This window comes from Triturus cristatus, chromosome 4_2 (assembly GCF_964204655.1).
Source record: "Triturus cristatus chromosome 4_2, aTriCri1.1, whole genome shotgun sequence".
Classification (NCBI taxonomy): Eukaryota; Metazoa; Chordata; class Amphibia; order Caudata; family Salamandridae; genus Triturus; species Triturus cristatus.
This window is the reverse complement of record NC_140586.1, coordinates 192,928,675-194,082,107: the sequence shown is the minus strand read 5'-3', so window position 1 is coordinate 194,082,107 and position 1,153,433 is coordinate 192,928,675. Positions and strand designations below refer to the sequence as shown.

The 1,153,433-nt window shown below is 46.0% G+C and overlaps 2 protein-coding genes, 3 non-coding genes and 1 pseudogene across 29 annotated transcripts; 2 read left to right on the top strand and 4 right to left on the bottom strand.

Moving 5' to 3' along the window:
- The first annotated feature begins 253,897 nt into the window (after positions 1 to 253,897).
- RBFOX2 (RNA binding fox-1 homolog 2) lies at positions 253,898 to 781,625 on the top strand. Of its 25 annotated transcripts, XR_014960569.1 has the most exons (15): positions 253,899 to 254,054; positions 297,648 to 297,698; positions 567,108 to 567,290; positions 592,982 to 593,128; positions 605,794 to 605,847; positions 643,379 to 643,471; positions 657,487 to 657,547; positions 709,877 to 709,939; positions 710,147 to 710,239; positions 712,691 to 712,835; positions 715,807 to 715,846; positions 716,512 to 716,554; positions 738,209 to 738,300; positions 745,956 to 746,037; positions 776,121 to 776,418. XR_014960569.1 is itself a non-coding variant. In XM_085601117.1 (14 exons), the coding sequence occupies exons 1-14, from the start codon at positions 253,929 to 253,931 to the stop codon at positions 776,163 to 776,165; spliced, it is 1,278 nt and encodes a 425-aa protein (XP_085457243.1). In that variant the 5' UTR covers positions 253,899 to 253,928; the 3' UTR covers positions 776,166 to 776,418. The 25 variants fall into 25 exon arrangements, 23 of the variants coding, with proteins under 23 accessions (XP_085457259.1, XP_085457243.1, XP_085457247.1 ...); XR_014960570.1 differs by lacking the exon at positions 710,147 to 710,239; XM_085601117.1 differs by lacking the exon at positions 715,807 to 715,846.
- A 29,790-nt stretch (positions 781,626 to 811,415) lies between these two features.
- On the top strand, positions 811,416 to 813,227 carry LOC146833363 (general transcription factor II-I repeat domain-containing protein 2 pseudogene; annotated as a pseudogene).
- A 263,413-nt stretch (positions 813,228 to 1,076,640) lies between these two features.
- On the bottom strand, positions 1,076,641 to 1,096,288 carry RPSA (ribosomal protein SA). The gene is made up of 8 exons (XM_085601116.1): positions 1,096,172 to 1,096,288; positions 1,093,562 to 1,093,728; positions 1,093,005 to 1,093,123; positions 1,092,237 to 1,092,482; positions 1,091,803 to 1,091,931; positions 1,091,561 to 1,091,720; positions 1,091,206 to 1,091,244; positions 1,076,641 to 1,076,793 (listed from the first exon to the last, which is right to left on the bottom strand). Exons 2-8 carry the CDS (start codon positions 1,093,692 to 1,093,694, stop codon positions 1,076,696 to 1,076,698), a joined length of 924 nt encoding a protein of 307 aa, XP_085457242.1. The 5' UTR covers positions 1,093,695 to 1,093,728; positions 1,096,172 to 1,096,288; the 3' UTR covers positions 1,076,641 to 1,076,695.
- On the bottom strand, positions 1,092,023 to 1,092,174 carry LOC146833362 (small nucleolar RNA SNORA62/SNORA6 family). Its single transcript, XR_014960954.1, has one exon. It is a non-coding gene; the product is annotated as a small nucleolar RNA SNORA62/SNORA6 family (small nucleolar RNA).
- LOC146833361 (small nucleolar RNA SNORA62/SNORA6 family) lies at positions 1,092,641 to 1,092,794 on the bottom strand. Its single transcript, XR_014960957.1, has one exon. It is a non-coding gene; the product is annotated as a small nucleolar RNA SNORA62/SNORA6 family (small nucleolar RNA).
- Positions 1,093,219 to 1,093,372, bottom strand: LOC146833360 (small nucleolar RNA SNORA62/SNORA6 family). The gene has a single exon (XR_014960955.1). It is a non-coding gene; the product is annotated as a small nucleolar RNA SNORA62/SNORA6 family (small nucleolar RNA).
- Positions 1,096,289 to 1,153,433: the final 57,145 nt, after the last annotated feature.

The window sequence follows — 1,153,433 nt, the reverse complement described above, 5'->3', positions numbered from 1 at the left end:
CGGACGAACCATTTCTCCTAGGCATAGGGTGGAGAGGGGTACGAGACAGGGGTGCCCCCTCTCCCCGCTCCTGTTTGGACTGACTATGGCCGTTGGCGTGCAGGGCGAGAAGCGGACAGGATTATAATGGTTTAAGAGTAGGGGAGGTGCAGCATTTTATTGCATTATGCGTGGATGACCTCCTACTGCTCCTCGGTGACAGGGAGGACGAGTTGAGAAGGGCGCAGAGAATGCTAACCCAGTTCGGTGCCATGTCTGGCCTCAAGGTTAATTTGAGAAAGTCTAGCCTGTACCACATGATATCTAATGCACTCCCGCTGCCTGATCTTGGCCACCTGAAATGGGAGCCCAACTGCCTGCAAAAAGGGGGTCTAGCAGTCCCAGATTTGGATGGGTATTATATTGCTGCCCAGTTGTACTGAATGATTCAATGGTTGGCGGCGAGTCCTGACCCAGAACGGGAACAATACCGTGCCGCGCCGGACACGGCAACCCTAGCAGAGATCTTCCTAAGGGCCCGACGGAATGCGTCTGACGATACCATTTAAACCAGAGTGGTGGTACGATGCTGGGCTAGATACCTGAGATGGGTGGGAGTCAGGATTCCCTACTCTCCAGACATACCGATCACAATGTTGCGATGGTTGCCGGAGGGGGATCATTGTGCGGGGTTGGAGGACTGGGAAGCGACAGGGCTGACAAAGATGGGGGATCTATACCAGGATTCAGCGTTAATCCTGTTTGAAGAGCTCCAGGCTACATATGATTTGCCAGGGGGCCACTTCCTTAGGCATGAGGACCTCACCAGAAGGATTAGACAACACTGGGGTGTAGGTATGTAGAACTCACAGCAGGAAGAATCAAGACAGTTTCTTGCCTTTACAAGGCAATGAGGCAAGATATGCAGAAGCCACTAGAGCGCTTAGGATTACAATGGGAGGAGGAGTTGGGAAAACAGATCCCTGAGGTAGAATTGGACAAGATTTTAGTGCGGACCCTGAAAGTGTCCAGGAACGCGCGATTCAAACTGATTCATTTCTACATATTGCTCAGGGTGTATCTAACCCCGTTCCCATTAGGTGATACTTTGGCATAGACGCTGCAGCATGTCCGAGGTGCGGCAAGAGAGAGGCACATATCATCAACATGTTTTGGAGCTGCCCCACGTTACAAACCTTCTGGGAGGAGATCAGACTAGTGGTAGCGGACCTCATAGACAAGGAACTACCGCACTCCCCAGAATATTTCCTCCTAGGGTGGTTCCCACACATGGCAAAAAACAGAACGACTGGGAGGTTTCAGGATCTAGCCTATGTTTTGGCCAAAAGAGAGAGAGACAGAAACTGGAAGACACCGGGAGGGCCTAGAATTGTTTCTTGGAAAAGGGAGCTAGAGAAGTGGGTGGGGGCAGAAGGTAGACTCTGCTTAGGGAGGCCAACCAAGGGATAGTTAAGATAGATAGGGCAAGAGTCTGGGAAAATCTTGTAAGCAAATAGGCAGCGGATGGACAAGTTAATAGCAGGGGGCTCCCCACCACCGGGAAACTCAGAAGAGGAGCAGGGTAGACAGGAGCATCAAGAATAAAGTTGAGAGATGCAGTAGTGTGCTAGGAAGGACACTCGACAACTAGGAACCCGTGAATACTCAGGGATCAGACTGTATATGCATAGGTGCAACTCAAGGGGGGAGGGGGGATAGTTTTGTTGGGATTAAGTGTTAAATAAATGCACCAAGACGGCCAATAGCATGTACTATATACTAGAATGAATGTGCGTAAGATTCATGATTGTAGCTGATGCTTTTGAAAACCAATAAAATCTGGTTGGAAAACAAATAAAATAATGCAACTGTTCCCTGCTTCCAGTGTGCCACAGGCAGCAAACCTCTGCTAGCACAGCCTGTAGTCAGACCATGCGCCCATTCCCGCACAGGATGGGCACTCGGCCTACACTCATGTTGGACATGCCACAGGGTTGCGGACCGAGTGCCAGGTCTATGACTCCCAGCGGTGAATTGTAATGGTTTTGCATGTTGTGCTAGACCATAACTCAGTTTTTAACTGTGTTCTTTTAGTGATTTCTCGAGAGGTTTTTTTTTTTATAATTCACTTCTTTCCAGCCCAACTGCCATGATCTTTGGCTGTGCATGGCATGGGTAGGGAACAGGGCCATGCCCTGGAACCAACCCGGCACATGTTGCCAACTCCTACTGACAAGGCTAAAAGGCCCAGCGCATAACCCACCCTGAGTAGGCAACTCTAGCTGTGCATGAGTGAAGGCATCATGGCCTAGCTAATGCGGGCTGTTAATAGCCTACAGCATCCATGGCTTGGCATAGGTTCTGGCCTTCAGGCAGGTCCAGCACCCAACCCACTATGAGTGCCCAAGCCCCTCTGTGCATGACCTTCGGCTGCATGCAGCAGAGCTTGGCAGAAGGGCCTGCATAAGACTTGGGCCTGCACTTAATCTGCTGAGAGGTTCCACCCACTGGTGTTTGCCAAAACGCAGCAGAAGCCTCTGCTACACACGTCCTTTTATTGAGTGCAGCTGGGAGTTTTTATGGGAAACTTTTGTTGTCATATTTTTGCATATTTGTATTTTTAGTGAAAACGGAAAAGCACAATTTTCATCTCAAAATGCCAGACAAAAGATCCATTATCTTTAAAATCATAATCTTATTGTAGCAAGCCCTTTCTTGGGGGGCCTTTTTCCCATGACTCTAGGTGCCCCCCAGCTCTCCAACTGGGTTGAGCATCCCTCGTGGTGCGGCCCCCCAACATGCATGTGGAATTGTTTCTCCGACGGGAGAAAATCACGATTTTCAAGATGGGGAAAAGATCAATCCTCTCCATCTGCCAGATAAAACAAACTTCAATTTGATCGACAGAAATTACTATTTTTAGACTCTTGATTTAAAATGGTGAGATATGCAAAAGTGATAACCCTTCCATGCCCACCCGACAATTTAATTAAACACTTATATTGCAAAAACTACTGAACAGGTTTACACCAAACCAGGGTAAAGTTCTACATTCCTGCCAAGTTTGGTGTACATTCTTTTAGTGGTTTTTGCTGTAGGTTTGACCAACATTTCCTATGGGAGTTAAAATAGAAAAACAGCTTTTTTTTCCCCTGTACTGATCTTCACTAAAATTTGCATGCCGGACCTTGACTTTCTACGCTAAGTGCTTGACAATTTTTGTGCAGATCCGTCCACTGGATCAAAAGTGATAGGCAAATAGATAAACGCCTTTTCAATGGGAATTGCAGCTCAATCAGAACTACACAGTGGTAACTGTGACCCTCTTCTCTCCCTCTTACTCTTCCTCCTCCTCTTCCACCTCTTCTTCTTCTTCCTCTTCCTCTTCCTCTCCTCTCCTCTCCTCTCCCTTTCCTTTCCCTTCCACATGGAAGTGGCCACGCCGCTTTAATCCGTGGCCCATTGTCTGCCACCCCCTAAATATTACAGTGTATCTTGGCCAATCCTACTGACCCTTAACATTGCAGCAATATCACCTGCTACACTTTTATTCGCATTTTGATGTTGATGGCCTCACGGTGCCCCACCACATAGTACCTTTATACAGCCTTAACTTCAACTAGGGATGTGCTGTCTTCAAGGAAGAGGTGTTAGTTGATGCCATCTGCCAGACTTAGCAACTGAGGGCGTTTGGCTCGCTTGCAGTATTGTATTGTACTTTAGCATGTATGCATGCAGCTTCATATACCCCCTTTATACAGTGTAATTACAACAGACAGAGAAATGCAGCGGCATGAATTAAAATACAACCCACAAAGGGGACAGGTATTTTTAATAATTGATAAAAGGAGGGAAAACCTGCTCAATAGTAAACAGTGGTAACAGCTATTTTCTCTTCTTGTCTGTTCAGAGGTGGTGTGCCGTTTGACACTAGTTTGTCAACCGGTTTAATGGAATAAGCATTCCAATTGGTGTGCAAGTTTAGATGACTGTTGCATGAGTTAAGAATGTGCTTCAAATGTGCTAGCAAAGAGAAACCTGATTGATGGCGGGCGAGTCTTAGAGGATAGTGCTGGAAGGTGGGCAATTACGGAATGTAATATAGGAACTTTTAAATGTACTATTTGTTCCATCTATGGATCTAATTTTGATGAGGCAGCAGTCTTGGAATATCTGAATGTTGAATTGGCAACTTGGGCCGCTCCTGTAATTCTCTGTGGTGATTTGAACATCAATCTCCACTCTGGAACATTAGGCAGTGATCAATATAGGTATGTAGGCAGGAAACCAAAGGTATACAAGGCGCTAAGTTCCTTGGTGAAAGCACATGGGCTAACTGATGCTTGGGCCTATCTCAGGAAGACAGATCCCGGATATACTTTTTTTCTCGGTTCCTCACCAAAAATTATTTCGCCTAGATTACTTCTTAGTTACACATAAACTGCTTCATGACGCACAAATACAGGTTTTTCCCCGAGTGACGTCAGATCACGGGCCAGTAGTGTTGTCCATTCGGGTTTTATCCCCACCATGCAAACCCCGTGAATTTTCTTTTGATCGCAAGTTATTGTTGGATGTTAAATTTAAAGAACATATGAGTAAGTGGATTCGTGAGTTTTTTAATTCAAATAGGGGAAGCGCAGGAGTTGGGACAGTCTGGGATACGTTCAAAGCAGCTTTTAGGGGTGAGGTGTTCAGCTATGGATTGTACGCTCAAAAGCAGCTGCGAAATAAGTTACAGGAGCTTTACCAGGATCTAGGCAAGGTCGAGGAGATGTTGACTCAAGACATTGCTCATAATAGGGATACCTATAGTACATCAGCCGAGGTGACGTGATCTAAGGCCAAGGTTAATAACTATTGGAGTAAGGAAGCTGCAAAGACTTTTGAGACTAAGAGACAGGTCGTGTACGAATATGGGGAGGCAAGTGGGAGGTGTCTAGCCCAGAGAATGAGGAACAGGGAAACTGCTCAACGAATCAAAAGTATGAAAAATGTGGCTGGGCAATATGAAGAAACCGAGAGTGGAATGCTAGAAGTCTTCAGAAGCTTTTATGCCTGTCTACATGCAGCAGAAGAATATGATAGTAATAGAGCTTTGTCCGTTCTCGGGCAAAATGTTGGGCCAAAATTAGATCAAGGACTGGCAGATATATTGGAGGCCCCTATAGAGATGTTTGAATTGGAAGCGGCTCTTAAAGCATTGCCAGCAGGAAAGGCTTCGGGTCCTGATAAGCTCCCGCTTGAAATATATAAAAAAAAAATTCAAGCTCTAAAACAGGATATGCTAGCTACATTCCGAAAGGCTCAGCAACGGGAGTATCCTATAACATGGGGTGAAGCGAGTATAGTAGTGTTTAGAAAAAAGGAAAAAACGGCGGATTTACCAGGCTCATATCGGCCTATCTCATTATTAAACACAGACGGGAAAGTATATTCTAAGATCTTAGCTACCAGATTATCAGAAGTGATAACCCCTCTGGTTTCTATCTATCAGCACGGGTTTATCCCAAAGCGCGGCACAACCGATCATGTTAACCGGGTGATTACTTTAATTGATCACGCAAATGTGTTGGGGAACCCACTGAGCCTCATATTACTGGATGCAGAGAAGGCCTTCGATCAAGTATCGTGGGCCTTCTTATGGGATTTGTTGAAACTACAGGGATTTGGGCCAAATTTTATCAAATCAATACAGGTGCTCTATCAACAACCTAGTGCACAGATTAAGGTAATGGGTCTTCAATCCGCAGTGGTACCAATACAGCGAGGGACTAGGCAGGGATGTCCATGCTCGCCACTGCTGTTCGCTTTGTATATAGATCCCTTTTTAAAAATGATTGAGCGGAGCAGTAGGGTACCTTCAGTCAGGATACAATCACAGCAGTACCGTGTATTGGCGTACGCCGATGATGTCACTGTGCTCTCATCAAGACCGTCTATAACTATGCCCGAAATCGAAAATCTTGCAAGGATATATGGATCGGTATCGGGATACAAATTAAATACCGCTAAGACACAAATACTCTGTATGAATATTAAGTCTTATGTTGATCCACGAGTCTTAGACGAGGTTACTTATTTGGGAGTTCAGATACGTGCTGGAGCTTCGATTACGGTAGAGGTTAATTGGCAGAAGCTGATACATGGGGTCCGTAAACAGCTGGATCAGCTAGAATGTTTACACATGACACTGGTTGGCAGATGCAACATCTTGAAAATGATGGTCTTACCTAAGGTGTTGTATCTTTATCGCTGTATACCATTAGAGATTACTTGTACGCGTATCTCACAATTGCAAGCAATATGTATGAGGTTCATGTGGTCCCAGGGGAAAGAGCGACGGGCTAAGAAGTATATGATGTTGCCTAGGGCAGTGGGTGGTTGGGCAGTCCCTGATTTTCTTTTGTACTACTATGTATGTATGTTGCAGCGAATTAATGTTTTATTAACGGGTCAGGGACCAGTGGAGCCAGCACTACAACCTTCTATATATTCTCAGCTTTTAGGGACCGAAGCTAGGAACCGTCTTTTTATTGATATAGATTGGAACTACTACAAGCACACTAGGTTCAAGGTGATAGCTGCTGCGTATAAGGTTTGGAAGGTAATAAGGAAGCAATATAATATCCGAAATGCGTCTATCTATACCCCTTTAATTGCACCAGTATTGCATCCCAATATATGCTGGGATCACATAGTAGTTAACTGGCGTTTAAGAGGTTTAATAACAGTGGGAGATGTATATACACCAGGCGGGTTAAAATCTTTCTCTCAACTGAAGAAACAATATCAGCTACCCACTTCGCATTTTTTTAAGTATTTGCAGATGCGTGAGTATTTTGCTAAATTGAATATTGTGAATGTGTCTAATCCTCTTATTGAGGCAAATATAAAGTGCTCTCGTATAGGAGTATTATATAATATAATCATCGAGACAATGTCCAACGACCTGGAAACCCATCGTACGAGATGGGAAGAAAGACTGGGGTGCCCTGAAATACCGTTGGAGCTCTCGATTGAATTGGCTTGCCGTTTATTTATGTCTGCCAATCTTAAGGCACAAAATTACAAGACTCTGTTTTATCTTTATCGCACGCCTGATAAAAATGCAAAGTGGGGAGGAGATCCAGATGGAAAGTGTTTCAGATGTAATACTTTACATGCTGATGTAGCACATATTTTTGCCACTTGTGTTAAATTATCAGAATTGCTCAGACATATAAATAGGTTCTTATCTGAGATTCTCGGTGCCTCTATACAATTGTCAATTAGTGAGATTCTACTGGGTATAGATGTAGGTGGAGTGCGCACAGACCCTAGTAATGAAGTGAGGTATTTGATATTCATGGCAGCAGCAGTGCTTAGGATGTGCATTGCCTCAATGTGGTTACAAACTGATGCCCCCCCAATTGATATGTGGAGAACTCGTTTTTTGTTCACGTACAATATGGAATATAATCTGTATACTGTTAAGGGGAGGCGAAAAAAGGCATTGGGGCAGCTAATATGGGGTGCTGTCAGTGCATATATGGACATGTAAGATGGTCTTAAGCTATCTAGTGTACCTATTATTTATCTGTTTTTCTCTTTTTCGTAATGAACGATATATTGGAATTATTTTATGTATTAGTTGTATAAACTGTCTCACAGGTTGAATTCTACCGAATACTATTGTAATTCAAACTCTGCGAATCGATCCTGCATTGTATAATTAAGTGAATGTTGGGTCATATTTCTTTTTGTTTGTACCCGTGGTCCCCATTCAATAAAGAAATGTAAAAAAAAAAAAGAACGTGCTTCTAATCATAGCCTGTGATTTTCAGTGTTTCTTTTTGCGTTTTCTTTGTAACTATAACTGCATTTTAGCTGTGTTTTCAGGTGAATTTCTCTTTTTTTTTTTTAAACATACACTGAGGTGTTATAACCAGCAGTAACCATAACTCACTTTAACCATTGGTTTTTTTTTCCAGTGAATTTTTGGTACTTTTCATCATATACAACATCCAGCTGCGGCCCGTACAGGTAAGGGCGGTGGGGTGGGATTTCGACAGACGACGAGGAGGAAAAATTAATTATTTATTAGAAATTTCTTGAGACAAACCTGTCATGGGCAGCCAACACCCACAGCACACACCTTTTGGCTGTGCATAGTGGAGGTTGGCCAGAGGGCCAAGCATCCGGTTAGACGCTACACTCAACACTTCATGTATAGCCAACCACAGTACGCATGGCCTTCAGCCCTGCACAGCAGGAGGTTGGCCGCAAGGCCTGGCCTTTAGCAGGCCCTGCAACCAACCATCCAATGGCACCGAACACGACAGAACACGGACATTGGCCTTGCGGCTCTAGCCAGGATTCGCAACTAGCTGCTCACAACCTTCGAACATGTGCATTGGGGTTTGCTGCAGAGCCTTGCATCTGGCAGCCACTCTGCTTAAATCTCTCTCAGTGGCCTCTGCTGGTGGCCAACCCATGCTGCACACATCCTTTGACTGTCTGGAGTGGGGTTTACCACAGGCCCTAACCTCTGGCCAGCCCCTGCACCGAACCCTCCATAGCAGTCAGCCCCTGCAAAGAAAGCCTTCAACCCTGTGCTGAAGAAGTTGGCTGCAGGTCGTGGACCGCGGCCAGGCCCTGTTACCACCGTGCTGCATGCAGCTAACCCCTTTATATGGCCATTGGCTCTAAATACTTCTTTCTTTTTTATTTCGCAGGATTATTTAGTCCCATTCTGAATTGTGACTTCTCAGACCCAGGAGGGTTGGCTGGAACCAAGAATGGTCAAGGATCCATGATTCAAGCATAGGATTTGTGAGTCTAGAGATAAAAATATTTTTTTGATTTTAATGCCGGGAGGCATCCTTTTGAGCAACTCCACCTACATCAGCTTGAAGGTCAGCATAAGTTCACCCTGTCCCCTTATGCCTTTTTTTTTTTTTAACTAAACATGATGCTTGGTGCCCTGTGTTGTGTAATTGCCGCTGCAACAGAAATGCTTCTGTAATGGCTAGCCAATCAGACACCGTGAATTCGTGAATCTGTGGCTGTATTCGCAAATCCGCCATGCACAAGTGAGGAAAAGCTCCCTAGTCCAAGGGGATGACTTTGTTTTTTTACAGAGTCATGAATCTGTTGTAGATTTGCAAATACATGTAGGAAACATTTAGGATCCGAACTTATTGGTCCAGTTATCTCTAAAATGTAGCCTCTTCCTGTCTATTCCGAGCACCTTTATAAAAGCGAATTTCTTGTGATAGCAACTCTGTAGTTATAATTCACTTTCCATGCAAAATTAATTTTTGTCCATTGATAATAACGTTGGTGCAGACTGATGAATCTGCACAATATCTTGCACACCCAAGTTCAGTATGCCACATTTCATGCATATCTGTGCAGCAGAAAAAAGTCAAAGGGCAGATAAAAAATTGCAATTCCCATAAGAAGTTTTCCTATCCTCCACAGCAAAACCTTAGCTTGAAAGTAGATCTTCACTCTGAAAAAGGGCTAGTTTGACGTGGTGTAAATCCATCAGAAGTTTTTTTTTTTTTTTTTAAGTATTAGCATTTGAAAAATGTACTGAGTGGGCATCGAAATCTTAAATTTTAGAGATATCTCAGCCATTTACAATTGTGGGCAGGAAACTCCGGATTTCTGTGAAATACATTTGATATCTTCAAGAAAGTGATTGCCGATGAATGCAACATTTATTTGGGCAATCTTGCAATATGTAAATTCAGCAAAATTAATATATTTGGCACAGTGAAAGAAAAAAATGGCAGAGAGAAGTGGAGGCCTGATAGGTTTTAGACACTGGAGTGAGGTAAATATTATCACAGAAGCACAGAAAAATGATAAGAAAAAACGTTTTTAAAAAACTGTACAGTGAAATTGCTAGTTATGTGACGTTCCTAAGCACGCAGATGCTTTTTCATATTGGAAACAGCTACTATTTTTATTTGAGAATATTAACAAATTTGCAAGTTCACAGAAAACCATGGTTTGTAAAAACAAAAAAGATTTAAGTAGTTGTCCAACTCCCTCTGCAAAAATTCTAAGGTGGCACACTTTGTGCAGCACAGAATGTGTACATAGCAGGTGAACACAGTGCCTCATGAAAATAGAAATTCACAAAAAAAAAAAAAGTAATCTGAAGATTAGGTATGGTTCAGCCAACACAACCCTGAAAAATTATTTTTTAATTCACCAGTTATGGTATGGAACCCACATCTTCGACCATAACCCTACCCCAACATGTTTTGTTGTTAGTAGATTGTATTTTTCACGTCTTTGGCAAAGGGGTGTACTGAGCATGGAGGAAAGTGTGAGTTATGGTATGCATTGCATACCATAACTGGTAAATGTCGAGAGATTTTTCAGGTCTGTATTCGCTGACCCATAACACAACAGATGTATAGGAAAACCTTAACTCCGCCCCAAATGGACTGCTCATAACATCACACATAATGTGATAAAAATGCCAGTACAAATGACATCAGTAGCTTCACTTCTGACATTAGATACCAAATTTCACTTTGCTAATAGCATTATTGATGACATCACTGAGGATAGAGCATCATTTCTTTTTTTGTGTATGTGTTATTATGTAATAATTATGTAGTGTTAAGTTCAATTGTTCATTAATATAAATATTGTGAGTTTAAGAACAACCCATTTAGATGCAAGTTATGATTTTCATAGAGAGAGTGCGAGTTACCGTTTGGGTAGCATCCATAAATGGTGACTTTCTAGGCCTTTTCAACTTTGGATTTAGAACCATGACGTCATTTTAGCTGGTTTATTTAAATAATTTATTAGGTTATTCCAATGTGAATGCTAAAATGTTTGCACTAATTGAATCACAACTTTACTTCAACCTTTTCTTTTTATGTATATTTTTTTTATTGATAATCAAGCAATCTAGGATGTATTTCACACCAGGCAAGATGGCAACCGCTAGCCCAGCGGTGTGAGCTGCTCACCGTCTCACTGCCAGAATCTCTGACCCGAGGAGAGCCCACGTCTGATGGGAGACTGACTGACTACCAGATTCCGTTTCTACGCTGATTTCTGCAGCAGCAGCCCTGACTCACCGGCGCGAAGTATCACCGGAGCGATTCCGTTGTTCCTACCTGGACTCTGGTGCTGCCCGCTGCTACCGGCTTTGTTATTGCGTTCCTCGGTCCCGCCGTTGCTGTTGATCTGGGCTTCATCCTGGTTTGTCTGACCGGACTCTTCCTAACTTTGTTGGTGCCGGGGCTGTTCGCATACATCTCCGCTGCTGTCTATGTGGCCCCTCATTATTCGGCTTCCTCGACCACGCAATTTCACCAGGATTTTCTTGTTCTGCTGGGCGAGACAGACGGCGCTTCACTTTGTATACACTATGCCGCCGAAAAATCCCAATCAGCAATCGAAGCCGCTCAACACGCGTAGTGGCAAGAACAAAAATGTTGGCGTGGAGGTGCTGGAAACTGCTAACTCAACCCGAGGGTTAGTTAAACCCGGTGAGCCCACATTCATATCTACCTCTTAATCAGCTAACAAAGGCGGTGAGGTCTCGAGTAAGGCTTTTAACCAAACAGTTCCTGCATTGTTTAATAGGCAAGCTGCTAAAAACGCTGCTGGCCCGAGTGTATTGGTATCGACTCTCTCCCCGCCTGCAGATGCCTCCTCAAACTCCGTTTCTCATTCTGTGCCCGAGGCGCCGTGCTCTTTCAATTCTGTGTCTGCGCCTGGATCACCATCGCACAGCATTCTGGGAGCTGTAGTTCCAAATATCTCTACTAAAGCTGCTGTGGATGGGGACGGGGACGGGGTGGCTCCGAACACTAACGCTATTATAAATGCTCAGATTATTTCTTTGTCTTCATCCGCCCCGCCCCTATCAGTACCTGTTGAAACTTTGTGTCAGGAATCTGTTCTGGAGTCCAACGAGAACTTTTTTTCCATGTCTGATCTCACATCTGATGAAAGTATGGATAGGGACTGGGCTGACTATCCAAAAGACAGCAGCCCACGGGAAGAGACGGAGGCCAGCGAGTCGTCACCTGTCTCCAGTGCGACAGTAAAGAAGCACAAGGGCAGGGCTAAGAGAATACCTCCTATCCGGAACAAGTCTAATGATGCAGCAGATTCTTTATCTGTTCAAACTAATCCTTCAAGTGACCCAGATATTCGTGAAGCACCGGATTCCGATCTCTCTCCGGAAGTCACTCTCTCTATGATTTATCAAACTATGTTGGCCCACCGATCAGATACTAAAGTTGAGATCGCTCGTACACAAGGTACTTGTCAAAAAGTAAAAAATGCTGTCCGTCGTATCACAAAAATCTGTACTGACATGACGACTAGAGTTCTGGAAGCCGAAACTAGGATATCTTCTCTCGAAGATCAAGTTGCCACTCAAAAAAAAGAACTTGCTAGTGTCAAAGCACAACGGGATGATGTTAGCTTCAAGCTCGCTGAGATCGAAAATCAATCACGGAGAAATTATTTGCGTGTGCTTGGAATTCCTGAAAATTTAGGGGGGTCAGATATTCGGAAATTCATTTGCGATCTTTTTTCGGAAGCATTTCCCAAACTTACATCCTGGAACTGGCCTCTGATCATTGAACGTGCTCATCGCTTTCCTTTTCAAACCAAATCTAGACCAAAAGAGGGAGAGTATCCGAGAGCAATTCTGGTCAGATTTAATAACTTTCTAGCGAGAGAAGCTATTTTTGATCTGGCCAGACCAGATAAAAGGCGTTCTGCTAAGGGCTGCTGTTTTTTTGTTAGACCGGATTTTTGTCAGTCCACTATTACTAAGCGTTGGCTGTTAAGACAACTAATGGTTGGTTTTCAAGGAAAAGGGGCTACGGTTTTTCTACAAAATCCAGCCAAACTTAAAGTTATTTTCAAAAATCTAACGAGATTTTTTGTTTCCGAAATTGCTGCAAAAGAATATCTTGACTCTCTATGATTCAATGCCTAATGTTCAACGTTTATATTCAAAAGAATGATATTTAAATGTGATAGCCATGATATAGATATGCTAGGTTGATATTATTGGTTGGTCTTAGCTGATCTCGAAATTGTTTTTTTTTTCTCTTCTCGGGTCATCTGGGAGCGGGGCGGGGGGGGGCACTCGGTGACCCCAGGGATTGGCTATCCCTGTGCCTCATAAGGTGGGTTGGGGTGGGGGGGTGGAGTTGGGGTGGGGGGAAGGTTTCAGCGGTGGGTGCGGGGGGTGGTGGTGGTGGTGGGGGTGTAACTCAACATCAGTCCAATGTGAGCAAGATATAGTGAAAATGAAAATGTTTTGTTATTTGCAAGCTACTGAGTTCAGGTTGGTTTATTAATGCCTCAATACTAGGTAAAACAATGATTTTGTTTAATTTGGCTTGTCTTCAATTATATTTCGAGCTTTGTCTGATAAGTTCTAGTCTCCTAATCTTCCCCTTTGTTCTGTACTTCAATGGACAAGATAATTAAAATTTGTACTCTTAATGTTAATGGTCTTAATGATTCGAAGAAGCGAGGTATTTTGTCAAAAATGATCCATTTACTGCAAATAGATATACTCTGCCTCCAAGAGACGCATTTATCATGGGAGAAAAGGGGTCTGTTAAAAAGCCTGGGGTTGGAAGTGTTGGTGGCTTCTAAGCAGACCGGTATTAAACGTGGTGTAGCCATACTAATGCGTCGGAACTTGGGCACTCTAATTAAGAGTGCTGGTGACAAATGGGGCCGCTGGGTCATGGTAGAACTCTTAATTCATCAGAACAGGTTTTTGATTTACTCAGTGTACGGTCCCAACCTCGACGATTCAGAGCTATTTAATTATCTTAATCTGGAACTTGCTCTTTGCAGTATTCCCATTATTCTTTGTGGGGATTTTAATATTCATATCGACGCTACCTTTAACATCAGACAAAATTCTAGGTACAAAGGACTGAAGCCGCGGTCTTTTAAGGCTCTTCGATCTCTGGTACTGGATAATGCTCCATCCGATGCTTGGCATACTGTTCACCCTGATGAGTATGGCTTTACCTTCTTTTCTGCTCCGCATAAGAAACATGTTCGGATCGATTATTTTTTTATCTCAGTTTTTTCTGGGTAAAATTATGGTTGAAATTCTGCCTAGGCTGCTGTCGGATCATAATCCCCTCTGTTTAAAGCTCAGTATCTCATCTGCCGAACAAGGGCACAAATCTATGTGGACGTTTCAACGGAATCTACTTCTACAATCAGACTACATTCAATTTATGACTAGAGTTATCCAGGATTTTTTTGAGTTAAATAATCAGTCAGCCTCAATCCCAGTAGTCTGGGACACATTTAAGTCCGTGGTACGGGGAGAGACATTAAAATATTCCAATTTTCAATTAAAGGATAAGCGGAATAAATTTAAAAGGGACTGTGATTTAGTCTTATATGCAGAGACCCGGCTGGCTGAAAGTATTAAACTGAATCGTGATATAGAGGAATCTCAATTGGATCTATCGATCAAACGCAGCCTTGTTTATGCTCATTTAGCTGATCAAGTAGTCTTACATCACAATCAGCATCGGACTGAAAGCTATGAACTAAGTGAACAAACCGGGAAAATCCTAGCACATAGACTTCGTCAAAAAGCCACTCTTAACGAGATCCTCAAAATTCAAGATCTTCATGGGGGCATTAAAACCTCTAAAGAAGGCGTGGTGTGCGATTTGATTCACCAGGATCAGTCCGGCTTCATCCCCCATCGCAACACTGCGCTTAACCTGCGGCGCTTGCATGGGGTGCTCGCGCGTGTCCCGTTTATACGGGAACCGGCCATTTTGGCATCCCTGGACGCCACTATGGCGTTTGACACACTTGAGTGGCCATATATTTGGGCGACACTGGCGAAGTTTGGGTTTGGCCCGGGATTCATCGGTTGGGTGAAATTGTTGTACTCGGGACCGCTGGCGCAGGTGGTTGTGAACGGTAGAGTGTCGGCTCCGTTTGAGCTGGGCAGGGGCACGCGGCAGGGCTGCCCATTATCACCGCTCCTCTTCGCGCTTGCCCTGGAGCCCCTGGCGGAGTGGCTGCGGTGGGAACCTTCTATTTGTGGTCTCCGATGGACCCCCGAGTAAGAGGACCGCGTATCTCTTTACGCTGATGATATTCTTCTGTACCTGGCTTCCCCACGTAAATCACTGATAGTACTGGTTGATGTATTGCACTCATTTGGCCTCAACTCCGGCCTGGTCATCAACTGGGCTAAATCGTGTGTGTATGTCCTCTCTGGGGAGGATCCTATCCTTCCGCGGGGTTGTCCTATTCAGATCGCCCCGCGGGGATTTAGGTACCTGGGTGTCTTCATTACCCTGGATGCGGAGGCCCGATATAGCCAGAACTTGCTTCCCCCCCTCCAGCGCCTGAAGGAGGACGTCGCGCGTTGGAAGCGCTTGCCGCTCTCGCCGCTCGGCCGGGCGGCATTGTTTAAGATAATGTCGCTGCCACGTTTCCTGTATGCTTTGCAGAATACAATGGACGCTGTCCCGGCACGCTACTTTCGCGAGGTGGAGAGTTTGCAGCGCCGACTGTTCTGGGAGGGCCGGCCGCGTATCGCCCTGGCGAAGCTGACGCTCCCGTGGTACGACGGGGGGGTTGCCCTCCCAGATATCAAGCGATATTACTGGGCCTCCCAGCTGGCTGCGATCAATCACGGCCTTTATGGGCCCGCCCTAAACCCGGCCTTTGAGATGGATAAAATGTTACTGCCGGGCGGTGACTATAATCGGGCGCTTTATTCTAGCTCGCATGATGCGCGGCTGACGGGCCCCACGGGGGTCATGGTACGGGTGTGGCACATGGCTAACGTGGCGATGGGGTGGAAGGATCGCTTGACCCGGGCGACGCCACTATACGCATCTGAGCGGCTGGGCTCCCTGTGGACCTCGAAGGGCTTTGAGAAGTGGGACATGATAGGCATCAGCAGGGTGGGCGATCTCTGGACGAGGGGGGGATTCAAAACGTTCGATGTGCTGCAGAAAGAATTCTAGCTGCAGGACAGGGAGTATTTTCGCTATATGCAGATCCGTCATGCGTTGTGCTCCGTATTTCCGGACGTTGCCTCCATCCCGGAGTACTCCCCTCTGGAGGATAGAGTGCTAGATGGGCATGTCCCGGGCGGCACGATTTCATTAATTTACAAAAAGCTCATCAATGACCGTTCGGGACTGCTGACCGGCCTTCGTGAGGCGTGGGGGGCTGATGGATTGGAGCTGAATGACGAGGACTGGGTGTCTGCGGTGGCCTCCCCGAAAGAGGTGGCCATACCGGCTCGCCTTCGCTTCGTCCAGCTCAAGATACTCCATAGGGTCTATGTTACGGGGCCGAGTCTGATGCGTATGGGCTATGCTGTGGACGGGTTGTGTAAGCGTGGGTGTGGTTCTTTGGGGACCTTTCTCCATATTCTGTGGGAATGCCCGGAGGTAGTGCGATTCTGGCGTGGTGTGCATGAGGTTTTGCAGGTAGTTACGCATGTGCCGCTGTTGCCTGAGGCGAGGAGATGTCTTTTGAATGTATGGGAGCCAACCGACTACTCAGTGCCGCAGACGTGGTGGGCGACTCTGGGATATATGGTGGCCAAACGTGACATTGCGCAACTGTGGGGTTCCCAGAGGTCGCCGACTGTCTCGGCGTGGAAAGACGACATGGATTGGTGTATGTTTCGGGAAAAGGTGGTATATGTTGCGAGAGGTAAGCCTGGGACGTGGGTGAAAGTATGGGGCCCCTGGAACGCTTACCGTGGGGGAATCTGTACCCCGCCGCTACTGCCTGATCCGTCACCGGCCCCGTCTCCTTAGCCTGTTTGTCTTCCCGGTTCTGGGCAATGAGTTTACTTAGTCCCCGTCCTGACCTATTCCCCCCCTCGATATTCCTATGAATCAGTGGGGTCCCCCCCCTAGGGGAGCACATGCTGTTGTTTCCGACTGTGGGTCGCCTTGTGGACTTGCTTTTTTTGTTGTTATTTATATAAAAATGAAACCGTCATGTGGGGTCCGGAAGGTGTGGCTGCCAACGCCTCTTTCAACTCCTGTGAATTCCCTTTTGCCGCAGCGTGCGTTCTATTGTCTGTATTACATGCTCCTTCTGTTTGCTAGCGGCCGGCCGGAAGGTTGTAGGCCCATCTTTGTATATTTTTTGGATTCTGTAATAAATGGTTTCAAAAAAAAAAAAAAAAAAAACCTCTAAAGAAGATATACTTAACGCCTTTAACGAATTTTATCAACTGCTTTACCATCAATCGGATAGTGTTCCGGGCTCCGTTATTAAACAATATCTTGATCAGATTCATACTATAGAAATGCCAGTAGAATATGCGGAGTGTCTTAGTACCCCAGTTACTTGGGATGAGATTGAACTCGCCATTACTGGTCTCGCGGCTGGAAAAGCCATGGGTCCCGATTCTATCCCGCTGGAATTTTATCGAGTATTCAGACGAATTTTAAAGCCAGAATTAATTAAGATCTTTTCCTCGGCTTTGTGTGTCATGGTCTCTTGCAACGATAGTAATTTTTTTTAAAAGGGGTAAAAATAGCGAAGAACTAGGTTCATATCGTCCTATTTCTCTGATTCCCACCGATAGTAAGATCTACTAAAAAATTCTCGCTAACAGACTGAATCCATTGATGCCGACTCTTGTTTCCATTAGACAACATGGTTTTATATTGAAAAGAGACACTACTGACCATGTTAAAAAAATAATAGCTTTATTAGATTGGGCTCAGACTTCTGAATCTCCGGTTGCGGTGGCCCTGTTGGACGCAGAAAAAGCGTTCGACAGGGTCTCTTGGGAGTTTCTCTGGTCCACTATGCTCTGGATGGGTTTTCCTATTTCCTATATTAATGCTGTGAAAGCCCTCTATATCCATCCTAAAGCTGCCATTAGAATAACCAACTCTATTTCAAAGGGCTTTCCGATCACAAGAGGGACCAGACAAGGTTGTCCTTGTTCTCCTCTATTGTTCGCTCTATATCTAGAACCATATCTACGTAATTTATCCCTTGCGGCAGACATCATACCCGTTAAAATCAACACCAATCTCTTCAAAATATTTGCCTATGCAGACGATGTTGCTGTAACTACCGTAGACATTGGCCGTGCATTACCAAAAATCATATCTTTGGCGGAAGAATTCGGCTTTTTATCTGGCTATAAATTAAACGTGGCCAAAACCCAATTGATTCACTCTGATTTCGGTCGACCTAAAGAAATGGTTTTTGATCTTAATGCCCAATATCTGGGGATAACGATATCATCCAAGGTGGAGGATATTGATCGTTTAAATATCGACCCTGTTTTGAACGTCTCTAATAAAACTTTGGAGAGACTCAATAACTTGCACTTTTCTCTTTTTGGTCGTGTCAATATCATCAAAATGCTAATTTTACCAAAATTCTTATATTTATTTCGCACTATACCGCTTTTGTTTCCGTCTTACTATTTTACAAAAATCGATAGAATGATCTCCAGATTCCTGTGGGGTTATCTCCGCTCTCGTCGTGCGTTAAAATGGTGTTTTTTTCCTAGGCTAAAAGGGGGGTGGGGCGTACCTAATTTTCGGCTGTATTATTGGCTTATTTCCCTAAGATCTATGGGGATATTACTTTTTTCGGACACCGTTACTCAAGAATCTGTCTACCCTTCAGTCTATGAACTATTGCTAGGTAAGGCAGCACCCCAATGTTTAGTTAAAATTATCGAACCCAGCTACTATAAAAAAAACTAAATTCAAGACTATCCTAGCTTGTTTTACAATATGGCGACAATTCAGGAACAAAATTCTGTGTCTGGGGGAAATCACTTACTATTCCCCAATTTTTAATAACTCTGCCTTGCCCTCGGTATTTCACGAACCAATCATTAGAGTCTGGTATCTTTCCGGAATGCAGATCTTAGGCGATCTATATGAAGAGGCTCAATTTTTTTCATTTTCGGCTCTCCAAACCAAATATGGCTTATCACATCATCATTTTTTTAAGTATCTTCAGATTCTGAGTTTTTTAGAATCAAAAGGACTTCTAACCAATCCTTGTATGAACCCTCACAAGATCCTAGAAACTATCAAGAAAATAAATAAAATAGGCCCAACTTATCAAATGATTATTAATCACCTTGAAGATGATTTATCCTCCGTAGAGAGCAAATGGCAAAGAAAGCTGGATATAGTAGAGATCGATATAAGTAGATCTCTTGAAATCTCTATGAAGGTACTTTTTAATGGGTCCCTTCAAAGCCAGCATTACATGTCTGTTTTCGATCTCTACTATTCCCCTGCCAAGCTAGCTAAGTGGAAGGCAAGCGGCGAATCAAGATGTAATCGTTGTAATGAGGTGGACGCGGGCTCTATTCATATGTTTTTTAAATGCGAAAAACTATCCCGGTTTATCACTGATACTGAATCTTTTATTAATAACAACTTACGGATAGCTGTTAAACTTTCTCCTGATTTGGTTATTTTCGGTGTTCAAGCAGATCAATCAGGGAAAAGACTTATTGCTGAAGAAGCATTTTTGTTTATTTGTATGTCCGTGTTCCGTCTCTGTATTACTTCTCAATGGATTGATAAGGAACCTTCCATCAATGGCAATGCAAGTTGCTCTCTATCTATCATTTAGAAATGGCTATGTATAAGCATAAGGGGATAAAGAAAAAAAGACAGGGGCTAAAAATGTGGGACCCAGTAACTAATTGGATTTAAGTGATGTACCCTGTCCCTTCTCTCTTATTGCTGTCTATAAATTATTTGTACTATGCTTGCTTTCTGTTATATTGCTCACTGTCTGACTGATTGTTGTAAATAAAACTTTAAATAAATTAAAAAAAAAAAGATAATCAAGCAATTTATTTCAATACATTTCAATTGACAATAGTTCATATCAGTCACAGTGCAACAGTACAAAAAAGGGAAATGCAAAGCTATGGTAATTCACCTTAGTCTACACTTAAAAGGGGGAGAGGGAAAAAGACATTTAGGGAAAATCAACTTCAGCGCTTGCATTGTCCCAAATTCCCTTGAATGTTTTTAATGCACCCATACTTTGCGCATGAAGCTCCTGTCCTTGTTATACCTGGCCCATGCTTCAAAAGTAGGAGGGGCCGGAGACTTCCATCTTTGAAGAATTCATGATTTAGCAACTAAGGACCCACTAAAGAGATACTGTTGCTGTCATATTGTTAAGTGACAGTTGGAACCCAAAATCACAAAGAACGCCCACTGTAAGTCTGGCTCTCTTTGGATTTGTAGTTTTTTCACTGATTGCGGTTAAAGTCTTAGCCCAAAAGATGAATGGTACGGGGCAGAAAATGCAACATGAGGCCAATCGCCTCATGTATATCCGCATCAAAAGCATATCGCCGATGTGGCCGCCAACATTTGCTGCAAGCGATGCGGGGTATAGTAAAGAGCCCATTTGGAATGGAAGGCCATTCTTTTGAAGTTCGCTCCTCGGACAGCCTAATGAGCCGTAAGATTATAGCGGCCCAAGGAGGCGATACCAATTTTTCCCTCCATAAACTGTGGTATCGAGGCCAATGCTACGGGAGCGACCTACTCTTGTAGGTAAAGATAAAGTACCTGGTACTAGTTCCCCAATCCTGTGAGCTTGCTTACGAAATGGGCTTTGCTAAAAATTCTCTTTAACTATACTAGATATCCTGGTATAAGGACAAAAATAATTACTAATTTGGATATAGGAGAGTGCCAGGCCAGACAATATGTTGGCATTGCCTGCAGTCACCTGGTCCCAAGATTTTATGTGTCCAGTCAGTAGGACATTACTGACTCCAAAGCACCCAGCCCTCTCCCACTTTTCGATAGTACTCCATTTCAGGGGTAAGTCTAAAAGTCCGCACTCTCTCAATGGCATCAAAGGACGCAACAAAGGGAACTGATACTCTTCCTGGAGTCGCACAATCTTGCTGACCAATAAATGTGGAAGCTTATATCAGGAGCATTTAGGCATTTTCAGGATCTTTAAAAACAGAGGAAGCCAAACATCGACTTCATTAAGCATTCCTTGAAGGTAGAAACAATTCGACAGACGATTCTCAGTCGTGGCACGATTTAACCAGTCCAGAAAGATGGCTTGACAGTAATTCCTCATATGTGGATGTTCCAGGCTTCCGTCTTCTATGTTAAGCTGGATTGTGGTAAATTTGGTGTGGGCCTTTCTCTCTTGCAGTGTAAAATGTCAAGCAATTTGGTGAATCTCTGTAAAAAACAATTGCTGGACTTTGACCAAAAGTTTTGAAAAAAACATAAATAAATAAGGGAAGAATCGATACCTCAATGAGCGCTATGCGCCATATAATGGTAACAATAGATCATGCCAGTTGGTTAGTAATAAGCATATCTTATTGAGCATAGGGGTATAGTTTATCCTATACAAATCTGAAAAATTATGGGAGACAAAAATGCCCAAATACCTTATAGGCCGAGTAGCTGAAAAATGCTGTTGCATTTCGCTCATCCGAAACTAGTGAAATTCAGGAGTTATAGTTACCTGAGCTAACTATAACTTACGCCCCCGCAATTTACTGCTTATAATATCTCATATTGCATCACTCTTGACATGGGCAGTGACATCACTGATGACATTGCTAATGACATTACTGATGACATCATCCACATAACCACTCACACCGCCATACAAACTATAATGTCCCTGTAACCTTTGTTTTTTTCAGTGAATATATATATATATATATATGCATAAAAGGGAGAGTATGTGCTTGACTCAGTGACTGTATAGGTGAGTGAGTACATGTGTTAGGTACTGTATGGGTGAGTGAGGGGCTGTGTGGGTGTTTGTATGGATGTGTGAGTCGGTGTGTAAGTAGGTGTATGTGTGATTGATTCAGTGTAAGAATGGCTGTATGTATATATGCATGGGTGTGTAAGTGTTTGTATGTCTGTATGAGTGGAGATGTGAGTGGCTGTATTGGTCAATGAGTAGGTGCATGAGTAGCTATATATGAGAGTTAGTGGTTGTGTTAGTGGCTGTATGGGTGAGTTGATGTTAGTGGCTCTATGGATCAGTGAGTATGTGAGTCACTGTTTGTATGGGTCTGCGAATGGAAATGTCAGCGCTTGTGTGGGAGTGGGTTAATGAGATATATGGGGGTGTAACTGGGTGTGTGACTGGTTCTGTGGATGATGTCATCAAAGATGTCATCAGTGATATCATTTCAGATGTCATCAGTGATGTAATCATAAATGTCAAAGACCATGTCATGAGTGATGTAAGATGTGAGGAAATAAGCAGTGCATTGTAGGGGTGTAATATATAATTAGCTCAGGTAACTATAACTGCTGAATTGCTATGGTTTTGTGCGAGTGAAATCTTAGACTAATTATAACGTCTCTGTAACATTTGTTTTTTTCAGTGAATTTCTACGTTTTTTGAAGTTCTATTTCCTAACTACAATGCCCCTGTAACCTTTGTTTTTAAGTGAATTTCTTAGGTTCTAAGGTTTGGTGTCAAACTCTGCAAAAGTTATTGCCAAATGAAAAAACACTCTTCCCATGGAAACCACATCCTAACTATATCTACCGAATATCAACTGCCAGTAGGTTTTATATAGATAGATGGATGGATGGATGGATAGATAGATAGATAGATAGAAATTCATTATAGATAGGTGAATATGAATATTTCAGTGACAATGTAACATCTTGAACTCGAAAACCATTGAAATTCACAAGCTATAGTTATCTCTAGTAACTATAACTCATGCCCTAAGGTAACTATAACTTGCAGCCTCACCATGCACAGTCTTGTCATCAATGATGTTATTTCAAATGTTTCAGTGATGTTATCAATAATGTTATGGTTGTGTGACTGATTCTGTGGATGATGTCATCAAAGATGTCATGAGTGATGTAATTTGAGATATCATCAGTGACGTCATTTCAGATGTCATCAGTGATGTTTTCATTAATGTCAAAGACCATGTCATGAGCAATGTTCCCCCTAATTTATTTTCTCTCTGTGCGGCAATGTAGGGTCTCTGTGCACTGCACCAAGGCTACAGTGCACAAAAGGTATGTGGCAATTCAATATGGAAAATTATGTGAGATATTAGTTGCTACAAATAGTGCTTCTGATTTGATTCTCATTGCCGTATCAGACTTTCATCTATCCAGTATGTGTTGCTAAAATTGGTTCAAATGCTAAAGTTTTTATCATTCCTTCCCAGGTGATGCCAGAGCTTTTCACCCTTCCTTTCTTGATCCCTTGGAATAAAAAAGTGTCTTGTTCCAGGGACACCAATGGAACACAACTGTATCCACCACCGATACTGCCCCATTGCCATGTGCGGCCCCAGAGCCCAAAGAAAAACACCCAGTTGTGTCTTTTTTTCTGCAAACTTTAAGAGTGCTTCGAAACAGGGTCTGATTTATGTAGTGAATGCTATAACAAATAACAATGACAGGGCCCCCTCTCAGCAAGGTAGGCAATTCACTGGCTTCTTTTCTTTTCTTTCACCTTGTCAATATTTTGACAACTGTGAACCTCCTTTAGAAAAACATTCACACAGAATCACAATTGTGACTAGAATACATGGGTATTACTCTGTGCACTCTGCGAAGAGGCCAAGGACTGGATGACCATGTATTTTGAACACTTTTATGTCCCACTGACAGGCCCTGTGAGAAACTTGCACTGTCTTCAGCTTCCGCCCTGGAGTGCTCAATCGTGGCCCGTTTAAAACATATAGAAGCAACTTAGTTCAAAATACGCACAATGCAAGGGTAATATGCTACATAAAAAATACGGAAACACAACATCCTGAAAGGGTTAATTCTCCTAGGGAATGTGCACTTAAGTCAAACGTGTGAAAAATAAACAAGAATGCACTGCATATCTAGTGCAATTAATATGTCAGCACGAGTCAAATTTTGATTAGGGAGGGGATGGGGCAGCAATCATTTTGTAGGGTACTCTACTGAGCATAAAGTATGGGCAGTTTCGAGGCTTACTGCGAAAGACTTACTAAAACTAAATTTAGATTACACCCAAGCACAGTCTGCTCGACCAAGTACTCAGATATGCGCTTGATTTAACTGAGTTTCAAAGGCAAGCTAATTAGTATGCATTACTTTTAAGCGATGCCTTGTGGGAGACTAAGTTTGTAGTTAAAACAGCCATTCTTTGTCCCAGTCCAGTGAAATACCTCCTAAAGTGTAAAATCCAGTCACGGTGTGGCTGCATGGGAAGGGAATGTGTCCAGTTTCAAAAGTGCTTCACAGTAGGAGACTGAATGCCTTTGGCGTCCCTGGCAGGCAGTTTGTTTCAGCTCTATCTTTCTTCACACCTCGTAAATAGCTCTTCTCCCATTACTGAATGCCCTTTGCAATACGCGCTTCGAATCAGCCTCTGCGCAGGGAGAAATCACAGTATGCGCGGGCGCACAAGCGCGCAGCTTAGGGGGAACATAGGTCATGAGTGATGGAACATGTAGGATGTAACATGTAGGATAATTAGCTATGCACGGCAAGGGACCAAGTTATAGTTACCTCAGGCCACATGCTGGTCTGGGGGAATATGGTCCTCTGGCGCATTGGTGGCTTGGGGCGGGTGCAACCCCCTCCCCATGTAAGTATTTTGGTCCAAGGGATGGGGTCCTCTAGGCCTATACAAGTTTGAAGAGGGGGGAACCCCTCTTCTTTTTTTCCCCCGCAAAGGAGTGACACTGGGGGATGAGGATCCAGGGCTTAATCAGCCCAGGGAGGCTGGCCACATGCCTTCCTCCCTTATGTTTCAACTGTGGCCTTAGGGAATGGGGTCCCCGGGGCATCAATGAGGCTCAGGAAGGGGGGCTGTGCACCTCCTTCTCCTTTTTTCATGGTGGCCCCTGCCTGACATTTCATTAAAAAAAAAATCTGTGATCCCGCAGGACTCCCATGGGATTGTTGTTTTTTTTAGGGCACAAATTATAGTTAACCTTAGGGCACAAATGATAGTTTCTTGCAATAAGTATAAATACTGAATTTCGATGGTTTTGGTTGTGTGTAAAATCTGAACATACTATAACGTCCCTGTAACCTTTGTTTTTTTCAGTGAATTTCTAGGTTTAAAAAAAATTCTATTTCCAAACTATAGCCTCCATGTAACCTTTGGTTTTTGCAGTGAATTTCTATATATTTTTTTTAATGTGGCAGGGTTTGGCCATAGAGCCTGGCCTGTGACTAGGCTCTAGGGCATGCAGCCAACCCCACGTAAATGGGGAGGGGGGCATGCACCCCCCTCCCCGGTCTGATTTCTGGCCCTGGGACCTCTTACCAGCGCTCATCCATATTAAGAAGGAGAGGGGGGCATGCAGCCCCCCTCCTAAGGCCAATATTGACCCTGAGGACCCCAACGGCTGGGACCCGCCCAGTAAATGGTGGGTGCCCTGGAGCCCAATCAGGGCACCCACTGCATATTAAAAAGATGGAGGGGCATGCAGCCCCCCTCCCCAGGCCAATATTGGCCCCAGGAACCCCATCCCTTGGGGCCCAGCCAGTAAATAGTGGGTGCCTTGGAGCCCACCCAGGGTGGCCACTGCATGTTTGTTGGGAGCCACAGGGGGAGCCCCAATGCCCCAGCAGCCATTGTTCCCACCCACAGGGAGAAGCTAAGAATGATGCTCCTTGCATACCATAGCAATTATTTCATCTATTTCCCTGTCCGTGCAAACAGATAAAAAGTCAGTTCCCAGCAGGCGGGAGCATTTTACTCTCGCTTGCCGGAACTTTGAAATTTCTCTAAGTAAGTGAGAGAAAAGATATGGGCAGGAAACCCCGGGGTGGGCCCCCAAGGATATGCCCAGGAGCGGGCCCTGGGGGATGGGGTCCCCAGGGGCGTTAATGCCTCTGGGAGGAGGGCTGTGCAGTCCCTCACCCTTTTGTGTACTTTCAAACGAGGATTTATCCACATCATTATGTTTCTTTTCAGAGTACTCTATGTTGAATGAAGTTTTTTTCAATGTATATATATATGTGTATATGTATATATACATATATATATATATATATATCTACTTAGTAAATCGCTGCAGCCCAAGCCTACTTTGTAACGGGGAGCCCGCTGCAGAGAAGTGATCCTCTATATCTCCAACGTTTGCGGACATCTCACGATTTGGTCCCCAAACCAAATCTCAAGCAAAATACATAAATGCTGCCCAATGCGTTTCGCAGCTCGAGGCTCCGAGATCATGAGGCCTCGAGCTCCGAAACGCGTTGGACAGCGTTGTTGCACAAATAATAAACATGCTTCATAAAGATTGGAGCCGCTGTGTGTTTTTCTTGAAATTTGTCTTAGGGACCAAATGGGAAGATTTCCGCAAAAGTTATATATATATATAGTTTTTTTTTAAAAATAATTATTATTCTATTAAAACGTTACTGCAAAGCCTGCGTTTTATCAAGCAGCTGGACTGGGAGGAAAGTAACGTCTATGGAAGAACCTGTTTTGGTCACTGGGCATGAGACCTGGGATGCACTCAAATCCCACTATATACTCCCAAAGCCCATGCGCTGGGGTTTAGGTCTATATCGAACCCTGTTCCAAGGACTGGAAAAAAGTCGAGCCTTGTGCGCGTTCCTCACTGTGCATGGCCAAGGCTTTGCAAAGTGGGTTATGTTTGCCAGGGTGGTGGCCCAATGCTTTGCCAGAGTTTAGGCGATATTGCATAACAATAAATAGTAGTGCACAATACCACAATATTAATAAATAACAAAACATAGGCAAAGAGAAAATTATTGCATATACACAGTGACATCATCAGTGATTTCAATTTGATGTGATATGTGATGGTGATGTCATCAGATTATCATTAATTTCTCTAGAAACATTAAATGGATTTGCACCAAACCACAAAATACTCGGGGTAGATTTACAAACATTTTGCGCTGGGTTAGTGTCACAAAAGTGACGCTAACCAGCACAAAATGTTTTTTTTCTCAGTGCAAAACAAGTACCCCAAAGTAACACAAAGCAACGTAAAGGTCTTTTACATGGGTTGAATGCCCATACAACCACCCATGCCTTTTGACGCAAAACCCCTATATACAAAAGCCTGGGGAATTGCCCGTGCGAATGAGGAGCAGGCATGGGTAGAATCACACGAGGCCCTAAAAATAAAAGGCAGCAAAATGTTGGAACCTTGCAAAGAAAAATCAAATCAAAATATCCGAAAAGAGTCTACGGCAGTCACAGCTCCCAAATTGAAGGAATATTACCTTAATTTGTACAACCCGGGAAAACTAGAAGGTGATCAGGAGGCTCCTCCTAATGAATTAGAAGATTGTGCCAGTTCAATCCAAAGTCTTTCATCTTGGGCGGTAGCTATATTCTCCAGGGATTCAATTAAGCATATTTTGGCATCTTTTAGAGCTGCGGGAGCTCCTGGCCCGAATCGCCTCCCTACAAGGATATTTTAAAATGTTGCAGAAGAATGGGCTTCCCTTCTTAATCCCCTTTTTTAAATTTTGTAAAGGAAAACTCAGTGCCTGACAGTTGGCGAGGTGCTATATTCACCCAAATACACAAAAGGGAGCATGTGATAACCCTGCCAACGTCCGGCATATTGCCCTATTGGACGTGGAAGACAAATGTTTCGCTAACATTTTAAACCAGGAGCTAGAAGAGTGGTCCAGCACTAAGGCCCTTATTGCCATCACCCAATCAGGCTTTAGGCATGCGCATGGAACCGAAGACAACCTGATGATACTTTCCTTGCTATTTAAAACAGTGATTAGCTAAAAGTACCCACCGTTATATGTTGCCTCAAAAGACTTCAAAACCACATTTGATAGAGTGCATAGAGGGAGATTGTGGCAAAAGTGCCATCAAAAGCCTACACAGGGATACATGGATAAAAGGGAAAGTTACATCCAACAGAGTCCCTACCCACAGAATTAAGACCGCCACTAGAGTAAAACAAGGTTGCATTCTTGCTCCTATGTTGTTTAATCTTTATTTGGCCGAATTCAATAAAGTATAGGGAGTCGCATGTGCAGAACCTCCGCAGTTTGCAGGCCTTCACATACAATGCCTCGAGTATGAATATAGCACATTACAACGCTATGTATTACATCGCGTGCTTTTACAACGCGGTCGTTGTGTTGTTAGTACGTGATGCATTTACATTGCAAGTCATTACAACGACTTGCAGTAGGGGGCGTGCTGTACTTAGGAATAGTATTATTTACTATTCCTACTCCAGTTTGTGCAACAGTAGGGAAGGTGTTTGAATTCATTTCCAATACCTCCGCGCCCCCTACAGCAAGTCTTGTCGTTGTAACGACCGCATTGTAATAGCACTGCGATGTAATAACAGCGTTGTAAACGCTGTTTCCCGTCCAGTATGCGGACCATACCATAATATTTGATCATACTGCAGTGGGGCTGCAGCGATCATTGGTGGCCTTAGCTTGTTACTGTGCAGAAAACAAACTTGAAATTAATTGAAGCGAAACGAAAATCATGGACTGCGGACTCAGAAACGAACGTCCGGCCAAATTAAATTTTTCCATGTTCAATGTGGTCTTGGAACAAGTTACTAGTTTGAAATATCTGGGCATTTATTTTAATAACTGTGGTTCTCATGTCACACATTTAGAGCACCTTAAAGTCTCAGCAACAAGTTTGAAAAATCTGGCCTCTAAGATGAGCGGGCCTGACCTTACGGGCATATGCAAAGTAATTAATGCTAAACGTATGCCTACACTTACGTATGGCACATTGATTTTTAAAAACCATATCTCGGGCTGGCTGGATAAAGCGCAATTAAGGGGTTGTAGACAGCTTTTTAATCTCCCTGATGCCTCTCCATCCTCATAGCTTTGGCTGGAATTTTCTTTTTTTAAAAGGCTTGATTTTTGGGATATATGGGAAGCTTAGCTTGGCGGCTCCAGGGTCACTGAAGGAAATGATATGCCAAGGTATCTATGACAAAACACTAGCATGGGAACTTTACTTGAGGGATGCAATGGAAGCCCTGGGAGAGAAAAGGGAAAAAATCCTTTGGGCAAAGCTGTATTACCTGAGCGTACTTCAATTTCTACACTTCAATCCGGCTTACACCATTACCATTCTATCTCACTCATTCATACTAGAGAAGATTGAACCATATATAATCAACAAATGAACAAAGTAAAATAAAACTCTCTATATAAAAAATATATGTAATTTATTGACAAAATCACAAGTAAAATAGGAAAATAAATTCATGGACAATATACCTTGCAGTAATCATAAAAAAAGTTCATTTATACAATCCCATTGCAAAAGACAAAAACAGTGCTAAGTAAAAAGAGAGAATGTAAAACAGACAAACGAAATATGCCTTTAAGGTTTACATATCCGTGATGTAACAGTGCATAGGGCGTGGAACTTGGTATTTTATGATTTCTACTTGTTCACCACCGCCCGTGTTCACAAATTATGTAGTGTAGCCCTGGGAGAGCCCAACATTGCCCTCCTTAAGTTAACACCGAAGCTGTCTGCAAAATTGCTGTTAAAAATGGCGAGGATACAATCGAGGGTCATAGTCATTGAAGAACTGTTCCGGAAAACCCACACCAGTTTATGCGACTCACTATATCAAGAGCCGGGGAGAGCGGTGTACTCAGCTTCCCACGTGAAATTGTCAGTCAAGAAAGAGATGCTGAGGCTGAGATGTAGCTTAATTTCTCTGAAAGCTTACAAGTTTGGAAGATTAAAAGCAGAGCCGTCTATATAACTTTAAGAAGGAAACTCTCGCCCACATAATATGTGTCTGCCCAATTTTGAAAAATCTAAGATGCTTCTGCCTGAAACCTCTGTTTCGTACACTTGGCATAAGACAATGAAACACAGCTGTCTTCGCATGTCTGAGTGGTGTGAGCCCGCAGTTATTGGTCAGTTGTGTGAAATTCCTAAAAGAAGTTAAAAAATCACTGACTTTTGTGCCAGAAAACTCTTAATCATTAGTGTTATTAAGATTTTTATTTGCTTGATATTTTATATGGAGTGATGTGAATTTTTATTACGCCTCTTATACCCATTTATTTATGTATTTATCCAGGGTTTGAATACCGGTTCCATTCTGTGATCAAGACTGACCCTTACAGGCAGTATTTTTGTACATCAGGTGTTACGAACTGTGATAATGAATGTGGTATTATCACTGAGATCCCATAAGTGGGGCTTTTAACATGGTTTAAAGGGCCGGGGAGTATGTGCTGTTGCATGTGCTGAATTTGTTCAATGGACTTTAGTCAAAATGTAATATTTTAGCAGGGCGTTGGCTTTTCTGTTTTAAAAATTTCGTAGGAGATAAGCCGTTGTGATCAGATATAATCGCATAGAGGTTGCTCGCGGGGCTGGTTTGTCGTACCTAGTAACAGTGACTGCCTCAGTAGAATTATAGCGATTCTTGGGATTTCACATTTTTTATTATCTTAGAGTTGTTTTTTATTCTGGATAAAAAAAATTATATGTGATTACTATTGCTCTTTGGGGAAACTGGTCCCTAACAGAGTAGCATGCTGTTTTATTTATTGAAAGATCATGCTATGTATTTTATTTTTACTGTGTTTTTTATATTGTTATGGTTTTTAATTACTTGAAACAATAAAAGTTCTATCTATCCTATCTACAAACAATAGCAGACAGGATTTAGCGCCAAAAGTTAGCGCCATTTCAAAGGAGGCATTAAAAAGGAGAAATGCTTTCAGTTCTCATTTTTCCCAACTTTGCATGCGTGCTGCACTATGCCGCACACATGCAAAGCTGGAATAGTTTTAAAATAAGTCTAAGCATACTATTTTGTACTGGAATGATGCCCTTGCAGTACAAAACCTATGCTAGACTCACACACGCACCACTGCACTACAGGGCAAAGGTGTGTGTGGCGCGAGACAGCTGAAATCAGCGCCGGCGCTAGGGAGAGGGGAGGCGAGAGCCCTATCTCTGTGGATATAGGGCTTTCCTGCAACCTCCCTATCACGCAACACAGCATTTTTGGCTGCTGCGCTGCTTTCCATGAGTCTATTTTTAAACCTGGCCCTTGGGTTGTGGGTAAAGTTCTATTTTTGTGCTGGGTGTTGTGTAATTCCATGTGGAGGGAGGGGTTAGTAATAGCTGGCAGATTGTTCAACACACAAACTGGCATGCCGAAATGTATCTGGATGAACCAAGCCTGTGCCAAATTTCAGGCAGATTCATTAAATGGCGTCAAAGTTATTAGCAAATTAAAAAATGCCTTTTCAATGGAAAGTGCATCTCGCCCATAATTATACACATATTTCTAATGAATGCGTAGAATTTTGTAGTAACCTGTCGGGCTATTTGCACTCTGAATAAAATATTTTTTGGACTTTTCTTATAACATTTTCTCCGTTTGACGAGTTTGCAGACAGTTCGCTTTTTTCAACTCTTCACACTTTTGCGTTGGTTGGTCAAGAGGATCAACTATTCTATCGTGTGTGCGGCTGGGGGGGAAGGGGGAAGGTGCTTTTGTTAAGGAGGGTGCACAAAATCCACTTCTTCATATTTAGGAAAGTCTAGCACAAAGGCTCCCAAACCGAATGCCACCAAAATTCACATGGACACAGAGGCCACTTTCGTCTGTGTGTTTTGTAAAATTGGCGCAGTTCTGCTAAATCGTTTTATTGCATTCGTAACTATAAAATATATGCTGAGGACTAACATAATCTGAAATTGACCAGTTAGGGCCACCACCGAAACCATCGCGCCTCCACGGCCAAACTCGGCCCAAACGGAGGCTGGCTTGAGGGCTGTTGGGGGGAAGCGACCTCCCCCATAAGATCCCTCAAATCCCTCTTTATTCTTTCTGCCAAGGCAGGAGTTGTCTAGGGCTGACTTTTCCTCTCTCTCCCTCTCCCACTGCCGGGGCTGAGCTTCTTTCTCTTTGTCCTCCCACACACTGCGAAGAGGAGCGTTTATGCGCATTAACTTTTCCTTTCTGCGCGGTGTGATTGGCAGTGATTGTTCCAGAATTCACATCAAAAGGAGCACTTACATGCACGCAATAGACATCACCAGGGAAACGACCGGAGGTGTAGCTGTCACTCAACTCAGTCGACGCACCCCAATACTGATCTGTTGCACCCACCGATTCCAGTCAGTGTCATTTTAAGGATGTGGGGGGCCCTGGCAAGAAATATTTGGGGGGCGCAACTTTGACATCTATTGGCCGCTTTCTGCTAATTGAAGCCCTATGTTGCCAAACTATATTGAATTATACCTTGAAGGTAGGGATACAGAAATATACAGAAGTGAGCTAGAGCGCAAGTTCACTTTCCCAGGGGCTCCTCGGAAGGTGGGGGCCCTGGGCAATTGCCCACTTGGCCCATGTCTTAAACGTCTCTGATTCCAGTCCTGGGACCCTCACACAGATTTTGCAACGTGCCCCAGTCCTATGTGCAGCAACCACTGATATTCCAGCGGCGGGGTCCCGACAAAACTCTACCAAAGCACCTCAGTCTTGTTGTGCAGCAATCTGTGTTATTTTAATTCTGGAACCCCACACAGCTTTGCAAATGCACCAAATCCTGCAAATCCAAACACTTTGCCAGCAAAGAGAGCCACACCCAGCTCTACCAGAGCACCACTATCCACCTGCTATTCCAGAGATGGGACCCATGTACATCAATACTGGACTGCCGCACCTTCTGGATATTCCTATATTGAGACTCACATGCCACTCTGCCAATGCTCCTTAGTCCTGAACTGCAGTACCCCAGTATTCCAGTATTGGACTCTTGCACAGCTTTGCTAAATCACCTCAGTCCTGACCAGCAGTACCCCCGCTACCCCTGCATTGAGACCTCTACATATGCACCTCAATCTTTCCCTGTATCGCTGGCGGCCATTCCACTACTGGGATTCACACACAACTTTATCAATGTATGTCAGTCCCAACCCACTGTACCCTCTGGTACTTCAGAAATTGACCCACATACAGTTCAGCCTGGACACCCACTGTAATCAATATAAACATTGCATTTGAGCACTTTTTCCGAACTCTCAGGTGCAAGTTAAGGAAGGGCTGATGTGCCTTGCGAAACCTAAGGCCTTCAGATCCAGAAAATTCAGGAATGTGTCTGGGGTGGCCCTACACTTAGTCAATCTTAAGTCCCTTATGCAAGAGTAATTAAATGTTGGTGAGAAGTTCAGCACTCTCTCCAAGACATAGTGATTTCTATGTGGTGTTAAATTCTAGTTTTACAGTGTGCCATGTACGCCTACAGTGTGTGTAGGTGCTAGATGGAGGAACTCAAAACAACTCAGAATAATATGCTTTGGACTATCAGGTCCTTTCAAATTCAAAATGAGTTACATTTTGTTATCTTATGTTAATTTGAACAGTGCACCACTCACCCATGAGGGTATTCTGTAATGATAGCAGGAGCAGCGTGGGCCATGCATGGGCAGAGGCTAGTCGAAGAGAGATATGTCTTCAGTTTTTCTGGAAATCAGGAACTGAGGAGGCATCCCCGATGTGCAAAGACAAGTCGTTGTTGGCATCGGAAGCTTAGTAGGAGAAGGCACAGCTGCCATATCTGGTTCTGCGTATGCAGAGGATATGTGCAAAAAAGGGGTCCAGCTGGGCGGAGGTGTTTAGTAGGTTTGCAGAAGTTAAAGTTGCTGGGGTATGCGGGGGTTGATGTTGTTCATGCTTTATATGTGTGCGTGAGGAGTTTGAATGGTGGCAATTTGTGGATGGTGAGCCAGTGGAGGTCTTTTGGGGGAGCGGAATGATGTGGATGCAGGGTTAGTGTGAGTGTGAGTTTGGCAGCAGAGTTCTGTATGGTCTGAAATCCTCTGGTAAGATGTGTGTTGAGTTCTGTGTAGAGCATGTTGGTGTAGTCTGGCTTGCTTGTGACAAGGGTCTGGGTGACGGTTCTGCGACTGTTGAGAGGAAGCCACTTGAAAATCTTCTTGAGCATCTTGAGTGTGTCGAAGCAGGATGCAGAGACTGCATTCACTTGATTGGTCTTAGCACGCTGATTTTGACTACGATTCCAAGGTTCTTCGCATAGTCGATTGTGTTGTGCATGGGTCTGAGTTCATCTGGCCAACAGGTGGACTCAGATCCACACCGAGCTGTCTTTGCTGAGTAGAACTATTTCCATCTTATCTGTGTTGAGTTTGAGGCACTTGGTTTTCACCCATTTGGTGACTGCGGACATGCAGGCGGTGAAGTTGGTTCAGGTGTTCAGTGTTTTGTTGGAGAAGGAGAGGATCAACTGGGTGTCATCTGCGTAAAATTTAACGTTGATGCTGGCGGCTTCATCCAGATAGACGTTGAGCAGTGTGAGGCCTTAGAGAGGATCCTTGTGGTACTCCGCAGATGAGGTTAGTACTGGCTGGGGTGTACGGAAGGAGCAGATACAGCTGAGAGCTGGTCCATGAATGATGTCTTTGAGTAGGCGTTGAATGAGGATGGGGTGGCAAATGGAGTGAAAGAAAGTGGTAAAATCCAGAAGGGTGAGGCCAGGGGTGCCTCCTCTTTCCATGATCAGTCTGATGTCAGTGACAGCGATGAGAGCGGTCTCAGTTCTGAGGTTGGTGCTGAATCCAGATTGAGTGGTATTGAGGAGGTGGTTGTTGTTCATGTGGGTGGCTAGAGGTTTGTTCAGGATCTTCTTCATGACTTTCACCCACAAGAGTACCAGGGAGCTGGTTCAGTAGTTAGCTAGCATCTTTGGGTGTATTGAATGTTTCTTGAGGTGGGGGAGGGCTGTGGCTTGTTTCCAGGTATCCAGGAAAATGGTTGTGTCGGTTGAACCCTTCAGTATCAGCGTGAGGGTAGTGCTGATGGGGTCCAGTTCTTTAGTGAAGATGTTTTAAGACAGGGGTCAGAGGGCGCTCCAGAGTGTATGGGTGGCATGGTCTCTGTGGTTTCTTGAATGGTGATGATGGGCTAAGGGGTCAGGGTGGTCATATCGGTGTTGGAGGTGATGGGTAGACTAGCTGCGAGGGTGGAGCGCTCTGGTTGGGGCTCGAAGTTGTAATAGATGCTGGTGATCTTGCTGCTGAAGAATAGGAACAGTGGGTGCAGAGGTCCTGTGCGGGAGTGATGTTGGTAGAGCTTGCTGCCATCCCAGTGCAATTGCAGGGATGCCGGAAGTGCCCCGTACATCAGGAATTCTCCACCATGAAGGCCATAGAGCTCATGGAGGTCCTGGAGGGACATCAGTGTCACTTCAGCAAACAAGTCACCAAGTTTGGTAATACCTGTCTCTTCCCACATCTTCATCTGCCAGCCAGTCATTCCGCCCTCCCCCAGGGGGAGACACCTAAGCGGGATCAATGGAATGTAGGGTCAGATAGTGCTATCTCCTGGGAAGTCCCTCCACAACCACCCATGGGGTGTGTGAAGGAGGAGTGGGTGGGGGCTTCTTCCCTGGCAACCCTGGAGAAGCAGTGGCAATAGAATGCTCTCGTGGACACAGGACTGTGAGGCTCCCGTCTGGTCCGTGTGATACCCTACCAGCCAGAGGGCCACCCACTGAAGTTGGTCGGTCAGGAAATAGTATGCAAAGTTTGGGTATCCCATGCTCCCGCAGAAAGAGGCAGTTGTAAAGTAGCACCACTCTCTTCCATCTGGGGCCCCATATTAGGTCCAGAGGCATTGAGTCTAGGAGTCGGAGGGTGAGCTTCGGTATTGCCACTTGCAGGTTGGCAAAGTAGTAAAGTAGGTGAGGTAGTATCACCATCTTGGAGAGAGCCACTTGGTCAGCCACCAAAAGGGGAAGGGATGTCCAGAAGGAGATCAGGGAGCACAAGGAGCCCGGTGTCCTGTCAAGGTTTCCCACACTGCCTTGACTGTACTCGAGGGGCTTGCTCCATCTGGCATAGAGGCAGAAATTATTCAACGATGTGTTGCAGTGGGGAATAAAAGTGTTCTGTTCTGCATGGACCATGTAAGGAAGGAGAGGGAGACATTGTATTCCGCCAAGAGCAGGTAAATGGACTTGTATGAGGATGGAACCAAGGGTTTTTGTTGTTTTGGGATTGGCACTACCAGTGGCTCCTACATAGATGGCGGAAGAGAGCCCGCCTCCATTGACGGCATTGAAACAGCTTGAGGAGACAGGTAGTCTGGGAGGGCTCGTATGTTGCCAATAATTCGAGGGCAGTGTCAGGGCCTGATGAACGGCCTCCAGGAAGGGCTCTAATCGCCTCTCTAATTTCTTGCTCTGTAATGGGGCCCTCAAGTGCTGCATGGAGGTCCCTCGGTATCTGGGGCAGTTGGAGATCTGCAAAAGGACTATAGAATATCTCTGGTGCCGAAGTGGTATCTGAACAGTAAAGCTTGGAATAATACTCGTGGAAGATCATGTTGATACCGCCCTGAGTGGTGTGGAATGTTCCTGCCTGGTTGCAACCCCTGTGGATGGGGATTCCCATGAGTTGGGGCCGAATCCGTCTAGCCAGTAGTCTGCCAAGGCGGTCCGCGTGAGAGCGTGTGATGTGGACCATCCAGTCTAAACAACGGAGCCGCTCTAGTAGAGTGCCATGTCTCCCCCCTTCTCTCATTCAGGTGATCCCTGCCTGCCTGCCGCTCTAGGGGGCCTGTCGACATTTGATTGTTGATCATGATCCCTAGGTTCCTGGCTTGGTTCAATGTTAGGTGTTGGTCCTAGTTCAGGGGGCCCCCAGTCTGATGACCAGAGAGAGGTGTCTTTTTTGAAGAGTACCACCTCAATCTTGTCAGAATTGAGTTATTTTTCATCTAGTTTGTGACTTTGGATATGGAATTGATGAACTTCGTCTGAGTGTGGTAGTGCCTTTGGAGAGGGAGAGGATGAGCTGGGTGCTATCTACGTACAAGATGATGCTGAGCCAATGAGCTCGGGGAATGTTGATGAGTGGGGCCATGTAGATTTTAAAGCATGTGGGGCTGGACTGAAGAGCCCTGGCAGATGCCACAGATCAAGTTGGAGGCAGAGGAGGAGCATGTGGCCAGACTGACTGACTAGGTGATTCTTGTGGGAAAAGATCGCACCCACTGGAGTACAGGTCCACGTATTCGAGTCTTGTGGAGGCGCTGGATAAGAATGGGGCAGAATACAGTGTCCAATACGGCAGAAAGATCAAGAGGATGAGTGCTGCTGTGTCTCCTTTGTCCATGATTAGATGGATGTTGTTGGTGTTGGCGATAAGGGCTATTTCTGTGCTGTGACTAAGCCTCAAACCAGATTAAGAAGGGTCCAGGAGCTGGTTGGCATTGAGGTAGTCAGCCAGTCATTTGTTGATTTGTTTTTCCAGACATTTTGCTGGGTAGGGGAGGAGGGAGATTAGTCTGTAGTTTGCCTGTATCTTCAGGACTGCCGCAGGTTTTTTTTTTTTAAAGAAAAGGTAAGATGGGGGTTTGTTTTCAGGCATCCGTGAAGATGGCAGTGGTGATAGAGTTGTTGACTATAGGAGTGAGGGTTGTGCATGTGGGGTCAAGTCCTTTGGTGAAGTTGAAATGGGGATAGGTGTCCAACAAGGCTCCTGAGTGGAAGGAGTGTATGGTGGTGGCGGTTTCCTGGTTTGTTCTTATCATCTGATTGGAGGATAGTGAGGGAGGAGAAGTCTGGCTGGGGTGCGACGTTGTATGTGGTGCTCATTTTGTTGCTGAATTACAGAGAGAGCTGGGTGCAGAGTTCCTGAGAGTGGGGTGATTGTCAAGGAAATGGTGATGGGGGAAGTAAATTATTTCACTACGGTGAAGATTCTATTATAGTTTCTAAAGCTGTTCTGAATTTGTTCAGTGAGATCTGGTGGATATGAGCCGCTGATGGTAGATCTGGAGGGCTGATATTTAGATGTTTGTCATTATAGTGAGTGTATCACCACTGGCGTTCTACTGTTTTGAGAGTCATAGGTCATTTGTGTTCCAGCTTGCCTGAGGCTAGGTCCATGATGTAGCTATGATTTTGGCCAGGGTGTTTGCGCTGGAGGTGATCCATGTGTTGCAACTGGTGATGTAGCTGGGGCATGGCTGAACCGCCGAACATGGCACGCCGTCATCCGCTTGAATCCTAGTGGGGTGGAGGTCCCGCAGCATTCATCCTCCTTTCCTGTAGCGGCTAGTGGCCCCCCGGGGGGGGGGGCAGTTTCCTTCCCGAAGGGCACTTACCAAGACTCTGCTCGCTATGGGGTTGTGTCTCCGCCTCTGACTAGTCCTGCTGCAAATTTAGACACGGTGTACCGCTTGGGCCCGGCGTGGGCTTTGTGAGGGTGCGAGCACTGGCAGGGCTCTGAGACGGCAGTCCAGTTCACTGTTGTGGAACCTGGCTCCGGTAGGGAGCCAGACACAGGGGGACATGACTGGCTGCAGGAGCGGCACTTCTCTAGGCGGTGAGACCTGGGGCCTTCGGAGGCGTGACCCAAAGGGAGACTCATTAGGTGCTGGAGACTCACCCACCCTGGAGGGCCCGGACTGGACATAAGGGCTTGAACATGCACTGTGCAGGGGACCCTTTACTGAAAGGCACCGGAGGAGGTAATGTGGACCCTCAACTGTTGCTGCGGATGGGACTGCTCATGCCCCCACGGCTCTCTGCTTCTCCTTTGCATGGATGAGGCGGGTCCCAGGATAATTACATGTGTTTTTTATCCCTTCTTGGACCTTTTGACTCATCTGACATATTCCTTGGTGCCCAGCGTTTTGGTCTCCCATGGGGTAGACGTGGTAGGGGGTGAAAACAACAGGGGACGTTGCCACCTGCGCACCAATCACAAGCACCGCGCTCCCTACTGCCACCTAACTCAAGACAGAAGGCAGCCATTGCGACCACTGCAAACTCTCTTGGGAGGTTGGCTCCCTGCTCTGCTGAGGCTTTCCCCTCTGATAAACTGTACAAGATATTGGGGGGCATTGTGGAAACCAGGGTGGCTTTATAGGCCAAATTTGACTCATTTACTTACGATGTGGGGATCCTTAGGGAGAATCAACAGAAACTCTCTCAAAGGATACACACTGTCTACCCAACACACTGCAGAGCAAATGCAATCGATTCTGGAATGGCTATGTATTGCAGAAATTAAGCTAGATGATGCGGAACGCACTCTCATCGCCATAATGTGCAGATTGTAGGCCTAACACATGGGACAGAGAGGAGCGACCTGGTCACATTCTTGGAGTACTGGATTAATTGTGATATTGTGCCTGATGTGCGCTCACCGCATTTTGTGCTTTAACATGCATTCTAGGTCCTGGCTCGGTGCCCTACCCTGGCCCATGGCTGCTAGAATATTGCATTATTGCGACAGCGATCCTGTCAGCAGCCCCTGAAAAAGGCAGAATCCATCTTGATAAGGTAAAGGTGTTGTTTTTCCCTGATTACTCATTTTTGGTCCAGAAGTTAAGGGCATAATTTACACAGGTGAAGAAGAAACTGCGTGATCTGGGATTTAGGTATGACTTAATATTTCATGCAAGTTACCCATTCTGGATGGCTAGCACACCCAAGTTACCCATTTTGGATGGCCAGCATACCCAAGTTACCCATTTTGGATGGCCAGCATACCCATTTCTTCACACAGCCAGAGGTGGCATGGAACTGAGTAGAGGATTTTGACAAACAAGCACCTGGTCGTGCCCAGTCTCCGTCTACTCCCAGGCTGGATTGCATAATGACCTCGATCCGGAAGCTGAGCAGCCGGAGGGCACGATGTGGCACTCCATCACCCACAGAGGGTTGGAAGGAGCAGCAGAACGTGGTTGCGGCAGTTGCCTCCTTACAGGGACGTTCGGCTTCGCCGCAGTGGCTTTCATCAGTGTCCACCATCTCGGCAGAGGATCCCCCATTGGAGAAACTTGGTTCCAACACTTCTTCCTTGCCACAGTTTACCACACAGTCTATTGCCGATATGGGATGATCCCCACTACCTATGAGTAACTTCTGAGTCTGCCTCCACACTACTCCTTTTGAACTGGGTGTTGTTGGCCTGAGGTTCTCTATGACTCCTATTATGTTCTATGTAGCTGGATCCTCCAGCTTTCCTCCGTCATTCAACACCCTTAACGGGGTTGGACATCCCGTTCTGCGCGGGCCACCATACTCTCTTTGTTTCCTGGGCGCTTATGTCTCGGTTACGGTCATGGTCTTGTCTTGTTTTCCTCTCCCCCTCCCTTTGTTCAGTTGCTGTGTCTTTGTTGTGTTCTGTGTTATGTTTGGACAGCGGGATTTGTTCAGTTCTGGAGGTGCTTTTTGTATTCCATTAGGTTGTGGGTAGGCTTTTTGTGAACAATTATAATGCTGGGTACCTCCCTAGACACCCATTGCTCTATATAATACATGTGTCCCCTCCCAAATTCACTACTCCAGTCCCATCTCTTACTGCAGTCCCTCTACTATTCTCAGTCACCGACTCGTGTAATCTGATTACATGTAATGTCAGAGGAATGAACTCCATAACAAAACATTATAGGGTGCATGCAGTGCTGCTCCAATTACATACACACAATGCTCTGTTACAGGAAACCCACCTGACAATGGCAGACGTAGCCAGGCTACAAACTAAGTGGAGACATCCGGTAACAGGCACAGAGGGGTCACCATATGGATCCTCGCGGGGCTATCATTCAGGCTAGAGAAAGTCCTTGTTGACCTGACTGCCTTTTGTGCTCCTTAACGGCTCCCTTAACAGCCATCCATGGTACATTGGTAATGCATACGTTCCCCACTCTGATCAATTGGACTTCTGGGCTCTATTGACGAACATACTTGTAGACTGGCTCACTGGTCCATGGGAAATAGGAGTGGATTTTAATTCAATTCTTGATGTTCACCTTTACCGCTCGATGCCCCTTTTACCGCAATCCCCTGTTCATCTTAACGCTGAAATGATATGACAATGGTTAGTTCATTGGGCTGTAAAAGATGCAGTAGATAACCTGCACTCAAAGAATTTTTCCTTTACTCCCTGGTCCACAAGTTGCATTCCAGATTGAACCATTTTGTTTGTGCCACATCCCTTCATAACACTGTGACCTCCATACGCTATTAACCCCGGGGATTATCGAATCATAACCCTCTTGTTATGACGGTGGCCTGGGACATTCCTTCCTCTCCAATCCCCACCTGGAGGCCCCCAGTTCAATGCTGGAGGACCCTGTTTTTGGTCAGACAATATCCAAACACATTGACACCTATTTTTGAGACAAAGCTGGGACTTCCCCCTCCTCTTTGGTGGAGTGGGAGGCTTTTAAGGTTGTCATTAGTGGACTATGCACATTAAAACTACTGTGATGGTTTCTGGGGTGCTTACGCAGGCTTTTGAAAAAGCTGAAATGACCCTACTCGAGCTGGAGCGAACAATGGAGCTCTCGCTGGACGGAGTAGATGAGATGCATGAGGCGTGAACTAAATCCTTTGACACTGTCGAACTGCTATGTGGCCATGACTGGGCCGCCTACCTAGCTAGGATCCACAATAATTAGGACAAATCTAGTCACCTACTGGCATGCCCACCCTGTCTACTTGATTCTACCACTCTGACTATCACGCTCCCTGCCGGGGGCATGGCTCATACTGAGACGTCTATTAATACTGACTTCTAGGGTACTATAAAGCCTTAAATGCTGCCCCATCATTACCTATTGATGCCCGGTTTGACCATTTTGTTGCCTAACTTCCACTTTCTCGCCAAACGCCAGAATCTTGGCAGTCACTTGACTTACCCATTACATCCTCAAAGATCCTTTTGATCCTAAAGGCCTTGCCTTGTGGTACACTCCCAAGTACGGATGCCTACTGGCTGAATTCTATTCACAGTTTGCTCCACAATTGGCATCCCAATTATTGATTTTATATGAAACTGTTTTTTCCTTGGGCTCTCTTTCTCCAACTCGTAATACCGCACTTATCTCTACATTACTGAAGCCCCATAAAGATCCTATAGATTTAGCATCCTATCGCATAATCTCTATTTTGAGTACAGGCTACAAAATCTTAACCAAACTACTCTCCTGTTGCTTATTACTGGAACTTCCTGGTTTAATTCACGAAGGTCAGGCGGGATTTATTTTGGTCGAAACACCTCTCTGAATCTCCACAGGCTCTGGCATATTAAGAACGAGTCAGCAACTTCCTTTCCCAATGCTGTCTCCATTTTGTTGGATTTGGAGAAAGCCTTTTATTCCCTGCATTGGGACTATATGCATAAAGTGTTGAGGTTATTTGGGATAGGACTGTTCCGGTGGAAATTGATACAAATGCTACACTCTTCCCCTTTGGCTCGGGTAAAAAGTGGAGTGGGGCTGTTTCAGCACCATGATCCATAAGTAGAGTCACTTGGCAGGGTTGTCCTCTATTACTGTTACAATTTGCCATGATTATGCAGCCTTTGACGCCCAGCTTTGCCTGGGAGCGACCTGGGGAATATCTGTACATGGCACCACTCACATTGTATCCCTGTATGCTGACGAGCTTCTCTTGTATGTCCATGACAACAATGTTGACATATCCGACACTGCGCAGGTCTTCTCTGAGTTTGCTTCTGTATGGGGTCTCAGGTTCAATTTGGCCAAATCCTGTACATTTCCTTTAGACCACATGTGGCGATAACTATGCCCCTCCCCCAGTTAGATCCTAGGCTACAATTGGCACCCACTACATTTCGATACCTGTGTTTCAGCATTTATCATACACCTGAAGATCTATGTGATGGAAACTTGGGCAGCGCAATGCGAACACTCCGCTCACAAATAACTTTCTGGTCATCCCTGCCCCTATCAGTGATTGGCCGTGTTGCCCTGGTGAAAATGGTCGTGTTGCCCCGCTTTCTTTATTATTTTTCTAATATTCCCCTCCTCCTTCCACGTTCTTTCTTTAAGCAACGCTCCTCCTCTTTAGTTATGTTAATTTGGGATTCTGGGCGATTTAGGGTGTCACTTTTTACACTGAAACTCTGGTATATGCGTGAGGGCTGGTTCTCCCAGATTCTGAATGTTGCTACTTAGCTGCACAGTTGCAGTAGAAAACCCCCTGGCTCTCTGGCCATTCCCTTTACAAAACAGGGCTTTCACTGACTGACTGTAGGGACGGTCTTTTGAATTATCTCCTGTTCCCCTCTATGAATCTGCCCACCCAGGCCACTGGACTTTCGGGCAGGCAAGAGCATGTCTGGCCAGAACCAATAAATTAACAGGTATGTCAAAACCTTTTGATCGTGATATTTCCCTTTTGGGACCTACCTTCCCCATAGGGTATTTGCGTATAGGACATTTACAACCCTGGCATGGAGCTGGTATCTCTGTCACTGGTGATCTCTTCTATAACGATGAGATAATAGATTTCCATGTCCTATTTATGGAATATGATCTTCTGTCCAGACAATTCCTTACTTATGAGCATATGCTCCACTCCTTTCACACATTATTCAACACCCAACTCCTCAGACCCATGAGGTGTACCAGATGGTTTACACAACAGGAACGTGGGAAAAACAGATTTGATGGCTTTATAGAACCTTTCATTATCAGTATGCTAGGTCTCGCCTATCACTTCGAACCGCCTGGGAGACAGACCTTGCCAGACCCTTACACAAAACTGTGTGGACCAGGGTACTCATAGAGTATCCATAGGGGCTCTATTCAAATACATCCAATTCAATGTTTTGAAAAAGGCGTACCTCACCCCGTCCATCTTAAATAAGATCTTACCTCGATCCAATGCATACTGTCCCCGGTGCTCCCACAGAGATGAGGACCTTCTCCTGCTCTGGTCCTGTCCCCTGGTGCACACCTTCTGGTCTCTATTATTGCAAACTATTGGTCCTATAACTGCCCTCCCCATGCCTGATTGGCCTGACGGGGTTCTCTTTGGACTGTTTCCTCGACCTAAGCTGGAAAGGCCAGTTCTTAAATTCCTAAACCTAGCCCTGATATGGCTAAACGTACCATTACTACACATTGGAAGCAAACCACGGTGCCCCTCCCTGCAGGTATGGGCTGGGATGGTTGCCTCGTGGGGTAGGGCAGAAAGTACACTGTTTCACAGGGAGGAGAGGGCTGGCTTACAAAGGTACTTTATTGATCAGGCCTGGGATATGCTCCTAGAATAATTCAAAGACATCACCAAGGATGACACTCTCCCACTCTGACCCACCCCGACATACACAAATATACACTGCTGTAGGAAACTGGCTCTGTATATACTATACCAAAGGGAGGTTTAGTGTGTACAGAGTCCAGTGGATCTCTAAAGGTAGGCAGAGGTAAAGTTAGATAGCACCTCACGCTCTATTAGTGGTAGTGTGGTCGAGCAGTAAGGCAGTATCAGAGGACGTTCTACACACTCAGTCAGCAAATGAATTCACAAACTCAAAGACTGAACTTCAGACCAATTGTTATGTATCAAAAATATTCTTTTATGTATTTTATTTCCTATGTATGTATGTATGTATGTATGTATAACACATTTATAGAGCGCCTGGTTACACCACAACGGTGTGTCCCCGCGCTATGACACAGGAGAAAGAAAATAGCAGTGAGGAGATGCTAATCAGAACTCTAATAGTTCTTTTTTCCATAGAGCCATGTTTTGAGTTGTTTGCGGAAACGTATTTCAGACGTCTCTGTTCTTAAGGTTATTGGAAGGGTGTTCCAGGTCTTTGCTGCTAGATACCTGAAGGACCTTGCTCCCTGCCTGGCTCTGTGTATCCTGGGTATTTTAGCCAATGCCTTGTCCGATGATCGTAAAGTTCTGTCAGGTTTGTATTCCTCAAGGAGTGAGTGCAGATATTTAGGGCCGGATTTCATGAGGATGCGGTGCCCATAGCATAACGCCTTGAATATGACCCTCATTCCTACTGGCAACCAGTGGAGTTTCTTCAGTGCATTCTCTGCGTTAGCTCTTCTGGGTAAGCCAAGTACCAATCGAGCAGCAGCGTTCTGTGCCCTCTGTAGTTTGGCAAGTCCTCCCTTGGTAGTTCCAAGATATAGAACATTGCCATAGTCCAACTGTGAAGTTATTGTTGCATGGACAATGGTTTTCCTAGCATTGGAGGGCATAAGGTTCAGAATTTTCCTCAGAACCTTGATCGATCCATAACATTTACCCACAACCCTATGTATTTGGTTGATGAAATTCAACTCTGCGTCAAAAAAGATACCTAGATTCCTAGAACCAAGCAAGCCTGGCACAGTTAAGTGATAAGTACTTTGCAGTAAATATACAGATTGTAATACAGTTTGGATTGCAATTGTTAATATACTTTGATTTGATTACAGTAGTGTTACTGATAATGCAATTCTTTTCAGAATACAGTACATATACTCTGAATGGGATTCTCAGTAAGATTATAGGTAAGTTACTTTTGGATTACTTTTCTTACTCAGAGTAGTATACCTGGTTACTAATCTAGTACATTTCCTGTAATCAGGTAAGTCAAATCATTTTTGTTAAACAGTACAATTTTAAAGAATTTCTTTAGATTTTCAAACTCCACACTTAGATACTGTTTACAGAAAAAAAGTCAATGTTATCCTATGGAGGAAAATAGTGTTATCGGTTTTGAGGTAAGTATTTGGTAGTGGGAGTTGAGGTTCTGGGGGTAGACTCAGGGGTTCCCCAGAGTCAAGGATGCACTCTAGTTACACCCTCAGCGGCACTAGGTCGGCCGGGTGCAGGGTGCTGAGGCTAATCCTGGGCCTAGTTTGCGTAGTAGCGCTACGCGTAGCTACGCGAAATGCACTTCGCACTATGCAAGGTACGCGAGCTGCGTAGTGCGGTAGGGAAAATGCTGTTCGCACTGATTGCACCGTGCCGGTTGTTTGTCCGCACTGTGCAATCATTGCAAACGGCATCTTGCACAGTGCAAGCGGTCGTTTTTCTGCCGCTGGATTAGATTTGAACTCGAGCTGCAGTTTTCTCAACGCGGACTGGTAGTTTCTCATCGCGAGTGGTCACGAGCATACGCGACCACTCGCAATGAGAAACCTGACCTCCCCGCGTTGAGAATCTCGCCGTGAGGTTTATTTTCCACACTCGCGATCGGCAACTTGATGTGGCTGATCGCGAAGGAGGAAAAAGTCTCGTCGGGATGTCATTTTGCTCACTCGTGGTCGCCAACTTGACGTTGAGGACCGCGAGCAAGCAAAAAATGCCCGCTACGCATTTTTGCACTGTGCTACGTGCAATTCGCGTAGCGTGTAGTTGCGCAAACTACGTAAGCGTAGCGTAGTCCTACGCCCAGGGTTAGCTGAGGCCCAATATTATCCAATGGGGGATAGGGGGCCTCCAGTTGGTGGCTGCTGGTAAGCAGGCCACTTAGTTGTGGGAGCAAAGCTCCTGAACCTTAGCTCAGGGCAAATAGGGAACCAAAGTAGCACCAAAGGTGCACCCTCAGCAGCCCTAGTGCGGCCTGGTGCAGGGTGCTGTTTCAACGTCGGGCGCTCTGTTGTTTTCAATGAGGAACCTCCAGTTTGCAAAGTCACTGCAGGCTTGGGTACGAAGGTCTCCTGGATGCGGCCACTACTTCGAGAGGTAAGTTGAGAAGTTAGGGATTGGTTAGGCACCGTCGGTTTGGGCACCAAAGGCTGTGTAGCGTCAGGTGCAGGGGTGCCTCTTGGGGTCGGATCTTCTTACCAGCTCCTGGTCACGGTTGGGGGGACCTTCCGGATTTAGGCTGCAGGCGTCGGCTGGAGGCTTGAGGCAGGTCAGGAGTCGCCAGGTCTCGGGTCAGGATTTCCGGGGTGACCTCCTCGTGGTGTTTGCCACTCGAGCTCGGGCCATGGATGGCGGGTGCAGAGTGGGGCGGATTCGCAGTGACTGGCCGGAGCCAGAGGTTGCAGATAAACAAATCCGGTGTTCACAGGAGACAAAGTCTTTGTGCTTGAAGGCAGGCAGGTCCTCTGGGGTTTTCGAGGTCGCTGGCTGCAGGACACACTGGGATTTTGCAGGAGCATGTTCAAGGGGGAGATAGGCCGGTAGGGCTGGGGCCAAGTCAGTGGGCATTTTCCTCTTGTTAGCTGCTGCACGGCTGTTCGGTCCTTCTCCTTCTTCTTCTTCTTGTAGTTTCTTCTTGTCTGCAGAAGCAAGGTTCAGTGGTGCCCCTAAATACTAGATTTAGGGGTGTTACAGGTAGGTAAAAGGTAGGGACCAATGGGTCCCTTCCCTGGGGTCGGTACACCCCCTATTATGCCACCTTCCAGTGGGAGGGGGCATGAGCCTGTCCCCCCATCTGCAAGATGGCGGGGACTGAGAGTTGTGCTTCACCTCGCCTCCCCCACCTGAGGGGTGGAGTTGGCAGAGGTGGGCACAACTCTCTTCCTCACTTGTTTTTCCCGCCGGTTTTCCCTCCCATAGTGGGGGTCAGAACCAGTAGGGACCAGTTGCTGAACGCAGCAAGTGGCCTGGGGAATCTCACAAAGTCAGTAGGCCTTTAAAGCTTCCCCTTTGTGAACCCTGCCCATCCTCAGGGAGTAGGCTTGGCACCTTGTCCCAAGATGTGCATTGTTTCAGGCCCCAGAGACCAGCAGGCACTCGACCCAGGGGTCGAGCAACATGTCTGGTGATGGCAGCTGAAAGCAGCCACTCAGCCTGGACACTAGTGGTAGGTTTGTTTTCAGGGGGCATCTCTAAGATGCTCTCTGTTTGCATTTTTCATTAAATCCCAAACTGGCATCAGTGTGGGTTTAATGTGCTGAGAAGTTTGATACCAAACTTCTCAGTTTTCAGTGTAGCCATTATGGTGCTGTTGAGTTCGTAATGACAACTCCCAGCACCATATACTCTTAATGGCTGCTCTGCACTTATAATGTCTAAGAATGGACTTAGACACTGTAGGGGTACAGGGCTCATGCACCTGTGTCCTCATTACTGGTATAGTGCACCCAGCTAGAGGGGTGACTGATCTGTGCCAGGGCAGTGGGTTATAGGCATGGCACACAGAGATGTGTGCCATGTCAAATCTTCACGTTGTTCTGCACCAAAACACGTAGCCTGCAAAGGCAGTGTGTGAGTGTAAATGTACAGGACCTCTAAGGGTGGTACAATAAGTGCTGCAGCCCTTAGAGGCCTTCTCTGGTCACAGTGCCCTGGGTACCTGTGGTACCATTTACCAGGGGCTGACCTGTGGCCAGAGATGCCAATTGGGTTTAGGCTTCAATGCAGTTTTAGGGAAAGAACATAGGCCCTGAGTACCTAATTAGCAGGAGCCCAGGACACACTCAGCCAAAGTACATCAGCAATTTAGCAAAAAGTGGGGGCAACCATGCAGAAAGAGGGCACTTTCTCACAACTGCATACTATCATCTTGATTATGAAATGCAATGGGAAGATTGCAACACTCTATGAGGGCGGTCCGGTACTGCTATGGTTGGTATGTAGGGATGGGACACAGAAACTTAGTGGTATGGCACTCAAGGGATGAAGGTGCCTCTCAGTTTAAGACTATAACTCAGACAGCCGCTGGGGAGGGGATGTTGAGTTTATTACATTTTTTGTTTCTCAGAACTATGTCATATGTGATGGTACAACCCTCCGAAAAAGTCAATTTACACTGTAACTTTGAAATCCCACGAATCCTATGATGGTCAGGAACTGTGACCAATGAGACATGTTGATATTACTCTGATGTGTGTAGATCCCTATATTATTAATATTGCCTTGTACCTCAATAAAAAAAGAAATTGGCGATGGAGTGAGTTAGGTTGTCTAAGTGCGAAGAGTTTGGAGTTCTGTGGTCCATATTTCCTCAGGTAGCTTGTTCCAGTTGTATTGGGTAGTTTTGGTGGGTGTAGTTCCATTTTGGTAGGATATGTGCAGGCTGAATAGGCTGAAGGATTGGTCAGTCCTGGTGAGGCTTATCCATCATGATGTCAGCAAAGTTCCTGAAGACCGTGGTGAGGAGGTGTCCTGCAAAATGGATTGGGTCATTCACCCATTGGTAAGCTCGGATCTTCCAGGAGGTGGATGATGTTTAGGATGGTGAGGTCCTTCAGGTCAAAGTTGAGGTCGCCAAGGAGGATGAAGGAGCTTGAGGAGAGAAAAGGTGTAACGATGGAGTCCGTAATGGTGTATCTGGATCATCCGGGTCTGGATCAGCCGGGTCTGGTGGCTCAGTGGACTAAAGCAGCCACTGCAGGGGCCTATGTTCGACCACATGGTCACAGGTTCACATCCCAGCAGGTCCACTCAACCTTTCATCCATCTGAGGTCGATAAAATGAGTACCATTGCATTGGGTAACAATAAACATCTGTTATTCAGCGCCAGGACACCTACGGGTAATCGTGCGCTTTACAAATACACCTGTTATGTTATGTTATCTTTAGCGTAGAGACCCTCCCAAGGTGTTGTTGCTTGAGATGTCGAGCTTGAAAGCCAGGTGTTCGAGGTGGTCGCTGGAGTTTGTGGATGTGATGAAGCAGTTGATATTTTCTTTGTAGATGATGGCTAGCTCGCCTCTGGATGTGCAGGCTCTGCCTTGTCTTACGATCTTGTAGCCGGGGGAGATGGCCACTGCAATGTCGGGGGCCATATTGGACTAAGCCAGGTCTCGATGAGAAAGAGAAGGTCCGGGTAGAGTTTGTGCAGGTGTTTCCAGACTTTGATGGCGTGCTTGCTGAGTAAGTGGCTCCTGAGGTGAAGGCCTGTCGGGTTAGGGTGTGTGCTGTGTGAGGAGGTGTTATGCCGCGTTTGATTGTGTGACTGGGGTGAGCGGAAGGGCCGTGGGATGGGAGGCACCCAGGAGAAGCTGTAGGTGGGGCAGGGGAACTCAGCTCCGGTGCTGGTGTGGGAGGCCCGGGGGCAGAGACTTGATGTGCGCCCAGTAATCAGGGTGTGAAGGTCTTTGGCCAAGTAACATCTTGGGATGCAGTGGGAGGGTAGATGTACTCAGGGGCACAGATGGGTGGTGACTTGTTTGCCTCTGGTATGCCAATGGTGAACTCTCTATATATGCTTGTGACGTGACCGTACTGCAACACCATTAAGTAGGTCCGGGATAGGGGAGAAGATCTAAGGGTGGTGGATGGGGCTGGGTGAGGCAGGAGCAAGCGGCAGGAAATGCATGAGCAGCAGGAAGGTGCACTGTGCGAGAAAAGACGGGAAAGGCAGTAGTAGTGCAAAAAGGGTGTCAAAGGAGGCAAAAAGAGACACAAGAAGGATACAGAGAAGAGTGTAAAGTAGTAGAAATGGGAAAAGAGCAAGAAAGTCAAAACAGGGTGAAGTGTCTCGTGAGTAACAGAACCTTTTTGCCTCCTAGTGAACTCTGCAGAGCTATGACCTAATGAATAGAGTGTATTTCATTGAAGACTGCTTTAGAATGTTGAGTTTGCAGTTAACGCGGATGAATAAAGGCGTGTATTGCCAAGTTTGTGGCATAGTCACTGGCGGGTACCCCGGCAGGGAAGACGCTACAAATGGCGACGAGGATCGGATAAGTAACCCATAGATTGGCAGTGCCCTCTCTCGTGTGCCACATGTGCTGTCATCAAAGTACCAAATCAAGCCTGAATGCATTTGGAGTCAAAGCTCAGTTCCAGCCAGTGTGAACCCTCCCTACTTGAAGAGATGAGCCACCAAAGCCGCTGAGTGGGACTCAAAACAACTCCACAGTTACTGAAGAGTGAAAGTCAGTGAGGGATTTGGAATGGTGGCAGGTTGTTGTTCCAGTGGAGACCAAAAATAATATTACAATGCCAGTAATCATCAAGAATGATCCAGAGGCCAGTACCTCACAGGGTCTCAGAAAGAATGAGCTGGGAGCAGTGACCGAAAGACCACCACGTCCAGCCTCAGTAAGTTTCACACTGGTCTACAACGATTCCAATTTCTTGAAACTACCATCATCATTCGATACTGCTGTAATGCAAGGTTTCAGATCTCCCCTGGACCAAGGTATGTACCGTCACTTTCCCAGGGAGAGAATATCAGTTCCAAACTTATAGAATATAACATATACACAGCACTTCCTAAGGTGGGCAAACTTTCAACACTCCCCCAAAGGCAAGGCAAGAAAACAATATATACACAGCAGTTCTCTAGAGCGAAATATACTTTGCACATCACTTGCCAGGAAAAGAACAACTTCCTATAACACAATTACCTGCTAGAAGGGAATTCACCCATCCTTCTACAACAGAATACTTGGCCAAGAAGAGTCCACACCTCCTGCTACAAGGAAAAGACGAATTGGTATATCTGGGATGTATTTATTAGTAAATAGCACCACACAGTAAGCCAAATGCACCTATCATAGCAGACTCTAACATATCAATAGTATGATTGAAACACAATCAAGGCAAACATATATGTAGAAATATATATGTATGTATATAAGAATCAGAAAATAAGAAGGAAAGGAAAGAATCAGTAAAGAATCAAGAGACAGTTAGTAGCAGAGACACCTCACTTACTGCTTCATCATTTCACCCCACTTTGCTCAAGGGGAGTCCATTGCTTGAACCGGGTGAAAGCTCAGAGGTGACACCAGCTCCACTCTTCCGTGACAACACGTCTGCTCCACAGCGTGAACTTTCACCAGGCCAGTGTAGGCTCCCCTTTTTAATACAAATTCAAACACAACGAAGCTTCTAGCAAGCCTCGCCCCCTAGTTCTCATGAGAGTCCGTACCAGCCCGCTCGAAGGCCACTGCATCGGTTGATCAGGCCTTTGCTATGGCTCTGAGACAGAACATGTACATTCCTCTGATAACAACCAGTTCTCTCTAGTCAGAAAAGTGTGAAAAACAGGAGAAGAGCAAAACATGCCCTCCCCACCTCTGTAGCTTCGTGCAGGCACAGAAAATACCTTCAGTCATGAAAATGGAGTTAGTTAAGCCATGCACACAAAGGCCCAAAGCAAGATGGAATCAGAAAAACAAGGATGACATGTCAAAGGAAATAGTCAGCACTGCCATAAAGCAAGGTATAGTCAGAAATCAGAATGACATTAGACCACGTCAAAGCCAATAGGTCAAAGTCATAATTCACCTAACCCAAATAACATTATACCCTTAATCCCTCAGTATCCAACATTGAGCACATGTGTGTACCATCACACACAACACTGCACCTCAACATCCCATACCTTCTATTCTTGGCAAGACTATTCTACTAAAAGACAGCAAGATTTCAGGACAGAAGAGAAGCAGGCATATGCAAACCCATCCTACATTAAGGCTAGGGTAACAGAACACACTTAAGTCAGTACAAAATGGTGGTGGTTGAGGGTCATCATAGGGTGTCAGACCACAAAAGTGGCTCATTCACTACAACTGCCAAAAAGCAAAATATTGGTTACTGATGGTCTACGTGGATAGCGACATGAAGATTTAATTGATGCACTTGAAGAGACTGATAATAGAAAGATGATCAAATACCTCAAAAGTGTTGCTGGGGATGGCGTCAAGTAAGTCATAAAAAAAATGCCATAAAATGATTAAGAAATCACATACTGTCAGATTAAAGAAACCTTGAGTCTCAAATTCAATCCAATGCCAAATATTGACTATGATAGATTTATTTTCAGTCAAGAGCAACAGAACGTTGGTGATACCATCAATAAATTTGTAGAAAAACTTGACACACTCATTAACACTGTAAGTTCAGTTAATTTAATTAGGAAGAGATACTGGACATGGCCCTTTCTGCAAGGTTAGCTCCAAACTTTTTGTCTTCCTCCGCCTGTTTTTCTGACCTTTTATTTGTTGGCTTTATGCCTCTGGGCACTTTACCACTGCTTAAGTGTATGTGCTATCTCCTCTAAACAAGGTATGATTGGTTTACACCTGTTTGGCATATTTGATTTACATGTAAGTCCCTTGTAAAGTGGTATCCCATATACCCAGGGCCTGTAAATTAAATGCTACTAGTGAGCCTGCAGCACTGCTTGTGCCACCCACAGAAGTAGCCTTTCAAACCTGTCTCAGGCCTGCCACTGCATGGCCTGTGTGCTCAGTTTACTGCCACTTTGACTTGGCATTTAAAACTACTTGCTAAGTCTTAACTTCCCTTTTATTACACATAGGTCACCTTTAAGGTAGGCCCTAGGTAGCCCAATGGGCAGGATGCTATGTAAGTGAAAGGTAGGACATGTACCTTTATGTGTGGCATGTCCTGGTAGTGACAAACAACTGATTTTGTTTTTCACTGCTGTGAGGTGACTCCTCTATAGGCTGACATTGGGAATTCCCTTACATAATTTTATGTGGTAATTCCTGATCAGAAAGATGTGGCGTTGCCATGTTTGGTGTTTTTAGAGTAGTGGTGAAAAATCCTGCTTACTTGTGCAGTTGGATTTTACCTTACTATTTTAGAAATGCAACTTCTGTGCATTTCTCTGTGCTTAAGACTCTTTGTGCCTTGCAGCCTGATTCCAATACACATCTTGGCTGGGTATCAGCTACACTTGGTGCATACTTTCCAGACCTCCATGACACAGGAATGGTTGGGTGTGACAGGGGATACATCTGCATTCATCTGCGTGATAGTCTTCCTAGGCTGGGAGAGAGAGAAGTGGTCCACACTTTACGTTTGTATAGGTTGTGTCCTGCCCTCAGACAGAGGGCCGATTTACCCCCTACTGATCATCTAGAGTCAGGGCTGGGTTGAAAGGATTGTTGCACACTTCTAATGGTACCTTTGAAGTCACCCCTTCATCAAAGGCATTTTTGAGTATAGGTACTGGGGCTCTGACTCAATGTTTTTAAACATTGCGTGAGACTTGTAACCAGACGCTTCTGGCTCTTCATCTACACATTGCCAGTAGGACTACTGTGCTGCAAGGAGAAACAGAAATTTTGCTGACTGTTTTGCTTTGTTGGCCTTCTGCCTACTGACTGCTGGGCAGCAGGAGGGACTGGCACTTTGCAACTTGCCTTATGGGGTGGCCTGCTGCCTGCCTGCCTGCCTACCGGCTTTTGTTTCTACTAGTGCGCTCCAAGAGCTTGTTAGCTTGCCCCCTGTTCTCTCGAGGTCTCAGGGAAACCAAAGACCTTGTTGCCTGATTCTTACAACATTTATGCAGAGGCCCGTTCTGAAGAACCAGCGCTGTGCTCTGCGGGGGCTGATAATGTCAGGACAGTGCTGTTTGCCTTACAAGTTCAAGAGGATCGGCTCCTTACTCACGGTGTGCCAGCAGCATCCCCGCAGCCTGTGCAGACCTAAAAATCACTGCTAGGCATATACTGTGGCAGGGACCTCCCGTGTGGTCTTCCACAAACGCATTGCCCTGGTAACAAGGGGCGGGTCAGCCCTCAGAGGCTCATTCGAGCCATCTCCGCCCCCTGGATTACCATGTACACCTAAGCAACAGTGCAGGCTCTGCTTCCGCAGCCCACCGACCTTTCCAGCTGCGGCAGATCCCCAAGTTTGGCCAGTCAGCCCGAAGGTACTGTGAAGCATTCTGGGGGGGGGGGGGGAGACCGGGAGGGGGTTGTGTGAGAAAGCCATCCTGCGCTCCTCTGCAAGCAGTCCAGGCTAGATCAAATAGGGCTGTGAGTCCAAACAACCATGACGGATCGAGGTGTGACTGCCTCTAGAAACCAAACCGCCCGGAACTTTGTGAACCTTGATAACATGAGATAATAGTATTCCAATGTAAAGTGGTGTGGGCTTCTGGATCTGAAGTGAATGGACCTCATAGGGCTTAGCGTCAAACCACCCCCCCTCACAATGTTCTCATAGATGCTGGATTCTTTATCCAGTTTTCAGTGGTCTTGAGTGCAGATGAGAATTGACTGTACTGGATTGAACGACTATCAGTAAGTTCATTGCAGAGTGTCATGTTGTATGCATAAATGTTGACAATGACTCCAAAGTCTCTTAGAAACTGTCCCAATGGGAGCAAGCAATGCAGCTGAGCACAAGAGGGAGATGAAGCCATTGGGTACTCTATTGCAGATCAAGGCAATCAGCGAATGACATCGATTTCTGATATACCTCTTGAGAAGGAACACATTGCCTGAGAGTTGGGAGTGAGAGGAGATTGTACCACTGACTATAAATGATGGAGTAGCTTGTGATCAACAGTGTCAAACACTGCAGACAGATCTAATGTTGATCACCAAGGTGCACCCATTTTGGTCATTTGGGGAGGAGGAGATTATCTACGACTGCTCTAACGAAGCGAAGGTTTAAGCTAACTAAAAATATCCAGAGTTCTGAGGTTACTAATAAGTTGTGTCCAATGTAGTGATAATCACTGCAGTTCAGGCACTACTCGCAAATGAAAAAAGCAACTTGTGACCCTTCCTTAGGCAGGTCGCTCTCCACACCGCACAGCACCACCTGCGCCTCATCCCTGGTGGCCAGTGGTAGGCCATAGGTTTGTCTTATTTTGTTAACTGTTCGTTTCTCCTGCCCCCGTCTTTCCCGCCGCTGCGTCCCCTGCGGCCCCGCCCTCCCGCATCCCCATTCGCCCACTCCCTCCTCCCAGCTGCTCCTCCCTACCACCTCCCATTCTTATGCCCGCCGCTGTGCGGCCTCGCCGCTGGCACGCCGAAGGCGTACCTAAGGCAAGCCCGTCTGCGCCTGGACTGCGCCCAGCGCCAGAACCCTTATGGCGGCCGCTGCGCCGTAGGGAGAGCGACCCTTGACCCTTCCTTAGGCAGCTCACTCTCCACGCCGCACAGCACCACCTGTGCAACTGTGCCCTGAGCCCAGCCGTCTCTGCGGTGCCGAGTTTGAGGCCCGCCTCCACCCGCAGCTACCACCTGCGCCTCATCCCTGGTGGCCAGTGGTAGGCCGTAGGTTTGTCTTATTTTGTTAACTGTTCCTTTCTGGTAATTGTATTGCTTCTGCTTTTTTAGGTTGTTTTTGTAACTGTATTGCCCATTTGTTTATCTGCCCGTTTTCTTTCTTCCTTCCCCTTTGCATTCTGTACCCTTTGTTTTTGTACCTGTATTGCCCATTCGTTTAACTGCTCATTTTCTTTCCTCCTTCCCCTTTGCATTCTGTGCCCTTTGTTTTGTACCTGTATTGCCCATTTGTTTAACTGCTCATTTTCTTCCTCATTCCCCCTGTACTCTGTGCCCTTTTTGCCTGCTGGTCCTTCGCTGCTCCTGCCCCCGTCTTTCCCGCCGCTGCGTCCCCTGCGGCCCCGCCCTCCCGCATGCCCATTCGCCCACTCCCTCCTCCCAGCTGCTCCTCCCTACCACCGTCCATTCTTATGTGCCTAAGGCAAGCCCGTCTGCGCCTGGACTGCGCCCAGCGCCAGAGCCCTTGGCCCCCACAAACGCCACGACGCCCATCTCCGCTACGACGCCAGCGCCCTCCACTCACTCAACGCCGGATGATCACGCACCTGCTGCCTGGCCGCCCCGAAGCGCACACAAGGACCCTTCTCCTGCCGGAGCTGCAGCTTCACCAGCATCCGACCCGCCAACCCACCGACCAGGAAAGAACCCAACTACCTCAGCTGTATCCTTCTCAACACCCGCTCCGCCCGCAAACACGCCGTTGAACTCTGGGACCTACTCGACTCAATCTCCCCAGACGTCGCCTTCCTGACGGAGACTTGGCTGAACCCCTCCTCGGCACCCGACATCACCATAGCCATCCTGGAAGACTACAAGGTCACCCGCAGGGACCGCACTAACGGAGTAGGAGGAGGAATCGCCATTGTCCACAGGAACACCCTAAGAGTCTCGACCAGCAACGATGACACCCTCAGCACCGCCGAACACCAGCACTTCCCCAGATCCACACCGACCCCAACACCACCCTCAGAGGAACCCTCGCCTACAGACCCCCCGGACTCCAACAACAGTTCAGCGACTCCATCGCCGACTTCGTCAGCACACACGCCATCGCCTCCACAGACTACATCCTCCTCGGGGACCTGAACTTCCACCTCGAGAACAACAACAATGCCAACTCCGCAACCCTGATCGACAACCTAGCCAACCTCGGACTCAGACAACTCGTCACGACACCCACCCACTCCGCCGGCCAAACGCTCGACCTCATCTTCTCCGCAAGCCCCCACGTCTCCTTCAGCCACACCTCCGAACTCCACTGGACCGACCATCGCTGCATCCACTTCACCTTCCGGAAACCCACCATGCACCACCGCTCCCAACAGATGCCTCGCCGATGCTGGAGCAAAGTCACCAAAGACCAGCTAACCACCACCCTCGCCCAGAGCCCACCCCCCGAGCTCACTGACACCGCCGCCCGCAACCTCAGACAGTGGATCGACGACTGCGCCAACACCTTGCCCCACCCAAGAAACCCTCCAACAGTCACACCAGCAGGAAAGCCAGCTGGTTCACCGAAGACCTCCAGGCCTCCAAGCAAACCTGCAGAAAGCTGGAGAAGAACTGGCTCCGTGAACGAACTCCGGACAGATACGCAGCCCACAAGAACGCCACCCGCAGACACCATCACCTCATCAGATCAGCCAAAAGGGCCTCCTTCAAAGACCGCCTAGACAACAACGCACACATCAGCAAAGAGCTCTTCAACATCGTGAAGGAACTCTCCAACCCCAGCTCCAATACTAACGATATCCCACCTTCGCAAGACCTGTGCGACTCGCTGGCCACCTTCTTCCATCGCAAGATCGCAGACATCCATGACAGCTTCAACAACACGACCGCCCCTACAACCACTGAGACCCCCGCCCCCACGATCACCATCCGCACCAACCGCCTGCTCTCTTGGACCAACATCAATGACGACGACACCATCAAGATCATGAACACCATCCATTCCGGATCTCCGTCAGACCCTTACCCACACCACATCTACAACAAAGCCAGCACCGCCATCGCACCCCATCTCCAGAAAGCCATCAATATCTCCTTTGAGACTGCAACCTTCCCGGAGAGCTTGAAGCACACCGAGATCAACGCCCTACTCAAGAAACCCAAGGCGGACCCCAAGGACCTCAAGAACTTCCGGCCCATCTCCCTGCTCCCGTTCCTGGCGAAGGTCATCGAGAAGACCGTCAACAAACAACTGACCCGCTACCTCGAGGAGAACAGCATCCTGGACCCGTCCCAGTCCGGGTTCCGCAGCAACCACAGCACCAAAACCACCCTCATCGCCGCCACCGATTACATCAGGACCCTGCTAGACAACGGAGAAACCGCGACCCTCATTATCCTGGACCTGTCAGCTGCCTTCGACACGGTCTGCCACCACACACTACGAACACGCCTCCAAGAGAAGGCCCTGGACTGGACCACCTCCTTCCTCTCCTGCAGAACACAGAGAGTCCGCCTCCCCCCCTTCCGCTCCGAAGCCACCGAGATCATCTGCGGCGTACCCCAGGGCTCATCCCTCAGCCCAACGCTGTTTAACATCTCCATGGCACCGCTCGCCCACGTCGCCCGACTGCACGACCTCAACATCATCTCCTACGCCGATGACACCCAGCTGAACCTCTCCCTCACCAGGGACCCCCACACCGCCAAAACCAACCTCCATGAAGGAATGAAGGCCGTCGCCGAATGGATGAGGAACAGCCGACTGAACCTGAACTCGGACAAGACGGAGGTCCTCATCCTCGATCCACCCCTTCGGCCTGGAACGACTCCTGGTGGCCGACCGCACTGGGAACAGCTCCAACACCCACGGACCACGCACGCAACCTAGGGGTCATCCTCGACTCCACCCTCTCCATGGTCAGCAGCAGGTTGGACTACGGAAACGCCCTCTATGCAGAAGCCTCAGCCAAACTCCTGAAACGGCTTCAACGCATCAAGAACACCTCTGCACGCCTAATCCTCAACATCCCTCGCCGCAGCCACATCACACCTCACCTGAGAGACCTGCACTTGCTCCCCGTCAACAAGAGGATAGCCTTCAAGCTCCTCACCCACGCACACAAGGCACTCCACAACACCGGACCAGCGTACCTCAACAGCCGTCTCAGCTTCTACACCCCCACCCGCCAGCTCCACTCCACCAACCTCGCCCTCGCCACATTCCCCAGCATCAGAAGAGCGACCTACGGCGGCAGATATTTCTCCCACCTCGCCGCCAAGACCTGGAACACCCTTCCCATCCACCTACAGCAGTCCCAAGACCTGCTATCCTTCAGAAGACTCCTCAAGACCTGGCTTTTCGAGCAGTAGTGGCATTTCCCACCCCAGCGCCTTGAGACCCTCACTGGTAAGTAGTGCGCTTTACAAATGCTATGATTGATTGATTGTATCCAGGGGGTTGATGATCATGGAAATTAAAGAAAGACTACCTAGACGAACCATGAGAAAATATTTATTTAGTTGGATGGCGTGCCATGCCTCCACCAATATTGCCTTCTCTCTACAATGCCTACATTCTGTTGGGCCTTCAGTTATGATCTTGGGGTTAGGGTGTCCACTTTTCTGATAAGTCTGTGAAAGAGAGGGGCCTGATGAATGGAAGCATTTCTCCAACTGCTCTGCCTACTTTCCAAAACCCTTCTGAGTTTGAAATCCTCAGATCTCTCTCAAATGTTATGCTATATTAAGTATACTACAAGTATGCCAGTATAACCACCGGTACCTCTCAGCGCTTGATACGCAAGGCGCCTTAACCCAAGAGTGCACAGCGGTTCCATTGACAATATGTGGTAGTCATGTAGTCCAGACTTAAGCAGCATTAATGCCCATAATCCTTTCCCTTGTGAAGAGTAGTGCCACAACTGCACGGTCCAAGGAAAGACTGAGGGCCTACTTAGTTGAAAACTGGTGGATTAGAGCAAGGGTCGTTGTCATGCAATCTGCACATGGCTTTGTAAGTGACTTGATGTGGTTCGATGAGCAATAGGCAACAAGTGTATATTGGCAGCAGCAACCTGCACGAGCTTAGGCTGAGTATACGTATGCCGGTAGCCCCATACAGAGGCTGATGGTACAGTCTAGCTGGTGGGGGCCCCTGAAACCCTCCTTGACATGCCCTAAGGCAGCAGAAACATAGGGTGAAGACAGTGGTAACCACTGCAGCCATAAGAGTATGGTGCTGTGGGGAATCCTAGTGCCTCCCTCAATAACCCAACTAATCTTCTAGGGGAGCCATGTCTTCCCGTGAACTTAGTAAGGAACCCGGGTGTTATTTTTCACTGCGCCCTCTATTTTTGCCCACAACACAAAATTGGCGCCAGGGGGCTGGCCAAAACTGGAGCTGTTTACAAAAAATACAACTACCAGGTCCATCTTTTCATCAGATGATTCCCATCGTATTGCGCATTTCTCTTAACGAGATGAAATGCTACATCAATCTCCTTGCCAGTGTAGTTTGGAATCTTTAGACAAACTCTAGTTTGCATGATAGCTAGCGTATCGAGGAAACTGGAGGCAAGGGGGTTTGTGAAGCCAGGGTTCAATGTTATGCACCAGCCTGTGGCGAAAGAGAGGGTTGATTCGAAAAGTCAGGTTCATTTGTTGGAGCTGACAAACTTCTCTGGAAGTTGGGAGGGGGGGGGGGTTCATTGGACCCATACATTGTGATATAAAATCCTGGGCTCTGGTCGGACAATTGCCAGAATGATTTGCCATCTCGTTCAAGATCTGCTTAGCTACAAAGGCTTTCTTGGTGGCCCACCCAGATAGACATTTGTTTGGGCTCCACTTTCTTTTTGAGGTTCAAGTTGTCTCGTAGGTTCTTCCAACAGCACTTGCCACCAAGAAACACCAAACACCCAAAAGAACACGTTAGACAGAAGGCCTCTCCTTCATCCAAAGCAGCAAGGATATGCCATATAGTAATTTATCTGTGCACTCACATAGCACTTACTACCAAAATACAGAACACACTAACACAGCTCAAACATGTCACATTGCCTGCAACACCATAAACCACCTCCACCTACCAGGCAGCAGGAGGTTGGCAACCTGACATCTGCATGTGCAAATGATCAATACTTTTGGGTGCCGTAAGGCCTTTCCCATGGTGTGAGTAGTGGTTACTGAGCAGTATGTTGTGTGCATTCTCTGGTTTACTTCTGCTGTCCCAGGGCCTCCAATCCAGCAAGCAAGTTACTCCTTTTGGACTCTGACTCTCCATGGGTGAGCAGTCTAGACTTACTTCCGGAAGGTTGTAGATGGTTTGGAACTCATACTGCATGACACGCTGGGTGCAGGATCATGTGACCACTGCCTGTTCTCTTTCTCCGGGTGATGAAGCTACCCTGAAGAAGCCTACGAAAGAGGATGAAACCCCCATTTCCAGAATCAGACTGGAAAACCGTCCCCTTGACTTTGATAAGAACTAAGAATTAAGAACTACATTAAATTTAAAGGAATATGGCGTTTATGAACAACACCTCCGCATCAGGAAGGAAGACATAAGCAACTCTTTACTGTTCCTCCGTCAACTTATACTTGCGGTTTTTGTATTATCAGTTGTCAAAACACTGCACTCACTACCATTGTCTACTCATTTATCGATCGGCATACTTATTTTCTAAGTGCTTAAAATGATAAATATTTGCTAGAGCGGCCACTGTTCTAAGGAGCTGTGCGCACCTGCATCAAGTCAGGGCTAGATGTTTGAAAAACAATAATCTGTCTTTATAGCTGGTAAAGTTGGGCAGTCACAATCTGACATTGCACAAAAAACTGAAAATCCTTTTACATTCTGGGGATGAGATATGACCCCAAACGCACTTAGCGCTGTTAGGCGGAAAGGCGCTGCACTAAAAGAACAAGGGGCCTCCTTGTGTCTGTTAGTCTGTGGTGAAATGTTTGGATGTCCTTGGCAACCCTGGTAACGTCTCGGGCTTCTGAGGGCTTGTTTACAAACTCCCAGTCAATGGGGCAAGGAGTGCTACAGATTGTAATTGTGTATCAAGTTGGCTGTCGCTGCCGCGCGTCTCAGCTGCCCCTGGCGCAAGGCAGGAAAATCCCAAGAATCTATTTATAGTCATAACAGTCCCTCAACGTCAGTCATCGAAAACCCCGCCTCTTAGAGGGTGGGGGTTGACTCATAAAAAATGTAGCGGGGGAGCTTGGTAAAAAAAAGTCTGAAGACCTGTGTGTCAGTGGCTGATTAAAAACACTAGATATATCCTCAGGTCTTGAGTTAAGCAGAGCCTGAGATCACTGGGCCACCTGGCCGGGCCAAGATCAAGAGAGAGGAGGGAGCGCCTGATGGTCGTTAAGTTTACACGCTATCAGAGCACTCCATATCACTGCAAAATTGGGTGCAGCGTGCGTAAAGCGCTTCAACGCTGCGTCAGGGCTAGTAAGCGCTATATAACTAACTACAATTTTTATTTTACAATTATTTTTTTCTAGGTGCGCTTACTTTGTTTGTAGCGGCGTTCCGGCCAGCACCTGCACTTAATTTTTAACACCAGCTCTTATTTATGACAGTCTACCACAGGGTGGCGCTGTTGGTCTATTCTTGAGCGGTGCACCTCAGTTTAATAATTAAATTTTCTTTTTAAAATATAACACTCCAGGCTATTTTTACAGCGTTGGGCAGTGGCGGCTGGTAATTTTACGGAAGTGGGGCCACACAAAGGCTCGCTCACACTCATGCATTTACACACGCACACACCCATCACAACACATAATAACAAATACACATACATTTATACATATACGCACGCACACACCAAACATTAAAAAAAACATAAAACTTCCCTTCACTGTAGAGAGGGAAGCCTCGAAGGACCCAAGAGGGTTGGGACTGCTGCCTTCCCTTATTGGCTAACACTGAGTCCAATGAGGGAAGACAGCAGTGACTCACTCCTCAGAGAGTGGGATGGGGCACTGAGACTGCTGACCCCACTCCACTCTGTGATGAGATGTCGCTGATTGACACTCGGCCCTGGGCACTTCGTGACTTAAAACTGAAGCGCTACAGTCCGAGGTACTCAGTGATGCACCCCCTTGTCACAAGGGGGAGGGCCGTGAGGCGCCTTTGCCAGGCTGAGGAAGTCACGCCCACAGGGCAGTGGAATCCTCAGTCTGGCAAAGTTCAGCTCAGGCAGCCAGGAGCCTGTGCATTTAGCATGTCTAGCTCCTAGCTGCCTGACCTGAACAAAATGAGTGACTGTCAGGCTAACCTTTGCTCAGCCTGACAAAATGTTTCCTCCTGAGGAAAAAGGTGAGGGTGGGGGCTCAGTCCATATGGATGGGCTGCTGCTGATTTTGGGTGGTCTGGAATTGTTCAAATTGTCAAACTTGCAGGAGTGTTATGGTTAGTATTTTAGTATTCAGTTCTTAATTTAAGCTAGTGGTTTCCGTTGCTCAACACCGGCATTTTTTAACTGGTACTTGAGCACCAGTTAAGGACACGTTCAACTTTGGTGGGCACAGGGAGATTGTGATTCACCCAGAATCACAGGCTGTTAAGCCGACGCCAAGACTCGAGCCCGAATACCCAGCTCGGTAGTTCTGGCCATTGCGCCACATTCCCTCCCCACTTGTAGGGTTTGTTGGTTCTGTGTTAGGCAGCGCTAACAGGAGACAGGAGGCTGGTCGAAGCTGCCACCTGACAACAGCCCCGGCACTTCTTTTTTATTTTATTTATTTTATTTTATTTTACAAATTAACCACTGTATAGCACTGGTAGAGGCATTTGACAGCGCTGGCAGGGGCAGGGAGTGATGCAAGCTGGAGTGGCATTGTGAGCAATACCTGGAGCCTCAGCACTTATTATCTTACAAATTAAGCACTAGGTGCGCTTTCCCAATTGGTCCAGTTCAACTGAACCAAAGTTACGACTCCCAGATTGCAGTGATTTGTTAAGTAAACAGCTAGGACTGACGAGAAAGTATCCCAGTGAAATGGACTGAACTGCTGCTCTCGGGGTGGCCAAGACTGATTTGCAAAGAATGGGTCCCTTTTTGTAATGGCACTGAACAAACAAGCATTTGCAAAGCCATTAAATAGGTCTTGTTTGCGAGAGCTATTGGTTTTGTAAATATTTTTTAACCATAATGTACAGCAGTGCGAAAGTGGGGGAAAAAAGCACTCTGACACAGCAGCGTTCTGCGTTGTCGCTTTTTAAAAAAAACTTTAATTCATGTTGTACAGCAGCAGCAGTGTCGGCTCCTCCGCTATGGCGGAGGGGCGTCGCCCACTGCTTTTAAGCAGTGTGAGGAAGAAGAAACATAAAATGATAATAACTTATAGTTATCATTTTATACTTTGTGCTGCTTTGCGGGCAGGCGGCGGGCTGCTCTGCTCTTGTAGCAGAGCAGGGGAGGAGTGGTTTGCCCACTCCTAATGCGCAATGACTGTTTGGTCGGCCCTTTCGGGCCGCTCAACCCAGTCATACGCACTTTCCCTGTTCTCCATGCAAGCTAAATTACAGCCTGCATGGAGAATAAGCCCAGGCCCCCATTCCTTGGTTGAGCGTCCAACCAGGACGCTCAAGACCAATCACAACGCTGTAGTGCAGCGTTGTGATTGGTCATGGGAACCTGGGTGCTTACCAATGTAATTGGTCAGTGGAGCCTGCTTCCTGATCCTCGAGTTCCAAGAGGAGAGCAGGGACAGGGTAAGTTTATTTTACTTTTTAACTTTTTTTAATTGCGCGATCCCAATCCTCAGTTGGCATACAGGGCCTTTAAAGATTCTTTTAATTAGTCTTTTTGGCATACGGTGCCCTCCATTGGACACAACATTCTTATACTTTCCACTTACATACATATAGACATTATTCTTCCAGTTATTATCTTTACATTGTATTTGCAGAGCGAAAAGAGTCATTTTTTAAGGTGCAAGGAATTTAAGCGATTTGGCCAAGATCACAGGATGTTGAGTCGACCCATGACTCAAACCTGGTTGCCCAGCTCCAAAGTCAGCAGCTCTGGTCTCGTGAGAGGAAAGAACTGCGTGTGTATCACCCAGAGCGGATAGATCAGTCTGTGTCATGTGTTACACCTTCAGTCAGTGCTAGCTTTTATCCAGCAGCACTTTTGCATTGTGGCACTGCTAGTGCTGCTGTTTTAATGTTGCCGTTGTGAGCAGGAGCCCAGAGGTCCTCAAATCTAATGTGTGGTTGGCTAAAAAATCAGGACTTGCTAGCTGAATGTGTGCATGAGATTTGGGTATATATATGGCTGTCATGTAGAACAGATGTTTATTTTTGGGGCACAGTGCGAGTAACTAATCCAGACATGGTTTTCATCCTTGCATTCTGTTACTCGTCGTTTTGCTTTTTTCATTGTACATGGAGGAGTACAAGCTCCAAAAGGCAAAAAAATGAGACTTAGCGAGCACCTCAAGCATGACAATTGACAACTGAAGATATCCGAATAGAACGGAAATGCATCATTTTTACATACACTGCGCCCCTGGAATAAAGATCTAACAACAAATCTAAAAAGTAGACGTTGAATAGAAATAGAAACTTATTCCAGACACAATTATCTGAGAAATTCTCCAACCTTATTACCCAGAAAGGTAGCTCAGTGGGTTAGAGCATCTGCTGAAGTGATCCTTATGCAACCTGCGTGTTGTTGTTGGTTTTGAAACTTGTAGGGTTGATGTAATCTTTTGCACGCTAATGACAGGGTTGTGACACTCAAAGGCTTTGACTTCAAGCACTACACAAATTCAGGTTATTAGGAACAATTATTTTTTTGGATGTGTCACAGCTACACATTATAAAGTCTGTCCCTGAGCGCTTAAGTTCCTCAGGTCCAACGGGAAAGTAATTCATCCAGTACAGGTTTCAGCTTTGCGTTCTGGGAATTGCAATCATGTTTATCCAGTTAGAAAAAAAGGACTTCAAGTTCCAGAATGCAAAGCAAAAACCTGGACTGGCTGAACTACTCGCATATGAACCTGGGGATCTTAAGAGCTCTGCTATCACTTTATTACATTCCACTCCTTGGGCAAACTAGCACCATGATCATGAGGAGTGCAGTCCGCTGCTCATCACACATAACTACAAAACACTTCCCACTTCGACCACTCTCACACTCCACACCCTTTCAACCAGACCAGTGCTTAATTTGAGCCGGTGGTTTCCAGTGCTCAGCACCAGCACTTCATTGTTAACACTGGCACTTATGACAGCTGCCACATGGTGGCGCTCTTTGTATAAGTTAGAGGTGAGCAGAACATTTGTTTATTAATTCAAAATACATTAAAAACAACTAATACCTGTCGCACAAGCCATTCTTATAGCTTGGGGGACTGGAATAGTCTGAATTGTCACACTTGCAACAGTGCAATGGTTCGTGGTTCGTGGTTGTCATTGGTAGCACTGTAGTGGCAACTGGTGGTGCAAGCTGCAGTGAACTCCTGGCGAGGGCCCTGGCACTTCTGTTTTTTTTTTTTTTTAAACAAGCTAAGCACTGAACCAGACGCAATAAAATAGCATAAAGCATGTGTGTGTTATTCCTCGCCTCTCTTCCCTTTGCCATGCTGCAACTCCACACTCTCCTAGCCAATCACCTATTTATTTATTTGTGGCTTTTTGTGGAGTGCTACAAACCACAAGCAGTCTTTTCAGAGCGCAGTGGTAGAGGCGGAAAGAAAGAGTCATAAAAAGCCCACGACTGAGCAGCAATCAACACTGCCCAAAGTAGAATCCAACAGAAAGATGCCTGCAAAGCCTTGAGGTAAAAGTCTATAATGTCAATCAGTCATAAGTGTCTGACTGGTGAGTGGGGTGAAGAGCAATAAATGAAATCAAACAGGAGGTAGGCTGAAGTCTGCACAATCCAAGCTTAACATAGGTTTGGGAAAGGCACATGTTTAGTGCTCATCTGAACTTTAACCTCAGGCATCTAGGTGGATTTTAGGGCTGAGAGTTTTGTTGGATAAACTGGCTAAAGACAATTAATAGACCTGTGCACAGTAAACAGGGTGTTTGACACCTGAAGGGAAGTCCATGGAGTGATCTGGGTGCTGGGGTGATGTAATCTTTGCCACCTTGGTATTCCCAAAAGGACCGGTGTTGCATGCTACCTGTCTGCTAATGTGCTTCGATGCCTGGTCAGAGGTTGTGCAACATTATACAAATGCAAGTACAACAACAAATGCAACAACAACAAATGCAACTACAACAACAAGTGCAACTACAACAACAATGTATGTGAATGGGGTCTCTTTGTATGTGAATGGGGTGGTAACCTTCCTGCGGGAAACTCCAGCTGATGCCCCGACCCTATCGGGTGATAAAGTTCCTGCATTACTTTTTGCCGACGACACTCTGTTAATTTCTAAAACACCGGCAGGGTTGCAAAAACTTTTGGATAGGTTTAAGTTGTTCTGTAGTTTGAGAGGCTTGACCATTAATACTTCGAAAACCAAACTTCTCTCGTTAAACCCCCGTAGATCCCTTAAAATAACTTCTACGCTGGATGGTGTTCCGCTAGAGCTTGTCAATACTTTTGATTATCTAGGAATTAGAATTTCAGATAGACTAAGTCGGAGACCCCACATTGACAAAATGCTTCTTAATCATAAGCGGTCACAGGAGCAATTGGGAAGGAACATCGCTCTCCGCAGAGCAGGCCCATTGCTCCTGCCCTTGTGATTTATGCTGCCAAAGCTGTTAGTTCGGCACTTTATGGTGCCGAACTTTGGGGCTTCGACAATGTCGACGAAATTTCTAGATCTGAAAATAAATTCCTCAGGGACTTGGTCTCGCTCCCAAGGTGTACTCCCCTTAAGCCCCTGATGAGCGTTATGGGCAGGCGCTCATTTAGGGATCTTGCTAGACTACGTCCCTTGCTCTTTTGGGCCCGTCTATGCCGTACCCCTGAGCTATCTAAATATGTTGATGGCCTAAAAGAAGTAATAAGCTTGACGGGCTCTTATAGGATTGGGTGGTTGTCCAATATTAAAAAAGCTTTCTGCTCAATGGGTCTAAGAGAAGTTTGGGAGTTTGAAAAACATTTGAGCAAGGTCGATCTTAAGAAGGCCTATTGGACTTGGATTGACAACCTGAAGTATAGTACTCCCAATTTAGGTAGCTTGACTGGAGACGTCTATTTACATAAACAGGTGGTTAGGCTGGAGCACTATTTTGAGTTCATCCAGAAACCTAGAGATAGGACACTCTATACCCAGTTTAGGTTTGGCACACTCCCTACTCGCGAGTTTTCCAGCAAATGGAAACCCCCCCAACAAACTATTGCAAACTGCCCATGTTGCAATAGGGAGGTTTAAACTATAGCGCACCTTTTGTTCGAGTGCCCTGCCTACAAAAACCCTCGTGCAAGATGGCTGAGTCCCGTCTGTAGGCAGCTAGGCACTGCGAACTATCGGGTTGCACTTCGAATTTTACAGTCAGATACCAGTCCACTGCTGGCATGTGGCGTAGCCAAATTTCTTGGCTGGTCATGGATTATTAGATTTAGGTCTCTACGCTTGCTGATATGATATTTCTTCTTTTTAAAATTTATTTATTCATGACTGTTTTTTAGACTGTCGTTTGTCTTTTTGGGGGGTAGTAATGTTTGGTGTAGCAATGTATCCCTCATTTTATGATTGCTCCCTTTGTAATTATATTCCTTTTATCTTCTTTCCTTTTTAATTCCAGTTACTTTATTTTTTATAACAAATTTGTATGCTTTTATGATATGTTTTTATCGAAATAAAGCGTTGATGTTGATGTTGAAATCAAACAGGAGGTAGGCTGAAGTCTGCACAATCCAAGCTTAACATAGGTTTGGGAAAGGCACATGTTTAGTGCTCATCTGAACTTTAACCTCAGGCATATGGGTGGATTTTAGGGCTGAGAGTTTTGTTGGATAAACTGGCTAAAGACAATTAATAGACCTGTGCACAGTAAACAGGGTGTTTGACACCTGAAGGGAAGTCCATGGAGTGATCTGGGTGCTGGGGTGATGTAATCTTTGCCACCTTGGTATTCCCAAAAGGACCGGTGTTGCATGCTACCTGTCTGCTAATGTGCTTCGATGCCTGGTCAGAGGTTGTGCAACATTATACAAATGCAAGTACAACAACAAATGCAACAACAACAAATGCAACTACAACAACAAGTGCAACTACAACAACAATGTATGTGAATGGGGTCTCTTTGTATGTGAATGGGGTGGTAACCTTCCTGCGGGAAACTCCAGCTGATGCCCCGACCCTATCGGGTGATAAAGTTCCTGCATTACTTTTTGCCGACGACACTCTGTTAATTTCTAAAACACCGGCAGGGTTGCAAAAACTTTTGGATAGGTTTAAGTTGTTCTGTAGTTTGAGAGGCTTGACCATTAATACTTCGAAAACCAAACTTCTCTCGTTAAACCCCCGTAGATCCCTTAAAATAACTTCTACGCTGGATGGTGTTCTGCTAGAGCTTGTCAATACTTTTGATTATCTAGGAATTAGAATTTCAGATAGACTAAGTCGGAGACCCCACATTGACAAAATGCTTCTTAATCATAAGCGGTCACAGGAGCAATTGGGAAGGAACATCGCTCTCCGCAGAGCAGGCCCATTGCTCCTGCCCTTGTGATTTATGCTGCCAAAGCTGTTAGTTCGGCACTTTATGGTGCCGAACTTTGGGGCTTCGACAATGTCGACGAAATTTCTAGATCTGAAAATAAATTCCTCAGGGACTTGGTCTCGCTCCCAAGGGGTACTCCCCTTAAGCCCCTGATGAGCGATATGGGCAGGCGCTCATTTAGGGATCTTGCTAGACTACGTCCCTTGCTCTTTTGGGCCCGTCTATGCCGTACCCCTGAGCTATCTAAATATGTTGATGGCCTAAAAGAAGTGATAAGCTTGACGGGCTCTTATAGGATTGGGTGGTTGTCCAATATTAAAAAAGCTTTCTGCTCAATGGGTCTAAGAGAAGTTTGGGAGTTTGAAAAACATTTGAGCAAGGTCGATCTTAAGAAGGCCTATTGGACTTGGATTGACAACCTGAAGTATAGTACTCCCAATTTAGGTAGCTTGACTGGAGACGTCTATTTACATAAACAGGTGGTTAGGCTGGAGCACTATTTTGAGTTCATCCAGAAACCTAGAGATAGGACACTCTATACCCAGTTTAGGTTTGGCACACTCCCTACTCGCGAGTTTTCCAGCAAATGGAAACCCCCCCAACAAACTATTGCAAACTGCCCATGTTGCAATAGGGAGGTTTAAACTATAGCGCACCTTTTGTTCGAGTGCCCTTCCTACAAAAACCCTCGTGCAAGATGGCTGAGTCCCGTCTGTAGGCAGCTAGGCACTGCGAACTATCGGGTTGCACTTCGAATTTTACAGTCAGATACCAGTCCACTGCTGGCATGTGGCGTAGCCAAATTTCTTGGCTGGTCATGGATTATTAGATTTAGGTCTCTACGCTTGCTGATATGATATTTCTTCTTTTTAAAATTTATTTATTCATGACTGTTTTTTAGACTGTCGTTTGTCTTTTTGGGGGGTAGTAATGTTTGGTGTAGCAATGTATCCCTCATTTTATGATTGCTCCCTTTGTAATTATATTCCTTTTATCTTCTTTCCTTTTTAATTCCAGTTACTTTATTTTTTATAACAAATTTGTATGCTTTTATGATATGTTTTTATCGAAATAAAGCGTTGATGTTGATGTTGAAATCAAACAGGAGGTAGGCTGAAGTCTGCACAATCCAAGCTTAACATAGGTTTGGGAAAGGCACATGTTTAGTGCTCATCTGAACTTTAACCTCAGGCATATGGGTGGATTTTAGGGCTGAGAGTTTTGTTGGATAAACTGGCTAAAGACAATTAATAGACCTGTGCACAGTAAACAGGGTGTTTGACATCTGAAGGGAAGTCCATGGAGTGATCTGGGTGCTGGGGTGATGTAATCTTTGCCACCTTGGTATTCCCAAAAGGACCGGTGTTGCATGCTACCTGTCTGCTAATGTGCTTCGATGCCTGGTCAGAGGTTGTGCAACATTATACAAATGCAAGTACAACAACAAATGCAACAACAACAAATGCAACTGCAACAACAAGTGCAACTACAACAACAATTAAAGATGCCTGTGTTCTATAGAGCAGAAAGCTCAGTTTATGCTGTTCCATGCAAGATTAGCTCATCTAGACCAAGGTTTTTTTGTTACCCGGTTGGATTTTTACTCATGTTTACCAATATAAATCTAGGACTACTAGTCCCAAATACTTCAATGGGTCAACTACTCACACATTAACCTGGGAAACATCAGAGCACTTCTATCAGGAAAGTCAAATCTACAAGTCTTAGAATGCAATTTAAAAATACCATGCACCCATGACCTGCTGTTGCTACATTATTATCACCCTGGTTCATGGTTGTCACTAAATGAGTTTTTATAAATATTCGTTGTATTCGTTCAAAATGGCCAAAATACCTGTTATAAAAAATACAAAAAAATACAAAAATAAGATTTTTTTCACAGAACATACATCGTGATGTGCATAGGACTGTACATGGCTCAGGGAGGGGTCTCAAGTTTCCTAGGTCCACGTGTGAGTAGTCCATCCACTCCATGATTACTCTTTTTTAAGCACATTTTATTGGTTTTAGTGGTTTGACAGGAGAGAGACATGATGCACCTAGTAATGCATTGTCAATACAAATAGGTAGAAAAACAATACAGCACACCGTTATATAACACCTGCAGTACATGGGCACATCAGCAGTCCGATTGTATTGTGATAGCCCATGGAGTTCACACCACCTACCTCATATCTTAGCTAATTTCTGGTCTTATAAATCTCCCTCTCTGCTGGTATACACCAGTTCATATTCAAAGAGCAGTCCACTGTGTCACTCTAGACAAAGGCCTGCCTTATGCATATCAGTTCTGAACCTGCTCCTCATGGGAACAGTCCATCCTGAACTGCCACGTGAAGTCGGGTAGCCAGGAAAGGCCACCTCCAGATGGTGTATGATTGATGTTACATATTAAGTTATACCCAGACGAGGTCCCTTGCTCACTTTGTCTTAACAGCCAAGCTAAACATCCCTGACGAGGCCGAAACCAGTTTGGGGTTGCTTGTGTTCCTTTCAGGAGGGGGCCTCGTCTGTCAGTTCAGGATGGACTGTTCCCATGAAGAGCAGGATCAGTACTGATTTGCAGAGGGTGGTCCTTTGTCTAGAGTGGTACAGTGGGTGAAAAATGATGGGTTGGAATGCTACCCTGAGTGATTGCAATTCGGTTAGACTATTTGAAAGCATTCCTCTCATCAACTTTGGTGTATTTGAAATTAAATATTTGCCTATGATCACACACTAGAATGCAGAAGATATTGATGTGGTGGTTGTTTATTTAATGGATTAACCTATCTACAGAATGTTCTAAGCCGCAGGCAAGAATTGGTTGTGATTCAGTATGATTCTGAGAGTGCCAAAGTATTGGAGTTCATATCGAAGGGTTGGCCGAAGGAGAAACGTGTAGAGAGTCATCTACAACCTCACTGGAAGGTTAAAGATGCACTCTTTATAAACATTTATTTTGTCGTCAGGCATTATGTTTTGGTGGTGCCAGTAGATCTTGCCTTATTGCCCTTGCACATAAAGGGCATCCGAGAATGTCGAGTAAAACAAAAAGAGGTTTATGATTGATTATTGGTGGCCAGCAATGGATCGAGAATTGAACATGTATTTGTGGGAGTGCCAAGCAGATTGTGAATGTAACAAAATACCCCAAACCAGTGCTAACCCACTGACGCCCATAAAATTACCTGAACTAACCTGGCAGAGGGTAGGTGTGGATTTAATTACACCTCTGAACAAGTTGCCTGCTTCCATGTCCTATGCTGTAGTCATGTTAGACTACTATAGCAAATGAACTGAGCTGGGATTCCTGAAACACCCCACTTCTGAGATGGTCTTGGTTTTTGGGGAAATACATGTTCTCCAGAGAAGGCTTACCCAAGCAAATTATTAGTGGCAATGGCACCCAATTCATTTCTGTAGACGTTGCCACATTCCTATCCACTAATGGGCTCTCATGGCAAGGCATCCCTGTACTACCAACAAAGAAATAGGCTAGCTGAGCGGGGCAACTGTTTGGTCAAAGAGACCATACAATTAGCACTCAAGGGGGCTTGTTAGTTACAAGTGGATTGAGAACTTGCCTTCATGAAATTAATGTTCTGCCAACTCACACTCGGCTTGTGTACAGGCTTTTAAAGACAAGACAAGCTCTTGGCTCACCTCCCTCTTTTAATGTGTGGCTTTCCCATCTGTATTTCTGAGTCATCCCAAAAGCCCACCACCTTGGAGATGCCTATCATATCCCACTGTCGAAACCCCAGTAGCTACTAAACCTCCCTCAGGGTGTAGTTGTCCTGCATGGGGGCCTCATCCTGATAATATTATGCCATCCTATTGCTGCCTTCCATGCCATCCATTCATAGGTTTTGGCTCTGGCCAGCTGGCTGGGGGTTATTTCCTAGCATAAACCATTGCCACGTATAGCCCTACTTCCCGGATTGCATTATTGAGGAATATCCATATAAATGTATTTTTGCATGGGTATAAAAACATTGCACATTTTCTCTACAAAGAATATAAAACACTGTGGCATGAGGACATTAATTACTCAAGATAAAATCTGGTGTGAAATATATAAAAACTATCTGTTCTACACATGCCTTCAAAGCTGTATCATACAAGAAAAACATTATATATATATCCTGAATACACGGGGTCCCACTCGGGAATGATATCGGCACTCCACTGAATTACACAAATTATGTTTATTTCGAAAATGAAGTAATCAATGCGTTCCGACTGCCAGGCGCAGCCTTGTTCACTCCCCCTCTCTCTCTCTATATATATATGCGATAAATGCGACTACGAGCAAGGGCGGGTGTTTACATTTTCAAAAAAATTCGATCATGTAAAAGCCACTAACATCACGGCGCCAGTAAGAAATCTACAACCCAGCACGAGTGGCAATCCGGATATGCAATCTTCGACATCGGAACTGAGCTCCGCCATTGATAGCGAGTCTGACAATGATCAGACAAGGGCTTCAAGGTCAATGGGGTTTCCAAAACCATCCCTGGCGCAAGAGGTCGATTACCTACGCCAGGACAGACGACAAACCCTCAGATCAAATGTGCAACATGCAAACGCACCACGAACAGGAATCAAAAGCGGAGAGCAAGACGACGATGCCACATCAAGCGCCAAATCCAGCAACAGAAAGAAAAAAACTACCAGAAATTGGCAACGACGATAGAGGCAAACGATGTCAATGCAAGTACTGTAATTAATCTGACAAGCACCGAATTGAAGAGAGATGAAATAAAAACACTGTCACTAGGCTTATCCTATAGCCCGCAGACAAATTTTGATTATGCTACCACAAGAATTGATGTGTACAAGTTTATACGTAAACTTAAGTTGCGAAAATACCATGCAATGCGAGGAAGGAATACAGATACTCAAACCACAGTGCTGATACCAACTATAGACAATCCGATTGAATTATCAACACAAGAGAGCCTATTACTTAGGAATTTAGAGGATTTACATGCGGAAAGCAAAGTTTGAACGCAAGCCCCTCAGTTGAATGATTCGACTATAAGTATAAATGAACACACTCCATTTAAGCCCAAATCAACATTTTGCCCCATTATGTTGAGAGACAATTTGGACCTGTTCAATGAAAAGGTAACAATGGAACTTAAGTCTCTCTATTACAAAATCACGCATTCAGTGAACAAATATAACAAGCAAAACAGTGATTATTACAGACTGATCAAAAAACTTCAAGAGCAAAAAAAGATCATTATCCGACAGTCTGACAAAGGGGGCAGTATTGTATTGTGGCCACATGAAATGTATATGGAAGAAGCATATAACCAACTCAACAACGTGGACTGCTACAAACGAAGCAATTTACAAACGGTAACTACAGCACGTAACGAATTTTACAGCAAACTGGTGGCATGGAAATCTGCTGGTTTACTCTCTAATGATGAATTAAATTTTTTTTTAAATGACCACCCAAAACTGCCAACTATTTACTTTATCCCTAAAGTTCACAAGTGCATTACCAAACCTCCGGGCAGACCTATTATATCGGCCTGTGGCGGCCTATTGGAAAATACCTCACGCTATGTGGATTTCTTTCTGCAAAACCACGTAAAGAGTCTCCCATCGTACATACAAGACACTGGAGACTTTTTGAGAAAACTGAGTGGTACTGTATGGAAAGATGACTATTTACTAATAACTTTGGATGTTACAACGTTATATACTAGCATCAACCATCGTGATGGTATTAGGGTAGTCCAATACTATTTGAACACAAGATCTGAGGTTAGGCACTTGCACAACAAAATGTTATCTACCATGATTTTAACCTGTCTTGAAAACAATTTCTTTTTATTCAACAATCAGATTTTTAATCAAATCAGAGGCGTTGCAATGGGGGCCTGTTTTTCTCCCAGTTATGCGTGCCTCCATATGGGATACTGGGAGGAACAGGTCCTGAGAACTGAATATTTGGAGATTGTAACAGACCAGGTTTTATGTTGGAATAGATTCATTGATGACATTTTTTTAATATGTAAGGGAACAGAAGTTAATGCCCAGAAGTTTGTGGAAAACATCAACTATAATAATTTTAATCTTGGTTTTACAGCACAAATAAGTAAGAACACAATTTGTTTTCTTGATGTAGAAATATACATTGTAGAAAATAAGGTGGAAACAAGATTACATAGAAAAGCAACCGTGGGAAACACAATTTTACATGCCACCAGTCACCACCCTGTGCATCTGATCAATAGCATCCCCTATGGGGAGATGCTTCGCATTCGCAGGGTATGTAGCAATGATAATGAGTGCAAGATAGCCCAATTGCAGAGTAAAAATAGGTTCCTGGACAGGGGCTACTCAGAAAAAATACTCGATACTGCAATAAATAAAACTGCTACTTTAGACCAATCTACTGCACTCTTAGTACACAACAAACCCCTGACTGCGCCTGACGAAACTGCCACTAGATTGATTTTGACATATAGCCTACAACATAAAGCTATTCGCAAAATTATTAATAAGAACTGGCCATTAGTAAAAAGTGACTCTACTTTGAACAACCAGATTACCCGGTCACCGTGTATAACATTCAGGAAAGCCCAGTCAATGAGCAATTCCTTGGTAAAAAGTAGTCCGGAAGTTCTGGCCTCTAAAACTTGGTTAAGTCCAAAAGAAGGCTTTACACGCTGTAATACATGCAAAGCGTGCAGATATGGGGTTAATAAAATAAATTACACTACACCCTTTAAACCCAATCCAGTACCGATTACTAAAAGTCTCAACTGCAGAACAGAATATGCAGTTTATGTGCTGGAGTGCTCATGCAACTTGCAATATGTAGGGAGTACGAAATTGCAAGTGCATAAACGAGTACTCCAGCACTTAAGAGCAATCACAAACGTTGATGTCACCTACCCGGTTGCCAGACATTTTAAAGAATATCATGACAGCAAATTGGATAATTTGAAATATTTTGTCATAGATACTATTCCCCCACAAAAACGAGGAGGCAACCGGGAGGCTATGCTCCGCAAATTAGAGACACGGTATATCTTAGAACTGGATAGTAAGATACCCCAAGGCTTGAATTCGAGTGAGGATTTTTATACATGCTTATAAGTGAATTATATTTAGATTGTTTTTAGATGAGATTTTAATAAGATCTTTTATCCATCTAGCTGCTGCCTCACCAAAGAGAAACATTTTATATACATATTTTTTATTTTTCCCTTATTTTCATACACATTGCACTTTAGTATGTCATGGCGGTGACTGCTAATAAGGGTTTATTAACACCTTTTTTTTGGCATAAAGCACTTTCGGCAAAATTGAATACTGAATTCATTAGCAAATATGACCACTTGGTCTATACTATTAGGAATGAACATATTGTTTACATTACCAATTTGCTATTTTTTGCACATATTTATGAACCAGACCCAAATACCATGTGGTTGGCATTATAAGTTGGTGGTTTTAATGTTTGAAACATAATATATTTGTTTTAAATATTTATTACCGTAGATACTGCTTTTATTACTATAATATGGTTAATGACATTTATTTTATTACCGTCTAGTTGTATTTAGCATTGTTTACTCAAATTGTAAATATGTTCGCCTATTATGAATGAATTTGCGAATGTTTTCTATATCTATGCCTCGTGATAAGAAAAAAAACTTGCACTGTCACTTTAAATTTTGGTAAGCACTCCACCAGCGCGTCATGTGATCAAGGGCACCGTGTTGCCCGAAACGCGTCATGGCGGTGGTGCAGGGCTTCTAAACACAATAAATTAAGAAATTGCACCAAATCTGGGTCTGCGATCGTCATTTTGATGTCAAAGCGATACATTGGACGAAGAATATATATATTCACTGAAAAAAACATAAGTTTCACACATGTTATAGTTAGCGGAAATTTTAATCATAAAAAACCATTGAAATTCCCCCGTTATAGTTAGTGCAGGCAACTATAACTCACGCGACCGCAATCCTCTGCTGATGACATATGTGTCTTTATGAAAAAAAAATATTTGTAATATATGTATAGCTAAAATTTAATGGAAGAAGACATGGGCAAATAAGTGTCTAAATACAATATTAGCATCAGCAGAGGATTGCGGTCGCGTGAGTTATAGTTGCCTGCACTAACTATAACGGGGGAATTTCAATGGTTTTTTATGATTAAAATTTCCGCTAACTATAACATGTGTGAAACCTATGGTTTTTTCAGTGAATTTGCAAGGTTTTTTAAATGCTAATTCCTAACTATAACGTGTGTGAAACCTATGGTTTTTTCAGTGAATTTGTACGTTTTTTTAAATGCTAAGTTACTTTACGCCATTCGTGGCGTGCGCGCCCAGTTAACGCAGTTCGTTCCGTGCGCGCACAGTGACCACGCGGTGCGCTTTGCGCACCGCGCGCCCACTTTACGCAGTTAGTGCCGTGCACGCACGGTGGTCAGGCGGTGCGCTGCGAGCACCGCGTGCCCACGTTACGCGGGATGGGCCATGTACGCACGATGCGCTTCGCGCAACGTGCGCACATGGAGGACATATTATGCGCTTCGTTGTGAAAGGTAATCATTTATATTTTCATTTGGTTAATATAAGCCATGCCCAAAAGGTGGCCTTCAGGCACCTTTTGCACACGGGGTGGGGATAGTGTGGATTGTTTTTTTTTTTAAATTAATTTTTACCGTACGCGTACGGTAAGCGTAATCGGCGACTTTTTCGGAAAAAAAATTAAATTGAATTTTTGACCTTGGGGGTTCTTTGTGGACACCATCATCAATGCTAGGTGGTTCGGAACTGAATACATTGCCCCTTTAGATGTTTTTTGCCTTTGTTTTTGCTGCCTCACTCAGAGTGCGAAAGAGAAAATGGCGGCCGCCGCTTCCTGGTTTCGACCGATTCGAATGTTTACTTAGATCTAACAGCTAATCAGAATCGCGCTCGCGCACGGCACCGTACGCGTACGGTAAGCTTACCGTAAGCGCACGGTAAGCGCACCGTAAGCTGCCACAGATATATATATTGATTTAAATGCTATTTTCTCAGGATCTACTGAACAGATTTACACCAAACCTACAAAAGGCACTTCCTTGACCTGAGGACTACCTCTCTGCCAAATTTCAAGTAACTCTGTTCAGCCGTTCGGGCTTTAGCTGTGTCTAAAGGTCCTATGGAAAAATGCATGGGAAAAAACGCGTTTTGGGACCCCCCTTTTTTCTCAGCCCCCGCTTGACGAATCCCCCCGAGACTTTCAGGGTAGGAGCGGAGCGTAGCGCCCCACCTATTTTGAAAATTTCGCGAGGATTCGTCGACCGGCGCCAAAGTTATTTCAAATAGAATGTTGCGGATTTCCTATGGAAACAGGGTCCTAACTATAACTATCTACTGGCGACCGCCAGTAGATAATATATATATATATATATATATATATATATATATATATATATATATATATATATATATATATATATTGAGACAACATTTCAGGACAACTGGGTGATATATGAACACAGGAATGAAAAAAATAAAAAAGTCATCACTGACAAAAAAAAAATGATATTAAATTTGAAGAAACCCTACCTATTCTATATATTGCTTCACAGCTGTGCCATACAGGAGAACATAATCCATATATTTGACAAAATTGTATGACATTTGTGGATACCGGTCTCTTAAACACTGAATCGAGGCCTGCCTGCAAGTTATTATTTACAAGATATTAAAATGATTGCGCAAAAAATTAACTTTGGGCAAATACAAAGGACATGTATTATAGTTTATTGTTTGTACCAAAGAAGACACATTTCAGATGTTAGTCAAAAGTTATGTTTATTTACACCATAGTCTATTGAAACCACCATAAATACGTCCAATCAGTGATACATATGATAAATAGACTAAAAATACATCTAGAAGGTAAGCCATACAATAAATAAAACATCTTTAAAAAAAAGAGACGAGACAAGAGTTGGGGAACCCCATAAATACAACACCAATTCCTTAAATGTTAACTACTAAATCTTTTAAAAACCACTTCTTCGCAGTTAAAAATCTCCCAATTGCACACATAACATCCACAAATCTCATATTCACCAATAAAATGAATGCTTAATGACAATTTACAATTCCATACTTAATAAAAATAGTTTTAAAAATTACTTTCTTTGTTTAAGAACCAAAAACAATCTAAAAAGATAAGTGCCCCATTACAATTTGTCTTCATCCAGCCAGTGCACATACCCTACTCATCTATCATTGCTGATTTTGTCCTCCTAGCTACTTAGCAGGTATTTATCCCAACCCTAAGTTTTAATACTGCATCCCTGAGCTTATGGTTAGGTAAAGCCTCAATGTATGAAAAACAGTCATCATCAACCCAACTTTTTAATGAAAACTGCGTGGTTAATTTGCCCCTCAAAAACTGCAGGTCTTCCTCTCTAGGACAGTTATAAGCAAGTCAGTGCTGGACTGGGAACCAAAGCCGCCCCATGGCAAAACTCTCATTCGGCCCGAGGTGGGGAGAGGGGGCTATGCTACAAAACCAGCCCCCCAGGGGTCTAAAATCGACCCCACCCTGGCGGTCCACCGGGGAAATGCCCAGTGCCCGCTACTGCCAGTCCGGCCCTGATGCATGTGCTTGGAACTCTAATTTGGTGATCTTCAGCCCGTTTCCACTGAGCCTGCTTTGTCAGCCTATTACAAGCTTTATTCAATGCCTGTCTTGCTTGGTTTGCCCATTTCAACTCACTTTTTTCAACCTCTTTTTTACAGAGGAGTGATATTTTAAGAGTTACTTCTCTTGCTAATCTCAGCCAAAACTTCAGTGCGGCTACACGCCTTTAATAACTCCAAGCAATAAACTTGCTCTCCACCCTTATGGCTTGAGTCGTGGCTGAAGGTGGCAATGCGAGGAGTCTTTTTGCACATTTGCCCTCTTCATAATTCCAGTCCAGTCCAGTCCAGTTTACTACCTAAGGTTAAAACTCCCACGCCATTCTGGAATTGGAGGCGGAACATTGCATTATAGACTGACAATCTGGGGTGTAGGGAGGGACCACCATACTTCTTTTTTTTTGTCCTCATATTACCAAAGAAGAAGCTCTTGATGGGATTCCTCAGATCTATCCATGCCAACTGTTACTGACTCTTGGGTGAGGCATATGGAGAGAAAAGAGATCTTTCCCTCCAAGATGTTACCATTACCTATTACCACTCCTGTTCGTATTTCGTGGAGCGCCCAATGTTACTTAGGAGGACAGGACCAACGGTACCTTGGCTTAATCATAGGACCAAATTTTACTTTTCCCTCCAGTCCACCAGAGCAGCCCAAATCTTACTTTCACTTTTTTGGTCACAAGCCACATCTAATTTGCTGGTATAGATGATATTCTTTAAGCAATCAGCAAAATTCGGGGGGGTTTCAGATTTTCATGCTCTGCAAATTTCCCTCCTCGCAAGGATTACCACATAGAACACAAACTTGGAAGCAGATGTATTCATAGAGTAACCATTTGGTAAACCAAAAAAATCATGTTAAGACTTACTTCCATCTGTTGATGCAATACATCTTCCAAAAAAGCGCATACCTCAGTCCAGTACTGCTTGATTCTTGGACATTCCATAAACATGTGAATATCATCAGCGGCAGGGCATTTACACCAAGAGCAGATATATTCCTTCCCCGTGACTTTAGATAATTTTTTTGGAGACCAATAAACTCTGTAGGCCGTATAGAGATGATTCCTCCTAAGTGCTGCTGGTTTAACTATTGCCTGCCACATAGAAAAAGAGTCAGACAATATTTTATAAACTTCCTTTTCTCTACCTCTAAATTCTTTGCCCCACAGTCTTGTAGTTTCAGGGTTCCACATCCTTGCCAGGTTCCCAGAGGGCCCAGTACCAAAAGGAAACTTCCCTTTTCCATATGCTTGCTCTGGAAACTAGATCAAACGTCCAGTTCATTTCATCTTTGCCCCAAGTCTGTGTTGCCCACCAGGAGGATAACTGATAAAACTTGAACCTAGTCAGCGTCCCTCGAGTTAGGCTACTTAACGCCTCCCAGCTTATTAATTTCGAATCCTCTTGCAGGTCTCCCCAAAATCTTATATCTGCCCTTTTTAGTGGTTGACAAAGTTGATCTTGTAAGCATTCCGGTGTACCCGGAGAGTCCCAGATTGGAGCCTGTGCTGCGAAATACGGAATTCTCATTCTTCTCCTGATTTGCATCCAAGTCTTTAGTGCCGCCCCCAAAATCTTTAGTCTGACTTTTTTATAGAACTTTGGATCTCCATACTTTTAAAGAAAAAACTCTCTACATCCTTTAACATTGCCTCAAACAATAAACCTAATGATGAGGAATCAGTTTTGTTGGCCAAAATTCTGAAATTTTTTAAATGAAAAGCGTAATAGTAAGTAAGTAAGTCGGGTAGCGCTAATCCACCAACAGTGAGGCCTCTCCTTAACTTCTTCCACGCTATCCTGGGGCTTTTTGTGGCCCAGATGAAGGAGCCTATTTTCCCCTGTAATTTAGCGATATCCTCCACCTTAAATAATAATGGAACAGAGTTAAATAAGAAGGTGATCTTCGGCAGAATTATCATTTTTACAAGGTTAACCCTCCCATAGATGTTTAAGGGGAGGTTAGCCCATCGTGTTAGTAAACTTACCACCTCTTTAGAAGCCCTCTTCCAGTTGATTTTGGGGATATCTTCTAGATTCTGAGCTAAATTAATGCCAAGATACCTCATTTGGCTCTTAACCCCCTGGCTACCATTAGCTTGATTCCATTCCATTATTTCGGTCTTTTCTTTATTAATTTTATATCCTGAAACTCCTCCAAACAATTCTGCCTTCTCAAACAACCTGGGTATAGCTTCTGCAGGGTTTGGTGTAAACAAAAGCAGGTCATCTGCATAAAGGGCAAATTTTAACTCTAGCTCTGCGATTTTAAAAGGATGAATAATTGGGCCCTGATCTAAGCCAACACACAAACGGCTCAATATATAGGTTGAACAGGAGCAGTGACAAGGGGCACCCCTGCCTAGTGCCTCTTGTGATATTAAACCAATCTGTCAATGCACCGTTCACCAAAGATTTTGCTTTCGGGTTGAAATAAAGAGACTTCACAGCCTGAACAAAATTGTTAGGAAAACCAAAACTTTGTAGTGTCTCCCAAAGGTATGCCCAATTCACCTGGTCAAAAGAATTTGCGGCATCTATTGCCACAATTGTGAGGGGGAGCTTCTTTACTTCAGCTATATCTATTGCACCCATTACCTGGAAGGTAAGCTCATTTAACTGTCTCCCAGGTATGAACCCTCTCTGATCTGGATGGACTATAGTCTTGATAGGTTTAGCTACCCTTGCTGCTAGTATACCTGGAAAAACCTTATGGTCTGAATTTAACAGGGATATTGGCCTGTAAGACTCAATCTTCTGAGGATCTTTATTTGGTTTTAAGATCAGGGTCACTGTCGCTTCTGCCCATGAACTTGGGGTGCCTTCCCCCTCCATGTATATTTTATTAAACAGATTTTTTAAGACCGGCACTACCTTATCCAACATCCCCAGGTATACCTCGATAGGAAGCCCGTCTGGGCCAGCTGCTTTGCCCCTGGCCATTTTTTTACATTGTACCCTAACCTCTTCCTCTGTTATACTTGCTTGCAGAAGTGATCTATGATCTTCAGTCAACTCAGGGAGAGTTATTTGCTTTAACCATACCTTGGGTCCCTCGAGACCTGATTCAATATCTTCCTCATATAAATCATTCATAAAAGATCTTGCCTCCTCCCGAATTTCATCATCCTCATATAGCAATACTCCTGTCCTTCTATGGGTTAAGTTCTTTATCAAACTCCTTGCCCTGTCTGTCCTTGCCTTCCATGCTAAAAGAGAACTACATTTCTCGCCATATGAGAAATGTTGGAGCTTGCTGACTTTCCACCTATTGATAAGTTTCTTATCCAAATTAGCCTGATATTCTGCCTGTAAACCTTCCAGCTCTTTTTCCAAACGTAACACCAAATCCTGGGACGCCAAGGACGCCTTCTGTAAGTTCAACTCTTTTTCCTTTATCTATCCCATCATCTCCTCTTCTCCCTTTTCATAAGTTTCCTCTTACTAATCATAATGGAGGAAAATAACCCTCTTAAATAGGCTTTAAAAGCCTCCCAGACTATCTGGTCTTTTGCTGTGCCAATATTAAACTTAAAATATTCATCTGTTTTTTCTCCCAGTTCCAACATCACTACTTCATCCAATAGTATGGTCCTATCAAGAGTCCACCTTCTTTAGAGCTCTTTTTGCTTAAACCCCACAAACATCTCTACAGCTGAATGATCTGATAGGATTACATGGATATGTATTATTGACTCCACTTCAGACAACATTCCCTGATCCACAAGAAAATAATCTATTCTTGAATGATGTTTATATCTCTTACTATAAAAGGTAAAATCCCTAGCTTTCCCCTTCTTGCATCTCCAAATATCAAGCAAGTTGAAATCTTTAATCATATTTTTTTAACGCCACAGACATTCTTAATGGGGTATTATATTTCGCTTTAGAGGTACGATCAAGCTCCTTATTCAATATTAAATTAAAATCTCCCCCTATTATAATCGGCGCAGTGGTGTTCAGCAAACTGGCCTCTAGTTTCAAGAGTGCTCCTGGGTTGTCATCATTTGGCCCATAATATGCTACGCAGACTAGTGGCATACCCTTTACTGTCAAGGTAGCCGCCAACCATCTCCCTGACTGATCTGTATCACATTTTACGACTTTTATGCCTGCATTACCTCTGATAACTAAGGCGACTCCCCTAGTACTTCCCTTTTGCTCTGAGCAAAGCACCTCTTGAATCCATCTGACCTTACTAAAACCCAGTTTACACTCATGGGCCTCTAAATGAGTTTTTTCTAAAAAACAAATATGAGCCTCACTGTTATTAAGAAATTCAATGACCCGGGACATCTTCATCATACCCCTCACGCCGTTAACGTTCCAGGTTATTAACTTAACTTTATTTAATCTAACCGTTTTCGCAATTCCCTGAGCTCTTCCTTCGCAGCTCTAGTACTTTAAAACTCATATGAGGACTATATTTTTTATTTTCCCCTCTTGCTCCCTACACCCTGTGCTCCCTCCCCATCTCCCACCCATAAGGAACCCTCCTATCATTCCCTTGGCGATAAAAAAACGCCTCTTCGGGAACCCTCCCTTAGCAGCTAAGGCAAAAAAAAAGAAAACTCACCCTCCATATTTCATTAGTAGGGTATATCAAAAAACAAAACAAAAAAACAAACTTTAACTAAGATTTTTCCCCTTCTTCCTTTCTTTTCTTTTTCTTTTCTCTTTCCTTCCCCTCTTTCTTTACCCCACTTCCTTCCTTTCTTCCTAACTCCTAAATTATATTATCCCTCTTTTTCTTTTTTTTTTTCCTTTCCCTTCTCCTATCCTCTTTTTTTTCATTTTCTTTTCCATTCTTTCCCTCCTTACCCCCTAACTACTCCACTGCAGCATATCCATATTATAGCCCCCTCATAATTTGTGTATCAATGTAAATACCAATATAATACCTATCTTAAGCTGAATTACTTCTTCATTTGAGCCAAGAAAGTATCTACTTCCTCCGGGGAGCTAAAATTATGTATCTTATTTCTCCACATGACCTTCAGTAAGGCCGGAAATTTCATTTGGACCTGGGCGCCCTGACTTCTCAGCTCGGGCATCCTAGATCCAAGATCCCATTGCCTTTGTGCTGTTCTCTTACCAGGGTGAGATCTAATTTGATAGTTCACTAATTCAAATTGAATTGCCTGTTCTATTAAAGCTCTCCCCAGGACCAATTCCTTAACAGCATAAGTATGAAAATTGATTAAAATCCTTCAAGGGGGTGGTGCGGTGGGCCCCTGCTGGGGCGGATAGCTTGCCATTCCTGTTTTTTTTCTGTGATCACTGGGTGTTGGTTGGTCTGTGGTTTGTAGGGAGTCGAGCGCAACTCGTGGGGGGGTGGGTGGGGGGTGGGGGATCAGAGTTCACACTTTAGATATATACTTTCTTTTGTTTGGGAGTTACGTTCTTTTGCTCTGAAAAATGTCCTTTGCGATGTGTTACTGTGTATTTCTATGCGGCAGTAGTCTCTGGGTTACAGAGCCCTGCTTCCAATGTGCAAATGACAAATAATATCTGTTGTTAAAAAAAAGAAATCCTTCTAGGGGCATTCCTGTCAGGGTGTAACTTGAAAGGATCTCTGTGGACTCTCTGAATTTCTTTATCCAGGTCTATGTCTATTCTATCTTTCAAAATTCCTTCTCTTAAGAGTTTACATATAAATGGCTTAATATCTCCTCCCTCCGCACCTTCCGGTATTTTAAGAACTCTTAAGTTGTTTCTTCTTGCCTGCATTTCCGACCTTTCCAAGTTCTCTCGTAAAGATTTATTTTGGGCTTTTAAATTCACTAAGTCTTTAGTGTTCTCTTGAACAGCTTCCGAGAGGGTCTTGACTTCACATTCAAGAATTCCTGTTCGTAGAACAATATCATCCATTTTCCCTTCTAATAACTCACATTTCTCGTGTATCCCTTTCTGATTGGCCTCAGAGATCTCAAATTTTGTGAGTAAATCGCCCCTTAAACTTAAGAGCATTGACTCTAGTTGTGACCCGCCTACTGCACCCCCATTAGGAGTGTCAAAATTTGGGCTGACCGGGGCTATATTGCCGTCAGATATATGCACCATTGGCATTGATTGCGTATTAAAGGGCAGATCCGACATGTTAGAGGACTGAACTGTTGTAGAGGTACTGAGCTGTTGTAGACAGGGTATTTCCAGCCCTAGGTATTTCTGTAATATTGTCTTGACAGGCCTCTTTCTCCACTCCAATATCTGTCATTAATAAAGCATACCGATTTTCCAATAAGAGGGGGAAGAGCTCTGCTGGAGACCTGACAACTGCCCCTTAGAAATAACCGCCTGTTCCATTATTTTAAAATAAGATTTCAATGAAGGGGTTTACTTAACCGGTGGACGTGATGACTTAACGTCCCATCTCTTTTTTGTATCGGCAGATTTAGTCGTTTTTTCCCTTGGGTGTAATTGGAAGCACCCCCCGGAAAATGTTGTCCCCCACAACTAGTTTTTCCTTATTTTTTAACTCGAGGTGCGAGCGCAGCTGATATCTATTTTTTGGGGGGGGGGGCTGCCTTCCTTTAACGTGCTGGGTATTCAAGGAATCACTAAACCCAGCCTGGGCCCCTTGCACAGGTCGCTCTAAAATAGGTGCTGATAAGTGTGAGAAGTTGGCCTGGCATATGCTGTCCACTAGTTATAGGGGACACCTTGCACCAGTCCAATTCGACTCTTATGGTGATAGGTTAAAAGACAACCTTTAAAGAAAGCTATCCTAGTGGTAGCTGTGGAGAGCAGCCTTCAGGCTAAGTCTTGAAGGAGAGTTAAGCTTATTGTTTTACCATAGATAACCTCTTGAATAACCAAAGGAAAGAGTAATCCAAACAGGTATATTCTGGAGGGCGACTGTCCCACAAAGGATGAGGGTCGCTGCGGTGTTAGTGTCCGGATTGGATCCACTAAGCCTTGGCAACCGCAACCCACGCAAGAATCACAAAACAGCTACTGGTGCAGACCCACAAGGTCTTAGCAAGATCTCCAGCAAGGAGACTAAAGAGCAGGCCTGGAGCAACCAGGGGAACTCTTGGAAGTGAAGATTGACCTCCGCCAGGGCCCACCAGTCGAGAGACAAGGGACCGCAGGAGGCAGCAATTTGGCGTGCGTAAAGATGCGCCCACTGGTCGCCGGAGCTGGCTAGGGCGTCAATCTTTGGCACAGATGATGCTGAGAGGTTGGCTTAATAATGGGCCAAAGCACAACTTCCCCACTCGTTGGGGTCGTGTGCTGTGCAAGAGGTGGCCGGTGTTCTGGGGTATTGGGGATCTCGGCACCCACGGGGTCCACAGTGCTGAGCTTTGCTGTGCACACTCACTGGCCTCTGGGATGCTTGGAAACCCACCTCAAGGTAGGTAGGAGTCGTCGATGTCCGTAGGAGCAGCAAAGTTCCAACCAGGTCACTTGCAGTGTTTCAAGTGCCTGCCAAGCAGGGGGGTAACTCCTTTACCCCAAGGGAGATTTCTTCATTCAGCTGTGCGGTAGCAAGTCGAAGTTCAAGTCTGTAAAGTCCAAGAATAATCTGAGGCTCCGGGGACCCTGTATTCACCTTTATTCAAGGATTAGGGGAGTGTCCAGATCAGAGCCCACCAATGAGAGTTCAGGCGGGAAAGGGTGGCTACACCCTCTCCCCTTTGTGTGTTTTCCCGCCTGGGCAGGGGACAGGATGCCCCTGAACCGGTTTGAGGCGGTGTATGCAGAAGTAGGCACTGGAGAAGCCTACGTGCAAGTCTGAAAGACATCCTATGGTGCACCCACCCAGTTCCAATCTACATAGTCTGTCTGGGGAGGTGGGAGCACCTCCCTGCAACAGGATCCCTATTGTCCAGCTGCCGTGGCTGGAGTTCTGCCCAGCAACAGGCAGCCAGAGTCGTGTGGGTGGCGGGTAGCATCCATTTTGTACTACGTGTGCACTTTTAAATTGGTGTCTAAAATCTGCCGCTTTTACCATATCGCCCCTCTAGCATGGGGGAATCATGCCCTCACTCCCATGGTTGGATTGGGGGTATGATTCCTACATGTTTGACACCAAACACGACATGGTTCTGTGCAGCCACTATCAAGTTATCACGCTATCGCGATTACTTATAATGCGCTTAAGAGTATATGGTATGGCTGCACTACAAACAACCCAGCAATAGTTTTACGAAGGTTGCAGAGGGGCCCTACTCAGGTAGGGGTTCCCCCTCACACATATCTCAGCACCCTGCCTTGTAGGATTAGCAAGGCCTGCCTTAGGGGTGACCTATGAGGATATATGTGTTGTATTATGTGCGATACAGGATACCTATATCCCTGTAAGGGGTGCAAGCACCACCTTACCCAGACTACAGTAGTGGTCTGGTGGTGTCAGTTTGTATGGCTGTCCCAGGGGTGGCACAATAAGTGCTGCAGCCCCTGGTAGGCCTCTGAGGGACCCATGCCTTAGGTACCTAGGGTACCATCTACAAGGGGCTGATAGGGTGTCCTCAGTATCCAATTGGTATGTATCTAGGGTACTCACATCAGTTTAAGGAGGAAGCAGATAGGCTGGGGTCCTGGATAGTAGGATCCCAGCCAGACTAGTCAAAAACCTATTCAAATACCAGGCAAAAAGTTGGGGGCAACCATATAGTCAGATTCCACCTTCCTACCTTAAGATATTCACCCCTTGACTTACTTATTTCCAAAACCTGACACAAGGGGATCATAAGAAGGGTCCGGGCGTGAAAAACAAAGCTTCTTTTTTCCATGGACTAAGCCTTCCCCCGCCAAGCACCCATCTTACCGCATCTATCGCTGAATTAGATGGGACCCACGTAGCAGAGTCTTCCTCCTGTGAGTACTGCCGGAATACTGTGCTGGCTCTGCCTTCCTCCACTCTGTATCCAATCCTGACGACCACCGCCTGAACCCTTCACCAAAGCTTTGTTCGGCGTCCTCCGAACCCGTTGTATACTGCTACCTCGCCCTGCCCCATACAGCGTCAGCGCGACGTCGAGATGCCGAGAAAAAAGATTCCGGCAACTCAGATCGTAATGTAGAGGTATGGAGGGAAACGGGTGGGAAAGTAGAAAAAAGGGAATAATCAGGACCAAAGAGATTTATCTTCAAAGTAAACGCATTATCTTATTTACCCTGAGAAGACTATTCATGTGCAGTTACGGGTGGTTCCATTACCGTACGCTTTTCAGCATTCTGACAGTGTTTTTGCCTCACTGCGCCGGGAGCTCCCACGACCGGCGTCAGCCTGTCGCCATGTTCCTCCCCGGGAGGGACCACCATACTTCTGGCGGAATTGATTTAAGCCCCATACTGAAGTCAATGCTGTAGTTTTTAGTGCTTCTATGTGATCTCTCCAATTTTGCTTTACATCAAACCACATGCCCATATATTTGCACTTTTCAATCACATCCACCTTATTCCTATTCAGGAACCAATTAAACCCTCCCTTTCCTTTCCTTTCCCCAGCACCTATATCTTTGTACTGTCAAGGTTAACAGTGTGCTTCTTCCTTATACAATAATCATGAAAAACATTCAGTTTATTTTGTAAACCTACTTCTGTCATATCCATTATCACCAAATCTTCTGCATATAATAGACACGAAACATGCATGCTGTTCATCTTGGTGCATACACCTCTTGGGATTTGCAGCATTTACGCCCGGTCAGGCTCTGGGGAAGCAAATGGAGCCGGACGTGAACAGGTAGCGGCCGACTCAAACAAGCCGTACAACGTAGGCAACGTCGATCCCCGACTCCCCCGTTGCAGTCGGAGACGATTCCTCCCTGGGGTAAAACCCGACAGGAGGTGAAGACTAAGAGGCTTATTTACAAGCCACTTGCGTCGCCGGTGCGTCACTTTTAATATGGGAAAAAGTGACGTAACCGCGGCGCAAAGGGCTTGTAAATCTGCCCCTAAGTGCGGTGCATGAGGCCCGGGACGGGAAGGCAACGCCGGGACCTCGCGTGGCGGTGGCCCCTCCCACAGGACTAGGGGAGAGTAACGTGAATACAGAGGCTGACGCGCGGCCTACACCACCGGCGGGCATGGCTGGGAGGCGTGAGGTCGGCGGGTCTAACCAGATCACACAAGCCCATAAGGTGAAAGCCGGCACGCATATGATGGGCCTCGTCAAGAGCCATGTCCAGATTCCTGCTGGCCTGTGGGAGACTCATCAAGACGGAGGCCCGTGAAAGAGGAGGGTAAGCAGAGTCACCCTGCTGGGGGAAGGACCCTGTTGAGTGCCCCAGCACATGGAACATTTGCTTGCTATAAAGAGAAATTAACCCTCCCTCTCCAACAAGCGACACAATTACATGACATTGGCAGTGGAGGGAGATAGGAAGGCACCAAACCAGAGGCATTTTGGCCTGCTCACACAACACCTAAATGACTGCCTACTGCTAGAAGGGAGAAGCTTTGTGTATGGTAAAGCGGACATTCACAACGCTATCCCCCTAAACAATTCTGCTTGTAAGTAGTATTTGCGACTCTTGGGCTTCCTCAGCGGGCATCATTATAGGAGAGAAGACACAACCCACCAGAGAATCCAACACTCGGGCCAGTGGAACTAATGGGCGATGATGGTAATGAAATGGCCCATGTAACCACTGTTGGCACATTGCAGTAGGGCCACACATAGGCTTCGGGTGCATTGCCATACACCCTCGACATATGAGTATCCAGCTGGACTATGAGCCCGGGTAAAAAAGCTACAACTGTGGCAGAGTCGCATGCAAAACTGCAGATGTACTGAGGCAAATAATAATGTCTGAACAATACATGGTAGACAGTTGCCGCAGTGTGTTACTTCAAAACGTACAGCTTGCGGTTTGGAACGCTGCCTGGGGTGTGGGGCCCAGCCCCTAGACTAAGTAAACCATGCAGACTGCAGTGACATTCAGGAGCACGTGATAATTGGGCGTACTCGCCCAGCTGTGCGAAAGCACAGACATGGGAAAAGATAGACCACAGAGAGGGGCGCAACAAATGAAAATAGACCACTATACGGTGCAGGGAGGTGCCTCTAAACCAGATGCTTCACGCAAAACACCCCTGGAGTGTGAAAATACACAGAAAGATCCGACTGGAGCCCAAATCCTTGTGCCGTAGAGGCTGCTAGCGTGGCTGTATAGGCCAAGATCGATGCAATGTCCCTAGATGTCAGACAGTTACGAGTCGACCTCCGCACTGCTGAGTGAGGTCCCCACACTGAAGGCAGCCCTAACTGATCTATCCGTCGAGTTGGCAGTATTGGAATGCCAGGCCGAGGACGCAGAGGGATGCTCCAAAAGATGCAATCTTCGATTTGTCAGATTCCCGGAATGAGTGGAAGAGAAGGGTCCGGAACACTTCCCCGAAAAATGGATCAAAGAAACTGTTGAAAAGATAATGAAGCAATCCATTGAAATTCATAAGTAGATTTAATGTGAGCAGCACAGCAACCAAGGCGAACTGATCAGCAGTCTGAGGACAGTGCAACTGACCAGAGAGCCTCACAGTGTGCCCAAGATTCCATATGGAATAAGAATGTTATTCATATGATGCCACAGTGTAGGGACATTACAATAGTAAATTAAACAATCATAGAAAATGTAAATGTAACATATCTCCCTTTTTTTTTTAACATAGAAGAAAATATATAAATGCATACCTACAAGAAAAGAAACATGACGAGTATACATCATCAAACGAGATGAGTCCAAGAATTATTCAGCATCAAATCTTTTTGGAGCCAGTCTGACGCAATCAGAAACTTTGACTCTGGACGCTACAGTACCATTACAATACACTGGTGGAGAGTTAATTGTTTGACTGGGTATATTGTAGCATTTTGCAACACGTTTGACATTCCATAACTTTCCATCCTGTGTTATTACACTGTTATCAAAAACTCTTACAATCTTCATGGGTTTACCAAAACTATCTGAACACTTCATGGTTAAACCAGGCTTTTTAACCCTGACCCAATCACCCCTGTTGAAATTGTGAGATTTGGTTTTCCACTTGCTGTCATACCAAATCTTCGTCTTCACTTGTTTGGAGCAAACTCTTTCTTTAACCCCATTAACCATGGAGTCAGAAAAAGACTTGTGCTTGCATTTTTCTTTAAACCACCACGGACATATCTTGGAAGCAGGATCCCTCCCCTTTAAAAGGCGGAAAGGGCTGACTTCGGTAGTGGAGTGGGGTGTAATGCGGTACAACCATAATTTTTCTCTCACAAAATGTTTACAATTAATTTTAACACCATCTGAAACATACCCCTTTAAGACCCTATTAAAACGTTCCACGTGACCATTCTCGTGTGGTTCATAAACTGAAACTGTATGGTGTTTGATGTTATGACATTTTAAAAAACTCTCCATTTCATTAGACGTGAGTTGTACTCCGTTATCAGTAACCAGTTCAGTAGGACACCCTTCCCTAGAAAAAACCTCTTTGAAAAATTCTATGACTAAGTTGGTCGAAGCACCTGATGAAAAATTTACTTCTGGCCATTTGGAGTGGTAGTCCACCAACACAAATGCATACCGAGAATCACATGGTAAGCACATGAAAGGACTGGAGATGTCAAACGCTACTTTCTTCCATGGCTCAGGAGGAGTGTTCAGCTTTAACATTTTCTCACTCCCCATGCACACTTCGCACTCGCTAACCATGCGATCCACCATGCGATCTAAGCCAGGCCACCAAAAATAATTTCTGACTAGACGTTTCATCGCTGATATTCCAGGATGTGACTAGAATAATTTTTTGAATACCAAAAGGAGGCACACATTTCCCATTTTTAAACATCAAATCACCTTCTAGTACTAGAACATCCGCAACTCTATACATTGGCATAAACTCTTCTGGTAACGCCTTTTTGTCTGGCCAGCCCTTCAAAATATATTCTTTAACAGTTTGCCATATGAGATCCTCCTTCTCACAACACTTCCAGCTATTTTCAGAAATGTCCTCAAACGTTCCAGTCACAACATCCTGAATAGTGGTAATGACTTCAGAATCTTCACACTTATTATCAGAAACTTAACAGGGAAGTCTGGACATAAAATCTGCCATGACATTTTTCTTTCCAGGGACAAACACTGGTTTCAAACAATACTCTTGTAACCTTGAAGTAAGTCTTGCTATGCGGGCGGTAGAGTTCCAGCCACCACCCAGAGAAAGTATGTTAACTAGCGGTTTGTGATCAGTCCTTAAGACAAACTTGCTCCCCCAAATGTAGTTCCTATAAAGTTCAATGTCCCAAACGCATGCTAAGAGTTCTTTTTCTATCACTGCATATTTACGTTCAGTGTCATTTAAGGTGCGGGATGCAAAACAGACATTCCATTCATCCTTCCCACACCTTTGGGATAAACACCTCCAATCCCATACAAACTTGCATCCACTGTGATGATGCATTCTTTGGTCATGCAATAAGGTTCAAGTGTGGGAGCCCTAAGGATTTCAGCTTTAATCAGTTCAAAAGTTTGTTGTTGTTCCAAACCCCATTCAAACACCGCATTCATTCTTAATAATTTCCTCAAGGGTTCCATTTTGGTAGCAACATTTTCAACAAACTTACTATAGTACTCGCACATTCCTGTGAAAGATAACAACTGTTCTTTGTTCGATGGGGAAGGAGCCTTTACAATCCCTTCTACATTAGACATCTTGGGTATTACTCCATCACTAGATAGAGTATGGCCTAAATATTCTACAGAATCTTTAAACATTTTGCATTTATTAGCTTTAAGTGTTCATCCACTACATCTTAACCTTTCACACACTTCGGTTAAATGTTTGAAGTGTTCTTCCTCATCTTTTGAAAAAATTAGAATGTCGTCCTGGAAGCATTTTACAAATCTATCAACATCCCTAAAAATGTTGAACATGACTTTTTGAAATACAGATGCCGCTGAGGCTAAACCAAACGGCATTCTAGTGAACTGATATAAGCCTTGGGGAGTGATGAATGCTGTAAGTGGTGTGGAATCTTCTGTGAGACAGATTTGATGGTAGGCAGACCTGAGGTCCAAGGTAGAAAAAACGTGGGCACCCTCCAACATTGAGACAACCTCATTTATGTTAGGGAGGGGATGGCAATCAATTACAATGCCAGCATTAAGTGCCCTTAAGTCAACACATACCCTCAATTTTTTGTCTGGTGTTCTCCTTCTTCATAACTCGTCACCATTGTTGAAAAGATAACGAAGCAATCCAATGAAATTCATAAGTAGATTTAATGTGAGCAGCACAGCAACCAAGTTGAACTGATCAGCAGTCTGAGGACAGTGCAACTGACCAGAGAGCCTCACAGTGTGCCCAAGATTCCATATGGAATAAGAATGTTATTCATATGATGCCACAGTGTAGGGACATTACAATAGTAAATTAAACAATCATAGAAAATGTAAATGTAACAGAAACATTCCCCAAAATTGAACTCTTTGTGTTATTTGTAATTGAGAGCACACTCCTGGCTCTGGTGCCGCCCCCCTCCCCTGGGTGCCCATCCCCAAACCCTCATTGCAAAGGTCCTAAACTAAATAGACCGTAATTGCACCCTAAAAGCGGCACGCCGAGAAGAGGATCCTGCCTTTGGAAATCACGTAATCCATATTTTCGCAGACTACAGACTCCTGGTGCAGCAGCAGAGAGCATCCCCTTTGGAAGGGTGAAACAGAAACTTAGGGCGATGAGCCTCCAGTATGTGCTCCTTTACCCGGCCAAGTTGAAGGTTATCCATGAAGATCGTGCTCATTTTGTTACATCACCAGAGGCTGCGTGGGACTGGTTGGAGGTGCGTGGAGAAGGGAGGACCCTGTACCAGGGAGGCACAACACGGAGCAATCCTGGCATGACAAGGAAGAACAGTGGCAGGGGAAGAAGATCCAGATGAGCCTCGCTCTCCACCCAATGAGTGGTAGTACATCAAGATGGATCATTAGATCTGAATGGCCAGACTCTCGCAACAAGGACAGAAGGCCCCTTAGAATTGATCCTATGGTACAACAGGCCAAGCGAGAGGCTGCAAAGGCCCTAGTGGAGAAAGTAACTGCCTCAAGCTCTGATGCCAGCACGGAAGACATAGTTGAAGACACTCCCAAACAGGAGGACCCCTGAATCATCTATAGACTGAGCCAATATGCATGAGAGGGCCAACTGTTGAAGGAATGTGAAGAACGCAAGATAGTGGAGGAGGGAGGATGAGCTATGAGTAGAAGAGAATTTGGAGAGATCCTTGTAGACCCAGCCTGAGACACGGAGTGACTGTAATGGTCACTGCCATAAGATGGGCAGACAACCCATCTCCTTTCTTTCTTTCTCTTTTTCATTATCATCTCGCTTCACTCAACCCTTATTTTCCCCCTTTTACTTCTTTCTTCCCCCGATTTATTGATCTGTATTTTATCTTCTTTCACTGATACTTCTACATTATTAAAGGTACGACAGATGAGTTAGAGGATATATGCCTGGGTGTGAGTGGAGACCAGCGCTAGGAGAGTGCAGCTGGCGGACTAGTATTGTGTCCGCGACGCACACCACCCTGACCTGGCCCTAGATACAATTTTGATGTTTGCAAGTAAGTTGTATGCAAATATGGTAATGAGCACAGGTGGTTGTTCATTGTATGATTGGATGATAATTGGTATGATTGTGTTTTTGTGTATGATCCTGACATATTGTTCATTCCCCATCAAAGTTAGTTGCATAAAGATGGTTTTGCTATTTTTTGTGGATTGTGGGCTTGGGAGGGCACAGGAGTTGGGAAATACATGGGAATGCACATATTATTATTTTATGCAGTGTTTACCCGGGGGTGGGATGTTTTGTAGTTAGTTTATTATTGGCAGCGACAGTGGTGGAGCGATAGGCAAATGCTATGTGGACGGCTGTAAACTATGAGAAATGGGACAGTTTAAATTTATAACGTGGAATGTGAGAGGGCTTAATTCATTTGTGAATCGTTACAGAGTTCAAACGTACCTACGGAGGAAGGGTGTCCATATGGCGATGCTACAGGAGACTCACCTGTTAAGAAACTACAAAGGAAATTGAGAGGACAATTATTTTCTTCTACCTACTCCATATATACAAGGGGGGTGGCGATCTGGGTGACCCCACAGGTCCCATTCCAGGTACATGGCTAAACAGCAGATATAGAAGGGAAATATGTAGTGGTGCATGGTGTGCTAGATGACATGGAGGTATGCCTAATGAATGTCTATGCCCCAAATGTATATGACTGTGAGTTCTATTTAGATCTGGAAAAACTACTCCTCCCATGTATAGGGATTCCGTTAATATGGGCAGGAGATTTTAACTGCATATTAGATGGCAATCTAGATCAACACCCCCGAAACTGCATACCAAACCCAATATGTCGACGGCTCTATGAGGGGTGATGAGCCCGCAAACACTGCATTGACATCTGGCATGAGACACACCCTGGCATACAAGCGTACACCTCTTGTACATAATCACGTGATGTCTCTAGCAGGCTTGACTGTTTCTTGCTCTCAGAAGAAGCTTCTGAGGCCATGACACAGACCTGCTTACTGGGCCCCTTTCTGTCAGACCATGCCCCGGTATTTCTGGAGTGGGGGCCTGAGTGCAGTAGGCAAAAGGTTCCACTGTGGAGTCTACGTCCGCACCCCTCCGGGACATGGTGTTCAGATAAGAGCTTCGGTAAGCCATTGTAGTGTTCTTTGACATTAATTGGTCAACCACAAACAGTAGGGGGTGGAGTGGGATACACTCAGGCTAGAATGGGAATTGATCGAAGCAGAAGATGGGCTGACTACATTGCAACATGGGGGAAAGGCACCAGAGTCATACTGTGACTCCATACTGCGAGCACAGCACCGAGTCAGTGAGATTTGGGACAGACTGCACTGTTTCACCAGATGTGAATATCGCCAGTTACTCCATAGGGGAGGCAATACATCTGGGAGGCTATTAGCGTGGCAACTATAACGGGAACGTCCCACCCCACTTATATTGTCGCTTAATCGCCAAGATGGAACCACTGCTAATACGCAGGGTGAAGTTAACTCTGTGTTGTTTGACCACCTTGCCGAGATATATCGGGAGATCCCAGAGACCACCTGTCTGATGACAGTGAGTTCCTAGCTGATGTGCCCCTCCCTCGTCTCACTGAGGAACAAGTGACAGACCTAGATGTGGAGATCCAACTAAAAGAACGATGGGAGCAGCACAAAGTATGGCTCAATGTAAATCCCTGGGCCCAGATGGCATTCCTATGGAATTCTACCAGACATATGCCAATCTATCACTTCCCCAATTACTGCAAACTATGCAGGAGGCCAAACGAGTGGTGGAAGCTCTGCCACAATCCATGAGAAAGGCACAGATTGTCATGCTCCCTAAGCCGGCAAATACATATGTGATCTGTGCTCATATAGACTTTTTTCAATGTTGGGTGTTAACGCAAAACTACTTGCCAAGGTTCTGGCAACACGCCTAAGTAAAGTTGTGACCTATCTGGTTCATGAAGATCAGTGTGGGTTTATGCCAGGAAGAGGAACGCATATGAACATACATCGCCTCTCCCATGGATTGCATTCAGTAGCTGATAGCGAGATCCGGGTGGCAGTAGTTGCCTTGGATATTGAGAAAGCGTTTGACACTCTACGATAGGAATACTTGTGGGAAGTCCTTAGAAGAATTGGATTGAGTAATGAATACATGACCTGGTTTTGACTCCTTTATTATCAACCAAGAGCTCAAGTACGAAGTGGTGGTCTGGTATCAGAGGCATTAACCATCAAGAGAGGTATACGACAGGGGTGCCCATTGTCCCAGGTTCTTTTAGCCCTGGTGTTGGAGCCACTGGCGATTTGGTTGCAACGAGACATGCACCAGTGGGGTATTGCCATCGATGGTCGTACCCATGTAATGTCATTATATGTGGAAGATGCACTCCTATATATCTGCCAGCTAAAAGAGGCAATCCAATACTCCTGGATATATTAATTAGCCTCCTTTGGATCGATGTCGGGCTTTCGTGTTAACTGTCAGAAGTCAGTTATATTCCCATTGGCAGCTCTTGTGCAAGGAAACGCTTTGGACCTCTCCAAGGTTGGGTTCAGCTGGGAGAGCGACCATTTTCGCTATCTGGGTATACAGGTGGCTCACCAGCCGGAAGCTCAATATGCATTGAATGTGGGAACGGTCGTTAAAGGCCCTTAGAGAGTGGATCCGATTCCCCTCTTGATTATTGGAAGGGTGGCTATGGCGGGAATGGTAATGCTCCCCCCGTTGCCTCTATGCACTCCAAAACTCTTTCTGATCAGAGTCCCAAAATCTACATTTTACAACCTGAACAGTCTCAGAATCTCATTGGTATGGGCTGTTGGACGCAGCTGGGTAAAATCTGAAATACCTAAGTTAGACACAGATTTCGGGGGACTGGGACTCCCAGATTTTAGTCTTCATTATCTTGCGGGATTGCTGCAATATGTGGCACAGTGGTGTGCAGAGTGAGCGCAATGCAGAAAAAGAATTACTGGCGAAACCATGACATCTTATAATGGGTTCCCGAACCCCTAGGGACTGCCCACACATAGTCCGACAGATAGCACAGGCTTGCGAACAAGCAGTTACCCTGGTTATCCGCAGAGCTCCATACGTTAACGCACTCCCACTTCAGTGGCTGCAGGGTTTTCACCAAAACCAGTCAGTTATGGATATTACAAAGTAGTACGAGGGGGGACGCACAACAGCCGGGAACATTTACATAAACTGGACCTCCTTAACCTTCGATGAGGCAAGAGAGTGGTTCAAAGTGCCAGTCGGTTATTTCCTACAATATGCAAAAATAACATGCACGATTTGGGAAATGTAGTCCACGTTTCCGGACGAACTGAAAGAGTCCCACACATTAGCATTGTTGCTTGACCGGGATCCACTAAAGGACTAATTTCACGTATATACAGAGCGCTAAAGGCAGATCGCACAGTTGAGACATCCATAGTAAAAGAAAGACGGTTAGTGGACTTACCATCCCTGCTCACTGACGGCGAATGGACGAAGGCGATTGCACAGGTCTCCGAAGTAGCCAGCAATGCCAGGTTCAAACATACTCAGTTCTACTATCTACACTGCACATACCTGACACCTCAGGGATTGGCACGGTTTACTCCTGGGCAATCCGTGACATGCCCCAGATGTGGTACGGACCCCGCCACAATTATTCATATGACTTGGGACTGTGTCCGCCTACAATCATATTGGCAACAAGCGATCTAGGTACTCCGTACAACTATGGCAGTGCGTGTGGAGGTATCCCTAAAACAGTGTTTACTAGGAGTACTTCTGACACAAAAAAAGGGGGCTTGCATGCGACACAAATTTGCACTTCTAGGTCTAGTTCTGGCTAAGCGTCCTATTGCAATACATTGGACCCACACTACACCCCCCAGCATAGACAAATTGAGAGCAGATATGCGAGAGTGGGGTGTGGCTGAGGAGTGCCACCTGAGAGCGGTGCTTAGGGATGACAATGCAGAGCGAGACCTGGAAGAATGGGGACACATGTTGGAGGAATTGCACTCAACAGCAGACCAGAACGGAGGGGAGGAAGGCTCAACATAGGTGTCAAAACTAAATCCCCCCCCGCTCCAAATTCAGAGAGTGGTGAAACCCCCCCCCATTCACACATGTAAATAAGAGCATTTATCAGAGGGCAGATATAGGTATTCCCTCGACCCTTTGGTAGCACAATTCTGGAGTCCCGAGGGATAGACAATCACACCTTTTTCTCGTTTTAGTGTTGTTTCATTATTTAAGAGAAGGTGTTCACAATTGTTACTAGGAAGGACATTTATGTGCAAACAGTTGCAACTTCTAGTTACATTGTGTCTTATAATGATTTTGTATCCTTTATAAAAATTGTCTCTCAAATGATATAAAACTCTTTTGAATGTATACACCCGTGTCCTCAGTATATCCAATATTCATGCAAGATTTATACATGTGTAAATAATTGCGAATATGTTTTTTGATGCATAACGTTTATTGACAAGCAAATAGAGATAGCTTGTTACTATTGAATGTTTGAATTGTTTTAAGTGTTTCACTGAGTAAATCCCTTGCTGGCCAATTTACCTGCTAATACTATCTGCCCAAACCATCAAGGGTTGATTGGGTTCCCCATTGTTGTTAATTTCTGAATTATTTACAGGCATTTCCAAATAGAAGAAATTGACCCCTTACAAGATATTTTTCAAGAGGGCAACTGTATGGTCCGTTTGGATCTAAAAGACGCATACTTGAAAGTCCCTATTTTCCTTCCACACAGAAGGTTCCTGCAATTAGTTTGGCAAGGTCGCTGTTTAAAATTCAAAGTCCTGCCCTTCAGTCTCTTGCCAGCCCCCCTCATGTTTCACCAAACTGATGAGACCAGTGGTGGAAACCCTAAAGGCAAGGGAAGTATGTCTGATAGTTTACTTAGATGATTTCATTGTAATGGCATAGGAGCGTCATACAGTGTTAGTTCACCTGTCATGGACCATACGGATCTTGCAAGACCTGGGTTTCATCATAAATGATCAGAAATCAGTCCTGATACCCTCTCAAAGTCTGAAGTGTTTAGGCTTCCATATAGATTCGATCCTGACACATTTTATACTCTCCCTCACAGAAGATTCTGGCAATCAAGAAAGACTTGAGGTGTGCTATGTGCAGCCAGACAGTGTCCTTGAGATCTAAAGCCAGGATTGTGGGTCTTCTGGCTTCCTCGATTCAGGCTATCTTTACCAGGCCTCTCCATTAGAGGGTCCTGCAGAGACTAAAGACTCAACACCTGAGGAAGGGTCTGACATACTTAGAACAAATCGACCTGTCGCATGAAGTCGAGATGGAGATGACACGTAGTTAGAGCACATGGGGTCCTGAAATAGCAAGGAGATATTCGATGACACCCCAGAGATCATTATAGAGTTGGATGCCAGCAGATGGGGCTGGGGAGCGAGATGCAGTCCAGTATCCACAGGTGGTCATTAGTCGAAATCAGGATTAGGTCTCCACATCACTTGTCTGGAGCTTTTGGCAGGTTCCTTTGCCATCAGGAGCATATCCCTCTCGAAGACAGACTGTTATGTCCTGCTGAGGATTGACAACATCTCAGCAGTGTGATATGTCAACAAGCTGGGCGGGACAAAATCCAGTTTGTTGGCGGAGTTTGAAAAGGATTTCTGGCACTTCTACCTACAACATCAGATTTCAGTCACAGCTGAATATCTTCTATGTCAGAAGAATGCAGTAGCTGATTGACATTCACACTATCTCAGGGACAGCAGCAGCTGGAGGCAGAGTTATATCAAGTTGTGTGTGGTTCATTGCTTGAAATAATACGAGGCTTGTACCATTAAATTTATCCAAGATCCGAGAGGACAATTGCTTATTGCTTTACAAAAAACGCATAAAACTTTATGTTAAACTTGACCTCTTTTGGCGTGATTTCCCGTCTTTTTGCTTCTGGCCTCCTGTTTTTGAATCTGTGCTGCATTTCGCTTTTGCTTGTTTTAGGACTCTGGGCACTTTACTAGTGTTGACCAGTGCGAAAGTGCAAGTGCTTCTTATGTAAATTGTATTGCTGATTGGGTTATCCATGATTGTCATATTTGATTTACTACTAAATCCCTAGTAAAGTGCACCAGGTCTGCCCAGGGCCTATAAATCAAATTCTACTAGCGGGGCTGCAGCACTGATTGTGCCATCCACATGAATAGCCTTGCAAGCGTGTCTCAGTCCTGCCACTGCAATGTCTGCGTGTGCAGTTTTAAATTGCTATTTCGACCTGCCAATGTGCCCCCCTGACTGGCCCAAACCTTGCCTTTTACTACATGTAAGCTACCCCTAAGGTAGTCCCAAGGCAGCCCCATGGGCAGGGTGCTGTGTATTTAAAAGGTAGGGCATTGGCTGTTGTGTTGTACATGTCCTAATAGTGAAATACTGCTAATTTAATTTTTCACTATTGCAAGGTCTATCTCTTCCATAGAGTAACATGGGGATTGCCTTTTAAATATCTTTTAAGTGCAATTTCCTTTTGGGAGCTGATAGAGATTTGGAGTTTAGGGTCTCTGAACTCACAATTTGAAAATACATCTTTTGGTGAAGTTGGTTTTTAAATTGCGTATTTGAAAATGTCACGGTAGAAAGTGGGCATTTTCTTGCTCAACCATTCTGTGCATCTGCCTGTCTGTGGAATCCACAACCGGGTTAGGATGACAGTTGGGGTCTTGTGCATACACTCTAGACAGTCACACAAAATAAGTTGAGGTGTGCCTTGCATATCACGATGAGCCATTACTGGGCTGATGAGACTTCCTGAGCTAGAGTGGTGGGTGGAGTTGTCACGGATGGGAAACTACCATTACAAGGCAGGCATTACAACATAATGCCATTACAATGACTCCATTACAACGCAGGTATCATTGCAACGTATGCCTTTACAACGCATTTATGGTTAGGGTAAGTGTTCAGGTGAGTTTAAATGTATTTATTTGTTTTTTGTTTTTCTAATAATTGTAATATTTAAAAATGAGTAAATAATTAGTGATTTTTAAAAATTTAGGTTTGGGGTGCGAAGGATTTAGGAGTATTGAGTGGGGAATAGTATCAATATTTAGATATTATTTTTAAAATTAAAATAAATAAGATGTAATTAATTTTTAATAATTTAAAAATTCTTTAAATAAAATATGAAACACAACTTTTAAGCCACGGGATGTGAGGAATTTAGGGGTACGTTTTGGGAATTGTATTAATGCTCAGATATTAATTGTAATACCGGACTATTAATTTTTTTTTAAAAGAAATAATTTATATTAAGAAAGGGTTTGTATCCCCAACTCTATAAGCACGGGATGTGAGGGATTTAAGGGTTATGGGTGGGGACGTTTTTTAATACTCAGGTATTAATTGTAATTGCACATGCAGCGTGTGCAGTGTGGGAATACAACAGCGTGCTCCGTAACATTCAATGGGTAAGTTGTGGTCGGATTTTTAAAGATTAAGGACCCTTCCCAGTCGACCCTGAAGAAACCCAGTGGAAGACAGAAGGTTGGAGAGCTACCCCATCCGTGGATACCCTAGTACCAACCTTACTTACACCAGGGAAGCTGGGTGCATACGTGTGAAGTGGTGTTTGAAACCGCTGTCGAACCCAATGGAGGACCTAAGGAAAATGCTGCTGCTGGGAGAGGCGAAAGTGTCTAGTGGAATCCGAGGGTGGATTCAAGATGAGAGGGAACAAAGTCTAAGTCACTCAGGAGTGACTTGGAAGACGAATCCCCTCCGATGTCAGGTGATGCAGGGTGGATGACGATGAACTTGACTCTGCAGCTGTGAGGACCAGGCAATGCTGAAGAGGATCAGGAGCCGTGCACGAGCTGTCCCACGAAAGGATGTCGAGTGCTGAGGGGTCGGTGTCCGGCGGGAGCACCAACAAGCCTTGGCAAGTGCAAATAACGCAGGAATTGTAGAAGGAGCAACGTCGGAACCAGCAAGGTCCAGTGGACTCACCAAAAGCAGGGGAGTCAGGGCAGGCCCTGAGCAATCAGCGGAGCTCAAAAGAAACAAGTGTGACCCTCAAGTGAACCCACAGGCCGGAGGCACTGGAGTCGTGAGAGGACCTCAAGCAGCTCACCAAACCATGCAGGCCATGATGCACACGATGCAGTGTGGCTGAAGACTCTGGTCACTGGAGGTGCTCGAGGATGGGGCTACTCGGAGCCCAAAGATCTTCTTGGAAGGAAACCAACAAGCCTTTACAACTACAAGTTGACGCGGTGCACAGAGGTTCGGTTATTGCAACCCCCACAAGGAATACTGGCCTCAAACTTGGTGAGAGGGCAGGGCAGGGCAGGCCTCAGGAGCTATGAAAAACCACCACTTGTGTTGCAGAACCTTACGGAGTCCGGAGGAGCTCAGGATCAGCAGACCGGTTGACTTAGTTGCAGTGCCGGTTGACTTAGTTGCAGTGCCTGCGAATGCAAGGGAGTGACTCCTTCACTCCAAGGGAGATTCCTTAAAGTGTCTTTGATGCTTCACAGGCCTTGGAGAGTTCCTGTATGATGCACAGGCACAGATGATGCAGAAGACTGAATGGGAGACGAAGTTAGGCCCAAATGCAGTCCAGCCAAGTCCAGAGTGCCCAGATGGTAGAAGTGGTGTCTGATCTGAATCTTATCTCACGACAAATCTAGGGACCGACACCCAGGTAAGCCCTTAAGTACCCTAGGGAAAGGTTTGGGAAGATTCAGGGGACACTCCCAGGGGAGTGTTAGATGCAATCAACGAGCGGCACGCACATGTTAGAACTCTGCCATCGGGAGTGTTCGAACTACACTTCCCATGAACCAATGTGGTTGGAGAGGCGTATGCGTCATCACATGGACCGCAATACTTCTGTAATTATACTTCTAGGGCAATGCAGCGTTGCTGATTATTCTGTTTGTCTTTCGGCATATCCTGGTGAGCTGGTCCAGTAAGGGTGTCTGTGACACCATATTTCCTTTGTTTCATTACCGGGGGGGTCGAGAGTGAATTCTGCAGGCCGCGAGGTCGTCACTCTGACCTTGTGTTGGGCTGAGGAAGTGCTCTCCCTTCTCTTTTGTTGGTGGCTCATTTGTGAGGCCCTTGCAGAGGGGGAGATACATCTTCTTACTCCCTTTGGGGATTGAGGCATCCAGTGCTCTCCTCTGTTGGCTGGTCTCAGATGAGGCTTTTCAGAGGAGGGGAGGAATTGTTTTTGTGTGGTTTCTCTCCAGTGACGAGTCGGATTTCTAGACTTATGCGGAGGGGAGCATACAGGGGCCAATCCTAACCATTATTTGTGGAGGCTTTCTTAAAGACTTTGTTACTAGTCTCATTTGGAGTGAAGATAACTTCTTTGATACTTAAAGTCTGACAGTGTGGATTAGGGGGGCATATTGCTTCTCTCGGTTTCCTGATAAGTATCAGTTTGTGTTATTTGACTGTGCACTTATTTTCATTTGAACTGTATTTCAGTTTTTCTGTGGAACTATATATATTATTCAGAAGCTATTGGAATAATAGCTTGGTTATTCCTCGAACTCATTTTTATTTGCTATTTGTTATGCCTACCAACAGGGGAAAAGTGTGGGAATGCTAGAGGACTCGCTAACACCAACCCTGTGATTCCTGGCATGACAAAGAAAGGGCTATGTGGTCACATCCTAAGAGCTATTCAAAAGCCTAGTAATATAGTAGGATATTTATGATCTTTCTCTCTTCTCTCTAGTTCTACCTATCACCACATTACTAGTACAACTGTGAAGAACCAACCTAACTATCCTTACAGTTATTTTTATTTACAGGTAGGGTTCTCGTACTCTAGAGTAGAGGGTAAGAATTACTGTGAGCATAGAAAGTATCTCTGACGTTTGCATCTCAGTAATTGTGTGTTGTAAATTGCAGATCTCCCTCTCTGCTGATCCCTACCTGACCTTCCCCACTTAATCACTTCAATAGTCTGTGATATTACATCTGTCAGACTTGAATCTATTGAGAGGTGGACCCCTTCGAGCATCAAACCAACCCAGAGGACTTGTTAGGATTACAGAATAATCAGCCCAAGAATATTGTCCTCCTGGTTGGGTTGAGCAGGATGGCCACCTTAGAAGATGTCATAGCAGCTCTCGCTGCCGGACAAATAGAGGTTACTGCATCACGAAATGAGACCACAGCTCTTCAGGCAAGAGTAGAAAGGATGTAGCAGAATCCATTTGAAGTAGTGGGTGGATCCCAATCTCACACTAATCCCCTGGTAGTGGAGGTACCCACTCCTATACCTTTGGCCCGACCCGAAAGGTTTTATGGGGATCCTAGCACGGTTCAAGTGTTCATTACGCAGGTGAAGTTACATTTTACCTGTAAACCTAAAGCTTTTGTATCAAATCAGGCCAGTGTGGCATTCTTGATTTCATATCTAGCAGGAGAAGCAGCTCAGTTGGCGGTCCCTTTGGTACGGTGAGATGATCCCCTCTTATACGATTGGGAGGTTTTTAAAGCAGATTTTGAGAAAGTATACGATAGGAGATCAGCTCCTCTTTCGGCGGACAAAGAATTGCTTGAACTCTGACAAGGCAATAAAGATCTAGTGGTTTATTTAAATGCCTTTTGGAGATTGGTGGCTGAAACCAACTGGCCACCCTCAAAACAAGCAGCGGTATACTATCAAGGGTTGAAAGATGAATTAAAGGATGTTTTATGGATTACAATGAGGCCAAAAAACTAGGGATTAGTCTTCTGGAGAAGAAAATACCAGAACAGGTTTTTGCGGTGGATGGCAAGTTGTTAGATTTTGGACCGATCTGTCATGGTACCGAAGGGCTGTCTATTGTCTATGAACCCATACATAAGGAGACTATGTCATTTAGTATAATTCAAGTCCCACAATATGGGATTATTTTTGGATTACCCTGGCTTCGTAAACATAACCCAGAGATTAATTGGGTAGAAAACAGTGTGAAATTCACCCCCAGCTTCTGTCAAACTCATTGCATACTACCATAAGAACCACCTGCCAGAGCTTTGGCAAACATCTACCATGTAGCTACGGCGGCTGAGAAAAAGATTATCCTGCCTTCTCAATACCAAGGATATGCAGACGTTTTCAGCGACAAGATGTTGAAATCCTACCCCCACATGGGCAATATGATTGTCAAACTGATCTCATACCTGGATCTATGCGCTGACAGAACCGGAAAACTATTATTTACGCAGTTATCTAGACAAATAGCTAACAACTGAGAGAGAGAGGGACCCCCTAACCAAAGGGGAGGGGCACCAAAAACGACCTTAGTCACAAAAGAAACCCCCTTTGATAGCTCCACACTTAACCAACCAATGATACACACAACCTCACAGTAGTAGGGTGTGAATGGACACTAAGGATGTAATAAAAAAACAGTATATAAGAAAAGATTATTTAACACATTTATTCACAGATCTCAAATAATCACATATATCTCAAAGCATAAAAGAATTTGTTTTGATAAAAATCTGACAATCTCAGGAACTTGTGCAAAAAGAGTTTAAAAAACATTAAAAAACATATAAAAAGTAAAAAGACATAAATCCACCCTACAATTCAGAATATTTGCAAATTGGGACCAAAGAAAGGAAAAATAAATCCTATTACAAAAGAGGAAACCACCAAATCAAAAATTCATCAATTGTGACCACAGTGAATATTAATCCAAATGCATATATCACAGACAATTGTCATCACAGATTTTATGCAGTTTCCTTTTCTCAAAGCATCGACGCGTTTCAGTGGGCACTAATACACAGCCATCACCTTCTTCAGGAATTTTGCATAAGGTCCCAATTAAAATATAACAATATTAAACTTATAATACTACACACTATACCGACTGCCAGATGGTTGTCCGTTTATTCAAGTGCGGTCCTCACAGATTTTCGACTCATACAAATCTGTGCCTTAAACAAGTATTAAATGCAGATTCCAGCCGTATATTTAGGCCATCACTGCGCTTAAATGCAGATCTCCAGGGATGATCAAAGTATAGGTATCTTAAGTATTGTATTTTCATCCATAGAGCGATTGTATGCCAATAAGGTAAAAATAGGATAGTCCCAAAACTAGGATCTATGCAGTCACTGTATTCAGCTTGATATGGCCCGCGGGGTGACTTCCTCCGATCGATGTAAAATGTGTGATTAAGGTTATCTAGACAAATACTTAGACCTTGGATTCATACGGCACTCAAAGTCTCCAGCAGTTTCTCCGTTGTTCTTTATGCCCAAAGCTAATGGGAGTTAAGAACCTGTATTGACTTTTGTGCATTGAATGCCATCACTGTGAGGAACGAGTATCCCCTACCGCTAAACCCGTTCTTATGGAACAGGTGAAAAAAGCAGTGGTATACACCAAATTGGATTTAAAAGGGGCTTACCATTTGGTGCGCATGAGAGAGCGAGATGAATGGAAGACTGCATTCAAAACCAGATCCGGATTGTTCGAGTACATGGTAATGCCATTCGGATTGTGCAATGCTCCCGCAGCGTTCTAGTTGTGTTACGGGAGTACCTGGACCGATATGTGGAGGTATATATTGATGACATTCTCATCTTTTCCAACAGTGAGGAAAGCCATGTACAACATGTGAGTGCAGTCCTACATACTCTGCGTAAGCATCTTCTCTTTTGTAAGCTAAAGAAGTGTGAATTCCATGTATCATCAGTGGAGTTTTTCAGAGTTATGCTTTCGCCGCGTGACCAGGAGATGGCAAAAAGGAAAGTGTTGGCAATGAAAGAGTGGCCGTGTCCTCAAACTGTTTGAGACGTCCAGTGTTTTTTGGGGTTCGAGAATTTTTACAGGTGGTTCAATAACCAGTTCTCTCATTTGGTAGCCCCTCTTACTAAACTATTACGGAAGAACATAACATTCCAGTGGACGGAAGAGGCACAAAAGGCATTTGATGTGATGAAACAAGCGTTTGTTACTGCCCCTATGTTGACACACACCGATCCAGAAAGACCTTTCATTGTGGGATGTGAGGAAGCGCCCCAGATCCCGTTCTTAGGACCCAACTTACCCCCTATCCCAGCATCACAATCCCTTTTCTTTCCGTGTCCAAACAGCCGTGCCAGGGAGGAAGAAACACTGAGAACGGACTGTGCTTCATCTCAGCAGGACCGAAACTCTGCCTCACACTGGTCAGACCAATCCACGAGCACGACTGTGCGACCAGAAGACCAATCAGCGGGCATAAAAGAGAAAAGGATCCCAACCAGGAAGTCGACGAGAGCAAGGAACGAAGAAGACGCGAGGAGAGCGAGCACCGAGAGAGAAGCGAAGAAAGGCAGCACCACCGGAGAAGACTTGACAAGGACAGCCGCCGACCTAGAGTAAACTAAAGCGGAAGAAGCCCCAGACGTGTGGAGCAAGGAGTGGTGGTCACCGGAGGACGTCCAAAGAGCCGCCGCAACTGAGGAGAGTTGCGGCTAAATGCAGTACATGAACGTTCGAGGGGACGGAGGTTGGGGAAGCGAAAGAGGAAGCCCTTTGCTACGTGGCTGCATATCTTTTTCTTCTACCCCTTTTTCTCTTTGTTATTCCTGGGCACGACAATTACAATACCTCGCACTCCGGGCAAGATATAAAAAACCAAAAACCCCTATCACGTCCTTATTCCTCCTCCGGTGTGTAAAACGGCACTTATAATTTTTTCTTTTCCCTCTTCCTATTTTCTTCTATGTCCCTACCTTGCTTTGCATGGACACTCTTCCCACCCGGGTGTTGTAAAGGGTAGAGCAGGACACCCCCTTATTTTGTACTTACCGCATCCTTGTCCTCAATTGTTTACTTCCTCTGCAAGCCTCCGTGGACCCCTCCAGCATAACAAGGCACCTAAAGGAAACGAAAGAGAGAACAGTGAAGATACCAGGAAGAAAGGACTGGATACAGAAAACCTATTTCAGTTGGAATCCTATTGAAACAGAACTGACATTTAACTTTCGTCCTCTATGTAGATATACGTTTTGGGGGGGGGGGGGGGGGTTCTTCTCCTTCCCTTCTTATCATTTTCTTTAAAAAATTCAACCATTTGAACAATAAAACACCTCACTTTTACCCACATCTGGCCTCCTTGCTCTGTTTCCACCCATCCCTCCCACAAGTGATGTCAGAAGTGGGATCAGGGGAAATTGAGGCCGTGGTAACCAAAATGGTAGAAGGTCAGGAACGGTTGGAAAGAATAATGGAGAAATTATTGGAAGTAGCTGAGACTGATAGGGGAAATCTACATAGCACATTAACAGAACAAAGCCAGAAGCAAGAAACAGTAATAGGGAAATTGGCCGAAACAATGGGACAACCACGAGGCCATACCAGTCTACCCTCTGTTGTAATGCAAAAGTATGTTCCCAGGGAGGACCCTGATTTTTTTCCCGCTAATTTCAAGAGGATGGCTAGAGCGGCTATGTGGCTCTAGGACAAATGGGGGCAGTATCTGGGCCCTCTATTAGCCGGAGACCTCCTCTCAGCATACCAGGCGGCAAATTCCCTCGGAATAACCCCCTATGACGATATAAAAAAATGCAACCTGGAACGTATGGAGATTGATGAGGAAACCTACAGGATTAGGCTAAGACAGATAAAAGAAGGTCCACAGGAAACTCCCAGAGCCCTCTATTACAGGATAAGGGATATGGCCGAGAGATGGCTCAAACCATTGTTGCGTCTAAAGAAGAAATACTAGAGAAAATATATTTAGAACAATTTCTCACTTCCTTACATGCTCCCATACAACGATGGGTCCATCAACACGCTCACCTCACTTTAGAAAAGGCCATAGAAATAGCCACAGCCTTTAATAGAGCCCAGGAACTGCAGAAAGGAAAAGAAGAAGGTTCCTGTAAACACCCCAGAGGGACATCTGTCAGATTTACCAAACAGTTCCAGACTAGGCAGAAACCAGAAGCAGTAACCCTGACCCCGGGATCCTTACCTGCACCCCCTCGACCAGCACCTATGCCGAGACCACAGTGCGTCCATTGTGGTACCTTTGGCCATATTGCCCGCGTATGTCCACAGAGATACAAACCTATGGAGGTAGGATATATCCGATCTCTCTATTGCACTGGAAATAAGGAAACCCTTCCCTATCATCGAAGAGTCATGGGGAACGGAGAGCCAAGGGAGGCCCTAATCGACACCGAGTGTCTACAAAGTGCCATGAGACCCCAGGCCATCCCCGGAGGGACTCCTGCTCTGACAGGAATGTTTAAAATACTGTGCGTCCATGGGGATAACAACACCTACCCCATGGCAGACATTACAGTTCAACATCAACCCTCTGCCCCCCACATACCTTTACGGGTAGGTTTAATCCCAAAGCTACATGAATCACTAGTCCTGGTCAATGATTACCCTCACATAGGAGGATTGTTAAGTGAGAGATGGAAGGAAGGAGCCGAAGAGAAACAGCCCCTTTTTCCCATGTCTCGGATTCCGAGTGGATTGCAGGAAAAGTCAGAAAAGGCAAATCACAGAGAGAAGAGAAAAAGGATTGGGTCCAGCAAGTCCTAACTAGCAAAGGAAGTAATCCGTGGAGTCATGATAGGAACTTCCATGCAGCTCAGAGAGAAGACCCTACTCTTCAGGAAGCCTGGGACCAGGCCACAGAGCAAGAAGACCCACAACAAGTAGGTCCCCAATTTTTTATACAACAGGGATTATTATATCGAAAAGGGGGATAAGGCGCTCCTTCCCAGTTGTTAATACCCCTCCCGTTCAGGGATAAAGTATTGTTCTTAGCTCATAGCCACCTTCTAGGAGGACATTTTGGGGCTGAGAAAACTGAAAAAGACATCCTAGACCGGTTCTATTGGCCAGGGATATACCAGCAAGTCAGGAAATATTGTAAGGAATGTCCAGTGTGTCAGAAGAACAGCTGATACATAGCCCCACGAGTACCTTTGAGACCCCTTCCAATTATTGATGAACCTTTCACTAGGGTGGGAATGGATATACTCAGGCCTCTTGTTCCCTCCCGTAGCAGGTGTCATTATGTATTAGAAACAAACGCAATGGACCGCACTCCGCTAGCTCCTCCTCCGGGTCGCCCCAAGGGAAGCTGGTACATGAAGTTCTTGAGTGGTTCACCCCAGTGGGTGCAAGTAAGTACTTGTTGAACTGATGCTCTCTGATGGAGTTCTTGAGTGGTTCACCCCAGTGGGTGCAAGTAAGTACTTGTTGAACTGATGATCTCTAGACCCGATACATGTCCCGGGTTTTAAAATATCGCCCGAGACATGGCTCGGGTTTCGGGATAACTTCCCTCCTCAGTAGAGAAAATAGTCAGGGGTAGAAGAGAGAGCCGCCAAGCAACCGCCAAGGGCCTCAGTGCCCGCACAGGCACGCAGGTGCGTCGCCCAGGAGCTCGTCAGCTCAAAGCTCGAAGGAGCCATTTTATAAACAAACGCAATGGACCGCACTCCGCTAGCTCCTCCTCCGGGTCGCCCCAAGGGAAGCTGGTACATGAAGTTCTTGAGTGGTTCACCCCAGTGGGTGCACGTAAGTACTTGTTGAACTGATGCTCTCTGATGGAGTTCTTGAGTGGTTCACCCCAGTGGGTGCAAGTAAGTACTTGTTGAACTGATGATCTCTAGACCCGATACATGTCCCGGGTTTTAAAATATCGCCCCAGACATGGCTCGGGTTTCGGGATAACTTCCCTCCTCAGTAGAGAAAATAGTCAGGGGTAGAAGAGAGAGCCGCCAAGCAACCGTCAAGGGCCTCAGTGCCCGCACAGGCACGCAGGTGCGTCGTCCAGGAGCTCGTCAGCTCAAAGCTCGAAGGAGCCATTTTATAAACAAACGCAATGGACCGCACTCCGCTAGCTCCTCCTCCGGGTCGCCCCAAGGGAAGATGGTACATGAAGTTCTTGAGTGGTTCACCCCAGTGGGTGCAAGTAAGTACTTGTTGAACTGATGCTCTCTGATGGAGTTCTTGAGTGGTTCACCCCAGTGGGTGCAAGTAAGTACTTGTTGAACTGATGATCTCTAGACACGATACATGTCCCGGGTTTTAAAATATCGCCCGAGACATGGCTCGGGTTTCGGGATAACTTCCCTCCTCAGTAGAGAAAATAGTCAGGGGTAGAAGAGAGAGCCGCCAAGCAACCGTCAAGGGCCTCAGTGCCCGCACAGGCACGCAGGTGCGTCGTCCAGGAGCTCGTCAGCTCAAAGCTCGAAGGAGCCATTTTATAAACAAACGCAATGGACCGCACTCCGCTAGCTCCTCCTCCGGGTCGCCCCAAGGGAAGCTGGTACATGAAGTTCTTGAGTGGTTCACCCCAGTGGGTGCAAGTAAGTACTTGTTGAACTGATGCTCTCTGATGGAGTTCTTGAGTGGTTCACCCCAGTGGGTGCAAGTAAGTACTTGTTGAACTGATGATCTCTGATGGAGTTCTTGAGTGGTTCACCCCAGTGGGTGCAAGTAAGTACTTGTTGAACTGATGATCTCTAGACACGATACATGTCCCGGGTTTTAAAATATCGCCCGAGACATGGCTCGGGTTTCGGGATAACTTCCCTCCTCAGTAGAGAAAATAGTCAGGGGTAGAAGAGAGAGCCGCCAAGCACCCGTCAAGGGCCTCAGCTAGCGGAGTGCGGTCCATTGCGATTGTTTCTAAAAATGGCTCCCTCGAGCTTTGAGCTGACGAGCTCCTGGACGACGCACCTGCGTGCCTGTGCGGGCACTGAGGCCTTTGACGGTTGCTTGGCGGCCCTCTCTTCCACCCCTAACTATTTTCTCTACTGATGAGGGAAGTTATCCCGAAACCCGAGCCATGTCTCGGGCGATATTTTAAAACCCGGGACATGTATCGGGTCTAGAGATCATCAGTTCAACAAGTACTTACTTGCACCCACTGGGGTGAACCACTCAAGAACTCCATCAGAGATCATCAGTTCAACAAGTACTTATTTGCACCCACTGGGGTGAACCACCCAAGAACTTCATGTACCAGCTTCCCTTGGGGCGACCCGGAGGAGGGGCTAGCGGAGTGCAGTCCATTGCGATTGTTTCTAAAAATGGCTCCCTCGAGCTTTGAGCTGACGAGCTCCTGGACGACGCACCTGCGTACCTGTGCGGGCACTGAGGCCTTTGACGGTTGCTTGGCGGCCCTCTCTTCCACCCCTAACTATTTTCTCTACTGATGAGGGAAGTTATCCCGAAACCCGAGCCATGTCTCGGGCGATACTTTAAAACCCGGGACATGTATCGGGTCTAGAGATCATCAGTTCAACAAGTACTTACTTGCACCCACTGGGGTGAACCACTCAAGAACTCCATCAGAGATCATCAGTTCAACAAGTACTTACTTGCACCCACTGGGGTGAACCACCCAAGAACTTCATGTACCAGCTTCCCTTGGGGCGACCCGGAGGAGGGGCTAGCGGAGTGCGGTCCATTGCGATTGTTTCTAAAAATGGCTCCCTCGAGCTTTGAGCTGACGAGCTCCTGGACGACGCACCTGCGTGCCTGTGCGGGCACTGAGGCCTTTGATGGTTGCTTGGTGGCCCTCTCTTCCACCCCTAACTATTTTCTCTACTGATGAGGGAAGTTATCCCGAAACCCGTGCCATGTCTCGGGCGATATTTTAAAACCCGGGACATGTATCGGGTCTAGAGATCATCAGTTCAACAAGTACTTACTTGCACCCACTGGGGTGAACCACTCAAGAACTCCATCAGAGATCATCAGTTCAACAAGTACTTACTTGCACCCACTGGGGTGAACCACCCAAGAACTTCATGTACCAGCTTCCCTTGGGGCGACCCGGAGGAGGGGCTAGCGGAGTGCGGTCCATTGCGATTGTTTCTAAAAATGGCTCCTTCGAGCTTTGAGCTGACGAGCTCCTGGACGACGCACCTGCGTGCCTGTGCGGGCACTGAGGCCTTTGACGGTTGCTTGGCGGCCCTCTCTTCCACCCCTAACTATTTTCTCTACTGATGAGGGAAGTTATCCCGAAACCCGAGCCATGTCTCGGGCGATATTTTAAAACCCGGGACATGTATCGGGTCTAGAGATCATCAGTTCAACAAGTACTTACTTGCACCCACTGGGGTGAACCACTCAAGAACTCCATCAGAGATCATCAGTTCAACAAGTACTTACTTGCACCCACTGGGGTGAACCACCCAAGAACTTCATGTACCAGCTTCCCTTGGGGCGACCCGGAGGAGGGGCTAGCGGAGTGCGGTCCATTGCGATTGTTTCTAAAAATGGCTCCCTCGATCTTTGAGCTGACGAGCTCCTGGACGACGCACCTGCGTGCCTGTGCGGGCACTGAGGCCTTTGACGGTTGCTTGACGGCCCTCTCTTCCACCCCTAACTATTTTCTCTACTGATGAGGGAAGTTATCCCGAATCCCGAGCCATGTCTCGGGCAATATTTTAAAACCCGGGACATGTATCGGGTCTAGAGATCATCAGTTCAACAAGTACTTACTTGCACCCACTGGGGTGAACCACTCAAGAACTCCATCAGAGATCATCAGTTCAACAAGTACTTACTTGCACCCACTGGGGTGAACCACCCAAGAACTTCATGTACCAGCTTCCCTTGGGGCGACCCGGAGGAGGGGCTAGCGGAGTGCGGTCCATTGCGATTGTTTCTAAAAATGGCTCCCTCGAGCTTTGAGCTGACGAGCTCCTGGACGACGCACCTGCGTGCCTGTGCGGGCACTGAGGCCTTTGACGGTTGCTTGGCGGCCCTCTCTTCCACCCCTAACTATTTTCTCTACTGATGAGGGAAGTTATCCCGAAACCCGAGCCATGTCTCGGGCGATATTTTAAAACCCGGGACATGTATCGGGTCTAGAGATCATCAGTTCAACAAGTACTTACTTGCACCCACTTGGGTGAACCACTCAAGAACTCCATCAGAGATCATCAGTTCAACAAGTACTTACTTGCACCCACTGGGGTGAACCACCCAAGAACTTCATGTACCAGCTTCCCTTGGGGCGACCCGGAGGAGGGGCTAGCGGAGTGCGGTCCATTGCGATTGTTTCTAAAAATGGCTCCCTCGAGCTTTGAGCTGACGAGCTCCTGGACGACGCACCTGCGTGCCTGTGCGGGCACTGAGGCCTTTGACGGTTGCTTGGCGGCCCTCTCTTCCACCCCTAACTATTTTCTCTACTGATGAGGGAAGTTATCCCGAAAACCGAGCCATGTCTCGGGCGATATTTTAAAACCCGGGACATGTATCGGGTCTAGAGATCATCAGTTCAACAAGTACTTACTTGCACCCACTGGGGTGAACCACTCAAGAACTCCATCAGAGATCATCAGTTCACAAAGTACTTACTTGCACCCACTGGGGTGAACCACCCAAGAACTTCATGTACCAGCTTCCCTTGGGGCGACCCGGAGGAGGGGCTAGTGGAGTGCGGTCCATTGCGATTGTTTCTAAAAATGGCTCCCTCGAGCTTTGAGCTGACGAGGTCCTGGACGACGCACCTGCGTGCCTGTGCGGGCACTGAGGCCTTTGACGGTTGCTTGGCGGCCCTCTCTTCCACCCCTAACTATTTTCTCTACTGATGAGGGAAGTTATCCCGAAACCCGAGCCATGTCTCGGGCGATATTTTAAAACCCGGGACATGTATCGGGTCTAGAGATCATCAGTTCAACAAATACTTACTTGCACCCACTGGGGTGAACCACTCAAGAACTCCATCAGAGAGCATCAGTTCAACAAGTACTTACTTGCACCCACTGGGGTGAACCACCCAAGAACTTCATGTACAAGCTTCCCTTGGGGCGACCCGGAGGAGGGGCTAGCGGAGTGCGGTCCATTGCGATTGTTTCTAAAAATGGCTCCCTCGAGCTTTGAGCTGACGAGCTCCTGGATGACGCACCTGCGTGCCTGTGCGGGCACTGAGGCCTTTGACGGTTGCTTGGCGGCCCTCTCTTCCACCCCTAACTATTTTCTCTACTGATGAGGGAAGTTATCCCGAAACCCGAGCCATGTCTCGGGCGATATTTTAAAACCCGGGACATGTATCGGGTCTAGAGATCATCAGTTCAACAAGTACTTACTTGCACCCACTGGGGTGAACCACTTAAGAACTCCATCAGAGATCATCAGTTCAACAAGTACTTACTTGCACCCACTGGGGTGAACCACCCAAGAACTTCATGTACCAGCTTCACTTGGGGCGACCCGGAGGAGGGGCTAGCGGAGTGCGGTCCATTGCGATTGTTTCTAAAAATGGCTCCCTCGAGCTTTGAGCTGACGAGCTCCTGGACGACGCACCTGCGTGCCTGTGCGGGCACTGAGGCCTTTGATGGTTGCTTGGCGGCCCTCTCTTCCATCCCTAACTATTTTCTCTACTGATGAGGGAAGTTATCCCGAAACCCGAGCCATGTCTCGGGCGATATTTTAAAACCCGGGACATGTATTGTGTCTAGAGATCATCAGTTCAACAAGTACTTACTTGCACTCACTGGGGTGAACCACTCAAGAACTCCATCAGAGATCATCAGTTCAACAAGTACTTACTTGCACCCACTGGGGTGAACCACCCAAGAACTTCATGTACCAGCTTCCATAGGGGCGACCCGGAGGAGGAGCTAGCGGAGTGCGGTCCATTGCGATTGTTTCTAAAAATGGCTCCCTCGAGCTTTGAGCTGACGAGCTCCTGGACGACGCACCTGCATGCCTGTACGGGCACTGAGGCCGTTGACGGTTGCTTGGCGGCCCTCTCTTCCACCCCTAACTATTTTCTCTACTGATGAGGGAAGTTATCCCGAAACCCGAGCCATGTCTCGGGCGATATTTTAAAACCCGGGACATGTATCTGGTCTAGAGATCATCAGTTCAACAAGTACTTACTTGCACCCACTGGGGTGAACCACTCAAGAACTCCATCAGAGATCATCAGTTCAACAAGTACTTACTTGCACCCACTGGGGTGAACCACCCAAGAACTTCATGTACCAGCTTCCCATGGGGCGACCCGGAGGAGGGGCTAGCGGAGTGCGGTCCATTGCGATTGTTTCTAAAAATGGCTCCCTCGAGCTTTGAGCTGACGAGCTCCTGGACGACGCACCTGCGTGCCTGTGCGGGCACTGAGGCCTTTGACGGTTGCTTGGCAGCCCTCTCTTCCACCCCTAACTATTTTCTCTACTGATGAGGGAAGTTATCCCGAAACCCGAGCCATGTCTCGGGCGATATTTTAAAACCCGGGACATGTATCGGGTCTAGAGATCATCAGTTCAACAAGTACTTACTTGCACCCACTGGGGTGAACCACTCAAGAACTCCATCAGAGATCATCAGTTCAACAAGTACTTACTTGCACCCACTGGGGTGAACCACCCAAGAACTTCATGTACCAGTTTCCCTTGGGGCGACCCGGAGGAGGGGCTAGCGGAGTGCGGTCCATTGCGATTGTTTCTAAAAATGGCTCCCTCGAGCTTTGAGCTGACGAGCTCCTGGACGACGCACCTGCGTGCCTGTGCGGGCACTGAGGCCTTTGACGGTTGCTTGGCGGCCCTCTCTTCCACCCCTAACTATTTTCTCTACTGATGAGGGAAGTTATCCCAAAACCCAAGCCATGTCTCGGGCGATATTTTAAAACCCGGGACATGTATCGGGTCTAGAGATCATCAGTTCAACAAGTACTTACTTGCACCCACTGGGGTGAACCACTCAAGAACTCCATCAGAGATCATCAGTTCAACAAGTACTTACTTGGCTTCCCTTGGGGCGACCCGGAGGAGGGGCTAGCGGTGTGCGGTCCATTGCGATTGTCATTATGTATTAGTCCTGGTGGACTACGCTACCCACTTTCCTGAAGCGGTAGCCCTCCGACACCCCAACACCACGCAGGTGGCCAAAGCCATGATAAATATCTTTTCCGAGTTGGATTCCCAAAAGCGATCATTACCGACCAGGGAACCCCTCTTACCTCTAAATTAATGCAACAAGTCTGTCAAAAACATAACATCATGCAAATCCGCACCGCTGCCTACCACCCTCAAACAGATGGTTTGGTAGAGCGGTACAACGTCACTTTAAAGACCACCTTGAAAAAATTGTTAATTCTTGAATGGGAGGATATGCTTCCTTTGGCATTGTTTGCCATACAGTGTAAACCGCAAGAGAGTCTGGGCTATGCCCCTTTCGAATTGCTCTACGGGAGGCAACCCCTTACCTTGTTAGATATGGCCAGAGAGGAGTGGGAGGAAGAAAGGGATGAGTCTAAACCGCTTTTAGACTATGTTGCCAGCTTAAAAACCCACTTACATCAGATAAGGGAAATCGTAAATTTCAATATGGAACAGGCCCAAACAAACCAGAAATATCAGTAAGACAAAAAAGCCAAAGAGCGATCCTTAAACATCAGAGACCTGGTTCTTCTTATGATACCCACCACCGAGCACAAGCTGTTAGGTCAAAGGCAAGGCTCATATAAAATCATAGAGAAGGTAACCCCCGTAACCTACAAGCTGGAGATGGCTCCAACAAGAAAAATACACAAATCTTCCATATCAATTTATTTAAAAAATGGGAAGGTCCCCACCCTGTTCTAATGTGGGCTCCTTTATTACTAGCAGAACAGAGTATTGATGCTGAGTTGTCTGAACCTCAAAGACAATCCCTAAGAGAACGCTTACAACCCGTCCAAGAAGTCTTTTCTCTATTTCCCGGAAGGACCACGATAATAGAACACCAGATACGCACCACACCAGGCAAGATAGTTCGCTTAAACCCTTACCGTATCCCTAAAGCTTGAAGGGGAGCAATAGAGAGAGAGAAGTCCAGCAGATGTTAGAACTTGAGGTTATCGAACCCTCCACAAGTGAGTGGAACTCCCCAATAGTGCTGGTACCAAAACCGGTTGGCTCAATTCGGTTTTGCATTTACTTCCGCGAAGTAAACAAAATATCCCGATTTGATGCCTATCCCTTACCCAGGGTCGATGAAATGATAGAACGACTAGGGAAGGCACAATATATAAGCACCTTGGACCTATGCAAAGGGTACTGGCAAGTGCCATTAAGAGAGCAGGACCGAGAAAAAACTGCTTTCTCTACACCTGGGGGCCTGTACCACTTTAAGGTGCTCCCTTTTAGACTGCATGTCGCCCCTGCTACGTTCCAGAGGCTCATGAACATAATACTACAACCCTATCAGGATTTTGCGGGCGCCTAAATAGATGATATCATCATCTATAGTTCCTCTTGGGAAGAACACCTAGACCACCTATATGAGGTTATACGGGTCCTAGGCCAGAGCGGCTAACTATCAACCTGGCTAAAAGCCACTTGGCTGCCAAATCTGTAAAATATTTGGCTACCTTCTGCGAGATGGTTATATACAACCCCAAGAAGAAAAAGTAGACGCTATCTCACAAATACCCTTCCCCAGAACCAAGAGAGACCTAAGAGCCTTCCTAGGACTGATAGGATATTATAGGAGATTTATTCCCCAGTTTTCACAGACAGCCACTCCCTTGACAGACTTACTTCAGAAGCACGTACAAACAGAAAGACAGCTCCAACAACCATCCCCATTGGAAGTGCAAGCCTTCCATCACCTCAAAACCATTCTTGCTAAGTCCCGACTACAATAAGCCTTTCTTTCTTCAGACTGATGCGTCAGAAAGGGGTCTTGGCGCCGTATTCTCCCAGTTAGATGAAACAAACCAAGAAAAACCAATCAAATACATTAGACGCAAACTATTCCCCCAAGAAACCAAATAGGCTGTCATTGAAAAAGAAGCACTGGCCATTAAATGGGCTATTGAGGCTCTTCAATATTACTTAGAAGGAAGAGAGTTTGTGTTATACACAGATTACGCCCCTCTAGAGTGAGTATCCCAAAACATAGGAAACAACCAAATAATATTGCGGTGGTTCTTAATCCTCCAACCCTTACGTTTTTCAGTCCACCATAGAAAAGGAAAAGATCAGGCTAATGCAGACTTCCTGTCCAGATACCCTTCAAACCCGTTTCTTATAGACAAGAAAGTTAGGGGAGGGGGATGTGAGGAAGCGCCCCAGATCACGTTCTTAGGACCCAACTTACCCCCTATCCCAGCACCATGATCCCTTTTCTTTCCTTGTCCAAACAACCGTGCCAGGGAGGAAGAAACACTGAGAATGAACTGTGCTTCGTCTCAGCAGGACTGAAACTCCGCCTCACACTGGTCGGACCAATCTGGGAAGATAACTGTGCGACCAGAAGACCAATCAGCAGGCATAAAAGAGAAAAGGATCCCAACCAGGAAGTCGACGAGAACGAGGAACGAAGAAGACGCGAGGAGAGCGAGCACCGAGAGAGAAGCGGAGAAAGACAGCACCACCGGAGAAGAGGTGACCAGGACGGGTGCCGACCGAGAGGAAACTGAAGCGGAAGAAGCCCGGACGTGTGGAGCGAGGAGTGGTGGTCACCGGAGGATGTCCAAAGAGCCACCGCAACTCAGGAGAGTTGCGGCTAAACACGGTACGTGAGCGTTCGTTGGGACGGAGGTTGGGGAAGCGGGAGAGGAAGCCCTTTGCTACGTGGCTGCATATCTTTTTCTTCTACCCCTTTTTCTCTTTGTTATTCCTGGGCACGACAATTACAATACCTCGCACTCCGGGCACGAGATAAAAACACAAAAACCTCTATCATGTCCTTATTCCTCCTTCCGTACTGTAATTTTTCCTAACACTGAGCCCATATCAAAAACGGCACTTATAATTTTTTCTTTTCCCTCTTCCTATTTTCTTCTATGTCCCTACCTTGCTTTGCATGGACGCTGTTCCCAACCGGGTGTGGTAAAGGGTAGAGCAGGACACCCCCTTATTTTGTACTTACCGCATCCTTGTCCTTTGTTGTTTACTTCCTCTGCAAGCCTCTGTGGACCCCTCAGCATGACAAGGCACCTAAAGGAAACAAGACAGAGAAAACAGTGAAGATACCAGTAAGAAAGAGGTACCTAGTAAATGTGCACATGTTATGTTGCCAGATATTAGCTCACAATGTACTAACTGCAAATTTCATTTTCAAAATTTCCCCCTCACTCCATTGGCTATGGCCAAGGATAGAAAGATTGCCATGCTGCTACTTAACTGTCGCTCCCTTCCTAAACATTCAAGTAAAATCCAATTGCTTCTCGAAGAGAAGAAGCCGGATGTTCTATTCTTAACTGAAACATGGCTTCTTTAGCACCGCCCGCAGCATGCCAGTCAGTTTACTCTAGCTTTCCAATTGGCACCCGGCACCCTCAATTTTTGAAGTGGTTCATAGAAGTTATTAAGGTCTTCGATCGGGAAAGTGTTGCGTTCGGAAATCCCCCGCCTGCTTTGTGAGAGTTGTGTACCCTGGTTGAAGCAGTGGTGATGATATTTGGATTGTGCGCCGTGCGCTCTCGGACCATTCTATTCTGCATTGCTTTCCTTTTATTTACACTGTTGCTGCTAGCTGGTAAGGGACTCCAAGTCCTAGGAATCCTTGCTCTCCCGGGAGGGAGGAGCGTGAAAGCCCACGCGCTACAAGAAGTTCGGAAAACACCCGTGGCGCGGGACACTGTTGCTGCTGGCTGGTTGGGGACTCCAAGACCTAGGAATCCTTGCTCTCCCAGGAGGGAGGAGCGTGAAAGCCCACGTGCTACAAGAAGCGCGGAGAACACTGCTGGCTGGTTGGGGACTCCAAGTCCCAGGAATCCTTGCTCTCTCAGGAGAGAGGAGCGTGAAAGCCCACGCGCTACAAGAAGCGCGGAGAACACTCGCGGGGCGGGACACTGTTGCTGCTTGGACATATGAACTTTGGTAATGTTTTAACTAGTCAGTCAATTACTATTTCTGTGATAACTCTTATTTGTTGACTCATAGTACCTTTACATGCTTTTCTCATTAGTGTTCTAAATAGTTTTAAATCACATTTTGTAGTACTTTTCTTTTTTTACATTTGGTGTGAACCTTTTGATCGGAATTATGGGCAAAACCATTCCCCCATCCACATGTCCTATTACACGCCAAACAGCCGTCTCAACAACACCACTCCCAAGCCTAACTGCAATAGACAAAATGCTTCAAAAGACTATTGGGGTGGTAGCTTCGCCATAGAAAACACCGAAAGGCGCCTCTCGTTGACACCTACTATACTACCTAATACGCCACCTGGGAATGTTTCTTTAGCCACAGCTAACTCTCCTGACTCGCTGTTAGCAACCTCCTTTGCGGACCTTCCGTGCGCTCAGATAGAGTCAGAGGTAGGCTCTAGTAGTAATCTTCCTCCCCCTCTGGCTCGTCAGGTAGTTAACAAGCCATCTAAGAACTGCCCTAGAAAAAAGAAGCCTAAACCACAAAAAAAAGCCGCTAGGCCTACCACACCTGCCTCTGACACTCCACAGCCAGATTCAGGGCTCTCTTTTTCCACTCTAGCTCCTCCCCTGTGGGCTACCCACTTGATAATTGATTTGCAAGCTCATATGGAACAACTTATCAAATCTCAGTTTAAACCCTGATGAGTAAAATTGATAAAGTAGTGTCCATGATAAATACAAAAAGTGGCGTAGCCCCCCAGCTAACATCGCCGACTAGGAATATTTTCCCGACTCCGGACGTAGGCAATGCTAAACAGACAATCCAAGACCAAAGTTAATGTGTAGGACCTCGACCAGATAAACGGGAACAAGGGCCAGGTCCATCGTCTATGACCAATTGTCCTACTGGACCTTCCAATTTCTGCCCCACCATTCTCTCTAGCGGACACTCAAGTATAGCGGGTCCCTGAACCAGTATCCCGACATCAACCTCAACGGGGATGAATAAACAGCTGCCAATTCGAGGAATGGTACCACATAAGTCTACACCTAAACTTCCAGCCAATACCCGCAAACAATTACTACCCTCCATCCAGCTACCTCCAGAGGCCTCACCCTACGTGGTGGTACTATCTGGAGTTCCGCCATTGGCAGAAGAGCGAGGCGAAACGTTCACCGAGCTAAAGAATAAAATCATATTCTGGTTGAACAAATGCAGGCCACTAACGAATTCAGGTCAAGGGGAAATACTATTTGCCAGAAGTGTTAGCTGGATAGGGAATAATACTAAAGATATTGGTGGGGATTGTGTGATCATTAATTTTAGAGATCCTGGCGTGGTTAATCATATACTAGAATGGGGCGGACCCTGTCATCAAGGTCCGATTACCCCCCTTCACTTAGAGTATTTTTACCCACAGGAAAGGTTCCCTGGTGGTTATGGAGCATCCTACTATCATAAGGACGGTGAGAGGTCTAAATATAATATACCTGTGGAAAATAGATTTAGTGCTTTGAATAATGTGGACTGACTAGCCTCCTCCCCTTGGCACAATGATATAGATCGTATTCCAGCCGAGTGCCCAGAGGTGAAGGCGGGTGAGAGGCAAGGGGAGGAGATCCCTCAGACCGCAGGGGGGGCAGTACTAGTGGATCCACTGCCACCTCTACTAATGGTAAATTTTAAAGCAAGCGGGCAAGGAGATGGAAGCGGGACAACCATTCAAGAAGGAATCCCTTGTATTTGTTTGCCACTGCCCACCATAGCCAATTCCACAAGTCCCCAGCTACGTAACTCATTTATAGGGCCTTGGAATGTAGCGGGGTTAGGCTCTAAGTTATCGAACACAGATTGGGGGGAGTTGGTGGATCAATATGACGTGTGTCTGTTCCAAGAGACCTGGATGACATCCGTCCCCCTCAGGGTGGGCTATGCATGCTACCACATTCCAGCTGCACATGGATTGAGGGGTAGACCATCGGGGGGCTTGTGCACATGGGTAGCTACTCATCTGGGGTGTTCAGTGACAGTGATCGATACACACTCCCCGGATCTTTTGTGCATTGCCCTTAAATATCTGGATGGCACGTCAGTAGTGATATTCAAAATCTATCTGCGCCCCACTCCCCACTCCAGGGGGTCTCCCCTGATTGAGGCTATTGACTAACTCCTCGCACTGTACCCCACTCCTATACATAGAATATTGGGTGGTGATTTTAATTGTCATTTTGAACCATACTTACAATAGAGCGGGGAAAACTACGACCATTGACTATATTATGGTCAATGTTGAATTGTGGTCCCAAATTAAGACCTTCACTGTAATTGAGAGAGTGGATAGTGACCACAATCTCCTGTCTCTAGAACTTCATTCAGCACTGGGCAGTAAACTTGGAGTGGGGGAGTACGATCCTTACCCAAACCCCAATTTAATCACTGTGGAAGGAGGCAGACGTATTAAATGGGCTAAGTTTGTATTGGCATCGGATAAAGTATCTGAGCTCTACCAACTAGTTGCCTCGTCCTTTGCAGAGGCTTCCTTTTTGCCGGTTACTTATGATTGCTCCTACTTTTGGGCATTTGAGCTTATCCACTCTAATTTATTCACCGCCCTAGCTGATTATTTCTATATCCTAGCTCACAGGAGGGTCCGGCCAAGAATCCAGGAGCAGTGTTTTAACAAATCCTGTAGGGAGGCAAAACGCGCCCTTGTTAGAGAGGTTAAAACTGGCACAGTTGAGAGTATAAGAGGGGCTAGACTCGCTTACAAAAGCATTACAGTGGAGTCCAAATCAGAATGGGAGGCCCGTAGATGGGATAACATAAAAGATGCCCTAGATGGACGTGATTACAGGGCATTTTGGAACCTGGTTAGATCAGGTTCGTCCGAGGGGTCGAGTGCTATTACACCTAATTTGAGTGAAGATGTGTGGATAGCACGCTTTAAACCCCTCTTCGCGCATACTAATACTGTGACCCCAACAGACTCAGTCACACCTGCTCCAGACACAAAGGTCACTACTGACCCGGACTACTATCCAGTAACCCTGCAGGAAACTCAGGGAGCCCTTAAAAGTCTGGCCACAGGGAAAGCCCCCGGACTGGACCGCATACCGGGAGACCTGTTTCTGAGTGAGCAGAAGGTTTGGGTCCCTTACATGTGCCTATATTTTAACACCATAAACCTGGGTATGGAAATTCCTCTAACTTGGCTGGGCGCGGAGATTATTCCCATCCATAAATAGGCATCCCCCTTGGACCCGGTCGACTACCGCCCCAATCAGTCTTATTGACGTCTTCCAGAAATTAATGGCCCGCATTCTTCTATCAAGGTTGCAGTGTTGGATGGACGATCATCACATCCTGACCTCCCTACAAGCAGGTTTTCGTGCCAAAGTTTCCACCATCGACCAACTGTTTAGATTACAGATGGTATTCTGGAAGACGGTGACTTTGGGGGCTGGCAGTTTGTATTTGATCTTTGTAGATCTTCGATCTGCATTTGACCTGGTCCAGAGGGAGAAGCTATGGGCCATTTTGTTGGAGATGGGTGTTCCAGCCTATTTGTGCCAATTATTTAAACGTTTACATCAGGGCACTTTTGCAAGAGTGAGGTACGGGAGGAATGGGGAGCTTTCGGCCGCCTTTCCGGTGGAAAAGGGAGTGAGGCAGGGGTGCGTGTTCGCCCCCACGCTCTTCTCGCTTTTTCTTAATGGGTTGATCAAACCTCTTTGGGATGGGCGGGATTTAGATTCTCCCAGCCTGGCAGCCCGAAAGATACCAGCCCTGATGTTTGCTGACGATACCCTTTTGTTATCAAAATCTTCAACGGGTATTCAGCGAACATTGGAGGCTTTCTGCTCCTTTTGCAGACTAAGAAACCTGGAGATCAACCTGTCCAAAACCAAAATTTATGGTTTTTGACTCTAAATTGCCCAACTGTCCCCTTCCCCACATGGATGGCACGGTCCTCGAAAGAGTCTCTACTTTTGAATATTTAGGGGTAACACTGAATGACAAGATGGAATGGGGGACCCATATAGCCAAGGCAAATATGAAGCTGGCCCAAGCAGCGGGAGGTATTCTAAAGGTACATAATGAGTGCACATCCAAAATTGTGGGACCTCCAGTAGAAATCTATAAAGTACAAGCAAGAGGTGGGGCGCTCTACGGTGTAGAGCTATGGGGCCACGCCAATGCCTCCTCGCTCTCTATCTCTGAGAATAGTTTCATAAGGCGTCTGCTGAGACTCCCACAGAGCACACAGCTGAACCCGCTACGCCTTGACCTAGGTCTGGTCCCCATACATGAAGTTATCCCTAACCGTCCTCTATTGTACTGTAGGAGACTCTGGTCCACATCTGAGCTCTTAAGTTATCAGGAGGAACTTATTCATCTATTGACGCTAAGGGGTGTGGGAAAAATCCCTTGGTTAAAGCATGATAAAGATCTATGCCTGGCCCTGGGGAAGGGAGATCTGTGGCTTGCCCCCGCACTCTCCTCTGTTATGACTCCTAAGAGGGCACTGGTCAAAGCACTCAACTATTTTCGATTGGAACAGATGGCACTAAGACCATCGTTGGGTAGGTTGTCCAGTAGCTTTCTCGAAGTCAAGGACAGGTACCAATTTGAGAAACTCTTGGACGACATTCTGCCCCCACTCGCGAAGATATTGTATGTCCAATTTAGACATGGATCTCTCCCAGTGAGGGCAGTAACAAACAAGTGGTCAATGGCTCATTATGCATCTAGCCTATGTCCGGGGTGTGAATACGCCGAAGAGACAGATCTGCACGTTGTGCTCTTCTGCCCCTCATACTCCACGGCTAGAGCCAAATGGATCTTACAGTTATGCAAGTCCAGGGGCTTCAGGGATTACAGGGTTGTGTTTAGATTGCTGAAATATAACTCTACCCAGTTGACTGTGTTTGCGACCTCCAGATTCTTGTTCTCTATGTGGTACTCTAGAGGAGCCAAACTTAAGGAGAAAGCTGCACTAACTGTTTAACTGTCAGTACCCTTCTGCATTTACTAGGGAATTTTAATACCACTTTGAGTGGCCTGTTTTTATCTGTTTTTATTATTTTAAATACTATTTATTGTTCTAGGTGTATTGTTTAATCATATACACTTTGTATTGCTGCTCATTGGTGATCAATTGGTTGTCTTATGTAATTATGTATTCTTCGCTTTTATGGTTTTTAACCGATAATAAAGCTTTTTGACTGACTGGTTAAGTAGCGACACTGATTTTGATGTTGTTCAATCTCACCCCTCAAATTATGTTATTCAAAGGCTTGATCGCAATTCAGGGCGGGGAGGAGGTTTGGCCATAATTTACAAGGCTAATTGTGTCTGCAGATTTATTGTGAACCCAGTCCCTGACTGTGAAAGTCTTTCCTTTGTGATTGATCTAGCATCCACGTTTACCTTCTCAGGGATCCTCGTATATCGCCCGCCAGCCCCCCTCGGGCTTTTTTTTTTTTTTTTTTTTTTTTTGAAACCGTTTATTGCATTTTGAAAAAGTTACAGGTATGGGCCTACAACCACCCGGCCGGCCGCTAGAGTGACAAAAGCATATGACATACATACAGTAAGAGTCTCTTGGCGGTGCAGATTGGTAAAACAGGAGACATCAATAGCGCAGGCCGCATATCTCCAAGCCGACAATACGGTTTCCTTTTATCAAGACAGAACAACACAAAAAACCACACCCGCAAGGCAACCCGCAATCCAAAGTGACGGCACGTGCTCCGTAAGTGGGGGATCCCAACCAGCAGCAAAACTCTGAAGAGGGGAATGGGAGTAGATCAGGGACTGGGGAACCACGTGCCCACGGCTGAGGGAGGGGAGTCGGCTAGGGGGACGGAGCTGGCGAGGCAGCCGGTAGCAGTGGCGGCTCACAAATACCCCCGCGGTAGGCGTTCCAGGGGCCCCAGATTTTCACCCACGCCCCAGGCTTACCCCTCGCCACATACACTACCTTTTCACGAAACATACACCAATCCATATGTTCTTCCCAGGCCAACACCGCCGGGGGCCTCTGGGATCCCCACAATTGGGCAATGTCACGCTTAGCTATCATGTATCCCAGAGTCACCCACCGCGTCTGCGGGACCGAATAGTCATTTGGTTCCCACACATTCAGCAAGCATCTCCTCGCTTCAGGCAACAGCGCGACACGCGTAACCACACGCAGAACCTCATGCACACCACGCCAGAATCGCTCCACCTTTGGGCACTCCCACAGTATATGCATGAAAGTTGCCAAAGCACCACAGCCACGCTTACACAATCCGTCACCAGCAAAGCCCATACGTAGAAGCCTTGGCCCCGTCACGTAAACCCGGTGAAGGATCTTAAGCTGGACGAAGCGAAGGCGAGCCGGGATGGCCACCTCCTTCGGAGAGGCCACCGCGGAAATCCAATCCTCGTCGTCCAGTTCCAGCCCGTCGGCAACCCAGGCCTCGCGGAGACTAATCAGCAGGCAGGATCTGTCGTTGATCAGTTTTTTATATATAAGGGAGATTGTGCTGTCTGGAACATGGCCATCCAGCACTCTGTCCTCCAGGGGGGAAGACTCCGGGATGGACGCGACATCTGGAAAGACGGAGCTCAGCGCGTGGCGGACTTGTAGGTACCGAAAGTACTCACTGCCTTGCAGCTGAAACTCCGTCTGCAGCGTCTCAAAAGTTTTGAATCCCCCCCTCGTCCAGAGATCTCCCACCGTGCTGATTCCGATCGTGTCCCACTTCTCGAAGCCCTTCGATGTCCACAGGGAGCCCAACCTCTCAGACGCATACAGCGGTGACGCCCGGGTCAAACGGTCCTTCCACCCCATAGCTGCATTAGCCGCGTGCCAGACACGCACCATGACACGCGTCGGTCCCGTCAGACGGGAGTCGGGCGCGCCAGAGTAGAGCGCTCGATTGTAATCGCCACCGGGCAGGAGCATCTTGTCCATTTCAAATGCCGGGTTCAAGGCGGGCCCGTAAAGGCCATGATTAATTGCAGCTAGTTGGGAGGCCCAGTAATACCGTTTAATGTCCGGGAGGGCGACCCCCCCATCGTACCACGGGAGCGTCAATTTAGCCAGAGCAATGCGCGGCCTCCCGTCCCAGAACAGGCGCCGCTGGAGGCCCTCCACCTCACGGAAGTAGCGCGCCGGAACCAAGTCCATAGTGTTCTGGAGGGCGTACAGAAAGCGCGGCAAGGACATCATCTTAAACAAGGCCGCTCGGCCAAGCGGCGAAAGCGGCAGACGCCGCCAACGCGCAACGTCCTCCTTCAGGCGCTGGAGGGGGGGCAGCAAGTTCCGCTCATAGCGGGCCTCCGGGTCTAGAGTAATATATATACCCAGGTACCGGAACCCCTGGGAGGCAATCTGGATCGGGCAGTCCCGTGGTAGGGCCGGAGCCTCCCCGGAAAGCACATATACGCAGGATTTCGCCCAGTTGATGACGAGGCCTGAGTTACGACCGAAGGAGCGCAAAACATCAACCAGGACAATCAGCGATTTACGCGGGGAGGCGAGATACAAAAGGATATCATCGGCGTAGAGGGACACGCGGTCCTCATGCTCGGGGGTCCAGCGGAGACCACGGATAGAAGGGTGCCACCGTAGCCACTCCGCCAAGGGCTCCAAGGCCAGTGCAAACAGGAGCGGCGACAAGGGGCAACCCTGACGCGTGCCCCGCCCCAGCACGAATGGGGCCGAGACTCGCCCATTCACCACCACCTGCGCCAATGGGCCCGAATACAACAATTTGACCCAGCTAATGAATCCCGGTCCAAATCCAAATTTCGCCAGCATCGCCCAGATGTATGGCCATTCAAGCGTATCAAACGCCATGGTGGCGTCCAAGGACGCCAAGATGGCCGGCTCCCGCACAAACGGGACACGCGCGAGCACCCCGTGCAAGCGTCGCAGATTAAGAGCCGTGTTGCGGTGGGGTATAAAGCCAGATTGGTCTTGGTGGACCAAATCGCCCACCACGCCGACCAACCGGTTGGCCAACACCTTGGCGAGGATTTTAGGCTCCGCGTTCAAGAGCGAGATCGGCCTATAGGATGTGACCCGCTCACGGGGTCTCCCCTCCTTGTGGATCACCACGATTGTGGCCAGACGCTGGTCCGGCGGGAGGGAACCCTGCGAGTGGGCCGCCAGGAACATCGCGCGCAGGTGGGGCGCTAGTACATCCGGGCGTAGCTTATAAAGCTCGATGGGGATACCATTGGGGCCCATGGCCTTGCCGGATGCAACCGAGCGAATAGCCAGGGCAATTTCGTCCGAGGTGGGAGGAACGTCCAGCAAATCCCTGTCCTCCACCGTAAGGGAGGGCAGCGCGATGTCCCGAAGCAGGGCATGGGAATCTTCCTCCGAGCAGGGGGAAACCGGGGAGTACACCTCGCGGAAGTAATCCGCGAAGCAGGAGACAATGGCTTCCGGCTCGGTGACACACGCACCATCCATCCTCTCAATCAACGGAACCACACGACTCGCTCTCTCCCTCTTATCCAACCACGCAATCAATTTGCCAGCTTTATCGCCCACATCATACAATCGCCCCTGCTGCTCTCTACTGAGGCCCCTGGCCGCCTCCGTGACGAGGGCCCTATAGGCCGCCTGCTTGAGGTGTAGAACATGCAGCTTGGCATCCGTTACCCCGCTCCCCAGGTCACCCTCCAGTTCCGCGATCTCGGCCTCCACCCGGGTCACTTCCTCCCGCTCGCGCCTCCGGGCATGGGAGATAAAGGAGAGGGCCTCCCCTCTGAGAACTACCTTAAAAGCCTCCCACAGGGAGATGGCCGAAGGGACAGACCCCACATTCTCGTCAAAATATCGCTGTAAGGATTTGATCAAGTCAGCACGAATGGTGGGGTCGCGCAAATACCATGCATTGATTGGAGCCACCCTGCCCTCCCCCCTCGGGAAGACATCGAAATGTAACAGCAATGGGGAGTGATCCGAAATACCCCGCGCCAGATGGCACACCTCCCCCACCCTCCCAGCATGGGCCGCCGGGACAAGGATGTAATCAAGCCGCGAGAGGCTACCATGGGCACCCGAGTGGAAGGTGTATTGCAGCTGTGCGGGATGCTTTAGTCGCCAGCAATCCACCAGGCCCAGCGTGTCTAAGAGGCCGGACAGCCACGCCTGTGCCCGGGGGAGGTCCCTAGGGGGATGACGATCCATAGACCCAGAAGCTACCGCATTAAAGTCCCCCCCAACCACCAGCAGGCCACCCGGAAGGCCCAGGAGGAGGCGCCCCAGGTCCGCAAATGTAGTAGCTTGTAACCCAGGCGGGACGTACACTGATATAAAAATAAACACTCTACCCTCCATTCTACCCACCAGGACAGTGTAGCGTCCCCTCTCATCATGGCGCACCTCATCAATCTCCAACGGGAGCGAGTTCTTGATCATGATACCCACCCCCCGCGAGCCCGAAGTGAAGCCCGAATGGGCCACCAAACGATAGCCCCGCCGATTCATTGCATGAAAGGAGTTACCTATAAGGTGTGTCTCCTGCAGGAAGACAACATCTGGTGAAATACGTTTCAGGTACTGCAGGACCACACCACGCTTAATCCTATCCCCCAGGCCGTTAACATTCCATGACAACACAGTCAAATCCCTACCCCCCATCGTACGTAGAAGCAATCAGTCGTCCCCCACAGAGCATCTTGAGAGCAACAATACAGTAGCGGGTTTGCCTTGCGGTGCAAACAAACAACACACCCCCCCCACCCCCCCATCCCAACAAAACTCCCCCCTCCCTGCACCCCTGCATGAGCCCAGACAGCCCCCCCAAAGTGCAGTGTGCCTGTCGCCCCATAGATGAAAACTAACTAGTCCCCCAGAGGAGGAGGGAAGCCTCCGACAGACCCCGAACGACCTCCATAGGAGGGGAACATATACGATCAATAAATGGTAAAGGAATGTTGTCCAGAGCAAGGCCTATTATTCACCCCTCAATTCTGATCCGGCGGGCCCTCCCCGCTGACCGCACCCCCCCCACCCCCTCGGCCCCGATCTCCAGGCAGAGTGTCCAACCAGTCCCCAGCCGCCTCGGGCCGGTCAAAGAAGTGCGTGCGACCATCCACCTCCACCCTCAGCTTAGCTGGAAAAAGCATTGAGTACTTAAGGTTCAGGTCCCGTAAGCGACGTTTAACACCGAGAAAACTCAGTCTCTGCTTTTGGACCGCCGGAGTAAAGTCTGGGTAGAAATGCACATCCATGTTATCAAGCTTGACCGGTCCCTGTTGCCTGGAGGTCTGCAGGATAGCGTCTCTGTCCCGAAAGTTAAAAATCCGGGCAATGAGAGGCCGTGGCGGGGCACCGGCCTTAGGTCTGCCCCCAGGGACCCGGTGAGCACGTTCCACCGCAAAAAGCTTACTCAGCCCCCGGGGCTGAAGATGGGTAAGGATCAGTTCTTCCACAAAAAGATCTGCCGCCTCCGCCTCTCGTCCCTCCGGCACCCCCACAATACGAACATTATTCCTCCGGGCCCGACCCTCGGAATCCTCCAGTCGCCGGTCCATCAGGGCGCTCGCCTGTCCGAGCCGGCGCACCTCCTTCTGGAGGGCCACCACATCCGTCGTGAGGCTCGTTGTAGTGTGGGCCAGGGAATCGACCCGGTCGTTCGTTTTGGACAAGTCAGCCCTCACGAGGCTCACATCCACAAGGACCGAGTCTATTTTTTGCGCTAGGGTGTCGAAGCGCTGGTCCACCGAGGCCTTCATCTCTGCGATGGCGCCCATGACGTCCCGGAGGGTCAGATCCACCGGCTGAGCAGATGCCTCCGTCGGGCCCGCCGGGGATGTGCGCGATGTCTCCGGAGATCCCTTCTGGAGAGTGTAGCGGTCCATACTGTTGGATTGGTGCGCCGGGCCACGGCGGGTCGTCTTCACCTTCGCCCGGTCGCCATCTTGTTTGGTGGACATGCTTGCTCTCCCACCGTCGTGCCAATCTCCTCGAACGGGCCGATAAACCAGTTCACGGGTTCCGGGGGGGGGAGGGCGACCACTGGACCGCAGGACGACCCACAGCCGGCGGGCCAGCCGGGCACCTGGACAATGCCACACCACCGCACCCCGCTCCGCAGCCCTACCTCGCTTGAGGGCAAGGAGGGCGCAAAAGCGAAAGTGAAAGCGCGGGGTACGCGAGTCGCCCAGCCTTGCCCACCGCTGTTGTTCACTTTGTCCCCGGATCGCCCCACTACTCCAATCCGGGGGGCCGGCGCGGAGAAGGCCGCAACTTTCGATCGGTGCTCCCACCGGTGTCCGGGGTCCGATTCGAACCCAAAAAACGGGTGGCGCCTCAGCTCGGGTGTACCGACACAGTCCCCTCAAAAAGGGCAGGATATCGCCAGGATTAATTCAGGAGGTCGCGGAGGTCCTCGGGAGCCTCGCACCTACGCGGCCATCTTGGTTGCGCGCTAGGCTCCTCCTCCCCTCGGGCTTTTTAAGAAGGACCTTACGGAGGTGGCAGCAAATGTAGCCAGATCAACCCCTAATTTCACAATTTTGGGTGATTTGAATTTGCACTTTGATGATGATTCATCAGCCTCCACACAAGAACTGGTCGACGAACTGGCCATGTTCCAACTCACATTCAAAGTGAACAGCCCTACTCATACCAAAGGTCATATGTTGAATCCCATATTCTCCAACATAGACCATCTTCTGGTAGAAGACGCTGTTCCCATCCCATGGTCTGACCACTTTATACTCCCCTTTAATCTGACGCTATCTGATGCGAATATACGAACGGTTAGAGCTACAAAAACTACCCGTCGATGGTCGAAACTCCCATTAGACACCATTATTAGTAACCTGAACGATACCGTTCCTATATCTCATCCCAACCCTACTGTGGCTAATGATAATTTTAATAATTGGATCGATCGTGCACTCAATTCTGTTCTTTCCAAAGTAGAAATATCAGAAAAGGTGGGAGTAAAAAAAAACTCATGGTATTCTCACAATCTAAAAGTCAGCTAAAACAGACTTGCAAAAAACATGAGAGACATTGGAGGAAGGATTTTTCTGTTGTGAGTAGAGTTAAATACCGGGAAGCTATTAAAATTTATTAAAAGGAAATCAAAACTGCGCAAGCTCTCTACTATCAGGGAAAGATCCTCTCGGCGAACTCTTCGCGTGAGGTATTTAAAATTGCTAATAATCTTCTCACTCCTCCTACCCCCCTTATTGGCACTGATAATGTGCAATCACGATGTGATCAAATGGCTGACTTCTTTGCAGAAAAGATTCAGATTATTTATAACTCTTTTCCGCCTGCTCCTGCCTCACAAATGGCTGTATCAAGTGGTGGAGTCAACCCCCCCTTCTCCACCCCGTTGTTGGAGGAATTTCCCCCTCTGGCTCTCAAAACCCTGCAAAGATTACTTAAAGAACTCAAATCGGGTTTTCCCCTAGATGTTGCCCCCCCCAGTGTTCTTCAAAAAATCTCTGAAGTAGTGTCACCTGTTATACTTGATTGTATAAATTCATCACTTGAAACTGGGATTGTGCCACCTCCAATGGAGACATGCTAGAGTTAAGGCTCTTCTAAAAAAAAAACTAATCTTGACCCAGACAATTGGGGAAATTACCGCCCAATCTCCCTGTTGCCAGGGGTCAGCAAATTAGCAGAAAAATACACCAATTCTATCTTATCTGCTTTTTTGGAAAACAATAAGCGTCTACATGTTACGCAGACCGGCTTTAGACCCCAACAAGGAACAGAAACAGCCATTTTGGCCGCAACAGAAGAAATCAGGAAAACCCTTGACATAGGATGCTGCGCTGCCCTTATCCTGTTGGATCTCAGCGCAGCCTTCGACACTGTCAACTATCATCTCATGATACAAAGATTGAGGGATGCTGGAGTGACGGGGTTGGCTCTTAGGTGGCTACAATCCTTTCTCCAAAATAGGGTCTATACGTTTTTTGAAGGAGAGTGTTCTTCAAAGCCCATTTAATTGACTTGTGGGGTTCCTCAGGGATCTTCCCTGAGCCCCACGATGTACAATGTCTACATGAGTTCGATGGCAGAAGCAGTCCTTCAATTTGGGGTACAGGTTGTTTCTTATGCCGACGACACTCAATTGATTATCTCCCTAAAGCAATCCAACCGATCTAGCCAACTGCCTTCAGAAAGTTTTTGATTAGATGAGCAGCTCCTTCTTGAAGCTTAACGGATCCAAGACGGAGCTTATGCTCTTCGGGCAATCCGCCCCCTCTAATATTGACCACCTGTGGCCTAACTGCCTAGGTGCCCCCCCGGTCCCAAAAAATCGAGTCAAGAGTTTAGGAGTCTGGATCGATTGCAACTTGGATTTTAGAGAGCAATCGCGTATAGTGGCAGCAAACTGTTACGGATTGCTCAGTAGGTTTAGAAAGATACTTCCAATGCTTCCGTTTGCAGCGAGACGATTACTGGTACAAGCCATTGTACTGTCGCGGCTTGATTACGCTAACGCGTTATATCTGGGAGCCCCCCTGGCCACTATCAAAAGACTACAAATCGTACAGAATTGTGCAGCACGTATGCTGATGAACATGCCTAAACGTTCCTCTGCTAGGCCGGCCCTTGCCAGTCTTCATTGGCTCCCTGTCCAGCAAAGAGTACAATTTAAAGCTCTTTGTATTATTCATAAATCATTGGCAGGATCGGGCCCGCCCTTGATCCGCACATGGAATCAACTGTACGTTCCCAACCGAAACCTTAGGTCAGGGAGAAAAGGTCTAATCTGTGTCCCTAAGATCAAACGTACTCGCAGTGGAGGCCGAATGTTTTCATATAATGGGGCCAGACTCTGGAACAGTATTCCATTGCATATACGCTCTGAACCTGACCATCCTAAGTTCTAAAAATGAGTGAAAACCTTCCTCTTTCAGTAATTCCTTCGTAGCTTACCGGGTGCCTTAGCGCTGGGATGCCTCAGGGTAACCATGCGCTCTACAAATGTTCCTTCCTTCATTCATTGATTCATTCATTGATTCAAAGGACTGGATAAAGAAAACCTATTTCAGTTGAAATCCTATTGAAACAGAACTGACATTTAACTTTCATCATCTATGTAGATATATGTTTTTTTTCTTCCTTCTCCTTCCCTTCTTATCATTTTCTTTACAAAATTCAACTGTTTGAACAATAAAAGACCTCACTATTACACACATCTGGCCTCCTCGCTTCTGTTTCCGCCCATCCCTCCCACATGGAAGCAGATGCTTCGGAAGTAGCTGTAGGGGCTGTACTGACACAGCAGGACCTAACCACAGGACAGATGCATCCTGTGGCTTGTATGTCCAGAAAATTGAATGAAGCAGAGAGGAACTACTCGATAGCCGAGAAAGAATTACTGGCAATCAAAGATGCTTTTAGGGAGTGGAGACATTGATTGATGGGGGCCTGACATGTGGTCAAGGTATTCACCGATCACCGCAACCTCCAAATCATGGGGGAAGCCTCAGGATATTCAAACATTTACATGGGGAACATGGTTGAAATGTCATCCGAAATGGCAGGCCAAAAAGGGATACATATCCAAGGCCAGCAGGCGTTGATTCCAAACATAACTCTAAGAATACAAGTATTTCAATGGTGTCATGAGGTTCCATGTGCAGGACATAATGGCATAGAAAAAACTCAAGAAAGATTTTACGTCAGTTTTGGTGGCCTAGCGTACGTATGGATGTAGTTTCGTGGGTCAAGAAATGTGAGGTGTGTACCAAAAACAAGACAGACACCATGAAAAAACAAGGTTTATTATGTCTCCTTCCAACACCCACTATCCCTTCAGAAAAAATATCATTGGACTTTATTGTGGGGTTGCCAAAAGACCAGGGATGTACCACAATACTGGTGGTAGTGGACTATTTAACTAAACTAGGACATTTCATTACATGCAAGCAACTCCCAACGGCCGGTCAATTGGCCCAGTAGTTACTAGTGAACATTGTAAGGTTGCATGGTCTCCCGAGAGTAATTGTATCATACAGGGGGTCTCAATTCACTGCACAGTGTTGGAGGGTGTGGTGTCAAGCCTTACATATATCAGCTGCCTTGACCACTAGTTACCACTCTCAAATGGATGGACAAACAGAGCAACTCAATCAAACCCTTAAACAATATTTTAGGTGTTATGTGGACAAGAACATAGAGGCGTGCATGGAGTGGTTGTGGTTAGCGGACGTAGCATATAGCAGTGCTTCACATGCTTCTCTCCACAACTCCCCTTTTTATTGCACATATGGTTGCCATCCAAGGTTTATCCTGTTCATTCATTCAGCAGAAGCCCAAGCAATACCTGAGGTACAGAAAGGAATCAAGTATATACAAAAACGTTAAAAGGTACACAAAAATAGTTGCAACAGGCTAAGACAGCATACAAAAAGCAAGCTGATAAACACAGAATGTCTAGCCCTCAGTGCAAAAAAGGGGATAGAGTGTGGCTGTCCACAAAGAACATTCAACTAAACGGTATAATGTCTTCAACCCTAGATACATTGGTCCTTACAGGTTGGTAAAGATAGTTAATACAGTTTCTATACGCTTAGCATTGCCTTCCAGGCTACGCATACACCCTGTTTTTCATGTGTGTCTTTTGAAACCATCTCTTGTCCCGGTAAAGAAAAAGCCTGATCCAGTCTGGGGAAACAATGAAAAGGAATATGAAGTTAAGAAATTAATCAATTCTAAAAACCTGAGGAGAAAGTTATGGTATTTGGTATCCTGGAAATGTTATGGACCTGAGGAAAATTGCTGGGAGCCATCCTCCAGTATACATGCAGCCAGGCTGAAAAGGGAATACCATCAAAAGAACCCACAGAAACCTTGTCCATGTCAGAGTTCTCTTGGAGAGGGATGTACTGTCAGATCCCATCAACGAGCGACACGCACCCTTTAGAACTCTGCCATCGGGAGTGTTCGAACTACATATCCCATGAGTCAATGCGGTTGGAGATGCGTATGCGTCATTACGCAGACTGCAATACTTCTATAATTATACTTCTGGGGCAGTGCAGCGCTGCCGATTATTTTGTTTGTCTTTCGGCGTATCCTGTGACACCATGTTTCCCTTGTTTCATTACCGGGGGTCTCTAGAGTGAATTCTGCAGGCAGCGAGGTCGTCATTCTGACCTCGTGTTGGACTGAGAAAGTGCTCTCCCTTCTGTTGGTGAGTCATTGTAGTGGCCCTTGCAGAAGGGGAGAGTTGATCAAATATCCTGGTGGTATATTTATATATATATTCACTGAAAAAATATAGGTTTCAGGCACGTTATAGTTAGAAATTAGCATTTAAAAAAAACATATAAATTCACTGAAAAAACCATAGGTTTCAGGAACGTTATAGTTAGTTGGACATTTCACTCGTACAAAACCATAGAAATTCCAGTGTTATAGTTAGTTCAGCTAACTATAACTCGTGCCCCCGCAATGCACTGCTGATGACGTCACATATTACATCATTCATGACATGGTCAGTGACATCACTGATGACATCACTGATGACATCTCAAATGACATCACTGATGACATCATCCAGTGACTGTGTGTTTCTGTAAAGTTTAAATTTGTTTTATATATATGCCAAGCTGTATTGAAGTATGAGTGGGTGTATAAGTGTCTGTATGGAGGATTTAGTAGGTACATGACTGACTGTATAAGTGAGTGATTAAATGTGTATTTCTGAATGCATGGGTTAGTGACTAAACAGTGTGAAAGTCTGTATCAGTCAGTCTGTTGTTGTGTAAGCTGCTGCTTGGGTTGGTGAGTAGCTGCAGGAGTATCTATATGGGTTATTGATTGCTTGCCTGAGTATTTGTCTGGCTGCCTGAGTGTGTGGGTGGGTGGGTGGGAGGTGTGTGACTCTGTGCATAGATGTGTGAGTAGTTGATTCACTGGGTGTATGGGTTCAAGAGTGCATGTGGAAACAGCTGTGTGGGTGAGTGTGTGTATGGGTGTGTTGGTGAGTGAATGGATGTCTCAGTGGTACATGTGCAAGTACATATGTAAAAGGCAGTATATGTGAGTGATGGTGTATATAAATAACTATATGTGAGTCAGTAATTGTGAGAGTGGCTGCATGGATAAGTGTGTATTTGTATCAGTGATTCAATAAGAGAGTAATTATGTGTTAGTATCTGTATGAATAAGTGGAGTGGTGACTGTATAACTGTATAGGTGAGTAAATGGAAGTATGATTGATTATTTGCATGATTGACTAGATGTGTGAGCAACTCTGGATATGTGGCAGTGTGTGAGTGTCTGTATAGGTGTATGAGTGCATTTGATAGTGTTGTATTGATGAGTGACTGCATGTATGAGTGACTGTATGGGTGAATGAGTGGATGCATGTGTAGACCTAGGAATCAGTCAGCACGTATTTCGTAACTGGTATTGATGTGTCTATTTTTTCAAACATGGTAGTCTGTATTTTAGAGTGGGTGTATCAAAGGTTATATTCAGGTGTGAGGAGGTGCATCAGATTATCACGTGGATGATGTCATCAGTGATGTCATCAGTGATGTCTCTGACCATGTCACGAATGATGTAATATGTGACGTCATCAGCAGTGCATTGCGGGGGCACTTGTTATAGTTAGCTGAACTAACTATAAAACCGGAATTTCTATGGTTTTGTACGAGTGAAATGTCCAACTAACTATAACGTTCCTGAAACCTATGGTTTTTTCAGTGAATTTCTATGTTTTTTTAAATGCTAATTTCTAACTAAAACGTGCCTGAAACCTATGGTTTTTTCAATGAATTTCAAAGTTTTTTTAAATTCAAATTTGTAAGTCTAATGTACATCAATCCTATGTTTTTTTAAAATTTTCTATACATATATATATATTTAAAAAAATTGTGAATAGTTTTTAGTTAGGAAAACTATATTCATTCTTTTTTTGTTGTAATATTATACAGAAGTCACGCACCCTTCACGCATCCTACACGATGGCTGCGCGCATTCCAGTAGCCATTTTGAAAAGTCGCGCTGGGGTTGCGACTTTGGCGTAATTTGTAAAGTATAAAATATCTTTAAATTAATTATAAATAAAAGTTTTCCTTTAAGTGTTTGTCTAAATTTAAAGTATTTTTAAAGTATTATTTTCAATACAATTTATCCGAAAGTAAAGTTACGAAATGCGCGGTGTAGCCGCTTAATGTGCGCAACATCTCCCCACGCATATTTCTGGGGTCGTGTCGTGATCGCGCTGAGATCGAGCCGAAGTCGAGACTTCGGCGTACTTTTAAAGTTGAAAAAATGACTATAGATAGTTTGAATGTGATATTAGACTGAACAGTTTTGCTAATATACTTATTAAGAGTTTATCTAAATTTTTATTTAGAGTGTATAATGATATATATGATTTTCGCGGATGCGCTAAGGGTGCGTGACGAGTGCGTGCACCCTACACGACTTCATGTCAGCAAAAGAAAAAAGGAATCTGATAGGTTGAAATCAATTTCATTGTGAAAGAGGGAGGATCCATCCTTCACATAATTCCCTTACTTTTTGTCCTTGATAGAGAGAAGACCTGTTTCCTGCTTCTCTTTATATTGATATACCTTTTTTGTGTGTTTGTTTATTTTTAATACAACTATGGATTCTAGTTTTGCCGAAGTTGATCCACTTGCCAGTAGAGGAGAAAGAACAGATGGTGCAGCAGAAGAAAAAAAGAAAGGAAAGCATTGTTTGGTCCTTTTTTAGTGTACAAGACGACCTGCGATGTATGCCGCTTCTGCCTCCCATAACCTAGAACGGCACAGTACGGTCAAACTGAGGTGGTACGCACACTCGTTGACCTCTCGCACTGGTTCACACTTAGGGGGGGGACGCTTTCCATTAGCTTTGTTTTCTGATGACGTGTCGCACTTGCCCCGTCCAACAACAGAACTCCTTTAGATCGAAACCGACTCTTCCACTCTCTCACCGGAAGTGAAACCAGGCCACGCGGACACTTTCACAATACAACAGCCGGGAATGCACTTTTCGGTAAAAAAAACACATTCCTTCCTCCTAATCAAATAAAAGACTCACTGAAGAACAGGGGCCAGCTTCGATCGGTAAACAGCTGTTACAACAACTTTTTAACTTCACAATACCATTACAACGCATGCATTACCATGCATGCGTTGTACTTCGCGAAGTCATTACTATGCATTTGTTTTAGAACGCATGGTCATTTACCATGCATACCTTTACAACGAATTTTGTTTTAAAGGTATGTATCGTAAATGACCATGCGTTCTAAAAAAATGTAGACGATCCATGTCGTTGTAAGGAAACATAGGCTGTTCCGTTTCCTCACATGTACCGCCCCTCGGAAACAACGTGAAGCAGGAACCACGAGGAGTGACAGGTAAGGGGGATTGGGCATGGGGTGGGGCTTACTTTTCCAGAGTTTAGGGTAGTGCAGTGGTGTTTGGGTAGTGTAGGGGGTCGTCGTGGGGGTATTATTTTAGGCTTTACAGTAGTGCAGTGGTGTTTGGGTAGTGTAGGGGGTCGTGGTGGGGGTAGTGTTTTAGGCTTTACAGTAGTGCAGTGGTGTTTGTGTAGTGTAGGGGGTCGTGCTGGGGGTAGTGTTTTAGGGTTTAGGGAAGTGCAGTGGTGTTTGGGTAGTGTAGGAGGTCATGCTGGGGGTAGTGTTTTAAGGTTTAGGGTAGTGCAGTGGTGTTTTGGTAGTGTAGGGGGTCATGCTGGGGGTAGTGTTTTAGGGTTTAGGGTAGCGCAGTGGTGTTTGGGAAGTGTAGGGGGTCTTGCTGGGGGTAGTGTTTTAGGGTTTAGGGTAGCGCAGTGGTGTTTGTGTAGTGTAGGGGGTCGTGCTGGGGTAGTGCTTTAGGGTTTAGGGTAGTGCAGTGGTGTTTGGTAGTGTAGGGGGTCGTGCTGGGGGTAGATTTAGGGTTTAGGGTAGTGCAGTGGTGTTTGTGTAGTGTAGGGGGTCGTGCTGGGGCTAGTGTTTTAGGGTTTAGGGTAGCGCAGTGGTGTTTGCGTAGTGTATGGGGTCATGCTGGGGTAGTGTTTTAGGGTTTAGAGTAGCGCAGTAGTGTTTGGGTAGCGTAGGGGGTCGTGCTGGGGGTAGTGTTTTAGGGATTAGGGTAGCGCAGTGGTGTTTGGGTAGCATAGGGGGTCGTGCTGGGGGTAGTGTTTTAGGGTTTAGGGTAGCGCAGTGGTGTTTGGGTAGTGTAGGGGGTCGTGCTGGGGGTAGTGTTTTAGGGTTCAGGGTAGCACAGTGGTGTTTGGGTAGTGTAGGGGGTCATGCAGGGGTAGATTTAGGGTTTAGGGTAGCGCAGTGGTGTTTGGGAATTGTAGTGGGTCATGCTGGGGCGTAGTGTTTTAGGGTTTAGGGTAGCGCAGTGGTGTTTGGGTAGTGTAGGGGGTAGTGCTGGGGGTAGTGTTTTAGGGTTTAGGGTAGCGCAGTGGTGTTTGGGTAGTGTAGGGGTCATGCTGGGGGTAGTGTTTTAGGGTTTAGGGTAGTGCAGTGGTGTTTGTGTAGTGTAGGGGTTCGTGCTGAGGGTAGTGTTTTAGGGTTCAGTGTAGTCCAGTGGTGTAGTGTTTGTGTAGTGTAGGGGGTAGTGTTTTAGGGTTTAGGGTAGTGCAGTGGTGTTTGTGTAGTGTAGGGGGTCATGCTGGGGGCAGTGTTTTAGATTTTAGGGTAGTGCAGTGGTGTTTTTGTAGTGTTGTGGGTCGTTTTTTAGGGTAGTGCAGTGGTGTTTGGGTAGTGTAGGGGTCGTGCTGGGGGTAGTGTTTTAGGGTTCAGGGTAGCACAGTGGTGTTTGGGTAGTGTAGGGGGTCATGCGGGGGTAGATTTAGGGTTTAGGGTAGCGCAGTGGTGTTTGGGTATTGTAGTGGGTCATGCTGGGGGTAGTGTTTTAGGGTTTAGGGTAGCGCAGTGGTGTTTGGGTAGTGTAGGGGGTAGTGCTGGGGGTAGTGTTTTAGGGTTCAGGGTAGCACAGTGGTGTTTGGGTAGTGTAGGGGGTCATGCAGGGGTAGATTTAGGGTTTAGGGTAGCGCAGTGGTGTTTGGGAATTGTAGTGGGTCATGCTGGGGGGTAGTGTTTTAGGGTTTAGGGTAGCGCAGTGGTGTTTGGGTAGTGTAGGGGGTAGTGCTGGGGGTAGTGTTTTAGGGTTTAGGGTAGCGCAGTGGTGTTTGGGTAGTGTAGGGGTCATGCTGGGGGTAGTGTTTTAGGGTTTAGGGTAGTGCAGTGGTGTTTGTGTAGTGTAGGGGTTCGTGCTGAGGGTAGTGTTTTAGGGTTCAGTGTAGTCCAGTGGTGTAGTGTTTGTGTAGTGTAGGGGGTAGTGTTTTAGGGTTTAGGGTAGTGCAGTGGTGTTTGTGTAGTGTAGGGGGTCATGCTGGGGGCAGTGTTTTAGATTTTAGGGTAGTGCAGTGGTGTTTTTGTAGTGTTGTGGGTCGTTTTTTAGGGTAGTGCAGTGGTGTTTGGGTAGTGTAGGGGGTCGTGCTGGGGGTAGTGTTTTAGGGTTCAGGGTAGCACAGTGGTGTTTGGGTAGTGTAGGGGGTCATGCGGGGGTAGATTTAGGGTTTAGGGTAGCGCAGTGGTGTTTGGGTATTGTAGTGGGTCTTGCTGGGGGTAGTGTTTTAGGGTTTAGGGTAGCGCAGTGGTGTTTGGGTAGTGTAGGGGGTAGTGCTGGGGGTAGTGTTTTAGGGTTTAGTGTAGCGCAGTGGTGTTTGTGTAGTGTAGGGGGTCATACTGGTGGTTTGTTTTAGGGTTTAGCGTAGTGCAGTGGTGTTTGGGTAGTGTAGGGGGTCGTGCTGGGGTAGATTTAGGGTTTAGGGTAGTGCAGTGGTGTTTGGGTAGTGTAGGGGTTCGTGCTGAGGGTAGTGTTTTAGGGTTTAGTGTAGTGGTGTAGTGTTTGTGTAGTATAGGGGGTAGTGCTTTAGGGTTTAGGGTAGTGCAGTGGTGTTTGTGTAGTGTAGGGGGTCATGCTGGGGGCAGTGTTTTAGATTTTAGGGTAGTGCAGTGGTGTTTTTGTAGTGTTGTGGGTCATTTTTTAGGGTAGTGCAGTGGTGTTTGTGTAGTGTAGGGGGTAATGTTTTAGGGTTTAGGGTAGTGCAGTGGTGTTTGTGTAGTGTAGGGGGTCATGCTGGGGGCAGTGTTTTAGGGTTTGGTGTAGTGCAGTGGCGTTTGTGTGGTATAGGGGTCGTGTTTTAGGGATTAGGGTAGCGCAGTGGTGTTTGTGTAGTGTAGGGGGTGATGTTTTAGGGTTTAGGGTGGTGCAGTTGTGTTTGGGTAGTGTAGGGGGGTCATGCTGAGGGTAGTGTGTTAGGGTTTAGGGTAGTACAGTGGTGTTTGGTTAGTGTAGGGGGTCATGCTGGGGGTAGTGTTTTAGGGTTTAGGGTAGTGCAGTGGTGTTTTGGTAGTGTAGGCAATCGTCATGCTGGGGCAGTGTTTTAGGGTTTAGGGTAGTGCAGTGATGTTTGGGTAGTGTTGGGGGTCGTGCTGGGATAGTGTTTTAGGGTTCAGGGTAGTACAGTAGTGTTTGGGTCGTGTGGGGGTCATGCTGGGGTATTGTTTTAGTGTTTAGGGTAGTGCAGTGGTGTTTGTGCAGCGCATGCGCTGCCTCGCTAGGCAAGACCTAAAAAGCATTGCACCAAGATGGCTGCCAACACTTCCTGGATTAAAGTGTTGTCAGCCAATTAGAGCCAAGCTTGTGCTTCTGTAGTTCGGTCCCACCCAGATATATAAATATTTTTTTCCTTTAATATCTCAAAAACTACTGAATGGATTTATACCATTTAAAACAAGCATTGGCATAGCCAATAGGTCTCGCCTTTGGGACCTTATAAGTATTTAATTCTGCAGCACAATATCCTTGGTGCAACATCAAGTGCTATGCCAATGCTTGTTTGTTTTATTGTTCATAAAGGGCAGCAATGCCTTACCTGACAGATTGCAGACGCATTACAAAAACAACCACAAATGGCAAGCTTAAAACGATGGGTGCCATGGTGTAATTCCAAAATATTAAAACAAAACCTTCACATAATTAGTAAAAAGAAAACTCTGCCCTTCCATAAATTCAAAGTTTGCAGTATTTAGGTGTGGGGTGAAACAGCGGGGCCGAAGAGAAAACGGTAGTACAAGTGCACAAATGTTCTATGAATATCAGTAGATTGTAGAGGAGGCCACTCTCCTCTGGTAGTGAACACAGATTAATGGGATTAGGGTGTGCAAAATTGCATGATCTTTTCACAAAATATCATAGAAATTTTGCGAAATTACACTTTTTATATTTGTATTTGTTTATTGGCATTTTGACATAAGCAAGTACAGAGCAATCAGCACGGAGTGCCAAACAGTACAGTAGTGAAATTATATTCGTAATTAAATACATGAAATAAAACCGAAACAGAGGCATCATATTTGACAAGTACACATGTGAGAAACTTTATCGCAAGCTACGCACAAGGCATCATTCATCAAGGACATGTTGGAAGAATAAAGTTCATAAAGATGGTAATGTAAGAGTGGCACAATTTACAGGCATATAGTGGCTCATGAGGTCAAGACGTGATCAGTGAGTGCCTTTTAATGGGATGCAGTGGAGACCTCGGAGACTTGTGTGATGTCTGTATTACGAGAGGGCAGCCAGGCTAAACAAGCAGGAAGTGGGATAAAGGAGGGGTTAGGGCACGTTGCGCCCTTTAAGGGGAGAGAGGCACGCAGGCTGGCAAATGGTGTGCACTTTCACGGCCGCTTTGATGTTCTCAGCTCACTGAGAACATCTAAGCGGCCGCGAAATGATCACGCAGGCAGCCAAATGGTGTGCGCGCCCGGCGCACATGCACTGTATTTGGAGGCCTGAAAAGCACTAGTTTGCACTTCCAAATCCTCGTTTACTAAAGCTCTCGCCAGTGCAGCGCTAAAGCGCTGCCTCAGGCGAGACCTAAAAAGGACGCTTTCTGAACCAAGCACTACCTTTTTGCTAAATTTGGTGTAATTCCGCTCAGCAGTTCGAGTTGTAGCCGTGTCTAAAGTTTCCTATGGGAAATGCATTTATCGACCTCTTTTTAAAAATTTCTCAGGAACTACTGAGCGGATTTACACCATTTAACAACAAGCATTGGCATAGCCAATAGGTCTCGCCTTTGGGACCTTATAAGTGTTTAGCCATGCAACAGTTGCGTAACTAAATACTTATAAGGTCCCAAAATCGAGACCTATTGGCTATTCCAAGCGGCCTTGAGGCCACGAAAGTTAAAGTGATCGCGATTGCGATCAACATCAAAGCGGCGGCAAGGCGAAAGTGAAAGTAATTGCGGTAAAACGCAGCGCGCGCGCCCGTGCACATGCACTGTAGCTCTAGGCTGGCCTGGTAGCACTTTTTGGAGCCCTCTCAATAAGTCTCGCCAGACCAGCGCAAGCGCTGGGTCAGGCGAGACCTAAAAAGGTCTCTTTCTGAACCAAGGGCTACCTTTTTGCCAACTTTGGTGTAATTCCATTCAGCAGTTCGAGCTGTAGCCGTGTCTAAAGTTTCATGTGGAAAATAACATGGAAAAAACATGTTTTGGGACCCCCCGTTTTTCTCAGCCCCTGCTCTGCAAATCACCCTGAAACTTCCAGGATAGGAGCTGACTGGAGTGGGCCATAAGTTTTGAAGATTTCGCGAAGATTCGTCAACCGGCGCCAAAGTTATTGGGAAAACAAAAAACGCTTTTCCTATGGAAACTAGGTCCTAACTATAACTATCTACTGGCGACCACCAGTAGATAATACTGGAGACCGCCAGTAGATAATATATATAGTGTAGGGGGTCGTGATGGGGGTAGTGTTTTAGAGTTTAGGGTACCGCAGTGGTGTTTGTGTAGTGTAGGGGGTCGTGCTTGGGGTAGTGTTTTAGGGTTTAGGGTAGCGCAGTGGTGTTTGGGTAGTGTAGAGGGTCGTGCTGGGGTAGTGTTTTAGGGTTTAGGGTAAGGTAGTGGTGTTTGTGTAGTGTAGGGGGTCGTGCTGGGGGTAGTGTTTTAGTGTTTAGGGTAGCGCAGTGGTGTTTGTGTAGTGTGGGGGGTCGTGCTGGGGATAGTGTTTTAGAGTTTAGGGTAGCGCAGTGGTGTTTGTGTAGTGTAGGGGGTCATACTGGGGGTAGTGTTTAAGGGCTTAGCGTAGTGCAGTGGTGTTTGGGTAGTGTAGGGGTCATGCTGTGGGTAGATTTAGGGTTTAGGGTAGTGCAGTGGTGTTTGTGTAGTGTAGGGGACGTGCTGGGTGTAGTGTTTTAGGGTTTAGGGTAGTGTAGTGGTGTTTGTGTTGTGTAGGGGTTCGTTCTGGGGTAGTGTTTTAGGATTTAGTATAGTGCAGTGGTGTTTTTGTAGTATAGGGGGTCGTGGTTTAGGGTAGTGCAGTTGTGTTTGGGTAGTGTAGGGGGTCGTGCTGGGGGTAGTGTTTTAGGGTTTAGGGTAGTGCAGTGGTGTTTGTGTAGTGTAGGGGGTCGTGCTGGGGTAGTGTTTTAGGGTTTAGGGTAGCGCAGTGGTGTTTGGGTAGTGTAGAGGGTCGTGCTGGGGTAGCGTTTTAGGGTTTAGGGTAAGGTAGTGGTGTTTGTGTAGTGTAGGGGTCGTGCTGGGGGTAGTGTTTTAGTGTTTAGGGTAGCGCAGTGGTGTTTGTGTAGTGTAGGGGTCGGGCTGGGGATAGTGTTTTAGAGTTTAGGGTAGCGCAGTGGTGTTTGTGTAGTGTAGGGGGTCATACTGGGGGTAGTGTTTTAGGGCTTAGCGCAGTACAGTGGTGTTTGGGTAGTGTAGGGGTCGTGCTGTGGGTAGATTTAGGGTTTAGGGTAGTGCAGTGGTGTTTGTGTAGTGTAGGGGGACGTGCTGGGTGTAGTGTTTTAGGGTTTAGGATAGTGTAGTGGTGTTTGTGTTGTGTAGGGGTTCGTTCTGGGGTAGTGTTTTAGGATTTAGTATAGTGCAGTGGTGTTTGTGTAGTATAGGGGGTCGTGGTTTAGGGTAGTGCAGTTGTGTTTGGGTAGTGTAGGGGGTCGTGCTGGGGGTAGTGTTTTAGGGTTTAGGGTAGTGCAGTGGTTTTTGGGTAGTGTAGGGGGTCGTGCTGGTGGTAGTGTTTTAGGGTTTAGTGTAGTGCAGTGGGGTTTGTGTAGTGTAGGGGGAGATGTTGGGGTAGATTTAGGGTTTTGGGTAGTGCAGTGGTGTTTGGTTAGTGTAGGGGGTCATACTGTGGGTAGTGTTTTTGGGTTTAAGGTAGTGCAGAGGTGTTTAGGGGATCGTCGTGCTGGGGGTAGTGTTTTAGGGTTTAGGGTAGCGCAGTGTTGTTTGGGTAGCGTAGGGGGTCGTGCTGGGGTAGTGTTTTAGGGTTTAGTGTAGTACAGTAGTGTTTGGGTAGTGTAGGGTTCATGCTGGGGTATTGTTTTAGTGTTTAGGGTAGTGCAGTGGTTTTTGGGTAGTGCGCAGCCCATGCTCTGCATCGCTAGGCGAGACCTAAAAAGGATTGCACCAAGATGGCTGCGAACACTTCCTGGATTGAAGTGTTGGCAGCCAATTAGACCCAAGCTTATGCTTGTGTAGTTAGGTCCCGCCCAGATATGTAAAGATTTTATTCCTTTAATATCTCAAAAACTACGGAACGGATGTACACCATTTAAAAAATAAGGTCTCTTTCTGAACCAAGGGCTTACTTTTTGCAAAATTTGGTGTAATTACGTTCAGCAGTTCGAGCTGTAGCTGTGTCTAAAGTTTCCTATGCAAAATAACATGGAAAAAACACGTTTTGGGACCCACTTTTTTTAATCGGCCACTGCTCTGCAAATCTCCCCGAAACTTTCAGAATAGGAGCTGACTGGAGCGGGCCATAAGTTTTGAAAATTTCGCGAAGATTCGTCAACCGGCGCCAAAGTTATTGGGAAAACAAAAACGCTTTTCCTATGGAAACTAGGTCCTAACTATAACTATCTACTGGCGACCGCCAGTAGATAATACTGGAGACCGCCAGTAGATAATATATATAGTGTAGGGGTTCATGCTGGGGCAGTGTTTTAGGCTTTAGGGTAGTGCAGTGGTGTTTGGGTAGTGTAGGGTGTCGTAGTGGGGTAGTGTTTTAGGGTTTAGGGTAGTGCAGTGGTGTTTGTGTAGTATAGGGGCTTGCGCTGGGTGTAGTGTTTTAGGGTTTAGTGTAGTGGTGTTTGTGTAGTGTAGGGGTTCGTGCTGGGGTAGTGTTTTAGGGTTTAGTGTAGTGCAGTGGTGTTTGTGTACTGTAGGGGGTAGTGTTTTAGGGTTTAGGGTAGTGCAGTGGTGTTTGTGTAGTGTAGAGGGTCATGCTGGGGGTAGTGTTTTAGATTTTAGGGTAGTGCAGTGGTGTTTTTGTAGTGTATGGGTCGTGTTTTAGGGTTTAGGGTAGTGCAGTTGTGTTTGGGTAGTGTAGGGGGTCGTGTTTTAGGGTTTAGTGTAGTGCAGTGGTGTTTGTGTAGTGTAGGGGGTAGTGTTTTAGGGTTTGGTGTAGTGCAGTGGTGTTTGGGTAGTTTTTTAGGGTTTAGGTTAGTGCAGTGATGTTTGGGTAGTGTAGGGGGTCGTGCTGGGGTAGTGGTTTAGGGCTTAGGGTAGTACAGTAGTGTATGGGTAGTGTAGGGGTCATGCTGGGGTATAGTTTTAGTGTTTAGGGTAGTGCAGTGGTGTTTGTGTAGTGGGCAGCGCATGCTTTGCGTCACTAGGCGAGACCTAAAAAGCATTGCACCAAGATGGCTGCCAACACTTCCTGGATTGAAGTGTTGGCAGCCAATTAGAGCCAAGCTTGTGCTTGTGTAGTTAGGTCCCGCCCAGATATATAAAGATTTTTTTCCTTTAATATCTCAAAAACTACGGAACGGATTAACACCATTTTAAAAAAAGGACGCTTTCTGACCGAAGCACTAACCTTTTGCCAAATTTGGTGTAATTCCGTTCAGCAGTTCGAGCTGTAGCCGTTTCTAAAGTTTCCTAAGGGTAATGCATTTTTCGACCTCTTTTTTTAAAATTTCTCAGGAACTACTAAACGGATTTACACCATTTAACAAAAAGGTCTCTTTCTGAACCAAGGGCTACCTTTTTGCTAAATTTGGTGTAATTCCGTTCAGCAGTTCGAGCTGTAGCCATGTCTAAAGTTTCCTATGCAAAATAACATGGAAAAAACAGCAAATCACCCCAAAACTTCCAGGATAGGAGCTGACCAGAGCGGGCCATACGTTCAAAAAAATTCGTCAACCAGCGCCAAGGTTATTGGGAAAACAAAAAACGCTTTTCCTATGGAAACTAGGTCCTTACTATAACTATCTACTGGCGACCGCCAGTAGATAATACTGGAGACCGCCAGTAGATAATATATATAGTGTAGGGGTTCATGCTGGGGGCAGTGTTTTAAGGTTTAGGGAAGTGCAGTGGTGATTGGATAGTGTAGGGTGTCGTAGTGGGGTAGTGTTTTAGGGTTTAGGGTAGTGCACTGGTGTTTGGGTAGTGTAGGGGGTCGTGCTGGGGATAATGTTTTAGGTACAGCAGTGGTGTTTGGGTAGTGTAGGGGGTCGTGCTGGGGGTAGTGTTTTAGTGTTTAGGGTAGCGCAGTGGTGGTTGGGTAGTGTAGGGGGTCGTGCTGGGGATAGTGTTTTAGGGTTTAGGGTACCGCAGTGGTGTTTGTGCAGTGTAGGCGGCCGTACTGGGAGTACTGTTTTAGGGTTTAGGGTAGCGCAGTGGTGTTTGTGTAGTGTAGGGGGTCGTGATGGGGGTAGTGTTTTAGGGTTTAGGGTGGCACAGTGGTGTTTGTGTAGTGTAGGGGGTCGTGCTGGTGGTAGTGTTTTAGGGTTGTGCAGTGGTGTTTGTGTAGTGTAGGGGTCGTACTGGGGGTAGTGTTTTAGGGTTTAGGGTAGCGCAGTGGTGTTTGGGTAGTGTAGAGGGTCGTGCTGGGGTAGAGTTTTAGGGTTTAGGGTAGTGCAGTGGTGTTTGGTAGTGTAGGGAGTCGTGCTGGGGGTAGATTTAGGGTTTAGGGTAGCGCAGTGGTGTTTGGGTAGTGTAGTGGGTCATGCTGGGAGTAGTGTTTTAGGGTAGCGCAGTGGTGTTTGGGTAGTGTAGGGGGTAGTGCTGGGGGTAGTGTTTTAGAGTAGCGCAGTGGTGTTTGTGTAGTGTAGGGGGTCATACTGGTGATTTGTTTTAGGGTTTAGCGTAGTGCAGTGGTGTTTGAGTAGTGTAGGGGGTCGTGCTGGGGTAGATTTAGGGTTTAGGGTAGTGCAGTGGTGTTTGTGTAGTATAGGGGTCATGCTGGGGGTAGTGTTTTAGGGTTTAGGGTAGTGCAGTGGTGTTTGTGTAGTGTAGGGGTTCGTTCTGGGGGTAGTGTTTTAGGGATTAGTGTAGTGCAGTGGTGCTTGTGTAGTCTAGGGGGTAGTGTTTTAGGGTTTAGGGTACAGCAGTGGTGTTTGTGTAGTATAGGGGGTCATGCTGGGGGTAGTGTTTTAGATTTTATGGTAGTGCAGTGGTGTTTTTGTAGTGTCTGGGGTCGGATTTAGGGTTTAGGGTAGTGCAGTTGTGTTTGGGTAGTGTAGGAGGTCGTGTTTTAGGGTTTAGGGTACAGCAGTGGTGTTTGGGTATTGTAGGGGGGCGTGCTGGTGGTAGTGTTTTAGGGTTTAGGGTAGTGCAGTGGTGTTTGTGTAGTGCAGTGGGTAATGTTTTAGGGTTTAGGGTAGTGCAGTGGTGTTTGTGTAGTGTAGGGGGTCATGCTGGGGGTAGTGTTTTAGGGTTTGGGGTAGTGCAGTGGTGTTTGTGTAGTATAGGGGTCGTGTTTTAGGGATTAGGGTAGTGCAGTGGTGTTTGTATACTGTAGGGGGTGATGTTTTAGGGTTTAGGGTAGTGCAGTTGTGTTTGGGTAGTGTAGGGGGGGTCATGCTGGGGGTAGTGTGTTAGGGTTTAGGGTAGTACAGTGGTGTTTTGGTAGTGTAGGGAATCGTCGTGCTGGGGGTAGTGTTTTAGGGTTTAGGGTAGTGCAGTGATGTTTGGGTAGTGTAGGGGGTCGTGCTGGGGTAGTGTTTTAGGGTTCATGGTAGTACAGTAGTGTTTGGGTCGTGTGGGGGTCATGCCGGGGTAATGTTTTAGTGTTTAGGGTAGTGCAGTGGTGTTTGTGCAGCGCATGCGCTGCCTCGCTAAGCAAGACCTAAAAAGCATTGCACCAAGATGGCTGCCAACACTTCCTGGATTAAAGTGTTGTCAGCCAATTAGAGCCAAGCTTGTGCTTGTGTAGTTAGGTCCCGCCCAGATATATAAATATTTTTTTCCTTTAATATCTCAAAAACTACTGAATGAATTTACACCATTTAAAAAAAGGACGCTTTCTGAACCAAGCACTACCTTTTTGCCAAATTTGATGTAATTCCGTTCAGCAGTTCGAATTGTAGCTGTGTCTAAATTTCCTATGGGTAATGCATTTATCGACCTCTTTTTTTTAATTTCTTAGGAACTACTGAACGGATTTACACCATGTAACAAAAAGGTCTCTTTCTCAACCAAGGGCTACCGTTTTGCCAAATTTGGTGTAAATCTATTCAGCAGTTCGAGCTATATGGTCTAAAGTTTCATATGGAAAGTAACATGGAAAAAACACGTTTCGCGACCCCCCGTTTTTCTCAGCCCCTGCTCTGCAAATCACCCCGAAACTTCCAGGATAGGAGCTGACTGGAGTGGGCCATAATAAGTTTTGAAGATTTTGCGAAGATTCGTCAACCGGCGCCAAAGTTATTGGGAAAACAAAAAAAGCTTTTCCTATGGAAACTAGGTCCTAACTATAACTATCTACTGGCGACCGCCAGTAGATAATACTTGAGACCGCCAGTAGATAATATGTAAAGTGTAGGGGGTCGTGCTGGGGATAGTGTTTTAGGGTACCGTAGTGGTGTTTGTGTAGTGTAGGGGGTCATGCTGGGGGTAGTGTTTTAGGGATTAGGGTAACGCAGTGGTGTTTGGGTAGTGTAGAGGGCGTGCTGGGGTAGTGTTTTAGGGTTTAGGGTAGCGCAGTGGTGTTTGTGTAGTGTAGGGGGTCGAGCTGGGGGTAGTGTTTGAGTGTTTAGGGTAGCACAGTGGTGTTTGTGTAGGGTAGTGTTGGAGGGAAGATTTATTATGGATCAGGGAAGCTAGGGGCGGTACTCAGAGCCCCGGGAGCCACCACAGAACTGAGCAGGAGAGTGAGTCAGGGACAAAAGGGGCACCTTAATTTGAGCCGGGGTGCCTAGGAACGCTTGCTCCAAAAATGAAGAAAACAGACATGTGAGACATGGAATTGGAGGCAGAATACAATGGCAGTTTAATGAGAAGATGCAACTTCAAAGAAACCGCAGAATAGAGGCATAAAGTACAAAATACAGAATCCAGATAATCATACAGCTGTCATGATATTCTCTGTATCTCAATTAATGTACTGACAGAGAGAGAGAGAGAACACATCTATAAATGCATCATGAGAAACAAGTTACACCAAGGAAAATGTTACCTAGGAACACTCACATTTACTCTTAGAGCAAGCATTCCTGCAATTACAATGCAAACAGTTTAAATGCAAAAGTGAAGAATACAATGTTTAAACATACCATGACATTTCATATAGGTACAATAAAACAAGATGCTGCAAGCAAAGCAGAGCAAGACATTTTAAGCAAAGGACGACAAGCTTGGGGAAAACCTGCACAGCCTGTTAACCTACATACAGACGGCGAGGTAGTCCGTCGATATCTGTGGGTGCTCCCTTTTTATATCATTTTGTGGGCTCCTTTGCACGCTACATCTACCTACGTATGCTACCCAAAAAGCTTCGTCTGCAGATTTTACCAGACATTTCGTCATTTACCCACTTAATGCTGACAATGGACTGAGTGAACAGGTCAGTCTCTCAGGCCAATCGCTTATCGTAAGTTTCATAGAGCAAGCAGAAAATAATGGGTATTGTACGGGAATTCGATATATTCATGTATAAAATCTCCTCAGTTCTCCTAACTTGACGCTCTGCGGTTGCCACTTCCTTAAAAGCGGGAAACCTGCCCAGGAAGCAAGTACCAGTCCAGGAGGCAGCCTACTGTATGTCGACAGCTTCAGGGGGATGTTGAACTCTGATACAGTGAACTGAGCACTCGGGTAGGGTGGGGGCTACTAGTCTGGAGCAGAAAGCCTCGCAGAAAGAGAAGCTGAATATGATTTGGGCCAGACCTGCCTTCAGAATGCTATACACTAAAATTGCAGAGCTATGGTCAATTTAATAACGGCCTATATTTTGAATAGAAGGGCCTACACAGGGGTTTTATTCTGGCTAAGTGGGAGGGATGTCTTAGGACAATTATATGGTAACACAGGACCCACTGGTCAATTTAATACGGCCTACAAATTAGGCTGGCAGGGCAAGGACAAGGGTCTCATACTTCAGGTGTGGCCAGAACGGTCCAGGGGCCCCCTATGATACAAAATCTACCCTCTCTCAGTAGGGGGTCGTGCTGGGGGTAGTGTTTTATGGTTTAGGGCAGCGCAGTGGTGTTTGTGTAGTGTAGGGGGTCATGCTGAGGGTAGTGTTTTAGGGTTTAGGGTAGTGCAGTGGCGTTTGTGTAGTGTAGGGCGTCATGCTGGGGGTAATGTTTTAATGTTTAGGGTAGCACAGTGGTGTTTGGGTAGCATAGGGGGTCATGCTGGGGTCGTTTTTTAGGGTAGCACAGTGGAGTTTGGGTAGCGTACGGAGTCATGCTGGGGGTAGTGCTTTAGGGTTTAGGGTAGCACAGTGCTGTTTGGATAGTGTAGGGTGTCGTAGTGGGGTAGTGTTTTAGGGTTTAGGGTAGCGCAGTGGTGTTTGGGTAGTGTAGGGGGTCGTGCTGGGGATAATGTTTTAGAGTACAGCAGTGGTGTTTCGGTAGTGTAGGGGGTCATGCTGGGGGTAGTGTTTTAGTGTTTAGGGTAGCACAGTGGTGTTTGGGTAGTGTAGGGGGTCGTGCTGGGGATAGTGTTTTAGGGTTTAGGGTACCGCAGTGGTGTTTGTGTAGTGTAGGCGGTCGTACTGGGAGTACTGTTTTAGGGTTTAGGGTAGCGCAGTGGTGTTTGTGTAGTGTAGGGGGTCGTGCTGGGGTAGTGTTTTGGGGCTTAGGGTTGCGCAGTGGTGTTTGTGTAGTGTAGGGGTCGTACTGGGGGTAGTGTTTTAGGGTTTAGGGTCGCGCAGTGGTGTTTGGGTAGTGTAGAGGGTCATGCTGGGGTACTGTTTTAGGGTTTAGAGTAGCGCAGTGGTGTTTGTGTAGTGTAGGAGGTCGTGCTGGGGGTAGTGTTTTAGTGTTTAGGGTAGCGCAGTGGTGTTTGGGTAGTGTAGAGGGTCGTGCTGGGGTAGTGTTTTAGGGTTTAGGGTAGCGCAGTGGTGTTTGTGTAGTGTAGGGGGTCGGGCTGGGAGTAGTGCTTTAGGGTTTAGGGTAGTGCAGTGGTGTTTGGTAGTGTAGGGAGTCGTGCTGGGGGTAGATTTAGGGTTTAGGGTAGCGCAGTGGTGTTTGGGTAGTGTAGTGGGTCATGCTGGGTGTAGTGTTTTAGGGTAGCGCAGTGGTGTTTGGGTAGTGTAGGGGGTAGTGCTGGGGGTAGTGTTTTAGAGTAGCGCAGTGGTGTTTGTGTAGTGTAGGGGGTCATACTGGTGATTTCTTTTAGGGTTTAGCGTAGTGCAGTGGTGTTTGGGTAGTGTAGGGGGTTGTGCTGGGGTAGATTAAGGGTTTAGAGTAGTGCAGTGGTGTTTGTTTAGTGTAGGGGTCATGCTGGGGGTAGTATTTTAGGGTTTAGGGTAGTGCAGTGGTGTTTGTGTAGTGTAGGGGTTCGTGCTGGGGCTAGTGTTTTAGGGTTTAGTGTAGTGCAGTGGTGTTTGTGTAGTGTAGGGGGTAGTGTTTTAGGGTTTAGGGTTGTGCAGTGGTGTTTGTGTAGTGTAGGGGGTCATGCTGGGGGTAGTGTTTTAGATTTTATGGTAGTGCAGTGGTGTTTTTGTAGTGTCTGGGATCGGATTTAGGGTTTAGGGTAGTGCAGTTGTGTTTGGGTAGTGTAGGAGGTCATGTTTTAGGGTTTAGGGTACAGCAGTGGTGTTTGGGTAGTGTAGGGGGTCGTGCTGGGGGTAGTGTTTTAGTGTTTAGGGTAGCGCAGTGGTGTTTGTGTAGTGTGGGGGGTCGTGCTGGGGATAGTGTTTTAGAGTTTAGTGTAGCGCAGTGGTGTTTGTGTAGTGTAGGGGGTCATACTGGGGGTAGTGTTTTAGGGCTTAGCGTAGTGCAGTGGTGTTTGGGTAGTGTAGGGGACGTGCTGGGTGTAGTGTTTTAGGGTTTAGGGTAGTGTAGTGGTGTTTGTGTTGTGTAGGGGTTCGTTCTGGGGTAGTGTTTTAGGATTTAGTATAGTGCAGTGGTGTTTTTGTAGTAAAGGGGGTCGTGGTTTAGGGTAGTGCAGTTGTGTTTGGGTAGTGTAGGGGGTCGTGCTGGGGGTAGTGTTTTAGGGTTTAGGGTAGTGCAGTGGTGTTTGTGTAGTGTAGGGGGTCGTGCTGGGGTAGTGTTTTAGGGTTTAGGGTAGCGCAGTGGTGTTTGGGTAGTGTAGAGGGTCGTGCTGGGGTAGTGTTTTAGGGTTTAGGGTAAGGTTGTGGTGTTTGTGTAGTGTAGGGGGTCGTGCTGGGGGTAGTGTTTTAGTGTTTAGGGTAGCGCAGTGGTGTTTGTGTAGTGTGGGGGGTCGTGCTGGGGATAGTGTTTTAGAGTTTAGGGTAGCGCAGTGGTGTTTGTGTAGTGTAGGGGGTCATACTGGGGGTAGTGTTTTAGGGCTTAGCGCAGTACAGTGGTGTTTGGGTAGTGTAGGGGTCGTGCTGTGGGTAGATTTAGGGTTTAGGGTAGTGCAGTGGTGTTTGTGTAGTGTAGGGGGACGTGCTGGGTGTAGTGTTTTAGGGTTTAGGATAGTGTAGTGGTGTTTGTGTTGTGTAGGGGTTCGTTCTGGGGTAGTGTTTTAGGATTTAGTATAGTGCAGTGCTGTTTGTGTAGTAGAGGGGGTCGTGGTTTAGGGCAGTGCAGTTGTGTTTGGGTAGTGTAGGGGGTCGTGCTGGGGGTAGTGTTTTAGGGTTTAGGGTAGTGCAGTGGTTTTTGGGTAGTGTAGGGGGTCGTGCTGGTGGTAGTGTTTTAGGGTTTAGTGTAGTGCAGTGGGGTTTGTGTAGTGTAGGGGGAGATGTTGGGGTAGATTTAGGGTTTTGGGTAGTGCAGTGGTGTTTGGTTAGTGTAGGGGGTCATACTGTGGGTAGTGTTTTTGGGTTTAAGGTAGTGCAGAGGTGTTTAGGGGATCGTCGTGCTGGGGGTAGTGTTTTAGGGTTTAGGGTAGCGCAGTGTTGTTTGGGTAGCGTAGGGGGTCGTGCTGGGGTAGTGTTTTAGGGTTTAGTGTAGTACAGTAGTGTTTGGGTAGTGTAGGGTTCATGCTGGGGTATTGTTTTAGTGTTTAGGGTAGTGCAGTGGTTTTTGGGTAGTGCGCAGCCCATGCTCTGCATCGCTAGGCGAGACCTAAAAAGGATTGCACCAAGATGGCTGCGAACACTTCCTGGATTGAAGTGTTGGCAGCCAATTAGACCCAAGCTTATGCTTGTGTAGTTAGGTCCCGCCCAGATATGTAAAGATTTTATTCCTTTAATATCTCAAAAACTACGGAACGGATGTACACCATTTAAAAAATAAGGTCTCTTTCTGAACCAAGGGCTTACTTTTTGCAAAATTTGGTGTAATTACGTTCAGCAGTTCGAGCTGTAGCTGTGTCTAAAGTTTCCTATGCAAAATAACATGGAAAAAACACGTTTTGTGACCCACTTTTTTTAATCGGCCACTGCTCTGCAAATCTCCCCGAAACGTTCAGAATAGGAGCTGACTGGAGCGGGCCATAAGTTTTGAAAATTTCGCGAAGATTCGTCAACCGGCGCCAAAGTTATTGGGAAAACAAAAACGCTTTTCCTATGGAAACTAGGTCCTAACTATAACTATCTACTGGCGACCGCCAGTAGATAATACTGGAGACCGCCAGTAGATAATATATGTAGTGTAGGGGTTCATGCTGGGGGCAGTGTTTTAGGCTTTAGGGTAGTGCAGTGGTGTTTGGGTAGTGTAGGGTGTCGTGCTGGGGGTAGTGTTTTAGGGTTTAGGGTAGTGCAGTGGTGTTTGTGTAGTGTAGGGGGTCGTGCTGGGGTAGTGTTTTAGGGTTTAGGGTAGTGCAGTGGTGTTTGTGTAGTGTAGGGGGTCGTGCTGGGGTAGTGTTTTAGGGTTTAGGGTAGCGCAGTTGTGTTTGGGTAGTGTAGAGGGTCGTGCTGGGGTAGTGTTTTAGGGTTTAGGGTAAGGTAGTGGTGTTTGTGTAGTGTAGGGGGTCGTGCTGGGGGTAGTGTTTTAGTGTTTAGGGTAGCGCAGTGGTGTTTGTGTAGTGTAGGGGGTCGGGCTGGGGATAGTGTTTTAGAGTTTAGGGTAGCGCAGTGGTGTTTGTGTAGTGTAGGGGGTCATACTGGGGATAGTGTTTTAGGGCTTAGCGCAGTACAGTGGTGTTTGGGTAGTGTAGGGGTCGTGCTGTGGGTAGATTTAGGGTTTAGGGTAGTGCAGTGGTGTTTGTGTAGTGTAGGGGGATGTGCTGGGTGTAGTGTTTTAGGGTTTAGGATAGTGTAGTGGTGTTTGTGTTGTGTAGGGGTTCGTTCTGGGGTAGTGTTTTAGGATTTAGTATAGTGCAGTGGTGTTTGTGTAGTATAGGGGGTCGTGGTTTAGGGTAGTGCAGTTGTGTTTGGGTAGTGTAGGGGGTCGTGCTGGGGGTAGTGTTTTAGGGTTTAGGGTAGTGCAGTGGTTTTTGGGTAGTGTAGGGGGTCGTGCTGGTGGTAGTGTTTTAGGGTTTAGTGTAGTGCAGTGGGGTTTGTGTAGTGTAGGGGGAGATGTTGGGGTAGATTTAGGGTTTTGGGTAGTGCAGTGGTGTTTGGTTAGTGTAGGGGGTCATACTGTGGGTAGTGTTTTTGGGTTTAAGGTAGTGCAGAGGTGTTTAGGGGATCGTCGTGCTGGGGTAGTGTTTTAGGGTTTAGGGTAGCGCAGTGTTGTTTGGGTAGCGTAGGGGGTCGTGCTGGGGTAGTGTTTTAGGGTTTAGTGTAGTACAGTAGTGTTTGGGTAGTGTAGGGTTCATGCTGGGGTATTGTTTTAGTGTTTAGGGTAGTGCAGTGGTTTTTGGGTAGTGCGCAGCCCATGCTCTGCATCGCTAGGCGAGACCTAAAAAGGATTGCACCAAGATGGCTGCGAACACTTCCTGGATTGAAGTGTTGGCAGCCAATTAGACCCAAGCTTATGCTTGTGTAGTTAGGTCCCGCCCAGATATGTAAAGATTTTATTCCTTTAATATCTCAAAAACTACGGAACGGATGTACACCATTTAAAAAATAAGGTCTCTTTCTGAACCAAGGGCTTACTTTTTGCAAAATTTGGTGTAATTACGTTCAGCAGTTCGAGCTGTAGCTGTGTCTAAAGTTTCCTATGCAAAATAACATGGAAAAAACACGTTTTGGGACCCACTTTTTTTAATCGGCCACTGCTCTGCAAATCTCCCCGAAACTTTCAGAATAGGAGCTGACTGGAGCGGGCCATAAGTTTTGAAAATTTCGCGAAGATTCGTCAACCCGGCGCCAAAGTTATTGGGAAAACAAAAACGCTTTACCTATGGAAACTAGGTCCTAACTATAACTATCTACTGGCGACCGCCAGTAGATAATACTGGAGACCGCCAGTAGATAATATATATAGTGTAGGGGTTCATGCTGGGGGCAGTGTTTTAGGCTTTAGGGTAGTGCAGTGGTGTTTGGGTAGTGTAGGGTGTCGTAGTGGGGTAGTGTTTTAGGGTTTAGGGTAGTGCAGTGGTGTTTGTGTAGTATAGGGGGTTGCGCTGGGTGTAGTGTTTTAGGGTTTAGTGTAGTGGTGTTTGTGTAGTGTAGGGGTTCGTGCTGGGGTAGTGTTTTAGGGTTTAGTGTAGTGCAGTGGTGTTTGTGTGCTGTAGGGGGTAGTGTTTTAGGGTTTAGGGTAGTGCAGTGGTGTTTGTGTAGTGTAGAGGGTCATGCTGGGGGTAGTGTTTTAGATTTTAGGGTAGTGCAGTGGTGTTTTTGTAGTGTATGGGTCGTGTTTTAGGGTTTAGGGTAGTGCAGTTGTGTTTGGGTAGTGTAGGGGGTCGTGTTTTAGGGTTTAGTGTAGTGCAGTGGTGTTTGTGTAGTGTAGGGGGTAGTGTTTTAGGGTTTGGTGTAGTGCAGTGGTGTTTGGGTAGTTTAGGGGATCGTCGTGCTGGGGTAGTTTTTTAGGGTTTAGGTTAGTGCAGTGATGTTTGGGTAGTGTAGGGGGTCGTGCTGGGGTAGTGGTTTAGGGCTTAGGGTAGTACAGTAGTGTATGGGTAGTGTAGGGGTCATGCTGGGGTATTGTTTTAGTGTTTAGGGTAGTGCAGTGGTGTTTGTGTAGTGGGCAGCGCATGCTTTGCGTCACTAGGCGAGACCTAAAAAGCATTGCACCAAGATGGCTGCCAACACTTCCTGGATTGAAGTGTTGGCAGCCAATTAGAGCCAAGCTTGTGCTTGTGTAGTTAGGTCCCGCCCAGATATATAAAGATTTTTTTCCTTTAATATCTCAAAAACTACGGAACGGATTAACACCATTTTAAAAAAAGGACGCTTTCTGACCGAAGCACTAACCTTTTGCCAAATTTGGTGTAATTCCGTTCAGCAGTTCGAGCTGTAGCCGTTTCTAAAGTTTCCTAAGGGTAATGCATTTTTCGACCTCTTTTTTTTAAATTTCTCAGGAACTACTAAACGGATTTACAACATTTAACAAAAAGGTCTCTTTCTGAACCAAGGGCTACCTTTTTGCTAAATTTGGTGTAATTCCGTTCAGCAGTTCGAGCTGTAGCCATGTCTAAAGTTTCCTATGCAAAATAACATGGAAAAAACAGCAAATCACCCCAAAACTTCCAGGATAGGAGCTGACCAGAGCGGGCCATACGTTCAAAAAAATTCGTCAACCAGCGCCAAGGTTATTGGGAAAACAAAAAACGCTTTTCCTATGGAAACTAGGTCCTTACTATAACTATCTACTGGCGACCGCCAGTAGATAATACTGGAGACCGCCAGTAGATAATATATATAGTGTAGGGGTTCATGCTGGGGGCAGTGTTTTAAGGAAGTGCAGTGGTGTTTGGATAGTGTAGGGTGTCGTAGTGGGGTAGTGTTTTAGGGTTTAGGGTAGTGCAGTGGTGTTTGGGTAGTGTAGGGGGTCGTGCTGGGATAATGTTTTAGGTACAGCAGTGGTGTTTGGGTAGTGTAGGGGGTCGTGCTGGGGTAGTGTTTTAGTGTTTAGGGTAGCGCAGTGGTGGTTGGGTAGTGTAGGGGGTCGTGCTGGGGATAGTGTTTTAGGGTTTAGGGTACCGCAGTGGTGTTTGTGTAGTGTAGGCGGTCGTACTGGGAGTACTGTTTTAGGGTTTAGGGTAGCGCAGTGGTGTTTGTGTAGTGTAGGGGGTCGTGATGGGGGTAGTGTTTTAGGGTTTAGGGTGGCACAGTGGTGTTTGTGTAGTGTAGGGGTCGTGCTGGTGGTAGTGTTTTAGGGTTGTGCAGTGGTGTTTGTGTAGTGTAGGGGTCGTACTGGGGGTAGTGTTTTAGGGTTTAGGGTAGCGCAGTGGTGTTTGGGTAGTGTAGAGGGTCGTGCTGGGGTAGAGTTTTAGGGTTTAGGGTAGTGCAGTGGTGTTTGGTAGTGTAGGGAGTCGTGCTGGGGGTAGATTTAGGGTTTAGGGTAGCGCAGTGGTGTTTGGGTAGTGTAGTGGGTCATGCTGGGGGTAGTGTTTTAGGGTAGCGCAGTGGTGTTTGGGTAGTGTAGGGGGTAGTGCTGGGGGTAGTGTTTTAGAGTAGCGCAGTGGTGTTTGTGTAGTGTAGGGGGTCATACTGGTGATTTGTTTTAGGGTTTAGCGTAGTGCAGTGGTGTTTGGGTAGTGTAGGGGGTCGTGCTGGGGTAGATTTAGGGTTTAGGGTAGTGCAGTGGTGTTTGTGTAGTATAGGGGTCATGCTGGGGGTAGTGTTTTAGGGTTTAGGGTAGTGCAGTGGTGTTTGTGTAGTGTAGGGGTTCGTTCTGGGGGTAGTGTTTTAGGGATTAGTGTACAGCAGTGGTGTTTGTGTAGTATAGGGGGTCATGCTGGGGGTAGTGTTTTAGATTTTATGGTAGTGCAGTGGTGTTTTTGTAGTGTCTGGGGTCGGATTTAGGGTTTAGGGTAGTGCAGTTGTGTTTGGGTAGTGTAGGAGGTCGTGTTTTAGGGTTTAGGGTACAGCAGATGTGTTTGGGTATTGTAGGGGGGCGTGCTGGTGGTAGTGTTTTAGGGTTTAGGGTAGTGCAGTGGTGTTTGTGTAGTGCAGTGGGTAATGTTTTAGGGTTTAGGGTAGTGCAGTGGTGTTTGTGTAGTGTAGGGGGTCATGCTGGGGGTAGTGTTTTAGGGTTTGGTGTAGTGCAGTGGTGTTTGTGTAGTATAGGGGTCGTGTTTTAGGGATTAGGGTAGTGCAGTGGTGTTTGTATACTGTAGGGGGTGATGTTTTAGGGTTTAGGGTAGTGCAGTTGTGTTTGGGTAGTGTAGGGGGGGTCATGCTGGGGGTAGTGTGTTAGGGTTTAGGGTAGTACAGTGGTGTTTGGTTAGTGTAGGGGTCATGCTGGGGGTAGTGTTTTAGGGTTTAGGGTAGTGCAGTGGTGTTTTGGTAGTGTAGGGAATCGTCGTGCTGGGGGTAGTGTTTTAGGGTTTAGGGTAGTGCAGTGATGTTTGGGTAGTGTAGGGGGTCGTGCTGGGGTAGTGTTTTAGGGTTCATGGTAGTACAGTAGTGTTTGGGTCGTGTGGGGGTCATGCCGGGGTAATGTTTTAGTGTTTAGGGTAGTGCAGTGGTGTTTGTGCAGCGCATGCGCTGCCTCGCTAAGCAAGACCTAAAAAGCATTGCACCAAGATGGCTGCCAACACTTCCTGGATTAAAGTGTTGTCAGCCAATTAGAGCCAAGCTTGTGCTTGTGTAGTTAGGTCCCGCCCAGATATATAAATATTTTTTTCCTTTAATATCTCAAAAACTACTGAATGAATTTACACCATTTAAAAAAAGGACGCTTTCTGAACCAAGCACTACCTTTTTGCCAAATTTTATGTAATTCCGTTCAGCAGTTCGAATTGTAGCTGTGTCTAAATTTCCTATGGGTAATGCATTTATCGACCTCTTTTTTTTAATTTCTTAGGAACTACTGAACGGATTTACACCATGTAACAAAAAGGTCTCTTTCTCAACCAAGGGCTACCGTTTTGCCAAATTTGGTGTAAATCTATTCAGCAGTTCGAGCTATATGGTCTAAAGTTTCATATGGAAAGTAACATGGAAAAAACACGTTTCGGGACCCCCCGTTTTTCTCAGCCCCTGCTCTGCAAATCACCCCGAAACTTCCAGGATAGGAGCTGACTGGAGTGGGCCATAATAAGTTTTGAAGATTTTGCGAAGATTCGTCAACCGGCGCCAAAGTTATTGGGAAAACAAAAAAAGCTTTTCCTATGGAAACTAGGTCCTAACTATAACTATCTACTGGCGACCGCCAGTAGATAATACTTGAGACCGCCAGTAGATAATATGTAAAGTGTAGGGGGTCGTGCTGGGGATAGTGTTTTAGGGTACCGTAGTGGTGTTTGTGTAGTGTAGGGGGTCATGCTGGGGTAGTGTTTTAGGGATTAGGGTAGCGCAGTGGTGTTTGGGTAGTGTAGAGGGCATGCTGGGGTAGTGTTTTAGGGTTTAGGGTAGCGCAGTGGTGTTTGTGTAGTGTAGGGGGTCGAGCTGGGGGTAGTGTTTGAGTGTTTAGGGTAGCACAGTGGTGTTTGTGTAGGGTAGTGTTGGAGGGAAGATTTATTACGGGTCAGGGAAGCTAGGGGCGGTACTCAGAGCCCCGGGAGCCACCACAGAACTGAGCAGGAGAGTGAGTCAGGGACAAAAGGGGCACCTTAATTTGAGCCGGGGTGCCTAGGAACGCTTGCTCCAAAAATGAAGAAAACAGACATGTGAGACATGGAATTGGAGGCAGAATACAATGGCAGTTTAATGAGAAGATGCAACTTCAAAGAAACCGCAGAATAGAGGCATAAAGTACAAAATACAGAATCCAGATAATCATCCAGCTGTCATGATATTCTCTGTATCTCAATTAATGTACTGACAGAGAGAGAGAGAGAACACATCTATAAATGCATAATGAGAAACAAGTTACACCAAGGAAAATGTTACCTAGGAACACTCACGTTTACTCTTAGAGCAAGCATTCCTGCAATTACAATGCAAACAGTTTAAATGCAAAAGTGAAGAATACAATGTTTAAACATACCATGACATTTCATATAGGTACAATAAAACAAGATGCTGCAAGCAAAGCAGAGCAAGACATTTTAAGCAAAGGACGACAAGCTTGGGGAAAACCTGCACAGCCTGTTAACCTACATACAGACGGCGAGGTAGTCCGTCGATATCTGTGGGTGCTCCCTTTTTATATCATTTTGTGGGCTCCTTTGCACGCTACATCTACCTATGTATGCTACCCAAAAAGCTTCGTCTGCAGATTTTACCAGACATTTCGTCATTTACCCACTTAATGCTGACAATGGACTGAGTGAACAGGTCAGTCTCTCAGGCCAATCGCTTATCGTAAGTTTCATAGAGCAAGCAGAAAATAATGGGTATTGTACGGGAATTCGATATATTCATGTATAAAATCTCCTCAGTTCTCCTAACTTGACGCTCTGCGGTTGCCACTTCCTTAAAAGCGGGAAACCTGCCCAGGAAGCAAGTACCAGTCCAGGAGGCAGCCTACTGTATGTCGACAGCTTCAGGGGGATGTTGAACTCTGATACAGTGAACTGAGCACTCGGGTAGGGTGGGGGCTACTAGTCTGGAGCAGAAAGCCTCGCAGAAAGAGAAGCTGAATATGATTTGGGCCAGACCTGCCTTCAGAATGCTATACACTAAAATTGCAGAGCTATGGTCAATTTAATAACGGCCTATATTTTGAATAGAAGGGCCTACACAGGGGTTTTATTCTGGCTAAGTGGGAGGGATGTCTTAGGACAATTATATGGTAACACAGGACCCACTGGTCAATTTAATACGGCCTACAAATTAGGCTGGCAGGGCAAGGACAAGGGTCTCATACTTCAGGTGTGGCCAGAACGGTCCAGGGGCCCCCTATGATACAAACTCTACCCTCTCTCAGTAGGGGGTCGTGCTGGGGGTAGTGTTTTATGGTTTAGGGTAGCACAGTGGTGTTTGTGTAGTGTAGGGGGTCATGCTGAGGGTAGTGTTTTAGGGTTTAGGGTAGTGCAGTGGCGTTTGTGTAGTGTAGGGCGTCATGCTGGGGGTAATGTTTTAATGTTTAGGGTAGCACAGTGGTGTTTGGGTAGCATAGGGGGTCATGCTGGGGTAGTTTTTTAGGGTAGCACAGTGGAGTTTGGGTAGCGTACGGAGTCATGCTGGGGGTAGTGCTTTAGGGTTTAGCAAAGCACAGTGCTGTTTGGATAGTGTAGGGTGTCGTAGTGGGGTAGTGTTTTAGGGTTTAGGGTAGCGCAGTGGTGTTTGGGTAGTGTAGGGGGTCGTGCTGGGGATAATGTTTTAGAGTACAGCAGTGGTGTTTCGGTAGTGTAGGGGGTCATGCTGGGGGTAGTGTTTTAGTGTTTAGGGTAGCACAGTGGTGTTTGGGTAGTGTAGGGGGTCGTGCTGGGGATAGTGTTTTAGGGTTTAGGGTACCGCAGTGGTGTTTGTGTAGTGTAGGCGGTCGTACTGGGAGTACTGTTTTAGGGTTTAGGGTAGCGCAGTGGTGTTTGTGTAGTGTAGGGGGTCGTGCTGGGGGTAGTGTTTTAGGGTTTAGGGTTGCGCAGTGGTGTTTGTGTAGTGTAGGGGTCGTACTGGGGGTAGTGTTTTAGGGTTTAGGGTCGCGCAGTGGTGTTTGGGTAGTGTAGAGGGTCATGCTGGGGTACTGTTTTAGGGTTTAGAGTAGCGCAGTGGTGTTTGTGTAGTGTAGGAGGTCGTGCTGGGGGTAGTGTTTTAGTGTTTAGGGTAGCGCAGTGGTGTTTGGGTAGTGTAGAGGGTCGTGCTGGGGTAGTGTTTTAGGGTTTAGGGTAGCGCAGTGGTGTTTGTGTAGTGTAGGGGGTCGGGCTGGGAGTAGTGGTTTAGGGTAGTGCAGTGGTGTTTGGTAGTGTAGGGAGTCGTGCTGGGGGTAGATTTAGGGTTTAGGGTAGCGCAGTGGTGTTTGGGTAGTGTAGTGGGTCATGCTGGGTGTAGTGTTTTAGGGTAGCGCAGTGGTGTTTGGGTAGTGTAGGGGGTAGTGCTGGGGGTAGTGTTTTAGAGTAGCGCAGTGGTGTTTGTGTAGTGTAGGGGGTCATACTGGTGATTTGTTTTAGGGTTTAGCGTAGTGCAGTGGTGTTTGGGTAGTGTAGGGGGTTGTGCTGGGGTAGATTAAGGGTTTAGAGTAGTGCAGTGGTGTTTGTTTAGTGTAGGGGTCATGCTGGGGGTAGTATTTTAGGGTTTAGGGTAGTGCAGTGGTGTTTGTGTAGTGTAGGGGTTCGTGCTGGGGGTAGTGTTTTAGGGTTTAGTGTAGTGCAGTGGTGTTTGTGTAGTGTAGGGGTAGTGTTTTAGGGTTTAGGGTTGTGCAGTGGTGTTTGTGTAGTGTAGGGCGTCATGCTGGGGGTAGTGTTTTAGATTTTATGGTAGTGCAGTGGTGTTTTTGTAGTGTCTGGGATCGGATTTAGGGTTTAGGGTAGTGCAGTTGTGTTTGGGTAGTGTAGGAGGTCATGTTTTAGGGTTTAGGGTACAGCAGTGGTGTTTGGGTAGTGTAGGGGGTCGTGCTGGTGGTAGTGTTTTAGGGTTTAGGGTAGTGCAGTGGTGTTTGTGTAGTGCAGTGGGTAATGTTTTAGGGTTTAGGGTAGTGCAGTGGTGTTTGTGTAGTGTAGGGGGTCATGCTGGGGGTAGTGTTTTAGGGTTTGGTGTAGTGCAGTGGTGTTTGTGTAGTATAGGGGTCGTGTTTTAGAGATTAGGGTAGTGCAGTGGTGTTTGTGTACTGTAGGGGGTGATGTTTTAGGGTTTAGGGTAGTGCAGTTGTGTTTGGGTAGTGTAGGGGGGCATGCTGGGGGTAGTGTGTTAGGGTTTAGGGTAGTACAGTGGTGTTTGGTTAGTGTAGGGGGTCATGCTGGGGGTAGTGTTTTAGGGTTTAGGGTAGTGCAGTGGTGTTTTGGTAGTGTAGGGAGTCGTCGTGCTGGGGGTGGTGTTTTAGGGTTTAGGGTAGTGCAGTGATGTTTGGGTAGTGTAGGGGGTCGTGCTGGGGTAGTGTTTTAGGGTTCAGGGTAGTACAGTAGTGTTTGGGTCGTGTGGGGGTCATGCCGGGGTAATGTTTTAGTGTTTAGGATAGTGCAGTGGTGTTTGTGCAGTGCATGCGCTGCCTCGCTAGGCAAGACCTAAAAAGCATTGCACCAAGATGGCTGCCAACACTTCCTGGATTAAAGTGTTGTCAACCAATTAGAGCCAAGCTTGTGCTTGTGTAGTTAGGTCCCGCCCAGATATATAAATATTTGATTCCTTTAATATCTCAAAAACTACTGAATGAATTTACACCGTTTAAAAAAAGGACGCTTTCTGAACCAAGCACTAACTTTTTGCCAAATTTGGTGTAATTTCGTTCAGCAGTTCGAGTTGTAGCCGTGTCTAAATTTCCTATGGGAAATGCATTTATCGACCTCTTTTTTTTAATTTCTTAGGAACTACTGAACAGATTTACACCATGTAACAAAAAGGTCTCTTTCTGAATCAAGGGCTACCGTTTTGCCAAATTTGGTGTAATTCCATTCAGCAGTTCGAGCTATATGGTCTAAAGTTTCATATGGAAAGTAACATGGAAAAAACACGTTTTGGGACCCCCCGTTTTTCTCAGCCCCTGCTCTGCAAATCACCCCGAAACTTCCAGGATAGGAGCTGACTGGAATGGGCCATAAGTTTTGAAGATTTCGCGGAGATTCGTCAACCGGCGCCAAAGTTATTGGAAAAACAAAAAAAGCTTTTCCTATGGAAACTAGGTCCTAACTATAGTAGATAATACTGGAGACCGCCAGTAGATAATATATATAGTGTAGGCGGTCGTGCTGGGGATAGTGTTTTAGGGTACCGTAGTGGTGTTTGTGTAGTGTAGGGGGTCGTGCTGAGGGTAGTGTTTTAGGGATTAGGGTAGCGCAGTGGTGTTTGGGTAGTGTAGAGGGTCGTGCTGGGGTAGTGTTTTAGGGTTTAGGGTAGCGCAGTGGTGTTTGTGTAGTGTAGGGGGTCGAGCTGGGGGTAGTGTTTGAGTGTTTAGGGTAGCACAGTGGTGTTTGTGTAGGGTAGGGGGTCGTGCTGGGGGGTAGTGTTTCAGAGTTTAGGGTAGCGCAGTGGTGTTTGTGTAGTGTAGGGGGTCGTGCTTGGGGTAGTGTTTTAGGGTTTAGGGTAGCGCAGTGGCGTTTGTGTAGTGTAGGGGGTCGTGCTGGGGGTAATGTTTTAATGTTTAGGGTAGCGCAGTGGTGTTTGTGTAGTCTAGGAGGTCATGCTGGGGGTAGTGTTTTAGGGTTTAGGGTAGCGCAGTGGTGTTTGGGTAGCATAGGGGGTCATGCTGGGGGTAGTTTATTAGGGTAGCACAGTGGAGTTTGGGTAGCGTAGGGAGTCGTGCTGGGGGTACTGTTTTAGGGTTTAGGGTAGCGCAGTGGGGTTTGGGTAGCATAGGGGGTCATGCTGGGGGCAGTGTTTTAGGGTTTAGGGTAGCGCAGTGATGTTTGGGTAGTGTAGGGGGTCGTGAGGGGTAGGTTTAGGATAGCACAGTGGTGTTTGCGTAGTGTAGGGGGTCGTGCTGGGAGTAGTGTTTTAGGGTTTAGGGTAGCGCAGTGGTGTTTGTGTAGTGTAGGGGTAGTGCTGGGGGTATTGTTTTAGGGTTTAAGGTAGCGCAGTGGTGTTTGTGTAGTGTAGGGGGTCATACTGGGGTAGTGTTTTAGGGTTTAGGGTAGCGCAGTGGTGTTTGGGTAGTGTAGGGGGTCGTGAGGGGTAGGTTTAGGATAGCACAGTGGTGTTTGCGTAGTGTAGGGGGTCGTGCTGGTGGTAGTGTTTTAGGGTTTAGGGTAGTGCAGTGGTGTTTGTGTAGTGCAGTGGGTAATGTTTTAGGGTTTAGGGTAGTGCAGTGGTGTTTGTGTAGTGTAGGGGGTCATGCTGGGGGTAGTGTTTTAGGGTTTGGTGTAGTGCAGTGGTGTTTGTGTAGTATAGGGGTCGTGTTTTAGAGATTAGGGTAGTGCAGTGGTGTTTGTGTACTGTAGGGGGTGATGTTTTAGGGTTTAGGGTAGTGCAGTTGTGTTTGGGTAGTGTAGGGGGGCATGCTGGGGGTAGTGTGTTAGGGTTTAGGGTAGTACAGTGGTGTTTGGTTAGTGTAGGGGGTCATGCTGGGGGTAGTGTTTCAGGGTTTAGGGTAGTGCAGTGGTGTTTTGGTAGTGTAGGGAGTCGTCGTGCTGGGGGTGGTGTTTTAGGGTTTAGGGTAGTGCAGTGATGTTTGGGTAGTGTAGGGGGTCGTGCTGGGGTAGTGTTTTAGGGTTCAGAGTAGTACAGTAGTGTTTGGGTCGTTTGGGGGTCATGCCGGGGTAATGTTTTAGTGTTTAGGATAGTGCAGTGGTGTTTGTGCAGTGCATGCGCTGCCTCGCTAGGCAAGACCTAAAAAGCATTGCACCAAGATGGCTGCCAACACTTCCTGGATTAAAGTGTTGTCAACCAATTAGAGCCAAGCTTGTGCTTGTGTAGTTAGGTCCCGCCCAGATATATAAATATTTGTTTCCTTTAATATCTCAAAAACTACTGAATGAATTTACACCATTTAAAACAAGCATTTGCAATGCAATAGGTCTCGCAGTTACACAAGTTTAAGCTATTGGCATTGTAAATGACAATGCCTTTTATGTACGTTTTTAAAACGAAAACAAAAATAAAAGGCATTGTTATTTGCAATGTCAATAGCTCAAACTCGCGTAAATGGAACACCTATTGCATTGAAATGCTTGTTCTAGTTACATTCGGCATATATTTTCGCTATTCCAGTATGTATAAAAAGTGGTAGTATTGCTGTTCTTTATTTTCCAGCCTCCATACATGTTGTTGCAGATCAGTTCCTGAAAAGTGTTTGACAGGCCGCATGAAACTGTTGATTTGGCCATAAGGGGGGCAAACGCCATTGTCTATCCACCCCAGGCTTACCTCAAGGAGCCAAGCAGAGTAGACTGTAGAAGAATGCTGCGGTTCAGAGAGCTGTGAACATGATATTGCATTTATAAATGATAGTTCAGTGAGGGTTCAGCATTCATTTGCCGTGTAGAGGAGATTAGCTCCCTCTCTCAAGCTGTCTACACGATTACATATTTAGTGTAATCGAAAAATCACACATTATCTATAATACACAAAGTATTTCCGTTTCTAGGAATAGCTGGCCGTCCGTTTTATTAAAAATACAGTTAGGGCCCCGTGACGTTTCGCCAGATAATAGCCGAGCCCCGTCTCGCTGACTTTATTAATGCTGGCGTAGCCTGAAAAGAAGCCTTTCCGTGGCGCAGGGATGTACAGAACATTATTTGCAACAATGAAAAACAAGACAGGGGCAGGGACGAGCTGGGCTTGCAGCGCGTTTCTCATACGAGATTTTTTGGCTGGTAAATTCGGGTCCAGAAATACTATGTCAGTGGAATCGGGCAGAGCGGTATCCTACCTGGGGATTCTTTTCAGTCTGACTCAATTCTCGTCATTACTTGGCCTGCTTTGTTGGTAAAAGTCATCAGAGTGTTGTTAACTGCATGACGTTTGCTAGTAAAAGAAAACACAAAGTTAACTTGCGTTTTCACAGGACGGACAGGAAAGTTGTTTTGCATACACAGGTCTCTCGACCACATATGATTATTTTGGCAAGCAATCGCGTTGGATTTTTTTGAGAGAGTTTAGTGCTGTCTTTTGGCTCTGTAAGTAATTTGACGTTAAAAGGTTATGAGCTTTAGTGTGAGAGCAGATTTAAGAAATGTTTGCTTATGAAACTAGTGCGTCACTTTCCTTAAATTAAGCGAAATCGCGATCGCGATCAAAGCAGCCGTGCGGCCGCGAAAGTGAAAGTAAGCGCGGCGCGCGTGCCCGCGCACATGCACTGTAGCTCTAGGCTGGCCTGGTAGCACTTTTTGGAGCCCACATACAAAATGTCTCTTCGAGCCTTTGGCTCGCGAGACCTAAAAAGGACGCTTTCTGAACCAAGCACTACCTTTTTGCCAAATTTGGTGTAATTCCGTTCAGCGGTTCGAGTTGTAGCCGTGTCTAAATTTCCTATGGGAAATGCATTTATCGACCTCTTTTTTTTAATTTCTTAGGAACTACTGAACAGATTTACACCATGTAACAAAAAGGTCTCTTTCTGAATCAAGGGCTACCGTTTTGCCAAATTTGGTGTAATTCCATTCAGCAGTTCGAGCTATATGGTCTAAAGTTTCATATGGAAAGTAACATGGAAAAAACACGTTTTGGGACCCCCCGTTTTTCTCAGCCCCTGCTCTGCAAATCACCCCGAAACTTCCAGGATAGGAGCTGACTGGAGTGGGCCATAAGTTTTGAAGATTTCACGGAGATTCGTCAACCGGCGCCAAAGTTATTGGAAAAACAAAAAAAGCTTTTCCTATGGAAACTAGGTCCTAACTATAGTAGATAATACTGGAGACCGCCAGTAGATAATATATATAGTGTAGGCGGTCGTGCTGGGGATAGTGTTTTAGGGTACCGTAGTGGTGTTTGTGTAGTGTAGGGGGTCGTGCTGAGGGTAGTGTTTTAGGGATTAGGGTAGCGCAGTGGTGTTTGGGTAGTGTAGAGGGTCGTGCTGGGGTAGTGTTTTAGGGTTTAGGGTAGCGCAGTGGTGTTTGTGTAGTGTAGGGGGTCGAGCTGGGGGTAGTGTTTGAGTGTTTAGGGTAGCACAGTGGTGTTTGTGTAGGGTAGGGGGTCGTGCTGGGGGGTAGTGTTTCAGAGTTTAGGGTAGCGCAGTGGTGTTTGTGTAGTGTAGGGGGTCGTGCTGAGGGTAGTGTTTTAGGGTTTAGGGTAGCGCAGTGGCATTTGTGTAGTGTAGGGGGTCGTGCTGGGGGTAATGTTTTAATGTTTAGGGTAGCGCAGTGGTGTTTGTGTAGTCTAGGAGGTCATGCTGGGGGTAGTGTTTTAGGGTTTAGGGTAGCGCAGTGGTGTTTGGGTAGCATAGGGGGTCATGCTGGGGGTAGTTTATTAGGGTAGCACAGTGGAGTTTGGGTAGCGTAGGGAGTCGTGCTGGGGGTACTGTTTTAGGGTTTAGGGTAGCGCAGTGGGGTTTGGGTAGCATAGGGGGTCATGCTGGGGGCAGTGTTTTAGGGTTTAGGGTAGCGCAGTGATGTTTGGGTAGTGTAGGGGGTCGTGAGGGGTAGGTTTAGGATAGCACAGTGGTGTTTGCGTAGTGTAGGGGGTCATGCTGGGAGTAGTGTTTTAGGGTTTAGGGTAGCGCAGTGGTGTTTGTGTAGTGTAGGGGTAGTGCTGGAGGTATTGTTTTAGGGTTTAAGGTAGCGCAGTGGTGTTTGTGTAGTGTAGGGGGTCATACTGGGGGTAGTGTTTTAGGGTTTAGCTTAGTGCAGTGGTGTTTGGGTAGTGTAGGGGTCGTGCTATGGGTAGATTTAGGGTTTAGGGTAGTGCAGTGGTGTTTGTGTAGTGTAGGGGGTCATGCTGGGTGTAGTGTTTTAGGGTTTAGGGTAGTGTAGTGATGTTTGTGTTGTGTAGGGGTTCGTGCTGGGGTAGTGTTTTAAAATTTAGTGTAGTGCAGTGGTGTTTGTGTAGTGTAGGGGGTAGTGTTTTAGGGTTTAGGGTAGTGCAGTTGTGTTTGTGTAGTGTAGGGGTCATGTTTTAGGGTTTAGGGTAGTGCAGTTGTGTTTGGGTAGTGTAGGGGGTCGTGTTTTACGGTTTAGGGTAGTGAAGTGGTGTTTGGGTTGTGTAGGGGGTCGTGCTGGGGATACTGTTTGAGGGTTTAGCGTAGTGCAGTGGTGTTTGGGTAGTGTAGGCGGTCGTGCTGGGAGTAGTGTTTTAGGGTTTAGGATAGCGCAGTGGTGTTTGTGTAGTGTAGGGGTTCATGCTGGGGTAGTGTTTTAGGGTTTAGTGTAGTGCAGTGGTGTTTGTGAAGTTGGAACATAGCGGGACTTAATACTAAAATGAAAATCAAAGAATGGCTAGAATGGGTTAAAAATAACTGTGACATACTGATGCTACAAGAGACTTGGTGTACAACTACACCTACAATGGAGGGTTTTTGTTGTTATAATTTAAAGGCGTCTACTTCATCTATGGGACGCCCCAGTGGGGGTTTATCTATCTGGACTAAAATAAAATCCGGGGTACAAACCAAATTGATCCCTACTCCGGGTAAATGTTTTATGGCTATGAAGTACATCAACAGGATGAAATTATGCATAATTAATTTTTATAATAATGATTTTGTTACTCGTCCCAATGACAATTTTTTGTCATTGTTTAATTTTATTGATGAAATTATGGAGGGGCAGAAGTATGGGCTCTTTGATGGCATTTGCATCGGAGGGGATTTTAATGCTCATATGTACCGCAATAGCCCCCCATGTAGAAACGGTGAAGAGTTGAAAAATCATCTAGCCTCCCACGATTTAGTAAACGCAATGGAAATTGCTGGTTCTAGTGCAAACAACATATTAACACCTACATATATAGGCCAGGGCTGTGCTTCTACGATAGATTATATATTTATCTGTCCCACATTGTGTGACATAATTTTAAAAGCAGAAGTCATCTGTTCCGCATATAGTGATCACTACCCACTTAGAATATACTTAGATAATCCACAGACCACGAAGGTTGCACCGAGAGCAGAGTTGGGGGCACAAAATCTGGTTTTATCTACCGATAGATTAAGATTAATATGGAAAGGGGTGGACAATAAAGACATTTTAGCCAGAGTAATTAAAAAATATCCCACGATTGTAGAGACCTGTCTGTCGCACATTAGCTCAGGCGACGATGTGGTCACTGCTTTTGGTAATCTTTGTGGGGCTATTAAAAGAGAATCTTCTAAACCAGCTAGGCCTAATATAGATCATGGCCCTCGCTGGTTTGACTCCTCCTGCTCTAAGGCCAACAGGGACCTGAGGGCGGCCTTAAAAATCAATCCTAGGGACGCTCAACTTGTGAGAGAATTAAGATCAAAATACAAATCTGTGTTACGTATTAGATCTGAGGCCCTAGTGATTAATCACTGGGAATCTCTCACGCGCTCCGCCTCATTAAAAGAAGATTTTAGGGTTGTGCAGTGTTGTTTTTGTAGTGTAGGGGGTTGTGTTTTAGGGTTTAGGGTAGTGCAGTGGTGTTTGGGTAGTGCAGGGGGTCGTGCTGGTGGTAGCGTTTTAGGGTTTGGCATGTTTTGCCCCGGGTGGATTATTTTTCAGTTTGTATTTTTCTTGGGGATCTCAAGGTAATAATAGCCACTGAAGACACACCAGGGGCAGGCAATCATTTCGTGATAACATTCGCTAAGGTGTTAGTTAATTTCCCTTTCACCAACAAACCCCCTTGACATCCTCGCCCTGCAACCAATCATCGAAGCCAAACCCGTCGCAGTCCTGCCAGCTGACACTTTTCTCGCTTCACACCAACATACATCTTAGAACAATTCAAGTAAAGTTACCCAAATATATGACACCTCCATGCGCAACATATCACATAAGAGGTATACGTCTGGCAATGCGGTATACAAAATAGTCAGTACAGGGACAACTGACCACCTCTTGAACGCAAAAGGGCAACCTTGTCACACCCATCCGTGCACCTGAATGAATGAATAATTTATTTTCACGATTAATTAAAAACCATTGCAATTGGGTAAAAAGAAAATGAACCGATACTTTAGTTACATCGAGAAATAAGGAAACCGAGAACAAAAGTGACACACAACACGTTTAAAATAATCAAACTCATCTTACTGCTACAATACAAGCATTGTATAACACACGAAACACAGGGGGTCTAACAGCCAAATTTGAGAGGCTACACTGTCGATACTGAGTCAACAAGATCTCAAAATATCTTTATCGCACACACATAACGTATTAATAAAGATAAAGAAGGAAAAAAGGCTAACACTACATGCATAGAGGAGACCGGTACATCATCGATTATTCGTAAAATGGCTGATTAATCCACAACAGATTGTAAAGGGTTTCCATCAAATTAGACTCAATGATCAGTCCTATCATTTGGCCAAACCCATGTGCAAATGAGGCTGGTCCCCTGATCAGTGGGACACTCAGCTCCGCACCTTATTGTTGTATCAGGATTTGGTCCACCAAATACACAAACCGTCCATGATGACTGATCTTTTGATGGTAAAGTAAGAAGAAATAGTGCAACGAACAAAAAAGTGATTTAAAATAGGATGGAATGTCCTCCTTCTAAATACTTTATTCTACGGACTGGACACGCCTCCTAATTAAAAAATAGAACAGTGCAAAAGAAGACAGTGACAATTATCTGTCTACATAAGGGCCAACATGTTTCTGCCTAACGGGTATTTAATCCCTTGGCATTCGTCAGGGCCTCTGCTCGTATAATAGTTGCACTCCTAATAGTGAAATATAGAATTCACCACCATCACCAAAAACAAATTATAAAAAAACTGGTTTGAAACGGTACAACCTGTAACAACCATGGACATTAACCCTCCGATTCACAATGATTACTATGAATTCTGTGAAGGAAAGCGTTATATCATTAGTACTGTATTCGATGCATCAGTCTCATGTGCATAGTGTGTCACCAAACCAACCAATAATGTGTGTCAGAAAATTAATTTTTATGCTTACCCTTTGTGGTAGGGCAATAGACCTCACCTCACCTGGACACTGCTCAGGTACTAAGAGGCCCCGCACTACAAAGATATAGGGAAAACAAAAGAATGTGGCAAAGTACTATCAAGAATTTTTTTTGCTTTATACCCTGCCTATGATCATTCCTATAACCAAATGCCCTGTATCTAGAGGCAAAACATGTGAGGTAGATAAACACCCCAAACTCAGTGTACTAAGCCTCAAAATGACCCAGAAACTCGACTAAGACACCAAACTTTAAGGAAGATTAAAACTCCCTTGTATGCTCATTCAGGAATTTTACAACATACTGATATACAAAACCTGTGATTTGCTAAAGTTTACAACATAGTATAGCTAAAAATATTCTAAAAATATTCTGTGGTAGCTGCTCACCTTTCCGTCGGTACCTCAAACTCCCATCTGAGACTTGGGGGAGGCACCGATCTGTAGGAGATGCTTGTATAAATAGTCTAGTGAGGGTTTGTTAGTGAAGTATCCCTCCACCTTTAGGATGTATACTAGATAGTGGCGATCTTATCATGTGTCCCTTCAATTGGTATATATTAATGGCAAGGACACTATTATCAGACATTTATTGTGAAGTAAGCCTTATTGGTCTTTATTTTCAAAAGAAAACTAAGGGCACTACTTTACGCTCGAAATCTCGCGAGATTTCGCGAGAGGAAGTGCTCATAACTACCATATGATGTCATATCGGCCATCTTTGTAGTTCCTAACACTATGATCTGGTAATCATTAAACAGTCATTATTCCTCACGTGCATATGATGTTAGAATGCCCCCAGTGTTGTGAGTCACTGCCTATTTTTCTCCATAATAAGCCTGCTTGAGCTTGTTTTCTTAGGAACAAGAGCGCACTACTTAGCGCTCGAAATCACGCGGGAAGATGCACTCAGAACTACCCGATGACAACATATCGGCCATCTTTGTAGTTCTGAAGGCTCCAACCTGTACATCATAGAATCACGATTGACCATGTGTTGTTTTTGAAAAAGTACCAGTCATTGGGCAATGACAGCTACCCAATGATGTCATTTCGGACATCTTTGTAGTGCAATGACTGCAACCTATTGGTCCGTGATATGCCAATGTTGTTTTTGGGAACACAAATGCTCTAGGTAGTAAGCCAAGAGTGGCCTCAGAGTGTATTCAATGGGCATAACTATGCAGATGCTCCAAAATCTTAAAATGTGGGAACCATCCTAATGGTTGTGCATAGCTATATGTCACCCTCCAGTGTATGTCAGAAAACTCCCATAATCAAACCTATTTGTGATATTATGAGAAGAGTGTGAGCAAAGTAATTCAGGCATGAATCAATATGTACAACATGTTTATATAGACCCACCCTATTACAGTCAGTATATCCCAGTTATTACTCACTAGTGCCAAGGCTACAGGGAGGTCCAAGGAATATCATCATTTAATCCTTCTGTATCTGTCCGAAGTTTATAAATCCATTTTTGCTCTTTTCTAAAAAGGTAACCCAACACATCACTTATGTGACTGGGTATATATGGCTTCTCCAGGACAGTCCATTGGAAATCCGTTTCTAGATGTGCATGCTCCAGGAAATGTCTCGTAAGTTTAGTGTTGTTTTTCTTGCAACGAAAAGAACTCTTGTGTTCCAACATCCTGGTGCGGACTTTGCGGGTCGTCATACCCACATATCGTGTGGAGCAAGGACATGTCAGCATATAAATCAGATTGGTACTATTGCAATTACTATAGTTACTCTGCAACCAAGGTCTCGTGGTGCCTATATCTATCTCCTTCGTATGTTTGGTCTGAGGGCAGACTGAGCAAATGCCGCAAGGGTGATGCCCGACAGCTGGTGGAAGGTTCCACAGTGTTCCACCAAGTTTCCTAGGGAGCTCTTTTGGGCGTGTGTGAACAAGTCGATCTCGAATGCTGCTTGCCCTTTTGAACGCAAACAAAGGTTGCGCAATTTTCTCTCTCCCATGGTTCAGAAGGCGCCAGTGTCTTTTGACAATCTTCTGGATGGCATTGCTTCTAGTATTGAAGGTGCTCACAAAAGTGAGTCTAGTCAGAGGTGGTTTAGGGATTGGAGCTTCCAGGAGGGCCTCCCTATTGTTGTTAACCGCTCTCTTTTTTGATCTTTTTATGAGTGAATTAGGATAGTGTCTGTCCCGTAATTGTCCACAAAGATTCCTAGCATGCACCTCAAAGTCCTCTCTATTGGAGCAGTTCCTGCGAACCCGTAGGAACTGGCCATATGGTAGATTCTGGCGCAGGGACTTCGGGTGGTAGCTCTCGTAAAGGAGAAGTGAGTTCCGCGCCATAGGTTTCTTGTACAGTTCACTCTGCAATCCTGCAGTAGTGACATAGATCGACAGATCTAGGAATGCAATTCTTTCCTTATTTGTTTCCATGGTGAATTTAAGAAACTGGTTTCTACTGTTTAGCCATTGGTGGAATTCATTAACGGAATCCACCGTGCCTCTCCACACCACCAACACGTCGTCAATATAACGCTTCCACCACCTAATAGAGGTGTGGAAGGGGTTGGTGGGTGTCAGTACGTGTTGTTGTTCGAACTGGTGCACGTATAAATTCGCCAGACTCGGCGCGAAAATGCTGCCCATACTCGTACCCGAGATCTGGAGAAACAGCTTGTCCTCATACTTGAAAAAATTCATTTTCATGGCTATAGTTGCCAAAGCCATTATAAATGGTACAGGGGTGATAGTTGCACATATACTATCCCTCAGGATGGATGTTACGACTTCCAAAGTCTCATCCTGAGGGATAGAAGTATACAGTGATTCTACATCGAAAGAGACCAGGAGGTCTCTTTCAATATCATAATCAATTTCTGGAAGGACACGCAAGACATCTTTAGTGTCCTGCACATATGTAGGCATTTTCTGTACAATTGGCCGCAGAAAATGATCGACAAAAGTTGACAATGGCTCCAGGAGAGACCCTATTCCTGAAATAATAGGCCTACCAGGCGGTGGCCTCTGTGGTTTGTGTACCTTTGGTAAAAGGTAGAAATAAGGAGTGGTTGGGTGTTTAGCAACCAAATAAGTCGCCTCACTTTGAGTGATCCACCCCTCAGATAAAGCTTCTTCAACCATATCCTGTATCTGTTTAGTCACCTCTTCTGTAGGATCTGTAGACAAGGGAGAGTATGCCTGTCTATTGTTTAGTTGTCTATAGCACTCAGTCCGGTAATCCGTGGTATTTAAAATAACTATAGAGCCGCCCTTATCTGCAGGCTTTATAGTTATTAAATGATCCTCTGAAAGTGATTTCAGTGTCATTTGTTCTGATTTGGTAAGGTTGTTAAATGACCTGACTGTTGTGCTCCACAGTGAAGCAATATCACCCGCAACAGCTTGCTCAAAGGCTACGACCTGTGGAGGAACCGTGTGAATAGGTGGCTGGAATTTAGATTTTGGTCTAAGACCGGTGTTTGTGTCGCAATCAGCATTAATCTGATCCTTGAAGAGATAGTGTAATCTAAGTTTCCTGAAAAACTGACTCAATTCGCATTGGAAAGTGAATGGATCCCCATGATTCGTCATGACGAAACCCAAGCCTTTATTCAGTACTTGTTCTTCAAGTGGAGTTAGTATCTTGTTAGATAAGTTGACTACGAGGGATTGTTCGATGGGCCTGCTTTCTGGTTCTTGGCAGTTTGGCTCCGTGTACCTGCATGTGGGCCTGTCTGGTCTTCCCATTGTACAACTGTGTTTTGTGCTGCTCGCCTTTTGCCTCTTGGTCGGCGTGGGCCAAACCCTAAAAAATGTTGAGAATTGTAGGCATTTGGAAACCCTTGGAAATTCGGCGGAGGTGGAGGTACAGGGTAAGGCTGTTGGTTCGGTGGAAAACCCCAAGGGGTGGGTGGCCACCATTGCTGGTATGGATCAATATGTTGATTGCCATATGAGTAGGGTCTGTTCCCCCTACCTCTCCCACGTTGTGGAAAGCTAGGAGCGCCCGTGTTGGTGTTGTCTGGATCACTACTGTCAGACCCTGAACTAGAGTAGTTAGACCCATAACGTTTTCCATTGTTTCTGTATACAGGTGGTGTGTACGTATCACTCGTATAGGGGTACACACGTTCATGCTTCCATTTACTCAAATCTTTTTTGAATTTATCTAATTTTGTTTGCAGAATAGTCTCCTTAAATTCACCTGAGTTTTTGTTCGATTCGTCCTGCTGTTTTTTAAACAGAATCGGTGTTACTGTTGTTCTTATTGCTGCTTCTAAAACCTGTATTTCAACCAAGATGGTATCGGCTATTCTTTTTGCTGTGCTAATAATCAATATTAGCCAGTCTCTAGTACATCTCCATGCTATAAGCGACCAATCCTTCAGGAAGATCTTATCCTGTAAGAATAGTTGAGGAGCATTGGAGACCACTAGACCAGGTGGGGCGCAACTAGCCCTCAGATATTCTGCCATGGTTATTCCATGGACCACGGTTCGGGCATGTGTCTTTTTTAAAACCATAACTTTGGCCCAATCATCTCCTGTACTAGGAATGGCTGTTGAAGGTATGTTCAAGACGCTGGGCATACTATCCAATATAGAATGATATATGGCATCATCATACGCAATACCACTAATTTCTGCCATTTTAGTGTTGGTAAAACTAGTTTGTGAAAAAACTAGTTTGTGAAAAGGGTGTCAAAAGCGAACAACTGAGAAATCGAGTCTCAATCACCACTAAGGTCGGGGGTCGACCGACTCTCAATGATATGTAACAGTTCTACAGCTGGTAACTGTCAAAGAACCATCTAATCGTATGGTTATATAGTCGAACCCGCAGCCAGACAGCTGCTCCAGAGCAGATTAAACAAAACCATTTAAAATAGGGTCCAAGGGATATATATTTTTTAAAGACCCACACCTGATTTTATCCCCAGCACCAACTGAATGTATAACACACGAAACACAGGGGGTCTAACAGCCAAATTTGAGAGGCTACACTGTCGATACTGAGTCAACAAGATCTCAAAATATCTTTATCGCACACACATAACGTATTAATAAAGATAAAGAAGGAAAAAAGGCTAACACTACATGCATAGAGGAGACCGGTACATCATCGATTATTCGTAAAATGGCTGATTAATCCACAACAGATTGTAAAGGGTTTCCATCAAATTAGACTCAATGATCAGTCCTATCATTTGGCCAAACCCATGTGCAAATGAGGCTGGTCCCCTGATCAGTGGGACACTCAGCTCCGCACCTTATTGTTGTATCAGGATTTGGTCCACCAAATACACAAACCGTCCATGATGACTGATCTTTTGATGGTAAAGTAAGAAGAAATAGTGCAACGAACAAAAAAGTGATTTAAAATAGGATGGAATGTCCTCCTTCTAAATACTTTATTCTACGGACTGGACACGCCTCCTAATTAAAAAATAGAACAGTGCAAAAGAAGACAGTGACAATTATCTGTCTACATAAGGGCCAACATGTTTCTGCCTAACGGGTATTTAATCCCTTGGCATTCGTCAGGGCCTCTGCTCGTATAATAGTTGCACTCCTAATAGTGAAATATAGAATTCACCACCATCACCAAAAACAAATTATAAAAAAACTGGTTTGAAACGGTACAACCTGTAACAACCATGGACATTAACCCTCCGATTCACAATGATTACTGTGAATTCTGTGAAGGAAAGCGTTATATCATTAGTACTGTATTCGATGCATCAGTCTCATGTGCATAGTGTGTCACCAAACCAACCAATAATGTGTGTCAGAAAATTAATTTTTATGCTTACCCTTTGTGGTAGGGCAATAGACCTCACCTCACCTGGACACTGCTCAGGTACTAAGAGGCCCCGCACTACAAAGATATAGGGAAAACAAAAGAATGTGGCAAAGTACTATCAAGAATTTTTTTTGCTTTATACCCTGCCTATGATCATTCCTATAACCAAATGCCCTGTATCTAGAGGCAAAACATGTGAGGTAGATAAACACCCCAAACTCAGTGTACTAAGCCTCAAAATGACCCAGAAACTCGACTAAGACACCAAACTTTAAGGAAGATTAAAACTCCCTTGTATGCTCATTCAGGAATTTTACAACATACTGATCTACAAAACCTGTGATTTGCTAAAGTTTACAACATAGTATAGCTAAAAATATTCTAAAAAATATTCTGTGGTAGCTGCTCACCTTTCCGTCGGTACCTCAAGCTCCCATCTGAGACTTGGGGGAGGCACCGATCTGTAGGAGATGCTTGTATAAATAGTCTAGTGAGGGTTTGTTAGTGAAGTATCCCTCCACCTTTAGGATGTATACTAGATAGTGGCGATCTTATCATTTGTCCCTTCAATTGGTATATATTAATGGCAAGGACACTATTATCAGGCTTACTTCACAATAAATGTCTGATAATAGTGTCCTTGCCATTAATATATACCAATTGAAGGGACACATGATAAGATCGCCACTATCTAGTATACATCCTAAAGGTGGAGGGATACTTCACTAACAAACCCTCACTAGACTATTTATACAAGCATCTCCTACAGATCGGTGCCTCCCCCAAGTCTCAGATGGGAGCTTGAGGTACCGACGGAAAGTTGAGCAGCTACCACAGAATATTTTTAGAATATTTTTAGCTGTACTATGTTGTAAACTTTAGCAAATCACAGGTTTTGTAGATCAGTATGTTGTAAAATTCCTGAATGAGCATACAAGGGAGTTTTAATCTTCCTTAAAGTTTGGTGTCTTAGTCGAGTTTCTGGGTCATTTTGAGGCTTAGTACACTGAGTTTGGGGTGTTTATCTACCTCACATGTTTTGCCTCTAGATACAGGGCATTTGGTTATAGGAATGATCATAGGCAGGGTATAAAGCAAAAAAAAATCTTGATAGTACTTTGCCACATTCTTTTGTTTTCCCTATATCTTTGTAGTGCGGGGCCTCTTAGTACCTGAGCAGTGTCCAGGTGAGGTGAGGTCTATTGCCCTACCACAAAGGGTAAGCATAAAAATTAATTTTCTGACACACATTATTGGTTGGTTTGGTGACACACTTTGCACATGAGACTGATGCATCGAATACAGTACTAATGATATAACGCTTTCCTTCACAGAATTCACAGTAATCATTGTGAATCGGAGGGTTAATGTCCATGGTTGTTACAGGTTGTACCGTTTCAAACCAGTTTTTTTATAATTTGTTTTTGGTGATGGTGGTGAATTCTATATTTCACTATTAGGAGTGCAACTATTATACGAGCAGAGGCCCTGACGAATGGCAAGGGATTAAATACCCGTTAGGCAGAAACATGTTGGCCCTTATGTAGACAGATAATTGTCACTGTCTTCTTTTGCACTGTTCTATTTTTTAATTAGGAGGCGTGTCCAGTCCGTAGAATAAAGTATTTAGAAGGAGGACATTCCATCCTATTTTAAATCACTTTTTTGTTCGTTGCACTATTTCTTTTTACTTTACCATCAAAAGATCAGTCATCATGGACGGTTTGTGTATTTGGTGGACCAAATCCTGATACAACAATAAGGTGCGGAGCTGAGTGTCCCACTGATCAGGGGACCAGCCTCATTTGCACATGGGTTTGGCCAAATGATAGGACTGATCATTGAGTCTAATTTGATGGAAACTGTCAGAAACCTCTCTACTTGCTGCATCATCAAGTCAAAAAGACATTCTCTTACCCCTTTTCAATTGCTTGTGAGACGATACCCACATTGGAAAAGATTGACTCCTTCCTGGAGAGCCTCTCTTCGCTGTATGATGCGTCAATTGTGTCATGCGGCAATTACGGGATCAGACTTGACCGCTCCCGCTTCCTGTAGAGGTGCGCGGTCTAGTTGTTCTCGCCCAAGACGTTTTTGAATCGATAATGCGCCTGCGCGCTGCTCGCGCGGCGCACTTCAACTGAAGAGAAAATTCGGACAGCAACGTTTTCTTGAAGCGCGTTTCAATTCTGAGGAGAATTGAAAAGAACTTTAGTCGTAGTGGAGAGTTTAACTAGGAAAGTGAGAATAGCTTTTCTTTTGAGTTCCATGTACAAATAATTCTAACCTGAGGAATTTCTTTCACAGAAAAGATTCTAGTCAGGAACTGCAGGTTCATTTTCAGTCACAGAATTTTGGCAGTGAGAGCTGAATACGCCTGGTCCAGGGAACGTCTTCTGTGAAGAGAAGCGTTCCAACTTTCAAGTAAGCGTATGCAGTTCATTTCCTAATTGTGAGCAGGACTGTATTACTATTTTGGAATGAAAAAACTATTTAAAGACTGAACGTCAAGAAAGACTCTTTCAAGAAAGAAAAAGGATAAAGTCCTATTCTGGAAAAGTGTGCACTCAGGAATTTTAACAGCATTCAGCGAAGGAAATATTTATAGTTTGTTGTTGTCCTAGAGGCTATCTCTCAAGAACATCTTAAGCTCTGTGTTCAATTGAGATAAAAGAAGTAATTACCTCTAAGCAGACAGCAACTGTAAACTCCGAATTCTTCCAGTAAATCAGATGATATAGTATAAGACAAGAAGCACCTAAAAAAAAATACAATTCAGGCAAAACAGTATAGGGAGGAGCAGTTTTCAGGACTAGCACAGGTAATAAGGCAAAAAGGTACATGACAATATTTCCCGCCTAAGGAGTTGGGAGGGTTAACGTATTGTGCTTGCCATTACAGGTTTCCCCTTCCAGACGAATAGAAGAGGAGCCAGAGTCCTGAAGCAGTCTCTCTTGTTTTGTCTTCTACTTCCCCTTTCCCCCGAGTTGAAGTTATTGGCAGTTGCTCTCACCTGTCATTGGCTTCGGCAGGAGGGAATTGAGGAACGGTCATCTGTTCCTGAGAAGATCGATTTAGTATCTAAGGAATCTGACAGATTGAAGTGCCTTCCTCTTGATTGAGGATTACAGATCTTCTCCTGAGCAGTATGGCGGAAGGATTAGATTTAAAGACCCTAACAAACATCTTAGATGGAATGCAGAAACAATTGAATAATGCTTTAGAAGAAAATAAAACCTTGAGGGAGGAAGTCAGGAGGTCTAGTCAAGAATCTACTCAAATTAGACAAAAACTAGATGAGCTAGTGTCTTCAGGTTCGTTTTTTAAGGGGGCCCAATCTCAGTCAAGTCTGCCATCCTCTTCTGACATCTCCACTCAGGTGATTCATGCTATCTCACCCATAATTCCCCTCGCCCCCCCAGAGAGGTTTGGAGGAGACCCTCAAAAGGCGCAGATATTCTTAACTCAGTGCTCCTTGCATTTTTTATGCAGACCAGTGATTTTTGTTGAGGATCAGTCTAAAGTGGCGTTCATTCTGTCGTATCTGAACGGCGATGCTGCGGCATGGTCAATGTCTTTGGTCACCCGAAACGATCCAGTGTTATATAATTTTGACGATTTTAAAATTGAATTTTTGCGAATATTTGATCGTCGTTCGGCCTCTCAAGCAACCGACAATGAGTTATTAGAGCTAAGACAAGGAAATAGAGACTTGGTGGGATACTTAGCACATTTCAACAAACTCATAGTAGAAACCAATTGGCCAGAGGAAAAAAGAGCTGCAATTTTTTACCGAGGATTAAAAGATGAACTAAAGGATGCTTTAGCTCAAATTCCTAAAAGACCTACTGAAGTATCTGAACTAATTGACTTAGTATTACAACTAGATCATCGTTTGAGTGAGCGACGCAATGAAAAGAGAAAAGAGATTCGCCCTTTACCTCCTCGTTTTGATCGGTTTAAATCTGAAGTTCACAAGGCCTCAGAGAATACCACAACAGAAGAGCCAATGCAGATCGGATCCACAAGAGGTCCTTTAACCAAGGAGGAAAAGGAGAGGAGAAGAAGTTCCCAGCTTTGTTTGTATTGTGGATTGGCAGGTCATTTTGTCAAAGAATGTCCAAAAAGACCCAAGACTTCTCAGCAGGGAAAAGGTCAGCTTCATCTGTAGAAGGGGTTGCACAGGTGAAAGCGAAGGTCAAGTCGACTCCAGAATTACAGCAAATAGCAAATACACTACAGTCAGCAGCGCCTCATTTGGTGGTATCTTTCACAATAAAATTTCGTCAACAAGAAATAAGCAAGGTCTCTGTGATGATTGACTCCGGGGCAACCGGAAATTTTTGTGATATAAAATATGCTCGGCAGATTGGAATTGAGTTCGTTAAGAAGAAGATTTTGGAGGCGGTTCGAGCTGTAGATGGAACCAATCTGTCATCGGGGCCGATCACACATGAAACGGAGAGAGTTCTACTGACAGGATTAAATGGTCACACCGAACAGATAGCATTCAATCTTATAGACGCACCTCAATTTCAGTTAATTCTTGGTCTTCCTTGGTTAACTGAACATAATCCACGCATTGATTGGAGCAAAAGGACTGTAGTTATGGATTCATCATTTTGTAAAGACCATTGCTTTGGCGGGCATCAAGGGCCCAGTGAGGAGTCACCAGTTCAGGGATTGATTCAATTTCCCGCTCAAATTTGTGCCATAGAGACCAAGGAAATTCCAGTGGAGTATCAGGATTTATCAACAGTGTTTGATAAGAAGGAAGCAGAAAAACTCCCTCCCCATCGCCCATATGACTGTAAGATCGAGATTGAACCTGGGGCGGTGTTACCTTGCAGTCGTATATATGCCCTCACAGAGACGGAAAATGCCTTTTTAAAGACCTATTTGGATCAACATCTGGCCAATGGATTTATTCGCCCCTCCCAGTCCCCAGTATCCTCCCCCCTCTTTTTCATCCCAAAAAAGAATGGAGATCTTCGCGCCTGCATTGATTATAGGGCACTGAACCAAGTAACAATAAAGAATCGTTATCCTCTTCCTTTGATCTCAGTATTGTTGGATCAAGTTAAGAATGCCAAAGTGTTTACTAAACTGGATTTGCGAGGGGCATATCATTTGATTCGGGTAGCCCCAGGGGATGAGTGGAAAACGGCTTTTCGAACCCGTTACGGTTTATTTGAATATCAAGTAATGCCCTACGGATTGTGCAACGCCCCTGCCGCTTTCCGGCATTTTGTAAATGACATTTTGGGAGAATTTTTGGATCGAGTGGCTGTTGTCTATATTGATGACATCCTAATTTTCTCTGAGAACACGGAAGATCATGTTACTCATGTGAGATCCATTTTAACCAGATTACTTGAAAACCATTTATATGTAAAACTGGAGAAATGTGCCTTCCATGTCAAGAAGATTGAATTTTTAGGATTTGTGCTGTCCCCGGAGGGAGTCAGCATGGATGCGGCAAAAGTCAAGGCAGTGCAAGAATGGCCCCCCCCAAAAAATGTCAAAGAGATCCAAAGTTTCCTTGGATTTTCAAATTTTTACAGAAGATTCATTCCCGACTTTTCCCACAAAGTAACCCCGATCACTAAATTGCTGAAGAAAGGTGTGAAATTCATTTGGAGTGAAGAAGCCGAAGAATCCTTTCAATGTCTAAAGAAATTATTTACTCAGGCTCCAATCTTATTACATCCAAGAACAGAAGATCCATTTTATGTTGAAGCAGATGCATCCGATGTAGCCATTGGGGGAATACTGTCTCAGCGACATCAACATACTGGCCAGTTGCATCCAGTGGCTTATTACTCAAGGAAGTTAACTCCCCCAGAATGTAACTATTCCATCGCTGACAAAGAGTTGCTTGCAGTTAAAGTTGCATTTCTTGAGTGGCGACATTACCTTATGGGGGCAAAACATAAGGTCACAGTGTTCACAGACCATAGAAATTTACAATTTCTCAAGTCCGCTCGCACTTTGTCTGCTCGACAATTGCGTTGGTCTCTGTTTTTTGCGGATTTTGATTTTGTGCTTACCTTTCGGCCAGGTGCCAGCAATGCAAAGGCTGACGCACTATCCAGAATTAATTCAGATTCCCAAGAATCTGAGATGATCCCACAGACAATCATACCAAAGGAGAAGATCATTTCCACCACCAGTAATTCGGATTTTTCAACAGAAATCAAGAAGGTTATGACGAAAGGTGAAATGATTCAATGGGCCCAAGAACAAGGTGGCAGGGAGATTAGAAATGACCTTCCATATCAAGAAGATCGGCTGTTTCTTCCTACTGAGGAGCTTCGAGAAAAGGCCTTGAAGTCTTGTCATGATGGACTGTTGGCGGGGCATAAAGGAGTTCAAAAGACCATTGACTTAGTGGAGAGAAATTTTTGGTGGCCCAGGATGAAGCCGCAGATACGACAGTTTGTAGCCACTTGTGAGAGATGTTTGAGAGGGAAGACAGACCGAATGGCTCCACAGGGGTTGTTGTTGCCTATGCCTACCCCACCATATCCATGGCATACAGTTTCAATGGATTTAATTGTGGATCTTCCCCCCAGTCAAGGTTATAATACTATCTTAGTAATGGTAGACACCTTCTCCAAAATGGCCCATTTTGTTCCCTTAAAAAAGGTGCCTTCAGCAAGCCAATTGGCTCAGTTATTCTCCCAACACATAGTGAGATTGCATGGAATTCCGAGAGTTCTGGTGTCAGACCGTGGCTCTCAGTTTGTTTCGCACTTTTGGAGGGCCTTTACGAAGAGGTTGGGAATTGATGCTCGTTATTCCACCAGTTTCCATCCGGAAACTGATGGCCAAACTGAGAGAGTCAACCAAGAATTAGAACAATACCTTCGACTCTATTTATTAGATCAAAAGGCTGAGTGGTCAGAGTTAGTTTGGGCAGCAGAATTTGCGTACAACAATGCAAAACACTCTTCTACTGGGAATTCCCCTTTCTATTTAAATTATGGCAGACACCCAAGTTTGATAGTGGATAAAGAAGAAGGCCCAGTCCCGGCAGTGGAAGAGTTTGTAAAAGAAGTACAAAATTCCTTGATGCGAGCCAAAGAAAATTTAATCAAGGCAAAGGTTTCTTATAAAAAACAAGCAGACAAAAAGAGGAGAACATGTCCAAAATTCTGTCCTGGCGATAAAGTATGGTTATCCACAAAAAACCTTAGAATCAAAGAAAATCGCAAGTTTCAGCCTAGATTTATTGGCCCCTTTAAAGTAGCCAAGATGATCAACCCAGTCACAGTTAAGATACACTTACCTTCTTACCTGAAAATACACCCCACATTTCATGTCTCTCTACTAAAAAAGAGTCCACCTAATGTAAGACTTCAATCATCACCCAAGCCAATTTTAGTAGATGCTGTAGAGGAGTTTGAGGTACACAAGATATTAGATTCAATTGTCAGGAAGGGTAAATTGTATTATCTGATTGACTGGAAGAACTTTGGCCCGGAAGAGAGATCTTGGGAGCCATGTGCTAATGTCCATGCCCCAAGACTGATAAGAGAATTCCACAGAAAAAACCCAACAAAACCAAGGTTGGGAGGACGTTTTTTGGTGGGGGGTACTGTCAGAAACCTCTCTACTTGCTGCATCATCAAGTCAAAAAGACATTCTCTTACCCCTTTTCAATTGCTTGTGAGACGATACCCACATTGGAAAAGATTGACTCCTTCCTGGAGAGCCTCTCTTCGCTGTATGATGCGTCAATTGTGTCATGCGGCAATTACGGGATCAGACTTGACCGCTCCCGCTTCCTGTAGAGGTGCGCGGTCTAGTTGTTCTCGCCCAAGACGTTTTTGAATCGATAATGCGCCTGCGCGCTGCTCGCGCGGCGCACTTCAACTGAAGAGAAAATTCGGACAGCAACGTTTTCTTGAAGCGCGTTTCAATTCTGAGGAGAATTGAAAAGAACTTTAGTCGTAGTGGAGAGTTTAACTAGGAAAGTGAGAATAGCTTTTCTTTTGAGTTCCATGTACAAATAATTCTAACCTGAGGAATTTCTTTCACAGAAAAGATTCTAGTCAGGAACTGCAGGTTCATTTTCAGTCACAGAATTTTGGCAGTGAGAGCTGAATACGCCTGGTCCAGGGAACGTCTTCTGTGAAGAGAAGCGTTCCAACTTTCAAGTAAGCGTATGCAGTTCATTTCCTAATTGTGAGCAGGACTGTATTACTATTTTGGAATGAAAAAACTATTTAAAGACTGAACGTCAAGAAAGACTCTTTCAAGAAAGAAAAAGGATAAAGTCCTATTCTGGAAAAGTGTGCACTCAGGAATTTTAACAGCATTCAGCGAAGGAAATATTTATAGTTTGTTGTTGTCCTAGAGGCTATCTCTCAAGAACATCTTAAGCTCTGTGTTCAATTGAGATAAAAGAAGTAATTACCTCTAAGCAGACAGCAACTGTAAACTCCGAATTCTTCCAGTAAATCAGATGATATAGTATAAGACAAGAAGCACCTAAAAAAAAATACAATTCAGGCAAAACAGTATAGGGAGGAGCAGTTTTCAGGACTAGCACAGGTAATAAGGCAAAAAGGTACATGACAATATTTCCCGCCTAAGGAGTTGGGAGGGTTAACGTATTGTGCTTGCCATTACAGGTTTCCCCTTCCAGACGAATAGAAGAGGAGCCAGAGTCCTGAAGCAGTCTCTCTTGTTTGTCTTCCACTTCCCCTTTCCCCCGAGTTGAAGTTATTGGCAGTTGCTCTCACCTGTCATTGGCTTCGGCAGGAGGGAATTGAGGAACGGTCATCTGTTCCTGAGAAGATCGATTTAGTATCTAAGGAATCTGACAGAAACCCTTTACAATCTGTTGTGGATTAATCAGCCATTTTACGAATAATCGATGATGTACCGGTCTCCTCTATGCATGTAGTGTTAGCCTTTTTTCCTTCTTTATCTTTATTAATACGTTATGTGTGTGCGATAAAGATATTTTGAGATCTTGTTGACTCAGTATCGACAGTGTAGCCTCTCAAATTTGGCTGTTAGACCCCCTGTGTTTCGTGTGTTATACATTCAGTTGGTGCTGGGGATAAAATCAGGTGTGGGTCTTTAAAAAATATATATCCCTTGGACCCTATTTTAAATGGTTTTGTTTAATCTACAATACAAGCATTGGCATAGCCAATAGGTCTCGCCTTTGTGACCTTATAAGTGTTTTGCCATGCATCAGTTTTTGGTGCACCAAGGATATTGTGCTGCATAACTAAATACTTATAAGGTCCCAAAAGCGAGACCTATTGGCTATGCCAATGCTTGAGCAGCGCTGACAGAAATGTCTTCAGAGCTCCTTTGTGAAAGTGTTGTATAGAGTGAAATAGAAGGAGCAGATAAACGCGAAGAGGCTTTTACAAACAAAAGGGCTCTTTACGGCAATGCATTAGAGGACATTAAAATCAACCTCATGCCTCAATATTTTGGTGTAATCGCTTTGTTTTCACAGTGTGATGGAAGTGAAGCGCCATGTTAGTGTCCTAGAATCAATTAGAGATGGAAAATAATATGATGCGCACGCGAACACGGGCAGAACAATAATCTCTTCACTAAAATATGAACTGCAACGACGCACACTGAATTTATGTGTCTGTATTTGATATAAAATTTACATGAATCTACTAAGCCGTCAGCTCTATCTTTAACTGTGCATGGACCATGGTTGGTGTTCATTGGTTGACATTCGAAACGCGCCGGATACAGCCTGTCTCAGTAATCGATAGGATCCGTGCATTGAGACACAAGGGCGGGATTATGCTGCCAAGCTTTATGAAGTCTGGGCCGCACAGACCATAATAAAGCTGCCCAGATGGCATGCAGTGGTGCTTGTGTAGTATAGGGGGTCGTGTTTTAGGGTTTAGGGTAGTGCAGTTGTGTTTGGGTAGTGTAGGGGGTCGTGCTGGGGGTAGTGTTTTAGGGTTTAGGGTAGTGCAGTGGTGTTTGGGTAGTGTAGGGGGTTGTGCTGGTGGTAGTGTTTTACGGTTTAGGGTAGTGCAGTGGTGATTGTTTGTTCCCTTAATTTTTTTAACTCTCCTCCTTCTGAAACCTGCTGTCCCTCTCTTAGCCGCCGATCCCACTGAGGTAGGGATCTTTAGCGCTGGGATACCTCAGGGTGACTACGCGCTCTATAAAATTTTTTAATAATAATAATTTAATAATAATTTGTATAGTGTGGGGGGTCATGCTGGGGTAGATTTAGGGTTTAGGGTAGTGCAGTTGTGTTTGGGTAGTGTAGGGTGTCATGCTGGGGGTAGTGTGTTAGGGTTTAGGGTAGTGCAGTGGTGTTTGGTTAGTGTAGGGGGTCATGCAGGGGGTAGTGTTTTAGGGATTAGGGTAGTGACGTGATGTTTGGGTAGTGTAGGGGTTCACGCTGAGGTATTGTTTTAGTGTTTAGGGTGGTGTTGTGGTGTTTGTGTAGTGGGCAGCGCATGCGCTGCGTCGCTAGGCGAGACCTAAAAAGCATTGCACCAAGATGACTGCCAACACTTCTTGGATTTAAGTGTTGGCAGCCAATTAGAGCCAAGCTTGTGCTTGTGTAGTTAAGTCCCGCCCAGATATATAAATATTTTTTTCCTTTAATATCTCAAAAACTACTGAACGGATTTACACCATTTTAAACAAGCATTGGCATAGCCAATAGGTCTCATCTTTGGGACCTCATAAGTGTTTAGTCATGCAACCGTTGATGTTGGTGCATCAAGAATATTGTACTGCATAACTAAATACTTATAAGGTCCCAAAGGCGAGATCTATTGGCTATGCCAATGCTTGTTTTTAGCTTGAGCCTAGACAGCGCTTGTGTTTCAGTAAGGTACCCTTTTCTTCCTCTGTCTTGTTATGAGGTGTGTCCGGCGGCATGGGAAGGGTCTCCATTGCTATATTTGCCCTCCCTGCCTTTTGATTTGGAGCCCGATTGAAAACAGGCCTGCAAATCTTGTCACCTTTCTTTTATCAGCACGGCGCTCCACAGCTGGTCATTGGCGCTGCAGGGACTCTGGTATGTGAAGCCTCGGTCCTCGGGAGCCTACACTCCTCTTGTTTTTTTAGGTCTCGTCTGGCGTGAGCAGGGCGCTTGCGCTGCTCTCGCCATGACAAGGGCCTTTTGGAATCCATACGGATTCCAAAACGTGCACGCGGAGAGACAGAAGAGACAGTAGATGTGCACGCAGGGATTGGATGCTTTACTGGCGGCGTGACACTCTGGGGACTTTTTCTTTCGCTGCCAGTAAAGCATCCAGTCCCCGCTGTTATAAACATTGCGCATTGTGAGCGCGGGCCGCCTGGGTCGAGCATGTTTATTTTTCTTGCGGACTTGCTTGGCTCACGGGTGGGCGGAGGGGGGTGGTTGACATTCGAAACGCGCCGGATACAGCCTGTCTCAGTAATCGATAGGATCCGTGCATTGAGACACAAGGGCGGGATTATGCTGCAAAGCTTTATGAAGTCTGGGCCGCACAGACCATAATAAAGGTGCCCAGATGGCATGGGACGGACTCGGGACGGGCAGACACCCACCAGCAGAAAATAAAAGCAAAGCGGATCCTTATTTTAAACTGGAACCAGGGGTTATCGTCTGGCTCGCAGCCAAACCTGCTTCTGCGAACACCATGGTATTCATGCGCAGCTGTTCTCATAGTTACCGATAAATGTTGTGACATTTATTGCCCTGGCCACTGGGCTGGCTATTTTCCAGCCTTTGAGCGGCCGCTGGGAACAATAGGCAGCCATTAGCTTCGGAATGACTTTAGACCACCATTAACATCTATTGTTGTGAAAAGTGGAAGCCAGTGGGTGGCACGCGCTGCAACTTTCAAACGTTGACATTTCTAGATCTATTCAGAGTTCTCTTGTGTAGACTACTGTAAATGTTACTATGACTCGTGAAATGTTGACCAGGAGAGAAAAAAAAAGGTGCCCCAAGGGATGAGGAGTTGTGTAGCACCAGCCAAGAGTGGACCGGCCCTATGAGGCACAGGGAAAATCCCCAGTAGGATGAGGAACAAGCATCGCGGCACCGACGCTTTACTCTTAATGGTAAAAGTAAAGCGCCGGTGCCGCCGCGATTATATCAAAAGTAAAGAAATAGATGTTTTTTTCTATTTCTTTACTTTTGGTATAATCGCGGCACCCGTGCTTTACTTATAACATTAAAAGTAAAGCGCGGGTGCAGCGATTATACCAAAAGTAAAGAAATAGAAAAAAACATCTATTTCTTTACTTTTGCTATAATCGCGGCACCCGCGCTTTACTTTTATTGTTAAATGTAAAGCGCGGGTGCCGTGATTATAGCAAAAGTAAAGAAATAGATTTTTTTTCTATTTCTTTACTTTTGTTATAATCGCGGCACCCGTGCTTTACTTATAACATTAAAAGTAAAGCGCGGGTGCCGCGATTATACCAAAAGTCAGATAGAGATTGAGCGGGCGGTGGGAGGAAAGTAAGGGCTGGGAGAGCAGGCAGAGATAGGCGAAGACTGCGCTACATGAAGTAAGCTCAGCCAAGGGCGGGCAGAAGAGGTAACGAGCGATGACATGAAAGGGTGCCCTGAGAGAGGCGCTTATTTACCCATGACAACAAAGGAAAGGCAGGAAAGGCAGATGGCCACGCGTGCACGCGCATTCAAGCTTGTAGCCAGCCAGCAAATGCCTGGGTAGCACTTTCGAGATCCCCTTTACTAAAAGTCGAGCAACAGCGCATGCGCTGTTCTAGGCTCGACCTAAAAAGCAAAGCCAATAGCTCCCAAAGGCGAGACCGATTGGCTTTGCCACTTTGCCAACGTGTGTTGCTATATCAGTGACAGTTTGCATTCCATCACTTTTTAAATGTTATAACTTTTGAGGCTTCGGAGAAGAAATTGGGAAGTTAGTGTTCGTTGTACATTAAAATTCCCCGGTAGTCGCATACAGAAATCTCTCCTTCAGAAAAGGCACTATAATTTACCCCCTTTATGACCCTCTTTACAAGTGTGCTGAATGTTTGTGCAGGGATACTGGGTGACAAAATCCACAGATTCCTGCAGGTATCTGGTAATGGAGATGTCTTCCTTCAAAGGGAGTATGCTGTCAGATCTGGGAATACCTAGTCCTTTCCCATTGCATTTTCCATGATTGTGTGGACTGATCAACGGACATCTTCCAGTTGCTCAGAGCAAGTCGAAGATGTCAGCTGGAGGGCAGGATATGGGGAAGCGGATCAGAGAAGGTTTAGGGCTAGGAGGAAAGCAGCGCTATCTGTCATCCCTCACCCATGTGGTGCTGCAGGGTCAGGCAGAGCCTGGCTTTGCCCCCGTCTGTAATCCATGGACATGTCTTGTCTCCGCAGTGGTTTCACCAGGTTCAGAATCACCCCCAACGAAACTGGGCCCTGAAGTCTGTGGGGCACTGTAGACATCGGATACCTCTCATGTCCCAAAGCAGTACTTCTCCCCCCGGAGATAAACCCCCAGGTAGGATACTGTCACTTGTAACAAGGGCCTATCCGTGCAGCCACATTAGTTCTGTTTCAGTGGTTAACAATGCTGCTGGTACTACTATTACCCTTGCTATTCTTGAGTTTTTATTCGCTGGTGGATACTGGCATGATAGGCTTGCAACAGGTCTCACAGCTACATCTCTTCTGCCTCCTTGCTATTTTTGGAACATTAAAAGCCCTGGAAAGTTGTGAAAACACTTTCAAAGTGGATTCCTGCAAAACACATAACACTTCCTATGATGCTGTCTCCCAAAAACTTGCAAAGATTATTAACTGCCCATTGCAGCACCACAGGAGGGTCAAGGCTAGGACACAGCCAGCGCTATCAAAGAGCTTTTAAAGCATCAAATGGGCTTACATAAAACAAATGACTTGCCCGGCTGAGGCACTGCAGGTGGAAAGAAGCTTTTATCAATGAAAAACAGCTGGAGTTCCCTTTAGTCTACAGCACTCGAAAGTTTCTTAAGTTCTAGAAGGTTCTAGGTGAAGTGAGAAGAACTGTCTAAACTAAAGATCTGAGAGCGGTAGGTACTAATGGCTCATGTATTTATTACACACAGCGCAGTATTTTGCTAAACCAAGTCATGCGAGTTTAAATCATGACATTGATCAACTGAACCAAATATACCATTTATAAATAACTTAATTTACTAATTAAATGTCATGCCCTACCTGGGGTATATGTGGCTTGCTGGTCAATTGCCAGATCTGTCGACACTGTAAGACGAATGTTGTTATGCTACAGTCTGAGGGTTCATTCTTCTGGTTTGTATACAGTAAAAGTTTGAAATGCCAATAATAAATAGATAAATAAATAAATAAATAAATAAATAACTTGATTTTATATAGTGCGTCATACTGCACTTCTACCATTTCTAAAGGGTGTAAATAACAGGTGTGACTTCTAACAAAATGAAGAATTCTAAATTTAGCAACCAAGGTTGCCCAGGAGGCTGAATTGAGTTGCCTTGCAAGCGTTCAAAATCTTATTTGTGCGAGTTGTAAGCCCGGCCTTCTCCCCCCTTACCCAATATGCCTTTTCAATTTGTTTGCTGAGGCCTTTTTGGTTGCAAAACTCTTTTGACACTCCTTAGGAGTTGGGCCACCTTCTCCTCATCAATACAATTGTGCTGAGTGTACGGAGTGTACAGGAAAACCGCACACTCGGCACAATACAGTTCAACATCTTATGGTCGTGGCGAAGGTCTAACCACCTTGACAGCATAGTTGGATCTGGACTCAGATTTCAGTGAGGCGCCATGTTCAAAGAAAGGCGACAATGCATCGAGGTTTGAAGCCGTGTAATTTACAACAGTGGTACGTGACATTTACAACAAGGACGTGCTTTTTGGGGGTAATTACTAATTTGTAAAGTACTGTTGTGTGTCGCGGAATGAGGCCCAAATATTGATGGAAGGTGGTATATGGAAAATATGGGGATGCATAGGTGTTTCGCGGAAGGTGTAGATTAATGCACTTCTTGTTCGTCTAAGGGGCCACAGGATGGTTTTGATTGTAAAGCATTGATACGGGAGAGTAAATCCTCAAGTGAGAGAATACAAAAGCAATTCGGCTTTATAATTGCTGGACTACTTTGAAACAAATGACAATAGCTGAAAAATATTATAATCGAAAAAGACGGAGACAAACCGTGCAATACATCCAACCCAATGCAAATTTCGAATACTAAGATACTGAAAAGGATATTCAACAAAAAATTAAACAAGTTAAAAATTAAACTCAGCAGTAGGGTAGTAAATAAATGGCAAAAACAATATAATATGCACTAGTAAAGAAGAGGTAACGAGCGATGACATGAAAGGGTGCCCGGAGAGAGGCGCTTAATTACCCATGACAACAAAGGAAAGGCAGATGGCCGCGCGTGCACGCGCACGTGCAGTCAAGCTTGTAGCCAGCCAGCAAATGCCTGGGTAGCACTTTCGAGATCTCCTTTACTAAAAGTCGAGCATGCGCTGTTCTAGGCTCGACCTAAAAAAGGACGCTTTTTGAACCAAGCACTACCTTTTTGCCACATTTGGTGTAATTCCGTTCAGCAATTTGAGCTGTAGCCGTGTCTAATGTTTCCTATGGGAAATGCATTTTTTTACCTCTATTTTTTTAATTTCTCCGGAACTACAGAACAGATTTACACCATTTAACAAAAAGGTCTCTTTCTGAACCAAGGGCTACCTTTTTGCCAAATTTGGTGTAATTCCGTTCAGCAGTTTGAGCTGTAGCCGTGTCTAAAGTTTCCTATGGAAAATAACATGGAAAAAACACCTGTTGGGACCCCCCCTTTTTTCTCGGCCCCTGCTTGGCAAATCACCCCGAAACTTTAAGGATAGGAGCTGACTGGAGCAGGCCATACGTTTTGAAATTTTTGCGAAGATTCATCAACCGGCGCCCTTCTATTGGCGGATCGGTTGTGAGGCCTTTGCAGAGGGGGAGATACATCTTCATACTCCCTTTGGGGATTGAGGCACCCAGTGCTCTCCTTGGTTGGCTGGTCTCGGATGAGGCTTTGTAGAGGAGGGGAGGAATTGTTTTTGCATGGTTTCTCTCTGTTGGTGAGTCGGATTTCTAGACTCATGCGGAGGGGAGCATACAGGGGCCAATAATAACTATTATTTGTGGAGGCTTTTCTAAAGACTTTGTTACTATTCTCATTTGGAGTGAAGATAACTCCTTTGATACTTAAAGTCTGACAGTGTGGAATAGGGAGGCATATTGCTTCTCTCGGATTCCTGACAAGTATCAGCTTGTGTTATTTGACTGTGTACCTACTTTCATTCAAACTGTATAACTGTTTTTCTTTGGAACTATATACATCATTCAGAAGCTATTGGAATAATAGCTTGGTTATTCTCTGTACTCATTTTTTTGTTGCTATTTGTTATGCCTACCAACAGGGGAAAAGTGTGGGCATGCCAGAGGACTCGCTAACACCACCCCTGTGATTCCTGGCATGACAAAGAAAGGGGTATGTGGTCACATCCTAAGAGCTATACCTAACCCTAGTAATACAGTAGGATATTTATGATCTTTCTCTCTTCCCTATAGTTCTACCTATCACCACATTACTAGTACCACTGTGAAGAACCAACCCAACTATCCTTACAGTTATTTTTATTTACAGGTAGGGTTCTTGTACTCTAGAGTAGAGGGGAAGAATTACTGTGAACACAGAAAGTACCTCTGACGTTTGCGTCTCAGTATTTGTGTGTTGTTTATTGCAGAACTCCCTCCCTGCTGATCCCTACCTTATTTTCCCCCACTTAATCACTTCAATAGTCTGTGATGTTACATCTGTCCGACTTGAAACTATTGAGAGGTGGACCCATTCGAGCATCAAACCAACCCTGGGGACTTGTTAGGATTACAGGGAGGGTCTGGACAAGGGGGAGGTTACTCCCATGCCCTTTGTCCAGTTTCGCGCCAGAGCGGGAGCGAACGGCTCTCAGGACTGGTTTGAACTGGACTATGCACAGGGACACCAAATGTGCCCTTCATGCAGACTGAGTGGCGCTGGCAAGCACACCCACCCCACCCCAATACACTAAATCCTGTCTGGGAGGTGGTCACACCTCTCTGTGACAGGATGCCTATTGTTCTGCCTTCCCCTGCTCGAGCTTGGCTCAGCAGCAGGAGGGCAGAATCATATCTCTGGTCGGCAGCAACCATTTTCTGCTGTCCGGGTCAAGAAGGCTGGTACCGGGAACACTGCGAGCCTAACGGAGGGCTCTTCCAGTGCTTGGAATTATACCTCCCACACTGTTTACGGTACAGGGGTATGATTCCATCATGTTTGATACCAAACATGATAGGATTTGTTGCAGCCGTTTTCGAGATATACTATGTGGCTGCTGCACTGACAACCCGGGAGAATCGACTCTGTGGGCTGCAGGGGTGTTCTGCTCATGCAGGGGCACCCTCCCACTTAGAACCAAGCACCCTGCCTTCAGGGTTGTATAGGCCTGCTAAGGGGTGAGTTATAGGTATTAAGTGCAGTGACCCTAGATATAGGAAACCTATATATTTAGTAAGTGGTGCAAGCACCAGCTTACACAGGTTCAAAGGCAGGCCTGTAGTTCCATTTTGAATGGTCTCTCATGGGTGGCATAATAAATGCTTCAGCTCATGGGAGACCTCTGGGGTACCTATGCCCTGGGTACATGGGTACTATATACTAGGGACTTATAAGGGTACCCCAGTATCCAATCTTGGGGGTACCTATGTACTGAACACAACAATTTAGGAAGAAAACGGATTGACTGGGGCCCTGATTAGCAGGACCCCAGTCCGACTAGTCAATTACAGCTTAGCACCAGGCAAAAAAGTGGGGGTAACCATAGAAGCAGATCCTACTTTCCTACACTAGGGCACAGCGCGAAGCAGCAAACTAAAAAGAAACATAACTGTTGCGACCCGCACTCAAAAGAGGGAGAGTCAGTCTGCCAAATGGACATACACTTTGTTGCAGTATGCGATGCCATGTCACATGAATTCTGCAGTGGCCGGCCGGGGCTGAGTCTTGCGGCAGTTGAGAAAATGTTGCAGCCAGCGCAGCTGTCTGAGCCTCCAGGCCAGCATATGAAAACTTACTTTTCTGCACATTATGCAGTACTAGTGCTGCAGTCGCACACTCTGCCAAAGCAGCGGGCGGTTGCTCCTCCTTAAGTGCTTGGGCAGCACTCTGTCCCGCTTGTGTCTGCACAACAGCGCTGGTGGTGTAAGAATAGTGGCGTACCGTAGTCTCCCTGCTCTGCTTCCCGTGCAGAGCAGGGGTAGGACTACGGCTAGTTTCCGCGCCACCACCAATCTCGAGCAACGAGGTGCTCTGACATACTACTCCCGTCAGCCCTGACCTTCTTACATAGGGGTCTTACCACACCAGGTCAACTAGACCTGATGTCTTTTTGCGATACTGGTTACTTCTCCATTTGGTCAATACCTGAACCAGCATTGCGGTAGTGTAAGAACTAACAGGATACTCTTCCATTTCTCGCACTCGGTCCTGATGAATTGACACTAGACCCGTTAGGGGCTTCCTAAGGCAAGAAACATGTTGACCTTCCACATCACACATGCCTTTTAGGAACATTGCATCTAGTGAGGGCTACACACTTTTAGTTAGGTTTGCGCACCCCTGGAATAACATTTAGACTATAGGGCTGCTCTAAACCTATTTTAACACCACTTTGCACTCACTGCACTACCTAGCCCACACACCCGCCTGCACCAAACAGTTTTATCACCAAAATAACTCCGCTTAAGAGCCCCTTCGTGGGTGCCCGTCGGGCATTGCAGTGCCGGCCTGACGAGGAGCCAGCCCAATGATGAAGCATGACATCCTTCGGGGTGTGTGAGGGCACTTTATCAAAGACCTGAATATTCTCACCTACACTTAGGAACTGCACACTAATTTTCTATATAAGTGTAATAGATGACCAGGTCACTACAACATATGATATAATTATATGATGTACGATACAGAAAGACATATTTTCGGGAGAAGATGACTAATGCTAATATTATAATTTAGCGTACTCCCATGTTAGTACATCAGACAAAGACACATACTGAAGTTAGGGGCTGACATCTTGGGAAAGTAGAGTTTGATGTGGTAACGTTTGAGTATAAGTCAGGCCATCTTAGTATAACAGATGAGTACTTACAAGGAAGGCAAGGACGGACATCTTAGGAAAGTGGATATTGTTGAGTACAGCGGTGGCATATTATAATATTGGCTAACCAGGATATGAAGGTATGATAGACTGTGATGAACAAATGGATATTGGCAGCCGAAGCACTGTGTAGTTTGTAGGTGGGAGAGTCCGGAAATAAGTGAATTGAGCCGTAATTTGGAAAACTATAAAAGGAAGAGAACCAATATGGTGCCTGTTTACCACGCCAAGTTGGATAGTCCGAGGTGTACTCTTCTAATTACAGGTATGTGTAAATAGCCTTTGATGCCGGCTCTGAAGAGAATGATAATGTCCGCTTCTGGGAGCGATGAGGTGTGGGTGTTGGGACAGATTACAATTGATTTATGGACTAGTGGGATTCCGCTAACAATACGAATTGATAAGATTGGTGTAAGAACTCATGGTATGGTAAATACTACGGGGATGTCCATACTTTTCTAATACATCCATGTTGGTTACAGGTGAACTTGAACCAACACTAATGTATATTGATGAGAAGAGAAAGAGAATTTTTGAGGTGAGATGATGCTTACGTTCACAATTGGTCACGTATGGACTTAACTAATGAGAAATAATGGTATAGCAGATGGAATACTGATACTTTTTTTTACATTGATTAGATTTGACATTTTGATGGATGACACGTGACAAAACTTGACAATGAGGTGAGCCCGATTATGAATCTCTGGAACATGACATTTAAACTATGCACTTGGTTATGCAGAGAGGGGTGTATATTAGACACAGTACATGTATATCACTATGCATGATGCCTGTACTACACTTATGGGCTTTGTATATTAGAGATTACATGAGAAATACCCTTTGGGAATCTGACCACGGAGGCCTGAGCAACATGTCTGATGCCCGGTGGAGCTGCTAGACAGCTATAGAGGAGATCGGCCCTGGTTCACCCCTTGGCAGTCACCTACCCAGCCGGACATTGGGCACAGTTCTCCTCGTCTCCCCGCTATGTCTTCTTCCTCCCCCTCCCTCTGACAAATTACCGTAACGTTGTTTTTTTCCTGTGATTTACTATGCTCTTGTAACGGATGTAATTTGTAACTTTTAACTTGTAACTCAATGATCCTCATGTAAAGCGCTCTGATACCTCCGGGTCTAGCAAGCGCTATATAAAACTCGTCAAATAAATAATGCAATACCTGGTGTAACACAACAACTAATGAATTTAAATAGATGTATTTCCCTCTTTCCAATTTGGAGACACAAAGATCAGGAATTATAAAGTCTGGACAAGTGCCCAGTGTATCCGAGCACTTGGGTGTTTTAGGTGATGGAAAAATGCGATGAGATTTTATTGAAACTTGGATATACGGTGTATATTTAATTTATAGCCCTGATGAAGTAAGTGGTGCCTACACATCAATCTGACGAAACACGTGTTGGATGTGGCTATTGAAGTCTGTTAATGAGAGGCTGTGGATATTGAAGACTGTTGATGAAAATAAATCAACCTGAAAGCAAGAACACTTGGACACACTCTTATTCATGTATTTGTTGGTTGCTCTGGACAATCTGTTTATTGTATAAGACTGCGTTTTCTCAGTTTATGTGGGGGTGCTAGTGGCAGCCCTCTCCCTTGGAGGGCCGAAGTCAGTGATCATAGACATTTACTGTGCGGAATCTAAAAGGCTTGCACATGTGGCCCTGCCAAGTTCTAGTTCCACTTGTGATTAAGGGTTTGCTGCACCTGTTACCCCGGAGAAAAACAGAGGAAGTGTGAATCACATTCAAAATGAGTTTAAGGAGAGATAGAGATACAGTAGCGTCGGATTTATTCAAGGACCTGAGTGCAGGGGTGGCTATCAATAAATCAGTGACCCAGGATAATACTGAACAGAAGGAGATTTGAAACAAAAATTCATCAGATTGGAGAGGCTGAAGAAAACTGAAGCATCATGGTGCGATGGAGCCACGTTGAGACAATATCAGAGGCTAGGCAGGGTACCACAGGGTCTCCGCTCACAGATCTTCCCCACATATGACGACTTGGAGGAAGACCTTCTCTCATAATGGAAGAAAGAGCTCACCAGTAACTCTAATAACCTCATGAATATTCTTATAGAGAATGCAAGTAGAAAGGTAGATAATTAGGCCTTAGAAATTGATACACTGGAGAAAGAGATTGCGGACCTAAACTTAGAGGGGCCTACGAAGAAAAATTATGACATCTTGGAGGGTATTTTAAGTAAACATGAGGAGGAAATAAAACAACGTTAAACTAGGAAACTTAAGAGAGATGAGGCTGACTATTTAAACGGAAGAGTGTTTACATTTGCCAAGAGGTTCGATTATCTGATCAGACAAGATACAACTACAGGAGCAAGTAGGACATCATCCATAAGTGAAAAAAATGTGACTTCGATTAGCAATGTGTCTAGCAGTGGAGATGAGGACCCTGGGGAGGGCACCTCGAATCAGTCCAACACTTTTTCAAGGGAAGTGTGGATGATAAGGATGGGCAACAAAGATCTAAACACGAGACCAAGGGGAGGAGAACTACAAAAAACCAGAAGAAGGTGTGGAGGGAGGAGTCACACCAGGAGAGAGGCGAGGCATGCAAACCAGATCATGGAACAAACGAAAATTAATGAGGGATCTGGGATGGATATAAAGGTTATTAACTTGTAGAACAAAATATTGAAAAATGAGATGATCTCGGTACTAAGTAATGGCATAAGTTATTGTCCTGTTAAGATTTATGACACTGTTGATGTAAAGATAGATATGTACAGATTTGATAGACAGCTAAAATTAAAGAAATTCTTTGCATGTAAAGGGACGACTAAGGAGAACATTGAATGTGAAATGACATCTAATATGCGCACTATTGCAGACATTAAGAACACAGCACTTTTACTATCAATCACGGAAAGTGAGGAAGATCCGGTGACTATTCATAAGCTATTACATGAGTTGGAATTGAGTTATGATCTGAGTGAAGATAGTGGCCTGAAAGTAAGATCAAGGTGGCCAACACAACTACACACTGGCAACAGTATTGATTTATTTCACAAGGTGGTGCTACAGGATATTGATAAATGGGAAGAGAGAAAGAGAAGAAATAGGAGGAAGTTTGTAAAAGACAACCTAACAACGCAGGAGAAGATTGCCCTCAGAGAACTCACACAAGATGAGGATATCATTATCAGGGAGGCTGATAAGGGGGGCTGTATGGTGGTGATGGGTAAAGCTGACTATGATAATGGAATTCATACACAATTGAATAATGAGAGATATTACATCACACTGAATAGTAATCCAATACCAGGGATTTCCCATAGCATCAATAGTCGCGTGAAGGAATGGTATTGATCCAGCCGCGTACCAACAACAGATACTCTACTACCATATACTCATCTGGGCCCATAAACACACACAGTTTGAGTAAACCGCTGGACTGGTTTATAATATCTTCACAATGTTTAGGATTAGTCTAAATTATCTTTACTAACCCTTCACAGATCAAAAGGTTCTTTCCTCTGGTCGATGGACCATTAGTTGAACTTATTGATGGTGATAATGAACAAAATACTAGCTTTTCTATACTTTGAAGTAAATAACCACAGACTCGAGAAAATTTAAAATCTTTATCTCAAATTAAATGCATGTGAACCACATAAAAACACAGTACTGTCACCATCATTCATTAGGAGAGAAAATTCAATTGATTAATCATCAAAAACACATACTTCGGACTCATGCAATGACTTATGTTCAGAAAGGGAGAGGACAGAGAGAAAAGAACATCTGCAAATACACAAACTTATAGTTACCAAGAATGGTGTGAAAACCAACGCCCTGGTCAAAGGGCTGGTAAGGGTGCCCCGGGATAGTTCAGGCGACAAAGACTTCAGGACAGGATTCAGGACAGGATAGTTGACCTCTCTAATACCTACGATTTCACCGCACCCCTCTCTGGCACGCTCTTCCTCCTCGAGATTCTTCTGCGATCTTCTGATCTAACACACATAACATAACATGTGTATTTGTAAAGCGCACGTTCACCACTACGGGTATCTTGGCGCTGAATAACAGATGTTTGTTGTTACCCAACTCAATGGTACTCATTTTATCGACCTGAGATGGATGAAAGGCTGAGTGGACCCGCCGGGATTTGAACCTGTGACCATGAGGTCGAACACAGGCCCCTGTAATAGACGCATTAGTCCACTGAGCCACCAGACCCAACTAAATTAGGATAGAAGGTTATGCTTCCGGCTCTGCATTCGATTCTTCATCAGCATCTCACAGCATCTCTCCCAGCATCAGCATCTCCCGCTACACCGACAGCATCTCCATCTTATCATCTCTCATGCTCTTGTGCGCTAACTAACTAACTAAAGCTATCTTAATTATACCTTCCGTTCTTCATGTTCCACCCACTAAAGTTTCAATATCGTAAAAATATGAAATCTAATTGGTCAGGCAAGGGGAAAGATCATCACACCATACTTACATGCCATTTAATTCAGTTAAACCATTGTTCGCAAGCCCATCCCCTTAATTTTTATTCAAAATGTTAGTCCCATACACTACATGTATCCATTTTGAAACATTAATGACGCTATGATGAATAGAACATCTCTTTGCTGAATTCTGCACCATCCCTTCCCAGGCTATGGCACTCAGATTGGCTTCCGTTCAAGTGTTCCGTCATTGACCTTCATGGCTTCTTTCAAATAGACATTCACAGTCTTTTTTCTGATTCAGCTTACTTCAGTTATACATGAGAGGCCCAAATGCGCACTAGTAATAAAGTCAAAAAGACAAATGTTGCTTTCACAAATAAATGATCGCACTGTTTACCACCCACCTCTACTCTATTCCCCTTCACTTATTAATACTTTCCCCGCATTAGTAAAATAGCTCGTTTTCTTTTCAGCAAAGCAGATGCCATGCACGCGAGTCTTCAAGTCTTAATTTTAGTGTCTTCTGCTCATGCGCAAGAATTTCCCTCCAAGCGTTAACTCTTCATACTGCGTAGATGCAGTTGACGCATGCGCAGTAAAGATTCCCCATTTAAAGCGGTTTTAGTCCTTCTTTCATGTTATTCACGTTATTAAACACATAACAAGCTTCACTGACCCACGTGTTTGTGTGGTGCGCATTAGTTTTACACTAAATACTTTTAGTAACTTGTTAGTAAGTTAAAGGAGCAGATCGCTTCCGAGAAAGTCTCTTTTCTATGAGTCCTTGCTCCATCAATCCCCTCTCTGATGGCAATTTTGAGCCATCACAAAATTACCCATCCCTAACCAGATGCCAACTTTCAGTAATTCTCATTTTCATTCTCCGTTTTCTAAATCTTTCATCTTTTTGTATATCCTCCCTTTCATTTCCTCCATCTGTATCTCATCGTATTCCCTCTTTCTTTTCTTTCCTTTCCCATTAACTTCAAATTTTCTTCCCTTTCATTTGTTTCTGCAACACTTACACCAAATCATTATTGTTAAAACTATTATCGTTATTCCAACTACTGAAAGAATTATTTGACCTAAAATACTTTTCCCTAAATCAGAAAACCAAGTCCCTATTGAAGAAATACTTTTTGTTAGTCTTTCCCATACACTGTCAACCTCCAGTGGTTTCAAATCGTCATGAAGTTTTGTAATATTCTTAATATACCCTCTGATTTCCTTACTTTTATCATCTCTCTTTCTTCGTGTTAGTCCATTAGTGTTTTCATTGTTTCCAGTGATTCTTTTTACATGATAAATTTTCGGAAATACTATCCCAAAGTAACAGCTTCCGTACCACCGTGCAGGCAACTTATAAAATTACAACAAACAATTGATGGACGGAATGCTGACAATGCAGACATTCTCCCCCAGTCAAGAGATCTGGGTTAAATCCATCGTTCTTTTGCCCACTACGCCACCCCAGTTTAGACATGGCCATATGCAAATCAGTCTTGACCCTGTGCCTCATGGGAACAGTCCAGCCCGAACTGTCAAGCCATATCTTCCCTGAACCGGAATCAAGCATCCTAGGACCGGTTTCTGGCTATCAGCCGTCATCAGCCAGGATAGCTTGACTCCAGTGGCGTAGTGAGCACGGGTCCCACGTCTGGGAATACCCATCCCACTTAGGGCGAAAAGCGTTACAACAAACAATTGATGGACGGAATGCTGACAATGCAGACATTCTGCCCCAGTCAAGAGATCTGGGTTAAATCCATCGTTCTTTTGCCCACTACGCCACCCCAGTTTAGACATGGCCATATGCAAATCAGTCTTGACCCTGTGCCTCATGGGAACAGTCCAGCCCGAACTGTCAAGCCATGTCTTCCCTGGACCGGAATCAAGCATCCTAGGACCGGTTTCTGGCTATCAGCCGTCATCAGCCAGGATAGCTTGACTCCAGTGGCGTAGTGAGCACGGGTCCCACGTCTGGGAATACCCATCCCACTTAGGGCGAAAAGCGTTACAACAAACAATTGATGGACGGAATGCTGACAATGCAGACATTCTCGCCCAGTCAAGAGATCTGGGTTAAATCCATCGTTCTTTTGCCCACTACGCCACCCCAGTTTAGACATGGCCATATGCAAATCAGTCTTGACCCTGTGCCTGGCAGAAGACGGCTGAAATGCCAGAAACCGGTCCTAGGATGCTTGTTTCCAGTCCAGGGAGGACCTGGCTTGGCAATTCAGGCTGGACTGTTCCCATGAGGCACAGGGTCAAGACTGATTTGCATATGGCTGGGTTCAAACTGGAGCGGCATGGTGAGCAAAAAAACGATGGATTTAGGCCCAGATCTCTGTACTGGGGTGAATGTATGACATTGTTCTGCATTCTGTCCATCAATTGTTGTTTTTGCATTTGTCACCCCGAGTGGAAAGGGTATGCCCAGACGTGGGTCCCTTGCTCTCCATGCCACTGGAAATCAAGCAAGCCTGGCTGAAGACGGCTGAAATGCCAGAAACCGGTCCTAGGATGCTTGTTTCCAGTCCAGGGAGGACCTGGCTTGGCAATTCGGGCTGGACTGTTCCCATGAGGCACAGGGTCAAGACTGATTTGCATATGGCTGGGTTCAAACTGGAGCGGCATGGTGAGCAAAAAAACGATGGATTTAGGCCCAGATCTCTGTACTGGGGTGAATGTATGACATTGTTCTGCATTCTGTCCATCAATTGTTGTTTTTGCAATTGTCACCCCGAGTGGAAAGGGTATGCCCAGACGTGGGTCCCTTGCTCTCCATGCCACTGGAAATCAAGCAAGCCTGGCTGAAGACGGCTGAAATTCCAGAAACCGGTCCTAGGATGCTTGTTTCCAGTCCAGGGAGGACCTGGCTTGGCAATTCGGGCTGGACTGTTCCCATGAGGCACAGGGTCAAGACTGATTTGCATATGGCTGGGTTCAAACTGGAGCGGCATGGTGAGCAAAAAAACGATGGATTTAGGCCCAGATCTCTGTACTGGGGTGAATGTATGACATTGTTCTGCATTCTGTCCATCAATTGTTGTTTTTGCAATTGTCACCCCGAGTGGAAAGGGTATGCCCAGACGTGGGTCCCTTGCTCTCCATGCCACTGGAAATCAAGCAAGCCTGGCTGAAGACGGCTGAAATGCCAGAAACCGGTCCTAGGATGCTTGTTTCCAGTCCAGGGAGGACCTGGCTTGGCAATTCGGGCTGGACTGTTCCCATGAGGCACAGGGTCAAGACTGATTTGCATATGGCTGGGTTCAAACTGGAGCGGCATGGTGAGCAAAAAAACGATGGATTTAGGCCCAGATCTCTGTACTGGGGTGAATGTATGACATTGTTCTGCATTCTGTCCATCAATTGTTGTTTTTGCATTTGTCACCCCAAGTGGAAAGGGTATGCCCAGACGTGGGTCCCTTGCTCTCCATGCCACTGGAAATCAAGCAAGCCTGGCTGAAGACGGCTGAAATGCCAGAAACCGGTCCTAGGATGCTTGTTTCCAGTCCAGGGAGGACCTGGCTTGGCAATTCGGGCTGGACTGTTCCCATGAGGCACAGGGTCAAGACTGATTTGCATATGGCTGGGTTCAAACTGGAGCGGCATGGTGAGCAAAAAAACGATGGATTTAGGCCCAGATCTCTGTACTGGGGTGAATGTATGACATTGTTCTGCATTCTGTCCATCAATTGTTGTTTTTGCATTTGTCACCCCGAGTGGAAAGGGTATGCCCAGACGTGGGTCCCTTGCTCTCCATGCCACTGGAAATCAAGCAAGCCTGGCTGAAGACGGCTGAAATGCCAGAAACCGGTCCTAGGATGCTTGTTTCCAGTCCAGGGAGGACCTGGTTTGGCAATTCGGGCTGGACTGTTCCCATGAGGCACAGGGTCAAGACTGATTTGCATATGGCTGGGTTCAAACTGGAGCGGCATGGTGAGCAAAAAAACGATGGATTTAGGCCCAGATCTCTGTACTGGGGTGAATGTATGACATTGTTCTGCATTCTGTCCATCAATTGTTGTTTTTGCATTTGGCAACTTATAGTAAGCATTATTCCCACACAGATAGTAAATCCCAGGAAATACTGGAACGGTTCCCCCTTTTAGTCCCCAACCTCCCAAAATTAGGAAGTTATGTTCACATTCACTGGAACCAATAAATAAGTTATTATAATCTGTCTTTAACCTATGGAGGCAGGTTTTCCCTTTCTTGACAAAGTATAGGGACATCGCAGCATGAGCCTTGCCAGCTGTATAAATTCCCTATTTCTCAGCCCATGGGGGTACGTGGGTTTTCTGTTCAGCAGCTTTCTTTCTGAAATCCTGTCTCCTTTCTTCAACTAAATTCAAAAACACTCTCTCTTCTTCACGTAATAGACATGTTAAGTTATTCTTGTGTGCCTTTACTATATCTATTGATTTCATTGTTAGGAAAAATTCACCCATAAACTGTGCATCTTGACTACTAAGTACTGGATTCATATTCTTTCGAATAGGAAGTTCTGGGAATACTATATCTAAGTTTGAATAATAATACTGAAGTTTTCTGGTTCTATAAAACAGACTTGCTAGTACACTACATGATATACCATATGTTAGAGGTAAATGATGATATGTAACTCCTTCTGACACTGACACCCGTTATCTAAAGAGCCCGGTCGACATCGAATAACGCGTCTAAATAACAAGGTTACATCATACCTGCGACGCTTCTATTGTCATTGTCTCATATATCTACCGTTTTATCAAGACCGGCACTTACAGAATCTATCCGATACCAGGTTTTTAAATATATAAGAACTACTTGCAATGAAGCAATAAGGGACTGTCATCCATACGTTAAACTTCCTCAAAATAAGGTCATACTATGTCTAAGGACTTATCGGAATACAGAACATTAAAGAACAGCCTTCCCCTTTTATCATCTTCTCTATTTGTATGAATAATCATCAATTAAGGCATCCATCTACAAGAAAAATAACTTACCTAAATTCCTGGAAACCCTCCGTTTGATCCTTGGAGCACAGGAATTGTGGCCTTAGCTTTCCTGACGAAGGCGTAAACTACGCCGAAACGCGCGTCGAATAATATACAGTTTTGCCACTATATTTGTTTATTCTGTATCCCTATGTAACCCATATTTATTTTAACATTTGTCTTAATTTTATTATGTATATGAAATTTGTTTTTAACTGCGAATGTACTCAGAATCTACAATTAAAAAAGAATTATATTTTTCATTTTTTCGTTTCACTGCCTAAATTGTTCTGACTATGAGATAGAAATTATTTCAAAGTGCTATTCACTAGAATTGCCTAGGTTGTTATTTTACAAACATATATTACCCTGTCCTAGGAAACTTCAGGGGGTCCTAATTATTTACACAACTGACACTGGTAATTTCATACAGACATAACAATCACTAATCTCCATTGTATCTATATATTGAAATAACAATTTTGTAAAAACATTTAAAGACGTTTCATTATCTAATACTGTGTGATGTAAATCTGTCTCATCTGCTACTTCTAATTCTACTCTATCTCCTTTTATGGTAGCTGTTTTCTCATTAGTATCTGTATCATTCTTCTTATTTGTTATCATAAAATAAGGCACCGCTACTGTTAGAAATAGCCATACTGAGATCACTAATAAAATACTACATATGCAAGCTCTACAGCATCTTCGTTTTAAACTTAGTTTTGGTTGCTCAGTGACTTCATTTTTCGCCATTTTAAACTAAAAAGATTTCTCTTCTTTTTCTTTCTTCACCTGGAAATTCGAACTCTTGTTTTTAAGGTGGTCTCAATTTTCTTTCATCGATCTGTGTAGCATATACTTCTTCTTCTTCTCCTGATTCTTTACTCAAATCTAAATTCTCAAATTCTTCTAATATTACATAGGTCCACTCAGGGCCCTTGAATTTGTTGTTCAAAATTCTCAGTCTTGGGCTTCCTCAAGTGTTTCTCACAATCGACTGTTTAGACTGAGTTTGACTAGTAACCTCATTCACTTGCTCTAGTCTTTCTCAGATAGTATTTCAATCTTTTCACTCCACCTGGCCAGTTGTCACCTTTTCTGGCCCTTTTAATCTGAACTGCACTTTCACCCTCTTCGTCTTTTTCTAAAGTTCTTTTATTTTCAGAGTGTCTAGGCACAATCCGTTCTTCTTCTGAATCACTCTCTACCTGTTCCTGTTCAGGTCTTATTTAATCTGCCTGACCTGTTCTTCTTCCTCTATCTGGTCTTGTTTGGGTCTTATTTCAAATTGATCTTCTTCTTCTGCCCGAACGTGTTCTTCTTCTCCTAACTGGTCCTGTTCAGGTGTTACTACAAGTTGTTCTTCTGCTGCCCGAACTTGTTCTTCTTTTCCTGACTGTCCCTGCTCAGGTCTTTGTATGGTTCTGTTCATCTCTACCTGAGTATGTTCTTCTCTCCCTGTCTGGTCCTGCTCAGAGTTTCGGGTAGCTTTGATCACTTCTACTTGAGCGTGTTCTTCTACACCTATCTGATCCTCACTACTTTCCTGTCTCTCTAATCTGGTTCTTCTTCTTGTTTGTATAACAACTTCAGGTATGTCAATCACTGGTATCCATTCCCCCTGACTTGTGCTCGGTTGTTCTTCATCTATCACCTCAGAATCTATCACTTTAGATTCTTCGACTTCACAACCTTCAGCTGCCTCATCTGGTTCAATCAGTTGCTGTTCTTCTTCAGTGGGGCCTGGAACTCTTGAGTATGGCTCGCATGAATCCAATTGGGTAAACCTGCACACTTCACTGCTGTAGTAGTGACCAGTCTGACTTGACATGATTTATTCCACCTGGGTGCTAGGCACGACTTTCTGGCATGTGTCTTCACTACCACCCAGTCTCCAGGATTCAAATAATGCGCCTGCGTTGGCTGCCTGGCAACTGCGTCTTCTCCAACCTGGTGAGAGACAGAATGCACTAGGTCAGCCAATCCTTTGCAATAGTCCAATACCAGATCATCAGTTATATTCATCAATTTATGTCCAGGAATAAATGCTTGTCTCATTGCCCTTTCCCTTGAGTATTTCATGTGGACTCAATCCTGTTTTTCTGTCAGGAATACTTCGGAGTCCCATCAACACAAGAGGCAATGCATCTGGCCATTTCAGTGAGGTGGATGCACATACTTTCCCTAACCTTGACTTGATTGTCCCATTTAATTGTTCAACCACTCCAGAAGCCTCTGGGCGATATTCACAGTGCAGTTTTTGTTCAATTTTGAATGCTACACAGATTAATCAAATTACTTCATTATTAAAATGAGGTCCTTTATCTGATTCCAAAGTGACTGGAAAACCAAAACAAGGTATCAACTCCCTCAACAGTAGTTTAGCAACTGTAAGACTGTCATTTCTTCTGGTGGGGTATGCTTCCACCCATCGTTAAAACAAGCACACTATGACAAGGACATATTTCATTCTGTTGCTTGTAGGCAACTCTATGAAGTCAAGCTGCAATCTCATGAATGGTCCATCTGCCTTTCCAATTTTTTCCCACCTGATCACTGTCTTCTTGCCTGGATTTTGCTGCTGATAAATTAAGCATCTCTGGCAAAGACTTTCTGCAACTTTGGATTGTATCAAGTTTGTCTGAATAGTCTAATCATGGTATCCCTACCAACATGTGTGTCCCCATGATACATTCTTGACATTTGAGAGAGTAGGCAGTCTGGCATGACTGGTCAGCCATCTGTGTACACCCATACATCATATTCTGTCCTTCTTTCACAACCTGACTTTATCCAGTTTTCCTTTTCGCTTGCCTCAACTTCACCCTGCAACTGTCTAACCTCATCCAATGTTTCTAGAGCTGAGAAAACCATAAGTTGGCAGCTGATTTCACTTGTTTCAATTTTTATGTTAAGTGCCATGTTATTTTTTGCACAATATGGAGCAATTTGGTCTGCATATCGGTTACCAGCCACCACATAGTCATTAACTGACTGGTGAGCAGCACACTTGACCACTGCTATTTCTTTTGGCAATTGTATTGCTTCCAATAACTCTTTTACATTTTTGCCATTTCTGATAGGAGATCCTGAAGGAGTCAGAAATCTCCTCTGCATCCAAAGCTGGCCAAAGTCGTGCACAACTCTGAAACCATATTGACTATCAGTAAATATGGTTATTCTCCAATTTTTCCCAATTTTGCATGCCTTTGTTAAGCCACCAATTCGGCTACTTGTGCAGACTTGACTCCCGGTAAACAGGATGCTTCAGTGACCCCTGATACTTTACATACAGCGTAAGCTGCACTAAGGCCTCCTCCTTCTGTTCTCAAGCATGACCCATCTACAAATAGTTCATGATCTGGCTCCTTTAAGGGTACTTCCTTTATGTCAGGTCGGGGCTTAGTACACATCTCAGGTACATCCAGACAATAATGATCCACTTCATCTTTCACTTCTTCACAACATGGGTCTGGTAATAATGTGGCAGGATTCATTATTGTACATCTTAATACAGTCACATTCTCTGCTCCTAAAATCACCCTTTCATACTTAATCATCCGACTAGGGGTAAGGTGCTGTGTTCGGGTTCTTGTCAAAAGAATTTCAACTGAATGTGGGACGTAAACTTTGACTGGATGTCCCATCACAATCGATTCACTTTGCTCCAGACCCATACAAATAGCAGCTACTGCTTTTAAGCAGCCGGGTAAAGCTGAAGCCACAGGATCCAAAGTAGCAGAAAAATATGCTACTGGACGTTGGCTTAATCCATGTCCTTGAGTCAAAACTGAAAGTGCACAACTTTCTCTCTCACAACAGAACAGTGCAAATGATTTTGTATAATCAGGCATGCCTAAGGCAGGGGCCTCACTCAGACAATTTCGCAATTTTACAAATGCTTCCACGCATTTATCATTCCAGACAATCAGATCCCTTGCTCTTTTCCGATTTAACAGAATCAATGGTTTTGCCAGTAGGAAAAACCCAATGATCCACTGCCTACAGTACCCAACTACTCCAAGAAAAATTCTAACCTCTCTTTGCGTCTGAGGTAGTTGCATTTGCTTGATTATTTTTATCCTTTCTGGGGTCACTTTTCTAACTCCTCTTTCTATTTTGTGACCTAAATATTTGACTTCTTGCTGACAAAACTGCAATTTCTCTGGAGATACTTTGTGTCCTCCTTTGGCCAAATGGTTCAGTAATGCAATTGTATCAGTGACATAATCTTCCCGTGATTTTGATGCCACAAGTAGGTCATCAATGTACTGAACCAAAACTGAATTTCTGGGCATGACCAATGTTTCTAGACATTTCTTCAGGATTTGATTAAAAAATTCTCTGTATACCCTTGAGGAACTCTGCACCAGGCCAAGACACGGTCTTCGAACTTAAATGCAAACAAATATTGGCTGTCTAGGTGCAAAGAAATAGAGAAAAAGGCTTGGCACAAATCAATTACTGTAAACCAGCCTGCATTCCAGGGTATCTGACAAAGGATTACTGCTGGATTTGGAACTACTGGGCAACAAGGCACTACAATTTTGTTGATTTTTCTTAAATCTTGCACTATCCTATATTTTCCGCTAGGCTTTTTAAGTCCCATTATTGGTGAATTGCAAGGACTACTCATTATTTCCTTGAAAATGCCTTGTTTAATAATTCGGTCAATTTCTGAAGCAACTCCTGCTTTCACTTCTGGACTCATTTTGTATTGTCGTGTGTTTGGATAAACTGCACCTTCTTTCACTGTCACTTTCACTTGGTCTACATTTGACATCGGCCCAATCTCTTTTCCTGTAAAATCCCACACTTCTGGGTTTACTGTGGTTCTTAACTCTTCTGACAATTCACTTTCAGTTATTAGTGAGAACATCTCATCTACTTCAGTACCTTGCTTGGCTAGCATCATTTTATATACAATGTCTTCATCAGGGGTTTGGAAAGCGACACCATCTGGTGGACAGTAGATCGTGCAATTCATTTTGCACAATAGATCTCTCCCTAACAGATTTACTGGACTGGAATCACAAACTACAAATCGATGCATGTCTTTAAAATTTCCAATATGTACTTCCATTGGTTCTAATCTGTTGATTCGACACTCCTACAACTTGGATAGATTCTCCCGAAAGGGGTAGGTTTGGGATGTCTGCTGTTCTCACAGTAGACCGGGTAGCACCAGTATCCAACAGAAAAGTGATATCACTACCTTCCACTTTCCCATCAATAAATGGACCTGACTGATCTACCGGCAAGGATGCGCCAAGCACGCACTCCTCTTCCTCCCCCCTTAGGCACCGTCATTGCACATAGTCCATCTCATCATCATTATTCTGTAAAAGATATTGTGAAACCACAGAATTTTTCTTACCACTTTCTCCGTGAAATCCGGCGTTCGCACTGTATTTTTGTTGGTTCACAAAGTTTGGCATAGGAGCTAGTGGCACCTGATACTGTGGAGTAACTACCTACTGCGGCTGATTCATAATCACTTCATTCTGTGTCTGTGGATTTAAATTTTGGTTTGGCCCATTATTATTCTGAATATTCTTACACTCATTCTTCCAATCTCCAAGCTTTCCGCAAGCATGACAAGCAAACTTCTTCTTCGCTTCCTCTCTATTCATTCATCCTCTTACTTTACCACCATTCGCCGCTTGATCATTCTGATTCTGCTCTTTCACCTGACTATCAGTATGGGTATTTAATTTATTTTCCTGCTGTTCTGCCAATTTCACTTGTGCCCACATCATTTTCTCTTTCAACTTTCTACGCCTTGCCTCAATATTATCCCCGCAATACTTTGCGTATTTCAAAATCTCATCTATTGTCTTACTCTGCCAGCACAACATGTGCTGTTGAATCATCTGACTCACCTCTGGTTTCAGACCATACACAAACCGATACACAAAATGTCCCATATCATTATCACCAATGTTCTCAAAGCCACCATACTGCTTAAACACCTTTAGCAGCCGCTCATAATATGCATGTACAGACTCATTTGGCTCTTGAGTTGTTCTATCTATCTTTACCCAATCTGTTTCTTTAGGAGGAATTTTCCCTTTTAAAAAAGTAATCACGTGGTGCTATTCCTTCATCACCTCATCTGAGGGTGCTCCTGTTTTCGAGTCTCTAGCATACTCCTCACTTGGCCAATCAACTGTGATCTTACACTCTGTCCATATGTCAGCAGGTACCACTATATCAAACAGACCATCCAGATCCTTCAACAGAACCTTCGCAACTTTCACAAATCTTTCAACCTGTTTGTACCATTCAACTGGTTTCTCTCTTAACCTAGGAAAATCTTTTGTAATTGACAAAATATCCTGTCTGCTCCACAGAACATGAACATATCCACCACCAGGAACCTCTCTAATGGGACACAATCTTTCTGCCTTTTCAGATTCTTTTAACAAGAATGCAGATGACACTTCCTTTGCTTGTGCTTCCTCCTTCTTTCTTGTCCACCTAGTTCCCCACTTGTCAATGTCTCGCCACTTCTGCAAAATGTTCATTAACTCTTTTATTTGTAGTTTTCTTCCGGACAAATTCATATTCTCCAAATCCTTATCAGTAAACTCCACTCTATATGGTTTCTGTAACAATTTTGATCTCCCTATATCCACTCCAATTTCTGAAGCAAGCTCTGTCAATCTCTCATGAAACAATTTTGCATTTCTGGTTATGCTCCTACATATAAAAAACAACTCCTCTTCATTGTAAAGATTCAACCTATCTATTCCCACATTTCCAGCTATCATTTCTTCCAATTCCACTTTCAATCTGTAAATATCTAAAATCTTTGGGGTTAAGCTGTGTTTTTCTATTCCCTGTGCCCATCTCTCCAAATCTTCTGGAGTAACTGCTGTTGAACGTCTAGTTCCTAGAGGTACCATAGACCCTCTTTCTTTCGAATGTACAGGTGTAACTCTTTTCGGGGTTTCAGTTATAGGTTCCCTTATTGGAAGTTCCATTAATGAAATGACTGAATCACATTCACTAGCCTGATCATCAGCTATTACTACCTCTTTTCTGGGATTACTCAAAGGAATAGTTACAGTTTGTGGTTTTGGGCAACTCATTTTATCTCCATATAATGGGATAACAGGACCTATAGTCACTGGTACTGTCAAAGCTTCGGTATTTAAATTCAATTGACCTATTTTATGTACTATTTCCTCTCTAGTTTTATTTAAGGCTTCTCTCTCATTATCTTGAAGCACCCTATTGACTGATGTGTCATGTAAAATTTGAGCAATTAAGGGTGTTCCCATTGCTGGTGCACTTGGGGTGATTCTACTGGGTCCTTCTTGGTACGGTGGAGGATTTTTAGTTAAAATATCCTCTAATAATTCATCATCTGATTCACCATATCCTGTCATATTCATGTGTTTTGTTTTCTCCTTACACTTGCCTCCCAACTGTCCGTCAGCCATTAACACTGGATATAGACCTTCTGATTCCACAGCTCTTCTCCATTGCTTCATCTGACCTTTGCGTGACTTGTGCAAATATCTGTGGAAAATTCCTCTATATCTCTTACTACCCCTGCATTTCTCTTGTTCATATGACTCAGTCTTCCGTTCTTCCGAAGCCTCATACTGAGTTAATCTAGGTCTTGGTTCTAAATCATTCATTCTCATTCTTAAATTCAAAAGAATTCTCCCATTAAACGTACCATGTTCTGGAAAAGCTAAAACTCCATCACCTTTTGTATATTCCATCCAATTCTCCAACCATACACAAGTATGATATCCTCTTTCCATCATCATAAAGGAAGCAGGTATTTTCGGTGGCGTAATAGGAATTCCCTCTCTAGTCAACACAGGCTTATCTTTCTTTCTTTTTTCTCCGTACATTCTGGAAGAACGATAAATAAAAGAATATTCTGCAAACCCTTGAACTCTTCTATCGGTGCGACTCACACCAGCAGTCAAATCAGAATCCCACAATTTCTCTTTCGACCAATCCTAGAGCGGCTTCTATCTGTTTTAACCAATCAGACTCAGGCTCACGCTCGTGGTCTGACCTATTGGCCTTTTGTGACGTCAGTATTGCTCCTCTCTACTGACCCCTCCTTTACAATCTGCTTCTGTCTCACGCCCACTGCTTCAACCAATCCCAGCGCGGCTCTCTGTGACGTCAGTACAACTCCAGCGACTGACCCTCCCTTCACAAGGTAATACGAAAACGTATTTCTTAATACTTTTCTTTAAATTCTTCATTATTAACAACATAAAACATTTGCTGCTCTGCCTGTTCCACTAAAAAAAGAATAGATTTTCGACTTATTCTGGAGTCTCAAAATTACTCCTCTTCTACTGAGAGTAAAAACCTCTGGTTATCCTTCATTCAAGCTCGGAAGAACCTGTTACTCCTTCAGTGTTACCCCTACTGGGAAATAAGACCAAAGTTTCACCAGCGAACTCTCTGCTATCACTCACACTCTACTTTTATACGAAAATATTTCCTAATTTAACCCTGCCAGCCCTGCGTAGCTTCTCAGTGCTATTCCAACAGACGAGGAACCTCACTGCAGTGTAGCTACTGTCACCACCCACTGTTCATTTCCCCGGGAATTTCCAGACAACATAAAACAAGATGCTAACTCTTTTGTTAAACATAAATCAATACTCAATAATCAATATTTATCACCAAACAAGTCAATAATAACCATAACTCTGCTACTAGAAAACTGATACAGCAGCGTACCAACAACAGATACTCTACTACCATATACTCACCTGGGCCCATAAACACACACAGTTTGAGTAAACCGCTGGACTTGTTTATAAGTTTCTTCACAATGTTTAGGATTAGTCTAAAATATCTTTACTAACCCTTCACAGATCAAAACGTTCTTTCGTCTGGTCGATGGACCATTAGTTGAACTAATTGATGGTGATAATGAACAAAATAATAGCTTTTCTATACCTCGAAGTAAATAACCACAGACTCGAGAAAATTTGTAATCTTTATCTAAAATTAAATGCATGTGAACCACATCAAAAACGCAGTACTGTCACAATCATTCATTAGGAGAGAAAATTCAATTGATTAATCAGCAAAAACACATACTTCAGACTCATGCAATGACTTATGTTCCAAAAGGGAGAGGACAGAGAGAAAAGAACATCTGCAAATATACGAAATCATAGTTACCAAGAATGGTGTGAAAACCAACCCCCTGGCCAAAGGGCTGGTAAGGGTCCCCCGGGATAGTTCAGGAGACAAAGACTTCAGGACAGGATTCAGGACAGGATAGTTGACCTCTCTAATACCGACGATTTCGCTGCACCCCTCTCTGACTCTCTCTTCTTCCTCGAGATTTTTCCGCGATCTTCTGATCTAACCCAATTAAATTAGGATAGAAAGTTCAACTTCAGGCTCTGCATTCGATTCTTCATCAGCATCTCACAGCATCTCTCCCAGCATCAGCATCTCCCGCTACACCAACAGCATCTCCGTCTCATCATCTCTCGTGCTCTTGTGCACTAACTAACTAACTAAAGCTATCTTAATTATACCTTCCGTTCTTCATGTTCCACCCACTAAAGCTTCAATATCGTAAAATACGAAATCTAATTGGTCAGGCAAGGGGGAAGATCATCACACCATGCTTACATGCCATTTAATTCAGTTAAACCATTGTTCGCAAACCCATCCCCTTAATTTTTGTTCAAAATTTTATTCCCATCTACTACATGTATCCATTTTGAAACATTAATGACACTATGATGAATAGAACATCTCTTTGCTGAATTCTGCACCATCCCTTTCCAGGCTATGGCACACAGATTGGCTTCCGTTCACGTGTTCAGTCATTGACCTTCATGGCTTCTTTCAAATAGACACGCGCAGTCTTTCTCTGATTCAGCTTACTTCAGTTATACATGAGAGGCCCAAATGCACACTAGTAATAAAGTCAAAAAGACAAATGTTACTTTCACAAATAAATTATCGCACTGTTTACCACCCACCTCTACTCTATTCCTCTTTACTTATTAATACGTTCCCCGCATTAGCATTAGTAAAATAGCTTGTTTTCTTTTCAGCAAAGCAGATGCCATGCACGCAAGTCTTTAAGACTTCATTTTAGTGTCTTCTGCTCATGCGCAAGAATTTCCCTCCAAGCATTAACTCACCATACTGCGTAGATGCAGTTGATGCATGCGCAGTAAAGATTCCCCATTTAAAACGGTTTAATCCTTCGTTCATGTTATTCCCATTATTAAACACATAAGCAAGCTTCACTAACCCGCGTGTTTGAGTGGTGCGCATTAGTTTTATACAAAATACTTTTAATAACTTGTTAGTAAGTTAAAGGAGCGGATCGCTTCCGAACAAGTCTCTTTTCTACGAGTCCTTGCTCCATCAGTATGACTTAAGCCTGATAAATGAGGATGAGTTCAGGTACTTAACAATCGATCATCTGAGGTTCCCGTGCCTCTACAACTTGCCAAAGGTGCATAAAAAACTTCCCTTTCCCCCTGGCAGACCGATTATTTCGGGAATTGGGGGACCGACAGAGAAGCTTTCACAATATGTGGACATTTACTTTAGACCGTTCGAATCAAATCTACCTTCCTATATTAGGGACACAAAACATCTGATCAATATGTTATGTGATGTGAAGTGGGAGCCAGATATGATTTTAGTGTCAATTAATGTAGTCTCACTTTGAACCAATATTGAACATGTGAATGGTATACATGCCTTGGGATACTTTCTGGATAAGAGGCAGATTGGCTTTATGGCACACTCTGAGATGCTGCTAGAGATGGCGCAATTAATACTCAATAACAATGCTTTTCTCTTTAACAGAGAATGGTACAGGCAGCTCTGCGGGACCGCCATGGGATTCAGGTTTGCATCGTCTTTTGCCAACTTATTCATGGGTTGGTTTGAGGCGGTGCATATCTGGGGACCTCGCGGCCAGGAGTGGATGGATGACATACATTATTGGGGTCGATTTATCGATGATTGTATTATGATTTGAACCGGTTCTACATTGAATGAGTTTTTAGACTTTTTAAATGACAATGAATACAACATGTCATTCGCTATGGTTAGCAGTAACACAGAACTCGTTTTCCTAGATGTAGAACTGTATGTTTCTGGGGACCAAATACACAGCAGAATGCATTGAAAGCCTACATCCTATAACTCTTTTTTACACGCAGACAGCTCACACCCTAGGTGCCCAATTAATTGTATTCCCTTTGGGGAGATGTTTAGGGCACACAGGAACTGTAGTCAGGAGCACACATTTGAGATGAACTTGAGGGACATGAAAGAACGCTTTATGAGACGTGGCTATAGTGAGGAGGTGGTCAACAAGGCTGATAATAGAGCACGTAAGCTCGACTGCATTGATACTCTGAAGGATAAGAAGGATATGGGCAGGAAAGCGAAAGGAGGTTCGATCAGACTGATTACTAATTACCATTCCTACTCACATGAGTTGTACAACATATTGAACAAACACTGGGCTTTGCTGACGGCTGATAGGGATTTACAGATGGTCGTGAGGCCTCCGCCAAGTATTACGTATAGGAACGGTAATACAATTCGGAGTATACTGAGTCCTAGCTACCCAACACCACCCACACGGGAGACATGGCTGCAATCAAGAAGCAATGGCTTCTATAAATGTGGCCATTGCACTATGTGAAAATTGGCTCTAAACAAAGTCAAAGAGTTTAGTTACAATGGATCATCTACATTTCAAATCAGGACACATATAGACTGCACAACGAAATATGTAGTATATGCACTTATATGTGGTTGTGGCCAGATATATGTGGGGAGCACGATCAGACCAGTAAGAGAGAGGATCACGGAACATTTCAGAGCAGTGAAACAGCGAGATATGAGATATCCAATTGCCCAGCACATGAGTGAATGCACGTCACAAGGTAAACATTTCCATTTCCAATTTCACGGACTGCAAATGGTACTGAGTAACCATAGAGGGGGCAACCGTGAACTCATATTGAGACAAAGCGAAGCACGATGGATCATGATTTTAAAAACTGTGGATAAGGAGCTCGACATTGATCAAGAAATGCAGTACTTTTTGGGTACTTAGGATGGTAATATCAGAAATGCTAACTATGATCACAGGACTCCTATGTGTAGAATGTATATAGGCAGGATCTTATCAGCTGCTGAACGATATGTAGGAGATATATTTGATATATATATATATAGAGTATGTACCAACATAGCTTGGAACAATATGAAGATACCTCTTGGCATAATTTTGAGTATACCGCAAAACTTTGGCACATAATAAATGGGTTTCCTGATATTGGACATTCTGATACAGATGAGACAATGATAATTGGGCTCACACGTCAAGATATGGAGGTCCTCCTAGTGATGTCTCCTGTCCCACTGCTTAAGGGGGCTGGAGGCACATGAGACTCAAATTTAGTAATATATTCTTAATTTTCTGTACGAATTGAATATGGAGGATATGAGTTTTAAATTTACATCCAAGGCCATATTTCATATCAGTGTAGCAGGACTAGGTCTTCGTCATGATTTAGTTCAGGTGGAGTTTGTCATGGAGAAGACGATACAGGCGAGAGTGAACAGAACAACATGATTGTATGTATTAATGCATTACGATTGATAAGCCCTATTTTGGATTATTATAAAAAGTGTTCGGATGAGAACATCTCTATAACTCTGTGCATATACGTGACCGGGATACGAAGAAGGGGCCGCCATATTAATGGAACCATATACAACTCTGGCGCCTATGTAGGGTAGGAATATAGACGAGAGGAGAAGTGTAATAGATGACCAGTTCACTACAACACATGAATTATATGACGTACGATATAGAAAGACATATATTCTGGAGATGACTAATGCTAATATTATAATTTAGAGTACGCCATGTTAGTACATTAGACAAAGACATATACTGAAGTTAGGGGCCGACATCTTGGGAAAGTAGACTTTGATGTGGTAACGTTTGAGTATAACGCATGCCATCTTAGTATAACGGACGAGTACGTACAAAGAAGACGAGGGCGGACATCTTTGGAAAGTGGATATTGTTGAGTACAGCGGTGGCATATTATAATATGGGCTAACCAGCATACTAAGGTATGATAGACTGTGATGAACATATGGATATTGGCAGGTGAAGCACAGCGTAGTTTGTAGGTGGAAGAGGTCGGAAATAAACGAATTGAGCCACAATTTGGAAAACTATAAAAGGAGGAGAACCAATATGGCACCTGTTTACCAAGCCGAGTTGGATAGTCCGAGGAGTACTCTCCTGATTACAGGTATGTGAATATAGCCTTTGATGCCGGCTCTGAGGAAAATGATGATGTCCAGTTCTGGGAGCGATGAGGTGTGGGTGTTGGGACAGATTACAATTGATTTATGGAATAGTGGATTCCGTTAACAATATGAATTGTTAAGATCTCATGGTCTGGTTAATACTACGGGGATGTCCGTACTTCGCTAATACATCCATGTTGGTTACAGGTGAACTTGAACCAACATGAATACTAGTGGATATTGATGAGGAGAGAAACAGAATTTTTGAGGTGAAATGATGTTTATGTTCACAATTGGTCATGTATGGACTTGACTAATGAGAAATAATGGTATATCAGATGGAATACTGATACGTTTTTTACATTGATTAGAATTGCCATTTTGACGGATGACATGTGACGAAACTTGACAATGAGGTGAGCCCGATTTACGAATGTCTGGAACATGACATTTAAATTATACACTTGGTTATGCAGAGAGAGGTGTATATTAGACACTGTACACGTATATCACTATGCACAATGCCTGTACTACACTTATGGGTTTTGTATATTAGAGATTACATAAGAAATACCCTTTAGGAATGTGACTGTGGTTGTACCATGACACAATACCACGTGTAACACAACAGCTAATGAATTTAAATAGATGTATTTCCCTCTTTCCAATTGGGAGACACAAAGATCAGTGTATCTGAGCACCTGGGTGTTTTAGGTGATGGAAAAATGCGATGATATTTTATTGAAACTTGGATTTATGGTGTATATTTAATTCATAGCCCTGATGAAGTAAGTGATGTCTACACATCAATCTGACGAAACACGTGTTGGCTGTGGCTATTGAAGACTGTTGATGAGAGGCTGTGGATATTGAAGACTGTTGATGGAAATAAATTGGACTTGGACACACTCTTATTCATTTATTTGTTGGCTGCTCCGGACAATCTGTTTATTGTATAAGACTGGGTTTTCTCAGTTTATGTGGGGGCGCTAGTCCTTGGAGCTCTTCCTTGGAGCACCAAAGGCAGTGATCGTAGACATTTACTGTGGGGAATCTAAAAGGCTTGCGCAAGTGGCTCTACCACGTTCTAGTTTGACTCTCTACCCAGAGGTCCAGAAACCTGTCTGGTGGTGGCAGATAGATGGGAGCCACTCAGGAACCACACCAGGGTTTATCATTTTTCAGGGGGCATCTTTAAGATGCCCTCTGAGCACATTTTTCATTTAACCCCACACTGGCATCATTGTGGGTTTATTGTGCTGGGATGTTTGATACCAAACTTCCCAGACTTCACTAAAGCCATCATGGAGCTGTGGAGTTTGTGTTGACAAACTCCCAGACCATGCACTCAAAAGGGATCCACTGCACTTACAACGTCTGTTAATGAAACAGACACTGTAGGGGCATATTACTCGTGCAGCTATGCCCTCCTCACCTAAGTATGGTGCACCCTGCCTTTAGGGCTGTAAGGCCTGCTAAAGGGGCGATTTACCCATGCCAGAGGCAGTGTTGGTGGGCATGGCACACAAGGATGTGTGCCATGTTGACTCTTCAGTTTGGTCTGCACCAAAACATGCTGCCTGCAATGGCATGGTGGGGGTGTTAAGGTGAGGGGTCTCTGAGGGTGGCACAATACATGCTGTAGCCCTCAGAGGCCCTCTCTGGTCACAAGGCCCTTGGTACAAAGAGTAACTTTTACAAGGGACTTACATGTAGCCCAGAGGTGTGCTTATTGTGGGTACAAAGGTACAGGTGTCGGGTTGAGCTCCAAGGATAGGGAACGGAGGGGGTTGAGGACGATGAAACACTGGAGCAACTTGCAGAGGCGCAGTCATAGAGAGGTACTTGGTAGAACACACGAGCTGGCGCGAGTGCTTCACTTCTCCTTATTGTGCTGAGCCTGACCATGGGGAGGGGGAGTGGCCCGCAACCAATCACACGGTAACTTAAAAAGAGGAGAATTATCCTTGTACCTTGTATTATGGCACACTGACATGGGGGAGGGGGGTGGGGGTATATGCATATGAGAGTGCTGATGGTCAGCGAATATCTGGATGGTAGTGGATTGGATGATATTATGCATTGGTTCCTAGAAGCTGGATATGACCATTGGCACGACGACACTTCACGATGGTAATTGTAACTGTGTGATGCAATAAAAATTGTTTTTGCAAAAAAAAAAAAAAAAAAAGGTACAGGTGTCGGGAAACAACAGAGGCCCTGGGTCCCTGATTGGCAGGGACCCAGGCCACACTCAGTCAAAGTGCATCAGAAATCTTGCACAAAGTGTGTGTGGTGGAAGGTTCTGCAACAGAACCCCACTTTCCCACACCTTCTAGTGATCTGAGAGTGCAAACTATGGGGATCCGCAGCAGAGCAGGAGATGTGAAGGGCAGTGTGCAGGCACAACATTTAACAGGTCTGCAGTGATTAATGCTGCTGCATGGGCAGCTGCTGCCATGTATTTCCAGCTTCTAGACATTTTTCCAAGACATCCATAAACAAAAGTAAGTATTTTACAAATTGTTTTGTTTAACGTTTCTAATGGCATGGTATTGTAATTTCACAGTATCATACTTATAGAAATAAAGCATTTTCACTATTATTTAACCTCTTCGCTGCTAGACCTTTTACTCCCCTGTGCTAAGCCTTTTTTGCTCTTTGGGGTAGTTCGTGCTTAGGTCCCAGTATCTTTTTGACCACATAAGGTATCCACGCCAAATTTGAGTCCTTCTCTTCCAACATCATGGGGATTCTAAAGGTATCCAGAGTTTGTGGATTCCCCTGGTGGGGACCCAGAAATTAGCCAAAATACAGCTAAATCTTGTTTTTTGGGGGGAAATGGGTAAAAGTACTACAAATGAAAGTATCTGTGTTTTTCCCCTGCAAATGGTATCAACAAAGGGTTTGTGGGGCTGAAATCACATTTTTCCCAGCTTTCAGGAACTGACAGACTTTTGTCAGAAAACCAACATTTTTTACACAGTTTTGGCATTTTACTGGGACATAGCCTATTTTTGTGTTTTGAACCTTCTTCCAGTTAATGGTAGAAATAGGTATGAAAGCAATAATGGATCCTGGAAAGCTATATAGTTTAGAAAAGTAGACACAATTCTGAATTCAACATGGGGTCTTTTGTGTAGATCCTTCAAAGTTTCTTTATAGAAACTAACAGTTGAATATAGGAAAAATTCAAAATGAGTTGAAAAAACAGCCATTTGTGGCAACATTTTCACCTGTAACTTCTTCTAATTATGACAGATGTTTGAACGCAATATTCCATTACATCTGCTGGACCTTTCTGGTTGTGGGGATATATAAGACTTGTATGTTCACTAAGAACCCGACGAACCCAGAGCCAATAACTGAGCAGCGTCTTGCAATGGTTTTTTTATTATGTACCGGGTATATAGCAATTAATTTAGGAAAATATATATAATGAAAAATCGGAATGAAAGACACCTATGTATTTCTGAAATTGGAACAAAATATAGAGTTTAGAAACAGTAGCTATTTGCACATTTCCGAAATTGTGAGTACCCATACTAGCATGAGAATTCTAGGACATTTTTCAAAGTTACTTCTTTTTTACACATTGCCTTTTATTTGGAAGGCAGAAATGCATCAAAAATCAATAGATAATAACAGTTGCTCTACAATTCTATATTACCATAAGTCTCCCAATACAAATGGTACATCACTTGTGTGGGTAGGCCTGGTGCCCGCGACAGGAAACGGCCCAAAACGCAACATGGACACACCACATTTTCACAGTGAAAACTGACCTTTTTTTTTGCAAAGTGCCAAGCTGTAGATTTGCAACCCTAGCTCTGCCGACACTAATGGAAACCAAGCAAACCTAGACACCCAGGGGAATCGAGGATGGGGTGACTTGTCTGGCTTTCACCAAGTTCTGTTACCCAGAATCCCTTGCAAACCTCAAACTTTATTAAAAACACATTTTCCTCACATTTTTGTGGTGGAAAGTTCTGGAATCTGCGTGGATCCACAAACTTCCACCCACCCCGCATTTCCCAAAGTCTTCCGAGAAGAATGGTACCTCACTTGTGTGGGTAGGTCTAGTGCCTGCTACAGGAAATGGCCCAAAATGCAATGTGGACACATCACAGTGAAAACTGACCCTTTTTTTGCAAAATGCCTAGCTGTAGATTTTGAACCCTAGCTCTGCCGGCACCTAGAGAAACCTAGCAACCTATACATTTTTTAAAACTAGATACCTAGGGGAATCCAGGATGGGGTGACTTGTCTGGCTCTCACCAGGTTCTGGTTCCCAGAATCCCTTGCAAACCTCAGACTTTGTTAAAAAAAATATATTTCCTCACATTTCTGTGGTGAAAAGTTCTGGAATCTGGGTGGATCCACAAAATTCCACCAATCACGCATTCCCCGAAGTCTTCCAAGAACAATGGTACCTCACTCACGTGGGTGGGTCAAGTACCCGCGACAGGCAAGGGCCCAAAATGTGTTGAGGAGACATCAAAATTACCTATCACAAAACAACCTGGTTTGCAAGGGGGGTCACCTGGGTTTTTGGCCCCGGGCTCGGCGGCCATCTTGGGAAACCTACCAAGCCCACACATTTCTGAAAATTAGACACCCGGAAGAGTCCAGTGAAGTATGGCTTGCATGAACTCCCCAACGATTCCTACCCAGAATCCCCTGCAAAACTCAAATTTAGCTGAAAAATTAAATACATTTTTCTCAAATTTCTGTGTGGGAAAGTTCTGGAATCTCCATGGATCCACAAATGTCCTACCACCCAGCGTTCCCCCAGGTCTCCTGATAAAAATGGTACCTCACTTGCATGGGTGGGTCAAGTACCCGCGACAGGCAAGGGCCCAAAACGTATTAAGGAGACATCAAAATTACCTATCACAAAACAACCTGGTTTTTCAGGGGGGGTCACCTGGGTTTTTGGCCCCGGGCTCGGCGGCCAGCTTGGGACACTACCAAACCCACACATCAAATATAGCTGAAAAAAACATATTTTCCACATATTTTTGTGTGGAATCACTGTGCTGGCACACATATGTCCTACCCCACAGCATTCCCCTCAGTCTCCCGAGTAAAATGATGCCTCACTTGTGTGGGTGTCCAATCCAGAATTGGCAAAAAACGTAGCGCTTAGAATTCTTGGTGCTATACCCTTAATCCCTATGTTTTTGGCTCTTCCCAGTCACAGGCCCTTGCCTCACCCCCACAAGGGAGGTAGCATTTTACTCAGGAGACAGAGGGAAATACTGTGGGGTAGGACTTTTGTGCCGGCACAGTGATTCCACATATAAATAGGTGGAAAATGTGTTTTTTTTCAACTAAATTTGAGGTTTGTAAGGGATTCTGGGTAGGAAAGCATTGGGGGGTCCACGCAAGTCATACCTCGATGGACTCAGCGGGTGTCTAGTTTTCAGAAATGTGTGAGTTTGATAGGTTTCCCAAGATGGCCGCTGAGCCCGAGGCCAAAACCCCAGGTGATCCCGCCTTGCAAAACCAAGTTGTTTTGTGACAGGTAATTTTGATGTCTCCTCAATACATTTTGGGCCCTTGCCTGGCGCGGGTACTTGACCCACCCACACAAGTGAGGTACCATTTTTATCGGGAGACCTGGGGGAAGCTGGGTGGTAGGAAGTTTGTGGATCCATGCAGATTCCAGTACTTTTCCACACAGAAATTTGAAACAATTAGATTTTTTCATTCCAATTTGAGGTTTGCAGGGGATTCTGGGTAGGGAAACTTTGGGGGATCCATGCAAGCTATACCTCCCTGGACTCCCCCGGGTCTCTAGATTTTAGAAATGTGTGGGTTTGGTAGGTTTCCCTAGATGGCCGCCAAGCCTTGGACCAAAAACTCCCCTTGCAAAACCAGGTCATTTTCGGATACATAGGGGGCATCTGCGTTTTTGGTCCCGGGGTCGGCAGCCATCCAGGTAAACTACAAAACCCACACATTTCTGAAATCTAGAAACGTGGGGGAGTCCAGCGAAGTATGGCTTGCATGAATCCCCTAACATTTTCCTACACGGAATCCCCTGCAAACCTAAAATTTTGATGAAAAAATAAAACAATTCTCACATTTCTGTGTGGGAAAGTTATAGGATCATCGGGCTGACACAAATTTCCTACCACCCAGCGTTCCCCCAGGTCTCTCGATATAAATGGTATCTCACTCTTGTGGGTGGGTCAAGTACCTGTGACAGGCAAGGGCCCAAAACGTATTGTGGAGACATCAAAATTACCTTTCACCGAACGATCTGCTTTTGCAAGGGAGGTCACATGAGTTTTTGGTCCAGAGCTTGGCGGCCATCTAGGGAAACCTACCAAACCCACACATTTCTGAAAACTAGAGACCTGGGTGAATCCAGGGAGGTATGGCTTGCGTGGATCCCCCAACGTTTCCCTACCCGGAATCTCCTGCAAACCTCAAATTTTGATGAAAAATATCATATTTTTCTCACATTTCTGTGTGGGAAAGTTGTAGGATCACCGGGCTGACACAAATTTCCTGCCACCCAGCATTCCCCCAGGTCTCCCGATAAAACTGGTACCTCACTCTTGTGGGTGGGTCAAGTACCCACGACAGGCAAGGGCCCAAAACGTATTGTGGAGGCATCAAAATTACCTATCACAAAACGTTCTGCTTTTGCAAGGGGGGTCACATGCGTTTTTGGTCCCGGGCTTGGTGGCCATCTAGGGGAACCTACCAAACCCACGCATTTCAGAAAACGAGAGACTCGGGGCAGTCCAGGGAGGTATGGCTTTCATGGATCCCCCGACGTTTCCCTACCCAGAATCCCCTGCAAACATCAAATTTTAATGAAAAAAATCACATTTTTCTCAAATTTCTGTGTCGGAAAGAACTGGAATCTGTGTGGATCCACTAATTTCCTACCACCCAGCGTTCCCCCAGTTCTCCCAATAAAAATGGCACTTCATCCGTGTGGGTGGGTCAAGTACCCGCGACAGGAAAGGGCCCAAAATATATTGAGGAGACATCAAAATTACCTATCACAAAACACCTGGTTTTGAAAGGGGGGGGGGGGTCACCTGGGTTTTTGGTCCCGGCTTGGTTGTCATCTTGGGAAACTACCAAACCCACACATTTCTGAAAACTAGACACCCGGGGGAGTCCAGAGAGGTATGGCTTGCGTGGATCTCCAGCGTTTTCCTGCCCAGAATCCCCTGCAAACCTCAAATGTAGATGAAAAAAATCAAATTTGTCTAAAATTTCTGTGTGGGACAATTCTGGAATCTGCATGGATCCACAAATTTTCTACCACCAAGCGTTCCCCCAGGTCTACCGATAAAATGGTATCTCACTCGCGTGGGTGGGTCAAGTACCCGTGACAGGCAAGGATCCAAAACGTATTGAGGAGACATCAAAATTACCTATACCAAAACAACCTGGTTTTGCAAGGGGGTCACCTGGGTTTTTGGCCTCCGGTACCATTTTTTGGGGGCAGGGGAATTGGTATGGCCATTCTGGGCAGCCCCCACCCCTATGTATAAAAAAACTGGTGCCTAGTGGGCTTTCTGCCCCACCCTGGCAGATCAGGGGCTATCTGCCCCCATCTGCCTCCTGGGGCAGAAAGTCTTTTGCCTTCTTTGGGGGGGTAGGGTGGGGGTACTGGGATGCCCATTCAGGGTAGCCCCCAACCCTGGCCTATAGAAAAATAATCCCTGGCGTCTAGGGTGCTTTCTGCCCTCCGGGGGGGGCAGATGGGGGGGCTACTGCCCCATATGCTCCCCAGGGGTGGGTTGAAAGACTGTCTGTGCCAAAGATTTATGGGGGAGCAAAGGCCCTTGCCCAAGGGGCCTCTCCCCTGTCCCTGGTGCTAGTGGGTGGATGCCTGCTTGGGGATCGCCCCTCCTGGGGTGATCCCAAAGCAGGGATCCACTAGGGAAGGGTACCATTGGAAAGGGGAGATTCTCCCCTTTCTAACAATACCTAGCCCATGTGTTTTGGTACTTGGGTGTCGAGATAGCCCTACAAGTACTGAAACTGAAACTAAGTTTCAGTTTCGTTTTCACTGAAATGACGTTCGCGCGCCATGCGCGCGATCGTCATTGCAAGGAAAACCAAAAATAGGCCTCCCTAGGCACAAAAAAAATAGGAAATCCCTCTGCTGTCTGCAGCAGAGAGATTTTCTGAGCCTGTACTCATGATGGAATGGTTCCGTCATGAGCACCCAAAGGGTTAACTCAAAGTAATTGTAGTTACATATTTATTTACTGCTGCTAACAACCATTGATAAAGCCAATAGTCTGGGCTTTGTTTAAGTGCATGCCAGTTGTTCTATTAGATATCTGGATACAATAACAGAAAGAGGCAGCAAAATGCCAGTCAGGCAGCAGAGATTAGTACCTCACACATTTAAGAATGCCCTATATCACATAGGTAACGCCCCTTTGAACGAACCCCCCCCCCCCCCCGTTTTTCAACCTATTTAAAACCCTGGGTGTACCCTTTATGCATTAAATTTACAACAGACTCCATGTGTACTCTTTATTTTTTAAGTCTTTACTAACACATCCTTATGTATAATTGTTATTGAACTGCTCACACATGTTCTGATCAGTTTCAACGTCTCTATAAAACCCCATTCCTTAAGCGTTACGTGAATAGCCCCTAACAAATATGTGAAATAAGTGCTACCATTCCTTGCACATTCAGTCAGTTCTCAACACAGTTTTAGTGTTTAGGCATTTTTTTGTGCACATGCTATAATAACAATGTACAAAGAAATGGTCTATTGTAAAAAAAGAAAACAGCTGGATCGTGCACAGCGGTATCAGGACTCAGGAGTATGCACGCTGTAACAGTATCTGGATTTAGGTTTTTTTTTCCACCGCTTTGTCCCTTAAAAGAACTGTCCAGGTTTGAGAAGCACCGTGTCAGATCTTAAGTTACATTAACTACTAAGTTGTACTGAATTCATATTGCAGGAACTAAATCCAATAAAATACTAGGGCAGGTGACCTCACATCCAACACAAGGCATCTTGAACCTCCTCTTACTAACTCTTAGGACACGTTGGTGGTTGTTGGCATGCATGCCACATGCAAAACGCATACGCCCTATGGCAAAGCAAGGAAGAAAATTCTATGGCAGGACCGGAGGCTCCGATTATGCTTCCTAACCTTTACTATTCTTAACTAACAGCAGCCAATTAAAAAACAGTAAACAAATATCACACTACATTTCCCATGAGGCTTTAAACTGCGCCTCTATCTGACTAACTAATCAACAATGTCCAGCATATACAAAAGAGAGAGGCACCATCTTTCTGCCTCTTTCTTTGCTGCTCCGCAGTCAAGATAAGTGCCTCTCTATTTTGTATACCTTTAAGTGGTTAGACATCCTGCTTTTACTATACTTGCATTACTTTATTGTTTTATATACTGGTGCGTCCGACGGCTTGCTGCAACACTGTCAAGGTTGATTTTCCCTTCCTTGCTCTGATTGGCGCTCCTTGCACAATCGCTCTTACAGACCTTGTTGCGGTATTTTTTCCCCTCCTCTTAGGTATTGGCACATGTTGCGCCATGTTTGTGCCCTGTATTTGCCCCCTTCTAAAGTTTTCTCCCTGCGGCAGCCCACCGCTGCGGTCCTTGCGCTCCCTGCGCAACCGCACTTGACTTGGCCCCACACGGAAGCAAAGTCGAGTGTTGTATCCTAATATGGCAACACACGTGTATCCTATACGGAAGCCTGCCTACGCATATCTGTATACGAGGTAGCTTCCTTGTTAGATCGGTGGAGCCACCTCTCCCTAGGCAGCAAAAACAGGGGACTCTGCAGGATTGTGCCAGTACCGGGCCACCAAATAATATTTCAAATTTAGTATGTCAAATTATTACAACTTTATTGAAAAACGTAATTTAAACAACTTGCCCTTCAGGCTGACAGGGTGATGCCCCTCTGCTTAAGTCCTGCAAGAGACTTATTGGTGCCCCTGACTTTCCTGTACCAGCTGATTGCTCCCGTCTGACGCCCTACTTCAAAAGCTGAACAGGACTGCAATAAAATTTGGACTCTGGTCTTCCAATCCCCTCCTGTCCTCTTATCTGGTTCACTTTGCTTGCCTCTGGGGATTCTTGATTGGGGTGTCCCCGGCTCCCTTGCGACATGTCTGATTACGAGACTTATGACCAAGATCTGGCTGCTTATGGCCCAGAAGACGATGAAGACTATTTTTATGATGAGGCCATGGAAGCCATTATTGACAAAACTGGTAGGGCGTTCATCCTCCTCCCCCTCCTTTCAGTCCACCCGCCCCCTCCATCTTCTCCTTCTGCCTCTTCATGGCCACAAGTGAAAGTCATTGCAAAAGTGACCAAATGAGTTATTCCAGATCATGCTTACAGTGTGGGCCCTCTCCGTCCCCCCTCTTTACCCCAGACCTCTCACACAGATACTGACAAGGATACTTGCTCTTCTCATGAATCCCAACCTTCTAAACCTTTAAAGAGATACAAGGGTTCTATTTCTCCCTCCTCTCAGTCCCCTTTCACCTTTGACCCTTCAAGCATTGTACACCCCAGGTCCTCAGATTGGTCCCCTGCCCCAGCAGTGGGGGAATATATGCAGTTGAATCTGCGCAAAAGTTTCGACTAAGATGTACGATCCCGACTTCGCTCTGAATGCCCGTGGCCAGACCTCCAACACAAAACCTCCCTCACCTCAGATATCGACACCTCCATACAAACTTTCCTTATGATATATAATGAAGACCCCAAAAAGGGTATTAATAGAGTGCTGCGAGCTTGCCAAGATAAACTCCTTGATGTTTCTGGCCCCCTAGCCAAGATTTTAGAATTGGCCCTGCAAGCCCAAGAGACAGGGGCCTCTCTCCACCCAGAGGTGTTAGTGGGTTGGGCTCAGAGAGCTAGCTATTTCTTCGGCAACGCCAGCTGCGCGTTACCCTCAGAACACTGCAAATCCGTTCTTCTACAGATTGACCCACAACTGGCCAAGCTGGCCACAGCAGAACCAGGCCCCCTGGCAGAAGGCCAGCTGTTTGGAGACCGATTTGTCAAAGACATAGCCAAATTCGTTAATACCTTCACCTCTCTGGATAAGTCTCAGACTTCACTCAAGCTAGTTTTCAACCCTCTTTCTGGCAGGGCCAGTCCTGGCAGAGGACGCTCGACCAGCCGCTTCAACCACCAAGGTCGTCAAAGTGGATTTACCCCTGGATATAAAGGTTACGCCCAATATCCGGCCCAATCAGGGTTCTAGCCTACCAGGTCCAGAGGCTGTTTCAATCGAGGAGGCAACAGGGGGTCCCGTAACAACGTCAACCAAACCACAGTTAATGACTCCCACAATCCTTCCAATGCTTCCTTTGGGGGGCAGAATAAGATTCTTTTTAAAGAATTGGGCAAAGATTACTTTTGATTTGTGGGTTTTGAACACTGTTCAGGGTTACCAAATAGAACTATCTCCCCCCCCCCTCTGGTTTTCCCAACAAGAACAGTCTTTCATAGACTCCGAACTTCAGGAACTTTTGTCAAAACAGGCAATTGCTTTAACGGCTCCTCACCCCGAGGGCTTTTACAGCAATGTCTTTTTAGTACAAAAGAAAGGAGGAGGCCAAAGATTGGTACTGAATCTCAGGCACTTCAACCCGTTTGTGATCTGTTGTCATTTCAAGATGGAAGGCTTCCATCTATTGAGAGATCTTCTGCAAGAACGAGATTGGATGGTTCGACTAGATCGCAAAGATGATGATACTTTGAGTGGAATGGTGTACCAGGAAGATATTTGTATATTCCTTTCCAATAAAATTCAAGACGATGTATCTTTGTAAAAAACAGTTTAATCCTTTATTATCTCTCTTGGAACATATATTCACATATGAGAAAACGTCCAGCCAACGCGTTTTGTTCAGGAAAAATAATTTTTCTGAACTTCCTCAGGGCTTATTAATATCTTGGTATCAGTAAAATAATTGTACTCCAGTGAAATTCCAAATGTATGTGTAATTCATGGGGAATGTGCTCCCATCAAGTCCGTCAGCAGTAATATAAACACCCTTTATGGGATTCCGATCTAAAAGATGCTTATCTGTGTGTTCCCATCTATCCACCTCATTATCCTTATCTTCAATTCCAATGGAATCAATACCAATCCCTGCCCTTCGGACTCTCATCAGCTCCCTGGGTGTTCACCAAACTCTTGAAACCTGTGGTGGTTCGGTTAAGAGAAATGGGGGTTCGCGTGATCATCTACTTGGATGACATGCTACTTATGGCTCAAGATCACTCCCTTCTGTTACTACACCTGTCTTGGACAGTGTCCCTCCTCCAGAACCTGGGTTTCATGATAAACTCCAAGAAATCCATGATGGCCCCTGCTCCTCAGGTGGACTTCCTGGGTTTTCAAATAGACTCCCTCTCAGCACAATTACTTCTCCCTCCTGCGAAATTGGAATCCATCAAGAGGGAGCTGAAAACGATGCTTTTGAAACAGATGGTATCTTTGAGATTCCTGGCCAGGATTGTGGGGTTGCTAGCGTCTTTAATTCAAGCAATTTTACCAGGCCCATTACACTACAGGGCTCTTCAAAACCTGAAAATTCATTATTTACAGCAGGGCTTCAGCTATGATCATCTGATCCCGCTGACAACCAAAGCTCGGGAAGAACTCCAATGGTGGCTTCTTCATATGGAGGCATAAAATGGCAAGGCCATTTTCAGAGTCTCACCAGATGTGGTCATCGAGTATGATGCCAATTGTTGGGTCTGGGGTGCACGATGCAGAGAATATTCTACAGGTGGTCGATGGTCAGCCGAAGAATTAAAACTTCATATCAACTGTCTGGAACTACTAGCCGGTTCCTATGCCATACGGTCAATATCTCCCATAAAGAGCAATTGCTGCATTCTCTTGTAGATGGACAATGTGTCAGCGGTTCGGTACATAAACTGCTTGGGAGGCACTAGATATTGTCTTTTGGCCAACATAACCCGGGACTTCTGGTACTTTTGCCTCTACCAGAAGATCACGGTCATGACGTAATATCTTCCTGGCAAAGACAATCTAGTGGCGGATTGGAACTCCAGATTCCTGAGAGATTACAGCGTCTGGAAACTCCATGCCTCCTTCTTTCAGGAAACAATGTCAACTCAGAGCCTGTGTCAAGTGGATCTGTTTGCCTCCCGGCTCAATGCACATCTTCCCCGGTTCTACAGTTGGAGACCGGACCCGATGGCCTTGGGGATGGATGCCTTCCTTCACTTCTGGGGAACCCAGACAAATTATTCCTTCCCTCCATTTGGCATGATTCCGAGGGTGGTGGCCCAAGTCCGACGTCAGTCTGCAATGCTGGTGTTAATTACTCTCTTGTGGAAGACGAAATTGTGGTTTCTGACTCTTTTGGAATCGTCTGTGGCTCTTCCCATCCGCCTTCCAGTTTTTCCTCAACTACTCCTGGATCCAATCGGGTTGCCTCATCTTCTTGTTCGTCAAGACCAATTGACACTCAGGGTTTGGAAAATTTCTGGAGACACAATCAGATTGAAGGAATTTCGTCGGCAGCTGCCGAATTTCTACAGTAAGCTGGAGCTCCTTCCACCCGCAAGCGATATTCTTCTGCATGGAAGCACTGGGTGGGTTGGTGCCTTCAATGGGAGGTGGATCCCATGGGATCCAAAATGAAAGATGGGCTGAATTTCCTTTCAGAGTGTGCTGAATCTGGATTATGTTATAGGTCAGTAAATAACATTAGGTCAGCATTATCAGCTGGGCATAATCTGATAGATGGCAAACCAGTGGGTGTCCACCCTATAGTATGTAAACTTTTTAAAGGAATTAGAGTGGCTCGGCCTCCGAGACCTGGATACTCTCAGTTATGGGATGTTGCGAATGTTTTATCCTTATTGGAGTCTTGGCCTAATAACAAAGATTTGACGTTGAAGCAAATTTCAGCTACATTGATGATGCTTTTATGGTTAATTTCCTGATGACGAGTGTTGGATGTACGTGCTCTGGACCTTGCAGGTCGGTTGTTTTCTCCTGATGATGTTTCTTTTATTATAGCTAAACAAACAAAGAATGTGTCACGCTCCATTGATTATCCTGCTTTTTCTACCCAATGCTAAATTATGTGTAGTGAAATTTTAAATGTTTATGAGGAACGTACCTTGACACATAGAGCAGACCCCTTGGGCCCCTGACTTCTGGTGATCCAGAAGCCTTTTCGCCCAGTGTCAGCTGCTACCATGGCACGTTGGGTCATGTCTGATGGGGGGATTGATATTTCTGGGTAAGGGGCTCATTCTGCCAGAGGAGCCATGGCTTCCAAAGCTTTTGCTATGGGTTCCAGATTAGAGGATATCCTTTGAGCTGCAGATTGGTCATCCTATTCCATGTTTAAGATCTTTTATTACAAACCTATTGTCATGCTTGCTTTATGGGTGTTGGTGAGCTTTCAACCAGTGTAATCGGAGCTTCCGGTCTTGCCATCGAATAGAACATTTTCTATCATATTGCAAGAATAATCTTTTAGATTCAATTAAGGATACAGAGGCGAGGATTATCCCACCCGTTGGGTCAGGTAACATCTCTAGACTGTCATTGTATCATATGGCTTATGTATGGCATAGTTGGCCCTCCCTTCTGTTCATGATTACGATATGTTGAGACTCAAACTTTATATTTTGGTTTCAGGAGTGGACTCGAAACAAATTTAAATCTCATGGCTTGGTAGTTTCCAACATTGGAGGTTCTTTTCCATTGGATCAGTGGGCGTTGCATTCCTCTTGGATTTTTCCTTCTCCTTGGATCGTAATAATTCTCTGTTGAGAGTTGGAAATGTATGTTGTTCTCGTTTGGACTTGTTTTATAAAACTGCTTATTCGCAAAGAAAGAGGCAGAAAGATGGTGCCTCTCAATTTGGTATATGCTGAACACTGTTGATTGGTGGGTCTGATGGAGGCATGGTTCAAAGCCTCATGGGAAATGTAGTGTGATATTTGTTTACTGTTTTTTGATTGACTACTGTTGGTTAAGAGCACTGAAGTTTGAGAAGCATAATCCTCGCCCCCGTGTCCTTAATAGAACCTAAATTATTTTTGCAATATGCTAGAAAATGTTCTATCCTCTATAACACAGGCTTTAGCTCCTGCCACCTGACAGCATATCTCCCACTCCTGCAGTCCTGCCCACTCTTACTGCCTTCCAAGGATAAAGGGCATTACCCAACTAGAATGAGATATTTTAAGGAGAAACAATTGGCAAGCTAGTTCACAGTGACTGGCATGTTAAAGGGCAGAAATGGGAGTTGCTCAGTGACCGAAATGCCTTGCTCCATGTCAATAGTGCCTACATTGGTCCAAACACTCTTGGGGGCTGGACAGCAGCATTTAGCAGGTCTGTCATGGGTAGCACTTTCGTGCTATGAATTATTGACCGCCCGCTCTGCTGAGTTCAGGAGCGCTGCATTCTGAATTTTTGAGCACAAATGGCCAAATACAGCCCAACTTTGTGCACCCTCCCAGGAGAGCTACTTCCCTGCACAATAAAAAATTAGTTAGCATTCGCGCCAAGAATTTTCAATTCTATTAAGGACACGGAGGCGAGGATTATGCTTCTCTTTCTATTTATTGCTACTCACAGCAGCCAATGAAAACGTTTTTATTATGTAACTAAACTACATTTCCCATGATGCCTATTACCACATCACATCCTGAAAGACCCTATAAGAGCCACCATAACTGGAAATCCTCCTCTTTCTTTGTTCGAACAGCAAAAGTCCAATAACAATAACGTAAGTCCAAATAACATCCTCCAACGTGGAAGAACCAAACCAACTGGAAAGTGACGTCTTCTTAACCAGAAGTACTCTTAATCCATCTTCTTCTCAGAACCTGGAAGTAATGAAACACAGGAAAAACCCGTAACTTCTGCTTAGACAGAATATAAATACATATGGGTGGGTAAACATTACATTTCTGTAATACAACCGGGTGGGATAATCTTCGCCTCCGTGTCCTTAATAGAATTGAAAATTCTTGGCGCGAATGCTAGCTAATTTTGTATTCTATTACAGTACCGGAGGCTTCAGATTATGCTAGTTTAACGCTTATCAAATACCACAGAAGCTATATCACCAACCGGTTTATAATAAAACTGTTTAAAAGTTGATTCAGAAGACCTGTCAGCAGAACGCATGATATCTTGAACAGTAGAACTCAACATAAATGTTTTGGAGGCCATAGCTCCACGCACAGAATGCGCACCGTACACCTGGGTGTCAATACCCGCCTCTTTCATGATATCCTTTAACCATCTGGCTATAGTAGCCGCAGAGACTGGTTTATAAGGCTTTTTCAGAGCAATTAACAATTGAACCACACCATCAGGTCGTATAGATCTTGTACATTGTTCATAAGCTTTTAGACATTGAACTACACATAGTTTTGCATTACCAGGGAAAACATGATACTCAACACTTCTTGACAAAGTTTTTGTTCTGGCTGTAATGTTAAAGGAAACTCCTTCCGGAGTAAATATTCTACCTGTAAGGTCTAGAGCTTTCACATCGGAAGACTGCCGACAGGCAGATAGGCATAAAAGCACAGCTAACTTATACGATAGTCGTTTCCGGTTCAACATGTCATTATGAGGCCATTTGTCAAATAAGAAAAGAACTAGAGAAACATCCCACAGAGAGGAATACTTAGGTTTAGGAGGATTCGCTACCCTAATACCTTTTAATAATTTGCAAATTACTGGATGCATACCTATTGGTTTGCCGTCCACCTGGGAATGGCCTGCTGAAATGGCCGAGCGAAAATTGTTAACTGAACGGTACGCCAAACCCTTTGATGCCTTTTCAGACAGAAAATGTACGACACGGGGTAACTCCGCCTCCACGGGATCCACGTGTTGTTCCATGCACCAACAAACCCAGCCTTTCCAGGCTGAAGAATATCATTTCCTGGTAGAAGGGGCCCAGGCTTGGTTGATGAAAGACGCAGCTGTGTCTGAAAGTCCCGGCATTTGCCATCTTTGCCTGAAAGTCTCCAGGCCATCAGAGACAACTGGCCCGCTAACATCATCGGGTGCATTTCTACATCAGGGCCCTGGAGTGTCGTCGAGAATGATGGGATCACCCTGGGGCAGTCGCAGCTCATCTCCAATAATATTGGGAACCAAGGCTGCGACTTCCACATGGGTGTCACTAAAATCACTTCTGCTAGGTGACGAGACACCTGGGTGGTCACCCTGGGAATCAATATGAACGGGGGAAAGGCATAATTCAGGCCCGTGGACCAGTCCTGTGAAAACGCATCCGTCGCCAAAGCTAACGGATCCGGTCTCCAGCTGAAGAACTTCTCCATCTGTCGATTCAGTCTGGACGCAAATAGGTCGATTTCGCAACTGCCCCAGATCGCTTGTAACCATTGGACTATCTGGGTTTGGAGTTGCCAAACGCTGTAATCCCGGAGATGCCGGGAGTTCCAGTTCGCTACAATGTTTGACTGCCCCGGGATATACTCGGCAATCACCGTTAACTGATGATTCAGGCAGTAGTGCCAGAAGTCCTTCGCTATTTCCGCAAGCAAAGAGGACCTCGTGCCTCCCAGTTTGTTGATGTACCGTACCGCCGAGATGTTGTCCATCCGAAGTAGGATGCAACATGAGAGACGTCTGAGAGATAGAGTTCGGATTGCGAACGATCCCGCTAAGAGTTCCAGACAGTTGATGTGAAGATCGAGTTCGCACAGGGACCATCGCCCGCCTGTGGCGATATCTCCGCAACGCGCACCCCAGTCGCAGCGGCTGGCGTCGGATTCTATAACTACCTCTGGTTGAGAGCCGAAAAAGGCCCTGCCGTTCCACGCCTCTACGTGACTTAACCACCACTGTATCTCTTCCCTTGCTTCCTGAGAGAGGGGGACAACGTCTGTGTAAGAAAGGCCTTTTTGAAGATGCCGTATCTTTAACCTTTAAAGGGCCTGATAATGGAGAGGGCCCGGAAAGACTGCTTGTATGAATGAGGCCAGAAGACCCACGATCCTGGCAAGTAATCTGAGTGAGACTGTCTGTTTGGATAACAGCGCAGTGAGCTCCTTCCTGATGATATTCAGTTTGGAGCGGGGAAGACTCAATTGTGTCGACCGAGAATCTATGACGAACCCTAGAAAGTCCATAGTTTGCGAGGGAGCCAGAGCTGATTTGGCTTCGTTGATCACGAACCCTAGGATTTGCAAAGTAGCTATGGCCTGTTGTAAGTGCTGAACAGCTAGTGTGGGAGATTGCGCCATCGTCTAAATCAACTATCATGTGTGAGAAAGTGCCATCTTTCTTACATGGTATGCCCCCACTTTTTGCTGAATGTACTTTGAATGAGTGTGCCCTGGACTCCTGCCAATCAGGTCCCCAGGGCCTATGTTCCTTCCCTAAACACACAAAACCCAAATTGGCAAACCCTGGCCACATGTCAGCCCCTGGTAAATGGTACCCTAGGTACCCAGGGCCTTGTGACCAGGGAAAGCCTCTAAGGGCTGCAGCACTCATTGTGCCACCCTTAGAAGCCCTGTACCCTTACACACACACACTGCCCTTGCAGGCTGGGTGACTGGGTGCAAGAGAAAACAAAGAGTCGACATGGCACACATCCCTGTGTGCCATGCCCATAACCTACACTGCCATGGCATATATCAGCCACCCCTCCAGCTGGGTGCCCTATGCCAATGGCGTGGGCACAGGAACAGGAGCCCTGTGCCCCTACAGTACCCAGGTCCATTCCTGGGCACTGTAAGTGCAGTGCTGCCATTTAAGAGTACATGGTGCTGAGAGCTCGTCAAACACGAACTCCACAGCACCATAATGGCAACACTGAAGACTGAGAAGTTTGGTATCAAACTCCTCAGCACATTAAACCCACACTGATCGCAGTGTGGGATTTAATGTACCAAGCACCCCAGAGGGCATCTTAGAGATGCCCCCTAAAAACCTAACCTACAATCCACGTCTGTTCTGAGGCTGCCTAGGCTGCCACACAGCAGACATGTTGCTGGACCCCTGGGTGGAGAGCCCCTGCTCTCCTGGCCTTGCAACAATGCACATCCTGGGCGAGGTGCTAAATCTCCTCCCCCAGGATGGGCAGGGGGAAGCTTCAAAGGCATGCCAACTCTGTGAGCTTCCCCAGGCCACTGCAAACCCCCACTCTGGCAGGAAGCTTGGCCGGAAACCCCAAATAAGGACAGGGGATGTGCCAGCCTGCCAACCCCACCCCTCAGGTGGGGCAGGCGAGGTGAAGCACATCTCCGGGCTCTCGCCATCTTGAAGATGGGAAGCCCTACCCTATCAGGACTAGGCTACTGCCCCCCTCCCACAGGAGAGAGGCAGGATAGGGGGTGTACCCACCCCAGGACAGGGACCCATTGGCACCTGCCCTTCACCTACCTGTAACGCCCCTAAATCTAGTATTTAGGGGCACCCTGAACCTTCCTTCCCCAGATTCCAAAATCCGAAGAAGAGCTAGAAGAAAGAAGACCTGCCCTGCAGCTGCTAAGAAGAGGAAGACACAAACTGCTTTGGCCCCAGCCCTACCGGCCTGTCGACCCTCGAACCTGCTCCTGCTCCAACCCGGCATCTCTTGTGGCCAGCAACCTCACAAACCCCAGAGGACCTAGCTACCTTTTGACTCTAAACCCCTGGGACTCCCATGAGTAGAGGCTCTACTCAAAATCTACTTCTAATCCCTGGCAGCAGCCCGGAACCGCGAACCCAGCACACTCTGCACCAGCCAAGCCTGGCCTGTGCCAGAGTGAACAAAGACCACAAGGACGACCCCACGGCGACTGTGACCCTGAGTCCGGCACCCAAGGACCTCCCTCGACACTCCTGAAGAAGCCTGCAGCCTCAGAACAAGGTGCCACCCCAACCGCGATCAACAGAGGGTAAGATTTCCCGACACCAAAAGGCACCCCTGCACCCGGCGCCCCCCTGTGCCCAATCCCGGGGTACCTACCTATCCTCCAACTACCCAACTTACCTCTCGAAGTGGTGGTGGCACCTGAAGAATCCTCGTCCCCGAGCTTGCAGTCTTTTTCTAAACCGGAGATTTCTCATTGAAATCAATTGAGCGCCCGAAGGCTCAAAAGCACCCTGCACCCAGCCGCCCGAGTGGCCCTGGCAGTACAACCTCTACACCTATCTACTTCCCCACTTGCCCTGAGTAAGTGACCAGGAGCCCAGCTCCCACAGCCGCGTGGTCTGCTAGTCAGCAGCCACCAACCAAGGCCCCCCTACCTCTCATAGGATAACATTGGGCCTAACTCTCTCTGCACCCGGTCGCCCTTGTGCCGCTGGGGGTGAACTAACTGTACCTACCTGACCCTGGGAGACCCCTGAGTCTATGCCCAGAACCTTAACTCTGCCAGTCGAGTACTTACCTTTAAACCGATGACTCAATTTTCTCCATAGGGTAACATTGACTGGCTTTTTCTGAAATTTCTTCTAAGTGTGGACTTTTCAAAACTTAAAATATTCACCAAAAATCAGCCGAGTAACGAAAACGAAAATACTCACCTGCTCTTAGGTGAGCTCCCAGTGCTGGATCTTGGAGCCCAGCACTGACTCTAAAAACTACTTACAACTGTACTTACCAGTAGCCCAATTTTCTTCCATAGGAAATCATTGACTGTTTTTCTGTGAAATTTCTTGTGTGTCAATTTCTGCAATCTTTAAATATTCTTTAAAAATCGTATAATATCTGAAAACGTAATTAATTACCTGTTTTGGATAAAGGTCCCAGAACTGAGTCTAGGCACCCAGTATTGGATTACAAAAGTAACAAGAACATACTATACCTGCAACTTGAATTTTCTGCAATAGGGAATCATTGACTGTTTTCGTTGAAATATTTTCTAAGTGTCAACTTTTAAAATAGCAAAATATTGTCTTAAAATCATCACAGTAATTAAGTCGACTTTTATCACTTGATTCCAAGTACTGACCCAGGACTGAATCTAGGATCCAGTCCTGGAATTCCAAAAGTAATCCTAAAAGTAATCTGTGGCAAATAACATGAAACTTCCATTGAACTCAATGCATTATTGTGTTTAAAATAGTGTTGCCTATTGCAACCACTTGTAACTGTTTACAAAAGTCTATTGCATATTGCAAAAGTATTTATATAAAGCATCTCATTCTGAGAAAGTATATTTTAGTTCCAATTGTTGGTTCTAAAATAAAACAAGCATATATTTTTTATATATAAACCATTGGCCTAGAGTTCAGTTATTGAGTGTGTGAGACCATTTGCTGACTGAGTGTGCACAACAAATGCTTTACACTGTCCTCTGATACTGCCTTACTGCTCGACCAAGCTACCACTTTAGAGAGTAAGGTTATATCTAACTTTAGCCTCTGCCAAGCCTCTGGGGACTGTGGACCCTGTACACCCTGTACCTATTTGGGAACAGTATATACAGAGCCACTTTCTCAAATCATGCGAACACCTTGCTCTCGTAGGTGAGCTATCACCGGTTTCATCACCTTGGTGAAGCACCATGGTGCTGAGGAGAACCCGAAAGGAAGGACCAAATACTCGAACCATTGGTTTCGCCATTGGAATTGGAGAAAACGGCGATGAGGAGGAAAGATAGGTATTGACAGAAAGGAGTCCTTCAGGTCCAGCCGAACCATCCAGTTTCCTTTTTTGAGAAGATCCGCCAAGAGATGGATGCCCTCCATCTTGAAGTGCTTGTAAATCAGAAACTGATTGAATTCCTTCAAATTCAAAACTAACCTGCGACCTCCGCCCTTCTTCTGCACTAAGAAAATATTGCTGCAGAAGCCGAGAGGGCCCTCGTTGCAATACCCTATCGCGTGTTTCTGCAGCAATTCTTCTAGTTCAGAATCGATAAAATCGCATTTTAGTTGGAAAAAAGAAAGCTGACTGGGTCTTTTGTCCTGATAGGGAGTCTGATAGAAATCTAAGTGGAACCCTTCAATTGTCTGCAAAATCCATGCATCCTGAGAAATTCGATACCATTTGTGATAGAAAAACTGAGTGCGACTCCCCAGGGTATTAGAAAACTGTCCGGGGCGCGTACCTGCAGAGTCTGGGGCTTGGAAGCCTCCACGGCGGCCACCTCTGTGGAAACGCCTCTGGTTGAAGCGTTGTCTAGTCGGATAGAAGGTTCCTCCATGAGTGGAATCCCACTCTCCTCGTTGAGGACCTTGGGAGAACTGGCGGCCTGGCGAACGTCCTCGGCAGTCCAAAAAAGCCAGCTTGAAAGACTTGTTTAGTGCCAGACTTAGCCTTATCTAGCGTCGTGAAGGTGCCCACGTACTTGGAGACATCCTTAACAAAGCGCTCTCCAAAGAGGTTTCCTTCTGCTAGGGGCCCTGGTTCCGCTGCCGCCAATTCAGTGAGGTTTGAGTCCATTCTCATGAGAAGTGACTTTTGCCGCTCGGCAGATAAAGCACAATTTGTGTTACCTAGGAGGCATATGGCACGCTGGATCCATCCTGCCAATACGTCCGGATCCACTGCAGTGCCCAACTCTTGCGCTTGCAAGGCCATTTCCAGGATCTTTGCAAGAGGGCCGACCACGTCCAGGAGTTTGTCCCGACACCCTTGCCAGGCCCAATCAATACCCTTCTTTGGGTCCTTCGCGAACTTCTTGAGGAAGGTGAGTAAGCTCGCATCGATAGCTGGGGTTTCAGCTACCTTGTCCGGAATGTCTGGCCTGGAGCATTAAGAGCGTAATCTATTACGCACCTCCTTATCAAAGCTCTGTCGATTATCAAGCAGATATGCTGCTACTTCCGGCGCGGGAGCCTAGTCTGAAGACCTAGGGTGGACTATGTCATCAGGATTGAAAGTGGCAAGACATAGTTTGGGATAGGTCTGTGTTGCTGGGTAGTAGGGACAGAGTCGACAACCAGGCTAGGGCGATGTAAAGAAGGTTTTATTTTATATAAAGTTCTCTTTTGTCGTACTGTCCTTCTGCTAGCTGTATACGAGGGAGAGTCCGATAGTCTTTGTCCTGACGCCTCCAGGCTGCTGGTAGGAGGTACTCTTCTCCGCTTTTCCCCTTTAATGGTCCGCACTCTCGGGTTGGCTCCGGTGATGTCGTTACAGCGATGGCAGAAAACCAAAAAAAAAAAAAAAACACAAGGAAACCAAGGATTAGGACAACGTCCTGCTCAGCTGGTATCAAGGACCGGGAGTGAGGGAAACCGAGTGCTCTAGTGCTCTTTGGTTCGCCGGCAAGTGCAAGGGACTAGGTGTCGAGTGAGGGGGGGGTTATGGCTTGACTATACGGGTACGTTAGAGCGGAGGTGGCAGCTTTCTTCCCACCCAGCCCGCTACTTTCCCCCGTACCTGCTCAAGCCACGCTCCTCCCGTGGGAACGTGGCGGGCGATTCGAGGGGGCGGTGGCCTCCTGGCTTGTCGCGGTCGTCTCTGCTCGGCTCCGTGCTCCGCTCGTCACGTTCTTCGCTTCCTCGCTTCTTCTCCTGTCTCCTCGTACTCCTTGGCTCCAACTCTCCTTCTTCCTCCCGGGAAACGCCGTCCGTCGTCTTCCGGGTTTCCTCCGCATTTATCCGCCCCTCTACCACGACGTCATCGGGGGGTGGGGTTTCGTCCAACTGGAAGGCCGCATTAAAGGAGCCCCGTCCCGGCTCCAGAGTCCAGTCCTGTGAAGGATAGGAATACCACTCTGTGGATGTACTTTGGTCCGCTGGTTGCTGTAGGGCAGAGGTCTTCAAACTTTTGGATGCCGAGACCCCCCTGTCAACATTTTGAGGCGTAAGGACCCCCTCCTGACAAAAATGTCTAAACCTGTTGACTAAATTGCGTGGGATGAAAATGTAAATGAGGTTATGTGATGCCGCGTATTTTGGGATAGCATTGCTTCATTATTTTGATATTTGTTACACACAGTAACGCTGAGGAAAGATTTCACCCAATCAGTACCCATTTATAACCAAAATACAGCAATTATCATCAGAAAGATTTCAAGTCAACCTTTGTGAAGGGCCTTCCACTCTGCAGCAATACGTGCTGCCACATTAGAAGCTCACCTGGCCCTGACCGGAAGAAGCAGGGGTCCCTTAAAACCCTGGCGGTTTTGTGTAGAGTTAAGCCGTTTACCCATGCAGCTTTCCTCTCACCCCCTCCCTTCCATCCCTCTCTCCTCTCCTAACCCCGGATCCCTCTCTCACTTTGCAGGTCATTTTCTTTCACCCCTTTTTACAACTTCTGAACTCTCCCCATTCAACCTCTCACTTCACCTTTAATCACCTCTTGCCATTCTGTCCTTTCACTGCCCTCATCTCTAACAGTCTCTCACATTTATCTCATGGCCTCTCTGGCCCTGTCACCTCCCGTGCCCCTCAGCACTTCTCATTCACCTCGTCTCTTCAATCAAATTTTTGTCTATTTGTATCTTACAACTCTCCAGTCCCCCCATTAATCGGGGATCGAGGGTGAAGGAAATAAATAATGTGCTGATCCTGCAACAAACTTCCAGTCCTATGGTTAGGGTTACCAGCAGATTATTTTGATGGCCCAGTCGGTACAAAAAAAAGCAGTCACCTAAAGCGGTATTTTCAGCGCTTATCTGTGCATACTTCCCAGGGCTGGCTTTAGTGCTGGTGGTGCCCTGTGCGACAATGTTTGTTGGTGCCCCCCCAATAACCACCCCACCACGGATTCTCTCACTAGCACCCTTTAACAGTGACCAAGTCTCCATAACCCCACACTCTCAGATGCATTGAATTAGTTATATAGTGCCACTCATACCAGTGTAGGGTGTCCGAGCACTTTGCATCACACACACATTACACAGAGACAATCAATCATAAGTGTGTAAATCAGTGTATAGGAAATGTTACATAAGCCAAAGGACTAAAAGTATAGGAGTCACATGTCATCCATACTGGTAGGCAGCATAGTTCAAGAGTGCTTGGTGTGGAGAAGCACAAACTCAGATTCGAAAAAGAAACAGCATAGTTGGGAGTTTCCTTTAATAATAAGAATTGATTTCTAGCCAAATTAACCCTTTTTGCAACATTAATCAATGGTCTAATAATGTACTCTTTGTAGTGTGCATGCTGTTCTAGGATGAAAGTTAATAGCTCACTATTCTATATTAGGACTTTAAGTTATAAATTGCAAGTAACAAAAGGATGCCTCTTTTGAAAGCAGTAACCTGCTGATCTCTTCACATCATACGCACTCTGTAATCTACTTGGTACACGTTCTTTGCAGCAGGCATATTAACCCTCTGCACTAACTTCACCTAAGTCAAAACCTCAACTATACAAAATTCTGATCTCTCTCCAGGAAGATAATTAATCACAGGAGTTATCTTGACATTTATGTGAGGCCTGGTAATTGCCGGGGAAAGAAACGCTGCAGCAGGTGCTTCAAAAGCACAATAAACTTTCACACACGGCGCCCCCAGAAAGCCAACTTTGTATTCCTTTCCATGAAATGCATTCTCACACTACGGCAGTGAATGTAAAATCCAAATGTAAGGAATAGGCACAGTGGGGACCCAGGGGGTACTGGAACCAGCAAAAAAACCTAAGCCTCTGTAACCAGTTTACAAAGGCATGTTAAAATGCAAATGGTCTTTAAAGACCTGTGAAAAAACACGGGGGTGCCCGAGATAGGAATCCAGACACTGCCCAGCTGAGCCCCCAGCAGCTCAAGTTTCACTGCAGCAGCCCGGGCTGAGACACAGGACGGGGGGAAGTGTGGGGGGATGCTGAAGCCCTTGGGCCTGGGCAGAAGTGTGACTGGGAAGTCCCCACAGTTTGAAGACCCCTGCTGTAGGGGGAGAGAAGGGGATGAATCCCACGGGTTCATGTCTGTAGGGGTGGACTTCACTTCCCCGTCACACACCTCCCCCCCTGGATTCTCCAGTTCGGGGAGAGGAAAGACCCTGGACAGATAGTCCGCATTCCCGTTGTCCTTCCCCTTCCGGTGGAGCACTGAAAAGGCATAAGGCTGGAGGGAGAGGTACCAGCGGAGAATTCTAGGGTTCTGACTCAGATTCTGATACATCCATCTAAGAGGGGCGTGGTCTGTGTAAAGAATGAACGTTTTGCCCTCCAGATAATAATGTAATTCATCGATGGCCCATTTGATGGCTAAACATTCCCTCTCTATCGTGGGGTACTTGGATTCCCTAGGAAACAATTTGCGACTTATGAACAATACCGGGTGTTCTAACCCATCCTGGCCTTCTTGTGATAACACCGCCCCTATTCCTATGTCTGAGGCATCTGTGGCCAGCACAAATGGTTTGGTAAAATCTGGGGATACTAACACTGGATGGGCCTCATGTAGGTAAATAAATTTTACCGGTTCTTAAATACCGAGCCGTACCGAATCGGTAAATTAGAATCGGTAAGTTATATGTAGGTAAAAATTCGGTAACAGTTACCGATTCGGTAACATTCGGTAATCACGATTCGGAATTCACCGAATCGGTAAATACCGAGGTGGTATTTACCGATTCGGTAAATACCGAGGTGTTATTCACCGAATCGGTAAATACCGAGGTGGTATTTACCGAATCGGAAAATACCGATTCGGTATGTACGGATTCGGTAAATCAAATCACATGACTTGACGAAACAGCTAATCCAGTGCAACGACAGCCCACCCAACCAGGAAGTGCCCACACCCCGGCAGGTGTACATAATTAGCCGAAGTGGCCACACCCAGGCAGGTGTACATAATTAGCCGACCCTGGAGAAGCTTGGAGTGCAGAGGAGAGGCAAGGAGCCGTTGCATGTGCGAGCGGGTAAACGAACAGCATGTCCAGCCAGAGAACACAGAAAGACGGAGGGGAAAGGAGGAGGAAGCTGAAATTTAGCCCCAAGGAACTCCAGGTGCTGGTGGAGGAGGTGGTGAAGCAGCACCAGAAGCTGTTTGGAAGGCAATCCCTGCAAGTGCCTGAGGCTGAAAAGCGCAACATATGGCTGGCCATCCAGGCGCAGGTCAATGCTGTGGGAGTGACCCACAGGGACATTGAGGTCCTCAAAAAGCGCTGGTATGACCTCCGGATTGTAACCAAGAGGAAGATGGGCGACATCCAGAAGGAGGCCAGCCAGACCGGAGGTGGAACCAACAGGGCACCTGCCCTCACCGAACTGGAGGAGCTGGTGGCGGCCACAATCGAGCAAGAGAGCGTCGTGGGTCTTGGGGACGCCGACAGCTCTGCCAGAGCCGCCACACAACAAGGTAAGACGAAAGCACAGCAATGTAGCCCCCCCTACCCCTATCCCACATCCCCCATTGTGAAACGAGAATCACACTGCAGTCCACACGTGTCAGTGCAGACAGGCAATGCATTCCGGGAGATGTAGTCAGGGCAACACTAACCATGACGTAAATGTTACAGGGCAACAAGGCATGTCACGCACTCGAGGCACAAGGAGACAGGGGACATATTGGAATGTGAAATGATTTATTGTGACGCTTGCAATGCAGCCCTTCGGGGACACTGAGCCAATGTTGTATTTCTGTCCACAGATGTGACATCATGCAGGACAGGGCATGCTGCAGGAGAGACGGCACACCGGCCACATAAATCACCTCTAGCCAGCACCAGTTCAGACCAGGGAGCAGGCCCACTGGCAGCCGCACCACCAACACAGCCAGCCTCGCCGCACACAGAGCCAGCATCACCTCACCGAGAGCCAGCATCACCACCACCAGAGCCAGCATCGCCACTCATGTTCGATTCACCGGCCACATCTCCGCTTGCAGGTGTGAGAATGAGGAGGCGTCCAGCAGCCAGGCTACGAGCCTTAGACACCTCGTCAGACGACAGCATGGGCCCAGAAGACCGCACCGGGCCCCAGGAAGGGAGCCATGCCACTGTGCCCCACACCTCACAGGCAGCACAGACGGAAGCAAGAGGGCGCCGCAGGTCGCGTGTCCAGAGTCCACCAGCACCCACTGACGGCCATGGTGTCTTCTTGGGGCTCGAGGGCCAAATGTTGAAGCAACAGCGCCTGCAATCAAAGGCAGTCATGTCAGTCCAGAGGCACATGCGGGTGATGACGACAACATTAGTCAACATGGACACCAACATTAGCGGCATGGCTGCGGGCATTCGGGACATGTCCCAGTCAATCCAGCAGTTGTGCAGCAAATTAGATGCTGACATCGAAGCACGGCGCCGGGAACGCCAGAGAAGGGACACTACCAGCAGGGCACTCAACCGTCTGGCAACTGCGACTTCTCTACTGTGCCGGCGCTCTGTGACGATGCAGGAGGGCCTAACACAGTGCTGCAGCGACCTGTCTCGGGGGATGGTGCAGGTGACAAGTGCACTAGGGGTGCTATTGACTAGTCAGGCGTCGACAACTGCTGCAGGGGATGCTGCGGAGAGCATCGACACCAGCAGCAGCATCACACCCCCCGTCCCAGAAGCACGCAGGAGCAGCAGGCGGCTTGGGGTTGGCTCTAGTGAGGATGCACAGGCCGTGCAATCCACCACTGCAGCGCGTATGCGCAAACATTGATGTAGCCCTGCTTAGCAACTTCCCATTGGGTGACGTAACCCTGGACATACTCCTTGTATAGATGGTATATTGCCAGATTGGCCTGTTCATGTGTTCATGGCGTGGTGCCACATTAAAACTACGTCAGGACTTCTCACAACTCGCTGTGTCCCCTTACTTACTCAGAAATAGTTGCATGTGATATCTGCCCGTCTCTCTCTCCCATCGGTTGCAGTTGGCACTCTAGCTGCGTTGCCCTCTGGCTGGCCTGACTCATCCTCGTTGTCCTCAAAATATGTCAGTTCCACATCTGACCGTGTCCATATTGGTATCTGGACGCTTGAACTTACCAGCGGGGGGCAATGAAGAAAGAGCGTCAGCATAGGGCGAAGATATAGCCTGGGGCCCACTGCCCGTGGTATCCTTAGCCCCGCCCCGCCCTTTCCACGCCCTGTGCCGGGCGTTGAATTAGCGGGCGGGGTTCATGACGAGATAGTCTCGTCATGGGCACAGCGCAACCGCGCTCCATGATGAGACTATCTCGTCATGGGCACTGAAAGGGTTAATTGGCTGCTGTTAGTAGCATTAAATAGAAAGAGAAGCATAATTTAAACAGGAAATAACCCAATCTAGCAACACTGTGCACAGCAGCAAAGAATGAGGAATCAAAATGGCGGCGACACTACTTAAAGAGCTAACTTTAAAGTGATTGGAGCATGTGATATATGATACTACTGTTACTGTTCATGGGAAATGTAGTTTTAAGTTTTCTTGGTTGTAATTGGCTGCTGTAAAACATAGAGTAAAGAGCTAGTACCATGATCGGAACCTCCGGTCCTAAAAAAGAATTGGGTTGATTAAAATTGATATTTTACAATCCGTGTAGTCGGTCGTTCTCTGGTCTTCAATTCTCTGGTTGTTTACATCGCGCCATCAGTTTTTTTGGTTTATTCTGACAGGGTTGCGTGGGTGGCTGTATAATTTGTAGTTTTCGGCCCCGCGCGGTTCTGTTCCGTTTAATTAATCGGTTCTCGAGGACGCACGAGTGGATTCCATCACGGTTAGGTCAACGAAGTTAGGCGGTGTTTGGGTTCATTTTGTGATGTTTTCCAAGAACCACACAATCAACTCAAAACACGCCCATCCATCGTTGGGATGAATACTTTGAGTCTCTACAGTTGATAACTGCGTTTTGGTTGATTTTCTGGCTCAGGGATCCGCGCGGTCGGGCCGATTCTTGTTGATTCGTTGGTTTACGGCCCCGGTACGGTCGTGTGGTTTCGGATTGGTGAATTGGTTCTTAGACCCACGCAGTCGGTAATTTTTTTTAGTTGATTCTCTGGTGCTCAACCTTCTGCGGTCGGGCAAGTTCCGTTCGTTTCCCGTGTCTCGGGCCCGCCCGCGCACACCGTTGTCTGGAGATGATGGCGGAGACTCTGCAGCTTTTTCTTCGAGGAACAAAACGGGAACCAGAGGAAGAGGAGGAGGAAGGACAGGGAGGCAAGAGGAGGCGGAGCGAGGGGGAAACCGTAATGGGCAGCATGCAGGTACAGTGAGACAGGAGGGGAACAATAGGTATTCTGAAGGTCGGGGGCGCCGGAATGGGTATTGAGGGCCGCATTTCTGGATAACGGGGACAGGGTTACTGGGGGACTGCGGGGATGGGTTATGAGGGGTTGTATTGCTTGGTGACTTGGGGGCCTGGGACACTGGAAGAAAGCCCTGCTGGGCAGCGTTAAAGGGGCATGGTGGATGCGCTGTGTATTGGAGTCTGATCTCGTGGGGGTGGGGGCTAAAGTGCTGTTGTTGCCCGATAGCTTCCTAAGTATTGTAAATGAAATTGGGTATCTCTCATGCAGTGTTGGTTTATTGACAGGACAGTGTGCCTGAAAAAGAAAGAGGGGAGCAGTGTTGAGGTTTTGGGGTTTGTAGTGTTGGAGTATTGTTCAGCACAACGCTAGAGATATTGTGAAGCTTTTTTGCTGGGGAATAAAGATGTTTTTATTGGAAAACTGCAGCTCTGGGGTAGGAGGTCCGCAGTCATGTTATTGGCAGTGCAGTGCTGCGTTTTGGGGGCTGCATGGTAGGTTAATTAAAGGCTGGCTGCGGTGCTGATTTTTATGTGGGGCCTGGGAGTACTGGACTGGGTGTGGACACCGGACTGCAGATTGTTGATGGGGGCTGCGCCACCTGGGTTGTTGTGTCTGCATGTGCGGAGTTATTGCGGAGGCGGCCCTAGTGTCGGTTTTTGGGGGGAGTTGGGGGATGGAGTAGCAGAGGCCGCACGAATAGTGTAATGAGGACCAATGTATTAAGGTGTCGTGGACGCCTGCAGCAGTGAGCTCTTCGCGGCTGGGTTTATGATGTATATTAGTGGTCCTGCAGTGATTAGAGTTTTAAAGGTCTGCAGGGATCGGTTATCGGTGTCCTGCGGCACTGAGGTATTGAAGGGTTGCAATGTGGGTATTGGAAGGTTGCGGCGAAGAGGTGGTGCTGGTGGCAGTAACGCTGACTGTAAAGCACTGCCATAAATAGGTTTTTGGGGTCTTTAGAGGAGAACTATGGGATAGTGATGTTTCATGGTGCGGCAGCAATAGCGTTTTGATTTTTTTACACATTAAAGAAAAGCTACCAGTGTGCATTTTAGGGCTCTAGACGGTAATTATGCCCCTTTATTTTTGCTGATCTTAATTAAGCTTGTTCCCCTGATTTTTAGTTTATTTTTTTTATTCAGCTAGTCAATTAGGGGTTGGTTTCTATATGTCAGTGGCATGAAACACAGCTTCAGGCTTTCGGTTGAATGTTTATTTTCTCCGGGGCGCTAATATGTCCGATGGATTACCGTGTTGGAGAGCCTCTTTGATTAGCCTAATGGTGTTGTCTCTAGTTTCACAGGCAGTCGTATACTTAGCCACAACCCTTTTGTTTTCAGTGCAGGAGACGGGCATGTTGATGAAATTACCTGTGATAGAGAGGGATATGGAGGATCCAGGTATGTTATCTACCCCTCTCTATCACACCACTTCCCCCACGGACGTGAACCTTGAGGCTTGTCATGTAGGCAACAGTGCCATTGAAAGTGTATAATTTTGATATGTGGGAAGTTCCAATTTTAAGATCCATTTGTAACCTTCACCGCTGAGCTCTGCAACATGCTTTCCACACTCCGTGACACAACAAAGCTAAGCTGGCCTTCTGGCTTATAGACTGCATAGCTTAATGCAGGAAAGGTCTTCGTTTTAAATAATAAGCTTTTTTCATGTGCTTATCTTCGCATAGACCTAATTTTATTATTTGTGTTTTGTGATATGTGTATATATATTTATTCTTAACCCATAGGACGTTGCTAAACTAATTTTCTGTGTATTAGCATCAGTGATCTGCTGCCTTTGTTTCTGGGTAAGCTTTGTACTCTGAGCCCATTAAAATCCTTATGTGCTGATTTACTCCCTAATATCTGCAATGTGAGTGCATCTAATGTTTTGCAGTTGTGGGTAGAAAAAGGTCATTGGATCACCCTGAGCTAGTAATTTAGTAACGGCAGATTGCACATGGCATCCACCAGGGACTGTAGGGTATAGTTGGACTTTAAGTTTTAGTGTCTAGAGGCTTGGGTTTGGGTATTAAGGGACAAGGGGCATTTCGAACAGTGATACGCTTAATACTGGATTTACTTCCTCCCTCATTGTTTCATGGGCTAATTCCTTTGTGCAACAGGGAGTAAAACCTTCTACCTGTCATGTAGGTCTGCAGTTTCCTATTTATGTTTTTTTCTAGCTCTCCGTCCACTGCGTCTTGATGCCACCTTGAGCAAATTCCTGCCGAGCCATCCTTGTGGCTTATTATTTTTTTTGTATCCAATGCATCTCTTCCAGTGCAGCATTCTCACTTAAGAATACCTTGAGTTTTAGCTGTGCGCCTAGCTGGTGCTACAGTTTCTTCTAATGACTTTACCACCATACCATATATTGTCTACTAAGTGTGTCTGGATCCCTGTTGATGAGTTGTTTGCCCCTGGGTCTTAGATCCTAGAGCTGGCAAAATCTCACATAGGCGTTTTCTACCCTCACCTGTTCCACATCTTTCCCTTTCCACTAGTGGATGTGACTGAAGATAAAAGCTTGGTCTCTGGTCTGCTTCTCCCTCTGCCTACTGATATCCCTTTTCCAAATTTTTTTGTTGAAAAGTAACCCCTTTAATGACTTTGGGCATTACATTAATCAGGAAGCTGTTGCGTTTTCTCCCAGCAAAGAGCCGCAGGATCATTGTCCACGCACTGGCAACCTCGCTCTTGGATTATGCCAGCTGCCTTTACCTGGGGCTACCAGCTATCTGATTGATAGATCGCAGATAATTCAGAACGCAGGGGCGAGGATCATTTGACAGGTCCCTTTCTGCCACCATATTTCCACTCATCTGAGGCAGCTCCCATTGGCTCCCTGTGACCAAGAGAATTGAGTTCAAGGCCCTGATATTTGCCTTCAAAGTCTTAAGGGGCACAGGGCCACGTTATCTCAGACAGAGGCTCTGCTTATACCGCCAGGAGCGAACCCTGAAATCTAATCACCTGCGACTCTTTCACATTCCAAGATATGCCAAAACTCGACAAGGTGGCAGGTCCTTCTCAGTAAGGACGGCTAAGCTTTGGAATGCTATTCCTATCCAGCTACGCTTCGCAGAGACATAACAGGGATTCTGGAAGGACTTAAAAACCTGGCTCTTCAGTCGGGCATAATTTAGCTGGTCTCTCTTTTCTTCATTCTTGCCTTTAGTGCCGGGACAACTCCCTGGAGGTAGCCGTGGTCCCTACAAATGGCTTTGATTAATTATTCTTCATGAGCATTTTGCAGATGAACTGGGAAAAATCATGGTCTTATCTCTTGTTTCCCCCACTGCCTCCTAGTATGTTCACTATACCTCTGATCAGAGTTTCAGTTCTTTTGAGTAGTGTCTTCTGCTTGTCCACCAGGTTTGTAGAACTATAGTGACACACCCAGTATAGACAACTCAGCCTTGCCAACTTTGGCTGTGGTTGGCTCAAGGGTTCATGTTATTTGCAAAATACTATAGTCAAAGTACAGTGCTGCATCATGGCATCATGATGCGGAGCTGGGATATGTGGCATGTAATCATGGGCAGAAGAGTCCCCACCCTCTTAGGATCAGATTTAGTACTGTATTGTGCATATAGGCTGGGGCGCAGGAAGGACCACCCCTTTCTGATATTGGGTTTACCTGAATTTTTTTAGGCATTGTCCAATGCCCCATGTCCATTGTTGGACTCCTCTCATTACCCGTCCCCTTCATGCAATGCTGTGTACTTGGTATTGGGTACACAGCTTTGTTTTCTTGGGGACTTTATATTTGGACGTTCTTTTTGAACAGGGCACCTATATGCCAGGTGTTTAGAGAATGCAGTGCTCCGACATTTTGAATCTGCTACAGAGTAGCCATTTCTTAATGGATGGGATTGATACAGGTGAACACTCAAATCGGACTCAAAGATTTGGGGAAATGAATGATTTGGTTGCCCCTCTTTAAAGCGATAGTAGGAAAAGCTGAAGGAAGACATTTTGTCAAGCATTGTGGTGATCATGGGGCCAAGGCACAGGAACGCCTGTGTAGAGAAGTCCCCTAATTGATGGCACTGCTGAAACTCATAAAGTTGATGATGCTACAGCTGAAATTTAGAGTTGAAGGCTTGTCCCACTAAACAGGCTTCACAAAGGTCAGTTTGGTAGAGCTTCATTGGTAGGGTAACCCCTGGGTCCTCTCCAGGGTATACGTTAATCCCAAAAAACACAGTTACCATTTCATCTCGCTTAAACACAATTAATAAAGTAATCTGAGAGAGCTGATGTATCTGGAATTGATATGTGTATAAACATATTGTAATGTTGACTCCAAATGAACAGAAGACATCTGAAGTTATTCCCAAAGAATTTGTTTCCAAAGTGTTTTCTCTTCGAGATCCATGGTATCCTATGTTCTATCTTAATGTTCAGCGAAGCACTGTCTATACGCGTTGAGGGTATAGCTAGGCATTGAGGAAACTCTGCAAGAGGTAGACCTGAGCATCTCTGTAAATAGATGTGACCTGCAAATACTGCATCAGCGCATGTTCTTGGTGGGTGCATACCTTAGTGCAGCTTCATAGGGATTTGAGTCATGAATGCAGTTCCACAGTTACCCCATTGCATTGAGTAGCCAGTCAAATCCATCTTTGTTTTTGCCAACTCCGCACTCACCTTCCAAAAGTATTTCAGGTGACCATTTTGCCAAGGGCAAGGCCCACCAGTCTGCCACACCCTCCTCGGGTTCAGCTTGTGAGAACCAAACGGTGATGGGCCTTTTTTCAGCATTTGTAAGCCACACCAGGCCATAAAAGTGCAGAATAGTCTGTTCCTCCAGTCGTCATGATCTATGTCGAACGGCATAGAACAGATTAGATAATGCACCTTCTGTCTATACAAGAATCTGACAGCCAAGGAAAGAAGCGGTAATAGAATTTTGAAAAGCATTCACAGTGGATACCAACCATTGGGGGGGGGGGGGGGGGGGGGAGTGGCCAGCGGACTGACCATGACTCCGGAAGTGCAATTTTTGTAAAAATAGTAAAAACATAATTTTAACAGCTTTTGTAGCTTTGCATGAATGGGGGATGTGGGAATCATGGAAATGCCTTTCTTAATTTCACTGAATGTGTTCCATTCTAGATGTTCAGTTGTAAAAGAATATTGCCTGCGGCTCTCCTTCAGGCTCTCCAGTTCAGTCCTGTTAACAAGAATCATGAAGCTACTTCGTCCTTCCCTGTCGCAAATGTTAACCCCCTTGCTATACTGCCACTGGTCTGTATTTAGACCTTTAGAATGCTAGTGGCCTTGATACTTTACCTGAGACTGAATTGGACTTCCAAGTGAGGTTTCCTACTGAGGAAAACTCCTATTTTGTGGTAATGGTACATAGAGACACAGACGTTTTGGTACTACAGTTGCCAAATGTGGAAACAGAGATCTTACATCCAGCCCCTTCAACTTCAGAGCCTGTGCTCCTTTTTAACAAAGCCCTGGCAGAGGCTTTGCCAGTGTGTTACCTCATTGCTCTAGTGTAGGAGAGTAGGATCTGCTTCTTATAGTTACCCCCACTTTTAGCTGATGTTTCACTGTTTTCGACTTAGTCTGACTGGGATCCTGCTAATCGGGACCCCAGTCTATCTGCTTTCTCTCTAAATTGATTGCATGTACTTTAGGTACATACCAGATTGGATTCTGGGGTACCCTTATCAGTCCCTAGTATATGGTATACTATGTACCCAGGGCATAGGTACCCCAGAGGCCTCTCAGGGCCTGCAGCATGCCACCCCTGGGAGACCATTCACAATTGTATTGTATTGTATAAAGTTCTTCTATAGCGCTTTCTGTCACCCTACGGGTATCCTGGCGCTAAGAGACTATAGAAAAAAACCTGAGACAGTAGGAACGTTTGCCGTAGTGCCAAGAATGTTACACTCTAATCTCTGCCAAAGAGCCATGTTTTAAGATTCTTCCTAAAACTCAGCAATGATGTAGCTTGGCGTAGATCTTGGGGGATTTGATTCCAAAGGCGGGCTGCCGCCGTACTGAAGGCCCTGCCTCCCGTCTTAGTGCGTTTGACTCTGGTAACCACTGCCAAACTTTGGCTGGTGGACCGAAGAAGTCTCTTTGGTTCGTACCATGAGAATCTGTCGCACAGAGGAGGAGGACCAATGTTATGGAGGGCTCTATACACCATGACCAATGATTTAAACTCGATCCTTTTATTGATCGGGAGCCAGTGAAGGTCCCTCAATGCCAGTGTTGTTGAGGAGTCACGTTGTCTTCCCAAGGCCAGTTTGGCTGCGGCGGACTGTATTCTTTGCAGTCCCTGTACAGTGTACCGAGGGGCACCCAGGAACAGTGAATTACAGTAATCCAGCCTACTTAGGATCACGCTCTGAACCACCAGAGATCTGGTCTCAATAGGGAGGAGCGGGAGGATTTGGCGCAAAGCTCTTAGTAGGGAAATACAGGTGCCTATGGTCTTGTTCGCCTGGGATTGCAGCTGGAGATCTTCATCCATCATAACCCCCAGGTTACGGACTGTTTTTACTGGCAGTATCGGGGCGTCTTCCGGCAAGAGTCGGAACTCACCCGAGAGATGTTTAGGCAGTCTCGCTGCGCAGCAATGCAGTAACTCCGTTTTCCCGGCATTCAGCTGCAATGAATTGGCTCTCAGCCAGTCTGAGACTTTTTGCATGCAGGCCTGGAAGGAATTCATGGGCACTGCATGCTCTCCCTCCAGGGAGAACATTAGCTGGATGTCGTCAGCATAGTTAACCACCTCAATCCCGTAAGATTTGATTAGAGGGATCAGGGGTCTCAGATAGGCATTGAAGAGTATAGGGCTGATAGCTGAGCCCTGGGGTACTCCATGGCGAACCGGGGTCCAGGAGGAAACAAAAGGCGTTAATGTCACTGCCTGTTGACGATCCGTCAAATATGACCGTAGCCATTCCAAGGCGCGACCTGTCACCCCGATATCTTCTAACCTTGCCAGCAACACTGAGTGATTAACCGTGTCGAATGCTGCCGACATGTCCAACAATACCAACACAGAGGAACATCTACTGTCGGCACGCATTCGAAGTTTGTCCAGAACGGTAATCAATGCAGTTTCCGTCCCATGCCCAGGCCGGAAGCCAAACTGGTCCCTGTCCAAGATCAGATGTTCTTCAAAAAAATTGGACAGGGATTTGCTGACTAATTTTTCCAAGATTTTAATTGGAAATGGCAACAGGGAAATTGGGCGGAAATTAGCCGGCAATGAGGGATCAAGAGAGGGTTTTTTCAGTAATGGGGTGACCATTGCCTGTTTCCACCTGCTTGGTACAGTGCCTTCACTCAAAGATTGACAACAAATTTGCCACAGATCTGAGAATAGGGCGGGTCCGAGCTCCTTCCAGATCTTGTGAGGAAGGGGGTCCAAGGGTGATCCAGATGAAATCTCCCGCGCTATCTCATGAAAAGAATCCTCCGTAGGGGGGATAAAATGGCTCAGAGTAGTTTCTCTTCCGGTGTCTACGCTAATCGTGGAGGGCTCTATAGCATTCTGATCGAACCCACCCAGGATATTATTGACCTTCTCAACAAAAAAAGTAGCAATTTTGTTGCACAGGTTTTGTGATGGCTGGATAGTACTGGCCATACAGCCCGGGTTACTGAGGTCTCTAACGATGTTGAAGAGTGCCCTAGTTCCATTGGGTGCCTGCAGAATGGAGTTGGCATAAAATTTCGCCTTAGCTTCCCTAATAGCTGCCTTGTATTGGAGTTGTATGATTTTTAAGGCTGTTCTGTCTGCTTCCAGGTACTGTCTACGCCAGCTTCTTTCCGTCTGTCTGCGTACAAGACGTAACGCTTTTAGCTCCTCACTGAACCAGGGGGCCGAAGGAGTACAACGCATTCTCAGTTTTTTTTTAGGTATATGGCCTTCTAATACTAAGTTGATGGAAGTACTATAACTAGTATAGTTTTCTTCCGGTGTAGCCTTTGGGTCAAACAGGTTGGAATGTGGGAATAAGGAGGATGCTCCTCTCCTGAAGAGTTTAGCCCAGTCCCTTCCTCACCTAAAACGTGCTTGTTTGTCCACAGCCCGTTTATCCTCTTGTATGCTAATCCTGAACTGTATTAAATAGTGGTCAGTCCAGTTTAGTGGAGTAATACTGATTACTTCAGTTTCAGAGGGTTTGGCGAAGACTAGATCGAGTATGTGGCCTCCCACGTGTGTAGGTTGTTGGACCAGCTGATGGAGGCCACAGTTCTCACCGGTGTGAATCAGGGCCTGTAGATGATTTCCAGAGCTCCCTGTTTCCCAGAGATTGAAGTCTCCCAAGAGCAGCATTCTGGAGTGTGTGGAAGCCAAGGCGACAATAGTGTCCAATAGTGCCTGATGGTTAGCGTCCACACCCGGAGGTCTGTAGCAAACCATACCCGATAGCACTCTCCCCTTAGCCTCCTGTATAGAGAAGCCCATGATTTCATAGCCTGCTATGGCTTCAATCGGTAGCATAGCACAGTCCCACTGTTCCTTAAAGATTAACCCTACCCCTCCTCCTCTCCCTGATACACGAGGTTTTTGGATGATCTTGTATCCAGTGGGGCAAGCTAGCCCGAGTTCTACTGAGGAGTCAACATGAATCCAAGTCTCAGTAACGAACAGCAAGTCAAGGTCTAAATCTTCCAGCAGGTTGTAGATATCTTGATGGTGTTTGATAAGTGACCTGCTGTTGATTAAGCCACAAGACAATGCCTGTCGCTGTCCCTCCCGTGAGCTGTTCCCTAGTTTAAGAAGGGTATCTTTGGAGTAGCATAGTCTGTCGGTGCAATTTTGAACAGCGTTTCTGGCGCAAGGCGCGACCGAGGCGCGGACGGGCGCAGACGGGCTTGCCTCTGGCGCGCCTCCGGTGCGCCGCCGGCGCGTCCGCTGCGCGCTTGCGTGTCCTGCATTTATATAGTGCAGGCTACTAGAACGCTAACAACAATGGCGTCCAACGGTGTCTCTAAGGTGAGTGAATCTCGCAAATGGCGAGTGCTTGAACGTTATATTTTATAGTGCGGGTGAGTGGGCTTTGCAGAAATACAGGAATATCACAATTTCAATTTCACAATTTCTTAAAAAAATAGCCCAACCCAGCCACAACCACCCTATATTAAAAATAGTGCAGCGTACTTCCGACTCTTCAGCAGAAGCGTTCTACGATCGCAGTTAGGTTAAAACAATCTCGTCTCTATGATGCTGCGCGCTTGCGTGTCCTGCATACAGGTCTGCTACATTAGCCTGTGTAAGGTGGTGCATGCACCCCTTACTTAGATATAGGTTCACTATATCTATCCTTATCACTGCAAATATAAACCTATCAGTCACCCCTAAGACAGGCCTTAACAATCCTGAAGGCAGTGTGCCGGGTTTTATGTGAAAGTGTGCCCATGCATGAGCAGAGCCCCTCTGCAGCCTTTGGAACCTATATTCCGGGATTGTTTGTGATGCAGCCAATGATATATACTTAAGTGCATTATAACCTCGCGGTAGATTCTAACTTTAAAAACGTTGCATGGAAACATGTTGTGTTTGGTCTCAAACACCTTGGAATCATACCTCCACACTAGTAACTGGTGTGGGAGGTATGATTTCACCCTACTAGAGGGAGAAATATGACAACACCGGTACACCCGGTACCAGCTTCACAGAACCCTGGCATCACAAAATGGATGCTGCCAGCCACAGACACAAGTCTGCCCTCCTGCTGCTGGACAACAAAACTCCGGCAGGAGAAGGGTGGACACTAGGTTTCCTGCCACAGGGAGGTGTGACCACCTCCCAGACAGGCTTTAGTGTATTGGGACTGGGTGGGTGCACTCTGAGAGTGCTTTGATATCTGCACTGGGGGCACATTTGGTGTCCCTGTGCATAGTCCATCTCAAACCGGTTGCAGGACGCATTTGCTCCTGCTCTGGCTCAAAACTGGACAAAGGACATGGGTGTAGCCACCCCTCTGTCCTGACACTCCCACAGGTGGGTCCCCAGAGTTTGTCCCACCCCTTCCTTGGGTATAAAGTAGGAACCTCTGACTACAGGACTTTAGATTTACCTGGACAAAACTCTGCTACAGAAACAAGTACTTCGACTATCTACACTACGTTGGATGACTGAAGAATCTCCCTTGGAGTAAAGGAGTTACTCCCCTGCAAGGCAGGCACCTTAAACGAATCTGACCGGTTTGCATCTCCACAGCTCCTGAGCACTTCGAAGATTTCTGCAACACAGGAGGTGGGTTCCCAAGTGTCCCCGAGGTCGACTAGTGCTCTCAGCAAACCTGAGACCCGCATCCCTCGTGGGGACCGTGCAACCCATACCCCTGTGCACCGTGTCCATTTGCAGCAGCATATACTTTTTGGCGATCCCTGAGGCTGTGCTTTGGGCTACTTATAGTCCAGACCCCGAGAAGTATTTCCACTGAAGATTTCCGGCCTACACGACGAGTGTTCCGTGGGCTGGTATTTTGTGATTCAGCTCGAGGTCTCTTCGCGATCCCTAGTCCGTCAACCTGTGGGTCCATGAGAAGGCAACTTTAACTTTCAGTGGGCTTTCCTGGTTGCTCCAGACGTGCCCCGACTCTCCATCGCTTGGGGAGTCCCCAGGACCTTGCTGGTCCTCACCGAAGCATCTTTTCACTGACTACGTGGGTTGCAGTTGCCAAGGCTTGTTGGTATTCATTTCGGACACTGAACCCCCAGCACTCGACATCCTTCGTGGGACAGCTCGCCTGCCGACTTTGGTCGACGTCTCCTGGTCCCCGTGGTTGCAGAGTCAAGCTTCACCTCTTCTCACCTGCAGCACCGACATCGGTGGGCATTCGTCTATCGTGCCCCTTGTCACCCTGAAGTGACCCAGACTCTGTCCCCTCTGCTTTCAGGTTCTTCTCCGCTCCAGGCTTGGATCACATCGGACACTTCTCATCTTCCCGGCAGCAGCACTTCTTCTCATCACGCCATTGAAATCAAGGAGCGTTTCCAACACCACTTGACCCCTATGCACCCGTCTCTCCTGGAATAGGTAACACGGGTACCTCGGTACTCTCAAGGGTGCTGGCCTTAGAACCTTCTATGTTCCAAAGGGTTTGCTTGAAGTCCTCTCCTAAGTTTCCTTAATCTTTAAAATTCCAACCACGAATTTCCCATAGAGTTGTACGGAGCTCGCGTCTGTGTTCTCACACTGCACACGTCCTCCGTGGGTCCCCTGTGTCACTACCTTGGGCGGTTCTTTGGGGTCCCAGCGATTCTACGTGCTCTAGGCACTGTGTCTAGTCAAGTCGTGGTTGTTATACCACTTTCTTAGTATATGGTTTGGTCTCCCCCTGGAGCCCACTGTGTATTGTGCTATTTACTGTCGTTCTAGTGATTTAATATTGTGTATCTTGTGCTCTAATCTCATAAAGAAATGAGTAGAGTGTTTAGTAATAAATACATATATTTTATATATTCCTTGTGTGGTTCTCCTTTCATTTGGTCATTCATGTTATAATCTGGTACACCAAGCGGCTTTACATTCTTTCGAGACTTAGCCTGAATCTGCTCTCCATAGCTACCACTAGGATAGCTTTCAATAAAGGTTGTCTTTAACCTAATTATCAATAAGGGTCGTTGGATTGGTGCAAGGTGCCCTCTTTAATTAGTGAACAGCATGTACCAGGCCAACTTCTCACAGCTAGGGGTCCTAGATCAGCCCCAGGATGGGTAGTCCTTTTTGACATCGCATCCCATGCCCTAGAGCCTTGTAGTTTAGGCTTCGGCTGGCAAGGTGAATCCAAATGCTTTTTTAAATGCTGCACCTGACAGAGCATTGCAGCATATTGACACTTGGTAGGAGGGTTGGCTCCTCTGCTAGTTTGGCTTTGAGGTCTCTCAATGCTGTTGGCGTGTTTGTGGGGGGGATACACATGTTCTCTAGAATAAAGTGAGTGTGGTCTTTGTCCAAATTCCATGAAGAGTTCTGAAATGTCTCTGTTCAGGCAGGCCACGATGGACAGGAGGTCACCAAGTACATTTTGCTGGCCAGCCTGGACATCATAGGATATATTGGCCATGCTATGAGCACTAGTGTCGTGAATTATTATGTCTGGATGCGAGCTACAGGTTTTTCCGGGGATGTGCAGGCATCCCTTATGGATATGCCATTTGACGGTTCCAGTCTGTTTGGGGAAAAGGCAAACTTAGCGTTGGGGCTGTTCAAATGACAGCTATACTACTGTCCATTCCTTGTGTTAGTTCTCTAGTTTCACCATTAATATTGGAAGTTTAGAGGTTACTCCTGGGGCCTTGAGTATCGCCTAAGGCAGACATGTCTCCAAGTTCAAAAGTCTGTTCATCCCTTTTGTAGCTCTAGGGGACGTGGTGGTGTCGGAGGCTGTGACCACCTGCGAGGTTAGTTCTCCACTTATAGTAACCTAACTGTAACTGCTGAGAAACTGCTCTGATACCTCATTCAATGGTCATCTGCAGCCAGTAGGTAGCAGTATTATGTTTTTGTCTGTCTGGTTGATGTGCAATTACCTCAGCCCAGTGGGTTATGCAGGTTGTTCATTATGGTCACGCCTTTTTGAGGTCACGCCTAGGGCAGCGCGCATGCGCTGCGTGCGAGACTTTTAGGAAGGGGCTTCAGAAAGCTCACCAAGCTCACTACACGCTTATGCGTGTGTTTTTGTTTCTATTGGGCTTTGCAATCGTCTTTCTAAGAAAGACCGCACGCAATTGTTCAAAGGCGGGTGCATGTCCCGCCTTTGCTCCGCCCACTGCCTATTGCTTGCGGTTACCCACACGGCCCACATCTGTTTTCAATTATCGTACCCAGACACTGGCGCGATAATTGAAAACAAATCACTAGCTGTGGCATGCGCACCACTCGGCTGGGTTCAGCTGCCTTGAAAGGCCCAGGACTTTGAGTGGGGGCGGCCCAGTGGGTCTCGCCTCAATCATCGACGCTTCTCTTTAGGCGCTTTCATCGATTGAACTCCCGTTCTGAAGCTTTCATGGCTGCGCCTGTCTATCTATCATGCGGCGCTCGTGAAGCACTGCGAGCTGTCGAATGCTCCCTCATTATCGTTAGCTGGCAGGCTCTTCCCGTGTCCTTGTTTCCCCTCTGAATCTGCTTCCATTCGGCATGCTGGGGAATTACACCGAGGACTGCCACTGCCTCCTAGCTTCCAGAGGCGCGCACATCAGATTTTTGTCTCACTGCTCGAGGTACCTTTCTTTCTTTCACAACTACTTGCTAGGGGTTTTCTTCCCCTTTTGGCAGGCGCAGCGATCTTGTTTCACTCCTGTGTCGCTCCCTTCTGCCTTGCAATAGCTACACGCTAGACCGTCTCGGCCTGCCTGCTCTGGTGGAGACTCCTCTTCCTCCCCCACAGCTTTCTACCATAAAGTTTCTGGACTGCCTGGGCTGGAATGCTAGCCGGCAGCTGCAAACCCTGCAAGAAAGCCTCTGCTTCGTGAAACTCTGGTGCAAGTGTGAACCGCGGGCTGGCCCTGCCTGGCAGCCATAGTCTGCTGGAGTAAGACAGCGTGACCGGCCCGCTCGCAGAGGTAGGTCTGTCGCTCGCTTTCTGAAAAAGGCATGTCTGCTTGGCGTTTTTTGTTGTTGTTGTTGTAATTCTCAGTGTCTTGTGCACCCAGCCCCCTCCTCCTTTCTTCCTGTGCGCACGTCTCTCATCCTCCCATTCCCCCAACTCCATCTGCCTAAAGGGGCTTAGGTGCACGGTAAGCAGGTTGGAAAGCCCTGGCCTCGTGTAACCCCTTCAGCCGCGAGACTGTCGTGAGGTGCTGGTCTGCGAATATGAGGGGTCTTTGAGACAGAGGCGCTGTTGTGCAGGAAGAGAAGTAAACCTCCCGGCTCTTTAAATGCCTTTTCACAGACCTAGTTTTGATGAGAATGCACACGGGGTGGGGGCTACGGGTGGGAGGGTGGGACTGAAGCTCTTACTGTATAGGGATAGGGGTCCGATGCAGCCATCAGCCAGGTTTTGGTTCTGGACCCCATGTTACTCGTATGTGTGTGTGTTTTTTCTTATATGCTGCCATCATGTTAAGGTTTAGATATTTCTTTGTGTGTGTGCGCTTGAGCTGGACTGAAGTCCATTCAGGCACGTACTTGTGATAGTGAAGATCAAATGCTCGTGGCGTGCGCGAGGTAGTGTGTTCTGCACAACTACTGTGACTGGCACAGTGTGACATTGGACGCTTATTGCCCATGTGTCTGTATTGCTGTTCCCTGCCCCGTGTGATGCGTGTCACTTTTTGCCCCTTTCGCCCACAGAACTTTGCATCCTGGGTTTTGTGAGCCTATTAAAATGTAAAAAGCAAAAACTAAATAACACAGACTGCCACGTGCCTTTGCTGGCTGATGGTTTCACTAATTCTGCGTGGCTACATCTGTGTGTGGGTCTGTCTGTGTGCTGCTCCTGTGATGGTCTTCAGATGTCGAGCTACCCTGCCCTTGCGTTTCACTAAGGCTCCAGTGATGTCAGCCTTCACATAGGGGCATTATACATGTGCATGCCAAACTGGAGGCTCTTGTGATATTGGAATTCGCATACACAAAAAGTGTATGTAGTCGGTAGGGGCGTTGCTCCAGGCTTCTGTGATGTTGGGTGTTCATATGTTCATGCTACATTACGTGGAGGGGCAAAGGGGGCATGCAGACTCGTGATGTTGGGTTCTCATAGTCATGTTATCTCTTTATAGTGGTGAAAGGGGGCATGCAGGCTCTTAGCATAGTGGGTGTTCATAGATTCATGTTACCATGGTATCTAGGTGTAAAAGGAGGGCGTGCAGGCTCCTGAGATGTTGGGTGTTCATAGATTTGTGTTACCTCTGTATCTCGGTGTTAAAGGAGGGCTTGTAGGCTCCTGAGATGTTGGGTGTTCATAGATTCATGATACCACTGTGTATCGGTGTTGAAGGGCGTGCAGGCCCCTGAGATTTTGGGTGTTCATAGATTCATGTTACCTCTGTATATAGGAGTGGAGGGTGGCATTTGTGCTGATCTAGACCAGCACTAATGTACGGTAATATGCCGTTGGTCTCTTTTTTTGCTCCCTTCCCCCTTCAGCACATGCATATTTGGCAGCTTTCCGAGTTGATTAGCGGACATGTTTTTACATTGGCACAAAGAACAGGTACAGCGACTGTGCTTGCGTAATCGCTTCCCTGTAGAATGCACGCAAGCTAAAAGTTTCTTTCTGTTTATAAAACATTACATATTAAGTAGAGCATCAATGGTGCCTAAGATATTCTGCGTACAGAATCTCAAAAAATGTGTACTAGCAGTCTGCAACTAGAGAGGATTTACACTCTGGGTCTTAATAGTATGGTCTGCAAAATCTGCACTCTTCTTCCTGTGAACCTAGCGGGATCCTCTCTCTGCTTAATATGGTTTTATTGCAAACTGGGTGTTCTACACTCCTGCCTAGGGTTCTGAGCCTAGCAGGATGCACTATATGCAACTTTCTAGGAGTCTGGGCATAGAAGGGTCCTTTAAACTCTCTTGTTATGGGCATTAGCCTAACTCAGGGCCCTGTATCCTTACTTAGGATCTGAGTCTAGAGCAGGGCCCTTTGAATGTTCCTTTCCGAGGGTGCAGAACAGGCTTCTTTCTTGGTGTCCTCATGCTACGGGAGGGTCCAATGCACTATTCTTCCCTCAGGTCTAAGCCCAGCCCTATGCTAGACGAAGTCATGTACACTACCCTTTCCAGGTGGTCTTGGTTTAGAGAAGAATCCTTCACAACTACGTTTGTCCCTATCCTGATTTTTGTGGATCATTTCAGACCTCTATGGGAAATCATATATGTTCTGTTTGCTGCAAAAACTCTGACATCGCATGCAATTAAAAAACGAGCATTGGCATAGCCAATAGGTCTCTCCTTTGGGACCTTATAAGTATTTAGTTATGCAGCACAATATCATTGGTACAACAGCATCAACTGTTGCATCGCTAAACACTTATAAGGTCCCAAAGGCGAGACCTATTGGCTATGCAAATGCTTGTTATGTCTGTGTGTTGCATCATTAAACTGCAGTTGCTGATTTTACAGCCACTGTGTATCACTGCCTTCTTGGAAAAGTTGGTACTTCGAACTCTGGCATCAGTTCTGCCAACTTGGTGTTGCCCATCAGTGTTGGGCAATATATCATGATCATTACATTCTTTTCATTGCTGCATTCCTCTGAGGGGGAGGAGAGACTTCTAAAGTTGGGCCCCGAAGGGCCCGTAGTTCCTATAAAGATAGGATTAAGGAGCGTTTAGATTATTGGATTTGCCACAGCAGCCCAGTTCAGTAATTAACCTTGTTCATATGGATAGTCCTTGGTAAAACAAAGTGCCCTGCCGTGGCCAAGAAAGAGCCTCTTGGAGGCCTTCAGGCTCATTCCATTAGAGCCAAGGCAGCCTCAGGAGCTTTGGTCATGGATGTTCTGGTACTGGACATCTGCCAGGCCATGACATGAGTGGGCATCCACACTTTCGCTTGACTTTACTGCTTTCACACCTAGGTTTGCAGGGAGGGTCATTTTGCACACTTGGTTCCGCAGGACCTCCTGGTATAAAATCCACTCCTCCGACCCTCCACCTTTTGGGGAGGCACTGCTTGGGTATTTATTCAGAAGGTGGGGAATCTGCAGTTATAAATATAACAATGAGAACAACTAGTTACTTTCTGTAATGCTCTTTCTTGTAGATATTCTATTTAATGAGAGATTCCTTCTCATTCTGTGCAGTGGGCTTCTGTGTGTTAATAAGAATACATGTTAAGTTCTGCACACTCACTGTTTTCAGTATGTCACTGGTGCTTCGTGTCTTAGGGCGCTTCAGGGTTCAATGTTAAACTGATGTCACCGTGCAGAGGTGGTGCTTATATATGTCTTTGTAGTGTCACTTTCAAATGTGGGGCAAGGCTGCCAGGGAGTTTGATGCCATGAACAAGAAAGGTATCAGACCAGTCTGCTGGCATAGGGTTGATGCATGTCATGGTATCTCTTGTGATGATGAGGTCGAACAATGAAGGCTTTGATGTGGATGGGCACTAAGCAAGTAGTGGGGAGAAGGAGATCTTATTTATATCACAGAGGTAGTGAAATGTGTGGCAAACTGCGCTGGGATTAATTAGAGGCTTGCATAATGATCTTCGCATGTAGAAAGGCCGATCTATAGGCCATTCCATCGATGACTGAGGAGTTATTTATAGAGTTTCTTTCTATAGGGTATTGTATTGAACTCTTAAATGTATTCACTTTAAGGAGGTGGCTTCCCAATGGGAGGGTCCAAGAGTGAAGAAGTTGAGCAGTTTTAAGGCGACCTTTTGTACTAGTGTGTTATTTGATCAGTAATCAGAACTTCCAGAAACTCTCAAGATTTTGTTTTTCGTGGGGTATCTAGAGAAGTTGAGTGGGAACAAGATTTTGAAGGATTTGAATGTAAAGTTGCAGAGGTGTATGTAAAGTGGAGAGTTCGAGTGGTCCATCATGCTTGTCTAAGCTGTGACCATAGAGTGGATTGAACCAAGGAGAATATTTTATTACACAAATTTTATGGTGAAGCTGAAGTTGAGTAGTAGAAGGCTAACAATAGACCGGTCATTAATAATTCAGGACTGGTGTCAGCCTAAACCGGTAGTAGGTAGAAGTTGTCGAAAGAGACCCCCTCAGATTGAGCATCCTGTGTATTTGAAGGCCTCTAGGTGCAAGATCATTTCATGGGCATGAGAACAATAAGGTGAAAGACAGCAAATGAGGTGAAGTGTCCATTTAGAGCGTTGATAGTATCTATTATTGTCTCTAAGGAGTGCAGGATTTAGGGTAGATCAGTTTGAAGATGGTACTTTGATAATTATGGTGTAGGGAGCAGCCGATGATGGACATTAAAATCCAGATTGTGGGTGGGTAGACCAACTACTCTGTAAGTACAGGAGGGATCCCGTGGGGGCATGTAGTGTGAGAATGCGTGCTGTAGGCGATGGGTTGTCTTGTTTTGTTGACTGGTTTCAAGCTAGTTTTATGGGCTATTGGCCTTGTTCTGTCAGTCCTGGAGTTGTTGGAGCATTCTTTCAAAAGGTGATGGGCCTTGTTTTTAATGGTTGGAGGGCACTTGATGGGAGCAGTCTTGACTCTGGCGGTCACCAAGGGGCAGGGAAAACCAGGACCAAACTGGCCTCCCCATCAGGATTGGTAGAGGGGAAGGTGGTCCAGGAACGCTGCAGTGCTGCTTCTACTGTCTCCAGTATAGTGGCAAAAAGGTGTTACCATCTATTGTGTCCACAAATGAATAGTGCAACAGGGGACAGCCAATGTAAATTCAGGCCTCCGAGTGTTACAGTGAAAGTTGTGCTCACCATTCCACTGCTAGAGTTACAGTGGGGTGGGTACAGCTCCAGCACCTCCTAATACTTTGATTTTATATGATTGGCTATTTGTATTGCTCACAGCTACTCCAATGAGTATCTTGATGCAGAAAGTAGCAAGGTCAGCTGTGAAGGGTTTAGGCTTGTACAAAAAACAGGTTTTCAGTTTCTTTTTGAACATTGCTTAATTGCTCGTGGTCTGCAGATCCGGGGGAAACTGATTCCATGCTGTTGATCACAGGAATGCTAACTATCTTCCTCCTGTTCTTTATCGCTGAATCCTAGGAATTCCTGTCGGAAATTTGTTGGCGGATTTTAGCTATATTAAGGGTTATGGAAGGTAAATCTGGTTCTAAGGTAAGCAGGCCCTGTATGATATAGGGCGTTGTGTACCAATACCAGCGACTTAAATTTGACTCTTTCTCTCTCTAATGGGCAGCCAATGGAGTCCCCGCAGGTGTGAACTGACACGAGTTTGCCTTAGTACATTTAGCAGGAGCTGAGCTGTCGCATTCTGGATCACTTGGAGTTTGTCCATTAGGTACTCTGGTATGCCCATGTATAGTGTATTCCCGTAGTCAATTCTAGATGTTACGGATGCCCGAATAACTATTTTCTTAGCTAAAAGGATAAAAGGGGCAGAAATTTCTTAATGGTCCTCATAATCCCAAAACAGATGCCAACCAACCTTTTTACTTGAGGACTAAAGGACAGTGTGTTATCAAATGTGATTGTTGCAGCGTGGAATGTCAAATTCCCCCTTCGTCACAGACCAAATATCGCAATAACACATTCACTCAAATACATTCATTGGTGGGGCCCATAACACCAACACTCACACTTCATTGATCTGTTTCCCTAGAGGGATAAGTTTCCAAACGCTGACATGTAAGGAATATCTTTTCACCTAAACCCTAATGTGCATTGAATACTTTTACTAACTTCAAACCTCATGATATTCCCCTCATTTGGCGATGAATCAGTTAGTTGTTTTTATAGTTTGGTAAATCAATTCATTTAATTATACTCTTCTCTTAATCTAATTTATTCAAATAATCGACACAACACGTTGGTCTATTAATCAAAGCATCGCTTATCTAATTAAATTGCAAATTTTTAGAAAATCATCGTCCAAACCGCAGAACATCATATTTCCCTAATCTGGCTATTAGTCGTCCTCTAAGTCAGTCAAGTCGTGGAAAATCTTTAAATTCATCAAAGTCAGGCCGCAATTCAGTCCCTCAAAGTTTCAGGATAACAGCTGTCCAGCAGTGTCACCGTCCTCTCCGTCAGCATAACGTCAGGAAATACGAAGACAAATCGAACGACAGGACCCTTTTTAACTCACTATTCTACCGTGTTTTTTATAATGATTTTAATGTCAAAATGTATCAAGAATGAGTTTTAGACCGTCCTGATTGGATTTGGGGTCACTCTGTAAAGTTCTCACATAGTCCGTTAGATTAAGTCATCGCACTTGCTGGTTCCGGTTTTAAAGACAGTTCATTGTTTTGTAGTCCTGGCAACTCTCCCAGTATGACCTTGGTGGGTACATCTTTCCTGGGGTCAGGACGAGGCCATTGTTGCAGGCGCACTTCACCCAAAACCTCGTGGGACAGTAGCAGTCACGTCGTGCGTCTCAGTCGGCCATCTTTACGAAGGCCCAAATGGTCAACTTAAGCAAAACAAACACAAAAACGTAATTTAACATTGAAATGGCTAATAAAATGTTAAACCCTCCCTAATTCCCCTATGTGTAAGTAATTATCTAGCATAATAGCAACATTCAAAGCGTTTATATTCACCCAGTGATGTCATCTGGTGCAACTTACAATTATATCACAAAAGCAACATATATCTAAATTTCAAGGTACTCTTGTGTAGGGGGGGGGAAGATAATTAATCCTCTTTTGTTCGCACATTCAGCTTAAACCTGGTCTCCTTTGTTGCAGGTCACCGCGAGTACTCTAAGGGGGTCGCCTCACGCTCTATTCGGCGTCGGTCTGGGACCAGTGCTGACTCTGCCTCTTAGGACCCGGTGAAGCACTAGGTCCTGAAGAAAGCCCGCCTGACCCTTCGGGGCTTATGAGGGCTGAAACATGTCGACCTTTTTTTGGACACTGATTTTAAAAGTGCACTAGACCATAATAAGTCTGATGTGTGCACATTTACAACAATTTTTATGAACTATCCCGAATCCAGTACCAATAAAGACATCTACTGGCTTTACGAGATTTTTAATAAAAACACTTTTTTCACCACAAGTCACTTCACTTTTTATTCACGATCACTACTGAGACCACCAGTGGTAAAAGCCTCCGGGTGGAGGAAGCATTGGAGTAACCCAATGATTATGCGATCACGTTAATAACAATCAAGTGGAGAACCAAGATATACCGCTTACCTCGACCCTTTACCAAACGTGATTGAGGGTTCCTTAAATAGTACACAGTACTAACTATGCAATACCCTGGTTCCCTCAGGACCAGTGATCCATTCTCCTATTGATTTTTGCTATATTGAGACAAGGAAGCTGAGTGGACCTAAGCCTCTTCTTTCTCCCTCCTTTTGATTTTTGAGTACATATATTAATATACAAATAATATAGCCATGCAAATCCCACGTGTAATTCTTTTGTTAATATAATTGGTGAGTTATCACTTCAAACGGATTAATAATATTACCATTAATTGATTATTCGGATTAATATAAACATGCAGAATGGGGAGGGGTATACAAAAAATTTTACTACCTGCTCCAGCATGATCTCCAGATTATTTACTGAATCTTTCAGGAGCTTTTGGGACAGAAAGTTTGCCAGAGATCTGGTGCAAACGTCCCAAAGAAGAGAATTTCTGTTTTTTCCTCATTACATTTGAGTTGAGCATTTGCTAACCAGTTAAGCAAGTTTTAATATGTGTGTGCTCTTTAGCTCAGTTCCCTTGTTCCAGGAAAAGAGCTATTGTGTATCATCCGCATTGGAGATCACTTTTGCTCCCAATTCTTCTGCTAGTTGAGCAAGAGGGGTGAGATCTAAATTGGAAAGATGGCAGAGATGCAATATTGATAGCTGTTTCTTCTTAACTGCTCCTGTGGAGCGCGACACGTGGACTGCCCCTAACTGGGTTGAGGCAGAGGTCTATACATGCCCTTGGCTGCATCCAATCCGCAAAGTTTTGTGGGATTGCTAGTCCAGAATCTGCATCTGAAGTATTTCCCAGGGGCCCAACGGTCAGTCTGGATCAAGACACTGGCCACAGTCCAACCATGAGCTGTGACGCGGACAGGCCAGGACTGGGTCTCCACAAGTCGATTCACCCTGCAGTGCTAGAGGACAGCCAACCCTTTTTAAACACTTATGCAAGGTACAGCAAAACTCTCATGATGCGTGACACTGTCACTGGTGTGTTGTGACACCTGTAAAAACGGCCTGTTTTATGCATGATATGGAGATATTAGAATGGGAATAGTCCCTGCATACCCCTGCAGTACTTGCAGCTTTTCCCTGTTAGACAACAGTTAGTCACAGCAAGCGTCTGTAGGTATTTGTCTTTTTGCCACAGTGAACAGTTCACCGCATAGAACTCTGAAATGCTGAGGGTTTACATTTCTGTCTTTATTTCTTTATCCTTTTATATGGTTCGTATTGCACCTCAGAACTGGAAATGTCTCTGCCTTTACAGAAGTTGGGATACTTAGTTCACCAATTCTCTTTTCAGAAGCTCAGTCTGTGCTGCACAATGCCTGAACCCTGAGTGTCACTACTGAACCACTGTCAGCTGAAGCCAGTGCCCTACTGTAACTATACACTGGGTGGTGTGTGCTGATCATGTCTTATTGGCTGTGTGGTGTGCTGAATGTGTGAGTTTGTGATGTGGTCTGTGGTTAGGGATTTGTTGTGTGCTAAGAGTTTGTAGTTGAGGGTGAGGTGCAGTTTCTGCTCTACCTGCGTCGCTACCCTCTGCGTTTCCTGGGCTCCCTGCCTGCCTCACTCTGCAGGTGCTCCTCTTCCTGCATCTCTCCTGTCTAAAGGTGGTGTTCTTCCTGCGTCTCTCCCTTTTCCACATCTTGCTGTGACTGCGTCGTCTCTCTTCAGTTTGTTATACTTCCTGTTCTCCCTGCATGGCATGTTGACTTCATTCTATGAGAGTCCTATCATGAGGTTCTTTATCTGGTATCGAGCGGATTAGTAGGGATAAAAACTGTTTTGCTGATGGGATTTCCTTTTGCTAGACAAAAATGCAAAAACCGGGTAATTCATGTTAGAAGTGCATCCGTCTCCTAGCACCATCTCTCTGCTGCCACAGCCTAACCTTTTTTGTAAGCATAATTTACATAGTACAACATCTCTCCACAGGCCACTCCTGTCCCCTTCCGCACCGGCAATATTTTCCGTTATAAGAACAGACCCCCAGCCTGTTTAAATATGGAAGCAATTCACATTATGTGATTCTTTGTCCGTGGTCGGTCTCTGCCTCCATCGTGAAGCAATTCACTGAATGTCTTTTGACGCCCAGTGTGTTCCTCCCGTTGGGACCTGTTCCCTGTGTGATTCGAGATAGCGGTAACTCCATGGTGCAGCCTGTGACCAGTGACTCAAAGCCGGCCTGTGAGGCAGCATACCTAGTAACAGTTCGTGTATTTATGCCAAGATGGCTTGTGATAATCTCGCCAGCTGTGTGAGTGTGGGTGGCTGGAGGTTGCAGGAGCCAGCTTGTTTACTGCAGATGGGTGCAGGATTGCTGGTGGCAGAATTGGTTGCACCTGTGCAGCAGAAGGACTCGAGGCCAGTGTTGCTGGTGGTATGGCTGGGGGTACTTTGGGACAGCTTGTAAGTTTGACTGAAGGGCTAGTGGGAGCGCCGGCCAGTCTTTATGGTGGATCGCAAAGCTTGGTTGTGGTGGAAGGGCTAGCTATAGAATGGAGCAGCTTTCTTGCAACAACTTGGGCCTGTTTGGCTGGTGGGCTGGCGACATTGGATATCTGTCTTCGTTTGGCAAGTGGCAGAATGTGCCACCCTGTGTGTGGAAGCATGTCTGGTGAAAGCATGGGCCATTTTCCAGGGGGTCATGCTTTCACTACCCCCGTGACGACCTTACAATCTCTTGCCACTGCAGCATGCAATTCTAATTAGCATGCAATGTGAGCATTATACTCACCTGATCAGTGTATGGTACCTGATCAACTGATAAGTGGTACCTGTAAATGGAGACACATAGATACATATGTTACTAAGAGACATAAGTGGAGATCATGTGGTGCACATGCGAAAAACACATCAATGCGTGTTTCACTTCATTTTTTTTAATTCATGCTAGAAACTGTGTGGTTTGACAGGCATGCATAGCCTCTTGCATACACTGCTGCACGCCCTCTGTGGAAAGATGGCGAGAGCAACAGAAGGCTCTGGTTACACCTCCTCCCTCACATCATTATTCTTATCGGCAGGCCTCCTCTGGAATAATCATTTCTGGATACTGTACATAGACGATTGAGTTTAGTTCTGGATGCCTCATCTCTATATGGGGTTTACATTTAGCGTATTCATATTCCGCAGGCCTCTCTTGGAGTATTGTGTGCATTCCGGAGGTCACGTCGTATAGCATGTTGCGTTCTATGATGAGCATCATGTGAAGCTGTGTTCTTAGTTCTGCGTTGCAGTAGTTTGCAGTTCTGGTGGCCACATTCCCAGAATGTACATGGTCTGAAGGTCTCATTCAGGGTCGAACTGGCCCATGGAGCAATCTGGCTGTGCCCGGAGGGCTTGTCTCACTGATAAGTGTATGTGTTGGTTTGTAGGTCTCTGCTAGCGAAGGCTGCGCTTGTGCAGTCTCGCTTGTGAGATTTAATGTTTTTCAGAAGTGGGGCTTGAACCCGCCCCTCTTCTCCATTGGCTGGCCTCTTAAATGCTGGTCAGCCATTGGAGAAGAGCTTTGTCTCTCCAAACAAGCCCCGTCTTTTTCGGATTCGGGCGTGTAGTTTTTTGGTTCTTTCTCATTTTTTACTCCCTGCTCCTTTTACGCGAGGTGGGCGTGTGTTTTTTTTTTTTTTTTTTTTTTTTTACCGTCGGAAGGTTCGGCCATTTTGTGTGTGGTCGGAACGGAACAGAGCGGGACGTGGGGTCGCCTCTTCCTTGCTCCAAGGCTGATCTCGGCGTTTCCTGGCGCTCGAACGCGCTGCAGATAAGTAACCGGACTCCGTCTTTTCCTTCTTACTTAGAGAAGAGAAATACAGTGTCCGCTTCTGCTCTTCCGCTTCAGCTGCCCCCCAATCGTTCCACTCCTGCTCACCCCTCTCCAGCAGTGTTTTTTACAGCGCCTTCGACGCACACAGGGCCGGCTTTAGTGCCTATGGCGCCCTGTGCGACAATGCTTCAGCTGCCCCCCTCCCTCTCTTTCTGTCTAGCAGTTCTTCTCTTACTGAAAACCTTGACTTCAAGATAGGGTTCTCACTCTCTTTCCTCTACTTTCTTTTATTTGCTCCCCTGTGAAATGGATCCAAAAAAGAAAATCATTTTTGCTGGAAATGTTGTATTGGGTGGCGTAAGGCTGAGTGGTGCCCTACGAGGCCTGCTAACGTGATCCGCGGTTCGCTGGTAAGGGGCATTGTTCCATCGGTAAACCTAGGTAGGTTTTACGCATGCGCAGAGCGCCAGCGATTGTGGCTCCAGGTTCTTCCGAATACGTCCTTTTCGACGCCCAGCACGGTCGGAGATACTGTCATGACGTAGGGTCATGCCGCGTGGCTCGCGCCAGTCCAAGTTAACCTCCTGCTCCAGTCCAATCCACAGTAGAGTCCCGGGTCTCCGAGGGGCGGAGGCTGTTCAGTGTCAGGAACCGGCTGGGGCAGCAGTGGATACCACACCAGCAGGCAGGTGAGTGCGGGGCTTCTGTCAGGAAGGAGCCTGATGGGTATCGGTGTGTCCAGGGTGCACTTGTGTCCTCTGTGGGCTCCCCACGGAGGGTCCCCCAGCCTAGTGAACTTCTTTACGTGGGCTGAGGGCCCCTGTCTTGATCACCTGGGGGAGGCACCGGCTCAAGAAGGCTGGGATTTGTTTGGACTGACCCCGGGAATAGACTGATCCCAGGGGGCTAGCAAAGACAACAGGCCGGCTGCTTATCCACGACCCTGCCCTTTCAATGACTCTAGAGAGGGACTTCACCCAGCTGGCCTTTCTTATCAAGTGACTCTCCGAGATGGGCCAAGAACTACACCTGCCTTGCCCTCCCAAGTAAGTGACTCTCACAGAGGGACTTCACCCTGCTGGGCCTCCTTATCAAGTGACTCCCAGAGACGTACTTCACCTAGCTGGGCCTCCCAATTAAGTGACTCGCACAGAGGGGCTTAATCTACCTGGGCTTTTGTTTTCCCTGGGCTTGCAACTAGTTCACCAATCCTGGAGGTACTGCAAAGTGTGGATTGGAAAACAAAATGTGTACTGCAGCTCTGCGTCCAGAGATGTGGTCTTTTTACCATACTGCTAACGTTTTGTAAAGATATCAGCAATGGACATTGAAATGGGACCATTCAAGGCCCCTTTCAGGCAAAAGCACTCACTGATTTCTGAATAGTGAGTGTAAAAGTGTTAAGGTAACGATGTTGTTCCTGCTTGCATTTCACATGGTTCACGGGTGGCAGAGAAGTAACAGGACTCTTGTCTTTTCCTTCTTACTTACAGAAGAAAAATACAGTGTCCGCTTCTGCTCTGCCGCTTCAGCTGCCCCCCCCCCACACTCTTTCATTCTTCCCTCTCTTTCTGTCTAGCAGTTCTTCTCTTACTAAAAACCTTGACTTCAAGATGGAGTTCTCACTCTCTTTCCTCTACTTTTTTATTTGCTCCCCTGTGAAATGGATCCAAAACAGAAAATCATTTTTGCTGGAAATGTCGTATTTGAATTCTAAGGTGCAGCATCTGGAATAAAAGGTTAAAAATATGAAATATAACTAAATAAAGTAAGACAGTGGTAGCAAACTGGCAGATTGATTTTATTCACACCCAAACACATTAGCGCCACTTTTACAGAGTTTGCCAGTGAAGCGCTATTTTTTTTTTCCTGGTCTTTGTTTTCCCGGGGCTTGCAACTAGTGCACCAATCCTGGAGGTACTGCAAAGTGTGGATTGGAAAACAAAATGTGTACTGCGGCTATGCGTCCAGGGATGTGGTCTTTTTACCATACTGCTAATGTTTTGTAAGGATATCAGCAATGGACATTGAAATTGGACCTTTCAAGGCCCCTTTCAGGCAAAAGCACTCGCTGATTTCTGAATAGTGAGTGTAAAAGCGTTAAGGTAACAATGTTGTTCCTGCTTGCATTTCACATGGTTTGCTAAATTTTGCATTCCCCTATGAGTGTCTGCTTTTTCCAGGATGATGTTACTTTTTTCTGTAGGTCGCATATTGCTCTTGTCTATTGCGTCATTTAAGTTGAGCCTCATCCACGTGTTTATAGCCGGCAGCAATTGGGTTGTAATTGAAGGCAGTGTGAGTTTTTCTCAGTGGGACAGTATGGTGTTCAGTGGGGGAGACGATGTGGCACTATGGCCAGAGCTGCTGAATTTGGAACTGGGGAAGCAGGTTCAGCCTTAATAACCAGTCCTCCAGACTACTCTCCTGAGAGAGCACAATCCCATGCTAGACCTTAGAAGGCTGCGCAAGACCTTAGAAGTGCCGGTGTCTTAGCACCAGCAGGTGGACCCTAGCACTGGCACGTCTGGGTTAACCTTCAAGGTTTGTCCACCACAATCCATACTGAAGTTCACCTCCAGTCTTGCTAGCAGGCCTATGAAGCAGCACAGCCGAGAACAACAGTGACTCTGTCACTGAGGTCACAGGACCCTTGAGCAGGGCCAGCTCTAGGGCAGTGCAACCGGTGTGACCGAGCACTGACTTTGGGTGGAGACATTATGTTTGCAAGTAAATTAATGTTTTAAAAGCGCTTCCTCCAGCAATTTTCGGCAACAATAAAAATGTAATGATGACTCTGGTGTTTAATGTTCTTCCTAGAGAGAGATCGGAGTTTTGTCTAGTGGTAGTTTTGACTCCTGGAAAGGTAGCACATTGGGTTAATGTGCCTGCAGCAAAGAACATGTACCATGCAGATCACAAAGTGCACATAATGTAAATAGGTCAGTGGGCTACTGCGTGTGTGTGTGTAGGTGGCTCTATTTGTGTGTGGGTTGCTCTATGTGAGTGGCTCTGTGGGTGGCACTGTGTGTGTGTGTGTGGCTCTGTGTGGGTGCAAATGCAATAGGTCTCGCATTTGAGAGTGATTAATCCCTTGTGTGCGCACGACGGCTCCCGGCCATCGTGCATTACGGTGGGCGTGTGCGCACGACGGCCGGGAGCCGTCGTGATCGCGAACGCCGTTTATTTCTCCCGCACGGCGGGAGAAATAAACCCGCACGCAAGGGATTAAGCTATTGACATTGTAAATAACAATGCTGTTTCTTTGTTTTTAAAAACATAAACAAAAATAATGTCATGAGCAATGCCAATAGCTCAAACTTTAACAATGCCGAAACCATTGCATTGTAAATGCTTGTTTAACTCTTTGTGGGCCTTTTTTGTGGTCTGCTGGGCCAGTTTTAACTTTTGATTTCTCAATTACCACAAACGTTGCCTGCGGCAAACCAAATGCATGCATTCTAGCATTCCTTGCAAAGCACTATTAAACTTGTAAAGGCATGCTGTATAACTGCCGTGATTTGAAAATGTTTTCTTTAACTATCTGATCTTCTAATGAGGGGGCACTCTTTATGTGGTGCTCAGGCCTATTTTCTGTCCCAGTCAGACCTTAGTCTCACCTGCAGTAGGATCCAGTTCTGGAGACCCATGGGGGGTTTATACTCCGTTCACTTGCATTACTTTCCACTTCTGGTGACTCCACCCAGGGCATAGAAGCTTCTGAAGCGTTGCCCATTTTTTAAGCTATTTTGCGGAGAATGAAAAATGTCCTATAGAAAGTAAAAGAAAATTACAGTTAGGACAATTGGGTTCCGATTATGCTAAACTCTCTTTGCTGAAATGTCAGTTAGGAAAGTTGAGCATAACTCAGAAAGTAATGTCAGTAAAGAAAGTTGAGCATAATCGGAGCCTCTGGCCCGGACATAGAATCAGTTCAGTGTTGGTGAACCTTATCCGCAGTACTTTGTATTTTGGGTGTAGGAAAGATTTATCGAATTGTATAGAATATCTCGATTACCGTTATTATTTTGTTAGTTACCTATCCCGCGCTGCTACACATTTTTTGTTTCATGTATTCAAAGGTGTATGTGTGTGCCTTTGTTCGACTAATGACTCGCGATGCTCTTAATCTCGGGGATAACGTTAGACGGGGAGTCTGACGCACCTCACAATTCCCGCACTTTAGTGAGGGGTGTCCTCTGCTCGCGTCGCGACATATTAGACGTAAAGCGCCTCCATTGGTGGAAAGGTAGGTATATACTTCTGGTCAGCTAGAGCCACCGCACGAGCTATCTCTGCGTGAGGGGTGGGGCGAAGGTTGATCACGCCTCGAGCTTGTCCACGCAATTTAAGGTACGATACGATTGGTGGATGTGAAGGCGGGTCGTATGAGTAACGCGGGCTGTGACTGGGAGGTACCTCAGCGCATGATCTAGCCCTCTTCGTAGCGTCCATGCCTCGTAGCGGAGGCATGGACGTGCCCCCTCTGTTTTCCCAAAAAGTGTGTGATTCGGAGTCTAAAGGGTGAATGAATAGATCGTATAGAAGGGGCGAAGGGTTGGCACTAGAAGGATGTGGGAGAAAGGGGGTACCCCAACGGAAGGTACAGCTAAGAGGACCGTGAGAGACCATGTTTCTGTCAGTTGGACTTCAACCGTAAAGATACCAAATTACGTGGGGGGGGGGGGGGGGGGGGCAGTAGTCAGTAGAGAAAAAAGCATTTACAATGCAATGGTCTCGGCATTGGTAAAGTTAGAGCTATTGGCATTGCTCATGACATTATTTTTATTTATGTTTTTGTTTTTAAAACATTTAAAGAAACGGCATTGTCATGAGCAATGCCAATAGCTCTAACTTTAACAATGCCGAAAACACTCCCAATGAAGAGCTCCGAGGAGCACACAGCCCTGGTCAAGGACAGGTCCAACTAGCAGAGAGGCGAACACGAGCAACGCCTCGAAGACCTAAGCGCTCTCGTGCAAACATAAGGTGCATTAAATCGCACAAGCGCAGCCTTCGCTAGCCGAGACCTATAAATGCTCATGTAATTTTTGTTAACATTATAGGTTGGTGATGTTTCTGAAATAGGTCCAGGAAATAACTTGTGTACAAGATTGCTAAGTTAATGGACAGCTTATCTAATAATACCCTGATTACAAAACATGTCATATGTACGATTCTTTGTTAACAAAAAGGTACCTCATTACGGAGGGGGGGGGGAAGGGGGACACTGGCGGCATTACACCAGCTTTAGTGCTCGTCAGAGACAGTCACATGTGAGAACACTGCCAGCAAACATGACACACGCAGTTTAAAAAAATAAAACTGCAATGTACGCTCCCCATCTTTTATAGGGCCCCCAGATAACTGTACTGTAAAAGGTTGTACTCATGCAGTGCTTGCTAACATTCCTTCAGTATTGAAGCGCTTCCCAGTCTTTTGGAATCAGGTTTCTCTGTCCTAGCCAGCCCCGTGCATTCATCTCCTCCATCCCAACCTCTAGTCCTGCAGCTTCTTCCTATCAAAGTATGACCATGGAGAAAGGCTTCTGTTCTTCCGGAGAAACTGTCAAGTCCTGAGTATCCCAATGCCAATGTACTTGTATTCAACTCTCACCATGTACTTGTCTCTAGGTCCCGTGGTGCCCCCACTCCAAGATCTCTGCAAAGAACATCCCCAGCTTTCGCACCGATATCTGTGAAACCATCCCCTTAATCTCAGTGGTTCTTTCCCACTCCTGTCCCCGTACCTGTATGAGACTCCGAGTTTGCACCTCGCCCTCTTTTCTTCTTGTCTTCATTTTCAAAATTTGTGCGGGCTTCAGCTACGCAAGCGCAGAAGGAAGGATGTACTACGAAGGCGTGTTAACGGTCTGTCGTATGAACACACAGAATATGCGCATGCGTGCTCGTAAGGTGGAAAGCTAACTACGGCCATCTTTGTTCGGCCTTCAACTGGCACGCATCAGTAACTGAGATATGGAAAGAGAGAAGAGACTAGCACCTACCTGTATACAAAATGCGTTGCACAAGACAGAAGTGGTTTACCGTACACTAGAAAATATCTGGTTCTGAGCTCCGATGCACCAGCAAGCAGAATTTTTAGATACGCAGCAAACTACGTTTTTCAGGAAAAAATGGCTCATTAATGCGCACCTACTTTAGCAAGGTTTTATCAAGCAGCATCTGAAGCATCATCAGCTTCCGACTCCGGCAGTGTGCGAACGCAGCCCTCTTCTCCTTCGCTTTTCTATTCGGACCAAACCCTGCATTCAAAATGGTGCAATTGAAATCCCATTTTAAGATAATTTAAAAACACACTTGGCTAAATTAGCAGATAATCGACGGAGTGTGTACATTTGAGGAAGCCAGTGTGGAGCGAGACTGACTAGCTGAGGCTTGTTTAGATAATTCACTAATGTAATCGGGTAGGGAATACAGGGTGATAGGTTTTTGTTTTCGAAAATCCGCAAGTAACAGTAAACAGTAATATTTGAAATACGAAGAGAGTAGGACACGTGATTTTAAACTCATCGGCACCGTGTGGTTAAGTAAAGTATCAAAATGATGCATCTAATACCCAAGCGCAAGAAAGAGTAAGTGGGATTTTATAAACTATAGGGAGAGTTAGAACTGGGAGTGAGCCATGAAAGCGACAACTATAGGCCACTTTGGTCACATTGCATGCTCAAAGCGACCTACAGTGTTGGGCTAGATGTGCAATGGACGAGGTCGCGTGTCATAAAACATACGTCATCCGCAGAACCCCCTACTCAATCCTTCCTCGTTAATGACTAGCTCTGCTCATCCCAGACCGCGGTCTGTCCTGAGACTAACTTTCCCTTCACAAATCATGGCCCTGATGCTGCACCTCTGTCATGTCACTATTATTGGGGCCGTGCTGTGTGTGGCGGAAGGGTACAAGCAGCCAAGACACGCAGTAATCACAGAGCGGGCCAGACTCCGCACCAGCTAAGTAAGGTCGAATTTAATCTCATGTTTGCAAATTACAATTTTTCGGTGTTTTCAAAGGAAATTAAAGCCCGTCAAAGCACGGGTGTGCTTCTTCTCAGGGGAGAAGTGGGGACTTTCAGACTGCACACTTAACCCGTGCACTTCTAAATACGCCCTCCCACAACAGCACCCCCTGTCCCCCTCCGCCCCCCACCCCTCTCCCAGCGGCAGACCACACCACCCCACCCACTGGCATATAAACACCTCCTGTCATTACCGAGCCGCCCTGCCACTTTTCTCGCTGGCGCAGCGCCATTACTCTAAGGACTCCAGTTTGCGCAGGGATCAGATCACGTCCTGATTCTGGGTTTAGGGCTGAATGTACACATTTAAGTTTACATGGTGTATGATGATGTGCAGTGCTTTAAATTGGACAGGTACTTACTGTCAGGTTCAGCGTACGTACCCACATTTTAATTTGACAGGGCACCTGCACTTCTCAGCAATGGTGCAATATTTTTATCAGAGAGTACCAGCACTTCAGAGGCAAGCAGGGACTCTGGAGCAGTGGGTACTTGCGCTTTTAGATCTCCATTTAAAGCAGTGATGTAGTAATTTTCGAAACTTAATCAACTTTCAGGTTCAACAGCTTTCGGACCACACTGTCTATGTGTGTGGCTCCTGTATGCCACTAGGGGACGCAATGCGTGCCTTTCACTCTCTGGTTCTAGGGTTTCTGTGCTGCTGATTCTGCTTCGTCCCTGTGCTGAGAGTGCAGCTGTGTTACTCATAAAATTGTCTTGTGTTTTTTATGCGGCTGTCATGTAGTCCCGTCATTCCATGGGCCTTCAGTTGTAGTTTCGCGCTCACAAAAGGGAAAGTAAAACTACAAAGACCAGAATGCATAGCAAAAACACCCCACCCGACAGCTCTAGTTAATCGACACAATGTTGGGCGTACAGAACCACCCTAACCTGGCAGTTGTGGGTGTGTGTATGGATGGCAAGCGACATCTTTTGACACTCACCGATGCGGCTTAAGCTCTCTGACAAAGTTCTCCTCAACTTTTTCATGCTGCTGTTGTGGGGCGCGGTCTGCGGAAGAAGGTTCAGGTCGCACATCTAGTGCCGGCGCTGATGCGGGGCCGCAGTGGTCCGGTGACTGGCGCTTGCGACTCATAAACGCTGACTTCGTCACCTCGGACACGCAGCTACAAATAACTGAGCGGCGGGTCAGCTCCATGAAGGGAATGTTATCAGTCTCGAGCGCTCAGTTTGCGCAGTTGCCGGATTGCTTTTGTGGCGGGGTGACGGGCCGGGGGATTAAGGAAAGCTTCTGGAGTGTGCCGGAGATTACCGCGAACGAGGAGCAACCCTCGCCACGAGGACAGACACTACGACTTGGGGCGTTTTGGAAATAATTGATTGAGGAGAGGCATCGTCTTTTCATTGACGTCACGCGCATTGCAAATAGTTACTGTATTAACAGGCGACCAGGAAATATCACTCCAGGTTAAAAAAACAAGGCCGAGCAAAAGGCACACCACCGCCTTTCTCCGAGGCAGAGCAGAAATGCCTCGGAGAAACGCAGCGTCCTTTTCGGATTCGGGGGCGTGTTTGTCTTTTCTCTCCTCCAGCCATTGGCTGGAGGAGAGAATGAGACTTCTTGCAAAAAACACGCCCCCCGATCCGAAAAGGACGGGGCCTGATCGGAATGACTGACCTCTTCTCCAATGGCTGGCCAGCATTCAAGAGGCCAGCCAATGGAGAACAGGGGAGAAGAGGGGCGGGTTCAAGCTCCTCTTCTCCAAGTCATTAAACCTCTCGACTTCCGGTTCTGCCTTCGGCAGACCGGATGGTCCCGAGACCTAAAAATTGAGATAATAAGAGTGTGGCTGCTATTGAGGGAAGAGTCAGGAAACCAAAGTCAACTGAGGGACGAGTGAGAGATGCCCAAGGTGACGAGGCAAATGGATGGAGAGTCGGATATATTTATGCGGTTTTTTATAACACGGACCATCTCCCAAAGTTGGTGAGCTTGTCTGAAAAGAAATGGATATTTCAGAAGGCGTAACGATTACATTACCCTAAAGGTGTTGGATTATTTGTAATAGAGAAAATCAAAACGGTGTAAATTGCAATCCAAATATTAAGTAACTAAATATAAATGGGTGCTCAAATGAGGAAAGTGTTAAATTAAACCGCGATCGAAGGGTAATCCTCAAGGCACCAATCAGTGCGAGAACTAAGCCAAACGAGATCATGTTTTAGAGACGCGAGATTAACTAAAATCTTTTTTGAAAATGAGTTATTTTGGTTAATATTTAAAGATACCCCGTGAGGTAGTGGTGATGCGTAAATTGGGAGGTAAGGAGTTCTACCATGCTTATTGGAAGGATTGAGCCATATAATGCCAGGCGCTTGAGGGGGAGAGGGAGATCTGAAGGGAGAGAGTGAAACCCATTGGGACAATAAATCCGATTTTGAATGAGTGGAAAGTACCACTGTACAATGAGAACCCACTGGAGGCCATTGAAATGGGGTGAAATGAAAGAGTTCTGGAGGTGTAGGAAGAAAACCGAGTCGAAAGGGAAGACGGAGGTCTTGAATTTACTGTTTTCTAAGTTGTTCCACAAACATGATGCTTACGATACCCAATGGCTATGTAGATGATTACAATTTAGATTGTGTGTGAAAACGTATCCTTGGTAGCTATCTGTTGCAAAACAGATAATGAAAGCAACAACTGAATGCGAATGAACTAAAGGGGTCGATGTGTGTGGTGGGAGGGGTTGAAGGAGCATCTGATGGTAGAACAAAGTGGAGATTGACACATTTAATGTCAAGTGACCTTGTGACACGTGTGGGACCTTTTGGCCTTTCCTGGCTGTTTAAGTAACCCTTGGACTTGTTTTGACTTTGGCATTGTAAATTATAGCCTTGAAAATCCCAGATTGCCAAGTGCTGTTGTCTAAAAAAGCCAGGACTAGCTGAAGTATCACTCTTGTCATGGGACTGCTTTACTGCTATCTGTGGAAACAGTGGAGAAATAAGAGCTTAGGTTTCCTCATGTACCTCAAATATTGAGGAAGTAAATTGATTGGTCAGCTCTAAAGTTAGTGTGAGAAAACGATGAAGGGATTAGACATCTCAAGGGGTAGAACTGATGAGAAAACAGTGAGTGTAAGAATTGAGAAGAAAAGTTGTGAAGTGCTAGTGGCATTTGGGAAAAGAAATGGACGAGTTGGAGGATGTTTAGGGTAGAGAAAAATGAGAGAACCGAACCGAAGAGCGGAGAATTGAGGTTATCGAAACTGACAGGAATGAAGGAACAGTAGAAATTCTATGAAGGTTGAGAGGGAATTGAAGGTAGGGATGAACTGAGCGGTAAACAAAACAGAAGTGAAAAGTGAGATGGATAGGAAAGTGGGGTAAGAGAATTGAGGTACAGATGGGAAAGGGAAAGCATTTGAGGGTCAAAGAGAAATCTTAGGCTTTAAAAGAAATGGAATGATCTAGAAAACCTGGGTTTGGAGCGATCCCTTGTCTGAGAAGAGTGCAGATTTGACACATGGAGCTAGAGTGTAGTCCTCAGATAAACTGGGTAAGGGATGAGAACCTCATCTAGAAGACTGTGTGGTATATACTGTTCATGTGTCTCTGTTTTTATTCACCTTTATTTTTAGTTTAGATAGTAGTGGTTCAGGTGTTTTGAACTGGTGCTGTGCAAAAGATCACTTGCAGTACTTAGGACAATAAACTGTTTTGGCCACTTACATAGGTTCCAACAAGCACTGGCACAGCAGCTATATATGTCCACCGTTGGGATTTCCAGTCTGCACCCTTTGACTTTTTCCTGAGGTATATAGCCTGAGGGGGCATCAGGAATATGGCAGCAGTCTTGCGGTAGGGAAGATGAGCCACAGAGTGTGCTCAAAGTGTGAGCAGCATGCTTGTGGCACAAGTGAAAAGCTGCCAGAAGCGGTCATTCTGAGCAGTAATCCTGCTGCTGAGAAGAGCCACTGGGCTTGCTGACTGTGAGCAACCTACAGTGGCCTTGTAGAGATGGCAGTGGGTAGGAATTATGAAGTAGAGCTTTCGCGTGTGTAGAAAAGAAGTAGTTGCCCAAGTAGTATCTTAGCGGTGTGGCGGAAGAGCCACCTGGTGTGCTCTATGAGAGAGGGGGCAGGAATCCCTGAGCTTGCCGAAAGGAAGCAGCAGCCATGTATCTGGGAGAGGAGCATTTTGTATCCATGAGTGAAGGGTGACTGATTTTCAGAAAAATCAAGTGTGTGATGATTGACAACTTTGCCGATTAAATTAGCCACTTGTAGTTCCCAATTTGGGCAGAAGAATGCAGCTAATAGAATGCCGATGAACCTAAAATACTCTTGTGGGCTGACACCAAGATGTGACTGACAGTGTTGCAAGCTAGTGACTGAATGTTGCATGCCTGAGGCTGAAAGGTGAGCCAAATAATCTAAAGGGTGAGTTTGACCCAAAGTCCGCTGTATGTGTATATTAAATATTTTATGACAAGAGCTATTGACTTATGCCCAACCTAAAATAAAAAAAAGTCATGTTGTTGATGTGTAGGCCATGGATGATGTTGAGAGACTAAAACAGCAGGGACAGACTAGTATTCTAGATATTTTCACTTATTTACATTTCAGTTTTTATGGACTGAGCTTGTTATTGTACCTGATTGAATCTTTTGGATACGCATTTATAGTGTAGAGCTGTGTTAGGTAGGTAGTTTTGTGTGTTTGTGTCCGGCTGGGTGATGTCCTTTGGGCAGTGGCGGCTGGTGACATTTGAAAGTGGTGCGGCGTAAATACTGCACTGTGGCGAGCGTGTGTAGCGCGTGAGCCGGAACCACCTTCTGAGGGTTCTGGGGGTATTCTCCCCAAGAAAAGTTTGAAAAAAGAGTGTGCAAATGGTGCATTCTCAAGCAAATTTGCGAAAGAGGTGGCTTGGCAAACACATCTCTGGGAGTAGCCAGACAAGTCTCTTTGCAGTTGCACAGATACATCACTCTCCCTGCATTCACATATGCACACTACTCACCCTGCACTCATAGACCCATTACTCACCCTTCCCTGACACATCACTAAGCCTGCATTCACCCATCCACATCACTCACCCTGGACTCACACAGACATCACTCACCCTTCGCTGCACTGCACTCATTAGGTTTAATTTATTACAGCCTGTCTAGGCCTGACATTGCCTGGTAACAGACTACAGTAGAACCCCCATGCTTCAGCAATTCCCAGGAAAGCCCATGGAATATAACACCCTACAACACGACTTGGTCATAACAAGTCCCCACTGCCCACCTCCACGTTTTAAATTGTATCACATATGCAGTCTGATCACCTTAAACACAACCCTGACCTTCTGAAAGCCGGGAAGCGCTACTTTAACAACCAGTTTAATAGTACAGCCTGATAATTACAGAACTTCAAAATGGCAGAAGTGGCTTAAGCGCTGTATAAAAATGTTATTAAATTGAATGTAAAAGCAATGTGGCTACAGACGGGTGGGAAACCGAGAATGAGGGCTCCTGACAGGGCCAGGAGGTAGGCACTGGAAGTGGACTTCCCTTCTTGCGAATAGTTGATGGCAAGCCTTTTACAGGGTGATAGGGCTGGGGAACAGTCAGTCATGGCATGCCTGTGCCTCTGGAGAGCTAGACAGAGCAGGGCGAATAGCTGTCAATAGTGAAGCAGGTGCAGTTGCACTGTGGCCACTGCAGTGTTGCCCAATTATAGGTGATTTTTCAATTCCAACTGGGGTGGTGGAGCCCCTTATCCCTGTTTGCATTAGGACCCTCACTACGCCACTGGGACAGAGTCAGTAGTAACTCAGGCAGCCGTGATCAAAATCTGATGGTGTCATACTTTGTGTCTCACATGGCAGGAGCTGCAGGCCTCGTTCAGGTTATCTGGTGCAGTGGTGCCTCCTTCGATAGCAAACACCATCAGTGTAAGCATATGCTGGTAGACGCTCTATCAAGAGAACAGTGTCCTGGGCTGTACAGTGATTTAAAAGTGCATGTACTAAAGGAAATACTGGAAAACCCAGGTTTTGAAACTTGCAAGGTCACTTCGTGCAAAATATAGGTTATTAATGAAAAACATTGGGAAAAGGCCCACCCACTACTCAGACACATGATGGTATCCCCAAACGAGTTTCTTTAGTGTCTGGGTAATGATAACCGTTAAGGAAATAGTCAAAGGTTGAAACTTCTAAGGTTAGGGCAAATAAATCCAGGCATAGTGTCAAAGGTAATGGCCGATAATGTCCTAAATTGGAGCAACTTTTCTACGGTTTTACACAAAGGATTCAAACACTCAGAACAGGTATACCTGATTCTCTTTACCTCATCCAGTTAAGAAGCAGAAAGAATGATACAGTTTCTAAAGACACATTCACATTCTATTGCCCAAGGATTGCCCAAGGATTTTAACATGTGGTCCCCCGCATAAACATACCTTGTGCACATTTGACATCTGTAGGAGAGTAGGGTCTGCTTTCTATGTTCACCCCCACTTTTTGCTTTTGCTTCACTGGTTTTCGACTTAGATGTGGCTGTGGGCCTGCTAATCAGACCCACAGCCCAGCTGTTCGCTCTCTAAATTTATACTATGTACTTTAGGTGCATAACCCTATTGGTTAGGATCACCTTATTGGCCCCTGTATAGTGTACCTTAGGTACCCAGGGCATATGTGTACCCTAGGCCTACCAGGGGCTGCAGATTGTATTGTGCCACCCCTGGCCTGGCCTTCCATTATGACACAACTGGCTGATTACACAACCTTGCCCCAGCTGAGTGATCACCCCTTGCTTAGGTGTAGTATTCCTATACCTACCTTTATATATCGACACATGTGTACCTTTCAGCCACTCCTATGGCAGGCCTTAACAATCCTGGAGGCAGAGTGCTTGGTAACATGTGAGATGGTGCTCTAGCATGAGCTGAGCCTGTCTGCAGCTTTCGGAACCATGTCCTTATAGCTGTTCTACGATATAGCCTACCATATACTCTTAAAGTACCTTGTAATCTTAAACGGTTATGGTAACTATGGTTTGGCTTTATCGAAACATGTCGTGTAAGGTGTCTAACACTTTGGAATAATACCCCCATACCATTTCTGGCAATGAGGATATTATTCCTCCCTTCTAGAGGGAGAAGACATGTTGAAACCTACTTACCCGGTTAAAGTTAACCAGAGCCCCAGCATCACAAAATGGATACTGCTGCCACTGACACAAGTCTGACCTCCTGCTGCTGGGAGTCCTTCCAGCGAGGGAGGCTTGGACAATAGGTTTCCTGCCTTGGGAGGTGCTAGCACCACCCCAGACAGGCCTTAGTGTATTGGGGCAGGGAGGGATGAAAGAAACTAGACACTGCCTGGGGCACACAAGGTGTCCCATGCATAGTCCAGTTCAAACCGGCGCTGGGGCACTCCAGCCCCAGCTCTGGCGCGAAACTGGACAAAGGAAAGTGTAACCACTCCCCTTCCTGGTCCCACCCGTAGGAGGGACCTTGCAGGTAGCCCAGCCCACTAGCCCAGTATATCAGTAGGTAGCTGAGCCCTGCTAAATTAGATTAACCTGAATCTGCAACTTGAACAGAAACTCTGGACCTTCGACATTCGACCTCAGGAAGAAGACTGAAGAAATCTCCCTTTTGGCCAAGGAGTGACCACCCTGGGCAACCAGGCACCATCCAGCGACCGCTGCTTGCTTTGCGACTGATCCTACGAGGGACGACTGCAGAGACTGACCAGCGCCGAGACTTCCAGACACCTCTGAACCAGATCCACATCTCCAGCGAAGCTGAGACCCGTGGAGGCGACTAGGGACGTGGGACCGGCGACTTGGGAAAGGTGGCTAGTAACTGACTAGCGCGACTTCTGAGGCTTCCTCGAGGCTGTGCTTGGGGAATTGAGAAGCCCCAATCCCGAGCACCATCTGCAAAGAAGATCAGCCCTCCACACTTCATGTGTTCTGCGTGGGGCCCTTCTGCACCTGAGTTGCTCGACGTGTTGTCCGGTTGCTGGCCCGTTGGCTAGTAGCCTCTGCGACTACGAACCTTTGTTTTCATCTTGCTGGTCCGGCTCCTCCAAACTGGCACCCGCTCCTCTGTGAAAGAGAAGCACCCCAGACCTTCCTGGTCTGCACCAGAAGCAAGTCCTCTATTCTGCGTGGGTTCCGCTTGCCAAGGCTTGTTGGGTCCTGACTCGACATCGCCGCCGACAGCAAGAGCCTTCGTGGGACAGCTCGCCTCCTGGTCGTCCTCTACGTCTCCTGGTACCCGTGGCTGCTGCGACAAGCTTCACCTCTTCACCTGCATCTGCACGACATCGCCTGGTTCCTTCCCGGCTGGTGACCTAGACTCTTTCCCTTCTGCTTGCAGGTATCCTTCCTTCTTGATCCCATCCTTGGGATCCACCGGACACTCTTCACTGACTGCCTGTCAGCATCTTTCCTTCAGGCATCCATAGAAGTCCACGACGAAACCGGACGCAAGTTCACACCTATGCACCCGCAGCCCGTGGGCTAGGTAACTTGAGTACTCCGGTGCTCACAAGGGTATTGACTATCCTAGGGTCTAGTTTCCGAGTCTCGACTTTCTAGCTATTTCAGAAGTGTCCTAAAACTGTTAAATTCTAATAACTACTATTTCTATCGACTTTTACGCGTGAGTGTTTCCACTCTGCACCTGAATCCCGTGGGCCTCCCACTTCCTAACCTTTGGTAGCATAGTGTAGCTCCAGCGATGGCCTAGGCCTATCCTGTGTTCGTGACAGTGGTTCTTATACCACTTACTTAGTATATGGTTTGCGTGGCCCCTAGGGCCTAACTGTATTACTTACCTGTGTGACTTAATGTATGCTTAAATAAGACTGTGTTGTACTTACCTCGAATCTCATAAAGAGTGCTGAGGGTTTGACTAGAATAAATACATTCTATTTTTATATATATCTGTTGTGGTGTCCTTTCATTTGGTATTCAAGGGATTACAAATGGTATAACAGCTGGCTTCACATGCCATACAGAGTTTAGCCTAAGACTGCTCTTGTCCATGCTACCACTAGGATAGCTGGTCTATAAGGTTGACTTTACAACCAATCACCATAAGGGTTGTTTGGACTGATATAAGGTGTACACTAGAATTAGTGACCTCATATATCGGGCCAACTTCTCACAACATCTCTACGGCAAGAGTGAAAATGAATACATTTATGGGTCCACACACAATGATTGAGGGGAACAAAACCTGGAACGTGTACGTTGCTCCATGAGACAGCACTCTGCAGTGCTTGCGAAAAAGAAACGTTTCTCAGCTGTTTACAGCATATTAGACCTTATTCAGTTTGCATGAATCGTGAATGTGTGCGTGCAGGAAAACAGCTAAAACGACTAAATGTCTCAAAGATCGAGATAAACAAGAGCAGACATTTTGAAACCGAGGCATACGCTAGTTATGTTCAAAGTTAACATGAAATAAACGATTAAGATTTCTCAACATGAAATGACTGATAAAATTACATTTATTACGGATATTTGCGCAACTATTTTTAAAAACGTGAGTGCAAGATCTATCGTGAGGCTTTAATTTAATGTCAACTGGGAGTACAGCGAGCGGTTTGTGAGGTTTAGATGACATGACAACCATCTACCTTTCAAGCAGCTAGCTTTACCACACCTTCGTAGATGCCTGTTGTGCTTAATTTGTAAATCCAATTGTTCCGGTGCACAAAACTTCCCTCTGAGACACGCGGCTGCCGGAATTAAGTGTGCGAGCACAGAATAGTGAGGAAGCCTAATCCTGTTGGTTCGGGAGCGTTCTCTACACTCGCTCGCCACAGTGCAGTATTTACGTCACACCACTTTCAAATGTGTCACCAGCTAGCTGCCACTGACTGATGTGTGAGTTTAAGAAAATGTGTCTGCTATGAAGGCCCCGTAGATCTGCTCAGACAAAGCTTATGGAACCGGCTTGCTGCCTTGATGACCGCAGAGGCCATCGCCAGTAAATACTTATGAGGGGGAGGAGTTCACTGCAAGACTGCGCGTCCTAATAAATGACGTCCTAGTAAATGAAAGCACGTGGCTTCCCAGCTTCGAGCGCGAGTACTGTGGTATATTTAGACGGAGCTCTGAGCACGAAAACGGCGATTTATCCCGGTTCATTAAAGGTTAAGTTCACTCTTAAACTATAAACAAACAGCAACATGTACTCTGCCGCCAGACGGCAATGAGGTTAGCAGAACACGCACCGCTCGCTGTGTGGAAAACAGTGAGTACACAGGACGGTCGGTGTAAGGAAGCTTACTTAGGACAAAAAACATGAGTAAACAAAGCGGCTTTACAAAGCCAATCGTTCGGCTTTTTCAGTTAGAAATTTTTCTTAAGCAGAGTTAACGCACAAATGACACATGCAGTGTGGGCAGGAACAGCGAAAACACCCTTCCGTGTGCAGGGCAGGCCGAGCCAGTGGCGGCCGGCTTGCTCGAGGGAGGGGGGAGTCACGGGTGGGGGAATACAAAAATCAACAAATAAAAACGTACGTACCTGAGTTGCCTCCGTTTAAGGCCGGCCACGCTGTACTGGTGGGTCTGCGTGTTCCTGGTGCAGGAAGCAGCCAGGAGGCAGCTTCCCTCCCCTACGCAACAACTCAAGCCAATCACAAGGCTGGTAGGCGCAGCAGGCGAGCGCCCCAGCCGGGACATTTTCTCTGCGTAGAGAACAAGGGAGAATGGGCGGTCCCGCCCGAGGGCAGGGGGGTAGTGGCTTACCCACTGTTGTGGGTACTGCCTGTTTGGTCGGCTCCAGGGCCGACCAAACAGTCAGTACCTTTGGGTCTGTTGGTCCTTGTTAAGTAAACGGTTATGTGACTCTTGCAGAAGTAGTTGGCGTGTGCGGTGTAGGTAGCGGCTGGTGATTTCGTGTGATGGGTAGACATTTATGTAGATGTATATTGGGCATTGTGAGCAGTTAGCCACCTGACACAATTTCTGTGTAGTATTGTCCCAAAGCTGCATAGAAAGGGTGTCATAGGTTCTAATTTTAGCAAGGAAATTGGGTACCTACACATTGGTTTTGTAGTTGGAAAAAGAAAAAAAACTCATTGGTATGATGGGGGTCCTCGCATCTCCGAGTCATAGTGCCATTGCACCTGCTGCGCTACTGTAGCGTTATCCCTGGTAATATATCCTTGGTAAAATGCGAGGTTCTAAGAAGATGTGTTTAGTAATCTTTACATTTAGAACACGTTCAAACCTTTAAAATGATATCGTTTATTAAATGTTTTTTAACGAGCGTGCATTTTCATTGTGATGTTTCTTAATTATAGCGATAGTCTAAAAGCTTTAAAAAAAATCCACTTAATTACCCGAATGTCTTTTGTCCTATTTCTGAATTCACAGGCAGGCAGTAAAACGATCAACGGTTTGGTGTGAAATTCACATTTGAATTTCACTCCAATCCTTCTAGCCATTTACAGAACTAGAATAATGTTGTGGTAACACAGACTGGCTCATTTAGACCCATGCGCTAGTGCTAAAGTGGACGCAGGCGTCATTTTTGCCCATTTTCCCACTAACTCTCAACATGACTTGAGCGCATATTACTCCACCTTTTGCATTAGTGTGGGAAGTTTACCTGGTGATAATTGCTCATGCTAACCAGTGAAAAAAATAATAAACTGCAGTACAGCCGCAGACTTAGTTATTCCTCCTGTAAATCATTTTTAGATGACACCGAGTCCCGTGCATATTTGATTTACACAGGGATGTAAATCAGTGCGCGGCTGTAATCTTCGATGTCGTAATAGTTTTGGGATACGAAGCAAGCTTTTTCCATGCAATGCAAACAACCAGCAACTTCATATTTGTTAGTAAATATTACATGCACTTTGTTTACAAAATCGATTGGCTCTTCTCAGCCGCCTCACTTTATATGTAGCATCTGTCCTTGTTGATGTGTGCTCCCGGATTTACTGTCACTGTATTTGTTTTCTACAGGCCGATTTGTTGACGTCCGACTATTCGGGGTACCAGACCGGAATCGTTGAGGTACACATCCAGATTTCTTTATGTACTGCTTATTTAATTTTTTAGATGGATAGGTGCAAGGGGAATTGCGTACAGTGTTAAACATGCTGGCAGTTTCAATTTTGTGTTCCTAGACTGCTTGGGGGAAGGTGCTTATAGGCTTGGATACTCTCGTGACCATGTCTCGGCAACTATGTAGGTGGGGTCGTGTTTAGTTTTTTTCTCCTCTAATTTACTAAGTACATTTCTTTCGTGTGTATCTGTTTTATTGTTTTCAGATAGTATTGAGCACATATGATACATACAGCTTTAGCAATGGCTGTGTGAATTGTTGATAACATCGCAAATCATATACATTGAGCTACCTACTTTACCGTGACGCAGAATTTAATAGTACTGTGCTAGTACGTATGCAATAATTGCCACTGATTAGCAAATGCTTCAGTTTTCAGCATATTTTGATTACAGAACTAAACAGTTTTGCTACAAAGCAACATTTTACAACGCACGCTTTTTATATGCTACCAAATAAAAAAATCGTCCTTTTTCAAGCGGTCAGTTGCATCTCTCTATTGCTGCATGCAGCGTGCATGTGGGTAAGGATAGTCTTCCACAACGGTGGCCTCTACAAATGTGGTAATCGTCTTTGGATAGCTTAGTGCAACTAGAAAAGGTGTGCGTGAGAGATGTCCTTGCTGTTAAGAGGTCCTACTTGGTCCACATCCCCTGCTACGCCGTCCCTATCCGCATTGGAGTCATTAGTCAGTGTGTTAGAGGGAATTTCAGTGTATACATTTGCCAATAAAGTGTCCTAGTGCGTGGCAGTAGTGTGTTTCCTGAGACCCAAATTGTCCTCTCTATGTAGGGCCGTGCTCTCCGCCCGAGCCCAATTTGTAAATGAGTGCAACCACGCTGTAGCATGCGGGCTATCAGAGGATTTCCACCTGCAGATAATGAGGTGTTTGGCCAGGATCAGTCTATGATCAATGAATCGGGATGTTACTTTGTATTTCTTACCCCTACGATGCCTCCCTAAGATGCACACCTCCCATGTGAACGTGAGAGCCCTTTATGTGCAATGTAACAATCTGCCTGTTACAGCTTGCCAGTAGTGTGCGAGTCGGGGACAGACCCATAGCATATGCAGTAATTCGGCATTTGTCAACTGACAGCGGGGGCAGGTGGCGTCCCTGCGCCCAAAGTATCAATTGATTTTCTCGGGGAAAGATAGGCCATATGAATGATATACAAATAATTCTAACTCGCTACGATTGACATATTGCTCTTCCCCACTGCATAAGTTGAGCATTGCCCTTGTAATGCAGCCACCTCTGACCACCCTGGCACATTTTTAGGTCTAGGTTTTGACAGCACAGTTATCGGCCTCCTGTTAACGATGTACATATAGTGGGTTTTAAATCCCTTCTTTTCAGCTATTGGATTGAGACTTGTCAATCATGGTTTGGTGCAGCCTGGTGGAGTATTCATCTCTTACCTAACGCTATTGGCAGCTTGGATTTATTATTCTACCTCCACTCAAGTGTTTGCATTGAACTGCATGGGGGTCTACTTTTAGAGCTATAGTTATTTTTCTGCTCCTGCATCTCCTGTGTCTTGCTCTGTTCAAAACCTGCCGGTGTTACCACATTAAACTCAGACCTATTGGAGTTGCCAATGCTTGTTTAAGCATGCTATTTTAATTACATAACCTAGTGATTACAAACTGTTCTACAACGTATTGAATACCTTGTATCCCAGGCTTTTTGACTTTATTTAAAAATATGTATTCTTCAAGTACGACGTTACTTGAGGTGTACTCGTAGTGCTTACAATTGAGTGCACATTGTGTGTCCTTCGTTCATGTTATCAGTTATTTTCTGAGCCTCTGGAAAACAATTGTTCACCTGCAGCTTTTTCCCGCTTAAATATGAATTTGTGGTAGTTGCCAAATCTGCCATCTGCTGCAAAATCTGCAGAGGTCAACAAAGCAATGTTTCTACCCCATATGTATTAAAAGTTCTTAACATCTCTGCACACTGCCTTCAGAATATTACAAAAGTTGTTTTGTTACCTTTCAGACATAATCTGGTATTACCGTAAATGCTCACTTTCTGTAAAATATTCTCGGTTGATGACCACAGAAGGCCCTCTGTCTGCAGCACAAAACAAAAACTTCAAACACTTACAAGCAAGTTTGAACAGAGTGGAAAGAATGAGGCTACTTTGTCGTGAAAACGTGTTTCACTACATACAAGTTCATTTTCACTTCAAAGACCTTATTCTCAATTCTTCAGTTATTTCAGGAAGCACCCAGGCTTCAGAAGAATCCCAACCGTTGCGCAACTCCTTTTAAGGTCCAGTGGCTTGAATAATCTAGACAAACATGTACATAATAAATCTATAATACACAGAAGCGTGCAATCCCTATGTAAAAGACTCTTTTTTTTTATTTTTTATTACAGACGTGTCGCCTCTAGTTGTCTGTAATAATGATATGATTGAGCTGTTCAATTATAATAACTTACTACAGTTGAGTTGTGTTGTTGTGGTGTTGTAATGCCAGCAGCAAGGGTGAAACGGATCAACTCTTAAGTTTAAACACTGAAAACAAAAAAGTAATGCATATACATCTAGTGGGTGAACTGCACAATACGAAACCAGAAAACCTGGAATGAATCTTGGCTTATCCTCTTTACCAAATTTTGTAGTTCTAGGCAATTGTTTTATTACACTTTCCCTCCGTCTTCCTTTTTAGGTCGAGCCTAGTGTAAGACTGCGCAGTCTCGCTGGCAAGATTTTATGTTTTTGGGTAGCTTTCACTAGCGGGGTTTAAGCCCCGCCCCTCTTTTCCATTGGCTAGCGTCACAGTTTATGCTAAACGGTGGCCAGCCATTGGAAAAGAGCTTCCAGTGACGTACACTTTTCTCTTTTAGAGCCGTTCCACTTGGACTGGCTCGTCTGACTTCCTGCTGGCGTAAAAGGTTTCTTATCTTCTTTATGGGGCGAAACAGATGGCCCCATAAAGAAGATAATAAACCTTTTACGCCAGCAGGGCAGTCCGTTCAAGTGGGACGGCTCCAAAAGAGAAAAGTCTCTGTCGAGGACAGGCACGCGCAGCAAACGGCTAGAGCTGCCGACTTTGGTGCTGGAAACCAAGGTTCGAGGCAGACTCCACATCCTGTGATTCTGGGCAAAGCACTGTGAAACTGTATATGTTTCTAGTACGAGCCTGTGGGTGGGTACATGTAAAGTTGGGCTGTACCGGTTTCATTAAGAACAATGTTTTACCCTCCTTGAGCAGTGAGAAATAGTCTGTGGTAAAGCTGGACTGTGCCGATGCTACAGTACACAGAGTGACGCGCTGCCCGTTATGTAGACTGTGGTGTGTCTAATCACAGAGACACTTGCATGTGGGGTGTACCAGTGTGTAGGACCGGAGGCTTCGTATTCCCATCGAACCGAGCAGGAACGGGAAGTGGGTGGGGATGAGGTGCTGACATAGCCCCAGCCACGCCCCTTCCCCCACTTACCCTCCGTGCTGGTGGGCTCAGCCTGTGGTGAATGTGCAGATGGTATTTGCTGCTGGGGGCCCCCTCCCCTGCCTTCCTGTCCATGCCTCACAGCTGGGAGCGTGTCTGACTGTCACCGAGGCATTCTTGTAACTTCCTCAGTGTGCACAGACCGTGGGATCGCAGCCTGCACTGTATGCCCCGAGAGAGACAGCCTGGGGTTTACCTCCCATGGAGAGTGAACCCAGAGACTGAAAAGGGCCGGGACTGGAGTATGGCTCCGAGGCAGCGTGCTCCCATGTGAGAGAGGCTGGAGTTTGACCCCAGAACAGTGCCTGAGTCCCCTCCGCCCTCATCGGTATATCAGGCCTGGACCTGGCCAGGCTCAGGGAGGGGCGAGAGTCTGTTGAAAGGACGTCCTCCTCCTGGAATCCCCTGCCCACAGCCCAGAGGCATGGACCTGCCTCCTGGACAGATGCAGTGTTTGGCACTTGTGACACATTCCCCCGTTTACGGCTTTTTAGCTGTCAGCTGTGCCTTTTGAGCATAAACTTGAGGTGAAAGAACACAAAATTGCAAGTCCCATGATGCAATGTTCTGCGCTTGAGAAATAAGGCTGACTGAAGGTGTTGCACATAAGTAATCCCACCTGGAAGCTAGTGCAGGGGTTCTTGATGGCAGTGGTGACCATAAGAGTTTTTTGTTTGTAAACCAAGGTGCCTTTTTATGTGTGGCCCAGAGAGCACCATCTACCTTGTCACTCTGTCCACCCAAAAATCCTACAAAATAGATACATATATACACGCCTGGTCATTTTTTTTTTAGCCCAGTTGATCAATTGGTCTGTTCAAGTGTCATTCACATTTTGCTCCTGCCCACCACAGCATAACGTGTAGGGCAGTTGGGCAGCCCTCTTCCTACATTGGTTGTCTTGAACCCATGTGCACAGCCACCTGAAAAGCAGTGCAGTTTCGTGCCCTGGCTGTGTCTGGCCCACCTAATTACTATTACTTCCTTTTAGAAATTGTTTTGCATATTAAAAATGCATGTATTGAATAAATACTAAACCAAGGTAAGCTTGGCAATGTCAGACCTAGTGGCGTTGCCAGTGCTTGTTTTAGTTGTGCTGCTATGAGGGCTAGAAAAAACTCCAGCCCTTGTAAAGATGCATCACATGGAACATGTCTGGCAGAGAGGGCTACTCCTGTCAGGGTGCACGCCCTCCCCTGCGGAATGGGGATTAGGCACACGTATCTGGAATGTGTGAGGTCTCAGGGAGCGGAGGGGTCCATTCCGGATTAGCTCACACAGTCCTGATTTTTAGCTCTGCTCCGTGCGAGCTGTCTGGTTGCCGGAGACCTATGCGGCCCATACAAAACAAGCATTGAAAATGCAATATGTCTCGCCTTTGATTAAGTTAAAGCCATTTGCTTTGCTAATGGTATTCTATAGCAAAGCAAATGGCTTTAACTTAATCAAAGGCGAGACCTATTGCATTTTTAATGCTTGTTTTATATATAGGAGGTCCTCAAAATGCATGACTTCCAGATGTGCGCTGTACAAAACCTTCTCCTGTGTTTGATGTAATAAACTATAATATTAATGTAGAATAAGAATCCATGCCACCCAAAGAGTACGCATATTAACTGACTTGCCTTGTAGTTCATAATTGGTGTTGTTGTCAGGGTGGAAGGAAGAATTAATGTTTTCAAATTCATGTTTGAATACTTTTAGAAAAATACTTCTCAATGCACTGATATAATCTGATGTACTGAGGTGAAATGGTTCTGCATGTTAATGAAATACTTTCATATTTCTATACTTTTACTGCAAGATGTCTTTTTAAAAATTAAGGTGTTTCTAAAGTTAAGTGGTGTAGGACAACCTAGTTACTTCCTTCCTTTAACCCCTTCAGTGCCCCGCCCTTTCCCCGCCCTGTGCCGGCCCTTTCATTAGCGGGCGGGGTTCATGACGAGATGGGCACAGCGCAACCGCGCTCCATGATGAGACCATCTCGTCATGGGCACTGAAGGAGTTAACTAAAATTAACCTTTAAATCAGGCTTGCCTGTTTATTTAACATCTTTTTAATGTTAGTGCTGATTTGAGTAAAGAGCACCCCAGTGCTGCTGTTGATCAGGGGGCTGCATGTAAATGTCAGGAGGGCAACATGTGCCCCTGTGCTGTACTTTGAGTATCACTGCTTTGACCACATAATATGCCTTTACTTGCTGCATGATTTAGTCGGCCCGCTGCATAATTTGAGCCCGCAATGCCACATAATTCCAAAGGTTCTTTTTATGCAGAACAAAACTATAAACCTTCATGTCTAGGAAATGTGGACGAATGTGCATCTGATATCACAGTGATTATTGCACCATTACTATCATCCTGTTGGTCACAGTTCAGACCCAAATGACGAAAAACTGAAATTTGGTGGAAGTCATTGGTATTCAAGATAAGTCTACACATTTTAACAGTGGAAACTGGCTTGTGGGAAGTTCGTGATAACGAGATGGAAGCAAAGATAATTGTTGGAGTGCATGTTGGTTCAAAGTAGTACAAAAAAAGGGGGTTGTACTTATGTGGGATAAAATGGCATCTATTGAGTGTGCATGATTTTAAATCTAGCAAGTTAGGTGAGGTAAGAAGGTGAGGAAAAATGCCCTGGACCCTCCTAATAGACCCTAGGGTCCGACACAATGTAAAGCAAAACCTATGAACATGTGCCTTTCATTTCTAATTGCAGTAAAACATTCAGTAGATTTAGCACATATTCAATGGACATATTATATAACACTATGAGAATAATCCAAGTAGTTAATTTTCTCCTGTTCTTTATTCCGAAAATGCCCAGTCAGCACGTTTCCTCGTAGGGCAGCCCTTTTTAAGCATAACTGAGCAATCCTAGATGGTACAATTTCGAGCTTACCCTCTGATTTAACTAGTCCAGGACGTTCAGGCTATGATCTGCTGTTTCAGCCTTGGTCCTCTGTCTCAGTGAAGTGTCTATGGGACCTCTTGTCCTCGTGCATATCGACTGACGGTGGCACATGCAGTCGCTGCAGTGGAATCTGAAGTCTCAGTGGCCACAGCACCAAGGGAATCTGTCAGATTCCACCCTTGGTTTCAGAGAAAGCTGCTCAAGACCTGAGGTAGTGGCTGCTCGGCCACAATTCGACTGGCAGCTGTCCCTTACTGTTACCCCACCGAGTACTGACTGTGGTATGGGATGCATCTCTGTTAGGTTGGTAAAGTCATCTGGGAGAGGTGGTGATCAGAGGGTTCTGGTATCCTGCTTAGACCCGCCTCCTCATCAGCCTGTTGGAGTTTCAGGCCATTCACTTGCCATTAAATGCCTTCCTGCTGTCAACACCATTGCTACATGGTACTGTAACAGTCATGGCGGAGTGGGGTCCTGTGCCAGGAAGCTCTACACTTTTGGAACTAGTTGAGTTGGCAGTGCATCTTCCTGGCTGTGAACCACCTGGCAAGAACTTTAAACGCTAGGGTGAACGACTAGCGAATCACGAATGACGGCTACACACGAGGTAGCACAGGGCGTCTTCCAGCAATGTGGAGAACTCTAGCTTGATCTCTTGTGAGAACATGCAGTATCAACAATTTTGCATGTTACAGTTCCCAAGAAGACTCTTTCTCCAAGATGCATTCTGTCTAGAGTGGAGCACAGGACTCCTATATTCCGTCCCTCGCTGCCTGTCCTGCCCCGTGTTCTGAAGAAGATAAAGAATGGCTGGGGCCAAGTCATCCTAGTGGCTCTGGATTAGGCCAGGAGAGTGTGGTACCTGGAAGTTCTTGGCAGGAGCATCTGGCTTCCGTTAAGGCTGCTGCTTCAGGAGCATCTTTTGTAACAGTCGCAGGGCAGGGCACTGCACCTGGGCCTTCACAGTCTACACCTCAATGCATGGAGTGTTGGGGGCGACAGGCGGCTTCCTTTGAACTCCCTCCCAAAATAGTGGATGTAATTAATGCAGCCAGGTGTCCGTCTACAAAATCTGACTCTGGGCTAAGTTTGTGGCCAGATGCATTTCCCCTCTGTAAAGACCCATTACAGGCCAAGTTGTGGGCTGTTCTGCTTCTTGTACTGTCTTTAGCCCATCAAGAACTTGCTGTGCGCACTGTTAAATGTTATTTGTCTGCCTTTTTGTTTCTTTTTTAGTGTTTACTGAACAAGCCATCCTTATTTAAATCACCTGTTGAGATCCATTTTGTTAAAGGTCTGGTCCATATGTTTCCACCTAAACCTTTTGTAATGCCACAGTGGGACTTTAATTTGGTACTTACTTTTCTTGTAGACCCCTTTTGAACAGATTCACAGCTGATCTTTGCGTTACTGACTCGGAAAACAGTCTCTTATAGCGATAACATCAGCTCGCCACATGATTGAGCTACAAGCTCTACCCTGTCTGTTCATACAACGTAAAACAGTTTTATTGTGGGCTTACTGGTGTTGAAGATTAGGGCGAGTTTCTTGTTGAAGATTGTAACACCTCTTCATGTCAGGCAATCTGTCACCCTTCCCCCATTTTTTGCTCCGCTTCAAAAGAGAAGAAACTTTACCTTTTGGACTCCATATGATCCTTGAGCTTTTACATCAATTGTACCAAGGGCCAATTGGAGGTCGGTCTGCTTTGTGGGGTTCCCTCGGGCAAAGAAGTGTAATGCAGTGCAGAAAAGGACCATATCTAAGTGGATAGTTCTGAGTATTAACACCTGCTACGCATTGACAAAAAAAGCAGCCTCTGGAAGGTCTGAGGGTTCATTCTGATCTTTATTCTCCAGATTCAAGGTTGCAACCATTGTGTTGGCATAGGGAGTACCTGTCTTGGACATATGTCAGGACACAACGTAGGCGTCCATTCATACGGTCAATAAGCACTACTGCCTTGATAGCCAGATCTGGTGGGAGGGGCACTTCCATTCAAGTATGCAGGATTTTTTGGGTTTGAACCATTCCGTTCACCCACCACCTTGGGTGGTACTGCTTTGGTATCTATTCACAAGGTGAGGAATCTGTGGTTGGAAGTATTCACTAGAAGAACAAATTGCTTATCTTTAGTCCTGAATCCTTTTTCTTGTGGATATTCTAATCTAACCGCAGATTCTTTGTGTCCTCTCATCTCCCCTTTTCTGCGGAATGGACTCCTATTCGTCTATAAAAAGGTACCAATTTAGAGAGCTGCACACCATCCCTTGTTGAGATTGGGTCCTGGCGGCGTGTGGACAGAGTCGAGAAAGAAAGTGACGTCAGCGTACAAGGGTGGCACTTGTGTGTCTATCAGCCAGAAAGAGTGTATGGTAAGCAACTTGTTCTTCAGATGCACATAAGAGGGCAACATACATGCATACAGTTACAAACTTGCAAATATATAGGAAAACATGATTTTCAAAACAATATACAACCCTCTCAATTTGGCCTAACAAGAATCTTTACAGTGAAAACCCTCAGGGTTTGTCAGAATGTGTGGCCAGTATCAAAACCCATGCCTAGCACGTAGTCTGTGAAATTACATGTAACAAATACATGTCCATAGCCTGTAACACAGTGGAACAACAACCGACTGTAAGAGGCCTACTGGCTTTAAAAAATGCTTTTCACAATAAATAAGCAGTCTCACAAGTAGAACAGCCCAAATAGCATGGGATATAACGTTTCCCAGCTCACCATTCAGGCCTATAGCTTGTTGCCATACCCAACCCAGGCCTACTATTTTGGGTATAAACTTTCACACAAGGCAATGGTCAGGTCATGAAATCAGACCTTTACAAAATAACAGTTGGCTAAGCAAAACACTGTTTCTCTTAATGGGGCTTAACTAGGATTCTCACACAGCAAATCTTCTATATCCACCTTTTCTCATAGGGGTAAGCAGCACCAAATCCCTTACCTACCTCAATAATTTGTGTGACCCTACATAACAAAGTTCTTTCACCCTTAATTAGATTGATGTTCGCATATGCTTTCCACAATAAACAGCCTACTGCCTGTACTGTACATTTCATAATAAACAGACCAGACTTGTAGCCATGAGTTAAGATTGCCACCATAATCAATTTAAAAAAGAACTATTGATGGACAGAATGCAGAACAATGTCATACATTCACCCCAGTACAGAGATCTGGGCCTAAATCCATCGTTTTTTTGCTCACCATGCCATTCCGGTTTGGACCCAGCCATATGCAAATCAGTCTCGACCCTGTGCCTGATGGTAACAGTCCAGCCCGAACTGCCAGACCAGGTCCTCCCTGGACTGCAAACAGTTTTTAGGTCTCGCCTGGCGTAACCGTCTCGCTGGCGAGATTTAATGTTTCGGTTAGATTTCTCTAGTGGGCTTTAAACCCCGCCCCTCTTTTCCATTGGCTGGCGTCACTGTTTATGCTAAACGGTGGCCAGCCATTGGAAAAGAGCATCTCGTGACGTACACTTTTTGCTTTTAGAGCCGTCCCAGTTGGACTGGCTCGCTTGCTTTATGTTTGTAGTAAAGCCTTTTCTTATCTTTATGGGGCCATGTGTTTCAAACACATGGCCCCATAAAGACAAGAGATCACCGCCTAGGACTTCATAAAGCTCCGACGTCACCGCAAGCCACGCTGGGATTGGCCCAGCTTCGCAGGTTGCCTAGCAGGCAGCGGAGAGGGGGGGGGGGGTTCGTCTCTTGTCTCCTTTGTGGGACGGCGCCCCTTTGAAGCGCTCCGAGGCACGCCCTGTAGTAGAGAGAACTTCACAGGAATCGGAAACATGAGCGCGCAGGTCTGAAGCCGGGCTACTGTACAATGGCGAGAAGAAAGCCCGGGAGATCCCTGCGCCGCAGGCCACCTCCCCGGAGCCCGCGCTCGTATCAAAGCCCAGCAGACACTGGCTGTAAAGGCAGCGCGGCAGGGGGAGCGGCAGTCTCCCATGCTCGTCATCCTGGTCAGCTGTCTCTCCAGGAGGCGGGGAGGTGCACATTCCCGTGTAATCTCACCCCTGAGCTCGTATACGTTTCACGTTCCTCATGTCTGTCCCACCTATCAACCGCGACCCGTGGCCTCCCTTCCCACATGATCTCCCACACTGAACCTTACGTGGCCTCTCCTAATGCCCTTTGACAGTTTTCCACTCTGATGTTGCCCACGGCACACTTATAACCTGGCCGAGCTCTACTCTCCCCGCCCGTGGTCTCAAACACTGTAGAATCCTACCCTACCAGCTAAGGTCCCTTCGGTTAGTATCCCTAACTCCAAGGGTGACGCGTGCCCCTTCTTTCAGGAATTACTACTCCGCTCTCAGGTATCTCTGCTAGTCTCACCCAAACCTCTAATCCCAGAGTCCCCTCTCGCTACACTCGCACATTTTTGAAAGGGTATTTTGCTTCATGGGTTTACAATCTTCCCCTCCCGTTTCTCCCCGCACTCCTCCATGCCTACAAGCGTCTTTGTTCCCCTGACCCTCGCTTTGGTCTCAGGTTGGCGTTGCTTGTTTATAATAGCAACGATTAAAAGAAAGACTTTTCGTACTGCTTGTTATTCATTTTTAGTGTGTTTCACGAAAGACATCCGATTAAAGTTTTAACGCATTTACCTGCAAGAAACAACATAAAATAAATATTTATATATTTTTAATAAACGTCTCGTTGACGTAAGATGGACCGGGCAAACGTTAGGCTCTCCCCTGTTGATCATGAAAAGTCTTGTCTTTGAAACTCCCCCATTGTATGTATGTCATGCAGCGTGCAGGCTAAAGTGGAACCTCTCCCAGTCCCTGTTGGCTGTGCCCCTGCCCTGTCTGTACATCCGCTCTGAAGCGCCATCTTATCATGCAGCGTGCAGCTTTAGGGTGGGTCCATCCACACTGAGGAAGCCCCGCCCAGCCCCTTGAGTGCTGGCGCTGTGCTTAAAAAAGATTGCCATATACTTTCAGAAACCGCGCGGAACTGTTTGAGGGGTGTTGGCGAGCGCGCCGCACGCAGCCTTTCTTACCACGGAATGAAACGCAGGCACCGAACCGCATTTTTTCCGCGGCGGATGCAGAGGCCACACAAAAGCTATGTTGAGGTTAGATAGCAGACAGTTAATTTGCTGCAGGTCAGTGACTTGTGAGTTGCAAAGATTCATCAGTGATTCGGTGCAGGAAATTACAACAGATTTTCTGTTCCGTGTTACAGGGAGGAAGGTTATCGGATGACTCTTTTCTTCTATAATTATTCTTTTCAGCTGTGGTAGTTCAATGGAAACGACTGGTGGTAACCAGGACTGCAACTCCCACAATGCATGTGGTTGTTTAATGAAAGCCAGTATCTGCGGAACAGCGTCCTTCGTGACTTGAAGCCAATTGGTTGCACTACTAGTGAGGAATGCAAATCTCATCAGCCACAGAAAGAATGGTGCTATCTGGTAACTGTTAAAAACTAATAATTAGAAAGCAAGTATTCTAAGCGCACCTTCTATAGCCGAAGCAGCATTGCACCAATAGCATGCTCAACAAGTGTCGAGAAACGAAATGGAAACATGCCTTTGTGCATGGCTTGTGAAAAGCCAGGAACAGCGTCGATGTAAATAATGCATCCATTTCAGAGGCTTCCGTGTAACCGGAACCGTGATAAAAATATTTAAATGAGTTTGAGCAGCCATAAATCCCAAAACGCCCTGCTATTCCCATACCAAGATGCCACTCTATGGTTTCAAATAGTCCATTATAAATGCAGAACGTTATGAATTAAATCTCCATTTTGGTACAATATTGGACTTTGTAACATGAGTCGATGCCTCTCTCAACAGTTGTCTGGCAGCGAAGGGGACAGGAGGAGAAAAAGGCACAATCACGGGGTCAACGAAGGGGACAGGAGAAAAAAAGGCACAATCACGGGAGCAGCGAAGGGGACAGAAGGAGAAAACAAGCATTGAAAATGCAATAGGTCTCGCCTTTGATTAAGTTAAAGCCATTTGCTTTGGTAATTGTATTATAAAACAAAGCAAATGGCTAACTTAATAAAAGGCGAGGCCTATTGCATTTTCTTTTTTTTAAATTTTTTTTTATTGAAGTTGAATGGTGTCATACATATACTGAATATAGAATACAAAGTATATACAATGAAAACCGAAATGAGGCACAAAGAATCTTCACATAAAAATATATCCTGCTTTCATCAATGAATATACATAGATAATGAATTTACAATTAACCATAGTAAAGAGACAGACACAATATTGAAAAAAGAAAAAAAAATTAGTCAAAGGTCCCCCAGATTTTATCAAATTTCCTCCCCCCCCCCCCCCCCCCCCCCAGTCCTCAGAGCGTAACTTCGCTCACTCCTCTTAACTCTTCGCATTTTAGAAAGCCATTCATATATGGATGGAATTTGATTTGTACGCCAATTTTGAAGTAACAGAGATCTAGCAACGGCCATGCAAATATAGACTAATTGAACCAATGACACAGATAGATTAAGGTGCGGATCAAAACCATAAAGCATCAAATTGACATTGACGGATATCTGAATATAACAATTAGAGCTTAAGAAGACAAAAATGTCATCCCAAAATGTTTTAACCAAGCTGCAATCAGCGATTACATGAGTCCAGTTTGCAGGGGCGAAGTTTGAACATCGAAAACAGTTTGGAGAATAACTACTATACATTTTGGATATTCCCGCAGGGGTGCGATACAAAAGCCATTTTCCAAAAAATAACATTCTACGCCAATTGGCTCCCCTTAATGTAGAAAAATTCAACTTATTAATAGTTCTCCATGTAGACACTGTCAAAACGTAATTTTCTCGCTCCCGCCATTTTTTTACAGCTATGGAACCCAGATCCCTTTGACTTGATTGAGCTAGACAACGTTTCCACTCTCCAGGTTTCCTTACAAGGTTAAAATTAAAAAAGAGATCGTTATTTAATGGAGAGATCTGAGTAAATAATGTGGGGGCATATCGCTGCAAGAGTTGATAAATGTGATTATAGGAGCCAATTAACAAAAAATTTCCTGGAATGAGTAATCTCATCTCCGTCGGGGATATCCATTTTGCATTTTGTAAAAAATCACCCACTGTACTAAATCCAGCTTTTATCCAGTGACCCATTAAATCAGGAGCAAGCGCCTGTCCATCAAATGACAGTAGATTAATCAGCGGAGACAAAGAATGAAACAAGGATAAAGAATATCTTTTTAACATGGCCGTGCGTTTCCTAAAAAACCAGGCAATTATTTTGTACCTGACCAATTTAGGGGATTTAGTAACTTGGAGAGGGGGGGAAATCTGACTTTCCGAAAAAATTAAATCAGCAAAAAAACTAATAAAAACGTTGGAGTTTGACCTTGGAGATTTAAATCGGGTCAAGTACAGGGCAAAATAAGCATCATAATAATCTCTAATATTGGGTAATGCGAGACCACCATTGTCCAAATCCTCATAAAGAATATTCAGCGCAATGCGAGGCGTTTTATGTGCCCATAAAAAGCGCGAAAATATCGATTCGACTTTAGAAAAAAAAATTACCCGAAAGAAAGCAGGGAATCGTTGAAAACAGAAAATTAAACAACGGTAAGATTGACATTTTACTCAAGGCTGCGCGGCCCAAGATTGACAATGGTAATTTATTCCAACGAGTAAGCATTGAGCCAACTTTCCGAAGAAGGGGTTCAAAATTAAGATTGAAAAGGTCTTTAACAGAGGCTGTAAAGAAAACCCCTAGATATCTTTTAGGCTTATTATTAATACAACTCCTTAAGTCTGGGTGTAATTCAGGTTTATGGTTGCCACAAATCAATATTTCTGTCTTTTTTTTATTGATACGATATCCCCCGAGAGTCTCAAATTCCTCAAAGAGCTGAAAAAACGAAATTTGAGACTGCACATCAGATTTAATAAGAAGCATAATATCGTCGGCGTAAAGTTTTATTTTTGACATTGATGGAATCGGATGCAAAATCTCAACGCATTGCCGAATTGCAATTGCGAGGGGTTCAATAAAAAAGGCAAAAAGAATAGGTGATAGAGGGCAACCCTGACGTGTACCCCGATTAACTAACACGGATCCCACTTTCGATGAATTAATGATAATATTGGCTTTAGCACCCGTGTAAAGATTGCGAATAAAATTAATAATAATTAATGGGATGTGAAAATATTGCAAAATAATAAGAGTTTCCCAGACCACCAAATCAAAAGCCTTTTCCGCATCAAATAACATAATTAGAGCTGGAATCGCCTGTGTCTGAAAATAATCCAAGGCTTCCAAAAGAAAATGAGTATTAGTCATCAATTGTCTGCCAGCAATAAACCCATTTTGATCTTCATGGATCAAATCCGGGGCAATACGGTTAAACCGGATGGCTAGTAGTTTAGTAAGAATCTTATAGTCCGAATTTAAAAGAGTAATGGGGCGATATGAATTAGGGTCCTTGGCATCCTTCCCCTTCTTCAGAAAGCTGACCACCGTGCCCTCGCAAAACGAATCTGGAATGGAGTCTCCAGCGAGCATCGAGTTGATGAGTTGGATGAAAAGATCAGAGAAAGCGGGAAAAAAAACTTAAAAAAATTCAGCAGGTAGACCATCTGGGCCGGGGGCTTTTCCTGATGGGAGTTCTTTCACTACCGATTGTACTTCTAGTAGGGAAAAGTCCCTAACCATATTAAATTGCTCAGGTTCGGAATGAGAAGGAATCCTCTCCCTTTCCAGAAATGTTTTTAATTTGAAGTGATCAATTTCATGCTGATAACTATATATTTTTTGATAATGAGAATGCATTATCTTACCTACCCCCTCGGAATCAGTCACATATTGGTCAGTGACGGGGCAGATTAGACCAGAGATTAAATTGGAGGCGGCTTGTTCTTTAGCCTGCCAGGCCAGAAATCTGCCCGTGAAATTACTCTCTTCATAGATTTTCTGATATTGACAATAAAAAAACGCCTCTCCTTGCTCGAATAAATATGAGCGGAATTCGCGTTTAGCTTCATCTAGTTGATCTTTAATATCTCTAGAAGAATTTTGTTGGCGTATCTCGCTTAGAACCTGAATACGATGTTCAAGTGCGTTTTTTGTAGCCCTAGCGGCAATCGACGTGGCAGCGTCTTTTGTAATTATGAGTCCGTGAATAAACGCTTTTAAAGCATCCCAAATAATACTGAGGGGGGCGGTGCCAGTATTACGAACTATAAATTCTGTAATCATATCTTTAAGTTCAGAGACCCATATCTCATCGTTGAGATATAATTTATTAAAAACCCATCTTTTGGAGGACCTTACAGTATCCCCCAAAATAAATTCCCTGATGAGCATAGCGTGGTCTGAGAATACATTATGAACCGCGTTGGAATAGCCTAGCCTGAGATTACGTGAAGCTAGGACAAAATCAATACGAGATGAAGACTTGAATCTACTCGACCAGCAAGTATATTCTCTTTTAGAGGGATTCTCTAGACGCCAATGATCAGAGAGATCCAAAAGTCTTTTATAATTAGAGATGGTCTGAAAACTTTTAGGTTTAAGTTGTTTTTTTTGTTGGGATGATGAATCCAGATTGGGGTTCATTAAGACGTTGAAATCACCAGCGATCACAATATCCCCAGACACAGTCAATAGAGATTGAAACATCTCTTCAAAAACATTGAAATCATCATTTAATGGGCCGTAACAACTAAGAAAAATAAAAGGTCGCGATCTATTTTTGACTCTACAAGAGACCCAACACCAACGCCCTAAGCCTCCAGTTTCTGAGTGAATAATTTCCGCGTGTACATTCTTGTTTATGAATATCGCAACCCCCCGTTTAGATTCATTGCATGATGCAAAGCACCGATATGAAGCCCATGATTTAAACATAGAAAACTGATCTATCTTAAAAGAGGAGATATGGGTCTCCTGAAATAAAACTACAGATGGGTTTTTTGCCTTAATCCAAATTTCAACCGCTCGTCTTTTTCTTAATGTTATTTAACCCGTTGACATTGAGAGAAAACAATCTCAGACTGTCCTTATTTGACATCTTAAATTATCAAAATATAAGAAATCGTCTACAGGCCTCAACTTGCCCATACCTACTAACAAAAAAAAACCTGACATCATCAACTTCATTTTTTACTATAACACCACAACCCTCCCACCAAACTACGCAACCACCCGCACCATCCTCACCCCCCTGAACCCCCCCCACCCTCCCCACCGATGGTCGAACTTCTCCTTCCCACGCATACCATCGGATCCGACCCCTCCATCAGGGTGACCTGTCGCGCCCCCTGCATTCCGTGCTTCACCTTGCTCAACTGACCCCTCCCCACTCAAACCCTCCAAAGAAAAAAATAAATAAAAAAATAAATAAAAAAAAATAAAAAAAAAAGAGAAACACAAAGGACAAATGCTCCATATAATTTCCTCAAATTTTGACCTCAAGAAGAATTCGAAATTTCCCTGAGCAAGTCCTGAGCTGCTGCAATATTGGATAGCATAAAGAATTTGCCTTTTACTAAAACTTTAAGCTTGGATTGTTGCGCTATTGTGGCTTGAGCTCCTTTAGCTTTGAATAATTGAAGCATCTGGACAAACTCTTTTCTTCTCCGGGCAGCAGAAGCAGACATGTCTGAAAAAATGCGGCACTTCACAGTTTCGTTGACAAAAAATTGTCTTTTCTGAATTGCCGTGGAAAGAATCGTCTCCTTAATCCGTGTGTCAGAAAAATTTAATAAAATTGTCCGAGGAAGAGAAGAATTGGGAAAAGGTTGAGCAGGAACGCGATGCGCTCGCGTAATGGTCAAGTCGCCCTCGTAATTAGGAATCACTTTAGATTTTAGAAAAGAGGTGACCCACTGCAACGTGCTAGGGCCTTCAAGCCCCTCGGGAACCCCCACTACACGAAGGTTGGAGCGGCGATTGTAATTCTCTAAGTCATCCAATTTAGATTCGAGTGTACGTGAAGCGAGGGAAAGCTGGTTCGCATCCTCTTTAACCTTAATCATTTGATCCTCCAAATTGGAAATACGAGTTTCGGCTTCTTGGAGTCGAACAGGAAATGTAGAGAAGAGATCCTCCATTTTGTCCAAGCGCTGATGGATTGAAGCAAGCTCCGCTTTCTGAAATCTCTTCAACTCGCGGACCTCGTCGAGGATTAAATTTAACATATCCTTGACTGACATCTGAATCTGCCCAACGGTCTCTGTGTCTAAATCTAACAAAGGGCTGAGATGACTCACATTAGAGACAGACTTCGGTGGGGAAATTAAAGACTTGTCAGTGGTAGACTCCCCTATACCTTGGGCTCCCAGAGTCAATCCGTCATCCGTAATTATTGGGGAGTGTAGAGAAGGCGTAGAAGATGCTGCAATGTTGGAGTTATGCAGAAAATTAGGAGGTTGAATAATTAAGGAAGAGCGGGCAGGACAGGCTTGGGCGGGAGTGTTTTGACCGGGGACGGTGCTTTTCTTTTCGAACAGAGGAAAGGATTTAGTGCCCTTAAGCGCTTCCATTATGCTGACCTGCGTGGGCGAAACATCCTGAGTGAGTGGAGAATGTGCCGTTGCTGTGGAATAAGAAGCCTTTAAGTCTGAAACTTTTAGATCAGGAGACGAAGTTTCGCCGATAGATTCTTCCAGCTCCTCCGAGCTACCTGCACTGTCACATTTCTCCTTCGTCTTCCCATCGCCAATGGCATCTTTATGTAGTAATTTAGCCGCGTTTAGTGCTTCTTTAGCCTGAATGCGCGAGGCCTTTGCCTTACGAGTATTCAATAATTTCCCCATCTTTAGAAATAGTCGATAATAATAATAATAATGCTGACTCCTTTATAATTTCAGCCCCAAGTCTCAAGATTTTGTCTGGTATTATTCCTCCGTTTTTAAGCAAACTCAGACTGCCAATGAAAGTAAATAGAAAAACTAATCCGCTGCGAGGAAGAAAAACAATTCAGGTAGACTAGTTCAAATACCTCAAAGCACTTCAGTACAGCCCCGCCGATCACAGCCTGCGTTGCTCCGTCCGCTTCGATCTTTCCCTTCTCTACTTCTCTACTTCATCCGTGGAGCAGAGCTCAAGCTCGAGACAACGGCATGAAGTGCGGAAACACAACGATGAAGCTAATAAACCCGCTTCACTTCCAGCATGCTCCGACGTAAGCACAGACCGGACAAATCCACTTGTCGAGGAGGACGCCAGCCGCCGCCAGCCGCCATGAACCGCGGCCGAAACTGCAGAGCCTCGCGGAAGGGGAGGAGTCAGGAGACGGGAATCCTCAGGTGCGCTTGGAGGCGTGGATCTCCATCACGCCGGGCCCCCGGGTTTCAAACTCACCGAGGCCTATTGCATTTTCAATGCTTGTTGCATTTGTCACCCCGAGTGGGATGGGTATGCTCAGAAGTGAGTCCTGTGCTCTCCATGCCACTGGAATCAAGCTGTCCTGGCTGAAGAGGGGTGAAACCCCGAAACCGGTCCTAGGATGCTTATTTCCAGTACAGGGAGAAACTGGCCTGGCAGTTCGGGCTGGACTGCTCCCATAGGGCACAGGGTCAAGACTGATTTTCATATTGCTGGGTCCTAACTGGAATGGCATGGTGAGCAAAAAAACGATGGATTTAGGCCCAGATCTCTGTGCTGGGGTGAATGTATGACCTTGTTCTGCATTCTGTCCATCTATAGTTGTTTTTACCATAATCAATTTAGGCCTGGTGTAATAAGTGTACGCTTTGTCAAAAGGTGTAATGCAAGCAATCTTTGAAGTTGAAGCAGGCAACTTCGACCCAATCAAATCCTGTACTCTGGGTAATCGACATGTGGATGGAAACAAAGCCCCTATGTCAGTTCTCTGAATGCTCCTTTTTGTGGATCACACAGGGCCTGGCAACAGCTCTGTTGTAAAGCCAAACCTAATAAAAGTTTACATGTTAATAAAGATGCCACTAGTAATTCATTACTAAAATGGGTGTGTGCATGGAATACCTTGCAGGTGGTAGTATTCTCGACTCATGGGGTGGATCGATCATAATTTGTCACGTTTTGTTTAGTGGATAATTGCTCGGTATCTCTCCTTTCCTAAGATCTGCCAAGGGAATTGAGCATGAAATCCCTGTCTTTAGTTTGTTGACCTTGTTGGGGGGGCAGACCTGGCTCACATCCTGATATTTAGTAGATGGTATTGCGAACTCCTGGCATATTGCTGGTGGGGTGAAGGGGTGTAAAACAAATGAGAGCCTTTTTAAATGTTTCTGCCAAGATGTATTTATTTTTGCAATATAGTTTCTTCTGTCTGCCCTCTTCCTACATTGGTCTGTTTTTGTGACATTCACATTTTTCTTCTCCCTCCACTACAGCATACAGAAGGGGCAGTGGGTCAGCCCACTTCAGCCATTGGCTAACTTTACTGTGAGCGGCAACATTTTTCTGCTTTACAAGGAGCACTTCCATACACAAAATATTTCCCTTCAGTGCCATGGACTGCTACTGGCAATGCGTTTCTTGAGACCCAACTATATTTTTGCTTTTAGGCTTTTTTTTTTCTTTATTGAAAAGGGCCCTTCAGCTTCTCCAACTACAACATTTTGCAAAAATTATGAAAGCAAAGATTGATAAAGGCAGTAGGCTGGTAGCCAGCGCCAGACCTTATTGGCTTTGCCTATGTTTGTTGACTTTCTGTTTCTTCCTTCTACTGCTTCCTTTATTACGGGTTTTAAAATGTAAAATAGAATACTGTATAGGTTGAGGGTAGATTTGGATATTATGAGACAGAAATTAATCTATAAATATATGGCGTGGAAACAGGATCAGTATTAGTATTAGTTCAGTGAACAGATAGGGCACACCCTAGCTATCCGGACTCGACAGGTGGCCACGAAAGGGGAAATTTTACAGATTAACTCAGTGGCAGGGGTTATAGCAACAACGCCAAGGGAGATATGTTCTATCTTTCAAGAGTTTTATCAGAACCTATATAATCCTGAAAGAAGTGTACTAGGTGGAGAAATAGAAAGCTATTTAGAGAGTGCACAACTTGAGAAATTGACAACGGGGGATAGAGAGGGGTTGGAATCTAATTTCTCGTTAGAAGAGCTACGGGCAGCAATTAAAGATTTGCCAGCGGGGAAAGCGGTGGGTCCCGACTCTATACCACTTGAATTTTATAAAAAATTTCTACCGAGCATTGAAGAGGATCTCTACCAATTAATGATTGACATACAAAGAGGGGCGACACCTCCCGATTCCTGGGGGGAGAAGACTATGGTGGTATTTCTTAAAAAGAACAAAAATTCAACTGATCCTGGGTCTTACAGACTTATAAGCCTGATGAATAGCGCCAACATGGGTTTATCCCTGGTAGGGGCACAGCGGATAATATCCGTCGAGTGTGTGCAATGTTTGACGGGACGGCAGCGTCACGAGACCCTATGGCTCTAATTTTATTAGATGCAGAAAAAGCGTTTGATAGGGTCTCGTGGGGCTTCCTTTGGGCGACCCTAGAGAAGGCAAACATAGGGGATGCTTGTTTTGGGGCCTTGAGAGCCTTATATAAGAATCCCATGATAAGACTAAGGATCATGGGAGAGCAGATTGGGATAATAAGGATCGGACGGGGCACAAGGCAAGGATGCCCCTGCTCCCCGCTACTCTTCGCTTTTTATATAGACGCTTTTATAAGAAAGATAGAGTCAAACGAGAATATTCGACCCATAGTTCTAAACGGATTTGAAACAAAAATTTTAGGATACGCGGATGATCTAGCTATAACATCTACAGATCCGGTACTTGCATTACTAGAAATAAAAAGAGAGACAACAATCTATGGGGCACTATCGGGGTATAAATTAAATCAGGGCAAAACTCAAATAGTAATCAATAACAAGGTAACAATGGTAGATCAAAGAATAACAGACTCAGCGATTTATTTAGGGATAATAATAACTTCAGATCTTTCAAAGATAGTGGAATTGAACTTGGGGCCGGTAATTAAAAAGGCCAAGTCTGATCTAGACAGATTAAATAATCTGTATTTAACAACAATCGGCAGATGTAATTTAATAAAAATGATATTTTTGCCAAAATTGTTATATTTATTTCGCACTATTCCACTGAAATTTAACAACATTTGGTTTAGTGAAATAGAGGGACTCACAAATCCATTCATATGGGCTAAAGGTAAAACGCCATGAACTTTGAAATATCTGTCACTACCGAGAGAGCGGGGGGGGGTCTCGCGGCACCGGATTTCAGGATTTATTATTGGGCAACAGTCTTGCAATATATCAGAGGGTTAGTGGGTGGAAGCACTGAGGATCGGTGGAAAGCGGGAGAGTGCGTCCCAGATATATATGAGCTATTGATAAAGGACTCTAACAAATGGCTTCTCTCGTTTAATGAAGGTAGTTACTATAAAAAAAACAAGTTTAAGACCCTGGGGGCAGTAATGGCAGTATGGTCAGCCGTTAGGAAGAAAATGGGGAAGATGAACTATTACACCCCGCTATTTAATAATCAGTTGTTACCATCGGTATTCCATGACCAAGTTATGAAGAGATGGGATACGAGGGGTGTAAGAATAATAGGCGATCTTGTGGGCATAATGGGCTTTATAACTTTCGATCAAGCACAGCAGCTATATAGTTTAGATAGAAAGGATTTTTTTAAGTATCTGCAAATAAGATAAGTCTTGTCAAAAAAGCAGGGAGGGGATACTAATTATAAGAGACTCGAAATTATGGAATTGTTACGGGATAAGGAAGGCTGCTCAATATCCCAGATTTATGGAGAATTGATTAGATATAAAGAAGATGATTATGGAAAAGTTATCAATAAATGGAATAACTGAATTTATCTGGTAACGAGGTTAAAAAAGCAATCAAGCTATCAAATTCAGTGTTAAGAGTAGCTACCCTACAAACACAGCATTATAAGACCATGTATGAGCTCTATTATACGCCACACAATTGCTCAATGGGGGGGAACAACGGGAGTGGTATGCCCCAGATGTCAGGCAGCACAGGCGGATATTATACATATGTTCGTGGCATGCCCCGCCTTGGATCTATTTAAGAAATCAATAGAGCAATTTCTGGATAGGGGACTTGGGATTAAAATCAGTTTAACTAATGAAGTGATGGTTTTGGAGGTAACGAGGGATGGTGTAGAAATGCCCCAGTACGAGTTTATATATATTGCTATGATTTTATGTCGATTATGTGTTGCAGCAACGTGGAAAGATCCTAGTCCGCCAATTTTCCAACAATGGCTTTCAAGATTGCTAGCTGTATATACATTAGAAAAAGCGCTGTATGAAAAAAAAGGAAGGCAAAGCAAATGGGGAAACGGATATGGGCCCCTATCACCTATTGGAAAGATAGATTTCAAAATGATTAATAATAATGAAGGCTCCTCCTTTTGTCTGTTTCTAGCAATTGATTAAACCCGGTCGGAGATTACTATTTTGGGGATTAATTTGATTTATCTATGTACAGTTTTCTTTCTCACTACCCCTGATTGATATGGTTGTACAATTGGTTTGATGAAATTATGTGTCGAAACGTACTATTAAATGTTATTCTTGGCAATGATGAATAAAAAAAATAAAAATAAAAAATAGAAATTAATCTATAAATGGTAGTATCTGTGTGGACATTGGTATGGCTTTTCTCAGTCCATGTAACCTCTAAGCCATAGCAATTTAAGTTAATTTAACGCACTTGGTTCAGTGCTAGTGTGCCTTCTTTTTTTTTTTATGGGTGGGAGCATAGACACACGTGTCACCGATAAAAATGGGATTCGCTATTCGGGGTCTTGCAGGACAGTCTGTGATCAATTACTTGTCACAAATTCACACATTTATCTGCGCCTCCATAGTGTTGGCTCCTCATAAGTGAGCTAATGCACTGAATGGGGAAAGCACGGAGAAGGGAAAATCAGTTGTGATCTCCCTACCCATTGATGTAAAAAGGACCAGCCTAGAAGTTGCAGCTGTTTTGATAATTAGCTGCTTTGGGCGGTAGCTCTTCTCTGTGAGCTGAACTCCGCAATGATGTGATTCGCCATTTGATGTGTTTACTCAGTAAATAAACGCTGGAATTTGGGCCCTTTGTGAAGTTATGCTTTCTTGCATTGAATCAGTTTTTTCCAAATTAATTTATTATTGAGCAATTGAAAATGTACAATTTCTACCAGGAGTAATGCATATAGTATTGGATGCTGTGTGCATGTGCCCATGATTGGACATCTTTTAACGGTGGCGCAGGCAGAGATTGATTAATCATCATGTAACATGACAGCGTATTTTCCTTAATTTCTCTCTGTCCTTGACTGGACCAGGATTTGTAGTGGATGCCCAATGGTGTTGAGCAAGTATGCTTGACAATCTGAGATAGACTATGTGTCATGTGCCTTAGTGGTGCCCCAGGTGGAGGGTACAACCTTACACAGTGGTTTCGAATGCTGAAAGGGAACACTTTGCTTGCAAATCATCGTGGAGAAATTTACAGTGAAGAGCAGTGTTTCTTAACCTGTGGTCCGAGGACCCCTGGGGTTCTTCAAAGCCTACTCGGGGGGGGGGGGGGCACAGCTTCTTAGAAAATTAAATATTATATATTACTAGTGTATATAAATAAACAAAATGTATAATTGAAAACGTTCTGTAAAGGTGAAGGCATTTGAAATTGAAGGCTGCAAATTAGATTAGTATCCTAAGATTTATTTATGGAGCAGGGCAAGTGCATCCAGCAGAATATAGTGTGGATGATGAGTGAACTCAAGTAAATTTAAAAAATCTCTATCCCTCCCATTAAAATCTTGTTTTTTATATTTGCTTGCAAATAAATTAAAATAGTTATTAAATTGGGAATTTGTTTGAATGTTAGTTTCTGTATTGTTTTGCTGTTCAAATCAACGATGGTGCTTAGACTTGGGCTTCTTGCAATAACTCAGTAGGGGGTCCCCGTACTCTAATAATGATTCAGTGGGGGTCCCCAGGTTCCAGTCATGATCAAGTGGGAATCTACAGACGTCAAAAGGTTAAGAAACAGTGGTGTAGGAGGTTTAGAAAACTTACAAATCAGAAGCTAGATAGGTCGTGTGAGGCTTCGGCTTGGGCTGCAATTAGCCTATTTGAAGTTCCTGGGAGGAGAATCGCAGAAAAGCATATAGGTGAGCTATGTGGGGAAAATATAGACTCTTAAAGATCACTTTATGTAACTGTGTGTTGAGCAATCAGCCACTCAATTTGATGCTTCTATTTAGAATTTGATTTTTTCAGGTTGCCCCAAATGCTACTACAAAAATTACCATTACTTATCACTTTGATCACGCACATGACCATGTGCAAGTGGAGATGGGGCTCTTCTTGTATTCAGTGTTTACTAACTTGCTGCTTTGACGGATGGATATACAGTTTCCAGGTGTATGCTGGAGTCTGTCATGGTTTGTAGCTGAAGGTGATGGTGTGAGAGGGTCCTTGGTTAGAAATTAGGCTAGGGAAGGTGCATGGTGCAGAAGAAGTAAGGAAGGTGGAGTATCTTGGAGGAATTTAGAATTGGTTAACATAGAAATTTACTGGGGCAGATTGCTTAGAAATTTACTGGGGGAGATTGCTTTGATAGTGGGTATGATGGCGTGCCTGCTTCTGTTGAGCATTTAGTAATTGAAACCCCGAACCTTTAGCCATCCCGTTGTACCCAATACCACACATTTGTAGAGGGGTCATGGGACGCGAATGGGCAGTGATTAGTGCAGTCAGTGTGCTGCATTTGGACTGGCTGTAATAAAAGGATGGATAGCTGGCCTTGCATAGTGCTATTAAGCGGGGAGAAAAAGAGTCCAGTGCTGAGAGGCCTCCTGTGTGTGACTGCCATGGCATCAAGAACATGGTAATTCGGGAATAGGTTGCCTGCAGTTTGGACTCCCTATACAGTCAATCACGTCTAAACATTTTTAGAACTGGTGATTTGTGACAATGGGTAATGTGTAAGGGGCTGCTCTGGAGAATACAGTATAGTGCTGCCTCGTCTCTTGCAAAGTCCCATTCAGGTGATTTGTGTGCATATCACACTATTTCTGAACACTGGTGGTAAGGGTGGTCGTCCTATTTGGCCCCCAGCAGTGTGGTGTGGGCTATGTTGTGGTCAATATCCCGTTAACTCGTATAGGGTGGGGGTATGTAGCCAATAATAAGTGAAATGAGCTTGAGCACTACAGTAGTAGAGCTCCATATTCGGTGTGGGTCCCCCATAGCCGTGTCCTTATCTCCTGTTTAATACGGGCTTGTTTTCCCGCCCACGGCAGGGTAACCATAAGAGATCTAAGTATTTTATAAAGTGCCTTGCGAGGAGATGGGTATGTTCTAGAAAAGATAAAATAATTTGGGATGGATAATAATTTTCATGAGAAATTCTGCCATGCAAGGAGAATGGGAGCTTAATCTTTTTGTGTTCCTGCTTTTCAATTTTGACTATGGTAGGTAGTGCCCTAATTCTCTGTGATGACGAAAGTCTTGTCCTGACTGACACAGATTCCCAGGTATCTTGCATAGGTTTTGCACCAGGGTAGGGGATAGTCTAGTGGCCGGGCCCATGTAGGCCATGTCAGCGGAAAGACTGTTGATGTATTTCAGTTGATCGTAATGCCAGAGAGGGCATTGAACAGTGTGAATTCACAGATTACTGGCCCCAAATTTATTTTCAACCGGGTCACTCGCTCAGGTATAATGTGATGTCATCCGCTTAAAATAGGATTGGTGATAACGGGCACCCTTGACTAGTGCCATGTTCACTGTTGAAGGTGTCAGATATCAGACCATGGAGTCTGTCTCTGGTGGTGGGGCTGGTGTACAATACATTTACTAGACGGTTGAAGGAAGGGGGGAATCACATTGGGGCCAGTATGGCAACCAGCTATTACCATTCCAAGGGGTCGAAGGCTCTGGTGGCATCAAGCGATATAGTCACTTCTTCGTGGTTTGGTTCCTGTCGGTCTCAGTGCAAATAATGTGCATAGATTATGTGCATTGGATCTCCCCGGTATGAAACCTGCCTGGTCTGGGCGGACCACATCAGGAAGAAACAGTAGCAGTCTGTTTGCAAGGATTTTGGTGAAGATCTTCGCGTCGGTGTTAATGAGTGACCGTGATCTGTAGAGTCCGAAAAGGTGTGTGATTTGCCCCGTTTTAATAGTGTGATAAGGATGGCTTCCTTAAAGGATGGGGGAGGGATCCTTGAAGTGCTGCTTCCTCAAACACCTGTTGGAGACGGAGGTTCAACATAAGGGCGTCTGCCTTACAAAACTCTGCGGGGAATCCATTGTTTGCTGGGGGTCTTACAGGTTGGTAGGCCTGAGATTGGGCTCTGCCAGGAACTGTCGTCTTGGTACCTCGATCTATGCCAGTGCTACACGGTCCAACTAGGCCCTGTAGTAGTCTTGCGATTTACCTATACAGGACGTGTACAGTCAGAAATAGTAGCTGACAAATTCTAATAGTATTTTGTCGGAGTCCTATATATCTCTACTCTCGCCCTCTATTTGTATTATGGGGAAGGTGAGCGTGTCTGTTGCGTTAATATGTTGAAGGTCCTGATCGGTCCATCAGCCTCCCCATAGTGCCTAGCTGAAGCATATTTAAGGTTCTGCCTTTTTATATGTAGTGGGTAGGCGAGGGGTAGGGCTGTGGTAGAAGGAAAGGGAAGCACCATTGAAGTTCTATCAGACAGGCATAATCTAAGTGTAAACCCCACCCCTCTCCACCCCCAAGGATACTGCACATATCATATACTTAATCGGGACCAGGCAGTCAATCGTAAACCATAAGAAGTGAGGAATCTGAACTTCGTCCATTGTATTCTGATAGCTGACTGACATCACAGTTTTTTGTACCAGTTGCTGCCTGCAAGGGATTCAGCACTCCAACGTTGGCATCCTCTTTAGTTTTCAAATTGCAGCATTTTTTTTTATGGCGCCTCGGGTATTCTGTGCTGCTGTTTTTCCCCATAAAGTACCCAGTTGCATTCATGGTACCCTTGCACAGGATTCGTAGTCTGCTTTCTGTGCCCTTGTGCTCAACGGCCCCACTTAAAACAACCCTTCCTGTTGTTCTTTGACTGGTGGCATCCCCTTGAGGTTTAAAGGTAGTTTGTAGGACACAGTATCTTATTCCTGAGGCACATGGTGCAGCTGTTTGAAGTTGATGGTAGCTCAGTTGCGTTTCAGGGTTGTTTGAAGGAGGGACAACTTATTCTTGAGTTTTTGGGCTGGGGTGCTCACTCCTGAGGCACAAGGCCCAGTGGGCTGTTTCTAGATATGGCAGTTAATTCCTTAAGTACAAAGATTTGAGGGATGTTTGAATCTGGTAGCAGCTCATTCCTGATGCACAAGGCACGGAAGGTTGTTTGTAGATATGGCACTTCATTCCTAAGGTGCAGATGTGCTTGGGTGGGGAGGGGGGGGGCTGTTATTGGTTGCAACTCTTTCCTGAGGACCAGGGTAAAGGGATTTATTTAGTTGGTATGTCAGTTCATTGCTGAAGCGCAGAGGTCTGCAGGGAGTTGGTAGCTGGCAACATCTCGTTTCTGTAGCCTAGGGTGTAAGGGGTTGTTTGTAGGAATTGGGAGCCATTTCAGAGGACCAGGGATTGTTGCAGCTGGCGGCAGTTTTATTCTTAGACTTATTTAGTTAGGGTTGTTCGTAGCAGGCGGTGGGTGGAAGGGAAACTTCCTGTCCTTGTCCATCCCGTGTTGGCATTGCTCCCAGAATCTCGGCGATTGCCCTGTGATGATTGTCCACAAGCAGCTCTAGGAGACAGGAGGTGCCGGAGGTTTACTCACTTAAAGCAGATATGTGAGGGACGCACTTTGCATCTCACTGAGTGAATTTGCTCACTGCGTATCTTACTTTGGGAAGCCGCTTCCAAAGCTCGTCTGATTACAGTTCGAAGCAGCCATTCATTCATTCCCTCGGCATGAGTCACACTAGAAAGGGTGCGGCTCGTGGGCCCGAGTACCTCTCTGAACATAGCTTAGTGACAGAGGAGCCTGCTGCCGTAATGGATGTGTGACCTGCAGGCCCACCGGTTCCAATCCTAGTGAGAAAGATTGGTGCGTTAATGTCTCACTCGCACACATGCATGTCTAATCTGCTTTGAACAATTGGTTCACAAGGGAGTATAGTAATCGAGATCTTTGGTGAGGGGAAAGGCTGCGAAAATAATTTGATTAGGGTCACCTGTAGAGGCATTTGAGAAGATGAGTGGTGGAGAAAAGCAATGAGGAGTGAAGCGAGTCGAAAGTGGTGAAGGAGAAGGCAATGCTGAGTTAGGATCCAAAAATAATAAACACTAGTGAGGCGTGCATGGGTAAGAGCCCTGAAAATCGCAGATAAATGCTGCTGAACATTAATTGAGTTGGCTTTATGGGGTCCCCGTGAAGGCTTTTTTTTTTTTTTTTTTCCTCTTTGTTTTTTGACTCTTGCTAAAGTTTAGCCTGTTTATATTTCTGGTAAGTCTTTACATTTTTTGGAAGACCTTATTTCTGCTCCTCTTTGAGGGCACAGGTAACAAATCAGGGGAGTCCAGCCTTGGCCCACAAGATTTCAGGGTTTGTATAACATAAAGCACAAGATAAATTCATCTTCAAAAGGTAATCAGGTAATCATTAACATAATCAGTAGTTATTCTAAAAACAAATTTGCTGTTTCGTCAGCCCATATAGCGCAACATTGGACATCCCTGTAACCCTCCTCTTCGTTGACATCGAAAGTCTTTGTAATTGGAGTCAAGGACTTCTCTTTTTAAGCTCTTTGACGTTTGAGACCACCGAATCGTACTTGTCTTGCATGGTGTTCAAGAATTTCAGTCTGCTTTTTTCTTGACTTTTTCGCTCATGGGGCATTGACGAGCATAAAAAAAGTTTATATCATGGACCCTAAACTTGAACAGTTCATTATTTTCACAAAATAGTGAAAGTGGTAGATCTTTTGTCTTCCTTACCTCTTAGTTTTGGAACTCTTTTCCTCCCAGCCTGCGTCTTAGTCGTCATAAATTGCTTTCAGAAAGAAACAAAAAAACGTTGCTTTTTAACTCTCGCCTGGAGTGCATCTGAGTTGGGCTATCAGTCGTACTGATAGTGGGTCCATACTGCTAGCGCCTGGGCGCTCTCTTCGCTGGAGCTGTGATCTTTACAAATGATGTTGTATGGTATCTGAAGATTGTGTGGTCGTGTTGTTTCCTTTTCTGTTGTCAAACTCCAGATGACACTGCTGCAGGTATTCTTGGATGCCCAATGAAACAATGCGAAGGACTGATGATGACTCCCTACCCAACCCAAGCCTTGGTATGGTGGACCCTGATGAAGGATGCATTAGTGATGTGTGGAGGTCATCTGAGTCAACTGTCAAAGCGTATTCTTTGACCACAGATTTGGTGTCCGCAAGTTAGCAATTGACCAGTCCGGGTGTTGTGGTGTTCCTTCCGTATTTGGTTCAAAGTCGGATTTGACAATAATAGCTATTTATACATCACATGATTCAAACAGAATTGTCTCTGGGTTTGCCTATGATGGATATTATTGGTTAACTTTGTGGTTGTTACTAGCCTCAGAAGGATAAAGTGGTGGTTGGAATATGTGATCTTCATGTTTCTGGTCCATCACTCTGTCCTCTTAGCCATTATAGTGTTTGCTCAGTCCAGACCACAAAACAGTGTAGAACATTTAGAAGCAATGGGAAGCCAAATCTCGTGCCCCCTGATGAAATTGGGTGCAGAACATCCAATGAAAGAAGACTGAAGTCCGAGCGAGAACAATATGTAATATTCTCATGAGGGAGTTTAAAGTCATGGGGAGAAGCAAAAGGTTAGAGTGGCAGCGTTTTGAGTGACTGGACTTCTCACAGCCTCTCAATCGAAAGTTTTCTCATGGACGCTAATAAAGGCTTGAATATTCATGTCTGTTGGATACAGAAACATTTCAGTTATACGTACCAAACGTTATTTAGACGGTGGCTATCTGACATTTGATAAATGCAAATTCTCATTTTATAGCCAATCTTGGCTAAATAATCGGATTATTCTTCATTTGATCTTATGTTTTCTAGTTGGGTGAACCAGTATGTAAAACAACATTGTAGCATAACCCCTAACCTTGCAGACCAGGGAGAATAGCTAGAGTAAAGAGAAAAAGGGGAAGAAAAGGAAATCCGATAGCATGAGTAGACACATTGTTCTTTTAAGAAGCCAGCGGCTCCCAAATCCCATCATGCTTTGTCCTGGAAGTTACCTTTAATGCTCAGTTCCTGCTAATGTGAATACTATTCTGAACATTCCTGGGGTTTTCTCACCCTTTGTTTAGAAGTTTGGTTTATCATCATTTTTTCATTCAACGTTTTAACACTTTCAAGCTTTTTCAACCTTCTGTTTTGTACTTTGTAAAGTATTTTTCCTGTGGAAGAAAAAAAGCAGTATCTAACCCACGTTGCCTGTGTGTGGTTTTCCTCTCAGCTTTCCATTCCATTAAACACTGAATTTTGTCAAAAACTATCACAAACGATGACCAAAGATTGTGAGGGATTTCGCCTAAGAGGACCTCAATTTGAGGAAGGCAAAGAAAAGAGCATTATGTCTGCCAAGGAAGGTGCTCCTTAGACCTGACTGTGCCCTCCAACGCAAGGACTCTCAACAGAGAGAGATCCAGGGAGAAGATGTATTATAGTTACTGCAATTTGACCTGTATGTCTCAACTAGAAAAAATAACACTGTCCCGGATTGTTTGCGATTTGCAAGGTGCTCATTCTCCAGGTTGATGTGGATACAGAAACACAAACATCAGCCAGTGCTGATGCGTGCTTTGACCTTAACGTATGCGCTAAAAGCCTTGTTCACTTGAAGTCACAACATTCTGTGTTGTGTAGATGGATGTCAAGAAACACGTGATCCTGTACTTTGCCACCAAAGTAGGACATTCCAAATTCAGAAAAGGCTGGTTTTATGTCAGATGCCAGTGGAAACTGTATGTCCCAGCAGCCCAGTCATTATTCCACTGAAACACCTGATTCAGACACCAAACCAGCTTCTCTAGTGGCTTCAATTGCTTCCGTTTCTTCTGTGAGACCCTTAACACAAATACCAATATTAATGTCTCTGTTGCAGAAAAGATTTTTCTCCACTGCTTCATCCATCAATCCATCCTTAAAGGTTTCCTATCAATCTTCTTCCACCTGGAGTCCTGCCTCCTCCTATGGTTCAACTAAGTAGGGCACATTGATTCGGCACCTCTGACTCCACCACTACAAATAATGAAATCCACAACTCCTGTAATCTTTTGAAAGCTTTGAACTGATAACCTAGAGTTTTCAATGCAAGTAAGGACGGCAATAAAACTGAAGATGCGGAATCAGCGTAGGGGTGCACCTTCCCACCCATGCTAGGTGCTATATCTGACCGTGTTTGAGACTGAAGTGCCAGATTTTATAGTCCTGTTACTGCTGCCAGTCACCTGGAAGATCAGGACACCGCCCCCACCTGTTAACAGTAGGGGGACGATCTTCATGGCATGCTGGTCACCAAGCCATCCATGTGAGGCTCCCATTGGAACGTCTGAACACACAGACCCACAAACATGAGGTGCGGAAAGGGCTGCTGAACTGTGGGTGGGACTGTGAGAAGGCTGACAAAGCCTTGTGTTTTGCTCTTCGTAAGGATCAGTGTTGGCTGATCTGGTAACTCCCAGGCCCACAACAGAGCAGCCAGAAGACCCCCCTCTTATAAAGCAGTCCAGTTGACCAATTATAATTGGTCTGGCCCTGGACTTGGTTAAGACTCTTAGTTTGAACTGGAAAGTGAGTGACAAAGCCCACTTGCACTCAAGGGTATGTGGTATCCAAAAGGGGGGGAAGTGAGGGCGTTGGTGTAACACAAATGACTGAACTGCTAAAATAACTGGTAACTGAGAAGCAGCATGTACCATCTAGTTGCCTAGACTGAATTAGGACCAAAAAAGGCTGTCTGGCATGGAGACACAAACAAACACCCTCACAGGAACTCTGACATTTTACAGCTGTAAACTGTGCTTGCCAGCACAAGGCAAATGACTTTCATCCACCCCTCTGGCCTGACTGGAAGCCAGAGACAACATGGAGGTAAGCGTCCTACTGCGTGAACGGACAGGGGAAGAAGCACCAGTGGTCACTACTGAGTATTGTGCATGACCTTTCGTGCACTGTCCATGGAGAAAGCAGCCATGTGGAATGGAACTGTTACTTTGAAACACCATAACACTGCAATGACAAATATTTTTTTGTGTCTTTTTACTTTCGTAATTCGGGTGCTATGTTGGCATTGCTGACTCTTAACACACTCTCTGAAGTAGCATTGCAGCTCATTTCTGTATTACTGATCGGTAGACAAAGCTGTCTAAGAGAAATAGTGTTTGCCTAACTAGGAGATAGTTTGCACACTGGAGGAATAATTTTAGCAACCGAGCTTCCTTCATACAACTTTTAATAAGCTGCTTCATTTGTACCACTATGGAAGAGGCTGATTCGCAGCCAGAGATACCTGAAGTCTTTCACACCAGTTGTCCTGACATTTTGTCTGCTTCTCCTTAAGACACTGTTGTGAAAATACCTTCCATGAATTGCTGCATTTGACACAAACGATGTATGACGCCATTGGTCCAAGAAGGGATGGCAATTGATGTGCTGCTGGATTCTGCTTATACCATAGTATAGAACATCCATTTCGATTGTGATGATCAACTTTCTGCTACCCTGAGGTCCAAGACCACCCGTAAGTCCTTATTTAGGCTGTTTTTCTGAAACAGATAATAGTTTGAGTAAAGCTGTAGTGATGGGATATATGGCCTGTATATTTTTAGCGTTATGGGTCTTCGTTTGAACGATTAATCCACATGGAACATGGGTACAACTTGTAGCAAAATGGACATTTGTTCTGGTGCCCTGAGGCAAAGCACAGAACAACTGGGCACAATATTCAGCACCCACGGGAATTGAGAGGTTTCCTGATACACCCTCCCCTTTCCCCGACTGGAGATACGCCCAACGCTGGGAAATCATGTAACCCACTGTCTGAAATTGGTTATAGCTTTCCCGGTGAATGACTGCGGCAGCTTGGACACTCTACATGTGGAAGATCTTCTCTGCGAAAAGAAGATTGCTGTTGTTGTTGTGGCTACTGGAGTTGGTATGACAGACTAGATGAAACAGTCCACTTATTCACTGCAAGCTGAACAGCTTCTTTATCATTCCTCATTTGCATCATTTCAGAGTCTGCATTAAGACCAAGCAAGATATGGCCAGCAAATAAATGCAAGGTTCAACATGTTTTTTAATTATATCGCTATATATATATATATTTTATGTGTTTGTCCAACCACTATGCCGCTTTCAGTCGTTCCCCCTCCAACCGGTGCCTGCAGCGACAGGCGATAGTCATGAATCCAAGTAGCTTAATTGAGCAATCCCAAAGTTAGCAAAGCGGCACACCAAGAACAACACAATTTCTTTATTGTGTATACAAACTACGCGTTTCGGCGTACCCTTTTTCAAGTTGTTGACCTGCGCCCTTCTCCCCTTAGAAATACAGGTCGCGGTAAACAGACAGAGAAGAAATACTGTGTGCTTAGGTGCAAAACAATTAATAAATTCATTGGAATTCCTTGGACCTTAAATCAATATGCCACTCGTATTTGTAACTACATCAAACATGTTCAGAAATCCAATATCGGAATTTACAATTTCAGACCATTTATATTGCGAAATACATGCGTGATCATAATGTAAGTTGATCGTGAGCGATAATATCGTCACGCAATTCCTTAATCACATGTTTGAGCAAGCACTTTTGCTAAATCACCCATCTTGATCGGGGCATCAAAGGCAATTATATACATATTGGCATGTACATTGTGTAGATCGGTAATGTACCGTCTACATTGCTAATAGTAGCATATAAAATTTGGACAGGTCTTTTCATATAACAATAAATGACGAGCACTGTATTTATACGTGGTCATAATGCGATGGTCTCGCCACATTATTTATATTAAAGCAGACACTTTCACCAAACATGACTCCTGCACAACCTTGGAAAAATGCCATTCACAATACTTTTGAATGTCTTTTGTAAACTCTTGCAAGTTTTCACATAAATACTATTATACCGTTCGTGCAGATGTGTTGCACTGGCTGCTTTTGCAAACAATTTGACAGTGCAGTAAACATTCCTTGCTACGGAGTCTGTGTGCTTTCTGTCCAGAGGCACCGGTATTTTGGTAGATGTATGCCTTTTCATAACAGTCCAAACTAGAAGTGATGGGTGGTTTGCTTGAAACCGTGTCAGCCACTGGTAATTATTTAGGGCTCCCGGTTTTATGGTATTTCTTTTTTTGTCGTTTGTCTGTATTTATCCATATTTATTATGGGTTTTGTGAAAATAAGTAAAGATGAAACTGGTATATTTCCACATTTTTTTTAACCAATAAATATGCAATCATGCTTGAATGCCTGCCAGGTTTTAGTTATATGAACACCCGCAGAAGATAAATCAATGCACTTATATGAAAATATACACGTTTCAGTATCCGCCTTGTGCCTAGCTACTTCTGTTTAAGCCTCTTTACTAAAATTCCTTTCTTTTGTAACCCCCTTACCTATCAACCCACAAAGTTATTGGCCTTGCATTCATGGCAATGTGTGTTTAGAATCACTCAAAGGCACCCAATTTCCGTTTTTATCTACATTTAAAAATTAAATACAGACAAGAAAATAAATGGTTTTCTGTCTGTATTTAGCTTTAAAAATCAGTAAAAACGGAAAACAGGGAGCCTTAATTATAATCAGGCCGTTTCCCAAACCATTGTGTTTTTGTCCACCATGCCACCTCAGACAAGAACCAGCCCTTGCCCTGCTCCAACAGGAACAGTCCAGCCCTGAATATCAGACCAAGTAATCTCTTAACGAGAACACAAGGAACCCCAAACCGGATTCGTTCTAGTTATGCCTCGTACGTGAGTTCTACCTAGAGTCGTGTGGCACAGTGAGCATGAGACCCACAGCTGGACATACCCTTCACACTTATGGCATCGCACTAAGGAAAACTACAGTGATGGGTGTAATTAGTCTCAACATCTTGTAATTACTCAGATTTGCATCCCAATGCGTAGTTTTTGCCTACGGCGCTATTTTAAAACCAGGTACATATCTCACTAGTGGGAAACCAGATGAGTGCTGGAAAATGGGGGCACAATCTCCCCTTCAACCTAATAACAGCAACATAAAGTGTCCAGTATGGATCAAGTAAACTGTTTCACACAATGATAAACAATGCCATGGAATCATGATGATTAAACCCAGTGGTGGTGGTGGCAAGCTGCATCATAGGGTTCCTCCTCACCCTAGTAGAGAAATACTACCAATGTGGGTTACTTACAACCCTCTAGAACAGGGGAGCTCTTAAGGTGGAAATAGCAGCCACAGTAACGTTGTAGGGACCTAGACTGGCTGATGTGTGCGGATAAATTGATGTGAAATACAGCGGGGAAATATTAAAAACTATCTTCTGGTAGACCAATAGACTTTATTGGTATCTTCAGTTCGCAGAATTAAAATAAAGGGGACCTTTTCTACCTTTCTTGCAGGGTTGACATGTTTCAGCCCTATATATGCCCTAAACATGTGCCAAGGGCTTTCTTCGGGACTCCTATGTATAAAAGGTAGAGTGGTAGTAACAAACACCAATACAAAGCCTTGGTAACCATTATTGGAACTAAGTTTCCATCTTGTGTGGACCCTGGAGAACTTATAACGATTCCTCCACTCTAGCAAGTCAAAGAGGAGGGCACAGAATTTTTTGGCTCCCTCACTGCGCTTTGTCTGGACACCACAGTAGCCAAAACCAGACCGACCAAGTGGCATAGTGAGTGAAAAACGTTGGTCTGAAATGCAGCCTGAAACGCTCGCCTGTGGCTGAAATTACCTCAAGCGTTCTTTCCAAAACTTTGATCTAGAAAATTCATAATAACCAGCGCTGGGCTTAATTTCATATAAGATATAGGCTGGGTCTTGCTCAATTAGTTATATTTCTTGAAAGCCGCGTAAAACCCGTTTGTAGGGGCTATTGACTGAAACATGTTTTCCATAAGCTTTGTGTGTGCAAGAACCAGAGGCAGGAATGGTCTTTGAGAGGAACGAGGTTGACAAATGTACTTTTTTAAATTTATTTATTTATTTTTTAAATCTGTTTATTGAATTTTGTATTCTAGTCATGATATACAGCTTACCCAGTTGCCATCATATTTAGCGTAGTATACATTGGTATGACATTACAAGACGAGCATCTGGTACATAGCACTTAATACTGAGCAGTTAACTGTGTCAAAAGGGACTTGCAGGTAAGAGCACCTATGAGTGTTATCAACTGCAGTTGGCCGGTTCGGAAGGTCTGTGCACTACGTACAGTACACCTCGCTGATGAGGCTATTTGCATACATTTCAATTAACAAGGGAACTCCGTATAAGGAACGATCAATCCAAACGCAAGATCAATAGGCCCTTTTTAGACTTTGACCCACCCCACCGCACGTATATTTCCCTCCTTTGTTTGGTGACCACAGTTTGTGTTATTACACATCTATATGCCAGCGTTTGAGTGAACGAACAGTTGCATCCACAAGGAATGGGCATTCCATTGCAAGCATAATTGGCATACAGATGACAGTCAACAAATTGTTTACAATTACTCTTGTACAGTGTAAGGAGCATGCTGATGCTGACCTATGTCTATAGAAGGGATGGCTCATTATCACATCGATGCGGAGTGTGTATAGATTAACAGTGTACCTCCACAGCCATCATTAGTGAAGGGGATGGCCTCTTTACATGGTTTTGGGAAGAGGGAAGAATAAGGGATGAACAAATAAAAGAAAAACCAGTAAGAGCTTGGCCTATTTGACGGGCTGACTGGCCCCTACTTGCGATAGTAGCAAAAATGTGAGGCGCGCTCGCAGTTCTGGGCATTAGGGAGAGAAGATGGTGTGTTGGGGCAATGACTTTTACCGCTCCCTGCTCGCCGTCCTCCATTGCGCCAGAGCAGATTGAGACCTTAGATTATTTGGGCTCGTTGTGGAGGTGGGCACAGAGACCTGCCTATCGCCTGGTTGTGCGCCTTGAAAGACATGCAGTATGGCAGCCCAGTTTCCTGCTATAGGGTTTTGAGAGAGCCTAGTGTGTCCTCCGTGCGCAATGCCACACACTTCACTGTAGCCCACACCAGCAGCGACTGTCTCCAGGCTAGTAATGTGGGAGGGGAGGGTGACTGATCATTTTGTGGTCAGGCGCTTGGTTGGCGGTATAACCAGGTCAGGAAAGCGGGAGGTGACCTTCAACAGTTTGCCTCTCGGGTAGTGGGTGCAATATATACTCTTCTGCGTTATTTGATTGGATGCGGCCGGTGCAGGTGGCTAAAGCAGTGGTGATTGAGCGCCAATAAGTGTGCAAAGATGGGCAGGCTCGCAGCACGTGGAGGAGATCCGCATTGGTGACCTGGCACCTAGGGAAGGCTGCACCCGTGCGGTGGAAAATTGTTTATTTTGGCTGGGGTGAGGTATGCTCTTTAGAGTATATAATGTTGGATGAGGCGGAAGCGAGTGTTGCGAGGAATATTGTTGGGGTTGCTCAGCACTTCAGTCCATTCCTTGTCAGCAAAGGTGTGACGTCAATCTGCTTCCCAGTGTGGCATTCTGTGTGTTGGCACAAAGAATCTGCGAACCCTTTAGTGAGATACCTTTCCTTTCCCATACCGTGCAGATACTGGATGGTCAAATGTATGGTGTGTTCCGTGGCCATGCCCCCCCCCCCCTCCCCATTTATTACCCAGAGCCTCAAGCAGGGAGTTATACAGTAGAAACTGTCCGGCAGGTAAGTCAGTTATTTCTGTTAGCGTTTTGAATCCCAGCCTCTAGCCAGTCGAACAGCAGTGCGGCCGATGTGGGGACACCGCCTCGTGCCTTGCAGGGGCAATGCTGGTGCATAGGGCAACGTCAATCACGTAATATAGACACTCTTACAAAGCTTTGGTTCGCGATCCCCAAAAGTAGTGGCTCAGGTGATCTGCGTTTGCCGTAGAGGTGGAATAGCCGGATTATGGACCCCATCGACCAGGGCGGAAAACTGCGGCAGTGTCACATAACTGAAACCCGCCAGCCATCTTGCTACGTATTGCAACTGCGAGGCAAGATAGTTTTGCTCCATATTGGGGGCTGCCAGTCCCCCCACCTTATCCGTTGGTAGGTGAAGCTTGTTAAGGGCCACTCGGCAACGGTTGACGGATTTCCTTAATAACAGAAACTAGTCTCCACTAAAATTTTGTGACTTTTGTCTCCTCTCACCAGAGCCTCATGCAAACTGTTGATATCATCTACCGTAGAAGAGCTGTATGGAGAACCAGCAGTAGTAGGAGTGTAGGATAAGTTGGGGTCCATGTCCATAACGGTATCTATGTATCTACTGAGAGGCAAAGATTGTCAAAAAACTTGGCTGCCCTTGCATAGCCTGCTTACATTGCTTCCCTCCCGTAGAAAACCAAGGCTGGTCTCACCCAAACTGGTAAATGGATGTCTTATCTTGGGCTCCTTTGAATGAACCATCCAGAGCTATATTTATTTCCATAGCTTTTGAAGCTTCACTGTAGGAGTGGACATAGCTTTGCCCGTACACATACCTCTTTTATCTCTTGATGGATTGAGGAACTCACTTGGATATCTTGATGTGGTGCGCTGACTTTGGTCTGAGAGAAATAGCTGTCATATCAACCTCCTGGTGCTCAGGGGAGCCCATCTGGCTCTCAAGGCCCTCCTGCTTTCTCTGATGAACACAATCCTGGTTCAGGCAGACACGACAAAGAGGGACTAGGTGAACAAAGTCCAAAGGACATACGCCGAAAGCATAAACAATCTGAAAGTACCTGTTAAGGAATCACATCATGAATACAGCCCACCACCCCAAGTGAATGTTTTCAGCAGATCCTAAGATGCAAATCCAAAGTGGGTCATCTTTGAGAATGGCTGCTTGACATCTTTTCAGATTGGGTAGGTCTCAAAAATATAAACGCTCAGACTTTGCATCCAATATCCAGGAATAAAGGTTTTTGGGAGTGCCCTTATGATTAATTAGTCTGGGAAATGTATTTACACTATTCCTTCAATTGCTCCGATTCCTAGGTTTTGCCACATCAGAAATGTCCTTCCCAAGAGGGATAGCATCTTGCATGGCACTCTTGGTTAGCCAATAAGGCATGGCCAGTAAAACCTAAAGCGCATGCTTCCAGAAGACAAGTGGCTACTGTTTCACTTTTCTTCAGGACGCATAACTGTATCACATGGTCGCTAAGGAGTCTGTGTCTTAAATTGTTTGAATCCTCGTAGCATTGCTCTGAGGTAGTCCTCACTCAAAGTGAACTCCTATTTGAGAGCACAGCTGCAGACGTCTCTCTCTGGGCTCTGCTTGGCTGGGAGTGGGGGTAGCATGGACTACAATGAAACAGACCTTCTGATGGCCCCGTTGTGGCAACATTCCCTCACTGATGGGCAGGGCTTTAAGTTGGCTGGGTCTCGAAGGTGCTGAGCACTGGCAGTTTTTTAAATGGGGCCTCGAAATGGGTCTCTATCCGGCTCTTTTGTGCCCTGGCATAGGCGGTCAGTTTTTTTCCAGACTCCAGTGACAGCAGGCACACCGATGTGCGCATGCTCACACTGCTCACTTCTCACTATCACGTCATGCCAGGTGAGCATTGTAGGGGAAGGGAAATGCTTTAAAGAGTCATTTTCTCTCAAGATGTCCCTTCTCAGGTCTCAGCTAGCGAAGGCTGCGCTTGCGCAGTTTCGCTGGCGAGATTTTATGTTTTCCAGTAGTGGGGCTTGAACCTGCCCCTCTTCTCCATTGGCTGGCCTCTTAAATGCTGGTCAGTCATTGGAGAAGAGCTTTGTCTGTCAATTCAAGCCCTGTCTTTTTCGGATTCGGGGGTGTGTTTTTTTGCTTCTTTCTTTTTTAAGCCCCGCCCCTTTTACACTGGTGGGCGTGTTTTTTTTTTTTTATACAGGGACGTTCTTGTGTTTATTTGTGTCTCTTGCTGGGATGTACAGAGTGATTTCCGAACATCTAAGGTAAGCTATCTTTGTTTATTTACATTTCTTGTTTTGTTTGAATTCCGCTTTGGCAAAGTCAGCTGCATGTTTACTTTCGCATCGCGCTTTCACTCGATGCGAAAATAAACACGCGGCTGCCTTTGCAGTACCGGTAAAATCAGCTGTTCAAACATGGACACGAAAAACTTTATTTCCCGCTCCACTTTTTACTTTACTTAAATAAGCGCGGCGCACGCTTTAGGCACCGCGCTCACTTTATTTATTTATTTCCCGCTCCACTTTTCTCGTGAAGCCCAACCCTCCGTTCCTCTCCCTTCTCAACATACTACGTTACTGCCCGGACACGAGCTGTTGGAATACAAGGGCCCCGAGGTTACACCGAGCACTGCAGCACCCCTTCCCCCCAGTCCGCTGGGGAGCACCGCCATCAACCGACAACAAAGAGCTGCTGCGTGGGGAGACTACGGAGGATGTCCCAACCTGTAAGGGCGTCTTAGAGCCGCTCCCCTTGCTCCCCCCCAAGAGACTCCCCCGAGCCCCGCAGGGAGCACTTCGACAGGCTCATCAGGCAGTCTTAAGCTCTGGTGTTATGCAAAGGGCTACAGCGCAGATGGGAAAGAGTTCGGCAAGGCCCCTGCCTCCAAAAGAGCTCGCAGTGGCGACAACACCCCCGCCTGCTGGGGTCGCACAGCGATACATCCTGCTGGAGGGTTCCCTCCTTCCGGAACGGTTCAGAAGAGGTGAGGTTTGTACTGTGTGACATCAGTAGTTCTGCTTGGGCCAATTCATTCTAATTATTTGCCTCGGGCATTGGAAATAATCTTATTACCCCAGTATTGGAACTTTCATAGATTCTCATGCTTTGTATCATTCCCCGTCGTCGGAATGGGAGCCTCGGTAAACAAAAAATATATCATAACCATAGAAACAAAAGAGAAAATAGGCCTAGGCCTCATCTCATTTTGTAGTATATCACCCTCTTTGTGTAAAAGAGCCCAAACTTTTGTCAGGACCAATCAGCACAGCCTCACCCCTTGGAACCTTCCTGAGAGAGCTCAGAGCCTCAGATTTTTCTACCGCACGTTGTGCTAGGGAGTCTCCACTGAGTTCTGCTCAGTTTTTTCTCATTGTTCTTTCAGAAGTTACTTTTGACATCTATAGTGACAGTATGTCTGAGAAGGAGAAGAAAGCCTTATTCAGGCCATGTGCTTCTTGTGGAAAGAAGAGGCTTTAGTGGAAGATAAGCATGACAGTTGTATTTTTGCAGCGTGAATCTTTCTGGATTCACTATGCTGTGCATTATTCCGCGATCTTGTGGTTGGGTCCGGATTCGTAGTCTTTTCTTTGTGTTTTTTTTTTTTTGTAGCCCAGGTGGGCGGCGACGACCACCATTTTGTGCACCTTCTGTGACGTCGTCGTGCTTCCTGCGGAAGTCCCACCTTTGGGGCGCCATCTTCAGATTCTTTTTTCCGCCGTTGGTTCTGGATCGTCATCGAGAAGCTCCAGAGTTACAACCGAAGGAAGAAGAAAGAAAAGCGAGTTTCGTCGACAAATACTACGGAGATATCACAGGAAAGGAAGATATTTCATCAGGAACGCGAAGAAAGGAGGTTCAGCGCCCTTTTCTTCGACGACCTTGGAGAATGCGCACTCAGAGGCCCTGAGCGCAATGGACAAGACGCCATTCAAGTTATGCCCAAACTGCCACCACAAGTTCGCGCAGAAGGACCAGCATCCGGTCTGCAACCTCTGCCTACCGGTCGAACACCAGAGTAAGGACTGCAATGCCTGCTCAGCCTTCGCGCCGAAGACGCTCAGGGTGAGAGATCGGCAGAGAAGAGCCAACGCCAGCATGGATGGCAAGGGTAAGGCCCCGTCGCTCTACGATCTGGGCCTCTCCACGGACAACGAGGACAACGTCGCCGAGACAGCCGAAAACTTCATGGTCGTAGAGACCGACAAGAAAAAAGAAGACGAGGTAAGAGAATCGTCAAGCGCAAAACAGAAAGTACCTCAAACACGAGGGTGACTCGAGAAAATCTGAGTCTAAGTCCACGAAGGGAGCCCCGGCGCCGAAAACTTCGACGACCAAAGGGGGAACCATGGACAAGAGGCTGAGCGGATCCTTAGAAAAGGACTTCCTGGTGCCGAAAGACGCCGAAAAGCAAGGGTCGTCTAAGACAACCCAGGAAACGGGCCGATCGACGCTGAAAGAACGGTCGACGTCGACGCAAGTTTCGACGAAAAGACCCGCGGTCGACGCCGAAAGCATCTCCGAGATGGAGAAAAAGAAGAGGCGGCTCGAGGCCGAAATGGAGAACATCCTTCAAAGGAAGAAGGAGTTCGACACCAAGATGAAGGAATTAAAGATTCCAACGGTTTCATCGGCGGACGTCGTCGAGGACGAATTCGACACCCAGGGCCTGACGAGGGATCTCGAAGAGGAAGACGAGACCTATTATGACGAGGAAGCCGAGGAAGAAGACCAACAGTCGGTCTACGGCTCGGCACCATCTACCAGCCACGAGATCGAATGGCAGGATCTCGACACCGAAAACCCGGAGGAGCCCGTGGACACGTACCCTTCGAGGCCTTCGCCACCCGACGACATCGGGGTGTACAATATGGTGGTCAGGAGCGCAGCGACAGCCTTCGGCGTCAAACTCGACGAAGAGAAGCCGAAAGCCGATTTTTCTCCTCGAGACCCTGCTCCCCATCCAGACGAGGAGCCAGTTCCTCCCCATGCTACAAAGTGTGATGAATCAGGGGAGAGAAGCCTTCAAGGAACCAGCGACCTGCCGGTCGATCACGCCCAGGACTGAGAAGAAGTATAAGCACTCTTCCCTGGACCCCCCTTACATCAAAGGTAGCGTGACCGCCGACTCAATCATAGCTTCCACGGCCAGGAGAAGGGCCAACGTACCAGCAACCTCGGGCCCACCACCTGATAAAGAGAGCAGGAGGATAGACCTCACAGGAAGAAAGGTCGAGAGGAACGCCGCTATGCACTGGCGCATGGCGAATTCCAATGCTCTCCTCAATAGACACCAGTACCAGCACTGGGACGAGATGGGGGAGCTAGTAAAGCACCTCCCCGAAGAATACCGCCAGAGAGCCTCACACCTAGTAGATGAAGGCAAAAACATCGCCAACTCCTGCATAAAGACGGCGTTGGACGGGGCAGAGACTTCAGCAAGACTCATGGCCATAGGGGTCACCGAGAGAAGGCATGCATGGTTAAGAATCTCGGGATTCAAACCGGAGGTGCAGAACAACATCCTTAGCACCCCCTTCAACGGAGAGACACTGTTCGGAGCAACAGTTGACGAGAAGCTCACCCAGCTAAAAAAAGAGAACGAAACGGCGAGGTCCATGGGGGCCCTACAGCTGACGGGAATGAGGCGAGGCAACCCCTCAAGGAGACCCTACGGTAGGGGAGGAAACCAGCAGGGGCTGTCGCACCAGACGTTCCAGCAGGGTCAGCAAGGTGAAGGTCACGGACAGGGTCAACAGAAACAAAACTGGCAGTACCAACCTCGTGGCCAGTCCTTTCGCGGGAGAGGGAACGGACGTGGCCAGAGAAGGAGAGGGGGGGGGACCAGCCCTCATCAAAGTGACTCAGCACGCAGGAGGACGCCTACCCTCGACATGCCCCCAGGGGTGAGGCGCAAAACAGTAACATCGAGGGGGAGAGAAGGATCAAAAGCCTACGAGCATACAACACCAGTAGGCGGAAGGCTGAGGTTCCACCTTCACGAGTGGCGGCGTATAACCACAGACAAGTGGATACTGAACATCATGCAGTACGGATACTGCGTAGATTTGGAAAAGAAACCGCCAAACAGGAAGCCAAAGGGAAGGCAAAGATCGGCTCAAGAACTGACCCTACTCAGAGAAGAAACACGGAAGCTTCTAGAAAAGAGAGCCATAGAGGCAGTGCCGTTCAGAGAACGCAACAAGGGGGTCTACTCAAACTACTTCGTGGTCCCGAAGGTAGACGGGAGCCTCAGACCCATCCTGGACCTGCGATACCTAAACAAGTTCATCAGAACGCAAAGGTTCAAGATGACTTTGCTGCAGGAGGTACTGCCCCAAATAAGACACGGAGACTTCATGGTCACCGTGCACCTCAAGGATGCCTACCTGCACATCCCAATAAACAGAAGACACAAGGGACTTCTAAGGTTCAACATCGACCAGGAACACTACCAGTTCACAACCCTGGCATTCGGATTAAAATCGGCGCCGAGGGTTTTTACAAAATGCCTGTCGGCGGTCGCGGCCCACCTACGAAGGCAGGGGATACACGTCTACCCCATCTTAGACGACTGGCTGGTCAAGGCAAACTCACGCGAAAAGTGCGAGAGACACGCAAAACGCGTAACAGACACTCTCACGAACCTGGGGTTCTCTATTCACTGGGGGAAGTCGTCGCTGGAACCGGAGCAGGTGAAGATTTTCCTGGGGGCAAAAATCAACTCCCTGAACAGTACAGTGGTGCCCAGCGACAGGAGGACAGATGCCCTACTGAAGGAGACGCATCTCTACCAGAAGGGGCGAGCTCTGACAGTGAGGTCAGTGAGCAAGATGATGGGGATGATGGCGTCGTGTATCCAGCTGGTGCTGAATGTACGCCTGCACATGAGACCATTCCAAGAACGGCTACAACAGCAATGGTCACAAGCAAACGGAAGTTGGGAGGATCTAGTGGTTGTTACGCACGCAGTGCAGGAGGAGATAACTTGGTGGAACAGAGACAACATGACAGCAGGGAGAAGCCTGACACCACCAATCCCAACAATGACCATTACCACGGACGCATCGCAAAAGGGATGGGGAGCGCACATGGACAACCTCAGAGTGAGGGGTCTGTGGGCTCCAGCAGATGCGGTTCGCCATATCAATTACCTCGAGTTGAAGACAATCCTGCTAGCCCTGAAGGCATTCCAGAGGCACCTGTACAACCAGAGGGTGTTGGTTCAAACAGACAACACCACGGCAATGTTCTACATCAACAAACAGGGGGGGGACACAGTCGTTCCCTCTCTCCTCTCTGGCTCAGGAGATTTGGAGATGGGCCATACCTCTCAGGATAGATCTACTAGCAATTCACCTACCGGGGAAGGACAATGTGGAGGCAGACTGGCTAAGCAGGCAGACCTCGGCATCGCACGAGTGGGAGCTCAATGGCCAGGAAGCGGAGAAGCTTTTCCGGAGATGGGGAACTCCCACAATAGACCTATTTGCAACACGCCAAAATGCAAAATGCCGAAGCTTCGCGTCCAGGCAACCAGATCAGCGATCCCAGGGAAATGCCCTATGGATAAGCTGGTCGAGGACATTTGCCTACGCCTTTCCACCGATACCCCTGTTGCACAGAGTGCTCGACAAGTGCAGAACCAGCAACATGACTCTGATCCTAGTGGCTCCGCAGTGGGCGAGGCAGACATGGTTCTCACAAATTCAAGAAATGGCGCAAGGCAATCCGTACAGGTTCGAGAGGAGAAAAGACCTGCTCTCAATGCAAAACGGAGATGTCCTGCACCCAGAGCCAGAGACCCTCAACCTGGCGGCATGGCTCCTGAAGACCTAGAGTTCGCACACCTAAGATTGCCTCAGAGCACTATGCGAGTGCTACAGGAGGCAAGGAAACCAACTACACGAAAATGCTACAGCGCAAAATGGAAGAGATTCACTGTGTGGTGCAGGAAAAAAGGCCTGCAAAACAGAATGACAAGAGACTCAACAGTGCTGAGGTACCTCACACACCTTCTAAAGAGTAACCTCTGCTCGAGCTCCCCAAGGGTACACCTAGCGGCGATCGTTGCCTACACCAGAGGTGAAAAGGGTGGAAGTTTCTTCACCTCGCAGGTGGTGAAGAGATTCATGGAGGGAGCCAAAAGAATGGCCCCTCCGAAAAGGTTGCCGCCGCCGGCATGGAATCTAAACGTGGTTCTGACGGAGCTCATGAAGGCGCCGTTTGAACCCATTCACAAGGCCACTCTGCAAATGTTGACGATGAAAACGGCCTTTCTAGTGGCCATAACCTCACTACGCAGGGTGAGCGAGCTTCAAGCGCTAACGCTACAGGAACCCTACATTCAGATTCACAAAGACAGGGTAGTCCTGAGGACGGACCCACACTTCATGCCCAAGGTGGTGTCGGCGTTCCACATGAATCAGAGTATTCAGATACCAAGTTTCTTCCAAAAGCCGACTACAAACGCAGAGAAGGCCCTGCACACCCTCGATGCCAGAAGAGCGGTGATGCACTACATTGAGAGAACCAAGGAACTCAGGAAGTCGAAGCAGCTGTTTGTGTCCTTTGCTACTAGCTTCATGGGTAGGCCAGTGACTAAGGGCACCATCGCTAGGTGGATTGCCCTCACTATTCAATTCTGCCACAAACAGGCTGGACATGAGCTAGCGGAGGGGCCTCAGGCTCACTCCACAAGGAAGAAGGGGGCCACCGTGGCCTTCCTGGCGAACACGCCCATCCAGGACATATGCCTCGCGGCAACTTGGGCATCTGTGCACACGTTCACGAAACACTACTGCGTGGACATTCAGATGAATAAGGAAGCACAGGTCGGACAGAAGGTGCTGCAACACATTTTCAACGACCAACGCTCATCTTCCACCCAGCCACCACAAAATTAGGAAAACCGCTACAAAGTCTATGCACAGCATAGTGAATCCAGAAAGATTCACGCTGCAAAACGAATAGTTTCTTACCTGTCGATGTAGTTTTGCAGCTTGAAGATCTTTCTGGATTCACTAGCGAACCCACCCACCTCCGCCAGGAAGATGAGGCTGGAGGAAGAGGGGGTGAAATGGAAAAGATCAAAGAAATGAAAACGTACAGAAAAATGGACAAGAAGGATTAAGCAATCGCCTAGGGTTAAAAAAAAAAAAAAAAGAGAAAGGGGAAAAAAGAACCCGAAGATGGCGCCCCAAAGGTGGGACTTCCGCAGGAAGCACGACGACGTCACGGAAGGTGCACCAAATGGTGGTCGTCGCCGCCCACCTGGGCTACAAAAAAAACAAACAAAAAAAAAAAAACAAAGAAAAGACTACGAATCCGGACCCAACCACAAGATCGCGGAATAATGCACAGCATAGTGAATCCAGAAAGATCTTCAAGCTGCAAAACTACACCGACAGGTAAGAAACTATTCGTTACTGCTTATACCCGGAGCACAAGGCCACAGACTGCAAGATTTGTCGCACTCTTTCAACCAAGACTTTGCGAGACAGAGAGGGTCGTCTGCTGACATGGTTGCAGAAACTAAAGACCAGAAAGGAGGTTGTCTCGTCAGATGAGGAAGATTCCATTTCTGGCACTTCCTCCAGAAGATCAAGGAAGAGGGGTAGGTCATCTCCCTCCATCTCTGAAGAACCCCCTGTCAAAGCCCCTCATGGGATCTCTGAAAGGTCTGAGGAGGTTGGTCCCAAGAAATCTTCTCACAAAAGTGTAAAGGAGAGGCAGAGACAGGCTGCTGGTGTGGACACAGCCTCTAGGGATAAAAAGGAGGTTTCAATATCTTCTCCTCCGTCCCAAAAGGATAAGCCTGCGAAGAAACACTCTGCAGGGACTTCACAGATGGTTCCTGTGAAGAAGCAGCGTCCATCGACGATGATTCAAGCAGGTACGTCGACGACGATTACCACTCCAAAGACAGTTTCTTTGAGTTTGTCGACTGGACCGTCGACGATATCTACTCCTGTTTCGTCGACGACAGCGTCATTCTCGTCGTCGACGACCGTTTCCATGAAGATCCTGTCGAAGGCGGTTTCGACGACGAAGACCACGACGACGACGCCGTCGATGCTGCTGACGACGACCTCGTCGACGAGACCGTCGACGATGAAGAAAGCTCAGTCGACGAGTGTTCCGTCGACGAAGAAAAAGGCTTTGTCGACGACCCTACCATCGACGACGATTCAGGCATCGTCGACGGCCGTATTGTCGACGACGATTACTCCGTCGACGAAGATTACAGTGCCGTCGACGGGTTCGTCGTCTCTTTCGTCGACGCTAGTGGTCCCTTCGACGACGGCTCCGACGACGGGACCGTCGTCGAGATCGTCGACGAGTAAAATTTCTGCATTTACGATACAGAAGTTGAAGATTACACCGGAGATGACATCTCCTAGACAAGTGACGCCTTTACCACCATCCATGCTGCTGGATGAATCGTAGGATGAGGAGGTGGATGAGCAGTTTGGTGACGCCTACAGTCCCTCGCAACTGCACGTAAAGCAGCAGGACACTGATACGGAGGAGTACTATGAGCAAGCTGACCAAGAGGAACAACAATATGTTCAGCAAGAATTTCGTCCTCAGACTTTGCGACAGGACTTGATAGCTCTACCAGTTGCTCTGGTTACGGACTTGCAGATGATGTTGCAGGATTACAGAGCGCGATTTCCGTCACGCCCTGAAGTTCAACCACTGCGTCCATCTACTTCTGGGGTCCCGCGAGGGCCGCTAGTGGATTTGCCCCCTCTTCCTGAGAATATCCCACGTACTTCACCAGTGGTAGTGCCAGTAGTGGTTCCTCGAACTTCATTTACGGAACCTGCTGATGACGAGGCACAGGATTTGGATACGGATGGTGACGATGAGGGGCACGTGGTCCCACTTACTGATCCAGGAGATCCAGATGTGGATCTGGATGATACGGGAATGCAAGATCCGGATGATGCAGGGCGGGACACGAACGTGTCGCCGCCGGCAGATATTGGAGGGTTCCATAATCTTATGGAGCATGCATCCACGAGATTTGGGCTGCCTCTCTCAGTAGAACAGTCGGACTGTTTCCTGTACGATTTCAAAGCGCAGTACAGAAAGTCCGTCAGATCAATTGCTATCATTGAACATGTATGGAATGAGGGGATCAAGGTTATGCAGAACCCGGCAACGGTCATCCCGGTTCTTCCCCGGCTGGAGAAGAAATACAAGGCCCCTGAGGGCAGTCCTGCATGTCTACTTGGTCAACCAAAGCCAGACTCTGTGATATCTCAAGCCGCACAGAGCAAGTCCAAGAACCCTTCGACGCCTTTGACTACACCTCCGGATAAGGATGGCAGGCGGTTGGACAATGTGGGGAAGAGATTTTCCACCATGGCCAGTTTGTTGGTTCGGGCAGCAAATTCATTAGCCATTCTAGGCAGGTATGACCGCCAGATGTGGTGCGACATGGAACCGTTTGTGGACCTCTTAACACTCTAATCAAGAGGAGGCCAAACAAGTCCTTATGGAAGGGGAGAGATGTTCCTCGGAGATCATCGACTGTGCTATGGACATAGCCTCTACCGCTTTCAGGGCCTTGGCAGGGTCAGTGGTCTTGCGCCGTCAGGGATGGTTAAAAGCAACCTGGTCCCGTCAGGAGGTCCAAAATAAGATCCTGGACCTTCCTTTTGACGGAGAGATGCTTTTTGGTAAGCATGTGGATGAGGCTCTGCAGAGCATAAAGAAGGACACGGACACGGCAAGGTCCTTAGGATCCTTAAATTATCGCAAGGTTCCATTTAAAGGAGCACGTGGGCGAGGGTTTTCTACTTATCGAGGGAACCAACGTCAGTATTCCACCCAGTCAGGACAGTCTTATAAGAACCAGTATTCAAACCAACGCCAAGGGCAATTGGCGTCTTTCTCTCGTCAGTCCCAGAGAGGACGTCAGAACCGTCAGGGACGAGACCATGCCAAGAGGCAATAGCGGCCTCCTGGCTCTGACTACTGTTCCTCCCCCACCAAGAACACCGTTTGGGGGCAGGATCTCCTATTGTCTGGACAGCTGGGTCTTTATAACATCGGACCGGTGGGTTTTGAATATTGTTCAGAATGGCCATACGTTGGAATTCCAAGATTTTCCTCCAACAAGAGCTCCGGACGCCCGTCCCTCAAAGCATCTTCGACTGTTACATCTCAAAGCCCACCAACTATTCATCAAGGGGGCGATAGAACCGGTACCTCTTTCACAAAGAGGCGAGGGTTTCTATTCCAGGTTCTTCCTGGTTCGGAAGACGGAAGATACGTGGCGTTCTATACTAGACCTAAGAGAGCTCAACACCTATCTCATCAAGCTCTCCTTCAGGATGGTCACTCTCCAGGATATTCTACACCTACTGAATCGGGGCGATTTTTTTGGCGTCCCTGGATTTAGAGGATGCGTACTTCCATGTTCAAATCCACCCAGGTCACAGGCAATATCTACGCTTCACAGTAGGCAAGAGCCATTTCCAGTTCAGGGTGCTTCCGTTTGGCCTTCGGTCTGCACCTCGGATATTCACAAAGATGCTGGCACCAGTCGCGGCGTTCCTCAGGAAGCAATCCTTGGAGGTTTTCCCATACTTGGACGACTGGCTCGTCAAAGCTCCGTCACTCAAGGCAGCTTCTCAAGCAGTATCAACTTGCATTCACTTGTTCGCCCACTTGGGTCTTCAGCTCAACAGATCCAAGTCGGTGCTGATACCTTCCAGGTCCCAAAAATTCCTTGGAGCTATTCTGGACACGACACTGTGCACCGCTCGTCCTTCGGAGGAGCGTTAACGCAAGCTGATCACCTCCGCTCGTCAAGTGCTGCAGAGCAAAAAGGTATCGGTTCGCAGGTACAAGTCCTTACTCGGATCGATATCATCCTGCATACCTTTAATACCGCATTGCAGGCTTCATATGTGTCCTCTGCAGGAGGAGTTAGACAAACAATGGCGCCAGGCAGAAGGGTCGTTCAACGACAAGGTGTGGATAACACCAGGGATACGCAAGGCCTGCGAGTGGTGGCTGATAAAGAAGAACATCGCAGTAGGGTTAACATTCAGGATCCCTCCTTCTCCTATGGTGGTGACCACAGATTCCTCCTTAGAAGGCTGGGGAGCGGTACTCCAGGAGCTTCAAATCAGCGGTCACTGGAGTCCAGCGCAAAGCCTAAACCACATCAACCTCTTAGAGCTGATGGCTATCCGCTTAGCCTTGCTGGCGTTCCTTCCCAGACTTCAGAATCGTGCAGTGCTGGTCCGGACAGACAACACGACAGCTATGCACTATATCAACAAGCAAGATCACGAACTCTGTCCAAAGAGGCTCAGTCGATCTGGGATTTTGCGATCTCTCACAACATCACTCTACAGGCCGAGCACCTAGCAGGGTGTCTCAACATCACGGCGGATGCTCTGAGTCGTCAGAGGAAAGTGACTCACGAGTGGGAATTGGACCAGGCCACACTGGAGGAAGTGTTCGAGAGATGGGGTACTCCGACCATAGACCTCTTTGCGTCTCCGGAGAACGCCAAATGTCGGTTCTACGCAAGCAAGGTTCCCCATCGAGGATCGCTGGGGAATGCCCTTTCGATTGCTTGGTGCGGCGCATTTTGCTACGCTTTTCCTCCCATTCCTCAAGTTCTCAGGAAGGTCAGGGCGGAACCATGCAAGATGATTCTCATTGCTCCAGCGTGGGCCCGGCAGTTCTGGTTCACGGAACTCCTGCTGCTCTCCCAGGATCGCCCAATTCGCTTGCCGCTGATTCCATCTCTGTTGTCGCGGGATCAGGGGCAGGTGCTCAATCCGGATCCGAAGTCACTTCACTTGACGGCGTGGCTCCTGAACACAGAGAATTCCGTCATCTGAATCTCTCCAGGGAGTGCAGGGATGTTTTGTCTTAGGCGCAGGCGCCAAGCACTAATAAGACTTACAGGGCAAAATGGAAGAGATTTTGTCTGTGGTGTCAGAGGAATAAACTCCTTCCTTATAAATCCCGGCCACATCAGGTTTTGCCTTACATCCTGTCACTGGCTAAGTCAGGTTTGGCGCACTCTTCGGTCAAAGTACATTTGGCTGCCATTTCCCGTTTTCGAAGAAAGACATCTGGGCCATCTCTATGGTCTGCAAGGATTGTAAAACAGTTCCTTAAAGGGTTGTTTCGGATGTATCCTCCGGTCCGAGCACCTCCACCGATCTGGCAGCTCAATCTAATACTGGCTCAGCTCATGAAAGCTCCCTTTAAGCCGATCCACAGGGCGGACTTGAAGTTCCTCTCTGGGAAGCTAGCCCTCCTCTTAGCGTTGACATCGGCTAGGAGGGTTAGTGAACTCCAGGCTCTGTCCATAGTGGAGCCTTTTCTGCAGTTCAAAAAGGATGTGCTAATTTTGAGAACCAACCCAAAATTCATCCCGAAGGTGCCTTCGGATTTTCATCTGCATGAACCCTTGATTTTGAATTCTTTTTTTCCTCGTCCTTCTACCCAGGCGGAACGAACATTGCATTCTTTGGATGTCCAGAGATGTCTGAAATTCTATCTTGAGCGCACACGATCTTTCAGGAAGTCTACACAGTTATTTATTTCCTACAGTGCACCACGGAAGGGGTTGCCTCTCGCTAAGAGTGGCATTTCCCGCTGGATCTCCAGTGCAATTCAATTCTGTCATCAGGCTGCGGGCAAACCTTTGGACAGAAGGGCCCGTGCTCATTCTACACGAGCGATGGCATCTTCAGTAGCTCTTTTTGCTGGAGTTGCTATCAAAGACATTTGCAGAGCAGCGACGTGGAGCAGTGTACACACCTTCACGAAGCACTACTGCCTGGAGTCGGTGGGACGAGATGATGCGGCTGTTGGTCAAGCAGTCCTCAGGAATCTTTTTCATTGAGAGGTGAGCTTTCCCGACAATCCCTTTATCCTGGTAAGCACATTTGGTTCAGTAATTGTTTTTTCTTGATTACCATGTACTGGTTGTTACTGTAAACTGAGATGGTTATGTAAGGCCAAGTGTCTACCAAAATGTGCTTTAGTATTTACTGCTAACTATTCTGATACAACGCATGAGAATCTATGAAAGTTCCAATACTGGGGTAAGAAAACAAGTTACTTACCTGTAACTTTGGTTCCCCAGTATTGGTAACTTTCATAGATTCTCATGCGCCCACCCACCTCCCCTGGGAAAGCTCTGCCGGTTTACTGAGGTAGTGGCTGTTTGCACAACGGCTACGAAAATCTGAGGCTCTGAGCTCTCTCAGGAAGGTTCCAAGGGGTGAGGCTGTGCTGATTGGTCCTGGCAAAAGTTTGGGCTCTTTTACACAAAGAGGGTGATATACTACAAAATGAGATAAGGCCTAGGCCTATTTTCTCTTTTGTTTCTATGGTTATGATATATTTTTTGTTTACCGACGACGGGGAATGATACAAAGCATGAGAATCTATGAAAGTTACCAATACTGGGGAACCAAAGTTACAGGTAAGTAACTTGTTTTCATACTGCAGTATTGCTGTTTCGCTGAGCTCAGAATTACGGGGACACTATCAGAGGACGTAATGGCATTTAATTTATTAACATTAGAAGGATAAAAGTCAGACATGTGGTTGCTGGGATTCACACTTGTAACTGGCAGTTCACACACAGATGTCAACATCAAGGGCGTAAGTCAATGAACCATCAAGTAAACAAGAGGCCCAATGTGCAAAGGTACTATGCATTTGAATAGCCTGAGAATCACAAAAACACAAGGTTTGCAATCTTAAAAGACTTTTCTGACACCTACAAACCCGTATTTGAGAGCTGCAAAAGTCATTTTGGCTACCAAATTGGTTTTAATGTTAATGTCTTTTGTAGGGCAAGCAGTGCCATTTAACATCTTGGCGCTAGTATCTAGACCGGGACGGTTCAGAAGAGGTGAGGTGAGGGGGTGCCTATCGCGTGCCCCCTCCTTACCTTCCCTCCCGCGCCTCAGGCAATGGTTGTCGCCGGTCGTCCCTTCCGCCAGCGAATCCTCCCCCCCCCCCCGCCCCCCCCCCTTAATCCACTTTCAGGCACTTTCGGCCCCTTTATCTCACATTTGCAGGTTCCTGCAATCTGCCTTTGTGAAAGCTTTCCTGCCTTTCCGCTCTGTTTTTTCCCTCTCTTACACTCGGGAAATGCCGGAGGTGGAAAAATAAAGTGCTGGTTACCAAAATATGAGTGCCGGTGGCCCGCAACTGCGACCACCGGCTCAAATTAAGCACTGCTCATTAACCTCCAGGTGACTCGCAGTATGCACTGCCCCCACCAGTTGAAAGAGGTTACCTTACCCCTTCTAGTATACACTTTTTCCCCTCGACTTTTTGCGTATGGTATTGCATTGCATGGTAGTGGTACTTTTTCTCTTATATAAAACCAGTGGCTGGGCAGTGATCTATTTATAACATATTTTCCAACTTCTGAGTCTGTAACCCCCACAGCCCTCCCTGAGTGAGCTTTGGGCTGCTCACCCTTGCTTCCCTGAGGGTTGAGTGCTTTTGGGGTTATTTGGCGCTTTGTTTTGGGCACAGTGGCAGGGTAAGGCCCCAGGACATCAGTGATAAAAGGCTTGGTTACAATTTTGCACCTCACGAGCCCTAGGACTCCTAAAAACAATTCCCTTATGCTTTAGAAATCCCAATTTAATAAAACATGACTTGGGAATGATGTTATAAAATCGGTGACAGGTGCAGCACCCTGTTTTATATTCTCTCTCATTTCTTTGATCTCTTTCTCTGTTTCTCTTCCATTCTCGCCTCCACTACCACTCTCATGTCTCTCTCGCTCCTCTTCTCTTTTTCGCGCTGTCGCTCCCTGCGAATTTCTCGGCCTCTTTCGCTCTCTCACATTTTCTCAGTCTCCCCGTTCCACTCTCATCTCTTCCCTTTCTACCTCCCTCTCACACCTTTATCTGGTTCTCTCTCTCTCATTATGTGCTCCTCTCCCCCTTTCTCCATCTTTGCCTTCGTCACTCTTTCTCGTCTTTCTCCACCTCTTGCCCTGTCTTCTATCTCTGTCGCTCCTGTTTCTCTTTTTCTTCATAAGCTTCTCCCTCTCTCTTCCACCTGGACCACTCTCTTTCTCCATCTTTATCTCCGCCTCCATCCCCTCTCCATTTCCATCCATCTCTCTTCCCTTTTCCATCTTTCCTCATTTCTCGGTATTCGTTTTCTCCCTCCCTAGCTTCCTCTCTCTCACTTTCGTTCTCTGTCTCTCTCTCCCTCCCTCTCCGTGTCTTTCTCGCTCACTTTCGTTCGTTCTCGCTCCCACTTTCTGTCTCTCTATCACTTTCTCTCCCTCGCTTTCTGGGTCTTTCTCCATCTCTTTCGCCGCCAGCCCCCCCTTCTGTCTCCCTTTCTCTCTAAATCAGTTGCTTTCCTTCTCGCTCTCTTTTTATGTCTCTGTCCATCAGTTTCTCGCTCCTCCCCCTTTGTGTCTCTCTACACCATTTTCTCTCTCTTCATCAGTTTCGCATTCTCTCCATCACTTTTACTCTCCCCTCTCCTTGTCTCTCTCTCCCCTATACTCCTCGTTTTCCCTTTCTCTCTGCCCTTCTCGCTTCCCTTCTCTCCTCAGCCCACCCCCACCGGGTCTCTCTCGAGCTGCTCTTTCCCTCACAACAAAATACTCAATTAAACAGCCGCCCGCCTGCGTCTAGTTCCAGCTCACTCCTGCCGCTTGGTATAGCCAATAGGTCTCGCTTTTGGGACCTTATAAGTATTTAGTTATGCAACTGTTGCATGGCTAAACCCTTATAAGGTCCCAAAGGCGAGACCTATTGGCTATGCCAATGCTTGTTGAAACTTAGGAGTAGCTATATTGTCGTGGTGTTCCCTGGGCTTTAAGTGGAAGCTTTTTCAATATTGTATACAGCAAGCCATAGTTGCTGCTTATTTATCCTATGCAACTAACAGCCATTGACCAAGCCAATAGTCCTGACTTGTAGGTATGATGTTACTTGTTGTATCATATATTTGGACGCACTGCCAGAAACGGCAAAATGCAAGTCGAGGGGCACACTATGCTAAGCACAGATTTTTAGCCTACGTGTTTTAAGCCACGCCCTTAATTACATTTGCAACGCCCATTTGAGAGACCCCCCCCCCCCTTTTTTTTTTATCCCACTTAAAGCCCTGCTGATGGGACTTATTATAGTAACATCTCAGTGCTTAATTTGTAAAAGGATAAGTGCCGGGCCCAAAGATTTTCTCAGAAGCTCGCGTCCGGCACCATGTTATGTCGGGGCTACCGAATACCAACACTGCGAAATGTTGATTCCACCACCACCCGCCTCTTTCATCCAGGCTTAAGATGGCCCTTCCCCTAGTCTTTCAGGTTTTTTTTTTATCCCTAGTATTTTCTTTATCAGCATTTTCCATCTTTCCCTTCCTCCTTCTTACCATCTTTTGTGTTTTCTCTCTCTTGTTCCAAGTCCGATGAGGAAAAATAAGTGCCGGTGGGCCACACCTGCAACCCCCCGCCCTAAATAAGCACTGAACATCCCCTCTGAGGGCCTCTGTAATAACACTATCCCATTGGAGACGTTATTACAACAACTCCAAAGGGAGATCCCTTAAAAGGAGCAGTTCGTCAGAACAGCCTTAAAAGAAAACTTCCTGACATAGCCTGTTAATAGAACAGCATTCATAAGAACACCCGCTGTCAGGGCCCACGTTATAAGAACACCCCCGTCAGAGCATCAGTTATAAGAGCTCCTCCTCAGAGCCCCGTTATGAAGACCCCGCTGAAGCCCCCGCTATAAGGAGCCCATCCCGGCGACATTATAACCTCCTCCCCGGGAATACCTCTAATGGCTGCCTATCGAGCCCCTGCTATAGCGCGCCCCTTCGCCCCTATTGGTCCGGGGCTGGTGGTTGCCATAGTAACAGGCTCCTAGCTGCAGTACCCTGCCATGAGATGGATGCTTGGATCGCCCCCCCCCCCCTCCTCCACAGCTGTAGAGATGTGAAGGGGGTGCGCTCCTGCTCAGGAGCCTTTGGGGACCCCCTCTGCGGCGTCGGGGTGGGCGGGTGAGGAGAGATGTCTTTTATTGATTTATAGCCGCGCGGATTTGGTGCAGTGTGCAGGAATAGAAGCAGTGTGGAGATGGATGGGATTGAGGAGGTGTGTGCAGAAAGGAAGGCATTAGAAAAAGATAGGGCAGGCATGTGAAAGGCTGGAGGGGCATGGTGAGTGGAGGTGAGTGCCAAGGGAGAGGAAGTAAGGAGCTTCATAGCCAATAGCAGTGGTGGAAGCAGACGATCTGGATAGATTACGGGGGGCATACAGTGAAGGAAGAGTTATAGTAAAAAAAAGCTGTATCAAATGGTGGCAAGGGTGTGAAAGGGCTCGGTGAGCAAGGCCGGCCAGGTTAAGGAAAGTCGAAAGAACGGAGAGCTTGTCAGCGAGGGAGAAGAGTGAGGCAAGGAGTGGAGAGGTGAGGGAACTAGCAGAGTGTTCAAGAGCGTGGCTGAGAAAAGTGATGGTGGTAGGGAGCATAAGGATGAAGGCTGCAGTGAGTAACAGAAGGGTGGGGGCCACAGAGAGGTAAAGAATGGGTGATGGATGTGCCGGAGGTCAGAGGCACAGTGATGCAGGATGCTGGGAGCAAGGGAGGGCGAAGGGGGCCATGTGGGCAGGGAGAAGGTGAGGTGGATGCCGATATGGTCAAGGAGACGTGAAAGGGGACAGGCAGAATAAGGTGTGTAGGAGATTGTCATCGACTGCATAGTTGCCCCCAACTTTTTGCTGATGTTTTGACTGTTTTTGACTCTAGCCAGGCTGTGGCCCTGCTATCCAGGACCCCAGCCTATCTGCTGCCTCTCTAAACCGACGTGAGTACCCTAGGTACATACCAATTGGATACTGAGGACACCCTGTGAGCCCCTTGTAGATGGTACCCAGGCCATGGGTCCCTCAGAGGCCTACCAGGGGCTGAAGCACTTATTGTGCCATCCCTGGGACCGCCGTACAAACTGACACCACCAGACCACTACGGTAGTCTGGGTAAGGTGGTGCTTGCACCCCTTACAGGGATATAGGTAGCCTGTATCCCACCTAAGTACAACACATATATCCTCATAAGTCACCCCTAAGGCAGGCCTTGCTAATCCTGCAAGGCAGGGTGCTGAGATATGTGTGAGGGGGAATCCCTACCTGAGTAGGGTTTGTAGTGCTGCCATACCATTTACTCTTAAGCGCATTATAATCAATCGCGGTAGAATGCTAACTTGAGAATGGCTGCACAGAACGTGTTTGGTGTCATGTATAAAAAGAAAGTGAGGAACCCTTGGTAACCCAAAGGACTGGGGTTGAAACAAAGTATTTTAGAAAAAGAAGTGTCCTCTGGGGGAATTGATCAACCACACCTACTTCCTCACTCACGTTCCATATCTCATTCGTACAACTGACCCACTCTGAGTCTATTACGTATTGGCACAAATATTTGAAATTAATACAAAAAACTTTTCTTAAAAAAATGTCAAAGCGATTTATTCCTCAGGCTTACCACAATTAGATACAATTTTATCAAAATAAAACACAATAAAACAATTACAATGTAATCAATATTAAAAACCAACTCATCAAGTTACTATCTACAACATATCTTACATGAGAGTATACTGATTAGACAATATTCTTTGTAATTTTTTACCACAACTGGTGCATCTATTCAACCACATGAACCCCGATATTCCCTAATTGTTACATAACTGGGGAAATGTTCATACACCCAGGTTTGTGGTTACAAAAAGCGTCGACGCGTTTCGAAGGAATAATTGTATGAAACCTTCTTTCTCAAGACAATGGATTTTGTTTCTCTCGTGTTTCCAATCTACAAAAATAAATGAATCCATTAAAAATACAGTAAGATTATCATTTATAATACAATTCATATTTGTGTTATGAACAGTTATTTAAAAAAAAAAAAAACTTTTATAGTACATTTGTCTTTCTCAAAGTGAGCTAGACCAAGAAGAATATTTTATGCCAATACCATAAACCCCTCAAGGAAGGATATCCCTTGATAAAGACCAATGTCAACCACCAATCACACCTCACTTCTCTCATTTCGATTTAAATGTAATAAACTAGGGTAATATAAACCTGTTCGGTAATTTTTTATTTTTTCTGGTTAATATATATTTTGTGGTTTCTATTCTAGAGACCTCTTTAATATAAAAATGATTTGCTTGGGGCAGAGATTCCTTCACTTGCCCTTATGTCCTCAGTGGAACCTATTCATGTAAAGTTAGTCCTGAACCATCCCCTTCTCCTTTATAACCATATTGGGGATCATATGGTTGAATTGCATAGTGTGTGTGTATGTGTGTGTGTGTGTGTGTATATATGTGTATATGTATATATGTATATGTATATGTGTATATATATATATATATATATATATATATATATATATATATATATGGTTCTAGATTCGCTCAGATCAAATAATACTAAGCTGTTCATAACTAGGGGGCCTAAATTGAAGTTGGACCTTCATCTCTTACCATAGACCCTTTTGTAAGGAGTGAAGCCCTCAATGTGTGTAACCAACCCAGTTACCGCAGTCGCCTTGTTTTGCTATCTGCTACCTAATTCAACAACAATACCATTGTACTTCCTTTTTGATTCATAAAATCGTTGTGGAATATTAATTCATTCTTCTATCCTCAATTTAATATTTCTATATCATACATACCTACTAATCGGTCAATGGTGTCCTATTTGATGTATTTTCTTATACAGGATTTATACAGTCACTGCAACCATTTCCGCCTTGATATAGGAAAATAGAAATTCCACCTTGAGTTTCATAAGAATTGCCCTCATTGTGTCTTTAACTTAAATCAAAAAGATACTGAACAAATTCCTAATTATTTTGCGTACCTTATATTCAGCCTTCCATACATAAATTCAATCAATGGATTCCCAATTATAGTTTTTCGTAGTGCTTGCTTTACTGCTCCAATATGGTTATTCTTAGAGGTATCATCTGCTACAATGAAATAAAACCAGGGTTTTAGTAAGTGTAGCGTTTTATTAAAACTATTGGTCTTAAAAACAGTGTTCGCTGTCTTTTAAAAACCTAGAGTCTCCTTTCACTGGTATTAAACGCATATCCTTAAACTTTTTTCCACCCATTTTTATTATTAACCCTTAAACGATATCTTTTTATATCAACAGAGTATTATACTTTTTTTATGGCCGATTTTAATTCATTTGCCCATCATTTCTTTGTGCCACAAATGTGTCCGCTTATATATATATGTGGCCATTCACAAAATTATTTATTAATTCAAGCGCATTATAATCAATTGCGGTAGAATGCTAACTTGAGAATGGCTGCACAGAACCATGTCGTGTTTGGTGTCAAACACCTTGGAATCATACCCCCACTCCAGTAACTGGAGGGGGGGGTAGGATTCCACCCTGCTAGAGGGGTGATATGGTAAAAGCGGTTGATTTCAAACACCAATTTAAAAGAGCACATGTAGTACAAAATGGATGCTACCAGCCACCCACACACTTCTGGCTGCTTGTTACTGGGCAGAACTCCGACCAAGGCAGCTGGGCAATAGGGATCCTGTGGCAGGGAGGTGCCTTCACCTCCCCAGACAGACTATGTGGATTGGAACTGGGTGGGTGCACTTTAGGTTTCATTTCAGACCTTGCACGTAGGCCCTTTGGTGCATACTTCTGCATACACCGCCTCAAACCGGTTCAGGGGCATCCTGTCCCCTGCTCTGGCGGGAAACACAACAAAGGGGAGAGGGTGTAGCCACCCTTTCCCGCCTGAACTCCCCTGGTTTAGTCACTCCCCTAATCCTTTGATAAAGGTGGGTGCAGGGACCCCAGAGCTTCAGATTAATCTTGGACGAGAACTCTGCTTCAAAGACTTGAACCTTCGACGTGCTGCTGCTCAGCTGACGGAAGAAATCTCCCTTGGGGTAAAGGAGTTACCCCCATGCTTGGCAGGCACCTGAAACACTGCAATTGACCCGGTTGGCACTCTGCTGTTCCTACGGACTTCGAAGACTCTGCCTACCCTGAGGTGGGTTCCCGAGCCCCCCAGAGGCCAGTGAGTGTGCACAGCAAGGCTGAGCACCGTGGACCCCGTAGGTGCCGAGATACCCAATACCCCAGGACACCAGCCACCTCTTGCACAGCACACAAACCCGACGAGTGGGGAAGTTGTGCTTTGGCCTAACATTGGGCCAACCTCTCAGCATCACCTGTGCCAAAGAGCGACGCTCCAGCCCGCTCCGGCGACCCGTGGCTGCATCTTTACACCCTCCATTTTGCTGCCTCCCGCGGTCCCCGGTCTCTCGACTGGTGGGCCCTAGCGGAGGTCAATCTTCAGTTTAACGAGCTCCCCTGGTTGCTCCAGGCCTGCTCTACAGTCTCCTCGCTGGAGACCTCGCTCAGACCTTGCTGGTCTGCACCGCAGCGGCCTTCATCCTTCGTGGGACAGTCGCCCTCCAGCAGCTGGCCTTCCTTGATGCCTCCTGGACTCCGTGGCTGCTGAGCCAAGCTACACCTCTTCGACCCAAAGCACCCGACATTGAAGGGCTCTTTCTCCTGAGGCCCCTGGTCACTGGCTAGTGACCCAGACTCTGTCCCCTCTGCTTTCAGGTCCTCTTCTTAAAGATCTACATCTTCAACCTGCACGGCATCGACGACCCTTCTCACCAGCAGCAGTTCTCCACGTTTTTCCATAGAAAACGAGACATCGACCCGACACCGAAAACTACCTATGCACCCGGCTACCATGGGGCAGGTAACCGTGGTACCTCGGTACTATCATGGGTGTGGGCCCTCCAAGAGCTTAACTTAAAACTCCTGAACTCGAACTCCTGCTTGAAGTGTCTAGATTCCTGCATTTTCCAACCGCAACATTTCCCATAGGGTTTAACGGGGATTCCTGGCTTCGTTTAACTACTGCACACGTTCCCCGTGGGTCCCCTTCCTCACTACCTTGGGTGGTTTCGTAAGGGGGCAGGGACCCCAAGTGTCCTAGGTACTGCCTGCAGAACTGTCGTGGTTCTTATACCACTTTTTTGATATATGGTTTGGTCCCCCCCCCCCGGGGCCCTGTGATTCCAGTGCTATTTTTTGTAACAAATATTGCTTTGTTGAATTGTATCTTTACCTCCAGCCTCATAAAGAAACTATTGGGATTTGTCCTTAGAATAAATACATATATTTTGAATATATACCTGTGTGGGCTACTCTTTAATTTGGTTATTCAAGAGGTTATCCATGGTAAAACAATAAGCTTAACACTCCTTCAAGACTTAGCCTGAAGGCTACTCTCCACAGCTACCACTAGGATAGCTTTCTTTAAAGGTTGTCTTTTAACCTATCACCATAAGAGTCGAATTGGACTGGTGCAAGGTGTCCACTACACCTAGGGGACAGCATATGCCAGGCCAACTTCTCAAAGGTGAAATGGGGCAGAGGGCTCAGACGTAGATGGTCTAGAGCAGTGCTCCTTAACCTTTTGACTGCTGTGGACCCCCACTTAATTGCTACTTTAACCTGGGAACCCCCACTGAGTCATAACTGAAAGCCAGGAACTCCAGCCTAAGCATTTTCTATGATTTGAACTGTAAAACAACATATGTAAAAAACCGAAACAACCATTTGTCAAACAAATGCACAAATGATTAAATATTTAATTTAAATTCAGACAATATGAAAAAAATCTAAATTTTTATGAGAAGGTTGGAGCTTTTCTAAAGTCAACTGAGGCCACTCCCTGCCCATACTACCTCCTGTTTGATGCACTTGCACTACTACCACAAATCAATCTGAGGATACTAACTAAATTTTCAGCCTCCAATTTCAAATTCCTTTACTTTATATTTAGTTTCTTTATTCACATACACTTTACTAATCTGTTAATATTATTTAATTTTCTCACTAGTCGTGGACCTCCTGGGTAGGCTTTGCGGTCCCCTAGGAGTCCCTGAACTGCAGGTTAAGAATCGCTGATCTAGAGGGTGGTGCATCAGGCAGAGGTTAAGAGCGAGTCTAACTGGGACAGAAAATTAGAGCACCAAAATCAGTGGCTCACATTTGGAAACCGGGGCAGTTTTTCCAACGTCTACATACATGGGTGTTTTTCAAGGCATGGAAGACTACATGCATTTGAGCCTGCTACAATCCTTGTTTGTGACAATAATCGGCCAACCAGACCATAAATCATGCCCACAAATAGATGCACTGATGTGTCAGACCAGCCCATCGGGCACTGCCGGATTGTCTTATAGGCCAGTCTGACTCTGGTTAAAGAGGGCACATTGGTGAACGATGCGTTGAGCAAACGAGAAAAAAGTAACTGAGTAGGCATTGAGCAAAGGTGAAGGCAGCATCCAAATGGTTCAATCACAGATGAATGGTCTTCGGAGTAAGAGAAGGAGCTGCATTGTGGAAGGGCGGGGGGAGTCAGTGAGATGGCTGATTGTTTAAGGTGCAGGGAGAGACGACAGTGGTGATGGCCAAGGTAGTGCGTGAGAGGTGGTGATGGCACAAGAAGATGCAAAGAGGGATGATTTGGGAGAGGGACAGATGGTTGAGAGGGTGAATAATTGTAAGAAGTCCAAATCATTGTATGAACAGATGGAGTGATCGGAGGGGCTTAAGGGGCAGAGAAAGGTCCTCTGGTTAATGGCCACGGAGGGCTTTTACCTTTATTTTCTAGTTGATAACCAACAAAATGTGCGGATACTACTTGGTAACGTATAGACTACAGAAAAACCTATTCCACTCTAGAACGTGCGAGTCACGTGAAAACCAGAAATGAAGTGGCAAAATACATTACAACAACTGTCACTTAAAGACACCCTAGCAGGGTGTGACATGGTGAAACACCCATAGCCCAAGATAAAGCTGCAGAGTACCCAAGACATTGTAATGCGCTAAAGTTGCACATTGGTGGGCATGTAAGACACCAGAGCCTCGACTAGAATTGCAGAGAACCCAGTAGCTGGTGCAGTGGTTGAAGTGCATTAAAAAAATGGAAACTGTGATCCTGGGGACAATGGCTATGTTTCGGTGAGTGTGGGGCATGGTTAAAGACATGACGGAAAACATTATTTTTGTTGGCCGTTCAAGTACCTACATATAAATTAACATGCACACCTCAAATGGAAAAATAAATACAATACAAACTAATCACCGGAAAATGAACTATTTCACGTTATGAAACCTCAGTTGGTTAATGTGATCACTGAAGATAAATCTGTGTGTGTAACCAAAGAGTGACGGAATTGAATATTGGTGCATTGAGAAGTTGGCTTGTGTATTTAGTGCTATGAGATCACCAACCTGAGACAGAAAGCACTTTCAATATGGAAGTTATTATTTTAAAATTCTATTATACACAGTGTCAAGCTGCTGCAGAATGTGCAAAAAGATTGTAAGATAAAACAAGTGCTTTTAAAGTCTATATTTTGGCAGTACAAAATCAAACTGTATCTAGTGCAAACTTGTTTTTTGTGTATATCCATCAAAGGATGCACTCCAGAACTCAGATGGTAACATCCATACATTACCTTTTGTTGGAGATTACTATCTTTTGCATAATATTCCCTCAGAATTTCTGCCTCCTTTTGCTGAACCTGTTTTTTCTGCACGTTACCCCTGCCAACCAGAGAGAAGGTGCTTGTACTCTCACTTGTAAACACCTAATTGGCACATTAAATTTACTTAGAAGTCCCTATTATATGGTGCTACACATACATAGGGCCTGAAAATTAAATGTGACTAATGGGCTATAGAACTTATTGAGCCACACACTACAACAGCACCGTAAAACATGCATCCAGGCCTGCACCTGCAGCCTGTGTGGGCGTTTTTAAACTGTCATTTCGACCTGACAAAATAAATATTTTCCTAGGCCTGAATTTTCCATTTTAATACCTATAGGTCACCCCTAAGCGACACAGGATGATTTTGTGACTTTTGTGGTTCGCCCTGACAAGGGTTCTGGTTATTTTTTGAGGTGGGATCTCTACTCCCAAGTAATACCCCATTCTCTTACACCTCTCAGAAAGACTAAATCTCTGTCACCATTAAGCTTTAATGACTGTCAATTAAAACCTACCCTGGCGCCCAAGCAGTCTTAACATCTGCTGATTAATCAATTGCATACATTTACATTTCTTTCAGGTAGCCTACTCTCTAGTAAGAAATGTTGTTTCTTCTTTAGCTCTCTGTCTGTTTCTTCCACACCTTCACTGCACAGGAGATTCCCCTTCCACCACTTTAAGCCTGAGGCACATCAAGTCTGCCTTAATAGTTCAGGAAGGTTGTTTTTTTAAGTTTTTCTTAACAAGTATGGGAACTGTTTCTGTAAAATGTTTTAAAAGCAAGGACTAGTCATTACCCATAGTTGTCGCCCACATCAACCTCTGAGCTGGTGACATTGTTAAGGCATACCAAATGGAACTGCAGAGTAAATGGCAGTATGTTACTAGGTCAACCAAATCCAGACCACCTCTGTGTACTTGACTGAATTGTCTGAACTCTGTGTACCTGTTTTGCACCCCCATTCCTTTTTTATGCCCCCCCACCCCCTGCTTTCTCTACTTGCCTTTTCCACAATGTACATGTTCTCTGTAGCTGTTTTGTGCCCTCTCCCTGGATCATGTGCCTGTCAATCGCTCTCTACCTGCTTCCTGTACTCCTTATGTCTGTGTGGCCCTCTTGCCCCTGCAGGTAGCCTGTTAACTGTTTTGGCACTTGCCCTCTATTCACTGGCCACTCTTGCTTGGCAGCATCAGCTGCATGTGCTGTACCTTTTTAAGACAGGACATTGTACATTGGTGTTTACACGAAAAGGGTAGAAAGTTATGAATTACATCTTAGTTTGCATCTCAGAAGCCCTTCCTGGCTTCTAAGCCAACATTATGTTGCACTGTGGGGCTTAGAGTTTTTTTTTATTCTGTCGTTATGAGATCAAATCCCGGTTATGCAAAGTGCTGTTGGTTAAAATAACATAATTGGGAAAAGGTGTTATACATGTTAGAAATCATGTTGTCTGCTGTGTTTCTAAAAATGTACATTCTCGTCTAGTCCCATTTCACATGCTGATTGTTTCACACTTAAAGCCAAATGTAAAATCTCTTCAGATATTCAGATTCCTTTTGATTCAGATAATGTATTAAAACGGACGTTGGCAATGAAAATAGTTTTGTGTAATTGAAAGTTTTATAACGAGCTTTTACAGCAAAGATATTTCATGGAAAGCAGCATTGCAACTTTTCACAAATGGAATAAGTATAGGATAGGTGGCAGTAGCAGGAAGAACATCACATGTTTCTCTCACACATTCAAGACCGGTACAGCACAAGTATCCCATTTGTTAAACTATCAGACATCTATTAAGGTATGTGAGTGAACCAAATATATTTATTATCACTTCTTACTGGTGTCTCCCTGCCCCAAGATGGAAAATGGGGAATTTAAGAAACGGACCCCTTTTTTCTGCCTAGAGTTTTTAGTGCACCAGTATTGCCCTTACGTGACAGGTGCTTTCCTCGGAACTATAGGTCTTGGTACACATATATGGTGAGGTAATCCCTGGCTCATAGGGCATGTTATGCACGCCTTCCCTTTGTTGCATGGACCTGTCATCCTGTCCCTGTACTCACTCCTGTACCGGTTCCTCCCCTACATCTAGATTTCTCGTTCCTCCCCAATTCCTATGCCCGTGTTATTCCTCCTCACTTGTATTCATGTTGCTCCCCTCCCTTCCTGTGCCACTACCTCCCCGTAACCCTATTTCCATGTTCTCTGCTCCCCGTGCCTGTCTTCACCGCCCATTAGTCACCTTTTTTGCATTCCGTTTTGTTTTCCCCCTGTAATTGCCGTTATCTTCCTTCCTGTACTCGTGTCCCTTACCCGTTATCTCTACATGTTGCACCCCCCCCCCCCTCTTGTGTGGCTCCCTACCTGTGCTGGGTTTGTCTCCTCTTCCACACCTGCGTTGCTTCCTTCGCCGCCTCCATGTACCTGGGTGCCCCTCTCGCCGTAGTTGCCCTCCATGCCCTTTTATCGTTTGCTGTACCTCTCTCCCTGTACCTGTCTTAGTTCCCCACCCCCCTGTACCTGCCTCGCCCAGGCGTCCCGCCCTGCTCCCTGGCCTGCCGCGGTAATGATCTGTCAGTGCTCGGCGGTTCCCCCGGGGCGTAAGGGCGGCTGTGAGAGTGCGAGCGGTGTGCAGTGAGTTGGCATTTCCGTGCTGGCGTTGCTGCTGAGGGTCCGGCAGCATACGGTGGAGTTGACCCTACAACCTGAAGGACCGAGCTCGTGCCGGGGTCTTCACCTCCTGTGCGCCATCTGATTGCGCAGCTGCTGACGTCGTTCCTTCGCGAGCTTCCTTTCAAGCTGCCGCGCACCCGGCTCCCAGGGGAGGTCTTTCGCTCCCGAACTCATCCTCGTGGACTCCGTGTCTTGATTGTAGTGTATCCCGTGCAGAGGAGGGCGCGCTTCCGCAGTGCTACCGAACTCTCACTGTGTGGACCTTTCTCATTCTTTATAGTGTGCAGGGACCTGAGCAGAGGAGCTCGCTCTCCCCTATCTTACTCCTCGTGGGTCCATCCAATATTCGGTCCAGAGGAGACGGCTGCTCCGTTGTGGCACAGCTCCCGTGCGGGACCCTCGTCTTGGCGGTAGTGTGTCCTGCATGAAGGAAGGGGACTCTGCTGGTACTGCTGTTCCTGAACTCTCGCGCCTTGCATGCAGCATACGCTGGTCAGTCTGCAAGGGGTCCGTCCCTGCTGACACAGGGACTCACGTCTGACATGATGTATCTATGGGTGAGTGCGGCCACGATTTGCACGTACATTTCTTCCCATGACGCTACTTGATGGTGTAATCCCCAGCACCGTGCTTCCTCCACTTTCTTTAATCTCCTGCAGTATGTTTCCTCTGGCACCCACTACTGGCTGCCTCCTGCACGTTTCTTCCTCAGGTACTCGGCGCTGGCCGCCTTTTGCACGCTTCTTCTCTTGCCACCTCTGGCACAGTCGTAGCTCTGACACTGCTCGCTGCCGATTCACAGCGCTGCAATCCTTCACTCCTGAGCACACCTTTAGCGCCTGCCTTCCCCTGACGCTGAATGCTGGTCGCCTTCTGCTTCTGCCTTCCTCTGGCTCCACTCACTGCTGTTGCGCATAGCTCCTTGTCCGCCTTACTATCGGACATCGTATGCATATTTTCCTCGCACCCGCTTTTGCCCACGTGCTCTGTTCCCTGTAGGAGACCTTCTACTCATACCTTCCAATGATCCTCAAAGCAGACTACCTTCTGCGCGCGTCTTCCGTCGACTCTACTCGCTGCTAGAATGCAGTTTTGCCCTCCCTTTACCTTTGCCTGGCTTCATCTGAAATCCACTGGAAGGTAGATCCTGCACGTGCGTTCCTGTGACACCTACCGGCCGCCTTCTGCTCGTGCCTTCCTCTGCTACCACTCGCTGCTCTGATGCCCAGCCATACACCCCATCCTTCACTGAAGTGGCCCTCCTAATTGTTCCTTTGTCTCACACCTGTTGCCAGACACTTTTTGCATGCTCCTTCCTCTGACATCCGAAGCTGGCCATTATTTCTGCCCTTCTTTCGACCTCAAGGTAGCCAGCCGCCTTTTGCATGCTCCTTTCTGTGAAACTACTTGCTGCTATGATGCACGGCCCCGCTTTTCCCTTAAGTGCTTACACACGTTCTGCACTAGCCTTCTTGGAATGCAGTGTAGGCCACGTTCTGCATTCTTCTTCCCCGGACATCCAACGCAGCCCACCTTTTGCACATTTCTTCCTCTGACATACAAGGTATCTGCTCTTTGCTCACAGCTTCCTCTGAAACTACTTGCTGCTGAGATGCACAGCCAGCCCCACGCTCCCATTTCTGTAGTGGACCATCTACAGGCACCTTTCTTTGACACTTGTCGTTTCAGTGATTACAGCTCCTCACTCCCTTCAGTGCAGGACTGCCTTTTCAAATACCCATTTGAGGCTCCTTCCATCTGTTGCCTTCCTCCCTCCCCCCACCACTCGCTGCTGTTCTTCTCGGCGCTACACACCATCTGTACATGCCCTTGTCTTTCTGTATGCATTTTCCTCTGATACCCATGTTTAGCTACCTGCATTTCCTTTAATACTTAACGCTGCCAGCCTTCTATACGTGCCGCCTTTTGACACTGCTGTCATAGTTCTAATGAACAACACCGAACTCCCTTAGTCACAGTAGGCGCATTCTTGGATACCCAGTTCTTGCAATCTTCTGCACGCGCCTTTCTCTGGCACTACTCACTACTATGATATATATCATGGGGTCCTGGCATTTGGGCCCTGCAAGCTTAACAAGGTCTTGGAGAAACGTTTGATGTAACTGTGAATGCACAGACCAATCCAAGGTGACAGAAGGTAATAGACAGGGCTGCTTCCTGGCTCCTTTTTTTATTTTCGTTATAAATTAACAAGGTCGTTGCCATGCTCCAAAGCTTAAATGCAGATGTACCAAAAAATCAGATCGCACCCCCTACCCTGATTGTAATGTACGCAGAGGATGCAGTGTTGTTATCCAGGACATCAAATGGCCTTCAGCTTTCAATTGATACTTTTGTACCTTTCATGGAGGGTAGAAGTTTAAAATTAAATTTGACAAAACTGACACCATGGTCTGTAGTGTGTGGGTGGGTGCGGTGGGCGGGGGGGGGGGGGGGGGGAGAGATAAGGCCGTCTTTGTAACAGGCCAAAAGTTAGAATAAGTAAAAACCTTTAGTTACCTGGACATACTATTTTCACAGGACGGGCAATGGGGACCTCACTTAAAGGCCGCAAATTAAAAATATTTTTAAGGCTCTTATGTGGTCTTTAGATTTGCCAATAAGATGGGCATGAAACCCATCGGAGCAACGGTGGAACTATACAAAAGTAAATGTCTTCATGTTTTTCTATATGGGGCACCAATTTGGGGTATAACAAATAGTAAATAGATTCAGGTCAAGGATAATGCTATTTTATGTAGACTTCTAGCAGTCCCGTGATCGACTCCAGCCTCTTCACTCACAAATAACTTAATATTTCGCACATTGAGGACCACATCCATCTTAGTGGTATTACCAAATGGCGTAGTATCGGGGGCAAATAAGGTTCAAAATTTACGAGACACATCATAAAGGACTGCCTAGAACTTTATCACTATGAAAAGACTCTCTGGTTACGGTACATAAATGGTCTCTTGGAAGAAGTGGGAGAAAATTGCAGTGTCCAAGTATCTGCTAGTATCCTCAATTTATAAGTAAGAACTGTTTTTCTAGGCAATAGTGGAGCCCATAGAGAATTAAGTGGAAGAACTGAGGTGACAGTGGACAATTATTGCAGAGGTCCGATACAGCAAGGGATAAAGGGTTGTTGGATGAAATCTGACCTGGTTATTGGTCCTGCTAATCACACTGTATTACGCTTTCAACTAATCCATCATATAGTTGCCTTCCCTAAATCAAAGGCATGGTCATCAAATTTATCCAAAGGCACTTCTGGCGGAAAAGCTAGGCAATCTACAATGCACTTCATGCTCTTTTGCTAATTTTATAAAGAATTTACTATGTGTACTACGCCCCTTATTTTTATCTCCTGGTCTCTATTATTATCAGGTGGCCTCTGACTTTCTTAGGAAACTGCCAGATGTTTATACCTGCTATGTCATTGCAACTTATTAAGAATGCAGTTAGGAGGTGTAAATCATTAGGTCCACTGGGAAGGTTGTTTTATGAGGCAGACTAAGAAAGGACCTGGATGTAATGCCTAATTAAAAGTACCCCCTTAGGTGAATTAATATCTGAGGCCCTCTGTGCAGTTTCAATTGAATATTGGTTTTATACATAGTTTTTATTGTCTGGACTTTTTTTCCCCCCTTCTTGTGTACTTTTTTTATTAACCGATTTATCTAAAATTTCGTACTGGATGACCTTGCACAAATTATGCTCATAATCGTATGTGGTGCATTTTCTTCATTGTAGACACGCACTTTGGAAACTATCTTTGTGGTGATAAATTTTGCACACATAACTTGCTGGCTATGCATGGGATCTTATAGTAATTGTCTTATGTACGATTTGTACTGTTTTAGATTAATAATGCATACTGTAATATCTTATGCTGGTTATTGGAGAGAGTTCTCATACGTATGCATTTGGTTTATTGTGCTTTTATGGATTTCTCACTAAAATCCGAACACATTTTACTCTGTTATTGACTTAACCGTCCCATTCATATCCAGTTGCCTATAAGCAAAATAAATGTATCTAGTGCAGATGGCTCCAAGCCTACTATGAGGAGTATACCCTAGTTTTTAAGAGCCAGCTGCACAACTTCCAATAAGGACTAACTAAAGATAAATCGGATTTTCTTCTTTAGCAACATTTTAGTTACTTTCAAATTACAAAATCCCAAACTTAAGCCTACCAGACAGAAGCTAGCAAGTATGCAGCATCATATCTAACTTGTAAAGGTAGAGTAAATTTCACTCTTTACTGTACTAATAACAGTTGATGGACAGAATGCAGAACAATGTCATACATTCACCCCAGTACAGAGATCTGGGCCTAAATCCATCGTTTTTATGCTCCCCATGCCATTCCAGTTTGAACCCAGCCATATGCATATCAGTCTTGACCCTGTTCCTCATAGGAACAATCCAGCCTGAACTGCCAAGCCAGGTCCTCCCCGGACTGAAAACCAGTGTCCTAGGACCGGTTTCGAGTTTCACCCCTGTTCAGCCAGGATAGCTTGATTCCAGTGGCATGGAGAGCACGGGACTCACGTCTGAGCATACCCGTCCCACTCGGGGTGACAAATGCAACAACAGTTGATGAACAGAATGCCGAACAATGTCACACATTCACCCCAGTGCAGAGATCTGGGCCTAAATGCATCGTTTTTTTGCTCACCATGCCATTCCAGTTTGAACCCAGCCATTCCAGTGGCACTCACTGTGCAACTGGAATCAAGCTATCCTGGCTGAAGAGGGGTGAAACCCCGAAACCGGTCCTTGGATGCTTGTTTCCGGTCCAGGGAGGACCTGGCTTGGCAGTTCGTGCTGGACTGTTCCCATGAGGCACAGGGTCAAGACTGATTTGCATATGGCCAGGTCTACACTGGGGTGGCATGGTGAGCAAAAGCATGATGGATTTAACCCAGATCTCTTGACTGGAGGAGAATGTTTTGATTTGTTCTGCATTCCGTCCATCAGTTGTCTTTTGCTTTCTCGCCCTCAGTGCGCCAGGTATGCCTAGACGTAGGTCCAGGGCTCACTGTGCCCCTGAAATCGAGCTATCCTGGCTGAAGAGGGGTGAAACCCCGAAACCGGTCCTTGGATGCTTGTTTCCGGTCCAGGGAGGACCTGGCTTGGCAGTTTGTGCTGGACTGTTCCCATGAGGCACAGGGTCAAGACTGATTTGCATATGGCCAGGTCTACACTGGGGTGGCATGGTGAGCAAAAGAATGCTGGATTTAACCCAGATCTCTTGACTGGGGGAGAATGTTTTGATTTGTTCTGCATTCCGTCCATCAATTGTGTGTCTTTTACTCTTTACTGTACTCCCTTCCCCTAGGTAGGTGGGTATACACATCTACCCCATTTACCAAGTGTCTATTCCATGATCGAGTAACTATCACATCTTTCACTAATTTAACTGGTAAAGTTCCCATGTCCAGCCCTTGTGCTAATCAACAGGTCTAAGCAATCCATCTAGAGATTTGGGACAGTCCTATAGAAAGTCCTTGTCTTTCAAGTTGACCACCAAAGAATGCCACTAGCTTTTCTTTTTAATTCCATTCTCTTAAGTTCCAAGGTTGACTTTTCCATGGCCATCAACATCCAAAGTTTGCCCGCCCACTCTTGCATTGAGAGACTAGTCAGTGATTTCCATTTCAGTGCAATTAATCTTTTCTCTGCCAAGATCATGTTAGTTATCAATCTCCAATCTGCCTAATGCAGCTGTCCGATTTTTATTGATCTTAGGTTGAGTAGAGTGGTTGATAGATCTGGTCGCATTGGACCCACCACCCACTTAATGACTAAGCATTTTTTTTGTAAAAAATTGTTAATCTTGGATGCCTCCACCATACATGTAGCACATTTCCTTCCTGCCCACAACCCCTCCAACATAGGTAATCTTTTAGCCACGCGTGTTTTAACTTTAAAGGTTGGTGTAACATGCCAACCCATTATAATTTTGTACAATTAGTACTTTATTCTGTATGAAGAGGGTGGTGCCAGGTCAAAGCTTTTGCAATTTGCCCAAAGGGATGTTTATTTCGCAGAAACGTCTTGTTATTTTTCACATATGACTACTTCAGAGTAGTACCCACACCCACAAGAGACGGGTTAATGTTGGTAATAAGACCGTTAAGGCTAGCTTAAATAGTGAAAAGATTTTCCAACAGTGTTAAATGCCTAGTTATTGCCTCTTTATTTACTTGGTGGATGGCCCAGTTCCTTAACTGAAAAGAATCCATACAATAGTTTTTTTGTAGGTTATAAATAAGATTTTCTTTACATCCATATTTTGTGAGTGGCAACAAAACTCAACAACTCCTTATAGCGTAGAATAGGATTTTGAACTCTGCTAGTGCTCCTAAACATAATGTAGCCTATCAATGGTTTTGTGGCAAGCGATCTAGCGTTTTCATATCAACGGTATAGGCCATCTATTTTAGTATTAAAAAAAGTTCAAAGTTAACATCCAGCACGGAACTTCAAAAGTGCTAGTTGCACGCTGTGCCTCAGTCTCTTGGTCACTTTTCAACCTGCATCTCCTGAGCAGGTGCAGAAATTGCTGAGTACTTTAAAGTTGTCACCCAGTTGACATGTGTCCCATATCACGTCTAAAATCTCTTCCACACATTGAGTGGTTAGATCTCTTGAGTTACGTAGCATCTTTCTGTCTTCTCATATAGTTCCTGAAAAATAGAAAACAATGACAGTGACTCACCTGCTTGAATAGTTAAAAAAAAATGCTGTCATCTCACTCTCCCAAATCTATAGTACAAATGCTTGGTTATCTTTCCAGTAGAGCTTTGCTGAAAGTATTGTTGTAGCGTAGCTGGCAACACTTCTAGAAGAATACTGCAAAATAACCTGTACCTATGTCTTAAATCATTTATGTATAAAGCACATGGTCAGTCAGAGAGTATGAAAAAACTTGATTGAGAGGAGGGCAAACCACTCCAGGGCTCAGTGACCTAATCAGTGATGATATTGAACGTCATTAATGATGTGAGGTTGTAAGCAGTGCATGACTGGATTGTAAGTTCTAGCTGACTCAGTAAACAGCAACTGGTGCATATCAGTGTTTTTTCATGTTTAAAATTGTATTTTTAACTACCATGTTTACCTAACTATAATGTCACTTTAATCTTTGTTTTTTCAGTGAAAATATATATATCTCTCCGTTCAGAATACTTTCGAAATGTAAGGCAAGGAAACCTCGCAGTGGACAATAACTCCTAGTATATGTTCATTTATTTTTCAAAGAGCGTTGATGGTACTCTATAGATTATCATCTAGATTGCGATCTGTATGTACCAGATACTAGTATTACCAATGGAAAGTAGTATATGTGGCCAAATACTGTATCTGACCGGCTTGTTTAGAAAAAGATACCTGGTAAATCTGTAATATTAAATAAATAAGTATAGTGATTACGTTCTTGAGACAGCTCAGTTGGAATTAAGCAATGAAACAAGCATGATCAATACTTATTAACTTTCTTAAAACTTCGAATAAAGAAACAAAATCTATTGGTATACTAGACTCTAGTATTGTCTGTTTAAGTAGAGAGGATGTGTCGTTGCACTAAAAATGTAAGTAGTGAAGTGAATAACTCAGATTGATGCTATGCTTTAGTATTGCTTCACCTATGAAAATGATTAAACCTAGTGAATAATTAGGAAGTAATCACTGTAATATGTAAAGCCACAGGAATATTGTTAGACATGTCATACTGAGTGGCATCTTGGAGCAATTCTAAGTCTAAAGGCTAGGGGATGCATTAGTACCTGAAAACCAGTTGTTTTAGTCTGCAAATGGTAATCACCTATTGCCTAAGGTATCTCATTTAGTGATTGAAGCTGGCAACATTTATCGGTCACAAACATTCAGACCACCCCCCATAATATTATTCAAATGCCTATCCACCTAATACCAAGTGAACTCAAGCAAGAAAGTTGTCATAAACATTTAGTAAGGTTGAAGTCCAGGAGTACAATGAAATATCTGTGCAGCACCCCACAAAATAATTAAAACCTGATAGGAAAGATTAACTTCAATAGTAAGCCCATTCTGAGTTAGTGAAACAAAATATGCAAGCACATTATCCAGTCAGTGGTTGTTTAATGGTTTAATTTTAGGCAAGCTGTAGTGATGGCACTTCACACTTCCTTCCCCATAGTCTCCTGCCTAGCCTGTAGAATGTTGACATCATGATGATGTATTAGAATGCTGCAGTGCTCTTGGTTGTGAGTTGAGAGTTAGGGCTGAGCTGGTACCATCCTGCTTCTGGTGGGGTTTGCTTATTCTTTGTATTTACTTTACTTTTACTTAATTTATGTACTATTATCCTGTACCATCTACTTAAAATAAATATACTACATCAACTACTTGGATTCCATGACCATCCTTCACTCCACAAGCTCCGAAAGTAAAAGGTTAATTTAGTTCAGGGGCATTCATAGGAGTATCATGCTAGAATATCACAGTCAAGACTGTTTGTACGAACAAAAGTAATGTCTCAATGGTGACGGAAACCACAATAGCATCTGTATATAAAATGTAAAAGGGTAAAAGTTTGCAGGCATTGACAACAAAATAATAAATGCAACACACGTAAGATTCACATGTTTGCAGATTTGCTCATCAGCATCATGTGTGTGCAGTGGGGGACTAGACAAATAGCGATTTTCCAAATTTAATGTTAAGAGAATCTGAATTTCATTAAAGACACAAAGGCTTACATTATGCATTTGTTCTGTAATGCCACTCCACACAACACTTGAAAGAGCATTACATCATAAACTAAAACAATCTAGAATAGAAAATTCACAATGTAGAAGTAGTCCATGCAGAGAAGGATCTTCCTCTTCATCAGTAAATAACGGTTTGTATATTCTTTATTATTACTTTTGTATGCATTATTAAGAAAAAATCCCACAAGACTAGGATGGGAGGGCTGGATAATGTTAGCCTTAGTGTCTTTAATAATATTCAGATTCTCTTGTCGTTAAATGTGGAGAATCACTTAAATTACAAGACCGGGGCTACCATTATGCATGTCGGTAGCTCTCTAATACCCCATCAGACACATGCTCAATTGAATTACAATAGTATCATTTTTAGTAAAGATAGAAGCATTTGACCAGTCATCTGGTCACTTAATATCTTCCAGTCTCCCAACTTTCGAAAAGGCTTTACTAGCCATAACACCTCTCAGAGAATGAGCATGAGCATTTTAGCAAATTGACACCAGCCTGTTGCATGGCACAAACACCCATCTTGTAATAGTGGCTATGGTAACTGCTGTAAAGGGTTTTACAAAAATCAATAATTGGTTAACTCCATCAGGTCGAAATGCATTCTTTTGGGAAACATATTCTCTCATGCAATCAAATACACACAATTTCTTGCATGCATCAAATCTTGGATAAAAGACAGTATCTGACATATCCTTGGTTTCTTTAGTAATATCAAATGTTACCCCAAAGGACTCATAGAACCTGTTACTTATCTCCAGTGCCTTAACACTTCTACGACAAGAGATGGACACAATAAGGAGGATAGTTTCATAGTTAGTCTTTACAAATCTAAAAATCTATTACCCGGCCCTGTAAAAAAACAAGGTCCGAACCAAATTGACATCCCACAAGGTTTCATATCTTGGTCTAGGAGGCCTCCTTAATCTGATGCTCCAAGAACTCTACAAACCAAAAACATTTTCCCTACCCTCTTACCATTAATCCGACTGTGACCCGCAGAAACTGCTGATCTGTAGCAGTTAATAGTTCTATAACTCAGGCACCTATCGAACTGTTCCACCAGGATGTTAACTACCTCAACTATAGGAGCTTCCACGGGACCCAAGTTCTTGTCCATGCACCAACACACTCAAGATTTACGAATTCCTTTACACCTGAGCTGGGTTCCTGGAGTCCAAGATTTCTCAAGCAGTTCTTCAGCTTCCTGAAAGGCCTGACATGCCTAAAGATCTCCTGATGCTTTCCAGGCAAAAAGGTTCAAAGTCCCTGTTTGTGTGAGAGGATGTTCCTCTCCATCTACTTCTTTCAACAGACCCTCCATAGCAGAAAGATGAAATGGAATTTCGCAAACTAGTTCCAAAGTCATTGGGAACCACGCTTGTGAGACCCCGAACAAAATTATCAGTACAAGTGAGCACCTTTTGGGGCTCACTTTCTGAAAAACCCTCTAAATCACTGAAAAGTGGCGAAACGTGTACGCGCTCGTTCCCTTCCAACTCTGAAGGAATGCATTCCCAGCTAGGGTACCTGGATCCAGCATCCAACTGTAATACTACTTCAGTTGAACGCTCTGTCTACTTGCAAAAAGGTCCATCTCCAGGGGACCTAAAACTAAACTAATTTCCTGAGACACTCTTTATTGAATTTCCAGTTGCTAAATTCCTGAAACAAATTGCGTTTGTCTGCAGTTATATTCTTTCCGGGCAAATACTCTATCCTCAAGCTGATTTTGGGTTTTAATCAAAATAGGCAACGTTTCTTTGCTTAATCTGATAGGTACAGGGATCTTGTGCCTTCTAAGCGATTTTTATAGGCCACTGCAGAAACATTTTCCATTTTCAAGAATATAGCTCTGCCTTGTAAACACGGTCTGAACTCATGAGAGCATGAAGATCTTTTGTCCGTTCCAAATAATGTATGTGATGCGGCCTTTGTGTTTGATCACAATCCACGTTTCCTGTCCACCCAAGCATCCACTCCAGCTAGTTGGACTTGCATTCGACTCCAGAATGGAGTCTGGTGAACATCCAAAGATTGCCCGGCCATTCTAGGCATCTAAATTCTCTAATCACCAAAGCAGTTCGACCTTCACCTTCTGATCTAGTGGTATCCTGTCTCCATACCATAGTCCTGCATGAAGGGCTTTTACACTATTGTGCTTTGCAAAGGATAAAGGCAAAGGACCTGAAACAATTGTTTGAATTGATGAGTATTATAGACCTAGTAGTCTTGCTAGCTCCCTTAGGCTCAAAGAGTCCTTTTTGAGAAAGTAGCGTTTTTCTTATACGTATCTTGGTATTTTGTTTAAGGAAAGACGCAAAATCAAATTGACTGTGTCTATTGTGAAGCCTAATAACTCTAAAGAGTGTGAAGGGATAAGAATGGATTTCTCCTTGACCACAATAAATCCCAAGCTTTCCAGTAGGGATTTGACCATGTCCAACTCGTTCATTACTTGAGATTGACTTTGGGACATAATCAGAATATCGTCCAGATAAATGATAATACAAATGCCCCTCTCTCTCGGGTAGGAACGACTGCCCTCATCACCTTGGTGAAGGTCCATGGTGCTGAAGAAAGGCCAAATGGAAAAGAACAAAATTAGTAAAGTCGATTCTGCCAGGTGAATTGAAGGTAAGGCTGGCAGTCCGTCACCATGGGGATTGTAAAGTAAATATCCTTCAGATCCAGCTTTACCAACCAATTGTTCTTTAACAACATTTCTCTTAAAAGATAGATACCTTCCATCCATCTATGAATTGTCTGTACACCAGGAATCTGTGTAAATCCTTAAAGTTTATAATGGATCTCCAGCCCCTATTTTTGTTTTTTCTATCAGAAAGAGCGTGCTTAAGAAAACTGTTTTCTTAACTCAACAATAGCCCCTTTCAACAACATGGAGTTTACCTTGTCTACTACTTTATGCTGATCTGCACTCAAAATCACCTCGCTTGGAGGGGTATATTGAAAGGGGTTTTCTGTGAAGTATATTCTAAAAATTCTAGGTGGTTTCTAAAACCCATGGGTCTTGAGTAATAGTATTCCACACATGGGTAAAATGTTTGAGGTGACCACCTACACTTACCTGGGAAAAAGGAGAAATCACTGTACTAACTCTGGTATCTGGAGGTTCCTTGACCTCGGAGCTTTCTCCTTCTTGTCAGTTGATTACTGCCTCTTTGGGGGGGGTAGAAGGAAGGTGCCACTGGCTTGATAGCCTCTGCCATAGCCTCTCTGCTTGAAGTTAGCGAAGGGGGACCTTTGAAAACGGAGGCTGGCAGAAAGTCCCCTTCTACCAGCCAGGGCAAAAACATCCCTGCTGAATCCCTGCATATACTGTTCTAGTCTTTGTCTAGGGTCATGAAGGTTGTTACATATTTACTGAGGGTTTCAACCATGTCCTCTCCGAATAGTAGGCCTTTAGGGTTCTCTGTGGCTTCTTTGTCAGCAATATCATAGTTTGGGGTTGATTTTTCATCATGTTCGCCTTGCATCACGTAGCATTTAGTACTGAGTTAGCTTTACTCAGAAGAACCAGGCTCCAGCCTCTAAGAGGTCTAGGTCCAAGGAAGACCCTTAATATATGCCTTTTCGGACGTATTAATGATTCTTGCCAGTGAACCAACAACATCGAGGAGCCGGTCTTGACATTGCTTGAGGGACCTTCCATGTCACTTCTTGGGGTTTCTGCGCATCTGAAAAAGAAATGTTGTTAATCCAGTTTCAGAGTTTGGGGTGAGGCATACTTTTTCATGAATGACTGGTCTAGAGCATTCTGCCGTGGGGATTTCTCGCCTTCTCCAGTGGATTACTGATCCACCTCTTGATAAAATTGCCCACATGTTCTACGGGCCACCATTCCTCACTTCTGGGGTGTTTGCGGGAAAAAATGTTCTCGCCCTTCAATAGCAAAGGGTACTTAAGTGTCTTTAGAGGTAGAAGGAACTATATCTTCACAGACTGTCATCCACACCATCGTCCTCCTGTTAGAGGTCAAGTACGTACACGTCCTACAGCTCCTCATCTCTCTGGAATTCATCATCTAAAAACTCAGTTTCTTGAGTGTCCATCTTTGTGTGCTGCTTGAGACACCTATGTCCATCGTGCTGCACCGAACACCTCTCTTTTTCATACTGCATAGGGCACCGTTCCCTTTTGAGGTGCTAAGACCTACCACTCTTTCTAAGGGTGTGCGCCCTCTCAATATGTTTTGTCGTCCTTTTCTTTCTTCCTTTATCCCAATTATTAGAGTCTCCCTCTGAAACTGAACAATATTCATTATTCAAACCTCTTACTTTTTTAGGTCTCACCTGACCCAGCGCATGCGCTGGTCTGGCGAGACTTTTTGAGAGGGCTCCAAAAAGTGCTACCAGGCCAGCCTAGAGCTACAGTGCATGTGCGCTGGCACGCGCGCCGCACTTGGCCGCGATTACTTTCACTTTCGCGGCCGCTTTGATGTTTGATCGCGATCACTTTTGCGGCCGCTTGGCATAGCCAATAGGTCTCGCTTTTGGGACCTTATAAGTATTTAGTTATGCAACTGTTGCATGGCTAAACACTTATAAGGTCCCAAAGGCGAGACCTATTGGCTATGCCAATGCTTGTTTTCTTTTGTATGACTATCAATTGTCTTGTGCACACAGCTCCTCATTTAATGCTGAATCAGCTTTTTAATAATCTCCTCATTAATCTTTCATTTTGGGACCTCAGGAGATTTTCTGTCCTTGTCCACCATAATGTTATTAGTAAACAGATAGGATTAATAGAGATGATCTCTGTCAATGGGGCTACTGGATTAATGTATAGTCAAGCTAAGATTCAGCTAAATCATGAGTAATTATATAAAATGAACCCCTTTTCCTTACTTCCGGATTATTAAAAAAAATAGTAGCAGGAAATCAATTGCTAAAATAGTTGTGGCCTGATGCTCAGCTGTTTGCAGAGATACTGTAACTGTCAACTGCCAGTGTGACGAGTTACAACATCTTCTAAACAGCAGCTTAATCCAATGGAACTAAGCCCAAATTAAGATGGTGGCGGAATCTGGTGTTGGGTCGGCTTTTTGCCTTTGCCCAAAGCGTTCATCTTAAGGCCTGCCTGATGTGTCCAGTTTTACTAAGATGCGTCCAGCGGGCCTGGCGGCAATGGGACAGTGCATCGCTTCTGCCCAACTGTCCCACAGAGCGGCTGCGGTGCAGACAGCGAGGTAGGCGTGGCCGTAAGCCATTAGGGGCCCTGTTCAGCCCAGAGACATTGCGGCCAGGTATAACGCCAGCGGCCTGTACCGGTTATTCCAAACGGGCATCAGCAGGCCCACGGATAGAAAAGGAAGAGCAACCGGGCTCAAGTGTGATCTGAAAGGTATGAAAAAACAAGGGCCAATAAACCATACAAAAGAGCATATCAATGAAAAATGCATGTAAAGGTAGAATAGAATAAAATGGTAATAAATAAGGGGTCACGTCCATAGATTGGAAACCAAACAAACGGAAATAACACCAAAACAGTTAAATAACAGCGGTCACGGTAGAAAAGGTGATTAAAACCAAAGTGCTAATTGTCTGAGCTGGGATGCAGCATTTAAGAGGATGGTCATTCTGTGCATGGACTACTTTTACATTGTTAAATGTTCTATTCTAGATTATTTTTGGTCTATGATGTAATGTTCTTTCTAGTGCTGCGGGTAGTGTTATTAAAGAATAAATGTATAATTGTAGGCTCCGGGTCTTGTAATTAAATTGACTTCTTAGCATAGTCTACTTTAACCTATTACAAGGAAAACTCCGATTAAGAAATTAATTATATAAGTAAATGTTCAGCTACATAAGTGATTGCAACAGAGTTAACCAAACGAACCAACTATTTACATAGAGAGAGTATGAATCAAGTAGTTAAAAAAATAGTATTGGAATGGCACCGATGGTCTAATGGGTAAATGTAAGAGTCAAAGAATAAAAAGATCCAAAATAAACAAAATAATTTGCACTGCTTAATCATTCACTAAAATTATAAGAAGTATGTAATATTAAACTTTAGTTGTGGAACTTACATGTACTATTTTAAATCCAGTACAACAAACCGTTTGGAAAGAGAATACATTGGGGTGGATGATTTTGTCATATGTACTATCCCGTTTCCAGTCAAATTAACTTTGTAGAAATGTATATATTAAATGGGGACATATTAAAAGGGGACATATTTTGTATTCTAACTCCAATCCAAATACCATAGGAAAAAGTGCTTTTGTCAAAAGCTCCTGGCACACCCAAATGGCAACCTTCCCCACCAGGGGTTTCTACACATGCGGAGACAGCGGTGTTTTCAATACAGCCCAATTTGCTGTCAGGAATTAAGATACAACACTTACTTGATGCTTAAAATATCTGAATTTACTTATTGTAGCACAGTATATTGCCTTTTTGTAATCATCTACTAGTGCTAGCTAATATATGTGGCCAGTTCAATCGAACCGCTTGGAAGAAATGCAGTAACATTTCCAGGCCATCAAAAATAGACACCAAATACCCTCGTACTCTGCTTGTATTTTGCTTATGATTTTCCAGTAATATGGCAAGGCAGGTTGAATTGTTTTTTTTTTCTTTTTAATTCATAATATGCTTTGTTTCAAATAAATAGCCATAACTTGTCACAATCATAAATGTAAGATAATGTCAAATGGTGGTATGTTCAAAATGTGGATTTTTTTTTACCGGAATTTAGGATGTTGGGTGCATATGTTTAGTAATTACTGCATCAGTTTTTACGATTCATATTTCACCCAGCTAGCTGTCTCAAATAATTATTAGTATCAATTCATGTTATGCGGTTATAGGAGTTGTGCAAAGATTACCCCGAGTTCTGGTATGTTACAAGTTAATTAATTCCACTTGTATGCTTTCTATTCTCAGTTATGGGTCACTAGTTACAATCTGTGTAATCTAATTTACGGAGTGCTACATTAGTAATGTGGCACTTCGTCTACAAGATGTTCTTTTATCTTTGTGCTTCTTACTCATTTTAGTGGCGTTTGGCCCAGGTCTTAGAAATGTACATAAAGCATATGCCTTATGTACATTATACTCACATACATGTATTGTATTGCAGCATGTATTATAGTGCTTTCTACCTATATGTGGGGCATTGAAGCGCTTGCCTACATGATTAGCATTGTACAGTCTATGCAGCGTGTGGTTGGAAGGATGTTTTTGTTTTGATCCTATGTGGGAAGTGTTTCCATGTCATGCGTGATTACCACTGAGGTGCGGTTATCGTGTTATTTGACGCAGCGCGTAGCAGTGTGTTTGGATGATGAAGTGTTTTCACTGTGCTGTTAGCTTTGAACAGCTATGCAGATCCTTTTATGGTAATTCATATGATATAGTCTGCTTACCTGGTTACTGCACTGGATTGTCCAATCTGAGATTTTGTATATGGTTGTGGTCCCGAGTTGGCATTGTTGGAGGGGGAGGGAAATGGACAGATCTGTAGGGATTGGCTTTTTTTTTTTTTAATTATCCCATAAATGAATGTAATGTGAGATGTAAAGAAGTGGTCAGATTGTATAGATATTTGGGACCTGCAGTGATGGGACTGTATTAAAGGCCTCCAAAACCAAACAGTAACGGATCGCTTCAGTTATTACATACATGCCTGCTCATTTTGTGGAGTTTGATTTTTGTCTGTATACTGCTGCGGATGGACAGCACTCATAGTAGATATTTATTATGCGTATATGTAAGTTACAATTTGTTGTAGAAGTTTGTGTATTATGATTTTAGTTGTATTGTGGGCTATAACAGTTCTATATGGAAGTTACATAACTATATAATGTGACGGCGACCCATAGGTCAGCCCTTTTTGCTTGCCTGCATAACGAAAACAGTTTGGTGGTTGAGTTGTTTGCAGTTTGTGCTGTAAGCTGAGGATTGCGCTTGAGGGTGCAACTGTGTTCTGGTCTGTTGCCTGGATGCAGGTGGTACAGTTATCTAGGAAATAGCCATGTTTTCAACTGTCTTTGGAAGTGTATATACTCCTGGGTGCTTCTAATGGTGGCTGGTAGTGAGTTCTAGAGGTTGGCAGCTTGTACTGAGAAAGCCGTGCCTCTACAGATTTCTTATGGTAAGGTGGTATGATAAGTGGTGCAAGCCTGGAGTGCAGTGTTCTTTCTGGTGTATATTGCTTGCATTTTACTTGCCGGTATAGCCTTCCTTTTCCTTGGGAGGCTCTGTGAACAATGCAGAGTGCCTCAAACATTGCCCTTTTAGCTATAGGTAGCCAGTGGAGCGATTGCAGGTGTGGGGTCATGCTGTTTCTTGGGTGAAGCCAGAGAAGAAGCCTTGCTTCAGCATTTGGATAAGTTGTATTTTTCTTATAATGAATGCAGGCGGCCCAAGGTATAGGCTGTTGGCATAGTCAAGCTAGGAGATATTACGAGCGTTAGAATAGCTTGCAGTCTTTTGGTATGCAATGCTTTGAAAGATGCAATATAGTGTTTTCATTTTGTAGAAGGTGCTCTTTGTGATGATGTTATTATGAGGTGTCCAGGAAAAGTCTGAATCCATGGTGCGCCTAGGTTTCTAACTTTTGATATAAGAGGGGCTTCAAGTTCCTTAGGTTGTATGGTGGTAGGCTGGTAGTTTTGCCATTGTCCGCATGTCATAATCTTTGTTTTTGTGGTGTTGAGCCTTATATAGTTATTCATCATCCATGTGTTTATGGTACGAAGGCAGTCATTGAGTTTTGAATTGTAGAGGTCCTACATGACGGTCCATTTGACTTGTAAATGGATCCTTACTCAACGATTTGGTACGTTGCTTTTTTCTATTGTATGATCATATAATGTAAGCCAACCTTAAATATAAGCGCTTTATATAGGAAACCCTACCAAAGGACATACTTCTCTAATCTGATTGACAGCTTTTTTCTATTATAATTGTATATAGACATTCTGAAAAAATCCATAGACCAGTCACACAGATTCATCCTTAACAGCACTTCATACTTAAACTTTGTTGTAGATGAAAAGTTTTTTTTCTGTGCTATTTACTTGGCTGTAATTTGCTTCTGGCATAATGTATAATATAATATGAAAAAGACAGCACATCGTATTTGTTTGACCTCTTCTTACAAGGTGATTGAGGCTTGATTCTTAACAGAATGTTTCTAGTGGTTTTGGTCTACACTGGGCCATGAAGACGTTTTGCTGTTTAACCAGCAAGTACTTTTTCACTTTAAAGGCGCACTCTAGGTACAGTTGTTCTTTATGGTTAACACTATGCATCCAACACATATTTTTTTTAATATAAGCAACAAATGCCTTCCAAAAATAGGGAGCTGTGTTGTTTCATCCGTAAACTGATTACAAACTGATGGACACAAGCATCCTGGGACCGGTTTCAGGGTATCACCCCTCATCAGCCAGGCTAGCTTGAAACCATTGGCACAGAGTGCAGGGGACCCACTTCTGGGCATACCCTTCCTGCTTAGGGCGAAACATACTGTGCAAACAAATGATGGACAGAATGCTAAAGAAATCAAACATTCACACCCTATTCAAGAGATCTGAGTTAAATACATTGTCCTTTTGCTCACCATGCCAACCCAGTTTGGGCTCAGGGGAGCAAGGTCAAGACTGATTTACAAATGCCTTTGTCCAAACTAGGGTGATGTGGCGAGCAAACTTGCAATGGATTAAACCCAGATCAGTGACTGGGGGTGAGTGTTTGAAAAGTTTCAACACTGACTATCATTTTATTTTGACTAAGGGTATGCCCAGACGTGGGTCCCTTGATCGCTGCCCCACTGGATTCAAGCTAGCTTGGCTAATGAGGGGTGATATCCCGAAACCGGTCCCTGGATGCTTGTTTCCGTTCCAGGATGGACCAGCCTGGCAGTTTGGGCTGGACTGTTGCCATGGGGAGCAGGGTCAATACTGATTTTCATATGGCCGGGTCCAAACTACCGTGATGTGGGGAGCAAAATAACGATGGATTAAACCCTTATCTGTGACTGGGGGTGAGTGTTTGAAAGGTTTCTACACTCCATCCATCATTTTGTTTTGTGATGTTGCTAGTTCCCTATTGTAGGCACACAAGGCCAGTTACCAAATGTGGAAACAAATGTAACTTATAAAATTATTTGGTTGCCATTGACCACCAACTTCAAACCTTTTACTCTTCCAGTGATTTCAGCTGCCAATGTGGCTGAGTACTCTTGGCATCTCCTTTTCCTCTACAAATAGTCTTGACTGTGACATTCTAGCCCGATACTCTTATGACCTTAAGCTAAGATGAACCTTTGAGTTTATCTGTTTGCCCAAAACGTAACAGTAAAAGTACAGTGTACAGGATAATGCCCCTCGCTAAACACGTGGTTTCACTTCCTCAGAACGGATTTACTATTTAAGCTAACAGCCATTCCTACTGCATCTTAATTACTTTGTGGTTTGCTGCTCAAACATTTCATTGTACTTATCATGTACTTCAATCTTGCTAAATGTTTGACAACTTTCTTGGTTGCCTTCACTGGATATTGGGCATCTATTAATTCTAATAATATTATGGGGGGATGTGTTTTGAAAGTGACAACCTTACAATGTCTGTTCATAGTCACTAAACCGTGACAAGATTGGGTATTGGTGATTAACAGTTTTTGGTGACTAATGTATTCCTTTGGATTTTCTCAGATTTACTACTCAGTATGACACATGTAACAATCTTCCTGTGTCTTTACACTGTACTAATATTACTTCCGAATTATTCACTACATTATTATTACTGGTCATAGGTGAAGCAGTGTCAAAACACAGCATCAATCTGAAGTTATTTACCACACTACTGATCTCATTGACATCCTGACTCATACACCCTACTTATTTAGAAATTACTAGAATTTAGGTTGCCAGTAGGTTGTTTCTTGCTTTAAAGTTATAAGATACTAAATAACAATTTGTCAAGTTTAGTTCAAATGTTAATTATGACAAGCTCCTTCTAGATCTAACTTTACATTCACTATAGATATACGTTGAATAGAACATAAATACCAGTTGTGTTTTTTCTAAAATAACCTGTCAGATACGATATCTGGCCACATTTGATAATTTCTCATGCGACTATTAGTATTTGATCATTACAGGTCTTATCCCGAATGACCGTTTATAGAGTACTACCATCATGTTCAAAGTGCTTTGAAACATATTTGAGCACATCTTTGGAGTTATTCGCTATTGCAAAATTTCCTTGCACTACATTTCAAAGGTATTCTATCAAGAAATATATCTATGCTTGGATTGCAGTTTAGCACGCTGGCTTCTTTTCTCTTTATGATTCTCAACACTGTCTACCTACCTCAAGCACAGGAAGTTCACTAGTATAGAATTTTATCATCTCATGGTCACATTCTATTGTCACTTCACAATTCTTTTGTATCTTTGAAGCTTCTGTTACCTCTAGACACCATTACGTTTTGAGTCTCTGCATCTTGAGTTACCTTTTGATCTGGTAACTTCGTTTGGGTTTCACCACTTGAGAGTTTATTCCACGTAGGAAATGTGGTATTTCTATTGATAACTTTTGACCTAATGGATAACATAGATGTATATTTTCATATAGACCTGTTTGGATCTCGATTGGTATATTTTACTCATTACAGCCTTTAAATGTACCATGTGGAATTGCAACACAGGTCATCTGGTTTCTTGCATAGTTCAATTTCTGCACTACCATTATATAGAACGTTATGTTAAATTTGTGGAATAAATCCCATCCCCACATATTCAAGGTATCCATTGCCTGTAAAAGCGTGTGTTAGTATTGTTGTACGCCTGCCGGTAGTAAGTTCCTCTTGTGTCTTATTAACAAGTTATTGAAGGTGGTCAGTTTATTACAGGTAAACATAAGCAAAGGCTTGTGATGGGTATGCTATCACAGCAGAGGTTCGTAAGAGAAAGAAAACAATGTGTATAATAGAAATTTTTGTTGTTCTAATTTTTGACAAAATGTCCATATCCTTTGCTTTGACAATATCAGCGGAACTTGTCAGCATCATGCAACAAGTATCTTATGTGTAGAAAATTAAACCTGATAGTTCTCATGGAACACAACTTTTTTTTCCCATCCATACGTTCTTGCATGTGAGTGTATTTGAGTATGGGTGTTGGTGCCAAGTGGCCCATGCCATGTGTGACATTTTTTACCAGTTCCACCTTTTTAAGCTTCAGAACTTTGCATGCTCGCAATTGTCTAAAAGGAAACCGCAAGTAATGTCTTAAAAATCTGTTCATGCAAAATGTTTTGGCTAAAACCCCAGCAATTACAGAATGTTCCACATGTGACATGGTGATGCATGGCAGCATTGCATGTGACCAGGGGTGCCCCTCATTGAGCTTTTGGGGGCCTTTGTTGCTTGTTCATCTTTGTTTGCCTTGGTGCATATGTGGCTGTGTTGGTCTGTGTATACAGAGACCAGTAACTGTCTTGCTGTGTCTGTATGTGCCAGCCTGTTATGTGTATGTATCTCTGTGCACTAAACAAAAGCCAAACCTATTGGCTTTGTCGTTGCTGGTATTGCATGCTAACACATGACTGGCTTGCCTTCACATCCATCTGTTTTTTGGGACCTGCCTCCATCCTTGTGCTTTGGAGTAGGTCCTGCCCCACGTTTTGATTGTCTAACAATTCTGCATACTTCTAAACCCTCGTGTAGGGTAGGTCTTGCTGCTTCTAGCTTCTTGTGTTGACAAAGATATAGCCCTAAATACCCCACGTCCGTAACTCATACAGATGAACTGAATTGCCTGGTAAAAAACTGAATCAAAGAAGCATTTCTGAACTGCTTCTCAAAACACCTTTTTGCAAATGTCAACTTCTGACACAGACTTTTAGCCTCCCCTTTTGAGTATTCCCCATGCTTCAGACTGGATTCAGAATCTTTTAAGTAGAACCTCAGCGCAACATCAGGTGGTGCCGTGTGGCTCTGCACTGACTGTTTTGCTTCGGAAATTACGTAAGGCACATATAGGCATGACCCCTGCGAGCTGCCGCCCTTTCCTTTCTTTCCATGCCAGCAGTCACTGATTACTTCGTGTCTTTCAGGGACATTTCCTAAATGTTTTTCAGTGTGCAAAGGATGACGCTCCTAAAAACAGGTTTCAAGACATATAGGGATGGTCTCAAACACATGTCTGTGACAGATCCCCACCAGGTATGCCTGAGGTGTCTCGAGTCGGGCCATGGCTCCAAGTCCTGCAGCTACTGTGCATCGATGAACCCAAAGGCCATCAGGAACTGCAAGGTGAAGCTGTACGTCGCCAAGAAAAAAAAAGACTCGACAGAAGCGCTCGGACTCATACTGGCCTAAGCAGGCATGGGGGTAGCACCTCCCTTCCCAATCTCGTGCCTGAAATCGGCTGACTTTTTTTGAGCCGATCCCGAAATTGGTTCCGGAACAACGGGTTTCCATGGCTTGTAGCCACACACACCATCAGATCGAAGAATTCTGCGCGACCATGCTCAGGCTCTCAGGATCCTTACCGACTCACTCTGTCATGCCTTCAGATCCCAAGTAGTCAGGATATCTTCCATCAGGAATACTTCCAATGGATTCGCTCTTGGTGCCAGGTGGACCCTCCAAGCCCAACTTGACTACGGCTCCACTATGGACCTCGCTTCCAGCAGCACGCCGTACGCGATCCCTGGGCTCTGACGCCGCAGACTCCCATCCATGCCAGAGGAGGAGATCCCGATTGTTCTCTCCGCTGCCAAGTCAATAGCGGTCTGACCTCGATCGAAGTTGTGCCCCATTCCACCTGAGGCACCCTCCCCCTTTTGATTTGCCACCCTTACAAGGGAAACGCACTTTAAATAACCCCTTTTTTAATTTATTTTTTATTTTACAGAGTCTGTACAGTGACCATGATCTAGATGAGTTTGCTAAGCCCTACCATTATGGTAATTGGTACAAGAATCTACAGAAGGCTAGTGGTCTCAATACCTCCCCTATAACTGGTCTTCTCTCAAGCCCTGGACCCACCACAGAGGAATCTGCTTCTTACATCATAGTGATGCATAGGGCTTCTGAACTCCTTGACTTCCAACTCCCCACCATAGAGGTTAAGACCAACATCTTTATGGAAGTCCTCCAACCGGGGTAAACATCTTCTGAACCCCCTGCTCCATTTAATGAAGCACCAACTGATATCTTATGCGGGGTGTAGGCAATACCTTGCTCTGGGCTCCCCAGTCAATCGACTGATCGCCAGGCGCCATCGCTCTGCTCAAGGCTACTCTGCTTTGCCAGACAACCTGAATGTGCATCCTTTGCCAGATGGACCGTTGGTGGAAGCTTCCACAAGTTGTTTAAATCCTTTACACTTTTCAGACCACTCCCTGTGATATGGAATCCAAATGGGTAGAAACGTTTGGCAAACTTGATCCGCTAGATCTGTTAGTGCCAGCTGCTTCTTGGGCTGTTAATCCCATGCCCTTTGGGTTTGTGTGGCGCAAGTCCTAAATAGTGTACCCAAAGACCTTTGGCTTGTTCTGACTCAAGCGATTCTGGATGACCAAGTTCACGATTCATTGTGGCTTGAACACTACCAATGCAAAAACCAAAGGAAATGATGGACGGAGTGTTGAACATTGCAAGCAATCACCCCCCAGTCAACTGATCTGGGTTTAATCCATCACCGTTCTTTAGCCCACTCTGCCACCCCAGTTCAGACATGGCCATATGCAAATCAGTCTGACCCTGTGTCTCATGGGAACAGTCCAGCCCGAACTGCCAAGCCATGTCTTCCCTGGACCGGAAACAAGCTTCCTAGGACCGGTTTCTGGCATTTCAGCCGTCTTCAGCCAGGCTTGCTTGAATCCAGTGGCAAAGTGAGCAAGGGACTCACGTCTGAGCATACCCTGCCAACTTAAGGCGAACAAAGCAAAAACCAAAGGAAAAGATGGACGGAGTGTTGAACATTGCAAGCACTCACCCCCAGTCAACTGATCTGGGTTTAATCCATCACTGTTCTTTAGCCCACTCTGCCACCCCAGTTCAGACATGGCAATATGCAAATCAGTCTGACCCTGTGCCTCATGGGAACAGTCCAGCCAGAACTGCCAAGCCTTGCCTTCCCTGGACCGGAAACAAGCTTCCTAGGACCGGTTTCTGGCATTTCAGCCGTCTTCAGCCAGGCTTGCTTGAATCCAGAAATCCTTGAAATGCCAGAAACCGGTCCTAGGAAGCTTGTTTCCGGTCCAGGGAAGGCATGGCTTGGCAGTTCCGGCTGGACTGTTCCCATGAGGCACAGGGTCAGACTGATTTGCATATGGCCATGTCTGAACTGGGGTGGCAGAGTGGGCTAAAGAACGGTGATGAATCAAACCCTGATCTGTTGACTGGGTGTGAGTGTTTGATTGGTTCTGATGTTCCGTCCATCACCACCCCCTTTTGTACCGCTTTGAACACTACCAATTCCATTGGGTGAGCTATAGGCACGAATTGTGCCATTTGCCACCATACATAGCTGTGATCGACTGGGTTGCCAGGCGATCTCTAAACCTTCCTGATGGACATGCCTTTTGATAGAACTCACCTGTTGGGGGACAAGACTGATATCGCTTTAGAGTGTTTTAAGGAGAGCGGGGATGCTGCACTCTCTTTGGGTCTTTCGCCACCCGCAACAGTTCTGCTGCTCCTTTCATGGCTTTGGCTGCGGTGCCCCCTACCTCCAACCTATCCAACCTCCACAGGGAACCCAGCAGTTAAGTGGTCAAGGCCATGGTGCCCACCGCCCCAGCAGTCCAGGTCAACGAGCCACTCCGTGTGCTGCCCCTTCTGCAGCCCCATTTGCCAAACCTCCTTGGCTTGCACTAATCAAAGCAAAGCCACCCAGTGGCAGCCAGAATCTACCAATTCTACTCTGGTTGGCAGGCCATAACTTCAGACAGATGGGTTCTCCACCGTACCTTCCACTGTCTCCCCCCAGTGACCTTTGATGGACCACCTCTCCATTCTGCAGCAGGAAGTGAAAACACTTTTGGCCAAAGGGGCTATAGAGAAGGTGCCTGCACCAGAAGTAGTTTGTGGTTGCAATTATGCTACTTTCTGGTGCCCAGGAAATATGAAAGCCAACAGTCTATTTTAGACTTGCGCCTTCTCAGTGCCTTCCTCAAAATGCTCACATTGTCCCAGGTCTTATCTGCCCTCGACTCTGGATGGTAGCGTTGGACCTGCATCATGCCTGTTTCCCTATAACCATCCTGCCAGCCCACAGGTGTTACCTGCGGTTCATGGTGAGGCAGGAGCATTTTCAGTTTGCAGTTCTCCTTTTCGGTCTTACTAGTGCCATGTGGGTAGTCACCAAAGTGGTGGTGGCAGCACATCTTTGCAGCTTGAGTGTGCCAGTCTTCCCCCTACCTCGATAACTGCGCATTGATGGTGGGTTCGCCCTAGGCAGTCGTCAACCACCTCCAGACTATGGCGAACCTTTTTGTCATCTTAAGGGTTCACTAGCAACATGCTGTAGTCGCACCAGACTCCTTCTCAAACACCCCCCTTTATCTGAGCCATTCTGGAGACGGTTCAGTTTTGTACCTTTTCCTGAAGAAAGAGTCCAGGACATTAAGGCTATGATCCCGATCTGTGAGCCTCGGTCCAGGAGTACAGTGAGGTCAACTCTGAGGTGGCTGGGACTAATGGCCTCCTGTACCATGCTGGTTTAGTACAACAGTTATGCAGACTCTGCAATGGGATATGAAGTCTCAGTGGTCCCAACATCAAAAGAACCACTCCAACCACATTCATATTTCGGAGGAGACTGCAAACGATTTGCAGTGGTGGTTGCTGGCCCACGACTGGGCCTGCGGCTGACCCCTCTCCCTCCCCTACCCAGAGCGGACTGTGGTGACCAATTGGACTATTCATGGCTCGGGCGGCAACCTGGGAGATGTGGAAATCAGAGATTTGTGGTTGCTGGCGGTGTCTCAGCTTCATATCGTTCTGGAACTGAGGGCCATCCACTTGGTGCTGAAAGCCTTCCATCCCTCCATCAAGGGGAGACTGTTTTGGGTGCTCACGTACAACACCAGCGCCATGTGGTATTGCACCAAACACGTTTGGGTAGGATCACAGACCCTATGACAGGAGGCCTTGTGCCTCTTGAAATGGCTGGAAAGCCAAGAAATTTTCCTGGTGGTGAACCACCTGACAGGATCTTTGAATGCCACGAGTGGCATTTACACCCAAAGAAGACTAGAGGTCTCTTCTGCTAATGGGGAGAACCGTGTCCAGATCTGATCACCACACCTGTGAACATGCAATGTCTGCATTTCCGTGCATTGGAGTTGCATATGCGTCTCTCGCTTGGAGATGCGTTCCACTTTGTGTGAAACTCTAGACTTCTGTCTGCCTTTCCGCTGATACCACTCCTGCCCCGAGTTCTCCAGAAGATCCGGAACGACCGGTCCTAGTCATCTTAGTGGCTCCGGATTGGGTACAGAGAGTTTGGTATCCAGAACATCTGGGCTTGAGCACATGCCTACTGATCAGGCTGCCCCTCCAAGGGTTCTGCCCCAGAGCCTTCATTAATCTCCACCCTCATGCTTGGAGATTGAGCAACAACAGCTGAACACCTTTGTGTGGAGGTGGTTGCTGTCATCTTGGCTGCCAGTCATCCCTCGACGAAACCTGTATATGCCTGTTGTTGAGACAAATGTGTGGTTTGGTGCAGCACACACTAGAGTGATCTCCTCCAGGCCAAATTATCTGACACTCATGTTTGTTTTATCTCTTGCTCCTCAAGGGTTTGCTTTGGGCATGGTTAAAGGTTATCTTTCGTCCCTTTTTCCCTTCTTGTGGTTGCCAGATAAGACCTCCTTGTTTAAGTCACAATTTGCGAAGCAAATTCTGAAAGGGCTTTAACGCGTTTGCCCATTCTCCTTTTGTGATGACCCAATTGAACGAACCTTTTAATCTGGTCCTTAGTTAAATCATGTGCACTCAATTCGAACCACTTCAAAGCTGCCCCTAACAGCTCCCTACTATCAAGACTGTGTTCCTCATCGCCATCACCTCGGCACGGCGTGTCCGTGAGCTTCAGACTCTGGTAATCCGCTATATACCTCTTTCTCCCCACACAAACTGGTTCTACAGACTCTGGTATTTTTTCTGTCGAAAGTTGTGATGCCATTTCACGTCTGTCAAACCATCACCTTGCCTGCGTTCTATGCTTTGCTTAATCCCGCTAAGGAGACTCCTTCGTTTGGACCCCAAGAGTGCTGAGCTTCTACAGAGATCATGGCAAAGAACACTAGGTGGATAATAAGCTTTTTGTGGGGTTCGTTGGTGCGAAAAAAGGAAAAGCAGTGCACTAGAGAACGATCTCCCGCTGGATCATGCTCTACATTAAGATGTGCTACACACTGTCTAAAAAGCAGTCTCCGGAAGACCTACATACTAATTCTACCAGGGCAGAAGCTGCTGCCTCCATGCTAGCATGTGGTAGCTACGTAGGCGCGTCTCCATACGTTGATAAAGCGCTATTTTCTGGACAGTCGGGTCCACCGAGTAGGGCATTTTGCCCGCTCGATACTGCAGTACTTTCTGGTTTGAGTGCATTCAGAGACCCACCTCCAATTGGTACTGCTTTGGTTTCTATTCAAAAGTTGAGGAATCTGTGGCTAGAAAACGATCAGAAAAACAAGATACTTACCTTTGATAATGCTCTTTCGGGTAGACACTCTTATCTAGCTGCATTTGCCTCACCAACCCTTCCATCCTCCCCGTTCTGTGATTATTCTCTGTCCGTTAATAAGATCCAAGGTCTATGAATCTTTCGCTCTGAGATCTGCATCTTGGTGAACAAACCGCCTCGAAAGCAATTAACGTCAGCTTGCAGGGGTGGTGCTTATATGGCCCTGCACGTCCTTTCTGGAGAGAAACTGCATCAGTGCAGAGTTGCATGATGCCACCTGACGGCACGCCAAGGTACCACTGAGAAGTGTCTGGATACAGCCTTACACCTAGGGAATATTCAAAAGGTGAGGAATCTGTGGCTAGATAGTTTCTACCAGAGGGAGTGTTAATGAAGGTATCTAGTTGATCATGCGCACTTTCTCTGGGAATGCTCCTATTTGGAATTCCCTTCCAATCAGTTCGACTTGAATCCCCCCCCATAGGAAATCTTCAAAGTTCATCTAAAGGCTTGTGTCCTAAAACTGCCCTTGCATCTCTCCTTGTATTCACGGCAATAAGTTTACCCCGCTAATGATACAGACTTTTCAATGTCGCACTACGTTTGTACAGCTGCTGAACTAAAAAGTATTAAACGAGTCCGTTGCGCCCAACACTAGCCACTTCATGTCAAATTCTTAACACTAACCAGAGATTGAAATGATAACCATCTGTCCATGCACTATCAACTCCCTGGCACTCTACTCATTCGCTTAACCACTGCTTACCACAAATTTAGATTACATGCCTTAATATGTTGTAATGCTGTTAACTAAAAATGTTCAGTCATGGTCCGAATCAAATGTGTACATCTTTTAAATGCCCTATGTTCATACTCATGCTAACCACAAATTTATACTGTTGTTTTGTGCCTCACTGTTTTACATGTTATGCCATACCTCTACCACTGGTGACTGCATGAAGACAGTTGTAAAAATTGTATTTCAGATCTCTAATACGATCATTAAAAGGTCTGACAATTTGCATATGGGAAGCGGCAGACATGAGGGTCAAAACGAAGTTGCAAATCAGTATAGCTAATGGACTACGATCAGATTAAAGTTATTTTGCTGGTGCACGTTCGTACTCAGTTACACCCTTTGTACAGAAAGCCCTGACATTCTTCGAGGTCTAGCAGCTATATCAACACCTTTAAAATAAATGTTTGTTGCCCACCTCTTGCCCCTCGTGTTGAGGTAGACCCTGCTTGCTCAAGTTCCCATAAGGTACTGAAGGCCTTGAAGTCCTGCGCTTGGTGTTTAGATAGGGCCTACCCACTTGAGCACCTTATCTTCAGATTGGTAGTAGCTACCTCCTGCCTTAAGTGTCGAGAAATGTGCCACCCTCCTCTCGAGACCCATTTGTTCTCTTGCCTCCTCCTGCCTCTTTTTGCACTAGGCCATGCCTGTCCTGTTGGATAGGCCCTGCCCGCCTCCAGCTCATGGTCTTATGCTTGGACTAGGTCCTGCTTTTTTAGTTGCGTCCTCTCCACCCACAGTGCCTTGAATATAAGTAAACAGAGCCTGCCTCGTGGCACTTGTGTTGACAGATGCAGCACCCCTCTAGCCTTTTGTGTTAAGATAAATTCTGCCGTCCTTAAGCTTGCTGCTAGTCCCTCCCTGCTGTGGATTGTCTGCTACGGATTCCTGGAGTCTTACATGGAAAGGACCCTCTAACTCGGCAAGACATGTGGCGGCTGGTGCGTCGGTAGAGAGTGCACTAGGGGAATAACTGTGTGGTTCAGCTAGTAGAATGGTGAGTGGGCTACCAGGGGAGACCGTGGATGTCACGGAGGGTAAATGTTACTTGGAGACCTCGCCTATCCCAAACCCCTTGCACCAGTACCCGTGTAATGACGCCTCCCATCCCCCAATGCCGGGATGTGGTAAGGGCACACGCTCCGCTGCAGTACAAGCCCGTATTCTTAGCTGGGCTCTCCGAGGTCCGTCCATCCCTGCGCTCTTCCAGCTCCCATCTTTGGGTACTTCCTTAGCCGCCGACAGCCGCCCTGCTTTGTATGCCTCGCTCTGCGCTAACAGTTTTGCTGGCTCAGCTATAGATACTGCGGCACATTATGGAGAGATGGTGGGGGCTGTGGGGGAGGAATGATACATCGTGCAGTCCCTCTCAAGAGAAGGGCTCAAGAAATGCAGATTGAGCAATATCTTATGAGCCGCCCACACAAGGACCCTCTTACTGCCCTGCAGCCTTGTTCACTGCGTCTGATGGATCTCGAAAGAGACGGCAATTAGGGGACTGCAGACGAGAAGGGGAGACTTCAGAGGAGAGTCAGCGCGGCCTGCAGGACTGGATCTGAGACTCCTCACCATGAGACTTTAGTAGTGGAAGTTCAGCTTGGTATCTGAGTGGGGGTCCTCCGAGGCTGTAGTGGTGAGAAGTCCGCTTCGTGTCAGTGAATGTAGGGACTCTTGATCCTGTGGTGCGTAGAGAGTTCAGCTCGGTAGCGTTGGTCTTGGGGCCTATGACGCTGTATTAGTGGTGGCGCTCAGCTTGGTACTCCGTGAATATGCGACCTCTGAGGCTGTAGTGTAGTGCAATGAGACACCCACGCTTTCAGCGAGAACGGGACCCATGACGCTGAAGGGCTGAGAGCTCAGCTTCACGTCAGTGAGGGGTGTGGGGGGGGGGTTCTCTGAGGCCGCTAGTATTGGGAAACCTCCATGGGGCCCTTGATGCACTAATAACGGGAGCGTGCGCTCCATGCCGTCGGTGACTGTGGGGCCCCTCATGCTGTAGTGCTTAGAGCTCGGATCCGTGTCTGTGGGCCTCCTATGCAGTTCGTTTTGGAGAAGCTCAGCTCGGCGTCAGTGGTGTGGGGCCCTGGAAGCTGTAGTGGGAGACCTCCGCTTGGTGTCAACTAGTATGGATCCCATTAAGCTGTAGTACGAGGAGAGCCCAGCTTCACACAGCGCCACGAAGCCCCTATATTCCCCCAGCGTCTTCTCTGCTCGCATCTTGCATATTTGCTCGTGGCAGTTCAGCGACGTGGCAGATCGCTGGTGCCTCGGTTAATGCCTCCTCGAGGCACTATCCCAGATGTTGCTTTGTTTTTCTGTGCTTGCCTGGGCAGGACTCCGAGGCTCAGCCTGTCCCCTTAAGCATGGAAGAGAAAGTAGAACATCTGCAGTCCTTTTTTGCCTTATATTAAAAGTCCCTCCCAGCACTGCGCGCTCACTCTTTCTCCCCCGTCTCTGTTCCATTTTAGCGCCCCCTGCCAGTTAATCCCCACGGCCCCTCTCTGCTTTTCCCGAGTTCTCCCCTGTATTCTTCAAACGGCGCCTCTTTTTTTTTCCCTTGCACTTGTCTCTGATCTTTCATCCCCTCCCTCCCCGTCCATGTCATCCCCGTGTTTGCGTGGTGTATTTACGTTTCAGTCAAGCAGTTTTAAAGTGCAATCCACAACATGCCTCGCTCTATTCATTCTGATGGGATATTCTTAAGTGTCACATTCCATCTAGCGCGGGTTTTTTCTCGCACAGTAAGTCAGAAGGTAAGTTCTTTTAGGATGCTGTCATTGTGATGGAATATTTTATGACAAATCAATTCCCAAGGGATGTTAATCACAATAATTGAGACGGGATACTTTTAGCCTATAAGGCAATTCAAAAGTGATATTATTGATTAGAACGGTGATGATTCTGGTGGAGTGATACTTCGCCGGTAGTAATTCTGGCGGGATATTTGCTAGCTGAAACGCCACGGTTCATAATCATGCTTGGCGCCGTGCACTTGTATGCATTTCTGTTGTCAGTATTTGGATCTGTCTGCCGCCAGCGAACTTTGATCCAAGCGTTGCGACCAATAGGTCAAACCTATCTTTAGTTTGGACCGAAGTTATACTGAAAAGGTGGGTAAAAGAGATCCTGTGCAATCCGAAGGTAACAGTTGTGTTCGTTTACACCTTTTCAGAAGCTTTCGGGCGGCACATGCAAGAAGTTTTTCGAGTGGCCGCAGTGTATTATCAGTAAACCAGCTCCAACGCCTGGCAGTGAGTGACAATCGGGAGAGGATGTGGTCCGTCGGCTGCGCTGCCGCCTCTGGTGTAGGAAACCAGGGTTCGAGCCTCGAGGTCGCGTCCACATCATGTGATTCTGGGCAAATCACTTATTCTCCCGTGCCTGAATGTGTAATGTAAATACGGTGCTATGTAAAGCGCTCCAATACCTTCGGGTCGAGTTCGCGCTATATATAAATATGCAAAAAAAAAAAAAAAAAACTGTTCTATCTGGGTACCCCTTCTCAGGTCCTTACGTGGGGTGTAAAAACTGGGGCTGTCTCTCAAAGGGGCGTGACCAATGTGATTAAGGGCATGGCTTGAAAACACAAGTTAAACATTTGTGCTTAGCATAGTGTCCACCCGACTTGTTTTCTGTCATTGCATCCAGATCTATGATACAACAAGTAACATCATACCTACAACTAGTCAGGACTATTGGCTTTGTCAATGGTTGTTAGTTATATAAGATAATTAAACAGCAACTATATAATATTGAAAAAGCTTCCACTTAAAACCCTGGTGACACCATGACAATGTTGCTGCTCCTGAGTTCCAAAAAGAGAAGGGAAATCCAGAGAGAAAATGACTCTCTTTAAAGGATTTCTCTTCCCCCTACAAGCTTACCTGGCATGACGTCATGCTCTAACTTCTTCACCAGTGAGAAGTGAGCAGTGCGAGCAGCGACCATCGATGTGCCCGCTGTCACTGCAGTCCGGGAAAAGCCTGTGCCAGGGCACAAAACAGAGTCCGATAGAGACCGGTTTCGAGGCCCCCTTTAAATAACTGCTGGTGCTCAGCACTGGTAAGACCCGGCACACTTAAAGCTCTGCCTCTTCTCATAGAAACATATACCTTTATTATCGTCTCAAAATGCATCTTCCAATAAGGTAATACAATCTCACATGCGACTTAAAGTAAGATGGGAGAGAGGATGTGGCCTTATGGCTAGAGCGGTCGACCTCGAAGCTGGGGAACCAGGTTCGAGTCTCTGCAGACACGCTCAACATCCAGTGATTCTGGGCACATCACTTAATCTCCCTGTGCCTAACAAAAATGAATCTGTCCATGCCAGGGTTGGATTGGGATTAAAAATAGTCTAGAGCACGCAAAAAAAAGTGGTCCACATTTGCATATTGCCTTTGCAAAACACTGTTTCGGCAAAGTTTTATTTTTTTTTAAAAAAAGGGGGGGGGGGGGTAAAAAAAATGCACAGATTAGTTTACACTGGTGAAACACACCTAAATACAAGCGAGACCACTTTTGCTCCGACCCCCTGCCCCCGTTCAATATGCATATGTTAATGGGCCGGCCCCAGCGAGAGAAAGGGAGTGACACCTCTGCCCTTTGATAAAAGGGAGGTAATGGAGGCCCATCTGCCTCCAGAAAGGCCACTCGGGCACCCACAGGGTCCCTGGCGGCATCCGAGCAATGCAGAAATCGCCAAATCGCCCCCCAGACTGCTAAAAAAAGCAGCCCACATCAGGAACTGGACACCGGCACCTCAGGCATTGCCTGAGTGCCCGCGTTACCAATTGGACGCTGTGTCCGTCTGTAACGCAGCTGGTCCTCATGTAAAGCGCTCTGATACCTTCGGGTCAAGTTAGCGCTATATAAAATTACGAAAAAAAGATGCTACCAAATGCAAGCAGTACAGCCAAACCTTAATTTGGAGTTTAGGAAATTAGTTTGGTGACACACTTAACGTGGCCTGAGGCCTCCAGCTAGCTCAGGGAGCACTTGGTGCACCTAGCCTTTGTACTTTGGCTGGGTTTATCGAGCCTGGTCATCCGTATACATTGACTGGCCATGTGTTGCGAATGATGGAAGGTCGACTTGGTTGCACTCAATATCTGGACCTGATATTTCACTGGTTTTAGATTAAGCGCTACTTTAGCATTTTGCTTTTTTCTGCACCGCACAGAAGCAGAGTATGGGACTTCATAGTTCATCTCTTTGAACTTTATACTCGCATCACTAGGTTAGCACAGAATTTATTTTTAATTCAAGAGAGTGAACCCACTTATATTCTTTAGAAAAGTTTCTCTATGTTGTCTATTGGGGGCATCCCTGTTTAGTTAAAAGGACCCTCACCCACTTAGGGTTGTTAGTGACCTGCTTCATCATCGGGTCTTCACCCAGGGCGACTTGTGTACCTGGGTGGGCTCATTGTTAATAGATAATGAAGCACCTGATGTGTTTCTTGGGTTGGGATGTAGGATTAAAATTGCTTTTAGGTATGCAGTGTAATATAATACTTTTTTGTTGTTGATCCTTTTGTAAGATTAAAAACAAGTGGTTTGATGCTTGTGGAGTTACAATGGCTCCTACATCAAAATAGGTCTACTTATTTGTATTTAGCACCTTCCGGCTAAATGTCTTTCTTCAGGACCATCAAGACTAATAGAAACTACTAATGCTGCCAATTATTGCTTTTAACTATTTGGATACTGCACTTTTAGTCCCGTTTGTGACTGCTGTGAAGTTTATCACATTCAATCAAACTGGCATGCTATGCTTCCAGATCATACTTAAAACTTTCGTCAGCGGGTAAGCGTCAAATGATAGAGCAAGACCTACTTAACATTCCTTCATTGAATACGTCTTCCCTATGTGAGCACTCATAAGCATTTCACCCTATTAGTTCATGAAATCCCAGTGGTTTTCACTAAAACAGTCTTGAAAAGAAGAGCCAAGCAGGACTCATTTTCATCATCCATCTGCGCAGGAAGTGACATCACACCTTTCCCTTTTCAGGACCTATTAAATGGTTGCCACAGTGTGGACGTCCCGTCGGCGCACCAAAGTCAAACCCATCTGCACCAGAAACCCTGGTCCTCCCCTTCCTGCTGCAACCAAGCTGAGACGCTCCACATGCTGCTGCCTCGCCACACCACACAACGAAGAGCATTCTGATGTGCTTCCTGCAAGTTTTTATGAACTTAACCACACCCAACACACACTGCACTGACAGCACCCATCACCCCACTCTCTCACACTCAGTCCTGCATCCACCAACACAACATTCCACACTTTCAGGCATGCTCCTCAACACCTGTTCACTCACAAAACCACAGATCTCTGGGACCTTCTACACAAAAATGCCCCATACCTACTTTTTCACACAGAAGCCTGTCTGATCCCGGCACTGGCACCCAACATCGCACCGATGGTGAAGCATGCCACTAATAACCCCAGTGGGTGCTTTTAAAACAAACTAAATAGGAATGCCCCCAATAAACCACATAGAGGCTTTTGTAAAGAACATAACTGGGTTCCCTCTCTTTTTATTTAAAGATAGTCCTAGATGGGAGGCGGGGCACACTCAGCATAACTTTCTCCCTCTTTTTTTTAAAATTGGTTTACCACAGAGTGTAGCCATGTTTGGGAAGCTTTCTTGTCCCACCATGACCTTTTGTAAATTGGAACAGTTGTAAAAACTATGGCGCAGGCAGTGTGTCAGGACCCTAAAGCTTAACACCAGGGCTTCCCAATAATCACACTACACCTTTAACCGGTTGGACCTCCCACTGAGCCCGTAAGCCAGTGCCAGCTGTTTCAAAAGCTTTGTACTAAAACTGGTGCTCTTTTTTGGCTTTCTTCTTTAACTCTCCATATCCATGTGTATTTTCTCTACCCCCTACTACTGTTCACCTAAATCAGTTCTCTGTGGAGTACCACAGGGAACATCACTCATTCCCAATCTCTTTGATCTGTGTCTGACTCCATTAGCTGCCTTGATTCCCAGAATCATTTTCGCCCTCGTGTCAGCCATTGACCACATGTAAATTGTCAAACCTTTTAATGATGCCATTGGGGACCAGCAAGACAATTTTCATAATTGCCTTAATGCAGTTATCAATTGGATTAGGACGAACTTGCTTAGATTCAATGGAGATGAGACATGGATTACTTAACTTGGGTGGTCCTGCTTTTCTGTGGTCTCCGCCACAATGGGTCTGCCTCCATTTGGCTGTGTTTTTACTACATAAGAACCTCATTTTTGTCTTTGATAAATAACTTGCTGAAAGATCCTGTTTCAAGCCACTGTTTTATCTCACATATATTATGGTAGCTTTCTATTATTTTGCTCTTCTCAAATACTTTCTACAACACATTCACCTCATTCAAAATGCTCCTTTTATATAGAACTTTGTATGTATCTCTGGACCCTTGGACTAAGCGTTCCTTCTTTAACTTGCAGTTGGGTCTTTAGTTATGCACAGCATGGGAATCTGTGTTTTATAATACCCATCTAAGGTCCCTCACTTCAATTGCTCTGGTCTAGGCGGATGCTCTTTCTCCTACCTCCCAGCCACCCACTAGAACGCCCTTCCATTGGACATTCATGCTCACCCTAGCAGTCATCGCTTTAGGTAGCATCTGAAAACCTGGATATTCTTTTAAGTATGCTTCTTTCTCTAGCTTTCACTGGTACAAGATGTGGTGGCAGTACACTGTGTACACAGCATTAATGTGTTCAAACCTAAGACAGGGGTCTCACAGCTCTGGTGTGGCTAAAAGCTCTCTATTCCTCAGGTTTGCACCAGGAAACAAAAGCGTGGGTGTTGAGAGAAGAAAACGTACGGAAAGCTTCCCCTCCCATAAGTGAAATAAACTTGACTGCGGTGATATCCTTGTAACCTCTAACAGCAGTAAAATGTTTACGAAGGATCTTAACCCAAGTCTCTTCATGAAGGCTTTGTCTCTGCGACAGAATCTATGCAGGCTGCATGAGAGAAGCTAATAATCGGCAATAATCTGGTGTATGTTCGTGGTATGAACAGCGTCTTCTACATGCATAAAAAAAATGCAAAAAAATAAACAGACCTGGCTCAGGGCATTGTTCTTTCTTGGTGACATTATGGATACGCTTGTGGGTTTGCCTTTCGATGTCAAATAAGTACACAAATATTCAAGAAAGAATAACGCAGAATGTTCATTCTGTAAACCCCGAGGCGCGATTTAAACGATTACCTAACCTGGATGTTGCTGGAACATTAGTTCAGTGTGTAGGCATAACTCACACATACATGAACGCTGTAAACCACATACCATCATTTTTTCGTCATATATTCTCATTATGTATGTACATCACATCATTTATTCCTTTGGGAATTTTCAGAGAAGGAGGCCATTCCCATTCATGGTTCACACCTTATTATGATGAGCCGCAAATAAGAAATAGCTAAATATATATGCGATGCAAATGTGTGGCAAGCACATTTCCACAGGGCATTACGTCCTTAAGTAGAAGCATGGTATTCTGGCACGTGTCCTGACACTTTACACCCGGCAAGCATTATTAGGGATGACCACGCTGCAATGACTCGATTTAGCACGCTTGCGAGTCTTCTAATACAGTCGCAGTTTTCCTTCAATTCCCATCATACTCACGTTTCCGGTCCCAGAGTGCATCGCTGCACGCGCGCTGCAAATTACTTTTATTGGGGTGGGCGTTACAACGTTTCACCTCTCCTAAACGGAAAGCACAGCTAGGGAGAAACCAGGTGTCCTTATTCACGGCATAGGATCTTTACGCGTATCTTGTAGACCTTCTTTGGCACATTGCGGCGCGTCCAGGCGCACTGCGCCGCTACTGTAGTTGCAAAGAGCGCTCTGCGCGTAGTCTCGACTGCTCTGTTTACCACTCTGCACATGTCGCAACACACTGTAATTACGGATCCTTCACTCTATCCTTTTCGCCAGTTGATGAGTTTGGTTTACTGTTCTGTTTAACCTGATGCTCCAACTTTAACCCTCTGTTGAATTACAGGAGGATCTCCCAAAACGATTTGCATTCCGTATTGGTTTAGGTGCCTCACATATCATGCTCTGTATAAATTACCCGACTGCTCCGTGTCCTATTCGGGTTGACTTTTCCTCACTTTGTGCATTCCAGCATGGATGAATAACACGCAAATGAGTATACCCAGGGCTTTAAGTGGGCCGGGTCTCACCGGTGCTGAACACCGGCAGTTATTTAAAGGGGGCCTCGAAACCGGTCTCTATTGGGCTCTGTTTTGTGCCCTGGCACAGGCGGTCCATTTTTTTCCGGACTGCAGTGACAACAGGCATATCACTGCTCACTTATGGAGAAGTTACCACATGACGTCATGCCAGGTAAGCGTGGTAGGGGAAGGGTAATCCCTTAAAGAGAGTCATTCTCATTCTGGATTTCCATTCTCTTTTTAAAACTCAGGAGCAGGAAACATTGTCGTGGTGTCACCAGAGCTTTAAGTGGAAGCTTTTTCAATAATATACACAAGCCATGGTTGCTGCTTATTTATCTTATGCAACTAACGAGCATTGACAAAGCCAATAGTCCTGACTTGGAGGTATGATTTTAATTGTATCATATATCTAGATGCAATGACCGAAACGTCAAAATACAAGTCGGGCGGCACACTATGCTAAACTCAGATTTTTAGCTTACATGTTTTTAAGCCATGCCCTTAATTGCTTCGGCCACGCCCCTTTGAGAGACCAACTCTCCCCCCCAGTTTTCTCATCCCACTTAAAGCCCTGAGTATACCTGCCATATTTCACCCTGACAATACAACTATTATCGTACAGCCATAAATTTGTAATTCTGTCTCAATGGCATAGGTGGTTGGATGTTTGTTAAAACACTCAACAAGACCGCTTAATCAATCAAGCAAGTATTTGTTAAGCGCACTACTCACCCTTGAGGGTCTCAAGGCGCTGGGGGAGGGGAGGGGAGGGGGGGAGAGGCTGTGGATAAGCAGCTCCGGTGAGTTGAAGAGCCAGTTCTTGAGGGTCTTCCTGAAGATGTGCAGAGAAGGGGGTGTGTCTAATGTCGACTGGGAGCTCGTTCCAGGTCTTTGCTGCGATGTTGGAGAAGGCTCTGCCACCCGTTTTGGCTCTGTGGATGCGCGGGGTATCTGCGAGGGTGAGGTCGGCGGAATAGAGGTTTCTCTTGGGTACGTGGAAGGATATTCTTTCGTTGAGGTATTGGGGTCTCGTGTTTTTTTTTTTTTTGTTGCAACATTTTTTTTATTGTTTTCCAACACATCGATACAACAATCAACTCTCAATCCCCGCCCATTCAGGAAATACCCCACATTTACCAGCATTTCCACTCAACCGTCCCACCCGGCCCCTTGGGGTCTCGTGTTGTGGAGACATTTGTAGGCGTGGGTTAGTATCTTGAAGGTTACTCTTCTCGATGGGAAACCAGCAGGTATTGGGATAAGTGTTCTCGTTCGGGGATGCAGAGGACAAGTCTGGCTGTGGTGTTTTGTATGGTCTGGAGTTTGTGGAGCAGAGTCTTGTTAATTCTGGTGTAGAGGGCATTTCTGCAGTCCAGTCTGCTGGTTAGGAGTTCGTGGGTGACGGTCTTTCTTGATTGGGGGGGATCCATTTGAAGGGTTTGCAAAGGATGCAGAGGGTGGTGAAGCAGGTGGAGGCAACAGCGTTGACCTGTCTGGTAACGGAGAGGGAGGAGTCGAGTATGATGCCGAGGTTCCCGGCGTGGTCCGTGGGGGTGGGCGGACTGCCGAGGGTGGTAGGCCACCAGGTGTTGTCCCATGTGGTGGGAAAGGGTCAGAGGACGAGGACCTCTGTCTTCTCAGAGTTGCGCTTCAGGCCGCTGCTGCTCATCCAGGCTGCGACGTCCTTCATTCCTTCCTGGAAGCTGAGTCGGGTGGGGACGGGATCCTTGGTGAGGGAGAGGATGAGCTGGGTGTCGTCGGCGTAGGAGACTAAGTTGAGTCCATGCTCTCTGACGATGGTGGCTACGGGGGCCATGTAGATGTTGAAGAGCGTCCGGCTGAGAGATGAGTCTTGGGGTACTCCGCAGTTGATCTCTGTGTGTTTGGAGAGGAAGGGTGACAGTCTAATTTTTTGGGTTCTGCCGGTGAGGAAGCAACGGAGCCATTCGAGAGAGGTTCCCTGTATGCTGGCGTCGTGGAGTCTGGCAGCGAGAGTGCGGAGAGAGACGGTGTCCAAGGCTGCGGAGAGGTCAAGTAAGATCAGGGCTGCGGTGTGGCCTTGGTCGAGGAGGGTGCGGATGTAGTCTGTGGCGTCAAGTAGGGCAGTCTCAGTGTTATGGTTGCTGCAGAATCTAGTTTGAGAGGGGTCGAGGATGGAGTTCTTTTCAATGAATTTCGTTAGTTGGATGTTGACGGTCTTTTCAGTGACTTTGGCCGTAAAGGGGAGTAGTGAGATGAGTCGGTAGTTCATGAGGTCCAAAGGATCTGCCAATGGTTTTTTGAGAAGGGGCCTGACTTCTGTGCGTTTCCAGGCTTCAGGAAAAACGCTGGCTTTGAAGGAGGTGTTGATGGTGCGTCATAGTTCTGGAGTGATGGCGGCAGCGGCTCTGTGGAAGATGTGCGGTGGGCTCCTGAGTCTTCTGTGGTGGCTGGAGTCCAGGCGGAGATGATGGGTTGACTAGTGTTGCTGGGGGAGTGATTGGTTTCGCTGTCCGGTGTCAGTTCGTTGAAGTTGTCGTAAAGGGACTTGATTTTCAGATGGAAGTAGGTGCTAAACTTGTTGCAGAGGTCCTGGGTCCCCATGATATCCGCATTTATTTTATTTGGCAATACTGTTGCCTTATAGTTACTACTAAGCCTTCTGGGTCCTCTTGGGTTATGTGTCATCATATGAACACTGATGTGTACAGTTATATTTTCAGCATTGGTCCCCCTCTCCTCTGACACGCGAGTGGAGGCAGTGCTGTAACTTATGTCTAAGAGTTTTAGTATTTCTATTTTTCAGTAGGTTATCCTTTGCATGTTGCGTGCTTGCGGAAACACTATGCGCAAGTGCAGTGGCATGTATTTGAAGCTGTCAAATAATAATGGCCATTATCTATTTTATTGGCCTCCTGTATGCCTTCCCATCCTACCACCCCTGCCCAGAGTTCTCAACAAGATCAGTAACTACTGGACCCAATTCATCCTTGTGGCTCCGGATTGGGCATATTAAGTATGTTATCTCAAACTCCTGAGCATGAGCATCAGTCCTCCGATCAGGCTGTCATTTCGAGATGATGTCCTGTCACAGCAACGGGGCATAGAGATTGAGCAGTGGCAGCTGGCAGTCTTTGACTTTTCTTCACTAGTCTGCAATGTCATTTTGGCAGCCAGGCATCCCTCAACTAAGACCATATATGCCTGCCATTAGGACCAGTTTGTGGCTTGGTGTGCTGCCAAACCTGTTGATCTCCTCTCTGCACCTTTGTTCGTAGTATTGTTTGTTTTGTTATCCTGGCAAGGATTTGTTATGGCACAGTTGAAGTGCATATTTCGGCCATATCTGCATTCCTACAGTCTCTGGATCGACCCTCCCTGTTAAAGTCATCAGTTGTGACCCGTTTCCTAAAAGGACACCAACATATGTTTCCCCCAAAACCCTACATTATCTCCCAATGCGGCCTTAGTTTTGTTCTAATATTTTGTATGTGATCGCCCTTTGAGCCCATGCACAGTTCTGCCACATCGGCCAGAGCATGATGCTACTGACCTTTTTTTGCTCCACTTCCCCTTTCTAAAGAGCAAGAGAGACTTCACCGACTGGACCCAAAAAGAGCATAGTCGTCCTACATTGATCGCACCAAAGAACACCAGGTGGACGATCAACTGTTAGTTGGGTTCACTGGAGGAAAAAAAGGAAAAGCCTTACAGAAACTGACCATCTACAGGTGGATTGCACTCTGCATTAAAATCTAATATGCATTGGCCAAGAAGCAACCCCCTGGGGGCTTGCAGGCTCATTTCACCAGAGCCAAGGCTGCGACCACTGTGTTAGGTTTAGGATTCCCCATCCTGGACATCGGTCAGGCCGCTACTTGGACATCTCTGCACACGTTTACCACGCACTGCTGCCTCAATAGTCTGGTCCGTTGCAACGGCTTTGCCAGTTCAGTCTGCCAGGATTTGTTGGTCTAATCTGTTCGCAGAATATCCTCTGGGGAGGTATTGCTTGGGTATCTATTCTAGGGTAAGTAATCTGCTGCTAGAAGTCTCCATCAGATGAAGTTACTTAACTTTGGTAATGCCTTATCTGATAAAGACTATCTAGCCGCAAATTCCTTGCTGGCCCTTCCATCCTCCCACTTCTGCAAACACTTTCTTCTGTCTGAGTGTCTGCACCCTGGTCCATCAGCTGTCTGATGTGGGTCTGTGCTTCTGGCACGGAAATGTCATGAAAAGAAACTTGTGTCATCATCCTGCGATTAGGGTGGTGCAGATAGGTGCCTATAAGCACTGCGCACCTCACATCCTGTGCCGATGCAGAACCAATCTATGCCACCTCTAGCACGCAGAGATACAGCTCACGATTTTCCGGATCCAGTCTGACGCCTGGGAAATAGTCTATGGTATGGAATCTGCAGATAGAGAGTCTCTAAAAGATAAGGCATCACAGAAGAATGCTAACTTGGTCTTTGGGTCTTCATGCAGCATCCTTACTTTCACCTCACATCAGTATCCTGGATATGCTTGTGCCACATGTCCTGTATTCTGGTCCGGAATAGTTTTACGCACCTTGTCTCCCCTCCAAGAAATAAGATACCACCTCTTTAAACCAGGTTTCAGTCCTAATGTAGTATGCCATTCTAAGAGTTTGGGAGACTATCTGCTCATTCAAACTTTCGTGTTGAGTTGGTCGTGGTAGTAGTATAGCGCTTATGCTGGACAGAAAGCTTTCACCGCTTACAAATTGATAATGAGTCAAAAAAAGGGGGAATTTAATTCCATCAAGTATATAGGCATTAAATGCAATATAACATCAAAGCATTAATGATTGGCATTAAAGTTACTCCATACTCCATACTCCATATAAAGGTAGTGCATTCAGTATTTACAGTGCTCTTGTCGTGAAGGAGAGGAAGGGTAAGGTCAATGGTAGTGAACTGGTGAGTGAGGGACAGGGTAAAGGTATAGTGACATATATATACATTTGTAGTCGCAAGGAACTGAACCTTTCCTGCCTAGTATTGGCCAGTTGTTCCCATGTTTACACATAGCTCAAAATTACAATTTGTTAAATTTTTTCTGTTCTTTGAGCTTGTAGAGAGATGGTTGATTGTCTACGTTTCGACCCCTATTCTAAGATGCTGATTTGCTTCTCATTGTGGGGTCTTCGTCAGGATCAGGCTAGGAAGAGCACCTAGAGATAATTAGAGTGGGTGGAATCAGTGTGATGACAATTCAATAAAAGGAAGATGAATACTAGTATAGGTGGAGAAACTTGCACCTACTGGTGTGGGGAAGGACGGTCAACGTTCGTTCCCTCGTGGGCTGTGGATAAGCTCCAATGTTTTTGACAAACTGCTAGCGGGGTATTGATTCTCCCACTGTATCGGATTAATCGGTATCAGGATCTAATGGAGGAAGGGTCCAAGACTGAAGAATCCAGTATGAATGAACGCGAAAGAGACAAGGGCAGTGATGACAAACATTCACAAAAACGCTTTCTGTGCGTGATCGCTAATTTAGTGTGGCGCGGTAGTGGGAGAGGCGGATCACTCGATTTAGTAGTTTCTAAAGCATGTTGTCTCAAAGGAGGCATGGAGAAACATGGGCAGTGATTGCAAACATTCACAAGGCTGCTGTATGTGCGTGACCGCTCATTGAGTGTGGCGCGGTAGCGGGAGAGGCGGATCGCTCGATTGGTGGTGTTTAAAACAAACATGCGACCCAAGCGGGTTAACAAATTCACAAAACGCTGTATGCGCATGATCGCTTGTTTAATGTGGCGCGGAAGCGGGAGAGGCAGATCGCTCAATTTGGTGGTATTAAAAACAAACATGCGACCCAAGCGGGTTTGCAAATAGTTATGGGCAAGGCCGGCATACCAAGGTTCGTGAATTTGTCAGGCAGTGAGCTATTTAGTTAGTGTCTGTGTCCGTGCTGCTACGAACAAAGCCGGTAATGAAGCCAGGGCACATGCTTGAATTGCGTGATCGCTGGGTTAGTGCTAACTATGATGCGGCCACGAGATTGCAAACTATTCAGGTTGAAGTCATTGCGAAGGTGCGCTACATGTACATGTGGAATGAGCATGTCGGATAATGATGTGCATAAATGCGCGCTGACGAAAAACCATCATCGTGGTTGCCTGATGGCGCTTACCTCCTTCTGCTGGCTGAGACGCTCACGAGTGAGCTGGAGCAGTAGGTGCTCATATTATAAAGCAGCCCGAGGGGCCGGCGCACGTGCATTGCGTGGTGCAGCAGCTCAGTGGTACCATGGGGGCTCGACACTGAAGGGACCAATCGGAGGGGAGGGGGCGTTGCTTTTTCTACAGCAGTGCTAGTTAAGGCCTGGGGGCAGAAAAGCTGTCAAAAAAAGGGACTGTCTACTCATGAAAAACATGTCAATTCAGGTCAGGTGTAAGTCGATAATGGAACCTAAAGTAGGTGCAAATATGTATAAAACATGACTCATGAGGTGGTGCAAAAGGTGACCGATGCTTAAATCATAGTAATTCGAGTTATTACAACATACAATGTCAGCACAAAAATGTCTGTTATTCGATATCTTGATGCATTAGTTCGTACAGACAGGTCACAAAAAGTTGATTCATTACATATAAAATATTAGACCCAGAATCATTTTAGCACATTGAACATTCCCTCCATGACAGTTTGTGTGTCATTAGGCATTATTGCAAATGTTAACGTTACGAGATGTTGGCCCCATGGCTGTTTCCTGATATTGAGGCAATCAGTTGATAAGTCAAATGTACATTAGAATAGCGTTCCTATTGCTGAATGAGTGTCTTAACACCTAGTGTGCTAGGGTTTCACACTGTAAATACGCATAGGAGGGTCTGTGGGGACTGATAGTAAGGATACATGTTGTTCTGTTTGTAGGCCTGCCAACTGGGCGTTCGTACCCTCTTGTTCGTTGAGTCCATTGGTGACTGTTTCAAGTAAGTGCATCCACTTACATTCTCTGACATTGAGGATAGATTGTATGTCTCCACCTCGTCGCCCAAGGGAGACCTTTTCCAGTACAATCCATCTGATGGATTCTGGTGTATGTGTATGATCACCAAAATGTTCTACCAGGGGAGCCCCCCCTGTCTTGCATCTAATCCTGCTACAGTGTTGTAGGATGCATGTCTTTATTTTCTGTCTTGTTTGTCCTATATATAATTGGTCGCAGGGGCACTGCATCTTGTAAATTACATTAGATGTATTGCAATTCGTGTGCACTTTTAAATCAAAGGTGTGGTGTCTGTATTTAAATGTTTTGGTTTCAATGCACATTGGGCAGGCCTTACATTTGGTGCACTTGTAATGTCCCACCACTTCAGGTAGGTTCCTCATGGTTTGAATAGTTGGACTCAATGGCATGTCTAGTAGTGAACGGACTACTTGGTCTTTGATATTCTTAGCTTTCTTGAAAGCATGCATGGGGGGATCTTTGATTTCTATGTCTTCAGAGATCAAACCCCAGTGTCAGTTTATTATCTTTTTTTATATCATTGCTCTTGGTGCAGTAGGTAGTCACACATATTCTGTTCGGAACCTCACGGCCTTGTTTGGGTGTGAGTAGAGTTTCTCTGTTATTATACCAGGCTCTCTTTCTGGCCCTGTTCACTAGTCGTTTTGGATATCCTCTCTCCAGGAGACGGGTTATCAAATCATCTGATTCTTTGAAAAAGTCTTCATTTAGCGAACAGTTTCTCCGGATCCGGAGAAATTGCCAGAATGGCAGATTATCCCTTAATCCTCGGGTATGATGACTAGTATATCTCAGTAGTGTGTTCCGTTCTGCCTTCTTACGATAGAGAGTTGTATAGAGGTGGTCACTCGTCACTTTGATGCTTCTGTCTAAAAAGTCGATGGTACGCCTGTCCCATTGCATGGTGAATTTAATGTCTTCTGACCTGGCATTCAGCCAGGTGAGGAATTCGGATAATTCATTTTCTTCTCCTGTCCAGATGAGGAGGATGTCGTCCATGTACCTGCGCCATTCTGAGATGTTGTTCCTAAATGGGTTGTCAGATGGCAGTATGTGGTTTTCCTCAAATTCGTCTATAAAGAAGATCGCCAGATCCGGGGCAAATGCTGCCCCTATAGCTACACCTTTGCTTTGTATGAAGAATTCAGTCTGAAAAACAAAGAAGTTCTTCATCATGGCTCTCTAAAAGTTCCACTATGAATTGCGTGGGGACATTGGATGGTTGAGGTCTCTTTTCAAGTGCCCTTGTCATAGACTCCAGTTCTGGATGTTGTGGGATACTAGTATATAGTGAGACAATGTCAAGTGTCACCTATAGTTGAGTGGTGGTATCAAATTTCATTTGGTCCACCAGGTTGATAACTTGCATGGTATCTCGCAGGTAGGTCTTGGTTGTTTCTGCCAGTGGCTTGAGAAAGAAGTCGATGTATTTGCACACTGGTTCAAGGAGCGATCCACAGCCGGAGATTATTGGTCTTCCTGGTGGTTTATGTGGAGCTTTGTGAACTTTGGGTAAGGTGTATATGGTGGGGGTGCGTGGATGGTTCACGTTCAAAAATTCAAATTCCTTAGTAGAGAGGAAACCCATTTCCCTTCCTCTTTCTGTTATGCTCCTGACTTTCATCCGAATTTCTTTAGTGGGATCGACGCTGACAGGGGTATAGCTGATTCTGTCTCTGAGTTGGGAATATATCTCTGCTTTGTAGTCTTGAACATCTTGTAGCACAATGGCTCCCCCTTTTGTCAGCCGGTATGATGACGATGGTTTTGTTATTTTTGAGGGTGTCAATGGCTGCCCGTTCTCCTCTGGAAATGTTATGTTTCACATATTATTTGTTGGTGCAAGTTGTCATAACATCTCGTAATACCACACTCTCATATGTCAGGATCCTGTGGGATACGGTGTGTGCTGGGGGCATAAATGTTGATGGTGTTCGCATTCCTGTAACTGATGTTGATGATGATATTGGTAGAGAGTGTTTGAAGAAATGTCTTAGGCGAGTTTTTCGAAAGAAATGGTATAATTCTGCCTTTATGTTGAAGCGGTTAGCATGTGACGTGGGCACAAAAGACAGGCCTTTGTTCAGGATACTGATCTCGTCAGTGGAGAGCCTGTATGTTGATTCATAATCTGGTTTCTTTGGGGGTTCACCATCTGTAAATCCTTCTCCGGGTACTGATCTCCCCGTGATTCTCGGGTTGGAATCGTCCTTGCTTGGTGTTCTGCTCCTGTTGTTGTCCCGTGTCCCATCGTTGGTTCTGGCCGCGGCCTGAGGGTCGGTTCCAGTTGCCTCCCCGTCCTCTTAGCGGTCCCCCCTGTAAGGGGTGGCTACAGAGGTGAAAAAAGGTTCACCAATTTCTCGGACTCCTCATACAGCACAGGAAGTAACAACGAGCAAGCCGGTCCCAGCAGCGGCTACCAAAATCAAGACCCATGGTACCCACAACCTCAAGATCAACACACTGGCCAACCTCCTTTTTTAGAGAACACTCACTGGAGACCGCCGAGAGGACGGGGGGGGGGGGGGGGGCAACTGGAACCGACCCTCAGGCCGCGGCCAGAACCAACGATGGGACACGCGTGAAACTGTTCGCTAAAGGAAGACTTTTTCAGAGAATCAGATGATTTGATAACCCGTCTCGTGGAGAGAGGATATCTAGAATGACTAGTGAACAGGGCCAGAAAGAGCCTGGTATAATAACACTCTACTCACACCCAAACAAGGCCGTGAGGTTCCGAACAGAATATGTGTGACTACCTACTGCACCAAGAGCAATGATATAAAAAAGATAATAAACGGATACTGGGGTTTGATCTCTGAAGACATAGAAATCAAAGATTTCCCCCCATGCATGCTTTCAAGAAAGCTAAGAATATCAGAGGCCAAGTAGTCCGCTCACTACTAGACATGCCATCGAGTCCAACTATTCAAACCATGTGGAACCTACCTGAAGTGGTGGGACATTACGAGTGCACCAAATGTAAGGCCTGCCCAATGTGCATTGAATCCAAAACATTTAAATACAGACACCACACCTTTGATTTAAAAGTGCACACGAATTGCAATACATCTAATGTAATTTACGCGATACAGTGCCCCTGCGACCAATTATAGATAGGACAAACAAGACCTAAAATTAAGACACGCATCCTACAACACTGTAGCAGGATTAGATGCAAGACGGGGGGGGCTCCCCTGGTACACCATTTTGGTGATCATACACATACACCAGAATCCATCAGATGGATTGTACTGGAAAAGGTCTCCCTTGGGCGACGAGGTGGAGACCTACAATCTATCCTCAATGTCAGAGAATGTAAGTGGATGCACTTACTTGACAGTCACCAATGGACTCCACGAACAAGAGGGTACGAATGCCCAGTTGGCAGGCCTACGAACAGAATAACATGTATCCTTACAATCAGTCCCCACAGACCCTCTTATGCGCATGTACAGTGTGAAACCCTAGCACACTAGGTGTTAAGACACTCATTCAGCAATAGGGACTCTATTCTAATGTACATTTGACTTCTCAACTGATTGCCTCAATATCAGGAAACAGCCATGGGGGCCAACATCTCCTAACGTTAACATTTGCAATAATGCCTAATGACACACAATCTGTCATGGAGGGAATGTTCAATGTGCTAAAATGATTCTGGGTCTAATATTTTATATGTAATGAATCAACTTTTTGTGACCTGTCTGTACGAACTAATGCATCAAGATATCGAATAACAGACATATTTTTGTGCTGACATTGTATGTTGAAATAACTCGAATTACTATGATTTAAGCATCTGTCACGTTTTGCACCACCTCATGAGTCATATGTTTTATACATATTTGCACCTACTTTAGTTTCCATTATCGACTTACACCTGAATTGACATGTTTCCCATGAGTAGACGGTCCCTTTCTTTGACAGCTATTCCGCCCCAGGTCTTAACTAGCACTGCTGTAGAAAGAGCCATGCCCCCCTCCCCTCAGATTGGTCCCTTCAGTGTCGAGCCCCCAGGGTACCACCGAGCTGCTGCACCACGCAATGCACGCGCGCCGGCCCCTCGGGCTGCTTTATAATATGAGCACCTACTGCTCCAGCTCTCTCGTGAGCGTCTCAGCCAGCAGAAGGAGGTAAGCGCTATCAGGCAACCACGATTATGGTTTTCCTCAGCGCGCATTTATGCACATCATTATCCGACCTGCTCATTCCACATGTACATGTAGCGCATCTTCGCAATGACTTCAACCTGAATAGTTTGCAATCTCGTGGCCGCATCGTAGTCCGCACTAACCCAGCGATCACGCAATTCAAGCATGTGCCTTGGCTTCATTACCGGCTTTGTTCGTAGCTAGCACGGACACAGACACTAACGAAATAGCTCACTGCCTGACAAATTCACGAACCTTGGTATGCCGTCCTTGCCCATAACTATTTGTAAACCCGCTTGGGTCGCATGTTTTTTTTTAATACCACCAAATCGAGCGATCTGCCTCTCCCGCTACTGCGCCACACCCAATAAGCGATCACACACATACAGCGGCCTTGTGAATGTTCGTCATCACTGCCCATATTTCTCCATGCCTCCTTTGAGACAACATGCTCTAAATACCACTAAATCGAGCGATCCACCTCTCCTGCCACCGCGCCACATTAAACAAGCGATCACGCGCATACAGCGTTTTTGTGAATTTGTTAACCCGCTTGGGTCGCATGTTTGTTTTATACCCCACCAATCGAGCGATCCGCCTCTCCCGCTACCGCGCCACACTCAATGAGCGGTCACGCACATACAGCGGCCTTGTGAATGTTTGCAATCACTGCCCATGTTTCTCCATGCCTCCTTTGAGACCACATGCTTTATAAACTACTAAATCGAGTGATCCGCCTCTCCCACTACCGCGCCACACTAAATTAGCGATCACGCACAGACAGCGTTTTTGTGAATGTTTGTCATCACTGCCCTTGCCTCTTTCGTGTTCATTCATACTAGATTCTTCAGTCTTGGACCCTTCCTCCTTCCTCCATTAGATCCTGATACCGATTAATCCGATACAGTGGGAGAATCAATACCCCGCTAGCCGTTTCTGTCAAAAACATTGGAGCTTATCCACAGCCCACGAGGGAACGAACGTTGACCGTCCTTCCCCACACCAGTAGGTGCAAGTTTCTCCACCTATACTAGTATTCACCTTCCTTTTATTAAATTGTCATCACACTGATTCCACCCACTCTAATTATCTCTAGGTGCTCTTCCTAGCCTGATCCTGACGAAGACCCCACTATGAGAAGCAAATCAGCATCTTAGAATAGGGGTCGAAACGTAGACAATCCACCATCTCTCTACAAGCTCAAAGAACAGAAAAAATTTAACAAATTGTAATTTTGAGCTATGTGTAAACATGGGAACAACTGACCAATACTAGGCCGGAGAGGTTCAGTTCCTTGCGACTACAAATGTGTATATGTCACTATACCTTTACCCTGTCCCTCACTCACCAGTTCACTACCATTGACCTTACCCTTCCTCTCCTTCACGACAAGAGCACTGTAAATACTGAATGCACTACCTTAACCCCTTCGCTGCTAGGCCTTTTCCCCTCCTGTGCTAAGCCCTTTTTGGGCTATTTGAGGTAGTGCGCGCTTAGGCCCCTGTAACTTTTTGACCACATTAGGTATCCACGCCAAATTTGCGTCCTTTTCTTCCAACATCTTGGGGATTCTAAAGGTACCCAGGGTTTGTGGATTCTCCTAGAGGGTTCCCAGAAATTAGTCAAAATACAGCAATTTTTTTTTTTTTTTGTGAAAAATGTGAAAAACGGGCTGCAAATGAAAGCTTCTGGGTTTTTCTCTGCAAATGGTATCAAAAAGGGTTTGTGGGGCTGAAATCACAATTTCTCCAGCTTTTAGGGAATGACAGACTTTTGTTAGAAAACCAACATTTTTTACACAGTTTTGGCATTTTTCTGGGACATACCCTATTTTTGCTATTTTTTGTGCTTTCAACCTCCTTCCAGTTAACGGTAGAAAAGGGTAACAAAACAATAATGGATCCTGGAAAGCTATACATTTTTGAAAAGTAGACAAAATTCTGAATTCAGCAAGGGGTCATTTGCGTAGATCCATCAAGGTTTCTTTATAGAAATTTACAGGCAAATATAGGAAAAATTAAAAATTTGTTGAAAAAAGCAGCCTCTTGAGTCAACGTTTTTACCTGTAACTTCTTCGAATTATGACATCTCTTTGAAAGCAATGTACCGTTACATCCGGTAGACCTTCCTGGTTGTGGGGACATATAGGACTTGTAGGTTCATCAAGAGCCCAACGAACCCAGAGTAGAAAAATGAGCAGCATTTTGTAATGTTTTTTTTTTTTGGTCCGGGTATATAGCAATTATTGTGGGAAAATGTATACTGGGAAAAATCGGTATGAAAGTCACCTATGTATTTCTGAAATGGGAACAAATTACAGAGTTCAGAAACAGTGCATATTTGCACATTTTCGAAATTGGGAATACTCATATTTGCATGACAATTATTGGTCATTTTTCAAAATGACTTTTTTTTTACACAATGTCTTTCATTTGGAAGGGAGAAATGCATCAAAAATCAATAGGTAATAACAGTTGCTTTACAAATTTGAACTACCCTAAGTCTCCCGAGAAAAATGGTACCTCACTTGTGTGGGTAGGCATAGTGCCCACGACAGGAAGTGGCTCAAAACCTAAGGTGAACACACCACATTTTCACACTGAAAATTTACACTTTTTTTGCAAAGAGTCTAGCTGTAGTTTTTGAACCCTAGCCCTGCCGGCACCTAGGGAAACCTAGCAAACCTATACATTTTTGAAAACTAGACACCCAGGGGAATCCAGGATGGGGTGACTTGACTGCCTCCCACCATGGTCTGTTACCCAGAATCCCTTGCAAACGTAAAAAATTGACAAAAAAAACACATTTTCCCCACATTTCTGTGATGGAAAGTTCTGGAATCTGCGTGGATCCACAAATTTCCACCCACCCCGCGTTCCCCAAAGTCCTACGAGAAAAATGGTACCTCACTTGTGCGGGTCGGCCTAGTGCCCGCGGCAGGAAACGGCGCAAAACGCAACGTGGTTTTGCAGTGAAAAATGACCCTTTTTTTGGCAAAGTGACTAGCTGTAGATTTTGTACCCTAGCCCTGCCGGCACCTAGGGAAACCTAGCAAACCTATACATTTCTGAAAACTAGACACCCAGGGGAATCCAGGATGGGGTGACTTGACTGCCTCCCACCATGGTCTGTTACCCAGAATCCTTTGTAAACGTAAAAAATTGACAAAAAAAACACATTTTCCCCACATTTCTGTGATGGAAAGTTCTGGAACCTGCGTGGATCCACAAATTTCCACCCACCCCGCGTTCCCCAAAGTCCTACGAGAAAAATGGTACCTCACTTGTGCGGGTTGGCCTAGTGCCCGCGACAGGAAATGGCGCAAAACGCAACGTGGTTTTGGAGTGAAAAATGACCCTTTTTTTGGCAAAGTGACTAGCTGTAGATTTTGTACCCTAGCCCTGCCGGCACCTAGGGAAACCTAGCAAACCTATACATTTTTGAAAACTAGACACCCAGGGGAATCCAGGATGGGGTGACTTGACTGCCTCCCACCATGGTCTGTTACCCAGAATCCCTCGCAAACGTAAAAAATTGACAAAAAAAACACATTTTCCCCACATTTCTGTGATGGAAAGTTCTGGAATCTGCGTGGATCCACAAATTTCCACCCACCCCGCGTTCCCCAAAGTCCTACGAGAAAAATGGTACCTCACTTGTGCGGGTCTGCCTAGTGCCCGCGACAGGAAACGGCGCAAAACGCAACGTGGTTTTGGAGTGAAAAATGACCCTTTTTTTGGCAAAGTGACTAGCTGTAGATTTTGTACCCTAGCCCTGCCGGCACCTAGGGAAACCTAGCAAACCTATACATTTCTGAAAACTAGACACCCAGGGGAATCCAGGATGGGGTGACTTGACTGCCTCCCACCATGGTCTGTTACCCAGAATCCCTTGTAAACGTAAAAAATTTACAAAAAAAACACATTTTCCCCACATTTCTGTGATGGAAAGTTCTGGAATCTGCGTGGATCCACAAATTTCCACCCACCCCGCGTTCCCCAAAGTCCTACGAGAAAAATGGTACCTCACTTGTGCGGGTCGGCCTAGTGCCCGCGACAGGAAACGGCGCAAAACGCAACGTGGTTTTGGAGTGAAAAATGACCCTTTTTTTGGCAAAGTGACTAGCTGTAGATTTTGTACCCTAGCCCTGCCGGCACCTAGGGAAACCTAGCAAACCTATACATTTTTGAAAACTAGACACCCAGGGGAATCCAGGATGGGGTGACTTGACTGCCTCCCACCATGGTCTGTTACCCAGAATCCCTTGCAAACGTAAAAAATTGACAAAAAAAACACATTTTCCCCACATTTCTGTGATGGAAAGTTCTGGAATCTGCGTGGATCCACAAATTTCCACCCACCCCGCGTTCCCCAAAGTCCTACGAGAAAAATGGTACCTCACTTGTGCGGGTCGGCCTAGTGCCCGCGACAGGAAACGGCGCAAAACGCAACGTGGTTTTGGAGTGAAAAATGACCCTTTTTTTGGCAAAGTGACTAGCTGTAGATTTTGTACCCTAGCCCTGCCGGCACCTAGGGAAACCTAGCAAACCTATACATTTCTGAAAACTAGACACCCAGGGGAATCCAGGATGGGGTGACTTGACTGCCTCCCACCATGGTCTGTTACCCAGAATCCCTTGCAAACGTAAAAAATTGACAAAAAAAACACATTTTCCCCACATTTCTGTGATGGAAAGTTCTGGAATCTGCGTGGATCCACAAATTTCCACCCACCCCGCGTTCCCCAAAGTCCTACGAGAAAAATGGTACCTCACTTGTGCGGGTCGGCCTAGTGCCCGCGACAGGAAACGGCGCAAAACGCAACGTGGTTTTGGAGTGAAAAATGACCCTTTTTTTGCCAAAGTGACTAGCTGTAGATTTTGTACCCTAGCCCTGCCGGCAACTAGGGAAACCTAGCAAACCTATACATTTCTGAAAACTAGACACCCAGGGGAATCCAGGATGGGGTGACTTGACTGCCTCCCACCATGGTCTGTTACCCAGAATCCCTTGCAAACGTAAAAAATTGACAAAAAAAACACATTTTCCCCACATTTCTGTGATGGAAAGTTCTGGAATCTGCGTGGATCCACAAATTTCCACCCACCCCGCGTTCCCCAAAGTCCTACGAGAAAAATGGTACCTCACTTGTGCGGGTCGGCCTAGTGCCCGCGACAGGAAACGGCGCAAAACGCAACGTGGTTTTGGAGTGAAAAATGACCCTTTTTTTGGCAAAGTGACTAGCTGTAGATTTTGTACCCTAGCCCTGCCGGCACCTAGGGAAACCTAGCAAACCTATACATTTCTGAAAACTAGACACCCGGCGGTTTCCAGGGAGGTATGGCTTGCGTGGATCCCCCAACGTTTCCTTACCCAGAATCCCCTGCAAACCTCAATTTTTGCTCAAAAAATCACTTTTTTCACACATTTTGGGGTGGGAAAGTAGTGGCATCACCGGGCTCACACAAATTTACCACCACCCAGCGTTCCCCCAGGTCTCCCGGTAAAAATGGTGCCTCACTTGTGTGGGAGGCCCAAGTACCCGCGGCAGGCAAGGGCCCCAAACGTAGTGAGGCGACCTCAAGATGGCCTATCGCCAAACCACCTGGTTTTGCAAGGGGGGTCACTTTGGTTTTTGGCCCGGTGCGCGGCGGCCATCTAGGGAAACCTACCAAACCCAGGCATTTTTGAAAACTAGACACCCGGCGGCTTCCAGGGAGGTATGGCTTGCGTGGATCCCCCAACGTTTCCTTACCCAGAATCCCCTGCAAACCTCAATTTTTGCTCAAAAAATCACTTTTTTCACACATTTTGGGGTGGGAAAGTAGTGGCATCACCGGGCTCACACAAATTTACCACCACCCAGCGTTCCCCCAGGTCTCCCGGTAAAAATGGTGCCTCACTTGTGTGGGAGGCCCAAGTTCCCGCGGCAGGCAAGGACAACAAACGTAGTGAGGCGACATTTGGGATAGGCAATGTTGATGTTGCCTCACTACGTGTGAAAAAAGTGATTTTTTGAGCAAAAATTGAGGTTTGCAGGGGATTCTGGGTAAGGAAACGTTGGGGGATCCACGCAAGCCATACCTCCCTGGAAGCCGCCGGGTGTCTAGTTTTCAAAAATGCCTGGGTTTGGTAGGTTTCCCTAGATGGCCGCCGCGCACCGGGCCAAAAACCAAAGTGACCCCCCTTGCAAAACCAGGTGGTTTGGCGATAGGCCATCTTGAGGTCGCCTCACTACGTTTGGGGCCCTTGCCTGCCGCGGGTACTTGGGCCTCCCACACAAGTGAGGCACCATTTTTACCGGGAGACCTGGGGGAACGCTGGGTGGTGGTAAATTTGTGTGAGCCCGGTGATGCCACTACTTTCCCACCCCAAAATGTGTGAAAAAAGTGATTTTTTTGAGCAAAAATTGAGGTTTGCAGGGGATTCTGGGTAAGGAAACGTTGGGGGATCCACGCAAGCCATACCTCCCTGGAAGCCGCCGGGTGTCTAGTTTTCAAAAATGCCTGGGTTTGGTAGGTTTCCCTAGATGGCCGCCGCGCACCGGGCCAAAAACCAAAGTGACCCCCCTTGCAAAACCAGGTGGTTTGGCGATAGGCCATCTTGAGGTCGCCTCACTACGTTTGGGGCCCTTGCCTGCCGCGGGTACTTGGGCCTCCCACACAAGTGAGGCACCATTTTTACCGGGAGACCTGGGGGAACGCTGGGTGGTGGTAAATTTGTGTGAGCCCGGTGATGCCACTACTTTCCCACCCCAAAATGTGTGAAAAAAGTGATTTTTTGGGCAAAATTTGAGGTTTGCAGGGGATTCTGGATAAGGAAACGTTGGGGGATCCACGCAAGCCATACCTCCCTGGAAGCCGCCGGGTGTCTAGTTTTCAAAAATGCCTGGGTTTGGTAGGTTTCCCTAGATGGCCGCCGCGCACCGGGCCAAAAACCAAAGTGACCCCCCTTGCAAAACCAGGTGGTTTGGCGATAGGCCATCTTGATGTCGCCTCACTACGTTTGGGGCCCTTGCCTGCCGCGGGTACTTGGGCCTCCCACACAAGTGAGGCACCATTTTTACCGGGAGACCTGGGGGAACGCTGGGTGGTGGTAAATTTGTGTGAGCCCGGTGATGCCACTACTTTCCCACCCCAAAATGTGTGAAAAAAGTGATTTTTTTGGGCAAAATTTGAGGTTTGCAGGGGATTCTGGGTAAGGAAACGTTGGGGGATCCACGCAAGCCATACCTCCCTGGAAGCCGCCGGGTGTCTAGTTTTCAAAAATGCCTGGGTTTGGTAGGTTTCCCTAGATGGCCGCCGCGCACCGGGCCAAAAACCAAAGTGACCCCCCTTGCAAAACCAGGTGGTTTGGCGATAGGCCATCTTGAGGTCGCCTCACTACGTTTGGGGCCCTTGCCTGCCGCGGGTACTTGGGCCTCCCACACAAGTGAGGCACCATTTTTACCGGGAGACCTGGGGGAACGCTGGGTGGTGGTAAATTTGTGTGAGCCCGGTGATGCCACTACTTTCCCACCCCAAAATGTGTGAAAAAAGTGATTTTTTGAGCAAAAATTGAGGTTTGCAGGGGATTCTGGGTAAGGAAACGTTGGGGGATCCACGCAAGCCATACCTCCCTGGAAGCCGCCGGGTGTCTAGTTTTCAAAAATGCCTGGGTTTGGTAGGTTTCCCTAGATGGCCGCCGCTCACCGGGCCAAAAACCAAAGTGACCCCCCTTGCAAAACCAGGTGGTTTGGCGATAGGCCATCTTGATGTCGCCTCACTACGTTTGGGGCCCTTGCCTGCCGCGGGTACTTGGGCCTCCCACACAAGTGAGGCACCATTTTTACCGGGAGACCTGGGGGAACGCTGGGTGGTGGTAAATTTGTGTGAGCCCGGTGATGCCACTACTTTCCCACCCCAAAATGTGTGAAAAAAGTGATTTTTTGGGCAAAATTTGAGGTTTGCAGGGGATTCTGGGTAAGGAAACGTTGGGGGATCCACGCAAGCCATACCTCCCTGGAAGCCGCCGGGTGTCTAGTTTTCAGAAATGCGTGGGTTGGAAAGGTTTCCCTAGATGGCCGCCGAGCCCTGGGCAAAAAACCAAAGTAACCCCCCTTGCAAAACCAGATTACCTATTGTTACTACAGCGTGAGAATTTAGGAATAATACTGCAAAGAAAATGTGGCAGACAATTTGAGGTTTACAGGACAATGGGGATAAAAAATATTTTTCAAATCACTAGAGAGACATCACCATGAACTCCCAAAGGTTTTCGACAATATCTACAGTTGGTGGGTTATTCTTACATGGAAAGTGTACCTTGGCAGAGAAACAAAAAACAAAGATTCCTGCACAACCATCTATTCCTCAAACACACACACATACTGGTTGGATTTGGCACGAGGGCAAGTCATGGTTCAGTGTATTAAATTTTATTAACAAGAGATTTCACAAAAATGAAATGCACTGTCAATAATTAAATTCACAAAAAACCAAACCAATGACTTGCAGCTCGTGAGCTGTAAAGCCACGTCAAGGCACCAACCGCTTTACAGGCCATTCACACACCTTTCATACGTGATACAAACAAGACCATTCGCACCACCAGGTACAAAAGCAACACAGTACAAAAATCACCAAAAAGGGACAAGGTACACCCTGCTTCAGAAAGACAAATATTACTGCACAGTCATCTAACCCGCAAGCACACACACATACTGGTTGGATTTGGCACGAGGGTGAGTGATGGTTCAGTAGATAAAATTGTATTACCAAGTGATTTCACAAAACATGAAATGCACTGGTAATAATTGAAAGGGCAAGAAACTGAACCATTGACTCACAGCTCGTGAGCTGTAAAGCCACGACAAGGCACCAACCTCTTTACAGGCCATTCATACACCTTTCATACGTGTGAGACATACAAAACCATTCACACCGCCAGCCGCGGGCCCATCACATAACAAAACTCACACCAGCACACAGCGCCATTCAAGGGCCCATCACTTTCACACGCCCACAATCCAGACACAGCAACTACACAGGCTGAAGGATTGTGTGGAGTGGCACTCAGCTAGCAGTGTGTGTAGTGACCAGCAGAAAGTCACTACTCACACACAGCCAGCCAAGCACCAGTCGACACACACCGCTAGCCAAACGCCAGTCCACGCACACCGCTAGCCAAGCGCCAGTCCAGGCACACCGCCATCCAATCGCCAGTCCAGGCACACCGGCAGCCAATCGCCAATCCACCTACACCGCCAGCCAAGCTCCAGTCCACGGACACCACCAGACAAGCACCATTCCACGCACACCGCCAGCCAAGCTCCAGTCCACACACACCACCAGACAAGCTCCAGTCCACGGACACCACCAGCCAAGCTCCAGTCCACGGACACCACCAGCCAAACACCAGTCCGCACACACCACCAGTCCACACACACTGCCAGCCAAGTACCAGTCCACGCACAGCGCCAGCCAAGCACCATTCCACGCACACCACCAGCCAAGCACCATTCCACGCACACCGCCAGCCAAGCACCATTCCACGCACACCACCAGCCACGCACCAGTCCACGCACACCGCCAGCCAAGCACCATTCCACGCACACCACCAGCCACGCACCAGTCCACGCACACCGCCAGTCCATGCACACCGCCAGTCCACGCACACCGTCAGCCAAGCACCATTCCACGCACACCACCAACCAAGTGCCAGTCCACACACACCAACAGCCAAGCGCAAGCCTACACACACCGCCATCACATTTTGGATTTTTTTAGAAAAAAATAAAAACACAAACAAATTGCAAATAGATACAAATCTTCTAACAGAAAATCAGCAACTAAATACATTGCACTAACACCAACATTGAAACAGAATCAAATTATCCAAAGAATACAGACCAGGCAGTTCACTTTACCACTCAAGAATCCTCCCAAAAATTCTTTCGCGTGTGGTACGCTCTAAAACAAGCAGAGAGACCAGTGCAGGATGAGAGGGACAATCGGGGCAGTACATACGACTCTCCTTCCGCAAACCTCTTCGCCAACAGACTCTACATCTCCTACTGGGAAAATCTTTTGCGGGTGTGGGAGGAATGTGATCTGGAAAGTGGCGTTCTTTCAATCTAGCAACATCCTCCACCAGTCCAACTCTAGGAACACTTGCCTGTTCCACTACAACAAGGCTGCCTATTACAGACTCCTGAAACTTAGCAAAAGTCATCTTTGACTCAGGGCAAGAATCCTGGAACACAACAAAAGCATTAAACATTGCCAAGTGGAAAAGATGGATAGCCAACTTCTTGTACCAAATGTAAGCCTTACGAAGAGCAGTGTAAGGTTCCAACCTCTGATCTACTCTGTCAACACCACCCATGTACCTATTATAGTCTAAAACACATACAGGTTTGCGCGCTTCAGCGACCTGACCCCAAACAGTCACAGGTGCAGTGCTTTCATCATGGATGGAAGTCAGCATGTAGACATCTCTCCTGTCTGTAAACTTCACAGCAAGAAGCTCCTGGCAACGCAACGCACTGCACTGTCCCCGCACAAGCTTTTGACAAACAAGTTCTTTCGGAAAACCTTTACGGTTACAGCGGACTGTGCCACAAGCAAAAGTGTCCACTTTGGCCAATTCCCTGAACAACCGTACACCAGTGTAGAAGTTATCTACATATAAATGGTGGCCTTTGTTAAAAAATCCTCTTCCAAGTTCCCAAACAATTTTCTCAGTCACTCCAAAAGTGGACGGACAACCAGGGAGGTTAAACCTAGATTCCTTACCGGTGTACACCCTGAAATTAGAGACATATCCAGTCCTACTGTCACACAGCATATACAGCTTTATTCCATAGCGTGCCCTCTTACTAGGAATGTATTGCCTAAAAACCAAGCGGCCCTTGAACAACACCAAAGACTCATCCACTGCAATTTCTCTACCAGGGGCATAAATCTCAGAAAATCGATCAACAAAGTGATCAAGGACAGGCCTAATCTTAAAAAGACGGTCACAATCAGGGTGATCTCGTGGCAACGCTAAACCATTATCTACAAAGTGCATCATCCGAAGCAGAAGCAAATACCTGTCACGACTCATGACTGCCGGAAAAATAGACGTTGCCATCAAGGGACTGCTAGACCAATATGAAGCCAATGATGGCTTCCTTAGCAAGCCCATCAAAAAAGTTAAACCCAAGAACTTCTTCATCTCTTCAACATTTGTGGGAGTCCACCGGGTAGCTCTAGAGTGTGGCTTAAGACTGGCACTGTTGTCCCTCAAAAACTGTTCGGCATACAAATTAGTCTGCTCAACAATCTCTGCCAAAAACACATCGTCCATAAACAACTGAAAAAAATTTACAGGCAAAAAGTTCTCGGTATTCACTCTAGACCCTGGAACACCAGTAAACTCAGGAAATTCCGGCTGCACCATGCCAGGGGCAACCCAGAGGTCATCACTTTCAACGGGAAGACTTGCAGCCCCAGCCTGCAGCCCAGATGTCTCTTGCCGCACTACACCAACGGAAAGGCTTGCAGCCCCAGCCTGCAGCCCAGATGCCTCTTGCCGCACTACACCAACGGGAAGCCTTGCAGTCCCAGCCTGCAGCCCAGATGTCTCTTGCCGCACTACACCAACGGGAAGCCTTGCAGCCGCAGGCTGCAGCCCAGATGCCTCTTGCCGCACTATCGGCACATCAGTCTCCTCCTCTAACACAGGCACTTCATCCGCACTAAGAGTATCTTCATCATCCGATGACCCCATACGGAGAGAAAACTCACTGCCAGAATCGTCCCCTGCCCCCTCTCCCTCAGAAGCAGAGTCAGTCTCTGACCCAATATCAGAGGAAGACTCAAACAGCAAACCAACAACCTGCTGAGCAGTCATCCTGCGGCTAGCCATTATACCTACTAAGATGGAAGACTGCACAAACAAGTCAACAACAACCAACAATGTGCAAACCAAGTAAGTAAAGAAATGTGTACCTTATATCAATAAGATCAATGTACTCAAAAACTATACAATCCAAAATCAAGAGACAGCTACACTCACCAGAAACAAACTCTGCAGTGACACAGCAAAGACCAACGATATCAAACTAGAAAGAAGAAAAAAAAACAAATTACTCACAAGACAACAAAATACACATCGTGCACCAATGCAAAAAGTTTTTGAAACTCAAAAACCAAACATACTGCTATTATTACACCATTTGCAAAAAAAAACAGGCAGAGAAATCAAACACATTTGCATTGTACAAAAAAACAGTCTCTTACCAAACTACACAAACAGCAAAACCACCAGAACCAAAACGTCACCGTGAACAGAAGAAAAGCCTTCACCTAGAACAAAAAAGTAAACAAAAAAAACATTACAATTGGAAATCACAAAAAATATAACAAACATTATAACATGCCATGTCACTACCCAAATGGTCAATCGGTTTGTGTGCCAGGTCAGGCAGAAAACAGCAGGAAAAAAAAGGCTATTCAGTCCCGGGGCAGGTGAGCCAAATACATATAACAAATTGCACCCTGGAAGCGAGGGGTCACTTCTATTTCTAATTGAACTAATTCCCTGGTGTCTAGTGGGCTTTTCTGCCTCCAATGGGAGCAGAAACGGCAAAAAAATAAAACCGATCTGCCCACAGAGGGGGCAGAAAAGTCTTCAAAACATTTAGGGGCCCAAGGAAGCGACCCTTGCCCAAGGGGTCGCTTCCTACAATAATATTTATATCCCTGGTGTCTAGTGGGCTTTTCTGCCCCCCCCCAAGGAGCAGAAACGGACAGAAAGACGACCAATCTGCCCCCAGGGGGGGCAGAAAAGTATTCTAAATAATTAGGCCGCAAAGGAAGCGACCCTTGCCCAAGGGGTCGCTTCCTACATAAAGAAAAAGACATCCCTGGTGTCTAGTGGGCTTTTCTGCCCCCCCTGGGGGCAGAAACTGGCAGAAAGACGACCGATCTGCCCCCAGGGGGGGCAGAAAAGTCTTCAAATTATTTGGCCCCCCAAGGAAGCGACCCTTGCCTAAGGGGTCGCTTCCTACATAGCATAAACGACATCCCTGGTGTCTAGTGGGCTTTTCTGCCCCCCCTGGGGGCAGAAACGCGCAGAAAGCGGACCGATCTGCCCCCAGGGGGGGCAGAAAAGACTTCCACAAATTTTGCCCCCAAGGAAGCGACCCTTGCCCAAGGGGTCGCTTCCTACATAGTAAAAACGACATCCCTGGTGTCTAGTGGGCTTTTCTGCCCCCCCTGGGGGCAGAAACGCGCAGAAAGCGGACCGATCTGCCCCCAGGGGGGGCAGAAAAGACTTCCACAAATTTTGCCCCCAAGGAAGCGACCCTTGCCCAAGGGGTCGCTTCCTACATAGTAAAAACGACATCCCTGGTGTCTAGTGGGCTTTTCTGCCCCCCCTGGGGGCAGAAACGCGCAGAAAGCGGGCCGATCTGCCCCCAGGGGGGGCAGAAAAGACTTTGCCAAATTTTCATCCCCAAGGAAGCGACCCTTGCCTAAGGGGTCGCTTCCCAAACTCAAAATACAAAATCCCTGGTGTCTAGTGGGGCATCCCTACTCCACGATCGCGACGCTGTGCGCGATCGTGGAGCAGGAATGCCCTGTATTGAGACATCGGGGGAGAGGAAATACTCTTTCCTCTCCCCCGATGCCTCAATACTACAGATTTCACCGCCGCGGCCCCCACCAGACGACAAACACCTACCTCTGCTCCCCTTGGACGCGCTGGAAGAAATGGATTCCAGCGCGTCCAACGCTTCCTGACGACGCCGGCGCGCGCTGTGCGCGCTGACGTCATCAGAAAGCGTGGGAGGGCTCGGGGGGGGTCGGGGGTGGCAGCGGAAGCTCTTCCGCTGCCACCCCCGTAAAGGGGGGCAAGATCGAGGCACAAGGGGGGGGAGCGCCAGCGCTTCCCCCGGGGGCTGTCCTCATGACGGAACGGTTCCGTCATGAGCACAGCCCAACCGATGCTCATGACGGAACCGTTCCGTCATGAGCATCGAAGGGGTTAATATGGAGTAACTTTAATGCCAATCATTAATGCTTTGATGTTATATTGCCTTTAATGCCTATATACTTGATGGAATTAAATTCCCCCTTCATTATCAATTTGTAAGCGGTGAATGCTTTCTGTCCAGCAGAAGCGCCATACGAATAATACTACCACGACCAACTTCATAATTTACTGTATTCAAACTTTCGGTTCTGTTAGAACTAAGCAAAAGAACTGTCCAATTAGCCTTTCCCCCAAAGTTTATTGCTCATCAATATGAGGTGACCATTAGGAAGCCCTCTGTATAAGGCAGCACTGCTGACCTTGCCCTGGTGAATACTAGAATCAACTCGACCTGTCCCCCTGCCTTTTGCAATGACTACTGTCTTCTTGGTCAGCCGGTATTGGAAGTTTCTGCCAGTCTTCACTTCAGTGTCCTTGAAAGATCCAGATGCAGACCTAATTAGTCCCTGACTCGTAGCTATAATGGTACTGCGCCAGTTGTGCTTATGGGTTTGTCTGCCCATCTCTCTCAAAGCAACAAGAGTGGGTCTTTGGAAGAGACTCGTTCATCTGTTGGAATGGGGACTAGTGTTTTATCTCACTTCTCCACTAGTCCTGAGAGCCTAGTTCCTGAGGAATAAGCCTTCACTTATGGGCGACCATAAAGGGCACCACAGAGTGAATGTGGAATCCAGTGGTCAAGAATCTGCAGTGAGCTTTTAAAAATGGGATTTAATCTCCTCTTGTTCCTTCAACGGTATCCTGCCACTCACTGAACCCTCCAGTGAGAGGCGCATTCAGAAGGTTACATTTAAGAGACCTGTTTTAGTTGTTGGGACCCACAAGGATGTCAAAAACTAGTCCGAAGCACTCTCAAATAAAGCAATTTAGTGTTGTTAGAAGTCTTGAATGACCTCTCGAGATCATTCTGCCTCTTAGTTGGATGTTTTGTTTTGTCTTAATTCTATACAGAATTCCTTTGTGGTTCCTTCTTCCAAGCAATACTACCTTGCAGTGGTCATCACTTCTGCGAAGAGAGTTGATAATCCCTAAACTTCTTACAGGATCTGGTGTTGCTCAAGATCTGCTTTTTGTTTTCAAAGCCTTCTTTAACTTTCATAAGAATTAAGAGTGTTGTGGTATTTTCATGAGAATCTCATTCCTTTGTGGCAGGGAGCATTCTTTACAATGTCTTGACATGTCTTCTTCTTCGAGCTTCTCCTTACGCAGCATCTCTAATCCCAGTCTGCTTTCCTGGTAGCTTTCTCCCTCTATTCTGTGTTTCTAGTTCTCCTCCTCTGTTCCGGGCTCTTTTCCTCTGTTGCTTGTGTTCCTAGTTCTCCTAGTTCTCCTCTACGGTTCCTGGCCCTTTTCCTTTATTGCTTCTTTTCTTCCATGTTTCCTGTGCTATTTTTTGTTTACTTGTGTTCCTGGCTCTCTTCCGCGGTTGCCTATGTCCCCAGCTTCCTAGTTCTCTCCCTGGGCTACTTTTCTCTTGGTTTGTGATTCTCTTTCCCCGGTATCCAACCGTCTTCCTCCTGCTCGTGGTGTTGGTTTTTTAGGTCTCTGCTGCGCTTGCGAAGTCTTGCGCCGAGATTTAATGTTTTTCAGAAGAGGGGCTTGAACCCGCCCCTCTTCTCCCCTCTTCTCCATTGGCTGGCCTCTTAAATGCTGGTCAGCCATTGGAGAAGAGCTTTGTCTCTCCAAACAAGCCCCGTCTTTTTCGGATCCGGGGGCGTGTTTTTTCGCTTCTTTCTCATTTTTTACTCCCTGCCCCTTTTACGCGTGGTGAGTTTTTTTTAAATTTATTTTTTACCGTGGGAAGGTTCGGCCATTTTGTGCGCGGTCGGAACGGAGCGGGACGTGGGGTCGCCTCTTCCTTTCTCCAAGGCTGATCTCGGCGTTTCCTGGCGCTCGAGGACGCGCGGCAGATAAGTATGTATTGCCACCATGGCACTGATTGCAAGAATCGTTAATACCGATGGCCCCACTGGGGTATTTACCAGCATTCAGTGGCCCGTCAATATCTGCCGTCATATTTGTTATGCATATCAGAATACACGCCTGTAGTTATTGCGCCTTGGCGGCCCCTGCATGTATTACTTGCCCGACCCAGATCTGCGTCATTATGTGTACCGTTAGAATCTGAAAGTGCGAGTCGCAGCGGCTTGGCCTCAGCAACTCCCCCGGTAAACGGCAACGGCAGCTGTCGGATGTCTTTCCCCTCCAGCCAGTCTCTGTACCGTACCTCGGTGGCCTTTGTCTATGACTGCAGCAAGTTCTGACACAAACGGGCTCTGCAGACTTAATCCTTGTCCCAGAGAGCCCAAAACATTCGCTAAACACTATGTACAGGGACATGAGGCATGTCTTGGTTTGTTTAAAAAAAGAACAGTGTTAACTCCAAATAACATGTAAGTTTCTTCATGGTTTTGAGAAATACTGTATTCTAAGTGTTATTTCAAAAGTGAAAAAGGGACACGTTTGCGAAGGACTTGTTACAAAATGTAAATTGCAAAATAGTAATTTATTTTTAATGTGTAATTGGATGTTACCGACCAAACGCCAGACAGTGTTTCCAAGCTGACGTTGTGTTACCAAACACACTGACCTGTTCAAAAAGGGAACTGTATTTATCCTAATTCTATCGATTTATCATTTTTGTTGGAAATATTCCGAAGGTATTGCATTGTTTATTAATTACCATTCTACTTGAATAATAAGAACGTCTGCTATTTTCCATAGCCAATCTGAGAGTCCGGTATTACTTTATATTGTGCGCACAGATCGACGCAACCAGGCTTCGACTGCTGGTGAAAGACCGGTTCACTGGTAAATAAACAAACCTGTTTACAAAACAATGAAGGGGCGGGAGGAATGCACTTTACAGGACACCGATCTTACTGTGCCCACGTGTGTTTGCGTGGTGACACGCGGCGAGGCGGAATATTCACGCAGATGAAAATTTTAAATCCGGCACAAGGGGCCTGGGGTCGCTGCACTGTGCGTGATGTCAGTTTTCAGAAGACAGGGTCTCGTATCCCCTCAGAGGAGTAACACTTGGGGTTGTTCGTTGTGTTATTTATTCTTTGTGCTTCTCCAGCATGTATACAGCTGCAGAGAGCACTCACTGATTTCTGAATAGTGAGTGTAAAAGCGTTAAGGTAACAATGTTGTTCCTACTTGCATTTCACATGGTTTGCTAAATTTTGCATTCCCCTATGAGTGTTTGCTTTTTAGGTCTCGGCTCGAAGGCTGCGCTTGCGCAGTCTCGATCTGAGATTTAATGACTTGGAGAAGAGGGGCTTGAACCCGCCCCTCTTCTCCCCTGTTCTCCATTGGCTGGCCTCTTGAATGCTGGCCAGCCATTGGAGAAGAGGTCCGTCATTCCGATTAGGCCCCGTCCTTTTCGGATTCGGGGGCGTGTTTTTTTCAAGAAGTCTAATTATCTCCTCCAGCCAATGGCAAGAGGAGAACATGCCCCCGAATCCGAAAGCTCCACTGCCTTTCTCCGAGGCATTTCTGCTTCGCCTCGGAGAAAGGCGGTGGCGTTTCTTTTGGTGGTGCGCATGTCGGTGTTATCTCGTGAACACTCGTTATACTCTCGCAAGACGTATTTGAAACTAGCGACCAGGAGCTGTGGTGAGGGTGGATTGCGTCATGCAGCTGACTATTTTCCACTATCGGGCATACCTCGAACGCAGTTATCACACGCGGTCGCCCTTGTTGTCTACCCGCTTTTAAACGGAGGCTATTTTTTTGTACTGTCTTGATTTATTCCCGTGTTGTGCGGTGGTGTAGTCTGTTGTTTCCTGGGTGCACGTGTTGGGGTGTCGTTCTTTGTGCCATCGACATAAGTACTCCCTGAGGACCTTACAAGGTCAGTGGGTGGTAGCCTTTCAGCTCTCGTTTCTAGTTGAGCGGGCGGTTGGAGAAGAGGGTGCCTTTGTGCGTGGCTGTGTTTTTTTGGGGGGGGGGGGATGAGAAGAGCTTAACTCATCCTCGATGTTGCTGGAGCGTTTGGTGTTGTGGTCAATGTGTACTGTGAAAAGACGTGCGGGCGTCTCTTTTTTGCCCGGTATTTAGTGTTATGAACACTCATCGAAGGCGGATGCTGACAGGCGTTTTTAAAACTTGTGGTCGAGTTATGGTTGATGCGGAGATTAGTTTCTCGTTAAAAACCTGTTTGGATGGTGGTGATCGCCCAATTGGAGACCGTGGGTGCCTTTCTGCTGAGCTCTTGAGGGCATCGGAAGAGAGCGGCCCTTTCCACTGTGATTAACCGTTCACTTTTGTGCATGAGCGAAGCATTTCCGACCCATGCATGTTTTAACGTTCGATGTGTGTGTTTTTTAGCTTCATCCTGACTTAGTCTTTCTTGTCGCTGAAAACTACTATTTTGAGCTGCTTAAACATATGCCCCTTTTTTTGTTGACATACTTTGGATGGAATTACTGTTGTAAACTTGTATTCTGTTAACGGCGAAAACGCCGATATGAACTTTAAAAGCACTCGATGTGTAGTAGGGGTTTGTTAGGCTGATCAGCAAGTATTAGATCACTATCTTCTCGACTGTAATTATAAATCATGGGGAGTATGACCTTGTCTGGAGGCAACCCGGGATGCCACCAGCCCACACATCAAATTTGCCTTTACTCGTATGTCTGAGCCAGTCTAGCCAGAAAACACACCTGGCAAATCTTTTGCGCTACAGACCCAAATGACATACCACAATGGTGCTGTGGGGGAGTCACCAAATATGACTCCTCAACCTACCCAAAAAAGCATTTATAATGCAATGGTCTTGGCATTGGTAAAGTTAGAGCTATTGGCATTGCTCATGACATTATTTTTGTTTATCTTTTTGTTTTTAAAACATTTAAAGAAACTGCATTGTCACGAGCAATGCCAATAGCTCTAACTTTAACAATGCCGAGACCGTTGCATTGTAAATGCTTGTTCCAGGATGATGTTACTTTTTTCTGTAGGCCGCATATTGCTCTTGTCTATTGCGTCATTTAAATTGAGCCTCATCCAGGTGTTTATCGCAGGCAGCAATTGGGTTGTAGTTGAAGGCAGTGTGTTTTTTTTCTCAGTGGGACAGTATGGTGTTCAGTGGGGGAGACGATGTGGCACTATGGCCAGAGCTGCTGAATTTGGAACTGGGCAAGCAGGTTCAGCCTTAATAACCAGTCCACCAGACGACTCTCCTGAGAGAGCACAATACCATGCTAGACCTTAGAAGGCTGCGCAAGACCTTAGAGGCGCTGGTGTCTTAGCACCAGCAGGTGGACCCTAGCACTGGCACGTCTGGGTTAACCTTCAAGGTTTGTCCACCACAATCCATACTGAAGTTCACCTCCAGTCTTGCTAGCAGGCCTATGAAGCAGCACAGCCAAGAACAACAGTGACTCTGTCACTGAGGTCACAGGACCCTTGAGCAGGGCCAGCTCTAGGGCAGTGCAACCGGTGTGACCGGGCGCTGAATTTGGGTGGAGACATTATGTTTGCAAGTAAATTAATGTTTTAAAAGCGCTTGCTGCCTCCTTCCTGGCCTCCAGCAATTTTCGGCAACAATAAAAATATCATGATGACTCTGGTGTTTAATGTTCTTCCTAGAGAGAGATCGGACTTTTGTCTAGTGGAAGTTTTGACTCCTGGAAAGGTAGCACATAGGGTTAATGTGCCTGCAGCAAAGAACATGTACTATGCAGATCACAAAGTACACATAATGTAAATAGGTCAGTGGGCTACTGCGTGTGTGTGTAGGTGGCTCTTTGGGTGGCTCTATTTGTGTGTTGGTTGCTCTATGTAAGTGACTCTGTGGGTGGCTTTGTGTGTGTGGGTGGCTTTGTGTGGGTGGCTTTGTGTGTGTGGCTCTATGTGTGGGTGCAAATGCAATAGGTCTCGCATTGGAGAGTGATTAAGCTATTGACATTGTAAATAACAATGCCGTTTCTTTAAATGTTTTTAAAAACAAAAACATAAACAAAAATAATGTCATGAGCAATGGCAATAGCTCAAACTTTAACAATGCCGAGACCATTGCATTGTAAATGCTTGTCTCCCTGGTTCTAAGCTTTCTCCCTCTGCTGATCTTTTTTCCTACTTTCTTCCTAGCTCCTCCCTGGGTTGCTTTTCTTTGAGATTCTTCTTGGTTCTGACTCGCCACCACTGTTTGTTCTCTGACCCTATTCGTGCTGCTGGTTCTCTGACCCTATTCGTGCTGCTGGTTGTTCTCCCAGGATTCCCCCCACTGTTACTCGTGTTCCTGTTCCCCCTCCCCTAGTATTGCTGACTCGTTGGTTACTGAACTCTGGCCTCAGCAGCTATAATAGTAATTGTCCCCAGTCTCCTGAAGGCACATGACTGATATCACCTGTCTACATCACTCAGCTTCCCCCTCCCCCCTTACAGCCCCACACCAGCCATAGTGTGATGGGAACAGCTGATGGAGAGGGGGTCCGAAGCCCCCCCCCTACGGTCACCGCCAGCCCCTCCTGGCAGCTGTCCACCCTGGAGGGAGGGGCGGGGGTGGGAGAGACAGAAGGGAGGGCCCTGGAGGATTGGGGGCGGTGGTAACAGAAGGCTGCCCTGCAGCAGTGTGCGTTTTATGGCCCTGATGGTCCGGCCTGTCCTGATCGACACCTGTCCCCCCCTCCCTTCAAATGGGGGGGGGGGTCGAGGGGGCTCTATCTTTAGCTCTTGCCTTCAGCTACCCACCAAAGCCTCTGCTGTTCGTGGGGCTGAGCCCACGAGGTCAGTGAAGAGATAGCGAGCGCGAGAGAAGGGAATCCGACTGCTGCCCCCTCCCAGTCAGCACACTGCCCCAGGCCCCCCTGCACCGAATCCTTGTATGTCCACACCCCAGGGCTCTGCGTCGCCGACCCACTATTTTCCAGAGGACCCCTGCAGCAAATCCTGGTGTGCCCCCACATTGGGCCCTTGCACCCTTGAGGCTTCTTGGGGCGGGCATCCCCACCGGATCTTGCTACCCCTAACCTTCTCCGAGTTTTAGCCCCCTCCTCTCGGCCCTCCACATTTCTTCATTCGTACGAGTGTCTGGAGGCTTAATTTCATTTTCTTTGCCAACCGTGCTAAACCCATCTCCGTGAGTCTGTGTCCCGAACCCCCGCCCTCGTGCCCCTTGATCAACCAGTACCACCAAAGGGCCCTGGGCGAGATGTACGGCGTGTACTGCATGGATTACCGCTACCAGCTACAGGTGAGGGGCTGCGCCCGAGCAATGGAGAGATGTCTGGGGTGGCGACTGAGGGGTCATAGAGTGCCATTGTGAGATGAGTGGTGAAAGAGCTGGCAGATTTAACTTGAGAACAGTGTGGATCTGCTGGGGGAACTACGGGCTTCGACTAATGGTTATTGCACTGGGTAGAGAATCTGGGGCACTCACTGACTGTTACCAAGGCAAAGGTATTTCATTGGGCAACCAGATTGGCTCTGGATGGAGCAGTGAAGGGTTTGTGAGAGCGGCCCTAAGCTTTGAGTGCAGGGCAGGAGCTTTGTTTGTGTGCCACCCATGTGTCGTACCCTGAAGGCTAATCGCTGTAGGGCCTGTAACCGGGCCTGAGAGATGGCCTTGCTACCTGACCTGTAATACTGGTTTTGGGGATGGTTCTTCCTGCCCTGTACATGGGAGCTATGGGGTAGCTCTGCCGTAGGACTTGTATAATAGGGCTTGAGTTAGAGCTATTTTGCCTAACCTGCAACACGGGATCTGAAGGGCACAACTTCAACAGTATCTTCAACATTAGTATAAGTAAAATATGTCCGGTCTAACCTCTAATTTAGCACTTGCACATAGTACTGCTATTTTAGGGGCTAGAGCTGTGATTCGTAATATGTGGTCTGGGGACCTTTGGGAGTCCAGGAAGCCTACTCAGGGTTCCGCCACTGCTTAGAAAACGAAATAATATTAACATATTAATGGAGTGTACAAATAAAGTAAAATGTACAGTTGAATATTTTAAAAGGTTCTTTAAATATGACGGGATTTAAAATTGGAGTCTAAAAAATAAGTTGGTATCCACAGATTGATTTGAGCAAACAATGCAAATGCGTCAAACGTAATATAGTATGAACGATGGACGACCTCAGTTGAACTTCGCTAACACCAACTTTCCAATTAAAATGTTTTTTTAATATTTGTGATTTAAATAAAATATTTAATCATTTGTGTATTTGTTTGATGAATGCTTGCTTCTGTATTTTTTTTTAATTGTTTTGCTGTTCAAATCAATGAAAATGCTTAGGCTGAGGTCGCCGGCTTACAGCAAAGATTCATTGAGGGTACCCGGATTCAATAATGATTCAGTGGAGGGTCCATGGATTTCAGTAAAGATTGGGTGGGTGGGGGGGGGGGGGGGGGGTTCCTCCTGAAGTCGAAAGGTTAAGGCCCAATGGGCCGGAGGGATAGTTCTGTCGGACCTTTACATCAGACCCCAATAGATGGCTATTTTTCTCTTGATTTTTAGCATTGGAGATATAGCTCTTGCATTTAATCTGTAACATGGTGTACTCTGGGGGATATGGGTAGTCTTCCTTGTTTAATGAGATTCTCATTCCTCTGCTGTCCGACGTGTAACATTCGTCCCAAGGCATTGCAGAGGAGGGCAAAGGGGAATTGCACCCAACTTGCCACTTTTCCAAATCATAATACAAAAGGAGCTTACATGTATCTATCTGCTTTTAGCATCACCTGAGTAAGTGTTCTAGACGTCTACTGCTTAGTCTGTTACATACTGGGAAGCATTTGTAGAACTCTAGCCATCTGTAGGCATCCAACATTTCTTCCCCTGTTTTGTAAAATACCTGTTTCTGCTTCAGGTGTGCAGCAAAGAGTTTTAGGAAGTGAAACTTGCAGGTCCTTGGCGCACAATGAACACTCTTCAAAGCAGTCACTTCAGAGCTCAGAAATTCTGAACGTTTGGAGGAGTGATAGAGGCCAAACTACTACTCTTTCGTGGCAGCCAAATGCAAAGCTGCTTGTGGAAAGAACACCTCCTTTTTGTCTGGCGTTCCCCAAGACCACCTGATTTTACTAAAATTATATGCATAACTTACTTACAGGAGCTTTGTCAGCCTTCTTAATCCATGGTCCTCATCCATTGGCTGTTATTGAGCCTTTCTCATTTTTTTTCTGCCCACTCCAGCAGACAACAGTGGGTCAGCCCATTTCAACCGTTGGCCATCTTTACTGTAGGAGACTCTATTCTGACCTTTCACAGTATGCACATCCACACGCAAAGTTGTTGCATTCAGTGCCAGGGACTATTATCGCAATGTGACTTTTTGAGGCCAAAAAGGATTTTTGCTTTTAGCCAAATCTTGTATATATTTTTATTTGTTTGGATAGATGAGGTCCCTGCAGCTTCCTGAACAAGAACAGTCCATGACAAAACAAACAGAAGCCTGTGACAAAGCCAGAAGGCTAGCACCCAACGGCTGAGCTTTTGGCTTTGCACGGTTTGTTTTTATCGGTCTATTTATAGCATATTATTACAATTTCCAAGTGCTGCAAATAATACATTTTATTATCCAATTTAATGGTTCTCTGAACTGTCTTATCGACTGAGTGTACATGCACACTAGGCGCCATGTATCGATATGTGGTAACACGTAGTAAAGTCGATGGATGTCTGCTGTGCGGATATGACCAAGAAATGCTGACTTGCCCAATTTTTGGTGTCACGGTATTAGTTTAGTGCACCGGACAGCCAATATTTCTGTTCCTGTGGTGAGCCTGTGTTATCTGCTTGAGGAGAATGAAAGGGTCAGTCCGTCCGCTGGGGTTTGATCTTGTGGTTTGTGGATGGAATATAGAATGTTGCAGGATGAACCTGGATAGAAGCACGGGGGTGCTGTCCTTGTCTTTCATACTGGGAAGTTTGCCAGTTTGAGATTTCAGTACCTGAGCTCTTGAATATCTCAGAGCAACAATATATTTACATAGCGGGTCGTGCGTGCTGGGCGACCGAGTTGTGGCCCATGGCTTTGTCCGTGCTGCCACTTTATTCTCTAGGATGTTTATACAGGATGCTGCTGCTAAGGAATGGTCTTTAGTGAACAGCACTAAAGACTCTTAAACTTGGCCCGGTCTATAATGGCCTCCGCACATTCACACTGAACAGTAAATATAGATGGGCCCCTCTAGACTTGGGCTCGTGGGAGTGAGCACTGATCTGAAATAAAGCTGCTTTTGGGCTTGAGTCTTTCTATGGTCATGACCTTTTATGCAGTAGTGTACTAAACATGTTAACGACCGGTGTTCAGTATACTGTATGCTCCAAGATGTTAGGATTTTTTTGTTTCTTTTAATCGGCGAAGTGTAGTGAATGGCTCCCAAGAAAGCGTCCCCCTTTAGTAACCTTGAGATCTAGCCCTCAAGTGATAGCCCGGTCTGACCTGTAACATGGAAGCTGAATATAGCACTGTTGCCAGACCTGTTACATGGGAGTTGAAGCTAGTTCTGCTTATCGACGTTTACAGTGGGGACTCTGGAAAAGCTGCTGTTGAAAATTTGCAATTTCTGTAGGGTCATCCTGGATTTTTTTCGGCTTGTTGCGGACCTATTTTTGCTGGCTGTATAACGCTGTGGCCTTTTTAGGTCTTGCATGACGTTGCAGCGTAAAGCGCTGCTTGCCTCGGCGAGATTTATTGTGACTGAGGAGTTTCAGAAGGGGGCTTTAAGCCACGCCCCTCATTTCCATTGGCTGGCATCACCGTTTATGCTAAACGGTGGCCTGCCATTGGAAATGAGAGTTTATGGTGGACACCTTTTCGCCCCTGAGCTGGACTGGGTCACCTGCTTTGCTGCTGTCACAAAGAACTTTCTTATCTTTATTGGGCCTTGTGTTTCTAATTAGAAACACATGGCCCCATAAAGACAAGAGATCCCCATGCTTTCGTGTTCCGGGTCAAAGTGACGAGTTCAACAAAAACGAGTCCTCATGGCCCCAGCTGAAACCACTGGCTTGAATTAAGTACTGATCAAGCTCGAACATGAACACATGGATGGAAAATATAAAACAATTAACTATTTGTTCTTCTTACTTTGTGGTTTTCGAAGGATTGGATGTGTTGTGACTTTTTGCAAAATGATATATTATTTTTTCATTCTGTATGCCGTGCTATCAAGTATTGCATTTGCCTGTATTTGTTTACATTGCATAGCAAATATGGAGTCCCAGGCACTACCATCTGCATGCAACTGGATATGAGAAATACCTGTTACCGCAGGCTCTGCGAGGCAAACACAACCACATATATTGCCCGTTTCATAAAATGCCTGGGTACGCTGCATTGTGTGAAGACGGTATCATTCTGGCACGACCACTAATAAAACATCAGATGCTACTTTATTGCGGTAAGAATCCTAAACTCCAACCCTAAATTATAAAAAGTAGATAGGTATTTCCTCCTGTTCTCGGTCAAACAAAAATTATGGAAAATGTGTCCAAGGCCGCTGTTCTTCCTTCTCCAAAAAGAGAATGCACAGTGAGCCTCTGCATTTATAAAGACAAACCTAAGGGAGTGAAAATAAACGAAAAAGATAAATTGTAAGTTGAAAAAAAATGTAGGCCAACCCATCAGATACAGTGAAAAATTTAGCTTTTTCTCGTCGTCAGACAATGGAAACCCGAAGTGTAAACGGTAAGCATTCAAGAGGAATATGGACGTTAATAATAATGCAGTGATGACACTTGCTAGGAGGCACACTCTGCAAAGCTAATTCTCTTTTCGACTTTAAGTGATCGGTATTACTAGAAAAGCAAATCAACTATAATCGACCTCTCAATGATAAAAGGGTGAGCTGGCTCTCCGAGCTTCAAATCGCCTTTTGCTAAACAGGCTCTCCACTCGCTGAGCTACGACATGGAAACTCCAATGCCCCCAAACTTCTGTGGAAGGCCCCCACCCCCAGGGCCTTTCTGTAAAGGATAACACTAGATCTCCCTAAACTCGCTTTACCATCACTGCGGCATGCCCAGTGATTTCCGTGTTCATGTACATGAAGGCGGACGCACCGCTGTTGTACACACTGCGCACTGCAAACTGCTGCCGCCGGCTTTCTTGCAGTAGGGAAACATAACGCAAGCCCTCCAGACATGCAATGGAGGGGCCTAACGCAAGCCCTGCAGACCTGCAATGGAGGGGACGCACCAGCCACGCAGCACTGCACCAGCCAGCTGCAGCAGGGCAAGGTCCCCTTGTAGGAAAGTGGCTCTGTACACACTGTACCTATTTGGGAACAGTATATACAGAGTCCACAGTCCCCAGAGGTTTGGCAGAGGCTAAAGTTAGATATAACCTTACTTTCTAAAGTGGTAAGTTGGTCGAGCAGTAAGGCAGTATCGGAGGACAGTGTAAAGGATTTGTTGTACACACTCAGTCAGCAAATGGTCTCACACACTCAAGAACTGAACTCTAGGCCAATTGTTTGTATATAAAAATATATGGTTGTTTTATTTTAGAACCAACAATAGGTATCAAAATATACTTTCTCAGAATGAGATGCTTTAGTTAAATACTTTGCAAGAGGCAATTGACTTGAAATGCAATAGTTACAGTTTGTTGCAATAGGCAACACAATTTCAAACCCAATAATACATTGAGCTTGATGGGAATTTTAAGTTGTATGCAATTGATTACTTTCAGGATTACTTTTCTAACTCCTGGACTGGATCCTAGATTCAGTCCTGGGACAGTTCTCGGAAACAAGTGAGTAAATACGTTTTAGTTACTGTTGTGATTTTTAAGCAATATTTTGCTATTTTAAAAGTTGACACTTAGAAACTTTTTCTGGTCAAATTACCAATGTTATCCTATGGAAGGAAATTCACTTGGCGGGTAAGTGGGGTTATGGTTACTTTTTCTAGGTCAGTGTTGGATCCTGGATCCTGCACTAGTGTACCACCTGTAAGCAGTTGAGAAACTGCATTTAAGTTATACAGGCGATTTTTACGGAATATTTATAAGTTTGCAAAATCGACAGAAGAAATTTCACAGAAAAACAGTCAATTGTTTCCTATGGAAGAAAATTCGAGTTACGGGTAAAGTATGTTCTCGTAACTTTTGTAATCCAGTGCTGGGCTCCTAGGCTCAGTACTGGGACATCTATCTAAAACAGGTAAGTAATTACGTTTTCACAGTTGGTACGATTTTTAAAGAATATATGTAGTTTGCCAAAATCGACAGAAGAAATTTCACAGAAAAACAGTCAATGGTTTCCTATGGGAGAAAAGTGAGTTAGCGGTAAGTACGGTCGTAAGTACATTTCAGGGTCCGTGCTGGGCACCAAGATCCAGCACTGGGATCTCTCCTAATAGCTGGTGAGTATTTCAGTTTTGTTACCCGGTTGATTTTAGGTGAATATTTTAAAGTTTAGAAACTCCACACTTATAAGAAATTTCAGAAGAAGCCAGTCCATGTTACCATATGGAAGAAAAGTGAGTTATCTGTTTTTGGGTAAGTACTCGACTGGCAGAGCTAAGGTTCTGTGCATAGACTCGGGGGTCTCCCAGGGTCAGGTAAGTACAGTTGTTACACCCTCAGCGGCAGACGGGTGCAGAGTGAGTTAGGCCCAATGTTATCCTATGGGAGGCAGGGGGCCCTTGGTTGGTGGCTGCTGACTAGCAGGCCACACAGCTGTGGGAGCTGGGCTCCTGGTCACTTGCTCAGGGCAAATGGGGAAGTAGGTAGGAGTAGAAGTTGTACTGCAAGGGCCACTTGGGTGGCTGGGTGCAGGGTGCTTTTGAGCTTTCGGGCGCTCAATGGATTGCAATGGAAAAGCTCAAGGGCGACAAGATTCTTCAGGTGTGCCCACCACTTCGAGAGGTAAGTTGGGTAGTTGGTGGATAGGTAGGTACCCAGGAGTCAGGCACAGGGGGCCGCTGGGCGCCGGGTGCAGGGGTGCCTTTTGGTGTTGGGAAATCTTACCCTCTGTTGATCGCGGTAGGGGGGATCCCTGGTTCTGAGGCTGCAGGCATCTTCCGGAGTGTCGAGGTGGGTCCTTGGGTGCCGGATTCGGGGTCACGTCCTTGGGGTCTTTGTCCACTCCAGCACAGGCCAGGCTTGGCGGGTGCAGTGTGTGCAGTGTGTGCAGGGTTTGCGGTTCCTGACTGGTGCCAGGGGTTATATACTTGCTTTGAGCAGAGCCACTGCTCGTGGGAGTCCCAGGTGCTCAGATTCACAAGGTAGCCAGATCCTCCGGGGTTTGTAAGGTTGCTGGCCACAGGAGGTGCCGGGATTTAGCAGGAGCAGGTTCGAGGGTCGGCAGGCCGATAGGGCTGGGGCCAAAGCAGTTGGTGTCTTTCTCCTCTTAGCTGCTGAACGGCAGGTCTTCTTTCTTCTTGATCTTCTTTGCTGTTTTAGAATCTGGAATCTAAGGATGGAAGGTTCAGGGTGCCCCTAAATACCAAATCTAGGGGCGTTACAGGTAGTTAAAGGGCAGGGACCACTGGGTCCCTGTCCTGGGGTGGGTACACCCCCTATCCTGCCACTCTCCTGTGGGAGGGGGGCAGTGGCCTAGTCCTGATTGGGTAGGGCTCCCCTTCTTCAAGATGGCGGGGGCCCAGAGATATGCTTCACCTCGCCTCCCCCACCTGAGGGGTGGGGTTGGCAGGGCTGGCACATCCCCTGTCCTTATTTGGAGTTTCCGGCCAGTTTTCCCGCCAGAGTGGGGGTTTAGAACCAATAGGGGCCAGTTGCTGAGTACAGCAAGTGGCCTGGAGAAGCTCACAAAGGCGGCATGCCTTTGAAGCTTCCCCTGCCCAGCCTGGCGGAGGAGACCTAGCACCTCGCCCAGGATGTGCATTGTTGCAGGCCCAGGAGAGCGGATGGCTCTCTACCCAGGGGTCCAGCAACATGTCTGCTGTGTGACAGCCTAGGCAGCCCCTCAGACAAGACGTGGATTGTAGGTTAGGTTCAGGGGGCATCTCTAAGATGCCCTCAGTTGTGCATTGTACATTAAATCATACACTGGCATCAGTGCGGGTTTAATGTGCTGAGAAGTTTGATACCAAACTTCAGTCTTCAGTGTTGCCATCATGGTGCTGTGGAGTTCGTCTTTGACGAGCTCCCAGCACCATATACTCTTAAAATGGCAGCACTGCACTTACAGTGCCCAGGAATGGACCTGGGTACTGTAGGGGCACAGGGCTCATGCTCCTGTGCCCACACCACTGGCATAGAACACCCAGCTAGAGGGGTTGCTGGCAGTGTAGGTTGTGGGCATGGCACACAGGGATGTGTGCCATGTCGACTCTGTTTTGTCTTGTACCCAGACACTCAGCCTGCAAGGGCAGTGTGTTTGTGTTAGGGTACAGGGCCTCTAAGGGTGACACAATAAGTGCTGCAGCCCTTGGAGGCCTTCCCTGGTCACAAGGCCCTGGGTACCTAGGGTACCATTTACCAGGGGCTGACATGTGGCCAGGGTTTGCCAATTTGGGTTTTAGGTTTTAAAGAAGGAACATAGGCCCTGGGCACCTGATTGGCAAGAGTCCAAGGCACACTCAGTCAAAGTGCATTCAGCAAAAAGTGGGGGCATACCATGCAAGAAAGATGGCACTTTCTCACACCCCTCACCCACAGCAGAGCACAGGAAGGCTGCTATTGTAGCGTCAGGTGCAGCGGTGCAAGATAGCCTGGCGCGTGCAGTACGGCAAATGCTGCTGCAGAATCAATGAAAATATTCAGGACAAACAGCAGCGCCAAACTAGAACGAAATCAGCACTTCATTTGTTCGAAGAGCCAGAGTTTGGTATAAAAATAGCAAACGGTGTACTCTAGGGTAACTCTTAAATTGCAATTCTGCACACCACCGCTTTCTCCTCAGCCTTCACATCAGGAAACCCCTGCTTGGCGCTTTCAGTTCTTAACTTCCACTTGAGGCTTTGGTACAAATAGCAGTGAAGTTGCTAGGTTATAAGTAATCTGCCAGCCCCGGTTTTCGGTTCGCGTAATCTGCATCGCGATACTAGCCTGACTGCATTTATAGTAGGGAGGTAAACGTACAAGTACTGGAATACAAAGTGATGCGACTTAAAAGTCTAGGCTGGCAGAATGTGCGCGCCTTGCATGGGCACCTTGGATCCTCTCTGAATACAACACATTTGCAGGCTGTGGATGCATTTTGTCGGTAATGGGAAACATCCTTAATCACGAAGGCTTTTCTACGAGTTACGTTTACAACGGTACACTTACCACGTAAACGTCTTTACCACGCGTGTGCCTTCCACGACCGTCTTTACCACGCAAGCTTCACTGGAACCAGTTCATCTTCGTCAGGTTCAGTCCGTTTTCGATGTCGGCGAAGGCGTGTGTTCAAAGTTAAGAAAGAAAAAGGGGGCATGGGAGGGAGGGTGTCGTCTCCCCCCCCCACCCCCCCAAAAAACAAACGAGTAATAACGAAGGAAAGTGGTGACAATCGGAATGACGCTTCCTCTTTACAACGTAGGACGTAATCAAAGAAGATCGAGGAGAAGACGTGAAGAGGTAAGGAGAATAAAAGTATTACAAATATATATACATATAGATTAAGGGTAACGGGCAGGGGTAATAATGATTGGGTGGTCACGTAAGGGTACAGGGGAGGGGTTTAACCTTTACCAAGAGTATTCCATTACCATGCAAGTATGCGTGGTAAAGGAATATTCGTGGTAAAGATTTTGCGTGGAAATGGCATTCCGTTGTAAGGCATGCGTTGCAAAGGAATGCGTTGTAACGACATACAACCGTCGGTAATAGCTGTTGAAGATCGAGGTTTTGGAGCTTGCCTCACACAAACATACAAGTGTGAGGGTGACTTTATGGCATTTTATTCAACAGCACCACGAACCTGAGGACTTGCATTTTTACTTTTGTTCCATTCAATCTCAGAAATCTTAGTGCTTTTGTCCGAGACTGACATGAAGTCCACATAAATGAGGTGCTGCCACTTGACGTCTAATTTTAAAATTTTCTGTGCTCTCACAGAGCTATGTGCAAAGGTCGCAAAACTACATATTTCATAAAAAGATTTGGGACGTAGAATTAATTTTAAAAAAAAAATACTGCCACCCGTTGAGGATATCGATACGGCCTCGGTTAAGAAGTACAGTGGAATAAATGTATATTCCCTTGAATTCTGAAGCGGGCAGGGGCCCTGAAGAGGAGTGCGCTTGCTGAGTGCACATGAGGGCGTTTCATATTCAGGGGCCTTCGGCTTGTTTGCCGAATGTGCCTCCGCGCCGTGTGTGCACTAAACACCTCAGGCCGGGGGTGGGGTGGGGTGGAGGGGAGGGGAGGGGAGGGGAAGGGAAGGGAAGGGAAGGGAAGGGACGGGACATGGGTTCATTGACCACCAGAACCCCGATCGAAGTTTTTGAAGCACAGGTTCGTCGAAGCACACACTGGAGATCGCACGCATGAGGGGCTCACCGGACTCGCTGCCTATGGTCGAGGTAACGAATTAAAATGATAGACCACATAAAATAATGAACTGCTATATGCTAATCAGTCGCTTCAAGCACAGCCGGCCACAGCCGGACCAGTTATCTTGTTACTCTGGTTTTTTTCTCCGTCGGCTGCAGACTAGGGGCTAGTCAGCTTTCTTGCGTCAACACTAGTAAGCGTTTGGACATCCATGTAGGCAAATGCTGTTGAGAAACAAGCATTTGCAATGCAATAAGTCTCGCATTTGCGAGATTTTGCACAATTGGCATTGTAAATGACAATGCCTTTTATTTGTGTGTTTTGAAAACCTGCAAGCAAGGACTAGAAGTACAAAGTGCATAACTAAAAGGCATTGTCATTTACAATGCCAATAGCTCAAAGTTTAGAAAATGCGAGACCTATTGCATTGTAAATGCTTGTTTACCCTTGCTAGCCAGTAGTTGTGCGCCTTCTTTCAACATGTTAAAATTGGTATACTCACGATTGGTTTATTTAATTTTCTTATATGTTCCTAGTATATGGAACTCATTGGATTGCTGCTGCACTAAAGCATGTCTCATGGCCTACCTGTAACCTGGTTGTGCATATCCAAACTGCAAATTCAACTTGTCAAAATAAACCAATTTTGACAGGCCTAAACGTTACGTTTCCATATTATGTCTCTCCTAAGTTGGCCTTTGTTTTGCCAGACTTCTGCCTTTGAGGCTGTTGTGGGTACAGAGGCTGCCTCAAGCTGGATTTTAATGTTAGATGTGGGAGTAGTCTAGGATCTCGCTCTCTCTCTCTCTCTCTCTCTCTCTCTCTCTCTCTCTCTCTCTCTCTCTCTCTCTCTCTCTCTCTCTCTCTCTCTCATTTCTCCTTTCTCTTTCTCTTTCTTTCTCTTTCTCATTTCTCTTTCTCTCTCTCATTTCTCTTTCTCTCTCTCATTTCTCTTTCTCTCTCTCATTTCTCTCTCTCTCTCTCTCTCATTTCTCTCTCTCTCTCTCTCTCTCTCTCTCTCTCTCTCTCTCTCTCATTTCTCTCTCTCTCATCTCTCTCTCATTTCTCTCTCATTTCTCTCATTTCTCTCTCTCTCATTCTCTCTCTCCCTATTCCCTATTCCCCTCCTTTCCATCTTGGAAATTCCAAATGTGTGCAGGGTTGGCTCTGGGAGCCTTTACCCCATTGGTTAGGGCACCTTGTCCAATTCCAACCCACTAGCTTGTGCCAGGCACCCTCTTCAGAAAACTCCTCGACCGTAGATCAGAAGAGGACTGAGCCTGCTGTCTCCAGGCTGAGAACAGCCCTGGAGGACTGAACATGCGCGCTCTCGCTTGTTCCCAGGACAAACCAGTGGCAATCGAGGGTAATAAGGCTGACCTGTTAAAGCTACAGGGATATAGCCAGCTCAGAGGCATTTCCTACCTGCCCAGCTGATCAGTGGCAATTGCACCAGGACTGGCCTCCACTTGACATCCTTTGAGTTTCTAAGTGGTTCGCTTGGGGGCTTTAGAAGTGTACTCTGGTGGTAGATTGGGAGTTTAAAAATTGAAGCCAGAGGTACAATCTTTTGCCCAAAATGAACCTGGTTGGTGGACCCAACCCACTCTTCACTGCGGTTGGTGTCAAATTGCGCCTAGGTCCTGCTATAATGCCGCCACTGACCGTCATTGGTACATTGTGCTTCTTGGGGCAGTCTACTTAAAACGTATACAAATAATTTCGCCAATTCTCCTTATTGGCTTTTTGTCATTTTGGTTTTATTTTGTTTAATCAGTTTTGCCCTATTTTTCTAATTTGTTTTGGGAGTTTTATTGTCTTGCATTTCGACTTTTTTTCTGTTTTAGTACTGCATAAATACTTTACACAGTGCCTCTAAGTTAAGTCTGTCTTTTCTGCGCCATAGCTATCGGGGGTTGGTTGAGCTCAGGTTTATTTAGTGACTTGTCACCCTGATAAGGATTGTGAATATTACTTGACATGCTTACTTACCCTCTTAGCTAATAACTCATTCTTACAGCTGTTCTGTTTTTTCTGCCATGCCTGATTCATGGAACTGAGCGATGGTTTTGCTGTCTGCGCTTCGATTAACCTGATGGATAGTAATACTGCATTGCAGGCTTCTTTAATTTTGCGAAGTTCCCAACCTTTAAGACTCAATCTCCTGCTTTTGTAGCAATGATGCTTGTACAATATGTGCAGCACACTTTTTGCCTGTGGCATGTAAATGCATTATTTCGTATAGGTTTTTCCTCATCCTGCTGATTTGTAGAAGCATGATTTGGACATTTTGGCACATCATTAGTTTTTAGAAGCAGGCCGGCTAGTGGTGTCTAGGTTGTATGTCGTTGATCTTGCACTCATTAAAACACTTTTAGCACCATGAGCTGTTTCTGGTTTGGTGTGAGAGGCTCATCTCTCATTTGGTTATAACTTTTTGCAATGCCTGGTACGTATGATGTGAGGCTCATCTCACAATGGTTATAATAATTTCCATGAGCGATGTCTCGTACAGTGTATGAAGGTCATCTCACAGTAGTTTGACTATTTAATGATTGGAGTCTTGTCTCATGGTGTGAGTGGTTCAGCTCACAATGTTTATACGCATTCCTTTGACACCAGCGTTGAATGGTGTCTCAGGTTCCTTTGGCTTTCATTATTGCAAATAAAGTTCTGTGTGCGATGTCTTGAATATGGTGCATTAATTTCAAATAATCTTGCCTTCCCATTATTGTTTCTTTATTGTGAACTAGCTCTGTTGAACTAAGTTCCATCCTAGAGTGTAACAGGGCCGTTAAAATGTGAAAATCAATCCAGCTGCGTCGCAAAATATACAGTTTTCCATATTCGAATAAAAAAAAGTTGTTAAACTATTTTAATAATATATTCCTTGTCAATTTTTTTTATTTTTTTTAGATTTATATTCTTTTTAAATGACTTTTGGGTTGTCACAGGATTGACTCTTAGCCCTTGATTCACACCACAGTATGGGTGCGTGGTTGGAGGGTGAGGGAGGCAGAAAGTATTTTTGGGATGAATCGCGCATGAATGATTGTAAAGCCACCTTGTGCTTTGTCTTTGAAAGAACGAGAAATTTAGTTATAGGATGAGGTATGTGAGATTTGGAAAAAGTGAAAAGTTTGAATATTGACAAAAAATTTGTAAGAAAATACGAAAAAGGAGTTATCATGTAGGCAGAGATGGATATAGCAGCGAAATAGGCATGCCGTGTTCACCGACCGCCGCAGTGCAAGGCTGGTGGAAGAGAAAATACTCTTCCCGAAGACATTCAGCTTTTTCGATTCCCTACCTGGTAGAGTAGTAGGGAAAGCACCAGTTAACTTTAGAGGTAGAGGCCTGTACCACCAGCTTCTGAGGGGTGGGGTGCTGGATAAGGAAAGCTGGGTCACCAGAAGCGGGGCAGTGTGCAAGTGCAAGTTGTACAAGTGCTGCCCATGGTCTCGGAGGAGACCCAAGCCATCCTGACCCAGACTATTGCGGTTGGCAGGGATACAGCCAAGTTCCACACCAGATGCGGGTTGGAACACAACTGACTTGCTCGCTACGCAGGGCCATTGCTTCATCAGTGGTGCCTCTCCTCCACGCCTGGTTAAGATCAACTGGCTTCTCTGGGGATGTCCAGGCTCCCTTATGGACATGGCCTTGTTGTAGAACAGGCGAGTGCCATCAAATGGCAATTTGGCACTTGAGCCCTTTAAGCAGAGTTGGGTTTCTGCTCAGTCCTTGGGGCTTACCATGGCCGCACGCCAGCTGCATTCTTCTTTTCGCTCCTTTGGTGCCTACAGTAGGGCCTAACTGCTTCTTCCTTTCTAACCAAGCCACCATGGCCAATAGGCTTCCAAGGCTTTTCTTGGCAGTGGACGCCTCTCCCACAAATCTCATAGGGCTCATAGCAAGAGAGCTGCCCAGTCCGCCACCTACCCGGCAGCCGCTGCTTCCAAGCCTCTTTAGTATGCCCTTACACCAGAACAGGCACCCTGTTGGCGGCAGGATCAGGCACCACCTGCTCCAATGGCACGCCATAACTTCGGACAAGTAGGTGTTTAAAATTTTCCAGCAGAGTTACACCCTCCCATCTATGGACACCCTGCCACTGTCCTCAGATGGGCTGACAGATGACCTTTTCTCATTTATCACGCCATGAAGTGCGTCCACTTTTGGCCAAAGGAGCCATTGAGAAGGTGCTACCATCAGATGTACGTTGTGGTTACTATTCCCACTATTTTCTGCTGGCAAAGGCCCTCTTAATGCCTTCCTGAGGAAGGAGAAATTAAAGATGCTCATGTTCACTTAAGTCCTGTAAGCGTACAAACCTGGAGACTGGTTGGTAGTGCTGGACATGCAGGATGTCAATTTTCACATACTCATCCTGCAAGCCCATTGGCATTACCTGCCATTTACATTGGGCCAGGAGCATTTACAGTTCACTGTGCTCCCCTTTGGTCTCCCCACTGCCCCTTGGGTGTTTACCACGATGATGGCGGTGGTTACAGCCTACCTCTGGAGGTCAGGGTTCCCAGTCTTTCCCTTGACTGGATGCAGAAAGCAGGCTCGCGCCAGGGAGCAGTCACCCACCACCAGACTACATTGAACCTCCTACATTTGCTGGGGTTTACTATCAACATTCTGAAGTCACATCTGACTCCTTCACAGATACTGTTTCATCTGAGCCATTCTGGACGCAGTGTGATTCTACTCCTACCATCCAGAGTGGAGAGTCCAGGCCATTCGAGCTATGATCCCAATGTTTTCACTTCAGTCCTGAATTTTAGTGAGACTGATTCTGAGACTGCTGGGTCTGATGCCCTCCTGAATCCTGCTGCTGAAGTATGCTCAGTAGCATATGTGGGCTCTGTACTGGGACCTGAAGTTCCAGTGGATGCAGCATCAGTGGAATCTCTCTGACCTGCTCCAGATTTCTAGGGGGGCTGCAAAAGATCTGCTGTGGTGGTTCCAGGACTGTGATTGGGTCAGCGGCAGACCCCTCTGCCTTCCCTACACAGAGCTGACATTGGTGACCGATGCATTGCTACTGGACTGAAGTGGCTATCGGTGATGGCGAGATATCAGAGGCCTCTGGTCTTTGGCGAAGACTGCTCCACATCAGTCTTCTGGAGTTTGGGGAAATTTGCTTGGCTTTGAAAGCTTCCCTGCCCTCCATCAAACGAAAGCTGGTCCAGGTGTTCACGGACAACACCACTGCTATGTGATACTGCAACTAGCAGGGCGGAGTGGGGTCATGGGACCTGTGCCCAGGAGGCTCTGTGCCTCTGGTCGCAGCTGGAATATCAGGGTTTCCTGGTTGTGCAGCACGTGGTGGGACCTCTAAATGCTAGAGCATGAGCATCTGTCCTCCGATCAGGTTGTCCCTGCTGAAGGATCTCCTGTCACAGCCACAGGGCAGGATTCTGCACCTGAATCTGCGTACTCCCCACCTTCATGCAAGAATGTTTAGTGGCAACAGTTGAGAGTATTCAACCTTCCTCCTGCGGTCTGTGAGGTCATTTTGGCAGCCAAGCGCCCTTTGAAAAAAGACTGCATATGCCTGCCGTTGGTACAGGTTTGTGGCTGGGCTTGCTGACAAATTAATCCACTATCTGCACCCTTGTCTGAAGTATTGTTTGTTTTGTCTGTGCTTCTGGTGTGGAAACGGTCACAAAAAACGGAGATCTGCGAGCTGTGGTGACGCCTGTATAGGCAGTGCACACGTCACAACCGGTGTGGACATCGTCGACGTGAAGCCGGTCGGCACCATCTACCAGCAGACAGAGTTGCTGCTCAAGATTTTCCGGATCCAGTCTGATTCCTGGGGAATACTATATGGTAAGGAATCTACAGCTAGAGTCTCTACCAGTAAGGTGATACTGAAGTTAAGTGGCTTGTTCATTAACACTATATGGTGCTGTCATTATGATGAGCAGCAGGAGGTTTCCTGGCACATACAGTGATAAGCTGTCGGTTTTTATCCTGCTACCTGTGTTATGCAGCTTTAGTGTATTAGAGAAGGAGTGTCTACTCAATTATGACATTTTCAGGAGCTTTCGAAGATGTTGTCCTGTCTATATTTTTTGGGGAAGTTTGTACTGCAGCTGCCTGCGCTATACTTACTCCGTGAGTGTGGTAACCGTACATTGCTGCTGCCCTGTTGTGCCTATTCTGTGAGCAATGAAACTTGCATTGCTGGTGCCTATATTCTATAAGTGAGAGAAGCTTGCGTTGCTTTTGTCCATGCTGTGTGTATTTTCTGAGTGAGGGAGGCTTGCATTGATGCTTGCCGTGCTTACCTATTCTGTGAGTGAGGTAAGCTTGTACTGCTGTTGCTAACATGTGAGTGAGGGAAGCTTTCACTGCTGCTACTAAGATTGAATGTGAGGGTAGCCTGCATTACTGTTGCATAGGTTGTGCCTGTGTGTGTGGGGAAGATTGCGGTAATGCTGTCCTTATCATGACTATTCTGTGAGTTAGAAAAAACCTACCCTGCTGCTTGTGCTTATTCTCTGAGTAAGGATTGCTTGCACTGCTGCTGTGCTCCTGCTCTGCCAATTCTGTGTAAGTGGGCGAAGCTTTCATTCCTGCTGTTTGTGTTATACCAGCATTGTACAAATTCATCTAGCGCTGCTGATGCATGGATTGTGCCCGTTTTCTTGTCTGAAGCTTCCATTGCTGCAAATGCCCTCTGTTCTGTATATAACGAACGATTGAACTGTGACTGCTGTGCTGTACCTGTTGTGTGTGTGTGTGTGTGAGGGGAGCCTTTTCTCCTGTTGCTCGTGCTGCGCCCGTTTTGTATCTTAATTAAGCTGTCGGTGTTGTTGCTCATGTCCTGTGTGTGTAAATTAAGGTTGCACTTCTACTGCCAGTGCTGACCTGCTGTGTGTGACTGAAACACGCACTGCTGCTTCTTTGACTTTGCCCATTCTGTATGTGAGGGAAGTATGAGAACCAGGTCTTAGACCTTGTCAGTGCTCGTTTCTGAGAGTTTTGTTTTTGGTGAAGGGGCCTCCATACCTTACTGCCCTGTTTGCTGTTTTCGTTTCGTCAGTGCCGAATGGCTTATACGTCCATACGGAGTGGTTTGCATGGCCTTTGCCCGACATATAGTTAAAGAGCGCGCATTTGGGTGATGGAATACCCAGTTAATTGCATAATTGGACAGTGTGCATATGTTAAGTGTTTTGCCTTAATGCTCAAAGCAGGTTCATGAAATGAATCCAGGACTCGTGCAAACGAAGAAGGCCGTGTTACGTTAGAAGCGGCGGGAATAGAATACCCACAACCCCGCTGACCTCTGCAACGGAGACGTTGCTGAAGCTGGAGCTCTGTCCCATGTGCCCTGGGATCATGTCACATCAGGGAGAGAATCCTGCCCAGACCAGAGCCTCGCAGTGCCCTCTTCCGACACAGAACCAGGGGGCAGCGCCTCACTGGAGGTTGCAGGGTCTCTTGGCTGCAGCTCGGAGCAACAGCATGTAAACTAAACCCAACTTCGAGACGCCCTCCGCAGCAGAAACGGGCACAACTTTGAAACCTATAATCGTCTACGAAGTTATTTGCTTCAGGACATGCGTAAACAATTGTGACTTTAGGAAGTATTTGTGTTTAAGATATCCTCGTTTAAAGTGTGCTCCTCCATGGGTTATGTAAGGCTCGATTGGTTTCCCCTAGCGTGGAATTTGACGTGCAAAAATATGAACGGTAGAGAAAAGACCTGGGAAGCATCGAAATATTCGCTAAGGTCGTACACTGTTAACTTCATAAAGCTGCATCAAATAAAATTGAAAAAATGGCACACAAGAGAATCATTCATGACACAGCCTTGGCAAATCTAAGGGTGTGTACTTTGTCCAGAATGGCTGGAGCGGTCCTACTAGTCAAAGTAAAAACCCTGCAGTGCTGAGGAATGCTCAACCCATGGAACCACGAGGGAGAAGCACACCATTTTCTCAGTCACATGGTTTGCTCCTGAAAATAAATAATGCTCCTGTGTGTTGTGACAGACCCTGAAGTGCTGGAATTGTTCGCAAGGCCACACTGACGTTACATCGGCCTAGGTACTGCTGACGAAAACCGAAAAGGGCAAACCCAAGCAGACCTCGGTAAAGAGTATTGCAGGCCCTCCTTTCAAACTCAACCTTTCCATCACTGCACACATGCATAATATTAGGAGGGCACGCTAATCATTCTGGAGTGGGGGGGGGGGGCACTGTGAATCGCCTCACTTACCTGCATGGATTTCAGGTGTCTCCTGTCTGCTCAGCTCTGAATTGCATTGTTATTGCACTGGATATCGCTTACTACCCCAGACGACGTGTTGAAGCGTTTCATGATGTGTAGCATGTTACTCTGCAATCCAAAGTCGTGATCAGTCCAGTGGTTAATAAATATTGTTTGATGGTTGTTGTGTTAATCTGAAGAAACAAAAGCATTTCCTCCAGTTTCTAGTGGTGAATGAAGGTAATAGGTTTTAGGTGTACTTATTAGAGTGAGTTCATGCAGGTGGAAAAAAATGAGAGGTTAGTAGTGCGAATAAGGTTAGATATTGTGAGATTGCAAGGAGAGGGTACACCGAAGGGGAAACTTTTGATTTATGGGAGTAGGGTGAGTAGATAGGTTGGAAAAAGGTTTGGGAATGCAGCAATGTTTACTCCGAAGGAGAGTTTATAATTTGCGAGGAGATGCAGTTCGGTTTAATGAAGTATAGTAGAGCGTGAGGTGCCAAGCATGTGATAAGGGTAGGGTACACTCTGGTACGAAGTTAGGCGGAGGAGGGAGTGTAAGGAGAGGGTTTCATTTCGAAGCAGGTTCTGATTATCAAAAAGTAGACCATGGGTATCATTTAAATAGACACGTGAGAGAGCACATCATCCGTAGCTATAAATCAGGTTAATTTTCATGTAGTGTTTTTGGAGTATCGAGACGGTGCAGTCTGGTGAAGTATTAAAAGTAGAAATGAGTTGATTACCTGTAGGCAGGTGATACAATTTGTTACGTCTTTGGTTGTTTTGTTTGGCTGTGGATGACGTTGATATAGTCTGTTTTTTTTATTACTTGGATTGAATGGAAACATTATTGCCAATGTTTGATTTTGTACTTGTATTTTTAAACATAGGCTAATGCCTAATGCGTTCTGACCAGATAGCATGTTGTTTACCTTTGTCTGGCGTTATTTTTAAGAAGTGGACAATCCCCGGGGTTTGCATCGATCATTCCATCATGTTTGTTTTAGGCTGATGAATTGATGGGAAGTTTCTAGGGAAGTTGTTCTCTCTTATATTAGGGCAAGTTTATTAAAGGAGTTTGCTGATTTTGCCCTTTATGGATTGTAGAGGTCCTGGAAGATATTCCAGATAATTATAAGCATAACAATAACAGGGTGCATATAATCAAACACCTGTTTCATTTGCGACTGTTGTACATGTCGTGAAAAACCATAGTCCAACTCCCTTATCACTTAGCACTGAAATCTTCATACTGTGGAATGAAATTCCTCAGTAATCAAATTTTGAACCATTCCATCAGTGACATACTCCGTTTCAGGGGTGCTCTCACTCCTCAAATGTTGCGGTTCGTGTCCACTTGACACGCCAAATTCATCCCCTTATATATTTTGGTTACTTACTTTTGCTGTCCTATTCCCTTTTACAACCCTCTCAGGATTTTTTGTTCCTACAACATCCCAGCCCATGTCACCAAATCGTCTTTTTTATTTTATTATCTGTCCTGACCTCCGGCATGCACCTTTCTTCTGCTAGGATCCATTCTGACCTATCTTTGACCGAGGCTTGTATTGTAGGTTTCTGTGGAGGAGAGCCAACATAAAGACCTTTTTAGGTCTCGCCTGACTCAGCGCATGCGCTGGTCTGGTGATACTTATTGAGAGGGCTCCAAAAAGTGCTACCAGGCCAGCCTAGAGCTACAGTGCATGTGCGCGGGCGCGCGTGCCGCGCTTTACTGCGAATACTTTCACTTTTGCGGCCGCACGGCCGCTCTGATGTTTAATCGCGATCACTTTCGCGGCCCCACGGCCTCTTGGCATAGCCAATAGGTCTCGCTTTTGGGACCTTATAAGTATTTAGTTATGCAACTGTTGCATGGCTAAACACTTATAAGGCCCCAATTGCGAGACCTATTGGCTATGCCAATGCTTGTTCTCTTTGCTTGTAGCAAACCCAAAGCGGCAAACCTATTATGTACTTTCCAGTTGTTGGATGACGGAATTATGCCTAGAAGGCAGTGTCGGTCTACGCTAATGCTGGTCGCCTTCTCCAGTCGCTGGACTATTTCTCCCAAGTTGGGCTCTATCCTACAGCTCCAGGTCATATGTAGGAACCCGATTTCGTCCCTCAAAGACCACGAATAGGCACCTGGCCTGGTTGGTAAATATTCTGCGAGCCAGGCCTTCTTTCCCAGTCACTTTTTGTCAATGGCTCCTGCAGTTTGTCATTCCACCTACGTCTAGCTTTCAGAACTCTTGTTCTGTCCTTTTTTTAGTGCCTCGTAGAAGAGGGAAACCAGTCGGCTAGTTATTCTCACGTCTTGCAGGACCTCTGGGCAATTGGGAAGCACGTCCATATTTCTTTGATTATCCTGGTTAATTTGGCCAATTGTTAAAATTGACCTGGACCCACACTAAATGTTGCCTGCATCTCTGTAAAGCAAATACAACTGTTTCCTTTTAGCAGATCGCCTACTGTGTCTCAACCTCCATCCCTGCACCCTGCCATGGACATGTCCCGTCTGATCCTCTGGAACGGTTGTAGCCACCAGATTGGAAATGGTTTTGAAAACGTGGATCTTTGTGTATGTATGTGTATGTGCTTATATAGCGCCGAATCACCCCTGGGGCGAATCTCCTGCCCTGTACTCATACCGCTGTAGGAACCCTTCCTGGATATCCGTGTGAAGTGTCCACTCCTGGGCACCCCCATGGTGAAGCCAGGCATCCCAGCGCTGTTGGGGCCGTTGTGGAGACTAAGCAAGCTATTGCCCAGAGTTGCAGCGTGGGACCCATGATTAGAATAGGCACTGATGCGAGAATATCCGGTCCGCGGAATTTATAGCCCGAGACCCTGCCGCGTCGGGAATCGAACCCTGGTCCCGGACCAGTGCTCTGCATCAAGGTCTGCCACTCTAACCATTGAGCCACACTTCTCCACATGGTCTCTTTAACTACTGACGCCCATACCATAACTACTTGCTCCACTATGTATGGATATCCCACTTCCTGCCTGTCACCTGCTGTTTAACACACAAGGAGTCTTTCCTTCCCAGGAAGCGCAGCTAACCGTCTTTATCCCATTTGTTTACTCCGTACTCCATCGGGTCGCATACTGTAGTTGCGCTGCCATATAATAGTTTCAGGCCAGGAAGTCTGAGACCCCTCTCCTCCTTGTCGAGCTTGAAGACCTTCAATCCTACCCTACCTCTCTTGCCTGCTCACATCAAGTAGCCAAAAGATAGCCAGTCTCCCTAAAGGTGCTCCTTTTTATTGGGCACTTAACATTCTGGAGAGTTTATAAACATAGAGAGATAAACACAATTTTTGCTATGGCAAATCTTCCAGTAACCGACATTGGGATTTTTTTTCCAGAATCGTGTAGAGGCTGATAGGCCTGCCAGCGCCATACGTATATCTAACTGTTTTTGTGCCGTATGCACCACTTGGATTCCAAGATAGCGGAATTTATGAAGCTCCCCTTTTAGTCCCCCATTAGGGATCTCCGCCAGAGTTCTACCCACCAACTCAGCCATCGGGAACACCACAGATATTTTCCCTGTTGATATATAGGCCTGATGCCTCTCCAAATGTTTTTAACTCTGCAAACATCCTTGGGATAGCCACCCGTGACCAGTGTAACTAGATCAGGTTATTGTCTGCATATAATGACCTTGTTAAGCACTGTATCCTGCACCCGATCACCCCACTCATGTGCCACATTCTGAGGTGTACAACCAATGGCTCCATTGCTAACGAGAGGAGACGGTGCATCCCGGTTTAGTCTTCTCCCTCCACCTGCTCGAGACATAACCTCCAGAGTGGACACAAGCTGTGGCATCTGAATATAACCGTGAGATCCAGCTCAGGAATTTAGGTCCAAAGCCCATTCTTTGTATCCCTTGTCTGTGTTGTCAAACGCCTTTTCGATAACTAGTGTCACAAACATGCCTTGCGTCTCTAAATTTTACACAGCACGCAGAATACGAGTGAGGTGCCTCATGTTCATGAGGGTTTTTCCTGAGGGAGATGAACATGCAGTGGTCCTCATACACTAAAGAGACTAATATCCTCTGTAGTTAATCATGGATAGAGGTCTTTAGGATCCTGGTAATCGGTGATTCAGTCAGATTTCGGGATCATGGCAGTAATCTCCTCCTGCATGGCTTGTGGCAGCATATCCAGATACCTAGCCTCATTGTAGACCTATAATAAGTGTTCAGGTTGAAATTCTGTTTAAGCCTTATACGTCCCTGTGGGTACCTCATCTGTCATGGTGCATTTCCCTCGGGCAACTTCTGTATAGCCCCATCAGTTTATCTTTCTGTATGTCCCCTTCCAAGATAGCCGACTGATCTACTCTGTGGCTCTGGATAACTATCCTGTCTAGGAAGTTTTCAACTCTCCTCAATTTTCTTTCTGGTTTTCTATACATTTGTCAAATAATGACATAGACAGTAATTGATTGCTACCGGAGTCACAACCGTCAAGCCATCTCACCCTTCTAAAGCCATTATCATTGGGGCAGGATCCTCTTGTTTTAGGAGCTTTGCAAGACATTTTTCTGGCCCATTTCCTTCCTTATATAACTTCTGCCTGCTGAAGCGTGAATTTATTTAATGCATCCAGAGCACCTCTACTCTACATCTGACCTCGCACATGTCTTCAATAATTTGCTGGCCTGTCCCCTCCTGTTCTTGCATAGGTGCCATGTGTTCCTCCTGGCTTTTCAGGTCTTGCTGTAATTTAGGTTTTGTACCATATATCTTACTGTGACATTCTTCTCCCAGGACCACCCATTTATTTGTCCTAGTGTCGATCGTCTTGGGTATCCTTCAGGTTGCCCTCATTTGTGGCCTGGATAGCCATTCTAATTACAATTTACTGAAAAACCTCTGTGTTAAGTCACCAGGTGGGGGCACTTGGAATACACCTGCCCCAGGAATACCAAACTAATAATGGTACGTGATCTGATAGGAAGCTACTCATATTTTCATCTGATTTTGTTCGCCCCAAGAGTCCACAAGACCATCATATCTAACCTGCATTGTGTTTCCATGTAAGGGTGAATGATAAGTGAAATCTTTTTCCTTTGTTTAGGTCTCGCCTACGCATCGCGCATGCGCTGCATAGGAGGACCTTTAGCTGTCGCTCTGCTCTTTTTGGAAGCACACACTCGTGCTTGTGGAGGCATCCACCTTGCGGGAGCGCGCAGGGGCGCGCCTCAAGCATGAGTATGTGCTTCCAAAAAGAGCAGACCACGCACCACTCCCGGGCTTGTTTGTGCTCTTCCTTCGTTGGTTTCCATCTTGTAATCCCGTACTTTGTGCCATCTGGTTGAAGTGTCTCTACCAGCCATCATGATATGTTTGTTGCGGGTCCTTACACTCTGCTCCAGAATGGAAGCCGTGTACTCTAATCTGTTTAGGGTGAACCATGTTCTGCAAGCTCCCTGCCCTGCTAATTATGCTTTTATTGGAATTCATGAATGCTTCAATACATTCACCACGTGCTGCAGGTGAGACACAGTACACTACATAAGTTCAGTGGTACGCTTTATTTTAAAAAACGATGCCCGTTATTATTTACTTTCTCTTTTATTCATTGCAGTGCCTTGAATACACGGTCCTTTTTCCCCGGAACGGGTCCATTTTTTTGTAACAAGTACTCTTCTTTTCTGGAAACAATATGTGGTTGTCTTGTGTCTTAGATGCCTTTCTGACTTTGAGCGTTAAAGCCTCCTCTGTCTTTCTGTTCTAGGTCCTTCCAGATTCCTACTTCCTTTCATCAACTTCTTCCACTATTTCTTTTTGAGACTCCGCGTTAAGGGTTTCTTTTTACCGCTGCTGGGCTGTGTCTCCTACAGTGGTTCTTTCTTGTCTTCCAGCTGTTGATATTGGGGCTTCCTCTTGCTACTCATGGAAATGTGGGTGTTGGCGTTGTGTGCATCTCCCAGCAGAGCCGTGCCCTCTGTCCCAGGGGAATTTCCCTCTCTTGTGGACGCTTCTGTTTTGCTCCATTTCTCCTCACTAGAATCATGCTCGTGTGGCAGCAGTTCTGCTTGCCAACCTGAGCGTCCATTGGGGCTCTAGTGTGTTCCCTAATTTGCCACTCCCAGTCACACTCCGCTTTTGCTGAATTTTCTCTAAGCCAGTCTACTTTCCAGCAGTTGTGCTGTGTAGGTTGAGTAATTCTTTTCTCCCACTTTGGCAACGCATTTTTTTTAGCAGCTTGTCCATGAAATCCAATCTATTTATCATCAGGAAGCGTACATGCTTCAAACTTATGTGCATCGCACATAAAGCCTTGCATGGAGCAGGGCCAGTTATTTATCCAAGAAACTCAGCTGGTACTCACCCAGGAGAAACCTTAGATCTGAAGCAAAACCTCTTCTCACCCCTCTAATAGTGTGCACCGCCAGAAATGGTCATCTGGTCCTCCAACAATGGTATAAGCTCCCAATACATATTTGTGCCATATCAGACTATAAACAGTTTAAAAAGCAGCTAAAACATGGCTATTCTAAGTCCAGCATTTCCATGTCACAGGACCCCTCCTTTATGGCCCGCTACAGTGCCATGAGACCCGCCGGGGTGATATGTGGGCTTTGCAAATGGTCATAACATAATAACCCTGTCATTCCTGGTTTCATCTGGTCTTCCGGAGGTAGTCTTTTCCCCATCTATAACATAATTGAAATCCCCTGCCATTTAAAAGGGATCACTATACTGTGTACTCACCTCCAGACTATACTGTGTACTGACCTCCAGAACAGTCCAAGTGGTAGTATTGGCCTCAATATTTGGTGTGTATAAGCTGACCAGGCAAATTTCCACCCCATCCAATTGTCCATTCACCAGGATTTCCCTGCATGTCTGCATGTGAACCACAATGTTGGAAAGGCACCCCGTGCAATACTCATATTGACAGCCCCGGTGGCAGAGGTCAAATAAGTGGAGCAGTAGATTTGCCCCTCCATTTTTCTGCAATTTATCCTTTTCTGCGTCGGTCAGGTGCGTCTCCTAAAGAAATGCCATTCCCACACTGTAGCGTTGAAGGTAGGTTTGTGCCCTATATCTTTTGGTGTAGCTATGTAGGACTTGAAAGTTTCTTGAGATCATCTTAACATTTCCTGACATGTCAACTGGTCTGTACATTTAGTGTGCCCCTTCCTTAGGGTGTGCTGTACTAGATGACCGTCTATGTTCTCCCCAGTATAGCCTGCATGATTTAGCACTACCTGCATCATCCACAAGTTACCAAATCGTTCACCTTTATCTTGTAGAAGATACACTAAGAACAGTGACAACAGTAACTACCCCCACCCCCCCCCTCCCCGGGTAAACACCCTGACAGCTAGATCTTTAATATTTCCCAATACAAACTATTGGTTGGTGTCTGCCCAACTCCCACTTAGTGTTTCATACTACTATCTTTCAACTGGCATAATTAATACACTCCTGATGTATATGTTTATACATGCAGGAGGGGCTCTCTTAATCTCCATGGGCCCAATAGGGGTCAGGTGTAGCTGAGAAGGGTCCACCTTCCTACCCTAATGCTCATTGCATTTAATTTGGTCTTTAATTTGGTCTCTGACAGTAGTCCAGTGTGATATGAATGTGCCATTTCCATCCAGTCGTGTCTCTATTCGTTTATCTGTCGGTTTTAGAGTGATTGGGATAGATAGTTATTGCACTATAACTGCACTATGGACCTCGTGCTCCTCCAATGTTCATTTTAGGAATGATATTCATCGGCCTTCAGCATCCTTGTGTAATCTGAGAAAATATTTGAAATGCTTCTCATGCCTACAGTCTCATTGCCTCCTGACCCATTACAGAATACAGCCTCTGTCCCGATAATTAACTATTTACGTGATCAAGACTCTCCATAGTGCCCCTGGCCGTGGCAGCTGGGGGGCCAATGCCCTGTGGGCCCTTTCTATAACAAAGATTGCAGATAGTTTAATAGGACCCATTAACACTTTGCGCCATTTTTCCTTGAACAATTCTGACTGGTCACCTTCAGCCTGCTCTGGAAGCCCTACTAAACCAAGGTTGGTTTCAGTACCTACTCTCAATCTTCAAACCTTTTATCAGATGCTTTGCTCTGTGAGAGCACGGACTGTTTTTGGAGGTCCTTCAGTTTCCTTTGTCAAGTTGACATTCTTCTCAGACTCTAAGGGCAGATTATGGACATTACAGTAGGTACACCTTTAAGGAGATAGTTTCCATTTTTTGTTTCTAATAGTTGTACTGAGTGCTCAATAGCTTCTAGGATCTGCGCCCTGTAGGTTAAGATGCACTTGATGTAGTCTGATCAACCTTTTCTTCTACTCGTCTCCCTTCTGTCCCCGGTGTATTTATCCATCTTCGTATGTGGAGAAGTACTCAATTATTTTTCTTTTTCCGTGGTGAGGTCTGTTGCACTCTGCCAGTGCCAGAAAGGTGTCCCACACTCTAGTTATCTAGTATAGGAGATCCACACCCAGCTGTGGGGGAGACTAGCGTCTCTTATCCCCTCTGTCGACACCCAGAGGGCTGTGTTCAGTGTCTCTTTGATCCTGTTTGCTCTCACTCATATGAAAACTTTAACCCTTATCCCCCCTCGTTTCTTAGTATTTTTTACTGGAAGGGGGCACTGCGAGCTGGTTCTTAGTCTCTTGACATCCCTTTGCTTGGCGCATTCCCTAGGCCATGTGTAGCCCCTGTCTGGCGGTTACTTCACTGCAGGCAGACAGTGTGGGCCTAGGTCATTACCCTATACAATGTGAGAGTCTGCACTTCACCTCGGTCCCTTTGCATGACCATCAGCCCTCCAGTGTCAGTTCAGGGGCATCGCCTCTCTCCTCCCAGTGGCATCAGACTCTAGCCAGCTTCTGGCCCATGAGTCTTTTGGCTCACTTTCCGTTTCCTCTAGGCTCTTTCTGGCCAGGGCCATGTGGACTCCTCACCTTGGGTAACCAGCACCAGAGGTGGCGATTTTGCCCTTTCTTTCGCCCTCCTTCCACCATTTCTCGCAGGGGCTGGTGCCGAAGGTGGAGCAGATCGATTTTCCCTTCCTCTTGGTCGCTCGGGCCCACTCTCACCACAGAATCTCCTCACCTTCGGGCGCTCTAGTACTTTTTGGCCATGTCTGGCCCACTCTGTGTAGTCTCCCTACCTCCGGTCTTTGGGTCTTCACCCACCTGGCTTCAGTCTAAGAGTACCTCTGCAGTCTTTGCTCTTATATACCAGGCCTTGCTGTAACCTAACCCAGCCTCTAATCTCGCCAACATCTGGTACCAGCACAGGCTTCTCTGACTCCATCCACTGTCACCGTGTGGCGGCAACCTTCTATGTTTCAGGCCCTAGCATTTATTTAAAGAGTTTTATATAGCGTGAACTTGATCTGAAGATATCAGAGCACTTTACATATTTGCAGAATAGAAGTTACACATGATGGATATAGGGAAGAACAATTACATGTGGTATGCAGACATGTATAGCAATTGTGTACACAGGAAGAACAGCATGTTGCAGCATATCTGCTTTTAGACTCAGAGGGTCGCTGTGCTAGTCACCGTCAGCTTTCCTATATTTTTCAGTGTCTTGGGGTGCAGTTTCCTGCACAGGGATAACCGAATATTACAGTGGCTTCAGGGGCCTCTGATTATTGTTAGGGCTCCTGGTTATATGGTGGACTTTGTTTTATATTTTAGTCTGTATTTATCCATATTTATTTTTTGCTAATTTTACCTGTATTTTTTCATATTTATTTTGGGTTTGTGACAAAAATGAAGCTGAAGCTGGTATAGTTCCACATTTATTTAACCAATAAATAAGCACTCATTATGGAATGCCTGCCAGGTTTCAGTGATATGAACACCCTCAAAAGATAAATCAATGCACTTATATGAGAATATGCAAATTTAATTATCAACTTAGTGCATATCTATTGCTGTTTACGCCTCTTTACTAAACTTCATTTCTTATTTAACCCCCTTACCTATCAATCCACACAGCTATTGGCTTGGCAGTCATGGTAGAGGGTATTTAGAATCACTCAAGAAGCAACCCAATATCCATTTTTATCTACATATAAAAATAAATACAGACAAGAAAATAAATGGTTTTCTTTCTGTATTTATCTGTAAAAATGGAAAACTGGGAGCCTTAATTCTAGTGTTTTGTCGACCTTCTTGTTTGACTACGGTCCCTTCCTTCTGAACTCTTAAGTGATTTTCAGTGGCCCTAGTCAATGCAGGTAGGGAGGGAATTCCATAGTTTTGTGGCTTAAGTGGAGAAAATAGTTCCACCAATGGTTTTATTCCTGTAAGCAGGTATTCTTAAGCTCTGCATGAGGAAGTGTGTCCTAGAGTATTCTAGGAGCACAGTGAGGTACTTACTCCCACCCCCCATTTTCACATCCCAACTGCTCCACCACCCGTGTATCTTGGCTCTGGCTGGTATGGCCATTGCTAGGGCAGGGTGACCCACCTTTTCTTGGGTACAGGTTCTTAGGCCAGAAGTTTCCATGTTTCTCTGAATTTGAAGCCTCTCTGGTTCTTATGGGTCTTTTTCTAGTCCCATTGATTCTTTGATAGGCCACCAAGCCACTCTGGATGGTGTTCAAAGAAGATTGCTTCCATTACTATTATACCTTCCTGTTTAAAGACTCTTCTTGTTTTCACGGGCACTAGGGATCCCCAAAGCTTCTACAGAAGTGGTCCAATTGAGCATTGATCCTGTTGCGGTGGAAGCAGGCAGTGGGGGTTTAGCTTCGACCTCTGCTCCCACTAAGTGAAAGACCTAAGTGTGAGCCAGTAAAATCAAATCATCATGTAGCAGGATCTGTCCAAACCATCCTCGGCCCTGGACAAGGAGGCCACGGAGTGGCCTGTAATGCCCACAGTGCAGGTAAATTTCATTGGAGGGGGCTGGCCTTCTAACTGACTAATGCCAGAATTGTGTTGACATATATATATATTTTTAAGTGGAGCACTCAATACCACAGTTTTAAGTGTTGTAAATAACAGATCATATTTAACGTAACTCTGTTTAATACTTTATTGACCTCTGAGGACAGAGTTGACTGCAATAATTCCAAATCTAAACCTGTAGGGTACAGCAGATGTTAACAGTGAGTGCTTAAGTTACTGATTCCTCTTGGCACTGATGGAAATAGACCACCTCTGTATGTGGAACGATGTAGAAAGGTGTTTCTTTCATGAGAAATGTGGTGGCAGGGCATGTTTGTTCAACATGGAAAGGTGTGCCAGATCTGTATTTGGCAGAAGGTGGACTGGTGTTTTCATTGTGAGAGATGTCATGGGAGGATGTATCCTGTATGCGCTGTGGTGGCCAGGTGCATCTCTGTATTGGGTGAGGTGGATAGTTAAACACCACCTACATGGATCAGGTGTCACCAGTCCTCTTTGTGCTGCCATTGGTTGATGGCTTCCTTCTTCCACTTAAAATGCCGACAATACGATCATGGATCTGTACAACCCATTGTCCTGATGTTCTTGTTGTGGGGTAAAGGTTTGCGATAGGCTACGGTAAAAGGGAAAAATAGTACTCTGCAGCTGAGGGTTACAATAAAGTAATTGAACTCCCCTTCAATGTGCAGAAACTCTTCTCTACCAGTGAGCGGTTTCTGCTCATGGACTTCACTTTTGGCTCGAAGAACCCTTCCATCTCCTCCTTCCCTTACTGACATCCTTCCTCCTGTTTTTCAGTCACTTGAGCTCTTCCAATGTGTTCCCCTGCCACTGGAGCCCTTCCTACACGTTTTCCTGCCACTGGAGCTCTTTCTTCTTTGTTTGGTCACCTTAGCCCTCCCTAACTATTTTTTGGTCACTAATTACTTCCTCCACTTTATGCGGTTACTAGAGCAGCCCTTCCTTTTCTGTTCACTTACTCACTTCTCTGTTCTCCAGTCACTAGAGCCATTCGTTCTTGTTTTCTTATCACTGAACCCCTACCTCTGTGTTGTCTGGGCTCTCAACCCCCTCCCTCTTTGTTTAGTTACTGTACACATTTCTTGTTAAAGGTCACTAAATCCCTTCTTCCCTGTTGTCTAGTCACTATCGCCCTTCCTTGTTGTTCATTGATTACTAAACCTGTGTTTCCCTGTCAGTGTAGCCATTCTTCCCTCTTATCTGGTTACAAGAGCGCTTCCTCCATGTATTCAGGTCTCTTAGGTCTTTTGCCTCAGTTCTTCAAGTTTAGGCGACCCTGATAAACTCATAAACACCAACAGCACTGCCTGCCCAGCTTTTTCCACAGAGAAAAACCTGCCTCTTCCAGCAAAAGCCTCTGGAATGATAGAGAGGAAGGAATGGACAGACAAGCCCCATAGGCTGCCATTATGTGGCTCAGAACAGGATACTGTGCTTTTAAGAAAACTTTCCAGAACTTTTCCAGTATCCCAGAATGCACAGCAGGTCCCTTTTACTTTCTTTTTCCGGCTCCTGCTAGCAGGACCCTGGAGCATTGAGCTCTCCCTTTTCAAGGGTTTATTGGTGATTTTTGTCATTTTTCAAGTGTTTTAGTGTTGGGGAACTTCCTTCTGGTGTTGTCAACATGCCTGGCTTGTTTGACAAGTGCCCAGAGTGCGATAGGAAAAAGGCTAAGTCAGACCCACACAGGGTGTGTATCGTCTGCCTTCCCCAGTCCCATGTGCCGGAAGAGTGTGAGATCTGCCACTCGTTCTCAGCCAGGACCCTGAGAGAAAGAATGAAGATCAGGCTCCAAGTCCTGGAGGACAGAAGGCTGAAGGCACAAGGTTGGTCAGGAGGGGCTGATTCTGCCCATGCTGAGGCCTCTGGGGGGCTCTCCAGGGGCAGGAAGACCGCCAAACGCCCCCACTCTCCACCTCCGTCGATGACGTCGACTAAGGCGTCGAGAGGGATGACTACGGTTTGTTCACCTTCTCCCCAGGGCTCTGGGGAGAAGCGACGTCGACGTTCAACGTCGAGGGAGCTGACCAGGCCGCCGTCGACTACTTCGGCATCGTCTGCGTCGACGCCGTCCACTTCGCCGTCGAGTCGTCGACGTCGAGATCAGGCCCGGCGTCTGCGCTCGGCGAAGAGGAGACGGTCGCCGTCGAGGCGTTCGCCATCGAGGCGGCGTTCGCCATCGAGGCGGCGTTCGCCATCGAGGCGGCGATCGCCGTCAGGGAGGCGATCGCCGTCAGGGAGGCGATCGCCGTCAGGGAGGCGATCGCCGTCAGGGAGGCGATCGCCGTCGAAGAGGGATTCATCGACGTCGAGGAGGCGCAGGGGGCGCCCGGACACCAGGAGTCCCTCCACGGAGTCCCCGGGCTCGGGGTACTAACTGGTGTATACGCCGCCTCCTCCTCCGCCGCTGCCTCCTCCTCCCCCCCCCCCCCTCCCCCCTCCTCCTCCTCCTGTTATTCCGCCTCGCAGGCCTTCGGGCCCACCAGCGGTTCCGACAAGATCTCTCGTTGCCCAGGTATCCGCCGCCGCCGCAGGGAACGACTAGGCTGCAGCGCCAGGGTAAGCCATGTCGCCGGGCCCGCGAGGCCGGCGGACAGACCGAAGCCAAGGCGATCGCGCTCCCGCTCCGGATGGAGAGGAAGATCGCGGAGCCGTGGGCGTTCGTCGTCAACATCGAGGCGACGCCACAGGAGGCGCAGATCCAGATCACACACTCGATCATCTGCCAGGGACTTCTCACCGACGCTGTCGGACTCGCCCGGGACGAGGGTGTCGCCGGTTGACGATCTAGTCTCCTTCCAGGAGGTACTACTGAGGGGTGCAGCCAAGTTGGGAATCACGGTGACTGTACCGACACCTACGACGTCCGTGATATTCGAGACGCTGCACAAGAAGCACCTGTCTCGCCCCCTGCTGCCTCTGGTGCCGGGACTGGTGGAGCCCGCTATGGAGTATCGGGCCCCGGACTCGGACCCGACCTTTTTGAGGATGGACCCTAAGCCAGATTCCGTCATTGTGACGGCGGCGAGGAAGCAGCATGCTACCACCCGTTCATCGACCGTTCCGCCCGACAAGGAGAGCTGATGGCTAGATTCGGCGGGCAGGAAGGTCTGTTGGAGGGCTGCTACCACCATGAAGGCGGCAAGTGCCGGGGCTCTGTTGGGGCGTTACGACCGTGCCCTGTGGGAGTCTCTCCAGCAGTACGCGGAGCAGCTGCCTCGCGACAAGGAGGACTTCTTGGAGACTGTGCACGAGGGGATGCTGGTCTCCAACCAGGTTATCAGTGCGGCAGCGGATGTGTCTCTGCTGGCGGCGCATGGGTATTGTCATGGCGTCCACCAACGACGTCACGCGTGGCTTCGCCTTACCTCGCTCAAGCCGGAGGCTCAACATAGAGTGGCCAATCTGCCTTTCTCGGGGGAAACCCTGTTCAGCCAGCATGCGGACGACGAAATGGCCCGCATGAAGACGGAGGCAGAGACCCTGACGGCTGTCTGGTTGGAGAAGCCCGAAAAGAAGAAGCGCCCGTTCCAGAGACGGTTCGGGTCTGCGGGCAGAGGGCGTGGGCAGGCCTCGAGACAGCAGCAACACCAGCAGCAGCAGTTCCGTAAACCCTTCCAGAAACGCCAGAAGGGTAGAGGGGGGCCAGCAGTTCGCTACTGCTACCAAGGTCCCGGCCGGGTCTCGGCCCTGAGCGTCTACTTCCCTTGCAACCGTTACCCACTCCAGTGGGGGGAAGCATTACATTTTTTCCGGCAGAGTGGAGAAAAATTACTCGGGACAAGTGGGTGCTGAATATTGTTTGCAATGAATACCGTCTTCGGTTCATCAGGTCGCCTCCAGCGATTCCGCCGGTAAGCTCGCGGTATCAACTGCGAGAGCTCCAGGCGGAGGCAGACATCCTGTTATGGAAAAAGGCGGTGGAAGACGTACCTCTGTCTCAAAGGGGAAGAGGTCTGTACTCTCGGTTCTTCCTGGTTCGCAAGAAGGACAAGAACAAGTTCAGGCCCATTCTGGATTTGCCGCAAGCAAACAGATGGATTGGCAGAGAGAAGTTTCGCATGCTATCGTTGCATCAGATTTACCCTCAGCTGCAACGGGGAGACTGGCTCTGTGCCATAGACCTACAGGACGCGTACTTCCATGTGCCCATTGCACGGAAACACAGGAAGTTCCTGCGATTCCAAGTCGGCGTCAATCATTATCAATACACAGTACTGCCATTCGGGCTAAAGTCTGCGCCCAGGACCTTCTCGAAGTGCATGGCAGTGGTAGCGGCGCACCTACGGAGGAACCAGGTGTTTGTCTACCTGTACCTGGACGACTGGTTGATCAAGGCCTCATCTTTCTCGGAAGCGCAGGCGCACTTCCGGAGGACGTGCGCTCTCTTGAACAAGCTGGGGTTGCACGTCAACATGCCCAAATCTGTCCCGACTCCGGTCCAGTGCATACAGTACTTGGGGGCCTCCATCGATACACGGTCAGCAAGCGTGTCCCCATCGGAGGAGAGACGGTTATCGCTCCTTCGGAAGGCTCAGGACCTCCTGGCCGCTCCATCGGCGACAGTGAGGAAGGTGTCTTCGCTGCTGGGGTCGATGGCCTCCTGTATCTTCCTCACGCACGGCTGCACATGAGACCACTGCAGGAGTGCTTGGAGGATCAGTGGGATCAGAGGACAGGTTCTTGGGACGACAAGATACGGCTGTCTCTACATGCTCTTCAATCTCTGAGATGGTGGTGTTCGGCGGAGAATCTCCTCAGGGGGGTTCCCTTCCACAAGGACATTCCCGAGACGAGTATCGTGACGGATGCGTCTCTCCAAGGCTGGGGAGCGCACTCCGGAGACTTACAGATACAAGGAACGTGGTCCCTGTTGGAGTCTACGTACCACATCAATTTCCTGGAACTCAGAGCCGTTTACTTGGCATTGAAGGCCTTCCTTCCGTCCTTCCAGACCAACTCGTTGCTGATACAGACGGACAATACAACCACGATGTATTACCTCAACAAGCAGGGGGGGTCGAGATCGCGCACTCTGTCGCAGGAGGCGCAGGCGATCTGGCACTGGCTTTTGGCCCGAGGACTGATGATCACGGCCACGCATCTGCTGGGGGTGCAGAATGTTCAGGCGGACGCACTGAGCAGGCTGCTTCAGGATAACCACGAATGGGTCATAAACGACGAGGTACTAGGAGAAGTTTTCGCAAGGTGGGGAACTCCAGACGTAGATCTGTTCGCCACCGCCGAAAACAGCAAATGCTGAGACTTCGCATCCAGGTACTACCAGAAGGGGACGCTGGGGAATGCGCTATGGATCGACTGGTCGAACAGCTTTCTGTACGCTTTTCCACCCATTCCCCTGATTCCGGCGGTGCTCATCAAACTGTCCAAATCCGGGGCGCGGATGATCCGGATTGCCCCGGAATGGTCCAGGCAGTGGTGGTTCACGGACCTGCTTCACCGGTCTCTCCTTCCTCACATGCGGCTGCCGTGCAGGCCGGACCTTCTCACGAAGTTCGGGGGCGGATGGTGCATCCCAACCTCTCGTCTTTGAGTTTGGCGGCATGGCTCCTGAGAGAGTGCAATATGGCCATTTGAATCTACCAGAAGATTGTATGGACATACTGAAGGAGGCTAAACGTCCTTCCACTAGGACTTCCTATGCTTACAAGTGGAAGAGATTCTGCATCTGGTGCAAATCCAAGAACTTTGACCCGGCGACCTGCAAGGAAGATGTCATCCTTCCATATCTTTTACATTTGTCGCAGTCTGGCCTTAATTTCCACTCCATTAAGGTTCATCTCGCTGCTTTGACTGCTTACAGGAAATGCCCTTCACAGACTTCCTTCTTTCAGATCCCTGTGGTCAAGGATTTTATGGAAGGTTTGAAGAAGGTGTTCCCTCCTGTCAGACTTCCCTCGCCTTCATGGGAATTGAATGTGGTGCTGTCCAGATTGATGAAGGAGCCTTTTGAACCTATTCACAAGGCTTCGTTGCAGCACCTGTCCTGGAAGGCGGCGTTCCTAGTGGCCATTACATCGGCCCGCAGGGTGAGTGAACTTCAGGCGTTGTGTTGCCGAGAACCTTATACTGTATTTCATGCTGCTAAGGTTGGTATGCGTACTCACCCTAAATTTCTTCCTAAGGTTATATCTGATTTTCATGTCAACCAGACCATAACTTTACCTACGTTTTTTCAGAATCCTTCTTCTCCAGGGGAAAGGTCTCTGCATTCCCTGGACGTTAGGAGGGTGTTGAAGTTTTATCTTGATAAGACCAAAGATATTCGTAGGTCAGACCAATTGTTTATCAATTATGGATCAGTCAGGACCGGTCTTGCTACCTCCAAACAGTCCATCTCTTGGTGGATTGTGTCCTGTATACAGTTGTGTTACCAAAAGGCTAATAAGACCTTAGGGGGGAAACCTAAGGCTCATTCCACCAGGGGCAAAGCTGCCACGACTGCTTTGCTGCGTAATGTTCCGATTGCAGAAATCTGCAAGGCGGCCACTTGGAAGTCGGTCCATACCTTTGCTGCGCATTACTGTCTGGACACGGATGCCAGGGCAGAGGCTCAGGTTGGGCAGGCTTCGCTGCGAAATTTGTTCGCACAGTAGTGGTATTATTTTGTAATCTTCTCCACCGCCGTTTTTGTGTGGGGATGGGCTTGCCATTCTATTCACTAGATTATGACTATACACAGAGATCCCCTACTACAGAAGGAGTAGTTTCTTTTCTGTAACTCCAGTTCTGTAGTAGGGGTATCTCTGTTATAATCATAAGCGCCCGCCCTCCTCCCCGGTGGAGAGATGAATGTTAATATAAGAAATGCTACAGGTCTGGCGTGCTACGCCTTCAAAAAGAACTGAAAGTAAAAGGGACCTGCTGTGCATTCTGGGATACTGGAAAAGTTCTGGAAAGTCTTCTTAAAGGCACAGTATCCTGTTCTGAGCCACATAATGGCAGCCTATGGGCCTTGTCTGTCCATTCCTTCCTCTCTATCATTCCAGAGGCTTTTGCTGGAAGAGGCAGGTTTTTCTCTGTGGAAAAAGCTGGGCAGGCAGTGCTGTTGGTGTTTGTTGGTGGAATTTTTCTAGTTGAAGTACTGGACAGTGTAGCCTGTGGATATAGGCTGCATTATCTGTCTTTGAAATTCTCTCTTAAGTGTAGATGCAGGTCTGCATGGTTTGACAATTTAAGAGATTATTTGTATTGCTCCGGGGTCCACGCACATGGGCGGGACTATTCACTAGATTATGACTATAACAGAGATACCCCTACTACAGAACTGGAGTTACAGAAAAGAAACTACTCATTTCCTCGTGGTCAGCTTCTAAGACCTGGCCTCACCTGGTGTGGCTCTCAGATGAACTTCCCCTGGCATGAGGTTTCACAATCTGCTCTGTCAGGAGATCGAATATACATCCATTTCTTTTTGGGCCCATTTCAGCGTCGACATTTCTGCTGATGAGTCACACGAGCTGTTCTCTGTTCAACTGGGATTTTAGTGCATGTTCCGAAATAGACTGAATTCTGGGAGAAAAGTTGTTTTGGGTTATAGCACGTCATTTCCAATTTTGGAATTGGTTTTTAAGGTAGACATTTCGAAGACTATAAGCCAAAATAATCTGTCCACTACTAAAAACATTATGGGGCTTACTGGCTTGTGGTTCGCTTCGTAAGCATTGTTTGCATTCCTATCAACACTATGTATAAAAAAATATCTAACTAGTATAGATGCATCTTTTACAGAGCTTTAAGGGCAACGCACTTTGCCCGTGCGTGCCAGCATGTGGCAAATGTATGCTTTGTCTTTAAACGTTATTATACATTTTGCAGTCGGTGGTCAGTTGCTTGCGGTGCAGTCACATAGAAGGCTTATTTTAGTCCTCTAAAAAGTTCCTTAAAAAAATAGAGCAGTTCGTACAGAATGTACGTCAATCCAAATTACTTTAAAACAATTTTTTTTTAATCAGGACTAATTGTGCCTGGGGCACTTAAAATGAGATGCAAGGTGACACGCACGATTCCAAGCAACTGAAGAGAAATGGATGTACTGGGGATCCTCCTCCCGATTTAGGCCATTGCTTCGTAGTAAAAAAAAAAAAAGCATCGGCATAGCCAATAGGTCTCGCCTTTGGGACCTTATAAGTGTTTAGCCATGCAACAGTTGCATAACTAAATACTTATAAGGTCCCAAAAGCGAGACCTATTGGCTATGCCAAGCAGCCGTGCTGCCGTGAAAGTGATCGCGATCAAACATCAAAGCAGCCGTGCGGCCGCGAAAGTGAAAGTAATCGCGGTCAAGCGTGGCGCGCGCGCCCGCGCACATGCACCGTAGCTCTAGGCTGGCCTGGTAGCACTTTTTGGAGCCCTCTCAATAAGTCTCGCCAGACCATCGCATGCGCTGGGTCAGGCGAGACCTAAAAAGGACACAATCTATTTTACCTCCCTGTATGAAATGCAAAGCTTTGTTCAGTCAACCAGGAAGCTTCGTATGCAGGTGCTAAAGGTTGCTGTTTACTGGTCTTCGAAAATTCACATAGTGTGAAGCAGGAGCAAGAAGGAAAGGACCGTGATCGTGTAGTGTACATTAGAGCGGAGGTCTTAACTTTTTTTCTCTGAGCGCCCAAATCAAAATGTTTGATAGAAAGAGCCCCCCTCCAAAACATTATGGCAAGGATTGGAGAAGCAGGAGAGGCAGGGCTAAGCATAGGGCCGGACCTTTTGAGGTCATTTCATGGATACTTTTTCTGTAGCTTATAATCCAAAATAAATATGAGACATCTAATAGGGCAAAATCGTCAAACAAAAAATGATATTGATTAAAAAATTGTTCTCCATAATTTGGGTGTTTTTAGCCCCTCGCACTCCTGGGCCCCAATGAAAGGGCACCTACTGCACTAATGATAGATGTGGCCGTAAGTAGCAGTCTATCTCCTTTACCTCTTTCACCCATTTCCCACCACCCCTGGCCATCACTGTGATCTTGAAACCGACTGTGTCCCCCCTCACCCCCTTTTTATTGTTATGTAGCACAGACTCGACCAAGGGCACTGGATGACTTTACGTGACCACCAGTTAAATTTAACAAGATACATTTCATTTTAGGCACCGGCCGATTAAGTGATTAGCCCAGAATCACAGAAAGTTGAGCTGTTGCCAGAACTTGAACAAGGTGGGCCACATCTCCCCCTTTTAGAAAGAATAATGAGCCTCAATGTGTTGCCCCCCCCCCCCCCCCCCCCATTTTTGCAGCAATGGTGCTCTTCGCTCTATGGTACCAAGGGAAATCAACCCTATACTTATTTGGGGAGGAATGGTCATAATTTTGAGCAAGTGGATCCCTCTGACTCAAGTGGGTTCCTCAGACCTGCATCACTGATAGCTACTGCCTTGCGAGGTGAGTTGTTTCCTCTGCCATTTGTTCGAAACTTGAACTCCCATCTTGTCCCAGTCCTCTTGCTGCCATCTCTCTGATGCTCAAACTAAGGAGTCTCCTCTTCAATTTTCTCCTACTTGGGTTCTTGTTCTGAGATCCACTGGAACAGCAAGAGTGCACTAACCTCTCATATAAGCAAGGAAAGATAGTAAAGCATCCACAATTGGGGTTTAGTCAGGTCCACTGGAACTATGCAGTTTGGCAGCCACTGTGTTTTCTGCATATTTGTGGATTTCCTTATTTGCCACGTAATCCATCATCTACTACATATTCTTTTAACCAAAAAAATGTGTAGCTCAAATAGTTCAAAAGTTACAAAAACACAGCTACATGTGTTGCTGCACAGTAAAAGACACTTCTTAGAGGTGACTGGTCACCTTTCTGTTACTTGTTGCTACATTTAGCTATTAAACCAGTATTAAGGAGGTGAAACCTGTACCCAGACATTGTTACCAAATGTAAAAATGGCAAAATAACCAGGTAACACTATCACAAAATGTGCTGCGTTACACTGCATAATTTGTTTTTTCTTGCCACGAAATGTAGCCTATTTTGCCCCATAATTCTAGTGACCATGGGTTAAGTAGGCCATTGTACCGCTCTACCCTGTGCAACTGGTTAAGCACCAAACATAAAAGTTGCTTGGAATCTAATATGTGCTTTAATTGTTGGATGCAGAAAAGAACAATGGATGGACAGAATGCTGAATAATGTAATATATTCATCCCAGTACAGAGATCTGGGCCTAAATCCATTGTTTTTTTGCTCCACAAGCTATTCCAGTTTAGACCCAGCCATATGCAAATCAGTCTTGACCCTGTTCCCCATTGGAACAATCCAGCCCGAACTGCCAAGCCAGGTCCTCCCTTGACTGGAAAAAAGCATTCTAGGACCGGTTTCGGGGTTTGTGACTGGGGTGAATGTTTGCATTGTTCAGCATTCCGTCTATTTGTTCCTTTTGCTTTTGTCGCCCACTAAGTGCGAAGGGTATGCCCTGATGTGGGTCCCGTCCTCACTGCGCCACTGGATTCAAGCTAGCCTGGCTGATATGGGGTGATACCCCGAAACTGGTTCCAGGATGCTTGTTTCTGGTCCTGGGAGGGGTCTGACTTGGCAGTTTGTGGTGGACTGATTAACATATGTCTGGGTCCAAACTGGGGTGGCGTGGTGAGCAAAAAAACAATGGATTAAACACAGAACTTTGTGACTGGGGGGTGAATGTTTGCATTGTTCAGCATTCCGTCCATTATTTGTTCCTTTTGGTTTTGTCGCCCTAAGTGGGAAGGGTATGCCCAGGCGTGGGTCCTGTGCTCACTGCGCTATTGGATTCAAGCTAGCCTGGCTTTTATGGGGTGATGCCCCGAAACTGGTCCCAGGATGCTTGTTTCTGCTCCTGGGAAAGCCTGGCTTGGCAATTCGGGCTGGACTGCTCCCACGAGGAACAGGCTGAAAACTGATTTGGATATGGCTGGGTCCTAACTCGAGGAGCATGGTGAGTAAAAAAACGATGGATTAAACCCAGATCTTTGTGACTGGGAGTGAATGTTTGCATTGTTCAGCATTCCATCCATTATTTGTTCCTTTTGCTTTAAACTGATGTCACAGTGCTTTTTATCACAGGCGGGGACCTTGTAGCACTATAAATACACAACTTACTATTCCCACTGTGAAAGTCAGGAATCTGATTGAGACAGCTAGCCGCAGATTCCTTACCTTTGAATTTCCCAGGTGTCAGACTGGATCCGGAAGATTATTCATTGAGCAATACCCCTGCCTACTTGTAGGTGGAGTTAGTCGGCTCCGCATGACGTCTGTCAGTCAAGCGCCGATCCGTGAAGAGAGCTACCCTGTGACTTTTTGCCAGAATTTTCTGACTTTTTGTCGACTCCTATTTGGTGTGTAGCAAGTCATGTGGAGGAAAACTTCAGGATCTGATAGAGACTTCTAGCTGTAGATTCCTTATGTTTGAATTTCCCAGGCGTCAGGCAGGATTCGGTAATTTGCTGTGCCATACTCCTTGCACGCAATGTCGGGTGGCTCCATTCGGCTTCGTGTGACAGCGCCAGCATCTGTTATGTCGCGGTGCCTATATAGGCGCCACCCAGGTACGCGGAAATCAGTTCTTTTCTTTCCGTGCAAGTTAAGCACCGATCTGGGAAGAGCTACCCCTCTGCTGCTTTTTGGCAGGCTTTTTCTCAACTTTTGGCAAACTTTTTTGATCTGACTTTGTGTGCGAGGGATGTTTTCGAGGAAGACCGGTTTCAAGCAATGCAAGACTTGTTCCCGCATGATGTCTGTTACCGATCCCCACCGCGTATGTCTGTGGTGTCACGAGCGTGACCACGATATGAAGTTGTGTTCGGACTGCGGGTGATGGCTCCGAAGACCTTGAGGAAGCGAGCAATTGTTACTCGCGGCCCGGCAGTCAACACCGTCAAGCGAGACTCCGAGGAGGTCACAGTCCTGATCGAAGAAGAGGTCGCGGAACCGCTCACTGGGCCCCAAGTCCTCTTCCTCCCATTTGAGGTCCAAGCGGACTTCCACTTCACCTCAACTGGCGTCTGTCGTCGAGAGTGGTAAGGAGCACCGACGCTCTAGGCACGGTTCGCAGAGCCAGTCGACTTAGTGTCTTCCACCACCCCCCCCCCCCCCCCCCCCTCCCTTTCCAGGAGTCAGAGCAACTTGCGCACAAATAAAAATTCACGAGGCCATGCGCCGCATATTTGAGCAGAACTACCCCGCTGGTGAGCCTTTGGGCCCCATGGGGTCAGAAGGGGCCCCATATGGTTAAACGCCATCCGCTCTGGCCACAACGCCGATGGGGCCTCAGAAATCCGGATCCGGTTCAACGCCGGTCGTGCCAACTCTACGTTCCCCGGTTTCAAATCCGAAGTCGGTGCCTGCTACGTCACTGAGGCCTGTTGTTGGCGCAAGCTCCATCCTCATCCCGATGAGCCGGAACGACATCTATCGATGCCAATTCCGACGTCGACAGAACCCAGAGGTTCTATGTTGTCGCCTGAGCACTTTAAGGATGTGCAAGGCTCAAGAGAGGAATGGGAGGGGTCCGGGAACCCTCTTGAAATCCAGGAAGTCTCTGAGGAGAATTTGGACTGATATGGGGAACTTTGGGAGACCAGTGGACTGGATATTTCTCCAGATAATGGAATGCTTGCTCTGCCAACAGTAACTACGGAGGAGGGTATCCTATGCCATGGTGGTTGAGGGCGGCCGAGGTCCGTGGACTGGGGCTGCCCTTGGTGCAGGTCAGGACTAATTTCCTGACTGAGGTGCTTCAACCTGGGGCTTCTCCTTACAAACCTTTGTTGCCCTTTAATGAAACACTTACGGACGTCCTTCTGGGAACATGGTCCAGACCTGGCACAGGTGATCCTGTTAATAGGATGATAGCATGCCGCCACTGCCCAGCACCGGGCGACCCTAAGTTTCTCAGCCAACGTCCCGCCCCAGAGGGTCTGGTGGTGCAGTCCTGTACGTCCCAAAACACATTCCCTTCCACCCCTCCGGCCAGGGAATCCAAGATGGATGCATTTGGGAAGAAGTTGTTTTCTTCCTCCAGCCTAGCATTGCAGTCGGTGAATACCGTATGCTTATTGGGCTGTTTCTCCCATTCCCTTTGGGAGACTGTTGCAGAAGTGCTGCCACTAGTCCCGGAGGAGGCCTGGGCTGTGCTCTCCCAAGCTGTCAAGGTTGGGAGAGATGCAGCAAAATTCACCATACAGTGTTGCCTAGATACGACGATTCCTTGGGTAGGTCGATTTCAACGATGGTGGCCTTCGGGCGCCATGCTTGACTTTGTACAACTGGCTTCTCGGGTGATGTCCAAACCAATTTGATGGACATGCCCTTTGATGGAACCTGCTTTTTTGGGTAAAAGGCAGACTCTGCCCTGGTCAGGTTCAAGGACTCTCGAGCTACGGCCAGATCCATGGGCCTCTTCCCCCCCACTCCCCGTGGCTGGTCTTCCTTTTGCCCTTTTCGTGGCAACAGAAGGGGTTTCCAGCCACATCAACCATATCCTAGCCACCGTCCAGCACAGATTGTCCGAGCCGTGTGAGGATGCGGTGTATTCCGAGCTTGGAATGGAGGCCAGAAGTCATCAGCCACACTGCCCCCAGCAGCCGCAACCTCCAAGCACTCCTAGGCTGATACTGCAGGACCACACCACTTCAGTTGGTGAGAGACTAAGTCATCATCGTCCCCACTGGAGACCCATAACATCGGACAAGTGGGTCTTGCAGATCGTCCAGGAGGGCTTTTCTCTGCCTTTCCTTTCCTCCTCTCATTCTGCCAAATCCGGAACGGCTGAGGGAGGATCCTTTAAAGTTGCTCCAAGAGGGGGTTACAGCTCCCTTGGCCAAAGGAGCTATAGAAAGGGTCCATGTTTCAGAAGCAGGCAGTGTCTGTTATTCCCGTCACTTTCTGATTCCGAAGAAAAACAAGTGGCTACAGCCCATTTTAGATCTTTGGACTGTCAATCTTTTCCTCAAAAAGGAGAAGTTCAAAATGCTTACTCTGGCTCAGGATTTATCTGCCCTAGACCAGGAAGACTGGATGGTAGGTAGCGTTGGACCTGCAGGACGCATATTTCCACATTCCCATCCTGCAGGGCCACAGGCGTTGCCTGTAATTCAAGGTAGGCCGCGAGCACTTTCAGTGTACTGTGCTCCCCTTCGGCCTTACCAGTGCCCCTCGGGTGTTCACCAAGGTGATAGCAGTGGTCGCAGCTCATCTGCGCAGGTTTTCTTTTTTTTGGGAGTTTATATAGCGTAAACTAGACCCGAAACATCGGGTATCAGAGTGCTTTACATGAGCACCAGTTTTGGTACAGAAGGACATGTTCATTTTTGTTAGGCACGGGGAGATTAAGTGATTTGCCCAGAATCACCGTATGTTGGGCATTGTTGCCGAGACTCGAACCCGGTTCCCCAGCTTCGAGGTCGACCGCCCTAGCCGTTAAGCTACATCCTCTCCGCTACCTTGACGACTGGCTGTTGAAGGCGTCCTTGGCCCCAGGCAGTTGTCTTCCACCTTCAGACTACGGACCTTCTGCGTTCTCTGGGATGCCAAAGTCCCTCCTGACTCCATCTCAGATGCTCCCTTTCAACTGAGCTGTTCTGGACGCAGTGCCGTTTCGGGCTTATTCTCCTTGAGCAGCGAGTCCAGGAGATTCAGGCTATGATTCCCATGTTTCTTCCTCTATCCTAGGTTTTGGTGAGACTGACTCTGAGGCTGTTGGGCCTCGTGGCCTCCTGCATCCTGTTGGTGAGACACGCCAGATGGCATATGCAGGCCCTGCAGTGGGACTTGAAGTTCCAGTGGGCACTGCATCGGGGAAATCTTACCAACGTGGTTCAGATCTCGGAAGGAACTGCAAAAGATCTGCAGTGGTGGTTAACGAACAGCAATTAGGTCAACAGCAGACCTCTCCCTTCCCCAACCAGATCTCCCAGTTGTGACAGATGCGTCACGTCTGGGATGGGGCGGCCATCTGGGAGAGGTGGAGATCAGGGGCCACATGTCTCCGGCGGAGTCAGGGTTCCACATACATTTATTGGAGCGCCGAGCAACTTGGTTGGCATTGATAGTATTTCTTCCTTCTGTCAAGGGGAAGCCAGTGCAGGTGATCACAGACCACACCACTGCCATGTGGTACTGCAACAAACAGGACGGGATGGGGTCGTGGACTGTTGAGAGGCCCTTCATCTATGGACATGCCTGGCACAGCAGGGCATAACCCTGTTGGTTCAACACCTGGCAGGTTCTCTGAACACCATGGCGGACGAACTCAGCCGTCGATGCCTAGCCGATCACAAGTGGCTCTTTTACCAGTGGGGAGAACCTTGGTTACATTTGTTCGCCTTCGAAGAGAGCGCGCAGTGTCGGCGGTACTGTGCGCCGGAGTTTCCAAGGCCGCTATGGCTTGGCGACGCCTTTTGGCGTGAGTGGAGCTCAGGTCTGTGTACGCCTTTCCGCCCATACCACTGCTGCCCAGGGTTCTGAAGATAAGGAACGACCGGGCCCAAGTCATTGTTATGGCTCTGGACTGGGTGAGGAGAGTCCTCGATCCAGAGCTTCTGAGAATGAGCATTGATCCTCCGATCGGGCTGCCCCTTCGGGAGGATCTTCTGTCGCAGCAGAATGGGAGGGTTTTCCACCCGAACTTGTCAACTCTGCGCCTCCATGCGTGGAGATTGAGCGGAGACAGTTGATAGCTTTTGACCTTCCTCCCGAAGTCTGTAATGGTATTTTGACGGCCAATCGTCCCTCCACTAAGACGGTATACGCCTGCCGTTAGCAGAAATCTGTGTTATACTGTACAGAAAGGTCTATTGACCCTCTTTCTGCTTCTTTCCACTGTCCTTTTATTCATTTTGCCTTGGAAACTCTCAAGGTTTACCTTTCTGCTCCGTCTGCTTTTTTGCAGCTGCCAGACCAGCCCTCTTTTCAAATCTCCTTCTGTAAATCGGTTTCTAAAAGAGCTGACTCACTTCTTTGCACCCACACCCTTTATTATGCCGCAGTGGGACCTTAATTTGGTCCTAACCTATCTTGTGTGCTCCTTATGAGTCTTTGCACGATTGTCCCCACTGACTGTTGACCATCAAAACAGCCTTCTAAGTGGCTAATACATCTGCCCGGAGTGTGAGTGAGTTGCAGGTGTTACCTTGTTCGCCTCCTTACCATATGTTCTTTCCGGACACGTTGGCGTTATGCACTAAAGCTTCCTTTTGCCAAAGGTTGTAACCCCATTCCATCTGGGTCAGTCCATCCCTTTGTCACCTTTATTGCTCCTCGTTCTACCTTGACCGCACAAAAGAGTTACGGGTGGATTCCCAACTCTTTGTGGAGTACGTGGAGCATTGAAGGGAAGGGCAGTGCAGAAGAGGTCCATCTCTTGCTGGGTCATTGTCTGCATCAAAATCTGTCAGGACTTGGCAAAGAAGCAGCCCTCTGAGGGATTTAGAGCCCATTCTACCAGGGGAAAGGCTCGGGTGCCCCAGTCCAAGACATTTGACAGGCAGCGATGTGGGCTTCTTTGCGCACATTCATAAAAAACATTACTGCCTTGATAGGCAAGTTCGCAGGGATGGGCATTTTGCCCGTTCTGTCCTGCAAGACGACTTAGTCTAGGATGTGAGTCCGCAACCCACCCCAGGATGGCATGGCTTGGGTATCTAATTCAAAGGTAAGGAGTCTACAGCTAGAAGTCTCTATCAGAGGAACGAGTTACTTACCTTCGGTAACGCATTATCTGGTAGAGACAATAGCTAGCTGAAATGTTATTCTTTGGAGAGTTTCCTCCTTAGGTTTGGCACACTTTCTGGCCTGATGAGTCTCCCGGGCCCTCACCTTCTGGACTCCCTGTAAAAAAAACCTCGGGATTTGTTTGATGAAAAGCGGAGTTTCTTTAATCAAATTAATAAACTGACTGGCACCTGTTTCGGCATTCTGAAACTTCTTAGGAAATTTCTGCCCCTTATGCCCTTAGCAGCTAAAGAAACGATTGTTCAAGCTCTTGTTACCTCCTGCATCGAAAATGTGAATGCACTGTACGTGGGCCTTCTTACCAGATAATGCATTACCAAAGGTAAGCAACTTGTTCTACAGTGACAGACCTGCATTTGGTTTGTTTATGGTGTCTGGATTGCGACTACGACTCCAAGTTGTGCTTCAACTTGTGGGCCATGGCTCCGAAGACTTTGAGGGAGCGGTGCCTAAAGCTGCTTCGGGCCTGGCTGTAGATAATGTGTCGCGCGTCTCCTCGGAGGTTATGGTCCTCGTCAAGTGCAAGGTCCCTGCACTGCTCCATGAGGCTCAAGTCCTCTTCACATTCGAAATAGTCGGGACATTCAGATAAGAGGCAAAAAAAAAACATAAGAAGCCAAATTGTGCTTAGACTTCTCCCCGTCCTTCGGCAGGCGCGACGGAGGAGCCTCGGCATTCAACGCCTCGTTTTCCGGAAACAGCACCTGGGTCAGCTCCGCGCCGCCACACTTTTCCGGGAGCTGGAGTGACTCATGCTCAATTTAGAGAACTTTTAGGCCATGCACCTCTTTTTTGAGCGATCTAACCCCTCCAGCGCCCCTTCGGGCCCCATGGGGTTGGATGGGGGGGCCCCCATCGGGTTCCATGCCTGCAGCTTCTGCCTGGTGCCGATGGCCTCTCACTGATTTAGACCGGAATTGGTCGTGCCATTGCTACTTACCCTGGCGTGAATGCTCCCAACGCAGCCAGCACACTCAAGTGGTATCAGCCCCATTCTGATTCCAGACGACGCAAGCTGGTACCATGCCGACTGATGCCGAATCCGGCAGAACCTGTAGGTCCTAGGTCGCTTCCTGAGCCTTATTTTGAAGGGCTAGGTGTGAGGGAAGATTAAGAGGGGTTGCTGGACCCTCTAGAAGATTAAAAGATCAGCCTTATGAGGAAATGGACTTGTATGATGAATTGGGTGAGAACAGTGGACTGTATACTTCTCCAAATACTGGCATGCTTTCTCCCCCTACCATGGTTAGTGATGAGGGAGTGTCTTATGCTGTGGTGGTGCGAATGGTGACCGTGTCTCTTGACGGAGGTGCCACAGCCAGGAGTTTCCTCCTTGGAATCCTTACTTCCGTTTAATGATGCCCTCACAGACATCTTACTTGGAACATGGTCGAAGCCCAGCACAGGGGCGCCTGTGAATAAGACGATTGTCTGCCGCCACCGCCCTGCTCCAGGCGACCCAAATTTTCTCACTACCTCTGCATGCTTATTGGACTGTTATTCCAACACTTTGTGGGAAACTGTTGTGAAAGTGCTGCCACAGATTCCAGAGGAGGCCCAGGCCGTGTTTTCCCAAGCAGTATCAGATGGGAGAGAGGCAGCAAAGTACACCACTTTGTATTGTTTAGACACAACCGACTCACTGGGCAAATCTGTTTAATCAACGGTGGCTGTTAGATGCCATGCCGGACTGAGAACGACTGGTTTTTCGGGGTATGTCCAGGCCTCGCTCATTGACATGCCCTTTGATGGTACCAGGCTCTTCGGAGCCACGGCAGACACGGCGCTGGCTTGCTTTAAAGATTCACGGGCTACAGCCAAGTTGTTTGGCCTCTCGGTGGCAGCACGTCCCCAGTGCCCCTTTCACCCCTACGGAAGCGGTTTCAGCCAATCCAGCCATATCCTAGCCACCGAGCAGCGCAAGTTTCACTACCCTTGGTGGCCGAAGGCGCAGTTTGTTCCGACTATGTGGGTTGAGCGGCCAGTGCTCTGATCAAGCAAACCTCACCCCCACTGGCGGCTTCAGCCTCCAAACCCTCCTAGTCTCATCCTTCCAGACCATGGGTGTCCACTTGGTGGCAGGACAAGCCATTACCTTCACCACTGGCAATCAGTCAGGTCGGACAGGTGGGTTCTCGAGATAGTCCAAAGGGACTACTCCCTCCCCTTTGAGACCACCCCTCCCTTCATGCCTCCAGCATACGACCGGCTGACTGAGGATCATTTGATTTTGTTCCAGGAGGAAGTCGTGACTTTCTTGGCCAAAGGAGCATAGAGACTGTTCCAGCACCGGAAGTAGACTGTGGTTGTTATTCCCACCTGCTACTTCCTGGTTCCTAAAAAATGACAAGGGCCTTCGTCCTATCCAAGACTTAAAAGCCCTCAACTACTTCCTCAAAAAGGAAAAATTCAAGATGCTCACTTTTGCTCGGGTCCTGTCTGCCGCGGATCCTGGAGACTGGATGGTAGCATTGGACTTGCAGAACTCCTATTTCCACATTTCTGTCCTGACAGCCCACCGGCGTACCTGCGGTTTATAGTAGGCCAAAGCATTTTCAGTTTACCTTGCTTCCCTTTGGCCTTACCATCTCCCCTCGGGTATTCACAACGGTGATGGCAGTGGTCGCAGCTTATCTGCGCAGATCAGGGGTGCCAGTCTTCCCCAATCTTGATGACTAGCTGCTGAAGGCGTGTTAGCCTAGGCTGTCATCTCCCACATCAGACTACAGCGAACCTCCTGCATTCGCTGGGGTTCACTATTAACCTGCCAAAGTCACACCTGACTCCCTGTCAGACGCTCCCGTTCTGGACACAGAGGAGTTTTGGGCTTATCTTCCCAAGCGTCCAGGATATTCAGGCTATGATACAGATGTTTCAGCCTCTAGCCTGGATTTCGGTGAGAATCTGTAAGGCTGCTGGGCCTTGTGGCCTCCTGCATCCTGCTAGTGACAGATGCCAGATGGCATATGTGGGCTCTGCAGTGGTACTGAAGGTCCTATGGGCACAGCATTTGGGGAACCTCTCCGGCATGGTCCAGATTTTGGTGGGAACTGCACAAGACCTGCAGTGGTGGCTGACTAGCTGCGATTTGGTCAGTGACGGACCCCTCTCCCTTCCCCAACTAGATCTCATAGTAGTGACCGATGCGTCACTTCTGAGATGGGGTGGCCATCTGGGAGAGGTGTAGATCAGAGAACTTTGGTCTCCAGCGGAATCTGGACTCCACATCAACATGCTGGAGCGCCGATCAAACCGGTTGGCATTCCAAGCCTTTCTACCCTTGATCAAAGGAAGGCTAGTTTAAGTTTTCACAGACTACACCACCGCTATGTGCAACAAACAGGGTGGAGTGAGGTTGTGGACTCTTTGTCAAGAGGCCCTGCGTCTCTGTACATGTCTGGAACTTCAGGGCAAATCCCTTGTTCAACATCTGGCAGATTCCCTGAACGCCAGGGTGGACTAACTCTGCTGTCATGCGTCTCCATCCAGAGATGGTGCGTGGTCTCTTTCAATAGTGGGGAGACCCTTGATTAGATCGGTTCCCCTCTGCAGAAGATGTGCAATGTCAGCAGTGTTGCACGCTGAAGTTTCCAAGGCAGCTTTCACTCTGAGACGCTTTTCATCTTGAGTGGTACTCAGGCCTCCTGTATGCCTTTCCATCCATACCACTCTTGTCCAGAGTTCTCAAGAAGATCAGGAACGACAGGGCCTAAGTCATCCTTGTGGCTCTGGACTGGGCACGGAGAGTCTGTTATTCTGACCTTCTGCAAATGAGCATGGATCCTCTGTTCAGGCTGCCCATTCAGGATGATCTTCTGTTGCAGCAGCAGGGGATGGTCCTCCACCTGAACCTGTCAACTCGGTTCCTTCTTGCATGGAGTTTGAGAAGCGGCAGTTGACAGCTTTCGACCTTCCTCCAAAAGTAAGCAGTTTTACTCTAGCTGCTAGGTGTCTCTCCACTAAGACTGTATACGCCTGCCGATGGAAGAAATTTGTAATGTGTTGTACGGAAAAGTCTACTGACCCTCTTTCTGCTTCCCTTTATGATATTTTGCTTTTTATTTTGACCCTTGCCTAGCAGGGCTCTACTCTGGGCACCTTGAAAGGGTATCTTTCAGCTTTGGCTGCATTCTTGAAGCTGCTAGACCAACCCTCCTTATTTATACCACCCATTGTACATAGATTCCTGAAAGGCCTTGTACATATCTTCCTACCCGCCCCTTTCTTTATGCCTCAGTGGTTCCTTAATTTGGTTCTCCCTTTCCTAAACGGTGTTCCTTTTGAGCCCCAGCAAATTGCTCCCTCCGGCTGCTCACCATCAAAACCGCTTTCTTAGTGGCAATTACATCTGGCAGGAGGGTGAGCGAGCTGCAGGCTTGATTGTCCAAGCTCCCCTCTCTGACGATATTCCCTGACAAGTTGGTACTTTGTACTAGGACCTCTTTCCTTCCGAAAATGGTAACCCTAATCCATGTGGGATAATCTGTCACCTTGCCCACTTTCTCCATCTCCTCCGCATCCCTCTAAAGAAGAGGAGCGACTCCACCATCTGGACCCAAAAAGAGCATTGTCGTTCTACCTTGACTGCACGAAAGAGTTCCGGTTGGACGACCAACTCTTCGTTGGGTATGTTGGATCAAAGAAGTCTCGGGCGATGCAGAAGAGGACCGTCTCACAATGGGCTGTCCTCTGCATCAAGATTTGCTATGCTCTGGCACAGATGTAACTTTTAAAGACTTGAGGGCTCATTCCACCAGAGCTAGGGCTGCTACCACTGCGCTGCAACAGGGAGTCCCAGTCCTTGACATCTGTCAAGCGGCAACCTGGGCATCCCTACACACGTTTACCAATCATTACTGCCTAGACAGTCCAGTCCACAGGGACGTCCTTTTGGCTGCTCAGGCCTGCAGGACTTCTTAATCTGAAAATTGTTGGCAGTCCCTCCTCCAGGGATGGTATTGGTTGAATATCTATTCAGAGGTAAGGAATCTGTGGCTAGATGGGTCTATCAGATGGACAAGTAACTTACCTTCGGTAACACCTTATCTGGTAGAGACATGATCTAGCCACAGATTCCTAACCAATCCTCCCCACGCTGCGGACACGTTTTTAGGGTCAGGGCTATTCCCTTTCAGGCCCCCAGTTTCTCAAAAATGCACCACCATTAGTTCTCTTCATGGCTCTGTGTTTCTGGCATGGAAAGTCCTGGAAAGTCCTGAAAAGTAACTGACGTCAGCACGCTGATGTGGCGCCTATATAGGTGATGCAGATGTCACTTCTGACAACGGCACGCGGAGCCGGACGACAATGGTATTGCTCGAAGAAAAATCTTACGGATCCAGTCTGAAGCCTGGGAAATTCAAAGGTAAGGAATCTGCGGCTAGATCCTGTCTCCAACAGATAAGGTGTTACAAAAGGTGAGTAACTTGTCCTTCAATTAGGTGACTCTCTGGTCACACAGACAGCTGCAGTGGTTGCATTAGCTAACTGGGGTTTATAATGTAAAAGTACATTTTCCACAGGTTAGTTTAACTTGCATTGATTTGTTAATTTAAAGTGTGCGTGTTTTAAAAAAAACAAATTTTAATGAATTACGGAAGTCTCTCAATATTTCCTTCTTTTAAGCCACAATTGTTGACCCAGTCCCCCTATTCATGGATTGTGCTCCGGACACCCAGGATTACAGTTGCACACTTTTTATGCTCTTTTTGGAGGCACCCCAGATAAGCAAGTCACAGCTTCCTGGCTATCTTCATACAGAAGTACTTGCAGACGCATTTGTGCCCCCGTGAGAATGCATTCATGGACTCCCAGGGGCCGCTCTCCACAGTTTGAGGACTTGTGCATTAGAGTGGCAGATACTAAATAACAGTGCCACCTATGTTCTGCTGCTCCCTTGCTGTGTGCCTCAGGGAGGAAGGACAATCAACACTGGATAACTACTACAGTAGAGGGCAATGAAAATAAACTAAAACATTTTTGGTAGGAATAGTATCAAAGTCTAGTGTTGTGGATATACCCTAATCCGGCTTGGTGGTATATTGTATATGCATTCATAGTTCTCATAATACATGTACATTGTATTATTATGGTTTTTGAAAGTTTGACTACTGTCTTATGCTGAAATGTTGAATTGTCTTCCTGCTATGTTATTTATGTACCCTGAATTGGTGTTTCATATTGGTTATAAACACTCTGATTCATATTGGGTTCCTGGCTCGCTTTCCAGGAGCATGTTTGCAAGGGCGTAGTAGGATGCTTCTTGGCATGCATAGAGGTGTTGTATTATATTCACAGCTCTGCTCCAGACAGGTAAGTATGCATAGTATGATGTTGCGAAGAAGTACGAGAATAGATGTGGTTGTACATGCGGGTACCACTTTTTTCTTTTTACACAGTGGTCCGTGTCTTAGAATTATGTGGATGAGCTAGGTGCCTGGTGCTCAACGAAGTTCATGGTGTTTGTCAGTTCCAATTTTAGCAGGTGTTTAGCTATCTGAATTGTGCAGGCAAGGAGCCTCCACCAGATCGAGCTTTTGAAGAGAAAGATGGCCAGATGTGGGTGGGTCCAACCTTTGTCATAGCGGACTTGTTAGGCGTTTATATAGAAGAAAGAGTGCTCCACTGCCATGAATAGCTCTTTGTGCAGTGTATATCATGCTAAAGTAGATGTCCAGACAGTATAAGGTTGCAAAACTAGTGAGGTGAGTCCTGATTGGTAGGCAGGGAAACTGTATTGAATCTACATTCTGTTTTTGTTTTTCTTTCTTCAATAATTTGCCAAGTAGGTATATTGGGGCTGAGAGGTCTGGTCCATTGGAATAATCCAGGTTAGAAAGTGTTAACGTGATGGTGTCTTGAACTGTTGGTTTGAAGGTTGGGTAGGAAAAACTTACTGAAGGTTCTCATGGAATAGAAACTTCCTTTGGATATTTGATTTACTTGTGAGGCAAGAAGGAAAGATTGGAGGCCACGGTCACCGTAGGTTTTTTTACTTTGGTAGATTGGTGATGGGCCTAGTCTTTGTTGCTCTATTGAAAGTTGATAGTCTGTTTGCTACAAGCCAGTATCTCCCTTTTGGATGTTTACAGTGAGGTGGTTAGGTAGCATACAGTGGTCAACCTCGTGTACTCAATGGCTGATAGTTCACCATTGAGAACAGTTACATTTTTAAGCTTTATTACTATTTGCTTGTCACTGGTGTAGTTGTAGAAGTTCAGTTTGAAGACCGAAATAAGTCTAGGTAGTAGATTAAGACTTACAGTGAAGAAGGGTGATGGTTGCCCCTTGAGGTGCACCAGCTGTAGAGGCTATTTGTGCTGAAGGGAAGCAGCATATCATTCAGGGCCTTCTGTGAGAAGGAAGCATTCTATTTAAGGACAGTTGCTTAAATTACTAAGTTGTCTTCGAATCACTAAAAGTGGATAGAGGTCAATTAACAGGAGTGCTGCTAATGCATTTCAGTTGACATTAGTTATTTCATCATCCCATGTGGCTTACAGTGCATTTTTGGTGCTTCAGGCTGGGCAGAATCCTGTTTGGTATTCGAGAGGATGTGATTTTCTTTTATTAATGCTTTTGTTTGTCCAGATGTAGATTATTCAATAAATTTGCCTATGTATGAACCATTTGATAATGGCCTATTGTTAGTGAACACATTCAAGGCTGTTTTTTAAGAAAAGGTTAGATGTGGGATAGTTTGAGCTCATTTGGGAACATTTCCGTTGCCAAGGGATGGTTCATGATGCCTCTGTCTGAGGTGACTGCAGAGTTGTTAAGGGAAGGTGTCCTTGAATCTGTGCGCCAGTCGTGCATCTGGTGGTAACCCTGCTGAGTGAGCGTCAGACTTTTGTGGAGTTTGCCAACTCTTTGGCAGAGAAGGTTCCCTTAATCTGGAATAGGGAAGATATGAGAAGCTACTTAAAACTATGGCTGACGTAGTTCCCTGCCAAAAGAGGGATGTGGGCTTTAATTAAAGAAATGTTTACCAGGGAAGTGGAGGACTCTGGCTAAAAGCAGGATCTGGAAAAGGGCGGACATGGGCAGTACATAAAAAAAGTTGCACATGGGCAGATGTAGGCCCTGGCTATAAGAGGGATCAGGAGCAAGGTTGTACTACTGGCCATTTGTAGTATTAATCCTTAAAGGGCATTGTAAAAAGAATCCTGGTCTATGTAGTGAAATGCATTTATGTTCTTAGTGAGTGTATTAGAGTTGTACACAGCACTTGTCAAATGTTGGCTCACATGTTAACAGGACACGGGCGAGGATCTGAGTTCAAGAATCGTCCAAAATGTACCAAGTAGCCTCTCATTTGGGGAGAGGATTATTTGGAAAATAATTTGACAAATGACTATTCGTAAGAAATCGATATAGAACGTTTGGAAATTGATTCATTTTTAATTTTTATCAAAACAGTATTTTTTCAAATCATTTTATAGCTCTTGGATAATACACTTGGTGAATGCTTCTAAGCTGTTTGAGTATATAAGCTAAAATTAAGCCTTGTCCTCCTGCAGCCGTCCACTAGGATTAAATAGTGCTACTACCTCTTTCACCCTGAATGACAAAAGTGGCAACAGAATTTCTTCTCAGCTAGCGATATTACTTCTCTGTTGACAAAGAGATTCTACATATATTGGAATGATGCAAGCATGAATATTATTTCTTAATAGTGCATTCATGTGGTGTAATGTCAACAAAGCGCCTTTTACATTTCTTCTGGTCAGGTGTGCAGGTATTTGTTTCTCATTTTTATTTAATACAGACTACTTTGGACAAAAGTCATATTCACATGTCTCTAGCTTTCAGTGGCATATTGTAGTTGGAAATTTGCATTTCAGCAAAAGCTAGAATCTAAAAGTCATGCTCCTAATGCCATGGCTGCATTAGTCCTACGTTCTGGATGGTTTGGCCAGAATGCTCTTAACAGCATGCTTGCTTGAAGCTTTGAAGGTGCTCTGTTTTGGAGATTTATGAGGTCTGGGAATTGCTGCTTTTATGCAGATTAAACTAAAAAGAATGCAGTGTCTTTGACTTTCTTACAAAATTCTTTTCAGTGAGTTCTTATCTTCCAGATTGCTGGCATTTGGAGGGGTCACCATTTTGGGCAAAGAATTTTAATATGCAGATGTCCTTTACAGCCAGCACCTCGAGAATCCAGCCTGAGCCCCAACCACCTCAAGGATTGGGCAGACGGTCTCAGCCGTGTATGGCGCACCTGGCACACTCATACGCAAGTTTTTACATTCTCTTCTGTGGTCCACAAGACTTGCTCCTACACTGACTTGATTTTTATGCCTGCCACTGACTTCTTACTCGCCATGGGTGCCAGAGATCCTACCGCGGAGTATTTCAAACCATGCACGAGTAACGGCCTACCTGGTCCATGAGCTCCAAGGGAAGCGCCCGATTTGGCGCCTTAACACGCGGTGCCTTATGGACAGAGCAGCGGACAAATTCTTGGCCCAGGAATTGGATGACTTGTCAAAATGCAATGTGGGCTCCGTGACCTCCTTGGGGATCAGGCAAGGCATATATGAGAGGGATTGCCCATATGCACTTACGCAATCAGGACTGACAGCATCCCAGATCATGGATCTGGAAACATGCATAGCACTGGCTGAAGCCCAGTCAGATATGAAGGCTCTTGAGCTGCTTCAGCTCTCTGGATAGGCTCCCGTCATTGCAGCTTTGTCTGGACGAGGCCAGACAGTGCTGGATGGCCTCTCCGAGCAGGGTCTACAGATTAGGAGATAAGTCGGGTAAGCTCCAGGACTGGCTGGCCTCACGGGATCTGACAAAGTGGTGCCTAATATCTGCAATCCTTACAGAAGGGTAGTATCCGAGACCCGAGAGATTGAAACAGCGTTCGCTGAACATTATGGCATGCTTTACACACATCACCAATGGGCCCCACTTGAGTACTTTTTACCATCAATAGCTGATTTACCACTACGTTTCCTTGACAGGTCGACCCCAACAGAGTTGGACGAGCCCCATACCCATCGAGGAGGTGGCCCTGTTGGCCATGAACTCAGGCAAGACTCTGGGCCAGATGGCTTCCCGGTAGAATATTATGAGAAATACCTCACTGCCCTAACTCCTCACCTGCTGGCTCTTTACAATGATGATATAACCAACGGCCGCTTCTGTTTGAACTTAACAAGGTCATCTTTGTGGTCCTGCACAAAATCAGTAGACTGCGCCTCCTAATAGCTGATTTCCCTTATAAACTCGGATTTCAAGAAAAATGCTAAAGTGTTGGCTAATCGCCAACGTCTGGCGCTCCCTTGGTCAATTTGGGGTTATGCCCTGGCACAGCACCTGCCACCATATCCGCAGAGTACAGGCAGCAGTTGTGAGAAGTTGGCCTGGTATATGCTGTCCACTAGTTATAATGGGCACCTTAACCCAGTCCAAACAACCCTTATTGATGAATAGGTGTAAAGACAACTTTACCTAGTGGTAGCTATGGAGAGTAGCCTTCAGGCGAAGTCTTGAAGGAGTGTAAAGCAGCTTGGTTCACCAGATTATAACCTCTTGAATCACTAAATGAAAGGAGAACCCCACAAGGTATATTTACAATATATGTATTTATTTCTAAACACTCACTACTAATCTCTTTATGAGATTAGAGTCCAAGATACACAATAATACAGTTCTAAAACGACAGTAAATAGCAAAATATGCAATGGGCCGTAGGGGCGGACCAAACCATATATTAAGAAATTGGTATAAGAACCATGACTTGACTAGACACCGTGCCTAGAGCATGTAGAATCGCTGGGACCCCAAGGAACCACCCAAGGTAGTAAAACAGGATACCCACGAGGACATGTGCAGTGTGAGAACACAGGCGCGGGCCGCGTTCTATTCTATGGGAAAGTCGCGGTTGGAATTTTAGAAGTTAAGGACACTTAGGAGAGGACTTTGAGCAAAACCCTTTAAACTTAAGGGGTTCCTGGGTCAGCACCCACGGGAGCACCAGAGTACTCGAGTTAGCTCACCCAGGGAAGCCGGGTGCATAGGTGTCAAATGGTGTCTGGAATCGTCGTTGATTTCAATGGCGATTTGCTGCAAAGTGCTGCTGCCGGGAAGAAGAAAAGTCTCCGGTGTGATCCAAGCCTGGATCGAAGATCAGAAGAACCTGAAAGCAGAGGGGACAGAGTCTGGGTCACTTGCCAGTGACCAGGGGCACGATAGACGAATACCCACTGATGTCGGGTGTTTCAGGTGTGAAGAGGTGAAGCTTGACTCTGTAGCCACGAGGACCAGGAGGCGTCGACGACTACCAGGAGCTGGATTCGAGCTGTCCCACGAAGGATGTAGTGCTGCGGTGTCGGTGCTTGGATTGAACACAACAAGCCTTGGCAACAGCAACCCACGCAGGAAGAGAAAAGAGGCTTCGGTGCAGACCAGCAAGGTCCTGGGGACTCCCCAAGCGATGGAAAAGTCAGGGCACGTCTGGAGCAACCAGGTAAGCTCAATTAAAGTTAGTTGCCTTCACAGGGACCCACCAGTCGACGGACCAGGGATCGTAAAGGGACCTCGAGAGAAAACACAAAGGGCCAGCTCAGGGAACACTGGTGGAGTGTAGGCGGGCAATCTTCGGTGGAATTGCTGCTCGGGGTCAGGGCTACAAGTAACCCAAAGCTCAGCTGCAGGAGTCGCTGGAAAGCTGATGCCCCTGCAAAGTTAGGGTTGCACGGTCGCCACGAGGGATACGGGCCTCAGACTTGCTGTGGGCACTGATCGACCTCTAAGACCACGGAAACCCACCTCCTGTGTTACAAAGTTCTTCGGAGTCCTCAGGAGCTTTGGAGATGCAAACTAGTCAGATGCGTCTTTGGTGCCTGACTTGCAGGGGAGTAACTCCTTTACTCCAAGGGAGATTCTTCAGTTATCTAGTTCAATGTAGATCGTCGAAGTTCCAGGATTATGTTTCGTCCAGGTAAATCTAAAGTACTGTAGCCAGGGGTTCCTATCTTATACCCAAGGATGGGGTGGGACAAACTCTAGGGACCCACCTATAGGAGGGGTAAGTAAAGAGGGGTGGCTACATCCATTTTCTTTGTCCTGTTTCGCGCCAGAACAGGGGCTGGTAGCCCCTGCAACCAGTTTGAGCTGGAATATGCACAGGGACACCAAATGTGCCCCCAGTGCAGACTTCAAAGCACTCTTGGAGTGCACCCACCCAGCCCCAATACACTAAAGCCTGTCTGGGAGGTGGTGACGCCTCCCTGTGACAGGAAACCTATTGTCCAGGCCTCCCCAGCCGGAGTTTCGTCCAGCAGCAGGAGGGCAGACTTGTGTCTGGCAGCATCCATTTTGTGATGCCAGGGCTCTGTTAGCAGGTACCAGGTATACCGGTGCTGTCATGTCTCTCTCTAGAAGGGTAGGATCATACTCCCACACCAGTTGCTGGTATGGGGGTATATTTCCAAGGTGTTTGACACCAAACACGACATGTTTCCATGCAGCCATTCCAAAGTTAGCATTTACCGTTTGGTTATAATGCATTTAAGAGTATATGGTCTGGTTGCATCACAAACCACCCCGGAATAAAGGTTCCAAAAGCTGCAGAGGGGCTCTGCTCATGCAAGGGCACCCTCTCACATGAAACACAGCACCCTGCCTTCAGGATTGTTAAGGCCTGCCATAGGGGTGACTGATAGGTTTACATGTGCAGTGATATCGAGAGATCTACTGAACCTATATCTCAGTAAGGGGGGCATGCGCCACCTTACCCAGGCTGCAGTAGCAGACCTGTGGTGTCATTTTGGAAGGCTTCCCAGGGGTGGCATAATACATGCTGCAGCCCCTTGTAGGCCTCTGGGGTACCTATGCCCTGGGTACATAGTATACCATATACTAGGGTCTTATAAGGGTACCCCAGAATCCAATCTGGAGTGTACCTAAAGTACTGGTAATCAATTTAGAGAGGAAGCAGCTAGGCTGGGGTCCTGGTTAGCAGGGCCCCAGCCAGACTAAAGTCGAAAAACAGTGAAACATCAGCAAAAAGTGGGGGTAACTATAAGAAGCAGATCCTACTCTCCTACAGCAATGGCATACCATAATTTACTATACGACTCCAATGCTCTCCTTCTCCTAGATTTTGAGAACGCCTTTGATCCCCTTGACTGGGACTTCCTTTGGGATGTTCTGGCCCATACAGGTTTGGACCCTTATTATTTTGTACGTTCAGACCTTATACGTGGGGCCCACAGCACAGATTTGCATGAACAGCTCCCTTTCCGGAGCGTTTCCGATTCAAAGGGCGACTAGACAGAGTTGTCCCCCCTCCCTTCTTTTTGCCCTAGCAATTGGGCCCCTGTTGACCTGGACCTGCTGAGACGCATCTCCGGGGGTGCCAATGGGCAGGAATCTAGGAGGATCGTATTGCACTTATGCAAAATAAGTTTTGTTCTTCTTGAATGACCCAGAGACAAGGGGCCCCAGAATACTGCACATGCTCCCGCTTTATGGTCAAGTCTTCTGCCTTACGGTTAACCACTCTAAGTCCCTGCTTGTCCCGCTAACGGGCCCTCTACAAGATCATAGCTGGTAGGCCTCCATCTCCCTTAGGTGGCTAAGCTTCCTTTACCTAGTCATGTACATCCCCCCCCCCCCCTCCCCGGATCTGGTGTAGTCGCTGAATTTGAAGCCCCTGGTGGCGTGTATGCATGGTGATATGGAGCAGTGTTACGTTCTTACCCGTAACATTATGGGCACGATTGCCTTATATATATGATGGTGCTGCCTCACTTCCTGTACGTTCTGCAGAGCTTCCCCCATGCCATTCCCGGGACTTGGTTACGCTCCATCCAGGCCATGGTGGGGCCCTTTTTTGTGGGTGCACAAAGTTCCCTGTAAGCATTTGGCAAGTGCGTACAGTGCACCTTTGAGGGTGGCCTAGCGGCGGCAGACCTTAGTCTGTCCTATTGGGCCTCAGAACTGGTGGTCCTGAATGACTGGTTGTTTGGAAACAGTGACGACCCGGCTTACTGAGCGGAAACCTCCCATCTACCCTAGGATGCGGTGATGGACTGGATGTATGGGGCACCGGTCCCTTGGTCTCTACCGGACTTGCCCAAAGTGATCTTTACGACCTGGCGAGCAACTGTGCAGTGGGCTGGCTGGGGGGGTAGGGCTATACTGCTGACGCCCCTGTGGAGGGGTACTTTGCTTACTCATGCAGCCGGCCGGGAGGGGTTTTGGAGATTAGATTTGATCGGTGTCTCACGCCTGGGGGATGTATGGCAGGCTTCTCACATATCGTCCTTAGGGTTTGCATGCAGAAATACCTTGCAGTTCTTCAGGTTCATACAGCTCCAACACGCTCTGTCAGCTCATCGGTCAGTACTAGAGGAAGCCTCTGAATTTAGTCCCAAGGAAGGCACAATCCTGATGGCTTTGCTGGGGCGTCGGCAAGGGGGGGGGGGGGGGTCTCCCAGATATACTGTTCCCTGGTTACTAAAGCACCAGACGTACTCTTTGGTCTCTGTTCTAAATGGGAGGCCTGGGTTGGTGCTCTGGAGGACGGGGAGTGGAGGGAGGCACTCATGGCTCCAAGGAAGCTGGCAAATTAATTCCGCCTACGTATGATCCGGGTACATGTTCTCCACGCTACTTACTTGACGCCGCTGAGGTTGTGGAGAGCGGACAAGATACCATCACCTTCTTGTAATAGACTGAAACTGACTTTTAGCATGTGATCTCGTCATGCCATGTTATACATCAATACTGTTCCTGACTTTAAGGAGTCTTGGCAGATGTGCTGGGAAGGCCTATTGGTTGCCAAGGATTGGACTCCTGGGTCTGTTGGAAGAGTTTGGGAGGAGGTGCTCCAAAAGATATACTGTGGGGTTGGGTTCCCTACTTGTCAAACAAGATTACCCAGAGATTTAGAAAAACAGAGGGTATAAAATAACTTTACCGGAATACTTTTATGAAATTGTTAAAATTGATAGAGGTCAACTTCAAAATTCACAGAAAATAAAAGAAAGTAACAAAAAATATGGTTTGTCTTGCAGTACAACAATGGACACCAACATACTAGAAACATCTTGCAGAAACAATGACCATTACTAACCAAAAATCCAACCATTAAGAACAACATTCACTCTTTTACACAATTGAGCTTCGAGAGAGCACCGAACCTCAAAAAGAAACTATGCCAATCCTTTTTTCAATAAATATGTGGAACTACATAATTGGGTCATATGAAACTTAATATGTGCTGTTCAATTTATTTGACTTCTGTACTCCGGATACTATCTGGTGTTCTTTAACTATTATCTTTAGGATCTATATGTATTGGCTATAACCTTACTTACTTGTCAAGTCGATCATGTTATCTAATTCTGTTACAACTACAAGATGTGCATGTTATGCAATTATCATGACCCAATGTATCATGTAGACAAAGTTATCAAATTGCTAATCCAATGTATATTTTGGATGGACCAAATGTTGATAAAATGTATTTTGATAAAATTATGGTTCAGACAAATATACAGATTCATAAATATATATGTATATATTTGATTCCATATCTGTTCTGATTAAAATGAGTGACCCACAACAAATATTCCATTTGCCTAAGCACTTAAAATCCCACCCAAAATGTTTTTTTTTTTAAACCTAGAAATCCAAATAATTCTTTGTTTTTCAACTGAAATTCGTAATTAGAAACTTGGGAAAATGCACAAATCTAATGATTATTTCTGTAACTCATCTAGTAAATCACCTGAGCCAGTAAAAGTCATACACATAAAAATATTCCCCCTGCCCATGCTCTTTTTTTCAATATGATGCCTCGCTTTGCAGCCGTCAATAAAAAAAAAATACTAAGGGCATTTACTTTGAGACCAGTAAATAACTAGATTTTAGATTAAAAAACCTCGAAGAATAAAATCTGTATTTATTTTTTAACACGTGAACTTTGCAATTTATAATTTCGCAGTTTCAACATGGTGGCTGCCATAATAAATAACATGAAAGAGGGACTTTCATTTTCAATATAGTTAAAATGCTCCAGCACTAGACGCCGGAGAATCCATCGTAAACAGGAATCATAATATCTGAGATACTGGGACTGCAGCGTCTCAAGAAAACAAGGGATTAAACCTGTGAAAAGAATGTAGAAAATGAAAAAGGCCTACTCGCTTCAATGCAAGCATCTACAGAAAGACGTGTACAGATGTACGTGTTAAAGGAGAAATACAGGCCTAAGCTAGAAGAATACAAAGCATGAATGGACTCAGGACCTGGGGGTAGGAAAGTAGACACGAGCGTTAGTAGACTAGAGTAACGTAATTTTACACAGCAGAAATGAGAAATCACAGGCCCACTTTGTAAGAACACTTCTCTGACAAAATCTGTAGATGAGCAGCACCGATGCACAGAAAGTGGGAGGGTAGGCCTTGCAGATCAGTAGACATGTATGGAGTAGATAATTGCGAGGCTTCAAAGCACGAGACAAGCCAAAGAGACCGATAGTGTAGAAGTGGTGTGAAAATATAACAATAGCATATGCGCATGAGACGCATTCCATAAACACGTAATTAGCTGTTTTTGCAGAGTGTATTACCTTTTTAGGTATCGCCTGACTCAGCGCATGCGCTGGTCTGGCGAGACTTATTGAGAGGGCTCCAAAAAGTGCTACCAGGCCAGCCTAGAGCTACAGTGCATGTGCGCGGACGCGCGCGCCGCTTTTACCGCTTTGATGTTTGATCGGGATTATTTAGTTATGCAACTGTTGCATGGCTAAACACTTATAAGGTCCCAAATGCGAGACCTATTGGCTATGCCAATGCTTGTTGATATAATGTGCTTGAGCAAATGTTGATTTAATATGCAAATGTATGACCTATTTGCGGTTACAAAGGTATTAAAAACTGTCCACCACATTGTAAGTTGAAGTTCAGATATCAGTACCACAGCGCTGACTGACCTTCTGCGTGCTTTTTATAAACTATGCTATATTGCCAACAGAAGTTGTCGTCTTTTTCTTTCGTTCGGCAATATTTGGCGAGCCAGCCAGGAGTTAATCTTGACTTTCCCAGTCCATGCCAGAGGGAGATGCTGCCTGCCCTCAGTTGAATAGATATTGCGCAAATATATCAGGTAAGCAGACAGTGTTACGCTGAAGTCTGCTTATTCAAAAGATGGGCGGGTAGGATCTCAGGTTGCTGTGAAAAAGGGGTAGAGGAGAGATCGAACTTCGTACCATAAACATTTTAATTGCATGATTCTTTGGCAATCAAATTATTGAAATGCATGCATGGGGGTTGCTTTTTCTTTTGTGAGAATTCCATTATATGTTTAGAGAGATAAAATGTGGTGATTCCCGGTACTCACTGGAAGACTAGCTAGTGTGAAATCACCATTGTAAGAATAGCAAGCAGTAATGCATTACCCAGGAAGACGGCTCCTGGAAAAGACACATCTTCTGGACGTTATCTAGCTGGTAGTAGTGTATTACCCAGGAGGTAACTTCTGAAAGGGACATTCTTTCAGGAAGTGCCCACAGGTATCCTGGTATGATCTGGAGGGCTAGTGTAGAAATAGTGAGATGGGACTGAGTAACAGGTGCGTGTGAAGTCTGGTAAAGAGACGGTCATTTGATCGGCGCTGGCAGGCCTTACTCTGAATAAGCCAGATGCCTGTCTCCCAAATTCCCAGATTTAAGATATCTGGAATGTGTCTTTAAGGAAGAGCGACCTAGGCGGGGGCATCAGTTGGAGAGTTTGACAGTTGGGTATCAGTACAGAGATTTTCTGGTGTCAATTGACATTTCCCTGAGCAGGGGCAGACCCTTGGTTACAAATCATAAAAGCTCATTAGTTGCAAGTGGCTATCCCTCCACGAATAAGGAGGACAACATTAAGAGTACATTGCTGCATAATCACAAGGGTCAAATCAAAGACAAGTGGCAGGGTTCCCCGCCGGTTGTCATACAGTCTGGTATAAGCGAGAAAGAAAGGAAACAAGATGTTCGAGGCATATAAGCTGCAGATTATACACTGTGCATAGCTCACCATCTGGTGTTGGGCCCGGATGTTTGCAGTTTGTTTTTCCTCTTGGAAAGTCTTTGGAAGTCACAAGGTTGGTGACTCCTCCTTTGGTTCGTATTGCACATGGGCTTCGGCTCCATCCTCAGGTTTTTTCCGCCATCGGGCTCAGATGTAATACTTCGCGCTCCGGTTCCGAACTTTTCCAGTTCAACGATCGACGCAAAAATCCTCGCTCATCGAGCTCCTTCAGATAATTAATCATCTTAATCACCTTCTCTTCGGCACTTCTTCGATTCCGGTCGTCGACGGCGGCCTTCGGGCCTACTCCGGCTCCGGTCTCGGCGGATGGAAAGAACTCCCTTCAAGAAGTGCCCTCGATGTGGGTCCAAGTTTCCCCACACCGATCATCATGAGGTGTGCAACCTCTGCCTCTCCCCTGAACACGAGGCCCGAGACTGTCCCGCTTGCTAGTCTTTTCGCTCCAAAAAGACTATTCGAGATCGACGGGCTAGACGCAACATGGCGCACTCCTCGACCTCCGCTCCAGTCGACCTCTTCGGGGACGACGTCGAAGCTCCGGGACAGCAGCACATCGAAGAAGAGGACGACGACCTCGTCAGTGCTTCCGAAGCCGACGACTCAGATGTGGAGGACATCACCCCGGCGCAGAGGGTCGTGAGTACAATACCCCCTCCCACACCCACGCCGATACCCAAAAAGGCTTCGGTCACACCTTCGCCAAAGGGCCTAGGCAAGACCAAGGATACTGCTTCTCACACCCCACCTTCGGGCCCGGTAAAGAAGCCTATTAAGCCTTCCGGCAGCTCGGGCTCGAGCCAGCCTACCAGCGGTACCGAAAAACACCCTTCGGCACCGAAGAAAAGATCGGCCTCCATCTCCACACCGAACCCAGTACCAAAGCCTTTGGTGTCGAAACCTGCCCTTCCGGTGCCGACCACACATCACAAGGCCTTTGGCACCGACACTCCCGTGCCGAAGCCTTCTACGGCACCGACCAAAAAATCGGAGGTCCCAAAGAAGCACGGCTTAGACAAGCCTAAAAAGCCGTCGGCCCCGAAAACTTTGGCGCCGACCGACAGTGTCGCAGGAACTTTTCACACCGGATCCTCTGCAAAAAAACACTCACCAAGGATCCAAAAACTGGACATTTGCTATTGTCTTCAAAAAAGAGACACTTGGACAAACCAGCTCCACCTCCAAAGAGGAAAGACACTGCTACCTCCCCTTTCAGGGTGCCTTCCCCACCTCCTCCACCCTCCCCACCTCCACCCTCTCCACCCCTGCCTCATCATTCCCCAACCTTGTCTCCTGTCCCAGACGATTTAGGAGACCCTTATTATGATCCAGCAGACGTGCCACAAGACCCCACCCCTACTGGATCTCCAGACCCATGGGATGACTATCACAATCCGGACATCCCAGATGTCCCACAGGATGACCTTTACCCATCTAGGCCATCCCCGCCTGAAGATTCCTTAGGCTTTCACCACCTGTTACAAAGGGCGGCTGTTGGAAACAGCCCACTCCCACTCCGCAGGGTGGTGGTGGACCTTCCCGACACAACGGGGTAGCTTGGCTCGAGTGGTCAGGAAACAGGCGCAGTGCTAAGCATACAATATACCCATACAATAACCATGCGTGCATCCGTTCCAAAAACGACTCTACACCGTAAAAATTATGAAAATATGCTTTCTTTATCTTTCTTCTCTTAGTTGCTGATTGGGAAAATAAATAACAATCACAGTATATACATTTTAAATAGAGCAGGTCAAATAAATATTTGCTGTTTGCTGAAATAAATAGGGGTGATCATAAATAACAGGGCATAAATACCAGTGCAATATATACAGACAATTAAATACTTTGAGGTAATAAATACTGTACCGATAAATACTGTACCAATAAATACTGTACACCAACAAGTCCTGTGGACCTATAAATACAGTGCAGCATTAAATAGATAAGATCTTAATAAATACAGTATCCCCAATAAATAATTAGAAGTATACAGTAACACTCATGTAATCAGTTGACATTTCAATTCCTAGGGCTGATTTGGCCCAGGCACAGCTTGTAGGGTTGTGGAAGGCTTGAGGGGGGCTACTCCCTGGCTGAGACAAGGCTGAGGCCTAAACTGAGGTAGATCAAAGGGGGGAATTCCAATGCCCTGGCTTTCCTCTCCGCACAACCTCTCTAGGTTAGTCCCAGTTCACCCCAGGCACAGTCAGGTGGGTTTCAGCACCTCCCTAGCCCCTTAGAGTAGTCTCTCAGGTCTCCACAGGGCCTTAGGCGCCCTCTACTCCACTTACTGCCCTTTTCTGATGTTCCGACGCCGCTGGAGTCGTGTCGACGCCGTGAGGCGGTTCCGGTTCGGTCTCGGCGGCCTCGGCACAGTGTCAGTTCTTTGTCGACGCCGGTAGGCGGTTCCGGTCCGATGTCGGTGGCCTCGGTTCGATCTCGACCTCCGATTCGATGGCGTCGGGCAGTCTCTTCACGATGTCGACTTCGGGCGGCTCCGGTCCGATGACGCTCTCGGCTCCGATGACGTCGGCCGGCCTGGCCTCGCTGTCGACTTCCGGCGACTCCGGGGTGCGATCCTCACCCCCGACCTCCGGTGCTCCTCTTCACAGGTTCCGGGCGACTCCGGAGTGCGATCCTCACTCCCGACCTCCGGTGCTCCTCTACCTCGGTCTCCGACGACTCCGGAGGGCGGACTTCACCCTTCCGATGACGCCGCTCACTCGACCTCGGTTCACCTCCTTCTCGACCCTTGGTATTCCTCTCGACCTCCGCCGGCGCCCTCTTACGACCTCAGGCGGCTCCGGGTACGACGTCTGCTACCTCAGTCAGCGCCGCTTCTCCACCTCGGGCTCCAGGTCTTCGGCTACTCGACGCCAGGCTCCAGGGAAACCAGTTCTCAGGTCAGAATCTTGCTGCTTTCTTGGTTCTAAGGCCTGTTCCTGCTGTCCAGGTCCTTAGGATGATTTTCTTCTGACTTCTTCCCACACAGGGCTATAGGCTGGGATCCATCAGTAGGGACAAGTATCAAGGGTGGGTTTATGGACCCCACTCCAGGCACAAGTTTCCACCCCTGCTGCTTCACTCCTTCCTCCTTCACTGTTGTGCTCCTCTCTCTTCACCAGTCAGGTGCCAACTGCCAGCTCCAACTGCCAACCGCCTCTCTTATCCTCCCAACATTCTAAACGGTTTCCAACTGTCACACAGTTCTGGAATCTCCTGGAAGGTTCTGGAAGGTGCTGGTAGGTTCCAGTGGATGCTGGTGATGTCATGGGAGGCCACCATTTTGTGCTTCAGGCCCTCAGACAGAAGTTTCAGGGGTAGCTAAAATGGCTCCCTGAATCTGTAGCAACACGAAAAAGTCTGGTGGTTCCCAAAAAGGAAAAAGTCAAACAGGGTTTGAGGCAAAAGTGGGACAAAATAAATAATGATGAGGAGGGACCACCCAAAGGGCTGACAGGTCTAACAGCGGCACACTACCACGGGGTGGAGTTACATACTGACCCAGTGGAGGAAGATTTTCTCCTAGACACCTTCGACAATGCACATAGGTCTACTGCCATTCTACCTATGTTAAAGGGAGTAATTAAACATGCACCGGAGGTTTTTAAAGACCCAGTCAGGGCCAGGGTCCTAAACCCCCGTATAGAGAAAAAATACAAAGCCGCCCCCACAGACCCTTCATACATTAAAGGCACTGCACCATTGGATTCCCTAGTGGTATCTACAGCTAGGAAGCGCTCAAATTCTCAGGCGTCCGGCGAAGCACCACCACCTGACAAGGAGTCCAAGCTCCTAGACGCGTCAGGGAAGCGCACTGCGTCACAAGCCACCAATATATGGCGTATCGCCAATACGCAAGCGCTGTTGGCCAGATACGACAGGGCGCATTATGATGAGTTAGAGACAATCATGCACCATCTCCCTGAAAAATACAAGAATAGTGCTAACGAATTGATCCAAGAGGGAAGAATAATAACTAATACCTCTATACGCTGTGCCCTAGATGCAGCAGATACAGCCTCCAGATACAGCCTCCAGGGCCATAAACACAGTCGCCATGCCTGGCTCAGAGTTTCAGGTTTTAAACCTGAGGTACAAGCCTCTATATTGAACCACCCATTCGACCAAGATCCTCTATTTGGCCCCAAAGTTGATGAAGCTCTCAAAGATGAAAAAAGATACTGATACGGCGAAATCCATGGGAGCCCTACAGTCTCACACTCCTAGGCGCTCTTTTCGCCGCTCTTCCTTTCGGGGCACGGGTAGAGGCTACTCCTCGGATAGTGCATCCACGTCCTACAAATCCCCTCCTCAGTCTACCTTCACAAAAGGTTATCAAAGAGGCGGATACAGAGGCAATAATAATAAGGGTAGAGGCAAGACAAATACCGCCTGCTCTGCCACACCGCCTACCCAATGACTTTCCCCCGCTCCCTCCAGACCATTCCACTCCGGTCGGGGGCAGGATACAACATTTCCTTCACGTCTGGGAGACAATCACCTCAGACAGATGGGTGACCCAAATTATTCATTCGGGGTATTGCCTAGAATTAACATCTACCCCCCCAAACATTCCACCCAGGCAACGCCCAATGTCTCAAGAACATGCGACGTTACGAAAACAGGAGGTAACCTCCCTCCTGCAAAAACATTTAGGGGTCTACTCCCTGTACTTTCTGATTCCAAAGAGAGACAAGACTCTACGACCTATCCTAGATCTCAGACCTCTAAATGCTTACATACATTCAGACCATTTTCACATGGTAACCCTTCAACAGGTTCTTCCACTCCTCTCCCAGAACGACTTTCTCACCACTCTGGACTTGAAAGACGCATACTTTCACATCCCAGTACACCATGCTCACAGATGTAGTGGACGGGCAACACTACCAGTTCAAGGTGCTCCCGTTCGGGGTAACAACAGCACCAAGGGTATTCACCAAATGCCGAGCAGTAGTGGCGGCACACCTCAGAAGACAGCACATTCACGTCTTCCCATATTTGGACGACTGGCTAATAAAAGCCACGTCCTACGAACAATGTGTGCAACACACCGCCGCTACGATCCAACTACTTCACCAGCTAGGCTTCACGGTGAACCACCAAAAGTCCCACCTAGTACCATCACACACACAACAATACCTCGGTGCTACCATAGACACCTCAAAAGCCATAGCCTATCCCAAGCCTGCCAGGATTGCAAACATACAGGCTCTGCGTCAGAAATTCATATTTCAACACTCTCTCCCAGCAAGAGTGTTTATGCAACTTTCCAGACGTCGACCGTTCCTGGACCCGGTTCCACAAATAATACTAACAGACGCATCGCTCTCCGGCTGGGGAGCTCATCTGTTACATCTCACAGTACAGGGCACATGGACTCCGCAACAGAAGTTACTCCACATCAACCATTTGGAGTTACTGGCAATCTTCCTAGCCCTAAAATCCTTCCAGATGCAGATTGCAGGCAAGGCAGTCCTCATTCGCACAGACAACATGACTGCCATGTACTACATTCAAAAACAGGGGGGCACACACTCTCCACAGCTCTCTCAATTAGCACAGAGCATATGGAGATGGGCAATTCCACAGAAAATCTTTCTCCTGGCCCAACATGTCCCAGGAGTCCAACACCGTGGCAGATCTGCTCAGTAGACAAACGCAACAGATTCACGAATGGGAACTTCACCCACAGGTTCTTTATCCGTTCTTTCAGAAGTGGGGGCATCCACACATAGATCTATTCGCCACCCACGAAAAAAAAAATGCCCAAGCTTCGCCGCCAGATATCCACACCCATTGTCCAAAGGCAATGCGATATGGATGAACTGGTCAAACAAATTTGCATACGCCTTTCCACCTCTCCCACTAATTCCATTAGTGGTGCGAAAGCTACAACAGCATTCCCTAACGCTGATCCTAGTAGCTCCAACATGGGCCAGACAACCGTGGTACACCACACTGCTGGAACTCTCAGTAGTACCACACCAAAAGCTACACCTCTCACCATGCCTCCTAACCCAGAACCATGGAAAGATCAGGCACCCAGACCCAGCTCAGCTCAACCTTGCGATCTGGCTCCTGAGGTCCTAGAATTCGGATACCTTAACCTTCCCCCTGATTGCATGAATATTATCAGGGAAGCTAGACGCCCTACTACTAGGGCATGCTATGCTGCAAAGTGGAAAAGATTTGTTGTTTACTGCCACAACAACACAATCGATCCTCTAAATGTGTCCATACAGCGCATCATATGTTACTTGCTCCATCTCCAAAGGTGTAACCTAGCATATACATCCATTCGGTTACACCTCGCAGCAATTGCTGCTTACTTGCAGAACAGGCAGCACCTATCACTTTTCAGGGTGCCTGCCATTAAAGCCTTTATGGAAGGCCTCAAAAGAGTAATTCCACCCAGAGTACCACCCTCACCGGTCTGTAACTTGAATATAGTTCTCACAAGGCTAATGGGACCCCCTTTCGAACCATTACATAAATGTGAGCTGCAATTTCTCACATGGAAAACAGCATTCCTAGTGGCCATCACTTCCCTTAGAAGGGTTAGTGAAATACAAGCACTCACCATACAGGAACCTTTTCTTCAAATGCATCATAACAAGGTGGTACTCCGCACCGACCCAAAATTTCTACCCAAAGTCATTTCTCCCTTCCATCTAAACCAGTCGGTAGAATTACCAGTCTTTTTCTCACAACCTCAAACCGTTGCGGAAAGGGCTTTACACACACTGGATGTTAAAAGGGCCTTACTTTACTACATCCAAAGAACACAACCTTTCAGAAAAACCAAACGGCTATTTGTTTCTTTCTCTCCACCACATAAAGGCAACCCTATTTCTAAATCGGGGATAGCTAGGTGGATTGTAAAATGCATACAGATTTGCTACCACAAAGCAAAACAAACGCTATCTGTTCCCCCTAAAGCCCACTCTACAAGGAAGATAGGGGCTTCTATGGCTTTTCTAGGAAACATACCACTAGATGACATCTGCAAAGCAGCGACATGGTCAACACCGCACACTTTCACAAAACATTACTGTGTAGATTTGCAAACCAAGCAACAAGCTAGTGTGGGCCAGGCTGTACTAAAAACAGTTCCAAACAACTGCAACGGATGCCAGTGGTCGCCGCTAGGGTTGGGTACTGCTATATAGTCTATGCACAGTGTATAATCTGCAGCTCATATGCCTCGAACGGAATATGCTACTTACCAGTATGCATCTGTTCTTGGCATGTAGAGCTACAGATCTATACACGCCCACCCGCCTCCCCGGCTACCTGTATCCGTTCCAGTCTATCTTATTTAGATACAACACACATGGGTTTCTTTACTGTTATCACTACGCTCCATCTTTCCCTGCTGGCTAAAAACAATCTGAGGATGGAGCCGAAGCCCATGCGCAATACGAACCAAAGGAGGAGTCACCGACCTCGTGACTTCCAAAGACTTTCCAAGAGGAAAATCAAACTGCAAACATCCGGGCCCAACACCAGATGGCGAGCTATGCACAGTGTATAGATCTGCAGCTCTTCATGCCAAGAACAGTTGCATACTGGTAAGTAGCATATTCCCTTTGCGATATTTTGGCATTTTAATACAAGCCCTGAAGGTGTCTTGGAAGTAGGAAACATTATCTCTGATAAAAGTACAGGGAATCAAGATAAAACATCCCAAGACAAGCCTAAAGCTCTATAATCATGCCATATCACCGTGGCAGGTAATACATGAGATTGAATTAAAAAGTATTTTTCTATGGGTCCATGGGTAACTCCTGTGTCCATGTAATACCGCTTCAGTTCATACAATAAGTGTCACCCATCATATTGGAGGTCCTTCTTGATGCATTTCTTACAGATATTTACAATTCTGGAGTTGGTAATATGAATGAAAGCCCACATCCTCGAGCACCGCAAATAGTAGTTTATATTCACGACTCCCCCCCCCCCCCCCCAAATAAATGCACCCACCCCATATATAACCATAAAAGAAATATTACAGAGACTAGCGATAAGTATGCTTGATCATCACTTTGGCCTCACGGTGGCATATGTGAAGGTCGGTAACACTGCATAAGATCAATACTTGTTCACCACTACTATAGGTTAGCGATATTCATAGAACAATATTATATTAGTGAAGGACTCTGGTCCGAAAGTGGCATAAGACAGTGGGCAAACAAACAAGGCATTAAAAGCGACACTTCTATTACATACACATAAAACGCACACATCCTTGGGGGACGGACCATGGAGATCCCTCTGGAAATCATGATAAAATTCTCAGACAAGAAGAAGATACAAAAGTGTTGTAAACGTTGGTGCAAAGGTACCAAGGTTCACGGCCAGTCATGGCCAATGGAAGGGACATTTGATGAAAACCTAATTGAACATATATTGACTTACATTTGGACTAAGAATAATGGAAAGAAAATCACAAAAAAGCAAACATACCCCAACTCAGGCTCTCAAATTATGAAAAACAGACATCCACCGTTTCATTCATTATCAGGAGGACGTGTGCCCCAATAGCTACAGGTTAGGACCTTGGACAAGGATTTTCCATGAAAGAACGGGATGGCCTTACACACCTCTGGGTGTTATACTTCATCAATGGCCATTCCGCACTCACCAAAGAATACTCTAGTAGCGGGTGGCCCTTTTAGAGATCAGGGGGACTAGTCAGGTATGTTTCTGAGGGATCCTAAATATTAAAAACCCAGTGCCTGTTTGGATTTGAACGTTTATTAATGGGTGGTGTAGGGGTGATTAAAAGCAAACATGGGACACTTGAGGCACCATTAGGTTGCCTGTGTCCTATTCGGGTTGACCCGTTTAAGCCCAACAGGGGCCCACACAGGGGTCCAGGATTTTCTTCAAGAGTAGAATCCTGGATGTCCCTTTTTGAATTCCCTATAACACTCCGTGTGCACTCAATCGTACTGTACCGGTTCCTAAATGCTGGTGGAAAGTTTGATATGGTCCTAGAAAGACATAAAACAAAAATAAACATTAATTCAGTCATCAACATTTGGGACATATTCTGGTTTTAAAAAAACACATGCAAGGTGGACCGGCGATTGGCCATTTCTCTGGATACAGCCATGCCAGGCGTGAGGCAGTATAACTGTCATTCAGACGTTTTTTTCGTGGTATGTGGTCATACACTCTCAACATGCATGTAGCATCAGGTGAAATAGGAAAATTCCGATATTCATACACATCTCCAAATCTTACCCACATTTTAGGACAAGTTTTCTTCATGGAGGAATGGGACGAGGGGAGCCTTGTAGTCAAACACTTAAAGACATGACCAAGACAAAACAAAAATTGCCGCACCATACAGGTTTACTATCAGCTCATGTAATCATTAAAGTGCTGTGCCTACATAATGTTACGCATTAATTTTCTTACTTCCATCAAAGGTCTTGCCCTACTGCAAGCACCTATTCGTGCGTCTCTTTCCTCCCGTCGGTGCCCCGTCTCTGTAATGTTGCCCATTTTAAAGTCAGAGGAACCAGCCCGTAAAGAGCGAGTAGGTCATTGCGCACAATTACGTGACCATGCTACCGGGTATGTAGGGAAATGAAGCCCCGCCTGGTTGCAGAACACAAGTAGGTCTTGGCGGTCAAAAATAGAAAAGATAGAAAAGGGAAGCCACCCTATCATTATGGCAGGTATTCAGCGATGCAAAAACAAACGTGAAACCAACAGCACCTGAAGAGGCACGGTCCTTACGGAAGCCCCCACCTTATGGTCTTTACCCCATTCTACCAGCTGTAGGCTACCAAGATCCCATTAGATTTGTACCTAAAGAGGAAAAACAAAAATCACAGGGAGACGGGGCACCTTTGGACCCCACCCCTACAACTCCTCTGGCCGGCCCAGATCTGGACAGAAGAGACACTCATAAATGAATTACAGTACACTGTTAGGCTGAACGCTCTAGAAGCCATGCACCCCATTCGAGGACAAAGGACTACTGGACATGTTGTTCTTAGGCTGGGAGACACATCTGTAGAGACTTTGAAAGAGGCAGCAGAGGAATGGATAAGAGAAAAAGGAGGATAGGAGAGTGTAATAGAGACGCTACAATATCATGAACCCCCAAATGAGTTACAAGACGTGGGGGGCAGACGAAGATGAGGAGTGTGAAGGCAGGCCTAATGGGTGCTAATGAACAGAACACTAACCAGAGACAATATAATTTCCTCCTGTGTACTCCGCAGGGGTCATTAATAGCAGTAAGAGACGCCTATGAAACGTGGAAGAAGTCAATCCTATAAAAGAGTAGGTCAAATTTAACACCCATAGAGGTAATGGAATATAAGGATGGCTGTTACTATTTCAAACCCTTCTCGGATTAATTGACTGAAAAGACTAAAAAGGAGTGGAAGAAGCAATGGCCCGAGTAGAATCTTTTCAACCTATTGAATAGCCACTACCGAAGATTATGTACGGCAGGGACAGAGGAACCCAAATTGGAACTACCCCTATATTCAAGAGTGCTCAGGGTCTGGGAGGAGTATGCTATAGACAAACCAACTGAAGTGATCTAAAGCAACAGACCAAATTTGAGGTTAGGCCCAAGACCAGTAAATCCTTGACCAATAACTCAGGTACCCATCATTTCCAAGGGTGGGTGGCCAACTGCCCACATATGTACCATAGCCACAAATTGATGAAGAGAATTTAAAGAGGGCACTGCCCCCGTTGTCTGAGCGAGCGGGGAAATGGGTGGGATGCTTTGAGAAACACACTGTTGGAGTGAACCTCGACCTGGGCGATTTTAAAAGCTTGTTTAGTTCTCTTGTTGGGGATGAAGTAAATACCATTTTTATCAGGGCAGGATTCCTTCAAATAATATTGATGAATGCACAGTTTGATGGCTCATCCTTCAACAATATCATCAATATGTCTGTGATGCACTCCTGCAAACATACCCAGACAGACCAGGCATTAGAGCCCTTATGGCAGAGGGTGTAAAACAGACTAAAGTCATTACAGAGTTTATTACAAGAATGATGAATGAATGAATGTAATTTATAAAGCGCAAACTCCTGCCCGTAGACGTCTTGGCGCTATAGAAAAGGGATAAGGCTGCAGAAATGTCAGAAGTGAATCAAGCAGAATGGTCAAGTGCCTTCTGTTCCTGGGTGAAAAGCCAGGTCTTTAAGGACTTTCTAAAGGTGAGTAAAGAGGGAGCAGCTTTCAGTGTCAGTGGGAGGCTATTCCAAAGCACAGCTGTGGTCCTGGAAAAGCTCTTCCCGCCCCAGGTGGTCCTCCTAAATGGAGGGACAGCCAGGTTTATGGCAGAGCCTGAACCAAGCGTCCTCCCTGCGATGTACCATTTGAGTTTCTCCTTGAAATGGGCTGGCCCCAGTCTTTGCAATGATTTGTAAGCCAGACAAAGAGCCTTGAACCGACTGGCAGCCAGTGAAGGTTCCTGATCGCTCCTCTGGCCGATTCATATTTAGGAATTTTAAAAAGAATGCGAGCAGCAGCGTTTTGCAAAGTCTAAAGCCTCTTCAGGAGACATGATGCAAGATTAAGATAGACTATTGCAGTAATCGATCCTTGTGAGTACCAATGCGATGATTATAGTTTAAAGAAGTTTGGGAGGTAAAAACATTTCAATCTTCTTTATAAGCCTTTAAGGAGCAGAATGAAACGGATGTAATTTTGTTCACTTGGTCCTTGAGCTTCAATTCTTTATCTAACAGGAAGCCCAAGCTTTTTACTTTGTTTGAGGGTTCAGGAAGTGAGTCCAACTCAGGCGGCCACCATTTTGGCGTCCAAAATGAGGGGCTGTTGCCAAAGATGAGGACCTCTGTTTTAGCTAACATTGTTTATGCATGTTCTGAATGCCATGCCAGAGTTGTTTTCGGGTTTTGCTAGTGATACCACGATTTGGGTGCTAAGGAGAAACCATAATTTTTAATGCTAGTCGCTAGTGGCGTAACAGAGAGAGATTAAACAGTGTTGGGCTCAATGCCGAGCCCTGGACAACTTCACAAGCTAGGGAGAAAGCCTAGATGTAAACTAGCCTATCGTCAAATTTAGTTGTCCATTAGCCTAGAAAGATTGTTGGAGATCCAGTGCTGTACCCTCTATCCCCAGACTACGCAACGGTCAGCCAAAATCTCGTGGCTGACCGTATCAAACGCTGCAGAGAGATCCAGCAAAATCAAGGCCGCCTTCCCTCCCCGGTCCAGCAGTTCCCGTATATCCTCCGAAGCTACCACCAGAGCAGACTCTGTACTCGGTTTTTTTCTTCTTAACCCGTGTTATGTATCGTCCGATAATGAGTTTTCTTCTAGATACTCAGAGTTGTTGATTCATTATTTTCTCTGCCAACTTGGTGGCGAAGGGGAGTCTGGATATAGAGCGATAGTTGTTTAGGTCCAGAGCATTCAGATTGTCCTTTTTAGGTCTCGCCTACGCAGCGCGCATACGCTGCATAGGAGGGCCTTTAGCCGTCGCTCTGCTCATTTTCAAGCACACACTCGTGTTGGTGTCGACATCCACCTTGCAGGAGCGAGCAGCGGCGCGCATGCTAATTGGCTGTTGTTCACTCCTGCAAGGCGGATGGTGCCACAAGCACGAGTGTGCTTGAAAACAGCTGCATTAGTCATTCCCTCGTGCACTCTCTCGCGTTCTCTTTATTTTTTGTATTCTTCCCTCGTTCACTCTTGTGCTTGCACCCTCTCTCGCTTTCTCTTTTTTAAAATGTTTTATTCCCCCACAGGACAAGGGGCAACATCGACATAACTTACTAACCATGCACTCTCTCTTGCTATTTTGCTTTTTTTTTTCTTTATTCCCCCCCTCATTCACTCTGTCTTTTGCTCGAACTCTGCCTCTCACTTTCTCTTTTTTTTGTTTTATTCCCCCACAGGACAAGGCAACATCGACATAATTTACTAACCATGTTTAAATGTACTTTTGCTACTTAGCATAAAATGCATGCGCATGCATTTTGTTAGTTTTAAGCGCTTTTGTGCTGTCGTGTTTGTAAAAGTCTCGGGGAGTTATGTATACATTATGCTTTAAAGAAAATAAAACCGTGTTAAAATTCAACATGCAGGAACGGGGTATGTCTTTTTCTTTTAGCGTAATTTTATTATCTTATTTGTGGTTTTCGCTTTGGGACCTAGTAATTTTGTCCCTCGCTTTCCTGTGAGAGGGTGCAGATTCGTATATAAAACATTTGCCCATCTGAAGCATTTAGACAATTTTAAATATTTTTAGTTGTACTGCAAAGTGTTTGAGTTGGGGTAAAACGGGCAAGCATATCTATCTTAAGGTCTCTATCTGAGGCGAGACATAAAAAAACCCCACCAGTTTTAAGAATTTGCAAATAAATTCCTTAGTCGCCCATGCCTACCCCCAAAAAATGCATCCTTCTGTTATGTAACTGGTACTTATGGAAGGGCTCCAATATGTGTGTGTTGAGTTTGCACTATTTAAAACTTGATAAAAACAGAATACTGCATCAAGTGCAAACATGCAGATAGTGTCGCTTCCCCGCAGTTACATTAGAATGCTGAGGTTAGAAGTGTCAGCAGGAAATAGACCAGTGGCGCCAGTGTGGCACAAGCCAGACATAGCCCTCCTCCTTTATTCCTGGTCCCCCTCAGCGGAGACTATTGTTTACGATCACTTGCTAACACTCCCGTTCCCCCTAAGTCTGTCCTTTCTACTGCCAGACCTTTACCACACTGTTATAAAAGGGGCTTAATTTTAGCCAGAGTATGGCTAAACGCGCATAATAAAATCCTCTAAAAACATTACACATTACATAACGTGATCGTTATGAAGGAAAAACAAATACTAAACATGTTAGTCAGTTAATTAAAACAAAATAAAACATTTAAAGAAATACATGTTCTGCTTCGCTCTATCTAGTAGTGCTTTATTAAACCAATTTAAATCGGATTCTTGGGTGCTTACATGCTTAATTCCCTTCTGCCTTTCCTGTTTCACACCACCTCATATTACAATTTAACATGTCCACATTTGACTTTACTACCCTTAGTGCAACAACATCAACTGTTGCATAGCTAAACACTTATAAGGTCCCAAAGGCGAGACCTATTGGCTATGCCAATGCTTGTTTTACAGGGGCATAACCGAGGCCAGTTTCCAGTGAGTAGGGAAGGTTCCTCCTGCAAACATATTAAGAATTTGCACCAGATATTGTGCTAGTTGTGCCGGGATCATGTGCATTATTTTTGGAGGGCAGGGGTCTTGTGGCGCGCCAGATTTGATTAATGGAATTAAGTTGGTGAGGTGTTATTCCGAAGGAGTCCTAAAGGTGGAGAATCTTGTTTTACCTAATGTGGCAGTTAAGAAGTGCCCATCCTGTTGATCGGCTGTCCTCTTAGTAGTAAGTTTGTTGAAAATATTAGCAACCTTTTCCTGAAAGAAGTTTGCCAGAGCATCACAAATGTTTTGAATTATTGCTGCATGGCTAGGGCTAGCTGGTACTACCCGTTTTTTTATAGCTAAGAACTGAGTTTTATTTGCATCACAGGCTGCTTTTATATACTCAGAGTAATATGAGGTTTTCGCTGCTAAGATACGTTTCTTATGTTCGGCTAGTTTATTTTTGTAGATCTTATTTTCCTCCAGCTCATAATTTTTTCTCCATTTTTTCTCTTGTCTACAGCAGTCCTGCCTTGATGTCCAAAGGTTTTCGTTGTACCAAGGCTGCAATACTTTCTTAGCGGTTTTTTATTTTTATTGATTGGTGCTATAATGTCCAAAGCAGATTTTAGCCAGAGCGAAACAATTTCAACGCTCTGTTCCAGGTTACAGATGATGGATACAGCAAGTAGGATGTAACTAGGAAACACAGGAGGGAACGCAATACTTTTTTATAATGTACTGAAACATGGCCTGCCCATGGATATACAAGCAAGCCTAGATGGAGTAGTGGGAATAGAGACTAAACCGTGGCTAGAGATACAAGCCCATATAATACGTTATTTCAAGCGAAAAAAGAAAAGGCAGAGGAAAGGAAAGAGCAGGCAGAGAGGACCACAGCTAAGGTGGTGCAGTAGAAACTTAAAAACCCAAGTACAGAAGGGTCACTTGTAGGAGCACCACAACTGGCTGTCACAATGCCAGTGCAGGTGCGGGCACCAGAAGGGCAGCTGGTAAGTACAATGGGAAAGAGACAAAAAGGTTCTTCAGGAGGCCAAGGCCAGTGCAGGGAAGAAGACTAGGAGGATTTAGGGCAGGACAACAGGGTTTATTTTGGCAATAGGGTTCATTGTGCAAAGGGAATGTAGAGTGGAAAAGAACAATGAGCAAGCACAGTTGGATCGCTCCGCAGAGGCAAATGGGGCCTCAACAGATGCAGTGGGCTCCCCAACAAGTAACCCAGGGACCCCCACATGTCCCTCGGGTTCAGTGGACTGTACAACAGGGACAAATGCCACAGAATATGCCCTAGGTTATTAGAAATTCCTACAGGAGGACCCACACAAGTTCACATGAGATGAGTCCCGGTACAAGGAGGTGATCCCTTTTCAGCACAACCCCTAATGTCCAGAGGGACTCCAACTAACAGCTATACACAATGAGAGAGCCCACAGACAATGATTGTGTCCAATACTAATGGTAACCCACAGATCAGATGAGGAACACTCTGTAAAGGTAGCCATAGACAGTCGCCCCTATCGATTTTTTTTTTTTTTGATTTTTTTTTTTAATCGACACTAGAGCCACTAAATCTTATATAAAGAAAGGATGCTACCACTTTCTCACAAGTCAATAGACACACGAGTTTTCTGTCCCTGTCAGAAGGGTTACCGTTACTTAATCCGTGAGCATGACAGTAGGAGCCACGCAGACTGAAGGACCAGTGTTGTATTCTCCAGAGGCACTGGTCAATCTTTTCGGAAGAGACTTGATGAGTAAGCTGAATATGACAATCTCTTTTTGGTAAGAGGGGTCAATAATCTGTTACACACCTGGTATCACTCCAGGTAGGATGTTGTTGCTCATAGCTAATGAGGACTTAGGACAACAAGTCAGAGCAATTCCTGTGGATACAGAAGCCTTTTGTATGGCATATCTGTTTTGATAGCGCATACACCAGCGCTACTGGGAAAGACAGTGCAAATACCAAAAGTTCTATTGTTCAGACCCGAGTGGCCTGTTTATCCCATAAAAGAACCTGACTTGGTGTTCGAGATAATGGCCCTTGAAATAAAGCTACTTTGTGCATTTATTGCAAGCATTTGACAGGAAACAAGCAACGTGGGCGTCGGTAGTTACGGATCCAGAGGTCAAATTGAGAGACCTATCAGATGAAGAAATAGTTGATGATAGCCCTTCAATTGAAACTGTGGTATTTTCAAATGTATATTCCCATTAGAGTATAGTTGCAATATAGGACAGTGCCAAAACATGCACAGCACAGAACACTGAGAGAAAGGGATTTGACAGAAGTACCAGTGAGTTCGTGGACAAAGGGACCACTTGATGTGGGACTGATTAAAAGAGCGGAGTCTGTAAAAAATAACACTGAAACCCGGGGGTGATACTACCCAGGGTACTTCAGTATCCCTTATCTAAGGATGCAGAAGTCATCTTTCCCACAATACAGGCGTTACTTGAGCAGGCAGTAATATATGAGAGAGCATCACCCAGCCAATGAAATGTGGAGGACTTGGAGGATGATTCCAGATTTCCGACCCCTGCACGATATAGTAATCCAAACATTTCTGGTGGTACTGGACCTACCAGTCATACTGATGAACATTCCTACAGATGCCACCTACCTTTTAGTAATTGATTCGAAAAACGCATTATTCAGTATTCCACTGCACCCAGATAGTCCATATCTAACACAGTTTACGTACAGACAACCTCAGTACTGCAATAAAAGCCTCTCATAGGGCTATTGTGAGTCCCTGAGTATCTTTATCAGGACAGTGAAAAAGGATTTAGCAAACTTAAAATGCGTAAGCACCATTTTACAGTATATGGATGACATTTTGATGTGTAGCCCCACTGAAAACATATGCAGGGAGGATAACATTGGTCTCTCTTACAGAAAAAGGTTGCAAAGTGGACAAAGACAAATTACAATATATGTGCAGGTGGAAGTTCATTATTTGGGACAAAGTATCCAAAGGCAGGATGGCATAATACTGTAGTCAGTGGCATAATACGTGTGCAGCCCATGATGTACCTATGCCTTGGGTACCTTAGTGGGTGGCATAATACGTGTGCAGCCCATGATGTACCTATGCCTTGGGTACCTTAGTACCATATACTAGGGACTTACAAGGGTGCACTACTTGCAAATTGTGGAGGTACCAAAGTACTTACCATTGTCAAATTTAGTGAGCGAGCACAGTGACAGTGGTCCTGATTAGCAGACTAGTCAGGAAACAGCATAACACCAGCAAAAAGTGGGGGTAACCATGAAAGCAGACTCTACTTTCCTACAGATGTAACAATTGTATATCTTAAAGTAGTTTGTCCATTCTCACAATGGAATGAGGCGGCCCCTGTGTACATGACGCTAAAGCAGCAACCAATTTTCTGATAGGAGAGGTGATACAGAGATGGGGTACGGCAGAAACTATTTGCTCTGACGGGCCCCATTTTGTCAATGCAGTATTTCAACACATCTACACCGCCCTAGGGATAAAACATAAACGGTTTATCACCCCCAAAGTAATGGTATTGCAGAGCGCCTGAATGGCCTCCTCTAGAATAAAATAAGTAGACTATGTGCCACTCTGCAAAAGAAATAGCCGCACTGCCTACCACTGGCTTTGTACACCATCAGAAATCAGCCAGGAAGTTATCACCATTTAACACCACATCAAATAGTGACAGATGCCCCATGCCCATCCCTTTAACGATAGCGCTGCAAAAGACAGATGCCTTAAAACAGCTGAGGTAGAGTTATTTTTCATAGAAGTGCTGTGAGCCATGAGAGTAATGATCATGCAATATAGATGTGTTAGACTTAATGGCGGTGATGGAAGGGGGGAGTATGTGCCAAGATTCAAACTGCCTGCTGTACTTATATTCTAGCCAATAGTGCTGATAACGGAACACTAACAGATGCCATACAAACTGCATACCTTGCAAAATAAGATGGTGGACGAGGATGGGTGCCCCTGACTAATTGTTTCCAGGGTTGTTTACTTGCGTACCATCCTGAATGTCAGGACTATTGAAGTTCTTGTTGCCTGTTGTTTTAATATTGCTAACAACGTTCTGTGTCTTCCAGATATTGATAGAATGTTGTAAAAGGGTAGTCAGAAATTGTGAGGGATGTTCACTGATGGATTGGTCAATAAAATGCAGGATGTGAGTATAAAGTATACACCCTAATGATTCCAAGCAAACCGGAAGTTGAGGAAATTGTCTGAAAATTCAACTAAAACGGGGCAATGTTATAATGAATGTAGAAAATGAATACGGTCTACTCATCAATGCTAGCATCAGTACATATTTATATGTTAAAGGGGAAATACAGGCCTAAGCTAGTAGAATAGAAAGCATGAATGGAGTCAGGACCTGGGGGAGGGACGTGGACACGAGCTTTAGTAGAATAGAAAAACATAATTCGATACAGCAGAAATGGATAATCACATGATTGCATTGCAAGAACACGCCTCAGAGGAAAAAATGTAGATAAGCAGCACTGAGACACAGGAAGTGGAAGGTTAGTCCTTGAAGAGCAGTAGACCTGTAGGGAGTAGAGTATTGCTAGGCTTCAAAGCACAAGACAAGCCAAGGACACCGGTAGTGTAGCGGTGGTGTGAAAATGTAACAGTTACGTGCACGAGTCTCATTCAATAAACACTTGATTAGCTGTTTTTCCAGAAAGTATTGCCTTTGATAAAATGTTGTGCTTGAGTAAACGTTGAGTTAATATGCAAATGTATGACGTATTTGCAGATGCAAAGGTGTAAAAGAAACTGTCCGCCACATTGTAAGTTGAAGTTGAGATTCCAGTTCCATGGAGCTGACTGACCTTCCGCACGCGTTTTATAAACTCTGCTATATTGCCAACAGAAGTCGTGCCATACCTTGGCACTTGAAGACTATTACCCCCGTCCCTTACTCTGTTTTTGTGTAACTGTACCTGTGCTTACACACACTCTTCCTTTTTTGCACTCAGCCTGCCTGTTTTTAGTTGTTTACAGACAATTTTTAGATTATGTTGAAGCCCTATTGTTAAAAATACTGACACTTCAAGTGAGCTTTTGGTCAGCCTCACGCTTGCCATTGGTTGGTTTTCTAGTCACTAATATGCTTGCCTCTTGTTCAGTTGCTTTCTTTCTACTTGTTTGTCCCTCCCCTGGCGCAAATTTTCTTTAACATCCTTTAATTTGTGCCCTTCTATTGCTCTGCTTTAGGCAACTACTTTTTCCTCTTTGTCAGCCCTCCCTGGGTAAGCATGTGTTTTTTTGCTCTGTTACTGATGCGTTGCTTGCCCTTACATCCCACCCCTTCACCCAGCCCATATGCTACTTCCACATCCTACTCAACTTTTTTTTACCCCCCCCCCCCTATTCCTCTTCTACTTTGCTGCTTTTCTCCCTGCTTCAACTAACACCCACCAGCACCAATCTCCACAACCCCTTCTGCCCATTCCAGCATTCCTCCTCCTCCTAGCACCCCCCCCCCCCCCTCCCTATCCTATTTTGGGGAAGGGAACAGCAGCTGCACGTTTCAGTTGGCCACGAATGTATTTAAAATGTATACACTTTGGGGCACATTTAATAGTTTATTTTACAGCAGCAAGACGGGCCTCCACCATAATGGAATGGTAAATTAAAACAAAATGGCCATCATGATGCATACATGTGCAAGTGTTTTGATGCATGCATACGTACAGGGCACGAGTTGGGTGTACACTAGAGTGGACGGTGCCCACCCACTATTTTCACAGGATGAACACATCCATCCTGCCTAGAATTTGGGCCCCACTGAATAATGTCCTAAACCCCTCCCACTTTCAGCAGCACCTGCACATTGTCTGCTTTCCATCTGCAATAAGCAACAACGTGCAGGCGGGACGCGGCTTTCTTATTTAAGACTCCTGCTGGGCCCATAACAAAGGCCGAATTTGAGGGGTCATCAGGCCTCCGTTTGTGAGTCTCCTGGCTGGGAGCAGTCAGGAGCCTCGCTCCTAGAGGCAAATGAAGCAGAGGTGGAAACAAAGGTTAGCACTTCACTCATACTTGAGAGAGGCAGCTTTTCACTTTTTCACTTTGTTCAGTCCTTGTTTAGGAGATATGCATGAACTGTAAGAATGTCAGATGTGTTGGTCTTTCCCAGTATTTAGACACAGCAAATTGCATTTATATAGAGCTTACTACATCTGAGGAGGCATTGAAATCATTTAAGTACCACTGTTTTTTTTGTATAGTCCTACTCATCCCAATGCAGGGTGTCGGAGTGCTTTACATCAACACACACATATTACATGTACAATACATTATATAAGTTTGTAAACTAATATATAGGATGTTTTACATAAAACTAGGGGATTGCAAGGTGTAGAAGTCACATATCTTCCATAGCTCACTGTGCTATTATCCTCTCAATGTGCTCAAACGTACACATGATAGACCTGCTAAACATAAATGTGAGGGCTTTAGATCTGATGTCACTTCTTGTGATGCCACTTCCTGTAGTGTCGTGGGTTGTGTGTGGCACTTTCTATGATGTCAATTCCTGTGATACCATGTGTTTTGTCGTGCGCCGTGATGTCTCGCGCTGGGATGTCACTTGCATACTGCCTAACTAGGTTAGTCCCCCGACTTCTTTTTTTTAGGACGTGTGCCCTGCATGCATACACATACAGCATTGTGCTATTGTTCTGATACTGTCCAGCTTTTGTAGGATCCTTTTTTAGGTCGGGCCTAGCGCAGCGCGCATGCACTGCTCTAGGAGAGGACCTTTTGGAATCGGTCTGGACTTTCTGAAAACTCTTGCATGTACGGCATCCACCTTGCGGGAGCGAGCAGCGGCGCCACCTGTTTCCAATTAGCTTGGCCGCACTTGTTTTTCAGGAGCGAGCAGCAGCTCCATCTCCAAGAATTTCTCCCTTGTTGTGGATCGCATTCCTGGTGGGTCAGGTTACAACGCGCCATGCTTTCGTGAGGGGCACTCTGCCTGCCGGGTGATGTTTGTTCTGGCTCAGGGCGTTTAATGGTGTCTTTTGATCCTTGCTTTTTCCGAGGGCTTGTGCTGTGTCGGCTGAGCTCTGCTCACGGACTTTTTACTATCTCTGGAGTGCAGGTGGGGTCTCTGCTTTCCTAAAGGAACCTGTCACTATTCTACGCTGCTCCACTGAATCCTGGCTGTCTGTCACAGAACTTGGCCCTTTCATGGATGCGCACATAGTGTCCATAATGTCTGACTGCATCTGCATAACCGGCAAGATGGCTCGCTGCTGACATCTGGTGTGACCTCCAGCTCTTCCAACCGGGCAGTGCCGATTCAGCTGTTCACCCTTCCATATTAGATAAAACTGAGTGCATTATATTGAGCAATAACAAACCCTGCCATTTACAGTGCTTAGAAACATAAGCTGTGATAATGAGGGTTGCGCAAAGGACACTTTGCTTCTGCAAACAAATAACTGTTTTTGTGAGTGGGCCGCCGCATCTAAACTCTACTCAGTATGCACTGCTCCTGGCGGCGCAATAAAGAGCATATAAAGCCTGTAACACAGAGGTAGGTGCATAACTTTCTTGACGGGTTTCCTAGCACTTCGTTTCCCTTGAGCCAATGCTGACTGATTTAAAACCTGACTCCAAGGCCTTTTGTACTCTAGTGTACTTTCCTACACTGAAGGTGCCACAAAGTGCACATATTTGCCCACTCCTGTATGGGGGGGAAGTCCTCGTGAGGCTTGGTGTCACGCACTTCCCTGCACTGCTTCTGTTCAGATGTTATTAATCGCGTATAATCATTTGGAGCATTGTCAGCTAAGAGCAATACCTGAGTATTAGTGAGCATGAAGCGCACATACACACACAGGCCTTTCACAAGCACCTTTCTTTCGTGCTTTCATATGCAGGAGGTGATATCTCCTCTCGCGCACAGGTTCAACCGTGAAACGTTCACCAGGGGCTGTCTTGTTCCCATCATAGGTGCCTGTTTTTGGGAGATGGGGGACAGGGCAAGGGGCAAAAACTGTTCACTGGGAGGACGGGGGCAGCAGCACTGGGCCTGAGAACCTCAGCACTGGCTCCTAAGCGCCCAGACCCGTACCCCGGCTGTTTCTCGGCCCAGACCCGTTGTAGAAATTAAGGACTTGTACTTGTTCTGAGTGAGGTGTTACAAATAACACCATGCATAAGAATGAAAATAAGAACAAGAATTGACATTTTGTTTTATGTACACTTCATTCATAGCTTCTACTGTTTCTTAGCGCTGTAAAGGACAGCCCTTATTATGAACTGATGGCGCTCAATTTTCTGAACTCTCTGCGGTGAAAATTTAACTCACTGAGCTATCGTGACGGGATAGTGCTTATGTCAGTAATAACCACAGCACATCTGTTATATTATTGCTACTGTAATTGCTGGTGTTAGTGCAAGTATTATTGTTTAATAGCGCCACATGAAGCATGTGTTCAAGGCACTAGATAGAGAAGACATTGTCGCCCATCATTTGCCCGCCGCACCCTCCTCTTTGTGCCTGTCGCACTACGAGAGATAGAATATGTGCCTGTAAGTTGGGTTTTTTTAATGTAAAGCGCATTTATCTAAATAAGATGGGTTTTCAAATGAATGCCACCTTTGGTATCTAGATCAACACTGGTTCAGAGGGAGGTGGACCCACCACAATACTGACTGACCCACCACAATACTGACTGACCCACCACCAGCATACTAACATCTTGAGCCCTCTGTACTGCGACAGACCCACACACCGCTCGCACAGACCTTTAAAAATAAAACGCCCCAAACGTTTAAAATTAAAAAAAGCTCAAACGTACCTTTAAACACCAGCACCGGCTGCACTTTCAATGTAAAAATATTTCCAAATACCAACAATGCAGGATTTTCAGTTTAGAAAATAAACGTCTTTTCAATGACATTGGCTGTACTTTATATTTAAACGGAATTTCAAACACAAACATACCTGCAAATTTAAATACAAAACGTGTATGCTTTCAAATAAGATTTTAAAAAGTATTTTAAAAACATCTAATGAAAAAATGCCAGAACTTTATGGTCTAAATGCCAGAATTTTTTATCAAAACCTACCACCTCTTCCAAACTTGTAAAAAACAGCACAGCGCTTAGAAACATAAGCTGTGATAATAAGGGTTGCACAAAGGACACGTTGTCGCTTCTGCGAACAAACAACTGTTTTTGTGAGTGGGCCGCCGCATCTTAACTCGACTCAGCGCTGTTAGAAGGTGGTTCTGACACTATGGGCCGCCCGGATTTTTTGCTTTGTGAGCACCTAATTGTTGAGCATTTACTGTGGGGGAGCCTCATAAGTTGGGACTCACCCACAGTGAACTCAGGATGTAAGAGACTGCATGGGGATTTTACTGGTGTCCCCCTGGCTCGAGCAGGCCACTGCGCAGCAGCTGGTGTAAGGGACACCGGGCTTGTTACATGCAGACACGTGTGCACACGTGTACGGGCTGCGCAGGGGAGATTCCTAGTGTGCGCAGTCCAGGAGCAGCTACAAAGTGAATGGTGTGGCAGGACTTATGCAGAATTGGGTGGTGACATGGAATAGGCTTTATACAGTGGGAGGAAACATGCCAGGGAAAGTCAGTGTGCTTTACAGTGTTTATTCCATTATTCTCTTATGGGGATAGGGAGCACATGGACTAGTTTCAATTTCCTAAGGCCTACAGATTCCAGGCATGCACTAAAGTCCACTGTAGATGATGTGAAAGTAAGTGTTCTGCAGAGTCCAAAGTCATATTTGTACTGCTTTTGGGTCATACAGGACTGTCCTATTTCTCTGAGCCAGCCATAACTTGGACCCTGGCTGAGGGCTGACCTCAGCAGGATGGATTGATAACCTTTCTTCCACTAGCTAAGGCCTCCTCTCCAGGAATGGGTGGGGCTACAGGCTCATCCATCACTAGGTGCCCGCACCAGGCTGCACCAAGGAGGGAAGGCAGCGTGGGGGGGAGGCTTCAGAGATCATATGGCCAGAGACCCTGGATGATGCCATTTTGAACCAACCCAGAGGCTGGACAAGGAGGGAGCAGGGGCAGGGAAGTGATGTGTCGCTGTTTAATAGGACCAACAGAGACTTCCTGCCAGCCCCCTACTCAACTTTTAAAAAGTGCTTGCACAGGAAGAGAAGCTCTCTCTGGGGTGTGGTCTGCTGAGGCAGAAGATGCTGAAGCCTGGCAATGGGCAGTGGGAAGGGGAGACCTCCTGACTGCCCCCCAGGGCCCTAACAGCACCAGAAGAAGAGCCCAGGACGAAGAGAGGCTCATGAGGAGAGCCAGGCGAAAGGCTGGCGCAGGGAGCCAGTGAAGATCGCTCCCTGCAGAATGCACCCTCTTGGAGACCCGGAGGACGAAGGAGAGTGCTCCCAGTGGCTGGCGGACGCCACCAGGAGCAAGATGCCAAAATGGGGCAGATCGGACCCCCAGGGGCTGAGATATGGCCCCCTGAAGGTAGGCGACCTTTGACCGACGTGGGGCTCCGCCACCGGTCTCAGAAATGCCCCCGGGGTGGTTCGAGTCCCGGGGGCTGACCCCAAGGAGAAGTAAAGACTGGGAGTGCCGTCGCGCTCCCCGTGAAGGTGCCCTGCATGGGGGACAGGAGCCCACCCTGGCCCCCACCGAAGATGGAGGCGGGGGAGTGCCGTCGCACCCCCCTGCGAAGAGTGAAGCCATCGCGCTTCCCGTGAAAATGCCCCCACGGGGTGCCAGGAGCCCACCCGGCCCCCGACGAAAATGGTTATCGGGGCGCGCCGTCACGCAACCCCATCAAGAGGAGGAGGTGCCCGGGACCCCATCTCCGAGTGAGGGTGAGCTCCGTTGCCCCCCTTCTCCCCGAAGGAGTCCAGAGGCCGGGAACCCCATCCCCCGAAGTCCAGGAGGAGAAAGGGGGGGTGGGGGGGGGGGGGGGGTAAGTGCCCCTGCACTCCCCCATAGGCCAGCGGGAGTCTCACTGGCGTGGGCAGCCCAGAACTGCAGGGCCAGCTCCCGCGGCACCACGCAAGGGTGCTTGCCGAGAGTGGAGCTGGCGGGGGCAGCCGGGGGTAGGTTCCCCGGGCTGCCCTCCAACGGATGCAAGGCAGGCGGGGGTCCCGGGTGGGACCGGGACCCCGGGTGGGACCGGGACCCCGGAAGAGGAGATGTGGTGATCGGGGCCCGGGTGGGACCGGGCCCCAGAAAATTAGCCGATCTGCCGGCGCTGGACTCCCCGAGCCGTTAACCTCACCTGGGGGTCCGGGTGGGACCGAGATTCAGGAAGGCAGTGAAGCACCAGCGCGGCTTTCCCCGGCACAGTGGGAGAGCCGTTCATATATTATTCAAGAAAGGAGCCTGAAGCGCCCCATAATGCCTTGCAAGGCATGGGGAAAGGATTGTTTCAGTGCTTGGTGGCCCACCGGGGGTGGGTCACCCTGAATTGTAAACAGGTGCTGGGAGGAGCTGCTGGAAACGCGCAGTCCAGTGGTACTAGACCCCCCCCCCCCCCCCGCGGGGGGGATAGAGAGGTTAAACAAAGTAATTCCAACAGCTCATGTATATTTGTAAATTGGTGCATAGTATTGAGTAGTGTGTATGTGCTGTGTGTATGTGCTGTGTGTGTGTGTAATAGATGTACTCTTACTTTTATAAAGCAAAGTACAGACTTGACAATCAATTATTGAGTGTTCTTCTTGCACCCCTGCAAATGGTGATTACTAGCCCACACCACCTCCCTTAAGTAAGCCTCAGACTGCTCTGCAACGCTACCCTCAGAGTCAGGCGCTACAATTGGGTGTTTGATTCCCAGTGAAGGACAAATGTAGTCATGTTATTTGTGCAGGCCTCACAGATGCTGCCTCATTTTCCAACAAGCGCGCACTGCTCCAGGCGGCGCAATAAAGCGCATAGAAAGCCTGTAACACGGAGGTAGACGCATAACTTCCTGGATGGGTTTTCTCTCACCTCGTGTGGATTTGGTGGTCTTTTGGGGGACCACCCAAAGGTGCAGGGTCCACCCTTCGTCCACTGGTCCGGGATACAAACTGAGACCAACACTGGAGCGCCGAGAGAAAGGATATTTATTACAATCTCATGAGATGGAGAGAGAGCATCGGCAACAGACACCCGCAGCTAGTCTGAGGAGGCAATCTCCTGAGTGCTTTGCTTCTGCACTTTATATACCCTTCATCCCCACCCTGTGCGTGCTAGGTGAACAATAACAAACACCAATAATTTACAGACAAGCAATGGTCATTTATGATACAATCAGCAGGTGGTGGCTGTTTGGCCCCTGCACGGCATAGGTGAAAAAGGCATGATTATATATCAAACAAAGGTTAATCTGATGGTAGCGGTGAGGCCCATGCAGGGTGTAGGCGAAAAGCATGTTTATACGACAAGTAAAGTTCGATCAGATAAGTCCGCAGATGGTAGTTGTTGGACCCCTGCAGGGCACAGGCGAGAGGAATGATTACACAGCAAGCAGAGGTCAATCTGATAGGCCTGCAGATGGTAGCTGTTGGACGCCTGCAGGGCGTAGTGTGCAGGGTGAGGACAATAAACATCTGGGAAACTCCCTGTCCGACTGGTTGTGGCAGGTCAAAGCACGAACAGGGTGTGAGCGTCCGTGCAGGAATGTGGGAGGTCCAAAGTGGAGCTCCAGAGTGATCGTGAAAGAGAGAGACGGTCAGTCATGAAGGGTAAAGCACAAAATGGCGGAGTGAATGGCAAGATAACAGACCTACTTTTCCGCAGTCCCTCCTTTTGCCATAAGCGAAACCATTTTTTTTTTTTTAGTCCATTACAATGTTCATCAATAGCTGTGTCTCACGTTCAGTCCTTATTTTATCGTTCTTGACCTGTGCATTTACGGGGACTGACTTGATAGCATTTGCGCAGAGGCCACAGAGTGGGGGACCGCATTGAAGGCAAAGACAACAAAAGAGAACCAGGGCAAGAGGTATCAGGATGATCATTAGAACCTTCCATCCCCATGACAGCAGAAGTTGCCATATCCAAGAACCAAGGTACCATGAGTCTGTATCTTGATGGAGGTCAGAGGCTATTCGATGGAGTGCGGAAATAGCCTCGTAGACCGATGATGAATGATGCGGAACATACACGCAACAACTGGTGCCGATGATGCAACATGCTCCTCCGCCGTCAGCTAGGATGACATCAAGGACCATGCGATTTTGTAGAGTGACGGGGCGTACCGCTTGGAGCTCCGCAGTGTTGTTGGGCCAAAATACCAGCTGTGATGTTGATGGTGGCTTCCATGACTCTGGTGAGGTGGCGAATGGCTCCGCTGTTTGCCATTGGTCCCCAGAAGGGACGGATGCCCTTCATGGCATCCAGGAATTGTTGAGAGGTTGTGTCTGTTTGTTCACCCACATCGTTGCTGCGGAGGGCGCGATGATGAAGAGAAGCAATGTAGACAGGGGGAAGGAGGAAAGCTATGTAACATGTGCCTCCCCAGTTCTCGTAAAGCCAAGTGTATGCCTTTGTTCCACACACGAAGTAGGTGTTTGGGGAGGCAACAAGGGGCGGTGGAGATGTCATATTCAGAGTTGTTGTGACGACACAAGAGCTGTCCCCAATGTACTCCATACCTAAGCCTCTGATACACATTAGTCCAGGAATGTGAACAGCTAGCGGTGGGGTCCGCTTGGCGTGTGTCCTTGCTTTGAAGCTGGAGAAGCGTATTCTACTGGTAGAGTTGAATACCAGCATTTCCTCCTTCTCATCCTCAGACATGCGTATGGAATTGTTCTTTGGACAAACAGCATTGCCCGTTTTGTTCTGCCAGAACTCATCTTGCAATTGTTGGAGAGTGATGTCCGCAGGGCCGCTGGACCGATGGGCGCCCATGATGAGCGACATCCAGGCAGCGCAAGAGGCGTGTATAGAGTAAGAGTAAGGGACAAAGGGTATGTTATTCTCCGTGGAGTGAGGCAGGAGACCACAGACCCAACAGTTCGTTTTATTTAATACCTCATTATGTTGATTCAACATTTGGATGAAGGTGTTGTTCCAAAACTCTTGTCACTTATTTTGGAGACAAGGGGACAAGGAGACATGGGAATGTTCAGTAGGCGTGGCATCAGTGGGCAATATGGTATCCTTGGCTGGTGCCCCTTCCTCTAGGATCCAGAAGAGGATGCCAAAGGTCATAGTGAGGAGGAGAACTGTTGTCAAAGCTATTGACCTGTTATTATGCAGTTTGTTACATAGTGCTATCTTCTTGTTGGAAAGTTCCATGGTTTCTTGGTTTGTCATAAACAGTCTTCTTTTGGGCTGTACAGCTGTTGGAGAGAAAAGGTGAGCCCTACGCGTCGCCGGTAGCTGGTGGTTGCTTCTCCTGGCTAGGCTTCTCAGTACCCTGCTACCTGGAGTACCAATCCACCCTTTCAGATAATACTACCGCCCTGCGACTTTTGGCTCACCTCCCCTGTCCGGTCGCTGGAGCTCCAGAGGCCGTGCGTGGGCGGAGGTTGTATCTTTCTTTAGTTGGCACGGTGTTATCTTTGAATAATTCCAGTTCTGGTTCTGGGAGACCACACACAGGGGGTCGCACGTTAGAACTTCCTTGTAGGTGGACAAGGTAGGATCCGTTTGAGTGATGCTGGGAATCTTCCGGCAGTGCACAGCATGGATCCAGGATTTCTTGCCTTCCACTCGCAGGGCCGTTCTAGTGGTCAGAAGGACTAGCAGGGGCCCTTTCCACCGGGGTTCCAGCGTCTTCTTTCGAGCAAATTTTTTTACCATAACGAAGTGGCCCGGTAGGATGGCATGTCCCGGCCCGTTGGATCGATCAGGCAATGCTTCCTGGACCTTCTGATGAATGGAAGACAAAGTTTGTGTAAGTACGGATAAATAATCACTCAACAATTCACAAGGGGAATCAGACAATTTGGTAGCAGGGGGTGCGCCCCAGATGTTCATTGAGCGTCCAAAGACCACCTCATACGGAGTCCATGAGGTGCGGGAATGCGGGACAGATCTTATTGATAGACGGGCCAGTGGTAGCGCATCTGGCCATTTTAGCCCCGTAGTTTCTACTATTTTGGCTAGTTTGGATTTGATCGTGGCATTGTATCTTTCCACTAGGCCTGCTGATTGGGGATGGAAGACGGCATGACATTTTTGTTGAACCCCTAATCCTGATAGTATATGCTTGACTTTTTCTCCAATGAAATGACTCCCACTGTCACTCCATAGGACTCGGCAAAGGCCGTAGCGGGGAAAGAATTCCTTCAGCAATATCTTGGCGGTGGTTAGGGCAGTGTTGTCTCTAACCGGGTATGCCTCCACCCATTTGCTGAACGCGCAAACAACCACCAAAACATATTTAAGGTTGTTGCATCGTTCCATTTGGATATAATCCATTTGCAGCACTTCAAAAGGGGATGTGGCGATGGCATATCCTGCCCGAGGTACCAGAGTCCCTTTACCTACATTGTAGCGGAGACCAACCAAACACTGTTGGACCAGCCTGGAGGCGGTAGACCGGAGTTGGTTGTTATCCCACACTTCCTTTAATATTTTAGTCATGGTGGCTGCATTGGTGTGTGCTGGCAAATGAGTCCTGTTCAACAATGGGAGGAGATCAGCATTTGGCAATTTCCAAAGTTTAGCATTTTTGGATCGCCAACAATTTTCTTCATCAAGCATGCCCTCCTTCTCCCAATTTTGAAGTTCTTCAGAGGTGGCAGTGGACTGGATGTCCCGGATCTTTTGTCTAACATCATGCCACTTCTCTGCTTGGGATTTTACTATGTACATAGGGGTATGTATTCTTTCCTGTGTTGTAGCCCGGGCTGTCTCATCAGCAAAGGCATTTCCTAATCCTTTTTCGTCTGTGATCTTCTTGTGTGCGTTGCATTTAACAATAGCTAATGTTCTGGGTAGTGTCAATGCTTGGAGCAATGCAGGGATCAAGTCACCATGCTGACTGAGCGTACCATGTGACATTAAGAAGCCTCTCTCCTTCCAAAGGATACCAAAACTGTGGGCCACTCCAAAGGCGTACTGGCTGTCGGTATAGATGGTGACAGCGAGATCCTGGCTAAGGATACAAGCGCGGGTGAGAGCTATAAGTTCTGCGACCTGGGCCGATTTCTGAGGTATGCGTGCAGTCTCAACAATGGTATTGGTAGTGGTGACTGCATAGGCAGCAGATGTGGTACCGTTTGATAGTTTAATAAAAGACCCGTCCACCCACAATTGCCCATCCTGTTCTGTGAGAGTGGTGTCTTTTAAGTCTACCCGTCCCTTAGTCTGTTCTTCTGTTCGAAAGAGACAGACAGTCATGTGGAATGTCTGGGATTTCTGATCTGGTGTGGGCAGGAGTGTGGCAGGATTCAAGGTCGCACATCTCTTTAGCGTGATATGGGGTGCTAACAGCGTAAGTTCGTATCCTGTTAGTCGTGCACTAGTGAGGTGTTGTATCTTTGTCTGATTCAGTAATATGTCGGCTGCGTGTGGAACTAATACCGTCAATCTAGATCCCAACACAATCCCTTCACTTTGTCGGATAGAGACGGCCGCTGCTGCAACCGCTCTGAGGCAAGAGGGCAGACCTCGGGCCACAGGGTCTAGGGTGGCCGAAAAGTAAGCGCATGGGCGTTTAGTGTCGTGAATTTGGGTCAGGACTGAGAGAGCACATCCTGAGCGCTCATGGGTGTAGAAGCAGAAGGGTTTAGAGTAATCAGGTGTGCCTAATACTGGTGCAGAGCAAAGAGCGTGGCGTAAGTCTTGAAAGGCTTGGTCGTGTTCATGTGTCCAAGGAAGAGGTGTGGGTGTGTCTTTTGCAAGCAAAGCAAGGAGTGGCTTAACTATGAGGGAAAAATTCGGTATCCATTGGCGACAAAAGGAAGTGAGACCAATTAGTGCACGAACATCTCTTTGGGTGGTGGGAGAGGAAAGGTGTCGTATTGTTTGGATGCGGTCAGGTGTGAGAGTATGTCCCTCCTTAGACAGCAGATGGCCGAGGTAGGTCACCTGCTGTCTACAATACTGTAGCTTATTCTTGGATACCTTATGGCCCTGTGATGCCAAAAAGCGCAGTGTAGTAAGAGAGGCAGTGCGAGCCAGGGCCGGAGTGTCTGCAGCCAACAGAATGTCATCAACATATTGGATGAGAACAGCGCCGGGTGGTAACTGTATTTGGTCGAGCTGTTTAAGGGCCCGGCTGTAGATTCTAGGGCTTTCGGTATACCCTTGAGGAGCGCGACAGAATCTGTACGATCTGTGTTTTATGGTGAAACCAAAAAGAAAGCGTGACTCAGAATGTATTGGTATGGAGAAAAGGCATTTTTGAGATCTATTACTGTGAAGGTGGTAGCAGTTGAGGGGATCATTGTCAATATAGTTATGTCGGAGACCACAGGATATTGTGGGACCACTATTTTGTTAATTGCGCGGAGGTCAATGACAAAACGGTATGTTTTCTCAGAAGTGGATGTACGTTTCAAAACTGGAAGGATGGGGCTATTGCAAATGTTAGACTGAACTTCCTCAACTACCCCAGCTGCAATCATATCCTGTACTATAGTCATGAGAGCCTTTTCGCCGTCTGCAGACATTTTATACTGAGGGAGGCAAGGAAGATGTGCATTCTGTTTTACTGTTATGTGGACAGGATCCATCACAATCTCCCCCACGTCGGTGTCCATGATGGCCCACAGGGTGTCCGGTAACTGGGACAAATCCTGCTGTTATGAATCAGTGACAATAAAGGCGGGATTCATAACCAAGGGGGCAATCATTATCAAACCGTATGACTCTGACATTATGAGGAGAACAGCGAATGGTGGCTCTGAAATGCTTTAAGAGATCAATGCCCATCAAATTGTCTGGGCAGTTCGGGGAGAGCAGAAAAGAGGCGATCACTGCGTTCCCCTGTATGTCCAGGGGCACCTCAGTAGAAAGGGGGTTGGTGGAGGGCGTGCCGTCAAATCCTACAGATGTGACCGATAAGCCAGACAGGGGCGCCCTAGGAATCAGCTTATGTGAGAGGGCACTTCTAGAGGCCCCTGTGTCGACAAAGAATTTGCCCTGAGTTCCAACCACTGAAGCTGTGACATAGGGCCCTGATAGATCAACTGGAAGTTTCACTGGTTCCTTTCCCTGTCCCTGGCTGTCTCATGGAAATTCTTTGTCGGGGAAGTGGTCACCAGAAAAGTTGTGTGCAAAAGCCTGTCTATTGTTATCGAAGACATTGGGGTGTTGTCTGTTGGAGGGTGGGACTCTTCCTCTACCTCTACTCAGTCCCCTTCCCCGACCCATTGTATTTTGCTGTAAAAGAGTACAATCTGCGCGCCAGTGGCCTGTTTCCTTACAATACGGGGATTGGTCCTGGGACAGTTTACGTGGGGGTGGGTATGTTCCAGCAGTCGCGGACATATAATTATACTGTGGACCTCTACCGTTTCCTCCCCCTCTAATGCTTATTTGGGAAAGCATTACTTTTTCTTTGAGTTCTTTTCTTATCTTTTTCCTCCTCTATCTTATTATGCAGATGTTCATAATATTGGGCCATAGTCCAGATCTGTGTGGGTGTTGCAGCAGGCCACATGCTTTCGCTACTCAGTAACTTTGTGGAGATGGGTGGCGACAATCCTTTAACAAAAGTCTGAACTAGTAAGTGTCGACCTGTCTCAGTTCTCGCGTCCTGTCCACTATAGTCAATAAACACCTGGCTGAGGCGGGAGAAGTAGTCAGATGTAGTTTCCTCGGATTTTTGTTTACAAGCAGTGATGATTTACTATGTTACCTGGCAGCTCTAAAATAGCTTCTGCAGGCCTTTCACCTGGTTTTCTGTCCCTATCCATTGTCGTCCAATCCTCCCACTTATGTTTGAACAAGGTCTCATCGTCAACTTTCCTTATGGGTCTCCAAATATCTGGGGGCAGAATTAACCCAAAGAACTGATCTATGTCAGTCAGTGTCATCGTATAAGTGGTAATAACCGTGTCCAGCCCTTCGTAGTATCCCGTAGGATTCTTCCGGGGGTCAGGCAAGTCCTTTTTGAAAGCTAAGATGTCAGCTCGAAGCCACGGGGTGTACACACAATTATATAACGTCCTACTTTTGGCATCTGGACTATCCAGTCCCTCAGAAGTACCTGCCCCTCGAGCACGGACAAAGACGGGAGCTGCTTCCCTTATTGGTGCCATACGACCTCCAGGCGCACCCTCCATTACTAGTGGATTTTCCTCTTCCTCCTGGTCTCTCCTTAGACCCTCCTTCATTTGTAACGTGAGTGCTAACAAACGGTCGCTTTCCTCAGCACTTCCTCCCCCCTCTGTCAACTTACGATACAATCCTCTAACATGGTCTGCTGGTGTCACTTCGTGGCATTTCTCATAAAGAGAGAATACTTCATAAGCAAATTGTTGTACGAAGTAGCCCTTTTGAGGTGGTGCATAGGCCTCATAGATAGCACAGACTTGGCTAGAGGTGAAGAGATCCTCCAGGCAGGTGCGAACTAGACCATCCAAGACCTGTTTCTGTGCGGATGTAATGCGGAGAGTGTGGGATCGAGCAGAAGATATGGTCTCTGGGTCAGATTGAGCAGGAGGGGCAGTGGGATCGGGAGGCAGGGGTTGGGCATTTTCGGAGGGTACATTTCCATCGGCCGGCCGTGGGATAGGATGGGGAGGGACATGGTACGGTGGTGGCAATGGATGGAGGAGAAGCTCCTCTTCATGGGGGTCTGCTTGCGCTAGTGGTGTATGACGCACAGGATACTGACCAGACACATTCAACCTGTGTTCTCTGTGCACGCAAGGTTGGATGCAGCTTTTTCCTGCTGTAATTCTATTAATGTCTGTTTATCGCTCTTTCGAGCCTTTCTGTAGCCTTGCCTGAGCCCTTCTCTCTCTTTCAGCTCCCTCCTTTTTCCATTGGCCCAGGGCGTCAAACATAGCTTGTCGCGACCTTCGTCTAAAGAGCTGTATTTCTACAGCCTCAATTTTGTGAGATTCAAAAGAACCATATATGGGCCACTGAGTCTCTTTATCCTTGGACGTGTATTTATGCCATAATGAATTGTACATTATGGGAGAAATACCGTATTTTATGTACATATCCTTACTTGAGGTACCTTCCGGGGGAGCCGGCTGACTATCTACCAACACCCTAGATCGAGATATACAACAACCAAACCATCGTGCAAATTTACTAAACGCTGGCATGTTTTTCTATGTTATAAAACGTCTCTACAAATTTCTAGTTCGGACAAAAAGTCCACATTACCCGCCCAGTATCACTCTTTGCAAAGAGTGACTTCTTACCGAAGAAAACCAGCTAACCAAACAAATAACAAAAAGGTGTCGCAAACCAGCGACCCTACCAGAATCCTTTATCTCGTTCTCCAGGCGGTCTCTTTACTGCAAAGATCGTCGAAGTCTATCGGGGGCCCGAGTCAGGACCGGAGCCACTTGCGGAGGTCTTTTTGGATGTAGTGAAGGTCGGGTGGTGGCTACGAAGACGAGGGTCTTTTCGCGTTGGCATGCCCACCACCGCCCGTTCAACTTCCTCGTCTGGTCCCCTCTACCGGGCAGCCGTGTCGCTGATCGGGCCCGATGTTGGGCGCCAATTTTGGATTTGGGGGTCTTTTGGGAGACCACCCAAAGGTGCAGGGTCCACCCTTCGTCCACGGGTCCGGGGGCTACAAACTGAGACCAACACTGGAGCGCCGAGAGAAAGGAAATTTATTACAATCTCATGAGATGGAGAGAGAGCATCAGCAACAGACACCCGCAGCTTGTCTGAGGAGGCAATCGCCTGAGTGCTTTGCTTCTGCGCCTTATATACCCTTCATCCCCACCCTGTGCGTGCTAGGTGAACAATAACAAACACCAATAATTTACAGACAAGCAATGGTCAGTTATGATACAATCAGCAGGTGGTGGCTGTTTGGCCCCTGCAGGGCATAGGTGAAAAAGGCATGATTATATGTCAAACAAAGGTTAATCTGATAAGTCCACAGATGGTAGCGATGAGGCCCCTGCAGGGTGTAAGCGAAAAGCATGTTTATACGACAAGTAAAGTTCGATCAGATAAGTCAGCAGATGGTAGTTGTTGGACCCCTGCAGGGCACATGCGACAGGAATGATTACACCGCAAGCAGAGGCCAATCTGATAGGCCTGCAGATGGTAGCTGTTGGACGCCTGCAGGGCATAGTGCGCAGGGTGAGGAACATCTGGGAAACTCCCTGTCCGACTGGTTGTGGCAGGTCAAAGCACGAACAGGGTGTGAGCGTCCGTGCGGGAATGTGGGAGGTCAAAAGTGGAGCTCCAGAGTGATTGTGAAAGAGAGAAGGTCAGTCATGAAGGGTATAGCACAAAATGGCGGAGTGAATGGCAAGATAACAGACCTACTTTTCCACACTCGTTACGGTAAAATGCAGTAGATGATGTGTGTCATTCTGACTGTATACTTGTTTCCCTGACTGGTGACATTTTTTCTAGTGCTCAGACTGCGTCTCTCACTATTTTAATGGGGTTTCTTTACTTTAATACTGGTTTTTTTCCAGAAGATATGGATGGAGTGCTTTCCAGAGGTCACCAATTCAAGCATTCACCCCCCCTCCCTTTGAGTTTAATTTGTTTTATGCAGGATTGTTGTAAAGCGCTGCTAACCACTCCACAGTGGCCTCAGGGCACATTTAGCTCTTAGTTTCATCTCTCTCTTCGTTTCTGTCCTCTGGCTCCTGCCTCGGAGATCTCTTAACCGTCCACCTTACATCCTCCCCCCTCCATTATTTTCGTGAGCACACTTCCAAAACTTCCCCTTTTATCTGTCTGTTACATCCTTTAATTTACTACGTTATTTATGTATGTATGGTTTTGTATATCGCCTACTTGGATTTGGACATTATGCAATTGGGACTGAGTAGGGCCTCCACCCCTTAGTCGGAAGGCCTAATATTAAAGAATGTTTGTGGTGTGATACCAGCTTGTGTGATAGGAGTAGCCAATAGGTCTTGCTTTTGGTACCTTAGAAGTATTTAGTTATGCAGAACAATATCCTTGGTGCAACATCAACCGTTGCATGGCTAAACACTTATAAGGTCCCAAAGGCGAGACCTATTGGCTATGCCAATGCTTGTTTTTTTTCTTTTTGCTGATGCTAAACAGCAACGTCAAAACGTACGCATTAACAAGGACGAAGGGTAGTAAAATCTATTCACTGCTACTGCCCTTTTCCAGTCAAGTACTTTTTTGCAACTCTGCGCCATATTCCATCTGTATGCTCCCAGTGTCTCTGAACCCCTTTTGCCCCTCTGTCCCCTAGTTTCCCCTACTCAGTAGTGCTCCATCCTTTGGCACCCTGCTGTCTGGCACCCCCTTTGCACCCTCTTCTCAGGCCCCCTTTTGTGCCATTTGTCATAGCTGTCTGTGCCCCTTCTCTTTTTAAGCTCCGTCTGTCATTCATATTTGCGCCCCTTGCCAGAGTCCCTGTTTTGTCCCCCTTTATCTTGCCCCGTGACGGCCACTTTGTGCCTTTTTTTCACTCATTGCCCTCTGTGGCCCTTTTCTCCCTTCTCTAGCTACAGTTGCATTTCCCTCTTTTTGACCCTTCCCTATTAAACTTTAGCCCCTGCCCGTTTTACGTCATTGTCCCTTACCCTCCTGTCATGTCGCCTTGCCCTCCCCCATTATGTCCCCCGCCTATGCCCCTCTGCACTTCCACCAGCCTATGCCCCCCCGCCCATCCACCCGATTATGCCCACCACCCATCCACTCGAATATGCCCACCCCCCGCCCATCCACCCGATTATGTATTCCACCCCCTATCATGCCCCCCCCCCCCCCTATCATGCCCCCCCCCCCCCCCCATGCCCCCCCCCCCCCCCCATGCCCCCCCCCCCCCCAAATCATGCCGCGCCCTTCTCCACTATCATGCCCACCCCCCCCCCTTACTGGAGTGTGACTCGAAACGTGTCAGAAGCCTGGAGCCAGTCTGGAGGGTGGAGGAGGGAGAGGGCGGGACGGGGAAACAGGAGATGGGAGGGTGAAGGAGAGGGAGAGAGAGAGGAGGGGCCCGTCTGTGATTAATTAGCCCAGGGCCTGGGGGTGGGGCTACTGCAGCCATCTGGCCCTGAGCCGGGGGGGGGGTTGGGAAGTAGGAGGTTGGAGCAGGGACGTCGGAAGGGGGAGGGAGAGGAAGAGGAGGGCTCTTTGGAGAGAGAAAGAAAGGGAGGAAGACGAGCCTTGAGGTGAGGGGCGAGAGGAGGAGGGAGATCCGCGCCGCTGCAGAGACCAGACAGGAACCCCCCTCCTCGGGATACAAGGAGACCCCCTCCTCTGGAGCAGGGACACCCCACCGCAGCTGCAGACCCCGCAGGAGCGGGAAACCCCTTCTCCGGACCCAGGAGAAGCGCCCCGCGATCCTTCGGTGGAGCCTGGACGCCCTCTTCGCTCCGGGGAACCTCTGTAAACCCATTCTTAAAGCACGCGCCTCGGTGGAGCCAGGCGCCCCTCTGCTGGGAATCTAGCGAGGACATTGTCGGGGGCACCTTGGTATAGACCCCCACGCTCCCTATTTCCGCCCTCAGTTTATGGAGAAGGGCAGTATGGTGATTCAGGTGAGAGTACAGGAGGATTCCGGGGGATCACGGAGGATGTACAGATTGGCATGGTGGTTTCCCTCCTTCGGGGGTGTGGGCTGGTTCCATGCCTGGCGGCGGGGGTTCGAAGCTCTGTTGGGCGGAAAGGGGTGTCTATTGTACTATGGCCTCAGTTTTTTCTGTGCACGCTTCAGCCAGGCGGTATGCAGTAGCTGGGCTTCTCAGGGGGGCCCCATGTGGGGTACGTATATGGGGGTCTTAATCGCAGCAGTTGACTGCATGGCTTCCATTGGGTGAAAGGCTCAGCCCGGCGCTTAGGGATTCTCCCTGCGTGAGGCGTTTCACTGTTGACCTCGGCACGGGGGAGGCACCGCGGCCTCCTTACGTGGGCACTCCCGAGGGTTCAGCACACCAGGGGGCTCTGTCGGCCTTGTGGTTAACAAAGCGGGGTCTCACTTGGGGGCGGTGCTCCGGAGTGCCCCCTCGGTGCCTTTTTCTCTTGGTATCCTCTGGTTTTTTTTCCTCTGGACTCTTTACTGTTAGTTACTGTCCTGGTTATTCCATTTGCTGGGGGCGGCGGAGATATGACTCCCGAGAGGAGTTTGATCCCCTCTGTTTGTATTCTTACTCACCCCGAGAAAAACGAATTTCTTTGTTCCCCGAGCCCTCTGAAGGAAGCAGGGGTGCTCGGACCATTTTTGTACCGGGAGTGGGGTGGGGGGGGGGGGTAGGTAGGTAATCTACATAGTTGTGGGGGGTGGGGTAACATGGATGGAATATCCCTGGTCGAAAACAAGAGACGCTGGATCTGAGCAGCTCCCCAGGGGCTCCTGTTCTCTGGGCAGCAGCGCCGTATCGAAGAGGTGGGAGGGGCCTCGGCCGTCCAATCCATGCAGGTAATTGTAACCCCATGGATATTGCTGCTGCACGAAACAGATCTTTCTCTCAGGCCCCCGAGATCTATGTAACTTAGCGAGACAGCTCTGCTTTCAATGGCATGCATAGTGTGGCACTAGGGACAGCTCACCTCTGGTGTACCTATACTTTAATTGTGCTTACTTGGGTCTATTGTCGAATGTAGTACCCGGAGGCAGTGTTACTACTCCGTAGCACAGATTTGTAAACTTCTAAATGTTTGCTGTACGAGACTGGGAGATGTACCCGGTTAGGACACATTTGCTCTCTTACGCCTCGTAGTTCAGTGTAACCTGGTGCATAGCTCGGCCTTTGTAGGCTCTATGGTGCCTGTTTAGCACGTGGCATAGCCCTGCTGTCATATGCTTCTACGATCCACGTTTCCTCTGTCATGACCCTGGTTAATGGATGATATATACGATCTCTGTAAAGTGAGACGCAGCCCTACTTCTATAGGCCTGAAAGAGGAGTGTCACTGGGGATGTTTTTGGGTGTCACCCCCATATTTTGCGGGTGCGGGAGGCGAGCTGTTCTCCTTGCAGACGTCCCTCCAGCTAGTAAAGACCAGTGTGTATGGTGGTATGCATGTATAGAGTATTTGTATAGTGCAACCCTAGCCAAAAAGCCTGCGGAGCGCTGTGCAGTTTCAATGGCAAGCAAACTGTCAGGGAATGATAGGCGAGGAAGCCGTTTTTCTAATGTTACTGCATTTTGGAGTAGTGTTCATTAAAGAGGTGTCTCTTGAACTCTTTCCTTTATTGGAACATCATGGATATAGCGATTCTTATCCAGATCCTGGGTCCATAGACAGAAAAAGGCTTGCTGTATTTTTTGATTTTTTTTGTTTAACATCTTGGTCTCTAATTTGAAGGTGAACTTGTCTCCAAAATAAACGGTGTTCTGGTCATGCTAGCTTTGTAAATGTTTTAAAGCTGGTGAGATCTTGGTATTGAGAGCCAATGGGGTTCTGTCAGGATATGAGGTGGTTTCATTTCACCATGCCCAGGTGAGACAGTCTACAGTTTTAAGAGGTGCCGGGGTGGGTGAGGGCGTTACTGCATGCAGATGCGCGAGTTGAAGGGGAAACATTCTGAAGTCCCTTTCTGGAAGTAGCTGCTTCATTCTTTAGTAAAGGGAGCTGGTACCAGGCTGCCATTAGCAGTTGGTGTCCACGGTGACTCTAGCCGCTTTGGCACGGAGTGAAAGCTGCTGGGGTTAAAGGATGTCCAGAGCCATGCCAAGGTTTGTGCATTATTTCTTGCTTGAAGTTTTTGCCAAATAACAGAAATTTGGTTTCGGTTCGTCTGAGCTTTAGCCTGCTCCTGGACATTCACTTCTGGGTGATTTGCAGTCAGTGCTTTTGATGCTGGGTGTCTGGAGCAGAGAAAACTGAAGTATAGGTGGTATCATCCGCATATTGGTAAATCATAATGCTTTTATCGGCCAGTAGAACCCAGTAAGCCTAGAGTAAGTGTTTCTCATAGCAACATCTGCAGTTGCCCTTGGGGTCTGCATTCTCCGTAAAAGGACCGCCTCTAGACTATACTAATTAGAATCTGTTCTCTGATCCCCATCGCCTCAAAACAGGGCTGCTTCTCAGTCTCCCCTTCTAGCGGTCCTTATAGCATTGTCACACATGGATGTCCCATAGACGGTCCTCCAGAAAGGCAACACATCCGTGCGTTCCTGTCTGAAACCAGCAACAACATAGCAGGCCGTAGAAGCTGAGCTGGGTGACTCCTCTCTCTTATGTACCTCTGTGTCTTGGCCTTGCCCCCTCCTTTATTTGTGTTGTAGGAGCTGAGAGTTTGGATCTCTTTCCCTGGTGTGTTGGTTCCTTTCTTCTATGTCTCGTTGTCTCTGTTCTGGATCTCAGTGCCCTCTATGCAGATAGGCCCTCTAAGCATGTATGTGTGTCGTGCAACTGGTGGACTCAGCACTGTGTAGTTATATGCAAGTCCGGCTTTTCATAGGAAGGGTTTTCTTTTGCAAATAACTTTGGTGCCGTTTCATAAATCTAAACAAAACTTTCCCCAAAAGCTCATCCACCTTAGCTCCTCTTGGGCGACTGAAAATTGGGGGAGGGGGGCGGACCCAAACCACTTTTTCCAAATGCAGTTTCCAATGTGAATTTTAAACCGCGATACGGAGAAAATGACTGAATAGAGCTACACCAAATTTGACAGATAAGTAAATCTTTACTCGGCGTGATTTGTTGTTGATCTGTAAAGCGATTTTTAGAGTAATTGAGGTTTAAAGTAGCAATAACTAGCGCCGTGAGACTCGTAGCACAGTAATCCATGAAAATAAAGCACTCTGATTGGCAGGACCAAGACCTATGATTGGCCGGCCGCAACATGGAGAGAAATTTTGGGGTCGTCATTACAGGACTCTGTCTCCGAGTCCTAAAATCGAATATAGAAAAAGATATAAGGGGCTGGGAATTTAAAATAACAAAGCTAATCGGGGGAGTTGGGCGTAGAGCCTAGCTGCTGCAGACCTATCGTAATAAGATCTTACTCTGTTACAACCCAAACGGTTATGGTGGACCTACATGTAAGTAAGGTATTAAGATTATCCTATGTTAAAAAAAACCTTAGAAATGTATTTAAAACGGGTTGAAGTGGAGCAGGGGTTCTAATCTGTTTTAAAACCAAACAATACTGAAATTCACCAGTTATATGTAGGTATAACTTGCACCACTATGATGCACTGCTAATGACTTTGCATATTACATCACTAATGACATGAAATGTATGGCAGTGCAAGTTATACTGCGGCCCGGTACATACTACTGTTAAATTTTAGGTTTTTGTGAAATCACTTTTCTTTTTACTAATGTAGAGCAACAGCAAAAACGCATTTGCAAATGCTGTAGGTCGCAAAGGTGAGGCCTACAGTTTTTGCCAATTGCCTCATTTTTCGCACGGTCGTTTTCATGTATGTGGGCGTACCCAGCTATCGTGCATGTTACTCTGCCTTGAATGTTGCCACATTTTCATTTGAACGAGGGGCGGATCTCCAATTTTTCTCACATGCATATTATTGTGTTAACTTTTTTTGTCCTGGTAAAGTGTTGGGTTGGTTTTTACCAGCTAACTTTAAATTATTCCTATAGCGCACTCATTTGTGATATAGCAAGCTCCCACTTTGCAGTACTGGACAGTTGTTCGGGGAACGAAGTTGCCTCCCGTCCGTGTAATGGAAGATTAAGGTTGTTGGGAGAGTGGATTCTGGTGGCAAGCTTTAAATTGTCTTGAATCGGTTCTAGGGCAAGCTGGTTGGTGGGTCCTGGTCTCTTTTCCAGGAGGATGGTCCACCCAAGTAGTGTCTTAGTATGCACAGGTCTCTTTGAAAATTCTTGCCTTTTTTTGGCTCTTTTGACTTTTGTGAGGCTTGCATTGTTTCCTTCGTTATGATTGTTTGCCACCCCCATACATTTTTCATTCCAAATCTGACCATGGTGGCATTGCTTGGCCTCCATAATCAACGTGAAATGCATTTGGGCTGTCATTGTCGTTCAGTGTTTAATACACCCAGTCTAATGCTTTGAACCCTATGCAGTATTTCTTTGTGGATTATGTAGCGTGTTCTACTTCTGTAGAGGCACTGACGTGCTTTGCTGGCTGGTAGCATGCTGTTCTCTGCAGACATAAGATAGTTTGTAGCATTCGTTTTGAGTGTTGCCGTTAATCATGCTACATTATTTGAGTTGCTGTGGTGATCAGTTGCATACAGCTTCTAGTCTAGTGGGAGTTACTTTTATTGCAGACTACTAGGTACGGATTATTTTTCTCTCCTAATTGTCTCTGGTTAGCAAGAGTGCGCGACATACAGTATTGATGGCAGTTGTGATGTTAAACAATACAGTTAATTGTATTTTGGGTTGTGCTTGCACAGGCTTAGTAAGCCTGAAGTGAAGTGCTTAGCAAGATGTGGTTGCATGTTGTATCCACTGATATTTGTGATGGTTTTTATTTTTAGTTATAGCTTTCAGGTTGTGTCTCAAAAGTTTGTGTTAGAAGCAGGACTTCATCCTTGTTTCCAGGTGTACCGTGGTATTCGGATGTTTGGTATGTTGTTTTGGGACATGCTTCTAGTTCCTCTGCATTAAACCAGGTCCCCAGATTTTCTTAAATTCTTTCCTTACTTTTTTTTTTTTTTTAATATACTCTGAGGATCAAGTTGGGAATAGCCACTTTTTCAGCATGCTGTTAAATTTCAATTAATTTCTGTTAACCCGTTGTGATTGATGAGTGAATGCTGTTTGGATGCAAAATAAGTCCCAGCTACGGTTTTCTTATAAGGTGAAACAATTTATTGTGGGGCTAATCTATAGCGTAGCGTCCTTTTTATGACCTGGAGTTTTCTCACTAAAATGTTGGGCTTTTTCCTGTGTATTGTTTTGTGCATTATGTACAGTTGTTTCAGGGTGGATATCTGGCACCAGGCTGCAAGTACAGCCCCTTCAGAACCCGTGACGTGTTTGCAAATACTCCATGGTATAGTCCTTTGGCATAGTTCAGATGAGATGAGGGCCGGGTCCTTGGGAATTAATGCGGTTCTTATAGGGTTGGGTGATTGTGTCTTTCACGTCTGACCGCTCGAGTCGAGTCCCATGTTTCTTAATTTTGCTTTGGCATATGTTGTATTCTAGCTCAGCTTTGATATCTGATTTGTGTGAGGTGGCCCCCAGTGTGGCCACACGCCAGCAGGTGTGGAGTGCAGGTCCCATTTCCTCTGACCACGGGAAGGGTTTTCTCTCCCATATGGCTATTGTTTTAATTCTTTGAATTGGGGGATATTGTTAGTAGCTCACGTACATATCACTGTATTGGGCTGCGACTAGTGCAAAATGTTAGTCTGCCCCATGAGAGGGTGCTGCAGGCTTGTTTTGCCATTCCTTGTTGACAACATTCTGTAGTGCCTCTCCGAGGCCGCTATTTGTATGTAATCCCGTGATGGTTGTGTTTTTTCAACCCCGGTACACGTCCTTGTAGTGTGCTGTGTGAATTTCACTCGAAGTGGGAGAGGGTCCTGCTCTTGGGCGAATATCTTGTCGGTGTTGATTTTTCATGCGTGTTGGATCTCGCCATGCCGTGTTCTTGCCTGCCTAGTTGCCATCCTCCCTGATCAGCCTGGGTCTGCGCGTCGCCTGCTTGTTTACTCGTACGTGCCCGCAGCTTTTGACCCCCAGTGAAGGGGTGCCCTAGTGGGGCGGAGCTCTCGCACAGCAAGAACCATTAGATGGAGGGGAGAAGGGGCGCACTGGCGGAACGAACCGATGGTGGCTCCTCGGAGAACTGACGGATTCGAGCTGTGGCTATATTTGGAAGGGGAAACGAAGCCATTGATAACCGTTAGGAAGAAGTGGGGGGCCTCGCGCGTGTCGCTGACCCCGCGCAGCCCCCTCCCCACACTGTCCAGTATAGTACGGCGTCCTCTGTTGGAAAACGCAGCGTGCCCGCGGCAGTCCAGGATGAACGGACCGTGCGTTCGGTTATGTCGGTGGCCATTTTCGTGTGCACCTTTTTTTCCCTTTAGCACAATAGTCCGAGACCCCCTCTCTGATATTTAACATGTACTCAGGGGTTTGCTTTATGAGGAAGTGTATGAATCCGGGGTTGGCTCAGTGGGGCAGTCCCAACCCCAGGGCTCAGGCTTGCAGCCTCCCACTTGGCTGTTACTGTGCCGAGCTGGCGAGGTCTGTTTCCTATCAGGGTCTGGGAGAGAGGGGGGAGGGAGTCGGTTGAGGACGGGAGAGGGAGGGGCGCTAGCTAAAGGTGACCGATGGCTGAGAGCAATTCTGTGGGGGGGGGTGGATGGATGGAGGGGTGAGTGAAATGGACGCGCAGATGTTGGTAACGGAGGTGAGGTGGAGTGGGAGAGCAGGGCAGGAGGCGGCTGAGCGACAGCACTGCTGTGCATGGTTCCGTGAAGACATATCGGACAAGGCGACCGGGCGATGCATATAGCTGGAGAGGGGAGAGTGACAGCTGCAGGGGAGAGCGAGAGTCGGCATCGGGCGCAATTAATGATTTAATGAGCTTCATCAGCTGTTCAGATATCGAGGGTTTGAGGGGAACAAAAGGCGCAGATGGAGGCTGCTTGTAGACTGGTCTGCGGCGTAGGGCCGTCAGTAAACAGATATGTGGGGATAGGTGACCTGTGGACAAATCTGCAAGGCAGGACTATCTATAGACGGACCTAAAAAGGAGAACTGGGGTTTCTGAGTAGTATTCTTTACAGAAGGGCAGGTTGTAACTTGGTCTGTAGAAGAGAACTGTAGGCAGGCGGGTCTGTGAAGCAGAACAGTGTCTGCTGGTCAATAGAGGTAGGTGCCTGTAAATTAGTGTGCAGGAGAAGACTGTAGACCAGTCTATATGATAAAATGGTCTTGTGGGGGAGGATTGTGTAAACTGGTAAGTAGGGGAGGGTGCTCTTTGGGCTGGTCTCTATGGAATTGGTGGTCTGTGGACGCGTATGTAGGGGATAGTGGTCTTTGCACTGGTTTACAGGGGATGGTGCTGTGTGAATGGGTCTTTGGTGGAGCACGTCCTGTAATTTCATCTGAAGGCAAGGAATTCTAAACTATCCTTTAGGCGAGGGTGGGCTGTACACAATACCACGTGTCAGCATACCTGTCGGGGGGGGGGGGGGGGGGGGGGAGGAATCTTGTTTGTTTTTAGAAAGAGTCCCGTGGTGGTGGGGGCTGTCACTAAGCTAGTCTACAGGGATTAAGTGTCTGTGGAAACTTTCCAAAAGGGGGCGAGCGGGGTCTGGTATAAACGCGGGGTTCGGGCTGTTCCTAATGGCTGCTATTTAGGGGTATGGTGTCTGCAGACAGCGAGGGAACCTTCAGAGATGGCGGTCTATAGACCGGACCCACAGTGTGGACGGTTGGGTGTAGGTAGGGGGATAAAAACGTGGCCTGCAAAATGGTTTTCCTAAAACTTGCACCTACTACAGAGGTTTTCTACATCGTGACCAGGAACACATCTATTTGTAAAAATGTTGAAATGCACCCAATCCCTACATCACACATTTATCCCCATATATGCCGGTATAGGAGGTAGGGTACGAAATTAACCTAGTATTAATGTATGTGACTTGGCAGTTTGGCTGAGTTTATGAATTCTTTAGGGGGTTGGGTTTCGATACCTTCTAGTGTGACCTTCAGAAAAGTTAATGATGGCTCGAACGACCTTAATACACACACTTCGCATAGGAGTGTAATTATTTCCCGGCTGTTGCGGGGTGTAATGTAGCAACACGTTTATTTTCACCCCTTGCGACTGCATGCGTCTTATTTGACAGATTGACATGTGCACCACGGCCATTGTGTTCGGTCACTGGCTTGACAGACTCATTGGTTACTCTATTGCTGCCTTTTAGACTTATTAAATTTCTGCTCCCTAGCGATTGACACCCCTTCTGTTGGCCTCCTCTGAGTCTGTAGAAAATGTAAAGATTTTTTGCTGTGGCCACAGCAATATAGAGGATCCACTACGCTATGACGCTCCCCTTTCTCTTCGGTTGCCTATCCCTCCATGCTAGTTAAGCATCAAAATAACTTGAAGCATCTGAGATCAGGCGCGCAACGCCCATTGGGCTGAAAGGGATTTAGTCCCCTCCCCGTCGTGTGAGGCGCCCCGGGATGAGACAGCTTCTCGGGCGCGCACACACACACCCGAGTACTTCACAGGTCTTAAGACCATTTACTTGCTAACGAGACTTTGTTGTCCCCCCCCCCCCCCTTTCTTCGAGCACCCCCCGAAATGTGGCTCTAGTTGCGCCTCTGAGATTTCCTCAGGTGGATACGCTCTGGTTCAGTGCTTGGTTGGGACCAGCATAGTTCCTGTGTTTTTTTGTTAGTTTTTCTTCTGTGAAATCGTAATATATGTTCTATATCACCAACTGACCCAAGTAACTACTTGCCAATGTACCGTCCTCACTGACTATGTACTCTGCTGTACATAGGCTACACCCCCGTCACACGCCATCACTAAGGGGTCACTGAAGCGCTACCGTCCCCTGGTTAGGAAGAGAGAACCCCCGAAGAAAACGAGATGTGCCCTGCGCCAAAGCAAACCCGTCTGATGCCACCCAGGATGTTGCCCCTATTTCTAGGCATCGTGCGCTCCATGTGGGACGCATGTCACCTTGAGGCAGTGTCCAGCCAAACGGTCTTGTGAACCCGATCCGTACCCACTGCACCAGCCTGGCATCGTATGCTCGAGTACGCCCAGGCGTCTGCAAGTGGCCTAAATGCTCCTGTACAAAATGACTTGGAGCTCAATGGTAGATGGACGTGTATCACGTATGACCTTCTTTTCGGCTGCGGGGGAGGGTTTGTAGTCTGGCGCACAAAATAGGAACGAGTTTATCATCGGCGCTCAGCCCAGGCAGAGGGCCTTGACCCCAGCCCTCTTGGTGCTCGCCTGATATCAGTCAGGTTTATGACAGTCAGTCTCTGTCCACCGGCCCCTGGTGACCCACTACATGCCTCCGCCCCAGGCCGCCTTTCTGACAGCTCCTCTGCCCACCTCTTCCCGCCCTGCTCACAGCTCTCCTCCACACTAGCCGCCAAATTCCCAGTTCTTGGCAGTCGTCTCTCTCTCTCTCGTCTTTTGGGGGGGGGGGGGGGGGGGGGGGGGGGTTCTCTTGGATCGTATTCCAGAGATTCTACATCTGGATTCTCTATTAAGACACCTCCTCTATATGTACACGTTATCCATTTTTTCCCTCGTTTTTTCTCTGTGTATAGCCCCGGCTCTTCCAGAGGAAACGTGTACCGAGTACTTGCAGCTATTTTTGAGTTTTAGAGCTTAAATACAGATAGGCAGCTGGTCACCTCAGGCCTGTGGTGCTCTGACCTTTTTCCTTAACACCCCCCTCTTTTTCTCATCTGTTTCCTTTACCTCTTTCCTGTTCTCCGTCTCGGCCATTTTCTCTCCTTTCCTCTCACAACCTTTGTTTTGAACGCGAAACCTTCCCCAAACCCAGAGGAGCCCGCCAAATCAAATCACAGTCCTCTATTTGGCAGCTCCTCCTCAGCCCTACTTTTCTACCCCCTCGCTTCGCCCCCGCCCGCCCACCTTAGTTCAAGGAGCTCGGAGAACTCCCTAAAAGGAGATTATTGTGCTTGTGCAGGGGACCGAGCACGCTGCCCCCTCTGCAAAGCACACTGCCTTCCTGCAGAGACTACCGGTGTCCCATACATGTCGCTTAAAAAATGTCTCTCCCGTCACCAAGATATCCAGGCCGTTGCCATACGGGTGGTACTTGAACTAGAAATACACGTCGAAGAATGTACTGGTGCACCGAATGTAAGCGGCCGATCTGGAAACCAGAATAACCTTCATGAAGTGTTACTGTCTGCCCGCTCTGTCCACCCCTGATGCGAGGCTTGTCGTCCACTGCTGATGACATCACGGAGCCCATTGACAACTGCTAATGGGGTGGACCTGGTAGTGTCCGGGTGCGTCTGTGTTTTCGCCGAGGGCGTACAGGTGCTTTGTACTGCGACATTTATACACGGTGCAGACATTTCTTGGTCTGCAAATGGCCGGGGTGGTGGTTATGGCTGAAATGTGCACTTCGGTGAGGTGGGTGAAATGGACCGCAGTGGGCTGGGTGTGTGTGTGTGGGGGGGGGGGGGGGGCTGTGAGGCTGCTTTCTCCCCAGCTGTCCCTCCCTGGCCTATTTCGGTTGCAGATGACAGACTGCTCGATATTCTGAGCTCACACACTGGAGTCGGGCCCCAGGGGAGCGCTGCTGATCGAAGGGCCATTAGTGTATGTGTGTGGGGGAGGGGGGCGTTCTGCTGACTTCACTTCTCGTAATGTGTGTGTGTTTTTCTCCTGTCGGTAGAGGAGCAGCATTTATGACATCCAGGGACTCTTTTCTGATCGAGGGACCCGAGCAATGCTCTTGTGCGGCCCGGGTCTTGGAGAAGAGAGAAGCCAGTGAAACACTGGTCCGCTTCTGCCTGGCCATACCGATGTCCACTTAGGCCTGCATTTTGTGGATTTGGTGTAACACCCTATCTCTCATGCTTTGATCTTAGCACGGCCGGCCGGGCTCATAGGTCCGTGCACCTAGTTGTAAGTGGGACGAAGCTCTCGGCCTCCGCCTAATGTACGTTTTTATGGCACTGAAGTGCTTCGAGTATGTGGCTACCTTTTATGATAATGACTTTCTTGTTGATGCAGTATTTTTTGTGTTTACAGGTGTGATATTGAGTAGAGACCAGCATGCTTGGGAACAAACAAATACTCAGTGATAGATTTTATTGGATAGTGGCAGGCTGGAGGCTGTGATGCATTTCTATGGGTTCCCATGTGCATGGATGAATGTTTGGAAGACCTTTGCAGTTTGCTTCTTTGTGCCGGCACGTGTGGGTGTCTTTTGCCCCCATACAGGTGGTTCTGTTTCAATCAATCAGAGGATTGTAAGCGCGCTACTCACCCGTGAGGGTCTCAATGCGCTGGGGAGGAGGGTCCGTTAGCCAAAGAGCCAGGTCTTAAGAGTCTTGAGGTGTTCAGGGAGGGGGCGCGTCTGATGTCTGCTGGTAGCTCGTTCCAGGTCTTGGCCGCTATGTGAGAGAAGGTGTCTGTTCTGGCTCTGGGTATGCATGGTGTTTCGGCCAGTACGAGGTTGGAAGATCGGAGCTATCTTTTGGGTGCGTGGAAGTTGATTCTGTTTAGGTATTTGGGTCCGTTGTTGTGTAGGCCTTTGCAGGCATGAGTGAAGATTTTGAAGGTGACTCTTTTCTCCACGGGGAGCCAGTGGAGTTTTGGTAGGTGGTGGCTGATGTGTTCGTACCGGGGGATGCCGAGGACGAGTCTGGTGGCGGTGTTCTTTATAGTCTGGAGCTTGCAGAGTAGGGACTTGTTGATGCCGGCGTAGAGTGCGTTTCCATAGTCCAGTCTGCTGGTGAGGAGTGCGTGGGTGACTGTCTTCCTTGACTCAGGGGAGATCCATTTGAAGTTCTTGCGAAGTATGCTGAGGGTGTTGACGCAGCTGGATGTGACAGCGTTGACTTGTCTGTTCATGGTGAGTGATAAGTTGAGTATGATGCCGAGGTTCTTGGGGTGGTCCGAGGGGGTAGGTGGACTTCCGAGGGCGGTCGGCCACCAGGTGTTGTCCCACGCTGAAGGGGTGGTTCCAAGGACGAGGACTTCTGTCTTTTCGGCGTTGAGTTTGAGGCAGCTGTTGCTCATCCAGACTGCGACGTCTTGCATTCCTTTCTGGGAGTTGACTTTGGCAGTGGTGGAGTCTCGGGTGAGGGAGAGGATGAGCTGGGTGTCTGTGGCGTAGCATACAATGTTGAGGCCGTGTTGTCGGACAATGGCTGCGAGGGGGGCCATGTAGCTGTTGAATAGGGTCGGGCTCAGTGATGACCCCTGTGGCACTCCGCAGGTGATTTCTGTGGGTTCGGAGAGGAAGGGTGGGAGTCTGATTCTTTGGCTTCTTCCGGTGAGGAACGATCAGATCCAGTCCAGGGTTCCTCCTTGTATGCCAGCGTCGTGCAGTCTGGCGACTAGTGTGCGATGAGAGGCAGTGTCGACTGCCGCAGACAGGTCGAGACGGATGAGGGCTGCTGAGTGGCCTTGGTCCAGGAAGGTGCGGATGTCGTTTGTGGTGGCGAGTACGGCGGTCTCGTGCTGTGGTTGCTTCGGGATTTGGACGGGTCGAGTGTGCCGTTCTCTTCGATTAATCGTGTCAGTTCCCTGTTGACCGTTTTCTCTGCAACGTTGGCTGCGAAGGCGAAGCGCAAGATGGGCCGGTAGTACTTTAGGTCGGTGTCGTCCGCCGCTGGCTTCTTGAGCAGGGGCCTCACTTCTGCGTGCTTCCAGTAGTCTGGGAAGGTGGTGTTGATGGTGCGTTGCAGTTCGGGTGCGATGGTGGCTGCGGCTCTGTGGTATATGTGAGGAGGGCAGGGCTCGGTGGGGGCCCGAGTGGATGCCTTTCATGGTCAAGGTAGTTATCGGAGTCCAGTTGGAGATGGTGGGTTGGCTGGGGCCCTTGTGGGGCAGTGGGCCAGCTGTGGCGTTTGGAGGATGGTCAACGAAGTTGTCGTAGAGGGTTTTGATCTTGAGGTGGAAGTAGGTTCCAAGTTTGTCGCAGAGGTCTTGGTACGGGGTGATGTCTGCGCCTTCGCTGTGTGGGTTGGTGAATGACACAGAGGAGTTCCCTGGAGATGAAGATTTTGTTGTGGATGAAGTTCCTCTTGGTGTTTCTCATTTGGTTGTGGTAGTCCGTCAAGGCGTCTTTGTAGGTGGAGTAGTTTTCAGTTGTCTTGGTGTTTCTCCAGTTCTGCAGGCGTGCCTGGCCTCTTGGAGAGAGGTGGTGTACCAGGCAGCTTTCCTGTGGGGCTGTTTGTCGGGGTTGCGTAGCGGGGCGAGATCATCTGCGCCGTCGGAGATCCAAGTGTGGAGTTCTCTGGCTGCGATGTTTGCATCGGATGTCCTGGTGTGGTTGTCTCTGGTGAGGGTGGAGTTGAGTTGCTCGTCGGTGACCGTGCTCCAGTTACTCCGTGGTGGGCTTGGGCCTGGGCCTGGTTTAGGTGCCTCTGGTTTGTCGACGGTGAAGCATACGCAGTGGTGGTCGGTCCACGGTGGTTGCGTTGTGTGGCTGAAGTGGACGCTGTTTCCTGTGGCAAAGATGGGGTCGAGGGTGTGTCTGGCTCTATGGGTCAGTGTGGTGACGAGTTGGTCAAGTCCGATGTTGGCGAGGTTTTCACGAAGGATGATGGAGTTTGGGTCACTGGAGTTGTGGAGGTGGTAGTTCAGGTCTCCAATGAGTATGTCATTTGATGCGATGGTGTGGGGTGAGATGAAATCGGTGATGGCGGTGGCGAAGGAAGTCTGGGGGCCGGCAGGTCTGTAGACGAGGGTTCCTCTGAGTGTGGCGTTTGGGGTGGTCTGGATCTGGAAGTGCAGGTGTTCGGCGGAGGGGAAGGTTTCGCTGGAAGTGGTGAGGTGGAGTGTGCTCTTGTGGGCGACTGCGAAGTCCCCTCCTGGGTGGTTGGGGCGATCTTTCCTCTGAATCTTGTATCAGTCCGGGATGGTGATGTTTGTCGGGGGCGGAGGAGGCGTTGGTCCAGGTCTCTGTGAGGAAGGCGAGGCATAGTTGATCATTATGTGGCTTTGCTGCTGTTTTATATGTGAATATAGATCCCTCAGATTAACTTGAATGGATGTGCCAAACGCATAGCAGCTATATTTCTTCATGTCCTGGAGCTATGATGTACAGTCACGTTTGTACTAGGAGCTGCCTAGTGTGTACAGTTGCTAAGGCATTGTACAATTATATGCTCCAGTTGATGTGCTGCTAAAGCAACAAACACCGAACCATAGAACTACAATCTGAAACACCTCTACACCCACACATGCCGACATGGGGCATATTTTGGACCCTGTACTCTAATCCCAACAGGACCTCCTTAGGCTGCCCTGTAGCATCAAACCTTCTCCTACCATCTTTGAGCTTGACTACCCAATCCTTCTATGAAACGCCACCTCAATTTTTAATCTTAAAGTCAAGAGGGCCCTGCCTATACCACTCACTTTCTTTGTGACTTGTGCATGCACAGTAACTCTGAGAAAAAGCTCTGGCACTTCCTTATTAGAGGACCCTTTACTGAGCTAGCAAAGTGGTAAAGACTGAGGTTAACACCACTTAAGCCATAGTTTGTACTGGGGAGAGGGACCTTACTTGACGCAAACTTAATTAGCAGAATTTTCAGGAGCATTGACCATGAAAGGCATGTGCCTGGAACCTACTATTGAACTGGTGCTTTGGGAATAGAAAGGGAACTGCAACAGAGGTAGAATAGGTGGAATGTGTGGGTGGTTTCGGGGTGCCTGTGTGTGCAGAAATTAAGACACAAAAGGTAGATGGAAAGCAGAACAAATCAAACATTCACCCCAGTCAACAGATCTGTGTTCAATCCATTGTTCTTTTGCTCCCCATGCCACCCCAGTTTAGATCTAGCCATAGTCATATCAATTTTGACCCTCTCCAGCCGGAACTGCCATGCCAGGTTCTCCCTGGACCGGAAAAAAGCATCCTGGGACTGGTTTTGGGGGGTATCGCCCCATATCAGCCAGGCTAGCTTTAATCCAGTTGCGCTGTGAGCCCAGGACCCACGTCTGGGCATACCTTGCGCACTTGGGGCGAGAAAGCAAAATACACACAAATGATAGACGAGATGCGGAACAAATCAAACATTCACCCCTGGGTGTGCAGAAATTGGCAGCAAGACTGAGGTGGTACAAGAAGCGAACCATAACCTACTCTAGGCAGCTACCTCCAGGCATTAAGCCCCACAGCATAGAAAGTAAATATCCTCTTAAGGCAAAGTGGCTTGAGGATGTACTTGTGGAAGTTTTGCCTGGATGGGTCGGCTCAGGCTGTGACAGCACAGTAAGAACACCACTTACTGTTCGCCCCAATCTAGGCACTGCAGTTGCATATGAAAATGTATTACCCTAAGAAAGTGCAAACCGGAAGCGACTGCTTACTGGTACCTCAACCGGACATCCTGGGAACTCGGCCAACTCCGTCCTGGGCTTTAAGAACAAACTTGAGTACGTTCGATAAACATAATGGTTGGAATGCTGAAGAGAAAACAGGAAGGGACAGGAGATGCAGTCACCTCATGACTGAGATTATCAATCTAGGTTTGTTTAACAAAATCCAGCTATGAGCTATCACAGGAAATGGGCAGAAAGTAGACTCGTGCTCGCATAGAAACTCTGAATTGCCACCTAAATATTGCTAGCTAAATGGGAGCAGAGGTCCCTGGGGCCTCTGAGTGCTGAGATATAAGGGAAGATGGACACAGGAAATCTGCCATTACTTGCGGCAGAGGAGCTCTGAAATAAGGAAACAGGAGCAGAACTTGTGATTCAGTTCTCAAGTCTAGGAGCAGCGGAGGAGCAAGAATAAAAACCTGCTCTGGTCGATGCACCCATAGTGTTGACCGAGCTTCCCTATCCTCAGTAAAGCATGGGGTGTACTGGTGTGTTTTCAGAGATGGAGGTGTGAGTTATGTGGAAATGTCTGAGGGGTAGCCAGCATGATGCGTCAACTGCGGACAAGATGTTGATTTGAGAGGTATGACTGTTACTGCAAACGACGGGAGGGGGGGGGGCGACTGTGGGTGGACATTGGATCCGTTACAGTCGAGCATACTTGATAGGAAAGTAGGGAGTCTCCGTCCGTGCTACTGGGACATGGGGTACTCCAGGGTACTTGCTAGGATGGACGCAAGTGGTAGGGAGCGTTTCGTTTGGCAAAAGACGAAACAGGTGGGCTTTACCAGCACTGTCCATGAAAGCATCGCACCAGCACCTTTGGGGAATGTAGGAGAAAGCCATTTGAAGGCATCCGGTTAGCCTTTTTCCCCAGCCCTCTCCCCTCTTAGGTGGACAATTGAAGATTTAAAAAGCCTTATGACTCCCGCAACCCCTTTGCCCCTCTCCTATACGTACTAGCTGCCCCTTGAGGTCACTTTCAATCACTTTTTCCGTGTAATGGAAACTGTCTATTCATGCATTTTTCAGTTAAATCGGCGAGCGCTTGGTGGTGAAGCCTGGAATGGAAAGGTGGGGTGTTTTTTTCTGTTAGATATTTGTTGCCTATTTAGACCTAATGCGTTTGCTTCTTCACTGGTGCCCCTTGAAATATGAATGAGCTCATTAAATATTGAGCAACCCCTGGATGTCTCTCCAGGGCTGGGTCAGGTGTCTGCCGGCGGAGTGGGTGGAGAGTGTGTGGCATAATAGAAAGATATTTGGGCACCTGACACGCACAGGCTGGTTGCTTCCTGGATTTCTTGTATCTTGTTCCTGCCGGGGAAATGACCGGCCTGACCAGGGCTTGGATTCTGTTTCTGTGAGGTTCATGCCGGAGAGAGGGCAGGCTGGCTGAATCATGGACTACCTGTATTTTGTACAGGTCCTGTCTGTAAGGGGGTGCTGCTAGGGCCCTGGATGCCCTGTATCTGGGCGGTTCAGGCCGGGGATGGACAGACATACAGGGAATTCAGGGCCCAATCAAATTGTGGTTCAGGCCTGGGCAGGGTAGGCAGGATGGTGCCTGGATTCCCCACGTCTGGATTCAGGCCTGAGGTACAGGCGCGTTGGGTTGTGTGTGTTCATGCTTAGGATGAACGGTCTGGTTGTCCTGTTCCCTGCATGTCGTTGTACCTCGGACGGACAGGCCCATCTGCCCTGCATTCCTTGCATCTGGTTCATGCCGTGAATGGGTAGATTGGTTGGGTTTAGGATTACATTCATCTGTGCTTTTCATACCTGGAAGGGAGGGAAAGGCTGACTAGTCCTCACTTTCCTCTGTATCTGTGGTTCTCTGCAGCAGTGGAGCCTCGCACACAGACTTATCAGAGGCCCTTTTTACACCACTCCGCCAGTTCTGCCTGCTCCGTGTTCTCGATTTGTAAAGCATTCGAGGGTGCGGTGTTTGCACAAGGTGGGAGCATGTAGGTGTGCCGCAAGGTGATTTAAGTTGGCATAGCTAGAAGGACGACCATTACCAAAGCCTACTATGTCTTCAGAGCAAAGTTTACCACATGCAACCCCTTTCAAACACTTCCTACCTTTGCCACTCACATGTACGCTTGACTTGCGCTCCTGTAGTGAGAACATCGCCATTAACAATCGAATGCATTTTCTCACTTTACTGGTCCCACTCGTTGATTTAGATTGGGTCTAAAAGCATTTAGCCTCTGAGCTGCACCTAGTTGGATTGTTAAACTGGAGTGAGTCTGTCAAATGTATCAGCATTGAGCCGTGAATGAACGGCATTTAGAAATTCATTCTTCGCTCAGTCAGTCTTCTGTGAAGTTCATGCAGCTTAGTTGAAATGTGACATTTCCCGAAGATTCCTTGGTTTGCCTCGGCTGTGGAGCTTTGCAGGATCCAGAGTTTCTTTTAGTACCTAGGAAGAGGGTGTTGCAATAATCCAGCTTTGTGCCCACAATGGCTCCATCAATAGCTGTCCAGTGGCTCTGCGCCACCTGTGAATCAAGTGTGTTCATTTGACAATTTTAGGCATTTTTCATTAGACGAGCCAACGCCTTTCTCATCAAAAATCGCCTCAACGATCTTCATCATGACTTGGTTATCCTTGTTAACCATTTTAAATGTAATGTTGTTGCTTGCAGAACTATCATTAAGAACTGTGTTTTTCTCTATTTCATTTTAAATAGTTTAGAGTTGGTATCCTTTTGTTCTTCAACAAAGTAAACAGCTTCTGAACTTTAATGCGGTCCTTTACCACCTCCCGTGCAAGTCGAAAAACAACAAAAATGGGTTGTCATCCATGTCATTGTAAAAGTAGCAAATGCGTATGTCTCTGTAAGGTTTACATACCCATTGAAGAGCAAGGTCGAGAAGCAGTATGCTTGAGGAAAATCAAAGGTACCTTCTGGAGGTGACATGAAGAGTCCCACACACACCTCAATGGCTTGGCAAGCCCCTCCTCCAACACCCCTGCCATTTCCCCCGAGTCTTTGAATCTAGGGTATCAAAGACCGATTAGTATTATTGGTCTTGGAATTAACCTGAACCAGTAAAGTTATTTTCTCTTGGTTAATATAATGCAGCAATCTGACCAGGCTTTCTTTCATTGCTTTAAATCGTATCCTGTTTTCAGAAGAATTTGTCATTCTCTGTTTCGGACCAAAATTACACACATACTTTTGCCTTTAGAAATGCAGTGTCTCCTGGACTTTTTCTGTGCATTATGTTCACGTTCTGAATCACTTCTTCCTCGTAGACTGCACTGAAGGAGAAGACCTGCCTCTTCTATTAGCAGGGGAAGGTCCTTGGTCATGTGATTGTCTAAGAGGCTGCCACTGTTATAAAAATTTTTTAGGTCTCGCTGGCCCAGCGCATGCGCTGGTCTGGCGAGACATTTTGTGAGGGCTCCAAAAAGTGCTACCAGGCCAGCCTAGACCTACAGTGCATGTGCGCGGGCGCGCGCGTCGCGCTTTACCGCGATTGCTTTCACTTTCGCGGCCGGCCGCTTTGATGTTTGATCGCGATCACTTTCGCGGCCGCACGGCTGCTTTGATGTTCTCCGATAGGCTTCAATAGATTGCAGCAGTTAAAACAAGCATTGGCATAGCCAATAGGTCTCGCTTTTGGGACCTTATAAGTGTTTAGTTATGCAACTGTTGCATGGTTAAACACTTATAAGGTCCCAAAGGCGAGACCTATTGGCTATGCCAATGCTTGTTTATCTTGAATTCATGAGTTTGAGGACTTTTATTTACTCAAATTATTCTTTACAGTTAAGCATGACTCCAGTAAATTCTGAGAATATAGGATCTCGGTGTTAAATAATTTGTTTAGCATTCCCTTTTTTAAATTAGTAAACAGGATTTTTTTTTCTTCCCTCCATGATAGTTTTGTGTCTCTTTTCCAGCACTGTTTTAGAGCCTCAAAATTGATTATTGAACTTTAAGACAGTACTTCTAAAGGCACCTTAGATTGACTTCATTCATTTGAACTTCATTTTAATTATAAGTCGTTGGAGATTACTAACTACCAAAGAGGGATGCAGAGCCCTCCACCTTTTACGGCTTGTAGACTCTGTGGCCTGCTCCTAATTGTGGATTGTCAGTCCTGCACACTTTACTCTCAGTGGCCCACCGTCCCTATCTCTTGACAGTTGTCTCTATCCACCAGTCCGCTTAACTTTCCTGCTAGCCTCTAGTGTCACTGCTTCCCTTTTGTCATGTTCTTGAAAGGTTTGTAATAGACATAGTAAGCAGCTTATCACACACAGTTTTCTTTTCGTTGACCTTTTTCTTTTCTTTCCTTTTTTTGAGCCAATTTTTAACTATTTAGCTGAGTTACCTTTGTTTTAAGAATTGCAACCTTTTTCCATCCTCCATTTTACGCTTGTTCATTTGGAAACATCTCGTCAGGTTACCAGTCTTTCATTGATAATTTAGGTTTCATTTTAAGTAGTGGGCTGTAAGTCTGCCCATTATTTTTCACAGGACTTTTGCCGCCCGATTTTGCTCCATTAATATATAAAAACAGTATGCGGCTAACTGTGTCTCTTTCACATGTGAAACTTCATGATAATACTTTATCTGATAGACATCTAGCCGCAGATTCCTTAACTTAGAATATCTCCAGGCGTCCGACTGGATCCGGAAAAGTATTTGCAGCAGGACCTCTGCCCGCTGGGTGCCGGTGCCACACGACCCCGCCCTGACGTCGTCCACGTACGTGACGTCAGCGAGGTCATATAAGTCCCTCCCGGCGCGCTGACGTCAGTTTCCTTCTTTTCCTCTCCCATACTTTCACAGATTGTTGTTGGTGGCTCCGCGTTGTGCCGCGGAAAAGTTTCTCCGAAGAAAACTGACGTCAGCTCGCCAGGAGGGACTTGTATGACCTCGCTGTCGTCACGTACGTGGACGACTTCAGGGCGGGGTCATGTGGCGCTGTCCCCCAGCGCGCAGAGGTGCTGCTGCAAAAAAAAATTCCGGATCCTGTCTGACGCCTGGGGATATTCTAAGTTAAGGAATCTGCGGCTAGACAATGTCTCTACCAGATACATCGTTACCGAAGGTAAGTAACTCGTACTTTAGTCACCGTTTTGACCGCGCAGCTCTTTTCAGGTCATTCAGGAGGAATTTGTACACAGAAACCTGGGGCAGTTCACATTTTGCGCACAGTCATAATCTGAAATCTTCAATAAACGCCATTACTTTTAAAGCACTTGCCATGAGCAAATCTCTCATAAAGTAAACTTGGCCTTTTCACACAACCATCTTTCTCCAGGCTTAATTCTTCAAGTTGGTGTCCATCAATTTTGAATTTCTTCATGACAGCACATCGGCGCTTGGGAGTATCAACAGTATGGTCACAGAACCGCACTGGGCGACCCCTAACCTTTTCTCACATCGCCCGTTCCAAAACCTGGCCTCCCTTTAAGTACTGAAAACCACCCCTTCAGATATCAGACTGTCGCTTACCGACTAGCACATGGGAAATCTAAGAGATCTGTTCCCATGCTCTAAGAGCCGGAGATGCTCATAGTTGTTAGTCATTAACGCTTTCAGATCTTGACTGTAGTGATCTGAGTGGGGCTGTTTTTAGAATCTTGCACCGGCATGGGACCCATGGTTGCCGGGCTTTCCGTGAATCTCATAGAAATGTTCCCTGCACACCAAGGGGCTGAACCCTACCGGGCACCCAGGGCTTTGGACAAGCACCCGTCATTGTTTCTCCATCGCATCCGCCAGGCTGCTTACTTGGTACTCTGCCTCCTCCTAGTCATCTGGTACCATGCTCCTCCGAAACTGGGTGTTAAGGAACACTCCCACCATGGAAGACCACAGAGAAACTCATCTAGGGGATATTTCTCAGCGTGCCCTTTGTTGCCCTTGTTGCGCCCTTTGTCGCCCCTAGCTGGCTCAGCCTGCCCCTCGGCAGCCGCACGCACCCCATGCCCGTTTCCTTTTTGATCCTTTGTTCCCATTGATGCCACTTGTGACCTTAATTGTATTATAATGGTTTTATTATAGCACTTTCCGCCCTCCTTATGGTTCTTGAAGCTGGTGTTTGATTGCTAATTATATTTTCAATAGCTATAATATTTATATCACTTCATGGTGCTGAGTAAAAGTGTGTATTACATGGTATGGTTGTGCAACATTATCGTGTAATACTTACCAACCTCTTGAGGTCCAGTACGTTTCGTTTGTGGAATCCTTAGCTCAACCCTGGGTAGCTGTGACTGAGCAGTCAGGCTTACACAAAGTAGCAAGGGTTAAGGATTGAACAGCACCAGAACAATTGAAGAACCACACAATTCACTCGAAATCCGACACAAATTTAGAAGAATACTCCCATTTTTAGACACCACAAAAAAAGGAACCACCAGAGGGTTCTGTAGATAAAGATTTTACAAGGTATAGTGTATGTGTACTTATTACTTAACCGCGAACAAGCATTGGGAAATTCAACGAGACCAGCGTCCCCAGAAACCGTTGCCTCAGAAGGAGTTTCAAATGTGGCATCTTGCTGTCCTAAAAGTCCCTATTCTGACCACTTCCAACATGGTAGAGCCCCTCGTTTGGCTTCCAGAGGTGTGGTTACCAAAGGGCTACACACCTCTGGTGATCTGGTTTCCCCTCTCCTTCCCGAGTGACAGCCTGTCTACCTCAACAATAAAGCAGCTCTCCTCCCAAGTGTTAACCGTTTCTTTCAAAGGTGGCTTTCCCTTGAAAGCTTGCCTTTTTCGACTAACACACATGTGGCTTCCTGCCCAGGAGAGCGAACACTTCTCTCCCGCGCAGGCTGCTATTCTCTTCCTGGGAGTCGTTGGCACATCTCTCCAGGACGGCAGAAAGCTGTTCTAGGGACAGGCCACGTGTGCAACTGTTAACTGGCACAGATAATTTAGGGCAGCTAAGTGGCAACTTTGTTTAAGTTGCACATTGCAATATATTACTTTAATTTCGACTCGGGCATCAAGTGAGGCTTACTGTAATGAGTTGTTCGATATCTTGCAGTATGAACTTTAGTAATCCCAATCAGACGTTAGCAGGGTTGCTGTGGCAGCCTGCAATTCTGCACTCGCCAATGGGGCTACTAACCTTTTCCACACAAATTTAAATTTGTTTTGTTACCATTGGGACATGTAAAAACACATGTTCTAACTTGTAATGTACAGCACCCTTCTTCGCACTCGCTAGGTCTACCTTAGGGGGGGGGGGTTACTTTCATGTATCAAACAGGGAGTACTTGTCTTTCCCATTACTTTAAATGCAAAGTCGACATAGCAGTTTAAAACTTCCCTTTCAGTTTGCAGTGGCAGACTAGGAGCCATGTTTTAACTTTGTCGCACCCAGGGCGGCACAACCATTGCTGCAGTTCTTGGGGGTGACTCTCCAACTTAACTGCTTCCATGCTTATGACGAGCCCAGCTCGTCATGAGGCACAGTGGAGCTGTGCTCATGACGAGCTGGGGGCGAGCATAACGGTCGCGGCACTCCCACGCGCAATTGATTCCCCGCCTGTGCGGGAGAATCAGTCAGTGGGCGGAGTCGTGCCCAGCACCGCCCCCCCGCCCCAGCGCCACGGGGGAATTACCCCAGCGGCGAAGGGGATAAAGGTCCTGGGTACCCTTGGCTCCATATATGAGGAACTTACACGTAAATTACCTTGTGCCAATTGGGTACAAGCCAATTAAACCAAACACATTTTAAGGTCAGGGCACAGACACTGAGGTCTGGTTAGCAGGCTTCAGTGCACTCTGAGTTGAAAACTCAACAGCATCAGTAGGTATTTCTTGGCCTTCCTGGTTTTTATTTTCCCTTGAGGTTTCCAGCTCAGAGCTTGCTTGGTGGTGTTTGATGCAGGTTTGCAGTGTGTGTGACCGATCCAGCCCCGGTGTCTTTTCAGGGTTTCTTCATGAGCAGAGAGTTGGAAAATCAACTGCCATAGTTCGATTTTGATGATGGTGTTTAGCCATTGGATTTGGAGGATTTTCCTCAGACGGGTGTCGATGAAGGTCTAGACTTTGGTTGTGATGGTCACTATTGTCCTCCAAGCTTCTGCTTAGTATAGAAGGACTGATTTTATGTTGGTGGTAAAAAACGTGATCTTATTTGCAGCGTTGGGTCCTTGGAGCTCTAGATATTTTTTAGCTGAATTAAGGCTGCCCATGCTTTGCACATTCTTGCAATGGCACCTGTGCAGCCCAGCTTGTCAGACAATGACCAGGTAGGTGAAAGCCTCAACCTCATCCAGTGTGTTGCCTTCAAGAGTGACCGCAGTTGTGCTGGCTAGGTTAGCCTTCAGAATCTTTACTTTTCCCACTTGATGTTGAGGCCAAGTTGTGCTGATGTGGCTGTCACATTGTTGGTTTTCTCTTGCATCTGCAGATGGGTCTGGGAGATTAGGGCCAGCTCATCGAGCTGGATTGTAGGTGTCCATTGGATCCCAGTTCTTCTTCTTGCTGTGTGTGTCTTCATGATCCAGTCTATGGCCAACAAAGTGAAAAGGAGAGAGCAAACAACCCTGGCGGACTCCGGTCCTCACTTGGAAGGCTTCCGTGAGTTGTCCTCTATGGACTATCCTGCATTTAACTCCCTCCTAAGAGTTCCTGGTGACTCTTACGAGTTTATCTGGCACACCGTAGTGGCGGAGGAGTTCCCAAAGTGTCTGTCTGCTCGGTCTAATGCCTTCTCGTAGTTGCTGAAGTTAACAGAAAGGAGGGCGTTCCATTTATTCGGCTGCTCAATGATGACGATCAGTGTTGCAATGTGGTATGTGCAGTGCCTTTCTTTGCGGAAGCTGGCTTGCTGGTCTCACAACTGAGCATCAACTTGTTCCTTCATTCTTTTCAGGATGATTCTGAATACTTTGCCTGGGTTCGATAGAGCTATCCCTCTGTAGTTTGCATAGTTACTCAAGGCACCTTTCTTGGGGCTCTTGATAAGATATTCCTCCTTCCAGTCTGGTGGCACCTTTTCATCTTCCCAGACCCTTCCAAACATGGAGAAAAGGGTCTCTACTGATGTTTTGATATCTGCCTTCAGTGCCTTTGCAGGAATGTTGTCCGGCTCTGCTGCCTTCCCATTCCTCAGATGTCTAATGGCTTGCCGCATTTCTTCCTTGGTTGGTCTGCTGCAGTCGATTGGCAAGCCCCTTGACAGCTGGCTGTATGTCTGGTGGTGGCTGTGGCATGGGTTTGTTACCCATGATTGTCTTCCCAACTTAGTCTTTAACGGTTCTTTCTGGCTTGTTGTATCTGATGAAGAGCTTCCTTGTTATAGAGTTCTTTCAAGTTCCAATGGCTTGCTGCTTCCTGGGCTTCTGTTGCAAGATCCTTGAATCTTCGCTTGTCTGCTCTTAAGCTTCTCCTTGCTTCTATGTTGGTTTCGGTGTATTCGCCTTGATCTTTCGCTTTTTCTGTTCGGCTAATATTGATGGCAGCTTTCTTTTCTCTCTTGGATTTTGCTGAAAGTCTCGGTGGAGATACGTTGTTTATGCTGGTGTTTTCTTGGGACCAAGTACCTCCGGGCAGGTTGAGGTCACGGTTTCTTTGAACTTCTACTGACTTTCTACTGGATCTCTGTCATCCTCTAGTTCTTGCAGGACTCGAAACTTGTTGCAATGGGTAACTGAGTATTCACTCTGTTTCTGTGGATCTTTGAGGTGGGTGGTATAGTATCGCTTCCGTTGGTTTGTTGACTCCATCCATGCTTTCTTCTTGCCATGGATGCACCCTGATTTGATTCAGCTTCCTATGCGTCCTTGGGGTATGTGTTTCAATGGGTTTAGGCTTGAGATTGGTCATGTGCTTACTGTTGGGTGCAGTGCATGAAATTTGGAGGCAGGATAGAAGTGTTGCGCAGGCTTTAACAGTAATGGTTACCACAACTCTAAGATGGCAATATAGGACCGTATTATAAATGTTAGCTGTTAGTATTTTAAAACCGATATACTACATGTTTTATATTTGAGTAGTGTGAAAACGTTTTTTCCCCCCCAAAGTGCTGGAAACAGTAAGCACAGCTTGGAATTAAAATATTTAAGTTTAACTTTAATGGATAAATTGGTTACAAAACAATGGACAGTGGTGTAGGGGTCTGTTGCTTGATCCTTTACTACAAACATCTGGATGTACCATATTGTCCATGTAATTTACAGATTTTACCCAGAATGTATTTTCTAACATACGAGTATAAAAATACCACAGAATGTGCTCCATAACTTGCCTTCTTGTTGCATAATTTAGATTGTTGCCGCATATTCCTGTAGGTCCTGGTGAGTTTAAATCTGTGGAGAGTGGTTTCAGGTGTTTTTTTTAAGATGACGAAGTCTATATTTCACAGCGAATGGTATAATATTTCCAAGATTGGATGGTTCCCTCTGAAATACTTGGCTTTATACCACAACATTTTGTGCAATGATGGCACCCAAACGTGAGAAATATATTCATATATAATCTATATGTAGAGAGATGGATTGCAGTTGGGTTGATGCCTTCATAATTCATGTTTAGAACACCATAATGAGGAACACATTGTGGAAAAGATTTTGAAGTCTGCCATTGATGATTTTTCTTTTTGGGGGGGGAGGAGGGTGGGGGGGCTGCACAGGTACCTCCTTTAGGTGGAGAGTTTGAAAATGAACTGGAAAAAATCTGTCTAGTGCTGTGGATTGCTATACAGAGTGTTTTAAATTATATTTTGCAACATGCAACCATTGCAGAGCCTTTATTGAGATGGCTGCACATCTTTTTACGGCCAAGAACTTGTTTGGAGCCATTTTTCTGGATTCCTTGAAGTTTGTTGGTTCTGCACTTTTCAGGCCTAGTGTAGTCTGTTGACTTAGCCTAGGCATGAAAGCAATAGGTCTGTTGAGGCTTAGGGTTGCTTAGGTACGGAAAAATCCACCTTAAAGTTATTTTGAAGTGGTATGCGCTTTGGTCCCACATTGATCTTTTGAGACCTATCGAGAGTTTGAAGAACATGATCACAGCCATGTTATTTACTTCTATTGACATTTTTGGAGGAGATCTGGTTTCTTTAGACAATGCGTAAACGGATCATAAGTTTCCCATATTCCACGAGTTGAGATCTTGATGTTAGATGGATGTAGATTTCGGAGGTTAATTACATCTAATTAATTGCATGAAGGCATATGGTAAAAAAAATGTTTGTTTTTTTAGTTTGAGAGAGGTCAGCTGTACTGTTGGATAAGAGGCGAACAACAAGCTTTGTTGACAACTATCTTTTGAGAGAATGATGCGGATAAATGCGGCGCTAGTGATTCAGTTGTAGTTTTGTGTTATATTTCTGAATTCATTTTAGCACTGTGCTGTGATTTCTTCCGTCATTCAGGTTTATAAGTAGTAGTTAGGGTTTCCAGTGTTGAATTTTGGTGTTGGGTACAACAGGTGATGTGAAGCCACTGCACTAAACTCTTGTTTTCTTTAGGTGATTCCAGATGGAAGTTAATTTAGGAGTCTAGAAGCTCGTTTTTTTGGTTGGAGAAACTGAGTCTCTGATTTGAGTCCTCTGCTTCTTCCTTCATCAGAAATGGGCTGATGTTAAACATTTGTAATTTCCTAGGGTTTTTTCCGGGCCGCAGTTTTGTTAAATATTGCTTCTGGTTATTATGGCCGCAGAGGTAGCTTAAAAAATGTTCCTAAATATGTTTGGGGGCACTTGTGAAAAGGTGAGTCAGTGATTTTGATTCTCGTTATTTGTTTATTTTATGTATAGAGGGTTACCAGGCATTGGGTATGTATAATTGTAGATATTGTGTGACCAATTTGACAGTTATGTGATTGCTAACTGTCTTTGTTTGGAAGTGGATCTGAAAATCCATGGCTTTTCAGGTTGGCTGGGATGCATTGAGTTGCACTGGTCTTGGGACTGATTAGTGTGGTCTGGGGTGTACAGTCTAGTTTAAAGAAATGGGTGATCTTAATACGATATTGTTTGTGGCACCCTAAATGTGTTAGGCTTGACGACATGTCTCATTTTAATGTTTGCCTTGTAGGTTTTCTATGTCTTGGTACAGTGTATTTTTTTCTGTTCATGTGTTTAACTCCACAATTCTAGATTTCTAATTTTGATTTTTTTTGTAGTCTTATATTGAAACCTAGCCAGTGTTTTTTCTGATGTGGTTGCTTGTATGTTTAGGCTTGTGGGTTGGTAGCCTCTTTGTTCCAAACATCCGTCAGTCAGTGATTACATTGGCCCACAGCATCCATGGCTTAATGGGCCATGTAGCCAAGAGGTGTGCCTGGAATGCATCTGTTAAAATTCTTCTCTGGTCTGTTAAGGGTTAGGTGGTATTGTTTCGCTCTTAAAGTTGATGTAAACTAGGGGTAACCACTCCAGATGATGACCTGTTTCTTTTAACGAGATTTGAGGCAAACATGATAAACCTGGTATTAAATACGCCTGAAGTATCGAGTCTAGACCTGTTGTCTGGTGGGTTTGTGTTTGTCGGACTAGCTGTTGATTCCTACTCTGAAACATGGATTAAGGTGGTCAATTGTGGTAGGTAATATGAAGTCCAGGTGGACGTGCACAAATGTTGTTTGATACTGAGGTCTTCAGTAGACTAGTAGGAATGAGATAGTGAGGGTCCAAAGACTTGCACTCCTGTTTTATCTTCGATCATGGTGGTTGCCAGAGAGGTTATGGAAACTACATTTCGGAATGTTGGCAATGGGGTTTGCTAATTTGGTTGTTCCTTGAGTGAGCTTTGATAGGCACATGCCTGCTTTGTTGATGGTTCTAGTGGTTGCTTCCATGGTTTCTTTTCATTTTGCTTTGCAGGTTGGTGAAGATTCTGCCTTCGAGCCCCAGAGGGTCGTCTTTTTTGTATACTTTTTTTTTTTGCCTTAGGGCTTTCAGAGACATTGAGGTAGTCTCTGTCTAGTGGTGTTTGGATCCTGATACATGAGTAGCGGTGTTTCTTTCGGATGGAGAGGAGTTGGCCTAATGGCTAGGGCGGTCAACCTTGAATCTGGGGAACCGGGTTAGAGTCTCGGCTATGACGCTGAACATCCTGTGATTCTGGGCAAATCACTTAAATCTCCCCGTGCCTAACAAAAAAAACAAGCATTTGCAATGCAATAGGTCTCGAATTTGCGAGAGTTTGAGCAATTGGCATTGTAAATGACAATTACTTTTATTTATGAGTTGTTTATCATAACTGATAAATGAAAGGAATTGTCATTTACAATGCCAATTGCTTAAAGTCTTGCAAATGCGAAACCTATTGAATTGTAAACAAATAAATTAAATAAATCCTACCTGTAGCATGTCCGTTTTTATTCTGCAATGCCACTTGCCTTCAGGTCCCTGTACTGCATAACTGCACCAGGCTGTCTGTGACCTCCGTGGTAGGAACAATGAGTTGCGGGTCAGACGCGTGGAAGGTAGCCATTGTCCTGTGGCTGCACCATGGGGTAACAGTGCGAGGGGAGTCCCATGGCAGTGTAGTCCTCCGTGCAGGCTGGGCATGGGGGTTGCTGTATATTGATGTATGGCAGTACCGTCGGCAGGCAGAATGTGGCAGGGGGAGTCCAGTGTCATGCTGCAAAAGGGTCTGGATCCGTGCACGAAGATGAAGCCACTGCCGTTGCTGAGGGAGCTGCTAGATGACAGGCTGGCAGCACTGGTGGCGGCAGGGAGATAGCAACGGCAGGCCACAGAAATAAAAAAAAACACACAAAGGGCATGGGCTAAAACATGAGGCGCGGCGCACATTCACTGTAAAGTTACAAATAAAATTCACATATTAGGGCGCCGTGCTAAAACATGAAGAGTGGCGCCCTTGCATATTACAGTTAAAAAAAAAAAAACCTTACAAAATAGGGCGCCCCGCTAAAACATATAGCGCGGTACCCTAGAACAACAAGCGTGCGCGCGACTGCAAAAGTAGGCTAGCAAGTGGTGTGCGATGCGGTGCCCGCAGGCAAAGGAAAGCCATGGGGCTGAAAGCTGGCGGTTGCGCGCGTGAACGCAAGCTTGTCGCCGGCCAGCAACACTTTGAAAAGTCACCTACTAAATGTCTCTCCGAGCAGCGCATGCGTGCTGACTCAGCGAGACCTAAAAACAAAAAATGAATGTGTCCTCATGTAACGCAACTGGTTCTATGTAAAGTGCTCTGATACTCGATTCGGGTCGAGTTCGCGCTATATAACACTCTGTAAAATAAAAATGGTGTGACGTACTGTTTTGGTATGGTGTCAAGATTTTAGAAAATATACCCCTTTGTAAGATTCGTGAGAAAATACAGCATTTTTTATGGCAACTTATCTAAAGATGGGTGCACTTCTATCTTTTTCCATAAAATAAAGGTTTTGATATGTTATTTCACCTGAACACGTATTTGATGCTATTATGATACAGAGTCTGTACTCTGGACATCTATACAGTTGTAAGCCTAACGGAAATACCATGATTCACCCCGGATGCGTTCATGAGCGGGGTAGTGATGTCTACTATTTGATTTGAATGAGTTGGCCTCTTTGGGTTCCTAATGTGCACTCTCTCTCTCCACAGGGTAATCAGGAGCAGACCTCCACCCCTGAAGCCATGGTGCAGCCGTTTGCTGCCATCCCTTTCCCTCCACCTCCACAAAATGGACTCGGCACAGAGTATGCTGTCCAGGCCCCACAGAACACGGACTACACCACACAGACCACCGACCACAGCTTGGTGCTGTACGGCAGCGACCAGAGCACTGTGAGTACTGTATGCTGCGCACACTGGTGTGCCTGGGGAGATGGTGTAGGAGTGCTATGTTACCAGAGTTGTAAAGGGCTGCAAACACCTCGAAAGGGGACCTGGCGCTAGATAAAGGCAGCGAAGCTGAATATGGCATCTGGGACCCCGCTGTACCACTGCAGGTGGACACAAGGGGTCTGCAGTTGAATGAGGCGTCTAAGATCAGGATAAAAATAAATAAATAAATAATATGGACCACAGAAGGGGTGAGATTGAGCTTTCACATGGGCTTCTCAGTTGGCGGCCAGCTAAAGTGGTAATGTTTCTGGAGAGTCAAAATAAGACCTAGGAGGGCTTTGAGAGTAGGTGGGGTGCTGTGGCTGCTGGATAGGCATGCAATTCCTGGAGTAGACGCTAGGTGTCAGGAAAGGGTAAATTGGTTGTTTTGCAAGTAGTGGGATGGTGCCTGGAGATCAGAACTGAGAGTGTAGACGAAGGCTAGACCACTTTTGCGGGGGAGAAGGTGGCAGTCTACAATGGGAGGGAACAATTGTCCAAGGTACCCCAAATAGAGCTCGGTGCCGGAAATGGACTCCTGACTTCTCATTGTAGAACTGAGACCGCTGAGTGCGAAGTGCCTCCCATGGCTACCGAATGTCGCTGGAAGGAGGGAGTGGGTGCAAGGTGCCTGCACGAGGTAAATAAGGCGACTGGATGGGGGTCGATGGTAGGAAGTAGTCTGCCAGAGAAGGTCATTTTATGTAAACTTGTATCTGCAGGAGTGAAGGTGATCCCTAAAGAGGCTGCAGTTTCTACAAGAGGTAAAGCTCGTTATTGGAGGCAGAGGTTGTCTGAGGGGTGGCAGGGCGCCTGTGGGTGGTAAATGAGATCACTGAATGGGGTGGTGATGTTTTTGAAAGGTAAGAGGTAACTTAAGGAGGAGCTGGGGTGTCTGTAAGTCAAGGGCGGTTACTGGAGGCAGAGGAAGAGCTGGGTGATGTCCACCCAAGTAAAGGAAGTCACTGGAGAAGGAAGAGAAGTAATGGAGGTTAATAATATTTCTGGAGAGAGGTGCAGGTATCTGCTGATCCAAAAAGGGACAAAGATGAGGCAAGGCCTCTGGAGGTGGCTGTGTCCCGAGGCAGGGCCGCGCAGTACATACTAACATTTATCAATGTCCACTTTTTCAGCGCGGTCTGACTCCACCGTCCTCGTAGAACAGTCCGCATCAGCTAAAATCTCCCTGAAAACAGAGGGTTCTCAGACTGTGATTCACAAGCTTGTTATTCCCTTTTCAGGGCGGATGCGGTCACCCCTCCCCACGACTCCATGTCACAGATTACTCTACTATCCGCTTTCCCAGCGCCTAAGTCTCTCGGTAAGACTTTAAGTTGCTTATAACAGACAGAGCCCGTGAAAGGCAGACTTCAATCCCAATCGGCCACTTTTAACCACATCAAGAGATTAGCCACTATTAGCATTCAGAGCACCACTCCCTGGCTGTACCCACGAGTGGGTCATTAGTTTGCCCCACAACCCTTCAAGAGGAGAACCGCTAACGGCGAGGCAGATGGCATGAAAAGGCTCCTGTACACATAGCCCAACCTGCTACCATATTACCCGTTCATGAAGAATACCCTTAATCTGTGGCATAGCTTTCCCGCCGCGCCAGCCTCGGGGATTTACGGTAACGCAGCGTGTGTTTGGTGGAGAAGCTTTTGGCCCGCAGTGTCACATGGAAGTCCCAATAATCGTCGATGACCTGCAGATTGCTTGTGAACAACCTAAAGGGCGCGATGACCAGTTGCTGTTTTCTGTGCTTTGCGTGTCTCTGGACAGCGAGTGGTTAAACCTGGAATATTCTTTAAGTAGCTGTAACAAAAAAGAAACGTGGACTGAATGGGATTGTCTAACCCAATTCATCCAGCAATAAATCCTCAGTTGTACCATGTTCCATGGCACTCCCTTATTATGCTGAGCTGATGTGTTTCGAGTGCAGATGTTTTTTTTTTTTTTGTTTTCTTTACTTTTTTGCTGCGATTCACACTTGGGTGATCACCTAGTCTGAAGAGTTTTCATAATACTTGCTTGTTCTTTCAGAAAGTAGATCATACGTTATCATAGTTTTCTCTAGAGTTGCCTCAGTGGTTTATCGCCTCGTGGTAGCACTGGGCAGTACTTGCTGCAGTTAATCCACAGAAGCAGAGTTCATGTCGATTGGAAAAAAATCCAGGATTTACAAACAGTATTATTTCCTATTTCAAACTAGACTGTCTGCACACTGCTTTCCTCCCATCCCTTCTACACTCCACTGATAAAGCAGGTGGAGGCTAGTGTGAAGGAGGTATTATGGTTTTATTATGGCATGGCGCCATCTTTTGATCTTTTCAGTGTCTTAGCTGACGTCCAGGCAGGTTGTACGACTTGTTTGAGACACCAAGGTGTCACACAAGCCGTCTCCAACATAGCAAGTTGGGTTGACTTTGAGTGCTACTGTTTGTCCTGGAGGTTTGTGACTGTTCTCTGCTAATATTCCTTTACCTATCACCCATTGGGTACTTATTAGACCCTGTTGTGGGCAGAGCCTCCCTTACTCCAGAGAGGATTATAGTTCCCCACAATACAACATATGTCATTTTAAATCTGGAACATGCACACACCCTTGTGTTCCTGTGTGCTCTGTGGTTTATGGCTTCCTTTGTTCAGATGGTCAACAACATACTTTAGTTGCACCATACAACACTGCAGCTATCTACACGCTAGAACAATAAGTTGGGCTCATACTCGCTAGTTACCTCAGGAAGTTGTTAAAACTGGAGGGAACCCTGCCTCATATCAGGCTCCAATCCTTTCATATTTTTCCTGACCGCAGATAAGTCATTCTGAATAACATTGGCTGTTCCAAATATGATTGATTGACATTGTGGACGATAAGCAATATTTGGTCTTTTTATGTCGTATTCATGCAACTGAATGAGACCTATTGGCTCTGGAGCCATTTCTTCTGTTGCTACTCAGTTGAGCTTTAGGTAGATAAAACTGCACTCATGTTTTGCACTTCTGCATTAACATTGCCCTTAAACCCGTGGGCTACATGTGGTTGTTTTCCACCCATATAGCTAGCTTTCAGAAGATGCAGACAGACTTGGCAAGATGGTGGGTGCACCTCAGTTGAGGGATTGGCCGTCTTTCTTTGCACAAGAATCCAGTGATAGAACTCCTCAACAATGGAGACTTTCTGCCTCTTGCATGGACAACAATGACAATTCCTGGCAGAAGCGCACCTGATCCCAAATCACTTCAGCCTTCCTTTCAGTGCCCCCAATTTTCAAATTGGTCAACAAGTTCCAGAGGAGCCTGGGGTCTCTGGTGATTGCTTCCTGGTGGCTCAACAGATTGTGTTTCCTGGTTATCCTAAACTTTGTGGTGCTGTGATTTCCTGTCTGAACTGAAGAATTAGTGCACTGGGCATCCTTCGCTAAACTTGGCTACCTGCTCTAGTGGAACAAACCTACAGCCACCATGAACACCCAGGATCATATAGAAATTCGCTAGTTCAGCAGTCTAAGCACTTAATGTTTTCACCAGACTCATTTGGGAAAAATAAACAACATATTTGCTTGCTGGCCTATAGCATCTGGCATGGCTGAAAAGGCGTCCATTTTGTTTGAAAGCCATAGCAGCTTAAAGAAATGTAGACAGATCTTGGATAATGTTGTATCTGATAGAGGCATCTAGCAGTAGATTCCTTACCTTTCAATTTCCCAGGCATCCGACTGGATCTGGAAGATTTTTCTTTTAGTAATAACCTTGCGTGCCGGTAGGTCGCGTTGGCCGGCTTCACGTGACGTAGTCTTCATAGTCTCCACTGTTATGACGTCCACGTCATCTATATAGGCGCCACCGTGGCACCCTGACAGTTCCATTCTTTCTGTGCCAGCCAGCAGAGATCCGTGAAGTGAGCTACCCCTCTGCACTTTTTGACAGACTTATTTTGAGGTTTTGTCTAGCATTTTGAGTTGTGTAGGTTTTTTTTCAATATGACAAAAGACTTCTGGATGCAAACAGTGTGGCGCCTGCCATCTCGTTATGTCCGTAATGGATCCACACTTTTTTTTGGGTGCTTGGAGCGCGATCACGATTAAAACGTCTGCTCAGACTGCCGGACCAAGGCTCCAAAATTTTGAAGGAGTGGTTGGTCCCTAAAGCTCCATGTGGCCCAGTGCTCGGCACTCCCATCGTTCGTCCCGGAGGTCTCGGTGTTGGTCGAGGGAAAGGTCCAGGCACCGCTCCAGTAGTCACAAAACTAATGGAGGGTAGTGGTGAAAATAGGGGTTGCACATCAATAGTAGGAACAATTATAAGTGGGCAATAAAGTACTTGTATATTCAAATAACATGAAAAAGTAGTATTGGTGCCATTTCGGGTAATAGAAACACCCCATTACTTCAGATTAGAGGCACAAGTGACAGTTACTTGTGTATTAACTTAGAAAAACTGGATATACCCCGGCACTCCAGGAGTCCCAAGTCCTCGTCCTCCCACTCAAAGTAGTTGGGTAGAGCAGGTAAGAGGCATAAGAAACACGAAGTCAAAGCGTGCTTCTACTTCTCCCTGTCCGTCGGCCGACATGACTGAGTCTCAGCTTTCCAGGCCTCGTTCTACTGAACTGACACCTGGGTTGGCTCTGCGCTTGCCGTCCTTCCTGGGAGCCAGAACAACCGCCAGCTCAGCTCAAGGAAATTTGATGCCATTTGCAGTACATTTGGGAAGCCTAACCCTTCTGGCACACCTTCGAGCACCGGAGGCTCAGAGGTGGCTTCATCAGGTTCCGCGCCGGTGGCTCTAGCCCATGCCATTTCCTGAAATCTGCCGGGACAGCTGGTGAAAAACCGGGACAGTCGGGGCAAATCCTGGACTCCTGGTCACCCTACGCAAGTGCCACCACAGGCCTCGAATGAGGCCTAGTCCATCCTCTCCCAGGCAGTATCAGACTGGAGAGATGCGGCAAAATTTGCCATTTGATGTGGACTTGACACAACCAAATTTCATGGCAGAGCAATGTCATAGATGTTGGCTGTCTGCCATGCCTAGCTGGAAAGTCTGGCTTTTCTGAGAATGTCCAGGCTTCTCTCATGGATATGCCCTTTGACGCGACAAGTCTCTTTTGCGACAAAGCAGGCATGGCCCTAGAGCGCTTTATGGACTTGCGGGCTACAGCCAAGTCCTCGGGCCTCTAAGTTGCCACACGTCCCGTCTGCTTTTTGTTCCTTTTGTGGCTACGGAAGTGGCTTTCAGCTGTGCCAGCCATACCTCAGCCGCACATTCCGCAACCTCTGTGTGGCCGTGGGAGCGGCTCATACCGACCCCATGGGTCAGACGGCCAGAGGTCTGCTCAGTCCCCTCAACCTCCAAACCTTCCTAGTCTGGCCCTTCAAGATCACAGGTAGCCAGTTAGTGGTAGGATCCACCATCGCCTCCACCACCAGCAAAACATCTTGTCAGACAGGTGGGTTCTTGAGATAGTCCGAAGAAGCTACTCCCTTCCCCTTGGCGACTACCCCTCCCTCCATGCCTCTAAGTTACAACTGGCTGACGGAGGATTCCCTAACTTTGGTTCAGGAGGAAGTCTTGACTCTGCAAAGGGAGCCTTAGAGGGGGTTCCTGTGCCAGAAGTAGGCTGTGGTGGTTATTCTCGCTACTTTCTGGTACTGACGAAGGGCAAGGGCCTGTGCCCTATTCTAGATCTGCGATCCCTCAACTACTTCCTCGAAAGAGAAAAGTAAAGATGTTCACTCTGGCTCAGGTCTTGTCTGCCCTATACCCTTGAGTCTGGATGGGAGCATTTGACTTGCAGGACACCTATTGTCACATTCCCGCCCTGCTTGCTCATTGGGACTACCAGCGTTTTACGGTAGGCCACAAGCACTTTGAATTCAGGGTGCTCCCTTTTGGCCTTACCAGCACCCCTGGGGTGTTCACCAATGTGATGGCTGTGGGTGCAGGTCAGGGGTGCTGGTGTTCCCTTATCTCGACTATCTGTTAAAGGCAAGCTCACCCCAGGCTGTTGCGTCCCACCTCCAGACTACGGCAAACCTCTTGCATTCGCTGGGATTCTGTATCAATATGCCAAAGTCGCACTTGACTCCCTCTCAGATGTTCCTTTTCATCTGAGCTGTTCTGGATACAGGGCTGTTTCGGGCCTATCCTCCTGAACGGCGAGTCGTGGATATTCTGGCTATGATACCCATGTTTCAGCCTCTATCCTGGTTTTCAATGAGACTGACTCTAGGCTGATGGGCTTCATGGCCTACTGCATCCTGCTTGTGGCTCATGCCAGATGGCCTAAGCCAGCTCTACGGTGGAACCTGAAGTTCCAGTGGGCACAGCATCAGAGTAAAATCTCCTACATGGTACAGATCTCGGAGGGAGCTGCACAGGACCTGCAGTGGTGGCTGACCAACCGGGATTGGGTCAAAGGCAGACCCCTCTCCCTACCCTAACCAGACCACATAGTATTGACAGATGTCACTTATGGGATGGGGCGGCCATCTGGGAGTGGTAGAGATCGGAGGATCCTGGTCTCTGGCAGAATCCAGACCCCACATTAACTTCCTGGAACTATGAGCGATTTGCTTGGCATTGAAAGCCTTTCTACCTTCAATCAAGAGAAATCTGGTTCAAGTGTTCAGACAACTCCACCACCATGTGGTACTGCAACAAACAGGGCAGGGTGGGGACATGGACCCTTTGTCGGGAGGCCCTGCGTCAAACTTGATTGGAACAGCAGGCCATATCCTTGGTGGTTCACCACCTTGCAGGTTCCCTGAACGCCAGGGTGAACAAACTCTGCTGTTGATACCTAGCGGATCACGAAACGAGTTTCCATCTGGAGTTGACGCACGGTCTCATCAGTGGGGAGAGCCTTGGTTAGATCCTTTCGTCTCCGCAGAGAAAGCAAAATATCAGTTTTTCCCATTGGAATTTCAAAGTGGCTCTCGCTTGGAGACACGTTTAGTCTCGAGTGGAGCTAATGTCTCCCTATGCGCCTTTCTGCCTATACCACTGCTGCCCAGAGTGCCCAAGAAGATCCTGAGCGACCGGGCCCAAGCCATTCTTGTGGCTCCGAACTGGGCATGGAGAGTCTGGTATCCCATGTAGTCCCCCCCCGCTCATGCTGCCCCTGGGAGGATGTTCTGTCGCAGCAGCAAGGGGGGTTGGGGGGGGGGGGCCTTGCGTGGAGATTGAGCGGTGACAGTTGATAGTATTCGACCTTCCTCCCGAAGTCTGTAATGTTACTTTCAAAGCCAGTCATCCCTCTAACAAGACTGTGCATGCCTTTCAGTGGCACAAATTTGTAAAATAGTGTACAGAAAGATTTATTGGACCTCTTTCTGCTTCCCTCTCTCAGGTCTTATTTTTTATGTTAACCCTTGCCCAGCAAGGCTCTGCTGTGGGCACTCTCAAAGGGTACCATGACTGCATAAATGAGCTCCGGGTGGTCGATCAACTCTTCGAGCGAAGAAGGGTCGTGCGATGCAGAAAGTCTCTTGTTGGGTCATCCTTTGCATCAAAATCTACTACGCTCTAGCCAAAAAAACGCCTCCTGAATGCTTAAGGGCTCATTCTACCAGAGCAAAGGCTGCTACCATTGCTTTGCAACGTGGAATCCCAGTGCTTGACATTTGTCAGGCAGTAACATGGGCATCTCTGCACACCTTCACCAAGCACTACTGCCGGGACAGTTAAGTCCGCAGGGATGACTTTTCTGGCTGCTCTGTCCTGCAGGACTTCCTGGTCTAAAGTTGTCCGCAGTCCCTCCGGGGATGATATTGCTTGGGTATCTATTTAAAGGTAAGGAATCTGCGACTAGATGTCTCTATCAGATGGACAAGTTACTTATCTTCGGTAACGCCTTGTCTGGCAGAGACCTGATCTAGCTGCAGATTCCTTACAGACCCACCCACCCATCCTCTCTGCACTGCGGACAGGTTCTTATGATCTGGACTGCTGTCTTTCAGGACCCTAGTTGTTCAAAAACACACCACTGTCCGTGCGCTTCATGGCTCCGTGCTCATGGTGTGGCTAGTCGGGGAAACATTACTAACTTCACGCCGAGATGGTACCTATATAGGTTACACGGACGCCGTCACACAGATCCGACTGACGCCACCTACCGGCATGCAAGGGTATTGCTTAAAGAAAAATCTTCCGGATCCAGTGCCGCCTGGGAAATTCCAGGGTAAGGAATCTGCGGCTAGATCATGTCTACCAGATACGGTGTTACTGAAGGTAAGTAACTTGTCCAAAGGCAAATCCACCTTGCCCTATTTAGGAATGAAACATTGGTTTAACTGTTCTAACTCATAAGCCATTTCAAAGCACCTCTTCCAGTGTCAAATTGGTGACCAGCCTGTTATGCTTGCAAAGAGGTCTAGTGTTAGACAAGCTGTCCTCAAACAAGCCCCATCTACTTTTTCATAACAGTAAATGACTTCTTGTTTTGTAACTTGTGGTTCCTTCAGTTTTTCACATTAACCTGGAAGTGTGCTTTGAAGGTCCTATGCTCAAGAGCAAAAATTCTGTTGAAGCTCCAATTAATTTCTGAATTTGTGTCGCTAACTCAGCTGGCCTGCAAGGCTTGCGTCACTTGTGTAGATGTCACATGTGCTCTGAAATATGACAACACTGGTGCTTTCGGGGCCATGGCAAGATATGTACAGCACAAATCTTGCCATAACCATCTTAAGATGCCTCCAGATCACCCTACTGCTCAATCTGATCTCTGAAGACGAGAACAGTAAATCGAAATATGTTTTTTATGGCTTGTTCTGTTGTCAAACGAGTGACACCGGCTTCTGGTTCCATAAGGGAGGTGATATTGGGTGTAATGTGAGCTAATTTTCAAGCCGAGCCTTAGCAGGGCATGCACTCCTTACTGTAACCTGGACTGTGGCTTGAAGCACCTCATCTTTTCCATTCATTCCTGTTAGTGCCCTTCATAAATGCAGGGATGTGGAATTCCTATAGCCCGACGCCCGGGGACATACTGTTTGGGGTCAAGGGCAACAAGATTCCATGTGTATTTTGTCCATGGGACAAGTAGGCCCAACCCCCTACATCACAAGCCCTTTGTCTGCCAGTTTATAGTCCCACATGATGGATCAGGGAAAGCATTGCCTGCAGTTAAGGTAATATTTGTTTCCATGTTTTAACACTGTTCAAACTTGTATTTATGGTTCATAAATGCAAAACCTTTATGTTCGAGGCATATGAGCTGCAGATTATACACTTTTTTGCATAGATCGCCATCTGGTGTTGGGCCCGGATGTTTGCAGTTTGTTTTTCTTCTTGGACAGTCTTTGGAAGTCACGAGTTCGGTGACTCCTCCTTTGGTCCGTACTGCGCATGGGCTTTGGCTCCATCCTCAGATTGGTTTTTTTCCGCCATCGGGCTCGGATGTGATACTTCGTGCTCCGGCTTCGAACTTTTTCAGTTCGACCTTCGACGGAAAATCCTCGTCCATCGAGATTCTTAAGACAAAAATCATCTTCTTCATCTCTCTCGGCGGCACTTCTCGATTCCAGACATCGGCACCGGCCTTCGGGCCTCCCTCGACTCCGGTCTCGGCCGATGGAAAGGACTCCCTTCAAAAAGTACCCAAAATGTGGGTCTAAATTTCCCCACACCGACCTGCATCAGGTGTGTAACCTCTGCCTCTCTCCCGAACACGAGGCCCGAGACTGCCCCGCCTGCAAGTCTTTTCGATCGAAAAAGACCATCTGGGATCGAAGAGCTCGACGCACCATGGCGCACTCATAGACTTCGGCTCCACCCGACATCTTCGGAGACGACACCGGAGCTTCGGGGCAGCAGCACACCGAGCAGGAGGAAGAACTCGTCAGTGCTTCCGAGGCCGACGATTCCGACCTGGAGGAGATCCCACCGGCGCAGAGGGTCGTGAGTATTCTACCCCCTCCCACTCCCGTACCCACACCGAAAGAGACTCCGGTTACACCTTCGCCTCCGGGCCTAGGGAAAACCAAACATACAGCTTCTATCACCCCACCTTCAGGCCCGGTGTCGAAGCATCATAAGTCTCCCGGCGGCTCGAGCCAGCCTACTCCTGGTGCCGAAAAACACCGTTCGGCACCGAAGAAAACCACACCCAGTTCGGCTCCGAAGCCATCGGGCTCGAAACCTGCACTCTCGGGGCCGACAAAACATAAGCATAAGCCACTCGGCACCGACGCTCCAGCGCCGAAGCCTGCCTCGGCACCGAAGAAATCTGAGGCCCCGAAAAAGCATGGCGTTGAGAAACCATCGAAGCCCTCGGCTCCGAAAACATCGGCACCGACAGACGATTCGGTGCCAGGAGAACTATTTACGCCAGATCCTTATCAAAAAACTTTAACAAAGGATCCAAAGACTGGGCATTTAAGTTTGTCTTCCAAAAAAAGACATTTAAACAAGCCAGATCCTCCTCCACCGCCAAAACGGAAGGACTCTGCCACATCCCCCTTCAGAGTACCCTCCCCACCACCTCCTCCACTTTCTCCACCTCCTCCACCTCCCATATCTCCACCACCTTTGCCTCACCGCTCTCCAACTCCATCCCCAGACCCTGATTATGGAGATCCGGATTATGACCCGGCAGACGCCCCAATAGACCCCACACCTCCAGGGACACCGGACCCATGGGAGGATTACCACAACCCCGATGTACCAGACGTGCCTCAGGATGACATTTATCCATCCAGGCCATCTCCTCCAGAGGACTCCCTGGGGTTCCAACACTTAATACAGCGGGCGGCACACTACCATGGGGTAGAATTACACAGCGACCTGCATCAGGTGTGTAACCTCTGCTTCTCTCCCGAACACGAGGCCCGAGACTGCCCCGCCTGCAAGTCTTTTCGATCGAAAAAGACCATCTGGGATCGAAGAGCTCGACGCACCATGGCGCACTCATAGACTTCGGCTCCACCCGACATCTTCGGAGACGACACCGGAGCTTCGGGGCAGCAGCACACCGAGCAGGAGGAAGAACTCGTCAGTGCTTCCGAGGCCGACGATTCCGACCTGGAGGAGATCCCACCGGCGCAGAGGGTCGTGAGTATTCTACCCCCTCCCACTCCCGTACCCACACCGAAAGAGACTCCGGTTACACCTTCGCCTCCGGGCCTAGGGAAAACCAAACATACAGCTTCTATCACCCCACCTTCAGGCCCGGTGTCGAAGCATCATAAGTCTCCCGGCGGCTCGAGCCAGCCTACTCCTGGTGCCGAAAAACACCGTTCGGCACCGAAGAAAACCACACCCAGTTCGGCTCCGAAGCCATCGGGCTCGAAACCTGCACTCTCGGGGCCGACAAAACATAAGCATAAGCCACTCGGCACCGACGCTCCAGCGCCGAAGCCTGCCTCGGCACCGAAGAAATCTGAGGCCCCGAAAAAGCATGGCGTTGAGAAACCATCGAAGCCCTCGGCTCCGAAAACATCGGCACCGACAGACGATTCGGTGCCAGGAGAACTATTTACGCCAGATCCTTATCAAAAAACTTTAACAAAGGATCCAAAGACTGGGCATTTAACTTTGTCTTCCAAAAAAAGACATTTAAACAAGCCAGATCCTCCTCCACCGCCAAAACGGAAGGACTCTGCCACATCCCCCTTCAGAGTACCCTCCCCACCACCTCCTCCACTTTCTCCACCTCCTCCACCTCCCATATCTCCACCACCTTTGCCTCACCGCTCTCCAACTCCATCCCCAGACCCTGATTATGGAGATCCGGATTATGACCCGGCAGACGCCCCAATAGACCCCACACCTCCAGGGACACCGGACCCATGGGAGGATTACCACAACCCCGATGTACCAGACGTGCCTCAGGATGACATTTATCCATCCAGGCCATCTCCTCCAGAGGACTCCCTGGGGTTCCAACACTTAATACAGCGGGCGGCACACTACCATGGGGTAGAATTACACAGCGAGCCAGTTGAGGACGATTTCCTACTGGACACTTTTGGCATACAAGATAAGGCCACAGCAATATTGCCCATGCTAAAAGGAGTAACCAAACATGCTGCAGAGGTGTTCAAGGACCCAGTCAGAGCTAGGGTATTAAACCCCAGGATAGAGAAGAAATATAAAGCAGCCCCCACAGATCCTGCATATATTAAAGGACCTGCTCCCTTAGACTCAATAGTGGTATCCACAGCTAGGAAGCGGTCTAACTCTCAATCCTCAGGGGAGGCTCCACCACCAGATAAGGAGTCAAAGCTCTTAGATGCGTCTGGTAAACGCACTGCCTCGCAAGCTGCAAATATGTGGCGCATCGCCAACACGCAGGCACTGCTTGCACGTTATGATAGAGCACATTACGATGAGCTGGAGGCTATCATGCAACACCTCCCAGACAAACAAACACAGGGCTCATGAGCTAATACAGGAGGGAAAGCTCATTACCAACACCTCAATTAAATGTGCCCTCGACGCAGCAGACACAGCTTCTAGAGCTATAAACACCAGTGTTTTGCTTCGTCGTCATACCTGGCTCAGAATCTCAGGTTTTAAGCCAGAAGTCCAGGCATCTATATTAAATCACCCCTTTGACCAACAACACCTATTTGGTCCAAAGGTGGACGAAGCATTGGAGAAAATGAAAAAGGACACGTATACAGCAAAGTTTATGGGGGCATTACAATCCCATACCCCTAGACGTTCATTTCGTCGTTCCTCCTTTCGGGGCAGAGGTTACTCTGCCGATAGCGCCTCTACTTCCTATAAGTCCCCTCCTCAGAATACCTTTTCGAAGGGCTATCAAAGAGGTGGATATAGAGGAAACAATAATAAGGGCAGGGGCAAAACCAACAACACCCGTTCTGCCACACCGCCCGCCCAATGACTTTCCCCCGCTCCCCCCAGACCATTCCACTCCAGTCGGGGGCAGACTACGGCATTTTCTTCCCACCTGGGAGACCATAACATCAGACAAATGGGTGACACAAATTGTTCAGTCAGGCTACTGTCTCAAACTAATATCTACCCCACCCAATATTCCACCCAGGCACCGTACAATGTCACAAGACACCACACTGCTCAAACAGGAGGTGATCTCCCTCCTGCAAAAACAAGCTATAGAGCAGGTCCCCGTCAATCAGCAAAATTTAGGGGTCTACTCTCTCTAATACCAAAGAGAAACGAGACCCTGCGGCCCATTCTAGACCCCTGGCCTCTAAATGCATACATACATTCGGACCATTTCCACATGGTCACCCTCCAACAAGTTCTCCCACTCCTCTGTCAGGGAGACTTTCTCACTACACTGGACTTGAAAGACGCATACTTTCATATTCCAATACACCTTTCTCACAGGAAGTACCTCAGGTTTGTGGTGGACGGTCAGCATTACCAATTCAGGGTTCTCCCCTTCGGGGTCACAACCGCACAACGGGTGTTTACCAAATGCCTAGCGGTAGTAGCAGCACACCTCAGACGACAACACATTCACGTCTTCCCTTACTTAGACGACTGGCTGATAAAAGCCGCGTCCTACAACCAGTGTGTGCAACATACAAACAGCACCATCCAACTGCTCCACCAGCTAGGCTTCACGGTGAAGCATCAAAAGTCCCACCTTATACCATCTCACACAATGCAATATCTCGGAGCCACTATAGACACCTCCAAGGCTATAGCCTATCCCAATTCAGCCAGAATCGCAAGCATACAAGCCTTGCGCCAAACATTTATTCTTCAGCACTCTCTCCCAGCAAGAGTGTTTATGAAGCTAATGGGGATGATGGCATCTTGCATCTTCATAGTGCCCCATGCAAGACTCCATATGCGTCCACTCCAAGAGTGCCTAGCACGGCAGTGGAACCAGGCCCAGGGACAGCTGACGGATCTGGTGTTGGTGGACGGCCGCACCCATCACTCTCTGCAGTGGTGGAACACCACAAACCTTTCCAAAGGGCGGCCGTTCCTGGACCCGGTTCCTCAGGTGATTCTAACAACGGACTCATCGCTCTCCGGCTGGGGAGCGCACCTTCTACACCTCACAGTGCAAGGTCTATGGACGCCACAGCAAAAGTCACTCCACATCAACCATCTGGAGCTATTGGCAATCTTTCTAGCCCTGAAATCCTTTCAGAAACAAATTTCAGCCAAAGCAGTCCTCATTCGCACAGACAATATGACTGCAATGTATTATATTCAAAAACAGGGGGGGACACACTCTCCCCAGCTCTCCCGCTTAGCACAGAGCATATGGAGATGGGCAATTCCACAAAAAATCTTTCTCCTGGCACAACACGTCCCAGGCATTCAAAACACCATGGCAGATCTGCTCAGCAGACAAACGCAGCAAATGCACGAATGGGAACTGCATCCACAAGTTCTTCGCCCATTCTTCCACAAGTGGGGGCATCCTCAGATAGACCTCTTCGCCACCCACGAAAACAAAAAATGCCCAAGCTTCGCCGCCAGATACCCACACCCATTGTCCAAAGGCAATGCGATATGGATGAACTGGTCAGGCAAATTTGCATACGCCTTTCCACCTCTCCCGCTAATTCCATTAGTGGTAAGGAAGCTACAACAGCACTCCCTCACACTCATTCTGGTAGCTCCAACATGGGCCAGGCAGCCGTGGTACACCACACTACTACATCTATCGGTGGTACAACATCAAAAACTGCACCTGTCCCCATGCCTCCTGACCCAGAACCATGGAGAAATCAGGCACCCGGACCCAGCTCAGCTCAACCTTGCGATCTGGCTCCTGAAATCTTATAATTTGGATACCTTAACCTTCCCCCTGATTGCATGAACATTATCAAAGAAGCCAGACGTCCTACCACTCGAGCATGCTAAGCCGCAAAGTGGAAGAGATTTGTTGTTTACTGCCGTAACAATACAATCAACCCTTTAGATGCATCCATACAGCACATCATATGTTATCTGCTCCATCTTAAAAGGTGTAACCTGGCATATTCATCCATACGTCTACACCTAGCAGCAATTGCTGCTTACCTACAAAACAGACAGCATTTATCACTGTTCAGAGTGCCTGCTATTAAAGCCTTTATGGAAGGCCTTAAACGAGTAATTCCACCCAGGGCACCACCTTCCCCTGTATGGAATCTAAACGTAGTTCTTACAAGGCTAATGGGTCCGCCTTTCGAACCAATGCATATGAGTTACAGTTCCTGACTTGGAAAACAGCTTTCCTCGTAGCTATCACTTCCCTTAGAAGGGTTAGCGAGATACAAGCGTTCACTATACAGGAACCCTTTTTACAGATACATCACAGCAAGGTGATACTTCGCACAAATCCAAAATTTCTGCCCAAGGTCATTTCCCCCTTCCATCTTAATCAATCGGTGGAATTACCGTTTTTTTCTCGCAACCTCAATCTGTTGCGGAAAGGGCTCTACATACAAAGAACGCAACCTTTCAGAAAGACTAAACAATTGTTTGTCTCCTTCTCTCCACCGCATAAAGGCAACCCCATCTCTAAATCAGGGATAGCTAGGTGGATTGTAAAGTGCATACAAATTTGCTATCACAAAGCAAAAAGAACATTATCTGTTCCACCTAAAGCCCACTCTACAAGAAAGATAGGGGCTTCTATGGCTTTTCTAGGGAACATACCCTTAGATGACATCTGCAAAGCAGCCACATGGTCAACACCGCACACCTTCACAAAACATTACTGTGTAGACGTGCACTCCAAACAACAAGCTAGTGTGGGCCAGGCTGTACTAAAGACACTATTTCAAAACACTGCAACGGATAGGGCTGGGTATTGCTATATAATCTATGCAAAAGTGTATAATCTGCAGCTCATATGCCTCGAACGGAATATGCTACTTACCAGTATGCATCTGTTCTTGGCATGTAGAGCTGCAGATCTATACACGCCCACCCGCCTCCCCGGCTACCTGTATCCGTTCCAGTCTATCTTATTTAGATACAACACACATGGGTTTCTTACTATTATCACTACGCTACATCTTTTCCCTGCTGGCGAAAAACAATCTGAGGATGGAGCCGAAGCCCATGCGCAGTACGGACCGAAGGAGGAGTCACCGAACTCGTGACTTCCAAAGACTGTCCAAGAAGAAAAACAAACTGCAAACATCCGGGCCCAACACCAGATGGCGATCTATGCAAAAGTGTATAGATCTGCAGCTCTACATGCCAAGAACAGATGCATACTGGTAAGTAGCATATTCCTATTAGGGTGAGCGATCTAAGTACATGTTGTAAGCTCAGACTACTACTGACAGGGGCTAAAGTATAAAAAAAAGGGTGCACACGCTTTCATTGTTTAGCACTATGAGGCTATGCATACTGCTCCCAGAATGCTCTCTGATTAGATGCAAATATATGGAGACGCTTGAAAGCAAGATTAATTATTCTTAGCTTTCAAGATAAAATGTTCACACAAAAAAGCAAAAACATTTAGCTAAACTACTGTAACATTTTAGGTAGCGTTTTTCTGCAGCATCATTTAGTAAAATGTGTTGATGCATGCTTGTATTTCACAAAAATATTCACAATGGAACATCACTGTAACCAGTTTTAATAAGATTATGGAAAAAATAATCCAGCATTGTTAAAGCCAATTGGTCTGAAATTTTTGGTCAGTCTTTTGGTTTTATCAATGCGTGACTTGTTTTGGCATGTTTTTTGTAAAACCTTATTGGTGTGGGTGCTGCTGGGCCCTCATCATTATAACAAACATTGGCAAAAGCAAAAATTGTTTCGGTCTCTAAAAGCACACACTGCCACAGTCGTTCCTGGCACTGAACAAACCGACTGTGTGTCAATTTTGCTCCTTGTGAAAGGACAGAATGCGGTCATTCACAGTGAAGCTAGCCAACTTACAGAGAGAGACGTTTTAATAAACACAACATGTCATGGTTAACGCCAGACCTAATTAAGGGGCCAATTATTAAGTAAAGTCTCAAAAGTGCACTTATGTCCTTGCATTAAGTGCAGATATACGACTTTCCTGAATTCACAAGACTTTACAGAAGTAGGCCAAGAAATAGTACTCCTAAAAAATATTTGTGAACTGCATTTTAGCATGAGCAAGTATGCATGTGTAGATTTGCTCATGCGGAAATCCGTGCGTTTGCAAGTTTACTTCCCCTCCAACCACTTTTTTCCCAACCCAGGAAGAAGTTTTATGTCTGCCATTGTCAGGAGTAAATATCCAACCTTTCTCAGTATGGGAAAAGATTAGAGAAGTGTTGGTGAAAACCCTTAAAACATGCAAGTTAGTAGGTTTGCACAGACTCAAAAGGGCATTCCAACCCTGAAACTGTTGCTTAACTTCAGCGCCAGTATGTAGATCTGCGGAAACGTGGCAACATAAGCGAGTTGCTAGTATTTATACCCTGCTATGGAAGGAGCCCCGGCGTATTCAGAGAGGCTATTTCGGAGCTCTTATATAAGGGTATTGCTGCCATAATTTGTCACCGCATTACATGGCACAAAAGGTACAAGTGGATTTTGTTACAGGACATGTAGATTTATGAAGTAACCTGCCCCATGGACAAGTAGATATTTTATTAAATTCCACACCCCTGATAAATGCGTTCCTTTGGTTGGTCCAAAAAGGGACGGACGGAGCATCCGCACCAATCAAACACTCACACCAAGACCTTTGGTTGGTCAGCATGCTAAATTAGTCCCACATTTGTGTTTCAAACCCTCTCAGGAGACTGTCCCTGTTACACGTGGTCTTATGCTTTTAAAAAAAAATGTTTTATATTTTTATATATATATATATTCAATGAAAAAACCATAGGTTTCACACATGTTATAGTTAGCTGGAAATTTTACTGATAAAAAACCAATGAAATTCCCCCGTTATAGTTACTGTAGGCAACTATAACTCACGCGACCGCAATCCTCTGATGCTAATACTGTATTTAGACACTTATTTGCCCATGTCTTCTTCCATACATTTTTAGCTATACATATATAACAAATATTTTTTTTTCATAAAGACACATATGTCATCAGCAGAGGATTACGGTCGCGTGAGTTATAGTTGCCTACAGTAACTATAACGGGGGAATTTCATTGGTTTTTTATCAGTAAAATTTCCAGCTAACTATAACATGTGTGAAACCTATGTTTTTTTCATTGAATTAGCAAGGTTTTTTAAATGCTAATTCCTAACTATAACGTGTGTGAAACCTATGCGCCCACTTTACGCAGTTAGTGCCGTACACGCAAGGTGGGCACGCAGTGCGCTACGCGCACCGCGTGCCCACGTTACGCACCGTGCGCACATGGAGGACATATTATGCGCTTCCTTGTGATAGGTAATCTGTTAAATTTAATTTGTAAGTGATGACAATAATATGCCATGCACAGAGTGTTTTTTTATTAAAATTTTTAGCGTAAGCGCACCGTACGCGTACGGTAAGCGTAATCGGCGAAATTTTCAAAAAATAAAAATTTTCCGTTTTTGGCCTTGGGCGATCTTTGAGGACTCAACTAACATGGCTATGTGCATGGGCGCTGTCTAAACAGCCCCTTTATATGTTTTTTGCCTTTGTTTACAGCCCCCCCCTCAGAGTGCGAGAGAGAAAATGGCGGCCGCCGCTTCCTGGTTTCGACCGATTCGAATGTTTACTTAGATGTAACAGCCAATCAGAATCGCGCTCGCGCACGCCACCGTACGCGTACGGTAAGCGTACGGTAAGCGCACCGTAAGCTGGCTCAGATATATATATATTGATTTAAAGGCTATTTTCTCAGAATCTACTGAACAGATTTACACCAAACCTACAAAAGGCACTTCCTTGACCTGAGGACTACCTCTCTGCCAAATTTCTAGTAATTCTGTTCAGCCGTTCGGGCTGTAGCCCTGTCTAAAGGTCCTATGGAAAAATGCATGGGAAAAACGCGTTTTGGGACCCCCCTTTTATCTCAGCCCCCGCTTGACGAATCACCCCGAGACTTTCAGGGTAGGAGCGGAGCGTAGCGCCCCACCTATTTTGAAAAATTCGCGAGGATTCGTCGACCGGCGCCAAAGTTATTCAAAATAGAATGTTGCGGATTTCCTATGGAAACGTGGTCCTAACTATAACTACCTACTGGCGACCGCCAGTAGGTAATATATATATATATATATATATATAGTTCCATTTTGCGCACTATATTTTAGGTCTCGCCTGAGCCAGCGCATGTGCTGGTCTGGCGAGACATTTAGTTAGTGGGCTTTAGAAATCCGACCACACGCTTTTGCTTGTGGCCTAGAGCGTCCAGTTACGTGCACAGTAACGCGCATTCCTCGCATCGCTCGATCAGGTGCCATCTGGCTTTCCTCTCGCTTGCTCTCCCAAGCACGCGCTTCAATGCTTCTCCCCCACCACAGAGCGCGTCAGGCGGCCGCGTGTCTTGCTTGCTTTGATTTAAGCTTGTTTGCCTCGACTTTGCTCTTTATTCGCTTCTTTGATTTCTTTTTTCTATTCTTCTTCCTTCCATACCACTTTCCTCCATCTTCCCTTCTTTCCTTTCTTCCTTCCTCTCGCTATTCCATTCTACCACCCTACTCTTAACATCTCTCACCCTCGTTTTCTTCTATGTCACAGTTCGTTAGCCCGACTTTAGTTTAGGGTGATGTTCGAAACGTTTTCCTTCCGAGTTAGGGCTTTGTGGGATTACTTCCTGCCACAAACATAGTAAGCATGTCTAGGATACAGTCTCCGATACCGCTGCACGAGCACTATTTCCCACAACTACTGGTCACCCAGTCCGCTCTACACAAACACCAGAAATCCTCACAGACACACTCCTTCCAGCTGTGTCCTGGAGGCACCATTCAAACAGTGCAGGTGGGGGTATCGATGTCTTCTTTTGGCCGTTGGGATTCATAGTTCATAGCTCCTCTTTGCAATGGTAAGTCTGGCTCTAGGAGCAAATAACTACATCTCCTGTCGTGACCAGTGCAGCTCGATGTCTGCAGTTTCTGATGGGAATTGTAGTGTTGGTGCTCAAGTACACCGTAAGGCAGCACATTACGCTTTGTCGGTGGAGGCCTACGTTTCCCAGAGTGCCGTTGGAAGGCGCTCCGAGCGGAATGTTCCAGTCAGGGATGAGCGCATGCACCTTTGACAAGTGATTGTAATACTGATATAGTGACTTTCAAGATCAAAGAAGAGTCCAACAATCAATTGATTGCTGCTCAGAAACTGATCGTGAACTCCTGATTCATTACCAGACATGATGTATAACCTCTAGCTATCGTATTGAGCTGAGGGCATTTAAAGTCCCTATAAAGACTTTCAATGTCTCTATGGCAACGAGGTCGATCTTTCTTTCCCGAGACGGAAGTCAAATCATGAATGCACATTCATTCATTTAAGAAAAGCACATTGCAATACAGATGTCCCTGTCTCACAATAAGATGCCACGGGTTACGGTTGTGACATGTCGTGGACTCCAGCACATGTCCTTCACATATTTCAATTAATTCAGAAAATGCTCTCACTGTAATGACATGAGATGGTTCAGGTTACATACTCACTTTAACTCTGTTTTTGGAAGTCTTTTATTTACTGCTTATTTCCATGAAGCCGTGAAATGTAACGTCATTTCTAGCCTATGTTTCATATCTATTTCACTGTCAGCTGAAAAGGCTACTTCCTGTTCCCATTGTGGCATTCACAGCAGCATTAAGGAAAATTAACGAGTGCGTGTGATTGGAAACTTCCCCCTGATGCGCGCGCTTGAAATGTGAACAAAAGCCGTGGGGGGCGTTGTAGGGTTTGAATATTTGACAAAGGAAACTTTAAAATGAATGAAAATTATAACACTGTATATTTTATTACTCTTCACTACTCTTTCTCGTTAACTGGCAGTAGTATAGCTAGGCATTTCAATCCAAAGACTAAACCTGGTCATAATATTCATATGGAAAATCTTATTTTTGAGCTATGGTTCGAATTGGAAAGCTAGCTCTGATTTTAATTGACTAAAAAAACTGCCTTTTGCCTGCTCTGAAACACCTAACCCCCCCCCCCAATTGCATGCCTTTGTGTGTCCATGTGACAGCCGGCCTTACCCATCTGCTCTTCCCCATAACTATGTGTCTGCAGGTGACTCGACAGGGTCTCAACCAAGTCTTAACTATGTCCAGCATCCACAGGGCTGCACTGCTCACCGACTTACACAGCATCATTTGCGAAAATAAAAGCTGCTCTGAGTGAATCTTAAAGAAGCAGGGGTTCTCACAGCAGCCATGGGACATTGTTATAATTTATGTTGAAGCATGCCCTTATCTATACATTCTGACATCTATTTGGGACCTGTGCACTTAAACAACTAAAGAGCATTGACAGTGCACTAGTCAGCAGTTCAGGGTTGCTCTTTTCACAAGATGCGGCAGATTAACAGGTTGCAGCATTCTTCAGTTTAGCACCATACCCTGATCTTTACACATGATGCTGGATGTGACTTACCTTGCTCCAAGACTATGCTGTGATCTGTTGTACAATTTATTAATATTTCTGTTACGGTGCATAGAACATTGTTTGCACAACACATAGGAAGCAGCGTCCTTATATTTTTCTGGGAGGAGTGGGCAGGATTCAGTCAGACATACGGACTTGACTGGTTCAGTTTAGCACTACGTAAGTGGTCACACCACACATTCACCAATGATGCATCAACCCACTGAGCATCAATGATGATGCAGCAGACTGCCAGAGGATGCGAACTCGCTGTCCTGAGGCACTGATGAGATCTGGACTGCGTCATATGCTAGACGTTCCTGGATGCTGTGGGCACTCTGCCTACCCTACACCCTAGGGTGCACAAGAGTCATGCTCTACTCTGTGAATTGCCCAAACTGTCTTGTATTAATAAAATGTCAGCAACCTCTTATGTTAACTGGAAACCTAACCCCAATTGCAGTTCAGGATCTTCACTTTACCCCATGCAGGCTGTCTTATCATACGCATTCCTTAATTGGACTGCATGACCCACTGTGTGGTAATTGTTTAGGTCGGCATTTGCACCGCTGGTTTAATTGTTTTACTTTGGAAGCTGTGGCCTTTTAACGACGCGCCCACTTTCCTTTTCACCATTGCGTCTTGCTTCCAGTTCTTGGCAGCCTGCTTGCCCTGTGCCGTCTCACCCATCACCCTGCCCCCACCACACCTCCAGAGATGGCTGCTTGTATTTAAAGTAATTTGCCCAAAATCACAGGATGTTCAGCGGACGCCGAGACTCGAACTCCAGAGTCAGCAGCTCTGACCGCACACCCTTCACAGCATGTTTGATGCCGTTTCATTGCTGTTTTTAGGTCTCGCCTGACCCAGCGCATGCGCTGGTCTGGCGAGACTTTTTGAGAGGGCTCCAAAAAGTGCTACCAGGCCAGCCTAGAGCTACAGTGCATGGGCGCGCGCGCGCCGTGCTTTTCCCCCTATTACTTTTTCACGGCCGCTTGTCAGGGGGAGACATGTCATAAAGGCACACTACAACTCTTTGAGGGGAAAAGGCTTCAGTGGTTTTCATGGCTAAGCAGGGATCAGGAATATTACCCCCACATTTAGTTTTGACCTTTAACATTTATTAAAATAACCCTGCTGCTCGGCTATGTGACAGACTGTTCAAAGCAAAGCTAATCTACCAACTATTTTGCTGCAAGCTGAAGCCTGATTGGACGGCCTGGAAAGGCCATTCATGAAGCGACTAAAACATGAGAATACATCATCTGAGTTTTCTTCAGCGTGCAGAAGAGAAATGCTTTGTCAGGCCTCGGTTTCACTCGTTGTTAGCAAAGAAAGAAACCAAGAACTTTAAAAAATGAAATATTACACAAGTCTTTTCTTAATGCCCCTCCAAGAAAACGGGTAGTAGCGCTTCATAACTCCTATATGGAGACTTGTAGCAACATCTGCTCCACGCCAGCGAGCTGATAGAAGGCGAGGCTCGAGCACAATTATTTAAATTCAGAAGCGATGCTCGGCTGACAGGATCCGGCACCGCTGCAGGCCACAATTCTTCCAGAGCCTGAAGGGTTATTACAGTGGAGAATTCCTACAGAGGCCAATAAAAGAGACTTGCCCCTTCCCGAAGGCACCTCGTTAGCACAGTGTAAGCAGCAATGGGAACAGCCCAGCACTCTCTGGGGTGCTCCTTTTTTTCTTCCTCCAGAGAAGTGAAAGGAAGAAAAAGGAGGTAATGTAACTGCACAAATAATATTAACCCCACCAACAGCAAGACCAGACGTACAGCTCCGCCAGACTGAATGTGACAGATATTGTGTACCTACATTTCGCGGAATCGCGCTTTCCATAGGTTCGAGTTTCCAAGGTGGACATGCACCAACATGGCTATAGAGCAGGGGTGTGCAACATTTGCAAAATTCAGATTTGCACTATTACGAAACATTTCAGCAAAATTGGCATTTGGCGCTATATTGTAGTGCAAAATGCAGCCTCGCGTTCATTTTGAACGCAAGGGCGCCTTTCACAATAAACTGTGCAAAGAACAGAAGTGTGGCAAACAGCAGCTAATCCCGTTCAAGTCCTGCTAAAAGTTTACGTTGAACTGGGTGTAATTATGCAACACGGCATACTATCGAACTTTGGGGAATTTAGCATAACCGGGCTAATGTGAAATTACCATACTTCCAGCAACATTACGGAAATTTCACTGGGGCCCACTATAGAGCAGCATTTAAAAAATCCTGCAACATCCTATGCGCCACACTCTCAGCATAAAGCTCTGCATTGACCTACATCCATCATCAGCCATTGCCCACCTAGAATTTATTAATCCTTCGCTGGGCAAAGGGGCTATTCACACAGAACAGCAAACCTTGGATGGAGCAAGATTTGGATTCTGTGCCTCAGTGCTCACAGTACCAAATGCTGAGATAGAGGCCTCTCTGGGATAGCAGGCCAGCATCTAAATTCAATATGCCTAGGCATTGTGAACCTTGTCCGTTAAAGAGACTGGAGTGACAACGCCCCAGAAAGTGGTGCATTGTAAATGGTACATTGGGGGCAAGGTGGATCCTGAAGTGGTCCATGAAGCAAAGGTCTGCTTCTTCTTATGACTGCAACGTCTGCATGGTGAGTGTCAAGCTGTCAGGAACTGACCGCTTACACATTCAGTGATTACTGTCTGCCCTACAAATGTTAACTAATCAATTAGTTGTGATCACAAAAGTTGTGGCAAAGAATAAGTTACTTACCTTTGCTAACAATATGCCTGCTGCATATTCCATCTACCTGCAGATTCCTCTCCTCGTGAGTCTCCCTGAAGTGCTGGAATGAATCATGTCTACCATTGCCTCATTAACAAGCATTTGTAATGCAATAGGTCTCGCAGTTGTTAGAGTTTGAGCTATTGGCACTGTAAATGGCAATGCCTTTTATTTATGTTTTGGTTTTTAAAACCTAAATAAAAGGCATTGTCATTTACAATGCCAATAGGTTAACACTCTTGCAAATGCGAGACCTATTGCATTGCAAATGCTTGTTTAAAATGTTGCCAGATGGATGCCTTTATAAGCTCAAATGCTGTTCAGGTCACATTGCATGCTGTCTCTCCCCACCCTATCGCCTCTTTCATTTTCATCATTGCATCTTGTTTCCTGCTCGCTCTGTGCCGTATCTCACTACCCCTTCACCCCGCCCCCATCACCCCTCCGAGATAGCTGCTTACACCTTCACAAAAAACCTCACCACCCCTCCGAGATCACTTGTATTTTAAGTGATTTGCCCAAAATCGCGTGACTTTGCTTGCTTTACACACACTACGACTTGGCACCATGAACGCTCTGGGACTGCACAATATGCAGCATTACTAAATACTTATAAGGTCCCAAAGGCGAGAGCTACTGCATTGCAAATGCTTGTTCTATTGTGCTCCTGAAACCTACATCTGTTGACCACAGAGCACATTCGGGCAGTCGTTCCTGATCACCTCCTGGGTAAGAGGTGAGCTCTCCCTATAAGATTCATGTGTCAGACAGCAGAGTTAACAAGCATAGCCCCACAGAAGGAAGTCTGTTACATAATCTAACATGTCAGTGTTTCAGGGGTAGGCGATGTTTGTGAATCTCTGAAGCAGGAGATGTTGTGACAACTGAACCAGCGTGTGAAAATCTCTAGGGCATGATTAGTGAAATCCCTCATTCTGGGATGGGAAGTGACTGTATCTGGGTAAGGCAGATGTTATCTGGATTCATGGCAGTGGGCGTCCGACCGTCTTGAGGTAGGTACTGCTCAATCCACTGCTTCCTTACTACAGTTCTTCTCTCCCCCATCTACTGTATAAGGGGGCATTGTATTTCCACTCAACCTATGGCTCTGACAAGAAAAGCTGCACCTTTGTGTTTGCTGTCGGGGGAGGGGGGAGTTGGGAAGGTTGGGCATACCTCCCTGCTCCTGTCTGATACAGTCAAAGTTGTTCTGTTTGAGAGTCTTACTCTGACATTCTCCTTTAGTGTCCCTCCATTTAGGTAATGAGCAAACTCCCAGCTCTAATTGATGACTCACAATTGACCCCGTTTGTGCTCCCAATCCCCTAGCATGCAGGTGGATATCTACAGCATCTCTTGGTACCTTTCTTTCTGTGATTGTCCTTCACTTCCTTCATTAGAGTCCTGTTGAGTTCCTGTTTGCACCATATAGATCTCAACCTTGTTTCTCCCTTTACAGCATACAGATGGAGGCGCACAGACAGATGGACAGCCCCCACAGACCCAGAGCAATGAGAGCAGTGACAGCAAGTCCACTCCCAAGCGACTGCACGTGTCCAATATCCCTTTCCGCTTCCGAGATCCTGACCTGCGGCAAATGTTTGGGGTATGTAGAGGCACTTTTCATTCTCAACTTAATTCTTGTTGGCCTTGCTGTATAGTGACTTCAAGAACTTGCTTCAGCTGACTTACCATTACATATCCTGCCTTCATGCGACTATATTCCACTGATAAGCAAACCAAGACTATCATTTCCCCATGATGGGATAGACTGGCATATGATATATGCCCCTTTGCTCCCTTTCCATAGACTGAATTTAGAGGTGTCCATTTTGTTATATTTTCGAGGGAATCGAAGTTATGCATGTAGGAAGCTGGCTTTTTATGTAGTGATGCCAATGTAGGGGCACGCCATGCCAAAAATCCAGGCGACCCTCATGTGGCTCACACGGCTTACTTTAATAATCCCAAGTGCACTATTCGTGGTAATGTGGCCAAGCAGCTTAGGCTCATTAGAGGGGACTGTTAAGCATTTGTTGTGTGTACACAAACTCAATGGTTCACACACTGAAGAAGAAATCCGAGACCAATTTATAAAAATTAAGTAGATTTTTATATGAATTTATGCACCAAGATCTTTAGAATAACTTCAGTACATTCAGAGATTGCAATTTTAGAAGAAAATAGCGGGTTTGAGGGATGCGCCTCGAACTCTACAATGTTAACCTATGGATGGAAAAACACATGTAGCAAAACGGTACTTGCGTTCGGATTTCAGAGGTGCCCTTTGGGACTTAAGGTGCTAGGGGGCCATAGTCCAAAGTTTCGCCAACAGTTTCACTTTACCATCCCTGGTGTGTCTGGGTGCAGAGGTGCTGGTCGGGATGGTAACCTCGAGCGCTACACCGGTAAAGTCAATGGAGACCTGAAAACAAAGGTTGCAAGGAGGGAACAGGGTACAAGTCTGGCTGAACCCACGGGGTGGGGGGCTCAGGTAATGGGAACCCTAGGCCAAGAGGACTGCCAGAATTTGTGAACCCAGCTTGTGGGGCTCTGGTTCAGAGGTGCTTGCCTGGCTGGCTTCCAGCCCCTTGCGTTTGAGGTTCTCATGGTTGTCTGTGCATTTATAGAGGGGGGAAAAAACAAGACCGCAGGGCCACTCTGGTCGTGGGTCTCGTCGGTCCTGAAGCCCCTTGTCATCCAGGAAGGCTTCCAAGAACAAGCTTTGGCTGGTGCAAGTGCCCCAGTACTCAGGGTATTGGTGCAGGGGGGCTCCTTGAGGGCTTAGCTTCTTGAAAGAGAGACGTGGCTGACCTAAAGCCACGAAAACCTTCTCAAGTGTTGCTCCCTCAGTAGGCCCGATGGCCAACAACATGGTGAACCGGGCAGATGCTGTCTGTGCCTGCAGATGTATGGCTTCTCCACCCCAAGGGAGATGATAGCTGGTTGTCAAAGTGATGGGTAGTCCTCCAAGTGTTGGGAGCCTGCACAGAAGCAAGACAAGTCTGGTCTTTGCAGTTTTTAAGGGGCAAGCAGCAAGAAGGGGGAGTTTGTGCCATTTTCTATGCAGTTTCTTGGTTCTCGCGGTGTCTCTTTTTTTGTCCTTCTATTCTCAGGTAGTCCAATCTGTTGGTCTGGCTTCAGGGGGTGTCCCCTAAATACTCCATTTAGGGGGAGTATATGGTGGCAGCCAATGGGCTACCTACTCCTAGTGTGACTACACCCCCTATATGGCCACTTTCTGTGGGTTGAGGGTTAACCCTGACCCCGAAGTCTCTATTTTTTATCAAAAACAAGACGGTGAAACCCTTCTCTGGCTGTTTACTTCAGGTAGCCCACCTTAGTTGTGTAACCAACCACTGAATAAAACGCGCCTCCTGAATATCTAATTTCCCGCCTGCTCTGGTGCCAGATGTGCCCCAGGGGGTGGGGTGCCCCAAGTCTTTGGGAAGCTGGGGTCTCATATCAAAAGTGGTAGAGGCTTTGAAGCCTCTGACCTTGATATGCTAAAACGCTAGCCATACTGCTAGAGGATTTTCTGCCAAGCAGAAATTTGTCCTGACCTCTTAGAGTGCTGGTTCTCCCTTGCAGGGAGCCAGAAGCCCATCTAGTGGCAGGCTGAAGATACCAGTCAGCCAACACACCACATGACTGGTACAGTTACAGGGGGCACCTCTAACTGACTTCAGTACAGGTTTATCCAGACAAGATATTCAATACTAAACACCGTTATTTTCAGTGAAGCCATTATGTAGCTGGGTAACTTGTAATATCCAGTGCTCAGTGCATACCTTTAAAATGGATTCCTGATCACCTACAATGACTAGCAATAGAACTAGACATATCAGGAGCATCTCTGCTCATGCCTGCTTTAACCCCTTCCATGCTGCGCGAATTCCGCCGCTGTGCTGACGGTTTCTTGCGCGGGCGTGGTCATGACGGAACGGTTCCGTCATGAGCACAGCTCAACCGTGGCTCATGACGGAACCGTTCCGTCATGAGCATGGAAGGGGTTAAGGGTGACTTACCTGTAGTGTACTTTGGCAGTGCACACTGGGAGTGGCTATGTCGTGTTATCAGAATGGCTTAAACCATTTCACGCATCCTACAATGGCAGTCTGCATGCAGTTTGTGTGTTGGTCCCTTAGGGTGACTTAATACATGTAGCAGCCCTAAGGGACCCTCTTTAGTACCCATGCCCTGGGTACCCGCGATACCATTCACCAGGGTCTTACAAAGGTGTTAAATAATCCTTGCTAGTTGGGGTACTATTAACATTTGTATCATTTTAGCGAAAAGCGCTGGCACTGGGGCCGGGTTAGCAGGGACGCAGTGCACTTCCAATCAAAAGAAGTGCGGGTAACCATGTCAAAAAGAGGCACTTTTCTACACTGCCCCTTTTCTTTCACCTCCGTATCGTTTGATGCTTTAATACTGCTCATGCTGCTCAGTACTTTAACACAACAAATTTGTACATTGGTTGCCCAGGAAGGCCTGCTTCCTCCGGGAAGGTAGTAGGTGTTGGACGTTCCCATCTTCTCCGTGAAGATTGTGCAGTGAGGTTAGTGAAGTATCCTTTCTAGATGATGGGAGGGGGCAATGATATTGGGGTGAGACTGCATAAGAGAATGAATCTCATTCTGAAACGGTAAGAACCATAGTAATGCAAGTTTGACATGGTTCTGGGTGTTCTACCATAGTCCCCAAGGTCTTCTGGCATTTAATGCACTACTGCAGGCTAGCCCATACAGGCGACTTTACTTTTTCAGGAAGAAAAGCCTGACCGTTCCCTCTCCCCTATTTTACCTATTTATAATCAAATGTTTATCTTTTACAAAAAAAAAATCATTGTGCTTTTATGGTCCTCTGTACAGCCACTTTAAGAAATGTGAACAGATAATCCGTGATCTCAGCATGAAGGTTTTCTCTACTGTCTACTCTAGGGCAGGTTGCTTCAGAGGCATAACTTGGCCTCAACTTACCCCCCATAACGCTGAACGTAGTGTCTGAGACTTTCAATTGATATCCTCCAATCACAGTCTCACTCTAACCAGTTGAGTGTAAAGCCTTGTTTGCGTCAAAGGATTCTGAACACTGATGGGGCTCTGCAGGTTTAATGTGCAGTTCCTTTAATGATCATGGACTTCTTTTTAAGATAAACCAGGAAGTGATGCCTGACCATTTGTCACCCAATACTGTCATCGTCCGATGACTTGACATATCTTTAAAGTTTATGTATGCAAGAAACGACTAATTTTATTTATTCTGCCTGGAATTCACCTCCGATTCCTATGATTTGCACTTCTTTCCCCACAGTTTGACGGTTGAAGATTGCCTTAAAAAAACAAAAAATCCTGTTTTCTCCACTACCTTTCAACTGCAAATAAGATCAGAGCTTCATCACTTTAAACGCTTACTCAATAAATTAAAATGAAAGGTGTAGCAGGAACACTCTTGTGGAAATGTTAACGAAATGCTCTAGTACCCAAACCATTTGGACTTCAGACGTTTTAGGATATTAAAATGAAATTTACTTTTTTGTGGCTATTGGCTCCACTCCAAAATAAGCATATTACAGGCTTATTCGTATTTATATATCGCTCACTATTCTTGATGAGGCAGTGATATACAGCAAGTAGCAAGCTACCTGTTGAGCCTAAAGTTGAAAGTTAGCAACAAAAAAAAAAAGCTTTAGACAGGCATGAGATTCAGAGTAGTTTGTATCCAGATGAGGCATATAGAAGGGAAACAGAGGTGCATTCAGAATATAGTAAGGAAATAGTTGTAAGAAAGTGCCATCTTTCTTGCATGGTATACCCCCACTTTTGCTGAATTGCTGACTGTGCTTTGACTGAGTGTGCCCTGGGCTCCTGCCAATCAGGTGCCCAGGGCCTATGTTCCTTCCCTTAGACCTAAAACCCAAATTGGCAATCCTTGGCCACATGTCAGCCCCTGGTAAATCGTACCCTAGATACCCAGGGCCTTGTGACCACGGAAGGTCTCTAAGGGCTGCAGCACTTACTTTGCCACCTTTAGAGGCCCTGTACCCTAACACAAACACACTGCCCTTGCAGGCTGAGTGTCCGGGTACAAGACAAAACACAGTCGACATGGCACACATCTGTGCCATGCCCGCAACCTATAATGCCCTGGCATACATCAGCCACCCCTCTAGCTGGGTGCCCTATGCCAGTGGTGTGGGCACATGAGCATGAGCCCTGTGCCCCTACAGTGCCCAGGTCCATTCCTGGGCACTGTAAGTGCAGTGCTGCCATTTAAGAGTATATGGCGCTGGGAGCTCGTCAAACACTAACTCCACAGCACCATAATGGCAACACTGAAGACTGTTAAGTTTGGTATCAAACTTCTCAGCACATTAAACCCGCACTGATGCCAGTGTGGGATTTAATGTACAAAGCACTGCAGAGGGTATCTTAAAGATGCCCCTGAAACCTAACCTACACTCCACGTCTGGTCTGGGAGGCTGCCCAGACATGTTGCTGGATCCCTAGGTAGAGAGCTCCCGCTCTCCTGGGCCTGCAACAATGCACATCCTGAGCGAGGTGCTAGGTCTCCTCCCCCAGGATGGGCAGGAGGAAGCTTCAAAGGCATGCCACCTTTGTGAGCTTCTTCAGGCCACCTGCGGTACCCAGCAAACTGGCCCCCACTCTGGCGGGAAGTCTGGCCGGAAACCCCAAATAAGGACAGGGGATGTGCCAGCCTGCCAACCCCACCCCTCCGGTGGGGGAGGCGAGGTGAAGCACATCTCCGTGCGCTCGCCATCTTGAAGATGGGAGGCCCTGCCCAATCAGGACTAGGCTACTGTCCCCCCTCCCACAAGAGAGTGGCAGGATAGGGGGTGTACCCACCCCAGGGCAGGGACACATTGGTCCCTTCCCTTTACCTACCTGTAACGCCCCTAAATCTAGTATTTAGAGGCACCCTGAACCATCCTTCTCCAGATTCCGAACAAGCCAAGAAGAACAAGAAGAAAGACCTGCCATGCAGCTGCTAAGAAGAGGAAGACACCAACTGCTTTGGCCCCAGCCCTACCGGCCTGTCGACCCTCGAACCTGCTCCTGCTAAATCCCGGCACCTCCTGTGGCCAGCAACCTCACAAACCCCGGAGGACCTGGCTACCTTGGGACTCTGAGCATCTGGGACTCCCACGAGCAGTGGCTCTGCTCAAAGAAAGTATCTAACCCCTGGCATCAGCCCGGAACCGCGAACCCTGCACACCCTGCTCCCGCCAAGCCTGGCCTGTGCTGGAGTGGATAAAGACCCCGAGGACGCCCCCACCCCCCGGCAACTGTGACCCCGAATCCGGCACCCAAGGACCCCCCTCAACGTTCCCGACTACGCCTGCAGCCTCTGAACCAGGGACCCCCCACCACCGCGATCAACAGAGGGTATGATTTCCTGACATCAAAAGGCACCCCGGCGCCCTGCGGCCCCCTGTGCCCGACTCCTGGGTACCTACCTATCCTCCAACTACCCAACTTACCTCTCGAAGTGGGGGTGGCACCTGAAGAATCTTCGTCCCAGAGCTTGCAGCCTTTGTTCGTCCTTGAACTTTCCCAGTGAAATCTATTGAGCGCCCGAAGGCTCAAAAGCACCCTGCACCCAGCCGCCTGAGTGGCCCTGGCAGTGCAACTTCTACTCCTACTTACTTCCCCATTTGCCCTGAGCAAGTGACCAGGAGCCCAGCACCCACAGCCGCGTGGCCTGCTAGTCAGCAGCCACCAACCAAGGCCCCCCTGCCTCCCATAGGATAACATTGGACCTAACTCACTCTGCACCCGGCTGCCCCTGTGCCGCTGAGGGTGTAACAACTGTACTTACCTGACCCTGGGAGACCCCTGAGTCTGTGCCCAGAACCTTAACTCTGCCAGTCGAGTACTTACCCAAAAGCCGATAACTCACTTTTCTTCCATTAGATAACATTGACTGTTTTTTTCTGAAATTTCTTTTAAGTGTGGAGTTTCTAAACTTTTAAAAAATTCACCTAAAATCAACCGAGTAACGAAAACGGAAATACTCACCTGCTATTAGGAGAGATACCAGTGCTGGATCTTGGTGCCCAGCACTGACCCTGCATAGTACTCACAACCGTGCTTACCTCTAACTCAATTTTCTCCCATAGAAGAAATTTCACAGAAAAACAGTCAATGATTTCCTAAGTGTCGGTGTTTGCAAACTACAAATATTCTTTAAAAATCGTACCAACTGTGAAAACGTAAATGCTTACCTGTGTTAGATAGATGTTCCAGCCCTGAGACTAGGAGCCCAGTACTGGATTACAAAAGTAACGAGAACATACTTCACCCGTAACTTGAATTTTCTTCCATAGGGAATCATTGACTGTTTTTCTATGAAATTTCTTCTAAGTGTCGATTTTGCAAACTTATAAATATTCCTTAAAAATCGCCTATAACTTAAACGCAGTTTCTCAACTGCTTACAGGTGGTACACTAGTGCTGGATCCAGGATCCAACACTGACCTAGCAAAAGTACCCATAACTCCACTTACCTGCTAAGTGAATTTCCTTCCATAGGATAACATTGGTAATTTGATCAGAAAAGTTTCTACGTGTCAACTTTTGAAATGGCAAAATATTGTTTAAAAATCACAACAGTAACTTAACCGAATTTACTCACTGGTTTCCAAGAACTGTCCCAGGACTGAATCTAGGATCCAGTCCTGGAGTTAGAAAAGTAATCCTAAAAGTAATCAAGTGCACATAACTTAAAATTCCCATTGAGCTCAATGTATTATTGTGTTTAAAATTGTGTTGCCTATTGCAACAACCTGTAATTATTACCTACAAAAGTAAGTTGCATATTGCATAAGTATTTAACTAAAGCATCTCATTCTGAGAAAGTATATTTTGATACCTATTGTTGGATCTAAAATAAAACAAGCATATATTTTTTTTATATAAACCATTGGCCTAGAGTTCAGTTCTTGAGAGCGGGAGACCATTTGCTGACTGAGTGTGTACAACAAATGCTTTACACTGTCCTCTGATACTGTCTTACTGCTCGACCAAGCTACCACTTTAGAGAGTAAGGTTATATCTAACTTTAACCTCTGCCAAACCTCTGGGTACTGTGGACTCTGTACACACTACCTATTTGGGAACAGTATATACAGAGCCACTTTCTCACAATAGTTCATTGTCATTTATTCATGCATGATTTTAAGGAATATAGCACTAAAGCAGTGTTGGATACTTCTCTCGCTACAAACATCCAGCACAATGCTTACGGAGACCCCTTAGCCAGTGACTGAAGCAATGCAACATTTAAGCACATCTCAGTACCTATGATTACAATTTGACAACACCACCATAGCTCAACTATATGCAATGCGAGCAATACTTTCTAACACAGACCTAATAAAGCAGTATATCCAATACCATAATTTTAGTTTATGGAAATCCTTTTACCACACACATGAACTACACATATAACCATGTACCTTGTCAACTTAAAATATGACAAGGTAGCTGATAAACACACTGCAGCAATCTCACTTCAATGCATGTTTGTGCCTACTCACTATCTGGTTCAGAAGGTGCTGTCTCTGCTTACACCTGAAAAGCTCCAGACCCCACAGAAGAGACATATCCTGCAAAATGGAGGTGTCTGAGGTCTCTTTGATCCTCCAGCATCCGACTGCCTCATAGTGCCACCTTGCCTCTTCTGCTGCAGACCTAATGGCTCCACTCCTCACCCTCATATTTGATTCTGTACTGTGGAAGTTAATCCTGGGAGATCGTTTAAGTTGTGGCTGTTCTCGACATTCTTTCAAGAATCATTGCTTTTTACACTGAAATGTCAGAAGAATTTGTATGCATCATTTCTCTAGTAGGCCCTGAAAATGAAAGGTGATTAGAAGAAAACATGGTTCGCAGACTTGCAGGTGGGTGGTAGTCTGAGCAGAGACCGAGTGATGTCTAAGCATAATGTCTACTGACGCCTTCTAAATAGGACCTAACATCATCTGTGTTTGAGCAGGATCTCACAGTTGGAAGAATGTGAGCTCAAAGAGCATATTTCCAAGCATCCAGATTCACCCCACACACTGCGTTGATGATTATTTTTTTTATTCCCCTTTAGCTTCGATATGCAAATATCTTTCTGCGTCTGCCCTGACACAATTGTGTTGCAAGACGTCTAACGTGGATGTTTCTGCCGTCTCCTTCAGTTCCCCTCCATCAATGCACAAAGCACCTTTGATTATAAAACCAGTCTACTACTGACCAGGAAGGTGACAAACTCTAGAGTCGTGACATACCGAAACCCAGTCTCGTAGAATGGAGAAAAAACATTCTTCTAATCTCAGTATGTGCCACTGCCCCCTGAGCTGCTACTTCCAGAAGTGTATTAACTCCATGCGTATGATATATAGGGTCATTCCTGCAAGCAAAAAGGCCAATTCTCAGCAGCTGCCAAAGGCGAAGGAGAATTTGTCATTTGGTCAAGAAAATGAATTTTGAGATAAACCTATTCCATGCTCCTTAGGAGAAGTCAAGTACTGCGAGGGCACAATGTTTTTGATTCTACCATAAACAAGTATTCATCATTCAATACCTGATGCAATGCATAACTGCAGAGTTTGGACTCCAAAAGCAAAAAAGAGCAAAATGAACAGGTTTTACTGTTACTCTTTGCTTCAGTGGTCGCTTCCGTAAGACTGAAGACACTTGGACTGTCGAATGGACCCACAAGGGGGCCATCTCATTGATTGCGGCCGCAAGTTCTCTGCAGTACTGATTCTTGGTTCACAATAGAAGTTTATTTTAGTTTGCTCTCGTCTGCGTACAAGCTGTTCTTTTTGAATAACTGTTCTGTGTGGCAGTCAAAGTTGGAGAATTTCTCTCTCAGCAATTTGGGAGCTTAATACTTTGGTTGTTGAAGTAGTCCTATCAAACGTCTGTGTCTGTAATGAGCTCTGTTAGTTTTTCCCTTCACTTTGCTCTTAGTTTGTAATGAAAGTTAGGTATTGTACAAGTCTAATTGCCTTTAATTTTCAATGTTATGACTGATAATTTTACCAGCCGATTCCTCACCTCTTGAATTTTCATCCAGGCGCCTGACTGGTCCAGAAAACATTTCCCACAGATCTACGTTGACGATAGGGCACGGCAGGTTCATTCTGGCACACTATGTGGTGTCCTATGGCATCACAGGGATGACCGTGCCCCCAATGTCAAGGCAACATCAGTTCACTTTTTTCTGATGGATACTTCTGAACACAGCCTCATCACATTATGAAAATTCCCAAGGTGTCTAACTTGATCGGAAAACTTAAGGCCAGTACTCCTAGGTAGGTGGCTTTGTGTGGCTCTACACTGACAGTGTGCCTTTCCAGAAGTGACACGGGGAGCTGAGTGGAAGTGCCACCTATGCGTGCTGATATCGGTTCCTTACTTTTTGGGCCTTCAGATGGCAAACCATAACTACTCCGTTATCCTTTGAAAATGTTGAAAACATTGAGGAAAAAAGCTTTTCAGAGTGTGCAAGTTATGTCACTTTCCAAAACAGGGACAGCACCTACAAGGCTTAAACCCTAACAGATGCCTGTGACCGATCCGAACCAGATATGCCTTTGATGCCTCGGAGCAGAGCATGAGTCCAGGACCTGCAACAAATGCACCCCGATGAATCACAAGGCCATACAAGACCGCAATGAAAAATTTTACATCACCAAACAATTCCACACCATCAGTCAAAAGGAAGGTGTCATCGCAGTCAGTCGTTGGGTAAGTAAAAAGAAACATGGGTAAGTAAAAAGAAACATACGAAGTCAACGCGTGGCTCTGCCTCTTTGGAAATCCAGAGAAGCCGCAAGGGTCAGTGTGCCTTTTGGTCTCACTCCTGATACTCTTCAAAGCCAATTGCGACCGTGGCCCAGATGCACCCTGACTTTCCTGATCCATCCGTGATGTCGCAGCTGATTGTGTCTTTTTGTGAAGCCATGCTGTGGATCTTCTGCACTTTTATCTGCCCCGTACCTTTGGGCCTCAAGGATCTCAAGGGCCTCCAGTCGGGCTTCCGCTGGTTGGTCTGCTCTCAGCGCTATCTGTGCCTGCCAAATCTGCCTTGGGTTCTGGAACTGACCTTGGTGCTGAGTTCAGTCCCGGCTCCACTCCCCGCACTGGTTCTTTTTGCATTGCCACCACCAGAGAAGGAACATCCCATTGTGCTTTTTGACTCTGAGCCTTCAACCGATCCATTCTGTTCAATGTCATCGCATGGTAACTTTTCAGAATGTCACCCCACTGCTCTAGTGAAACTGCTTTGTTGTAGCATTGGGTTTAAAAGATGCATTTTTCGGTATCCCCAGCTGTCGTGCCCACTGATGCTACTTACGTTTTGTGGTAAGTAGACGTCATTATTTCATAGTGCTGTCTTACAGGATAACGACAACTTCAAGGATCTTAACTAAATGCCAAAAGCAGTAGTTGCCTCACCCCAAGAAGAGGACTCATCCATGTTCTCCCCTATGGTTGGATGTTCTCCCCTATGGTTGGATGTTCTGCCCTATGGTTGGATGATCAAGAGCTCACGCAAGCCTCAGTACCTGGCCCATGCCCAGACCGCTATCTTTCACAGCCCTGGATTTACAATCAACATGACCAAATCAACTCTAAACTCTGCTACAGGCAAGCCTACCCCAGCCATCAAAAGTTCAAGGGCTTCCAACATCTTGTCCCGCCCTCCCTTTTTTTTAAAGCCAAATTCTCCTATCCCAGTCAGAACAGTAATGCGCCTCCTGTGCTTGATGGCATCCTGAATAAAATGGATTTTTAAAAAAAAGTCTGATTTGGGGGCACATCTCAATCGCACAGCAGGACAGGCAGTTGCAGTAGTAACATTGCATCAGCTACCTCGAGCTCCCAGCAGTCTAGCTTGCCCTGCAAGTTTCTCCGACAGATTTAGAGCAAAGTAGTCCTAATGCGAACAGACAGCATGACTGGCATATACTACCTGCAGAAGTGATGCAGAACCCACTCACTCCGCTACTCCTTATATTCTTAGACAATTTAGCTTTGGACACATCACCACCACATCCCCCTGATGGTGCAGTATCTACCAGGAATGGACAAAGACCTAGAATATCTACTCAGCAGGTCTCCCCAACAAATCCACGAATAGAAACACAATCTTGTAGTTCTCCACAGCTACTTAGTCATTGTGGAAACTCTGCTGATAGACCTGTTCGCCACTCCCTTAATCGCAAAATGCTCAAGCTTCGTATCCAGGCACCCACACTCAGTTCATGGGCAATGCAGTATGGATGAACTGATCAGGAATATTTGCCTAAGCTTTTCTGCATCTCCCGCTCCTTCCAGTGGTGTGCAAGATGCATCAAACATCCCAAACGCATGTTCATAGCCTCGACCTGGGCTAGACAACCCTGGCACTTAGCTCTACTTGCAATGTTGATCAACAGCCATGAGAAGCTTTCCAAGAGACCAGGCCTTCTTTGGAGCAAGAACTGGTTGAATGAAATCTAGCCCTGTTGCTGGCAGAGATCTCGGGGCAACCGCTGACTCCAATGACCAGCACCCAGCCATATCCCGAAGTCCCTAAGCCAAATTTGTTCAAGCAGGCGATGGTGCCTTGTGGACATGAGCAGGGGAATTTTCCCAAGGCCAAGAACAGAAAAAAAGCTCCCTTTTCAATGGTTTTCCCACCGCACCATTTGGGCACTTCATTCCACAGTTGACAGCAATGTTGGCTCCCCTGGTGGCTTCGATGACTCAGTCTACCGTTAAAGCCACACACACGCTCACTCGCTCTATCTCGCACCTTTTAGACCTATTTTCTTCAAAATATTTAGTGGTTTTCCATGGATGCCACGCATGAATGGGGATATTCTACGGTTTATGGATTCAGAGACTGAGAACCAGGATTATTGGTCAGTAATTGTTCAATAAAGATTCATGCCCGTTTTTCTCTGATTTGCTCAAATTCCTGGTTCTTTCCATTTCCTGCTCCATCCCTTGCTGTTGCTCTTTATCTGGTTCTCAACTCTGTTTCCTTTTGTTTCCCGCCTTGTATTCCTTGTTCTCCCTAATCTTTCCTAGTTTTATTTTCCCTTGCTGTTGCCCATGATTCTCGCTCTTACACATCCTACATCAATTTAACCTTCCACTTTCTTATTCCCGATTCTCTTCACTGTTTTTTCTTTACCCCGCTTTTTCTCGTGTTGCTGGTATTGCTTCCAATTTTTAACTTGATTTTGTTTTGTCTTTGCAGCCCTTTGGTAAGATCCTAGATGTGGAGATCATCTTTAATGAGCGAGGCTCGAAGGTACGTTTCTTGTTTTTTTATTGGTGGGGGTGCTTTTATTGAAGTAGAGGGTAGGTCGGAGAGTTAAGTGTGAAGAGTCAGTTGAGTAGGGTGATGTCAGTTTTAGAAGAGGAAGTTGTCCTCCTGCTGCTTGAAGACTTGCCCTCTGTGTGTTGGAGCATATGTATGTACAGAATTATTGCTTTGTTTCCAAGGGTTCTAATCTTCTTATGAAAGTGTTTCACTGTTTGAAAGGCAACCTGTGCCACTGCCTGCTCTGCTTTTGAGAATTGCAGTAATTGTGTCTTAACTTGTTTGTGAAGCCCCCTGAGAGGTCTACAGTGGAGTGCCCTGAGGCTAGCTCTTTCCACACAAGGGCTAAACATTGTATCCTAAATACAAGGGCTTACTTTTGTGTTTGAGTAATGCAGTGGCTGTCTTTCACCTCTGGCTCAATACTGTTGCCTCAGCTCTTATTAGAAGATATTGCAGTTGATTTATGAATTTACATATGTGGTATTCTTTCAAGAACAATAGTTCAAATACAGTCCACAAGAAGATAATTGCAGGAGCAAGTGTGAGCCACCCAACAGCCCTTCCAACATGCTCAATCGTCTTTATATTTTGAACACAAGTTCCATTAACATACAACATCCCCACCATTCCCATCCCAAGCAAGGATACATTAAATGAGATGACCATAACATATTTTCATTTTAATATATATATTTTTTTTAAAGTCTTAATTCTGATAAATTCAAAACATACTCGCAAAACTGCAGAATGGTGCAAAGACACCCTAGAAAAATTAAGTAACACTACCGGAACCTGAACGTCACTTTTCGCGGATGTCTGCTCCTGTGTAATGTAGGCTGGTTACTGTACTTTTCCTCATTCTATTCAGCCTGAGCTGTATCACTGAAGCTCCCTGACCGCGCTCCACATCTTCCACCAATGACACCCCTTAACAATTACCTCATTGCCATGCTTTGTCAGCGCAGGTTCACCCAACTTTAAATCTCCTTTCCTGACATGTCTATTTGTATTTTTTTTTTTTATACTTCTGGCATCTCTCACTTTTATTAGTTGATTAGATTTTTTTACTTGCCTGGAATCAAACGCATTATTGGGCTTCGCTCGGACTTCTTTAATCCTATTGCTGATTATTTGGTCTTAACTGTGCAAGTGAACGGTCTTGCTTCAGCCATTTTAACATCGAGGCATGGAATAACTTGCGTGCCGGGCTTCTTCCCCACAAAAGCTGAATTCTTTGGTTACAGAATGTCAGATTGTGCTGCAACAGCACACCTGGCACCTATTCACTCCAGAAATGGTGCTAGCATTCAACTTCGCCCACTGGATAGATTCAGATAAAACTCTTCATTTGAATAGTTCCTTGTATAATCCCAAGGTTGAGGATAGTACAAGGAACTCATCAGATATTTGCCTTCTGTGGTCTCTAGGATTGAAACCACGTAATCACACACAACTTGAATTACAGGAATGATACCACTTTATCGCACACAAATTGAATTCCATTTTCTGAATCAGAAATTCTGGGACCCCTTCTCTAGAGAGATTGTTTTTTTTTTAAACTGCCACTTTAAAGGATGTAGGTTCACTCACAAACTTTGCCTCAGGCCACTTACTGTAATAGTCAAATGGTGTTTCCACCAAAACCACAGGATTTAAGCTGTGCCATGACTGCAGGAAGCAGATGTGTCAAAGGTCAGCACAAAGTGTTTTTGGTGGCTGGGCTCCAGACACATCAAAATCATGTAATAAACATGCACTTGGGCATGCTAAGGTGATTCAAGATACGGTGGCGTAGCTGTACACCGCCAAGCACAAGAGGTAGTTTCTGCCTTTGTGTGGCTCCACCTTCAAGTTGCAGGCCCAGACTTTGTCCCCAGACTTTGTCCTGATCTCGGGACTTCTCCAGTGACCCTCCACTATCTGCTCCGTTTTCCAGTAAATCTAAACGCAAACATGAAAAAGAAGTGACTTGTCACATCCCGCCACTCCCACTGCCAAGGAGGTGTGATGTTGTCAATATGTAAGCTACAGTCCACTAAGGTCTAATATAGATTCCTCTACTGGACCCGATGTGTACCGATTTACCTGGGCCATTGTCGACCCTGCAGCAGATCGAGGCCTTAAAAGAAGCCCTGGTGCAATTATAAAATGTGCTTCCTGCTTCCTCAGGCATGCTTTCAGGGCCCAATGAAGAGCAGGGACTTCCAGTCAAGATTTGGAACTGATGCCGCACTGCAAAATTATGAAAGTACAGACTTGTCGTTCCGCCTGGCTTTAATCTTGTGCCTGCTGCAGGGTCTGTTGCCTTTTTATTTCTGACTTTGTGTCAGATCAGAGTGAATTCAGGATGCTGATGATTATGATGATGAGAGGAATGGCATGCTTCCCCCTCAATACACAGATGCCTTATACCTTCATTTTCAAAATGCCAATGGGCTTGACACTTTCCACGAGGTTCTAGAGCTACAGCTGCCCTCCATTGAGACGAAGACAAATGTTATAATGGAAATCTTACAGGCTGGGCAAGTATATCTGATACCTTGCTTCTATTCATTGATACTCTTGAGATACTCTGGCTATCTGATTAAAGTTATGTACTCAGGCAGTTGGCTCGATGTCCTAGACCAGGGCCTAGTACCCAGAGTTTATCACCAAGCACCACCCTCCAGCCTTATTTTGAAGGCCTTGACGAGTCAAGTGAATCGCAGTTCATTCCTCACTACTCATTCAGATAGGGAGTGTAAGTAAGAGGATGGATTCCTTTGGCAAGCGCATTTTTTCTTCAGCCAGTCCAGCATTGCAGTTTGTTAATGCAGTTTACATGTTAGAACGGGGACATCCATGCCCTTTGGGGCATGGCCAGCAATATATTGCTAGCAGTTCTGCAAGGTGTGAGGGCCTTTTTGCCCCAGAGGAAACAGCATGGACAAGACTGACAAATAGGTTATCCATGCAGGTTTGTATGCAACAGATGACCTTGACAGGGCAGTTGGTTCACGTATGGTCCTTCGCCTGGATGTGGTCTACCGTGTTTTCCGGCGATGTGCATGCTTACCTGATAGGCCCCTTGATGGGTCCCACCTCTTCGGTAAAAAAGGAGACTACGATTTGGAACTCTTTAAAGATAATAAAACTATAGCACGTTCCTTGGGACTTTTGGCTCGTCCACTTTCAAGAATTTAGAGGCTTCCCCAATGGACTGACATACAGACCAAGTCATCCTTCACAACCAGTGATGCAGCAGGCAAACCAGTCCCTTCACGGACACTTAACTGGCACACGACGTGCGGACTAGTAAGAGCACCAGTCTTCCAGCTCCTCTACACCGGCAAACAAACCACTTTAGTTTGTTCTCAGTGGCTCATGCCCGCTGATTGGGTGGCAGAATCCGATAATTTGCAGAATGAATCTGTTCTGGATTGATATGCTGTGCATTACTCCACTATCTAGAATTTGGGTTCCCAATTCTCGTTTTACGTTTTCTTTTCTTGTAGTGTCATTCAGGACTATTTGGTTACGTTACACTTCCTTCCCCTTGTGTTGTCAGACATAACCCCCAGAAGCCCCTGTGCATGTGGTTTCTAAGTAACCATTTTGTTTCCTCCAGAGTAGGTGATCATCACGTCCAACAGATGGGGCTTGCAAATTATTCAGATCTGTGCCCTACCTTTTCTTTCCTTCCGTCCCAATATCCCTACCATACTAGAACAGATTTCAGAGGAGCACCTGTCCACCATCTTATAAGAAGCACATCTGTTGCTTTCCAAAGGTGCAGTAAAGAAGAGACCGAACTCTGAGAAAGGCGGGTCGTTACTATCGCCATTTCCTTGTTCTGATTACGGATGGGGGCCTCAGGCATATCTTGGACCTCTCTCCTCTCAATACCTTTACGTGGAAGAACCGATTTGAGGTGGTTATATTGGATCAAATCCTCTCCTCTTTGGACCTTGGCTACTGGATGATGTCTTTGGACTTGCAAGACACGTATTTTAATAAACCCGTTGTGCAGTACCATATCCGTTACCTGTGGTTCAAGGTTTGGCAGGAGAATTTTCAGTTCACTGTACTCTCTTCGGCTTCACTAGCACCCGTTATGTGTTCACAAAGGTGATGGCATGGTTGCGGCCCACCTTCGGAGGTAAGAAATGGCTGTATCCCCAGTACCTCGGAGACTGGCTGCTGAAGGTAGGCTCAATACAGTCAGTCGGGGTCTAACTCCCTATAACGGCAGAGCACGACTCCATCGGGGTTCACCTTAAACGAGCCTATGTTTCACTTCATTCCCTCGTAAAGGCTTCTGTTCATTGGGATGATCCTGGATTCTGGGGAATTCAGGGCTTTAGCTCCACAGAAAAGAGTCCAGGAGATTGAGTATATGTAATTGATGTTTCTGATGCTTCTTTTCCTCTTAGCCTTGTGCAGACTCCTGGTCAACCACGCAAGGTGGCACATGACAGTGCCACAGTGGTACTTAGTCTCAGTGGGCCCAGCATCAGGGCCTTCTTGTTGACACTATCCATATCTTGAAGGTGGTAGCACAAGATGTACACTGGAGGCTAACCGACCACAATTTGTCCTGCGACAGGTAACTCCCTTCCCCCACCAAGAGTTGGCACCAACTCACCCTGAGCTGGCAGTGGTGACACACATCTCTGCTGGGTTTGAGGGGTCACCTGGGGGTTGTGGAGATCTTAAGATTTTGCAGCGTGAATCTTTTCTGGATTCACATGCTGTGCATTATTCTGCCATCCAGTGGTTGGATCTGGATTCTTCTCCAGAACTTTTTTGTCCTTCTATTTTTGTGTTTACCCACAACACTACTGCCATGTGGTTCTGCAATCAGCAGGGCGGAGTAGGTCCTGGCTCTTGTGCCAGGAGACTTTGCGTCTCTCGAGTTGGTTGGGCTGCCAGTACATTTTCTTGGTCACAAATCACCTAGCAGGGTTCTGCCAGAACAGATTAACTGAGCATACATCACCTGGCAGATAGTGAATAACTTCTTCATCCCATGGTGGCACCGTGCACATTCCACTTGTGAGAATATGCCTGGCTGGATATTTTTGCCACCAACGAGAGTACGTAGTGTTAACCAATTTGCTTGTTGAAATTCTCAAAAGAACACTCACTTAAGATATGCTTTCCGGCTGGAATGGAACAAGGTACGCCTTTGAGCCACTCCTCCTGCCCATAGTTCTGAAGAATATTAGGAACTACTGGGCCCAAGTCATTGTGGTGCCTCCCAGTTGGACCAGGAGAGTGTGATCGCCCCAACTCTTGAACATGAGAATCTGTCTTCTGATTAGGCTGCCACTCTGGGAGGACCTAATGTCTAAACAACCAAGCAGGGTCCTGCATCCCAGTCTGCAAAATCTGCATCTCCATGCCTGAAGATTGAGCTTAGGCAAATGGACTGCTTTTGATTTGCTGCCTGAAGTGTTGCAGGTCCTCCTCCTCCGCCAGATGCACCTCCACAAAATGCATTTATGCCAGGTGCTATGACACATTTATGACCTGGTGCGATGCCCGAAATACAGACCCATTACAGGCAAAACTGCTGTATGTCCTTGATTTGTTTTGTCTTTAGCCCAGCAAGGCCATTGATTCGTTTTGTGCTTAGCCCAGCTCGTTCTGCATGTTTGCCTGACCAACTATTATTACGGATATCTTCTATCGTGATGAGGTTCATTAAAGCATTGATAAACGTTTCCTCCCACGCAGTTTGTGATGTCTCAATTCGAACTTAAATGGGTCGGAACATTCCTCGTGTACACCTTTTGAGCCGATACATGCAGCTTGCTTCATCTCCTCATTGCGATTACATCAGTTGTGATGTGATTCAACTGCAAGCACTTTCAGCGCAACCATTCTGCACCACTTTTTTTGCAGACAAATTGGTGCTGATGCCTCAGGTGACCTTGTATAAAGGAATGACTCCCTTCTATGTTGGGCAATCCATCAGTCTTCCATGGTTCTTTGCTCTCCATCACCATTTGGAGAGGATCCATCAGCTGGTCCCTGCAGTCACTGGCAAGAGGCGTGCCTGTTCTTGATATTTGCCAGGCTCCGACATGGGCATCGGTGCAAGAGTTCACAAAGCAGTACTACCTTGTCGGCTAAGTGTGGCGGGATGGGCACTTGGTCTGCTTGGTTCTGCAAGACAGTTAGGTCTGAGGCCACTCTGGGGAGGTACTGCTCTGGTATCTGTTCTAAGGTGAGGAATCTACGCTTAGAGTTTCCATCAGAAGAACAAGCTACTTGCTTTCGGTAATGCTCTTTCTGGTGGATGCTTAAGCTAACCTTAGATCCTCACTGCATCCCGACCTACCAGTTCTGTGGAGTGGTCTCTTTATTATAATTATAAAGATATTAAGTTAGTATTCAGCACACTAACCAACAGTTGTTCCCAGGAATAGAGAATAAACTTGACTCCAAAGCGCAGGGGTAGTGCTTGAATGCGTTTCAGTTGTCACTTCCGGGGCAGTATGAAGCTAATGCGGAGGCGCACGGCATCCCATAGCTCTGAAAACTCTGGGTCTTTTCTGATGCCTGGAGGAATACTTTAAGGTGAGGCATTTAGATTTTGATAGATTATCCACCATAAAGAGGATTACAGAAGGTATGTAACTTGTTCCTCTTAGCCAACCTGCAGTGTCATAGGTCATCACCTGTTTTAGGCCCATTCACGTTCTAAAAATACTCCCCACTTGCTTGACATCTGTTGTAGCCACAAAGCAAATTTCTGCTCTCTGCCTTTCTCAGCACATTATTTTTCAAGGACAGGAAACCTCGACAAAATTTGTTTCTGCCATTCCTGCAGCCAGGAATATAAACGGCATCAAACTACTATTGGCTAAGCTTTGTGAACAACCTGACAATCATTGGTGTGGCCTTTTTTACTTTCTCCTTGTTCAGAATGTGCAACAATGCCCGGATCAACTGAATTAAGCAGCAGGGGAATGCCAAATGTGGCACAGTTTAGTAAATTACACAGCAAGAGAAGGCAACTGCAGTTCAATGTAGTAAAATGTATCGCTATATTACTTGATTATTTTGTCCTTTGTATACATGGTAGGCCTATCTGGGCAGAAACTACACCTCCATGTTTAACAGAGAGAGAGCAATCAGTAACAAAGTTGATCAGTTCTATTTCACAAAGGGTCTTTCATTAAGCGGGAACGTGTATGGCAGCGTTTTTAGTAACTTTCGATCCGTTTGAGCTAGAAACAATTTTTATTGTGAAAACCAGAAGATGGATTGTGCAGCCAATCCATAATTAGGCAGGAAATGCCACAACTGAAAAATCGCATAAATCAAGTGGCTCTGACTAATATCTTGTGATCCATTTGTGGAAGAATCCTCCTACCCCACCCATAGGCACCCAACTTCTTGATAACCCAGCAGCAAGTCAGTTATTCCCTTTTAGTAACAGTATAATGACATTCTGCATCTCAAAATACTATTGAGGAAAACCCAACTGTCATTACTCGCTACCACTTGGCTGGTATCAACTATGATGCAGCATAATCAAGAGAAGTCATGGGCTTTTAAAGTTCTTATATCAGTCATTTGGATCTTCCACTCAAGAACAGATTGACAGTAGGAATCCTAAGAAAACTGAACATTTCTCCAACATGTTGTTTGGCACTTTCAAGCAAGTAGCAGAGTCGGGTACACATAGCAAAAAAGAACACAAAGCCCCAGGAAGGATTTCAATCTATCCTTGAACCCGGCATTGGCTCACTTACCGCTCTAGAAATCAGATTTTGCAAACATTCCACTTTGTGAATCAAACATCACATATATCCTTCTTCACGACCCCCAACATTGTCCTGAAAAATAGTGAGCACTCAGCTCAGTACCCAATCATGTTCCTTTCATTCAGTGACACACATCAGTACATCATCTTGATGCCTTGCTTACCTCTTTCTTTCCTTTGAGAAAGTGAAACTTTATATACTGAAAAACAGACTACCAATGACTAACCCGAAGGCGTGCAACAGTATTCGATAGTGACATGGAGTCACAGAAGCAGTAAACTGCCTAGACTCAAGCTCTACCTGGTGGTATGGCTTAGTCAAATCAATCTTTGATCTTGAGTGTCCCTAATAGGTCATTTATTTTAGGTAAAGGATGAGACCCAAACCATGGTTCTTGTTGTGACTATGGCTTTCCACACATACTCTCAAATACCCTACTCTGCTTGTGTGCCTCTGCAAAGACGATGGCCATAAAGATGCTTCTTTAAGTTCAATAATCCCTCATCTTACCTAAAATTCAACTTCGCCAAATACTCCTCCTGCCAAAGGTAACACCTCAAAGGTTTACACTCACCAGTATCTCCCCCCCCCCCCCACACATTTTGTCTTTTATCTGATGTTTGAACTTACCCACTTATCTAGAGGAAACCTTGTTCATAGCTTGTTTCTCTACATTCACTTGCCCTACATTTTTCGAAGTCTTTCGAATCACGAGGTATATCGTGATTTCTCCCTTAGCTGACATTTTTCCTCCATAAGGTGCAGATGTGTACGCCTGGGGCTCCAAATTATAAGAATTTCTTCACTTTTCTTCTTGGCCAGCTGGTATATTCTTCAACTTGGTATCTGGAAAATGTCTTTGTTTCTTTCCGTTACTTATCCTGAGACCGAGGACTCCGCATGCCACAAAGCCTTGTGCCCCTCTCCTCCACATCTTCTTAACAGAGGATATACACATTGTATTGGAATGGACACCCTTTCAGAACAGTCCTGTGTCATGCAAAGCACCTCTGGACCAACAACTACCAGATGTGTAACCTCTGTCTGATTCCCGACCATAACGAGACTGAGTACGAGGCCTGCCTGATCTTCCTTTTGAAGAAAAAGCTTCACTATTGGACAGGCTTCTGACCCCGTCGTCTTTAGGGAGCAGCCTTCCTCAAGTGCTGAGGAAGACGAAGAGGTCTGGGTTTCGGCCTGTCACTTCACCAATCATCACCCAATCCAGAAACCATCTTTTCCAACACCGAAGAGTTTCGGGTTTCCGACGAGTCCAGTGTAATGCTCTCTAGAGGGTCATGCTTCCAATCCAGCCCGTCTTCAAACACTCAGCCCCCTGGGACCCCATTGCCTTTGAGCAGATGCCACCCACGTTCCCAGGATCTGCCCCATTAAGCCCATAAGTGTTTCAGAGGCCGAAGATCCTCTCAACGCCGGCGCTGAAGCCAGCCCCTGCTTCGAAGCAGACCATAGGGCCACCTTGTATGTTTTCAATGCTTATTTATCAAGGAAGGTAAACTGATATTGAATACTGTATCTATGATCAAACAAATTGATCCTTCTGCGGGAGAAACCTGCCAGTGAGAAAACAACACTCTTTAAAGGGTACAAATTCGCATTTCATATATTTTTCACGACAAATCAATAGTATATACATATATTTAGAGGAACTATTTGGACGGTTGCTCAAAAAAAGTGCATCTTATGGAAACCTTATGCAAATTAGAGGTGGCAATGCATTTACTGCCCATACCCAAGGGGATGCTGAAGTCTGTCGCAGACACGGTTATAGAAAAAGTGAAGGTCAGTGTGGTCGCGCCTAGGATTGTTTAAAAAGAAAACCTCCCCCCAACGACTCACCGTACATCAACGGTCAGGTCGTTCCAGATACCCTTAGTCCATGCTGCACCAAAGCGTGCTAAAACTCAGGGCAGAGGCGATGCACCCCTGCCCGGTAAAGAGTAAACAAACTTGATACTGCAGGGAAAAGGCTGGTGGTCTGAGCTACCACCCCTTGAAGAAATCACCTAGCCTGTCGGACTACGTTCTAGGTACGACAGAGGACACTGGGATGACGTGATTAAACTTACAAAAAACACCAGCCTGGCAAGTATTAGGCAGAGGAAGGACCCGTAGTAGTGGGTAGGACCATCTCAAACATCACCATTAGATGTTCCATGGAAACAGCAGATACTGCTCCTCTGGTGTTAATCAGTGTCTTGATCTGGCACCATGCTTGGCTCCACATTCCAGGCTTTAAACCCAACGTTCAGCAACATTTGCTCCCTTTGACAGGGAACTGTGGTGTGAAGTTTAATGAAAGGTAACATGGACACCTGCACCAGGCCAGAGGAGCATGCAATAGGCCTGTTGCAGGAGAGGTGCTGCTCACTGCCCTGCTAGTACACTAAATATTCTGAACTTTTCTTTGATTATCTAGGGGCAATACCTTGGCAGTTGTGCCTTATTAGCCAGTCAGGACAGTAATCCAGATGGGTCACCTTCCTGGGTGTTTGGAGGCATGACTTCGTAATTTTTCATTGTGTTGTAAACATGCCCACTCCATTATTGGACTAGCCCAGTTCCCAAATGGCCATTTCTGCATATTTCGACTAAGATAGTTGATTTTTTTTCGAATCTTCTAACGGAAAATCTCTGACACTATACAGCCACACATTCCTTGCTTCAGCACCCATAAGCTGGTTCTAGAATTAGTGCAAAGCTTATGTTCTGACCACAGCAAACTAATGTGAAACGTACCTCTTACATGCCAATCATAAAGTGCTTGAACACTTTGAGCAATACCTGTCACTACGGTCAACAGACTATCACAAAAGAACATGACAAAAGGCAGGTACTTCGGCGACCCAGGCACAAAAGATGGGACCAGGGGGTAGTGGACACAGCAGAAGCTGTAAGACAAGGCAGCGTCTGAGAACTGAAAGTGTTTCTAGATTTGAAGGCTTTTCCTTCTCTATTGGAAGGGGAGAATGCAAATGCAACCAGGCAATACCACTACAGTATTCAAAGTCACCAAATAAGGGACCTATGGATCCAGAGAGGAACCATACTTACTTTGAAAGTGGCCCAAGAAATATGGATCTCTGCTACCAACAAAAGCGTAGGGCTAGTGACAGTACATTTATCAAGAAAGCAAAGCACAGAGGTAGACAAACTAAGCAGGCCAGAAGTTGGGTCACATGAATAGTAAGTAAACCATAAGATAATAAATATCCTCTTCAAAACTTGAAGTGCACAATGCATAGACCTGTTTGAAAAAAGAGAGAGATTTGCCCAGACTTTGTATCCAGTTATCTACATTCCCAATAGATGGAGAATGCACTGTCAAGTAGAAATAGCACGTTTGCTTCAGCTTTTTCACTCATACCAAGTGTGATCAACGAATGGAAACACACACTTATTACCGCAATCCTTATTACACCTCAGCCGGCACAACAGTTAACTTGCATCTACTGGCAATTATACAGAAAAAGATAATGGAAATCAGAATAGACTTATTACGAACACCGCAGGGAAGTGTTTACCCAGATTCTGCCAGTCTCTTCCTAGCTGCATGGCTCCTGAGGAGTTGGAATTAGACCATCTGCACCTACTGTCTGGATGCATGAAGGTTATTAGGGAGGCAGGGAAACCGCAAAGCAGCTCTAAACCCAGCGGAAGAACAATGTAACATGGAGGTTCCATTAGGGGGCACAGTGGGCTTACAGTCGACTTAAGTCAGTGATGCGCATTCCACCTAGGTCGACACCCAACAGGAAATATGTTTGTAGATAAAAACGTATGGGCCTAGCCACTAAATAGAGGAGTAATACATGCACAGCTTGATAATCTAGAAGAGAGGTTAAACTGCAAAGCCATTTTTACAGATGAGTAACTGGCTTAAGTAGTGCAGGAGAGGGTGCCTTATTAAGAGTGCAGTTAAATGGGATAATGACATATACTAATAGAGAAGGGAAAACATTGGTTATCAAAATGTTTCTGGAAGGGACAAAGAAAGTAAAACCCCCTTATAGCGGGACCACCTAAAGTGTTCGACAAAATGTAGTATTTACTAGATTGATGAAAAACTTTTGAACGCATCGATAAATGCTGCTTTAAAACAGCTCTTAAAAAGTCTTGCTCATAGCAATAACCTCTTTGCAGAGTGAGCGCGATTAAAGTATTACCTATCTAGTAGCCATGCCTACAAATAAAAAAGGACAAGATTTTAATGAGAACTACTCATCACTTCATACCCAAAGGAGTGTCCTGATTTGATGTAAAGTAATTAATCCACCTATCCAAGTGCTCTTCACATGCTAGATGTGAGGAGGGCAGTAGTGTTTTTCACTTTTTGGGGGGGGGGGGGGTTATATAGCACAAACTAGACAGGAAGGTATCATAGTGCTTTACATAAGCACCAGTTGTGTTAAAGACTGACATAAGTGTTACTTTCGAGACCAAAGCGATGAGGAAAACAGTGCACTTCTTTACATCACATGCCACCAAAACAAGGGGTTGTCTGTAACTAAAGGATCAGTAGCAAGATGGGTAGTCCAGTGTATTCACTTATGTAATTTAGTAGCGGGCAAAGCTTTATATGGAAGGCCAATAGCACATTTCACAAGGATAAAGCGGCTTTCCTAAGTAATGTCTAACCAGTTTGACCTCATGATATTCAGTGAACATAGTACAAACCAGTACAATTTAGGTATACAATTAAAATGCAAGTTGTTTTTTTTGGTACATTTTCCCACATTTAACACCCCAACTCCTCTAATAATTTTCAGTGCTTTAGAAATCATTGCACAATGCAACGTGAATGTTCTCTTGATTCACACAAAGGAAATCTGTTAATTATTACCTCATCAAGCTCTTTACTGGATTAATGTCCTAGACCTAAAATAGGTTCATGTAGCAAAAGTAAGGGTTAACTTACATGTAAAAATAGTTTTGCAGCTTTAAGCTCTTTCATTTGCTGTGCACTATTCTGCTACTTAGCAGATGCTTTGGGGAACTGTATATAGAATAAAACTTTTACTATGGACGTCAACCTCAGGCGCATTTGATAAAACTACACAATGATTTTGAGTAAGCCAGCAATTCCGCAGTACGAACTGTCAGTTTTTCTTTTTTGAAATATTGACATTCTACATTGTTGGCATCTGCTCCCGTTTCTCCAGGGAGGGCCACATGAATCCAGAGGAGCTTCATGCTACAATACTACTGTTAAAAGCAATCTTAGGATAATAAGTGCCAAAATACCCCAGTATAAATTGACAAATCTTAAGATGGAGTTTTATCGAGGAGAAGGCATTTGTTCCTGTTCACGTTCAGGCATTGTTTTTGACTATTCTAGACCCAACAACTAGATCGCAACAGTGGGCTAATAATATACCTCTAAAAGAAAAATGCAAAACTAGCGTTACAGGAAAGTAACTGGATGTTTATCTTATACCACCTATTTCATGAGTTACCGTTTGTTTTTTGCGAACACCTATTGCTGATAAATCACTAGTGAGAAGGTCTACTATCTATAGGCGATTAGTACTGTCTGGACCTCATGTAGCAGTTTCTATCAAAGGTTTGATTATTTTTTTTGTGTGGTCAGGGAGAGAATATGCTTGTGACAAGGCTTCAGGCAGCAAGTTGGTGTGTAGGCCATCTCATAGAGATGGGGTGGAGGTCATTTTGTTCATACAGAACACTGCAGGGGAAAACAGATGATCTAGACTGGATTGGTTGTTAAGTGTTTGAGCCCTGCCCCCACGTTCACAATAATTGAGTTATAAGCCTCAGCAAAAATTTGTGACCCCCCCCCCCCCCCCCCCCCCCCTTCCTCAAAAAGCTCAATTAATGGACATTTTCTAAAATTTAAACTGTATCTTGTTCTTCACCACAAAGCACAGCTGCAGTTGTTTTTTTTAGGCTTGGCTGCTACTTTATACCTTACCTCCTCCCCTCTTCCAACACCTTTTGTTAAACTAGCTGCAGTTGCTTCTCAGCCAGCTGCACTCCCTATTTCCCCATATTGGTTCTACGTGTCTTGATTCCCACTTGCCCTCCCACCATCTGGCAGGTGTTTGTTTTTCTCAGTGTCTTTCATAATGGCCATTGAAAAGTGGAAGTGGTCCCCCACATTGCCTCACATGTTTGATTGGGTTAACTCCTGGGATTTGCCTGCATTGCAGCATTTACTTTCACAGAAGAAGCATTTGTGTCATATTGAGCGAGAGGTGTAGAAAAATAACTGGGAAGTGCTCCGGAGAATAACGTGCTGCCAGCACATAGTAAAACCAGCTACCGTTGGCCGAAGAATGATGACAACTAGGATCGGGCAAGATTCCCATAGTCGAACCCTATGGCTCCTTCTGTGTAGGATGGGGCGGGCTGCAGCAGAAAAGACAATGCCACATTGAGGAGCACTTCAGTGCACACCATGCGAGAGGAAGTAATACGGTGCTGGTTGCTTGAAAAAGTACATGGGGTGCTGCTTTTCATGGCACATGGTAGGCCAGGTTGAAAGCCCTTATACAACGCAAGCAGCTCATGTGAACCTTAAGTGAGACACATCTTTGAGGCCATCGGGCACTCCTTTATATTTAAATTTTTTATTTATAAGGCCTTCAAGTCACTTTATTTCTGAAAGGGCAACCCCAAAAGAGATTAGACTTATACCCAAAGTTGTGGTGTTCCATGATAATCACACAGTTAAGTTGGCTGTCTTTCTTTCTTAAGGACCCCTAGAGGGAAGTTCGACACACATCAAAGGTAGGAAGGACAGGGGTGGATTATTTGGCTGGATCAAGTATGTGCAACAGTTACATTGTGGTTGTTTACATGCCAGTGTTCGCAAAATGGATTGTATAAAACAATGTACAGAGTTGAAGGATTACAGTAACACCAAGAGCTAACATAGCACAGGGTCAGGGAGCCACTGGAGCTCTCCTTAGAAATGCAACTTTTTGGGACCTATGATGAGTTCCAACAAAGAGTTCTTCACTCCCCTTTGCAACTTATTACTGTAAATTTTACAGCTACAAGAAAGAACGAGGGTGAGCAAGGGATCCGGAAGAACATGTTCAATAACCTGATCTTCACTCATGTCAGTGAGAAGTCTACTTCCTTGTCTTGGCACAACATGTGAATCTATAAAAGATTCATGCTGCAAAACAAAAATTACTTGTAACAATAGTTTTGCAGCTTAAAAATGATTGATTCGGATGTAACGCATATAGCCACAGCATGCAATTTCAGGGTTCAGAATGTCTTAATGTACATGTGCTTACGATAATGTCTGAATGTACATGTGCTTACGATGTTAATTTCAAAGCAAAAGATGATACCAAAACACAGGCCATTGTGAAGCACGTCCAAGAGTCTAAAATCCACAATAAAACAAACTTGGGAAAAGCAAATTAATTTTGCTGACGCAACCACTTGATTACAAAATGTGCAAAGCATGTGAACTGTGACTGTTTAGGGTTAAAAATATATTGTTTTAGGTAACCATCTTTGTCCCTGGCTTCTTGTTTTCCATACTTCTGCTGTAGCCCATTACCTTTGGCTGGTCTGCATGCATTTCTACTGCTCAAATACAGAAGACACGTCCTACATAGCCTGAAACCCATGCCCCCCAGCTGGACTAGCACAATCTGCTGGCTTGACTGTTATTTTGTTAATCTGTATTCTATTCCATCCGAACTCTAGCTCCCTTCTGAACCCCCATCAGTGGACTACTGTGACTCTACACTGGTATATCTGCTGCTGATGTCTGTGTGCTCCATTAAAGCCCCAGCCAGTGGACCTCTCAATGTCCTTGCAGCAGAGCATCAAACCCTTCCTCTTACAAATTGAAACCTTTCGGAGAGTTTGGAGTCCACATTCGGGTGACATCTGTCGCTATCCTATCGTCAAATGGGAGAATTGGGTCTGTTAACTCTTTCAGTGCCCTACATGGTGAATAATTTGCTCTTAGCCAGGAGAGCGAGACAATGGCATATACTCTTTCCTTTTTATTTCTTCAACAAACCTTCCTTGTTGGTCCCCCACCCCCCTCATTTTTTTTTTCTTCATGCTGGCTCTGATGAGATATCTTCCAGTGCTAATGTAGAGTGATCAATTGTGAACAGTTACGGAAACCTCATGCCTGGTATTAGCCCCCCCCCCCCCCCCCCCCTTCTTGTGCTGGAAGCATGTGGAACAGTAACGACATGCTCTTGTCTATAGCCCTTCTGTTTTCTTTGTTTTAACCTCTCAGTACTTCTGGCCCCTGTTGGCAGGACTGTATTCTTGAACCTTCCCAGTGAAACAAGGATTCAGTGCCCACACAGCTCATCCTTGACTTCTGCACTGTTTTCTTCACCCTATTCTGTCATGCCCCCTTGTGTGCACCAGCAAGACTCAAAATCAAGCTGTCTAATGTTTGATTTTTTCCAAGGCAAACATTGCTCTTCCTACTGCATAGGTTTATCCAAATCCTTTCTGTAGCTTCAGTGATGTGGTCTGTCCCATGCTGGTGGTTAGATTAGTGAACCTGGGACCAGAAAGTCACTTGACATGCACACAACGTTTATTTAGCAATTTGATTTAAGAGCATTACAATGTCTGTCCTTTATCACTGGTCTATCTTTGATTCAAATATAGATTTTCTCAGATTACCCAGAAGTGACTGTCTTCCAAGGGTCACTCCACTGTAATCCAGTGCAGGGTTCTTTAAGAGCAGGGGTTCAAGCACCCACTCCCCTAGACGAGATTTGCCAGTGTAGTTAGTGGAGATGTGCCCATCAGCTAGTATCCTATGCAGCAGATTTAACTTCTCCCAACACCCGATAGGTGAGATCTCGAAGGCCTCCTTTCACTAATATGAGCATGGGTGGATGCTAAAGGAAACAGGTCAATGTGACAACAGGAGTACTTTCCCAGCCACCTACCCTGGCTAGTCAGTTTTAGTAGAATAAGACATTAGATCTTGCTCGCTCACTTATGCTAAATACACAAAAATAGTCTCTTTACCAAATATCGCCTCCTGCTGATTGATCCAATCTGGATGTTACTTTGATGTTTATATAAAAGGGAATAAATCTGCTTCTCAGCCCATAACCAGCTTTTGTCTTGCCGTCTGCCGTGTTCTGGTGCTATTGTAGTTCATGAACGTTGGTTGGAAGTTTTTCCTTCCCACAGAAACCCATCTCTCTAGAGACAGTGTGAATTTGTGAGCGCATTTTGGCCACTGTCTTAACAGTTCCGAGAAACACACTATCCATCTTTGATCTGAGTTGTCGTTTTAGATTTATCTACTCTATCTTTACCCAGAGATCCTTGTTCTGATAAATGATCTGGTGTGGTTTTCAACCAGCCTCTTATGAAAAGATTCTCTGGTGTCGCTTGTGGAACTCAGTGCCTCTTCGCACTCTATGCCTCTTCATGAAGAGACAATTTCCAGGTCACGCTCCATATTCCACACACTTCCTTACAGTAAAGCACTTCTAAATTAGGGGACATAGTGAGACTTTCAACCCCCTTCAAAAAGCTTGAAGTACGCTGGCAACTGTTGTTGTTTCTGTTGAAACCATTAGTTTTCCACACATAAGGCGGTTCTCCATGCTATCCTGTTCTACATCACAATTTAATATTTCCATAGTCCATCCAATGTACGAATCCCACAGCTTTATTTTCTTTATCTTTTTCTTTATTTAACTAATGGAGGCCTTAGAGGGTCCTCTGTCATTGTGGCCTAGGGACAGGGTGTACCTTTTAGGACACATGGACTGTGTCCAGAGTACTGTAATGGCTGCCGCAGGAGAAATATATTCATAGCATGTGTTGGCTGCAGTTGAATATGCTTAGCATACGCCTGTCATCTAGTGTTTGGCTCAGATGTTTGCAACTTGTTTTTCTTCGATTTCATCTGATTGAAAGGGTATTCCCCCGTGACCCTGGGAGTGAGTATCGACTGATGAACTGGCTTTTGCCGTTCTTGTATGTTGTGAAGAGATCCAATACTGGCTTGCCCCAACGTGAAAAAATGTTGTCCGGCTCCAACTGATCCAGCTCCCACTCGTGGCAACTGTCTCTGGTTCTGCTGAGTGTCTGCAAAGTGATGGTTACTCCTGGCACGTGTTCAGCTTTCAGAGATTTTGTGGGCTGTAAGCCAGTTCCCAAGGTCTTGGGATCCTGAGATAGTTAGCGATCATGTACCTCTTTGCTTGTTAATATAATGCATGCTGGCCGTATTGTCTGTATGGACCAGCACAGAGGCTCCTGCTGTTCGTCGCAGAAAAGCTTGTAGAGTACGGTCTCGTACAAGAGAGGCGGTGACCGTCGTCGCCGATACTGGTGTTGATGGTGTCGTCGTCCACGGAGTTCTGAGAGGATTTTTTTGACCGCGACCATTCAGAGGAAGAACGTTTATGCTCCCCTGTCTTCATAGATGGAGTAGAAGGTTGAGCGGATGATGCCTCTGCAGAAATGAGATGAGTTTTAGCTTCTCCCTTCTAAGAAGGTCTTTATATGATGCATTCTTAAGACCATTCTGTTCTCCTCAGAAACCCCTTGGTCAGATGATCTTGACCTTTTGTGGGTTCTCACAGATGTATCACTGTCCTCTGCACAAGTCGTGGATTTCTGAGGTTTAGACTTCTGTAGCATCAGAAGTAGCCTTCTCTCCCTGTCCTTTAAGGTTTTAGAGGAGAGAGTGCTACATATTTTGCACTCCTTTACCTGATGTTGAGGACGGAGGCAGTAAAGACAGTCTGTGTAGATCATCCACATGGAGTCTTTTCTTCCCACTGGTTTTGCAGGATCTGAAGAGGCGCTTAGAAATCTTGGATATAGTAATTGTAAATAAGTCTTCCAATGTAAAGGAAAAAACTGTGCAGAGGCCAGGGAGACTCCCTTCCACGATGTGCAGCAGAAATTCTGAGTGATTCAGCCTCTGAGGTTTCTAGAGGGTCCTGTCGCCAGCTTGGCTATAGTTCAAGTTTGGTCCTTTTTGAAAAAGAGACATAGGCTATCAAACTGACTTTGTATTGCCATTTTAGCCTATGATACTGATGCATACTGCTTTACTATGGTACCGTGGGACTCCAATTTCGACGACGGGAAATGATTCAAGCATGTAAATCTATGGAAGATACCAGTACTGGAGAAATGCAGTTTTGCAGCGTGAATCTTTTCTGGATTCACATGCTGTGCATTATTCCGCCATCTAGTGGTTGGGTCTGGAATTGTAGTATTTCTAATGCCACCATACAATGTGCACTAGCTTCAGCCTATACAAGTGCAAGGGAGGTGAATACAGGCATCATTATTAGGCGCCATGCATTGCTTAGAGTCTGTCTTTAAGCCTGATGTCCAACAACATTTACTTAATAAACTGGTTTGGATGCGAGGCAATATATAGACACATGTAATTGGATATACAGCAATACACCAATAAAAAGCATTAGCACATGAATGTTTTCTGGTCTTTTATTCTCTGTTGTGCTTCATATGATGCAACCAGCCAACGCGCTTCGCCCAAACATGGGCTTCTTCAGGGCAAGATACTGTAAAAAAATAACCGTATCCTCTGCCGCGTGTGTCAAAAGACGATTTAAAGCGAATCCTAAAGTGCATTGATGAAGCTCATGGTAGAGCGTAGATCAGCAGGTATGTTTAGTAGAGGTGTTTTTTGAAGACTGTATTGGCCGCATCCGAAAACTTGGAGCCGTGTCCATAAGCAACGTCCTATGGTCAGCGCGCTAGACGAGAGGTAGATGAACCGTTGGAACAAATCAAAAAGGACACGTACACCGCCAAAGCCAGGTGTGCACTACAGACTTTTCAATAAAGGGGCACCTTTCGGAGCGAATAATAAAGAGGTGATTCAAGGCCTGGCACACCTACAAACACAGGCAATGCTCAAAAGCAGCAAGGTTTCTACCTGTTCCAATGCACCAGAAGGACGTACTATAGGGCAAAGTACGAACATAATAGAGGCAGAGGTTGTGGATCCGCCTCTAAAAGCACCAGTCCCACTAAACCGTGACCAATTAAGCCTCCCCCTCAACATTTAACACCAGTGGGGGGGGTTGCAACAATACCGCCAACACTAGCACAATCTACAACAGATCAGTGGGTCCTTTACATCATAATGGAAGGGTACTGCCTAGAACTTACAGCTACCCTACACACAATACCACCACAATCACAGCATGTCACCAGAACACCTTACACCCCTCCAAGAGGCGATACAAGCTCTCCTTCAAAAAGGAGCTCTAGAACTTGCCCCAAAACACCAGGGTCACGGGGAATACTCTATGCTAACTAATTCACAAAAATGACTGGACTTTAAGGCCTATTCTAGACTTCAGGCCTCTCGACAGATGCATCCTGGCAGAACATTTCCATATGGTGACACAACAGGAAATAAAACCATTGCTACAGCAAGGAGATTTTATGACAGCCATAGTCCTCCCATCACTTGAAAAATGAAGAAAGACACCGACAGAGTGACTGCAGTGCCCCCATAGATTTTTCTAACAGAGGCTCCTTTCTCAGATCATTTTATACGGGAAGCTTAAAGTACCTCCACAGATGCCAACACATCTTCCTATAAACCACAAAATCAATCTCTAGAAGATTTTACAAGGGTGGTTACAGAGGGAACAATTTTAAAGGTAGGGGTATCAACACATACCTCTTCATCTCCCAACAAATAGTTACTTCATAACCATTCCCCCCCCCGATCATCATACACCTGTCGGGGGACACCTTCATCCATTTCTTCCCATTTGGCATTCAGTACCATCAGACTAATGGGTTTTGGACATTATCCAACATGGTTATTGCCTGGAGCTCACAAGCAATACTCAATATTGCACGTCGCATTCACAAGCTTTCAAGAGCACCAACATATGTTCAAACAATAAATACAAGCTCTTCTAACAAAATGAGCTCTAGAACCAGTTCCAATACAACACCAAGGGTCAGGGGTTTACACACTTTTACTTCCTAATCCAAAAAAGGATGGTTCTCTATGCCCAATATTAGATTGCAGGCCTCTAAATGTATACATACAACAGGTTTAGCTTATCCCAAATCAGCCAAAATTCACAATTTTCAAACACTGCTACTACAATTCCAAAGCAACCAATATCCAACAGTGAGAATGTTCGTGCATCTTTTAGGGATGATGGCATCATGCATTGACATAGTACCTCATGCAAGATTAAACATGCGTCTTGTACAGGAATGCTTAGCACATCAATAGAATCAATCACAGGGTCAACTAAAAGATCTAGTGTTGGTAGACAGCTGCACCCATCACTCTCTGCAGTGGTGGGACACCCAAAATGTATCAAAAGAAGGCCTTTTATTGACCCTGCTCCGCAGGTCGTGCTCACAGCGGACTCATACCTCACAGGATGGGGTGCCCAGCCAAAACATTTAAAAGTACAGAGTCTCTGTGACACCAAACACAAGAGTCTCCACATTGACTACATAGAGCTTCTAGCTGTACATAGAGCTTCTAGCTGTTCATCTAGCTCGAACAGCATTTCTACCTCAGCCGATAGGGAAAGTTGTCCTAATCAATATGGACAATACGACAGCAATGTACAAAAAGGAGGGAGGGGGGGGGGGGGGGCACGCTCTACAGTTATCACGCCTCTGACATTTGGGGTTGGGCAACACATCACAAAATCCAACTACTAGCACAACACATTCGAGGGACGGACAACGAATTTGCCAATCTCAGCCGGATGCGGCAATAAGTCCACTAGTGGGAACTTTCACCCCCAAGTTCTCCTCCGATACTTCCACAAATGGGGCTTTCCACAAATGGATCTCTTCGGAGCAGCATAGAACTCAAAATGCCCGAACTTTGCCTCCAGATTCCCACACTCTCTATCCAAAGGCAATGCCCTATGGGTCAAATGGTCAGGGATATTTGCTTACACTTTTCTGCCTCTCCCTCTTCCATTTCTCGTTCAGAGGCTCAGACTTACATCCCTCATCCTTATTCTAGTGGCTCCCACATGGGTTAGTCAACTAAGGTTCACCACATTTCTAGTACTCCCAGTAGCTCCACATCAGAAGCTTCATCTCACCTCAAACCTTCTTTTTCAGATTCGTGGAGAAATCAGACATTCAAACACCAAGGAGCTCAACCTTGCAATTTGTCTCCTGAAGTCAGTTTGGATACCTAAATTTACCACCAGTTTGCATGACAATTCTTAAAGAAGCAAGAAAGCCTACCACTAGAGCATGCTATGCAGCAAAATGGAAAAGGGTTGTGATATATTGTAATAACCAAACCATTGACCTATTAGATGCTTCTATACAACAAATAATTTATCTATTGCATCTATAATATGCAGGCCTTGCCTACACCTTGCAGCGGTAGCTGCATATTTTCAAAATGGACAACTTATCTTAATTCAAAGTACCAGTCTTAAGGTAATACTATCGAAGATTCCACCTACACGGAACCATAATATTCTGAGAAGACTTATGAGTCCAACTTTTGAACCATTGCACAATTGTCCACGGCAATTTCTTTCTTGGAAGGTGGCTTTCTTGATTGCTATTACTTCATTAAGAGGTGTCGGTGAGCTTCAGGCAAATCTTAGAAGAACCATTTTTCCAACTCCGAGGACAGAGTGGTTCTTCGAACTAACCCAAAGTTCCTTCCAAAAGTATTCTCTGCTTTTCATATAAACCAATCAGTTGAGTTACCAGTTTTCTTCCCTTATCCTGATTCGGTAGCAGAGAGAGTGCAATATGCATTAGATATCAAAAGAGCATTATTGTAATCTATTGATAGAACAAGAGATTTTCACTTAACAACTTTTTGTGGCCTCTGCTCCCCCTCGTAAAGTAAAAACTATCCCCAAATCTAGTATTTCTAGATGGATTATTAAATGTTTTCAAACTTATGTTAAAGCCAAAAGAACTTTGACTATACCTCCTAAAGCACATTCTAGAGGCAACATAGGAGCCTCTATGGCCTTTTTAGGTAACATTCCTATAGCTGACACATGAAAAGCAGCTACATGGTCTACACCAAACAGATTTACCAAACATTGTGTTGCTGTATTAGCACGTCGTCAAGCTAATGTAGGACAAGCACTGCTAAAAACACTTTTTCAAACCACTGCAATACCCACTGGTTAGACACCACTTTGGGAGAATACTGCTATAGAATCTATGCAAAGCATGTGAATCTAGAGCACACATGCCTCGAATTGTTACCCTGTAAGCATCTGTTCTTGGCATGTAGAGCTGTAGATTCACATGCTCCCTCCATCCTCCACGGACACCTATGGTTGTTGCAATTCTTAATATTTACATTAAATACACATGGACATCTCTCTACTACACTTACGTACTCTATTCTCACTCTCTTGCGGGAAAATAATCCAACCATGGAATCGATGCCCAATGGCACTATCACCCAAAGGAGGAGTCACCTACCTCGTGACTGGAAAGACTTCTTCGAAGTAAAACAACTTGCATACATCCGGACCCAACGCTAGATGGCAGGAGTATGCAAAGCATGTGAACTTACAGATCTAAATGCCAAGAGTAAATGCTTACAGGGTAAGTAACATAATCCTTTCCTTCTCTTGTGCCATCCTATTGAAAATGTCAGCGCTTGGTACCCTTTTCTGGTACACCAAACCAATTAACAATATCTCCTGAACTAATATGAGAAACAGCATATTCGGAGCATGTGTTGACTGCAGATACACATGCTATGCACACTCCTGCCATCTAGTGCTGGTCCCGGAACTTACAGCTTTTTTGGTTTCCGCCATCAGACTTGGGCGGATAGTGACGCAGCTCTGTAACTTCAGCCACAGCGTAACGGAATCCAAAACCACCCTGCAGCAATCATCACTGTATCTTGCAACCTTCTTCGTAACCTCCACTAAAGTGGCTGCCTCCACCATACCTCTTCCTCCATGCCGCGGAGAATGCTAGCCTCCGGGTATAGGAAGGTAAATAAGAACTTTCGAAAGTGCCGACACTGTGGGGACGAAGTATGCGTACTCTGATCAGCACAACGTCTGCAAACTTTACCTCTCGCCAGAGCATAACAAACAAGATTTTATAGCCTGCAATCTGTTCACAATATGGATATGGTGTCGGAGGCCGCATTCTCCGCTGAAAAACTCCTCGCCACAGGCAACCCACAAAGGAAAGATTGCAGCAAAGGCAGTGTCATCTTATGCAGTCCACATTGTCTCATCTTAAGACTCCCAACAATGCGAGGAAGGACAGGATGAACCCTCCTGCCACCTCTCAAGCTCCATGAAGATCCCCCAACTACAAGATCAGGGCCCAGGATGAAGACCACTCCAAGAGCCACGAGTACTCAGTCATTAGACCCATCCACACACCTTACTATTACCTACTACACCCATTCAACACCGCCTTGGTGCGCCACAGCTTTCGGGCTCTAGTTGACCCCGAGGTCACCCAATGAAGCAGACATTGGCATCCAAGCCACTGACAACAATGGCTTCGACTCTGCAACTGCACAGAACAAAAAAGGACTTGACACATCACAAAGTTCAAGTCACACTCAACACTAGGGATGAGGGCAATCCATTTGAAAATCTCCAAAGCGGTATGAACACGAAAAGACTTTAGGAGGCTGAACATATACCTCGAAAATCAAGCCATTAAAGGTCGAGACAGGACATTGCTCAAACCCAGCCTCCTAACAATGAAAAGACTAGAGAACGCAAAGCAACTAGCCCTTTGCCACTTGACAGCCCACTACAATCCATCTCACCAGTTTCGATACACTCAGGCGACATTGATACAGGCAGCCCTGTACAGTAAACTCTGGTTGATGACTTTCAGGGTATGCCTCCCAGATAGTCCAGATCCATAGAACGCCTATGACATTGTTCCACCAGACCTAGATCTCGATGTACCGATACAAACTAAGGCAGCATAACCAGATGACATTACTTCTTGTAGTGTGCTCCAGCACGCGACTGACTAGCACAAAGTTCAGATGCACACCGTGGAGGAGGGAGACGTTTTAGTCCAAACACTTCAAGACTGAGCACTCAGTGCAGTATTTGTCCACTAAAGGGTCAATGCTTAAAGTCTCCCCAGAAATGTTTAAAGACCCAGTTAGAATAGGGGTATTAACACCTCATATTGAGCAAAAATGCAAAACTTCACCTAATGATCCACTCTATATTAGGGAACACACTACGGCGGATTCGAGAGTTGTCACAACAGCTGGAAAAAAAGCATCTTCCCAAAGTAAAGTATCCTCTGGTAGGGCATGCCAATCATTGGTGCATAGTCCATTCAGTCAGCCTACTCTCTGCTCATAACAGAGCAATCTGGGATGACTTAGAGGAGCTGTTACATTTCCCAGATCATTTCTAACAAAGAGCTGAGGAATTTGTGTCGGCGGACAAACAAATCTCAAACACAACTTTTGGTTACACCTTGCACAGTGCGGATACTGCTGCACAAAACAACTCCCTCAATCATTTTGCACTTGCATGCCTGGCTGCGAGTATCAAACTTTAAACCTGAGGTTGAGCAGCACCTTTTGATGAGGAACATTCCTTTGTCCCTGAGGTGGATACCCAATTAGATGATTTTTTTTTTTTTTTAAAGAGACCGACACCACCAAATTCATGGGGGCCCTACAGTCCACAACACCTAGACAGCAGTCATTTTGCATGTTTCAGGGCAAGGGTGCAGCCAAACAATACAACAGCCAAAACCACTGCCACAGACACACAGTCCTATCAGAAACAGCAGGCCAGCAACCTGCTAGGGAATACTATCGAGGTGGCTACAGAGGAGGTAGTCTAAAGACAAAAGGTTTAAGTCCCAGAAAGTGAGCCTCTACCTGAAAACAATGACTCACCACAACTACCTCCCACCCCATCACACAGCACTTGTCGCAGGAAGACTACAGCAGTGCCATCACCTCTGGCCTAACATAATATCCGACCAGTGGTGCTGTCCATTATTCAGCACTGATTCAGCCTAGAACTTACATTACAACCTCCAAACATGCCACCACGCACACAGACACAAAACCCTAAACCCTGCCACTTTCTCAAAGAGGAGGTGAAATCTCTGCTGTTGAAAGACTCCTTCGAGCTAGCTCCAAATGAACACCTTGGAAGAGGTGTGTGTTCTCTATACGTCTTGATACCCAAGAAGGATTGCACACTAGTCCAATACTGGATCGTCCTCTCAATCAATACTACAAAATCCCACTTACAGCCTCTCCAGATACAAGTATATCTGTGTGTGGCCCTAAACTCAATTACAGCCAAAGCAAATCCCACAGACCAAAGGCTTCTCAGTCTTCAGAACCAACTGGCTCTTTTTTTAGCCTCATCGTCACCTGCTAGTCATGGTAGTGATGAGCCTCTTGGGCATGATGGCATCCTTTATAGCGATTGTCCTGCACACCAGGATTTACATGCGTCCCCTAGAAGAGTGTCTAGCATCTCAGTGGTCACAAGAGAAGGGAAAGTTAGATGATCTAGTGTTGAGTCCGCCCACGGTTAATCGGTTACTGCAGTGGTGGAGCACAGCCAATCTTCTCAGGGGCAGACATTTTTTTTGGACCCAATATTGCAAGTGACAATTACCAAAGATTCATCACTCTTAGGATGGGGAGCGCATCATATGGAGGATATGATGGTCCAGTGTACATTGAGCGATCAGCAAGAAAGGCTACACATCAACATACTAGAACTAGTAGTTATCCAGGTAGCATTAAAAGCTTTTGTCACCACTGTAACTCTGAAAGTTGTTCTCTGATGAACAGACATGACAGCAGTGTATTGCATACAAAAGCCGGGGACACCCATTCGAAAAAGTTGTCTCGCTTGGCGCAGGAAATTTGGCTTTTGCAGCTTTGCCATCACATCCATCTTCTCTCAGAATACCTCCTGGGAATGAATTATTTTGTGGCAGACCAGCTCAGAAGGACGCAGCAACAATTCCACAAGTGGAAACTCCACCCTGAGTCCTACAATGCTACTCCATTCCAACCCCTCAATCCCAAATTGGTGGACGCTGGACGTGGACTCATTCGCCACTGTAGAAAACTCAAAATGCTCAAGCTTCGCCTCCAGGCAATATTGCTCTGTCAAAGGGCAGAGCACTGTGGATGAATTGGTATGGGATATTGGTCTACGCTTTTACCCCCTCTCCCTCCTTTTCTTATAAGGAAACTCAGACCGTCATCTTTCAAGATGATCTTAGTAGCTGCCATTTGGGCGAGACATCCCTGGCACAAAACACTGCTGGAACTGTCCGAAGTACCTCATGAGAAGCTGGGCATTCCTAAAGAGGCACGACGTCCAACAACTAGAACATGCTATGCAGCTAAATGTAAAAGATTTGTCCATTATTCTATGGCCCAACACAGACGCCTGTGTGCCCACAGTACAGCAGCTAGTATGTTATAATAATAATCCACATTTGTAAAGCGCGAACACTCCCCCCGTAAGGGTCTCTAGGTGCTGGGGGCCGTCGGGAAGATTAAGCAAGCTATTGCCCAGAGTCACATGGTGCTGGGCTAATCTGGCACCGGGGATCGAACCGTGATCCCCAGATTCCGAAGTCAGTCGCCCTGGCCGCGGCGCCACACTGTTATCTTCTACACCTAAAAAAATCAAGGCCAGCATGCACTTCCATATGACTGCACCTTGTTGCAATTGCAGCATACCTCCAAAATTGTGAGCACAAGTCTTTTTTGTGTACCCATCCTTTAAGCTTTCATGCAAGGGCTTAAAAGAATAATCCCTCCACGAGCACCCTCGGTCACAGTATGGAATTTAAATGTGGTACTTACAAGTCTTATTCTACACTATTTAAACCTTTGCATTCCTGTCCCCTACGCTTCCAATCATGGAAGGTTGCCTATCACATCATTGCGAAGAGTTAGCAAATAACATGCCCTCACAATAGAAGAACCGTACTTTAATATTTTCCAAGACAAGCTGCGACTATGGACGAACCCAAACTTTCTTCCAAAAATTGTATCTCCTTCCCCCACCCCCACACTTAAGTCTTGCACTAGACCGCTCCATATTCTTTCCTAAACAGGAGACCGTTGCAGAAATAGCACTACACACGCTTGATGTTAAGAGCATTGGTGTATTACATTGATAGGACTAAAGCCTTTTTGGAAAACATAAGTTATTTTTTTGCTTTCTCCAATCCTAGAAATGGAAACACAGTTTTAATGCAGGAATTCCGCAATGGATAGTAACATGCATACAGATATGTTACATTAAAGCCCAATTCACTTTACCACGAGTCTCACCAGCATATTTTACTGGAACGAAGGGTGCTTCTTTAGCGAGTCTAGGTAACATTTCTTTAGCTGGGATTAATCCGCATACATTCACCAAACACTGCTGCATGAGTGTCCAAACAAGACAACAAGCTTTGGTTGGTCAGACAATGTTATTTTTTTTTATTCCAGACATACACCAACTGATGCCTGAAGCCACTGCTTGAAGAAAACTGCTTTACAGTGCATGCATAGTATGTGTACCTGCAGCCAACACATGCTACTAATGGAGTATGTTGATTACCTTGTAAGCATCTGATCGTAGCTTGTAGTGCTGCAGATTCACATGTACCCTGCTGCCTCCTTTGCAGATATTCTTTTGTCAGATATCCTGTATAAATATGCTATAACCAAATATGTACATGCAAGTTTAGCATCTCACACACACACAAATCTTATTCTTATGTACATCTTCAGCAGCTCCATTCTCACTGGCCATAAGGGCGGGAAAAAATGATCTAACAATGGGGTGCCGGTGAGCATGCACGTTCACTCGAAGAGGAGTCTTCTTGGCGTCATGTCGGCAACAAAGAATTATTTGTGGCAAAACAGTTTGTAAAGTCAGGGCTCCACACTAGATGGCATGAGTGCATAGCATGTGAATCTGTAGCACTAGACTCAAAAAATAGATGGTTAGAAGTAAAGTAAAATACTCTTTTCAACCCACCTAGACCACCACACACCCTCTTTTTTGTTTTTCATGGACAAATGCTCTTGCAGTTGAACAGCACTTATAAGGATATCTGTAGGGCTCATTAGTCACTGTGATGTGATGTCACACTTTTGGCTGTCTATGGTGCAGGAAAGGTGTTGGCATTAGGATCTCAAAGTTGACTATTGACTTCTACCCTTGTGGTTTTCAGGGGCGAACAGGTTGTTAATTCATGAATTAACAAAGTTACTGTGTTTGACAGCTAGGATTACAAGTAAGTAACTTTTCATTGCGAGGTCTTTAGTAATCTACATAGAATGGTGAATAGAATAACGTGTATCTCCTTTTTTCCAAGGTGGAAAACAGAAATAATATAGTGGAAAAAGATGGGTTATTAAATGTCAATTCCCAGTGTACCAAACTGGTTTTGCTTAAAAGTTTCCCCAATATGGATATCTTTTTTTTTTCGGAATTAAAAAATCTGGGTTGTAGTGGCTTTCAGATATATGTACAAAACTCAAGGTACCTATTGTGCAAATGTTAGCATACGGAACATTCATAAGTAGGGCTGTGGTGCACTTGTTGGTGCCGTGGTTGCCGGAATGATGTTACGGTGCCTACTTAAACGGCGCCACTGCCACGCCAGCCTAGCGCAGATCCAGAGAGAGCTTTCCCCTTAGTCACTTTTTAAGTCTCTCCTGGCGTTAGCAGCGCGCCTGCGCTGCTCTCGCCATGCGAGGGCCTTTTGCGATCAATTCAGCCAAAGCTGAATGCAAGCGCGTGCAGATGTACAAAGATGGCTGCTCTCGCCATTCGCACAGGTAAACATGCACGCGTACAGACAAAAAATTGCACGCGCATGTGGACAGCTCGACGCCATCTTTGTTTACTTTAATTAGCGTAGGGATGTGCACACGCGCGCATATTTTTTTTGTCCGTACGCGTGCATGGCGGCGTGCTTTCGCCAGGTGTTCCGGGATTCTCGTTTTTCTTTTCTCTGCTCTCGCCCCCTAACGGTCTTGTTTCTCAGCCGCCTTGAGAGAGGGAGCCTCTGTTCTTCGCTACAGCATGTTGCAGCCCTTTCCAAGATGCTCAAGTCTTGTCAGCTTCAATCTTTCAATCTCCTTCCCTGGTCCTCCGAGTTTCCTGCCAGGAAGCGCGGGGCCATACGTCATGCTGGGTCTGGGTTCGAAAATGGCCCCTCTGTGGCCGTTTGTGTCACTGTGCCGTAGCTAGGAGGGCAGGGGAGCTGTTGCCTAACCACGTTACCCCGCCCCCACCCCCGCCTTGTGCTCGCTCTGCCATCTCTTCCAAATGCTCCCAGCGAATGTTAATCTTTTCTCACACACTAGAGAATACCTGGGTGACATCGCGAGGGAGATGTGTGCGGGAATGAAAAGAGCCCCCTCCCCTGGTGACATGACTCGGCGCTGGGACTGGACCCCCATATGCCATTTCTAAGGAGAGAGCATGACAGCTCACAATCACAGGGCTTGCTTTCCCATGTGACCCTGCTATTCAAGCATTGCGCTGCTTTATCCTGCGTGCCCTCTGCTCTGGCTGCCGCCGCGTGGAATACTCTATTTCGGCCACACCGTCTTCGAGCTTTAGATGCTGCTGTGAACAATCAGACCAGGCTTTGGATCACACACAACACCCAAACTGGAGCCGCTGTGCTGGGAGGCATTTAAAAAGCGCACGTCGGCAGCAAGACACTTGCACTCACAACATTGCGTCTTGTGATGACTGCAGTTACAGCGAGTGGACGTTGCAACTGAGAAGAATTGAAACCGCTCTCTCGGTAGAATACGAATGCAACTCCTTTTTGATGCTCTTGAACTTTTTCACGATTGAAAAGGCCATCAGTGATCTAATATTTCCTCGTTCAAAGGCTCACCGAGCATACAGCAATAAGGGGATTTTCATGAAAATTGTGAAGAACATTACCATACATAGATTTTGATTTAAAGCTACAGTAATACCTTAGATATTGTTCACCAGTAAGAAGCTTGTGGAAACTAACAGGTGGTAACAATCCACGCGTTATTACTCAGACCATCCACAGTGAATGATCAACACTAAGATCATGTTGAGCAGTAACCCTATCAGCAGTCCAAGATTTACCACCTCATCAATTTACTAATCCCAGTCCTTACTAACGTGAGGTGTGTGCACCTCTCAAGCAGACATTCCGCTGCCCACATAAAAGCCATACTCAGTCCTCGTTAAGGGAGCCTTCTTCTGCTCCAGGTACGCCTGAACAGGTCCCCTGCTATTCCTCAATCGGTGGGCGTCGCATTGAAAACAAGCATTGGCATAGCCAATAGGTCTCGCCTTAGGGACCTTATAAGTGTTTAGCCATGCAACAGTTGATGTTGTTGCACGAAGGATATTGTGCTGCATAACTAAATACTTAAAGGCCCCAAAGGCGAGACCTATTGGCTATGCCAATGCTTGTTTACTAAACTTTTGTCTACGTCTTACTTTGACTCTTTGACTCCTGGTGCGCGATTGATGTCCCATCGTCGGACCGGCTTCAAGCCTTGTGTCTCCGGTCACAGATCTGCACCTCGTGTGCCTTTGGTGCCTGGAGCGCAACCACGACCCGAAGTAGTGTTCCGACTGTCAGGCCACGACTCCGAAGTCTTTGCAGGAGCGGTCCCGAAAGCTTTTGAAAGCCTGGCAGTTGGCTCCGCGTTGCTCCCGGTCTCTCTCGAGGGGGGAAGGTCTCGAGACCGGTCACGGAGCCATCACTCCTCGACAAAGTCATCGGGTAAGTCGAAGCACAAGAAGAAGGCGAAGAAGCACCATCGCTCTTCGCCTTTTCCCCATCGGTCGGCCGACGCGGGAACTGGAGCGTTGTCGCTCTAAGGCTCCGTCTTCGGTGCCTGATTCTGGGACGACTGTGTCTCCCCCAGTTTCTGGGAACCGGGGCATCCCCTGCCCAGCTTTGTGCATTTTACGAAGCCCTCCACTCCATCTCTGGGCAGCTTGACTTCGCTGGTGAGCCTTTGCCCCCCCCCCCCAGGAGCCAGTTGGGGGGGGGGGGGGGGGCCTGATCCTTCAATGCTGGCGGCTTCGGCGCCGCAGGGTCCCCATGGATCCAGGCCTGGATCTGGATCAACGTCTGTCTACCTTACTCGACCTTCCCCGTCGCCGATCCGGGCGGCCACGTCACCAGCATTGGCTGCGCCCCAGGCCGATGCCACCCCCCTCCTCATCCCTGAGGTGGACCCGCAGCCAGATCGACATCGGCCGACGTCCTATCCGACGCCGCAGGGTACTTTTGTTCCCCTGTTCATCCCAGGGGTTCCCTGTCACCCTGAGGGGGGTGGTGAGGAGTCGAAGGGGTCGCTGGACCCTTTGGCAGACCTGCTGGAAGAGCTGAACTGGAAAGAGGAGTTGGATGACGCAACCGGTCTGGATACCTCCCCTGACCTTGGCATGCTTTCTACCCCTATCGTGGCTACAGAGGTGTGCGCCTCCCATGCAGTGGTGGTGTGTAGGGCAACCGAGGCCTTGGGCCTGGAGCCCCCTACAGTGGCAGTCAGGACTAACCTCGTGCTTCAACTGGCGGCAACTTCCTCCGAACCCCTCTTGCTCTTTAAAGAAGCCCTCACGGACGTCCTTCTAGGCACCTGGTACAAGCCCAGCACAGGGGCTTCTGTGGAAAGGACGATTGCTCACCGCCATGGCCCGGCTCCGGGTGATCCCATTTTCCTCTCCCAACACCCTTCCCCTGAGAGCTTCGTGGTCCAAGTCTCTTCGTCCAAGGGTGCATTCCCTTCCGCACCCCTGGGCAGCAGGTAATACAAAAAGCTGGATCACCTTGGAAAGCGTGTTTTCTTCCTCCAGCTTGGGGCCATGAATACCGCATGCCTCTTGGGCTGTTATACCCATACAGTTTGGGATACGGTTGCGCAGGTGCTGCCTCAGTGCATGGAAGAGGCCCGGCCATTCTCTCCCAGGCAGTGGCAAATGGGAGAGATGCAGCAAAATTCACAATCCACTGTGGACTGGACACCGCCGGGACTCTGGGCAGAATGATTACCATGTCGGTAGCCCTTGGGTGCTACGCCTGACTGAGGACGTCTCTTTTCTTGGGAGATGTCCAGGCAACTTTGCTGGATATGTCCTTCGATGGCCGTCGTCTTTTTGGTGACAAGACGGACTTGGCGTTCGAGCATTTTAAGTATTCTAGGGCTACAGCCAGATCTTTAGGCCTCGCTGCGTCCTCCCGTCCCCCCCCAGTCTGCCTTTCTTCCCTTTCTTGGCTACTGGAGGGGCACCCCATCGCATCCGATCCAGTCCAGCCACAGGCCCACGCAAGCTGCCCAGCCTCTTCGTAGCCGCAGACATGGAACCCAGGGACGTGGGTCTGGTTACCAGCATGTGGGCCAGTCCACCCTAACCCCCAAAGCCCCCCCCCCCCTCTCTTTCCCTGCGGCAGCCTCCAAACCCTTCTAGTCTGACTTTTCAGGGCAATCAGCGGCCAGTAGGTGGCATGATTCGCCATCTCCTCCCCCCACTGGCACTCCCATCACGTCAGACTAGTGGGTTTTGCATATAGTCCAAACGGGCTACTCCCTCCCCTTTGAGACTACTCCTCCCTCCATGCCACCGTCTCTCGATAGTATGTCGAAGGATCATTTGGCGCTTCTCCACCAGGAAGTTTCAGCTCTCATGGCCAAGGGAGCTATCGAGAGAGTACCTGCGCCAGAAGTAGGCTGTGGTTGCTATTCCTGCTACTTTCTGGTGCCCAAGAACGACAAAGGCCTGGGTCCTATCTTAGACCTAAGGGCCCTCGATCGCTTCGTCCGGAAGGAGAAGTTCAAAATGCCAACTTTGGCTCGGGTTCTGTCTGCCCTCGACCATGGAGACTGGGTGGTAGCATAGACTTGCGGGACGTATATTTTCACATCGCCGTCCTACCAGCCCACAGGCGTTATCTACGGTTCACTGTAGGCCACAAGCATTTTCAGTTCACTGTGCTCCCTTTCGCCCTTACCAGTGTCCCTCGAGTGTTCACTAAAGTGATGCCGGTGGTCGCACCTCATGTGTGCAGATTGGGGGGGGTTCCTATCTTCCCCATCTCGACGATTGGCTGTTGGGAGCGGGCTCACCCCAGGCGGTCTTCCCACCTCCAGACTACAGCGGACCTGCCCTCGCTGGGGTTCACTATAAACGTGCCGAAGTCACACCTGACTCCCTCTCAGTTGCTCCTTTTAATTGAAGCTGTTCTAGACACAGTGCACTTTTGGGCTTATCCTCCTGAGCAGCGATAATCTGGCTATGATACCGATGTTTCAGCCTCTATCCAGGATTTCTGTGAGAATTACTCTGAGGCTGCTGGGCCTCCTGCATCCTGCTGGTAGATCAAGCCAGAAGGCATATGGGGGCTCTGTAGTGGGGGCCTGAAGTTCCAGTGGTCGCTGCATCAGGGTAATCTTTCCGACTAGGTCCAGATCTCTGAGGGGACTGCGCAACAACTGCAGTGGTGGTGGTTAACAAACCAGAATTGGGGTAAGAGGCAGATCATTTTCCCTTCCCCAACCAGACCTTACAGTGGTGATCGATGCATCACTCCTGGGATGGGGCGCGCACCAGGGGGAGGCGGAGATCAGCAGAGTCTAGTCTCCGGCGGAATCCGGTCTCCAGCTCAACCTGTTAGAGCTCTGGGCAATTTGCTTGGCACTGAAGGCATTCCTTCCCTCCCTCAAGGGGAAGGCAGGGCAGGTGTTCACGGACAACGCCACCGCCATGTGGTACTACAAACAAGGCGGGTGGGGTCATGGGCCCTTTGTCAAGAGGCTCTTCGCCTTTGGACATGGCTGGAACATCTGGGTATAATCCGGGTGGTACAACACCTGGCGGGTTCTCTAAACGCCAAGGCGGATGAACTCCGCTGTCGGTGCTTGGTGGATCACGAGTGGTGCCTTCACTCTGAGGTGGTGCCAGGTCTTTCAGCAGTGGGGAGAGCCTTGGTTAGATCTGTTCGCCATCAAAGAGAACGTGCATTGTCAGCAGTTGTGCATGTTGGAGTTTCCAAAGCAGCACTCGCTAGGCGACTCCTTTCATCACGAGTGGAGTTGCGGCCTCCTGTATGACTTTCCGCCTGAAACACTTCTGCCGAAGTGCTGAAGATAAGGCGCGGCCGGGCTCAAGTAATTTTTGTGGCTCTGGACTGGGCATGAAGAATCTGATACCCCGAGCATGGCCATAAATCCGCTGATCAGACTGCCCCTTCTGGAGTATCTTCTGTCGCAGCAGCGGAGGACGGTCCTCCACCCGAACCTGTCCAGCCTCCAACACCTTGCGTGGAGTTTGAGCGGCGGTAGTTGACAGCTTTTGACCTTCCTCCTGAAGTCTGTTAAGTCATCTTGGCAGCCAGGCGTCCCTCCACTAAGACGGTGTACGCCTGTTGATGGAATACGTTTGTGGCATGGTGCACAGCAAAGGCTGTGGATCCCCTTTCTGACCCTCTTCCTGAGGTTCTTTTATTCCTCCTTTTTGTCCCAGCAGAGCTCTGCTCTGGGCACTCTTAAGGGCTACCTGGCAGCCATTTCTGCTTTTCTTCGGCTGCTGGATCAGCCTTCTTTGTTCAAGTCCCCTATTGTAAAACGCTTCTTTAAGGGCATTATCGCCTCTTTCCTCATCTCCTTTCATAATGTCTCCGTGGGACTTGAACCTTGTCTTGACTTATGTGCGCTTCCTTCGAGCCTCTTCACAACTGTCCTCTCAGGCTTCTCACTCTGAAGACTGTCTTTCTAGTGGCCATCACCTCTGCTCGTGAACTTCAGGTCCTTTCTTCTAGGCCTCCTTTCCTTTCAGTCCATCCGGACTAGGTGGTGCTCCGCACGAGATCCTTTTTCTTGCCTAAAGTAGTCACTCCCTTTCACATTGGGCAGACTCTTAATCTGCCCACCTTTTTCCCCATCTCCGCACCCTTCCAAGGAGGAGGAGAGACTCCACTGTCTGGACCCAAAACTTAGGACGTCCATCTACCTTGACCGCACAAAAGATTTCTAGGTGGATGATCAACTTTTCGGTGGTTACGTAGGTGCCAAAAAAGGTTGGGCTGTTCAGAAGCATACATCTCAATGGGTAGTCCTTTGTATCAAGATTTGTTATGCTCTGGCTAAAAAGGATCCTCCAGTGGGGCTGCGTGCTCATCCCACTAGAGCTACGGCAGCCACCACTGCTTTGTCGAGGGGAGTTCTACTCATTAATGTCTGCCAGGCAGCCACGTGGGCTTCTATGCGCATGTTCTCCAGACATTACAGCCTGGATAGTCCAGTACGGAGGGACTGCTACTTTGCTCGTTCTGTCCTCCAGGATTTTCTGGTGTGAACTTGGTTCCCAGACATTCCACCGGGGATGGTATTACTGGGGTATCTATTCTAAGGGTAAGAAATCTATAACTGATACTCTTTCAGATGAACAAGTTGCTTACCTTCAGTAACTATGTATCTGTATGAGACATATATTAGTTATAGATTCCTTACCGTCCCACCCATCCTCCCCGCTCTGCAAACTGACTTCTAGGGTTAGGGACACCCTTGTAGGGGCCTAGTGTGGCACACCAGTGGTCAGTGTCTTTCATGGCTTTGCGCTTCTGGCGTGGAAATTAGTGTCAGAACTGACGTCCGCGCGCAGGGGCAGTGTGTAAGTAGGCACTGCAACGTCATCCCGGCGACCACGACGCAGACGACTGACACGGAGTTGACCGATGCTCAGGGGTATTGCTGCAGAAAAAATACTCCGGATCCAGTCTGACACCGTGGGGAAATTCTATAACTAATATGTCTCTTACCAAAGGTAAGTACCTTGTTGTTTTGTTGGCCCTTTTAGGTGCAGGATTTTATACAGGATAAAGTCCAAGTGGCCATGTACTGCTTGAAAGATATTTTTCAAAAGGTTGCAAAAGTGTCTGCTCATAGTCCTTTTCCTTGAGGTAAAAAGCAACTTTGCTGTCAGTGTTCTGGGATTCTGCTCTCTGGCGGAGCTATTTAGTCTTCCTGAATAGTATTAAGCATCCTGTGATGAAGAGCTAGGATTGCAAGTAAGTAACACTTCTTGTCTTTCTCACTCACCTGTGACTTTCACTTTTGTTACACTCCCAACACTCTCCAGCAGGGGTCATTGAAAGAGCTGTACTGGACTCTCTCCCTGGGTACTCTTTAAGCCACACTCTTAGCCCTAGCCAGCAACTGTCACTGTTCATGCTGAGCTGATTTCTTTCCCCTTCATAATGCCAGGATTGTATCACTTCTTTGAGTCCCTCTGCCAGATCTCAAATAAACTGTGGTCTCAGTAACTACTGCTACAGTGTTTCTACCTCCTTTCACCTTTAATAACCAAATGATTTTTTTAACCCTTTTATGTTTTTAGGGAAATTCTAACACTTCCCACCATTTGATCTTTCTTTTCTTTCTCCCCATTTTCATTTTCCAGTAAGCACTTTGCATGTTTATCTTAAATTGATTGTCTTCTCATGTAATTCATCACTGGTGGGAGGTGGAATGGAGGGAGGAGGGCTGGTAGGTGGGTGGGAATTCACAACCATTTCAGTCTGTGTGCTGCCTCTTGGCTGATGTTTGCTCTGTACTCTATGAAATGATTTGTCTGGCTTTAAGTTTAATTTTTTTTTGGTTGGTTTGATCATCATTTTCCTCACCCCTTGTCAGTATTACAAACATAACGATAAGCATGTCTTCCTCCTTTTTCCCCCCTCCCCCTTTCTTCCTTGGCTGCATGCAGGGTTTCGGGTTCGTAACTTTCGAAACGTGTGCGGACGCCGACAGGGCGCGAGAAAAATTGCACAACACTGTGGTTGAGGGCCGTAAAATCGAGGTGCATGTTCTTACAATTCTCCAACAAATTTTCTTCTCTTTCAGTGTTATGTTTCTTTTTTTAATTTAAAGAGAAAACGGAACTTGATTTTTGTTTTTCTTTGTCCCGTCACTGGTTTCACATACCCCCTCTTAGCCTATACCCTGAAACAAATACTTCCTCCCTTACCCTTTCTTGTGAGTATGTATGCTTGTCTGTGTGATTTTATTTTTTTCCTTGTCTTTTCCTTTTTGCTTCGGGATAACACATTTCTAAGAAATGAAATCACATAATTTCTCCCCCCCCCCCCCTCCCCACCAGATCCCACCCCACCTGCTCTCCTTGCCCTGCCCTGCCCCACCCCAAATGAAAATACTGCTTCCTTTGTTGGTGGGGAGGATGAGTTCCGTAGAATATTTCTTCCTCTGACTTTCTTCTTTGAATTTCATGTAGTTCCTAGCTGGTCCAGATGGTGGAGATACATAAACTAGTCGTGCTTTTGAGACCGTTTTAATACATTAAAATATTAAGCACTACAATTTTATCCGCATTTCACATTAGTTTTAAAGTTGCACTTTATTTTGATATTTGACGTGCCTGATTTGTCACTGCAGTTTGTTTACATACACATCCTCCATTTGAACTCAGATGCAGCAAACCTAACATTTGAGATTTAGGCTCAATTTTTGTTACAAATTTTTGGGAGAAACTTGAATATAGTTGCACTTTGTCCCCGAAACAGGTCTTATATGATCTAATCTTGCTTTTAGTATGAAGTTTGACTTTAGTTAATTTGGATATGGGATCAATTTAGTTTGAACACTGAAAGACTTGTATATAATCTGAATTTTGATTTCAAATTTACTGAAAATAGAGGCCAGGGTTTAATGATATTGGTTTCAGTTTGAGGTCAGCAAAACCTTTTTGTCAAATTTAATCTTTGTAGAAATATCAGATTGTTTAGTTATATTAAAACTGTGCACCACTAGGTTTTAGATTCATCTTTTGTTTTAGCTCAAAAATAACATTTCTTCAGTTTTGGAGATGTGTAGAGGTTTGACAAACACCTGTTCCATTCTAATACTAGTTTAAATTTAAAGTTAGCAACACACTTTTCCACTAGATTTAATATTTGTTAAAGGTTTTGTGCATGGTACATGACACCTATATTTTAAGATTTGTTTTTTAGCCTAGGTTAACCAATTACAATTTGTATTTCATATTCAAACCACTGGTTCCTGATGCTTTTAGATAGAGGTTTTTATAACACCTGTGGTTTCATTTGCTGGAAGTTTATGCTGGATAATACAGTTTAGTTGCATATCTGATCTTTTAGTTAGATTGCTGTATTTGAAAATCCAGGATAGACCACCGGCTCTGAAATGCCACTCTGGCTTTGATTTGAGAATGTTAAAGCCCAGTTTGTTTTTGTTTCCATTGTAATTCAAAAATGTTGAAGCTTTCTGTCTTAGTTTAATGTTAGCAAAATCCCTGGATCCTGAAATTTAACGGTATAGGGAGAACTTGACTTTCTCACCGGCCTGGTGCCCCCTCCCATTCCAGTCTGGCCTAGTCATGACTGTTGACCCAGCAACCTCTTGTTCCAAGACAGGTTTCGGGTCCCTTGCATTCTGGGACATTGTGATTTTTCTCCCTTAATCTTCGCGTGGAAATTAATTTATTTCCATGCTCTTTAGTTGCCAAAACAACAAAGGTTAATTAGAATTTTGCAATTACAGGTCTAGAAAACTACTTACTTTTTTTTATGCCAGGGTAAGGAAATAGTGACATTTGGATGTGGTATTTAGATAGGATGTCTGTTTTTTTGTTTTTATTCTTGCTACATATATATTTTTTTTATTTTTTTATTCGTTTTCTGTTTCTTTTTTATTTTGTTGTGTTTTTCCTTCCTCTGTGAGTCAGCGGTTTTAGTGCTTAGGGCCCGACTGTTGAATGTCGTTCTTACCGCACCGCTTTGCTCACGGCGAGCAACTCTCACAGTTGGCGGTAAGTGACAGTAGCATTAAATGGCATTGTGGGGTTGGTTGGGTTGGGGAGCCCATGGGAGAGCAGGGTAAGCTAGAGGACAGCAGCGGTACCACCACTATGTAGACTTACAGCTCTGAGTGAAACCTATTCCTCTGTTTACACAGGTCTTCCACTCACAAACAGCACAGCAGGCCTTCAGGTTACTCGTTGCTTAGTCTTGAACACCCGAGCACACCCTCAGGATATCTAAAATTTATGGTCTTAAGCAGCAAAGCTAGAAGTCTTTCAGGTTTTATAATTCACACAGTTACCTCGTCTTGAGTTCGTTACTCTTATTGCGAAATATTAGTCCTTGGCTGTCTACCCTTACTAGAGTAAAAAGGCACACCAATTTCAGAGCATTAGAGCTTAGTTTGGGCCCTTATTTGAGGTAGACACCCCTGTCCCCAGAACCATTTGAGGTGCCTCAGCCCTTCTACTAAATCAATAAAGGCTCTGCAGTCCTGCCTCGGGTATCCTTTGTGCCACAATCTTGCTCAAGTAATCAGCAACTCAAATGTATTCTCACTTATTAGTTGTAACTCCAGCGCCTTGCCTCTTGAGTTAGCATCTCGTAGCATTACGCCTGAACCATATGTGGCTCCCCGTGTATGCTATGAAGCCACTGAGTACTGCACATCCCTGGTATTTAGCCAGAAGGCTCCATAGCCCACTTACTGAACTATTTTGGCTTTAGAGCTCTAACAGTGCCTGGTAAGCCCTTCAACTGAGCCACCTGGACACTGAACTAGTGTCACAGAGCAGGTTAGCCCTAGGTGAGAGCCCATTGAAGTCTCTAAAGAAAGCTGGCACAAATTGATTGTACTACGTAGAGCAGTTAGAGTAAGAATGTGTTTTTGCAGGGATTTGGGTTTAGGTAGTACCGCTGACTCCATACACTGCAGAGGGAAGGAAGACCCTGGTGTCCTTAAAGATGTCGTCCTGCCCTGTGGGATGGGACAGTTTCTCGCTTCCTGCCTGACTAGTAATGTACGTCTTCTGTAACTTGCAACCTCGGTCTGTCTTTCTTTTCCATGGCTGCCTTGACGTGACTTGCCGTCGCTGTGCACCGTTTAGTTACTGACATGATCTGACCTGTGAAACTCCCTCCCTGATTGACACCTCCCCCTGAGTGACCTGGGCCCCTGCCTGGCTGCTCTCCTATTGATGTACATGTGATTCTGTAACAATGCACTCCTTGGGCTGTTTCTTTTAAATACATTTTTTTTTGGGATGTTCACCATTCGCCTTCTTTCCTACCCCCCTGCCCCATCCCTTTCCCAGCACTTTTCTGTTGGTGTCGAGCTCTCTGATTGGTTGCTTGTCACCTCACTCTGCTGCTATTGGCTCCTTTTTGCTTGACTGGATGCCTCTGATTGGTCTTTTTGGCTCGTGTTTATTTTTTAATTTCCTACATGTGTTTGTCTTGTCTTTACTCTGTTTCTGATGATCAGTGCCTGCCAGTTACCTCATTGTACGCTTGCTCACTCTGTTTGACTGGTGACGCCACTTTCCACCCCCTTTCTAACTCTTTATGGTTGGTGAGCAGCGTCCCTCGGAACCAGAGAAATCTCTTTGAAAAAAGTTTTGACATTTCTTTTAGATCCAGTCAGTTGCAGGGATGACAATCTCTATATGAAGCTGTCTGGTGTTGTATAAGAGACTGTCATGATTTATAGACCGAAGTCCCCCACAACTTGCTGTTCTCCTTCAAGGGAAATCCTCACCAAAGAGCTGAATTGTTCACTCGTGCAATCCTTGAGCACTTGTGTGTGTGTGTGTGTGTGTGTGTGTGTGTGTGTGTGTGTGTGTGTGTGTGTGTGTGTGTGTGTGTGTGTGTGTGTGTGTGTACACCACACTTTTCAGTAAAAAAAAGTACACTTTAAGTAAAAAAATCTTTGCCACCTAATACAAGACTAATACAAATTAGATACATTTAATTTACTTGAGTTTAAAAAACAAAAAGCCCATTGTATCCAAGAAGTCACTAGTATATTAAACATTTCTAATGACATCTTTCCCAAACATTTTTCTTTTTAAGGAAATTGAAATGAAAGCTTGGCAGTTCTAGCAGATAGGCTGGCATAGATGTATGCTGAATAACTTTCACTGTGCCATTAAGGAATCACTCTCCAGTGTACCATTATGCCCGATTCTTTATTTATTTTTTATACAACTCCTGGAAACGGGCTGCTAGATACATGGTAAGCCTTTTTTTATATGTGAAACCTTTCCAGATATTAAAATCTAACCTTCTCGGCATGTTTTTCAGCAGTTTCCTCACAGGAATGTATTTTCCTGACAAAATGCCATTTCTCTTGTGAAATGATCTTGTTATAGCAAGAAGAAACCCCAATCAGATCCTCACATTCTCTGCATCAAATGACTGCCTGAAGAACATCAACCTTATGTATATTGCCTCTATCAGAAGATGCCCAGGAGGACCTTAAAAGGTAGACAGAAGATCAAGCTTCATTGCCTCTAAAAAAGGCTTTAAGGCCTCAGGAAGGTCAGAGGTACAAACAGCAATGAAACTTTCTACCAAGCTCATTTTTCTTCCCCATGAAAATCCTCAAGTGGGAAAGCTAAAGAGACATGCTCACTAAACTGCACTGCTTCCACTTGATGTCCAGGTCAATGATGTTGAAGATAGCTGCATAAGAAAAATGCGCTCTGTCAAGACGTTCAAGGTCTAAGCATTTTTTGATGACCAGGTATTCATCCACCAGCCATTTACCATTGAGACCATTGCATACTTTGAACTTCTGGCCTTTCGCCTTCCGGATGACCAGAGAGGCATCAGGAAAAGCTATTGATGTCTGAGATCAGTGCAGGCGTCTCCTGCATGAGTGTGGCAGTTAAAGAAGAGCAAGCTTCTGAACACCAGGACTTACACTCCTGAATATAAAGTAAGCCTTTTAGTCCAGCTTTCAGTTACATCAAGTACACTTGGCATGTGCAATAGACCTTCGGCATACCTACTTCCACATCCCAGTTGTAAAGACACCTAGGACTTTTCTAAGGTTTCTAGTGTGCATTGATTATTTCCAGTTTGAAATTCTCCCATGTGAGCTAAAGTCAGCAGCAAGAACATTCTCCAAATGTATAACTGGGATTTTAGCATATCTTCGAAAACAAAACATCTTTGCCTATCCTTATCTTGACACTTGGTTGATTAATAATGGTTTGTCTAACGTCCTAAATCATTTCCATATAGTTTTGAGATTGTTAGCCAACTTGATCTGCTTGTCAATCATAAGAAGCTATCTGCCGTTCCAATTCAGTCATTTAAATACTTGGGTGTAGTTGGGACACTAAGTCTGCATGAGTGTGTCTTTTGCAGGAGAGACTTCCTCACAAATTCCAGGCCGGATCCTGTACTCCAACCTTCCATTATTGAACCTAGTGGACTAGCTTCTAAACTCATTCGAATTGGGCTTTTACATTTCCCACAGGACTGTGTGGTAATTCTCAAGGGAGCAAAACGAACATCCACCTGTAAATCATAGCCTTTAAAATGGAAGAGGTTTTACCTCCAGTGCTTCCAAACAATTGTGACTCCTCCATTTGCCAGGAAGAAGTGGTACTTTCATAAGTCCTGCATTTAGCGAGCTCAAAAATGTTTACGAAATGGTCTTCCTGCAGGCATTCCTTGATCCACGAAGATGGTAAGGGGTACCTGGCTGCAAAGTCAACAGACCACAAAGTCCTCTCCAGTCTGGCCGAAGTCCAGTCACCCGGTGTCGAGGTCAAAGGCCAATTCTTCCTTGGTCGATAACGTGCCTTCTGAGGGTCCCAGCAACTCTGACCGCACTTTTGGGTTCAGTGAGCTCTGGTGCAAATCTTTGCGTCAGGTCTTAGTTGTTGGTGCTGCACAGCGGTGGTGGTAGCTTGAAGACTTTGTGCTACCAACTTGCCCCAGTAGGCTTCTTTAGCTGTTGTGTCCCTGTTCTTTGAACAGCGGGCCAGTCAGCTGTGCCTTGAAATTCTCTTGGCTTGACTGGGCTCTGGAGCCATTGGTACGTCTCTCCAGGAGGGCAGGAAGCTGTCTTGTGGAACAGGCTCCATGTGTGCCCTGGAAAGCACCGTAGTTTGAAAGGCCACAAAATGGTTGCTTGGTAAAAGCTGCACTATGCAACAAGTTACAATAATTTCGACGTGCAGTTCAAGTTGGGCCTAATGTAACAAGCTGTTTGATACCTTGAAGTGCCCACTTTGGTCACGCCTTTCTATAGTTAGCACAGCTGAGTCGTCCGCGTGTAATACTGTACTTGCTAATTGGGCGACCATATCTTTCCAAAGTAAAATCGGTGTTTTCTTTGATTTACTGGCAAGACGTGTACACTACTTGTCCTTCCTGTGTCATGTTGCACCCTGCCTTAAGACTCGGTAGGCTTCCAGAGGGGTGACCTTCGCCGATGTATAGGGGAAGTAGTGGTTTTGCCATTGTTTTAATGAGAAATTTGGGCTAGCTGTCTGCAACTGCTCTTTCAATCTGCAGTGGCAGACCGAGGGAATTGTTTTACATGGGGGACCTCCAGGTTGGCACAACCAGTACTGTAAGCCCTGGAGTACCCCTATAATTTACATGTCCTGTATGCCAGGGTAGCATATACTAGGGACCTCTGTGCACTCTGAGTCTAAAGACCAGCAGCATCAGTTGAAAGACTTGGGAGTGACCATACAAAAAGAGGCATTTCCGTACAGGACTCCAAAGATTTATTTGTAAATTATGGTATTTTAGAACTAGTCTATCCACTTGGAAACCATAGATCTGCAGATGGTTAGTTTCTTGTGTTACCAGTTGGTAAACTTATGGCTAGCAAGCCTAAAGTCCAGGGGTAAAGCTGTAACTGTGGCTCTTTAGAGAGGTTTCTTATCTCCAAGATACTTGAAGCTGCTACTTAGGAGGTTTCTGCTTGTAAATTTAGAAGACACTGTTGTCTTGATTATGTCTCCAAGGTGAGTAGGATGGGTTTCCTTAGGAAATCTTTTTTGTTTATTCCTTGTTAATGGATTGCTATTCCATTCACTGCTTACGACTTGATGAGAATCCCCTGGAGGAGAAGTTGCTTACCTATAACACTAGTCCTCCTCTAGGGTAAGTCGTGATCAACTTTCCCACCTATCTAGACGAAAGAGCATAAAATGTTTCTCTTATGCCAAGATTCTTTTTAAAAAAAAAAAAAAAAAGGGAATTGATCGGTCACCTTCGAGCTTGATGGCACTCCGGAGAAGGGTGATTCTTTAAAAGACCAGTGCTTTTTATTTGTTCTTTATTGCAGCCTATCTGCTACCATTACCATTCTTTTCCTTAAAAAAAAAAAAGTTTTAAAAAGATGTTTATAGCCAATTTGTATTACTTTATTTGTGACTATTTCGTTCCTGTGTGTGTGTGTGTATATTTAAAAGTGCTCTGGGATCACACTGGTGGGACAGTTGTGATGGATACTTCTAACCATTTTACCACAGATTCCTCAACTATAGAATATTCCCAAACACCAGACTGGACCGTGAGATCTTGAAAGCAATAGCTCTTCAGTGTCATGAGGTGGTGCCATCTGAGTCAGTTATTACTTCGGAAGTGTCAGAGCGGAGCTGCTTATAGGTTCCACCACTTAGCACGAACGTTGTCTCATTAAATTCCACTTCGACGCAGATCTGGAGCTCTCCTCCCAGGTGTGTCCGCCTCCTGCTGATTACAAACCTACAAGACTTCGTGTCCTAACACCCCCACTCCCACGAATTCAAGGTGTGCTGTCACTACAGGAAGCCTTTGTTGATCACATGCCACAACTATGCATGTCTGTGGTGCTTGGACTCCAGCCATGCTTCAAAGTTGTGTGAGAAGTGTGCGATGTACCCGAGGGGGAACGGAGAGCAGCAATCAAAATTGTAAGTAACAGGGCAACACCAAATGGTTGCATTAATCATTCATAGCAGCGGCCCTGCTCCCAGTTGCACTGCCACTTCCCGCCCTGGATTGTGGGATGTTCTCGCACCTAATCCCAGTCTTAACCAAAGTCAACCGTTAATTCAAAAACTGGGGTCCCTGATGGACATGCTTCTTGACCTTTTGTGAAGTAAGCCAATGCTGCATAAGAGGTGTTTAAAGACAGCCATACTACAGCCAATTCCTTAAGGTTTCTTTCGCCAGCCATCAATTTTATTAGCAGTGCATAAGTTCAGGTGTTGTTCAAGGGGCCTGGCATACTGAAAACGGAAGCCTTGCTTCCCAGCCAGCTCCGCAACCCGCTCGGACCTTGCACAAATCTGTGGCATGGTGGCAGCTGAAGCTGTTCACATCAGCAGGGGCAGCTGTGCTCTAATTGCTCCTTCTGTGACCACAGTTACCAAGCCACTCTTAACCTTCCAGGACCACAGGCAGCCGATGGGGGGTATGACCTGCATATATATTTTTTTTTTTTTGTCCTTCCTCACAGAAAATTAATCACAAGGGATCAGTGAGTGCTGCAGATTGTTTAATGGGGCTATGCCCTACCTTTTATTTTGTCCCCTCACACATTCTTACGGTCTCAGCTCGTATTTTGACAGACCACACTAACTTCTTTATGTGAGAGTTTAGTCCACTCCTCCATTGAGAGAGCACCTGAGTGAGAAATAGGGGTCTGGTGTTATTCCAACTACGTCTTCCTTCCCAGGAAGGACCTTCAGGATCCGAATGCCTCTTTACGAAAGGACAAATTCAAAAAGTTCTCTGGCTCAGGTTCTTCCTCCTCTGGATCCAGGGGTTTGGATGGTGTTCTTGGGCTTGCTGGACACGTATTTTCAAATGCCTATCCTTTTGTTCAACAGACTTTAATTAAGGTTCACGTCGAGGTGAAGCACTTTCAGTTTGCCCCTCTACCCCTCACCTCAACGGTCTTGTGTTCCTATGGTGATACCAGTGGTCACAGCTTATCTTTGTTGGTGTTTGGATACATGTATTCCATTAACTCAACGGCTGGCTGCTTAAGGGGGGCTTGCCCCATTTCGGCTGCAGCCCAGCTCCGGACAATTCTTGCTGCCATCCGTAGGATTTTTCCTTCAACGTACTAGAGTCTCACCTAATGCCAATACAAAGGAGTCCCTTAAATAAGAGCTATTCCGGACACACTGATGTTCAAGGCCTTGCTCCATGAAGTCGGAGACATTCAGGATGTGACCCTAATATTTCAAGCTCAATCTTGGTTCTTGGAGAGGATGATTCTGAGACTTCTTGGGCCCCTAGCCTTGTACATCCTCCTCATCTTCTGTGCCAGATAACATATGCAAGTCCTAAAGAGGAACCTTTCATTTCAATGGTTTCTGAACCGGGGAAGCCCAGCTGACACAATCTGTTTCTCTCCCTGTCCCACCCAGAGCTCACAGTGGAGTCAGATACGTCAACTGTAGATTTAAGGGCTCCCCCGGGAGAAGTGGAAATCTGGCGTCTCTTGTTTCCATTGATGCACAAGTTTCTCATCTCCATGTTGGCACTTTGTATTGAAAGCCTTTCTAACAACCATCAAGGGAAGGATGGTGCAGGTTATCGCAGACAAACCTAATGCCATGTGATACCGAAACCAATTAGGACAAAGTGGGGTCTTGCACCTTCTGCCAGGAGAACCTGTGCCTTTGGGAATGACTGGATCAGCAGGTCGTTTTTGGGGTGACCAATCATTTGGTTGGGTGTCTCAGAATGCTAGGTCAGACCAACTGAGCAGACGTCAGTTGGCAGATCACTAGTGTAATCTTCATCCTAGCGCGGTTAAAGGCAACTGTTACTGGTGGGATGTACCGTGGCAGGATCTTTTCACCCCTGGCAAAAGCTTAGTGTCAAGACTACTGCATGCTAGATTTTCCACCAGGAAGATCCAAAGGAAACTCATTGCGCCGGCAATGGGACACAGGCATCCCGTACACATTCCCATCCCTATTTGCCTTACACCTTTAAGGAAATCAGGACAATCCTATCAAATCAACTGGATAGCCTGAATTTTTGTGCCCCGGTGGGGGCAGGGGTAGCATCCTGATCTCTTGACCCTGCACATTTTCCCTCTGATCCAGCTACACTTTTGGGAGGACCTCCTGTCGAAGCAACAGGGCAGAGTCTTGCCCCCAAATCTCCAGTACCTCTGTCTCCGTGAGTGCTGATTGTTGGCAACTGAGCTGTTATGAGATGCCATTGAAGAGATTGATGCAATCCTATCAGTCGGACTTCCTCTGACCAAATCTATCTATTCAGGACATTGGGTGAAGTTTCTGTTCTGTTGTAAGATCCGTCCGCTTGATCTCTTACAGGCTAAATTATTGTTAATGTATGTTTGATTTGTCAATACCCAAACAAGGCTTTGCAAGGTGAGCAGAGTTAAAGGCACATATCTGCCTTTTCAGCATTTTTTGTTGTTTACTTGACCAGCCTTCACACTTTAAATCACCTATTTTGAAGGGTTTTCTGAAATGATTAACACAGCTATTTCCCCTGAGACCATTTATTATTCCTTAAAATTAACCATCCTCCACTTTATAAATGTGTGCTAAGCTCTAGCCTAGAGGGATTCCCCTGAAGGCCTGTGGGCTTGTTCCACCACAGCTATTGACACTAAAGGCATTAGCAAGAGTTTTAGGACCTTACTACATGGGCGTCCGTACACAGGTTCACCAACCGCCACTGCCTTGACTGTTGGGTCTTTCATGAGTTAATGCTGTGGTATCTGGCTAAAGGAGAGGAATATATGGTTAGTACCCATAAGAAAAACAAGTTACTTAAACTTTAGCAATGCTTTTTCTGGTGGATTATTTAAGTTCCTTGCCGCCCTCCCACCTCCCTATTCTGTGTCAAACACATTCTGAAAGTACCTAAGTTTGTTTTCAGCATACCCAGTTGCAACTTAATTGACTTGATTTGTTCCGAGTGCTCGGAAGACAAACCAATCTGGAACTAACATCGGTGTGCAAGGGTAGTGTCTATAGGCAGCTCCATTTCACTCCTGGGGTAGTGCGAGTCTGTTGTGGAGTCAAGTGGTGCTACCCAGCAGCACACTAGAGCTATTACTTTAAAGATTTCTAGATCCAGTCTGGTGGCTGAGAATATTCCACAAGTGAGGATTCTACCGATAGAGTATCTGCCATATAGTGTTACTGAAGGTTACTTGTTCTTCAGTACTTACGATTTTGATAAAGAATTCCCTAGAGGAGAGAAAGGATTGCAGGTAAGAAACTTTTCCATCTGCAGACATTTTGTAGAATTGAACTTCAGACACGTCAGCCAGGACATACTCTGGCCATTTACCAGGTCTTTCTTCACAGAAAGAAGGATCATCAAACTAGGAAATCAACACTGTTTTAGTTCCACCTCAGAATAGTAGAGGTGTTCATTTCTGTTTCTTCTTTTGATTTATAATTGGTCAGATTCAGGCAGTGACTTTCGTTGCCTGTGATTTTTGGATTGACTCTGTTGTGTTAATTAAAATTTCCTGTAAATCCAATCTGTGGTTTCCTCTTTTTCCAAGCATGGCTTCAGAGAATGTGCAGGCTGTATAGTAGACTCTACAGACATGTCCAGTCTATGGCCGAATTCAAAGACCGGCTTTGTGGCTGACAGGCCAAGACAGTGCCCCTCTTCTATGGCAGACTGCAGGCTGAAGGACTGACTACGTACTCTATATGAAACACGTTTGATAAGTGTGGCCTGTAATGTGAATACAGTCTGTCATACCGATTTCAGCCCTTGGGTGGACTGTCAAGTCACTGTCAATGGTTGCAGAGTAAGTCAGGCCATTACACTTTTAAAGGAGAAGCACCATGGAGTAAAGTAACAGATGAGGGACGCAGCTCACCACCCTTTTCTTTTATTTCTCCTTTTGATTCCCTTTTATAAGCATGCCGACCCCTTAAACGTCCACTCCTTTCGTTGGTGGGTCTTTTCTGTCAAATGTTGAACCAATTGGAATGTGTATAATTTGATTATATACTTTTTTTCTTTTGTTTAAAGTATTTGTAGAACATTGGATGGAAACAAGAGCAGCTGCTTCTGTAAAACCCCATCTCCAGAAAAACATGGCTCCCCCTGAAGATCCCCAATTTCAATCCTTTCTGCCAATGAATCCAACCTGACTTGCTGTCCTCTCCTCCCCTTTCCTGAATTCAGCCCCAACTGCCTAGAAGTCCTGGTCCAAGAATCGCTCCATCCAAAGCTGCAGTGATGCCCACACTTTCCCACTATTGAAATTGGCTTACTTCAGACCCCATCCTATATCACGCCACAGCTGCCCTTCCAGTCTAATTAAACCTGCCTCTCGTATCCAATCACAAATGCCCATCAAATGTAGTCTCTTCTTGCTCCACAAATCCATGCCCTTTGTGCACCCTTAGTTCAACTCATGGTCCCAAAATGTCCATCAGTGGGGTGTGTACTAAAATCCTCTCTAATTCGTCACTTTCCCAGAATATTCTCTCCTCCCTTCTAAAATTATTCAGGTCTTCCCTTCTGTATCCTCTACTTTTGATTTTTCACTTCCTTTTCTCTTTTATGCTCCATATCCATTCCCTTAAGTCATTCTTTGCTTGCACCTTTCAAATCAACTTTGTTCCTCCTACCCTCCTACCCTCCTCTTTTACTCTGTTCATCTTTTCATTTCTTCTTTTCTGCCCTTTCCCTTCCCTTCCTGTTCCTTTCATTCTTTCCTCTTCCCTTTCTCTACTGTTTTAATTATGGAGGAGGAAAAAGGATTAATAATGTAGGGTGATGGTCATAGACTGCATCTGCCCGTTACCCACAACCTTCCACCTGGGTGAGTAGTCTTAAAGTTTGAATTGTTCTGAGGAGCCCGACCTCCAGTGCTGGTTGCTCTTGTTTCCTGCCCAAGAAATATTTGCATTAATGACTCAAAATGTGTCCAATTACAAGCAGTCTGAGTAGTGAACGTGAGGACTCTTGCAGCCAAAGAACTATCCTTTTTTACATACGTGTTGATTTTGCTGCCCACGCCCTGCTCACTGTTTGCCACCCTGCCATGCACGCTGAGTTTGCATCCCTTCCCTGCACATTTATTTGCAACTGTGCTTTAACTTATTGGCCCGCATTTGTTTGTCCGCCCCACCTGTTAACTGCTAGCCCAAGTCAGCATGCCTCATGGCATCTCTGTCCCTTATCTCCGAACCCACTATTCCAATGCCTTAGCTGAAAAAGTAAAGAAATGTGTCTCTCTTTGCACCATTTAGAAAGAGAAGAGGATGGATTGCTATAGAAAAATGTCTCCCTGATTTCAACTACACATGGTGAAGTCCTATGAGGTATCCCAGTACTAACATTACCCTGTTGACTTGGGCCTATTTTACAGTGCTAAAGGCATTTCTGCTGTGAGATTTTCTCACTGCGCGGATATACACCTTGTGATCCAGTTTTCCCATTCAACAGCAGTTTATGGCATAACTGTAGTAATTTATTTTGAATTAAGCCCTCTTGCATCCAACTTTAATAGCAGTAATACACAAAAGGCCATAGTCCCACCAAGATGTAGGCTTTTTTTTCAGGGAGGGCTTTCCCTTCCTTTCTCCAACATTTCACCCAGATCTACGCAGCCATTAGCATTAAAACTAGAAATGGCCTTCGTGTGGGCTTGAGCCAGTTTCCCTCTTCCATTCTCCTACCGTGATCTCGAAACAGGAACAGCTCTCCCTTGTCCCCTTCCCCACCTTTCCCTCAGCAGCCTCCCCTGAAACTCCAGCCACTCCTCCCAGTTTCCCCTGCACCACACCATCCCTCACAACCTTACCCCCCAATAAAAGCAGGTGTTTTGGAAGTTCTTTGGTGCATCCGTCTTAACGATCACTGCATGTTTTCAAGTACAGCTGCAGTAGATGGACTTTGCTGACTTACGTTGGAATACTGTTCTAAGCACGTGGTCTTGTGCCTTGCGCCGGGCTCTGTGCATGAGCGCACCTCTTCTCTAATGCTGGGTATTCTCCTCCCCCTCCCTATCCTGCAACATCACCTCCCTCCATCCCGCTTTTTCTGCTTCTAGGTGAACAATGCCACTGCCCGTGTGATGACCAACAAGAAGATGGTGACCCCGTATGCAAACGGTGAGGACCTGGTGAAGGGCTATTTGGTTGGGGGTGATGGATGGTTGCTTATCGATAAACGTTACTGGGTTTAATTGGGAGGACGAAGAATAAGTATTTCTAGGACTGTCAATGCTACATTGCTACTTTTAACATCTTCCTCGCACTTAATACACATTTTTCCAACCCTCTTCCATGTGAGTTAGTATGCAGCAAGCCCTTACTCCTTTTGTGCATTTAGACTGACATCGCATTTTCCCTTTTGTCCCAATTTTATTTAGAAGTTATTGGTCTTCTAGCACCTTTTAAAAAAATGATATCCTTCTTAAAAACAGACACTAAAGAAAATCAGACTGATGTAGGAGCCTTCTTATAAAGCAATTCGACACTGGAGTGACAGCCCTTAGTTCTCTATCACTTTTTGAAGCAAGGAATCCCTGAACACTGGTGATTTGTTCTTTCATTTTTTTTATTTTTATTTTATGCTTTTGTTTCATCATGTGGCTGGCAAAACTCAGACCAAGATGAACTTCGTCTTATAGGCTGAAGATAAAAGTGAAAAGACATGCAGGAACAGAAGGTCCTCAAGGTTTAGGCTTTAAATTTCCTTCAGAGAAAAGAGCTAACCTTTCTGGATCAGGCTCTTAGGCCAGAAAAAGTACTCTCTGGAAGAACCTGCCCCAACTTTAGTCTTAGCTGGTGCTTACTTTTGACAACCCAAAGGGTGGCTCTGGAAAGATCGTTACAGCAGCAGTTTACATTGATTATGTACGACCATAACCTACAGCATTCTTGTTGCTGAAGAATAAGTGAACATTTCATAAAGCACACAGTTTTGCAGCGTGAATTTTTCTGGATTCACATGCTGTGCTTGATTCTGCCGTCAAATGGATAAGTCTAGAATGGTCCATCTGTAGTCTGTGTTCTGTCATGAAGCAACAAGGTAAACCCCTCCGTTACCAAGGGCAGCAAAGAAGGCGCAGAAAGCAGCCAAGGCATCGAAGACGATGACCGAAGGTCAGCCACAGCTGAAAGAATCCCACAGAGCTCATGCCAGGGATACTGATGAGGGGAAACGTCAAAATCGACAGACTGGTGCCGGACGAGAGGACTTGAAGGATAAGACCATACTTTCGGAGGTGGAATCCACCGCATCAAAGAAGAGGATCTCCACGGCTTCTGACGCCGATAGGGCTCTCCCTCAAGGTGGAGAAAGAAGATGCCTGGAAGCAGAAATGGCAGCACTCCTTCAACATAAGGAGTTCGAGGTGCTGAAGGCATACAGAATTCCTTTGAATCCTTCCACTACCTTAGAGACGGAGGAAGAAGATATCGTCTGTGCTCCGGCAACACCCAAACCTCACAAAGATGAAGTCGAGGAAGAACTCAACTTTCCAGAAGAAGAGGAAGCGAAAGTAACTTTCGAGTAAGAGTGGAACGACCTAGGCATGGAGAGCCCTGAAGAAGAGGTTTATAGCTATCTCTCCAAGGCTTCGCCACCAGATGATATAACCTTTTACAACAGCTTCATCAAGTGCATAGCTGATACTTTCGGGGTCCCCTTAGAAGAGGAGAAAGGAGTCTCAAGTTTCCTCCTAGAAACATTGCCAACATTCTCAAAGGGTATACAATGCCTCCCTATGCTGCCAATCATTCTGGATCAGGTCAAGGAGGCTTTCAAGGAGCCTATCTCAGCAAAAGGAGTAACACCAAGGGTAGAGAAGAAATACAAGCCCTCCAATAAGGACCCAAATACATTCAAGGGAACACAGTGTCTGACTTCATCATTGTTGCCGCAGCAAGAAGGAGCAATGCTCATTCCTCCACTGGCCCACGTCCAGAAAGGGAAAAGTAAGAAAATGGACATGGTGGGGAGGAAGATGGAAAAAGAGGCAGCAACACAATGGCGCATCACAAACTCTAATGCCCTCCTAGTTATGGTCACCAACAATGGGTCGACATCAAGGAACTAATGCACAAACTCCCAGAGGAGGATAAGAAAAGAGCAAAATCCATCTTGCAGGAGGGGAAAACATAGCAAACACCTGCCTGAAATCAGCTATAGACCCATCTGAATACAGCCAGCAGACGTGCAAAGGTACAACACCAAGAAGACACGCCTGGCTCAAATTCTCAGGCCTCAAACAGGAAGTACAAACATCCATAATCAACAAGCCAGTCACAGGAGACGCCCTGTTTAGACGTCAAGTAGATGAGTCCCTACAGCAAGTAGAGGACAATGTAACGGCCAGAGCTATGGGAGTCCTGCAACATAGGGGCACCTTCAGGAGAGGAGGATTTTAACCTCGAAAGACCCATAGGAACGGGGCAGAGGGTGTTCTCAAAAGGGCAACAGCAAGCACAAGGTAATGGACAGCAGTTTAGCCTATAGTCCGGATACCAATCCTGGCAGCAGTAACCAAAGCTGTCCTTTCGTGGCAGAGGAAGAGATGGGGGGGGGGCGGGGGGGGGAGACAACCCTCAAGAGGGGGAGGAGCAAACTCAGTGACTTTCCCACAAAGGAGGACTCCTACACAACCCCAGTGGGAGACAGAGTAGCTCATTACTCACAACAATTGGAAAACATAACTAAAGACCATTGGATTTTAAATGTGGTATGCCACGGCTATTGTATAAAACAAAAAAACTTCTACCAAAGAAGAAAATGTTCCAAAGAACAAAACTCTTACAATTGAAGGAGGAAATGAAGGAACTCGTAGAAAAACAAGCAATAGAGAAACCAACAAGGGAGCACAACAATGGAACCTACTCGCCTTATTTCTTGCTACCAAAGCAAGATCTCACGTTAAGACAAATCTTAGATCTCGGATTCATAAACAAGTTCATGTGCACACAGCATTTCAAGATGTCAACACTACAAAAATTAATCCCACAACTACAAAAAAGGGGACTTCATGGCAACAGTAGACTTAATAGATGCCTATCTGCACATCCCCATGAACCAAGCACACAAGAGATACCTCCAGTTCATCCACGAGGATATGCACTACCACTTCAAGGTCTTGCCCTTTGGAATAAAATCAGCACCAAGAGTTTTCACAAAGTGCTTAGCAGCATCTCTAAGAAGGAGAGGAATCCACATCTATTCCTATATAGACGACTGGGTTGGTGAAGACAAGTTTGAAATCAAGATGTTACACACCCATTCAACAGGTGATCACAACAATACAAGGATTGGCATTTTCCATTACCATAAAAAAAACTCATTAGAACAGGATTTCTTTTCCCTAGGAACAAGATTAAATTCAAAATTGGCACGGCATACCTGACCCAAAGGAGGATACAAGCAATCAAAGAGCAAACTCTACTCAACCAATGAACAGTGTGGACAGTTATGAAATTGATGGGCATGATGGCATCATGCATCCCCTAATTACCCATGCATGTCTACACGTACACCCTCTACAGGAATGGCTGTGCAACAGTCACAAACCACAGGGAGTTGGGAGGATCTAGTGGTTGTAACCGAGAGGGTACAGAAGCTGTAGCAGTGGTAGGCATCCTAGAACATGGCACTAGGCAGACCATTCAAATCGCCAACTCCCTCAATGACCTTCACAACGTATGCGTCCCACAACGGTGAGGAGCACATTCAGGAAACCTAAAGTTATGGGATAAATGGATCCGTGCAGACTCCATAATACATATCAACGTCCTATAGATGAAGACTGTTTCTGGCTCTGAAGGCATTCCAAGCCCACCTAGCAGGGAAGACCGCATTGATCCAAACAGACAATACTACAACAATGTTTTACCTCAAACAGGGAGGAGCTAAATCATTTACCCTAAGCAAGCTAGCTCCGGGAATAATGAAATGGGCTATACCAAAGAGAATCGCTCTTCAGACAATTCACCTGCTAGAGGAGGACAACACAGACGCAGATCAGCTCCGCAGGCAGTCCAGAAGCTCCCACGAAAGGGAGATAAAGCAAATGAGCCTGCAAAACGTATTCAGCATCTATAATAGACCTATGCTCAACAGTGGAGAACAAGAAATGCCAATTCTTCAACACCACATATCAAAAAGAAATGCCTTGTCTCTAAACTAGTCAGGGACATTTGCATATGCTTTTCCTCCAATTCCTCTGCTATAAAGGGCACTGGAGAAAGCCAGACAACCAGGAACCTACCTAATTCTCATAGCCCCTCAATAGGCAAGGCAAACCTGGTACTCGAGCCTACTCGAACTCTCCAAGGGACAGATGATCTACTTCAAGGCAGGAAAGGATCGTCTCACAATGCAGGAAGGGGTCAAATATTTCACCCGGAACAAACACTCAGCCTAGCAGCCTGGCTGCTGAGTACATAGTTTGGACATTTGAACTTAACACAAAGAACAATGGAAATACTAAAAAAGGCACGAACGCCAACCACAAAATAATGCTACGTAGCTAAGTGGAAAGAGTACCTCGTGTGGTGTACGGAGAACAATATCCTAAATTCAATATCTACACAGGAAACAGTACTCGCATATCTTAGCCACTTGCTAGACAGTAAAATAAACTAGTCCAGTCTCCAGGTGCACCTAGCAGCGATTGTAGTTTACACTAGTGGAGATTCATGTAAAGTTTTTCACATCAATCATGAAAAGGTTCCTAGAAGGTTCCAAAAGAATTGCACCCCAGGCTCCAGTCCCTATGTAGAGCTTAAACACAGTACTAACACAGCTAATGACGGAACTGTTTGAACCCCTGCACAAAGCAGAACTCCTGTATATCACAATAAAGACTGCATTCTTAATAGATATAACATCTCTACAGTGAGTAAGTGAACACAAGCATTTATTATTGAGGAACTATACATGGAAATCTATAAAGACAAGATTGTCCGAAGGACCAACCCTCAGTTCCTACCTAAGGTTGTGAGCAAAGTGCACATGAATCAAAGCATTCAGCTAGCACTTTTCCTCAAAGACCCGCAAAACGATAAGAAATAAGCCTTAATACCCTAGATGTAAGAAAAGCCTTATTACACTATCTACAGGAGACAAGACAATTCCGTAAAGGGAATCAATTGTTTGTCTTTTGCTTCAAGTCCAACAAAGATGCACCTGTGACAAAGGGGACAATTGCACGTTAGAGTGTAGAGTCAATTCTAGTATGCTATTCCTCAGTGGGGGAAACAAACTCGTGGCCAAGAGCACACTCAACAAGGAAAAAAGGGGGCAACCATGGCCTCTATGGTCAATGGACACTATGTGCAACTGTTACAGGGACATCTCCACACACCTTCACCAAGCATTATTGTGTGGATATACAGATGGCAAAGGAAGCTCAGGTGGGACAAAAAGTACTTCAACATTCGCAAGGTCTTCCACATCTTACCCCAACCATCCCATGGAAGGGGAAAATGCTACATAATCTAATGCACAGCATGTGAATCCAGAAAGGGATTCATGCTGCAAAATGAAATCGTTACTTGCCAGTAGGAGTAGATTTGCAGCTTGTAGAGTTTTCTGTATTGATGTGCGAACCACCTACCTTCCCATGGATGAGGAAACCAAACAGGTGGGAGAAAAGATCATATAAAAGAAAAGACAGAACTTAGAACAAGAAAAGTGAAGCCATCCCCTCATTTAAAAAGAAAAGAAGAATCCCAAGGTGGAATATGCATCTTCACTCTGCATATCATTATCCCGCATGCTGTCACAGCGCGGTCGTGAGAACGCATACCATTACCCCGCAAGTCGTTACGACTTGTGAAGGGGGGGCGCCGGATGTCCAACTCCGGTCTGTCCGGACAGTAGGGAAGGTGTTGAATTTTAAATCAAACTCCTTCTCCCCCCTCCGCAAGTCGTAACGACTTGCGGAATAATGGTATGCGTTGTCACAACACCGCGTTGTGACAGCATGCTGGGTCACGGATGCGGGGTGAAGGTAGTTTACCCCAAGGTGACTACCACACACAGAAACTTCCGGGGCACTGTCTTACGTCCCACAAGGGCTGGACCTAGCACCAAATGGTGGTAGACGCCCACGAAAAGAGACATTTCCAGACCCATCCACTAGATAGCGGAATAATGCACAGCATGTAAATCAAGAAAACTCTTCACACAAAAAAAAAACTACTGCTACTGGTAAGTAACCATTTCGTTACTGTCTTTAAGAATGTGCAGAATGAGTAATGAATAGTGAAGCTGATCTTTTTGTTCTAGAAAATTTGGACAGATGGTGTGCCTTTTTTGCCTCATGAGGTATCTCAGAAAATATGCAACGGATTGCAGTTTTCTTCTCTGCTTTCCCCAGCTATTTGCAGGGTGATTTTTTTTTTTGATGATTAAGACTTTTCATCATCAACCTGAGGCAAGTCTCCAAAATAGAAGTCTGCTAGAATGCTCAAATAGCCATTAGAATTGTACATCGATCCAAAGGTCTGAGCTGAGAACGATGTGAGCAGAGCTCAAATGGGCACCCTTCACACACCACAAATATAAATCTTAGAAATGGTGCCCTTTGAGGATCATGGTCTTCACTGTGCACCCATCTCATTGGTTGTAGGTTTTTTTCAGTGAATTTATTAGGCTACTAAAGTGTAGGTAGCCGGCTCATCATACAGTGGACCGTAACGAGGTACACTGTGTAGAGTCCTGGCAACCATTGTTGGTTTACAGAGGCAAAAATTATGACACTAAATACTCTCTCTTGTGGTAGTGTGGACGAGCAGTTTAGGCTTATCGGGGAGGGAGGGGTGCTAAGCATTTGTTGTACTCGCAGAGCTAATAAATGAGACCAATTTAGAAAAATAAGTCTTATTGTTATATGTTTTGATACCAAGAACACTTCGTTATCAAGTAAGTACTTTTTTAGATATCTATTTTTACAGGTAAGTAAAATGTTCACTTGAATGTGTCTTTACGCAGCAATGCTTTCCTATGGGGAAAAAGGCACATGTTGCGTAGTTATTTACGGTCGGTTTATAGAGATGTTGTTGGAGGCCAAGGTCTAAAGTACCACCAGGAGTTACTCGTTACCTGCCCTAGGGCGTCCAGGTGAGGAGGTGCTGGTCTGGTTGGTAGCTTTGCATGCCATGCCAGTGTGAAGAAAAGGGGGGTGGACAGGGGGGCACCTAGAATACAGGCTGCATAGTGCTGGTGCGCTTGGATGCAGAGTTGATAGTTTGGCTGGGGTCTGTGCGAGCAAGGTCCTCCCGGTTGTCGGTCTTGCCAGTTGAGGGTGCAGAAATCAGGACAGCTGGGCCACTCTGGAAGTGGGGCTGTGCTGACTTTCCTCAAAGGCTGCTTGGTCTCTGGACCGGTACCCCCGGGTATTATTGCTGTGCAGCTCCGATTGGTTCTCACTTGGTGGGGGGGGGGGGAGAAGGGTGTCAAGGAGATCTGACCTTCAGGAGCACAGGTACCTCTTCCGGGGGGGCTGCGGCGGCGGGCTGGCCAGTGAGCAGCAACACAGTAAACCGAACTCTGCTTCTTCTGTGATTGCAGGGGAGTAGCTCCTCCAAGAGAGACTGCTGGCAGTTTGCTAAGTGCTGGCGGTCTACCGGGGTTCTTGGTTGTTGCTCCGCTACAGGACGAGTCACGATTGTCAAAACTGGTGCAGGCAGAATTTGGCACCAAAAGCCCACAGCAGTTTTTAGTTCTCATTGTCTCGCTGCTCTTTTTTTGTCCTCTTCTTCTGGATCCGTCGAATCTGAGTTTGTCGACCTGGCGTGGCTCCTAAATATTCAATTTAGGGGCATTGAGTGAAGTGACGGGTAGTAGCCAGTACACCCCGCCCTCCCAATATGACCACTTCTTGTGGGAAGTGAGCATAACCCTGACCCAGTGTGCCTAATGAAACCAAAAATCAAGATGGTGGAATTCTAGTTTGTCTTCACATCATGTAGCCCACCTTGGGGGTGGATTTATCCAGATGGGGAACACGCCTCCTGACTAGCTAATTTTCCCCCCTGTCCTGGCAGCAAAGTGGCCCGGAAAGGGGGGGGGGGGGGGGGTGTTGGCATTGCCTGCTGTAGGGGTGACTCATTACCTGCTGTCTGCTGGCATGACACACACACGGTGTTATGTTGCGTCTTCACTTTTCTCCACACCCTGTCCTGCAGCATGCAATGGCAGTTTGCATAAGTGTGCTGAGGGTCCCTTGGAATGGTACAATACATGCTTTCAGCCTTGGGGACACTCTTTAGCCTTCGTGCCCTAGATACCAGGGGTACAATTTACTAGGGACTTAAGGCAGTAATACAGGTATTGCCAATTGGTGGAACGGTTGTACAGTTTTAGGGAAAAAGATCTGGTTGGGACCTTGATAGCAGGAACCCAGTGCACGTCTGTCAAAATTGTATCAAATACCAGGCAAAAAGTGGGTTGACCATGTCAAAAATGGGCACTTCCATACATGAAGTGTCATTCGTAGACAATAACTTAAGAAAACCAGCTAGAGACTAAACAGAGAGCACATTTGACAACTAAGAAGGGAGCTACAATAGCCTTCCTGGCCAAAGTTGCGCTTAACGACAAAGGTATGGCAGCCTCATGGTTACGGTGCACACAGTCACAAAACCACTACTGCATCGATGTACACGTGAAAAGAGAAACACAAGTGGGACAGAGGGTACTGAAGCATTTGTTTACAAGGTCCTCTTCCTCACCAACCCAGCCACTGCAGCGAAGAAACAGCTCTGAAATTGCTGCAAAACGCAGTGGTTACTTACCTATAGGAGTAGTTTTGCAGCTTGAAGAATTTTATGTTTTCACATGCTGCCTTCCCCAGGAAATAAGGCGAGACAAGTAAAGAGGGTACATAAAGAAGGCGCAGCCAAGAGGAAGTCCACAGGACATTGAATAAGCAAACAATTCCCACGGTAAAAAAGAACCTGAAGATGGCAACCAAACGTGGAGAATTCTGGGAGGGCTTCTGACGTCGGGAGAGGCTGGACTAAACAAAAACTGGTGAGGACCATCAACGCCCGACAGCAAAAAAAAAAAAAAAAAGTAAGCATTTGCAATGCAATAGGTCTTGCATTACTGACTGTTTGAACTATTGGCATTGCTAATAATAATGCAATGCCAATAGCTCAAACTTTCAGTAATGCAAGACCTATTTTGCAAATGCTTGTTTGTTGTTGTGGATAGGGGCTTGGGGACTGGTGGGGACTAGGAGACACAACAGGGACTGGGGGGGGAGGGAGAGACAGGGCAAGTAAACACCAGCAGTGGAAGATGGAGGGAGTAGGTAAGCTGCACGGAGAACGGGAGGGTAGCCCCGCTGCATTTGATGGAAGCAAGAGCCGTGCTGAAAACAGAGGCACGGCACCCTTGTAAGTTTATTAGCATGCCCTAAAAGTACTGGCCTCCTGAAGCTGCTGTAAAGTAATGCAGCACGGGGGAGTGGGAGAGGCTGGAATTTATATTTGAGTTGTTTTTTTATATATATTCTGTGTGACGGCAGAACAAGAATTGAAATAAAACTTACAAAAGCAGCCCTCGCGAATCATAATTTAAAAAACTATCTTTGTTTTTGTGGACATACCTGTATTTCCAAATTAATTCATAAAGCAGAGTCCGAATGTAAAGCAGAGTGTGCATGCAAAGGAATCTCTTACCTGACTGCGAGACAAGCCGTGTGCGTCCTCTGACTCGTCGTTTTACAAGTTAGCGGATGTCTCTTTGCCTTTTTTGCACTCTAACAGTGTTGACATGGGCAGGCGGAGGGACCGAATTCATACCAAGTCACAAACCAGAAACGGCCACCATTGCTGAAGCTGGCATCCTGCGAGCGCTGTGTGGGGAGGCATTTAAAACGAGTGGCAGCCTTTCTTAAAGTGAAAGTGCGCATGGCGCTGTGCAGATTTCTGTTCTCTTCCAGGGGATCCTCATCAAAGTCATAAGCACTGAATATTCCCGCCCATGTGCGGGGACCCCGGAAATAATAAAATTATATATGTAAAAACATACATATATACAGCTCTGTATATGTATAAACATATATCATGTTTTCCAAGCAAATGCAGCTCCCATAAAAGGCTAGGCAATGTAAATATACACATCCAATAACACACATATATATATATAAAGGTATAACAATACACCTAAATTTTTTTTTTTTTTTTTTTTTCTTTAATGAGGTAAACACTCATGAGAAAGCAAAAAATAAAGAGAACAAACTGTGGAAAAACACAGATGTACAACACATTGCCAGCCTGCAGGCTGCATTGCAATATAATACCATAGAGACTAAAAAGCCCTGTACAGGTAAAAACTGGCACCGTGCCTTTAAGGCAGCCCTGACTTCCATATCCCATCATGCCTCAGGAGTGACAGTTAGGTCAGTTGTTCTTTCCGGCTCCTTCAGTCAGGACCCTGGAATTCAGCTCTCTTCTTTTTTGACTCTTTAGTCAAGAATTATTACAACTTTAAGATTTTTTGGACTTCTTCTTATAACATCTGTGAGGAAGTTAGTATCCTGTGTTTTTCTGACTGATTTTTTGCTGTTTTGTCAGAAAAATGCCTTCTTTATTTGTTCCATGTCCATCTTGTGGAAAAAAGAAGGCTGCTTCAGACACACATGAGGTGTGTATTATCTGTCTGCCGGACTCTCACTCTCCAGCAACATGCCATCATTGTGAAGACCTTTCCAAAAGGACTTTAAAGGAGAGGGAGAGGATTAGGCTGTATGGCCTAGCAGAACGGTCGACGTCGAAGCAGTTGGTCCCTGTTTGCTCCCCATCGACGTCGGGCTCGGCGTCGAAGACTCCAGCGGCAGGATCGTCGCGGAGAGGTGAGGAGTCAAGGGGAAGTCATGCTGCAAAGAGAAAATCGTCGTCGACTTTAGATTCAGCGTCGAAGCGGATGCGTTCGACGTCGACGGCGTCTAAAAGCTCGGCGTCGAGGACTCGGCGCCACAGTTCAACGTCGAAAAAGCATTTGTCGACGTCAAGAGAAGATCGATCGACGTCTGCACAGACATATCGTTCGTCGTCGAAAGAAAGACATCGTTCGACGTCGAGGTCGGCGAGACATCATTCGACGTCGCGAGAAGTACGTAGGCGATCTCCACCACAGTCGACGTCGAGACCAAGATCGCCGTCAAGATCAAGATCGCCGTCGAGGAAACATCGTTCGACGGCGAAGAGGCTTTCGACGTCGTCGGAGCATTCGACGTCGAGACAGAAGTCTCCGTCAGGGCCGACGTCGAGGCAGAGGCCTCCGTCAGGGCCGACGTCGAGGCAGAGGCCTCCGTCGGAGTCGACGTCGAGGCAGAGGCCTCCGTCGGAGTCGACGTCGAGGCAGAGGCCTCCGTCGGAGTCGACGTCGAGGCAGAGGCCTCCGTCGGAGTCGACGTCGAGGCAGAGGCCTCCGTCGGAGTCGACGTCGAGGCAGGTGCCTCCGTCGGAGTCGACGTCGAGGCAGGTGCCTCCGTCGGAGTCGACGTCGAGGCAGGTGCCTCCGTCGGAGTCTACGTCGAGGCAGGTGCCTCCGTCCTCACAGGTCTCCAAAGCTTTGGTGAGGTACATGAAGCCTCCGTCGAAGATAATCTCGACGTCGAGACAAGAAGCTCGGAGCCTCGAAGATTCGAGTCAAAGATCTCCGGTGATAGGCCTATCACCGTCGAGGCAGCCCTCTGTTGAGGGTACGCAGGAGGTGTCACATGTTCGCCTCACGATTCGACCAGTCTCAAGGCGAAAATCTCCTCATAGACTGATATATACAACTCCTGAGTCACCGCGTCTCATATCTATCTCGCCTTCAGGATCAGAGGGCCCAGGTTCAAGATCCGAATCACCAGAGCTTGTGCATCAATCTCCAATACCTGCAAGAGAAAGTTCGCAGGAGGAGGACAATGCGGTACCTCAAAGTCCCGTAAGGGAGATGCCTCAGGACCCTGCTATGCCAGACGCAATAAAGGCATCGCTAACAAGAATAAGGGGCGTGGTATTCCCAGCGACACCGATCAGACCAAGATCTCGAGAAAGAGAATCCCGAAGTCACTCTCGAGCACCAAGAAGGCGATCTAGGTCTCCCTCCCGCAGAAGAGAGTCGACCAGATCAGAGAAAAGGCGCCGTAGAACCCCTTCTACCTCCCCTTCTTCCAGATCATCCAAAAGGGATTATTCACCGACACTCTCGGAGACGCCACCCTCTCGGCTATCTCCGGTAGATGATATTTCTACATTTCAGGAAGTGTTGTGTAGAGGAGCTACAAAATTAAATATCCCTATGCCGGTTCAGGAGACCACTTCATCCATAATCTTTGAAACTCTTCATGAACGCACAGTGTCACGCCCGTTATTGCCATTAGTCCCCGGTTTGTTACAACCGGTAATGGATATCTTTCTCACACCAGCAACCACCAAAACGGCGCCGGCGAGAATTCTTAAAAAGTACCGTCCAGCCACGGAGGATCCTTTATTCCTTAAATCAGATCCTCCACCGGACTCTGTCATCACCGCCGCTGCCAGGAAGACACATGCAGTGGCTGGGTCTTCAACGGTACCACCAGATAAGGACAGTAAGACACAAGACTCCTGGGGGAGGAAAGTTTGCGGCTCAGCATCCTCAAGCTTAAAGGTGGCGAGTGCCTCGGCGCTTCTGGGGCGCTATGATAGGTCATTATGGGACTCTCTGCAGAGGTTCATTGACAAAGTTCCATCAGAGGACAGACGGGACTTTGAAGAGATTTTGCATGAGGGGAGTCTGGTTTCTAACCAGATCATAAGTGCAGCGGCAAACGGGGCAACACTGGCAGCGCATGAATATGCACATGGAGTCACAGCCAGAAGATCATCCTGGCTTAGATTGACGGCCCTGAAACCGGAAGCACAGGCAAGAATTTTAAATCTGCCTTTCTCCGGTAGTTCTCTTTTTGGGGTCCCATGCAGACGAAGAAATGGCCCGTATGAAGGCAGAGCTGGAGACCATGAAAGCTGTCGGGCTTGAAAAGAGAAAAGAGTTTCGACGCCGCAAGGGAAATGACAGGCGCAGTTACCAACAGAGGGTTCAAACCCCTCATTGGCAAAAAAAACCAGGACCAGCAAGGTCAAAAGAAACAGCAATACCAGTCCCGCAAGCCATCCAGGGGACGGGGTAACAGGCAGTCTAATGCTGGAAACAAAGCTCCGGGGAAGCAATGAGAAGCCGCTTCCTCCGATGCTGTCCACCGCTCCGGTGGGAGGAAGTGTTGCACATCATCTTCCAGAGTGGCAGTCCATCACAAAGGGCAAGTGGGTACTGAATATACTGCGTCATGGGTACTCTCTTCGTTTCAGAAGTCACCCCCCATCGATTCCTCCTGTCAATTCATCCCAGCATCTAAAGCAGCTCAGAGAAGAGGTAGCGACGCTTCTACTCAAATCTGCAATAGAGAAAGTGCCCTTAAACCAAAGAGGAAAGGGAGTTTACTCCAGATACTTTCTCATCCAAAAGAGGAGTGTGAAGGTAGAGTTCAGACCCATTTTAGACCTACGGATACTGAACAAACACATAAGAAAGGAAAAATTTCGCATGCTGGCGCTCCACCAAATATATCCTCTTCTCCGGATGGGCGATTGGATGTGTTCATTGGACCTTCAGGATGCATATTTCCATATTCCCATCCTAAGGAATCATCGAAAATTTCTCAGGTTTGTGGTAGGCAACTCTCACTATCAGTTCAAAGTCCTCCCATTTGGCCTGAAGTCAGCTCCTCGAGTATTCACAAAATGCGTGGCAGTAGTAGCGGCTGCTCTGAGGCGCGCAGGAGTCTTCGTCTATCCCTACCTAGACGACTGGCTAATAAAGGGCTCATCACCACAGAATGTGCGGTCACAGCTGTCGCTATGCCTGAACTTATGTTGCAAGTTGGGTCTCAGAGTGAATGCCAAAAAGTCCAATTTTACACCAACGCAGAGGATCCACTACCTGGACGCAACTATAGACTCCGTAGTAGGAAAAGTGTTTCCTTCGGAGGAAAGACAGTCATCCATTATGCTAAAAGGCAGGCAGATTATAACCAACAATCTGTCGTCGGCAAGGCAAATCTCTTCTCTGCTAGGAGCCATGGCATCCTGCATCTTCCTAGTGCCCAATGCCAGGCTAAGGATGCGTCCTCTTCAGCAAGATCTCGAGGACAAATGGGATCAAAGGAACTCCCTGTGGGAAGAAAAGGTTTGCCTCTCCTCTGCAGCCAAACAGTCAGTCAAGTGGTGGCTGAAGCCAAGGAATCTACAAGTGGGGATCCCTTTCCATCAAGAGCCCCCAACTCAGACCTTAATCACAGACGCTTCCCTTCAGGGATGGGGTGCGCATTTTGGGACTCTGCAAACTCAGGGACAGTGGTCCAGCAGCGAGCAGTTGTACCACATCAACATGCTGGAGCTCAGGGCAGTCCACCTAGCCCTCAAAGCGTTCCTGCCTGCGATCACGACGAGTACCATTCTAGTGCAGACGGACAATACCACCACAATGTACTACCTGAACAAGCAGGGGGGTACTCGATCCAGAACGCTCTCGCTGGAAGCTCAGTCCCTGTGGCACTGGATCCTAGCAAGGAACATCTCATTGAAAGCGGTGCACCTACCAGGAGAACTCAACGTGCAAGCAGACTTACTCAGTCGGCATTTTCAAGAGCCAGAGGACTGGGTAATCAACGACGAAGTGTTAGAAGACATCTTCGGGGAATGGGGGCGTCCGCAAGTGAACCTCTTCGCGGACGAGCAAAACACAAAATGTCGAGGCTTCGCCTCAAGATACCATCGACCAGGATCCCTAGGGAATGCCCTTTTGATCAATTGGTCAATGACATTTGTGTATGCTTTTCCGCCTCTCCCACTAATCCCCAAGGTGGTGACCAAGTTGCAGAATTCATCTGCCAAGATGATCCTCATAGCACCGGACTGGCCGAGGCAGTGGTGGTACACTGATCTCCTACACATGTCGATCCGACCCCACAAGCGGCTGCCGTGCAGGCCGGACTTGTTATCCAAGATGCAGGGGAAGATTTACCATCCCAGCCTTCCCTCGCTGAGCTTAACAGCATGGCTCCTGAAGTCCTCCAGTATGGCCATCTGAACCTCCCTCAGGAGTGTATGTCCATACTGAAGGAAGCCAGGAGGCCTTCGACAAGACACTCCTACTTCTGTAAGTGGAAAAGATTTTATATATGGTGTGCTCAGCATCATTATGATCCCACTAAATGCCAGGAGGATGTAATTTTGCCCTATCTTCTACATTTAGCGAGGGCAGGGTTGAAATTTTCATCCATAAAGGTTCACCTAGCAGCCATAACAGCATACAGGCGTTCGCCTTCACAGCAGTCATTTTTTAAAGTGCAGGTAGTGAAGGATTTCTTGCAAGGGCTCAAGAAAGTCTATCCCCCTGTTAGACCTCCCTCTCCTTCCTGGGAGCTAAACTTGGTTCTGTCGAAGCTCATGGGTTCTCCTTTTGAGCCTATTCATAAGGCTACCCTACAGCACCTCACATGGAAGACAGCATTTTTAATAGCCATCACTTCAGCACGGAGGGTCAGTGAGATACAGGCCCTCTGTTCTAAAGAGCCCTACACTATTTTTCATCTAAATAGGGTGGTGATGAGAACTCATCCTTCGTTCCTACCCAAGGTGGTATCGGAGTTTCATGTAAACCAAGCCATCTCCTTACCAACCTTTTTTCCCAACCCCTCCTCTCCGGCAGAGAGGGCGTTGCATTCTCTAGATGTCAAAAGGGTCCTAAAATTCTACCTAGATAGGACTAAGAATGTCAGGAAATCTGATCAATTGTTTGTGAACTATGGGGTTGTCCGTATGGGCTTTGCTGCATCCAAACGTTCCATTGCTAGGTGGATTGTTTCAAGTATTACATTGGCCTACCAACTGGCTCAGAAACCATTGGGGGCGCGCCCTAAAGCGCATTCGACAAGAGGAAAAGCGGCTACCGCGGCTTTTCTCAATAATGTCCCACTCTCCGAGATCTGCAAGGCAGCCACTTGGAGATCTGTCCACACTTTTACCAGGCATTATTGTCTGGATTCGGACACCAGAGCAGACACTCAAGTAGGACAAGCCTCCTTGAGGAATCTGTTCCATGCATAATCATTTTCATGATTCTCTTTCTCCATGGGTGATACAACCTTAGTTTCATTTGCCTGCAGGTGGAAGGGGAGCTTGCTACTCTATTCAGTGCTTATGACTATTGATGAGGATCCCCTGGAAGAGAAGGGTAAGTTACTTACCTGTAATCCTAGTTCTCTTCCAGGGGTATCCTCATCAAAGTCATAAGCAACCCACCCACCTCCCCAGGCAAATGAGAAGAAGTGTATTATTCATTATGGAAAGGATATATCTTTGTGTTTAGGACTACGGTCCCGCAAAGAACAACTGACCTAACTGTCACCCCTGAGGCATGATGGGATATGGAAGTCAGGGCTGCCTTAAAGGCACGGTGCCAGTTTTTACCTGTACAGGGCTTTATAGTCTCTATGGTATTATATTGCAATGCAGCCTGCAGGCTGGCAATGTGTTGTACATCTGTGTTTTTCCACAGTTTGTTCTCTTTATTTTTTGCTTTCTCATGAGTGTTTACCTCATTAAAGAAAAAAAAAAAGAGATTTAGGTGTATTGTTATACATATATATATATATATATATATATATATATATATATATATATATATGTGTGTGTGTGTGTTATTGGATGTGTATATTTACATTGCCTAGCCTTTTATGGGAGCTGCATTTGCTTGGAAAAAATGATATATGTTTATACATATACAGAGCTGTATATATGTATGTTTTTACATATATAATTTTATTATTTCCGGGGTCCCCGCACATGGGCGGGAATATTCAGTGCTTATGACTTTGATGAGGATACCCCTGGAAGAGAACTAGGATTACAGGTAAGTAACTTACCCATCTTTGACCGAGTATGCCCTGGGACCCTACCAATCAGGTTTGCAGGGCCTGTGTTCTTTCCCTAACCTGTACTATTGTTACCACAATTGGTACAGCTCTGGCCTTCCTGTGAGTCCCTTGTAAGGGGTACCTATGGTGCCAAGGGCATGATAGCCTGAGAAAGGCCCCTGAGGGCTGCCGAATGTATTAAACCACCCTCAGACACCTCACCACAAACATGCACCACTGCACTTGCAGCCTGTGTGTGTTGGTGTAGCTAAAAGTGGAGAGTCGACATGGCACACATCGCTGTGTGCCATGCCTACCAGTCACTGCATGAGGCATAGGTAAATCATCCTTAAGGCAGGGTGCATTATACCTCATGTGAGGGCCTATCAGCATGAGCAGATAGGTCTCTATAATATCGAAGTATATTACTCCAGTATTGGAACTTTCATAGATTCCCATAGCTTGTATCATTCCCCGTCGTCGGAATGGGAGTCTCGGTACCCAAAATAACATAGCAGTAGGTACAAAAGAGAAAGCAAAAGGCCTAGGCCTCATTCCCTTTTGTAGAATATCTACCTCTTTTTGTAAAAGAGACCAAAATAAAGCAACAACCAATCCGATTAGCCTCACCCCACAGAACCCTCCTGAGAGAGCCTCAGATTTTCTACCGCACGTTGTGCTTAGGGAGTCTCCTTTGAGCTCTGCTCACTTCAACTCTGACTGCTTTTTTCTACATTTTTTCTTCAGAATTGTTTGGTGTTTCATTCAGGAATGTCTGACAAGGAGAAGAAAGCCCTTTTCAAGCCTTGTTCCACCTGTGGCACAAAGAGGCTGTATGTGGAGGACAGGCATAAGGACTGCATTTATTGCCTGTACCCGGATCATAAGGCAGCGGAATGCAAGATTTGCCGCACCTTCTCTACGAAGACACTCGGGGACCGTGAGGGTCGCCTTCTCACTTGGCTCCAGAAGGTGAAGTCAAGGAAGGGTGCTCTGTCCAGTGACAGTGACGACTCATCATCTGGCACCTCCTCTCGCAGGTCAGTGAAAAGGGGTAGGGCTTCCCCTTCACCATCCTCTGAACATCCTGTTAAGGCCTCAAAAAAGACCCCCCCGTGAGTCTGAGAGACGGAGTCCGAGTGAATCCCCTCACCACGGTGCAAAGGAGAGGGAAGGACTATCTGCAGCCCCAGCAGTGCTGGAGTCTGCTAAGACGTTTAAGAAGCCCTCTTTATCTTCTGAGAAGTCAAAAAAGACTCTAGATCGTTGACGCCGCCGCAGAAGGCTCAGTCGACGAAAACTTCAAAATCTCAAGGGAAGAAAGTTGTTACGGCGACGACAAAAGTGGTGACGGTGTCGTCCACGAGAGATATGACGATGACTACTACTTCCGTTGACGACCTCTTCGACGATGGTTTCTCTTTCAACCCCATCGCCGACGGTACCATCGACGACATCTTCGTCGACGGAGAGGATTACAATATCCTTGAAAAGAATAACACCTGATATGACGTCACCAAGTAGGGTTGCCCCCTTGCGCCTCGCACTGTTGCTCGAGGAAGAAGAGGACTGATGGGGATGATCAGGGTTCTTGTGGCTATGCCCATAGACCCTCACAATTGTTGGTCAAATGTCAGGACACTGATTCGGAGGGCGACTACACTCCTGGGTACTCCTACCAACCATCCTATTGTCGTCAGGACAGCGCAGGCCAGGGTATGGTTGCGGTCCCTTCTTCGCTCCTGGCAGATCTCCAGGGCATGTTGCAGGATTATCGGAAGAGGTTTTCTCAAGCTACTCCTCCTCCATCTTCGACTTTCTCTGCAGTACATGCTGTGCCTACACCATCTGCTTCTGCAGTGTTTTCTCCAGGAGAACCATTCCAGATGGTTTCACAGCCGCAGGTTTCCAGCCCAGGTTTACCTCCAGTAGTCCCGGATGTTCATGATGATTCCTTGGACGAGGATCAGGATAATGGCAACAGGTCTAACCAGTGTGTTGAGTGGGAGGACTGTGATCCTGGATCCTGCTTCAACTACCCCGGATCCGGTGGATTCTCCCCCGGCAGACATTGGGGGTTTTCACAAGCTGATGGAAAGAGCCTCCAGTAGATTCCAGCTTCCTATGCAGTCAGTTCAAACGGAATGCTTCCTGTATGATTTTAAGGAGCCCTACAGGATAGTGGTTCGTTCCATTCCCATTGTTGGCCATGTCTGGGACGAGGGTTTGAAGGCGATGAAGAACCCGGCTACAGTTATTCCGGTTTTGCCGCGCCTCTGGAAGAAGTACAAGGCGCCGGAGGATAGTCCAGCGTCCTTGATAGGTCAGCCGAAGCCGGATTCTGTAATATTCCAGGCGGCGCAACGAAAGTCACGTAATCCTTCTGCACCACTGACTACCCCTCCCAATAAAGAAGGCAGTGTCAAGTCTTTTAGTACGGGCAGCGAATGCGTTGGCGATCCTTGGCAGGTACGATCTCCAAATGTGGTGCGACCTTTCACCTTATTTGGACCAGCTCCCACAGGAGTCCAAGGCGGAGGCCAAGAAAATTCTACAGGAGGGAGAGGCTACATCGGCGGAGGTGATCGACTGCGCCATGGATATCGCCACAACAGCTTTCCATGCACTGGCAGGTGCAGCTGCTGTTCGTTGCCAGGGCTGGCTCCGGGCGACTTTGTTCCGACCCGAGGTTCAGAACAAGATCCTGGACCTCCCGTTTGATGGTGAGGAATTGTTTGGGAAACATGTCGACGATGCTCTCCAGGACATTAAAAAGGATACGGAGACGGCAAGGTCTCTAGGCAATCTTCAATATCGTACGGTTCCTTTCCGTGGGGCCAGAGGGAAGAGTACCACATCCTACAGAGGCTCGTACCAACAGCAACGGTACTCTTCTTATGGTTCAACATCTGTTGTATCACCCACAGTACCAACAACTGCAAAGCCAGACCTCGTCTTTCTCTCGCACCAACACTAGAGGAAAACAGAATCGCCAGGGACGTGACACCTCAAAGAGACAATAGCGGCGTTCTGGCTCTGCCTACTGTACCCACCTCCCCGTTGACACCTGTGGGAGGCAGGGTGTCTCAATACCTCCACAACTGGAAACGGATAACATCAGACCATTGGGTGCTCAACATCATTCGAGATGGCCATACGCTGAGAGTTTCTTCATATACCACCTTCCAAGCCCCTTGTCGCTATGCCTTCAAAACATCTGCGTCTCTTAAGGCTCGAAGTTCATCAGATGCTCCTCAAGAGAGCAGTGGAGCCGGTTCCCCTGTCTGAGGGGAGGACGGTTTCTACTCCAGGTTTTTCCTGGTCAAGAAGACGCTGGAGAAATGGTGCCCCATTTTAGATCTCAGGGAGCTCAACACCGAACTAATCAGTCAATCCTTTCGGATGGTCACTCTCCAGGATATCTTATGTCTCCTCAGCCCTGGAGATTTCATGGCCACTCTCTATCTCGAAGATGCATATTTTCACATACCCATTCATCCAGTCCACAGGAGGTTTCTACGATTCACAGTAGCCAAGAGCCACTTCCAATTCAAAGTTTTACCCTTTGGACTTCACTCTGCCCCGACTATCTTTACCAAGGTGCTGGCACCGGTAGCAGCTTTCCTCAGGAAACAGCATGTTCGAGGCATATGAGCTGCAGATTACACACTTGTGCATAGATCGCCATCTGGTGTTGGGCCCGGATGTTTGTAGTTGTTTTTCCTCTTGCAAAGTCTTTGGAAGTCACGAGGTCAGTGACTCAGATTGTTTTTTTCCGCCATCGGGCTCGGATGTGATCTTCGCGCTCCGGTTCCGAACAGCTTCCAGTTCGACGATCGACGCGCAATCCTCACCCCAACTCGCGGTATTGTTTTCGATCGCGATCTCCCCACTCGACACAGCTCTCATCGGCAAGAACCTTCGATTCCGGTCGTCGACGACGGCCTTCGGGCCTATCCAAGCTCCAGTCCTGGCTAATGGAAAGGACTCCCTTCAAGAAGTGCCATTGATGTGGGTCCAAATTCCCCCACACCGATCTCCACGAAGTATGTAATCTCTGCCTCTCCCCTGAACACGAGGCTCGAGATTGTCCGGCGTGCAAGTCCTTCCGGTCCAAGAAAACCATTCGAGACCGAAGGGCCAGAAGAACCATGGCACACTCGTCGACGGCGATTCCGGACGACATCTTCGGGGAAGGCGTCAACGCTCCAGAAGAACACCACACCGACTAGGGATTAGTCGGCGCCTCTGAAGCCGACGATTCAAATGTGGAGGACATCACTCCGGCACAGAGGGTCGTGAGTACTAATCTACCCCCCCACACACACACACACACACACACACACACCCTCACCGGCACCGAAAAAGACTTCGGTCACGCCTTCGCCTCCAGGCCTAAGCAAGACCAAAGACACTGCTTCCCACACCGCACCTTCGGGCCCGGTAAAGAAGCCGGTTCGGGCTCGAGCCGGCCCACCGTCGGTGCCGATAAACACTCTTCGACACCGAAAAAGAAAATGGCCTCTGCTTCGACACCGAGCCCCGCACCGAAACACTCGTGTGTCGAGAACCAGCTCCAGCTCCTCGGTGCCGACACCATCTTCGGCACTGACAAAAGCACACAAGGCCACCGACACTTCGAAGCCGAAATCCATCTTGGCGCCGACCAAACAATCGGACTTTTCCAAGCATAGTTCCAAACAACAAACCAGCGCGGATAAAGTCAAAAAAACCTTCGGCGCCGACGGACCAACCTACCTCACCAGAACTCTTTACACCGGATCCATTACAAAAAACACTAACCAAGGATCCTAAAACCGGACATTTGATGCTCTCTATCAAAAAGACAGCTGGAAAAACCTGCTCCGCCTCCACCTCCACCTCCATAGAGGGAGTACCATCTCCACAGCCCCCTCCACCTTCCCCTCCTCCACAGTCTCCGCCCCCACCTCATCATCATCCGGAGAGGGTGTTGGGGAATGATGATCAGGGGGACCCATATGATGACATAGGAGACGTGCCACAAGATTTACCTACAGGGGACCCCACTCCCACAGGCTCCCCAGACCCATGGGACGATTACAATATCCTTGACATCCCTAACGTCCCACAGGATGATCTCTACCCTTCCAGACCTTCCCCACCAGAAGACTCACTGGGGTTCAACCATCTACTACAAAGGGCGGCACACTATCACGGGGTAGATCTCCATACCGACCCCGTGGAGGAGGATTTCCTCCTCGATACGTTTGACACCACACATAGGACTCCCTCCATATTGCCTATGCTCAAGAGAGTTATAAAACATGCGCCAGAGGTCTTTAAAGACCCAGTCAGAGCCAGGGTCATTAACCCACGCATTGAAAAGAAATATAAATCGGCCCCTAGAGATCCCTCCTACATCAGAGGGCCAGCACCTCTAGATTCTCTGGTAGTGTCCACAGCACGTAAAAGGGCCAACTCCCAAGCGTCAGGTGAAGCACCACCACCTGAGAAAGAGTCTAAACTCTTGGACGCATCAGGCAAGCGTACTGCATCCCAAGCTGCCAACATATGGCGTACAGCTAATACACACGCGCTACTAGCCAGGTATGACAGGGCCCATTATGACGAATTAGAAGCCATAATGCAACATCTCCCTGATAAATACAAACCTAGGGCCAACGAGCTAATTCAGGAGGGCAAAACCATTACTAATACCTCCATACGTTGTGCCCTAGATGCAGCAGACACAGCCTCCAAGCTATCAATACTAGTGTCGTCCTCCGTCGCCATGCCTGGCTAAGGATCTCGGGTTTTAAACCGGAGGTACAGGACTCCATCCTCAACCATCCCTTTGACCAGGAACATCTGTTTGGCCCAAAAGTGGATGAGGCCCTAGAAAAGATGAAAAAGGACACACACACGTCAAAATCAATGGGAGCCTTACAATCACACCCTCCCAGGCGCTCCTTTGCCGCTCTTCCTTTCGGAGCACATCCAGAGGCTACTCCTCCGACACCGCTTCCACTTCATATAAGGCCCCTACCCAGTCCACCTTTACAAAGGGCTACCAAAGAGGCGGCTACAGGGGAAACCACAACAAAGGCAGAGGCAAGACAAACGCCGCCCGCTCTGCCACCGCACCTACCCAATGATTTCCCCCCCCCCCGACCATCCCACTCAGGTCGGGGGCAGACTCCAAAATTTCCTCCCTGTCTGGGCTACCATCACCTCAGACAAATGGGTAACACAAATAATTCGGTCAGGCTACTGCCTAGAACTAATATCTACCCCCCCAAACATTCCACCCAGACAACGCCCAATGTCACAAGAACATCTAACACTACTAAAGCAGGAGGTAATCTCCCTCCTACAGAAAAGGGCGATAGAACACATTCCCACCAACCAACGAAATATGGGGGTCTACTCCCTATTTTTTCTCATACCAAAAAGGGACGAGACTCTGCGGGCCATCTTAGACCTACGGCCCCTAAACCGATACATACACTCAGACCATTTTCACATGGTAACGCATCAGCAGGTACTTCCACTGCTTTCCCAAAACGACTTCCTGACCACTTTAGACCTAAAAGACGCTTATTTCCACATTCCAGTGCACAACGCTCACAGGAAGTTCCTCAGATTTGTAGTGGACGGCCAACACTGCCAATTCAAAGTACTCCCGTTCAGAGTCACAACAGCACCACGGGTATTCACCAAGTGCCTAGCAGTAGTGGCAGCACACCTCAGGAGACAACACATCCATGTCTTCCCATACCTAGACGATTGGCTAATAAAAGCCAGTTCATACAGCCAGTGTGTACAACACACGCATGCCACTATCCAGCTACTTCACCAACTGGGCTTCACAGTAAACCACGCAAAGTCCCATCTACAACCATCCCACATAAAACAATGCCTCGGTGCCACCATAGACACCTCAAAAGCGCTAGCCTACCCCAATCCTGCCAGGATTACAAGCATTCAGGCTCTATGCGCAAAATTCATGGCACAACACTCCCTTCCAGCTCGGGTGTTTATGCAACTAATAGGGAAGATGGCCTCTTGCATCTTCATAGTACCTCACGCAAGACTCCAGATGCGTCCTCTCCAAGAGTGTTTAGCGCGCCAATGGAACCAGGCCCAAGGTCAATTAACAGATCTGGTGTTGGTAGACGGTCGCACCCATCGCTCTCTGCAGTGGTGGACCACCACAAACCTTTCCAAAGGTCTACCGTTCCTGGACCCGGTTCTCCAGATAGTACTAACAGACGCATCACGCTCCGACTGGGGAGCTCATCTATTACATCTCACCATGCAGGGCACATGGACACCTCGACAAAAGTTACTCCATATCAATCATCTGGAGTTACTAGCAATCTTCTAAGCCCTAAAATCTTTTCAAACACAGATTTCAGGCAATGCAGTCCTAATCAGCACAGACATGACAGCCATGTACTATATTCAAAAACAAGGCAGCACACACTCTCCGCAGCTCTCTCGGCGAGCACAGAGCATATGGAGATGGGCTATACCCCCGAAAATCTTTCTCCTAGCTCAGCATGTCCCAGGAGTCCAAAACACTCTGGCAGATCTGCTCAGCAGACAAACACAACAAATCCACGAGTGGAAACTCCACCCACAAGTTCTACACCCGTACTTTCAAATGTGGGGGCATCCACAGATGGACCTCTTCGCCACCCACGAAAACACCAAATGCCCAAGCTTCGCCGCCAGATATCCACACCCATTGTCCAAAGGAAATGCGATATGGATGAACTGGTAAGGCAGATTTGCATACGCTTTTCCGCCTCTCCCACTCATTCCACTAGTGGTGCGCAAACTACAGCAACACTCCCTCACACTAATCCTAGTAGCTCCAACTTGGGCCAGACAACCGCGGTACACCACACTGCTGGAACTATCTGTAGTACCGCACCAAAAATTACGCCTCTTAACCAGAACCATGGAGAGATCAGACACCCGGACCCAGCTCAGCTCAACCTTGCGATCTGGCTCCTGAAATCCTAGAATTCGGTTGTCTAAATCTTCCCCCTGACTGTATGAACGTCCTCGAGGAAGCTAGGCAACCCACCACTAGAGCGTGCTACGCCGCCAAGTGGAAACGTTTGGTTGTCTATTGTCACAACACCACCATCAATCCCCTAGACGTCTCCATTCAACACATCATAGGCTACTTACTCCACCTACAAAGGTGCAATCTAGCCTATACGTCCATTCGCCTGCACCTCGCAGCCATAGCAGCTTACCTACAAAACAGGCAACATCTATCACTCTTTAGAGTACCTGCCATTAAAGCCTTCATGGAGGGTCTTAAAAGAATAATTCCCCCCAGAGTGCCACCCTCACCTGTGTAGAACCTAAATATCGTTCTCACCAGACTAATGGGGCCTCCCTTCGAACCACTACACAAATGTGAACTCCAATTTTTAACGTGGAAAACCGCTTTTCTCGTAGCCATCACTTCCCTCAGACGGGTCAGTGAGATACAAGCATTTACCATTCAAGAACCTTTTCTCCAAATGCACCATAACAAGGTTGTTCTCCGTACCAACCCAAAATTCCTCCCTAAAGTCATTTCTCCCTTTCACCTAAACCAATCTGTAGAACTACCAGTATTCTTCTCGCAACCACAGACCGTTGCAGAAAGAGCTATCCACACACTAGATGTCAAACGAGCCTTACTCTACTACATAGAGAGAACACAACCTCTCCGTAAGACCAAACTGTTTGTCTCTTTCTCTCCACCACACAAGGGCAACCCCATCTCCAAGTCGGGGATAGCTAGGTGGATTGTCAAATGCATTCAGATTGGCTACCACAAAGCAAAACGAACGCTATCCGTTCCCCCTAAAGCCCATTCTACACGTAAAATAGGGGCTTCAATGGCTTTTCTAGGAGACATCCCATTAGAGGATATCTGCAAAGCAGCTACATGGTCAACACCGCACACTTTCACTAAACACTATTGTGTAGATGTGCAAACTAAGCAACAGACTAGTGTGGGCCAGGCTGTACTCAAAACATTACTTCAAACCACTGCAATAGATACGGGTGGCCGCCGCTAAGGATGGGTACTGCTATATAATCTATGCACAAGTGTGTAATCTGCAGCTCATATGCCTCGAACGGAATATGCTACTTACCAATATGCATCTGTTCTTGGCATGTAGAGCTGCAGATCTAAACACGCCCACCCGCCTCCCTGGCTACATTTATCTGTTCCAGTTTATCTTATTTAGATACTACACACATGGGCCTCTTCACTGTTATTACTACGCTCCATCTTTCCCTGCTGGCTAAAAACAATCTGAGGATGGAGCCGAAGCCCATGCGCAATACGATCCAAAGGAGGAGTCACTGACCTTGTGACTTCCAAAGACTTTCCAAGAGGAAAAACAACTGCAAACATCCGGGCCCAACACCAGATGGCAATCTATGCACAAGTGTGTAGATCTGCAGCTCTACATGCCAAGAACAGATGCGTACTGGTAAGTAGCATATTCCTTTCAAATCTTCCCCTACCTGGACGACTGGTTGCTGAAGGCTCCGTCCAGGCGAACAGCGGAGGAGACAGTCGGGGCATGTACGACTCTGTTCAGCAATCTGGGTCTGACTCTCAACAGGGAGAAGTCTTCTCTCTGTCCGTCCAAGAGAGCACGGTTCCTAGGGGCTATCTGGGACACGTCTCTCAACAAGGCTTCTCCAACCTTCTAAAGGCAAGAAAAACTAAGGTCCTTGGCTCATTTGTTGAGAAAAAGAAAGTGTCTTTCAGTACGCTGTTACAAATCCCTTCTAGGAGTGATTTCTTCATGCATCCCTCTGATACCCCTCTGCAGATTGCGGATGCGATCTCTTCAAGAGCAAGAAGACATGCAGTGGCAACAAGTTCATGGCTCTTTCGACGACAAGGTGGTGATTACTGCAGCAATGAAAGATGCCGCCTTGTGGTGGACACAGAAGGGGAATTTATCCCAAGGTCTATCCTTCGTAAGCAATCTGGCTCCTCAAGTTGTCACAACAGATGCCTCGCTGGAAGGCTGGGGTGTGGTGCTTCAGGACTTGCATGTAAGCGGACATTGTTTGCCCAGGCGCTGCCTCCTTCATATCAACCTCCTGGAGCACAGAGCGATTTGTCTGGCTCTTCAAGTGTTTCTTCTGCGGTTGCAGGGTTCGGCGGTTCTCGTCCGCACGGACATCACCACGGCCATGCATTACATCAACAAGGAAGCGGGTACCAGATCTCTTCCGTTGTCGCAGGAGGCCCAAAGGGTTTGGGAATGGGCGATCCTACACAGACTATCGCTCACAGCGGAACACCTACCAGGAGTGCTAAACGGAAAGGCGGACAGACTCAGCAGGCTTTCGTCAGTCAGCCACGAGTGGGAACTAAACCAGATGATCTTGGAAGACATTTTTCACCGGTGGGGCAAACCCTCATAGATCTTTGCTACCCCGGAGAACAGAAAATGCCAGTTTTACGCATGCAAGGTTCACCATCGCGGATCACTGGGGAATGTGCTTTTGATAGCTTGGTTAAGGTATTTGTGGACGCCTTCCCCCCCCCCCCCCATTCCGTTAATACCTAGGATACTGAGGAAGATCATGACGGAACCATGCAAGATGATCCTAATAGCCCCAGCTTGGCCGAGGCAGTTTTGGTTCACGGAGCTTCACCTCCTTTCTCTGGTCCCTCCACGTCCTCTACGGGCGATCCCGGATCTTCTCACGATGTCCCAGGGCCAGATCTGGCATCCAGATCCTTGTTACTTACACCTCTCAGCATGGCTCCTGAGCAGCAAGAATTCCTAGATCTTCATCTCTCGGACGAAATAAGGGAAGTTTTCTCTGAGGCTAGAGCTCCTTCCACTAACCAGACTTACCGTCTCAAATGGAAACGCTTTTGCATCTGGTGCCAAGAGCAAGGTGTGGATCCTTTATTGTCTCAGCTTCATCAAGTTCTTCCTTATTTCCTGTCCTTGGCTAAGGCAGGTCTGGCTCATTCGTCCATAAAGGTTCACTTGGCTGCAGTTTCTCGCTACAGGCGCACTGCCTCTGGGCCTTCTCTTTGGTCCTCTAGAATTGTCAGACAGTTTCTCAAAGGCCTGTTTCGAGTTTTTCCTCCCGTGAGGCCTCCGCCTCCCGCATGGCATTTGAACTTGGTTCTCACCCAGCTGATGAAGCCTCCTTTTGAACCGGTTCATCGAGTGGATTTGAAATTCCTCTCATGGAAATTAGCACTCCTTCTTGCTCTCACTTCAGCAAGACGTATTGGAGAATTACAAGCTCTCACAATCCAGAAACCTTTCCTCCAATTCAAAAGGAATACAGTAATTCTACGGCCTAATCCAAAATTCATACCAAAGGTGCCCTCGGATTTTCATTTAAATGAGCCGGTAATTCTCAAGGCTTTCTTTCCTCAGCCGTCTACACCGACGGAAAGGGCACTTCATTCGCTGGACGTGCAGGGTTGCTTGAAATTTTATCTGGACCGTACTAAAGCCTTTCGAAAAACTTCTCAAATGTTCATTGCATTCAGTGCTCCCCGCAAAGGCTTATCCCTGTCCAAGCAGGGTATTGCTCGATGGATCTCCAGTGCTATACAGTTCTGTCATTCTGCAGCAGACAAGCCTCTAGAGGGCAGAATTGGAGCACACTCAACAAGGTTCATGGCTTCCTCTACGGCTCTTTGCGGGGGTCCAGATTAAAGACATCGGCAGGGCTGCAACTTGGAGCAGCGTGCACACCTTCACAAGACATTACTGCCTGGAGACCTTGGCACAGGAAGACACGGCTGTAGGCCAGGCAGTCCTGAGGAACCTCTTCCATTGAGTGGTGAGCTTTCCTTTCTTCCCTCCTTCCTTTCTTATGGTTATTTGCACATTTTTCTGGGTGTTTCTTCTGTCATTGCATTGTAGTTTTATGTTTTCTTTAAAAAAAAAAAGAATTTTTTTTAGAAATGAGAAATATGGTTACGGTGAATGGAGATTGAAATGTCTCTAGGGAAGCAAAATGTGTTTGACTGTTAGCTACTCTGATACAAGCTGTGGGAATCTATGAAAGTTCCAATACTGGAGTAAGAAACAACTTACTTACCTGTAACTTTGGTTCTCCAGTATTGGTAACTTTCATAGATTCCCATGCGCCCACCCTCCTCCCCTGGGAAAGCTCAGCCCTCTGCAGGTTTGGTTGTACTGTTACACAACGGCTACGAAAATCTGAGGCTCTGAGGTTCTCTCAGGAGGGTTCTGTGGGGTGAGGCTAATCTGATTGGTTGTTGCTTTATTTTGGTCTCTTTTCCAAAAAGAGGTAGTTCTCCAGTATTTGGGGTGTCTTTCATAGATTCACATGCTTGAATATTCCCCGTCGTCGAAGTGGGAGTCCCACGGTATATATAAAAAGCAATAAGTATCATGTATATATACATATACACATACCTAACCACATAAGAGTATATACATACCCAAATAAACATATATATATAGTTCAAATAACCTATCAAGTTAAAAATACCATAGGATAGCATTGAGACATAGGAAAGCATAGAGAAAAAGAATCACTTTGCTAACATATCACTGTCACTTTATAGTCCAAACTCCAGCCAATCAGGCGCTAGCACCCTCTAGAACCTTCTCCTCAGAGGCTCAGGCCCTCAGATTTTCTACCGCACGTCGTGTGAAGGGAGTCTCCCTGAGCTCTGCTCAGTTCTTCATCTGGTTTGAGGTTTTTTATCTCTCATCATGTCTGCAAGTAAGAAATCTCTTTTCCGTCCTTGTTCATCTTGCGGAAAGTCAAGACTTTTCTCTGAGGATCCCCATGAGAAATGTATTTATTGTCTGTATCCTGATCATAAGGTGGCTAATTGTAAGATCTGCAGAACTTTCTCTCACAAAACTTTGAAAGATAGAGAAGGTCGCCTTTTAATATGGCTTCAAAAACTAAAGGACACAGACAACCCACTTTCTGAGGTGGAAAGTGTAGCCTCTGTCAAAACAGGAGTCTCCTCAAAGCGTGGAAGTGTCCAGGACTTGCCATCTCCTTTTCTGAAAAAGAAGAGACTTCACCTTGAGGAAGTGTCTACAGGCAAAGTCTCTGTCTCCACGTCTGCGCCCCCGAGACGTAGCTCTCAGGCGTCTGTGACTCCATCAGCACATGTTTCCAGTCAGAAACTTTCAAAACCGTCGACGGCCCCTCCGTCGACGAGATCGGCTACTTCATCAGCCTCGTCGACGACGGTATCGAGTAGATATCCTTCGTCGACGACACTGACTTCGTCGACGTCTTCTCCGTCGACGATAGTATGTGTGTCTCTTAGAACTGTCTCGTCGACGATACCACTCACTTCTTCGTCGACGACTGGGAAGCTGGCGCTTCCGTCGACGTCCACAACTCCGTCGACGATGGGTAAAAAGAAGAAGAGGAAATCTTCCTCGTCGACGACAGCCTCGTCGACGACAGCCACACCGTCGACGACAGCCACACCGTCGACGACAGCCACACCGTCGACGACAGCCACACCGTCGACGACAGCCACACCGTCGACGACAGCCACACCGTCGACGGCAGCCACTCCGTCGACGGCAGCCACTCCGTCGACGGCAGCCACCCCGTCGACGGCAGCCACCCCGTCGACTACAGTCCCGTCGACGGCAACAACCTCGTCGACGACAGCTCCGTCGACGATTGCTTCGTCGACGGTCGCCTCGACGACGGTAGGGTCAAATTTTGCGACAATGCCATTGGTGCCAATGTCAACACCAGCACCGGGGTCTGTGGACAGCTCCTTAATGCTTCGTCGTAAGGCCATGCTAGACCCAGTTATGTTACCACCTGGACCACGGCCACCTCGTCAACTATTTCCCTCAGGGGATGAGGACGATTCGGATGAAGGCGATCAGTCTCTTTTTCGGGATGCTCATAGTCCTTCGGAGCTCCATATAAAATGCCAAGAGTCTGAGGAGGATGAATTTTATGAACAGGAAGAAGAGCAAAATACCTCTGCTCCGGTTCCTATGATGCAGCTTCCTGTGCAGCTTGTTTCCAACCTCCAGTATATGTTGGAAGACTATAATCGTCGTTTTCCAGCATCTCCTCAAAATACTCCACGTGAAGCACCATCTGAGGTTCCACCTCCTATATTGCCAACGATACCCACGCCCTCCACTCCTGCACTGCCTTTCAATGCAGAGGATGATAATATGGACAATCCGGATACGGAAGAGGGCGAGCTCCCAGAGGACGACACTATGGCGGACTGGGATGATTACCAAATCAATTCGCCCGCATCACCGCCAAGGTCACCAGTCAACTCGCCACCTGTCGACATAACAGGGTTCCATCAGCTGATGGAGAGAGCAGCACAACGCTTTCACCTTCCCATGGTGGTTAGGGAAGAGGACTGTTTCTTATATGACTTCAAGTCCCAGCCTCAGAAACAAGTACGAGCTGTGCCAATCATAGACTTCATATGGAATGAAGGCCTAAAATTAATGAAGACACCTAATTCTATTCCGGCGGTGCTCCCACGCCTGGAGAAAAAATATAAAGCTCCGGATTCTTCCCCAGCCTGCTTGGTGTCTCAACCTAAGCCGGACTCAGTGATCACACAAGCGGCACAGCGCCGCTCCAAGAATCCATCATCTCCAATGTCGGCGCCTCCGGACCGCGACGGCCGTCGCCTGGATGCTATAGGCAAGAAGTTTTCAACCATGGCGTCAACAACGGTCCGGGCTGTGAATTCCTTGGCTATCCTCGGCCGTTATGATAGACAGATGTGGTCGGACATGGCTGCATTGGTCAAACTTATACCGGAGGATTCAAGAGCGGAAGCTCAGAAAATCCTGCAAGAGGGAGAAAGGGCGTCATCCGAGATCATTGACTGCTCTGTTGACATCGCATCCACCGGTTTTCGCCAATTGGCGGGAGCAGCCGTCCTAAGAAGACAGGGCTGGCTTCGGTCAACCTCTTTTCGGCAAGAGGTCCAGGCTAAGATTTTGGACATGCCATATGACGGGGAGTCATTATTCGGCCAGCATGTAGAAGATGCCTTGCAAACCATTAAAAAGGATACGGATACGGCTCGTTCCCTCGGCACTCTACAGTTTAAGAAGCAGCCCTTTCGAGGTGCGCGCGGCCGCGGCACCTCCTCATCATCATCCTTTCGTGGCTCCTCGTCCCAATACCGCGCGTACAATCAGGGGCAACAGCGGTACTATTCACAACCGCAGCAGTCCTACAGACAGCAAACTAGCAAGTCATACAGAGGAAAGTCGAATTACAGAGGAAATTCAACCAAGAAGCAGTGACTCTGTACGGAAAGAACTTCCTTTTCCCAGTTGTCCTCTAGTTCTTGTTGGAGGAAAAATCTCCCAGTTCTTTTCCACCTGGTCCTTAATCACTTCGGACCGCTGGGTCCTGGATATAATTTCAAGGGGCCACGCCCTAGAGTTTGTGAAGGTTCCTCCACGCACACCCCCATCCGGGCCACCACCCGCCCATCTCAGAGAACTTTTCAAACAAATCCAAATAATGTTAAACAAGGGTGCCATCGAAGTGGTTCCGAAATATCAAAGAGGGTTGGGATTCTATTCCCGTTTTTTCCTCATACTAAAGAAATCAGGGGAATGGCGTCCGATCCTCGATCTCAGACTGCTCAACAAATTTCTCAAGACTCAGTCCTTTCGGATGCTCACATTGAAGGACATCCTCCAATTCTTTTCTCAGGAGGATTACATGACAACGATCGATCTGCAGGACGCATATTTCCATGTGCCCATTCTACCGCGCCACAGGAAATACCTACGGTTTCGAGTGGGCCACAGGGACTACCAATTCAAAGTCCTACCCTTCGGACTCTGCTCAGCTCCGCGGGTCTTTACAAAATTCCTAGCCCCGTTGGTGGCTCACTTACGTCAAGAGGGTATTCAGATATACCCCTACCTGGACGATTGCCTCATCAAAGCTCAATCCTCTCACCAGGCGGCCCTCGATACCCAGCGCTGTCTCGATCTGTTTCAGTCCCTGGGGTTGTCGATCAATGTACAAAAATCTCAACTCACGCCGACTACGTTCAAGACTTTTCTCGGCGCTTGTATCAATACGAGCACAACCATGGCCTTCGCTTCAGCAGAACGTCAGGAACGGATTCAACAGCTTGCGAGCTCCATCGCAGCAAAGCAGTCAGTTTCAGTCCGCATATTAAAATCCTTTCTGGGAATGGCGTCCTCATGCATCGCTTTGATCCCTCTCTGCAGACTAAAAAGTCGCATCATCCAAGAGGAGTTAGACAAGCAGTGGCGTCAGGTTTCCGGTTCCTTCAACGATCAGGTCGTGGTGTCACCCCGCATGGCTCAAGCGCTGCATTGGTGGACGTGTCCTGCCAACATCGCAGCAGGAACATCCTTTCTGTCGTCAACCCCAGAACTCGTCCTTACCACGGACGCATCCATGGAGGGTTGGGGCGCACATTTTCAAGATCTATCCGTCAAGGGCCTATGGTCAGCGGCTCAGCGTTGCTGGCACATCAACAGACTGGAACTGATGGCCATTTTCTTGGCGTTGAAATCCTTCCGCCTGCAATTCCAAGGGAAGTCAGTCCTCATTCAGACGGACAACACCACGTGCATGCACTACCTTAACAAACAGGGCGGGACAAGATCTCCACTGCTTTCCCGTCTGGCGCAGAGGATTTGGAGTTGGGCCATACTCCATCAGATGACGTTACAAGCAATTCATCTGCCCGGCATTTCCAATACTCTGGCGGATGCACTCAGTCGGTCAGCATCATCAACCCACGAGTGGGAGTTACATCAACCGACGCTGGAATTCGTCTTCAACCTTTGGGGTCACCCGACCTCTTCGCAACCCCGCAGAATGCAAAATGCCAGTCCTACGCAAGCTGGTTTCCCCACGAAGGGTCGTGCGGAAATGCCCTTTCGATCAATTGGTACGGGATATTTGCGTACGCTTCCGCCGATTCCGTTGATTCCACGAGTGCTGCGGAAGATGAGACAACAACCGTGCCATGTACTTCTAATAGCTCCACGGTGGCCTCGGCAGGCATGGTTTTCGGAGTTGCTTCTCCTATCCCAACGCGAGCCCATCCTTCTCCACCTGAAGCCGGATCTGCTCACAATGAACGATGGTCGGATATGCCATCCGAATCCCAGATCTCTCAGCTTGTCGGCTTGGAACCTGAGCACCTTGAATTTGCTCATTTGAACATTCCTCCAGCCTGCAGGGAAGTGTTAGCTAAGGCAAGAGCTCCATCCACAGTGAAAACGTATAAGCTCAAATGGAAGCGATTTTGTCATTGGTGTGCTTCTGCCCACATTCATCCTGTGCACGCTCCTCCAGAACACATTCTGCCGTTCTTCCTACAACTAGCGCAGTCTGGATTATCGCACTCTACCTTAAAGGTCTTTCTAGCGGCAATATCTCGCTTCTGACAAGATGGCTCGTCCTCTCTCTATTCATCCAGAGTCATACAACAATTTTTCAAGGGTCTCTTCCGCATGTTCCCGCCCATTCGGCGTCCTCCACCCACGTGGCGCCTGAACATCGTGCTGGCTCAGCTTATGAAGGCGCCCTTCGAACCTATCCACTCAGCGGATGTCAAATTTTTAACTTGGAAAGTGGCCCTCCTCCTTGCTCTGACCTCTTCCCGCAGAGTCAGTGACATTCACGCTTTTACAATGAAGCCTCCATTCCTTCAATTCAGATCGGATTGTGTCATCCTCCGCACTAATCCGGTTTTTATACCTAAAGTGCCATCCGATTTCCATCTTAACGAACCAGTGCTTTTAAAGACGTTTTTCCCGCATCCACAAACCCCGGCGGAGCAAAGCTTACACTCTCTGGACTTGAAGAGATGTCTAAAATTCTACATTAGCAGGACTCAATCCTTTCGCAAATCTGACCAGTTGTTTGTGGCCTACGGGCGTGCTTGCAAAGGACAATCTGTCACCAAACCTACTATTGCCCGTTGGGTTTCATCAGCAATCTCTTTTTGCCATCAAAAGGCTGGTAAGCCTCTGTCTTCGGGAGTGAGAGCCCATTCAACGAGGGCTATGTCATCTTCCACTGCCCTGTTCGCTGGTGTGCCCATCCATCAAATATGCCGGGCAGCTACGTGGTCCAGCAGGCACACGTTTACGAAGCACTACTGTCTGGAATCCATTAACGAAGCAGACACGGCTGTGGGACAGGCAGTTCTACGAAATCTGTTTAAATAAGGTGAGCCTCTGCTACTTCCCTCCTCCTGGGGTATTATTATTATTATTATTGCGTTTTAAATACATTGTCATTGTATTACATGCAATATCAATACGGCTTGGTCAGCCGAATACTGTTTACTGCTTACTATTCTATTCAAGCATGTGAATCTATGAAAGACACCCCAAATACTGGAGAAGAACAAATGTTACTTACCTGTAAACTGTGGTTCTCCAGTATTGGTGTCTTTCATAGATTCACATGCGACCCACCCTCCTCCCCTCAGAGGCTCTCTTCTCCTCTTTCGGCTCTATGGTCACTCTCGTGCTCGAAAATCTGAGGGCCTGAGCCTCTGAGGAGAAGGTTCTAGAGGGTGCTAGCGCCTGATTGGCTGGAGTTTGGACTATAAAGTGACAGTGATATGTTAGCAAAGTGATTCTTTTTCTCTATGCTTTCCTATGTCTCAATGCTATCCTATGGTATTTTTAACTTGATAGGTTATTTGAACTATATATATATGTTTATTTGGGTATGTATATACTCTTATGTGGTTAGGTATGTGTATATGTATATATACATGATACTTATTGCTTTTTATATATACCGTGGGACTCCCACTTCGACGACGGGGAATATTCAAGCATGTGAATCTATGAAAGACACCAATACTGGAGAACCACAGTTTACAGGTAAGTAACATTTGTTCATATGCTACAAAAGGGAATGAGGCCTAGGCCTTTTGCTTTCTCTTTTGTACCTACTGCTATGTTATTTTGGGTACCGAGACTCCCATTCTGACGGGGAATCTATGAAAGTTATCAATGCTGGAGAACCAAAGTTACAGGTAAGTAACTTGTTTCTTCTTAGATATTGTAAGTGCTGTGAAGCCATATAAGAGTATACGGTCTGTAAACCAGTCATTATGAGTTTCCTAGCACCATAATGGCTTTACTGAGCCCTGGGAAGTTTAGTATCGAACATCGCAGGATAATAAACCTCACGGATTCTAGTGTCCGAGTTACTAACCCTTCAGGGGTCCCTTATAGAGGAGACCCCTAAATCAAACTAACCTCTGATGGGTTCCCTCACTGGTAAACACCAGCCTGCCACCACGAGACAGGTTGCTGGACCCCTGAGGTGAGAGCTCTCGCTCGCTGGGTCCAGGAACACAGCCTTTCCTGGCAGAGGTTCTAACACCTTCCCTAGGTCAGGAAGGGCTGAGCAGCTTCAAAGGTCCTGCCGCCTTTGCACTGCGACCCCACCCCTCCTGCTAGCAGGAAGAGGCCCCCTTCCTGTCTTCTCCCCCAATTTCAACAGGAAGACAGATGGGAAAAGTTAGCAAGCCAGGGAGGTGTGCCCACCTCTGCCAACCCATCCCTCAGCTGGGGGAGATGAGGTGAATCCCACTCCTCAGTGCTCACCATCTTGCTGATGGAAGGCAGCCCCCACTCTGGGTTAGGAAATGTGCTCACTCCCCCACGTGGGGTGAGCACATCAAGGGTGTTGTCACCCTAAGGTAAGTAGCCCATTGGATACTACCTCAAGACACCTTAAACGCCCCCTAAATACAATATTTAGGGGGCAGCCATGAACCCAGGACCGTAGATTTCTGCAACCTACGAAGGATGGAAGAAGTCGCACAGCAGAGGAGACTGTAGAGAAGAACTGACTTGGCCCCAGCCCTACCGGCCCGTCTGCGGTTTCCAGGGATCCTGTGCCAAAAGTCTATGTCCTACAGCCAACAACCTCCAGAATCCCTGGGAGGACTGACTTCCTTCAAGATAGACCGGATCGCCTGCAAACAGCAGCTCTGTTCAAAAGCAACTCCAAAGAAAGACTCTGAGCCTGCTGAGGACGAAGAAACTCGATGCCTGGAACCCCCACTGCACCCGTCGCCTATGGCCTGAGTCCAAGTGGCCCACTGGTCTCAGCAAGGTCCTGTAGCCTCTGCACGGAAAACCGCCCAACCACGAGTCACCCAGTACGGTGAAACCAGACCACAAGAGGCATCCCTGTATCCAGCTGCCCCGCGTCTTGGAGAAGAAGGCCTGAGGTGCACCTACGTCCCCGAGCCCTCCACCTTACCTGCTGTTGATTCCTCTCAGAAGACTTCATGCAACGAACCTGCAGCCACAAATCCCAAACCAGCAACCTACATAGGATTGCATTTGGCTCCCGACACTCCTAAGCATTCTGCGGCCTCTGCACCTCTGATGGTGTGGACTTGGTTCTGACCTGGGACCCCCTTTGCCCTGAACATAAACCTAGAGCTTGGCTTCCGAGACCAAGTGGTTTGCCAGTGAGCAGCCCCCAACCAAGGTGCCCCAGTGGCTAACATTGGTGACCTGCACTCAGCACCCGGCCGTACTAGTGCTGCTGGTGGTGCACCTTGAGTGCCGACCTGTACCTTGGTCCTACCCCCAAAACTCCCTCTCAAAGGTTTACTTATCTGAATCTCTAACATTTCGTTTTTCCCAATGGGACTCAATGGTTGGTTTTCTCTGAAAAAAGTGTTGAACTGATTTCATACTGCATGAAAAAATAACTTTGTGCCTTTTTAGAATTCACCTGCTTACAACTGTACTGTGTTTTCACTTGTGTTAGGAGTGTATTTCAGATGAAACTAGAAACTAATTTTGAAGTAATCTAAAAGTAATCCACCTGTATTTTTGAGTGCTTTTGAATAGTTTATCAAGGGTTTTCTCAACTGCAAAAGTAATCGAAATGTTTGTACCATGCCAGAGTAAACTATGTTGAACAGCAACACTGTATGGAAAAGTATCACTTACCTGCTACTAAGTATATCTTGTTCTAGAAATAAAAAAAAACTTTGTATACAATCAACTGGTCTGGCTTTGAGTGTGTGACATCATTTCTTGTCTGTGTGTGCACCAAATACTTTACACTACCCTCCTGATAAGCCTGAATGCTCAACCACACTACCACAAAAGAGAGTAAGGTATTATCTACTTAAGCCTCTGCTATACATCTGGGGCTTCCACTGGACTCTGTGCGCACTATACCGTACGTTGGTATAGTATATAGAGAGCCAGCTTCCTACAGCTGCCTTGCTGAAGCTGGCGTCCTGCGTGTGCTGTGTGGGGCTGCATATAAGCAGACGCTGTTGCTATGCGCTCGGACAGCATATCGTGCAAGACGTTAAGTAAATAGGCATCCTTAACTGCGAATGGAAGCTAGAGCATAAGCTCACATCTAAAAGGGGCTGTCCTCATGGGAGCTAACAGAAGAGAGGGAGGTACTAAGGAGAGACTACTAAGCCTATTTATTTACAAAAGACAGGAAGAGGAGCCAATTGTAAAGACGGGCAGAGCTTAATGTCCATACCTGAATACAGCACATCTCGAAGAGACGGCACAAGTGCTGCCTAGACGAGACCTAAAGGGGGGGCAGGGGCATCTACTATACAAGAGTTCTGTACCCAACCACTAGATGGCAGAATAATGCACAGCATGTGATGCCAGAAAATATTTCAAGCTGCAAAACTACTAGAGATCAGTAACCATTTCGTTTTTAGTATCAGTCATCAATGAGGAGAGTCAGTGAGATGCAGGCACTAACGATACAGGAATGATATAGATTTCTACACAATGATGAGGTAATAAGAATACATCCAAAGGTTATTTCACCTTTTCACATAAACCAGAATATCACCATACCATCTTCCTTCTAGATGCCTGCAAACGCAGCAGAAAGGGCCCTTTACACACTGGATGTTAGGAGGGCCGTCATGTTCTACAAACAAGCCACCGCATCAGAAAAACGCAACAATTCTTCATGGAACACTTAACCCAAACTCTGGGGACAGCTGCTTCCAAGGACACTAATTCTTGATGGATTGTATGAACTCGCTCTTTGTTAGTCTTTAGTAACAAACCTTTGCTCTCCAAACAAAAAGCACTCTCCACTAGGTAGTAGGGGCTACGATGACCTTTATGACCAACGTCTCCATACTTGATATACGTAGGGCCGCCACTAATTAATCTCAACATACTTTCACAAAACATTAGTATGTGAACTTAGACTCATGCAAAGAAGTGGAGATGGGTCAAGCTGTGCTGAAGACTATTTTTGTTTCCACTCCCTATCCCACCACAAGATAAGTAACACTGCTACATACTCTGTCCAAAGCATATAAATCTAGAAGAGATTACAGGCTGCAAAAGAAACCAGTTATGGTTTTGCAGCTTGAAACCCTTCTAGATTCTCACACTACCCTCCTGCTTCCCCTTAGCAAGAGGTTTGTAAAAAAGAAAAAAAAGAATCTGAGATGCTTGTCATGCACATGGATTGTTGGATTACGGCTGACGTCATATAGGGACTCCGCCCATGTCGACTCTCAAATCGCAAACAAACTAAGTTATTTTTTTTTTAGAATATAAAGACACTACTGGAACCAATCACTAGATTATGGGGTTGTGCAAAACCTGTGAATCTAGAAGAATTTCAAGCTGCAAAACCATAATTCCAGTTGAGTAATTGGTGTCATATCTGGGTTGCTCTGGAGCACAATGTTCCCAGCTGCTGTGCAGAAACCATATACTCTGCTTGGGGTCCAGAGAAAGGATCAATCCTTTTATGGTCTAGTGATGAGCCTACTTTGTACCTGACCCAGTCTGCTTGCTCTATTTGTCTCCACAAGACCATGAGGTGTGCCACAGTTTCATTTCCTTTGTTAACTGGATATTGTAAGAGTAGTGGCTATATGGAGGTTGCTCAGCTCAAAAGAAAAAAACTGGGATTAAACCAGTGAATCATTTTTGAGATTATTTAGCCTGTGACGCTGTGAATCTGAAATGCGTTTGTTCCCACGAACCAATACCCTAAAGCTCTCCGCTACTGGAGCTGTAACAAGTCCCAACCATTTTGTTGATGCCTGCCTGGAGCTTTTTGTCACCCTGCCGCTGGAAAATTATCACAACATTAAAGGGTTACCAATTTTTAGTGTTAAATCAGTAGCCTCCCTAAAAGAATCCGCTGCCTGATCTAGAGCAACAGGTTCCCCTCTAGTCCCCCATTTTGTGCATGCTGGTAACCGAGTGAACATCCCATTAACTACTCTTTGCATGTGCTGTGCCCGGCAACTCCTGTGGAATTGGTTTTGACCGATTTGGGTGGTGTACTGAGAGGCCTCCTGCAGGTGTGGGCAGGACCCTGAAAAAAGCGGTGTGGCGGTACACAACCCTCCTACTCAGCGAAATTATCTGAGATCTTTTTTGATCTACCCACAGTTTCATTAGCTGCTTAGACCGAGAACTGTGTGCATGCGTGCATGTTTTAACCGTAAGGATTGGTGGAGCCTTGTTTGGGTCTGTGTATCAGGGATACAGGAACACTGTATTAAAGCCTGACCGTTGATACTTTTTTTTATCACTCATAAAAACATATCTGACAGCACATCTCTGGCTAGGAAGGAATTAGAAATAGCTACTTTGTGTTCATCCTCATTTCATGTATAGTATTGAGTTTGCGTTAAAGTATATTTATTTGTATTAAAGTAAAGCACGGAGTGAACACTTTTCCTGATTTTTGAGTGCCTACCCCTCAAATTAAGCCTTGGACTGCTCTGCAATGCCTTCCCAAGACTCGAGTGCTAAAGAGTTGCACTTATTCTGTTTGGTCTAATAATGAGGCTGCTTCAATACACAAGGGTAGGAACTTGAATTCTTCCACTTGGAGCATAGTTGCCCTGGGAGCCCTGTCCCTCCCCCCTCAAACCATGTATCAAAGGTGAGCTCCATTTTTCAAATCCAGGAAGGCTATGCAGCCCTGCTGTTCGTTAAAGTTCATATATTATACACATGGCTCCCCAGGGGGGGGGGGGGGGAGAGATTCTCAAAAAGGTAAGGATATGTGGTAGTTTTTTCTTCACCCGTCATGAGACCTGTGGCTACATCAAAGGATCTCTTCGGTGAAAATATCCCCAAGAACCTGCCCTCCCAACTTCCCCAGTCCATCCCAAGGCAACTAGTTTCAGTGAGGGGTAGAGAAGAGACGCATATGTGAGATATGCATGTGATGGGCATGTGTGGCTATATAGGCAATCCCCAGGCAATGGCAGTAACCACTCTCGCAACTAGGATTGCAGTTTGGTTCCCGCCTCGACATTAATGACCACCAGTGAAAACTCCCTCAGCTGGAGTAGCCTTCAGTAGATTTGCATGCATATTGAGCACAATGGGGAAAAAAGCACTTGGCTGTCCAAACAAAGGTGTAAGGCCAGGCCAGCGTGGCTCCCTATAGATTTTCTGAAGTTTTTCGTCCCAAAAGTGGATGTCACTCCAAAGAGAGCGGGTTAGAGGCATGAATACATTCATTTTTTACACGTTTTCAAGCATTTCCACAAGGGCTCAGTTTCATTTAGTAACTAGCCTAAATGTTAGCTTGTTAGAGCTCCTTTTCAATGTACAAAAAGTGAGCTGCCAGCCTTCTTTCAAAAGATCCACATGCTATTGAAAAGGATTGACTTAACACTGGGTGTAAGAATGCCATAGCTGTTACTTGGGCAGAATAATCAGAAGTTTACAGAACAAGAGAACAGTCTTGTTTGGAAATGCAAATGGGTGTGAAAAGATTTGTCTGGTTTAACCAAACTGCTATTTTTCAGTACTTTCCGATTACTTTTCACTGCTGGGAAAATGAACTGGCCATCAAATGGTAAAGCACACTCAAATGGGCTGAAGAAGCTGCTATAACTGTTTAAACATGATGCTGATGCATGGGGCACTGTGGACCGCTGATTATAAATCGTTCTTATTATAGTGACTCTTCTGGCTCAAGCATGACCATGGGACTTTACAACTGCTCAAGCAATCAAACTGTTATTAAAGCTAAATAACTAACTTTTTCCATGTTAGACTGGACAACCTGCTGCTGATACCTCTCTTTGCCCATCATGGAATCCGTTGAGTTGCATCACTCAGCAAAAACGTGTTGAAGCTCCATGCACTTTTCTTGGCTTGAAAGAACTTCCTTTTGTTGGTCTCATCTAATGTATTAATATCCAACTGACAACAAAAGCCTCCACACGAAGCAGAGGCACCTATGCCGTACTACTTTGCTGGCTAGCTGAAGATCTGTTTTGAACATTCCTGAGGCAACTAAAACCTCTTTTGGAATGAAACCTGACGCAAAGTGAAGTAAGAAATTACAGATGGATTACATGTCTTTCTCGTATACTGGGAGCATGAGTGTGGCTTCCGTGGTTTTCACTGATTTCTTGGCAGCTGACCTCCGATTATATACTTGTCTTGGTTTGGCTCCTCGGAGAAGAATGTTAGCCGTGGGGTCCCCAGTGCTCCGCACTATTACCAATTCATGTTCATCCCCTGTGGAACCTGATCCATGCTTTCGGCCTCAAGGTCCTCCTTTCTTCTGACCATACCCAAGTGTAGTTGAGGTTTGAGCGAAACAGCCATTTCCATCAGTTGGATTGCAGACTATCTGGCGGCCATGTTGAAATAGTTGCCTGCCAATTTTCTGAAAATGAACAGTGGAAAGACTGAAGGTTTGGTCACAGGAAGAAACTCTGGTCCAATTGTTGAGGCCTCTTTCCTGCCAGTGTAACCAACGATAAGAACGTGGGAGTGATCATTGATGTCAACCTTAACTTTGATCTGCATCCATTTCCCTATTACATTTCTCCTGGCAAACTTGAGAACACAACTGCCAAACGTTCAAAATATTGAAAATATGGAAGTCTGGCTAATTTGCAAGCTGATGAAATCCAGCCACGTGGGTAGAGGAGTTGGCCTAACGGCTAGGGCAGTCGACTTCGAATCTGGGGAACTGGGTTTGAGTCTCGGCAATGACGCTGAACATTCTGAGATTCTGGGTAAATCACTTAATCTCCCGTTCCTAACAAAAATGAATGTGTCCTCATGTAACGCAATTGGTGCTGTGTAAAGTGCTCTGATACCCCATTCGGGTCAAGTTTGCGCTTTATAAAACTCTGTTAAATAAAAAAATCTCTGCAGTGGACAAGGTGCTCCGATGCACCCTCCCTAGATCTACTCAAGAATCTCCATTTATCCTCCACCCTTTCCTACAATCACTTGAGTGCTCTGGTCCAGTGTAGCAATGCTTTCCCCAGAGGCCTCTCCTTTACAAACCTGCATATCTTGGTTGAATCAAACTCCTGGGCACAATACAGGAGCAAGTGGCTGCAGTTTTGCAGCGTGAATCTTTCTGGATTCACTATGCTGTGCATTATTCCGCGATCTTGTGGTTGGGTCCGGATTCGTAGTCTTTTCTTTGTTTTTCTTTTTTTTTTTTATTTTTTTTTTGTAGCCCAGGTGGGCGGCGACGACCCACCATTTGGTGCACCTCCCGTGACGACGTCGTGCTTCCTGCGGAAGTCCCACCTTTGGGGCGCCATCTTCAGATTCTTTTTTCCGCCGTTGGGTCTGGATCGTCATCGGGAAGCTCCAGAGTTACAATCGAAGGAAGAAGAAGGAAAAGCGAGTTTCGTCGATTAAAGGACTACGAAGATATCACAGGAAAGGAATATTTCACATCAGGCGCGCGAAGAAGGAAGTGTTCCACCTTTTTTCTTCGACGCCCTTGGAGAATGCGCACTCAGAGGCCCTGAGCGCAATGGACAAGACGCCATTCAAGTTCTGCCCTAACTGCCACCACAAGTTCGCGCAGAAGGACCAGCATCCGGTCTGCAACCTCTGCCTACCGGTCGACCACCAGAGCAAGGACTGCAACGCCTGCTCAGCCTTCGCGCCGAAGACGCTCCGGGTGAGAACGTCAGCGAAGAGCCCACGCCAGCATGGATGGCAAGGGTAAGGCCCCGTCGCTCTACGATCTGGGCCTCTCCACAGACGATGAGGACAACGTCGCCGAGGGACCCGAAAACTTCACGGTCGTAGAGACCGACAAGAAAAATGAAGACTAGGTAAGAGAATCGTCGAGCTCAAAACACTCAAATGCCTCGAAAACCCGAGGGTGACTCTAGAAAATCTGAGTCAGTCCACGAAGGGAGCCCCGGCGCCGAAAACTTCGACGAACAAGGGGGGAACCATGGACAAGAGGGCGAGCGGATCCTTCGAAAAGGACTCCCTGGTGCCGAAAGACGCCGAAAGGCAAGGTTCGTCGAAGACAACCCATGAAACGGGGCGCTCAACGCAGAAGGACAGGTCGGCGTCGACGCAAGTTCCGTCGAAGAGGCCCGCGGTCGACGCCGAAAGCATCTCCGAGATGGAGAAGAAGAGGCGGCTCGAGGCCGAAATGGAGAACATCCTTCAGAGGAAGAAGGAGTTCGACGCCAAGATGAAGGAATTCAAAATTCCAACGGCTCCACTGACAAACGTCGTCGAAATCTAGGACGAATTCGACACCGAGGGGCTGCCGAGAGATCTCAAAGAGGAAGACGAGAGCTATTATGAAGGCGAACCCGAGGAAGAAGACCAGCAGTCGCTCTACAGCTCGGCGCCATCAATCAGCCACGACATCGAATGGCAGGATCTCGACACCGAAAACCCCGAGGAGCCCGTGGACACGTACCCTTCGAAGCCTTCTCCACCCGACGACATCGGGGTGTACAATATGGTGGTCAGGAGCGCAGCGACAGCCTTCGGCGTGAAACTGGACGAGGAGAGGCCGAAAGCCGATTTCCTCCTCGAGACCCTGCTCCCCATCCAGACGAGGAGCCAATTCCTTCCTATGCTACAAAGTGTGATGAATCAGGGAAGAGAGGCCTTTAAGGAACCAGCGACTTGCCGTTCGATCACGCCCAGGACGGAGAAGAAGTATAAGCACTCTTCTCTGGACCCCCCTTACATCAAGGGTAGTATCACGGCCGACTCCATCATAGCTTCCAAGGCCAGGAGAAGGGCCAACGTGTCAGCAACTTCGGGGCCACCACCTGATAAGGAGAGCAGGAGGATAGACCTCACAGGAAGAAAGGTCGAGAGGAACGCCGCAATGCACTGGCGCATGGTGAATTCCAATGCACTCCTCAATAGGCACCAGTACCAGCACTGGGACGAGATGGGGGAGCTAGTAAAACACCTCCCCGAAGAATACCGCCAAAGAGCCTCCCACCTGGTGGAAGAAGGTAAAAACATCGCCAACTCTTGTATAAAGACGGCGCTGGACGGGGCAGAGACTTCGGCAAGACTAATGGCCATAGGGGTCACCGAGAGAAGACATGCATGGCTAAGAATCTCGGGATTCAAACCGGAGGTGCAGAACAACATCCTTAGCACCCCCTTCAACGGAGAGACACTGTTTGGAGCAACAGTCGAAGAGAAACTCACCCAGCTGAAAAAAGAAAACGAAACGGCGAGGTCCATGGGGGCCCTACAGCTAAGAGGGATGAGGAGAGGCAATCTCTCTAGGAGACCCTACGGTCGGGGAGGAAGCCAGCAGGGAGTGTCGCACCAGACTTTCCAGCAGGGTGATAGTCACGGACAACAAGGTCAACAGAAGCAAAACTGGCAGTACCAACCTCGGGGCCAGTTCTTTCGCGGGAGAGGGAACGGACGTGGCCAGAGGAGGAGAGGGGGTGACCAACCCTCATCAAAGTGACTCAGCACGCAGGAGGACGCCTACCCTCGACATGCCCCCAAGGGTGAGGCGCAATACAGTAACATCAAGGGGGAGAGAAGAGTCAAAAGCCTACGAGCATCCAACACCAGTAGGCGGAAGGCTGAGGTTCTACCTTCAGGAGTGGCGGCGTATAACCACAGTGGATACTGGACGTCATGCAATACGGATACTGCGTGGATTTGGAGAAAAGACCTCCAAACAGAAGACCAAAGGGAAGACAGAGATCGGCTCAAGAACTGGCCCTACTCGGAGAAGAAACCCTGAAACTACTAGAAAAAAGAGCCATAGAGGCAGTGCCGTTCAAAGAACGCAACAAGGGGGTCTACTCGGACTATTTCATGGTCCCGAAAGTAGACGGAAACGTCAGACCCATCCTGGACCTGCAATACCTAAACAAGTTCATCAGAACGCAGAAGTTCAAAATGACTTCGCTGCAGGAGGTGCTCCCCCAAATAAGAGACGGGGACTTCATGGTCACCGTGGATCTCAAGGATGCCTACCTGCACATTCCAATAAACAGAAGGCACAAGGGCCTTCTAAGGTTCAACATCGACCAGGAACACTACCAGTTCACAACCCTGGCCTTCGGGCTAAAATCGGCGCCAAGGGTTTTTACAAAATGCCTGTCGGCGGTCGCGGCCCACCTACGAAGGCAGGGGATCCATGTCTACCCCTACCTAGACGACTGGCTGGTCAAGGCAAACACACGCGAGAAGTGCGAGAGACACGCAACACGCGTGACAGACACTCTGACGAACCTGGGGTTCTAGATACACTGGGGGAAGTCCTCGATGGAACCGGAGCAGGTGAAGATTTTCCTGGGAGCAAAAATCAACACCCTGAACAGCACAGTGGTGCCCAGCGACAGGAGAACAGATGCCCTACTGAAGGAGACTCGTCTCTACCAGAAGGGGCGAGCTCTGACAGTGAGGTCAGTGAGCAAGATGAGGGGGATGATGGCGTCATGTATCCAGCTGGTGCCGAATGTACGCCTGCACATGAGACCATTCCAAGAATGGCTACAACAGCAATGGTCACAAGCAAGCGGCAGTTGGGAAGATCTAGTGGTTGTTACGCACGCAGTGCAGGAGGAGATGACTTGGTGGAACAGAGACAACATGACAGCTGGGAGAAGCCTGACACCACCAAACCCAACAATGACCATTACCACGGACGCATCGCAAAAGGGATGGGGAGCGCACATGGACAACCTCAGAGTGAGGGGCCTGTGGGCTCCAGCAGATGCGGTACGCCATATCAATTACCTCGAATTGAAAACCATCCTGCTAGCCCTGAAGGCATTCCAGAGGCACCTGTACAACCAGAGGGTGTTGGTTCAAACAGACAACACCACGGCAATGTTCTACATCAACAAGCAGGGGGGGGACACAGTCGTTCCCTCTCTCCTCTCTGGCACAGGAGATTTGGAGATGGGCCATACCTCTCAGGATAGATCTACTGGCAATTCACCTTCCAGGGAAGGACAATGTGGAGGCAGACTGGCTAAGCAGGCAGACCTCGGCATCACACGAGTGGGAGCTCAATGGCCAGGAAACGGAGAAGCTTTTCCAGAGATGGGGAACTCCCACAATAGACCTGTTTGCAACACGCCAAAATGCAAAATGCCAAAGCTTCGCGTCCAGGCAACCAGATCAGCAATCCCAGGGAAATGCCCTATGGATAAGCTGGTCGAGGACATTCGCCTACGCCTTTCCACCGATACCCCTGTTGCACAGAGTGCTCGACAAGTGCAGAACCAGCAACATGACTCTGATCCTAGTGGCTCCGCAGTGGGCAAGGCAGACATGGTTCTCACAAATTCAAGAAATGGCACAGGGCAATCCCCACAGGTTCGAGAGAAGAAGGGACCTGCTCTCAATGCAAAACTGAGAGGTCCTGCATCCGGAGCCAGAGAGCCTCAACCTGGCAGCATGGCTCCTGAAGACCTAGAGTTCGCTCACCTTAAATTGCCTCCTAGCACTATGCGGGTGCTGCGGGAAGCAAGGAAACCAACTACACGAAAATGCTACAGCGCCAAATGGCAGAGATTTACTGTGTGGTGCAGGAAGAAGGGCCTGCAAAACAGAATGACAAGAGACTCAACAGTACTGAGGTACCTCACACACCTTCTAAAGAGTAACCTCTGCTCGAGCTCCCTAAGGGTACACCTAGCGGCGATCGTAGCCTACACCAGAGGTGAGAAGGGTGGAAGTTTCTTCACTTCGCAGGTTGTGAAGAGATTCATGGAAGGAGCCAAAAGAATTGCCCCTCCTAAAAGGTTGCCGCCGCCAGCATGGAATCTCAACGTGGTACTGACGGAGCTCATGAAGGCACCGTTTGAACCCATTCACAAGGCCACACTGCAAATGTTGACGATGAAAACGGCCTTTCTGGTGGCCATAACCTCACTACGCAGGGTGAGCGAGCTTCAAGCACTAACGCTACAGGAACCCTACATTCAGATTCACAAGGACAGGGTAGTCCTGAGAACAGACCCACACTTCATGCCCAAGGGGGTGTCGGCGTTCCACATGAATCAGAGTATTCAGATACCAAGTTTCTTCCAAAACCTGACTTCGAACGCTGAAAAGGCTCTGCACACCCTCGACGCTAGAAGAGCGGTGATTCACTACATTGAGAGAACCAAGGAACTCAGGAAATCAAAGCAGTTGTTTGTGTCCTTTGCTACTAGCTTCATGGGTAGACCAGTGACTAAGGGCACCATCGCTAGATGGATTGCCCTCACTATTCAATTCTGCCACAAACAGGCTGGACAGGAGCTAGCGGAGGGGCCTCAGGCTCACTCCACAAGGAAGAAGGGGGCCACCGTTGCCTTCCTGGCGAACACGCCCATTCAGGACATATGTCTAGCGGCAACTTGGGCATCTGTGCACACATTCACGAAACACTACTGCGTGGACATTCAGATGAACAAGGAAGCACAGGTTGGACAGAAGGTGCTTCAACACATTTTCAACGACCAACGCTCATCTACCACCCAGCCGCCACAAAATTAGGAAAAACCGCTACAAAGTCTATGCACAGCATAGTGAATCCAGAAAGATTCACGCTGCAAAGCGAATAGTTTCTTACCTGTCGGTGTAGTTTTGCAGCTTGAAGATCTTTCTGGATTCACTAGCGAACCCACCCACCTCCGCCAGTAAGATGAGGCTGGAGGAAGAAGGGGTGAAGTGGAAAACACCAGAAGGAATAAAAACGTACAGAAAATGAACTGAAGGACTAATCAATCGCCTAGGGTTAAAAAAAGGGGGGAAAAAAGAACCCGAAGATGGCGCCCCAAAGGTGGGACTTCTGCAGGAAGCACGACGACGTCACGGGAGGTGCACCAAATGGTGGGTCGTCGCCGCCCACCTGGGCTACAAAAAAAAAAAAGAAAAACAAAGAAAAGACTACGAATCCGGACCCAACCACAAGATCGCGGAATAATGCACAGCATAGTGAATCCAGAAAGATCTTCAAGCTGCAAAACTACACCGACAGGTAAGAAAATATTCGTTTCGTCACTGCAACTTTCCATGGGGCATTACTTCCTCCTCCTGTTTTGTACATATAAGTTCATTCTTCTGTACATACAAGCGCATTCTTCATATCAAATGAGGCACCAAGAGCCTGTTAGTGAACACTTTGTAAACCATTATGGCCTAAAGTAGTTGACTGGGAGAATACTTTTTTTCCTCTTATGAGAATCGTGTGTATCCTTAATGGCTGACTGCACTATCCTATTACTCTCTTGCTTGAGCCCTGTTTCATGCATGGCTGCCTTTCCTGATACCTTTCTCTTTCCCATGGCCCCCCTGACCTCTCACCTGGCTGCCGTCCCCTACGCACTCCCATATCTGGGTCTCCATATTGATCCTTTAATTTAACATCACCCCCACTCCTCCTATTTCTCCTTCCTGCCCATGACAATGAGGCTCTATCCTGTGACCCTCTTCCTACCTCTCGGTACAAAAGGGGGTGGTGATGGACGGAGCATCAGAACCAATCAAACACTCACACCCAGTCAACAGATCTGGGTTTGATCCATCACCGTTCTTTAGCCCACTCTGCCACCCCAGTTCAGACATGGCCATATGCAAATCAGTCTGACCCTGTGCCTCATGGGAACAGTCCAGCCCGAACTGCCAAGCCATGCCTTCCCTGGACCGGAAACAAGCTTCCTAGGACCGGTTTCTGGCATTTCAGCCGTCTTCAGCCAGGCTTGCTTGAATCCAGTGGCAAAGTGAGCAAGGGACTCACGTCTGAGCATACCCTGCCAACTTATGGCGAACAAAGCGGTACAAAAGGGGGTGGTGATGGACGGAGCATCAGAACCAATCAAACACTCACACCCAGTCAACAGATCTGGGTTTGATCCATCACCGTTCTTTAGCCCACTCTGCCACCCCAGTTCAGACATGGCCATATGCAAATCAGTCTGACCCTGTGCCTCATGGGAACAGTCCAGCCCGAACTGCCAAGCCATGCCTTCCCTGGACCGGAAACAAGCTTCCTAGGACCGGTTTCTGGCATTTCAGCCGTCTTCAGCCAGGCTTGCTTGAATCCAGTGGCAAAGTGAGCAAGGGACTCACGTCTGAGCATACCCTGCCAACTTATGGCGAACAAAGCGGTACAAAAGGGGGTGGTGATGGACGGAGCATCAGAACCAATCAAACACTCACACCCAGTCAACAGATCTGGGTTTGATCCATCACCGTTCTTTAGCCCACTCTGCCACCCCAGTTCAGACATGGCCATATGCAAATCAGTCTGACCCTGTGCCTCATGGGAACAGTCCAGCCCGAACTGCCAAGCCATGCCTTCCCTGGACCGGAAACAAGCTTCCTAGGACAGGGTATGCTCAGACGTGAGTCCCTTGCTCTCCATGCCACTGGAATCAAGCTATCCTGGCTGACGAGGGCTGAAAGCCCGAAACCGGTCCTAGGATGCTTGTTTCCAGTCCAGGGAGGACCTGGCTTGGCAGTTCGGGCTGGACTGTTCCCATGGGGCACAGGGTCAAGACTGATTTGCACATGGCTGGGTTCAAACTGGAATGGCATGGTGAGCAAAAAAACGATGGATTTAGGCCCAGATCTCTGTACTGGGGTGAATGTATGACATTGTTCTGCATTCTGTCCATCAATTGTTGTTTTTGCATTTGTCACCCCGAGTGGGAAGGGTATGCTCAGACGTGAGTCCCTTGCTCTCCATGCCACTGGAATCAAGCTATCCTGGCTGACGAGGGCTGAAAGCCCGAAACCGGTCCTAGGATGCTTGTTTCCAGTCCAGGGAGGACCTGGCTTGGCAGTTCGGGCTGGACTGTTCCCATGGGGCACAGGGTCAAGACTGATTTGCACATGGCTGGGTTCAAACTGGAATGGCATGGTGAGCAAAAAAACGATGGATTTAGGCCCAGATCTCTGTACTGGGGTGAATGTATGACATTGTTCTGCATTCTGTCCATCAATTGTTGTTTTTGCATTTGTCACCCCGAGTGGGAAGGGTATGCTCAGACGTGAGTCCCTTGCTCTCCATGCCACTGGAATCAAGGTATCCTGGCTGACGAGGGCTGAAAGCCCGAAACCGGTCCTAGGATGCTTGTTTCCAGTCCAGGGAGGACCTGGCTTGGCAGTTCGGGCTGGACTGTTCCCATGGGGCACAGGGTCAAGACTGATTTGCACATGGCTGGGTTCAAACTGGAATGGCATGGTGAGCAAAAAAACGATGGATTTAGGCCCAGATCTCTGTACTGGGGTGAATGTATGACATTGTTCTGCATTCTGTCCATCAATTGTTGTTTTTGCATTTGTCACCCCCGAGTGGGAAGGGTATGCTCAGACGTGAGTCCCTTGCTCTCCATGCCACTGGAATCAAGCTATCCTGGCTGACGAGGGCTGAAAGCCCGAAACCGGTCCTAGGATGCTTGTTTCCAGTCCAGGGAGGACCTGGCTTGGCAGTTCGGGCTGGACTGTTCCCATGGGGCACAGGGTCAAGACTGATTTGCACATGGCTGGGTTCAAACTGGAATGGCATGGTGAGCAAAAAAACGATGGATTTAGGCCCAGATCTCTGTACTGGGGTGAATGTATGACATTGTTCTGCATTCTGTCCATCAATTGTTGTTTTTGCATTTGTCACCCCGAGTGGGAAGGGTATGCTCAGACGTGAGTCCCTTGCTCTCCATGCCACTGGAATCAAGCTATCCTGGCTGACGAGGGCTGAAAGCCCGAAACCGGTCCTAGGATGCTTGTTTCCAGTCCAGGGAGGACCTGGTTTGGCAGTTCGGGCTGGACTGTTCCCATGGGGCACAGGGTCAAGACTGATTTGCACATGGCTGGGTTCAAACTGGAATGGCATGGTGAGCAAAAAAACGATGGATTTAAGCCCAGATCTCTGTACTGGGGTGAATGTATGACATTGTTCTGCATTCTGTCCATCAATTGTTGTTTTTGCTCTTCCTACCTCTGGCACTGACAGTCTTCTCTCACCCTGTTTTCCTCAGGCTCAAACACAGACCCTCCCGCCTCAGTTATATTTCCACTCGCCTCCATGCATCATGAATTCTTTCTCTCATCCCTCCAGGTGCCTTTGCCCCCTCTCAAGCAGTTAGTCTTTCCCCAACTCTATCTTGCTCCTTTTTTCTTTGTCCCAGCGAGGGTTCTTGCTTCCAGCTAATGCTCTCCCAGATCCTTATGCTCTTTCTCTTCTACAGGTTGGAAGCTGAGTCCGATGGTGGGTGCTATGGGAGCAGTGTACGGACCAGAGCTCTATGCAGGTACAAGTCCTTCCCTTGTCATACTCTCTCTCTGCTTTTGTTCTGTGCTTCTCCGGACGCGGGAGGTGTCTTCCCCCTCTTCCTCACTGCACTGATGTGTGTGTTCGGTTTTTTTTTTTGTTATTTTTTTATTTTATTTTTTGCCGCCCTTTTTTTTTTTTTAACCCAATTTTTTTTGCATTTTATTCCTTTGGGAAACTAAATCAGCTTCCAGCTTTCAAGCCGACGTCTCACTAGGGAGCGATGCCACGATGTCCCTGCCAGGAAGGGGGGGGATAGGCACATACATACCCTTGCTAAGTAAGTAGAACACCCCTAATGGCCCATTTTTTTTTTTCTTTTTTAATTTTTATATTATTTTTGCTTGAGTACCTTCTGATCTGTCTAACCTGCTTCTTTAGGCTTGTGTAATGTATACTTGGGCTCTGGGCACTAGAGGGTGGTGGTATTTCTCATATGCAAGTTACAGTCATCCCGTACCCACCCACATAGTCTGCATCCTGTATGGTCGTGGTAGTAACTGGTGAATTTGGAATTTTTTGTGGCTAACCGAGCTCCATGGGAGCTGACCTAATGCAGCATGACTCTGCTCATAAATCAGCATGATGTTCCTGAAAGAGGGGCACTCCCTTTGTGGTACATGGTCAACTTGCAGGTCCGTGGTGGTGAGCCATGGTACTTTAGATACTTGCGCTGAGGGACAGATTTGCGGAGAAGGCAAGTCGAGGAAGAAAAGTGAGGGTGCAGCGTTGTGTGTTATGACGAGCCATGGTTGTCTATTGTGGAGGGGGACGGACTGTAAGCCTCTCAGATCTGACTGAGTCGCCATCAAAATAATATTTGAGAATTGAAATTATGTTGGTGCCTAACAGAGCTTTGCTGCGGTTTCTGCACCTGCTCGTTGGTGAGTTGGGGGTGGGTAAGTACTGATCAGAATGGAACAGTCCCCAAGTATACATTACAGAAGCTACCTTTCTTTTTTGGATTCCTGCCCACCTATCACCCGGGCCGCTCTGCTGTGTTGTTCGTCGGATGTTGGCAAAATATTTTCTCTGCAACAAATTATTTTTTTATTTTCCTTCTTTATTTTTTGAGATGGCTCCTCAGCCGGTGTCTGCAGCATGTGAGTGATAGATGTCCGAGGACGACATTTTTTTTTCCCACCAACAAATGCTTCCCGAATTTGTGGAAGCTTGGTCTCATGGCGGGGGTTGCCTACTTGCCTGATACCAGGTTGTCTGATGCCCAGGCATTTTCCACCAGGCCTCCTATTGTTTGTTTTGTTCTTTGATTATTTTTTCCGGCAACAGAAAGGGAGAATAGAACCAGAAAACATTCCCTCAGACGCAGTGTTGTGGCCACATAGATGAGAGAATTATATTAAGAAGTCCTCGTTTAGAATGGTAAAGCAGTTCGACTCAGGCAAGAAATTAGAGCTTAGTAGATTGATTTAGCATTCTGAGGGTTAGCAAAGAGCCCAAACAAAGTTCCTTTCAATACCAACCCCATAGCTCTGTTTTGATTCGAGGCCCAACTCCAAGTTTAGAGGCCAGCACTTGCTCCCAGGCCTGTTTCTGCTTATAATCAGTCTGTTATTGTCCTGGCCTTATAACACAAAGGAGAGGCTGTAAATCCGCTTCCAGGATATTTACGACTGAACTACTAGATTGTTGACCAATTCAGGCCTACGTCAGTCAAGATGCTGAGATAAATGTTTTCTCCCAAGCCTGCCTCGCAACTGAGACTCTATGACCCCAAGAGGTTGCGAATCACTTCCCACTCCAGGCCCAACTCACAGACAAGGCTCAAACTCTCCTATTCCAGCTTAATCTCTGAGTTGATAACGAAATGGTTACTCACCAGTAGGAGTAGTTTTGCAGCTAGAAGTTTTCTGGATTCACATGCTGTGCATTATTCTGACATCTAGTGGTTGGGTCCAGAATAGTCTTTGTTGGGTTTTTTTTGGGGGGGGGGTCTCATTTTTTGGGCGATTTCGACCTCGAGGGAACGTCTGATGTCACACCTGGGACCGAATGGTGGTCGACAGCGCCTAAAACAAGACTATTCCGGATCCAACCACTAGATGGCGGAATAATGCACCGCATGTGAATCTAGAAAAGGATTCACGCTGCAAAACCACTGCTCTTGTATTACAGCCTTCTTGCCACAAAACAGCGAGGCACTGATTCCCTCTCCTCCTAGAATTCTTATACTGACACTAGCAGACTGGTTAGAGTAGCAGTTTTACACAATCCAACACTGTTAAACTCATTGAGCTCTGGTCCCAGTTGTCTTTTAGTTATTCGCTGTTGTCTCACTAGCAGACAAGTTCTCCGTCTTTAAATCTTTGAGGCCCACCAGTTGACCCTGGCATCGGAAAGGGGTGTATTAGAAGTTCGGGTAGGAGTTTTGTCCTTGGCTTGTTGAAGTGCATGCAAACTGGAGAGCAGGCATTGGGGTGGATCGTTCCCTCCACTCACTGCTGCCTCCTCTCCCTGCCGCAGAAGGAACCGGCATGAGCAGAGAATGCATCTGAGCATGGAGCCTGTGAATGCGTTAGCATGGCCGCCGAGCGGCAGGACGTCAGAGCCCGCCCCTGCTCCTCGATCTGCACGCATGCACCCCTTCACTGCTGCCCGCGGAGGCGGGCAGGGACTCTTTCTCCCCACAGGAAACCTTCATCAGTGCTCACGTGCCCCTCTTTAATTGCTTTGTTCCCCCCTCCCGATTCTCTCTTTTTCTTTCTCACAGTACCAGGATTTCCGTATCCGACAGCTGCTACCACCGCTGCCACCGCCGCGGCTGCCTTCCGAGGGGCCCATCTGAGGGGTCGAGGGCGCGCAATGTATGGAGCAGTGCGGGCCATGCCCCCGACGGCCATCCAAGCCTACCCTGGGTAAGTGCATGACTTCTTCTGCCGTTAGTCCATGTCAGGCCTTGACATTAGCACTCGTCTCCAGTCTGAAGCCATTGTGGTGGTGGGTTGGGAATAATTGTTCAGTTAAGGCCAAGCCGTGCCATGAGTCCGAGCAGCAAGGAACCAAGTCTAAAGGGTCGGACTGATTTTCAGTCCCCTGTCCAGAGCCACGCTTGGGATGTCGGCCTGCTTTCAGGACGGGGAACGCCTGGAGCTTCGCTGCACAGTCACTGTACATTCACGGAATAAACCCTGTTCTTAGGCCCTCCCTTTTGGGAACCGTGTTACATCCCCACCTTCGTTCAGTGTGACGAAGCAAGAAGGGCGGTCTCAGTAGTTGGTTAAATCTTACCTGACCAGCCTATGATTTATTGAAGTACCTAATGCTGGTGGAATTGGCCTCCAGGAGAAATAAGAAAGGCTCCCACATGACCTGTATTTCTTCTATATAGGCTTCCAAGAGCTCCACGGCCTGACCATTACTAAATTCATTAAATCATAAGCACATGCATACTGTTGTTTCTTTTTATTAGATTGTAAAAACGTGTTTATATACTTTACTAATGGTATTTTCTCTTATTTTATCATGCAAAATTACAGAATTAAAAACGTATTATAAGACCACAAATAAGCCATAGATACACCCATACTAATTCTTCCAAATGGTAACACACAGAATATTTGTCTTGTACGGATGAAACAAATTGACAGACAAATATGATGAAAGACAAATCGATTATTGCCAAAAAAAAAAAACGATCCCCTATACCACACCTGACCATTCTGACCTCATACAAACCAGCACACTATCACTTTTACCATTCTGGTTTTGTAGGTTGGGAAAAATACAACCATTTTTCCCAACCTACAACACCATAACGGAACTTTTGTGATAAATTTTCACCGTTCATACCAGCAGTGCATGTAATTGGTTGGGTACATCAAGTATGAGATGAGTGATATATATTCTTTTTATATTGTGTAATTTTTTTATGGTCCGCCCAGGGAGCTCTAGTAGACCTGTGTAGAAGAAATACTGGTCTTGTGGGAGTCTTTGTTTTTTCTCCCTTGCTCCTCGACCTATAAAGTATTTCTAGAGGTGATAGTGACGAGCTTCAAAGAGTCCTTTACAAGGCTTACATTATTTGCGAATGACGGTGCAGCGGTTATCTAATCAAACTTGAGCCGGAGACGCACGGAGATGAAGAGGGTTCATCCTTGGAACCCACCCGTGCCAGCTTCCTCTCGATGCTGCTGCAGTGATTCGTGGCCTGTTGCAAACCAGTCGGCTCTCTTAATGTCCCCTCTGCATGGTCAGTGGAAGAAAGGAGACTTGTGACAACTCTCCTCTCGGATGGGCGTTTCTCCCGAGGGAAGTACCGAGCATATGCCCTAGCTATGGAGGCTTTACACCTAGACCACACGAGCTGTGATGATCCATAATCCTCCAGTGCGGCCTGGGCTATGGCGTTCGAGATCTGCTAAATACCCTGCGTCCAACTAATAAAATGAGGGGAAACGGATTTCCTTATATTTAATTCTGTAAAGTCATGCAAAACATGCTCTCTCGGATGCCTTTAGTGCTTGAGCTTCCTACAGGTAATGCACCCTGACAAGTGCCCTTCCAGACTGAAGCAGCTCAGTCTCTTCGAATAGATGAGTGTTCTGACCCCTCAAAAGTGCTGGCCAAGGGCACTGCACTCCTCATAGCAGTACTCCAGCCCATTACTGCCCCCAAGTGTTCTGTATCTTGGCAAGGGAAGGGTTAGCACTTCTAAAGGCACAGACCCACCTGACTGGAAGAGTGCTTGGGGTATTCAGTGTTTCAGGGTTAAATTACCTTTGTCCTTGTAGTATATTGCAACTTTCCCAGCACATGACAAGTAGCTCAGACTCTGTATTAGGTAACGTCCCCTAAGCTCAAGGGCAGTGCTCCTCTCCTTACTACGACATGCTTTTCTAAGCTGTCTCCAGTGTGGAGCGTCCTTTACAGAAATGGTACCCATATCCAGGTGCCGGTCCATGAACTAAGTTATATGTGGGTATTCAGTTGATGGGCATTCAGCTGTGGGCCGAAGTTACCCTGGTGCTTGGCGGGTGGAGGGGGTTCAGGGTATTTTTGTATGCTTAGTTTGCAGTGTTGGATTGCAGCGCATGTGCCCACTTTCCAATAAGCATGTGTGGCGCTAATTATAGGTGGTGAAGGCCGGTGAACGGAGTTATCTTCGAGGGGTATGAGGGCCTGAGAAGGGGAGAGAAAGCAGAATTAGGTAAAGGCTGAGAGCAGCTGGAGAGTGTGACCCAAGAACATGAAGCAGTGTTGTGACTTCTCCAGAAAGAGGAGGGTGGGGGAGCTAAAGGTGAGACCTTGGAAAAGGGTCGGAGAAGCTGAGGAGGAGGGCTATAGAGAAGAGGCTCGACTGGAAATGGCAACGAGAGAAGATGCAAGGAGTAGTGGCAAAGAAAATCCCAGAAGGAGCGAGTGACCTGATGGTGGCCAAAGAAATGAAGAGTTAGCGGTAAGGGCAAAAGAAGAAAGCATTGGCGTCTGGGCTGGTAAAGGAAGCATTTTGTAGCCTGAATCTGTTCTGGATTCTCAGGCTGTGCATTATTTGTTTGGGACAAAGAAGGGAAGGAATGTTGGTGGTGTAAAGGAATGAGCAGAGATGGGGTCGCAGGAAGGAACAGGGGTGAAGGGAGGAGCATGGGGCAGCGGTGCAAAGGAAGGGGCGGTGGAGGGAATAGCAAAGAAAGGGCAAAAAAGCAATTACAGGTAGTAAAGGGGACAAAGAGGTCGAAGAAGAGAAGGAAGAACAGACGTCCAGGCACTCCATCACCGGCCTTCACGTGTTTCTTGCATGAAGCATGTGTAATAGTTCTCAGTAACTGGAATGTTTTGTCTTGTTTTTCCTCGTTTCTTTTTTCCCCTCTCCTGGTTGTGCCTCTGCAGTGTGGTTTATCAGGACGGATTTTATGGGACCGAGCTCTATGTAAGTAAACCTGCTTTATCAACCTCCTAACCTTTCAGCAAGCCAGCCTTTTCACCCCTTAAAAAGATAAAATCTTTAAAATCATAAAGTTTGGACTTTATTCTAGGGGGGGGGGGGGCGGTGGGCTATTGCCACTTCCTGTGCACAGTTGTGATACGTCTTTCCCCACCCGGGACTCTGCAGGTGTTCAAAGTAATGGGCGGGGGTCATGGATGCAGTCGCGACCCCACCTCCAGAATGTAGAGCATGCATGCACAGTCTTCAAGTGAAAGCTAGGAATGTTAATTACGCACACTTATTAGTGACTTTCTAAGACAACGCTCATTAATGTGTAAGGAGCAACAGTACCCATGCCCTACCACAGGCCCACCTCTGCCAGCAATCGACTCCTTGTGCTCCAAGATCGCCCAGGCGTACCAGCCTGCAACCCCCTGCTTCGGCGGGTCCCAGCGCGGCGACAGCAGGGTAGGAAAAGCATGCTCTTAGGACTGAAGGGAATGAAAAAGGTTGGCTTGCACCCCACCCACTGACCTGCAGAATGTTGTCATTTGTTTTTCTGTCAGGGCGACTGCTTTTTTTTTTTCTTTTTTTCTTTGTTTTGTATAACGTTTTTCTTGCTGCAATAGCCGGTTTCTCCTTTGAACTGTCCTTCTGTTCTGTTGTAGACTAGTCTTGCAGGAGCCCATGCTTAGCACTAAAATACCGCAGGTAGGAGTGCCCGACTGACTCAAGCCGAAACATCTAGAAACAATTTTCTTTTTTTTTTTTTTGTTTCTTTTTTTATTTGGAATTGCTGTGGTAAAAAGAAAATTACAAAACAATTGACCTACTAACATGCCCAGAGGCCTTGTTGGAGAAGGGAACAGAGCTACCTTCCTGCTAAAACAAAGTGAAAAATGAATTCAGTGCCCATCCTTTCAAATCTGTAACTCTGCTGACACCCTTTAACCCCAGAAATCCCCTCACACTTGCTTTCCCCCTATTCTTCCTAATTGGCCATCTCCCCTGGGTGGGTGGGGGAAAGACAACAGAAAAAATGTAAGGTTACTTAATTTCTGGAAGGAAATGAAGATGTTGAATGGGCATCCTGCGGTCTGCAGACTGATTCCTCTAAAGGGAACCTGTCAAAGGTAAAAATAATTTGTTGTCCTGCTGTGACCTTTAGGATCTCAGAAGATCCCTCAATAACTTCTTTGCACATTCTGCACCACGAGTCACCACAGTGGTGTAGTAAGCCATCTTAAAAGGGATCTATTAAAATGGATATTCACTCAAGGGAATTCCTTACTTTTGAAGCCCTTTCCGAGAGTACCTGAGAATTTTGTCCATCGTTCCAGTTTAATCTGTCATCACTTGGCATACATTTTCCTGCTTTCTCCCTCTGATTCATGTGTAGGCCTGGGCGGTGAACTCCGCTCTGTTTGCGGAGTTTTCTGAACTCCGCGGAGTTGTGAGGTGCAGAAAACTACTTCTGGTAGTGCAGTGGAGTTTTTTCCCAGCTCGTGAATAGGAAGTTCGTGAGCCGCCGCTCGTTTAGAATTTCTACCCTGGCGGCAGGAAGACAAGCGCGAACGGCAGTTCGCACTACACTCCACCACTGGCGGAAATTCGCGAACTACGCCCAGGCCTGCTCATGTGCTTGTTGGGGTGTTTAGAGAAGCCTTTGTACAGCAGAAGGCAGCGAAGTTAAGGATGTCGAGTGGTTCCACACAGTGTGAAAATGGAGGACTTTACAAATTGAGCTCCAGCCACCAAAAAGTCAAGCCTCATGCCTCAGCGTTGCCTCTTACTCAGACTGAAATATCAGCAGTATCTACTCTGACAGCAGTAGTGTCATTGAGCTCTGTGGCTCTTATTTTGTGAGCAAACAACTGCCTGCATTGAAGGTATATATTTGGTGTCCTTTTCCACTGAAAGACTAAACACAATGTTTCTTCCTGACCACAACGTAGGGTTCTGGTAACATCAATCCAGTTGTCACAGAAAATCTCTTTGCTGTTGACATCCTTCCACGTTAAGTGCAATCTGCATTCAGCATGCATAAGCAATGTAGCTTTTTGAGGACTAACCCACATTCTCACTAGAACATTTGAAGGTATAGGGAGATATAAAGCATGGGAATTAAAGTATATCATACATTCCTATGCTGCGCATAATTCTTTCATATAATGGATGGACTCAGAATGGCATTTTCCATTAGTAAGACTCAAATGTGTTTGTAGACCTTCCACTTATCCTCAGCCCTTAAATTGTTAGGTTCTACAGATTTTTGCTCGTCCACTCTCGTACTTTTCTCCTGGCCAGAGATCTATTGTCCGGTACAGTAAACTTTGCCTCTTTAAAAATAGTGTGAATTTGTTTGCCCATGCTATTACTTAAGAAGCCAATTTCTAGAGCACCTATGGATAGTATAGTCTGTGTGCTTCTTCGAGCACAAAGGTTATGTTCTCAAGAGCTCGTCTTCACAGTAATCTACTGTAGCCTTATGCATCTGAATGGCTATGACCGTTAGATCCATCTGGCAGACACTGCTCACCTTCAGATGGACTCTAGGGCCACTGTATACTACGTACAAAAATGGTGGAACCTATTCTAGACCTCAATCTAAGTAAGTGCACACATCTGAGATGGCACTGGGTTTAAATTGATAGGTTTACATCCCTAGCGGAAAAATGCTCAAATAAGAGTGCTGCAAACTTGTCACTAGTGTCATTTCAGTCTAGATGTTCTCGATTCTCCTTCAAGGACTACTTGACCATATAGGCAGGTGTAAAATGATATTTGATGGCATGTGTGGCTGTAGATACACATGCTTAGCATAAGTCTGCCATCTAGTGTTGGGCCCGGAAGTGTGCAAGTTGTTTTTCTTGGAAGAAGTCTTTGAAGTCACGGGGTGGAGCGACTCCTCTTGCTTGCAATGCGCATGGTCCGCGACTCCATTATTAGATTGTTTTGGGGGGTTTTTTGCCGTCAGGATTCGATGTGTTCTCTGCTCCATCTTTGAATCGCCATTTCCTACTAGCTAGGCCTTAAACATCTGTATTGTCATTGATCGTAGTTACTTAGTGATCTACATTGGTCGCTCGGAAATGTGTTTCCAGTCGACTGAGTCCCCTGGGTCCTTAGCCCTTCAGGGCAATTTTTCATTTTTCGACATCTCATCCACACAGTGTCCCATCTGATGATGGAACGAACACCATTTAGGTTTTGTCCACGCTGCCACGCCAAGTTCCCACACACCGACTAACATCTAGTGTGTAATTTGTGCCTTTCTCCGGATCATCAGGAATCCGCTCGTGGAGCTAGACAGTCATTCCGATCAAAGAAAACATTGCTGGATCGACAAACAAGAATAGAGATGCCCTGATGCTCATTCGAAAACACTCCAGACATTTTTGGTTCCGAAGACTACCACCACGAGGCTCACGCCCAACTGCCAGCAGCAGACAAGGGCACCAGTTCTCCTGGTGACAGTTCGAGATCCAAGCTAGAGATCCAGGACCTTCCTCTAGGAAAGTCTGAGTACTGTGCCCCCTTCATTCCAGCCTCAACAAACTATCCTAAAGGGTCGAACATCCACTTCTGATCGCCCAAAGTCTATGCACGGGCTACTGCTGCCCTCGGGCCATGGTCCGCACCGATCAGCCGTATCTGACATGCCCAGCCCCGGTGCCAAAGGAGCAGCACAAATTACATGGCCATCAGCCGTCTGCCTCGACCTGAGTTTGAGTCGAGAACCCCAGTGCCGAAACCTCAAACATCTTCGGCACCGAAACCAAGTACCTCTGATCTAAGAACTCTGCATCAAACCCCTGTGTTTAACTGCTGTCAGAACCAAAGTCTCACACTGTCTCCAAAGAAAATACCAGTCCGACCCTGTGGAACCTGTGCTTCAAAGGTTGCAGGAACACTTTGACTCGAACAAAAACATATGGTTATTCAACTGGACACTGGTTGCATCCTGGCTACACCTCTTCACACAAAGGAAAAGCAATCCAAAAGACAATCAAGTTTTTTTTTGTTGAAAATATTTTTATTGATAAATTCAAACACAAAACAACGTACATTGGCATTGAATACATCAGCATTTCGACCGTTTGATTGTGTACAGAGATTCAAAGAACACTTTTACAAGAAGTTGGCATATTAGTGGTGCACGGTATCACATTGGACTCCCGCTGTATCAGGTAGTAGCATAGCAATTCATAATCTATTTATGGATAGACCATATGATCTCAGTCACTCAGTTCTGATTCTGAGGTCTCACGCGGGTGGTCACATATATTCCCTCTGTATGCGTTCCACCCTCCCCATACCTGGGTCCACTTTTTGGGGCAGCCTCTATGGATGTACACTGTTTTTTCGACAACCATTGTGGTGTCCATGTCTCTGCACCATTGGGCGAGGGTAGGGGCCTGCCTAGAACCCCATCTTTGGGCTATATTGCGCTTTGCCAGCAGGAGTCCCAGTGTCACCCAGAGTTGCGCCACGCGGCTAAGATCTGTAGGCTCCCACACATTGAGGAGATACCTCCTCGGTTCTGGAAGCGTCGGAACTTTTGTCACCTGGGAGAGTGTGCGCATGATCGCCTTCCAGTATTGGGCAATTACGGGGCAATCCCGGAGGGTATGGAAAAGACTGCCGTCCATACCACACTGCCTGAGATAGAGCGGTTAGTCGGTCCGTTTAAGTTTATATAAGAGTGTGCGGGTGTAGTACGTGCGGTGTAGAATTTTTAATTGTACCAGCTTCAGTTTGGACGATATCCCCACCTCCTTAGGGGAGGAAAGCGCCGCCTGCCAGTCCGTCTCATCAAATTCCCCCAGTTCTGTCTCCCATTTAGCCTTAAGGGCTGAGAATGGGTCTGGCTGGTTGTTTATCACCTTCCGGTATGTCAGGGAGACAATCAAGTTTTTAAGAAGCTTTGGGGATCCCCTGCCCACCAAAGCTCAGAAAGAGTGGATAAAGCCAGCAGTCCACCACCTGTAGCACCATGGGCACTCCGCATCACCTTCACCTCCTGCAGACACAAACTATTCTCCACAGGCGTCCATTTATTCTTTTGGGGAACATGGGAATGATGGGGACCAAGAGGATAATGGGGACCAATATTCAGATCCACCTCAAGACTACTTGGGGGACACATATTACACAAACCCACATACAGACACAGATCTGTATCCAGCGAAGCCTTCCTTTCCCTTCCATACAATACCACTACATATCACAATATTATGTTCGAGGCATGTGGGCTGCTGAATTCATATCTGTGCATAGATCGCCGCCTAGTGTTGGGTCCGGATGTTTGCACGTTGTTGTCCTGGAAGAGTCTTCGAAGTATCCTTGGATAGGTGACTCCTCCCATGGACTACAGTGCGCATGGGCATCCTCTCCATCCTCAGATTGTTTTTTTCCGCCATTGGGTTCGGATGTGCTATCTTAGCTCAAGTTAGGAAAAACTTTTGTCGAGGCCACAAGGCCTTTAGTTCGCGTCGGTACTGTTTATCGATCGGGTTTCGATACTTTTTGTTAGTTTACTAACTTTCAGCACCGACTTTGTTCGCATTTGCCTGTCCATCGACTCTACTTCGACGATGGAATCCAGGACGCCATTCAAAAGGTGTCCGGTATGCAATGCGAAGTACCCACACATCGACGTCCATCCGGTGTGCAACAAATGCCTTTCGCCGGACCACGACGAATCGACATGTATGGCCTGTGCCCGGTTCCGTTCAAAGAAGACTCTGCGGAATCGTCGAGCGGCGAGGCTCGAAGCGCAGCACGCGGCACCGGCCCCAGCTGACATCTTCGACGAGGCTGACGACGTCGAAGAAGTAGAAGTCTTACCCTCCAGTCCCGTTTCCGAACACGAACACGAACCCGGATCGGACGAGGCCGACGAGTCACTCTTCCACAGAGGTGAAGACGACACCGAGGTAGGAGACGACGAGGAGGCCTTAGGAGCCGAAGAGAGTAGCTCCGATGATGAACAAGGCCTACCTGTTCAGACCGAAATTTCACCAGCGCCACAGACTATGGCTCCGGTCGAGGGATCGCCTTCGGGCCTTACCCGAGACCTATCACGCAGTCCTTCGGCCCCGCCCTCGGGCCCGGCCTCGGACGTTCAGCGGCAGCCATTACCGCTTAAGCCAGCTGGTTTCCCTTCCACGAAACCGAAACCGAAAGCTGCTCAGGTTCCTACGAAACCGAAACTGAAAGTGGCGCTAGTCGCATCGAGGCCTTCAACACCTTCGACGCCAGCGCACCGGGTCGGCACCGACCGCACCAAGAGAGACTTCGGTGCCGAACTCGAGACGGGCGACATGGGAGTCGACAAACGGAAGAAGGTCATCGGCGCCAACAAACCTGCCCGGTTACCGGCGTCGACGCCACCGACACCGAGGGCCGTCCCGCCTGCTACGCCTCGCAGCACTCCCTCGACGACACCAAAACCTCACGTGTCGAAGACGTCGACGGTGATCTCCGCACCTCGACTCGATGCGCCACGGGCGCAGAAGATATCTGCAGCCGCCTCGACGACCCTGGCGGGGGCCACGACCTCTAAGGCGCCCCGAGTACGGCCTGGCGCGATGCCAGGCTGCAGATCCAAGGACGCCCTCCAGGACCCGTCGGGTTCCGGTTCGGCTCCGGCGGTTTCGTCGGTCCCGACCAGCATTACCTTCGGCTTGCCTCCACCCACAATCCCGAAGGCGTTTCAACTCAGGACACAGGTCACCAAAACTGCGGTTACACCTGTCGAGCCGTCTCCGTCACACGTCATCGACGCCGACACTGGCAGGATGATTCTCCACGGCCAAAGGATAACTTCGGAACCGCCATTGGAGCCTTTCAGGATCCCGCTAAAGAGGAAGCTGCCTGTGGACTCAGAACCTCTCCTGTATGAACCCTTCTATTCACCCTACCAGGATCCACACCGGGCCTCCCCCACACGCTCCGACACGGATGCATTGGGGGACTACTTGGATGAACAAGTCCCCTACCATGTGGACACGGACCCTGATGACCAGCAGGACCCTGACCAAACTTGGGGCGACCCTGCAGACCCCAGTGCACCTCTTGATGCACAGGACACACAACTATATGGGCCAAAAACATCACCCACAGAGGATACTGCGGCGTTCAACGCTCTGATTGAACGTGCGGCAAACAACCATGATGTACAGCTTCACTCTGATATCATCGAAGATGACTTTCTAATGGACACCTTTGCATCCTCAGAAAGACATGTAAAGACTCTGCCAATGTTGAAGGGGGTCCTCAAGCCAGCCACTGACATTTTCAAGGAACCCACCAGGGCACGAGTGATAAACCCCAGGATCGATAAAAAATACAGATCAGCACCTGGGGATCCTACTTACATCAGAGGCCAATTACCACTCGACTCCATCGTTGTGGCGAATGCCCGCAAGAGGGCACACTCGCAGACAACGGGTGACGCTCCTCCCCCGGACAAAGAGTCCAAGGTGCTAGAGACCTCCGGCAAGCGAGTTGCCGCACAAGCTGCAAACATATGGCGCATAGCTAACACTCAAGCGCTCCTCGCTCGCTACGATAGAGCGCACTATGACACACTGGAGCAACTTCTTCAGCACCTCCCTGACCCCTACAAAGAAGGTGCAGAAATCCTTATCAGAGAGGGACAGCTACTCACAAATGCTGCCATTAAATGTGCACTAGACGCTGCAGACACGGCTGCCAGGGCCATCAACACTAGCGTCATCCTACGACGTCACGCCTGGCTACGTATCTCAGGATTCAAGCCTGAGGTACAAAACAATATACTTAATCAGCCCGTCAACCCCGACTTTTTGTTCGGACCTGAGGTTGACACCACCCTCGAGAAGATAAAAAAAGGACACGGACACTGCAAAGTCCATGGGCGCCCTACAAACTCAGTCCTTTCGGAGCGGCTCCTTTCGTCGCCCCGGAAACAAGGGGGCAGGTAGAGGACAGGGGTCACAACAAACATATAACAAGGGTAATACGCAGACCACCTACGATAAGAACACCCGAGGTGGCTATCGTGGCTCCAGTACCAAGGGCAGAGGACGTGGCTACGGCAACACCAGGTCCTCCCCCAAGAACAAGCAGTGACGCCCTCTCCCTTCCTCCCGACCACATAACACCTGTCGGGGGAAGGCTACAACGGTTCCTGTCCACGTGGAACTCCATCACCACGGACAGGTGGGTCAAAGATATTATAAAACACGGTTACTGTCTGGAGTTAACTTCCACTCCACCCACAATACCACCAAGAAACCGTCCTATGTCCTCAGAGCACTTAACGCTCTTACAGCAAGAGGTAGAAAGTATGCTTCTAAAAGGCGCTATCGAGCTCGTACCCATCCACGAGCAGGGCACGGGGGTTTACTCCCTCTACTTCTTAATTCCAAAAAAGGACGGGTCGCTCAGGCCTATATTAGACCTGAGACCCCTGAACCAGTACATTCTTTCAGAGCACTTTCACATGCTCACTCTACAGCAAGTCCTTCCGCTTCTCAAGCAGGGAGACTTCCTAGCATCACTGGACCTCAAGGATGCGTACTTCCACATACCCATCCACCCCTCACACAAAAAATACCTCAGGTTTACTGTTCAGGGGCAGCACTATCAGTTCAAAGTCCTTCCCTTCGGCGTGACAACAGCGCCCAGGGTTTTCACGAAGTGCCTAGCTACGGTGGCAGCACACTTACGGAGGCAGCATATACACGTCTACCCCTACCTAGACGACTGGCTCGTTCAAGCGAAGTCGGCCCAGCAATGTGCAAGCCATATGTCCCGCACCATTCACCTTCTTCACAGTCTGGGATTCTCACTAAATTACCCAAAGTCCCATCTCCAGCCCGCACACGTACAACAGTACCTGGGCGCGACTATAGACACTCTGGCGGCCTCAGCTCAGCCAAGTTTAGTGAGGATCAACAGCATACAACTGCTGATCTCCAAGTTCAAACACAATCACTCGCTTCCAGCGCGAGTGTTTATGCAGTTGATAGGCATGATGGCCTCCTGCATCTTCATAGTCCCGCACGCGAGATTACATATGCGCCCACTTCAGGAGTGCCTAGCACGTCAGTGGAATCAGGCTCAAGGACAGTTGAAAGACCTAGTGTTGGTGAGCGGTCGGGCATACAACTCTCTGCATTGGTGGAATCCACAAAACCTTTGCAAGGGGCGACCGTTCCAAGAGCCTGTTCCACAAATAGTACTGACAGCGGACGCGTCTCTCCAGGGATGGGGAGCTCATGTACTACACTACACAGTGCAGGGACTATGGACGACACAACAGAAGAAGATGCACATCAACCTTCTGGAACTGATGGCAATCTTCCTGGCCATGAAGGCTTTCAAAGTACATCTGTGCAACAAGGTCGTGTTGATCCGGACGGACAACATGACCGCAATGTACTACATACAGAAACAGGGAGGGACACACTCTCCACAGTTGTCTCATCTGGCTCAGAGCATGTGGAAGTGGGCCATTCAGAGGAACATGTTCCTCATGGCAGAACACCTCCCCGGCAAGGACAACCAGATGGCGGATCTGCTCAGCAGACACAGCCACCAGATGCACGAGTGGGAGTTACACCCATCAGTACTCCAACCGTACTTCCAGCAGTGGGGTCACCCAGAGATAGACCTATTCGCGACAAGCGAAAACGCAAAATGCCAAAGCTTCGCCGCCAGATTCCCACATCCGCAGTCGCAGGGCAATGCGATATGGATGAACTGGTCCGGCAGATTTGCGTACGCTTTTCCCCCAGCACCGTTGATACCGCTGGTGGCTCGCAAACTCCGACAACACTCCCTGACACTCGTCCTAGTTGCTCCCACGTGGGCACGCCAGCCGTGGTACACCACCTTCCTCGAACTTTCCGTGGTACCGCATCAAAGGCTGCGGATCAAACCCGCGCATTTGACGCAGAACCATGGAGAGGTTCAGCACCCAGATCCGCAACAGCTGAACCTGGCGATCTGGCTCCTGAAGTCCTAGAGTTTGGCTATCTCAATCTGCCACCTGACTGCATGGACATCATCAAGGAGGCCAGGAGACCCACTACAAGAGCTTGCTATGCAGCCAAATGGAAAAGGTTCGTCATTTATTGCGGTAATAATGACATTAACCCGCTGGACGCATCCATCCACGACATCATATGTTACCTCTTACACCTATACCGATGCAATCTGGCGTACACCTCTATACGTGTCCATTTGACCGCAATATCAGCCTATCTGCAAACCAGGCAGCACCTCTCTCTATTCAGAGTGCCTGCCATCAAAGCATTCTTGGAAGGACTCAAACGAGTCATTCCACCTAGTCACCCACCGGCTCCAATGTGGAACCTCAACTTGGTCCTCACACGCCTGATGGGTCCACCCTTTGAACCTCTACACTCATGCGAGATTCAATTCCTTACCTGGAAAGTAGCCTTCCTGGTAGCGATCACTTCCCTAAGAAGAGTTAGTGAACTCCAGGCACTAACCGTTCAAGAGCCATTTATTCAGGTTCACGCCAACAGGGTCGTACTACGTACCAACCCCAAATTCATGCCCAAAGTAATATCGCAGTTCCACATGAACCAGACTATTGAACTGCCCGTTTTCTTCCAAAACCCACAAACTGTTGCAGAGCGGGCATTACATACACTAGATGTACGGAGGGCCCTCATGTACTACATCGACAGGACTAAACCCTTCAGGAAGACAAAACAACTATTCGTTGCCTTTGCCCCACACCACAAAGGTAACGCCATCTCCAAAGCAGGGATAGCCAGATGGATAGTTAAGTGTATTCAAATCTGTTATCAAAAGGCAAAACGCACATTAACTATTCCACCACGAGCCCACTCAACACGCAAGTTGGGGGCTTCCATGGCCTTCCTAGGAAATATTCCCCTGCATGATATATGCAGAGCAGCCACATGGTCCACTACACACACATTTACAAAACACTATTGCGTAGATGTGCAGTCAAAACAGCAGGCAGCTGTAGGACAGGCTGTTCTCAAAACACTTTTTCAGACCGCTGCAGCTGGCACGGGTAGCCGCCGCCAATAGAGGGCACTGCTATGTATTCTATGCACAGATATGAATTCAGCAGCCCACATGCCTCGAACTGAATATGCTACTTACCAGTATGCATCTGTTCTTGGCATGTAGGGCTGCTGACATTCATATCGCCCTCCCTCCTCCCCGGCGCCTGTCGCAGCTGCAGCTCTCAGAATTATTGCAAGCATGGTCATCACTTTCTGTATCTACTCCATCACTGCCACAATGGCGAAAAACAATCTGAGGATGGAGAGGATGCCCATGCGCACTGTAGTCCATGGGAGGAGTCACCTATCCAAGGATACTTCGAAGACTCTTCCAGGACAACAACGTGCAAACATCCGGACCCAACACTAGGCGGCGATCTATGCACAGATATGAATGTCAGCAGCCCTACATGCCAAGAACAGATGCATACTGGTAAGTAGCATATTCAATACAGGGTGACTAATTACCACAAGGCTCAACTCCACACCGAACCCCTGGAGGATGACTTTTTATTCAAAACCCTTTCCTCATCCCAGCGCTCTGCACAGTACCTGCCGATGCACAAAGGTATGCTGCAACATGCACCAGATATTTTTAAAGAACCTGTCAAAGCCCGAGTCCTCACACCTGGGTTGATAAAAAGTATAAGCCATCTCCTACTGACCCAACATACATGAAGGGCCAACTTCCACCTGAATCTTTACTAGTCGCAACAGCGAAGAAAAGGACAAATTCCCAAACATCTGGCGAGGCACACCCTGCCAGATAAAGCAGGAAAATAGACGCTGCGGGGAAGAGAGTGGCTACCCAGTCTGCCAATCATTGGAGAATTGCCAACTCATTTGGTCTCTTCTGCCATTATGACAGGGCACATTGGGATGAAATGGAGGGGCAACATCTCCCAGAAAAATATAAGCAACGAGCGTATGATTGCTTCAGAGGGCAAGGTGATTGCCAATACTTCTGTTCTCTGCGCTCTCGATGCAGCTTATACAACTGCAAGAGGCATCAACACGATTGTGCTTAACAGACTGCATGCCTGGCTTAAAGTTTCAGGGTTTAAGCCAGAAGTGCAACAAAACATCTTTGCATTTCCTTCTGAGGGTGAACACCTCTTTAGCTCTCAAGTGGGTACTGTACTTGAGAAACTAAAAAAAGATGAGACAGCCAAAGAGATGGGGGCGTTGCAAACACATGTACAACACTCTACTTTTCGTCGCTCACCATATCGTGGAGCAGCGAACCCCACAGACACCTCATACCATTGTCCCCAGTCACAGACCACATCGCTTGAGGGATACTGTAAAGGCTCCTACAGAGGCAACAGTTCCTGGGGCAGGGGCGGTTTCTTCAAACCATCCACCACTGCCACAAAACCTTGACTTGCCCACCATTCCCTCGATCACACTACACTGATTGGGTAAGACTTCACCATACTTTTCCGCATGGCATAATATCACCACGGCAGGCAGATGTTGGATATTATCCAACATGGTTATTGTCTGGAGCTCAGTTCCATCACTCCAAACGTTCCACCCTGCACCCACAGACTGTCAACAAACCAGCAGCAGCTGCTTAAAGAGGAAGTCCAAGCTAATGTACAAAAAGGAGCGATAAGCATGTGCCATTACACCAACAAGACATGGGGGTCTATTCAATTTACTTCCTTGTCCCCAAAAAAGGACGGGTCTCTAAGGTCCATTCTGGACCTCCGACCCCTACACAGATACATTCTCTCCGAACACTTCTACACAGTCACTCTTCAAGATGTCATGCCGTTACTACAACAAGGCAACTTCATGGCCGCCTTGGACCTGAAGGACACCTACTTTCACATTCCAATTCACCCAGCACATCATCAATTCCTCAGATTTGTGTTAAACAAACTACACTTTCAGTTCAGAGTGCTCCCATTTGGGGTCACCACAGCCCCAAGGGCGTTTACCAATTGCCTAGCAGTAGTAGCAGCTCACTTACGAAGGCAAAATATACACATTTTCCCTTATCTGAACTGGCTTATCAAGAGCACAACCCACCAGAAGTGTTCAACCCACTCAAACTATCCTATACTTACTTTATCATCTAGGTTTCACAATCAGTGCAGTCAGATCTCACTAGCGACCCCTCCAGATACAGCCTTACCTGGTAGCCATCCTCAACTCACACAAGGATTGCTTACCCATATACAGCTAGGATTCAGTCCTTTCAAATACTTATTCCGCAGTTTGACTCACCAACGTATAACAGTGAGAACTGTTATGCGTCTCCTAGGAATCATTGCATCATGCTTAGCCATAGTTCCTCATGCCAGGCTCGATATGCGCCCGTTAGTGCATCAATGGACTCAAGTGGACAGTCAGCTGGAAGATTTAGTGTTGATCAGCCGTCAACCTTGCCACTCTGCAGTGGTGGAGCTCCAACAATCTGGGACAGACTTTCCTGGGCCCAGTTCAGTAGAGGACCGTAACAACGGATGTATCACTTACTGGTTGGGGAGCGCATATACAGGAGTTGACTGTACAGGGCTACTGGACACCCAGTCTGACTCCTGACACGACATTCACCTTTTAGCAGAGTACATGCTGGGGTTCGACAACAGCTTTGCAAATTTTATCAGCAGGAGATGGCAAGTGAACAAGTGGGAGCTGAACCCACAGGTTCACTACTAATTCTTCCAACAATTGCGCTCTAAAACAGATTGTTTGCCAAGGCAGAAAACGCCTAATGCCCAAACTTCGCTTCCAGGTTCCCAAACCCGCAATCCAGGGACAACACACTATGGATGAGTTGGTCAGGGTTATTTGCTTACGCTTTTCAACCTCTCCGACTGCTTCAGTTTGTGTTTAGCAGACGTCTCTAGCCCTTGTGGCTCCCACATGGGCCAGACAACCATGGTTCACCACACTATTCGAACCCTCAGTAGTCCCACACCAGGTCCTCCCCAACTGGCAGGACCTTCTAACCCCAAACCATGGAGCAGTACAGCATCCACACTCCAGTTCTTTCATTCTTAAATGTACCTCAACAGTGTATGGATATTCTTAGGAAAGCAAGAACACACAGTACTAGAGATTGTTCTGTGGCAAAAGGTAAACGCTACGTTAACTATTGCCATTCAAAACATTGACCCTTTAACAGTAAATGCTCAAAACATTGTCGACTGTGTACTCCATTTACATACCTATGGGTCGGCGTATATCTGCAAAATAAATAACACCTCTTCATTCAGAATTCCTGTAATCAAAGCTTTTCTAGAGGGCCTCAAGAGTTATCCCACCTAGGGTCCCTCCAACCCCCGTTTGAAATCTCAGCATTATGCTGACAAATTTAATGGGTCCCCCATTTGAACCTCTTCACACTTACCCTTCAAATTTCTCATTGTAATCACTTCACTCAGACGTGTCCTTGAGCTTTAGGCTTTCACTTTAGAAGGACCATTCTTCCAGCTACATTAGTCCTTGGTGTTACTATGTAATAACCCTAAATTCCTACCAAAAGTTATCATCTCACTGTTCCACTTAAATCAATCTGTTGAGTTGCCAATATTCTTTCCCCAACCTGGCTCAGTTACAGTAAGAGCTGTACACACACTGAATGTAAAAGAGCTCTTATGTATTATATTGACAGAACTCTGTCATTTAGGAAAATGCAACAACTTTTTGTTGCATTTTCTAAACCACATAAAGGCAGAGCCCTTTGTAAATCAAGTATTTCCCGTGGATTGTAAAATGTATCCAGACTTGTTATGCTAAAGCCAAACTAACTCTACCTATCCCTCCCAAAAGCTCACTCTACTTGCAATAAGGGAACTTCCATGGCATTCTTAGGAAATATACCCATGGCTGACATGTAAAGCAGGTACAAAACATTGCTCTGTAAATGTAATGGCCAGTCAGCAAGCTAATGTGGGTCAAGCAGTTCTCACAACTGAAACCAACACAGGTTAGCCACCGCTTTGAGAGGGAAAACTGCTTTACAGTCTATGCTAAGCATGTGTATCTACAGCTACACATGCTATCAAACAGAAAATGTTTCTTACCCTCTAAGCATGTGTTAGTGGCATGTGGTGCAGTAGATTCACATGTTCCCATCCTCCTACCTGGAAAAACGGTTTTGGTTGCATTTATCATCATTCAACATTGCATTATTTTTACATGGTCATTTCACTAGAATACACCATCCTTTACACACCATCCTCACCCGCCAAGTGGAAAGCAATCTAACAATGGAGTAGACGACCAAGAACATTGCCAGCAAGAGGAGTCACCACTACACTTAGTGACGTAAAAGACTTCTTCCGAGAAAAACAACTTGCACACTTCCAAACCCAACACTAGATGGCGCACATGTGAATCTACAAGACTGTATGGCACATTTCCCTACCGGTGTTTCCAGAACCTCACTGGAATAGTCTCTATGAAGCGATATTACATTTTGATGATCATTTACCTATACTTTTTCTCCACCTTCCATTCTAAAGAAAATCTTGAGGAAAATGTCTCCAGTGAAACTGATTTCCCAAACTTTCACAGCAACATTTGTTGTGATTTTCAAAACCTTTTCCCGTCTGCCCTATCACCTCTTATGTCGCCAGGCATTGCAAACATCCTTTTGGGAGTAAAGGATCCTAAAAGGATCTTCCACCAAACATTATGCAATCCTGATCTTTACGTCACTGAATTTTTTTAATTTGTCACCTTCACCATTCTCTGAACTAAGTAATTCCTAAAGATAGGAGGCCACCTACTTGCAAATGTAGCCCTTATAAATTGACAGCTTTTTGTGTGCATTTTGTTAGAAGAGAGATGCTGTATGTATGGTAATTCTTTGAGCCACGGGAGCAGTGTCGCCTTTAATACTCTTCAGCAAGCATAAACTTGCAGCTTTGGTTACTTATCGTAGGTCATGTATCGATTGTCACCATCAATTCCATTTTCTACAGTTGCTCTATTGAATTATTTTATTATGACTGACACGGTTTTCTTTTTAATGTAGATTCAAATTTTTGAATTAAAGTAGGCTGTTTCCCTTCTTACGTTTATCACTATAGCTAAAGGGAAAGTCTCCCTTGCAAAGTAAGGTGCCAAGAGCACTTTCACATACTAAAAGAATGTTTTAACTTAGAGCAACAGACGGACAAACTTTGGAATTCAGGAGCAGGAGATCTTTACCAGCGATTTATTTATTTATTATTTTTTTTATTTTCTTTTGTCCGTCAATTCATTGTCTTCTGTGCAGTTCATGATAGACCAGTGTTCTAAATTAACCTTAAAGGTCTACTTCTCCAATGCACGTCTTCTTACTTTCATCTTAACTGTTTCTAAACCAATCTGCTATGATCAGGGTATGATATATTGTTCTGTTGGAGTGGACCCTTTTTACTCATTTCTTAAGGCGCTGTCTGCTTCTCGATGCAAAGGCTTACTTTCCCAGATATGCCTGTCATCCACGGACGCAAAGCAATTTTTGAAATCTTAGGTAGTGCCTGACCTTCCGTTTATGGTCTTTTTAAAGTTCGATTAGAAGATCAGAAAATTGGGCCTTTTTAGCAAGGCTTTTGGCTCCTCTAGATGGCAGGCAAGTGGTCTGAATACTAAGCCTTTGAGCCAAGAGATCATCCACAAGTGAGCCACTTTTGGACAAAGCCTAGCCTCTGACTTCTTAGAAAGTCATTCATTCTATATAATTAGCCACTGCCAGGGCACTGATTTAGCGACTGCCAGGGCACCGAGACTTTGAGGGCCACTCCACACAGTAGCAAATGAGATATTAAGCGCCTCCTAACCAGTCACCACGTCATTGGGCGGTTCATCCGCCAATCATAGAACCATGAGCATAGGGATTAAGGGTTAACGAGGGACTCCGTCAATATACAGATATATAGTCCATGACAAATCAGTTACTATAAACAATCAGTGTTAAACCAATATAAAATGAGGCCACCATGTATGCAAAAGTTCTATTGTTGAAATTGGAAAATTGTCGACGAAATATGGGTAAATGATGCAAAGAAAGTTTTCAATGTACTCAGTTATTACACCAAAGCGAGAAAAGCCTTGTGGCCATATATGTATGTGTGTTTCTACACTAGACAAATGACTGCAGTTTATATAGATGAGCCGGATATAACAAAATATCATAGGTCTCTATTCTGCCTAACTGTGGGTGTGAGAAAGTCTTAGTCTGAGTGTCAGTGTTGTCGATGTTTAGACCAGCAGTCTTGCTTCACAGCCAGAGATAAGGGGCCCTAAACAAACAAAACAATCATAGCAGGGGCCAGCAGCGTGAACTGCCACCATCTAGATTGCCAAGAATATTGACGTAGCATGGAGGCAGAAGCAAATAAATGTCTGCCAGGCGAAAGACAGGCTTGGTGCACTCTGCAAGGGCAGCAGAACAGGGGGGAAATAAAAATACAGACACAAATGTGTGTTATGAGATGATGTTGAAGAGGTCTTCTCACACCCAGTGATGGGTAGAGCGCAGAATTCAATATCATACTGGCCAGTCACTGTACACCAGGGAGTTCACAGTGAAATCATTGGAACATCAGAGGATACCCACTAGGCCATTGATGACCCATAAGCAACCATTAATCATGGGGGAGTGTGTAGTTGGGGGGGGCAGTGAAGCCCTATCACTCATATATCCGAAAGGGCCACAGCTCAGCCACTGGGTGCCCAGCTGCCTAGACCCACAGCTGTCGGGTTTTCCAAACCCCTGTTGCTCATAAAATAATGGCGCCAAGGGCCAGTCATGTATCAGTGAGGTGTAAAGAGACTGAATTCGGTTATGCAACGTGTGCTGGCAAGCCTTTCACTATAGACTGGTTTTGCTAAACTCGCTTAACTGATAGTTTAGATGTACCGAAAATAGAGGCCTGGTGGACTTCCACGTTGGTGACCGCTACTGTGAGCATCTTTGCGAAAGGTCCATAGGACTTAGACTGTCACTCTGAGCTGTGATAACAGGAAATATCCTCCAACTAAGTTCCTACGTTGTATGCTTTCTCCAGGATTGCTCAGTCTTGGGGCCATTGGAATCCTGCATTCTCCTCTCTTGTGCAACTGTTGCCACCAGAAGGTCCATTTTTGCAGTTAAAAGACCCATTCACAAACCCTCCCCAGTCCGCGACAGTTGAGATTATTCAAGACATGAATCGCCCCTCCAACAACTTCACCCTCAAGTGAGAAACTGCTAGCTTATGAGAAGAGGGGGTGTTAATTTATACAGTGAAGGCATATGGTTGTTTTGGGTTCAAGCTCATTTGGCTAACGTTGTTCACGGTCTGTTGCGAGCTAGCCACAAATATTTACAAGTATAAAAGTTGCCTCGTGCTGCTCGGGGAGAGGGGTTAGGTTTAACACTCCAGCTACAACCTATACAAAAAGGAGCGCACAAATTAATAATTCTTCACAAGCATAGTGCTTCGTAATAGTTCATTTGACATTCCAATTCAAAGAAAATCAGACCATGTGTTTCATCCAATGGGGACATCATCAGAGCTCAATACTTCAAGTAAATCGCATGTTCCGTGCAGCCAATTTGGGCTTTGACCACTTAGCCCCGTGTTAAGGTGCTCATCTGTAATCCTACGTGTTCCCTTCCAACGCGTCTCTGCGGCATTTATCGAATCGGCCCAATACAGAGACGCGTTGGAAGGGAACGTGTAGGACTACAGATGAGCACCTTGGACGAAACGTGTTGGCTGGTTTGTTTGTGATGTTTTCTGGATGAAATAAACAACGAATTGGAAATGCATAAAGACTCCTTGTGGACTTACTTTAAACTAGAATGTCAAATGAACTATTATGAAGAATTAATAATTTGTGCGCTCCTTTTTGTATAGGTTGTAGTTTGATTGTAAGTGGCCCAGTGGCGGTGGGACCGCATCAAATAAAGCTCAGTTGGAGCTTAGTGACAAATTACCCGTATTGCACACCAGTGTGCACATCTTTCAGCCCTCACCGCCAGAGAGTTGTATGATTGATTTAGGTTTAACATTCCCTTTCCGGGCGATATCCTTTTGAGAATCTCTCCATAACACTTAATTTTTAGTGGTTCCCAGAAGGCACACAATTTTCCATTGTTGCCCTTATTTCTGTATGATGGATTAGTTTGTTCTGGTTTGCTCAGTTTCACAGGATTGTCCATGTTGGCTCATCGGTTTCACGGGGTATCCCCACGATTTAGAGGGTGTCCCAGACACTGAGCAGCTAAACCTTTATACGTCCGTGTCTGTTGCAGATGGTGGCAGTGATCACATGTAGGTGCTTTCATACCATGAAGCTACATAAAGGCCATTGTAGATTCAAGCCTGCTTGTGGCAGATGGCAATTGCTTAGTGGCCATTTCAGTAGCCGATAACACAAGTCTTGCACTCTTCTTTGACTGATACGGATAGTGGCTGCTGCCACCTTGTAACTGCTAATTGCCAGTTGCTGAAAGGCCTGTCTTTATCCTCGGTCTGAATTTGAGGATTGGGATTGGACTTACATCGTGCAAAGGGCATACACTGCCATTCCTATAAAACGATCCTTGAAAGTTTTTAGATATGGTTATGTGCGACACCCACACTCTGCCCTTGCTCCTTGGATTTACAAAAACAGTTTATGTATGCAAGGGAAAACCTAGGACACACTGTCATTGAGGAGCACTGAACCCTGCACCTTCCCCTCAGTGAAAAGCAGGTAGCCCCAACAGCCTTCTCACCACACAAGACCCCTTTTTGTCAACCATTCAAACAGTATCTGTCTTTACCCTGAATGACCCTACATGTGGTCCCAGACCCTGCTGCCTGCTCACACGCTATCTGCCCATATTCAAAAAGGACTCTGTTCCCCTCTCCGATCTTATCAATTTCTTATATATATATATTTTAATTTTTCTTTTATTGCTTGTGAATATTAACATTCTTGTGGGGCGACCTGGCGGGTGGGCGCCGATGGCGGAGCCCTTTCTGTTTTGCATCGCGAGCCCTTGCGGGTCGGAATGTGTATCATTTTGAATTGTGGTGACTGGTGTTTATCTTTATTTCACTCCTTTCTTTCTGATTTTTATTTTGACTGTTGCCATGTGATTGGTTGTGGCTGCACGCACTAGTGACTTGGAGGCTGTTTCTATCTCCCTTTCACCAAGCTTGTCTTAGCCTAGGGTTACGCGCTGTCCCAAGTGAATGCTGGGAGAGACTTTGTAGTTCGTCGTCTGACTGTGGTGGTTCATTTATTTACAGTCTTTCCTTTGCTCCTGCTATTTTTAGCTCTTCAGATTAGCATGGTTCATTTTTTTGGCTGTGATCTAAAATTATTAATGTTCCCATCTCTTTCTGTCTCCTTCTCTCCACCCTTACCCTCATCCTCTAATTACCTTATTTTCCCTAAATATAATTTGCACACAAGTCGTGAATGGTGTCCTCCTTTCATTGTGGCAATGCCACAAGCCTAGGGAAGGTCCTTCAGTCACTTGACATCTAGAGCTGGAATAAAACAAGCCATGCTGTAGATTTCCAAAGTTTTCCATGCACACTAATTCCTATTGCTTTTGGGTAATCACAGGAATTAAGGACTCTCTGAATTGAATATCACTCCGTGATAAAGGCAGATAACATTTACAAAATTATAAATAGATCTATTTATAAATGTCAACGTGAATTGTAGAAAACAATCATAATAGTTTGTCCTACACCCCTACAAACACAGTGAGCTTGTGTATTAGAGAATTGTTTGTTTATTGAAATTGAACCCATTTTGCCTTCAAGGCCTGCTAAGAACTGTTCTGTAGGCTGCTTAGCCAACTTTCACCAGAGAGCAGGACCACTTCCTTCTATTAAGAGCCTCAGAAAGGACATTGCTGAGGGAAACACTGAAGGGTTCATTGTTTAGAGGCACGTTCTCGGGTGAACCTAAATGCACTCTTTCTGAGGCAGTCATGTTACCTTGGAACAATGTCTTGATTCACTTTTTCGGGTAGCAGCAGAATCTCTCTAGCCATTTTTGTAAACTTCCCTTCATTTTCTTTTCCTATGGTATATTTTCCGCTTTACTCTTGGAAAAAAACTCCCATTGGTTTGCAAACAGGAAGCCATTGGACAACTTAGCACTGCAGTGCAGTTAATAGGGAAGAGAATTGCTAGAAAGATGATGCTCTGGATCTCACTCCCATTATAAAATCCAAAGCCAAATGAAAACGTCACTTGTGAAGAATGTTCATGGGTGTGAAGACAAACCTCTAGTTTATGGTGGTATCAGGGTGACTGGGAGATTGAGAGGGGTAATTAAAGTAAGGACTAGTGCTAGGCAGCTCTTTTGGAATGATGGGTTAAACAATTATACTTGCAATTATCCACTGTCCTTCACAACTCGTACCACTGCTCCTCCCATTGGTGGCACTTAAATTCTCACAAATACTCGCAGGTTTTGCCTGCTGATGCACATCGTGCCTAGATTAAGGTTTTATCTAAAGAAATTGAACACTGCATGTCTCAGAAATAAATTAATCTCTCTATATTTAGGCAGATTGGGTCAAGCAGACCCAAGGTCCCTAATGTGAGCTTGTGGGGGCACAGTACAGCCTTTCACACCTTGACCCTCCCACACCCAGCTCCTGATCTCCACCCTCTCTTCTTCCCCCGTCCCCCTTTTCTCTTCCCCGTCCCCCTTTTCTCTTCCCCGTCCCCCTTTTCTCTTCCCCGTCCCCCTTTTCTCTTCCCCGTCCCCCTTTTCTCTTCCCCGTCCCCCTTTTCTCTTCCCCGTCCCCCTTTTCTCTTCCCCGTCCCCCTTTTCTCTTCCCCGTCCCCCTTTTCTCTTCCCCGTCCCCCTTTTCTCTTCCCCGTCCCCCTTTTCTCTTCCCCGTCCCCCTTTTCTCTTCCCCGTCCCCCTTTTCTCTTCCCCGTCCCCCTTTTCTCTTCCCCGTCCCCCTTTTCTCTTCCCCGTCCCCCTTTTCTCTTCCCCGTCCCCCTTTTCTCTTCCCCGTCCCCCTTTTCTCTTCCCCGTCCCCCTTTTCTCTTCCCCGTCCCCCTTTTCTCTTCCCCGTCCCCCTTTTCTCTTCCCCGTCCCCCTTTTCTCTTCCCCGTCCCCCTTTTCTCTTCCCCGTCCCCCTTTTCTCTTCCCCGTCCCCCTTTTCTCTTCCCCGTCCCCCTTTTCTCTTCCCCGTCCCCCTTTCCTCTTCCCCGTCCCCCTTTCCTCTTCCCCGTCCCCCTTTCCTCTTCCCCGTCCTCCTTTCCTCTTCCCCATCCTCTTTTCCTAAGGCCTCTTGTTGAGTTACGATGTTTTCTCTATAACTTTGTTTCCTGTTTACTTCCCACAGGGTGGATATGCAGCTTACAGATACACTCAGCCAGCCACTGCTGCCACCGCAGCAACTGCAGCGGCTGCAGCCGCGGCCGCATACAGCGACAGGTACATAGCAGAGAATGGTCCAACAGGTTTACAACTCTGCCTGGACCATCATTGTGGCTTAGTTGTGCCACAAACCTTACTATTCTGTACTCCCCAAACGCTTTGTGAATCCTGAGCCATAACATTTGCTACAAACTCAGATTGATCCTAGTTATGAAATCTGCTACAAATCCAGCCTTACTCCTAGCCCTAAATTGCACCTTAAATCTGCATTGTACCTTTGCCCTAGTCTGTGAGCAATTTATTTAGGTATCGCACTCTAGACTTTAAATTGTCTGAGTTCAATTTCCTTTGTGTCCTTATGACTGACTGCCTGCCTGTCTGTGACTTGAAGAGGGGTAAAGTGAGTGGAGTCCCATGCTTCTATTTCAGCATTTGCACCCAAAACCCTTCTGCCATGCTCAAGCACCAAGTCTAGAACCCATCCACCAACCCTCACGCCATTGAGCCATCCACTGAGCCCCAGGCATAGAAGCGGTGTATGTCTCAGCACTTTAAATTTCGTTTTTGCTATCTTAGGGAGTGCTGGGGGCTGTCGCAGTGTCCTGTTCTACTTAATCCCACTGAACCTTCAGGGCCAGAGTTTTACACACTATAAATTCCATCAGCCATCTAGTGATGGAAGTAAAATGCTCTGTATCACCCTTCCAATTACCTGATTCCATCCTGACATAGAGATGGTAGACTCTACACCCATGTTCCCCTTTGCTATACATATGGGATAAACTCCATAAAAAGTGCCACTAAGCCATTTCACCCTAAAGCTGGCCGAGCCCGTCCCAAAGTGTTTTTTCTTTACCCTGGTGTTTGGCCTAGTGCTCCTTTTTGGAGTTCTTGGCCACAGTTTTATGTTGGTGTCTTTCTTCACGGATATTCGTGAACACTGAATAATTTTGCCTACAGGTGATTCAGAAATACTTCCCAGCAGCAGAATTTGTGCTTTTAATTGCGCATGTTTATCTAATTGCAGTAGGATCCGAACGTTTCTCAAAACCCTTTATAAGCTTGAAGTGAGCAGATTGGTGGCACATCAGAAGAGAAAATTGGGCTGTGCTTTTAAACACTGAGTTTGACCTCCCTATTCGTGATGACAGCTTGGCAGCTGATTGGCAGCTCTGTTTTTCACATGGAGGTTGGGATCCCCAATCAATATATTTGACCTTTTTTTGCCAGTTTTGTTTTGATTTTTGCAAGACTGCCATTCAGTGACATTTGGTGGTGTTTCTCATTTGCAGTCATGTTTTTTTGAGCTTGACCTTGATTTTTGACTTGCATGACTGCAGTGAGTGTCCAGGAGGGCGTTGATCCTGTACACTCTGGCGTAATTGCATAGTTGGGAAAAATAAACTGACAGTTAGCTGCCATAGTTCTGTCTCCTCTTAAATGAGCGCTTGTATCAGCCTAGTGGTTTCAAGGCACAGTGCATTGTATTATGTCTTTAGTGCTTTGCTGCCTAAGAACTTTCATTCTTAAATTTAAAAGGTTATTAGGAACATGTGATTCTACCTGTACTTGGCTTATTAGTTGAATGGTATAACTTTTAAACCATCGTGTTTCATTTAAAAAAATAAGTGACTATTTTGCAGCGTGAATCTTTCTGGGTTCACTATGCTGTGTATTATTCCGCGATCTGGTGGTTGGGTCCGGATTCGTAGTTTTTTTTTTTTTTTTTTTTTTTTTGCCCAGGTGGGCGTCGACGTCTCACCATTTGGTGCACCTCTCGTGACGTCGTCGTGCTTCCTGCGCAAGTCCCACCTTTGGGGCGCCATCTTCAGATTTTTTCCGCCGTTGGGTCTGGATCGTCATCGAGAAGCTCCAGAGTTCTAGACGAAGGAAGAAGGAAAATACGCAAGTTTCATCGAAAGAACTTTTAGAAAACTACAGAGAGGAAGTAATTACAGCCGGGACGACGAAGAAGGAGGGGATCCTCGAAATTCTTCGACGCCCATAGGAAAATGCGCACTCAGAGGCTCTGAGCGCAATGGACAAGACACCATTTAAGTTCTGCCCTAACTGCCACCACAAGTACGCGCAGAAGGACCAACACCCGGTCTGCAACCTTTGCCTGCCGATCGACCACGAGAGCAAGGACTGCAACGCCTGTTCCGCTTTCGCGCCGAAGACATTCCGGATGAGAGAACGACAGAGGAGAGCCAACTTCAACCTGGAAGGCAAGGGTAAGGCCCCGTCACTGTAAGATCTGGGCCTCTCCACCGACGATGACCACATCGCCGAGGGACCTGATGTCTGCACGGTCGCAGAGACCGATAAGAAAACACCTGACAAAGTAAGAGACACGTAGAGTACAAAACCACCGAAAGGTCCCCGAAAAACTGAAAGTGACTCTCGAAAAATTGAGTCAGTCCTCGAAGGGAACACCGGCGCCGAAAATTTCGACGACCGCGAGTGGTTCCAAGGACAGAAGGCCGAGCGGATCCTTCGAGAAGAACTCCCAGGTGCCGAAGACCGCCGAGGGATAGAGTTCGTCGAAACACCCACGAGGTGGGACGTTCGGCGACGAAAGACCAGGCCGCGTCGACGCAAGCTCCGTCGAAGATACTTGCGGTCGACGCAGAGCACATCTCCGAAATTGAGAAGAAAAAGAGAAGGCTCGAGGCGGAGATGGAGAGCATCCTTCAGAGGAAGAAGGAGTTTGACGAAAGAATGGAACAATTCAAAATCCCAACGGCCCCGTCGACGGATGTCGTCTAGGTCGAGGAACAGGAAGAATTCGACGCCGAAGAGCAGTCAAGAGGTCCTGAAGAGGAGGAAGAAGGCCCCTACTATGAGGGAGAAGATGAGGAAGAGGATCAGCAGTCGTTCTACGGCTCGGCGCCTTCGACTCATGAGCTGGATTGGCAGGACATCGACGCCGAAAATCCCGAAGAGTCCGTGGACTCCTATCCTTCGAGGCCTTCGCCGCCAGACAACATCGGGGCTTACAACATGGTCGTCAAGAGTGCTGCAGCAGCCTTTGGTGTAAAATTGGACGAGGAGAATTCGAAAGCAGACTTCCTACTCGAAACTTTGCTGCCCATCCAGACGAGGAGCCAGTTCCTCCCCATGCTCCAAAGCGTGATGAACCAAGGGAAGGAGGCGTTTAAGGACCCAGCAATATGCCGGTCCATCACACCCAGAACGGAAAAGAAGTACAAGCACTCCTCGCAGGATCCTCCTTACATCAAGGGATCGGTCACTGCCGACTCCATCATTGCTTCCACGGCCAGGAAAAGAGCCAACGTGCCGGCGACCTCGGGCCCACCTCCTGATAAGGAGAGCAGAAGGATGGACCTCACTGGAAGGAAGGTAGAAAAACGCCGCAATGCACTGGCGCATGGCAAACTCAAACGCGCTACTGAACAGACACCAGTACCAGCATTGGGATGAGATGGGGGAACTAGTCAAGCATCTCCCAGAAGAGCACCGTCAAAGGGCTTCCCATCTAGTGGAGGAGGGGAAGAATATCGCCAACTCCTGCATTAAGACTGCATTGGACGGAGCAGAGACCTCGAGCAGACTGATGGCCATAGGGATCACTGAAAGGAGACGGGCTTGGCTCAGAATTTCGAGATTCAAGCAGGAAGTCAAGAATAACATACTGAACACCCCTTTCAACGGTGAAACGCTGTTCGGGGAAACTGTGGACGAGAAGCTCACCCAACTGAAAAAGGAAAATGAGACGGCAAGGTCCATGGGGGCCCTGCAATTCAGAGGGATGCGAAGAGGCACCCCAAATCGGAGACCCTACGGAAGAGGAGCAAACCAGCAGGGTACGTCGCACCAGACCTTCCAGCAAGGACAGCAGGGTGACAGTCACAGCCAGCAGGGACAGCAGAAGCAGAACTGGCAGTACCAGCCTCAAGGCCAGTCCTTTCGCGATAGGGGAAACGGACGTGGCCAAAGGAGGAGAGGGGGAGACCAACCCTCATCTAAGTGACTTCACATGCAAGAAGACGCTCACCCCCAGCATACCCCGAAGGGTGAAGCACAATGTAAGAACACCGAGGGGGTTACACAAAACAAGCGCCTACGAGCATGCAACACCGGTAGGCGGAAGACTTGGCCTTTACCTTCAACAATGGCAACAAATAACCTCAGACAAATGGGTTCTCTACGTCATACAGCACGGATACTGCATAGAGTTAGAGAAAAGGCCTCCAAATAAGAAACCAAAGAGAAGACAACGCTCGGGTCAAGAGCTTGCTCATCTCAGGGAGGAGACAGTACAACTACTAAAAAAAGGGCCCATAGAACCAGTGCCATGCAGAGAAAGGAACAAGGGAGTGTACTCAAACTACTTCCTGGTACCAAAGGTGGACGAATCACTAAGACGCGTCCTGGACCTGCGTTTCCTAAACAAATTCATAAAAACGCAAGAATTCAAAATGACATCACTACAAGAAGTGCTACCCCAAGTACGAGGCGGAGATTTCATGTCCACCCTGGATCTCAAAGATGCCTACCTGCACATCCCAATGAACAGACGGCACAAAAACCTGCTAAGGTTCAACATCAACCAGGATCATTATCAATTTACAACCCTGGCATTCGGTCTAAAGTCCGCCCCAAGGGTTTTCACAAAATGCCTTGCAGCAGTAGCAGCGTACCTACGAAGGGAAGGGATTCATGATAATCCTTATCTAGACGCCTGGCTAATCAAAGCAAGCACTTGCGGCAAGTGCGAGGAGCACGCAGAACGGGTGACAAGAACACTAACAAACCTGGGGTTCTCGATACACTGGGGGAAGTCATCAATGGAACCAGAACAGGTGAAGATCTTCCTGGGGGCGAAGATCAACACCATAGACGGAACGGTCATGCCCAGCGACAGAAGAACAATCGCCCTGCTGAACGAGACTCGTCTCTACCAGAAGGGGCGAGCTCTGACAGTGAGAACAGTGAGCAAGATCATGGGAATGATGGCGTCATGCATCAACCTAGTCCCCAATGTACGACTTCACATGAGATCATTCCAAGAATGGTTGCAACAGCAATGGTCACAAGCAAGCGGGAGTTGGGAGGATCTAGTGGTTGTTACGCACGCAGTGCAGGAGGAGATATCACGGTGGAACAGGGAGAACATAACTACAGGAAAGACCTTGATACCACCAAACCCAACTGTGACCATCACCACGGACGCATCACAAATAGGATGGGGGAGCACACATGGACAAGCTCAGGGTGAGGGGTCTGTGGACTCCAGCAGACGCGGTCAGACACATCAATTACCTGGAATTGAAGACTGTCCTGCTAGCCCTGAAGGCCTTCCAGAAGCAGCTATACAACCAGAGAGTTTTGATACAGACGGACAATACTACAGCCATGTTCTAAATCAACAAGCAGGGAGGGACACCATCGTTCCCCCTTTCCACTCTGGCACAGGAGCTTTGGAGATGGGCCATCCCACTCAAGATAGACCTGCTGGCCATACACCTACCAGGGAAGGACAATGTGAAGGCAGACTGGCACAGCAGGCAGACATCGGCATCCCACGAGTGGGAGCTCAATGGACAGGAAACGCAGAGGCTTTTCCAAAGGTGGGGAACACCGACAATAGACCTGTTTGCAACACGCCTGAATGCAAAATGCCGAAACTTCGCATCCAGACAACCAGAACAGCAATACCAAGGGAATGCCCTATGGATAAGTTGGTCAAAGACATTTGCCTACGCTTTTCTGCCGATACCGCTGTTACACAGGGTGCTCGACAAGTGCAGGACCAGCAACATGACACTGATCCTAGTGGCACCACAGTGGGCAAGACGGACATGGTTCTCTCAAATAGTGGAAATGGCACAAGGCACTCCTCACAAATTCACAAGAAGAAAGGACCTGCTCTCCATGCAGAACGGAGAGGTCCTGCATCCAGAGCCAGAGAGCCTCAGCCAGGCGGCATGGCTCCTGAAGACTTAGAGTTTGCGCACCTTAACCTACCTCCAAGCACTATGCGAGTGCTGCGGGAGGCAAGGAGACCAACAACACTCAAATGCTATGGGGACAAATGGAAAAGGTTCACAATATGATGCAGCAGAAATAAACTACAGAATAAAATGACAAGAGAGTTAACGGTGCTTAGATACCTCACACACCTACTAAAAAGTAACCTATGCTCATCCTCCCTAAGGGTACACCTAGCGGCGATCGTAGCTTACACACGAGGGGAGAGAGGAGGAAGTTTCTTTACGTTACAGGTAGTAAAGAGGTTCCTGGAAGGGGCAAAAAGAATTGCGCCACCAAAGAGGATGCCGCCGCCGGCATGAAACCTCAACGTGGTCCTAACTGAACTTATGAAGGCGCCGTTTGAGCCCATCCACAAGGCCACTCTGCAAATGCTGACAATGAAAACAGCCTTCCTGGTAGCGATAACCTCGCTGCGCAGAGTGAGCGAGCTGCAACACTGACACTGCAAGAGCCCTACATCCAGATAAACAAAGATAGGGTTGTACTGAGAACGGACCCACACTTCATGCCTAAGGTGGTGTCGGCATTCCATATGATCCAGACAATTCAGATACCGAGTTTCTTTCAGAACCCCACAACAAGCGCAGAAAGGGCACTGCACACTCTAGACGCTAGAAGGGCAGTGATGCACTACATTGAGAGGACCAAGGAGCACAGGAAGACCAAGCAGTTCTTTGTCTCCTTTGCAACTAGTTTCATGGGTAGACCTGTGTCAAAAGCCACCATTGCACGATGGATCGCACTGACAATACAATTCTGCCACAAACAGGCAGGGCAGGAGCTATCGGAAGGGCCACAAGCCCACTCCACAAGGAAGAAGGGAGCAACTATTGCCTTTCTGGCAAATACGCCCATTCAGGACATATGCCTGGCGGCAACATGGGCTTCAGTGCACACGTTCACTAAGCACAATTGCGTGGACATACAGATGAACAAGGAAGCACAAGTAGGACAGAAGGTGCTTCAACATATATTCAACGGCCAACACTCATCTACCACCCAGCCGCCACAAAGATAACAAACCGCTACAAAGTCTATGCACAGCATAGTGAATCCAGAAAGATTCACGCTGCAAAACGAATAGTTTCTTACCTGTCCGTGTAGTTTTGCAGCTTGAAGATCTTTCTGGATTCACTAGCGAACCCACCCACCTCCGCCAGGAAGATGAGGCTGGAGAAAGAGGTGGAAGGACAAGGAGGATCAGTAGAATAAAAATACTAAAGGAAAATTAATAAAACGCCTAGGGTTAAAAAAAAAAAAAAAAAAGAGGAAAAAAGAACCCGAAGATGGCGCCCCAAAGGTGGGACTTCCGCAGGAAGCACGACGACGTCACGAGAGGTGCACCAAATGGTGGGACGTAGACGCCCACCTGGGCTACAAAAAAAAGACTACGAATCCGGACCCAACCACCAGATCGCGGAATAATGCACAGCATAGTGAATCCAGAAAGATCTTCAAGCTGCAAAACTACACCGACAGGTAAACTTATTCGTTCTCTTGTAAAGTGTCCAATGATTTTACACATAGATTGAGAAGTTCATTGTTCATGAATTCAGTGAAGAATCATTTACTGAAGATTTAGGATTACAGTGAGGCCTTTTTGCATAATCTTAGGCTGAGGCATTCAGTGCAAATTCATCGGGGTGGGGGGGTGGATGGAATAAGACTACTGCTAAGATATTTTTCTTTTTTAGCTATGGCCGCGTGTACACTGCTGATCCGTACCATGCCCTGGCACCAGCAGCAAGCTATGGAGTGGGCGCAGTTGGCGCAGTGGTGAGTAAAGTTCATAATTTCTTGGAGTGTGGATTAGGCTCCAAGCCTGACTCGATGTATTGAATATCCTCAACTGCAAACCCTCATTCATTGACTGCACCAATTCCGTTGGTATCACTCTGGATTAAAAAAATTTAACATATGAGCACCCATTGCCAACCAGGTAAAAAGCACCCATTGTCCACTTAGACTTCGGAAAGGGGTTAAGCTCTATATCCCAGAAACGGACTTCAAATCAATGCTGCAAGCTTTGGTTTTGCAGCATGATATATCTTCAAGATGAATATTTTTTCACAATTCCACCATTTAGTGGTTGGGTCCATAAGTGTGTCTCTTTTTAGATTTTCCTGGTTAATGACTGGGGGTTGTCCTAGCCTAGCTCTCAAGTGACAGTTCTTGTAATACCACAGTGCCCGTGTACATGTTCAACATGTTCCGTTTTTTCTTCCCTTCCGCGGACCTCCTTGAAATGGGAGGGTCGCAAGTGAATCTAGTAGAGTTTCACGCTGCAAAATCATAAATTCGTAGCATGTGTGGCTTTAGATAGACATGATCTGTATATTCCAGCCATTTAGTGTTGGGCTTGGAAATTTGCTACTTTTAATTCAAAGATGTCTTTTGAGTCACGTGCATGGGCACAATCTCCATTTTTAAATTGTTTAATCCACCATCGGGTTCAGGCGTGATTTAGCATGCTCCCGGTGACCACGCGTTTGCCAGTTCCTTTCACGTCATCAGAGGTCACTCCCTTCTTTCCCATGCTAGAAGACTCTGACACTTCTCTTACAACAATGCCGAATCTGTTCCTCTAGTCAAATGTTGTTTGGGTCATTGCATGCTCCGGACTAAACTTCGGAAAGTGAAGACGCACCTGAGGTAATTGAACGCATGCCCTTCAAAAGATGGATGCACTGCTGTTCTAAATATAATTGAGCCAAACTCCACACCATCTGCATTCTTTGCTTCTCACCGGAGCAAGATAAGAGCCACTGCAACTGTTGCTTGGCATTCCGCAGCAGGAAGACTCTGCATCATTGTCAAGACCAACGGGGGTGGGGTGATGGTGCACAAATCCTCTTCTGAAACACCAGATATCTTCGGTGAGTCTGACCTGCTTGGTGCAGAGGAAGCACTGAAAACGTCGTCTGATCTCCCTGGCGCACTAGTCCAGTACTCAGTTTATCGACCTCAACGTCTCTGACTCAGGCGGGGAGGAAATCCTGGTGGAGCAGGCACTCGAGGACACTCAATCCACCCAAGTCTTGACTTGAATACCATGCCTCACATGAATACTTTTGATGCCCAAGCCCTTCTCAAAGCTCAAACGTCAGCATGTCGAAACCAAGTACCGCCCCACCAGGGGACAAGCCCTGAGCCAAAGCCACTACCGCTACCTTCTGGGTCACCACCACTTGCGATCACTGGTCGACACCGAAGGAAGACCTTAGAGCCAAGAAAAGACCCTTCTAAGGGCTTCGATCATCAGCTAGCCTATAGTTCAAGGACGCCTGTCAGTGCCAGACGCTCAAAGCTGGCTCGGTCATTGAATAAAAAAAAGGCGCCACTGGCACCTAAGCAGCCATCTTCAGCAACAAAACCACCTTTGGATCAGAGACCCTCCACTCTTACCATTGAGTAACTCCCCATCTTCAAGAGGCTGCAGCAGGAACTGGATGATTGGCAGAGAAGGATCTTCATCCACCCACACACACAAGATCTCTGCCAAAGAAAAGCATGCTTGCCTTCAAGGAAGCCCTGTCATTGGACACTCCTGTGCCCCTCTTGCCCCTAAAGAGGCCCCAAAACAAAATCTCTGCTTCTCCTCCGCAACCAACACCATCACTTTTAATTTCATTTCCACCACCATCATCTCTGCCCTCATCTCTCGAGTCCCCGGAGTCTTATTCCAATCCTGGCAGTCCTAGCCCTTTTTCTCCAGGTGTGGACTTTGACCCTGTTGCCTTAGGAGATCCTTGGGAGGATTATGACAGACTATCAGAGACCTTGATCTAGCACATGTCCCAGTCACGGCCTTCCCACCAGATGACACTGCGACATGAAGCAGCGTTAATCAGCCCTTAGCTGTGCCCCAGAAGACACAGATGTATGCCACCGCTGAGCAGGATTATTTTTTGGTGGATACACTCAATGGCTGAATGCTCCATCAGGTACCTCCCAATGCTCATGGGCATGATTAAATCTACCCCAGAGATCTTTAAAGAGCTGCTAAAATCTTCCGTGGTGACACCACAGATTGAAAAGAAATATAAACCAGTGCCCTCTAACCTGCTCCTATTTCGGGCATTGTCCTGCCAGATTCCTTAGTGGTCACCACTGCTAGGAAGAGGGCAGCAGTCCGGGTACTGGAAATGCTTAGCCTCCTGACAAGGAGAGTAAGCTGATTGATGCGACTGGGATGAGATTAGGGATAGGTGCGGCCACACACTGGTGCATTGCCTATTCCGTAGGCCGCCTCTCTCGCTACGATAGATTCCTCTGGGAGGAAATGGAGGGGCTCCTTCAGCACCTCTGACTAGTATACAAGTGGGGGAAGAGATAGCTGAGGAAAGCAAGGCCATCTCTGGTGCAACTACATGGTTGGTACTGGATGGAATGCTAACAGCAGAAATGAGTGAACACCACAGTCCTTCTGGGCGAGCTCTGGGCCCACCTTTTCTGGCTTCCAGCTGGAGGTGCAACACCACCTTGATAAGCTACCATTCGAGCTGGAGCACCTGTTCGGACCTAGTTTGACACCATGCTTGGAAAGATCAAGAAGGACACAAACCGCCAAGGCGATGGGTGCTCTACAGATTACTTCTGACAGGGGCTCCTTTCAGAGGCAGCAGACAAAAGGTTCCTCGAAAGTCACTTTCCCAGAGCCAGCCCAGCAGCAACAGAGTTCTCATCCCCAGGGTGGCAGGGGCTTCCCACAAAGGTCCTTTAGAGGGAACAGCTTTCAGGGCTGAGGAACGTCTCAAATTGCTACGATGCAGGCACTCCTTTCCAAAGGAGCCATAGAGCCAGTGCCCAAGCAGCACCAGGTTGCTATTCTCCATACTTCCCTCCCCCCCCCCCCCCCCCCTTTTCCAAAAACGATGGTCCTCTCAGACCAATCGTCAGGCATCAACCTCGCAACAAATGAATCCTGTCAGAACATTTCCACATGGTCACACTACAGTGTCATCCCCAGACTACACATCAACTTTATGGCCACTCTGGACCTGAAGGACTACTACTTTTCCATCCTAGTTCTTCTAGCTCATCGGCAATCTGCACTACCGCTACTTCATGGTAAGTAATCTACATTACCCGTTTAAGGTACTGACCTTCGGCGTCACTACACCTCTAAGGGTCTTAAATTGTTTAGTGGTAGTAGCGGCGCATCCCAGGAGGGGAGTAATTCATGTCTTTCCCTACCTAGACGACTAGCTGATCAAGAGTGCAAGCAGACAGGAAAGCCTAGCTCACTCCCCAGTCTGTAGTTTCCTTGCTACACAGCCTAGGGTTTGCATGCAGCGAGTCTCACTTTGAGTGACTCTAGATCCAACTGTTTATAGGAGCAATCTTGAGCTTAGTCATGGGCAAAGTTTTTCCGATTCCACAGATGGTGCAAGTCTTCCAATAGCATCTGACTCTTTATAAGCCACTCAGTCCACTTCCATTGTGCACAGTTATTTGCCTTCTAGAAATTATGACTTCATGCATTGCTATAGTGCCCCAAGCCAGACTAAACATGCACCCGATTCAGGCGTGCCTTAAAAGACAGTGGTCTTAAGTTGAGGGTCAAATGGACGCAATGGTTTTGGAAAAGGCCATCACTCGCTGCTGTGACGGAAAAGCAAAATTCTGTTGCAGGGCAGACCCTTTGTAGAACCAGTTCCACAGGTGACCATCACGGTGCATCTCTAGCTGGTTGGGGAGCACATCTCAGTTCCATGACAGTCCAGAGTCTGTGGTCGCATCATCTACTGGGTCTCCACAACTGCTTGGAAAATTTTAGCCATTCAACTAGCACTCAAAGCCTTTCTTCTGCAGATTCAAGGCAAAGCATTCCTTGTGCATACAGACATGACTGCCATGTTTTATCTGCAGAAATACGCTCACCTCACCTGTCGGCCTTAGCGTAACAGATGTGGCGTTGGTTAATCCCTCGTAATTAGGTTCATCCACTGGTCGCTTATTTTCCGGGAGTGGACAATGACTCTGCATACCTGTTCAACAGGACGCAGCGACAAGTACACAAATGTTAATTCCACTCAAGTCCTACTCCCTTGCTTTCACAGGTGGGGCACTCTATACATAGACCTTTTCATCACATTCGAAAACCCAAAATGCCCTAACTTTGCTGCCAGATTTCCACACCCCAGTCCATGGGCAATGCTGTATGGATAAACTGGTCCGGGATATTTGCCTAAGCTTCCTCTCACACTGATAACTGTATGTGGTCATGAAGCTGAGGCAAACGTCACTCGCCCTCATCCTGGTGGCACCAACATGGGCCAGGCTACCATGGTTTTGCAACGAAAGTCTTTTCTGGATTCACATGTTGTGCATTATTCCCCCATCTAGAGGACCTAGAGTCCTGTAGTCCCTTATGTTTTTTTTCATGGGCGTGGTCTGCCATTTGGGCCTAAACCCTTCCTAAAATGATGTCCGAAGGAAATCCATTGACGCAGTCGCCATCTTCAGAATCTTTTTTTCTCCGTGGGTCTGGAACCCTATGGGAGAGCTCCAATGTATAAGAAGAGAAACTGTGCAAAGGAAGTTCGTTTTCCACCTAAAAGCACCCTTAGGGGAAGGGGATCTACGACAACAGGTAATACAAAACTACTGTATCATTCTCATAGTCTGAAAATGGCAATGCCATTTCTGATGCACGGATCGCCAGGTGGATTTTCAAATACACTCAAACCGGCTATGCTAAAGCTAAAAGAGCCCGATCTTTTCGCCCCAGGGCACATTTTACCTGCAAACAGGGAGCTACTATGGCTTTTCTGGGGAACATACCTTTTGCAGATATCTGAAGAGCTGCTACATGGTTCACAACGCACTCATTTACAAAACATTACAGTGTGGACCTCTGGCAAGAGATCAAGACAGGAGGGTCCAACCTGCCAGTACCCTGTCCCAAACCTCTGCATCATCTACTGGCTAGCCACTGCTTAGGGGCGGCTACTACTTTACAGTTGATGTAGAGTATTTACAGCTGTACATACAATAATGGGTTATGCTACTTACAATGTAAGCATCTGTTTGCTGCATGTAGTACTGCTGTAGATTCACATGCACTGGTTTCTGGCCTCCTGGGGGCGTGGACTCTCCATGGGTGATGCGGCCCGCGTGTCGTCCTATCCACCGTTTCCCGGTGTTGGGGCGTCGAGAGTCCAAATGGAGACATACGCAGCGGCTTTGCAGGCCTCACTGGCGTCTCCTCCTCCTTCCCCTCCTGGGGCGTCGGCGGATCCCTCGCTCTGCGCAGGGCCCTCTGCGGCGCCGCCGGTGGCTCCGGTCCCAGTGCCGACTGGTTCGGATCCAGGCTTGGAGGATGTGGTACTGTTGGGGTGTGGCTCCACTGGGGCACCTCCTTCAGGCCACGGCGTCTCTGCCTTGCCGCAAACTCCCGCGGGGGTCCCTGCGGTGTTGCGGGATGTCGCCGGGGCTCGGGTCGCATCCCCGAGCTCCTCTCGGTCCTTTGACAGGGTGGTCCTGTCTAAGGCCGAAGTGGCGCCACTACGGTGCCGGCAGCAGCTGGACTGTGCGGAGCCCGGAGGTCTGTGGACCCTCCCCATCCCGCTCCGTGTCGAGGCTGAGGAGAGACCCCTCGTCCCTCTCCGGGCCCCTTTCGTCCCTCCACACAGGGGGCTGTCTCGTCGTAGGGTGAGTCGGAGGTTGAATTGTCCCTGGCACCGCCGCATGGGTTGCCGAGCGATCTTTGCCTCATTCTGGGCCACGGCTGTCGGAGGGCTTCATGACACTCCCCAGGCCCGTCTCGTTCCCCCGCGCAGGTGGCTGCCTCGGCGGGGGTCGGCGTCACTCCGGCGCCGCCCCGAGGCTGGTGCGGCTCCAGCTCCGCTCCGGTCCCCGGTGCGGGGTGACTTGGAGGTCCCTTGTCCGGCTGGTGCCATAGTCCCACCTCAGGCAGCGTATACTACTGCTCTGCGCAGGGTTCGTACCACGGATTAGTCTGCGGACGCTCCTTCTCCGGAGGCATGCATATTGTTGTCGTCCTCCCTGGAGACTGGTCGCCGTGTGGTGTCTTTTTCACCAGCGTCGAAGGGCGACTCCCCGCCCTTCCTGGGGCAGAGGTGTTCGTCGGAAGAGCGGCAGGTCCTTCATTCTTCGGCTCCTTCTGACTTCCAGGTCTAGCCCATGCCTGCCCCGCTTGGCCTTGGGGACGGCCGCCTTAGTTTGCAGCAGTCGCCCACGGAGGAGCTGATTTCTCCACCGCGGGGCCCTACGGAGGTGGGTGCGGCCTTTGCTCACGCGGTGTCTATGGCTGTGGGCATCCTACGCATGGGTGATCCGGTGGCTCACTTTCTGGCGGACCATCTATTGGAGGCCGTCCACCAGGGGTCTGATGGGAGGGAAATCTTACTTTCCTTTGAAGGTTCGCTCCTTTCTTCCCTGACGGGGGCTTGGAAGCGTCCTGCCTCAGGGGACCCGATGCCTCACCCTTCTGGAATAAACAAGAGGTTCAATCTCAGCTAGAAAAAGGAGCAATAGAGCCGGTCCCATTACAGCATCAAGGAACCGGAGGATACTCCCTGTACTTATTAATTTCCAGGAAGGACGGATCTCTCAGGCCTATACTGGACCTCAGAGAACTCAATCTATACATTCAATCAGACCACTTTCACATGGTCACTCTACAAGTACTTCCACTCCTTCAACAAGGCGACTTCCTGTCCACTCTGGATTGCCAGCTCGAGTGTTCATGCAGTTACTAGGGGTGATGGCGTCTTGCATACTAATAGTTCCTTACGCAAGACTTCACATGCGTCCCCTTCAAGAGTGCATAGCAAGTCAGTGGAACCAAGCTCGGTCGGTTATCGGATCTAGTGTTGGTGGACGGCCGCACCAATTGCTCTCTGCAGTGGTGGAATACACAAAACCTTTCAAAAGGGCGGCCCTTCATCGACCCGGTCCCACAGAGAATGCTAACAGCAGACTCATCGCTCTCTGGTTGGGGTGCTCCTCTCCAAACACATACATTTCAGGGCATGTGGAGCCTGCAGCAAAAGCAGCTCCACATAAACCATCTAGAGCTGCCAGCAATTTATCTAGCGCTCAAAGCGTTTCAAGTTCATCTAGTACGCAAAGCTGTCCTGATCTGTTCAGACAACATGACAGCAATGTACTACATACAAAAACGGGGGGTGGGGGGCACTCTCCAGCTGTCACAACTAGCACAGACCATCTGGAGATGGGCCATACATCACAGAATGTTTCTCCTGGTAGAACACCTTCCAGGAGTAAACAATCAGATTGCAGATCTGCTCAGTTGTCAAAGACAACAGATCCAAGAATGGGAACTCCACCCTCAAGTTTTGCAGCGTGAATCTTTCTGGATTCACTATGCTGTGCATTATTCCGCGATCTTGTGGTTGGGTCCGGATTCGTAGTCTTTCTTTTGTTTTTTTCGTAGCCCAGGTGGGCGTCGACGTCCCACCATTTGGTGTACCTCTCGTGACGTCGGCGCACCTCTCGTGACGTCGGCGCGCTACCTGCGGAAGTCCCACCTTGGGTGCGCCATCTTCAGATTCTTTTTTCCGCCGTTGGGTCTGGATCGTCATCGAGAAGCTCCAGAGTTTGAACGAAGGAAAAGATAAATACGCGAGTTTCATCGAAGGAGAAAGTATACAAGACTACAGAGAAGAAGAACATACAGCCGGGACGACGACGAAGGTGGAGTTCCACGGAAACTTCGACGCCCATTGGAAAATGCGCACTCAGAGACTCTGAGCGCAATGGACAAGACACCATTCAAATTCTGCCGTAACTGCCACCACAAATACGCGCAGAAGGATCAGCATCCAGTCTGCAAACTTTGCCTGCCGATCGACCACGTGAGCAAGGATTGCAACGCCTGCGCCATCTTCACGCCGAAGACGCTCCGAGTGAGAGAAAGGCAGAGAAGAGCCAACTTCAACATGGAAGGCAAGGCTAAGGCCCCGTCGCTGTACGAGCTGGGCCTCTCCACCGACGATGAGGACAACATCGCCGAAGGACCCGACGTCTTCACGGTTGCAGAGACCGATAAGAAAACGCCTGACTAGGTAGGAGACTCTTCGAGTACGAAAGCCCCGAAAGGGCCCCGAAAACCTGAGAGTGACTCTCGAAAAACAGAGTCAAAGTACTCGAAAGGAACACCAGCGCTGAAAATTTCGACGACCGCAAGTGGATCCAAGGACGAAAGGCCCGGCGGATCCTTCGAGAAGGACTCCCAGGTGCCGAAGCCTGCCGAAAAGCAGGGTTCGTCGAAGCAGGGCCTCTAGGTGAGCCGCCCGACGACGAAGGAAAAGGCCGCGTCGACGCAAGCTCCGCCGAAGAGACCAGCGCTCGACGCCGATCCCGCCTCTGAAATGGAGAAGAAAAAGAGAAGGCTCGAGGCGGAGATGGAGAGTATCCTTCTGAGGAAGGAGTTCGACGAAAAAATTAGACGGTACAAGATCCCAGTAAGGCCGTCGACCGAGGTCGAGGAACAGGAGGACTTCGACACCGAAGATCTGTCGAGAGATCCTGAAGAGGAGGAGGAGGAAGCCTACTATGAGGGAGAAGAAGACGCGCAGTAGTCGATCTACGGCTCGGCGCCGTCGACGACTCAGGAGATGGAATGGCAAGACCTCGACGCTGAAAGTCCCGAGGAGCCCGTGGAGACATATATCCTTCGAGGCCTTCGCCGCCAGACGACATTGGAGCATACAACATGGTCGTCAGGAGCGCAGCAGCGGCCTTTGGGGTGAAATTGGACGAGGAGAAGCAGAAAGCAGACTTTCTACTGGAAACACTGCTCCCCATCCAGACTAGGAGCCAGTTCCTCCCCATGCTCCAAAGCGTGATGAACCAAGGGAAGGAGGCATTCAAGGAGCCCGGAACTTGCAGATCCATCACTCCAAGAACAGAAAAGAAGTACATGCACTCTTCACAGGATCCTCCATATATCAAGGGATCAGTCACAGCTGACTCCCTCATAGCCTCCACGACCAGGAAGAGGGTCAATGTGCTGGCTACCTCAGGGCCGCCTCCCGACAAGGAGAGCAGAAGAATGGACCTCACCGGGAGGAGGGTGGAGAGAAATGCGGCCATGCACTGGCGCATGGCCAACTCCAATGCCCTTCTGAACAGGCACCAGCACCAACACTGGGACGAGATGGGAGACCTAATTAAGCATCTCCCAGAGCAGTACAGACAGAGAGCTTCCCATCTGGTCGAGGAAGGCAAAAGCATTTCTAACGCATGCATTAAGACAGCATTGGACGGGGCAGAGACATCTAGCAGGCTGATGGCTATTGGTATCACGGAGAGGAGGCAAGCCTGGCTCCGAATTTCTGGCTTCAAACAGGAGGTCCAGAACAACATACTGAACACACCATTCAACGGTGAGACGCTGTTCGGTGCCACGGTGGACGAAAAACTCTCCCAGCTGAAGAAGGAAAATGAAACGGCTAGGTCCATGGGGGCCCTGCAATTCAGAGGGATGCGAAGAGGCACCACAGCTCGGAGACCCTTCGGAAGGGGAGGAAACCAGCCGGGTACGTCACACCAGACTTTCCAGCAAGGACAGCAGGGTGAAGGTCACAGCCAGCAGGGCCAGCAGAAGCAGAACTGGCAGTACCAACCTCGGGGGCCAGTCCTTTCGCAGGAGGGGAAACTGACGTGGACAGAGAAGAGGGGGAGACCAACCCTCCTCAAAGTGACTTCCATCGAAAGAAGAGGCTCACCCTCAGGATACCCCAGGGGGTGAAGCGCATAGTGAACACAGTAGGGGGGGGTTCACAAACCAAACACCTACGAGCATGCAACACCAGTAGGCGGAAGACTAAAACTTTACCTTCAACAATGGCAAAAAATAACATCAGACAAATGGATTCTGAACGTCATACAGTACGGGTACTGTATAGAGCTAGAGAAAAGACCTCCAGACAAGAAACCAAAAATAAGGCAACGCTTCGGGCAGGAGCTTGCTCAACTCAAAAAGGAGACTCTGCAACTGCTCCAAAAGAAGGCCATAGAACCGGTGCCATACAGAGAAAGGAACAAGGGAGTGTACTCAAACTACTTCCTGGTCCCAAAGGTGGACGAAACACTAAGACCCATCCTGGATCTACGGTTCCTTAACAGATTCATAAAAATGCAGAGATTCAAAATGACATCGCTGCAAGAAGTGCTGCCCCAGTTACGAGGAGGAGACTTCATGTCCACGGTGGATCTCAAAGATGCCTACCTGCACATCCCGATGAACGGTCGACACAAGAACCTGGTAAGGTTCGCCATCAACGAGGATCACTACCAATTCACAACCCTGGCATTTGGCCTCAAGTCCGCACCAAGGGTGTTCACAAAATGCCTGGCAGCGGTAGCAGCATACCTACGGAGGGAAGGGATCTATGTATACCCTTACCTGGACGACTGGCTAATCAAAGCAAGTACTCGCGACAAGTGCGAGGAACACGCAGAAATAGTGACAAATACACTAACAAGTCTAGGGTTCTCGATTCACTGGGGGAAATAATCAATGGAACCAGAACAGGTGAAGGTCTTCCTGGGGGCACAGATCAACACCATAAACAACACAGTCATGCCCAGCAACAGGAGAACAGAAGCCCTGCTGAAGGAGACACATCTCTACCAGAAGGGGCGAGCTCTGACAGTGAGAACAGCGAGCAAGATCATGGGGATGACGGCGTCATGCATACACCTAGTCCCCAATGTACGCCTACACATGAGACCATTCCAAGAATGGCTGCAACAACAATGGTCAAAAGCAAACGGAAATTGGGAGGATCTAGTGGTTGTAACGCACGCAGTGCAGGAAGAGATAACATGGTGGAACAGGGAAAACATCACAACCGGGAAACCCTTGACACCTCCAAACCCAACTGTGACCATCACCACAGACTCATCCCAGAGGGGATGGGGTGCACACATGAACAAGCTCAGAGTGAGAGGTCTGTGGACTCCAACGGAGGCGGTCAAACACATCAACTACCTGGAATTGAAGACCGTACTGCTAGCCCTGAAGGCTTTCCAGAGGCAGCTGTACAACCAAAGAGTGTTGATACAAACAGACAATAATACGACGATGTTCTACATCAACAAGCGGGGAGGAACGCAATCGTTCCCCCTGTGCAAACTGGCTCAGGAGATCTGGAGATGGGCAATCCCACTGAAAATAGACCTGCTGGCCATACACCTTCCAGGGAAGGACAATGTGGAAGCGGACTGGCTCAGCAGGCAGACTTCGGCATCCCACGAGTGGGAGCTCAATGGATGGGAAACGCAAAAACTATTCAGAAGGTGGGGGAAACCTACAATAGACCTATTTGCAACACGCCAGAATGCAAAATGCCAAAACTTCGCATCCAGACAACCAGAAAAACAATCCCAGGGGAATGCCCTATGGATAAGCTGGTCAAAAACATTTGCCTACGCTTTTCCACCAATACCACTGATGCACAGGGTACTCAACAAATGCAGGACAAGCAACATGATGCTGATCCTAGTAGCACCACAGTGGGCAAGACAAACGTGGTACTCTCAGATAGTGGAGATGGCAGAGGGCCCCCCACACAAATTCAAAAAGATCAAAGACTTACTCTCCATGCAGAACAGAGAGGTTCTACACCCAGAGCCAGAGAGCCTCAGTCTAGCGGCTTGGCTTCTGAGGACCTAGAGTTCGCACACCTTAAGCTACCTCGAAGCACTATGCGAGTGAGGCTAGGAGGCCAACAACACGGAAATGCTATGGAGATAAATGGAAAAGGTTTACTATTTGGTGCACCAGAAATAAACTGCAAAACAAAATGACCAAGGAATCAACGGTGCTTAGATACCTCACACACCTACTAAAATCTAATCTATGCTCGTCGTCACTAAGAGTACACCTAGCGGCGATTTTAGCGTACACACGAGTGGAGACGGGAGGAAGTTTCTTTACCTCTCGGGTAGTAAAGAGATTCCTCGAGGGAGCTAAAAGATTAGCACCACCTAAAGAATGCCGCCGCCGGCATGGAACCTCAATTTAGTCCTGACTGAACTCATGAAGGCGCCCTTTGAGCCCATACACAAAGCCTCACTACAAATGCTGAGCATGAAAACAGCCTTCCTGGTAGCAATAACATCGCTACGCAGGGTAAGCGAACTGCAGGCGTTAACACTACAGGAGCCCTACATACAGATCCACAAGGACAGAGTCGTCATGAGGACGGACCCACACTTCATGCCAAAGGTGGTGTCCGCTTTGCATATGAACCAGACCATTCAAATACCAAGTTTCTTCCAAAACCCGACAACGGGCGCAGAGAGGGCACTTCACACTCTCGACGCCAGAAGGGCGGTGATGCACTACATAGAGAGAACTAAGGAACATAGGAAAACAAAACAGTTTTTCGTGTCATTCGCTACCAGTTTCCTGGGTAGACCAGTGACCAAGGGCACCATCGCACGATGGATCCCGCTAACAATACAATTCTGCCACAGGTAGGCAGGACAAGAACTATCGGAGGGGGCACAGGCACACTCCACAAGGAAGAAGGGGGCAACAATTGCCTTTCTGGCAAACACGCCCATTCAGGACATATGCCTGGCGGCAACCTGGGCTTCAGTGCACACGTTCACTAAGCACTACTGCGTGGACATACAGATGAACAAGGAAGCACAAGTAGGACAGAAGGTGCTCCAACATATATTCAACGACCAACGCTCATCTTCCACCCAGCCGCCACAAAATTAGCAAACCGCTACAAAGTCTATGCACAGCATAGTGAATCCAGAAAGATTCACGCTGCAAAACTAATAGTTTCTTACCTGTCGGTGTAGTTTTGCAGCTTGAAGATCTTTCTGGATTCACTAGTGGACCCACCCACCTCCGCCAGAAAGATGAGGCAGGAGAGCAAGGTGGAATAACAAGTGAGGTTGAGAAGAATAAAATACTGAAAAGAGACTTGGAGAATAAACGAGACTAAAACCGCCTGGGGTTCAAAAAAAAAAAAAGACAAAAGAACAAAACAAGGGAAAAGAGAACCCGAAGATGGCGCACCCAAGGTGGGACTTCCGCAGGAAGCGCGCCGACGTCACGAGGGGTACATTCATCGGGAATGTCGCATTGAAGGTGTGAGGCAGAAGGGGGCGGCTGTTCTTCCTGTTTTGTTTCGCCAGAACTCGTTGTAGAACTGGGCGATTGTTCCGTCGGAAGTGGCATTGTCTTTTTAACTTTCTTGTAGGAGTATCATCCAGGCAAGGCAAGATCCGTGAATAGAAAAGGGCGAAGGGATGAAAGGGATGGATGTTCAGTGGCATGTGGTAACAGCCCACAGACCCAACAGTTTGTAGCATTGGTGGCAAGATTGTGCTGGTGCAACATCTGCACGAAAGAATTATTCCAGAATTCTTTGCGTCGTTCTTGGAGATGTGGCGGTAGTGATACCAGGTAGTGTTCTTTCTTGGTGATTGGTTGCTTGGTGGGTGACAATGTTCTGTATGCAGGTGCATTGTCTTCAATGATCCAGATTGCAACCATTAGCAGGAGACCGGTGAGAAATGCGGCTACAAGTGCAATTGTCTTTGTGCTGTGCAGGTTAGCAGTCTTGGTGTGTGAGGTGGCTTTGCAGGTGTTCAGTTTCTTCCATCATCTTCGAGGAGCTCAACAACTGGTAGGACCACAGACTTTTGTCTGGCGCTTTCCTGGTAGCGGTGTTTGACTGTGCTAACGATCTGAGACCTTGACTCAGTTAGTGGCCTGGTCATTGGAGCTCCCTCCTTTTCATTGATCTTAGGTTATATCCTTTCTTGGATGGCACCGTGGGGTCGGCAAATTCTGATAGTTCGAGGGTGTCTTCTTGTGGGTAGCAACTCAGAGCTGGTCGGTTCTTCGCGAGTACTTCCTCTTGCACCTCCACCCCTTCACAGGTTGCCAGGGTTGGAGGGACTCGCTTGCAATGATGAGCGTGCAGCCTGTTTCGTTTTCATTCCACTCGGAGGGCAGTTCGGGTGGTGATCAGGACTTGCCAGGGGCCCGTCCACCTAGGCTCCAGATTCTTCGTTCTTTGGAAGTTGCGAATCAATACCTGGTTGCCTGGCTTTATTTCATGTCCCGGCCCCCTGGATACATCAGGCAAGGCTTGCTGCACCTGTTGGTGGATAATTGTTAGCTCGTTTGTCAATTTATGCAAATAATTCGACATTAATATGTTCGGGACATCGTTAATGGAGGTGGGTCTTGGTGCCGCCCAAATGTTCATAGGCCTGCCGAAGACCACCTCATACGGGGTCAATCTGTGTTTGGTTGGGGTGGAGCGCATTGATAGCAATGCCAATGGAAGGGCGTCGGGCCATTTCAACCCGGTCGTGTCAACTATTTTGGCTAGTTTTAGTTTGTGTCTCTTTACCAGGCCCGCTGATTGGGGGTGGAAGACGGCTTGGAACTTTTGTTTTACCCCCAACCGTCTCAGTATGTTCTGTATCACTTCGGCTACGAAGTGGGGGGCGTTGTCGCTCCATAAAGTTCTGCAAAGGCTGTTTCGGGGGAAGAATTCTTTCAGCAATACTTTTGCAGTGGCTAAGGCGGTATTGTCGCGGGTGGGATATGCCGCCACCCATTTGCTAAAAGCGCACACAACCACCAGGACACATTTTAGACCATGGCATCTCTCTAGTTGGATGTAATCCATTTGAAGGATTTCAAAGGGGTGATCAGGGACTTCAAACCATCCCCGTGGTACTACTGTCCCCTTCCCTGGGTTGTGTTGTAGGCAGACTATACGTTGTTGTACTAGGCGTTTTGCAGATTCTGCTATCTTGACATTATGCCATACTCAGGTGATTAGTTCAGTCATGGGTGTGGAGCCTATGTGTGCTGGTAAATGTGCCATGGTCAATATGGGGATGAGTTAGGCATTGGGTAACAGCCATTTATTTCCGTCTTTAGTTCTCCAGCAATCTTCCTAGTCTTTTAGTCCCACCCTTTCCCACTCGGTCAATTCGTCTTGTGTGCCTGTAGTCTGTATGTCCCTTACAGTGGTCTTAGCGTCAGTCCATTGTTCAGCTTGTGACCTGGTCACATACATTCGTGTCATAGTTCTGTCTCCTGCCGCGGCTCGGGCAGTAACATCTGCTAGTGCATTCCCTGTCATATGAGATCAGTAACTTTCCTATGTGCTTGGCATTTTATCACTGCTAACTTCTTGGGGAGGAGGACTGCTTGCGTCAAGGCGGAGACTAAATCTCCATGCAGGATGGGTGTACCGTGTGAAGTCAGGAACCCTCTTTCTTTCCATAAGATCCCAAAATGGTGAACCACCCCGAAGGCATATTGGCTGTCGGTGTATATGTTAACTGTCGTGTCAGTCGCTAGGATACATGCTCGTGTGAGGGCAATGAGTTCTGCAGCCTGGGCTGAACATTGGGGAATACGGGCTGTTTCCAGAACGGTTTGGGCTGTGGTGACAGCGTATGCAGCTGAGGTGGTGCCGTCGGGGAGTTTGATGCACAAACCATCCACCCATAGTCCTCCCATCTGGTTCTAGAAAGGCGGTGTCTCTGAGATCTATTCTACTCTGTTTGTTCATCGGTTAGTGTCACACAGTCGTGTAGTGGAGTCACGCTAGGATCATTTTCGGGTAGGGTAACACTGTGGCTGGATTGAGGGTGGTGCATCGCTTTAGAGTAATGTGCGGTGCTAGCAGGGTCAACTCATATCGTGTCAGTCGGGTGCTAGTAAAGTGTTGGGTTTTTGTCTGGTTTAGTAGTGTGTCGACTGCATGGGGTACTAAAACAGTGACTGGATTGGAGAGCACTATTCCTTCGCTCTGGCGTATCGATACTGCTGCAGCGCGCAGGCACGCTGGCAGCGCTCTGGCTACTGGATCGAGGGTGGCAGAGAAATATGCACAAGGGCGTGGTTTGTGACCAATTGGTTGTGTTAGGACAGACAATGCACATCCCTCCATCTCGTGCGTGTACAGGAAGACTAGTTTGGAGTAATCTGGGGTTCCTAGGACAGGCGCTGAACAAAGGGCATTGCGTAGTTCTTTAAAGGCTGACTGGCATTCGGGGGTCCAGGGGAGAAGCGAGGGGATGTCTTTAGCTAGGAGGGAGAGAAGGGGTTTGATAATGAGGCTAAAGTTCGGTAACCACTGTCGGCAAAATGAGGTGAGACCTATCAAAGAGCGGACTTGCTTCTGATCTTTGGGGACAGGGGTGTCTAGAATTGTCTGGATCCTGTCAGGCGTGAGTTTCCTCCCTTCTTTTGAGAAAAGGTGACCCAAATAGGTCACTTGTGATTTACAGAACTGTAATTTCTTTCGGGAGACCTTGTGACCATTCTCAGCAAGAAAATGGAGTAGTTTGATGGTGGCTGTGACGGCTATTGGTATGGTGCCTGCTGCTAGAAAGATGTTGTCTACATATTGTATTAGTGCCACTCCATCTGGCAATTCTATGGCGTCCAACTGTCTTTTAATCACCTGGCTATAGATGCTTGGGCTCTCAGTGTACCCCTGAGGTGCTCTGCAAAACCTGTACGAACGGGAGTTTAGGGTGAATCCAAATAGATAGCGGCTGTCCTTGTGTATAGGTATGGAAAAGAATGCGTTTTTGAGGTCCATTACAGTGAAGGTGGTGGCAGCGGAGGGGATTAAAGTCAAAATTGTCGTGATGTCGGAAACTATTGGGTATTGCGGCACTACGATTTTGTTTATCTCCCGCTGGTCAATGAAGAAGCGGTAGGCTTTTCCGTCTCCCTCTCCCTTTACAATCGGTAGTATGGGACTGTTACAAACGTTGCTCACTACTTCCTCTACCACCCCTGCCTCTACCAAAGAGTGTATGATCTCTGTCAGTGCCTTCTCACCCTCTGGCGATATTTTGTACTGCGGTATTTTCGGTAGGGTTTCGTCCTGCCGTATTGTTACGTGTACTGGGTCAATCATCATTGTCCTACGTCTGAATCGGCTTTAGCCCAGAAGTGTGATGGCAAAGTGTCCAGTAGGGATGCGTCCGTCTCGGAGATGGGAAACATGTGCTGAGAAGGGTTCTTTCTATGGCGCTGAGGGTTGTCCTACAGGATGACACGCACTCCATCTGGTGAGCATCTGATAGTCGCATGGAAGTGTTTCAAAAGGTCGAGACCCATAATGGCGTCTGGGGTGTTAGATGAGAGGAGGAATGTCGTTTCGATGCTATTGTTGTCAAGGTTAAAAGGGATCGGTCGGGACAAAGGGTTGGTGGTGGGCGTACCGTCCAATCCTATTGAGGTCACGTGAGCCTGACAAGGGTGCCCTTGGAATCAGTCGTTTAGATAGTGCACTACGTGTTGCTCCCGTGTCTACCAAAAATGGCGACTTTGTGCCCAGGACCTTAGCGGTAACATAAGGGCCTTGCTAGTCAACATAGAGCTCGACTGGATCCCTCCCTTGCCCCTGGCTGTCCTATGCAAAGTCGTACGTATTGTCAAAATCTGTCTGTTGGTACTGATTCTGTTTGGGTGGTCAAATGCGTTCACTCTTCCTGGCCTTTCCTCGTTTGCTTCACTCGCGTACCCTCTCCCACGTCCTCTTCCTCTCTGTCCTCTTACTATTTCACTCGCCCCTACCAGCTCCTAACAAAGCCGGGCATTGGGTTTTCCAGTGTCCATATTCTTTGCAAAATGCACATTGATCCTGTCCTAGGTCTTGGTGTCCTTACATATGATGTCGATGAATTGTTTCTAGGTGGCTGTACTCTAGGGGTATTCTGCTGGTTTCTTCCGCTATATTGCTCCCTTCCTGTATTCGCCCCCTGGAGTTGTGCTATCATCACCCTTTCCTTCAAGTCCTTCTTTTTCCTTTCTGTAGCCCTGTCATTTTCAGTTCTCTGATGCTCCTAGTACTGGGCCATTTGGAGAATGGCCGCCGGTTTAGATGCTGCCCAACTACTTTCGCTGACTTGTCATTTCTGGGATATATCTGGCAGTAGTCCTTTGTCGTAGTTTTGCACAAATAAGTAGTGTCCGGTTGCATTGGACATGTCTTGTCCACTGTAATCGGAGAACACCGTTTCAAATCTGGAGAAATACTCGGAGACATTCTCTTGTGGTTTCTGGCGGCACGCGGTTACTATGGACCAGTCTATCTTTTTCTCTGGGATCAGCGTTTTCACTTTCTGCACTATTTTGTCAGGGAGGTCCAATATTGCTTTAACTGGTTTTTGACCAGGGTTCCGCTGTTTATCTAGTGTGTTAAGTTGTTCCCAGGTATGACCAAGCAGTTCGGTATGATCTATTTTCCTAATATGTTTCCACACATCTGCTGGCAAACAACCCGAAGAACAAGTCTGTCGACAAGTGTCATTATTGTTGATCCCAGAGCGGTACCTAGCTCGGTGTAAAAGGCGGTGGGGTTTTTTCGTAAATCCGGTAAAGATTTACGGAACGTCAAAATGTCCTGTCTGTCCCATGGTTGATACACCCAATTGTAGACCACCCTTCCTCTAGCGTCTTGATGGTTCATATCGTCATGAGTCCCTTGTCCTCTAGGAGGTACCCTATAAGGGGCAGCTTCTTTTATCGGCATCATGCTATCTGGTTTTTCCACCGGGGGTCCTGCTATCTTAGATGTCCTGTCCTTATCTATCTTTCCTTGTTCCACAAGGTGACGGAATACTTCCAGTGTGGATGAAAAGAGTTCTGTAACATTGTTGTCGCCTTCATCTCCAGTGTCTACTTTCCTATAGAGAGCCACTAGTCGCTCGGGCCCTACATCTTGGTACTTCTCTTCATATGCAGTAAGTGTGTGGTAACAGAGACGTACAATAAAGTATCGTTTGTGATTTTCAACATAGGAGTTGCATATGCCAGTTACATACTCTTCTGTCTCCTTCCTATCTATGAGGGATTTAACTATTTTATAAATGCCTGCTCGCTCATTTTTACTTAATCGCGGGACCCTGGGCGCTCCTTTTTTCTTTTGATCCTACCTCTACTACTGTATCCTTTGAGGCATTTGGTGTGGGTGACTCGGTGGGAGCAGATGCGGTGGAGACTGAGGCAATCGTGCCACCTCCGGCTATACTTTGGGGGTCCTGGCGTTGTACTACAGGATGAGTAGGGGCGTAAGGGGGTGGCATGTATATGATTGGGGGACCTAACAATAAATATCTACCCTTTGTTTTGCCGGTAACTCGGGGTAAAAGATTGAGGGCGTTCTAACAGGGCATTGACCAGATATTTTTGATTCCTGTTCCTTTTTATCGATTTCTTTTTCTTTTAGTTTTTCTTCTAACCTTTTACAGGCTTGGTAAGCTGATTTTCGCATTTCTTTATCTTGTCTAGCTTCATCTCTTTTCTTTCTTTGAGCTGCATCTTTTCGCCATAAACCAAAACTGTCAAACATGGCTGGTCTAGTTTTCTTTTTGTGGAGAGCGAATTCTAACGTTTCTATTTTAGCGGGATCGAAAGAATCCCGTCAGTGCCCACTGATTTACCCTGTCCTTCCTAGTGTACTTATGCCATTGTTTGCTATAAGCTACGGTGGGTAATCCATACTTTACGTACCAGGGCTCGACAAATCCACTCGCCCGCTCGCATATGCGAGGTAGAATTAATAAGGACGAGCTATTTTTAGGTCCTACTCGCCCTTTCTGGCGAGTAGGAAAACAAACTAACTTTTATCCTCTGTCTTTAAAAACGGAGCAAATGTGACAAGTTAACAAGATTTAAAGGCATTTTTATTGCTCACAAAGCTAATGAGCAATAAAGATGCCTTTAAATCTTAACTTGTCACATTTGCTCCGCTTTCAGAGACGGAGGTCAAGTAGGGTGAAGTTAGGTCGAGGAGATTTTTGAAGGTACTAGACCTGCAGGACTAGTACCATTTTTCGGATTTTTCGAGCCCTGCGTACATGTCCTTGTTAGGGGTGCCTTCCGGCGGCGCCGTCTGACTGACCTCTAACAAACGGTCCGATCCAAAACAATTAACAATCAAACAATCTAGAGAAAACAGGCATGACGTATTTATCGGTCCGAATGAATATCTCAATCAATCAATTTAGACAAAAAGTCTGCACTACCTGTCCTTCGCTGTCTGCAAAGAGAGAGAATATTCCTATTCTTCGTTGTTTGCAAGCAGGGAATGTCTCGAACTCAATATCAAAAAAGGAATACTAGTATTTCAATCAAACTATTCTATCAATCAATTTTTAAGTTGTTTTTTCACGACCTTACCTGGACCGTATGGACAGTTCTTCCCCTTCCCCTTCCAGTGCCTGGTTGTCCTCTCACTCCAACAATCAATGCGGCGTTCCTCTAAGGTCCCAGTCAGGACCGCAGGTCACTCGAGAGAGGTCCGTCCAGCCAGACGAGGGTCTTCTCAGGCAGGTATTCCCCAATCGTTTAGTCGTTCACTCCGTCGTTAGGACCTCTACCGGACCCACGCGTCGCTGATGGGCCCTCACGTTTTGGGCGCCAATTTGTTAAAGGCAGCGAGTCTTCTAAGACCCTCAATGCTGCCTGGTGCAGGGTTCCACCTCTTATTCAAGTTTGGTTCGCTATCAAAATAATGAGGCAAGCGCTGGAAACGGGAAGACAAGAAAAAGGTTTATTTCTCATGAGATCACGTCAACTGCAGACACCGGGATGTCTGAGGGAGGTGTTCTGCTGATAGGCTCTTCCTTTTATACAGGTTTGACACAATGCATTTGTTTCATTGACGTGGTTACACAAGCTTGGAGTCCCCGCCCCGGGCAGGTTGTCGCACAAGCCCAACAGTAATTCTCTTCCCACCCAGGTCAAACAGACAATCTTATCTTGCAGCTGGACCTTGCTTCAGGGTCTAAAACATGTGAGACCGGCCAGATCTAAGAGTCCGTTCTGTTGATAAAAACAGGTCCCAGTGTTGGTAAAAACAAGTCTTGCTGTTTGCAGTGCAATACATCATGTTGCAAGAGTCTTTTTGGTGTTTGGAACCTGTTTGTGTAACTAGGTGCAGTGAGGGGTAGATTGTCCAAAGGTTTGCCTGTAAACAGAGATGAGGAAAAACTAGTTTGTGGCAGCAAGTGGCGCTGAGGTTTGTTGTGGCAATAGAGTTTATAGCCCCCAGCATACATACCAGGTCGGTCAGAGGGATGCTAGTAAGGGCAGGGTGAAACAAAGGTGACCAACAGAGTACAAAATGGCTGTGATAGATTAAAATGACTGCAGCTTATGTGCACATAAAAATTTCCACCAGACAAGATGGCGCAGGCAATGTTCACGATTGTCGTTTTGCTTTTAACAGTGGCAACCCACCCATCCGGAGTTGCAGCAGTTTATATTTCAGTTTCTAGAGGAAGTAAAGCCCAGGATTGGGTGTGGGCCTATTTTCACCTAGTCATTTAAGATCATCCAAACGTGCACTCTTTACCTACCTACAGCTTCATGTCTTCTACCCAGGAATGTCACCAGATGCATTTGGTTAGCGTTCCTTTAAAGCTGACTAAACGCTCTGGGGTGGACCATAAGTTCTCTATCTTTAAGTTGACAAGAGACCTGTGAAGGTAGGTGCGTGCAGCTGTCTTTTCGCTTGAATTTTAAAGTTCCATTCATAAAAGATGTTCTAATGTACTTTCCTTGGCTGCTCTTAGTTTAAAATAGGTTTTCAGGAATCTTCCTTGGCTTTCCATGGTTCTTGTTAAACTGAATTCCAACCTAATCTGGGCTTAACTAATATGCTTCGGGAGCCAACAAAACTCATCTGTAGATGTTCATGATGAGTTGATCTAGGAACGAGGCCTCTCTTTTAAATAATGCTTCTGACTCTATGCAATGGTTGGCAATATTTTGGCACGGATTACTTACAATTGCATCTATGTTATGTTATGTTATTTAGGATTTCTATAGCGCACGGCTACTCCATTGGAGTGTCCCGGCGCTTTTTATTGGCAGCTTGAAAACATAAAATCATAACACAGAAAGACAAAAGAAAGACAGCAAAACTGAGGAAGAAAGCATGCTAAGAGGCAAAGAGCCAAGTTTTAAGGCCCTTCCTAAAGGTCAGCAAATTAGACGTGCTACGTACAGACAATGGCAAAGCATTCCAAAGCTGCGATGCCTTCGGCTTGAAGGAGCGACCCCCTACGCGGGCCCTCTTTAGTCGAGGGACCACCGCAAGGAAGAGAGATTCGGATCGCAAAGATCGAGCCGGGCGATAAAAAGTAAGCCTCCTTTGCAAATATTTCGCGCCCGAGGCATAGAGAGCCTTATGAGCCAGCGTCAACACCTTAAAGACTATCCGCTTCCGGATAGGCAGCCAGTGCAGTGACTGCAGAAGGCCAGACACTCTGGCTCGCCTTTGAAGGCCGAAAATAGCCCGAGCAGCCGAGTTCTGGACCACCTGAAGGCGCTGTAACAGATACTCCGGAAGACCCAGGCTCTTCTGAAAGCAAAGGAAGAAACTTCCGGAGCATCTTCAGGAGGCCAAAACATGTACCCGTAAGACAGAGGATCTGAGATCTCAGCGTCAGACCATTGTCTATCTTAATTCCCAAATTTTTTGCCTGCTGGGAGGAATGTGCAGGAGGAAACATATTAGTCGGCCACCATTCCTGCCAATCTGGATCAGAGGTACAACCAAAAAAGAGTACCTCAGACTTGTCTGAGTTGCATTTGAGGCTGTTCAGCTGGAACCATTTGAAAACAGCCCCAAGGCACTCACGAATACTCTCTCCGTCAAACTCCTCACCTTTCCCACACGTAAAGAGGAGCTGAGTATCATCGGCATAGGATACGATCTGGGCCCCCAAGGACTCCGCCAGAGCGGCCAATGGAGTCATAAAGATGTTAAAAAGAGTCGGACTCAACACAGAGCCCTGAGGGACTCCGACTCCCAAAGGCGGCATCACGGCAGAGCTTGGGGAGACCCAGACCGTTTGTCGACGGTCCGCTAAGAAGGATCTAAACCAGCTGAGCACCGTCCCCCTCAGACCGATCTCATGAAGTCTGACGAGGAGACCCTCGTGGGGGACGGTGTCAAAGGCCGCCGACAAATCAAGCATGACAAGCATAGCTTTACATCCTGAATCCAGTGCCTCCTTAATGGCTTCAGACACCTCCAAAAGCGCAGTCTCGGTGCTTAAATTGGGGCGGAAGCCAGATTGAGTAGGATGAAGCAGATCATTGGTTTCCAAAAATCCAGAGAGCAAGGTGTGCACGTGCTTCTCCACAATTTTAGCCAGCGCAGGAAGAAGAGAGATTGGCCTATAATTGACCAACGCCTCAGGGTCTAGGCCAGGCTTCTTGAGGAGGGGAATCACCATCGCCTTCTTCCAAGCCTGCGGGACCACCCCCTCACACAAAGAGAGATTCAAGAGTGGATTTGCCAAGGGATTTACAACCGCCGCCATCTTCGCCAAAAATTTGGCAGGGCATGGGTCAAGAGGCGACCCAGATTTAAGATTGACCATCAATGCCAATGACGATGCAGCTGAAATAGGCGAAAAATCGGCCAAGATGAACTCCTCAGGAGCCGATGGAACTGGCTCATCCGCAAAGCTGAGGCATGCTTTCACCATCCTTGAGGGAAAGGAGTCCTGAATCAACTTTATCTTAGCTGTAAAGAAGTTGGCAAGAGCAGAAACCCACGACTCAGTGGGCGCGGCCTGGGTTACATTAGACCGTGGAGTCGTGAACTCCCTCACAATGGTCAAAATCTCCTTGCAGGAATAGGAGGCAGCCTCTATTCTCCTGGCAAAATAACCCTTTTTCTCAAGGAGGATATCACGATGGTATGTTTTAATCGTGGTCCTATACAGCAGCCTGGCCGCCGGGTCATAATGTGAACGCCATGCCCTCTCAGCCACCTTGCACTGCCGGCGAGAAGCTGACAGTGCTTCCGTAAACCAAGGGGCAGAAACCCGCTTTGATGTTGCTCTGGGTGTCCTCACAGGGGCGAGATCATCTAGCCTGTCCATCAGCCACGCCTGCAGAGACTCGAGGTCCCGTTCCAAATCGCCCGAAAAGGGTCAAGGATGATCAAGAAAAGCCTGAGCTAGCATCTCTGGGGTCACCCGATGGAATGCCCTCACTCCTAGTCCCTGCTGTCTAAAAACGGTACTAGAGGGTTTCTCCAAGCCTGGCACATAAAATTTGGCCAATCTATGATCAGACCAAAGCACCGGTAAAAGTTCTAACCCCTCTAAGGGGAGCATCGAGAAAACCTGATCCAGGGTATGGCCCCTATCATGTGTTGGACCGGAGAGGTGAGGGACAAGGCCTAGAGGGGCCGTAATATCGATCAATTTAATCACCTCAGGGTCCTCTCCCTCATCCATATGAAAGTTAAAATCTCCAGCCAACACACAATGCTCTGCTCTTAAGGCCAGCAACGAGATAGCTGACTGCAGCTCCTCGAAGAAGGAGCCAGCCGGTCCAGGGGGTCTATAAACCAACAGCCCTTTAAGAGCTTGGTGGGCGGCCAGTACGATAGAAAAGGCGAGGGATTCCGAGCCTGTGATAGCATCCATAGGGATAATGGAACAGGCGGCAAGTTTATTCACTACAAGTGCCACCCCACCACCCCTCCCCTCCAGCCTATCTTGCCTAAAAATATTATAATCAGGAGGAATTGCTATGGCGATATCAGGATTGGACAAATCCCCAAGCCATGTCTCTGTCAACATCAGGCAAAGAGGTTGTTCCGTAACAATGAGATCAAAGATCTCCTGAGCATGTCTGGGCACAGATCTGGTATTTAAAAGCATGCAAATATGCTTCACATTGCCCGCTCCCGTATTCAGTTGGATAGTCGGGACAGTACCTGGTGTCCAGCCACAGGTCGGGCAGCGCCTCTTACCCCTGAAACGGCCAGGAAAGACTGTATGGCAAGCGCCCGATACCTTTTGCAAGGAGCGCAGCTCCTGCGGCGAGTAACATACCATCCTATCAGCACCACTCCTAATCCTACAGAGCTAACCACACCCGCCGCTCCGACGCCTCCAAGACTCTGACGGGCGCAGACGGGCAGGACTCTGGCAAGACTCTGGCACAGCGAGGGCGCACCCGCTGCGCGCAGAGGACTGATTTAAGTAGGGCCACCAGGTGAGGTGAGAACTGCCCCACTAGGACACTCAATATGGCGCTGGGAAAGCGTCACTACCCCTCCCAAGATGGCGCCCAAACAAAGATCGAGACTAAGCTCCTAAACCCTCAGAACCGGACCCGCTAAGCAGCGGTGAGCAGACCAATTATATGCAGGTAAGGGGACAGCTACCCCACTAAAAACAGGGCAAATAGAAATTAAAAAAAAAACGGGTACTTTAAAAACAAGCGCGCTTCAAACACAGCGCTAAATAAGCTGCCAAGCAGGACTGTTGGCTTATAAGCTACTTACCCTCCAGAAAGATCAGGGGGGTTTAGCGATCCCAATTCTTCTAACGTATTATTGGGCAACGGTACTCTTGTATAGTAAGGAACTGCTACAGAGTAATCTGGAAGCTAGATTGGGGGAGGCTTATACACCAACTACATTTCAATTATTGCTAGATAAGGATAGCGGAGGGTATTGGTGGAGATATGTGCATGATAGCCACTACAAAAAGGTAACATTTAAAACAGTATTTAGTGGATATAGGGTTTGGAAAATCGTTAGGAAAATGTTGGGGATAGGGAGATTATCGTTCTATACCCCTATTAAGAATAATTCAAATCTGCCTGACATTTTTAACGATAATTATATCCATAGATGGTACGAGGCATGTATTAATCAAACAGGCCACCTCATGTCTTCTAATGTGATTCAATCTTTTGAGGAACTTAAGAATAATTTCGATTTGCAGTGGCAGGATGTTTTTTAAGTATCTGCAAGTGAGAGACTTTTAGCGACGTAAATTAGGAGGGAGGGGGGGGGGGATTGTTAAAGTTAATCTAATAGATACAATATTATCAGATACAAAAAATTCTATTGGGAATATTTATTCGCATATCACTGCAATGTTCCCTGATGATATGGAGAAAGTTTCACAGAAATGGCTGGAGAAAATAGAGATTTCTAATGACGAGTTCAATTATGCCTTGGGAATGTCACAAACTATACTAATGTCGACCAAACTTCAAGCCCAATTTTTTAAAACTTGTTTTTTTTTATACTACACTCCGGATAGAATAGCCAAGTGGGGTAGTGGGGTGTGCACGTGTTGTCCTAGGTGTAACTTATATAAGGCTGACTGCATACACATTTTTTCCACCTGTGAAGGCTTAAAACTGATTAAACTAGCGATCGGGGAATTTTTATCTGCTATGTTACATGATAACATAGTACTATCTAGTGGGGTTATTCTACTAGGGGCTGTAGACCCTGGAAATCCTAGTGTAGGACACAAACATATTTTTATCGCAATGGCTGTCTTTAGGTTATGCATTGCCTCTGCTTGGAGAGATTTTGTTGCCCCCTCCTTCCAACAATGGCTATCCAGATTTCTCGCTATAGCTAATATCGAAATTTCGGTTTATAAACGCAAGGGTAGAAGGAGACGTAAAATGGGTTCAAGAATATGGGCCCCTTTTATAGAGTGGCGTCAAACCGCCGGTCAGGAATGAACTCTAAGTGTAAATTAATCTTTCCTCTCCTAGGGATTGTGTTGAAAAATATTGGTTTTGTTTTTCTTTTTACATTTTGGGTTTTTACTTTATTATTATATAACTATGTATACCTCTGTCTGTATGGTTGGGGGGTGGGGGGGAACGCGTCTTATCAAAAAATATGGCTTGAATAAAGATATTTTAATAAATAAATAATGTTGGTCCCGAAAGTTTTTTATGAAGCATTATAATGGCAAAAAACATAGCAGAAGCCTTTGCTTTTAGCAAATGTTTCTGTAGCAAGAATGTTCCTCGACTGTCAATACCACCCCCAAGTATGTTACTTTAACTGGTAAACCGTTTATATTCCAAGTACCTGACTTCTTGATTTTTCTACCCATAACCAAGATTTTAGTTTTATCTAGATTTATAATTAACCTACTGGCTTTAAAATATTTGTGAAGCATGTTTAGAAGTCATTGTAATCAATCCTTGTTCATATCAACAAAGCGTTGCTTGCATTGAAAAGACATGAGATTGAGTTGCCGCCAAGCTTGTGTGCATTTGCATTCATTCTTTCCAAGTCTGTGGATAGATCTACGATGTAGATGTTAAAAGGACTGGCGAGATTACCATATGAGCTATTTTCTGCCATAAAAGGCCTCTGTGGATATTAAAGCTACTTTCGATTCATCCCCAAAGCGAAGATAGAGCATATATTTGGCAGAAATTGCTATGTCCATGAGGGTGGCTAGTGTCGGGAGATTTGCTGCTCTTCCAATCCCTACTCTAAAGCCAGTTTAATGAGTAGGAAAAGTCTTCCTAACAAGGTTGGATTTTATCGAAGTTTTCTGGACCTAATTCTATTCTTTTAGTATAGCACCTAAATATAGGAGAGATTATAGTTATACCACTAGGAGGGAAAAAATATTTTTAGTGCCAGATAATGCGCTTTATCTAGTTTTTGGTGGAGAGTGCCGGAGTCCAATTCATACTTTCCCCAAATATTTTCACCTCTTCATATAGTTTTATATTAAATGGTGCATTCACTCCTTATGTTTCTTGGTTACCAAGAAGGAATCTATTCTAAATTGTCTTTTAACAGTCATAAGAGGCATTACGAATTCAAGGTTATGCCTTACCTGGGCTACCCCTAGAATTGTCATCGAGTAGCAGTTTGAAGGGGGTGCACATCTTCAACGGGGATATTTTCATGGATTCTTATTACATGGACATCTTTGTGAAATTAAGGGATTTAAATTAACTTGAAAAGAATAATTATGTGCTTTCTCAGCTGGTAACATTTGTGAGACTGTAACACACCTGATTAACCATCCGTCCTTCTAGAGGACTCTGCTACTATAAAACATCCCGACTCCCTTACTAGCAATTGCCTTCTGTGTATTTTTATCTTGTTGTGAAGGTTCCGACCCATCAATTGCAGGAATAACTATTAGGCCTATACACTGGCCCACTGACCATAATGCTGGTCTCAACCAGTTCTGCCACTGCCTTTGTCCCCTCAAGATTTGCCTCATTCAGCAGTACTTAAGGGAGTACCTTTTAAACAATCAACCTCTGACAAAAATATTGCAGCCTAGATGTCACCATATAGAGGAAGCCTCGCACACAAAAAGGAAGGTCGGCATCCTGCACTGAGGCTGGACATCTATTTTGGATTCGGAACAATTATCATTCCTCCCCTTATTTTAGGTGAAGACCATCCCAGCTTAGGTCCGCACATCTCCACTGTCTTCTGAATCTTCGAAGAGGACTTGACTACCAGTTCACTTTTCAGAAGCTGGCGAATTGTAGAAGATTATAAAACATTGACTGGAACTTGCAATGTCTCTAAGCACAATTTCTCCTTTTTTTTTATCCATCTAAATTTATTTTTAGTCCTCTTCTTGTGCAACTCCAAGAAATACTAACGGTTTCAGAACTCGAATGTTATCAACCACCTCAAACTGGAACGTAGGTGATACTCAATGAAGCAGTCTTAAAACATCAACCCCAGCAAAATAGCTATTCCCTGCAGTCAAAGACAAAGCAATATAAAAAATTGTGAATTTGTTTTGCTTTTCAAGGTAGGCATAGTAGGCAAGCTGCATAGCCCCTGGAAGAATTGCATTCTCTATAATTGCTCTCCCTCAGTAGAACATTTGGGCGATGCCTTTGCAACATGACCGTATTTTGCTTTTAACACCTTCATGCATAGAGATTGACCATACAGATGTTTAGCGTTGACTACTATTTCAGATGGCAAGGTTGATGCCCTTAAGGACCGTATGACTGGAGACTTAACGTTATTTCTCCATCTTGGGATTTAATTTCTCCATCTTGGGATATCCGTCTTTATTTTATTTTTTAAATTGCCCGCTGAAACAAAGCTTTAAAACATGCAATGCAGCTTGAAATAATAATTATACTATTTTGAAGGAAAAACAAAAAAGAAACATTACCGGCTAATAGAAACTAAAGGGCACTGTCACTGTAAGGCTGCCAGGAATTCACTGTAACCTAGAATGGATCGCACTGGTACTTTATACCCTGTTTATTTTTACTGCTAACCTTAGGAAGAATCATTAAGTTTTACCAACACATTGTAGTTCCTGGTTTTCAAAAGGAGGCTTCTAAATTAAATGAGGATATCAAAGTTGGTGAATTTGGATTACAAGTAACTAACTTATCCTTTCTAAACAACATTACACTACAAGATGCCATATAGGATGCTTATTTTTAGTAAAGCAAAACAATAAAAAAAATCTGAACCAGATCATCATTTCCTTTGTGCCTGTATCACCAGACCTCAAATCATTCAGTACAGTGGGATGGAAAATTTGGCATATCCTTAGACCCCAGAAACCTTAAGGACACAGACAGATGATGGAATGACACATACACTCATTATATAAATCCACACATGACCTAGTCAATCTCCTGAGAAGGGACTATGGGGAACAAAGAATGTTCTATGAAGCTATATCGTTGAATGGGGAATATTTTAGGATGTGTGTTGATTCAGAAGATTCCAATTGCACATTCTCCCTCCCACACAATGTTTTTAACATTTTGAAATTATTGCAGGTCCATTCATTGGTGGCAAAAGGATAGCAAGCAGGTTGCTATGTGGGAGACCCCAAGATGTAAAAATGTCACGTAGGGAACCACTTTTAACATGTGCATACAAGCTTTGAGAGCTTATAAGCCAGATCGGGGTGCTAGGGAGCAGCAGTGTATAGGTTTTGTTTTGCTGTTGGATGTGGCTTTCAGCTCAATATGTGCAGTGCTTTGTGTATTTTTATGATCCCCTCTCATCTACACTTCTCTCTTTCAGGCCAGCTTATACCGAGGTGGATACAGTCGATTTGCTCCGTACTGAAGTGACGTGACCTTCCCCATCACCCGCCACTCCCTCTCCTTCCCTTTGCAGTGGGACAAGCCCGTCACTCCTCCCCCCTATTCTGAGGCCTGGCTATTGCAATACTCAAATCTAGGAGCACCTATATAGCGAAAGGACAAGGAGGAACGTACATACAGTCAAAAAGGGGACAAAAATGGACATGGAAAAAAAAACAAAAAAAACCTCCCAAAAAAAAGCGGAAAACCCGAAAAAAATAATTTTTTATACCTCACTGTGTGTTCTAAATAATGTATTTTTTTGTTGTTGAAGTTTATTTTGGGGCCTTATACTTTTTTTTGCCTTTTTATTTTCCGTTCCAAAGATTGTGCCGGTTTTTAATTTTTTAACTTTGTGTTTGTTTCGTTATTTTTTTTTTAAACTGTGGTAAAAGATCAGCCTTAGCCAGCTTACCCTGCATGAAGAGATGTGTGGATAGGTCCATGTATAATGTTGAACATCACACTATATGTTGGTCTCTAACCATGATGAAAGAGGGAGAATCTTTGAAAGAGAGGGTGGCGTGGTGTGTGTGCGCGCGCGCGATGCCAGGAGCATGCGAAGGTGTTAAATGACTGACCAGGTGCAACTCGGAACATTTCAGATGACGGAAAGAGTAAACCGCCATTTAAGCTTTCACTTTTTTTGGAAAGTATATAAATATATATATTTCTGAACCTTTTTTGCTGTGGAAAAGGAGGAAACCCGTTTCAGAACGTTTTGGGGAAATATTTCAATGTTTTTTTATGTAGTGGGTGTTTATACTTTAAAAGGAAGACACCCACCGCTGGAGCCTGTCTGGAGGAGGGAGATGGGACAAAGCTGAAGTTTTTCCTTGACTCTGCACCCTCTTCCCGGGGCCTTTGCTGCATTCTCTGTGGTTTTTAAACCACTGTTTATTATTTTTTTTTACACACAATATGCTGGAAATGTCAGCTATCTCCCTCCCAACTTCCACATTGTCTTTAATTTCCTTTGCTCCTTTACAACACTATCCCGTTACAGTTGCACACAGAGCGCAGATTAGTAGCTCACCAGAGGCTGGCTTTGCTTGGTTTTTATTATGGTTAGCAATCGGAGTTGGCTTTAAACAATAGGAAACCGTCAGATTTAATGCTGGCATGCTTTGAGAATTGAGGGCTCCCAGAACTCAAGTTGAGCCGACCCTGTTTACTGAAAGCTGCAGTTGGGACTCAGTCTCTTTGTGTCTACAGTAAAGTAGTAAAGCCGGTCCCAGGAAACTGGTGGCAGTAAATTAAGACACCCCTATTCTTTCCTCTGGCACCTATGTAAAGTAGTTACACCCTTGAACTGATTTTGATGGAGCATATTTGCGGCCCCTTGAAATAAGGGTAATCGGATGTATACAGGATACATCATTAGAAAAATATGTGGCATATTTGAGAAAAGGAAATACTTAAGCTCCATAGTGCCCTAGTTTAAGCGTCACCATCAGTCCATCTTTTCCAATTGGTGTAGCATTATTCCACTGTACCTACATAATCTCTTACCTTTCTATAGGGATATTCTGAATCTGGTCCCACGCGAACTCTGTGTGCGGCCATAGGTCCCACATAAACATCCACCCATGCTGCAATCTTTCTATTGGTTCTCTAGGGGATAAGCCAGAATTTGCGCCCACCAATCCGAACACTACCTGTTATACAGTCATAATACGTTTTTTGTGCTGGTATATATAGATTAGATGGTACGGCAAATGATGGTAGTGAGGTGAGATGGCAGTGCTTCTATTCCCCCAGCAGTTCCCATGTGTATACATTGACACACCGGAGGCCTCAGATCTTTCCCATTTGTCCAGGCTAGTTTAACCTTAGATGTTGTTTGCAGTCTTGAGGAAATTTAAAGGGACAATGCTAGTTTAAAAAGCATACAACTGCCATTTCTTTTGTCACTTTACCGCATTGGAATGTTTTTGATGTAGGGGTAGGAAGGGAGTGCACTTTTTTTCCAAGCCAAAGTTTTGATGTAAAGGACCATTTTACATTTTTGTGGCTCTCGTGTAATTTCACATTATTGAGCTTGGGGAGAAGCGTGGAAGGCAGGGCTGTAGACAGGTGCTCCAAAACTTTACAAAAGCTCTTTGTAAAACGTTGATTGAATAGGGGGTAATGTAGAAAACTTAAAATGATTCTAAAACATAAACTGAACGCAACTCATGTGGTTGGAGGGAGTGGCAGAATGTAGGTCTGACCAACTCGCATTCAGTACACTCAGGTTATTTTTCTCTATGCTGTAAGAGCATTGAAGATGGAATGTTTGGATGGTTGAGTTTGGCGCAAATGGAGCGTAACGGTTGAGGGGTGGGCAGTTGAGGATATATATCATCTTGTGTATTGTGGCAGCGAGGAAGACTTCAGCATCTCCCTAATCAAGGGTGCCCGAGCTGCTGACCGCTGCGCATATATGTTGAAGTGCAATGTCCTGCCTTACATTATATGCAGGGAGACTAGATTAGGAGGGGTAGAACACCAGGACACTAAAGGCACGCCATTTCAGTAGGAAGCCTGGTAGAGTCCAAGAGCACGTTTGTTTTTGCTGACTACGTTATTTCGATGTTACCGTATGCCTTCGATTTTTCGTTTTTGTTTTTAGTCTTTTGTAAACTTGAACATTACGTTGTGCACATTTTAAGCATCTATTTTGTTATTAAACTGAAATTGATTTTCGAATTATAGGGGGCAAAAGTAGCCAACCTGATGATGAAATGTGGGAAGGGGTTGCAGAGACCGACTCCTAGGGATTCACACAAACTTATGGGATGCTAAATTTAAACTGGGATTTCAGCTGCTAGGAAGCATGGGTATGTGTCAAGATTTGGAGAGGTCGGAGGCCATAGTTCTCTCCCCCCCAAAAAAAAACACTACAGGATTTTTTAGAATGCTGTTTAGAGATGGGAATCGCACAAGCGCTCCTTGATTTTGGTTTTCTCTCAAGCTAGGAGGAGCAGGGGTGGGGGGGGGGGGGGGGGGGTTTAGATGGGCATCCTAAAATTGAGCCCAATACCTTCTTGATTATTCATTTGGGGACAGGATTGTGATGATAGTCAATGTGGTATCTGCTTATCCAGCTTGTAAAGTTGTCGGGAGTTTGTATTTAACATCTTAAACGCATATGCAGTCAGATTAATTTCCCTTCTTGATGAGCATGCTGCCTCCCCGCCCCCCCCCTGCGGCACGTACATACCAAGCAACTCCCAAGTGGTTTGTCATGGTGTTATAAGGGGTGTAATTTGAAAATTAGGTCACCGGCCAGGGCAGTTAAGTACTGCCACTGTGTGTGTGAATGGTTGGCAGGTGTTTCTATGTCCTGAAAGGGCATTCCCCCAATGATCCCTCTTCATTCTTACCTGTAGATCTATCATTCACTTTTACCACAGTCGTAGTTTACGCATGACAGTCCATCGCAATCATGCGTGTGGTTTGTACATATATATATATATATATATATATAGAGAGGAAAAGGACGCCAAGTTGGTGTACTGTATGCATTTAGTGCCCTTCATTTTTTCTTCATTTCTCTCAGTGCTGCCTTTCAATCTACACCCTTACCCCCATCTTTTTTGCAGCATGCATTGCACTATCATAAATGAAAGCTGCCTGTGTGATGTGTGGGCTGGCTGCAGTGGCTGCTTTCTGCTTAATGTTGCTTACCCAACCTTGCCATTTGGCCATGTCTGTTCTCCTAGCAGAATTAGGGCGGAAATGCTCCCTAATTTTCATTCAAGGCCAGATGTGCCCACTGCAATTATGTGGGGCCACTCTAGCGTCGGGGAAGATGAACAAGAGTATCAATTTTTTTTAGGACCTATACAGTTTTCTTTTTTTTAGATAGCTTTTATACGATAGGTCAGCTAAACATAATTTCACTGTTTCTGTAAGTAGGATGTTTTCCCTCCCACCACCACATTGAACACAAACCTGGTCTTCCTCCCATTACCCTCTCTTCCCTATTGGTAGATGCATCCATTTTTTCCTTGTACAGTGTCGTAGCACTCACTGGTAAGATACTGAAGTGAGGTGTTGCATAGAATTGAGTCATTCATCATTAGGTGTAGGGAATATCTCTCTAAACCTATGAGAGGAATGTAAATATTAATGTAAATAACAAATGTAAAAGTTACAATTCTGGAAATAAGTGTGAAGTCACATTTTGCATAAGAGATCTCCCAAGTAGAGCAACAAATGCATTTGATACTCCCTTCAAATTAGGAACATTGCTCTGCCTGGGTTCCTACAGCCCAAGAACTAGTTACGGAAGTTCAGTATGCTTGTCCAGCTTGGGTCACCCACCCCTAGACCCTACACATTCTTGCTGCATTGGTCACTGTGCATTTCCCCCAAGTATAATGAATGGGCGTTAAGCGGTGGAGTCAAGCTCTAACCCTCTCCCATGTGTAACCCGTAAAAAAATCAAATCTGTATTTTTGTTGAGGAAGATGATATGAAGAATAATCACAACCACTCCACATCCCCATCACCCCTCCCTTTGCAACATGAATGTGTCTCTGAGCTTGGACAATAGTGCCATTTAGAAGGTGCTGAACTGGAAAGCTCCCCATCCCCTCCATACACAAGGATGTGGGCATGTAGCAGGAGACATTTGAGCATGGAAGCTCTGAATGCATTGCTGTCCAGTCCTGCCTCACGTGGAGCTTCATTTGCCAGACTTTTCCATAAGGCAGATCTGCAACACTAGCCACCATTGCTGAAAAACTGCCCAGTTATCTCCATTCAGAGCCGTCCCTTCTAACCAGTTGGTTAGTCTGAGATCCCACTGGGCACCTTTCCCCCAAAACCGCCAACCCTGCCACTCATTCCTACATCCACCTATCCTTCAGCCCAATAGCCACAGATTCTTCATCCCTAGATTCATGCCTCCCTTTCAAACCAGTATGCTCAAAAGCCTTGATCCCCCTCTTCTTTTTCTCCCCTTATATACTCATTTTTCATTGCAATGTCTACTTATTATTCTACCCTGTACCCACGAAGCCTTTGTCTCTGGAACATGTCCCGTCATCCAGGCAGATACTATGTCATCTTTTGATGCCCCCAATTCTTCCCCCACGTAGCTTTGTTGCCATTCCCTGTTAAACAAGTATCATGTTGTATTGTAGCACTCAGACCGCACAGTATTCACGCTGGGAAAGGGGGTTACTACACAATACCTAGGTTGGTGGACATGTGAGTTGGTTATAAACCTTCAAGCTTTTCTCCCTCTTATGTAATTATCTTTTGTTTTGTACTTCTATTACTATCCTGTGTATAAATTATTGATCATGTTGGCTTTTGTAAACTCTAAGCGTGGGCTGGGGGTGAGGTGGGAGGAGGAAATACAAAACAGGCAGCGGTTTTGTACACCCCTTCCCTCGCAAATGGTAAAAAAAGCACTGTTTTTAAAGAAAATAAAAACTGAATAAACAGACTCATTGTATCTCTTTCTGTGCACTCGAAATGGCTGTTAAGACTGCAAGTTATCAACTGACAAAGTGCTGTTAGTGGAGGTGGTGTAATGTGCACCACCCAAACTAATTCTTTTTGCTTCCTGTGCAAATTGAAATATCTAGTATCTAGGATAATGGCAATAGTTAGGGCCCTAGACCAACTTCCGGCATTGTCTTATTGTCTGAGTGCATGAAAATGGCCTTGCTTCACATCCAGGAGTCACTGATTTGAATGCATGTGGAGCATATGCTGACATATTGAAGTAAAAAGAAACACTGTAGATGGTCATTCCCTCCAGCTCTTTTCTCCCCGCAATCTCCCTTCCAGCATCCTGGAGACTGTCGTTGGTTTTTGTTAATACTCCTTGACACTTCTCTGTACGTAGGCAAGGAAATGTTAATTTCAAAGAGAAGCATATGTCTGTAGCTTGTATTTTGCCGCATTAATCCTTTTTGGATTCACATGCTGTGCGTTCCGCCTTCTGGTGGTTGGGCTTGAATGCTGTCTTTATTTGCCTATTTGGCTGTAGGTCCCACCTTGATGACATTGTACGTGGTAACCATCTTTTCTTTTTTTTTTTTGCCGTTGGTTCTGGATGCACTGGTATGAGCTGTGGGTTGAGAGGAGGATCAGTTTTTTTTTTTTGTTTTTTTTTTTTGTTTTTTTTAACTCTATAAACTTCAACAAAAAAAATCGAGAATAAACACTGAAGTGTTCTTCTCCAGGAAAATGTATGTGGGTAATGACCGTGCATGTTGAAGATTGTGAAGTGGCTATGGAGCATACACCTTTCAGTTTTTACCCAAAGTGCAACCACAAATTCACATAAACATCCTCAAAGTCTGGAACCTCTACCTGCCGAGAGACCATTGATCGGAGGACTGTAGAGTCTGCACGGAGTTCCAGCACAAGACCATACCATTAATGCAGAAAATGAGGTGGGCACACTATGCCAAGGTGCAGATGTAGGAGGCACACCATACAGAGCCACACTGGCAACAAGGAGTTCCTGGAGAGCACCGAAATGACACTAGGGGATTTTATTAAATGTCGCAGAGTCTGTCATCGAAAGAGTTCAGACCCCGAAAAGGCCCACACTCAAGGGACACAAGGGACAGGTAACACAATGCCCTAGCACAGAACTGAAAGCCATAGAGATGACACTCCAGATCTGCACTGTCACTGAAAGGTTCAGCGCTCAAGGTGAAAAGTCTCAGGGGTTCATACAAAAGGCCACGGATGATGGCAAACCTTCCAACACCAAAAGGTGATTGCAGGGGGGTTTTAGCGGGGGGGGCAGGGAAGATTCTCGACAATCTGACACTTCAGTGCAGAAAGTGTCGCCATAGAGCAGAAACTCTAAATGTCAAGAGGTTCAAGACCGAGATGCAGGCTCTACTTTGAAGAAATTGTAATCAAAGTGGCCCTGAAGGAACCAAGAATCCCTACTCTTCTTGCTCAGGCGAAAGACTCCCCACAGGCAGAATCTGAGCCTGAACAGGCAGACCTGCCACTATCCCAAGAGCCAGCGAAGGAGCTAGAGGAGTTAATTTACAGATGCAGAGGGTGAAGAGCAATACAACACTAAAATATTCGGTGCTGAAAGCTCGAGTAATGAGGGGTGGAAAGACCTCAAGATAGACGTCCCAGAGGATGGTATTGACAATTAAGTTTCAAGGATTTCGCCAGCAAACATCACCACCGCATACAACGCAGTCATCGAGAGGGCAACAGACCAGTATGGTGTAAAACTGGAAGATCAGACTGAGTCCTATTTCTTGCTGGAAACATTATACCCTCGGAAAGCAAAAAATCAATGCCTCCCCATGCTACCGAGCATCCTTGATCAAGGGAGAGAAGCATTTAAAAAATAAGAGCCACAGCCAAAGTCCTGACCCCCAGAGTCTAAAAGAATTATAAGCATTCTTCCCATGGCCCGGCTTGTATCAAAGGTATGGCCAAGGCAAACTCAATCATGGTAACCACAGCTCAAAAGAGAGCCAATGTCCCAGCAACCATGGGACCTCCACCAGAAAAAGAATGCAAGTTCTTTGAGATGGTAGGAAGAAAGATAGTAGGGATTAAATCACAAATCTGATGCAACGTTACCAGATCATTGTAAGTAGAGGGCAAGGAGTGTTATGGCTGAGGGCAAGAATATCACCAACTCTTTTGTGAAGTCCACTCTGGACACTGCCAGCAGGCAACTAGACCCAAGTCTCACTCTGAGAAGGCATGCAAGGTTGATGGTGTTAGGATTTAATCCAGAGGTGTATGCTGCAGTCATTCAATGTCATTCTCCTGGGATAAGGTTTTTGGAACCTCAGAAGACGCGGCCCTGCAAGGCATGAAGAAAGACGATAGAGCAAAGCAATGGGAGCACTGCAATTCAGAGAAACTTTCAGGTGAACCTCTGCACCAAGGAGACCAACCAGCAGAGGTGGGGCCCAGACAGCAACCGGACACCCTTCTTCCAGCCCCCCAACTCTCTCCCTCAAGGGACCTCACCTCAATAGCAATACAGCAGCATACAAAGGCAGCCATCTCAAGGGAGATGCTGAAGATCAGCCCCAAGAGGTTCATGGCCCTTCAACAACTGATTTTGCTTTATGTATTGCCCCACATCTAAACTCGGTGGAGAAAAGGATTGAAGGATTCCTCCAACAATGGATTCCATCATCTCTGACAAATGCATCTTTAACATTCTCTTCCAGGAGATCTTCATCAAAGTCTTTAGCACTGAATAGTCCCACACACGTGCGGAGACCTTGGCGCACACATTAAATACATTATTTATATATATACATATATATGTATGTGTTTATATCCAACAAAAGCAAAATGCTCAGGCTAAATCTTTGGATTCTCTGTTTTTTAATTAGCATATTAGAGGTGGCAAAATGGCATCTCCATTCATAGTCCTTGCGCGTTTAGACTCCACATAAGAGCCTTGATCACAGGTGAACGATCATAAGGGTAAGTGATCACATGCTTTATATGCTGGTTGAATATGTCCAGTAATCTTGCCCTACTGCAATGTCCAGCATTCTTTGCCAATACGCCATGAATGGGGTATTTTACAGTTTGTAAATGTCACGGTTAAATACCATCTGAATCCCTTTTAGCCAGGACCCTCACACCGACTCGGATCACGGATGCCTCCCTTCAACGGTGGGGTGTTCACATTGGCCCTCTGCAAACTCAGGGAGTGTAGTCTGACAGAGGACAACAATATATCAACATGCTGGAGCTAAGGGTGGTACACTTTGCTCTCGAGTAATTTTATCCATCAATAACAAGCTCTCTTCTGGTTCAAACAGACCATATGACCATAATGTAGTATCTAAACAAGCGAGGAGGGACTCCCTCTCGCTCCCTCTTGAAGTGCAGGCCATCTGGAAGTGGTTAATAGCCAGGAAATTATATCTCAGCAATTCACCTGTCAGGAGTCTAAAACACGTAAGCGGACGCCTGCAGTCACAACTTCACCAAAATCATGACTGAATTCTACACAACATCGTTGTGTAATACATATTTAGAGAAGGTGGGCATCTGCAAATGGACTTGTTTGCAGACTAAAACAATAATTTGCCTAGATTATGCGTCCAGGTTTTCCTGAACAAGGTCGAAGGGTAGTGCCCTTTTGGTAGACTGGTCAGGGAAATTTATGTTTGAGGCATGTGTGCTGTAGATACACATGCTTTGCATACTCCTGCCATCTAGTGGTGGGTCTGGATGTTTGAAAGTTTTTTCTTTGAAGAAGTCTTTGCCAGTCACAAGGTAAAGTCACTCCTCCCTTTGGTGATACTGCACATGGTCATAAACTCCATTGTGAGATTGTTTTCTTTCCGCCATCGGGTTCGGAGGTGTATTGCTGCGCTCCGGTTCAAAACAGTCCTTCAGGCTCCCCTCGTTGCGCAATCCACTGTACCATTGACGGTATTATCGTACGCGTTTCCGTATTCTCCACATATCTATTCGATCAGGAATCTCCATTTTCGGTCAAACATTGTGGGCGGCCTTCAGGGCTAAATGCATCGGTCCAGCCTTCTGCCGATGGAACTGACTCCGTTTCAGTTCTGCCCTTGGTGCCATGCCAAGTACCCTCGCACTGGCCTACATAAAGTCTGCAACTTGTGCCTCTCACCGAAGCACAAGGAAGATTGTGAGGCATGTCGGTCATTACGGTTGAAAAAGACTCTTCGGGATCGTCTGGCTCGACGACGAGAAATGCAGCACCAAAGCATCCAACATACTCCGGATATCTTCAGTGAAAAATCCGAACCGGAAGAAGCGACAGCAGAGGAAGAAAAGAGGGCCTTTTCTGTCCCAGAACCTGATTCCAAGCTGGAAATCGAACTAGAGTCTGAGGACGTTCCACCGGTACAGGGTGCAGAGAGTACTAAAGCCCCTTTACCCTGTAAACTATCTTCCACCAAACATAAGGCTTCAGCACCACCTCTGCCTTTGGGCCTTGTTCAGCACTGGTATGTTTCCGACTCCCCATCCTCAGGCCTGGCACTGAAACAAACTGTCAAGCCTTCCGGCTCGGGTCGAGACAGATAGTCTTCGGAACTGAAATCTTCTGACCCAAGACTCAAGTCTGGTTCGGAGCTGAAACCTTCCTCTTTGAAGGTCAAAAAGGGCAAGTCTGGTTTGGCATCTAAACTTTTGGTGCTGAAATCGAAAGATCTTCTAAAGCCGCCGGAACCAATCCTGTAAGTTATGAAAGAAAGATTAGACCCTAAACAGAAAAAGCTATACATTAATACAGATACTGAGCACATTTTAGCTTAAACACATTCCAAAAGGAAAGTCAGTTCACAGGACACTGGTTATAACATTCCTCTCAAGAAGGACATGGCTACATCTCGTTCGAGGCATGTGGGCTGCTGAATTCATATCTGTGCATAGATCGCCGCCTAGTGTTGCGTCCGGATGATTGCACATTGTTGTCCTGGAAGAGTCTTCGAAGTATCACGAGATAGGTGGCTCCTCCCCTGGACTACAGTGCGCATGGGCATCCTCTCCATCCTCAGATTGTTTTTTTCCGCCATTGGGTTCTGATGTGCTTATCTTAGCTCAAGTTAGGAAAACTATTTTAGACTTCGTCGGTATCGTTCGCATTCGGTATCAATAACTTTCTTCTTTCACCTCATCGGATCGAGTTCGGACAGAACTTCAATCGACGATCGAACATGGAATCGAGGACTCCCTTCAAGAGATGTCCTCTATGTCACGCCAAATATCCCCACATCGACGTCCACCCGGTGTGTAACAAATGTTTGTCACCGGATCACGATGAATCCAAATGTATGGCCTGCGCCCGATTCCGGTCAAAAAAGACACTTCGGAATCGACGTGCAGCTTGCTTGGAGGCCAACAAATCGGCGCCTACCCCGGTAAACATATTCGGGACCGAGGATGAAGATGTCGAGAGCGTCGAGGAAGTGGAATCTGATACTGCTTCGGAACCTGACTCCTACTATGAAGCCGAAGACGAGGGGATATTCCAGGACGAAGAAGTCGTCGACGAGGTAGGAGACGACAATGGGGCCCTTGGGGCCGAAGAAGATAGCTCATGCGAGGAGCTAGGCCAATCCGTCGATACGGAGGCCCAGGGACAGAATGTCCATATGGCTCGGGTCGCGTTCTACAGCCCCGCCTCCGGGCTCGGCTTCGAACATTTCCAACGAGCCGGAACTTTGTAAAACCTCTCGAGTCGATCCCTCAAAATCGAAACTGAAAGCTGCACAGGTGAAACCGAAACTAAAAGTGCAACTCGTCCTCGTCTGATCGAAGGCTTCCAACCCTTCACATCCGCAAACACAAAAGGACATCGGAACCGAACAGCCTAAAGACACTGTCGGTGCCGAGGAAACACACGGGGTTTTCGGCGCCAAGAAACACAAAAAGGCCCTCGGTCACCCGAAGCCGCAGATGCCTTTAACAATCAAAGTTGGAGCGCGAACGCCTACAGCCCAGATGACCGATCGTGCATCGACTGCAAAGGGTGCCGACGGTGCGAGGAGCCCCACTCCACAGGGCGTCGACCCGAAAATTCGATTAGAAAAGCCTAAGTCGGGAAAGGGACCTGGGACGGCCTCCAAGCCAGTCCCCGAAGAGCACGTCTGTTCCAGTGCACCATCGCCATCCCTGGTGAAGCAGGTGTCTGAGTCCCTGACGCGCATCAGGGAACGGGACACACCCAACCCGAAACAGGGCCCGAGCCGAAGAAGGTCGCGAAGGCTACATCGACGCCGGCGCCGATCACTTTTGGATTGCCGCCATCGGGGACGCCTAAAATGTTCGCGCTCCGGAAAGGCTTCGCACCCGCAAAACCTGCACCTGCAGATCCACCTGTCGACGACTCACAGGAGCGGGTCATCGACCTTGAAACCGGTAAACTGGTGTTTCGGAAGAGAAAAATTGTCCCGGTGAACACTTTGAAGTCCTATAAAATCCCGCTCAAGAAGAAAATGGATTCCGGCTCCACTCCACTGCCTGTGGAACCTTATCAAACTTATCCCCACCACACACTTGATTTTTCTCCAACACCTTCGGAGACGGATGCAGGTGACACCTATTACGAGGATACCACTTATCCTCTACATCATGACCAGGATGAACCACAGGACCAGGATCACTCATGGGGAGACCCAAATGACCCAGGTGACATCCACAATGCTCCTGACACCCCTATCTACAATATAAAACCATCCCCTGCTGAGGACACTGCTGCTTTTAACGCCCTCATTGAACGGGCGGCTGCCAATCACGGGGTTGGACTTCATTCAGACTCTGTTGAAGAGGATTTCTTTGTGGACACGTTCTCCACATCAGAAAAAACGGTTAAGACACTTCCAATGCTAAAAGGCGTTCTTAAACATGCTAAAGACATCTTTAAGGAGCCAACAAGAACACGAGTGTTAAACCCCAGGATTGAGAAAAAGTATAGACCAGCCCCGGGAGACCCTACGTACATTAAGGGTCAATTGCCATTGGACTCCCTGGTTGTTTCTAACGCCCGCAAAAGAGCGAACTCTCAAACTACTGGTGATGCTCCTCCTCTGGACAAAGAGTCCAAGGTGTTCGAAAACTCTGGGAAACGGGTGGCAGCGCAAGCATCAAACATCTGGCGCATTGCCAACACCCAGGCACTTCTAGCCAGGTACAACAGGTCCCACTACGATACCCTGGAACCCCTAATACAACACCTACCAGATGAGTACAAGGAGGGGGTGGAGCTACTCATTAGAGAGGGGCAACTCGTTACCAATGCGTCCATCAAATGCGCACTAGATGCAGCAGACAGGGCCATCAACACAAGTGTGATGTTACTGAGACATGCATGGTTAAGAATATCGGGCTTTAAACCAGACATTCAAACAAATATCTTGCATCAGCCAGTCAACCCAGACTTCTTATTTGGCCCTGAAGTTGACACCACACTCCAAGATTAAAAAAGACACTGAGACTGCTAAATCTATGGGGGCTCTACAATCCCAGCAGTTTCATAGTGGCTCCTTTCGTCGCCCCAGAAGTTCAGGAGCAGCTAGAGGTCAGGGCTCCCAGCAGCAGTACAATAAAGGAGGGTCCCAAAGTCCTTATAATAAAAACAATAGGGGTGGATACCGTGGCTCCAGCACCAAGGGCAGAGGCAAAGGAAACAACAATACCAGATCCTCTGCCAATAACAAACAGTGACGTCTTGTCACTGCCCCCCGTCCACATAACACCGGTCGGGGGGAGATTACAACAGTTCCTGCCAGTCTGGAGTTCCATCACCACAGACAGGTGGGCCTTAGACATTGTCCAGTACGGTTATTGTCTAGAATTAACATCCATTCCACCCAACATACCACCAAGACGACGTCCTATGTCCGTAGAGCACTTGACATTATTGCAGCAGGAAGTACTGAGTATGCTACAAAAAGGAGCCATAGAGCCCGTGCCTATCCAACAGCACGGTTTAGGGGTGTACTCTCTGTACTTCTTAATCCCCAAAAAGGACGGCTCTCTCAGGCCTATACTGGACCTAAGACCTCTCAACATGTACATTCTGTCGGAACATTTTCATATGATCACCCTCGAGCAGGTTCTGCCGTTACTCAGTCAGGGAGACTTCCTAGCAACACTAGATTTAAAGGATGCGTATTTCCACGTTCCCATACATCCATCCCACAGAAAATATCTCAGGTTCACTATTCAAAATCAACATTATCAGTTCAAGGTACTCTCTTTCGGAGTAACAGCTCCCAGGGTCTTTACCAAGTGCCTAGCGACGGTGGCTGCTCACTTGCGAAGACAACATATTCACGTCTTCCCTTACCTGGACGACTGGCTTGTTCGGGCAAAGTCAGCCCAGCAATGCGCCAGCCACATGTCCCACACCATTCACCACCTTCACAGTCTGGGATTCTCACTAAATTATCCCAAATCACACCTTCAACCAGCCCACGTACAACAGTACCTAGGCGCGACCATAGACACTCTGGCTGCCAAAGCTCAGCCAACCTTAGTGAGAATCAACAGCATACAACTGCTTATAGCAAAGTTCAGACCTCACCACTCCCTTCCAGCGCGAGTGTTCATGCAGTTGATAGGCATGATGGCCTCCTGCATCTTCATAGTCCCGCACGCGAGACTACATATGCGCCCGCTTCAAGAGTGCTTAGCACGTCAATGGTATCGGGCTCAAGGACAGTTGAACGACCTAGTGTTGGTGAGCGGTCGGGCATACAACTCTCTGCATTGGTGGAATCCACGAAACCTTTGCAAGGGCCGACCGTTCCAAGAGCCTGTTCCACAAATGATACTGACGGCGGACGTGTCTCTCCAGGGATGGGGAGCTCATGTACTCAATTATACAGTGCAGGGACAATGGACGACACAGCAGAAAAAGATGCACATCAACATTCTGGAACTGATGGCAATCTTCCTAGCCATGAAGGCGTTCAAAGTACACTTGTGCAACAAAGTCGTGTTGATCCGGACGGACAACATGACTCTCATGTACTACATTCAGAAGTAGGGAGGAACACACTCTCCACAGTTGTCTCATCTGGCTCAGAGCATGTGGTAGTGGGCCATTCAAAGGAACATGTTCCTCATGGCGGAACACCTCCCGGGCAAGGACAACCAGATGGCAGATCTGCTCAGCAGACACAGCCACCAAATGCACGAGTGGGAGCTGCATCCATCAGTACTCCAACCGTTCTTCCAAAAGTGAGGTCATCCAGAAATAGACCTATTCGCCACAAGGGAAAACGCAAAATGCCAAAGCTTTGCCGCCAGGTTCCCACAATCGCAGGGCAATGCAATATGGATGAACTGGTCAGGCAGATTTGCGTACGCTTTTCCCCCAGCGCCATTAATACCACTAGTGGCACGCAAACTGAGGCAACACTCAATGTCACTCATCCTGGTTGCTCCAACGTGGGCACGCCAACCATGGTACACCACGTTTCTAGAACTTTCCGTGGTGCCACATCAAACGCTGCGACTAACGCCCAAACTTTTAACGCAGAACCATGGCGCAATTCAGCACCCAGATCCGCAACAGCTGCACCTGGCGATCTGGCTCCTGAAGTCTTAGAGTTTGGATACTTAAACCTGCCTTCAGAATGTATGAACATCATCAAAGAGGCCAGGAGACCCACCACCAGAGCTTGCTATGCGGTGAAATGGAAAAGGTTTGTCATCTACTGTCAACACAATGACATCAACCCGCTAGATGCATCTACTCAGGATATCATCTGTTACCTGCTACACTTATACCAATGCAGTCTAGCATACAGTTCCATACGCATACATCTCACCGCAATAGCAGCCTATCTTCAAAACAGGCAACACCTCTCATTATTCAGAGTGCCTGCCATCAAAGCATTCTTGGAGGGACTTAAACAAGTAATTCCTCCACGGCACCCACCGGCGCTGGTGTGGAACCTAAATGTGGTCCTTACCAGATTGATGGGTCCACCTTTTGAACCTCTACGTTCCTGTGAGATTCAATTCCTCACCTGGAAAGTAGCCTTCCTGGTGGCAATCACTTTGCTGAGACGAGTTAGTGAACTCCAGGCACTAACCATTCAAGAGCCATTCATACAGGTTCATGCGAACAGAGTTGTACTACGTACCAACCCCACCTTCATGCCTAAAGTAATATCACAGTTCCACATGAATCAAACTATTGAACTGCTGGTTTTCTTTCAAAATCCGGAAACTGTCGCAGAGAGAATGCTCCATACACTAGACGTAAAGAGAGCCCTCATGTACTATATAGACAGGACCAAGGATTTTAGGAAAACAAAACAACTATTCGTTGCCTTTTCTCCACAACATAAGGGCAACGCCATTTCCAAAGCAGGGATAGCCAGATGGATAGTTAAATGTATTCAAATTTGTTATGAAAAAGCTAAACGCACATTAACTATTCCTCCGAGAGCCCACTCAACACGAAAGTTAGGGGCGTCCATGGCTTTCCTGGGAAACATTCCGTTAGAAGCAATATGTAGAGCAGCCACATGGTCCACTATACATACATTTACCAAACACTACTGTGTAGATGTACACTCAAAACAGCAGGCAGCTGTAGGACAGGCTGTTCTCAAAACTCTTTTTCAGACTGCTGCAGCTGGCACGGGCAGCCGCCGCTAATCGAGGGACTGCTATATATTCTATGCACAGATCTGAATTCAGCAGCCCACATGCCTCGAACCGAATATGCTACTTACCAGTATGCATCTGTTCTTGGCATGTAGGGCTGCTGACATTCATATCGCCCACCCTCCTCCCCGGCGCCTGTAGCAGCTGCAGCACTCAGAATTACTGTATAGCATGGTCATCACTTACTGTATCTACTCCATCACTGCCACAATGGCGAAAAACAATCTGATGATGCCCATGCGCACTGTAGTCCAGGGGAGGAGCCACCTATCTCGTGATACTTCGAAGACTCTTCCAGGACAACAATGTGCAATCATCCGGACCCAACACTAGGCGGCGATCTATGCACAGATATGAATGTCAGCAGCCCTACATGCCAAGAACAGATGCATACTGGTAAGTAGCATATTCGTTATTCACCCTTGTTTGCCATCCCCTCCACCATCTTCACCATTACCACAACTGCCAGGCTCGGATCCACTACACTTAACACCTCGGGGGTCTTCTCTTACACAGCCTGATTTAGGGGAGGATGATAACGACGACAAAGGTAATTTACCAGCCGATCCATGGGATGACTACAATATTGATACACCCATGGATAATAAACCAGATTTATACCCTGCAAAGCCATCACCTCCAGATGATAATGTAGCTTGTCAAGAGCTAACTTCAAGGGCAGCAGCTTATCATGAAATTACATTACAAAAAGTATTTGGATGAAGACTTTTTATTTGAGACACTAGGGTCGTCACATTGGACTAGTCAGTCTACCCATGTTAAAAGGAATGATACATGCAGATGAGATATTTAAGGACCCTGCTCGTGCCTACATTTTAACATCTAGCCTTGACGAGAAATACAAACCCCCACCATCTGATCCTATTTTTATTAAACAGCTACCCTTAGTCTCAAATGCTTGTAAGAGAGCAAACTCAGACCTCTGCAGATGCACCACCCCCAGACAGTCTAAATTGATTGGCGCTTCTGGTAAAAGGGTGGCCACTCAAGCTGCTAACTACTGGTGCATTGCCAACACGCAGGGTCCACTAGCTAGGTATGACGGGGCACACTGGGACGAGATGGAAGGCTTACTTCAATACCTCTCAGAAGAGCCCATAAATAAAGCACGAGTTGGTTCAAGAAGGCAAACTCATCTAATTCCTCCATTAGATGTTCTTTAGATGCGGCTGACACTGCAGCGAGAGTGTTATCACCAGCATTCTCCTGTGTCGACATGCTTGGCTTAGAATTTCAGGTTTTAAACCTGAGGTCAAGCAGCCTATTTTAAATACCCCTTTTTACACGCAACAGCTTTTCGGTACTCCAGTAGATAACACCTTAAAGATGTAGACCAACGTTCAGTCCCCATCAAGCAGAGGATCCTTTCTGCCCCTCATTTCATAGGGGAGGGTCCAAAAGTGCATCCTCAGACCCGAGTGCTGCCTCATATAAATCAAACACACAACCCTCTTCCTCTAGAGGCTTCTATAGAGGAGGGTACAGAGGAAACCGTTTCAAGGGTAGGGGTAAGAGCACGCCAACGTGCAACTCCCCTTCCCACTGTAAACCGTGACTTGCCTGTAACAAGACAGACAAATGGATGCTAGACATTATCCAACATGGTTATTGCATGGAGCTCACCAGCAATCCTCCCAATATTCCACCTCGTATTCACAAACTCAGAGCACCTGCAGCTCCTTAAACAAGAGGTACAGGCTCTTTTAACAAAAGGAGCTATAGAACCAGTTCCTTTACAGTAACAAGGTTCAGGAGTTTACTCTCTGTACTTTCTAATCCCCCCCAAAGGACGGCTCCGTAAGACCAATTTTAGACTTGGGACGTTAGATTTGTACATACTGTCAGAACACTTCCACATTGTCACGCTTCAACAAGTGCTTCCACTTATACAGCAAGGTGATTTTATGTCCACACTGGACTTAAGAGACGCATACTTTCACCTTCCGGTTCACCCAGCACATCGCAAATATCTGAGATTTGTGATAGCAGGAAAACACCATCAGTTCTTAGTACTCCCATTCGGAGTAACTACTGCTCCTAGAGTACTCACAAAATGTCCAGCAGTAGTAGCAGCACATCTCAGAAGACAACAGATTCATGTCTTCCCATACCTAGACGACTGGCTCATCAAAGTCCACACACCCCAAAAGTGTTGTCAACACACACAGACTATATTAGACCTACTCTACCAATTGGGTTTCACGGTCAGTGCGCAGAAGTCTCTTCAGCAGTCACAAATGCAGTCCTATCTGGGAGCAACTCTAAACACTGGCACAGCTCTAGCTTTCCCAATGCTGCCGGAATTCGAAATATTTAAACTCTGCTACTACAGTTTAAGAACAATCAATACTTAGTAGTCTGGACTTTCATCTAACTGTTAGGAATGATTGCATCAAGCATTGCAAAAGTGCCTCATGCAAGGTTACACATGCGTAGTCTACAAGAATGCTTAGCACGTCAATGGAATCCGTCTCGGGGTCAATTAACAGATCTAGTGTTGGTAGACAGCCGCACCCATCGTACTCTGTAGTGGAGGAACACACACAACTTATCAAAAGGGCGGCCTTTCATCAACCCTGTTCCACAGATCGTGCTAACAGCAGACTCATCTCACAGGTTGGGGTGCCCATCTCCACAATGTGACAATTCAAGGTCTAAAGAACAAGCACTGGAGTCTTCATGTCAACTTTCTAGAGCTTCTAGCTGTGTATCTAGCACTGAAAGCTTTTCAGTCTCACCTCATAGGAAAAGTTGTCGTAGTCCGCTCAGACAATATGACTGCTATGTACAAAAACAGGGAGGGGGACACACTCTGCAACTGTTACGCCTCTCTCAGATAATTTAGCATTGGGCAATCTATCACAAAATTCATCTTCTGGTAGAACACCTCCCAGGAGTGAACAATCAATTTGACCTCCTCTGCAGAAGACCGCACCAAATACACGAGTGGGAACTTGTTCCCCAAGTTCTTCTTCCATACTTACAAGAATGGGGACAACTCAAAATGCCCACACTTTGCCTCCAGGTTCCCACACCCTCTAGCCAAAGGTAATGCCCTATGGATGAATTGGTCAGGGATATTTGCCTGCTGGCATATGTGGGCTCTGCTGTGGGACCTGAAGGCTGTGTGTTCACCATCATAGGAATCTCTCCGACATGGTCCATATCTCGGCGGGAACTGCAGACGGTCTGCAGTGGTGGCTGACGAACTGCATTTGAGTCAGTGGAAGATCCCTCTCCCTTCCCAAACCAGACTTGACTGTAGTGACTGATGCTTCACATCTGGAATGGGGAGGCCACCTGGGGGATTTGGTGATCAGAGAACTCTGGTCTCTGGCAGAGTTCAAGCTTCACATAAACCTGCTGGAGCTTCGGGCACTCTGCTTGGCATTAAAAGCCTTTCTTCCTTTGATCAAGGAAATGCTGGTTCAGTTATTCATGGACCACATTACCGCCATAGAGTACTGCAACAAACAGGGCAGGGTGGGGGTTGTGGATCCTTTGTCAAGAGGCCCTACGTCTCTGGACATTGCTATAACCGCATTTTCCTGGTGGTTCAACACCTACCTGGCTTCTGAACGTCAGGATGGAAGAACTTCTAAAAGATGCCTAGTGAACACAAATGGTGTTTCCACTTGGAGCTGAAGCAAGGTTTCTTTCAGCAGTGGGGAGCCTTGGTTGGATCTGTTCGCCATCACAGAGGTGTAGTGTTAACAGTCCTACACGCTGAGGTTTCCAAGGTGACGCTCAGTTGGTTATGCTCCTCTACACCTTTCTGCCTATACCACTTCTGTCCAGAGTTCTCAAGAAGATCAAGAGCAACTGGGCCCAAGTCATTCTTGTAGCTACGGATTGGGCACAGAGAGTCTTGTATTCCGAGCTGTTGAGCATGGCCATCAGTGCTCCAATCAGGTTGCCCTTTCGGGAGGATCTTCTGTTGCAGCAACAGGGCAGGGTTCTGCACCCAAACCTGCGCACCTTACACGTGTGGATACTGAGTGGCAACAGCTGACAGCCTTCAAACTTCTTCACAATGTCATTCTGGCAGCCAGGCGTCCCTCCACCAAGACTGTTTACGCCTGCCATTGGGAAAAGTTTGTATTATGGTGTGCTTCTGACAATGTACTCTATTCCCCCCCCCCCCCCCCCCCACTGTCAGCACCTCTATCACAAGTTCTCTTGTTTGCAGCTCAGCAGGCTCTGCTTGGGGCAGTTAAGGGCTACCTATCTGCCATCTCTGTGTTTTTGCAGTTGCTCGACCAACCTTCTCTCCTTAAGTCACCAATTGTGGCTAGGTTCCTTAAAGGTCTACAACACCTTTCCACATAAACCCTTTATTATACCTCAGTGGAACCTAAACCTGGCCCTCCGGACTCGTGCCTCTTTCCTACTAAAGGTTGTCACTCCTTTCCATGTAAGCAAGGACATCACGCCTCCTACTTTCTTTGCTCCTCCTCATCCCTTCAAAGAAGAGGATATACTCCAACTCCTGGACCCAAAAAGAGTTTTCATTCTGTTTATTTAACAAATACACAGCTTTTGGACATGGCTTGTTGCTTCATTACATTACCATTGTATACTTCAGTGCGTAAACAATAATACGATGCATATTATCAAAGATTCAGAAGAATTGTTCATACAAGCGAAAGGTTACCCCCTGAGTCCTTCCATGGCATATACATTGCATGTTGAGCATTACTTCACACACAGCTTGCATGTTCTGTGTTCATGTTGCCTTGTAAACCTGAACTGTGGAGGAGGGTACAAACAAATGAAGACCAAGCAAGATGGAGGGAGGGGGAACAACTGTGTGAAACGCTGTTAGACCCTTCCCATCCCTGCTCAATTGCGCACATCATGCCCAACGGGGCTCTCCGGTATGACGATCAACCCCAGGAGTGTTCATTCTACCTTGGCTTCAAGAAAAAAAATTTGAGTGGATGATAAACTCTTCATGGGTTATGTGGAAGCAAAAAAGGGGAAAGCTATACAGAAAAGAACCATCTCTCGATGGATTGTCCTGTGTATTAAGATCTGCTAAGCTTTAGCAAAGAAGCAGCTCCCTTAGGGCTTGCATGCTCATGGTGCTAGAGCCAAGGCTGTGACCCCTGCATTACCACGCAGCGTTCCTCTCCTGTATAACGGTCAGGCAGTGACATGGCAGTCGCTGCACATGTTCACAAGACATTACTGCCTGCACAGTCTGGTCAGTCGCGATGGGCACTTGTGTTCGGTCCTGCAGGACTTTCTGGTATGATCGAATTTGCAGTCCCACCTCCAGGGAAGTATTGCTTGGGTGTCTATCCAAACGTTAGGAATCTGCGGCTAGAATGCTGTATCAGATGAGGCAGTTACTTCCCTTCAGTAACACCTTATCTGATGGATACTCTACTAGCCGCAGCTTCCTTACCGACCCTCCCTCCTCCCCGCAAACCGGTTCAGGTTTGAAGGACACCCCGCTTTCAGGGCCATAGGCTTTTCCTCACTAGTGGTCAATTCTCATTGAGGCTCCACTCTCCTGGCGTGGAAAGTCACGAAAATAACAGACATCAGTGCGCTGAAGGGGTGTCTATATAGGTACCGACACCACCCTCCGGCGTTTAGGGGTACTGCTTGGAAATCTTCTGGATCCAGCGTGACAGCTGGGGAGATTGAAAGGTAAGGAATCTGTGGCTAGATAGTTTACCAGCTACGGTGTGTCTGAAGGTAAGTAACTTGTTCGTCACAATCACAGTGGATGCCTCACACTCAGACTGAGGAGAACATATGACTGAAATAAGGATCAGGGGCGTATGGATCCCTCTGGATGTGGAGAAGCAACTTGCTGGAACTCAAGGCAGTTTTTCTGACACTAAAGACCTTTCAGACACAGGTAATGGGGAAAACTGTACCGGTTCAGAAAAAAACATGACAACCAGGCGCTACCTCCAACAAAGGAGGGGATATAATCCCACTCTTGCACAAGAGATACGGATATGAGTCATTCAGAGGCATATCACACTAGAGACAATACACGTACTACAGTGGTTACCAACCTTTTTTGAGCTGCGGCTTCCTTGACCAATTTGCCTCTGGCCGCAGCTCCCCATTAAATTTTTTAGGGGGCGGAAGGGATGTAAACAAGTTACTTACCTTCAGACACACCGTATCTGGTAAACTATCAAGCCACAGATTCCTTACCATACAATCTCCCCAGCTGTCAGGCTGGATTGTGACAACCCTGGTCTCTGTAGTACTTCCATTTTAGTCCCAGCCAGGGACATCGGGGTGCCACGGCGCACAGTTTGGGAACCATTGCTGTACATGTTCCTCCACCATTTCAGATGAACATGTCCACTGGTTCCACTTTCCCTAGTCTTCCTATGCCTTATTTCCCCTTCTCATGCCCACTTGCATCAACCATCTCCCTCTCAAACTGATTGGTTCATGTATCAAAAGAAATCCAGACTGTAGGCTAACAACTAAAAGCATGCCATCTCTGTTCTTTGTTTTATTTGTAAAATAATATCTGGATTTTTAAAATAAATTATGCTCATGTACTTATCGTGTGTAAAAAAAAAAAAAAACGTGTACAGCAAATGGGTGTGCCACTTATTCATATGGGTAAAGTTTAATTCCAGGCTCGTGTACAGGTGTGAGTTGCTTCTTTCGGAGGAATGTCTGGGTGTTTTTCTCTCTTAAAAACAAGAGAGCCAGCTTTGAGCTACTGTGTCAGTTATACCTTCTGGCTGAGCATTTACCTCACTGGATGACCCCTGCCAAAAGGAGAAACTCCACGCTGTGATAAGCGCCCACTTATCTTAGATTCTCAGTTCCCACAAAATATTTATCCTCCAAGCAAGAATTTACACAAAAGCGAACTGGAAGAACAATTTAAAAATACATATGAATACACTTCAAAGACTAGCTCTACCCTGTTCTGCTAAAGTTAAACGTCACCAATTGATCTTGCAGTGGGGGGATGGGGTGTCACTGCAGACTGTAAAATGAACTCAAAATACCCGCTCCGTTGTACTCAACTGCGTGAATCAAAATATCTGCTCACTTTTGTGAAGCTACACATGTATCAATTGCTCGCTCTCTCCCCTCCCTCTGAATTCAAATGAACAGCAGCTCTTTAAATTTCAGGAGTTCCTCTTCCTCTCGGCCCATTTTGGTTGCTGTTTTTGGAAGCTCCACGTTAACTTGTAACAATGGAGGTTCAGGTGCTGCACAGACCGATGCGGTCACGGAAATATAAGGATACATCTTCCAGATCCTGAAGTCATCCGAAACAGTGCAAGAACCAATTACTTTGCATGTAAACACGAATGCCAATGGGCCCTGTGCTAGCCCACAAGACACTGACCAGTATGTTTTGTTTTCAACATTATGGTTATTTTACTATTTGCCACTCCAGTGCTTGCGGTGTAATCTGCAGTTATAGCCAATGAGAACATTGCCTTTTTGGCTAACTCCGCAACAAGATGCATGCTATCCGATCCATGTGGGGCTGGCAATTTCTTCCGGGGCTGTGGGTGTTTATATTCTGGTGCCGCCTTAGTAGGCTTTAGTAGAAGAGAAGCCTGCCTGCTCTCCGATGTGTCTTCAAAAGGGAGCAAGTGCACCACCTAGTGGTCACCAGACACAACACACCTGGTCTGCACTCCAGAGCCTTGTGTAATTCATGATGAACTCTACTCAGCAACTGTGACCGTGGCACCCCTGGATGGTTTTTGCGGCATACCCGGGGCACACCGTTTGGGAACTACTGCATATACCAGAAGGTGGTTATCGTGCAGAGTCCCGAGATTCCCCCAGAAGTGTGGCTCATTGTAAACACAAAGTGCTCTATTTGTCATAGTGTGGTCAAGACATTTGTCATACACTCATTGACCAATCAATTAAGCTCAAGTTTTATTTTAAGACCAAGAAGTACGCCAAAAAAGGTAAGTAGGGACACTGTTGGGCAAGCTGCCCAAGGCCCAGGGACTTCAGGTGCAGGGGTGTCCTTAGGTGTCTGTAAAGTCTTACTGGGCAGGTCGCGGTCTGGAGGAGTCTTCGAGTTGAGGCTACAGGTGTTGAGGTGGAGTCCAGCAGGGACTTAACCCACAGCGGACTCTTGCTCAGAAGCACTGGGGAACCTTTACAGGACCTGTGGACCACTTGGAATCAGGCCTTGGGCATCCGATGCAGTGGTGGGTTCGGCGGTGGTTTTGCAGTTCCTCAGGGCAGAGTTCCTTGTTCTTTAGAGTTGGTTTCTTCTTGACAGGTTTGCTGTCCATGGGAGATCTTGATCTTTGTTGAAGGCAGGCAGTCCTCCCAAGGATTTGGAGGTTGGACTGTGGGACGGATCCTGGTGTGATGCTGTAGTGTCCCGCTTTTCTTAGGTTGTCAGGGGATCTGATTTCAGGCTCTAGGGGTGCCACCTAAATACTAGATTTAGGGGTGTTACAGTGGAGTGGCAGGTATGGACCAATGGGTCTTTTACCTGGGGTGTTTACACCCACTATTATGCCACCCTCCTGTGGGAGAGTGGGCATAGCCCTCGCCTGGATTGGATAAGTCCCACCATCTTCGAAATGATGGGCACTGAAAAATGTGATTCACTTTGCCTCCTGCACCTGTGGGGTGGAGTTGGCAAAAGAGATGCACACTTCCTATTGCTAAGTTTTCCCACATGTTCTACTGCCAAAAGTAGGAGTTTGGACCAGGGGCTGCCATCTAGCAGCAGACACTGGGGTCGCATTGTAAAGGATAAGTAAGGCATTTGAAGCTGCCCTCTCGAGCACTGTGCTGATCCTGGGGGAGGAGGTGGGACACCTCTGCCCAGTATGTGCTCTATTTCTGGCCTCAGAGCAGGGGCTTTTGACATCAGGGGACCAGAAAAATGTGTGGTGGTGGCAGGCTGCCTAAATCCAGTGAGAGGCCACACCAAGGTTGGTAGGTTTTCAGGGGGCACCTCTGAGGTGCATGTTTCAATAAATCCCACAGTGGCATAAATGTGGGTTCATTGAGAGGACTTGTGTGTTACCAAACACTCTTGGGTTCAGTACAGCCATCATGGTGCTGGTGAACTTGTTGAGTTTCCAGCCCATGTACTCTCTATGACTTCACCGGTGCGTACAATTTTAAGAATAGACTTTAAATATTGTAGGGGCATATCTACTCATGCAGATATGCCCACACCTGAGATGTAGTGCACGCCGTCTTAAGGCTTGTAAGGCATGCTAGTTACCTATCTATACCTTGGGCAGTGCTGGTTGGCATGGCACACAGGTAGTGTCCCATGCCGACTTTGTTGTTTTTCCTCTGCACCAAAGCATGCAGGCTGCAGTGGTAGTTTGCATGGCCTTAATGAGGGATCCCTAGGGGGACCCTCTTCAGTCCCAATGCCGTACGTACCAGGGTACCATTTACTAGGGACGGTTCTGAAGTGCCAATCGTGGTACCGTTTTAGGAAAGGAGGTCTGGGACAGGGGACCTGTTTGACAAGGACCGTGTGCACTTTCATTCGAAACTACGTCATTTTCCAGGCAAAACGTGGGGGGTTAACCATGTCAAAAAAGACACTTTCACATACTTTACATGTGACTGGCCCTCCTCCCCAAAATGAGGAGAGACTTTTCAACAAGGGGAAGAGAAAATTAAAAAAAAGAATCTGAAGATGGCTACCACGTACAAAGTATTCTGGGAGGGATGTCTAACATCATTAAAGTGAGAGCTATAGCCAAATGGTCAATGACACAAAATAAATTACCATTCCACACCCAACCACTAGATGGCAGAATAAGGCAAAGCATGTGAATCTATAAACTCTTCAGCTGCAAAACTACTAATGGTGAGGAACCATTTTTGTTGCTGTATATAAATGTGCTGCTTATTCCTCATCTAGTGTTGGGCTCTGACATTTGCATATTGAGTTTCTTCGAAGGAAAGCTTTCAGGATGCACCATCCGGTTTGGAGGTGTACTGACAGGCCTATGAGACTCTGTGTGTCTTGTTTTCTTTAGGGCTTCCATGGTTAAACGTGACACCCATAACCAAGGAAAACCGCAGTCGTCCATGCTGTTCTCCACAACACACTTTGGAAACCGACGCCCAACTGAGCATCATAAGTGAAGGATCGATAGGTGGAGCTAGTGCTGGTAAAGGGTAGCATCCATCACTCTCTGTAGTGGTGGAACAGCAACAACCTGTTGCAGGGCAGGCCTTTCCTATATCCCTTTTCGCCAGTCACCAACACCATGGATACCCAATTCAACCATTGGACCATGCAGGGGATCTGGGCCTATACTCATCAGGGGCTGCACCTCCACTATCTCGAGCTACTTTTATACATCTCACTCAAATTAATTAGAGGCTAATTCGTCCTGAATAAGACCGATAACATGATTGCCATGTGTTATCTCCAACAACACAGTAGCATTCCCTCCCAAAGTCATCGCTAACACATCAGATCTGATACTGAGCAATCTGCTACTGCATACACCTTGTGGCAGACTATCTTAGTGGGGTGCACAATGACTTGGCAGACCTGCTGAACAGGACACATCAACATGTACACAAGTGGAAACTCCTCCCACAAGTCCTATTCCAGTCCTTCCAGTGGTGGGGCACTCCACACAAAGTATCTTTGCCACCTCCAAAAACACAAAATGCCCAAACTTCTCCTCCAGGTACCACCTCCCACAGTCCATGTGCATTGCACTATGGGTGAACTGATCAGATCTTTACTTACGCATTCTGTCTGCCACTCGTTCTGTATGTGGTGTGGAGGATGTGGCAGGCATCCCAAACCCTGATCCTGGTAGCCCCCATGTGGACCAGACAGGCTAGGTATTCAACCGCCTTGAGATGTCAATCCGCTCCCACAAGAAGCTCCCCAAAAGGTCCAACCACTTGAGGAACCCAGGTCAAATTAGACAGGCACACAGCTCAATCTAGGGATTTAGCACCCGAGGTCCTAGTGTGGCTAACTGCACCTTCCACAGGAGTGCATGCACATTTTAAGTAAATCCTGGAGACATATCACAAAAGCTTGCTACTTAGCAAAATGGAATTGAGTTGTCCATTATTGCATCTCTAAACTCCTGTACCCTTTAAAACCTGTCCAGGACGTTATCTGTTTCCTTCTCCATCTGTAGAAATCAGGGCTCACGTTCACTTTTCAACATCTCCATTTAGTAGCTATAGCCACTTACATGCAAAACAGGAAACATTCCTCACCCTCTCGCATCCTTGTAGTTAAGACCAACGGATGCTCCTGTGAGCCTCTACACTCTTGCTATCTTCTGTTTCTCTCCTGGAAAGTAACTTTCATTATAAATTATAGCCATGCCATATATCGTACTCCGCGAGTTGCAGGCCCTCCGCTACAAGAACCTTTCATTCAGATCCTCAAGGACATGGTCGTTCTTAAAACCAAGCCAAAGTTCCTCCCTAAGGTGGTTTCTCCATTCCACCTCAACCAAACTATAGAGCTCCCAGTCTTCTTCCCTCATCCGGACTCTGTATGAAAAAGCACCATCCACACTATTGGTGTTAAATTGGCTCTCATGCATTGACCAGACCAAACCTTTCTGAAAAGCTGACCAGTTGTTCGTATCCTTTGGCACCCCCCACATGGGCAACCTATTTCTAAGGCTGGTATTTCTAGGTAGATAGTCAAATATGTACAAACTTGCTATCGTAAAGCTAAAAGAACCCTCCCTATTACCCCCAGAGTCTACGCAAAAAAGTCACAGCCATTGCTTTGCAATACTCCGCTAGCCAACATGTGTAAAGAAGCCACTTGTTCAACCCCCCACCCCCCACTCACTACTGTGTGGCTAGGTCAGCCTGCCAACAGCCGATGGTTGGCCTAACCGTACTAAGGACTTTATTTCAGGCACCTGCATCATCCACATGCTAGCCATCGCTTTTAGAGGAGTACTGCTTTACAGGCTAAGCAAAGAATGTGAATCTACAGCGTCACATGCTACAAATGGAAAATGTTACAATGTAGTATAGCATGTGCCACTGTAGATCCACATGTGCCCATCCTGCTGTCTGGATTTGTGTGGCTACTTGCAGTTCTATATAATTATTTAACTTATTTACACAACAGACATGCTGCAGCATACTAGGTTTAATCACCACTCTATACTTACTCTCAATTGCTGTGTGGAAAACAGTCTAACAAGGAGTTGGTTCCAATTGCATACTAAGGGTAAAGTCAAATGCGTCCATGACTCAATAGCCTTTCTTAGAAAAACAACTTGCAAACAACTAAGCCAAACACTACATGGCAGAAGTATGCAGAGCATGTGAATCTATAGAACTACACGCTAAAAACAGATTTCTCAAAAACCCAACACAATAGTCCAAAAACCCCTGCATGAAAACTGACTTAAGACTTCAGATTGTCAACTCTCCTTAGTCTTTCGAATGACTCTTCCCTTGACTTCATGTCCTCTGTGTGCTTTCTCTCTGAGCACAGTCCACTCTGTCTCATGCATTTTTGCCCTTATCCCTATTATTGTATCTTCAAATTTCCCACACCACATTTCGAAGATCACAACCTCCTCTAAAAGTCATACCCCTGCAACCGAACCTCCTGTAGCTCATCTGTCAACTAGTGCATACATCTACATAACCCAGCTCCCACAAAAGATAACACCTAACTCCTATTCCCAAGAAAATGCATATTGGTTCCTTCAGACTACAAGATTAATCACAATAAGCCAATAAATGAACAAAAAAGAACAGTAACCCTGGGTTCTGGAGCAGTTTGCTGCCTGTCGTAAAGCACTACATCTCATCTTTGGTAGTAAGTGCTATATAAATGCAATTACAATTCAATATTATATATAACCCACATCTGATAGAGACTACTAGCCGCAGATTCCTTCACGTAGAATTATCCCCAGGCGTGAGCCTTGATCCGGAAATCTTTCTTGCCCAGCATCCCTGTGCTCCGGGGGGATGGCATCACGTGACTCCGCCCAGGCATCGTCCGCGTACGTGACGTCAGCGAGGTCACACAAGTCCCACCCCGGCGCCCCTACATTAGTTTTTTCCTTTCCCGCGTGCAATGCGCATCCGGTTTGTGTTCTGGGCCTGTTGAGGCCTTTCCCTTACGCTATTGCTGCGTGTATGGGAACAGTGTGCGAATGCCTTCGGGCTTTAAAACTTGCTAGTCGTGTGCCCACCTCATGTCGGCGACGGATCCTCACTCCATCTGTATGTGGTGTTTCGGAGAGCACCACGACTCCACTGATTGTGAGGCGTGTCAGCAGATGAAGCCGAAGCGCCGGATGAAACTTCTTTCAGCTCGTGTGTCCAGGTCGGCGTCGACACCTCGCCCAGCCCCTGCGGAGGGTTCTCGGACCCACAGCTTCCCTTGCCGACATCTATCTTCCCCCGGGTCGCAAGAGCGCCGCTCACCTATTGGTAAGTGTCGCAGTTTGTCCCCGAGGGTCGGGTTCCGGCCTGTCAGGGGCGTGGGTCTCCGCGGGTGGTGCGGCCCTGCGTGTCGCTTGCCGTCTCCTGGCGTGGGTGCGACCAGAGCCCAGATGGAGACATATGCGGTGGCTTTGCAGGCCTCGCTGGCTTCTCCTCCTCCTCCTCCTTCCCCTCCTGGGACATCAGCGGGGCCCTCCGCGGCGTCGCCGGAGGCTCTGGCGCCGACTGGTTCGGATCCAGGCTCGGAGGATGTGGTGCTGTTGGGGTGCGGCCCTTCGGGGTCCTTCCTTCGGAACACGGTGCCTCTGCTTAGCCGCAAACTCCCGCGGGAGTCCCTGTGGTGTCGCGGAATGTCGCCGGGGCTCGGGTCGCACCTCCAAGCCCCTCTCGGTCCTCGGGGCAGGCAGCGGCCTTGGCCGAGGTGACGCCGCTACGGCGGCTGCTGGCACTGGCGGTGCCACAGGGGTTGGCGGAGGGCCCATCTCGCCCTGTCACGAGTCGCGGCTGGTGGGGGACTCCTCGTATCTCCCTGGGCCCTTCTCGTCCCTCCGCGCAGGTGGCTGCCTTGTCGGAGGACGGGTCGGTGCTGCCTCTTCGCCACCCCAGCTCCGCCCCAGCTCCGGTCTCCTGCGCCGTGTGCTGTGTCGGAGGTCACCCCGGCTTCTCTTCCGGCGCCGGTCGACAAGTGTCCTGACTCAGGTTGCGGACTCTACTGCGCCGGGCCGACGTCGGGTCGTTGACTCTTCTTCGGATGCCTCCTCTTCTCCAGAGGTTCGGCGGTTGCTGGTGTCATCCTCGCCGGAGATGGGCCGCTATGTCGTGGCTTTTTCCCCGACGTTGTCTAAAGGTGGTTCCTCGCCGTCTCCACGACCGCGGTCTTCGCCAGAGGAGCCGCAGGTCCCCCACTCCTCGGTCCCTCTTCCTTTCTTCCAGCCTTGGCCCTTCCTTCCTCCGGTTGGCTTGGGGGATGGCCTCCTTAGCTTGCAGCCGTCGCCTAACGAGGAGCTGCTTTCCTCTCCGCGGGGCCCTACGGAGGCGGGTGCGTCTTTCACCCATGCTGTTTTCATGGCTGTGGGAATTTTGTGCATGGGTGTTCCAGCTACCCATTTCCCCGCAGATCATCTTCTGGAGGTTCTCCATCAGGGCTCTGGTGGTAGGGAACTGTTGCTTCCCTTCGAGGGTTCACTCCACTCTTCTCACTTGGGGCCATCCCGCCACGGGGGACCCGGTGCCCCAGCACCTTCTGCACCGCCACCGCGTGATCCGGTGTGCCTTTCTCGTCACCCTTCGACCAGAGGCCCCCTTTTACAGTTTGCTTTTCCTGCTTTGCCGCTGCTGTTGTCTCCCCCATCACTGGAAGCCCGCTGACTGGACTCCTGGGTGCGCAATATGTTTGCCTCGACAAGTGCGGCTCTGCGGGCCCTTAACACGCTGTGTGTTCTGGCTAGGGCCACTTCTTGCTTGTGGGACTAGGCGGAGTCCCTTATGTCTGCAGCTTCTCAGGAGGGTGCCTGTGTGGATTTGAGACACCATGACTTGGATTGGTCGGGAGCTGGCGGCGTTTAGCCTTCACTCCGCTCTGGACATCTCGGAGGTGCTGGGTCGTGCCCTGGCTTCTTCGGTTGCCCTTCGTCGCCATGCCTGGCTCCGGGACAGTGTGTTCCCGGAGACTGGTCGACAACGGCTGGTGGACCTTCTCTTCAATGGTGCTCTTTTGTTCCATGCCCCTGCGGACTCAGCCATCCAGAGGTTCTTGGCGGGGCTTCGTCCTCCTCCTCCTCCTCCTCCTCCCCCCCCCCCTCCCCCTCCTTCTCCTCCTCAATGCCCTGTGTGTTGATCTGGTTCTTGGAGGAGTTCTTCCGTTGGGGCGGGTCGCCCCGGTTGTCTGTTCTGTGTGCTTCATGGCCACTCGAGTCCTCCTTGCTGAGGCTGTGGTTCTGTTGGCCAGCCCTTTTTGACTGTGTGTTTTTCCCTTGGGTTTTTTACATCATGCTGGGCCTGAGATTGGGCCTTCTGCATTTCCCCTCTGGCTGCTTGATAGGCCTCCTGCGGGATTTTTAGCCGCAGGTCTTTTTTGTTGTCCTCTGCTGCGGAAGTTTCTTCCTAAGAGCTTCCCATGTCTTGGGATGTGACATGCCCTAGGTGGGGCAGGGTTGGCTGTTATATAGCCCTGATATGTGCTGGGGAGTTGTGGTCGCCTGCAGGCTTCTGCTCTTTGTGGTGTTATGGTATGTTGTGGATGCAACCACCACCTTCGCCTTTTTGCTTTGAGCATTTCGTTCTGTGGTGTCCCTGGCGGTGCTTGCCAGTGCCGCCCTCTTGTTCTTTCTGCACCGTTGTGCCTTCTTGGGGCTTTAGTGGGACTGACATCATGCCTTCTCCGCTGCTTCCAGTGGGCCTTGCACTTGGTTCTGCCTCTTCTCCCTCTGGGGGGGGGATGGTCCCTGACTTCTGGACCCTCTGGCTGGCGCAGTTTGTCCCTGCGGGGCGTTGGACGATTCTTCCTGTGTGACTTTGAGTTCCCCTTTTCGGCTTCCGCCTGCTTCTTGCTGCCGGCACCGTCCTGTCTGGGATTGCCTTTGTTCTACCTCTTCTCCTTGGAGTCTCTAGGTTGCTCTTCTCCTTCGGTGCTCCTTTCCTTGCCTTGGCCTGGGGCGGAGGTTTTTTGTTGCCTCACATGGGCGTGGGGTGTTAAGCTTCTTTGCACCTTGCCTTGTTTCCTCTGCTGTGTAAGGACAGACTATCTTTTTCTCTTCCCTTTGCCTGGGGGACGGGGCTCCTCTTCCTGTTTTTGGACTCTGGCCCCGTGCGGCCCTCTGTTGTGCCCCGGTGGGTGGGGTCCTCTCACAGACCCTCCTTCCCCTTGGGTATGGCTAGGGTATCTATTCTACGTGAAGGAATCTGCGGCTAGTAGTCTCTATCAGATGTACGAGTTACTTACCTTCGGTAACAATGTATCTGGTAGAGACGATTCTAGCCGCAGATTCCTTCACGGCCCACCCTTCCTCCCCATTCTGCGAGGGCTTGTGATTTGGCTGTGTCTTCTATGTGTGCATTCTTTCCCTCTTTCTGTCAGATTGTCCCTTTTTCCTCCCCGTTGTCACATGGGAGTATAGGTTTTTTGGTACTTCTTGCTCTCTTCGGTCCTTGAGGTTGGGGTCTTTTGACTGTGCCTCTGCCCTTGTTCCTGATGGGGGTTGTCGCACTCTGTGATGGGGATGTCTTGGAGTTTTGTCGTTCCCTGTGTGTCCCCGACTGGTTCCCCTTCCTTGTCTTAGGCTGGGGTTGTAGTCCTGTTGCATGTAATCGTGACATTTTCACATATGTCCCTTGTCTCGGGGTGGGGGGGGGGGGGGGGGGGAGGGCTGTCGCTGTACTGGCAGGGTTGCTGCTCTGTTATTTAATCTTTCCCTGCCTTTGGGTACTGCAGTGCTGGGCACTGCTCTTTATGGTGTTCAACACCAATCCTTTTTTGATTCTTTCGCACACTGTTCCTATACTCTTAGTTTTGTCTGCTGGTTCCGTGTTGTGGCGCAGAAAAGTTCTCCCAAGAAAACTGACTTGGGCGCACCGGGGTGGGTCTTATGTGACCTCGCTGACATTACGTACGCGGACGACGCCTGGGCGGAGTCGCGTGATGCCGCCCCCCCGGCGCGCATGGATGCTGGGCAAGAAAGTTTTCCGGATCCGGTCTGGGGATAATTCTACGTGAAGGAATCTGCGGCATGAATAGTCTCTACCAGATACATTGTTACGAAGGTAAGTAACTCGTACGCTAATACCATAATACTTGGCGGTCAGACAGTCGATTGTAGTTCAAACAGGCTGCACAATAATTAGGGCACCTGGTTTTTTATGTCATTTATTTTTGGGATATTTCCGTCTGTATTTATCCATATTTATTTTTGAGCCGTTTTATTTGTAAATATCCATATTTGTTCTGTGTTTTGCGTATAAATGAAGTTGTAAAACTGTACATTTCCACATCTATTTAACTGATAGATGCACACTCATACTTTTTCTGTCGTGTTTCAGCTATTTAAGCTGCCAAATATTACGTAACAATATATCCACTTGTAAATACTAGCATTATTATAATAATAATTGTTGTTGATGTATGGCATTATTTAAAGAAATTTCATCCTGTTTTTTAATTTCCCATGCTGTTCAACTGCTGGCCTATAATACACGAAAGACCGAACGGAGAGTCACTTAAAAGAAGCACAATTTTCTGCATGTATCTACTTTTAAAAATAAATGCCGACAGAAAACATTGTTTTCTGTCTGTATTTATCTGTAAAAATCTGCACAAACAGAAAATAGGGAGCCTTAATAATCATTCCCAGTTCTCCAATATTGGGTATTTGATATGCTCACATGCTTGAATAATCACAATCATTGGGTTGGGATTGCCATGATACAAATTGAGAGCAGTACAATGTTAAGTATAGGCAGAAAACCTTGACATAATAACAAAAGAAGCCAATCACATAATTTTAAAATGGCCCAAAGCTCAGCTAATCCGCATGCACTTCATCCATGTCCCCAGACTACGATTTCTACTATAATTCACGTGTGAAGGGGTTCCCTTTGAGCTCTCCTCAGTCAGCCTCATAAGTAGAAATTATTTCTCTTTTTACTTATGAAAGGAAATTCATTTCTTTAATCTGTAATTGTTGAGTCTACTAAAAATGCTATTTTTCGACTGTATCTTGTGGCAGGAAAAGACTTTCATTCAGAAGACCCTCCGCAAGCACTGCATATATTGGTTATATCCTTACAATAAGGCGAAAGACTAATGGTTTGTGTGGAAAAGGTTTGGCATATTTTAAAGACCAAGAGGTTAGAACTTTTAACATGTCTCCGGAAGACCAAATAGGGAGAAATCTATACCTTAGAAGAGTAGCATGAGGGTACCTAAAAATCATCAGGTAAAGCGCATAAAAGAGAACATCCTTCCTCTGAGTGCTCTCCTAAACCTTCTTTTAAATCAAAATGCTGAACTTCTGAGGAGCCTGCAAGGAAGTCTCTTTGAAACATCTGGGAAACGCAGTGAATGTCTTCTGATGTATACTGACGGAAAAATCCATTGTGAATCTGTCTAAAAACCATCAATCAAAACACCTACTCCAAAGAGACCCTCTATAGCAGCGGTGTCAAACACAAGGCCCGCTGGCCGAATCCGGCCCGCCAGACCTCGTCATGTGGCCCGTGTAGCCGCCGCCAGCCTTCACCGTTTATTCTCGCTTTTATTTTGACACAAGAAAGCCTTCACCTTATTCTCGAAAGTCGCCTCTTCAGCGCATGCGCGGCCGCCTCTTCAGCGCATTGCGCGCCAGCCTACAAGCCAGGGAACGTCTGCCTTTTAGCGCCGCCGGCCGTTCTACAGGAAACCTCCACATTCCATGCATTGAGGAAACCTCCACTTGTTTTTATATTGAGCGCATGCCATCCTGTGACAGATCCAACGGCTGCCTGAACCCTTCTCTCCTGTACTGTAAGTACATATGATGTATGTGGGGGGGAGGGGGGGTCTGCTTATTAGGGGGGGTCTGCTTATTATTCTGCTTAAAAAACTTTGGATATACTGACCACTTCCGTGTCACTTTACAGTGGTATAGGGACCATAAACTACAATCAAATTAATAACCCAAAAATGTCCAAGAAAAGAAAAGTTGATGCAGAGGGAAGGCAATTTCAGGAGAGATGGGAAAGTGAATACATGTTTGTGATTAATGGAGACAAGCCGGTATGTCTTATTTGCTATGAGGCAGTGGCAGTGATGAAGGAATACAATTTGCGCCGGCACTTTGAGACCAAACATGGAGCCAAATTTGCTAACCTTAGCCACCAGGAAAAGCAACAAAAGGTCCAAGAATTAAAAGGTAGCCTGCATTCTCAACGGAATATTTTTGCAAACATGACAGCAAAAAATGATGCAGCAGTGAAAGCCAGCTATCTTGTGGCTATAGAAATTGCGCGAGCTTCAAAGTGCTTTTCAGAAGGTGCATTTGTAAAGCAGTGTATGCTGAAGGTATGTGAACAGGTGTGCCCTGAGCAGAGACAGGCTGTTAGCAATGTCAGCTTGTCAAACACCATCACAGACCGAGTCAGGGACCTAGCCTGTAATCTTAAAACAAAGTTGGCTGAAGAGGCATGCAGTTATCTGGCATTTTCATTAGCTGTTGATGAAAGCACTGACAATACTGATACAGCTCATCTAGCTATTTTTGTAAGAGGTGTGAAGGAAGACTTATCTGTCAGTGAGGAGCTCTTGGATGTGGTCGCCATGTATGGGACAACAACTGGGAGGGACATCTTCAATGCAGTGGAGGAATCCGTAAATAAAATGAAATTACCGTGGGAAAAGTTGGTGGGACTTACTACTGATGGCGCTCCAGCAATGTGTGGAGAGAGAAATGGCTTGGTTGGACTGTTAAAAGAGAAAATGAAAAAAAGTAATTGTCACACGCCGCTGATAACTTATCACTGCATTATCCACCAAGGAGCTCTGTGTGGCAAGGTTCTGCAACTGGATAACATAATGTCCACAGTCACGAAAACAGTGAATTTTCTGCGTGCACGGGGTCTGAATCATCGTCAGTTCCAACATTTTTTGAAGGAGGTGGGCATGGAACATACAGATGTGCCATACCATACAGAAGTAAGGTGGCTGAGTAGGAGCACCGTTCTCAAGAGATTTTTTGAGCTTTTGGAAGAAATTACTCTTTTTATGCAAAGTAAAGGGAAGCCCTTGTCAGAACTGTCAGATCCAAACTGGCTGTGCGATTTTGCCATGTTGTGTGACATAACAGAGCATCTCGCCCAACTGAATCTGAAGCTGCAGGGCCGCAAACAAGTCATAACCTCAATGTATGAGGCAATAACAGCTTTCCAGGAGAAACTGCGCCTATGGAAGTCACAGCTTGAAAAAGACAGTCTTGCCCACTTTCCTATCTGCCAGAGCATCTCAACCTCATTCCCAGGTACTTTTTCATGTGCTCGATTGGGTACCAAAGTGAATCGGCTGATTGATGAATTCAATCGACGCTTTTCTGACTTTAAAGGACAAAACTTAACCTTTACCAGCTTTGCCAATCCCTTCAACATCGATGTTGACAGTGCACCACATCACCTTCAAATGGAATTAATAGAACTTCAGTGCAACAGCAGCCTGAAAGCGAAATTCCAGGATGCGACAGTCGACGACTTTTACCGTCTCCTCCCCCCTGCTTTGATGCCACAGCTCCGACTTCACGCTGCACGTGTTCTGTCCATGTTTGGGAGCACCTATCTATGTGAACAGATGTTTTCAGTCATGAATCTGAACAAGACCAAGCTCAGATCACGCATCACTGATGATAACCTCCATGCTGTTTTGCGGATTGCTACAGCACAAGACCTAACGCCAGACATCGATGGACTGACCTCAGGAAAACGATGTCAGCCATCTAGTCAGAAAAGTTAAAAAAAAGTTAATGCCTTGTGTTTGCCATATGTGTAATAAACAGTGTTTGGCAATATTTGTATGTTTAAAAAAAAAAAAAATTACTGTCTGTTACCAAAAATCATTTTTCAATAAATTGTACAATAATTGTACATTTGAATATCTACTTGCCATTATTCTGACTGTTTCTGCTTTCAGAGCTAGTTATTACAAAAAACAGTAATAATTGAATGCAGTGACAATTTATGATAATAAATAGTGGACACATAGTCCTACAGATACAACCGGCCCTTTGAGGGTGACCAAACTGCTGATGCGGCCCCTGATGAATTGGAGTTTGACACCCCTGCTCTATAGGGTCTGCTTCCAAATCCAAACCAATTTCTTCTTTACTGTCAACTAGACCAGCTTCGGTATCGCAATCAACGAAAAAACCCTAATTGGCGGCAACGCCACCAGCATAGCTGAAGACATTTTCGCCGTCGACATAGACCAGAACATCAACAATTACGACTGCAACACCTTCGATATTAACCTCTTCGGTGCCCATGACGAGCTGCACTCGTCATGGGCCGCGGTGGCGCTGTGCCCATGACGAGTCCAGCTCGTCACAAACCCCGCCCGCTAATGTAACGGCCGGCACAGGGCGGGGAAAGTGGCGGGCACCGAAGGGGTTAACACTATTGCTAAATATTTAGTCTATATGTAATGCAACACCATCTAAGACGATACCATCTGCAAAACTTCACACCCGAAATAAGGATGCCAATATCACCCTCATCTTGTTAAAAAAGCATCTCAATGCCACTCATACCAGAACAGACCTCACCTAGCAAGATCTCTTCATACTAGTCTCACAAACTTTTCAATACTAAATGTTCTGAAGAAGATGAGGATTGCAATGATAGTCTATTTGGACTTGCATGTAGACCACAACTAAGGGTCTTGTATCAAGACCCAGATGAGGATGAATACGAACAAGCTGAACGTTTTTCAGCAGACCTTACTCATGCACAAGGTCCAGGCACCAGAAGATCTCATCAGTCTTTCTGAGCGTATCAGGATGACTCATGGCAATGTGATTACGACCCATACGATCAACAAACCTAACAGGAAGCTAGGATAAAAGTTCCTATAGCTCTGGTCAGAGATTTATGCTCATGCTTATGCACAAGTATAGACTATTTCCAGGATCTTCAACTGGCCCTCATGTACAACCATCAAGACAAGCTTCCCCCCAGGTCAAGACTTAAAACGATGTCTGCAACTTCAGGCACCCTTATGTGTTCTTCCAGACCAAAAGCATCATCGCCTCTAGTAATGCTTTCTCCTTTGGCAACCCACTCTGATCCACCAATTCCAGTTAACATTTCTACAGATGTTGACAAAGATGACAAACGCAGCCGTTTCCCTGGCCCAGAATGAAATGAGTATATAGCTCTTATTACAGGAGATATCACTCGGTCAGTAATAGATTCACCACCAGATGATATAGGTTTTCACACTCAATGAGATTATCAAAAATATTTGACTTGACAATTCCAACAAAAAATAACTGATTTTTAAGACTTTAAAGAGCCTTCAAGAAATCAATTAAAATGATTCCAATAATAGAACCCACCCCCCAGTTCCTGCGGTAGTTCCTAGGCTAGTCAAAAAATATAAAGCATCCCACAACACTTTAGGTTTTCTCCTTGGTCACCCATGTGCAGACTCAGCAGTGATGAAGACAGCTCAATGACTAAATCCAACATCTCCATGCTCTCCACCACCTGACCGAAGGAAGAAGGCTCAACAGCATTGGCAAATGTTTTCCAGCTACCACAACCGCAACAATCGGAGCAACTAACACACCAGCAATTCTTGCAAGATGCGACCACCAGATGAGGTCAGACATTGGGCCAGATCTTGAGTTACTTCCCAACAATAAAAATGCCAAAGCAAGAGCAATCCTATCCGACTGAGAAAGAAATTCCTTGGCTATAATAGAATATGCAGTGGATATTGCCTCAACAGGCTTCCAACAATTTGTTCATTCTGCAATATTGCGTACGCAAGGCTGGCTCCTTTCTACCTGTTTTAGACCAGAGGTTCAGAGTAAAAAATGGACATGCCTTATGATTGAGAATCACTCCTTGGTGGGCATGTTGATGAAGTACTCTAATCAATTAAAACAGGTAAGGACATGGCACATTCCATGGGAATTCTTTAAGAAAGATGACCATAGTCATTTCTTGGAGCATGAGGAAGGAGTCATTCTTTTAGAGGAGGCAAAAATGTTTTGACTTGGATATCAACCAATTCAACAGCTCAGCTGTACCTTTAAGGCTTCAAATAATATAGACTGCTACCAGGCCCCTTGAAGATCTACAAACCGATCTGGAGGAAATTAACATTCAAGACGACCGCGACAATATAGAAGTGACTATCACAAGGAATTCTGGAATACTGTAGGCGTAGAGTCAGCTTTTTACAGATGATGGGCAGATATAACATTCAACCGCTGGGCATTTGATCTAATATACTGTGGCCACCTGCTTTTATTTATTCAAAAGCCATCACCAACACCACCTACCTGATGTTCCCACTAACATCTTCATCTGTTACAATTCGAGATTCTAATAACTTTGCGAAAAGGGGCAATAAAGCAATTACCAGAGAAATTTAGAATTCTATTCCCGCTTTTTCCTAATACAAAAAGAGATGGAGATTGATTTTGAATGTGTGAACTCTAAACAAATTTCTCAAAACAACAATCATTTTGCATGGTCATTGTGCTAGAAATCCTCCAGCTACTTCAAGAAGGAGATTACATGGCATTCTTAGACTTGCAGGATGCATGCTTCCACATACAAATTCATCCAAATCATCACAAGTACCTTCTATTCAAAGTGGCTAGTTGCCATTATCAGTTCAAGGTGTTGCCCATAGAATATTGACAAAATGTATGATTGCAGTAGCAGCTAACCTAAGAAAACAAGGACATCACATATTTCCATGTCTAGACGGCTGACTAGCCAAAGGAAACTTGCACAAAGTCAGAGAACTCAACAAGAAACTACTTGCTGCTCTTCAACGAATTAGGGTTTGTTTTACACTAAAATAAATCTTAATGTAATTTCTAGTAGCAATTTTAGACAGCAACTTAAGGACTTTCAATCCAAAGAGAGCAGAATGTCTAATTTCAATGACCAAAGAAAAAAACAAGCCACCGTCCGAGCCTTCAAGTTCTCTTTAGGTCTCGTCTGTGGAAGCGCATGCAATCTATCTCGTAAGAGATATTTGGACGATGGGGGATTGGAGCCCGCCCTTTGCTTACCATTCGTTGGCTTCATTGTCCCCATTATTTGCAGCTTCCAAATTGTCCAGTGAGTGCTAGCTTCACTTCCCCTTCTTTCATCTGGTGCATAGACCAAGTGCTGAGTGCTTCATCTTCATCAGGGTCCTTCCGTTGCTGGTGCTGTGATTAAGGTATTATTTTTCTTTCTTCTTCCCCTGTCCTTTGTTGCTATTACCCTCTTGCTCACTCTCTCTCCTGTTGTCCAGATTTCCTCTCCCTTTCATCCCCCACCCTCCCGTTCTGTGTTGCCTCTCCCACCTGCCACAACAAAACAAAAAAGTGGCATTGGCTGTCCTATCCCTTTTTTTTTTTTTTTTTTTTAAGCTTTATAACACCTTCCCTCACCCTTGTTCGTGTTGCTCACCTGACATAAGAATAAACGTTATGACTGGGCCAGCTCTGGAGCGTACTATTGCTTTTTTAACAAAAAAAATAACTTGCTGCTACGCTCTTCATTGTGAAATGCAAGTGCTCACCATACTCCTTCAATAACCACCAGCTTATGGTGCTGTTATTTTGTTTTTCTTTAAAAGTTAGAAAGAGTGTAGATAGTCTACTTTTTGGTTAATGTTAGTCAAGGCACCATGGCACATGCAAACCAAGTGTGTCACAGCGGTGCTGTTCATTGCCAAACACCAATGTGCACCTTTCTTCTATACCCGAAGTGCAAAATAAATCCATGATTGACTGGATTAGTGGTAAGGGAGATGCAGTGTAGGGACTGCTGACAAACATGAGCTGTGGTTTCCTAACTTGTGGTGGAAAAGAGGTGCGAGAGACTATCTTTGCCGTGAGTTTTGCAACAAACAACTACCACATCAAAGCATAGCAGGCATCTAACCATGTGTCATGAGGGTGACACTCAGCCAGCCCTGGTTTTTCAGGCCACATTAAGCATGCTGTGACTTGTAGTTCCACTTACCCTTTAAAATGCTTGGATCACAATTCCCAGCATAATCTGTACTGTTGAGCGAAAAATATTGAAAGCCCCCTCATCATGACGTGTGGCCTGCTGGTAGCCATGCCAGATACTGCATGTGGGAAAGTGTCTCAAGAGATAGAGGTCAGCGCTTTTAGCCATGCTGCACAACTTGACCTAAAGGCACTCGCAAAGCCTATAGCTCTCACATAGGCGAGACCAACAGGCTTTACCAATGGTTTTTAAGGATGATGTCCTCCTGCATCCCTTTGATCCCTCATTGCAACCTTCATGTGAGCCCTTTCAAGCGGAACTCGAAAAACAATGGCAAGTGCAGAGATCATTCAAGGATATCTTAAAGATGACAAAACGTATGAACATTTCTCCATGGTGAACTCAATTAATGTAGGGTTGTCCTTCATGCATGACAACACTCCGTTTACTATTACCACATACCCTATTTAGAAGCCTGGAAAGCACACTTGCAGGAATTAGCAATCAGCAGCAAATTGTCTGCCAAAAAGAAATTCTTCATAGCAATATACAAGAGTTGAAGGCAATAGCACTACCTTGAAATCAAGGAGAGGGGGCTCTCGTATCCAGAGGGATGGAGCACCCGGTAACTGCAAGGTTAAACATAGTAAGGTTAAAAAGGGAACATTTATTTTTAACCTGGCCATAGCACTATGCCTACAAGCCTTTCTTTCAAGGATAAGCAATTCTTCAGTATTGATACGGATAGACAATATTACAAGCTTCTTTTATATCAACAAACCAGGGCGAATACGTTCCCTACAGCTCTCCAAAGAAGCACAGAAAATATGGGACTGTGCCATTCAAAACTGTATCAGACTAAAAGCAGAGCATCTCCCAGGAACAACCAACTCCTGGATCAGCAACATCAACAGAACTCCTCAAGGGTGTCGCAATTGGGAGTTGCAGCAGCAACAACTAAAAGTTTGTTCATGCTGGGGCAAATCAAGTCTAGACCCGTTTGCGACCAATTTGAACCACAAATACCAATACTACACCAGCAGGCAAAACCTTCTTGAATCCTGGGGAAATGTTTTCTCAATCAATTGGCCAGGAATGTATTCATACACCTTTCCATCCTACTCGTCAGTTAGATTGCTCCCCCTCCCTCGCAGCTCCACCATTGTGAGGTCTGCCCCTGCACTTGCACTCTCGTGTGCTGGTGTTCGAGGCCCTCCTCCACCCGCAGGATCACCTGCGCCTCATCTCTGGTGGTCCAATGGACCCCTATTCTCCTCTGCCTCACTCCGCTCTCCTCTACGTTTTTTTCACTCATTTTTTTCTCCCTCTGTCTTTTTTGTTTCTTCAGTTTCCCTACCTTTTCTAATTTTTGTCCCCTTTTTCCCTTATTTCCCTTAGCCTCCCTGGTGGTCCAGTGGTCCTCTATTCTCCTTTACCTAGCTCCGCTGTCCGCTCCGTTTTTCACCCTTTTTCAGATCGTTTTTGCACTTTTCTGCCTTCTGCCTTATTTCACTTTCTCTTCCCCCCCCCCTCGTTTTCTCCTCTCCTGCCCATTTTTCCCTGCCGCTGCTGCCCCATGCGGCCACTCCCCACAACACCACCAATCCTGCTTCCCTCCCCGCTCGTGCCTCCCAGCTGTCCAGCCCTCCCCGACTGACCCTGCAATGCATCCTCCTCAACGTCCGATTCCTCCACAAACACGCCAACAAAATCTGGGAGCTCCTCGACAGCACCACCCCGGATGTAGCATTCTTCAGCGAAACCTGCACCAACACCTCCATGGGACCGGACATCGCCATCGCCATCCCCCAAGGATACAAGATCTACAGGAAGGACCACCCCAACCGCCCGGGAGGAGGAAACGCTATAGTCTACAAATCCACCCTCTGCCTGAGCACTCTCAGGGACAAGCCCACAGACCTGATGGAACACCTTCTCTTCAAGATACTGGCCAGCCCCACCACCACCCTCCGAGGAACCCTCAACTACCGACCCTTGGACCTTTTGCCGAATCCATCACGGACATTAATCTCCCCGCAGGCCATCGCATCCACCAACTACACCCTGCTGGGCGACCTCAACTTCCACCTCGACCACCAACTGGACCCCAGCACCACATTCCTCCTGGACAACCTCCTCAACAATGGACTCCGCCAGATCGTGACTGAACCCAAGCACTCAGCGGGACACACCCTCGACCCCCCTCTTCACAACAGGAAACTCCATCACCTTCAGCCACACCACCGAACTCCTATGGACTGACCATCGATGCGTCCACTTCACCTTCAGAAACGCCCACCATCCACAGACACCAGCACCTGCTCCCACGAAGAAATTGGACCAGAATCACCGACGACCAGCTAACCTCATCACTCAGCAACTCCACACCTACCGTTGCGTAAAATGACGACCCCAACGCTGCAGACTGAACCCTGCACAGATGGATCACCAACAGCGCGAACTCCTAAGCCCCCCTTAACAAAAACCATTCCCACGCCAAGAAAGCTAGATGGTTCACCACCGAACGTCGAGAGTCCAGACGCACTTGCCGCCGCCTCAAAGGACTGGAGGAACACCAAATCCACAGAAGCCCACAACAACTTCAGAGCCGCCACCAAAGTCCACCACCAACTCATCGGAAAAACAAGGAAAAAAGTAATTGAAGACCGAATCTCCACCCGTGCACACAACAGCAAAGAACTCTTCAACATCAAGGAGTTCGCTCAACCTACCAGCGAGTCCACCGACATCCCACCCTCACAAGACCTCTGCGACAAACTCAGCACCTTTTTCCACCACAAAATCAAGAGCATTTACGACAACATCGACAGACAACCAACACACTGAACCCTCACCGACCTCCCCTGACACCATGAAGCCAATGATCGACAACTGGACAGCCCTTACCACTGAAGACTATGAACTCAATCCACTCCGGGGCCCCCACGGACCCCTGCCCCCGCCACATTTTCAACAGAGCTGCCGCCACTAACGCACCCATGCTCTGCCACACCATCAACCGCTCCCTGGAAACCGCATCATTCCCAGACGACTGGAAACGCTGAGATCAACCCTCTCCTCAAGAAACCCTTTGGCGGTCCCCACAGAACTCAAAAACTACAGACCCATCTCTCTGCTCCCGTTCCCAGCGAAAGTCATTGAGAAAGCCATCAACAGCCAACTCGCCACATTCATCGAAGAGCACAACATCCTCGACTCCTCACATTCCGGCTTCAGAAAAAACCACAGCACGGAAACCGCCCTCCTCGCCGCAACAGACGACATCTGCACCCTACTGGACAAAGGAGAAACAGCAGCCCTCATCCTCCTCGACCTCTCAGCGACGTTCGACACAGTCTCTCACCACACCCTAATACGCAGACTCCATGACGCAGGGATTCAAGACAAGGCCCTCGACTGGATCCCCTTCTTCCTCTCTGGCAGAACGCAGAGGGTCAGACTACCCCCTTTCCGACCCTACACCAACCACCTGCGTAGTCCCCCAGGGGCCATCCCTCAGCCCTACGCTCTTCAACGTCTACATGGCTCCGCTCGCCCCCATCGTCAAAACCTACGGACTCAGCATTGTCGTACGTAGACGACACCCAACTCATCCTCTTCCTATCCAACGAACCCAACACTGCCTGACACAATATTCAAGAAGGCATGGAAGCAGTCACCAAATGGATGAAAAACAGCTGCTTTGAACTAAACACCAACAAAACAGAAGTACTCATCATGGGCCCACACCCCAATGCCTGGAACGACACCTGGTGGCCCCCCGCCCTCAGAAGCCCGCCCACCCCCACGGATCACGCACGCAACCTGGGAATCATTCTGGACTCTGAACTCAAAGTGGACCGCCAGATCAACACCGTCTCGTCCTCCTGCTTCCACACCCTCTGCCTCCTACGCAAGACCTTCAAATGGATCCTCCTCGAACACAAAGACAGTCATGCCCTGGTCACCAGCAGACTACGGCAGCGCACTCTATGCCGGAATAAACAAAAACCTCACACGCAAGCTACAGAACATCCAGAACGCTGCCGCAAGACTGGTCCTCAACCTGCCAAGACACTGCCACATCTCCCAGCACCTGCACACACTCCACTGGCTCTCCATCTAAGCTAGTCCCCTTCAAGATGCTCACCCACGCTCACAAAGCCCTCAACGACACCGGACCAGCATACCTGAACAGCCAGAAAGACAAGAATGGTAGTAATGTATAGCGGATCGCACCTCAGAAAACAATATATAATCAGAATGGGCAATAGAGATATTTTTCTTAGTTCACCTAGTTCATCAAAGACAAAAGAGCAATTTGTTGTGGTGCCACTCAGTAAAACAAATGCACCTTACTACCTTAGGTGCACAAATACACAGATCCTGCGAACAGTCACTATGTAAAGCAATGTGGTATACAAGAATCCCGGCACTCAAAAGAAATATCCTGTTTTTTCTATGTGCAAACTGCATTCAATTTGTGTTAATATGTCACTGGCAATAAAGAGTTGGATTTATACAAAAAATGTTTCTTTTTAATTTAAGAAGACATTGTGTAAAACATCACTGCTTTCTAACAAGACCATAAAGACCCATTGTCCCTAGACATGCATAACATTAAGGAGACGATTTGTAAAGAGTATTTGCAGCTTTACAGTCTTGATCCGAATGCAAAACAGCAGACACGTGTTTCGCCACACCAAGTGACTTCCTCAAGGCTTTCAAAAAGTATTTTTATTCTCCTGTAACTATAAAGTTCTTATTGTTCCAAGGTGATTTACCCAGCATGGTCCAAAAGCGACCGATATTTTCCTAGTTTAGTAGCGATGTCCGCCTATTACACGAGTTATATCAGAAATCTACCCACACTGGTACTTCCAAAAGTATGTAACCTAGATCTCTGTTTGTATGTCTGTTTTTTAATATGTTGTGTACTGCAGCAGAGCCCAAAGAACAGGATCCATAATGTGTCTGCCCCTTATTGTAATCTCTTCATACCATAATTCAATTTACAAAGGTATACGTGGTCCTGCAACATTTTAAAAGGTATTTAAACAATCTTTAATGAATCTGCCATATTTAAATTCCCGACAGGCTATAGTAGGCCCCGCTTATTCCATACAGGAATCCAACGGCACAGGCTCTACAGTACGTATCTTTTAAAATGTACCCCTGCACCCGGCGCCCTGCAGCCCCCTGTGCCCAACTCCTGGGTACCTACCTATCCTCCAACTACCCAACTTACCTCTCGAAGTGGTGGTCGCACCTGAAGAATCTTCGTCCCCGAGCTTGCAGCCTTTGTTCGTTCTTGAGCTTCTACATTGCAATCCATTGAGTGCCTGACTGCTCAAAAGCACCCTGCACCCACCCACCCGCCAGAGTGCCCCTGGCTGTGCAACTTCTACTCCTACCTACTTCCCCATTTGCTCTGAGCAAGTGGCCAGGAGCCCAGCTTCCACAGCCGCGTGGCCTGCCTGTCAGCAGCCACCAACCAAGAGTTCCTGCCTTCCATAGGATAACATTGGGCCTAACTCACTCTGCACCTGGCTGCCCCTGTGCCCATTGAGGGTGTAACAACTGTACTTACCTGACCCTGGGAGACCCCTGAGTCTATGCCCAGCACCTCAACTCTGCCAGTCGAGTACTTACCCAAAAGCCGATAACTCACTTTTCTTCCATAGGGTAACGTTGTCTGGAGTGTGGAGTTTCTAAACTTTAAAATATTCACCCAAAATCAACTGAGTAACGAAATCGAAAATACTCACCTGCTATTAGGAGAGTAACCAGTGCTGGATCTTGGTGCCCAGCACTGACCCTGAAAAGTAATTACAAGCATACTTACCGCTAACTCAATTTTCTCCCATAGGAAACCATTGACTGTTTTTCTGTGAAATTTCTTCTGTCGATTTTTGCAAGCTACAAATTTTCTTTAAAAATCGTACCAACTGTGAAAACGTAATTACTTACCTGTGTTAGATAGATGTCCCAGTACTGAGCCTAGGAGCCCAGCACTGGATTACAAAAGTAACGAGAACATACTTTACCTGCAACTTGAATTTCCTTCCATAGGATAACATTGCCCAGTTTTTGCTGAAAAGTTTCTAAGTGTCGATTTTGCAAACTTCTAAATATTCTGTAAAAATCGCCTGTATAACCTAAACGCATTCTCTCAACTGCTTACAGGTGGTACACTAGTGCTGGATCCAGGATCCAACACTGAGCTAGAAAAAGTAACCATAACAACACTTACCTGCTATGTGAATTTCCTCCCACAGGATAACATTGGTAATTTGATTAGAAAACGTTTGAGTGTCAGCTTTTAAAATAGCAAAATATTGCTTAAAAATCACCACAGTAACTAAAACGTATTTACTCACTTGTTTCCAAGAACTGTCCCAGGACTGAATCTAGGATCCAGTCCTGGAGTTAGAAAAGTAATCCTGAAAGTAATCAATTGCATATAACTTAAAATTCCCATTTAGCTCAATGTATTATTGTGTTGCCTATTGCAACAAACTAACTATTGCAGTCAAAAGTCAATTGCCTATCTTAAAGTATTTAACTAAAGCATCTCATTCTGAGAAAGTATATTTTGATACCTATTGTTGGTTCTAAAATAAAACAACCATATATTTATATACAAACCATTGGCCTAGAGTTCAGTTCTTGAGTGTGTGAGACCATTTGCTGACTGAGTGTGTACAACAAATGCTTTACACTGTCCTCTGATACGGCCTTACTGCTCGACCAAGCTACCACTTTAGAGAGTAAGGTTATATCTAACTTTAGCTTCTGCCAAACCTCTGGGGACTGTGGACTCTGTGCACACTGTACCTATTTGGGAACAGTATATACAGAGCCACTTTCCTACAATAGTTTTAGCCCAACTAATGACTCCTTTTGAACCAATCCTCAAAGCGGGAAAAAAAAGAATTATTTCTTAGAGGGTAGCACTCTTATTAGTGCTTACTTCTGCCAGAAGAGTTTGCGAAATCCAGGTCTTTACTATCAAACAGCCTTTACTCCAGTTTAGATGTGATAAAGTGATTCTAAGAATGAATCCTTGTTTTACACCCAAGGTGTCCACTGATTTCCATTTGAAAGAACCCATTGTAGGGCGCTGATTTTTTTTATGTGGTGATGCCAATGTAAGGGCACACCATACAAAAAGTACAGACCCTCATTGGCTTAAATTAATAATCCCAAATGCTCTATTTCTGTTAGTGTGGTTGAGCAGTTTAGACGTATCAGAGGGTAGTGTTAAACATTTGTTGTACACACAGAGTCAACGAATGAGACACACACTCAAGAAGAAACTAGAGACCAATTTAGAACAATAACACATTTTATATAATTTTAGACACCAAGATCATCGGAATCAGGTAAGTACTTTCGAAGTTAGAGATTTTTGTAGTATTACATAAATCTAGTCAAATAACTTGTGAGGTATGAGCCTCAAACGTGGTTTTGTTATCCTATGGGAAAAACATACACTGCATAGGTAAACTTACAAAGGATGCCTTCTAGGACATCTTTTGGATGATGCTTTCTAGGACTTAAAGTTCTTAGGGACCAAGGTACAAGAGACTACAAGCAGTTCAGGTTTAACTGCCCTGGTGTGCCTGGGTGCAGAGGTGCTGGTCATGTTGGTAGCCTCGAGCACTACACGATAAAGTCTATGGAGAAGTACATGCAAAAAGAAAGGCTGCAAGTGGGGACTTGGGAACACATCTGTCAGAACCCAAAGTGGGGCTCGGCTCTTGAGTGTCTCTAGAGCACGGGGACACAAACGCTTTACGTGAACCCGGGCTGGGGGGGGCTTGGGTGAAGAGGTTTATTGTCTGACAGGTCGCTGCAGTTAGAGGCTCTAACCTTGCTTTGACGACCTGGAGAAGGGGAGAAAACAGGACAGAAGTGCCACCCTGGATGAAGACCTTGTGGATCCTTAATTCCCTCAACCGCATGCCAGTGTAGGTGGTGTCAGGACTGGACACACACTCCTTGGTAGTTGCAAGGGCTCCAGAACCCAGGGTATTGGTGCTAAGAGGCTCTGGGAGGGGTCAGCAACTCGGGACTTGGTGAGAGCGATGGGTCTCACTTCCTTGACTTACGACAACCTCTTCCTGGTGAGTTGCTCCCTCGGTGGGCCCGGTGGCCAACAAGACCAAGTATCTGGTCAGTGTAGTTGGTGCCTGTAGATGCAGGGGGGATGCCTCCTCCACCCCAAGGGACATGCTGCTTGATTGTTGAAAGTAAGAACAGTCCTTCAAGGGTTTGGAGAGGCTGTTCAGCTTCTGGACGAATGTCGCGGTGCAAGCAGCCAGGCAGGGTTTGGCACCAATTTCTGTGAAGGACTTCTGTTCTCATGACTGCAGCTCTCGTTTGTACTTCCTTCAGTTCCCTGAGGCAAATTTGAGTTCCTGATGTTAGGGGGACTCCTAAATACTGAATTTAGTTTTTTTGGGGGGGAATGTAGGGTAGTAGACAATAGGCTACTTACCTCAGGGCTGACTACACCCCCTATATAACCACTTCCTGGGGAGAGTGGGCATAAACCTGACCCAGAGTTCCTAGTTTCACCAATTTCAAAATGATGATACCCAAAACCCTTCCTTGACTGTCTCCTTCAGGTGGCCCTCCTTTAGGGGTGTGCCTAGCCTTAACCCCTTGAGTGCCCCGCCCTTTCCACGCCCTGTGCCGGGCGTTTCATTAGCGGGCGGGGCTCATGACGAGATAGTCTCGTCATGGGCACAGCGCAACCGCGGCCCATGACGAGACCATCTCGTCATGGGCACTCAAGGGGTTAAAGTGTGACATGCCTTGTGACTAACTAGTTTCCCTCCTGCTCTGGCAGCAAATGAACCCGTGGCCCGGGGTTGGCTTTACCCAGGTCTGGGGGGGAGCTGTTGTCCCTTATCTAAGGCAGCAGAGGCTTTAAGCCTCTGTCCCCGACATGCTAATTTGCTAGTCATCCTGCTGGAGAAGTTGTGAACACCTTCTTCTGGAGCAGGCAGTGTGCCTTCACCTACAGGGGGTCAGAAATTCATCTGTGGTGGCAGGCTGGGTGATACCAGTCAGCCAGCGCACTAGAAAACTAGTAAGTTTTCAGGGGGCACCTCTAAGGTGTTCTGGGTACATGTCATCATAAATTTAGAACTGGCATCAGTACAGATTTATTAAAACAAGGTGTTTGATACCAAACACCATTGGTTTCGGTACAGCCATCATGTAGCTGGGTAACTCATAATGACAAGTTCCCAGTACATGTCCTTACGATGACTGCCTGATCACTTGCAATATTGAGTGATGGAACTAGATATCACAGGGACCTATCTGCTCATGCAGCGGTGCTCTCACATAATATAATGCACCCTGCCTTAGGGCTCCAAGGCCTGTTGTAGAGGTGACTTACATATAGTATATGCAGTGTACATGGGCACGGCACACAGTGTGCCATGTCGTGTTTTCACAATGGTTTGCAAACACAACAAGATGATTGAGGGAGTGCCAAAACCGTTCAACCTCTCACCCCCAGTCAAGAGATCTGGGTTTAATGTCCCGCATTCTAGTGCTCTCTAACACTCCAGTGTGGACCCAGCCATATATAAATCTGTCTTGACCCTGCTCCTCGTGGGGACAGTCCAGCCCGTACTGCCGGGCCAGGGCCTCCCTGGATCGGAAACATGCAACCTGGGAACGGTTGCAGGGTATCACCCCTTCATCAGCCATGCTCGCTTGAATCCAGTGGCACAGCAAGCAAGGTTGCACCATTTCACACATCCTACAATGGCAGGCTGCCTATTGTTTTTGTGTGGGTCCCTTTGAATGGCATAGTCCATGCTGCAGCCCACAGGGACCCTCTTTAGTGTCCATGCTTTGGGTACCAGAGGTGTTATTTACTAGGGACTTACAGGAGTTCTAAAGTCCTTGCCAATTGGGATATAATTAGACATTTACCTTGTTTTAAGGGAAAGAGCACTGACGGGCTGGTATTCAGGGACCCAGTGCACTTTCAGTCAAAAAGCATCAGTACTAGGACAAAAACTGGGCATGACTATGTCAATAAGGGGCACTTTCCTACACAATCCCCCTCCCCCAAATGAAAGAGAGTAAGACTAACCTTTCCCAAGAGTGTCTTCATTGTCTAAGTGGTAGAACCTGGAAAGGCCATCGGCAATGGCATGGTCAGTCCCAGGTCTGTGTTACACTGCAAAGTCCATTCCCTGTAGGGAAATGGAACACCATAATAGTTTAGGATTTTCTCATTTGCATCAGTCATCTGAGAGGCCTGTGTCCAGTTTGTACAAGGAAGTGAGTACCAAACAGGTATGGTCTCCACATCTTCAGGGACCAAACCACAGCAAAGGCCTCCCTCTCAATGGCATTCCAACGCTATTCTCTAGGGAGTAACCTGCTAATAAAAGCAACAGGCTGGTCCTGGCCATCATTGTTTTTCTGTGATATGACTGCTCCTATCCTATGCTTGTGCTTATGTCTGCACAATAAACTGTTTTGTATAATGTGGAGCTTTTAGAAGGGGTGCTGAGCACATCGCTTGATTCAGATTGTCAAAAGCCATTTGACAGCTCACTGTCCAGTTAACTTTCATGTGGTGTTTCATGGAGCTCAATTCTATGAGGGGTGCCACAATAATACTATTTCCTTTCACAAACCTCCTTTAGTACCCAGTCAAGCCACGGAATGCCCTGACTTGAGTCTGGGTTGTTGAAACCTCCCAGTCCAGAATAGTCTGGATCTTGGGCAATAAGGGTTGAACATGGTCTCCACCTACAAGGTTGACCAAGCATACAACGGAGCCCTGCCAAATCTGACGCTTGCCTTGATAGTGAGTCCTGCTTTCTGCAGGTCCTCAAGGGCCTTTCCAAGGTGGATCAGGTGATCCTGCGAAGTGGAGCTATAGACAGAAATATCAAGATATGCTGCACTAGGTCATGGCTTGCTTGATGCATCCAGGGCCTAGGAGACGCTGGTATGCCCTCCAGAACCCTGACCCCTATTCACCTGAGGAAATGCTGAATACCCTCTAGAAATACTGGCTACATAGGGGACTAGATCGCCCCACGAGGATTGCACATGAATAAGATGAGGGGCTGGGTCTCCATGGGAGCCCAAGTTGGCACAGAATAACGGGAAACTACTTCCACAGTAATGTTGAGGCATACATGGCCATTAGAGCTGATTGGGACACAACCATGGAGGGGGGTGGGTGGTAACTTGAGGGGGGGGGGGGGGTTGTGTTATTGTACTGTTATGGAAAGAGAGCGAGAGATAGAGTGATAGGAAGATTCATTAGCTCCAAAGAGACGAACCAGCATACCAGGCTACCGAGTTCCCTTTTGCAAATTCTCCAATGATTGTACTGCAAATTCTCCAATGATTATATTGCAATGGAATGTGCACAGATGTATGGTACTTTTGCGCTGGTTATCGACATTGATCCATACTATGTCTAATAATGTACCTGCTGTTTGAAATTTCAATAAAATTTGTTTTAAAAAGATGTATCAAGATATGCTGCACTAAAAGACTCCACTCCATCCAGGGCTTTGATCACCAGCCTTTGGAAGGTTGCCAGGGTATGCTTTAAATCAAAGGGCATTACAGTAAACTGGTGTAGGAAAGTGCCCCTTTTTGTAGGATTTCTCCCCACTTTTTGTGTGATGTTGATGCTCTTTGACTAAGTGTGCCCTGGGATCCTGCCAACCAGGTACACAGGGCATATGTTTTTTCCCTAAAACTGTACTTCTGCACACCCAATTGGCACCTCCTGGCCACATGCAAGTCCCTTATAAAAGGTACAATGGGTACCAAGGGCAGTGTGATCGGGGAAGGCCTCTAAGGATTGCAGCACATATTGTACCACCCTTAGAGCCACTGTACCTGAACACACACAAACTGCCCTTGCAGGCTGCGTGTTTTGGTGCATAGAAAAGTGAAGAGTCAACATGGCACACATCCCTGTGTGCCATGCCTGCAGCCCACTGCCTATAGTATAGGTAAGCCACCCTTCTAGCTGGGTGCACTGTACCACTAGTGAGGGTACAGGTGCATGAGCCCTGTACCCCACAATGACGAAGTCTATTCTTAGACATTGTAAGTGCAGTAAAGCCATGAAGAGTATATGGTCTGGGAGTTTGTCATTATTAACTCCACAGCATCATAATGGCTTTACTGAAACCTGGGCATTTAATGCCAAATGCACTGAGGGCATCTTAGAGATGCCCCCTGAAAAACAACCTGACTCTAATGTCCTGGTTGACTTGCTGCTCGCCAGCTGCCACTCTCAGACATGATTCTGGACCCCTGGGTCGAGAGCCTCCCACTCTCAGGGTCCTGAAACAAAGCACATCCTAGGCAGAGGTGCCAAGCCTCCTCCCCCATTATGGGCAGGGTCCACGAACGGAAAGCTTCAAAGGCTTGCCCCCTTTGTGAGCTGACCCAGCCATTTGCTGCTCCCAGCAGCAGGCCCCCACCGGTTCTAGCCCCCACCGGTTCTAACCCCCACGTTGGGAAGGAGAATCGACGGGAAAACCAAGATAGGAGCGGTGTGCCCACCTTCGCCAACCTCACCCCTCAGGTGGGGGAGGTGAGGCGAAGCACAACTCTCAGTCCCCGCCAACTTGAAGATGGGGGGAGGGGGGGACCCAGCCAACCAACCAACCAGAGTGAGGGCTATGCCCTCTTCCCATCCCAAGGAAGGGACGCATTGGTCACGACCTGTACCTACCTGAAACACGCATAAATGTAGTAATTAGCGGCTACACCGAACCTTGCAAGAAGGACCGAAGAGCCGTGCTGAAGAAAGAAGAGGAGGACACCAACTGCCTTGGCCCCACCCCTACCAGCCTGTCCCGACCTCGACCTGATCCATCAGATTCCTTGCTCAAGAACCAGACTCTGGCTCCAGCCAAATCCACAAGTCTTCACCATTCTGCACCTGACACCCATGCCCCAAATTCGAGTGGACCAACCCCATGAGGAGGTCCACCCAGCGATCCTGACTTGGGCCCTGGTGACCCCTGACCTACCTCAAGCCTCCTGACAACACCTGCATCCTCTGTCTGGAGGGACCCCCCCCCCCCCCCCGACTGTGACCGGAGCTGGTAAGGAAATGCAACGCTTCAAGACACCCCTGCACCCGATGCCCCACAGCCTTGGGTGGCCCAATCAACGGTGTCCAGGCAACCCCCAGCATCCCAGCTTACCTCTCCAACCGGTGGTCACCTCTAGGAAGCCTCCTTGCCCGCACCTGCAGTGTTTGTTCCAACCAGAGACTTCCCATTGAGACCAGGGCACCCAACATCAATCTAGCGCCGAGCCACCCCTGTGCCACTGTGGGTGTACTTTGTGTGGTAACTTGGATCCCCTTTGCCCAGAGCTTAACCCTAGGACCTTGTGGCCTGCCCGAGAGCAGCCACTAACCAACAACCCCCCTAATCCCAGAGGCTAACATTGGGCCTCCGCACTCTGCACCCGGCCGCCCTAGTGCCGCTGAGGTTGCTTTTTTAGTGCATCCTTGACCATGGGGGAACCCTTGTTCTAACCCCAAAAGCTCAACCCTAAAGACCGTTTACTTATCTGCAAATCGATAAACCTCATTTTTCTCCATAAGATTGCATTGACTGTTTTCCTCTGAAAAACTTTTAAGTGTTGAGGGTGTTTGTATGGAAACATAAGAAACTGTGGATCTGAAAGAAACACGTTAGTTATAGATTCCTTACCTTAGAATTACCCCCAGGCATCAGACTGGATCCGGAAAGTTTTTTCGTCAACAGTACCTCTCCGCGTCGGAAGGTGGCGTTGGTCGGCTCCACGTTTGTCGTTGGCGTCGTGTCACCGGGATGACATTGCGGCAGCTACTTAGATGCCGCCTCGCGCGCCGGTGTTCTTTCTTTTTCCGTGCCAGCCAGTGTAGATCCAGGAAGAGCAGTACCTCCAATCACTTTTTGACTGACTTATTTGTCGACTTCTTCTTTTTCGAGTCTTCGACTCCTGGTGCATAAGGGATACCCAGATTCAAGACATGCGGTTCCTGTAACCGAATGATGTCGGCGACAGATCCACACCGCGTGTGCCCTCTTTTGCCTGGAACGCGACCACAACCCCACGTCTTGCTCCGACTGCCAGTTGATGGCGCCAAAGGCTTTGTGGGAGCGGTCCCGAAAGCTGCTTGAGCGCCGGCAGTCGGCTCTGTGCCATTCGACGTCTCGGTCGCGAGGAGCCCCCACCATTCATCCAAGTCATCGAAGTCTTCGCTCTCGGGGTCGTTTAAGTCGAAGCATAAGAAGAAGTCACAGAAGCATCGTTGCTCTTTGACTTCTCCTTGTCGGTCAGCAGATCTGACAAGAGATGCGGGTGGTGCCTCTGCGCGCAGAGCCCGAAGAGTTGACTCCGCATTTTCCTCCCTTCCCAGGACCCGGAGCGACTCCCGCCCAGCTTCATACGTTCTACAAGGCGATGCACACTCGGTTGGGGGGTGCTAGGCCTTCTCCGCCAACGGCTCCAGCGATGCAGGCCCCCCTTGGATCCAGGCCTGGATACTGATGGGCACCAGTTGACCTTATTACGCCTCCACCGGTGCCGCTTTCTCTGGCACCAATACACATTTGACACCGATCGGCCAACTGACCGGCGTCGACCCCTGCCTCCATCCCGACGTGGACCTGGAGCTGGACCGGCGTCACCCGACGCCAGACCTGGCGCGGAGTGGGGTTTTTGTGCCCCTATTCACTCCTGGGGTCCCATTTTGACCAGAATGTCACCCAGAGGATGAGGAGGACTGGGAAGGATCACGTGACCCTCTGACGGACCAGTTAGATGAACAGGACTAGAGAGGACCTGGGGGATGCCAGTGGTCACGACACCTCCCCTAACCTTGGCATGTTGTCTCCTCCTACCGTGGATACGGAGGAGGGAGCGTCGTAGGCAGTGGTGTTGCATAGGGCGTCCGAGGCTCTCAACCTCGAACTTCCTATGGTGGCAGTCAGGACTAACCTCCTGACAGAGGTGCTTCAACCGGCTGCGAGCTCTTTGGAGCCCCTGCTGCCGTTTAATGAAGCCCTAACCGATGTCCTTTTGGGCACGTGGTCCAGGCCCAACACGGGGGCTCCCGTGGACAGGATGATTGCCTGACGCCACCGCCCGGCTACGGGCGACCCCCACTTTCCTCTCCCAAACCCCACCTCGCAGAGCTTGGTGGTCCAAGCCTCCACTTCCAAGAGTGCATTCCCTACCGACCCACCGAAAGCTGCACCATCTTGGGAAGATTTTCTCTTCCGCCAGCTTAGGACTGCAGTCGGTAAACACTGCATGTCTCTTGGGTCGTTATTCCCACTCTGTGTGGGATACGGTTGCGCAGGTGCTGCCTCAGTGTACGGAGGAGACCCGGGCAGTGCTCTCCCAGGCTGTTGCCACTGGGAGGAATGTGGCGAAGTTTACCATCCGTTGTGGGCTGGACACCGCCGACTCTCTGGGCAGAACCATTTCAACGTCAGTAGCGGTTCGTCGCTACGCCTGGATGAGATTGACTGGCTTTTCGGGGGATGTCCAGAACACCTTGATAGACATGCCTTTGATGGCCGTCGCCTTTTTGGCGAAAAAGCAGACAACGCTCTAGAGCGTCTCAAGTACTACGGCCAAGTCCTTGGACCTCTCCACCTGCCCTGCTCAGTCTGCTTTTCACCCCTTTCGTGGCTACGGAAGGGGTTCCCTGCTACATCTCGCCCAGACCCACAGGCCGCAGCAAGTTACCCAACCTTTGCACCGTCGGGTATGTGGGAACAACCGTTGTGGTTCCTGTGGTCAGTGGGCAGGCCAGTCCAACCCCCCCCTCAGCAACCTCCAAACCCTCCTAGTCTGACATTTCAGGCCCATCAAACGCCAGTGGGCGGCAGGATTCTCCATCACCTCCTCCACTGGCGCACCATCACGTCGGACAGGTGGGTTTTGCAGACAGTCCGAAGGGGCTACTCCCTCCCCTTCAAGACTACCCACCAGCCATGCCACCCCGATACCACTGCATGTCAGAGGATCATCTGGCCCTTCTCCAGCAGGAAGTTATGGCTCTCTTGGCCAAGGGAGCCATCGAGCGTGTTCCTGTCCCAGAAGTAGGTCGTGGTTGTTCTTCCCACTACTTTCTGGTCCCAAAGAAGGACAAGGGCCTGCGTCCTATCTTCGATCTCAGGGACGTCAACCGCTTCCTCCAGAAGGGGAAGTTCAAGATGTTGACGCTTGCTCGGGTCTTGTCTGCTCTCGACCTGGAAGACTGGATGGTAGCGTTGAACTTGCAGGATGCTTATTTTCACATCCCCGTCCTGCCGGCCCACCGGCGTGGACTACGGTTCACGGTAGGCCACGAGCATTTTCAATTTACCGTGCTCCCCTTTGGCCTTACCAGCGCCCCTCGGGTGTTCACAAAAGTGAAGGCGGTCGCAGCTTATCTGCGCAGATCAGGGGTTTCAGTCTTCCCCTATCTCGACAACTGGCTGTTGAAGGCGGGCTCGCCCTAGGCAGTAGTCTCCCACCTCCAGACTACAGCCGACCTGCACTCGCTGGGGTTCTTCATCAATGTGCCGAAGTCTCACCTGATTCCCTCTCAAAAGATCCTCTTCATCGGAGCGGTTCTGGACATGATGCAGTTTCCCGAATATTCAGGCTATGGTTCCGATCTTTCAGCCTCTATCCCGGGTTTCAGTTAGAATGACCCTGCGGCTGCTGGGCGTCATGGCCTTCTGCATCCTTCTGGTTGATCATGCCAGGTGGCATATGTGGGCTCTGCAGTGGGACCTGAAGATCCAGTGGTCGCAGCATCAGGGGAATCTGTCCCATTGCGTCCAGATCTCAGAGGGCGCTGCACAGCAATAGCGGCTCACAAACCAGGATTGGGTCAACAGCAGTTCCCTCTCCCTTCCCCAACCAGAGCACATGGTGGTGACAGACGTATTCCTTCTGGATGGGGTGGCCACATGGGAGAGGCGGAGATCAGAGGTCTCTGGTCTCTGGCGGAGTCCAGGCTCCTCCGAGGTCTCAGGTCTCCGGCGGAGTCTAGGCACCACATTAACCTTCTGGAGCTTCGGGCGATTTGTCTTGCACTCAAGGCATTCCTCCCTCTGTCCGGGAAAGAGTAGTGCAGATGTTCACGGACACCACCGCCATGTGGTACTGCAACAAACAAGGCGGTGTGGGGTCGTGGACCCTATGTCAGGAGACCCTCTGCCTCTTGACATGGCTGCAACATTAGGGCATATGGTTCAACACTTGGCAGGTTTACTGAACGCCAGGGCTGATGAACTCAGCCGCAGGTGCATGATGGATCACAAATGACGTCTTCACTCGGAGTTGGTGCAAGTTCTCTTTCAACAGTGGGGAGATCCTTGGTTAGATCTATTCTCCACCGAAGAGAACGTGCAATGTCAGCAATTCTGCGCATTGGTTTTTCCAAGAAGGCACTTGCTAGGCGACGCTTTTCGTCGCGAGTGGAGTTGCAGTCTTCTATATGCCTTTCCGCCTATACCACTTCTGCCCAGAGTGCTGAAGATCAGGCGTGACCGGGCCCAAGTCATTCTTGTGGCTCCGTATTGGGCACGGAGAGTCTGGTCTACCGAGCTGCTCAACATGGCCATCGACCCTCCGACCCGTCTGTATCTTCGGGAGGATCTTCTGTCACAGCAACAGGGAACGGTACTCCACCCAAACCTGTCCAGCCTCCACCTCCTTGCGTGGAGATTGAGCAGCGGCAGTTGATGTCATTCGACCTGCCTCCCGAAGTCTGCAATGCAATTCTGGCAGCCAGGCATCCCTCCATTAAGACGGTATACGCCTGCCAGTGGGACAAATTTGTGGCATGGTGCACAGCAAAGGCTGTGGATCCCCTCTCTGGCCCTCTTTCTGAGGTTCTTTTGTTCCATCTTTTTTTGACCCTGCAGGGCTCTGCTCTGGGCACTATCAAGGGTTATCTCTTGGCCATCTCTGCCTTCCTTCGGCTACCAGATCAGCCTTCCCTTTTCAAGTCCCAGTGGTAAATCATTTCTTGAAAGGCATAACTCATCTCTTTCCTCCTGTTCCTTTCATTATGCCTCAGTGGGACTTGAACCTAGTTTTAACTTATTTAATGTGTGCTCCCTTTGAGCCTCTTCACAACTGTCCTCTGAGGCTCTTAACTCTCAAAACTGCTTTCCTGGTGGCCATCACCTCTGCGAGATGGGTGAGTGAGCTCCAGGCGCTTTCTTCTAAGCTTCCTTTTCTATCTGTACATCCGGACAAAGTTGTCCTCAGGACTCGTCCATCATTGCCCAAGGTAATCACTGTCTTCCACATCGGGCAGACCATCACTTTGCCCACCTTCTTTCCGCCTCCACATCTTCCAAAGGAGGAAGAGAGGCTCCACCGTCTAGACCCAAAACGTGCGCTTTCCTTTTATTTGGATCGCACCAAATGGTTACAGGTGGATGATCAGCTCTTTGTTGCGTACGTGGGCGCCAAGAAAGGTCGGGCCGTACACAAACGAACTATCTCCCGATGGGTTGTTTTGTGTATTAAAGCCTGCTATTCTTTGGCAAAGAAGGAGCCTCCAGTGGGGCTGCGCGCTCATTCCACCAGGGTAACGCAGCAACCACTGCTCTGGGACGAGGCGGTCCTCTGACTGATATCTGTCAGGCAGCTACATGGGCTTCGTTGCACAGTTTTACGAAGCACTACATTTCTTGACAGTAAAGTCCGGAGAGATGACTTCTTTGTCCGTTCTGTTCTCCAGGACTTTCTGGTGTGATCTTGGTTCGCACACCCACCTCCGGGCTTGGTATAGCTGGGGTATCTATTCTAAGGTAAAGAATCTATAACTAACATGTTTATTTCAGATGAACAAGTTACTTCCCTTTGGTAACGATATATCCGTCCGACGCCACCTTCCGACGTGCAGAGGTACTGCTGACGAAAAAACTGTACGGATCCAGTCTGACACCTGGGGGTAATTCTAAGGTAAGGAATCTATAATTAACTAATGTTTCTTACAGATATATTGTTACCTAAGGTAAGTAACTTGTTCTTTAATAAACTGTTTTACTTACCTATTATCTAGGAAACGTTCCAGTGTGATATCTAGGCATATCACACTGAGTAGAAAAAGTAATCTAAAAAGTACTCTAAGAAGTAATTCAAAAGTAATTCCAACTGTATTGGAATATTTTTCAAACCTGTAACAAGTCATTATCATCCAGCTTGCGTGTTGATCAATCTGTCTTTAAAAGTACAATTCTATTTATCTGTACCAAGTCCTGCTTGGTTCTAAAAATAAAATACAACTAAAGAATATTTTTAATACAAGCAATTGGTCTGAGTTCAGTCTTTGAGTGTGTGACAGCATTTCTTGCCTGAGTGTCTACAATAAATGCTTAACACTACCCTCTGATAAAGCCTTACTGCTCACCCACACTACCACAAATAGAGAGTAAGCCATTCTCTACTTTCACCTCTGTAAGCCTTTGGGGATCCAATGGACTCTGTACACACTATACCTTACTTTGGTATAGTATATACAGAACCAGCTTCTACATCTAGTAATGTTCATCTGTGGTCAAGAATGCTGACTTTTCTTTGGCTCCTGGTGTGAGACTAATATTCCTGTACCCAGATGTCAAATCAAAAGTACTGAGAAACGTTGCTGCACCCAACCTGCCAATCAGTTCATCACTTGGAATAGGGTGGGCATCGGTCTTAGTGACAGTATTGAGACCTCTGTAGTCCACACAAAACCTCGGCTCTGGGTTTCCTCCCTTGTAACGAAGTTTGGGGACTAAGACTACTGGGCTGGCCCAGGGACTTTCAGAGGGATCAATCAACCCTAACTCCAGCAGACTGCCTGTAAATGTAGTTTTTGATAGGTGGGCTGTCTCCGGTCTCCACATCATGTGTACACCAGGTTGTTTGACCAGATGTCAAAGAAGAGAACTCCGGATATTGCACCAGGACTTGCTTGCGTCAGTTTGATGTTGGGCAGTGAGAGTGTCTGAAAAGACAACACCCTCAACAGACCCTCATTTAGTGTTGTGGGAGAGTAGTTCACTCTATTTTCCTGATCCTCATCAGTGACCATCAGCATGGTTGCATCAGCCCTGTTGTGAAAAGGTTTCAGGCGGTTTACATGGATGACCCTGTGGGAATTCCTGCAAGTGCCTAGGTCTACCTCATCGGTGACCTCCTTTTCTTTCTAGGATTGGGTAGGGACCACTCAATTTGTCCTGGAGTGCCCTGGCTGTCGCAGAGTTCAAAACCCATACCTTCTGCCCTTGCTGAAACTCAACCAGTGCAGCCTTTTGGTTGAATCATTGCTTCAGGAGCTCTTGGCTGGCCTCAAGGTTTTTGTTTGCTTTCTCTATGTACTCCGCCATCCAGGAACAAAAGTTAAGCACATAATCCACAATGTCAAGTTTGGGCTCTTTGAGATGCTCCTCCCAGCCTTACTTCACTAGACTCAGTGGTCCCCTTACAGGATGGCCAAACAGAAGCTTATAGGGAGTAAATCCTACTCATTTCTGTGGCACCTCTGTAAGCAAAAAGCATGCATGCAAAAATCCATCCCATCTCCTTCTGAGTTTGACAGGGAGACCCATGATCATACCTTTCATGATCTTGTTGAATCTCTCAGCCAGACCTTTGGTTTGTGGGTGATGTGGGGTAGTGAACTTAGAAGTCACACCACATTCATTCCACATTGCTCTTAGGTAAGCAGACATCAAGTTACTACCTCTGTCTGAAACACCTAAAGGAAACCTACTGTAGTAAAGATACTCAAGGGCTGTGTCAACTGCATGATCAGTGAAAGTCCTAAGGGGAATTGCTTCAGGATACCTGGTGGCATGATCCACTACCACCAGTATAAATCTGTTTCCTGATGCTGTTTGAAGGTCAAGAGGACCAGCAATGTCAATCCCTATCCTTTCAAAGGGTACCCAAATTGTCATATGGTTACACTAGGCTCACTTTTTTAAGTTGCCTTCTCTCCCTTAACATGCTGACATTTGACACACATTCACCTGCATAATATAAATCGAACTCAGGTTTGTTTACACTATCATTTCGTAGGCACACTAACAAAACACCTTGAACATTCTGTACAGGGCTAAATTCACCCCTCTGCGACGGAGATATCACAATAGAATAAACCATAGCCGCCTGACTGGGGCTCCTGCATGGTAATATGGGTAATGTTATTTTATATATATATTGGAAGAGATGGGTCTGGAGTTATCAGGGAAAGTTTCCACCAAATTTAAACCCAGGTCCACTTTTAATCCAAATACTCCACATGATTCCCTTGATACTTTTCATGAGGTGGTTATTAGGGATTTGATGCATGTCTGGGATACCACTAAAAATAGACATGCGCATAACTTAACCTCTGAACAACGACAGGCATTATGTTCTCTGAACAGTGATCCGGGTTTTGTAATTAAACCCTCGGATAAAGGGGGCAATGTGGTGCTATGGGACATTAATCTTTATAGACAGGAAGCTTATGCACAACTGATCTCTTCGGGCAATTATGTCAAATCAAACAGAGAGGACTACTCATTGGCAGGGGTTGCTTATTACAGCAAACTTGAGGATTGGAGGAGGAAAGGCTTACTTGAGGAAAGTGAATATAGATTTCTCTATGTGAAACATCCGGTGGCATCTTGTTTTTACATGCTACCAAAGATCCACAAGAGCCAAACCACCCCCCCAGGCAGACTAATTGTGTCTGCCAAGGGTAGTCTTCTTGAAAATACCTCTATCTTTTTAGACTCCTTCCTTTCACCCTATGTGTTAACCCTCCCGTCATACTGCAGGGATAGTACAGATTTTATCAATAAAATAGAAGGTATACTGTGGCAGGAGAATTTCTGGCTTGTAACGATAGATGTGGTGTCGTTGTATACCTGTATAAAACATTCTGATGGAGTACAAGCATGCAAGCACTTTTTCAGGGACAGATCCATTATTTTGTATGATCAAACAAATATGCTTTTGGATATGTTGACATTTTGTCTGGAAAATAACTTTTTTCTTTTTGAGGACCAATGGTTTAAGCAAGAGGTTGGCACGGCGATGGGAAGTTGCTTCGCGCCGAGCTATGCTTGCATGATGATGGGGTGGTGGGAGGAGCAGCTTTTGTGGACGGATGTGAATGAATTTCTGACAAATAACATTGTTTTTTACACAAGGTTTATTGATGATATCTTTCTGATTTGGGGTGGTTCCAAATCGGATCTTGATAGGTTATTTGTGACCTTCAACAGTAATAATGTGAACCTTCTTTTTACACACAAAGTTGCGCAGGATGAGATGGACTTTCTTGATGTACGAGTTAGGGTTGAGGAGGGGGTTCTAACAACCACCCTGTTTAGAAAGTCCACAGCTGGGAACAGCATCCTCCATGCTAGAAGTCATCATCCCCCGAAACTTAAATGGAGCATCCCCTACGGGGAACTACTACGGGCTAAACGGAATTGTAGTTCCGAAAGTAGTTTTGTGAAAGAACAGGAAATCATGTTACATAGATTCCGTGAAAGGGGTTATCCTGAAGATGTCCTCTTAAGTGCAAAAGAGAAAGTATCCAAACTAAGGAGAACTTCATTACTGATAGAGACCTGTTCCTGACAAAGTGGGGAACAATGTTAGGATGATCACCACATTTAATGTGGCAGCAAAAGCTGTCCGTGATACTCTCAACAAACACTGGCACCTGATTAAGAACGACCCAGTTGTGGGTACAAGTGTTAATCCACATCCACAAATAACTTACCGCAAAGCACGTTCCTGACAGGATATGCTTGTGAGAAGCTATTTTGGAGTTAGTAAGAAAATGACATGGATTCAACAACAAAAAGGCTTTTTTAAATGTGGGAATTGCAAGGCTTGTAGTACTAGTAAAAATGTTAAAACTTATCCCTTACCCACAGGGAAGACTGGTATTATTAAGAAATTCATTAATTGCCACTCTGATTTTTGTGTGTATGTCATTAGATGTCCATGTGCTAAATTATATATTGGGAGTACAATTTTTCCCGGTGAAAATGCGCATTCTTGAACATCTCAGAGCGATCAAAAATGTGGATCTGAATTATTCAACTGCTAGGCACTAGTTGAAATACCACAACAAGGATGTTAATTGTTTTTCCTTCTTTGGAATTGACAGGGTGCCGGCGAACCCCAGAGGGGGTGATCGTGAGAAACAATTAAGAATTCTGGAGTCACAGTATATCATTCTTCTTGAGTCTAACAACCTCTTTGGCCTGAATGAAGATGAGGAACTTTTTGTTCATATTGGATGAGTTGCTATTGGGTGAAAAGACCTACTCCGCGCAGATCTGTGAAATAAGATTCTAATAGGACTAATATGGAAATAGGAATCCTAGAAGGGGTTTGAATATCAATATTAATTTCGTGAAGTTTATAAATAATAACCTTATAGTCCTAACATATGTTTCCAGTATAGCGGTTGTCGGTTGGGTGCCCTCTGCCGTCTCTTGCTGCATCGATAACCCTGTATCAAATACTTTGTGAATTTTTCACATCACTCTGATTCTTTTTTATTTAGGACCATATGGTTACCTAATTTGGGTTTGAGAGTGTTTTTGATTATAATATTATACTAATGTCAATTATAGTTGTTACATTGCCACTTGGCAACACTATATCTAAAATTTAGAAATCTAAAACACAAAAAAATTCAAAAAAAATTTTTAAACACTCTCTTCTTATAATTTTGAAAAATATGCACTTGCGTTAGAAAGTATTGAGAAGTATATATGTTTTCTTTCCTCATTACAAATCATGTGTAAGTCCTATTTCTGTTATTATGTTGGGACTTTGAGGAACAGTTGGTCCTTTCTTTATGTTTGGGATTACACTAGAAATGGTGGACGAGTGATTTGACTTTGTGGCTAGTGAAGAAGAGCGTCTGCTCGAAACGCGTCGCCATTAAACGTTTTTCAAACAACGAGCCTTGGAGTGCGAGTATTCCTTTACTGGTTGCAGTTTGTGGAGTTTTCGTGAATATATATATATATATATATATATATATATATATATATATATATATATATATATATATATATATATACCATCAAGCCCTTGTTCAGACAGTGGAGCATTTTGCTGACACTGAGAGGTCGATCCATGCTGGAATTCTAGATCAGCTGATTCATGTTTACCTCATGCGAGAAATGCTGTCCAGCCCTTTACCAAGACGGGTGGCTTGATGACACTTACCCACAGGTAACAGGGAGTTGCATCATTCTACAGGGATTTGGCTGATTCACTCACCCAAGACATGATCGATTAGAATGCAATAGATAGGAGTACATTATTATACAGTTCATGCATGCGAGTATATATATTCCTAAATAAGCAAAATGGTTGAACTGTTTATCTATTTCACCATTCTAGTAATGCTAATCACATTGTTCTGTTTCATTCATGTTTTATTTATTATTGCAGCACAAGTTTTTTACTCAATCACAATGCTTCAATAAATATTGAAACGCTTCACTGTGTATTCTTTGTGTATGTCTTTGGGTATGCATAAGTAACTAAGTGAAAGGATTCTAGATCCTTGGTTAGTCAGGGTTGTCCTATTCTGAGGTTGCACATCTGTTTGTTAACCAGACAGGTTAGGGGTACAGATGGTGAACTGTGAGTTAGCAGGACTTCACCCAACATCTCAGACGGTGTGCAGGGAATCGGTCTTGCATAGTCTTGCATAGTTCTGATGGATATGTCGTCCAACAAACACACAATTTTACTTGGGGAAAGTATAAGCCATATGTCACAACCAATGATAGTGGGATTAAGGGGGCCATTGTTGCGCTACCTGTCTTACCACTGGCTTGACTAGTAACACAGGAGCTGCAGAACTCCTTCAGTTCCTGGGATATACCTGGCCAATAAAAGTGGGTGACCAACCTACTCCATGTTATAGTCTGGTCAATTTGCCCAGCTGGGGGATGTCATGTGCCAAGTTGTGTAAGAACACTCTGTATTGCTAGGTCACTACCACTCTTCTAGTGGCACCAGGTTTGGGGTCTCTGGCCTCAGTATACAGGAGTCCCTCTTCTCAATAGATCCTGTGGGAGACAGTGACCTCTCCCTTTTCCTGATCAGCAGCTTGCTTTCTCAAGCTATCAAGAGTAGGACAGGTCCACTGTTTCTGGCAAAGATCTTACTTAGAGGGCCCCTGAGCCTAGGAGCTCTGACGAGTAAGGCCCAAGTTCCCGCAGCTCAGTCTCCCTGAGAAGAGGGGAGCTGAGCTTGTGTTTCAGTAGAAATTGGTTTCCCAGCTTTCTTGCCTTTTCTTGTGGAAGATTAAGCCATTATCCCAGGCTCCAAGACCTCTTTTTCACCCTGGGCTTTACGCTCTTGTTTTTACACACACACATTCCAGTATTCCCAGCATGGCTGCATGGGTTTTCATCTCTACCTTAGCCCATGCTGAGGTTTCCAGATCATTACCTAGCATACATTCTAGTGGAATTGCAGAGGACACAACCACCTTTTGGCCAGTTACCCCTCCCCATTCCAAGGTCACAACAGCCATGGGATGAACCTTGACCATGTTATGAGCATTGATTGCTGGATATGTCTGTCCAGTTAAGTATTGTTCTGAGGAAATCAGTGTAAAAGGCACCATGGTGACACTTGCACCAGTATCCCTCGGTGATTCTACTTTAACCCCATTCATATATGACTTTTGTCTGTATTTCTCTAGGTTACTGTGCCGGACAGCCAGGGTAGCTATATCCATCCCTTCCCCTGAGACTGAGATTCAGGCAGCTTCAGCGTGCTCTCTGATCTGGTCAGCACACCAAGGATCCCATCTGGAGACCAATAACCCCTAAAGGTGTTTGACTAGTAGAAGCCTTCTTGGGGCATTAGGATCTCCTAGTTTGGTGACAATTCTGCTTACAGATTTGGCACAGAGACTTCTTGGGATCCCAGTTCTTACCCTGGCACCCACCCTTTGATTAGGAAGTGTCTCTGGGCCCACCCTTCTGAATAGGTTTTTGGTGGCTTTAGAAGGCTCTTTTGGTTTTTCCTCTTTATGTCCCACATCTTTCCCTTGGAGGGGAGCAGAAACCCCTTTCTTTTGGTCACCCCCACCTTGGGTCTTTCTGGATACTCTTGTTTTTTACCCAATGATCAGCCTCCTTTCCCTAGCTCTTGGGGAGAGACTAAATCCAAGTCCACTGAGTACTGATGCAGTTTTTCTGAAGTATAATTACTCAACAGATACTCTTTAATTAGCAAACTATAGAGCCCGTCATAGTCTTGTATCTTACTGCCTTTCAACCATACACCTAGTGTTTTGACTTAAAAGTCCACAAAAACGTCCTAGGATAGACATGAGGTTTTGTGAGTCCCTCTGTACTTAATCCTGTACTCCTCAGTAGTGGGTCCAAAGCCCTCAATCAGGGTATCCTTCATGAGATCATAGGACTGAGAATCTTCCTCGTCCAGTGTCAGGAATCTATCCCTGCCCTTTCCTGAGAACAACTCCCACAGTAGAGAGCCCCAATGTCCCTGGTGTAATTTCCCCATTTTACAAGCCATCTGAAAGGCTGTAAACCATTTTGTGATATCACCCCCAACATATTTGGGGACAATCCCTGTGGGGAGTTTGGGATCAAACTGTTTCTCTCTCTCCCTATTTTGTTTGTTGCTGCTACCACTCATGGGTTATTGACCCATGTCAGCCCTCTTTTTCTATAGCCTGGAGTTTGGGTTCAAGGGATGCTCTTCTGGCTAGTCTCTCAATAATTGCTTCTTCATCCAGCTCTTCTCTGAGCCTGAAGTTGCCTGACCTAACCCCAGTAGGTCAAGGCACTCAAGGTGTATTCTTACGGTAGATGTGAAGGGGTGCTGCATCACCTATTCTAGTGAGTTTGGAAGGAAACCCTCCTAGAGTACTGTCCTCACTGTCCTGATCACTGTCCACATCTTCATCAAAAGGGGTGTCAGGATCCTCTGTTAGATGGGTTGCATCAAACTCTGCAAGGAGCTCCTGGAGCTGTGCTTTTGTAGGGTGTGAGCCAGTTTTGATGTTGCTAGCTGTACAGAAGTTCTTTAACTGCTCCATACTAAGTTGCAGATAAGGAATGAGATTGATTTCTTGGACTATATCATCTGGGCCAGACATTTTCAGCACAGTTGGGACCTTTTTTCCTAAAATCGTTAGAAAAAAACAAATACTTTTTAAGGCCTTGCTGAATAGAATACTTTTTTAAATTTCTAATAGTGTAGGACTTAACCCAAGGCTCTAACAGTTCAAAGTAGAAATTTAGCAAGAATCGAAAAATTTGAACAAATATTTTTTACTAAAGTCAATTGTGGATTTCTTTGTGGAATCACCTATTGGACAAGTGGTATCAGCAAATACAAAGTCTTGTACCCCCATCACTGACCCACCAATGTAGGAAGCTGGCTTTTTATGTGGGAGTGCCAATGTAGGGGTACACCATGCAAAAAGTACAGATGACTCTTATTGGCTTACAGGGTTTAAATTAATAATCCCTCCTTCTCTATTTGTGGTAGTGTGGTCGAGCCTTTGTTGTACACAGTCAATAAATGAGACACACCCAAGAAGAAACTAGAGACCACTTTAGAAAAATAACTTTGATTTTTATGTATTTTTAGACCACAAGATCATCAAAATCAGGTAAGTGATGCCAGATTTATATATTTTTGTAGTTTTCTAAAAATACAGTCAACGGTTGAGGTATGAGCCTTGAACGTGGTAATGTTGTCCTATGAAATTATCATACACTGCATAGGTACACTTGCATACATTTTTGGAGGGTGCCTTCTAGGATTTTAGATGCTTAGGGCCAAGAGAACACCAGCAGTTCAGGTTTATATACCCTGGTGTGTCTGGGTGCAGAGGTGCTGGTTGCATTGGTAGCATTGAGTGCTACACAGTATATTCTATAGAGAAGTGCTTGTCTAAAGAAAGGCTGCAAGTGGGGACAAATCTGGAAGAACCCAAAGCAGGACTTGGCTCTTGAGGGTCTCTGGATCAGTGACAGTCAGTTTGTGAACCCGGGCTTAGGAGCTTGGGAGGAGAGGTGTTTTGTCCAGCAGGTCGCTGCAGTTTGAGGCTCTCACTTGACTTTGACGACCTAGAGAAGGAGAGGAAACAGGACAGAAGGGTCACCCTGGATAAAGACCTTGTGGATCCTGAAGTCCTCCGAAGGTAGGTCAGTGTTAGTGGTGTCTGGACTGGACACGCAACAAGCCTTGGTAGTTGCAAGGGCTCCGGTGCCCAAGATATTGGTGCTGAGAGGCTCTGAGAGGAGTCAGTGGCTTAGAACTTGGTGGGAGCAACAGGGGCAGCCTCCTGGACTCACAGCATACTTTTTCTGGCTAGTTGCTCTCTCAGTGGGCCTGAGGGTCTGCAAGAAAACATTCTGGGTCAGTGCAGTCGGTACCTGCAGAGGGATGGCTCCTCCACCCCAGGGAAGATGCTGCTTGGTTGTTGAAAGTAAGAACAGTCCTCCAAAGGTTTGGAAAAGCTGTTCAATGCCGATTGTTCAAAAAATCCCAAAGCCCTTATGGCTGCATTAAGAAGTATACCTAGGGACCCTGAATTGATAACCCAAAGGAAAGCATATGATAAGGCTTTAAAACTAAGGAAGGATGCTCGAAGGGAACAGGCATGAGAGGACCTGACTCAGGCTAGTGCCCATGCCGATCATGCTAAATTCTGGAAGGTAGTTAATAGTCCCTTTTTTAAGAACAATAATAGGACCAGAACAGAGTGCGTAATTCCTGCTGAATGGTAGGTTAGTCACTTTGAGTAGATTTACGCAGAGGTGGCTAAAGAACAAACCGTCTCCTTCTGGGCACCTAGTACCGCACCACTTTCCTTAGGGTTTGGGGTAAATGAGGTATAGAAAGTGATTGAGGATATGTCCGCACGGAAAGCTCTAGGTCCTGATGGGATACCTGTGGACCTTTATAAATCAGATTCTGGTACTTGGGCAAAAGTTTTAACTACGGTGTTTAATGCCGCTACAATGGTAGGTTCACCTCATTCATGGTCAACGGCGGTGATCTTGCCCATTTATAAAAAGGGTGCCAGGGACGATCCAGCCTGTTACCACCCAATTTCTTTATTAGACTCTGTAGCAAAAATAATGGGCAAGGTAATCCTAGATCGGCTAAGTATTAGGTTGGAAGAAAACGATTTGTTATCTGAATTGCAATTTGGCTGTCGAAGTACAGTGGAACAATGTATGATTTTACTCATACCTAACAAATACACCCTATATCTGGCAGAGGCAGTTAAGTTAAGATGGGACCAGTGCAAAAAACATACAAAATTTAGTATGTTTTTTGCACTGGTCCCATCTTAACTTAACTGCCTCTGCCAGATATAATGAAAATGGCTCCTTAACAAAATCTTGGAAAGTAAAAAGGAGTGAGGCAGGGATGCATTCTCGCACCGGTTTTATTTGCTCTTTATATAAACAAATTAGGGGCAGAGTTATCTGAAGAAAGCTTAGACATCCCGAGAGTAGGCTCTAAACCAATCCCAGCCCTTTTATATGCAGATGATGCAGTTTTACTCGGCAGGACTCTGAGTGCTTTGAACCGTTTAGTTAATACTTTCATTGATTTTATGGTAGCTCTCGACCTTTCGATCAATTTTACTAAATCACATATATCAACTGGTAAGTTAAAGCGGGAGAAAAAAACCCTCACATGTAAAGGTGGGATACTGTCCAATGTAGTAACCTACCCATATTTGGGTGTGCTATTTGACGAAAATGGCACGTGGGTGGCACGGCGTGCACTTAATAAAAATATTTTAGCAAGAGCCGCTGGAGCGACATTGGATTTTGCCAGAAGATTAAAGAGCAAACCCCTGCTACCACTACTGAAGATTTATAATAGGAAATGCATTTCAATGACAGTGTACGGAAGTGTGGTATGGGGGATACAAGGAATGCACTGAAATACGAGGGGCTGAGAATAAACCACTCCAAAAACTTTTAGCCGCTCCATCGAGCATACCAGCCTTTATGGTGCACGAGGAATTAAGGCAGGGCTATATCACAGATATCACAGATAATATTGCGGCGGCCCCCTTGATATGGTGGCTAAAAATATGGTCCAGACCTGAGCCCAACCTAAATCAAATTATGTTAGAAGACTGCATGAAGCTAGATAGATCTGCAGATATTCCCTGGTTAAGTTATGTTTCTTGGCAACTTTCAGCCCTAGGGCATCTGGAGTTATTTGATCAACCAAGAAAGTTGTACCCTGATGAGATGAAAGCTATAAAAAAACTCAATTCTTAACCGGGAGATATCTGGAAAGGGAATCCAATGAACTTAAGAAACCTACATGCAGACATTTTATGATTATAAGTCCCGGGGTTTTAGATAAACCTTTTTGGTTTTTTATTAAAAATTTGCATCATCTTTTTATTTTATCTACTTTTAGATTTAATTGTATACATTGGTCCCTTACTGTACCTAAAGGTTTCTCAAAGTTAGTAACCTTACAGCCCTGTGCATGTGATAACTTTTCTGACCAAGAGTGCATTTCGTATTTTTGTGGTTTTTATAGTGATCCGCGAACAAAATATATATTACCACTTTTAAGAAATTGCTATTTTGCATAAGTAAGACCAGCCATGATTTATCTGCAAACGCTGCAGTGCCCACTGATTTGTTATGGGGTAGCAAGCTTTTTATCAGGAGCAATACGCAGAAGGAAAAATATGAATTGTCCATAGTATTGACTCTGGTTTTATTGATTTTATTTGGAAATGTCTTTCCTTTTATTACTCTGAGTTATCTGTGTTCCCAATCGCATCTGTACTGTAGTTCTAAATTTAATATGTATGGGTCTTTTTCTGTGTAATGCACTTTTATGGCCAGAACGTGGCCGAATAAAGTTTTATTTAACTGAACTGAACTGTTCAACTTCTGGATGAGTCGATCTTTGTGATTATCGCTGTGCAAGCAGCCAGGCAGGGTTTGGTGCCACTTTCAGTGCAGGCCTCTATTCTCAAAACTTTGGCTCTTTGTCCTTCCTTCATTTCCCAGTAGATGGATGAATTTAGGGACGTTTAGTGGAGTGTAGGGTAGTAGCCAATGGCCTATTTACCTCTGTTGTATATCTAAGGCGCTAGAGGCTTTGAAGCCTCTGGTCTTGACATGTTAATTCGCTAGCCATCCTGCTTGAGAAGGTGTGAACACCTTCCTCCAGAGCAGGCATGGTTTCATGCCTCTAAGAGCACTGGCTCTCACCTACAGGGGCATGAAACTAGTCAGTAAATAAAATTGTATAAACCGTTCGATTAATTAAAATCATTACAGTAAAATAAGCATAAATTATCACCACACCTCTCCCATCCCCCAAAGTCCCCAAGCAAATAAGTCCCATAGTTCTTGTCTCTTCTCGAATAGTTAATTTGCACTTACGGGAAAAGAGTGCCCGTTTAAAAAAAAAAAAAAATATTGTGTATCATTTCATTAAAATATCCCAATTTTTATTTTCTTAAAAACCCTGATTTATTAAAATAAGGAAGACTGGAAATGAATTCATTTGTAGATACAAATAGCGATACTGTCCCCGTGTCCGAGTCAGGGGCCTGCTTCTTTGTCGCTTAATATGCTAAAGTGCATGGTGCAGTTTTAAAGTGTGATGTGCTATTCCCCCGGGCCAGATATTCTACATTGTCTGCCTGCCAGTGCTCACCAGTAAGATTATTGATTCGAAATCCAATATGGTGTTCTTGTGCTACTAATGGTTAGCCCTTATTGTGCGCTTCTTCTGCGCACAGTGGAAAGATGTACTGCCGCCACCTAAGAATAGTGAAAAGGACCTCATGCTGATTGGACTTGTGTATCTTACTTTCCCACTGGCCTGAATCCTGTGGCTCAAAGTGAAGCTCATGGTAAGAAGCGGCGTGCTGAGTTTGATGTTTTGTATCTTAACCTGTCGAGGGGCTATGAGATCTGTGGTGAATCTTCAGGTGCTAAGCTAATTAAATGTGTACATTTCACCACTCTTGCAAGGTTGCAGACCTTGGTTTCTGTAAAGCACAATGCTGAGGCCTCCTTAAAAGTAGTCACACCCTTGGCCCTGAAGATGGGGCGAAGCAAGTGTTGGCGATCATCGGCCAATTTGGGACAGCAGTACAAGTGCAAGGATTCCTTGTAATATGAGCATAACCTGCAAGACGCTACTTCCCCCTTGCGTGCCCAAGCTGGGTTGAAGTCGGTGATTCTTAATGTAATGAGCTTCATGTAGAGTATGTTCCCGTGGGCCTGAGCTGACACTGCATAGCGTAGAAATTGCTGAGATTTCACCATGTTGTATGACATATCCAGTGCTGCAGTGATGGAGTTGTGATGGAATGTTGCCAGGTCCTTTTCGAGCTAGATGACCAATACCTGTCTCTTTGTTGCATTTTTCCATGCGGATATCAGGTAAGAGCAGGCTTTCTGCTTCGATCCTCAAATTGCCAATTGCTTGCTCCAGCTTGGAATTGCAGATGGAATCCTCTTCCTTAAAGATAATACCCAGTTGTTGTTTAAGTGTGTTTTCTGGGGTTATTAAGACCCTGATGTAAAACTTGATTAGATCCCCCTGTAGCACCAGGTTTTGCCTGCCGAGACCAAGCTCCTTCCTTAACCTGGCTTTCCTCGGAGCTAGTAGACTGATTTGTATGCTTTAGCTTGTGCTGCTACTTTGAACTTTTCCAGGGCACCTAGGAAGGCCAAGTGTCTGTAATTGATAGCCAGTATTAATTTTGCTTTCAGGAATGTCAACGTTGGCTCGGCGGTTGGGCTTATCAGACGTTGGCTTAGTCACTTTCAGTGTGTGGATTACACGGTCTGCCTTTGCGATTCGGTGTTTTAGGTGAGTAGCTGGTTTGGTCCTCCCCGAGAACCGCACCCCAAGGTAGTTGTAGGTAGGTTTTGTCCCTATTTGATGATCACCCAGTTGCCAATGGCCTTTGTGTGGGTATTTGCCAAATACAACTATCTTGGTTTTGCTCTGGTTAACTTGCAGGTGGTTTTCCTGATTATACCTGTGGAGTGCATTGAGGGCTCTCTGGAGGCCCACTCTGGTATGGTCCATTATTGCCATATCATCTGCATATTGTAAGATGGGGAGCCTCACCTTGCCCTTACTTGTGGTGACTAGACTGGCTCCTTGCAGGGCAGCCACCAGGTACGCAGTTTAAAGATTGAAGGGTAAGGGGGGCCAAAACGCAGCCCTGCTTGAGTCCATTATTAGTGGCAACTCTTGATGTTAATGTGGCATGGCATGGCTTGGCTTGTTTTGACCTGGTATGATGTAAGGATACAATGGCCTTCAGAAGCTTTGGCGGGATCCCCCAGGCAGTCAGTCTTTCCCAGAGCCTACCTTAATCCACCCAGTCAAATGCCATACTATAAACTATGAAACAGCAAAACAAGTGCGGGTGCTTTTCCTTCATCGCCTATTTGGAAAGATATGCCAAATCTATGATGCTATCCATAGTTGAAGTGTGTGGCCTGAATCTGGACTGAAAAAATGGAGGATTCCATTATTTTTTACCCATGACTTCAATTCCTTCAATATAATTCTGGCGTAAGTCTTGGCTTCTAGGTCGAGCAGGGCAAAAAGCCTATAATGTGCTGGATTAGACTGGTCACCGTTTTTGTGAATAGGAATTTGGATGGATCCTCTCCAAGACTGCGTTGTCATTTTTGCCATGAAAACATGGTTAAAAAGAGGGGTCAAAATTGGAGTGCGATATTCCTGAGCTACTTTAAATACTGGGGAGGGGATCCCGTAAGGCCCTGGAGTTCCATAATTTCTCATTTTGTTAATGATCTTGATTACTACATCATCAGTGAATAGGGTGCCTTGGCTGGTGAATCAAGCTGCTTCCAGGCGGTTTATTACGATGGACCCATCGTCTGGTATGTCTTTCGTGTACAGATCTTTGACATACCTTTTCTAGTCATTTCCGGCTATCCCATTCTCCTTTGTTCCTTGGTTGTCAAGCTGGTTGATGTACTTCCAGAATCTGGAATGGCTCTTTTCTTTCAGCGGGGAAAACACTTTGAGCCATTTCCCTTCAGTGTATTTCCTTTTGCACTCCCATACTTTCATTTTAGTTGTTGCCTTCAGAACAGTTATGGAGTGCCCGTCGGTTGATTTACCGCCTCTTTTCTTAACCTCAGGTGCTCTTCAAAGGGCACATTTACACTGATTTAAGCCCTTCAGATGATGTGGCACCTGGGGAGACTTTTCTAAACTCATATTCTGGGTCTTGCATTGAACCTTCCCCAAATTCTGTTGTAATTCTGTAATGAGGGCTTCCCAGCCTCGTATTACTGTCATTGGGGTGTCTGGCTTTGGGCAATTTCTTCACTTTTTGACCGATTCCATCAAGTTCTCTTCAAGGCTGGCTGTCCATTTAATTATTTGGAGAACCTTGTGCCGTTCTGCCATCGGTCCACCTATCACTTAGTGGAGCTGCTGTATGCACTGCTAATTGTAAGATGGCACACAGTGGCCTGTGATGACTTTCAACTCTGTCGTCAACTTCAAAGTCCCCCAGACAGTCAGCCAAGTTTTCACTAAGTAAAATGTAATCACTCGTGGATGTATTCTTAAAAGTTGGTTTTGAGCACCACGAAGAAGAGCATGTTTCTTTTATTAAGTGGGTTGAGCGTAACTTATGATTTTGAAGTAAAGTTAGGAGGGGTGCGGATTTTCACATATACCTGTGTAATTCAGTTATCTTGACGATGCTCCTCATGTTGAAATCTCCAACTATAATCACCTGGTGGGATTTGTATTTGATTAGTAAATCTTCCAATGTACTTATTAGAGATTCTAGGAAGACTTTCTTTAGACTTCGCACAGGGTTGATGTAACAATTTATTAACAATAGTTGAAAGGGTTGATAATTAAGCCTTGGGCCTTTGATTGGTGAAGCTTGGATGTCTGGCGTTTTAGCAGATATTTCGGTAGCAACCAGTTTGCAAGCATGCTTTAGGTAGACCAAAAGTCGTCCTGATGAGCGACCAAAGATGTTCCTTTTCATGGCTGCTGCTTGGAATTCATAAAAGCCTGTTAGAGGTGTTGTCATTGCCTACGTTTCCTGAAAGCATACTATGTCACCCTTGGATAGATACTCCTGTGCTAGCTTATCCCAAGTTATTTTCCTGATCCCTGCTATATTCCAGGAAATTAATGTCCACTGTCGTTGGACTGAGGCCTGGCCCCTTTTCTCCTCCTCCTTTGTTGATTTGGCTTTGTCTATTATTAGGGATACAGCAGCAGTGCCCTATGATCTGCTATGAGTGCCGGCTCAGGCTGGCATATGTGCGCATCAGATTGGTTATTGCTATACGTGACCCTGATGTTAGTGGGAGCACATGATCTTGATTGCTTGCGAGTGCCAGCCTTATAATTGTAATTAGTTCCTCACAAAACTATGGGAGCCCCCTTTTCCTCTTAGAAGGGAATAAGGAAGTGCGGGTATTTCGTCGGCAGAGGTGATTGAGCGTTTATGCCCTAGTCGGCTAAATGTTGCGCTTCCCCTAACACTGCTAGTGGCAGACACTGTTGGCTGAATCCCACTAGGGTTGATTCTCCGTGGGTGTCCCCTTGAAGCTTTAGAAATCTTACCCACTCCAGTTTGTCTGAGTCGATTTGTGCGAGAGTTGCAATATGTTTAAATATTCAGGGAATGTTGGTCCTGTTCAATATATATCGTATGGGCCCTTGATGTGATATCTTGGGGTGAGCACTACCTCATAGATTTGAGGTGTTTCCTTGGAGGTTGGTACTTCTGCAATGCTCCAGCCCAGGGCTTGTGTGCTGACTTGGGAGCCTTGGCTTAAAGGAGCTCTTTGAATATTTCAATGCTGCTGTTGGCCATTTACCTTCCTGTTTTGCTTGCTAGGCGTTCTTTCATCTGCTGATCCACCTGAGAGTGTGCTTTGTGCCCTTCGGGATTACTCTGCAGCTCGGGTCTTGGTTGGTTGTGTATACAGATCTGTGTACTAGAGTTCACTTTCTCATGGCTTTTCGCCAGGTCTTCTTTGGGTCCAGGGTCTGACTGTCCTTGGGGCTTTCCTTCTTAAGCTTCCCCTAATTTAGTCCTATGCTTGACAGTAAATATTGGATATACTGGCCTTACTTTATTGCACTTTTCTAATATGCGACTGTTCAAGGTGGGTGGCAATATTGATCTTCTTTCGACTTTTGACTTTTTTTTGCTGCATTCTCATCATCTTCTTGGCTCTTCTGGATAGGGGGACTTCTGGCGGGACGAGTCCTGTGCTTTCTAATGCACCATGGCTGTTCTTTATGGGCTCTTCCCCTTCATCTGTTCTGGGCTCCGATTGACTAATTGGTACTTCAGGCCATGTCTCAAGTCTCTGAGATTCCTGAATGCTCTTAATTTTTTGCCCTTCCTTTCCTTTATTTCTGGGCTTGGGGGAAGGCTGCCATTGCCATTGGAGGCTAATAGGGGGTTCACTAGCTGATATTAGACTTATGTATTTTCTGATCACTGTCAGTGCTTCCCCCTTGCCCTTCGATATTCGCTACTATCTGCCCTAGAATCTCAGGGAACCCAGCCTACTTATTGTTATTTGCAGCCATAAGGCAGAGGATGTGGCCTTACACCAGAGCTGCCGACTTTGGAACTGGGGAACCAGGTTCGAGCCTCAGCTCAGCATCCTATGATTCTGGGCAAATCACTTGATCTCTCCGTGCCTACCAAAAATGAGTGTCCTTGTGTAATGTAAAGCACTCGAATGCCTTCGGGTCGAGTTTACAAAAAAAAAAAAGAGTAAGATTTGGTGGCCAGTTTTCTGAGTATGTTTGCTTGCATTGTTTCCAGCCTGTTGCTATGGTTCACAAGGTGTTGCGCAATTGATTGCAGGTCTATTTGAACGTCCAGGTTTTGTTGACTGGCAAAGCCCTGGCTAGCATGTTCTGTGCTTCTCTTATGGCTGTCAGATAAAGGTCTTCCTTGTCATTGATTGGCCGAGTCTCTGTCTGAGGTTCCTTTGCCTCTTTTATCTTCACAAACAGTTTTGGGGTGAGTTGCAGGGTTCTTTCGATTTTTATTTCCAGGTTATGGAGAAAAGACAACAAGGTCCTCTGCCTCAGTAATATCACTTTTTTGACCAATTGCGGATGAGGTGGACCTTGGTATAGATAGCATTGAATCCTGGTTTGTGTCTTCATGGCCAAGCTTAATTTGCCAGTGAATTTGTGCTTGATAAAGTTGGTTTTGTTTTACTTATTTAGTACCTCCCTGGCACTCTCCGTGTTTAGTGTGTTCTTTCTGGTCGATGTTGTGTGGTCCCTTTCTTGGGGAGTGATGATGATGATGATGTTTTCATTTGCTCCTTGGTTCCCCCGCTTATGGCCTATTCAGGCACGCCCCACTACCCAGGGCAGGAGTGTGATCTGCACTTTTGGGTGAGATTTCTTGAAAAATGGGAGTGGGCCATGCTCTGGCTGGATCCTGTCCTTGAAGATTTATGTTTTAACCCGTTGTTTGCCTCCTCCATACAGCAGTCCAAGGTCGTTACTTGACTGCCGGGTGTTTGAAAATACTGTGTGATGAGCCCTTTTTGGGGCAAATTCTTGGGGGGTTGCATAGTAAAAGGGGAATGCTTCCTGTGAACCTTCTTTATGTTGCCATGAGTTCTTTTTCATCGTTATCTGCCACTGAGCAACAGGAGGTCTTCTTTATGGGGGCCATTATGCCTGGCCCCCTGTGGAGAAACTTGTGACTCTCTGGGTCTACCCGTTTCCTTCCTCCCTTCTGTTGTCTTGAAACCTCTCTGAAGGTCCCCTAAGCCTGTAATGCATCGAGGACCCTTAGAGACAATTCCCATGTTCCTTTGCTAGCTCCGCGCTCAGATGCTCTGTGACTTGCACAACATCTGGTCAGGAGATGTGTGGGGTCTGTGCTCTGCTACAGCGCAGTTCCTGCTGTTCCTGCTACCTCAGCTGGTTAGCCGGTAGGTAGGTTAAGCTGTAGTGGAAGAGAAAAGCAGAGCAGGCCACAAGCTGCACCCAGACCTATCTGGGCCGCCTCCGCAGAGCTTCGCGGGGCACACACTCTGTGGCAGCTCACTAAGGCTGCCACACTCACTCCGCCTCCCACTAGCCTCAGTGCCGCCTCACAATGGGCCTGCCTGAGTCGGGAGGAGGGGGCCCTGCCATCTAAGGAGGGCCTAGGAGGACAGTAGAGCAGAAGCAGCCGTATCGAGCCAGAACCTACCGGCAGAGGCCCAGAGCTCCTGTCGGGTTCTCAGCGGGCCATCCCTCACGGACGCTGTCGATACCCATTGCTGTCCTGGCCGCCCAGCTCTGCTGCTACTCAGGCATTGCCTCTGGCTGCTGGCCCTCCAGACCCATCATGGGGGCTTCCTGACGGCAGGGTGGGGGAAATGGTAGTAGCAGACAGGCGGAGCAGCAGGCGGCAGACAACAAGCAGCGGACAGCAAGCGGTGGCCGCAGACAACAGTGGGCTGTGCAGCGAGCAGCAGTGAGTTGCTCCTCCTCTTCCGGAATCACATGTCCTCGAGCGCCTTTCCAGAAACAGTCTGTGGTGGCAGGCTTGTTGATACCAGTCAGCCAGCACACTTGAGTACTTGTAGGTTTTCAGGGGACCGCTCTAAGGTGCCCTCTGGGTGCATGTCATAATAAATCTAGAACTGGCATCAGAACAGATTTAGGAAGACAAGGTGTTTGATGCCAAACACCATTGATTTCAGTGCAGCCATCATGTAGCTGGATAACTCGTAACGACCAGTGCCCTATGCCTGTCATTAAGATGGCTGCCTGATCACTTGCAATATCTAGTAATGGAATAGACATCACAGGAGCCCTCAGGAGGGCTCTGAGGACGGCTGTAGAGGTGACTTGCATATAGTATATGCAGTGTACATGGGCGTGGCAATTACGGTGTATGTCATGTTTCCACAATGACTTGCACCATTTCATGCATCCTGCGATGGCAGGCTGCATGCAGTTTTGTGGGGGTCCCTTTGGGTGGCATAATACATACTCCAGCCCACACGGACCCTCTTTAGTACCTATGCTTTGGGCTCCAGAGGTGCCATTTAACTTGCAGGGGTGGTAAAGTCCTTCCCAATTGGGTTACAATTAGTCCTTTATCTTTAAGTGAAAGAGCACTGCCACTGGGGGCTTGTTAAGCAGGGACCCAGTGCACTTTCAGTCAAAAAGCATCAGTACTAGGGCAAAAAGTGGGGACAACCATGTAAAAAAAAGGGGCCCTTTCCTACACCCATAATGCTAAAAATGAATTTCCAGGATCCAACCAACGCCTCTGAAAAACACTTAATCTCTTATAAGTTAAAAGGTATCTAAAATTCTATATTGACTAAACTAAATCTTTCCAACAATCTCTTTAGTTAAGAGTGCCTTGTGGTTCTCCATGAAGAGTACAGGTATAATATCGTGCTACAATAAGGTGGGATATCCACTTTAAGGAAAAGTCAAAGCACATGCTTGTCTACATCTACAGCTCTTTTCACTGGGGTTCCAGTAGTGGGTGTTTGCAGAGCAGCTACATGGAAGAATACACTTTTACTCAACACTACTGTCTGAACTCAAAACCTAACGGAGACGTGGCAGTGGGACAAGCAGTGCTATGTCATCTTTATCATTAAGGTGAGCCCGTTGTTTCTCCTTTGTTTTTATCCCCAACAGCCACTATTATCTGTATAAATTATAAACAACTGCTACTATGATACAAGCATGTGCATCTATTAAAGATCCAATGTTGGACAAAGAAAATATTACTTTACAGTAATTGTTGTTCTCTACTATTGGTCTGTTTCATAGATTCACATTCAACCCACCCTCCTTCCCTGTGCAGGCTCCTCTCATCTATATTACGTTAAATTCATAAACATTTGTGCCATCAACCCTAGTGACCTGGGTGATGAAAGATGAAGTGTATGTTGTGTGCATATTAACTGAGCTTTGGATCATTTTTAAATGATGTGAAAAGGCTACTTCTGTGACTGTCAATTTTTTATCTCTATACTTAACATTGGACTTCTCTCGATGTATACTTTGGGACTCCCAGCTCGACAAAGGGATGATTCAAGCATGTGAATCTAATGAAAGATACCAATATAGCATAATTAGAATTACAGGTGAGTAACTTTTTCTTTACCGCTTGACACTCCTAAACGCGCATAAGACAAAACCGCTAAGGGCCATGTCCATCACCCATACAGTACCAGTCCACAGCAATAAACCACCCATTACCAACTGAGCAAGCGTGCAGAGTCGACCACTGCAGGTCCCAAGTAGTTACATAGTATGACTGCTTCTTAACACCTCACAATAGCAATCCGATAAGGGATGATATTAACAAAGTCCATTCCAGCAGATCTCTCCACCATTTCTCCCTTTAACCCAAACCAGCTCAGGACCATAAACTTTAAACAAAATATCTCCAAATGGAAAACCCACTGCAGTAACCAGCTAAGAGGTATTTGACCATAAGAAATACCATAAAGGGAACTGCAGAGCTGTTAAAAACGGCCAGCTTCCTGGCAACCATTAACTGCGTGCCTGTCTCTCATACTTCTTCATCCATCACACTCCTAAATGTTATGTCCCCTACCACAATAACCGCACGTCGGTGGTCATCACACTCGACATGGAAACACTTCCCCCACAGGATCAAAACAAAGCCACCACATTTACAACCACAGACCCTACACGGTGTAGTATACTACCAGTGTATGCAAGCTCTTCGGTGGCCCACATAGGGGCAGTACGTGCTACATAAATGTTGCAATACAGTACCAGGTTAGTATCCTTTTCCTTTTACATTCTCTTATTGCATATCACAAGTGATTCACCTTTTTTTTTTTTTTTTAAAGCAGCAATTGGAAACAAACTGACCTTTTAATTTTAATACCTCAGAGTAGTTAAGGAAATGCAGACTGAAAGAAGTTTCTTTAAAGAGGAACTTGATGCTAACTATAAGCAGAGCTACTAGAATTGTCAGGGCAGGGCCACATTATGGTTTAAGGTTCAGTAAATTATGCGGCAAGAAAAGCAAATTATGCGGCATAATGTGGCACATTTTGTGACCTTATTACTTTATTTTGTCATTTTATTATGTCTGTGTGTGTTAATGCCTCCTTGGTTGCACCTCATTTTAAAATCCACATATACCAATAAGCAAGCTGTGAACCTTTTCAAACAGCCTTCCCACACAGAGCAACACATGTTGCTGCATTTTTGGTAACTTTTGAACCATTTGAGTTGGAAACAATTTATTTTGTTAAAATCTGCAGATTATGCATCAGATGATAAATTATGTGGCAAAAGCGGTTAATCAATAATTATGTGAAACTCGCTACACAATTTCATACATTCATTGACCCTGACTATATGGCTGCTGTGGCATCTCAAATAGAGGTGCGCTGACCAGTGGAACAAAGGTCCCAAAAAAGCCCTTCATCTAATATTCTGTTATTTTTCCTACATAATTATTTTGTAAGCAATCATTTCCCACTCAGACAGGGCAAAACTAATGGATGGAAGTGCTTGACCATCCTGAACACCCAACCCTCAGAGCCCAGGTTGAATGTGGAGAAAGACTTCTGCCATCTTCAAAATGGCCATAGTAGTTAGGTTGACCCGGGGAAGCTGTGCCCAGCTGTCATTCACACCCACTAGCTCTTGTTAGGCATAAACGTGGCATCTCCAGACACCTATTTCATACCACTGCTGGATATGACTGAACCGGTGGTCTCTGACCTGAGGGGAACCCTGTATGGTTGGACTTGCTCCCTCTTGTACCCAGGAAATGAAGTGGACTCCAAGGGTCATAAGCTGACCACCTTTTTAAGCTACAGGGATACAAAAAGCTACGAGAGCTTGTTCTTGCAACTGACCGGTGACAACTGGTTCTCGACTGGACCCTGCTGCCTCTTCCTGACACCCTGAGAAGTCTCTACGTGCCTCCCCTAAGGTCCTGGGGTCTTTAGAAGCATACTTCAGTGGTGGATTGTAACACTAAGGACTAAGTGATCAGGTAAAATCTTTGAACAAGTGGAACCTGGTTGAGGAACGTAGCCTGTACTTTTTTGTTGTCAGCCTTAAACTGTGCCGAAGTCCCAGTCTACTGCGAACATGGACTATCATTGGCACTTAAGTGCTTTTTGGCACTATTTATGCTTCAAAAGTTAAAGATTCATATCTCCGATTCCAATTATTGGATTTATGGCATTCGGTGTCTTGTTGTTCATTAGATGTTACTCTATTTCAATTTGGGATTTTTATTGTTTTGCATTTCAATTTGATTACTGTTTTGGTACTGCATAAATACTTTACATATTGCCCTAAGTTAAACCTGTCTGGTCTGTGCCCTAGCTATCAGGGGATTGATCACATGTTAATTTAGTGACTTTGTGGGTTCATCCTGACAAGTGTGATTGATCCTTGAGGTTGGTAGTCACCTACTCTAAATAATTCAGTTTCTAATAATGGTGTACAGCGGTGGGATTCAGTATTTGTGATGTGCAATACTACAGTATGATTTAATTTGAAATTAAAAATAATTTTTTTAATTTAGGGAAAAGCATGACATTTTTGGATTTTTTTTAGCTTAATTGAGTCATTTTTGATTTTCTCTTAAATTCGTTCTTGCCCCCAATATTTGCACCTCACATTTTTAGGAACTTCTAGAAGTATCAGGCCAGTGTGGAGAGACTTAGCATGACACAGCTGAGGAGCATGTGCTTGCAAAGTGGACTGAAGCTGAACCAGCAGTCCAAGAAGGAGGAATGCTCCATTGCCCTCAAAGCCTAGGAGGACGTCCATCAGCTACAATGTACCTACGTGGAAAATAAGGATGAGGTTGAAGAAGGAAATAAGGAGGACATTGAGGAAGCCCCAGTGGTGAAAAGTGAAGCCCCCAAGGAGCAGCAACACCTGCGTTGCCCAGCGCGGGCAGCAGTGTGTCCTTTTTCAGCTTTTCCCCCCTGAAAGCTGGAGGACAGATAGTCAGAAAGGGCCTTGAAGTTGCAGCTGGCCTCTCTTGGCATTGAGGAGGGAACGTTGGCTATTGTGGCAAAGGTGACAACCCTGGCTGCTGAGAAATAAATGGCAGCCGTGATTGCTGAAGAGGGAAAGGCAGCAGCAGCCAGGAACCTGTGCACTACAAGAGAAAAAGTTGGTCTTGTCTTTAGAGAAGACAAAAGCCCAGCTTGCTCATGACAGGAGCCAATGCAGATAGACTTAAGGTCCAGTAGAGTGTGAGTCCAGTGATGATGGTGGCAGCAATAATGAAGTGCCTGTGAGAGGTAAAAGGCTATATCCTCAGTGTCCTGATGCCTAGTTATGTGGTGAGGTTGACCTAGGTAAGGGGTTTACAGCATTATGGGGTGGTCTTAGGTATGCACAGGGTTCCAAAGGAGGATGGGGAACGGGGGGGGGGCGGCGGTCTGTTGAAGCACATGCCCATTGCTGGCAGAGATGCCAATTGGCCCTTGAAGTAACTGCCCAGATGACATATGCCCCCATGAAGGAAAGCATTATCACCAAGTTTGGTCTGACCCCTAAGTAGTATCACCTGAAGTTCAGGGATAGCCAGAAGCAGTCACATCCTGCTGAAATGTCAAATTCTACTCGGCAGGACTGCTTGGGTTTATAATTAACACTTTGGGGGCACACTTGAAAGGAAGGAAACAGGATGCCAAGACAATTATTGTGTGTCCACTGTCTAGTTGCTAGAACACCCTGCTTTTGTCCTACCAGACTTCTGTATCTGGGTTTATTGGGAGTGCAGTGGCTGTCTCAAATTAGTGTAAGGGAGGAGAGGGACTATGGATGGGGCGGAGTCCAGGGAACATGGCGTCTAGCTAATCAGCATGTAGGAGGAGGAGCATGGATGTAGAGTGAAATTATATCCCATGCATAAAAAAGGAGCCGGGTAATGAGGTATGCGGCAGGAAAACGTAAAAGGTAGAACATCTGAAGTAGTAGAATGTGGGCCTCACTTACCATTGTCTGCTGTCTTGAAACAGGAATCTGAAAATGTGGAGCATTGGTCCCAAGGGGTGGCTGAGCTCAAAAAGGGGAGGTTGGCATTGGCATGTATCCTGTTCCGCAGGAATACAGGGAGTGTGAGCACTAGTGCAGATAAATCCTCGTTTGAGGATCATGTTGTGCGAAAGGAAAATGAAAGCAGTGTTGGGACACATTCTGGCACCACATTGAAGAGGGAGTGGATGTCGGAAATACAGAGAAGTGAACCCTAGATGCAAGAGTAGAAGCAGAGAGACTATTTTGGAAATAACACAAAAGAGGCAAGGGAGATCACCATATGCAAAGTAAGTGAAGGGTTACGTGGAGAGACTTGCAGAGTAAGCCCCCCAGTAGAACATAAATCATAAACTCTCCCAGTGGGAAGGTATGCATTCAGGTTAGCAGGGATGGTGTAAGGTTGGGAGTAGTGGGGTACACCGAGAACGAAGAGGGAGGAAAAGGCCAAAATTAGAGAAAGACCACTTCATCTAGTAAACTGCTAAGGGGATAGCTGGGTAGTGGTTATTTAAGCCATTTTAAGAGTGCTATCAGTACAGGAACTCCTTCAATTGTAGATAGGGTACTTAGAGGAAATAAATATCTGATATTAGATATTAAAAATCGAATTGAGTAGTGAATTTATTTGCTCTCCAACTTCTCCCAGACAGTGATTACCATTGGAATAAGTGTGTATGAGGTGTGAAATTCCTCCCATGAGCTACACAATAAGTCGTTGTGAATGACCGGTCGACTTGAATGGGCAGAGATGACTCCTCTGAGCCTCCCAGAATGCACAGGGTGGGGGGTGGGCAAACCATTTTGACATTAGTGTCACAACCTGCTGAAATGTCAAATTGTACTCGGCAGGACTGCTTGGGTTTAAATATAACACTTTGGGGGCACACTTGAAAGGCAGGAAACCGGATGCCAAAACAATTTTTGTGTATCCACTGTCTAGTTGCTAGAAAACCCTGCTTTTGTCCTACCAGACGTCTGTATCTGGGTTTATTGGTAGTGCAGTGGCTGTCTCAAATTAGTGTTAGGGAGTAGAGGGACTGTGGATGGGGCGGAGTTTAGGGAACATGGCGTCTAGCTAATTGGCAGGTCGGAGAAGGAGCATGGATGTAGAGTGAAATGATATCACATGCATAAGAAAGAAGCTGGGTAATGAGGTACGGGGCAGGAAAACGTAAAAGGTAGAAAATCTGCAGTAGTAGAACGTGGGCCTCACTTACCATTGTCGGCTGTCTTGAAACTGGAATCTGCAAAAGTGGAGCATTGGTCCCAAGGGGCGGCTGGGCTCAAAAGGAGGAGGTTGGCATTGGCATGTATCCTGTTCCGCAGGAATACAAGTAGAGTGAGCACTAGTGTCGATAAATCCTCGTTTGAGGAGCATGTTGTGCAAAAGGAAAATGAAAGCAGTGTTGGGACACATTCTGGCTTTTAAGCAAAGTGTTGCCTCAGAAACCATAGATTCAATTTTTTACTTTATACCACAGACGCTTTATTATTTAGCTCGGGGATTACCTTATTTTGCAAATTCTTTCAAAACCTTTTTACATTAAAGGTTCCTATTGTCGCCTCTCTTTTGAGTGAACCCTGGTTGTTTTCTTTATATCAAAATAACATCATATACAATATTTACAATACTAACATATATAGAGACATAAACATTACAATAGACATTTTTTCACATAAATACACATATATCTCTGCAATCAAAAATGTATTCCAAATCCAATCACTTTACAAAAAATAATAATGTTCCTTTAAAACTACTTGGTTTGATCAAATTTAGGCACATTTATTTCTTCGTCCACAATAACCGCTTTATCTATAGGTCCTATAGGGGTCAGAGACTATTTATACACTTCTGGTTTGGGCTTAATCTTTCAGCTCAAGAATGCCTTAATTATTTGGCATGAATTAATGTCCTTATTTACTCTTGACCTCGTGATTTAGTAGCCAACGCGTTTCAACCTTCACAATAGGTGGACGAAGAGTTTTTTTTAAGAGGTCTTCATCAGGGCAGAACAATTTTTCGTGTAGGACATCTAGTACCTGTGTTGGATAAAAAGATGATTTTAATGTAAGCTTATGTTTTCTAAATGTATTTTGAAGGCGCAATTTTATTGAGCACTTGTACTCCCGTACTTGAGATTCCATTTTCCCTTGTGTATGGTTGTTCACAACCTATATAAATAAAATCGTACGTCATAATGACTGAAATTTCCACAGCTTTTATTGGGGTTTTATTAAGGTATTGGTTCAACATCAACCTACCGGGACTTGCTGCAATGTGGACTTTTTGAGGCCATGTGCGCCTTGTCTCTTTTTAGATTTACCTCCAATGTCTCCGCAATCTAAAAATGGACAAATGTTGTAAAAAGGCTTGTGCTATCTATCTATTAAGACTAGCGTGTGTTAAATATGTGCTCGCTCTGGATACATTCATATTCTACAAGTTATGAAGAGTGACCACTGTGCATTGTTAGGTACGTGCTCGCTCAAAGTGCTTTCATATTTTACAAGTGATCTGAAATTACCACTGTGCTGTACCGTTGGGAGTACGTTGTTTAGCTTTACACATTTCGTGGTTGGGGGGGGGGGGTTGTCTCAGCCTCGCATTCAGCGTGCCCCTTCGTGCCTCTGTGCATATGCCTCTGTCCGTGTTTGAGCCTTTACCTCAGTTCGTTCCCGTAAGCATGCATCTTTAGGGTGACTTAATTTGTGTATGCTGGACGCTTTTTCATACCTTGCTGATAAATTCCTTTATAGTCTTGCGTTCTAGCTAGTTCCCGGCACATTCTGGCGCCTCATTGAAGAGGGAGTGGATGTCGGAAATACAGAGAAGTGAACCCCAGATGCAAGAGTAGAAGCAGAGAGACTGTTTTGGAAATAACACAAAAGAGGCAAAGGAGATCTCCACACGCAAAGTAAGTGAAGGGTTACATGGAGAGACTTGCGGAGTAAACCCCCCAGTAGAACATAAATCATAAACTCTCCCAGTGGGCAGGTATACACTCAGGTCAGCAGGGATGGTGCAAGGTTGGGAGCAGGGAGTAGTGGGGTACACCGAGAACGAAGAGTAAGAAAAAGGCCAAAATTAGAGAGATAACTGCGTAGTGGTTATTTAAGCCTTTTTAAGAGTGGTATCAGTACAGGGACTCCTTCAATTGTAGATAGGGTACTTAGAGGAAATAAACATCTCTTCAGCACCAAGATACCCTTCATAGTGAGCAAGTGCTTTACAAATACACGTTATATGTTATGTTAGGGAGTGATATAACTAAGAATATACCAAAGAAGGTGAGCATATCAAGTAGAACAGAAAAAACATTGAAAATAACACCCTTCCTCAGATTTTTTTTTAAGGTTCAACCACCAAAGCTAAGCCTGGAGGTAGGAATGGCTGAAATGGATAGAACCTTAAGGCAAAATCATGGTGCCTCATGACCCCCTGTGAATGAGTAAAATAAAGTGAAAAGTGATCAGGGAGTAAAAGCAGACAACTGGTTTGCATGTCTCTCGGGGGGAGGGGAGAAGAAGAGCGTCAGAGCACAACCATTACTGGGGGTGTTGGGCAGAAAAGTGACATAAATCGTGGGTCAGCTGATGAGGTTCGAGGCATAGTAGAAAGCTTGTCCCAAGAGAGAAATGCTCCCTGATAACATCTGTTGGCTTTGTTGCATACGGCCAATGCTTAATGTGCCTACTGCTGTTCATGTCGTCCCGGACACTGTTATGGATTTAAATGTTACCTGAACTTCATCATTAAGCATGTATCTACCTGTGTACTGTATATGCTATGCTGGATATCAGTTTCAGAAAACTTAAATATTTAAAAAAATTAAAATAAAAAAAAAAGCTTGCCCAAGAGATGAGAACAAGGTTTTCCACTTGTGAGCCAAATCGGGAAACTATACAAGAGATGTGTGTAGCTCTAGGAGCAAACAATTGATGGTTCAGCCTTATGCACTCCAGTATTAGAGGACGAACTCATGCACTAGAGTTAAGCTTCACATTATAACCCTATAAGAAGGAAATACAGGACTTAAGCCAGGGTGATAAAGAAATGTGGGAAAGGGTGGAAATATTAGAGACTAATGCTAGACGTAATAACATAAGGATTCTGGGAGTTCCCGAAGGGGTGAAGGAAATCAACAGAAGTAAACCGTGGACGTTTTTTGTCCATTTTCAAACATATTCTTTAAAAGAACAGATGCTAGCTTTAGGCCTTAAGACAAAATATTTACAGGTATGGGAGCAGGTATGGCAGTTTATATTTAAAGTTTTCTCAGATATATCACAGGTGACCGTGAACATAGAATGGGAGCTGGGAAAGCACATGGATAAGTTTAGAGGATATGGGGCAAAAGTGCAGCTGAAGTTTCTTGCTACACTGATTGTGATGTGGGACAATAACGTGTTTATTTAAAGGAATCTAGCGAGGTAGTGGACCTCATCACTCAAATGAAGACAAAATCAACATAAGAGTGCAAGGTTTGGATTTGCGTGATAGTGAGACTTTTTCTTTTTGAAGGTGGTATTTCAGTGGCAATTGGGTGAGAGCATAGTATTGCAATGTGATTACGATTTTCAGTCACCTCAGAACGCAAAAAGGATAGAGAGACCAATCCGATCTATGGAAAGAGGAGGGTTCCCAAAGGGGTGGGAGGAGGGGTGGGTGAATGGGAAAGGGAGAGAGTGAGTGAGGCTGACGGAGCACAGGGTAAAGCATTTTCCAAAAATCAAAATGAGAAAAATGTTCTCTGTCGGCCTTTTTAACAGCAGCTATCATGGTGGTAGAAAAATCAACATATGCTACCCCACAGTAAGATGCTAATAGTTTGAAGGGGAATCATTAATGATGGATAGAATGACATTTTGCCTACTGACGTGGAATGGAAATGGAATGAGGTTGAAAAGAAAAAGTAGGTTAATAATAGAACATATAAAGGACAGCTGGGCGCAGGTATTAGGGCTGAGATGATGGAATTTATGTAAGAATCAAAATTGGGTCCAGCAAGTTGTGGCTACGGACCAAACATACTGAAGTAAGGGTTTGCCAATTATAGAAATAGCAGCCCATAGGTTAGAAACATTGAAGTATGAGGAACATAGCTCAGGAAGATGGGCAATGCTTAAATTGAGAAAGCACAACAACCTGTTAACTGGGATTTTAATGCAGTATTAGATCCAAATATGGGCAGATCAGTGCTAAAGTTTATGAGGGTTCAAAACAAAACTCACAGCTACCTCAAGTTTTTGATGGGAGAATTAGGCTTTAGTGAAAGAAGGCAAAAGAGTGCATGCCCCGTCCGATACTAGACATTTTATAGTAAGAAATATGTTATTCCCACCTTGAATATTTTTGGTGGAAGACAACATAGTCAAGAAATATATTAATGTAACACATTTCCCAGTGCATTTATCAGACCCTTCAGTGTTGTGGTTATAATTGAAATAACTTGCTCTGAATGGTAATGAAAGATGGACAGTAGACAGGAAGATATTTTTAGAAGTAGAGATAATGAAAGCATTTCAGACTGATACAGATTTGTACGGAGAACACAACAGAGGCTCAGCCCGATACCTGTAGCATGGGACGCATATAAGGTCTATAAAAGTGGCAATATTGGTAACATTTTATGGTACAGGTGATAATTAGTAAAAGAAGAGCTGATGAAGATGAAATGGAGTTAGAGCAGGTGGACAGGGCCTTAAAAAACAGGCAGGGGATGGGGCAACATTTAGAGAATCTCCAGCAAACCTTTAACTTTAAAATGGAAAATACATTTGTAAGAGATAAGAGGTTAATAGGCTGCGACTCTTTGTGTCTGGGGAGAAGTGTGACAAATTATTGGGATGGAAAGCAAGAACACATAGAGTTAAGAGTAGCATAAAAGAAATTCTAGATGGAAAGATAGTGTGGAAATAAGTAATGAGCGGATAGAACAATGTTTTTTTGAATTTTATCAAGACCTCTATAGGTGGGATGTGGTGGAAGAAAGGGAAATAAAGACGTGGGTATCCTATAAGGGAGTTCCTCAGCTAGGAGATGGACAATTAATGGAGCTAAACCAAGAGATAAGTGGGGAAGAAATAGTAAAGGCCATTAGAAAAGAAAAAGGCATGAGCTTACCCAATTAAATTGATATTAAACTGCGTGAAAACATCCTACCAATCTGGAAGAGGCTGTTTAATTCAATTATTTTAGAGAGGGATCCAATATCGCAGACATGGAAAGAAGCAACTATAAAAGTAATTTTAACACCAAACCCTAGACTGAGTGTGAGTCATATAGGCTTGTTTCACTTTTAAACTGCGATTACAAGATTTTATCTGTCAATATAGCTAAGAGCCTAAACACAGTTATAAACATTCTAATACATCAAGATCAGAGAGGTTTTATCCCTGGGCGGTACCTGCATGAGTTGGCACACTCTTTAAGTGAAATCTTTAATTTGGCAACCTAATATAAGATACTCCAGGCATTCATGACTCTTGACGCAATAAAAGAGCTTGAAAGGATAAGCTGGAAATATCTGCTGGACACCTTGGTGCACTTTAGGTTTAAAGGGGAGTTTGTCGGAGCTATTGATCAAATCTAAAGCAGACCATCAGCAAGGATGTTGATAAAGGGAAAATTGTCCTCAAAGGTTATAAGCCAAGACACAAGGCAAGGGTGTCCCTTATTTCCTCTCCTACATTGAACCATCAGCTCAGCAGTTTAGAGAGGATAATGGAGTAGCCCCATTTGTGTGTAATGGCCTAGTGAGGAAGGAAGAGCTATACGCTGATGATATACATGTCTAGTCTTGAGAAATTGATCTAGCAAGTTCATCAAGTGATTCTTGACGTTAGAAGGATATCTGGTGTGAAGTTAACCGAGTAGAAACCGAAATTATGACTTGGATTGACATACAGCAGAGGCCTAGTAAAAAAATTAGAAGATATTTAGGAATAGTGGTTACACAAGGTCTACAAAAAGTACCAGAGGTGAACCTTTCAAGAGTTGAGACAAAACTAGAGATACTCATGAAACTGTGGAAAAATGCTTACCATTTAGGGAAGGGTGAACTTGATTAAAATGATTGCCCTACCCAAGTTCACCTTTCTATTTGAGAACATACCCTTAACCTTTGACAAGAAGATCCTTAAATTTCAAGGGAAAATAAACAGTTTTATATGGACCTGAAATGGAATTCGAATCTACTGGAGGAAAGTCAGGAGAAAATGGGACAAATATTGGCTTACCTTTCCAGAGTTACGGTACTACTGTTGGGCATTCAATTTAAATATAGCAGAATGCTAATTTGGGTACCAGATGCCTCAATGTTGGGTGAGTGAGGGAGAGAAAGGGCTTATCTTTATAAGCTCGGGGCTCCAAACTGCTTTTAGAAAGTTCACCTGTAGATGCTACAAGCAGCCGCCAGAGTTTGGTATGAGATAAGTTTAAAATTGTAGATCCCGCATTATCACCAATGTTCTCAAATCTGGTGCTTCCCAGGTACGTCGGAATTATGATAGACCAATTAGTTGGCCCCCTGAAAGATGCAGGTATTTGGAACTGAGGACATTTGTTGGATAGTGAGGGGCTTTTGTCATGGCAAAGTTTGACAGAAATCAGGTGTGGCAGACTGGCCAGATTTAAATATCATCAACTTAAAAACTGTGTTAATGTGCACCAAGAGGTTTAAATGGAGTCCACAACAAGTGAAGAATAATACCAAAACACAGCACAGAGGAAAGCAGAGGTGATAAGATGATATTGGAGATTAATGGAGTGCACAGACACAATGCAAGAGTAACCAGCAAAGATATGGGACACATCCTTGCCAAGGAGCAAACAAGATGATGTAGGGCAAGTATCTTTTGCTATTGTATATACAACAGTGAAATCTGCATCTGTAAGGAGAAATCACCTGTATACTTTTTATAGGGTCTTTTGGAGCCCACCAAGACTGGCAAAGTGCTGGAGACATGTGACTGACAGTTGCCCTAAGTGTGGAGATGACGTGGCAGATAACAATGCATATGTTTGTAATATGTAAGGTGCTGCAACCATTTTGATACAAGGTGAGCAAGATAATGTTTGAAATCCTCCAAGATACTGTTGATGTAAGCCCTACTCTCATTTTCTTTGGGAGTAAAAAAAAAAGAATAGAGATAAAGTTGCAATGCTAACTAATGCACGTAAAATCTTGTTTTATATCCTGCTACTTGCAAGACCAGAAATTTGTAAATACTGAGTACAGATAACGCCACCACGATATACAGGTCGGATGAGCTATATGAAATATGTGAGTGCCCTAGATCTGTGTTGTTCAAATCAGAAATTGTCCCAGATGTGGCAACCATTTACAAAGTGAATAAATATCAACTCTCATGAAAGTCAGATGATTACACCAGGCTGAGGACTCAGCAGAAGTACTTATAAGAAGACTGGTATAGGTTCAATATATCAAAGTGTAAATGGGTAAAGTTGTATTAGATGCATATGAGGCAGTCTAATAGATCCCACCACTAATAAGCCATCAGAGGTGATAGGTGGACTAAAAGAAAGTGTTAGTGTTAGATGTGAGAGGGCACTAAGATTATCAAATTACGCTCACCACGCACAGCCCTAGCCCTCGGAGTCCAAGTTGAGTATGACCAAAGATTTTTGCCGTCTGGAAAATGCCCACAGTGGGTATGGTTGGCCACTGTAACTTTTACCCCATTGATTAATTTTTTTCTCAGGAGTCCTCTCCAGGCACCCACTTCAGAACAATGCTGAACCTGAGGAAGAACAGCAGAGGACTGAACCTGCTGTGTTTGACCGGAGAGGAGCCATGAAGGACTGGCTCTGCTCCATCTTACACCCAGGTCAAAGAGGTGGACTCCTAGGGTCATAAACCTGACCTACTGTTCAAGCTACAGGAATATAACGAGCTACAAGAGGTCTTGCCTACAACTCACCAGTGGCAACTGGACCCTCCTGTTGGCCTCTTCCTGAAACCTTGAGTCTCTAAGAGCCTATCCAGAAATCCTTGTGGGGTTTAAAATTGTACACCTGTGGTAGACTAGGACTTAAAGGATTAAGGGGCCTTATTTCAAATTCCGCAGTCTAATGGACCGCCGAACCCGTGGTGGCAGTCCGCCCGCCTCTTTAGGACTATGACGGTTGAACTGCCATGGGACCACTGCTGCTGGCAGGAATCCATGATCCTTGGCGGTGGCGCAGCAGTCTGAGGCCCCTAATATGCTGGTGGTGCCGCTGCGGCACCACCCAGCATATTAGGAGTTTTCTTACCGCCACACTTTCCATGGCGGTGCAATTGTCATGAAAAGTGTGGCGTGTGGAAACTTGTGCCTCTGCTCCATGGGGTGCATGCAAGGGGGCACATGGTGTGCCCCCTGTCTGCATGCAACCCCATGTTCCTGCATGGAACAAAATGCACAGCATTGTGCATTTTGGTCCATGCAGGAACATGGTTTAATGTTCCAATTCCTGTGCCTATTTCAAAGGCACGCTGTGCGAATGCCAAAGTAATTCCTGCCAGCGACTTAAGTTGTAATCTGCCTGGTGGTCTGTTTTGGCAGTGTGGGCGCGGGGCAGTAGCCCCACTCTCAGAGTGCAAAAGTCATAATCAGGCCCATAGTAAGAAGATAAACATCTTCACAAGGATGAATCTGGTTGATGTCCCCGACCCATGCTCCATCGCGATCAGCCTCAAACTGCACCTAGGTCCCGGTCTACGGCGACCGCTGACTATCATTGATGCTTTGTGCTTTCCTGTCACTATTTCTACCTAAACGTTTTTTTTTAATCCTATTTCTGGCTTTTCCTTTTGAATTTTTGTCATTGGGGTGTTTTGTTTATTACATTGTACTCTATATTTTTAATCAAGTTAAAGCTGTCTGCTCTCTGCCATAGCTAACAGGGGGTTGAGCTCAGGTTAATTTAGTGACTTTCACGGTTGACAAGGGTTGTGATTGTTCCTCGAGGTGGGTTGTTACCCACCCCAAATAAAAATACAGTTTCTTACAAAGTCCTAAAGTGGGAGAATCCTCACGTCCTCCAAAAAAGTTTTCGCCTGTGGGATCCAACAATTGATCTGTTTGCCAATGTGATAAATGCCAAAATGTCACCTTAAGGTACCATTGGGCAATGCTTTATTTGGTCAGGGATATTTGCTTAGGCTTTTCCATCACTTTTTCTGATCCCTTACATGGTAAGCAAAATGAGGCAAGTACCAATTACCTTCACCCTAGTGGCACCAATGTGAGTGAGGCCCCCCTAGTACTCCTGACGTAAATGCATAAGGCCCAGCTCCATTATGAGTAGGTCTACATTTTCTGTATTTTTGCACAATCATCCAAAGGTCTTCCTTTACTGCAGATGTTATCATTTCTTATCTTTTCAAGAACTTTGAAAATGTCAAATCATTTAGATATTGACATCAACAAGACACCTGATGCAACATCAGTCTGGAACAAATGCCTTGTTAGCTCAATTTCAAGGTCCAACAAAGAACAATAGCCAAATCAGTATTGACTGAATTGTTGCATTTTTACCTTATTTGTTGAAAAGAATGCATCTTAGACTGTCTTCTTGATGCTCAATGATTATATCATACATTCCTTAGGTGATGTTGCAAATTACATTTTAGATAAGATACGATATAAAAGGATTGCCACTTGTCAGAAGGGGTCCTTCTCCCCGGATTATTGGGAAGAAGATACTGTCAGTGAAAATTCTGCCTGCCAGAGATGCTGCCGTATCGCACTTTCTACTGAAACCTAATGTCGAGCCTGACCTCAGGAGGAGCTGATGCTGATGCCTTTCACAGGAAACACAGACCCCCCGACTCCTGATGATTATAGCGTTAATTTATAAACGGGTATGCATTGCTCTCCTTCTCCCTAAGAAAATCGAGCTGAAAGTTATTGGTACTCCATGCTCCCATAGCATAGTGCATAGAAGTTAGTTTTAGGGTATTAGGTTTTTAGATGACATTTTAACCATGGTAGAAATGTTCATTTTAATCTCGTTTGCAATATGCACTTGTGCTTTTTTAAACTGTTTTCAGTGTGGTTATTTTAGATGTGCTGAGCAACAGTGTGCACCTGCGGAAAGAAATACTCTATTTAGTTAGTGATTTTTTCTCAGAACACTGGGTGTGTGTTTTTGAAGAGAATGCAGGTTTGTTTCTAATCACAATGGGATCCTTGTTTTAGGGACTGTTAGCAACCCAAAAGCATTGATGCCACTTCATCTATGTGTTGGATGGGGTTCTGCGGGGGTACAAAAACCTGTCTTTCACATTCAAGTGTTGGTACATTGAACCAGTGGTGGACGGTAAGTTTGGGTGGGAGGGGGGGCGGACGGGACAAACCCACACACACACACACACACACACACACACACACACACACACACACACCCACACACACACACACACATACACACACACACACACACACACACACACACACACACACACACACACACACACACACACACACACACATACACATAACACTCACAACCATGCATTCAAACGCACGCGCACACACAAACACATTCATTTACCACACACTTTCCCAAACATTCATACGTGCACGCACCAAACAATTTAAAAACAAAACACACTTACCTTCAGACAGCTCTGCGCTGCCTCGGCGGTTCTATAAGACTTGGGACTGCTGCAAATCCTGCATAAGGAACGTAAATCTAGACACGCACCTGTTATGCAGCTAATTTAGTTCAAAATTGCCTGCTATTTTAGTAAACTGGTTGACATCACGCTAACAAAAACATCAGAAATACAGCAAAGAGGAAACTTCTGTTCTGCTTTCCAGTCAGCTGTGTAATTGTTTAAAGCTGCAAGGCCATCTGGCCTCGCATGAAACGATCTGGAGGAAAGAAGGAAGCAGGGGTTGGATATATTTGCTTGTGTTCTGGACTAGTTTGTGGCCGAGGCGTTTGTCATTTTATACAGTGAAGGTATGAAAAACTGCAGAACAGCTTTCCATCCCTTCACCAAAGAGAATCATCGTTGAGTAGGGTACAACGAGACCTGTGGGTTTGGGATGGGAAGACTGATTACCTGCAGGGAGATCTGGAGCACCCTTTTCCGACTGCAGGCCTGACCGCTTTCTGAGGTGTGCAGTGATAAGCACATGGCATAAATAATTACACGCCCACAAATAATCCCTAGGAGTAAGAGGTTCTGTGATAGGGTTGTCTGTTTCTGAATGCTCTGAATATGGATGAGTCTAACTGGTCACGGGGAAGAGTGAAACACACCTTTCTGTTGTTCCCTTCTCTGAAGTGGGTGAGACGCACATTTCTACTTGAGTTTGAGATCACCTGACTTGGTGTTGCCCCTCCTCTTCCCAAAATGAGGTAGTTCACATCATTTCTGTGAAGATCATTTACTTGTTGCATTTGCAAACAGAATTGACTTGCACTTCTGTCTACACCTCGTTGCAGTAGCAGCTTGCATACAGAATAAGGAGCAATTCTCCCTCACTAAGATTCCTTATATTAACGCCCTTCTGATGGGCTTTAAGAAAGTAATTAATCCAAGGATGCCTCCAGCACCCACTTGGACCCACAATCTAGTTCTCACCGGTCTTATGGGTCTTCGTTTTGTACCACTACACTCCTGTGACAGTGAGGTGCAATTCTTGTCATGGAAGGTGGATTTCTAATTGCCATCACCTCTTGAAGAAGAATCAACGAGGTGCAGTCTTGGACTATAAAGGACCATTCATTCAGGTTCACAGAGATGGAATGGTGTTGATGAGAAGCTCAAAACGTCTGCCCAAAGTGGTTCCCCTTTTTCAGCTAGACCATGGAGTTGCCTGTCTTTTTTCCACACCAAGATTCAGTGGCAAAAAGAGCATTAACCACTTCAGATGTCAAGAGGACACTTGTGTATTACATTGACCGAACCAAATACTTCTGTAATACAAAGCCCTTTGGCAAAACCAAATTTTAGAAACCCCATTTCCACGGCAAGCAGTGCTAGATGGATTGTGAAATGCATTCAAGCAAGCAATGCTAAGTTCATGCACATGTTATATGTATTGCCTTTGGCATATTAATCCCACAAAAAGGGAGTTACTATGGCTTTTTTGGTTAACATTACATTAGCAGACATTTGTAAGTTTGCAACTTGATCAACATCACACACGTTCACTAAACACTACTGTGTGGACACACGTTCACTACTTTGTGGACATTCAAGCCTGTCAACAGACTTTAGTTGGGCAGAATATGCAGAGAACTTTGCTTCAAACATTTGCATCATCCACTTGCTAGCTATTGTGTAAGGGAACAATACATTTTCAGTCCATGCAGAGCATGTGTATCTGCAGCCACACATGCTACTAATGGGAAATGTTACCCTGTAAACAACTGTTCATAGCGTGTAGTGCTGTAGATCCAAATGCATCCACCCTCCTCTCTCTATGCCGTGATGGTCACAGATGTCTTCAATACGGTTATAGACCACTATGCACAGTATATACTATTCTATCTTCAATACTTCACTGCACTCAACTAATGCTTCTCACCTCTATAATGGAAAACGATCTGAGGTGGAGTCTTTGTCCTGGTGCATTGTATTTTAAAGGTAGAGTTGCAACAGATCTTGCGAGTCACATAACTTTGAAGAAAAACAACTTGCAAAACTAGTTGCAAAACTAGTTGGCAGGATTGTGCAGAGCATGTGAATCTTCAGTATACACACTACAAACAGGTGGTTACAGAGCAAGTAACATTTTCCTTCAGAAGAATGACTAACCCGATAGTAGAGTAAAGTGGTGTAGAGTGCAGTGTAGATACAGTGTCGTACATTGTATTGGCATACAGTGCATGGGCATAGAGTTGAGTGTTAGAGTAAAGTGCACTGGTGTAGAGTGTATTGGCATATGATACAGTGGCATAGATTGCATTATTTCAGAGTGGCATAGAGTGGAGTTGTGCTGAGTAGATTGGGGTGGCCTAGACTGGAGTGGTGTAGAGTAGAGTAGAGTGGTACAGGGTAGAATAGAGAGGCATAGAGTGCAGTGGCAAAGAGTGGAGTGATATAGAGTGCAGTGGAGTGGTGTAAAGTGGAGTGGTGCAGAGTAGATTGCAGTGGTGTGGAGTGGTGTATAGTAGACAGGAGTAGTGTAGAGTGGAGTATTCCTGGTGTGGTTGCACACTGCCATTACAGACAACACATATTCAATTGAAATCACCATTACATTTGCACAGACATGCAGTTTTACGAATAAAACTATACAGTGTGCAGACGAAAACATGCGGAAATTGCATCATCTAGTGTAATGATTCATTTTGATCACGTTAAAGTATTTGTTTCCAATACACTTCAGAAATAACAACAAATGTGCTTGATCTGTGTTCCTAATCCTGATATATTATGAAATACTTACACAGTTCATTTAAATGTTGTCATGTGTAGAATAAAACTCTTTCTACACCCAGTATCCGGCAAGATTGTCAAATAAATCCTCTCACTTTGAAGCCAGAGAAAGAAAAGTAAACAAGTGCCCTCAGAGGACAGCACCTGACATTGGACCTCGGTTTTTGAATGCACAGCAAATGTGTCAAGATAAGAGCAAGATGTGAAGGCCTGTTTGCAGAAAGGGAGGACTCGAAAGGATACTGTAAATAATGTTTGGGCTACGGAAGGTACGAACTCAAGTTGGACAGCCTAAAACAAATAAAGCCAGCAGATGGAAAGCAAGAAAACCTGAGTTACAAACCACAAAGCCAATGGCACGCAACGGGCAGAATGCGTTCCTAGGTCAACTTTCTGAATATCACCAAGATGTCTTTAGGAAACCAGACATCTGTGCTAACTGGTAGGCTGCGACCTAAAAAGGAAAAAAAGAAAGTCACCCACCAAGGTCTACAGAGCAAAAAGCACATCCATTCTCTCAAGGAATTCAGCAGACACAGATAGCAAATATATGGATGCAGTTGGACAAAAACTGGAATGAGCAGCAACCACGCAGTGAAGTATTGCAAATTCCAATGCTTGGTTGAATAGATATGCTCTCCAACCTAGTTTGAAATGGTAGATTAGTTGAAACATCTTCCTGAAAAATTACACACACAAAAATATTTATAATTGAAGAAGGAACAATACTTTCTAATAAATGCCTGAAATGGTCCCTCAATTCAGTAGACCAAGCTATCTACGATTCTGTTATACATAGACAAACTTGGTTGCATAGCTATGGTTTTAAGACAGAGGTCTAATCAAACATGAGACATGCTTCTCACAGGTGAACATCTTTTTGGGCCAGTAGCGAAAGAAAAGTTAAAGCAAATTGATGCAGCATAATGTGACAGCCAAAGCTATGCGGGCCTCGCACACCAGGGACTCATTGTGAAGGGAATCCTCAAGTGATGGAAAAGGTCATGGTTGTCCAGGTCTCACCTTGCATCAGTCAGCGTGTCAGACTGTACATCAACTTTATCACTCTCCACAGCAGTGACACCAACATATATCTCAACTAATGCAGAATTATCATTTTTGAAGGCAATGATGGGGCCAGAATTTAAAAGGATTTGAGAGCTACTCACCGAAGCCTCCTTCATTGCACCCAGCGCTTGTAGAGGACAGATTAAAGGTCTACTTATCACAGTGGCAACCATAGCATCTGATTTTGAGTCTAGTAAGGCTTGAATCCTGCAGCAAAACCAGCACAGAAACCATCTTTAAAAAAAGATCATATGCACCTTCTAATGCAAGGTGTGCTTGGAACGAAAAACCAAACAAAACCAAACACTTATGCCAATACTGGACCTGCATTTTCTCCTTAATCTTGTCAGAGGTCTCAGATGACCACACCAAGGATGTCATCCCACTGCTGCAGGAATAATAACTTGCAATGATAGAATTGAAGGATATTTATTTTCATATTCTGATGGAGCTTGCGCAAGAATATACCTCCAATTTGTTATGAAGGGTGCGCCTTACCAATTCAAAGTTTTACAATTTGGAATTCACTAAGTTCCAGGGCAGCTTACCAAGTGCTTAGTGGTAGCAGCAGTAAATTTGAGATGCAAAGGCATTCATGTCTGCCTGTATCTGGACCACTGGCTAATGAAAGGAGTCTTTTCAAGAAATGGCCACAGTATCCAGTTTGTAGTGAATTCGTTTTATAGTAATTGGTGTTCAGTCTTTGAGTGCAGATTTGGATACAAAAAGCTTTGGCAGCCCCAACTCTGACGAACAGTTTTCTTTACCAGATGGCGCAGTATCTGGCTGTGAGGACAGTAAGGTGTTTTCATTTGACACCAAATGTGAGACCCACACATGCATCTGCTATAGGAATGGTTAAAAATGTAACAGTTGCAAACCAATGAGGATAGGAAGTAGCTAGTGGTTGCAACAAACCAGGTTCACCGGGAGTTAGTGTTGAATGCGAACCAATAAGGCCAGGGAATTCAAAACACCTGTCCCACCTGCTGTCATCACTACAGATGCAACACACTTAGCATGGAGAACATATCTGAGAACAGTGGTCACATCTGGATACAGTGAAACATTATTCTGGTACTAAAGACCATTTTCTAGCACTTTCTACTGTAACAAGGAAAGTTGCAAACGGTGGAGAGTCAAATACAATAGGTCTGACATTCAAATTGCACCATTTACTGAAGATTAATTAATTTATTTGCGTTCTCTTGGGCATATTTGATTAAACCCAAGAAAATGCTATATGAACTCAGTAATACCTTTGAACAATATGACGGAAATGTCACACATATATAAACAGATAATATAAAAATGAGTGCATTCTAACAGAACAAAATATCACCAAGAAATACAACACTTATTTGGCAAATTCATAGAATACTTTCCATAAATTGGTTGATCATTAAGTCAAAGTAGTTGCAACTTGGTCCATCCATAAAATCAAAGTAGTACAAGCACCGAGGCGGAACAATTATCATAAAAATACAACTTAATATGGAAATAGAGCAGCCAACACATATTTTGCATGTCTCTAGTCACAGCTTCTTTAGGGCTGTTAAGCAATTAATATAGAAAACTTAAGGTTTCCTTCTTATCAGTATGATGCAACAAGCTGGTAGCCGACACGTGTTTTGTCCTATGGACTTTTTCAAGGCGAAAACTAACGGAAGGATGAAAGGGATCTCCTGCCCTCACCCTCCTATAGGGCACAGTGTCCCAACCATAGTGTAAGCAATTTGGAGACAATGTCTCCTCTCTGGTGCACAGATGAGTGTCACAACTGTTGCACTTACAGCCACTCACGATAGTTTCTCGGTGTGTGTGTGGCTGATCATTATATTTTTTTTGTTTCTAATGCTTGGTTACGGTTCTTAACCGTCCCGATAGGACACCGGATGCCACACTCCTGCAGCCCATTCACCTGGATTGGCAATTTACTTCCCGGCGCTGACACTATAAATACCTGCCCCCGCTCCACTCATTTATCTTCGAGGAGCACAGACATAGGCGCAGAGGCGGGGACCACGTCACGTATCAGTAAGAGTATGAATGGGTGATTGAATGTGTATTCCTTTACAGGTATTCAGAAACCCGAGATACTGCAGAACATCTTGTGTGTTCTCAACACTTACCTTTGTCTTAACAAATTGTATTTTGTGTTCTTTTCTCATCATTACGTTTTTAGCGTTTGACCTAAGGGCTCTCCTTAAGGTTTCCTTCTTATCAGTATGATGCAACAAGCTGGTAGCCGACACGTGTTTCGTCCTATGGACTTTTTCAAGGCAAAAAGTAACGGAAGAATGAAAGGGGTCTCCTGCCCTCACCCTCCTATGGGGCACAGTATCCCAACCATAGGGTAAGCAATTTGGAGACAATGTCTCCTCTCTGGTGCACAGATGAGTGTCACAACTGTTGCACTTATAGCCACTCATGATAGTTTCTCAGTGTGTGTGGCTGATCATTATGTTTTTTTGTTTTAAGTGCTTTGTTACGGTTCTTAACCGATATGTTTTTCTTACAGGCCAGACCGCGGTGGAGAGTGATCTCCATCACCCCGCCCAGTGGAAATTCTCTCACCATAGTTTGGTAAGAGGGGAGTCCGCAGTTGATTTACTCGTTTAGGTCCTGATGAATGCCACGGACCCTACTGAGCCACTGGCAGAAACATGTCGACCTCATTGATATCTGTAGGGGGACAATAATATCCGCATTACACCGATCACTTTATTTTAATTACCGTATAGATGCCAGCACCATTAAAATTAAATTTGACATCTATAATGGCTTTTTAACCTCACTATTTGTCTTGGGGCCCCCACTTAGTTTAGAAGTGCATCCCTGTCGTCAGGTGTATGCCCGCCCTCTATCAAACCAAGTTTTTCGAGGGCGAGGACTTGTCAATGATGAAGCATGACACCAGGTGGTGTGTGAGACCAGTCCTTCACTTTTTGTGAGATGCCTGCACTCACTAATTAATTAGCACTAGCTACAAACCTCTGGTAGCGGCTCTATTGTGATTTATAGTAGGAGCTACCCAACAACACGAATTAGTAGGATGAAGAGTCATAAGGACATAGACACGTTGAAGGCCACAAGAGCCACTCCAAACCAGCAGCTGCAAAGGTCAATCTGTTCCTCCAAAAAAGAGAGCATTTATCTGTTTTCATTCCCGTCATAACACTTATTATGCAAGTGTTAGAGTAATTATTCTGGAAAGTCACTCCACCCCCTCAGCTCCTTCTAGGGACCTTAATGTCGTGCTCATTAGAATAATGGGGATAACTTTGGAGTACCTCCATTTGTGTTCCTTCTAGTTTCTTTTCTGGAATGTGGTCTTAAGTGCCACTGTCACCTCACTATGGAGAGTCCGTGAACAGTGTAGTGTCTTGCGATATTTTATGATGGAACCATTTTGGCTCCTAACATACTCCGTAGAGATGTGACATAGGTGTCCGAGCGCAATGCCATGAAAGCTTGTTTTAGAATGTTGAGTTTGCAGGTATATGCAACAGAATAAAGATGTGTAATACCAAGTTCCGTGTGTGGCATGGTCATTGGCAGGCTGGGAAGATGCTACAAACCATACTCTTTCAGTGAAAGAACCAATCATGCAAATCCACCATAAGAGAAATGCAATACATACACATCCTTGTCATTTGCCAAAATTAGTCTTACCTTTCCATGTCAATCAGCCATTGAATTGCCTGCATTATCCCCAAAGCCCCAGTCTCTAACTGAAAGTATCCGTCTGTAACTTAACTTGTGCTCATGTAAAGCACTCCGCTACCTTCGGGTCTAGTTCGCGCTATATAAAGCTCCACACACAAAAAAAAGGAAAGCTTTACCTTTTACCCACTGTAGGTGTGGCTATCATGACCTATGTAGTCAACACTCATTCCATCACAAGAATCAATCAACTGTTTGTTGCAATTGCCACACCACATCTTGGGAATCTTAGGGGAAAGCACCTCGCAACACACCTGCTGCACATTCCACATGCAAGAAAAGAACTATCATGGCATTCTTGGGCACCATCCCGTAGGCAAATATATTTAAAGGTTCTACTTGGTCTTCAATTCATGCATTCACCAAGCATTATTGTTTGTTTGCCTATTAAGCCCACCAGGGAGCTCAGGTTGGACTTTTAAAGATATATCCTGGTAGTGAAAAACTCACAAATTTGTTTTTCACTACTGTGAGCCCTACTTCCCCTGTAGAAGCTTACCCGTCCAACTTAGGTCAACAAACTGAAGTATTCAAAAAAGAGATGGATGGAATACTTCAGTTAATCTCAGCAATTCATCATTATTTTCCACACCGTGCTACCTCAGTTTGGATCCAGTGATATTCAAATCAGTCTTGAACTTGCTCCAATTGGAACAGTCCAGCCCAAACTGCCAACCAAGGTCCTCCCTGATACGGAACACAAGCAACTCCGGGCAGGTTTTGCCCTAGTAATGGACTCATCTGCAAGGTGTGCTGTTTATTAAGAACATGCTGGTGCACGTTCAGGTATAACCCATTACAATAGTCTATCTGGGAGCGTGCCAAGGCGGCCAACATGAAGGCTGCTCAAAAACGGAGCTCCGACCAGAACCCAGTTACCCGGATTCATTTTGAACTTACTAATGCTGCCTGGCGCACATTTCCGGCCGGGTGCACCGGTGGCCCCGTGGACCTGTCCTGTCCACGGCCCGGACTGACCGAAGCGGTCACATCACCGGTGAACTGGTGGAGCCTATGCACTGCACTGACGCAGGGTGCTGAAGCCACAGTCTGGCCCGGGGCCTCCTCATTGCTCCGGGTGCTGATTGCGGCGGCCAGAGGGCCCACGGCTCTCTCATCCCTTCTGCGCCTAGAAGGAGGTGGACACATCTGGGTGCTGAGGCCATCAGCAGGGCTTGCGGACTCCTCGACGACAGGGCTGTGGTGTGGCCCGTAGCTTGCAGACAAACTACCCTGAAGTAGGGGCAGCCTCGCTGCACAGATCGGTGCAGGGCCCCTGAGGCACCCGCTCTCCGCCTGAAGATTGAGTGTGCGGCGGCTGCTCCCATTACCATTCCTGGTGTTCTGCACATGTTGTGGGCCCGGCCCGGTGGTGAACTGTGATTTGCGAAGCCGGCCCCGGACCCACTGGCTACTGGACGCTGGGGCTGCTATGAGGCACGAGCCGCTGGGGCAAGGTGCGGCCCTTGAGGAGGCGGCGGCCCACTCCTCCTGTCACTGGGGTGGTCTCGCTGCACGAGCTGGTGCGGGACCCCTGAGGTGAGACCCCCGCCTGCTCCACCCCGAGGCCAAGGAGTGTGGCTGCTGTCACTGCTCTTCTTCCTCATGCCCTGCCTGAGCTGGGGTCCGACCCTGCGGTGATTTATGATCTGGGAGCTGACTGGACCTGTGCAGTGACCTGGGACTGAGGGAGCTCGCTGGTTGGATCTTTGGGGCACCCGAAGCCTGTAGACTGTTCTGAGAGGCCACCCTACTTGGTGTCCGGCTGCTGCTGTGGCCCCTGGGGGTCTGGACCTGCTGCTGCTGTGGCTACCACTGGTGTCACCACCCGCACGGTCGCTGGCACTTGCAGGGCGATGGGGACTGCGGCCTACACACTTATCTGCTGGAGCGGGTTCACTGCACAGATTGGTGCAGATGCTCCTGGAGCGTGGGCCTTCTTCCCTAAATAACCGAGTACCGTCACTCAGTGAGACCGCGTCTATGAGACCTTGACCTTCCTTGGCACGACATACGGCCTCCCCATCTGCCATAAAGGCCCGAGGTGGTTCTTGGAATTGAACTGGACCTGAGGCCCCTGCCTGTCTCTGGCCTATGTCCTAGTCGCCCAGCCCTTCCGTAGGGTGGTGTGTCTAGAAGACATTGGCGCTGCTGCGGACCAGCCTATTGCAACTGCTGTGGTTCCCTGTGGTGCCTTTGGCATGGGTAAAGACAAAGCACCGTGCCGCTCGGCTTCAACGCAAATGGAGCACTATACCACGTGGTCTGCCTAAGTCCCGCTGGTTCTTCTGATGGCGGGAAACCAACATCTACATTTAATGATCTAGCGGTCATACTACAGGCTATCCAGTCATCACAGGCAGCAGTGGCGGGTAAGGTCGGCAAGGTCAGAATGGGCATTGCGCTACCATGACAAGACCTCTGCAATGCTATGACCTCAAAGCCTAGGTGTCCACCCTCCTAATTCGAACATCAGAGTTCCACGCCCGAGCTGAAGATGCCGAGAATCGCTCAAGGCGCAACATCTGCATCATTGGGGATTTCAAAAACTACTGTGGGCACGGCCCCCAGCAAATGGCTGACTTCATTGAGACCTGGATTAATTCCTGGATGCCAGATTCAGGTTTTACCCCATGGTTCGCTGTGGTGTTTGACTGGTACACCACCTTCTGGAGCCTCCCCTCGACCATTATCATCTGGATTTTGAACTTCCTGGAAAGGGACACAATCATGAGTGCGGCCCGCTCCCACTCCGAGGTGTGGTGATACAAAGGTCTCAAAAAATCAGTAGTAGAGTGGATCACTGGTCCTGGGAAACCAGGGTATTGCATGGTTAGTACTTTGTACTGTTTAAGAAACCCTCATTCACGTTTGGTTAAGGATCGGGATTAGCGATCCAAGTGCTCCCTGAAATATGGTCAAGCCCACCCTGACTTTTAGGCATCAGGGTGAGCCGATGTTGAAGCATGACACCACTAGGGTGTGTGAGGGTATATAAAACAAAAGGACTTGCCTCCCTTCCCACTTTCTAGTGGTGTACCACTCGTAACTTCACATAGGGATTTCCCAACACTGTTTGATCAGGATCCATCTAGAACAATCAAGGTATCATGGGAGTACTTTGTGTGATTAAGTGTTCTAACACGGGAGGGTGTACTCCCTCTTGAAAGTTCCTCTCGGCCCTTCTGGTATCGAGGGGGTCTCCTCTCTCTCTCGTTTACCTTTGTGTATCTTAGTTCCACCACTTCTTGAAATGCAGGGGCACGCCATCTTGTCGATTGGACCACCGCCTTGGGTCTGTGATGCCTGGAGGTCCTGGCACCCTCACCTCCGCCAATTTACCAACACCTCATCTGCTCATCACACTCACTCACACATAGACCTCTTACTCCTGCCGCCACCGACTGCCCATTGGTGACTCGTACTGCTATCTTACCGCAGGGTATCTCTCCCTGCTCCTGCTCTATATTAGGCACTCCTCCCTGGGGCTACGTCTTATGTGGCTCATTAATGCATAATGTATTTCCAAGACAAAACTTTTGTCCAAGCGCTGAGAACCGAGCTGGGTGCATACTTCCGAGATAAGAAAGGATAGATTCCCCGCCTATGGGCGGCCAGCAAGGCAACCTTCCGTGGGTTTGCTCAGCACCTGATGAGGACATGGGAGTGTGAGAGCTCTTCTCTCCTCACCCAGCTGGAGGCTCGTGCCCTGTCCCTGGAGCGCCATCTTGAGTGGTCCCCCAGCGAGGAGGTCTCGAGACAGCTGCTCTTTGTCCGGGACGATATTTGTCAACAGTCCGTGGAGGCGGCTAAGCTCCTGTGGCGTGCCACCACGGCTAAAATATATGGCTGGGGTGATAAGAATTGGAAGCTGCTTTATTGGCTAGCTTCTCACCATCAGGAGAACCGGATTATTCCCAAGGTGTTAGACTACTCTGGCTGTTTGCGGCAATCTCTTTCAGAGATTGCACAGACTTTCTCTCAGTACTATGAGAGACAGTACTCTGCACCATCAGATGGGGGCACAGCAGGGATTCACTCTTTTCTAGACTCTGTCCTTTTCCCTAATCTTTCTCCGATGGACTCTAGTTACACCCCTGCATTCCTAGGCATAGCTCTGCTGGTTGCAAAGCTCGATATAGCCGCAAAGTGGTTAAGTCCTATCCCCCAACCCTCGCCCAATGGATGCGGGGCATGGATTGGTGTGCTCAGCAGGAGCGGGTGGTATTCAAATAGCAGGATTGCCCCCCAAAAAATGGGCGGGTGTAGGGGAAATGGTTAGGTCATTTATTGTAATTCGACTGTTAGCTGTATTGGATCAATGTGAGCAATGTCTGCTCGGACATATCTTTGTATTGTTATTCTTTGTGATCATGGTGTGGTACTCTACAATGTATTACCTCGTGGCCAACTCTCTTGGCCTTAAAATTCAGTAAAGTTCGTTTATCAAAAAAAAAAAACCAATAGTCGATCTTCTACAGCACCAGTGATGTGAACACTGTTTTCTGCAAAGGGATGTGGATAAAAGCCTGAATTTTTGTATTCATTTGGAGTGTAAATAAAGCGGCTGAGGTGACTGCATTGACCTGATTGGCGTAACACTGTTTGTCATTGAGAAGAACTCCCAGGTTCTTTAGCAACCCATCTGGGCAAGGGAGTGGGCCCAGTTCTGACAGCCACCATTCCAGAGACTAGCAGGAGGGCTGTGCCCCAAATAGCAGCTACTCTGTTTTACTAGAGTTGAGTTTGAGGCAGTTCATAGTCATCCACAGACTGACTGCCTTCCTTCAGTCACAGAACTGGTGGCAGCACCCTTGTCCACCATGACAAGTGAGACAACGATTTGTGTATAATCAGCGTAAGATGTCAGTGCAAAGCCATAAGATATATCAATTCTGCCAAGGGGGTGACATATATATTAAAAAGAGAGGAGCCAAGCGAGGCCCTCCGGAGGACCCCGCAGGGAAGCGAGGTAGAAATGGAGGTAAAGTCTGCAAGTATGACCAATTGCTTGCAACTGGTAAGGAAAGAGTTTAGCAGTTTCCATGGTGTCCCGGTCACACTGATCCTGCCCAGGGAATCCTTCAGCAGCCCGTGATTCACTGTATCATAGATTCTGATCGATCAAGCAGGATCAGGACCACTCTGCTTCCTTGGTCAAGAGACATCCTGATATCCTCAGTTGCTTTTGGTAAGTGCAGTCTCCGGTCTGTGCCCAGCATGAAAACCGAATTGGGTAGCATCTAGGAGAATGTCAGTATGGATATGCTCCGTCAGTGGTTTATTTAGGACCTTTTCAATAGTCCTGGCTTGCAAAGGGAGGCAGGAGATGGGTCGATAGCTGTTAGTCTCGTTGATTGAGTAAAGGCTTCTTTAATAACGGTAGAACCGATACCGTCTTCCAGATAGAAGGAAAAACTCCAGAATGGCATATTAACTGAAAAAGGTGGTGTGAAGTGACTGAGCGCGGATCCCACAACAGTTAGTATGGGGCATAGCATAACCAAGGAAGATGTACATCTCAAAGAGGAGAAGTTGTAAACATCATCGACCTTGCGGCGGAAAGCCTCCGCAACGGAGTTACAGTAAGATTGGCTAGTCTTTAGTTAGGGAGGAAATATCAGTGGTAAGTTTTATGATATTCACAAACAATTCATTTGGGGAGTTTGCTGCAGCCTCAATTTTGTTGGTGAAATAGGCTGGTTTTTCCTTTAGAATCGGCGCCTTATAACTAGATCGACAAATCTTATATTTGGTGTTTTCCAAATCGCAGTAACGGCTTCTCCATCTTTTCTCTTGCCTTCTACAGGCCTGTTTAAGGGCCATGAGCTCGTCAGAGAACTATGGGGCAGATGGTGGATATTGTTTAATCTTGGTCCTTTTGAAAGGGGCAAGGATGGTGTTGGGCAGGTCTAGACAGTTGGTGTACTGCAGGACTTTGAACTCAACATCGACCAATGGGCCAGGGGACGTATTTTCAAGTAACAGAACGCTGGTGCTTGGATCCTATGCCATGTACAAGAAAGTGCCAATGAGGGACTAGCTGGTGGCCCTTGCACTGTTGGCTAGATCATGATGTCAAAGAAAATGTCCATTTGACCGGACCAAAACGGGGGAAGCGTTCTAATATTCCTCAACAAGGAGTTGTTTAAAAAGATGCTATCAAGTATATGACCAGCTTGGTGCATGGGGCGGTCCACCAGGTGGCCTAGACCGAGAGAAGACATGGTTAAAAGTAAGGCAAATGTATCAGTGTTGTCAAGGGCATCAAGATGAAAATTAAAATCGCCCAAGACCATATGATCACTTAGCAAGATGTCGGCCTTTAGGACGCTGCTAATCTCTTGGGCGAAGGTTGAGCGAGGGCCAGGTGGGCAATAGATTCTTGTGCCTTGAAAGGTCTGTGAATGAGATAATCCAGCGCTGAAAGACTGCTGCGCATAGCGGGGATGATAGAGGGGAGCAACGTAGCGTGTGTTTTTCTCTGTGAAAGATCGCATTGTTCCCTCACCATTTTCCCATGCGATCTGATCGAAAAGTGCGGTAGCTGGGCAGAGTAGCAGCTAAGATGTCCGGGCTGGAGGAGGGATCTGCCCAAGTCTCAGTAATGAAGATATTGGAAGGATGGTATGTCTCGAGGAAAAGCACAAATTCTACGTTTTTCACTGAAGATCTTGCGTTAAGAATGCACACAGCAGTGAGGTATTGGGCTGGTAAGGAGTGACTGGGGTATGGTCGGTTGTGACCTTGTACCATTATTTAAGATAGGTCGTAGGTCAGACCTGGATTTTACAGTAAGCGTCCCACAGGCATGGCACGTAGAAAGAGAAACCCTCGAGAGGGCAAAGGGTTCATAGTGTATGCAGCTTGAGGACTCACCGGAATCCTTTAAGGCCAGCAGTGTGTCTCGTGTGTAAGTTCTCCTGGGGGGGGGGGCCTCTGATCCAAAACTTGCAGGGGGGCTGGCGCTGTGCACGTTCCTGGCACGGACGGGCGCAGACAGGCTTGCCTTTGGCGTGTCTTCGGTGCAGTCGCTCTGTGTCATAATAAATAGCCCGTCATAAGCAGGGGGTGGGGCCAAAGGTGTGGCTTGCTTGCATTGTAATGCAGCAAGACGAATGAATAAAAACAATTGGAGAAAGTAAGTAGGGACTTAAAACCAAGGCCCAGCAACTCCCGATTCCTGTCCCAGGCTACCCCGGGAGCAGGAATCTACTGGTAAATCAAATGCAAAGACAAAGCAAAAGTGACAACGTTAAAGTATAAAATCAGTTAAAATGAGGGTCATGGCCCTTTCAATATGGTCCCCCACACTAGAGGCAGGGAGCTAGGCACCTCCCAAACAGAGTCGGCAAGGTCTGCCTACAAGAAAAGCAAATCAGTTGAGGTGGGATACAGAAGTATGGCCTCTGACTTCCATATTCCATTTAAAACATGGCTCACCCATTATAATCACTCTATATGTAATCAATACAGGGGTAGGTCCACAGTTTCAAGTTATGAATAGGGTGATTTGGAGGTGACTAGGTAGACATATTATCTTAGATTACAAAAATAAATTTAAAAAAGCAGATCCTTAAGGGCAGCTGGGCCAATTGGAAATCCAATTAACATACTAAAATCGGATCTGGAGCTCTGGAGTCAACAACTTTTGACTTCATTTACTAGTATACTTCAGACAGGCCACATCCTGCTTTCCTGGCAAGAATCTATTATTCATTCACTTTGCAAAAAAGTTGGCATTGAAGACCACAAAAACTATCGTCTAACTCCTTTACTGGACACAGAAGGGAAATTATTTGATAAATTTCTATTAAAATATTTGTTTGACTAGGCCATCATTGGCTATCTGCTACTGTTTAACCAAACCAGATGTAAGCCTGGTTGCTCCTCATTAGATAACATTGTGGCATTGAATCTTTTAGTTAATCGTACCTTAAGAAGAAAGCTGCAGATATTTGTCTGCTACATTGATTTTGACAAAGTAACTCAACCTGTACTTTGGGAAAAACTCAAGAACTGGGGAATTAATCGTTGCTCCATTTCTTGGTAGCATTACATGACAACTCTTAGTTACAGGTCAAATTTACAGAGAGAACTGATTATCTACAGATGAAAACTTCCAATGGGATTAAGCAAGGTTGCACCCTGGCACCTTAACTTTTTTTATTGTATACCTCTGATCTGTCTTTATACCTCAGTGATCAGAAGGGATTACCTCCCAAAGCTGGGTGGAAAAAACATCTCATAATTTGCGTATGCAGATGACATTATCACACTCTCCTTAACTCAAACTGGTCTGCAGTATTCCAAAGAAATTATTTTTTTTCTACATTGGTATGGGATTTTTCTTGTGTTATGTTTTCACTATATTCAGTTTGAAGTGCTGCACAAATACTTTACACATTGGCTCTAAGTAAAGCCTGTCTGCTTGTGCCAAGCTACCAGAGGGTTAAACAAAGGATAATTTGGGGCTTTACATGTGACTTCACCCTGACAAATTGTGGTTGCTGCTTGAGTAGGGTGTCACCCCTCCAACCAGTAACCCAATTTTCAACAATTGTATGAATACCTTTTTCTTTACAATAATGAAAAGCCACTAAAAATGACAAAACTTCAATGTATTTTATCACTGATCACAATTATGTATTAGTCATTGAAAATATGCAAGGTCTAAAAATTTAATCAATTTTCCAATAAATCGGTAATCGGCTGTTAATTTAAAAAAATGTGAACACCTAGTCCTGATGTTGGCTTTTTTTAAAGGTATCCTTAAGATATTTTCATCTTGTATCTAAAACAACTAGTCATAAACAAATCAAGTATTCAATTGAGTCATCCATATACCCACAAAGTTTACAGTTGCATGCACACTGTGTATTCCATGCTCCCTCAAATTGTAATATTAGAATTTAGGAAAGGCGATAGAGCAGGTACTTTTTTCCCCAACCAGGCTTGAGGAAGGACGACAAATAGTGTGTCAAGGAGAGTCACACCTTACCTAAGACTTGTCAAGATTGCAGTGACCACTCAAGCATTCACACAAAAATTAACACACTCGGTCAAAGTGGAGACTACTGTGTCAAGTACACATTTGAATACAGCCTTGCATGCCTTGGCCAACATAACAGAGAACATCTGTAAGCATATGTTCTTGTCTATAGTTTTGTTCATTTCCCCTAAACGATGTAATCCAGTGCATATCTTGTTGGATTCATTTGCCAATGGCAACTTTTTTGGTTTGACCTTGGGTAAAGCCTGGCATTGCCAATGATATGGAAAGAAAGACCTGAACCTGTGTGAGATGTTGATGAGACAGAACTGTCTTCAAGGCTAGGCCACTATCAGACTGAGCCCTTGATCAAGACTTGTGATAATACCCATACAGAGAGACTACACTGAGACATGATTGCTAACCCCTTGTTATGCCTTTCAGGCTCTGCAGCACCCTGATTGCTCTACAGTTTCTTTAAATTGGATTTTGCAGGATTTGCTTAATTCATGTGTCCTAACAGACATCCTAATTTTACTAGTAGTAGTAATAGCTTTATTCGATATATAAAAACATCATAAAATCTGTACAAATTCCAGAAAAGAAGAAGAAAAAAAAAAGAAAACAATTTCAAGATTATAAAATACGATTAAATCATAATCTACTACAGTTAATACAGTACAAATTTTCCCATCACGTGGTTTTTGTTTTTTAATTTAAAACAATTAATTTTAAAACTTAGAACAGTTTAAAAAAGGAGGCAGGATTATTTACTAACAGGATTTAGCCCCCGAATTGACTGGATACTAATCACAGTACACATCTGCACTAACTTGGTTGGTTGACTTCCTTGCCAGGATCTTGGTTCTTATTAGCCAAGCGCAGCCTAGAAATTGAGCCACCCCGCATATCAGAGATAAGGATGATGAGTCTGTGCATAAAATGCAGAGTGCATTGCGATGGCTCATTGGCCCTAATAATTGGCAAGCTGGTTTAAGCCACCTGACTCGGAGTCTGTAAACTGGGCAGGCGAACAGAAAATGTGCAGTAGACTCATTATGGTAGGCACATCCTGGACAGGGTGTCGATACCATATTTGTACCTCTCCAGCTTGTGATGAAACTGTTGATCAGGAGAGTCCCAAATCTGTTTCATATATAAGGCCCTATCTCTGGGAGTCTGCATAAATTCCAAGTAGGGTTCCAGCTTACGAATGATTTTATACTGGCAAAATCCCTCTGTTAACTTCCCTAGTTTGGGATTCTGAATATCCTGTGTCTGCACCCATTCCCAATAATTTCTTTTTAAAGCCTGCTTTGTTGGGGGGATCTGGCTATCCCAAGCCTCCTTAAAACCAATAGCAATTAAAATTTTCCGCAAATCTGATAGCCATTTAATCTTACTCCCTATGTCGGCTAGGATCAATTCATCAAAGGCAAGTGCATAGTTGGACAATTCAGCCGTCCTTCTAATACGGGCCCAAAAAAGAAGGGGTCGCAGGCATGCTATGTCTAAGATAGAGTGTCTGCCTAAATCATAGAATAGGGGTTTCAAAGGCGTCGAAATGGGGAGGGAAGTCATATCTTTCATGAATTTGTTTTCAGATTTGACAAGTTCACCAACGTTTTGAAAGCCCCAGAGCTTGGATCCATAGAGGGCAGACGGGAGAGCTTTTCCGTAGTAGATAGCAAGCACTGGGGCAACAGGCCTGCATCTGGATAGGCGTTGTTCTCTCAAAATTGCCCCTGATACCCGCTTGTGATTTAAAAGCATCTTGGCTAAATGGGGGCCCCATATCATGTCCTTCGAGATGCGGGTCCCCAGATAGTCAAAATCCTCCACAATGCCCAATGGGATAGCATCTAGGGTAATGTTGTTTTTAAAACGTTTGGAAGGATTGATACTCATAAGCTTGGTTTTGGTAGTATTTATTATCAACCCATGTGTTTTGCAGAAAGTGTCAAACCTGTTCAAAAGTTTCTGAAGCCCCCCTGGTGATTTTGAAATGAGTAGGGTGTCGTCGGCGAACAGGAGGGTAGGTGTCTTTTCCCCAGCCAGGGATGAGGCATCCGCCGGCTCCTGCCGCAGGAAATCCACCACCCTGTTGATGTATAAAGAAAACAGGGTGGGTGCCAGCACACACCCCTGGCGCACCCCCCTGTTCACCGCGATCCTCTCCGTGAGTTGCCCCTGGGAGCCCCATCTGATTCTAGCATAATTACCAATATGTAAACGTTGTATGATGTCTAGAATCAAAGGGGAGATATCTAGTTGTTGTGGGGTCTGCCAGAGTTTCCCCCGAGTTACCAGGTCAAAAGCAGTCTTCAGATCTATGAAGGCCAAATACAAACTGCCTTTCCCCAGGATTACTATCTTCCAATAGATCATGAAGAAACAAGATACCTGGTCAATTGTCCCCACCTTTTGCCTGAAACCCTCTTGAAAATGGGACAGAATACTATTGTCTTCCATCCAGGTACCCATCCTAGCAAGGAGGACCCTGCCAACCACTTTCTGTATCACATCGATTAGACTAATCGGTCGGTAGTTGGCAGGGTCCTCCCTGTTCCCTTTTTTAAAGATGGGGACAACCTCGGCACCCTTCCAGGAATCTGGCACAGGTGAACCACTCGCAATTAAATTTAGCGTCCGAAGGAAGAAGAGTGCCCATGCCTTGGGATCGTACAGGAGCAAATCTCCTGGGAGGCCATCTGGGCCAGCCGCCTTACCAGGGGCAATGCTATTTATTGCTGTTTCCACCTCAGATAATTCAAAACACTCCAAAAGGTGGACAGAGGCATCAGGGGTGGTAATAAAATCGGCGACTAGGGTGGGAGAATAGTTGTTGTCCGTGGAATACAGCTTAGCAAAGTGTTCTTGCCATTGATTGGCAGTAACGTGGTTAGGAATTGGGGGCGAAGTACTCCTAACCCTGCTATTAATAAGGTCCCAAAACCCTTTCGAGTCTTTGTCCTTAGATGCTTGGTTTAATTCTTCCCAATGTCTCTCATCCCAGGATTTCTTGGCCTCTCTTTGGGCCCTAGTATATTCCTTCCTTGCAATACCAACTGCAACAGGATCTTTATTCCTGAGTGCGAGAGAAAGGGCCACCCTTTTTTCCTTACAGCTTGTGGAATACCAAGGATTGCTAGGCTTTGCCGAGTGCTTTCTAGAGTCGACTTGCTTTTCGACAATGAAGAATACGCTCAGTTTGGCGATTGATTCTTGATAGGTTATGTGGAAATTTGGATGGGCCTGCATTGTTCTATGGATGTTCATATATTCGATGATCTCAGCATCTAAAATGCCCTTAATTGCCCCCATTTTGTGTTCCTCGTTGGCAATTTTAAGCCATTTAAGGCGTCTACAGCAATTTGAAGGAACAACTTTTCTGGAGGACAGGGTTGGTCTGCTACTGCCCTCGACTTCAAATGCCTGCCAAACATTGTTTAATTCTAGGCCTAAAGGGTTATGATCGCTATCTATAGACGGTATAACTTCCATATCTCGCAGATCTCTCCATAACCTAACATCCATAAGGATATAGTCAATCCTGGATGGGGAGCTGATCCTGTTAAAAGTATTAGCCCCATGGGAGTCAGAATGTGATCTCCCATTTACTGCTCTAAGATTGAATTCCTGCGTGAGGGCATTTAGTTGGATGGCCCTCTGTGACCACCTCCTAATGGGGGGAAGCTCAAGGGGAGGAATGTCCCATTTTGCATCCTCTTCAACGGTACCAAGGAAGTCCTCTGCACCCAGTGGTTCGAAAGTACAATTTAGGTCTCCTGCAACAATGATATAAGAAGTGGAGGACACAACGGACAACATGTTCTCCAGAGCTAATATTATTGCAGAGCCCTGGGCACCCCCTACACCCCTTGCGTAGACATTGAAAAGATCCAAAGTGGGTCTATTCAAGGCTCCTCGAATTGTTAAGTGTAAAATATCATATGAGGTGCAATTGTGGGTAGTGATAGACCAATTCAGAGTAGTGCTAACCCATATATGCAAGCCCCCAGATGGCCGTCCCTTGCCTGAACTAATGGCCGGGCAAAAGTAGGTTGTGTATCCTGATTTATATAAGGGTTTTAGGCTCCATGTTTCCTGGAATAGACAAATCTCGTATTTCCCAAGAGCGTTCCATCCTAATTTACGATAGCAATGAAGTAGAAGATGTTCAATATGTTTATCAGGTTCTTCAGCATTAACATCATGATCCTTCCATTGAAACTCTGGAGTTCCTGGTATTTTGTTGGCTGTCCCTCAGGAATCCAGATAAGAAAAAGGTAGATGATATTTTGAATCACCCAGTCTCCACATGTGTGAAGGAAGTCCAGAGCTTCCTATGATCAACAAATTTCAACTAGTGCTTCATTTTGCATTTTTTCTGAGGCTTTGACTCCTACCTGCTGGTTACTGCAGAAGGGGGTTCAGTTTCAATGGCCCTCAGAAGCAGATAGTGCTTTTCAGACTCTTAAACTGTGTTTAAGGTCCACTCCAGTGATGTAATATCCCAGCACAGAATTACAATTTTTCTTAGTAGAGATGGATGCCTCAGGCTTTAACAGTAGGACGAATGTTGTCCCAAAGGGATCCCAAGGCTGGGCACTTTCATCCTGTACCCTTTTTTCCCCAAAACATTACAAGCTGCTGAATCTAATTATGTAATTGCTGGCCGTGAATAGTGGGACATTAATACAAGGTGCCCAACATACTGTCACCATATGTCCTGATAAAGCTCTTCCTCTAGACAACTAATATGGATAGCAATTTTATTGAATATGACTGTCATAACCTACAAACTAATGGCAAAGAACACTAAAGGAGATGCCCTGTCGTGACTCAGTGAATTCGATACAGAACAAAAGCAAACGGAACCTCCACCCATTCTTAGCGAGAGCTCATTTGTCAGATTGGTAGACTCAACAGCATTATTGGACATTGTCTTAACCCCTTTGCTGCTAGGCCTCCCCCCCCACCCCCCGTGCTAAGCCTTTTTTGTGCTATTTGGTGGAGTTTGCGCTTGGGCTCCTGTAAGTTTTTGACCACATAAGGTATCCACGCCAAATTTGCATCCTTTTCTTGCAACATCATGGGGATTTTAAAGGTCCCCAGGGTTTGTTGATTCCCCTGGAGGAGACCCAGATTTTGTTTTTTAAATGGGAAAAAAGTGCTGCAGAAGATAGTGTCTGTTTTTTCCCCTGCAAATGGTATCACCAAAGGGTTTGTGGTGCTGAAATAACCATCTTCCATGGACTGACAGATGTTTGTCAGAAAACCAAACTTTTTTACACAGATTTGGCATTTTCCTGGGACATCACATAACCTATTTTTGCCATTTGTATTTGTTGTTTCAACCTCCTTCCAGTTAATGGTAGAAATGGGTATGAAAGCAATAATGGATCCTGGAAAGCTACACATTTCAGAAAAGTAGACACAATTCTAAATTCAGCAAGGGGTCATTTGTGTAGATCGTTCAAGGTTTTTTGTATTGAAACTAACAGCTGAAAAAAGGAAAAATTGAAAATGAGTTGAAAAAAACCCAGCCATTTGTGCCAACGTTTTCACCTGTAAATTCTTCGAAGTGTGACAGAGTTTTGGAAGCAATATACCATTACATCCGCTGGACCCCTCTGGTTGTGGGGATATATAGGACTTGTAGGTTCACCAAGAAGCCGAGGCACCCAGAGCTAATAACTGAGCAGCGTCTTGCAATGGCTTTTATATTGTCTATCGGATATATAGCAATTCATTTGAGAAAATAAAAACTGTGAAAAATCGGTATTGAAGACACCTATGTTTTTCCAAAATGGGAACAAAATATAGAGTTTAGAAACAGTAGCTATTTGCACATCTCCGAAATTGTGGGTACCCATACCAGCATGTGAATTATAGGACATTTTTCAAAGTTACTTCATTTTTATACATTGTCTTACATTTGGAGGGCAGAAATGCATCGAAAGTCAATAGGTAATAACAGTTGCTCTACAATTCTGTGTTCCCCAACGTGGTACCTCACTTGTGTGGGCAGGCCTAGTGCCAGCGACAGGTAACGGCCCAAAAAGCAATTTGGACACACCACATTTTTGCAGTGAAAGCTGACCCTTTATTTGCAAAGTGCCTAGCTGTGGATTTTGAACCCTAGCTCAGCCGGCAGCTAGGGAAACTTAGCAAACCTAACATTTTTTTAAATAGACACCCAGAGAAATCCAGGATGGGGTGACTCTCACCAGGTTCTGTCACCCAGAAACCCTAGTGTACCTCAAACTTTGTAAAAAAAAAAAAACATTTTCCTCACATTTCTGTGATGGAAAGTTCTGGAATCTGCGTGGATCCACATAATTCCACGCACCCCGCATTCCCCAAAGTCTTCCGATAAAGATGGTACCTCACTTGTGAATTTAGGCCTTGCGCCCGCGACAGGAAACGGCCCTAAACACAACGTGGACACACCACATTTTTACAGTGAAAACGGACCCCTTTTTTACAAAGTGTCTAGGTGTAGATTGGGGGATCCACACGAGCCATACCTATCTGGACTCCCCAGGGGTTTTCAGGAATGTGTGGGTTTGGTAGGTTTCCCTAGCTGGCAGCCGAGCCCGGGGCCAAACACTCAGGTGATTCCCTCTGTAAAAACAGGTCATTTTGTGATAGGTAATTTTATGTCTCCACAATATGTTTTGGGACCTAGTCTGTCGTGGGTACATGGTCCACCCACCACGATTGAGGTAACATTTTATCCTCGGGGAACGCTGTGTAGTAGGAAATTTGTGTCCGCCTGGTGATCCTACAACTTTCCCACACAAAACTTTGAGAAAAGTAGTTTTTTTCAGCAGAATTTGAGGTTTGCAGGGGATTCTGGATAGGGAAACGTGCTAGGACCCAAAATCCACAGCTAGGCAGATTCCTCCCAAAAAGTCAGTGCCTAGTAGGCATTCTCCCACCCTTGAGAGGGGGGAATCCGGGGCTATTGCCCCAATATTCCCCCAAGGGGGGGCAGAAAGACTGGCTATTTTTTGGGGGTGTGGGGGCATTGGCATTCCGATTCTAAGCAACCCCCACCCCTACGTATATATTAAAAAAAAAAAAAGAAAATCCCTGGTGCCTAGTGGGCTTTCTGCCCCCCCCCCCCCCGAGAGGCAGATCAGGGGCTACTGCACCCATCTGCCTCCTGGGGGTGGCAGAAAGACTGTGGCATTTTTTTGTGGGCGGGTGGAGGCATTGGCATGCCCATTTTCGGCAGGCCCCACCCCGAACTTGGAAAAGAAAAGCGATCGTCATTGCATTGAAAATACAAAACAGGGCTCGGAAGGATGGGGAAGCTCTTCCCCACCTCCCGAGGCCCCCCCAAAAAGGAAATCCCTCTGCTGTTTGCAGCTGAGTGATTTAGTGAGCCTGTGCAAATGACAGAATGGTTCAGTCACGAGCACTGGAGCACTGGTGCTCATGACAGAACCATTCCGTCATGAACACCGAAAGGGTTAAGCAGCAGTATTTATTTAAATGTTAGGCAATGGTTAGACAGGTTTTCGTTTGACTTTTTTGTGAATTGGATTTTTCCAAAATGGAGGTGGATCAAGAACTTCAGCTACACAACTGTATGTACGATAATGTTGTTTATTTTTGGGAGGACATTTTTATGTTTTAATATCTATATGTATTTTGCTTTTACTTCAACTAAAAGGTTTTATTTTGTGTGGCTGTATCTTAATTCTTGAGCTGCTTTGGATATTTTTCTAGTGCATCTTTTTCATTTTTTTTATAAATACGTTTAAATGTTAAAATAATTTGTATTTATCAGTATTATTCTCTACTTTATTAATATATTTTTGTTATAGGCTGAATAATAAAATAATTCTAATATTTATTTTAAATTGTTATAGTCGTGTTCGGTTTTGATCTATTTTAGTTGTGTTTATATCAGTAAGTAGGTTGTTTATAATATTGATTTAACTACAGTTTCTAGACAGACAACTACTTTGTTATTTACAGAGAATCTAAATTTGAATTGTAGCATTCGATACATTTCTCTGGTTTGTTTAGGTAAGTTATTTTAGGTAGGTTTGAATTGGTTTACTGACTATTCTATCCTTAGTTGTTGGTAGCTTTGTTCTTTTGAAGGGTTTCTATGAATTTGTACAGTGTTGGTTGGATTCTTCTTAATGTAAATTGGAAGGTATTGTGCCATCCTTCACCTGCACTGTTGGTTTTGGATTGTTGAGCCGTGGTGCTGGGCATTCCACCATGTTTGGAATTTGGGTTGCTATCTGTGTCCAGAGCAGTACAGTCTGCCACACCATGTGTCTTCAAAGCGGTCCATTAGTGAACTTAGTTCTAGTTCATTTTCTTGATAAAACGGAGATTCTATTAGCATGTTCTAGTGATATTCTATATCTGCTACAGGTGCACATGTCAGAGCTATTAACTTTATTTGGAAGGCAATCTAGCTGTTTGTTGTATATCCTACACTTAGGGGTCGATTACGATGGCGGAAGGACCGCCACCATCAGCCATGGGGTGCCGGTCCTTCAGTACGCCGACCGTGAATTTCCCCCCACCAAATTAGGATGGTGGGGGGAATTTCACCGTGACCATGGCGGTCGCAAAATCTGTCCGCCACGGAATTGCCACAGGCAATCCGGCGGATTGCCTGGCAGAGCGGTCTACACCGGTAAAATGGCGGTGGTGCCTAGCAGGCACCGTCCGCCAAATTACGATGAAGGCTGGCGGGGATTGGGTTTCGGGGCCCGTTGTGGGCCCCCCTTGTATTGGGGGTGGTCAGGGTGCACTTGGGGGGGTACCCATGGTACCCCCCAACATTTCACAGCACTACGTGGCAGGCACTGTGTGGTGCCTGCCACGTAGTGCTGGAAAATGCACAACATGGCATTTTCGCATCGCGGCAGGTGCTATCAGCAGCAACCGCCGCAATGTTCAGATGCAGGATCCAACCGCCACGGTGGCGGTCACATCCTGGTCGGTGTGCGAGACCGCGCATGTATGGCAGACGGTCCCAGTTTACACCAGGATGGCGGACGGACTCCAGTCCGTCCGCCATCCTAATGAGCCCCTTAGTACAGATTTCTGCAGATGTTTCCAAATACTTTGTTTGATGTGGTAACATCAGCCTTGTATGGCTGTGTGTGGGTACAGTTTAAGTATTCTTTGTATCATTGCCTTTTTAAAGTCTATTATTTTGTGTGGAGAGCAGCTGTTCGCTTTTACTTTGATTTTGTTTAAAAGTTCCTAGTAATTTGCTCTTTGTTTATTAGGCAGCAGTGCATGAATAAAGGAGTATGTTAGCGGTATGATGTTCATCATGTACGGTGTACATCGGTGTGGAGGGTACGTTTTGAAAATTCCATCCAACATCCACGTTTCACATTTACTTAGTCGTAGGAGATTATTTTCAGTTGCAAATATGAATATTCTTCTGTCGTTACTCTGGTTGTTGTGTAGGAGGAGGTTTTTTTTGTTATGTGTTGTGGTTAGGTGTTTCAGAATCTGTATGTCTTGGTATCTTCTAGGGCCAGCAGAGATTTGACTTTTAGCTTTCTTAGTATGTGATAGTAGTCATTTTAAAGTGGGGATTGGTGGTAGATGATCTGTAATGTGCTCAGGTACTTTAGGGAGTATGTCTATTAAATTATCAGTATCGGACTCTTGGGAACTCGTGCTTGCCTCTTTTAAACCTTGAAGTACGTGCTTGACTTCTATCTTTGTTTCATTTGCGAGTGGTTTTGTTCCCGGACGTTAATTATTTTATACATTTTTGTTGTAGCCATCCCATTACATGCAATTGCAAAAGATATAGCACATTTCCAACATACGTTCTCTACCTTGTGCTTTCCTAGCTGTATGTGTATTCCATGTGCGAAAGCAATTGTTCGAAGTTCTGTGATTTGATGTATGTTGCTCCTTCTGCCATTCTGCCTGAAAGAAGCATAAATGTAAGATTGATTATTGTGTTGAAATTTTTTATTTTGTTTGGTAACACATTTTAGCGTGCTTTCATACAATTTACATTTTATACTTGCATATGTGCTGTTGCTTTAAGTTGCATTTTATTTTCTTCTCTGTTTGTTCTCAGTGTTGTTTTCTATGGACCATTCTGGAAAACCCCAAAATCTCAAATTGGTCCTTCTAGTGTGTCATTCTGCATCTTCTGCTCTTTCTTCCAGGATTTTAGTAATCGTACTCATTTGGGCTATTTTGTCTTTTTGATTGCTCACCTCTGATTTTATCTGCGCAAGCATATGTATTATCGAAGAAGGTATTGCTCTGTAGATATGGGGGCTGTCAGTGGGTTAGAAGAATAGAATGTGACTAAAAAAAAAATGGCAGCAATACAGAGGAAGTTGGTTTCTTGGAATGTTCAGGGGCTAAATGTACAACTCAAAAAGTATATAGAACATACTTAACTTAAGCAACAAGGAAGTCAAATTCCCATGCTCCAAGAAACGCATTTGTTGAAATCTGAGGTCTAGAAATGTGAAAGCATGATGAGGGAACATATTGGCAGCCAGTTACTCTACTAATTCCAGTGGTTATTAGTATGGATTGCAGCTGGTGTCTTTTTTAAAACAATGTGGGAAGCAGTGTCTTCGGTTTGGGCCTCCTGTATGGCATAGAAACCTGTCTAGTAAATAGTTTTCCGGGGAAGTAATGTATGCAGCATTTCCCATCTCATTTATAGATTTATAGAGAATGGTCACCCTAACCGTGTTATAAATGGCCATCTTCACAGTGGGAAGTTATAGAGTAGTGCATAGAGGGGAGTGCATAAGATCACAAATCCCTGTGTTGAGAATGCAACTAGAACGCACACTCCATAAAAAGAAGGTAGTACTGCTGAACCTAGAAAGGGAGGTGGTTATAGCCCCTACAAAGAGCAGCAATTGATAGATACTAAAAGTCAACTGGGAGACACATGAGAAATAAACTCCTATCTAATCTAGACACTGTTTAGAGAAGGAGATAAAATAGGTCCAATGCTGACCTGGTCTTTAAAAAGTGAAAAACCTTAGACACACATTCTGAGACAGCAACATGAAGTAGGCAATGATAATGCAATATGGGCAGGAATGAACGCGAAATGTAGGGCATACCTAGCGAAGGGATATGCACAGACAGATGTCATACCCAAGTCATAATATATTTTTTTTTGTAAATCTTTTTATTGAGTTTTCAAGTTCAGACAGAGAATACAGAAACAACATCAGTTACAATTATTCAACTGTTAGTTACATTATGTTGCCAGCGTGCAGTGCGATTAGGTAGTCGGAGTGTTTGGATGTGTTGTGTCCAGCGCATGTAATGTGTGCGTTTGAGAGTGCCCTGGAGCGATAGTATAGTGTTTGGTTCTTGAGCATCATACCCAAGTCAGATTTTCCAGAATATTTAAATGGATTTGACTGCAGAGCTTGTCTGAAGATCAACAAGACAGTCTGGAGTCCCCACTCAGCAGTGACAAACTCGGGAAATAGCTTTCAGAAACACCGAAAAAATAAAACTCCTGGGACTAGTCGTATACCCGCTAACTTGTACCAAATTAATACCAGAGTTCATAACTGATAAAATGCTTAAAGTCTTTGAGGGAGGGCCATTGCTTCTCTCCCCCTGAGAAGTACTGATAAAGATCTGTCTCCACTGACGTCATATCGCCCACTGTTGATTTTTGAATGCAGATGTTGAGCTGCTTAGTAAAGTCTTAGCAAATAGACTACTGGCAATGATAGGTGCTCTTGTCCATGCAGAACAATCTTTCTTCATTCCGGGTAGGAGTAACATGCACAATATCTGGAAGCACGTTTTGGGCCAAAGAAGGGGCACAGCACAGACCACAAAAAATCTCAGGTAAGTGTGAAAAAGGCTGCTTTATTGAAGACAGATCCACCTCACAAAATATTACCATTGGCCTTTGCCTTACAAAACTAATCCTCGCTATACATTTTTTACTTATCTTGCCTCCTTACCTCCACCCCTAAGGTTCCCCCCTCTCCAATTCCTTGCAACTGTTAACAACCCCTATACAATCATTAACTGTTGAACTTTAACCCTGTAACCTCTTCCCTCCTTCTAAAAACATCTACCTACCTAAGCTTCTCCCACTTAACTTCCCGTTATTGCCTGCTCCTGGATTAACTTGTGCCCAACCATAACTTTAACTTGCGAAATCTGTAAAAATGCTAGCAAACACATGCCACTCAGAAAAGTCCTCCCCTGCACCTAACGTATGACTTTTCTGACCCCCCCCCCCCCCAACCTAGGGTGTTTTGGATATCTCCTAATATTGAAGGATCTTTCTATGACCTCCTTCATCTGTATGAGATACAACTCTGTCCTGTAACATGACAAATGTACACCATCATCCCTGAAAGAATACACCGCCCCATACTTCAATTCTGGGTGTTCTACTCTCCCAATGCCTTCCTTTTCACAAACAATTCTCATGTCCCTTTTAATTTCCCTCCTAGCCTTATCAATTGCAGTGGGCCTTTCAGCCCCTCTCCCATGTCTCCAGGGAATGAACTCCAACCAAATGATAAAACACCCAGACCATTGCTGTTTGATATTGAACAAGTCCCTCTTCATCTGATTCAAAGGCACTAAACCCTTGCAGACCACCAGGTCCTTCTCACCAAGGCGCACAATCAACATATCCAGACAAATGTTGTTTTTAATGATGTTGTTCAGGCAAGTGTAAGAAACTGCCTCTATATATACTACACCAAAATGAGATATAGTGTGTATAGAGTCCAGGTGACCCCAGAGGTAGGCAGAGGTTAAAGTTGGATAGAACCTTACTCTATTTGTGGTAGAGTGGTCGAGCAGTAAGGCCGTATCAGAGGACAGTGTTAAGCATTTGATGTACACACTCAGTCAGCAAATGAATTCACACACTCAAGGACTGAACTCTAGACCAATTGTTTTTGTGTAAATAAAATACTGTTGTTTTATATTTAAAACCAAGCAAGCCTGGCACAGGTAAGAATTAAATACTTTACAGTAATAAGTTGCTGATTGTAGAACAGTTTGAAAATGCAATAGGAATTGTACTTTGTTTGATTTACAGGCGATGCAGTAGGTTGCAATACTTAGCAAATACATTACATTGAAATGAATAGTAAATTACAGGTAAGTTACTTTTTACGTTACTTTTCTAACTCAGTTTTGGATACCTAGATTCAGCACTGGGACATTTCCTGCAAACAGGTAAGTAAATACGTTTTGGTTATTTGTGCGATTTTTAAAGAATATTTTTAGATTTCAAAACTCCACACTTAGAAACTTTTTGGAAGAAAATTGTCGATGTTATCAAAAGCGCTTACCAGGCTGTAGGACCCTAGATTCGACGTGGACAAGATTCTGAACCAGAAACCACTGAGCTTCGACCGTCTGGACACTCTGGACTTCGCTGGACTTTGGGTCCAACTTCGTCTCCCTCTCAGTCTGAAGCATCATCCTTGCCCGTACCTCATGCAGGATCCATGCAGGACCTGTGGAGCATCAAGGACAACTGACGATATCTCCCTTGGAGTGAAGGAGTCACTCCCCTGCATTCGCAGGCACTGCAACACTGCTGTTTAGTCTGCTGCCCCTCCTATGGATTCTGAAGGATTCAGCATCACAGGATGTGAGTTTCTATGTCCCTCAAGGTCCGTGCCGCCCTCTCACCGAGTTTGAGGTCAGAATCCCTCGTGGGGGCTGCAATACCTGACTCCCTCTGCACTGCGTACATTTGCAAGTGCATATGCTTGTTGGCGTTTCCTGAACAAGTGCACTGGGCTTCAAGTAGCTCCAACCTCTGGCATTATTTCTTACAAAGAACTCTGGCCTCCTTGCACCGAGTGCTCCGTGGGCTGCTGTTTTGTGAAATCGTTTGAGGTCCTCTTGCAACTCCTGTGCCTCTGGCCTGTGGGTCCACTTGAGGGTCAACTTTGCTTTTCTTGGGCTCCTCTGGTTGCTCCAGGCCTGCCCTGACTCCCCTTGATTTGGTGAGTCTCCTGAACCTTGCGTGTCCGAACCGTAACCATCCTTGACCTTCTGCGTGGATTACCATTGCCAAGGCTTGTTGGTGCTGCCGCTGGACACCGTCCCCTCAGCACTCACAATCCTTCGTGGGACAGTTTGGATCCGGCTCCTGGTTGTCCTCGAGGCCTCCTGGTCCCTGTGGCTGCAGAGTCAAGAGCTCCATCAACACAACGTGAAGCACCCAACATCGGTGGGCATTCTTCTACCGAGCCCCTGGTCACTCCTGAGTGACCCAGACTCTGTCCCCTCTACTTTCAAGTAATCTTCGACAAGAAGCCACCTTTGGAATCCAACAACACTTTTTTTTTCCTAAGACCCTATAGCCAACATGTTTCAGTCCTTGTAAGCCCCATAAAGGGTGCTGGACTTTCTTCAGGGCGGAGTAATGTGCCCCCTGGTATGAGTAATAAAGAGAATTTCCCTATACTACTAGTTGGCTATAGGGTCTTAGGACCATAATATCCCTACTAACCCTTACTTTGTATTTTATTATCACCCCCGACAGATCCAAGAATAAAGGGAAACTGGGATCTGTTGGTGGGCTTTTAATCTTTATCCCCCTGGCCAAAAATATCTTCCTAAGAGCTCCCTGAAAGACGGTTGAGCCCACCCTGACTTCTAGGCGTCGGGGTGTTCCTATGATGAAGCATGACACCACTAGGGTGTGTGAGGGAATATAAAACAAAAGGATTTGCCTCCTTCCCCACTCAATAGTGGTGTCCTATAGTGACTTCACGTAGGGATCTCCACACTATCAGAATTCCAGGATTGTTCAAATGGATCCAACCACTCATTAGCAAGTCGGTAGTGGGGAGTACTTTGTGGTAAAGCAGTGTTAAAACACGGGAGGGTGCACTCCCCTCTTTAGTTCCTCATGGCCCCCCCGTAAGTCTGGAAGCTTTTCCTACTTACATTGTGCATTATGTTCTCCTCCGTGGCCAGACCATGGAATGTAGCATAAATTAGCTATCCTGGGCCTCTTATTAGCCCAGTGTTAAATAGCGATACACTGGTTGTCTGCCCCACAGTTTCATAATGGAGCTGAGATATGGCAGAATTGGGTACTAGCGGAGGAAGTGCGACTGAAATGGTGAGGGCAGAGGTGAAGTTGACAAGCTGGACCGAAATGTTGCAGTTCTTGATTGACGGACAGATATGAGAGTAGAGCCACTGTAAACCCTGAACCTTAGCAATTCCAAGACAGATGATGACTGGCTTACCACCCACAACACCACACACAGTGAAGAAGATTGGAGGTAAGAGTGACTTATATAAATTGGGTTTCTAGTTCCTAAAGTTATGCACCCTGTCCAAGCCGAAGCCATAATCCTAGTCAGGGTAAGCTAGATACCCACAAAAAGATAACCTGTGCTCACCCTCTGGTAGCTTGGCACTGAGCAGTTAGGCTTATCTAAAGAGGCAACTTGTAAAGTATTGGTGCAAAATGTACACACAGTAATACAATAAATACACCAAAAAAAGACTCCACACAGGTTTATAAAAATAAATTATATTATACACAAAACAAGACTAAAACAACAACAATCCAATGTATAGAAGTTGAGATATTGAATTTTAAAAGAATAAAGCACTAAAGCGCTTTGAAGCAAGTAGCGCTTAAAAGGTTACTTTAGGTTGCACTGGACCGGGGCAAAGTCAAAGTTCGGGCCGACCTTGTGGAAGTAAAGGCCAGGTACAGAACACACACGGGGTCCGGTGAACAAAGTACCTGTCTTGGTCGCAAACCGCAAGATGCAGTAAGGCGATGCATCTGTTCCGAAGATGTGTGCCGTTGTTGAGGCGTCGAGCAATGTGCCGGACACTGCCACACAGTTGAGTAGATGCGTCAATCTCACCAAGCTGCAGCGGCGGCGATACACTTTCGATGCGTCGATCTCTGGAGGCAAAGCGCTGGTTCCAATGCGAAGCTCAGACTTTACTCTTGCAAACAGGTCGATGCACTGGTTCTGTTACACACAGACAGTAGATGCGTCTAAATGCATGTTGCAAGTATCTGGGCCACTTCCAGTGAGCCAGGTACAGGAACAGGGATAGATACTTGTATTTCCCTGAGTCTCAAGCAACATAAGGCAAGCCAACAAGCCCTTGGAGATCACTTGGAGTAAAGGCAGAGTCCAGCTCTCCTGCAGCAGTCACAGATCAGCAGGGAAACACAGGAAAAAACAGGCCTTCTAGGTTTGCAGACCAAAGAGGAGTCCTCTAAGGAGCACAGGAGTCCTTCTGACAGAGGTTCAGTTCAAGGTCCAGAAGTGTTTGATTTTAGGTGTCTTTGATCGGTTAGGTGACTTCAAAGCAGCTCTGAAGAGTGCAGGGTCCCCTTTCAGCCCAGTCCTGACTGACAGGCTATCTATGGGGGGGGGGGGGTGTATATCAGCCCTTTGTTTGGGGACAGGACACTACCTATTCAAGTGGAGTGTTAGCTTCTCCATTCCATCCTGCCCAGGCAAAGCCATCAGAATGCAGATGTATGTAGATTGGTATGCACACACACCTATCCTTCCTGTGTTATCTCTGTCAAGAGGAAATGGACAAAGTGTAGCTGTCAACTACCCCAGGTTTGTTTTGGAGACAGGCTGTCAGGCACACAGAGCAGAGAAGTGCAGAGAAATGTCCCGTGCTAAAAGTGGCATTTCTAACATAGTAATGTAGAATCCAACTTCACCAGTAAGTAGGGTTTATCAATACCATTCCAAACATATGAAACATGAAAAGCTACTCCTTTCTGATCAGGAATTACAGCTTAAAGGTATATTAAAGAATTCCCAAGACTAATCTTTGAGAGGAGTAGTCCTCCCAGTAGGGAAAATCGAAATAGGCTGTTTGTCACTACCATGACATGCCAAATATAAAGTATAGGTTCTACCTTTTACTTGCATCGCACCCTGCCCGCAGGGCTGCCTAAAGCCGACCTTCAGGTGACTTATATGTATGAAAAGGGGAGTTTAAGGCTTGGCAAGTAGTTTAAATGCCAAGTCGAAGTGACAGCTAACTACACACACGGGCACTGCAGTGGCAGGCCTGGGGCAGGTTTGAAAGGCTACTTCTGTGGGTGTCACAATCAGTGCTACAGATCCATTAGTAGTGTTTAATTCACAGGTCCCAGGTATATGGTATGCCACCTTACAAGGGACTTACAAGTAAATTAAATATGTCAATCTGGTAAACACCAGTTGCACACATGTTTAGGGGAGATGCAAATGCACTTTAGCACTGATTAGTAGTGGCAAAGTGCTCAGAGTCCTAAAGCCAGCAAAAGATTGAGCAAAACGTGGAGGCAAAAAGATTGGGGGAAGACCACCCTAAGGCTGACAGGTGTAACACCTGTGTCACTCCAGCTGAAAGTGGGGAGAGCTACTCAGTCTCTAGGAAGTTCTCTTCACTAAGGCTGAAAAACCCAGGTAGATCATCAGCGTTGGAGTGGTCCACCCCTAGTTTGTGTTCCACCCTGAAGTCCATACCCTGTAGGGAAATGGACCACCTCGACAGTTGTCGATTCTCACCCCTCATTTGCGAGAGCCACCTGCGGGTGGAATGTGGTCAGTCTGAATTAGGAAATGAGTGCCAAACAAGAATGGCTTCACCTTCTTCAGTGCCCAGACCACAGCAAAAGCTTCTCTTTCTATAGCACTCCTCCTATGTTCCCTGGGGAGTATCCTCCTAGAGATGAAGGCTACAGGTTGGCCTAGGCCCTAAGTTGAGATAGTACTGCCCAGTGGCATGCTCTGAGGCATCGGACTGTACTATAAACTCCTTGGAGAAGTCAGGAGCCCTGAGCACAGGAGCTGTGCACATGTCTTGCTTCAGGGAATCAAATGCAACTTGGCATGCCTCTATCCAGTTTACAATACTGGGCTGCTTTGTGGAAGTCAGCTCAGTCAAGGGGGGCAATATGGTGCCATAGCCCTGATCCAGCGCAAGACTGGGAAATGGGGAATAAAATATACCAATATCCTCCCTGCGTCGCAGACCCGTCGTCACACTATATCACTCATATACGCAGTCATTGGTGGAGCCCATAACACCAACTCACACACGTCACCCTTCACGAATCTACACACACAGGAGGGATGAGTAATTCAAGCGCTGGACATGTGGGGGAACACCTTATAACCTATAGCGAGAGAAAAGTTATTTTACAAAATATACATTAGCATTCATCGCCTATAGACTCCTAATCCTAAACATCAAGGCACTCCTCCCACTTGGTCGAAGGACCAATTAGTTGGATTGGTTGATGGTGATTTAGAACCAGCTAAAACACATTTAAGACTCAGAATCCTTATTTCTCTTAATGAAAAACCACAAACTCATATTTCTTGTTAATACATTTTGTTTATCTAAATCTTCATAATGTTTTATACTTGCATTTGTCTCGTCAAAGTTTAGAATTTCTAGATCAATTCAAGTAAATCGCAGAACATCATATTTGTCTAATCTGGCTATTTGGAGTCCTCTAATTCATTGGCTCTGCATAACCGAATTTGTCGTGAATTGTCTGAATAAAGAAGGCCAAAGTTCAAAGTTCTCTGCTCGGCACCTTACAGTCCCCAATTTTATCAAAGGACCAGAAATTGTGCAAGCATCTATCATAGCCCGTGGATTTGGACAGAGTTTGCAGTCATCAAATGGTCGGGCAGCTTCTGGACCATCAGGAAAGGTGTCACGAATTAACAACGCTTTTTTCTCTATTCTACCACCCTTTTTTATAATGATTTCAGGTTAAAGAAGATACATTTTTAGGACAAGAACAGTGGTGATTGGCTGGTTGGGATCATCCAATTCTTATTCCCAGATTCTCAGTACAGTTCGAGGGGTGAGGTCACTTGTCAGCTAGAGTGTCTGCTTGTTCCGGTTTACTGTAAGGTTGATTGTTCCCCTATCTTGGCTGACCACCAAATTCATATCCTTGACCGGGAACATGATGAGCAAAGGTCGCTAAGAGGTTCACGATACTGTTCGCACATGCGCAGTTCACGCCGCGCCTCATGAGACAGTGGCCACTTCTGCGTGCGATGTCAGCGGCCATACTGGATTAGGCCCAGATGTCAACTTAAGCGAAACAAACACAAAATAATAATTAATACATAGAAATGGTGATTCTAATGTTAACCCCTTACTAATACCTCTATGTGCTTGTATTTATCTAGCATATAGCGACATTTAAAGCCATTATATTCACCTTTTCCGATCCTCCACGACGATGCAACGTCACAAAGCAACATATATCATGCAATATTCTATTACCACATATACTATTCATTAATATGCGTACAGATTTTAATTATAAGTGTTATTAAGCCATGCAAATAGCAAATCCCATGTGTAGTTTAAGTTTTAATAATGTTGATTAGTATACATGCAACACTCATTTAATAATATTATAGTTAATAGATTATATAATTAGTATTTTCATGCAAGAATAGAGGAGGTATACAAAATTTTGCACTACCTGCTCCATCAATCCCCCCTTTGGTAATTATATCACCACAATACCTAACATTTTGTAAAATGTATTATAGTTCACATTTCTGTTTCACCAATGTATTCTCCTCTTGCTTTTCTATACATACTATCTTTCATTTCTTCTAATTCTACTTCTTCAAATTCTCTTTCTCGTCTTTTATTCTCTCTCTTTTTCAAAGTTTCTCTTTTTAAATTTTTCTGTATTTTCTTTCTTTTGCAACATAAACATCCTAGTCTTAAAATTAATACTAGAAAAACCACACAGGTTAATGGAAATAGGATCTTACCTATAAATGTACTACCTATTTTTAATAAGAAATCTTTAATAGAAGATCATTTCTTTCCAATCCTTTCCCAAACCCCTTCAACCTCCAGTGGTGCAATTTCCTCATGCAAATCCGTTATATTTTTAATCTATGTCTTTAGATCTTGACTCTCGTCAGGAATATAAGTACAACAATGTTGAACTTTCAGCATTCCACAGACTCCACCCTCTTTTGCCAAAATTATATCTAGGGCAAGTCGATTTTGCATTACCATGGCACGCATGGCAATCATTTCTGTATTTACCAATACAAATCCTCCAGCTGCGCTTGTTGACAAGCGATCCACTACTGTTGATAATTTTCTAATTTTGTGTGCATTCAGAGATATTCCCACTGCTGGTATCAATGCTCCAAAAATGTGTCCCACAATTTCTGACCAAATTTCTCTCTTTCTACGTGTTAGTTGACTACCTATCTCATGTGTCCCATCTCTTCCTCTTCCCACATGGAATATATTTGGGAAAACCAGGCCTACATAACATGTGCCAAACCAATGGTCTGGTAACCGATAATGTGCTTCGTTACCGCAGATAAAATATGATCCAGGAAAAACTGGATAATTTCCTCCTTTAACCCCTTCGCCGCGGCAGGAATTCCGCCACGGCGCTTGGGGGGTTTGGGGGCAGTTGCAGTAGCTGTGCTCGTGACGGAACCACTCCGTCACGGGTGAGCTGTGCTCATGACGGAGTGGTTCCGTCACGTCTCCGCCCACTGCGCTAATCGCCCGCACAGGCGGGGAATTAGCGCCGCGTGGGCGGAGCGGCCGCCAGTGGCATGATGGAACCACTCCGTCATGAGCACACGGCACCCATGGCTCATGATGGAGTGGTTCCGTCATGAGCACGGAAAGGGTTAAATCCCCATCCACCCATGATTCGATATGTATCATGGCAATCACTTGTGCCTACAAAATAATTATCATATACAGTTTGATTCCTTCTAATGCACAACTTTCCTTTCTGTGGCCAATCTAAAGCCATTGTTGGACTAGCTTCTCCTTTCAAATGTTTTTCTCTTTCAACATCCCAAACTGTCTTTTCTTCTTTTCCTTCAGGTATTTTCCTTTGCATCTTTAATCTCCTTTCTTCAACCATATGTAAGGAAATCCTTTCCTCCTTCTTTAAGCTACAAGTTAGATTATTTCTAAATATGGACTCCAATGTTAATTCTTTAGTTTCTAAGAAAAATTCACCTAACACCTTTGCAGGCTTCACTTTATTCAATTTGTTTACTACAGGTACTTGTGAAAATAGGTTATCTACATCTGAAAAATAATATTCTAATTTCCCTATTTTGTAAAACAAACTTGCTATTACGCTACATGTTATTCCATATGTTACTGGGAGGTGATGTTATGTCACTCCCTCAGACACAGATAACTGCATGCAGACGTAGCAGTCCATCGCGTCCATCGTCTTTACATATTCATACAGTAATTTTGAAAATACATTGTTAGAGAAATCATTTATAGACCTATCCTTATGTAAATAATTTCTATCTATATTAGTCGGATATACTTTCTGAATCTTTTCTACATTAGTTTTATTCTCACTATGTCCTTCTATTGTTTTCAGTGTAACTTTAAATGAAATCATTAAAACCAACGCACTCCATTGAAGCATTAGTAATCCTGTACAAAAACACATTTTAAACCATCTTCTAAGAAATACACATTTAGTTTTTCTATTCTCTGTGTTTGCCATTTCAAAAAATTATCAGTGTCTTTTGACTTAGCCTCTTCTACTTCACAACTAGTATTGTCTAACCCAAGGCTCTAAGCACCTACTTGGTTCTATCATTTGTCTTTTTCCAGTAAATTATTGTCTTTCCATTGGAATCACTTTTGGTCTTTAAAGTTTGGCATTTGATCGTCTTTCACTTTTCTTTCATAATCTTGATACAGAACTTCCTGAACATCCGTTTCTTCTCCAATGTCGGACAAGATAACTCTCAGGATTTCCAATTCTTCGTCTTCAACCACTTCTGGTACAGTCACCTCTGGATTTTCTTGGCTATCCACCTCTTCTTTTATTTCAGGCAGCGCCACATATGACCATTCTGGCGACTTCTACTTCTGGTTAGGTTTTCTCGCTCTCTTATTTTCCTCTGCTGTCGTTTTTCCTTCGTCTTTCAATTTTTCTTGACTAGATACTTCATTCACTTGTTCAGCTCTAGATGAATTCACTCGTGTCAGTCGGTATCTCAATCTCTTTATTTTGTTTGGCCAAATTTCATCTCTTGCTGATCTTTTCAATTTATTTTCCTTATAATTTTTCTCAGCTCTCCATGCTCTCTTTCTCAGGACTCGACCTTCTGGTACTTCTTCATCACTGTCTTCTGATTCTGTTTCAACTTGACTTTTACTTTCAACTGTTTTTCTTTCCACCACTTCTTTTATTTTCCCTACTTCTGTCCCTCCTCGTGGTTCTTTCACATAATCTTCCTGCTGTCTAACTGTCCCTTCTTCTAACTGGGTGTTTGAATTCCTTACAACTCCTCGGGGTCTTCTGCAAAAATCTTTCCCTCACTTTCTGTATCTGGCACCTGACCATCTGCTTTTGTCACTTCAGGTGGAATTTCTTTCAACTTTCCATCAGGAACTTAATTATCAAAAATGTCTTTGTCTCTTCCCTGCTTTTCTCTTTTCCAGTATGTACGTGTTTGTTCAGTCCCTGAGTCTGAGCTGGTGTCAGAAATCTGCAACTTCCTCCTCTGGGGCAAAGATTAAATTTGGTTCTGACTCCCCCCTTTCAGGATTTTGTCTTGTTCTGGTGTCCTCAGTATCAGATTCAGAACTAGTTTCTGATTCTTCAAAGTACTCTCCTTCCTTGTTACCCACTGGGTTTGGAATTCGCAAGGTATGACTAACATGAATCCAGTTCTTAACTCCTGCACACTTCACAGCTGTTGTCGTAGTTAAAATCACTTGTCGTGGTTTTCCCCAATATGGGACCAAACAGTTCCTTCTTCTGTGCACTTTAATTCTCACCCAGTCACCTAGGCTTAGATCATGAGCTGGCTTCTTTTCAAGGGTGGTGGCATCCGATCTAACCTGATGAAACACAGAATGTACAGAGTCAGCCAACCCCTTACAGTAATCCAACACCAAGTCATCAGAGATAGGCAATAACTTGTTGACTGGTATGAATGCATGCCTTATTGCTCTCCCCATCACAATCTCGTGGGGACTCAAACCTGTGTTCCTATCTGGAATTGATCTAATAGTCATGAGTACCAGAGGCAAGACATCAGGCCATTTCAATCCTGTGGCTAAACACATCTTTCCTAATCTGTTTTTAATAGTGCCATTTACTTGTTCCACCACACCAGAAGCCTCTGGGCGATAGGCACAATGCAGTTTTTGATGTACATTCAATGCCTCACAAATTAGCTTTATGATTTCATTATGGAAATGTTTTCCTCTATCTGACTCAATTGTGACTGGAAACCCAAATCTAGGGATGAACTCCCTCAAAAGTAGTTTTGCTACTGTAATTCCATCACTACTACTTGTGGGATATGCCTCTACCCATCTAGAAAACAGGCAGACCATCACTAAAACTTACCTCAATCTGTTACAGGGGGGCATCTCAATGAAGTCGATTTGCATTCTGGTGAAAGGCCCTCCTTCTCGACCTATCGTTCCTAGACTTACCACTGTTTTTCTTCCAAGATTGAACTGTTGACATATAAGGCATCTTTGACAAAGGCTCTCAGCTACAAGTCTGAATTTTGCATTATACCATGTCTGTTTAAACAATCTAAGCATTGCATCTCTTCCTACATGTGCTTGTCCATGATACATCTGTGCCATGGCGGACACCATGCTGTCAGGCATAGCTGGTCTTCCATCTCGATAAACCCACACATGATCTGTTTCCCTTGGTGCACATCCTGCTTTTACCCAGTGTCTCATTTCTTCATCTCCTGCTTCTTCCTGTAACTGCCTCACTTCTTCCCATGTATTCATAATGTTAGTAAACAACAAGGGACATGAATTCATTTCCTTTTCTTTTGCCCGATTGACAGAATTCTGATTTTGCGCACAATATTGAGCCATATCGTTTGCATACTGGTTCCCAGCTGCGATATAGTCTCCAGTCTTTGTATGTGCAGCACATTTTACAACAGCCAATTGCTTAGGCAGCTGTATCGCCTCAAGCAATTTTCCAACCACTTCAGCATTCCTTATAGGGGTTCCACTTGAAGTCAAAAACCCTCTTTGGGACCAGATTTGGCCAAAATCATGCACCACACCGAAGCCATATTGACTATCAGTTATCACAGTCACTCTTACATTCTTTTCCAACTTGCATGCTCTGGTCAACGCAAACAGTTCAGCAACCTGGGCTGATTTTACTCCCTTTCGGTAAGACGCTTCCATTATCGCTGCTACTGTGCATACTGCATATGCTGCACTCAGAATTCCTTTGTCTGTTCTCAAGCATGACCCGTCCACAAACATCACAAAATCACTTTCTGTCAAAGGTACATCTTTTATATTAGGACATGGTTTGGTACAGAAATCAAGCACATCCAAACAGTCATGATCCACATCGTCTCTGACTTCCACATTCTCAGCATCAGGCAATAACGTTGAAGGATTCACATTCAGACATCTCGCAAGGCTTACATTTGTTGCACCTAATATGACTTTCTCATATTTAGTCAGTCCACTATGCGTAATGAACTGAGTGCGGCTCCTTGTTAAAAGGATTGCCACATCATGAGGTACAAACACTCGCACAGGATATCTCATCACAATTCCTTCACTCTGTTCTAAGCTCTTACAGGTGGCTGCTACAGCTTTCAAACAACCAGGCAATGCTACAGCTACAGGGTCGAGTATAGCTGAAAAATATGCAATTGGTCTTCTCAGTTTTCCATGTTTCTGTATTAATACAGAGAGTGCACATCCATTCCTTTCGCTGCAGTATAGTTCAAATTCCTTCTCATAGTCAGGCATGCCAAGTGCTGGTGCCTCACACAAACTGTCTCTCAATTGTTTAAAGGCTGTTAATTCTTCCCTATTTAATTGAATGGGGTCTTTCACATCACTTCTCGTCAGGCGTACCAAAGGTTTTGCAATCAGGGAATAGTTACTTATCCACTGACGACAATATCCAACCATTCCAAGAAACATTCTCACTTCTCTTTGCGTCATTGGGGCTCTCATTCCTTTTATTATCTTGATTCTCTTTGCAGTTATTTTTCTCAGTCCTTTTTCAATTTTGTGGCCTAAATATTGTACTTCTTTCTGACAGAATTGCAATTTTGATGGGGATACTTTAAGTCCTCCATCTGCCAGATGATTTAGCAATGCTATTGTATCCACTACACAAGCTTCTCGAGTTTTTGACGCCACAAGTAGGTCGTCAATGTGCTGTACCAGTACTGAGCTTTCGGACATTTCTAGATCTTCTAAGGACTTTTTCAATATCCGGTTTAATATTGAGGGGCTCTCTGTATACCCCTGTGGGATTCGGCACCATGCCAAAATACGTTCGCCAAACCGGAATGCAAAACTCTGCTGACTGTCATGATGCAATGGGATGGAAAAGAAAGCATGACAGTGGTCAATTACTGTGTACCATTCCGCATCATGAGGAATCTGATACAAAATCACAGATGGATTTGGTACAATAGGACAACATGACACAACAATTTTGTTTATTTTTCTAAAGTCGTGCACTATTCTAAACGTTTCATTAGGCTTTTTCAGGCCCATAAATGGTGAATTACATGGACTACTCATTATTTCTCTCAAAATACCATGTTTAATCATTTTCTCTATTATAGGAGTAACTCCTTCAATTATTTCGGGTGTCAGTTTGTACTGAGGAATATTTGGGTAACTTATTCCTTCCTTTACAGTCACTTTTACAGGATCTAGATTTTTTTATTAATCCCACATCTTCTCCTGTGAAATCCCAGACTTCCGCTTTTACTGTCTTTTTCAGTTCTTTTGGTAGTTCTTCAGGGTTAAATACAGCAAATGCCTCAGTAATCTCAGGTTCCATATTAGCCATAGTCATTTTATACAGTACATCTTCATCAGGGGTTTCAAATGCTATACCATCGGGAGTGCAAAATATGGTGCAATTAATTTTGCACAGCAAATCTCTTCCTAACAAGTTTACAGGGCTTGAATCGCACACGACAAAACGGTGCATTTTAGAAAATTTCCCTATGTTAACTTTTACTGGTTCTGTGAGATACGTTTTAATCTGTCTGTTGGATACTCCAACTACTTGGATTGTTTCGTCCGAGAGAGGAAGGTTTTTAACATCAGCTGACCTGACAGTTTAACGAGTAGCACCAGTATCTAGTAGGAAAGTAATATTTTCATCATTTACCTTTCCATCCACAAAAGGACCTGTCTGGTCTACTTCTACAGTTGCGCCATGTACGCACTCTTCTTCCTCCCCTCGGCACCGTCAATAGATTTCTTCTGACTCACTCATCGCGTTGTAGCCAATACTGCGAAACAGCACTAGCGCGCGGCAGCTTAGTTACCTGTTCTTCGTTGTAGAATCCTGTTTCATTACTGTATTTCTGAGGATTTACGGTCTGTGGAAAAGGTGGTTTTGGTGCCTGATTCTGTTGGGCAACAACCTGCTGCTGTCGCTGTGGTTGACAACTCACCTCTTTCTGCACCTGCGGATTCAATGATGCATTATCACCATTAGTACTTGGGGGAAATTTACACTTGGATTTCCAGTGCCCTATTCTTCCGCAATTATGACATGGCCACTTCTTTTTGGCTTCTTCTATATTAAATTGTGCCTTTCCTTTTCCAACATTAAATTTGGGTTTCATACCTGCCTTTTCTTTTAACTTGCGCTGTTTTGCTTCAATTACAGCACTAACATATTTTGCATGTCTCAGTACTTAATCTATTTTCTTATATTGCCAGTCCACTGTATGCTGTTCAATCATTTCACTTATTTCTGGACGCAGCCCATACACAAATCGGTATACAAAGTGACTTAAATCCTTTTCACTCAAATTTTCATCACCACTAAACTGCTTAAAGGAAAGGATTAACCTTTCCCAATAGCATGTACCGATTCTTTAGCTTCTTGAAGAGTTTGGTCAATTTTTACCCAATCAGTTTCCTTGGGAGGTACTTTGTTTTTCAAAAAGGTAATCACCTGTTCATATTTTTTCATCACTTCAGGATAAGGGGCACCAGTTTTTGGGTCTTTAGGGTACTCTTGTGTAGGCCAGTTTATCATGATTTTGCATTCTGTCCATAAATCTGCTGGTACTATTATGTCAAAAAGACTATTTAAATCAATCCATAAAACTTTTGATAATTTTACAAACCTATCTACCTGCCTATACTACTCAACTGGCTTTTCGCGTAGTCGAGGAAAATCATTGGTAAATGACAAAATATCTTGTCTAGTCCAAGGGACATGTACATATCCTCCTCTTGGAATTTCTCTCATGGGACATTCTGTTACTAACTTTTCCTTTTCTCTTACGGGGAAAGCTGCAAATGTTTTGTCTGAAACATCATTTCGTTTTCGAAACCACCTACTTTTCCATTTATCTACATCTCCCCATTTTCTTAACAAAATGATTGTCTTTAATCTGAGTTGTTCTCCCTGCGATGTTCAGATTTTCAATATCCTTTTCAGAAAAATCTACTCGGTATGGTTTTTGTAAATCCTTTACTCTTTCAAAGTCTATACCCATTTAATTTGCCACTTCTTCTAGTCTTTCGTGTAGATTCCTTGCTCTCCAGGTTATACTTTTACATAAAAATAATAATTCTTCATCCTGATAGGCTTTTAATTTCTCCGTGGGGATAGTCCCTACTATTAATTCTTCCAAAACAATCTTCAGCTTGACCACATCTATAGATTGGGATTCTGTATCTTTCCGCTGTAAACTCCTCAGCCATTTACTTAATTCTTCTGAAGTAGGTCCTACAGGATTTTTCTCATTATTTGATTGTGCTAAACTCTTTGGTGATCCTGGGACTGATTCTGTCGTCATTATTATTCTATCCACTAAACTTTGATTTTTGGTCAATTCCCTAATCTTTTTAGTTAACTCTAAAGTGGTTTCTGCTAGTTCAGCTGATTTTTCATTACCAGTTTTACCATGTTGTGTTTTCTCTATTTCTCTAAAAGGATTGTTTCTTCCTACTTCTTGTGGTACTGATTCAAATTTTATATTTCGTGGAGTCTCTCTCATTGGGGCACTTGGTGTCAATTATGTGGAATCTGATTGATATGGGGGTGGATTTTTATAAAAACATGTCATCAAGAACATCATCCTCCGATTCATGCACACCATACCCTCCTGACTCTGTATTATTCCTTTTTTCCATACATTTTCTATTGCTAATTTATTCAGCAGTTTTCACAGGAAACAAACCCATCAGTCATATTTGTGCTTCGCCATCTCCTCATTCTATCATCATGATTCTCCTGTCCATATGATCAACCAAACTTATATTTGTACCTTCCGCCACTCCTCTGCCGTTCTCTGTCATGCATCTCATCTTCCCGTTCTGTCAATGCTTCAAACTGTGTTGGTCTAGGTCTCGGTTCAAGATTCATCATTCTTTCTCTCAAATTTCTCAAAACCGCTAAATTAAATGATCCATGTTCCGGAAATGCTAAGACTCCATCCTCTTTTGTTTACTTTGCCCAATTGTCCAACCAAATACAAGTATGATATCCGTATTTCGCAACCATAAAGGATGCGGGCGATTTTGGTGGAGGAAGCAACTGTCCCTCTCTAGTCACAATCGGTTTGTCCTTTTTAAATAAACTCGTGATCTTTCCAAACCAGGACTTTTTCTCTATTTGTGGTTGATCGTAATACATCATTTTCTCTTCCGTGTATCGCTAGATTTTTCCCTACGACTATTCTGTTGTTTTAACCAATCGTAGCGCGACTCACACTAATGCACCAATCAGGAGCGTCTATGTCACTTCAGTAATTCTCCAGTCCCAGCGCAACTCACACTAACGCACCAATCAGGAGCGTCTACGTTTCTTACTGACTGGCCAATCCCAGCGCGGTCTTTCTGACGTCAGCTTTTCTCGCTACTCCTGCTTCTGCCTACCCCTCCTTTACAAAATTTATCGGCAAACTTTTTACGTTCTTTCTGACTCACAATCTGTTAGTAACGACATAAAAACGCCACCATTATCTGTTTTGCTAACAAAAGAATAGTTAATGACCTTTCTTACAAGAATTCCGTCTTTCTCGAGAGCAGCGCTTACCTCTGCCCTACAAAGAAATTGTTACTTCCGTTGATAAAGTAGCACATCCCTCTACCTTACCCTTCTAACAAGCATTAGCTAACCGTTTCTCTAGAATTAAGACACCTAGTTGGACACGCTCTACTCCTGAGAAATAAAACCAGAGTTTCACAATTAACCTGAATGCTATTTCATTCACGCACTTTCATACGGAAAATGTAGTTCATTCACACAGAATTCTGTCTTTCCCGAGAACAGCGAGCAATCTGCCCTACTACAGACGTATGTCACTCGTTAATAAAGTAGCACTTCCATCTACTTTATCCTTCTATGAAGCTTAGGGAACACCTATTACCTTTCCAGTGATAAGCGTAATCAGAGCTCCTTTTGGACTCCTGGTACCGAAGACCAAAATTTCACAGGTGACCTTCGCTACCATAGATTTCTCTCATACAGAAAATGTCCCTAGCAGTAACACACGATGTTACCAAATCGAACCCAGACAAGACGTCGTGCAACTCCAATCGTCACACGTTTTCCCCGTGTACCTACAGGGCAACAACAACAATTCCGTCTTTCCCGAGAGCAGCGTTTACCTCTGCTCTACTACGGAACCGTTACAAACTTCCGACTTCCTACATCCCAGAAGCTGTCAAACAACATAACACTCTATGTTGAGTCGCGTCGAGTTCTAATACATAAACCTATACTTATCCACAGTTAATAATCCATAATCCATAAGCAATTTACAAGCAATAATCACCAAACCAAAACGATAAAAACCATAACTCTGCTACCAGAAAAACTGATCCAGCGCAAGACTGGGAAATGGGGAATAACATATACCGATAGCCTCCCTGCGTCGCAGACCCGTCGTCACACTAAATCACTCATACACTCAGTCATTGGTGGGGCCCATAACACCTACTCACACATGTCACCCTTCACGAGTCTACACACACAGGAGGGATGAGTAATTCAAGCGCTGGACATGTGGGGGGGGAACACCTTATAACCTATAGGGAGAGAGAAGTTATTTTACAAAATATACATTAGCATTCGTCGCCTATAGATCCCTAATCATCAAGGCACTCCTCCCACTTGGTCGAAGGACCAATTAGTTGGATTGGTTGATGGTGATTTAGAACCAGCTAAAACACATTTAAGACTCAGAATCCTTATTTCTCTTAATGAAAAACCACAAACTCATATTTCTTGTTAATCAATTTTGTTGATCTAAATCTTCATAATGTTTTATATTTGCATTTGTCTCGTCAAAGTTTAGAATTTCTAGATCAATTCAAGTAAATCGCAGAACATCATATTTACCTAATCTGGCTATTTGGCGTCCTCTAATTCATTGGCTCTGCATAACCGAATTTGTTGTGAATTGTCCGAACAAAGCAGGCCAACGTTCAAAGTCCTCTGCTCGGCACGTTACAGTCCCCAATTTTATCAAAGGACCAGAAATCGTGCAAGCATCTATCGTAGCCCGTGGATTTGGAAAGAGTTTGCAGTCATCAAACGGTCGGGCAGCATCTGGACCATCAGGAAAGGCGTCACAAACTAACAACACTTTTTTCTCTATTCTACCACCCTTTTTTATAATGATTTCAGGTTAAAGAAGATAAATTTTTAGGACAAGAACAGTGGTGATTGGCTGGTTGGGATCGTCTGATTCTTATTCCCAGATTCTCAGTACAGTTCGAGGGGTGAGGTCACTTGTCAGCTAGTGTCTGCTTGTTCCGGTTTACTGCAAGGTTGATTGTTCCCCTATCTTGGCTGACCACCAAATTCATATCCTTGACCGGTAACATGATGAGCAAAGGTCGCTAAGAGGTTCACGATACTGTTAGCACATGCGCAGTTCACTCCGCGCCTCACGAGACAGTGGCAACTTCTGCGTGCGATGTCAGCGGCCATATTGGATTAGGCCCAGATGTCAACTTAAGCGAAACAAACACAAAAGAATAATTAATACATAGGAATGGTGATTCTAATGTTAACCCCTTACTAATCCCTCTATGTGCTTGTATTTATCTAGCATATAGCGACATTTAAAGCCATTATATTCACCTTTTCCGATCCTCCACGACGATGAAATGTCACAAAGCAACATATATCATGCGATATTCTATTAACACATATACTATTCATTAATATGTGTACAGATTTTAATTATAAGAGTTAATCCATGCAAATAGCAAATCCCATGTGTAGTTTGTTTTAATAATGTTGATTAGTATACATGCAACACTCATTTAATAATATTATAGTTAATAGATTATATAATTAGTATTTTCATGCAAGAATAGAGGAGGTATACAAAATTGTGCACTACCTGCTCCATCAGCCCTTTACAAATGGTGAGACCTCACTCTGACTTTTGGGGGGCAGCCAGGTTATGGCGGTTTGTATCTTGACCTGAGGAGTTTGCACCTTCCCCCTGTCCATCAGGTGTCCCAACTACACCACAGTCCCCTGTCCTATCTGGCACTTATTTGCCATGATAGGCTTGTCTGTAGCAGAGCCTGAAGCACTTCCTGAAGTGCATGAAAAAGGTGGCCCTCCCAGCTGCTACTGAAGACAGCTATACCATCCAGATAAGCAGCAGATAAGGCCTACATACCAGCAAGGACCTGGTTCACCAGCATCTGGAAGGTCGCAGGGCATTCTATAATCCAAAGGGCATCACTCTAAACTGGTAGTGGCCCTCTGAACTGGAGAAGGCGGAAGTCTTCTTTGCTCCCTCTTTTAGGGTGATCAACCAGTACCCTGATGTAAGATTAAAGGTACTGAAATGCTGGGCAGCCCCATACCGATCGATCAGCTCATCTGCCCGGGGGATGGAGTGAGCATCCGTTTTAGTCACAGAATTTAGCTGTCTCTAATCCACACAGAGCCTCAGTTCAGGTGGGGTGCCCGGTGGGGGAGCTTTTGCTACCATAATCACAGGACTGTACCAGGGGCTGCTGGAGGGTTCTATCACCCCCAACTCCAGCATTTTGGATAATTCATTGTTCACTCTGGACCTCACCTTATCTGACAGCCCATAAGACTTATTCTTAACAGGGAGGTTGTCCCCTGTGTCCACATTATCGGTACACAGGTGGGTAATCCCAGGGATAAGGGAGAACAGAGAGGAGTACTGCCCTAACACTTGGTAGCAGTCTCTTTGTTTTTCAAGAGTTAGATTGCAGATTACTCCTTCCACAGACCCATCTTTCTCCTGGTAGGCTAAGAAATCAGAGGTATGTTCACTCTCTTCTTCCTCCCCACCATCGGTCACCAGCAGCATGGTGACCTCAGACTTCCCAAAGTGGAGATTGGGGTAATTGCCATGCAGCACCAGGGGGGGGGGTTGCTTAGGGATCTTGAGATCCACAAGATAGGTGGTCTCCCCCTTTTGCTCAATCACATCATTGGGGCCATTCCAGCAGTCCAGGAGATGTCTGGGCTCCACTGCCTCAATTACCCACACTTTTTCACCAGGCTGCAAATCCAGAGTTGTAGAATTTGTCATACTACTCCTTCATGACAGCTTGGCTGGCTTCTAGGTCATTGGAAGTTAACCTCCACAACTTAGACGTTTTGCTCTTGAAGGCCAGCATGTAGCTGATTAAATCCTGGGGAGATTTCCTGGCAGATTGCTCACAGCCCTACTTGACCAATCTCAGGGGTCCTCTAACAGGGTGCCCGAAGTTCAAATGGGCTAAAGCCCCTCCCTTCTGCGATACCTCCCTGTAGACAAACAGGCATGGCAAGAGGATATCCTACTTTTTCCTCAAGGCCTCAGGCAGGCCTCTAATAATGCCTTTAAGGGTCTTATTGAAGCATTCAACAACAATCCTATTGGTTTGTGGATGGTAAGGGGTGGAGAACTTGTAAATAACTCCACACTCTTTCCACATTTACTGCATGAGCAAACATAAAGTTTGTGCCCCCGGCAGACACAACATCCTTGGGGAAACGCACTCAGGTAAAAATCACCATTAGGGCATTTGCCACTGCGAGTGCAGTTGTGGTCCTCACAGGGATTTCCTCTAGGTACCGAGTGGCATGATCCACCAGAACCAGGATGAACCTGTTGCCTGAAGCAGTCTGGGGATCCATAGGCCCTACAATGTAAACGCCCACCCTCAAAAAGGGTGTGGCAATGACTGGCAGTGGGCTAAGGGGGGGTAGAGGCTTTAAGTCTCTGCCTTGTCTTACCACACGCCTGGCAGGTCACATAAGCCCTACAGAAAATGTATCCTGGGCCAATACAAGTAAGGTACAAGCCTTGAAAAGTTCCTGTCTTGCCAGGGGCAATTTAGCAAACCAGCTCCAGTAATAAGGCCCCGTAGCACTGGGGGATCACCAGGGCCCTTGTTGTCCCATGCACAGGAACCTTAGGCTCACTGTAAAAGGCTGTCCTTCCACTAAATATGGTGACTACCAGAGGCATCACCTGCTGCTTGGGATTCAGCCTGTTGCCTCAGTCCCTCAAGGGTTGGACACTCTCTCTGTGCCCTACAGAATTCCTCCTAGGTGGGTCCTAATTCTACATGCCATCCAGCAGTGACGGGCAGGTCACCAGGGGAACAGTGCCCTCCTCAGTGGGCTCCGGGGTGGCCACAGCAGGTGCCCCATCCACCTCACTGGGATTACACTCGGGGGCTGGTTTCCCATGCCCCTTCCCTGTCCCCTTTTTAGCAGATAGCTGGGCCATTTTTCCAGGTTCCAGCCCTTTTTGACTCCCATCATGGCCAGCCATGGACCTTGTCGTAGCACTGATTCTAAGATCTCCACATCAGCCTTCCAGGTAGTGTGCTCAAAGTCAATACCTTTTTTAAAATTTATTTTATTTTATTAAGCATACCACAGCAGCATACAGTAATTCTAAAGCATTTGAGAATACAGTAGTCAGAGTAAGATAAGTGACCTATAAGAGGTGTTATCGTATTACCATCTACTAGGATTCAAGAAAATCTTCATATCCTGCGGCATTGCTCAACAGACCAGCCTACAACATATTTCGGAACTTAACTAAATCAGCACTATGTTCCAAGTCAGGACATCTTGTCCAACCAATACATGAGTCCTAGTTCTATGCAATCACACTAATCATCATTCGACTCACTCACGTCTTTAACAATTATATATTCTTTATACAGACCCCAAAAACTCTTCAGGCGGTCTGTGGGGGTATTAGCTCACTATAAATTTCAGACTGTGTATTGCAGAATATCATGTCCTCATCCCATTCAGATTTTGAGGGAAGAGGGCCACGTGACCACCACATCGCCACTCAGCGCTTTGCCAAGAGCAGTCCCAACCCTATAAGTTTCCTTACATCTTTGTTGAGTGGTTTCGTATATCCTAAAAGTGCAGTCAGGGGATCAGGTGAGAGTGGTGTTCCTATTACCTCCCCAATTCCTGAAATATTTGGGTCCAGAAAGCGGCTATCTGGGGGCAAGACCAAGCAATGTGAAGAAAATCTGCGTCGTTTATACCGCAGTGTTCGCAGCGGTCCGACTCTCTCTGTCTGTACCTACACAGACGCACCGGAGTATAATATACCCTATTGAGGTATTTAAAATGAATCAGTCTATGTCTGCCGTTTAATGACAGCTTCTGCGTGAGCTCACAGCAGTACTTCCATTTTTTGTCATCTAGTGGAATACCTAAATCGGCTTGCCATTGCATCCTGGCCGAGGAATACTGTGAGCGCCTGAACTCCTGTGACGTATCGTATATGTTAGACACCAATTGAAACGGAGACTTTGCACATAGTAGATAAGTGAAGGAGGGGAGGGCAGGGGGTTCTTGATATTCCTCGCCCAACAGCGCCCGCATGGCATGGCGTGTCCTGAAATAGTGAAATTTAATGAGTACAGATGCACCCTGCGCACCATCAGCGAACCCTGCCCTCCAGGAAAAGATCGCTGTGAGAAGTTGGCCTGGCATATGCTGGTCACTAGTTATACTGACCACCTTGCACCAGTCCAATTCGACTCTTATGGTAGATAGGTTTAAGACAACCTTTTAAAGAAAGCTATCCTAGTGGTAGCTGCGGAGAGCAGCCTTCAGGCTAAGTCTCAGAGGAATGTAAAGCAGCTTGTTTTACCTTATAATCTCTTGAATTACCAAATGAAAGGACACCACACAGGTATATATATATCAAATATATATGTATTTATTACTAGACACACTCTACTAATCTCTTTATGAGATTAGAAGTCAGGAACATAGGCAAATATCAACGTTTCACAATAAGTTAAGCACAAATATGGCTGGGGCCCTAAGGGCGTACCAGACCATATACTAAAAAAGAGGTTTAGGAAAGTCGACTTGCAAGGGGACAAGGCCTAGGGCCTGTAGAATCGCTGGGGCTTCACTAATCCACCCAAGGCAGGTAAGTAAAGGACCCACGGGAGACGCGTGCAGTGTGAGAACACAGCCGCGGGTTCCCTATTGATTTCAATGGAGCAAGTCGCGGTTGGATTTTTAAAGTTTATGGGTACTTCTAGGAAGTCTACAAGCAAGTCACTTGCAAGGTAAGTAGTTCGAGGGCCAACACCCACAGGCCTACCGGAGTGCACGAGTTACCTCACCCAGGGAAGCTGGGTGCATAGGTGTCTTTTGGTGTCGGGTCGCGTAGTCGTTTTCTATGGAAGCCGAAGACGTTTTGCTGCTTGTGAAGACTGAAGAAGTGTCCGTTGGAATCCAAGGCTGGATTCAAGATGAAGAAGACCTGAAAGCAGAAAAGACAGTGTTCACAGTCACTTGGCAGTGACCCGGGGCCAGGAAGATGGATGCCCACAGAAGTCTGATGATTTCAGGTGATCAAGGGTGTTTTGACTCTTCAGCCACGAGGTCCAGGAGGCTTCGAGGACAACCAGGAGCTGGATTCAAAGTGTTCCACAAAGTCTGCAGCTTACTGAGGTGTCGGCAACCGGATTGGAGCCAACAAGCCTTGGCAACAGCAAGTCTCTTGGAAATTGAAGAAAGTCAGCGGTGCAGACCAGCAAGGTCTGAGGGACTCACCCAGTGAGAGTAAGTGAGGGCAGGCCTGGAGCAACCAGGGGAGCCCTTTGGTTTGATGAGAAAGTCTTCAGGGGATCCACAAGCCAACAGGCAAGGGATCGCAAAGATGCCTCGTGAGGATTCACTTCACAGGAGCCCGCGGTCACTCGGGACAAGGTAGGCCTCTGATTTTCGAGGGAAATCCTGCTGGAGGCTTGGAACACATGTGTTCCAATGCACAAGTTCGTAGAACGTCGTGAAGGGCTTGCACTTGACAATAGTGCACTGTACCCGGGTATTGCTGTTCCTCGTCACTCGTGGGGTCCACTCGCCTCAGCTCTGCTGGGGACTCACAATGGCCGTTGAGAAGTCAGGAAATCTACTTCCGGGGCTGCATGGACTTCGGACTCGAGCGGGAAAGTTTGTGACCAGTGATTCAAGTTTTTGGTTTGGTGCCTACCAAGCAGGGGAGTCACTCCTTGACTCCAAGGGTGATTCTTCTGTCTTCCAAAGGTAGTGGAGCGTCGAAGGGCCAGGATTCTTCTTGTAAAGCGTCGTCCAGGGATATCTAACTTGCAATGGCAAGGGTTCCCTATCTCATACTAAAAGAAAGGGAGGGACTGGCTCTATGACCACTCCTCCGGGAGGGTCAGGGTAGGGGGTGGTTACACCCACTATCCTTTGTCCAGTTTCGCGCCAGAGCAGGGACAGGTAGCCCCTGAACCGGTTTGAGCCGGCATATGCACAGAGGAGCCTACTGCTCCCCCAGTGCAGGACTTCAAAGCACTCTAGGAGTGCACCTACCCAGCCGCAATACACTAAATCCTGTCTGGAAGGTGGTTACACCTCCCTGTGACAGGATGCCTATTGTTGGGCCTCCTCCACTGCAAGTTTGTCAGCAGCAGGAAGGCAGCCCAGTGTCTGCTGGTGGCATCCATTTTGTGATGCCAGGGCTCTTTCAAATTTCTACTATGTTTCCACAGTGGGTACATGTTGTCCCCTCTAGAAGGGTGGGATCATACTCCCACACCAGTTACTGGTGCGGGGGTATGATTCCAAGTTGTTTGACACCAAACACGACCTGTTTTGATGCAGTCATTCCAAAGTTAGCATTTACCGGGAGGTTATAATGCACTTAAGAGTATATGGTTTAACCACATCCACAAATAGCCACAGAGGATAGACTCTGCCAGCTGCAGAGGGGTCCTGTTCATGCAGAGGCACCCCCTCACATTGTAAACCAAGCACCCTGCCCTCAGGATTGATAGGGCCTGCCTTAGGGGTGACTGATAGGTTTATATGTATGTGTATGGTGAGATATAGGAACCTATACCTCAGTGAGGAGTGCTAACACTACCTCACCCAGGCTGCAGTAGCAGGCCTGTAGTGTCAGATTTAGTCTGCTTCCCAGGGGTGGCAAAATACATGCTTCAGCCCCTGGTAGGCCTGTGAAGTACCTATGCCCTTGGTACCTAAGGTACCATATAATAGGGGCTCATAAGGTACCACAGTATCCAATCACTAGTGCATCTAATATGCACACCAAGTTGTTTAGAGAGAACAGAGAGACTGGGGCCCTGATTAGCAGGGACCCAGCCAGACTATAGCCAGAAACCAGTGTTAACATCAGAAAAAAAGTGGGGGCAACATACGTGCAGATCCTACTCTCCTACACCCCCCCCCCCCCCCAAACGCAGGGACACTAAACTAACCTTGACCAGTTGAGTCTTCGGGTTCTAAGTGGAAATACCTTGAGAGTGCATCTGCATTGGCATGTTGGGTCCCAGGTTAATGTTCCACTGTATAGTCCATCCCCTGTAGGGAAATGGACCACCTTAGCAGTTTAGGATTTTTACCTTTCATCTGTTTGAGCCATAGGAGGGGCTTGTGGTCAGTCTGAACTATGAAGTGAGTGCCAAACGAGTATGGCCTCAGCTTCTTCAGGGCCCACACCACAGCAAAGGCCTCCCTCTCTATAGCTGACCAACGTTTCTCTCTAGGGGCCAGCCTTCTGCTTATAAAAGCTACTGGCTGGTCTTGACCTTCATCATTCAGTTGAGACAGTACAGCTCCCACACCCAGCTCAGAAGCATCTGTTTGGACAATGAACTGTTTTATGTAGTCTGGACTCTGTAAGATGGGGACAGTGCACATGGCCTGCTTTAGGTCATCAAATGCCTTTTGACAGATAGCTGTCCACTGAACCTTCTTTGGCATTTTCTTTGAGGTAAGATCATTTAAGTGGTCACTATAGATCCATATCCCTTAACAAACCTCCTATATTACCCAATCAGGCCTGAAAAGGCTCTCACCTGTGTCTGGGTGGTTGGAGCTACCTATTCCATTATGGTCTGGATTTTGCTCTCCAATGGTTGAACCTGGCCTCCACCTACAAGGTGGCCCAGGTACACAACCTGACTCTGCCCTATCTGGCACTTAGTGTCCTTGATAGTGAGGGCTGCTTTTTGCAGGGCCTCCAAAACATGTATGAGGTGGACCAGGTGATCCTGCCAGGTGGAACTAAAGACAGCATTATCATCTAGATAAGCTGAGCAATAAGTTTCCATACCTGTCAGAACTTTGTTCACCAACCTATGAAACGTTTCAGGTGCATTTTTCAAACCAAAGGGCATCACCACAAAGGGGTAGTGCCCACCAGGGGTTGAAAATGCTGTTTTGGCCTTGGCATCATCAGCTAATTTGATATGCCAGTAGCCAGCTGTTAGGGCAAATGTACTCAGATATTTGGCTGAGGCCAAAGTATCAATGAGCTCATCTGCCCTGGGAATTGGATCGGCATCAGTCCTGGTGACTGCATTGAGGCCTCTGTAGTCTACACAAAACCTCATTTCTTTCTTACCACCCTGGGTATGAGGTGTAGGCACAAGGACTACTGGACTAGCCCAAGGGCTATCTGAAGGCTCAATCACACCTAGTTCCAACATTTTCTGGACATGGTCAGGTTGCCTGTAGATTTTACTCTTGACAGGCAGACAGTCTCCAGTGTCCACCTCATGGGTGCACCAGGAAGTCTGACTAGGGGTCAGGCTAAACATATGTCTGAACTGCTGCAGAACTTGTCTGCACTCAGTTTGCTGCTTGCCAAAGCAACACCATCTACTGACCCATCAACAGGGTTCTGTGAGAGCAGGTCAGGGAAAGGGTCACTCTCCTCCTCTTGTTCCTCATCAGTTGCCATGAGCAAGCCCATGTCAGCCCTGTCAACATATGGCTTTACTCTGTTGACATGGAGCACCCTAAGGGGGCTCCTGGGAGTTCCAAGATCCACCAAGTAGGTGACTTCTCCCTTTTTCCCAACAATTATATGGGGGCCACTCCACTTGTCTTGGAGAGCTGCTGGGGCCACAGGCTCCAACACCCACACTTTCTGTCCTGGCTGATTGACAGTCAGTACAGCCTTTTGGTCATGCCAAGCATTTTGTAGTTATTGGCTAGCCTCCAGGTTTTTGGTTGCCTTCTTCATGTATTCAGCCATCCGGGATCGGAGACCAAGTACATAGTCCATCACATCCTGTTTGGGAGGTTTGAGAGATCATTCCCAGACCTCCTTCATCAAACATAATGGACCTCTTACAGGGTGCCCAAACAGAAGTTCAAAAGGGCTGTAGCCAACCCCTTTCTGTGGAACCTCTCTGTATGCAAACAGAAGGCAGGGAAGTAAAAGGTCCCATTTTCGCCTACGCTTTTCTGGGAGGCCTTTAATCATTCCCTTTAGGGTTTTGTTGAACCTTTCAACTAACCCATTGCATTGTGGGTGATAGGGAGTAGTGAACTTGTAGTTTACACCACACTCCTTCCACATTGCTTTTAGATACCCTGACATGAAGTTGGTATCTGTCAGATATAACCTCCTTAGGGAAACCCACCCTGGAGAAAACTCCAATGAGGGCTCTTGCCACCACAGGAGCTGTGGTGGTCCTGAGGGGAATTGCTTCTGGGTACCTGGTGGCATGATCCACTACCACCAGGATAAACCTGTGCCCAGATGCTGTTAGAGGGTCAAGGGGACCAACAATGTCAATCCCTACCCTTTCAAAGGGTACCCCCACCACAGGTAGCGGTATCAGGGGGGCCTTTGTTGTGCCACCTGACTTGCCACTGCCTTGGCAAGTGACACAGGAGCGACCAAACTCCTTGGTGTCCTCTGACATGTGTGGCCAATAGAAATGTGGAACAAGCCTATCCCAGATCTTGTTTTGGCCCAAGGGTCCTGCCAATGGGATATCATGTGCTAGGGTCAAGAGGAACCCCCTAAAGTTGAGGTATTACCAACCTCCTGGTGGCTCCAGGGGTAGGATCTCTAGCCTCAGAATATAGGAGTCCCTCATCCCAATAAACTTTATGGGACCCACTAGCCCTCCCAGCAGCCTCAGCAGCAGCCTGCTGTCTGAGGGGTTCAAGAGAGGGGCAGCACTGTTGCTCCTTACTCAGATCTTCCATGGAAGGTCCCCCTGCCCCCAAGAATTCAACCTGATCAGGCTCAAGTCCCTCTGGGGCAGTTCCTTCTTCAGGATCTGCTTCTCCTCCCTCAGGAGGGTAATCTGAGATCTGAGACAGAGGGGAAGGCACTGCCTTAACCCTATTGCTCCTCCTCTTGGGTAGCATCTGGTCCATAGTTTCAGGATCCAGAGCTGGTTCAGCTTTATGCATTTTGGCCTGTGACCTGGTCACAGCAAATACCTCTGCAGGTATGCCCAACATCTCAGCATGAGTCCATAACTTTACTTCAGACCAGGCTGAAGTCTCTAGATCGTTGCCCAATAGACATTCGACAGGGAGGTCTGCACTTACTACTACCTTCTTGAGGCCAGTTACCCCTCCCCAGGAGAAATTCAGAACTGCCAGACTATGGTTGGTCCTGACATTGCTTGCATTGGTAACCTGGTACATTTCACCCAGGATGACCTGCTCAGGGTCCACCAGATCCTCTGCCACCATGGTGACACTAGCACCTGTGTCCCTGAATGCCAAAGCCTGTTTGCCATTTACTACAGGCTGCTGTTTGTATTTGCCCATATTACTGGGGCTCACTAGGAAGGACATATCAATGTCTCCCTCACAAACCAGCAATGTCTGAGTGGGTACTCTGACTAGGCCAGAGTCCACTTCAGAACCCAGGGTCAACCCAACTACACCCTTATTCTGATTACCACCTCCACCAGTAGCTGCACTAGGGGGGAACAGTTGCCTTAGGGGCAGGAGTGGTGGTGGTTTGGTCTTTGGACTTGGTACAATCAGAAGTCCAGTGCCCTTTCTGTTTAAAGAATTTGCACCAGGGCTTCTTTTGGCCTTTTCCCTTTGTAGACTGTGAATCCCCACCAGATGCAGATTTTTGGGGCCCTTATGAAGACTTCTGGTCTTTTGCCTTATCCCCACCTTTCTCAGAGACTTTAGGATCCTGCTTCTTAGTGTCACCCCCTTGGTTCTGGGTTTTCTGCCTCACCCTGGTTCTGACCCATTTGTCTGCCTTTTTTCCCAATTCTTGGGGAGAGGTCGGATCAGAGTCCACCAGGTACTGATGCAACTGGTTTTGGCAATTATTAAGGATCTGTTCTCTCATCATAAGATTATACAATCCCTTAAAATCAGTAACTCTACTACCAACCAGCCAACCCTCCAGAGCTTTGGTTGCAAAATCATCAAAGTCAGTCCAGTCCTGATTCTGTGCTTTTGGGTGTCTCTGAACTTCAACCTGTACTGTTCAGTGGTTAAGCCAAACCCATCTATTAATGCACTTTTCAGGACATCATAATCAGCATCCTCTTCTCGAACAGTGAGGAGCTTGTCTCTACCTTTATCTGAAAAGGAGAGCCACAAGATTGCTGCCCACTGTTTCTGGGCGACCTGTTCTACTTTACAGGCCCTCTCCATAGCAGTTATCCGCTTGTGGATATCATCCCCACTCTGGTAGGGAGGAACAACCTTGGACAGGTTCCTATGGTCTGGGATATAATCTCTGATTCTAGGGACACTGTTGCTGCCACCAGGGTTTTCTAAACCCTCTTTTCTAAAAGCTCTCTGGAGCTCAAAGGCTTCTTTGTCTAAGGCCAACTGCTTGGTTCTGAGGGCAAGTCTTGCTTCCTCATACTGGAGCAGTTTGTACCTTCTTTCAGAGGAGGTCTCCCTTCTAGGAAGGTATGAGTTTCTCTGCTGGACAGATTCCCTGCCAGAGTGATATGAGTGGTCAGAGTCCCTAGAAAGGGACCTAGGCCTCTCCTCCACTCTGTCAGTTCTCTTAGGGAGAATTCCTCTGTCCTTTTCAGACCCTTGTGGGTCTGGCCCTTCAACCACAGAGTCCAGGTAAACTTGATTTTCATAATCTGACCCAGAGACTATAGCTGATCCACTCCCTGATTCAGATCTGTTAGCTCCTAGAGCCAACCTCAGATCATCTGTTAGCAGATCTATCAGGCCTAGTGTGGAGGGACTCTGTCCTAGCTTCAGGTGTCTTGCAACACACATGGCCTTCAGGTCAAAGAAGGTCATGTCCTTATACTGAGGCTGAGTGGACCCACTGGCTCCACCCTTTGAGGACATTCTAGTGTTGTGCAGTGTTGTACTACCTACACTAGTTTGTGGCCTACTGATCCTAGCTTGAGCTGTAGCAAGGGTGTGCTATCCCTTCACAAACAGCTCTAAGTTCAGTAGAACTTATTGATACTAAGCTTGACTTTATATGTACCTTGAGTACCTTTAGTGGTTTTCAGTTAGTAATTCAAATAGAGATTTTCTGGTAAAACAATGGCAATCTGGAATCCCACACGCTGCCCACCAATGTGAGAAGTTGGCCTGGCATATGCTGGTCACTAGTTATAGTGGCCACCTTGCACCAGTCCAATTCGACTCTTATGGTAGATAGGTTTAAGACAACCTTTTAAAGAAAGCTATCCTAGTGGTAGCTGTGGAGAGCAGCCTTCAGGCTAAGTCTCAGAGGAATGTAAAGCAGCTTGTTTTACCTTATAATCTCTTGAATTACCAAATGATCAGACAGCACACAGGTATATATATCAAATATATATGTATTTATTACTAGACACACTCTACTAATCTCTTTATGAGATTAGAAGTCAGGAACATATGCAAATATCAACGTTTCACAATAAGTTAAGCACAAATATGGCTGGGGCCCTAAGGGCGTACCAGACCATATACTAAAAAAGAGGTTTAGGAAAGTCGACTTGCAAGGGGACAAGGCCTAGGGCCTGTAGAATCGCTGGGGCTTCACTAATCCACCCAAGGCAGGTAAGTAAAGGACCCACGGGAAACTCGTGCAGTGTGAGAACACAGCCGCGGGATCCCTAATGATTTCTACGGAGCAAGTCGTGGTTGGATTTTTAAAGTTTAAGGGTACTTCTAGGAAGTCTACAAGCAAGTCACTTACAAGGCAAGTAGTTCGAGGGCCAACACCCACAGGAGCACCGGAGTGCACGAGTTACCTCACCCAGGGACGCTGGGTGCATAGGTGTCTTTTGGTGTTGTCGCGTCGTCGTTTTCTATGGAAGCCGAAGAAGTTTTGCAGCTTGTGAAGACTGAAGAAGTCTCCAGTGGAATCCAAGGCTGGATTCAAGATGAAGAAGACCTGAAAGCAGAAGGGACAGTGTTCAGTCACTTGCTAGTGACCCGGGGCCAGGAAGATGGATGCCCACGGAAGTCGGGTGATATCAGGTGATCAAGGGTGTTTTGACTCTTCAGCCACGAGGGCCAGGAGGTGTTGAGGGCAACCAGGAGCTGGATTCGGAGTGTCCCACAAAGTCTGCAGTTTGTCAGCAACCGGATTGGAGCCAACAAGCCTTGGCAACAGCAAGTCTCTTGGAAATTGAAGAAAGTCAGTGGTGCAGACCAGCAAGGTCTGAGGGACTCACCCAGCGAGGGTGAGTGAGGGCAGTCCTGGAGCAACTAGGGGAGCTCTTTGGTTTGATGAGAAAGTCTTCAAGGGACCCACAAGTCAATGGGATCGCAAAGACGCCTCGTGAGGATTCCCTTCACAGGAGCCCACGGTCACTCGGGACGAGGTAGGCCTCTGATTTTCGAAGGAAATCCTGCTGGAGGCTTGGACCACACGTGGTCCAATGCACAAGTTCGTAGAACATCGTGAAGGGGTTGCACTCGACAATAGTGCACGGTACCTGCGTATTGCTGTTCCTAGTCACTCGTGGGGTCCACTTACCTCAGCTCTGCTGGGAACTCACAATGGCCATCAAGAAGTCAGGAAATCCACTTCTGGGGCTGCAGGGACTTCGGACTCCAGCGGGAGCAGGAACGTTTGTGACCATTGATTCAAGTTTTTGGTGCCTGCCAAGCAGGGGAGTCACTCCTTGACTCCAAGGGAGATTCTTCTGTCTTCCAAAGGCAGTGGAACGTCGAAGGGCCAGGATTCTTCTTGTAAAGCGTTGTCCAGGGATATATAACTTGCAATGGCAAGGGTTCCCCATCTTATACTAAAAGAAAGGGAGGGACTAGGTCTATGACCACTCCTCTGGGAGGGTCAGGGTAGGGGGTGGTTACACCCACTTCCCTTTGTCCAGTTTCGTGCCAGAGCAGGGACAGGTAGCCCCTGAACCGGTTTGAGCTGGCATATGCACAGAGGAGCCTACAGCTCCCCAGTGCAGGACTTCAAAGCACTCTAGGAGTGCACCCACCCAGCCCCAATACACTAAATCCTGTCTGGAAGGTGGTTACACCTCCCTGTGACAGGATGCTTATTGTTGGGCCTCCTCCACTGCGAGTTTCAGTCAGCAGCAGGAGGGCAGCCCAGTGTCTGTGCTGGTGGTATCCATTTTGTGATGCCAGGGCTCTTTCAGATTTCTAGTATTTCCACAGTGGGTACATGTCGTCCCCTCTAGAAGGGTGGGATCATACTCCCACACCAGTTACTGGTGTGGGGGTATGATTCCAAGTTGTTTGACACAAAACACGACATGTTTTGATGCAGTCATTCCAAAGTTAGCATTTACCGGGAGGTTATAATGCACTTAAGAGTATATGGTTTAACCACATCCACAAACAGCCACAGAGGATAGACTCTGCCAGCTGCAGAGGGGTCCTGCTCATGCAGAGGCACCCCCTCACATTGTAAACCAAGCCCCCTGCCCTTGGGATTGATGGGGCCTGCCTTAGGGGTGACTGATAGGTTTATATGTGTGTGTATGGGGAGATATAGGAACCTATGCCTCAGTGAGGAGTGCTAACACTACCTCACCCAGGCTGCAGTAGCAGGCCTGTGGTGTCAGATTTAGTCTGCTTCCCAGGGGTGGCATAATACATGCTTCAGCCCCTGGTAGGCCTGTGAAGTATCTATGCCCTTGGTACCTAAGGTACCATATAATAGGAGCTCATAAGGTACCACAGTATCCAATCACTAATGCATCTAATATGCACTCCAAGTTGTTTAGAGAGAACAGAGAGACTGGGTTCCTGATTAGCAGGGACCCAGCCAGACTATAGCCAGAAACCAGTGTTAACATCAGAAAAAAAGTGGGAGCAACAGAAGTGCAGATCCTACTCTCCTACAATCGCCCATATTGTGAATACGAGTCTCATTTAGTGACTGGACCAACACTCTCTCTCTGGTCATTGGGAGCTAATGACAGCATCCCAATGGCAGCAATGGGGCGTATAGTAGCGCAGCTGCTTGTCTTTTTAGTAAATAATACCAAGTGTGTATGGTCGAATTTATGGAGTCCAACACTCCGCAGAGTCTACTAGGAGGCTGAGTGAACCGCAAAGGGAGCGGAGATGGGTCAACCGATATTTTCTCGATGTGAAGATGTGGGGGAGTATGTGCGCCATGACACCAGTGATAGGCATCAGAGCTTTGTGCTGCTCTGTAATATATATTTCCAGATCTGGTGCACCCAGCCCACCCATGGAGTATGGGAGTGTAAGCGTATCCATCTTAACACAAGGAGATTTTCCCGCCCGCGCCAAGCGTACCATTAGCGCGCTTAACGTTTTGAATAAGTGTTTCGGGATTGCCATAGGGATATTATTAAAAAGAAATAAAAATCTAGGCAATACTATCCTTTTCATCAAGGAGACACAGCCTACAAGGGAAAGTGGTAACCTTATCCATTTGTCAATATCTCCCTATAATTTAATAATTGCTTTTCCATAGCTGTCTCTCAGTACTATCTCTCAATCTGTGTGCACCTGTATACCCAAGTATCTCCCCGAGTCATTGGCCCATTGCAGCGGGAAATCTAAGTCAAAGGGAGCCATGGCCGGAGTTAATGGGAAAATAATGGACTTATTCCAGTTGATATTTAACCCAGCGAGGCCGCCGAATCTGATCACCTCTCGAATCAATGGGGCCAGGTTGGTAGCTTGGATCCCTTGTGTACAGCAGCATATCATCTACATAGGTCAACAGAATAAGATTGTACCCTGGAAATCGAATCCCCCGGTGCCCATGGTACTCTCTAAGAGCGCACACCAATGGTTCAGCTACGATTGCATACAATAGCAGGGACAAAGGGTAGCCCTGCCTGGTTCCCCGAGATATCATGGGAGGGTGTAACATGACCCCCCGACCTCACTATGACTGTTGGCTGATTGTACAAAACTGAAACCAATATCAGAAAAATCTCCTCAACGCCCAGTCTGCGTAACACTGCCATCATGAACGGCCATTCGACCGAATCAAACGCCTTTTCTGCGTCCAGGAAACTACTGTAGCTTTGATATCTTGTCTGACATATTGCATTGCTCCAAATACTTTTCTAAGATTTTGGGTTAGTATGCGTCCCGGCACAAACCCGGCCTGTTCTGGTCCCACGAGAATAGGGAGGAGGGGAGCAAGTCTGTTGGCTAAAACTTTGGCCAATATCTTTGTGTCGACATTAAGAAGTGATAACGGTCTGTAGATGAACAAGCCTGAGGGGCTTTACCTGGCTTTAGCAAAGTGATTATAAGAGCCTCCCTCATTGTCTAAGGCATTATGGCAGTGTCACCAACTCCCTCAAACAGCTTACTCAGGTGGGGAACCAACAGGTCCTTGTAGGGCTTATAAAAGGAGACAGTGAGCTTGTCAAGCCCGGAGTGCTACCATCTCGCATAGAGTTCAAGGCAACCTGAATCTCCGTGGGATCCAGTGGGCTCATCAAGTATTCCCTGTGACCATTCAATGGTCAAGGTATCTTCACATGTTCTAAATAATCCAGCAAGGCTGTTTCATCCACTGTAAACTTAGAACTGTACAGTGTTTCATAATACTTGTAGAATTTATGTGCTATATCAGACGGGTCTCTCAGTAGACTTCCATCCTCCTCAATAAGTTCTGAAACCCCATCTAAGTCTCTTTGCCATCACGCTAGCGTGGCAAGCACCGCACCCGGTCTGTCCCCCTCACCATACGTTTTGGCTACGGCATACTTCCCCATGTGTTTGACTTCATTGTTAGCCTCCGTATTGTAGTCTTCCAACAATTTTTTCAGAGCATCGGATACCTTCGGATTACTGCATTTGAGAGCTTCCACTTCCAGCCTGCCCAGTGACTTTCAAGAGTCGAAAGTCTGCCCCTAATGGAACAGAGAATGCCTGCATGCTTACTAAAAAACTCAGAGATTGCCATGGCCAGCTCGGCCTTACATACCGAATCTAGTAGTGAATACGGAGGGAACCGCCATGGGAACGGGGCGACACCCCGGGGTGGGATTTCAACCTCCATGATGATTGGAGAGTGATCCAAGAATGTGCGAGGCATAACCGTGCACTCACGAACACTGGGAAGGAGTGACCCCGACAAAAGCATGTAACCAATACTAGTGTGTATGTCATGAGGGGAAGAGTAGTGCGTGAACCCACCCGCTTTGGAATGACTAGCCCTCCAGATATCAACCAAGCCCAACTGCATTGCTTTGTCGGAAATGTTTTTTGCAGCAGCCGAGGGGCGTCGGGCCGGCCCCCCGGACCTGTCCAACAGTGGGTCCAAAACACAGTTGAGATCACCTCCCCATAGTTGTGTTGACATGGGTTAGTCTGATGATTGAGCTAGTAGAGACTTGTAGAATAGAGGGTCATCATAGTTCGGCCTATAAATATTAACAACCTGTATTTCCAGCCCTATCCCATGACATCTAGAGATGGCGTACCTGCCATAATGGTTAATCTTGAGCCCAGTAAGAGAAATACCCGATCTAGGGTTAACACACCTCTAGCGTGGGAGAATCCTGCCGCCTGAAATGTTCCTTGAAGCCTCCTCCTGCTGAGCATGCTATTGGGGGCAAGGTGTGTCTCCTGCAGTAAGGCGACATCTATTTCATGGCGTTTAAGGTAGACCAATATTTTACAAAGTTTTCTGAAGTTATTTAACCCTCTTACATTCCAAGTCATAAATCTCTCTGCCTATTTGGCTACATGTTATGTCCCCTAGCATCTATTACATCTATGATATTCTATCTTCTGCAAATCACAATAGCTAAACCTCACTGCTGCTACTATCGCATTAATTGTGTACACATAAGCTGTGATTACAAAACAAAAACTCTACTCACCCCTCACACGCAATGCATTCTCCAACAGTGCATATGCAAGCTAACTCCCACCCCCCCCTCCCCCATAGCACTGCATAACATTCCACATGTTCGCAAAAATTGCACACAAAACCAAAATGACATCAAACCATTCAGGGGGTAACCCGCGGGGGCGGATGTTACTGGCCATTACCTATAGTGTCCAACATAGCCCCACCGTCTAGCATGGAGTGATATATTACCTCTGGGAGAACCCACCTAAACTTGACAAATAACAGAATGGACCAAGGGGGAAAGAGGCTCAAGTACGACCTATCTAAACCCGTAAATGGTACATACCCGCTTAGTCTGGAGGATGTATTTAGTATACAGTGCATTACTAATGAACAGCTTGACAATACAGTCGTTTTGTGTATTATAAAACTCAAGCAATAATAAAAAAACAAAACCTAATTAGATAGAAAAATCCGCTAGATGCTACTCATTCTTGTCCATGTTTCAGCTGGACCAGCAGCCCCATCCTCAGAAATCAGTGCTTTCTTATGCAGTCCTGCAATATTCCACTCTTTGAGGGCTTTTTGAAGAGCTTTAGGGTCGGAGAAGATCTTGGCAGAGCTGTTAACCACTACTCTCAGCCTGGCGGGGTGTAACCTGGCGTATTCTATGTGCTGTTCCTTCAGTTTGCGCTTCACTGAGACAAATTGCCTTCTAGCCTCTTGAACTTTCAAAGTAAAGTCAGGAACTAAAAAGATAGAGGAGCCCTCGTAACACAGTTCGCCTAATTCTCTGGCTTTCTTTAGGGCAGCATCCCTGTCCCTGTAGTTGAGTAGTTTAGCAATAATAGGACACAGAAGGGCGCCGGGGGCGGGCCTAGGACCCAGCGACCGGTGCGCGCGCTCCACGACATACAAAGACAAGAAGGTTTAGGCGCCCAACAAAGTGTTAAGGCATTTTTCCACAAATACCTCTATGACCCCAGTAGTCGTGGACTCCAGAAGGCTACTAATGCGCAAGTTGCAACATCGAGACCTAGCCTCCAAATCTTCAGTTTTTCCTGTAAAGCAGTCAGGGCTCTCTCCATCTTCTTCTGGGTGTTGTGTACATCTGTCTGCGCCTCCTCAACCACCGAAATGTGCAGTTCTGACATATCCAAGCGTTCCGCCTGTTTATCCAGCCGTTCGGACATTCGGTCCATTCTATAAGATAGAGAATCGATCTTTCCGTCTATAGTGGAATGGCTTTTTTGCATTGTAGCCAGGATTTATTTTATATCCCCACTGCTGGTCTCAGATTCTTCGCTTGACCCCGACGCAGCCATTTCCGAGGCCTCATCCGTTTGACTGGGCTTACATAGGTCAAAGTTTAGCTTCAGTTGAGTTTTGTCAGGCTTGCCCATTATGATGGTGGCTTACATGTGACAAGGTATGTAGCAAAGAATGCAGGTAGCAGGCGTGTCCCCAGACGTGAAATCCGAGAGATATTGATACAATCTGGGGTAACCGCTGCCCCCGAAGTGGCTCAGGGGACTCAGTCCCACACTTCTAAGGCTGATAACCAGGCCGCACAGTACTCACATGGCCCGCAGCAGGTCACGGCTCCATGCTCTGCGCCTCCGAGCTACAGCAGTCACCAAAACGTCTCAGCATTAGCTCCGCATCTCAGACATGCATCCGGGACTGCTCATTGAGACCAAATCGGTGAGCCCCCACTTCGAAGAGGAAAAATCGGCGAAAGGAACCCAGGTGCGCCCACCGCAGGGTGGGAACAAAGCCACTCAGAGCGTCCACATCTCGGGGCAAGCCGCACATCAGCACTCCCTCTCTCACGACGCCGCAAGGCTCGACAACCCAGAAGCGCCCAGAGGGGCCCCGGGCATGATTCTCAGCCCGATCTCGACACCGCTGGATAGCTCAGCTCCCAAGGCAGTACAGGTTAGCTTTCCAGAAGGTGGGCCCCAGATGATCTGCAGATACTTAAGGATATATATATAGACGTCTTGCGGAGCAAGCTCAGCCAGGGGCCATCTTTGAGCCTGGCAAGCTCTGCCTCCCCTCAAAGTCAATACCTAACAGTCCACAGGCATGGCAGGGCTCACAGCAACTTTCAGAAGACCTGAACCCCCCCCCCCCCTCAAATGGAACCAGGGCAACAGGATTGTGACCCACTCTTTTGTCAGCCACCACAACCTGGTGGAGTGTATTTGGAATTACCTGCTCAGGGGAAACCAGCTGACTCCTTACCATAGTCATACTGGCTCCTATATCTCTCATAGCCTCTACATCTTTCCCGTTGATGGTGACCCACTGCTTATACTTTGCAGTATTAGAGATCACATGGATCTTAGGAACCATCTCACTGTCACCCAGGGACACTAGGGTGACCTCACGAAACTCTCCCACATTAACTGGGACTAGCTCCCCTCGCAGCACTACAATCACCAGCCCTAGAACCTTTCCTACAATAGGAGGCTGTGCTCTTTTTAGACAGTTGTAGTCTTCCTTGTAGTGTCCATACCCGTAGAACTCATAGCACTTAACAAGCTTGGGCTGCTGACATTTGTCAGAGAAGTTTTCTGTCTGGTGCCCAGATTGGGAATGAGAACCAGACCCTTTCTCATGTGAGTTGTTTTTGAGGCCTGAAGAGAACTACTTCTTTTTATCCCCTCCTTCTGGTGGGAACCGTGACCACCCTTTTGGGGGTCCCCCCAGATGCTTTCTTGGATACTTTGGTGCTGACCCAGCTGTCTACCACCTCAGCAAGCTTGCTGGGATCAGTAAGCGTAATATCCACTAGGTGTTGGCGCAGCTCTGTAAAACAAATATCAAGCATGGGCTCCTTTAAAATTAAGTTGTACAGCTGCTAAATAATCATCTACGTTACTGCCCCTAACCCAGACCCTACAGTGCCTTACCAGAATAGTCTAAACAGTCAACCCATCTCTGTGTGGATAGCTTGTGACTGGCATGAACCTCTGTCAGTATTTCCTAAGGGTCAGCCCATCCACCTCTAGTGTAAGAAAAGTGTTTCTCCCCGCTGTTGCCATATACCTCCATAGATTACCACCCCAGATCTCCTCTGGGATCTTGTGCAGTCCTAGATCCACTTCATAGGCTGCAAACCACTTGTCCATGTCATCCCCTCCACATAGCTAGGCACCAAATGCTTCGGTATTCTGACCCTTGACTCATGTGAAGACACTGCAGGTATGCTGCCACCATTACTGTTGCTGGACCCTAAATTTAGGGCTCTGATATCCAGCTCTCTGAGGTTGAGCTTATGGGTAATTTTCCTCCTCCATGGCCAGCCCCCTTTTACACGAGCCTTCTCCAACTTGGCAAGCTCTAAATTTAGTTTTCTTTCCTCCCTCTTGTCTGCCAGCTTCTCTGGGGACAGGCTCTTTGAGGAGACACTGCTCCCTGCTCTGTTAACCACTACTGCGCCTGACAAGTTGTTGACACCCCCCACGGGCAGTTCCAGAGCCATTTCAGACTCCAAAATCAGGTCATGATCCTCCTCAGGAATTTCTTGCTAATCATCTAGATTGTCATCCCCTGCAACCTAGAACTCCACCCAGGCCCTCAAGGCTTTTTGCACCTTCACCTTCCTGGTGAAGCCTCTCATGAAGACCTGAAAATCTTTCCAAAAACTCTTCATCTGAGGCACAGTGTAAGACTCTAACCTGACCAGATCAAACTCTAAAACTTCAGGTGCAGTTGCAGGTGTAGCTTCTCCAGATTAAGACATAATTTAGCAAGAAAAATCAAAAGACCAATCGGAGAATTGAAAAAAATCAAAATGGTCTAAACATAGAGTTGTGAATATATGTCTTTGTCCCGCAGTCTTTTTCCCCACAGGGATTCACAACACGGTTGTTACAACGACCGCGTTGTGATTCCGCATACCATTACTCCACAAGTCGGAACAACGACTTGCGGAGGGGGGGCGCTGGATGTTGGAATAGTATAATTTACTATTCCAACTCCAGTCTGTGTGGACACTAGGGAAGGTGTTGGATTTTAAATCCAATACCCCCCCCCCCCCTCCGCAAGTCGTCGTTCCAGGCACATGTATATAGGGCGTCGACGTTTCGATCCGTCTTAGTGGCCTAATGAGGGAGTTTGAACCTTGGCCGTGCGGATCTTCATCAGGACTGGGGGGCAACCTGGATAGGTACTGGGCCTTGTCAAGTGCCCGCTGTCATACGTGAAGCGAATTCCTTGTTATTAAGGTGCAGTGGTGATGTACATCATATGGCTAGACTCCATTTATAAGTTGCCACTGAGTGGGTATAATTAATGGTTTAGTTAAGTGGTGCCAATCCACTTGAATTCTTAATCTTGCAACCACTGCTGGAATAGATCCAAAACTTGCGCCGCTATAATCCGGCTGACCTCCGTAACGCGTTGTGCTCGTGTTCACAATAACAAGGAATTCGCTTCTCTATGACAGCGGGCACTTGACAAGGAATACGTTCATTTACCCACGTGCTATATTAGAATTTGTTTCTAATGGAATTTGTAATTGTTTAATTAATCTTTCGCATAAATTGATAAACGTGACCAGGTCTTTTTCATTTGGATGGTGATTGACAACCAGTCCAGTGTTTAATTCTTTTAAGTATTTTATGTCACAATCTCTTGAACACTTTCGCCCTCTTTCCACCTTTCCTTACTCAAGCACCCTTACTATTTTGCACGTTCCTCTTGGAGCAACCTTGATGAAAAGAATTGTTAAAAGAAAATTAAAAAAAGAATAAAATGCTATATGAACTTTTGATGCTGGTTTGTTGCATGGTTAATTTTAGGATAAATATTGTATTTGACACTGAGAGCTACCAAAATTGATCCTTTATAGCTCGGAACATTTGGCTACAGAACCCAAGCAGGCCCCGGTGAACAAAGTACCTTTCCTGGTCGCGAACATTGAGATGCGTCGATCTTCTCCATGTAGTGAAGGGGAATGCGTCGGTTCCGAAGATGGTTGCCAGAGTTGAGAGGCGTCGAGTGATGCACTGGATTCTGCCACGCAGTCAAGGGATGCGTCATTCTCGCCAAGCTGAGCGGCGGCGGTGGTCCTCTGTCTGATGCATTGATCTCTGGAGGCAAAGCACTGGTTCCGATGCGATGCGCCAACTTTACTCCCGGAAACGGGTCGATGCACTGGTTCTGTTACACACAGACAGGAGATGCAGTGAAATCCATGTTGCACATTTCTGGGCCTCTTCCAGTGAGCCAGGCACAGGAGCAGGGTTAGAGACTTTGATTTCCCTGAGTCTCAAGCAACAAGAGGCAAGTCAACAAACCCTTGGAGATCACTTGAAGTGAAGGCAGAGTCCAGCTCTCCTTAAGCAGAGTCAGAGAGCAGCAGGGCAACACAAGAGAAAAGCAAGCCTTCCAAGTCTGTAGTCCAAAGATGAGTCCTTTAAGCAGCACAGCAGTCCTTCTGAAAGAGGTTCAGTTCAAGATCCAGAAGTGTCTGATTTTAGGGGGTCAAAGACCCAGTACTTCTATTCAAAACTGCCTTTGTTCTGGAGGGTTACTTCAAAACAGCTCTCTGAAGTGCTTGGTTTCTCCTTTTAACCCAGTCAAAGCCATCAGAATGCAGATGTATGCAGACACACCTATCCTTCCTGTGTTGTGGCTGTCTAGAGGGAATGGACAAAGTGTAGCTGTCACCCACACCAGGTGTTCATTTGAGACAGGCTGTCAGGCACACAGAGCAGTAAGTAAAGGGAAATGTTCACTTTCTAAAAGTGGCATTTCTAAAATAGCAATGTGTCACTTCACCAGTAAGTAGAATCTATCAATACCATTCCAAACATATAAAACATGAAAAAGCTACTCCTCTGTGATCAGGAATTACAGCTTTAAAATGTATTAAGGAATTCCCAAGGCTAACCTATGAGGGGAGTAGGCCTCACAGTAAGGAAAAAACCAAATAGGCTGTTTGTCAGTACTAGGAAATGCAAAACATAAAAGCACATGTCCTACCTTTTACTTACATAGCATCCTGCCTTTAGGGCTGCCTAGGGCCTACCTTAGGGGTGACTTGCATGTAAAAAAGGGGAGCTTAAGGCTTGGTAAATAGTTTTAAATACCTAGTCGAAGAGGCAGCAAACTGCACACACAGGCACTGCGGTGGCAGGCCTGGGATAGGTTTGAAAGGCTATTTCTGTGGGTGGCACAATCAGTGCTGCAGGCCCACTAGTAGCATTTAATTTACATTGGCATATGGTATACCACCTTACAAGGGACTAAAGAAGTACATTAAATATGTCAATCAGGAATACACCAATTACACACATGTTTAGGAAAGAAGCACATGCACTTTAGCACTGATTAGCAGGGCTAAAGTGTTTAGAGTCCTAAAATCAACAAAAAGATTTAGAAAAACGTGGAAGCAAAAAGATTGGGGGAAGATCACCGTAGGGCTGACAGGTGTAACATGTGCCCCCACCCAAGCTGAAAGTGGGACTAGCTACCCAGTGTCTATGAAGTTCTCTTCACTAGGGCGGAAAAACCTGAATAAACCATCAGCATTGGAGTAGCCTACCCCTGTTCTGTGTTCCGCCCTGAAGTTCAAGTCTCTGAAGTCCATACCCTGTAGGGAAATGGTCCACCTTAACAGTTTTGGATTTTCAGTGGTAACGTGCTCAGAGTCCTAAGGCCAACAAAAAGATTCAGCAAAACATGGAGGCAAAAAGCAGAAAGATTGGGAAAAGACCACCCTAAGGCTGACAGGTCTAACAGAAACACTTGGGTGAGAGCTCAAATAGCTCCGCCTAGATGGAGTTGGTCACACCTGGGGTAGACGAGGTGGGCCCGAGCCTGGAATAGCAGCACAATGGCGGTGGGCGTATGTGGTATGTCGTGCAATGTTGTTCAATGCTGAGCAAAGATTCTTCTGCTGGGTGGGTGCGTGCGAATGCTGTTTCATTATCTTGTTGGACAGATGGAAAATGTAAATAAAGATGATACAAATATATATTTTCAGACATGCTGCTATTTGCAATGTTTTGATCAGAACATTGTTAATTTTTACTGTTAGCAGGTTGAAGGAACGTGCAGCAGGTCATACTTTGGAGGAAGCATGATTTAGTGAGTCCAAGTGGCAGGGTTTTACTAACTGCTTTTAGGATTATGTAACGTTTTCTTCTGCTGTTTTGCTGAAGTGGTCTGCTAGAGAGGTAAACTGAGGTGTGTGGTCTATGCCTGTTGAGGTACATGCTGGATTAAGAAATTCAGAGTATTTTAGATAAGCATGTCACCTTAGAAATGCATTGAAAAATCTGGCATCTTTTGCTTTCTAAATAGATATTCTGAACTGTCATTGGAGCCAAATATTATCTCTGGTTGTATGTTTTCTTCTACTTCCAGCATGCCTCTGTAGGTTTTGATTTTCTTCACATGAGTACACATAACAATCACACTGAAGGTCTCTGTGAAATGGTTTGAAATCCAGTCATCTCACTGGCCTGAAGAACTGGTAGTGTTGGCAGCAAATCTCTGTAAAAGAAGGAGCAGGCCTTTTTGCCTGTTGATTTTTGTTGGCACGTTGACTATCGGCTTTTCCTGTTTCAAAAGGACTGCTAGTTCATGTCAGCCAGGTCCTTCACTCCCTATGTGTGAGGCAAGGATGGGGAACACGTCTGTCTTTATGAGACAGAGTGAGTGTGAAGGGTTTGTTGTGCTTGACTGCATGGACCTATCAATCCAATCTGGAATTTATGCCTATGGATAGCTGACAAGATGGAGGCTTGAGATGAGCCTACCATACAGAGATATACAATGGTGAAATGCCTGAGAACTTCCCCAGGCCTCTTCAAAGTGGGCCAGTATCTTTTGTAAGGTTGCTGTGGAACAAATGCTCATTTGAAGTGCAGGGGTAGCCTCTGCCCCCTTTCTAGTTCATTCTTACCATAGGTGTGTTCCAAGCATTTCTGAGTTGTAGCCAGGTGGGGCAGGCCGCCTTATTTTGTGTCATTTTCTTTTCAAATATTCCTTAACAGGGAACACATACCCCCACCACCCTCCCTGCCAAATTTGCAGTTCAAAAGCCATGTGCTTGGAAATCCAGCCACCAGACATCACTCAAAACAAAACATGACTATTGAAGCCATGTTTCTGACCCTACACAGTCAAGGACACCCCGTCAAGGATAAGAAATTGGAACCGTGTTTGAAATGCTGTTCCGCCCCATACTGTGTTCCATTGGTCACGTTAGGCCCAGGGATCCTGGTGTTTGGGGACCAGTGTGCATGGTTATTTTGTTTTTTTTTCATTTTCTAACTCCCACCTCCCCCCCCACCCCCACTACTGTTCCCTACCAGCCATCACTGTAAAGGGGTGTACTTGGTGTTCAGTTTTGGGACAGTAGTGCGGTCACCCCAGGACCCCAAGGACATCCAAGGTAAAATCCACAGCTGATGCATTTTAGGCCCAAAAGCCTATTTGCCCTGTGGCCTCAAACCAGCAGCCACATGTGATGCAGTGTTAGTTTGTAAAACCAAGTGTGTTGATCTTCTCAGGTGGAGCGATTTAGGTAATTCTTTTCTTATAAACATTTTCAGTTACATAACAGTGCAACAGACATTGCCACCAATATCAATTACATCGTCGTTCCTGGTCATTACAATGTTGTAAAACATATGATAGTTACTATAGTACACATCAACTATATCACACATATCAGGGTTAGGAGTCCTTTCATGAAGCATCATTCAGGAGCATCAACAGAAATGGTTGTGAATGGGCCCCAAATATCTTTTGGTCGCGATGCCTGTGGTAACTAGGCTGCATAGCAGTCCAGTTGGTCCCTGCAGCATGCCATGTCTTGTAGCCAATGTTTAGTTTGGGATGTACACTTCTTTTCCCAATTGAACGCCACCCTTCCCTTTGCCAACAACAGAGCAATCACAGTCAATTTACAGTTGGTTGGTTGGAGGTGTCTCACTAATCCAAAGATACTCATCTGGGGGAGGTACGCTACCGGCTCCATGATCATGTCCAAGAGCCTGTGCGTGGCCTGTCTCCAGAAATGGCCTATGGGCTCACAATGCCATGCTAAATGTATGAAATCAGCTTATGGGACTCTACATCGCACACAGCTAGCATCCACCCTGAGACCAAACTTACATAACTTGACAGGTGTATAGTAGAGTTGCTGCAAATATTTAAAATTTATGATCCGAAGGCTACAATTGGCGGTAAGTCTACCTGTCAATTTACAACAGAAATCCTCGGTGTGTCCAGTACAGCATTCCATGCATTTAACTGTGAGATTTAGGTAAGGGATAGTTATGTCCGGTATAGAGCATTTTCGAAGGCTGGGTTGTGCTGAGACAGTCGATAGATATAAGGAAGAAGGATGAGAAGGTTGAGGAATACACTGCGATTCACACTCCGAACCTCAATATTCTTACACAATGGACTTTGTTCTGGTGTTTTTGTAAACCACCAGCAGCCCTCCACCACTCTGATCAGGCAGTTTCTGCACTGTGTGAGGGACCTGCCAGAGGTAGCGTCATGCAGCAGAGGTGCAGCACTGTCCACAAGGCATGCTTCAGTGACGAGACGGGTTGAGAATGTTTCGGAGGAGGCCTTAGTTATGTATTCTCTTCTTGCTTGGTCATCTGCCATTAATTAGTATATGATAGCTGATTGAGGGAGTGGGCCTTGGTTACTGAGGGAGATGGTAGCTCTTGCTGGGAGGGCCGTGGTTAGCGGCAGAGTGGTGTTCTGCACATTTGTGGGTATGGAGTTATTAGAGATTACTTTGTTGAATACTCTGGGGACTCCTCAAGGAGGTCAGCAGGGGAGTTATGGATGTTGACTCCTGTTCATTAGTCTTCCCCTGCTTTAGATTGAGTTGTGCTGGTTTCCTTTGTGGTTGTTCTGGAGTTTCTTTAGAGGTTATGGGAACTGTCATGAGATCGATGATTTGTCGTGAAGAAGTGTACCTTCAAGGTGCGATGTAGGTGGTCAAAGACCCTAGTGACTTAGTTGGTCTTTTGGTTGCTTGCCCTGAAGGTTTATTTGCTGATCGGTCATGTAGTTGCTCTTCTGGATATCTCTGCTGTTCTGGTTGGTGTGAGTGGCTATATTTTGGGGCTTTAGTTGTAGGACCATCTAGTTGTTCCAGAAGGACGAGTAGCGATTTGACTGGGTGGGTTCGACAGAGAAGGCATATTAGGATTCTTTAGCTGGAGGGTATCAGGGTAGCACTTCGGAGTTATATACAGAAGGATTGGTGTAGGCTGGTGATAGGCAGTGGAGAGGTGTGTCTTGTGGGTAGTCTAAAAGAAAGTGTGAAGAATAGAGGGAGAAAAGAGATGGAAGTTGTAACTGTGCCAGGTTTGCATCTTTGATGATGCGCATGCTGGCATGAGGTGGGAAGTCACTGGAGAGAGGATATTGAGATTTAGAGAGGGAAAATTAAGTGTTAACAGATGAGGCTGGGAGATGGGGAAGAGTTGCGGTGAGCAGGGCAGAGTGGAAGGGTATATCAGAGCGTTATTGTGCACTAGGATGCAAAGGTGTTTGAGGTGGTAGAGTACACAGGTGGGCAGCGGCGGCTCCTACGCTAATGCGGAGGAGCGATGCCCCACTGCGTTTTAGCAGTGTAAATAAAGGAAAAATAAAATGATAAAACAGGTTGTTATTATCATTTTATGTTTCACTGCTGTGGCAGCTCTGTGGGCGGGGTGGGGCTGCTTTGCTCTCAGGGGAGGGGAGGAGTAGTTTGCCCACTCCAAGTGTACATGAATGCTTGGCCGGCTGTCTTAGGACGGCCAAGCATTCATGTGCACTTTGCATGTTCTCCACGCAGGCTGCATTACAGCCTGGGTAGAGAACATAGCCAGGCCCCCAGTCCTTGGCTGAGCCCCGAACCACGGTGCTCAGACCACCCAAAACAGTGCATTGCAGCATTGTGATTGGCTATGGGGAGTCTAGGAGCCGGGTGCTTCCTCTTTGCCTGTTATGGCCTGAAGAGACGATGGCGGAGAGATGAGGAGGGACACGGCAATCAGGTAAGTTATTTTTATTTTTAAACACCTTAACCCCTTTACCCCCTCCCCTATCCGTGCCGGCTGCCACTACAGGTGGGAGTGCTTTAGGTGGCAGGATGAGTGATGGTTCTTCTTGCATACACATCTATGTCACTGAGAATGCTATGTGCAGTAAGCCCTAATTCACAGGTAGGTTTAATCTCTGGGTTTGCTACAGTCACTGACTGAATTGGAGCTGGGGATGCCTAGTTACCAGAGTGCTTAAGCCTCTTGTTGCAGATCTATTCTTGCTTCAACCTTATTTGTGTGAGGATGGTGATTTGTAGATATGTTTTCCTCTGCCACTGCAAGAGGTGGTTAGCAGGCCTTCTTAGTTGTTTATTGGCTTGTAATCTCGGTCTAGTATATTGACAAGAATCTGTGCAGTGAAAGCTCACCTTTTATGGTCTCTAGGGAAGTCTGGTTGGTTGATAGAGCTATATGCTTAGCTTTGTGATACTTAAGAGAGTTTGTGCAGTAAAATGAAAGTTAACCCTATAGAGATGGAGTGGGTCATACAGACTCCTTAGTCTGCCCACAGGGTAATCACTGCCTTCAAAACAACTGCTGGTGCAGCGGGGTTGCAAAATAGGGCAGGCAAGTGCAGCGGGCACTCTATAGGTGAACAGTTTACTGAATGGGTGCCATGTTGTTTTTGCCCCACTCTGCAGTCTTTTGCTTTTCAAAAACAAACTGAAGCAGGCAATTGCTTTTGAAACAAATGAGACTGAAGTGCAGGGAGTTTTCTCCCTGCGCATCAGGGTCATTATTTTATTTTCATGCCCAAAGTGCCATGTTTGTTGGGCCACCCAGAGCAGGGTTATCTAGAGATGGTTGCCCTGCTGTAAACAGAGCAGGGCGACCGTCACTTTGACTTGGCTGTCCAGAAGTAGATGGGGTTCCAGTTCAAAAGTTTACACCAGTGGAACAACCAGAGGGTCTGCTGGTGAAAGCTCTTCAGTTTCCCCACCTTTAAGTGGGTCGGGGGGACAGCAATTTGGTGGCACACCCACTCTGCCAAACGCTAAAGAGATCCTATCCACAAGTGGCATCTTTAAGCCTCCAGGTTGTGCACATAAAGACTCCACTCACAAATGGCAAGACCCACCTTAACAGCATCTATTCTTTGACCAGGGAGTATTCAGAAGGTTTACTTAGGAAAGGCAGAAGGACAACACTGGAACACTGTTGAGCAATGAACAAGAATTACTGTGGAGGGACAGATGGCCCAGCCACCAGAAGCACAGTTAAGCAGTCAGCAGCTGGCACTCGAGTGACGGCGTTTGACATTTTTGTGTCAACTTTTGATCAAGTCTGTGGTATTCTATAAATGGCCTTCTGAGGTGTGAGCAGGACTAACCCACCCGTAGCTTAGTTGAGCAGCCAGAAGTATTATGGAGATTTTGTCCAAGAGAGACGTATGATTGCCCCACAGGGAACACTGTTGGGCAACTAGTGAATATTTTGACACAGGCAAGATTACTAGGCTTCGCCAAGGATACAACTGGTCCGTAGCCTAGGGTGCACTGTTAAGTACAACAACAAGGTGTGTGTAGGCTATAATCCAAGTGAATGTTGGTCAGCCTATCATACGTACTGGTAAGCTCTCTCTACTGCACCCAGCAGTGGCTGGGCTGTTACCCTACAGACCCCACAGTAGTGTGTTTATGGGTCCATTTAGAAGCAGAAAGGTTGCTATTCTTGTAATAACCTTAGAAACCAACAGAGGTCATAGCCGGTGTTGGGGGCACCGCCAGAGGGACCGGTTTCGCTACTCCATCTTAGAGTGGAAGTGACCTTAGCCTAGAGATACCCTTGGAGGAACCCGCAGTAATAGGTCTGTGGAACCTGCCTAACATCAGACATGTTGTTCTTCAAGGAATGATATAGCCCATAGTAGCAGGTCTGCAAGCTTCTCCCAGAAATTAATATTTCGCTAGGAGAGAATTTGCTTAGCTTTACTTACGGTGTGCAGATCTTCTGAGTGTATGAGAGAGAGGCCGAGGCCACGGCCCTAGCATGGAAGAATGCCCTAATCTTCTGCCCTTTGTCTTGATACCCTGGGAGATGAGGTTAAACATGTATGTGCCGAGAAACACAAAGGTGCCTTCTCCTGTATGCATAAGACTGATGTGGCTGTGCTCCCCCTTCTTTGATGCTGTGGGAAAATACCGGTGGTGATGTTTTTCTGCTCTATTATAGTTGTATGGCGGGGGGGTATGAATATACCTTCGGTAACCTCCTATCTCAAATGCGAATAAAGTAATATTGGGAAATAAGGTGCCTCCTGGCGCGCTATTTGTGCATGTGAACATTGAGAAGCACTCATAAATGTGACTAGGAGCAATGAGGAGAAAAATATATATCTGTATTGGATCATTGAGATGTAGTATGAGTATAGAAGCACTTGTGAGATACTGCGGGCCTCACTTAAGGGGTTTGGCGCAGGGCAGCGCCCAAGGAGTCTTGCTGGTCTGTCCTGCGTCAAAAGAAAAGGGCAGGAATGCGCAGTTTCTATGAGAGATGGCGCATTCCTGTCTTTTTCCCCTGCGCCGGCACACAATGGGCTGCCGACGAAGGCACCATTGCACCATGGTGCAAGGGTGTCTGCGTTACAGGAATTACTCTTTGTGCAGGAAGGCACACCTTCCTGCACGAAAACAATCATGAGGTGTTTTCCTCTTTGTATGTGTGCTGCAGAACACAGCAAACATAGAAAAAGGAGAGATGAAGGCATTTCTCCTCGTTGCGCCTCACGCCTTCCCCGGGGGGCGTAGGAATGTGACACATTCCCAAGTTTACGAAACATTGTTAATCTGAGAATGCATCAGATTCAATGAGTGTTGCGTGGTAACACCCACAGCAACACCCATGTAACACCACTTTCACGCAGAGGACTGCGCAAAAGAGGACCATATTTACAAGCTCCATGAAAAGCCATGCAGAGTGGCTTTGCGTGGCCTTGTAAGTATGGACCTTCACACTGTGCCACTGTAGTGTCAATAAAAGTGACACTTCAGTGGCGCAAAGTGTCTTGTAAATGAGGCCCTGTGTGTTTACCTAGAGGCTATGAGAAGACATGTAGAAGAGCAGGGAAGAAACCTATGTATAAATATTGTGGTACTGAGGTAAAACAGCTTGCATGTGGATCTAGGGGCTCTCGGAATAGATCTATTTGATTTAATCATGGTTTTTGATGGAGTATAGGTCAACTTGGGACACTTGAGTTTGGAATTCAGTAAAGACTGGGTAGCTAACTTGTTGTCCTCCATAAAATTTTGCATATTTTTAACTACAAAGTGTTTCTGGTTTATTACAACACTTGTTACGTTTGTTATTTGACAGGAATCACAGAAGGTGCTGTGAGAGTTGAAAATGAGTCCTTCGTGGTCTGACGAAAGCAAGGACACAGCTCATTTGCTCGTTATTTTTCAGCATATGTGGAGGAGGCCCTGCATCAAGACTTTATATTGAGGGATACATAAAGTTGATTTGGAAATAGTGATTGGACTTTTATTCAAGTTTGTTACCTTTTCAAGTCTGTTGACACTTTCTCCATATTAAAGTGAATGCAAATGTGTATTCCTCATTTGTTCTGCTGTGTGTAAATTCTTATTTCAAGAACTGCTTTATTCTGGGGACATTTAGACAATTCTAGAAGTTAAGGATTGATAGGCCAAATTCATGTATCCTTCAGATCCATACCAAAAACCTACAATTTATGCGATTTGATTTAGCAAATGAAGTACTAGTTTAAAGTATGCGTTCTCCTCTTCTCAATTCAGTTCCTTTTGCTGATTTCAACTCAATTACTGCAGTAATGGATTCATAGCTTCAACTCTCATCACCTTGGGAAGATTAACTCTGAATGTAGGTGATGAGCACTGATTTGCTGAATTCATTTCATCTTCCCGAATTCTTTACATCTTCCCGAATTCTTTACTTTTTAAACATTGAATTTAACAGATGAATCCTGGCTTCTTCAATTTTTATTACTGATGTATGGCTATCTTTTATGAGCTTGAAACCAGCAGATTCCTGATTGCAGAAGTCCTGAATTAAAAGAATACTGGTCATTTCAATTGTTTTTTTGCAAACATTGAAATCAGCAGATGAGTCCTGATTTCTAATCATCTTGTTGATTTTCTACTTTATTTCACAAACATTACATTCAACAGATGAGTCGTGATTTCAATTTTAAATCATAACTGCAGAAGATGAGGCCTGAATTCAAATCATAATGCTAATTTACATTTTTTTTTGACAAACATTGAAATCAGCATCTGAATCCTGATTGCACAAGAGGAGTCCAGAATTCATATCCTAATAACAGCGTTAGTTTACAAACATTGAAATCAGCATAGAAGTGCTGATTCCATAGTACCTTTTTGATTTACTACTTTATTTTGACACACAACATTCCGTAGATGAGACTGTATTTCATGGTTGAATTCCGATTGCAAACGATGAGAACTGAATTCAAGCAATGTGGCACAGTCACAACTTTATTTTACCAACAGTGAATTCAGCAAATGACACCTGATTACAGGAGATGAGTCCTGAATTTAGATTGCATAGCTGATTAATAACTTTATTTTGCAGACATTGAACTCAGCAGATGAGTCCTGATTGCAGGAGATAAGTCCTGATTTCAAATCACAGTGCTGATTTTCATCATTGTTTCAAAAACTGAAATCAGGAGATGAAACTTAAATTGAAACAATACTGCTAGCTTAGCACCTTATTGTGCAGATGAGTCCTGATTGAGGAAGGTGAGTCCTCAATGCAAATTATAATGTACATTTTGAATCTGATTTTTGAAAAATTGAGATCAGAAGACCAGTCCTAATTCTAAGGCATCTTCTTGATTTACTACTACTGTTGCAAACATTAAATTCAGCAGCTGAATCTTGAGTTCATGGTTGAATCCTTACTGCAGAAAATGAGACCAGAATAAAACTCATATGGCAAATTTACAACTTTGTTTTGCAGACACTGAAATTAGCAGATGAGTCCTGGTTATAGGAGCTGAGATCGGACTTCAAATAATATGGCAAATTCAAAACTGTATTTTGCAAGCACTAAACCCAGCAGATGAGTCATGATTGCAGTAGATAACTCCCAAATTCAAATCAAAGCGCTAATTTTCACTTCTATTTTGCAAATATTAAAACCTGTAGAGGAGATCTCAAATCGAACAATATTGCTAATTTAGGTTCCTATTTGATAAAACACAAAAAGAAGCACACAACTGCTGATTCCGTAGCATGTTGTTGATTTACTACTTTATTTTGCAAATATAAAATTCAGCAGATGAGTCCTCATTTAACTGTTGACTGCAGAAGATGAGCCGGAATTCAAAACACTTTTTATATGGGAAAAAGTGATGTACCATTGGTGCAGGGGTCTTGTAAGTAAATAAGCCCTTTATTGGAAACCATTAAAATCACAGATGGGTCCTGATTGCAGAAAATGAGTCTAGAATTAAAATAAAGTTTTTAGATTTTTTTGGGAAACATTGAAATCAGCAGATGAGTCCCGATTCCTGGAGATGAGTCCTGAATTCAAATAATACTGCACATTTCAGATTTGATTTTGCAAACACTGCAATCGGCAGACGAGTTCCAATTAAATAGCATCTTGTTGATTGATGATTTTGTTTTTCCAAAATAAAGTAGTTTCATGACTCCTGTTTTTGTGGCTGAATACGAATTGCAGAAGATGAAACCTTAATTCAAATCATTTGAAAAATGCAAAACTTTCTTTAGTAAACATTAAATCACCAGATGAGTCTTTATTCCACCACATGAGCCCTGAATTCAAACAAAACTGCTAATTTAGGTTCTAATTTTGCAAACACTAAAATCGGCATATGAGTCCTGCTTGTGCATCATGTTGTTGTTTTACTACTTTTCTTTCTCATACATTAAATTACACTTATAAGGCCTGATTTCATGGTTGAATTCTGAATGCAGAACAGGAGGCCTGAATTATCATTTGGAAAATGTACAAGTTTGTTTGGTAAACTATGAAATCCGCAGATGAGTCCTGATTTCAGGAGATGAGTCTTGAATTAAAATCATACTACTAATTTTAAAAATTATTTTGAAAACATTGAAATTAGATGAGTGCTGATTCGTGCAGATGCTTCCTCTATTAAAAAAATACTGCTGATTTAGATTCTAATTTTGTAAACACTAAAATTAGCAGGTTAGTCCAGATTCTACAGCATGTTGTGGATTTGCTACTTTCTTTTGCAAATCCTAAACTCGGCAGATGAGGCCAGATTTCATTCTTGAATCCTGAATGTTGAGAATGAGGCCTGCATTCAAATCATATGGAAAAAAAACAAGTTTGTTTCGCGAACTCTGAAATCAGGAGGTGATCCCTGATTGCAGGAGTTGAGTCTGGAATTCAAATCCAAGTAGTACATTTCAACTTTATTTTGGAAACACTGGAATTAGCTGATGAGTCCTTATTGCAGGAGATGAGTTCTCAACTCAAACAATACTGTTAATTTAGATTCTAATTTTGCAAACACTAAAATCAGCAAAATAGTCCTGATTCTAAAGCATGTTATTGATTTACTTCTTACTTTTCCAAATAATAGAGAGAATGGAGGCCTGGATCCAAATCATATAAAAAAATGTACACATTTATTTGGCAAACAATGAAATTAGTAGATGAGTCCTGACTGCAGGAGATAAGTCTACAATTCAAAGAATATTGTTAATTTAGGTTCTAACGACGAGTCCTGATTCTCCAGCATGTTGTTGATTTGCTACTCTCTTTGGCAAATATTAAATTTCAACAGATGAGGCCTAATTTATTGGTTGTTCCTTAATATGGCGAATGAGGCCTGGATTAAAATCCTATAGAAACTGTACAGCCTTATTTGGCAAACAATGAAATGAGCGGATTAGTCCTGATTGCAAGAGATGAGCCCTGAATTCAAACAATGCTGCTAATTTAGATTTTGATTTTACAAACACTAAAATGAGCACATTAGTTGTGACTCTACAGCATGTGGTAGATTTACTACTTTCTTTTGCAAATAATGAATTAAGCAGATAAAGCCTAACTTCTTCTATGATCCTGAATATGGAGAATGAGACCTGGATTCAAATCCTATTGAAAATGTACAACTTTATTTGGAAAACAGTGAAATCAGCAGATGAGTCCTGATTACAGGAAATGAGCCCAGAATTCAAATCATAGCACTAAATTTCAACTTCATGAGTCCTAAAGTCAAACAATGCTGCTAATTTAGATTTTAATTTTCCAAATACTGAAATTAACCGATTAGTCCTGCTTCTACAGCAGGCTGTTGAATTACTACTTTTTTTCAAAATACTGAATTCAGCAGATGAGGTCTAATTTCTTTGTTCCTCCTGAATATAAAGAATGAGGTCTGGATGCAAATTCTTTTGAAAATGTACAGCTTGATTTGGCATACAGTGAAATCAGCAGATGAGTCCTGATTCCAGGAGATGAGTCCTGAATTCAAATCATAGCACTAAATTTCAACTTTTTGGGGGAAACATTGAAATCAGCAGATGAGTCCTGAATTCAAATTATAGCACTAAATTGCAACTTTATTTCAGAAACATTGGAATCAGCAGATAAGTCCTGATTCAAGGAGATGAGTCCTAAATTCAAACATTACTGCTAATTTAGATTCTAATTTTGTTAACATTGAAATTGGTAGAATAGTCTTGATTCTACCCTATGTTGTTTATTTACTACTTTTGTTTGCAACTAATAAATTCAGTAGATGAGGAAAGATTTAATGGTTGAATCTTGAATGGGGAGAATGAGCCTGCATTCAAATCACATTGAAAATTGTATAAGTTTGTTTGGAAAACTCTAAAATCAGCAGATGAGTCCTGATGACAGGAGATGAGTCCTGAATTCAAATCGTTGCACTAAATTTAAACTTTATTTCGGAAACATTGAAATCAACAGATGGGTCCTGATTCAGGAGATGAGTCCTAAATTCAAACAATACTGCTAATTTAGATTCTAATTTTGCAAACACTGAAATTAAGTGATTAGTCTTGATTCTACAGTATGTGGTTGAATTACTGCTTTCGTTTAAAAATACTAAATTCGGCATATTAGGCCTAATTTCTTGGTTGATCCTGAATATGAAGAATGAGGCCTGGATTTAAATCCTATAGAAAATGTACAGCTTTATTTGGCAAACAGTAAAATCAGCAAATGAGTCCTGATTACAGGAGATGGGTCCTGAATTCAAATCATATCACTAAATTTCAACTTTATCTTGGAAACATTGAAATCAGCAGATGAGTCCTGATTCCAGGAGATGAGTCCTAAATTCAAACAATACTGCTAATTTAGATTATAATTTTGCAAATACTGAAATTAACTGATTAGTCAAGATTCTACAGCAGGTTGTTGAAATACTACTTTCTTTCAAAATACTAACTTCAGCAGATGAGGCCTAATTTCTTGGTTGATCCTGAATATGGAGAATGAGGCCTGGATTCAAATCCTATAGAAAATGTACAGATTTACTTGGCAAACACAGAAATCAGCAGATGAGTCCTGATTCCAGGAGATGAGTCCTAAATTCAAACAATACTGCTAATTTAGTTTCTAATTTTGCAAATACTGAAATTAACCGATTAGTCATGATTCTACAGCAGGTTTTTGAAATAAATAAATACCAGTATTTTTAAAGCGCACAGCTACCTCCGAAGTGGAGTCCCGGTGCTGGGGGCTCTCGGGACGATTAAGCCAGCTATTGCCCAGAGTAACATGGTGCTGGGCTAACCTGCCGCCGGCGATCGAACCGTGAACCCCGTATTCCAGAGTCTGGCACCCTGGACGCTGCACCACACCTCTTCCACAACTTTCTTTCAAAATACTAAATTCAGCAGATGAGGCCTAATTTTTTGGTTGATCCTGAATATGGGGAATGAAACCTGGATTCAAATCCTACTGAAAATGTACAGCTTTATTTGGCAAACAGTGAAATCAGCAGAAGAGTCCTGATTCCAGGAGATAAGTCCTGAATTCAAATCATAGCACTAAATTCCAACTTTTTGGGGGAAACATTGAAATCAGCAGATGAGTCTTGATTACAGGACATGAGTCCTGAATTCAAATTATTGCACCAAATTTGAACTTTTTTTGAGAAACATTAAAATCAGCAGATGAGTCCTGATTCCCGGAGATGAGTCCTAAATTTAAACAATACTGCTAATTTAGATTCTAGTTTTGCAAACACTGAAATTAACCAATAAGTCATGATTCTACAGCAGGTTGTTGAATTATTGCTTTCATTTGAAGATAATAAATTTGGCGCATTAGGCCTAATTTCTTGGTTGAGCCTGAATATAAAGAATGAGGTCTGGATTCAAATCCTATAGAAAATGTGCAGCTTTATTTGGCAAACATTGAAATCAGCAGATGAGTCCTGAATTTAAATCGTAGCACTAAATTTGAACTTCATTTTGGAAACATTGAAATCAGCCGATGAGTCTTGATTCCAGCAGAGGAGTCCTAATTTCAAACATTACTGCTAATTTAGATTCTAATTTTGCTAACATTGAAATTGAAAGACTAGTCCTGATTCTACCATATGTTTATTTAATACTTGTGTTTGCAACTAATGAATTCAGTAGATGAGGCAAGATTTCATGGTTGAATCTTGAATGGGGAGAATGAGCCTGCATTCAAATCATATTGAAAAATGTATGTTTGTTTGGCAAACTCTAAAATCAGCAGATGAGCCCTGATTCCAGGAGATGAGTCCTAAATTTAAACAATACTGCTAATTTAGATTCTAGTTTTGCAAATATTGAAATTCACGGATTAGTCTTGATTCTACAGTATCTTGTTGAATTACTGCTTTCATTTAAAAAATAATAAATTCGGCACATTAGGCCTAGTTTCTTGGTTGATCCAGAATATGAAGAATGAGGTCTGGATTGAAATACTATAGAAAATGTGCATCTTTATTTGGCAAACAGTAAAATCAGCAGATGACTCCTGATTATAGGATTTGAGTCCTGTATTCAAATCATAGCACTAAATTTAAACTTTTTTTGGGGAAACATTGACATCAACTGATTCCAGGCGATGAGTCCTAAATTTAAACATTACTGCTAATTTAGATTCAAATTTTGCAAATACTGAAATTAACCAATTAGTCATGATTCTACAGCAGGTTGTTGAATTAAATAAGTAAATAAATAAATACCAGTATTTGTAAAGCGCACAGCTACCTCCGAAGTTCTGTCCCGGTGCTGGGGGCCCGCGGGAAGATTAAGCGAGCTATTGCCCAGAGTCACATGGAGCTGGGCTAACCTGGCGCTGGGGATCGAACCGTGAAATCCGTATTCCAGAATCAGGCACCCTGGCTGCTGCGCCACACCTCTTCCACAACTTTCTTTCAAAATACTAAATTCAGCAGATGAGGCCTAATTTCTTGGTTGATCCTGAATATGGAGAATGATAACTGGATTCAAATCCTACTGAAAATGTACAGCTTTATTTGGCAAACAGTGAAATCAGCACATGAGTCTTGATTCCAGGAGATGAGTCCTAAATTAAAAATATACAGCTAATTTAGATTCTACTTTTGCAAATACTGAAATTAACCGATTAGTCATGATTCTACAGCAGGTTGTTGAATTAATACTTTCTTTCAAAATACTAAATTCAGCAGATGTGGCTTAATTTCTTGGTTGATCCTGAATATGGAGAATAATACCTAGATTCAAATCCTTTAGAAAATGTACAGCTTTACAAACAGTGAGATCAGCAGATGAGTCCTGATTACAGGAGATGAGTCCTAAAGTCAAACAATACTGCTAATTTTGATTCTAATTTTGCAAACACTGATATTAAACGATTACTCTTGATTCTACAGTATGTGGTTGAATTACTGCTTTCATTTAAAAATACTAAATTCGGCACATTAGGCCTAATTTCTTGTTTGATCCTGAGTAAGAAGGATGAGGCCTAGATTCAAATCCTATAGAAAATGTACAGCTTTATTTGGCAATCAGTGAAAGCAGCAGATGAGTCCTGATTACAGGAGATGAGTCCTGAAGTCAAATCATAGAACCAAATTTCAACTTTTTGGGGGAAATATTGAAATCAGCAGATGGGCCCTTTTTCCAGGAGATGAGTCCTAAATTCAAACAATACAGCTAATTTTGATTCTAATTTTGCAAATACTGAAATTAACCGATTAGTCATGATTCTACAGCAGGTTGTTGAATTACTACTTTCTTTCAAAATACTAAATTCAGCAGATGAGGCCTAATTTCTTGGTTGATCCTGAATATGGGGAATTATACCTAGATTCAAATCCCATAGAAAATGTACAGCTTTATTTGGCAAACAGTGAAATCAGCAGAAGAGTACTGATTACAGGAGTTGAGTCCTGAAGTCAAATCATAGAACCAAATTTCAACTTTTTTGGGGAAACATTGAAATCAGCAAATGGGCCCTTTTTCCAGGAGACGAGTCCTAAAGTCAAACAATACTGCTAATTTTGGGTCAAATTTTGAAAATACTTAAATTAAACAATTAGTCTTGATTCTACAATACGGTGTTGAATTACTACTTTCTTTCAAAATACTAAATTCGGCATATTAGGCCTAATTTCTTGGTTGATCCTGAATATGAAGATTGAGGCCTGGATTTAAATCCTATAGAAAACGTACAGCTTTATTTGGCAAACAGTGAAATCAGCAGATGAGTCCTGATTACAGGACAGGAGTCCTGAATTCAAATCATAGCACTACATTTCAACTTTATCTTGGAAACATTGAAATCAGCAGATGAGTCCTGATTCCAGGAGATGAGTCCTAAATTCAATAATACTGCTAATTTAGATTTTAACTTTGCAAATACTGAAATTAACCGATTAGTCATGATTCTACAGCAGGTTGTTGAATTACTACTTTTTTTCAAAATATTAAATTCAGCAGATGAGACCTAATTTCTTGGTTGATCCTGAATATGGGGAATTATACCTAGATTCAAATCCTATAGACAATGTACAGCTTTATTTGTCAAACACTGAAATCAGCAGATGAGTCCTGATTACAGGAGATGAGTCCTGAAGTCAAATCATTGCACTACATTTCAACTTTATCTTGGAAACATTGAAATCAGCAGGTGAGTCCTAATTCCAGGAGATGAGTCCTAAAGTCAAACAATACTGCTAATTTAGATTCTAATTTTGGAAATACTGAAATTAACCGATTAGTCATCATTCTACAGCAGGTTGTTGAATTAAATAAATAAATACCAGTATTTGTAAAGTGCACAGTTACCTCCAAAGTGGTGTCCTGGTGCAGGGGGCCCTTGGGAAGATTAAGCGAGCTATTGCCCAGTCACATGGTGCTGGGCTAACCTGCCGTCAGCACCAGGGATCGAACCGTGAACCCCGTATTCCGGAGTCAGGCACCCTGGCTGCTGCGCCACACCTCTTCCACAACTTTCTTTCAAAATACTAAATTTAGCATATGAGGCCTAATTTCTTTGTTGATCCTGAATATGGAGAATGATACCTGGATTTAAATCCTATTGAAAATGTACAGCTTTAATTGGCAAACAGTGAAATCAGCAGTTGAGTCCTGATTACAGGGGATGAGTCCTGAATTCAAATCATAGCACTAAATTTCGACCTTTTTGGGGAAAGATTGTAATCAGCAGATGGGTCCTTATTACAGGAGATGAGTCCTGAAGTTAAACAATACTGCTAATTTTGATTCGAATTGTGCAAACACTGAAATTAAACCATTAGTCTTGATTCTACATTATGTGGTTGAATTACTTCTTTTGTTTAAAAATACTAAATTCAGCACATTAGGCCTAATTTCTTGGTTGATCCTGAATATGAAGGATGAGTCCTGGATTCAAATCATAGCACTAAATTTCAAATTTATTTCAGAAACTTTGGACTCAGCAAATGAGTCCTGATTCCAGGAGATGAGTCCTGAATTCAAACATTGCTCCTAATTTAGATTCTAATTTTGCAAATACTGAAATTAACCGATTAGTCATGATTCTACAGCAGGTTGTTGAATTAAATAAATAAATACCAGTATTTGTAAAGTGCACAGCTACCTCCGAAGTGGTGTCCCGGCGCTGGGGGCCCTCGGGAAGATTAAGTGAGCTATTGCCCAGAGTCACATCATCTGGGCTAACCTGCCACCGGTGCCGGGGATCGAAACGTAAACCCCGTATTCCACAGTCAGGCACCCTGGCCGCTGCGCCACACCTCTTTCACAACTTTCTTTCAAAATACTAAATTCAGCAGGTGGGGCCTAATTTCTTTGTTGATCCTGAATTTGGAGAATGATATCTGAATTCAAATCCTATTGAAAATGTACAGCTTTATTTGGCAAACAGTGAAATCAGCAGATCAGTCCTGATTACAGGAGATGAGTCCTGAATTCAAATCATAGCACTAAATGTTAACTTTATTTTGAAAACATTGAGATCTGCAGATGAGTGTGAGAAAGTTGTTTCTTTCTGTATGGTTGCCCCCACTTTTTGATTAACTGTTGATGTGCTTTGACTGAGTGTGCCCTGGGCTCCTGCTAATCAGGTACCCAGGGCCTATGTTTTTCCCTAAAACTGCATTGAAACCCAAACTTAATTGGCATCTCTGGCTACAGGCCAGCCCCTGTAAATGGTACCACAGGTACCCAGGGCACTGTGACCAGGGAAGACCTCTAAGGGCTGCAGCACTTATTGTGCTGCCCTTAGAGGTCCTGTACCTTTACACACACACTGCCTTTACAGGCTGCTTGTCTTGGTGCAGACCAAAGGGAAGAATGAACATGTCGCACATCCCTGTGTGCCATGCCAACAACCTACTGCCCTGGCATAGGTCAGTCACCCCTATAGCTGGGTGCCGTATATCAGTGGTGAGGGTACAGGTGCATGAGCCCTGTACTCCTACAGTATCTAAGTCCATTCTTAGACATTGTAAATGCAGTGCTGCCATTAAGAGTATATGGTGCTGGGAGTTTGTTAATACGAACTCCACAGCACCATAATGGCTACACTGAAAACTGAGAAGATTGGTATCAAACTTCTCAGCACATTAAACCCACACTGATGCCAGTGTGGGATTTATTGAAAAATGCACACAGAGGGCATCTTAGAGATGCCCCTGAAACACGACCTACCACTAGTGTCCAGGCTGAGTGGCTGTTTTCAACTGCCACCACCAGACATGTTTCTGGACCCCTGGGTCAAGAGCCTGCTCCCCAGGGGGCCTGAAACAATGCACATCCTGGGACAAAGTGGCAAGCCTCCTCCCCCAGGATGGGCAGGGTCCATGAAGGGAAAGCTTCAAAGGCTTGCCGCCTTTGTGAGCTTCCCCAGGGCACTTGCTGCTTTCAGTAACTGGTCCCCACTGGTTCTGACCCACACTTTGGGCGTGAGAACCGGCGGGAAAAACAAGTGAGGTGTGCCCACCTCTGCCAACTCCACCCCTCAGGGACGTGAGTTGAAGCACAACTCTCAGTCCCCACCATCTTGCAGATGGGGGGACCCAGCCAACCAGGGTGAGGCTTATGCCCCCTCCCACTGGAGGGTGGCAGAATAGGGGGTGCACCCACCCCAAGGAAGGGACCCATTGGTCCCAACCTTTCACCTACCAGTAGCACCCCTAATTCTAGTATTTAGGGCACCCTTGAATCTTGCCTCCTCAGACAAGAAACCAGAAGAAGAAGGACCGAACAGCCGTGCCAAAGCTAACAAGAGGAGGACGCCCACTGACTTGGCCCCAGCACTACTGGCCTGTCCCCACCTCAAACCTGCAGAAGCAAAACTCCGGTGTGTCCTGCAGCCAGCAGCCTCATGAACCCCAAGGACCTGCCCTGCCTTCAAAAGAAAAGACTCTGTCTCCGATGAACACTGGACTTGTTCAGCCACAGACTCCAGGTCCGTCAAAGTCTGCGAGTTTGCGCCACTCTGCAACCGATGCCCAGGGCCCAAGTTTGAGTGGCCCAACACCAAGAGGAGGTCTCCCTGGCGATCCTGACCTGAGATCCAGTGACCCCTGGCCTGCCTCAAGCCTCCAGCCGATGCCTGCAGCCTCAAACTGGATTGTTCCCCCCCAACCGCAACCAGGAGCTGGTAAGAAGATCCTACCCTAACAGACACCTCTGCACCCGACACCCCATGGCCTTGGGTGGCCCAACTGACCGTGCCTAACCAACCTCCAACATCCCAACGTACCTCTCAAAGTGGTGGTCACACCCAGAAGACCTTCCTCCACCGAGCCTACAGTGTGTTTGCACACCGGAGACTCCCCATTGAAAGCTACAGAGTGCCCGACGCCAAAACAGCACTCTGCACCCAGCCACCCCAGTGCCGCTGAGGGTGCACCTTTTGTGCTGGCTTGAACCCCCATTTGCCCGGAGCTTAATTACAGGAGCACTGTTCCCACAACCCAGTGGCCTGCTCGTAAGCAGCCACCAACCCGAGGCCCCTGAACCCCCACTGGATAACATTGGGCCTCAGCACTCTGCACCCGGCCGCCCTAGTGCCGCTGAGGGTATAACAAGAGTGCATCCTTGACTCTGGGGGACCCCTGAGTCTAACCCCAGAATACCAACTCCCATAACCGAATACTTTTCTTTGAACCGATAACCCTATTTTCCTCAATAGGCTAACATTGACCGTTTTTCTATGAAAAGTTTTTAACTTACCTGTTTATAAGAAATGTCCCAGTGCAGTATCCAGGTATACTGCACTGTGTAAGAAACGGGATCCGTAAAGTAATCTACTTGACATTCTACTAAAAAGCCAATACAAAGTATATTTACAGTATATCAAAAGGTTTGCATCACTAGTAACTCTACTGTAATCAAATCAAAGTGCATAAACAAACGCAATTCAAACTGTTTGCAAACTGTAATACTACTGTGAAGTATTTTTGCTTACCTGTGCCAGGCTTGCTTGATTCTATAAAATAAAAGAATATTTTTATACAAAACCAATTGGTCTGAAGTTCAGTCTTTGAGTGTGTGATATAATTTGCTTATTGAGTGTGTACAACAAATGATTAACACTACTCTCTGGTGCAGCCTTTCTGCTCGACCACACTACCACAGATAGAGAGTAAGGTGCTATCTACTTTTACCTCTGCCTACCTTCGGAGTTCCAATGGACTCTGTGCACACTTTACCTCACTTTAGTATAGTATATACAGAGCCAGCTTCCTACAATGAGTCCTGATTCCTGGAGATGAGTTCTCGCTTGAAACAATCCTGCTAATTTAGAATCTAATTTTACAAACACTACAATCAGCTGTTTTGTCCTAATTCTACAGTATGTTGTTGATTTTCTACTTTCTTTAGCAGATATTACATTTAGCAGATGAGGCCCAATTTCTTGCTTGATCCTGAATATAGAGAATGAGGCCTGGATTCAAATCTTATAGAAAACATAGAGCTTTATTTGGCAAACAGTGAAATCAGCAGATGAGTCCTGATCACAGGATATGAGGCCTGAATTCTAATCATAGCACTAAATTTCTTCTTTATTTTGGAAACATTTAAATCAGCAGATTAGTCCTGATTCCAGGAGATGAGTTCTAAATTCAAATAATACTGCTAATTTAGATTCTAATTTTGCAAACACTGAAATTAATTGATTAGTCCTGATTCTATCCCATGTTGTTTATTTACTACTTTCTTTTGCAACTAACTAATGCAGCAGATGCGGCATAATTTCTTGGTTGATTCTGAATGTGGAGAATGAGGCCTGGATTCAAATCCTATTGAAAATGTACAGATTTATTTGGCAAACACGGGAATCAGCAGATGAGTCCCAAATCAAGGGGATGAGTCCTGGATTCAAACATTGCTGCTAATTTAGATTCTAATTTTGCAAACACTAAAACCAGCACATTAGTTCTGATTCTACAGCATGTGGTAGATTTACTACTTTCTTTTGCAAATAATAAATTCAGCAGATGATGAAAGGCTTCTTGGTTGACTGCTGAATGGTGAGAATGAGGCCTGCATTCAAATCATATGGAAAGTGTATAGGTTTGTTTGGCAAATGCTGAGATCAGTAGAGGAGTCTTGATTAGAGAAGAGTCCTGAATTCAAATCATAGTACAAAATTTAAACTTTTTTTACAAACATTGAAATCACCAGATGAGTCCTGATTCCAGGAGATGAGTCCTAAATTGAAACAATACTGCTAGTTTTGATAATTTTGCAAATACTAAAATCAGCAGATTTGTCCTGATTTTAAAACATGTTGTTGATTTACTACTTTCTTTTACAAATATTAAATTCATATTGAGGATCTACCAAGAAATTAGGCCTTATCTGCTAGAGACTGAGGTCGGCATTCAAGTCATAGAGAAAGTGTACCACTTTATTTCGGAAACATTGAAATCAGCAGATTAGTTCTGATTCCAGAGTCCTAAATTTAAACAACACTGCTAATTTTGATTGGAATTTTGCAAGCACTGGAATTAACCGATTAGTCCGGATTCTACAGCATGTTGTTGAATAACTACTTTCTTTTAAAAATACTAAATTCAGCAGATTATGCCTAATTTCTTGGTTGATCATGAATATGAAGAATGATGCCTGGATTAAAATCCTATAGAAAATGTACAGCCTTATTTGGCAAACAGTGAACTCAGCAGTTGAGTCCCAATTACAGGAGATGAAGCTTGAATTCAAATCGTAGCACTAAATTTCAACTATATTTTGGAAACGTTGAAATCAGCAGATGAGTCCTGATTCCAGGAGAAGAGTCCTAAATTCAAACACTGCTAATTTAGATTTGAATTTTGCATACACTGAAATTAACCGATTAGTCCTGATTCCACAGCATGTTGTTGATTTACTAATCTCTTTTGCAAATATTACATTCAGTAGATGAGGCGTGATTTCATTGTTGAATCCCGAATGCAGAAGATGAGGCCTTAATTCAAATCATTTGAGAAATTTACAACTTTGTTTTGCAAAGAATAAAATCAGCAGATAAATCCTAATTGCAGGAGAGGAGTCATGAATTCAAATGATAATGCTCATTTACAACTTTATTTTACAAATTATGATTACAGAAGAAGAGGCCTGAATTCAAAACATATGGAAAATACAGAACTTTGTTTTGTAAAATTTGAAATAATCAAGATAAACCCCGATTCCAGATAAATCCTGAATTTAAACAATATTGCTAATTTAGTGTCTAATTTTATAAACACTAAAATTAGCTGACGAGTCCTGATTCGATAGCACGTTGCTGCTTTACTATTTTATTTTTTTTAAATTAACTGAGCAGGTGTCCTGACTTCAGGGCTGAATCCTGACTGTAGAAGATGAGTTCTGAATTCAAATTATTTGGCAAATTTACAACTTTGTTTTACAAAAACATTGAAATTAGCAGTTGACTGCAAAATTAGATGCAAAATTAGTGGTAGCGCTTTATTCTCCCCGGCAAACACTGCAATCAGCAGAAGACTTGTGCTTCCATAGCATCTTGTTGATTAACTACTTAATTTTGAATCATTAATTTGAATGAGTCTTGATTTCATAGTAAGGCCTTGACCGTGTGGCGAGGAATTACAACTATATCTTGCAAACATTAAAATCAGCAGAGGAGTTCTGAATTCAGGAGAAGATCCCTTATTTCAAACGGTAAAGCTAGTTTATAACTTTATTTTGCAAAGATTGTGATCAACAGCTGATTCCATAATATCATGTGGATTTACTAACTTAGTTTACAAACATTACATTTAGGTGATAAATCTGGGCTTCATGGCTAAATCCTGACTACAGAAGAATTAAGCCTGCTTTCAGCTAATAAGGCTATTTAATCACTTAATCTTCCAAATATTGCTATCAGCAGATTAATACTGATCATAGAAGATAAGACCTGAATACAAGTCATAGGGTTAACTTACAACTTTATTTTGCAAATGTTGAAATCAGCAGGTGAGTCCTGATCCGAGGAGATGCATCCTGAATTCAAACAATACTGATAATTTATAACCTTATTTTACAAACACTGACATCAGCAGATGAGTCCTAATTCCACAGAATCTTGTTGAATTTTTTTTTAGTGGGCAAACATTCCACAGATGAGTCCTGATTTCGAGGTTGAGTCCTAACTGCAGAAGATGAGGCCTGAATTGAAATCATACTGTTCATTTATAACTTTGTTTTACAAATATTGAAATTAGGGGATGAGTCCTGATTTCAAATCTTCATGTTCATATTCTGTACAGAAGACGTGCTTTGATTGTAGTGGAAATTCAAATCAGTGTTAATTTACCATTTGTAAACACTGAAATTAGCAACTGAGTCGTTGCAGGAGATAAGTCATGCTAATGATGAGTCAAATCACATGTACATTTTTTACTTTTTTTGCAAACACCGAACTCCACAGATAATTCCTGAACTGATATTATCATGTTTATTTACTTGCTCACTTTGCAAATATTAAAGTGAATAGATGAGTTCTGATTTCATGAACAAGAGATGAGATCTGAATTTAAATCATATGGTAAATTTACAATTCTATGTTTCAAACGTTCTCCTTTTCCTTTCTACAATGAATTAGGGACAATAACCAATCCCCGAGTAGCTAGCACCTGCCATAACATTTACCACTAGTGAGGCTGGACTTGTCCTTCTAAATATTATAGAAACAATAAAGATATGGAAAACGTCCTTCTTTAGCATCCTATTAGAAACTAAGGTGTGGATGCATGTCTACACCTTGATAGCCTGTCATGTTTAATCATTCCATGACACCCATAACTACCAGACTTCCAATTGTTTTGACTTACCCACCAAACAACTGGCCAATGGGCCCAAGTTAAACCAGACCCCTCTACAACTATTAGTATGCTTACAGTGCATGCTTACCCTTTCAAATCCAAACACTTGGTACTCATTATGTAGTACCCCCTCTAGGTACCTGTGTATCGTTACAATTAAAAAGGTTGCCCCTAATACCTAACTAGTCCTGAAAGCCTGTGCGTGTTTATAATTAATTGTCAAGCATAAACTCCTATAGTGTTGTCTTCTGTAAATGTCTGCCAACACCAACAGTGTGACACTATACACTGTCCACAACTCTACAACACAAGTGCAGTGATACAGCCAAGTGATAACCACCTTAATCACACCAGGCAAATAACTGTGTTCTTTTTACTTAACATGTTGCATGACATTTAAAGCCCTGAAAAAGCCCTAGGTCTGCATCCCACTAGGGGCAAAAAACATGTTGGCTGTTTGGTTGTTCAATTAGAAGATGTCTTCAGCATGAAGAAAGGCTAATCAAAAGTACAATCATTAAAATACTTCTTGTATAACAATGCGTAGTATATTTATATGTGCAATACAAAACAATGACTTTGAAAAATTAAGTAGAATATGAAAATCAAGAACTGTAGGTGAGATAATACAGACTAATAGCTTGTCTTTCTGTGGAGTAGTAGGTTATATTCACTCTTATGAATGTAACATCTCACCACCATATTGCCAGCTTGGATGACTCAGAAGGCCATATCCAGTAGCAAGAAGTCTGCTGAGCCTTACTATTACGCATGAAAACACATATTTTAAAAAAAGCAGATGTCATGAATTCAAATCACACTGCTAATAACTTTATTTAGCAAACATTCAAATCAGTAGATGAGTCCTCATTCCATTTAATTCTGTTGATTTGCTACTTTATTTTGCAAGAAAATTCAGCAGATGAGTCCAGATTGAAGAAATTAGTTGTGAATTCAAATTATACGACAAATATAAAACTATGTTGAAAACACTGAAATCAACAGATGTGTCCTGATTGCAAGAGGTGTGTCCTGAATTCAAATCATACTACTATCATCTTTAGAAAACAAAGTCCTGCGCACACAATCAGGATAACGCTATTGTAAGCATATAAAGTGAACTGAACAATATTCAGAGACTCAGGTTTCTTGAAAGGAAAACATCAACAACAATGACATTTTTCAGAGTAATGTTCTTTATATATAACAAAGTCTGACCAATACATGGTATAAGAACATTCAGCCGACACGTGTTTCGTCACACTGTGTGTAGCTATGACTCTTCAGGGCTGAGAAGGACAAGGAAATAAAGAAAAATTCTTTAGAAGAAAATCATACATAAATTAGCAAAAAAGAAATTGGTTCACATGGCCGAGTACTTGACCAGTACAAGTAAATCGCTTAATCCAACACAGAACGATGAGAGCAATGTGACTTATATGGCACTAAAGGAGAACCACCCTAAGTGTTGGGGTGGAAGTGACTATCCAGTCAAAGAGGAAAATCATTGGCCATGCGAAGTGCTCGTGGATGAGGATAATAACAAAAGGTGTAGAGAAGATTAAAAATGTGAGGAATGAAAAGTCAAAAACCGCATCACTGGGTAAACGTGAGTGAAAGCCCTAAATAATATTAAGGTGGGACCCCAAACTATGGGCCCAATATTATTTAAACTGGAAAGCGAAAAAGACCGGGAAAATAAGGTGGGGAGACAGAAAAGGAGTGATCAGTAACAATCGTGAAGTAAAAAACATCAAATTTGGAAGAGAAACATTCGATATTAAGAAAAGATGCATATTCAAAACTGTAAGTTTTTAGTTATAGAACAATTGAACTTTTGACACTGACATAATTCAAGATCACGTTATAAAGACATTATCCGTGAGAAAGCTGATGCGTAGCAATGTATATAGTTAAAGCAAACTGTAACATGCCTGCCATTATGTGGCGAGAAGCAGTAAGTGCTGGGTTCGATTTTACGAGAACAAGAACAAGAATTACGACATTTGATAATGATTGTAACAATGCTTGTAGATAAACAAACTCCTACAATTATGGAAAAAAGAGGTTAAAGGAGTCTGCCCCAAAGGGGCAAGATAGAGAATCAAAAAACCAGTGTTGTAGAGAAAGAGCAACGTAAGGAAAATTAAGCTCGCACGTATAGTGACAGAGATCGCATGGAGGTAGAAAGAACACAAACAATCCCGTACCTGTATTAATGTATGAGAACGTGGTTTCAGAGAATATTGTGCTATAAAGATAAAACGTATCCGGAGTAATCAGGTGAGCGGCGAGATATTTCAAACAGCTAGGGTGATCAGCTGGGCGCTCTAGGGTAGAAAAGGCAGAGTGAGCCTATGTGCCGGTATTTGAACAGTAAGTGAAACTAGCGGGAAAAAAACACTCTTACCAAAAAGTATTGCGGATCACGGGTGGTGGATCCTCCGGTACGGGTGAAAGCTCTGGAGTGGGGAGAGGGGCAGAGTGAGCCGAGCGTACTGAGCAAAAAACCAATAGTAATGGTTGGCGCTGGTGGAGTCTTACCCGATGTCTGAGTGAATCGCGGATAACGAGTTCCCGGTTTCCAAGATGTTGGAACCCCGAGGTCTAAGCACCGGAAGTTTAAGTAGGTCCGGTGCCTCTGGGGGAGAAAAACAACTAGAACGCGCGAAGCATGCAGCTGAAATAGTGAAAAGGAAGTGAGGGCGAGGTAGTGTCGCGTCGTCATGGTGACGCGTGTTGGAAGCGGCACACCGACGGATGTGAGGGCCATGCACGTAGACAGGAAAGATAATAAGAGGCAGTGTCAAAGAGTTCAAGATAAACAATGTGTGAAACATGACAGAAATGATGAGCTAGCTTACTGAATACACAGTATACATGTGAAGAGCAACATTTTAAATTTGTGTTTGGTATTGTAGGATGAGAAGAGGGCATAGGGTAGAAAGTCAAACAATCTGAAAAATATATGTCACACAAACTTAATCAGATATGAGTAATCAATGAAAGGGATAGGGATCCCTGCTAAAGAGAGAAAGTAAGACCAAAACATACAATGCATTGAATGGCAACTGAGTACATGTATGGGGAAGCAGGATAGTCAGTGCTATCTATACAAAAGAAAATTGCATTAATGCACATGGAGAGACCTCAATGAAAATTTTACAAGAAAACAGTTTAGGTTCCTAGAAAGTACTGTAGTTCGTGGTCGATATTGAGACCGTGTTTCACCGACTGAAGACGCATGATCCATGTCGCCTCCTGTCGTCTCAGTCTTAGCTCACGGTTGCCACCCCGGGCATTCTTCCTTGTGATGTCTATACCGAAGAATGAAAGTTTTTTTCGTGCGCCCTGTGTCTTGCACGATGCTATGTGTGACGCCATCGGGTATTTGGCATCCACATTATGCATGGCACGTACATGTTCACTGATGCGCTCTTTTAATGGTCTGATAGTGCTTCCCACGTATTGGAGATTGCACGTACATTGTAGGATGTAGACTACAAAAGAGGAATTGCAGTTGATATTACAGGATATTTTGTATTTTCTGCCATTCCAGCTACTGAATTCCTTGGTGCCGTTCGCGGCCCATTTACAATTGCCACAGCAACCACACTTGAAGAAACCAATGGTGTGGGGTTTAAGCCACATGGTAGATGCCGGTGTGGAGTGAGGAATCGTTGTACAAAGTCTGCTTTTTAGCGTTCTTCCTCTTCTGAATGTGATTTGTGGGTGATTGCTGATGTTCTCTTTGATGCTTGGGTCAGCTAGTAGTACACCCCAATGTTTGTTGAAACTTTTGCGGATGGTGGTACTGATAGCATTATATTCTGTAATCAGTCTTACGGGTTGTTTATCGGTGGAACCACCGGTTTTTATTTGTAGAGTTTTGTTTCTAGTGATGTTTTGGATTCGGGTGGCTGCTTTATTGAGGGTCTGTGGTTTGTAACCTCGTTTCTCAAGTCTGTTCTTCATGTCATTTAAGCAGTTTGAGAATTCTGTGTCTTCACTACAATTCCTCCTGGCCCTGGTGAATTCCCCAAAAGGGATCGTCTCTATTTGGTGGATGGGATGAGCACTGTTAGCATGCAGAATGGCGTTGCATGAGGTCTGTTTGCGATATAATTTACTTTGTAGGGAATCATTTTTGACATAAAGTTCCACATCCAAAAAGGAGATATTAGTCTTGCTTGATTCACATGTAAATTTCATGTCCATGTGGTTTGAGTTGAGATAATCACAAAATAGATTGAGGTTATCCTGCGTGCCTGACCAGAGCAGAAGACAATCGTCGATGTATCTGCCCCAGTATATGATGTAGTCTGTCCATTGGGCTGCTTTCTTGCCCCACACCCATTCTGTTTCCAGGGCACCCATATACAGGTTGGCAAAGGATGGTGAGAATTTGGAACCCATTGCCACGCCCTTGATCTGTCTGTACCAATTTTGTTCATACATGAAGACGTTATTATGAAGTATGATTTCCATCATGCTGGTAATCATGTTGGTGTGTTGCCACAAAGAGGCTGATCTATGGTGAAGAGATTTAGACACCACCTCGAGTCCCAGATCAGGTTTGATGGATGTATACAGGGAGACGACGTCGAGAGTAGCTATAATCATGTTCGGTTGCCATTGTATGTCATTCAGGATCCCTAGTATGTGCTTAGTATCTTGTATGTAAGAAGGCAAGTTTCTGACCACTGGGCTGAGGAACAAGTCCACATACTGGGAAAGTCTTTCAGTAGGTCCTCCTATGCCAGAGATTATCGGACGGCCAGGAGGAAAAGGGGCCTGCTTGTGTATCTTGGGAAGTGTATATAGTACAGGATATGTAGGTTTGCTGGTAGTCATGTAGCATGTCTCGGCATCATCAATCAGTCCCATCTCCTGCCAACTACGGAGTTTGCTGTTTATGAGGCTAGTCAGAGGGCCAATCGGGTTGTTATCGAGTAATTCATAACAAGTGCTGTCTTGTAATTGGCTCATGATCTCGTTGTGGTAGTCCTCGCGGTTCATCACAATGACGTTCCCGCCTTTGTCGGCTTCCCTGATGATAATGTTCGGCTCCGCGGACAAATTCTTGAGGGCTATTTTTTCGCCCTTGGTAAGATTTTCTTTGGTGTTATGGTTGCTCCTTCGTAAGTTATTTTCATATTTTTCAAGATCTTCCAGTACTAAGTTATGAAATGTATCAATGTTATTCCCTCCAGACAGAGTAGGCGTCCATCTTGATTTGTTCTTAAGGCCACTAGGGATGGTGCCAAATGGGTCGATGTCGAGGTCTTGTAATAAAAGTTCCAGGCTTGGAGGTGGATCATCTAATTCAGAGATGGACAGGAGTAGGTGGGTGTCGTAGACCTCTTTGATGGTTTGAGGGTTGAGAGGGCCGGTATTGCGAGTAGGTTCAGTACGGTATGTGGGCATAGTTTGAAAATGTTTTTTGAGTTTGAGTCCTCTGATGAATTTAAACAAATCTACTTTAGTTCTGCACACGTCCCCTACTTCGTACGGATTGAAGCTGAGGCCTTTGCTGAGTAGAGGGATCATATTGTTGTTGAGAGGAAAAGAGGAAAGATTGACTACTTGTATTGCAGAGCTGTCGGTCACTGTTTTTCGTTGCCCGATCTCAGTTTTTTCTTGTATTGTTCGGTTTCCTCCCCTTTTCCCCCTGTGGGTTTTTTGTCCCCTGTGCCCTGTCTCTGTTGTGTTCTCGTCTCGCGTCTGATGGCTTGTACCTCGCGTAAAAAACTGGAACTAGTTGTCTGTGGATTGGCTGAATCTGTGTTTTCCGGATCACTTTCACTGGTGGCCTCAGTGTTGAGGGATGAAGTGCTCGAGGAGGTTGGAGATTTGTTGATATTTGTGGTTCTTGGTGCATTAGGGACTACGCGGTCGTATTTGCGAGCAAAGGTGAATACCCGTCCCTCTTTGTAGTCAGCCTCATCTCTTTTTAGTTGTCTAGTTTTTCTTTCTTTTATGTCATTTTGATGTTTGGTCAATACTTCTTTCAGAATTGCATAGTTTTTTTCGGTTGCGTCTTTCAGGTTAAGATCCGCAATTTCTTTTTCCAGATTTGTGATTTCTAGTTGTAGTTTATTCACTTTGCGCTCTGCATTTTCTATTAAGATGTGAATAAGTGTTTTGGAGTTATTAGGAACCTAAACTGTTTTCTTGTAAAATTTTCATTGAGGTCTCTCCATGTGCATTAATGCAATTTTCTTTTGTATAGATAGCACTGACTATCCTGCTTCCCCATACATGTACTCAGTTGCCATTCAATGCATTGTATGTTTTGGTCTTACTTTCTCTCTTTAGCAGGGATCCCTATCCCTTTCATTGATTACTCATATCTGATTAAGTTTGTGTGACATATATTTTTCAGATTGTTTGACTTTCTACCCTATGCCCTCTTCTCATCCTACAATACCAAACACAAATTTAAAATGTTGCTCTTCACATGTATACTGTGTATTCAGTAAGCTAGCTCATCATTTCTGTCATGTTTCACACATTGTTTATCTTGAACTCTTTGACACTGCCTCTTATTATCTTTCCTGTCTACGTGCATGGCCCTCACATCCGTCGGTGTGCCGCTTCCAACACGCGTCACCATGACGACGCGACACTACCTCGCCCTCACTTCCTTTTCACTATTTCAGCTGCATGCTTCGCGCGTTCTAGTTGTTTTTCTCCCCCAGAGGCACCGGACCTACTTAAACTTCCGGTGCTTAGACCTCGGGGTTCCAACATCTTGGAAACCGGGAACTCGTTATCCGCGATTCACTCAGACATCGGGTAAGACTCCACCAGCGCCAACCATTACTATTGGTTTTTTGCTCAGTACGCTCGGCTCACTCTGCCCCTCTCCCCACTCCAGAGCTTTCACCCGTACCGGAGGATCCACCACCCGTGATCCGCAATACTTTTTGGTAAGAGTGTTTTTTTCCCGCTAGTTTCACTTACTGTTCAAATACCGGCACATAGGCTCACTCTGCCTTTTCTACCCTAGAGCGCCCAGCTGATCACCCTAGCTGTTTGAAATATCTCGCCGCTCACCTGATTACTCCGGATACGTTTTATCTTTATAGCACAATATTCTCTGAAACCACGTTCTCATACATTAATACAGGTACGGGATTGTTTGTGTTCTTTCTACCTCCATGCGATCTCTGTCACTATACGTGCGAGCTTAATTTTCCTTACGTTGCTCTTTCTCTACAACACTGGTTTTTTGATTCTCTATCTTGCCCCTTTGGGGCAGACTCCTTTAACCTCTTTTTTCCATAATTGTAGGAGTTTGTTTATCTACAAGCATTGTTACAATCATTATCAAATGTCGTAATTCTTGTTCTTGTTCTCGTAAAATCGAACCCAGCACTTACTGCTTCTCGCCACATAATGGCAGGCATGTTACAGTTTGCTTTAACTATATACATTGCTACGCATCAGCTTTCTCACGGATAATGTCTTTATAACGTGATCTTGAATTATGTCAGTGTCAAAAGTTCAATTGTTCTATAACTAAAAACTTACAGTTTTGAATATGCATCTTTTCTTAATATCGAATGTTTCTCTTCCAAATTTGATGTTTTTTACTTCACGATTGTTACTGATCACTCCTTTTCTGTCTCCCCACCTTATTTTCCCGGTCTTTTTCGCTTTCCAGTTTAAATAATATTGGGCCCATAGTTTGGGGTCCCACCTTAATATTATTTAGGGCTTTCACTCACGTTTACCCAGTGATGCGGTTTTTGACTTTTCATTCCTCACATTTTTAATCTTCTCTACACCTTTTGTTATTATCCTCATCCACGAGCACTTCGCATGGCCAATGATTTTCCTCTTTGACTGGATAGTCACTTCCACCCCAACACTTAGGGTGGTTCTCCTTTAGTGCCATATAAGTCACATTGCTCTCATCGTTCTGTGTTGGATTAAGCGATTTACTTGTACTGGTCAAGTACTCGGCCATGTGAACCAATTTCTTTTTTGCTAATTTATGTATGATTTTCTTCTAAAGAATTTTTCTTTATTTCCTTGTCCTTCTCAGCCCTGAAGAGTCATAGCTACACACAGTGTGACGAAACACGTGTCGGCTGAATGTTCTTATACCATGTATTGGTCAGACTTTGTTATATATAAAGAACATTACTCTGAAAAATGTCATTGTTGTTGATGTTTTCCTTTCAAGAAACCTGAGTCTCTGAATATTGTTCAGTTCACTTTATATGCTTACAATAGCGTTATCCTGATTGTGTGCGCAGGACTTTGTTTTCTATTTCCTTAAGTGGGTTCTCCCACTTTATCGCAGGGATCCTTTGGGTTGGTATCCCTGACCTGGCAGCACCTAAACTTACTATCGAAAAGTGATACCCTTAGTGCACACGCTTGAGCGCCATTTCCTTCATACCCATCCAACCCGGCCATTTTTGTGTACTATCATCTTTGTTTTGCAAATATTTAAATTAGCAGAAAAGCCCTGGTCGAAGGTTATTTTGTTGCTCTGCTGCTATATTTAGCAAACATTAAATTCAGCAGATAAGTCCTGATTTCATGGATAATTCCTGACCTCCGGAGATAAGGCCTGAATTCAAATCATATGATTACTTTACAATTTTCTTTTGCAGACACTGTCATCAGCTGATGAGTCCTCATTGCAAAAGATGTATTAAATTGAAGTCATACTGCCAATTTATCACTGTAATTTGCAAACATCGAAATTAGCAGATGAGTCCTGATTCCGAACCACTTTATTTATTTCCTGCTTTAGTTTTGCAAACTTTTAATGAAATTAATGACTCCTAAACTCTAATCTTCTTGGTAATTTATAACTATGTTTTACAAACATTGACTTCAACAGATGAGTCCCGATTTTAATTATTGTTGATTTGCTACTTTATTTTCCAAACATCTAATTCAGTCTTTCATTCAATTATTATTTTACAACCAAAGTCAAAAATATTTTTCCGTGAGGTGTGACTTATGTTTGAATTTTGAAGAGTATGTCACAGTTACTCCTGGAAAGAATTGTTGTAAATTAAGATCTTACAGTTTTAAATGGATTGAGTTACCTGTGCATTGACTTCATTACAAGCCTCTTAGCTCTTTTCCCACTATCCCTACATCCTTTGTCATAGTAATTACTTTTGAATCAATCTCCCCCTCCTGTTTTGTCCCATGACTGACATAAGGACAAGCGGGCACCTCTGCCAAGTTGGCTTTGCATTGTTCATGCCTAAAAACTGCACTGTTACACACAGACAGGAGAAGGCTGCCCAATGCATGAGAGGATCAGCCAGAGAAGAGGTAGTGGCCCATGTTCAGTGAATTTCAAGATTCCTGACAGCGGCCATCTATGCACTTGGTGAGAAAGGCAAAAGGTAAGAAGAGGGGCCTACCATAGCTGGGAGGTGGGTGTCCATAGTATGTGGCAAGCAGGGGCAGCTTCTCCTATCGCTTAAGTAACGAATGCTAACCCGGATATAGTTGCGGGATGTGAGGAGAAATGGCTCCCACACATGCACAAAATTTCAGTTTCTGCTGACTCGCCCAATGCACATATTTCATCACGTAACTAGAGTATAACGGCCACGTAGCTATTGTTTGTATCCTAACATTTTGATACACTTTCTTGATTTATCAATCATAAGGAAACATACAAAAAAATAGGAATCTTACAGAGGATTTCTCTTCTTCGCCTTCTTCTGACACTTCTCCACATCCTAAAAAGAGAAATATGGGTGGCAGTAGACTATTCTGAGGGTGTTTTTGCAGAAAGAATTAAGAGAACTGTCTGGGAAACTATGTGCTCTATGAATGTGCCTGTTCAGCCTGCTAGGAGCATGAATGAGAAAAAGGATATGAATACCCTCTTCAGAAGTGGGTGAGAAGGATGTGAAGCCAATACCCTCAGAATAAAGAAGGAAATATTTTGATAATTAATTGAGGCCATAGCTGCTAAATAGAATTAATAGATTATGGGGTTTCCAGTGGAGGAATTACATGGCACCTAATCTCCGATGGTACGGGGACAACATCAGCAAGCGCCTTCCTTCTCAACAAAATGTGTTGGATATGATAAAAAGAGAAAGGAAGGACCCCGCCAGGATCAGTGGCCTCGGATTTATGTCTAAACTATGTCCTTTGGAAGACATGGGTAAATATATTCTGGAGTCAGTTTCAGTAGACTCTTTAGTGGGCGGTCTAGTAGGAGGAATCAACATGGAAGAGAACACTCAAAGATCAGATTAAGAAATGATATTCAGCCATTAACAAAAGCTATGGGTGAGGGCACATTTAGCTAGGAGAGCATGGACCTGTGGGGTCTTATGGAGGCCAATCCCTAATATCAGATGTCAAATAACTCTTCATGGCTCTTTGCTGTTGGAAGCCAGAGAGCCACACGTGGAGCTGTTATCAGACATCTCTTTGAACGTAGTAAATCCCTCAGCCTTGGTGGAAGTTACTATCACAGCAGTCAGGAGGAAGTCACTTTTGAGAGGTTGGTACATTGAATCTGCTACAAAAACATGCAGTACTGTGAATGTCCTTTGATGAAAACAAACCAAGTCAATTAGAGGAAAAACTACACTGTCTATATTTTTTAACGTAATGTTTATTGAATTTTTTTAAGTGCACAGATTAAACATAAAAGAAGGAAATAACCATGAAGAATCAAATAGTTCGGACCTGGAATTGGGGAAAAGGGAAAAAGAAGAGAAAAGAGTGTGAGATAAACAAAGAAAATGCAGGTCAAAATAGCAGTTCCTTTCAGTTTGACATGGTACAAATGGCAAGATCAAGAGTGATACCTTCAATAAGATCCTGTTCTATAGTTTCACACAACACAGAGGACTTATAGTGCATTAGAGATGAACATGTTACAGGTTAATTTCTGCCATCAAGTATTGAGGCAGTTTGTGGGGACACTGACGATCACCTTCCCTTGAAAAGAGTACTTCTCATTGTTGACACAGGGGAACCACCTCATCATCAACCAGCCTCCCTCACATCCTCTGAACAGCCTGACATTCTATGTGTTTTACTTTTATGATTCAGATATGGGACATTCAGGGACTTTATCCAGTCACACATTTACCCTTATAAATGCTTCGTATGGCGTCCATGCCTTGTCAAATTGTGACATTCGGTCAGACAGGAGAGCAGATAATTCCTCCATGGCAGACACATGCCAGATTTTGCGCTACTCGATTTTTGTTTGTCGGGTGTTTCTTTTGTTTGCAGTGCCTTCGCTAAGTTTAACCATCCCACTATGAGGTATGATATTATCTTGTTCAGGGGACTAGAGATCTATGTTCTCTTCACCTGGGAGAATCACTCCTGGTATTTTTCACCAGAATGCTAAGCATTACCCAGTATTGCTTAATTTTGGGTCAAGATCGTGATACATAGATCATTGTACCTTGATTTCAACACTGCCTCCAACTTAGGTCAGTGATCCTAAATATGCCCAGAGTCTAATAGGGATTGGATACCAGCAAGTGAGAAGTTTAAAAGTATTCTTCTTGAGCAAGGTGCATGTGAAAATATTCGACACACTGCTCCATATCACATGACATTCGTCATCTGACCATCCCTGAACGAAATCATCTTCCGACCTTACCATGGGCTTGTATCGGACTATGGATGGAGGTCCAGTTAGAGCTACATATAGTCTAGAGAAGTCTTGATGGCCTCAAACCTTGGGGTTGAGAAAGTGTGTACATTGCGTCTTTACAAAAAGAAACATTCCTCTTCATTTCAACAAACTGCATGTCCTTACAGTTTTTCATACAAACATCCTCCAAAACTCCATATCTGCACTATCTAGATCACCTGGTCACCCACAGTTATCCTTCTCCAGAAAGAACAAGGCTTATAAAAAAATAACACGCGTACACGCTTGTGTGCTGAAAATTAGCAGAGGTATATCGCAGGTGTTCTCTGAGACACCATCATAGACTAAGACCATACCTACAACAGTTCCTCTGAACCAGGTTAAGAAAGAAGCGTTATCTCAAACTCATTTTCGGGTGATAAAAAAGCAATTGTACCAGTATTACAAGAACATAAGAGAACTTCTTATTCAACCATCCTTTTGGTTCAAGATTTGACTGGGAAATTTAGATTAGAGATAGACCTGCAGAATATTCAAAAGTTGATATTGAAAATTAATTCTAGACAGATGCACATCAGAAAAGTCAGCTGATTCTAGACAGAAGGTGCACTCAAGACAACAAATTTCAGCATACTTTCACATCTCAGTATGGTTTGGTCATCAATGATTCCTGAGGTTTTGTCACCAGGAAAAGCATCACCGGTTCTGTGTTCTACCCTTTGGCATACGATCTAGCCAAAGTGCGCTCAAAAACAGGAACATGCTGCTCGTTGCATTTTTACATCTACAAGGCAGGAACATCTTTCCCTATTGTTATAAAGAGAAAAAGCAGAGCAGGGTTTTCAGGCTATTCAGAAGTGTATTCAACATCACAGACTGCTTATTAACCTTCCGAAGTGCAAATTAGAACATCCATATGACAAGGCGTTTATAGGGGCTCACTTCAGAGCAGACAATAGAATGGTGTTGCTACCATCAGTGAGAGTAAACAGGTGCTGTCCCAATTGCAGTCACATCTCCCAGCTCATCTATGGCTAAGGGTGCAGGGACAGAAAGCATCTTGTGGGGTTCTAGTTTTCTAGGCAAGGTTACACCACCACCTCTTCTTGTTCATCTCTAAGTATTGGAGTCCACATTCTATCAGCTTAAAGAAAGATTCCAGCCACTCATCATTTAGCAGCCATCTTCAGTGGTAAAAGAATTTGAATTCTATAAGGAAGCTTTTTCTCCTTCATCCTGCCTCAGCAAGAATGGTAACAATGGACGAAAGAGCAAAAGGAATAGTCACAACATTGATGAACAAGTCAATTCAGCACAAGGATGGGCTTCCAGGAGCAGCAGAATTGTTCATATTGGAAAGAACTGTCTGCAGTGTATCAAGCTCTATCCAGATTCCAACCTGCTCTTCGGAATCTGCATGTGTTGAAACAGAAAATGTGGTTATGTTGCTGTACATAAGCAGATAAAGAGGAACCAGAATGGCAACCCTAAACACAGCGGCAATGAGGATAGGGAATGGATGGAATGCATTGCCTATCGTTGAAGGATTTTCATATCAGAAAGAGGGATAGTGTGAAAGTGGACAATCTAAGGTAAAGTTTTTCTAACTTCGCCAGATTTGTCTCTGTCTCCGAAGGGCTTTAAGTCTATATGCTGCTTTGCAGTAAATTTGTGAGGCATTTTCTAGACAGCTTTACCTCTACCAGGAACACTCCGCTTCCCAGATTCTGTTCTCGATTTCCAACTCCAGAAGTATGGTGAGTGGATGCTTTCTCTATACCTTGGCCTCTACATCTCCTTTATGGCCTTTCTGACTTTTCTGCTGACCATGGGACGGCTTCTGATGATTGAGGAAGAAACAGCAGAGTTGATATTAGTCCTTCCATTCTGGCCTTGTAGATCATTGTCCCTTTTGCTTTAATCAATGGCTTTACCACCTCCTTGGAAGATTACACTGTCTCCCTTTCCTCTTCAGGCATCATTCTTAAATGGTTATCACTATTGGCCTAGCAGTTGAAAGGGGATTGCAGTGCCCTAAGTGGAGGCTATTCAGAATTCTAGATGGGCATTGACTCATAGCCTACGCTAACCAATGGAAACATTTTCAGCACTAGTGTGCTATGAAATCATTATCACTAATGGAATGTAATATTTCTTCTATTCAATTTTTGTATTAAAGGCTTGATATGAATTTACAGTAGCACTCCTCGCCCTCAATGGTTAGCAATTAGACCTTTTGATGAACCTTGTAGTGGTTTGGGGAATGATGAACATCTTGTCCTCCTACTGTTAAATGTGATTTCAAGTGCTGGACCCATAGTACATCCTTCTCTACCACCTTGGGATTTGTCACAAGTTCCTAATTGTCTTTAGGGTTGTCCTTTTGAGCCTTTGAATTCAGTAGAATTGAAATTATTAACTGTGAAGGTGATATTTTTAGTGGTAATAACATTTATAAGACAAATTGGTGACATTGAGGCATTGTAGTAGGGACCTTCTTTCCTTAGAATTATGGAAGAGGATATTATCTAGAAACCTGACCCAAACTCTTTTCTGTCTCTTTTTTTTATAGAGATCAAGAGTTAATATACCTCTTGGATATGAAAAGTGCAGTCTCAATTTTACTTAGATTAATCTAAACGTTCAGGAAGTCTGAGAATCTATTTGGAGGTTCTGGTCAAAAAAGAAGGGTTCAAATGTATTGATCAGTAGCTGCAGACGCTTGACTATGGGCTATTCTCTATCTAATATTCCGCTTCTATAGACTATGGTTGGGAGATTGACTAATAGAGCTGCTATAGTTGGTATATTGACTAATAGAGTTGCAACTTCTTGGGGTGAGGCCCATGGAGTTTCGCTCACAGAACATTGTAAGGCAGCTACTTGGGTATTCTTCAAACATTTTTGTTAGATGCTAATGAAATTCATGAACTCGGTCTTGGATGTAATTCTTTTGGATACAGTGTGTTAAATTCTGTTTTGTCTTGAATATATCGGATTAAAATGTTTTGAATGTTGATTAGAGTTTTTGTGCTGAATTATCTGTGTGTTTCATCTAAAACTTGAAGTCTAGTACAGCTTTGATATTCCTCAAAAGTAATGAATGGGATGACAATGAGGGCGCAGGGATAATGCCCATTTTACATGGCAGTGATCTTCGTTATCCTTAGTCCTCCTTATCACAGTCATGACTAACCAGTCCACCTGCCCTGAATATACTGACCTTCAGTAGGCTTGGTAAAATCAGGAAGTGACTTGGGCAGACTATGGTTTATAGCGCTCACATAAGTCGGTGGAGTTTGCACCTATGCTTCCTGATCTTTCTCCTGTCTGGAGGAGATGATTACCTCAAATATAATGACTGATGAGGACAAGTAAGACTCAAGACAATAAGGATTGCAGGTAAGTGACATGGGCTTTATCAACATTTGGGCACCCTACCATTGGGGTCAGGAGTTGCTCCTAAAGAAGTGGATTCAGGGCTATATATACGAGTTGCCGCACACACATACAGCTTAGACTTGGGCAAAAAGGTTGTGCAACTTAAGGTTGTAAAATCATCTGAATGCATGTAGAGTAGCCAGGGTATTTATACAGTATACATCTCTCATAAATACAAGCATGGAGAGTACAACCAGAGTCACTTTAGCTTTGGTGGAGTGTGCCTGGAAACTAGATGGAGGTAGTAATAAGCAAAATTCGGCAATGGGTGATCAATCATGTCATTTCAGTTGTTGCAGTCATGTTATCAATGATGTCATAGATGATGTCATAAGTGATGTAATATGCGGGGTAATTAACAGTGCATGGCGAGGGCCCGAGTTATAGTTACTTTGGGCACAAGTTATAATTACTTGAGATAACTATACCTGAGCAGGCAGCCTCCTTGCCCGAGCCAACCGTGGCACTGGGGATCACAGGTGGGTGCCCCAGTGCCCACCTGGGGTGCTCACAAAACACTATGTTGGAGGCTGCGAGAAGAACCAGGACCCTTGTGGCTGCTCACATGCACCCATTCTGAGTGTATGGTGACCAGGCATTGCTCACACCCTGCAGGAGAAGCTGTTTTTCCGTGCCCCTGCCAAAAGGGAGAAATCGGAGCAGGAGCATTTTCAAAGCTTCCGCTGGGTGGAAGCACACAAGTGTTCCCTGCCCGCACTTTTGTAGGCAGGAAAAGGTGTCCTGAGAGTGGGATCCCCAAACTCTTTTAAGAGGCTCTGGGAGGGGGGCTGTGCATCTCCCTCCCCTTTAATAGTGATGTCAGCCCCGGGGTGGGGGGATCCCGGGGTCCGTGATCGGCTCAGTAGGGGGCTGTGTCCAGGGGATGGAGTAGCCAGGACCGTTACAGGCTGAGGGAGGGGGGCTGTGCACCCCCTCCCCTTTATATTTCTTCTTCAGCCCTGGGAGATGGAGTCCCCGGGGCCTTTACACAGTTGTGGAGGGGGGCTGCATGGCCCATTCTCCTTTACTGTTATGGTTCAGCCCCGGGGAATGGGATCCCTGGGGACTTTAAAGGCTCAGAAAGGGGACCACACGCTCCACTATCCTTTGATTAAAACGTCAGGCCCCAGGGATGGAGTCCCCAGGGCTCAAATAGTTAAATGTTGCTCCCAGGGCCCTGACACACCCCATGGATCATTTTTTGTAAATGGTGGCCATCATTTTGGTTTTGGTTTACTATTCCGTAGGAGTTCTCATAGCATTTATAGAGCGCACATTCATCCCCAAGGGGCAATACCGGCGCTAGGCAGCAAATCCAGCCTAACTTTGTGTGTCCTAAATCAGGGAGGAACAAGGCACGTTTTCAACATACTACGGAAAGTAAAGAAAACAGAAGCTTAGCGTAAATAGAGAGGAACAGCTATCCAGTGGCGACCTGCTAAGTAGTTGGAGCAGCCTCCAAATCTAAATCTCTTAATTTGTCTACAGAGCATCAAAGTCTGACTAACTGAATGAAGGGCACGCACTAGGTTGTGAAAAACAGATCTACCATGTAAGGCTGCTGGTCCAGTCTCAAACTGCTCGGTACGCATGACAAAGTAGCTTAAAAATAGCTCTCTTATGGACTAGTAGCCAATGTAAGGAATTTAAACATGCCGAGTTCGAGCTATTAGTTGGAAGACTACAAATCAATCTCGCCACCGAGTTTTGAATAAATTGAAGACAGGTAAACAAATAATAAGCCATACCAAAATAAAAGGCATTACCATAGTCTAACCTACTTAGAATAAGGGCTTGCACAATGGTCTTAGGCCATACCACTGGAATCCATTGAAATATCCTGTGCATCGTCTATAAAAGACAAAACAACCACCACTTGTCCGAAATGAATTACCTAGACAAACTGATCACCTTCAGATGGGCACAAACATCAACAGACTCGGCCAAGGCACCCACAAACTCAGATACTGCTTTCTTCACAATCTGCTCTGTATAACCTCAGGAGGACTAAAACTAGAACAAAAATTAGTGGTGTTAACTCTCCTGCATGATCTCAGCATTACTGGAGTTGGGATGTAACTGGGCGGAAAACCACTCGGCAAAGAGATGGAGAATTTAAATCATGGTGTGATCTGACCAGGTGATAAGGTCTATTGACGGTGTTTTTATGATGTTTGAATTGGTAAATAGTAAGTCATGCCTATGGCCCACAATATGGGTAGGATCTTTTTATCTTTTGGGTGACCTATAAAACCTGTATCTCATTCTCCAAATTTTTACTCCAAGAATTTAGCTGATCTGCATAGTGAAGATTAAAGTCTATGATAAGAAGAAAATGGTCAAACTTCAGTAGTCAGAGATAGCAATGCAGATAAGTTCACTGACAACTGGGAATTGTAATATTCCTCCTAATTTTGAAGTGCCATTAAATGATAGTTGGAAAATCATAACTGTGCAAGGCTCCATCAAGGAGTCACTCAGCCTAATACACTCAAACATATCCCTATTAATGATGGCAACTCCCACACTTTTCCTTCCAATGAGGTCACTCTTTAACATACTTTAGTCGGCTGGTACACCATGGCAAGGTCCGGGGTGTTAAAACTATTGAGCCATGTTTCTGTGATGAATACTAAATTGGCCTCAAGATATAAATAGTATCCCATGCCTCCATACAACGTTTTGGAAGTGATTTAGAATTACCTCAGAATTGTGGGGGAAAAAACAATTTTAGCCCCAAGGCAGGGGACTGAGACCACAGAGACCTGTAATAGCTACCACAAGAGAGTAATGTAATAAACAGAAAAATAATGAATTTAAATTTGTATAAAAACTGTCTCCTGCAACATTCCAAGTGCATAAGAGCATACTTCAACATTTGAGAGTCATAAAAATGTGAATCATCCAGTTACAAGACACTTCCAGGAATGTCATGGGGAGATGAAAAAAGATTGAAGTAGAATGTTCTAGACTCAGTCCTGGATGCCATACGAGGGGGTGACAGGGAAAGACCACTACTAAGACTTGAGTCAAGATATATATTACTATTGGATACAAATACACCAAGAGCTTTAAACATGGGTGAAGAGTTGTATATACACCTGTGATTTATGGATTAAGCTCTGTACATTGTGCTACTATTAGGATTTGATGCTCTCTACCTGGTTTTATTCAATTTTCAATCTATTGTTTTTGCATTATTTGCCCCCCAGCTTTTTTTTAATGTACTCCTAACGTTCCTTTACTACTACCCACTCCTAAGCTCTAAAATTACCCATACATCCATTTACCACTACCCGCCCATAAGTCCTACATTTAATATTTATTTTGGTTTGTTTTTTCCTTTTTGGGGGAAAACCCCTCAACTCCACTTTTTTTTTTAAGCACTGCTAACTTTCCACTACTATCCCCTAAACCTACATTTACCCATACCTCCCTTTACCATTACCCCAACCCCTAAAGTTACTCTTACCACCCATTAGCACTACCTACCCCACACCCTAAAATTACCCTTACCTCCCTTTACCACTTCTCCCCACTCAACCCAAAATGTACCTTAACATTAATTGAAATATATACATACACACACACAGACACTTATGTTACCTATAATTACCATGTCGGGTAAAGGAAAGGCACAAACTAACATGCATGGCAAAGGCATGCATGATAAAGGCATTATTGTAAAGGAAGTTTCCCAGTGATACAGGAGTTAATCTACCGAACAATGGAGGATTTAGCAACCGCTCAGACTGGAAGGAGATGCAGCCTTAAGCAGAGTGTAGCAGTAGGTGATGAAGTAGATAATCCACCTCGCTATCATTGCCTCCAAAGGTCACTCAAATTTGATTAGAAGGCAGAACCCAGGTTCAATCACAGTAAAACCTCAATATGCACCAAATGTTAATCTTCAGCCAAGAGGGAATGAAGATGTTGACAGAATCTGAGAAGAGCAATCGCTACATTCAAATTAATTTCCATCAGAACAGAGATGAAGCTGGGTTGGGTCCTCGGAACTCCTTGTTCCTGATAGATTCTTGTGTATGGTTTTAAAGCACAGAAGGCGGCATATCATTCGTCCCCCTCATTGATGTTACAGCCAACATCAAGCTATTTGCTCAAAAGGCTTGTGGGACAATCTGACATGGAGTATAACAGCGAGTTACAATGTGCAGTGGATGACACAGGAGTTGGAACTAAGTATATTTGAAGATTTAATACGTGAAGCAATACTTTGGTTCCTCTCCCTTTGTTATCGTCCAATCTCATTGAGTTCAACAGTGAAGTTAAAACTATAGTGGTCCTAGACATTGTCATGGACCTCAGTGTGTAAGATATTATCGGGGTGCAGTATGGGTTTTGGACAGGAGTAAGGACCTTAGAACAATTGTTAAATCTATATCCATTAATTAATAAATACACTGTAGCTAAATATTTTCCTTATTTTCTGTCCTTTATGGACCTGTCATGTGCTTTTCACAGTGTCATCAGATCTAAGCTGAGCTCAGTATTGCTCACCAAAGGTCTAGATAAAAAACTGATGGCTTTTCTCTGGGCTTTTCATTATGATTTATTGGTTAGGACTAGATTTAAGGTGAATGGCAATGTGCTAACACTTTCAAATTAGCTAGGGGTGCGCACCAAGGGTATGTAACTCACACCAATCCTGTTTCTGCTAGATATCAATGATCTATAAGCGTGACTGATGAGGGGCAGGATATGCCGGCAGTCGCAGACCAGCCTTATACATATCCTCTTACCTGCGGACAGAGCAGCTCTAGCAGTCACAACCTCCAAAGGCTTAAACACCCTTGTTGATGCCTTCATTAACTTCATGGAAGAGTTGAATCCCAAAACCAATGTTATCAACACTTTTTATATGTCCTGCGAGCATAAAAAACCTGAAGATCTGGGATCATTTGATCAAGGGCGTATCGAAATGGCTCATCAGTTTCCCTACTGAAGTGTGCCCTTTGATAGTGATGATACATAGGATCCATGTTTGCTGAACAGGGTTTGTTTAGCCGGTAAGCTTCTTGTTCAGCCTGGTCGCTAACGTAGGTAATAAACCGCTAGCCTCATCGCTGGAAATTTATAATAGGAAAAGCTTCCCGGTTTTGAACTAAGGGGCCAGCATCTGGGGCAATAGGAATATGAGCAGCCTTCAGATTGAAGAAAATAGATTTACTCTGTCTCCTAGGGGTGTCTCTTCACAGCACCAATTATGGCATATGTAGTTTTGAATGAGTTCACAATGACGGACGCCTTAGAACTATGATGTAAGTGTTCGAGCATAGTGAAGTGATTGCAGGTTTAGAATGTGGAGTTCATGGTTACACGGAGACGGATAAGACGTGCTATACTAAGCTCCATATGTGGCATAGTCATTGGCGGGTACTCGGGCCCGGGAAGGACGCGACAGCATCCACGAGGAATTAGGTGCAGGATATGTGGCAGACTAAATAAGGCTAGCTTCCTTGTTATTATGGTGCTCCAACTGGCATAATAAGCACAGATCCTTAAATAAGAACATAATACCGGACTCTATACTGCGTGTTTATAGCTTAAAACACCTTGGATCTCTTACATTAGGACTGAATTTAGGCCTTACTTGTTTACAAACCATAAAGAAATCTTAACTAAAGATAAAGTCTGGGATAAAGTCTGGGTAAAACAGTCCTTATGGAAGCGAGGACCAGTGACAGGCTTGCAGCAGAGCTTAAAAGCTGTCTTACAGAGAGTGAGAGGTGATCCAAACCACCATAGGCTTGGAATCATATCCTGACCTGGTAATTAACCCTTGGGAACATTCTCTTCTTACCAGGTTCAGATGCTCCCATTGGATGGCTGTTAAGCTTTCCCTTGAACCAATTTGCCAACGGGTCCATCTACTTGTGCCCATGTGATGAATGATCACCACAGAACTTATTACATTTTACTTTTTGTTCTAAATTATGTGTTGCTTTTTCAAGACTGTTTTAATTCTGATTTTACAGATAACAGGTATCAAAAGATGTATGGATTATGTCAATTACCCTCTAAGCATCTGTTTGTGGCCTGTAGTGCTGTAGATTCACATGCTTTGCATACTCCTGCAATATAGTATTGGCTCTGGATGTGTGCAAGTTGTTTTTCCTTGAAGTCTTTCTAGACACAAGTTGGAGTGACTCCTCCTTTTGGTGATAATGCTCATGGGCATCAACTTCATTGTTATATTGTGAATAGAGTGTAAGTAATTATAGTAAAGAGATGTCTATGCATAGAAAAAAGGTAAAGGAAACTGCAACAGCTAAAGGTGTCCGGGGAGGGAGGGGGGCGCATGTGAATTTAAAGCACTACATGCCACGAACAGATGTTTACAGATTAAGTAACAATCCATTTGGGGCATGTGTAGCTGTAGACTGTAAAGCAGTGCTCCTCATAGCGGTGGCTAACCTGTGGGTGTTACAGTTGTTTGAAAGATTGTACGTAGCACTGTCTGTCCCACATTAGCTTGTTGCCGTGCTAGAACATCCACAAAATAATGTTTAGTGAAGGTGTGTGATGTAGACAATGTAGCTGCTTTGCATATGTAAGCTAGTGGGATGCTGCCCAGGAAAGCTATGGAAGCCCCTATTTTTTAAGTAGAGTAGAGTGCGCTCTAGGTAATGTTATTTTGACTTTAACGTAACCAGTTTGAATGTATTTAACTATACATCTGAAGATTTCGAATTTGGATATAGGCATTCCTTTGTGTGGAGGGGAGAACACAATAAATAGTTGTTTTTTTTCGAAAGGTTTTAGTTCTGTCAATGTAGTACATAATGGCTCTTTTGACATCTAATGTATAGAGAGTCCTTTCTGCAACTGAATCTGGTTGTGGAAATAATACTGGCAACTCAATTGACTGATTGTGGTGAAAGTGGGAAACGACCTTTAGAAGGAATTCGGATTTCTGCGAAGGACCACCCTGTCTCTGTGAAGTTGGAAGGAGGGTTCTTCTAAGGTCAATGCCTAGAGCTCGCTAACACGTTGAAGTGATATAATGGCAATTAGAAATGCCATCTTCCAAGAGAGAAATTGGAGGGGGCAATTATGTAGGGGTTCGAATGGAGGACCCATGAGTCTTGTGAGAACAATGTTAAGATTCCAGGAAGGTGCAGGTGGACCAGGGGTGGAATCACTCTTTTAATATCTTCCATTAAGGCTGTAATAACTGGCACTCTCAATAAAGACAGTTGTCTATTTTGTAGATGGGTAGCCACTGTAGGAAAAGTAACATATGGATGTGAATGTGAGCGCAGAGAGCTGTAAATACAGTAGGTAAACTATAATGTTTAGTACTGTGGCAATGAATGGATTGATTTGTTTAGCATAACAACAAACAAATCTCTTCCATTTAGCTGTGAAGTCTGCCTTTGTGGTAGTTCTACGTGCTTCTTTGAGGATGGTCATATATTCGGGTTGGAGATTAAGGTAGCCAAATTCTATGACCTCAGGACCGGATTACCAGGTTGAGTGCCGTGAGATCTCTGTGCCTGATTTCTCAATGGCTCTGAGTGAGAAGGTCCTGCCTGAGAGGAGCTTCTGGTGGGAAACTACTGAGAGGTCTAGTAGTGCTGTGAACCAGGGCTGTAGGGCCAAAGTGGGAGCTACTAGTATGAGAGATGTTTGCCTGAGTTTTTGAACTGGAAAGTGAAGGAGAGGGAGTGACAGAAAAGTGTAGGGCAAATATCCCTGAACAATTCATCCATAGAGCATTACCCTTGGATAGTGGGTGTGGGAATCTGGAGGCAAAGTTTGGGCATTTTACAATGTCTGCGGTTGGGAAATGATCTATGTGAGGAAATCCCCACTTGTGGGAAGTAAGAGAGGAGGACTTGATGGTAGAGTTCCTATCCGTGGACTTGTTTCAGCATCCTGCTGAGGTCGGCAAAATCGTTGTCTGTTCCTGGGAGGTGTTCTGCTAACAAATAAATGTTGTGATGTAGCGCCCAGTGCCAAATGGTCTGAGATAGGCGTGAGAGCTGCGGAGTGTGTGTCCCCCCACCTTTGTTTTTGTAGATAGTGAATTACTGTCATATTGTCCGCCCAGACTAGGACAACCTTGTCCATCAGGTGAGGTGGAAAACTTTCAATGCTAGGTGAACAGCTTGAAGATCTAGTTAGTTGATATGGAGAGTTTGATGCTTGACATCCTAGAGACCCTGTACTGTGAGCTCCTGTAAGTGTGCACCCCAGTCTGCTAGGGATGAGTCTGTTGTCAGAGTGATGTGGAGAACAGGGTTGTGAAAAGTACGCCTCTTTAGGAGGTGGTGGTGTTCCACCACTGCAGAGAGTAATGATTGCAGCTGTTTATCAATACTAGATCTTCTAACTGACCCTGTGACTGAGACCCTTGTTGCTCTAGGCACTCCTATAATGGATGCATGTGTAGTCGAGCATGGGGTATTATGGCAAAACAGGAAGTCATCATGCCTAGGAGCTACTTGACTGTTCTTACTGTGAGCTGTTGATTGGATTGAAAATGGGGTATCAATGTTTGAAAATGTTGGATTCTTGCAGTATTGAGATAGGCTAATAATACTGGTGTGTTTAGGATAGCCCCTAGATACAGTTGAACTTGTAGAGGTTGAAGGTGAGATCTGGCGATATTGATGCTGAAGCTTAAGCGATGGAGCAGATTTGTGGTGACTTGAGCGTGTTGCTGGCATTGATGATGAGTACTGGTTTTGATAAGCCAGTCGTCGAGATAAGGGAATAGAGGGATGTTTTGTCTGCGTACATGTGCTTCTAATATTGCTAGGCATTTGGTGAATACAAGAATTGCAGTAGTGTCCCAGGAAGGGAGGACTTTGAACTTGTAATGTTTTCCTGCAATCACAAATATTAGTGATATGCGATGTGCTGGGTGTTTTGGAATGTGAAAATAGGCATCCTTTAGACAGATCGAGTGCTGCCAGAAAATTACCTTGTTGGAAAAGCGGGATCATGTCTTGGAGCGTAACCATATGAAAGTGCTCTGACAGGATATAGTGGTTTAGGGGCCTTAAGTCTAAAATGGGCCATAAAGATCCGTCCTTTTTGGGGAATAAAAAGTATAGGGACTATACTCCTGACCCTTGATGGAATAGAGGGATGGGTTTTATAGCTCCTTTGAGAAGAAGAGCTTGAATTTACTGTTTGAGCAGGGTTTGATGTTTCAACGATAACCTGTGGGTGTCAGGTGTAATGTTGGGAGCTGTGGTGATGAGCATCAAGTTGGATAATGTCCAACACCCGCTGGTCTGTTATTGATTGTCATGTGGGTAGAAAATCCTGTAAACAACCCCCGATAGGTGCTACATAGTCAGGGGGAGGAGAGGGAAGTCATTGCTTGGTGGTAGGTGTTCCACCGCATGTGGAAGCACCCTTGCTTCTACCCTTGGCATTGTTGCACATTCTAGGAGCCTCTAAAGTAACCTCTTGGAGAGGAATGTTGTTGTGACTACGCTGGTAGAAGATGGATACATCCAAAGTGGTGGTTTTGTCCTAAAGATAGTTTGAGCGGGGGAAGGAGCCACGGGGGGTAGCTGTTTGAAGCGCTTCCAAAGATTTTGCTGTCTCAATGTCTTTTTGAAGCTTTTCTAGGGCCTCATCAACTTGGGGACCAAAGAGATGCTCTTTGTCAAAGGGGACGTTAAGTAGATTCTGCTGTACTTCTAGTCTGAATCCAGAAATATCGAGGCATGTATGGCGTCGAAGCAAAATGATTGTATTGATGGCTCTAGCTGCAGTGTCAGCAGAGTCTAGGGCACAACGTATGGATGCATTTAATATCTGCTTGTCCTCCTTCCCTGTGCTCATCTGGGAGACGTTGGAGGAGCTCCTCCTTTTTGTCCCAGTACACACTGTCATAGCGAGCACATAAACCCATTGAGTTGGAAATACGCCAATGGCTTGCAGATTGTGCCACACCCCTTTACCCCACCACAATGTGCTTGCTCTCTTTGTTAGGTGGTTGGGTGTCTCCGCTAGGTTGTGAATTAGCAGCTTACGAGCAGTGGTGATCACTAGCAAGTCTTGTGGTACTTGTACCCTAATGTATAGGGGATCTGAAGAAGAGGCCTTTTATTTGTTTTTACTGACCCTGGGTGTTATTATTCTAGCCCTCAGTGTGGCATAACATGCCGTTTAGCATGGGTAAGTACTGAGTGGCCCTATGGGTAGATGAAAGGATCTCAAAGAGGAACTCCTTTTCTAAGGGCTCCTTGTGTAGTTGGACGTCATGAAAGGTAGCATCCCTACCTATTGGCTCCTGATATATAGTGAAATTGTCAGGAGGGGATGGACAGGCGGGATATAAATCAGTGTCCCCTGGAGGGTCTATATCTTAAGCGTCCCAGGGGTCAGTGTGTGGTGGTGTCCCAAAGGTGTCATCCCAGCATTGTGCCAATCTGTACCATTAACAGGGGATCCCTGAGGTGAGATATCGAGGGGATCTCCAACAGACTGGGTTGGAGAAGGTGAGTCTGGTGGTGGTGGAGGTGGACATGGTGAGGGTGGTGGAAGAGGCAAAGGACTAGTGGCGTTGTCCATTTTCTTCATTTTAGGTGGTGTGGATGAGTCAGGTGCCTCTTGGAAAGACAGCTGTCTTTTCGATTTTGGCGGAATCAGAGCTGAAAGCTTTGTTAGGATACGTGCAGTGTGACACTTGATGTTGATCTCCTTTTGTCGAGTGTCTAGTTTTTCTTGCAGTTTATGGGTGTCACGTGGCTGGTTTAGGACCAGGGAGAAACACTGCCATTTTACATGCACACGTTTCTTAAGTTGCCTTCTTTTCCATATATTGACTTTTGATGCACATTTGCTTGCGTGATTGTGCAGGATATGCTTCTTAGAAACCACATTTGTTTACGTTTCAACTTTGTAGGCACATTATCATGACACCTTGAACATTTAGTAGAAGGGAGAATGTTCACTATGTAAACGTTGTTGTTTGCTGATCATCCGGTAGGAGACATAGCTATCATAAGATGAAAAACAATGTTACCCTGGCTGAGGTCTTGGCATGGTAGCATGGATCTGTTTATTATATAAACAAGAGCATTTCCATGTTCAAATCAGAGAGGCACTCTGTCACTGCAAGGTTGCTGCTTTTCACAATTCCAACTCAGCTGTTTCTGTTTCCCTCGGCGGGGAGGGATGTTCAACTTGTGACCAAGACGGAGCCCTGAAGAAACTTAACCTTAGGTAATGGGGTGTCAGTTCATCCAGGAAGGGATTTTGGCAGATCACCCACCCAAGACAAATAGGTTAGGGAGCGCATATAGTAGGAGTACAATATACACAGTACATATATGCCAGCATAAATTCATGGCCCTAGCACAATGGTGGATTTATTTATTCTCTCCACCGTTCTGGTATTACTAATCATGCTAATATGTTTCATTCTATTAGAAATTGCAGCACACACATTTTACTCAAGAATCTCACTGCTTCAATAATTATTGAAACTGCAGGTTGTGCATTTCGTGTATATTTTATTAGGGTGTGCATGAGAGTACCAATCGAAACGTTCTAGATCTGCTACCACGATTTCCTGGGGATGTCAGGGTTGTCATGTTCTGAGGTTGTGCACAACTTTGATACCCTATAAGGTTAGGGGTTCGGAAGGTGCACCGTCAGCTAGCAGAACTTTAGGCCAACATCTCCTGAGGGGGTGCAGAAAATCAGACTTGCACCATCCCATTGTTTTTTGTACAACAAACGCGCAGTTTTACCACACTTGGTACAAGCCGTACAACAATGGAAGAAATGCTCTGTTGATTTGCTGGTATGTGGTTTCGGAGCAGGCTTCGAAGCTTTCAGATCTGAGCAGTGTTTGTGTTTGGCACCAAAGTTCCACTCGGTATCGAAGCAGTGGATGTCGATGGTTGGCTCGGCACTGACGGGAGGTTGGCACCGAGCCAGAGTGTCTGAACCAGTCACTCAGTGCTGACCATGGCCAAGAGGCAGTGGTGGTCTGAGGGCCTCTTTATCAAGCGGGGCTGAGTGTTTTTTTTAATACTCAACACAGGTTTGAGGGAGAGGGGGGCACTGTACTCACGAACTGTGGGGCCGATGTCATGTCTGTCATCTCGAAGTTGACTTAGGGTTCGGAGTTGGAACTTCCCTCAATGGAGAACGCCTCTTCGGCTACGGAAGCTTCAGGGTGTTCTTCCTCTTCACTAATGTCTTCACGGCTGAAGATGTCTAGTGTATCCCCAATACTCCTCTGCTGCATGTCGAGCTGTCGTGCTCGATGGGTCTTGGAGTGGTTTCTGCACGACAAAGGAGCAACAGTACTCGCAACATGCTTCTCTGTGTTCCGGTGACAAACAGACTACAGACCTGATGTGAGTCAGTCCATGGATATTTCACGTGGCAGCGAGGGCAGAAATGGCAGAATGGTCCATCACTAGCAGGGTATTCTCTGGAGAACCTGGTGGAGAATGAATACCATGGCCCCAAAGGGCGAGGCCCTGTAGGTGTCGTGGGGGAAGCGCGTCGACTTGATGAGCGATGAAGCTTCCCTTGATATGCAGAGTGGTAAAGTGTGATCGAAACAATACCGACGAGGGTTAGAGTGTAAAATGAACTGAAAAGAGCACCGTAATGGTCCCGACCCGGAGCACAAGCACAAACGTCCAAACCCAATGGTGGAAAGAAACAATCTAATAATGGAGTTGATGCCCATGCGCATTATCACCAAGAGGAAGAGTCACCTGAACTCGAAAGACTTCTTCGAAAAAAAACAACTTGCACACATCCGAATCCAACACTAGATGGCAAGAGGATGCAAAGCATGTGTATCTACAGCTACACATGCCTCAAACATGTTTCTTCAAATACTCTCCTCTCCGAAAGTTTGTTTTAGAGTATGTACTTTTTAAAATCATGGAAAGTCTTTGATGTTTACATTTTTTTATGTTTAGGGATTTGTCTTCGTTCGTATAATATTGTCACTTTAACATGCGACTCCCATTCCATAAAAGGATAAGCCACACCCTGAACTCAGGCTGTTGTCTGTTCTTCGATAGCTCTGATAATGGCACCTGTTCTGGCAGGGTACTTCCTGTGATCTTGCATGAGGGGTGCAGAGAAGTAAACATCACCTAGAGGCACCACTGAACCTGGGCCAGAGTCAGCATTCTGAACTTCTGCACTGAAGGAACAATTCAGAACTCTACTAGGGGAAAGAGCCCCTATACCCTATTCCTTTCAAGAAAGCCAGGGTAATGATTTTGCAATCCCTTTCGAAGGCTGGTACTCGCACCAGTGACCGTAAGAGAGGAATTGTTGTGTTTGGGGCCTCATATGAAAGGAAACTGTCACAACATGCTTAGTTTTTTTTTGTTTTGTCTGACATGGTAACGTTCCTAGCCAGTGGACGGAAACCTCAAGTCTACTGAAGATAAGCCGCGCTTTTTGTGATTACTCGCTGTTGTTTGGAAGTCCCTGGTGCTCTGTCCATGTGACAACCCCCTCCTTTTATCTTTCAGACAGACCACTAAGTGTTCTTGTGCCCAAAACCTATATCAAAGTTTTCCAGAAAACACTTTTACAAGAATACTAGATTTAATTAGGCTCCAACCAAAGTGTACTCTATTTGAAATGAGTAGAAACCAGGCCCATGGCCAGCCTATCACAATAATGGTCTCGGTCAGCTAATTATAATAGTGGTGTGCAGGCTTTTTATGCCTTAAACCTCCTCCTTAAGACCGCCTATCTGCTCTTCTTTGTAAGTCCCCTAAATTACTCCTAATTTTAAGTGCTGTGCATCAGATTGTTTGGGTTCATGAGATGGGGCGACCATTGGGTGTAGGTACATCTGAAAATATATGGCCTCCTAGGATGAAGGGTGCTCCAGAGGATTCAGTGGTAGTCAGAGTTCCTGTCTACACATCATCTCGCTTGTACCCATGTGTTGCCTTCGCCAGATTTAATGCTCATTATATAACTGATTGCAATGCAAAGGTCAAGTGTCTGCGTTTGAATTCCCATCCTTTGAATGTAACAAGAAGAATCCTTAGTGCTAAATGGACCTAGACTGGGTCCGTTCCAGCAGGCCACACCGTGGACAAATAAGAACAATATCTGAAGAAAGACTGTGGCCAAAAGGCTAAACAATTTACTGGAAAATATGGGGTATCTTCTCATCTCCCACATCCTGGTGTGCTGGGAATGAAAGAATCTAGGAAAATCACCTGATAGGACAGAGGTCAGTTAGATTTCAGTACACTCCCTTTCCTGAGAGTGACAGCTAGCCCTTGGCTACATGCCATAAAGTAGCAGCACACCTGATAGGAAAAAGTACCATCACATAATCGGCTCTAAGTTTAGGGTAGAGATTAACTTCCTACCCACTATACCATGAGGGGTAAGAAAGCAAAACATGATCTGATTATGCATTTGACTTTTGGGGCACCAGGAACTGAGTCATGCTTCCATAATTGCTGGGGGAACAACCTTATCAAGGTCCCCAGGATGGGAGACAGCATGCAAAGGAATCAGTGGGTGTAGCACCACAGGAGAGAGTCATGGCCAGGATCATGGTCCTGTATACTGGATTCAGATTTGTTGTTTTTAGTACTGTTGTGAAATTTAAAATGTATTTCTTTTCTAATTAGACAAGTACTTGACCGACCTTTGAAGTTATCCTGCCTGATGATTGATTGTTGGATTCTGAGTTCTTGCCCCCTCCACACTACCTCCATGAAAAGCCTGTGAGTCCTCACCCTCACTACCCAGAAAGCTAAGTGCAGGAAGGGTTGAACTTGACCCAGTTTACAGACCCATAGTAGGACGGACCCCAGGACACCAGAAGCAAATGACCTCAACCACCATGGTCCGAGTCCAACAGCCCTGGTATGGCTCTGTGGCACTCCCAAACAGGGTCCGAAAGAAATACTGCGATAAAACAAGCAATATAAACACTGAAAACAGACATTTTTGTGCATATTTTTGGGGGTAGAATTCTCTTCAAACATTGATAAAAGCTGATTTACAAGAGTAAGAAAAAAACAAATCAATCCATATAAAACAGAAGCTGAAAAACAAGTTATTTACCTTCGGTAACACTCCAGGTAGAGGCGATCTAGTTGCAGATTCCTCACCTTTTGAATATTCCCCAGGCATTAGCCTGGTTCTGGAAACTTTTTCAGCAGTATCCCAGCAAGCCATCAGGTGGCACAGTGTGGCTCCACAATGACGCTGGCCCACTCCCGAAAGGACGTGCGGAGCCTATAAGGTCGATACCTCTGCACACTCACATCAGTTTCTTTCGAGTCTGCCCACACCCCCAGATGCTGAATCCCAAGAGCAAATTGACTGTGACCAGTGTGCAGATTCCGAGACTTGGGATCTCATTAATGGATAGAGTCCAATCACAGAACTGGGAGGATGGAAGGGTTGGTGAGGAATCTGCAGCCAGAACCTGTAACCTTTAGGAAGAGCTGCCTACCCGCTCCCTCCTGGTAAAGTCTGTGAAGTCTCCCTTACCTGGGTTATTTTTGCCTCTGTCATATCTTGGATGGGTGTTTTGAGAGCCAGTGGGTTCACCGGGTGAGGATGGTGAGCTGTTTCTGTGGAGACATACTTCATAAATGAGGCACTTTACTAGGTTATTTACATACAATGATAGGATCCTAGCAAAAGACTCAACAAGGGGTGGTAGATTGCTTCCTATCGAGGAAGGACTACACAGTGGGCAATACAGTGGAACAAGAAATGCACCTTCAGTCCATAATATACACCTGATTAAAGGAACACTGAAACAATGCCACAGCATGGTCCTTATAATATGGACACTAGATCCACAGCACAATATGATACGTTCCCCGTGGAAGAGTCAAGTGAGTATAGTAGAAATGCTCAACATTGCTCTTGAATCCCATATAATTACTTTACAATCATCTTAAAATAGGCAGGGAACTCAATGCAAACTAGCTGTACAAGGCATGGAAAAAATAGCCCACAATATCAACCACATTAAATGAGCGCAAGTTAGGAGGTGAATATAAAACCGCGGATAATGAGTTAATGTACTCAAACAAGGGAGACATACTGTATCGTCGAGTGAGAATGAAATCGCTCAGAGGAGAAAAACACTGGAGAAAATAGATATGGAAGATTGTATGACCTCAATACCATCAACCTGCGGAATATTTTTTCTCCAGTATATAAAAGCGAAGGGGCATATGATCTAATAAACCGAAGAACTTTCCTGAAGCTGTCAAATGTTCTCATCTTATCAAACCACATTCAAAAGATATCCAATCAGTAAAATTCATTCCTGAACCCAACTTGAATTGTGGCTCATCAATGAATCGACAAAAATCATATAGTCTACTGAGAATGGTGCCATTCTCATATGGAAACATAAAAACTCTTTTCAGATCAAAGAACCCAACTCTCCTGTGAAGAGTCAACAAATCATCCCTCGCCTCTATGAAAGTCTACATCAAAAGGAGGTAAGACCAAACAGATTGAATCTATAATACCAGTACCATTTTTGTAAACCCCACTCCAGGAAGCAATAAAGATGCCATCAATATTTCTGCATCTCCTCAAAAGGAAAGTGAGTTTGTAAACAATTGAGCACATCAGGTTAAACTTACACTCATCCAAACAACTGGTCACGGCTTATAGAAGTACTCGCGACAACGAAAGCAATGCCATTGCTATTAAAAGAAGCAGCTCACTCTTCAAATTCACATAAAATCTTGACTAGCCCAAGTTCAAACCTGACAAGTCTCTCCTGGAACCTAGCAGGAGCTCATAGATTAAATGTGACAAGTGCTTTTCTACAAGCTTGCTTACAATTAACATGGTGCGAGGACAAGTCAGTAATAATACTTTATTTCGGCTACAAAGCCTTAAAAGCATACAAACATCACTAAAAATACAATATCTAGTCAGACTTATTAAACACAATAGATGTCAGGCTGGTCAAAAATAGCTTAAGATTCAATAAATACATCCTTAAAACAAATATTAAAAGATTCAGCTGAAATACCATTATGGAAAACTCCATCATTGCACTATTAAAAAGAAGTTTGTGGGCAAGTTATAACATACTCTATGTATCATAGTAGCCAACTTTACGAGTCATATGGTTATAACAATTGTATCTCCTTGTATCACATGAGGTTAGTTAAGGATTACCACCAGGGATGTTCTGTGCTCCAATTTGCCAAGCCGCTGTGCAAATCTGTGCACTGCAAACACTGTTTCTCTTGTATCACTTTCAAATAGTCTCAGGGTCCCTCTGTAATGCCGCACACCCAACAGCTTAAACACTGCAATTATCCAGTTCTTTCGTGGGGTTGCGTATCTAGGGCAAAAAAAAGAAAAGTGACCTTCTGTTTCTTTTAAATCCAGACAGAATGTACAGTGAGTCAAGGAGCTATCTGGCTTATCCCATTTGGAGGTAAACCATCTGAACTGTAGAACACCACATCTAAACTGAACATACAATCGTCTAGCTAGAGAGGGAGCAATTCTATTCATAAATGGTTCAAAATTAGGCAGGTCTTTATGATTAAGGAATTGCCCTGTTAAGGCGCTAACATCACAGTTTCACCAAATCTCTTGGGTAGCCTTTTCCCAATGTGCTTTTTTTAGCGCCATTATAGCACCTTTCGTAATTTCTGCTGGTGTGTTCCATAGAGCTTCCATCTTGACCACTTCTCATTGTTTTTTGACATATTTTAACCATGAAGTGCAAAATTGCCTGTCACCTGCAATCAGTTAAATTAACGATTCCATATACGGGGATAACTCCGGTGTTGATCAGAGACGCATCCAATACATCAATGGTTTTAGAGAAGCAACTATGTGGATACAATGTCATTCTAAATCCAGCCTCAAAGGTATAAGGGGAGTGCTCACAGGTAAGTTAAAAAGTCCCCTTATATATTTATTCTCCACTAATGTAAGGACGGCTGCATCTACACCCCCCCCCGCCCACAATCCTGCCCCATATATGGCTGCACCCACCGCCATAGCTCTATATATTTTTAATACTGCTGACACTGCTCCTCCAGAAGTAGCCTTGAATGTCCTTATAAATGGTAACATTCACCTGGAGACCCATGGGGGGTTCTGGAAATAAAAAGGGCATCATCAGCAAACATTAGAACTGGAACTGTCATTCCTGTGGACTTAGGTGCATCGTGCTTGCATTATGACAGCCATCTTACTGACCCGTCAGTATAAAGACTTAAAAGAGGCGGTGCAAGTACACAGACCTGCTTCACACCTCGATTGATGGGGATCGAATCCTACATTCAATCTCACCTGAGCATACGTATCAGTATGGAGATCTCTTAGAATCCAAAGAAGATCTTCTGAACACCCTAGCCATCTGACACACTCCAGAGATTGCCCCTCAGGACCAGGGCAAATGCTGACCTAAAATCTAGGAAGGCAACATACAACTGGTCCCTCCTCAAGGTCACATACTTCCGGCATATGACCTTGAAGCAGAACTCTTGGTCGATAGCATTAACTCTTTTCTTTTTCTGAAGCCTGCCTGTGTGTCCTCAAGGAGTTGGTGATCAAATATCCATGTTTGAAGCCTTGCCAGGACCTGCCTACAAAAACTTCTTTGGATATTATCTAATAGACTTGTAGGTCTATGGTTAGAGGGTAGATCTCTACTGACTTTTTAATATATTGGGATGATAACCATAACCCGCCATGAGGGGGGCATATTTACACCTCCCATAATGGCATTACTCAAAGCATTCAAATATGGAACGCACACTTCAGGATGTGATAAATATAAATCGGCAGGTATACCATCCAGTCCGGGTGCCTTTTCTTTCTTCATTACCTTAAGGGCTTGTGCTCTTTGCATATAGGAAAAGATTAACGGCTTCTTAGCCATCTTGCCCTCCCTGCAGTCCTTGCAATTTAAAATATCAATCTCACTAGCAGGGTCCACCCTCATATTTCCAGCTTGAGTCTCCACTGACTCTCACTCACAGTAGAGAGCCTCAAAATGGGCGGGCCACTTATCTGGCTGCACTACTGTCTCTAGGTGATTATCAATGACACGAGAGCCCTCTGCCACTAACTTCCAGAATGCGTTTGTGTTTCCATTTTCAAGTATGTCAGTTAACTCGTCACTGTTCCCCTTCCCAACTCCTCTTCCCCTTGATCAATAAACTCTTCTACTTCTTCCTTGCCCCTACTATTGCTGGTCTATTCCCTTTCTTTATAGCCTCTAATAAATTATTTTTCCTTAGCCGACATTCTTTGGTAAACCAAGTAAGCTTAGGTGTTGGATGACTCCCTCCCCTTTTGATCTCCTTCACAAAGATAGGCCTTAGTTGCTCCATTAACTGACAATGAAGGTTAACAAAAATGTCCCCTTGACCTTTCTGTTTTATTAAAAAAGGAAAAAATCTCTACAAATGTCTCATAAATTTTTGTCTGAGCTATGCTATTAGTTGCTTTTTCAATCCATTGAATATTTCTCCTATTATTAGCAATCTCAGTTGTATTGTCGAATACTAGATGTGACAGGGTTGTGAAGGCGGAGATGTCAATTACAAATTTTACTCTCAGGGCTTGGTGGTCACTGTCTGGTCTTGGGACAGTTTCCATATCATTCACAGATGGCCACAATGCCTGATCTAGGAATATCCATTGATAAAACTAGTAGAGAACCCTCTTTTGAAAGTTGGACAAGGGGGGAATCAGACCTAGTATTACCATTATCAAGTCTAAAGACAAGACAATATTTCCAAATGTATGACTTGGGCAAAGGCAGCAGTGAAACTGGCAGAGAAAGGTCGATTTTCAGAAGGCCTTGCAACTTTTTTTGGTTTTTTTAAAATCTGTTTTTTATTGATTTTACACAACCATTCAAATAAACAACAAAACATGATACGATATCATAATCATACGTGGCCTTGCAATTTTAATCTCTGCAACTCTCGAGTAGAAAATCAACACTATAACCCTTGAATCATATTTCATCTTGGTGTTAGAAGTTCAATTTGGCAGGAGAGTTAACTTTCGGAAACACATTTTTTGTTTTGGGTCAAGATTTACCAGGCTGGGATTTCTTTGGTGAATAACAATGCACAGCCAAATCAAGAAGGCCTCAGAATATGGGGAAGCATATGGGCCTTTTGTAGATCTGTAAATTTCCATTCTTTTGTAGTATGCTTAATAATGAGGAATAGTAGGTTTTCTTAGTGCTTCCAATGTCGATATGGAAGGCAACTGTGAGAAACAGACATAAGATTTGGCAAAACCTCTAGTCCCATGCTGCCACAGTTACCCATATGGATTGTATCAATTATAGGCATGCAGAAATAGGCAGGTTGAAAAAGGCATTTTCCAAAGAAACAGGTTAAAATGTAGGTCACCAACTTTGATCTACTCTATTTTTTCAGAACTAAGATAAGGGCTCTACACTAATCCCGAAGAAAAGTCAAATCCACACCTCCATCACCCCACTAACAAGGGGTTACTCTTTTGAAACTGCCCTTGGGTTACCTACAGCCACCATTGTAAAAGAGGGGAATGCAAGCCTGTTTCCGCCAGTGCTGTAGATCTAGACAGTGAGAGAGTTTTTATTTTTTAAGGACATGATTTTGCTTCTTGTACCTGGCTATTTTCTTTTCAGGTAAAAGTCAGACAATCGTGGCATTCGCTGTATGTTCTCAAGTGGTCTTCTTTTGGATTCCTGGTCCTTTCCTTGGATTTCAGGCAAAAAGCTTTTTAATTCACACTTGAAGTGAGGAGTTCGATCTTTGCGCAGATCAGCCATAAAAGAGATTATACAGCAGGAAAAAGAGACCACCTATTGGGGAGAAAGGCAATACAGCATGAGCTCCAAATAAAAGTTACGCTACTGAATGACATCACATAGAAAGCAGGACATGCCATAATCAAATAAGAATATCGCATAGAGAGAGGTAAGAACCAAAGCTAATAGGGATATCAAATTGCCTAATGAAACACAGCTGAGACAGGAGTGCAACCAGAGAAGACCAAATTCAAGATGGCAGACATAGGAGAATTTAAGAGAAGCAGGATTGGCAGGTACCAGGTGGATGATGCAATGCGTAATGTATGGAGACTAGCTAGGAAACCCTCGCAGGCCTTAGGAGAAGACGTTCAGAAAGGGCCAACAGACAGCAGTAGGGTCAGAAACGGCCACACAATTATAAGCTATGGTAAAACCAGGAAATGGACATGTGATGGGTAACCATGTCATTGAAAAATCAAGTTACAGTGGAGGCTAATGTAAATCAAACACAAAAGATGGGAGAAACGCTTGCAGTTTGTCTAACCACGGGCAATCGCTAGGGGCAGCATTCCAACCCATCGTTCTTTTACCCACCATGCCACCTCAGTTTGGACCTTGCTATATGCAGATCAGACTCGACCCTGTTCCAATAGGAACAGTCCAGACTGAACTTGCCGGTCCTCCCTGAAACTGAACACAAGCAACCCTAGACCGGTTTCGCCCTAACTGAGGCTTTTCCCTCTTATGTCTCGATGAGGGTCTATGTCTTGGAGCTCTTCCCTAATGCACAGATTCTGAGCTCAGAACCTCAGATTATGTGTAATTTCATGCAGGAAGACAGATCTAAGAAAGCTGTGTCAAATAGTCTGAGAATAGAGAGAAACAACCTTGTTTGACAAGCCTACAATGCAAAGCCCTCACTCCAAAACATGTTTCTTGCTCAAGCAGTGCAACAGATGTTGATTTGGTGGCTTGCATATCACAATTCCAGAGAGACGAGAAAGAGTATTCCATTGTGTGTCTGCAGTGTGAGCTAATGGTAGTTAGGGTAAATATTTAGACACTCTTCTTGTTATTCTTTGTCACATACACATGCAAAGATTGGACCTTACCAAAGAAGACTTTTTACCAATCCTCTTCTCTAGTTTTGCTTCGTAGTGACGCGAACAGAGGAATAGGAAGAGATTATGGACATTTCCTTTTCTTATCTGTCCACTGTTTAGATTCAGGTCTTACCCTGAGAACCAAGCACGCCCCTCACAGATCCCATTACATATGTCTGGTTCAAGGAGAACTGGAGAAAAATCAAAGCCAATGCGCAGGGCCTGGAAATCACTCATTTTCTCAGCCAACACAAATTCAGCAGGATTGTGCTAGAAAGATCCATTTATGGAAATTTGCCGCTCCAACTGCAAGTACCTTCCTGAGATACCAATGGCCAGTATAACAACCTGAAGCAACGGCCCTTCTCAGATTCCTTATCTCAAATCTGCACTCCAGGTTTCACTGTAGATTTTCAGAGAGTCACAGTTTGCAGATGAAATCATGATCTGGTCCGGGTACATCTGAGGAACTCCCAAAACGTGTAAAAACTGCCCATGACTTTAAGGTGGAACTGGCTTTGGCTATCTCATAACAGTGATATGGGGCTTCCTGCAGAACCACGGAAAGCAGCTGGAAAAATCACAAGAGAAGGGCCCCTGAAACAAGCTGGAAAACATGCATCTAATATGTTTCAGGCAATTCCTCCTGTAGCGGCATTTGGTGTCTCACGCCGAAGCTTTTAATCCGTGACAGCAGAGCGAGCAGGTGAGACACATTGGCTGATTTCCTCATGTTGTGAACTGGTTCCACGATACTGGCTGTACAGTGCAGCGAGATACTTCTTGATAACAGCCCTAGTCTTCCATCTTTAACAAAAGTAAACGCCTGTAGATTCCCCACACATGCCAACTATTCTACTTTAGAAAATTCCACCAAGGTGCTGGTTTCAGACTAAGGCTGCTTTGATGCTGGGTTTGGAGCAGGTGAGATCATCATGCAGCCTACGTGTTCTATTTGTTGCCACTTTTGAGTTTTACTGGAAACTGCACAACTTTGTCTTGGTACTTGTCTTGGGAATTCTATTAGTAATAACATTCTTGAACCAATTGGTAGCATTGTTGGAGACTGCACCCATGCTGGCCAATCGACCAAGAAGCATTTTAAAGCCAATCACATGAAAGGCAGCATACAGCTCACTAAGAGAGCTGCAGAACCCTTGTCGGCCACCCATGGTATCTGACATTGTGTTTCAAGCAGGGTGAGCTCCATCCATTAGTCTTAAAGCTGGACTGCCGGATGAGTTGGTCTCAACTTGAGGATTAGATATTTGGACAATTATAACCATCTCAAAACAAGAATTGCCCTAGAAAGGGTGGGGGTGAAGACCTGTGTCGCATGGCGTACACCAAGGATCAAACAGTATGCTTGAGTGTCAGGAAGGAGTTTGTTTTTAATGGACGAGAGTAACGGGAGACGAGCAGGTGGCTGTGGTGGAAACGACACTGACCTGCTAAGGAATGCATGTCTACTATGTTCATGTGCTAATCATGTCTCTGGAAACTGGGCTTGGAGCTGCTCCTGGCCCACATCAGAGTTTGAGTGAATGTACTCTCCATTAGGAATGTCAATCAGGATTTGTAAAGTGTGTCAAACCTCCCGTGAGGACCTCGAGGTGCTGGGGATGCTATCTACTTTGTGGTTATCTGTTCATTTGAACAGCCAGGTCTTCAGTCCTTTCCTGAATTGCAGGAGTGTTTGGGCAGTCCGAAGGTGCAGGGGAAGGTTGTTCCAGGCTACGGCTGCTAGGTGTGAGAAGGAGTGTCCTCCGCTGTTGGCTCAGCAGATCCAGGGGATGTCCGCAGGGAAGAGGGAGGCAGATCGTAGGTGTCTGGTTGGTTGGTGGAAGGTCATGCATTTGTTGCTGTACTCTGGTCCCTCGTTGTTCAGGGTCTTCCTTGTGTGGGTAAACATCTTGAAGTGGAACCTCTTCTGGATCAGGAGCCAGTGTTGCTTCTTGATGTATGACATGGGTCCATCTGGGGAGGTCGAGGATGAGCCTTGCAGCTGAGTTTTGTATTGTCTGTAGTCTCTTTTAGGAGGTGTGCGATGATTCCAAAGTAGATTGTGTTCCTGTTGTCCAGCTTGCTGGTGAGGAGGGCCTGCGGGACGTACCTTCTGGTGTTGACTGGGAGCCACCCAAAGATCTTTTCGAGCATGAGTGATGTGGAAGAAGGTGGATGAGATTGCGTATACCTGTTTCTTCATGGTTAGCTTGCTGTAAGGATGATGCTGAGCTTGCGGGCGTGGTCTGTCGAGTGAGGGAAGGGACGAGTTTAGCAGGCCACCATGCGTCGCTCGATGGTGAGGTGTTGTTCCCAAAGAGGAGTACTTCCGTCTTGTCCGTGTTGAGTTTGAGACAGTTGGCCTCCATCCACTCTGTGACGTTCATCATTCATCTGTGTAATTTGGCTCTGGTGGTAGAGGGGTCTTCTGACAGTGAGAGCATGAGCTGGGTGTCATTGGCGTAGATGTTCAGGACGTGAGATCTGATTGTGTTGGCCATGGAGGTCATGTATGTGTTAGAGGGTGAGGCTGAGGGATGACCCTTGGGGATGCCAGAGATCATCTTGGGTTCCGAGGTGAACATGATAGATAAGATTCTCATTTGAAGGTATCTCCCTGGATTCTGATGTGGTGGAGACTGTTGATCAAGATGTGATAGGAGATGGTGCTGAAGGCGGCTGACAGGTCCAGGAGGATGAAGACTGCTGTTTTTCCGTGGACCACAAGGGTTTTGATGGCATCAGTGGCTTTGATCAGGTCTGTCTCGGTGCTGTGGTTGGCACTAAATCCTGATTGAGCAGGGCCCAGGAGGCTGTGGTGTTACAGATACTCTGGCATATGATGTCACATGGGAGGCGTAAGAAGAGCACATGTGACAGAAGGCTAGGACTCTGACCTTCTAAAGTCTGTGGTGATTTTGGATACACTGGAAAACTGTGGCACACATCATGGAGAGCCTACAGCTAATAATAGAAGTGACATTCTTACACAATAAAGCCAACTGGATGCACTTTGCTCTAAACAAAGCTATCCCATGAAACGCATATGCAGTTGCTTATTACAAGAGTCATGACATGATCGACTAATCTATTGAGATTTCTGTCCATCATGATGGAGGTTGTGATTAATAATGCCTATGATGATCTGAAAGAAATGTCAAATACCTTGATAATGTTGATAGGAGTATTTTTTGTCGGCACCTAAAATCTATTCCAATTGAAATGTGTATAATGTCACGGGCATTGTGGATAACGTAAAAAACGAAAATCTCTTCGTGCTGACTTGATCAGTTTGGGGGCACTTCACGTGATGATAGTGTTAGACATAGATATGTTGCACCCTGTGATACCTAATGTACAAAGTGTCTGTTCTACTGCTGAAATCCTAGTGAGTATCCAAGATCCTTGATAATGATTGCCAGGGAATATTGCTGGCAAGGCCCCAAAAGTTGGTCTGTATCTTTCAGATACATCCATGTTCTTTACAGAGCGGAACTGGAGAAGCTTCTCTTTGGTGGACTGTGTACCGTGGCCTGGGTCCAGGCAGTGTGCTCTTAATTTCTTGGAAAACCCATTTGGATTTGATATTGCAAGGTTGCTCCCTAATCTGTAACTTAACTTTTCCCATAGTTATGCCCATGTACTGTAATTTACATGTTAAAGTTATAAGGAGAATATGCCTGTGGCTGTTGCAGTTTGAGCGTTGATTGAGTGGCCAAGGTGCAGTTAATTCCAGGTCTAGGCTGTTAGACTGGTTGGTCAGGGGGCAGACAATGAAGTCCTGGATGGTCGTTGCCTGTGACAAGATGTAGTCCCCATAGAGTAAGTTGTTCAAAGTTGCCACTGGTTGGTTTATATACCAATAGCTGTACCTGAAGAGGACATGTGATTGGACTATGATGCACTATGTCCCTTACACATATTTTTTATTGGTGTAGAAGTCCCCATTTTGTATATACACTTTTTTCTCTTTATTGTGAGTATTCAGTAACTTGGTTATTTACATTGACTTGATTTTATTGTGCGTAATTAAAATCTAATATTGTATGCCACTTATTCAGAAGTATTCTCTTTGTAACTAGGTATACCCCACCTACATTGCTTTATTGTTTAATGACATCACTGTGAGCCACCTGATTAGATCACTCTATAAGAAAGCCTAGACTTGAACAGTTTATACACCAGTCAGGCAGAAAGCAGATCATGGGTCCCAAAAACACCAGGCGGCAGAATATGAGGGGTTAAGTGCAGCAGTGTAAAGGATGACAGAGGGTGTTTGCTTCTGCAAAGTAAGGAGTCGAAGATGGCCTGTTATTCACTGAACAAGTCAAAAGAGAATTGTGTCTACCACCCCCAGCAAAACGTCAGCTACCTGTTATAAACAGGACCCAAGGGGGGAGGAGCCTAGTGCGCATCCAAGATGGTCGCGTGAGCACAGGGCTCCCCGGACCCTCGCTGCTCCTCGGAATTTATCCTGACTTTATCCTGACTTGGTTGATGGAATCTGGAAGACGAATGTTGGCCGAACACTAAACTCCTTTCGGAAACCAAATCGGACCTGGCAATCCTGAGTTATGGTGGTTTGAACTTTTGAGGCCCAACCGATGGCTGTGCCCGATGCAAAGGTGATCTGTGGAGCCGGGGCGTAGTTGAACAACAACGGCAGCGGGGCTGTGCCAGTGGCCGTCCCATCACTTTCGGTTTCACTTTTGGATCTCTGAGGGGCTGGACAGTGGAATTGCTTGGTACGACTGGGCTTTCGCTTTGCCTCCGATTGATGCCTGTGTCTTCGCCTGCTACCAGTGCGCCCATCGACGGTGGTCCCTTCGCTCTGCCACATTGCGGCCTCTGGTGCTGCCCGCGTCTGCTTGGCCTGTGCCCCCTTGACGCTTCCTCGGTGGTCCCCTTCGGCGAACGTGGTTCTCATGGGAGGCAGGGGAGACCCCGAGAGGCGTAAGACCAAGACATCCCTACGTGGGGGACCGGTCCAGACGAACAACATGGACCGCTACACTCAGGGTAAAGGATCCCCCGGGACGGCCAGTGTCCCCCCGGATGATGCCAGTGGTGGCCCGTCCGTTTCTCCGGATCTGTCCCTGCAGGACATCATGGGCGCCATTAACGGCATCAGGGAGACCATCGCTACGCAGTACGAGGCCTTGGCCCGTAAAATCGACACGGTGGCCATTGATGTTACGCTAATCCGGGCGGATCTCTCTAAGACCAACGAGAGGGTTCAATCGCTGGATGTGCGGACGTCCTCCCTTGGTACGGACGTGTCGGACCTGCGGACTACTCTCGGCGATCTCAAGTCGGCCAACGATCTGATGGCCCGGCGGCTGGAGGACTTCGAGGGACGGGCTCGACGCAATAACATCCGCGTCATAGGCGTTCCGGAGACCTCCGATAACCGCCTGGTTGATCTCATGGTTGAGGAGCTCATCCTCGAACAGCTTGCCCCCGCTGGCCTGAGTAAGTTCTTCGCCGTGGAGCGGGCCCATCGAGTTCCAGGTGGTCGGCCGCGACCGGGGGCCCCCCCGAGGCCTATTGTTGCGAAACTTTTTCATTACAGAGACCGAGATGCGATTCTGCAGGCCTCACGGGTCCATGGCCCGGTCCGATATGAGAACTCGTCCATTAACTTTTTCCCAGACTTCACCCAACTTGTCCAGAAACAGCGGATGGGCTTCCAGGGGGTGAAGCGTCGTCTCCGGGACCTGGGTCTCAAGTACTCTATGCTTTTTCCTGCTAGGCTCCGAGTGGAATATGAAGATCGGACTACCTTTTTTGACTCTCCTGCGATTGTGAGTGACTGGCTGGATTCGCTGCCGGACCGGGGTGACCGGACTGGGCCCTCTGCCGGTACCGAGGGTGGCGGGTCTCCTTCGGAGTGACTTTTGGTCCTTGACTTTGCCATTTTGTATTGTTCGGCTGGGTTCTACTTCTTTTGTGCATTTTGTTTCATTATGATCTGTGTGGGGGGCGGGCGGGGACGGGTCCCTTTCCTCCTCCGGGGTCTTTTCGTAGAATGGGGTTTGTAGGGCGACAGGCACACTGCAAGTTGGGGTGGTTTTTTGGACCGCAGGGGTGCAGGGTGGGGGGTGTTGGATTTGGGGGGGGGTTGGTGGGTGGGTGGGGTTGTTTGGATTTGTGTTTTTTGTTTTCAAGGCGAGGTATTGGCTATGGTTCAGTTTCGGGTGTTACGCTATTTGCTAGGGGACCTTTGATCTACTGGAGGGGATGGGGGGGGGCGGGTTGAGATTGATGTCTTGGAACGTCAACGGATTGGGGGACCGTATAAAACGGGGTGTTGTGCTGCAATATTTGCGTTGTCTGACTCCTGATGTGGTGTTCTTACAGGAGACGCATCTGGTTGGTAATGTTTGTCATGCCATGAACAGGGGGGGATACCGACTCGTGGCCCATTCTGGTTTCACCACTGGTTCTAGAGGGGTAGGCATTCTCCTGCGATCTTCACTTCCGTTAGAGATCACCAGGGTAGTCCTGGACGATAGAGGGCGCTATGTGGCTCTGACTGGGAGGTGGGAGGGGCAGTCCCTTTCCTTGATCTCGATCTATGTTCCCCCGGGCCTCCAGAACTCCACCTTCTCAGACTTGGGTCGTATGCTGCTTGGGCTTCCTGACAGTCTTTTGCTTATGGGTGGGGACTTTAATTCGGTTGTCTCGGGTGACCTGGATCGCCACCCGCCCAGGGCCCTCCCTGCTGCCCAGGCGTGGCTCGGCGGACTCCTGGAGACCTTCGGTCTGGTGGATTGTTGGAGGTTAATGCATCCGACACAGTGTCAGTACACATTCCACTCTGGGGCCCATGGGAGTCTCTCCAGATTGGATTATTTTCTTATGCCCGCGGCCCAGACTGCCCGGATTCGAGAGGTTAAACACCTGGCCCGGGGTATCTCCGATCATTCCCCACTGTGGTTGCTTTTTGACACTGGGACGCGGTCCGCTGGGCGGATCGCTCCTATTAACCCTTGGTATCTGCGATACCCCAAGATCCGTGCTAGCCTGATTAAGTCGATTGATCAATATTTTCTTGAGAATGAGGGGTCGGTGTTGTCCTCAGTGTCCCTGTGGGAAGCTTTTAAAGCAGTGCTCCGCGGGCATGCCCTGTCCCAGATAGTAGAGGTTAAGAGAGAGGCGGTGGTGACGCTGGAGACTGAAATATCGGGGCTGGAGGCAGCCTTGGAGGCGGGTGTCACTCCGGATGGGCTGCATGCCCTCAGCCTGAAGCAGTTTGAATATAAGTCTCTTGTTACTGACGCTGCCAAGACCATGTATAGGGAGCAGCAGGGTAGGTTGTATGATGCCGGAGACAAGGCGGGTAAGCTGATTGCCTGGTTGGACAAGAAGGAGAGAGTGAATCGTGTGGTCCCGGAGCTTCGGGCTTCGGATGGAGTGTGTGTGACTGAACCTGGTGAGATTGTGGAGTGTTTTGCTGACCACCTCCGGGCGGTGTACTCTCCGGTGTCTGATAGAGATGAGGACGACTCTCGTCTTCTGCTGCGGGATATTGCCCTGCCCGGCTTATCCGGCGAGGACCGCGAGCTGATGGATGCCCCTTTGTCTGTCGACGAGATTGCTACTGCGATTCGCTCCCTTCGCTCGGGCAAGGCTATGGGCCCCAACGGCCTGCCGATTGAACTGTATAAATTACGCCCGGATAAAATCGCGCCTTTCCTCCGTCATATGTTTCAGGAGTCGCTCGAGAGGGGTTCCATTCCCGACGACCAGCGTCTGGCTACTATAGTGGTGATTCCCAAGGATGGTAAGCCACGTGACCGCTGTGCCTCATATAGGCCTATTTCCCTACTAAATGCCGAACCCAAAATCCTTGCTAAGGTCCTCGCTAATCGCTTGCTGAGCGTTATATGTGACTTGATACATCCGGATCAATGCGGCTTCATCCCTCATCGTAATACCGCTCTCAACTTACGGCGTCTGCACGGCGTCCTCGCTAGGGCGAAGTACTTCTCTGAACCGGCCGTATTGGTTTCCTTAGACGCCACGATGGCCTTTGACACCATTGAGTGGCCATTCCTTTGGGCCGTCTTGGCGAAGTTTGGCTTTGGGGAGGGATTTCTTAGCTGGGTGAAGCTTCTTTATGCTGGACCAATGGCTCAGGTTGTTGTCAATGGGCGGGTTTCTCGGCCTTTCGCTCTCGGGAGGGGAACTAGGCAGGGGTGCCCGCTGTCCCCGCTGCTCTTTGCTCTTGCCTTGGAACCGCTCGCTGCCTAGCTCCGTTGGGAGCCCTCGATCAGGGGGCTCCGGTGGGCCCCGGGCTTCGAGGATCGGGTCTCATTGTACGCGGATGATATTCTCTTGTATCTCACCTCGCCGCGGGAGTCGCTCAATGTTCTCTTTGATGTCCTTACTTCCTTCGGGAAAAATTCGGGTCTGATAATTAACTGGTCCAAATCTTGTGTGTATCCTATCTCCGGTGGCCTTCCTCTCTTGCCGCCTCGGCTTCCGCTCCAAATATCTCAGTCCGGCTTTAAATACCTGGGGGTGTACGTTTCGTTGGATCCGGCGGTCCACTATGAGCAGAATCTCCTGTCTCCACTCCGGCGTTTGAGGGCGGATACGGCTCGGTGGTGTAAGTTGCCCTTGTCTCCACTTGGTCGCGCGGCACTGTTTAAAATGATGTCCCTTCCCAGATTTCTTTATGCACTCCAGAACTCCTTCGATGTCATTCCGGCGGCCTACTTTAGGGAAGTGGAGAGTTTGCAGAGGAGACTGGTTTGGGACGGGCGAGCGCGTATCGCTTTGGCAAAGCTGACTCTTCCCTGGTATGACGGGGGCATCGCGCTTCCTGATATTAGACGGTACTATTGGGCCTCCCAGCTGTCTGCCATTAACCATGCTACGTACGCTCCTGGTTTGAACCCGGCATATGAGATGGATAAATTCCTCCTGCCCGGCGGTAACTATAACAGAGCGCTTTACTCTCGATCCGCTGGTAGGACCCTTACGGGCCCTACTAGGATTGCGGTACGTGTGTGGAAGGCGGCGAACGTAGCGATGGGCTGGAGTGAGCGTTTAACGTGTGCCACTCCTTTATTCGCCTCAGAACGCTTGGGAAGCCTCTGGACAACGAAAGGCTACGAGCGCTGGGACACGATCGGCATCAGCAGAGTGGGGGACCTATGGGTTAAAGGTGCGGTTAAATCCTTCGCGGCGCTCCAGAGCGAGCACAAGCTTAGTGAAAGAGAGTTCTTCCGTTATGCACAGGTTCGGCACGCCCTGCTCTCGGTCTTTGGGGAGGGGACCACGGTCCCTGCTTCTTCGCCTCTCGAGGACCGCATACTCGATGGTCACGTCCCCGACAGTACTATCTCCTTGATTTACAAAAAACTGATAAATAATCGGGCTGACCTCTTGGTGCGTCTTCGGGAGGCATGGACGGGAGATGGGGTGGAGTTGGACGACGAGGACTGGCAGACCGCACTGTCATCCCCTAAGGAGGTGGCCATCCCGGCCCGTCTCCGTCTGGTCCAGCTTAAGATTCTCCATCGTATTTATGTGACGGGCCCCCGCTTGGTCTCGGTGGGGTTCTCTGACGACGGACTCTGTAAGCGTGGCTGCGGGCTCAGTGCCACCTTTCTCCACATTCTATGGGAATGCCGCGAGGTGGCGGAATATTGGCGCCAGGTGCATGATGTTATGAGACGAGTCACCGGGGTCGCTCTGCTGCCGGAGGTGCGTCGCTGTGTTCTGAATGTATGGGAGCCCAATGACTATAATGCGGCTCAGGCTCGGTGGGCGGCCTTGGGGAACATGATCGCAAAGAGAGATATAGCGCAGCTTTGGGGTTTCCAACGGCCTCCCACCGTGTCCGTATGGAAGGAGAACATGGACTGGTGCATGTTCAGGGAGAAAACTGTGTATGTGGCGCGTGGTAAACCGGGGGCATGGGGTAGAATTTGGGGGCAGTGGAACGTGTATCGCGGGTCTATCTATGCTCCCCCCCCTGGTGGATACGTCTGGGGTTGCCTCGTCCCCCTGATCCTTGAGGGTTCCTTGCTTATCTTGTACTTCGGAGTACAGATTTGGTTCTCCCGTGGCCCCCCCCCTCCCTCTCAGGCCTCCTTTTATTGACCGCCCTCGGGTGGGCGGGTGTGGACTCCCCCGGCTGTGGTTCGACGCCCATTTCAAGTCGTTTCACCTTGCTTTTTGTTTTTCTTTATTTTTGTTGTTATTTATATTAAAATTGTGTATCCTGACTTCCCTTATGTGCAGTCTGATCTACTGTAATATAGCGGAGCCCCTGTGGGCCAGTCATTGTTTTTTGATCTGCTTGACCACTTTAACTGCTAGCGGCCAGCCCTGGTGGTTGTAGGCCCGTGCTTGTAACCTTTCTCTGCACAATAAAACTTTTTTCAAAAAAAAAAAAAAAAAAAAACAGGACCCAAAACAGTTCTTCCTTGGAGCAGCACAAGTGATTATCTAGTAAGACTCTGAGAGATTTGTGTAGGCAAAGATGTGTCGGGTGCCAGGCTTTCAAAGTTAAAAACAAAATTGTAAAACACAACATGTTTGGACATTTACAGTTATAGATTTAGAGGATTTAACCCCGGTTATGCAACTACGCCACACACTAAACCAGGAGTGCACACATTTGCCAGCACCACCATTATGGAGGAATAAGAGGCAATATTTTTTTTAACCAGGAGACCATTATTTGTGAAGTATTCCACCATACGTCAAGGGGGGCCACCAATATGCATGGCACGGGCTGACCAATACTGCCAGGACGGTCGTGATGTGCCAGGGTTGCCATTCCCCACAGGTGGGCCACAATCTGCCAGGACCCCCATTAGGTCAGGTATTCTCAACCACATTAGCTCCATGCCCCTTGCTCCTTCAGACTGGCACACAGGTCAATCTCCACAGAAAGGTTTAGACACGCATGCACACAAACACAGACCCCTCTCCATCATGAACACTTACCGGAACATCAGGCGGCCATGTTTCTCTTAGCTCCCTCTGGGGCTCAGTACAGAGGTGGTGCAGGGCTTGAATCTAATGGGGTTGCTGAGCCTGTCGAGATCTGGGGAGCATGGTGCTGTGAGTGGGCTCCTCTGATTCCAGTTGTGCTCCAGCAACCAACAACCCCCAGTGTGCCCTCTCAGTGGGCACTGGGGATGGAAGGAGAGCTGGGGGTGGGTGGAGGTCTCCATGCAGGCAGTGCTACACGCCTCAGCAGCTTCCAGATCAGCGGCGGGGAGTCCAAGAAGAAGGAACAGGACACAGACTTAGAAAGAAAAATAAATACAGTGGTGGAAAAATGATGGAGCACTGAAGAGCAGGGCAAGACTAGAGGATAAGGACACACTAGAAAGTGCCATCAATGGCTCAGCAGAGGTGTAGGAACAACTGCCAAGGGGTTCTTATGATGCTGCCCGGCCTACTGCCTCAACTGTGCCAGATGGGCAGAAGACTGGGCACTGCAACATGACAAAAAAAGGAAGCCACAGGTGACTCCCTGCATGCAACTGTCACAATAGTAATGTTAAGAAAAAACAATGAATCACTGATGCTGAAGGCGGTAACCAGCCCTTGGCCCACTGCCTAACACTGTTATACAAGTGTGAGTAGAATGGCCCTGTTTGCAGGTAAGTCGAAACCTAAAAGAGGTAAGGCGGGTGAACAATCATGCTCTCTAAAGGACGGGATATCCTTAGGACAAAAAAACCTTAGTCTGACAAAAAAAAATGAAGGCCCTGCTCTACAACAGACGAAAAAAACAGAAAACCAAGCTCGTGAGCCCAGATGAGGGGAACGAAAACCAGGAGCCTAGAAAGAACCAACAGCTCAGAAGCATCAGCAGAGTTCTGCACCGACTAGGAAAAAGGCCCAAAAAACTGTTCTGACCTGTATGAAAATGAAGTGTTCCCAAGTTCTCGCTCTGCCAGGAACAAGAACAACACAGGACCATTCATTTGCTCGCTGGCCTTCCACTGGTGCACACGGCTGTTCAGCTCCCTTTTCAATTTGGCAAAATTCTGTTCCACCAAACATCTAACTCAATGTTCCTGACAGATGGACAAACAGGGGATAACCTGTAAACCGAGGCTAATTCGCAAAACTCGAGAAGGAATTTGTAAGGAGGGTATGACTCTCTAAAGAGGGTTTCTAAGGAACAACTGCTGATGAAAGCTCGAAAAAGCATTTTTTAATTTTGTAGTTTTATTTGGCACGAACTGGGGCCCTAAGGACCCAAGAGCGATGGGCAGGCCAATGTGGTGACAAAAGGAGCATGATCAGCAAAGGTACAAAGAAGAAACAATATGAAAATGAAGTTATTAATAAGCAAAGCAACATTGTAAGTGGCTCTTAGGGAATGGTATATAGTGTGCATTGGGCAGGCACTGGATGTGAATCCAAACTTAAATGCAACCAGTCAAGAGAACAAATTATCAGTACGGAGTCAGTATTATATCTTCGCCGTGAAGTGTTGGTTAAACAGAGGACATTTCAAGTCCTTTTTAGGTCGAGCCTGGGCAACGCATGCGCTGCTCTGCGAGGCATGCTGTATTCCGGTAGGGACTTGAAGCTACCTCCATTCTCCGGCCATATTTTCCATTGGCTGTCTCATTGTCTGTGGTTTTTCATTGGTCAACAGACTTAGTAGTCCCTCCTTGTCTCATTTTGTAACCTCTCATGGCGACACCTCCTGTTACATGTGCTGTTACTCGGTAGGCTTTAATTACAGCCTCCAAGCACTTTTTTCCTCAAATAGCTTTGTCCTGCCTGCAAGCTCTCTCCTACAGTCGTGCCTGCTACCTCCCACCCGCAGCAGGCTGACGCCACCTCTCCTGCATCCTCTTCCTTATTTGGAGAAGCAGGAACCAAGAAGCGTCAGGGCTCCCACAGCCAGCGTTGTGCTTGGTCTGAGCGGCATGACATGGTGCTCAGCCAGAGGCTGTAGAGATTGGGCATATTCTCCATGCAGCCTGCATGGATATGGGGGGGAAAGTGTGCATGACTGGTTTGGGGGCCCCCGAGAGGGCCAACCAAACAGTCATTATGCACTTAGGAGGGTTGCACTCTCCTTCCCTTTTCTTCAGCCCCGCCTCGCCCCCTCACACCCGCTGCCGCAGCAGGACTAGATAAAATGATAACATTACGTTATTTTCTTTTTTCCTTTCTGTTGCTGCATGAAGGCAGTGGGGCGACACTCCTCTGCCTTAGGGGAACAGCCGCCACTGCTCTCCTAATGCTTTATTTTTTATTTTTATAGCACTGGCACTGGCATTTGCGAGAGCTTAAGCTACTGGCATTGTAAATGACAATGCCTTTTAGTTATCTGTTTTAAAAACAACACAAATAAAAGGCATTGTCATTTACAATGTCAATAGCTCAAACTCTCGTGAATGCGAGACCTATTGCATTGCAAATGCTTGTTTAAAAGTAGTGAACAGCCGTGTACAGTGGATAGGGAGTCCCAAACCCCAGGAAAGCATCGACCACAGGTTTGCTTCGTTTTGAAGCCTTCATTCTACAGTGCCGTTACAAGGGTACAGGGATGTCCGTACTCCCCCTTCACTCCCTCCCAAGATGATCATTAGGTCTCGCTAGCGTAAGGCTGTGCGCAAGCGCAGTCTCGCTGGCGAGATTTAGTGTTGACAGGGTTTTTTCAGTAAGGGGCATTAAGCCCCGCCCCTCTTTCCCATTGGCCGGCGTCACAGTTTATGGTAAACGGTGGCCAGCCATTGGGAAAGAGGTGCCAGTGACGTTTTCGCTTGGCTTTTTGAGCCGTCCCATTTGGACGGCCTCGCCTGCTTTGCGTTGGTCGCAAAAGGTTTCTTATCTTTATGGGGCCAAACACATGGCCCCATAAAGACAAGAAGCCTTTTGGCAGGCGAGGCCGTCCAAGTGGCTGGGCAGAAAAAGCCGAGCAAATACGTCACTTCATGGCGTGCGCTTGTTTTTAAATGAATTCCTGACAATTGGCACACAAACGAAATATATAAATCCCCGTCTTCAGGACGCCATGGCGTCTGTGTTGCACACCCACCATTTCCTCCCTTCTGCTGTTCTGCGCAAAATATTTCAAATGCAATATTTCTCTCTCGTCGCCACAGACTATTCTCAGCGTTGTCAACGGCTTAGAGCTGGCAGCTGAATGTTCAATTTGAAACGCCTGTCATGCGCACAAAAGCGCCCCTTGCATTAGAATCTTTATCGCAGCAGACACCGCCACAGATAGCAGCACACAGTAGCAAAACTTTTGAGGAGATTGCGCCTTTTCAGTCCTACAGCTCCCCGTTCAATTCTCCCCTTGCCAAGTCTCTTACCGTTCCTGCGAAGAAGGGTCCGCGAATATCTCTGAAGAGTGTTCCTTTTTCCACGCCCCTTTGTGTTTTTTTCCCCGAAGCCTAACCCGCGCTCTGACGCCTTGTATGTATGTGATGTGCGTGCGCCTGGCAGTCTGGTAAAATGTACGTGCCAAGATGCATCCAGTGGCAGCTGCCTAATGGCTTCTTGGTGGGCTCAGACGCACGTTCCCTTTGAATCAGGCTAGAAGCAACAGGATTATTTCAGGGGAGAGCAATTTTGCACTCAGCTGTGAAGGGAGGAAGCGAAGGAGCGAGCAAAAAAAAACATAAGGCGGCCCCATGGGTAGGAAGGGGGCAAACAGAGGCGACATCAGGGTAACGCGAGATGCGTGGATTTTTTTCTCTCCAGAATTCCTAACGGAATTAATCACACTTGCAGACTGCACAGCTGTGATTTGAGGTTGGTGTAACTTCCTTGGGCTAAAACAGCGGAGCCCTTTGAGCTGTATGTTGATTCCATTACAGACTTACATGGTTTTGCGCCGTTCTCGTGTTCGTACCGTTAATGTACCAGCAGCCAGCAATATCTGTGGAAAAAGGGCGGTTGGTGGCTTTTTTTTTTGTACCTGCAAAATCGATGAATACCAAATGGCGCTTAAGTGAGCATATGATGTGTTGACTCATTTTATTATCACGCCTTTTGTAGTCACAGACAAGGCGTGGTTTGAGCCGCAGGAGTTACATCCATTGCTTCATTATTAAATTCTGTATTTATTGCTTATCTATATGCCGTTTTCTCAAAATGTAAATTAATTTAACTGTTTGGTCCATGAGGACAAGTTCTGTGGACAGCCCAATCTCCTAGAGGGTTGTCACGTACACTTTGCCTGACTCTGCACCCATCCACCACCTGTGTCACTGGTCATGTGACTGGTTCAGTAAAGTGGAGCTGTGGCTCAGGCCCTCACTTCAGTTAATACCATGTAACGTGAGTGTCTGGTGTGTCTGGACTGGGATTGTGCCTGAGACACAACCTCAACGCAACATCCAACATAACAAGCATTTGCAATGCAATAGGTCTCGCATTTACGCAAGTTTAAGCTATTGGCATTATAAATGACAATGCGTTTTAATGATGTTTCAAAAACCAAAACATAAATAAAAGGCAGTCATTAACAATGCCAATAGCTCAAACTCGCGTAAATGCGAGACCTGTTGCACTGCAAATGCTTGTTGATCTAGACAGCAGGGGCTGTTCAAGGGCAGGTCTATGCGAACTAGGGAGATTAGAACCAGGATTAACAAATTAGGCTGATGCTGCATGTCGAGCAACCTTTATGGGAGCTAACCAGATTATCCGTACCTCTGGGAACAGCATTCTTCTAGTCTAGACAGGATCAAGCCTGGTTTAGTGTCTCTAAATCAGGTTCCAGGTAAGCATTTTTAGCACAGCAGCCTGAGCTGGTATGGAACATTTTTCATCATGTTTTAACTTGCAAGTTAAGGCACACTTTTTATCCAGAATAACGCGGAGCAAGGAGGCATTTTCTAAAATGGTGGTAGACATGTCGAGCAGAGAGAGCGAAGCCATAACTAAAACAGAAGAGGTGCAGGTGATACATTTTTCTGGGATTATGTAGATTTGTTAAACTTGTACAATGTTGACTTGTAAGGACACTTTCAGGCGAAACGCTTTGTTTTTTTTAAACACTTATTTTTTTGGCATTTCAACAATTCAATCAATTATAGCAAGGTTTTGAAATTGAATTGGGACCTTGAAAATTTCTTCATAGCCCAGGTTTTTTAAGTCTCTTCCGAACACACGTGGCGTTAAAAGTTCACTGTAGGGCTCACAGTGTAATCAGGAGCGACCGATCTCTCACAGGGGATAGGGGTAGGGTCACATTTTCAGGGGATCTAGATGCCTTAAGACAAGAACAAAACATTCTGTATAACCTATAAACTATTACTCTCGCTTTGAAGTGTGTAAGCAATGTCGGTTGCAGAAAAATGAGGAGGGTCAAGGACCCTGAGGGGGCCTGAGTGTCACAGCAGCCCACCCGGGTCACCCTTTGTCTCCCATCACATCTCGTCTACATCTCAAAGTTCTGACTTCTCACTCCCATCCTCTGCCGAGTCATCAACAGCCCCAGGTGATTTGCATTTATCAACCACCTCCGTCCAGAGGAGTGCAATAGGTCTTCCTCCCTCTGCAGCGCCAAATTCTGTTCCCGTCCCCACCATATAACATCAGTCACCCAGGTTTCCAAGCTACGTCCCCTGGAAGATTTCCAAGCCATAGGTACTCGCCACTTGGATAAGTCCAGATCCACAAATCTGTTCCCCACCTTCTTGGGGGTCGGCCTATGGAAGGGGCCCAGTAAGCAAACTGCAGGCATGTTGTCAAGTGACCTACTCAGGGTCTTGTTGAGTCTTGAGATAACCTCACCCAAGAACCCAGTGAGTTCAATGCATCCCCAACTCATATGGCCAAAATTAGCATCCAGTGTCTCGCAACGAGGGCTCCTTCTAGGGTCCCCGCCATAGAGAGCCCTTTTCCTGTGGTGGGTAAGGTACGTCCTGAAGGTGTAATTGTATTGTATGCATTTATCTTGCGAGTTGTCTGAGACTTTCGATAGGTATGCAAGTACCCTCCCCCAATCAGTGTCTGGCATGTCCTGGACCAAGTCAGCTGCCCAGCGGACCTGAAGGGTTTCGAGTGGTTTCACGACCAGCCATTTAGAGCCCTATAGAAACCACGTGACCAGGCGAGTGCCCACTTCCAGCATCGGAAGTAGCTGAAGGACCAACCGTGTGCGGTTCGGCTCCAGTAGTTCGACACAGTTCCTGTAAGGCACAGTTCAGCGCTTTGTAGTTAAGAAATTACTCCACGCTTGGAAGCGCTGCAGAGGGAAGTGTTCTAGTGTTTAACGCTCCCTTACGCTGGATGTTGGATGTGCTTGCCCACAGGGCCTGGTACGCTGCCAGTTTGAGCACAGACAAGCGTCATTTGACTTATACGAAGCAGGTCCTTATGACCCTCTTGCCCAAGGGAAAGTGCAATGAGGAGAGATTAGCAATCCCAGATGAGGGAGGATTGAGGTTTTATCCTTCATACGGTTGGACCACTGAGAAACCTTTTTGGGAGAAAGTGCAATCACCAGAGCTGGTTTCCTCCTGGTACTCTGGTGAAGAACGTGTGGAGAGGACTCCTAGGACTAAGGTCCTCTGCTGTGCATTGGTAAACGCCTGCTCCCTCATTACCAGAGTTTTTTTAATTTTTTTAGGGCGAACTTGACTGAAAGGTATCAAAGCACTTTACATAGCACCAGTTGTGTTACAGACGGAAAAATTCATTTTGTTAGGTACGGAGAGATTAAGTGATTTGCCCAGAATGTTGACCGTTCTTGCTGAGGCTCTAAACCAGTTCCCCAGCTTCAAGGTTGACCGCTCTTAGCCATTAGGCCACATGCTCTCCCCATAGTCTAGAGATTAGTGAGATGATTAGGACAGCCAAGGTGGACTGTCTGTTCATCAAAGAAACCTGGGCCGAGGATGACTTGGGCTCAGATTGTGCTATTGCCACACCACCAGTTGACAGAAGTGCACGGGGGGAAGCCTTACCATTATTTACTGAGAAATGCTGAGCTGCATACTAGAGGATATCATCACTGCCATTGAAGGGTGTGAGGTGGGACACTTTAAAATAAAAAATAAGCACTCAGTGGTGTTGGTGGGACTGCTGACCTATCTGCTGGGTTCCAAAAAAGACTTCCTTTCTAACTTCCACCAAGTGCTTGAGCCTTTTATTGTTTGCAACAAGCTAATTATTCCGTGGGATTTTAATCTTTACCTGAAGGAAGAGGGGGACTGAGATACTAGGGCTTTCCTGGATCCCATGTGCAGTTTCGGCTTGACTCAACGGGTCATGTTCTTGGGTCAAAGCCAGTCATACATTTGACGGGTTCTTTTTCAAACTAGAAACCTTGATTATGGGCGAGTGTATGCCATTATCCTGGTCTGATCAAAGTATGGTTTCATTTAAAGTTGATAAGGCATGCATGAGGGAATGTTCGCAGAGCACCATTAGGAGCATCAGGAACTGGGGGGAAATCGTGATGGGGGAGCTTGCTAACACCCCGGAGAAGTCTAAGGACAAGGCTCTGCGAGGTCCAGGTGCACCAGCAGAGAATTTCAATCAGTAGGGGAAAGAACCATTTTAAAGATTTAAAGGCAAAAACTGTGACTTTAATTCATGCTTTTAGATGTTTGCAACAATCATTGAGTTGCCAATCTTATGAACATATTCTCAAAGTCATGAGATCAAATCTACATCCAACCATTTCATATGGCTCACCCATTCCCAGGGGAAGAGATGCGAAGCTACTGGATTAGTAGTCAAGGCTTATAAAGCAATTTTTGGGATTCTCAGGTCAGTTAGTCAAGCTGAAATAAGATTCGAGTTTGGTCTCCAAAAACAGTGTTTGGTGGGGCAAGGGGCTTTTTTTGAAATGCATGTACTCTATGTTTTCTGCTGAACCCGCTTCCCTAGCAAACAAATGCTGCCTTGAAATAACTACTCTGCCTATGCTGCTACTTGGAAATCTCATAATTTAACTTGCTTACATGATATTGGAGTGCAGATTGGGCTTCATGAATTGAAAATGTACAATTATGAATTAATCCTAAAAAAACAAATTAAAGCTAAATCCCTTGATGAGGATAAAACTGTTTTAGCCGCAAAAAATCATGCATGGTATGTGATTAATTCACACCAGTCTTTACATATTCAGCCATACCTTAATGCTCACTTCTTGGCAAAAATAAAAAATACATTTTTAAAAATAAGATTGAGATGGAACCCAACTAAGGAGTGCATGCCATCTTGGATTCAGCAGTGGCCTGACATCAATATTAGACTCTGTGGGTGGCCACATGAAGCTTTATTGCATATAGTATGCATGTTCCCCAAATTGTTCAAAATAAGGCGTATACTTTTAAAACCCCTATTTTTGAAGATTGGGGTCAGATCGGCTCGCCAGGTCCTTATTCTTTATCGAGCGAGTTGATTTCGCTTTGTCAATTGGTAAAGTTTTTAATTTCTGCCGAAAAATGTTTGGTATCGACTGTTCAAGGAATATCATCATCAAATCTCGTAGCTCCAAGAAGAAAGCTTGAATCAATTTTTTGTCTCTGCTTATTTGCACTGTATGGCCTTTTGTGGAATTTAGGGTCTTTGCTGCTAGGGTAACAATTAGAAATGTAAATAATGCAGTTTTTTTGGTTTGTAATGGAAATTACTGATGCACTTTTATAGCCTGTTTGCACAATGGAACTGCTGTCTACTGCACGGTTGCACGTTAATACGTTATGATCCAGCTCTTGTCCCGAATAGATTTTATAGTTGACTTGTATAGTGATTGATAACGTTAATTAGGTTTACTATAAATAGGAACATATTTATAAACTGTCATGAATAGTTCCTGTCATTGTTTAAAAAGATGCTCACAAATATTTATTATTGGCCTCTAACTACGTGTGATACTGTTTTTATATATTGTTTGATTATTAACAAATTTTTAAGTGCAATAATCTTAGTTAATCAAGCAATAAAGACTTCACATACAAGTAGGCTAGATCAGCCGTGGAAGAGGTGTTACCTCTGATGAGGGTCAGCCCAAAGGGTAGGAAGATACAATCGCCCCATGGTTTTCTAAGGAGCTCAAGGAGCTCCAAAAGCAATGTAGGAGGCAAGAGCGGACATGGAGATTGGTCCCGGAACCAGCAGAGAAAATCAAATTGAGGGCGCTCACTCTCAAATATAAAAGAGAGATTAAAACAGCAAAATCTGCATATTTCTTCCTTAGGATAAGGTCGGCCATCAGGGTCCCAAGAGACCTTTTTAATACTGCACGCCTCCTGATGTCACCTTCCACGTATTATGGGGTGGAAAACTCCCATATCTTCTGCAATAAAGTAACCGAATTCTTCAAGGATAAGATCATGAAGATTTGTGCTGATTTTCCACTCATCACCAAAAGTCGTAAAGATTCTGGAATATTGAAGCCTCTCACTGAGGAAGGTGGAGCCTCTGAGCCTTCTAACCATAATGGTTTAGCGAGAATCTCCCCGCTGATTGAGCCTAAAGTTAAACTTTTCTTAGGTGGCACCACCTTGGGTTCTCCTGATGAACCCTGTCCCCCCAGGGTCCTGCAGTTGGTCCTGGACCTTATGGCAGAGGCCTTGGTTTGCTCGGGTTTACCCGGAGACCCGAGCACTGGCCAAATTCCTCAAGGAGCTGTAGCGCCCAAGCGATATTGCTCGCCCCATCCCAGAGGTAAATGAGCAAGTCGTCTGCTTATAGTGGAATGACATGAACCGAACCGTCCGGCGTAATGCCCCAGTCGATTCCCTCTGTTCGGAACCTCTCTGCCAGCGGCTTGATAGCTAAGGCAAACAAGAGTGGCAACAGGAGGCAACCCTGTCCGGTACCTCTGAATATTTCTCTGGCTGCAGAAATCATTCACTCCACTTAAACCCTTGCCACTGGGTGGGTGAAGAGTAGCCTGACCCCATCTTACCCAGTTTGCGCCTAGCCCCATGCGAAGCATAGTGGCCTCCAAGAAGTCCCACCGCACCATGTCAAAGGCCTTTTACAGGTCTACTGACACAATCACTGCGGTGGGGTCGGGTAGCTGGTCATGAGCATAAAGGATTGAATACATTCTACAGAGGTTGTGAGAGGTATTACGAGTTGGTATAAACCCGTTTTGGTTACCATGAATCGGGGCCTGCATGTAGGGTAGCAGCCGGGATGTTAATACTTTGCTGAGTATTTTGAAATCAGATTTCAGCATTGAGAGGGGTCGCAAGTCTGATGTCGCTACCTCCCGTGAGGTGGATTTGGGCATGGGGACGACTAATGCCTCACTTTGTCATTGTATTTGTGTCTCATAGGCTTCAGCATCAATTTCTGCAATTTTCGGCACCAGCTCACTCACAAACACCTTCTAGAACTCTGAGGGGAGTCTATCTTAGCTGTCGCCTTGGCGGCATTCCTGACTTCCTCTTCTGTTACTGGAGCGCCAAACGGCTCTTGTTCCTCCTCTGAGAGGATCTAAAATGGCAGTCTCTCTAAGAAGGGACCTAATGCTATTGGGAGGCTTATCTTCAGTGGACAATTGAGGGACACAACTCCTGGATGCCTCATTGATGTGGTTTGGTGAAAAGATGACCGGTCCCTCTTACAATAGGCGAGGGATAGGGGTAACCCTACTCTCTGGGCAAAGCAATCAGGCAAGGAGTCTTTCCAATTTACCATCCTCTTCATGTGCACGGTGACGTAGTTTTTATAATCATGGCACCTAAACCATTCCAGAGCCACATTATACAGTTAATGTGTCTCCAGCAATTGTGGAAGCGCTCCAGGGCTTCCTATCTTGCTCGCTGTTCTGCACATGGAGATCATCCTCCAAATTCTGGAGTTTTCTTCGAATTCCCACTGACTGCCCCAGACAGTGCCCCCTCACAACAATCTTAAAAGCCTCTCATTCTCTGTCACTGGTTTAGAGGCGAAGTATTCTATGACCCTGTCGCTACGGAGTCGCTAATGATGGCGTCCTCTAGGGTTGCTAAGTGTAGCCGCCATGTTGTTATGAGTGGACGTTTGTCCCCTGGTTGAAAATGCACAACTCTTTGTAGGTGGTAAATTTGTGGTAGAATATCCAACGGTCATGCCGTCATTCACCAAGTGATCTTGGGTAAAGAATAATGTTGTGGCAGGAATTAAACCTTGAGGAACATCGGGGGTATTGGAGCAAGTTGAGTCCTCTAACATTAGTAGCAGAGAGCAATTTTTAGGTATGGGAGTTTAAAAAAAAAAAAGAATTCAAGTAGATATTGGGGGGGAAAAATGGATCGTAAAAATAAAGAAGAAAATATAGGAGGCTGGCTTAGTAAGGAGTGATGCACCTTGCACAAAGCCAGAGAATGATTTTAGTTGTCTTTGATAACCATAGAAAGCTCTCAAAGTACTAGTTGTGGAGAGCAGCCTTCAGGCTTATCTTGAAGGAGTGTAAAGCAGCTTATTTTACCACATTAAATTGACAGTGTAGATTAGATCAAAAAAAGAACCACACAGTGTTAATAAAAATAAGTGTTTATTATGTAACACACTCACTAACACATTGGCATATCTCCTACCTGGAGATATCAACAATACACATAAGAATACTTCAAAATAATCAAGTTAGTAAGCACAAATATAAGCTAGTCTCCAGGGGGAGACTAAACCATATAATAAGAAAGTGGAATGCAGACAGCAAGAAAGAACGGGACTTGGACCAGAAGACTCAGAGGAGGCGGGGGACACAAGGAACCACCCACGGTAAGTACTCAGGATCCCCACAGAGGCTGTGTGCGGAGTGGAAACACAGCTGCGTGCCCGATGGAAGTCAATGGAGAAGTTGCGGTTGCGGTTTTAAAGAAGGAACCTTCCCAGAGAACCCTGAAGAAACCCTTTGGAAGACAGCAGGTTGGAGAGGCACCCCACCCGTGGATGCCCCAGGAACCGGGTTACCTGCACCAGAGAAGCCGAGTGTATAGGAGTGAAGTGATGTCAGAACCTGCCTTAGACAAGAATGGAAGACTTCGAAGAAGATGCCTCTGGGAAAGCCTGTGAAGGTATCTGGTGGAATCCAAGGGTGGATTCTTGAAGAAGTGAACCTGCAAGCGGAAGGGACAGAGTCTAGGCCAATCGGAGGTGACTAGGAGGCACAGGAGCACAATGCCCACTGATGTCAAGATGTTCAGGAGTGAAGGAGGTGACCTTGTTGCTGCAGCTGTGAGGACCAGTCAACGCTGAGAAAGACCAGGAGCTATGCACGAGCTGTTCCACACAGATGTTTGTGTCTAGATGGTCAGTGTCCAGTGGGAGCACCAACAATCCTTGGTAGCCGCAAATGGTGTGGAAAGCAAAAAGATGCAAACGTTGAGACCAGCAAGGTCCAAGGGGCTCACCAAGTACAGGAGACCCAGAGCAGGCCCAAGCAATCAGGGGAGCCCACGAAAGCACAGAAGACCCTCAAGAGGACCCACAGACCGAAGGCACAGGAGACGCAAGAGAACCTCAGGCAGCTCACCAAAGATGAAGGGAGGCCCACGGTGCAGAGGATGCAGTGAGGATGCCGATCTTTAAGGGATGAGGTGCTGGAGGCTGGAGCTTCTTGTAGTCCTAAGATCTCTGGAGTGCAGAGCCAACTAGCCTTGGCAACGGGAAGTCGACGCAGTGCATAAAGGTTTGAGCCCAGCGGCTCCGAAGAGGAATACTGTCCTCAAAATTGCAGAGAAGACAGGTCAGGCCTCTGGAGAGCTGCAGAAGCACTCCCTTTGTTGCTGGGCCCCGGGAAGTCCGTAGGATGAAATGAGCAGCAGAACCATCAGCTTTGTTACGGAGTCTGCAGATGCAGGGAAGTGACTCCTTCACTCCAAGGGAGATTACTTTGGATGTCCTTGATGTATACAGGTCTTCTGGAGAGCCTGTGTAAAACACAGACAAGGTAGACTTGAAGAACAGTGAGGCCAGAATCAGCAAGAGTCTTCCTTGATGCAGTCTTTGTTCCAGTTTAAGTCCAAGTGTCCAGACGGTTAAAGAGTGTCTTGTTTTCAGATGTGAGTCTTGTTCCACAACGAACCTGAGGACCCACCCACATAGGAGCCCTTAAGACCCTAGGAAAACGGTTGGAACGAGTCGGGGGTCCCTGGACAGAGGGAAGAATACTCCCTGGTCCTTTGTCCAGTTTTGCGCCAGAGCGGGAACAAAGGGTTCCTGAACTGGCTCAAACCGGAGTATGCAAAGAGGGCACCAAATGTGCCCTTCAGTGTAGTCTGATGGTGCTGCAAATCACACGCCATCCTAACCCAAAACACTAAGTCCTGTCTGGGAAGTGCCCACACCTCACTGTGGCAGATATCCTATTGTTCTACCTTCCCCTGCAATGGCTGCACAGAATCTGGTCATGCTTGGTATCAAACATGTTGGAATCATACCCCAACACAGATGCCAGTGCTGGAACTACGATCCCATGTACTGGGGGGGCCCTAAGTGGACCCCCATTTACTCCCAGTAACAGCCTTTCAGGGTCTGCCATAAAGCTAGTGCTGCTGCCAACCACAGACAAGATTCTGCCCTCCTACTTCCTACAGAAAGGTGTTACAAAACTGCTTGGTCATAAGGGTAGGGGGCAGGGTAGTCAGTTACCCTGAAAATGGCTACCAAATTAACTTTTAGGTTCATAGCAAAAGCCTATCGCACTGTGCTTTCTGATTGTAGGAAAGTGCTCCTTTTTCATATGGTAATTTTTTGCCTGGTATTTGATGCAACTTTGACTGAAGTGCACTGGGTTCCTGCTAACCAGGTCCCCAGTGCCAGTGCTCTGTCCCAGAAACAAGGTAACTGTGCAATTGTTCCGCACTTGGCAAGACCTTTAGCACCCCTGAAAGTCTCTAGTAAATGGTACCCCGGTGCTTAGCACATGGGTACTAAAGAGGGCCCCCCCTAAGGGCTGCAGCATGTATTGGGCCACCCTAAGGGACCCACCTCGCAACCATGCAGAATGCCATTGCATGCTGCGTCAAATAGTGCAGACAAAAGTGAAAACACCACATGGCACACATACTGTGTGCCATTTCCCCAGACAATGCATGCAATATATGTAAGTTGCCCCTAAACCAGGCCTAACAGCTCTAAGGCAGGGTGCATTGCATTACATGTGTGGTCATATCTGCATGATCAGATATGCCCCTGTGCTGTCTAGCTCAATTACTAAATAGTACAAGTGAACAGAGGAGCCATCTTAAGTACATGTACTGGCCATTACAAGTTCCCCAGCAACACGATGGCTTCACTGAAAAATATAGAGTTTGGTATCAAACACCTTATCCTAATAAATCCATACTGATACCAGTAGTAGCTTTATTAAGACGTGCACCCAGAGGGTACCTTATAGGTTCCCCTGAAAACCTAACTGTAGGAAGGTGGATATCTGACTATGGTTACCCCCAACTTTTTTGCCTAGTGTCTAGCTGGTTTTTCGACTTAGTTGGCCTGAGATCCTGCCATTCAGGGTCTCAGGCTGTCTGCTCTCTCTTTAAAATGGACTCCATGTACCCTAGGTACATAACCAATTGGTAAGGATCACCTTATTGGACCCTGTACAGTGTACCCTAGGTACCCAGGGCATAGGTGTACCCTAGGCCTCCCAGGGGCTGCAGCATGTATTATGCCACCCCTGGTCTGGCCTTCCAATCAGACACAACTGGCTGATCACTCAGCTGGGGCAAGGTCGTGTAATCACCCCTTGCTTAGGTGTAGTATTCCTATACCTACCTTATATATAGACACATGTGCACCTATCAGTCACTCCTATGGCAGGCCTTAACAATCCTGGAGGCAGAGTGCTTGGTAACATGTGAGATGGTGCTCTAGCATGAGCGGAGCCTGTCTGCAGCTTTCGGAACCATGTCCTTATAGCTGTTCTATGATATAGCCTACCATATACTCTTAAAGTGCCTTATAATCTTAAACGGTTATGGTAACTATGGTTTGGCTTTATCAAAACATGTCGTGTAAGGTGTCTAACACTTTGGAATAATACCCCCATACCATTTCTGGTGATGAGGATATTATTCTCCCCTTCTAGAGGGAGAGACATGTTAAAATCCTACTTTGCTGTTTAACTCTAACCAAAGCCTCAGCATCACAAAATGGATGCTGCTGCCACAGACACAAGTCTGACCTCCTGCTGCTGGGAGTGATCCCGGCCAGGGAGGCTTGGACAATAGGTTTCCTGCTTGGGGAGGTGCTAGCACCTCCCCAGACAGACTTTAGTGTATTGGGGCAGGGAGGGCTGAAAGGAATGAGACATGCCTGGGGCACACAAGGTGTCCCATGCATAGTCCAGTTCAAACCGGTGCTGGGGCACTCCAGCCCCAGTCCTGGCGCGAAACTGGACAAAGGGAAGGGGGTGTAACCACCCCCCTCCCAGGTCCCACCCATAAGGCGTGACCTAGCAGGTAACCCAGCCCCCCAGATTAGTATAAGAGTGGTAGCTGGGCCCCAGGAGATTAGATTATCCTGAACCTGCAACTTGAACAGAAACTCTGGACCTTCGACATTCGACGAAAGAAGAAGACTGAAGAATCTCCCTTGTGGCCAAGGAGTGGCTACCCTGTGCAAACAGGCACCATCAAGAGACTACCCTTTGCTTTGCTGAAGTTCTACGAGGGACCGACTGCAGAGCCCGACCAGAGCCTTGACTTCCAGACTTCTCCGACCCTGATCCACATCCACAGCCGTGCTGAGATCCGTGGAGGCGACGAGAGACGTGGGACCGGCTACCTGGGAAAAGTGGCTAGTATCTTCAAGCGCAGCTTCTGAGGCACCCTCGAAGTTGTGCACCGGAGATTGAGAAGCCCCAACCCCAAGCACCATCTGCACTGAAGATCAGCCCCCCACACTCCAAGAGTCCTGCGTGGGGCCCTTCTGCATTTTCCTGCTTGCCGCGTCTGTCCGGTTGCTTGCCCGCTGGCTAGTGGCCTTTGAGATGACGCACCCTGAAATCTTCAGCGCTGGTTTGGCTCCTCCAGACTGGCTCCCGCTTCTCTGCAAAAGAGAAGCACTCCAGACCTTCCTGGTCTGCACCAGAAGCAAGTCCTCCGTTCTTCGTGGGTTCCGCTTGCCAAGGCTTGATGAGTCCTAGTCCAACTTTGACGCCGCCGACAGCAAGAGCCTTCGTGGGACAGCTCGCCTCCTGGTCCTGATCGTCCTCGACGTTGCCTGGTCCTCGTGGCTGCAGCGACAAGCTTCACCTTCACCTGCAATCTTCACGACATCGCCTGGTTCCTTCCTGGTTCCACGTGGTCACTGGCTAGTGACCTTGACTCTGTCCCTTCTGCTTGCAGGTCTCATCTCTTCTTGATCCCAGCCTTGGGATCCACCGGACACTCTTCACTGACCGCCTGTCAGCAACTTTCCTTCAGGCATCCATAGAAGTCCATGACGAAACCCGACGCAAGTTCACACCTATGCACCCGCAGCCTGTGGGCTAGGTAACTTGGGTACTTCGGTGCTCACAAGGGTATTGACTATCCTAGGGTCTAGTTTCCGAGTCTCGACTTTCTAGCTATACCAGAAGTGTCCTAAAACTGTTTATTTCTAACTGCTAGTGATTCTATCGACTTTTACGCATTACGCGTGAGTGTTTCCACTCTGCACCTGAATCCCGTGGGCCTCCCACTTCCTAACTGTTGCTAGTGTAGTGTAGCCCCAGCGATTCCCTAGGCCTAGGCCTATCCTATTTCCGTGACAGTGGTCCTTATACCACTTACTTAGTATATGGTTTGCGTGGCCCCTAGGGCCTAACTGTATTACTTACCTGTGTGACATAATGTATGCATAAATAAGACTGTGTTGTACTTACCTCTAATCTCATAAAGAGTGCTGAGGGTTTGACTAGAATAAATACACTTTATTTTATATATATATCTGTTGTGGTGTCCTTTCATTTGGTATTCAAGGGATTATATATGGTATCACAGCTGGCTTCACATGCCATTCAGAGTTTAGCCTAAGACTGCTCTTGTCCATGCTACCACTAGGATAGCTGGTCTATAAGGTTGACTTTACAACCAATCACCATAAGGGTTGTTTGGACTGATATAAGGTGTACACTAGAGCTGGTGACATCATACATCAGGCCAACTTCTCACATTGGTGAGCAGCGGTTGGGATCTGAGCTTGCTGTTGTAATACCATTGTAATCTTGAGATACTAAATTGAAAGATCACACAGATATTGTTTAGGTACATATAACATAGATTATAATACTTAAGTCCTACTGGACTTAGTGGTTGTAGGTTGAAGGGAGTAACACACCCTGACTACAACTACTAGAGAGGTTTAGTAGATACAACTAGTGTAGGTAGGTGCACACACCACACCCTCACTAGAATCATGTCCCTGAATGGAGATCACACTAATGCTCCCTCAGGAGAGGAGAATCCTAGACAGGTTCCCTCTAGATATGATGCATTCACTTTCCAGGAGATGAGACAACTGTGTACCTCCAGGAGATTAAAACAGGGTTCCAACCCTACCCTTAGACAGCTAGTGGAGCTTCTGGAGGCCTATGATGCTGAAAGAGCTGCCAAGTATGGTGCCATAGCTGTAGATAAGGGTCTACCCACCACAGAGGAGTCAGATGGGGCTTCAGATGAAGAGGTAGACAGCCAGGGCCAAGTAGGAAGACTTAGCCAGGCTAACCTAAGCTTACATGGGAGTTTGCATGGGGTCCCCCCATACAGACCCCCAAGTGGGCTTACCCAGAGAAGCAGGAGAGACAGATCCCCTTCAAGGGAATCCATCCACTCCCATGTCTCTAGCATCTCTAATGCTTCCTCTCACAGGGGAATGACTTCCCCTGAGAGAAAGGAGCATGAAGCCAGAATGAGGGAAGCTAATCTGAGGATTCAGAGGAAAGAACTTGCCCTTGCCAAGGAGAAGCTTGCTCTGGCTAGAGAGCAAAAATTGTGTGGGTCAGAACCCACTGATGGCAGCAACATTCCTAGAGATAGGGATAGGTCTTATGACGATAGAAACCTAAGCAAGATAGTCCCCCCCATATCAGAATGGGGATGACATCCACAAGTGGATGACTGCTTTGGAGAGGGCCTGCAAAGTACAGCAGGTACCCCAGAGTCAGTGGGCAGCTATCTTGTGGCTCTCCTTTTCTGACAAAGGTAGAGACAAGCTCCTCACAGTCAGTGATGAGGATGCTAACAATTACAAAGTCCTGAAGAGTGCTCTGATAGATGGGTTTGGCTTAATCACTGAGCAATATAGGTTGTTGTTCAGAGACACCCAGAAGACACAGACACAGGACTGGTCTGATTTTGTGGATTGTGCCACTAAGGCTTTGGGAGGTTGGTTAACTGGCAGCAAGGTGCAGGACTATACAGGATTGTACAACTTGATTATGAGGGAGCAGATCCTTAGTAATTGTCAGAACCAGCTTCTCCATCAACACCTGGTAGACTCAGATTTGACCTCTCCCCAAGAATTGGGAAAGAGGGCAGATAAATGGGTCAGGACCAGGATTAGGCCTAAAAATCAGGGTGGTGACCAAAAGAAAGATACCACCAAGCCTCAAGAGAAGGGTGGGGATAAAGCAAAAGAGAAATCTTCCTCAGGGCCCCAAAACTCCACACAGGGTGGTGGGTCCCAAGCTCCCTCCTCTACCACAGTCAAAAAGCCTTACTGCCATGAGTGTAAAACTCCTGGGCATTGGAAAACTGACAGCAGTTGCCCAAAGGCTAAAAACAAAACTGTTCCCCCAACTACTCCTGTCACACCACCTATTACTGTCAGCAGTAATCCCCCAGGTGGTGGGAGTGCCCCCAAAAATTTGGTTGGGGTTTCTTGGGGAACACAGGGGGACCCTGGCTTAGCCAATTCCCCTACAGCAGCTACTCTTGTCTGTGATGGTGGCATGGGGTTTGCCAACTTCACTGCCTGTCCCAACACTTTGGGTAGGTACAGACAGGAGCCCTACATCAATGGTAGAAAAGCTGAGGCCTACAGAGACACTGGAGCTAGCATCACTATGGTGGCCCATAGGCTAGTTCCCTCTGAGCAGCTTTTGCCTGGTTTCTCATACCAGGTAACTAACATTGATGGCAAACAGAACAGTCATCCCATGGCAGAGGTATGTCTCAGCTGGGGAGGTGTCACTGGTCCTAAAAGGGTGGCAGTGTCTCCAACCTTGCCTGTGGACTGCTTACTGGGGAATGACTTAGAACTCTCAGCTTGAGCTGGAGTTGAACAAGACACCCATTCTAAAATGGTAGGCCTTTCACAAAAGGGTAGTGGGGTTGTGCCAGCCACAACCCCTGTCCAAGTAGATTTCCTCCCTGAAAAGGTTGGAAGGGCAGTGGTAGCCACGGCCCAGGAAAAGACAGACTTCCCTGTAGAGATTGGCAGAGCTGTGACAGTCACAGCTCAAACCCCAAACTGAGTGCCTCCCTGAAAAGGTTGGCAAGGCTGTAATGGTCTCAGCCCATACTCAGACTGACATAGGTGTAGTGAAGCCTGAAACTATGGATCACTCCACACAAACAGAGAGTAGTGGGGAAGAAGAAAAGTCTCCCTCTCCCCAGACATTAGGAAAAGGTCAGCCTCCTCAGGGATCTGACCTCACCCCTTGTGAAGGAACTGCCCCAGAGGTAGCCAGGCCTGGCCTGGCAGAGCCTCTGATGTCAGTGGCCCCTTCCAAGGTGGGACCCAGTCTGGTGCAGGTAGCCTGCCTCTCTCTACCCTGCCTCAGTCAGCCCAGGGCTGCAGAGGTCAGGGAGGCCAGTGGACCCCAAGAGGGCCCCTGTCCACAAGAACCCCCCCATCAAAAGAATGAGGATTGCCTGGCTAGTAGCCCTAGCCAGGTGATGGTTAAAGACATTCCTGAGGGATCTTCTTTACAGGTAGTTAGGGACCTCCCCCAGAGGGATTCTGTTGGGCACAGGCAAACATGGGACCTTAGGGCCCCAAACCTGACCTGTCCCTCCAGTAAGCCCACCAAAGGGACCCAGCCTCCAGCTTTAGGTAGCCAGAGGCTGACCCTGAGAGCACAGTGCAACTCAGTGAAAGAAAGAAAGGCATCCATGGTGGAGGATGATTGGAGGAAGCCGAGGCCTCACTTTGAGGACACTCACTTCAGTACTCCATCTCAACACCAGCCTTTTACTTTGCAAAGACACACCAAAGGTAGAGATTCCCTATGGTGGAGACCCTATGATACCTTTAGGGTGAGGGATTGCTTAGTGGACCATGAGACAGGGGGTAACCATGCCAGTGCTGGTTCTTCCTTATATGGCCACTTGGGCAATAGAGGCTTACCTTGTCAAGGCCAGCCTTATCTCCTTTCGTTTTGGGGGGGGGGGGGGGTTGTGTAGGAAGGTGGATATCTGACTATGGTTACCCCCAACTTTTTTGCCTAGTGTCTAGCTGGTTTTTCGACTTAGTTGGCCTGAGATCCTGCCATTCAGGGTCTCAGGCTGTCTGCTCTCTCTTTAAAATGGACTCCATGTACCCTAGGTACATAACCAATTAGTAAGGATCACCTTATTGGACCCTGTACAGTGTACCCTAGGTACCCAGGGCATAGGTGTACCCTAGGCCTCCCAGGGGCTGCAGCATGTATTATGCCACCCCTGGTCTGGCCTTCCAATCAGACACAACTGGCTGATCACTCAGCTGGGGCAAGGTCGTGTAATCACCCCTTGCTTAGGTGTAGTATTCCTATACCTACCTTATATATAGACACATGTGCACCTATCAGTCACTCCTATGGCAGGCCTTAACAATCCTGGAGGCAGAGTGCTTGGTAACATGTGAGATGGTGCTCTAGCATGAGCTGAGCCTGTCTGCAGCTTTCGGAACCATGTCCTTATAGCTGTTCTATGATATAGCCTACCATATACTCTTAAAGTGCCTTATAATCTTAAACGGTTATGGTAACTATGGTTTGGCTTTATCAAAACATGTCGTGTAAGGTGTCTAACACTTTGGAATAATACCCCCATACCATTTCTGGTGATGAGGATATTATTCCCCCCTTCTAGAGGGAGAGACATGTTAAAATCCTACTTTGCTGTTTAACTCTAACCAAAGCCTCAGCATCACAAAATGGATGCTGCTGCCACAGACACAAGTCTGACCTCCTGCTGCTGGGAGGCTTGGACAGTAGGTTTCCTGCTTGGGGAGGTGCTAGCACCTCCCCAGACAGCCTTTAGTGTATTGGGGCAGGGTGGGCTGAAAGGAATGAGACATGCCTGGGGCACACAAGGTGTCCCATGCATAGTCCAGTTCAAACCGGTGCTGGGGCACTCCAGCCCCAGTCCTGGCGTGAAACTGGACAAAGGGAAGGGGGTGTAACCACCCCCCTCCCAGGTCCCACCCATAAGGCGTGACCTAGCAGGTAACCCAGCCCCCCAGATTAGTATAAGAGTGGTAGCTGAGCCCCAGGAGATTAGATTATCCTGAACCTGCAACTTGAACAGAAACTCTGGACCTTCGACATTCGACGAAAGAAGAAGACTGAAGAATCTCCCTTGTGGCCAAGGAGTGGCTACCCTGTGCAAACAGGCACCATCAAGAGACTACCCCCTTTGCTTTGCTGAAGTTCTACGAGGGACCGACTGCAGAGCCCGACCAGAGCCTTGACTTCCAGACTTCTCCGACCCTGATCCACATCCACAGCCGTGCTGAGATCCGTGGAGGCGACGAGAGACGTGGGGCCGGCTACCTGGGAAAAGTGGCTAGTATCTTCAAGCGCAGCTTCTGAGGCACCCTCGAAGTTGTGCACCGGGGATTGAGAAGCCCCAACCCCAAGCACCATCTGCACCGAAGATCAGCCCCCCACACTCCACGAGTCCTGCGTGGGGCCCTTCTGCATTTTCCTGCTTGCCGCGTCTTTCCGGTTGCTTGCCCGCTGGCTAGTGGCCTTTGAGACGACGCACCCTGAAATCTTCAGCGCTGGTTTGGCTCCTCCAGACTGGCTCCCGCTTCTCTGCAAAAGAGAAGCACCCCAGACCTTCCTGGTCTGCACCAGAAGCAAGTCCTCCGTTCTTCGTGGGTTCCGCTTGCCAAGGCTTGGTGAGTCCTAGTCCAACTTCGACGCCGCCAACAACAAGAGCCTTCGTGGGACAGCTCGCCTCCTGGTCCTGATCGTCCTCGACGTTTCCTGGTCATCGTGGCTGCAGCAACAAGCTTCACCTTCACCTGCAATCTTCACGACATCGCCTGGTTCCTTCCTTGTTCCACGTGGTCACTGGCTAGTGACCTTGACTCTGTCCCTTCTGCTTGCAGGTCTCATCTCTTCTTGATCCCAGCCTTGGGATCCACCGGACACTCTTCACTGACCGCCTGTCAGCAACTTTCCTTCAGGCATCCATAGAAGTCCACGACGAAACCCGACGCAAGTTCACACCTATGCACCCGCAGCCTGTGGGCTAGGTAACTTGGGTACTCCGGTGCTCACAAGGGTATTGACTATCCTAGGGTCTAGTTTCCGAGTCTCGACTTTCTAGCTATACCAGAAGTGTCCTAAAACTGTTTATTTCTAACTGCTAGTGATTCTATCGACTTTTACGCATTACGCGTGAGTGTTTCCACTCTGCACCTGAATCCCGTGGGCCTCCCACTTCCTAACTGTTGCTAGTGTAGTGTAGCCCCAGCGATTCCCTAGGCCTAGGCCTATCCTATTTCCGTGACAGTGGTCCTTATACCACTTACTTAGTATATGGTTTGCGTGGTCCCTAGGGCCTAACTGTATTACTTACCTGTGTGACAATGTATGCATAAATAAGACTGTGTTGTACTTACCTCTAATCTCATAAAGAGTGCTGAGGGTTTGACTAGAATAAATACACTTTATTTTATATATATATCTGTTGTGGTGTCCTTTCATTTGGTATTCAAGGGATTATATATGGTATCACAGCTGGCTTCACATGCAATTCAGAGTTTAGCCTAAGACTGCTCTTGTCCATGCTACCACTAGGATAGCTGGTCTATAAGGTTGACTTTACAACCAATCACCATAAGGGTTGTTTGGACTGTTATAAGGTGTACACTAGAACTAGTGACATCATACATCAGGCCAAATTCTCACACTAACAACCTGTAATGTACTGGCTGACTGGTGTAGGGCAGCCTGCCATCACAGACAGGTTTCTGACCCCCTGCAGGTGAGAGCCCCTGCTCTCTGAGGGCATAAACAAGGTCTGCTCCTGCCAGAGGTGTTGTCACCTCCTCCAAGCAGGATGGCTAAGTAATCAGCACATCAAGGGAGGAGGCTTCAAGGGCCTCTACCGCCTTTGATATGTGACCCCGGCTTCCCCCAGACAGGGGAAATGCCATCCCCTTCCCAGGGCCCATTTGATATCAGGACAGGTGGGAAAATTAGCTATTCAGGGACGTATTGACTATAAAGCTAGTTACACTCCTAAAGTTGGCTACCTGAAGTGAACACCAAAAGTAGAATCCACCATCTTGGTTTTTGGTGGAATTAGATACACTAGGTCAGGGCTATGCCCACTTCCCATAGGAAGTAGTCATATAAGGGGTGTAGACACTCCATACGTAAGTAGCCGTTTGGCTACTACATTACACTCCCCCCTTAATGCACCTAAATTGAGTTTTAGGTGTCACCCGACACCAGGAACTCTGATTCGACTGACAAGAAGAAGAGGACAAAGAAGAGTAGAAGAAGCAAGAACGAAGAACCAGTTGCAGACTTTTTGTAGCCAAACCCTGCTACTGCTACTTGCACCTGCCTCAACAGTTGTGACATACCAACTCATACTGCTGCAGCGCATCTGTTAAGAACTCTGGTGGACTGCCAGCACTACTCAAATTGCCAGGATTCTCCCTTGCAGTAGAGGAGCTACTTGGCTGCAACTTGCAGGCACCAAACAGCAAAGTCCAGTCCACCGTTCTGCCACTTCCCAGTCTCACTGATGCAGCAGTCGTCCAGGAAGAGATCCCGTGCTCCAGGAGGTAAGATCCATCTCCCATTAAGTGAGGAGATGCCAGGACCAACCGGAACCGCACAGCACCAACACACGGGGTACCGGACCCCTTGCAACAACCAAAGCATGTGAGTCCAAATTGGACTAACACAACAAATGGAGTCTACGGGTCTAAACTAGTCTATCAAAAGAACAGTAGTGACACGACAGCACGTTCAAACATGAAAAAGTCCTCATAAAGAGGGCCAAGTCCCATCACCCACCGAGGTGGCATGCTTCATCATCTGGGACCTCCCATAACCACACCTGGTGTAGTTATAGAGCTACAACTCCTTAGATTACTGTAACAAGGAGGAGCTCAGGGATGTTTTGATTCCTATGGTTGGGAGGATAAATTATCTCAGAGTGAGAAAAGCTGCCATAAGTGTGGTGAGTCTAAATGCAGTGTGTGAAATAGGAAAGTGATTTAAAATTGATTAGCATTGGAAAATTATTTTATTCAGTAACCAATGGCATCAAGCTAAAAACAGCAGAAATCGTGAAGGGAATGCGTCCTCAAACGTTATAGGGACACGTCCTCGTGGGTCAACATGTTTCAGCCAACCTGTGTCTACCAAATGACAGTGGCTTTCGTCAGGACCATAAGGTAACACTACTGCAAAACAGTGAATGAGTGATAAGTGAAAAAAGGAACAATACAACCTACCAAAGTACCTACTTATCTGTAGATATGTGGCACCGTAGGAGTATAACTTAATCACCTAAAAACAAAAACAGAATTATGATGCAAGAAAATGAACGATATGTGCTGGAACGTGTCTTCTACGTTTTTTTGACATAGTACAAATGTATCATACATAGACATTTGTCATGCGTGCAAACTGCATTGTCTTCTTACCCGCAATAAGTCGGGGATGCGACCTACACTCCTGGTTACAACTCAGGGCGTGAGGCAACGCTCTAGAAGACAAAAAAGAAGAACTAACTAATGCCACGGAAAACAGAAGATAGTATATTCATCTGTTTAAGCATGAAGTTGTGTGACTATAAAAACACTATACAAACAAAGGTGTGGCGAATGACTCCAAAATAGAAAAGAACATGCTACCATTTTTGTGAAAAGCGGTTATTGGAATATGCAGATTGACCAGGACCGTATGCGAGCATGTCGATCCCATAAATGCCGTAGAAGTAACAGAAACCGAGTGATAGCCACAGCACGCATGTTAGTTCAGCTAACAATGAATCAAAGCCAACTCTTTAGCATGGGAATGAGCTGAAAGTCTATTCGATCGTATATTAATGCACAGAGAGCAGGCTTACCTGTCCGTCGTTACCCCGGACCTTCTTCCTGGTTGTACCGAGTTGTAACCGGAACAGCGTAAGCCAGCCCCTCTTAAAGGTTAACTGTATAAATCAAAGGACATAGGACCAATCGTCACGCGATAGCGCGATGACACATACCGAGCGTCAAAGAGATCTCTGCCCTCATGACTAAACCAACCCGTCAGTATCACAATTTACCTAATCTAGAGAAGCAGGCTTTGACCTCTCTCTCCAGAAATTCCACGATTATCATCAAGCCCGCCGACAAGGGTGGGGCGATTGTGATTCTCGATGCCTTAGATTACAGGACAGAGTGTTTAAGACAACTCGGTGACGAGAGATTTTACAAAACTCTGGAGCTAGATCCCACCTCCCGCATCAAAAAAGAAATTTCGGAACGTGTCCTTGAGGCCAAACTAGAGGGTTGGATTTCAGCACGCGAAGCTGGATTTCTGGTGACGGAACACCCGGTCACTCCATATTTCTACGTATTGCCTAAAATACACAAGGCACAACGTCCTCCCCCCGGCAGACCTATCATCTCTGGGTTGGGCTCGTTATTGGAACCTCTCTCCACATTTTTTGATGTATTTCTCAGGCCCTTAGTTAAAACCATGCCAACATACCTGCAGGACACTAAGGAGGTTTTACAACTGCTCCCAGGTCTGGATTTTAATACAAATACGGATTTCCTCGTCAGTTTTGACGTGGAATCTCTATATACTTGCATCCCCCAGACAGAGACCCTCGAAGCCATCAGAGGGCTCCTAGAAGCCAACACTATCGGGTTGAGCTCACCAGTGGGATTCATCATGGAATGTGCCAGGCTGGCCATGACTGAAATTTTTTTTCAGTTTGAAAACCAGTATTATTTACAAACATCAGGTACATCTATGGGCAGCGTTTTTGCCCCCAGCCTGGCCAATCTGTATGTACATCTGTCCGAACAACAATGTGTTCTGTGTACCAACAACCCTTTCCGTGACTACATAGTCATATGGAAACGTTATATCGACGATGTTTTCGTCATATGGCGAGGTGATTATGCAACTCTAGAGACCTTTCATCTGTGGCTCAATGACCAGAATGTCTTCCTCAATTTCACCATGGAAGCGAGTAAGCTGAGCTTGCCATTTTTGGACCTTCTCATTTTCCCCACTGCCAATGGACTAGGGAGTGAGTTGTTCACTAAACCTATGGCAAGAAATTCCCTTCTGTCATACGACAGTTTCCATCCCAAGTCACTTAGATCAGGACTACCTTTTGGGCAATTTCTCCGATTGAGACGTAACTGCTCCAGTATAGACAAGTTCAAAGAGCATGCTGACGTTCTCTCCCAGAATTTGAAGGCTAGGCAGTACCCCTTGAAATTGATTAGACAATCATACAAGCGGGCAAGCAACAATAATCGTGAAGCCCTACTAGAACCGCCTGTACTCAAGGTTCCGTTGGACAGACTGACCTGTGTCTAAACGTTTAGCACTCACTCTAACCAACTACAGAAAATAATACGCAAAAACTGGCGTATTTTAAATATGGGACAGATACATCTTAGTCCTCCTTTATTTTCGTTCAAGGGAAGTGCGAACCTGCGAGACACATTGGTACATACGCGTCCAAAAACTACAGCTGCATCCAAGACTAACACCTTATGGAATTTGCCACCTGTTCAAGGGCATCATGCATGTGGTAACTGTGTGGTATGTACAAACACCCGACATACTACAGAAGTTGACATTGGGACCAACAAACCCTGGAGGCAGATAAAACACACTATCTGCAACAGTGAGAAGGTAATTTATCTGATTACTTGCCCCTGTGATATGAGATACGTGGGGATGACCACTAGAAAGGTCAAATTGAGGATAATGGAACACAAGAGCACCATCAGATGTCAAAGACAGGCAACCCGCATGACTAGACACTTTTTGGAACTGAAACATAGACCTGATGATATCAAGTGGACGATTTTAGAGCAACCTTTTATCCCGCCCCATGTTACTGACATCTCCACTTTTCTGTTCAGAAAGGAACAACGCTGGGTTTTTAAACTCAAAAGCGACACAATAGGGCTCAACGAGTCTATCCCTTGGACCTCGTTGTGATACTGCTGGGCCTCTGCCCTTCCATTTGATACAGGGGGTTCTTTTTGCCTCATGGCTTGTGTCCTGTCCCTAGCTCCAGCGCCTTGCATTACTGAAAAGAACATATAGCTCCCCCATGTACCATTTGGTGATCTCTTTCCGATTAATCGAGGTAGGGGCTTTTGGGGCAATATAAACCAATGTGTCAAACAGTTTAAGCATATAACATCTACACAGCTTATTTAACACTCTGTTTTTCCAAGGTAGCTCGAGATTCACCTGCACATCCTCAGTGGGACGTGTCCGCTACACGGCTTCTAATCAGGACGTACATAGTAGGATGTGCGTTCAGTACACTGGTATGGCAGTCTATCAGAGCGCGACTAAACCCCTCTGCTCTTTGATTAACTTAGTTGCGCAATGTAGGGAGTGGCATGCCACTAAAATCCCTCCACTCTAGGACGCGTTCATTTCGAACGCGTACATTCATCCCAATTCCGATAACGACTTTTTTTGAAACATCATCTAACTTGACATGTTCTGTTTTGACACTTGATTTGTCACTATAGTGTCTTGATACACAACATGGGCACATTTGTTGAAGACTTTATTCATAAAATATAACTTGATACAAGCAAACACGTAGTTCCGTTCAAGCTCTTGGAACTTAACCGCTAGGACCACACTTCCCAGCATCCCTTGCGTGTCAGACGTTTTTTGACGCTCGGTATGTGTCATCGCGCTATCGCGTGACGATTGGTCCTATGTCCTTTGATTTATACAGTTAACCTTTAAGAGGGGCTGGCTTACGCTGTTCCGGTTACAACTCGGTACAACCAGGAAGAAGGTCCGGGGTAACGACGGACAGGTAAGCCTGCTCTCTGTGCATTAATATACGATCGAATAGACTTTCAGCTCATTCCCATGCTAAAGAGTTGGCTTTGATTCATTGTTAGCTGAACTAACATGCGTGCTGTGGCTATCACTCGGTTTCTGTTACTTCTACGGCATTTATGGGATCGACATGCTCGCATACGGTCCTGGTCAATCTGCATATTCCAATAACCGCTTTTCACAAAAATGGTAGCATGTTCTTTTCTATTTTGGAGTCATTCGCCACACCTTTGTTTGTATAGTGTTTTTATAGTCACACAACTTCATGCTTAAACAGATGAATATACTATCTTCTGTTTTCCGTGGCATTAGTTAGTTCTTCTTTTTTGTCTTCTAGAGCGTTGCCTCACGCCCTGAGTTGTAACCAGGAGTGTAGGTCGCATCCCCGACTTATTGCGGGTAAGAAGACAATGCAGTTTGCACGCATGACAAATGTCTATGTATGATACATTTGTACTATGTCAAAAAAACGTAGAAGACACGTTCCAGCACATATCGTTCATTTTCTTGCATCATAATTCTGTTTTTGTTTTTAGGTGATTAAGTTATACTCCTACGGTGCCACATATCTACAGATAAGTAGGTACTTTGGTAGGTTGTATTGTTCCTTTTTTCACTTATCACTCATTCACTGTTTTGCAGTAGTGTTACCTTATGGTCCTGACGAAAGCCACTGTCATTTGGTAGACACAGGTTGGCTGAAACATGTTGACCCACGAGGACGTGTCCCTATAACGTTTGAGGACGCATTCCCTTCACGATTTCTGCTGTTTTTAGCTTGATGCCATTGGATACTGAATAAAATAATTTTCCAATGCTAATCAATTTTAAATCACTTTCCTATTTCACACACTGCATTTAGACTCACCACACTTATGGCAGCTTTTCTCACTCTGAGATAATTTATCCTCCCAACCATAGAAATCAAAACATCCCTGAGCTCCTCCTTGTTACAGTAATCTAAGGAGTTGTAGCTCTATAACTACACCAGGTGTGGTTACGGGAGGTCCCAGATGATGAAGCATGCCACCTCGGTGGGTGATGGGACTTGGCCCTCTTTATGAGGACTTTTTCATGTTTGAACGTGCTGTCGTGTCACTACTGTTCTTTTGATAGACTAGTTTAGACCCGTAGACTCCATTTGTTGTGTTAGTTCGAGTGATTTGGGGATTTGTCTGCGCAGGTCTTTAAAATTCCCTGAGACCCTATAACCAATTGTTTTTCTTGAGTCCAAATTGGACTCCAAGACCAAGCCGCTGTTGAGGGACGTCAGCACTAGAGGCTGACTTGTAGCATGGCCCGCCTGTCCTGGTTTTGTCCCCTCAACCAGCGAGACAGACAACTGTGAGTGCCTGTGACACACAGGCCCAACCGATCTAATTACTATGCACTTGAGCACTCCAGCCTGAGTACACAAGAACCAATTATGCTTCCTTCCTCCCAGGGCCCTCACAAACGAAGCCCTCTATTGGAAGTTCCCGGACTTGTCCCCTAGTCCTCTTCTGCAGCCTGTTTCTAGGCGTCCCATCCTCCCCTTTGGTGTAGAGCGCAAAGACCACCTCCTCTGCACATGGATGCTCCAGGGAAGGCAGACTAACTGCTGGTGGTTCTTTGGACCATGGCCCCTTCCACCTTAAAATGCGTCCCCCAGAAACCTATTGCATGTAACTGTATGCAATATATGCCTTTTTTCCCCCATAGGAAAGAATACCGCGTAAAAACACATTTAAGTGAACATTTTACGTACCTGTAAAAATCAATTCTCGAAAAGTAACTTTATCCTAAAGTTCTTGGTGAAATTTATATAAAAATACTTGACATTTTTCTAAATTGGTCTCGGATTTATTCTTGAGTGTGAGTCTCATTTATTGCCTCCATGAGTACAACAAATGCTTAGCAGTACCCTCTGATAAGTCTTAACTGCTCACCACACTACCACAAAAGAGAACATTTGGTTTTGTTACGTGTGCCTCTGTAAACTAATGAGGGTTGCCTGGCCCCTCTACACAGTGTACTTTGTTTAGGTGGACTATATAGAGAACCAGCTTCCTGCTCTGATTCTTTCTTCGAATGTTTACTCTTGTCCAGGATTTACTTGAGCGTCACCAATCAGCTCCGACCATTTGGAGAATCACTTCTAGTGTTTGGTCACCAGGGAGAATAGGATCTTGTCAGAATACCTCTCGCAAGTAAACAGACTTTTTAGCATCCTTCCTACTACTTCCAAGTACAGACAAAAATCCCAGTTGGTGAGAATCCCATGATATAGCAGTAAATGAGCAATGGTTGGTGAAGGGTCCAGAGTCTATCCTCACCATGTTTCCGCACAAGACCCCTCCCACCTTTCAGCAACTTTCCTGCCTTATGTCTAAACGAATCCCTGGGGTTTTCCAGATAGGAAACCCCACAGCCTGCGTCCGACTCGTCTCTTAAAACGAGGATCTTCCTTCTTCCTAGCAGTGAAACGCCAACTCAAGCTGGACTTGTTCCCCTTATGTCCCCTGGCATGAGTGGATCCAGCCTGGCTGGAAGCAGTCCAACTATAAAGCAAATGCCGGTCCCCAGTATGTGTTTGCTTTCATATGAACAAATGGCCTTACAAGTTTCTTGTACGTACTTTCTCTAGCCTTTTGATAGCCACCTTCGTCCAATCTGATATTGCTTAAGTGAGTCTGGAAGAGTCTGACAGGTCCAGTTTATAGCTGCTGCTGTGACTCGGGTTGGACAACTTTTATAAAAATCATTGGTGCCACTATAAGTTCATTAATGAGTTAGATTTGTAATACTGATCGCAATGTGGCAAGAATTAATTTTCACTCCGGTACCCAGGCAAAGATAGGCACTTAGGAATTGTATACATAAAGTAGGGCTTGGCAAATAGCAAAATTTGTTTTAGCCTGTGGAATAATTAGCATTTTAAGATTCTGTTGCTGCAGGGAATGTGTAACTTACCTTCTTCGCGTTCTTTTCGCTTACCCATTGAGCATTGATACCTTATAGGCTCCGGGAGACATTTTACAAGCAACTTAGTGGTAGAAGTAGAAATTCAACATGTTAAAAAGGTTTAATTTCCTTTAATTTCACAAGGGGTTTACAGCGGCTCAGACGTGCCACACTCCTAATGCCATATTATTAAAAGTCCATCAGGTGGGTGGCGGAAACACAATGCGGCACGCAAGTGACATCCCACTTATATACTATTTGCAGAGTTTACAGTATCTTACTCAAAAGTCCAAAATACCAAAGGAGATAGCCAACTAGTTCTTATGTGTTTGGGAGTTAGACCGCATGCTAAGATGTATTTAGCAACCTCCTGGGACCCAAAGTTGAATATGTCAGCACATCCAGTCCTATAAAAGCCTATACATCAGGGAGACCCAGCATAAAGGTACATTTTCCAACAGGTGGGACATACCTTGAGGACAACATAGCACCAGTGGTACGGTTATAGGTCAAGCAACCATTTAGTTACTTGGACTAATGGGGACAGGTTTGGAATAATGAGCTAGATACTGCAACTGGACTCATTTGGAGATCTTCAATGCATTAAGAATAATTGAGAAGTGACAATGGTAGGAGTTTAGACACCTCATACTGTTCAACTATATTCATGAGTTACATTACAGAACACATTTATTTAAGTAACACAAAAGAATGCACAATTCATAAAGTTGGTGACTATTTCTTTAGCACACAGAGTAGCTTTGGCTCGCTACAGACAATTGAGTGTGTGGTTAAGTTATGACATTGCACAACCTTCACTGGACTGTAGCATTTTATAGCCCTGCCCACGCCGACCAGGCTTCGTGGAACTGGCGTCAGTGTGTGCACCCATGTATCTGGCTGCTATGCACCACACCCAACCATGGTACGACCTGTAGTTGCCTTGCTTGTGGTGTGTGCTACAAGATAGGAGCAGAGCACAGATCAGAAATCCAAGGTCGACCCACTTTGCCTGCTGCAAGAGTGTTAGACTCACTGACTGGGTGACGTTGCGGTGATCAGCTATGTAAGGAAAATGGCTTTTTGCCGGTTTCACTCCCACCTTTTGCCCCCATTTTGACTGCTGGGTGCTTGTGAAATGCCTAGAGCCCTGCTAATCAGGAATCAGAGCATGTGCTCTGACTCTTAAAATAGTGTATGGTTGATTGACTTATACCCAATTGGAATAGCCTAACCTACTTGAAAGTCCCTAGTATATGGTACCAGGGGGACATATAGGCTGTAAGTTAGAGTGTCCCCGTAGGGATTGCAGTGCTTGTTGTGGGATGAGTAGAATAAGGTAAAACATGTCTCCTAGACTGCCAGTGCAGACTATAATGGCAGCTTAAAACTGCTAACTTGACTTTACCATTTTAAGTAATGGCAAAGCCAAATCTTCCCTTTATAATACATTTGTCACCACTAAGGTACGCCTAAGGAGCCCTAAGGCAGGGTATTGTATGTTAAAAAGTAGACCATTTACTTTTACATGTTCCAACAGCGAAAAACCTAAATTGACATTTTTACTGTGGAAAAGTTAGTAGCCCTATTGACAAATACAGAATTTGGGGCTGACATCTTAGCCCTGCTATCTTCTGGTTGGGACTACTAAAGTTGGTACTGTAAGGTATCAAAATAGTCTGTGCATTAAATCCAATTTAATGGTTAAATCGAATTTAATGTCACTTGTGGGCAAAGTAGAACTTTAGAAGAAGTCACTTTAGTTGCCCACGTTTTCCAGTTGTACACTGGGTCTGTCCTCCAGACAGCTTTTTGCCCTCCTCCGGATACTCACAGTAAAGGTAACAATGCAAGCCTGCATGGGGAAAAGGTTTTACCTCTTCCTGGCAGGAAGGCACAAGGTATTTAGCCCAAAAGGTGAGCTTTAAAGGAGAAGCCACCTTTGAAGGGCAAATGGGACTTGGAAGAGGGGCTGCACTACTGTCTAGGTAGACAGGGTATTTAGCCCAAAAGGCGAGCTTTAACCCCTTCGATGCGGCGCGGATTCCCCCGCGGTGCTGACAGTTTCTTGCGCGGGCGTGGTCATGACGGAACGGTTCCGTCATGAGCACAGCTCAACCGACGCTCATGACGGAACCGTTCCGTCATGAGCACCGAAGGGGTTAAAGGAGAGGTCACCTTTGAAGGGCAAATGGGACTTGGGAGAGAAGCTGCACTATTGTCTAGGTAGACAGGCTGGCACTAGGCACATGGAAGAGGAAGCCAGTTGCAAACTTGTTTTTCAGGGGTGTGTAGCCCTCTTGGAAGTCACACTTCTGGTTTGGGCTAAGGAGATCTACACACCGAGAGAGAGATTCTGCCCTCTTGAGAAAGGGCAGAATGTATAATTCTGGGATAGCCAGATGACACACTTCACAGGAAGTGGTCATCAGGATGGAGGGAATTTAGTAACCCATTGGTAACTGACCGCATCCACCTGAGTGCATTTTCTGGCCATAAAAAGGGCACACCTCGCACCCAGAACTCAGATCTCATTGGTCTGTAGAAGAGGACTAAGGATTGCCCTGCTGCACCAAATACCCGGCAAAGAGAGATTGCACTGACGTGGACTGCACCTGCTGAACCTTGTGGCTAACAAAGGGGAAGGCACTGGGCCTACTGTCTCCTGCTCGTGGAGAAGTAATTTCCTGAGCCCAGCCAAAGGAAGAGACTCCAAGGGTCATCTGGCTGCACCAAGGACCTGTGGTAAATAATTTTCATTACCTGGACTTAATTTGATACGGAAACATAATAAAACAGCTCAGTAAAATGAGAGGCAGAATCCGTGGTATCAGAGGTTCGGAATGGGCTTTATTCCAATGAACGATTATAATCGGTTGCTCCAAGTTCCATCACCACGGAGGTTCAGGAAGTGAAGCACATACATTATTGACAAGAAATGACTTTTATAGAACATACATTACAATGAAATAGAGGCGGGAGGCGTAACATTTGATAAGGAAGGTGACGATTCACATGCGTAACCGAAAATGGGTGTAATGAGGAGTAAAAAGGAACATAATTGGTTATGATGTCATATATAGGTGGATCTATAAGATTATATTTGGCATAGATGCGCGCGCAGCAGTATGACGTGTGATTGACGTGCAACTAGGGGGTGAAGGGGACTTGACATTTAGCTCTACATGTGGAGACGAAAAGTCTGGGGGGTCAAGTCAACCTAATCCCAAATCATATCTAACATCCTATGTTTAAAGAACTATGTTATCCAAAAGAGAGGTCTCTTCGAGTGGAATCTTATTCTATACTGACTATACCGACTGTTAGTGCGTGTACAAGCGTCTAAGTGTCTATACTAGATGCGAGGGCGGAATCTTCCATAGCAACAGGGCTATGAATTACTTGTATGAAGACAGAGAAGTCGGGCCTTTGCTTGGTAGCTGGCAGAATGTTTACTTAAGCTACTAGACAGGAATGCATCGGCTAAGGGGTGAGGCAGATAACTCGAAGGTGAAATACAGTTCTTGGCAGAGAATAGGCTGATGTCAGGCTTCGTGAGCCGCGCAGAGAATGAGACAAAGTTCATGGTCACAGATGCAGGCTCAGACTGGAGTTTTCAGAGGCAAAAGGCAAGAAGAGTTCGATGACAGAATCAGGGCCTACTTGCCTGGACGATAAAAATGGCATAAGTGAACCATATAAAGGCGGTGGCCTTTCGTACTTAGGAAGGGAATATCCGGCCTATTCATGGCGGATCTGACAGAGGACATGTTGACGGTGGACGCACATGTGTTTGCGTCTTCATAACTGGAACTGGAGGGAACATACATGTACTTGTAACATGCACATAGAACCGTTGGGGTCCAAGATAGGGGACATAACTGACCAGAAAAATCCATATTTCCACATTCCCTCCTTGTCCCCTACTTGCCCGTCAAGAGATATCGATCTTCATTAATCCATTGATCTGTTCATATAGCATCATTTGTTCTTCTTTCTTCTTCCGGGATCTTGAATGAAAATCTTGATGTGGAATGCACGATGTGGCACACAGACCACAAATCGCTGGTCCACATTGCAGACATAGACAGCAACTGAATAGTATGAGAAGGCCAATACCTAGGAAGGATAGAACTCTCCATCCCCAGGCTGATATCACGCTCCAAAACCAACCGGACCAAGTCCAGGTGCCTGGATTCTGGTGTATCTGGCTTACAATCTTATGAAGGCGGGTTATGGCCTTATATACAGATGGCGAATTTTCTGGTATGAATATGCAACAGCTTGATCCGATGACCCTACAAGCTCCGCCCCTATCGGCCAGGATGACGTCAAGGACAAGACGATTTTGAAGCACAACAATCCGCATAGCAGACTGCTCTTCTGTTAAATTGCCTAAGGCGGAAATAGTTTCGTTCACTACTGCTTCAAGGGTTCTAGTTAATCTACGTATCAGCTTACTATTAGTAACAGTACCTATATAGGGAAAGATGCCTTTATTGAAATCTGTGTATTTTTCCCATGCTGTTTCAGTGTAATCGACAATCGGGAGATCTCTCCGCTCTCTGTTGTGTACTAAATGAATATTTCTATAATAATCAGGAGGAGCTAGGAAAACAGGTGGCAAAAGGAATGCAATGTAGCAGGTACCATCCCAATCTAGAGGTAGACGCATATATGCAGTCTGACCACATATAAAGTAGGAGTGGCGATAAGCTCTAAATGAAGATTTACCTTGATCACTGAATTCTACTGTAGTAGTGCATTTACTATGGCACATATGTATGGAACCAACTTTTCTTACACACAATTCACCTTTCGCTGGGAATACTGACATGGTTGGTAAAACTAGTTCAACTTCGGATTCGACATTTAGAACCATGAGATTAGGAGTAAAGTTACCTAATCCATATACTTCGTTTTCTAGATCAGTTCCTGTTCCTTTGGGGCGACCCTCGTCGTCAGGGTAACAGACTTTGAATAAAACTAGGTTCAGATTTCCCCATACCCACTGGTCTTGGTAAACGGCTGTATCTGAGTCTATGGAATTGATTAAACTAAACCATGCTCCACAGGAGCCATTATGTGTAAACGGATGTGGAAAGAAAGGCAGGACTCCTTCATAATTCTGATAGGGAGGGAGCCGGCCACACACCCAACAATTAGTAGCATTACTAGTCTGGTGGGAATGATGTAACATACTAATGAAAGTGTTATTGCGCAGCGCAAGTCTATAAAACAATTCATGCGGGGGTAAGTCACTAAAAGAATGTTCAGCAGTAACATTGTAAACATTTCTGGCAGTAGGGTAATATATGTGCAACAATATACTTGCAGTAATTATTAAAAGACTTAAGAAAAACAAGATTAATAATGTCACTATGCAATGGCTACGCAGTGATTTACAATACGCCTGTCGTTTCATCATTTTTCGCGACTGTCCATGATTCAGGTCTAGGCGATACATGTCGGAGACAGATTCAACCGCTTCACCTAGGAGAGGACTTAAACAATCAAATCGTCCGACGGCCTAGGCCTTAATTTTAGATTATAGAGTTCTTTACTGTCGGCCTCAGCCAGAGGTAGTTTTGAGTCAATTGGTGAGGACACACGAGGTGGGCTGTTTACATCTGAAGGAAGTCCATGAAATTTCTTGATATGACTTGAATGCACCCATCCTTTCCTGCCCTCGATCTTCACGGCTGTCCTTGTGGTCAGCAGGACCAATTTGGGTGCCTTCCACCTGGGCTCCAGCTGGGTCTTTCGGTCGAAATTTCTCACAAGCACAAGGTCCCCCGGAACTACGTCATGGGGTTTCACCTCAGTGTTGTCGGGAAAGGCTGCAGCTACCTGTGAACGACAAGATTGTAGTGCAGACATCAAGGAAGCCAAGTAATCTGTCAGCATATTACAGTCAATATCAGTTATTTTGCGTGGTATAGGCGTCCCCCACATATTTGGTGGTCTGCCGAAGATCACCTCATACGGGGATAGCCCTGTTCGAGAGTGTGCTACCATTCTTGTGAAAAAGAGTGCAACTGGTAGTGCTACTACCCAGTCGACACCTTTCTCCCTGCATATTTTGGACAATCTAATTTTCAGAGTCTGATTATGTCTTTCTACGAGACCTGCTGCTTCGGGGTGTCGGACACAGTGGAATTTCCACTGATAGCCTAACAAAAGTGAAACGTGTTTCATTAATTCGGATGAGAACGGCTGGCCGTTATCTGAGTGAACAACACGTGGTAAACCGTATCGTGGGAAGAATTCTCGAACCAACTGTTTGGCAGTAGTCGGGGCAGTGTAATCTGAAACCGGGTATGCCTCCGTCCAGCGGGACAGAGCGCAGACAACTACGAGAACATATTTGAATCCTCGACATCGTTCCATCTGGATATAATCCATCTGGAGGACTTCAAAAGGGTGCTTAGGAGGATGAAATCCACCCTGTTCTACGGGAACACTTTTTCCTGGGTTGAACTGGCAACAGATCATGCAGGTACGGACCTTTTGTTTGTCTGCTGCTCGTAAATGTTTATTGAACCAAATATGTTGAATGCTGTCTAGCATTGCTTTCTCTCCTAGATGCGCTGGACTATGTATAGTGTTAATAATGACTTGGACCATTGAATCAGGAAGGAACCACACGGACTTTTCCTTCATCATCCATCCTTGATCCGTTTGGATCCCTCCTAATCCAGTCCATTTCTTTATTTCTTCTGATGTAGCATGTGTCTGGATGTCAATTACGTCAAAAGTAGGATCCTTAACTGTCATACAATGTGTCGGGACTATTGTCTTTGTCATGTCGGATGTTTGTGTTTGAGCAGTCTGTTTAGCTGTTCTGTCAGCTAAATCATTGCCTTGAGAAATGATGTCAGTAACTTTCGTATGTGCTTTGCATTTCATAATCGATATTGCAATCGGTAGATGTATCGCATCTAATAAGGCATGAATGAGGGGTCCGTGCTGAATGTGGGCACCGTGAGAAGTTAAATAACCTCTCTCTCGCCACAGCACGCCGAAGTCATGTACAACTCCGAATGCATAACGTGAATCAGTGTATATGTTGACTTTTTTATTTGTAGCTTGAATACAGGCTTGTGTCAGAGCGACGAGCTCTGCTGCTTGAGTCAAAGGGAGAATATTGAGAATACTTTTGAGCCCCTTTCCAGATCCAATTTTGGTGATGGAAATATTCTCCCTTTGACTCGAGTTATTGGAATAAATCCCTTTATGAACCTGATACCACAGACTCAGCCTCTTGCTTTATGCATGATCTTATTTATATTTTAAAAGTCTGAGAGCGTAATATTTTATTTACCACAGACCGGAAGAAGAGGCTGCACTGACTTGGACAGCACATGCTGATCCTAGTGGCTCATAAAGGAGATGGGATTATGCCTGTCTCTTATTTGTGGAGAAGTTGTTTCTCGAGCCCAGCCGGAGGAAGAGACTCCAAGGGTCAGTTGACTGACCTCCTGTTCGCAGCCCGGCCCCACAACAAGTGAAGAAGCCTGCTGGGGCAAGCTGGTAACCCAGATCTTCGCATTGCTGCTGTGTAGCACCAGAAACAGGACAACGCTCAAATTTGCAACTGAGGGAAAGTCGTCAGAGTGCACTTTGGTCATCCAGAAAGCAAGTTATCACCCAGGGAAGGATTCAATTGTAACCGTGATACTGGGTAAGTGGTAGCCCGGTGACGACTGGACTTCTACCAGGATGCCAGGCTCTGGTTAAAAGAAGTATCATGCTGATAGCAGTGCTTTGTCGAAGCTGAAAACAAATGATCAGCAGTGAGTCACTCTGTAATGGGCCATTGCTAACATATTGTTATTTATATCTGGCTGGGAGTATGTGTAAAAAAGGAAGGGACTCCAAAATATTCCTCAAACCTCCCGCTCCCATTTCGATAATCGCACTGTGGATACCTTTACATGTTAGTAAGACCTGCCTGACCAGAATAGTATGTTTGACAATGATTTACTTGATTGCGATTTTAAAAAGGTTTAACATACCTGAAATGTTTAAATAAATCCAGACATATTTAAACATTGCAAATTTATTAGAATTGTGAAAATTTCTGGGGGAGGGCAACGATTTCTATTTTATACTGGGGGACGTGGCATTAAAAAGTTTGAAGGCCACTGCCCTATAGGGTACTCCAGGTGGGGCACTTTGATGGCTCAGGTCTGACCGCAGTGCTGTGAGTGCTGATATAATCCAACATCACCCCAGAGAATTTGCTTATGCTGACTGGGAAGTAAGCCTCAAGCTTAAGCATCAATCTACAGAAATAACAAAGCAAGTTAACAGAAATAAGATTATGCATGCGCTTGCTTTTCTCTACTCAATCCCAGCAAACACAAACGTAAATGCATACATGCAAGCATTTGAAAAGCCTGCTAAATTGATAAAGAAAGTGAGCTATTGTTGTAAACACAGGGGTGACGTAGGGCTGTTTTTAAAACCTGTGTAGATGTTGCAGCCTTCTCACACACTAGCTCAACTAGTTATTGGCAGTGGCGGCTGCTCGCTCTGTTTAGAGGTGGGGGCAGGAAACCAAAATCAAATATTTGCACTTACCGGACGTTCCGACGACCACTGCCTTGATCCTCGAACTCCGGCTGCACACTGCACAGGTTCCCAGATGCCAATCCATCATGCTGGTAATAAGCGCTGGGATTGGTCTGAGAAGCCTGGTTTGCCGCTCATTGCCTAGGAGCCTGCGGTGTTTCTCCAACCCAACTGGGTTGGAGAAACCCAAGTGCGCAAAAGACTACTTAAGCAAAAATGAGAAACATGCATATTAAACATTTCTTTTTCTGAGGATTGTGATTCACAGAGAATCATTATTGTAGTGTGTACGATCAACAGACAGGTTTTAGGACACCAGGTCTTGTGCGACTGACATCACCTTCTAGCAGTCCTAGTTGTGGAGCTAATAGCACTGTCAGGGCTTGTATTTGACTTTTCCCACAGGTAGACCGGCAGTTAACCATATCAGTTTAATGCCGGTTCGTCCAGCTTGAACTTTATGCCCAGTCGCCCATTAGTTCGGAACAGGTCCAATTGATCACAATTATAGGCAGCGTCGATAAACAATATAATACAAAAGACCCCAGTTTTCCAAACCCTGAAGAAATGTTTTTCACAAAAGAAGCAAGCACCAACCACAGAACTTCACAGTATCCTGACTAATTGACAGCATGAAACATGTTGACCTTACAGTCACCAGGGATCATTGTCCACACTGGTGACATCACTTTTTTTTTTTAATACAAATCAGGCATACTCATGGATTAAAATTTGATTTGAGACTTGCCTAGCCTTTTTTAAGTCACTAATCACTACGACACCTATGTTTCCTCAATCTACACACAGGGCACAAACTTGCACTTCATATCACAGCTTTGGAAAAAGATCTCCGATAAAGAGCTCCCTTGAGGGTGCCCGTCAGGCATTGCAGCACCGGCACTTACGAGGAGCAAGACCGATGATGAAGCATGACACCCGCAAGGGTGTGTGAGGGCCCCATTTCCAACAAGCATTGGCATAGCCAATAGGTCTCGCCATTGGGGACATTTAAGTGCTTGTTTTCAGAAACGGCAATGGAGCAATAACAGCACTCTGTTTATAATGTGCTACATTGATATTACAGCCAGATATTGATTATAATGTGTTGTAATGGGGGAAAACACAAAAGCAATATTATTTAAGTAATAAAGGGGCATAAAAGTAAATTACGTAGGTGGACGGGCACAGGCAAAACATGCAAGCTGTAGGGAGGGATGATGACGGTGTTGTGCAGCTAACACTGGATTAAAGTTCAGTTTTACCCAGTTTGTGGGGTGCAAAACACAATAGCAGTGAGCTGCCGCCCTCCCTGGAAACGCCTGCAACTATTTAAATGCAGAGTCCGGGGTGGGAAGTGTTGTTAGGGCGAGCCGCGGGAGAGGAAGCAAAGTGCCTAGTGAGCAGTAAATCATCACCAACAATAGTCTTCATCATGCATTAAGACAAAGTGTGGCATTAAGTGTGGGAACCACCCAGGGCATGAATGTTTTCATTGCCAAACTCCACATGTTCTGACAAACTTCACAAAACCAAAGCGCTAGAAAAGACAGTACGTAATATTTGAACGTGCTCCATTTTAAATGATATCCCTATCTGTGGCAAGTATCAAGTCTGTAGGATAGGTGCCTGAAGATTTGCCATGTGACCCACGTCCCACCCGTGTTCATAACGCTGTGCACCACACTTTGATAGGTTATCAGAAAAAGATGTCACTAGGTGTTATTTCTTCTTCTGAATTATGGTTTACATATTTTGTCAGGTTTACTAATAGTGTAGCAATCCATTTTAGCTTCCTAATAATATCGTGCAAGACAATTTAGATAAGGATCTGTGCGTCCTCAGACGTGCAGGTCCCACAATCCTAGTTCTGGATTTGTCTGACAAGAGGTGAGAGGATTCTGCGGCCCCATTGACTCAGCTGCAGGCTCTAAGAACACACGAGCCGGCTTCATCAGAATACTCACTCAGGCCACAATTCAAAGAGATTAAAAACGAAAACTTGGCAGGATTCTTCCCGTGCGAAGAATACCATTAAATAACTATTAGCAGCTTGAGTCAGAAAAGCTTTGCTAGAGCTCTTGCTGGGTCATTCATAGTTCTGAGGAATAACGTTTCTTTCCCAGGTCCATTCAGGAGTGGAATGTATATTCCATGCTTCAGGCAAGACACATTTGTGTCTAGTCCCGACAGTGTCAAAGCGGAAACGAGGATCGCCTCCGAATTTTAAGTCAGCACATCCCAAGACCGAAAGCTCCAAACAAGGCAAGCTAAGGACAGCGAATAGTTGCTCCTGTTACACATGCGAAAGACAGCAGTGTTAATTTGGGTTGAACGAGTGACTAAATAGGATGCGTAGGTCCATGGCTGCTATTTATGCTTTCCCAGGGCCGGAGCCCTAGTTGTTTATCAGTTAGAGTGCTGCACATACACCGGGCCGGTGTAAATACAGTTCAACGCATAAAACGGAATGCCGTTCAAGGTGAGAGAGACCTCTGAGAAAGGTGGCGTGTGCCTGAGGCCTGCCTGCCCCTCAACGGCTCTAAATGTTAACTATGTCTGATTCGCCTAGACAGAAGGAGAGACGGGGAATGGAGATGACTAAACGCAGTCATAGGCTTGTGGGAAATGGGGAGTGAAACAAACAAGTGCGGCCGCAAAAGTGAAAGCGACCGCACTATGTTTATTTAGTAAGATGATCCACGACGCAACGAGGAATGCAGCTGCACCCTGCGCGCCGCTGCTCGCTCCCGAGACCCAAACGCCGTGGGAGTGAACATTTGAAGAAGAGGTGGGACATGCACCAGCCTTTGGCCATGTGTGTGCTTTCATTATTGAAAGCCACACGCAAAGGCAAATCAAATATGTGGGCGGAGTCACACCCACACAGAAGTTTGGAGTGCTCACAAGAAGCCTCCCATAGAGCGGCTCATGCGCGCTGCGCTAGGTTCGACATAAAAAGGACCTACTCTCCTTGTAGTGGCTTTTTTTTCTCTGGCCTACTACCCTTTAGGAACAGCATACTTTTTTATTTTGACTAATAACCAGTGTAGTCATCTGGTCAGAAAAAGACAGGGGTGTTACGGCAAAAAATTGATGTCAAACTAGGTGCGTACTTTCTCAGCTATGTGAAATAAAACCAGAGTCGCCACACGTAAGCTTCCACCATGAGCCACCGGGTAACAATCCCGCTAGCTCCTGCTTCTCATTATTGGCGGAGCTCCTGTTGACTGGGAAGGCACTCAAAAATGATGCCAAAAAAAAAACACCATTACCATAGGTCCTTAGCTTCATCTGACATTGGGGAATGGTAATAAATCCCCTACAATATCCCTGCTAATGGTGTATAAGACAGGCCCTCTAATAAACAGAGTACACACCTAACACAACAACAAACTACAGTTTACAGAGAATTGCGCCATTCATTAATGTAATTGTCCAGACCCTGGCACATAGTAGCTCTTAAATTAACAAATGCTTTCTCCCATGGCTACCTCTACATCCTCACATTTCTGTGTTTGCATGATGGCTCAAGGCAGAACTGCTTGGTTCTAAATCACTACCGTTTCAAAGTGTCACGGATAAGGCAATGAAGGATCGCACACAACCACGCTGTAAACACAAATTGCTCATGAAAGCTGTTTGGCTACTTAGCAGTTACGTCTATATTTAAAACCATAGGTCACGTATAGGGAGGGCCGATGACATTAGATTTGCTACTTGATTTGCAAATGGAAGGGTTAATGAAGGTGGGGGTAGCAAGGGGTTAAAAGCAGTGAATGTTTTAGGATCATTTATAAACTACTTTCCACCAAATGCCTTAATTTCCTATGGCGAAAAGCTCCCACTTTACAGATTTTTTTTTTTAATGTTTAAGAGACTATCCCATGTTTACATGGCATTTGCTGCATGTTATGACACGGTTTACATGTCAAATATATTGATGCCTTGGCTCGTTCTCAGACTTTGCTCTGCATATTACTCTGCTGTATTGCTCAACCTGCACCCATCCAGAACCCTTTAGTCTAGGTGGGTGATCTACATTAGACCACAATGTGCACAGCTTTAACCAAACATCTGCACAAAAGGTTGGTTCAGTTAACAAAACCACTTAGTCCTGTCCCAGGGGGCTATAGGGTTTCATTTGTTCCTAGTCGGAGGGCCTCCCTCCTAAATTGTGACTTCAATGTTCTCCCAAAAATGCCATTCCTAGTCGGAGGGCCTCCCTCCTAAATTGTGGCTTCAATGTTCTCCCAAAAATGCCATTTCATCCCCAGGTATGACTGCCAGTTACCGCTCCATAGTCAATTTGAGGGTGGCTTAGGTCCATTATAGCAAAGGGTGGGGCGGGATGAGGCCCATTATTTTTGGTCACTCTCCAAAGCGCGAGGTCTCCAACTAGCATGCCCCTGCAAAGGGACAAATGCGGCTGGATCACTTGGTCCCAGCAAGGACTTTGTGTGTGTCCGCACAGTCCTCACCCAGGAGAAGGTGTGTGCAGTAAGTGTGTGTGTGTGTGGAGGGGGAACAAGACAAATCAATGGGCCGCAATTAATTCTGACAGGGCTCTAATGAACAAGAGCACCAATATACGTTTAAAAGAAAAGAAGCAGCGTCAGTCATGCTGGTTGCATGTTTTTTTTTTGGGGGGGGGGGGGGGGGGGGGGGGGGGTTTAGGCACAGTGGAATTTTAGGTGAGGACCAGAGGCTCAGATAAGGTTCTACTCTACTAGAAAGTTACAGCAGCCAAAGAAAACTGTATAAAAAGCCAATTTACATTTGGCATGAAACTTGAATTACTGATCCCATCCTAGAACAAGCATTTGCAATGCAATAAGTCTCGCATTTACGAGAGTTTGAGATATTGACATTGCAAATGACAATGCATTTATCTGTTTTTAAAACTTAAATAAAAGGCAGTCATTTGCAATGTCAATAGCTCAAACTCGCGTAAATGCGAGACCTATTGCATTACACTCTCAGAATCCAGACGTAAACGATAAATGTAGCGCAACCAAACTTTTACGTTAGAGGAATAAAAGCTGAGTGAGTCAAAAGGACTACATTTGCATTTCACACTGTCTTGACGTGAGTGTGTGTATGATGCGGTTCGGTTTAAAGTGAGGTGAGAGAAGAATGTGCATTTGTTAGAGAACCAGTCCTGTAAATGAAATCCTTCATGCATGCATGTTCCAACTGAAAAATTACATGTATGCACCGGATTTTCATGCACGCTTTCAAGTCTGCGGGCCCAAAAGCAGAACATACGCCGTCCTGTGTGTGGTCTCCCACACTCACTGTCTGAGCGAGTAGTTAGACGTGTTTCTGATGATTGTGTGTTTCACTCAAATAGTGTGCATATATGTGTGCAGTGCAAGGGTGCACATAGTTGATATGCAAAGCGCAGTCACATTGCAAAGCAGATAATTCTTCGGCTGGTGTAATATTCACTGTATGTGCGCAGCGCAGCAGCCGTCCTACGGCTGTTAATAAGGGATGGCGTTCGGTCCGTGCCCTTCCAAGTTGATAAACTGTGCTCTTCAGGGCTGCCCGCGAGAGTGAACCAAGGACCCAGGTCGGTTGAAGGTTTTTCTATTGTGCGAACTGCGAGCATGGAAAGACCAGAAGCGAGCAGGGGAAGAGAGATGGTATTAGAATGGGGCTCCTTGCCGGAAGAGCACACACTTATAACTGCCAGTGGCTCTGGCTACAGTGAAGTGGGCATCATACAGGGGAGCAGCCTTTGGCAGTGGTGTCCTGTTACAGGGCATGGCTGAGCTAAGGTGGGGGATGGCATGCGAAGACGCCTGGGTAGCCCACCGCTGTCGGCAGTATGTCTTGTCAGCACTGTGAGTATTCATCTGATCTGATATGAATGCATACCCAGGTCCTCTCCCTATGGGGTTGTGGTACATGCAAAGACAAAAGACGCGATGGTTCAAAATTGTAGTGGAGGGCACACAGCAGAGTAAGCCAACTACAGTGTCACTTTAATCTCGCTAAACGCGGGCTTTGAAGCGGCAAGGGGCGGGGGAGCGCATTCCAGGCGGGGAAGCGGACCCTTTGAAGTAGGTGCACGCGCCAGTGGGCTGAAGCGCTTCCCAAAAGTGGATTGCATGACAGCACGATGCACGTGATTGTGCGTGTGCTCGCCATGCAATCCACTTTTGGGAGCACTTTTGGGAGCCCCTTACTAGAGTCTCGCATAGCGATTGCTACGCAATAGCTAGGCGAGACCTAAATAAGCACACTGGCAATGTGGGCTCCAAACGGGGCACTGGTGTGTGATTAATACCAATTGTGTTTCCTCCAACGCTCTACTTTTGTGACCTCATTGCCAAGAGGCAACCCGAACACAAGTACAAGGAATAACAAGATTTCAATTCTATACAGGATTATCTGTTACAAAACCAACAGATGGTTAAACTGTTCTCCAGCAATAGATCAAGTAGTCATGATGTGCAATCCAATCAGCCCAGCCAACGTGTTTCGTCCCTGTAGGACTTCATCAAGGCTTGATCTATATCCCAATGTGGTCATCCACCCAGTGTTGGCTCATGTTATCTCATAAATCCTCATAGATACAATTTTGTACCACTAGATGGCGTGTTGCGTTCCCATCTTATCTTCATCCTTTCCGCTTCCTGATTCAAATGTTCTAGGAGTTCACGCCTAGCCGTGAAGTCACAGGACATTCGAATCAGGAAGCAGAAAGGATGGAGCCAACACTGGGTGAATGACAACATTGGGATACTGATCAAGCCCTGATAAAGCCCCACAGGGACGAAACGCTTTGGCTGGGCCGAATAGATTGCTTCTGTCAGACTGGCATTTTTTGAATAAAATTGGAATCAAAGCAACTCACAAGACTCCTAAATAACTTTTATTCATCACATCAGGACTACTTGTTCTATTGCTGGAGAACAGTTTAACCATCTGTTGATTTTGTAACAGATAATCCTGTATAGAATTGAACACTCCTTTTCATTTATTACCCATCCATCAATCACCATGGACTCAACTCCCCTAAATCTGAGAGAGACCATCTTGCGGCCTCTTTGCTGCTCGGCTGTCTATATAAGTGTGTCTCAACCATTTGTTTATAAGTGTAGAAGTTAAATATAATTTAATGATAAATGATTTGTGGATATTGGATTTGGAAAGCCTTGCAGCGCATGCTTTCGCTAAAGCGCACCAGGTCAGTGTTTGAGCATGGGGCCGGCACCCTGATGTGGAGTAGGGTGTGCATGATGCTTTGAGGGGTTATGGCAAGTCAGATACTAAGCACCACGTCTACAGCAGATTAGAGGACTGGGAGCAAGGACCACGATCGAGGGCCTGCAGGGTGGACAACCTCAGTCCTCTTTCTTTCATGCTCATGAGTTTACTAATGTGCATGGGACATGTGTTATTCAAACGTGGTGGGAAGTCACCCCGGGGCTCACGGCTGAACGAGTAGGAGCTATTTCACCATAAACACAAACTGAAAATAAATAACATCAATGAATATTTTGGTACCAACAGGCAAGTCCTCGAATACACCTCTTTACAGAGTGTATGATGGAGAAACAATTAAACTACAGGCTTGCCCTGAGGAGCTGAAACCAACCTCCACTATAAACTAGGATTGGCTTAAAGAATATGGCATTTTGCGCCCGTAGAGTAATAAATTCAGCGGACGCTCCCCTTTCCTGCCCTTTGACAGGGTAAGTATTTTTGGCTTGCCCATACAGAATACAAGTCTTCCAAGAAATAACTGATCCTATTAGTATGGATGAATACAAACAGTATGATGAAGAATCTTCAAAGTACTGTCTGGAGGACATATCAGTGCTACCATCTGTAAGCTGAGCAATGGCTCACCAAAATCCTCGAATTGGGCTTTCAGGCTAAAGAGTCAGAATCAAGGATTAATCCAGATAGTTTAGCTGGGTGGACATAACCAGCAGTTTGCATGGGTTAATGTCAACCGCTCCATCTCAGCCAAGAGATGCAGATCCATTTTTAAAGAGGATCAATCCAAAGCTAACAGGCCTGGCTTCAGCGGAAGTAGGACCAGTATCAGAGGGCCTCCTGTTTGGAGTCCTATTCGTCAAGCACATAGGGAAAAGAATCAACACCTTCACAGGACAATGGCCAGTTGTGCCTCAAAAAAGTATTTCAGCCTGGCCTTTTTAGCATGGCATGTTCGCCAGGCTGCCAATCTTTTCCAGGACTCCCAGGAAGATTTGTGGCACAGGAACATAGCTGGGTTGAGACCTCCAAGGGAAGCACCTTATTCTTACGAAGAACCAATCGTTCAAAATATGGCAGTTATTTGTGTAAACATCTCTGCCAACGCAGGTTCTGGAGTTACAGGTACAGATTATTTCTAGAGAGGTTTGGGGTGAGGGGGAGTAAATTCAGTTTCTTCTGGGCAACTGGGAGAAGATAAAATATGAATGGGTCCTGGACACAATCCAGGGATTCAATCTAGGATTCTGTGGGACTTCAATGTAGCAAATGATTCCCAGGTAGTTGATCACCCCCAACTATCAAAAGCAGAATGTTATAGATGCAGAAGTGCAGGAATGTTTGCACAAAAAGCTCTAGGGTTTGCACACCTCATCCCTGGGGGTTGTGTTACATTCTCCTTTTTTCTGTACCAGGATTATATTGTAACAATAGTATTCAAAGTAAAAGATTTCAATAACTGGATTAGTGTCACGGAGTTCAAGATGGGAGGATTCACACGAACTGAGAGATTTCCTCAAAGAAAGTTAGGATCTTCCGATTAGACCATAAGAACACTTAACCAACTATCCCTTTTCTCTTGCGCTTAACAGTAGGTTTCTGCAATTTTAATGGAGGAATCAATGGTAGGAATTTCTGGTGTGGCTCCTTTCAGCATCTTGGTATGAATATTTGGTGAAGCCCTTCAGCCTCTGTCCAGCACCTTGCCGTTTTATCAATGTGATGAAACCAGAGGAATGATGTTGAGAGGCAAAGGAGCCAAGCTAATAGTTTATCTGGATGATCTCATCATGGCGCTAGAACGGACAAAAGTGATGCTTCAATTTTCATTGGGCAATCCATCTCTTACAAGAGCAGAGTCTTTTAATCAACTAGAAAGTCAGTATTGGCACGAACCCAGTGCGATAACAGGTTCCAAGTGGATTCCCTCAACGCTCAATTACAATTACCAGCATAGAAGATGAGACATTAAGACAGAGCAGAGATCAGCTGTGCCCAATAAACAGTGTCCAAGAGATCAGTAGCCCAAATTGTAGGACTCTTAGTATTGTTGATACAAGCAATCTTTCCAGGACCTCTACACTACAGAAGTTGAAGATTCAACATCTTCAGAGGTTTAGTGTATGCGAATGAAGTCAAGCTATTAATGAAAATTACTGTGGTGGCAGTGATGGAGGCCTTGAACTGCAGAGCCATGTTCACACTGCAGCCAGAGGTCATCACAGAATCAGATGGAACTGGTGAGCCAGATGTGGGTGTCCCCACAGGAAGTTTGGTCAGAGAGAGTTGATGATTCACATCAACTACAAAGTTAGTGGGGTCCTTTGCCATAGAACCCATGCTAATCTGAAAGACCAACTGTTGAATACAGCTTCGGATGGACAACATCTCAGCAGTTTGTTACATCACCAAATCAGAAGGCACACAATAGAAGACGTTGGCAGAAATACCCCAATACTTCTCTTCGGCCTCCAACACAAGGTTTCAGCCATAGCAGAATACATTCCTGGCCAAATAAATGTAATCGACTGGAACTCAAGATATCCTAGTGCCAGCTTCCCCTGCAACAGTTTTTCTGTCCAGCTTGCCCGCAGTCTGCTACCGTTTGTGCCTCCTCTGCTAGTGTCTTCCTGTTTTACCTTTCCTGCTCGTTCTGCGGTTTGACTTTTCTGCTAGTTTTTCTTCCTTTTTTGCCTGCTTGTTTTTCTGCCCTTTGTTTGGCCTTTTCTGCCCTCTGTTTTGTCTTTTTCTGCTCTTTCCTTCCCTCTTCCCGCTGTTTTCTCAAGACCTGGCTTTTAAGACTTCGCACCCCAGCACCCAGATACCCCCAGGGGCGATAGTGCTGTGTTTTACAAATGCCGATTTATATCTGATGTATTCTAGTGATTGGATGCTGCATCAAGTGTTCCAAACAATTCATCTTTAGTGGAGTCCATGGGCAACAGACCTCTTTGCATCTTGGCTAAACAAACTACGTTCTTTAGTTGGATACCGGATCCGAGGGCAATGAAAAAAAGACATGCTCCTTTTGGATTGGAGCAGGACCATTAAATGCGCCTTTCCCTGTTCGCAATGATCCCTCAAGTAGCAGACCAAGCAAGGAGGCACAAAGCAGATTGGTTTCTTGTGACTCCCCATTGGAGAGTACAGACCTACATGCTGACACTTCAGCTGTGCTATCTTCTGAATGGGACTAAAATGTTGGTACTTCAAGGTATCAAACAAATTGTTACATTAAGCTTGATAAAATACCCAAGACTAAATTAATGTAACTTGTTGCTACATGCAATGTTTAGAAAGTTGCCCATTTCCCAGTTCTCTAGTGAATATTTGCCACGGTTGGTCACAAGAGCCTTCTGTCGGCCTGGGACGACGTGTCAGGGGAACCCAAAATAGTTTGCTTGCTTGACTGGAGAAGAGGCCCAAATGACTGCACTGAAGACCCTGGAACCAGCAAAGCGGCTGCACCAAAGTTGGACTGCACCTGCTGCTCCTTGGACTAGCAGAGAAACGGACTGCGCCTGTGTTCTGCTCCTGGAGGAGTGGTCACCTGAGCCCAGTCAGAAGCAAGAGACTTCAAAAATCAGTTAGCCGAATTTCAGTTCACAGCACAGGACCACAAAAGCTGAAGTAGTCTGCATGATGAAGCTGGTAGCAGAGACCACCAGATCGCGCCTCGCCCACGTGCAGCCTAAAAGACCAGGACCCGAAACTCAAAAGATGTATCTGGGTCTGCTGGGCCCAGGAGAATCGCTGGACTGTAGTATAGTTGCCCAGAACACTAGTTATCGCCAAAAGAAGGAAAACGCTGATTCTGCAGTGCTGGGCGGCATGTAGCCCAGTGGCGACTAGACTTCTGATCCTGAGAGGGCGTAGAGGGACAACAGATGTGACCAAAATCACTTGACCAGGGCAGTGGACGAAGTAGCTGCCCCAGGAAGATTATCTTCAGCATGCAGTAAACCCTTGCATCAGGATCAAACATGGAAGTCAATAGCAAGGAGCCACAAATGCTGGAACTGAAGACTCCTCTTAGCAAGGTAACTGTTTAATACCTTATACCTTGCTAGTCCCCTCTACTGGCTCTCTGCCGAAGTTGGTCAGCCAAAGTAACTCCAAGTAACCACATTCCATCGTAACGTATTTCTTTAAAAAATGTACATCATATTTGTTGAATGTTCCAATTCCTGTTCGCGATTAAAGGCTGATCTACTGTTTCTTGTAACTTCTATATCTCCAGAACCCTCTAGTGGATCTTTTTCGTTTTGGTGCCCATAAATACATTAAAATATCACCCATTTTTTTTAAATTGGTGTCTGATTTAGTGTCGGTCTAGTTTTTCTTCAACTGTTTTGGTGCTGTTTAAATGCTTTACACGTGTTTGTAAGCCCGACTGCTTAGAACCACATGTAACCCTTGGTTGAGCGAAGGCTTAAACTCAGCCTGACTGGCCCTAAGGAGTTGGTAGTGTATTAAACGGTGTTGGTCAGTTTTTTTAAGCAGCAACCTTTAATGTAAATTTAAAATGTCCCCTAACAATATTAAGAGCGATATACTTTCATGACTGAAGTTCTGATTAAATAGCCGCCAATTACTTTCATTTCAGAAGCTGCTACTGCAATGCTTGTCTACCATGGTGACCTGACTGCTAATATAATGTTTTAGTTTTGCTATGCCCTCTTCAAGTGGCTGATGAACATTTGTCAAAGGAGAAGTTCTGTAAAGTAATGAGCCACTACGGACTGTAATGCAGTGACTGATAGCTGAAGGTGCCATACAAGACGTAATCCAGACCGTCCAAGGGATGATGTATTTCAGTTAACAGTGATGCATCCTGTACCTATTAAATGTTTTTGTACAGCTTCACACCTTATGCAGTCAAATCTAAACATGATTAACTGAACACCACAAAGCACCATTTTTTTTTTTTTTTTACAAAAAATGGGAGTCTAGCTATAGAGATGCAAGGGAGCTATGGCTTTCAAATGGAAGAGTATCAACACCTTCCATTTTGCAGTCTGGTCTACTACAAAAGACGAGAAAAATGGGGTGGCAGTTCGATTGTCAGTCAAAAAACCTTTATTTCGGCCATGCCATAAAAGCACATAAAACAATACGATACATTTTAGCAAAATACAGCACGTCATTTTATAAACTAGATACTTTGTTTCCCTTTTTTTTTTCAATCACTATAGGTATACAAATCGTGACTGCATTCTTAAGTTAGCATCCCCAAGCCAGCTCAGTGTTCCGCAGCAGGAGATTGTGCAATGTGCATAAAATACATCATTTCTACATTGAGTGCATAGTGAGCAGCAATAACACGTGCAGTAACAAATGACTTTAGTTAAGAATTAGTTAAGAATTAAAACACCTTATTTGGCACTAAAAAACGTTGTTCTTGTCTAATAAATACTATAGAAAGAATAGGGATGCCAATTTAAAATAGATACAATTTTAAAAATTACAAAACACCTGACGGCGATGTATTGGGTTGGGGTAAATAGGTGAGTGTGTACATACCACATTTTTCTAAAAGGTGCATAACATAGCATAACTAATTGCTGTAAATCTAGAATTTCCTGTTGGGGCTTTCTTTAGAATAGCTCTTCGAGTGCACCACATGGAGTATAAAAACCACGAGATGGAGAACACAATAGGCGTCTCAGTGTCATATTTAAAAAGCCTAAACACCTCGGTACAATGTCTAGACCCCATGTTCCTACACAATAGTAGTATCCGAGACCTTGACTTTCCATAGGCGGGGCAGAAGAAAAGTATGTGCATTTCAGTTTCCGCTGCTTGGTCACACCCTGGACAATCTGTGGGAGCCCTGCCACTTACTAGTAGATGATCGAAGCGGGAACACCCCATATCTAAATTGGAGATAAAGCTTCTTTAATAGAGGCGGTTGAATCTAATCTAGTGCTGGTTCTAGCCTATATTGCTATTTATTTCCAAGAACCTGGAAGTTAGGCATCCAAGATTGGTCCCCCCGCCATAATTTTGCCAGTTTAAAATCTCTATGGTCTCGAGGAGTGCCTTTCTGGGGGTCCTAGGACAGATTTCTCCAGCAGATGTCCACGTTTACCCTCCCCAGAGCCTGGCAAGTGTTCCTAATATAGGCTAGCCAGGGGAGATTCCCCACACCTTGTAGCCTCATAACATCCTTCAACTCTTTGTCTTCGGCTAGTTTGGAGGTACTCCAAATGCGTCACCAATATAGGAGAGGTCTAGAAGAGGCTACATCTGCTATAGGGCTGATCCCTAGGTCCACACTTAAAAGGTGTTAATGGAGCGCTAATAGGAAGATCCATCAATTCCCTGAGAAATGAATTCTCGGTCAATGATCGAGGTGGGTGAACAGTGGCCCCATAATTCTACCCCATACAATGCTGCACCCCTTGCCTGTGTCTTGTAAATTTCTGCTACAGGACCTATTACTTTGTGCATGCAGGTCTTGTAAACTTTTATACTTCCCGTAGACTGGGTCAATTTTAAACTAGCTTTTTGTGTCCCCCATTCCATTTTGTCGGTTAGAGTGATCCCGAGATAATCAAATAGACACCCTCTCTAGGGCCCTTCCATCTAGTCTGGGATTTGGGCAGTTAGTTGTGTTTGTGTTAAAAAAAACATATACTTGTTTTTTTCTGTAAATTTATCTCCAATCCCCGGATTTTGCAAAAATGCTTAATACATCAAGAACCCTTTACATACACATGGGTGATTTGGAAAGTAAGTCATCCACATACATAAGAGCTGGAATTTTGCGGTTCGCTAACCTGGGTGCATCGATGTCTTTTCCAGCCAGCAGGGATTCTATTAGGCCGTTTATAAAAAGGGAAAAGAGTGTCGGGGCCAGAACAAATCCTTGGCGCACCCCTTTCTCTATGGGGAAAGGGGCAGTAAGTTCACCATTGTTGCCATATCTTATCCGTGCATAATTATCTTGAAGACGTTTCAACTGGTAGCAGATACTCTGGAAATCCCAGGTCCAGAAGTATGCCCCACAATTGATCCCTCTGAACCAAATCAAAAGCGGATTCAAGATCCACAAATGTGAGGTAGAGGCTGCCAACCTCTAGAATCACAGTTTTCCAGTGGATGAGTTGTAATCTAAAGATCTGGTCAATAGTAGAGATCTTAGCCCTGAACCCTGCTTGTAGATGTGTTAAAACATTACTCTCTTCCATCCAAGATTGCCATCGCCCCAAGAGGCCATGTGCAAACATTTTTGGGGTAACGTCTAAAAGACTTATGGGGCAATAGTTGGCTGGATCAAGAGGTGAACCCTTTTCAGGTCTCGCCTACACAGCGCGCATGTGCAGCACAGGAAGGCCTTTAGCCGTTGCTCTGCTCTTTTTGAAGCAGACACTAGTGCTTGTGGCGGCATCCACCTTGCAGGAGCGAGCAGCAGCGCACATGCTAATTGGCTGTTGCTCACTCCCGCAAGGCGGATGGTGCCACAAACACGTGTGCTTCAAAGCAGTCATTAGGCAGAGCACGGGCCGCGTTTTTTTAGGTTGAGCCTATAGCAGCTTATGCGCTGCTATAGGAAAATTACCTTCGAGCAGACCAGGACTGCCTGCTGCTTGCAAGCGCGTGCCACTCGTGGGCTTGTTTTCCCCGTTGTGCCTTGCCCCCGTGTCTGCTCGCTAGCCCCCTCGTTATAATAAGCGGATTCCTGGTTGAAGTTGATCTCCATCCTTTGTTATAATAATGGGATAATGAGGATTAATGCTTAATGGTCGCGTTTTAAGCCTCTATTGACTGTGTTAGCCGTGCCCCTCTGGGGAGCGTGGGTTGTGTTTCACTCCACTCTGCCTCGGGGCTCCGGGCTTCTGATGGCGGACTCCGGAGAAATACCAGGCGTTAACATAAACACCCAAGGGCTTTGGGTACTGAGATGGCCAGCACAGTTTGCTGAAGCCTGTGACCTGTTAAGAGTTTTTCTTGTCATTTTCTTTAGACTTGAGTTGACAGCAGAGTTGTCGGGAGATCTTTTGCTTACATTATTCTAAAAGTGCCAGTGGGCCTTGGGTGTGTCCTCTGCAGACAGGGCTTTTATCAGCCTCTTGATCCTTGGCGTGAGAATGTCAGCCCCTCCTTGTTCTACAAGATATCATGCATCTGAAAAGCAGCCCAGTCCTCTGTTCTGTTAATCCTTTCCAGAGGTGCCAGAAGCAGACCTGCTGGCTTAGACCCTCTTGGTTCTTCCTGTTTCCCTTGTAAGCCATGGGCCGGACATTGGAGGGTGGGAGCCGGGCGCTCTGCAGGCTTGTTTTTCCCTGACATAGCATTAGAAACAAAAAGAATCTTGCCTTCCCCCTCGTCTTCATGCATTTACGAATAACAGGCTCACAGACAAAATGTTGCAAAAATCAAACAGACTGAGTAACCAAGAGTGTCTCAGCCAGCATGTTTGCTTCGGACATCTCTGGAAACTTTTACAGCAGCTCTAATTACTGTGCCTCCTGCAAAGCCCGGGACTTGCACATTGCAAATGCTTGGTTTTCTAATGTAAGAAGTTAATTTGGTGTTCCGATGCGTGGGCACTGCAAAATGTTTAGTTTTTCTTCAAAAAACATTTCTGTAACAGGAGGCTAGCAGCAGGTTTAAAGAAAATTCTGGTGCTCAGAAAATGCACGACTTACCTTTGTATCAGTTTTCAGACGACTTGAAAACATCTGAATTGTTCACTTTTTCGCCCCCTGAGGCTGCCCCCCACTCCTGTGCTGTGTTTGCAGCATCCATTGAAGCAGATCTCTCTGGGGATCTCTCGGATGACTGTCCTTTGGCCAGTCTTAGATGATAAAGCTATTGCAACTTGTGCATTTGTTTTTTCACGTTTCACATGCGTTTTTTCCAGATCTCCAAGTTCCCTCGTTTTCTGAGTATTACTGAAACGTAAATTTTATGTGTAGACTGTAGATGCATTTTTAACCAAACCAGCCTTTCAAAATTCCCATGTGTGGGTATTTTCTTGCCTTACTTGCAGGGCAATATATACATAAACGTGCAAGAAACTGGTATGAATTTAAAGGCCTGGTGTCAACTAATTTGGCGTTCTAAAGTGTACACCGCCTAGGTATAACACTATATGCTGCCCTGTGTTCTCACCGCAGCACGACCCTTGGTTTGTAAACAGGCGGGCACAGGAAGAAGTACTACTGTCTAGGTGCTCCTAGCTCCTTTTAATAGAAGTGAATCTTTCCCAACCCTGGTGTCCGGTGTACCCGCTAAAATATTCTCTTCATGTGGACGAAGCAGAACTCGGGGATACCAGATATGAAAAATGCATCGTAATATTCTGTCCTTTCAAGTAGGAGGGGGGAATCTCCATTTTAACTTGACTCCTAAGCAACCCCACCACAGAATTAATTTGTTTGTTTTAAAGTTCCGGCGCACAACTTTTTTTTTTTTACTTTTTAATTATATTTAAATCCAGAGAACTGCAGCCATGGTATCGTTTTAAAAACGCTGACCTGCTGCGTATGTACATATTTTTCGGTAACTGTGCGTGCACTCCCTTGAGGCACGTGTGCAGTGTCAATGCCAAACCCTTTGTTATTTTGCCAATAAGCACCACACCGTAAACTTTTTTTTTTTTAACTGTAATTGGACAGGAAAAATGGACTCCGAATTATTGGGCAAGTAGGCTGCATAGACAGCGCCACCGCACCCTATCACTCTGAGGTACTTCTTGTCGCAGAGCGGGAAACGCTCTACTGTCCGGATGACATTCAATACTTGTTCACAGTTGACACCGGGGCGGGGGTGGCGTGACGAGACACATGGTGTTCTACAAGTGAACCGAATGTGCAGTGCAGAACGCCGAGGTTGCAGTGTGGATAAACTTAACCATGTTTTGCACACAAATCTCTAGTGTTCTGTGGAACTGTTGCCAGTGACTAAATTACATGTAATTTGTCACTTTCATGTTAGGTTAATTTTTTTTCTTATCTTTTCAAACTGTATAAAATTTAGACTTTTTAAATCAGTGTTCGTGTATAACATGGCTTGAGAAATGGTTTATGCGCTTTAAAGTTGAATGGGATGGGGATTTTAGACGGACAATTGACATTTCAGTATAATATTCAACAAGCATTGGCATAGCCAATAGGTCTCGCCTTTGGGACCTTGTAAGTGTTTAGCCATGCCAACAGTTGATGTCGCACCAAGGATATTGTGCTGCATAACTAAATACTTATAAGGTCCCAAAGGCGAGACATATTGGCTGTACCAGTGCTTGTTATAAAGATAATTTCTGCCCAAGTAGAGAGTAGCACCATGCCCTGCAAAACGGCGTTAAGTGACCACACGTATGGTGCGCAAACCGAGGACTCGGAGCGAAAAAGGTCGGCAGAAATCTTGTCCAGCCCTGGCGCCTTAGCTGGTAGTTATTTGCCCAGTGCCTGTGTGACCTTCATTGAACAGAGTGGGACATCTTGATTTGGCGACTCCGTACCAAGTGTTTCCACCCATCCAGCTTCCTCCGTTGCCCTGGTGTATAAAGATTTGAGCTCTCCAGACTTCTTCCCCTAGATTAGGTGCAATGGCCAATTTACCTTCAGATTTACTTGTGTTAAATTCCAAATGTCATGACTACCTAGAACTGTTTTAATTGCATCCCATTTTTCACTTTCCCAATTGTTTTTCGCTTTAGCTACAGTATTTTTATGGTATTCCCTAGCTTCCTTAACTTGTGGCCCATCGTTGGTTCTAATGGAGGTTAAAAGGGCTTGTGTAGCTATCTTGCAGTGTTTGTTAAACCATGTGTGCCTTGGCTTAGAATTGAGCTTAGGCCTTTCGCTGCTAGAAAGAAAAATAAATAAAAAGCTAGCCAGGACAGAAAGCAAATCCTGATGTTTATTTATGATTCTGGTTTGAGAAGTTAAAAGGCCGCTGGTCACAGAGTTGGGATGCAGCTACAAGAAAGGGAACAATTTGTTGGTAATGGGAGGCCACTTTGTCCTGTGATTGTACAAGTTTCCCCCCAGCGTATTCTCCTCCCTCCATTGGCCAATACTAAGCCAGAATCAGATTTTAAGGGTGTGCTGAGTTGACCTTCAGCTAGCGGCCAGAATGCTTCTAAAACAAGAGCATTGTGGTCACTCGAAGCAAGAGGTGACCTTTAAGTCGAGGACCCTATACCACGATCAAACATCTACCAGAATATAATCGATGCCTGCCCGGGGCTGTTAAAGGTAAAATTCCCAGGACTATCTGATACAAATCGATTACAAGCCCTCAATGAGTGACTTAGTGAGAGTGCATTCATTTTTAGAACCAAGGGGGTCCATGCCAGTGTTGGTGGAATGTTAGGATCCGGGATTGCCCAAACTGAATCCTCCTCACTTGTAATAATGTGGACAGGCCATTCAAGGGCTCGGATTGGCAATTACAATCCCCACCTATAACGACCCAATAGTTCTCCGGTATAGTTGGGAGAAAAGGTCAGATGGTCAAGAGTGGGGGGGAAACGTGCCCATGGCAGACTGGCCGTGAATAAACATTAAGGCAATTCTAGTTAAGGTGGGAAAGGACAGAAAGACAATGTCAGGAGAGGAAGTCTGTTTGGCCTCGCACCCAAGGTGCACGCCCACCCAGGAGCACAGGCCCCCAGGTCTCCCCCTAGCACCCTGGACTGCTAAGGTACTATACGACACGTAGCCTATTCTGTGCACATCTACCCTTGCAGATGCATAATTTATGCTGGTCAATGAATGACCCCCAATCTGGAAGATCCAGTTTCTAGGCAAGTCCTGCTATGTTCCAGGTTAGTATATGCATGCATGCTTAATGGTTCTGCTTCGTTGACCAAAGGAGCCGGGGGGAGGCTAGCCCTTAAATGGGCCTGGTGTAAGTCTTTGGGCCCTACCCCTCCCCTGGAACTGCATTCTTTAGCCAAGTTTGGGTTGCTAGGTAGTGGAATCTGTCGGAACTTCCTTGTCTCTTTTGTAAGAGCAGTTCGATTCAAAGACTGGTGAATTTAAATATTTAATTCCTACATCAGGAAAACTCATTTCATGTTTATATTAGGGGTAATAACCCTCTGGTGGCATGTTGGGCATTAAGCTGTATTTTGGATCCCTACTTCGATTCGAGTCTGGCCAGTTACTGCTAAAGCATAATCTTAATGGCCATTCAGGCTCCGGAAACTTGACAAAAATATAAGTTTGTGTGAGGTGTTCCATCTCAGACCTCATTGCTAGCTTCGACAATACAGCAAATGTTGTCTAAGCTCTCTCAAATGTGGTTTCATCAAGATTTGGCAGACCTAGATGGAGGCAAGATCTGGTCAAGCGATAAGACTGGTTAACAGAAACAAACTCAATTTATCAAGCACCTCAATTAATCACAAACGTAGTTTTCAAGTTGATAAACTAAACATCTCACTAAAATAGATTTTCCAAGTCTAGATCTGGTGAAACTATTCATTGCTGAGAAAGGCACTCAAGGCTTGTCTTCATCCCACCCTATAAATATACTCCCAAACAAAAACGCAGTGAAAAAACTTCTGTATAGACAAGACAAATTTATAAGTTCAAAAGTTTATTTTCAGAGCTGATGTTATGGCCAGAAATAGACATTTACGACCATTCAGTGGGTGCCCCAACCCACTCTGTGGCCTGAGCAGTAGGGGCAGCAGACCAGTCTTCGGTGCTGGCAGGCTGAGCACTCCAGTCATCTGTACAAAGGAGAGAAAGGGAATAGTTGGAAAAACTGGCCAACCAACGCTATACCAAGTTCCACTTCCAATAGATAAACTATTCCCATTTATCATTTAATGCACCCTACCACACTCCATGTACACCCCTCCAACTTTGGCACATCGTACTGCACCAAACACTTGCACCTTCCTTACAGTCCCATACAAAGTTTCGTCCTAAAGTTATCAGGAATGGTGCAGACCAATCTCTTTTCTTCCACACTCACAGGAGCGAGAAACAAGTAACACCACTCTACCCAAGTGACCAAATTTTTCCTTGAATGCATTCCTTCTCTTAAATCTTTCAAATGACCTGCTAAATTCCAGCCAGCAGTACCTTATTACCAGACACCACCTCTACAAAGCACTGCCCCCTGCACAGCCACGTCAGTTCCAGATGATGAAATGTAACTTCATGAGGCAATCACAAGTAGTAACTTCTCTACAACAGGATTACAATTTCAATTCAGGACTGGGTTGCAGCAGGCCTTTCTTCGCTATTAGGAAACCCATCCCAAGACAAACGGCCAGCCAAGGACACCAGACAGACCATATTCAGGATTAACACTGCAAGCCGTAGGAGATTTGTAGGAGGTGACGCTGCCATTCATTGCCTGCTCGCCTACCTGGAAATATTGAAGCGGAGCAGTCCAAGAGCCCTGCAGTTGTGGTCGCACCCGCCGCCGTGCCTTTACATCGCGCGGCCGCGGAGTGGTGCGGACTACAATTCCCAGCCTGCCCAGTGTCTCCGCCCACTGCCTGCTTCCCGCGCCGGAGGAGTTGAAAAGAGGACAGCCCCCACTGGGGAGCATTATTGAGCCGTAGGAGATTTGTAGGAGGCGACGCTGCCATTCATTGCCTGCTCGCCTACCTGGAAATATTGAAGCGGAGCCGTCCAAGAGCCCTGCAGTTGTGGTCGCACCCGCCGCCGTGCCTTTACATCGCGCGGCCGCGGAGTGGTGCGGACTACAATTCCCAGCCTGCCCAGTGTCTCCACCCACTGCCTACTTCCCGCGCCGGAGGAGTTGAAAAGAGGACAGCCCCTTCCGCCTCGCGGACGCGCGCGGGTGATGCCGGGCTGGGCCCGGGCAGAGGGCGGGCCGTCTGAGGGCGAGCGAGGACGGGCCACATTATTGACATCGGCACTTATGTGCCACTACCTTTGGGACTGAGACTTCACAGGTATTGCTGCTGTTGAAGTCAATTGACGTTTTGTGATACTAACACTTGATTTAACTCCAGTTAGTGCTATAGTATAGTGGTATAATGTCTAAACAAAAAACTCCTTTGACGACAAATACCATGGACAACTACTTGGTCCAGATCGTTAGCAAAATCAACAATGATAGGAGGGCGTCACTGGGGTTAACATGTTCTCCCAATTCCCCACCGTCGATTCCCTTGTCCGGCTTACCATTGGATTCTCCTTCACAGGCCATTAGTAGCATTTCCAGCGACTTAGCGATTTTAGATAGTGGCAACTTTGAATCATGTGTGCCCCTAGCTCTTAATTCGCCATTAAAACCGGTCTTGGATATAGTAGAGGTTGTTGAAGGGGCAGATCCACAGTCTCCTGCCCTTCCTCTGAGAACCAGGGTAGTTAGAGCGTGTAGAAAATCCCAGATTAAAAATAATGGGACTCGTTTTGGGAGGAAAAGGGTAACCACTGCAAACAAAAGCGCGAATAAAGAAGATGTAGTAAGGCCGCTTGTTAACAAAGATCCTGAGATCGAGCTCTCTGCGAAGATCGTAAATATGATAGATACCAAAACAGAAAGTATTATCACACCATTGGTAGTTAAAATCGATCACCTTATGGCAGAGGTAGCTAGATTGAACGCTATAATAAATAGGTCAGTGAACGAAGTCACTAGAGTAATACCTTTGTCACCAAATGTATCTATCATAAATAGGGTGCCCTCTAATGGAGGATTAAGTACTGTAGCAAACTAGATAGCCAACGCCCCACTCCAGCAACCAGGAACCAATAAAAATCTCCAGAAAGCAAACAAAGACAGTTATAATGTCCTACCATTGGCAAGTGACCAATTTCAATGTATCACTGAGGCTGAACCCCTTACATTGGTTCTTGCTAATGTCCCTACTCTGTCGGCTGATAAAGCAGAATCTACATCTTCCTTGATCAGTAAATCTTTGCACTGGTTGGTAAACAATATGAAGATGTCTCCCTGGGGCGAGCAAAAACTAGCAGGGGAAATTATTATGGCTAGAAGAGTCCAATGGCTAGGGCACTATCCAAAAAAATTCAAAGGAGACTGTGTGGTTCTTAATTTTTCTAATCCTGAAGTCCTCCCCAATGTTTTGGCTAATATACACCCCCCTCAACGAAGACAGGGTGCTATTACCCCACTAACTCAAATATTTCTACTACAAGAGAAACAGAGATGCCCACCGAGTGACATTGAGACCAGGGTGGATTCCGGCCTTAAGTAAAGGGGGCAGGAGTGATTCCACCAGTAAGTGGAATATTAGTCTAGAAAATAGGTTTGGGGTTCTATCAGACTTAAATGCATGCGATTGACTTGACGGAGAAACTAATCTAGTGAACAAGAACATAGTACTGTTCAATACTGTGACCGCCTCTACAATTCCTGTTAGCTCCAGAGATATTGGGGCAGTAGGTAATCAGAGAAATTCAGGTTGACACAATTGAATCATTGGGGCTAACATTCCTCAATAATCCTGGAGGGGCGAGTTTATTACCCGATGCACTAGTAAATGTCTCACCAGGTTTTTCATGTACTAATATTGATCATGTGGGTAGGATAGCTAGTGAGACACATGGCTCATTGATTAAAGATCTTCCTTGCCCTCCTGTAATCAACTCAGGATTGACCATTCTATCCTGGAACCTTGCAGGTATAGCCAGCAAGCTGCATTCTACTGTATGGTGCAGCTTTGTTGACCAATTTGATATAATTTTATTCCAGGAATCGTGGTCCCTGGTCCCAGTCTTTCGCACTGGATTTCTCAACTTCCACATACCTGCTAGAAAAAAAGCAAAAGGTCGACCATCTGGTGGTTTAATAATCTGGGTACGTCAATCATTATGTTGCAAAATCAATCAACCTAACCTTTCATCCAAAGATATTTTGTCTCTAAATTTCATCTGGCCCAATGACCAGGGTATGGCAATTTTCAATACTTATGCTCGAGGGTTGGTTGGAGGAACCTTGTCTGATGTGATAACTGTCTTGGATTATCAGCTTGCAGCGCTTCCTCCTGAAATGATAATTATCGTAGGAGGAGATTTTAATACGACCTTTGAGCCCCTTGGCCCTGAGGATCAGTTTCTTGCTGTTGAAGAGGATAATAGGTGGGGTATTCCCCAGCTGGATCTTCCTCCAGTTAAGAGATGGTCAGCTGCAGCTATTCAACTTAAAGCACTCTGTCTGGAAAGAGGGCTCAGAGCCGCCAATGGGCGTACCCAGTCAGATTGCCAGGGCGCAAGTACGTTTGATAATGGCAGGTTTTCTAGTCGTATTGATTATTTCCTGGTGGATGTCAGAGTCTGGAACAGACTGAACGATATGTCCATAATCCCACGGGATGAAAGTGACCATAATCCCCTGTGTTTGGAACTACAATCACCAAATAGCCTTAGAGTACCCAAAACTGGGGGGGGAGAAAGTTACCCTGGACGTTGTCATATCGAATAACATGCGACATGTCAAATGGGATAGATTTATAGAGAAGTTGGGAAATTTAGAGGACCTTAGAAAAGCGACCATTAGTGAGGTGGCCAATTTAAGTTCCCAATCGACCAATAAAAATTTCCATCTAACTATGCTTGAGGCCCATAATATCTTTTTTTCAAAACTTCAAGGGTTTTTTATGAAGCCCTCCAGGATTGGAAAAGCCAATAAGGGATACCCACCAGAGGAGGGATGGTTTAATAAAACCTGTAAAACAGCTCGCCAGAATTTGAGTGTAGCTTAGAGATCAAGAAACACGGAAGATGAGACTAGCTAGGAAGCTATATAGACAAGCGCAGTTAGTAGCCAAGAAAGAATGGGATGAGGAACAGTGGCAAGATTTGAAACATGCATGCTTGGCCAAAGATCAAAAACAATTTTGGGCCATAGTAAAGTGGGATAGAGGCGGAATTGCACCTTCTCCCCAAAATAATGTGGCAAAAAACCAATGGGTAGATTTCTTTAGACCACAGTACGCTTCTGTACCATCCGAAGGAGAGCATTCACTCCCCCCTACCATCTATTTCCAAACGCAGGTGTTTTCGATTAAAGAAGTTAACTTAGCTTTGGATAGTGTAACAGTGTGCCGAGCTCCTGGAATGGACGGGATACCTGCGGATGTGTTTTTAACAGACAGATCATCTTGGTGTCAATATTTTCAATGGCTAGCCAATTCAATAGCTATGGGTGCACCTATTCCTTCTTCATGGAAAGGGGCGGAAATAATTCCGGTTTTTAAAAAAGGGGACAAATCACTCCCAAGTAACTATAGACCTATTAGTCTCATAGACTCACCACAAAAACTAATAGGTCGATTAGTGAAAAAAAAAGTTACAATCTTGGGTTGAAGAAAATAATATTTTATCACCATACCAAGCCGGGTTTAGACCTTGCACTAGCTCTATTGACCAGGTCTTTTATTTTCTAGCTCTCTACCTGAGGAATGTGAAGCTGACTAACGGGACCCGTTACGCGGTCTTTATAGACTTGAGATCAGCTTTTGACCTGGTGCCTCGTCCTAAACTTTGGAGGGTCCTCGCTCAAGCAGGAATGGCCCCGGAACTACTAACGTTACTTATCCGCTTACATGAGAACAATTACGCACAAATTAGATGGGGAAGCCAGGGGGAGGTGACTGACCCATTTCCTGTCGAACGTGGTGTTCGTCAGGGATGTGTCTTGGCGCCCACGCTGTTCTCCTTGTACATTAATGGGATAGTTGACCACCTTGGATGTTCCCCCACGGACGCCCCTATATTGGCAGGGTCCCGAGTGCCTGTTCTCATGTTCGCGGATGACACGTTGTTAGTCTCGCGAACTCCAAGTGGATTACAGAAAGCGCTAAATGTATTCGCTGATTTCTGCCAAGAACGGGGCCTTGAGATAAACACCTCCAAAACCAAATTTATGTGTTTAAACCAGCGACAAAACTTCAGAGGAGTTATTAAATTTAATGGTATTCCGCTGGAACAGGTTGAGGCTTTTACATATCTAGGAATATCCCTCCAGAATAATATGAAATGGTCAAACCATATTGACATGGCTGTTCTAAAGTTTCACCAGTTAGCAGGTGCAATTATTTCTAAACATAAATCCTCTTTGACCAAACCAATTAGTCCCGCCCTGGAAATTTATAACATGAAAGTTATTAGTGCTTCCTTGTATGGCTCGGAACTATGGGGTTTTGCCAACCTGAATTACTTAAGGTTGGCTGAAAACAAGTTTTTACGTTGCCTAACAGGTGTTCCCCAAAGTACCCCAATGATCCCGTTAAAATATGATTTAGGCAGGAAAAAAGTTGAGGACCTGGCACGATTATGTCCACTCCTGTATTGGCGGCGGATCATGGCAACGCCAGAATTAGCACACTACGCCACCGCCCTGCAAGATATTATTAGGGCTGACCGTTTTCATTCCATCTTATGGCTTAAAGGAATTAAGGATTTGCTTATAAAATTGGGTTAGGGCACTTATGGAATGACCCAAACGGTTCAAGTCTTCCATCAAAGCCAATCCTCAAGAAAGTGTACTGGGATATGACCTTGACATCTGCCTCTAGTGCAGGCCAAGATTCCAACTTGACTGGTCTTTTTTTTATATTAAATCTTTACCATCTTGTGAGGCATTTTGGGACATCATAGAGAGGCCCATGGACAGGAAACTATTTCCAGTTTAGAATTGGGTCTCTCCCTGTAAAAGCTTTTACCCATAGATGGTCATCTTCCCAGGATGATAAGGAATATGCTACTTACCAGTATGCATCTGTTCTTGGCATGTAGAGCTGCAGAGTTGTACACTTAGCATAGGTCGCCATCTGGTGTTGGGCCCGGATGTTTGCAGTTTGTTTTTCTTCTTGGACCGTCTTTGGAAGTCACGAGTTTGGTGACTCCTCCTTCGGTCCGTACTGCGCATGGGCTTCGGCTCCATCCTCAGATTGTTTTTCGCCAACAGGGAAATGATGGAGCGTAGTAATAACAGTGAGAAACTCATGTGTGTTGTATCTAAATAAGATGGACTGGAACGGATACAGGTAGCCGGGGAGGCGGGTGGGCGTGTACAACTCTGCAGCTCTACATGCCAAGAACAGATGCATACTGGTAAGTAGCATATTCCGTTCGAGGCATATGAGCTGCAGATTGTACACTTAGCATAGATTATATAGCAGTACCCAACCTTAGCGGCGACCACCGGTATCCGTTGCAGCTGTTTGAAAGAGTGTTTTTAGTACAGCCTGGCCCACCCTAGCTTGCTGCTGGGAATGCACATCTACACAGTAGTGTTTTGTGAATGTGTGCGGTGTAGACCATGTGGCTGCCTTGCATATGTCATCTAAGGGTATATTCCCTAGAAAAGCCATAGAAGCCCCTAACTTTCTTGTAGAGTGGGCTTTAGGGGGAACAGATAATGTTCTCTTTGCCTTCTGATAGCAAATTTGTATGCATTTTACAATCCACCTAGCTATCCCTGATTTTGAGATGGGGTTGCCTTTATGTGGTGGAGAAAAGGAAACGAACAACTGTTTGGTCTTCCTGAAGGGTTGCGTTCTTTGTATGTAATATAGCAACGCTCTTTTCACATCTAGTGTGTGTAAGGCCCTTTCCGCAACAGATTGGGGTTGCGAAAAGAAGACAGGTAATTCCACTGATTGATTGAGGTGGAAGGGGGTAATGACTTTGGGCAGGAACTTCGGATTAGTTCGAAGTATGACCTTGCTGTGATGCATTTGTATGTAAGGTTCCTGTATGGTGAACGCTTGTATTTCACCAACCCTTCTAAGGGAAGTGATAGCTACAAGGAAAGCTGTTTTCCAGGTGAGAAATTGTAGCTCACATTTGTGCATTGGTTCGAAGGGCGGACCCATTAGTCGTGTAAGGACCAAATTTAGATTCCATACAGGGGAGGGTGGTGCCCTGGGAGGAATTACTCGTTTGAGGCCTTCCATGAAGGCTTTAATAGCGGGCACTCTGAAGAGTGACAAATGCTGTCTGTTTTGTAGATAGGCAGCGATCGCTGCTAGGTGTAGGCGTATGGATGAATACGCCAGGTTACACCTGTGAAGATGGAGCAGATAGCATATGATGTGTTGTATGGATGCATCTAGAGGGTTGATTGTATTGTTACGGCAGTACATTACAAATCTTTTCCACTTTGCGGCATAGCATGCTCTAGTGGTAGGACGTCTGGCTTCCATGATGATGTTCATGCAATCAGGGGGAAGGTTAAGGTACCCGAATTCTAAGATTTCAGGAGCCAGATCGCCAGGTTGAGCTGAGCTGGGTCCGGGTGCCTGATTTCTCCATGGTTCTGGGTTAGGAGGCATGGGGAAAGGTGCAGTTTTTGATGTGGTACCACTGATAGTTGTAGTAGCGTGGTGTACCACGGCTGTCTGGCCCACGTCGGAGCTACCAGAATGAGTGTGAGGGAGTGCTGTTGTAGTTTCCTGACCACTAATGGAATTAGTGGGAGAGGTGGAAAGGCGTATGCAAATCTGCCTGACCAGTTCATCCATATCGCATTGCCCTTGGACAATGGGTGTGGGTATCTGGCGGCGAAGCTTGGGCATTTTTTGTTTTCGTGGGTGGCGAAGAGGTCTATTTGAGGATGCCCCCACTGTCGGAAGAATGGGTGAAGAACTTGTGGATGCAGTTCCCATTCGTGTAGTTGTTGAGTCTGTCTGCTGAGCAGATCTGCTATGGTGTTTTGTACGCCTGGAACATGTTGTGCCAGGAGAAAAATGTTTTGGGGAATTGCCCATCTCCATATGCTCTGGGCTAAGCGGGAGAGCTGGGGAGAGTGTGTCCCCCCCTGTTTCTGTATATAATACATCGCAGTCATGTTGTCTGTGCGAATGAGGACTGCTTTGCCTGAAATCTGCTTTTGGAAAGATTTTAGGGCTAGAAAGATCGCCAAAAGCTCCAGATGGTTGATGTGGAGCGTTTTTTGCTGTGGCGTCCATAGACCTTGCATTGTGAGGTGTAAGAGGTGCGCTCCCCAGCCGGAGAGCGATGCGTCCGCTGTTAGAGTCACTTGGGGAACCGGGTCCAGGAACGGCCGTCCCTTGGAAAGGTTTGTGGTGTTCCACCACTGCAGAGAGTGATGTGTGCGGCCGTCCACCAACACCAGATCCGTCAGCTGACCCTGGGCCTGGTTCCACTGTTGTGCTAGGCACTCTTGAAGTGGACGCATGTGGAGTCTTGCATGGGGCACTATGAAGATGCAAGACGCCATCATCCCTATGAGCTTCATAAACACTCTTGCTGGTAGAGAGTGTTGAGGAAGGAATATTTTGCGTAAGGCTAGAATGCTTGTGATTCTGGCTGAGTTTGGATAGGCAATACCTTTTGAGGTGTCTATGGTGGCCCCGAGATATTGCTTTGTGTGAGATGGTATGAGGTGGGACTTTTGGTAGTTCACCGTGAAGCCTAGCTGATGAAGCAGTTGGATGGTGCTGTTTGTATGTTGCACGCATTGGTGGTAGGACGCGGCTTTTATGAGCCAGTCGTCTAAGTAAGGGAAGACGTGAACATGTTGACGTCTGAGGTGTGCTGCTACTACTGCTAGGCATTTGGTAAACACCCGTGGTGCAGTGGTGACCCCGAAGGGGAGAACCTTGAATTGGTAATGTTGCCCGTCCACCACGAACCTGAGGTATTTTCTGTGAGAGGGGTGTATTGGAATGTGAAAGTACGCGTCTTTCAGATCCAGTGTTGTGAGAAAGTCTCCCTGGCAGAGGAGTGGGAGGACTTGTTGTAAGGTGACCATGTGAAAGTGGTCTGAATGTATGTAGGCATTTAGAGGCCGGAGATCCAGAATGGGTCTGAGGGTCTCGTCTTTCTTTGGGATTAAGAAATATAGGGAGTAGACCCCTAGATTTCGTTGATTGTCGGGTACCTGCTCTATGGCGTGTTTCTGGAGGAGCGAGAGTACCTCCTGTTTGAGCAGTGTGGAATGCTCTTGGGACATTGGACGGTGCCTTGGTGGGATATTGGGTGGGGTAGATGTTAGCTCGAGGCAGTACCCTGACCGAATGATTTGGGTCACCCATTTGTCCGATGTTATGGACTCCCATACGTGGATAAAATCTTGTAGTCTGCCCCCGACCGGAGTGGAATGGTCTGGGGGGAGCGAAGGGGAGTCATTGTGCGGGTGGGGTGGCAGAACGGGTATTGTTGGTTTTGCCCCTGCCCTTATTGTTGTTGCCTCTGTAACCACCTCTTTGGTTGCCCTTTGAAAAGGTATTTTGAGGAGGGGATTTGTAGGAGGTAGAGGCATTATCGGTGGAGGAGCCTCTACCTGTGCCACGAAAGGACGAGCGTCGAAAGGAACGCTTAGAGGCTTGGGTCTGGAGCGCTCCCATAGACTTCGCTGTGTCTGTATCTTTCTTCATTTTTTCGAGCGCTTCGTCTACCTTTGGGCCAAAGAGTGTTTGCTGGTCAAAGGTGTGATTAAGTATTGATGTCTGGACCTCAGGCTTGAACCCTGATATCCTGAGCCAGGCATGGCGGCGAAGCAGGACACTGGTGTTTATGGCTCTAGAAGCAGTGTCTGCTGCATCGAGGGCACACTTAATGGAGGTGTTTGTGATTAGTTTGCCCTCCTGTATCAGGTCATGAGCTTGGCGTTTGTATTTCTCTGGAAGGTGCTGCATAAGAGCCTCTAATTCATCATAGTGTGCTCTATCATATCGCGCAAGCAGTGCTTGTGTATTTGCAATGCGCCACATGTTTGCAGCCTGGTAGGCGGTGCGTTTACCAGACGCGTCCAGAAGTTTAGATTCCTTGTCTGGTGGTGGGGCATCTCCTGAGGATTGGGAGTTAGCCCGCTTTCTAGCTGTGGAGACAACTAGGGAATCTAGAGGAGCAGGGCCCTTGATGTATGCAGGGTCTGTGGGTGCCGCCTTGTACTTCTTCTCTATTCTAGGGTTTAGTACTCTGGCTCTGACAGGGTCTTTGAATACCTCTGTAGCGTGCTTGGTGACACCCTTAAGCATGGGTAAAATAGCAGTGGAACGATCTTGTAAATCAAATGTATCCAGTAGGAAGTCTTCTTCCACTGGTTCCGTGTGCATGTCCACCCCATGGTAGTGTGCTGCTCTCTGCACTAAATGGTGAAACCCTAAAGAGTCCTCTGGAGGAGAGGGCCTTGATGGGTATAGGTCGTCTTGAGGTACATTGGGTACATCAGGGTTATTATAATCCTCCCATGGATCTGGGGTCCCTGGTGGAGTGGGATCCATTGGGGCGTCCCCTGGGTCATTGTCCGGGTCCCCGTCATCCGGGTCTGGGGATGGGGCCGGATCGTAGTGAGGTAAAGGTGGAGGGGGTGGTGGTGGGAGGGGGGGTGGCAGTGGGGAGGGTACTCTAAGGGGAGAAGTAGCTGAGTCCCTCTTTTTGGGTGGAGGAGGAGGAGCCGGAGCCTCAAGGCGACGCTTCTTAGTAATCACAGTCAAAAGGCCAGTCTTTGGATCTCTGGACAAAGTCTTTTGTAAAGGGTCTGGTGTAAACAGAGCCAATGGCGCCGAGTCGTCTGTCGGCACCGGCGATTTCGGAACCGGAGGTTTCGATGTTCTGTGTACGCCCTGCTTTTTGGAGGTCTCCGTGTGTTTCGGCGTCGAATGCTGTTTCGGCGCCGGAGCGTCGGTGCCGACCGATTTCTGTTTGTGTTTGGTCGGCGCCGAGTGTCCAGGCTTCGGCACCGGTGGTTTCGGAGTCGAGCTGGATTTTGCAGGCTTCGGTGCCGAGTGGTGTTTATCGGCACCGGGCGTCGGCTGGCTCGATCCCGAGCTGCCGTGAGACTTTGAGTGCTTCGACACCGGGCCCGAAGGTGGGGTGATCGAGGCTTTGGTTTTGGTTTTGCCCAGGCCGGCAGGCGAGGGAGTAACCGGAGTCTCTTTGGTTTTCGGTGCGGGGCTGGGAGGGGGCATTGTACTCACGGCCCGCTGTCCTGGTGTTACGTCCTCCAGGTCGGAGTCGTCGGCCTCGGAAGCGCTGACGATGTCTTCTCCCAGTTCGGTGTGTGTCTGCCCCGAAGCTTCGGCGTCGTCTCCGAAGATGTCCGGTGGAGCTGTCGAGGATGAGTGCGCCATGGTGCGTCGAGCCCTTCGATCTCGGATCGTTTTCTTCGATCGAAAAGACTTGCAGGCGGGGCAGTCTCGAGCCTCGTGTTCCGGAGAGAGGCAAAGGTTACACACCTGATGGAGGTCGGTGTGGGGAAATTTAGACCCACATTTTGGGCACTTTTTAAACGGAGTCCTTTCCATCGGCCGGGACCGGAGTCGCGGAGGGCCCGAAGGCCGGTGTCGATGTACGGGATGGAAAAAGTGCCGCTTCGAGAGATGAAGATGATGAAGGAACTCGAAGAATCGAGGATTTTCCGTCGAGGCTGGAACCGTAGAAGTTCGAAGCCGGAGTACGAAGTATCACATCCGAGCCCGATGGCGGAAAAAAACAATCTGAGGATGGAGCCGAAGCCCATGCGCAGTACGGACCGAAGGAGGAGTCACCAAACTCGTGACTTCCAAAGACGGTCCAAGAAGAAAAACAAACTGCAAACATCCGGGCCCAACACCAGATGGCGACCTATGCTAAGTGTACAATCTGCAGCTCATATGCCTCGAACATGCCATTATTGTTTAGACTTGATTGAGGATACAGGTCACTTGTTTGTGTGTCCATTATATATCGCCCCTCGCCTTAGGTAGTTAAAGCCAGTATGTTCAAACTTGGGAACACGTAGCTACAAGGAAGCCCTAAGAATCATTGAATCTGATTGCACCCCCTGTTTGGCTATTGCGGTTGCAAAATTTCTGGGGTGGGCATGGATATTACGTCTTCGTGCCCTGAAATCCCTTGAAACTGGTCTGTGAATGCTTGATACCAAGAAATGTCTAATTAATTTTTTTATTCAATATTTGATCTTTTAAAAGAATTTTATCCTTTGATGTTTTTACTCAATGCTATTCGCCAGCATCATGATTTAATGTATTTTTAAATATTGTATTTTAGCTTAGTATTTGTGAAAAGGTTAGGATGTATTTGCTTTTATGACATGCTGTCGAATAAAGCTTTTGAAACTTGAACTTGTTAAGACACCATCCCAATAGCTCTTATTAGATCCTGAGGGAAGACAAATTTAAGAGCATAGCTTGTTCCGTTCAACCACGGAGCCTCGAATCGAAGGAGCAGCGATTACAGACGCATATGGCCTTCCACCTTTGTCCGCAGTTTAAAGTGAACATCCAGGCCTTTTGTTTTAGAACAGACCAGGCTCATGAAGTCCATTAACTCTACAAAACCAGAACTGGCTCAATAAATTAGATATGCAGCAGCACAATATCTGAATTAACCCAGAAAACACTAGCTACTCTAAGACGAACTGAGGCTCAAGTCAAAACTTCCCCAGAAAACAGGAGTGAGATAATATACATCAGGCCAATGTGTACCCATCTATATACACATTTAAAGTATTTATATATTGCACAGTTAGCCACAAGGACAACATTGCAATACAGCGGGTATTGGAGTCATTTCCCCAACATAGTCCTGTTCCTGCCCGACTGCAGGTAAAGGATCTATTTTGGCCATAGTATTAAGATAATTTAAGCCTGTGTGCAGAGGCCTATACCTGTTCCTAAGTAGATGTGCTGGGCTCCTCATACGACCTAGAAGGGCATGCCAAATGTGTCCTACTAGAGCGCAGAGGTAGGCCTACGCTACTGTAGCACAAATCATGGCAGCCTACATACTTGAGATGGTGGCCAGACCTTTTGTATATCAGGAGTATGTGGGGTGTGCGTAGAACACGTGCAACTGTAGGGCTGAGAGAGTGAGCCTGAATATAGAGGTAAGAGGCACCCATTTTAGACGCCCCTGGTTTGGCAGAGCACAAGATGGGGGATGCGGAAGGACACCTTCTCAAAACAATGGAAGTGCAGACAGCATTCCTGTAGCCTGGCGTTGTAAAGCAAGGCTTTGAAGGGAAGAGAATATAATGAGGATTACTAGAACTTGCAAGAGGAATTCTGTTATCAAGGTAGATTAGTTCTTCCAGAGAATTGCTATTGACTGGATGGTAGGAGTGAGAGAAGTCTAACTTCCGTAGTTTCAAGGTCAGTCATTGCTCTCATCTTTCCCAGGTTTCTGCTTCAGAGAAGGATACAACCCCCCAGGTGCAGACAGCCTCACTTTGGTAAAGCGGGCATTTACCTAAATGGGGTCTTCACACCCTGGGATGTGGGCACTCCAGTGCTTATTTGCTGTGAAAACCATCACAATACACAATTAGGGGGTCGTCTGTAGATGGTTTAGCAGGGGGGTTAAGGGGAGGTCAGTGGGTATATCGCCATAAGTAAGGGACATGTCGCAATTAATTGTATAGTTCTTAGTTTCCAAATCAAAAATTACTTCAAATGCTTGACCGGGCATTGAAGTTGTGTCTGCTGGCCGAGCGTCGAGTGCACTCAACACAACCCCTCCCAGACAAGCCTGCGACTGCTCACTCTTGCAATCCAGAGTAGAGTGTGGAAGGGGCACGACTTGACCCCGTTTGCAGAGCCACAGACCTCACGGACAATGGTGAATCACCACGTTGGAGCCCAGAGGCCTCCACATGCCCTATGCCTCCCCCTTAACAGGGTCTTAAAATGGAGACCCGAGATAAAGCAAAATTGTTGACGCATTTTAATTGCGATGCATTTCTATTTTCCAGGCTGTTAAAATCTAACCCATTCAAACCAGCCTAGGGAGGATGCTACAATAATCTAATATTCCTGGAATAAAATATAAGTGCCTTTGGAACAACCCAGTGAGTTAACCAATTACAGCAGCATTCTTTTACCAGAACTCTGATATAAGCCTCCAATTATGCCATGGCTGGAAATATTGGGGTTTGTATCTATAAAAGGCTACAACTGCAGAATAGCTAAAGGCATTTGCTACCTTAACAAACATGTTCTCCCGACCCGTGGTTCAGGCTGCTGCTATGGCATCTTCCTTTAGTGCTACGAATAAACAAGTGTCGACTTTTCAACCCCTGAAAGACTCAGCCCACTCCAGACCACAGCAACAATAATCCTAGAAAGCCCCAAATAAGAGCACATGCCCACGACCAAGGAGAACCTCCACTTAGACCATCAAATCGATTAACACCATGTTTAGCGAGGCTGCAGAATTCTTACCTTGAGGTGCTTTTGGGGTAATGGCGATGTCTGTACGTTCTGAAAAGAAAAGCAAGTACTCACATGTTATTGGCACAAGAAGACAAACCCAAGGACCAGCGGCCATGCATAAACATTGCAAAGCAATTGTCCAGACAACTGAATATTCAGTAGACTGGACATAGCCAACGCTCCTTCCCACTACAACAGAACAAAACTACGCATTCACTAGGTCACACTGCCTTTAAGTGACTAACGGGGACCAAAGCATGTGTAACAGCATCCACGGGAAGCTTACGAGAATTCACCTTTTTTCTTAACTTCCTGATGTCTGATTTGGGACAAAGAACATGAGTCAATAAATGGCCCAACTCACCGGCAGGGAACTGCTGGATGGGCACAGAGGGCACCTGCACTCCTTCGGACCAGTCAGCCACCTCGGGCTGGGGAAAGTCGGGTACAGGCGCGGTCCACTCTCCCTGGAACTCCTCCTTGGTGACGGCCTTCTCTGCTGCTGCCTGTTCTTCCTTTTCAATCTGCACGGGCAAAATGAAAGTATTAGCCGCCGTACCTAGCAGCCCAGCAGACCCACATTACAGCTATCCTGCAGTCCCTCACCTCCTCCGGGTCACGGTAGAAGTACAGATCAGGCATCACTTCCCACGGGTGCTCGCGGGAGATTGTGCCGCGCATGCGCAGCACTTCACGTGCCAGCATCCACCACATCAGACCGACAGAGTGGGCTCCCTAAAACAGTGAGAGGATGGAGTTAAAAAAGGAGACACGGAACAACTGTTGAACATGGATAAAAAACACAATCTCGCAAAAAGATGGGGGAGAATGTGGCCAGGATTACTATCAAACTCCATTCATAGGGCCACAGGCCCTTGTGGCGTTAGCGAAAACCGGCCAGGTTACTGTAGCACACAACCTACACTCGGAGTTCATCAGCCACAAAGGCTTCATCTCCGAGTTCTAACAGTGTGCAGGAACAACATTTGAGAACAGGCGTGCCGAAGAGAGAATGGGAGCTGTGTGCACTCACTGCTCACCTTGTTGTTGCAGGGGATGGCGATGTCAACGTAGCGCAGGGGCGAGTCCGTGTTGCACAGAGCGATGGTGGGGATGTTGACGTAGGAGGCCTCGGTGAGCGGCTGGTGGTCAGCTCGCGGGTCCGTCACCACCAGGAGGCGGGGTTCTCGGAAAGCCGCCTGGATCTGGTTGGTGAAGGTTCCAGGGGTGAAGCGGCCGGCAATGGGGGTAGCGCCGCAAGACGATGCAAACTTAAGTACAGCACGCTACAAGAAGAGACTAGAATTAGACTAGCTGGTCAGCATGGGATATGAAAGAATATAGCGTAGAAGACTAAACATCGGTTTTTGGGCACCTAACAGTGAAGGCAGAGTAAAAACATTTTTTATCATAGCTTTGTAGCAGTACATAAAGTTACAGTACAAGATGTGGCAGAGGTCACTATCAAACCCCATTCATCGAGCAGAGCTCTGATGGTGTTAGCGAAATCCTTGCCAGGATACTGTAGCACACGTCCGACACCCAGAGTTCACCAACTCCCAAAGGAGCCTCAGCACTGAGCTTTAAAAGTGTGCATCGCCTACAAAATAAACCACCCTTTCAACAGCTCATCGATAACAACCCACCTTCTGGGCATTTTGCCCCTGCAGTACACATCACAATATCACAACCCAACCTCTCCAAGACAACTTTTCCTTCTGTAGAGCCACAGGCCGCACACCTCGGAGACATTGGCCGCAGAATAGCCAATATGTTGACTGTATTGCATATCACGTGACAGCCCTTACCTGCCCAGTGTTTCTGGACGAGATGACGCACACGTCCGCTGGGTTTTCAATGGCGACAATGGCACGGGCAGCCAGCAGCATCTTCTCCCAAGTGCGTTTTAAGTTTATGATGTAAATTCCTACAGAAAGGACACTACAGTTAGCCGATATTCGACAGAGCACCCTAAGCAATGAGATTACAAAATGGAACAAAGCAGACCACCTTGGAAAGATGCATTGTGGCAGAGGTTACTATCAAACCCCATTCATCGAGCAGAGCTCTGATGGTGTTAGCGAAATCCTTGCCAGCATACTGTAGCACACGTCCGACACCCAGAGTTCACCAACTCCCAAAGGAGCCTCAGCACTGAGCTTTAAAAGTGTGCACCCTTGCCCCGCCTCTCCCCACTTCAAACCCCTCAGAGCCCTTCTGCCATTCGAGCTCCACACAGAAAACCCACAAACCTACCCTGTATCCGCCTGAAACAAGTCACCCATCAGCCTTGAAGACAGTCCCATTCATGCCCACTGACATCACCGCCTCCTCCACCCACAAGCGTTGGGACCGGTCAGCTCACCATCACTTTTCCTCTTGTAAATGTACTGCTCCATCTGGAAGTCTAAGTTGGTGCCTCCCAGGTGGGTCCCGGCAGCGAGGAACTTCAGGACATCCTCCTCCTTCATCTGCAGGACATCGATGCCTCCGGACATTGTGAATTCCCTTTATGTAGCAACGACAGGGAACCTGAAAGGAAAAAAGGCACGTTGAGCCTAAGGAAATCTGGCAAACCTACAGGGCCGCTGCAGGACATGCATGAAGTTGAAACCAAGAGTGGAGAATGTCAAACAGGTCACCGCGTCAACACCCACGGAAAGGGATAGTAAAGTAACCAGGCTTAACTTGAACAGCAGAACACTGTTCAACAAGCAAACACCTCGAGTAATCCAACTATACACCTTAAGCAGCAATGGGTCAGTCGCGAAACGCAAGCCTCCTTAACAGCAACAGCACACAGACTAATGTGAAATAGTGACAGTCGCGCCATGACAAGGAGATAGGGGCAATCAACATGAGCAACCAGGACCTGTCAACCATAGGATGTTCAAGCATGCCTAGGGACAGTCGATCAATGAGGGTTCCCCCTGTGGTTCGGGGACATTCCGGCAACGAGCTGTCTGTGCCAGTGCCCAGAATCAAGCAATACAATGGACTCAAAGTCAAATAGGACAGCGAAGCAACTGCAGGTGTTGGGCAAAAATAACTGAAAAAAAAAGAAAAATCCAGAGACGGTGAATCAATGCAGCTAACAATTAAAGTGGTCAGGGCTAGACAGCCAAGCGACGGAAGGGTTCAGCCCGAATTTTGGGAGACAGTCGAGCGATGTCACGGCCAACCCTGCCTCAAATAACAGTCAATAGTCGTTAAACCACTAGCAGTTGGCAAACGTTTCCAAATTGACCATATGGCAGGACATACCCTCAGATTGCAGGACACCTCAGTCTATTCAGAGTGTATTGTATGGCACAGCAAAATCACCTGCCCTCGCTTCAAACACTATATAGGGACAGCAATGAGAGGGGGGAATACATAACATGGGCTCGCCTCCCTATTGCAAGAAAAAACCTGGTCTCATGCACCCCACCCTCACCACACTATTCATTTCTGTTCACTCGTGTGCTTTGCCAGCGCTGCACTGGCTGGTTCTATTATATCCCTGCCAGGGCAGCCTGGAATTCGTTCACGAAGCAGCAACAATGGCTACCAGCTTTTAACTACTGTTGCTACACAGTAGAATCAAACACTGGATTCTGAATCTGGCATTCGCGCTGGTGGGGCTTGGTGAGATACATGCGTAGCACAGAATTATAGCTAGAGTAAATGTGAATAACAGGAGTATTTATAAAATTAGTTATATCCCACCCAGAACCCGGAGGTGAATAACGTTGCAGTTATTCACTTTTTACCCAGCTGCAGTGTTATGTATAGCTCTGAAGTTATTTGCTGCTATTTAACTGCTATGCAGGGATGCTGGCAGACATTCTGTATTGAACAAAAAAGAATGTCCGTTCGTTGTTGGTAACTTAAAAGTATATTTAAGGTTGGAGTTACAAGAAATTACAGCATACTACACATTCATAACGCGGCATCACCTGTCTTGAAATGGAGAACATAAACCCTAACCACAATATGCCTTCCATTTAACAGCCGCGCAGCCTGCCCTCCAGCGCTGCTCAGACAACACAGTCTGGAGTTCCATTGCTAATTAGAAACAGGGGGTAACAGGATCACTGCTGCTACATCATAGTATTAAATTACTTGTATAGAACCCAGTAATTCATGCTAATGGCCGGCAGCTATACATAACTGGATTCTATATAGGCGCCAATAAAAACACTTTTTCCAGCTCTAGATTTTGAGTGGCATATGCAAGTCTAAGATATTTCTATGTCAACAACGTATCCAAAAGGCGGCGGAGCACTAAAAAGGGTAAAAGACAAACACAAAGCCAGAGTAGTCAAACTAACTGCTTGATTCTGGAGGATTATCGAAAGTGATATACAATTCCGTATAGTCTAGACTTCAAAAATTGGAACAGCGTTGGGACATCCTAATGTTTATGATTAATCTCTGCACCCACGATCTAGAAACATACATAACGTAAACCTCGCTATCATTAACGCTGCAACACTCAGATCTCGTGTGTGTTTGGGGACATCAACCTTCACTGTTTTATATCTATATATATTTTTTTTAAACCCCTTGACAAACACATCGAATCCCATTAGGTCACCAGCTATTCCAAACCATCTCAACTTCTGGCTTTCATCACTGTCAAAACGATTGTCGTACAAGAGCTCCTTAGACAAGTGGTAATCAGACAAATGTTTTGTTGAAGGATCCCAGGACCGTTCACTTTACCATTCGTCGTCAACCCAGCCTCCCAATATCCATTGCATAACGACTCAAAGCACATTTTAAAGTGCTGAGCTATCGTAGTAGCAGTCCCAAGTCACTTTCGTGGGTGGACACTGCGGCACTCAAACACTATTTCAATGGATTTCGATATGAGCGCAACTTTACACGAAGCTCTAAACAGGTCGGCTGGAGCCGCTGCGAAGGTAACCCTAGCATGGCTAGATAGGCGCGGACCGCAGCCACCGCACCCCCTCATCGCCGAAGCACTTACTTCGAATCAAAGCCGTATGGAGCCACCGATAGCTAAGCACAGAAAGAACGTGCGCGAGATTTCCACCACTTACATACACCCGGCCGCAGCCAATGGCAGCGCGCGTTAAGCTACGTTGACGAACGGCGTGAGGTAATCATTGTGGGACGGGCGTGGGCCGTTTTCTATCGTCGACGACGGAAGCATACAGGTCTCTATGTGGGAAACCGCCGTATTGTCACACGAATACTTTACAATCGACAACCTGAAGTCTGAGACGGTTCCTTGATGTTTAAAGAAACAGGAAGGAGAGCGGACTTTTTCTTTTTGCAGTTTATATATAACGCGACTCGATCCGAGAGCTTTACATGAGCACCGGCTACGTTCTATAGACACAATCAAATTTTTTTCCAGGCACAGTTGGATTAATTGATTTAACCACAATCACAGGTTGTTGAGCAAACACCGAAACTTGAATGTGTTTCCTTAGTTCCTGAATCTGCAGCTCTGGCCATTAGGCCACATCCTTTAGACCGTGAAATCTAATCTTAATTTTGAATACGCGCCAACAGCCCTATTCAGGCGGGAAACTGGTGAAAAACCACACGGGCTAGTGTAGCATTCAAGCAGGGGCGGATTGGGATCGCAATCAGGCCCAAGCGCCGCCCCCCCCCACCCCCCCATGCCCAAATGGTTAGTATTATTTTTTGTACCTTTATATAGCGTAAACTCGGTCGAAGGCATTGGAGCAATTACCTTTTTAGGTAGATTAAGAGATTTGTCCATAATCACTTAATCACTGGATGTTAGCTGACTCCAGAACTCAATCGTACTTCCCCAGTTACAACATCAGCAGCTCTGAGACCATAACACTACAACCAATGTTGCGGCATATCAGCAAGGGCCGGCAATAATTATCACTCATCGCTCTTAGCGTGAGGATAATTATTGCCGGCCAACTCTGAATTTTATCGCGGAGATAGCATGCTATTAGCAACGCTTATCTCCAAAGCGATAAAATTCAGAGCGCAAGCTGCCAAATGTGCGATTATCGCTGGAAATCCAGCGATAATCACACAACTTTTGGCAATAGCTTGCCGATAGGGCCTCACATTCTTAACCATGATATCCACCTTCCATAGGATATCTTGGCTAAGTCAGTTTCAAAGCAGGCATAAGGAAAGTAGCGATAACGGAGGTTATCGCTACTTTTCTTGTCGCTATGCTGCTTTGCGTGAGGCTTGATAATAGGAGAAATGGCGCTTAGCGACATTTATCCCGTTATCCTGGGGAGGAACACCCACTTTGCATCTCATTAAGAGATGCAAAGATGGGCGTTAAGGGAAATGGCGATAAGGCAAGGTTTCACGCGATAGCGTGACCTTGCTGATAGGGCAATAAAATTATCGCCTCTTTTCGTCCAAAAACTGACGCAAAAGCGGCGATAATTTTTTATCGCCTGCTTGCTGATATGTCCCCTAGTTTTTCCTCTGGGAAAGGTGACCTCACAGTGAGATGTATGCAAATACTACTCTATCAAGGCCTAAAAAACACCGGGACCAAGGTGACAACACCTGGCCCAAACGAGGCCACTTCTCTTTCTAACCCCCTCCCTATTATGGCCTTAGGGCATAACCTACGAGGGAGGTTAAGAAATGCACACAGCTGATGCTAATACTCCAGGGGGGGCTTCAGTGAGAAGGCCCCTGCATACTCTCACCCGCCCCACACCCGCCATGGCCTGAAAGTGATGGTCCAGCAGGATAATGGCGCCACTTTATGAGGCAGTGGGCAGAGGTGAGAATTTCCCTCCTTAAAAGTAAACAGAAATGGATTTTAACCCCTTGCATGCCCGCCCAGTGCCGCGCTTTTTATTAGCGGGCGGAGTTCATGACGAGCTGGACTCGTCATGGGCACAGCGCCACCGCAGCCCATGACGAGTCCAGCTCGTCATGGGCACTGAAGGGGTTAACATGGGGTTGGAGATACCCATTTATAAAGCACTGGGTTGTCCGCAAAAACACCCGAAGATTTGGAGGCGGTGTATAGAGGCATATATTTAGAGCCCATTCCATCCAGGGACGATACAGTATAGAAACGATAGCATAGGACCAAGATATATGAGACAAGTGGTTAAAGGGGAATAGCTCTGCAGCGAACTGGAGTGTAAGTGGTACTAGAGACGCAGAACTACAACAGTGCAATGGGGGGGGGGGGGTGTTAAATGGGGTACATTTAGTTGTTTCTCCTATTTATGTTACAACAGGGGAAAGTATATATCTAAAAGAACAATGCTAGTTTGTTGTACCTTAAAATGTAGCAGATGACCTCTGGTTGGCGGGGCTCTGCATTGTATGTGCTAATTGATGCAATAAAATACGTTTATATAAAAAAAGTTAACAGATAAAACTTTACACTTATTTATGTAACAAACTATAAATTATGCAAAATGTAAAAACCCTCAAAGTGATCATAGTGTCAAAATAACACATAATCGTTACATCTAAAATGATGCAGTGTAAAAACATTCAAAATGGTCATAGTGGCAAAATAACATTGCCATTAAATGATTAGTGTCTTTCTCTGGCGGCACCCCGCTTCTCAATTTGTCTGACTCACCACCACCAGAAACACTAGAAGTAGTCCTGGTGGCATTCTGAGTCAAGACACCTGCTGGTGTCATAACACCAGAAACTGATAAACTCTTCCTGATGAGGCTGTAACCAATTGAACTAATCATATTGATCAGCGCCAGCCTTTAGAGTTTCAACATGGAAACCGCTTGTAAATCAGAGAGGGGAACACGACTTCTCTTGTTCTACCATCCCTTGTCACCAAGGAGAGCTTACCCTTTGCGCACCTTCTTGACTTGAACAGGCAAAGAAATCTTTGATAACACTTTTTGCACCCTCCTCAGGTTTTTTAGGTCTCGCCTGACCCAGCGCATGCGCTGGTCTGGCGAGACATTTTGTGAGGGCTCCAAAAAGTGCTACCAGGCCAGCCTAGACCTACAGTGCATGTGCGCGGGCGCGCGCGTCGCGCTTTACCGCGATTACTTTCACTTTTGCGGCCGCAGGGCCGCTTTGATGTTCTCCGTGAGGCTTCAATAGATTGCACCAGTTAAAACAAGCATTGGCATAGCCAATAGGTCTCGCTTTTGGGACCTTATAAGTGTTTAGTTATGCAACTGTTGCATGGTTAAACACTTATGAGGTCCCAAAGACGAGACCTATTTGCTATGCCAATGCTTGTAATTGTAGGAGAGTGGCATCGACTGCATAGTTGCCCCCAACTTTTTGCTGATGTTTTGACTGTTTTATGACACTAGCCAGACTGCGGCCCTGCTATCCAGGACCCCAGCCTATCTGCTTCTTCTCTAAACTGATGTGAGTACCCTAGGTACCTTCCAATTGGATACTGAGGACACCCTACCAGCCCCTTGTAGATGGTACCCAGGGCATGGGTCCCTCAGAGGCCTACCAGGGGCTGCAGCACTTATTGTGCCACCCCTGGGACAGCCATACCAAATGACACCACCAGACCACTACTGTAGTCTGGGTAAGCTGGTGCTTGCACTCCTTACAGGGATATAGATATCCTGTATCCCACTTAATACAACACATATATCCTCATAGGTCACCCCTAGAGCAGTCCTTGCTAATCCTACAAGGCAGGGTGCTGAGATATGTGTGAGGGGGGACCCCTACCTGAGTAGGGCCCTCTGCAACCTTCGTAAAATCATTACTGGGTTGTTTGTAGTGTAGCCATACCATATACTCTTAACCACATTATAAGTATATCGCGATAGCGTGATAACTTGAGGATGGCTACACAGAACCATATCGTGTTTGGTGTCAAACATGTAGGAATCATACCCCCAATCCAGCCATGGGACTGAGGACATGATTCCCCCCTGCTAGAGGGGCGATATGGGAAAAGCGGCCGAATTTAGACACCAATTTAAAAGTGCACACGGTTCAGGGGCATCCTGTCCCCTGCCCTGGCGGGAAACACACAAAGGGGAGAGGGTGTAGCCACCCTTTCCCGCCTGACCTCTCATTGGTGGGCTCTGATCTGGACACTCCCCTAATCTTTGGATAAAGGTGAATACTGGGTCCCCAGAGCCTCAGATTATTCTTGAACTTCACAGTCTTGACCTTCGACTTGCTGCCGCACAGCTACCTGAAGAAATCTCCCTTGGGGTAAAGGCGTTACCCCCCTGCTTGGCAGGCACCTGAAACACTGCAAGTGACCCAGTTGGAACCTCGCTGCTCCTTCGGACATCAACGACTCTTTCCTACCTTGAGGCGGGTTTCCAAGTATCCCAGAGGCCAGTGAGTGTGCACAGCAAAGCTCTGCATCGTGGACCCCGTGGGTGCCGAGATCCCCAATACCCCAGGACACCAGCCACCTCTTGCACAGCACCCGACCCCGACGAGTGGGGAAGTTGTGCTTTGGCTCATTATTGAGCCAACCTCTCAGCATCATCTGTGCCAAAGATCGACGCCCTAGCCTGCTCCGGCGACCCGTGGGCGCACCTTTATGCACGCCAAATTGCTGCCTCCCACAGTCCCTTTTCTCTCGACTTGTGGGCCCTAGCGGAGGTCAATGTTCGATTCCAAGAGTTCCCCTGGTTGCTCCAGGCCTGCTCTTCAGTCTCCTCGCTGGAGACCTCGCTCAGACCTCGTGGGTCTGCACCAGTAGCTGCTTTTTGTTTCTTGCGTGGGTTGCGGTTGCCAAGGCTTAGTGGATCCAATCCGGACACTAACACCGCAGCGACCCTCATCCTTCGTGGGACAGTCGCCCTCCAGAAGCTGGCCTTCCTTGACGCCTCCTGGACCCCGTGGCTGACGATCCAAGCTACACCTCTTCTACCTGGAAGCACCCAGCATTGAAGGGCTCCTTCCCGTGAGCCCCCTGGTCACTGTGCCGTGACCCAGACTCTGTCCCCTCTGCTTTCAGCTCCTTCTCTACAAGATCTACATTTTCATTCTTCACAACGACGATGCTTTTGGCTAGCAGCAGTTCTTCACGTTTTGCCATTGAAAATCAGCCTGCGACCCGACATCAAAAACGACCTATGCACCCGGCTTCCCTGGGGCAGGTAACAGTGGTACCTCGGTACTCTCGTGGGTGTGGGCCCTTCAAAAACTTAACTCTAAAGTGTTGAACTTGAACTCCTGTTAGAAGTGTTTTTAAACTTGTAAAATTCAACCGCGACATTCTCCATAGGCTGCAATAGAGATCCCGACGGTAACTTTAGTCACTGCACGCGTCTCCCGTGGGTCCCCTTCCTCACTACCTTGGGTGGTTTCACAAGGGGCCAGCGACCCTAAATGCCCTAGGCATTGTCTGTAGAATTCTCGTGGTTCTATACCACTTTTTTGATATATGGTTTGGTCCCCCCGGGGCCTTGTGATTCCAGTGCTATTTATTGTAACTATCAATGCTTGTTTGAATTGTATCTTCACCTCTAGCATCATAAAGAGACTAGTGGGGTTATTCCTAGAATAAATACATATATTTTATATATATACCTGTGTGGACTACTCTTTCATTTGGTTATTCAAGAGGTTATCTATGGTAAAAGAATAAGCTTAACACTCCTTCAAGACTTAGCCTGAAGGCTGCTCCCCACAGCTACCACTAGGATAGCTTTTTTTAAAGGTTGTCTTTTAACCTATCACCTTAAGAGTCAAATTGGACGGGTGCAAGGTGGCCACTATAACTAGTGACCAGCATATGCCAGGCCAACTTCTCACAGTAATCAATACCCATTCACCAGCTTGTAGATATGTGCTTTCAAAACATTTTCCTGCATCATGGTGTTCTGCTTTTCTATCACATGTGAACTGACAAAAACATTACTTACTCCAGTATCGTTCAATTTACCCTTACATCCTTTCCTTAAAGCCAAAGTTGATGATATTACAGACTCCTCTGTCTCCCCTAATACACCCACTTGAGCAGACTAATTCATTGTTTCTTTTCTTTGTCTGCTACGTTCTTCTCATTATTACTTGATTTATCTCTTTTATTCTCCCACATACAACTCCTTTTACTTTTCTTCATTCTTATTGTTTCATCCTCTCTCTTTGTACTCTGGCTCCACTATTTTTTCACACGATTCCTCAATTTTACTTTTATTTCCTCACTCTCTCTTTCCCTTTCTTACATTATTTCACCCATTCTTCCAATCTATTGTGTTCTAAACTTTAATAGATGAATATTTTTTCATGATGATACATTTCCCTATCATTATGATAATCTCATGTATAATCATTGCTCCATATTTATGCTTATATGTTTTAAGTACTTATTAATAACCTATTCCTGCCTTCCTATTTTGCTCTTAAAATGTATTATATTGTAAAACTCAATAACAAATTTCAACACAAAAAAAATGTAGCCTCACATCTTAACCAATCTGGAAATAGACTTGTGTCTGCTCTTCTACCCCCGAGCAATGTAAAAGAGGCAACTCCCATGGTGCTGTGGGGTGTGGTGTTGTGACTCCATATCTTTGTGCTTACGTACTCCTGCACATCCTGCCCTGAAGATAGCAGTGCTTGGACACCCTCCTGCAAAATTCTGTTTGCCCTCGCAACTAAACCATTAGAGGATGGGTAATAAATAGCCACCGTAAGATGATGAATGTCATGAAGACTTAGAAAAGTGTGCATACGATGGGACAAGAAATGTGAACTGTTGTCCGTGATGATTGCCTTTGGGAAATCCACACAAGCCACACCTCCCTGGACCCCCCCCCGGGTGTCTAGTTTTCAGACATTTCTGGGTTTGGTAGGTTTCCCTAGATGGCCAACAAGCCCGGGACCAACAATGCAGATGACCTCCCCCTTGCAAAACTAGGTCGTTTTGTGGTAGATAATTTTGATGCCTTCATAATAAGTTTTGGGCCTTTCCCTGTCACATACACTTGGGTCACCCACACAAGTGAGGTTGCATTTATCGGGAGACCTGAGGTTATGCTGGGTGGTCGGAAATTTGTGCCGTCAGCGTGATCCCTCAACCTTCCCACACAGAAATGTGAGGAAAATGGGTTTTTTTGTAGCTAAATGTGAGGTTTGCAGTGGATTCTGGATAAGAAATCCTCGGGGGATTCATGCAAGCCACACCTCCCTGGACTTTCGGGATATCTAGTTTTCAGAAATGTTTGGGTTTGTAGGCTTGCCTAGATGGCCTCCGAGCTCGATACCAAAAACGCAGACGACCCCCTTGCAAAACCAGGTTGTTTTGTAATTGATAATTGTGGTGCCTCCAAAATACGTTTTGGGCCTTTCCCTGTCACAGGCACTAGGCCTACCCACAAAAGTGAGTTACCATTTTGACTTGGGGAAATGCTAGGTGGAAGGGAAGGACGTTTGTGGCTCCCCTCAGATTCCAGAACTTTCCATCACAGCAATGTGAGGAAAAGGTGTTATTTTAGACAAATATTAGGTTTGCAAGGGATTCTGGGTAACATTACCTGGTAAGAGCCACATAAGTTACCCCATCATGGATTTCCCTAGGTGTTTAGTCTTAAAAAATGGACAGGTTTGCTAGGTTTCCATAGGTGCTGGCTGAGCTAGGGCTCAAAATCCACAGATAGGCACATTGCATAAAAAAGGATCACTTTTCAGTGGAAAATTGTGATGTGTCCACATTGCATTTTGGGCAGTTTCCTGTCACAGGCACTAGGCCTACCCACACAAGTGCGGTACCATTTTTAGTGGGAGGTTAGGGGAACAGAATAGTAGGAAAAGTGTTATTAACAATTAATTGTCTTTCTCTGGATTTGCGCCTTCCAAAAGTAAGATAGTGTATAAGAAAAAGTAATTTTAAGAAATGTCCTTTAATTCACATGCTAGTATGGGTACTCACAAATTCAGAGATGTGCAAATAACCACCAATTCTAAACTCCATATCTTGTGCCCATTCAGCAATACCTAGGTTTCCTTGATACCTATTTTTCACTCCTTAAATTTTACCAAATTAAGTACTGTACACCCGGCACACAATGAAAAACCATTGCAAGGATCAGCTCAGTTATTGGCTCTGGGTACTTCGGGTTCTTGGTGAACCTACAAGCCCTATGTGTCCCTACAACCAGAATGGTCCAGCTAATGCAACTGTTCTTGCTTTCAAAAATCTGCCATAGTTAGAAATAGTTACGTATGAAACAGACAAAAATGGGTGTTTTTTTCCAACTCAATTTCAATTTTGTTTTTATTTCAACTGTTACTTTTTATAGGAAAACCTAGAAGGATGTACACAAATGACCCCTTGCTGAATTCACAATTTTGCCTACTTTTCAGAAATGTATAGCTTTCCGGGATCCACAGTGGGTTTCACACCTGTTTCCACCACTAACTCTAAGGAGGTTGAAAGCACAAGAAATAGGATATGTGGTCTATCTCCCAGTAAAATGCAAAAACTGTTGAAAAATGTAGTTTTCTGATTTAAGTCTGCCTGTTCCTGAAAGCTGAGAAGTTGATGATTTTACCACAACAAACCCTTTATTGGTGCCATTTGCATGAAAAAAACAGACACTTTCTTCTGCAGCACTTTTTGCCCCCAAACCCCAATATTTAGCTGTATTTTGGCAAATTTCTCGGTCCCCTCCAGGAGAATTCACAACCCTAGGGTATCTTTAGAATCCCCAGGATGTTGGGGAAAAAAGACGCAAATTTGGCATGGATACCTTATGTGGACAAAAAGTTATGGAGGCCTAAGCGCAAACTACCCCAAATAGTTAAAAAAAAAAGAAAAAATGGCTTAGCATGGGGAGAAGGCTTAGCCGCAAAAGGGTTAATGCCCTTGACTGGTAAAGTAAACAAAGAAAGGTCATGTTAAAAATTAGTTCAGATAATTTGATATAAAGTTCTGTTTAAGAATCAAGAATGTGAAAAGATGGGCGGTATTTTTCTCAGGGAGAGGTGTCAAAGTCTAGCCACTGACAAGACCTAAGTAGGTTGAAACCGGTCTAGTTCCCACCTGGAAGGGATCTAGCCTGGTAGTTCAGGCTTGACTTTTTCCATTGGAGAAGGACCAAAACTGATTTGCATAAGGCGAGTCTTCTCTAGAATGGCACAGAGGGCAAATCCAGCATTCTGGAATGAAGCCCAGATCGATTGCCAGTGGCTGAGTTTAATTCACACGTTCCTTTCATCATTTCGTTGTTTTTGTGTGTGTGTGGGGGGGGAAGCACGCAGCATATTATAACACAGATACCAACACTTTATAAATATTAACTCTTCACTTTTCAACTGTTGACTGGTGGTTTATTACATATGTGTGATTAGTTTCTGCGATCTAAGATGAGAGCACTTCTGTTGTGCAACTTATGCACAGCACAGTAACATTCCCCACAAATCCATACATGCCAACATTTGGAAACAGGAAAGAGGGAGATTTTGAAAATATAAATGGGGGTATTTATTTTCTCCATTTACTTACACTGAAGAGGAAGCAATGTTAGGTGGGAAATTAAGCTGTGTTTGGCTTAACCTCTTTTATGCATGGATGACTCGCTGACGTTCACTGTATTACCTCCATAGAGTAGAGGACATCAACGGGTCATCTACAACATATTAAAAAAAATGCCACTGGAGAAGCAATTTCTTTTTGAAAAAAAAGTTGGTATACAAGGGAAGTGCTTACTTGGCATATTGCGTTTTTTGTTGTTTATTATGACATGCAGAAAACAGTGCACTAATGTCACCGTAAACAAAGTGAAAGCAGACCAAGCTCTTAGGTGCAGTTTATTTTCAATATGAAAGTCCCTCCCAGCGTTGATCTGTGTGGGACAGGGGCCACTGAGCTGTAGCTGTCACAAGTGGATTCCTTCTTGAGATCGCACAGGACCAAGACCCTCAAGCAAGATCCAATCTCTAGGCACCAGGGATATACTTTGCAGGGAGCACCCCGCATGGGCATAGGCAAGCGCTCCACAATTTTGTTTCCTAATTTGTCCTTGAAACAAGTTGCCTTTATTGAGGACAGTGACAATGACTGATTGATGTACACTATGTTTTTGAAAATGCAATAAAATTTGTGCTAAAAAACAAAAATAGTCCACAAACCAGGTTCATCTTCTCTTACCATCGACTTTATGCTTGCCTGTGAGCCTGTACAGCTCTCCACTGCCTCTCGGCTAGGTCAGCGCAACAGAAATACCAAATGCATACATCTGTAGTACATATACGCAGGAAATGCACTAATGTACCGGGGGTGTTTGTGCTCGAAGCTGTGGAGTGGACAGACAGTGGCAGAGGCGAGGGAGGTGGCCCCAGGTGTGTTCCTTATCCTGCACCTTTGCTGAGGCTTACACCCCTCCCCTACAGGCTGCCTTAGCCTCACCTCACCCCCCTCATCCACAGGCTGGCAGCAGCAAAGCATGTGATTAGAGAGACACGCTGGGACGGGAGTCAGTGACGAGCACGCGCCGAGGGTTCATGCTTTCATTTTACCCCTGCTCTTCCTGGAGAGCTCTGAGAAGGGCGGAGGTGGAGACATCTCACGGGAGAGAGAGGGGCCGAGGATGGATGGAGCTATCTCAGCCGAGCTGCGGGCAGAGAGGGTGAGACGGGGCCACCTCCGGGGGATAGGGAAGGAGAGCAGTGGAGTGAGGAACTCTCATGTGGGGGTAGGGCAGGTTACAGCAAGGGGCGACAGGTAAAGGTGAGCGAGGCGAGTGGAATATCTGAGGAGTCTGGTGACAGAGGACGCAGAGCGTTGACGTCGCTGGTATAAGGACAGATGGGGAAGGCAAAGATAGATGAGGAGACGGGGCCAAGTCAGGATGTAGTCACATGGAATATAACTGAGGTGTTGAGAATAAGGCATTGCGCAACCTGTTAAGCCGCTACTGCTATCTATGTATAACCAAATTACACGAGGGCTGACCCAGTCTTTCATTTATCTTGAGGTCGAAAAAAAAAGTACCACTGATTATATTAATGTGATGTATGTTATGCACTCGCTATTCAACGGTGGTAGCACGTGCTATAAAATAAGTATAATTAGTACTTATATGTAAGGGGGCTGATCAAACGGCACCGAAGGTTAGAGGTATTATTGAGTATCTGGGAACAGAGCGGAGCCGCAGCGAAACCTGAGCCCCCGCTTAGTATGTGAAGGGCCCACCCCAGTCACTCAAAGAGACTTTCAGGATGAAGATGACAGCACAGTGGGACGGAAAGTGCGAGTGGAGGCGGAGGGGTGGGGGTCTGAAGACTGAGAGAAAGGGAAGGTGGGGCATCTTTCGAGTCTGAGAACTAGAAAAAGAAAACAGGGGGTCCCGCGGCGCACGAGTGATACCTCAGAAGGGGGCGGTTTTGCACCTGTCTGTAACACGAGACCCAGAAAGCGGACAGAGGCTATTTACACACTGGACCCTGCCCACTCCTCGCGCCCCCAAGCAGTCGCCCTACGCACTGTTTTATTTGGATCTACACAGATTCTTATATATGAAGATACTGCATGATTCTTCACAAAATTCCATGCAGGCACATCTGTGTGTGCAAATGTGTTGTTCCCGCGCATACTATCTATACAACTTACAGTTACATTTTGGAAAAGCCCGCGATGGGTGTGAAGAAGTGGGGACGCCACGGAAAGCACTGCAGAAACAGCTAATGAAATGCAATCGGTGAACTTTTTTTGACTATGCTGAAGACGTTGAAAATTCATACTCTAAGTTGTGAACGAAGTCAACCGATCTGTGAAGCACTGACTAAATGTTTGCAACAAAGGGGTGGCACGTCACAATTATCCATGAAATGAGGACAGGAACTGGAAGTCTAAGTAGTGTAGCAACTACGGCATTTCCGCAACTCTAAGTATTGGTAATGTACTCCAATCAGGGCACAAGTCCTAAACCAGTGCAGACTTCCCAGGCTGCTGGAGACAGCGTGCCGCTGATGTCCAGCCGCCCGAGTCGGTTACGAGTGGCTGACTCGGAGCGACATGATAAAGCTGAGCTGCCCGGTAGGGTAACATCGAACGTGCAGGAATCCAAGCCGCCGACTTGCACTACCATCAGCAAAAGCATGAATACTTGCGGCGCAGCAGGTGAAGAACGAGTTTTAATTAAAGTAAACACGATCGGAGTCCACGAATTTACCTACCTGAAGGGACAGGGGAGTTCAGAACCATTGTGGGAAATAAATAAGTATATGCTGAGAAAGAAAGTACCTGCAAAGTTGAAGCCGGTCGAACGAGCGGCGCAAGTGAAAGCAGCGCAAATTAAAGCAAGATGCAGCGGGGGAGGACTGTTCTAAAAGGAAAGACAGATGGCGCCTGATCGGGCGCTTTGGCTGGCGGTTGCGCGCGTGAACGCAAGCGCTAGGCCAGCCAAAGCGTGGGGTAGCACTTTGAAAACCCCCTTACTAAAAGTCAAGCCGCAGTGCATGCGCTGCTCTAGGCTCGACCTAAAAATGAACAGTAAACAGTGCAGTACAGTACAGGAGAGTGAGATCTGCACAAGCTCATAACTTAAAATGAATAAATACATATACAGGGAAGGTATAATACAGAAGACAGTAACCTTAGAATGCAGCACCTGATAAGACCCATCAATATGTTGACAAGCTTTAGTGTTAGTATGAGTAACATTACACATTTCATCACTTAAAAAACAACAATGATGGTTCATCGTACTTGCATTTTAGCCATCATAAGAACAGGAATTACAAATTTTAAAACGTTTAATAGGATTGGAAGTTAAAAGTGTTAAAAAGTTAAGAAAAAGTTTTAAAAAAAAACCCTAGTAAATGCGGGACACTGGGCAACTAATTACTGCACAGACATGTTTACAAAAGACGAGCGTCTATGCCACATTGAGGTCAAGAATCGCGACACAGCAAAAACAGTGGGCTTGCTAGTGTCATGCTTTAGAATTCTAAATGCCTCAACACAATATACAAACCCTAGATTCCTACACAATGGAACAAGCAAGTACTTCCTCGCAAGTTTGGAAGCAGGGCAAAAGAAAATGACATGGAGCTCTGACTCTTCCTGGCAGTTACAGGCTGGGCAGCCGCGCCTTACCATTTGAAGGTAAAAACACGGAGCGGCAGGGTGCCGAGTCTGAACTGGACGTAGTTCCTAGCCAAAAATGGGTAAATATCATCTAAGAAGGGCTCAAATCGATATTCATCCTTCAAAGATAGAAATTTAGCCGTCAGATGTCCTGTGGACGGGCTCCCTTGCACCTCTGCTAGCTTGTTCAATCGGTAGGCTTTTACTAGTTCAGGGCAGGAGATTAAAAAACACACTTCCTCAGGGTTGGTCCATAGACTTGGTTTGCCCATCCTACAACATTCTTCTTTTATATGGATGAACCAGGGAATTTTTGCTACTCCTGGGAGGCTCAATATTTCTTTCAATCCCTCTCCGTAAGCTGCCAGCTCCGGTGTCACCCATAGTCTACGCCAGAAGGTTAGGGGTCTGAGACCTAACTCCTCCCCAATGGGTCTGATTCCTAAGTCCATCCGTAAAGGGATGAGGGGGTACTGGAAGGGAGACCTAAAACCTGTCTCATGAAACTGTTTTCTACCTTACTCACGTCTCCACAGTTACAGTGCCCCCATAGTTCAGCTCCATACATTGCTGCACATCTGGCTTGCACCTTGTGAATTTCCAGTAAGGGTCCGGCTGGTTTGAAGGATGAGTTTCTCAATAATTTAATGATGCCTCCAGTAGTCTGTGCTAGCTTAAGTTTGGTTTTGGCAATTTGTGGGCCCCACTCCATGTTTTCTGTCAGGGTGACCCCTAGATATTCGAATATCGTCACCCTGTCCAGCCTCATGCCCTCTAAAGTAGGGTTGCTACGCAGTGTCTTAGGCGGATTGAACACCATGAACTTTGTCTTCTGAGTGTTGATCTCCAACCCCCTGGTTTTACAAAGAGGCAAAACTATCCAAAACCCTCTGTATACCCATAGGGGATTTTGACATTAAGAGGGTGTCATCAGCAAACATCATTGCTGGAACCTTGGTACCTGCCAGTTTGGGGACGTCATTGTCTCTGACCTCAGTAAGTTGGACAATCAGTGCGTTGACAAAGAGGCTAAACAGGGTCGGTGCAAGCACACAGCCCTGTCTTACTCCTCTGTCAATTGGAAAACGTGAGGTCAGGTCGCCTCTTTTCCCACACCTTACCTGAGCAAAATTACCCTAATGCAATCTTATGAGTATTCTCAACAAGTACGGGGGATCCCCATTTCTCTAATTACCTCCCATAGCTTTACCCTGGGCACCAGATCAAAAACCGTCTTGAGATCCACGAAGATCAAATAGAGGCTGCCACCCTCCATTCTCACCGTTTTCCAAAATATAAGTTGGAGTCTATATATTTGGTCAACGGTGGAAAAGTTCTTCCTGAATCTGGCCTGATATAGACTTAATATCTCATGCACATCCATCCACCCTTGGAGGCGATCAAGGTTTATCCGTGCAAAAAGCTTTTGTGTGACATCAATCAGGATGATCGGCCTGTAGTTAGCTGGTAAGAGGGGGGAACCTTTTTTGAAGATTGGAACTATTTCCGCCCCTGCCCAGGTTTCGGGAATCGGAATACCCTTCAGGATGGCATTAAGTAGAACCTGAAGATAAGGTCCCCAAATAGTCGGTTCGTGCCAGAAGAGATCCCCCGGAATCTTATCCAGACCCGGTGCTTTTCCCGGCGAGAGCCTATTTATCGCATTTGCTACCTCAGACAGGGTGAACTCTATGACATCTACCTGATTATTCCTATACGGGAATACCGTTATATCAAGGTGGCCAGAGGTATTCTTTGTAGTGTATAAGGCCTGAAAGTGCCTTTTCCATTCTTCTGCTGCTATAGTGGGTTCTACTGCTGGCTTGCCCTCCCTACTGCCTGTACTTACTATGGACCAGAACTCTTTTAGATCTTTAGAGGCTAGGGCAGTTTTTAGTGCATCCCATCTATTGATTTCCCATGTCTCTTTTGCTAGGCGTGTGGTCTCTTTATACAACTCCCTCAATTGTTTTACGAGTGGTTTATCATTAGCTTTAATGGCTTCTAATAGAGCCCGTTTTGCCTTGCGGCAGCTATCGTTACACCATGTTTGCGTGGCCATTTTTTCCCCCTTGGAGCACACCTCTGGATAAAATACTTCAGCCAACTTGGATACCAATCCTGCGTGCAAATCTGCAATTTTATTATTGGGAACTGCTGGCCCCGCTGATACAACCGCTTCTCTTAGTTCTATCAGAACCAGGACTACTGCTGCATATAGTGTGGACAGCTTTCCTGGAGACTGCTGTATTGCCCCCCATTTTATTCGCTTCCTATTATTGGAGAGCGTTAATCTATTATCTACAGGAGTACTAGTGGTCGGGGCACTTCCTAAGTCCGGCAATTCAAATACCAGAGATAAAGCATTATGATCGCTGTCATGGCGTGTGAGGACAAGGAAATCATGAACACTATGCCAAAGCCTCGTCTCCACTAAAATATAATCCAGGATGGAGGCTTGGCCCACTCTATTAAATTTTAGGTTGCCAGGAGTGTCCGAGGCTGTGCGACCATTACATGCTCTCAGGCAGTGGGTCAGTGTAAACGCATTGATTTGAGTTGCCAGCGGGGTCCAAGTCTTTAATAGGGGGGGATCTCTGGTTTAGGGATTGACCAATGTGCATCCTCCTCTGTAGGGATTGTGTCTTCATATCTGGTAGAGGCTCGTATTGACAATTAAAGTCTCCCCCCAATATCACCCAGGTGTTGGGGGGAGGACACTGGAAATAAAAGAGCTAAGTTGGTTAAAGATTGGTGATTCCTTGCACACACTGACAGGGCGGGAATAGATGTTGATAAAAGCCAATTCCAGCTTTGTATGAAAGGTAAGTAAAACACATTGTATGTCATTGGACAAGGAGTCCAGCTGTTTGGCTGAGCAGCCAAGATGTGTGCCTACCCAAATACATAGTATAAAGGGAAGGTCCCAGAGCATATGTACTTATAAAGCAATATCAAAAAGCAACATCAAAAATTGAGCAATAAAGTGATGCCAAAGTGTTGTTTAATCACACTTAGCAAAAGTATCATTTCTTTTTAGGAGTAAATCTACAATAATTATGCAAAGTACAACAAAACAAGGTGCCCAGAAGGGGGGGGGGGAGAGTGATATGAGTGAGAAAAAAGGGGCAAGTGACATCAAATTTTGAAGATATCACAATTCAATTGTTGGGCATACTATTCTATGCCACATAATCAAACAGAAATACATTCATTGGATATACAGTCGTTTGAGTAACCATGTACGTTAGAACAAGCACAGTGCAAAATGCGCTATTGATGGTACTGGTATAGGTTATATGTCGACGTTTCGACCCCTTAACCCAGGTAGGTTGATTAGGTCCTTACTGACGGGGTCTTCTTCAGGACAATGGTGACGGTGGGGGAGAGGGGCACCATTTAGAAAGATTAGAACCTATTAGGTACTGGCTTGACGTCGAAGACAATGGGGCTGCACGCGGAGCTTGTTTCTTCATTCTTTGAAGAAACAAGCTCCGCGTGAGTTACGAGGCTAAAGTTATTTGTGATTTATTTCACGATTTCCACCGATGGTATATCCACGGCCAGCGACGCTGTTTTAAATTTATATTTCCAGAACGATCTTGATTAAGTGTCTTTCACTCCCACCGCTTGTGGAGCCTTGCAGCCCCATTGTCTTCGACGTCAAGCCAGTACCCAATAGGTTCTAATCTTTCTAAATGGGGCCCCTCTCCCCCACCATCACCATTGTCCTGAAGAAGACCCCGTCAGTAAGGACCTAATCAACCTACCTGGGTTAAGGGGTCGAAACGTCGACATATAACCTATACCAGTACCATCAATAGCGCATTTTGCACTGTGCTTGTTCGAACGTACATGGTTACTCAAACAACTGTATATCCAATGAATGTATTTCGGTTTGATTATGTGGCATAGAATAGTATGCCCAACAATTGAATTGTGATATTTTCAAAATTTGATGTCACTTGCCCCTTTTTTCTCACTCATATCACTCCCTCCCCCCCCCCCTTTCTGGGCACCTTGTTTTGTTGTACTTTGCATAATTATTGTAGATTTACTCCTAAAAAGAAATGATACTTTTGCTAAGTGTGATTAAACAACACTTTGGCATCACTTTATTGCTCAATTTTTGATGTTGCTTTTTGATATTGCTTTATAAGTACATATGCTCTGGGACCTTCCCTTTATACTGCCTTACACCCAGGTCCCAGTGATCCTTGGGTATACCCTTTCCTCTAACATCTACCCAAATACATAAACCCCCTGACGGTCTACCTCTTCCTCCCGAGGTAGCCGGGAAAGTAAATGACACAAACCCAACCCTGAAAGAGTCTTGCCGCATCCATGTTTCCTGAAACAGGCAGATATCAATATGATCTACAAAAACTCCCCAATCAGTACAAGAAAATTTACTTTTCAGGCCAGCAACATTCCAGGATAGGACCTTTACCTTCCTACCTACCTAGATTCTGTTTAACAATTGGGGCACCATTGGCCTGTATTTCCCTTGTTGCAGCCACGGGTAAGTTATCCAATGTCCTGGCAGGTTGTTTTATGGCTGCATCGCTGGGGTTTGGTGGATCAGGGGTTGGCGAGGCGGATGGCCCCATGGATTCCACCCTTAACCATGTCATGTTTACATCTGCCAGCTGCTCTATCATGGCCACATCCCCTATAAGTATCCCTGCCCCAGGGCTACTTGATTGACTTGGTTCATCACGGTACCCCACAGTTCTCATACTTAGGCCTGTTACCCCACTCTATTTGTCAATCCACTTCTTCAAGGCCCTCAAATCTATTGCTTACAGGTACATTAAAAAGCAAGGGTCTGAAGGAGGGATACCTACAATTGTTGGTCTGGTAGTACTGTGGTTGTCTGTCAGGATCTAAGGAGGTATTAGCCCTGTCTGGTATGTGGCGGCGTAAATAAAAGTGATCTAATGGTAGCGCTTGGATCTCAGTGTGTGACTCTCGGGGACTAATTTCCTGACTTAAAAGCCAGAGAACGGTCTGGGGATTCCTAAAGTTTATAACTATGCAGTCTTCCTGCTTTGTCCTGGGGCTATTTTCCACCCAACCAACTTTACGGACCAATAAAATTTCTCCTGCCCTATCATAGGGGAATTGTCTGTGTCTTGCCAACCAAAATAAGCTTTTGTTCCTAAGATCCAAGTATGACTCTCGCTGGCCATTTTCTAGCACTGGTACCCCTGTCAGCACGATGCCAAAAGGAGATGCGGCTGGGGGCAAATTTATAGTGGGTTGTAATATTACTTCTGTATTACCCGCATTACTCTCTCCTCCTGCATACCCCTCTCTATACTCGCTGGGCCCTGGTAGAAAAGTGACAATTTTATTTTCATTCTGCCTAGTATTGACTAAGCTGTCACCCCTGGCCTCGGGGTTGGGATTCCTGCTTGTTGTGTGAGTCATGTGAACTTGCGTCTGCTGTTGTCCTGGTCTTAATAAAGGCGACTTAACAGTTTGGTCACTCCTGCTAGTTTGGTTATTGGGCAAGCTAGGGCTGCGTAAGTTGGTGGAGTCTTGGCTACTTTGAGGCCCTAGAATAGCTGGGGGTGACAGGCCAGGAGTGTCTACCTGGCGACTGAAGTCAGACCCTCTCAGATGGGTTTGGTTTGATTATTCCTCGTGATTACTAGCCTAGTCTCCCCAATATTTCCAATTTGTGTATTCGATCTACTAAAGGAGCAAGCTCTTCCTTTAAAATAGTTTTGAACTGAGCCAGTAGATCTCCCACCATACTCTGTACCCAGATTGGATAAACCAATTTGGTTTGAGTGTTGACAGTGCAGCCACTCATTACGTTGGAGGTACCCATGCTAGTCGTTGGCCCTTTTTTGGATTTCTTACTATTGGGAGCCCCCACATTTGTTTGCTTGTGCTTCCCAATCTTACATGAAGTAAGAGTAGCACCCCCCTTACAAGGTACTGTTTCGGGGGCCGCTTCTTGTTGTGGAGATGCCCGGGGCGCTTCTCTTGGAGGTAATAGTGGTGGGGTGGGGGTTCTTGAAATGAATTGGTCAGTCAATGGAAGGCACAAATCTGGGGTGAGGGACTCTCAGTAAGTTCGATTTCTGAGGTTACCACTCCTATCGCCCTCTGTAACATTCTGTCGATAGAGGTCGGGGGTAGCAAGGAAGGGGTGGTTGTTTGCTGGAGGAACTGTTTGGCGGCACAAGTGCGTTTCCCCATTGCAAAATTTGAGACAAGCCTAGAATGACCCTCTTGCTAGGACCCACCACACTTGCACTCAAGCCTAGTCTACCGTGAAAACACAGAGACAGTTGCTCGTTAGCGAACTATAAACTTGGGCATTTGGAGTACAAAAAGAAAGAAGACTTTAATCGGCGGCAGAGCAAGGAATCAGCGCTGGCTATTATATTGCAGAGGGTAATATACAGGACTCACCCCAAATGCAAGTTTATAAACAGTCTCGAGGTCCACTAGATGTGCAGGTTTTAAAACAGCCTCAAAGTCCACTAGATGTGCTCACCCCAGCTTGCTTCCAATACAAATCCACTGGAGCCGATCGCAGACGAGCGCTGAATCAAAATAAAAGGCCAAAAGTGTCTTACCCGATGCGGACCCGAGAAACAAAGCCAAGGGGGGGTGGCCCTGCCCTGCCTCTTCCTGGCATCCTGCGCCGCGGGGGGATAGGCAGCGCTTTGTAGCGCAATGGGAGCACCTCCCCCTTAGCTGCGGCGGTTGGAGAAACACGCGTTGCACCCTGGGACTTGCATTCCCACCAGGGTGTGGAACGGGCATGCGAGGGAGGAAGATGAGGATAACTGTGGCACCCTGGGATTAAATTCCCACCAGGGTGTGATGCGGCGATGGTTCGTGCCCCCAAGAGTTGTCCAGCCGAGTCCCACAGTCAATCAGCGTCTTGACCTTGCTCCAATTGGAAAGGTCCAGCCTGAACTGCCAAGCCAGGTCCTCCCTGAACCAGAACACAAGCAACTCAGAACCGGTGGTGCCCTATTTATGGGCTTATCAGCCAGGTACAGCTTGATTCCAGTGAGACAGAGTACACAGGACCACGTCTGGGCATACCCATCCCACTCAGGGCGACACACTAAAGTATAAAAAAAGGGCTGTATTGAATGTTTGAATTAATCTCAGCCACTGGTATCTGCAAACAGGTGAGACTCAGAAGAAAGCCAACAAAAGGCATGCAGTGAGTTGGTCCAAAACCTATTTTATGTATTGGTAGAGGTTATGTTATGCAGATTTGTAGAGTGTCCAGGAGGGTATATGGCATTGAACAGGTGTGAATCTGGGCATACCTAGGGCCTACTGAGACTACTCGAAAAGCCCAGTCTTCAGTAGGAGGCTATTATGTGTAGCATCAGGTCATTCCATACTTTGAAAGCAATGTAGGAAAAGGCTCAATTGCCAAATCTGATGTTCTGTATGCGTAGGTTTTGTGCAAGTAGTAGTCTGAATGACCTAAGGTTTGTGAAAGCAGATGCGATTGTTGAGGTATGCTGGATCAGTGTTATGTAGTGCCTTGAAAATATGGGTGAGAAGTTTGAGTTGTGCTAGTTTATGAATGGGGAGGCAGAGGAGCTCCTTCAGGTGTGGTGTAATGCGAGTATGGTGTGAGAGGGTGTGAGTGATTCTGGCCGCCGAGCTCTGAATGGTCTGCAGCCTTTTGGTGAGTTTTTTGTTGATCCCGGAATAGAGGGTGTTCCTGTAATCCAATTTGCTGGTGACCAATGTTCCCTCAAATTTTTTTCCTCTGTGTGCGGCACTGTAAGGTCTCTGTGCGCTGCAGCCAATGCTATGTGCACCAAGAACCGGACCGCACATATGGGTGCAGCAACAAATATCAGTGCAAACATCACTCCAAACTTTTGCTTAAAAAATGAAAATACGGTGCATTCCACACATACAGTGCCACATGATGGCTCTTAAGGCAGGTTTGCAATTTACATACACACATCATGACATGAATTGGTTACACAGGCAAGTACACTTCGGCTTTAGAAAAGCACAGGACTCCAACGGTGGTACCAATATAAGATTTCACTAAAGATTCTCAACTAGAGCTCTGTTCATAGGGTGGGGAAATGTCAGGAGCCTATACAAGATTGCATACCTGTGGATACATGCAGGGGGGCACATGTTATCCCCCCCTGTGTGCATGCACCCCAAGTTCCTGCAGGGCATGGACTTGGCAGTCCATGCCCTGTAGGAATTTGCTGTGGCGTTACAATTTCGGTGCCTTTTTTATAGGTACCGCCGTGGGACAGCCGGGCACTTTGAGATCTGCATGGTGCACATTCTTTGCAGCAGGCATATTAACCCTCTGTGCTACCTTAAAACTTCAACTAGAGAAAACTCAGAGAGTGATCTTGACATATTTAGTATTGCATGAAAATTGCTGGAGTCAAGGAACATCGCAGCAGGTGCTATTAAAGCAATAAGGGCCATATGTATCAAGCAATATTGCGATCGCAAATGCCGAAATTCGCAGAATTTCCGTGTTTGCGATCGCAATTTTGCTAAGTAGTATGTATGAAGGCAAATCTGCATGCAAAATAAGGAATAGCAAAATTTGCGATTCCTTATTTTGCAATTGCATTTAAGGAATCGCAAATTTTGCGATTCCTTAAATGCAATGTAAGAAGCACCAAAAAAGTGCAATTTGGCCTTAAGGAATCGCAAATTACCACCATCTTCAAGTGTGTGTTCACCTGAGCGTGGCTAGAGGGGACAGAGCCATAGTGGCTGAAGGCTGAGGTAGGCCCGTCGACGCCCTGACCAAGTGTTGCAGAAGCAGCGATAGCCCACGCTGTCAAAGGCAACCTGGTGGTGAGTTCTGAGTGACTGAGGGGGAATTACGAGGAATGGTACAGGATCATGTTCATGCGCGATGGGTGAGTATGACTTGATGGAATGGTGGAGCCGCCTATCGCCGTGGAGTCAAGTGTGCAACATACGGGTTGAATATGTGACTGCTAACCGTGCACCTCCTTCTCCTGTTTCACTCTGCATCTTCTAGGCCTCTTGTGGGTTAGAATATTTGCTTTCTGCGAGAGGGCAAGTCTGCATATAATTGACAGAGCCGAGCCGGACATCCTGTTTGGGTGTATGGTTTCCACATTGAGAAACATACCGGCCGTTTGTACAGTTTTCTTGAGAGGCCAAAGTTTTTCCCCGTGCAGCTGCTACTGAGCCATAGAATCATGCTCGGGCCGGTGTTTGCCAAGGAAGTCGTTACGGTGAAGCGGTCCTAACCAATTGCTGATCCTCAAGAGTCGCCTTGCAAAATAAGTAGTGCCTCTGTGAGGCATTTCTCTCACTGGTTCAAAATGTACTTTCAATTATTAATAGCACCAGCATGCTGCCCCCTGGTGTCGGTCCACTTAATTTCAACACCAGCGCGTTAAGTCAGCAGAGTCGCCGTCCTCGTCAGTGCCAGTGGTGTGTAGTTCTGTGACAGACTGTGGCTGCAGGGCTGTATTGGTTGCATAATTTTTTTAACTGTAAGATCAGGTTAGCTAGGTTAGTGCCTTTCCGATTTTGGGGGCTTGCTCAGGGGCGCAACTACACCCGAACTTCTGAGGCGGGGGGGACTAACACTCCCAGCCAGAGGTTAGATTTACTGTTCCCACTCCAAAGTAAGTAAAAATTGGGAAAGTGTTGGACTTCGAAGAGTTTAGATTTACTGTTTCCACTGTAGCATAAGCAAAAGAGGGGAACGTTTTGGAGTTTAAAGGATTTAGATTTACTACTAGTAACTCGTAATTGTTTATGAAAATATATAAATATCGAACAAAATAAAAAATTAAACATATTTAAAACAAATCATATATTCATTAAATTAATGTTATAATATACTTTTTATATAAAAAATAAATGAAAAATATAAAAACCACTAACAAACAATTGAAATGAGTAAAACAAATATAAACATGAAACATTCGAATAATTATTACATAAAACAAAAAAATTAAAACAATTAATAAAAATAACATTATTTTAAACTAATCAGTCAACAATTAGTTAAAAAACAAAATAGCAATTATGCTATCTATTCATTTACTTAACTATTAATTAATACAGTCATTTAAATTAATAATTAACTATAAATTAAAAGCAATAATTTACAACCCACTAGTAAATCAGAAATTTCTAATTACATTTAAAAACAATTAAATATCAGATAAAAAATTACAGATGATACAAAAAACTAATAATATAATACTAATACCGTATAATGCCATAATAACAAATATTTATCAAAATGATTAAAAAACAATATTTTTAGAATAAATAAAATGATATTACATATTACGACATTTAAAAAAAAAACGATATTATGTACCTGTAGACACAACATGCATACCTTCTAGGTTTGAATCAACATTGAAGAGCTGTTATCAGCACTGCCAAGTATAACTAATCAGGCGTGAGACTATCGCATTTCAGTGCGGTGGTCCGCATCACTGCACTGAAATGGAAAGTCACGCATAATAGCGCCTCTCACAGCTGTCAAGCGGAGTGTCTATGATGTATACACACCATGCTGGAAGCTGTGAGAGTGGTGAGCGATGCTCCCAGCATACTTAGGAGCTGGCTGGGCTCATCTGTGCTAGCGTTGCTACAATATAACACAAATACACACTACAGCCGCACAATAACTTTGACGTCAGAGGAGTCACTGTCAGAGACCCAATGGCTACTGTGGAGACAGTGTGTGAGTCTTTTAAATTTGCCAGACTCATTTTAAATGGCGCGTAGTCCACGACGTGAGCCAAGCGGGAGGCATTTGCAAGTTAATCACCCTGCAGCACTTTTGCAATAGCTCCTTATGCCGAAACATTCATCATTTGAAATGTCCTCGAAAAGCTTATTGTGTGCAGACCGCTACAAAATGCTCTATTCCCCACGGCGATAACACTCTCATTGGGTCTCCTCTGTGTCACGAGGGGGCCCTCAAGGTAAAGAGGAAAGAGATTCTGTGCGGGCTGAGGCCTTGATAGGCCCTGCCTGGTGAATGCGCCGGGCGGGTGAAGCCAAATGTGCCCCGGCCAGAACTGCCAACCACTGCTGGTGTCCCGGAGACAAGCTACAGCCCGCAACACGAAAAGAGAGGTGGGGGATCAGTGATCAGCTACAGTCCTGAAGTAGCAGTATGTGCGACAAGAACACCACACGGCGGCATTTGCTCAGCTCAGTATGGGTAATGGCATGGCAGATGAGCACATTGATCTCACCACTGCGGCGGCACCTGTATTATATTGAGCATTATGTATTCTGGACTAAGTCGACCCCGGCCCCACCCTGACTCAGTCATGAGCCAGACCCACCCGGACCAGGTAGATGGCGTTGGTTACCCCGCCAAAGTCCAAATCGCTGCGGTCTGGCCACACAGGGGACCACCTGTTGCCATGGACCCAAAACGCCTGAGAACGTCAACCAACGAAGTAAGTGCCTAAGAGACTGAGCCGGTATATTAATCTTAATTAAAGACGTGTTGTGCTGTCACCCATCAAACATAATTAAGAACTAAAGTAGCAGTTTGTATTATAATTCCACAGAATGCTTTTTTCCTGGCTGCATATTTTTCTTGTGCTTTGCAGCAGTTAAATTCATAGTTTCTCATTACTCAAATGGATGTTGTTTCTGATATTTGTATATTTCCCTCATCTTATTTGCTTGATTTAGCTCGCAAGAAATTGTCACTCCTAGTCATTGAAATGTCACTCATAATTAGTCTGAAATAATGACAATGTCACACACAGCCATCTAAAACCTTGGCAGCTATGTGTTATGTGCAAAGGTTGAAACGTTCCCTTTTGTTCTTCTCAAGAAGAAAACTCGGGCGTGCTGGAGATAAGACTCCAGACACTGCCCAGCGGAGCCCACAACACTATCTGCCCCTCTCTATTCACAAATGGAAGGCAGCAATTCTACAAGCACGACGTGCTTGTAGACTTGCTGCCTTTTATTTGTTAATAGGGCACAGCTGGGGGGCAGATTGTGTGCCTTTGTGAAAGTACTCATGTTAATTGCAGCGCATGACGCTGCCATTAACATGAGTACTTTAACAAAAGCACACAATCTGACCGTTTTCGCGCCGCACGCATTTTAAAAGCGGCGGCGCGAAAGTCCTCAGTTGCCTGTGTGTGCTTTACATTTTATAATGCGGGCTACAGGAAACATAGGTGCGCACTCGCCGAGGTGCGCACTTTATTGGGAACGGTGCTTGTGACCAGGGCGTCCATGGCAGTTTTCAAGGTGCTGGTTGGGAGCCATTTGAAAATTTTCCTTAGCATCTTCATGGTATAGCAGCATGAGGCGATGGCAACATTGACTTGGGCAGTCATGTTGAGTTTGCCGTCGATGATGATCCTTAGGTTCTTGGCATGGGTGGTGGGTGTCAGTCCTCTCTTTATTGGCAACCAGGTAGAGTCCCACAGTGATGTGCTTTTTTCAAAGACCAGGATTTCGGTCTTTCTGGTGTTCAGCTTTAGACAGTAGGTCTTCATCTGTTGGGCGATTTCAGTCATACAGGCATTGAACGTGATCCAGGTACTGAGTGTCTTGTCATGAAGGAGAGAATGAGTTGCATGGTATTGGTACTGGAGAGAATGTTCATATGGTGAAAGCAGATTATGCTGGCTAGAGGGATCATGTATGCGTTGAAAAGGGTCCGGCTCTGGGAGGATCCTGGTGCAACTCCGTAGATAAGGTCACGGACATCTGAGGTGTACCGTGCCAGGCTGTCTGACTGGGTCCTTTCAATCAGGAAGGAGCAGATCCATCAGAGTGCATTTCCTTGGATTAGGATGTCGTGAAGGCATTAGATGGGGATGGGGTGGGAGACTGTGTCAAATGCTGCGGAGAGGTCCAGGAGGATGAGGGCCACCGTGACTCCTCTGTCCAGAGTCATGTGGATGTCATCCGTGGAAGTGATGAGGGCAGTTTCCCTGCTGTGGTTGGGTCTGAAACCAGACTGCTTGGTGTTAAGTAATTGGCGGTCGTTGAGATATTTGGTGAGGTGTCTGTTGATGATTTTCTCCAAGATCTTGGCCAGGAGTGGTAGCAGGGAGATTGGTCTATAGTTGGTGAGCAGTGAAAGATCCAAAGAAGGTTTCTTAGGCAATAGGACAGATGTAGTTTCCAGGAATCCGGAAGGTCGTAGAAGAGGTGGAGGCACTCCAAATGTGAGAATGGCACTGATAGGTTGCAGTCGTCTGGAGTAGGCGTGTTGTAGAAAGAGCTCCAATGGGGCCATTGAGTGGATGGACTTGATGTTGGCGGCTGCTTCTTTTGGGGTGATGGGCCATGTGGTTAGCATTGGTTCTTTGGATAAGATTGGGAGGGGTTTGGCGAGGTCTGTTGGGTTTGGATGTGGGCTTAAGCTGCTGTAAATGGTGGTGATTTTGTTGCTGAAGAGTTGACAGAGATGATTGCGGAGGTCCTGCGATGGGGTTATCGAGTTGGAGGGGGCCGGTGGTGAGGTGAAATCTTTCACAATAGCGTAAGTGTGTTTCCTTCTGTTGGTGCTGGCATCAATGCAGTCTGTCAGAGCATGGAGTTTGGATCATTTGGTGGTAGCGTCCTAAGGCAGATTTGAATGTGCTCCTATCTGCATTGTCCTGGCTCATTCTTCATTTGCTCTCCAGTTGTTGGTAGTAGTGTTTTGTCAGTCTGAGTTCCTCTGTGTACCAACTGGCCTAGTGTCTATATCTTGTTGTATTCTAGTGTCCTCCCACATCTAACACTAAAATAGGTCTTTGACAGCAGACAGCTAAAATCTATCTGTAGGTAATACCTTAAACTGGGTATCTTTGATGTAGTGCTAGAGGCACTCCTTTGGTTTTACACCACGGGATGACTTTTAACTACCATCATTTTAATTGACTTTGGTGTTTCATTTTACCTTAGCATCAATCAATCAATCAATCAATGACACTTGTAAAGCGCGCTACATACCCGTAGGGTCTCAAGGCGCTGGGGGGGGGGGGGGGTGCCGCTACTGCTCGAATAGCCAGGTCTTCAGCTTCTTCCTGAAGGAGAGGTGGTCTTGGGTCAGGCGCAGGTCGGTCGGGAGGGAGTTCCAGTTCTTGGCGGCCAGGTAGGAGAAGGACCTTCCTCCTGTAGTCGCTCTTCGGATGCGGGGGACGGCGGCGAGGGCGTGGTTGGCTGATCGGAGGTGGCGCGTGGGAGCGTAGAAGTTGACTCGGCTGTTGAGGTAGCTCGGGCCTTGGTCGTGTAGGGCTTTGTGTGCGTGGGTGAGGAGGCGGAAGGTGATTCTCTTGTTGACGGGGAGCCAGTGAAGGTCTCTCAGATGTCCGGAGATGTGGCTGGATCGTGGGATGTCGAGGATGAGTCTGGCTGAGGCGTTCTGGATCCGCTGGAGTCTCTTCTGGAGCTTGGCGGTGGTACCGGCGTAGAGGGCGTTACCGTAGTCCAGTCGGCTGGTGACGAGGGCCTGGGTGACGGTCCTCCTGGTCTCGGTGGGGATCCACCAGAAGATTTTCCGAAGTATGCGTAGGATGTTGAAGCACGCCGAGGAGACGTTGTTGACCTGCCTGGTCATGGAGAGGGAGGAGTCCAGGATGAAGCCCAGGTTGCGTGCATGGTCTGTCGGTTTGGGTGCGGTGCCCAGGGCGGGAGGCCACCAGGAGTCGTCCCAGGCGGAGGGTGAAGAGCCCAGGATGAGAACCTCCGTCTTGTCCGAGTTCAGTTTCAGGCGGCTGGTCGTCATCCACTCGGCTACCTCTTTCATCCCTTCGTGCAGGTTGGCTCTGGCGGCGGCGGGGTCGTTGGTCAGGGAGAGGATCAGCTGGGTGTCGTCGGCGTAGGAGATTATGCTGAGGTTGTGTTTGCGTACGATGGCCGCGAGGGGGCTCATGTAGACGTTGAAGAGGGTGGGGCTCAGAGATGATCCTTGTGGGACGCCGCAGATGACTTCGGAGGCCTCTGACTTGTACGGTGGAAGGCGGACTCTCTGTGTTCTTCCGTCGAGGAAGGAGATGATCCATTCCAGCGCCTTGTCCTTGATTCCGATGTTGCTGAGGCGCCGTACTAGGGTGCGGTGGCAGACCGTGTCGAATGCCGCGGAGAGGTCTAGGAGGATGAGGGCTGCTGTTTCTCCATTGTCCATCAGGGCTCGGATGTCATCGGTGGCGGCGATGAGGGCGGTCTCGGTGCTGTGATTGGCTCGGAAGCCGGACTGTGAGGGGTCGAGGGATCCGTTCGTCTCGAGGAAGGCGGCCATCTGCTTGTTGACGGTCTTCTCGATGACTTTGGCTGGAAACGGGAGAAGCGAGATGGGGCGGTAATTCTTGAGGTCGGTGGGGTCCGCTGTTGGTTTCTTGAGTAGAGCGCTGAGTTCGGCGTGTTTCCAGCTCTCGGGGAAGATGGCGGTGTCGAAGGATGTGTTGATGATGTCTCGCAGGTGAGGTGCGATGACAGCGTCGGCCTTGTTGAAGACGTGGTGAGGGCAGGGGTCGGTCGGTGATCCGGAGTGGATGGAGTTCATCGTGCGGGTGGTGTCTTCGGTGCTGATCGGGGTCCAGGCGTGGAGGGTGGTGGTGGGTGGGGGTGGTTGGACGGTCATGGTGTGCGATGGTTGGTTGTTGAAGCTACTGTGTATGTCCGTGATCTTGTTGTGGAAGTATGAAGCGAGGGAGTTGCAGAGGTCTTGCGATGGGGTGATGTCGTTGTTTCCTGCGCTGGGGTTGGAGAGCTCTTTCACGATGTTGAAGAGTTCCTTGCTGTTGTGTGCGTTGTTGTCCAACCGGTCCTTGAATGCTGTTTTCTTGGCGGCGCGGATCAGCTGGTGGTGTTTCCGGGTGGCAAGTTTGTAGGAGGTCCTGTTGTCCGGTGTCGGTTCCCTTTTCCAGACTTTCTCGAGGGCTCGGAGGTTCTTCTTGGAGCACTTGAGTTCGTCTGTGAACCATGGGGCCTTCTTGCTGTACGTCCTGTATATGCCTTGTTTCCCTTGAAGATTTCGCTTGTGTAATATCATTGTTTTAAAGTCGGAGCTGTCACAGAGTAGAACAGCTTGCCAAGAACAGAATGTGTGGGATGTGCATTTGAAAGCATGAGAGAGAGAGGTGTGGGATGTACTTTTGGTCTTGAATTGCAGTGTTAGGAGCAGTGGTGCTCAAATGTGCATTATGTTGAACATTGGCAGATGAAGTGTGTGATTCTATAGGCAGTGGTGCACAAATGTGCATTGTGTTGTACATCGGGAAGTATAATGAAGTACTTATTATTGACTTTGACGTGCCCTCATGTCATCTTGAATTCTGACTCTGTTTTGCTTGAGCTTTTTGCACGCACAGGCAGGCACCCAGATTGCTCAAGTTGTTTTGGTTATTCACGTTCAAGGTTGCTTTGTTTTTGGAGAGGAGATTGTTGAATGTACTGCCACAGGCTTTCGTAAGCTTCTTTAAGATAAAGGCTGGAACATGTGAGAATGCAGAGGGAACGTGGGAACTCCTTTTGCCTTTGGAATGCTTGCATTTAAGGTGGCCAATTCCAGTAAATTTCCTTGGCACAGAGGGAAGGTCTCTCGGAACCTTCTAGTGTGTTTCGAAATTATAAAGCTGAGGTTTTTTGACTTAGAGACCAGGATTTTGGAATCCAAATGGGTATCAACGCATCTACTTCGGTACAGCAGAACCCGGTATGCTGAGGCTTTTAAACCCGGCTGTGAATCCCCCAGTCTGGAGTGGGCTAAGATACAGAGTTTGCAACCGGTGAGGTGATTTGTTTTTGAGTATTGACTTTGTGATGTGTGAGTGAGTCAGAGTGCACATTCTAGGTAATCATCTAATGTATTTAGTGTATATATCTTTCTGATTTCTTGCAGGATGTCCAGTATTTGCTTCGTGTTTATTATCTATGCATTTAACTGTTGCATTTGCCAAGTGTATTATTATTGGTTGCATATACACATATGTATCTCCATACATTTGAATATTTTTCATTCGACATCATGGAAAGTATTTCTGTTAGAGAGCATTGCATAAATAAAACCCCAAACCTTATTCTGAAAAGAGAGTCTTTGATGAGTTTCATTTGATAAAGTGAAGTCCATCTCCAGGGGTGTGTGGTGTTGTGTCTATTGCTTCGTCATGATTGAGCCACCGTGTGGTATTCGATATTATATAAGTGCCTAGCAAGATATCTGACTAGTTAAAAACAGCCACTCAGGAGGGGGGGGGCTACTCGGCCCAACATTCCTTGGGCACCAAAGCTGCTGAGCCTGCCACACTATTGATAGTTACTCGTCTGCATTTAATTCAACTTGCATGATATTTTTGCGACTACATTTCAATATGAAGGAAGTTAACCTGAAACACGAACTTTAGGACCAACCAACCAAACCCATAAACTTAGGAACTACAGCACCTCCACTTACATTTATCCTAGGTTATGGGAAAGAAGCAGCTCTAACACTACTGATGTCTAAGGGGACCCAACAACATTTGATTGACTTTGACAGCTGTGCAAGAAATTGGATTATTATTTTGGGTTGGTGACTACCCACATCAAGGAATAATCACAACCATTGGCAGGGTGAACCCTGAAAGTCCCTAAATTAACCTGAGCTCAACACTTTGGTGGCTTTGGCACAGAGCAGACAGGCTTAACTTAGGGCACTGTGTAAAGTATTCATGCAGTACCAAAACAGTTTTGAAGTCAAAATGCAAACCAATAAATATCTCAGAAAATTAAAGTCAATTGTATTAAACAAACTGACACCAAAATGACAAAAATTCAATGAGGGGAATTGGAGATGTGTTTTTAAAAAAGTTTTAAGTAGAAAAAGCACCAAAAAACAAAGCACAATGATAGTCAATGGTCGTGAAAGGCTGGGACCTAGGCACAATTTGAGGCGGACCGTGATGGAGCGTGGGTCGGATATATATTCCAGGTTCATCCTAGCCACAGATTTTACCTTCTAACTTATTATTTTAAGTCCCAATCCACAACAGTACACTTCAAAATCCCCAGAACCTCAGGGGAGTTACGTAGAGATTCACAGTATGTCAGGCAACAGCAGGGTCCAGTCCTGGTGTAGTTGCCACTGGTCAGTTGGGCACTTCCAGGAAAAGGGCTCTTGCAGATAGTTGTTTAACCATAACAATGCCAGGTTAGCCAAACTGGCATTGGAGTCAACTTCTTTGTCCTAGGTACAAGAGGGGAGCAGATCCAGTCCTTCAAAGCTCCTCTCAGGTCACATACAGCAGGTCCAGCTTATGATCTGCTGAGGTCCAGAGAGGGTTGTTTCTGTCCTGGATACATTAAACGTAGGCTCTGTGGGCTGGGGGTGTGAGTAGGAAGTGTACTATGGTAATCTTAGTGTTCTGCCACATCTACCACTAAAATCTATTTGGACCAGGTACAGTACCAACACCAAACCTAGATAAAGAAGTCTGGTAGGGCAAAAGTAAAGTGGACCCCTTCCAGCTCCCAGCCAGTGAATATGCAATAATTTTCTTGGTGCCATGCTCCCTCCCTTTTAAATGTGACCCTAGTGTTATATGTAAACCCAGAGACAAAAGTCTAGTAGGACAAAAACAGGGTCCTTCAGCAATCAGACAGGGGTTACACCAGAATTATCTTGGCATCCTATTCTCTCCCTATCAAGTGTGCCCCAAGATTTATATGTGAACCCAGCAGATCTGTTCAGCAGAATTTGGCAAGGTGCTGTCAAAAGGAGGCCACAGCCCTCACCTTGCATATTTGGTTGAACTCAGAGGAGTCAGTCCATTAATTGCTCCTGGGAGGCATTTCACATATTTGTTTCACACCTATTCAGGGCTAGTTACTGGCTTGGAGCTGATTAGCCTTCTCATAGTTCAGGCAGGTAAAGGGTACGTTTCTAAAAGTTGAGGTGGCCACCACTGAGCGAAGTGACAATTTGCTTTTCATTTGGCTGCTCAAAATGAATTGTTCTGCTCTGCCAAGAATGAGCTTCAACATCTTTCACTCAGCCTAATCTTTCACCCCTTAGGCAGCAACACTGAGATCTACCTGAAGGTATGCCAGCCTGGTACCAAGTGAGTGACTGCTTGTGGAGCCCCTCCATCACGTAACGTGTTGTAGTACAGTGCCCCTTCGTGACCACCTGTATCTGCCTCACTGTGCTCTCCATTCTCCTTGAATTCACGCTGTATCTTTACCCGGTTATGTAGTTGAATATGCGGTAATTGGCTGGTAAGAACCCTCGCTGCAGATACCTGTACATTTTGATCTCAGTGCGACTGTTATTTGACTTGTGTTTTTGTTCACTCCTCATGGGTGCGCAGTAATCATGAGTTATCAGTGCTGGCTGTCCCCCAAAGAGTTGGCCGTCCCTCCTCAGCGAGCCGGGGGCAGGCAGGCATGCAACATGGCACAGAGCCAGTAAAGAGGGTGCTGCGGATTAACCTGGAGTGAGGCAGCTCAGAGGGTGGGTCACCTGTGAGTGCCGATGCAAATAGGGAGGGTTAAGAAATTGCTACAAAAGCTAAAAGGGACCACTAACCCTTGTGTGGCTGCGGTAGAAATACGAAAGGTGGCTGTTCGAGCATTCTACTAGTCAATTTGTACTGAGGTTCACAGCGAATACAAACCTTGAGCATTAGGACAACATCTGGATGCCATCCCCAGAGTTTGTATAACAGGACAGTTAACTGAAAAAGACTATAGGAGGAGAAATCCCTCATGGGAAGACACATACATGACTTCTTTAAATGCTTCAGAAAAAGAAAAGATCGCAGAGGGGTACAGGGGTCCTCAGTAGGGCATTTCCACTTGGGGAGAAGAGGAAGATCCTGAGAAACACTGTCTGAGGACGAAGCCAGAGTATTAGAGTCATCAATTTCGCACAATGGCTTTCCAATGGAACAGCTAGAGCAGTAAATACCTAGCCAATTAACTGGACATACAAAGACCTATGTAATGCTCATTGATATATGAAACGACTCAGTGTACTTTTGATTTATATTAAAATATACATTTTATTGTTATAAATTCATGCTATAAGCAATCTGATCCAGGATGTTAAGACATACTATATGTAACGACATATTAACAGGGTATAAAATACATTTATACACACAATTCAAGACATAAAGTTTCAAACAAACAACACAATAACATAGACATAAATTCATTTTGACTTATTGGAACACAAGTGGCTGGATGATGGACAAGTTCTTATTTTTGTCTACGCGCGTTTCGGCGTCTGAACGCCTTCTTCAGGACAGCCACAGCAACCTGAACAATCAAAGATGAACACATATATATATATAACATAAATACATAAAAATTAGTACACTGAGTCAGTATAGCCTGTGATGAACATGACAACATATTACTAAAGCCTATGTAGATTACAACAATTTTCTGTGTAAATTAAGCACAAACACTACAAGTGCGAAATAGTGATATTTAAAACATCTGAGGACATAAAGCAGTTGTTAGTGAAACAGGTTTAGTGAAAATGGAAGACCCTTAGTACCCACCGAATAGGGAATAATAATTTACAGCTTGGTGAGTGTTAATGACAAATGATAAGCGAGAAGCAGAAAACAATTGCGAGTAGAAAATCTGAAAACAAAGGGTGTAGCCGCATTAATGAACCTGATATAAAGCCAGCTTACCGAGTTAGAAATGCAAAGGGAGCCAAGAAAATGATGTTTGGACCCAAGATAAATAAATTATCTATTATGCAGAGGAGCAAAAACAAAATGGATAAGTCTTGTAATTGACTAAAGTCGAGAACAGGTATATATTCTAACTACATAATGTATGTATACCTACTTATGAATAGATGAAGGACCATGAAACTATGAAAGTTCAAATGGTCATTTAGAAGAATAAATATTGCTGTAGATTAAACAAGAATATAAAATTAGCTATGTAATATAGAGATTACAACCTTGTACTGTACTTAATACTAAAAGGTACAGAAGAAAATAGACTCCTATTGATGAATCCGTATAGTATGACGATTAAATCACCAGGTAAACACGGTCCCTGTGTATATATACTAATACATTTCTGTAAAAGATATATGCAAACTAAAATTAGGAATCGATAATAAAGCCTGAAAATCAGTTGGAGGCATTTCAGTATAGCTATCTTTACCTTTGTAGCACATGCAACGAAAGGTTGTGGCGGGTTTGCCGATTTAAACGTGGCCGCGTAATAGATTTATTGAAAATGGCAAAGCACTGTGTAAACAAGAAGGGACATTGGGATGTACAAGGATGTACAATCAGGTTAATTTGAAACTTAAGAATAGCATACAGACCAGACTATAAACCGATGTTTAGCTAAAGAAAGGTTACTCTGGTCTGACACAAGGAAAGAATGAATGAACAGGACCGGGCCAGCAATTAAATAATTGCCCGGGTGTGGATTAGGCCAAGTCTGGTTTGCACCGCGTGTATGTCTAAAAGGTATAGAACTCAGGAGTATTGCGTTAAGCGCGGCAAATGCTAAAGCCCACCTGTCATTATATAATGCTACGAAAATCGTGATGGGGCGGCACCACCTCGTTATAGTCCCACTTACTATTTAAACAACAGGGTTCATCTTGCAGCAAATGAAACAGTGCAGTGGCGGCTGGTATTTAACGGCGGTAGGGGGTCAGGTCGTTGGGCCGGGGGGAGGGAATGAAGAATAAAAAACACTTACCTGTCTGCTGCCACCTCCTCCTCTTCGCCCGCTTCCATGGTAGGAAGCACCCGGCTCCCAGCCTCCCGATAGCCAATCACAGTGCTGCAATGCAGTGTTGTGATTGGTCTTAGCGCTGTGGATCGGCACTCAGCCAGAGAATGGGAGGCTGGGCAGGTTATCCATGCATTCTGTATTGCAGCCTGCATGGAGGACATGCAAAGTGTGCATGACGGTTTGACCCGCCCAAGACGGTCGGCCAAAGCGTCCTGAGCACTTTGAGTTGTCAAACCACTCCTCCCCTGTCCTGCTCTGTGGGCAGAGCAGCCACACTACTACCATGCTGAGCAAGGGGAAAAATAAAATGACAATATCAATGAGTTATTGTCATTTTATTTTTTTCCTCTTTGACCTGCTCAGTGGGGCGACGCCTTAGCGGAGGAGCGGCCACTGGAACAGGGGCGTCAGGTCAGTTTACCTCTGGATCTTATCCCTGACATAAATTGGGCTATTTCAATTAGGGACTTTGTGGGGAAACAATTTAAGAGAAGCAAAGCTGATATGTCAATAAAGTTGCCAATTATCTAAAATGCAGATAACACCTGTACATATGAAACATAACTTGTAAATATAAGAGACAATACACCTCCTCTCCTGGCACACTTATCTATGGTGTTTTTAGAGCCATGGCTATCATCCTTCCCGCTGTTAACGCTGTGTAGTTTAAACTCTCACAATGGTGTGGATCAAGAAAAAAAAGAAGGGTGCTACGTCTCATAAGACGCTTATAGAAAAAAGCGTCCTGCAAGAGACCAGAGGGGCAGATATGGTACAGTGGCCAGCGTGCTCAGGACAAGAAATGCAACTGTAACTGCTCAATCATGACACTTCAGCAACTGCAGTCACTTTAGTGTTAGAGATACAGATTTTTATGCAAAAAAAAGACACTTTAAAGACCCACACCACTATACTAAGATTAATAGACCATGATTTAAAAAATATTAATAGCGTTATGCCTTCCCCCATAAGACTAAAAGGGAGCCTAGATATCGGGCCTGTTATAAAAGTAAACAATCATTCCACAGAGGATAGTAACTTTATCGAGATTCACACAGTATATATTTCAAAAAGGCTGATGCTCATTAAAAAAAGAGGCACTCCTATAGATTATAGAAGAGAAAAGCTCCCAATTATTGAATTGCAGGGTGTAGGAAAGTGTCCTTTTTGTATGGCCACCTCCCAATTTTTGCTCCAATGCTGATGGTAATGACTCTGAAAGTGTGCTGGAACCTGCTGCCCAGGTTCCAGTGCCATTGCTCTCGCCCTAAAACTGATGTGTGAATTGGTACCCCAGTTTGGCAAGGACCTTAAATCCCTTATAAGTCCCTAATATATGGTACCAGTGGTACCCAGAGCCTGGGTGTTAAAGGGGTCACCAGAGCCTGAAGCACTGTTTGTGCCACTCTGAGTGACCCAAGTAAACTACTGACAGCAGGCCTGCCATAGCAGACTGGAGGAGCAGTGCAAACTACTCAAACTCAACTTTGCCTTCACCATGTGTGGCAAAGTCAATGCACTATGTTTAATGTATGCCAGTCACCCCTAAGGAAGGCCTCCTAAGCCCAGGAGGCAGGGTGCATTATATTAAAGGTTTGGACATGTAAGTGCAATCTTATATATCCCTATAGTGTCCTTTACCATTAAAGGCTATTATAAGTGATAAATGCTCCATAGGATAACATGGGCCAGCACCTGGGCAAACTCAAGGTTGGCAGCTCCATTATGGTACTGCCTAAATATGTCATGTTTGTTATCAAACAATGTTCCGCATCACCCCTGACACGAATCTCATGTCAAGGACGGTGTGGCATGCACCCATGCAACTACCTTAGTGGTTGCCCTTCTGGTTGCCCAAACCTTTCCTGTGCTCTGGCTGTCAGGCCACAGCTGCTGTAGCCGAGACAGGACTCTGACCCCCTGGCAGGAGGTGTGAACTCTCCCAGGAATCAGAAACAATGGCCTGGATGGGAAGAAGGTCACACCTCCCTCCCTGACAGGATGGCTAGTGAAGTGGTACATCAAGGCAGTGTGCTTCAAAGGCTGCACCACATGTTATATGCAACCAGGCTGCCTCCTAAAGGAGGAAACAGTCTTACCACTGCCCCAGGCACATTTTCACCCAGGCAGGTGGGAAAATGAGGTATTGAGGAGGTGTACACCTCTAGGGTGGGCTACCTGGTCTGTACACCTTAGGAAGATTTCTGCAGTTTTTAAAAGTGGTAGAATAGAGGGTTCTGGGTGGAAAAGGTGACCTACATCCCCAGATATGGTCACTTCAGGGGTTGATTAGCTGCTGGGGCTAGTAGCCCATTAGCCACTAACACTCCAAAATCTAGGACTTAAGAGCTACCCCTGACACCAGAAATTCAGTACTGATCTGACAAAGAGGAGACCCATGTCTGCGTCAACAGGATCTGCACAAAATATAGGCATGATTCCGTGATCCTGTGGCAACCTTCCTGGAACTGCAAGACTGCGACGTGCCCTGGACCAAACCTCTGTTCCCCCAGACAGAGTAGTGACACTAGTCCCCTGTACACAGGAGGTAATAACAACGTATCAGTCCCAAAGAACCGGTGGCCATCAAGCCCATTGAAAAGTAGATGGTCCAATGCATTGTGAGAAACCTAGTCCTGACCTCCACAAAGTTTCAGGCATCTACAGTGTTCCCCCGGACCTCCGGACGCCGAAATAACTTTCTGCTGAGCTTACTGCTGCTAAGGCTAGTTGGTCGCTAGTCCGGCAATCACCCCCTTTACTTGAGGTTGCACCTCGAGGGAACTCCGCAAATACTTCATCCGACCTCAGCAGTGCCTTTGTCAACTTTTTGCACCCTGTTCCCCACAGCACCGTATAAGCGGTACAAACAGCTCCCCCGCTTCAGCACCAGGGACAGCTAGGACAACTCTGCACCATAATTATTTTTCTATCTGGTCCCTTGTCGGTGTTCTACCCAAATGTGAGCCAGGATGTGAACGTCTACAGAGGGACCTGATGGAGTACTGAAAAAAAGGGTGTTGAACACCCTCCGAAATGCAGTATTATCTTTCTGTAGACTAGCCATGTATAGGGCAGTCCATGAATCCTCCTTTGTAGGAAAGTGGGTTTCTGTTGCATTAACCCCTCCACTTTTTGCCAGATTTCTGATGCACTTTGACTTGATGTGCCCTTGGTCCCTGCCAATCAGGTTTCCAGGGCCTGTGTTCTTTCCCAAAACTGTACCTTCGTACCCCCATTTGGCACCTCTCTGGCCACATACAAGTCCCTTATAAAAGGTACCAAGGGCACTGTGACCAGGGAGGCCTCTAAGGGCTGCGGCACATATTGTGCCACCCTTAGAGGTCCTGCACCTTAACACACACACACACACTGCCATTGCAGGCAGCGTGTTTTGGTGCAGAGAAATGTGAAGAGTCGACATGGCATACATTTCTGTGTGCCGTGCCTGCAACCCACTGCCTATGGTATCGGTAAGACACCCCTCTAGCTGGGTGCACTATACCACTGGTACAGGGTTGCCAAGGTTTCAGATTGCTTATGTGTGACTTTTTAAAATAATTTTAGTGTAATTATGAGAGACATTTAACGACAATGAGTGACACTTTCTTGCAAGCAAAATCAAGCTATAAAGTCGTAAATATGGCCTCGGCACTTGCCACTCTCAACCATACACTCCTCTGTGACAGACCTTGCAAGGCTTCTAGTGCTTTCAGTCGCATATGGGGCATTGGTGCAGTAGAATACAAAATTCACTATCCACCACTGTGGCAACTAGGACAAAATTTGTTTTAATCAATCGAAAATATCGCGAGATTAATGTAAAAGAATGTTTCTAATTAATTTTGATTTACTTGACAGATCAGCGTTTCACAACTTGTGCTGTGTGCTCTTTGGCCAGGCTGGGAAGGAGAGTCAAGGGCGCCAGAAGCATTGAGGAGTTGAAAGGTGTGTCTGATACAAGGTCGGACTGGCCTATAGGGCAGTTAGGCAGTGCCAAAGGCCTGGTCTGCCAGGTGTGTGTGGGCTGTTTTTTTTGTCTGGTTAGGGCTCTGTTTTGTGGTCTGCTGACTGTGCCTTTTTTCACTGTTGATTTGATTTGCGTGTAATTAAAACAAACCAAGCATTGCTCAAATTCATTAAGTCTTCCATTCCTTGCAAAACACTTGAGACGTGTCTGAGTGGAACCTAGCACAATTTTCAAGCATGGGTCTGGTCACTTAGTGGGGCACTTTTATTTTGGTCCCTGGGACAAATTTATGTCCCAGTCTGACTCTGAGGAGGGCGGACGGAGATTCACAGGCAGTGTGATCTCTCCTCGCCGAGAGGTGTTAATTATCCAGTTTCTGTGGGAGACAATAAAGTAGTGACACTCGCAGGCCCACGTGTGTCCCCTCAAAAACACCCATCCACAGCAGCACAACCTCTTTTGAACAGTGGAAGAAACAAGACATTGTTAAACCCAACCCCTAATAGGAGAAGCTCCACAGTAGCAAGTGCTTTAAAAAGCAGGAGGCATGGGCTGGCAATGGGAGGGGGTTATTGTTAAACAGATGGGTGTTTTCATAAAAAATAATCATATCTATGAACTACGGGCGTGTAATCAGTTTAGCACACATGCTGCCAGTAGCTCTGTGCGTGGAGACGGGGAGGGGGCGGACTCACCCAGCTCGTCCTGCTCTTTGCTTCCCTCTGAAACTGTTGTCTCCACTTTACTCCGTTTTTAGGTCTTGGCTGGCGTGGACTGCGCACATGCGCAGTCTCGCTGGCGAGATTGAATGTTTTTAAATATTTTCTGTAAAGGGCTTTGAGCCCCGCCCTCTTTTCCATTGGCTGGCGTCACCGTTTATGCTAAATGGTGGCCAGCCATTAGAAAAGAGCTGGTAGTGACGTTTTCGTTTGGCTTTTTGAGCCGTCCCATTTGGACGGGCTCGTCTGACTTCCGTGCGCCGTGAAAGCTTTCTTATCGTTATGGGGCCATGTGTTTCAAACACATGTCCCCATAAAGACAAGAAAGCTTTCACGACGGACGAAAGTGAAAGTGGACCGTGCTTGTTGCCCTTCCATCAGTGTCTTCTTTCCACACCAATGAAACCACACTAAATTATGTTTTATCCATGCTTGGAGCACACTTAATCTCTCGCTTGGATTACATCTACTTGAAGACTTTGTGTTCACCTCATACAGATACTCTAGAGCTGGGTGTTTGAGAAAGCGGAACTGAAGCTTAAATCGTTTTCACATTACAGATACAAAGTCAAAGTCTCTGCCAGAACCCACCAGGCTGATTGAATCTGAAAAAGATTCTGGCGAAATGTCTCCAACGGCTGATATTGCACGCTTTGCTTTCTGGGGAAATATTTCACCCACGCCTACCAAGAATTGCGTAGTCTAATACACGATGGCAGTTTTTATTTTCTATTAAACCGCTTTGACGCCATTTGGGCAATGTAACCTTCCAGCAAGGGTGTCTAATCGAAATCCGATTGGGTTTAAGGTGTGTGTATGTGTGTGTGTGTGTGGGGGGGGTGGGTGCTTCTCCCGATGGCACTCGAGTGCGAGAGCGCCTCGGTAAGAGTCTCCTCGTCAGCCCATTCAGCGGATCCTGGTGCTGCAAGGTCCCCCGCTCTAATTACAGTAATCAGCAGCGGCAGCGCGCGGTGGGCCAAGGGGAAACAACAGCCACGCCCACCCCGTGCCTCTGGTGGAAGCAGAGGGGGCAAAAAACACTCCCAGCAGCTGCAGCAGTCACATAAAGAAAGGAGACAAGATACAACTCCACGTACGATCAACCACATAATAACTTTTGTAATGGAATCACACACGGTTAATGAAAATGTCGTTGAAATAATCACAGGGTTCAGAGGCCCTCACTTTAACTGTCTCCCACTCCCAGGCTGGCTGGCTCCCTTCCTCCCAGGACATTGCTTAGTCATCCTCTCACTCCCTCCTGCGACTCTGTCCCTTCCTGAGCATATGTTCCCTTTCCCTCTGTCTTCTTTTGAAGTTTCTGCAATCATTATTTTGTTATTGGAACTTCCAGGTGTAAACATTCCAGTGTCCTGATGCTGACAAACCTTTCATCATACAGAATGGCCTGGTAATAATCTCTGTTTGGAACAATGGCGTAACGAAAATTGAGGGGGCCTCCTTGCAAGTAACGTGAAGGGGCCCCCTCCGAGCTCAATCAAGAGCTCTCCGGCAAGAGTGCTGTGTTGAGGGGGCCCCCTGGAGCTTGGGGCCCCCCGCACCGCGGGGGCTGCGGGGGCCTGTGTTACGCCCCTGGTTTGTAAGTTAATTGAAAACTATTCATTCCTTAAAAGCATTTTGTCTAATTAATTCCTTTCTTCCCAAATGTTAACAATATGGAGCGTATTGTTAACGATATGGAGCGTAATGTACAGTGTTCCGAAGCCCAATATACTTATACTCCGCAATAGAAATCTTTGTAAATAAATAAATATGTTCCCCTTTTACACAATTTAGTCTTCTGGTGCGCATACTGAATGTCTTTGAAAATGCAATAGGTCTCGCCTTTAATTAAGTTAAAGGCATTTGCTTTGCTAATGTTATTGTATAGCAAAGCAAATGGCTTTAACTTAAAGGCAAGACCTATTGCATTTGTAATGCTTGTTTAACGCTAGCGTCTGCGTTGTGCGGTTCAATGACAGGAAAAGAAGGGCTCATTGGACCTGCAGAGTGCCAGATAGCTGCAAGAGAAGCAGCATCCACTATGCCTGTACCTCCGGCTCCTATCTCAGGCTACAGCACTCTCCTTCGACCGTCCAGGGCTCCAGCCCCAAAATATTTATCTGACGGCATGGGGGGGGGGGGGACAGAGATAATGTAGCCTCACATAGCGGCCAGGTGGCCTGCTGGGCAGCAGCTGCGATCAACAGTGCTGTGAGCCAACCGTGCGTCATTGTTCCGGTGCTGCTTGCAAATCAGTGGGAGCAGGCCTCCACCTCTAAGTTTGTCACAAAATGTAACTCCCCGCGTGCGCCCTGGCAGCGGGACGTGACGTCACAACTCCACGCGGTGCCACAGCCAAGTTGCCACATAACTTGACTAGGGCAGGCGCCGACTGTCTCTGTAGTAGCATTTGGACACTACCCGGCCGGGCCATGACGTCATTCTGTCTGACTCAGACAGAGCCCCAGGACGCTGCGGGAATCTCAAAGAATCATTGTAGCAGCACCGAGCTGCTCAGCTGCTGGGAGCACCCCAAGTCTGTGATAGCAGCCCTCGCAGGCCACAGGCGCACAGTGCCAGCTGCCACAGATACACCAATTGCAGAGCTTCTGTGACAACTAAGACTATGTATTATGCGTGACAATGCATTTCAGTGTAATGATGCGGAGCACCACACTGAAATGTGTTAGTCTAATCCCTGATGTGTGCTAATTGTCAGGACTGCTGGTGAGGGGACAGTTGCATGAGCATTGTACCCCTACATAAGTCCATTCTTAGACATTGTGAGTGCAGTACAGTCATAAAGAGTACATGGTCTAGGAGTTTGTCATTACGAACTCCACAGCACCATAATGGCTTTACTGAAATCTGGGATGTTTAGTAGCAAACGTCTCAGCATAATAGACCCACACAGATGCCAGTGTGGGATTTATTATACAATGCACTCAGAGGGCATCTTAGAGATGCCCCCTGAAAAACGACAAGCCTCTGGTTAGTTCCCTGACTGGTAAACACCAGCCTGCCACCACAAGACAGGTGTCCGGACCCCTGGGGTGGGAGCCTTCGCTCCCGGAGCCCAGAAACAAAGTCTTTCCTGGGCGGAGGTGTTCACACCTCCCCAGGTCAAGAAGAACCATCTGTGGCAGGGGAGCTTCAAAGGTCTTGCCGCCTTTGTAACGCAACCCCCAGCCTCTCCTGCTATCAGGAGCAGGCCCCCTTCCCGTCTCCCCTCCTTTTTGGCTAGAAGACAGGCGGGCAAAATTAGGATAGCCCAGAATGTGTGCCCACCTCTCAGGAGGGAGAGACAAGGTGAAGCCCACTCTTCAGTGCCCGCCATCTTGCAGATGGCAGGTACTCTCCAATCAGGATTAGGGATTGTGCCCACTTCCCCACGTGGGGTGAGCACACAAATGGTGTAGTCACCCTAAGGTCAGTAGCCCATTGGCTACTGACCTCGAAACCCCTAAACCCCTAAACACCCCCTAAATAGAGTATTTAGTGGGTAGCCCTGAACCAAGAAGACAGATTCCCGCAACCTACGAAGGATGACGAAAGAAGACGCCCAGCAGAGCAGACTGCGAGAAGAACTGGATTGGGCCCAGCCCTACTGGCCCATCTGCAATTTCCAGAGATCATGCACCAAAACTCTTGTGAACAGCAGCTCTGTTCAAAAGAATCACCAAAGAAAGACTCTGAGCCTGCTGAGGACAAAGAAGCCCCACGCCTGGAACCACCACTGCACCGGACACCTATGGGCCAAGTCAGAGTGGCTTACCGGTCCCAGCGAGGTCCCCCAGTGATCCAGAGTCAGAATACACCGTGGGTTGACCCTCCAAGACTCCCTGACGTCGCCTGCAGCATCTACACAGAGACCCAACCAACTGCGAGTGACCCGGTAAGGTGAAATCAGACCTCAAAAGACAACTTTGCATCCAGCTGCCCTGCGCCCTGGAGAAGAGGATTGCATTGACTGCTTTTCTGTAGAGCTGGAAAATTGTATGAAACCTTAAGAAACTGTATACTTACAAAAACTGATTTACTCACCTTTTGTCTAGGAAATGTCCCAGTGTGATATCTAGGCATATCACACTGAGTAGAAAGAATAACTTAAAAAGTAATATACAAAGTAATCACAATAGTAACTGAAGAGTAATTTTTACTGTTTACATACCTGTAAACAAACCAATTGCATTCTACTGCATTATTCTTGCAAAGTATTATTTCACTTACCTGTACCAGGCCTGGCTTGGGTCTAGAAATAAAAAAGAACTAAATAATATTTTTATACAAACAAATTGGTCTGAGTTCAGTCTTTGAGTATGTGATATCATTTCTTGCCTGAGTGCAACTGGGCTTCCTGGGGAGTGGACGCCTTGATTAACCATTTGTCTACGTACGGGTAGACGAAGATTTAATGTTTCCGGAGGTGGGCAGCTACTACTGCAATGCACTTCAAGCAATTTCTGGGTGCTGACTTGAGGCCAAATGAAAGCTCTTGGTACTGATAATGATCCTGCCCCACCACAAACCTCAAGAACTTGCGATGTTTCTTAGCGATTGGTACATGAAAGTACAAGTCTTGGAGGTCTATGGAGTAGAGCCATCTTCCTGGTGCAATTGGTGATGGATCTGATGCAATGCCAGCATCCGAAACTTTTGACGCCGAATCCATTTGTTGGTTAATTTCAAGTCGAGAATGGGTCTGAATTCGTTCTCGTCTCTTTTTTACCAGAATATATCTGGAGTAAATGTCCATTCCACGTTGTTTGTGAGGAACAACCTCCACCTCATGCTTCTGCAGCAGGATGGTGACTTCAGAGTGAAGCGTTTGCAGATGGTGATTGGATGGTTTTGGTGGTATGGTTGGTGGAGGATTCATTAATGAGAGAGAATACCCATTTTGAACAATATTCAATACTCCGGCGTCCTTTGTAATTATTTGCCACTCTGACAGAAATTAGGAGGTGCTTTCCGCTACCAGAGTGGTTAACAGAAGAGAAGGAAAAAAGATTCATGTCTTGGTGCCTGTTGCCTATTTACCCCCTTGTGCAGTCTGTTGGGGAGATCTTCCTCTATGCTAACTGTGCTGATCAAGTAGTTGCTGCTGTGGTCGCTGGCGACCTCGATATCAGTGAGGTGTTTGAACCCTCTGAGGGTAAAACAAGCACTGGTAGGGCTGGAAGGAAAGTTTATTCTTTAGGCCTTTCCAGGCCAAGCACCTTAAGAGTCTCCATCTCTGAATTTATGCAAGCAATCTCGTCGTCAGTGTGGCTACCGAAGAGATTAGAACCTGAAAATGGAAGATTGAGGATTCTGTGCTGAGACTGCGGTTTAAGATACCTGGCCTCTTTATAGAGATCAGGCAATTTTTAGAAAGATGCGCTTTAATATCCAACAGATGTTCCAGAGATTGGATGATGCTGATTGTTGAAACTGCCAGAGAAGTTTTAGCTATCCTGAATAGAGAGATAGATGAACTGGAAGAAAAACTGAAAAAAGACAACCCAGTTGAAATCGGGAAGAAGAAATTAGAGGAAATATGTCTAGAACTTGACTCCTTCACTGATTATCTCTTGAAGAGAAAAACAGACAAGCTCAGGAAAGACATCCGCGCATTCTCCCAAGAACGCGCTTACCCCTACTTAACTACCAACTTCTATAACACCACAGAAGACCCCTCCTCTGGCAGCAACACCCCCAGATGGGGCAATAGACGGGTTACCACGTTCTCAGACACTACTGACTCCGAAGGTGAGGGCCCTAGTAACTATGACCCCAACTATCAGCACAGACAAGACTCCTTTGAAAGGCCCAACATGCCTAACCGTTTTTTAGGCAATCGCAGGGGGAGCTTCCGCCCCAGAACGCGGAACCCACATCAAAGGAACTACCGTCAGGATCAACCTCAGCCACAAATGTATATTCAGACACGCCAACAACAATACTGGAAAACGTGAAAAACATCCCCGTGTTCAATCTGTCTAATACCTGTGTGGGCCCTGAAGCCTTGACCCTTTTGTCCAGAGGCCTTTCCTTTGTTCCCACTAACAATTTCAGCAAATTCGAACTCCTGAAAGACCTTTATCTATTTTTCCGGAAAATCAGGAGCTGCTGCCCCCAGGACGCGACGCTGGTGGCAGCAGCTCGCGCCCTGGGAGCCCAGGAGTGGTTTTATGACACTCCCCAGTCCTTTGTCATGCAATGTGTGGAGCTGGCTCTCACTCGTAATTTTTTCTGTCACAAGGATGCCCTGTACTTACAGATCTCGGGGACATCGATGGGCGCTACCTTCGCGCCGAGCCTGGCGTGTATTTACGTCGGCCAATTCGAGGCAAACTACCTTGACCACCCCTCTAATCCCTTCCAGGGGCACATTTGCCTCTGGAAGAGATATATAGACGATGTTCTATGTATTTGGAGGGGCACTCAACAACATCTCGGTGAGTTCCTTGAATGGCTGAATTCTCTGGACACCTGCTTGAAATTCACTTGGCAGTTCAGTAGGGAGGCGGCTACATATCTTGACCTCGATATCACTGTGTTGGATGACAAACTTACTACCAGTGTTCATCACAAGCCCACTGATAAAAACTCCCTTTTACACTATCAGTCGTACCATCCCAGAGCTCTGAGGGATAACCTCCCAGTGGGGCAGTTTCTAAGATATCGTAGAAACTGTTCCTCTACATCAGATTACTTACATCAATCTGAGGTGTTGAGCACGAAATTGGAACAACGTGCTTACCCCAAGAGGATTATTACCAGAGCCCGTAAAAGGGCGCATAACACACCTAGGGAGGTTCTGCTGGAGAGGAACAAAAAGGAATCCAAGGAGAGTTTGCCAGTTGTCCTTACATTCGACCCGTTGTCTAATAAGATCAGACAAATAATCAAGCGACATTGGTCATTGTTATCCACCAGTGACTTTCAGATGCCCCAGCCTAGATTCGCATTTAAAAGGACCCAAAACCTGAAGGATAGACTGGTGCATACAAGACCTGCCCATGTTCAGAAGAACATAAATCTACCTTCAGGACACCATCCTTGCGGGAGCTGTTCAGTGTGCGAACTGACGGAGAAAACAACTGAGATCATACTAGGTAGTGGGAGGACCTGGTTTCTCCGTCAGTTCACCAACTGCAATACGTGCCATGTAATCTACAGATTGACATGCCCTTGTGGACTACATTACATTGGGCTTACATCTAGAAAGGTCAAGGTACGCATTCAGGAACATCTGAGCACCATTAGGGCTGGTAAGCTCACCACTCGACTAGTCCAACACTACAAAGAGCAGCGACATCAATTTAGATCTGTAAAGTGGGTTGTCCTGGAAAAGGTGTGGGGCGATCTGGGTGATATTGATAAGAGACTAGCCGTGAAGGAGGCCCGTTGGATTTTCACTGAGAAGGGGGACACCGTTGGCCTCAATGACCAGATTGAGTGGAATAAAGTAAGCAGATAGGTGGTTATTGATAGGCTGAGTATTTTAATAAATTATCAATATACTACCTCCACTCACCCCTGATGAACCTTTCTTAACATCTGGTACATAGTTTAACTTTGACAAAGTGGTTCCGCATGTTCCGCAATGGTTTGTTTGAGATGTTCCAGCTCCTTAGGGCACACATCAGGTGACACATTGGCCATTGGTATAGTTCATTCATGGTGCCATTGGGTTGGGCGCTGCACGAAATAGGACGATGGTGCACAGACGCGCGCCTTGTTTCATCCTGGAGGTTGGTTAATAACTATCCCTATCGTCTTTAATTGCGGACTTACTCCCCTGTTCTCCGATATACATTCGCCCTTTGATAATGATAATTGCCATATGGGTCTTGTGACTGCAAAAATTGGTTTACATACTGGCTGGGATTGCCTCACACATGCCACCTATTGGGCCTCGCCTTATCTCTGGTGGGCTTATGTTGTTTTTTTAAACAAGCTTGCATTATTACCCTTGAATTTAGAGTCAGAGGATCTAGTTTGTAGCTTGGGTCTTCTTGGTTGCAAGTCAGAGCTATGACCACTCTAAAATGGCCGCGGCATTTCCCCACTGTAATTGATACACCCTCACGACTCGCGTAGTCTCGCGAGATGTTGCCACAGCTACTCATTGAAATTGAATGCAGCCGCGCGTTGAGTTGTTCCAGTGCTGAGGTGACGCTTGGTCGTACAAGAGACAGGGTAAGCCCGGGGACGGACGAGATTTTGAACAAACGCCATTTTCGTTTCTAGTTTATATGTGATGGTTGCGGTACGAAGAGCTCAGGGCTTTGCTTTCTTTCTTTTTACACATCATTAAACTAGACGCTGGTGATTGCTGAAGGCAGTTGTGCTGTGAATACGATATCGGCATTGGGGTGTGCTGATGTGATACAGTATATTTCAAAGGGTCCTGGTGCTGTAAGAACTTTCAAATAAGCGAGGTGTTCGTTCATTGGAATATTGAGGAAGAGCGAATACACAGTGTGTCTTTTAGATTGAGTCATGTATAGATGATCTATACTTGTTTCCACAGGTGCAGGCACCAACGCCGGTCGTGCTTTGCTGAGCAGGTTGGCGATAGTCTAAAATTTAGTACGCCCCTGCAACTGGTTGGTGGCTGGTACGTGGGCCCATAGCCACAACTAGGTAATGAACCAAATGGTGTTACCATCACCAGCCGTTGGTTGGTTGTTATACTCATCCCTGCCCGCACTGACTATGCTGTATGTTTGTTTGTTTGTGTTTGTCAGTCTTTTTAAAGGTGTGTGTCCTGAGAAGGTGATTTTTTGACCCCTTCTTGCCCTGATGAATTTGCCACAAACTCTATTGGCAATGAAACATGTTGGCCGTCATTGTTAAGGTATGCAACATGCTGTGGTTTTTAACAGAGTGATAGACTCCTAACCAGAATAAAACAATCATTTGTGAGTCTATACACTTTCACTATTTTTATATTTGTCGTTGTCTGCACAATTTATTTGTTTGTTGTGTGTTTCACATTACACTGTCTTGTGTTTTGTGTTTTCCATGGGACACTGCACACCTTTTTCACGAGAGAGAGTGACCGATGATGAAATAAACGTGGGCAAGCTGGTGAGAACCAACCAGTAGCTCCTCTGGTGGTGCGCACGTGAGGTACTCTCTCTCTCTCTCTACATATTTTCTCACCTCGTCACCAATTGAGGGTTTCTGTAGAGTGTATCTGTTTGTGGACTGACTACACATTCTCCTTTTCTTACTTTTCTATAATTTTTTTTAATTGTTAAGTTTGTAGCATTCTGGATGGGTTGTCTCCAGACTTTATAAACGAGCATTGGAGGTCTGTGATAACGTACACTTCCTCCCACCTAGTCCAGAGTAACAAGAAAGTTCTTTGCTACATTGTGCCAGTACTTTTTTGTTGAAACTAAAAAAATATTTCCTCAATAGACCATCACTTGATACTGAAGAAAATCCCTCTGGCCTGAAGCCCCCGTCTAACTTTACCCCTCCGTTGGAAGTAGTTGGCCCGGAAGTGGGCATTTTTGAGAGAGCTGTCACAAAAAAGATTTGTAAAATCATCAAATATGTGCCTAAACCTCCCAGCAACCTCTCTAATGAGGAAACTAGCACGTTGCTAGCTCTCAAATCCAACCAAAATCTCACAATTAAACCTTGCGATAAGGGTGGGGGTATTGTGATTTTTGATACCCCCACATATATCAAGAAGATGAACACCCTTTTGGCTGATGATAGGCACTATAAACAAATCACTAAGAACCCAGAAGCCATCTTGAAAAAACGCATCCTCACCCTGGTGGAGGAGGCCATTGACAAAGGACATATATGTTCTAAAGAAGCGGAGGTTTTGACACCCAGTTATACCCGCATGCCCATCATTTACGGGGTCCCTAAGACCCACAAGAACATCTTGGATCCCCCTCTGAGACCGATAGTCTCCACTATCGGATCAGCCACAGAACCTCTCTCCAAATACATTGACCGCTTTCTTCAACCATTGGTCAACAAATTGGAGTCCTTTGTTAAAGATACTGGCCACTTCATTTCCAGAATTGAGGGAACCCCATTTTCTGCGGACAGTGAATTATTGGTAACTCTGGACCTTGAGTCCTTGTACACCAATATCCCTCAGGAGGGAGCCCTATTGGTTGTACAAAAGATTCTGGCTTCTGAGCCCGAGATCACTAATACGCCCTTCATTATCCAATGCCTCAAAATAGTTCTCTATGAAAACTATTTCGAATTCAACCATTGCTTCTTCCAACAGATCCAGGTAGTCAGCATGGGGGCTTCTTGCGCTCCCAGCATTGCCTAACTCTATATGGGACATTTTGAACACTTGAATATCTACAATGAATTGGCCCCATTTTACGAAAATGTTCGTACATGGGTCCGATTCATAGACAATATTTTCTTTGTTTGGGAGGGCGATCAAACCTCCCTGGACATCTTCCTACTGTGGATCAATGCGACTGATACTAACCTTAAGTTCACGGCCCACTCCAACAATTTCCAACTGGAGTTCCTTGATGTTTGGATTAAACATAAGGAAAACAAAATCTATGTATCCCTATTCACTAAACCTACTGCTAGGAACACGCTTTTGCAGTACGGCAGTTACCACCCCCGCTGCCAAAGGGACAGCATTCCATTTAGTCAGTTTCTCCGGATTCGAAGAAACTGTTCCAACATCGATGACTTCCTCGACCAAGCTGATGTACTTAAGAGTAAACTTATCCATCGAGGCTATCCACAGAAACTCATAAAGAACTCCTTTAAAAGGGCCAGATACTTTAATCGAAAGTCGATGTTTCTCCCCAGGGAAAAGCCCTTGGCTGACAAACTGGTCTGCGTGACCAAACACTCTAACATCAATCACAAGTTGAGACAGACGATAAACTCGTGCTGGTTTCTTCTGAATATGGGCAATGAGGATCTCACACTCCCCAAGCCCATCTTTGCATTTAAAAGGAACAAGAACCTCAAGAACCATCTGGTCAAAGGCAAACTTCAGGGACCCCTTCCCTTCAACAAACAGGCATCATCAACTCCGGACCTGTTTTAGGCAACCACCGTTGTGGCAATTGCCAGGCCTGCCCCAATGCCATTATAGGAGACGTCATCGACACTCCGGAACGTCAGATCAAACTATCCAAAATGACGAATTGCCACACCTCCAACATTGTATACTTGATCATGTGTCCATGTCGAATGATCTATGTTGGAGGGACTGGGCGAGAATGCAGGACCAGAATAGGCGAACACAAGTCTAATATTCGAACTGGGAAATTGTCTGCCCCACTGGTCCAGCATTGGCTTGACATGAACCATACTGAACAGGACCTCAAGTGGTCGATACTAGAGAGAATCATGACCCCCCCCCCCCGGAAAAGATCCCACGCAGATCCGCAAAAAAAGAGAGGTATTCTGGATCTATCTCCTCAATGCAGTGAACAAAGGGCTGAATGAGCACTGTCCCTGGGAGAATGCCATTACCTAATCCCCCTGTCTTTGGCCTATTCTGCCCCCCCCCCCCTTTTTCCCGCACCCTCTACTATTGGAGACTCTCCCCGATACTTGCAAATGTTGTTGTTTCACGAACCTTCTCTAGGCTTCCCCGCCTGTGTGTTTTACTATTAAGACCTTTAGGCCTATGTCCAGCCTTGGACTCCCAGTGACCATATCCCCCTGAAGATGGATTTATCACTGGTTTTTTATCTTTATTTCTTTGCTTAATTTTCGGCAGCCCTCCTCTTATAAGTCCTCATGTGATTTTCTAGAATCAGCCTGTCCACTGAGGAACTATCTTCACTCATTTAAGATGGCCGCCGTGTTCACCGCCTTCCCTGTCCCTTCTCCATGTCCATCACTTGTTCATGTGTTTATCATCCCCGGCCGTTTATTGGCCAGTCGATCCTCGGCATAGACATAAAAGAAGGTGTTTCCCCTCTTAACACTTCCGATCACTGAAGCCGCTTATCCGCTGTGCTCCCGAGAGACCCGTGCCTCGAGCTTGTCTGTTTATCGTCACGACGAGTCAATCCAGGTAAGTGCTCCCCCAAAGATTTGGACTCCCTTAGCTCTATTTGTACGCTGACTGGGGGCTTAATATCGTTATTTTGCACCTTTCCAGGCGTAACCACTCTTATCGCCGGCCTCTCTAAACCCCCGAGCTGGTCCATTTGACAAAGAGATTGACTGTGCGTCGATTTCCTGCCCGATTAGAGGAAAACCTTCTCTCTCTACCTGTCGACGACTAACCCTGTCTTAACTTGGATTGATCCCCAGATAACCTACGGGTAGGTGATTTATAGCACCCTCTCCTGGTTAGTGCTACTTGTAACTCGTTTATAGACCAGCGTTGGGGTTCATCTTTAATTGTTGCCCTTGTAATTTTTCAGATATTTTATTGCTCAAGGCCTCCATCTGTCACTTGAAACCTGCTATCTCCTTGAAGAAATACCGTATTTGTCGGTTGGCGCTAAATCCCTTGACCGTTAGGTATTGGCTGGCTTCCTTATTCAGAGAGCACCTAATTTTCTTTTCTTTCATTCACTGGCTACATTAATCCCCCCAGACCTGAAGGGACACAAGGCCATATCATCGATGGCCTACCTCTTGCGGTTGTTGTCCTAGCACTGATCAGTCCCCTACCAGGGTTTCTCTTTCTTTTTCTGCACTTTACATATTTGTTAATGTTTGGATTTAGGGAGAGGCTCCTTCTATTTTTCATTTATTTATTGCATGTTGATTTATATGTGCTTAGTGTTTTTTTCATTTTTTATTTTTTTTAAAACTCCTAGATATTTGTTTGGTCCTCTTTCTGCACCCTATTCCAATTTTTAGACTTAATCCTCCTAACCTATATTCAATCCCTCTGACCTTTGGCAAACCTTTTATGACACCTGATTTATTTCATTCAGACTCTACCTATCGTGTTTTGTCTGACCCCTGATAGACTTTGAATTGGAGTTTCAGACTGTATCATCTATCTATTGTTGGATTTTCGATAATATCCGCACCTGTACTCTCATATATGTGTGTATGTAAATTGTTTTCCTAATTTTGTTTTCCAATTCTTGTTCATTTTTTTGTATGTCTACAGGTGCGCCTGTCCCACCATCCTTGCCCTCCTTCGCCCTGATGAAGGTGCAGCCCCTGCTGGGGCTTGTACACCGAAACGCGCGTTGGCATACTGTAACCTAAATTTTGGCTATTCTAAACGTGCTCATTGGCGCTTTTTAGCCCTACGGGCTGTTCAAAGTCCATTCATTTGAATATGAATTGTGGAACGACCATTCTAATTTGTACATGTTTTTATTAGTATGTATTAATGTTATGTGTTGTTTGATGTTGCTGTCGGATGCGAGATAGTATGATTGCATGTTTTTTGAAGGAGTATTTGTGGGACTGTTAGTAATCTGATGTATAGGAACTGTATTATTTTGATATTCTCCTTTATTGTTTTTGTTAATCTACTCTGTTAAATTTCAAAAAAAGATTCTAACATCTATACAAACAAAAATGATGAAATAAAAAGACATCTTAAAAATATTTAAATTTACTTATATTTTTCCTTGTGTTTTTCCTTGTCTTGGATTGCCTATTGGTTGTGGTCTCTAATCATTTGGACCCTTTTTAGGGCCTTATCCATTATCAATTTGTGGCAGGTACTCTTTTTTTCCTTTGGTACTTTTTGACTCCCCTGGTATACCTGCCCACACCTTATTTCAGGGGTCCCCCTTCTTAGTGGATGTTTAGTCACAGCCCTGTGCTGTGGGGGCTTTTTTGGTCCTTTTCATTGGAATAATCGTGCTGCTATTGTTTGTTATCCTTTTGTTCTGTCTGTCTGATTACTTTATTGCACAAACCTTTTTCGTTTTTTGCACTAATCTTTAATCTCTATTCTTTGATTACCTACTAGCCCTGGTACTCTCTTGCTTGAGCTGTGATCCCTTCTTGTTTGCATTATGGAAAGTATTAAGACCTTCAGATTTTCTGATGAAGACTTTGCCAAAATGATAGGCTTAGCCGTTGGCAGTGACCAACAATTTACTCTCAACAAAGGTCTGGAGGGGGAATGGACAAAACTCCTAAATTTGAGGAAGAAAAGTAAACGCACTGAATGCCATGCTAAATTTATGCTGGAATACCTAAAAGCAGGAACGATTCCTATTGGATTAAGGGTCAGGAACATACCTGGCCTCTTTATAGAGATCAGGCAATTTTTAGAAAGATGGGTTTTAATATCCAACAGATGTTCCAGAGATTGGATGATGCTGATTGTTGAAACTGCCAGAGAAGTTTTAGCTATCCTGAATAGAGAGATAGATGAACTGGAAGAAAAACTGAAAAAAGACAACCCAGTTGAAATGGGGAAGAAGAAATTAGAGGAAATATGTCTAGAACTTGACTCCTTCACAGATTATCTCTTGAAGAGAAAAACAGACAAGCTCAGGAAAGACATCCGCGCATTCTCCCAAGAACGCACTTACCCCTACTTAACTACCAACTTCTATAACACCACAGAAGACCCCTCCTCTGGCAGCAACACCCCCAGATGGGGCAATAGACGGGTTACCACCTTCTCACACACTACTGACTCCGAAGGTGAGGGCCCTAGTAACTATGACCCCAACTATCAGCACAGACAAGACTCCTTTGAAAGACCCAACATGCCTAACCGTTTTTTAGGCAATCGCAGGGGGAGCTTCCGCCCCAGAACGCGGAACCCACATCAAAGGAACTACCGTCAGGATCAACCTCAGCCACAAATGTATATTCAGACACGCCAACAACAATACTGGAAAACGTGAAAAACATCCCCGTGTTCAATCTGTCTAATACCTGTGTGGGCCCTGAAGCCTTGACCCTTTTGTCCAGAGGCCTTTCCTTTGTTCCCACTAACAATTTCAGCAAATTCGAACTCCTGAAAGAACTTTATCTATTTTTCCGGAAAATCAGGTTTAAAAAAATATTTCCTCAATAGACTATCACTTGATACTGAAGAAAATCCCTCTGGCCTGAAGCCCCCGTCTAACTTTACCCCACCGTTGGAAGTAGTTGGCCCGGAAGTGGGCATTTTTGAGAGAGCTGTCACAAAAAAGATTTGTAAAATCATCAAATATGTGCCTAAACCTCCCAGCAACCTCTCTAACGAGGAAACTAGCACGTTGCTAGCTCTCAAATCCAACCAAAATCTCACAATTAAACCTTGCGATAAGGGTGGGGGTATTGTGATTTTTGATACCCCTACATATATCAACAAGATGAACACCCTTTTGGCTGATGATAGGCACTATAAACAAATCATTAAGAACCCAGAAGCCATCTTGAAAAAACGCATCCTCACCCCGGTGGAGGAGGCCATTGACAAAGGACATATATGTTCTAAAGAAGCGGAGTTTTTGACACCCAGTTATACCCGCATGCCCATCATTTACGGGGTCCCTAAGACCCACAAGAACATCTTGGATCCCCCTCTGAGACCGATAGTCTCCACTATCGGATCAGCCACAGAACCTCTCTCCAAATACATTGACCGCTTTCTTCAACCATTGGTCAACAAATTGGAGTCCTTTGTTAAAGATACTGGCCACTTCATTTCCAGAATTGGGGGAACCCCATTTTCTGCTGACAGTGAATTATTGGTAACTCTGGACCTTGAGTCCTTGTACACCAATATCCCTCAGGAGGGAGCCCTATTGGTTGTACAAGAGATTCTGGCTTCTGAGCCCGAGATCACTAATACGCCCTTCATTATCCAATGCCTCAAAATAGTTCTCTATGAAAACTATTTCGAATTCAACCATTGCTTCTTCCAACAGATCCAGGGAGTCAGCATGGGGGCTTCTTGCGCTCCCAGCATTGCCTGTCTCTATATGGGACATTTTGAACACTTGAATATCTACAATGAATTGGCCCCATTTTACGAAAATGTTCGTACATGGGTCCGATTCATAGACGATATTTTCTTTGTTTGGGAGGGCGATCAAACCTCCCTGGACATCTTCCTACTGTGGATCAATGCGGCTGATACTAACCTTAAGTTCACGGCCCACTCCAACAATTTCCAACTGGAGTTCCTTGATGTTTGGATTAAACATAAGGAAAACAAAATCTATGTATCCCTATTCACTAAACCTACTGCTAGGAACACGCTTTTGCAGTACGGCAGTTACCACCCCCGCTGCCAAAGGGACAGCATTCCCTTTAGTCAGTTTCTCCGGATTCGAAGAAACTGTTCCAACATCGATGACTTCCTCGACCAAGCTGATGTACTTAAGAGTAAACTTATCCATCGAGGCTATCCACAGAAACTCATAAAGGACTCCTTTAAAAGGGCCAGATACTTTAATCGAGAGTCGATGTTTCTCCCCAGGGAAAAGCCCTTGGCTGACAAACTGGTCTGCGTGACCAAACACTCTAACATCAATCACAAGTTGAGACAGACGATAAACTCGTGCTGGTTTCTTCTGAATATGGGCAATGAGGATCTCACACTCCCCAAGCCCATCTTTGCATTTAAAAGGAACAAGAACCTCAAGAACCATCTGGTCAAAGGCAAACTTCAGGGACCCCCTTCCCTTCAACAAACAGGCATCATCAACTCCGGACCTGTTTTAGGCAACCACCGTTGTGGCAATTGCCAGGCCTGCCCCAATGCCATTATAGGAGACGTCATCGACACTCCGGAACGTCAGATCAAACTATCCAAAATGACGAATTGCCGCACCTCCAACATTGTATACTTGATCATGTGTCCATGTCGAATGATCTATGTTGGAGAGACTGGGCGAGAATGCAGGACCAGAATAGGCGAACACAAGTCTAATATTCGAACTGGGAAATTGTCTGCCCCACTGGTCCAGCATTGGCTTGACATGAACCATACTGAACAGGACCTCAAGTGGTCGATACTAGAGAGAATCATGACCCCCCCCCCCGGAAAAGATCCCACGCAGATCCGCAAAAAAAAGAGAGGTATTCTGGATCTATCTTCTCAATGCAGTGAACAAAGGGCTGAATGAGCACTGTCCCTGGGAGAATGCCATTACCTAATCCCCCTGTCTTTGGCCTATTCTGGCTCCCCCCCCCTTTTTCCCGCACCCTCTACTATTGGAGACTCTCCCCGATACTTGCAAATGTTGTTGTTTCACGAACCTTCTCTAGGCTTCCCCGCCTGTGTGTTTTACTATTAAGACCTTTAGGCCTATGTCCAGCCTTGGACTCCCAGTGACCTTATCCCCCTGAAGATGGATTTATCACTGGTTTTTTAACTTTTTTTTCTTTACTTAATTTTCGGCAGCCCTCCTCTTATAAGTCCTCATGTGATTTTCTAGAATCAGCCTGTCCACTGAGGAACTATCTTCACTCATTTAAGATGGCCACCGTGTTCACCGCCTTCCCTGTCCCTTCTCCATGTCCATCACTTGTTCATGTGTTTATCATCCCCGGCCGTTTATTGGCCAGTCGATCCTCGGCATAGACATAAAAGAAGGTGTTTCCCCTGTTAACACTTCCGATCACGGAAGCCGCTTATCCGCTGTGCTCCCGAGAGACCCGTGCCTCGAGCTTGTCTGTTTATCGTCGCGACGAGTCAAACCAGGTAAGTGCTCCCCCACAGATTTGGACTCCCTTAGCTCTATTTGTACGCTGACTGGGGGCTTAATATCGTTATTTTGCACCTTTCCAGGCGTAACCACTCTTATCGCCGGCCTCTCTAAACCCCCGAGCTGGTCCATTTGACAAAGAGATTGACTGTGCGTCGATTTCCTGCCCGATCAGAGGAAAACCTTCTCTCTCTACCCGTCGACGACTAACCCCGTCTTAACTTGGATTG

What these genes read in the sequence shown, in the direction of transcription:
- RPSA (XM_085601116.1), bottom strand. Translation starts at nt 1,093,694, where the DNA reads ATGTCCGGAGGCATCGATGTCCTGCAGATGAAGGAGGAGGATGTCCTG. An exon ending in TTACAAGAGGAAAAGTGATG is followed by an intron (nt 1,093,124 to 1,093,561) that starts GTGAGCTGACCG and finishes TCCTTTCTGTAG; the next exon opens with GAATTTACATCATAAACTTA. An exon ending in CGTCCAGAAACACTGGGCAG is followed by an intron (nt 1,092,483 to 1,093,004) that starts GTAAGGGCTGTC and finishes CTCTTCTTGTAG; the next exon opens with CGTGCTGTACTTAAGTTTGC.
- RBFOX2 (XM_085601117.1), top strand. Translation starts at nt 253,929, where the DNA reads ATGATGGCGGAGACTCTGCAGCTTTTTCTTCGAGGAACAAAACGGGAA. An exon ending in CGGACCAGAGCTCTATGCAG is followed by an intron (nt 709,940 to 710,146) that starts GTACAAGTCCTT and finishes AAACTAAATCAG; the next exon opens with CTTCCAGCTTTCAAGCCGAC. An exon ending in CACATACATACCCTTGCTAA is followed by an intron (nt 710,240 to 712,690) that starts GTAAGTAGAACA and finishes TCTTTCTCACAG; the next exon opens with TACCAGGATTTCCGTATCCG.